The sequence below is a fragment of the Felis catus genome, chromosome A3 (genome assembly GCF_018350175.1).
Source record: "Felis catus isolate Fca126 chromosome A3, F.catus_Fca126_mat1.0, whole genome shotgun sequence".
Classification (NCBI taxonomy): domain Eukaryota; kingdom Metazoa; phylum Chordata; class Mammalia; order Carnivora; family Felidae; genus Felis; species Felis catus.
The window spans coordinates 1,766,980-2,904,604 of NC_058370.1; the positions used below are offsets into that span (position 1 = coordinate 1,766,980).

A 1,137,625-nucleotide genomic window follows, 5' to 3' on the forward strand; every position below is an offset into this window, starting at 1 on the left:
CTCCCCACTAGCCCACTGCCACAAGCCCTGGGACTGCGCCCCGGGTCAGCGTGGCCTGTCCCCACCTCTGTCCAGGCTGACGACCCCCAAGTTCTGACATTTACAGGAAAGAGGGAGCTCTGGTCGGTCCGAAGGCCCCAGAGCAGTGGCGGCTGGGGAACCGCGGAGTATGCTCAGCCCAGGTCCCCAGGCCCAGGTGACCTGTGGCAGGGCTGGGTCACCCAACCAAATACTCTTGGGGGTGGCCGGGTCCCGTCCCCCACAAGCCGGATTCAGGTTCAGAGCCCTCCAGCCTCTCACCAGGCCCCGCGACAGCCCCCACGCAGCCTGACCCAGGGCCCTGGAGGAGACACAGCGGATGAGAGCAGAGGTCTCTGTTTTCTCCATGGAGCATCCAGGCTTTGCCCCTGGGGGGAAGCTGCACAGGTGAAACACGCCCCATTCTGGGGCGACTGGCGGCTCAGTCGGTTGAGCGTCTGACGTCGGCTCAGGTCATGATCTCACGGCTCGTGGGTTCGAGCCCCATGTCGGGTTCTGTGCTGACAGCTCGGAGCCTAGAGCCTGCTTCCGATTCTCTGTCTCCTTTTCTCTCTGCCCCTCCCCTGCTAGTGCTCTGTCTGTCTCTCTCAAAAATAAACATTAAAAAAATTAAAAAACAGGCCTCATTCACTCAGGGAGTACTCGTCAGCCAGCGGGGGGTGGGCACAACCAGAGAGAGAGCCTGGGTCTTGCAGAGGGAATTTCTGGAGGTACAGGTGCCTCTTTCCTCAGAGAAGGGCATTTGTTACCCCTCTGGCCCCTCAGCTGTCCCCGCCCCTCCCCCAGGCAGCTGTCCCCATGCCCCTCAGACCACACCTCTCCCAGGCTGCGCCTCTTCCTCCTCCGGGGAGCCCACCAGAGATTACCCTTCTTTTGTGTTTGATAACTCCACCCAGCCCCATCCTTGGGGGAAAGAACCCAAGGTGAGGACGTTTCAGACTCAAGTCAGGTGCCGACTCCCTCTCCACACTCACTGTGCTCTTGGCCGCCTCAGCCTCTGCCCTCGGCCTCTCGTTCCCCCCAGTGGAGACCAAGGCCCCGGAGGGGGTCTCTCCAGCAAGGACGAGGCGGGAGGGGCTGAAGTGGGGCGTGAGCTTTTCTGGGGCCCGCTGACCGGGCTGTGGGCCGGGCTGACCCAGCCTCCGAGCCTGCAGCACCGGCTCCCGGCGAGCAAGAAGTAGGCCAGGAAGGGCTGCGGGCTTCCTTCCCGCCGGCCGAGCCGGAGGCGGCCTCCAGAGCCGCCCTGCCCGGGCTCTTTGCGGTCTGCCGGGCCTGAGCCGCCCTCGCCCCTCACGCCACTGCACGCTCTTCTCCCCCTGTGCCCCGTGCTCGCAGCGGACGCTCGGGAAGAAGGCGGTCTCGCAGTCCCAGCTGCCCCCAGGGACCCCCACCCAGGGGCTTTGTCCCAGGGGCCTCCCACCGAGCTCCCGGGGCCCAGGCCCACCCCCAGGAGCATGCCCGGGCTCCCTGGGCCCTGCCGACGAAGGCCGTGCTGGGGGAAGGGCCAGGGGCCCCCCACGGGACCCCCCACCCCGTGGCGGGTGCGGGGGGCGACCTCGGCTTGCCGCCTACCACCCTTCCCCCTCCATCCTTCCTCTACCCTCCACAGGGGTGGGGTTCTAATGATGTCAGCCCACGCTGCCGCAAGCTCAGGCACGGCTGCCAGCCACCAGGATTAGGTCTGAGCCAGGCCAGTGGCACTAATTCTGGGTTTCTGTTGGCAGCCCCTCCTTCCTCCCGGGGAGTGAATGAGAGCACAGGAGGGCAGCCCAGCCGCAGGCAGCCATCTCAGGGACACATCCCCTGCTGGGAATGGTGAATACAGGGAAAAGACAGATGGCAAGAAGCTGCTGTTCTTTGAGCTCCTGGATACAGCCGTGTCTGAAACCTACCCCCTGGACCTTTCAGCCACAGGCCTCAATCAGTCCCCCCTCCCTTAGGGGTATTGAGTCGGTTTTGTCATTTGCAGCCACACGTCAGCAACTGTATCCCTGGTCCTCCCGTCCCCTCTCTCCTTCCTGCCACCTGGGCCCTGGGCCCAATTCAGCTCTGTCCCTAAAGGCAGGGAAATCAGACCCAGCTTTTATTCCAAATTGGTGGCGTCCAGAGCCATTCTGGTCACACCCGGACCCTGAACTCATCAGGACGCACCAGGAGCTGGCTCAGAATGTCACCAAGAGAAAAAAAAGAAAAAAAAAAAAAAAAAGACAAGGAACAAAAAAAGAAAACTCTGCATTCCCCGTATTCAAATGAGCTCCTGCAGAAAGAGAGAAAGCAAACAGCAGTGGTTCCTCTGAAGAAGTGTCACCGCGCTGGACCCAGAGGCCTGACGAGTGCTCTGGCAAATGTGCCGGGGCCGTCACCAGCAGGACAATCGCCCCGCAGCTGGGCCTGGGCAGTTCCACGCCTCCATTATTCCTCATTAGTGGGCACGTCCCACGCGGCAGGGCAGCGCGCTGCGGGAACAGCCGCGGGCACGCGGTTGGTTGAAGGAGAAAGGTTTTTCCAGCACAACGAGGGTGGCTAATGGCAGAGCCCGGTGACAGCGTAGGACGCAAGGGACAGCGGCCTGCTGGTCTGACACGGGCAACACCCAACTTTGTTTCTCCGGCGCGGAGCTCCTCTAACCCAGGACCCAGGAGGTGGGGGGCGGGCTGCCGCGGGGCCCGGCTTCTGATTCCAGAGCTGGGGCTGGGCCCTGGGGGCTTGTCGACGTCTGTTCCAGAACGTCCAACGGGCAGTTGAATCTCGGGCACCCCATTGGCCCCAGTCTGCCCCTCCTGCATGCTCCCTGCCCACCGGTGCCACACCCTCCTCCGAGCCACTTGAACCCAAAGCCTGAAGTCAGCCTTGACCTCTGCCTTTGTGTCACACGCCTCACGGGTCAGCTTCAAAAGACACCCAGAATCCGGCCAGGTCTTCCGCCCGCACTGCCATGCAGGGCGGGGCCACATCACCCTCACCGGGGGCACCTCCCCCGGCCCTGGGCCTCTGCCCTCCACCCCGCCAGACTCTGTGCACCGAAGAGGGGGGCCCGGCACAGCCCGGAGCCCTGCGGGGCCTCCCCCTCCAGGCAGCACGTCTGCCCTCTCCCACGCCGTCCCCTTGCTCTGTGCCCCAGCCACAGACACACGCTCCCACGTCCTGGTCCTCTGCTCCCGCAGTTCCCCCTCCAGACACCAACCGGGCTGCCCCCTCCCTCCTCAGTCCTCGGTGGGAGGGACAGCTGAGCCCCTCTGAGTGCTGCAGGTGCTGTCCCTGCACGTGGGCCCCCCCCCGGGGCTGCCCCAGCCTCTCTCCTGGGGGGACAATTGGAGGACAGGGATGGCGGGCGAGCCCCTTTGCTACGGCCGGTCTCGGGGCTCAGCTGGGGCTCAGCCGGGGCTCAGCCCCTCCCTCCTCCACGGTCCAGCCTACCCGGCCAGCCTCATCCCACCTCGATGTCACTCTGCAGGTCTCGGGGGCCTGCCTGGGAGGGTGACCCACACCCTCACCCCTGAGGGTCTGAGTCCCTGGTTGCTGTGCCTTCTCAGGCTGGGACAGCTGCCCTGTCCACGCACATGATAGTCACACGGGGGCCCCACGGTGCCAGGAGGGCCCTGCACTCCACACGTGTCCCCATGGCCGCTTTCGGTCCCAGCAGCCCCACCCCTCCTGCTGACGGAGCCCTGACTTCTCCTCCTGTCCAGGCCAAGGGGCTCGAAATGCCGGGGAGGCAGTCGAGGCTGAGTTCACCAGGCCCTTGCCCGTGTGTCCGGGTGCCAGTGTGCCTGTGGGAAGGGGCCTGCGACCCTGCAGAGCCCCGGGGGGTGGGGGTAAAATTCCTCCATGGGCCACGGCGTCCGGGCATTCGTTCTCCTCCCGCTGGGCATGCAGTGCCGCGTGCAGACCGGTTCGTTCCGCTGGGTCCCGTGGGGCGGCGCCCGTCCTCTCGGCCATTGCCCTGCTGTGGTGCCTTGGAAGGCTGTCCCCGTCTGCGTCCTGCTAAGCGACCCAGTCCAGGCTGGTGCGGCAGGCCGAGCAGGCAGCGGACTCCACGCTGATGGGCCCTGACAGGGCGCTGCCCGGCATGGGTTTCCCTGTCCTCGGGTCAGGCTTCCATGAGGCCCTGGGTCACGGTGATGCGCCCACACCCAAGCCCGTCTGTGAAGACCGGCCAGTGTGGAAGGGGCCCAACGTATCCAATTCGCCACCAGGTGGCGATTTGTTCTCCAGAAGAATGTGCCATTTTGGGGACTCGGCGCTGGTCTCTGTTGCCGGCGGGTCGGACGTTCAGAGGAGGCGGTAGCCAGGTCGTCCTGGGCAGGTGGGAGCCCGTGCTCCTGGCTCACGCGTGGCCCCTGGCGCGACCGCTCTGTGCCATCACGCCACTCCCAGGGAACACTGGGGCCCATAGTCACACGTCCATCCACACGGCCCCAGCCCAGAGTCCTTGTCCCCACCTCTGACCTGACCGGCCAGCCCCGCAGGCTTTGGACCCTGCCCCTGAACCCACGGATGTTGTCACCTGGGCCGTGTTCTGGCTCACGCGGCACCTGCCACCAGGGGCTGGGAGTCCCACCCACTGGGAAGACGTGCGCCTCGCCTCAGCTCCAGTTCAGCAGCAGACCCCTGTGCCCCACTCTCTTGAAAGGAGAGCTGAGTGGCACACACCATGGCTACCCCAGGCCTGTGCCCTGACACCGTCTGTCCCCTGCTTTGCTTCATTTCCTACAACCGTCGGACGGAGGCATTTACTCAGTCACCGCCTTATGCCGGCCTCCCTCCGTTAGGAGAATTGGCGCGATGCCTGATATGTAGTAGGTGCTCAGGAAAACCTTGTTGCATGGATGAATGAACGAATCGATCGATCCATCGGTGGGTGAATGATCTCCTCTGTGTGGGGTTTGCAGGAGATTCTGGCTGGAGTTTGTGTGAGTGGGGTGCTTGCTCTACGGCCCCTTTGTGAGACTGGACGTTTGGCACACCAAATGGAGAAACTGGGGCACGAGCCACTCTGCGAGGGTCTCGGTGAGCCAGAGTAGGGCCCTGCTCCTGTCCCCCAACCATCAACCCGACTGTCCCAGGGTCTTGGAGGGTCCATGCCATCCAGGGACCCGGATACTCACTTCTTGGGACAGAACCCCCCGGGCAAGATGTCCTGCGCACAGCCGTATGAGGACCTGCCTCATTCACCCCAAATTGCCTTCGCCCAGTTGGGCCCAGCCCAGCGGACATCAGGCTTCTGTCCAACCAAGGTCAAAACTGGCCTCAAGGGCCTTGATGTCAGAGCCGGGCCAAGAGTGTGGCTGTTAAGTGAGGGGCCTCTGGCCTCGTGTGACCTTGGGCAGGTGGCTTTCCCACTCTGCACAGGGACCTTCGGTCCTATCCACCTTTGAGGGCAAATGGGAGTTAATGAGGTCATGCATGTAAATGCCAGGAGGAGGTGCTCACCAGTCTTGGCCATGGTCACCCTCAAACTTGTGGGTCAGCCCTGGCCCTCCCTCTCCTGATAGCCTCAACTTACAGAGGCCATCTCCACCTCAGGAAAACACATGACTCCTTTGAGTCATATAGCTGGCCCCCCGGTGCCAGGGTCTAACTGAGCCCATGACCCCTCCAGCTGCTGTGGGGACAAAGACTGCCAGGGAAGGCTCCAGAATATTGAGAGCCACAAGGACAACCATGGCCAGCTTCACCGAGACTTCAGAGGGGCTGCCCTCTACACAGACTTCCCCTTGACTTGTCCCTCCATCCCGTACAGTAAGCAACACGTAGTCCTCATCCCAGGGGGGACACCGAGGCTGGAAAAGGGGCTCCCAGCTAGTGAGAGAGAGCCAAAGCCCCCCTCCAGTCCCCCATCAAACTCCATCTCCCAAGGCCAGGGGTGAAGGGCACCCACACAGCACCATCCGGCCAAGGCCAGCCTTGGGCGACGGGGAAAGAGCAGGGCCTGGGGGACCCACTCAGCAGGGAGCTGCTGGCAGACAGAGCGTGGGGCGCAGAGTCCCGACCCAGGACCAAAGGTGCGGGAGAACTTGGGGGATGGCAGTGATGGGGTCCAGCGGCTCTCTGCTCCTCCAGAAACTCTCTGCGTGGCTCGCCTCACCACCAACTAGCTGCCTGGCCCTGGCACAGCCCTGCCCGCCAGGCACACTGGGGTACGGTGAGGAGAAGCCGGGGAGCCTGCAAGAGGAACGGGGCTCGCTGGTGGAGGGGAGTATAGCCAGGTGCTCAGAGAGGGCTTCTGGGAGCACGAGCTGGAGCCCCGCACTCCTCCTCCAGCACGGGGCCGTGAGAGGCCGCGGAACAGTGGGCCCCTGGGGCGAAGGTCCGGGGTCTCCTGCTGCACAGCCAGCTCTGAGGAAGGGTTAGAGGGAGCCTAGCCTCCTCCACTTCCCAAAGTTTCTGAAGTATCTCTTGGGGCTAGGGCAAGAGACGGTCCCCGCGTGCTGAGGAAGCTACGGTAAGTATGGGAGCGCCTGTGTGTGCCGGCGGGACAGCAGCCCCTCCCCCCAGCCTCGCTGCCCCCACCCCCCACATGCAGACTCGCCCATTTCTGTCCTCCTGGAGGCTTCCGCAGATGCGCGCCGCTGGAGACAGAGCAGAGAGAGTCGCTGCTTTTCTCTCCCTCGGGCGCTGTTCCCTGGCTGTCTGCTGTCTGCTGTGTGTGTGTCTAACTGCCGTTCGTGGGTCCCCAGCCTGACGCTGGGTGGCTGTTTCCTTGGTCTGTGGGTGTCTGTGTGTCTGAGTGTGGGCGCATCTGTCTGTCTCGCTGTGTCTCCTGCCGAATCTGTCCTTGACCCTGTCTATCTGAGCATGTGTGTCTGGGGGGGAGGGGGTGCTCCTTCCCGCCGCCTCTCCTCCCACCGCCCCCCCCTGCAGGCGCTAACGCAGCCGCGGCAGCTGCTGCCTTGGCTGCGCCCTAAGCGCAGTGACCTCGCCTGTCCCTGCAGCGGTGACCGCCTCACTCTGCTGTCAGCAGGGGGAGGGGGCCATGGCCAGGCTCTGAACCTCTGGCCTCTCCCTGCTCAACCTGGGGCCCGCCGGAGACCGGGGGGGGGGGTGTGTGCTCCCTTCCCGGCTGGGCCCACTGGCCCCCCATCTTCCCTTATGTAACTCCACAACCGTCTGCGCCTTGCAGGTCACCCTAGACCCTGCGCTGGGCTCTGCCCAGAGTCCCACGCATATGGGGGCTGGAGCGGACCCCTGGTCGGGGCCCCTGCTCTCAGCGGCCCCTCCCCCTCCTTTCTCCTTGGGACGTTCCTTCCCCTGAGACCCGCTTGCCTGAAGCATGACAGGAGGAGGGGTCCCGCGGGGCAAGTTCCCCTGGGCGCAGGAGCAGGTGCACCCCTCCCTGCATTTCAGGTCCCCACAATCGTCCCGACTCCCGACGAGGGCCCGCCAGGGTCGCCGGGGTTGAGGGCGCGGGTTCAGGCCCGGCGGCGCAGGTACCGGCTCCTGTGCGCGCGGGCCGGCTGGCAGCAGGCGCGCCCCCCGCCCCGGCGCCCGCCTGCTCGGGCCGGGCTCTCCGCCAGCCGCCGAGCGCTCCTGGCTGGGGCTCCGGCGGCCCGGCGGGCACGCGGCGCTGTCCGTGGTGCTGCCGGCGCCGGGCGGGGCGGGGGCGGGGCGGGGGCGGGGCGCGGGCGGCAGCCAATGGCGGGGGCGCTGCGCGGGGCGCGGGGGGCGGCGGGCTGCGCGCGGGGCGCACTCGGCTGCGCGCTGCACTCGGGGCGCACCGGCGCTCTGGCGGCGGCTCGGGCTCCCGCTCCGCTCCGGGTCCGCCCGGGCTGCAGCGGTCGTGCCGCTGGCCCCGTTCGGCTCGGATTCCGGCGCGAGCCCCCTCGGCGCCGCCAGCCCCGGCCCCGTCCCGGGTCTCGGCGCCCGCGGACCATGCGCCGGGCACCCCCCGGGGAAGCCGGCCGGGCCGAGAGCCCGCAGACACCAGGCTCCCGGGCCGGGGCCCCTCCCGGCCGCCCGGCCGGCGGTCCGCGCCCTGCCCCGCGCCCCGGCGCCGCCTGAGCCGGCGGGTCATGGAGCGCACGCCGCCCGACGGGCCGCTGAACGCGTCGGGGGCGCTGGCGGGCGAGGCGGCGGCTGCGGGCGGGGCGCGCGGCTTCTCCGCCGCCTGGACCGCGGTGCTGGCCGCGCTCATGGCGCTGCTTATCGTGGCCACGGTGCTCGGCAACGCGCTGGTCATGCTCGCCTTCGTGGCCGACTCGAGCCTCCGCACCCAGAACAACTTCTTTCTGCTCAACCTCGCCATCTCCGACTTCCTCGTGGGTAAAGCCCCCAGCCCCCGCCCGAGCCCAGGAGTGTCCAGCCCGGCCCGGCCAGCAGGGATTGGAGCGTGGACCTAGGGCGCCTTTCTGTTCGGGCACACGGCCCCGCCAGGGAGCCCTGTTTGGGGAGGGGGCGTCCGGGACCCGGGGGGGGGGCGGGGGGCGCGGGCGAAGTTCCTTGCCTCCCCCACCCGGGACCGGGGCTGGGGGGTGGGGGGGAATGTTCCTCGGCAAGGGGCCCCGGCGGGCGGGCGGGCGCTTGGCCAGGCGCAAGGCGCAGCGGCCGCGAGTGCACCGCTGGCTCCTGCGCCGTAGCCAAACAAAGGCTGCTGGCGGACTCAGGACGTGCGGAGGGCGCTGGGAGAGGTTTGGGGGAGGGGACATGGAAGGGAGTTTTTAGAGCCGTGTTGGGGGAGGGGGGCGTGGGGGAAGCGGGGTGGGGGTGGGGGAGATGCTCGGAGGAGCGCGCTCTCACGTGTCCGTGCACTGCTGCCGGCTTGGGGGCGGGGCGCGCGGAGGGGGCCCGAGCGCCAGACACCTGTTGGGGCTGCTAAGTGCGTCTGCCAGACCCTGGGCCGTGGGAGCGGCTGGCGTGGTGGCAGCCAAATGCCCTTTGGGTCGGGAGAAAGGCGTTCTCTCTTTCTGAGCTGAGGAGGAAGGGCTGTCCAAAGGCTGGGTTAGGGGCTGGGGTCCAGCAGGTGGAAGAGGAGGGAGGAAATTTTCCTGCCTCCCTTTGGGGCCTGGGAGGACTGCACAGAAATGTGGACGTACCGAATCAAGGCTTGGGGGGGGGGTGTCTCATCGTGCCCGGAGGTCCCCACCCCTGGATCTTCCCTCCTACCTCCAAGTCCAGGGGACGCCAGTGGCAGGGGCTGAAGGCCAGTCGCAGGGTAGAGGGTGTGCCTGAGAGACAGGGCGGAGGCGAGGGCAAGGTCAGGGTTGCCGGTCCCAGGAAAGCGGCCGTTGCGCCACCCCCAGGTCCTGCCTGTCTCTCCACTGTGGTGGGTTTGACCCCAGGCCCCTGTCCAGCCGTGGCCCACCATGGCCCTGCTCTCTCTCCTCCAGGGGCCTTCTGCATCCCACTCTATGTGCCCTATGTGCTGACTGGCCGCTGGCCCTTTAGCCGTGGTCTTTGCAAGCTGTGGCTGGTGGTGGACTACCTACTCTGCACCTCGTCCGTCTTCAACATCGTGCTCATCAGCTATGACCGCTTCCTGTCAGTCACCCGCGCTGTGAGTCTGGGAAGCCGGTGCCCCGTGTTCGCTCCTGGGAGGGGGGTGGTCAGGAAGTGGCCACAGCAGAGGATGGCCACTTCCAAGTTGTGGGCGGTACCGGGTGGGCTTGGTCTCTGCTGGCCTCACCCCGGACATACTGGGTACTCTATGGCCAGCCGCCCACTCAGTAGCCATTTGCTTGCTGCCAGTAGGATGGGTCCTGGGACAGGCAGGCGGCACGTCTGGACCCGGCATCGGGTGTTCCTGAAGGAACGGGGGCGATTCAGCCTCCGCCCTGGAGCAGGTCCAAAGTCTGGAGGGCCGAGGGAGGATCTGGGCCAGAGGTTGTCGGTGGTACCCTCCCCACCGTGCGCTCGTGTGTGTGTGTGTGTGTGTGTGTGTGTGTGTATATGTGCGCACAAGCGTGCATGCATGTGTGCACGAGTGTGCCCCCGGAAGTCAGTCATCAGCTTCTGGCTCCACGAGCTTTTCCTGGTGTGAGTAGTCACTGTGAGCCAGGGACGCTGGGCGGCCTGGGCTTCCTGCATCAGGGCCAGGCGGGCACAGGGGCAGCAGCCGGAGTCCCGGTTGGCCCTCTTCTTTGAGATGACTCTGCCAGTCACTCTGAGCGCCCTCTGCTGGGGGCCCCACGTGTCCCCGCCTGGAGAGGCCACGAGACAGTGCAGAGCAGGGGCTCAGGGTCCCCTTGAGCCAATCCACCTGTGGCCTCCGCCTCTCTCCCTGAGCCACCAGGGAAGGGAGGACAACTTCCACCGTGAAGATTGCACGAGACACCCAGCAGGTGCCGGGGCCACGGAGCCCGGCACGGGGGGGCGCTCGGTGGGCAGGGGAGGGAGACAGGACCTCCCCCACCCCCCGGGTGCCCACGGCCAGCAGGGGTGGCACACAAGCAGCCTGGCACGAAGTTAGCGTTTGGGGCCGATCTGAGGGAGGTTGCATGACCGCGGGAGAGTGTGCTGGGGCCTCAGCCGGCCAGACCCACGTGGGGAGCGGGGGAGGGGAGGGAGGCCACGCGCAGAGGCCCAGAGGCTGCGGCGGTGGGGGGGGGGGGCGCGGCGCGGGGTGTCGGGGGAGCTCCCAGCCCCCTGTTGCTGCTGCCCGGGCCCCTTCCCTCCTGAGCCAGCGTGTCCCGGGCAGGTCTCCTACCGGGCCCAGCAGGGCGACACGCGGCGGGCGGTGCAGAAGATGGTGATGGTGTGGGTGCTGGCCTTCCTCCTGTACGGGCCGGCCATCCTGAGCTGGGAGTACCTGTCCGGCGGCAGCTCCATCCCGGAGGGCCACTGCTACGCCGAGTTCTTCCACAACTGGTACTTCCTCATCACGGCCTCCACACTCGAGTTCTTCACGCCCTTCCTCAGCGTCACCTTCTTCAACCTCAGCATCTACCTGAACATCCAGAGGCGCACCCGCGTCCGGCTGGACGGGGCGCGGGACCCCGAGCCCCCGCCCGAGGCCCAGCCCTCCCCGCCGCCCGCCGCGCCCGGCTGCTGGGGCTGCTGGCAGAAGGGGCGCGGGGAGGCCGTGCCGCTGCACAGGTACGGGGTCGGGGTGGGCGAGGCGGCCCCGGGCGCCGAGGCGGGGGAGGCGGCCCCCGGGGGCGGCAGCGGTGGGGGCGCCGCGGCCTCGCCCACCTCCAGCTCCGGCAGCTCCTCGCGGGGCACCGAGCGGCCTCGCTCGCTCAAGCGGGGCTCCAAGCCCTCGGCGTCCTCCGCGTCGCTGGAGAAGCGCATGAAGATGGCGTCCCAGAGCATCACCCAGCGCTTCCGGCTGTCCCGGGACAAGAAGGTGGCCAAGTCGCTGGCCGTCATCGTGAGCATCTTCGGGCTCTGCTGGGCCCCGTACACACTCTTGATGATCATCCGGGCCGCCTGCCACGGCCACTGCGTCCCTGACTACTGGTACGAGACGTCCTTCTGGCTGCTGTGGGCCAACTCGGCCGTCAACCCCGTCCTGTACCCGCTGTGCCACTACAGTTTCCGCCGAGCCTTCACCAAGCTGCTCTGCCCCCAGAAGCTCAAGATCCAGCCGCACAGCTCCCTGGAGCACTGCTGGAAGTGAGCCGGCCCTTGGCGGGCACCCGGGGTGCCAGGGGGTGGGGGGAGGGGGGGCCTCCCACCGCCGCCCCCGCCAGGCTCCGGTTTCCTGGGCAGCCGGCCACACCGCCCCCGACCTGGCCGCCCCCGGGCGTGAGCCACGCCTCGTCTCCAGCCCGCCCTAAATGCCACGGCAGAATCTCTCAGACCGTCCGCCTGCCGCGGGGGCAGCTCGCTGGGCCGGCCAGAGCGGCCCCTGCTGCCTGAACCGGAGCCTGGTCGCCCACCCCGCCGCTCAAACCCTAGCTTCACCCCGGGAGGAACAATCCCAGCCACGCCGCCCGCGCCCCACAGACGGTCCGGTGGCCGGTGGCGTCCACCCTTTTGCACAAGTGCTGCTTGGTGTCCTTCCCAAAGCGAGTGATCGGCGTGCGCTCCGGGCCTCGTGAGCAGTCTGCCGCTGCACGTGCACACACCTGCGCACACCTGCACACGCCCCGCCCTCCCCACAAGCCAGGGCCATGGGCTCTGCTGCTGTCTGTCCCCTGCTTGAGCCCAGGCCCCGGCCCCCTCCAAGTCCCTACGCCCCCAAAGTGCCAAGTGCCCCCCAGGAACCCGCAGCCGTCCTCTGCCCTTCCGTTCTGGGTGTTTCAGGAAGACGAAGAAGAAAACACGTCCGTGAACTCCATGTTCCTTGGCTGTTTAATCAAGAGAGACAAAATTGCTGAGGAGCTCAGGGCTGGATTGGCAGGTGTGGGCTCCCACGCCCTCCTTCCTCGCGCTGCTGCTTCCGGCTGAGCTGCGCCAGCTGCTTCTGCCCACCCCGCCCCCGGGCTCGGGGTGCTGGGCCCTGCCTGGCGGCTCCGAGCGCGGCCGGGGCCCCGGACGCCTGCTCGTCGGGAAGGCCGCCTCTCTTGCTTCATCCGCTCCGGCCGGGGGGTGGGAGGGGGCCCCCGGGGCTCGCAGGGGCAGCCCCAGGACACCGGGGCCGTCGGCCACGTCCCGGGCACCCCGTCGGCGCTGTGCATGCCCCGCTCCCCGCCTGCCCGCTGCCCTGCAGACTTCGAGGTCCACAGTAAAGTGTATTTTTTTATTGGTGCTGATTCCTGAGGCCTTCCTGGGGGTGGGCCGAGCTCCCGTACTTTGGTCGGGACCCCAGGGAGACACAAGGCCACTCGGCAGGGGATGAGGGGCAGGGGGGAGATAAGGCTGGTCTGGCCTGTCCTACAGGTCCGATCCCGATCAGAGACACCGTGCCCCCAGCCACGCACCCCTGTTCGGGAAGGCGGCATGGAGCGGGGAGGGCCTCACTCCAGCCTCAAGAATATGACCCACAGCCCCGCCCCCTGTGCCACCTGCCCACCACCCAGGACCGGAGTTCTCCTGTGTCACAGGATCTTCCACCTGGGGAGCTGCCAGGGGACCAGCTGAACTCCAGGGGTGGAGGGGAAGGGATGGGCCTGAGGAGGGGAGCCACCTTGGATAGAAGAGGGCCCCCGGGCAAAGGCGTGGAGGCGGGACTGAGGGTGGCAGATGGGGACGGGGAGAAGAAGAGGGTGGTGCTGGGTGAGCCTGGGTCCGATGAACAATCAGTCCCTGCATGCTCCACGGAGGGGGCAGACCTTGTTCCCGCCCCAGGGGCTCAGAGTCCCCTGGGAAAGGGGGCGAGGCCAGCACAGCTTAGGGGAGATACAAACTTGGGCGGTCGGAAGCCACCTCCTCCAGGAAGCCTGCCTTCCTTTCCAGCCACTGGAGCGCTCCCTCCCCTGACCTCGTGCTCTCTCCCCACCACGTGGGTTCTACTTGCACAGCACTTCTGACCCCTTCCTTCCTTCCCCACTGCAGGCACAGCCTGTCTCTTACGGCCACATGCCGCCGGGCCCTGGGCACCGGTCAGCAAGCTCTGATTCTCTCCACTGCAGAGCGAGGTTTTTCATAGCAACATTTCAAAGCCTTCCTCCCCCAGACACCTCTCACCCCGCAGCTATACCTGCACCTTCATTTCCCAAATGCCCCAGAAAACTTTCCCAGAGCCCTAAGCTGGCGCCCCTTTCCTCCACACTCTCAAGAGACCCCCTCTGGCCCAGGCAGGATGCTCTTCTTTCGCCCCCTCCTTGGTGCCAGAGGGAGGGCCGAGCCTGGGGGCTGGGCGCTGTCTTGAGCAGAGGTCGGAGCCGGGGGGGCGGGGGTGCTGCAGGGGGAGTGGTGGCAGAGACGGTGGGCGCCACCCTCTGCGGGGCCCGGAGCTCAGGGAAGCCCTCGTGCTCTGGGGGCCCCCGTACACTGCCGGCCAAGTGGCCTCCCTGCTGGCCCCGCGGGACCTGCCTGCCAACCCCCCACGGCGGGGGTCTGTCCCTGCAGCCCAGAGCTGTCCGGGGAAAGACAAAGCACCTGTCCTCTGCAGCGGTGGGCGCCTCCGTGCCAGCAGCACAGCACAGCCCTCGCTGCCCCTCCGCCCAGCCCTGCTAAATGGCTACAAATTGGAGGATAAAAGCGCAGGCTTTCAAGCAATTTTGTCTTCAATCTCTGGAAACTGCTGCTCCCCGAGCTCCTGCGTGAGGCTGGAGGAGGAGAGAAGAAAGACACCGACTTTATTGGGCCTGAGTCCTGCGGCAAACAAACACGCCAAGGGGGCCTTTCTCCTTGGAAGCAGGCGCACCGGGAGGGGACACAAAGCCGGCGGGCCCGGGGCGGGAGCGGCAGCCTCTGCAGGGGCTCGCCCATGCCAGCAGCTGTTGTTCATTGAGTACCTACTGTGTGCCAGGCACCGTAAGGGGTGCTGGTCGGCTGGGAGGTGGACAGCCAACTAATGGCCATTTCCACGGGGACTGAGGACTGCAGGGGACATCAACAGGGCAGGGGCTGGAGAGGAGGGGCCGCCAGCTCACTAGCCAGGGGCTGGGAGCCTGTGTGAAGGGTGGCGGTTCACGCGCTCACAACATTGACTGACCCCGGTGGCGGGGCGCTCCAAGACGCCGCAGGGACCAAGCCTGGGGCCCGAAAGAAGGGCGTGCAGGCAAAGGGGTGCCCCTGGGAACAGGTTCCAGGCACCGTCCCTCCCAGGCTGGTGTGGACCCTATGTTTTCAGGGTGCCATGCGGGCACCCCCCACCTTTCTACAAAAGGGCAAGTTACCCGGTGTTTCCTCTGGGGAGCCGGGGCCACGGCAGGGACGGCTGGGGCCCCTCCGGCTCTGGAGCCCTGCCGTTTGGGGGAGCCACGTGGCCGTCTGTCCTCCGCCCCCACCCATCCTCACACCCACGGCTGGGCTTGTGGGTGCAAAGAACCTTTTCTAGCAACACTTGCTGGAGCCCCTCGTCCTCACAGCCAGCCCACGAGGGGTGCTCACATTCTCCACTCTGCAGATGTGGGAGCCAGGGCTCTGGGTTCTGGGAGACTCACCCCACATCACAAACCCAGTACACATCGGGGCCCAGGACTCCACCCTCCCATTCCACTGGGGTCTCCCCTGTGCTCCCCTGAGCACCCGGGGCCTCCGTGTTGTCCAGGAGGGGGCTCCGGGGAGCCTTGGAACCGGAGCTCAGCGCTGTTGATCTTAACACAAGCACGTGTTGAGTACCGGCTGTTTGTGCTCTGTTGTGTTGTGCACAAGGAGCCGGGAAAAGTCACCCCTCCTGAGCCAGCAAGTAGAGGAGAGAAGGGGGAAGAGGCAAGGTGGGCTATGGAGTGGGAAGCCCCAATATCCAATGCCCAGGTCAGGCAGGGAGTGTGTTTGGAGAGGAAACTGAGGCCTGGAAGAGGGGACTGCCCCACCCGCCCAGCGGGTCTGTGGGGAGGCTGCGACTGAAGCCAGGCATCCTAAGGGAACATCTAGCCCTTTCTCCTTCCTGTCCCAGTAAGTCTCAGGGGCCAGGCAGGGGCTCCTGGGCCTCCGTTTCTTCCTCCACAGAATGCGGTCCTGGCTCGGCAGGGTGATGCGGGGGCAGGGATCCCTGAGGCTCTCTCCTGGGCCCCCAGGGGCCAGGGGGCGCTGGCTCTGCCCGCCCATCATTACAGAAATGGCCCCATCGTCCCTGCTGTCTGCCCTGTACCCAGCGGGTAGCTCTGTGCTGACCTGTGCCTCCCGCCTGGCAGCAGGCAGGCTGGCTGGAGGGGCTCCAGGAGTCCCCTCTGCACTGGCACCTAGAGGGCTCACCTCTGCCCTTGCTTTCCTTCCTTTCTGTGGAAATGAGGGTGGGATCTGGGCGTGGCTGGACGGGCAGGTGGTCTGGGCTGTGCCACCTTCCAGCCTCGGCCCCTGCAGATCTAACAGCGTCCTCACAGGGGCTGCAGGTGGCAAAGGACACCTTGTGCCTGATACTTGGGGGACCGGGCCCGGCCCTCCAGTCCTCAGGGCACATCCGGTGACGGTGACCCACACTGGCGGGGGCCATCCGGGAGCTGGGGATCCTACAGGAGGGGTCGGGGTCAGGGCTCAGGGTCAAGCCCCACAGGAAGAAGGCAGGGACTCGGGTCCAGCAGGTCAGGACCAGGGAAGGGGCGAGGAAGCATGGCCGTGGAACCTGGCACAGGGAATGTTCCCCGGGCAGGAACAGCTCCCGGTGTCTAACACTCACTGAGCCCCAGGCCCCATCGTGAACCCGCTTCCCATCTATACTCATCTGGTCGTCAGACAGATGAGGTGCTTCTGTTCCGTTTGACAGGTGAGGACACTGAGGCACAGAGGTTGAATAATGACCTGCTCAAGGTCCCACAGCTAATGAGTGGCTGAATTGGTGCTGGTTCCTCCCGCGACCACTTTCCCAGCACCCCAGCCCCCAGGGGCCACCTTCTCCGGCTGGTCCCGAGCCCGACGGCCCGGGCACCTGGAGCCCCTCGGAAATGCACACAGGCGTCTGGCCCCCTGCCCCTTCTTTGGGGAACCACTCCCCCTTCACTCCAGCGGGTCCCGGGGGCCGGCCCCACCCACAGGCTTCAGGACCGGTGCGGGTCCCAGGCGTGGCTGGTCAGAATCCCCGTGACAGGTTGGGGTAGCGCACACCCCAGGCCCAGCCGGAGAGCAGCAGTGCTTGGGACCTTGGCTGGGACTCTGGGAAGCCCGCGTCGCCCTGCAGCTGGTGGCCCCCAGCGCTGCCCTCACCGAGGCTGCCCCCTGGCGGGAGCACAGCTCTGTGGCCAAGGCAGAGGAAGGCCTGTCAAACCCTGGGAAGAGGCAGCTTCCTGGTGCCATTGTCCAAGCGCCTGGATCCAGCCCTGCCTAAAGCTAGCGTCTGGATCTTTCTGTTTCATGAGTCACCAAACCCTTTTCTTCCTATGGCTGACACAAGACGGGGTTTGGCAGTGTGAGGTGCCGAAAATGTCCTATCCAGCAATACTTGGCCTGGGCTGGCATCCCTCTGTCTCGGGGGGCAACAGAGCCTTCCTGCCCATGGGAGGTCTGTGTCTTTGATTAAGAAAAAAACGGGGAAGTGAATCGGCTATTTAATAAAATAATAATTAGCTGTTTGTAATGGTCATGGGTAGGAAAGCAATCTTTTCTTTTTTTTTATTTTTGGGGACAGAGAGAGAGAGAGAGCGTGCACAAGTAGAAAGAAGGGCAGACAGAGAGTGAGAATCCCAAGCCCTGACTTGGGGCTCAATCCCATGACCCTGGGATCATGACCCGAGCTGAAATCAAGAGTCTGATGCTCAACCGACCACCCGAGCCACCCAGGCAGGCGCTCCAGAAAGCAATCTTTTAACGCATTAGACTCTGAGGGTAGAAAAGTCAGGAGGCTGAGGCCACATGCCTGTGACATCTGTCCTGTCCACAGGGTGCCATGCAGGGATCTGACCAGGGCATCCTGTCCCCCCCCCCCCACCAGGGAAACAGGCAGCTTGCTGTGAAATCTGCTCAGAAGGGCCCCAAAATACAAGAGCACCCCCCCTTACCTGTGGGGACCCCGCTTCAAGACCCCCACGGAAGCCCGAAGGCGTGGGGGCACCAAGCCCTACACGCACCAAGCGTTTTCCTCGACACACACCCCGCCCTCGGTCGAGCGCGGTTTATAAACCCTAACCGGGCGCAGCGGGAGATTAACAATAACGGTGAAACAGAACGGTTGTGACAAGGTGCTGTGACACACGTCGTGTGACTGTGGTCTCTCTCCAGGGCACCTTCTTGTCCTGGGCTCACCCTCCTCGTGCCCAGGTGACGGGACGAGATGCCCGCTCCAGGGGATGGACGTCACGTGGAGGACGCGGCACGTGACACAGAGCCAGGCTGCACCTGACCTTCCGACCTCGAGTCAAGGGGAGTCAAGTCCTCTGCTTCCCGTGGGGAGACCGACGGCGGGTTAGGAGGGACTACTGTCTCCTTCAAAAGAAAAAGAGAAGGGAGAGAGGAGATGCTTTTGGGCGTAAGGAGGGGAGGTGACGAACTGTGCTGGGCTGCAAACGCATCTGTGACACACCAAAGTCACACCAGTTTCCAAATTCAAACATGACAAATTTCATGATCTTTAAATGCTTCTACTTTAAATGCTGATGATCTTTAAAGAGTCCAGCAAACCCTGGTTCCTAGCTGCGGTGTAGGAGTTGGGGCAACTCAGTGCATGGGGGAGAGCCTGCCTTTTGCCCTCCTTCCCAGGCCCCGGCCTCGGCTGGCTCCCCAGCTTGGCAGAACCCCACGCTCCTGGGAAGCCAGGGGGCTGGACAGGTGGGCAAGCTCCCCCTGGTGCCCCCAGGGCCCACAAGCTTTCTTTGTCAGCTGAGGTTCTGCTCGGTCCTGCTCCTAGGCCCACGAATCTATTAATTCATGCTAAAGTGTGATGGACTACTCAGGGAAAGATGGAGATTTCCACTTGAACAGAGGGCCTTCTTTAAGTCCAAGTGAGTCACATTCTAATGCAGGGATTTCAGACAGGGACATACCATGAGTGCATGCAGGGATGGTATCAGTGAACCTTCTCGAGCCCCTGCTACCTGCTGGGCCTTATGCTACACACCGATTTGGTCAAGGGTTCCAGATCTATCCAGCTGGGAGGTCAGAGCCCTTGGACAAAGCCCCTCTGGTGGTGCAGTGGTTCTGTGGGGTCACCAGGCTACAGGAATCTACTGGGGCCACAAGGATATTTCCTGGGATCAGAACTGGGCCCTTTGAGATGCCCCCTTTGGTCATCTGTGGATCCCAGACATTCCTCAGTGGTCCCCGTGAGCCAGCTGGCACTGGGGCAGGCCCAGGCTGGCTCCTCTGAGTCACTTGGGAAGGCGTCCACTATCTCTGGGAGGGGGTGGCTTCTGCTGGGGCCACCCCGAGTACACCAGGGGGAAGCGGGTTAGAAGTGGTCGGTTAGGGCTGTCCTAACACAGGTGGAGTGCGCAAGTGACTTAGAACACGTGCTTTTGGGGTGGGGGTCCGGGCTGCTGGGGGAATTTTCTGACTCTCCCCTCCCAACCTGGGGGCCTCCCCTGGACTTTGTCAGCTGAAGGCCTGTCCCTGGGGCTGAAGGGGGCCTCCCTGGAGGACAGTGCGACAGCAGAGCGTGAGCGAGGCAGGCCTGGGGCAGCGTGGGCAGGGCTGAGGCCCGGGGCGGGGTGGGTGGGGGTGCAGTAGTTGGGGGAATCACATGGGGGCGGGGGGTTTGCACCTGCGTCTGGCCCTGGCTGCAAGCCTGCAGCCTCCCTCCGCCTGCCAGGGGCTTCCCTCTAAGGGGTTGGAAGAAGGCGGTGCCCTAGGCCAGGGGGTGCCCCCCCTCCCCTCCAGCCCTCCCTCCAGGCACTGAGCTTTGTGTTTCCCCGACCCCCCTTCCCACACCTCCTCACTTGAGGCAGGCAGATAAAAGACAGGAGCCCATGCTATCTGGATTTCAGATTTGCAACAGCTAATGCTTTAGCGTAAGTGTGCAGAGCTCTTTGTTGTGGATCTGAAATTCAAATCAACACATCCGGCAACCCTCCCTGTCCCTTCCCAGGGACATGACTCTGTGGGGGAGGGGGTCCAGGGGAGGGCCCAGCTCTAAGAAGCCACCCAGCTGTGTGGAAAGGACAGGGTGGTTGGGCGGGGGTGCTGGAGGGGTGTCGGCCCGAGGCCTGGACCCCTGGGTGTGCTCCCTGGAGTATCCTGGGTGGGGCCGACGTGAACAAGCGTAAGACGCCCAGGCCAGGCCAGGGGTGACCCTGCTCCCCCGGCCTTACCGTCCCCACCGTACAGACGAGGGAGACCAGGCTGGAGGCGGGGTTAGCACAACTCCCAGTGCTGAATGTAACAGGCATAGCATACGGGTGTAGTAATGGACCATGGCCAAGGCAGAAATCGGAGTGATTTCCCGGCTCTGGGGGAAATATTGAGCCATTGGTACCCATCAATTTTGGTACCCATCAATTTTTTGCAAAGACTTTTTCTTTAAGGAACCAAATGATCACAGGACGGACACTACCCCTCAGTGCCCCATCTGTGGCCCCCATGGCCCCCAGGCAGCCCTGGCTGTGCCCCGGAAGTTTAGAGGCCTGTGGACTGTGGAATCACAGGTACTGCGACTCCCCTTAGCCTGTGTGGCACTGTGCACTCTGGGCCAGGTGGCCTGGGGGTCCCCCCGCCCCATCTGGCCTTTCAGAAGCCTGGAGCGATGCTGACATCAGAGCCCCAGTGCAGGCCGTGAGGAGCAGACCGTGCCCGGCGGGTCTCGAGGAATTTCTGCCCACACCCATTCACCCCCATGGTGCCCTGGACTCAGGAAGGATATTCCCTGCAGAAGCCTGATGCCCAGGGCTGGCTTTGTGTCCTTTCAACCTTATGTGTCTGCTTTTAACATTTGTCAGGAACGCCAGGCTTGGTGACAGAGGGGACGACGCAGGCCCGATCTCCCCGTCTCCACGGAGTTCATCCCGGAGCAGCGGCTTCTCCGGTGTCTTTCCTGCTTTTCCTTCTCTTTGGGGGCTGTCGTGGATTCACACGCAATCGTAAGAGACAACGCGGACCCCACGCTCCTCACCCAGTTTCCCCGTGGGAGCCGCGTACAGGACCGCCCAGCGGGACCACAGCACGGGGGCCACCTGCACTCGCGTGCGAGCGTGGGGCGGGTGCCTAGTTAACGCTCTCATCGCAGTCAAATACACAGAATCTCCCCTTTGACCTTAAGTGACACCAGGCACGGTCACGCTGTGCACCTGTCACTGCCGTCCAGCTCTACCCCTTCACCTTCCCAAACTGAGCTGTGCAACCCGAGAAACACGAAGTTCTAGGAGATTTTACCACCTGTGCAGGTCGTGTCACCACAGTCAAGACACAGGACAGCTGTCATGGGGGCCCCTCGTGATGCCCCCAGAGCCCTGAGCACCACACATCCACCACCCATCTGGGCAGGTCTTCAGGAGTACCGTTGAAACGCAACCCCACGTGTGGCCTCGGGGGTGGGGTGCGGTGTCCGGTTCGCTCCCGCGTGTCGCTGAGCAGAGCTCTCGGCTCGGTGGCCTTCCGTGGTACGCCCGACACACGTACGCGGTCCTCAAGGGCACCGTCCTGGCACAGCGCACGTCACAGGTGCCTGTTGTCAGCGAACCCCGTGGGGGCAGGAGTCGCTGCACAAGCCAGGTGGCCGCAGGAGCCGAGACAGGCTGACAAGGCCCACAGTGGGCCCCGCGGGGAGGCCTCCCCAATTTCACGGGGTACCTGGGGAAGGGCACGCGGACCACAGGGAGCGCTTAGCGCGGCCCAGAAACAGCTGGCGCGGGGGAGGGGCAGCGTGAGCGGCCAGGCCAGGGGAGGAGGGGCCTTTGCTCCAAGGGAGCAGGTGGCCCGGAGCGGGGAGGGAGGATCTGGGATGTGCAGGGGCCACACCACGCATGCTGCTGGCTGGAGAGAGGAGGGGACTGGCACCCTGCAAAACATACATGACGTCGAGGTAAAAAGGGGGCTATCCTGGCTTGACTGGCCGCTCCCCCGTTCATATACAGCAGAACCTCAGGATGTGACCTTATTTCGATTTGGAAATAGGTCCTTTGCAGATAGAATTAAAGATCTCAGAATGAGGTCGTCCTGGCTCAGCGTGGGCCCAAAGTCCAGTGACTGGTGTCCTCGTAGGATGAGGGGATGCACAGAGAAGCCACGTGACCGTGGAGGCAGACCGGAGGGGCATGGTGCGAGCCCAGGACCCCTGGGGGAGACAGGATCCCCTGACGCCTCCCGAGGGGGCACTGGCCTGCCCGCACCGTGATGCTGGACTTGGGGCCTCCAGAGCTGGGACGGAACGAGGTTCTCGTTGTAAGCCCCCAGCGTATGGACTTTGTCACGGGAGCCAACTCCCCCCGCCACGTCCCTGGCCTGCTTCCCTCTCAGGAGGGCACTCGTGTCTGGGTGGAGAAGGTCTGCTGTGGCGCTGCAGGGCCACAGGGAGGGCCTCCGGGCCCCACCACACCTGGGCTGCCTGCCAAGGAGCCCGAGGCCGTTGTCCCCAGATAGCTGAGCTGGGCGCATGGGAGAGATCAGGGTCTCAAGGCGCCCGGATGGAGAAGCCCCATCCCCAGCTCACTCTGCACCTGAGCTACACACCGATGTGGACCCCAGCCCCACATTCCTGGCTTGAACCCACGGTGTGGCCCGGACCCTGTGCGGACAGTGTGGACAGCGTGTTTTTGCCTCACCCGGGCCTGGGGAGCTGCAGGCTGGAGGCCTGTCGGTCCCCACCCTACATTCTGCAGGTTAGGACAGGTCACCGGTCAGCCCGGGCTAAAGGCAGGGACAGAGTCACCTCTAGCAGGACAGGACGGGACAGGACAGGCAGCACAAAGCTGTGGTCATCTGCGGTTACCCTCGCATCTCAGGGCAGGTGGCCGACCTCCCCGTCCTCCTCCTGGAACTGCCATGTCCACTCGCACCCACCAGGCTGGGAAAGGCGTGGGGGACAACAGACGGGCCTCTGCAAAGACAAAGGGAGGGCAGCCAGCTTCCCCAGAGGCCAGCAGAGCAGGGCCACCTCTTGGGGTCAGGTGGGGACAGAGCTGAGGGCAGGGGTGCTGAAGGCACCCTCAGGAGCCATGCCGGGGCCTGGAGATATGTTCTTTGGAGCAAGTGGGTGCAGGCGCTCTGGAAGTGGGGGTGCCAGGCCTTAGGGGCAAAAGTGAGCGGATTTGGGGAGCACAGCATCCTGAGGCTCAGGCCCCCGTCGTCACAGCCACTTCCAGAAAGGCCATGAGGAACCAAGTGACAGCCACCTCGACGGGAGGGACTGAAGCAAGGGGCAGAGCCTGGGGGGCAGCCTGCACAGGCCACATGGGAACCGCAGGCGGAGAACACGGGAGAGGGAATCCTCAGGGCAGAGGGGGACCGGGGGCTAGAGCATCTGGGAAAGAACCGACAGGGAGGGACAGGGGTTAGTTAGGACAGACAAGGGCAAGTGGCCCAAAGCAGAGGTCAGCTCCAAGGAAAGGATGGGCCACACAGAGGGCTGGACGCCTTGTGTAGGTCCCGGACGGCACGCATCTCCCCTATCCACAATCATGAGAGGTGGCCCCGGTGTGGGGCTGGGACGGGAGGGGGATGGCACTGGGGCCTTGGCCACTCAGCGAGTCCTCCCGCCAACCACGTGCCTTTACAAGATATATTTTTCTTAAACGTCCATTTATTTTGAGAGTGTGCGCACACGGAAAGGGGAGGGGCAGAGACAGAAGGAGAGAGAACCTCGAGCAGGCTCCTTGCTGTCAATGCAGAGCCCGATGCTGGGCTCGATCTCGTGACTGTGAGATCGTGACCTGAGCCGAGATCAAGTCAGATGCTCAAACCCATTGAGCCACCCAGGCGCCCCTCAAGATATTTTCAAACTAAAAGAAACTTAAATGTACCTAACATTAGACACCATTCCTTTCTTCGTTCCATAAATATTTATTAGAGCGTCTTCTGGGTCAGGCCCTGAGGTTGCCGGGGGCCCGGCCGAGAGCAGGGCAGACGCGGGGAGGCAGCCAGTGTCGCCCCTGTGCAGAGTACCGCGTGCCGGGGCCCAGCCAGAGATGAAAGGCCACGATAATTAATGCCGCTCTACGAAAGCCTTTGTGGTGGCCCCAGAGAGAGCAAAGAGATCGCAAAACCCATCTGTGTTTCCAGAACACAAGGACCTCGGAAATTATCAGACATTAAAATAAAGCTGCAGGCAAGGGACTCTGGTTCCAGCGCAGATGTGACGATGTGACGGAAGTTCGGAACGGAGCTGCTCCTGAGGGCTCAGGTCAAGTTTATCATCTGAGGGGGCGCCCGGCACCCAGCCCCCCCAGGCCCAGCAGCCGGCGGCGGGGACCCCCGTGGCTAGTCCCCACAGGATCCAGGGCCCCCTGCTCCCCATCCACTTTGTCCCTAAAGGGTCCTCAGGGCCGTGCCCCAAGCGTCAGACTTTATCTGGGGAGGAACACAAGTCTGCGCCCTGAGTTAATAAGCCGCACGCGGCCGGGAGCCAGCCGCGTCCCCGGGTCGGATATTGGGTGCATTCAGTCGTGACGCAAGCGGCTCCGCGCAGCACAGCTCCATCTGGGAACAACCGGGGAGGCGTCGCCCTTCCTGCTGCTCTCAGACGGGGGCATTCCAGAAGAGCCTCGCGCCTGCGGGCGCACCCGGTCCCCGCGCCCTCCTGTCCCCTCCTAGGGCATGCGGGCCTCGGGGGCGGCTGCCGGCACTGACGGTTCCGGTGTGGGGGCTCCTGGGCCCGCGCCTCCCGCTCGGGCCCGGGGCGCGGTTTTCCGCTCGGCTCATCCAAGTTCGGGCCGCTCGGCCGCATGTGACGGCCACGGGGTCCTCGCCGATGGGGGCGCCGAGCGACACGCACGAGACCCCCTCCGCCCGCCGGCGGGTACGGGAGGCGCAGAGTCTGCCGGAGGGGGAGCCCCGGAGGGCGCGGCACCAACGCTGCCGATTCTTCGCAAGCGACTCTCGTCTCCGCGCCGAGCGGGGGGGATGGGGGGGCGCCTACCACCTGAGCGGCTGGCGGCCGCGCTGCAGCTCGGTGGCCACGTGCTGGCGGTAGAGCTCCTGCAGACGCAGCAGCAGCGCCTCCACGTTCTCCCCGGTGGCCGCCGACAGGGCGACGGCGCTCGGGCCCAGGCGCGCCCGCAGCCGGGGCACGGCAGCCCTGGCCTCGGGGAGGTCGACCTTATTTGCCACGACCACGTGGGGTCGCCGGGACAGGCCGGCCTCGTGCTGCTCCAGCTCCCACTTCAGGTCCTCAAGCTGAGTCCACGGCTCTGGCTCCGAGAGATCCACCACGAACAGGAGGAAGCGGCAGCGCTCGATGTGCCTGAGGAAGGCGCTCCCCAGGCCCCTGTTCCGGTGCGCGCCCCGGATGATGCCCGGGATGTCCGCCACTGCAGGGGGAGACAGAGCAGGGGGGCTGCCTCCGGAACCCCGGACACGGATGCCGCCGGATTTCCCGCCGGAGCGACCCATCGGGCCGGCTGCCGTCCCGGGCACTGTGGCTCTGAGCTGCCAGAGGCTGAGGTATGCGGGGACAGGCTGGCGGGGGGCGGGGGGGGGGGCGCCCGGTAAGGAACAGTGAACACACGCCAGCCTCTGGCTGTAAAAATGATTCAGAAAAGGGGAAAACGGCCTCCTGTAAACTGTCAGGAACTGGATTGCTGACAGAGATTATTATAGAGCACTCTGCAGATGCAAAGTGCTATGCGAGTAACGTGAGCGGCAGGCTCACTGCGTTTAACGGGCACCTTCCCTCCCGGGGAAAAAGTTTTCTTCCCTCGGAATGGCACGGGGAAAGCTCTGAGGTCACGTGTCACCTCCGCGACAAGTGCCGAGGGGGGAAGCAGGCCTTCCTCGGGCCCGAAAGGAGCACACGACTCCCGAGCGCACTTCGACAGGGGCTGCATGCAGCAAGGCCGCATCTGGGGGGGCGGCTCTGAAGGCCGACAGAAGCACAGCTCCGCAGGACACTGTCTACACCCAACCTCGGAGAGGACTATGAAGTTCCACCTGCTATCTGTTGGTGATCGTCACAGCGAACAATCCCAACGTGGGGCTTTAAGGTGGTGAACGGGTAGGACGCCACGGCAGGCCTCGCGTTCGAAATGGCCCGGAGAAGCGAGGACTTCCCGGCATTGGGGAACCCAACCTGGAAGAGAGGCAGAGATGGGGTGTCACCGCGGGGCGCCTGTGGCAGCACCGGGGACAGAGCGTCTATCGGTCGGCAGTGCCCACACCCCCTCCTCCCGCCTGGGGCCCCACACGATACTCACCATCCCGGCGTGGGCCACCGTCTTGAGCTCCAGGAAGAGGACACGTTCCTGACCGGGCTGGCCGGGGGTACAGGTCACCGGTGCACGGCTGTCATTGGCCAGGAAAAAGCGGTTGCCTTTTCCTCCCGCACCTCCCCGAGCGGCGACGTACTCCGCGCCCGGGCAGGACAGGTCAGCCACGACTTCACTGCCCTCCTTCACTAAGGTGCCCACAGGGACCTGAAAATAACGAAGCACTTGCGGGGCTGGAGGGCAGACACGTGAGTGGACCAGACCCCATGCACCTGTCTGTGTCTAGAAGAGGGGGGTGTAGCAGAGGAGGGAGCACCACTAGGTCGCCCTTCACAGAGCTATGAAGCACCAAGAGAAAGGTCCCGACCTTCACAGGGACTTTATGGGGCTGTCATAATCCCTGCACGGCATTCAGATGGCTCCTTCAGTGTTTCTAAAACATTAGGGTGGATGGAAGCGTCCGGAAAACACTTGGATAATCTGAGAGAGAGATGGCCTGAGAGGGTCAGGACAGAGGAAGAGCGGACCCCTGGAGTCCCGCTTTTTATTTAAAAAAAAAAAAAAAAAAAAAAAAAAAAAAAAAATTTTTTTAACGTTTATTTATTTTTGAGACAGAAAGAGACAGAGCATGAACGGGGGAGGGTCAGAGAGAGGGAGACACAGAATCCGAAACAGGCTCCAGGCTCCGAGCTGTTAGCACAGAGCCCGACGCGGGGCTCGAACTCATGGACTGTGAGACCATGACCTGAGCCGAAGTCGGCCGCTCAACCGACTGAGCCACCCAGGCGCCCCTGGAGTCCCACTTTTTAAATACAATTATTTTGTGATTTTTGAGAACGGGTCATACACACGTGTGGGATAAAATTAGGACCAAGTCTCAGTCTCGGGCAGCTGTGTGTCGGAGCCAAGGGGACCCCTGTGAGGCACCCCCCGAGGCCACGACAGGCTTACCCGGATGTAGAGGACAGCGCCGCCTCGCCCGGAGCAGTTCTTCCGGCCGCCGGCTTGCCCGTGGAAACCCTGGTACCGCGACAACACAGAGGACAGCGACTTGACTTGCTGGTCAGCTACAAGTCAGAGCAACGACCTTCACCATTGTTGGCTTAAAAGCAGAATCCTCTGCACACTGTCCACTTCCTCTGGTTGGGTTTAAGGACATTAAGAATGCTCGCGCACGGAAACATGGAATGAAGTCATGGCACAAGTTACCGAGCGAGCAATGGGATATTTTAATTTTTTTTTTAAACATTTCTTTCTTTTTGAGAGACAGAGTACGAGCAGGGGAGGGGCAGAGAGAGACGGAGACACAGAATCGGAAGCAGGCTCCAGGCTCTGAGCTGTCAGCACAGAACCCGATGTAGGGCTTGAACTCACGAACCGTGAGATCATGACCTGGGCCGAAGTTGGACGCCCAACCGACTGAGCCACCCAGGCGCCCCGCAATGTGACATTTTAAAAAGCTAAATTCTGGGGCGCCTGGGTGGCGCAGTCGGTTAAGCGTCCGACTTCAGCCAGGTCACGATCTCGCGGTCCGTGGGTTCGGGCCCCGCGTCGGGCTCTGGGCTGATGGCTCAGAGCCTGGAGCCTGTTTCCGATTCTGTGTCTCCCTCTCTCTCTGCCCCTCCCCCATTCCTGCTCTGTCTCTCTCTGTCCCAAAAATAAATAAAAAACGTTGAAAAAAAAATAAAAAAAAAAATAAAAATAAAAAGCTAAATTCTCACTTCCTTTCAAAAAAATACAATTTCTGAAAATTCAAAATCACCTATAATACCATCATCAATGTAAAAATAGTTCCACTTTCGGGTTTGCCTGAGCGGCTCCGTCAGTTAAGTGTCTGACCCTTGGTATCGGCTCAGGTCACGATCTTAAGGGTTCATGAGCTCAAGCCCCACAATGTGGTCAACGTAGTCCACAGCCTCCCGGCACGTACCGAGACAACAACACCGACCCTGTTGTTACGTGCTGGACTAGAACGTTACACTCCCTGAGAGTAAACGCACTTTGTACTCCTCAAATTTAGAAAAACCCACCACTGAAGTTGGTTCAGGGGCGTTAAGTACGAACACACATATAATTTAATAAAAATGATGTCCATACGTCAACATTTGAATTCAAATTCCCATGCGGGTAAGAAGCTGGAGACGCTCCACCCCAAAGAGGAGCAGACACCCCGATCCTTCCCACACGGCCCCTGGGGACACGTGCCTTTCAGGATGACATGGCCACCGTCACCTCCATCACCACCGTCGGGGCCTCCGAACTCCTTCCGGGGCTCACTGTGGAAACAGCTCACCCCGTCGCCTCCACAGCCCCCTCGGATGAGCACTCGGCGATGGTCCACAAAATGCCTCTTCTGCGGAGAGCACAGCGAGCCCACCCGTTACTCCCTCCACGATCCTCGCGAGGGCCCAGGCAGCCACGTGGAACGTGCCTTTTGTATCTATGACAGGTTTTAAGACTAGAGGTAAATGACGCTAAGGTTACTAATCTCGCCTCCAGTGCAAAAATAGGAAAAGGTTCCCACGAGCCCCTACTACTTGTAGGCCCACGTCAGTCAACAAGGCACATGTAAGAAGTGGTCAGCACGGAACTCAGTTGGATAACGAAGTCAACATTCCCAAACTAAAGAAAATGAGAGTTGTTTAGAGAACATTCCTTAAACAAAGCACCTTTCCATGTTTTCTCAAATAGAAATACGTTACTGAAATAACAGGTCTTTACTAATGGAAAGACACCATAATGAATGCGAGAGTCCTTGGTGGACTACCAGGCTTCTAACTTTAAAGAAAGAATGTTTTCTGCAGCCCAACTGAAAAGGGCTTATGTTTATTTATTTTTTAATTTAAAAAAAAAATCTTTATTTTTGAGAGAGAGAGAGAGAGAAACAGAGACAGAGTACGAGTGGGGGAGAAAGAGAGAGAGGGAGACACAGAATCTGAAGCAGGTTCCAGGCTGTCAGCACAGAGCCCGACGCGGGGCTCGAACTCAAGGACTGCAAGATCATGGCGTGAGCTGATGTCGGACACTTGACGGACTGAGCCACCCAGGCGCCCCTGAAGAGGGCTTAGGTTTAAATGTAGCAATACAAACAGAACTCCTGACCTGAGAGTAAGTGTTGCTCTAGGCCCCTAAGGGAGGCACAATCTAGGAGAAGAACTAGAACTAACTGACTAGGTTCACATTTGATAAACATTAGCTCATCCTGGCCAGCTCTCCAAGGTGCCGGGGCACAGCGCCGGTGTCCCGCTAGCGGGGAACCCGCCGCCCTCCTGCACGCGTGTGCGGGTGGACGCGGCCACCCACAAGGCCCCTCCACCAGGACCCAGGGCATCTGCATTTCTGTCCGCTACGGCATAAGCAGATTTTTTTTTTTTTTAATACCCAAGTATTTTAAGATTCTCTGGCACCACCACGTGGAAAAACCACGAATTACTATTTCAAAAACTTTGCTGTAGGCCAACATAATCAAGATCAACGTGATGGGAAAAAAGCACAACTGATGAACATTCCAGGGAAAATAAAACTTAGATTCAATTTGTACATTCAGCTACGACCATGCAAAGCTGAGGTACGTGGTAAGTTGTCCACAGAAAACACTGTTGGCCCAGGTGATGCTTATCTGCTCACACCCCTTTAGGAGGAAACAAAGTGGGCCGTAAGCACCTATCTTCTTAAATTTAATCAAAGGTCATTCACGTTCTTAGTAGGTCTTGGTGAATTTAGAACAAAAACCAGGTAAGGCTTAAAGAAGTATAAAGCTAAAGGCATGCCCCTTCCCCCCACAGATGTTTTAAATGAAGAACTACTCGTACATACTTAAGAACGTACCTAGTACACACGTCCCAGGGGCGCCTGGGGGCCCAGTCTGTGGAGCGTCCGACTCTCGACTTCGGCTCAGGTATTGAGCTCACGGTGGGGGAGTTTGAGCCCCACGTCGGGCTCCGTGCTGGCCTGCCTGGAATTCTCTCTCCCTCTCTCTGCCCCTCCCGTTAGTGTGCACCCTCCCTCCCGGCTGCAGGGAAGGAGCACGGCGCTCCGGCAGCACCCACGCGCTGTCCCCGCTCTTTGTAGTTTCCACGAGCACAGGACCCGGCACACACAGACCTTCTTTCCATCTCATCGTGTTCAAGATGCCACATGTGTAGCATCACACACATCAGAATGAATGAACAGGAAAATGAGATCTCAAAACAGTGTGCCTTGCTTCTGAGAGGGAACTGCAGGCAACCTCCTTCAAGGTCAGAAATCTCACCAGCTTCTTCTCGGAGAGCGGTTTCTTTCCGGGGGGCTCCTGGTGCTTGGAGAGGTCCGCACAGCTGGCCGAGAGCAGCCTGGGGGGAGCGTGCCACGGGAGCTGGCCGGGCGCGACCCGAGTCCAGCGCCCCACGCCCCCAAACACGGTCCGCGGTCCTACTGAGAGAAGCCTCGAAGGCACCATGGCTCCTTAACAAAAATCAAATTGGCAAAATCAGACGCCTGGTTTAAACCTGCAAACCGAGGGGCGCCCGGGTGGCTCAGTCGGTTAAGCATCTGACTCTTGATTTCGGTCATGACCTCATAGTTGTGGGATGGAGCCCCAAGTCGGGTTCTGTGCGGACAGAGCGGAGCCTGCTTGGGACTCTCTCTCTCAAAATAAATAAACTAAAAAAAAAAAAAAAAAAAAAAAAACCCACAACCCTGCAAACTGAAACTAAAGAAAAGGCCTGTGCACAGCAGTATCTCCACGTGTGGTTTTGAAACACGTAAACAAACTCGCTAACAGGACAGTCTTCCATCACCACTCTCAGCTCCGAGCCAGGAAGGGTCACCTGCCCTTTTCAGCCTCTGTCTTACTTGGGAGCAAGATGTGTGTACAAAGGATTTAAATCGTTAAACCCCCCGCAGCACTGGATGCACTCCTCTACAGGTTATCAAATATCTGCTCAGTGAGAACATTAAGAAGAAAACCTGAGCCTCAAATAAAAAGTTCTTAAAACACCCAGGGGTGCCTGGGTGGCTCAGTCAGTTGATTTCAGCTCAGGTCACGGCGTCACGGTTTGTGGGATCAAGCCCTACGTCAGCACGGGGTCTGCTTGGGATTCTCTCTTCCTGCCCCTTCCCCACTTGTGTGTGCACCCTCTCAAAATAAATATTAAAAAATATAATAAAACACTCAATTACTCAAATATTAGTGGGTTATCCTGTGCAGTTCAAAAATAGCCAAACTGGACCAGTGAGAATACGGGCTATGGAGCGCGGTGGTTATGCCCCCAGACTGGAAGCAAATGTCCCCTCTGCCCCTTGTCCCCAGTGTGGACCCGGAAGCACTCTTCCCTGTGCGGCCTCACTCTGTGCATCTGTCAATGGGACGGGGCTGGCAGGACAGGCCGAGTTCATCCCCGTGAACAGGCCGCCCACGTGCGTGCTCAGTGTGAGCCACCTGTCCCTAACTGGGGGCTGCTCACACCCTTACCAGTGCCCACACATCTGTAGGTGCCAAGGCCACATGTGAGGCAGCCTGGGACCTGGCCCTCTAGGGGTGACAGCCCCTTCTCCCTTTGCTGTGAGGGCCTGAAAGCCACCCACTCTCAGACGTCTCTGATGCGTGGGCACGCGTGTGCCACGTAAAAGAAAACTCAGAAAGCTTTCCTCCCGTTTCTAAGTATGAAATATATATGCAAATAGGAAAAGAAACGTACACGTAATGTTTAAAATATAATTAGAGGGGCGCCTGGGGGGCTCAGTCGGTTAAGCATCCGACTTCGGCTCAGGTCATGATCTCACAGCTCGTGGGTTCTAGCCCCGCGTCGGGCTCTGTGCTGACAGCTCAGAGCCTGGAGCCTGCTTGGGATTCTGTGTCTTCCTCTCTCTCTGCCCCTCCCCTGTTCACTGTCTCAAAACTAAATATTAAAAAAAAAAAATTAGAAAGCCACCAAGTGTGTAACACAGCAGGAGAAGAGACAGAATCTGCTTGGACCTTAGAAGCCCCTCCCGTGAGCCTCCAGCTCCACATTCGGGCTCCGCAGGGAAGGGATACATTCTTTGTAGGAATTCTTCTCCTAGCAAGGCACTGAAGTTTTGCTTCTCATTTGGAAACTGTCACAGTCATGGAAAAGGCAGAGTCGGGGGTGAAGGACCCTTTCCTTCCTGAATCGCCTGCGGGGAAGCTGCCGAGCTGACGCCCCACACCCCGGATCACCCCACGCATGCCCCCCGTGGAGCCGGCGTCCCCCGCGAGCAGGCCGCCAGCCACACGCACGGCCCTCCCTTCAGCCTCCCTAGCCTGGGACGCTCCTCAGCCTCGCCTTGGCTCTCGTGCCAGTGACGCTTCGAGGCCACGGGCCAGGTGTCCTGCAGCAGGTGTGTGTCCCCCGTCTGACTGACGTCCCCTCCCCTCGTGACAAGAATGCCACACAAGCCCCGCAGAGGGCTGGGTCTCCTTGGTCCTTTCCTGATGCACTCTGAGCATCTGACCCCTCTGGGGTCCCTGCCGGCTTCCCCCTCGTCATTAGCTCCCCATTTATTCACCGTCGTGGGCTCGTGCTTTTCTGTTTTAGTGAGCTACGCTTGGATATGCATGCGTTTACTTATTTATGATTTATTTACGTATTTATTTACCTATCTACATATCTATCTATCATGTTCAAACGGTCCCCAATTTGGCCAGTGGCGGCCCATCCATCTTTGAGGCCTTCCCTGCTTCCGGGTACAAAACGTTCTGGGCTCACTTCGTATTCTCCCCAGACGACCCTGAGATCAGCCTTTACTCAAGAAGCCCCAGTTGCTGTGAGTGGAGAATGGGATTCAGAAGCCCCTGTGCCCGCTGGGCAGGCTGGGGTTTCGCAGCTTGCGGGCTCTCAGGGGGGACCCGGAGGGCAGACAAAGGTACGCACACCCACACACCCACCTGTCATCACTGCTACGCCTGTCCACCCACAGCTAGCGAGCAGCGTCTGTCCAAATCCAGGAATTCACACCTACGTGCCCAATTGCACACCGCAGGACGCACGCTCATTTCCTCTCTCTGTCTCGACAACTCCATTCTCTGACCGCCAGGTCCCCGCTTCCAGCGTCCTGGACATGTTTGTCACTGGCTCAGTCCTCATAGCAGCCAAACCCTCCCCTCCTCCACCCCCCATGCTGGGCTGAGCCCCAACCCCCCCGCCCCGGGGATACCCTCCTGTTACCTTTCTGTAAGTGCATACTGTTTTTACAAGAAACGTTTATTTGGAAATGATTTTAGACTTACAAAAAAAAAAGGTGAAAGATATTCCCATATACCTCTTGGCCGGTCTCCCCTAACGTTAGCGTCTTACGTGACCGGGATACGTTTGCCAAAACTAAAAACCCAACTTGGGTTAAACTCCAGGTGGCATTCGGAGGGCACCGGTTTTTCCACCAACAGCTCTTTCTCTTTTCCAGGGCCAGAGCCAGGGTCCCACACCTCGTTAAGCCATCCTGGAGTGCTATCTTTAAGACAAGGGCTGTCCGCCCAGCATCACAGGCCCAGCAAGAACGCCCTTCAGGAGGGGAGATGAAACGAGACGGTCTCAGACGGTGAAAAAGCATCTCTACAAGAGATGCTCGAGAGTTCCTGAGGTGAAGGAAAACGGCACCAGAGGGACACCCAGATCTTCAGCAACGGGAGGCAGCAACAGAAAAGGTAAATGAGTTACAAGCACTGCCAATTTTCCTGGTAAGATTAGACACGTAAGATCACAGCAAGCAAGACTTATTTATAACGCCGTCCAGTGGGTTTTCAATGCAGGCAAAGGTCCTACACCTGACAGCGTCAGATCGCGGGGAGATGAAAGGGACCGTGGGGGGCCAGAGGCCCGCACCAGCCTCAGCGCCGAGCAGGCGAGGACAGGCTGGGCATGTGCACCGTGTCCCCCAGAGCCGCCGCTGACACGCAACACAGAGACGGCCCGAGAGCCAACCGACAGGGACAGGGGACGCTTCAAAACACGCCAACGGTTCAGAAGAACAGGGCTAACGGAAACAGAGAGGACACACAGAAAATAAACAATAGAAGAGTTTAGTTTGACCTAACCAGACGCGTAACTGAGATAAGACAGACGTCTAGAAACAGCATCACCGGACGCGAGGGAAGACATCTGATAGTGACCCAAGGGCACCGAGCAGCTACAGATGTGCACAAGGACAACTTCAAAACACATGAAGCAAAATCTGAAAGAACTGAAGGGAGAAACAGACCGCTGCACGGCCATCGTGGGGAATTTTAATACTGCTCTCACTCTCTCAGGAAGTGATAAAAAGAAAAAAAAAGTAGCTGAAGAGAAAACAAGCAAACAACCGAAAACAGCGACGAAGATGCAGAAAATCTGAGCGATCTTATCAACAGGGTCGATCTGACATGCACAGAGCAGTTCATCCAACGACTACAGAGCAGACGCTATTTTCAGGCGTCTGGAACACTCACTAGACAGACCACCGGACGGGACGCAAAGCTTGAAGCATTGATTCAAGAGGATGGAAACCACGGAGGGTGTGGTGTGTTCTCTGGCTACAAGAAGACCGAAGTCAGTAAGCATACAGTACTAAGGAAACCCCGATTACCCGGAAGTTATACGGCACGCTTCCATTCTGAAAGGAACGGCAAGGACAGCACAACGTGCCCAGTTCAGGGGACCCTCGGGGCTCTGCGTGCTCACCCTGGCAAAGAAGAACAATCTAAAACCAGCTAAGATCAAAAAACCAGAAAGTGCAAAGTGGAAGGAAGGAAATAATAAAGAGTAGAAATAAACCCTAGCAGACGACAGAAAAACACCACAGCCACTGAAAAGATACACTGAAAAGATTCATGGCGCTAACAAAGCTCTCATCAGACTGATCAAGAGTGAACGCAGATCCCCAATGTCAGGAATTTAAAAGGGGTTCTCAGCACCAACTGTCCAGATACGAAAAGGGTAAGAGAATGCTATGAACAAGTTTTTGCCAGCAAATTCAGCAACTTACGTGAAATGGACAATTTTTGAAAAATGCAACTTACCCAACTGATACAACAAGTAGAAAATCTAAATAGCTCTGTGTCTACTAAAAAAAGTTAAACTGCTCATAAGAAACATCCCCCCAAAGACTCTAGACTCAGACGATTTTACTGGGAGATTCTAAAGAACATTCAAGGAAGACATAACAGCAATCTTACAGAAACTTTCTCAGAAAAAGGAAGTGAGATCACTACCTAACTCATTTTACAAGGCCAGTGAAACTCTAGTACCAAAGCCTCATATTACAGAGAAAATTACAGTCCAACATCCCTCATGAACACAGACACAAAGAATCCCTAACAACACAGGGTCCAGTTGAGTCTACCGCGCACCAGGGCCAAGCGGGATGACTCCTGGAACACAGGCTTTATTAGCAGTTACAACCCCACCCCCACTTCCCACTGGCAATCACACACACCTGACCCAAGTCAACAGCCATTTGTGATCAGGAAAAGGAAACGCTGCAGCAAATGAGGAACGGGAGGGTACATCTCCAAGCTGACAAAGGGCATCTGGCCCACGCGGCCATCACACGGGATGGAGAAAGACTGGACTGTTACCCACGATGGAGAAAAAGCCGCTATGCTCACCACTGCTACGCAACACTGTGTTTCAAACGCTGCAATAAAGAATTAAAACAAAACAAAAAAAGAGAGGTGACAGCGCAGAAGATACGATTGGTTCACAGAGAGTCCCAGGAAAACCTATAAAACAATGACTAAAATTAATCAAACGATTAACCAAGTTTGCAGATCACAAGGTTAACGCACAAAAACCAATTGTACTCATACACTAGCGGCAAACAACTGGAAAATGAAGAAAACAGTCTCATCCACGGTAGCGCCATACATAAAAAGTGCCTAGAAATAAGCGTAACTATCAACATTCAAGACGTCTACTGCGTTGCAAAATACTGAGCTGAGTATTTTTAGGGATCGCCTTATCTGGGCCTCACAACTACTCTGTAAGCAAAGTACTTTCAGTCCCCCGACTGGCAGATGAAGAGGGAAAGTGGCTTCCCCGAGGTCTGAGTGGTCAGGCGGCAGCGGCGGAGCGAGGAAACCGGTAAAGGGACAAGTCCTCCAGCATTGCCACCAGCACATCCACGGCAAAGCCCGCTGCAGGGCTGTACCGTGCACCCAGCCCCGGCCGACACCAGGTACAGGGCACCGGTGACACGAAACCCGGAGACCTGTGGCAGAGAAGGTCGTCGGCTACAGGGCCAGCCAGAGACCTGCGCTCTGAATCTTGCCTACTTGGCTTACTTCCTCCTTCCGGCCCTTCCAGCGCCGGGTGGAAAAGCCCGCTGATTGCATGCCTGAGTGACAGGGCTTCCCTCCATAAGTAACAAGTTCAACTTTGTTTCACACTGCTGTTTGCTGTTTTCCTTCTAATGCCATCCCTGCACCGCCCAATGAGCCAACCACATGGGGCTACTCAATTTAAATTAGTTAAAAATTTAAAAACGGGGCACCTGGGTGGCTCGGTCAGCTGTGCATCCGACTTTGACTCAGATCACGATCTCACCCTTTGTGAGTTCAAGTCCTGCATCGGGCTCCGTGCTGACGGCACAGAACCGGCTTCAGATCTTCTGTCCCCGTCTCTGCCCCTCCTTTGCTCTCTCTCCCAAAAACAACATTTAAAATAAATAAATAAAAATGTAAAAATACTGTCCCTCAGTTACACAAGGCACATTTCAAGTGCTGACAGCCACGTGTGGTCAGAGGGCCCCATACTGGACATCCCACTTCCACTATTACAGAGTCCTTCTGGAGAGTGCTGGTCTCTACTGTGGGAACTCAGGAAGTGAGCTCAGATTCCTCCTGGCAGTATCTGTCTACTGGGCCCGTTCAGCAGGTAAAGGCCAGACAGTGATGAAACCCAGGGTCCAGAGTCCAGTGGATGTTATGATTACAGGATGGGGCTTTTACAATTGCTGGAAAGGTACTCAGCACATGGCAAGGGCTCCACTTTATTATTTTTTTAATATTTACTTTTGAGAGAGAAAGAGAGCGTGCACGCCGCAGGGTAGGAGGAGAGACAGAAAGGGAGACACAGAATCTGAAGCAGGCTCCAGGCTCTGAGCTACCAGCACAGAGCCCGACGTGGGGCTGAAACCCAGGAGCCTTGAGATCATGACCTGAGCCGAAGTCGGACGATCAACCGTCTGAGCCACCCAGGCGTCCCTCCAGTTTGTTTCTTAAATTACTTATTATTGTTTTCCTTCAAGTAGGCTCCCCGTCCAACGTGGGGTATGAACGCCCCACCCCCGATCAAGAGTCGGATCCTCTACCGACCAACCGAGGCAGCAGGGCCTTTGGACACTATGACTTCGCTCTATAAAGCGTTAAGCTCAGTTGTACTGCTGCGCGGAAGTTATTCTTTGCCAGGAACCTCTTCTAAACCTTCTACAGAAATTTCAAAATTCATTCCTTACAACCACCTAAGAGCGTGCGTGCTGTTTGCAGAGCCGGCCCGGAGGCACTTGCTCTCCCTGCCGTCGAGGAAGCTGGTTGCGGGCCGCTCCCGTCTGGTTCTGGTGGCGGCACCCTCCCCACTAAATCCTCTGGGTCCAGGGGCAGAAGCAACTCCACCGTCGCAGCTCCAGGTCGGCGTCCCGACTGCACGGTCTCCGCACACGTTCGCTCCTCGACGGCGCCGTGGCGGTGCCGCCCGCCCCGGACCCGGGAGCACGCCTGCTCGGGGGCCGCAGAGACACCCGTCACACCGGGAGCGCTCGGCGCGGGAAAGCGGGGCAGGGAGCCGCGTTTGCAGCAGCGCTCCGTCTACACGCGCTCCGACATGTTTCTCAGGACGTGTGAGCGCTCGCGCCCTTTCGCGCGGCCGTGCGTCCCCGGCGGTTACGCAGACACGCACGGAAGGACACGGGGGCGCCCGGGACCCAAGGCCGCTCTCACAAGGCGTGCCCGCCGTCGCCGTCCCCACGCCCCCGTCCCCTGGGCCGCCCCGACGCCCGCCAGCGCCCGCACTCACCGCTCCTGGACACGTCACTTCCGGGGCCCGGACCCGGGCTGTCAGATCACTTCCGGGGCCGGACCCGCCCCCGGCAGGCTGCGCCTGCGCAGGGCCTGCCCAGCGAGCGTGAGCGGAAGATAGGACCTACTCCGGCCCACGTCCTTGGGCGCAGTCCGCGTTGGCTGTGTCGCGGCTGGAGGGGCGCCGGCTGGCGGGCACCCGGCCACCGCGTCAGACACCCGGAGCCCCGTCCGACTGACGCGGGTCATCCCCATCAGAGACCCGCCTCCTCCATCAGGCACCGGCTGCCCCCTTCGGACAGACATCTGTTTCCCCCGTCATGCCGACATCTGCCTCCGCCTTCAGACGCCGGCCACCCCCACCAGAGACCCGTCTCCCCCGTCAGACACCTGCCTCCCCCGACAGCCACGGGCCGCTCCTGTTAGGCCCCTGCCTCCCCCGTCAGACCCCTGTCTCCCCCATCAGACACCCGGTGCCCCTGTCAGACACCGGCGTCCCCCGCGAGGCACCGGCTGCCCCCATCAGACACCCCCCCCCCCCACCCCGGTCAGGCACCGGCCACCCCCATCAGAGACCTGTTGCCCCGCTCAGCCACGCACCTCCCTCCTCAGACACCAGCCGCCCCCGTCAGACATCTGCCTCCCCCGACAGCCACGCCCCCCCCCCCCCCCCCCCGGGACACCTGGCACTCCTGTCAGACACCGGCCTCCCCCGCCAGGCACTGGCTTCCCCTGTCAGACATCTGCCTCCCTCTTCAGACACTGCCGCCCCGTCCAACTGATGGCTGTCTGCATCAGAGACCTGCCTCCCCCATCAGACACCCGCTGCCTCTATCAGGCACTGGCTTCCCCGGTCAGACATCTGCCTGCCTCCCTCTTCAGACACTGGCTGCCCATCAGACACCATCGCCCCGTCCAACTGACGTCAGCAGTCTGCATCAGAGATCCACCTCCCCCACCAGACACCAGCCTCCCCCGTCAGACACCCGCTGCCCCTGTCAGACACCTGCCGCCCCCAACGGCCATGCGCCGCTCCTGCCGGACAGACACTTGCCTCCCTCATCAGACACCAGCTAGCCGGGTCAGACGCCTGTCTCCCCTGTCAGACAGACACCCGCCTCCCCCGGCAGTTACCCACCGCCCCTCCCCCATGGCCAGGTGCTGGCCCGCTGGGTCCGAACACAGAGAGAAACTGCCCTGTTAGGGTGGTTTTGAAGAACCAGTTTATTCATACATTACACCAAATCATAAGCAATTTATACGCGCCAAACTCCCGACCGGAAAAAACTGAACTGATAGGATGTTTTTCAGAAAATGTACCGTGCTCACAAATAAGACGAATTTGACCTGTTCCGTTACTAGAAATGAAGTAACAGCGCAACAAATTGAAAGGGGAACAGAAGCATCTTCCTCCTGTGCGGCTCTGAACAGACGCCCGCACTCAGACCACCTGTTCCCGCAAACACCGGCGGCCCTGAGGCTTGGGCCCTCGCAGCCCAGCGGTCCTGAGGCTGCCCCCCCCACCCCCGGAACCTTCCAGCAGCCCAGGTCCCCACTAGCCAGTGGCTGCACGGCAAACTCTAACGGGGGTGAGGTTCTGCGTGCCGCCGTGTTCGCGTGCACTTCTGGACGCTGCGGGCGTCTCTCAGGTCCGAGACCTGCTGTGGCTCGGGGACAATTGGGAGGAAGAATGAGCATCACGTTCCAAGCGTCCTTTGCATCGTCACTGGCCTTCTGTGGAAGGAGTCATAAAAAACAAAGCACCATCGACCACACTGCACGAACAACTCACTTTAGCCTAAGCTTTGCAAACATGTTACAGAAGAGAAGATGTAATAGGTTTAATAAAACAGAACTGCTGGCACCACCTCTTCCCCACAACAGCACATAAAAACGGACGAGACGTTAAATAAACATTCCGTTATTAATCATTAAATATATTAATACCCCAAATCATGTATAAATTAGGAAATAAATGTACAAACTATTTCACAAAGTGCTTTTTAAAATATATACACAACATTCAAGAAATTCTTAATGTAAGACATTTCAGATTGAAGTTCTGGGATAAGTGTAAGTGTCCTTTCCTTTCAAAAAGTATTAATACAGCACTTAAAAAAACACACACACATAAAAGGCATATTTGCAGATTGGCAAGGAAGAAAAATGAAACCACTTTCACAGTTATCTAAAATGTGTAACGTTTTCAGTGGGAAATTTTAGTTCCCGATGGAGTTTGCAAATTAGTTCTATGAAAACTGTCAGGAAAGAACAGGACAAAATCGAGGGAGAAACCTCCCTAAATGAAATTGCTAATGTCTGTGTCATTTAGCAACTAAGAACTCTCTTTCAGTAATTTAATAGAGTACGTATCTTTAAGCCCTTACCAGCGTTAAGAGTTTTTAAAACCCATATGCCTATAAAATAGACACTCCTATCCCAATGTACGTGTGATTCTGTCCCCACAGAAGAGGGGAAAATATGCCAGAACAGGACTGGTACTCATCTGGGGCAATCTTTAATCTGCACCTCAGTTCTTCATCTGTAAAATGGGAGCAGTAATTGCCTCCGTACTTCCCAGTGTGGACTGTCACGACTCATTCAAGCAACGAAACAAAAGAAAACAGAACAGAAACAGCATCAAATGCCTTGTAAACTGTAAGCCAGTCAACACCTCCGGATGAAGGACTATTGTAGACTTTTCAAACGCGAAACTTATCAATTTAAAAACACCATCTTCAGTAGACCTGGTATGTGAAAAATTGGATATTTTCTTGAATTTTCTTGCTTGTTCTTGGAAGTATGTCAGCATTTATCCAAATACGTTTTTAAAGTACTCACATGGATACTATTGTCCAGGTAAAAGCGGACAGAATGTTTGTATTACTAGTTAGTGAACCAGAAGGTTTCCTTTTACTATGCTTCTCCAAGTGAGCTGTGTATAATGCTTGAGAACTTAAATGGGATTTGATGTTCTAAGAATGTAAAATTTACTCAAATTTCCCTACATAAATCCTTTTCCTTGGGAAGAACACAGTCAAATTTGTGGGGTTCTTTTTGAAAATAAGGTGTGAACTTCAGATCTCTCTAAAAGAAAAGGAACACTTGCTTAGAGACCTGGATAAGCAGGTCCTGGAAGAAAAGAATGTAAAAGAAAATACCTGCCAACCGTTTGGAAATTTTGGTATAAATATTTTAAATTCTCAATTCAGAATAGGGCAATATCAAATATCCAAATCCCAGAACTGACCGTCAGATAAATCAGGGCCAAGGCCAGTCATTTTAAAGAACTACCCCTTTTCCTTCTCTGGGTCAGGCTAATCGTACGTTTATCTGGAATATACTCGTTGATCCCTCTTTACTCTTCATACAAAAACATAAAACATTTTGGATAAACACAATTGGCGAGAGACACAGGGAGCGCACGAGCCTGGAAAGGGCTATTCGCAGCCTCCCCAAACGAAGCATGTTTATACTTTCCGCTGTGTACCAGAAACTGACCCAAAACACGGAAGATGCCCTCCCCCGCCATCGAGGCACAGGGAGAGGCTGCCACCCAGGGGCTGTGCGTGCGTGTCCGGCTGCGGTGCGGCCAGTGAAAGACAAGTTTACAACCCACATTACGACAACTGCGTGAGGAGGAGCAGACCCGAGGCCTGCTTATGTGAACACACGGACTATGGCATCTGGTAGATGTGTCCCATCGCTGGGCACAGAATACTCTGGTGACAACAGGACCCCTAAAGCTAGCTAGAAACATCAAGGGGGAGGGGGACAAAAGAGACAACCTCCCCGTCTTATGGACGTACAATACTATACACAGCACCGAATATGTCACACCATCAAAGCGCCGTCTCTCGCCAGCGGTGCACCCTTGGCATCGTACCCAGATGAAATGTGCACGCTTCACATGCAGACGCTGCGTGGGGCGGAGGGGCAGTCAAGAGGTCAGAGTTCACCAGAACTGCCACCGGCCCAACCATCCCCAGGGGACATGCCACCACAAGGCTCTACCAAGAACGCTTGTCCCTTACTGCTGGTAATTTCCATACTGGCCCTGTAAGAGACGGAGACACGTGTTACACTTCCGTACTTGAGACAGACCTCCCACCCCGCGCCCCGCAGCCCACACCCAGGACTAGGGACGGAAGCAGGGATGGGAAGCAGGCAGCAAACAGCTCTCTGCCTAGATCTCGGGCGGGCAACACGATCGCTGGCTCTCTGAAGGCCGTCCATCCAAGCCTGCGGCCAATGATTTAGATCAGAAGGTCAGCGAGGCTCACCCTTACCAGCTGTCCCCCAGTAAGACCCCCCCCCCAAGGGGCCAAGCTGCCACAGGTGACTGGTCAGCAGCAGGGCTGGCTGCAAACTTGGGCTGGGACCCAGACGCAGAGCCACTCGGCCAGCCGTGTCTGACCGAGTGAGGGTATGCTATGCGTACAGTAATTCACAAAAGCCTTAGCGGACCAGAGAATTCACATTCTGGAAGAGACCCTGGCAGCCAGTTCCTTCCTCTCCTTATTCCTCACGACCATAAGAGAAACCTTTGTCACGTTTCCACAGACACAACGGATCTGCGCGTCTGAAGGCATCCCCAAATCTTGCCTGCTCATAGCCATAAGGCCGCTGCTGCTGGGCGGACGGGCCCGTCTGAGATGCCCTGTAGCTTCCGTACTGCTGGCCTTGTCCTTGCTGGTACCCGGAGTACTGCGAGGCGGCTCCCTGGGCAGGCCCTGTGAGGACACACACCCGAGCCATGAGAACGACCCAACGCCCTCCCCAGCCCTCCAGAAGTGTGCCACACCGCTGGATCCAGCGGTGGAAGCTCAGCCGAGTGCTCGAGCAAGGCTGCCGTCGGCTCCTGCGCGGCCCCCGGCCGGGGCTAGCGGGCCGCTCCCCGGTGCACCTGCACCGGCTTCCCGGCAGCAGCGTGTCCGCCAGGTGGTCGCCACAAACCCACGAGTTAAGCACCACAGCAGCTGTTGAAGACTCGCGTGCGAGAGGAAGGAGGTAGGCGTTCCCGTGGAAACTAAGGCAAAAGCTTTGGAAAGAACCGATAAAGGCCAAGGGGGCACCTGGGTGGCTCAGTCCGTTAAGCGCCAACTTCGGCTCGGGTCATGATCTCTCAGTTCGTGAGTTTGAATCCTGAGTCAGGCTCTGTGCTTTCAGCCGGGAGCCCGCTTTGGATCTTCTGTCTCTGCCCCTCTCCCTACTCGCGTGTGCTCTCTCTCTCAAAGATAAACCCTTAACAAAAAAATAGATTTTAAGGCCAAATAAATTTTCAAAAAATTGTTATTTAGTCAGTCGTGGCTATAAAAGGTTGAACACAAATCTTGAACTGGGGTTTACCTTCCTCACCGTGTGCCACGGTCACCTGTGAGCTCAGGAAGACACCTCACGCAAGGGCCCCGCCTGGCAGGCGATCCTGAGGTGCAGCGAAGGCCGAGTCCCACGGCCTGGACGGGTTCCCTCAGGGAGGCACACGGTTTATGGAGGGGACGGGGCCCAGCTCTGGCTGGATGAGCGAGTGGGGGCTCCTGACTATAGTAAACGAAGACATTTCGGTACAGACAGATGGAGGTTTTATAAAGACTCGCAGACTCACTCTAAGGAAATAATCACCCACTCATTCAGGTGGCGAGGCCGGCTTTCGCTGTATTTTATCTCATTGTATGTATGTATGTATTTATTTATTTATTTTAATTTTTTTTTCAACGTTTTTCATTTATTTTTGAGACGAGAGAGACAGAGCATGAACGGGGGAGGGGCAGAGAGAGAGGGAGACACAGAATCGGAAACAGGCTCCAGGCTCTGAGCCATCAGCCCAGAGCCCGACGCGGGGCTCGAACTCACGGACCGCGAGATCGTGACCTGGTTGAAGTCGGACGCTCAACCGACCGCACCACCCAGGCGCCCCTGTATTTATTTATTTAAATGTTTATTTTTGAGAGAGACAGAGCATAAGCAGGGGAGGGCCAGAGAGACAAGGAGACACAGGATCTGAAGCAGGCTCCAGGCTCCAAGCTGTCAGCACAGAGCCCGACACGGGGCTCGAACTCACGAACTGCGAGATCATGACCTAAGCCGAAGTCGGACGCCCAACCAACGCAGCCACCCAGGTGCCCCTCGTGGTGTATTTTAAATACTGACGGTTTGCCAGGCCATCACGTGGTGGCCATGTCAGGCAGCGGTCCTCCTGTGACAGCAGCACCTGGGCTCTGGGGAGGGTGGCCCAGATGCGCCTTGGGAGCAGGCGGGGACCCTGGGAGAGCATCGTGCGGCCTCGGGCTCTTGGCAGACATGACCCGCAGGCAAGAGGCCAGGCCTGCCCTGTTTCAGGTATACCTGCCTCAGGGGCCGAGGCCCATAGAGGGCTGGGCAGATGGGCAGGCTATGCTCCCGGCAGGACGCTCTGCTGTGCCGGACGGCCTGACCTCGGGGAGACTCCGCTGACCTCCAGTGGACGGGGTGTCTCCCCTTTGTGGCTGCTGCAGATCAAAAAGCCCACGTTTCTGTCCGACGGGCCTGGAGACCAATGCTTGCTGGCGGGCTCCAAGGCAGAGCGCCCCACCCGGGCCCCTTCACTGTCTGGGGAACGCTCGTGGGGCGAGCAAAAGCTGACGAACGGGCGAGTTCCCTCCAGGAGCTGCTGCGGGACTGACCCACACGTGGAGAGGCTCAGAAGATGCCCACGTGCCCCTGGCTCTCAGTCCCTAACAACGTTCTCTCATCAGGGAACCAGAGCTCCCGTGAGACCTGGCTACGTCTAGGGCTAGTGCAGGGAGAGCATCACGGTCCCAGAGAATAAGGAAATGTTCAGAAACAAAAGGACGGGGACATGTCAAAGGGACTGGAAGAGCTCCCACGAGGCAAACTGGACATGCTGAACAAAACAGAGAAGTACTGGAATACAATCCAGCGTATAAAACTAATATCCACAGATACATACTAATAAATGATTAAAAGTGGAGTGCGCCTTATAGAGGAACTCCAGTCTACGGTAGACAATCCCCCCCTTGAGTATGGGCTGGACTCAGGGGCTTGCTTCCAATGACTGGGGGAAGGAGAGGAAGATGGGACAGCTCCATGGCGGGGGCACCGGGTGGATGCCTCTAACCAAGCGACCACACCCAGCATCAGAGGCACATCACGTTGATGTGGGATGAGAAGGGTCTTTCGCCCCTGCGAGCTTTCCAAATCCCAGAGCCCACGGTCATCCTGAGAAAAAGCTCAGACAAAGCCGACCAAGGCTGTCCAACAAAGCACCCGTCCAGTCTCCCTCACGACTGTCAAGGTCCAGAAAGACCGGGATTTCTGAGACTCTGTCCCAGCCTAAGGAGCTGTGAGACTCAATGTCCTGTGGGACCCCAGAGGGGTCCCGGGACAGAATAGGATACTGGGGGAAACCCCGTGAGATCTGGATAAGCCGGGAGTTCTGTCCACAGCAATGTGCCAGCGGAGTTTCTTAGTCGTGACGATCACGCTGTGCTCGGACGAGGTGAACAAGAGAGGAACTCTGTGTACTAGCCACACAGCCCCGCTGGAAATCTAAAACTATTCCAGAATGGGGGCGCCTGGGAGGCTCAGCCGGTTGAGCGTCAGCCTTCGGCTCAGGTCGTGATCTCACGGATCATGGGTTCGAGCCCCACATTGGGCTCTCTGCTGACAGCGTGGAGCCTGCTTTGGATCCCAAGTTCCCCTCGTTCTCTGCCCCTCCCCTGCTTGCGCTCTCTCTCTCAGAAATAAATAAAACATTAAAACATAGATAAAACTATTCCCGAATGAGTGTACTAAGTGTCACTGAACGAACAGCAGCGTTACTGCGTGTGGGGCCCAGGTGGGAAGGCGTGCCCTCCCCCCGACCCCCTTACCGTAGCCCGGCTGCTGCCCGGGATAGCTCTGCTGGTTGGGGTACTGCTGCTGGTACCCGGCCTGCTGCTGGGCTGCGCCCTGCTGGTACCCCGCCTGCTGCTGGCTGTACTGCGAGTTCCCTGTGGGGGGAAGGAGACACGCGGGTCATTCCCAGGGACAAAGGCAGCCCTTCTCGCCACTCAGGACGTGGACGCCTCGGAAAACCCTGGGCCACCTCGACTACCTCGGAATCTTCTCTTTCCCACAAATCTTTTACGACATTTTCTCTTCTTGTTTTAGAAGATTACGAATAAACACCCAAAACGAAAGTGAACCGAAAGCGAAGGTTAATGCAAGTGTTTTGGGTTGAACCGTGTCCCCTCGAAAGGTACGTTGGAGTCCTTACCCACACACCTGTGCACGTGGTCTTATCTGGAATTAGGGTCTCTGCAGATGTGATCAGTGAGGGGCAGGCTGGCTGGACTAGAATGAGCCCTAATCCAATGACGGGTGCTGTCGTAAGAGGGAGTGTGGACACAGACGCAGGGAGAGCCACGTGCTGACAGCAGCGTGGAGTGACATGCCTACAAGCAAGGACACCCAGGACAGCCGGAGCCACCGCAAGCAGGGACGGAGGCCGAGGACACACCCCGCATCGGCTCTCGGACCCCTGGCCCGTTTCGGCAGCACCTGGTCACGGCGGCCCTGGGCCACCACGACAGCCAGAGGCGGCGAGTCGGGACAGTCCATCCCGGCAGCCGCTCAGCTGTGGTGCCGGTCGTGGGAAGGACAAAGCACGAGGACTCGCACAGGCAACTGAACGCACCGCTGCCGATGCAGCCACATGGCGGCCAGTGGGGAGGAAACGGAGAAACTCTAATGGTCTTCACGGAGAATCAGTACCGGTCTGTGAGCCTTCGGAATGTTCTACACACGTCCCCCTCCCTTGCTGTCTCTTCTCACCGGTAAGGTGTGTGGGACGGGGCCGCGGGCCAGAGTGGGTCCCAAGCAGGCTACACGGACTACCCCACGTGCTTCCCGTGACACTGGGAGGGGGACACCACCACACCCCCATTTCACACACGGGGCGCAGAGAAGGGAGATTCAGAGACGGTCGGTCCTGTGGCTGATGGGAGACGCTGAGGTGAACGGCAGCTCTAAGGCTGTGTCTCCACGCGGCTCGGAAGGAGCCCTGATGTTTCCGGACACCTTCAGCGTGGAGGCGCACGTCCGCGGTGCTGGCTCAGATCCACATCGGGTTTTTCCCTTGACGTTAGGAAATCAGTGCCACAGAGCATTTTTTTAAAGGCAAATATATACCTGTATATATGTATATTTTTTTAACGCTTTTTTATTTATTCTTGAGACAGAGAGAGAGCGTGAACAGGGGAGGGTCAGAGAGAGAGGGAGACGGAATCTGAAACAGGCTCCAGGCTCCGAACTGTCAGCACAGAGCCCGACGTGGGGCTCGCACTCACGGACCACGAGATCATGAGCTGAGCTGAACTCGGATGCTCAACCGACTGAGCCACCCAGGCACCCCATATTTTTAAACGTTTATTTATTTAAGTAATCTACACCCAACGTGGGGCTTGAAGTCACAGCCCCGAGATCATGAGCTGCACGCTCCCCCGACCGAGCCGGCCTGTGTGTTTCTATCTTCACGTTGGTAAAGTCCAAGCACTATTTCAGATTCACTTTTTCTGTTTTTCAGGGAAAATGCCTTAACTCTCATTTTCAAGATCTCACCAGGCAGTGTCCACGCTGAAAGCCTCGCTGCAGAAGGAAGCTTGCAGTGAGAAAAGTAAGGGTCCCAGTGAGCGCCTCGCCGGACGTGGGCCGAGAGTTAGATGGAAATCTTCCTAGAGCCTTCCCGCCGCAGGGTCTCCAGAGCTGCCCGTTCAGGTTCAGGCTGGAGACAAAATTCCATTCACGGGTCTCCGGACGCTTTTATAAAAAGACCAGCATAAGCGTGGTTCTGTCGTGTTCTTTTGAGTTAGGGCTTCGCTCTTCAAAACCACGCAGAGCGTGCAGCCTTCGTAGTGCGTTCGGTCCTGAGTCTGCAGCGGGGGCTCAGGAGACCCCGGCCCTCACTCGCCAGCGACACCTGCCAGCAGACGAATGGCTGGCCCGGAGAGGATGTGGCAGCCCCCACCTACCCGTGGGGACCCCGCTCCAAGACCCCCATGGACGCCCGAAGGCGTGGGGGCGCCAAGCTCTACACACCCCAAGCGTTTTCCTCGACACACACCCCAAGTGCGGTTTATGAACTCGGCACAATGGGAGATTAACGGTAACGATGAAACAGTCCGAGCGTCAGGGAGGGGATCCTCTGCTTCCCTCGAGGGGCCCCGTCACTGAGACGGCAGGGAGACTGTGGGTGGGGGGAGGGAGGGACTACCGTAGTTGCCTGTTCCTTTCCTTTATAAACAAAACACGTCCCAGAAAGAAGAAAATAGAGGCCAGATTATGAAAACCCGTATTTGTCAAATCCTTTTTTCTGCTTTATTTTCCCAATTAAAAGTAAGTTTTCCTTTTCTAGGAGCCATAAAATACAAGTATTTAAAAACCAGATCCTGGTGGCGTATTTTTCTAAGCAGCAGCTTTCCCGAGAGCCAATTCACCCCGCGAGGGTGTAAAACTGTCCACGGGGACGTCAACAGCAGCCACCAAAGCAGCGTGCTCCAACCCCAGGGCGAGTCCCGCCTACAGGGGCCCTGCAAACCCACCGCATCTGCTCTGACAGCTCCTTCCCCGAGGCCGGCAGGCTGGACAGCCACGGGTGGGCAGCCCGGGGCAGATGCAGGGCAGGACGTGGGGCGGGACGTGGCGGGCTCCACACCTCGCCTCGCTCACCCTGGAAGCACATCTGAGACACGGCGGGTCCTCCTCAGGGCTTGAAGTTTTTGCTCAGTCTGCGTACCTCAGCCTCACAGCCCCTTCTTACTGGATGGTAACGGAGGAGCTCACTCACAGGCTATCCGGCTGCGGCCTGGCACCCAGTAGGTGCGCCACAAACGTTAGCAAGGACGCCTCTGGGAAGCACACATCCGCCTTCCCACGGCCGGAAAACCTTCCCTCCACCGGAGTCAAGCCCAGTAGGAAAGGGGCCTGACTGAGCGTCGTGGACACAAAACCACCACCAGGAACCAGTGACCCACCAGCTCAGTGACGCAGTCTATAAAAACTACGGAGCAGGGGTGCCTGGGTGGCTCAGTCGGTTAAGCGTCCGACCTCGGCTCAGGTCATGATCTCGCAGTCCCTGAGTTCGAGCCCCAAGTCAGGCTCTGTGCTGACAGCTCGGAGCCCGGAGCCTGCTTCCGATTCTGTGTCTCCCTCTCTCTGACCCTCCCCTATTCATGCTCTCTGTCTCAAAAATAAACAAACATTAAAAACAACAACAACAAAAACCAGGGAGCAAGGGTGTGCCTTGGGGACAAGCATGGGCCACTCCGGGTCTCCTCGGGGCAAGACCCTGAGGACACCCAGGATAACAGCGCTGTGACCATGGGACCAGGAGTGCGATGGGTCTGGACGGCCATAGGGTTGGGCTGCTTTGATTTTCGGAGATAGTCACGTTTAATATTTGTACATTTACCTTCCGCACAGGCAGATACGTTCGCGAGATCCACAAATGTGAACACGAAGCCAGCCCACCTTCAAGAGGTTCAGGGAAAAAGGCCACCCGCAGCCTGCCCGGTCGCCACCCGGTCCCTCGCAGCCACTTCCATCGGTGTCCTGACCGTCTTTCCAGAGTTTGTCCGTGGGGTGTGTGTGCATGTGCAAACACGTACCGTGTTCCGCAGAAGGCGGCACCCCAGACACCCTGGTCCTCAGCACCCGGCACCACCCGGATTTTCCACCACGGCAGCCACAGAGGCTTTGCTTCCTTTAACAGACACATGGACCGGTCACAGGGCCACAGACCCTGGCTCTGTCTGCTCTCCGCCACTGCAGATCTCAGTGACAGGGTGCAGCAGGACTTCAAGGCTTCCGTGGACTGCTCGGCGGGGGCCCTGATGGCGCTGTGTCCACCTGGCTCGGCCGGCCCCACATCCCCTCATCCCGCTTGGCCTGGAACCAGCCCTCTGCACGTTAGCGCCCTCTCATTGTATGGGACCACCCGGGGCTCCTGTCCCGTGCCACCTCCTGTGAACCCCAGGACCAGCCACCACGCCCCACAAGGCTCCCCATCACACTGTGGAATAACGTAATGACTGGAAGACTCTTAATTTTGGCTTCAACCTACCCCTCATTGCTTCCACTCGGTCCCCTCCACCTGCACGGGGCCACGGGCCACTCACGCACATCCAGTCTCCTCAGAGCAGAACACCGCCTGCCTCTCACACCACACCCGGCACTGCCACCCACCGTGGGGTGACCTGGGCCCTGTGACACAAGTACGGGTAGTGCCGGGTTGAGGTCCAGTTAACGAGACGGAACGAAACGCTTCCAGATTCAGGAGGAAACCATTCCGTCTGCCACACCTGCCTTAAAAAAAGTGACCGTTTTAGCAAACGTCCCACGGATTATGGGAGGCGAGAACGCGTGAGCCAAACGTAAGGGTATAAAAACGTGCGCTTCGAAGTTCCAAAGGCTGAGCGGCACGTCCTGAACTTGTCTTTGGAGCAGTCGTTTCTCCCGGAAGGTTCTTTCCTGAGCACTCTCACTGGGACGCTGCGGAGCTGGCGGTGAGCAGAGGGCCCTCCCAGTGGAGAGGGCCGAGCGCCGGCATCCCGGGAGGCGGACGGAGGGCCCACGGCTGCGGCCTCTGCGGACAGACCCCAGTGCTGGCAGAGGAGCGCGTGCAGGGATGAACCCCAGGTGGCCCCGGGAGCTCACCTCTTCCCGGCAGGCAGAAACCCAGCGGCGCAGACACCTGAGTGCGCCAAACTCGAATTTTTACGCGTCGAGTTGTTTCTATAATGGCCCAAACACGCAGTGTTTTAGCCGTGTAGAGCCCACCAGCTGGTGTACCCTGTGAAGTGTCACCAGCAGCTGCTGCCTGGAGGCAGGTCAGTGCTCCACAGCTGTCAGCCCCTGGCCCGGAGCTGTGCTGCTGGGCACAGGAACCCTCTCCCCGTCTGCAGTGTGGCCTCTGGCCGCGGCCTGTCTGTGGGTCTCCCGCTGCGAGGGGCTCCCCCTCCAGCACCCTGTCCAAGCGCCTCCCGGCGAGGCTGCGTGGGCGCGACTGCCCGGTGTGGGCCCATCTGTACCCCCGTCAGCCCGCGATCCCTCCACCCTCCCATACCCGTGCCAGTGACAGTGACACGGGCTGGCCGCCACGGTCAGGAGCCCGCAGAGCTGTCGCTGGGCCAGCGTGCGTCTTGGAAACGTCCAAGGTGAGGGGCATGTGGTGCGCCCCGAGAACGCTCACTCACACCCGCCTTCAACTGGAAGCGAAGAGAAGCACCTGAGCTTCCGCTGCAGAGCAGCGCTTGGGGCGACCGTGTGGATGAGGGGACCGCCTTGGTGGTCTCGGGTGGCGAGTTTACTGTGGTCGTAACGGAAGGCATGACCAAGCGCGACACAGGAACCACCTGAGTGAGTCGTGGTGAGGAGACAGGATAAAGGTGTTGCCCGCAGGGCGCCTGCGTGGCTCAGCCAGCTAAGCGTGCGGCTCAGGTTGGTGAGTTCGAGCCCTGCGTCAGGTCCGCTGCTGTCAGCGCAGAGCCTGCTTTGGATCTTGTCTCCCCCCCCCTCTCGGCCCCTCCCCCATTCTCTCTCTCTCAAAAATAAACAAACATTAAAACAAATTTTTTTTTTTAAATGCGTCACCCTTTCCCCATCAACGGCCAACACTCAATCACTTGACTGGTTCGTAAAAACAACGGGGAACATGAAGTTGTCCATAAATAATTTTACTTCAAGGTGGTTGGGATGTTTTGTTCTCTTGTTCTACGCCCATCATCAGGTTTCAGATCCAGCCAGGGGTGATGGCCAGGTCACGGCACCTGCTTTGGGAACAGGTGGGGCACCTACCGGGGTAGGGGTGAGGACCTGCCTGGCTGTGTGATGCACAGGCACGGGCCATCACGGGGCCTGGGGAGCCAGACTCGCCGGGACAAGAAGGCTGGGTCTGAGCCGTGTTCGCAAGCAACACCCAAACGTGGGGACAGGGGGAATCGCTGCGGGGAAGTCCTTCCAACTGGGCGATTCTCCCGTATTCTCCACATGTCCTATAATCTCCTACTGCCGTAACTAAGAAACAAGATCGCGCCACAGAAGACAGAATGCAGTTCTTCAAAAAATTAAACGCAGAATTACCGGACCACCCCTAATTCTACTTCTGGGTATAAATGCAAAGGAAACGAAAGCAGGGACTCGAAGAGACATCTGCACGCTCACGTTCACAGCAGCATTATTCACGACAGCTGAGAGACAGAGACAACTCAAAAGTGTCCATCGATCGGGGCGCCTGGGGGGTCAGTCGGTTAAGTGGCTGATTTCGGCCCAGGTCACGATCTCACAGTCCGTGGGTTCGAGTCCCGCGTCGGGCTCTGGGCTGACAGCTCAGAGCCTGGAGCCCGCTTGGGATTCTGTGCCTCCCTCACTCTCCGCCCCTCCCCCACTCATGTCGTGTCTTTCTCTCCTCCCCTCTCTCAAAAATAGATGTAAAAAAATTTTAAAACATCGACCGTGAAATGGACGAACAAGCTGCTGTGCCCACACACTAGAAAACAATTCCGCCTTTAAAAGGAAGAACGCTCCGATAGCTGCTAACACACGTATGAACCCTGAGGACATTATGCTGACCGAAGTGAGCCACTCACAGAAGGACAAGTACTGTATGATCCTGCATGATGGGCGCAGTTACACGCAGAGACAAAGTGGGCGCCGGGGGCTGGGGGCAGGAGATGGGAACCAGTGTCTGATGGGGGCAGAAAATCAGTCCGGAAGACGAACAAGTTCGGGGACGGACGGTCGGGACGGCCGCCCAATGTAAATGTGCTGAACGTCACTGAACTACGCTCAGAAATGGTTCAAGCGATAAAGACTGTTGTGTTTTTAGCTTAATTCTTTTAAGAAGCCACCGTAAACACCTGGACTTGCAAACTGCCTGTTTCATGGTTATATCTGTGTTTCCTTCCCCAGGGGCCCTGCTACGAAACCTCACGCTGTCTCCCCTTCTGATGTCCTGACCGGGAAGCCTAGGCTATAAACGGGCTGATGTCCCAGTGCCCTGTGGCCTCACGGTTTTCTCTTCTCCTGGGGTCTCGCAAGGGCAGCGAGGTACCTTCACTCTATAGGGGCCCCATCTGAGAGGTTAACATGCAAATTTCTTCCTAGTTGTGTTTGGTGACATCACATTGGTGGCTGGAAGTCAGTGTGAGTGGGAGTATTCACAGCAGGAAAATGGGTGCGTGCTGCTACTTGGCTCTGTGTTGTCAGAGTCTGCTTCTAGAACGTCATTGCCTCACCCCACCTCTGCGGACAACTCCCAGCCCAAGCTGCATTTGACCTGGCCAGCAGGTGTTTCAAGAAACGCCCAGGCCAAACCCAAGGAAGCCACGCACCCCATGTGCATTGCCTGCCTGGCTCGGGAGAGACACAGGGTGCCCGGACCCCCCGACCGAGTCGGGAACTCTTAAGGGAGCCCGTCTGAGCTCCCCCTGCACAGATGGTAGGGTCTGTGCCCCCACAACTCCAGAGTGGCCACTCCAACCACCCCGCCCGCGTCATGAGTGCAGCGCCCGCAGCGGCCACAGGTACCCTTGGCCTCACAGAGTGCGGCGCCACCCGGCATAGCGCGTGTCTGACTGAAGCGTGGGCCCCGCGCAGCTTACCGCCCTCATAGTAGTGCTGCGTGGACTCCTCGAAGGACCGGTCGTAGCTCTGCTCCGTGTACGACTGCTGGTAGGCGTAGTCTCCGTGTCCTGCGGGAAAACCCACATGGACCACAGTCAGTGGGGGGTCCAGGCCGCCTGGGCTCGGGGTTCAGTCGTGAACTGAACGGGCAACACGTGGGGTCGGGAGTGCCCGGAGTCAGGCCCGATCCGTCTTTTTCCCGCAGGTTAAGTCTGTGAAGCAGCTTCCCGCCACCTCCTGGCCTCTGTTCCCTTGAGACGCAGGCAGCCACCCTGCTTGGGGGTGAGCGTGAGGAGTCCGTCTGTCACAGTTTACAGAGAGGAGACCGTGTACTCAGTGCCCGACACGTGACAAGGCCCGGCGGCCCCTCATCCCGGGCACCGTGAGCCCTCAGGAGGCCTTGTCACCATCATGTGGCGGCGACACAGCTCGCCCTGCCCTGGCCTCGGCCGCCTCCCCACCACCCACCCCACGCGTGCTCCGTGCCCAGGGTCCTTCCCCCTGCAAATCCCACCGATCCTAGGTGACCACTTTCCACACCACCTCCACAAATCCTGAGACTGTTTAAACGTGACCGAAAGGCGGCACCAAGGGAAAAGAATCCGCAGAAACCGAGCAGCAGATACAAACCGCCGCCTTCGGAAGGCATTTCATAAGGGCTCCCGTGTCCACCTTCCAAAACAATCACGTGCCCTGACTGAGGGGATGGCACATCTCAGCCTCAACCCCCTGCTGCCGTTTGGGAAGGGAGAGAGGAGCTTCAAGTAGGTGAGTGGCTGTGGCCTGAACTGGAAGCTTCTCTCAGCAGAGACCAGACGTGCCCTCACCCCCGTTCCCAAAGGCACTCGGGCGAGGGGGACTCCGGGTGCCCTGCCGGCAGAGGCCGGGGGCGACGGGTCTGCACTGGGGGCGACCGGAGCACGGCGGTGGGCAGCCACCCCATGGCCGGTGCTGGGGCGGGCGCGGGGCTCACCGTCAGGGTAGTACTGCTGGCTCATGGGCTCCGAGGCGGCCTGGCCGTGTCCGTACTGCTCGCCTCCGTAGTACTCCTCCTGGCCCAGGTACTGCTGGGATGAGCCTGGGGGCAGGACGGTAACTCAGCAACGGTTCTCCCGTGACGTGACAGCCTCCTCGACGGCCTGGTCGGGACCCCCCACATCCAGCCCCCAGTCCCCGGGACCACACTTACAAACCTGACCGCCCCGGCACCTGCTGTGGACCCTGCGCCTGACTTAACCCCCTACAGCCCCTCGAGCCCGTCCACCTCCAGGAGCGGCACCGGCCCTTGTCCTTCCATATTTCGTTAGCCCCACGAGGCTCCGGACCATCCACGATCCTTGCTCAATACTAAAGAACTAAAGCCTCACGCCCCCCAGCTTCCCAGGCAGAAAGACGCGGTGCGGGCATTACCTTGCTGGGAGGGCCGGTAGGGCGCCAGGGGCCGCTGCCCCATCATGCTGCTCCCCTGCCCGCTCTGGCCCATCATGGCGATGGACGACTGGCCCTGGTAGTGCTGGCTCCCGCCCTGCGCCGAGTTGTAGTGGGACGAGGCCGCCTGCTGGTGCATCATGGACACTGGGCGACACGACAGACCCGAATAACCCCGAGAAGCTCCCCAGGCGGGCGTCCTCACCCTCACCCTCACCCCAGACCCCGGCCGCATCCCTGTCTGACTCCAGCTCCCGGGCCACCTCCACGCACAGAGAAACACGAGTCCTGTCCTGTCATCCCTCGTCCCCTAGGCTGGTTGCGAAGGAGCCATGCCCGTGCCCCCGGATGCTCAGGCCTGTGCCCTCTGGCCTGTCCAGTCGTGCCGCCCCTGCTCAGAGCCCGCTAGAGCAGCACTGCCCAGGAGGACGGGAAGTAAGCCATGCCACGACAGTAAAACAAACAGGTGAGATCTATTTTAGTAACATATCTTGGCTCGATATGTCTAGAACATCCTCGTCTTGGGGCACCTGGGTGGCTCAGTTAAGTGTCTGACTGTTGATTTCGGCTCGGATCATGATCTCACCGTTTGTAGGTCCGAGCCCCGTGTTGGGCTCTGCGCTGACAGCGTGGAGCCTGCTTAGGTTTCTCTCTTTCTCTGCCCCTCCCCTGCTTGCTCATTCTCTCTCTCTCTCTCAAAAAAAAAAAAAAAAAAGGTGCCTGGATGGCTCAGTTGGTTGAGCATCTAACTGGCTCAGGTTGTGATCTCACGGTTTGTGAATTTGAGCCCTGCGTCGGGGCTCTGCTCCCCCACCCCCGCCCCTCCCCCTGCTCATGCTCTCTCCCTCCCAAAAAAGCCGGACATTACAAGACGTGAAAGTAAACTAGGGAGAGAGCTCATGATCTCCCTGTCAGTACCAAGCCTCTGAAATTCAGTGTCTGACACTCTGGGACAGCTCGATGGGGACCCGACGTTTCCCAGTGCTTGGCACCCCACTCCCAGACCACGGGGCTCCCTTGGCCCAGCGTCTGTGGCCCTGCTCGCTGCCCACTTCTGCGCTCTGGCCACACCGCCCCCGACCCCGCGTGAGCCTGGTCCCGTCCTCAGATAGGGCACGGACCGCCCCTCGGCACGGCCTCGCCTGACGCTCCCGCGGGGACTGGTGGAAACCCCCTCTCCACAGAGCCAGACCTCACGTGGTCTGTTCCCACGGCCCCCACCCCTTCAGAAGCCCCACAGGACCGCGTGCACGGTCTGCACATATTTCGAAGGGTCACGGGGGCTGGCGGGGTGTCCCAGGGCCGAGCAGGGCAGTACCTGGGTTGGACTGCATGTTGATGTTGGCCCGGGACACGTAGTTGCCGATGGCACCCTGGCCCTGCAGGGGCACGCTCTGCGAGGCGGGTCCCGAGTGGCTGTAGCCGGGCCCCGTGCCGTGGCCGCTGCCCGACATACTCATGGAGGTGGTGGGCAGCGTGCTCTGTGCCGTCTGCTGCATGGACACGTGGTTCGGACCTGCCAGGAGCACAGGGAGGGGGCCTTAAACCCACCAGGGACCGCGTCTGATGGCAGGCCTGGCCCTGCCGCCAGACACCCCACATTTCCTTCGAGTGATCGCACGGAGGGAGGCCAGCCCGTGGTCGGCAGCGCCGATGAAGGCAACAAACCGAGCGCGGGAATCACACGTTAGCTGTGACGGTGACGGTTCCCGGTGGCCAGAGATCGAGCTCTTGATCCGGAGATAACCTTTTTGCTCTTGTTTAAAAAACCCACCCGGAACCCGTGTGGATGTGAAGTCAAAGCAGAGCAGGGGATCTGAAGCGCTTTATCCCCTTTGCATGTTACCCTGCGCACGCGCACCCAGGCACGGCGGCGCCCCCGCAGCCGGGGCCTCTGGGAGGAGGGACGTCCCACGCTCAGCTCTGCAGGGCACGGGGTACTCTGCCGAGACAGCCAGGCACCGGGGAGCCCGAGGCGGTGACCCTGTCGCCAGTGCTCCGGGTACTCACCGTTGCCGATCTGGCCCTGCATGAGGGAGGACGGGGGCAGGCCCGTGCCAATGGCATCACTGAGGCTGCCCTGGGAGTGCAGGCCCTGGCTGGAGCCGCTCTGGGACAGCGCTCCGGGGCCCAGGTTCATGTTCTGGGTGGGCGGCTGCAGGCGACAAGAAAGTAACGGGAGGCTGGTTAACCCAGAGACGAAGCACCCGAAGCCCTCCAGGGACTTGGCGGTTTGAGAGAGCTACCTTGATGGCTCACAGCCACCTGGCAGATGTCTGTGACCGACTGCCGCTCACACATGTGATCGGTGACTGCGGACTACGAGGCCCAAACACCTCAGGCCAGGAGATGGTACACCGAGCATTCTTGTGAGCGTTCAGACCTTAAGCGAGTACCAAGCTAACCAGCACATACCAGAAGTTCAAAGATGGGCCCTCCTCACTGGGGATGCAAGGGACCACCTCACCGGTCCACCACACTGCCCCTGCCCCTGCACCCTGGCCTCAGCTGGCCAGGATTCGCTGTGTCCCTCATCCACACCACCCCATGCCCCGGGCCTTTGCACAGACTGCCCTGTGCCCTAGCCCTGGCCCTCTCATTGCTCCTCCCGTGCGTGTGCCCTGCCCCGCAGCAAGCCCAACCGTGATCAGGATGTAGAAGGCGACGGGACGCACGAGGGACCCCTGCACCCTCACCTCCCGGATCCAGACCAAACAGCAGCTCCGAAGGTTCGGAGGCAGATGCTGTCTACACCTGGCCAAGAAAATGAAGTTCCCCGCAGGATCCACTGCTGTCTCCAGAGCGAGGAATCCCGATTTCATAGGCCAATCAATGTCCGTTTAACAATTTCGTCGGTAAGACACCCTGGCACCTATGACATCACTTTCCAGGGCACCAGGGGGCATCGCGTGTGTCCCAGAACGTCCCTGCCCACCACGGTCTACACGGGCCAGTCCTTCTCGCGGCTCTGCCTTCCGGTCTACCTGCGGGAGGCGGCCACTGCTGGACCTTGCCTTTGCAGCAATTATTTGATTTGGGGAAAACGGATTTTAAAAAGCTAAGCAGAAAACAAAGTATGTTGACACTTAAAACCTTCACTGCACCGGCGGCATCTCACAGTTCTGTTGCCGAATCGGAGCGCCGTTTATTCCTGGGCAGCATCTTCAGACTCGCTCAGAAGGGCTCACGATAAAGAGCGAGAAGCCCCCACACCACCTCCTGTTCCCCACGGAGACCCGCCGCCCACCGTTTCTAGGTTTGCTTCCTCAGGGTCACCTCCCTTTGCTACAGAAACTGATGTCACAATTCTGACCAGTCCACTTCTGACTCAGGCCGACTGGCCTCCTGCCCCCTTTGCAGGCTCCTGTCTGTTCCTTGGCTACTCCACATAACACGCTCCGACGGCTGCTCCCCGGATCGCACCGGGCAACTGCACTGGGCGAGGGTGGCCCACTGTCCCCCCCTGCCCCCCGCGGGCACTCACGGCGGGCAGCAGGGACTGCATGTTCTGGTTAGAATCCGCGATTGTGGCCAGGTAGACCAGGTTCCGGTGCAGGATCTGCTGGTACCTGCAGGGGAGGGGCACACAGTGAGGCAGCGCCCGCGGGCCAGTCGGAAGAAGCGAAGTCCACCCGGGACAGCCTCGCAGCCGGGCCCCAGGGGGACACTGACCTTCGGGGACGGGGCAGGCAACACAGCGCTCTGTGCTCTAGCACAGGGCCAGGCAGGGAACAGGACCCGGCCTGAGTCGTGAGCGGGATCCTGTCTGACGAAAACATGCTGAAAGGCCCCGAGGCGGTGGCCCGAGGGCACGCGCCACCAGGTCTGTTCAGAGCGGTGGGAGGAGGCAGAAGACTGAGGGAGACACCGGAGCGGGAGCGGACACCAGAGGACAAGCCCTCCTCCATCTGACCGTGACACGCGGCGGACTTGATCTCTCTGCCCCCTGGAAGCGGCCCCCCAAACAGGCCGGGAGGACGTGGGGAAGCCCAGTTCAACCCAGGAAAGCCCCCAGGTGCGTGGCGGCCGCTCACACACGCCAGGCCTCCGGTGGCTCTGACAGCCAGCCCCTGCACCTACTCCGCGTCCAGCCCCGGGGGTCACACGAGGTCCCGCCCGGGGGCGCTCATCGTCCCCTGGTGTGTCCCCCAGCAGCCCCCTCCGCCCACCCTTCATTTCCCTCCACGTCGTCTCCCCCTCCTCAGGGAGCGCCCCGGGGTGGGGGGACGAGGCCGTCCTCTGAGGGTGACCTCTGCAGCCCGACGGCCACTTACTGGGTGCACTCGGCCGTCTTGCCCTTGCTCTGGTAGTCCAGGATACACTGGATCAGGTGGTGGTTCTCGTCCAGCATCTGAAGGGGAAGCAGATGGGGACAGGGACACAGATGTGTCTCCGGCGCCCGGCTGGAGGGTCATGGGGTGGAGCTGGAGTCGCTCCATTAGGTGCGCGACAGTAACCGTCACCCGTGTGCAGGCGTTCTACGCGTAGAACTGCCACTCTTGCGCATCGCGCCGCTCGGCAGAACCGAATACTCTCCTCGTCCCTGTGCTAAGCATGTGGCCCTCCATGTGCCAGGGTCAACCCCCCGCCCCCCCGCCCACCAAACCCAGGGGCGGGTCCCAGGACCTCTCACCCGGCAGATGAAGACCCACAGCCGCCGGCTCACCATTTTCTAGGGCCCGTGACCACAGCGCATCTGTCCAGCTAGGGTGGGCCCAGAGTCTACGTTAGGGATGCTGGGCTGCCGGGTCTGTGTCTGGAGAGGCCAGGCAGGCAGTCCCGCCCCGGCGAGGCAGCTCGCAGCCCTGCAGGGCACCACAAAGGCCTACCACGGCCAGCTTTTCAGGACGGCCACGTCGGGGGCAGCGCCCGGGAGAGTCTGGGGAGACCCAGGAGGAGGCGATGGAAGGAAGCACAAGGGGGAGGAGGGCCTAGTGGGAGCAGGGAGGGGTGCGCCGGAGCCGGTGGGGAGGGGAGGGCAGGGCAATGTGCACGGGGCGTTGCCCACCAAGGTGAGGCCTCCTCCAGCCAGCTGTGAAGAGAAGATCCCGGCTGGCTTATTCACCGGGTGCACCCTCTGGAAGGAGGGGCAGGACCGCGCCCAAGGCCAACGCTGCTTTCCACAGAAAGGTCTTTACTTGGAAACTCGGCCGAAAGAAAGCTCTGTGACTTTTGTCCTCAACGACTACCGGTCACCACGGTGCGGGCTCTTCTGGGAGGGCTCAGCGCCACAGGCCCCTGAGCCAGAGGAGGCGCCCCCTGCTCGCCACCGCCCAGAAGGCAGCTCACCTTCCTCCCTGCGCAACGTGGGCTCCTCCCTGCACTCTGACCACGGAGTCCTCCTCCAGAGCTCGAGGCCCGAGCCCGTCCACGGAGGGGAGGCCAAGGCGGCACAAAGGGCCTGACTGGGCCACGCCGCAAGGCCGAGTCGGCCCCGCGGCCCTGCAGCCCTGCTAGGCGACCGTTCCCCAGCCTCTGCGACCTCGGGGTCGGTCTCTCCTGCTCGGTCTTAGTTTACAGCTCTGTCCTGTCTATCCTCCGCCGTTTTCTCCCACGTGGGGGCAGTGGAGGCAGGCACTGTGGGCCCAGGAGCCGCCAGGGGGCTTGCCGAGGGCAGGTGGCGGTGGCTGGGCCCACCACCCTGAGGGCAATCGGGACTCGACGTCCAGGTTGATTAAGGTAAACGACTAGAATGACCTTCCTCTCCCTCTGAGAGCCACCCCTCTACGGCTTCAGCTTCCTGCCTGAAACTGCTGGGCAGGGATTCTCTCCCAAGGACACATGCCGCAGAGCTGAAGTGCTATCAGGAGGTCCGTTTTGGCATCGTCCTTTTTTTTTTTTTTTTAAATTTACTTCTTTTGAGACAGGCAGTGATGGAGAGAAATACCCCAAGAAGGCTACGTGCTGACAGCGCAGAGCCCGACGCAGAACCCGATGTGGGACTTGAGCTGACGAACCGGGAGATCATGACCTGAGCCGAAACCAAGAGTCAGAGGCTTAGCCGACTGAGCCGCCCAGGCGCCCCACCACATCGTCCTTAACGTTCCAAAAGGGACAGAAGCTAAAGAGTCAAGGCCAGCAACACTTCAGCAGACCGTAGCGTAAGCAGCCGTTGCGAACAGTTCGCAGTTTTCCTGCGCACGAGGAAACGTACCGTTAAGGGGATCGAGGAAAAGGACACGAAACGGAGCACCATCTCAGTTAAGTTACGAACACTTGGGAAAAAAGGCCAGGCCAGAGTGGGTGACAGATGGCGGACTGGAGGCCCCTGACCTCTAAACCCTGACGACCCGGTGAGCAAGGGACGTGAACAGAGCAGAGCTGAGACAGCAGTGCCAGAGTTCTAGAACCAGAGAGCAGATCCTGGGGTGCCGGATGTGACACAGCCACACCGGGAGCCCAGAGACCAGGAAGGCGGAGGCCCCAGGACCTTCCCCGCTGCTCACCGGTAGGCTGGGAGGCGGGGAAGGGGGGCGAGGCAGAGGGGTAGCACCAGGGCACCGGAGGCAGGGGCGCACCCCCCAGTGTCACCACAGACCAACCCGCCCCGGGCCCTGGCCCTGAGCGAGAGTACTCCCGGGAAGCCTGCCACCTAGAAAGATCTGGACGATCTAGACGTTCTAGACAAGCCGAGGCCAGCTGCAGACGCCGAACCTGGGGGAGACGAAGACCATGCAAAAAGGAAGCTTAGAAAAACAAAAGGAGAGAAAAGCGCAACTGTTACTCATATCCCCAAAAGACAAAAAAAACGTATTCGTTAAAATATTTTTTCATGTTTATTTTTGAAAGACAGAGACAAAGCACGAGCAGGGGAGGGGCAGAGAGAGGGAGACAGAATCCGAAGCAGGCTCCGGGCTCTGAGCTGTCAGCACAGAGCCCGAGGTGGGGCTCAACCTCACAGACTGCAAAATCACGACCTGAGCCGAAGTCGGACGCTCAACCGACTGAGCCACCCAGGCGCCCCAAAACACTGTACTCGTTAGTAAAAGACGCACTAAACAAAGCAAAAAGAGCTCTGGAATATTTCTGTATTGACCGGAGCAAAAAACAATTAACGCAAGGTCGGAACATAAAGTTGAGAAAAACTCCTAGAAAGCAGATTAAAAACACCAAGGTAGAAAACAGAAAAGATGACAAAATTAGAAAAATGACCTGACTGACAAGAAACAATTCTTCAAGGACTTCCAGAAAGAGCACACAGGGAGAAAAATCATCTAAAAATTTGTTCAAAGCATTTTCTCAGAATTGAAGGATGTGAACTTCCATATCAGAAGGTTCTCCAAGGGGCCGACTTGCCAAAAACATCAAGGACAACACAGAGATCCTAAAAATGAACCAACTGAAAAACTACGGCAATGAGTTTCTCCACACAGGCCAGAAGCTGGTGGACAGTGGAGAACAACTATCTGATCCCGACTGAGGCTTCCTGAGGAGAGATGATTGGATCCTGAGGGGAGACTTCTGGAGGAGGGATGACTAGATCCTAAGACTTCCTGAGGAGGAATGACCAGATCCAAGTGAGACTTTCTGAAGGGGGATGACCGGATCCCAGGTGAGGCTTCCCGAGGAGAGACGACCGGATCCCGAGTGAGACTTTCCGAGGAGAGATGATGGGATCCTGAGGGGAAGCTTCCTGAGGAGGGACGGCCAGACCCAAGCGAGGCTTCCCGAGGAGGGACGACTCGAAAGGCTGGCAATACCATCGGGACGAGCCAGAGGTCAAGGTGGAGCCGTGGCCGGCGAGTCGTGGCGAGACCCTCCGGAGCCACCCCCCCCCCAGGCCAGCAGGGTGACCGGCCCCCCGCTGTGCGCGCCCGGGGGACACCCGCCTCCTGCCGGCCTCCGCGGTCCCTCCGCACCCCTCTCCGCGGCTCCCTGAGGCCGCAGCCGGCGCCGCAGCCGGGCCCGCGCGCACCGAGCGCCCGCAGCAGGCCGGCCCGTCGGGGGGGGGGGGGGGGGGGGGGAAGGGCCCTGGCTCCCCGGACGGGAGCCGAGCCGGTGCCCGTCCGCCGCCGCCTCCTGCTCCGGCCTCGGGTGGGGGGGGGGGCGCCGCCGGGGAGTGCAGTCCCTCTCCGCACCGACATCCGTCACCTCCTCCGCGGAGCCTCTGGCTTCTGTCACATCGGCGCCGCAAACGTCACGGTGCCCGCCGCGGCTCGGGCGGGAAAAGACCGGCCCGATCTCTTCACAGGCCCTGAGGGACTCGGGGACATCGGCGCCGGGTCCCCCCACTCCCGGACCTCGGGCGGGGGGCGGCACTGCCTCGGTCACAGCCCGGGGATCCCGGGACAACCGGCCTCTGACTCCACGCACGCGGGCCAGGCGCTCGGGCCCCGGCCCGCTGGCCGGGGGACAGGTTAGGGGCACAGGGCCAGGGCCACCAGAACGTCAGTGGAGACACCTGTTGGTGTCACGTGGCAGACCCCGGCTGCTGCCCCGTCCCCGGGTCCCGGGCTGCACCGCGAGGGTGGGAGGCCGGCGCGTGCCGGGGGGAGCGCCCGGATGCTTCCTCATCCTCCGGCCCGAGGGGGCCCCGCGGAGCCCGGGCGGCACCTTCTCCGGAGGAGGGCCCGTGGCCTCGTGTCACGGGGCAGAGGGCCCGGGCCCGGCTCTTCCCTCCCGGAGACGGTGCTTCCTCACACTTCCCCCACGGGGGCGGCACTCAGGGCCTCACGAGCAGACCCACGGCACCCCGTGGAGAGAAGGCTTTCGGTGACAACCGCCCAAGACAGTCAATTAGGCAAGTTGGGGGCGGGGGGCTCGGCGTCCGCAAGCCGCTGGCAGCGGTAGGACGGCGAATTGTTAAAAAGACCGGTTTTACCTTCTTTACCGAGTCAGCTCACGTGCTTGAAGACGAGTTCCAGGCCTGAGGACGTACGGCACCCACCCCCAACCCAGACGGCCGTCCTTCACCTCTGTGCCCCTGCCCCCCAGTCCCCGGGCACGAAGGGCGGTGGCGCGGGGCTGGTCTGGTGCCGCCCCCTCCCTGACGCGCAGATCCCGAGCACGGCACCTGCCCTCGGGGGTCTCGCTCCTCTGCACTGGACCTGCGCCGGCAGACACGCTAGGTGCCCGGCTCCCGCAGAGCCTGTCTCCCCCCGGACAACGTGCCGGGGGCACAGGGGGACAAGACCCCGTTCCCACCCTCCGGCCCAGAAAACGAATTAAGGAGAACGACACAAGCAGGGACGGTAAAACTCACGTTTATTAAGCGACTACCGTGTGCCAAGAAACTAAGAGGTGCCTGGCCAGCAGCCAAGGCCTGGTGTCCGGGGCCCCCTCCGATGTGCCCAAGCCCAGCCACACGGCCCACGGACGCGACTGCCACGCCACCCTGCGAGCGCGGTGGGAGCGCGGCACCGGGCGGCGGGGATCCCCTGGTCCCGAACCAGCAGAGAGCAGCCCACGCAGGTCCCAGCCTGCAGGCCAGCTAGCCAGCTGCGGGGACACTGCCCGTCTCCACCTCAGGGTCCCTGGCAAAGTCACATTCCCTACGGTTCCCCCCCAAGTGCCGTGCCGCCCTCTGCCCCGGCACCGAAACGGTTTGGTCACCACCGGAGAAACCTCCCGAGTGCTCAGCGCAGGCTTCCCCCAGGCTGGCTCTCCCCGCCCTTCCGGTTTGGGCCCCGTGACCTGCTCCGTGTAGACCACCGGCAGGACCACCCTCGACTCCTTCAATCTCCCGCATCCTTCTGTGCAGACCACGTGCGGGACCGCCGCAACTCCCTGGATCTTCCAGAGCCTTCCTAGCCTCGCTCCTTGGTTTTCCTCGTCTGGAATCTCTCTCCCAGACACGTCTTCTGTTACGAGTTAAACCGTGTTCCTCAAAATATTCGGTTCGAGTCCCAACCCCCAGAGCCTGCCAACGACGTCTTTACACCGTATTCGAGTCCAGGTGAGGTCAGACTGAGGTCGAGGGAGCCCTAAATCCTACGAACGGCGTCCTTAAAAGAAAAGGGCGATTCGGACACAGAGATACACGCGGAGAAGAACACCCCGGGAAGGCCGAGGCAGGGGTGGGGTGAGGCGTCGACAAGCCCGCAGCACCAGGAGCTCAGAGAAAAACAGCAGAGCCTCCCCGAGAGCCCCCAGAAAGTCACCAGCCCTGCTCACGGCTTCATTTTGGACCTTCTGGCCTCCAGAGGATGAAAAGTAAATTTCTACCGTTCTAAACCACCGAGTTTACGACAACGTCACGGCAGCCACAGGAAATGAACACGTCTGCTTCTCCCCGACGCTTCCACTGGCGGAACCAGGGTCACAGACGCTCTAGTACATACCAAGCACTAGCTGTGCCAGGCAGCGTGCCAGGCTAGGGACACGGCGAAGAATAATTCGGTAACGTGCAAACTCAGGAGCCCCGGCAACCTGTCAAAGCGCTGCAGTTACCACAGGACTGCCAAGAGAGAATGGGGGAGGGGATGTCTGAGTGGGCCTTGAAGGCCGAGCAGAAGTTTGCCGGGCAAAGTCCTGCTCAAATAGATGCTGAGGACAAGCCGTGTACTTCCTGCTCTCTCGCCTCCCTCAACGCTCCGAGCGTGGGTGTAAGACCCGCACCTCTCAGCCCCTCACAGCCAGCCAGCAAGACCCCCACCTGTTCCCTGCCACAGCGCCAAGGTAATAAATACGCGCACTGCCAATCCCGTCAGTAGAAATCAGGCGAGGGCCTAAACGGAAGACCCGTTTTCACGGTCAGCGAGTTTCCCTCTTTGCGACCTGATGCCTGGGGACATCAGGCGCTCTGGCACGCGGTTTTGCCCGAAGACTTCCGGGAGCTTTAACGGGGCGTGAGGGCAAAGTGCAGATAGTTAGATGGATGCTAAGCCAAAAGAGGCTTTGGAAACAGTGTCTGCGCTCATCCCGTTCGAGCTCCAAAAAGGCAAGGTGCCAGGAAACCCCCCTGGATTGCCCGAGGGTGCCTCCGAGCCAATCGTTTGACCCTGTGTTTAGCCAGGCGCTCCCAGGGCAGTCACTGGCGACAGGTGACCCTGGAGCCACTGTGCGGGTCTGTCTCCCCGCAAGCCACTTAACAGCAACCACGCTTGTCTTCGCTATGCCTCAGTTTCCCTATCTGTAAAACGAACACAGTACCTGCCTGCCACAAAGAGTTAAGATCCGCAAAGCCCGCGAGCAGGGCCAGGCAATGCAGAAAGTGCTCGGTGTTTACTAAACAAACGCAAACGTCGCACTTCTGCCCCTTCTCAGGTGCTCTTTCCCGTTCGCAGCTCGCTGACATCCACTCGCCAAAACCGGCCGCAGCAAAGGCAGTCTGCAGACAGGCAAGAGGCAGAGGACAAGGTCCACAAGGTCCTGGCGAGCCCCTAGGCAAGAGGGGCCGCGGTCGTGAAGGCGAACCCCGCCGGCGAGAAGCAGCCAGTGGGGAACCGAGGCGCACCGCTGACCCGAGACTCCCCAGGGCGAAAAAGAAACCAGGGCAGCTGCCAGAGACGCCGAGAAAACGCAAACGGGAATGGCTAACACCGATTTTCTTCTGAACTTGCCTTCTACGGAGAAACAGAAGACTTAAAATCCCAGACCCAAAGCGTAAGGCTTCTGGTAAAGGTGCCCCCACACCCACGTGAGCGTGATCTCGGTAAAACCACAAGGCCAAACTTACAGGACGCGGGGAAAGGCTGTAAAGCGAATCGGTAAAGTTTCTGTTAGGTGAGGAGGCTGGCCGGGGTGTCAGGCTGAAAAACAATGTGACACGCGAGTAAGGGCCGAGGCGCGCGGCGGGCGGGTCGGCCCCGGGGCTGCCGCGCTCCGGGCCGGGCTCCGGGGCCGCGCGGGCTCGGCGCCCCGCGCTCCACGCGCCCCCGCGGGCCTCGCAGGGCCGGGCCCCCGTGCGCCCGGGGCCCCGCCGCCGCCCGCGCCGCCCCGGCCGCCGCCGCCCCGGCCCGGCCGGGCGGGCCCGGGCCCCGTCCCCCCGCCGAGCGGGGCGCGGGCGGCGCGGGGGGCGGCGGGGTCGCGGCCGTCGGCTGCGCCCCGGCTTTGTTCGCGCCCCGCGCCCGCCGGCAGCCCGCGCCCCGGCCCCGCGCGCCCCGGCCCCGCGCGCCCGCCCCGGCCCACCTTCTGGATGGTTTGCTGCGTGACCTCCCCTTTGCCTCGCGGCCGGGCGGACGCGAAGGCCACCGACATGGTCGCGCGCGGGATCTGCCCGAGCTCCTCGGGGCTTCTGCTCCGGCGGCGCTCGGCGGCCCCGGGCGCTCATTCTCCGCAGTCGCTGGGGGGGCGGGGGCCGCGGGGGGCGCCGCGCCGTGGGCTCGCCCGCCCCGCCGGCCCCTGCGTCGCCCCCGGGCCCGCCGCTCCGCCGCCCCCGCGCGCCGTCCGCCCCCCCCCCAGGCCGAGCCCCCGGCGGCGCCCCGCGTCGGCCGCTCTGCGCCCCGCGCCCGGCCCTCCACCACCGAGCCGCCCCCCGCTCTCCGTCGCCGGTGGTTCGGCCCGGCCCCGCCCCGACGCGCGCGCACGTCAGCCGGACGCCGCCTGACGCCGCCCGACGCCGCCGTAAGGCGCCGGACGCCAGCAGCGCAGTGCGCGGCGGCGGGGGCGGGCAGGCGCGCGACGCGGGAGCAGAGGCGTCGTGAATCGCGGGCCGCGCGGCCGTGAGTGTGCGCTTTTCCCCGGCTCCGCCGCCGCCGCCGCGCCGCGCCGCCGGCATGAGCTACGACCGCGCCATCACCGTCTTCTCGCCCGACGGCCACCTTTTCCAAGTGGAGTACGCGCAGGAGGCCGTGAAGAAGGGCTCGACCGCGGTGAGCGGCGGCCGGCGGGGCCTGGCGTGCGGGGCGGGTGGCGAGAGCGGGGCGGCGGAGGCTGGTGCGCGCCGGGCTCCCGGGGTCGGCCCGGCTTCGCCCGTGCTCACGGCCTCCGCCGTAGGGATGCGCTTTGTTCGGGCGGCTCTCGTGGAGCCCCGGGATCGTTGGTGTCGCTGAAGGAAGCGGGGCGGGGACCCGTCTGGGACCTGCGGATGCTGGGACGGCCGCGCAGGCGGGCGCAGGAGAGTCTGGGGCCACTGCCCTCCTGCCGGTGGGTTCTCACCGAAGGGTGGCAGTGCTACATGTGTGCCAGTGACTTCGCACGGGCGCTCGCGAGGCCGGCGCGCTCGGTGTGAGCGCTGAGCCTTGGAGTACCGGTTTCTCTTTCCCTCGGGCGTCTCCAGGGTGTATGAGCGGCCGTGGGACGGCCATTTTGGCGGGTCACCCTGCAGGGCCCTGGTTGGGCCCTGGGCCGTGGGCGCGGGTGCGGGCGCCTAGCAGCGGGGCTGGGTCGTTGTTGGCTCGGTGACTCCTTCACGTCCGTAAGCAACTTAGGCGAGCCGCACCCCTGCGGTCCCGGCCAGGGGACTTCCCCACTGGGGACGGCAGTGGTCCTGGAAGCCCAGGTGCGCTTCAGGAACAAAGGGAAGCAGGCTCTCCGGGGCGGCGGTGCCACCGGGAGCCCTCCACCGGGTCGGGCAGCTTGGCGATCATTCTCCTGCTGCCATCTGAGCACAGATCTGACGTTTGGGCCACCATTTGAATTTTGGATGGGGGATGCGTTTGAGACACCTGTGGGTCTGTTTCCTGGTGTTACGGGTTTTCCTCTTACCTGCTGCCGTCTCGGAGGTTCGCGTGCACAGAGAAAAAGGACACAGCTCTGGGCGATGAAGTGCTTTCATTTCCTGAATGTCTTCTGAAATTCAGGTCCAAAATCCGTCTTCTGGCCCAACTCGGGTTAAAGAGCACTGGGAGAGGAGCTGCTTGGACACTCCCCGGCCCCCGTACTCCCTCGGGCCAGCCAGGGTGGCTTTGCTTAATCCTCCCAGCATCTCTGAGCCTGGCTCCCTTCTCCCAGGGGAACCTGGAGGGTCACCTAAGAGCATGAAGAGCCTTGAAGTCAGAAACACAGATCAGTGTTTTTCCACCATGGCCTGGGGCTGGGGGTGGGGGGCGCGGGCTGGAATTTTGCGCCCCAAGGGGTGTTTGCCAACCGGTGCAGACCTGTTTCTTTGCCTGTGAAGTGCTGCCAGCTGACATCTAGGGGTAGAGGTGGGCAGGGCAGCCCCAGGGCCCACAGTGCCTCGGCTGAGAGATCCCTGGGCTGAGACGTGTTGCTCCTTGGAGCATTGCCCCATTTCTATCCGCTCCTGCCGTGACGGGGTCGAGGGATCACTTGGCCAGTGGGAGATTTTTCCATGTTTCCGATACACTCTTCTCTCCTGTAAAGTATCTGCTATATGCAGAGAGCAAGCTAATTCCCGGGAATAGTTGTTAAGAGTTGTCCTTCCACTTGAGGGCAAACCAGACCTTCCCCAGAGCTGTGCACAGGTGTGCCATGGTGCGGGGGGGGGGGGGGGGGGGGTTGTTGTTTCAATGTTTTTTTACTTAGAGAGAGGGAGCGTGTGCACACGCCAGCAGGGCAAGGGCAGAATCTCGAGCAGGCTCTGCACTGCCAGCGCAGAGCCCGACCCAGGGGCTCGATCTCACAAGCCACTGGGAGATCATGACCTGAGTGGAAACCAGGAACTGGATGCTTAACTGACTGAGCCACCCAGGTGCCCCCAGCGTGGGTTTTAACGTGCTTCACAGCTACAGAAACATTGCTTTCGGGGCACTTGTCTCGAATGTCAGGATCTCAGGCTTAAAAGCCTTGCATGTGTCTCTGTGATTCTCCTGGTTGAAGGTATATACACAACAGTTACTGTGTTGTAATTGAGACTTCGTATCAGTACGTTCAGTGTACAGGAGTGGGCGCCCAGGTCGTGACACTTGGGCCAGCTCTGCCAGAAATGGGTCAGTATCTGTGATCTGCGAAGCGTGGGGCCCCCACCCCCAGGGTGTTCGCAGGTCCCGGTTACCATCTGCTAAGCGCCCTGAGCCTGATGGCAAAACCTCTCGTTGCTTTCTTAAGCACGTGTTGATTTTTATTGAAGGTCGGTGTGCGAGGGAAGGACATCGTTGTTCTGGGCGTGGAGAAGAAATCAGTGGCCAAACTGCAGGATGAGAGAACCGTCCGCAAGATCTGCGCGTTGGATGACAACGTCTGCATGGCGTTCGCAGGTGAGTGGGGCCGGTGCCCTGGTCCTCAGAGGCCCTTATTAGCACTTTGGAGGCCGTCTCAGGGGGTTGGCTCTTGGAAGATCTAGAAAGTGGGGAAACTAAAGTCATTTAAAAGGAGTCGATTGGGACCTTTGCCAGCTTCACCAAAGCTTTCGGGGGTGGGAGGCTTTGCTGTTGCTGGCGCATGACTGGATCACAGTTACAGTCTGGAGACAGGCCTGGCGAGCCTGGTTTTCCCCGACCACAGTTCCCTGCTGTGGGGCATGCTGTGTGCCCCGGGCACTCTCGTGGCTTCCCGAGCTCCTCCGTGCGGGTCCACTCTAGCAAGATCCCAATTTACGTAAACTAACCTAGGGACTGACGTGTCTTGTCCGAGGCCTCTGTGCACAGCCAGAGGATGATCACCCCGGCGTCCATCACCCAGATGACCTGAGAGCTGGGTTTCAGAGGACTGGCTGGAGTATGTAACTGCCGTGTGGTCGTGTGACCTGTGCCGTCCCCGATGGGAGCCGATGAGGCGTGGCTCCGGTGGCAGTCTTTCTGCTGTTGCAGGGCTCACTGCGGACGCGAGGATAGTCATCAACAGGGCCCGGGTGGAGTGCCAGAGCCACCGGCTGACCGTGGAGGACCCAGTCACCGTGGAGTACATCACCCGCTACATCGCCAGTCTGAAGCAGGTGGGCATCCCGCCACAGTAGTTCATAGTACCTGTGTGTACCTGTTTGCAGAGGTCCCTTCAGGGGAATCAGAAAACTGCTCTAATTCCACGCACAGTCCCGATCTTTGTGCAAATGTAACTTACCGTAGGTTATCCGCTTTGGTGGCATTGTTTGCGTTTAGTGGCGTGGGACGGTCCAAATTCACGTTTTTGAAGGGACGTGATAGTCTCTGTCTTGATGTCCTGAACGGTTGGCTTCCAAGCATTTGGGAGGAGCTGAGAGCCACCTCCACCCTCTGGTGACGTGCCGGTCATTTTAAAGTCAAGCGTGTAGCCAAAGCGCGTGTGTTGTCAGAGTGGTTCCAGCGGTCTCGGTTGCGCTCTACGATGCGTTCGGTCGTGGGCAGGTCTTGCACACCTTTCTGAGCCAAACTGCACAAGAGAAGGAGGACCGCTGAGTAGTCCGGGCTCACGTCCCTCATCGTTGGAACTGCAGATAACTTGAATGTCTCCATCCCTTCAGCAAAGGCTCAGCTGTTGGGAACGCCGTGTGGGTGTGTGTGTGTGTGTGTGTGTGTGTGTGTGTGTGTGTGTGTGTGTGTGGAGAGAGAGAGAGAGAGAGAGAGAGAGAGAGAGAGAGAGAGAGAGAGAGAGAGAGAGGACTTAGGGTGGGTTCCACAGGACCTTTCGTGCTGAGGCATTAACATGTTCCTTCTCCCGCCAGCGCTACACGCAGAGCAATGGGCGCAGGCCGTTCGGCATCTCCGCCCTCATTGTGGGTTTCGACTTTGATGGCACCCCCAGACTCTATCAGACGGACCCCTCGGGGACGTACCATGCCTGGAAGGTGAGGCCCTGACAAAACAGAGGGTCTTCGGGCGGTCTCGCCAGTAAAAAGTTGCAGAGGCCACTGGAAGGTACCGGGTCTCCTGCTGGTGTAAGGAGGCCGTGTTCTGCGGGTGCGCGTGCACGCGTCCTCACCACCCGTTTGTTCTGTGACGTTCCTGCTGATAGAGCGAAGGAGTCATTAGACATTGCTGTTTGAGACCATGTCCAAGGATAGGGAGCAGTGGGGGTATGTGGCACGAAGCACAGTCACCCGTGTCTTTCAGTAACAAAGGAGAATCCCACTCGTGGCTAAGGATCAGCACCAGTTCCAAATAGCTCTTTGGGAAAGGAGTCCATAGGGCAGGACCAAGGGGCCAGGCTGCCTCTGACACGGCTGGCCCAGGCAGCTGCGGTCTTGTCCTCGGGCCGGTTCTGGATTGTCGTGCCCCGCACCGTAGAACACATTCCTCTTTCAGGCTAATGCTATAGGCCGGGGCGCCAAGTCCGTGCGTGAGTTTCTGGAGAAGAATTACACTGACGAAGCCATCGAGACAGACGACCTGACCATTAAGTTGGTTATCAAGGCCCTCCTGGAAGTACGTTTGCATTTGAAATCTGGTGCTTGGGCTGGGCAGAATGGACAGCACAGAAGTGGGCGGCTGGGTGCAGGCGGCAGGAGCGGGGGCGGTGAGGCCGCCGGCGGTAATGCTGGGCGCCCCAGGGCTTGCTCAGCCGGGCCCTGTCCCGGTGCTGTCAGCTCCCTCATGCGGCTGGGGCAATCAAGGACCGAGTTGCTGGTCCGAGGGCACGCTCAGGTGAGGAGCGGCAGAGGCAGGACGGGAGCCAGCAGGTGTGGAACTTTCCACTCAGAGCACGCCGCTGCTAAGATTGGGGGATGAGGAGAATGGGGACTAGTGGCTGGGAGCTGTGGCCTTGGGCTTTGTCAGCACTTGGGAGATGCTGGCAGGTAAAGCCAAAGAGGCAGGGGAGTGGCCAGAAGGCCAGGCTGGCGTCCAGCTGTTGGGCTTTGGTGTTGGGGGGGGTGGGGCAGGGGGGCTGGGAGCCTAGCTGCTGTGTGGAAGCAGGGGTGGCAGGGCGGGTGGTGCTGGTGCCGTGCAGGTAGGCACCTGGCCTTATTCTTCGCTTTCCAAGGTGGTTCAGTCTGGCGGCAAAAACATTGAATTGGCTGTCATGAGACGTGATCAGCCCCTCAAGGTAACCACCGAGGTCGTCTGGTGTCCTTCACTCTGGAGCATCCCCAGGGATGGGGTGGGGGCGGGGGGGGGTGGGAACAGGGACCCTACTCCTGTGGCGCTTGCGCTCCAGATTTCTTCCCAAGGCTCCCCACAAACAAGTGGAAGGGTAAGCATCATCGTGTGGGTCTCCGGGGGAGGCTGGGGCTCGCGTGGCTGCTGGGCACGTTGGAAAGCTGCCGCAGGCCTGTGGCAAGCTGACCGGTGTCACCCGGATCAGGCGCGCACACCCTAGTTTTTCTGTTAGAAGCTGCTGTGAGGTGCATGTGGCCGGAGCCCCAGAGCTTTCCTCCCCAGAGGGGGTGCTGGTTCCCTGGTGCCTTGTGTGGTTTGGAGGCTAACTGTAAACTTTCTTTGATAGATTTTGAATCCTGAAGAAATTGAGAAGTATGTTGCTGAAATTGAGAAAGAGAAGGAGGAAAACGAAAAGAAGAAACAGAAGAAAGCATCATGATGATGAAATCTTGAATTGATTTTTAAATTCAAATCATGGATTTTCAAAGTGATACACAGGCATTTCCCTCCACTCATCTACTGTCCAAGGGTCCTGCAATAAACTTCCTATTTGTTAACCTTTTCTTCAGAGCGTGTGTTTCTTGGGTGCAATCAGGACGGCTCTGTAGAAAGGGGGTCTTCCCCTCGCTGCGTCTGAGCGCTCTCCTTGGTGTGCGCTCTCCTCTGTGCTCTTGTCGCCAGTCTCGAAGTCGCCAAGGTACTGGTGGCGGGCCAGGGGCGTCCAACTTTTTGGTTTGGGAGTCCAGCAGTGCTAGGAGCGCACGCCAAACGTGACGGCTGCTGTAGACAGGCGCGCGGCATTAGAGACGGACGCCGAGACTCCCGAGTTTCTCTTCCCAGAGGGGCTAGCAGACGGACCTTGTTCCTTCCTGACAGACACACGTCAGGGAACACGTGGCGCCCAGTTGGTTTTCACTCAGAATCCCACAGAGCAGCAGCCGTGTTCAGAACGAGTCGTTTCTGGTTTCCCTAGATCAAGTCTTCGCACTTGTGTGCTCTCCCTTGAGTTCCTGGTGCCGATTGTCCCCTGTGCTTGCTCTCCCACCAGAGATGGCCCTTCCAGGTTCCAGCCAGCAGCAGCCTCACCCTCACCCCTGCAGCTTCACGGCTTCACAGGAAGCTCTGCCACCAGTCCCGGTGACAGGACCACCGTCGGGCACCCCTGCCCCACCGGGCGATGGCACAAAGGGCTCTTTGAGTCCCTGGGCCGGCTGCCCTGCCAGCTGTGCCCTTGGGATTCCAGGGCGCTGCTCCCACCTCCGTCTGCAGCTTCCCTCACTGGGTTCTCACTGAATGGCAAGTATATATTCGATCTAGAAAGGAGTAAAAACGCCCAGATACGTTTTGAGCTCAGTGTAAAATGTAGAATTGTCAAAACGTCAGCATAGAGCGTCAGTAGTGAAGTTAGTCATTGTGGTAAACTGTGACGGGACTATATTTAGATCGTCTAAAGGAAATACCTGCCTAGTGCGACCGCTGAGTCACCTACTTTGTGGAGGATTCATGTTTTGGCTACCTGCATCTGACTATGGAAGATTTTAACTTTTTATTGGCCAAGGATGTTAGTTGTTTCCCCCAAAAAGGAAGGTTGCTGAGAACTTGTTCAAATTGTGAAACTGACCATGGTGCCGTGCCGTTGCAGGCCAGCCCCTGCTGCTTGGGCCTGCTCTGGGCCCAGCGGAACCACAGGCAGGCACCGAGGGAGCGGTGACACGGTGGATGGGGCGGGCCTTTCAAAGACCCCCAGAAACCCATTTCAGTGATGCGGGGCGCTTTCGGTCCAAACAGCCACGTCTGCTGTTCTGGATGGTGCGGGGTCCAGCCCTGGAACAGGCCACAGGGCACAGAGGACACAGGAGCTCCAAGCAGCCTGGGGTGGGGGGCAGGCATCTCCCAAGCAGGTTTACTGTGGACAGAGCTTTTAGAACCAGCTCTTGTCCCATGTCTGGAGAGCAGAGCCCCTTGTTCTGGGAAGCTGGCCCGCTGCACACTCGGGCTGGCTCATGCCCTTTACCCAGACCAACCGGGTCAACGTCACTCGAGAGCAGATGTCGCCAAGGAGCCTATTAGCGCGAGGCCTGAACAGCTCCTGCCTCGGGACGGGCACGGCAGACAGGATAGGACTCCAGCAGCACAACCAACAGAACGATTTTACTCTCAGAGCAGAGAAGAAAGTTTTAAAGGTTTGCACGTTTATTTATAATTACAATTTACATTACTCCAACAGAGCAACCCATTGCTAGGTTCTAATTCTTAGCCATTAAGTCCTACAAAAATAAACCCAAGCTTTTACAGTAACTGAATCGATACAGAACTAAAACCTTTTTAGCTATTTAAAGGGGTTTAGTTACCAAGGTGCTTATGTTCAACACAATGCCCTGTCCATCAGAAGGGCGCATGCTTATACTAAAGGTCTGACCCATTTACTCATGCAACAAATTTATATTCCCCACCCTCCCTCCACCCACCTGTAAAACAAAAACACAGAACTATTTACAATCAAGAAGAAATATGTTCTCGGTCAACCGACCTTGCAAAAAAGACTGGCTCATTTCCAAGTGGATGAGACACTGAACGGTGGCCAGAGTCCAACAGTGACTGGCCTGGGTCAGGGGATGGCAGGACGGGGCAGGAAGGGTGGGGACACCACAGGGCTTTGGTCCCCAACCCTGATTCCTATGGAAGCCAGGCTCTGAGCAACAGTTCCTAGCTCACGTTCAGGACCCCTTCCTAAGCCTCCAGGACTTAGCCCCCCCCACACCCGCCGCCACCACCCACCAGCCCTCAACCTTGACATCACGGCTCTGGATGTAAGGGTTGTCTGGTTTGCTTCTACAACATGATCCGTGGGACACCCCCACTCTCCCTGCCCAGGCCCACCCACCCCCGCACGTCCCCAGGCTGGCCCTGCCTGACTCCTGAGACCCCAACCTACGGACTGGGGGGTGCCAGGCCAGCAGCACCAGAGGCCAGTTGGGTTATAAAGATGCAACTGGCTGCCACGTTTGCCGAATGAGATTTGGCTCCACTTTAAAAAAGTCAAAGCTGTCACACAAAAAAAGTCACAAAGTGAGGATCAAGCTTTTGCTCTAGAAACCTTTTTCCAAAATACCAAAACCTTAGAATTAGGCTGTGTGCAACTAAAGAGGAAAGACAGGCCAAGATACCTCAAAGAGGTTACCCACGAATACTTCCCCCAAACAAGTGGTTCTAACTCAGACCACGTCCAAGTTCAATTAAGTCCAAAACATAAGTAGTAGTACGGGAATTTTCCAAACTCGGTAAACAAAGCGACCCACGTCTCCCAAGTAAGTGCAGCGTTTTCCGATAACCTCAGACACAGCTTCGTTTCTGTGCTGCTTCCGCAGGCACCTGCGAGAAAGGGACAGGACGCTACGTGAGCATGCTCAGCATGTCCCACTCGGCAGCCCCCGCCACCCCCGGCAGGAGCCAGGCACACAGGGTGCTGGGGAGAACGAGGGTGCTCAGCCTCCCTCCCACCCCAGTCAGGCCAGGGCTCCTCAGACTTCCCAGTCCCCATCAACCATGAAAATCACCTTTGTACACACTGGGCACACCTGTAGCCCACTGCCCACCCAGACCCACGGGGCACACAGGTGGATGGGACCTTGTTCATGCGCACCTGGGGGTCCCTGCGGGGCAGGGAGGCCAGCTGGTGACGGCAGTCCTTGCCGACCACACTGCAGTAGCACGTGCCCAGCCCCCACACCCGGACCCGCACTTCGGGGGCCTGCCGTCCCTAGGAGCCCCCCAGGTGATTCAGAGGGCCAGGGCCCTCATCTCAGCCCCAATTCCCGCAGGCTCCTCCTCTTGCTGGAAGCCAGGGCCGCCGGCTCCAGGGCTCCTAAGCTCTTCCCGAGGAGGGTGCCCACAGGCAGTGCCCCCCCAACGCCCTCCCACCACCGGGTCCAGAAGCCCCCTTCCGTCACTCACCTGCGGCCCCATCCTTACACCCTGCCGGTCCCAGCTCTGTGGGAAGTTGGGTTGCGGCGGGTTGTACCGTTGCCCCTGCCCCCTCGAAATCCACCCCTGAAGCTACGGCCACGAAGAAACCTTCCCGATACCCCGAAAGTCTCCGTGTTGAGCTTCCGCTCTTCGGCCCACGTAGTCCGCCTAGAACTGGACCACAGACAGGTGCGTGAGACCGACTGCAGCCGGCATCTGGTCACAGCTTCCTGAGCCAGCACAGGGAGGGGGTGTGGGGGAAGGACCGGCAGGTGGAGCCATCAGAGGGGGTGACCCAGTCAGGACCCCGCAGCCAGAGAGCCCACCCTGCGGGTGCTCCCGGCCACACTGCCAACGGGGTCTGCTGCTCACCGGGCGGGGCTGCCCAGCATGAACTCTCCTGCCTTTATCGACAGGTGAGTGCGTGACACTAGGCAGTGCCCAGGCAGGTTCCGAGACCTGGAGCGTACCATAGACCCCTCCACAGAGAAGTTTCTAGTATGTGAGGAGAGGGCTGGGCTAGATGGAGCGGTATCTCCAAGAATTTGAGGCTTACACCCTGGGGACGGTGGGGCCACGGCAATGACACCATGCACCACCCAGCGCCCTTCGTACTGAGGATGCGGCCAGCACCCACCTCTGTGTCCCAGGTGAGGGCCCCACGTCCGCTTACAGGCACAGAGCTCCCGCTCCACTGCCCCCTGGCCTCGCTTAGAGAGCCAGCAGCTGCACCCTCCACCCGCCCAGCCTGACAACCCCGAGGGTCGTCGTGGTTCCCCTCACAACCTGTCAGCAAACCCGGTCCGCTCCCCCTGCAAAGCGGAGTCAGCAGCCGAGCTCTCCTCCGCCGCCGCCACCACCCGATTCCGAGGCCCCAGGACTACCGCACAGGCCTCCGGGTGGGCCACCGACCCCTCTGCCCGCCTACGGCATCCTCAGCGGAGACGGGGGGAGAGGTCAACCGGCACCGCCCCCAGCTCCAACCTGGACAGCCGCCCACAGCTCCCGGCACCCAAGCTGGTCGTCACCGTGACCTACTTGCCCTGCTCGCACGCGCCCCCTTCATCCCTGACCGCCTCTCTTGGGACTCTGCTCCGGGGTGCGGCAGACGCCCGGCAGGCGGCCCATGTGCGGAAGCTTCCTCCGTCCACCCACGAGCGCTCCCGGTACCACGCGGTGTGACACCTCCGTACTCAGTTTACCTTTATCTCCCCCCCTCCCCCCAGGCCCTGCCCAGCCTCCTCCTGCCCGTGCCCGGACGCGTTTCTATCCTATTCGCACACGTACTCTCTACTTTCCCTGCCGGGATTGAAACATAGGACAGCAGGGCCCCAGCGTGTGCTGTGCCCTCGATGCCCAGCAGCGTGTCTGGCACTCCGTTTGCGGAATGAGTGCACACGGGTTTCTGTGCCTGCCCCTTCTATACCGTCTAGCTTGCTCGCAGGGTAACCTCTGAGCACGAGTCTCCAGGGGCTCTAACTGCACGCCCAGGTCCCCAGTCTCAAGCAGTCGGGAGCCGAACACGCAGGCCAGCTGCTGCAGGCAGCAAGGGCCTCAGGCCACCGGGTCGGCTGCCAGGACAAGGCGGCGTGTGACCGAACGACCCATCACTCAGCTGGGGAGCATGGTGCCGAACTCAGCCTCAGTGGACAGAAGAGTAGCAGAGCCAAGATGGAAGCGGAGGCCGGACCTCGGTCCGACCCTCAGGTGCCTGTGACTGTCAGGGGTTCCGCGCTGCCACCTGCTGGTGCCACCGGGACCGGTGTACTCACACGGCAGAAACAGGAGGAGGATCTTAGGTTTGTCCTGAACTTAGACGGGAGTCTGGTCTTCAAGAGAGCATGGCCCAGGCTCCGGAGTTTTGAGGCAGAATGAGTGTCTTCCTGCCAGCTCATCCAGGCCTCGCCAGCCCCGAGCCCGGCCCCCTCACCAGGCCCCCTGACCTGGTCTTGAGCTCAGAAGAGATGTTGTCGAAGAAGGACTTGGACTTGTCATAGTAGCAGTTGGGCCCCAGGTGGTCTTCCTCAGCAGGAGCCTCGTCACTCTGGGTCACCACCGCTGGGTCCTTCTCGTCCCCCTTCTCAGCTTTGTCATCTGCAAAGAGAAGCAGAGTACACGGTGATGCTGCCCTCGGCCAGGGCGGGCCCCTGGTCAGCTGTCCTCAGGCCAAGCACATGGGGGGGGGGGGGGATGGCTCGTCGTCTGTGTCAGAAGGGGCCCACCCACCCCCAGCCGTGTAGCTTGCTTCTCACCCACGAGCAGTTTGCCCATTACCCCAAGCCTCGTCCTCACTCAGGAATTCCTTAGATGGCGCCGCTTCCACACCTGCCCCGCCCCCACCCATCTGTCTTGCACCTGCAGCTACAGACACTCCTTGGTGGGGAAGGCACCCTCTGCATAACGCCAAACACCTTTAAAATTCAGTTTCTTCTTAAACTCTTTGTCCAGCTCCTCTCTGTTGAACTGGGCGTTTGCACTCTCAAAATCAAAGTCGCCTTCAAACTTGATCGTGTTCTCTTTGACGTTAGTCGGGCGGTTTTGCCCTCTGGAGCGATTCCTCGTTCGTCTGTTCCCTGGGGGGAAGGAAGGAAAGCCGTGACTGGTGAGCCGCCGAGCTGACATTACTCCAGTGAGACGGGTGACAAAGAGGGGACAAGGCACACGGAAGCGGACACTGAGCCCCAGCACCCCAAAGCCGTCACCCACAGAGACCAAGCAGAGGGGCGAGCAGAGAAGCGGAGCACAGCCGGGTGGCCCGCGGCTCCCTGGAACTCAGGTGGCAACAACAGCTGTTACCTGATCTCCTCCTCTGAGGTCTTCTGTTCTCGTCGTTCACCTGCCCTTGACTCTGCACAGCTGTCGGCTGAACTACATCTAAGGTGCAAAAGGGAAGAGTAAGGCAAGCGCCCACCGAAGCAGAGCCCAGCGACGGAAGCGGGGTGGCGCTAGCACAGGGGCCACGCAGCAAGGGCAGGCCCTGCGAGAACACGCGGTGTTTACGATGGGGGGCAGGGGGTGCGGGCTTTTGAATGAAAAAGAAAGAAGACAGAAAAGAGAACCCCAGGAAGCAGGGCGCCACTCTGAGGCGGTGAAGCGGACACCAGGACGGGAAGGGACAAGTACCGCTGGTGGTCTTGCCGCCCGGCTGGGCCGGGCGCCCGTTCAGCTGCATCCCCACGGTGGCCTTGCCAGGTAACAGCTTTTTGGCATTCAGGTTATCGACAGAACCAGTCTGGACGGCCTGCTCCACCATGGGGCTCTTGCCGACTGGGACGGATGGAAAACCAGCTCCTGAGATGGGAAGGGAAGGAGCGCTGAAGACCAGAGAGGAGAAAACCTCACGGCCCTCCAGCCCCTCCCTCGGGGTGGCAGGCCGGGCAGTTGAAGGCACCACCTCGAGACTCTCCCAAGTCTGGCAGAGCCTCCCGGACCATCCCCTCCCGTGACTAGCCCGGCGGCCACAAGGCCAGCTCACCAGGGAGCCCTGAGCCCCCGATCCCGAACCTAGGTAACCCCGAGGAGACAAAAACACCCTGCCAGAAACGAACACTTCCCAGGTGGTTCAGAAAACAGCTTTCCAAAAACCACACAAGCTCTAAGCCCGAGGGGGCTCCTTGGTTCCAAGATGCTGGCAAATTCACGGTCTGGGAATTTGTTTTGTTCTGGTCCACGCTGGACAAGAACCATCCCAGTCTGGGATCTTCTAGTAAACGGTCATTCTTTAAAGTTAAGCTCTAGAACGCGGTCGTTTCTGCTTGAGGCGTAACAAAACCAAAAAGAACGAGGTGATAAGACCCGACTACAGAAAAGCAGTGCATCTTGAAGAGACGAAGGCTCCCAGGCTGCCCTGGGTGGTGGGGCCGTACCAGAGTCTGTCCCTACAACACTGCAGTGTCAGCCCTCGGCGGAGGTCCCAGCTCCCGAGGTGTCCTCTGAGGCAGGAAGGGGGAGAGGGCACGCCACCCACACTGGTCCGTCCCCCTGCCCCCCCACCCCCACCCCGTACCGTCTAAACGGGGCACTGTGAGGCTGGGCAGAGGCATACAGAGCTCTGAGGCACAAAACCTGGGCCCTGAGCACGGAGGTCACCATCAGGAGAGACGGCCCATTACGTGTGAAAATTGGCTATTTCAGCTTTCTGGTTTTTCACGTGAGACAGAGACTAAGGCAGTTACTGTGAAACCTTCCTCACGACCAGATCAAGAGAAGAGCTCCCAAGGCAAGCTGGACGGCCTCGCGTACTGGCGCGAGCAGGTGTCCTGTGATGGGACCACGCTGGAGCCCCCTCCCCGGCCTGCCACCTTGCCCAGCAGGGCCCTCCCGGGAACGCAGCCCGGCTGCTCCTGCCACACTCTAACTCGATGGGGGTGAGACTCAGGCTCACCCGTTCTTGATAAAACAAAACCATCGACAAACTACCCTCCCCTGAGAGCAGCTTTACACCAACAATTCAAAGAACAAACCGTCTAACGTAAACTTTAACTGGGCAAAAACACCACTGCTTCTACGTCAGGGACACACTGGCATCCGTGTGGGAATGGAAAGCAACACGTGCAAAATAACAGACTGGCACGGATGCTCTGGGTGCGACCCTGGACCGAGCCTCCGCAGCGGGGAGGGCAGGGCATGGCGCTCTACCCAGTCAGGCACGTGAACCTCAGCTCTCAGAGAAACGAGAAGAACATCAAGAAAGACCAAGAGGCCCCAACAGGTGCCACGGCCCAGCTGAGACAGGCAGTGCACCCCGGCATTAACAAGCCGGTCACTTGGCCACGCCGTTCACCTGCTCGAGCGAATCTCCCAATTCTAACGGGGCTTCACGTTAGAAAGACACCCGAGGCCTCTCGGAAGGGTGACGAACATGCCACGCGGCTCCCAGAACAGCATGTGAGTTTCTTAGGGACGCTCCCCTGCAGTGTCACCCAGCAATCTAGAACATTCTGGGCCAGCTGAAGCCGCAGGGAAAGGCTTTCTGTGCAAAGCTTCCCACATTTGGTAGTCTCGATCCAGGTCCAAGCAGACCCTGGACCCAGGGGGGAGTGAACAAGTTCCGGGTCAGTTCTTTCTAACGCCTTCTTTAAAACCGTGCGAGCTCGTTAGTAAGTCACGACTACGTGTTGAACCACATGGAAGCAGCTGAATTGACCCTCGGGCTTGGCAAAGCATCTACCACAGCCACTGTCGCTCTGGGCTACTGGTTTACCCCCTTGCTCTCAGGACGGCAAGACAGCATGCAGCTCTCCCCGACTGCGGTTACCCTTGGAGGTGAGCTGATGTGGCTCTGAGGACACGTCAAGCTCTGAGGCGGGCTGTGGAGACGGAGAAGAGCTAGGGCTGGAAGCTGCGGCCGAGGCTGGAGGGCTCACCAGCTTCTCTAAAGGAAGACAGAGGAGAGCAAAAGAGAAAGTACGCAAGTAAGTAACGAGACACCGGTCCCGTGTCCAGCAAGCTCGGAAGAGCCAAGCAACCTGTCACGGGACACGTGGCTCACACAAACCTATTCTAGAAACACCGTGAGCCAGGCAGAGCAGCAGTCCGGACAGCGTGACTCAGGAGCGGCCCAAGAGCAGGTCTGCAGGGCCTGCCCACAGCCCCGGGCTGGGGTAGGAGCCTGCCGACTCCAGGGTTTGAACGCCTCGCAAAGCTGCGTCCGTCCGGGGCCAGGCAGACTGTCACGCTACACGTGCAGAAGAGAACCTCATTCCAGGATCGACCCACCTCGGGGGACGGAACTTTTGAGCAAAGCAGGGACAGCAAAACGCCTAACGGATGGGTATCGATTCAGCTTTTTGCGTTTACGGGCTTCCAAGGTGTCAATAGTTAGAGCCCATCCGTAATCACAAAACCAGTTGTTTCTTATTGAAGCAAACATGCCGCGACTTCCACCCAGACCCAGGCTGACGTTTCAAATGAATTCTGATTTGACTCATCTGTCCCCAAAGTCAGACGAACTCTTTTACTCTCAATTGAAGAGTTAGCCGGCGTTCTAACCGGTTCAAGTTGCACTGAGTGCCGTGCTGAGCGTGCGGAACAAGCAGAACAGGCCGGGAGCAGGGTGTCCCCACGATCAGGGTCTGCGGCCCCGCCTCCTGGAGATCACAGCGCGAGTTGAGCAGACAGAAACAGGTTACTCACCTAGACCCAAGGAAGCGGCGTACTGCTGGCTAAGCAGGGAGCTGGCAGCCAGCTGGCTGTAGGGCGGCATCCCTCTGAAGGGGCTGTAAGGCACGTGTGGCTGGAAGGAGGAGGCCGAGCCCGAGCCCAGGGAAGACTGACCAACGAGACACACAGATGAGAGCAGCGCAGAGCAGTCAGACTTGTCTGCCTGTGTTCCTGGAGGCCCGGGGTCGCGGGGCAAAGCCTCCAGAACCACCTAAGCGAGCTCAGAGCTGCCTCTCCCACATCCCGTAGCCAGGTCCGCCCGTCCGGGTCACTCTACCCGGAATTTCCCCTAACTCAGTTAACCCCTCAGATGGCTCCCCACCGGCTGTCGTTCCCTAGTTTAGCCTCTGTAAGAGGGCAGACTTGCCATCCGAGATTTGGCCCTGCCCCCAACACGCAGCAGCCCAGCCACACAGTTCCCACACGTGCGACACCTCTCCGGTCCCCATACCCTCAGGGACGCTGCTGCCTGTTGCTCCCCAAAGACCTCTTTGTGCCCCGAGGCCTGACTCAGGTACTTGCCTCTTCTGAAGTCTCTGAGAAGTCTCCCTCCAGACCTTTCATAGGTCTGGCCCGGGGCTTCTCCACATGTCCCCAGAGCCCCCCCAAGCATGCTACCTTCCAGGGAGCGCCCTCAGTCCCAGAGCCTCCCGCAGAAGCAGCCTCGGAGCGACCAATGAATATTCAGATGCGCAAGTCAAGAAACTATTAAGCTAGGCTCCCCGGTAATCCTGGGCAAATTCTGCCCTAACGCAGGGCAGGAGGCACGTATACAGCATGAGAACCGCAAGGTCCGTGTCCCACGACACCAGGGTTTAAAACCCAGACGACGTCAGGAGAGCAAGTCCTGCTGTCTCGACCCAACAGTAAGGACAAACGTGATTCCCCAAGCCTCCCCGGAAGACTAGAAGCACCACCCCCTTCCCCCTCTCTCTCTCTCACACACACACACGCGTGCGCGCACACGCGCGCGCGCACACACACACACTCGCACACACGGAGAGTCTCACTCTACAACACACGACACCGCAAGCTGAGGTTAAGACTTTCTGCAGCAACAGCCTGCGCAGAAATTAAACCACTTTTCATTGAAAGGCTATTCCTCGAGTCGAGCGCTCCCGCCAGACAGAGGACACCAAGTTCCACTTGGAAAGCGGCACCTCTCGGAAAGCGTGCCCACGTCGGGAGGAGGGCAGCACACTTACTTGGACGATAGCAGGGTCCTGCGGGAGCGTGTGCTGGGCTTTCGGAGGCTCACACACGGTGATATCTTTGATATCACTTCCCCGGAAAATGATGTACTCATAGATCTCCTCTCGCGGGGGGGCCGGCCTATCTGTGGGACGGTCTTCGGTACCGAAAGACCTCACTTGGGAGTTGAGAGAGAGAAGGGTTAGGTTGTCGTCCTCGGCCAAGGGCGTTCAATCCATCCTCCTGCACTGCAGCCCTCGGGCACTCTGTGCCCGGCCCTGCCCTGCACACCACCCTCGGTCCACCTCCCAACCGCTACTCCGCCCCCTAGTTTCCAGAGCACAATGCCTACAAGACCCCGGCTGGCAACGCTCCAGGAGGTTCGGGGCCCAAAGACAAGTTAACAAGTTCTGAGGCCCACAGTCCCCCGAAGTTGACGGTTCTCAAGTGTGAGCACAGGAGGGCCAGCGCCCTGAGCAAACAGTCCACTTTGCAGAACACCCCTCTACACCCGACTTCCGAGATTAAACAGCCCGCCAGCTGCTTTTTGCCTGAAACCTCGCCGCACGTCACCCCTGGGAGCTTGTTTTGTTAGGCGAGAAGCCTGTGGGCTTGTTACCCGCACCCTCCCCGGGAGGGGCTCTCACAGAAACAACGGGAGAAGTGGGCTCAGAGCCTGGACCCACACCACCGCCAGCCTGGGTCTGCCCCAAGGCCTTCTTGGGGTATGCACCCTTCCCAGCAGGGTTCAGGCTCTGGGGGCAGAGCTGGGCTCGAAGCAGCCTCTATCTAATCTGAGCACAACTCCTGCTAAGGACCAGAGGCTCTGGGCCTCAGTTTCTCCAACGGGGATGGCATGCCAGATACACTCAAGTGCCAAGGGTATACGTCAACACATAACCTTGCAACTCTGGATTCTCTCCTGGAGCCACGCAATTGGTCCCTGCTAGAACTCGGGCACCAGACTTTAGGAGGTATGCCCGGAGTTTGGAATGACTGCGTCCTGAAGGCCCAAGGCTCCCTCTGACGTGGGAAACAGGGACGCCGTGCCCTGACCCTCACAGGCCCAACGACACCCATCAAACACCCAGGGTTTCTGCAGCCCTGGCTGCACCCGGCACTTCTCTCCAAGAGGCAAGGGAAGGACACTCGCCATCTTCCCCCGGAGGATGAAGACAAAGAAACTTTGAGCCACCTCCTCCTGCCTCTACAAGCCTGGAAAAGATTCTGGACTCCCCTAGAGCCACATTCCAGCCTCCTGCCTCTAGGTCTGGCGGGGGCTTCAGGGTGCTCACGGCGCCTCCAGGGAAGGGTCGGCCACAAAAGGGGAAAGCCACAGACTGAACGTCTGCATTAGGGCAGGAGAGCGCTTTAAGTGGGGGCACCTAGCAGCCGACCGATGCTCCTCTCCCGGCAGGAGGCTCCATTAAGACGTGGTGTTTGTTCAGGCTCAAGGCCCCAGCTGCTTAATAGGTTCCAGAAGGGCTCACAGGAGTAGCGTTCTGGGGAGGCCCCGGGGAGCCTCAGGCCCCTCGCCCCGCCCCTCCTCCGCAGGGACCGGGATCTCGGCGCCCGCCGCCCCCTCCGCCCAGCCCAGCAGCACCGGCCCGCCACCTGCAGAGGTGGGCTGCGCGGAGGAGGGGGCGGCGCAGTGGGAGCTGGACCCGCCCCCACCTCCCCTCCCCACCCTCGGGCTGGGCGGGCCGGCCGCGCACAATAACCCGCCGCCGGGGCCGGGGGAGACCATTGTGCCGGCCGAGCCCTGCGGGGGAGGGGGGGCTTCGCGGGGGAGGAAGCGTCCGAGGAGGTGGGGGGCGCCCCGAGGGGGGGGGGGCGGCGGCGCCCACCGGCTGTTGGCGCCCGGGGGCCGGGGCGGTTGGGGCGGCCGCGGGGCCGCTACCTTTGGCGAGCGCCACGGTGGAGTTGTCCGTGTCGATGGTGTAGAGGATGCCCTCGTAGCGGATCTGCGCCTTGGAGATGAGGCTGATCTTGCTGCCCAGGTACGGGGTGCCCGAGGAGCCGCTCATGGCGGCGGCCGCCCGGCTGGGCCTGGCCCGCTCGCCTCCGCGCGGTCGCCTCGCCGCCGCCGCCCGCTCCTCCGCCTCGGCGCCTCCTCACCGTCGCCCGACGGGCCTGCGCGGGGACCAGCAAGCAAGCGGCGGCGCGCGGCCGGGGGCTCTGAGGGGAGCGCGGGGGAGGAGGGGCCGCAGCAGCCACATCCGGGGCCTCGCGCCGCCACGCCCCGCCCCCGCACGCTCGCCGCCCATTGGATAGCCGCGCCTGCCTCCCTTTAAATATGGCCGCGCCGCTTGCCTGGGGGCGGGCCCGCTCTCCGCGCCTGCGCAGCACGCGCCGTGAGCCCGGGCGGGCTTCCCCCGGCTCTCCGCCCCCTCCTCGGCCAACTCCCGGCGGGCCCCGCGCGGGGTGGGAGCACGAGACCTGGCTGGCAGGCTCGGGGGGAGGGGTGGGAATCGGGAGGGGCGGAGCGCGCGTGCGCAGGCAGGGGGCGGGGACCATGCTGGAGGGGCGGGGCCGGGGGGCGGAGCGCGGCGACGAAGCCCTGGGCGCCAGTTCCTGAGAGCAGTCTCCAGAGCTCCATAGCGTCTCTGCCGAAGAGACCAGAAGAGCTTCCCCTGTCCTGGGCTGGAAGGCCGCCCGGTCGGGGTGCGCCGCGTCCCTCCCGTTCTAAAGCACCGGCGGGCCGGAGTCCCTGCCCGGGGGGGGCGGGCGGAGGCGAGAGCTGCGGGTTTCTGCCCGCGACGTGGAGGCGGGGTGCGGGGCCGAGGTCCCTAAGCGTGACGTGGAGGCAGGGGCCAGGTTTCCCTGTCCAGCGAGGTGAAGGCGGGGTTCAGGGTCCCTGCCCGGGAGGCGAAGGCGAGGTTTGGGTCCCTGCCTACGAGTGGAGGCGGGGAGACGGGAGTCCCTGTCTCGGAAGGTGAAGGCGGAATTCAGGGTGTCTGTCCCGCGGGGTGAAGGGGGGGGGTTCGGGGTCCCTGCCTGCGACGTGGAGGCGGGGGCTCGGGAGTCCCTGCCCAGGGAGTTGAAGGCGGGGTTCGGGGTCCCTGCCTGCGACGTGGAGGCGGGGGCTCGGGAGTCCCTGCTCGGGGAGTTGAAGGCGGGGTTCGGGGTCCCTGCCCCAGACGCGGAGGCGGGGGCTGCCCTCTGGGCGCAGTGGCAGCTGCGGGTAACGAGCGCTTCCGGCGCGTCAGCCGCTAAATATAAAGTGCTGAGCGCATCTTCTCTTTTAATCCCTCCCCTCCCCCAAACCTGCGGTAGCTTCGTGTCCCTTAAAAAAAATCCCAGCCGGCTACCAGCGCCTCAAAGCCCCGCCTGGCTTGGCCTGGCCCGCCCGGCTCCAGCCTGGAGGCCTCCTGGGCGTCCTCGGTGAGAGGCGGAGAGGGGGGCTCCGACTGTCCCTGCGCGGTCAGCCAGTAAGAGCGCGCACGTGTGCGCTGGCTTTTTGTCCGTCTCTCCCTCTGGCCCGGCCCATCAGATCAGGGATTAGTGCTGGGCCCTGGAAGAAACTTGGTGCGTGGTGACCAGCATTTTATAAAAATGAAACAGAATAAAACGGAAAATATCAGGGCATCCCACATAGAATATTGTTTTGTGTTGAGGCCATTTACATGTGTGAATATTTACGTGGGTACTGGGTCAAATGTGGGATGTGTTTCTTACCCGAGTGCCAAACAAACGAATGAAAGGCACTGCAGAGAACAACTTGAGCCACCCCACAGACCAGGCGTTCTGACTCCCCTGGTCTTACAGAGGAGGACTGAGATCCAGCACAGGACAGAGGAGCTGCTGGCAGGACAGGTGCCTGCCTGTCACAGAACACTCTGGTCCCACCGGCACTCAGCCATGGCCAGTACCAGAATTTGAGAAAAGGGAGCGGAAGAGATGGAAAAGTTTTCAAAGTGTATCTGCCAAGAGCTACCTGTACATTTTAGACCTGGTTCTTGACTCGTGGAAAATTGCAGTGGTGAGGAGAGCAAGGACAGGACGGCCATGGAATTAGTGTAGCCCCACTGAGAGAGATCTCTGGGGATCCGGGCCTCCTGCTCCTGGGACAGAAGTAGGGCTCTCCCTCACCGTGGCACAGCCTTTCCCTGGGAGCCCACCTGTCTGGAGTGGCTGTCGTCCCCTGTCCCCTGATCACCTCTGCAACCATCTGGCCTGGTTGTCCCCCCGTGCAGCCGCAGCCCTCCTTCCCTCCACTTTCCAGCTCTAGAACATGACTTGCCCAATGTTACAGATTCTGTGCCTCCCAGATCCTGGTTTCTGGGCCACAGGCCTCTGTGTTGGAGGTGGGGAAGGACTCTTCACTAACAGGAGTTGGTTCTGTCTTGGAAAAGAGAGTTAGACCCGAAGCCTCAGGACCAGGGTGTGGTGTCATTCCTGGAGACCTCCAAGAGCCTGCTAGGCTTCTTGGTGTGCAGCTAGGTGGTTCCCTGAGGACATTAGCCACGGGGCAAATGCCCAGGCAGGGCAGAGGCTAAAAATATATGGGGCACACAGACCCAGGAATGCCAGTCCTACCACCCATTCCTTGGTGTCCTGCCCAGAGCGGAGGGTACTCTGCAGAAGGTTTGAGAAGGGGAACGGTTGTGGCAGTACCTAAACTTGACTCTGGAGGTCATCGGCGTGGTCTGTGTCCCAAGCTGGGGCACACCCATCCAGCACGTCCACCCTAGACAGCTCTTCATGGAACCTATCTATCGCCAAGCCTTAGACTCCTGGGGTGGGGATGGGGGGTGGGTGGATGGAGAGACTGCTGAGGAGCTGGGAAACCCTGAGCAGTTCCGACTCCCTCTCTCAGTTTCTCCGTTTGTCCAACAGAGGTTATAGCTATGCTGTCCATCTCGTCAGTGCTGGTGAGGAGCCTGGAAGTCCGTGCCCGTGGGGGCCTTGGCAGGGGCCAGGAGCCCACCGCCTGGGCCCACCCAATGGGAAGCTGGCTGTGCCGAGGACCACCCACTGCAAACATGAGCCGCTTACCTAAGCACCTGCTGTGTGTATGGAGAAGAGTGAAGCGGGCCCTCATGAGGACAGGTGTGAATATGTGGACGTGGGACGCCTCCCGGGTCCCATCACAGGCTGGCAGCGTCACACGGCCAGCGTCCTGCAAGAGGAGGGCACGTTGCCACAGCATATCACTGTGACTCTGATGTCCCCCTGAGGAAGTATGGGCCACGTGACCGTGGGTATGCTAGGTATCACTGCTTGCTAGGAGCAAAACGTAACAGGTGAGTTGATTCAAAGACACGTCAGTGATGGGTGATCTACACAGCAAGTCAAGTCAGTGGCCTGAAGCGTGGGAGCATGCCAGCGGGGCAGGACCTCACCCGTCTCCTGAGGCTGGCACAAGGGAGGCGGGTGCTCGCCTCTGGGGAAGCCCTGGCCCAGCTGCAGGTAGCGCCGCCCGGAGGCAGCCGAGAGTACAGGCGGGCTAGGCGCCGAGATCAGGGCCGGCTTTGAAGGTGCCACCTACTAGGCCTTCCCAGCAGGGAAAGGGGCTGGAGGCCCGGGGTGTTGGGGGTGTTCGGTGGCCCGAGGAGCCGGGAGGGAAAAGACTGGAAGGGGATCTTGTTGTTCTTCCGGAGCCAAGAATTCTGAGGTCTGACCTGTTCTCTGTGAATCCTGTTGAAATCCATTTTCTCCTGCCCAGGGCCCTACAGGGCTGTTTTCCTTAGAGACACGAGGAGCACCAGTAGGTGAGGGCCTGAGGTTCATGCATCTTGTTCCCCTCTCCCCTCCCCTCCCCCTGCCCTCTCCCCTCCCCTCCCTCTCCACCCTTTCCCAGTTAAGCACTCTGGTGTGAGGGAGCTAGGGAGTGAGAAGTCCAAGAAAAACATTAGGGCCCCGACCCCAGCAAGCCACAGCCACCTTTCCCGGCTTCCCGCTGGGCAGAGGGCTGAACAGAGTTGGCTCCCCGAGGGGAGCTGCCCCTCAGAAGCTCAGAGGGAACCGCTTCGAGATTCTGGAAATGGGAGAGGGCACCAGAGGAGGCCCGAGGGGCTTCTCTCCTGATGGCGGTCAACTCCGCTGCTGCTCCCCAAAGCTTGAAGAGTGGGGACAGTGTGGGGGGACGTGTTCCTGGGCCTCACTGCTGGAACCCGGCCCGGGGCCTCCTGGCTGTGGGCTCTCCCAGCGTCCGAGACGTCTAGACCCCACCTCAGAGAGACGAGCACTGAATGCGCAGGAGCTGCTCACGCGGGACCAGCGCCCAGAAGAACCCAGTCATGCCCCGTCCCGGATCCCTGCCTGCGGGGCCCTGGCGGTGAGGGGGACGGCCTGGGTGGGGTACGGGCGGCCTCAGGACCGCCGCCGGAGCCATCCTCAGCCACAGGGCCCTGCCACCTCTTCCCTCCGCCTGGGGCCCCTCTCGGCCTTTCCAGGGAAGAAGAGACATCCAGGCCGAGGGGGGCCCGGAGGGACAGCCTCCCGGCAGGTGAGGGGGTGGTTGGGGGTGGCCTGCTGAGGACAGAGCCGGACAGCAAAGTGGCAGATGGCCTGGGGGTGGCTCCTGGTTCCCCCTTCCCTGCTAGTTGGTGGGGGCCCCTGATGGTGCCACCCTGCCCCCCCACCAGCCTGAGAGCCCTTGCACAGCCGGCCTGGCTCGAGGGGAGCGTGCCATTGTTGTCTGTCGGGCTCAGCTTACAGGGGCCGTGAGAGGGGCCAGCACAGCGAGTCGGTCCGGGCTGCCTGCCGGCCACCTGGACCTTGTCCCCTGACAGTTCCCGAGGGAAGAGGGAAAGGACGACCAAGTGACCAAGGCCACAGCTGAGGGTGAGGAGAGGGGATGTGACGAGCAGGGAAGGGGAGTGTATGGCCCCGTGCCCCTAAAAGATGGCTCTGAGGACCCAGCGACGGTGCGTCTGCTCACCAGCAGTTGTGCCCCAGAACGCTTTCGCAGTGAAACCGGAAACCCCCGGGCCCGCTGGCAGCAGATTGGACCTTTGATGGCAGCGTGTGCCCTGCTGGAAGATTCTGGGGCACTGAGTGTGAGTGGAACTGGGCTGCAGGGACAGGGCGGCAAGAGAAAGAGACGGAAAATGACGGCCTGACCCCCTGCACGTAGGCTCACAGGGAAGCACACCCGCGCTGTTACGGTGGCAGTCACTAGGGGCCTAAGGGCTCGAAGGAGCCCGCGTGGCTTTGGGAGCCAGCCACGCATGGGTACTGGTTACACAGGTGCATTACATTTGTGGATATCCGTGGAGCTGAACACACGTGACCTGAGCACTTCTGTGCGCATGTCTATCACACTTGGAAAGAAAGTTAACGGAGAGCCTTGTTCCCGGGCAACCCACTATGCTTTTACTAAGTGCCCACAACGGCCAGTGTTTACTGAGCTGCCCCGTGCCGGCACCGGTGCCCGCCCGGTCGTGTGTTCCCCTCCCCTGACCCGGTCCCGGGCCTTGGAGGTGTGACACCGCACCTTCAGAGGGGAGGCGGCCAGCCAGGTGCTCGGCCAGAGGCACACGACCAGCAGATAGCAGGGCCGGGATTCCCTTTGGAGCGTCCGGCTGCTGGCCTGCGCGCCGTGCCCCACAGCCCTCAGCCCTGGGGGCCAGGGACCAGAAGTGACTTTTGTGCTCAAGGAGCTCGCCCTTCAAAGGTGTCCCGGATGGGGGCTGCCCTGAGGCTGGAGCTGGGCATTTGGGGAAGCAGTTACTTCTTCAAGGCTCTGTCCTCACCGCACATCCTCGGCAGTTGCCATGGAAACCCACAGGCTTACCCGGAGCGTCCTAGGATGCCTGCTCCAAGTCGACTCCAAGGCTGGGCCCTGTGTGCCAGTGGGGCAGAACTGCAGCCCCAAGAACGAAGTAAAGAGGGAGCGGGAGAGACCGCCCAGGCTCCCAAAGCCTGGAGTCCGCTGACAGCGCTCCGTAAGCCAACCTGAGTGCCCCTTGTACGCTTACTAAGACATTCTCACGGCCCAGTAAGAGGCTGCAGCATGCAGATGAGCCAGGCACAAGGGTATTTTCACTGCATTAAGGTCTGGGGTGTTAACCCAATAAACCTTCCCTTCTGCTGCTGCCTTAAACATCCTGAACGCAAAGGCTGGATTCATGCACCGGGTGGAAAGAAATAATGTGCGTGAGGAGCCTGTAGGTGCCCAGGTGGACACAAGGCAGCACGTGGGCCGGGCTGGGAAGGGGGCTTGTACCCCAGGAAGATGGCTCCTCAGTCCAAGACCGCTTCCAGCTTTTCCAGTGGGTACCAGCGGCTACACAGAGAGGACGGCGCCCGAAACCACAGCCCGTGGCCCATCTGGTTCCTACAGGCCATCACAGACCTACGTGAATACATACTTGCCTTTCTCAAGCTCTGGGCCAGGAGAGCCACGTTTGCCTTGGGAGTCTTGCTGGGTTTGGGGGCAGAGTGTTTTCACAGACAGCATTCAGCATGAAGTGCGGGACCTCAGGATGATCACTCCAGAGTCTGGTGTCTCCACCATGGGCTGGACTGGAATTCATGCCTTATTCACTTCCTTATTTGTTTAAAAGTTTTATGGACGGGCATCTGGGTAGCTCAGTGGTTGAGCGTCCATTTTGGCTCAGGTCATGATCTCACGGTTCGTGAGTTCAAGCCCCACATTGGGCTCGCTGCTGTCAGCACAGAGCGTGCTTGGGATCTTCTGTCCCTCTCTCTCTCTCTGCCTCGCCCCTGCGTGTGCATGCACGTGTGCTCGCTCGCTCACTCTCAAAATAAATCAACAACAAAAAAAGAAACAAAATAAAAATTTTGAAATATTACATATCATAATATTCACCCATTTACAGCATACATTTTAGGGGTGCTTGGGTGGCTCAGTCGGTTAAGAGTCTGACTTAGGCTCAGGTCATGATCTCACAGTTTGTGAATTCTAGTCCCACGTTGGATTCTGTGCTGACAGCTCAGAGCCTGGCACCTGCTTTGGATTGTGTCTTTCTACCCTCCCCCACTTGTTCTCTCTCTCTCAAAAATAAACATAAAAAAAATTTTTTTTAACGTACAGTTTAGGGATACGAGGGTGGCTCAGTCCGTTAAGCATCCAACTTCAACCTGGGTTGTGATCTCACAGTCCATGGATTTGAGCCCCACGTCTGGCTCTGTGCTGACAGCTTGGAGCCTGGAGCCTGCTTCGGATTCTGTGTCTCCCTCCCTCTCTGCCCCTCCCCCACTCATGCTCTGTTTGTCTCTCGCTCAAAAATCAACATTAAGAAAATTCAAAGCGTACAGTTTAGTGGGGTTTAGCATAGCACCAGAGGCGTAAAGCCACCTCTAGTGAATTCCTGGATCACTTCATCCAAAACCTCTAGCCACTAGTAATCACTCTACGCTCCACTCTCCCTGAGACTTAGGCAACTACTGTGGGTTTGCCTGTTCTAGAAATTTCACTGCAATGAGATTCTATACTATGTGGTCCTTTTTTTTTTTGTTTTGTTTTTGGCTTTTATTTCAGAGAGAGAGAGAAAGAGCATGCGCGCACGCATGAGCGGGGGAGGGGAGAAAGACTATCAAGCAGGCTCCATGTTCAGCACAGACCCCAATGCAGGGCTCGATCCCACAACCCTAGGATCACGACCTGAGCCAAAATCAAGAGTTGGACTCTCAACCGACTGAGCCAACCAGGTGCCCCTACACTACGTGGTCTTATGTGACGGCTTCTTTCACCTGGCAAACTTTATACACGTTTTCAAGGCTTCTCCACATTGCAGTGTTGATTGGTGCTTCCTTGTTATGGCTGAGTCACATTCCGCTGTACGAAGTTGCTTGTGTTTTCTCAGGTGATGGCCGTTTGGGTCGTTTCTAATTTTCAGCTACCACGAATAACACAGCTGTGAACATTTGTGTGCAAGTTTTTGTGTGGACTTATGTTTTTATCTCTCCCAGGTATATACCTAGGAGTAGAATTGCCTGGGCACGTCATCATTCCATATTTAACATTGTGAGAAACGGCCAGACTGTTTTCCAAAGTGGCCGTACCACTCTATATTCCCACAGCAGCATGTGAGGTCAACCGGCCCCGGCCCGATGTTATCTGGGGACAGGGTGTCCGCGTGTCAGTGGTGCTGCTGCTCCATCCGGGAATGAGACTCATTTCCCTGCTTGGGCGAGTGCCTCGGCACCAAGTGTCCACTCCCTGCCAGCATTTGCCCGAGGGGCAGACTTCTGTGCTCAGATGAGCAGGGCAGATAGAACTTTCTTCAAAGCTTGGCATTGGGAGGGGACTGGCCACCCCTGGGAGAAGCCTCTTAGCCTGGCTGGTCACGCAGCACAGTGGACACCGGCATGCAGCCCAGAGACCCTGATCTCCAGTTCCAGGTCTTCAAGCCTGTTGTTTCCATCCCCATCCTGATGCACGCAGACCACGTGTTTTCATTTCTCGGAAAAATAAGGCCCACACGGTAAATAGTTTGCAGCGAGTGCTCGAAGGAGAAACCATAGCAGTTGAGATGTGTAATTGTTGAGCGTGTTCCGGGCATCGTGCTAAGCAGCCTGACAGGCACAGCAACGCTCCAGAGTGGTCTCACAAACAGGAGACTGAGGACAAGGACAGGTGGGGAGCGTGCCCACCGTCCGAGCAGAGCCTGAGTGCACACCCGGGCTGGGAAAGCCACGGTCTCCAGTGTGCCGTTACACATCCACCCCACACGTTTGCTGAGTGAATAGGTGAGCTGTCCCGGCTGCCTTGCCTGTCATCACACAAAGTCCAAGCGAGAGGGTCCCAGGCTGGCTTCTCCGGCAAGCAGGTGCCGAGACGAGGGATGGTATGGATTATTGGGAGTAACACCCATGGGGGCGGTCGGGGAAGTCAGGCTGGGCTGGGAGCTGTCAGCCACTCTGCAAGCCTGGCCAAGTCTCTGCCCACCCAGCGGGAGCTGCTGCTGAGGAGAGAGAGTCTGGGGGAGGAGCCCCACACTGGGCAGAAATGGCCAGGCCCTGGTGCCACTGCCTCCCACCATCTCTGCTGGGCTCAACAAAGGCGAGTCAGAGCCTCAGGCCACAGGTGCTCAGCCTCTCACAGTTGGACCGCAAGTCCCTTTAGGAAAGGAGATCTGTGTGGCCGCAGTTCCCTCCTTGTGCCCACAGGTGCCGTCCCCTTGCACGTGGCCGTTCCTCCAGGGCTGCCCCAGCCTCTCTTCCTGGAGGAAGGTCTCATAGAGGAGGTAGGCAAACCAGCCTAGTTGGTACATCTGGTCTCGGGGCTCAGCTGGTGCTCACCCCCTCCCTCCTCCGCTGTCCAGCCTTCCCGGCCAGGCCAGCCTCACCCCACCTCTGCTGTCACCTCTTCAGGTCTTGGGGGCCTACCTGGGGCTGTGACCCACATCCTCATTCCTGAGGGGCTCGAAATGCCAGGGAAGTCGGTCTTCCACTTGCGGTTTCCACTTCCTTGATGCTCTTCCTCTGGGCTTCTTATGGGCCAGCCCTCCCTTCTCTTTCTGATGTCATCCAATCAGACGGGCCATCTGCAGCCACCAGCCGCTCTGTGAAAATGGCCAAGCAGCCCCCCCACCGCATCCCCTGCATCCCTCCCTACTTTACCCCCCACATCCTATCCCTATAGGTGCCCTTGGTTCTACCCCCTAGGGTGCCAGCCCTGTGAGGGCAGCCTTGGTCCCCAGTACCTGCAGCAGGTGTGAGCACCTAGTCCAGATGTGCAGGGCAGACTGCTGCCGGGTGGGTGGAGAAGACAGGCCAAGGCCCTGGTCCCGCCCACTGCTGCCCTACTCTCCAGGCCCGGGGCTCGCACACTCACTGGTGGGGAGAGCTGTGTCGTGGTGGGCGGGGTTCAGACATCATGTTTCTTGGGGGGGAGGGACGGCCATCGCCCCAGGTGGTTTGTCAAAAGTTTAAAGTCAATTTTTATTTGACAGATAAATACATAGAAACTCAGGAAAATTAAGTGGCCTGTCAAGCACACTTGGCTTTAAGTGCCCGACGCAATGCTGTCTCCAGAGCTTCCAGGCCCGCCGGTTTTCAAGAAGAGTTAGAAATCTAGATTTTTAAAAATGTTTGTTTATTTTTGAGGGAGAGGGAGCGTGCGAGCAGGGTCGGGGGTCAGAAAGAGGGGGAGAGAGAATCCCTCCCTCCAGCAGGGCTAGAACTCACAAACCGCGAGATCATGACCTGAGCTGAGATCAAGAGTCAGATGCTTCATTGGCTGAGCCACCCAGGCGCCCCTAGAAATCTGGATTTCATGAGAAACCTGGTTTTATTTGTCAGCAACTCATGTAATTGTCCTATGACACTGTGCCCAGATTCTTCCTGAAGCGGCAGTGGGGGGGGGGTAGCTGGCAGGTGCTCTTGGCCCCTTCACCACAACCCCCCAGCTTTCAGCTCTTGGGTCAGACACGGCTTTTCTTCTTTCTCTCACAGACAGGCATTCAAGTGACATTTCTTGATGTTTCCAGAAGACTTCCCCCGCCCTCCCCACCTCTGGCCAGTGTTTCTACTGAGTAGTTGGAGGTATGTATGGTGGTAGCGGGAGATGAGGGAACGCAACAGTGAGAGCTCCTTCCAAAAGGGCCTTTCAGACAAATCCAAATGTAAGGGGGTGACTTCCGGTTCAACCTAGCTTAGCGGGCACACGTACCGCTATCCCCTCCCAGGACCCAGCAGGGACCACAGAGGGACGCTGTGGCACCTCCTCTCCCTCATCTGGAAGACAGGTGCCGCGGAGGCCCTGGCAGTCGGACCAGGGAAAGCCACAGAGGCTCCAGCACGCCAGGGGGCTCTGAGGGTGGGGCGTGGAGGGGGGTTTAGAACAAGCACGAGCAGTTATGACCCCAGACCCAGGCTGCAGAGGCTGGCAGAAGACCGGAGGCCCCAGGTTCTCTCTTGGGGGTCAGGGCCAGGAGGCTCTGGGCTCAGGGGGCCCAGGCACAACCACACGCACCGGCCAGGGAGGAACAGGGAGATGAGTTCACAGGCACATCTTGAGAGGCGACCTTGGCCCTGACTCTGCTAATTCCCAGAGTTCTGGCAGCCAGGCTTGCCTCCCGTGCAGGAGATGAGGGGATTCTGCAGAATTGGCCTGGCTTCCCGAGACTTCTGGCCGAGTGTCTGGACCCTGCTGCTTAACTTTAGTTGTCTACCCTCACCCCACCCAGCCACACTGCTCGTATTAGCACCTAGTGCCTCTCATGAAGACCAGCAAACCTCCGGGATCACCAGCCCCTTGAGGTAAGAGCATCTAACATGAAAGACAGATTCCATACCTACCAAAATAAAGGAGCCCTAAGGAAACAGAAACAATAAGAGTAGCAAAAGATCATATAAAAAAGAAAAAAATCTCCAAAAGAAAATACCACACCCCTGACCTAAGAACAAGATGTTATGAAAAAGGAACAGGCAGAGAATAAGAGCTCATTTGGGGGGCATCTGGGTGGCTCAGTTGGTTAAGTGTCCAGCTTTTGATTTCAGCTCAGGTTGTGATCTCAGGGTTTGTGAGATCGAGCCCTGAATTGGGCTCTGTGCTGACACCATGGAGCCTGCTTGGGATTCTCTCTCTCCCTCTCTGCCCTTTCCCTGCTTGTGCGTGTGTGCTCTCTTTCTCTCTCTCAAAATAAATAAATTTTTAGAAAGAGCTTTTTTTTTAATTAAAATATAAATAGCAAAAGTGAAAACTCGAAGATAAGTTTCCCACAAATTAGAAAAAAGCAAAATGAAAAAATACAAGAGAAAATATAAAATTAGACCACCGGTTTAGGCACAATCTAACGTGTAATTAGTGAATTAGGAGAACACAGAAGGGAGAGCTTCATCAAGGCAGTCATCCACCAGAAAATGTCCTAGAACAGGAGGATGTGAGGCTCTAGGCCAAAGGAATGAAAACCCACCCCAGACAGGGTGTTGCAACATTTCTAGAACCAGGGCACGTCAAACTGACTCTTAAATCTTCCAGAAAGCGGGCCAGGTCCCCTGTGAAGAGCCCCGGATCTGACTGACCCTGGATCTGGCAGCCATCACACGTGGGCCCAGGTGACAGCAGCACGGCCTTCGAAGTTCTGAAGAAGCTGCGTTTGGAATCCCAGAAGCTCTACGCAGCGAATCTTGAAAGAGGGCTGCATAAGGCCACCTGCAGGTGACAAGGGGCCCCACGCACCTGTCCCAGGAAGCTGCCGGAGGATGCACGAAGAGTGGGCAGGGGGCCCGTGGAGGGGTGCACGGAAGCCAAGCAGGGCTCGCTGACACCGGGAGAGCTGGGGCATGGGGTCCCCTTCCAGCACAGGGACATGCACCCCCGGGTGGCCAGTGGAGGAAATGGGTGGAGGGCCCTGGAAAGGGGCAGAGCCCCCACACTCTTGTGTCAACTCCATAAGTAGATGTTAGGAAATTGCCACAGGCAGGCCGCAGATGGGGGTCCTGCCGGGGTGGGAAGGAGGGGGAGGTGGGCTATGCTTCCTTAAGACCGACTTTGCTCCGATGCTAAGTCCGTCCTAAGAGAACTGGGAAGACGGCCTTCTGCCCGCGCCCTGCCCCCATCCGGGAGAGCGGTCGGTGCGTCTGAGGGGAGGCAGTGCTGACGGGACACGCGGGGATGGGTGGGCTGTGCTGTCCAGACATGGCCAGGTGGTGAGAATGGGCCCTCCCGAGGCTGTCACAACCGGTGGCCCTGGACCCTCGGGTCACCACACCATCGATTCTTTCATTAACTGCTTGATTGATTAATCCCCTGGTCACTGATGCATTTGTGCCACCGACGTCCGCTGGGGGCCTTCCACACGTGAGACCCTTGCTGGGTGCCAGGATGGAGCCAGGATCGACACCGGACAGCCACAGGCTGGCCGGAAGGTGGCCTTGGGGGCGGAAGCTGGGAAGCGGGCCAGTGTCCCCAGCAGGGTGTCAGGTCGGTGAGGAAGCCCAGAGAGGCCTTGTGGCAACCGTGCTTTTTGCTCAGGCTCCGAGAGATGCCCATTGCTTCCCCTCCCCCGGGTGGCACGGGCGGGGACGCATGCCATGCCACCGCTGCCGGCGGGCCTGGGCCTAGCAGTGTCCTTGTTGCTGGGACGTTCTCACCCTCCTGACAGGAGGGCGGATTGAGGGCCCTGCAGTCTGCCGGTCGGCCTGGGGGGCCCTGACTCCACACGCCGCTGGGACTGTGTGCCCCGAGGCACCTCGTCCTTGGCCGTGCCGCCCAGGACATTTGCACAGCCGTCCCGCACAGGCTCTGTGTCTCTTTTCACGTGTCCCTCCCGCTCTGTGGATCAGGCCAGGCTGGCTCCTCCCCACGCCCTGGTCCTTGCACACAGAGTAAAGGGCACAGAGGTGACAAACTTGAGCCCCAGGCCAGCCCGAGGCCATGCAGCAGGAGGGGACAGAGGAGGGACCAAAGCCATTCTGGGTGACCATTACCTGCCTGGCCCTGTGTCTACACCACTAGCCAGTGGGACAGTGAGGAGACCAGCCCAGCACAGGTAATACCTAGTGCCCAGCTGCCCTGCCTTTGCAGGAGAACCCCTTGCTGGGCCCTCACCTTGCCATGCCTGAGTAGGCCTGCTCCCACGACACTGCCTCCTGGAAGCCCTCCTGGCTCCCTTCCAAAGCAACACTTCTGTATCACCCTGCTGACTATCCCTGTGCTACTCTGGCTCTGACTCCCTGACTCACGGCCTTTCTGATTTCCTGTCACCCTCCCGTGCCGGCACGTGTCCCCGGAGCCCAGCACAGGCCTGGCGCACGGTGGCGTCCGTGAGGCGTTGGCCAAGAAATCAAAGAACACGCTTCCCTCCCCACATCGTGGAAGGAGATGCCTGCGTGTGGAGTCCCTGCCCTGTGGAAGTCTGTCCCTGGAGCCATTTCTCTCCTCCCCCCACATCTGCCTGGGAGGCCCCTGGTGGCCCCTGCCACAGGCCCCCAGGGCACGGGCTGCGCGCCTGTGTGCCAACGTCCACAGCTAGCCGCGTTCCCGGGAGAAACGTGCGTTTCTGTCCCCGCTGTCCGGCAGGGAATGTTCGCGGCAGCTTTCTTCACTGTGGCCCTGCCACCTGAAGGGCGGGTACACAGGTGGCGGGTATCCAGCCGATGGAGAACCGTCTGGGAGAGCTTGCCTGCGCACGCGGGCCTCACCTGCCCGGGGAAGGGTTCCCAACACAAAAGAGAAGTCTGGGGCTCCGTGAGCCTGACCCAGCGTCGCCCCACGACCCTGGCGCTCCTCTCTGAGGGGGGTGCCCAAGACAGGCGACAACCTGTGTCCGCCCACGAATGCGCACAGCGGCACCGTTCCAGAGATCGAACAACCCAACATCCGCCAACCAACGGACGGGTCCACCAAACGCGGTCTCTCCACCGGCGGAGTGTCACTCGGTCTCAATAAGGAGCGAGGCATGGACACTGCCGCGTGGACGAGCCTTAAAAACACAGTGCAGAGTGAGAGAGGCCGGGCCCGGGAGGACACACGTCGTATGATCCCATTTGCAGGAAAATCCACAGGGACAGAAAGCGGCCTCATGGTTGCCAGAGACTGGGGAGACAGTGGGGTAAGGACTGACTGTTTCCAAGTCTCCTTTGGAATGATGGAATGTTCCGGACTGAGAGGGGACAGCTGCACAACAGTGCCAATGTACTCAATGCCACTAAGTCGTATACTTTGACGTGGTTACGGTGGTGGATTTTATGTGGTGTGCGTTGTATCACAATACAAATCAACCCCTCACAAAAATAAAACATTGGGAGTGGAAGAGCGTGAACTCTGCCTCGTTCCACTGACCAAGTTTCTGCATGAGCTCTAAAAACAGCATATGGGTTCTCAGGGCAGGACCTTAATTTTGCAAACTGTTTCCGAGTTGAACAACCCCCTCTGATGACTGGGAATATCAAAACGCCTATTGGCATGGATTTGGGGAAAGGTTTTAACGTGTGAGAAGACAAGCCTTCCTCCCCTAAAGAAGAGATCCACTGGCTTGTCCATGACTTCCAACCTCATACTTTGGACACATGCTACTCTCCTTGGCTTCCCGAGAGAAGAGCAAGTGACTCATCCCAACCATTCCCCCACTTCAGGAATCCTGACGGAAAAGATCGGGAGTGTGGGCATCTCTTGTGTTAGAGCACAGAGTCGTAACCTCAGGGGATGGGCGACTCATCTGAATGAGCTTTTCAGAATGCAGGTCACTGGGTCCCTCTGAAACCTGTGGGTAGAACTCCGAGAGAGGCTGGGTGCACCTGCGTGCCTACCTGTGCGGGTACACACAGCACCTGAGTCTGTGTGTGTTTTTATTTGACCTCTTAGGTGCTTAATGTCTCATGTATATACAAGAATGTATACATCATGGTGTGCCTTTCATAATAAGGAAGCAGGAGCCCATGTGCCCACCTCCCAACCCAAGAAGTAGAGTTTAACCAGCACCTCCGAGCCCTAGAAACCTTCCTTAATGGTGTCCTTCAATGGAGAGACCATCGCTCAGTCCCCTTCCACTGCCGCCTTGCTTGGCTCCTGCCATTGAGTCTGGGTGTCTTTGGTTTATGCTCCCCAGGGGTGGGGGTAGTGTTGCCTGGCTGTGTGGGATGGGGCTTGGGTAGCAACACGGGGTCCAGCTACACTGGGGACTTCCAGTGCCTTCTTGGTCCGTACACCAAGGAAACTGGCAAATGTTATAAATCAAGGCTCCCCCACCCACTTAGGAAGACAGTTATCAAACATTCACCAACGCCTAACTGGGTAGTTGATCCCTGACTTCTAGGACCTCAAGTTCAGTGCAAGCGGTAAAACCTACAAGCATAAGATAACTTAAGAATGTTGATGAGAACCCCTCTGGGTATATCCCCTAAAGAACCGAGATCGGGGTCTCAAAGAGACATCTGCACACCCACGTTCACAGCAGCATTATTTACAACGGCCAAGAGAGGGGAGTAACCCAGGTACCCATTGACAGATGAATGGATAAATAAAATGTAGTCCATCCATACACTGGAGTATGATTCAGCCTTAAAAAGGAAGGACGTTCTGACACCTGCTACAACATGAATGAACTTGAGGACATTATGCTCAGTGAAGTAAGCCCGTCACAAAAAAGACAAACCCTGTATGATTCTACTCACATGAACGACGCAGAGTCAAGATCATGAAGACAGAATGCAGACTGGTGGTTGCCGGGGGCCAGGGGGAGGGGAAACGGGAAGCTGTTTAATGGGTGTAGAGTTTCAGTTTGAAAAGGTGAAAAAGTTCTGGAGATCTGTTGCACAACAATGCAAATAATTCATTTTTTAATTTTAATGTTTATTTATTTTTGAGAGAGAGATAGAGAGAGAGGAAGGGAGGGAGGGTGAGCAGGGGAGGGGCAGAGAGAGAGGGAGACAGAGGATACAAAGCAGGCTCCAGGCTCTGAGCTGGCAGCACGGAGCCCGACACGGGGCTCGAACTCACCAGCAGTGAGATCGTGACCCGAGCCCAAGCTGGATGCTTAACCGACTGAGCCACCCAGGCGCCCCAACAGTGCAAATAATTCTTTAAAAAAATTTTTTTTTTCAACGTTTATTTATTTTTGGGACAGAGAGAGACAGAGCATGAACGGGGGAGGGGCAGAGAGAGAGGGAGACACAGAATCGGAAACAGGCTCCAGGCTCCGAGCCATCAGCCCAGAGCCTGACGCGGGGCTCGAACTCACGGACCGCGAGATCGTGACCTGGCTGAAGTCGGACGCTTAACCGACTGCGCCACCCAGGCGCCCCTAATAATTCTTAACAGCACTGAACGGTACAGTTAAAAATGGTGAAGATAGCAAATTTTATGTTGTTGTCGTTGTTATAGTTTAACCATGACCAGAGAGGAGGAAAGAAGGCATTTTGATGGCAGCAGATTGCTGGTGGGGACAGCCCTGGCTGGGGACGCAGGACACTTGGGTTTGGGTCCGTGTTCTCCTATTTGCTGGTGGCCTTACGCAAGTCACTCACCATCTCCGAGCCCTGACGTCCTTGTCTTACGGGACGAGGGGTTTGTTTTAGGCTTTCCAGCTTAGAAAGCTGAGCATGCACAAATGAGTCTGACACGTTCCCTCATTGACTTTCACTCAAGTGTGACATTTACAAAAAAACTACACGCATCAACACATTCTCTCAAACCGAACACACCCGTTTAATGCCATTGTGTGAATAGACTGCCGTTTATTTACCCATTTTCCTGTTGATGGAAATTTGGGTTGTTTCCAGCTTGGGGTGACCATGAACAGTGCTGCTTGGGCCCCTGCAGCACCTTCCGCTGGTGCACACGGGCCCTGCTGTGGGGCACGTGTGCGGGAGGCCTGCTGGGGGGGCTGAGGCTGCTCAAAGCTCTGTGGAAGTTGCCCAGGATCTTCGCATCGGCAGGTGCTCCTTCTCCCGGCCAACTAGGTAGCGTCAGCTCTTCCGAGTTTGGTCTCTTGGGGTGGGGGAGGTCTGTAGTGGGCCTAACTTGCATTTCCCTGGTGACCGATGAGGCTGAGCACCTCTCACGCCCCAGTTATCCTCTCTGTCTGTCAGAGGTGATGTCTTCTGTCCATTTTCCCATGTTGTTCAGATCTTCTCCCATTCGGTGGGCCACTTCCCGTTCTTCTGGTGGCGCCTTTTCGTGAGAAATTCTTAATGTGGTCCAATTTATCATTTTTGTCCTTTATAGGTTTTAGTGCTTTTTGCACTTATTAAAAAAAACCAAAACCGTACTCCAAGATCATAAATATGTTTCCTTCTTTTTAGAATTAAAAACAACATTTATTGAGAGAGAGAGAATGCGCGCACACATGAGCAGGGGAGGGGCAGAGAGAGAGGGACAGGATCCCAAGCAGGCTCCCAGCTGTCAGCACAGAGCACTACTGGGGGCTCGAACTCAGGAACCCTGAGATTGTGACCTGAGCCAAAGTTGGACACTTACCCGACTGAGCCCCTCAGGTGCCCCTAAACGTTTCATTCCAGAAGTTGTATTTTACCTTTTACATGTAGCTCTTCCAGTTCAGCTGGACTTGATTTTTCTGTATGGTGTGAGGTTTGGATCAAAATTTTTGGATCAAAATTTAAAAAGAAAATTCATTTTTCTTGCTTGTGGGTAGCCAACTGACGAAGTGCTAATTATTGGAAACCAAAAACCATCGTTTCCTCACTGCAGGTGGTTGTCCATTTTGTTGTGAGTAGGCTGACTACGTGCGAGGGTTTTCCTGGACCGTCTATTCCATTCAGTTGGCCTGTTCAGCCATTGTACCAATACCCCACTGTCTTAAATACTCCAGTTACGGTGGCTGAATATGTGGTGGGGTAACCCTCCAGCTTTGCTCTTTTTTTATAATGATTTTTTAATGTTTTTATTTTTGAGACAGAGAGAGACAGAGCATGAGCAGGGAAGGGGCAGAGAGAGAGGGAGACACAGAATGTGAAGCAGGCTCCAGGCTCTGAGCTGTCCGCACAGAGCCCGACGCAGGGCTCAAACTCACAGACTGTGAGATCATGACCTGAACTGAAGTCGGATGCTTAACCAACTGAGCCACCCAGGTGCCCCCCCCTTTTTTTCAGCTTTTCTTTTTTGCAATTATCTTAGCTATGTTTGACCTTTTGCATTTCTGCATGAATTTTAGAACTAATGTGTCCGTTTCTTTTTTTTATGTTTATTTATTTTTTGAGAGAGAGAGAGAGAGAGAGAGAGAGAGAGAGCAGGGGAGGGGCAGAGAGGACACAGAGGATCTGAGCCTGATGAGGGGCTTGAACTCATGCAAAGTCAGCCACTCAGCCAACTGAGCTACCCATATTTGAGAGAGAGAGAGAGAGTGAGAGAGAGAGAGAGACAGTGTCTGAGTGGAGGAAAGGCAGAGAGAGAGGGAGACAGAATCTGAAGCAGGCTCCAGGCTCTGAGCTGTCAGCACAGAGCCCGACACAAGACTCGGACTCACGAGCTGTGAGATCGTGACCTGAGCCGAACTGGGAGCTTAACCAACTGAGTCACCCAGGTGTCCCTAACTTGTCAATTTCTAATACAAGGATATTATAAATGAAAACCCCCTCTGTGCTTTGCTTTTGTTTGCAACCCACACACTTTGGTAGGTGGTATTTTCAGTAGCATTCAGTTCAAAATATTTTCTTTCTTTTTTTTTTTTTTAATATATATTCTCTTCTAATTATTTTTTCAACTTTTTTTTTTGGGGGGGGGACAGAGAGAGACAGAGCATGAATGGGGGAGGGGCAGAGAGAGAGAGAGGGAGACACAGAATCGGAAACAGGCTCCAGGCTCCGAGCCATCAGCCCAGAGCCTGACACGGGACTCGAGCTCATGGACCGTGAGATCGTGACCTGGCTGAAGTCGGACACTTAACCGACTGCGCCACCCAGGCGCCCCTCAAAATATTTTCAAATTTCCCTTGTGATTTTTTTTTCACCCTGGGATTAGTTGGATATTTCCAAATATTTGGGGTTTTTATAGCTATCTTCTTGTTATTGGTTTTAACTTAATTCCAGTATAATCAGAGAACATATTCTGTATGATTTGAGTCCTTTTATATTTATTGAGACTTGTCTTATAGCTCAGTATTTGGTTTATCTTGCTAAACATACTGTATACATGAGAAAAGAATGTGTTAGGTGTGTTTGAAAAATACTAGCTCAAGATAGTTTATATAGTGTTCAGATCAGTTGTGTCCTTCATGAGTTTTTTAGTTCATTTGTTCTATGCGGTGCTGCGAGACCCATGTTAAAATCTGCAACGATTGCTGAATTATCTGTTCTCTTCTTCATTTTGTCAATTTTTTCTTTATGTATTTTGAAGCTGTTATGAGGTACATACCGATTTACGATTTTTGTCTTTTTGATAAAGTCATCATTTTTCATGAGGCAGCCTCTCTGTTTATCTCTGACAGTAATCTGTGAAAGCCCATTTTATGTGATGTTAACACGGCTCCTCCAGCGTTGGCAGGCTTACTGTCGGCATGATAGATTTTTAAATTTATGCCTCCTGTGAAAATAGCATATGGTAGAGTCTTGCTTTTATATCCTTTTCATCGAGGTGCTTAATGCCTTACACTTAATATGATTGATTTGGTGGGCTTTAGGTCTCTAATCTATTTGTTTTGTTTGTTGCTTCTAAAATGTCCTCTTCCGCTTTCTTTTGGGTGATCTGAATATTTTTTTTACCTTTCTGCTTTAGTTATTTGTTGGATTTCGAGGTGTACTCCTTTGTGGTTTGTTTGTTTTTTTAGTAATGGCTTTGGCGATTGAAGTGCACAGTGTCTGGGAGCCAATATAGCAGAATGTACCCCAGATGCAGAGCCTTCCAATGTCACAGGCCCGTTGTCTGCGGTCGTTGTGTGCCTCGCAGCTACATACGGTAAGATCCCCACAATGCAATGTTACAATTGTGGCTTTATAGAGACGTATGGATTTTAGAGGAATGAAGAGGAAAGTACTCTTGTATGTGTATTCAGTTATGTATCCTTTTCATTCTTTCCTGATGATCGAGTTTCTAGCTGGTATCATTTTCCTTCAGCCCGAAGAATTTCCTGTTTAGCATGTCCGGTAATACAGGTCTGCTGGTGAGGATTTCTTTTAATATTCTTTTATGTTAAAATATATTTACGTACTCATTCTCGAAAGCTGGTTTGACGTCCTGCAAATGTGTTGACAGGCTTTCTTTCAGCTCTTTGTACGTGTAGTTCCACTCTCTTCTGGCATCCATAGTTTCTGATGAGAAGTCATTAGACTCCATGTGTCGTTCCCTGGATGGCTGTGACCGTGCGGCTACTTGTAAGAGTTTTCTCTTTACATGTGCCTTCCAGCAATTTGACTATGCTGGGCCTATGCATGGTTTTCTCTGTGTTTATCTTGGTTGGGGATCATGGAACTTCAAGTATGTAGATTCATGTCTTTTACCACATATAGAAGATTCTAGAAATTATTGTTTGCAAATACTTTTTCCTGCCCCATTCTTTCTCTCCTCTCGTTTTGTAATTTCAATTACACGTATGTAGACCTTTTGAAATGGTCTCACAGATCCTTGGTCTCTTTTATTTATTCCCCACTCTTTCAGATTGAATGAAGTCTATGGATAGATCTTCAAGCTCACTGATTATTCCTCTGTCATTCACTCTTCTGTTAGGCCCATTTAGTTAACTTTATATTTATGATATTTTAATTTTCAGTTCTACAATTTCCATTTTCTAAAAAGAGTTTCTAAGGGCACCAGGGAGGCTCAGTTGGTTAGGCGTCCAACTTTGGCTCAGGTCATGATCTTGCAGTCTGTGGGTTCAAGCCCCGCGTCGGGCTCTGTGCTGACAGCTCGGAGCCTGGAGCCTGCTTCAGATTCTGTGTCACCCCCCCCGCCCCTCCCCCACTCGCACTCGGTCTCTCACAAATAAACATTAGAACAAATAAAAATAAATAAATAAAAATATACATATAGTTTCTAGTTCTCACTTGTGGTTTTTAAAAAATATTTTCCCCCATTAAAAGCATATTTTTCTTTACATCAGTGATTACAGTTATAACAGTTACTTTAAAATCCTTGTTTGCTAATTCCACAATAGGGGTCACATCAGGGATCAATCTCTATTACTTACCCTTTTTGGTTTGAGAATGGCTCTGACATTCTCCTTTTCTTTGTATATCAAGTAAATTTGGATTGTATCCTAGACACATTGTTATTTTCTGTTGACTTTGGAGTCATATGTACACATCCCCAGAGTTGGTTCTATTTTGTGTTCGTGTTGTTGTGACGCTAAGACTCAGCAGTGCTCGGGCTACGAACAACGACCCGTGGGCAGAAGCTCTGATCTCATGTTAGACCTCATCTTGGTTCTTTTGTTCTCAGCCTACCTGCCTGGAGTCGGCCCCATGCGTGTGGTCCAGTGTCACCTGGGGATTTAGGCCCTATTTATAAACAAAACTCAGGCCCCTGCTTCTCTCACTCCTTCCCTTCTGGGATGTCCCTGCATCTCCCAGAGGGTGTCATTGGCCCAGCTCCGTCTCCTAGCCCCTTAGGCAGAAGGACTATAGGTGTTTTGTTGGTGCTTTTTTTTTTTTTTAATTTTTAATTTTTTAAAATTTACATCCAAATTAGTTAGCGTATAGTGCAACAGCGATTTCAGGAGTATGTTGGTGCTTTATCTGGTCGGTGTGGCATGGGCTGCAGCCTGGCCTTAGGCCAGGAGTGTTGAGACAGGCAGCCCCCCTCCCCAGCATCTGCCTGCCTTTGCTCACTCTGGCGACTCCAGGAAAAGGTGTTTTGTATTTTGTCCTGAGCTCAGAGTGCTGTCTGTGGGAAGGTGAGTTCAATAGGAGGTTACTATTCTACCACACTGGAAATGGAAGCCCAGCTTTCAATTTCTGTGAAAAAAAAAACCCTGCTGGGATCTTAAAACCTGTTTTGTATTGAATCTGTAGATCACGTTGGGAAGAAAGGACAGGCTCCTAATTCTTGAACTTTATATATCCCTCCACATACTTATTTTTTCTGTAATTTCTCTCAATCGTGTTTTACAATTTCCTCTCGTTGTTTGTTTTGTTTTGAGAGAGAGAGAGTGAGAGAGAGTGAAAGAGAGCGAGAGAGAGCACGTGTGCGTGCATGAGCGGAGGAGGGTCCAGGGGGAGGCGAAGAGAGAGAAAGAATCTTAAAACAGGCTCCAAACCCAGCTCGGAGCCGGACATGGGGCTTGATCTTACAACTGTGAGATCTCATAACCGTGAGATCAAGACCTGAGCTGAAGTCAAGAGTTGGACGCGGAACTGAGTCACCCAGGTGCCCCTCTGTCGGTCTTTTGCTTTGTTTTGTTAGTTTTACATTGAGGTGTTTGGTTGGTTGATGCTTTTGTAAATGGTCTAACTTTCAAAGTTTAAATTTTTACATTCTCACTGGCATTTAATGGTCAGTGCCTAAAACCTTAGCTTTACGTATCTTGTGCAAACAGTTAATGCTAATGACACAGGTTCCAGCGACAAAACCTATGGTTTGGTCCATCTCCCAGAGCACCTGCAATGAAGTTTTCAAAAGGTAACTTTTCAGGAATGGAGGCTGGGGCTTTACGAATTGAGTATTTAAGCTGAATGAGGGGCAAGCTGTGTCTAGGAATTAACCAAAGCAATAGGCAGTTCTACCTGAAAAAACCCTCTGAGGGGCCTCATACTCAGAAAATGGAGTTCGGCAGGAGTTCACCTTTCCAGGGAACGGGGACTCAAGACACCAGCAGACTCCTCGGACTTGATAGGAAGGCTGTTTCTTGCTTGTACTCTGACGTGGCGAGGGAGACGGCCCAGGAAGGCTGACCTATCGGAGTTCCCACGTAAACTTCGAAATAAGCCCCTCCCTGAGCTAAACTAGTAAAATCCATCCGTGACAGCTGTAGTTAGCTATTTGTGGGAGTCAGCCAAGACACCGTCGTAAATGAGTCATTCGAGAGTTTGTAGACAGCCTGCATCCAGCAGATCCAGGTCAAGCTCCGAGAGGAGGCAGGCCTGACTCTAACTTCGGAGCAGACATCTAATCAGTGTACCAAGGGCTCGGTCCACCTTGCCAGTCTAAAAGGAGCATTGCCAGTGTCTGTCAGCTCTGGGGTCAGAGTCCCAGGTTTCTGTCTCCACCGGGAGAGACCTTGGGCTACTAATGACATCCTTCCTGAGCGTCAGTCCCCTCATCTGCCACACAGGCTTGGCCTGGCATGGAGGGAGAGCTCAGTGTCGCTTACCTGTGTCGCTTACCTGTGGCCACAGAGCAGACTTCAGCACCACACTTTCTTTCCGAGGCAGAACAGGGAGGGGTGGCCTTGGCTAGTGGATTCCACTCCAGATGCACCAACTCTCAGGCTACTGTTCTGGGGCAAAGGGGCCGATCGGGCTGATGATGGCCTTCTGATTGATCTGAAATTTCGGTCTTCTTTCCATAAATGAACAAACTAGTCATCTGTTATATTGGGTTGAAGTGTTCCCCCCAAATTCACATCCACCCAGAACCTCAGCACATGACAATCTGGAAATGGGGTCTTTGCATATGTAATTGCTTAACAGTGTTGAAATGAAACCATTCTGAATTTATGGTGGGCCCTAAATTCAGTTAGAAGTATCCTCTAAAGATGAAAGGAGGGGCACCTGGGTGGCTCAGTCAGTTGGGCGTCCAACTTTGACTCAGGTCACGAGCTCACGGTCTGTGAGTTCAAGCCCCACGTTGGGCTCTGTGCTGACATCTTAGAGCCGGGAGTCTGCTTCGGATTCTGTCTCCCTCTCTCTCTGCCCCTCTCCTGCTCATGCTGTCTCTCTCAAAAACAAATAAAAATGTTAAAAAATTAAAAAATAAAAAAGATGAAAGAATACACAGGTGCCTGAATGGCTCAGTTGGGTGAGTGTCCAACTTTGGCTCAGGTCATAATCTCACGGTTCGTGAGTTTGAGCCCCACTTCTGGCTCTCTGCCGTCAGAACAGAGCCTGCTTAAGACCCTCTGACCCCCTGCCCCCAATCAAAAACAAATGAACATAAAAAAAAAAAAAAAGATGAGAAGACACAGAGATGCAGAGAAGCCGTGTGACCACAGAGGCACAGATTGGTGCAAGCCCAGGGGCCACCAGAGGCAGGAGGTGGGAAGGACCCTGCGCACTTTAATGTTGGACTCCTGGCTTCTGGAACTGTGAGAATGAATTTCTGTCGTTTCTGTAAGTCCCTGTTTATGATGATGCTGACAGCCCTAAGAAGCGGATGTGTATACATCTATGGATCAGTTAGGTGTTCCTGCACTTGACCCCGGGTCAGGGATCCATTCTTGATGACCGGCACACCCTGCCAGATCCACGGGGCTGAGGAGCACCATCCGCTGGGGTGGGGAGGTCCCCCAGGTGAATGGGACTCTGGTAGCCTAGGCCTGGGTCTTTAAAAAATGTTTTCTTATGTAGTATTGCGGGTAGACAACAGAAGCAAAGGGAACACAACCAACATCGCGTACCTTTCACACGGCCAGAGCAACGCAGAAATGATTTACTCTCGTGTTTGTGTCTGATGCTTTCTCTATTTTATTGAAGAGACACTGAAAAGGCACACAAGGTGGCCCCATGGCTTCCTCACTGCCCCTGTTCACTCTCAAGGTGGGCAGTGCTCCAGGGAGCACTGTGGCTCCCATCTTCCCTGGGGTGGGGGCAGGGGACGGGGACTCCCCTGGCAGGGAAATGGGACCACAGGGGGTGAGGTGGGGTGCAGACTTAACCGCCCACACTTCCTGTAGGACAGTGCCCTGGAGCAGTCTGCGGGTGAGATCAGCGCCCCTGCAGGGAGCAGGCCAGATGCAGAGGAGAGCAGCCATGCTGGCCTGCGTCCAAGAGTGCAGGCTGACCGGAGGCTGGGGGAGGGGGGTCCCGTCAGAGAACGCAGGAAGCCACCGCTGTGTGGAGAAGCAGGGGTGCCCTGAGATGGCACCACCAACCTTCCTTCAGGGAAGACGACAGTAATGTAGCAGGGGCGACCTGAGAGTGGGGATCCCCCCTCCCCCGCAGTCACACCGGCCCTCCAGGGTGCAGCGGAGCAGAACAGTGGGCTTCACTTTCTACCCCCACCCCAATCGTAATGCTTTGAGGGTGTGGACGATGGCTCACATCTGTTTCCCGGTACAGATGTCATCACACGGGGCCTGAAATCAGCCTGCCAATGCTGTTGCTTGGCCTACTTTAAGCTTTTCTAATTATTTGTAAGCCTTTAGAGATTACGATTTTATACAGAATTCCACATTTCCGCTATTTGAAAGCCAGACCCCAGCCCGGGCCGGGCTCCAGGGGCTGGAGGAGATGGGCACGGGAGCCGCGGGTCCCAGCCCCCCGCCCCCACACCCGGCGCGTCCCGTTCCTCCTGCGCGCGGAGGTGCAGGTGCACGGGTCCCCCGCCCCCAGGCGCGCGGGGCTGGGTCACGCTGCCCGGAGACCGCGGTTGTCCTCGCCAAGCGTCCCGGAACACCGTCTGTTGGTAAAAAGCAAACAAGCAAAACCCGGCACGAAGAGCACTGTACCTGAGCTAGTCAGTTCTACAGCGGAGATGCTCGTGCACAGTGTTTAGGTCACGCACTTTGTCAAAGGGAACAGAGCAAACAGGAAGAGGCCGTCCACACAGGACCGCTCCCGACTCGGGACTGCCGGTCGCCACAAGCGCTGTCGGCTCCCCCAGTGATTTATGGATACCCGTGTGCGGGAGCCGTGCCGCCCCAGGCCGGGCGCCACTCCCTCCGGGGAAGCTCGGGCCGCGGCGGGGGGACGGGGACGGGGACGGGGTCGGGGACGCGCGGGGCCCAGGACGCACCGCCTCGCCCGGCAGTCGCGCAACCGACGCCGCGAGGCCAGTCCTCGGCCAGGCCCGGCCCGCCCGCAGCCGTGGCGCCGCCGCCGCCCGCCTGTCCCGGCTCCGGCCCCGCGAAGGCAGCGGCGGACGGGCCTCGGGAGCACGGCCTCCCTCCCATCCTCCCTCCCTCCCTCGACCGCCCGGCGCTCCCGTCAGCTCCGGCCGCAGCCATTTTGGAACGAGTGCAGACAAAGAGCGAGTCACCGCCGTTGCCCCCAGCAGGCCCGGGGTGCGGACCCCGCCTGCCGCGCCTAGCCGTCCGTCTGCCCCAGTCCCTGGCCCTCCCGGCCGCCCGCACCCCCACAGCCCGCCGGCCCGATGCCGCCCGCTCGCCCACCGAGCCCAGGCCGCCCGCCCGCGCCCCGGCCTCTGCCGCTAGCAGCCATTGGCCGCGCCTTTTAAGCGCGCGCCGCGGCCAATGACGAGGCGCCGAGCGGCCGGGCGGGGGGCGCCGTGACCAATGGCAACGCGCCGGGCGGCGGGCGGGGGCGGGCGCGCCGCCGCGCCTGCGCACCGCGCCGTCACCGCCCTCTACACCCCCCCCTACGCCGGCCGCCCCCCGCCCGCCCGGCCGCCGCCCCCGCCCCGCAGGCGCGCGCCGCCCCCCGCCCGCGCCTGCCCGCCCGCCCGCCCGCCCGCCCGCGCGGAGCCTCCTCCCCGCCCAGCGCCGGCGAGCGGCGGCGGCGGCGGGCCGAGGAGGAAAGATGGCGGCGGGCTCGGATCTGCTGGACGAGGTCTTCTTCAACAGCGAGGTGGACGAGAAAGTGGTGAGCGACCTGGTGGGCTCGCTCGAGTCGCAGCTGGCGGCCAGCGCGGCCCACCACCACCACCTCGCGCCCCGCGCGCCCGAGGCGCGGGCCGCGGCCGCCGGCGCGCTCGGGAACCATGTCGGAGCCGGAGCGGCCGTGCCGGCCGAGGGCGCGCCCGCAGCGGCGCCGGAGCCGCCCCCCGCAGGTAGAGCGCGGCGCGGCCTGAGCGCGGGCGGGCGCCGGCCGGGCCCGCGTCCTCACCGCGCCATCCCGCTTGTCCCCGCAGGGCCCGCCGCGAAGCTGAGCGCGCTCGAGGCCGGCGCCGGCGCCGGGGCCGGGCCCGGGGCCGGGGCCTGCGCGCCGGGGGCCGCGGCCGCGCCCGCCGCCCAGCCCGCCGCCCGCAACGGCCCGCCCGGCGGCCCCGGCGCCGCGCAAACTTTGAATGGGAGCGCCGCGCTGGGGACCTCGCTCCGCGCCGCCGCCGCACCTGCTGTCAGCCTGCTCCACAACGGGCCCGCGCCCGCGCCGCCGCCCAAGCCCGCCGCTGCCGCCGCCACTGTCATCCAGACGCCGCCCTTCCTCGGCGCCCCCGCCGCGCCCGCGCCCCGCGCCCCCTCGCCGCCCGCGCCCCCCGCGCCCGCCGCGCCCCCCGCCGCCGCCGCCGCCCCGCCGCCTCCGCCGCCGCCGGCCGCCGCCAGCCTGGCCCGGCCGCCCGGCCCCCCGGCCGGAGCCCCGGCGGCGGCGCAGAACGGGGGCAGCGCCGCGCCCGCGCCCGCCCTCGCGCCCGCCCCGGCCCCCGCGCCCGCCCCGGCCCCTGCCCCGGCCCCGGCCCCCGCGCCCGCCCCGACCCCCGCGCCCGCGCCCGCCCCGCCGCCCGCCGCCAACAGTCAGCCCGGGCCCGCCGCCGCCGCCGCCGCCGCCGCCGCGCCCGCGCAGGTGGCCAAGGCCGACTCGCCCAAGACGGCGGTGCAGCCGGCGCCCGCGCCGCCGCAGGCCCTGGCGGCCAGCTGCCCGGCCGGCGCGGGGGCCGGCATGATCCTCGGGCCAACTATGCAAGGGGCGCTGCCCGCCGCTGCCGCCGCCGGACTGCCGCCGCCGCCGGCCCCCGGCACCCCCACCGGGCTGCCCAAAGGCTCGGCCAGCGCGGGGCCCCAGAGCCTGCCCAGGACGCCCTCGGCCACCACCGGCGGGATCCGGGCCACGCTGACGCCCACGGTCCTCGCCCCTCGCCTGCCGCAGCCGCCTCAGAACCCGACCAACATCCAGAACTTCCAGCTGCCCCCAGGTGAGTGGCCGCGCCGGGCGGGCCTGGCTGCCCCCGCGGGGAGTCCAGGAAGTTGTGGGGCTGGCAGGGCGCTGAGGTCACGGGTCTTGCGCGGGCCTGCAGCGAAGGAGCTGGGGCGCTCCCCTGCCGGGTGCGGGAGAGCTCTCTGCCATGCGTGTGTGTGTGTGTGTGTGTGTGTGTGTGTGTGTCTGCGGGCACGGCCCCTGGGTGCTGTGGCAACAGGGGTCCCCTTTCCTGGGGCAGCGCTTGGCCTCAGCTCGCTGTTTGCATTGCAAAGTTTCTGGGCTCCCACCGTGCAGCAGCCGCTCTTCTGCTCTCCCGGCTCCCTGTGCCCCTGTCCCGCTCCTCCCCTCCCCCCGCCGTGCAGCGCTCTGGCTGCCGGCCTCCGCTGGAACGGCTTACTGGGTTATGCAGCCTGGGTCCATGGCTTTCTTGGGTCCGGTGCTTTCCCCTTCTGGTTTTGGGGATCGGTTGTGTTAAGGCCTGTGAACGGAACTCGTCTGCTCCTCTGCTACTCTGGGCTGTGATGGAGGGCTGGGCACTCTCCCCAGCTGGTGAGGTCAGGCAGAGTAGGGACGCCCCTTCCTTGTGGCCGGGCAAGCGTGCACGGAAAGCTTCCGCTTCCCTGCTAGCGGCAGGATGGCAGAGATCCCAGGTGAGCCCTGGAGGGATCCTTGGGCACACACACCCTTCCTGGTCCACGTCCCTGCCTCCCACTGTGTCGTGAACTGCTTCGGCCACAGCGTCCAGCAGTGCCGTGCTGCGGGTTAAAGGATGCTCGGTCGCTCTGGTTAGTGCCATCCGGTGAGATCAGCGGGTCTCTCAGAGGTGCACACGGTGGTGCCTAGCGAGGGGGAGCAGTCGCGGCCACAGCCTGTGCGTTTCCCCGGTCTCTTGGGTCATCCCTGGCAGTCGGTTGGGGTTCTTCAGGTCTGACAGTGAATGGTACCCCACAGCGTCCCAGCTCATGCTGCTGTGTTTTGGGATTCTTGAGCAGAGAGAAACTCGAGCACTGAGAAGCCCTGTCTCCTCTCGCATCCCCTCCGCCTCGCCCGCGAGGACCGGGAGCTTCTGGAGAGCTCCTCCCTGGCTGTGTAGTAACATGTGCTGCTGTAGCGGCCAACGCGGTGGCGGGAGCGGAAACAGCACCTCCCGTGTCCCCGCGTGCTTTCTGGGAAAGAGCCGTTGGTCACCTTGACAGAATTTCAGCGTCTTAACAAGGGAGGGTTTTCTTGTCAGAGCCCGTGAGGGTGTTCCTAGGCCGGCAGGGGCGGGGGAAGTGGGCAGCCCAGACCCACGTCTCCGGGGCTTGCCGTGCTCAGAGGGGACAAGGTGACGCAGAAGAAGTTGCTGGAGAGGTGTCGAGATGCCCCTTAGGACGCGTCTGGTTTGTTTTTTGAGTTTGTAGTGGGTGCTTATTTGAAGGTTCTGTTTTGCTCGTTGTGTGTGTTTTGACTTTTCGGTGGAGAATAGGGCTGATCTTTTAGTAACCTTTGAAAAAGGGAATTCGGGGTTGTGGTGCATTATGTAAAACGTGGGAATGTCCTTTCCCTATGTATAAAACTCCCTTTCGGGGGGTCCTGCACAGCTCAGCACCTGCCTTACTCCTGCCAGAGACCATTCCCGTGCCGCACTCGTGTTGTTGGGAACTGGTGTGAGCTGGTCAGTAGTTGGCGAGGCAGGTGCTTGGCCTGACCGGCAGGGCCCGTGTGACGCCTGCAGGTGCGGTGGTCTGGGGATGGCTGGGTCTCCTTGGTCTGCGCCTTGGCGCAGGCGAAACCCCTTCCTTATTTTTGTGCCGGGGGAGGAAGCCATGGTTGGGAAAGGGCGTCTCTGCCACGAGTGACCCTGGACTCACTTTCATCTTTGGTTTTAACGTCGCTGTCACAGAGGTCTTCGTGTGCCAGTAGACCAGTCCTTGAAAAAAGCTGTAAGAGTTGTCATGAGTGTTTGCGTTAAGTCCCCGGGATTTGAGAGCAGAGAGCAGCCCGTGTTGACATTGGGGTGACAGATGTCTTCTGGAATATAAAAGATGTGTGTCCGTGTTTTCTTTGACGCTCCCCACACCCCGGCCCCCACCGATTGGGAACTCTGAATAGTTACATCACCTCCTTTTTACAACAGCGGGAGCAAAAAAAAGTATCACCCCGGAACAAAGTTCTCGCTTTTAAATAGTGCAATTTTGTAAACCAAAATGACAGGTTATGAATATTCTAGTTATATAATCGATCAGGAAATACTAAACTCTCTTCCTTGATGTTCCCTCTTCACTGAAATCTCTCATCCCAAAGACGTGTACAGCGGAGGTAGAAGTGACTTACACAAATAACCGTGCTCGGCTAATAGCTCGTTCTTGCTACAACTCAGAGACGCAGACGCTTGGGAAGGGATCAGGGGCGGGAGGCCGTTCCAGGCTGCACACAGGTGTCAAGTGAGCGCGTATGAACGAGGCTGGCCCCTCAGCTCCTCTCCTTCCTGCAGGTCGAGCTCCAGATGGGGAGAGGAGGTACGGGGGTCTCACCGGGGCCCCAGGCCTTCTCATCGTGCGCTGGAACCCATGTGGATTTTGGCTTTAGCGAGTTCCACTTTGATCTTCTTTGTTAGGACAATTTTGTAAAGAAATGCTTACGTTGTCGTAATCGATTTGCTCGTTTGAAGGTACCAGAGTGTCGGTTTTGTCCGCTATGGGGATAGCAAGAACAGATAAGAGATTTTTGCCGCAAAGGCACTTCTCCAAGAACTGCGAACAGCGCTCGTTTCATACAGCTTGTTAGTCGTAACATCCCGGTAATATTATGATCATCATTGAGAGAAAGAAAAGTGATATGACACCAAAATTAGCATGTGCCTAAATGGTTTTAAAAGATCTTTTCAGGTAGATGCTATGTTAAAGATGCTCACTTCCAAAGGTTATCTCTTGGTGTGGCAAGTTAGTGTTTTTTGCAGTGGACGTCTGTTTGTCCTGCTTTTGCAGAGAATGCTCACCTGTCACCTGAAGGTTTGGCCAGCGCGTAGGTTCTCATTCCGGGACGGAGCACCGTTTCCTCTCCATCGGCGTAGTTGCCTTGGCCTGGTAGCATTTGCATGCTCCTTATTGGAAGTGAATGTTATCGCTGTTAATATCCTTGCTCGTAAAAACATGGCTCCCACCATGATGAACGCAGTTATTTGCTGGTAGGGAAGGGAAGAACCCAGCGGTAGCCGACTCGGCTGTTGGGCCAGGTTATTTCCCGGAGGGCTGACCCTGAGCCGGGCGGTAGGGTGTGGAGAGCCCAGCACTGACGTTAATTAACTGGACATTCTGGTGGCCGGTCTTGCCCGCAAGTGCTGTGGCCCGAGGGGTGCGTTTGCACGTTTAGATTTTGTTACTTGAGTGCACTCTTGCCTTCTCTGCTTGGAGTCCCAGTTGCCCCAGCTAGAAAGTGCCGCTGACCATTTTGCAAAGCATTACGGAATCCTGTCGGGACGAATGGGACACGCCTCTGTCGTGTAACGTCTGTTATTTATGTGCTGTCCCAGTGACGTTACGGTTTTTGCGGGTCTTAAGCATTATGTTGCTGTAGATGTTGCCGGGTCTAAAGACAGCTTTATTCTCATCAAAACCATAGCAGCCTTGGACGCGTTTTCAGTCACCGGGGAACCTGGTGCGGTGGCTGACTCTGGTTGTGTGAGTGGGAAAGTTGCTGGGCTGTCACAGGCCGGTCACAGACCCGACGGACGTGTCCTGCTGCCGTGGGGGCAGTGGGCGCGGTTGCCTGCTCGGAGTGGGCTTTGGCATGGGGTTTGCTTTAGCCCAAAGGCCTTGGGGTTTTGCTTTTGATGTACTTGTGTAATGGTGACGTTCATAAAGAGAAAGGGAAAAGAACTCCCGGAGAGCCACACGCGGCCGGCACTGGACAGCTCTGCTTGGCGGGGACAGAGGTAGCTTCTCTGAGCTTCCACACCGTGGGCTTGGAGGGGAGGCCATCCTCTGTCCGCACCTCGCCCCTGACTGTCACCACTACCTTAAGGGAGGACAAAGCCGTCTTGGAGCCTGGGGGTGGGGTGGCGTTTCAGGCGTACGTGGGGGTCTTTTGGAGCTGGCGGTTCTCACCTTTTGGCAAGAACCAGGAAAGGGGTCCCTTAGACCCTCCTGGGGCATCTGTTCTCTCCTGCTGCCTACCGTGCTGGAGGGCAACGCGTGCTGTGCGCGTATGGCACAATTACTGGAGTTTGAAAAGTCGAGACTTCCCGAGTCGTTTGCGTTTGCCGGTCCAGGGTAGATCCGTATTTCTTAGCGCCCCACGAGGAAGTGGTTAGCAAGCGGGATCTTGCTACCTGGGTGGCCGATGAACCCAGGGGCCAAAGGGCCCGACTCCCAGGAGTTCTGTCACCTCCGGGCCATGGCGAGTGAGTGCCCTCGCTTGTGCTGTAGGAGTTGCTGACAAGTGGGCACTGGGTCCCCTCGGGCAGCGGTGTTTGATCAGAACGGGACTGACCCAGTTCAGACCCTGCCCTAGAAACGAAGCAGGTTGGTGGGGCAGAGCAGCGGGGCGCGCACGTGGCTGTTTCCTTGAAATCAAAATAAAGGTAGTTCCTGGTGTGCTCCTAACCCCGGCTTCGGCTTCGGCGTGTAAATGTAAGCTTTCCTCATCTGAAATGATACATTTGAAGAAAGCTTTTCGAGAAATAGCTGGTCGTGTGTGAGTTGATCAAGACATAATTAACAACTGGTTTTAAAAATCTTGAAGCAGAGATTTAAAAGGACTCTGGAGCAACTTGCCTTAGGTTTGGGGAGTTTGCAAAGTTCTCAAAAGCACTTTTACTTTTCCTCATGTTGATGATAAGCAGGAGTCTCAGGTTTTCTTGATCGTCCTGGGAAATAGTTACTGTTTAGGGCTCTCGTCTCTGAAACTTGTCTTCGACTGGAGGCTGGCAGTCTTTTATGTGATCAGGTCTTTGATAGTAAGAAGACTGAAGGAGAGAGGTCCTTTCTCGCCACTGGAGCCTCTGTCCTGGGTGCCGTGCCCCAGCGTGTGAGGGACAGTTGTTTCCAGCTGGGGGTGAGATTGCCACGGCGTGGGGCACTGTAGGTTAGAAACACACAGACTTCAGGGCGGTAGATTGCTGACCAGTGTCTCTTAACACCCTGTGTAGTAGATCAAGTGCTGTAGCCTCGTTTGGAAATTGAGAACTTTATGTTTCTATGCTAGAACCGGGAACCCTTTTAAGTACAATTTTTGATTCTTACACTTCCTTAGGTGTCTGCACTAAGGGAACGAAATCTTCAAAACGCAAAGAGGTATAAACATTGTCCACAATTTAGGCACCCGCCCCCACATTTGAAAAGTGCATGGATACCCCCTCCTTTTTTTTTTTTTTTTTTAAGAGAGAGAGAGTGCAGATGAGCGAGGGGGAGAGAGAGAGAGAGAGAGAGAGAGAGAGAGAGAGAGAGAGAGAGAAGCGGGGCTCACCTGAAGCAGGTCTTGAGCTCACCCGAAGCGGGGCTCAAACTCATGAACTGTGAGATCATGACGAGTCAAAGTCCGATGCTTAACCGACTGAGCCACCCAGCCGCCTGCCCCCTTCTTGTCCAGCTTTCCTCTGTGGCCGCTTGCCTGGCCACATCCCCCTGCATGTGAGTGGACGGAGGCCCTCCCAGTGTGGGCGTGTGAGTGAGTGTAGATTGGGCTGGAGGCTCAGAGCCCCTCTGCAGGCCTTCTCAGCTGGGTCGTCTTTTTTTTTAGTTTTTTTTTTTTTTAACATTTATTTATTTTTGAGACAGAGAGAGAGCATGAACAGGGGAGGGTCAGAGAAAGAGGGAGTCACAGAATTTGAAACAGGCTCCAGGCTCTGAGCCGCCAGCACAGAGCCCGACGCGGGGCTCGAACCCACAGACCGCGAGATCATGACCTGAGTCGAAGTCGGACGCTTAACCGACTGAGCCACCCCGGCGCCCCTCAGCTGGGTCTTTTATCCCGAAGTTGGAGTCTAATGGGACCTCTCTGCCTCTTGCATGTGGCCTGGGAAGGGGGTGATGGCCGTGTGTGGTTCTTTGACCACTGAGCTCCTGAGGAGGGTGTGACCAGGTGGTATGGGACCTCCTCACTGACATCGGGGAACTTGTATCCCGAGGGCATATTTTGAAATGTTTTCCAGCTCTTAAGGTTGGGGAAATCCTAAAACAGGTCTTTATGACCGCGTCGCATTGGACAGCAGATTTTAGCAGAGGAGCAGGCAGTGAGAAGGTTCTGTCGCTGTGCAGTGACTTGTTTTGGGCAGTCAGCGGTCAGAGTGGACACGGAGCGGACAGAGCAGGACACTAGGAGCCAGAACAGCAAGGCCCTCGTCCTCAGTGCTGCGCCCTCTGCACTCAGAGTGGCCGGCGTTGGCCTGGACACTCTGCAGAGGGCAGAGAGGGGCCTTGTGGGGTCAGCGATGAGGCCCGGCACTTTGGGGAGGGGGGAGGTGCTGGGGCGTGGGGTGGCCATACTGTGTGGACCGTCTTGTGTTGCCACCGCAGCTGGAAGGGGACGGAAGGCAGCGTTTCCACCTCAATCTTTGTGCCACGGTGTGGGGGGCGAGTGCGTCAGGGGAGCTCTCCAAGGGGCCGTCACGCCTTTCACAGAGGAGCTTTGTCGAGTGCTTTTTAATATAATCCGTGTACGGATTTGCGTAGGCCGACGCCGTGGGTTAGTGAACACAGCAGGTCACGGGCCAGGCCTGGCGTGGTTTGATCTTGTCAGGGCGCCCCCGGCGCCCCCACGTCGGGGAAGGGGAGAGGCGGGTGCTGCCGGTGGGTGTTGTAGCAGAACCACAGCGTCGTAAACTACTGGTCCTTTGAAAGGGGCTCCTTTCCCACGTTTTTCCTCCTGATACAAAGTTTTATTCATTATGGGAAGTGTGGGCAGAAAAGAAAACCGTGAGGGAGAAAATAAAGTTCCTCATAATCTCGCCTTGCCCGGCTGGCCGGCTGGTCACCACCTGTATCCGCCTGCATGAAGCACGTGCAGGGGGAGACCTTCGGTCAGTCACCGAGGGCCTGCCGCGCCTCCTGCCTTAGCCTGTGTGGGGAGTGCCCCCGCCCTGGTGGCCTTTGAAGTCCCCTCCTTCGGAGCTTCCCCACAGGCCCCTGGGAGGGGCTGCTGTGGCTCACATCCCGTCCCCTGGTCGGCTGTGAATGACCCTCAGGTGAATGTCTTTGTGCACAGCTCTGCGGGCGTCTGATGGATCGAGCATTCATGAGTCTTTGATACAAATTGCCTTCTTGAGGACTCGACCATTTACGCTTTTAAAACCGTGGTTTTGAGAGCCATGGCCAAAATGATGACTTTTTAGAAATTGCTACCATTCTACAGGTTTCGTTTAGAAGGTCGTGTCTGGTTCTAGGGTGTATTTCTTTGACCAAGTGAAGGTGGGCCTTTTCCCGTGGATGTGGATGGAGACCGAGGTCCTTTGCTCTAGGATGTACGTCGGCCGGGGAGCCGATCCACGGCGCTGCGAGGACAGGGCATCACGGGGTGGCTGAGACCGAGGACTGCAGTGAAGGGGGACGGGGGCGGAGGGCCGTGGGCCTGTCTGGAACGTGAAGCGTGTGGTGCCGTTTCTGAGGAGGCATCAGGGGTAGTTGAGCGTAAGGTGTGGGCTGGGGGCAGAGGCCGCGAGGGGTCAGAATTTGGGAGTCCCGTGGCATTTGATGGAAGTTTTGGCCGTGAGGGTGAGGCCGCCTCCTGGGGGACTGTCTTGGAGCGGGGGTGGGGGCGGCCGGGAGAGCAGGCGGGGCCCCCTGCTGCAGGTAGGGGGGCGGAGGAGGCCTAGGAAGGAGGGGCGACCCTGAACGCCACCTGCCTTTCACCTGCCCTTCGGGGAAGTGGACACGGGGCAGTTGTTGTTTTAGGAGCTTTTTATGAAGTAGGAGTGTTTGTCATTAAGGCAGCAAATTCCTCCCGGCTTCTTTGCCTTTTTATGTGTGGAAATGGCTGGGGAGGGACATTAGCACTTCCGATGAGGTGACGAGGTGCTGCGGTCGAGCAGCCCACGTGGTTTTGCACTTGTGTGCCCGCCCCGGGCTTCCTGCCGTGTGCCGATGGACAGACCCGTGAGTCTGAGGATTCTAGAGCCGGGTGGTCCCAGTGAAGATGCTGAGACCCAAGGAGGTGAGTGGCTTTTCAGAGCCTCCTCAGCCCCTTACCCGAGGGGCTGGGCCCAGAGAGAGGCCAGCCAGGTGGGGGGCCTGGGGCGATCACTCCTTCCTGCCGCATCTCTTGTCTTCGTGCCTGCTTGAGGCAGCTGACACAGGGCCGGGCCTTCTCGCGAGAAGATCCACAGCCCGGCGAGTCCCGAGCACACGGCAAGAGGCTGGCTGACCCCAGGGGCCGACACGCTGGTGCTGTCTGTTCCAGAGACCCGGCTGTAGGAAGGCAGGGGTGTGTCCGGCGGCCGCCGGACTCCTGGGGTCAGCGGGGGCTTGTGCCTCGTGCTACCAGACGGCCCCCCGGCCTCCTCTCCGAGTGGCTGCGGGCATTAAGGTTGGGGCCATCCCGACGGCGGGAAGGGGTGAGTGGTCGGGAGGTCCCCCGGTCTCCAGGTGCAAGGCCCTTTCTCCTGACTGCAGAGCTGTGCCCGGGCGGCCGCCCATCAGCCCTGCTCGTGGCCTCGAAGGGCAGAGCCACGCTTCGTGAGTTTGATTAGTCGGTCGATGAGCAGACATTGGGCACCAACTTCAGATCAGACTTGTGCTAGAGTAGGGCAGTCCCCGTCTTCAGGAATTACTTTCTGATGGGGCTGTTGGGCCACGGAAGATGGGTTTGCAAGAGGAGGAGGTGGGGATAAATGCAGCATCGTTTCTGAAATGGAATCTCACTAGCTGCTCCTTTTCCTGCAGTAATTGCTGAAAATAAGCTTTCTGTCTGTTATAGTCCATTTTGGACACTCCAGCATTTTCTCTGCTGCTCTGGACTGATTAGATAACAAGTCAGGGTTGCTGCCACTTTGGTACGTATTTAACAGTCGAGAAACTTTGTTCAGAGCGTCTCCCAAGCTCTAGGTGACATAGTAAAGACAGCCTCCAAGTGGGCCGTGGGAGCCCGGCGCAGAGCTCACTGGGAGTCCTACGAGTCTGGGCCAGGGTCCCGACCGCTCCGGGCCGGGTGCCCGGTGGGCCAGCCCCAGCTTGCGTTTCATGCTGAGTGGTTTGGACACCGCTCTCTGGGGTCCCGATCCTGGAACTGATGGTGGAGCCAGCCCCTCTCCGACTCTGGGGGCTCCACGGTCCAGACACACCTCCGTAGGGGTCTCTGACCGTACTTGGCTTGGTGACCGCCGGGACAGCTGGCCGTCTCCCGGCGTGGGTAGGGCTGCCAACCTGCTGGGGACACGCCACCCTCGAGGACAATGTTGTGCCGTCAGCTCGGGGAGTTTGCTGGCCTGGCCTTCTTGAGACCGTCAGCCTCAGTCCCTCGGAGGCCCGGTCACGAGCAGCTGCGTGTGACGGTGTGCGGCGGGGGCAGAAGCACGCTCCGTGCTCAGTGCTGGCATGTTGGACGGCAGAGGTGCGCTGTGCACGGAAGGCAGGTTAGGGGTGGCGGAAGGGGGCGCACGCTCTTCAGGTCTGCGTGTCGCGGGCATGTGTGTGTGTCCAAGTGTGGGAGGTGGCCGGAGGGTGTCCCCTCGTTCCCTGCAGGTAGCTGCTTCTGGGGCGGTGGGGGTACGGGCCTGCGCACGGGACCTCCACTTTTCTCTGTAACGTTTTATTTCTCTTAAAGAGACCCGAGGCCACTATGAGAATTTTTAGTGACTGTTTGTTCTGGGGGGGTGGACCCCTAGAGCGTTTCCTCTTGCAGTTGTGTGTAGTTTAGAACTTTCCAGGCAGCTCCTGGATGTCCTCATCAGTAGATGCCCAGTGTGGGGTCGTGGGCAAGCGCCAGGTGGGGCTGCAGGCACGGGAGGGTGTAGTGTCGGTCACTTGGGTGCCTCACTGTCCCCGCCCCGTCGCACTACCTGTTAGTCGCGCCTCGTCATTCCTCACTACGTCCCCTCTGCTTGGGCTGCTGCACACAAGGACCTCCACAGGTCCCTCGTTACTTCTAGAACAAAGCCGGACTCCTGACGGTGGTCTGGCCGTGGGGCGTTCACAACCTCCCCGCCTGCTGTGGCGCCCCCCCTGCTCGCTTCCACAGTGGGCAGCGCGCCAGGTCGCGGCTGCACCTCACAGCATTATTTTCTGGGTGCTTCTGCGTGTCGTTCAGGCCCAGGCTGCCACAGTGCTTCTGGGTGCCGGCCTCATGGCCCCCGTGGTAGAGCGGGGCGCTTCCTCGGGACTGGCGTGTCCCACCGAGGCCCGTCTCCGCGGGGCCTGGCAGTGGGTGGGTGGCCGTGAGTCGGTCCAGGCGAGGCTGTACCTGCCGGCGAAGCGGGAGCACCTGAGGTCGGAGAGCGTGGCTTGTGCCGCGTTCATTTTTGAAGCTCGGCATCAGCGTGGCGCTCGTGTGGCGGGGATGCCTGCGGCGTGAGTCAGGGAGTCTTCTGGAGGCGTTTGTGGTCTGTCCGCTTGGTGGACGGGCCACGACTTTGAAAAGCCATTAACTGAGACAGAAGACTAGTGCGGGACGGGATGTTTTGGATCTTAGACGCGCAGAGTTGAGTTAGTCACAGTCTCCGGTCCCCGCGTGACCTGCTGTATGTGACGAGCACCTGCAAACTCCACCCCACAGAACAGCTGGGAGCCTGCCAGCATCCCACGGGACCGTCCAACCCCCGCCGCCCCCAGCCTGTGGCCGCCGTCGTCCTGACCCCACGGCCTCCACGCCTTTGCTTCTCTTTTCCTAACTGCCCGTGGCCTCCCTGAGCATCGTTAAGTGTGTGGGGTTTTTCAGCTTCAAGCGTGTGGAAAGGGTACCGTGCTGTGAGGCGTCCTTTGGGACCTTGGCCGTAAGTGATGCTTCCGTCCTGTGCTGTGTGGTATTTTGTCACGTGGAGACAAGCAGGACTCCTTCATCCCCTCTTGTGTTGTTTGTGAGAAGGGCCCTCACACTGCGCCTGGGTCTCCTGCCTGGGGAGGGGTGGCCAGCCCAGGGGGCACTGGCAGACTCTCGTCTACAGAGCCGCACACAGGAGAGATCTTGAGAACAGGCCGGGTCTCTTTACGGAGACTCACGTTCTTGGTTCTACATGTGTACGCGGGGGTCGTGCACTGGGTGTCCGGGAGGGGGTCAGGGAGACCTGAGATTTGCGTCTGAAATTCAGAGGTGGGTTCAGGGCTGGGGATCGGGGGCGGGGGCCCTGATGATATTTCAGGAGACGTGTCTGGCTCAGCTGGTGGGACTCTTGATCTCGGGGTCGTGAGTTCAAGCCCCACATTGGGTGTAGAGTTTACTTTGGAAAAAAAAAAAAAGACTGATGTCATCTTAAACCACGAGGGTGGTGTGCTCACTGGGTTTGGAGGAGGGACAGTACAGCCCAAAGAGAAGACAGGCCAGAGACCTGTTGGGGGACATCTGACACCTAGAGGTGGAACAGAGGAGGAACCAGCAGAGGGGAGCAGGCCCAAGCAGGGGACCCATGGGGGGCCTGCGGGGGGGTGGGGCGCAGGGTGCCAGGTCATGGGGTCGGGTGTGTCAGGGCGGTGAGTGTCTACCTGTTGTGTGTCGGTGGCCAGCTTAGGAGGTTAGGGGACAGACCTGCTTTTGGATCTGCCCCTGGAGGCCGGGACAGGCCGGGCCTCGGGGGGAAGGTGGGGAGGGGACAGCCTTTGGGGATGCTGGTTTCGGAGGGGGAACAGAGCCATGTGCTTGGAGTGTAGGGACAGTTCCTTTTGTTGTTTCTGGACTTGTTTCCCGAAGACGGGAGATTGGGAGCCGTGCTCTCCAGGAGGAGTGTGATGCGGGCCACACACAGAGTGTGAAGTTTCTGGTAGCGCCTTCAAAAGGACGAGGGACGTGAAAGCGCAACAAGGTGAAGTCCGTGTTAACGCATCGGGTTCAGCCCACCTCCCAGGTGTTGCCAGGTCGACGTGCTGCCCCCGTGCACGGTGTCCAGAGCCGCTGGCGTCCCGCTTCCTCTGGCGGCTGTGCCTGCGCGTTGGCTCGCTCAGGTGCCTGCTGGCCGCCCGGGGCTCGTGGCTGCTCTGTATGTACCTGCGCACGGGTCAGCGGTTGCCACAGAGAGAGAAGGTGGGGGGCAGGGCCCAGGGGGCAGCCAGCAGGCACTGGCTGGTGCCAGCCGCTGGGGGATGCCAGGTGTCCGGTCAGGCATCCGGGGGGGGGTTGCCGAATGAGAGGACAGGAGCTGGGGAGGAGGGACGCTGAGCCAGCCTCTTGGATGAGGGAGGGTGAGGGGCTGAAGTGGCCCAGCCCCACCTCCACTGGGGGGTGAGAGGGAGAGCTTGCCCTGGTGGGGGCGGCAGGTACAGGTGGGGGCCGTTGGGTGGCAGGGAAGGGACACGACAGAGGTGGCCTTCCTGCCTCCTTCCTCTGGAGGGCCGGGGGCGCGCGGGAGGCTGTCCCCAGGCTTTCTGCTGGGCGGTGTGCCCTGTGGCCCGACCGCCACACAGCACTGCGTGCTCCTGAGAAATCGGCGTCCCATATCAAACCAGAAGTGGGGTTCTCTTGGAAGAGGGGCACCCTGGCGGGAGGGTGGGTCGCCTGCAGGGCTGGAGGGTCAGGTGTACACTTGCCTGGGATGAAGGTAGCTGATCAGCAGTGGTGGTTGGAGAGTGAAGGGTGGATGTGGGATCACGGAGCCGAAATGGCGTGTAAATGGCTTGTTCTCGCAGCGTGGCCCTGGGGCCAGAGGGTGCAGCCGGCAGGCTGGGGAGGCCTCCCGCGGCGCCCCCAAGCCTCCCGCGGCCTGCCTTCCGGGTGCCGACGTGTGCCTGAGCGCTGTCCGTGCGTGGTGAGCACGTGTCCCCATGCCCAAGACACCTGCACCGGCTGGAAAGGAGGCACCTGCGGAGCCCGGCGTTGCCGGGTCCGGTCTGTGCCAGAGGTCCTTTCCTCACCTGATGTTCCAGGTCCCCTCTGGGGGGGTTTCCTCCCTTCTAAGTAATGTCCTGCTGTTCTCTTTCTGAAATTCCTTTGAGTTTGTCAATTTTCTTGTGTCTGGGGGGCTTGTTTGCATGCCTCCCCCCCCCATCTTGGCACTTTCAGCTCTTCCCCAGGCTGCTTCCTGAGGGAGGAGCCCCACGGATGCCTGGTGCCCAGGATGGTGCCGGTCACACAGTAGTGTGCAGGTCTCTGTCTTGCTGGAGCCTGTTATGAAGGGTCTGCCAGTTCTGGCTCATGTGAGCGCTGTATGGATGGAGAGCCATCGTGGTGCCCTGGCTCCCCTCGTAGCGGTCAGGCGGGACTGGACAGGGGACCCTTGACACAGGGATGTCCTCTGTTTCTGAGGAAAGGACCTCGTGGCCAAAAATTCTTCTGCCTAGAGCGTGGACATCCTGCCCTGAGCCCTGGGGGGTGCCAGAAAGACCCCTCCCGTTGTCTCAGAGTCTGCTTCCCTCTTTTTCTGCCTCTGCGGGCATCTCGTCCTTCTGTTGGCTCCTCCTGTTGGGGGTGTGGGGCCACGTCCATTCCTTGACTCTCGGCTTAGTGGGCTCTTGGCGGGGGAAGAGGTGTGGCAGATGGGAGAGTTCTGCTGGTCAGCCAGCTGTCCACAGGCCACTTCTTAGGGGGTTTGGGGTACCGCGCTTGAGTCTGCAGGTACCAACAAAAGCAGATGACGAGTTTTTTGGGTTTTGTTTTGTTGTTGGTAAAGAGCTTAATTTTTTTTTTTTTTTTTTTTTTTAGCGCAGTTAAAAGTTCACAGCAAAATTAGGAGGAAAGTACAGAGATTTCCCATATGTCCCCTCCTCCCCCCCAGCACAGCCTCCCCACTGTGGCCGTCTCCCACCGGAGGGTACCTTTGTCACAGGGCATGAGCCGCACTGACACGCCATCCCTTAGGGAGCTTACATTAGCTTCATCTCAGAGGTTTGGACACACGGAGAAAGACACGTATCCGCCTTTATAGGGTCAAACAGTATTTTCACTACCCTTGAAATCTTTTGTGCTCTACCTGTTCACCCCTCCCCACCTCCCGACCCCATCTTTTTAATGTCTGTAGTTGTGCCTTTTCCAGAAGGCCCTACAGTTGGTGTCACACAGTGCGGAGCCTTTCAGATTGGTTTCTCTCACTTAGTGATGTGCATTGATGATTCTCCTCCATCTTTTCATGGTTTGAGAGCTCGTTTCTTCCTATCACTGACTGACAGTCCATATTCTGGATCTACCACAGTTTATTTATCTGTCACCTTTGAGGGACGCCGTGGTCGCTTCCAAGTTTTGGCAGCCGCGAGCACAGCCGCTATAAAAATCCGTGAGCAGGTTTTTGTGTGGACACGAGTTTTCGACTCGTGTAGATAAATCGCAAGGAACGCGATTGCCGGCTCGTCCGGTGAGACTATGATTCGTTTTGTAGCAAATCACCAGACTCGCCTCCAAAGCGGCCGCGCCGTCCTGCGTTCCCGCCGGCAACGGCCGAGCGCTCCTGCCGCTCCACGCCCTCGCCAGCGTCTGGGGTCGTCAGGGTCGTGGGTTTGGGCCCTGGTGACAGGCGTGCGTGGTGCCTCGCTGTTGTGATTTGCGTCTCCCTGACGACCTGTGATGCGGAGCGTCGGTCCCCGCGCCCGTCTGCATCTGTGCGTCTTCTCCGGTGAGGGGCCTGCTCGGGTCTCCGGCCCGTTTCTAATTGGGTTGTTTTCTTACTGTGGAGTTTTAAGAGCTCTTTGTATATTTAGGATGACTGTATTTTATCAAATGTCGTTTGTACCTATTTTCTCCAAGTCTGTGGCTCCTGACGGTCTTTCCGAGAGCAGACGTCTTTAATTCTACCCCAGTCCAGCTCGCCAGCTTTCCTTCTCGGATCCTGTCTGGCTGTTGTGTCTGAAAGCTCATTGCCATCCCCAGGGTCACCGAGACTTTCTCCCGGGTGGTCATCGAGGAGATCAGGGTTCGCATTTTACTTTAAGTCTGTGACCCACTTTGAGTGAATTTTCGTGAAGGGGGTAAGGTCCGTGTCTGGATGCGTTTTTCTGCAGGCGGCCGGCCGGCGGGTTCGGCCCCGGTTGTTGAAGAGACGGTCTCTGCTCCGTCGTGTCGCCTCCGCTCCTTTGTCAGACGTCCGTCGACTGGGTTTCTGGGGCCCGTTTCTGGGCTCTGTTCTGTCCCACGGTCTGTACCTTCTTCTGCCGGGACACGGCGGCGTGATTGCTGTGGCTTTGCGGTGGGCTTGATGTCGGGCAGTCCCCCTCCAGCTCTTGCGTTGGCTCCTCTGGGTCCGTGGCCTCCCGTCCGTTGTCAATATCCATAAAGTGACTTCCTGAGATTTGAGTGGGATTGCGGTGAAGCTACACACCAAGCTGGCAAGAACTGACATCCCGACTATATCGAGTCTTCCTGTCTGTGAACATGGACTGTTCCTCCATTTATCTGGTTCTTTGATTTAATTCATCAGAGTTTTTAGTTGGCTTTATTTGGTCTTGTATTTCGTTAGATTTGTAACTAAGTATTTCATGTTTTTGGGTGCTAACATAAATGATAACGTGTTTTAATTCTACTCATTGTTGGTTTATGAGAAAGTGATTGGCTTTTGTAAGTTAACTTTATATCTGGCAACTTTATTGTAATCATTTTTAGTTCCAGGAGTTTATTTTGTCATTAAAAAGAAAAAGCTTACTTAGTTTTTGAGAGAGAGAGAGTGCGGGAGAGAGCAAGCACGTGCAAGTGGGGAGGTGCGGGGGTGGGGGGGGTGTGGGGCAGAGGATCCGAAGCAGGCTCCGCGCTGACAGCAGCATGCCCAGTGGGGGCTCAAACTCCCAAACCAGAAGATGGTGACCTGAGCCGAAGTCAGGTGCTCAACCAACTGAGCCATCCAGGCGCCCCTTCTGTCATTTGGTGGTGGGGGGGGGGGGGTTCTACGTAGATGATCCTGTGAACAAAGACAGTTTTTTATTTTTTCCTTCCCAATCTGTGTACCTTTTATCTCATCTTCTGTGTTGCACCAGCTGGGATGCCTGGTGCCGTGTTGACGTGCAGCAGTGAGAAGAGAGACCTCCTTGCCTTGTTCCTCTTTTTAGGGAAGCTTTGAGTCTCTCATCCTGAAGTAGGATGTTAGCTGTAGGTTTTTTGCGGACAGTTTTTATCAGGTCGGGGGAGTTGCCTTTATTCCTAGTTTACTAAGAGTTTTTCTCATGAATGGAGGTATTTTGGGAAGAGTTGTCAGTGAGCATCTTCCCTGGGAGGTCAAAGGGGGAGTCAGGCAGGGAGACCTTAGGAGGTTCCTGCCATATCCCGGTCTCAGGAAATGCGTCTTGGTCTAGCCAGGTGGGAACGGGGGCAGTAAGAGACATTACCTTTGTGAGGGCAGGTGACAGACAAGGGGACAGGGCACAGGAGGAGGATAGGATCGACCCAGAAGGGCGCCCATGAGTTCTCTGCCCACCGGGGGCGGGACGTAGAAGTCAGGCACTGTGCACGTCTCCTGCACCCCCACTGCCCTCTTGCAGATGGGTGGCTGAGGCTCGGGTTGGTGAGGCACGCGGCCCGGGGCCTCCCTGATCCTGAGCCCGCTTGCCCCTCCCTGGCCTGGGGACCGGTCATGATGGTGGCCCGGTGGGGGCATGCATTAGCCCTGCTGTGTCCAGAGGAGCAGCAGCTGTGTCCGGCCTGGTGGGTGGCACAGGTGCGGAGGTGGAGGTCAGAACTGCCGTAGCGGGAGCCGGTGCGATGAGTGTGTGCGGGGCCGAAGAGCTGGCTGCCTGGGGAAGGGGAGTGCGGGAGGGGGACGAGCCCTGGGAACCCTGGGCGGGGGGAAGTCCCCTTCGACTCTGCAGGTGGTTCTGGATGTTGCTGTCCTCCTGAGCCAGGGTCAGACGGGCCCACACAGCGACAACCAGTAGTGGGACTCTGTGCAGCCAGGCTCCACTGCTGACTGGCTGTGCAGGTCCCCTCAACCCTTGAGTGCCAGCTCTCGGAGCCATAACACGGATGGTTAGCAGTGCCCCTCAGGGGGACAAGGAGGTGTGCCCCAGGGAGTCTTGGTACGGCAACAGATGTCACTCTGCTCAGCCCCCACGCACGATTCAGTGTTTCTACAAAAGCATTTTCAGTACATCAGACTCCTCAAAGGCAAGCCCCCTCTTTGGTCTGGCGTTCAGGTGAACAGGCCCCCATGTGCTCCAGTACCTGGGAGGAGTTGGCCATGTCACTGCAGGAGGGAACCCGCTCAGCCCAAGACCTCCTGGGGCTTTAGGGGACTTTCAGGGGTGATTTTTGGTACTTGTGTTGGAAAGCAGCCCGCTGCAGTGAGGGGGCACCTTGGTGGTGGAACAGAGTGGGCGTGGTGATGAGTGCACGTCGGGGTGGTTGGGGTGGACGGGAGACCAGCCTTGGCAGAAGGGCGCATGTAGGAGGGAAAAAGGTTTGGGGCCACCCTGGCCGTGGGGGATCCCGAGGGAACAGCGTCCTGGCTGATGCTTGCTCGCCAGGCAGCCCCTCTGTCTGAGTGTCCTGGCAGGGAGAGGTCTGGGAGCCGGCATTGACACAGGAGATCTCAGGCTCCCTCGGCTGTGTCGTCTTCTACGTGATTGAAACGGGGCAGCATGGGTTTGTAGGTTGTAGGGTACTGTGTTTGTACCGTGGGAACCAGGGGTCGCTTTTCTCACGGCGAAGCCGGACTTGTTCTAAAGCAGAGTGAAGCACTCTGGGGGCGGCTGGCGTGCTCCGTTTTCAGCACAGGATTTAAGATTTTACCCCCCACACTTGTGAGTCAGTACCCTTAGAACGAGACTGGTCCCGGCGTTCTGTGGGTGTGGCTTCAGACCGAGTCCGGCCAAGACATGGCCCTGCTCTGCTTTGGTTGGTCCTCACTGTTCTTGCTTCCAGCTTCCACCCGCCCCCTTGCGCTTGTAGGGCACCCGTTTCGGGGCGGGGGGGAGGTAAGGCGAAGCACAGTGGGTCTCTGCCGAGCAGTCTCACAGACAGACTGTCAGGTGGGAGCGAGTAGCGCCCAGCTTCCGTTCGCGCTCCGTCACACCTGGTGTGCCGCTCCGGAGAGAAAGGATGTCAGCAGAAGTGGATCATGCATTCTGGGATCGTCCTCTGTCGGGTGCAGACGCTGGCCGCAGAGTTCCCAGAAGTGGCAGTGTGGCCCTCTGGCCGTGACACTGAAATCTCAGGTGGTGATCTTTATGACCGCGGGTTAAGTTAGTACGAGATTTCGTAGGACACAGGTAGCCCGAACCACAGTGGAAAAGATCGATACACCAGACTTCAGAATCAGAAGGAAACTTTTGCTAGGTGATAGTCGTCGTTGATAAACTGGAAGGCAGGCTTTGGAGTGGGGTGGTGCATCTGACGGAGAACTTATGTAGAGCACAGGGAGGCAGGTCAGAGCAGTGGTCAGAAGACCGTTAAGAATGGGCAGAAGACGGGCGCCTGAGTGGCTCAGTCAGTTAAGCGTCCGACTTCAGCTCAGGTCACGATCTCACGGTTCGTGGGTTCAAGCCCTGCCATCGGGCTCCGTGCTGACAGCTCGGAGCCTGGAGCCTGCTTTAGATTCTGTGTCTCCCTCTCTCTCTGTCCCTCCCCCACTCGTGCTCTGTCTCTCTCTCAAAAATAAATAAAAATATTTAAAATAAAAAAAAAAAGAATGGGCAGAAGGTCTGAACAGACACAACAGAAGGTATAACAATGGCCCTCAAGCATATGAGAAGATGCTCACGTCATTGGTTATCAGAGAAGGACACGTTAGAGTCCAGTGGGTACCCCATCGCTTCCACGCCCACTAACAGGCTGCACCCCAGCCGGTGGGTGTGGGGGTCATGGAGCCCGCAGGTTGCCGGGGGTGAGTGCCCAGTAGGAGGAAACAGCATGTGGCAGGTGCTCGAACAGCACTGGGTCCTTGCTGTGTCCGGCAGCCTGTCCAGGAGGAGTGAGGTGAACGTCCGCGAGGGACTCCCTGGCAGCGTTTGCAGCAGCCCTACTCACCAGAGCCCAACTTGGAAATAACCTAAATGTCCGTGAGATGCACGGCGTGTGTCCCGTCCGCACTCGGTACTTGGTGACGTGGAGGAGAGGGTGCTGACACCTGCAGCCTTGTGGAGGGGCTCACAGCACTCTGCCGGGTGCGAGAAACCAGGCCCCGGGGACCGGCCGTTGCACGATCCCAGGTCTCTGAGACCCCAGGAGAAGCCGCGTGGCGCCCACAGCGGTGGCCTGCTCTGGGGAGCCTGCCACGTGGTGCCGGGGCGCTTTGTAACTTGATGGAAACGTTTCAGGTCTCGACTGCAGGAGTGACTCCTCGAGTGTGTTTATTGGCTCGAGCTCCCAGATGGTGCACTTAAAACAGGTGGACTTCATTCTTTGTAAACTAGATTTCAGTAAAGCTGCACCTAAAAGGTTATGGTGCCTCTTTCTCTGTCTGCCTCGGTGCTGCATCATGTTCCGGAAGGGAGGGTAGTTGTCATTTGTATAAAGTGCCAGCGTCTGCGGTCTCCTGAGGCCAAGAAGCTGGCTCTGGTGTTCAGGGGCTTGTTTGAAACGGCTTCGTTAACGGTCGATCGGGTCTGATATGCGTACGCACTTTTCTCATGGCTAAAACAGAGCGCTTGGAAGCGTCTGCATGCGGTGAGGAGAGGTTTGTCGGCTGTGCCTGGAGAAGGGCCGCTGCCCCCCCCGGGCACCTGTGTGAGCAGTTACGTGCTGGGGGCCGTGGGCACCACCCGAGTCGGGTTCATCTTGGCTTTGTTCAAACGGAAGCGTCGCGTGGTCTTCGTTAGAGAAAGTTGAGTGTCCGTCAGGGGCTGGCTGTGCACTGAACCCCACGGATGCGTCTGGGGCTTCCCTCCAGGCCTGGCCGTTTCCGTAGTGGCCGCTAGAAGGTGCAGCTCCCCTTGTCCGTAGTTACAAACAACATCTGGTTTTTAAACAGATGTAAATACAGAACGTATTTCCATGTAAATACAGCAGCCCCCCCCCCCCCGCCCTTATTTGCAGGGGGATCCGCTTCAAGACCCCCAAGGAAGCCCGAAAGCGTGGGGGCACCAAGCCCTACACGCACCAAGTGTTTTCCTCGACACGCACTCCGCCCTTGGTCGAGCGCGGTTTATAAACCCTAACCGGGCGCAGCGGGAGATTGTGAAACAGAACGGTTGTGACAAGGTGCTGTGACACACGTCGTGTGACTGTGGTCTCTCTCCGGGGCACCTTCTTGTCCTGGGCTCACCCTCCTCGTGCCCAGGTGACGGGACGAGATGCCCGCGCCAGGGGATGGACGTCACGTGGAGGACGCGGCACGTGACGCAGAGCCAGGCTGCACCTGACCTTCCAACCTCGAGTCAAGGGGAGGGTCCTCTGCTTCCCGCGCGGAAGCGGCGGGAGCCCAGCGTGGATGAGGGAGTAACTGCCGTGATGTATGCTCATCCTGCAAGATTTGATAAGGACAAAAAAATACGGGAAAGACGTGAAGGGTGATCCATATTATTGTCCCCAGGCGATCATTGTGGCTGTCCCTGACGCGCCGTTTCCTTTCTAAAAGTTCCCTGGTCCTCCACTACAGTGGGGAGTTACAGACTCCGTGGTTTTAATGGCCATGTCCTTACCGAGTGCCAGCTCTGTGCCGGCACGTTACATGTGATGGGGGTCCTTCCGGAAGGGGTGACGGGCCGCGTGCGCCACACGAAGTTCCAGCACGCGCACATCGGGGTCTGCTGCACAAGTGAGGTGGGGTAGGAGGTGCTGTTCAGACGGGTGCTCAGGGAGGCCACTCCGAGGAGGGACAAGACAGGGGGCCCCTAGAGTGCCTGCGGAACTTTCCAGACAGCGGGCTGAACCTACATTCTGGGAGCAGCCAGTGGGGAGTGGGGTCCCAGGGGTGTGGCTGTGGCAGGTGGCGGGCGCGAGCATGCTGGGTCGCTTGCGCGGCGGGCTTACGTGTCGTCCGCGCTGCTCTGCGGTCTCTGTGCCTGTGTGGCTGGGCATGGTCCCCGCCTGCCTGTCCCCAGGTGCTCTCTTGTGTCTTCCTCCACGTGCCCCGAGCATCCTTTTCCTTCCGGCCTCTGCCTGAACCTGGAGTTAACTTCTGTGTGCCGGGGCGTGGCTGTCAGCGTGCGGGGTTTGTGGACGTGGGAGGAGGAGTTGGGGGATGGCCCCGCGCTGTCGCTCTGTCCCCGTTGGCAGTGAGCGCCCCCTTCCTTCAGTCAGAGAAGTGTCAGCACGTGGCTTGGGCAGGGCCCCGCATCTGGGGTCAGGGAGTCAACCGCAGGGTACTTCCGATTCAGGTTGCTAACCCAGCAGGGGTCCCTTAAATTCTTTGAAATTGTGTTTGTAGCTCTTCCCTGGCTCGGAAAATCATGGGTCTGATAACGCAATCCTGTTTACTCACTTGGCGTATCGTACCATATACTTAGAGTTTCACAATTAAACAGTAAAAGTGGAGTTTAAGGTTTCTTGCAGTTCCTGTGTGTTCAAACTCCATTGAAGTAATTCCTTTTTCTGTGTGTTTTGTTACCAGTTTGATGATACACGCTTTAGTTCTCTGCCCGCGGCAGGAGAGCTGGGTCTGCAGAAGCCTTTCCTCTGTCCCCTCTCTCTTGCCTGTCCCCAGAGACAGTTTAAAGTTTTTATTTTCATTGGTTTCTGGGCCATTCATTCAGTTTCTTTCCCTTTCTTTCTTTCTTTCTTTCTTTCTTTCTTTCTTTCTTTCTTTCTTTCTTTCTTCCTCTTTCAACAGGCTTTTTTATGGGGAAGGGACTGAAGAAAGGGAATTGGATGAGAACTGATTTATTTTTATTTATTTTACAGCTTTTTATTTTTATTTTGTTTTTTAATGTTTATTTATTTTTTGAGAGACAGAGAGACACAGAGCATGAGCAGGGGAGGGACAGAGAGAGAGGGAGACACGGAATCCGAAGCAGGCTCCGGGCTCCGAGCGGTCAGCACAGAGAGTCCCGTGTGAAGCTGGAATCCACAAACTGCGAGATGATGACCTGAGCCAAAGTCACACACTTAACTGACTGAGCCACCCGGGCGCCCCAGTATTTCTTTTTGTAAGAATAAGCATGTTCGTGTTCACACCTGAAGTGCACGTGTGCGGAGTTGCACCCTGTTTTCCTTGATGACGTACCCTGGAGATCATCTTGTGCTGGCGTTCTGTGTTAACTGAGAAACGGACTTTTATATCTGGCCCACTCAGAGAAAAATTACTTTTCCTAGCGACACCTTCCTGCACGGTGCAGGCACTAAAACCTTCAGAATACCTCTGGAAGGAATGGTCCAGAAGGACACCTGAGCTCCTCCTGCCACAGCGACGAGGCCCAGCAGCCCACGCCGGCCGAGCCGGGGAGCTCCGGGCTGCAGGTGGGGGCCTGCCGGGCGGTCCCGCCGGCCGAGGTGAGAGGCAGCTCCCCCCGGGCTGCTGTGCTGTCGCCAGCGGGTGACTCAGCCTCCTGGCCACGCGCCAGCCGGGTGTGAGGAGGCTCGCCTTTAAATAGAGCTCAGCACGCGTAAGGCTTTTCTTGGGGGTTAGACGCCCATAAGACACATGCGGCACGGTGCACCCGCTTTGAGAAGTGCGTGCATCTGTCCGGCCCCCTCACACTCCGGACGCACATGCTCCATTCACCCCCAAGGGCCTCTCCTGCCCTCTCGTTGACAGGCACGCGCCCCGCTTCGCGTCTCTGTAGTTTTGTTTGCCGTGTCACAATTCGCGGAAACGTACTTGCACGTCGCGATCGTGTCTGGCTGCTTCACGCGGGGTGTTCTGGGTTCGCCCTGGTCGCGCGCACACCGTATCCGTCAGTCCACCGGGCGCCGGCGGTTCGGTTTCCTGGTTTGGGCAGTAATGAATGACGCGTCTCTGAGCGTTCGTGGACAGGGCTCGGTGTGGACGCACGCGTGCGTGTTCTTTTCTCCAGGGTAAATACTGGGAGCGGAATTGCTGAGTCACAGGGGAAACCTGTGTTCAGGCTCCTCAGGCTCAGGCCAGACTTTTCCTGAGTGGTTGTGGGAATGTGCTGTTCATCCAACAGGAGAGTTCCTGTCCCCGCACGCCTGTGCCGGCACGTGGCAGGGTTGGCCTCTTGCGTTCTAACTGCCAGTGGGTGTGTGGTGGCGCCCCACCCATCTGGCTTCACGGTCCTTTCTTGAGACTTAGTCTGCATATCGTGACGTCGACCCCGTTGAGCGTCTGACTTTGTGAGTTTTAACAAACACATACGTTACGTGTGACTGCCACCACGGTCAAGGTGTGGACTCCTCCCCAGGCCTGTTGGCGGTTACCCCCGGCGGCCCCTCACTGGCCCTGGCACCCTGTCACTATGATTTGCCTCATCCGGAGTTCCGTAAACGTGAGCTTGCACAGTGGTGGTCTTGTGTGTCTGGCCTCCTGCACTTAGTGGGACGCTCCTGAGGCTTAGCGGGGTGTCGCACGCACCCCTTTCATCGTGGACGACCGTTCCATGCCGTGGATTTGCTGCATTCTAGCCGTGCTCTGAATCGTCTCTCTCTAATTGGTAAGAGTTAACCTCTCTCCCGGTTACGATTCCTTGGAGGTCACGTATGTGGCTGGTGTGCTCCTCAGCTGACGGCCAGCCTTTGCACTTTGCTTCATGGCGATGAGTGGGTTTCTTGGTTTTCCTGTAGCAGCATTTGTCTGTCTTGTCTTCGTGGTAGACACCTTTGCATCATGTTTAATACCTTCTTCCTAACCCCAAGGTCCCAGGGATATTCTCCTGTATTTTCTTCTGACATCTTGACATTGGCTTCCGTCCCACAGGATCAGCTGTGTGTGTGTGTGTGTGTGTGTGTGTGTGTGTGTGTGTGTGTGGTGCGGTAGAGCTCGGGGTCACTCTCTCCTCTTTCTCCAGCAGACAGTTGTCCCAGCACTGTTTCTTTGAATGGGCCTTCCTTACCCCACTGGTCTGCACGTCCCTCTGCAGTATTTCAAGTTTGTATTACATAGGGGTCAGTTTCTGGGCTCTCGGTGGCTCTCGCTTGGTTTATCTGCCTTTTCCTCGGTAGCATCGTGTCCATAGTGTAGCGCTGTGCTGACACTGGGGCAGTACCTCACTTGCTTCTTCCAGAGAATTGTCTGTTTTTTGGTATTTTGATCTTGCTTATACATTTCTCAGCCAAATCTTTGAAGCTTGTGAAAGTCCCCAGAGTTGCTTTGATTGGGATTGTATTGGTCCGTGGGTCAGTTCGGGGAGGATTGACATCTACTGTATAGTGCCTGTGTATTCACGAATTTGATTTATCACTCTATTTAGATCTTCTGTAAGATCTTTCATTCAAGTGTATGTATTTTTTTCCATGTAGGTCTTGTTAGATTCTTTCTAGGATTCTCTAAATAGTAGTTTTTAAGAATTGCATTTTCTAGTTTTTGGTGATGGTACATTGGATTGTAGTTGAGATTTGGATATTGACCTTGTGTCTACCAATCTTATCGAATGCTTTCATTAAAAAATGTGTGTGCCATTAAAAAAATTTTATTTATTTTGAGATAGAGAGTGAGAGTGTGTGGAAGGATCAGAGAGAGAGAGAGGGGAAGAGAGAGAATCCCAAGCAGGCTCTGCTCTATCAGTGTGGCGCGTGATGTGGGGCTTGAACCCATGAGAACCGTGAGATCATGACCTGAGCCGAAGTCAGATGCTCAACCGACTGAGCCACACAGGCACCCCTGTGGGTGCTGGTTTTTTTGGGTGTTATATGTGAAGAATCCTGTTCTGTACAATTAATGACAATTTCATTTCATCAGAGCCTTATGCTCCCGCTCCCTGACCTTTTCTCTGGGCTGTCGGCTTGCTGGGACCTTGGGTACGGTGTTGGGTGAAAGAGGTGATGGCTGGCCTCTTTGAATTATTCCTGATTCCAAAGGAAATGCTTCTAAAGATCTGCCACTGGAGATGATAGTTTGTAGATTCCCTTCATCAAGTTAGGGAAGCTCCTTCCCACTGCTAATTCTCCGAAGTTGTTTGCTTTTTTTGGCGGGGATATTTATTCTGTAGTCATGAGTGGATGTTGAGTTTATCAGATGCTTTTTCTGCCAACTGTGGGAATTGCCTGAAAACCGCACAGTGTCTCTTGTCAGCACCTTCTTCCTCCCACCTGCGCTCTCCTTCCTCGTTCTCCGGCTTTTCCAGCCGCACCCCCGCACCCGCACTTCCGGAGAGTTCTGAAGCCACCAGCTGGGAGCCCCCGGCTTCTCCTTCCCGAGTGCCGGCCCCTCCTGCCTGGGCCCTTGGGGCCTCGCTCTCCTGTGCTTGGACCTCAGCCTCCTGGGTCCCCTCTCTGTGCCCTTCCCAGCTGACCCTCGCGGTGTCCTCGCCTGCGTCTCTGGGGCAAGGTGTGTTCTCCCTCGCCCTCCCGGCAGCGAGGCCCCGCTCCTTCCCGCGTCTTTACCGTGTCGCTTCCTCCGTGAAGCCCGTTAGGCCCCTCAGATGAGGTGCGGAGGTCCCCTGGCTCCGGGCTCCTGCAGTGCCGCGCGGCCCCCCTCCACGGCCCGGGTGGACGCGTGCGGGTCCGCTGCTCGGCTCGTGCCCTCCCCCCGCCACGCGGGAGGCCCCGGGCGCGGGTGCCACCTTGCGCTTCTGGTTTTCGTCGGTGCGTGTTGCGTGCTGGCACGTAGTAGGTCCTCCGCGGGCGAGTTGCTGGCTGACGGCGGGAAGGGATGGGCTCGGGCCCCTGCTTCGCTTCCTTGACTCCAGCGTTCTGAGAAGCGGGGTGGCCCGGGGCTGACGTTCTGCCGTAAATCACGTAAAGTCACGGCCTCTGCCCCCTGACCTCCGTTTCCGTGAACTTGTGCAGCGTTTGCACGAAAACTTCCACAAGAGGCAGGGCGTCCAGTGTTCAGTGTAGCTGCTATGGCCCCAGGCGCTGGACGGGCCTCCAGCCTGGCTCCCCCGAGTCCGGTCCTGCAGCACGGGCGGCTCTGACTGGCACGGCGCCTTTGACGCTTTGAGGTCAGTCCCTCTCCTGCGGCCTCTGTGGCTCACCAGCCAGCTGGACACGTGCGAGGGCACAGACGCTCACCTCAGGGTGGCCGAGTGTGCGGATTTGAGGGTACGGTAGATGATACTGACTGTGCGAGGACGTAGACCTTGCCGAGTAGAAGGCCATGGGCGTGACCCTGCAAGGGAAAGTGCCTTTCTCTCTGCTTACTGATCCTGACAGAGACCCAGAATGTTCTTCCAGAGCATCCTGCGCATTCTCCGCCTCGGTGTTCGTGCAGAGCCACCTCTCCTATTTCCAGAGCTGCTCTTGGGACCCTGGACATCAACACAGCTTTGTGAGAGAGGCGGTGCAGAGGCGGCTTCTTCGGCACCTGCCTGGGGCTGCTCTGCACGTCCGCTTTGGGACTGCGTTCCTGAGGCTTTGCTGGGAGCACGTGCACGTTTACTCTTGTCTACACACGGTTTACACTAGGAAGCACTTAGGGTGAATAACAGCAGTATCCCTCACAGGAGAAGACAAAGTCCAGAGAAAGGGGGGAGGGGAAACGAAGGAAAGGCAGGATGGACTGGGGGCGAGGGCACGAGGGGCGGGCCCCGGGCTGTTCCGCTGCTGTGGGTGCGCTGGGGGCACACCCCGGTCAAGGCTGAGGGAGCACCGGAGGAGTGCATGAACCGCACCTGGAAGAGCGTGGTAACGTGTGTGCGCAGAGGCTCTCGGGTGATGCAGGGCGTTTAGGATTTCAGCCTGAAGAGTCAGAGGTGACTGCGCTCCGTCTCGATCCTGAGAGTTCAGGGAGGTTGAGGGGTTGACCTGGGCCAGTGGGGGTGCTCGCTGCCCACATGGGGAGGCTGCCCGGAGCAGGAGTGAAGACAAGTCGCCGACGCCCCTGGATTTCAGGGGTTTTAGAGAAGTGAGAACATGAGAAGAGAAGGTGGCGCTGGCCGAGCGGAGGAAGGGCCGGGGCGCAGAGCCCACGACTCCTCTCTCACGCGCTGTGCCCTCCCAGGCAGGGGCAGGGACACTGGGTGAAGTGCACTGGGCCGGTGCTTGTCCGCCAGCCAGGCAGGTCGGGCCGCCGGCCCCTTGAGAGTGGGGAGGCCTGGGGCCATGATGTTGGAGGGCAGCCTGGCCCTCGGTTAGGGAGGCTGTGTCCTCCGTCCTGCCCTGTTGTCGGAGAGCCGGCCGTGTCTTTTCTGGGGACGGTGTCTTCTCTCCACCTTCCAGAAGAGCAGTGACACGTAGACAGTGCTGGAGCCGCAGGGCGGGGCCGCCTGGCCCTCTGGCGCGTTGGTGTTTAGTGTCTGTTGGGTGCGAGGCCCCGGCCGCCCCTGGACACGTGCAGCACGGAGTGTCCGGGACCGGGCTGGGCAGACGTCCATGGGAGAGAGCGCCTCGGCTCCCAGGGTTGCGATGGGGCCACAGGGATGGGGACGGTGCGCGGGTCCCGGGGTGAAGTGGTGGTGGACCTTGAGGAGGGGGGCAGAGGTGGCGGCAGGCAGCCCTCCTCACAGCCCGTCACCCAGCCCTTGCTGGCCCTGTTTTTCTCGCTGTGGATTTAAGTGATGCGGGGACTGTGACGCTGACGTAAAGGGCCGTAGATGGTGGGGCATCGCGCAGACACCCTGAGCCGTGTGCAGACCGTGGTTTTCGGCTCTCAGCACACCGCTGAGCACGCCCGCGGCACTGTCACCCGGGTCGGCCCCCTGTGTTGCTCCGCAGGTGTATTTTTACGTCACACGTCAAGGACATGCGTCTCTCCCGGCACACAGTCGGAGCACATTCCTCTGGATGGTGTGCGGTTCTCGGTGCGGACGTGGCCCGCTGGCTGCACCTGTGCCTCCCGGGCGAGGGACGCGCCTTCCAGCACTGGTGCTGTGAGAAGAGACCCTTGCCCAGAATTTAAGCGCTGCATCCACCCCAGGCTGTGATAGATGTAGGTGAAGAGAGTCATCTAGTGATTTGCCCGTCTTCGTTAGTGAGGCTGAGCTCCTTGCTGCCTGGCCCTTTGTGTTGCTTTTGGGAATCACTTGATACATTTTTTGGCCACTGATATTTACTTAAAAAATGTTTTTAGAATTTATTTTTAAGTAATCTCTATACCTACTGTGGGGCTCGAACTCACAACCCTGAGATCAAGAGTCACATGCTGCATGGACTGAGCCAGCCAGGCGCCCCTTGGGCACTTTCTAAAGTAGATAAGACAGCTGTGATTACAACAATTTTGTCAAGATTTGGACAGAATTTTGTTTTCAGAAATTATGCTTTAAACACATTCATTACAAAATTTCGACCTGTATGGAAATGTTTGATCCACCCCACCTCCCACCCACGGCCTCTTCCACCGGCCCAGCCCATGGCAAATGGTTTCGCAGGGTGTGTGTGTGTGTGTGTGTGTGTCTGTGTGTGTGTGCACGCGCGTGTACATGTGTGTACATGCGTCTAAAACACAGTGTCTGAAGAGTTCTGGGGACACGCTACTTTAAACCGTTAACGTCCTAAGTTTCATCAGGACTTGGAAAGTCCCAGGACGCTGTGAGGAGAGGGAAACATGATGGGTTGTGGAGTACTGACTCTGTCTCAGGCCACCATCCGCTTTGAACCCTGAACTGGCGGGGGATCCACCTGCCCTGAGGCTTTTTTGTGTTTCTTTTTTGTTGAAGCGCCGGGGACCCACAGCGGTATGTTGGTTTCAGCGCACGATGCACGACGTACGACGTGGCGATTGGCATGTCTGTCATGGTCATCCCGAGTTTGGTGTTTTGTTTTCATCAAACATTTCAGATATTTTTTCTAATCTTTCGCATTTGAAAGCATTGACAGCATGGGAAAACAGTTCCCTTTTTTTTTTAATATTTATTTTTGAGAGAGAGAGAGAGGGAGAGAGCATGAGCAGGGGAGGGGCAAAGAGAGAGGGGGACACAGAATCCGAAGCAGGCTCCAGGCTCTGAGCCGTCAGCACAGAGCCTGACGTGGGGCTCGAACCCATGGACCGCAAGACCATGACTTGAGCCGAAGTCGGAAACATAACCCACTGAGCCACCCGGGTGCCCCAGGAAAACAGCTCTTCACATGCACGTCCACCAGATAGCACACTAGCCACTGGTTGTATTTTTCTTGGCTCATTGTTCTTACGATGGTTGGGCTTGTTTGCAGCTGGCCCGTGGCGTGCGGCTGGAGGTTGTGTTCTCTTTGTCTGCCTCTCCATGCAGACGTTTGAGGGTGTCAGTCCTGCCCCCAGGGAACTTGTGCTGAGGGAGGCACCGTCCGGGAGCCACAGTCGTAGGATGTGGGCCTCGAGCTGGCTCTGGAGGCAGCAGAGCAGAAGGAATGTTCTAGAACAAGGCCCTATGGTAGGCAGGGGCTCTGTGGCTGGCGTCTTCGAGGTGAGGCTGCAGAGGGAGGGCCACCTTATCCCAAAAGCTGTGGGAAGCCCCTGCAAGCTCTTTGGTAGGAGGGTTTCTGAACCATCGCTCCATGGTGGAGGGAGGTTGACCATGCTGCTGGGTACCAGTAGCTCATCCCTGGTCATCTGTACTTTTCTTTTTTATGGATATTCCAGAGTCACTTGTCCTTTTATGTGCTGGTGTACTTCTGGTTTGTTCCCACCTTGTTACACACAAAGCTGCTGCGGGTGATGTGTGTGTGGGTCTGTGTGTTGAGGTGTCGCCCTGGGGACCTGATGTGCGCTCCCTGATGACCGGTGTGGCGCACCCTCACGTGTGCTCACTCGCCATCTGGTATCTTTGGTGAGTGGTCTCTTCAAATGTGTTGTTTCTTATGTGTTTTCTTGAATTCTGTATTGTTGTGGATGCAGGCCTGTCCTTGGGTGTGGGCCCTGCGAGGACTCCATCCTGCGGCCTCTATTTTCATTCTGAGCGTGGTTTCCAAAGAGCAGAAGTGTTTAGTTTTGATAAAGTCCAGTTTACCAATTTGTTTTTATGGGTTGTGTTTCTGGTGTTGTGTCTAGACTATCTTTGCCTAACTCAAGGTCACAAAGATTCCCCTTCCCCCCCCCAACATTGTCTTCCAGAAACTTAGAGTGTTAGGGCTCATGTTTAGGTCTGGGATCTGCTTGGAGTTGCTCTCGGTGTATGGTGTGAGGCATGGATCCAAGTCCATGCTTTTCGCGTGTGGATGTCCGCTCGTTCCCCATTTGTCGAAAGGCTGCCCTTTTCCCATCCAGTTGCCTTTGTAGCCACCACTGGTCCGTGTTTGTGCAGGCCTATTTCTGGACTGTTTTGTTCCTTGATCTGTTCGACTTTGCCTCAGTGACCGCAGCTTTCTGATGCCTCTGGAAAAGGTCAGTGTTAGCCTCGACTCAGTCCTTACTCCCGCTTGTTTGGGTTACTCTAGGACCTTGTGTTTGTGGATTGTACAATCAGCTTGTCTGTTTGCACACAAAAGCCTGCGGGGGTTCGGGTGGGTTTTGTGTTACGTCTGCAGATGGCGTTTGCCGGGAGTTGACATCCTTACCACGCTGGCCTGGTGAAGCTCTTCACGTCACGTGTTCCTTAACGTTTCTCGGCCGTGTTTGTAGCTGGCGGTGTATGCTCAGATGAACTAAAGTTCATGATGATGGCATGTGTGTTGTGCAGGGAGCTGCACAAGCTGGAACATGAATCGGGTCAGAAGCTTCATCTCCAGCTAAATATTCAGAAATGCGGTAATGCCACTGCTCCCTGCCCCGGAGCAGCAGTGTTTCCTCCTGTGCTGCTCTTGCTTCCAGCCTTGAACTGCCCCCCTGTGCAGATGAAAAAGAAAATATTGAACCTTGCAACAGTAAACAGGTCTTAAAAGAAAGGTGCCCTCGGTGCGCACTGTTAAACACCGATGCCCCCCGGAAGACGCAGGATGAGCCTTGACGAACAGGGCCCCGCACTCTGGTGGGGACTTCTTCACCCCCGAGCTGGCGCCCCAGCTCAGCTGGCCGGTGGGTCCTGCACCACTGTCTGCTGGCACTTCAGGGGCCCAGGGGGAGTTTTCCAGAAATGATTGTGCAGTTTACGGACGAGCGTGGTGAGATGTGACATTGACCAGCTGCTCGTGAAGGGTTGAAACCCTGGGACCAGGGCCACGTGCCTGGCCTCACGTGTGAGTCGGGTGTGGATTGGGCTCAGCAGCACCGTTTGGTACAGTTGGTGCGCTGTCCCTTCCCTGCTTAGGCCTGCGTGGCGGGGTGTGGTGCCAGGACGCGGGAGCCCCGCCCACGCGCTTGTCTGACCCTGTGCCCCAAATCCTCGTCCCTGTGCGTTTAAGAGGCGGACAGCCATGAGAGTAAAAGGAACACTTGGGCCTTAATTTCCACCAGCTTTACCGGTGTCCCTGTTAGCATCTTGCTTGGTCTGCTGCTCCTCCCGGCGGGGCTGCGGGTGGTGGTGTGGTGGGAGGGCCCCAGGGAGGGTCCCCCTTCTTCCCCGGCCCTCCTGGCCCTCCCGGCCCTCCCCCTCCACGGTCTCCTCCTCTTGGCGCGGGAGCATAGGGTGTGCGGCACTCAGAACTGAAGCATCCAGCGAGGTGCAGACAGACTGTGCCCTTTTCTTGGGCACGTCCTGACTCCGGCTTCTTCAGCATCATCATCGGGGCTCGGAGCACAGTCTCATTCTGCACGTGTGTGATCGCGGACAGCTTTGCCTTTCCTGCCGCTGTCTGTGTTGACTCTCACCACGGCCCGGTGGAGACCTTGTGGTGGAAGTCTGGTCCCCCTGACCCCGGCTGCTGCTCCCTGCTCCTGTCACTCCAGCTCCCGCTGTTCCCTCGGGGAGGCGCCCCCTCTCCCAGGCCCGCGTGTGAAGGGCCGTGGCCCGAGCCCCCTGGCTTCCCCAAAATTGAAACAGATTTGTTTTGCTTTTAAATTTCAGCGTGGTTTATTATGAAAGGGACGTTTTGGAGGGAAGCTTACTTAATGGGCAGGTGGGGTTCCCGGCGGAATCCAAAAGTGCCTGTTTAATTTGTAGCGTAGCTTTGACCTACATTTTGGTTAAAAAAAGATAAGGAATGTTGTAGGAGAGGGATCATGACAGCTAACATTGGGTGAAAACCTTGAGTTTATCCTGAACCCTGGTGCTCGAGGAGGGGTCGGATCCGTTCTTAGGAACTGGCGGTCCGCGCAATACTGGGATACTGTGTGTGCGCTCCGCTCTGCTGTGTGGGGCGCCCTGCCTCCCAGGGAGGGGCGGGGTCAGGGTCTCGTGTGGCGAGCACAGGGAGGCCGGTCACTGCTGCATGGCACGGACCTTGGAACTACCGGCAGGGTGTTCTTGCCGTGCACGGTCATTTTAAAATCTGAGCTTTCACAGCAGCAAAAGATAGAGAATAGTCCAGTATCCTCACCAATAAAGAAATCATAAATACGCTTTGGATGGAATATTACGTAGCTACTGAAAATTGTGTTTTTGAGGAATGTTCAATGACACGGAAACAACTTATGCTACAAGAAGTGAGAAGACGACGCGGGCTGAGTAGCAACGCCATAGCCTCAGTTGTGTTCACAGTGGCCTTGGTGTGTTTTCCACGCACACGGTCACCAGAGGACGCAGGATTTCAGGAGATTTGTTTTCCGTGTGCGTCTCTGAGTTCCTCAAGTTTCCCGTACAAACTCTACTCTGGGAAAGATATTAAAATTGTTAAAAAAGAAAACCCAAGTTCTTTTCTGTCTGCCCGATCAGGGTTGTGGCTTCCGTGGACTGGCTGGTTTTGGCTTTAATGTGTCTGGAGTAGAAGGGAGGCGGCGGCTCCCGGGTGAGGGAGGGGCCGGGCTCCATCAGGAGGCCTGGAAGGCCGGTCCGGGGCTCCCGGCTTGCCTGGTGACTGCCTGTAGGGCTCGGCTGCACGGGCCAGACAGGCTCTGAAGGGTCTTCTGAAGTGGGCGTTGTGTTTTCCGTGTCGGGGCTTTGCCGGGTGGCCCGGGTGTGCGGGGGGCCTTTGGCGGCGTCTGTGGTGGGGGGAGGGGCCCACCTTGCCCCTGCAGAGGGTGGGGAGGGGTGGCCTCCCGGTGTGACTGTGGGCCAGGCCTGCGTGTCTCAGCGTTGGCAGGAGTAGACTCTGTACAGCTGCTTATCTGTTTGAGATGAGTGGTCACAGCCAGCGTTGACGAGATCCAGGGCTGCGATAACGTCATTAAGACGGGGTGTTCGACGCAGCGGTCAGTGTGGTGACCGTCCTCGGGCTATTCTGCCTATTGCCCGATCAGTGACCACGGCTGGGGAGACTGGGCGTGAAGTGCGGCCCCAGGACGGCGCCTGCCCTCCTGTGCACGTAGCCTTCCCTCCGCCTCAGGAGCGAGTGGCTGTTCTCGGGTTCGCGGTCAGTGGGGGCCCCGGGGTCTACGAGCAGCCCGCCTCCCTCGTGTCCAGCTGTGTCCGTCAATCTCACTGCTCCATTTACATACCCACTTGGACGTGTTTGTAATGCCCGAGTCCAGTTACGTTACCTGCTTAAAGTTACGTGGTCACTTCTCCAAATTTTGTTCAAACCACGGGCCTGCTGCGTGGTACCTTTTCTTACGGGTCTGTGGGGCCAGGGCACCCCTTCTGTTTTGTTAGCATCTTAACCACGTCACTGGTTCATACACGTTTATCCTCTAAATATTCCTCTAAGTTTCTGCAGGTGTGATTTCTTAAGCAGAAAAGCAGCTGGTAGTCAAAGCGCGTTCACGCACTGCCACGTTAACAGGCTTAGAGTTGGGGCACTAAGTCACGGGTGCTGCCGGGCCCTTTACGTGGCCAGGGGCCTGGCCATCCCTCCTCGCTGCTCGGCGACATCAGCAAGTGGCTTCCCAGAACCCTAACGAGGGGGAGGGGGTCTCTAGTGACTAGTGACAGGGGGTGGTGGGCTTGAGAGACTGGCATTGGGAGGAGGGCCAGGTTTCCTCTTTTGGGGTCCCCAGTGTGCTAACGGGCTCCGGGGTCTGGGAGAGTTCAGCAGAGTGTTATTTCAGCAGCTGGTTTTTGTTTTGTTTTTACATTTCAGCACGGTTTGTTATAACGGGGACGTTTTGGAAGGAAGCTTACTACTTAATGGGGATGAACGTGGTTCTTTGAAATGAGGGATTATAGCTGTGAGCCCGGGAGAGGTCTGTTACTTCTGGATGTCCTGCTGGGTGTCGAGGGAGCCGGGACCCGGGGGTTCAGGGGCTCCTCTGGGAGTTACTGGGGTCACTCGAGCTCCCGTTTGGTTTGGGAGGGAAAGCCCTGATGCTGCTCGTTGTGAGGCCGGCTGGCCGTTTCTTCTCGGAGAGGCCACCTTGCGTGCAGCCTGGAAGAGGCCGGGCCACGCCGGGGAGGCCTCCTGTCCCGGAGCGCCAGGCACCGGGCCTCGTGCGAAGCAGAGCGTTTCTTCCTCGCCCTGTCCCACCAAGTGGGAGACTTATCCCCAGGTGGGGATAGGCTGCTGTTTCTGGTGGAGTCGACGACGTAAGTGCTTTGTGGTTCTTGAAGCTACGGTTAATGCCGCGTCTGGCTGATGGCACTTGCTTCCTGGTGATGGAGCTCTGGAGCTGCCAAGCACGGGTGGCCGTCCCTGTCCCTGCGTGTGTGTCGCGGGCGCCCCAGGTTAGCCGCGGGTGTGGCACGGCACCCCGTACCCGAGAGCAGTCCCGGGAGTTGTGTTCCCGAGAGGAGTGCCTGCTTCGGGCCCCCAGGACCCCAGGCCTCCCTCCTCCGAGACGGCCGGTGGGGCTGGGGGCGGTGGCGAGCGCCGGGCCGCCTCGTGGGGCTGGCGTGTGGCCCTGCAGACGGCCGCGCGGCAGGTGTTGTGGCCGCGGGAGCTTCGCCGCCTGGCTTCCCTTCCAAGACTCAGTTGCTGCTTGAATCCCACGAGGAAAACCTCGTACGTCTTTCCGTCCCGGACGCCGTCTTTCCGTCCCGGACGCCGTCTTTCCTGGCGAGCGTGCCACCCTGCACTCTCGCAGCTTCTCCTTCTTCCTTCTCAGAGCCGACCGGCTCCCCTCTGGTAGGGTCAGCACCTTCCCCGGCTGTGGCGGAGGGGGGGCGGGGGCGGGCACGTCTCCTGACGCCAGGTCTCCTCTATCCCCAGGTATGGTCCTCGTGCGGAGCGAGAACGGGCAGTTGTTAATGATTCCTCAGCAGGCCTTGGCCCAGATGCAGGCCCAGGCCCACGTGCAGACCCAGCCTCAGACCACCATGGCGCCCCGCCCTGCAACCCCCACAAGTGCCCCTCCCGTCCAGATCTCTACCGTACAGGTGAGTGCACGCGCGCCAGGTGGCAGCAGCCCGAGGGACGTCCTTCCGGCAGGTGTCCCGCGAGGGCGGAGAGGGGCGGCCACCCTCGGGAGGCTCAGGGGAGCCAGCTGCGCGTCCATGCTCGGCGAAACTCTGCCTGGACTCCGTCCTGTCTGTCCCCTCCCCTCCCGTGACTCCACCCCCGGTGCCTCAGTCTCCTCTTCTGCAGAGTGAACCCTGCGTGCGTTAGTGTTATTGTCAGGGAGGCGCGTGAGAGCGTCAGGAGATTGCGTTGAACGGCACCCCCGCCCCACGTGCTTGGGGGTTGGCACCCTGGGCCCGGAGGTTGGCTGGAGGGGGGACAGGACCCCCGTGCTGGCGTGTCTTGTCCGCATCCTGACTTCCGTTCAGCGCGTGCCAGCACGCTACCCGCGTCTTGTCTCCCGATGCCTTTCTGCCCGGTGCCGTGACCCTGCCGTCCTGACTGGCTGGCTGGTTAGTAACTCAAGTGGAGGCTGGAAGGGGCTTGAGGTCTCTTCCTCCTGTGATTTCAGCCGCGTTCCCTCGGGAGGTGAAGGCCTGCACTGTAGACGGAGGACTTGGCTGTGCAGGGAGACACCGTGCCCCTCATCGAATGTCCAGGGCGGCTCAGAGCAGTGTTGTCAAGGCCCGTGGGGCCGTGTGAAGCGAGATGCAGGCAGATGACACCCGTGCTGTCACTGTCACGCGTGTGCGTTACCGTCTGGCCGCCAGCGTGGCCGCTGTCAGCCCGCGTCTGCACCACTGTGCTCAGGACTGGCCCCGTCTTTCTATCCGGATTAGTGTCAGTGGGCCGCTCGGACCGCTGTCTCCTTTACTTCCTGTTCCGCAGCAACGTGACCCATCTTTAGACCCAGGGGACGCACGCTTCTTACCGTTTCAGTGCTTACGAACAAGATGACTAGAAATCCACACAAGGACTGATTTCCCAGATACTTGCGTTCTTTAAAGTCCACGTTTGGTAGACCGGGGTGAAGGAGCCCGGTGGTGGTGTTACCACCGTACGCACAGATTCCGGTCACACGCTCCTCCCTTGAAGTGGGGTGGCTCTGTTGACTGTAGCTCGCGGCCCGGTGCGCCCGAGCCCCCCCTTCTGCGGTAGCGGGCGATTCGGCTGTGTTGGGGGCGGGGCACCGTGTCAGTTGTTGCTCCTTTTAGATGATGCCTGCTTATTTTTCAGGCACCCGGGACCCCTATTATTGCACGGCAGGTGACCCCAACAACCATAATCAAGCAAGTGTCTCAGGCCCAGACGACGGTACAGCCCGCCACGGCACTGCAGCGCTCGCCCGGAGTGCAGGTGAGGAGGCCGTGGGAGCAGCGCCCTCTGCGTGGAGGTCGGGCCTCGCGGGCTGGGAGGTCGGATGCAAAGGTGGGCTTTGGGAGGAAGTGTCCTGAGGACTGTTTTGTCTCTGATGGCCTACCCAGGCTAGGTCAGGCTTTTCTTTAAACCGCATGGGATTGAACACCAGCGGTGTTTAGTTTTTTTTTTTTTTTTTTTTTTAATATTTATTTATTTTTGAGAGAGAAACAGAGCATGAGCAGGGGAGGAGCAGAGGGAGGGAGATACACACTCTGAAGCAGGCTCCAGGCTCTGAGCTCTCTGCACAGAGCCCGACGCGGGGCTCGAACTCGTCAATCGCGAAATTGTGACCTGAGCCGGAGTCGGTCGCTCAACCAAGCGAGCCACTCAGGCGCCCCGACACCAGCAGTGTTTTTAAAATGTCCCCCTGGGGCGCCTGCCTGGGTGGCTCACTCGGCTGAGCGTCTGACTCTTGGTTTCAGCTTCGATTATGATCTTGTGGTTTACGGGAGCGAGCCCTGTGTCGGGCTCTGTGTTGATAGTGTGGAGCCTACTTGGGATTCTCTCTCTCTCTTAAAATAAGTAAATACACTTAAAAAAAAAAGCTTCTCTCTGTGCCAGAAGCATAATTACAAATAATCACCTTAATTAAAAAAATTTTTTTTTAAATTGAGAGAGAGAGTGCATGCGAGCGGGGGAGGGCAGAGGGAGAGAGAGAATCCTACAACCTCTGGGATCATGACCTGAGCCGAAATCAAGAGTCAGAAGCTCAACCGACTGAACCACCCAGGTGCCCCCCCGCCTTGTTTTTTAAAAAATGTTTATTTATTTTGGGGGAGGATGGGCAGAGAGAGAGAGGGAGAGAGAGAATCCCAAGCAGGCTCCGCACTGTCAGCACAGAGCCAGACACAGGCTCAAACTCAAGATCTGTGAGATCATGACTTGAGCTGAAATTAAGAGTCAGCTGTTTGACCGACTGGGCCACACAGGTGCCCCAGAAACAATCGCCTTATTACTATTTGACCGTAAAGCAGAGGAATCTGTAGCGTGGACGGTTTGGGCGTGGTGCCCGCCGACCTGTAAGTGCGGGGGCGAGGATGCGCGTCTCGTCTGGGAGCGGGGCTCCTGCTGCTCGTGTGCGCTGATGGGTGTGATCTCCACAACCCCCTCCTTCTGGTGAGGCACTGACAGGTGAGGGGTCGGGGGCTTCTGGAACGCACCCCTGGGCCTGTGTGCGGCTGCCCAGCTGCCCTGCGTCCCCGAGGCCTGTGCCCTTTTCCAGGAACCAAGCCCGGTCCCAGAAACGTTCCCCATCAGCCTTCTGGGGTTGGTGTGTGTGTGTGTTCTTTCCCGGGTGTCCGAGGCTGTGGTGGGGAGAGTGCCCCGGTGACCCTCCTCTGTCAGCCTGCCTCTGGTCAGTCAAGCCGAGGGCAGGCTGGCCCCTTCCGTCAGCCGGGAGGAGCCCCCTGGGCAGGGTGGCAGCTGGCGCTGGGCGGCCAGGCTGGGAAGCCGGAAGCAGAGGGGTTCAGAGCTGTTCGGTCCTGAGGTGTTTCGAGCGTCCGTCACGATGCAGGTTGTGCGGCGTTGGCCACTTTGTGTCGGGCGTCTGCCGCGTGCGGGGACCGCGTTTCCGTCGTCGCTGGTTGTCGTGTGACTCCCCCCTGTGCTGCTGTGGGGCAGGCGCTGTTCCGGTTTCCCAGATGAGGAAGCCGAGGCAAGAGTGGTGTGGACGGTTGGCGGGGGAGGCCCAGGAGCCTCCTGGTGCCGGGCGCCCTGCCCTCTGGCTGCACCTCGTCGTCTTTCCTTCTGCGTCTGCGGCAGGGAGGTTGTTCCTCGAAGCAGCTGGACAGGTGGGAGCAGAGCGGCAGACTCGTGTCCTCGGAGCGCCCGTGAGAGGGTGGCTGTCCTGGGACTCGCTCTCCGCCTGGGTTCAGTCCGGTGGGCGTGTTAGAGTTCTGCTCACAGTGAGCGGAGCTGTCCTGAGAAGGCCCTGAAGCTGGCGGGTCAGGTGGAAGGCAGACGCGGTGTCGCCACCACGGGGTGACCTATGCGCGCGTCAGGCCCGCAGAAGGGAACGTGGGGAGTGTGGCTTGAGGTGCAGGGCACTTGCACGGGGTGACAAGTGCCCTGGCCGTTTCCGGGCGTCCAGAAGCCTCTGAGCGGTCCCCCCAGCTGCCCCGAGACGGTGGCTCCGTGTGTCCTTCCCCGCGGCCTTCCTTCCAAGGGTCATGTGATGTTCTCAGTAATCCCTGCGAGTGAACCTTAGGAGTGAGCGAGCACACTCGGGTTGTAAGGAGAGGGCCTGCCGTCTCTAGCTCCGTCCCCTCGCGGGGTGCGGGGTTGGGGGCTGAGCGAGCCACCGGCCTAGCCGCAGATGCTCAGGGGAGGCCTCCCGGCGCGCCGGGCCACAGACAGCAAGGTCTGGAAAACCGGAGAGGGAATGTCGAAGGCTAGACGCATCAACTGGGAGAATGTAATACACAGAGCAGTAACTGTTTGTCGCGATGGCTCGTGTGGAGCCAGGCTCCGGGAGCCCCCAGGGGCTGCTGTGGGGGTCTCCGGCCCCTCCCCACTCGCACCCACTCCCTACGGATTGCTCAAATCTGCTCGGAAAGCCCTCGTTTTGTGATGTTTCTCGATGAGGCTCGCTCGTGGAGAGCAGGGAGAGGCTGGCCTGGTGGCGGGGGCGCAGCTGGGGCCCCCGCCAGAGGTGATGTGGGTGGAGACCCGGCGGGAGGACGGTGCTTTCCCGTCACTGGCTTCTGCACAAGCCAGGTGACACGTTTTCAGCTGTGGTTACTCCGTTTTGCTTCTCATTTCTGGGAGGACAGACACTTCCCACTGGTGGCCGTGGGACTCCTGGCTCCGGCCTCCGCCGGCCAGGCTCTGCCCTGCCCGGGCTCCCTGTCCCCAGTTTTCGGCCAGGCTCGCTGTCCGCAGGGTCCAGGGCTCCGCCTGCTGTGGGTCTCGTTCTTTTGGGGGGATGTGAGGGCCGTCTCTGCAGACCCTCTGTTTACCTTGCCTTTGGACTCTCGTAGCCTCAGCTGGTTCTGGGTGGCGCTGCCCAGACAACTTCCCTCGGGACGGCCACGACTGTTCAGACGGGGACACCTCAGCGAACGGTGCCAGGGGCCACCACCACCTCCACGGCTGCCACGGTGAGTGCCACCCGTGGGTGGGAGACGGGAGCCTCGAGGGGCCCTCCGCCCGCCCGCAGCCCCCCTTCCTGCAGGGTAGAGCTGCGCGGGGCGAGCACGGCCCGGGGACCTCGGCCTCTCCCAGGCGGGCTGTGAGCCAGCGGGCTCTGCAGGGCGGCGGGAAGGCCCTGTCCCCCTGCTTGAGGCCCAGGCCGCACAGAGGTCCACGGTGACAAAAGCCCAAAAGGTGGCATTTGAGGCCGCGGCCTGTGCAGCATACAGGAGCCACCGTCCCCAGAGCAGAGCCACGTCCCTGCTAGGCTTCCAGTGGCTCCCCGCGCACGTGCGCATCGGTCACCTGCCGGGGTCCTGCTTTATTTAGACTCCCTCTCACGCTGCTCTGCTCAGGCTTTTCCGCACCTCTCGTAGCTGGGTCATAGTTTAATTCCTTTTGTTGCGTGTTTACGTAGACGCCAGCTTTTCTTTATGGTAAAGCCACGTCATGGGGGACGTGCCACAGGTTCCTCACGGTCACGCGTATGGTTGTTTGCCCGGTTACGTCCCCGGGCGTTGAGCTGCTGGCTGAGTCAGGGTGAGCTCTGCTGTGCCCCTTGCTTGGTGTGGCCACACGGCACACGTCCCGGCTTCCACCCCTCAGCAGCCCTGAGAGTCGCTGCGTTTTCTGCAAAGGAGTTTCTTGTAGACGTTCCGGTGAACCCAGAGGCTCTGACGGAAACCTGCCTTTTTAAGACTTTTCCACTTGTATCTTTTTAACTTGAATCCAGGAAACCATGGAAAACGTGAAGAAATGTAAAAACTTTCTATCTACATTAATAAAACTGGCCTCATCTGGTAAACAGTCTACAGAGACAGCCGCTAACGTGAAAGAGCTGGTCCAGAACCTACTGGTAAGAGGATGCGGCTCTGAGCACTTGTTTGACACGCGGGGAGGTCCCGCCAGAGGCGCGCGCGGCCTGTGGTGGCCTCCTGGGGACTGACCTGCACCCTTGGGTGGAGGCCGGCGCCCGGCCCGTCCTGCTTCCCACGGCACTCACGCGAAGGCCACTTGAAAGCGTTCTGTCCGCCTCAGGAGCGTTTGTAAACACACCTGATTGAGAGCGTTTTCGAGGCTTTTTCTTGCACCTCTCTGCGGGCACGGCCGTCTTCTCGGCGTCTCCTTTGGTCTCAGGTCCCTCCTCCTTGCCCTTCGCTTTCCTTTTGGTTTCTTTGTTGAGGAAGCCTGGCGGTTTGACATCCGGGCTCTTGGATGCTTTCCGTCCTTCCGCTGGAGGGATGTGTCTGCCCGGGGCCTCCGTTCTCGACGCAGGCAGCCGGGTGGGGGGTAGAGGGGGGACCCCTCCCCCGGGGTGACGGGTGGCGGGACAGCCACTCTCGGAGCCGCCGTCTCCTCCCCAGGGGGCTGGCTCTTGCCCCGCTTGCAGGCCACCCTGGTTTTGGTCTGGAAAGGACAGAAGTCGTGCTCCCGCAGGCAAGCAGTTGCTTGGACCACGCACTTAAGTGTTTTCAGGGAGCGTAGAGATTGAAAACGATCTCCCCTCTCGTGGGAAGCAACAATTCCTAGCTTTTTGTTTTAATTGTAACAGTTCCGCCTTCTCGTGAAAATCGCTGACGAAGTAAATGCCTCTCCTGTTCATCCCCGTGGTCCCTTGTCTCTGGTCTGTCCCCTCTTGCCGAAGGAGCCACTCGGCACTACGTCCCTCGCTCCCCACGTGATCTGGCAATACCCCTGCCCCCGCCTGGCTGTGCTCTCGGCAGGGCACCGGGGCCCCTGTTCCACCTTCTCATGGGCCCTCCTGGTCTCGGGGACGCTGTTGCCGCTTCCTCTTTGAACCTGGCATTAGTTAGGGCCTGGCTGCTGGTAACACCCCAAACAAGAGGGCACAGGTTGGACGGGTTGGGCGGAAGCTCGAGTTCCCCTCCGGGACCCTAGACGTCGGCAGCCCTGGCTGAGAGCGCTCCCTCTTAGGGCTTCCTCTCGAGGATGGCCCGTGACATCCCGTCCCTGCCCGCCTCTCTTTGCCTCCCCTACCCTGAGACCACACATGCTTCGGTTTCCAGAACAGGGTTGTGCCCCCTCTTGTCTGGGTTCTCACTTCCCACCCCGGGCTTCCTCCTGGAGGCTGGGGGGTCTCAATGTGGGTCGCCTCTTCTTGTAAAGGCGTCCCTGACTTGCCCCATGCTGTCACCTGTGCCCCATGCAAGACCTGGCGGAAAGGACGCTGATTCCAACAGGGCACCAGAGCAGTGCTGAATGACCAGAGGAGTGTTAACTTGTGTTCACGAGAGAATTTTGTTGTGGTTTTCGTTTTTAAGGATGGAAAAATCGAAGCGGAAGATTTCACCAGTAGGTTATACCGAGAACTTAATTCTTCACCTCAACCTTACCTTGTGCCTTTCCTGAAGGTAAATGTGGAGACCCCCTGCGGCACCGCACGCCGGCAGCCTGCCGTGGGCCTGGTGGAGGGGAGAGGGGGGCGCCCAGGTGGCCCCGTGGGCTTGTGGGTTTCAGGTGCCCTGTGACGCTCCTCACGTTCCCCGTCAGGGGGTTTTTCTCTGAGCCCTGAGGCCCCTGGCCTGTGGCCCGGCCGCTGGCACAGAGCAGACAGAAGCACTGGCCGGAAGGCCGATGGACGGGGCTCGCCCGTTGGCGGTGGAGTTCAAAGGCATCAGGCCGGCCCTCTTAAGTAACTTTTGCTGCCGTGACATTCTTAAGAGCCTTTCAGAAATACCGCCCTTTTCTTTTTTCTGAACAAATCCTAGCCGGTTCTTTCGGAGAATAATCCTGCTCGGTGATGGTGGGGCTGCGGGTTAGCGCGCCCGGCTGCCGGCACCGACGCCCAGAGGTGTGAAGGCGCTGAGACCCACGCGGTTGAGCTTGAGGGGCTTGCTCCTCAGAGCGGGAGGTTTCTGGGTTTGTGAGGAGGGAGCCCGGCCGCGTGCCGCTGCCGACCCTGTGTCTGTCTTCCCGCCCAGAGAAGCTTGCCCGCCTTGAGACAGCTGACCCCCGACTCCGCGGCCTTCATCCAGCAGAGCCAGCAGCAGCCGCCGCCCGCCTCGCAGGCCACCACCGCGCTCACGGCCGTGGTGCTGAGCAGCTCGGTCCAGCGCACGGCCGGGAAGACGGCGGCCACCGTGACCAGCGCTCTCCAGCCCCCTGTCATCAGCCTCACGCAGCCCACACAGGTTGGCGTTGGCAAGCGGGGGCAGCCCACGCCGCTGGTATGAAGGCGAGAGCCTCGCCCGTCACCCCCGTGCCCACCTCTCACGCAGATCGGCCACGGCTCAGGGACGCGTCCCCGCAGGCAGGCGGCAGGGCTCCCGCTGGGGGAGGCCGGGGCGCTAACAGAGTTCAGGCGTGAACTGGGGCCGAGGCCCCGCACGCGTGTTTCCTGGGAAGACGGGATAAGCCCGTTGGCTCTTACCCAGCGGCCTGTCCATTCCCTGTATCGGCCGGGGGTGTTCGTGCCCCCAGTGAACACCGGGCATTTGTAGTGAATCTTCAGTGGGACGTTATCTTTGATCAGGAGCAGCGGCCCCGGGACAGGAAACCGTGTGCCTGGCGATGGACACATCAGGCAGGCGGTCGGTGGGCCTTTTGTCTCACGGCCTTGAGCCCAGCTCTGCAGCCCCAGTTTGGGTCTCGGTGACACAAAGCTGCAGGCTCCCGATTGTTGATTTAAGGTGTGGATCCAGTTTTCTGAGTTCCGTGGCTAGACGAGGGCTGTCTTTGCTGGGAAGGGTTGCGTTTCAAATTTTTTTTTTTAAGTTAATTTTGAGAGTGAGACCGCGTGAGTGGGAGAGGGGTAGAGAGAGGGAGAGAGAGAATCCCAACCTGGCTCCGTGCTGTCAGTGCAGAGTCCGATGTGGGCTCAAACTCATGAACTGTGGGATCATGACCTGAGCTGAGATCGTGAGTTGGACGCTTAACCGACTGAGTCACCCAGGCGCCCCAGGAGTTGCATTTTAAATGTGCTCCCCAAACCTGGAAGGGCAGTTGGCTTTTTTAATTTCAGAGGGATTTTGTTGCTTTACAGACCATTAAAGCTCCCCCACGGTGCAGGTTCCCTTGTCACCTGATAGCGGGTCGTAGAGTGTGTTTTGTCACAGCGGCCACATAGTAACTGAGTGAGCCACCGGTGAGCCACCAGAGTCCGTGGGGCTGTTTGCCCACCTGCTCAGGGAAGCCTTTGTCTCGCGTTGACCGCTGGTGAGGAAGGTGTGCTGAGATGGTGGGTGAGAGCGTCTGGTCTGCCGGGCTGGGCACTGTGCGGCGCTGCGGGCTGAGGGTGCGTGCGAGAGGAGGGCTTTTCGTGCCAAGGGTGCAGGTCTGTACGTACAGGGCCGTCCTACCCCCCTGGCCTAATTTGCGCTAAAGGGGCGCTCCCTTGAGGAGAACCTCGTGGGTCCCGGTCTTTCTTGGAAAGGTCTGACTTGTGGTGCGTAGTTGTGACCTGACCCGTGTTCCTGGTTTGTGGTCAGAGGCTGTGGTGGCCCACGGGGTCACTTCTGCACTGTGTTTCCCAGTCCCGCCGGGGTTGGGGGGTGTGTGGGGGAGGAGCAGCAGTGGGGTCAGGCCTGAGTCCGGTCCATTCCTGGATCCTGGAAGCCTATGGAGATGAAAACCGTGGCTTTTCCCTTAGTTCGTGGCAAAACCTGACTCTGACTCTAACCACCCTGAGGCAGTTGTTGTCTTGACTCTTCCTTTAGAGGGTGAATTTTCATGGGTTTGTTGCAGACACAGTTTGGTTGCAGGGCACCACCCCGTGTCCCCAGCAAGTGTCTCCCATCAGGTCACCTACGTAATAACCTTCTGGGCCGGGCAGTGTGTCTCCGGCACAGGGAGTGCCACTGTGCGTGGGGCGGGGCGCTGGGCTGGGCCCAGGGTTAGACGGGGCGGGGTGGGGGGGGGGCCCTGGAGCAAAGGCAGAGGCAGGAGGTCGCTCTGGCTGATGGAGCTCCAGGCAGCGCAGCCCCGAGCAGGCCTGGGGGCAGCAGGGGACACAGGTGGGGCTGGACTCAGCTCTGGGGTGTCTCCCCAGCTCAGCTTCGGGTGGTGGACACGGGCAGGCCCCCACGGGGAGGCCGCGGGAGAGGCTCTTCCCTGAAGGCCGAGGGCTGAGTTAAGGGCAGGATGCGGGAAATCTGCATCCCGCCCCCGGGGTAGAAGGCGGCGCATCTCTTAGAGACCCTGTGCGGGAGGGAAAACGGGCCCTGCGGTCGCTAGCGGCCGTATCCCCTTCTGAGATGTGGGGGGAAGGCGCGTGTTCCACGCCAGACCGCCGGGTCGGCCTGCCTCGTCCTGGCACCGACCTCAGGCCCCACGTGCAGATCTGCCCCCAGAGCGCACCTCTTTTGTGGCGCGGACGTGGGCGTCCAGGTCCCGGCAGGGCCCCGGCCGGGCGTGGGTGCTCATGGGCCCGTGGCTCTGCCCCAGGTCATCCAGCAGCCGCCCAAGCCCGGAGCACTGATCCGCCCGCCGCAGGTGACGTTGACGCAGACGCCCATGGTCGCTCTCCGGCAGCCTCACAGCCGCATCGTGCTCACCGCGCCTCAGCAGATCCAGCTGAACCAGCTGCAGCCAGGTGAGGGCCGTGGGCCGCACACCCGGGGCTCCCCGCCACCGCCCCCCAAACGTCCGGGTGCCCTATGCTGCGTTCACAGCGCCGTGCGGCCATCGCCGCGTCGGGGTGATTTCAGGGGCAACGGGTCCAGTTCGCGCTGCTGGGTTCTCTGTCCCGAGCCCCTCCTGCACCTGACGGGTGCGCTCGTGCCTTTGCCCAGGATTTCGGGTGAGGGGTCCCGCGTGTTGACGGGCGTCACCGTGGTGGGTCGGCAGCGATGCCCTCCCCTCAGCCGCCAGGCTCCCGAGCGGTTGGGCCCATGTGTGTGGCGGGGGAGCGGGGGCACGCCCGCATGTCCCGCGGGGAGGGTGCGGCGGGGGGGCGCGTGGGGCACGCGTGCAGCGCGTGGACCGCTGCTGTCTTGTGTTGCAGTGCCCGTGGTGAAGCCCGCCGTGCTACCTGGAACCAAAGCGCTCTCTGCCGTCTCGGCTCAAGCAGCTGCCGCGCAGAAAAACAAACTCAAGGAGCCCGGGGGAGGCTCGTTTCGGTACGGGGCGCACTGTCCGCGCTGAGCAGGTGGCGGGGCCAAGGCCTGGGCCTGTGGCAGCCTCGCCCGCGGGGCACCGGCGCTGTGGTTTTGGGACCGCTTTCTTTCCATGCCTTTGACCCCCATGTACGCGTTTTCCCGCAAAGTTAGCGCAGGGAGATTTGCTGCAAACGCACAGCAGGAAGTAAATGAGCCGCTGTTTTCTGTATGAACTGACGGAAAAGCCATCGTTGTGACGCTAGGTCTTGGTGTTCCGAGTGCGTCGTGACCATCACGTAGGACGCCTCACCTGCCCTTCTTTTAACTTCAGACTTTTGGAAATAAATGCTGTGGTTTGGGCTCTTGAGCAGCTGGGTAAAAAGCTGCGTGTCAGGGACGCGCAGCGGGAAGGCCGTGGCGTTGACGTGGATCACGATGAAGCAGCGGGAAAGGACACGTGTCCTCGGGGTGTTCACGGGCCCGCCCCCACCAGACTTCGTCCCTGACACCGTTGGCCGCTGGAGCAGGGCTGGCGTCAGCGGTGCCGAGCCGGGGTCGGCGCCCGAGCGGGGTGAGGAGGGCGCTGTGCCTGGATGGCCCGGTGTGGAGGGCCTGTGCCCGGTGGGGGCGGGGAGGACCGCCCTGAGGGAGGGGCCCACCTGTACAGCAGAGAAGCGAGGGAATGAGGGCCACGGGGAATCCGGGTATGTCCCACGGAAGGAAACTTTACTGCGGGCACGAGGCGAGCTAGAAAGGCCCCGTGGTGCCAGGTTAGCTCGTGGGGTCCGTGTCCGTGTCCACGTACAGATCGCGGGGGCTCCTTGCTGTGTGCACCAGAGGCACCTGGGAGTAGCGCCTGGATGGCAGGGAGCCCGCCCAGTGCTCGGACCACGGCTTCCAAAACCATTGTGGCGCCGTGACCCAGGTGCCTGAGAAAGGCTGGTTTTGGGGTCTTTGCAGGGCAAGCTAGCGCATCTCATCAGGTCAGAGAGCGGTGCTGGGGTGGATGGGCTCCCTCCCACTGTGCGTGTCTGTAGTGACAGACCGTGTGCCCTGGGTGAGACAGGAAAGCACGAGCCCGTGACGGTGAATAAATGGGGAGCTAATGACGAGGGGGAAGCCGGCAGGGACCCCAGAGGGGTCAGATGCTCAGAGTGCATCAGGAAAGGACCAAGGAGACCCGGCCCTCTGCGGGGCTTGTGTGGCATTCTTGTCACGAGGGGAGGGGACGTCAGTCAGACGGGGGACACACACCCGCTGCAGGACACCTGGCCCGTGGCCTCGAAGCGTCACTGGCACGAGAGCCAAGGCGAGGCTGAGGAGCGTCCCAGGCTAGGGAGGCTGAAGGGAGGGCCGTGCGTGTGGCTGGCGGCCTGCTCGCGGGGGACGCCGGCTCCACGGGGGGCACGCGTGGGGTGATCCGGGGCGTGGGGCGTCAGGTCGGCAGCTTCACTCAGGAAGGAAAGGGTCCTTCACCCCCGACTCTGCCTTGTCCACAATTGTGGGACCATTTTAAGAAAAGAATGCTGTTTGATTTTCTAAGCCAAGTTTCACTGGGAACAAACTCCTTGAAGCCGTGGGTCCTGTGTGGTTGGGTTTGCTCTCTGAGCTTAGTCCTGACCGTGGGGGAGCCCTCTACACGCATCCTCGTGCTGGGACTCCTGTGCAGCTTTAACGCTTAGCTGGTCTTCCTTTAAAAGAACGGACTCCCAGGGCGCCTGGGGGCTCAGTTGGTTGAGCGTCCTACTTTGGCTCCGGTCATGATCTCACGGTTCGTGGGTTCGAGCCCCGCTTCGGGCTCTGTGCCGACAGCTCGGAGCCTGGAGCCTGCTTCGGATTCCGTCTCTCCCTCTCTCTCTGCCCCTCCCCTGCTCGTGCTCTGTCTCTGTCTCTCTCAAAAAACAAACATTAAAAGAAATTAAAAGAAGAAAAAAAACCAGACTCTTTTTCAAAGAAGACCGCTGGGCTTCCTCGATCAGGTGACGGTGCAGGGCCGGAGGGCGCCGGCGGGACGCTCGCCTGGAGGGGCGTCCGTGCGCTCTCTGCACGGGGTCCCCTGCCCTGCTTGTGGACCGCTGGGTCAGGCCCCCCGAGCGTCTCCCGACGTGCCCCTCGCTCAGTCAGCTTATCTTCCTCTCTGAAGGGATGACGATGACATCAACGACGTGGCCTCGATGGCGGGAGTAAACCTGTCGGAAGAAAGTGCACGAATATTAGCCACGAACTCTGACTTAGTGGGCACCCTGACGCGATCCTGTAAGGATGAAACCTTTCTCCTACCAGCGCCTTTACAGAGAAGAATCCTAGAGATCGGTACGTGGGTGCCGCCGTCACTGGGGCCCCCGGTGCACATGCGACTCTAGCCCCGCATAGAGCCGTCTTCTGCCCAGCTCCCCGGCGGAGCGCACTCGGTACCTTGTCCTGCCTGTTACCGGTGCGGTACTTTCCCCGAGCTCGATGCCGGTGGTTCTCAGGTAGTTGCAGCGGGTGTAGACCGACCCCCCACCCCCACCCCTGCCCCGAGGGCCTGTCCAGGCCGCCCTCCGGTCGCTCTGAGCGGTGAGTCGTGGAAGACAGAACGGTGACTCGGAGAGGAGAGAAGGAGCTTCGGCGGCTAAAGCGTTGCCTACCCCCAGGTAAAAAACACGGCATCACGGAGTTGCATCCGGACGTTGTGAGTTACGTATCACACGCCACGCAGCAGAGGCTACAGAATCTCGTGGAGAAAATATCAGAGACGGCCCAGCAGAAGAACTTCTCGTACAAGGTAACACGCTGCCGTCCTGAAGAGGCCGAGCTGGCCGTGAACTCCGGGTCGGTCCTGCCGGGAAGCCTCTTCCTGCACCGGGCGCGCGGGGCCGCACAGGTGTCGCGTTGGCTCCGAATTCTCCACGGAGCTGCCTCAGCGCCGTGCGCCCGGCCGGAGGAGGAGGGCAGGCCGGGCCTGCATGAGGCACGGGGCCGGGGCCGGGGTGGGGGTTCCGGAGCCCCTGCCAGTGCCACCGTGGCATGCCCACGGCCCCGAGCCAGCCCTGCTCCTGTGACTCGGGCCGCTGCCCTGTTTGTGTCGTGGAGGGTCACCTGCACCGAGGTCCTGCCTTCAGGGGCAGGTTGCAGGGTGGGGTCTGCCTTCCTCTGTCCTCACGTGGGAGCTGTGCAGAGGGGCCCAGCCGCGTGAGGCCCGTGCCCTCGGAGTGGCAGTGAAAATCAAATGGTGCACGAGCGTTTGAGGTGGAAACCCCTCGTGAGCCCCAGCACGGCTCACTGAGACTCCGTCTGCATGCTGGCCTGCAGACCCGTCCCACGCAGGCCATCCAGGCCGGGGGCGGGTGTGCGGGGCTCCGTAGGACTTGCTCTGGGGAAGCGGGGTGTGCGCAGCCCGTCCAGCCCGGTCCCCAGGTTTATTATGACCGTGTTCTTGCCTTTCTGTAGGATGATGACAGATACGAGCAGGCAAGTGATGTCCGGGCTCAGCTCAAATTTTTTGAGCAGCTTGATCAAATTGAAAAGCAGAGGAAAGACGAGCAAGAGAGAGAGATCCTCATGCGGGCGGCCAAGGCAAGTGTGTGCGCTTCTCGCGGCCGGCCGCTCCCACCCCAGGCCCCGGGAGGCCAGCGTGCTGTTGGGGCCGGCCCGGGCCCGAAGGCGTGACGCATTTGATTTGGAAGGGGGCCTCGGGTGGGCTGCAGACCTGAGCCAGAGCCCCTTGGGCCGACCTGGCCCACCGTCCGTCAGAGCCCTTGACCGGCGGGCATGGTGAAAGCCACGTGTGAGCTCTTCTCCAGGGGGACAGACCTTCACGATGGCTGTTTTTTTCCCCATGGTGTGCAGCCTAAATTGTTACACTTGGGCCGTAAAAAAGCATTGAAAAGTGTAACACGTGTCCCGTCGTACAATCTGGATGTTATCATATCATGAGTAAGATAGCGTGTCTGTTGGACGACGAGCGCTTAGGTCCGAGCTCATTTTTCTTTTTACCTCTTTAAAAAATAGTCTCGATCCAGACAAGAAGACCCAGAACAGCTAAGGTTGAAACAGAAGGCAAAAGAGGTAAGCGTCTTCAGCCAGAGCATCTTTGCTCTCCGCTTGAAAACAGACTCTCGCGTAACCCGCTCGTGCCACACAAGAAAGGGTGAGGAAGGGGCGGTGTTTCTGCGCGACGGGCACCGACACAGCCGCTCGAGGCGGCTGCAGACAGCCCGCGTCCCGCTCCCAGATGTGGCGGTGCTTCCCCCTGGGTGCGCCGTAGCCTCTGTACTTTCAACTCGTTACGCCCTCTGGGCTTTGAGAGGCGCGCATCTGCTCCTGCTTCGTTTTTCTGATTGTGGGATAAGCTTACCGTTGAAGCCAAACGTGAGAGAAATGTTAACGTTGACGGTTTCCGAAGACCCGCTGCCGCCTCTGTTTTTTTCGTAGCAAAGCGAGAGCCACGCGTGTGACCTGACGGTCCTTGTTTTCCTTTTCTCAACAAAGATGCAGCAGCAGGAACTGGCGCAGATGAGGCAGCGGGACGCCAACCTCACCGCGCTCGCTGCCATCGGGCCCCGGAAGAAGCGGAAGGTGGACTCTCCGGGACCAGGGTCGGGGACGGAGGTACGGTACCGTGGCGGCGGCGGCGGGGAGGGCTGGAGGGGCCCCGGGGGCGTCTCCGCTCTGTGCGCCAGGTCGGGCAGGTGCCCGGGATCCTCGACTGCCCTGCGCGCCCCCCCCACCCCCACCCCGCGGGCCTCCCTGGAGTACTTGTGCGCCCGACACCTCACGCTCACGTCAGCTTGTCGTGGACGGCGCGGGAGCCCGGGTTCTCGCCACACGGAGGCTTGGTCCGCGTGCGTGGACGCGGTGAGCGTCGGGCCGCCCGCAGAAGGAGCTGTTGGAAGAGGCCCGTGCGTGGGGCGGGCGAGGAGCCGGGCCGGGAGTCCGGGTGCCGGGGAGAGGGACCCGTGCCGCTTTCCGTGTGTCCAGATTTTGTTGGTTTCTCGTGTTGTTTGTTGTGATACCTTCACACACGGTTGTAAACCCAACCTTGGGATTTTGTTATCTTGGTTTACCGTCCGTTGGGTTTTAAGTTACGAGAAGAAAGAGAGCCTGGCGTTTCCCGTTGGCGTGTGTAGTTTCTGCTTCTAGAGGCCACGGTCCGGGCCTGGACGAGCAGCGTTTCCCTCGGCCCACAGGACCGCATCCGGCATTTCTAGTGGGCGGTGCGCTGGTGGGGGCGGGGCGGGGCGGGGTTCGCTCAGCTTCTGTTTACTCGAAAGGGATGGCGTTCCCCCCCCCAACTTTGAATAGTACTTTCCCTGAATGCAAAAGTCTGGGTAGACAGCCCTTTTTTTTTGCATTCTACGCTCTTGAAGGAGCTGAGCGTGTCCCGATGGGTGCCGTGTACTTTAGGTGAGGACGTGCTAAGAGGGATGTGGGAGCCCCACGACCAGGCACCCCTCATGCCCCTGCTCCCCGAGCCCCTCTGTTTCACGGCTGGAGTCCTTCACGCTGCGGAGGGCATCCCCGTCCCAATGCTGTGCTGTCTCGTTCCGGATCACAAAAAAGGTGGGAGGTTTCCTGGCGTGTTTTGCAAAATGGCAGAACCCTTTTTCCTAACCTGATCAGCAGCTGCGATGGATGTGTGACCGTCTCTCTCCCGTGGAAGACGTGGTTCCGGTGTCTTTGGGCCCCACGTGGTTTACACTTGTGCCGCGCACCTGACGGATCTCCCTTCTCTGGCTGCCTTGACGTTTTCATTGTAAACTTGAGAAGTTTGTCTCGGTTCTTTTTAGACTTGGTTCTCTTGACATTTGGCCTGCTTGGGGTTCTTTGATCCGTAGAAGAAGTTCCTCAAATTGGGGACATGGTGGCCTTCATTTCTTCAAAATTTTTTCCGGTTCCGGTTTGCTTTTCCTCTTGGACTTGCCAGCGACACGTACGTGAGACCTGGTGACGTTGCCCTCGGGTGTCTGGGACTGTTCATTTTTCTTTCATCTTCAGGCAGGATGATTTCCCCTGTTTGTCCTCAGGCCCCCTGACCACATGAGCCATGTCACCCGCAGGCAGCCGTGGAGCCCACCCACTGAAGCTCGCGCCCGCCGATGTGTTCACAGTTCTGGGGTTTCCAGTCTTTCTTACGGTTTCTGATTCTTTGCTGAAGTTCCCTGTCTGCTCACGTGTTGAGAGAGACCATAGCCCCCGGGACATCCTGCCTTTGGCCTGTTCATAAAAGCTGCTTTATGGGGCGCCTGGGTGGCTCAATCGGGTAAGCGTCCGACTTCGGCTCAGGCCATGATCTCGCGGTCCGTGAGTTCGAGCCCCGCGTCGGACTCTGAGCTGACAGTTCAGGGCCTGGAGCCTGTTTGGATTCTGTGTCTCCCTCTCTCTGCCCTTCCCCCATTCATGCTCTGTCTCTCTGTCTCAAAAATAAATAAACGTTAAGAAAAAAAAAATAAGAAAAAGGCTGCTTTAACGCCTGTGCGGGTCCAGGGTCTGGGCTCAGGCCGTCTCTGCTGGCTGCCCTTCTCCTCACCTGCGGGTCCCACTTTCCTGTTTCTCTGCGTGTCTAGCGATTGCCACTCGGTGCTGGAGATTGTGGGCGGCAGATGGACTCCCTTCCAGGGGTGCGGGTTCTCGCTTAGCAGACGGTTCATCCTGACTCGGTCGGGTGCTTTGTTTTTCCCTTTGGCGTCAGTAAGGGTCTGTGGAACGCCCCTCTGACCTAGTGCGCCCCCCGTAGACACTGCCTCCCCCGTCCAGGTGGCTCCCGGGGAAGGGCAGGTGGCCTCGCGGCTGGGTGCTGGGGTGGGAGCAGGGTCTTCCCGCTCGGGCAGGCGGGGCTCTGGCCGGGAGCGTCCTGTCGTGCGTGTCGAGCATGTAGCGGCCTCGCTCGCTGCAGCAGTGCATCGCCCCGCGGTCCCTCTCGTCCTCCCGCAGGGTTCCTCGAGGGACCGTGTGCGTCACACTGATGATTCATCTTGATGTTGGTGTCTGTGTGGTCGTTTCGGTTTTCTGTGATTCCTCTGCCGGGTTGTTTTGGGATGGTTCGTGGGGAGGGCGTCTGCAGGTGCTTACACGCGGAAGCAGCTCGTGCCCTGTGTACTTGAAGGCCCGTTTGCGTAGCTGTGAAATCCTTGTCTCCCATTTGCTTCCCTCGAGAATCTTGAACGTGTTACTCCGGATATTTATTCCTGGCATAAAGTGTTGCTGTTCAGGCCTGACGATAGTCTAATTTTATTTCTCTTATACGTCATGTGTTCTTTTAGCCCAAGTTACCCAAAGAATTTGTTTTTTTTTTTTCTTACGAGCCTTTAATTTTCCTTGGAACCGGTTGTCTGGGTTGGCGGTCTCGGGTATGGGTGGCGTTCACGCAGCTTCAAGTCTGCTTTCGTTCGGGAACATCTTTGGTGGCTTGTTTCCCCGGCTTCCTCCTCGGAGACCCCGACGGGGACCGTTGTGTCGTCCTTGCCTCTTGAACCCTCTGTCGGCCTCGCTTGCGCTCACGTTCTTGTGCTCGTGGTTTCTTAAGTTTTCTGTCTAATGTTTTCTCAACTCTGGCGCCTCTTTCCGAGTTTCGCTAATTCCGGCTTCTCTTGTTCTTTACGACTGTCGTCGGTGTCTCTTAGCTTGTTTTGAGGTAGACCGTTACAGTTTTGGTCTGTGTGTTGATTCCGTCTTCTCGGTGTTTTTCACTGTCTGCAAGGATGTTACCCGTCTTCGTTTTCTCTCTTCCCTGTAGCAACTTGGGGGGGAGGGGTTCAATCCTCGTGCTGTCCGTTGGCTCTTTTCACGTGACTTTCGTTTCCTCGAACTCGATGGGCGTGTGTGTCTGGGGTAGCCTGCGAACCTGGCGGAGCCCCTCTCTCGTGGCCTTCGTGTGCTGGACGCTCGCTCTCAGCATCCACGGCCCCCCTCCCCGCCTCGCCCCTGGGCCGTCCCTGTCTCCACCGCCCCGTCCTGCCCACCTCGTTTCCCACCTCCCGATCTCGTCCGCGGGATGCTGCTCTGTGGCCGCTGCCCCCTGAGGCCTCCAGCCCGGCGGTAGCCCGGCCTGCACAGTTCTGGGGGTCCCGTTCGGGCTTGTGGCCGCCTGCGGCTCATCTTCGCGGGGTTTGCTCTAAATAGCAGTTGCTGGTCTTGGGTTTGGCTGCTCAGTTGCCGTGAGTCATACACGGGCCTTTGGGAAGATGAAACTGCTGCCCCCGTTGCTGTCTTCCCAGCAGACGGTGCTTATTTAAAAATACACTTTCTTTTAATTGAAAATCGTTTCCAACCTACAGGAGAGTTGTAGGAGGAGTGCACGCAGCTCTCTGTTTATGCTCTCAGTTCTGAGTGTTGCATGACCCCGACCCCGTCATGGCGTCTCGTGTGTGTGTGTGTGTGTGTGTGTGTGTGTGTGTGTGTGTGTTAAACGTGTGTGTGTATACGTTCCTCTGATGGAGTGTTTTGCACCCCTAGTGCTGCCACCGCCGGGCCCTGTCTGGCACGAGGCCGCACAGACTCCAGGCGGGATGTCTGCCTGTCCTCAGGCCTGCCCCCGTGTCACCAGTGGCCCCAGTAGCATCTCCACGTCTGTGCAGGGACGTGGGGCATCTGGTTGGCTTGCACGTGAGCCTGTTAACGGATCCCTCGTTCTCACCAGCGCTCAGGGGACGGCACTTCCGTCCACGGGATGAGCCTCGGCCTAGGTCTGTGTGGCTCTGGCAGAATCGCCTCCATCTCGGTGGCACTGTGTCCAGTCTGTCACATGAGGAAGCACCCCGTGTGGTGACCTTCCCACTGATACGGATCGTGGTCACCAGGTTCGGCCACACTGTCCGGCGTGTAGTCACCGCCGTTCGGTTAGTATTTGTTCGCCTTGAGCGAGGAGGTGTTCCAGGACTCCGCGGGCCACCCCGGCCTCGGCGCCATCGCGGCTGCAGGCTGTGACGTCTGTCCCCTTCACGCCTTCTGCTGCAGGAAGACCTTTCCCCGCGTCCTCTGTCCGCCCGTTTGTTCGTGCGTTTGTTCGCCACCGTGGCCGGGGCCGTGGTCTCCCGTGGTCTTCAGTGGGTCGTAATCAATCTCTCGTTATTTCTAGATTGGGCAGTGGAAGCTCCTTCAAGCTGTTTCTATATCCTTTTGAAATGTCACCCTTGTTGACACGTCGCGGTTTTACCGGCGGGAGAGGCATCCGGAGCCTCCGGTACTCCTGCGCCCTCGGGCTCCCGGCCAGGAGCCCCAGTCCCCCGCGGGGGGCGGCGGGTGGAGGCCGGTTCTGAGCTCTGCGCGCCGGTTCCAGGCCCCTCTGCAGTCCACGCGGGGGAAGGTGCGTGCAGGCACGGCCCTTCTGCATCTGAAGCGGTCCCCGCGCTCCGGCGGGCACCCCGCTTCTGGTCCACACCCAGGGGCGGCTTCCCGGCCTCCTCCCTGTCCTCGCCTGTGAGTCCGTGTCCATGGGAGATCGAGTGCCGTCATTGCCAATGTGTTTGGTCCTTCGCTCAGCACACCCGGCCTCCCAGACGCTCTGGCTGCTGAGGCCCTGGCGCTGGGGGGAGGGGCGGGGCGGGCAGGTGGGCAAGGCCGTGGGTGAAGGTCTGACTGGGTTCAGATGTGTCTGGAGGACACGCCAAGGAGCGGGACGAGCGTGTGTTTCCAAACCCCACGGGGAGGGCCGGGCACGAGGTGGCTGCTTGCGGTGAGCGCAGGGACCCTGAGCGACACGGTGGAGAGACGCAGGTCGCCAAACACTGTTCTGGGAGGTTCTTTCATGCGTTGTTGCTTTTGTCTGTTTTTGAACTTCAGAGGGAGGCTTATGTGTCACATATATAACAATTAACATAAAATCCGTACTTTAAAAAGTTCTCCGTATGCCTCTCCTCATCAGTGGTAATGCTTAGTTCTTTTTCTTTTTTAGTTTGGGATTATTTCCTTGGGATATGTCTTTTTAAAGTAACTTTTTTTTAGCTGATTTTATTTATTCATTTGTTTTAAATGTTTATTTTTGAGAGAGAGAGAGGGAGAGAGAGAGGGCAGGAGTGTGTGAGCGGGGGAAGGGCAGAGGGAGAGCAGGACAGAGGCTCTGAGAGGGGCTCCACGGTGTCAGCACGAACTCACAAACCATGAGATCATGACCTGAGCCGAAGTCAGATGCTTAACCGACTGAGCCCCACCGGCGCCCCTGAACTAATTTTAGACCCGTGGAAAAGTTAGGTAAATATTGGAGTATTTCTATACACCCCTCACCCAGCTTCCTGTAGTGAGCCGTCAGTGTGCTTAGATGGTTCGTAAGACCTTATTTGATTTGGTTTTTCAGAATTTAATTTTTTAAAATTATAATACACCTTGTTTTTTGGAGGAGTTTTAGGTTCATAGCGAAACTGACTGAAAGTACAGAGATTTCCCGCATGCTGCCTGCCCCCGAACACGCACAGCCTCCCCACTGTCAATACCCACCGGAGGCTACATTTACGAAAACTGATGAGCCTCCATGGACGCGTCATCACCACCGAGTCCACGCGCGCCTTGGGGTCACTCTCGGCGTCGCGCGTTCTGTGGGCCTGGACAAACGTGCGGTGACGTGCACCTGCCTTCACAGCATCGCGCGCTCTAGTTCCACGGCCCCGAGACCCCCCGAGCTGCGCGTGTTCATCTCCCCGCTGCCGTCACCCCCACCTGCCGCCGCCCCGACGGCCACTGACCCTTTACGTGTCCACGGCTGTGCTTTTCCAGGAAGTCGTGTGGCCGGACTCACGTGTGGGGGCTCCTCAGATCGGCCTCCTGCCTTAGCGTCGGAGCCTCCTCCCTGCGTTTTCGCGGCCGAGAGCTCGTTTCTTGTGAGCACGGAGTCATGGTCCACGTTGTGGATCTGCCACAGTTTATCCGTCACCTTTGAGGGACGCCATGGTCGCTCCCAAGTTTTGGCAGCCGCGAGCACAGCCGCTGTAAAAATCCGTGAGCAGGTTTTTGTGTGGACACGAGTTTTCGACTCGTGTAGATAAGTCGCAAGGAACATGATTGCCGGCTCGTCCGGTGAGACTATGATTCGTTTTGTAGCAAAACACCAGACTCGCCTCCAAAGCGGCTGCGCCGTCCTGCGTTCCCGCCGGCAACGGCCGAGCGCTCCTGCCGCTCCGCGCCCTCGCCAGCGTCTGGGGTCGTCAGGGTCGTGGGTTTGGGCCCTGGTGACAGGCGTGCGTGGTGCCTCGCTGTTGTGATTTGCGTCTCCCTGACGACCTGTGATGCGGAGCGTCGGTCCCCGCGCCCGTCTGCATCTGTGCGTCTTCTCCGGTGAGGGGCCTGCTCGGGTCTCCGGCCCGTTTTTCATTCAGGTTTATTATTGTTGAGTTTTGTGAGTTGTGTGCACAGTTTGTTTGGGGTGATGGTCCCTGACCAGATGTTTCTTTTGCAAATATTTTATCTGTGTTTGATTGTCCCCGTCGTCCCCCTGGGGACCTTTTCCTGTTGTCACTCAGGACCCTCTTTGCTCCTTCCTCCGTCGCTCCTTGTTCCCTCCTGATCTCAACACTCACGAAGTGTGGGGGTCACTTATTTGGTACAGAGTCCCTCAAGTTGGGTTCATCCTGGGTTTCCTCACGATTAAGTGCACGTTCCATAATTTTAGCTAGAATTCACAAAAGGGATAAGGTGCCCTTCTGAGCGTGTCACGTTGTGGCGACTTGGATCCTTTGGCTAAAGTGGTGCCTGCGGGCGATCACGCCATGAGCTCCTACTTTTCCCGTGTGGCTGTCTCCTGCAGTGGCGGTAGTGCTGTCTGCCCTCCGTCCTTTCTGCCCCCCCCCCCCCCCGCTTATTCCTTCATTTAACGATGACTTGTGTGCCATTGTGCCACGCCGGATGACCTTGTGCCCGAGGGTCTTTGTGTTCTGGGGCGCACCGCTGAGGGCGCAGCAAAGTTGCCAGGAGGTCTTGTTAGGAACAGCCGGGCTCCCCTCCCGAAGATCGGGTCGCTTCGCCTTCCCCCGTCTCACCAGCACCGCGGGAGATTGTTCAGGATTGTTTAAAATTGTGTCAGTCCGGTGGTGACACGGGGAATCTTGGTGACTGTGCTGTGGGTGCCTGAGAACAGGCCTGTTCTCCCGAACGGCGTAGAGCTTAATAGATTTCCACAACACGCACCTGCTGTTCAAGCTGACCAGTCTTCTGAATCCTTGCTTATTCTTGTCCATTCGATGGGTCTCGTACGGACTGTGGCGATGTAAAGTCTGTGTCACTCGTGCGTTTCTGTCTTTATCTCCTGTGTCTTCTGCAGCTGATGCTTTGTAGCTGGGCCGTGTGTGCCACGTTGTTGGGTACGGAAGTATTCAGAAGTGTCACATCTTCTGTGAATTGGCACTTTTAGCGTTAAAAAATGTCTGCCGTTGTCCAGTGGGCTTGAGCTCTGCTGTGTCCTGAGTTAGGACCATCATTCACCCCGCTCTCTGCACTTCCCTCACCAGAGAGAATCTCTGTCCCTGCTTTGGTCTTATACTTCCTGATTTTAGGTGTGGCTCACATCTATAGCGCGTGCCTCCGTCTTGTTTTCTGAGCCTAATCGAAAAACTTTCCCTCTATTAGGTGAATTGAGCCCATTCACCTTCTTCTGATACGATCACCACGCTTGGTCTCTTCTGTCTCACAGTGTTTTATAACTATGCCTATTTCTTACGTCTGCTATGATTCTCTTCCTCTGAAGTGCATATTCTTTGCTCTTTAATTAAAATGTTTGTATTTAGGAAGGCTTACGGTTGTATTCTGGTGGTTATTTTTGCACATAAACCTTGTTAAATGTCCCCTGGTTTTTCTTAGCTGTTCAGCTTCTTAGTTCCCATAGGGCTTGAGCCCCGCCCACTTTCTCGCAGCAGCCAGTGCACATGCCCCTTGCTCTCCGCCCTCCCGCCGGCCCCTCCTCAGCTTCAGTAAGCGGTGTGGTTTCCTTACAAGTGCTTCTGCCCGCCCCAGCACTGCGCGTGTCCCTGCCCCTTCCTGGCTTGGATGACGACTGCACTGTGGCCCAGCCCGCGGAGGCCTCCATGCAGAATCCCCGACACTTGCACGTTGCAAAAGGTCTTTCTGTGGCTTCGATAGGGAGGATGGTCTGGCTTGGATAGAAGATCCTTGGCTCGCACTTTCTTTCAGTCCTTCTGTGAATGAGCGTCCGTGGTCGTCCTGCTTTGGAAGCTGGTTTTGAAAAGCCCCGATGCCAGGCTGATTCACTTGCCTTTGTCATTTATTGTCTCTTTTACACGAGGCCTTGTCTTGATCTTTGAAAACTAGCAATTTCACGAGGAGATGTCAGAGTCGGTTTTCGTGGGAACTTTCAGTGTGTAGATTTGGTCTTTCTGGTTCCTGGACTCTGGCTTCCGTGTCTGTTGTGTTCTGTCCGCTTCCTTCTTCGGAGGCTCTGTTAACACAGGCCTTTGCTTGCCCACCACCTGCCCTTCCCCAGACCTTCCGCGGCTGCGCCCCTCACGAGCCTGCCTTTCCTCGCGGGTCTGCCCTCGGTGCCTTGCAGTTAATTCATGCACTTCTGAGAGATCTCTGTGTCTCCTTCCCATTTTTTTCTTGCATTTACTCCACTCTCATCCCTTCTGTTTTTTAATCTACTTCTCTTACCGTTAGGGATTTTTCATTCAGGGCACTTCTCACGTCCTCAAATGTTTCAGGACGTCTTTTGGTTGTTGGAAGTGTTGTCTTAATGGTTTTCTTGTTTTTCCAGACAGTCTCTGATGTGCGTGGAATTCTGTTTTCTGATTTTTGCGGTGGATCTCGACGGACTTGCTAATCTTTGGTCACTTTTGCCAGGTTTGGGTGTCTCATCAGACTTGCGGTCTGATGGCGCCCTCTTCTGACCGCACTGAGCAGTCGGGTAGTGTGGCCGGTTTTCTGTTTGCGTTGCTTGTAGGAGGGTCCTGGAGGGTCCTGTGTCCTTTGGCGGTGACGTCCCGGTCTTGCAGGAGCCTCAGTGTCCCTTTAGTTCCTTCCCTTGTCGGAGGCTCTGTGTTCTGAGGACTCTGGACGCTAGACTGGGGTGGACCGGCCGTTCTGGGTGGCCTCTGTCAGACCGCGGCCCCTCGCTGTCTCCATCCTCTGCCTTTGCCACGTCACCTTGTGGGTTCAGGAGGACCTGCCAGGTGTTCCCATCTGGAGTCTTTCTGGAGCAGGGCGCTCCGTGCCGCCACGTCTGCCGATGGAGCGATGCCTGGGTAGATTGGTGCCTTCTTGTTCTGAGTTGGTTTTGGGGAGACGGAGGGAGGTGTCGGGGTGACTGAGTGGTATGTGTCCTCCTGAGGAGAGTACCTGCGTGTCTTTGCCGCCGCGTGTACTCCCGGCCGCCCGTCTGCACCGGGTGCTCTGTTTCGTGGACAGGGAAGGCGCAGAGCCGGGTGCAGGCGAGTTGGGGAACCGAGGGGAGCAGGGCGAGCCGGTCGGAGGCTGTGCCGTTGGGTTCGCTGGAACCTGTTCGGCCCAGGCTCCTGGCTGTCCAGCTGAACACGGGGCAGGGGCGCAGCCTTGAGGGCCCCTCGCTCGGGAGCCGCTTGGCCGTACTTCTGGGGGCCCGTGAGTGCAGGGCTCTTGGCTGCTGTGGCCCCGAGGCGGACGTTTCCCTGAGACCGTGCCCAAGGGCCCGTGGCACCGGGGCTCACGTGTCGGCACGCATGGCGAGCACCCAGCCACGCCGGGGGCTTCTCTCCCTGTGAGCATTGGCCCCCAACTGAGGTGGCCCCATGAGCCGGGATTTGGACGGAAAGCGGGGTTTTTCCCATTCGGTTTTATGTCAGGTGCTCATTGCCTGTCAGATCGGTTGTGGCATTTTGCCAACGGCAAGGTTGCCTTCAAAAGAAATAGCTCTTTTGTTTGTCTTGGACCAGTCCCGTGACCGGGCTGACAGGTGTGCGACGTGCCGTTTTCAGGGGAGGACCTGCTGTGTGCAAGCGATACATCCAGGGTCGCCTTGCTCTTAGCCCAGCGCCTGCAGAGACCGGGCAAGGCAGCCCTTTGATGGGGTGTGGGCGTCACCGCTCCCCCTGGGGGCCATCCCCGCCCCCACCGGTTGTTCCGTGATTCTGGGCTGGGCGCGGTGTCGGTAGGCTGGGTGGTCACGGCCGTCCTCTCTCCCGGGCTCCGGGCTCCTGTGACCCCTCCCGCAGCCAGAACACCCGACGAGCAGTATGACCAGGACCCTGGAGGGAGGACGGTGAACTGCGTCCTTCCGTTTTGGCATGAGATGGGGAGACGGTGCTCGGCCCGTGTAATTAGAAGTAATGTGAGTATTAAGTAGGATATCTTTGAACATCGGCTCTTTACAACATCCATAGAAACACCAGGAATTGAAGTTTCTCGCTGGCCCTCAGAGCATGCCGCCTGCACCTGGGGGCGGCACTCCACCGGCTCACTTGCCCGTTAACGCTTTGAGACCAGTTGTGGTTTCTAAGAAATATTGGAATAATATCGCAAGTATTATTTGTCTTGAGTTCTGACCCGGTAATTTCCACCTGAAGTGGGGGCCCTGTCCTACCTGTTTTTGGCTGTTGGCTTTCTGTTTGGAAAGTAGAAACATCAGACGTGGTCCAGAATTGGTCACGCGTGTTGCAGAGATGTTTCGGTCCGTTACGTAGGTAGTGCCTTTGCTCTCTGCATGGCTGCGCCTGTCCCCGTGAGTCTTGGCGTCTGCAGGGGAGGTGCAGAGGGCAGGCCACCGTCCGCGGGCAGCTGTCTTTCCAGAAACTGGCCTCTGCTTGGGCGTGCTGGGCTCTCCCCATGGTGTCTGGGGTGCAGAGCGGCGGGCCCCCGACGGGCCCCCGGGCTCCTGCCGCTCCAACGTCATCACAAGCCTCTGCGGGGGGCGGTGGGGGGGGGTGGCGCGGTGTGTGTCTTGCACAAAATGCTCCTTTAGGGCTGTTACCGAGGCTCAGGAAAGCACGGAGAAACCAGAATTGTTCTTCCAAACAAGGAAAAGTAGCTGCCACGCAACCTGGCCTGGAGGAGGGACCTCAGCCGTGAAGGGTGGTGGAGGGGGTGCAAATTGTAATTGAGGTCAAAGATGGGTGCGTGTGCACAGGGACTCCCCTGGGGGAAAGGGCTCAGGTGGCAGAGGGACCTGGTGCCCGGAGCGTGCGTGGGCCTCGCCCGCCACCTGCTGGCCGGCTCCCGGAACTGCGGCCCGGTCAGGGCAGGGCTCTTTCTTCAGCTGTCGGGGAACCCTTTCCTCCCACCTTCCAAAGCTGTGAGAACATGCGGTAAAAATACCCTGTGTTATGTTTGCGCTTGAAATATGCACGAGCAACTTTAACCATCAGAACACAGATGCTTAGTTTTCATTCTGAACGGAGAACCAGGCACCACGCAGTTGGGAGTTGTGTGGTCGGACGGAGATGCGGTGCTGGAACCCCAGGACCCAACACGACGCATCCGGGAACACCGCCCCCAGTGACTCCTTGTCCACGTGCAGGCGTCAGAGACTCGCAGAAGCTCGGCTGTTCCCCAGCGGTGCAGGCCCTGAGCCCAGTTGCTGCTGTCGGCCCGGAGGTGGCAGTGTCCCGCTGAGACTGGCTGGGAGCAGGGTGCCCCCTGTTGGCCGCGGACCACCGCGGTGACCCCAGAGCTCTGCGGTCCAGCCCGCTAACCGCTCGCCCGCCCGCCCGCCCGCCCGTCCGTCCAGCCTGGGAGTTTAGACTTTGCAGCATTGGGAAAGTGCCTTTGCCGGCGACATGGGGACGACACGATTGCCCCGGGTGTGGCATCGGTCCCACCTGGCCGCCTGGACACATGGAGGTCGGGGACACCAGCTTCAAGCCCAGGAGCTGTCTTGCCATCCCCCTGGGGCAGGAGCCTCCGCCTGTGCCTTCTGCAGGCCCCGAGGCCGGAGTCTGAGCCCTGGGAATTGCAGGGGTTAGTGCCCATATGGGTGCTTGAGACCACCGGTCCCGGAGGTCAGCGTGGGGGCCGTGCCCCCTGCTCGCACCCCCTCCCTGTTAGGGACCCGTAAAGCACTTCAGCTCCAGGAGCAGGTCTGCAGGAAGGAGCCTGTCCCACACGTGGCTTCCTCCAGCTTCAGGGTTCCTTGGCACACCTGTAGGGAAACTCGAGTGGCCGTGGGCACGTAGCCCTGGGGCCAGCACCTGGCCCTGCCCCTTCCTGCCAGCGCCTTGGGTCCCGCCCACCCGTGCACACCACTAACTCGGCTGTCTTCTTTCTCGTCACCAGGGGTCGGGCCCAGGCTCGGCGGTCCCAGGCAGCTCCGGCGTCGGAACCCCCAGACAGTTCACGCGACAAAGGATCACGCGGGTCAACCTCAGGGACCTCATATTTTGTTTAGAGAATGAGCGTGAGACAAGCCATTCACTGTTGCTCTACAAAGCATTCCTCAAGTAGCACAGGGCGGGCGCGGCGTCGCGGATGGAGACGCCTGGGACGCTTTTATATATTTGCAGATGACGCCTTTTGTAACAAGCAAATGGGATATTGTTTAAAAAACAGCCACCTCTTTACAACGGAACAGTTTTATATTCCTGTTTCTAAGTCAACTCTTCAGTGCGGAAGAAAACACGTTTCTGTAACAGAGAACACAGAGGCCCGTGGGCCCTCTTAAAGGACAATTAACTCTTAACTCATCTTTGATTGAGTGGCCTTCTTGCCAAACAAGCCATATATAAAAACTGATGGAATCGTTTAGCAAATAATTAGTTGCCCTCTGTCACCTCGTAGCGGTTTCTACATTATTTGTGCGTTTTGGTTCATTCGACCCGACTTACTGCGTAGGTGTGTGTCTACAGCGATGACCTCATTTCATTTATTTTATTTTTGTATTAGTCAGTTGGCAAAGCAAACTGATTTTTTAGACTATTTATCTGCCCGTCCCCTCCCTCGCCAGAGTCCCCGAGGAGCCCGGAGCCCACGGCGCGCCCGCGCGGAGCGGAGCCACCTTCCTGCTCAGGAGAGGCCGTGCCGCCGGCTCCTCCCGAGCGCGTGGTCGGCACCTGTACAGACGCAGTTTATTTGCTGTAGTTTGTAAAGCTGTAAAGTTAAAAGAAATGAAAACCTTTTCAGCATAAATATATTTTACTTGCACTGTGTTTTTTAGCTAAAAGTGGAAACTTAGATGAAATAAAATCAAAGTTGAGAAGAATCATCAAAAGACTGTTTCTCAGTGTGAATCAAGTGTTGAAAAATGGTTGGTGTATTTTGTCAGTAATTGTACATAATTTTTGGCACATAACATAAAAATGCTATGTAAACTATAATTATTTTGCTAAGAGACTGTAAGCAAGCTATGGGCCGACTTCGCAGATGTCCAGAGCAAAGCCCCTTCTTTGTACCTATTTTTTTATTACAAATATACTAATTGGTTCTTTATATTTTCAGAGGTTATTGTATTAAATTGTCTATTGATAGTACTTTTATGACTGTAAATACTTGGGCTTTCTCCGTGTGAATCCTCACGTCAGACTTTAATTCGCGCGAGTGTGAACCGAATGCTGATCAGTATTTTTTATCGACGCCCGAAAACTGTTACGCCTTTTATTTTGTCTTTTAGGAAATCCCTGTCTTTCCATTTTTTCATGTAAATTTTGCACAGTTACTTGTTCATATGTAAATATTTTACTTTCAAAAATGAAGTTTTTAATTGCTATTGTTTTATATAGGATTGAAAGAAAATTAACTCCTTTATTAAAAACAAATTTATCTGTATCTGTTTTGCCCGTTTTTCCCGGTTTTCCAGTTATAGATCTGCCGCCAGAGACTCAGCTCTGGTTCTGCTGAGGTGTTTGTTTAGGGGCTCCTTGTTAGCATCAGTGTGTAAACCCCAGCCACTCTGGGAGGAATAGCCTGACCTCCGCAGACGGGACCTCCGCGCTGCAGAGTGAGGCCTGGCAGGAGGGCCCGAAGCCGAGTTGCCTCCCCGCGTGCTCGGGCCGTCCGGGCCACCCCGCCTGCCTTCCGTTGCCGGACTGCCCCACCTCGACACAGGTACGCTGGGCACCTGTCCTTGCAGCTGGGGCACCTTGGGGAGAGGCGAGGTGAGGCCCTTGTGGGCCCGGTGGGGGGAGGTTCTGAGCACAGACCCGTGCCCCGGAGAGCCCGGTGCGGACACAGAGTGGCGGAGCCGGATGGGGTCTCCAGGACGCCCGCCTCCTTTCTGCCAGCCAGCGTGGTGGACCGGCCAGCGCCCTGCCTCCCGAGCGCTGCTGGAGCCGGCCGTGGCGCACTCGGGGCTGGCGCCCAGTTTTCATGTTAATTGTAACTAGTCTGACGACACGCAGCGACGTGTGGGCTTCCGTACAAGTTACACTGGAGAACACCGCTCGCGTCAGGGTGCCCGTTCCGTGGTCTCTGGGGGTTGCCAGCCGTGTCCCGAGGCCTGTGTCCCCGTTCTGGAGGCCAGAAACGTGAGGCCAGGGTTTGGCAGGGTTGGGGTTCCCCCGAGGCCGCGAGGGAGTCCGTGCCAGGGCTCTCGCCAACTCTGGTCGTTGCTGGCACCTTGGCCGCAACGTTTGGCGGTTTCTCTGTGCGTGTCCCTCTTCGTGTCCGAATCGCCCCTTGCCACGGGACCACGAGTGACCTCATTTTAACTTGACCTCCGTAAAGACCCTGCCTCCAAGTAAGGTCATGTTCTGAGGTGCCGGGGGTTAGCCTCCACTGATCTCTCTTGGGGGGACACACTTGCCTGTCACACCTGTGGTGGCCAAGGACAGAGCCTGTGCAGGAAGCGCTTTCAGGGTTTCTAAGTCTCCCGCCCACGGGAACAGGCCCGAGGTGACTTAGCGGGCAGGTCACACTGGTGCTTTCTAACCACGACCTCTTTGTTTTCGTGAAGCTGTTGGCCTGAAATAAATCAGGTCAGTCGGTAGAGGACGGTCGTGCTCAGATTTCTGTGGGTGTGACTGACTTCCAGCTTGTCTGCACATCCTACCGGGTCGGGGACGGTCGCAGCCACAGCCACAGCCGTGACGCCAGCAGGAGGCCGCGCACGGCCGAGGTGCTGCCGGCAGCCACGAGGCACGGGTCTGTCCGTCATTTTTCCTCACCAGACCGGTAGCTGTGGGTGGGCGCCCACCATGACACGTTGTTAGTTGTCCGAGGTCGGGTTCGGGTACGTGGGCGGGCTCGAGGGCAGAGGGCTGGCTGGCGGCGTCTGGGACGCCGGCTCTCACCGCTCCGCTGCAGCAGAAAGGCAGGAAAAGGAAGTCAGGCATCACGTTTGGAAAGGAGGAAGACGGAGGAAGAATCCCAGATGGCGCCATTGTGCGCACGCAGAAGACTCGGACACACGCTGCCCAGATTCGGATTTGGTGAGATTGTAGGAGGGGGGGTCGGTGTCCTAAAGGAACCGTAATTCTGCGTCCCAGCAACCCGCGGCCACCAACGACACGACCAAGGTCAGGATACCTAGGGATGCATGCAAGGAACTACGGGGGAGACCCTCACACCCAGACGAGAGAGACGAAAGCAGGTCTGAGTGGAGAAGGTGCCACGTTTACGGAGCGGACGGGGTGTTGCGGGGAGGGCGGTGCTGCCGCGCTCAGAGCCCCAGCGGATGGTCTGCCACGGGACGGTCTGAGTCTGGAGACCCGTACGGAGCTGTAGATGACTTGGAATAGCCAAGGCGGTCTAGAGCGGAATCAAAATGCTCACGCTCCCAGGTTTCAAGACTTCGCATAAAGCCGTGCTAATCGAGCCGGGGTGGTATTGGCGTGTGCGGGCAGACCCAGTCAGCGAACACCACAGAGTCCAGAAGTGGATCCGCGTGTTACAGCCACTGGGTTTTTGACAAAGACACCAACGCAGCGAAGGGAGGCCGGACGTTAGTGCAACTGGGGGCCTGAGGGCGGAGGGTGAGTCTTGACCCCGTCCTCACGCACACGCAGCCTCATTTGAGATGGACCGCGGGCCTGAATGTGGAAGCTGAGACTCCAGATCTTCTAGAAGACTGGAGTGGGCAAGGACCCTTATGGACATGGAAGGCACAAGCCATAAAGAGAAAAACGGCAAACTGCACTTAAGTTCTGCCTGTCAGAAGATGCCCAGTGAAGGCAGACGGGAGGCCATAGGCCGGGAGAGAGCGTGCACGGGGTGTAAACCCGATAGGAACCCCCATGCAAAGTGTGTAAAGAGTTCCACAGCTCAGTAAAAAATGTCTGAGACACTTGAATGGGTCCTTTATGAAAGACCTACAGGTGGCCGATGAGTGAAAGAAAAGTTGCCCATCGTGACTGGTCATCAGAGAAATGGAAACTAAAACCATGGTGAGACCCGCCACATGCCCACCGTGGTGGCTCAGACTGAAAGAGGCTGACACGAGGCCCCCCGGGGCCTCAGTCGGTTGAGCGTCGGAGACTTTGGCCAGGTCATGATCTTGCGGTTCGTGGGTTCGAGCCCTGCGTCGGGCTCTGTGCTGACAGCTTGGAGCCTGGCTCTTGCTTTGGATTCTGTGTCTCCCTCTCTCTCTCTGCCCCTCCCCTGCTTGCATTCTCACTCTCTCAAAAATAAATAAACGTTAAACAATTTAAAACAAACAAACAAACAAATGGAGTGGGGTGCCTGGGTGGCTCAGTCGGTTAAGCATCCGACTTCACAGTTCGTGAGTTCAAGCCCCGTGTAGGGCTCTGTACTCATGGCTCAGAGCCTGGAGCCTGCTTTGGATTCTGTGTCTCCCTCTCTCTCTGCCCCTCCCCCATCCATGCTCTGTCTCTGTGTCTCTCAAAAATGAATAAATGTTAATAAAAGTTTAAAAAAACTTTTTTTTTCTTTTTCAACGTTTTTATTTATTTTTGGGATAGAGAGAGACAGAGCATGAACGGGGGAGGGGCAGAGAGAGAGGGAGACACAGAATCGGAAACAGGCTCCAGCCTCCGAGCCATCCGCCCAGAGCCCGACACGGGGCTCGAACTCACACGGGGCTCGAACTCACGGACCGCGAGATCGTGACCTGGCTGAAGTCGGACGCTTAACCGACTGCGCCACCCAGGCGCCCCATAAGTTTTTTTAAAAAGAAAGAGGCTGACAGAATCACGTTGAGGGGCAGGATGCCGTTGTGAAACAGTCCAGCCACTTTGGAAAACTGTTACCCTTTCTTTTTTAATGTTTATTTTTGAGAGAGCGAGCGTGAGTGGGGGAGGGGCAGAGATGGGTGGACAGAGGATGTGAAGCAGGCTCCATGCTGTGAGTGCAGAGCCCCACGTGGGGCTCGAAGTCCCCAACTGCGAGATATGACCTGAGCCGAAATCAAGCGTCGGATGCTTATGTGACTGAGCCACAAATGGAGCGCGTGTCTCCCTGTGATCTCGCGGTTCCTGCCTCCGTCATATCTGTTTGAGAGAACTGAATGCCTTTGTCTGTCAGAGACCGAAGGCGAACGTTCATTGTGGCGCCGCTCGCTCATGGACTGAGGTGGAAACAAGCCGCCGTCCGTCAGGTGGTAAGTGGATCCCAACTGTAGTGTAATTGTCGATGCGATACTGCCCCGGAGGAAAGAGGGATAAACCGCTGATGCTCTCAGCAGTGGAGCTGAATCTCCAAAGAATCATGAAGAAAGAGGCCAGTCCCTCTGGTTCCATTTGTGGGAAGCTCAAGGCCAGGAGAATCCCGGAGGTGATAGGCGTCCGCGTGGTTACCCCGGTGGCTGGCGTGAGGGGCACCAGGACCCTTTGGGCCGGTGGGAATGTTCTGTCTCCACCCGCGTAGCGGTCACGTAGGGGTGCACAGATGTAAACAGGCTGACAGGTGAGGTCTGTGCATTTTGACCCATGCAAAGTGCACCTCAGTGAAGCCTGGAGAAACCCCCCTAGGCCGGACCTCAGCTCCACCTGGACAGGTGACCTGGCCCCACGTGATCTGGTGCCGGATGAAGAGGAAGGTGTGTGGATGTCTCGGGACAGGTGACGACTTGTGATCTTGTGGTTGTCCATACTCATTGATCGACTAGTTGATCGTTAACTAGTTTATCCTTCTCTCAGACTGTGGTCTCCAAATGTAAGTTTTATCTTAAAAAAAAAAGTCTACCCGGCCTCCCTCCGTCCCCGAGCTCAGAGCCCCAGCTTGCCCCGAGCCTGAGCCTGCCCCTGCCCACCTCGCACAGCCGAGGCCGCCAGGCTGTCTGGTCTCCTGCTGCGTCTGAGCTGCTTTGGGGACCCACCTGCCACCCGAAGCCTCTGTATCCTTCGTGCCTCGCATACAGCAAGCGCACCACCAGTGCACGCTCTCAGGGTGGAGGCTATGCAGTTAGAAAGACCACAGTCCGTGGGGAGCCTTTTCAAACCCTCCTGTTCCAGCGACGGGCTGGCAGCCTCCTCTGGGCCGTTCTGGGCCATGCCCAGGGCGCGTTTGCCCCAGGAAGACCAGCCCCAGGGAACTTGTCCCTTCTCCTTAAGAGATAAATGACGCCTATTTTCCAAGAATCTAATTGTCGGTGAAGGTTGCTTCATCAGGCTTTGTTGTAACTGCAGGATTTCTGTATTTTTGAGAATGGGCACCCACTTAACCTTTATTTCCTAAAACGTATTTAGCAAGGGGGAGCCTGGGTGGCTCAGGTCATGATCTCACGGTTGGGGGGTTCACGGTTGGTGGGTTTGAACCCCACATAGAGGTCACTGCTGGGATTCTGTCTTCCTGTCTCCCTCCCTCTCTGAGTGCCCCCCCCCCCCATGTCTCTCTCAAAAATAAATATTAAAAATAGAATAAAACGTGTTTGGCAAGTATCAACGAGCATGTCTCCCGCAAGGACGGCTTTTGCAGGGACTGGGGGGTGCGGTCGAGGCCCAGTCCGCAGGGGCGCTCACACAGGGCTCTGGCTGGGAGAAGTGGCCTGGGCACTGGTGGCCACCGAGCGCCATGGAAGAGTGGGCCTCTCTCCTGGACATGTCGGGGGAGGAAGGTGGGAGCGACTTTTCCGGCGCTTGTTTGGAAGTTAAAGCAGGAAGATGCCCGCACACGGCGTCGAACGGGGCGCACCTGCCCCCCCGCAGCAGGTCCCTGGGACCGTGGGCGCCTCATCCTGTCCAGCCCCGTCATCCACGCGCTCCCATACACGCTTCTTCGGGAGACACGGGAGATTCGGCCACGCAAAGACGCGTACACAGGTATTCACAGCCGTTTTATCTGAAGTCGCCAAGACCTGGAAAAGCCCCGGTCGTCCGAGAGCAGGTGACGGACACACCTCGGTCCGCTCGGCCTGCTCGCACAGCGCTCCCGGGGGCTGCGAGGGGCGCCGTACGTGGGCGCCCTGGGCACCGTGAGGGGGTCTCCGCGCGAGTGCGACCAGTCTGCGGACTGCGCCTGCGCAGGGGCGAGGAAACTCGGGGTTCTCTTGGTTGTGGGGCCGGCTTCGTGCGCGCGTACCGATGCCGGAAGTTTCCAGATGGCGCGCTGTAAGCGTGTGCGGGGTGCCAGACATCAACGATAGCTCAGAGATGCCAAAATGGGCGGATGAGAATAAAAAGCAAATTGGCGTCCAGTGCAGACCGGCTTGGCCGGAAGTGGCCCAGAGCAAGGCACAGGCGGGAGGCACAGGTGGGCGGGGGGTGGCCTTGGAGGGGGGAGTGGAGGTGGTCGTGGCTGGACCGACCGGATGTGGGGCCGAGGGACCCCGTTCTGGGCCGGATGTGGGGGGGGTGAGGCAGAGGGGCTCCCCGGTTCCGGACCGGATGTGGGGCCGAGGGGCCCCTGGTTCTGGGCCGGATGTGGGGGGGTGAGGCAGAGGGGCTCTCCGGTTGTGGACCGGATGTGAGGGGGTGATGCGGAAGGGTCCCCGGTTCTGGCGTTGGCACAGGGTGAACAAAAGGGGGTTTGTGCACTGAAGGGGGAGGTCCAGGCTGGGGCTGTGGCCATGGGGGTCTCTGGGGGTGCCAGGCAACAGGCAAAGGCCAGGACAAGGACTAATGGTGACAGATGGGGACCAGGAACCTGAGAGGTGGGAGGGAATCGGGGGGGCAGCTGCCCAGGGAAGCCAGGGCCACTAGGGTGGGGAGGGTGGTGGGCGCGGCCAGGGCCTGAGGTTGTGGGCTGGAATGTGCCCCTGGTGAGGACCCAGTGGGCTGTTTGAAGGTGGAGATGCCGGAGTCCGTTTGTATCTCGGGGGACAGATCCCGGGATGTGGCAGGGGGGTGGTAGCAGGGCAGGTGTGCTAGGAAGGAGAGCCGTGCAGGGCAGAGAGGGGGTGCAGGCATGGCTCAGAGGGAGCGCCTCATGGTTGGGGCTGGTAGGACCGGCTGTCTTGAGGGGAGCTGGACTGAGACTCAGCCGTGCAGAGGCAGAGTGGAGAGTCTTTCTTGCTGGTGTTACTGGAGCACCTGGATCCAGCTGTGCCTGCAGGCCCAGCACTGATCCTTTTCTGGAGGTGCGGGGGCAGGCGGTGACTAGATTTTCATTTGTCATTTCAGTTGGGCCTGCACATCCAGCCCAGCCCCGAGAGCTGACTCCTAGCAGTTCCTCCACATGGCTCCCCCACATCCCTCTCTCTGGGAAGGGAACCTGCCCAAGTACTGCTCACTCCCACCCTGGAAGAGCAGGGCCGATGCAGCCAGGCAGGCGGACCGCCACCATGTGGGGAGGGCAGAGGGTAGGGCGGTGTCAGACATAAGAGACAGCGGGGAAGGAGGGAGATGCCGGGCCATGCGGTCCGCGGCTGAGGTTATGTCTTCGTGGCCCTGGGGGTGCCTGGGCTGAGGGGGACATGACCGGACTGAGGCCCCTCATTTGGGCACCGGCAGGTGGGGAGGGGACCCTCAGCCTGCACCTACCCCTAAGCACCTTGCCGGGTTCCTGCCCAGCTGCCCAGGGTCCCCTGTGCACCCAGGGCCGAATCAGGGCTCACGCCCCCTCCTCTGGGCACATGTGACCTCACCCTCGGAGCCTGTTTCCTCGTGTCTGAAATGGGGACAATGGCAGCATCCCCCACCCCAAACCCCACCGTGGCTTACAGGTTAACCAGAGCCTGCGCAGGGAGCCTGGCCCCGCCCACACTTGGGTATCAGCCCGGGGATACGAGTGTGGGACTTCTGGCTTCCAGATCTGTGAGAAAATCAACCTGAGGTCAGCCACCCAGTCTGTGGTCCTCTGTTACGGCAGCCACGGGACACTGGTGCGTCAGTTGAGCATTTTACAGCAAGCCGTGCGGGTCAAACCACATCCGAAGCTGGGTCGACCTGGGTCTCAGTGCGGACCCTCCAGAGAAGGGGCTCGGGGGTCCTCACCACCGCCGGGAGCCCCACTGTCCGAGCTGGCATTCCTCTCCGACACAGCCCCTCCCTCGCAGTGACCTCGGCTACAGGGACTTCCAAGGCCACCAAGGAGCAGGGCTTTGTGTGGCTGGTCATGGCGCAGGCAGCCGGGACAGCAGAGGGGAGGTTGCCGAGAAGGATGCCCACCGGTCTGTGACTGTCCCCACCTGACCCTCCCCGCAGGCCCCATGACCTGTGCCCCCTGCCTCTTCTGCCTGCTCCAGACCTGCCCCTGACCGCCAGCCTCTTGGTTTCCATGACAACCATCCCAGAGCTTGAAAGGGAGGGAAAAGCAGGGGGGCGGCTGGCACAGGAGCCTGCTCCGGGTTCGGGGAGCTCACCCCCGCCTGGTCACTTGGCATGCTGCACTGCCACACCCCTTCCTCGGGGGTCTGCCCTGCCCCTCCCTGGGGGCTGCGCTTCCAGGGCCCCTACCAGCTCCGGCTGGGTGTCCCCTCCAAGGGGGCCCGTCAGCCTTGCGCAGTGGGAGGGGGGGAGGCAAGGTCACTCTCCGTGGGATGCGGGTCTAGGGGCCTTGGTGGCCGTACGAAGAGGGAGGGACGGTTTGGGTGGGTGTGGGCCGGCTGGGCTCAACACCGTGGGCAGAAGTCAACGCCAGCCTGCCCTCTGCTGAGCCAACGAAAGCCCTAACCATCCGAGCCAGTCGATGTGGCTTCTCTGCCTCCACCTCGGCCAGTTTCTGCACCCAGAGAGCGGAGATTGATGCCTCCTTCCCGGTGGTGGTGGGTGGAGGTCTGGGCAAAGAAGACCAGCCCCTCCGCAGCTGCCCCCCATGGCCCAGGAGCGACATCCCCACTGGCTACCTGGGGGTTGGGGGGTGCGTGCTCTCTGCACCTCACGCCGCGCACGTGCCCTGCTCCTTTGGTAACAGGAGCGCACGGCCCTGGACGCCGGGCCATGCGGCTGGGCTCCCAGCCCCCACATACTCCCTGGGCTGTCCTGAGTGCTCGGGGGCGCTTGGCCTCTGTCGCATCTCACTTCGTCTCTCCACCTGCGCACAGTGCAGCTGGTGTGGCCCCGGAGACCTTCAGGGACCTGCCCAGGGTCACGAGCTTCAGGAAGGACAGAACTGGACGAAACCCTGGGTCTTAACTCCAGCCGGGCTCTGGCCACACTCCCGCTGCTGCCCCTGGGTCTTCTCAGCTGGGCCGGGGTGGGGGGGTGGGGGGCTCCTCCCAGCCCCGCCCTGACAGGTGCTGGAAACTTCGCAGGGACAGCCAGGGAGGTCGCTGCCCTGCTAACGTGGGGGGACAGACCACAGCATGTAAATGTTAAGTCACTAAGTTGTTGTAAAGACCGAAATACAGACCGTGAGGAGAGACTGAGGGCACAGGAGGGTCCCGCGTGGGAGAGCTTTTCCCACAGAGAAGTCTGAAGATTCAGGGCCACGTGGGCCTTCCCGGGAGGCTGTGCAGATGGAGCCCCTGGGAGCCCACTGGCCGGCGCAGCAGGGTCCCTGTGGCTGCAGCTCAGGGGGCCGGACCTCACCCCTCCCTGTCCCCACGGTGGTCTCTGAGGTAAATGTCCAGACAGTTCGTTCCTAGAATGCGGAATTTCCTATGGACATTTCCAGAAGTCACGCAGCAGGAGTGCCGCCAGTCGGAGGGTCAGCACTGCGGACAGCGGACAGCGCCCTGCGGGAGCCCGGGGACGTGCCTATGCAGGTGAGGGTGTGAGCCTGGGGGCTCGGCCGGTGAGCTGGTGGGCGTTTGGGGGTGTATGAGGGAGCGTGCGTGTCGGGAGGGTGGAAGGAGAAGCCGGCGACTCAGGCCTGCGTGACCGACCCCTGCCACCCGGCCACATACCACTCCCTCTGCCCTTCAGTGGGCACCCAGAGCCCATGCTCCCTGTCAGTCCCGAGGACCCATATTTGGTGGGGCCTGATGCTGCTGTCCTGATGGCTCACGTGGCCATCGGTCCCCAGCGTGCCCCCCCATTCCGATGTGACCCGAGGGCCTCAGTCAGGACAAGGTTACTGCCACCCCAGCCTCAGGAGTCCACTGGTCAGGACAGCAGGTGCGGTGCTGTGGGCATTGTGGGACGGGCCCTCTGTGGGAGCCTCTGGGCCTAGGTCCCACTTAAGGAGGGACCCTGCCCCCCACCCAGTGGCTGAGGCCCCTTCCATCTCCGGTGAGGCTGCTGAAAGCCGCAGACTGGAGGGTGTTGAGCCACCACCGTTTGTGCCCACGCACTGGCCCTGGGTCTCAGGTGCCGCAGGGCTGTGCGCAGAGAGGGGCCCTGAGCGCCGAGGGGCGAGGCCCGGGTTAGCTGGCCAGCACTCCCGCTCACGGGGAGGTGCCCGAGAAGGCAGTTAGTTGCCCAAGGCTTGGTGGCATGTGGGAGCAGGGCTCACAGCCCTTCAGGGCCGTTGTGGGGGCACAGGGGGCAGTGGGGTCCGTGCTCTGTATGTTCTTTGCTAACGGTAACAGGACTGAAGTGGCCTCATAAGTCAGCCATTGTCGTCCTCCGCGGAGTTGCGCGTCAGAGCGTTTCCTGCACTTCTCACCGTGAGACGCTGTGTCGAGGCATCTGTCGCCTTGTGAGAGCCCAGCGCCTTCCTCCCGCCCCCAGCCTGGCCTTGGGCTGTCAGGGCACAGGGCAGCTCCTGGGGACACCAGCTTGGGCAGCATCAGGTGGGCGGATCGGGGGACCGACCGATCGGGGGACACAAGGAATGTGTGGGAGGAGAGAAGGGTGACCTTTCCCCGGGCTACTCAGGGTCTGGGGTCAGAGGCGAGAGGAGGTGGGGACACGTGCTCTGCACTCCCACGAGGCAGAGCCCAGTCTGTGTTCGTCTGTTAAAACCAGGTTCAGATTAGACGTCTATCTCTCAGGTAAAACAGCTCTAAGGTGGACGTTCCGGGACAGAGGTAATGGCGCCTTCGGCCACTGGTCTGTCCATCAGTGGTATTGTCACTGGGAGGCGGCCAATGGCTTGTGGCACCTTGACCTGGAACGTGAGGGCTTCTCGTTTTGTCCTGCATCTCACGGGCTCTCCCTTCCCCCTTAGAACACACGCCCCAGGGTCCACTCGCAGCCCTGATTACACCCTAGACCCACTCCTGCTGGCCTCATCTTGAGCTCTAGACTGTCCACGTGTGGCTGTGCCACGGGCACAGCCAGCAACGTGGCCAGAGCCGAGAGCAAGTCCTCCCCACGCCTGGGGCAGATCCGGGATAGGGGCCCCCACGAGCCCTAGGCTTCTCAGTCCACCATCTGCTCCTGCCCCCTCCCCTCCCCCCCCCCCCCCCCCCGCGTCCATCCTCAAGCCCTGGCCCTAATCGGATCAAGGAGCGTTTCTGCTGCCCTCCCCCAGCCCACAGCATTGACCTCTTGCCAGGAGGGCGGGCTTCGTGTTGGTGGCTGACTGCCCCTGAGGCCGTGGCCCTGTGATGTCCTGGGGGAGGGGGCCTCTCATGGGGCCTCTGGGCAGCTGCCTGTGGCCCCTCTGCCCGTCCCAGGGTCCCCGGCCCTCAGGGTGGGTTGTCAGTGGGGGAGCCAAGACCCCTGGGGCTCTGCCAGTGCACCTGTGAAGTGACCGAATGCCCCTCCTGGGCCTCCAGGGAAGGGGCCTCCTGGCTTCCCAGAGGCCCCAAGCTGGACTCCTCCGGGATGACCAGCCCTGTGCTGGGGAGCCGGGTGTGGGAGGCTGTTCTTTAGCACAGTCTCCCCCCACCTCCACCCCCCAGGGCCTCACTCCGGGGGTCTGATTATAAGGAGTTTGTGCCCTCCCACCCCCCACTGCCTGTCCCAGGCCCAAAACACTAGCCTAATTATGCATGTAATTAGCTGCTTGCTTGGCACCCTCAAAATTAGCAAGTGGCTAATTGTGCCTGTAATTATGAACTGCACCCGTAATTAACCGTGTGACTTTTTGTTATGCATGTTATTGTGGATGCAAATTTGTGCCTAAGTAAAGGCCGGAGGGAGGTCGGGAGAGTCAGCTCTGCCGGGGGGCTGGGGTGCAGGGAGCAGCCCCCTTGGCTCAGGTCTGGCTGGACCACTTGGTAGCAGGCGAGCAGGGTGGCCCCTCGGGCTTTCTGAACTCAGTTTCCTTGAGGAGGGCGGGGCGTCTGCCAGCCCAGCCTGGTCGGGCTGGGGTGTGCGGCCTCTGCCAGCCAGCACTGCGCTAGAGGCCCGGCTGCGGGGCAGGGGAGGTGTGAGCCACCCCTGGGGCAGTGGCAAGCCAGGAGGCAAGGGGCAGGTCATGTGACTGAGCTGGGCCAATCAGAGCGCTTCTGAGGCCCACCCGGCCTGGCTGGGTTCCCAGCAGACGGAGAGCCTCCACGGCGGGGAGGCGGCCAGGGCCTTGAGACGACCCGTGGGGCATGAGGACTCTCAAGGTGACCCTGGCCGTCCGTGGCATCACGAAGGCAGGAGAACCTACGGGCTCGACGTAGAACTTCTAGAACCTGGAAACGTTGGCACCTGCGGCCTTTCATTTGTATGCTTTCCCCGGCCTCACAGATGGGAGGATCGTGCCTGGTTTTGTTCACGCGCGTGCTCCCGGAGCCCAGAACCGTGCCTGGGACACAGCAGGGGCCCCAGAAACGTCTGCCGGATGAACAGACCCCACTCTCGACACCGAAGCCCTGTATCCGGCCACCTGCTGTCCGGGGGCACCACTGGCTTCTCGAATGTTCGGAGAAACACAAGCCAGGTTGAGCCGACTATTTAAAACGGGACTTTATTTACTCGTCTGGAGCAGTGCGCCAGGGCCCCGACTCCGCTCCAGCACAGGGCGGCTCCGCAAAGCCGCTACTCAGTTTGGAACCAAGACTGCCGGGCACTAAAAACACATTGAGAAAACATCGACGCTCTTCCCTTTTTTTTTCCCTTGGCTTTTTTTGTTTTTGTTTTTGTTTTTGCTTTTTTGGTACAAAATGATACAAACAACAATACAAAATAGTTGTGCTGTTGACGGTTACAAAAAAAGTTGGGGCGTCTGCCTAACTCCACGGTGCTCAGAGTTGCAGTGGGGACATGTCATACTCCGGTATCTTTCCCCAAAACAACCACAGTCATGCGGGCTGCTACACATTTTGTCCATTTTCAAAAAGAAACATGCAAAAAACAAAAATCAGAATGGAAAAAGGAGAGAAAAGGAAAAGCAAAACGCGTTCCAATTATACACAGAGGAGGCTCCCCGCTGGGCAGAACCTGTCTTACGTGCGCGCCGGGCCGTGCGAGCGCTTCTGCAGGACGCGCTGGGTGTGGCGCTGTCTACGCGAGACCTTGCGGGTTTTTTGGTGCCTTTTCTAGCACTGACAAAGAGTGAGACTCCCCTCCCCTAACTTTGTACCTTGGAGAGGACAGAGGCGCCCCGTGCATCAGCCGGTGCTCACGCTAGGGAAACTGAGGCATCGCGAGGCCCTGACGTTTGGCTGGCTGGCTGGGAGGCCCAGACAGATGCGGGGGTCCTCGGCCGGGGTGCCCGCCGACCACGGCCGCGTTCTCACCTCCACCCTAGGGTGCAGGTGTGTCCTATTCCCAGAACGAAATTCCCTACAGAAACGAAACTGTGCCCTGGCACTTTGCCAGTGCCGAGTCTGGGCCTCCGTGGCCCCGATCACGGGCACGTGGGGTCCGTGAGAGAGGCGTCTGACGCTGCTTGCACACTTAGCTAATGCTAGCTTGACCTGGGAACCTGTTCCGAGGCGGATGTGGGAGGGCAGGGGAACCCCATCTTTCTCTGGCCCCCGAGGACTGCAGGGGCGAGCGAGAGGGGCAGCTGTCTAGACATTTGGAAGCAGGGATGGGTGTGAGAAGTCCCCCCGTCAACACCCGCCCAGCTGGCGGCCACAGCCTCAGCCTGCAGGATTTAGGCAAACTGCATCAGGGGCCGGGTGGCAGTGAGGGGCAGGGGTGTGGGGCGAGGAGGCAGGGGAGACAGGCACCTGTGCTGGGGTCCACGGGACCGGTGCGCAGGAGGCCGGGTCCTGGGCCAGGCCTGGCACGTCCGTCCCTGAGGAAGCCCAGGGCCCCGGAAACCCGAGAGAGTCGGGATTTCAGAGGAGAATCCACAGCTGCCTCAGTGCCCGGACCGTGTTCACACTTAGAAGTTCAACAGGCGGATGAACTTTCCAAAAACAACAAAACACACAAGATTCCAACTCGCCTCCATCAGTCCTGACCCCACCAGCAATCCCTCGAATGGCCATGTCCCCAGACACAGGGACAGTCCTTGCCTGGCCCCGAGGCATCTGCATAGCTCGGCTTTGGACAGGGGTCCTAGTCCCCCTTTACAGCCCCCCCCCCCCGAGATTGCCATCTGCATAGACGGGGCTTCCAGCGTGTGACACAGTGACTGTCTTTGTCCCTCCCTTCCTCCCCAGGCAGGGGGAGGGGGTCGGGGGCAGAACCCACTTCAGCCTCACCACCAGCCGGCCACACACCAGTGCTCACGGCCCCAGCTCAGCTCTGGGAGAACGGCGGAGTTGGCAAGGAGTTTGGCATGCGGAGGAAGCCTGCCGTCCGGTGGGGACAAACCCAGACCCACTGCACACACACACACACACACACACGCCCCCATGTACACCTCTGAGGCCAAAGCTGTTTGGAAAAGAGGGTGACCACAGGCAGGGGGACAGGCCATAGGCTGAGACTGCATCAAAGACAACCAGACGGACAGCATGGACAGCAAGCTGAGCCCTAGCCCTCCCCACCTCCCCAAGCCCTTGAAGCTTTTCCTCGAGGCTCCAGGGTGGGAAACCGAGGCAAGCCAGCTTCCCCGAGGGCACTCCAGGGCCAAGTCCCGCCCACAGCCAGTGCACCCTTCGGCCCCTTTCTTGGGGAGCCTGTGAATAGACCAGGGTTCTCCCGCGAGGCTGTCTTCTCCCACCGGGGACCAAGGAGCCTCTTCTCACCCAGAGAACAAACGCGGTGGGGTCTCCCCAGTGGGCCCCGGGGACACGGCACCTTTCACGTCCTGCGGAACTGACTCTCGAGTCTGGTGTATACGTCGGACCTGCCTGTGCAAAGGGCTGTTGCAACTCTTGGGAGTCTGAGCAGCTGCTCGGGGCTGAGCTGGGTCCAAAGGAAAGGAGATGGGCTGCTGTTTCAGGTGGGTGCCGTCCAGACACATCTGTGGGACCCATGGCACAGCAATGTCAGGGCAGCCTGGCCACTTGGAGCAGGTCTTTGCTGTGCACGCGAGCTCAGGAGCATCGGAGACTCCGATGCAGAAGGGCTGTGGCTTGTGCGGGTTCCCGGCCCTGCCTGCCGTCCGCACGGCCCTCACGGATGTGTCCGGTTCTCGGGGGCTGGGCCTCTGACAGGGTCCTTCAGGAATCCAGTCGCGAGGGGCGGAGGGCTCGTGGCAGGGTTTTCGGGGATGCTGGCTGGTTCGGGCTGTGGCTTCTTGGGACGCTGTATTCTTCCGGACCAAAGGCAACGGGGACTTGGGTGGAGTTTGGGGTGACAGTTGTCTCTGGGGAGGGACCCGGGGACAGCCGAGGGAAGAGATGGTGAGCATCAGAGAAGCCCCTGGGAACCCCACCCGCCCCAGCTATTTACAGCGTCTAGAGTCGGAGGGCAGCCAAAGACGCGTTGAAAGCCAAGTGCACACAGCAGTGCGTCTGGTGGACAGGCCTGGCCCGCCCCCGGGGAACTTTCTGCGGCTGGGTCTCCTGCAGCCCTCCAGCCTCAAGGACACCTGAGGGCCCAGGAGACCCCCACCGTGTAGAGCAACGCTGGAGGGCTCGGAAGGGCCGTTGGGATTTAGACCCCAAACTGGGTTTTCTTTGTAAATTTTGTGAAGCAAATCACCCACTTTAAAAAAAAAAAAAAAAAAAAAAAAAAAGGACACTTTCTCCCCGATTCCTTAATTGGTGCCTTCAGAGCTGGGACTGGCTGGGGCTGGGGTGCTCAGGACTGGGGTTGGGGGGCCGTACGTGGTCTGTCTGCTTGCTTTTAGTCACTCCTGAGTTTGAGGGAATCTGATACATGTACCGAAAGGCACTTTTCTTTTTTTGTTTTTAAAAACAGTGCTTCTGTTCTAGGAAATTCAAGTTAAGACAGAGTGCCTCGCGCTCTCCTCCAGCGCCAGCCAGCTACTGCGGTGGGCGACGCGCGCCTGTTGGGGGGGCTGGGGCGGGGAGGGACCCCCTAACACACCACTAAAGGACACGTCCGCAGGGAGCCGGGCGGCCCGGCGCCTCCCACGGGCCCCCTCTGCGGCTCAGTCCTCCTCGCCGCCTCCGTACATGTCCGCCAGCTTCTTGAACCTGGGCCCCCAGTCGTTCAGGTAATCGTAGTCTTGGTCCCCGGAGCTGGACGAGTTGAGGGAGCTGACGGAGCCCGCGGTGGAGCCGCTGCCTTCGTAGTCGAAGACCAGCAGGGAGTCGTAGGGGGGAGCTGTGGGGTCATTGTCGGCGGCTCGGAGGCCCTGGGTCACAGAGACACGGGGTGAGGGGTGGGGGACCCGGGGGCGCCCGGGAGCGCTGGGGAGCAGGCCAGGAGGCTGAGCTTTGCATACAGTAGGTTCTCAGTTAAGTGCGGCCTTGTCTAACCGAGGGGCCTCAGAGAACGGAGTAGGGCTGGGGTGTAGGGAAGGGGGAACAGGTGGCACGCTAGATGCTGGAGGCCACACCGATACGATACGTGAGGCGAGAGGGCTGGGTGGGGCCTGCGCCTGGGAGCAGCCCCTCCCCAGGGGGCAGAGGGGTCGCCATCCCGTGTCTCTGCCACTTGGAATGTGACCCTGAGGTGGCCACAAGTCAGAAGTCCCAAGTTGCCCCACGGTCACCGTCCCCGTGAACAAAACCGGGGACGCAGCAGGTGTTGCCAGAGCCCCTCCCCGTGCGCCCTGGCCCTCTCTCCTCCCGCCAGCAGCCGCGCTCTCCGCCCGAGGGGTCCTGTGGCCTCCTCCGGGACCGTGGGGGTGGTGGGTGCACACCCCTGCTCCTGAGCCCGTGGGGAGGGGCTCCCGCTGGCCCCGGGCGGTCACTGCGGGGTGGCCTGGGTGCCCACAGCGTCCGCTGGCTGCGACACACCTCACTGCCCAGCCCTGCCCTGGGAAGGGCACCCGTATCACCCCTCCGTAAGAATGGTTTGAAGTTTCCATGTTTACTTTTCTCTAAGAATTATCCGAAATGGGCTTTTAATCCCAGATCAGGGGTTTTGAAATTTCATCACGTCCCGGGGAGTAAGTGCCGCCTGAGGCAGATCAGCTCTGGGGCAGTTGAAGAAATCTGACCTGCGGCTGGGACATGACGCGCGTCTCAGGAGCGTCCTGAGACACCTTTGTGTCTCTGCGGAACCACCCCCTGGGCTGCGATCTGTGTAAGTCAGTTATTTTACGGTTAGATTCTGACACGGGCGGGGTACACACGTCGCCAGCCCCCCTTGAGGCGTCAGCGTTAGAGAGCAGACGGGGGGACACGCGGGGCCCCTGCGGTCACAGGGGCGCTGAGGACCGGGTGACTCCTGAGCCCCGGTCTGGATCTGTCCCCTCAGCCCGGCCCGGCCGCCCCACGCGGCGAGGGGCTGTGGCCTGTGCGCGGTGCCGGGGCCCTTTGCTCAGCGGAGCGGCCCTGCTCGGGCGGCCTCGCCCCCGTGCGGAGCACCCACCTCGGTGATGAAGTCCCCGATGTCTCCCGGGTGCGGCACCACGGGCCTGACCGGGTACTGAGGCTCGGCGCCCACGGGCCGCTCGTCCACCCGCCGCACCCCCGGGGCCTTGCTCAGCGCGTGCTCCATGGACTCCGGCTGCTGAAGCTGGCTGAGGTCGTAGTCCTGGGGAGGGGCCGGGCGGGGGTACCAGCGGGGGCCGCGGGCAGGGGCGCCCAGCGCGCCTGCCGCCCCGGCACCCGGTCTGCCCTCCCCGCGAAGCCCGCTCCCCAAATTCATCCCAGTCCTGCCCGTGACCCCAGGCTGCCCTCGCCGGTCTGACGCTCCCCCAGGGCCCCGGGGACCGCACCCCGCCCCTGCCAGGACGCGCCTCCTTTGTTCCCGGGAACAGCCCGGGGCTGGGGCTCCCGTTCACCTGTCTTAAGGGGGCACTGAGCTCTAGCGGGGTGCACAGCCGCCCCAAGTTCCCCACGGCCACCTCAGACCCAGAGTCCAGCCGGGCAGCTCCCTGGAGTCCACGCTCCCGGGCGCCCCGTGCACGTCCCCGTTGCGCGCGGGCCGGGCGGGGACAGGGCTGGGGTCCCGGCTAAGGGGGGAGAGCGGGAGGGGGGGCGCCGTGCCAGCCCCCGGGTGCGGGCGAGGGCGGGCAGGGAGGCCACGCCCACCTCTGTTGCCCTGGCAGGTGCGTGGGCCCCTCCGCACCGGGACGAAGGACAAAACGCCCTCCAGCTGCGAGCCTGGAGGGGGCCGCGGCCACGCGCCTCACCTGGTCCTCCTCGCCGCCCCCTTCCTCGTCGTACTTGAGGATGTTGTCACGCACGTCGTCCTCGGGGTCGATGAGCAGCTGCTTGGTGTGGCGCTCCTTCTCCCTCCGCTTCATCCACACCACGAACAGCAGGACCATGGCTGTGGGGGCAGGGGCCGCGCCGTGAGCAGGGGCGCATGCGCGTGTGAGCACGGGGGCGCATGCGTGGCTCAGCCGTACTCACTGAGCAGGATGACGACGCAGATGAGGATGGCCACGATGGCGCTGGTGCCCAGACCAGCCGCCGCCACGGCGCCAACCGTGGTGCAGTCGCCGTTCTCGTCGCACGGGCACACCTTGACCTTGATAACGGACGTGTTGGACAGCGGAGGGTTCCCCGAGTCTGTGACGATGATGGGGACATCGTACATTCCAGCCTCCAGGTAGAGGATACGCAGGCTCAGCTGAGCATAGTCACCTGGCAGAGGGACAGGACAGGCTTCGTTCGGTCTGCAGCCAGCACTCCTTTACCCCAGGACTTCGAGGGGACAGAGAGTCCGACAGCACGAAAATCTAAAATATATTTGGTCCGTGCACGCACGCACACACGTGCTAGATCGTTCCGTAGAGTGAAAAGATATTGGCAGTTCAAGAAAAGAGCAATTGCAACATGTAGGATGAAGAAATCACTTCCTTAATATATAAAGAGTTCTGCCAAATCAATTAGAAAAAAACCTCAAAGAAAATTAGGCAAGGGCATTGAACAATTAACGGAAGAAACAGCAAATGGCCAATGAATAGATAAAAAGAGGGCACTGGTAGTTAAGAGATGAACACGGAGACAATGATTTTGGCTAATATTGGGAAAATGCTCTTTAAAACTGACATTCAGGGCTCCGGGGCGGCTCAGTCAGTTAAGCGTTCGACTCTTGATTTCGGCTCGGGTCGTGATCTCATGGTTCATGGAATTGAGCCCTGGATTGGGGTCCTTGCTGACAGCATGGAGCCTGCTTGGGATTCTCTCCCTCTCCTCTCTCTCTCTCTCTCTCTCTCTGCCCCTCTCCCTATTCACACACTCTCTTTCAAAATAAACATAAAACATTTTCTAAAAACCAAAAAATAATGACATTCAGTGTTGGTGAGGGCTTGGGTAAGCAGGTGTTCTCTTGTACTCCTGGTCAAACTACAAATTGGTGTGACCTTTCCAGATGCATCCTCGGTGCTAGAAAATTTCAGAATCTGGATACCCCTTTATACAACAAATCCACACCTAGGAAACTGCCCTCAGGAAATAGATCGGTCAGGGTCCCGCCAGTCAGTGCCGCGTGCAGGAAGCAGTCACAGACATGAGTGGCTGGGGCTGCAGGATGTTGATGGCCGTGCTCGTTCTAAGAGTGGGACTGCCTTCATGGCCCCCTCAGGGATGGACTGGAGCACGGCCAGCGTCCCCTGCCTCATGGGGGTCCGGTGGGGGGGCAGGGCTCCCGTCTCCACCGCTCACTCTTCCGTGGGCCCCCTTGGGGTGCTGCACCCCAGACGTGTCCACTCTGCTGGTGCCGAAGGCGGGCTCACCGTTCAGGCGGGTGATGGTCCAGTTCTTCCGCACGGCGGCCGGGGCAAAGGGCAGCTCAAAGACATAGGGGCCAATGTTGGGGTCAACGTCGGCATCGGCCGCGGTGATGTTGATGGCGTTCAGGCTGGGCTTCTCACAGATCTGTGCCTCCTTGGGCAGCAGCTCGGGGGCATTGTCATTGATGTCGATTAGATAGATCTGGAGGGTCCCGGTGCCGCTAGCAGGGGGGATCCCTGTGGGACAGGCACAGGGTGACTGTGCGGGGTTGCTCCTGATTCTCCACGACCACGGGCACACGATGATACACGTGGGACCCGCCCCAGCCCCACCGCCCTACCCAGGGATGGATCCCCGGCCACATCCACAGCCCTGAACCTGCACCAACACCTGCTGTACAACACACACAACCACTCAGCTGTGGAGCTGCCAGTGTGTGCGCGCACACACGCAACAAGTGTGCGCATGCACACACGTGTGCACACATGCATGTGCACAGTCGCCCACAGCACACACACGCCCGCAACACGTGTACACACGCACACATGCGCACATGCATGCATGCACGTGCACACATGCAAGCACACATGCAACACGCACGCACACACACGTATGCACACATGCATGTGCACAGTCGCCCACAGCACACACGTGCACGCAACACATGTACACATGCACACACACATGCGCAATGCATGCACGCATGTGCACGCATGCACACGCATGGACGTGCACACATGCAAACACACCCGTGCACACGCGCATGCACACACGCAACATGCATGCGCGCACACACGTGTGCACGCATGCATGTGCAGTCGCCCACAGCACACAGCTGCATGCACACGCGTCCATGCATGCAACACAACGTGTACACATGTGCACACACACGCATACACGTGCACTCATGGATGCACACACATGCAAACACACATGCCCATGCACACGTGCACGCACACACATATGTACGTGCACACATGCACACACACACGCCTGCACACGTGCATGTACGCACACACAAGTTGCCCACAGCACTCACGCGCACGCACATGCCTGCACGCGCACGCGCGCGCGCACAGTTGCCCACAGCACTCACACAGTTGTCCACAGCACTCAACACGCATGCACGCATGCACACGCACACGCACAATGTGCACACACGCACATGCCCACCGTTGCCCACAGCACTCACGCAGAGCTCTACCGATGTGCGGCTGCAGACGGCGCTCACCAGCCGGGACCCACCCCTTCCGGGCCCCGTGCCGCCGGCACCCGCCTTCTCTTTCCCGAGCCTGGGCTCCTTGCGGCAAAGCCCGTCCTCCGTCCTAGGAGGCTGGGTGCAGCCTCCCCTTTTCGGGCTGCCCTCTACTTTCTGCTGCTTTGGCCACGGGTTCGTTTAAAACCACTTTCTAACCCGGCAGCTTGAGCTGCTGGAGGAGGGGCACCACCCCCACCAGCGGGGCTGGCGCACCTCACGGTCAGCTTTCAGGGCCGGGCTTTTGCAGACCCCGAGGGTCAGGGAAGCCAGGAGGGAGGCCAGCAGGTGGTGACTGGGCCCCAGCTTTCACTTGCTGTGGGACGAGCCTTTGCGCGAGGGCCACTCTCGCTCCTGAAGCCTCAGTGGCACCACCGTCTTAGAACCCACCGGGCGTAGGTCTGCCTCAGGACCTTTGCACATGCTGCTGCCTAACTCTGGGACTCCCCTGAGACCCCATCTTCTCTTGGCTTGTTCCTTCTGGTCCCACAGGTCTTGGCCCCACCGCTCGGGAGCACAGCTGGAAGCCCTGGCCCCTCCCTCCCATGTCCTGCTTTGTTTTCTTCCAGACCTTGCTCCCTGAAATTATCTGGTTGACTTGTTTCTCATTCGTCTCGTGAGGGCAAGACACTGCTAAGTTGTCCACTAATATCCACTTCCCTGTTTGTCTTTAAAAGACCTGGAGCCCCAGATTTTATCCGGGATCATCACTGCCCACCCAGGAGACATATTTCTCAACATCCCTTGCAATGAAATGTGGCTTCGTGGCTAAGTCCTGGCCTTTACGAGCTGGGGGTGGAAGTCCTCAGAAGGGCAGAAATGTGTCCCTGCCTTTCTTGGTCTTCCTCCTGTCTGCCGGCATGTGGTCGTGACGGCTGGAGCACGGCAGCCATCGTGGACCGTGCCGTAGCTCGCTGAAGACACACAGGTGGCCAGAGTGAGCCTGCTTTCTCAAACCAGACCCCGGACCCACGGCTGCCGGCCTGCCTCCAGTCTTCTTTCGCGCGGGAGAAAAGAAACCTCACTCACGCTGTGATTTCTATCACCGTTACGCGGCTGGACCTGGTTCTAGCTGACACACGGGCCCCTGGAATGTCAGCCTTGTCTGTTCGGTCGGCTGATGAGCGCCTGGCACACAGCAGGAGCTCGTGGCAATGACAGCACTGGCAGTGGCGCTGACCTGGGCTGGGCCCTGTTCCCAGTGCTTCAGGGGGCACCAGCTCATCAATTCTCACAGCCCCAGTGGAGGCGGTAGGGTTATCCCCACTTTGCAGAGGAGGAAACTGGGGCACGGAGCGGTCAGGTCTCTCCCCACCACTAAGTGGTGCCGGACTGATTCCTGGCTCTGGGATCTTTCCTCTCCCCTCCTGTGCAGAGTTGGGTAGACACCCTGGGCTCTGGGCCTTGCCGGCTCCTGGGTGCCCTGGATCCGGGGTGGGGTGGCCACGGGGCCTGGAGTCCCAGCACCCATCTGTCCACACCCCTGGGAGGCCCCAGTGCATGTGAACCTTCTTCCTGCCCCATCCTGGCTCCACTGCTGCCGCCTTTGCTCGGCCCTCCCTCCCTCACCCCTGCCCAGCCCTCCTGCCTCAGCCCAGTTCACCTTCACCCCTACCCGAGGCCCCGTGGGGTTCCCCAGTCTGGCTCAGGGGCCTCGCCGTCACCCTCTCCGGGCTCCCAGGGCTCACGCGGTTGGCACGTGGCTTCTCACGGGTGTCTGCCCTGCCTCTGGGGCCCCTCGTGGGCCCCTGCTCGGATGAGGCTGCCGGGGTCCGGGTCAGGGGTGGTCAGAGTCACAAGGGGCGGCATCCCGGGGCTGCTTGGAGGAGGCCCTTCCCCGGCCCCCTCTGGTGGTCAGGCAGCCCAGAGCTCTGAACGCGTGCACAGAGGGGCCTGCCCGAGGGCACTGAAGGACGATGAGGTCCCCTTGCGCCTCCGCACAGGACACCTGGCGTGGCGGGTGCTCCCCTGCCCCCCTCCTCCACCTTCTCCGGGTGCTGGACGGGCCTCACTCGGACTCCCTGCCATAAAGCGCACGGCAGGGGTGAGCACCCGACCGTCGCCCCCTGGAGTGGGACGCACCGTTGTCAGCTGCCAGGAAGGTGGCCTCGTAGACGTTGTTTTTGATGTAGAGGGATTCGCGGTCAAGGACGGCTGCCGTGGTGATCTGACCGTTGGTGGCATTAATGTGCAGCCAGTTTGCTGGGTCCGACAGTTTGGAGTATCTGAGGAGGGAGGAGGTGAGGAGGTGAAGGGGGGAGTGACCCCGAGCCCCCGGCCTGCCCTGGCCACCGGGCCCGCCAGCCTGTACTTGGCAGGACGCGGCCCTCGCGGGGCGCCCGCCTGGACCCCGGGGCTTTCCCTGCCGCCCGGGATGGGGTCCTCCCTCAACAGCGGCTCACGGTCGCCGTGGCGGACGGGTTCCCGATCCTCACGAGGACCCCAGGAGGCAGATACTCTCATTGTCCCCTCTTTACAGACGGGGAGACTGAGGAACTAAGACAGAGAGGCCAGGAGACCCGCAGCGACCTGGACCAGGACCGACCTGACTCGAGATACTGCTGAACGTGTTGAAAACTTTCCACCTTCTTGGGTGAGCGCCTGTATCACATGGGCCGGGTGGTCCCCGCCGTCCCCAGCCCGGAGTTCCTGGTGCCCCCTGCCCGGACGCACAAGACGGGTCGGGACCCACCTCACGGCCTGCTGCATGAACCGGTCGGGGTCCACTGCCGAAAACGTGGTCAGTACGGTGCCGGTGGGCACGCCCTCCTCCAGGCGGATCAGCTTGTGGTTCGAGGGGAAGTAGGGCGCCTCGTTGATGTCCACGACGGAGATGGTCACCCCTGCCGTAGACTGGAAGGACATCTGGATCCCACTGGCCAGGGGCGCCTGGTTGGACACCATCACGGTCAGCATGAACGCTCTGTTCAGCTCGTAGTCGACTGCCTGGAACAAGGGAGGCCCCAGGGGTGAGCCGGCACAGGCACCCACGGGGCCGGCTCAGAGGGTGGGGGCCGTGGGCTGGTTGGTCTGCACCCGCCGCCCCAGTCTGTGCCTGCGCCTCCCGCCCGCTCTGTGCCCAGGAGGCCGGTCCCTAGGGAGGCCGGCCCCTCGTCTCTGGCTTCCCGTGGAGTTTGCCAGTGGGGGGAGAAAGAGTTTGGGGAAAAACTCTTTGGGGCAGAGAGGGAGGGAGACACAGAATCCAAAGCCAGCTCCAGGCTCCCAGCTGTCAGCACAGAGCCCGACATGGGCTTGAACCCATGAACCATGAGATCATGACTTGAGCTGAAGTCAGACGCTCAACCGACTGAGACACCCAGGTGGCCCCTGGGCTTATTTTTAAAGCCTCTGATGTATATTCCAGGATAAGGTAAATAAACGCGTGTAATAACGTGGTTTAGGAAATAAGATTTTCCGGGTACGAGAAAGGAAAGACGAGCACGAAGTCACTGAAGTTAAGTAAAAATCCTCCAGTGTTAAATTCGAATAAAATGGCCATCGGAGTCAGTGAAGTGAATGGAGCCGGGCAGGGTGGGCTCGTGAAGGGTTGTTCCTTGCTCTGCCCCCTGGGACCCCGAGGAGAAACGGCAGGCAGGCAGCAGCGAGCCCCTCCGCCGTCCGGATGCTGGCTTCTAAGTACCCTTCTCACTGGAGAAATGGCCGACCCAGACGGAAGGCAGGCCGGGCCGCGAGATGAACTGGGGGCATCCGGTTGGGCCACGGTGCAAGGAAGCACTCAGGAAGGGACCCAGGAACCAGCTAGGGGAGTTCCCACCGGCCAGAACCGATCATGACTGCAGCTGACCAAAGCACGGTGAAGACATAAAAATCCACGCATTCTTAACCGTAGTGAGAAGATGAACACACACACACACACACACACACACACACACACACACATTTTGTTTATTGCTCTGGTGGGATGATTAGTGGTCTCCAAAGACGTCCGGGTCCCGATGTCTGGAATCTGTGACCACGTCGCCCTCCACGGCACAGGGACTTTGTGGACATGATGAAGTTAGGGGTCTTGCAGTGGGAGATGGCCCAGGACTCCCCAGGGGGCCTGAAATGCCATCCGAGGGTCTTTACAAGGGGAGACAGAGGGACACAGCATCAGCTGTGTGAGCACCGAGGTTCTGGCTCTGAGGAGGCAGGAAGGGCCACAGTGTAGGGATGTGGTTTCTAAAGTGGAAAAAGCAAATGGAATCCCCAGGGGGAGCCCAGCCTTGCCGGCTCCTCGGTTCCGGCCCAGTGGAGCTGATTTTGAACATCCGACTACCAGACGTGGGAGAGAATAGTGTGTGTGTTGAGCGCCTCCCCCGGGCTGGATGTGATTTGTTACGGCAGCACCAGAAACTCGGAGGGACCGCGGCCAGCCGCCAGGCTGAGAACGGACGAAGAGAAGTAACGCGTACAGGATTGATCTCGCGTGTCCTGTCGGGCCCCGTCCTGGTTTCGTGTTCCTATTTAGTGGCTTAGGGCAACACAATTTGTTATCTTACAGTTCTGGAGGTCGGAAGTCAAAACTCAGCGTCGCCGGGCTGAGGTCAAGGTGTGGGCGGGGCCGCGCCCTCGCGGACACTTGCCTTCTGCAGCCCCCCCCGAGCCCCCCGTGCTCCTGGCCCCTCCTCCCCCTTCCGAGCAGCAACCTGCCCCTCGAGGAGCTGTCTGAGCTCTGCCTCTTCCCCACGGCTCCTCCGACGCTCACCTCCTGCCCCCGTCTCGCAAAGAGGCTGAGGCCAGGGGGCTCACCCGGACTTCCCGGGGAAGCGTCCTCTCCCAGAGCCCCTAGCTGACTGCTATGCTCTGGCAGGTTCCGGGGACTCGGGCCCGGGCATCTCTGGGGAGGCCGCTGCTCTGACCACCGCGACCTGCCTTTCACCTAAGTGCACAGCCCTTGCTGCTGAGGGCAAGCTCTTTAGTACTGACTCATCGCAGCCAGGGAACGACTGATTCTTTTTTTTTTTTTTAATTTTTTTTTATTTCAATGTTTATTTATTTTTGGGACAGAGAGAGACAGAGCATAAACGGGGGAGGGGCAGAGAGAGAGGGAGACACAGAATCGGAAACAGGCTCCAGGCTCTGAGCCATCAGCCCGGAGCCTGACGCGGGGCTCGAACTCACGGACCGCGAGATCGTGACCTGGCTGAAGTCGGACGCTTAACCGACTGCGCCACCCAGGCGCCCCTAGAACGACTGATTCTTAAAAGCACCGTTTTGTACGAGTGGAGACACGTATCCGGACAAGGGCCACCAGCAGATGATAAGACCAGCGGAGGCGGACCGACGGAGGACTGCACGTTTGCGGGTACGAAGCGTCACGCCGCAGCCCGCGTGCTGGTCATAAGGGGGGGAGGGCGTCAGGTCTCCAAGGACGGAAGGGGCTGTCAGCGCCCGAGCCCAGTGGGCAGGCTTACGTGGCCAGAGAGGGACGGCCAGGGGCTTCCTGGTGGGGCTTCTCCGCTCCAGCCGCAAAGCTCGTCCCCACGGAGGGACCCTGCAGGTCTAAATCCCAGGGCACGGGAATTGTGGGAGAAGAGGAGCAAGACACATCGTGACGAAGTGACTGGACAAATCCGCCACGCGGGGCCAGATTCCGTCGGCCATCTGCCGCTGTGTCTACGACAGGTGGATGGTGGACGGGACGGTGGAACCCTCTAGAGTATGAGAGGTTCGAGAGATGCTACGACCAAAGGCATGCAGGGACCCCGTTCAGATCCAGGTCTGAAAAACCACCGCAGACAGACCCTTTCAGGAAGGTTAAGGGGAATGGAGCACAGATTTGGACCGCAGACTCTGAAGGAAACACGGCCCGGGTCTGGTACGTGGTTACGTAAGCGGAACGCGTGTCTGAGGGCGATGCATCCTGACACACTTAGGGGTGGAGAATCACGAGGCCGGGGAGTGAAAAACGCATTTCAGCCACAAGTGTGGATGGCGGGGGATACGGAACAGGCTCACGGCCGTCCGACTCCTGCCAGTTTCCACGGAAAGTAGTCGAACGTGCTTCTGCTTGGAGAGGAACGTATCTGCTGTGTCAGTTTTCGCTGCGGACCCCCTACTGGCTGGTGGCGGGGCCGCCCCGCTGATCCGACCTGAGCCCCCTCCCCCCCACCCAGGTCCATTGTGAGCATTAGAAACCTTACACGCACTGCATCAAAGCCACGCCTTCTCAGCTACTGCGACAGAGGGGGTATTGAGTAGGACACAAAGGAATTTAAGAGCAGTGGATAATATTACGGGGTGGGCGCGGGGCTTCACGAGACCCCGGGGCCGGCCCCATGGCAGAGACCGGGGCTCTGGCCTGATGTCCCCATCGCCCTCTCCAGGCGTGGTCCCCGCGGGCCTCCGGGAGCCCCGCCCCACCCCCACCACGAGACGCCACGTCCTTCCGTGGCACAGGCCGTGTCACGACTGCCGTCTTCCCCTGCCCCCCACAGCCCTTCGAGGAGGGGCTTCACCTTGTGTCTCAGCACAGAGCCAGCGTGGGTCGGCCTGGGGCGGCGGGGGATGGTCTGACGCCTCCCTGGTCGCCCACCGCTGCCCATCACCTGGCACGTGATGCTGGGTGCTGTGAGGCGCGTGTTTGCGGGAGGGCCTTGATGTCACCCGGGCAGGACCCTCACCGGCCCCAGCGGGCGGCCAGTGTGGTGAGGCACGCTGGCCCGAACCATACCGGGGGACTTCAGGCCAGAGGCCACGAGCCCCTGTCCCTCCCAGGTGTGGGCTTGGTTCCTCCGTCCTGATGTCCGATCGCCTCCAGGCCCACAGCACACACCTGCACCCACGCTGTGTCCAGGGCCCCCCGGGGCCAAACGGCGGCTGGTGTCCCAGCGCCTCCCCCAGGACCCCCCGAGAGCCGTCTGGGGACGGGGCGACGCCACTTAAGTGTGATGGTTTTGTCCGCGAACGAGCCACCACAGGAAGTAATCTTTCTCCCTGTTTATTGGTTCATGTCCCCGGGGGACACGGAATAACGCTGCGTGTAATGCATTAAGATAGTGTCACCGGTCTGAGTGAGAACGCCTTCCAGAAACACTGTTACGGCCAGTAACCGTCTGTAGGAGGGCGAAATAAAACACACTTGTAATGGGGAAATCGATAGGTAATCTGCCCCTCCAGCTTCCATCAGGGCGGCTGTGTGTGCTCCCTGGTCTCACCGTGGCTGCCTCCCCGGACGTGGCAAAGACCCTTCGCTGAGAGGCGAGGGGCTGGGGGCACCCTGCTGAGGGGGGATTCGCTTCTGGGTGGGAGCTGTCACCTGCAGGGCTGCGGGGCTGGTGGAGGGAGGGGCTTGTGGGGGCCGCACGCCCTGTTCCCCCCGATCCCTGGTCCCCTGCCCCCCTGCGACCCCGCTTCGGCCTCTGGGAGCCTTACTGCTGCCGAGGGGGCGGGGGGACAAAAGAGGCCAATTCTTGGCTTTTCTGCTTCAAAAGCTGAGGTCCAGGTGAGGCAGGAGAAAGGGCCTGTGATTGGTCTGCGCCTGTGGTTTTGTCCTTGGAAGAGATTGTGGTTTCATGGTTGGAGGAGGGACAGGAGGGGGACATGTGGGGAGAGGCCGGGAGCTCTCGAGGAGGCTGGGGATGGTGACAGATGCCCACCGGGGCTGGGGGCCTGGGAGCAGAGCGGCTGTGCCCCAGCTTGGCTAGAGCCTGAGAGATAGCAGGCCCAGTGGGGCTGGGGAGGAGGGGGCCGGGGGCGTGGGGGGCAGGGCAAGACCTGCCCGAGGGGACTGTGTACTTCCTCAGACTTCAGGGCCGAGGGACAACGCAGCCAGCCTGGGCCAGGGGGCTGAGGGCCAGGCTGGCCACACACATCTCTGCAGTGGCCCAGGGATGCTCTCCTCCCCTACCCGGCACCTGGTCAGCCCCGAAGGCAGAGGAGGTCCCAGGACTCTGGGGGGCACAGGGGCTGGAGACAGCAGGCGAGTGGTGTGACAGAAGGCAGGCACGCCTGCGGCGAGAACGTCTCCGTGGCTCCTTCTCACGCCCCCCTGCAGACTGTCAACTCCGCAGGCCGGGCAGTGATGTGTACCCAACACAGGGCCCGATGCCTCCAAGGGACCTGGGGACCCCGGTGGGATTGAGGTGACCTTCCTTGAACACTGGGGGACGGGTGGGGAGGCAGCCAGTCCGTGTCATGACAGCAGCTGTTCCTGTCAGCTGAGCTCTCACTGCCCTGTTCCAGGCGCCGCCCTGCCCTTCTCTGTCCAGGATCTACCGCGGGGTCAGCGACAGCCCTGCGCGTCCGGGGCACAGCGAGGGCGACTGGCCCGTGCCCGCGGTAAGGGAGCCAAGAGCCAGCCGCCTCCCCTGACTGCCCCCCACCGCCCGCGCCCCCTCCTGGCCACCCTTCTCTGCAAGACAACGTCCGAAAGGATGCCGTCTTTACCGAAGAACGCAAAATTAACCCGAATGTGCTTTCCGACACCCATCTTGCCTTAAAAAGACTTTGAACCGGGAGTCTGGAGGAAAGCCCCGGGTGGGTAGCAACGCAAAGAAGGAAAAACGGGGAAGCGTGGTGCGGGTGACGGATGCCATCTGCACACGCGGTCCGGGCTCCGTGGGGACGGTGCGGCCGCCTGTGCGCCCGGCGTTAAGGGCCGTGAAACTCAGTCTTAGGTGCACATGTGGTAGGACTCACTTGTGACTTCTGACGAGCGCGCAGTCCTGTCTCCCGCACCGCGCTGGGGACGCAGGAGTCCCCCCAAGCCCCTCACCCTGCCCCCCGGTCGTCACACCCCCATGCCCAACACCGTTCTTGACATTTGTCTATAAATCGCGACACCAAATCCTGGATCAACACAGCACGGGGAAGGGAAGGCACAGGCCTCAGCTGTTCAGAAAGGTACATGACAAATGTTCAGACAAGTCCCGCCATGCCGGACGAGGAAACACTCCTTCGTGGCTGAGCTGGATTTATCTCCGGGATCCAGGGATGGGGTTCACCCATTCCTGGACTGAGGCAGGGATGTGGCCTTCAGGGAGGGGACAGGAGAGTGGTCTCTGGGGGGTGGGGGGGGGTGGCAGGTCAGGCCGCCCAGTCCCTGGAGGTCACACGACCAGGTCCTCGGGAGCCTGCCTCCGGTCCAGCAGGTGGGTCCCAGGGTCGCGGCCCCGGGGCGGAGCTCACCACGGCTGGCAGGAAGCGAGGAGGGCACCCACCTTGACCACGGTGACCATGCCCTCGTTGGTGACGGGGTCCGTGCGGATGCTGAAGTGCCCCGAGGGGTCCCCGCTGATGATGCGGTAGAAGGCGTTCCAGTTTGGCGAGTGGGGCTGGTCTCGGTCCATCACGGTCAGGTTTGCAACCACCACCTCCACCTGGTTTTCGGGTACCTCCCCTGCGTACTGCAGAACACAAGGAGACAGTGTTCTCACCCTGTGGGGCCTCTCGACCAGCCCCGGGGATGCACCCCCTGTCGCCCGCAAGTGGGCCCATTTGGCGCGCACGGTGGCCCTCCGGGCCCCCCCACCCCCACCCCTGGCTGGCCCGGGGCTCAGAGCCCTACCCACCACCTTCAGACCAAGGCTCACGGGCACCTGCACACACGTGTGCACCGGCCTCCCTCCTGAACCCCCTTCAGACCTTCCCCGTGTGCCCGGAGGCCCATGTGACAGCTGGGCACAGGAGACACCACAGCACGTGCTCGCAGTGTGCAGGGCTTCCCGGGAGAATCCTGCCCGGGCTCCCCGCCCCCCGCCCCCGGTCCCGGCACCGTGCCGGGCGCTGCCCATGCCGTCTCCTCAGGGTAACCCTGTTCTCACCCCCATTTTACAGATGAAGCAAGAGAGGCTAAGAGACCCTGGGGCACCACAAAGTGGGGTGCAGAGTGCCAGTCCTGAGGACCAGGACCCTGTCACCGTGGGCCGGGTCACCAGCCGGGCAGGAAGGAATCCAGAGACAGTCTTGGGAGTGGCCCCAGGCAGCCTGGCTCCCAGCCCTCGTCCTCCCGGGCCCCCTCCGTGCCTGCCTAGTTTCAGCAGAAGTGGTGTCCGAGCCTCACAGGACTCCCCGTCACCACCACCCGCAGTGCACGAGGCCTCCCGGCCACGCTGCCCTGTGCCCACCCGGGGGCCGCGGCCCCAAAACGCCCTTTCGCCCCCCAGGACAGGCATGGCGTCGCTTTACGCGGAGGACGGTCTTCCTGTGCACCCAGGGAGCGGCGGGCCTTGGCCTGTGCTCCAGAACGAACTCACCACCCCGAGTGCGTTTCGAAACGCCCGGCGGGGGGTGTCAGGCAGCCGGTCACACGTCCTCCACCACTTGAGTACGTTCAAGGCTCGGACTCTGCAGCTACCATCCGGGTTCTTTGACACTCTGCGTCCGGGGCTGACGGCAGCCCAAGGGCCAGGTCCCTACACACGGCGCCCCCGTGCGGGTCTGGCTGGCTGGCTCTGAGGGGACCCCCTCCCCCCGGGCGACGGACGCCAGCTGGTGGGTGTGGCATCCGGCCTCCCGTTCTCTTCCTCGGGAGCTTGGGTCATCCTGGGAGAGACTGGGCCCCTCTAGCCCGGCTCTGGGCCTGGATTGCCGCACCGGTTTCTGCCCCGGGGCACTCGAAGATTCGGGCCTCAGCTGGTCGTTGGCGAGGGGGTTCTGGGTGCAAAGAACAGAAAATTGGGCCACAGTGCCTTGAACACAGGGGTTGACTTCCCAGAACCGGGAGCCTGAAGGCCGAGGGTGGCCATCGGTGGTTCTGTGGGTCAGTGACGTCGGGGCTGGTGGCTCTGCTCTTTCTGGCTTCCTGGAGGTCAGAACCCTGCAGCTTGGCCAGTGTGTGCTTGGTGTGCGGCTCCGGGGACCTGGGGCCTCGGGCCCAGCGAAGGAGGAACTGGAGCCCCGGCAAGGTCGGCTGCCTCCGGGGCTGCAAAGGGCTTGTTCAACCCAAGGCAAGAGCACAGACCTTCACCTGCACTTCACAGACTCAGGAGACGCTCCTGTGTCAGCCTCCTGGACTTTGGGCATCGACGTCCTGCCGGGAACACCACAGCCCAGCCGCTCAGGCGTGCACAAAGGGCCCTCGTCACCTGGTCCTCGCAAGTCTTCAAACCCTGATAGCATCACCTTGTCAGCAAGAACAATTGTGAATTTATCCAAGAAGGATCTCTCCCACCAGGCCCTCAGACGCCGTCCCATGCAGCAGCACGAGATCCTATCGTGGGATTCGGGGGTGCTGGCACCCATGACCATTCCGAGCTAATGGCCTGCGGCCGCTCCCGTTCCTCCAGCAGGTCCCGGTCGCTGCTGTCCTCCTGAGCCTGCCTCCACCAGCGGGAGCTGCGGCCCCGGAGGCCGGCCTCCGGGAGGCGCACTGGTGGGCGTTCTTCCCTCCATCCCCAGGGCCCTGGGGACTCAGCCGGGAGCAAGGGGGCCGTCCCCTACCCTCGTGGGACTGTGGGGTGCCACAGTGCACAGCATCAAGGTCCTGGCAAGGGACAGCAGGGCTATTCAGCCCAGTGGCCAGAGACCCAACGTGGAGGGGGGAGGCGGAGCCCTGCCTGACTGGGGTCCCAGGCACTTGTTGTCGGGGAGGGAGCGGCCCTGCCATCGCTGTGGGTGGGGCGGGGTCCTGGGGCGGAAAGGCCTCAGGTAGAGGACCATGGGGGCAGGGCATTCAGAGGGCACTTCGCCGAGGCTTGGCCACGAGGCCTGGAGAGTGCAAGGGAGGGTTGGGGGGCTGGGGGCCAGGAGGCAGGTCATCCTGGGGGGGCACAGGGCTGCTTCGGGCTGTGTGTGTGTGTGTGTGTGTGTGTGTGTGTGTATGCATGCGGGGTGCCCTGGTCCCTGGAGCTCTCGGGAGGAGTACAGGTGTGGGGTGACGCCCCCCAGTGGTCCTCAGGGAGGTGGAAGCCAGGCAGAGGAAGCAGCGGAAGGCCTGGAGCTGGCACAGTGGCCCCCCCCTGCATTCGTGGGGGGACGGTGGGGGGAGGGAGACTCAAGGCCCCCTGCTGGGGCCAGTCTGCTAACCGCACTGAGCCAGCAGGCCTAGGTCCCACCGCCTGGTGTCGCCTGAGCCTCCGGAAATACACCTCCCGCTGGTGGACGCTTGCCCGGGCCTCCCTGCTGCACCCAGGGCCACGCCCTCTGCCGGATGTCGCCGAGTCCCCAGTGCAGGAGGCGCTCTTGGAGGCTGTGACCACCGGGGGGCTGCCGACCTGGGCTGAATGAGAACCGAGTTTGTCATCCACAAAACGGGCATGCTGCCTCCCGCGAGGCTCGGGGATGGAGAACAGGCACGAAGGGCCTGGCACACTGCCCGGCCCGGCTCCGGGCCCTGAGCACAGCTCCCTGGCCGCAGAGGGAGGGCCCAGCTCCCCGGGAGCGGCAAAGAGCACCTACCACACCGGGCGAAGCCATCTGCCCGAGGGAGCCCGTCCAGGTGGGCGCAGGCCTGGCTTGGCCTCAAGCAGCCGTGGAAGCTTAAGGGGGTCCCTCGGCCCCTCTGAGCAGGTTTCCTCAACTGAAGACCGGGGCCAGGGACGCCCGCCGCCCACCTCCCAGGCGGCAGGGGGGGAGCCGGCGAGCAACGTGTGCCCTCCCCGGATCGTCTAGGAATTCAGAGGTAGGGATGACCCAGAGCATCTGTGGTCCTGGGGCCTCGGCGCCCGGACTCTCGTGAGGGGCCTGGTGGGAATGGAGGCCTGGCAAACGACAGGGCCAAGTTCAGGCCGTAGCCCGTCATGTTAATAAAGTTTGATCGGCACACAGCCACGTCCCTTCATTTACATGTTGCCTGTGGCGGAGTTCACTGATTGTGACCTGGAGCTCCCAGACTTGGAAGTGATGGCTTTACTCCCTTTACAGAAAAGATCGCGGACCCCTCTCGAGGCCGCGATGCTCCCCACCTCGGTGATTCAGAAATGGGCACGTGGCCTCCACCAGCCGACCGGGGCTCACCGAGTTCTGGTGCCGACTCTGGCCTGGGTGTTGCGCCCACACCTGCCTGAAAGCGTCGGGTGCGGTGGGGCCGCCATCGGCAGCCTGAGGATGCCAAGCCCAGAGGAGGCGTGTCCCGAGGGAGGCTCCCGGCGGCTCGTGGGGCCTGGGTCCAGCCGTGCCTGGAGTCAGTGCTTGGTTTTTGGCCTCTGAGACCCGAGGAGTTTTCTCTTTGGTTAAGTCGCCAGAGTCAGTAACTTTTTGGTTAAGTTTCTTTTTGGTTAAGACTGTTAGGCTGCCTGGCTGGCTGGCGCCTTCCGAATTCCTTTCTTTATTTTCTACAAACTTGCTTTCGCTGCTTCCTCTACGGCCACTAGCTGGTCAGGTGGCCTAGGACCTGCCGGTCACACGCGCCTGCCTGGCTGATTCCGAAGCGAGACGGAGAGGCCCCGTGCGCTGGCCCCTACGGGGATGGCACCCAGTTCAGCGTGGGCAACAGGAGGGGCTGCTCCGGCTGGAGCCTCCGTGCCGACACGGCGGGCCCTCGGGTCTTGTGACCGCTCACAGCCTCTGGGCAGCTTTCCTCGGTGGGTCCGGGCAGTGTCACCTAAGAGCCGGGCTTTGGGTGTGCCCCCGCGGGTCACCACAGCTGGCCCGATGGGCACCTCTGTCTGCTCTGCTCTGTCTCTGTCTCCGGGGTGTGGGGTCCGTCCCAGAGCTTCACGGCACAGGCAAGACCTGTGTGTCCCAGAGCCCGATTCCTCCCAGACTCTGGGTGAAGTTTATTCCAAGAGTCTATTTTAATTCATGCGAGTTTAATAAAGGTTCACAAAGAAGGGCCTTAAGCTGATAAATCTGGCTTAGGATTTTCTTATTAACCTTCCCCTAGCCATAATGAGTTTTTAATTTAATTTTTTCAGGTTTTCGGGCACAGGGAAAGCCTCTCCCATGCCTCATGGGATGCGAAGGCAGATATTTGGGAAAGAAGGAATTTTAAGATCACTGGAACACAGTGTCTCGCCTAGATGGTAATCCAGAATTCAAATGTAGCCCCATCCCCGGGGGCGGGGAGGATTTCATCTAGCGCAAACACAGCTCGGAGGCAGAAATCTACAGGGCTCCCAGGGGAAGGTCACATTAGCATAGAGGAGGATTTGGGTGGGGACAGTGAAGCCCAGCAGGATTCAGAGAGGAAGGAGAATGCCAGCCTGTCCACACCCCACAGCATAACCCGTGAGGCTGTGTTTTTGTTTCTGTTCCGATCACTGGGAACCATGGCTGGTCCTAAAAGTCCTAAAAGACTCGTGCGTGGGCCGGAGGACTTGACCCTCCCCCAGCCGCCTCTTGGGATGCAGGACACCCCCTCCTCTCCAGTCCGCACCCCCTGCACTGGTGGGGCATCTAACCGGAAAGGAGGGGTGCCCTCCCTGACCTGGAACTCAGGGACGTGCCACAGTCATTAGCAGAGCCTGGAGAGCCGGCCCCGGGAGTCCCCGTCTGGCCAGGATGGGGCTGTGGGTGCTGGGTGGGCACCTGGGGAGGGGTCTCCGTGGACCCCCCCCCCCCCCCGCCCCCGGGCACACACCAGCACTGCCTCTCCATTTGTCCTTGGCTTCTGCTGGCATATGTAACTACGGATGCGCCTCTGGAGATTCCAATGGTTTTATTGTTTAGAATTTACTTTTGTATCCAGTAAAATCATGATGGTTTCTGCTGGGTTCTGAGTTCAGATCAGAATCAGATTGGAGGACCAGTGGCCCTGATCCAGAAGCAACCTGAAGGCTGTCTTTATTCACCCTGCACATCACAGGGGAGGGACTGAGGTCTGGGGGCCAGGATGCCCCCTGAGCTTCTGTCCCCACCCCGAGGAGCTGTCCCCAGAGGAGGCAGATAGCGCACGGGGGTGCGCCCCACCTCACAGGGGAGGAAACAGGCACGGGGCCTCCCGGACCTGCCTGAGGTTAGCGACTGGTCTGTGTGGGAGACCGGTTAGCAGCCGGGACTCTGGCTCCAGCCTCTGACCCCCATGTCTGCCTGCAGTCCGGCTGGGTGGGGACCCAGGGGGTCGGACACCGGCATGGCAGGAAGGGCTTGTGGTGGGATGTGATGGCGGGTGGGGACGGGCGCTCCCACCTGCCGTCCCTCAATGCTCGGAGGAGATCCGAGTAACTATTTATGGCAGAAGTTTGCACCGAGTGTCCGTGCGCAGTTAAGGGTGTTGAGTCCATGCCCGTTTTGAGATGCCAAATTCTGATTCTCAGGAACTCATGCTGAGTTCAAATCTCTCCCTTCTCCTGGGTTTGTGGACGTAAGTCGAAAAGCTGAGGAGACCTGGGATTCACAGGACCTGGGGGGCCAGAGCGGGCCCACTTTCAGGCGGTGCGGGCCCGGCCAGCCCCGGGGAGGGCGGAGTTCGCTGGGGGCCAAGTGCTGGCCTCCACACTCGCTGTCCTCCTGTCCCATCTCCAGAGAATGGGGCGGCGGGGGTGGGGGTGGGGGGGACCGCCATGATCACATGCCCTTTTGTTTTTAACACTGACTTGAATTTAACTAAATTACTTAATTTAACCACATTAATTGTTTTCACATGTGATCTCATCCATGCTTCTCTGGGGACGGGAAGCAGGCCATGCGGTCACCACGTACAGCGGGGGCGCCGGGGGGGCTCAGTCGGTTGAGCATCCGACTCCTGACTTCTGCTCAGGTCATGATATCCCAGGGTCACGGGATCGAGCCCCGAGTCAGGCTCTGTGCCAAGAGTGTGGAGTCTGCTCAGGATTCTGTCTCTCCCACTCTCTCTGCCCCTCTCCTGCTCTCTCTCTCAAATAAAGAAACAAGAGGAAGCGAGTCTTATCAGCTGCCAGGTTTTAAACTGCCATAATAATGCATCTTAATGGCTTCTATCCACCCCCCTCCCCCGCCAACAGATGAGAAACTGGGCTGACAGGGAGAGTTGTAGTGACTTCGCTGTGAGTCCCTCGCCCGCAGAGTGAGAGCTGGGGCAGGACTCCAGTGTGTGAAGGCGGGGGCCTGCTCGTGCTGCTGTCACGGGCTGGCCGCCGCCCGTGGCACGTTCAGAGTGCAGCACGGTTCCAGGCGTAAACCTTCACGGACACCAGTGGACGCTCCTGACATCCCCTTGGGACCGATGACACTTTTGTGTAAAGTGGGGACATTGAGAGAGGTCCGGCTATCAGCCCAGGTTACAGGGCTAGGAGGGACCAGGCGGGGGGCTCGTGAGGGGCCTCCTGACTCCAGGCGAGTCAGGGGGAGGGTGGCTGAGCTGGTGGCAGGGGCCTGGGACCCCGGCTATCCAGGCTCCACTCCGGGACCCGAGGACGAAGCCAGCAGGAGGTCCTCGGGGCTGAGTGCGTCCTGGGGGCCCCCAGCTGCCCCCCGCCCAGCTGACCCCCACGCTCACCCTCGAGGGGTGCTGAGTGTCCAATGGCCGTACAACGCGCCAGCCCTGCGGCGGGGGCACCAGGCGGCAGCACACGCACAGGGAAAATGACTTTTAATTAACATTTAAGGGTAGGAACTGGATCATGCAAATCCCCCCCCATCTCCTCAGCTTCTGCTGATTGTTCTTGATTAAGCTCGATAAAAATAGCCTGGCTGTGCGGGGATGCGGCCGGCCCTCGGCCCCGCCCACCACCCCTGTGCCAAGCAGTGTCCTGGGCCCCGCCTGTCACCCGTCTCCAGGGACACACCATGGGCCACCCTGACCCCCGAATCTAACCCACGATTGCCACGTGACCCAGTTACCAGGACGTTAGCACATGGGTGGGGGGGGGGCGCGCACTCCTGCCCGGAAACTGGTCTCCCCCCCACCCCCCGCCGCAGCGGCCTTCGGGTCTGACCGTAGCGAGGCCGCCCCCTGAGCGCTGTCCTGGCGGACGTCAGGATCCGAGGTACCGCTGAAGCACTCCGCCTTGACTCTCGGACCCTGCGCCCACTCCAGGGCTGGGGCCTGCCCGAGGCCGGCCGGGGCACAGGAGGGGCAGGCGGGACGTCCCAGGGAGCCAGGCTGTGCCCACCTGCCCTTTGCCTGGACGGGGGTCACGTCTGGGGTCAGATGCACCTTCTCTCCAGGGTCTCCGTGCGCTTCCGTGGCGCCCGCTTCTCAGAGGTGTGTGGGGATCAAGGGGTGCCCTCCTCCTGGTGCGTCCCCCCTCCTGGCGCCCCACACAGCGCTCCCTCCCCTCGCTCCCTCCCTGGCCCTCCCAGGACTGGCACTTGGGGGAGCCCGCGGGGGTTTCAGTGCGGCTGTGTGTGAAGCTGCGTGTGAAGACGGGGTTCGGGCTGGCAGAGCTGGGCTGGGGCTGGGCCGGCGGGGGGCAGAGGTGGTCCCCCCGCAGGCCTGCCCGCAGGAGCGGGTGTGGGGCAGCCGGGGGCCCTCACTGTGGCTGCTGAACGTGCTCCGCCTCAGGAGGGGACAGGACAGCCACGTGGCAGAGGCGGGGCCCGAGGCAGCAGGCGCTCTGGGTTTGACTGTCTCGCTGTGTGACCTCGGGCAGCCCGGAACTAGCCCTCTGGGCCTCAGTCGTCTCTGGTGGAAAAAGGGGCAGTGGCCATGTATGTGATGACCACCGTGGCCACGTCAGGGAAAACCTCTCAGGAAACACAGAAGTTTCTAGGCGTGACCACAATGGCCACGTCGGGTGGGGGGGGAATCCTCTTAGGAAACACGGAAGCTTCTAGGCGTGACCACCAAGGCCACGTCGGGGGGAAAGTCCTCTTAGGAAACACAGAAGCTTCTAGGCATGACCACCAAGGCCACGTCGGGGGTCGGGGGGAATCCTCTTAGGAAACACACAGAAGCTTCTAGGCGTGACAGCCATGATGCTACGGCTCCATCCCCAGTCCGGGCGGCCATCTGCAGACACAGCAGTGGCACGGGGACACGGAGGACACGCGATGGTGGCCAGTGCACGTGGCTGTTCCGTGTCTCCTTCCCGCTCCGACGACTCTGTGTGAGCCTGACGTTATTCCCAAACGAGCACTGAAAACATCCCAAGGCCACTCAGAATCTACGGACACGGGAGGGTCTCCGAGACACATCGTGAGTGAAAGAACACAAGTCGGAGGACAACAGGCATGGAGCGGGGCGCAAGGTGGAGGCGGCGTGGGGCGGAAGGGGACGCCTTCGTCACGGTGGCTCCCTTGGTAGCTTTTCGGTTACGCTACCGTGTGCGCGAACTACCTGATTGGAAGCTCAGCCTGGTCTCCACTCTGCCTAGAACTCGTTTGTGGGCCTTGTGCGTAGAGCCGCACACGCAGTCACGGCGGCTCGCTTGGCTCACGCTCCGTATCTGGACTTGGGATCAGAACGGGCCCCTCTGTTCCTGACGCCAAGAGGCTCCTCCTGGAGCCGGACCGGGCTGGCCGCCTGGACTGCATCAGGGAGGGAAGAAGGATGCGCAGCCGCCCAGGTTCCTGGGATAGTGATGCCGTAAGAGAAGCAGAGAAGACCCAGCTGGCTGGGGACGGCACCGAGACAAACTTCGTGACCAACCAGGGACCACACACGGGCGGTGTATCCGTCGCCCTGGCGGGAAGAGCTAGCTGGAAGCCTCCCCCGAGGGGAGGACGCTCCGCCCAGGACCCTCAATCGGGACCCCACCCGGGCCGTTCACTGTGGGGCCTCCCCAGCCGGGAGGCTGGATGTGGTGAGCACCCGATGTGATGCATGAACCCTTCTCTCTCCTTCTCCGTACTCTCTCCCCTTTATGTTTACTCTGTTTACTTCCACACATTCCCTTTCCCTTGTAATCGATACAGTTTTCCTCCATGAAACAGAAAGTTTAGCTATCGTGAACTACTGTCATTCAGAACAATCTTTAAAACAGAGAAAATGATTAAACGAAGGAGGGCACCCACGGACGGGGTGCTCACAGATGGTCCAAAGATCTGAGCTGGCCACGGGGGACCCCCAGGAACGCGGGAGATTGTCCGACCGCGCGGGCGCAACCACAGACGTGGGCTCCACGGGCGTTCTGTTGGATGAGAGAAGCCTGGCTCCGCAGAACTGCGCAACCGTGTGACTCCATCCACGTGATGTCGTAGGACAGGCAAAGGTCGCCTTGGCGATGGGCGCAGGGGTGGGGGCTGCCTCTGGGGACGGGCACGGGCCTGTGCTCCTGGCCGGTGGGAACGTTTCCCGGAAGGTCCGTGCGTTATGCCGCATTCCCGTCACACCTCAACAGCATCGGCAAGATCTCCATCCGACTCGAAGCCGGAGACCAAGAGGTCTCTCTGGGAGCGCTTGTCTGGAGCCGATGGGCTGCGTCTACTTTGGCTCCTGGTGTATTAGGCAGCGGCCGACCATCTTGGGCGTAAAAGAATCAGGCTGTTTGGGGGCAGGAGGGTGGGCGCGGGCTCTGGTCTGCCCCATGCCGGAGCCCTCTGCCTTTCCGCCTGTCGCTGCAGCCACCGGTCTGTGCCATCGCCTGCCCTCCCCGGGTGGCCACCCTTCTCCAGGGCACCTGGGTGCAAGTGCGGACCAGGGTCTCGAGGCAGGTGGGGGCTCTGAGCATCCTGTCCGGTCTCTGGGAGCTTCTGCCAAACCCCGTGGTGGCTGGAGGTGACCAGGAGGGCTGGGCTGAGTCCTTGACTCCCCGGGGCGCTACGGTGGCCCGTGCCCGGAAGCACATCCTTCGCTACCAACAGGGACAGCTGGCTTGGTTTCCTTCTGCCTTGTTCCCATGGCGACAGTGGAGGTCCCGAGGCTGTTTCCTGGGGGTCCTGGCGGTCACGAGGGCTGGTGCCACCGCCCCAGCAGACAACAAGGGTTCGCGGTTGGCACCAGGACACGAGCGTATCCCCGGGAACAGTGTCCTCTTGCCTGGGTACCCGCCCGGGACCACCCGAGACCCCTGAGGCGGCAGGTGGGTTCTGAGCGTCCAAGGTGCCCACCCACTCGGCACAACCGCCAGGGTCGATGTCAGATGCCTGGCGTGGTGCTGGCTCCGCTCCTCACTACGAGGTCGCCTCTGGGAGGCGTCCTGCTCCCGAGGGTGCTGTGGTCACAGGCGCTAGCGCGGGCCTGGCGTGTCCGGAAGACAGCCAGGTCTGCCCAGTCAGGTGTGCGCCCGGCCCTGCTGGGGCCTGCAGCCTGGGCATTATTCTCCTTCCAGGGTCGCTCGGGGCCGCTTCACCCATGTCCAGACTCCCCGGGACATTGGCCCAGGGCCTTTCCCGCCATTGCCCACTGGCCCAGGAGAGCAGGTGGCCGCGGAAGCCAGCCCGCTCCTCGCCAGGTGGGCTGTGGATCAGCAGCTCCGCCCGCGTGCAAGCTACCGTCCGCCCGCTAGATGGCGCTGCGCCCCCACAGGCAAGGCCACCCCGCCGGGTTCCGGGTTCCGGGATGTGGGAAGTTGGGGAGGGGGGTGGAGGTACAGGGCTGTGGGGTCTGGGGACTCTGTGATTCGGGGACAGGAGCGCTCGGGGCGTGGGGCGTGGGGAAGCAGGAGGAGAGGATGCTTGGACCCCAGGGAGGCTCTCGTCTCCCAGACTCTGGCCTGTGAGATGTCCTCCTGGCGCTGACCGGCCTTCTCGGGGAGAAGGAGGGGTCTCCTCTCTGTTTCCCCACCGCCTTCCCCTCCCCCTCCCCCTCCCCCCTCCCCCCTCGCTGTACAGCAGGTGCAGCTTCTGGGCTCCAATCCCAGCCGCTCCCACTTACGGGCTAGCAGTGAGGGTCTGGGCAAGTGACTTCGTGTCTCTGAGCCTCTGTCACTGAGGGAGTGTCGGGCGAGGGCCCTGACCCTCACAAGGTTGGGGGGACCAGAGCCTGGCAGGGGAAGGCTCCCAGCGTGGCTTGTGCTGTCGCCATCACTGTCACTGTTATTGCCGTGGCCCCCTCACCCAGTCGGCCCTCCGGGAGCCTGGACCCCAGCAGAGGCGGTGGCTCTGAGAGGCCATCCCGAGACCTTGGGGTGGCAGCCGCCAGCCAGCACCACTCTGGGGGCCCTTGCTGACCCGACCCTCCCTCCCCCCCATCCTGGCCCCTGCACCCGCCACACCTGAGGACGGGCGCCTGCCCTCGCGGGGGGGGGGCACAGCGCTGCTCGCCAAGGACCTGGGCAGTCATCCGGGGAGGGTGTGGACCAGTGAGTGGGGAGAGAGCAGGGCCGGCCCCCCGAAGACGGCTGGGTGGCACAGGAGGGGGTCACCAAACGTGCCGGGCACTGAGTGGGCCGTGAGGATTTCCTGGGGAGGGGCTCCTGGCGGGCAGCGCTGTTGAATCTGTGACCCCGGGGCCCTGCCCCTGGGACGTGCCGGCGTGAGCGCAGCTGGTCTCTGTGACTCGTGGGCTCTAGACTCAGAACGGAGGCGCATGAATGCCCACCAAGCGCACTTGGGCACCCAGGCCGGGAGCAGCCTGGTGTGGGCAGCTCTGCCTGAGGGGGAGGAACGCCCGGCGTGTCCCCACCCTCCACGACGTTCTGCTCACGGCAACGTTCTGCTCCTGCAGGAGCCCCCCCCCCCCCAGGAGGTCGTGTTGCATACACGGCCACACACAGCCGCACGCGTGCCTCCCAAAGCGCCCGGGCCCCAAAACCACGGGTCAACTCGGGATTCAGCGAGCGTGTCCAGCCCAGTCTGTCCCGGGCACTTCTCAGAGCGTCAGCTGCGGCTCAACATCGGGCCTCGCGGTGCCGGACTGGAGCACACATCCTCCCGCACCCACCCCCGGAGGCAGAGCCTTGGCAGGCCCTCCCACCTGTCTCCCGCCGCAGACCCCGGGGAGGCCCCCTCCGCGTCGGCCTCCCGCTGCCCAGGGCCGTTGCGGCCCCGCCGTCCGTCCCTCCATCACACTCAGGGAGGGGAGCCGCACCCGACGGCCGTGAGCTGCGTACTCACCGTGCTCGTGGTGAACTCCGGCGGGTTGTCGTTCACGTCCGTCACCGAGATGATGGCCGTGGCCGTGTTCGACAGGCCGTAGTTGAGGTTCCCTTCCATGTCTGTGGCCTGGACAATGACTGTGTACTGCTGCACTTTCTGGAGGGACAGGGGCGGGAGGGAACAGGCATCAGTTTGGGTTTCGGCCCGTCCTTTCCATCAACACGCACGCTCCCCGTGGCCGGCCCCTGCCGGGTGGGACGCTGCCCGCAGGGGCCCTGGCCGCTCTCGGCTCCTGAGCCGCCGGGAGAACGCTCTCCTCTGCTTGCTGTGGGGCCACCGCGCGGCCCGGAGCGGCGTTCCCGGTTTCGGGAGGCGCGGATCATCGGTGCCGGCGCAGCAGGGAGAACGGGGGGCTGAGAGCACCGTGTTGCGTGGGGTTCGGGAAACCAGGGATGGACACTTTGCAGAGAGAGGGGCAATCCCACGGACACGCCAGGGCTCCCTGAGCCGCCCTCAGACCGGCCTCCACATCCGCGGCTGAGAACAGGGTTCTGAGTTTACGGTTTTGTGCCATCGTTTCATCATTGTCTGTGCTCACCAAACGGAGCTCTGGGAGGCCACGGCTGTCTTACTCGCCACCGTGTCCCCAAAGCCGACTGCAGTGCCCAACACATAGAGCATTAAATGTTCCTAAGCGACCGTCGGTGACAACAGAGATGCTGAGGAACAGTGAGCTTGTCCACTGAGGTCCCTTGGTGCCTGATAAGGCGTCTGGATATTTGTGGACAGCTGGGAGTCGCTGAGGGGCCTGGAGAGAAATCACGTGATCCAACAAGCGTATACAGGGGGTCAGCAAACTATGGCCCTCGGGCCAAATCTCCCTACCACTGCTTATTTAATCTGTAAATAAAGTTGTACGGACACAGGGCCACGTCCACTCATTAGCGCGCGGTCTGTGGCTTGTTTCTGCACGACAACAGCTGAGTGGCCGTGACAGAGATCACGTGGCCGGAAAAGCCTACAACGGTCACTGTCTGGCCCTTGACAGAAGACGTGCGTCAGCCCTGGGCTCTGACACCAGACAGCATGAGCCGGGTACCCCCGGGGCAGGCTGGGCAGGGACACCACAAGCTTCTCCGGGAGTCAGGGCGGGGGAAACCGGGGGAGGCTTCTGGAAGAGGAGGGATGTGCTGCCCAGAGGTGACAGCGTGGCAGCCCCTCCCCAAGCTGGGAGGAGCGTGTCTGGGCTCACGAAGTCCATCTGGCTAGGCCCTGGACTGGGGTGGGGGCTGTGGGGGCTCGGGAGCGTCCACACACTGTTTCCCACCTAGAACCTGCCCTGTCCTCCCACAGTCAAGGCCACTGTCCCATGTGACCGTGGCCTGGGGGCCCGGTGCAGCCCACTCCAGGGTCAGGACGCGTGTGGGGGTGGGGGGTGTGCTGGCTCCTGGCCCCCATCCTCCCCCCACTTCCTCCCCCTGGCTGTCACTCCAGGTGGTGACAGGAGCCCCTGGAGGAGCAGGAAACCGCTCCTCTGTGCACGCCTGGGTCACTCCTTCTAGGGGACCGATCCGTTGGATGGGGGGTGGGGAGGCACAATCAGGGTTCCTCAACAGGCCTTCCAGGGCGACAGGCACGAGGGGAGGGGCCGAGAGGCGCGGCGGCACGGGGGCCGGCCCGCCAGGCCTCAGTCCCCATCTGTGAGAGGCTGTGTGCCTGGACTCCAGCCTAGTGCCTGGTACACAGCAGACCCTCGATCAGTGTTTGTTAAGTGAATTGAGGAAATGCCTAAAACAGCTGACACTTGTGAAAATGGATAGAACTTGCAACCAAGGAGACATAAAAAAATAATAGAAATAGCTTCACTCTGGTGCTGTGCCACGTTCGAAAGTTTTCTCACAAAAGGTAAACCTTTACTTCCTTCCCTTCTTCCTCTCTGTCATCCATTTACCTATCCACCCACCCACCCACCCATCTCTCCATCATCCCTCCCTCCCTCCCTCCCTCCATCCACACACCCCATCCCTCCATCCCCCTGTCCCTCTATCCTCCTATCCATCCAGCCTTCCACCCATCTACTCACCCATCCCTCCATCCACCCACCCATCCACTCACCCATTCATCCCTCCACCCACCCATCCATCTATCCCCCATCATCCATCCTGCCCCCTTCCCTCTCTCCTTCTAACCACCTGTCATTTATGTCAGGAGAACCACAACCACCCCATGAGGTGGCTGACATCTTCTCCTCTGTGCTGGGCACAAGGGAGCTCTAGAAAGAGGGAGAGGCTCCCCCTTGGAGGTGCATCAGAGATGGTTCCTGAACGAGGAGTGTAGGGCTCACCGGAGAGGGAAGCTCGGACAGGCAGTGTGAACAGCAGGGGCAGGAGGCCCAGTGAAATCAGCCCAGCACGTGGCCCTGCGTCTTCTCGGAGCTGGGACCACCGAGCGCACCAGGGGCAGGTGGACGTGCCGGTGGGGATTCCGGATACCCGTCGTTGCCTTCTGGCTTTTGTCGTGGACGAAATGCATACGGAGCCAACGGTGCCCACACGGCAACATCAGAGAAGACACCTAGCGGTCTCTTCCTGAACGGACGGTACACGGAGAGCGTGGCCGGCGCCATCCTCGACGGACTGCCCGCGACAGCAGCTCGGTCAGGATTCACCTTCACCGGCGCGGACAAGGCACACGCAGAAACCCGCCAGGCCTGGCCTCGTGGCCCTGCCCGCGGCAGAGGCCGCGTCCCCGGGGCAGAAGGAAGACGCCCTTCCTTCCCGTCCATCAGAGGGGCCACCTGTGTCAGGTCACAGCTCTGCCTTGGCGAGGACTAGGACGCTGGTGCTGGAGGCGGTGCCCGTGCCGGGGGAAGGCCGGCAAACCGATCCTGAATCCCCACCTGCCTGAGCCTCGGTCCCTCTGCACCCCGCCCCGCGTGCTCCCTGCCCCACCAGGACGTGGGCGCAAAACCCGGTTTCCCGCAGCCTCGCTTTGGAAGGTTCTCTGGTTTAATCTGACTTTCTCCTCCCCCCGCCCCCGCAGGACCGACTTCCAAGCCGCACAGAATCTTGGCGGAATCCACCCGTGATGGGCAGGGGACACCTTGGGCCTTCCTGCACGCCGGTGTCCCTCATCACGGGGCAGCCCGGCCACCCGGCTGGGTCGGCGTCCCTCTGCCAGTCCTGCCATGTGGCCACACGTGCCCAGGCTGGTGCACACTGACTGTCACATCGCCCCCCACGGCTGGCCTGGCGCTTGGGCTCCGTGGCGAGCGCCCTGTGGGCGCCATCGGGGGGAGCAGTGAACGAGGAAGTGGGGCCTGGCAAGCCAGCGCCCGGCGCACGAGTGGGCAAGTGACGTGATGCCTGCAGGGTGCGGGTGTGCAGGACCACACCCACCCCGCTCCCGGGTTGCTGGCTGCACTCTTCCCCTGGCGCATCACGGAGCCCTGGACTGTGAGACAGCCGGCACGTCCCCGCCCCTGTGCTGGCCTTGCTCAGGGCACACGGCGGCGTCCCCTTCAGTGAGGCGTCCCCCACGACCCCTGCCACTGGGGCTTCGACTGTCTGGCCCCCGGGGTGGGAAGGAAAGGGGCCCGGTGGAGCAGACACGGAGCGACCAAACCTCCTGCCCCACCTTGCCTCCCAGGGCCACCACCACAAGGGGCCAGAGCAGAGGACCCGAGAGGGCACAGGCTGGAGGCCGAGGGAGAGATCTGGCCAGAGAAGAGAGGAAAAAAGTCTGATTGGAATGTGAAGTCTCTTTTCCACACCGTCCCGTGTCCTCAGTCGTTGACTCACAAGCGACACGGGACCACCTGGGCTACTGGCCTCAGAGACACAGGGACACACATGCGTGTGCACGTACGTGTGTACGTGAACGTGCGTGCCTGGTACCTGTAAGCGGACGTATGTATGCACGTGTATAGGTATGTGAATGTGTACAGTTGTGTGCAAGTGTATTTGCGTGTGCACGTGTGCACGTATCCATGTGTACATCCGTGTGTGCACATTTGTATATGCACACGCACGCACACATATAGGTACATGTACACATAGTACACACGTGCATGTAACCACACGTACATCCGCGTATGTTTGTGCACGCACACATGTGCACACACACAAGTATATGTATATGAGTATGCATGATGCACGTATCCATGTGTACATCCGTGTGTGCATATCTGTATATGCACACGCACACATACAGGTACATGTACACATACGTGCACATGTGCATGTATCCACGTGTACATCCGTGTATGTTTGTGCACGCACACATGTGCACACACACAAGTATATGTATATGAGTATGCGTGATGCACGTATCCATGTGTACATCTGCGTGTATGCACACACACGCATAGAGGTACGTGTACACGTATGTGCACACACGCATGTATCCACGCGTACGTCCATGTGCGCACGTTTGTGTCTGCACACGCGTGCATATAGATATATGTGCATGCGTGGGCACGCGTGAAGGTATCCGTGTGTACATCCATGTGTGTGTGCACGTGTGTGCAGCCCACCACCACCAGAGGGTGTGCTGGTCTTGCTTTTGGAGGGTGGGTGGGGGACTCTCTGGGCCCTGAGTGGGTGGGGGGGAAGACCACCCCCCCAAGGAAGAAATGTGGGCAAGGCCCCAGCAGAGCTGGGCCTCCCGGTGGGCAGGGCTCTGAGACCCGGGCCAGCTCGGCCCTGATCAGGGCTTGCACGGCCGTGAGGCTCCCGGCTTGCGGGGGGTGGGAGGCACCCAGCTACCGTGCTGCTGCTTGTGCTTTAGAAAGGACATTCTCAGACCCAGGAATGTCGTCTTTCTGCGGCACCAGATCCCCTTCCGGAACGGCATTCAGAGGCTGAGGAAGGCGGCCAGTCACCTGGCGTCCTTGGACACGATAGCCTTACATAACCATCCCGTCGTTACTTACGGGAAGGCTTTGGCATGGTCAGCGGGTTGATGTATTCATTAAATAAGGCTTCGTGTCATCGTTTCCGTGAGGCCTGGTGTGGGAGCCCTGACACGGCAAGGGACGTTTTTCAGGGCTGTTCTAGTGCCTCCGGCTGGCGACGCCACAGACCACATTTGCCGCGAGGCGCCCACGTTCCGGCGGCCCTGGGGAGCAGGGCTGAAACCCTCCCTACTTTGCAGTGGATCAAACTGAGTCCCGGGAGGGGGGCGCACATGGCCGGTGGATGGTGTGGCCGGGGTCTGGCCGTCTGGAGCCCCCAAAACCTGCCGCCCGGGTCTCCTGGGACAAAGAGATGACCCTGGACCCACAGTGGTCCTTCTCCACGGGCTGAGCTGTGCAGCGGGCCTCTGATCTCCATATCGGCCCCTGATGGAGCTGCAGGGAGGTGGCCGGTGGGGAGTGGGCGGGCCTGGGCCTCCCGAGTCTCCCACCAACCGCCCCCCTGCTGCCCAGGGGGACCCCTCCTCCTCCGGTGCAGTGAATTTGCTGAAATGGGATCTGGCCATTTTCAAGTTTGAGATGAGGTAAGAAAGTCGAAAGTGGGGGGTCCCGGGGGTTTTTGCTTAAGATCCTCATAGCTCAGCATTTAAATTTTGCAGAACATCCGTCAAGAATGCAGCTGGCTGACCTGCCCGAGAAAAGCATCAAAGCTTCCTGCGGGCCCCGTGTTACCCACTCCCCGTGCCGGCCACCAGGACTGCACCCTGACCCACGTCAGGCCTGGGCTTGGACCCCCACGTGCCGGAGGGGCCCGGGCCGCCCCCCCCCCCCGGCCCGAGAATGGCCCGTGTCACCCCCCACGCTTGTGTCTGCTGCAGGTGCTCTGCAACGGGCTGGCAGCCGGGATGCAGGTGTGAGTTCAGGCTGAGAGCCCGGCGTCCACCAGGCAAGCCACAGACCCTCCCAGCATCCCTCCTCCCTGAATGAGGCTGGGGTTCTCCTGCTGTCTGGTCACCGCTGGTGCTGCGATGCTCCCACCCTGGGCCACAGGCCCCCTCGTGCTTCCCTGCCTATCACTACAGTCACTGCTGGAACTGCCATCCCTCAGACGCTGACCTACGAGTACACTGGGGGCTTGGCCTCCCCCCTGCGCCTGGGGCTTACGTTGCTTAGCACCTGGGTGTCGGATCAGGCCCTGAGAACCAGCCAGGAGAGCTCACGGGACGGACACTGTGGGAGGAGGGCTCACGGGAGGGACACCGTGGGAGGAAGGCACATGGGAGGGACGCCGGGGGAGGAGGGGACACGGGAGGGACGCCGGGGGAGGAGGGGACATGGTAGGGATGCCGGGGGAGGAGGGGACACGGGAGGGACACTGCGGGAAGAGGGGGCATGGGGGGGGAGGGGGCGCAGGAGGCGGGGGAGGCGGCACGGGCTGCTGCTCCTGTTCACTGGGACTCGTCCCAAGGGGTGCGGGGAGAGTGACCGCCAAGGAACATGGGCTGCGGGTCCTTGAAAGCCCCGTCACCCCACGAGCAGCGATCTCGCGCCTCGGCACGTGCCCGGGGGGCTGGGAAAAGAGTCCAACACAAACGCTTGTCCAGGGCTCGCAGCTGCACTGGCCACGCGGCCACAGGTGCAAACAACCCTGACACCCATCCACCCGTGATGAATGACCGGCTGCGGTCCACGCACACGCTGCAATACGACTTTGGCGGCTCCGGGAGGAACGGAGCACGGGCACGTGCTGCCCCAGGGGCGAACCTTGACGGCACGGCACTGGGCGAAGGGAGCAGACCCAGAGGCCGCCTGCTCTCGGGCCCCGCTGACGTGACACGTCCTGCCAGGGCCAGCCAGTTGAGACAGACATCGGAACAGTGGCCTCTGGGGCCTGGGGGGCAGGAGGGGCTGCAGGTGGGGACAGCGTTTTGGGGGGCATGACCAGGCGGGGGGGCGTCTCCACTGCCCTCCGCACCCTCGGGGTGTGTGGGGCCGGCCGCCTCCCCCCAGGGCTGCGGCGATGCTGCGGCCGCGACAAGCCTCACCCGGCCCCGGTCTCCTCCCTCTGCACCACCAGGTTACTCTCTGCAAACGAGAGAACGTTCCAGCACTTCAGGGACGGCGTCCTCCCTCGGCCGCACGGGGAGTGGCCGCGCAGTCCCCAGCAGCGGATGAGCAGGGTGCCTGGCTGTGTCCCCATCTCCCTCTGTGGGACCGAGGGGAGAAGAGCTCTCAGGAACGACCACCGAGGATTTCGGGGGTCTGAGACCCTGGGAAGACACAAGCCAGTGGCAGGGGGCCGGGGGGGGGGCTGTCCCGTCCTAGGAGATGCCTTGGTCCCTGAGTCCTGGAGTTTCTCCTCCTCGGGGACCCTCCCGGCCACCCGCCTGGGTCACAGACACAAGCACCTGCACTGGTGGGAGGTGGGGCAGCCACGGCCACGCACACACAGCTCACGCCTGACCACGGAGGGGCCACGTGCCCTAGTTCCGCAAGTCCAGGATTCGGCGGGACCTGCAGGGCCTGTGCCCTCCTGCACCGATGCTCTGGGCGTTTCCCACTTGGTGTTGCTGCCATCTGAGGTCACGTCATTCTCTGAGGGGGGCCGTCCCCAAGTCGCGACGATCAGAACTGTTCGCAGACGTGGGGGAGGGAATCACCCTGGCTGGGAACCATCACTCCAGGGCAGGAGACAGCCGATACGTGAGCAAAACGTGCCACATCAGGTACTGACAAGGGCTGTAGAAGAATGAAGGGGAAGCGGGCCGAGAGTGGGGGGGGTTCGTGGGGTGCTAGTTTCCACGGGCTGGCCACACAGGGCTTCTTTGTGAAGGAGTCACTCGATCGGCCAACTGGTGGGTATCCTGGGGAGGGATGTTTTAGGCAGCGGGAACAGCCAGTGCAAAGGCCCTGAGGCAGGCACTCTTGCGTGGCCGGGAAGGGAGGCCAGCAAGCAGGGGCAAGGTGGACCAGAGGGTGCAGAGGATACAGAAGCTACATTTGGATTTTACTCTGGGGGAGACAGGAAGCCACAGGAGGGTCTGAGAAGGCAGCGGTGGTCGGATCCGGTGTGGACTGGATCCCCTGGCTGTTGAGTGAGGACAGAAGTAGGGCAGGAGGAGAGGTCAGGAGACCAGCTGGGAAGGTGCCATCGAGGTCTGGCGGGTGGAGCAAGCAGGGGTGGGTGAGACAGACTGGAGGGGCCGTGGGGGCAGGGGCCCTGGTGGCCGAGGGCGTGGGGACGCAGGCCAGGTGGGGGCGGGGAGGGGGCCGACATGCGTGGTCGGCACAGTGACCACGTCCCTCCCTCTGCCTGGAGACGCTGGCTCTTCCCCCCTCTCTCTTGGGACGGGGTCGCTCTCCCTTCTGCCCCTCACTCTTGCTGGCGGCTTCGTGTGAGAGAACACAGGCGCCTGCCTGGGGCCCGTGGCTGCCGGACGATGGGGCTGCAGGGACCCCCGGGCAGAGGCCAGCCTCCCGGCGCCTTGGGAGAGCAGGACCGAGGATCCAGAGCCTCCCAATTTTCAGAGAATCCAGAAACTGGGACGTTTGTACAAAAATCTCCCGCTTAAATGCCGTTTTAAGACAACAAACCCTCACTTCCGTGGCCGAACCTGTCTCTGGGCTGCTCGAGACCCTGGATTGGCTGACAAGGTGCCTCGAAGCCGAGGGCACGGGTGAGATCCCTGTTCCACCCCAAGGAACGCGCCAGCTCGGGGTCACCTGAGGTGGGAGCAGCTTGGGGGCCGCCCGGTGTCTGCCCTCGGGCCGGGAGGGCAGCCGCTTACGTAGACGAGTGAGCACGGCTGCCACGCCGGTGGAACTTCAATTACAAAGCTGGATTTATTCACAGGCTGGGTCTGGCCGAGCCCCGGCCAGCACCGCCCTGACATCGCCCTCCTCCGGAGCCCGGGCGAGGGCGGGCCCTGCCCCCCACCCCCCGCCATCCTGTCAAACCGCACACCTCCAGGAAGAGGGTGGCCCCCCTGCGCCCCTGCCCTCCAGCCAGCCTCTGAGGAGGAGGCAGAGATGGGAGACGCCTGTCAGGGCTGAGAAGGCGGGGAGGGCTTCCTGGAGGAGTTGGCAGGTGGTCCTGCCACGACTCCCATCCCAGGGCTGGGACACGGGGCCCGGGCTGTTCCCGTGGGGGGCCCGGGTCCTTGACCTGCCTCCTCTTGCCCTGCACTCACATCTCGGCTCAAAAAAAAGATCAAAACCAACGAAACGTCCACAGCGGGGGACAAGTCGCACAGATCCCAACGACGGAAAGCGGGGAGGCCGTGGCGGTGATGCGGGAGGAGGGTATCTCCCAGTGTCTGTGATGCACCCCAGGGGGCCACACCCTTCAGCCGTCAGGACGGCTCTGCTGCAACTGAGGACACGGCGAGCGCAGGGAGGCCACGGCGAGCGCAGGGAAGGGCACGCGGGTGCGCCCTGGTGTTCGCGTCTCTTCCAGAGCGCGGGTGGCGGACCGCTCTTTTCTTCTTGGTGCTTATTTGTGTTTTCTTTAAAAACATGTTTCTAGGGGCGCCTGGGGGGCTCCGTCGGTTGAGCGTCCGACTTCGGCTCAGGTCACGATCTCCCGGTCTGTGAGTTCGAGCCCCGCGTCGGGCTCTGTGCTGACGGCTCGGAGCCTGGAGTCTGCTTCAGATTCTGTGTCTCCCTCTCTCTCTGACCCTCCCCCGTTCATGCTCTGTCTCTCTCTGTCTCAAAAATAAACATTAAAAAAAAAAACAATGAAAAAAAAAACATGTTTCTAGGGGCGCCTGGGTGGCTCCGTCGGTTACGCGGCCGGCTTCGGCTCAGGTCACGATCTCGAGGTCCGTGAGTTCGAGCCCCGCGTGAGGCCCTGGGCTGATGGCTCGGAGCCTGGAGCCTGCTTCCGATTCTGTGTCTCCCTCTCTCTCTGCCCCTCCCCCGTTCATGCTCTGTCTCTCTCTGTCTCAAAAATAAATAAACGTTAAAAAAAATAAAAAAAAAACATGTTTCTAAATACTTATTCATTTTGAGAGAGAGCGTGGGTGGGGAGGAGCAGAGAGCGAGGGAGAGAGAATCCCAAGCAGGCTCCGAGCTGCCAACACAGAGCCCGACGTGGGGCTCAAGCTCACAAACCGTGAGATCACGACCTGAGCCGAAAGCAAGAGTGGGACACATAACCGACTGGGCCCCCAGGGGCCCCCTTACTTGCGTTTTCTACCACGGACATGTTGCTTTTGTGATAAGAGAGACCACGAGGCGTTATCGTGGAGAAAGGCTCCAAAGGCTCCAGCCTGGGCTCCGGGGCAGGAGTGGCTGTGACGTCCAGCGCTGGACCCCATGGCCAGAAACGCGGCTCTGAGGGTTCACAGCATGCGTGGACGGGCCACCGTGTCGGGAGTGGGCAGGGGCGGGCGGCAGGGTCTGGGGTGCAGATCAAAAGCCCCATGACGAGAGCACCTTTGTGTCTCCTCTCCTCCCCTTTCTGGCGAGGAGAGCGGGAGGACTTCCCGGGGGACATCCAGGCCACACGTGGTGAACTTACCCAGGGCTCCATAAACATGCCTGAACACCGGCCGGCGAGGAACGCCCACCTCCACCCCGCCCGGCCCCGCCACTGCCTCCCCTGCAGTGGGCGTCTTTGGAGGGCTTACAAGGGGCTCATTTTCTAGGAAAACACAGTTTTGGAATTTCCCGTGTGGCCTGCCACCAGGCTTGTCATGAAGCAAAGGGGACACGCCGACCCTGTGACCACAGGATGCTCCCCCCCGAATCCGAGGAACGGGACGGCGTGGACTGCGGTCGATGGCGGTGATCCACGAGGGTCATCACACCGGAGCAAAGCTGCGTGGACCCTCCTCCACGAAATCTCTTCGTGTGCCGACAACGCAGGTGCGGCATCCCGGGAACCCCGGGCAGGCGCTGGCTTCGCGTCCCTGCAAGTCCCGTGAGGCCACGAGAGAACTTCCTGGGCCCACCCTCGTGCGGGGAGACGCCGCGAATTGATGAAGGTGACCGGCGAGGGTCAGCACGCGTAGGGACGGAGAGCCTGGGTGGGGTCTGTGGTGACGGAGTGACCTCGCCCAGGGGTAGGTGAAAGCGAGTCCCAGGACGTCCGGGGCTCGGCACCAGCCGCACGACAAGCCGTCAGAACAGAAAGCCACCCTCGCCTTCGGAACGGGGCCCGAGTGTCACGTTCGCCGTCCCGTCCGGCCACGGACACTCTAACCGGGGAGGTTCAGGTGAGCGGTGCCTCCCGCTGGGCACATGGGAGACGCTGGGGCCTCTCACACCTTACGAGGCCTCTGCTGACATTTTAATCATGTAAAAACGCTCAATTTACATAGCTCTGCCTAATTAGACACGGTGGCAATTATGTTTGTGGATTTTCCCGTCCATAAAGATGGCTCGCTCTGCCAGACGGGAAGCTGGCTCCGAGCAGCGTCTGTGGGGTTTCTCTCCCCCAGGATGCTGCCGTTCCCGGGGTGGGGGGACCAATACCCTCACGGAGAGAGAAGGAGAAGGCAGATTTGTGTAGGTGTCTCGTGGAGAAACCATGTCATGTGGCCTGCGTGCCGCCCAAGGGGCAGGGGGAGGGCGCCCTGGCCGGGCAGGGACGCGGGAGTCACCTGGGGTCCCCGGCCCCTGCCAGCAGCTGCCCGCTGCTGTTACAAAAGCCTGGAAATGGAGCTGTGTTAGTTTGCCACCGAGCGGCCCGACCAGGGCGTCCGCTCGACTGCGGGCCTTTATTCACACTCTCCCGGAGGCCGGCGGGGGAAGCTCAGGGCAGCTGGGACCGAAGCACAAGCAGGAGCTGGGAACATCAGTGAGGGGAGGACCCTCCCGCGGCCACCCCCACCGCGTCCTCTACCCGGAGGCAAAGGCAGACCCCGCGGGGAGCGCCTGTGGGCAAAGCGGGAGCGGGGATCTGGTGCGGGCCACCTGCCACGTCTTGCCAAGCGGCTGACGGGAGCCAGGCAGAGCCACGGTCCTGGCATCTCCCCGGGGCACAGAGTCACTAACTCAGAGTGAGCTCCCCCAGGGGGACAGACACGGCGCCCTGAATCCTGACGGCTGGTATCTCACGGTCATCCTCGGAGCGTCCCTCTTTCAGCTCCAGGCCCCACTCTCTGATGAAGTGCAAATGCCACCTTGTCCTGCCTCTTATCAACCATTCCCACTTTAGTATAAAGCTCTGGGTACCAACTCTCGTGGACCGAGTCCAGTAAAAGAGGCCCCAAAGAGCGAGGACACATAGGTTGGAGCGCTTGGTGGCTGGGAAACAAAAAAGTCCAGGCAAGTACTGATCTCTCCGAGCTTCAGTCAGAGGCAACAGGTGAGAGAGATGGGCTCGCACGGATCCAAGGTCTGACAGCAGGCAGGGATAAGGGTGGGCTGGCTGCGGTCCCGAGGGGTATGGGGCAGGCCGCACAGGGCTCAGGTGGCAGGGGTGACAGATTTCTCAGACCGTGTCGCCGTGGGTCTGCCTCCCTGCTGGTCCCGCCCTTGCCACGTCCACCCTGTTGACGCTTCTACACGTTTCTTGAGCAACCGCAGTGCCCGAGGCACCCAGCCGATCGCCGGGCCGTCAGACCGGGCCTGCCATCCAGAGCTCATCGGGCAGGGGACTCGCTGTAAAGGGGCCAACAAGCTTGCGCGGTCTCCCTCGGGGGGGGGGGCCGCGAAGGAAACACCCGGTTCAGGGGGAGGCGGAGGACGGGCGCCAGCCCTGTGCAGACTGGTCAGAGACGCCTCCCTGGGGGCGACGTCTGTGGAGACAGGAAGAACCGGGGCCTCAGGTCCCCGGGGACAGGGGAGGGCGTGGTGGGGGGTGAGCCATGAGGCGGCGGCGGAGGGGTGGGCCAGCACTCAGCACCTGGGGAGTGGGAAGCTAGGCGGGGGCTGTGGGCAGCATGGGCACAGAGGCGGCTCCTGGTGCGTCTCAGGCGCCGGCTCCTTCCTCCAGACCCCCTGACGTCCCTTCTGTCCGGGGACCTCCCCCCTTGCCCTACAGAGCTCCCGGGCTTGCCTGGCATCACCACGATGCCTCGCCCCGCGACGCCGAAGGAGGCAGGGAGTGTCCACCAGCCGCCTCAGGACCACGGCAGCCCGTGGTCTGTGGATGTGCTCATCAGTGCAGACAGCTTGTGTCTAATTATTTCACTTGACTCGCTTAAGATTCAGAGACCACCTGCTCTGGGCGGGAGGATGGGAAGGGCAGCTGGAGAGGGGCGCTCGGCCGCTGAGTGGACACCCGAGGCGGCCTCCCCAAAGGAGAGGCCCAGCCTCCTGGCGGGACGGGGCCGAGGGGCAGTGGAGGCCGGCGGACCCGGCACAGCCACACTCTACCCAGGCCGAGCGATGTACGGGCTGGTGCGTTCCCAGCGTCTCCGAGAACACAGGGCAGAGGCCGGACGGCAGCGCCCTTGGCGGTCCCTACGCCAGGGGCACAGTGCCGGCAGCAGGCGCACGGCAGGGGTGTGGAGGATGGGGCCCACGCGGTGCAGGGGCTCAGACAGGACAGGAGGGTTTCTGGGTGGGCCGTCTCCACTCGGGTACAGGGGCTCTCCCCGCTGGACAACACAGCCTTTCTGGGGGGGGCCTTTGTGGGGGCTTTGCATCTGCAAAGTTGGCTCGAAGGTCTGAAGCGTGAGGTCAGGTGGGGGAGGACTTGACTGCAGGGCTTTGTGCCGAAGGCCGGACGACCGTCCAGCACAGGATGTGGACGTGGCTGTAGTGTGTGTGTGTGGGGGGTCAGGCCAGCACGTCACCGCACGGGACGCTTGTGGGAAGAGCTCGGCTGAGTGAACGGTGAAGACAGAGGGGCCCGGAGACCCTGGGAAAGATTGGATTTTGTCCTGAGAAAGGCCACGGAGGGTGTTCATCTGGAGGGCGACGGGTGACTGGAGACTCAGGGCAGAGGGTCACGGGGCACGGAGGTCATTGTGCTTCACGGTGTTGGGTCACCGGTCACTCTCTCACCAGCCCCCCTGCTCTGCACCCCTCGGCCGTGTCTGTCAAAGGGTGCCCTCCCGGCCTCTGGGCCCCGCGTACAAGGAGCCACCCCCGGTTCAGCTGGTGTCCCTTTAAGGGTGGGCGTGGCTGTCACCGGCCGACCGACGGCAGAGCTGGGAAGGCCCTGAGCTGCGGGTCACACGTCCAGCCCCACTTGAGGGTGCGTCCTGCCACCGGGCTGCCTGTGCCCTCAGAGGTCACGTCCTCTTCCTGTCCTGCCTCTCCTGATCGGCCAAACCCGACTCTCGAGGACCCTGTCGCCTGTCACGGCCGCTCCAGTCCCCCCTCTGTCAGATGTCACCGTGGTGCCCACTGAGGGGGGGAGGTGCGTGAGTGGGCTTCTCAGAGAGCCCTTCCCACGGACTCAACATCGGCCTGCTCGGCCCCCCACCTTGGGCCCAGAACAGGGGTTCGAGGGGGGATGGCCGGTTACTTCAGGGTGGGGTTGTTAGAAAAAGCAAATAAAAATACGGACGTGCCACCCACATAAATTGGAACTTCAGACAAATGACTAACTTAGCATAAGTATGTCCCATGCGGTATTTGGGACATACTTACACTAAAAAGGACTTGCTTTTCTGGAGCTCAGGTCTAACCGGGTGTCCTGTGCTCTGTCTGGCAGGGTGGAGCACAGCCCCTCCGCTTGGCTCAGGAGCGTCCCCGGAGTGTCCCCTGGAAGGGCTGGGGGCCAGGCTGGGGTGGGCAGGCACCAGACGAAGACACGCACTTCAGGGGTACCGTCCTCCCTCAGGGCAGCACGAGCCCCCGCCCAGGGAGCCCTCACGTTCCCGTTTCTCAGGGGAGGAGAGCAAGGTCCTTGTGACCGGCAGCGCTGGCCGTCATGGGGCTGGGGTGCCCAGAGCTGCCCTAAGGCAGGACGTGGCCCGTACACGTGTTCCGTCTGTCTCGCCTGGGATTTTGAAAAAGGTCGAACCTGGGGCGCCCGGTGGCTCCGCCCGTTAAGCGTCCGACTTCTGCTCAGGTCATGATCCCGAGGTTCGTGGGCTCGAGACCCACGTCGGGCTCTGTGCTGAGGGCCCGGAGCCTGGCGCCTCCTTCGGATTCTGTGTCTCCCCCGCTCTCTGGCCCTCCCCCGCTTGCATCTGTCTCTCAAAAATAAACATTAAAAAAGAAAAAGAGAAAAATCGAACCTGGAGCCTTCCCTGCTCGAGGTTCCAGTAAGGTCTGGGCTGTGGCAGGTCGTCCCCAGGCCTCTGGCACCCTCCCCCATGCCCCGTGTGACCTCCCAGCCCCCTGGGGCAGAGCCTCTCTCCTGCTCTTTGACCTGCGGCCTGAGACCCCCCCCCCCCGGCCCCCAGGAACCGTGAGCCGCTCTAGCCTCGCCTCCCTCACTTGGGAAGAAACACGACTGCTAGCACCCCTCCTTCTGCACCCCCACCCCAGGCTGTTTTGAGGACGAAGCGGTGCTGTGTGCACTGCCCGGCCGCGTGCAGCTTCCGTGGGGCCCCCGGAGGGGCCCTGGTGTCCACAGCAGGTGCCGGGTATCTGTTTGCTGGAAGCAAGGACGGGGCCGGAAACGCCCACGCGTCGGCAGTTATCCCTAACTCCCGCCGTCAGGGGGCCTGGCCAGCGTGCCCTCTGTCCTTCCCTCCCTGAGCGGGCCTGTTGGTCCACACACAGATTAAAGCCGGGAACAGAGGCCCCGTTCCTCCAGCACGGCAAGGCTGGCCTGGGGAACCGGTAGCACGGTATCCAGAGCCTTCCTCGCGCGGCCTCCCGGAAGGGTCCTCTGGAAAGAGGCTCCGTAGATGCCTCTTTCCTTCCGGAAGAGCCGACCCCGCCAGCCGGAGCTCCCGGTAGGGCCTGTGGTGAGCAGCTCTTGTTATCTGGGAAGGGGAGCCGGGCGGGCGGGACGCTCGGCTGGCTGGAAGGGCACCGGCCCTCCCGCCCCTCTGTCCCCTGTGCCTCAAGCCCACACCCATCAAATACTGAACAGAACTCCGTGGAGAAGGTCGTGGGACGGCGGGGCCGGGGTCTGCCCGTGTGAGAAATCGACGTGCCCCAGAGCGGGCGCCCCCCTGCCCTGTCGCGGTGGGGGTCTGGGGCGGGGGAGCGGATAGGGCCACCTGCACAGCAACCTGGGGATAGCTCGCAGCAGCAGGGCTGAGGCGGTGTGGCCCGGAGCTCTGAGACACGGGGCTGGTGAGAGAGCCCACCCCCACCTCCCGCCCCCTGCAGGCCGCGGACAACACCAAGATGGGGAGCGGGCCTCCTTCGGCCTCTGTGCCGTGGTTTAGGCCAGCTGACGGACGCCCATGTCTCTGGGGGACTGGATGAGGCAGAGGGGCCACGGCGTCTGTCCATGGACACAGGGAGGTCACGGGTGGGCATGAGGGCGGAGCCTGAGATGGGGCTGGCATCAGTAAGGACCCGGATGCTGCGTTCTATTTGGCGTTAAGGATGTCGGTTTCAACGCCGCACGTGGCTGGTGGCTACCTGCAGCCCGCCCTTGGAGGGCCACTTCCGTCCCATCCTTGAGTTCAAAGGACACCTGTTAGGATTTAGGAATCCCAAGAAGAGCAGGTCAGGCCTCAAGAGTCTCTCCCCCAAATTCCTGTCCACCTGGAGACTCAGAATGTGACCTTATCAGGCAGGAGGGTCTTTGTGGGTGTAACTGGTTCAGATGAGGTCACACTGGATTAGGGTGGGCCTCAAATCCAATGACGGTGTCCTCGTAAGAAGAGGAGACACAGAGAGGCACACACAGAAGCCACGTGACCGGAGGCAGAGCCTGGAGCGACGGGGCCACCAGCCAAGCAGTGTCTGCAGCTGCCAGGGGCTGTGACAGGCAGGAAGGGTCCTCCCCTCGGGCCTCCAGAGGGGGCCATGGCCTGTCCACACTGTGGCCACGGGCTTCTGGCCCCTCGAAGTGTGACACGGGAGTTTTCGGAACTTTGTTACAACATCCCTGGGAGACTCCTCCGATGCCCTTCCCGGAGGCAGTGATGGGGCAGGCCCTGGGGGGGCTTCCTGCCCTCGGCGGAGGCACGTGGGGTTCTCCCTCTATAACCCGTGCCGCTTCCCGGACGTATTTGTTCACTTGGTGATTTCTTCCTTGCCGGCTTCTCCTTCCTGCAAAGCGAGCCCCACACGTGCTGGGAGGCCGCCTGCCCTGGTCACGGCTGTCTCCCCAGTGTTTCTGATAGTTTTTAGCACATACGAGGTACTCAAAGTTTTTGACCGAATGAAGGAACGTGCCTAGTGGGATCTATGATTTCTTGAGACAGGTTAGCTGTGTGATGCATAGCATTCAGGAGAAGTGAGTGCTGGTCATTTGTCCCAGAGAGCAGAAAATGTGATCGGTTCTACCAGACCCCAGGGTCCGGAGCAAGGTCACCTCCTCTGAGAAGCCTCCCCGGATTTCTCCATTGTGAGAGCACCTCATCCATACAAGATACTTCGTGCATGCGATCCCCGGCACCCCCCCTGCAGCATACTCATTTATTTAGTCCCCCACTCTGCACCCCCCCACCCCCCCGCACACCTTTGGGGACAGGCCTAATGAGCTCTCCATCCCCTGCGCCTCACCCAGCACCTCTGTCCAAATCTGCTACACAAGAAAGGAAAAGACTGTGTGAATCTCTCCAATGGCCTTCCCATCGGGAATCACTGTCACAGCCTGAGGCTCCACCTCCCCGGCTAATGACATCAGCCTCCTGGGGGCCGGGGAGCAGTCCCCCCCCCCCCCCCCCCGGTCCCTGACTCCAGGGCCTGATGTGGACGGAGCCGGCGCCTGTCTTGGTCCCTGGGAGGGTGGTGGGGTCTTGACGGGTCCCCCAGTGCACACATCTCCACCGACGCCGGGACAAGAAAACTCTGAACCCGTGCCTCTGCAGCCCCACGAGTCTCCCTGCCAGTTCTCGTCCCGCCGCCACGGCCCGCGCCTCCCCTCCCCGCCCACCAGGCTGGCGTCACTGTGTCCGTGTCTCAGAGGGAGGGCACCGTGGCTGGCGCTCAGGGCTGTCCGCTAACACGCTCACGGCCATGCGGCTGCCAGGGCCACCCTGCATCCTGCTGAGCCCCGATGCTGCACAAATGACGTCTCGCGTGACCTCTCCGCCCCAGTCCCCCAACCCCACTACGAGTTAGGAATTCCAAGGAAGGCGCCTCGTGCCTTCCCGGGAGGCGGGGGGCACTTTCCATGCCACAACCTGGCGTTCACTGATTAGGAGGGCGCAGGTGGGGCGGCCCGGCTGGACAGGTTCTGGTAGCTTTGTCGGGAGGAGGTCTATACTCTAGGTGTTAGGTGTCCCCTCTCCAAACCTACAGGATCACCAGGTGTGGGGGTCAGTCTGGGACGGGAGAACCTGCTGGGAGAAGCTTGGCCCTGAAAATTGACACTTGGCAGGGCCGCGGCTCACTGTCCCAGTTCAAGATGAGGTCCCCCGGACCCAGGGAACAGGCCCGTGACACTTCCGGGGAGGGGGAGCCATTGGCCACCGAGATGGATGTGGCCAGGAAGCCGTTAATACAGGCAGCGAGCCAGGACCGAGGAGCACAGCCCTGTTTGCTCTGAGCTCAGCCAGGGCCTCCTCCCAGTCCTGGGAGCCGAATGCTTTAGAGGATAAACTGAGTCACGTATCCTTTAGAGGGCGTGCCGGCCTGTGGTCACAGAGCGAACAGGAGGTTGTCATCGAGCCCAGAGGCAGGACAGGCAGGTGACAATCCTCTGAGAAGCTTGGAGTACCCGCGGCTGCCACCCGGGGACTTTCAGCCAGGAGCAGCTGCCGCATCTGCCCGGGGCCCCAGAGCCAGGTGACTGGGCAGTGCCGTCTGTCCACACGGGAACGTGCGGCCCAGCGCGTGCAGACGCACCCGAATGTGGTGGGAAAATGCCTCTCCGGCGGCAGCAGCAAAGCCTCCTTTTCCCACCCTGTCCTGAGGTGGCCTCCCTCCGGGGTCCGGCCCTGGGTGGGGTCCACACAATGGGGTGAGGGAGTCTGGGTGTGACCCAGGTGCCAGCCTCGCGGGGTCCCGGGAGGGGCGGGGAAGGTGAGAAGTACCCAGCATCGGCTCTGATTGGGCCTGGCCCGCGCGAAGGGTGCCGCCCCCTCTGTGCGCCTCACTTCATCGCGGGGTACAGCGGATGGCCTGCCACCTGGACGCCAGGGTCAGACGCGGGAGGGAGTTCCAGGTGTGTCCGTGCCAGTCCCCAGACCCGGGGACCTGCTGTGCGGCATCCTGAGACCCACAGAGGTTTGCCCCCCTTTTTCAGAGCCTGGGCCCCTCGGCCCCACACATCCAGCTGGGCCTGTTCTGGAAACCACACGTGGGACCAGCTCCGAGATCTACTGGGACTGCTTTGTGGAGACCCCGGTCCTCCCACCCCCCCCACCAGGCACAGTAGGAGATGAGTCTTCTGGGGACACGACCGGGGCCAGGGCAGCCTCTCCCACATGGACTCCCCGGCCCCGCGACGCCCACCTCACCTCTCGGTCCAGGCCAGCTGCCACCGTCACAATGTCCCCCGTCTCGCTGTTGATGGTGAACATGTTCTGGGATGGGCTTTGTGGGGTCTGGGTTACGATCCGGTACCGCACCATCCCGTTGGCCGTGGTGCTGTCGTCAGCGTCATTGGCCGTGACCGTCATCACGTAGGTGCCTGCGACAGAGAAAGCATCTCAGGTGGAAATTGCTGGCGACACGTGCGGCTGCGTCCTCGCACACACCCAGGGCAGACATCACCAGCTGATCACAGATCCGCGTGGAGGCCTCCGGAGCCGCCCATCCCCCCCCCCCTCCCTCCCCCCCTCCCCCTGCCATGTGCCGGACGCCGGCCAATTGCGGGAGATGGTGCTAGAAGGAAACCTGCTCCCGCACTTCCGCACAGAGACCCTCTGCAGGATTTCTGCTCGAGCTCAGGGCTCAGCCCTTCCTTCTTTCTCAGCTGCAGGAGGGCCGGGGCCCAGAGACCACGCTTCTCATGCTCCGAGCCCAGCGCTCTCCGCCCGCTCGGCTCTCAGCCTCCGCAGGGGCGCGGGGCGCGGTGCAGCGGGACGTGGGGGCGCACAGTGGCGGGAACAGGGGCGCGGCGGGGACGTGGGGCGCGGCGGGGACCTGCGGCACATAGAGAAGGAACGGGGTCTGGGCGGTCTGCGGAAGGCATGGAAAAGCGCTTGTGGGGCGCAGGGAAAGCGAGCCGAGGGGAGACCCCGCAGGGGGCTGTGCACACGGGGGTGGAGGTGGGGTGTACGTGCAGGGGTGCCTGCGGGACACGTGGCTGTCTGCGCTTCAGATCCAAGCGGTTGGGGAGCCGCCCGCGCGGCCCCTCGTCTCAGTGCTGGCGGGGGATGGCCCGACCCTGCCTCGTGACTGCAGGTCCTTTTGGTGTCCACCCTCCCCGGGTTGGATCAGTGCATCCCGCCCCCTGGCCACTGTGATGGGTTCAGCCGTGGGCACCTCACCCATCAGAGCCAAAGGCAATAGTTTCCTTTGCTGGGGTTTCTGGGAAACCAAAAGTTGTCCCTGACCCTGGAGCTGCTGGCTCAGTGAGGTTGGGGGCTATGGGCACTTTGTGGCCACAGAAGGCCAGGGCCATCTCAGGTGACAACTTCTCCCTAGGAAGCCCCTGGATCAAGCTGCACCTGAACCTATCACCTAAAGACTTTTTAGACATCAAGACGTTAAGGAACAGTAGTTTTAGGTTCATAGCAAGACCTGACTAGAAGTGCTTTCGTGTCACTGAGCTCATGCATTTCCATTCTTGTGCCGTTTCAGTTTGAGTCTGTGTCACGTGCAGCTGAGTTCTGAGTAGCACCACCCCCAGCCTCATGCCTGCCACTGGAGCCCTGGGCCCAGTGGCCCCTGTCCTGAGCTGCATGTGTTGACTTCAGTTCCTCGCTCCCAGGTTGGGAACAGCGTGCTGTCCAGGGCCCTGCAGGGGTGCAGGGAGTGTGGGCACCTTCTTTGACAGGATCCTTTCTTGGGGGTTGTTGTCTTAAGCTGGGGCTGAACCGGGCTTGGGGTTTCAAGCTGTGCAGCTAGGCCTCCAGGCCTGAGAAAGGGCAAGGAGGAGGGGGGAAGGGCAAGGAGAGAGGGGCTCTACACCCAGAAGCCCCGTCAGCCGGGCCTCCGTTTCCTCATGAGCTCCTTGACGAGGTCCCTGCTCCCAACACGGCCCCTGCCTGGTGACCCGGGGAATCAGTTTCAGGGACCAAGGCGTTCCCAAACCTTTGAAATCCCAGGCTCAGAGTCAAATTTGGTGCCTCGTGAGAGAGAGTTCTGGAGGCAGAGGGCGTGCGGGCCGGATGCTGCTAAGGCTCTCGCTGTCTGGGACCCGCCCGGTCAGTCCGTGCCCTCTGGCTGTGCCCCGGCAGCCGCTGGGTGTGGAGCACTCGGTCTGGCTTGTCAGTAGCAAGAGCTGCCCTTTAGTTTGGACTCGTTATAACACTGTGTTAGATTCAGCAGCCGCATGTTTGCTAAACGCAGGAGCCGGCTCTTTAAACAGATGATACGCTTCTGACAATTCTTCTTTGACTGCAGAAGGAAAGCCCATCCAGTAACCAGTGCATGTTCTCTGGAAGATATCAGAAGGTTCAAGGTAGGAAAAACCCACCCATGACCCAGTCCCCGACACAACTGCCTAGCACCTGGCTTAGAGTCTCTGGTCAAGGAGCCTGAATTTCACATCTTCACCACCGAGAGCCTTTCTGCCCTTCCTTTTTTTTTTTTTAAAGCAACTTTATTACTGATTAAAGGAATGAAAGGAAGGCATTTTTCACATACCAAAAAGGCAAACGCTATTTAAAAATAACGATGATACAGGGACGCCTGGGTGGCTCAGTGGGTGAAGTGTCCGACTTCAGCTCAGGATCTCACGGTTTGTGAGTTTGAGCCCCGCCTTGGGCTCTGTGCCAACAGCTCCGAGCCTGGAGCCTGTTTTGGATTCTGTGTCTCCCTCTCTCTCTTCCAAAAATAAGTAAACATAAAAAAAATATAACGATGATACAGAATAGCAGTGATATATAGAGGACCTGGGACTCCTGCGTCCCCTTCTCTCCAGGGAGCAGACGGCCTCAGCTTCCAGCCTCAGCTTCCAGAGGCAGTTGCACTGTCTGTATGTATCCAAATGCCTTTAAAACGTGTCCAGTCAAGAAATCCACTTGTAGGAATTTGTCCCGAGGGGAAAATCACAGATGTTCAAGAGATGACTGATCCGTGCCCTCGGCTGTCCGTGCGGACATGGCTCCCGATGGCCAAGTGTGAAAATCCTCGACGAAGACTTACCAAACACCCACTACGTGCCAAGCACCGTGTTTGGCATTGCACATTAGTGGGCAAAACGGGACAACATCCCTGATGCACAGGGGTGGGTGTGACTATCGAGTCCCCCACATGAGGACCCTCGTAGGGATGCAGGGTTCCATACCTTGACTGTAGGGACCCCCAATCCCGGCTGTGATATTGTGCTGAGGTTCTGCGAGACTGAACACACAAGCATATGCCAGCCGACCAGACACGAAAATAGAGCTCTAACCCGCCACCCGCAGGGACCAGCCCGGTGGGGGACATGACCTGCCACCTGCAGGGACCAGCCCTGCAAGCACAGCTCTCTACAGGTCAGCTTGGAGGAGGTGAGACCCTCTATCTCTGGTGACAATCCAGGAAGCCACACATGAGCCCAGCAGCAAAGAGCCCAGAACGGCCGGGACTTGATCAATACCTGAGAGCTTCCCCGTTTAAGTCCCCCTGCTTCTGACTCAGGGCTGACCAGGGTGTGTCCCCAGTGACACAGGACCCCCCCCCCCCAACCCCAGGCCCGCAGTCCCATCAGGGACACGCGGACGCTCTCTTAGGTGCACGTTGCACGTGGCTCCACAGCGATCTCCAGTAAAAGTCCAAGTGGAAAGACCCCTGACCCGTGAAGCTCACGTCCAGTGGTGCAGACAAGCAAAGAGCGTAATCGATACGTAAATGATATTAGCTGTAGGACAGCGGGGTGCTGGTTAAATAAATCATGATGTTCTTATAATAACATTCCTACGGTGGACTAGCTCAGAGCCATTAAAACGTTGTAGAAGAATATTTAATGGTATCTGAAATTTTCATGATACATGTACGGCTCCCTGGAGAAGAATGAGGTTTCTCAACTCTTCAGTACGACCCCGGTCTTTAAAATCTCGTGTTTATGCGAAAGAGAGAAGGCCAGAGGGTGTATGTCAAATGCTCTCGACAGCAATCTCTGAGTGCGGGACCGCACGTGTAATTTGATTTTTGCTTTCTGAGTTTCTCTGTATCTTCCAAGTTTCCTTCAAAGGGTTGATTATCAGAAAATAAAATGTTACTAAAAAAAGCAAAACAGAAAAAGAAATACTCAGCCGAGAAACAGAATATGGGACTTCTTTTTTTTTTTAAACCTAAATCACAATTTGGTTTCTCTCAAAAAAAGAGAGATTCTGAAAATCTGCTGGGTCTGTGGTCACCACTGCACAGTCAGGTGACGGGCGCATGTCACCGGAGAACCCTGCCAAAGGTCGGAAAGGGGCAGGGTCGCTGGGGAACAGAGGAGATGGGGGTAAACCCGGGGCCTTCGGGGCCGCGGAGCTGAGCAGGGTCCAGGAGGTGGGAAGAGGCAGGAGGAATCCCTTTTCGAGAGCTTGGAGGGCCCTCTGGGGGAGGCGGCCTCCCTCCCTGTCTGGGCGTGTTCTCCACCCCAGGTGAGCTTGCCCACCCGGTGGGCACCGGGGCTCTGCTGACCCGGGGGCAGGCTCTGACCTGCTGGGTCCCTGTGCCCCCGTCTACTCCCGACACACGAGGGCTTCTCCTTCCAAACCCTGCCTCCTACCTTGGTCTCGGCTTTCTTTCCCCGAGGCCTGCGGTGAACGCTGTGGCCTGTGGCCTCCTCCGTGTCCTTCTGTCCTGGGGTTTGGAGGGGTGAGCCCGACAGGCAGTGGCTAGTGGCCATGACCTCACTCCCTCCTGCAAGGCTCTGGCAAGGTGGGTGGTCTGGCAAACCTCCGCCAGGGAGCTCGAGGCCTTTCCTCGGGCACAGACAAGGTGCTGGGGGGTGGGGGGCTGAGGCGGTGCTCCGGCAAACTGGACGGTTTGAAGCAAGAGAACTTTATTATCCCCCAGAAGTGCAAAAACAAAGTGTCGGCAGGGCGGTGCCCCCTCTGAAGGTGCTGGGAGCGGAGGGGGTCCTTCCTGCCTCTGCCGGCTCTGGGGGCCGCCAGCCACCCTTGGCATTGCTTGGCTCCAAGCTGTCCCCTGCCGTCACGTAGCCTCCTCCTCTGTGCCTCAGTCCTAATCTCCCCTTCTTACAAGGGACTCCAGCCCCAGTGGATCAGGACGCATCCTAATGAATTATGTCTGCAAAGATCGTGTTTCCCAAGAAGGCCACGTTCCGAGCTTCCGGGGTGACCCCGGTTTGGGGGGACACCATTCCATCCAGTGCAGGGACTGGGGTGGGGCTGAGGCGGCCAGTTAAGCCAGGCAGTCGGGCTGAGCCCTGGGTAACAAGGCACCAGAAGAGAGACCTTTCCAACCAAACGCCTGTGGCCTCGGGCCAAGCTGGGCTCAGGGTCAGACTGTACTCCATCCGGATCAGACCCCGGCCCTGCCGCTCCCGGGGCCTGGTTCTGAACCTCACTGAGCCTCTTGGAGCCTGGGGGTCCTCTTCTGGAAGCTGGACGTCCCTCGTGGGGTCCCGAGGGCATGCGCCGGTGCCTGGGGCGTGAGCAGGGCCGTCCCCATGCGTCTGGAGGCTGTGGCTGCCGGCCTCCAGCCAGGCGGGTCTGAGTCCACGCACAGCCACGAGCCCCGGCTACCCCAAGGACAGGCCACGGACCCGGGCATGCCCTCCGCTAAGGAAGCGCTTGCACCAGCAGCATCTATGGTAACACGGGGAGACGGTGCGTCCTCGTTCCCGGGGCCCAGAGGATGAGAAACGAAGCATCCTTCCAGGGTTTTCCGGGCGCCTCCTTGGGCCTCTCTCCCCGGTAGAAAGGCTTCCATTTTTCTTGGCGAATGAAACAGAACAACAGGATTGCATTTTCATGTACGCGGGGCCGCTGCCTGCTGCCGGGGTGGGGAGCATCTCTCGCTGATCGCGCCGGCAGGGAAAGGGGAGAAAGCAGAGGGTCGGCTCTTGCAAGAAATTCGTGTACAAACGCGGCCGTCCGCCTTAAAGGATTAATTTCACAAGCCTTAAATTGAAGTTTAATTTGAAAACTAATTCAGCCCCATAATTGGCTTTCTGCTCAAATCACTGAGGCTAAAGATTTAAATTCTTAATATTCAGATGACTTTCAAGTATCTGGTACCATCGGTGCATCAGTCCGTGGCATTAATCTCAGGGAGCCCTCCGCCGGCACAGAAATAAAATAAATAAATAAGCGGGCCACTAATAGAATAATCTATTTAAGCAAAAACTCTGCGTTATCAAGATGAGGGTTTCTTTGACTTCATTGGCAGCATATAGATTTCTCTGCTATTTAATATTTTAAGGCGACATTAATTTCAAAATTTATAATATAGGCCTTCACACAGTGACGAGGGGTTAGGGAAATCAGGAATTCCAATTAAAGCCTTTTTTAGTTAAAAGATAATCACCACGGAGGCATCTTTTCTTGTGAGGGTCTCGAAGCCTGCCTCGCAGAACTGTCAGCCGAGCAGCTCCGAGCTCCAGGAAGGAGGGCCCGGGCGTGTCCTGAGCCCTGGTTAGCCTCCAGGGCTCCCGGGTAGGGGGGCTGTCGGGCTGGGGCTGGGGTTCACGGCGTCCCGCCCTCACCTGGGTGCACAGCGGTGAAGAGAACAGATAGGATCTCTGCCCAGCGCTGTAAGCCAGCAACAAAGTAAGTAACTCCGTGAGTAATGGAGTATTAATGGAAAGCGGGGGGGCAGACAAGCCCCCTCACGTGGGCTGCAGAAGCGCCATGTGAGCTGAGGGAGGAAAAGGGGCCTGTGTCACAGCGACTGGGGGCAGGACACCCAGGCTGAGGGCACAGCATGTGCAAAGGCCCCGAGGGAGGAAAATGCTTCCTTTTCCCGAAGGCCTCGGCCCAGGTGAGCATCTCGTACCACTCGTTAGCACGTACATAGCATATAGATGTCGGGGTTCCTCAACTGGACAATGGACACCTTGAGGGTGGGGTTTATATTTTCCTATCCTGGAGAAAGGCGCTCTCACGTACAACATGTGTTTTCAGCGGGGGGGGTGGTGGGGTAGGGGGGTGGGTGGGGAAACTGCCCACGCTACATTCTGCCCTTCTCCTGTTTCTTTCTCGTCTTTTTGCCTGATAGTGGATGTGATGCTTAGAGGCACGGCAGCCATTTTGTGACCATGTGGCAAGAAACAAGAAGGGGAGGCAAATACTGTGGGCACGGATGGCTTCAAGCTCTCCCCCAAACCCCCACTGGTCCAAGCTGGGTTTTCTGTGACTTGTGGCCAAATGCGTTCCTGACAGAGACCTGGGGAGGGGAAGCAGTTTGTACAATGGTTAGCACTGTGGCTCAGGAGTCAGGCTGCCTGGGTTTAAATCTTGCCTCTGCCTGCACTAGCTGTGTGTCCTTATTCGCCTCATCTCAAAAGTGGGGAAAACGAAAGTGCCTGTCCCGTAGGGCTGTTGTGGGGAGGTCTTGGAGAGCTGCACGGAAACACGCACACGTTAGCCTGCGGACATGTGCGTGAGGTCCGTGCACTGCACAAGCGTCAACATCCTGGAGTGATCTCGCACGACAGTTCTGTGAACCGTTCCCCCGGGGGAGACGGCTGGAGGGTTTGTGGGGTGTCTCTGTATTCTTACAGCTGCGTAAACCATCTGCTTTTCGTTCGGGGACTCACGCCCACCACCTGCTCAGCCCCTATGACTTGAGGGCTCCAGAACCGGACCCCGTCGGTGCCTGCAACACGCTCTCAGTGCACGCCCTGGCCGCGGCGGCTGCCTCAGGCCCGGCACACGACCCCAGCCAGGGCATGGGGATCTGCCGGGGCTCCTGCTGGACTCCCTCTCCCGGGGCCGCCCGAAGCTCAGGGACGCCTGCAGCTGCTGGGGTGGCTTGTCCACAGGAAGAGAGAGCCTCCCTGGGAGCGAGCGAGCACCGGGGAGGGGACAGTCGGACAGTGGCCAGCAGGGCTCCGGCCGGTCCCACTCTGGACACAGTATCTCGGCATCTGAGGCTGCTGCCCGTCTCTGGACTCTGCAGTTAGATGAGCCGGTGGATCCCCTTTTCCAAGGGGGCCTCCGAGGTGGGCTTTGGATACCCAGAGATCTAACAGCTGTGATCAGAGCAGAGGCCCCTCTTGACCCCAAACCACGATAAGCACTGCTCCAGCCTGCAGGACGGGCCATCCCAAGACCTCCACGCCCTCCCAGCCTGTGTGACCCAGCGATTCCAGGGAGCATTTCATGAATCGAGGGGGCGCCGGGGCTGGGGAAAGAACGCGGGGTGAACGTGGGGCCCGGCTGGGACCCTGGTCCGGAGTCAGCTTGCTAACGTCCCCAAGTGAACTACCCAAACCTTAAAAGGTTTTTACCTGGCTGAGTCAATATGCCGTACATCCTTCTGTTTGTTTTCCTTGGCACGTACGCCTGAAGCCCTTCATCAGCCCATCACGGCAGAGAATCGTGACGAGTTTCCGGTGGTGGTTTTCCTTACCCCACAAAGGCACCGTGGGAAACCTGCCTGTGACCGTGATTCCCTGACGTAAGGGGAGGCATCGCAGAGGCCATTTCCATGCTCCGCCCGCCTCGGCGATGCCACGGCCTTGCTTGGTGTCAGCCTGCCCTTGACCAGGCGCGTGAGGGCGTCAAGCTGGTCCTTCGCATCGCGGCAGACCCGCTCCGCCCCGGGCTTCGCTCTGGGACGTGGTGTCCCCGCTCCCCTCTGAGGGCCGTTCTGGGGTCAGGGACAGACGCTGGGTCCCCCAGGGACTCTGAAAGTCAGTCAACACCTCGTGTAGACAGACTGAGAGGCACGGGAGTGGCCAAAGAGGACCAGTCTTGGGATCCACACCGGCCTCCGGTCTTCCCGGCCACCCTTGGCACGCCACGTGGCCCCGAGGGGCTGGGCTGATGGAGGGGCTGCTCCAGTCTCCAGGCTTAAAGGCTTATTGCTCGTTTGTTGTCCTAATGAGTAAAGCCGGTCACACGTTTGGGAAGACTGTCTCTATCGATTTAAAAGAAGGCACGGGAGGTTTGAGCCGTGATATCCGGGCGCCTTTACAGAGCGTTCTGGGTCTTGGGGCGAGAGGCCCACCGTGTCTGTGGTAACAAGAAAGCCCCCCAAGCCTGGCACCCAGTCCCCTGCCTCCGGCTGCATAAGGAGCTGGCGGCTGGCGGCTTTCGTCCAGTCTCTCTGGCTGCTTGGAGCTGATGTGCCCGTCGGCCACCTTCCCCTGCCTCTCCAGGGACCGTCCCCTGCCTCTCCAGGGGAGGAGCCGCCCCGGGTGCCGGCAGAAATGACGTCACACCCCGTCCCCTTCACTGACACCAGGCTGGCCTGCGTCTTGAGGTTCTGAGACAATCAATCGAAAATGGTATTCGCCTTGTGGAAACAGCAGCCCCGGGAGACGGAGCTACGACAATGTCCTCGGGCGGGGGAGGGATGATAAATGCTCGCCCTCGCCGCCCCGTGGTGGCATGCCACCGGCCCCTCCTGGGAGGTCGCCTCCGCTCCGGGCTCCTTGTGCCCGGGCTTCCGCTTGCCCAGGGCCAGGGGCCCCGGAAGCCCTCCCGGGACGGGGCGTCGCCCACTAACTTACAGACGCCAGTCACGCTGAAGTTCAGATCGGCAAGGCGGCCTCTGGCCCTGGAAGCATGTTCCGACGTTGCGTGGGGCACACGTGTGACAATGGCTACCCTCACACGCAGCTGGGCGCCCTGTGTTTTCGTGGCTACTCCCGGCTCAGCTCCACCCGCCCCGACCCCGCAGGCAGGTGTCCCGGGGACGACACTCCATCCTCGGAGGAGGCAGCGGTTTAGGGCCCCGCCTCTCACACTTGGGCCTGTGCACAAACCACCGGGGGGCGGGGCATCGTGCCCAGACTCCAGGCCCCACCTCCAGAGCCTGAATCAGGGGTGCGTGCTGAGAGGTTCTGCACTGCCAGCGTGTTCCCAGCGATGCCGCTGGTCCCCGGGCAAGGTTCTGGAGTCGGCTGGGGATTCCGGCCCGCTACGCTCAGGAGGGCTGCTTGCTTCACTTCCTCGGACCTTGAGCCGTGTCTTTGCTAAAGGGGAGAGGGAGGGCGCCCGCTTCTTGGGGGATGCGGATTCAGAGACATATCACGTGCTTCGCCAGGGGCCCATGATGAAGTCAACATCATTTACGCCAAACTGAAGTCTGTGGGAAGACTGGCTCTTGGGTCAGCTCTGAGGGGTGCTGGGCCTCGGGCACACAGGCTCACCTCTCGGGGCTGGGGGCGTCTGGCCTTCTCGTGGGTTTCCCACGGGGCTTGGAATAAAATGCAAAGTGTGGCGTGGGAGACCTCGAATGGCAGGTCTCCTCTCTGAGCTCGCCTCCTGCCCCGGGACCTTTGCCCGTGCCTTTTCCCTCCCCAGGCCCCCTTCGCCCACACACAGACCGCAGACCTCCTGTCCAGGCGGCTCCTGCTCCTGCTTCAGCTCTCAGCCTATAAGTCACCTCCACAAAGGGGCCCTCCCTGATCTGCAGCCACCTCCAGGACTCTCAGCGCCCCATGGCTTCCTTCTGAGCCTTATCATCAGTGCAATGGCCATATTCACCTGTGGTAGCCTGTCTTGTCTGCACCCCTCTCTGGACCGCTCCCAGACGCGCTGTGGGACACGCAGGAGGTGATAAATGAACGCATCAGCAGAAGGGTCCCGTGGGGGCCGCACGGCCTCCCCGGAGCGCGGGGCCTCCTGCTGGCCTGCCGGTCGTCAGGGGCTGGGGGCTCACCTGGCTTGGAGCCTTCGTCCACAGAGCCGTTGTAGACCTGGTTGACGAACTCGGGACGGTTGTCATTCATGTCGATGACGTAGATGTACAGGTCGATGGGGTTCTCCACCTTGTTGCCGTTCATGTCCACGGCGTGGGCTCTGAGCTGGAAAGCAACACAGACACCGTCAGCCGTGGGGAACGGCCGGGAGCAGGTTCCCGCAGGCCCTCGGCAGCAGGCTGGGGGTGATGTGAGGGCCTGGGCCCCTCAAGGGAGGGTCTGGGCAGGGGTGTGCGATTGGGACACGTCATGAAACTTCTCTGAGCCTCGGCTCTCGCCTCTGTGGAAACGGGGAAGGGTTGTCAGCAACCCTTAGTTTTTGGATGAGTTCATTCATTCATTCACCGTTCACTCATTAATTTATTCACTCAACCAGTATCTGTCACGGGCCTCTGTGCACCAGGCACGGGCTGGACCCGAGATTATTGCCCAGTGGAACAGACGTGGCCCAGCCCTGGGGCTTCTCACCTGGAAGGGAGAGGGACGTCAAGAAGGAAGAGAAGACAGGTAACTTGGGTGTATGGTAGCGGCCGGCTGGGGTTGGGAGGAGGCCGGGCAGGCCTCCCCGAGGAGGCGATGTTGGAGCTGAGGTCTGACGAAGGAGATGGAGAGGAGTCAAGGGTGGAGGTCCCCATGGGGGTCCCAGAGTGGCTGAGGCCAGCCGAGGGGGCTGGAGAGGGGCCGTGTGGGGCCTGGGATGTGGGGGAGAACCGGGTCTGCCCAAGGTCTCTCTTCACCAAGGCTGTGAGTGTCACACGTGTCTCTGTGGAAACCGCATCACCCTGCAAGCTGGACACATCGGACCCCAACACCTTTGCAACAGGACGGCACCAGGCCAAGGGCGTGAGAAGAGCCGTGCTGGAAGCCTGCTGGAGTGCGGGGGGGGTGTCCCCGAGCTGGGCGGGGGGCACATGATCCTCTCCACGGCCTCCTTGGGGCCCCGTGCCAGCTTCTGGGAAGGAGGAGGCCGTGTGCGTTCCACACCTGCCCCACGGAGGCTCGGTTCATCGCGACGGCCCCGAGTGGAATTTCACCCTTGAAGTGTTTAAGGAGCCGGGCGGTGGCCGCAGCCTCTGGGGCGGATGTGAGTCCCCAGCACCCTGGTTAAGGGACGTGAAGCCCCCTCGCCGTGTTAGCCCCCGGCCGGCCCATCCTGCTGCGGAAGCTCTGGGCGGCGGCCAGGTGACCCTCCGCCTCGTCGAACGTGGCCCTGAGCAGCGCACGGGGTCAAGGGTCAGGAAGCCTCTGGACAAGGGAATCCTGAGCTCCGGTTAATGCTGGCATCTCCCAACGGAAGTGGCGGTGCCCGCTTTGGCGCGGCCCTGTAGCAGAAGTGGCCCCGGCTGTGAGGCCCGGGGTCCTCCTGGTCTCCCCCCATCCCGCCCCCCAAATGTCCGTCGCATCGCTAGCTTCTGCGGGGGTGTCCGAGGCCCCCTCACCGCTCGGGGGGCCCGTCCTCCTGCGGAGACAGGGAAGCTGTCCGTGCCTTCGACGACCTGCAACCCCAAGCGTCTCGTCTCGCGTGAAGGGAAGGTCCCGCTCCTGCGATGTCACGTGCGGGACGTGTGTCTCTTCTCGCCGTGGGAGGGGGACAGGGAGACGCCAACTTGTGAGCTTGGTCTCGGGCCCCGGAGGGGACGGGACGAGGGCGGTGGGTACGACGGGCGCCTGCTGCCTCTCCGGGGCTCGCGCTGCGTCTCCCGCTGGAGCACGGACCGCGGAGCACCCCACGTGGGCCCTGAAGCCGCCTGCGGGTGGGCGCTGGGGTGGCACTGGCCGCGCGCCTGCTCAGGGCCGGGCAGGGCCCCAGGAGCCCCACACGGGTCACTCACGCCTCGGGTTTCACAAGAACCCGAGAGACCACCTGGTCCCGACTGCTAGTTTACGGACAGGGAAAGCGAGGCTCAGGAAGATGGCGGTAGTGGCGGGACTCAGCAGTGGGTCTTACGTGTGGAGCCCTCGAAGGAATCTTCTGGAGAACCATCTTGCAAAGCAAACACGACCCCTCTTCGTTTCGTGCGTTTGAACACTCGTGTCAGTGACCCGTGGCCACGGACGATCAGCCGGCTCTCAGGTAGGAGGTGTGGCCGAAGGTGCCCGAGGATGGGGCGTGTGGATCCCCAGATGAGGGAGCGATGGTGGGTCGCCCCCCGACGGGGCGACGTTTTGTGGCACGGCTGACCGCTAGGCAGGGACGCCATCTGGGCGGGACGCGGTGGCCTCGTGGCTCTGGGATCACGGTGCTTCCCCGGCCGGTGGCCTCAAGGGAGCCGGACGCTAGACAGCGGGCGGATTCCGTGCACAGCTTGAAAGCGGAGGGGGCCACGCGCCGAGGGATGCAGGGGCCTTTAGGGGGCGAGAGGGGCCCCGGCTGCCAGCCAGAAGGAAGTGGGGACCTGGGCCCCGCACGGCCTGAACGGGCAGGAAGCAGACACTTGTAGGCCGGCTTCACCTTGACCTGCACCTGGTGAGACCCTGGGGCATAGCTGCCGACTTCTGACCTCCAGAGTGTGAGCCAGGAAGCGGGTATTATTTGAAGCCACCGAGTTTGTGCTCGCACTGGGGGGCACCCCGTAAGGTAGGAGTGCCGGGAGGGGGTCGTGCTGGAGTCTTATGGGGGCGTGAGGGCCACCAGGACCCTGACCTTGGGGGGGACAGCAGAGGGCTTCACGCGATGGGACAGAGAGTTGAAAAACGGGACGTGAGGGTTCAGTCCAGAATTTGGCAAATGGATCTGGCCGCCCTCCGGTCCGGGTCCCGTTGTCTCCGGACGACTTGTCACCCTGCAGGGGGCAGGGCTGACATTGCTGGAGGTGGCTGCCAGGGGTGGCCCTGGGAGCCCCAGGGCGAGGGCCCACATTGCCCACTTGTGAGATGGGGTCTGAGGAGACTGAAGTCAGCAGCCCCGTGGGGCACATTTCCTAGTGGATGACGAGCGGGAAACAATCATTTCTCCGTCTCCCAAGACGGGACGTCAGGGCCGTGGCCGGAGACGGAAGAGAATGTGGGCAAAGTGTCTGGAGGCGAGTGAGTCACCCAGAGACCCGGACACCGAGCCGAGTGTGTGGGGACGGGTGGATGGTGTCCCCCCAGAGTTGCCGGCTTCCTCTCGGCTGGCTTCGGTGAGCAGGGGGTGTGGCCTGCCTGCAGGTGTCCTTGGAAAGGACCAGGGGCCCTCGCCCAGCAGCCATCCCGGGGGCCCTGCCTCGTGGCCACAGGCAGTGGCACCAGCCACTGGGGCAGCAGCAGGAGGGCTGAACCGGGGCCCTTCCCGGGGAGCCCAGAATTCTAGGGCTGCAGGGGAGAAACAGTGAACTGGAAACACCAAGAGCGGGTCTTCATTTTGAGCTCAAGGTTTCCAAAGTAATTAAAATAAAATGCAAGGGAGAGCCTCCCTGCACGGCGTGCGTTCTCCCAGGAGCGGCCGTGCAGTCAGCAGGCGCTGGGGCCCGCATCCTCCAGAGCGGGCTTGGCGGACAGCCCCCGGCACAGTCCCCAAGCCCCGCCCACTGCACCTGCTGGCCGCGCCGTGGTGAGAATCTGAGAGAGAGACGCGAGCTGTGCCCACGTTTGCATCTGCGGGGCTGGGGCTCTGCTGCTGGCAGGTCGCGCCCCCCCGCCCCGTCTCTCCCTCTCCCCTTGTCTCTCTATTGCTGTGTCTCTCTTTCTCCCTCTTGCTCTGTCTCTGGGTCTAGCTGCGTTGTCGGCACGTGAGGGGAGCTGACTCTCCATCTCGAGTCGGGCCACAGATGTGTGTGGACGGCCCGTGCAGCCCGTGGGGGGAGCCCACGGGCGCGTGAAGGGGATGCGTCTCGGGCGGCATGGCTGCGTGAGCGCCCGTGCTGGCCGAGTGTCGGTTGGCGCTGAGGACCTGTCGCGTAGCGAGCGGTGCACCAAGAACTCGAGAGGAGGTCCCAGGCCGTCGTCGGTCCACCTCCTTTCCCAGATCCCGCCGTCCCAGGGCCCAGCCTGGGGTGTCCACGTGGGGGAGTGCGTGGGCTAAGGTGCTGGCAACACTCGGCCGCGGGAGAAACAGAGGTCAACGCGCAGGGGCTCTGGGGGCAGCTTGCACTGGGGCTGACAGGGCTTGGGAGGCCCAGACAACGACGGGCTGTGAGACCCACCCCTCACAAGCCTCAGTCTCCGTGAAATGGCCTCGCCGTCGATCCCACCTCAGACAGGACCCCAAGCCTGGAGGCTGGCCATGCGGGGTGGGCTCCGTGGCCTGAGACCACGCAGCCTACCGGCCCTGAGCTCAGGAGGGCCCACGTGTGGCTGAACGCCCTGCCGTCACTGTCTTGAAATCCTTAGTCCAGATGAGGGTCCCCCATTTCGTTCTGCACTGGGACCCGGAATGTGTGGCCATCCTGGACGTCAGAGCTGAGCAGGACCTTGCCCAGGGCGGCCCCTCCCCACCAGGCCAGCCAGGGCTGTGGTCACAGAGCATCCGGGGGGGGGGGCAGCCAGTCCAGGGCCTATGACAAAGGCTTTCTTTCAGCGGTCTGGACGGTCCGTAAGAAACAGCCAGAGAAGACACCTGCACTGGGGACAGCAGGGGTCGCTGGAGCCCCAAGGAAGGCAGGAGAGGTGCCCCACCGGGAGCTCCCCCTCCTCAAACCACGAAGCAACCGCGGCCGATGGCTGCAGTACAGAGAGAGGAGTGACGTTTCAGGGGACACTGAAGAGCCACGTGGCGCCAGCCCTACGGTCAGGAGAGGGGTCGCCTGGGGCCAACCCTACCGTCAGGCCTCAAGAGAAGGGTCTGGCACCTCAGGCCCGGGGGAGGGGCTTTCTCTAAGCCAATCTGTCTAATCTTGAAGGAGTCAGCATGATCACCAGCACGTGGCCTCTTTGTGGGGCTGTTTGGAGACAAAGCTCTCCCATGTCGGCCAAGGCTCTGGAGGTCATTGGCCAATCAGGGATGAGGGCCGCAGGGCAGAGGGACACCTGACCAGGTGGGCGACGTAGCGAGCAAGCAGCAACCCCCTGCCTTCTCTTCTCACTCCCTGGGAACGCTCACCGGTCCCCGACCACTGGCTGCACATCCCTTTAGACTCGGGGGCACAGACGCCTAGAACAGCGCATTCAGAAGGGGCACGTGCCTCTGGGAGGGTGGACAGACCACAAGGGAGGTGGGAGGGGGGCAGGGAGGAGGGGTGGCGCATCCCCAGCGTCCGGCCCCCGCTGAGTGTTGGGTGTGGGAACAACCACGCCTTATCTTACTGGGCCTCGGGGAAGCCCCCTGCAAGCCCCCCCCGGGGGAAGGCACCCCTGAGACGGCCTGCCTAGACGCCAGCAGCAGAATGGGCCCGAGTGTCAGCGGCCACCTGCTTCCGGGTTTTCAAGTCTGTGTTTCTCCCTTCACATTCCCTAGCCCTGGGAACGGAATGACCGGTCTGGCTCAGAAAAGATGTAGTGATTTTCCTTGTACCTGCTTCTTCTCCCTGACCCTGGCCCCCACCGTCCGAGGGGCAGTCAGGATGACACCCGGATGCCCATTCCCAGTGGCATCTCCAGGCAGGACACACCCACTCTGTCAAGACCTGTGGTCTGATTGCTGAAGAATCTGGGCACGTGGTCTTTCTTAGGGGTTTCAGGCCAAAAGGCTTTGATGCCTTTTAATCCCAGAGGTATAAGCTCCCCCTGCCCGGGGCCATGTTTGTTCATGTTATCACTGTAGGCCCACTGTCAACCACAAGGCCTAACATGTACTAGGCACTTGAGAACTGTTCCCTGGATGGGTAGATGGATGGATGGAACGTATGTATATATGGATGGATGGATGGATGGATGGATGGACAGATGGGTGGATGGATGGATGGATCAGTGGATGGATGGATGGATGGATGGACGGATGGATGTATCAGTGGATGGTTGGGTGGCTGAGTGGGTGTGTAGATGGATGGATGAGTAGATGGATGGATGGATGGATGGATGGATGGGTGGATGGACAGATGGGTGGATGGATGGATGGATCAGTGGATAGATGGAAAGATGGATGGATGGATGGATGGATGGATGGATGGATGGATGGATCAGTGGATGGTTGGGTGGCTGAGTGGGTGTGTAGATGGATGGATGGATGGATGGATGGATGGATGGATGGACAGATGTGTGGATGGATGGATGGATCAGTGGATAGATGAAAAGATGGATGGATGGATGGATGGATGGATGGATGGATGGATGGGAGATGAAGTGGTATACCCAAAGGGAAGAGTCTGGAAGCATGAGCCAAGGTTTCTCTTGGAAGCTTCTCTGAAGAGGGATGTCTGGGTCTAGTGAACTGGGGATTTCTGGAGCCAGGAGCCTGACTTTGATTCCACACCTGTCTCTACTCATGGGCGAAGACCCATGAGTAGAGAGGAACCTTCTCTTCCATGTCGACTAGCTCTGTGAAGCTGAACCCACCTGGGACTTGGGCAGCCAGTCTGAGACCGTGGCTAAGAAGGATGGACCAACCTCCCAACCTGGCTTCCCCATGTCCAGTCAGCCTCACACCCTCCTTCTCATGGGGCATCAGGGATCCCTCGGGGGAGGCCACCATTGTCAATGACAGAGTTAACCTTTCCCACCAATTCCTTCTCTCTGCAAGTGGTTCCTGTGCATGCCCTGAGGGCCAGGCTCTGTTCTCGGGGCTGGCGACGTGGTGTGGATAGCTTGATGGCTCTTTGCCACGTGGAGCCTTCCTGCTAGTGCCAGGAGGTGGACAGTGGGCCCCAAGCAGATAACCAGAGAGTGGCGGCGGTGTTTGGCCATATTCGGCACTGGGGGCTGAAGCCAAGTGAAATCTGGGCTGATTACGTCCACATCAGGGCAAAAGGCTGAGAATACGATGCTCTCCAGCGATGGTCTTCATTTCCAAGTTACAAGCGAGGACCTGGACATTCAGACATCGTGATGACAACTACAAATGTGCACACCGGCCGTATCGTGCGCGGGGCTCTGTTCTCCGGGCTTCGCACATGTGAACCCTGCATCCTCCCACCTGGTGAGGGGGCCGGGGTCCTCACCTCTGCCTCCAGCTCACACTGCCTCCAGCTGGTGCAAACCTGCATCTTGCAGATGAGGAGGGGGTCCGGACGGGGGACTGGCCATTAGGGTGGAGGCCACGAGACGCTGCTGCTTTCACCTGAGCTCCGGGGTCCCTCCCCTGAGCTACCACGTCAGGGAGGCCACGCAGGAGAGCAGCCAACAGCCCCCAGAAGCCCGAGCCCCGCACCGTTTGTGGTCACGTCCGTTTCCCCTCTGCGTGCCCCGCTCCGAGGTGGCACCAGCACAGCACTCATCCCGGACCCGCTGCCGGCTCTCAGAGAAGCAGGTGTGTTACTCTAGGGCTGGACAGGATGGAACTGCTCACAGAGGCGCTCCAGAAAAAGGGCCCCACGGTGCCCAGCAGCCACGTGTCCCCTCCCTCCACCAGAACTAAGGAGCTCCTGGGAGCACACGTGGATCCAGAGCTTCTAGACCAGGGGTCCTTCCAAGGTGGTCCCAGACCTTCCTGTCTTCCCCCGGGAATGTGGCAGAGGTGTCCATCCCGGGCCCGCTGAATGAGAAACCCCAGGGTGGTGCCCAGCGCCGTGGGCTTTACACAGCCCTGCGGGCAATTCCAGCACAGGCTCAGGCTGACAGTCTCCTTCCCAAGTTAGGAACCCAAGGCCTGAGGTACTCACGTGGTAGGAGGCTCGCTCCTCCCGGTCCATGGGCCTAGTGACATACATGCGTCCAGACATGGAGTCGATGCTGAAGACCTCCATGGGGGGCTGGTCGGCACCCACCCCCGTGATGCTGTACCGGATGGGGATGTCGTTGTCTTTGTCGGACCGGATCTGGAAACAGGAGCAAAAGCAGAGGAGAGTCAGCCTGCGGCGGGGGGCAGGGGCCACGCTTCTTAAACGTCCACTCATCCCACCCCTGATTTGCTTGCACTTGGCCAACTCGGGGAACATCAGGTATCCACTCTGGGAACTGGGAGGGCAGCCAGTGATGAGGGGGTCATGGAGTGCCACCAACCACACGTCCGGTGGCCCAGCAGGTGACGGGGAAAGACGAGACCACGGAGCAGCCGCTACAGAGTCCAGAGGGGAGAAAGGCTGGGACACAGCACACACACCCGCTACGTGTTCGTCCGTGTCCCAATATCTTGCGCCTTTGACGGGGGCACCAGAGAACAGGGTCCGGTCCCCGAAGGTGGGAGGCTGTGAGGATGGGTCGGGGGCAGAGAGGACCCGCAACCGGGAGGCAGACACAGATTTCACACTGAGGACTGTTGTCACAATGGCTACAGGCTATGTGTGAATGTAAAAGTATCTTCACGGAGAACCGTGAACTCTTTCATTTAGTAAAAGCTCTTGTAATGGTAAGGGGCACCTGACGGGAACGGGGGTGCCCGCTGGAAGGTAACTGGTTTCTCTGAGCCCCCGAGACTGAAAGGTATAATTGATAAGGTCAAAGTAACAGACTGGAATTCAACTTTGAATACAGTTGACTCTTGACCACGGGGTTGAACTGCGCTGGTCCATTTATATAGGGAATCCTTTTGGATAAATAACAGTGCAGGACTGTAGACGTATTTTCTGTTCCTAATAATGTTGTCTTTTCTCTGGCTTACTTTATCGTAAGCACACGGCACATAATACACTCAACATAGAAAATACGTGTTAATGGACTGTTTATGTTGTTGGTCAGGCTGCTGGTGGACGGTAGGCTATGAGTAGTTAAGTTTTTGGAGGTCAGAAGTTGTATGTGGATTCCAGGCGGTGCTGGGGGTGGGTGCTCCAATAACCTTTCATCGTTCACGGGTCCCCAGTATACCTTTACAAAATGCAGTTGTTTCCCTGTAAATCAAAGCTCAGGGATCATAACAACATTTTATAATGAAACAGACACGATGGAAACCTCCAGTTCTACAGAGCAGGGTCGGCTTTATTGCAAGACTGCAAATAAAATTCAGTGCAGAAAAAAAACAACCCCTGAGCTCACGGACACAGAGGACAGGCAGGTAGCTGCCAGAGGTGGGGGCGTAGGGCAGGCGGCACGAGCGAAGGCGTCCAGGGCGCACACTTCCTGGTCTAGAATAAGGCAGTTACGGGATGGGCGGTAGTTAGCGGTCGTCTCCCGCCCATGTGCCAGCTGCTACGTCTCCAAGTCCTCACGACAAGAGTCATTTTTGTACCAGGTAGCGACAGATGTTAAGTAGATTTCTCGGGTGGTTGTTTGGGAATGTACCCCCGCCCCAAATACTCCTGTCCTCCACCCTGTACCCTCCCCCCTCCTCCACAACTCCTCTTCCAACCCCATAACTCTCGCCTCCCCAGCCCCTCCCCCCTCCACAAACCCCTCCCCGACACCCCGCTCCTTCCCCCTCCACCCCTCCCCTCTCCACATCTCTCTCTCCCACCCTGCCCTCCCCTCCCCCCCTCCCCAAACCCCTATCCCACCCCCACCCCCACTCCTCCCCTCAGTCTACGAGGACTGTCTTTGTTTCTATCTCCCACCTCCTGGCTCTGCCCTGAGCAGCACACACCCGGCAGGGCTCAGGCCAGGCCACGGAAAGAACGGCCGGGGCCAGGGCTGGGGACGCATGTCACCCTGTGCCGTCCCTTGGGCCGTGGGGGTGTCGGAGCTCTGCTGTGCTCATCTTGGCCACAGCCACCCCTGCCTCCCTCCAGGGATGGACACATTGGGTCCCGGGCCTGCCGCCTTCTGCCCCCTCATCGCTCACAGCGCTGGGCGCCCCAGGACACGTGCGTACCCTGTGTTCATCATGGGCCCTCTGCTGCCCACCGAGTAACGTCCTTCAGCCAGGACAGCCGTGTGCGAGCAGCCCAGTGCGCAGCCGCGTCCAGGGAGATGAGCCTGTACGGAGGACAGAGGACAGAGGACGGGCGCCTTCCTGGCCACCTGGCTCCTTCCCCAGGGCTCCTTTCACAGGACAGCGGCCCTGGCCCTCCGTGGCCGTGAGCCACCTCCCCCGAGGGAGTTTGCGCCAAGGTGCGGTCGCCAGGGAAATGGGGCGGCAGTTGCCAGTCTGGGTCCCAGAGAGGAAGACCCCTCTGGCCATCTGCACCTGCGCTGTTTGTCCGCGTGTGGGGAACCCGTTAGAGCAGATCAGACCCCGTTGGGGAACTGTGTGATTAATGTAGAAAGCCCCAGGCTGGCTGCTTATGAAGCACAAGTTCTGTCTTCTGGGAGCCCGGAAAGTTCTAGAAAGTTCGGTGAGTTCGGCACTTGAGCACACAGAGGGCCCGAGAGAAGCGGCCGAGCTGCGCTGGATGGAGGGGTCGCTGGGTTCGGGCCAGGCAGTCCTCCAGAGGCGGGGGCTCCGGCAGCCGGCCGGCGAGCACAGCGGACGGCCTGGCACGCTTCTACCGCATTCTCTGGGCCAGACTGCCCATCCTTCATTGGGAAATTTAATTATAAAACCACTGAAAAGAACCCACCACATATTTAAAGAGGTTTTATTTTTTGCAAAGGAATCTCATTACAGTTTGACCACTGGGTGCCTTTGCTTAATTCCCCAGCTGCCGCTCTGTGTGCGCGCCCGGGACTCAGTGCCGGCTCGGGGATGCTCCGCACAGTTTACCACATTAAGAAGAAATACTGTACAAATGAATTCACCAGATCAGGGGAGAGCAGTTTCCCCTTGATTTGTGTCTGAAAAATGAGGAAAACATCACGGCAGCATACGATAGGGCCATGAATAAAGAACACAGACAGGCGTTTCTATCACCACCTCACTTTTACGACGCCACGGAGAATTAGGCTCTTTTGCATTTGTTATTAAAGGACAGAACAGATGGTAAAAGGTTAGTTTAAAGTGACGTCTACATTAAAATAACTTATGGTGCCGGGCGATTGTTTTCACCCAGGGACTTGTGCGTGGAAGGCCGGCTCGCGTCCTTAGGAAAGGCCGGATGAAATGAAGGATTCTGGCAGAATCTTCCCCAAGGAGGAGGTATTTGCCTAATCTCAAATGAACTTGAAACCGGAGAAAAGTCACCATGTGTGGGTTTGAATCGCAAACACCTCGGAGGTTTATTCCCAAAGCATCGAACCGGAGAGAATCACGTCCACACTCCAGCAGAGAAAGCCTCACCCCAGGAGAGGAAGACACCCCAGCAAGGAGAGAGGACCTTCAGCTTCAGGCTGGTCCCCTGCTCCCGCCCCGCGTCACTTCAACACCTCCACGTGCCGTGGGCCGGGCCCTGCTCTGGGCGGACCCTGCCCTGCCCTCACGTGGCTCGCGTGCCCGGGGAATCAGACACTGAAAAAGTGACACCCTCTTAGTCCACAATTAAAAAGCGTGGTAACGACTGGCAGGGAAGGAACAGGGTCCTTGAGAGGCCCCAGGGGAAGAGCTCAGGGACAGCTTTGAACTCCACTGCCTTGTATGGTTTCTCCACACGCACCATGCACGCTCGCGCACACACGCACACACGGCTGGATCTCCCTTCCCCTTTCGCACCCAGCGTCCTGGAAGGTGCGGGTTCCGTGTCCTCAGGGTTTCCTTGCCCGCTATGAGGAGGTCCCCGGGACCTCCTGCCCTGACATTTGCAAGCTCTCAGGTTCTGAGGACCAAGTTCTTCTGCGAGGACGCAAATAATTCTTCTGTGGCGCCTTCCGGGTGTTCCTCCTCGCCGGGTATTAAGCCTGGAGACCTTCCCAGCAAACAGACTACACACCCTCGTTTTTGTTACCTCCTGGGACTGCTGAGGTGCAGCGGCCGCCGCTCGCCCCCCGCCCGGCCCGGGACCATCGGGACGGAGGAGGCGGGTGGACACGCGGCCGTGGCTGCAGCCGGCCAAGAGGGGCAATTTTCTTTCAAACCCTTGACTCCCAGCAGAGCCCAGAGGTAAGAGAAGGGTTTCACCGGACACATTTGTAGCTCCCCCGTGGCCGCAGCGGGGCCCCAGCTCTGACCGCTGGGGCTTCTTGGTTTTCTCAGGGTCACCTCAGGCTTTCTCTGTCTGCTGTCCTGTCTGCGCAAATGCCCGCCTGTCCTCCCTTCTCCCTCCCGCGTGAGCACTAACACGCTCAGCTCCCTTTTCTGGGCCCCAGGAGCACAAGCACCACAGGCTGTGTCTGCAGGGATGGCACGTGCAGCTGTGGGTGAACACAGGAACCACGGACACACGGCCTGGGGACAGGAACCATGGACACTCGGCCTGGGGACAGGAGCCACGGACACACCACCTGGGGACGGGAACCATGGACACACGGCCTGGAGACAGGAACCAAGGACACTCGGCCTGGGGACGGGAACCACAGACACACCGCCTGGGGACGGGAACCAAGGACACTCGGCCTGGGGATGGGAGCCACGGACATACCACCTGGGGACGGGAGCCACGGACACACGGCCTGGGGACAGGAACCAAGGACACTCGGCCTGGGGATGGGAACCGCAGACACTTGGCCTGGGGACGGGAGCCACGGACATACCACCTGGGGACGGGAACCACGGACACGTGGCCTGGAGACGGGAACCAAGGACACTCGGCCTGGGGATGGGAACCACGGACACATGGCCTGGGGACGGGAACCACGGACACACCGCCTGGGGACGGGAACCAAGGACACTCGGCCTGGGGACGGGAACCACGGACACTCGGCCTGGGGACAGGAGCCACGGACACACCACCTGGGGACGGGAGCCACGGACACACGGCCTGGGGACAGGAACCAAGGACACTCGGCCTGGGGACGGGAACCAAGGACACTCGGCCTGGGGACGGGAACCACAGACACTTGGCCTGGGGATGGGAGCCACGGACACACCGCCTGGGGACGGGAACCATGGACACACGGCCTGGAGACAGGAACCAAGGACACTCGGCCTGGGGACGGGAACCACAGACACTTGGCCTGGGGATGGGAGCCACGGACATACGACCTGGGGACGGGAACCACGGACACGTGGCCTGGAGACGGGAACCAAGGACACTCGGCCTGGGGATGGGAACCACGGACACACTGCCTGGGGACGGGAACCAAGGACACTCGGCCTGGGGACGGGAGCCACGGACACACGGCCTGGGGACGGGAACCATGGACACACGGCCTGGGGACGGGAACCAAGGACACTCGGCCTGGGGACGGGAGTCACGGACACACGGCCTGGGGACGGGAGTCACGGACACACGGCCTGGGGACAGGAACCACGGACATACCGCCTGGGGACGGGAACCACGGACACGTGGCCTGGAGACGGGAACCAAGGACACTCGGCCTGGGGACGGGAACCACGGACACACGGCCTGGGGACGGGAACCAAGGACACGTGGCCTGGAGACGGGAACCAAGGACACTCGGCCTGGAGACGGGAACCAAGGACACTCGGCCTGGGGACGGGAGCCACGGACACTCAGCCTGGGGACGGGAACCAAGGACACTCGGCCTGGGGACAGGAGCCATGGACACACGGCCTGGGGATGGGAACCATGGACACTCGGCCTGGGGACAGGAGCCATGGACACACGGCCTAGGGATGGGAACCAAGGACACTCGGCCTGGGGCAGGAACGGGGGGCAGGGCAGGCAGACAGCAAGCAGATGGCCAGTGTCACTTCCACAGCCGCAGGGAAGCCTAAGGCAGCGGGGATGGGGCGGTGGGCGGCACCAAGGGCTTCTCTGAGCCCTGTGGGAGGAGGAAGTACACAGGGAGAGAAATGTGGGGAGCAGCCAGAGGTGGGAGGAAGCAGGTGCACTCGGAGCCTCACGGGCTGCTGTGTGAGTGAGGAAGTGAACAGAGAAATGAGAAGGGGGAGGGGAGTCGGGGAGAGAAGCAAGGTCTGGTCACCCCTCACCTCCCCCGACGTGGATCCCACAGCAGGAGAGGAGGGGGGGGCTCCTGGGAAGTTCTGCTCCCACTTTCCTGCCCTTGCAGAGACCTCTGAGGGTCAGAGTAAGGGAGTGGCCTTTGGCAGGAGAGGAAGGGACCGCGGAGGCTGGTGGGCCCTCTCCTCAAGCGCCAGCAGGCCGGACGGGACCACCCCCTCACGCGCCGGACGGGGCTGGCAAAGGGAAGGCCGGTCCCCCACCCGTTCCGCCCCTGTTGGTCTTGGGCCTCTTTGTCCAAATTGGGGTTTCCTCCTATGTGTCCTCATGCCTCAGAAGCCTCTGTTAGCTCTGAAGGAATCTCCACCCCGTCCCGGAACTCCTTGGGGACCACTAAAGGGGAGCCCCAGAATGTCCAGCCCCACCCCACCACCTTGTCCAGTCCATCTGCATATACGGGCGTGGGGACCAGAGGGGCAAGGAGGGGACAAGTCGTACAAGTAACTGGGGACCGAGAGTGGAGCCACCTGTCTTCCCAAGAAGGCTTTTATACACAGACAGGGAGGCCGAGGACACGGGGCCCCTTGCACAGTCACACCGGGGACAGCCCAGAGGGTCTCTGTGTCCCCCAGAGCGGCTCCCTGGTCGCCACTGTCACTCGGTGTGCGGGGACTGTGGAAGCGCCATGTTTTAAAAAGCCACCACGACTCTGAGCTCTGGGACCAGAGCTTCAGTTCAGCTGCTTTTGAGAGCAGCTGTGACATCGTGACCAGTGTCTGCGTGCGTCCCTTCCAGCTTGCCGCACTCTGAGAGCCCTTTGCCACCGTGCTGAGAACAGCGAGACCCGGTGATGATCAAACCGCTCTCATCGAATTAACGGGCCCAACTTGGGGCCGCGGGCGAGCCAGGGTTCTTCCCTCCCCCAACCCTCGCTGCTCTCTCCCACATCACCGCGCGGGGCTTGACGATGTTTGCCCGTCTTGCATTTTATCCAGTATTTTCCATGTGACAAAATCCAGCCCTCAATTATTTTCAATTAGGTTCTTGTAATGACCAGGAAACCCCCGAATGTGATAGGAAGAGGCATTTGTTGTGTAACATTCACACTGTTACACATTACCATTCACAATTACTTTGAGTTTTAGAAATCATGAAAAAATCCTCAAAGTCATATGAATACTAATGAAAGCCATGAATATGTTCTTCCAGAATTTGCCTGGTGGGGAAGAGTGAATTAGATCCTTCTCAGAAATGGCCTTCGGGCTGCACCGAATTAACAAAGACAGGTAGCTACTTAATTTGTGGTTTGGGATTACAGGCTGCAGGATGGCTGGCGGTGGGGGTGACTCAGCACCCGCTCCTGGCTCTTCTAGTAACGGAGGCCCGATTTCCTTTGGGGGGGTCATCGTTCCCCATCGTGAGTGGTCTTGGGGAGACAGTCCACACCCCCTGCACCCCCCGCACCCCTACCAGCCACCAGGCAGGCCTACCGGCCAGGCTGGGCCAATCATCTTCTCTTTCCCAAACGTGGATCTTGAATCAAGAATGAGTCAGGGCCTCAGCCGCAGCAATTTCTTACTCGACCCGGCTCCATAGGCAAGGGAATTAAAAGCAAAGATGAACTATTGGGACCTCATCGAGATAAAAAGCTTCTGCACTGCAAATGAAACAATCAACAAAACTAAAAGGCGACCGACGGAACGGGAAAAGATATTTGCAAATGACATATCGGACAAAGGGCCAGTATCCAAGATCTATAAAGAACTCACCAAACTCCACACCCGATGAACAAATAATCCAGTGAAGAAATGGGCAGAAGACATGAATAGACACTTCCCTAAAGAAGACATCCAGATGGCCAACAGGCACATGAAAAGATGCTCAACATCACTCTTCATCAGGGAAATACAAATCAAAACCACACCGAGGTACCACCTCACGCCGGTCAGAGTGGCCAACATGAACAAATCAGGAGACTCTAGATACTGGCGAGGATGTGGAGAAACGGGAACCCTCTCGCACTGCTGGTGGGAATGCAAACTGGTACAGCCGCTCTGGAAAACAGTGTGGAGGTTCCTCAAAAAATTAAAAATAGAACTACCCTACAACCTAGCAATTGCACCGCTAGGAATTTACCCAAGGGATACAGGAGTGCTGATGCACAGGGGCACTTGTACCCCAATGTTTATAGCAGCACTTTCAACGACAGCCAAATTATGGAAAGAGCCTAAATATCCATTGACTGATGAATGGATAAAGAAATTGTGGTTTATATACACAATGGAATACTACTTGGCAATGAGAAAGAATGAAATCCTGCCATTTGCAGCAAGGTGGATGGAACCGGAGGGTATTATGCTAAGTGAAATAAGTCAGAGAAAGATACCGCGTGTTTTCGCTCATATGTGGATCCTGAGAAAAACAGAAGACCATGGGGGAGGGGGAGGGGAGAAAACAGTTCCAGAGAGGGAGAGAGGCAAACCATGAGACTCTTAAATACCGAGAGCACACTGAGGGTTGATGGGGGTGGGGGAGAGGGGAAAGTGGGTGACGGGCACTGAGGAGGGCGCCTGTTGGGTTGAGCACCGGGTGTTGTATGGAAGCCGATCTGACAATAAATTATGTTACAAAAAGAAAAAGACTGAGTCAGGGTGGAAAATTCTGGCTGGGGTCCCTCTACTAGTACAGAGCCACCTCCTGGGCAAGACCCGGAGCCCGGGCCCCCCCCCGGCTGGCCTGCCCTCCCCTTCCCGTCCGTGGGAGCCCAGGACCCTCCTGGGCACGTTCTTTCCGCTTCGGTAGCTGGACAGCTTCCCACGGCCTTAGGTCAAACCTCCTGCCCCTGTGTGGGCCGCAGAGCCCGAGCACAGCGCTGGGCAGGCACGTGCTAAGCACAGGAGAGGTCACTGGGGTGCTCACGTATCCGCGCCTGGCACCTCCCCGCAGAGGCCCCACCCCGACTTCTGGATCCCGGGGTCAGAGTGGCGCTCCCTGTGAGCAGAGCCCGACACAGAGATGCTTCTGGGGGGCGGGGCGGCTGAGTGGGTAAAGGAGAAGGCACAAGAGGGAAAAGAGACGTGGTGCCCGGGGTCTGGCTTTAGTCTCATCCCACGGTGGCCGGGGGAGTCCCGGGGTGTGACCTGTGGCAGAGAAGTCCGGCCTTGGGGCGAGGAGGCTGGTTTTTGTGGGCCAGCCCAGGGCGAGGGGGGGTCCTCCCGGGCACCTGCCACTGGGGCACGGTCAGCCCTCTGCGGGGGTGTCCGACTCTGAACCGCCAGCAAGACCCCGAGCGGGCGGGGACGGTGCGCCGGCCCCTGGGGATCTGACGGTACCAACGGCACCGGCTGCACCCCGCTTACTTGTCTCCACGGTCCTTGTCACTGCCAGCTTTTTCTGGCTTTTTCTGCGTCGACTGCCTTCTTTCCATCCCCCACTGGGCTGCGCGCTCAGGAGAGAGGGGCACACGGTCACTCACACAGCACGCGGCCTGGAGCGGTGCTCGCTCGGCAGTAGGTGCCCGGGCAGCCTGCTGGAGGGACACGGGACCCTGAGCAGAGCAGCCTGGGGCAGCTGCGCGAACGTGGTCGCTAAGGAGGGCCGTCGTCCGCAGAGAAGCCAGGGCAGGCCCACTTCCCCCGTCCAGGACTCGAGCTAGGAATACCCGTGTCCCTCAGGGAGCCCAAGACAGGAAGCTGAGTCCACGGGTGCACTTCCTGCCTCGGTCTGATCAAGTAGGGATCAACGGACCGGATGACGTGACACGGGAGCTTGTGGGCTGAGTGTTCCCTCAGGGTTGTCGCCCACACCCTGGTGGCTGGCATCCTGCTCCTGCAGATGAACAGCGGGGGTCTGGCCGGGAGCTCTGCCTCGTCGGTGTTCGACACGCGTTCCCTGCCTGTGTCTGGAAGGCCCTGCCCACACGGCCTCGGTTTTAACACAACAGCTCCAGTCTGCCATTGTCGTGTGCTGGCCCCGGGCTGGGGGTGAGGGATGACACCGGACGGGATCCAGTCCTTGGGAACGTGGGGCAGGGTGGGGGAGACAGAGGCTGTGGTGGCCAGGCCATAGCTCGGGCTGGGGGGAGGCCGCGGGAGGGAGCCCCGAGGGGCAGGACCCGGCGCTGGGATGAGCCCCCAGCCCCTGAGGGACAGGAATGGTGGGGGTGTGGTGTGAGCAGGCATTTGGGGACAGCGAGGGGGGTGAGGCTGCGCGCAGGCCGAAATGGGGCACCCAAGCAGCCACCAGCCCTGCTGTGTCTGCTGAGGCCCCCCCCGCCCACCTTCAGAAACCACTGCCCCCCATGCTTTGCACGGGCCGGTGGGGAGAACCGTCTGTGGGCACCAGGAGCACGTCCCCCAGCCCAGTGACTGGCTCAGCGAGGGGCATGTGACCCAAGCTGGGCCCACGGGGGTGTTTCCTTTTGGGATGAAGGTCTCCTCCTCATTCTCTTGGGAAGGGCGCCCCAGGGACTCAGGACAGGTGCCCTCACCTCCTCTCTAGCTCCCCTCCTGGGTCAGGTCACCTGCCGTCTTGCTTCCTCGTCACACCTGGAAATGGGATCTAATGCCAATCCCTCAGAGCTGTTGCCAAGAGCGCGGGACAGACTGCAGTGGATGGTCTGCAGCATGTCTGGGGGCTGAGTCTTTGGTTTAGTCAGTACCAAGGGCTGAGCACTGTGCTTAGTCAGTACCGAGGACCGTGTTAGTACCAAGGGGTGAGTACTATGCTTAGTCAGTAATGAGTACTGTGCTTAGTACTATGCTGAGTACGTGGCTTAGTCAGCAACGAGGGATAAGTGCTGTGCTTTCTCAGTACTGAGTACTGTGCTTCGTCAGTAGAAAGCAGTATGTTTAGTCAGTACTGAGGGATGAATAGCGAACTTCTTCAGTAAACGATAGCTGAGTATTGCGCTTTATGAACTGCGGGCTGAGTATGACTTAGCGAGGGCCAAGGACTGAGCCTTGCTGAGTTTATGCATTGCCAATAGTGGGGACAGAATACTTTGCTTTGTCATAATCTGAGCAGAGTATTCGACTCTGCAGTAACGATGCCTGGGTGCTTTGCTTTGACGTCTCCTCCAGAGAGCCCAGTGTCCCAGTAGATGCACAGAAAATGCTCTGCAAACAATGCTCTGAACAAACAAAGGACAGGAGGACACAGAAATACCAGATGAGGCTGAGGTTCCGAGCCACAGTGCAGGGGATCCAGTCTGCCCCCTCGCTACCACAGGGCATTTGAACCCTGTCCTTTGTCAAGTGTCAGAAATCACGCTAACTGGCTCGAGCAAAGAGGCAACGTACTGGCTCTCGTGTGGGAATGGTGTGGGTTTCAGGCACAGCTGGATCATGGCTCAGGTGATGCTCTCAGCACGTGTTCTCTCCCTCTGTGGCCCTTCTCACTTCCGTGGTTACACCCTATCTGCCTAGCAACCAGCAGCCACGGGGACAGACCGACAGTCACCGCAGCTCAGCAGTCACACAGCTGCTGTGTCCGTGGCACGGACACAGGGGCAACGCAAATGTAATCACGGCCACGACAGCTCACGCTTCTTCTGTACCCAGTCTGCTGGTGCCACGGGTGTTATCTGCCCACCCGCACAGGCTCAGTTACCGCTCAAACTCTACAAGCAGCGTCAAAGCCCCATTACAGACAAAGAAACCGAGGCACAGGGAATGCAGCCACTTTGCCAGGCCAGCTGGTTCCCAAGCACCCGAGCGGGGTCCACACCTAGGCGTCCTCCCCAGAGCCGGCGCTGGCGCCCTGCGCGCTCCGACCCGGGAGATGCCGCCCTCCCGGGGGCTCCATGCAGCTGCCGTCCCGTCCTGGACCCAGCAGCCGCGGCTGGAGACCGGACAGGCAGATTCGCCGGGCACGGGGATGGTGGCCGAGCCCGGCCTCTCCGTCCGTGCCGCCGAGAGTGGGTGAGGAGGTCCCCCCAGCGAGGTCGAGGTGGGCGGAGGAGAGGGGTGCCAGGCGTGTTCCGGCCCCTGCTGCCAGGCCGGCGGCTCCCAGGCCGGCCCTGCCTGTCAGGGGCTGCATCTCAGTGACCGTCCGGAAGCCACCGCACCCCCAGCCTTCGTGGCGATCGTGATGGCAGAAGCCCGAGGGGCCACAGGGCTCGGAACGGGTGGCACCATGCGCGTCGACACTCTGCTCCCGTTACTGGTGGAGTCCCAGCTACCGCCGTGGCACAGCAGAACGATGGTTCTCCTTAGTTTTGCTTTGCTCCAGGAGCCTGGAGAGGGGCCATGCTGGGGAGCAGGGATGGGTGCCGGGTGAGCTGGTGGTCCTGAGGAGGGGGAGGGGAGAGGTGCGGGGTGGGCCGGGGTCCCGAGGAGGGAGGGAAGGTGGGGGGTGCAGGGGTGGGCTGGCGTCCCAAGGAGGGGGGGATGGTGGGGGGGGGATATGGGGTGGCTGGGGTCCCGAGGAGGGAGGGAAGGTGGGGGGTGCAGGGGTGGGCTGGGGTCCCAAGGAGGGAGGGAAGGTGGGGGGTGCAGGGGTGGGCTGGGGTCCCGAGGAGGGAGGGAAGGTGGGGGGTGCAGGGGTGGGCTGGCGTCCCGAGGAGGGAGGGAAGGTGGGGGGTGCAGGAGTGGGCTGGGGTCACGAGGAGGGAGGGTAGGTGGGGGGTGCAGGGGTGGGCTGGGGTCCCAAGAAGGGAGGGATGGTGGGGGGGGGATATGGGGTGGGCTGGGGTCCCGAGGAGGGAGGGAAGTTGTGGGGGGCGATATGGGGTGGGCTGGGGTCCAGAGGAAGGAGGGAAGGTGGGGGGCGGTATGGGGTGGGCTGGGGTCCAGAGGCGGGGAGCACGCTGCTGTGGGAGCCCCAGGGACGCCTGCTGTGCGGATGCCCCCAGTGTAAGGAGCGGTGACATGTGAGGTCCTTGAGGCACAGGCTGGTAGGACGGGGGAGCAGGTGAGAAGCTGGTATTAATAAAAGTTGCCACGCTGGGAGCCCTGCGACTCGGCTGGCACAGCCCGTTCGGGAGCGTCGGCCTGGCTGCAGGAATGGGGGCAGCCGTTTCTAGAAGGGGGGGGGCCTCCTCAGATCCAGGGATTTGAGCACAGGTGCTGGAAACAGGTGCCCTGGGACTCCCCCACCCCCCGCAAGTTTTTCCTGCCCCCTAAGAGCTGCCAGCCTTTGAAAGAGATGCTTCAGCCTGAGACGGACGCCAGATCTCCACTGTTCTAGAAGGGATCCGTCCTTTCAACTGAAGTCCCGCTTTCTCTCTACGCTCGGTTACAAGAGGGCAAACATTCCTTGGGGCCACCGGGGCAGGCGATCAGGCCACGGGAAAGAAGTGGCCGGCAGACAGGTTTGTTTGGTGATGTGAGGCCCTGGCAGGGACGGGGAGGATGGGTGTGAAGCGAACCCCACCCACAGAGAGGTCCCCAGAAGAGTGACAGCTGCGTCTCTGGAAAGCTCGAGCCTCGATGTCCCTCCCAAGGCTCCTCCCCTCCTGCCCTTCGAAGCCTTCGGGTCTCCCATCGACGCCATGTCCCCAAGCAGCCCTCCAGGACTGCCCTGCCTGAGTGGCCCTATTCAACGGCCGCTTTCAAAGTCCTCTCTCGACGCTCGCGTATGAGCTGGGGTGTGTGTTGGCACCGATGGCCGGTCTCCCCTCCGCTGGTGCCCGACGCGGCCTGGGCCGCAGCCCCTGGGGGAGCTCCCGAGGCAGCCGGAGCTCGGGGAACGCGTGCTGGCTGGGTGGGTGGGCAGTGCCTTTCTCCCTCCTCTGGTCCCCAGAGACCCACTCTGTGGACAGGAGCAGGTGCCGGTCCCCAAGGTGATCCTCCGTCCACGTACGCTGGTGCACCTGGGGTGGCGACTCTGCGCCCGGCCCCGCCCTGAGCACCGCACCCGGCCTCCCGACTCCCGCTACAGCCCCCAGGCGGACGGTGCCAGCCCCGTGTCAGATGACGACACCGAGGGTCAGGGAGGCGGGGCTGGGCTGCGGGTCCAGGGCCAACCCCTTCTCCGCTTCGTCTCCACCTGACCACGCCTGGGCTCTCTGGGGCGCTGGACGAACGGGAAGCACCGACGCCGGGTCTCGGGGATCCCGGGAAGGCTTTGTCCTACAGGCAGTTTCCAGGGCTTCGTCTCCTTGGGGCCGCACCCCGTAAGCAGACACGGGTTCTCTGATGTGTGCTCGGCAGGACCAACAGCGAGGAACCTGAGGGCCCCCAGGCGGGATGGCCGGGGTGGGTGACACAAACGGGCCCGTGCCCAGAGGAACACGTGGCCGAGAGTTCCTGGGGAACCGTCCTTCCTGCCGGAAGGGGCCCCGGGGAGCATGGGAGTCTCCATCCTAGAGCAAAGGAGCCCCGTGTCCAAACACATTCTCAGGAGCAAGTGGCCAACATGTTGGTGGCTGAGGAGTGGGGGTCCCCCAAGCCCCGGGGGACGTTTGTTCCTCTCTGGCCCAGCTGATGCTGCCATGAGTCCCTGATCCACGTTCCGAGCCAGGGCCCATGCCTTAGGCATCTTTGTACGCCGTTCCCTGCACCGTGTGCCCTGGATCTGCTGACTCCTGCCAGCACACAGGAGAGGCTCAGGAGAGCACACGGGAGCTCAGGGGGAGCACACAGGAGAGGCTCAGGGGAGCACACAGGAGCGCAGGGGGAGCACACAGGAGAGGCTCAGGGGAGCACATGGGAGTGGTTCAGGGGAGCACACAGGAGCTCAGGGGGAGCACACAGGAGCGGCTCAGGGGAGCACACAGGAGAGGCTCAGGGGAGCACACAGGAGCTCAGGGGGAGCACGCAGGAGCGCAGGGGGAGCACACAGGAGAGGCTCAGGGGAGCACACGGGAGCTCAGGGGGAGCACACAGGAGAGGCTCAGGGGAGCACACGGGAGCGGTTCAGGAGGAGCACACAGGAGTTCAGGAGGAGCACACAGGAGCTCAGGGGGAGCACACAGGAGAGGCTCAGGGGAGCACACAGGAGTGGCCCTCCTCCTGCCCTGCATGTGTGGGACAGAAGCTTTAGAGCCGAGGACTCAGGGCGCCCAGGAGCATGTAGTGGGACTTGTGGTCTGTTTGCCCACCACATGGATCGCCCGGGTGCTCACCGCACCCCTGCCTCGTAGCCCAGGGCGCCCTGTCTCCCCCTCCCCAGCTGGAGCCTGCAGAGAAAGTGGGTTCTGCCCCTGGCCCGACAGAACTGGGTGCAGGGAGAAGGTCATGCTGAGACCCTGAAGGGCAGAGCCATCAGTCCCCAAACCCGTGAGCATGGCCACTCTCACGGCAGGAGCAAGGCGCCCCTCTCATCCCGCAGCGCACCTGCCGATGGCTGTCCACACTGAGGGCGCTTCCTTGGAGCTCCTGGAGCCCAAGCCCTACCCCGGCGGTTTGTTCACAGAACACGCTTGGTGGCGAAGCACTCACTCAAATGCCATCTCAAGGGGATGCCCACGGACCACCTCCTCAAATGTGAGAGTCACCATGGGACCCAGACTGCACTGGGCACGTGCCCGAGGGACCTAAAAACAGGTGGTCAAGGAGCACTTGGACATGGATGCTCACGGCAGCACCGTGCCCCGTGGCCCAGCAGACACAGCCCTGCTGCCCAAGCTCTGACGACAAGATTAACGAGGTGTGGCCTCTCCACACAAGGAATATTATTTGGCCATAGCAAGCAATGAACACGATTCCCGCTGTAACGCGATGAACCGCACAACCGCGGGGCTCAGGGAAAGACACCAGACACGGGAGCCCATGTGCTGTGTATGTCCGCTTACACAAAACGTCCCGAGTAGGCGAATCCATAGACACGGAAAGAGGCTTTGTGGTTCCCAGGGACTGGGGGAGGGGAGCGGGGACCGAGTGCTTGAAGAGCGATGGAATGTTCTGGAACTAGGTAGAGTGATGCCTGCATGACATTGTGAACGTATTAAATGCCACTAAAGGTAAATTGTATGTGGTGTGTATGTCACCACAGTAAAAAAAGGGGGCGGTGTGAGGGCCAGAGAGACCGTTAATGATCCAGAAGCGCTAGCACAGCTCCCTGATTATGTACAAGTCCCCAAACTTTGGGACACCAGGTGGCCTGAGAGCAGGACGGGGGAGGCCGACCTGTGAGGAAACCTCCTGTTCACGTACCGAGGGCCAGGGAGGCAGCATGGCCCGTGTCACCTGCCACGCCGCTGGCTGTGAGCACCTGGTGGTTGATGGTGACAAGGACCAGATTCCGGCTCGGCATCTCTAGGTTTAAGGCAAAGAGCGGAAGCTGTGCCTTGCCCCTCCAGGGACTGGGTGGTGAAAACTAAGGACCGTCCTGAGGTGCCGCAGGACCTCCCATTTGGACCAGGACCTACCACCCAGGCACTGGATCATTCTCCATCGCAGGGCGGGGTGGGGGTGCGTCCTGGGCACTCAGGGTGCTGAGCAGCGTCCCTGGCTTCCGCCCACTAGATGCCGGTACCCGCTCCCCCTCCCCCCTGAGGTGTGACAACCAAATGTGCCTCCAGATCCAGCTCCATGTCCCGGGGGACAGATCTGCCCCTGGTTAGCTCCTGACTTAGCTCATTTTGAGCTCCCCTGCTCTGCCTGGAGGGGGAGAAGGAAGGGCTCAGGAGCGTCCCCTTTCTCATGTGAGTCGGGGACCCTGATGAGCTGGAGGTGAGGACCGGAGCTATCCCGAAGCCACCTCCGGAAGCCCTGAGAATGGCTTCTTTGTTCAGGGTGACACCAGGGTGTGAGCCAGGCTGAGCTCTTGTCTGGATGCTCCGGGAGAGTCGGCTTCCGAGCTCCCATTTTGCTGGTGGGACTCAGTTTCCCGAGGCTGGAGGACGGAGGTTCCCTTTCCCGGCTGACCATCCACCAGGGAAGCTGTCCGCTCCTGGGGGGCACCCGCACGCCCTCCCACCTGGCCCTCCCCATCTGCAAGCCAGCCACCACATGTCCCGCCCCTCCCGCGCTCCGATTCTCGGACCTCCTCTCTTGCTGGAGAAGGGGCCCTCCTACACGGTCTCCCTGTCCTAAAGCCGCTGGGCCGCGCAGAGTAACGTGACCAGGACGGTACGTCCACTATATTCACAGCAGTGTGCACACCAGGGGGCAGGATCCCAGGTCACCTTAGCAGTCTGTCTACACCCACCTTTCGCACACGTGTGACGGGCTGAAGGGTGACGGGTATTGATGTGGGAGGCAGCAGGGGCCGTACTGGGTGGACCCTGGGGCAGGGTAAATAGCAGAGGTTCTGAGGGCCCCAGCCTGAGGGCTACTTCAGCCCCAGGGCAGGCGACCCGGGGGACGGCCGTCCCAGGGCTCCACGTGGGGATGCAGCCCTTGCTGGGGAAAGACGGGAGTGGAGGGCAAGGCTTTGTGTTGAAGAAAAACTGGGCCAAGCTATCGTCACCTCGACAAGGGAGCCCTGTGAAGAAACCTGTCAGGGGACAAGAAAGAAAGGACAGATGTTCCCTTGAGGCGTAGGGGCCCGCACCCCCACAGCATCACCCGAGGGGGAGGCGTGTCCCCCAGGAAAGGACACTGCTGAGGTCCGCCACCCGCGGAGGGGCCCCAGAGCTGGGCGGGCATGATTTGGGAAGGGGGCAGGGCCGCGGTTTTCTGGCTGCTGGCTGCCAGGCACCGACCCGCCCACGTGCGAGGGACAGATGGCCCGGGTGGCCGAGCTCAGGCCCTGGGGGTGCTCCCCTTCCGCAGACTAGTAAGCGGACAGCCCTTCTCTGTTCCCTTGATTCTCTCGCTTGAAGAATACCAAGAAAGCAAAACAGAACTAAGGGATCCACAATGTCACCTGTACAAGGGTCCACGAACAGGGCGGCTTCAAACAACGGTCATTTATCTTCTCACAGATCCAGAGGCCTGAAGTCCCCAACCAGCCCCGCTGGGCTCAGGTCAAGGTGCCGGCGGCTCGTGGGGGTATCTCTTCCTCACCTCCGCCTCTGCTGCCTGTGGCCACGAGGCCACGGGAGTGTCGCCACCTTCCCTCCTGCTCTGCTCTGTAGCAAATCTCCCTCCTCCTCCCCCTGCTGAGGCGACAGCTGTGTTGAGGGCCCGCCCGGTGATGCTCTCATTCATCCACATGGTCCCTCGTCACCGTGAAGGTGACCCTTCTGGGTCCAGGGGTTGGGACAGGAAGGTTGTCTGGGGCACTGTTCTGGAGCCCATCGCGCCATCATTTATAAACAAGAAGCCAAAGTTTCCCTTTTACAATAAAAACTGTGTCTCCGTTGTGGAAAAAAATCTTTAATGGCAAAGCCTGCCTTTTCCTGTCTGTCTTAAGTTGAAAAACCTACCCATGTTCATGGAAAACCTTAAAGCCGTGGGATAGGGACCAGGGCGAGTGGTGAAGAGTGGCTTTGACTCCCTTTTTCCCTCTTAGCCCCTCTCCCAGAGACAGGTACAGGTACAGGTGTGAGCACAGAGACAGGATGGGATGGGTACAGGTGTAAGTATATTACGGGCTGGGTATAGGCGAGGTGCAGGTGCACATACAGGTGGGGGCGTACGTGGGCCTCATTCTTTCAAGAGGCACACAGCATTTCATCGCACGGTTATACTCTGATGTACGTAACCAGGCCGAGAGAACTTTTAAATACGTTCTCTTCATGCCTTTTAGGAGACGTTTTGCCAGGTGAGAGGCGGGCATTCGGGCGGTGCCTTGTTTTCCACAGGGAGAAGCCCTGACAGGGAGGGGCTGCTGCGACGCAGAGTTGGGGTCAGAGGGGGGACATCAAAGTGCCCGCGAGGACTGGCACGCCAGATTTCACTGCGGAGTCCTCCCGGGTGTTTCCCCCTTACTCTGAGTTTATTCTGAGCTGGGAAACAACCGTGGGTGACCAACAGAGGATTATTCTTCGTAGCAATAACGGCCTTGACCCGAATTGGGAGGAGGGAACGAAGCTCTGGAGGGTAACTGTCCTATTTCTGGACGGCGTCACAGGGTTTGCTAGGCCGTGGACGGGATGCTGACTCTGCCAGGAACCCGCCTGTGCTGCCCTTCCAGCGGGCTGGCCATCACGTACCCCAGCCTCTGCACTCAGGCCCAGACAGGACACGCCGGCCATCCCCGGCCTCTGCAGGCACAGGGCAGTGCCCCTCACTGGCTGCCTCGGGCCAGCTTTGGCTCTAGGACTGGCCCCTGGCCCCGGCCAGGGGAGCTTGCTTCTTTCTCCGGGACTCGTGTTGGCTGTGAGAACCTAGTGCTGGCTGGGAGGAGGTGGGCAGACCTGAGATTGCCAACAAAGGTTTTCTCGCCCTGAACCTGACGCCAACCTGGTTCTGCTTCCTGGACTGGCTGTCCAGCCCACACCGAGTAACTCTGCTCCCCGGCCTCTGCAGATGCCCCGCCAGGCCCTCTCGCCTCAGCCTTTCCCACACTCGCCTCCTTCACTCTTTCCGGACACACATCTCAGAGACGCACACTAGGCGGGGGCACGCTACAGGCCTGGAGAAGTCCCACGGGAGGGAGGCCGGCTTCACCGTGGTCAGCCCGGCATCTGCCAAAGCCCTGTGACCAGCCAACATCCCGCCGACCCCACAAAAGCGCCATTACCGTACTGAGCACTGGTGAGATACGCTTTCATAGAAAGTGGTCTGTTAGAAATCAGCACGGTGCAGTCCCAAATCAAATGTCTATGCATTTTTCCTTATTCACTTTTCCAGTTCTCTGATACTCTCAAAGAGCTGAGAATTGCTTGTACTTCCGTTCTACATAAGTTATTTTAAAAATTTTAATCTTTGTGCTGGCGGTTGTGCATAAAACAAGAAGGTAGACCAATCCCTTTTCCTCCAGGCAGTATGAAGGCTCATAGAAACGGCGCCTTGTTTAGCCTATTTATTACGTATGGTGGTGATGATGGCGACGGTGTTGATGGTGTTGATGGTGATGACGATGGTGACGTTGGTTATGGAGATGGTGGTGATGACGGTGGTGACGGTGATAATCGTGGTGATGCTGGTCATGATGATGGTAATTGTGATGGCGGTGACGTTGCTGATGTTGGTGATGGTGCTGGTGATGGTGGGGACAGTGATAATGGTGGTGACGATGATGGAGATAGTGATACATCAGTATCATGATGATAGAAAAGGTATGTTTGAAAACCAAGTGGGCAGCTGACAATATAATGGAGATGCCACAGAGCGCGTTGGGTAAGACCCAATTCTGTGTCCAGACCACTTGGGGCTAATTCCTGGGCCTACTATTTCCTCCCTTCTGATCTCGGCCTCGGTTTCCCCATCGGTAAAACAGAGATCCATGTAGTACCTACCACCAAAGTTTGGGTAACTTTTAAATGAGGTCTTGTATGTGAAGCACTGTGTCTCGTCCACAGTAAGTGCTCAATAAAATGCTTATGAGTGATCCCGGAGTTGAGGCGAGAGTCAGAGGCTGGGTTCTACAAATTTTAATGTCAGTGTCATCAAAGAGAGAATTTGGGGGGTAAGTCATGGGGTAAAGGAATGAAAGAAGGAAGAAAGGAAAAAGGATTCGCCAACTCTAGGATCTGCAGGTCAAGTGATAGAAATCAGCTGTTACGCCATAAACTCAAACACTGTAACTGCGGCTCCTGGGTAAGAAAATGGCCACGGGGTTCAAGGAGAGTGTGGGGCTTGGAGAGACCCAACCTTTAAACGTCCTGTTCGAAGAAGCCTCGTGGTTCAACTGCCAACACTCGGAAAATTTAACTCCATCTTGTCACCTTAGGAGGACTAGGCCTGTTTTTATAACGCACGCGGTCCCAGTGACATCGGACGATGTAATGGTTCCTTTACAGAGTAAGTGGGAAAAAGGCTGTAGATGAAAGAAGTCTTCAAATGAAAGGGTTCTTTCCCCCTTCGAAATCTCCCTACGATTGGATTAAACATGACCTGATCCCTTGTTTGGCACTGGCTTACTATTTCTCATCAACACCTCTTTTCTCCCAAGTTTTCATGCTGGTTAATTCCAAATACATTAACGAGGTCAGTATTAGAAATACGAACACGTGCGCACACAGGCTCTCAGAGCAGAGGCAGATAGCTCAGCGTCCGGAAGAAAAGGATGGGGCACTCCCCTCCTCAGGTAGGACCTGTGGTCTACAATGATATTCCCCAGGAGTCTCTCTGTTTTAAGGCCATCCGGCCTCTCCACCATCCTCAGTTCACTTCATGCACACGGTGGGAGGCGGGGGGGGGGGGGGGGGAGGAGACGTCTTTCCTGTATCTTTAGCCATCTCTGTGGGATTCGATGGCCACTACTCATGTCCAGCCATACAGGCTATGCACGAATCCAGTTACCCGGCAGCACCCGGCATTTAGCAAGTGGTAGCACACATGCCTTCGATGAGACCACCCTGAGGTCTGACGGGAAGCTGGTGTGGAGGAGAGCTGTGATCTTAGAGCCACGGAGGCCGGTGAGAGTCTCTCCCTGGGGGAGCTGTTGCTCTAGACATCTGGTGGGAAATTACAATGAAAAGAGAAAAGGAGCCGATGTGTTTAACTACGGCAAACACAAGAGTGGTCCTCAGAGACTCGCCTTCCTCCAGCAATTTCTTCCCTACCCTAAAGACATTGTCTTTTGCAATCTTCTCAACAAAACACACTTTTTACACCTAAGAAAGCTGGCCCCCTACATGGCTTTACTGCAAAGTATTTATCGATTGAGCCATGCTTTGGTGTAAAATTTACTTTGCGGAGAAAAGCATGCCTTACTTTTAAAGGCCTTATGTGAACTGGCAACGTAAGTGTGTTACGTTCATTTATTCTTTGCTGCCAAATATTTCAGTGGACAAGGGGGGTAGCAATTCAATTGAGCGCAAACACACAAATGCATGGTGAAGATACCATGTCAGTGACCATGAGCATAGGTTTGGGAAGCAGACAGTTCTGGCTTCAAACCCTCCCCCTGCCACGTGTTAGTACACCGTTGGATAACCTTGACCTGTCTAGCTCTCAGTCCCCTCGTCTATAAAGGGATGTTGATTCCTGCTGCATAAAAACCGTCAAGAGGATCGAAACAAAGATGCTTATAACTCGGAAGACTCCTAGAAAGTGCTCAAGACAGGGTGATCACACCTTCCTCCTCCTCTATGACCATCACCGTCACCATCATCATCAAGCTCACCACCGTCATCACCATCACATTCATCACTGCCGTCATTATCGTCACCGTCACTGTCACCGTCACCACCACCATCACCGTCGTCACGAACACCATCCCCAGCATCACCGCCAACATCATCGCTTTCGTTAACCCTATCGGCAGTTGCATCAAGCATCGACATCACCATCAGATTCATCACTGCCACTGTCACCATCACGGTCACCGTCATCATTAGTGCCACTGCCATCATCACGGTCCAAGGGGCTCGCTTGCCCAGAAGAAGGGAGAGCAAGAGACACAAAAAACATGTCATCTTCACACTGAAGAAACGGACGAAACCCAGAAACAGACATACCCAAGAGTACTTACGGGGCAGCTCAGAGCATCTGAACATTTCCAGGGCTTCAGCCTTTGCATCTCTCAAGGATTCTAGACACCGTGTCTGATATCACAGGGGGTGCATGTGTGACCCTCCTGCGGTGAATTAAAATTTCCCTTATTTAGTACCTTGGGGCAGCGTGTTTGCAACTAGGGGAGCGTCAGGTGGTCCAGAGGAGGAATCCCCCGGGGGGTCGGTTCAGCCAACTGGACTGGACGCCCAGCATCTCCCTCTCACTTCACTAGGGTCTCACACAAGTGGCAACGAGCCCCAGGAGGTGTCCCTGGATCCATCAGGAGGCCGTGTGGGCTGGGGTCCAAGGCCACGATGCTCACCTGCCGGGTGACCTGGGCTCACCTTCCTGGCCCCTTCATTTCCTGGCCTGTAAAAGGAAGCTTTGGACCAAACATCCTCTGAACCGTCTCTCCTGCCTCAAAAGCCTGCTTTTATGACGACACAAAGTGCAAAACGCCAAGTGCGTGTTTCTGAAGCAGGAAGTTGAAGACCTGCTTTATTTCTCCCCGTGTCCAAGTGACAGTGTAATCGGGAGTGACCTTCACCGGCTTTAACTCAGACGGCCCGGCCGTAAACCACGTGTGTCACAGAGACTCCACTCACCCTTTGGGGAGGTGGTGAGACACAGGCCTTCTCGGGGAGGCGGAGGGACCGAAACCCTACAGAGGACGGCGGTGCGACCGTGCTGGGCTCTCGGCACCTGCTGAGGGGAAGCTGGGCAGACGCTGGCTTCGGAGTCGGGGCGGGTCTGAGGGGAACGCGGTGCCGTGACTGTCCCGAGTGTGTGCCCTGTCTCCTGCCTCCCGGGGGGCAGAGCTGTGAAGGTCTCAACAGACCCAGCACTTGGGACGCTGGGTTTCCTGTGGAGGGAAGCCCGGCGCAACACGGGGCCCTCCCCACCACTTTCACCGAAGAATCCGGATTTTCAGCGCCTCTTTATTTTTATTTAAAAAAAATTTTTTTTTTCAACGTTTATTTATTTTTGGGGACAGAGAGAGACAGAGCATGAACGGGGGAGGGGCAGACAGAGAGGGAGACACAGAATCGGAAACAGGCTCCAGGCTCCGAGCCATCAGCCCAGAGCCCGACGCGGGGCTTGAACTCCCGGACCGCGAGATCGTGACCTGGCTGAAGTCGGACGCTTAACCGACTACGCCCCAGCGCCTCTTTAAAAAACTGGGACATCCGGTCATGCCGGGCTCATGGTGACATTCAGGGGACCTGAGATGGTGCTCTCTTTACGGGGGCACCTGCTGTCTTGTCCACTGCGGTCCCCACCACGCGCTCTTGTCTCCTACCCTCACATGACCTCACGACAGGAAGCCCGCAGCCACCTCGGAGCCCCCACGGCACCCGCTCAGGGTCTCGGGTCTTATGGTTCCATCCCAGACCGGTGGCTGCTTCTGTGTGGGAGGCGGGTCTTGCAGGAACTCGTCACACGGGGCCGGTTCCCCGCAAACGCCAAACCACCACTGACCCAGCTCCGCTCCCTCTCAAGTTTGGAGGAGCCGTGGGACACACCCCACCCCTCCCGCCCCCGGTGCTCTCGGCTGCGATGCGTCTGAGACTCAGATGGGGAGGCAGAGAGTGTCTGCGCGGGGCGTCAGGATGGCCGGGTCGCGGCGGCCTTGGCAGGTGCGTCCGACCCCCTGCCCTGCACGCACACCCCTGGACGCTGTCCCTGCCCAGGGTGGCCTGTGTGCCCCACTTGGTCCCTAGAGACAGCCCTTTGCTTCTGCAGACAGCCCGGCCGTCAGGGCCTTGGCCTCCACTTCCTTTCTGCTGATAGCCTGTCAGATGGCGCAGGCGACACCCCGTGACCCCGCCTCCCTTCCACTTGGACCAGCGGCCTCTTTGGGGCTGTGCTGTCACGTCTGACTCCCTCCTGCCCGAGCCCTTCCAGACAGACACCCTCAGCTTACCAGGATCCCCCGACTTGGGCCGCACTTGTGTAGAGCCGAGCAGGACAGGCCAGTCGTGGGCTGTCGGGCCAGACGAGGAGGGACGCTCGCCTCCCTCGTTCTAGACCTCATGCCTTTATTAAGGCGGTCTCTGGCGATGTTCAGTTTCCCCAGCACACCGCAGAGCTCGGGGTCCACTGAAACCTCGCGTGTGTTTTACGCCAAAGTAGCAGGGCAGCGGTGAGCGACCCAGGGCGGGCTGCTGGAGCCAGCTTCCCGGAGCCTGGGACTCTGCTCCCCACCTGTGATGGCTGATTTCGTGCGTCAGCTGGCCTGGGCCACGGGGCGCCCAGTTACGTGGCCCCACATTCTTCTGGGTGAGACTGCCGTTTAAGTCAGTGGACTTCGGGCCGAGCAGACCGTCCTCCCTGAAGCGGGGAGCCTTCCTCAAGCCAGCTGATCTCTGAACAGAGCAAAAGGGCCGGCCTTCCCCAGGCAAGGCAGAGTCCCCGCAGGTGGCCCTCAGACCGTGTCTGTGCCATCGAGTCCCCAGCCTGCAGTCCTTATAATCCTGCTGTTTCTCTGGAGAAGCCCTGAAAGGGCACCGGAGTCTCTTCTGGCCCCCCCCCCCCCCAACGGACGGTACATCGCACGGCGGTGCCGGCTGCCACAAGTGACATCCTCTGTGGGGGACTCAGGGGACACACCCTCTAGTGCTTCCTCAGGGGCGTTTCCACTGGCCAGCTCCTTCCTCGGGCCCCGCACAGAGGAGGCGCCACTGAATACCTCGGCGATGGCTGGCTGGGTCAGACCCCGGCAACTCCAGGGGCGTCAGCGACGTGCCCCCCTTATCAGTTTTCATTTTAGCACCCTAATAAAAATGCTGATAATCTAAACATGGCAATAACTCTGCTCTATAAAAATGACTGTCTCCTCGTGTTACCGCTGTCATCGGAGGCTCCATAACCCTCGCCACACGAGACAAGATGGTTATTGTATTAGAATGAATAAATGACAAAGGTTTTATTACGTGAGTGATTTTTCTAGGCATCAAGATGCTTTTTATGTTGTACTCGGGTAATGAACACATAATTCACCAACACATTAGAGCACCGACCTTAGAGTCTGAAGGCACAGTCACTGCAAATAAGTAAATTATTAATGAGACGATATCTAAAAATACAATCGCAAAGTCCCACCTTCCTCCCTAAAGAAAGAAAACCATCTAGTAACCACTGAAGCCCAAGGAGCTAGGAAGGGACCAACCCCCCCCCCCCCCTCCCGGGAGCTTCCTTTGTGGCATGATGGATGCCACGGCCAGTCCGAGCTCCCTTCTCCTGTCTCCCCCGACAGAGGCTAGAATTACACCTCCCTTGGAGCCGGGGGAGGCCTGTGACCAACCTCTAAAGATGAGGCAAAAGGGAAAGTCTGTGGCAGCGAAGGGATCCTGGTGTGTTTTTGCGTTCCCGACAAGCATGAAAAGATAGTTACTACTGTCACTTCTTGAGGTGGGCAAGATGGCAGGAGCATCAGCAGCCCTCTTGCAACCACGAGGACTCAAAGCCAAGCCTTAACAGTGGTGGAGTCAGGAAATAAAGTGTTCGAGTCCTTGAGCGTTGCTGAGCCCCTGACCCGTCACCGAGTTTCCCTTCTCTTCTCAGACGTGGAATAAAGAGCCGGTGCTCAGGCTGCTGTAGGCTGGGTGCTCTGTTTGCAAGGAAAGTGGCCTCAGGGATGCAGACCATGGGGTGTTCTTGCCACGAGGCGGGGGGATCCCAAAGGGAAAGCAGGGGCTAGCCGGCCACGGGGCCTGCTTCCATGGTGGACAAGTGTCCCTGTGTAAGGAGACCCCCACGGGTCCCCTTGGAAAGCAAGAAGAGTGAGACTGAGCAGGGGGGTGAAGGGACGCGTCTGCTCCCGTCTTGGGTGTGGGATTCGAGGCGGGTGCCTTGGTGCCGCAGGCCCCGGGCGCTGGGACCTGGGGGCGCTGTGGGGAGCCCTCTAACACCTCGTGGCTGGAAACAGCCGTCTCCCACCTACAGCCTCTGGCCAACCCCACGCGACTTTTGCCGCGTCTTCTCCCAGCCCCCACACAAGCGTGGCTGGTGTGACAGAGGCGGCGGGGGTGGGGGGGCTGCAGAGGGCGGTGCTCACAGACCCCCTTTCTCATCTCTCCCTCGCGGCACACAGGTGTGCGCATCCTCACCAGCCACTTCTTTTGTGCAAGAAATTAGAAAGGTTACAAGCAAGTGGATGGAGGGAGGTCTCCACGTTCCGTTTTGTACAACTTTACAGAAAGTCGGAAGATCTTCCAAGTGTGTTCCTGTATCCTGCCTAATATAAAAGGCCAAGGATGGTGATGTGGGTGAGGGTCTTGTCTCTTTTCTTTGTTTTCTTTTTCCTACTCCTTTTCTTTTTCCTTTCCTTTCCTCTCCTTAGTTTGTTTTTCTGTATTTAAAAAGACCTAAGAAACCTGTCTATTTTTAGAAACACAACCCCTTTGCTGATAGCCTTGCCACGGGTGGCCCCCCCCCCCCCCCACACACACTAGAGGCTCCGTGAGCTTCTCCCTCGTCAGCTTGAAGGTCAGGGGCCTGTAGCTTCAGGCACACGTGCAGAGATTCGAGGGCAGTTGTGTTCACAGCATTCGAATCCAGTTCAGGCCAATCAAACAGGCATGGAAGTCAGGATGTGTGGGCTCTGTTTCCAGCCGTGTCATTAAGTGTGGCTCCAAGCAGTTCCAGGTGGGGTGGGCTTCGTCTGTCCCCTGGGCTGCGTCCGGGACCCCCGAGCTGAGCCCGGCCTACTCCGGGCAGCGTCCAGCCACCTTTACATCATGACCTCGCCTGTCCCTGTCTGACCCCTGTGGGGACTGAGGCCAGTGTCACCTGCCCTCCATGCTGCCGTTGTGAGGACAGCACACGCTCTGTGCGGTGGCCCCATCCGCGTGAGGAGAGAACGAGGGTTGATGTGCGTGAGTCATCGGGCACACGGCCGATGAAGAGCCCAGGGCCACGTCGGTCTGGCCACCTTCCTCCACGTCGTCAGTCTGGCCCGGGGACACTGGGCTTTGGCCCAAGGCACCATGGCTGGGGATAAATGCCCAACAACAGTTGGTGGAACCATTCCCTGGGGTGACCAAGGGGACAGGGGCAGGAAGGGGGAGGCCAGAGACGGTCACCTTCGAGAACGAGAGCAGGTTCCATAAGGAGGAAGAAGAGGCGACCCCAGATTCCAAGAGGCTGTGCCTGAGGAGTCTGGCCCGAGGCCTTTGAGAGCAACCTAGCTCAAGGTCACAGAGTGAAATCAGTCACTGGCTCCTCCGCCCTTCCCCCCACCCCCCTCTGTCTGGCCTGGCTTGTCCAGTCCCCGAGAACCCCGTCTGCCGCCCAATAACCGTAAATACCCGAGCCCCCGCCCCCACCAAATGAATATGCATTTCATCCGTACAACTAAAATAGCTCCTTTAGAAGCGTCTTCCCTCCTCCCGGCACACAAAGCTGGAAGGGAGGGCTGGTAATTATACGGGTAACGCAAGTGGTCCCAGCCTGGCTGGGGGCTTAGAGCCTTCCTATAAATTATACCAATCAGCAGCACAGGGGAAAAACCCCACAAGGATATCGAAAGTGATGCTTTCTCCTGATGTACACAAGTCCTGGGTTGTGGCAAAACAGCATGTGTGTGTGTGCGTGGGGGGGGCAGAACAGCACGTGGGGGGTGTCGTCGTAAAGTGAGTGTGGGGCCCCAGCTCAGCCGCCTTCACAAACACATATGATCGTCTCGATGATGTATCGGGAGGAGACGTGATAAATCACAGAGTTAAGGGGTCTGCAGAATACAAATGCATCTGGAATTTTCCTCAGGAGAAATGAATGATGTGTTGTAAATGAATCTGAAAACCATCTGTGGATGCAAATATCGACAGGCTCCATCCTGACTCTGGGTCCCCTTCTCTTGCAAGGGGACAGTTTCAAGACCAACGCTGTTTCTGTTGCCTGAGAGTTGCCTCTGACGCTTCTTCATGTCTGTTTCTCTTAGTGCCTTCCCGGCCTGGCCACGATGCTCTCCCAAGCCAGGTGTCCCGGGAGACAGAGGATAAGGCGTTGCGGGTCCAAGGTCCCTGGACCTTGGGGATGGGGCTGAGAACAGAGGAGAGAGCCCAGAGACCACCGGCTGGCGCCTCCTTTCTGATGAGGGTGTCCAGGGGCATCAGGCACAGCCACGGGGTTCCTGCCGCGAAGCCAATCTCAGAAAAACCCAGTGGGCCCCCCAATAGCTCTGTGTCACTTTGTAAGCAGCCCCCCAGGCCAGGGCCTCAAGAGTGACCAGTAGAAGTTTACAGAACCCACTACAAGTTTGCGTCATTGATTTGGGTGACATGCAAGGCTTCTGTTTGGGTTTTTGGGGGTGGAGACGGGCAGGGAAGCTGCCCAGAGAGCCAGTGGTCCCCAAGAGACACCCCAGGTCCATGCAAGACCTTTAGGCAACTTCCCAGAGCTTTGCAGTTCAGACCTGGGCCCTGGAGGGTGGTCCTCACAGACTAAAGCCGGGAGATGGGGAGGGCTGGGGAAGGACAGGGGCCCCGGCCCCCGGGGGAAAGGCAGGCTACTTGGCTCTGGCCCGAGCCCGGAGTCAGGCAAGCCCTCCTCGCCATCCGAGTGAAGTCGGAAGGTGTTTGCAAATTATATAAAAATAATTATATAACGGTCAAACCTCCAATGGTTGAAGGCTGTGGGCTAAAGCCTGTGGGTTCCTGAAGGTCGTGAGTCCTGACCGGGAGCTCAGGTGAGCTCTTCGGCAGCTCAAGAGTCCTCGCTGGCTCCTTATGGCCCATTGGGAGATCGTCCGGGCATCCACGGCTGTGTCTCCCCTTTCGAACCTGACTTGCAGTTCAAGCTCTCACTCTGAGTGGCCTTTTTTTTGCGGTGGAGAATGGACTGTCCAGCCAGGCAGCTCTGCCCGTGGCCATGGGTTGGGGCCTGATGAACTCTGTGGGTGGGTCTGTGACCTCTGAGAGCTCACCACCCAGCACAGGAGACAGTGAAAGAGGAAGTGACCAGCTGGGCACAGATGGCTGGTGACAGGCAGGTCGGGATGGGGACATGCCCAGAGGGGCCCACTGATACAGGCAGGGGCTGGGGAGGCTTCCTGGATGCTGCTCAGCCTCAGGGGCAGCACCAGCAAAAGGTCTGGTGAGCAAAGTGGAGAGGGTACCCCAGGCAGAGGGACGGGCCCCTGACATGGCCGGAGGCACATGCGGGGCCCCGGGGTATGGAGGCAGGGCCCTGGGGTGGGGAGGCGGGGCCCTGCGGGTGGGGAGGCGGGGCCCCGGGGGCTCCGTACAGGCCCGCCGGTGATATCTGCCCAGGACTTAGGCCCATTCTGGTTGAGGAGGGCTCACACGGTTCTGCCCCTTAGAGCAGCCTCCCCAGAGGACAGGCCATCCCGAGGGGGCTCATTACAGACCCTGGTATCTGCATCACCTACATTTTCCCCAAAATCCCTGGCATAGAACCTTTTGTTGAATAACACCCGCTGACATGTGGGGGGCACCTGCCTGGCCTGGGGTCCTAATCTTGCTCCCTCAAGAACGCACATGAATGAGAAATTCAGGGCTCAGAGTCAAGACTCAGGCTGCCTGGTCCCCCGCCACCTGTTTCGTGACCTCTCTGGGCCAACTTCCTCCCTCCCTGGAAGATTGGGAGAGTGACGGTCCTGACTGTCCAGGCTTCTTGTGAGGAGCGGAGGGCGTGACTCAGGAAACACGCTCAGCGCAGGACCAGGACAAGGACTGTCCACTCCTTTGGTTTTTGTTTTCATACTGCCTCTAGAGCCCTCCTCCCTCAAGAAGCCCACCCTGCTTGCCGTGCCCACACCAAGCTCTCCCCTTCCTAGCAACGCAGGCACCTGCACGGTTCTCTCCTTCTCGTTCCCATTGAACCACTGGCTCCCAGGGACACAGATAAGCCTCTCCGTTTTTAAGGGTCTCCCAGGGCCTGGCAGGGGAGGAGGCCACTGCGGGCACGGGTGTCGACAGGTTCCGCAGAAGCCTGGAAGGTGGCTGGTGAAACAACGGCCCAGGTGAAGAATCGCCCGTGTGACTCAGCAGACCGTGAGCACCGCATTTTAACGCGGGACAGATGCTCTGCCGATGCACAGCAACCTTTTCTTTAGGCACGAGCTGCAGTGGGGCGTTCTCTGTTCCTTTCTGGGACAAGCTGCCGCCCGAGCGTTGAAGTCAATATGGAAGCAGGTGCACGCGGCAGAAGCGGGGCCGGGAGCACGCGCACGTGACCGCCGAGTGCCCAGACTCGGTGTGGGGACAGAGGGGCAGGGGAATCGCAGGGCAGCCTGTGGCTGGCGTGTCCCCCGGGAGACGGAGCGCACCTGCTGGTCCGCCAGGTGACCGAGTGCCGTCTGTTGGGAGAACTTCTGTCCCGGGGGCGAGCTGCCGTGACCACAATCGTGCCTGAGATTCTTCCGGACTCCATCGGCCCCCATCCTCATTCCCACCCGCCTGGGGACAGATGGCCGGCTTCCACCAACGGCTCACCCGTTGCAAGAAGCCGAGGGGTCCTGTTCGGGGCCCTGCACTCATCTGCCCCTAAGATAGGCAGCTACTTGCCATAACCAGCTTACGCCTCAGGTTGGCAAAACCACGGCCTCTCTTATTACAAAAGTGAACATCTCGTAAGATAAGAGAAAATAAATTTGGTGTTTAAAGAAGTGGAAAATAGAATTTTCCACGCTTTTTCCATAAGAATCTCGGCGGAACTCTGCCACCAGAGTCGTTACTTTTGTATTTAGAAGAATCAGGGAGCAGTTGAGAACGCTGTTCAGTGTGAAAGCCCACACACAGCAGCGTGGGGTTTTAGGTTGGGACGGGTGGCCGCCCCTCCCCAAACGACCCCTCATCTCCCCTTGTTTCCTTTTGCCTGAGGCTGCTGCAGGGACAGGCTTCCAGCTCACAGCCAGGAAACCTGAGGGCCCTTCCGTGGCACATTGGCTCCAGAGCAGAGCCAGCATCTTGGGGGCGCCGCACAAGGGAGCCGCCTTCCAACGCCCCCAGTTTGCTCCCAGATGCAAGAGCCTGACTTTAGGTGAGTTTAAGCTCCTCAGTGCCAAGTGAGATTGCTTCCTTAAGCCTCCTTTTGTAAACGGAGAGAAGTGGAGGGTTAATAAATAAATACGGGCATCTTGAAGCAGCCGGGACAGCCGAGGACAGATAACCCAGCTCCTGGCCCCAAACCTCAGCTTGTCTGAGCTTTTCATTTCTGGCTGGGGTGTATTTTGCATTTGATAATCTAGGATTAACAGTTTCTAAGATTTAACATCAGAAAACCGGTGTTCCCTGGGTTTATTTCCATTGTAGCTTGGAATTCCCCGGCTGTGGCCTCTGGGGGCCTGAGAACATAATCCCTACACTTTTAGGAGGTTCCCCTGCTGCCCGCCCCCTTGACAGGAAAGGTGGGTTACAGTCAAGTAGGTTTCCACTTCGGCGAGGCGGGGCGGGGGGGGGGGGAGGCCCGAAGGGAAACTTCAGGGCTCCTGGGGGCCAAGGAGTTCAATTGCAGGCGGGTTAACCCTCCGGAGGTCTGAGTGCAAGGCTGTACCTTCCTGTGGTATCTCAGAGCCTTCCTGGACAAAGGCCGTCAAGGGTCAAGGCCAGGCAGGGAGCTACCGTTTGGAAGACAGCAAAAGGGTCACCCACCCTCCCAGCTCATGAGTACAGAAGTTGCCGGAACTCCCAAGCCATTACTGGGCTGGGACAAACGCTTCGTGGTCACAAAGCACAGGGACTGCGGTCCCAAGTGCCACGGCCCTGTGGCCTCTCCTGGGTAGACGTGGCATCATGGTGCTTGGGTTCGGACTTCATGGGTCGCAGGGCACAGCCCCTCGTGGCCTGAGTCGTCCTCCCCACGCACGACACGTGCTTTAGCAATTCCAGGGAACTCAAGTGCACTCGGGGTGCAGAATTTTCCAGCATCCTCGTCAGTACTTTCTGAGGTCCCGGGTTACTGCAAAGCCAGGCAGGGAACCCTCAGTTTACAGAGCGGAAGAAACAGAATTGCAGAAGCTTCCTCCCGGTGTCCACAAGGGAGCTTGAACAGGCACTAGAAAGCCTCGTGCACTGAGCAGAGCAAAGGGTCCGTGGGCCGCTGGGCTGGCGGAGGGCTGGGCAGGCGGGATTCCCGCCTGGGGGCCTAAGGGAGCACTGACCTTCATGGGGGGGGGGGATGGGCAGACTTAATGCAAAGAAATGGCATTGTCAATACTGCCCAACCCACCCCAGGGCTCCAGAGGTGGGAAGGTGCTCCCTTCTCAGTGCTCACGCAACAGCAGGTGCCTGGCAGCGAGGACGCTCGGAAGCTACCTTCTTAAACACTCCCCGCCCCGACGTACGGGCAGTTTCAGTGCGGGGACGTGAAGGGCCAAGAGTTTATGAAGGTACCAATTGCAAACACTCCAGCATCTTAAATCCATATTTACTGGATGCAGTCTTCTCGCGAGGGCTCGTCTTCGTATCACCACAGAGCAGGGTTTAACTGTGTGCTAGAAGCGTTTTCTCAGAACAGGAGCCCCGCGTTTTGTCTCTTGCACAAGTGAGCTTTCTGTGTGTTAGTCCAGGGCCTCCAGGGTGAGGGGTGAGGCAGGTTCCAGCTCACTGGCTGCGAGGATGCGGCTTCCAGGGCGGACCAGCCAGCCTCATTCCCCTGGGGTGGGCTGCCAGGACCTTTCAGACGGCTCGGGACCCAATCCTGCTCCCACATCCTAGCTGTGTGACCTCGGGCAAGTTACTTACAGTCTCTGGGCCTCACTTCGCTCGTCTATACAGTGAAGCGTAAGAGGGTGGAAATGAGAGATCACTCCTGGGATGTTCTCCGGGGGTGTCAGTCATCACACCATCTACGAGGGGGGGCTGTATCATCCCCGACTCGGGTGAGGAAGTGGACCGCGGGAGGGGCACAGTCACACAGCTGGGAGACGGGGGCCCGATCTGAACCCACAGCTCGGGCTCCCAAGGGTGGGCTCTTCTCGGCCGTGTGGCCCTGGCCCAGGTGCCAGGGTGTGTGGGGTCTGGAGCCCCGACAGGCACAGCTGCTCCTAACCTCTGTCGGGTCTGCGCAGAGTCTAGGCCCTCCTGAGCCCACGCGGGCTGCTGCTTGAGCCTAGAGCCGTGGTCTGCGTGCTGGGAGTGTGGACGGACCACACGTGCACCGAGCCCCGGCCACAGGCTGGCTTGGGTCCCGGGGCCGGGGAGGTGACACACAGCCACGCCCGCGTGCACGTGCGGCAGGGGCTGTGACAGAGTGTCAGAAGTGACCGTCATCTGCCGTACTGGAGAGGGCAGTCAGCGAGGCTGTGGGGCCCCCAGGCAGCCGGGGCAGCTCCCCGGGGGCAGAGGAAGTCACACTGCTGTCCGGGTGGAGGGAACGAAACACGTGAAGGCCGGCAGCAGCTGCCAGGGGCCGAGCTCGCCCACTCACCGTTCTGGGGGTCCCACCAGAGTCTGGGCTGCCCTGTGCTGCCAGGGTGAGGGCACCGGGTGCTCTCAATGCCATGTTCACACTAAACCTTTGGAAGCAGACAGGCCTGGGTCTGAGGCTGCTGCCTTCCGGCTGTGTGGCCTTGGGCCAGTGACTGAGCCTCTCTGAGCCTCCGTGTCCTCATCTGTGAAAAAAGGAAGATCACGGGGTCTGTGTCGAGACGCTCACTCGGCCCAACCTGGGGCGAGGGGGACGAGGCCAGAGGTACAGGCGAGGCCCAGCTCTAGCCACCTCGGTGCCCAGCCAAGGGCACTGTCGTCACCAACAAAGCTCCTTGGCTGAGAGAGGAACGTGGACTCCTGAGGGCACCTGGCCTGGGTGGCCAGGAAAGAATCCTGGCTCATTAGAGGATGGGTGGGAACGAGGCAGGGGGCCTCGAAAGTGCTGGAGGGAGCTGGAACCACGTGTTAAACATCCCCTTGCAATGTTGTTTACACTGTTAATGCTCACAACTAAGGGGGTTTGCCAAGGACGTTAGAAATTCTGTTTGAAATCTGCGCAGGAATAATTTACGAGCTACTCTCTGGGAAGACGGGAGGCAGCATGTGGGTCTCCGTGGCTCTCCGACTGCACGAGGACTTCCTGCCCTCGGGACCGGCACTGGCAGCCGTGGGCGGGTGTCCTCACTCCGGGTTGGGGCCTCAGAGCCGTCCCGCTGGGTCAGACCCCGGGTTCTGCTCGTGACCAGGCGGCTGTAATCTTTCCTGACCTGTATCTGTGACTGAAGTCGACCGGTTCCAAGAGGCCCCTGTCTGTTGTCACCATCCGGGGAGCAAAGCAGCTGCTTAGAGATGAATTGCTCTTCCGAGACATTTGGGGGTACGCTAGTCGGGGCGGGTGCAGGAGGCTGCATGCATCTGGCACAAATCCAAGTCCTGGAAAGTGCTCACGTCCGAGTCCTAACTGCCTCGCCTCTCCCCAAGGGCCCGGGTCGGTAATGAGCCGTTTTCTACACGAATTCACTCAGTATCTGTCGGTTGGTGACTGAACCAGGACGGGACAATGTGGTCAAATTTCGAGGCTACGTTTGGGACGGTGTGACTTAAAATCTAGGCTACGTGGGGTCCGGCAAGGTCAGAGGACAAGGGGAGAGGCAGCCGGTGTCCTGCCCAGACCCGCTTCCCTGGGCAGTGAACCCTCGTCCAGCTGCCCCCTTCTTCGAGAGCCGCCCTTGGCCAGCGGGAGCCCCGCCACGTGGGAAGCCAGGCCCCACAGCCAGCGACTGTTAGGGGCACGAAGCGGGGCCACGACTCTGCCCCCCGCTCCAGGGATGAGCTGAGACCACATGCTTGCTTACCCTCTTCTCTCTCCTGCCCGCCCCCTCCCTCCCCTGCCCCCAATCACAGCCACTGGAATCCCGGTCTCAGTTCTGCTTTCTGGAAACGGGCGACATGCGGAGACAGCGACCCTTGAGAGCAGATGAATGTGTGGCCCCTGGTCCGAGATCCCCGGAAAATACAAAGGTGGGGTGGGTGCCTCGGGGTGACAGACCTCAGGCCCCACGGCTGCAGGGGAATGGCCCCTCGCGGGCTTGCAGTCGTGACCGTGGGCGCCAGCCAGCAAGGCCGGCGAGCGCGGGCACCAGAGACCCCAGCACCTCTCGGGCTGCGCCACGTCCAGCCCTCAGTTCGCTCTTGCATTTGCTTTGCTCATCGCTGCACGGCGAGCTCCCTTTCCCATCGCAAAGGCGCCCAAGCGGTTTACTGAGCTTGCCTCGCCTTGCGTCCTCAAACGTTTCGATCTTTCTTACGGGAGAGTCACGGTCACCGCTCCCCCTGCGGAGGGCGTCGTGCGAGCCGAGCAGGCCGCGCAGTGCACAGCCTGGGTTGGGGCAAGCCTGAGATGCCAGCGTCTGGATCCGGTGTCTCGGGAAAATCTCGTTTCTTGCGCCCGAGTCACTTGGATCTTGCCCCAGCACTCTCTGGCCTCCACCTGGATCACGTCCACAGCGGAGCGTGTTTTTTCTCCTCCCTAAGAGCTTGGGATGCTTGTGTTTGTTAAAGATGTGGTTTCTGTTGTGTTCTTTCCAGAACAGCACGCCTGACAGGCGGCAACGAGGCTGCTGATGAAGCAGCTGTCAGCACATCCTGCCACATCTGCAGGGGTGAGGCGCTGAGCTCACACGACGGACCCCCTTCTAGCTCCCGCTACAGCCGCGCCTGGTTTGCAACAGCAGGATAATGTCAGGATGGCCCAGAGACTGCAAGGGCCACACCCTCGCCCCGCTCCTGCCCGGAGAAGCCCGTGGAAGGGTAGCCGCTCTGCTGAGAAGCTCCGAGACCCTGAGGGTGACCCAGACACCCGGCGGGTCGGGACCTTCTCAAGGACGGTGGCCCCCCACTTGGTTCTGCCCTGGCTGCAGAGAACCGATTCTTTCGGATACGCTTATAGTTTTTGGTGTTGGCCTTGGCTTGTTGGGGGGCTGGTGGGGGCTTGGTGGAGGGGAAGGAGCGGGGGGGGGGCACGGGGACCAGGCTGGGGGCACCCAGAGTCTCATCTCGGGTGGCTGTGGCTCACTCTTTAGGATTCCAGATAAACCCCCCACGGAGTGAGCAGAATGAGGGCTCCAAAACAGAGATGCAGCCAGCAACAGGCCCCAGGGCAGGTTTTTTTTTTGGGGGGGGAAACAGGATAAAAAAATATTTATTAAATGTCTACTGGATTTCAACCTCAATTAGCAGGATTGCGTCGTAGGCCACTTTATCTTTTTCATTAAAAAAAATAGGTCCAGAGTAAAGGAAAGGCGGCCCGTCACTGAGCCACTGTAATTCGGAGTTGGGGTGAGAGATCCGTGCTAGATAAACTTGCACGTTACAGAGAAAGCTTCACGTCTGGCTCAGTGTTCCCTATTTAAGAGACAGATTCTTTTTTTTTTTTTTTTTTTAAATAAAGGGTTTTAGATTTTATTTTGAGGCTAGCTAGCTTTGCATAGCAATTCTTTTTTTATTGTGCTAAAAAACATATAGTGTTAAATTTACCATCTTAACCATTTTTATGAGCACAGTTCAGCGGTGAGTGCATTTGCGTTTTGTGCAGTACAGCTCCAGAACTTTTTCATCTTGCAAAGCTGAGCACGAACGAGCCCCCCCGCCCCGCCCCCCCCACTCTCGGCCGGGGCCAGGCCTGGCTGGAAGGGCGCCGTGAGCCGCGTGCCAGGAGACCCACACGACACACGCAGAGGGGCAGCAGCGGTGGCATTAACAGCAACGGCAGCTGCGACACAACCCAGTCCCCCACGCTGCAGGGCGGCGGTGAGATTCTGCGGACGCCCGAGACTCCTCCCTGTAGCCCCTGCCCTCCCCTCTTCCTCGGGGCCAGCGGTGCCTTGCTTGGCCGGGGGGATCAGCGTGACCGCCTTGCCTGCCCTCGTGCGTCTCTGCCTCTGTCCGGAAAAAAGCCTGGTTCCTGCGGGAGAACCCTCCTGCTGTGAGGTCCTTCGCTCAGGCCACGCCCGCCAAATCCCTGCGCACGAGCAATAAACCCCAGCATTACGAGGTGTCTGTCCTCCAGGGCGGCCTCAGCCACGGACACGGTGCCCTTTCCAAAGGAGACCCAGGTCTCCTCCAGCAGCCCCGTCGGACTCAGAACGGCATCCCCACACCCCTCTGTGGCCGCCAGGCCCCGCACGCTCTGGCCCTGCCCAGGGCTCCCCATCACCACCTTTGCTGCCCTCGACCCTGGACACCTGTCCCGTCCTAGGTGTCTGTCAGTTGTAACACTGGCGTGCGTCCCAGCTTCTGTCCGGTTCCCCAGCCGGCCGGCGACGAGCAATGTCCCCCAGGTTAGAGACCACGAGTTCTGGCTTTGGTTTCCTCATCCATCTTCTCGAGCAGGATCCAGAGACTCCTCCGCGCACGGCCTCCCCAAGTGCAAACGCTAATTAGGCCGGGTGTCACCTATGTGTGGGCACAATCGCACTTAATCACCGGCATGCCGGCACCTCAATGTTTTAACGAGGTGTCACTTGTTTTCAGGTTCCTCGGAACTCGGGATTGGTTCTGGGAAGACGGCAGGTGGGTCCGCCTTCCTGGGTGTCATTCGCGAGTTGCGACAACATTAAACGGCACGGATTAATTTGATCTCTGAGTGCACTGAGGCTCCCAGCCAGCCTCCCCAGAAGCCCCGGGGCTGGTTAGGACGGCACTGGTCCCTAGAGACGCTTCTGCACAGTAACGGGTGGGAGGACCCGCCTCCCCCTGGGAGGAAGGCATCAGGGACGGATCGGTTCCGAGCGAAGGTCTCCAGCCCCCTGGACCACTCACCACACCGCTGCCATCACGGGCATTTTCCGATCTGTGACAGGTGCCTCCTTGCTGGGACCGGAGATGGTTTTCGGAGGTGGATGGATACAGGGTTCCTTTAAACAATAACATCAGTTCTGCTGCCATTCGGGGCAGTTCCATTCTCTGTAGGCCTAGTCACCGGGTTTGTTTTTTATTAAACAAAGGTTACGTGGAATATGCTTTAAAATACACGTACTTAGTTTCAAAAGCGAGTTGACTTAACTAACACCATCGGGGAAACAGCAACATATGTGGTGTCCGAGCAGAGGCAGGAAGGGTAAAGGCGGGGGGCAGGGGACTCGCCCCGGCGGCCCGACCCCGTCAGCGTGCAGACAGTAAACAGCGAGCGTGTACGGCTGCAGCTCACACATTTGAGAGGCAAACAGGAGGCTGAAAGCATCAGGAGGGAGAAGTGACAATTGCAGAAGCTGCTTGGAGGTGTTGGCTCACTCTTCTGTTTCAAATCACATTAGGAATGAATTTTGCATATATTTCCCTTAATGTTCTGAGACGCCGTGAGATCGAGGAGGGAGGGGTAAAGCCGGGACTGGAGAAAAACCCTACACATCATTAAGATCTAGAGTTGGCCCTTAATGTGTCCATCGCCTCAAAATGAGGTCTAAATGGAGGCTTTTTTCCCCCTGACTATAGGGTGTAGCGATTATAAATGTGTCTTTGCACGGAGCCTTAGCTCTATTTTTTTGTCAGCTGGCATTGCTACATTTGAAACAAGTCCAAGAAAACAGATGATGTGTCCATTAGGTTCCAAATCAAAGTCCAGATTCTCGAAGTGCAGATTCCTCGGCGACTGGCAGAGGCAGTGTTCTCGCACCCAGAGCGTCGTGGTGAGAACCTTGCAGCTGGGTCCCCCGAGTCCCCAGCGTTGGCAGCTGTCTCCTCGCTCGGACGCGGGTTCCAGCCACTGCAGCTCACAGCCCAGCTGCAGACCCGGCGTTCAGCGGGATGAAATCCGTGCATCCCAAACACGGTGGGAGGACATCTCCCGGCACTCGCCAGGCTCGAGCTCACCAGGCCGGGACTGGGGTGTGCTGGCTTTCTGGCCATTTCCACGCCGGAGATGCGCCCAGGACAGGCTCGCTGCCTCCGTGGCAGGCTTGCCCGAGGCAGTCGGTGCCTGGCCCGAGCCCGCCCAGCCAGGCTCTGGAGCGCACCCTGGCCATGCCCGCGAGCTCACCACTGGGTGGATGTTACTTAACATAATGACGGATGCTGCTGCTGGCTGTGAGCTTTCTGGCTTTGCCGAGCAGCTCGAGACGTGCAGACAAGACTCCTGTCACCTCCCTTCCTGTATTTCACAATCCCAGAGGTATGTGGCCACCCTCTCGACACCAGACGTCTCCCCAGGGCGTTTGCTCCGTTGCATCGTTGGAACCAAGAGCCATCAGTAGCTTCTCAGCTTGTCCTCTGGTGCCTGTTTATTTTCTCGAATGCTACTTGGTCCTTACTCTGTGGCTGCTTCACACAAATGATCCCAGCATATGAGACCTGCCTGCAGCCGCCTCCCACTGCCCCCCAGATGGCAGCATAGCCATGGCCAGACCTCAGACAGGGGACAGGGGACCGCGGACTCCCCAAGGGAGGACTGGGAGCAGACTGGGGAGGGCGAGGTCTGGATCCAATGCATTTAGCTCCGATAGCCTCACACACAGACGCCTGTCATCAGATGCTACGAGACTGGTCCACAGCCCACGTTAAGTCCACCTGAAGACACGGGCTGGGCCTCCAGCAGCAGCCACTCTCTCGTCTAATGTCACTGACACACCCCCAGGGCTCGCCCCACCAGCTACTCCGCAGCCCTGCCGGCCGACGCCACCAGACACCCCGTGAGCCCCTCCCAGGACGCCCCTCCCCCATCGGCGCTTCTGCTCCGGGCGGGTGGCGGGTGGTTTCCATGGCCCCGGGAACTCTTACACCAGGGACGAACGAGACATTTTCAGAATCATCTACTGTGGCGGTTTCTTAGCAACCCATTATTAGAGGGCCTCTCCGTAGTTAAAAAAAGATCTCCCTCTCTTGAAAGTGGGGCTGTGGTTTCGAGAAGCCCAAATCGTCTCCGTGCCGGGCGTCGGGTTCACCAGGACAAAGACGGCTCTTCACCAGGTCCTTGGGGCCAGTGTGGTTGCCGCCCAGCCTGGCCTCGTGGAGCACGGACTGACAAGGCGCCGGGCACACGCCTGGGACGGCACACGCGCGTCACGGATGGTGGCCCCTTCCAGCGGCCTGCGCCGGACTAAGGTTTCCACCTGCATTTCCACCCCTCTCGCCCCAGAAATTGAATGTCCTCCTGAGCAAAACGTGAAGACGTGTTTTTCTCCAGCAGCTCCCAAGTCTGATTTATATCCCAATGCTGTTATGGCATCGGACCCCCCACGGGAGCGCCCCCGCGGCTCTGACGGCGTGCGTGTGCGTGTGTGTTTCTCTGGGGAGGGTGTCTGGAACTTTCCTCGGACTCTCGCCTCTCCCTGCACCCCTGTACCACAGCAGAGCACCCCCTGACCCTGTGGTGCCCCTTCTCCAGGGCAGCGTCCTCCTCCGGCTTTTCTAAACCTGTGGAAGGTGCCGGAACCTGGCTGGAGCTGGGCGTGAGATCTGGGGCGCCTTCCCTTGGCGTGGAAACCTCTGTCCTCATCTCTGGAACGGGAACAGGGATGCACCCCTCCTGGGGTCTTTGAAAGAACAAAGGGGGCCACCCCTGCAGAGGGGCCCGCGTCACGCTGGTCCCAGCGGCACTCAGGACCCCGAGCCCACCTGTCCCTTCAACAGAACCGCGGGCTGAGGACGGCAGAGGCAGGCGTGTGGAGCACCGGCCCCGGCCGGTTTATTTATTGAACCGGATGGAGCCACAGCCCATCTGGCTGCTTCCCAGAAAAATATTGTCCAAGATATCCAAGCTTTCTTCTCCGATATGAAAAATGAAACGAAACAGGGCTCAGTGGTTCCACGTGGGCGCCTGCTGGTTTCCGGGGGGAACGTCTTCTCATCCCACATGGGGTGGGTCCTGGTGTGTCTCAGTGGGGGGGGGGGCCCGGCCGTTGGCACACCTGCTCATTCACACTTAGCCCCCTGGACGGCACGGGTCCGAGCCCTGACCACTCACGGCCACAGGTGGTCAGGATGGGTGGGGAGCTTGCCCCGGCATCTATGCCTCTATACGGGGATCACACGGGCTTGGCGGGCACCGGGGGGTCCTACTCTCCAGGCCGGCGGTTCTCAAGCGTGGCTGCACAATTAGAATCGCCTGGGCCGCTTCTAGGGGCCACCGGTGCTCGGGCCACCCTGAGACCCTGAGAGCAGCATGTATGGGGCAGGGCTCAAGGGTCTCCCCGAGGGGTTAGAGCAGGCAAGCGCACACCCCTCCCGCTGCCTTCACCGTCAACCCGCAGCTCCCAAAAGTGGCCTCACCCGTGGGCCCCCCCCCCCGTCCTGGCCCAGCCCCCTCAGCCCACCTGACAGCGCCCCTCCCCAGCACATGTGCCCTAGCGGGGCTCGACCGCAGGTGCCTGTGCCTGGGGGGCTTCCTCGTGTCCTCCAGCCTCCCCGCCCGGCGGGACCTCCTCCTGGCGGGACCTCCTCCTCCGAGCCCCACACATACCACACCCCCGCCCCATGCTCACACGCCCGCCCGCCTGCTTGTTCTCCCGTGCGGTGTCCTCAGGGGACAGGTTCGAAAGACACAGGCGAGTACAAGGCTGCAAGATGAGCCCTCGCACCCCCGTCTCCGGGAAGGAAGCCTCTCGTCCGCCTGGCTGTGTCCCGCGGCACCCAAGGGCCACAGGGGAGCTGCGCAGACAGGCTCCCTGGACGCCTGGTGTCGCCCCGTCCTCCTGTGCCCACCGTGTGGCAGGAACTGCCTGCCTGGCTGGGCCCTGAGAGGAGCCGCGTCCGGCTGCGCTGACACCCGTGTAAGGCAGCCGGGCGGAGAGCCAAGGCTCCGGCATCTGGGAAGGTTCAGGGGCACTTCCGGCTCTGGAGGCCAGAGCTGCCCCATCCCACACGTCAGCCCGTCGCACAGGCCACAGGCCTGCACATGGACGTCTTCCCCAAAGCAGTGGCGTCCCAGCCAGCCTAAATGCGCCCCACAGCCCCTGCCGCGTGTGCACCCGTGGCGCAGCCGAGGCGGGCCCCGAAGCAGGCTTCCTGCCTTCCCCGCCCCGGGCCACCACGGCCCCCCTCCCAGCTCAGGGCAGCAGGAACTGCGGCAGACCCCTGGCGAACACGAGTGGCTTTCTCGTGGGCGTGCGCCCGCATGACCGGCCTCCCTGCACACTTTCCCACACGACCACCGAGCTGGAGCCTCTCTCCGCACACCTGTTCATACCCCCAGGCCTGCCGGGTGGGGTTTAAACACACGACGACCCACTAGTTGAGTGGCACTGGTGATTCTGGTGCAGAGCTGGGTTCTCCCACGCTCCTCACGGGACGGCAGGTGCCTGGGTGCTGAGAAGAGGAGGCGGGTGCCTCCTGGGACCCTGGGACGGCCGTGCCTTCTGGGACGCTGGAGGATGGCTCCACGTGTGGCCCCGGTCCTTGCTGACCTCCCCATGCTTCCTATCCCCAGAGGACGTGGCCCACCTCCAGCCACCCCGTCCACAGACCGCCCATCCTGGTCACTTTGAACGAACCCGTCTGTTTTGGTTGCCTATCGCCCGCCTCCCTTCTGCTGGGGAGAGCGTCAGATCTGTCCTTCCACGCCGACCGGTTCTCCCGCTCGCGGGCACTGGTTCAGTTCCGTTCACGGCCGGCCTCCCAGCGTCAGCACAGACCCACGGTCAGGGGCTCAGTCCCACGAGCCTGCCCACACTTCACACGCCCTTCGCCAGTCCCAGCTTGTCACCTGAGCTTCTCAACGAGGGCCATAAATCAGGGGTTCCCACAACCCCCCGTCATGTTTGATAGTTTGCTGTAATAGCTCAGATAACTTGGGGAAACGCTTTACTTAGGATCGCGGTTTACGGTGACGGTACACGTGGCTGAGCAGCCAGACCGCGTTGCACAGCGTGAGCTCCGGAAAGGTCCTGAGCGCGGGGGCTTCTGTCCCCACGGAGCTGGGCGAGCCACCCTTCCCGCGAGTGTACTGGAAAGGTCCATGAACCCCGTCATATAGGGGTTTTTACGGAAGTTCCCTTAGGTAGCCGCAGGTGATTAAATCATTGGTCCTTGACCCTGATGTCAAAGCTACGACCCACAAGTCACGTGGTTGGTCCTTCTGGTGACGGCCCTTCCTGAAGCTGTCAAGGGGGCGGGTGTGAGCGATGACCCTTCAGGGGCAGCGCCTGCCTCTCGATTCACTGCTGCCTGCCTGGGTCCCGTCTCCTCGCCTGCACAGCACAGCTGGCCGGGACCAGAGGGGACAAGGCGCGAGAGGCATCTTGGCAGGGCCATACCGCGGTCCCATCCTGTCTTCAGCACTGCCCTTGGGGCGGCTCGCACTCACACGCGGTTCGCAAGCCGTGGCTTTCACCTCCCGAACACCCCCCCCCCCTTGGTATCTGTTCCATCATCACCCCTGACGAAAATTGAATCTGTTTGGAGAGCACGTGCCTCTGTTTCAGCCAGATAATTCACAAGTCTGGCAACCTCCCTGGATGAGAGGCTTGTGTTACCGACAAAAGGTGTCAGTTGTTTGTAATCCCACGGACCCGGCTGCCTGTGTGACGTCTGCTGGAGACACAGGGCAGAGCGGAGCCCGCGGGCCCTTCCTCGTGGACACTGTCCCTACCGCATGCGGCCCTTCCTCTGGGCTTCCAGCTTTGAGCGCTCGCTAAGCTGCAGGGCCACTGGAAACGGAAGCTTTTCTTACAGTGGATTTTCGTTTTGACAGTTTAATAACCGAGGATTGGACAGAGGCTGGGACATTTGAGATGCACCTTCCTCGGGGACAAAGCAAGGGGCTGGCACGTCCCCCCATCTGGGGGAACCACGGCTGACGGGGCAGCGAAGCCGTGTTGTCGCCGGAGGATGTCGCCCTTCCCCCCGGGAACCAGCAGAGCCAGCGCGGAGGGCGCCCCTGATTTGGGGGGGATCCCATCCCCAGGGACAAGCGCCCTCGTGGAGGCAGAGATCACAGCCGCCAGCTCCGGCCAAAGCTACTTCCTGTGTACCAAGTTGCGTTTCATGCTCCAAGTACCGTTGAACAGTTGCACGAAAAGGTCTCATCTGGGAACCGCACTTACATTAGAATACTGCCTGCCTCCCGGAATTAGGGGTTTTTAGACTCGGAAGTAACCAGCCCAGGGAAACCGGTTTGGACGGAGGCATCGGCTGGGTGCGTCTGTCTGGGGCCCCGTTAACTGCTGGCTTGGCTGGGCCACCGTGAGCCAAGTGCCCGCTGGCTCCTCGCTGGTCCAAAAGCTTCGGGACGGAGGCCGGACGGGGCCTGTGCGGGGCCACCCGGAGGGGACCCGGAAGCCCTTTGTGGGCGCGGGGTGAGGCCCGCGCCGTCGGCTGCCTCACCGAGGAGCCGGGATGGCTCTCCCACAGGCGGCCACGTCGCGGATGGACGCGTGAGGCGTGTGCGGGGCGGGGGCGGTGGAGGCAAGAGGAGGCTCTTTGCTGTCCGGGGACTTGGATTCCGGCCACGACGACACAGCCCCTCCTCCCCAGCTGCCGAACGCGAGGATGTCAGACTCGGACAGCCGGGGTGATGAGAAAACGCCTCTCGGCTGGAATCGGCCAGAATGTTACACAAAGGTGACAACCAGGAGGGGACAGAGTGGGTGAGGAGGGTGCTCAGTGGCCCCCAGCCGCCCCCAGTGCTGGTGCTCGGAGCCCAGATGAGGGCAGGCCTGGGAGGTGGGCAGTCCAGTCACCAGTGCCGTCCCCTCTCCCCCCCCCCCCCCAGCAAGGCGGTATCTCTGTCCAGCCAGCTTCTCTCCCCCCACGCTGTCCCGGGTGCGAGGCACCTCCGTGGACTTCACTTCGCTCATTCTCCGTCTCTGACTCATTGGCAGCTGCTCTTGGAGCCGCTGTGGCCGATTAGCTTCGGGCAGCAAATGAAAGGCAGGAGCAGATTCCCAGTTCTCCTTCCCGGTCTTCTCCCCCAGGTAAGTTCTCATTCCCTCCCAAAGAGAAGGTCTTCTCCCCCAAGTAAGTTTTCTTTCAAAGCAATCTTCTGCAGAAGAAATTAATTTCTTTCTTTCTTTTTTTTAAAGCTTATTGAATTTGAGAGAGAGAGAACAAGTGGGGGAGGGACAGAGAGAGAGAGAGAGAGAGAATCCCAAGCAGGCTCTGAACTGCCAGCCCAGAGCCTGATGCAGGGGCTGGAACTCACGAACCTTGAGATCACCACTGAGCTACCCAAGGGACCAGATATTCATTTCTTTATAACTAACTTGGAGATAGTAGAAGCAGGGATAATGGGGCCACACCCACGAGTTTGGGGGACTTTGGTTCCCCCCCGCAGTTAGCCAGGCATGACCAACCTGTATGAGGTTCTCGGTTACACTCAGAGGGGTGGCTGCAGGGTGGGTTTTTTTTTTAAGTTTATTTCTTTTAGCAGGGGGGGGGGCAGACAGAGAAAGAGAGAGAACCCCGAGCAGGCTCAGCACTGTCAGTACAGACCCTGATGGGGGGCTCGATCCCATGAACTGTGAGATCATGACCTGAGCTAAAACCAAGAGCCAGGGGCGCCTGGGTGGCGCAGTCGGTTAAGCGTCCGACTTCAGCCAGGTCACAATCTCGCGGTCCGTGAGATCGAGCCCCGCGTTGGGCTCTGGGCTGATGGCTCAGAGCCTGGAGCCTGTTTCCGATTCTGTGTCTCCCTCTCTCTCTGCCCCTCCCCCGTTCATGCTCTGTCTCTCTCTGTCCCAAAAATAAATAAATGTTGAAAAAAAAATTTTTTTAAGAAACCAAGAGCCAGATGCTTAATCGACTGAGCCCCCCAGGCGTCCCGGGGTTGGAAGCCCAGCTCTGTGCTTTGCGAGGGATCCTTGGGCTCTCTGGGCCGCTGCGGGGATCACGGGCAGGCCAGAGGGTGCCCTTCCTTCCGCAGGGGCTTGAACAGAGCAGGGGTGTGTCGGCAGGGGTCTGGCTCCTCAGAGGGCTAACAGACCTTAGCTCTTGTCGGCATCCTACTTTTGGGAGGTAGGGTGAAGGGGGTCACCGGTGGGAAGGGGGCAGAGACCAAATCTGAGCCTCTATCTCGCTCCGCTCAGAGGGGTCCCGCAGCATTCCGCTCTGGGCATTTGACGAGCCGCCTGTGGCCCTCACCCAGGCCCTAATCCCTGCCGGTCGAGAATGTCACCTTACATGGCAGAAACCAGTTTGCACACAAGACACAGTTTAGGACCTTGAGAGAGGAGGTCATGCTGGGTCACCGGGTGGCCCCAGACGCAATCACAGGTCCTACGAAACAGGAAGAGGCGGGTCTGGCTCCAGCGGTGGGGAGATGTGGGGACCAAGCAGAGAAGGGAAGATGGCCTTGACCATGGAGGAGAGGCCACGAGTCGAGGCTCGACGGCGCCTCTAGAGGCTGGAGAAGATAGGGAAACAATTCCCCGAGAGCCTGCAGGGCCACCATCGCCTGCAGGCACCCTGATTTTCACCCATAGAGACGGGGTTCGGACTCCGACCTCCAGAGCTGTCAGAGGGTAAATGTGGGCTGTTTTAAGTCACTGATTTTGTGGTGGTTACAGCATCCATAGGAAACCAAGGCAGCCGGGGGGGGCCTCTTCTGTGTTTCAGAACCATGGGGGGGGGGGTGGGGTGGGCAGGGGAACAGGGTTGAGTCGTCAGGCCTCCGAGGGCCGTGGCTCTGACCGCACCTGCCATGGGTCGCAGCAGACACCCCCAACCCTCTACCAGGAGGATTGTCTGCCCGCTCCCCAATCTCCGGGTGCAGGGGTTCTGCTCTGCTCTCTGCCAGCAACTAGGCTGCAGCCTCCGGGGACTCAGAGCCACGGAGAGCGAGGCCCTCGGCAGCCGCCGTCTCCCCGGGGCAGGGGCTCCGAGGCCCGACTTCACACGGCAACGTGGGCTTTCCCAGCCCCCACGGACGGCCAGGCCCAGCCCCACGATGCCCAAGTGCCTGGGTGAGAAGACACGGTCAGCGGCCCTCCCAGGTGTTCCAGCAACGATGTGTGGGGGCCGGAGCCGGGCCTGTGCTTACACCCAGGCACACGCAGGCCGGAGGCACAGATGGGCCCTGGAGAGGCCACAGAGGGGACACTGGTGGTTCCCGCCTGTGAGCAGTGAGGCCCCCACATGCCAGAAGGCTCTGAGGCCTGGGGTCCCTAAAGGGCTCATTGATCAGGCCAGGCGAGACGGGAAATTCCAGCAGACCTGCGCCCCGTGGGCACACCATGAAACTGTCCACACCCTCGGCCTGCCGAGCCCTTGCCTGGAGGCCCAAGGCTCTGCCAGAACCTTCCGAGCCCCTGCCCACAGGCTCCACTTACGCCACAGCCCCAGATGTTCCGCTCGGATGGATGTGTGCTGGCCGGCCACCCTCCCGAAGCCACAAAGGGCCACACACACCAAATGGAGATGCCGGTGGGGTCGCCGGGAACCGGAAGGGAAATCCCCACAAGCCTCCAGAGAATTCTGACTCAGGAGCACTGTGGTTCACTCGAATTATGGAAAATAATCCTTTTACATTTGGACACAGATTTAACTCCACCCCCCACTCCTGAGTGAAACAGCTGTGGATGTCAACCGAATCCACACGGAAACCAGCCCCGCACACGGACCTGCCTCTGTAAAGTTCCCCAGTCTGTAGCCATTTAAATGTGATTTCCAGATCAGAGCAACAAGGCCGTTACTTAGTTTATTTAAGGTATTCTAGTATTATCTGATTATTTAGAAACATTTATAGGAGCTAAATATAAAGTAACAGTTGATCATAAATGTAGCAACTCTAAAATTAACCCTCAATCCCACAGCTCTGACGAGACGCTAGTATGCATGGAACATAAGGGAAAAACTTTAAAAATCTCCTTTAAGAGGGCCTGGAGCCCGGCGGGATCCTAGGGGAGGGCCTGGAGCTTCAGTGCGATCTTAGGGGACCCTTGATTGTGACAGAGCGGTTGTCAGCTCTTGGCCTCTGGTTCCAAATGAGACAGGGTCAGCGGGGCTAATTGTCATTGGCTGCGGGCTTCACAAGGAAACGCTGACAGCAGTCAATGACACACAGAGCTGGGCCAGAGGGGGCGGCCACCGCCCTGGGAAACACGGCCACCACCCTGGGAGACTGCGGCCGGCACCCCAGGCCACAGGGGCCTTGCCTCCCTGTCCGGCTCAAGCCTGTCCTCTCCAGGGTCGTCCAGGGCCCCTGGTGTCCGGGCGGCTTACCCGGCCTGCCGTCCAGCCTGCCGGCATCCGCGAACACCCGCCCCCTGGAGCAAGGGGCCCGAATGAAGTGCTCTGGTGTGTGGGGTGCATCCAGTCTGATTTCCAGGTGGTTCCCCTCAGCACCGCCACGCCAGCATTGTCTGATGAGTCACTTTCTTCCCGGGGAACCCGCAGAGGGTCTCAGCGCAGGGGATACTGGGAGCCTGGGGCCCTGTGACCTGTTGCTGTGGAATAGCACTGAGGCACCAGAGAAGGAGCCGTGGGGTCTGAGCAGGAGGAGCACCACCCCATTCCTGGCTGTCTGTGGTGAGAGGTGCTGGGACCCATGCATCCAGGGAAGGCTGAGGCCAGGGAGGGATGCGCCCCAGTGCAGGTGGCGGAGGGCGAGTGAGAGGCAGGATCACCTCAAGCGGAGGTGGAGGTCGGGCCGGTGCGGGAGGCGCCCGTGGGGCCCAGACTCTGGGCCGGCGGGTGCGTGCGGCTCGGCTGGTCCCAGGGGCCGGCCGGGAGCAGAGCTGCTTGAGCTCAGATCACAGGGGACATTTATGAACCACGTGTCCTGGGCATTCCAAGGGACAAAGGGGCGCTTTGCAGAGAACTCTGGCTGCGGCTGGCTGGGGACCGGCTGCCGGGGAGAAGAGGGGAGCGGAGACACGGGCCGTGGACTCCCAAACGCTTTGTCCCCTCCGGCCTCCCAGGTGGACTGACACCCGCAGGGGACGAAGGCAGAGTGGGAGCCCCAGCGTCACCCGCATTCCTCCAGCACAGCCGCGGGGAGGGCACACCGTCCGTCTGGGAGCGAGGGGCCCGCCCGACCTTCCTGATCAGCCGGGGCTCTGCGAGGCCAGCACCGTATCGTTCTTGTCCGGCCCCCGGCCTTTGGTTTTCAGTGCAGTCACAGCTCCGCAGAACTTGCTGGACCGAGAACCGGGCTGTGGAGAAGCAGCACACACGTGTACCTTCTGCCGCAAGGGTCAGGCCTCTTTCCTGACCGCCCCCTGCCCCGGGCACGGCCACACTCCTCGGGAAGAACCCCAGGTGCCGTGAACCCTTCTAATTGGCACGGTCATTGGCGGCCTTCCGGCGCACGGAGAAGGGACTCGTGTGGCCAACGGTCCGCCAGGGTGGCCGGGCCCTCGGGTCAGCCCTGCACAGGACACACGGGTGGCCCCCGCGGGCCCCTGCTGGGGCCCCACCCCCCTGCAGCCGGGAGGGAGGGTGGCCCTCCCGTTGGGGACACGCGTTGAGTCGCTAAAGCGGGTACCATATGGCGCTCTTGTGGCAAGCCGGAACAGGCGTGAGGCTCGTCACCGTTGGGAAAGCAGCGTGAAACTCAATTTCTCGGCGAGGCGGAACAGTTTCCACTTTAGCACAAGCCCCTGCAAACGGCGTCTGCTCGGCGGCCCTTTGTTCTCCCGTCCTGACTCAGCTCAGCAGTGGCTGCTGAGCCCCTGTGCAGCCCCCACACCCAGCCTGTACCTCAAGCGGTGCCCTCAAGGTCGGCCCCGCCCGGGTTTGACCACCCAGGACTGAGGTTCCCCCCCATGCCTCCCGAGACCCTCCCTTCCCCCAAGCAGGGGCTGCGCGGGGCCCAGGGAGAGGGGGACCTGGTCCATTCCTGCGGGATTTCCCTTCCAGGGGAACAGGAGGCAAGAATCTGGTGCAGGATGGGGAGCCGAGTGGAGAGCCCACACCAGGAGTCCTCCGGGGCAGCCCCAAGCTGCAGGCAAAGCATCAGGTGACAGTCGGCCGGACCACCAACAGGGCCTTGTCCACAGGCCGGGACGGGGCGGCTTTGAGCTGTCAGTCAGTGCACAGGGGTGGGGCGGGTAGGCGTCCTGTTCTGTTGTCTCATGGCTGTGTGACCTTGGATGAGTCACTCAACGTCTCTGAGCCTCAGTCCCTGCCTCTGGGAGTAAATGGTATTGCCGCTTACTGCATGGTCTGAGGGTCACGTCATCGACGGCATCCCCTGGGGCAAAGTGGAAATCCAGGAGCGCGCGTGTGTGTGCATGCACGTGCCCACAAGTGCACTCGAGCGTGTGCACAGCAGGGCTTTGCTGGACACTTGGGGAGGCCTGTGACTGGAGTCAGGTCAGGCGGGGGCTGGGCTCAGCGGAGCTGGCGGGGACCCGTCTTGGGGGCAGTCACCATTCACACCTGCTGGCCGGGTCCACCTAGGGCCGGGTCCACCTAGGGAGGGAGGGGCCCGGGTGCCAAGTCCCATCAGGCCAATGGCCACCACTCCTTAGGAACAGGAGAAAACCGAAGTAGTGGACCCAGGCAGCCGCCAGGGCCTCAGTGCTCCAGGGCCTGAGCATGGGCTGAGTTGGGATGCGACAAGGGAATGCACCACCCACAGGGCATCCCGGGGGCACTCAGACGCCCACTCAGAGCTTCGAGGCCCCTTGGGCCTGGGAGGGATGTGGGGGCAGCTCATGGTGCTGGAGCCTCAGGGCCTGCTGAGCCCCTGGTCTGGGTCTGTCTAAATGCTGGTCCTCGTAGGCACAGACCCCACCTGACATGCTCGGGCGTGCAGAGGCCTGAGCGGCTCACATTTCTTCCAGAACAGTGAGGACAGTGGGCCCGGGAGACTGCATGTAACACCCCCACCCCTTCCCCTGCCAAGTGACAGGGGTGTGCCTGGGTGGCTCAGCCTGAAACCCTGGGAACCAGAGAGTGTCCCTGTCTCTACCCCCCACTCCCTAATCAAGTCGTGTGGAGTCTTTCTTCCGGCCTGTCTGGGCTCCCTGGCACCCCACTCCTCCCCAGGCACCTCCCCTGCCCTGCCTGGCCCACACCACCTCTCCCCTGGGCCGGCTCCCTCCTCCCGAGGCTCCGCTGCAGCTCTTGTCCTTAACCTTCCATCCCCCACCCAAAGGCACTTCCCAGACCACCACGGGTGGGTTTTCACAGGCTTCTCAACATGTGGGGCAAGGGCTGGATCTCCTGCCTGGTCCAGAGGGCCCGAGGGGCTGCTGGGCTCCCGCTCTCCTCCCGGTCTGCCCTCCCACCTCTCCTCACTCACCATTCTAGCTGCAAAGACTTTTCCAGTCCTTGGGTATACCGGGCTTGTTCCTACCCCAGGACCTTTGCACTTGCTGCTTCCCCTGCCTGAGCTTGCCACAGCTGGCTCCTACTCTTGCAGGAGCTCAACAGCGGCTTCTTGGAGAGGTCTTCACCAACGCGCCCCACCTAAAGCACCTGCTTCCTCCCCACCTTGCCTGTCCCCGTCTGTCTCATCCCTGCGTTTGACCTTCTCTGTGGTTCCGTCCATCTTCTGGCAGTTTCCTCTCCTCTTGTCTGTCTCCACCACCAGTGTGTTAGCTCTCGAGGACAGGACAGAACTATGACCATGGAGAGGCCGCTGTACCTCAGTGCTGACCGGAGCCGGTGCTCAGTGAATGCCCCCGTGTCCTCATGATGCGCTATGGGGAAAGGTGATCAGCACGCGGTGGGGCGAGGCGGAGGGACCCTCCCTTCTCCAGCCTGGAGGGCCTGGAAGGCTCCGGACTCTTCTGAGATGCTGGTTAGTTGTCTGCTTAATTTTGCTTTTAACAGACCGAGGACGTAGTCCTTTTCTCGTCTTCATCCCCTCACATTTTTGGGAGAATGAGATCGGCCTCTCCACTTGAGAATTACAGCCCGTGAAGCCTCTAAAAGCCAAAACCAAACAGGTGACGCAATCGAATAGCAGCCTGAAGGCCCAAAAACTTTGTGCAGGTGCTCAGAATGTGAGGCCTCTTCCGACGGCTGGTACGGAGATGTCCCTGAGTCCCGGGTGTGTGGCCGGAGACCCAGCCGCTGTGGGAAGGGACTGCCAGCCAGAGGCAAACAAAGCACAGAGGAACTGTGTCACAGCAGCCTCGCCAGCACCGGCTCTTTCTCCGGCGTCACTTGGGGGCAGACGCGTGGCTGTCCCAGCGTCACTGGGGAGGCCAGAAAGCAGCGCACGGTTTTCCGTCGTCTTCTGTGGCCTGGAGCGGGTCTGGTTTCCCAAACACCACCCGTCCTTGGACCCTATCCGTTCCGACTGGCTTGGCTTTCGAGCCTGTGTCCCCACACCCTCCTTTCTGTGGGTGGCAGTTGGGTCTTTAAGCCGAGAGCTTGGTGAGGGCAGCTGTCTCCATGCTGGTTGTGTACAAGCCAGAGGAAGTTGCCAGGAAACACCAACAATCGTCGTGAGCGTGAGCGGGTCTCCCGCGGGAGAGAATGGCCCGGACCCCCAGGAGGGCACACGCGGCCTTCAGCCCGTCTCCTCCTTGGCTCTAGGGAGCACCTGTTCCAGGCACCCAGGCAGCTCCTGACCCCATGTCTGGGTGGCGCCTGGGACGCGGGAGAAGGACCCGGGGCCCGTGTTTTCACCTGCAGCCACGCTCCTGTGCTGTCCGTTCCCTTCCGAGCACGCAGCCATCTTTGAAAACAAAGCCTGTGTGCTACGCTGTCCCAGCTCCGTCCCTGCAAGGCCCAGCCCTGGGGGCTTGGGCTTCTGGAGGGTGCTCTGTGGCTGCCTCCCAACCACGCGCACCGGGGCCCGAAGCCCCACGGCCCTGAGGCCACCGAGTGGACCCCGAGGTCCAAGGGAGGCTCTCACGCCTTGTGGGTCACGAGTGTCTGGGCCAAGGCCCCCACTGCCACCGCCGCATCACCCCTGACGTAGGGCCACTCGAGGAGCAGACACGCCTCGCAGGCGCCGGTCCCAAGGTGACTTTCAGGGAGCCAGCAGGGCGGGCCCCGAGCCGCCCTGGCCGAGCCGCCCTGCAGGGCAGACCGCACAGCGTGAAGAGCCCGGCCTGTCTTGCACGCCCTGCCCAGAAGCAGGGGTCCCTGCGGGACCCTGCAGAACAGTCTCCTCGCCAGACCCCGTCCTCACCCCTGCCCCCGCCCCCCCCCCAAACCTAAAGCACGGGTGCCTCGCCCCCTCTCGCCGGCCTCAGCCCCTCACGCTTCCCAGTGTGCCATCCTCGCGCCCTGACCCCGGAGCCAGGCTCACCACATGGCCACACGGGCCAATCCGCGGCTTGGCGGGGACGTCACTCCCCGGTGTTCACAGGCGCTGGCCTGCTCAGGATGGGGGAGCGGCCCGGAGCCCCGGGTCAGACACAGAGCGGGATGTTCCTCCTGCGGCTGCCGGGCGCTCCTGCCCACATCCCTGCCGCCCCCCCACCCCCCCCCCCCCCCGGCAGGAAGCGGAGCTGGAATCCACCCTGAGGTGCTGGCTGGCCAGGGCCCCTGCCCACTTGTGTCCTGCCCGCACCTGCGTGTCGCTCCGTGCCCACGGGCCCGCCCTGTCCTTCCCAGGAATGTGCTGGCCCCATCGAAGCTGCTCGGTGCACTCTGGCCCCGGGGGACGCAACCCAGATGCTCACAGGGGCCCCACGGGACTGTCGGTGAGCGAAGCAGGGGCAGAGGCTCCCGGTCCCGCTGACGCTTGCACCCAGGACGGGCTCGTGGACGGCGGCTGTCCCGAGCGTTCAAGGAAATACTCTCACGTGTGGTTTTTCTCCAGGGAACGGAAGCCCTACGTTCCACGGCGTAAATGCTGGGAACGAATTCACGTTTCCGCGGAACTCCGCTTACATCACACTACACGCATCTGCAAGGTGACCGGGTTCGGGCTGCTGGTCCACCCACCGTGGGCCAGGCCGGGGGCGCCCTCCGCTGCTCTGGGATCTCAGGGAGGGATGGGGGGGGGTGGAGAGTCACACAGGGGTGGCCCCTTTCCCTTCAAGCCCAGGCTCAGATCGGGGAGAGCCCAAGGGTCTCGCTACTCCCACAGCAGCAGCAGATCCCAAATCTTGAATTTCACTGAGATGGAAACGTAACAAAGAGGTTTTGTCGAGGTTTTCAACTCCGTTACCGTGCCAAGCAAGGGCGGTGGAACAACGCCCTTCGGAGCTGGCCGCTGCAGGGGCCCCCTCACCAGGCAGTCTCCTTCGGCCGCTGCCACTCTGCCTGGTCCCTGAGCGGCAGCCGGAGGGGTCTTGGCCAATCTAAGCCTCATCCCATCACCCCTTGGGTCTCAGAGTAAAACAAGTCCCCCCCACAGTCACACGCCCCACTCAGGACCTGGACCTCTGGTTCTCCAAGCTGGCTGCTCACCCTCCCCCTCTCTCTGGCTGTCTCCGTTCAGTCACTCTGACCTCCTGGCTCTTCCTCTAAGACTTTGCTGTTCCCCCTGCTCAAATCTCTTCCCTTCTGCAGCACCATGATTCTTCTGCTACTGTACCCCACACCCTCTGGCCCCTAATAGTTGGTTTACTTATCTCTCTCCCCTGAACATAAACTCCAGGGTGGCTGGACTCTGTCTCATCCGTTCTCTGTGTACCGTCTGCACCTGAACAGCACAGAACGGGCGTTCAGGTTGTACGGAAAAGCTTAATGAGCGTGTGATGGATGAACAGATAACCTTCCCCACGACCTACTGTCACCATTTCACACCAGAATGAAGGACACCCTTTTCCAGGAGAGGGCCGCCAGCAGCCTTACCCCAATATACTCTGAGGACTCGACCCCCTCTTGGCACTTGTCGGAGGACCAGCCCCACCCTACGGTAGCCCCGGGGCAGCCAGAGGGGACAGGGGAGTTTCCCTGGTAACAACTAAATTGTCCTGGAGGTAAGTGAGAACAGGAACAGTGAACCAGACCTGCCAGCCAGGTGGGATGCAGCCCTCACCTGCCCAGCCACCTCCTCCCACCATTGCTGGACACTGCTCCTTGAGTTCCAGAATATTCTGAGCCCTGACCTGATCGGCCCGACCTCCTCTTTGGCCTCCACAGTGAGGCCCAACGGAACTCCCAGCTCGTGCCCACACTTGCAGATGAAGTCTGGTCTGCAGACTCGAGCCTGGTGGCCATGGCAAAAGTCCTACTCGGCGGGAGCCCCGCTGTGACTCTCCATTTGTGGCAGGTGCTCAGAGCGCCTGCCCTAAACACCCACCCGCACAAGGCACTACAGCAATTCAACGACTAAATCAAATCTCTGAATATTAAATTAATGATGGAAATCTAAAATATTAATATATTCTAATTAAATATTCTCCAATAAATTATCGGAGCATTTGCAGTGATTTGATTCTACTTCCGTTTCTTCAAGATCTTTCAGCTGCATAAATATAGCCATTAAAGCAATTCAAGAAAGGGAACGTTTTCTGCTCCGGCGAGGGAACGGTAGACACAAAGGATCTGCACTGTTCTCTCGCGCGATTGATTAAATCACAGAACCCAAGGCCGCCGAGTCGGTGAACGGCTGCTTTCTTCACGTCCCTCGGGCTTTAGCAAGGACAGTGTGAATTCCCTTCAGGTCTCCACCCGATGTGTAATTACAGGGAGCCTGGACGGCTGCTGCGGAAGGGTCTCGAGTGGTGTGTTTGTGTTGGAACCCGGGCTGGGCGGGGGGGCAGGGCCTGAGCCCCCCCACGGGGGGCTGGGAAAGCGGCAGTTCCCACCGGGACTCACGGTGGGAGGAGTCACAGAGTTTCCAGGAGAACGTCACTCCAGGTCCTTAAGAACTCCCCTGGAGTCACGTCTTCAGTCAACGGCTCCTTCCGTTCCGGTGACAAAGCCGTGGATGCCACTGTCTCTTTAGCTCTTATGAATTATAAACCCCACAATACAGCCCCACACCTTTGCTTTAAACAGTCAGCTGTCTTTTCAGTAAAATATTATCCCCCAAGTGTATCTTTTCCCGTTCTCCCCATCCCTTCCTGCAGATCTAAAAAATTTCCGGCCTTGTCCTTTCTTTTCAGCCTGAAGAACATTCTTTACCACTTCTTGTGGGTCTGCTGGTAATGAATTCCCTCAGTTTGCTTATCAGAAATGTCTTCATTCCACCTTTAATTTTGAAGGACATTTTTTTTCTGGATACAGAATTCTTGGTTGATAGTTTTCTTCATTCAGCGACTTGAAAATGGCCTTCCATTGCCCAGTGGCCTCCGAGAGAGAAGCCAACCTTCGCTGCCCCTGCCCTCCGACAGACTGTGTCTCTTCCTCTGCTTTCAAGATTTCTCTCGAGTTTCTGAATTTCATCAGTTTGACTGATGATCAAGATTGGGCTTTCTCTGTATTTATCCTACTTGTGGTTCAACAGATTTCTTGGCTCTCTGTAAGTTCGCTTCTCTTATCCAGCTGAAATTTTGTGTTTCAGTTTTCTACCATTCTTCAGATTAGGTGATGTCTACTGATCTGTCTTTACTTATTTAATTATTTAAAATGTTTTATTTATTTTTGAGAAAGAGAGAGACTGCGAGTGGGGGAGGGACATAGTGAGACAGGGACAGAGGATCTGAAGCGGGCTCCACGTGGTGACAGCAGAAGGCCACATGTGGGCCTGAAACTCACAAACTGCGAGATCACGACCTGAGCCGAAGCTGGACGCTCAACCGACTGAGCCACCCAAGACCCCCTGGTCTATCTTTGAATGTAGTGACCCTTCTGCCACCTACAATCCACTTGGAAGCCCACCCAGCAAGTTTTTATTAGAGATATTGTACTTTTCAGCTTCACCACTTCAATTTGGTTCTGTTTTTAGTTTTCATTTTTTCTGCTATGGTTCCACATGTATTCATTCGTTCTGACTGTGTTTTCCTTTGAGTCCTTGAACGTATCTGTACAAGATATTTCAAAAGTCTTGTTGGTAATTTTAACATAGTAATCCCAGAGTTAGATTCTGCGGGCAGTTTTTCCCTCTTAATTATGGGTTACATTTTGTCTTCTTTCTCTCTTTTCTGTCTATTTTCTGGGGATATGTCTAGTAATTTTTGTTTGCGTATTGGTCATTGTCGATGATACATTGTACAGACTGGTTCTGTTACCTTTCTCTGAAGGGTGTTCATTTCTGTTAAGGCAGGGGGTTAACTCGGCTGGACCTAAATCTAAATCTGTTTCCCTTGCAGGAGACAGCAGTTGAAACTTCTGCTCCGTTCTTTCAATCTTCTTGCTGTTGTTTTTTGCTGGGTTCTTTGGAGTCTCCCTCCCACACGCACAGCTCCCTGGCTAGGCAGAAGTTATAAGCAGATGTGAGAGTCTCCATCTGTGGCTACACGTCTTACAGGATTGATCCCCTCACATTCCGCTGCTTTGTCAGTTCTAAACCCCATCTTCCGACCCCTCTGACCAGCGAGATTGGTTTTCTGTGTGAGAGCTAGCTGCCTGTTGATGGCAGGATGAGAAGTGATCTCAGAGGGAAAGTCACATAAACAAGATCTCGCCCAGTGCTGTTTCCTCCTTTCAGTTCCTGTCGGCTACTGACCACTGTCCAGCAACTTCAAATAGTTGCACACTTTTTTTTTTGCCGAGTTTATAGTTGTTATTTCAGAAGTGTTAGTCTGACATACGCTACTCTACCATCACCAGAAGCGGAACTTCCGAAGTAATTAGTTTCAAGGATTGTATATTAAACCTCACAATCTTCAAAATGATCATGAAAGGCTAACCAGTAGAGATGGGCACAATAGCTGTGTCATTCACTCATTTGATAAGTCCTTAATGACACCTACTTTGTCCCCAAGGTTGTGCTTGACAGGCGGACTGTCCCTCAAGGACCTTTATGTCTAGTGGGAAAGACAGATCAATAATCATGACAAAACAGTGTCAAAAACTCTGCCACGGTGGCAGGCAATGGGGCTGCCATGCCCCCTGTGGGAGGGCCTGTGCCGGTCCTGGGAAGCGGGGTATTCTCAGAGGAGGCAGGGAGGGGCCAGGCTGGGGAGCATCAGGTGCAGTGAGAAAGCCCTCCAGGCTGAGGGAAGGGCTCGTACGCAGGAGTCCAGGTTACCAAGGGTGTGACCAATCTTCACGTAGCCCAGCATGGCTGTAGTTGGGTGTTCCAAGGAGCGGAGTCAGACCATGAGGTCCTGTGAGACATGCTAAGGAGTGAGACCCTGTCTTGGAGACTGAGGGAACAGAAGAAGGGGGGAAACACACACATGCCACGTCTTAAAGGGCCACCTGACTTTCGTGAGACGGTGAATAATGATCGCTTGGTCACTCACACATGAACGGATGCCTTCCAAGAGCCAGAAACTAGGTTCCTAGGCGAACGCAGTGATGACCACACCACAAGGTTACCCAGCGGACGTTTTGCAGGATAACACGGAGTCAGACTTCAGCTGGTCCCATCAAATGCATTCATGCATCTGATCAACATCTATGGAGGGTCTACCCTGGGTCGGATACGGGGTGACTCTCCGTGTCCCTGTCTCACACGTTCACAGTGCCGACCCCGGCCCAGGACACATCGCTCACGGAGCTCCGCAGAGACCCCACCCGTCCGCATCCACACAGGTCGGCAAATGTTTGTGGTTGGATATGAAGCAATGTGGCACCTGTGCACAGAACGGGAGCCAAACATCCTGGAAAATGCGAACCGGTCCGGTGTTCTCAGCTCTCTTGGGCTGGTAGGTGGGACGCGGATTCTGGCCGTCCTTCTGAGCCCCCTGCAGCCGTGCTCTCGTGGGCTCCCTGCTCTAGAAACGGCCTCCTGCTCATCTCTCACCTTCGCCGCGTGGCTACCCCTTGTGCTAAGCGATTATGTGACGATCTCCTTTCCAGGCCTTGCTCCGAGGACAGGTTTGCACGAGCTGCTGTCTGTTAAAATACCGACTTCTGAAATTGAAGGATGTGTCTCCCGGTAGCACAGCCTTCTTCCTCATCATCTTGAGCGGGTTCCTACAGTTGCCCCGGACAACCTCTCAAGGTAACAAGTTCTGAATTTTTATTAGGCTTCTTAGAAGTCTGATTTTATCCTCATTCCGAATCTTGCCAGAAGTCAAACCTAACACGCACACTAGAAAAGCAAGTGGCTTTTCAGAACCCTCCACGAAGGTACACATGAAGGAATCCCAACCGTGGTAGCGAAGGGACCAAATTCTGAACGACGTGCAGCAGGCGGCCTGCCCGCAGGCCCTCGGAGCTGGAAAGCGCTCTAGTCCCCTCCCTCTGAATCTGGTGCCTGCACGGTGCTGGGCACCTCAGCTGGCCCCAAACCGTCCCTTCCAGAGCCGGGATTCAGGAGCAGGGAAAATCCCCTCCTGCCCCTTCCCAGAACACAGGGTCTCCGGCTTCCCAGGGGATCAGCCCGCCTGCGAGTGTCCCCCCTCGGCTCTGAAGCAGGGACAGCCCGGAGCTTCCGAGTGCTGCCTCTGTGATGTGGCCGCTCTCCCCTCCCCACTTAAATTTAGACGGCGGCCTAATTCCGGTGGGCACGCCCGCAGGAGCGCTTCCATACTGTGCCGCAGACACTCCCCGCTCCTGGCGGCCCGGCCCATCGTGGCCAGCCTTCCCTTTTTAGGGTTCTCCTCCACCCAAGTCACTTATTCATTCTCCCTGCATCGCAGAACTAATGCTAGTCCTTCCAAGGAAAAAGCCTGTAATTAACAGAGGCTTTTGGGGAAGAACGTTCTGCCTGCTTCTCTCCTGCCCAGTTTTTCATTTAGCATATTTTATCAGAATGAAATGCCTTAATGAGCACACAACTGCAGCTGATCCCAGCTGAACCTCAAAGTGCTCCTCGCTTGGCTTCCCGGCCCCATCAAGCTGTATTCACGTTTGCTGGGACTCGGGCTTGTTTCTGGAGCAACTTCCCCCAAAACAGGGACAGGAAACTCATCAACGTCCTGCAGACAGAGACGGGGGCAGGAAGCCCCCCCCAAACCCCTGCCTGGGCTAGGTAAGAGCTGAATGGGGGGAAGGGAGCGAGCAAGAGGAGGAGGGAGGCAGGAGGTGAGCACATGACAGTGTGGGTGTCATACGCGTGTGCTATCACGTGGGATGGCACGGGTGCACACGTGTGTGTGTGCTTCTGCCCCGAGTTCTGACATGATCACTGGGCGTGCACTTGGAAAAGACAAATCTCTTACAGAAACTGTAAGGAGATTCTGTTTTCCATCTGCTGAGGATGCATCTCCCCATAAGATCCCAGCTCGGCTTGGGATTCCGTTCCACGGAAAGTACTCCACCATCAGTCAAGAAACTCTGAAGGCCCACCAGGAGGGGCCGAGATCTCTGCCGGGACCCTGGTGCCCCGGCCTCCATGGTGTGTGAGCCGCTGGGCATCCAGACAGCGCCCCCCCCCCTGGGCTTTGCTTCCATCACTCATTCAATGAACGTAGTGCCTGCTGTTTACAACACCAGAGGCGCGGGAGGCTGGCCCCCGTTTCTCCGTGTCCCTTGCGATAAGGCACGGCCACACACCTGGTTTCGGCCAGTGGACTTCAGGCAAAATGAGTGCCTGCCACGGCCAGGCCTAGCCGGTCCTGCAGCCCTCATTCCGGGGCCCCGAGTGACCGTGGTACAGAGCCCCCCTCCCCCAAAACACTTCACAGGAGCAGGAAACAACCCGTCTTGTGTTCAGTTCTGAAATTCCGGGAACGCCCTTGATAGCAGTCAGCTAACACTAACCCACACCCTATCCTTCAGCTCGTGGCCTGTTTTGGAGTGGCCGTGCCCAGCACGGAGGTGGCCCTCCCTATGGGGGCTGCTGGACACGCCAGGGTGTCCGCGGAGCGGAGGACAAATTTGTTCAAAAGCTCAGCCACGGGGCGGGCCAGGGGACAGCGAGGTTGAGCTGGTGCCACCGGTTCCCTGCTTTTCTCGGCGGACACCTGAGGCCACGTTCCCGTTTCCCTCCTCGAGGTCCAGGTTAGACGTGTCAGTGGCAAGGGGGTCCTCGGGATGCTGCGGCCCCCATCAGAGCACACAGATGTCCTTGTGACCAACCCCCTCCCCCATCAATGCATCCACGGGCCGTGTGGGAGCCGAAGGCTCGGCCGGCGGGGGAGACTTGGCTACTCTTGCCTCCAGCTATGACTGACCGGCCCCCGAGACCACAGCGGGTCCCTCGGGTAGAAAGTACAGAAGTGTCTTCTTCTCCATCATCCAGGAGGGGACAGGCCCTGGGAGTCCTCGCGGGTCGGGGGCTCTGCCTACGGTACCTTTCACAGCCTGTGTACGGATGGGCGCAGAGGAGGAAAGATTCGTGTGTCCCTCCTAGGACCACTAACCTGAGAAACTCTGAAAGCCAGGACAGCAGAACATTCCAGAAGTGCCAGGATGCACGCACAACATCACGCGTGCACCTGCGGCGCGTGAGCAGACCAGAGCCCTCGGTACCCATCACAAGGTCGCGCACTCACTATAAGGTTCCCGCCAAGTGCCGGGGAGGTGGGCCAGGGCGCTTCCCAGATGCTGGGAGGTAAGCTGGATGTGCGCTTGTCAAACTGGGCTACGTCTGGCCCGGTGCCTGTTTCTGTAAATAAGGTTTCATTGGAAGACAGACACGGGGATAGTTAACGCGTTGCCTACAGCAGCTTTCGTACCGCCAAGAGTTGAGTATTTGAACCCGAACCTGGCTGGCTGTTTAAAACGGCTACTATCTGGCCTTTACAGAAAAAGTCTGGCGACCCCTGAGTCAGAGCAACTGCTTCCTACCAAGCTGATCTTTGAGCAGGGCAAAGCACGAGGCCGAAAGTAAGACTGAACCACACAACGGCAAGCCGGCTGGCCTTCCACTAGGCTTTCCATCCTGATGACATTCAAGAGGAAGCTGCTGGGACTACGGCCTCTTTGGAAGGCTGGTATTTGCTCTTCGCCTCCCTTAGAAACAAGTCCCAGGCGGCCTTCAGGTTCTGAGGCTGACAAGTACACAGCCAGACACCAACAGCTGTGTTTTCTCTGCCTTCTGCGAGTCTCCCGGTCAGCCTTCCTCGCAGCCACCAACGCCAGCTTTCCAACTGTGACCGCAAATAAAGTCTCCTCTTAGCATAATTTACATTAAAAATGAATCCCTGACAAAAAACACTAGGTAGGCCGGCTGATGGATGACGAGTGCTAGTCAGACACGGGTCCCCGAGGGCAGAGAGGGGGCGCGCACGTGGGGGCCACAGAGCTAAGTCATCAGCGCCCTCATCCTGTCGGTGGCCGGGGGGTTGGCAGACTGACCTTGAACACGGGATCCTGGGACTCCACCCCCAGGTTGGGGTTCACGTCTTGAGTGTTTCGCTCAAGTCTGTGCCTGCATCACAGGGACCTCCCAACACTCAGGACACTCAAGGGCAGGAGGGGCTCTGGAAAGCTCCAGCTCCCCGTCTCACGGGGGAGGGGGAACTGAGGTCAGAGGGTGGCTTCTCCCCACGAGTGGAAAGACTGTCCCGCGTCCCTCCTGCGCCCTCACGCGCCTGCAACACAGGCCACACTCCTGACCCCCGAGGGTGGGGGGCTCCCCCACCAAGCAATCCTGTGACACCGGCGGGGTGTCTGAAGTTTAACTGACACAGTTTATTCTGACGCGGGCTGCGAAAACAGCAGGTGTCCGTCCCACAGGGAGGGGCTCAGTCCCGCATCGCGGCTCCCACCCAGAGGGCCGGCCACGACCCCCTCGTAGCCCAGAGCAAGTCTACTCGCTAGATTGTCATAACGAGTGTAGGTCAGGAACCCCCGATGGGTAAGATGCGGACATGCCAGGCTCCCTGCCCCTCCCCGGGCCGCCAACAGGAGGCTCTCCGCACCCTGTCCCTCGGGGTTTTTATGGAAGCTGCATTACAGACTCGGTTGATTAAGTCACTGGCCACTGGCAACAGACTTGACCTCCAGCCCCTCCCCGTCCCAGGCGTTTGGGGGGCAGGGCTGAAAGTAAGGTCTCCCCTCTCGGAGTCGGTTCCCCTGGCAACCAGCAACCAGTCCCCAGTCCTTAGGGGACTCTCCAAAAGTCACAATTAACATGACAAAAGACAACTCCAGCGCTCTCAAGGGGCAGGAAATTCCTAGGGTTTTAGGGGCTTGGTGCTTGGGGATGAGCACAAGTGTCCTGTCGCAGGTCACCACCTCAGGTGCAGTGCCCGCAGGGCCGTGAGGTTCTGTGGCCGGGGCACCGAGGCCGTGGCGTGTGTGGAGGGGCATCGGCTGCGGGGGCCCGCTGCCTCGCTCTGCTCCGTGTCTGCATTTGAAACGCACAGCCCAGCTCCCTGCGTGGGTGCAGCGGAGACAGGACAGGCTCAGCAGCCCCAGGAAGGAAGGCCACCCGTAGCAACACCCCGCCCAGTGGGGTGAGGCGCTCCCCAACGATGGGGCGCTAAACAGGATCCTCACCGTCGTTTAACCAAAGTATTGCCCGCAGTGGGTTGCAATTTTCTCCAAAGGGAAGGAGAAAGTGCTAGTTGATGGCCTTGATTTTGAAACACAGATCTGTAGAACCACTTCTTCCCTTCTCCCAGGGAAAGCACCTTTGGGGAGGGGACCGGGAGCTCGTGCACTGCAGGAGCCCTACCCCCCACTAGGGATGCAAAAGCCCCAAATTTGGGGTCACAGTCTCCGTCCCAAGTTCCGGAACTTTCCACATCCCCAGCACAGACACGCCGTCTTTCCACCATCCAGCGTCTTAGTCGTAATTGGAAAAGAGTGTGAGCAAAGAAGGGTGCCCAAGTCGCCACCCTGCCCCCTTCCATCAGCACAGGCGAGCCGACCCAAGTCCGGCCGGACCCCCCTTCCCTGGAGGACGAGGCTGCCCTTCTGATCTCTGTCTCGTGCCGTCTCATTACCATCTTGACCTTCTTGGACACCGAGTGCAGACCATCCCGTGCTCCCGCTCCAGGACAAATCCGCCAGACTCACCTGCAAGATCCCGGAGGAGAGGACGCACTGAGCTAGCTACGACCCTCCCCAGCCAGCAGGAGGGGTCTCCACTTACCCGCACCAGCTGCTGTGGGAAGGGCCCGCGGGAATTTTCCGGCACGTTGATGGGTGGGATGACCCAGTCTCGTTTCTGTCTCCTCAGCCCGTTGGCATTCTGGTGCTGGGGCCACGGCAACAGCGTGTCATTCGGAGGCTGAGAGGCGTCCAGACCTGCACTCGGCTTCCCTTTCTGCAGCATTAGCCGGAGGGGGGAGAGAAGAGTCAAAGAAGTCTGGTTAAGTTCTGCGCAGAGGAAAAGGCATCTGTTCAGAGAATCTGTTCTGTCCTAGATGAACACAGAGAGACTGGATGATGCTTGGGAAAGTGGCTAAGTGTTAGGGGAAAAAAATCAAGCAACGGAAGAACGGGGAAAAAATCACAAGGGAAAACACAGTTTATTTATTTATTTTTATTTTTTTAACATTATTTAATGTGTATTCATTTTTGAGAGAGAGAGAGAGAGAGACAGACAGAGTTGGACCAGGGAAAGGGCAGAGAGAGAGGGAGACCCAGAGTCGGAAGCAGGCTCCAGTCTCCGAGCTGTCAGCACAGAGCCCAGCACGGGGCTCCAATTCACAAACCGTGAGATCGTGACCTGAGTGAAGTTGGACGTTTACCTGACTGAGCCACCCAGGCGTCCTGGAAGACACAGTTTAATTTAAAGTTCTTGTTTATGAAAACACACCCTAAACACAGTTGATAACCCCGGTAAACATGATTTACAACAAATCTGTCAAAGGATGGAGAGTCTCATATATAAAGAGTTCCTACAAATCAATAAAAAATTTAAATCTTTTTGGTAACAGGAAAGGACATGAATAGAAAGTCATGGCAAAATAAAAAATCAGTAAGCTTATCAAAAATGTTCACACCTTCCGTTAATCAAGTGAATGCAAACTGAAGTAACGTACTCTCTTCACCTATCAAACTGACAAGATTAAATGAATGGATCTTCAGTCCTGTGCACTGTGCCGTGTTAGTCGGCTCAAGCGGTGTTTGAGGGTGTTGGAGCCGGCGTTAGGCAGACCCGGTGTCTTGTGTCTATGTGCACCCTAAGGTCCACTGACTCTGGGCGAGTCGCTCTGTCCCTCCAAACTCTAGCCTGCTTTTATAAAACGGGGCTGGCAATAACAACACTGATTTCAGAGGGTTGCTATGGCAACTAAAGCCATCAGAGCCCCTGCCTATGGGGCAGCCACTGGGACTGGATGGTGGCTGAGCCCTGACCGGATGCTGCTGGGGGCTAACCACAGCCTTCTGCTGCTTTGGGCCAGTCCATCAACAGCCTCAAAAATGCTCCTTGCTGTCAGCTGTACATCAATTAAAAAAAATTAGGAAAAAACCCCCCAGTAGCTCCACAGCTGGAGATCTGCCCCCAAAACACTACACGCAAACAAACATCTCCATATAAAACGTTCACTGCAGATGTTTTTGTAATAATATTATGGATATTATGTATACATCAAGTAATGAAAATAATCGGAAAAAAACCTCTGGAGATCTGATAGCCACAAATAATAGGCAAAAACATTTTTTTAATGTGTATTTATTTTTGAGAGAGAAAGAGAGAGACAGAGGCAGAGCGTGTGTGGGGTAGGGGCAGAGAGAGGGGGAGAGAGAATCCGAAGCAGGCTCCAGGCTCCGAGCTGTGAGCACAGATCCTGACGCGGGGCTTGAACCCACGAACCGTGAGATCATGACCTGAGCCGAAGTCGGACGCTTAACTGACTGAGCCCCCCAGGCGCCCCTAAATTGTAGTCAAATGCAGAATGCTATGTTTGTATCTTGGGATATTACAGAGTCATTAAAAGCTACCCTTTGGAGACGGGGACATGACGAATGTCCATCAAATAATGTAAGTGGAGAATGGCAACAGAGTATCCACGTAGCACAAGTCCCTATTTGTGTGTGTGTGTGTGTGTGTGTGTGTGTGTGTGTGTAAGGACACAGAAAAGACCGGAAGGAAACATCAAAATGTAAACTTTTGTTTTCTCTGCTCACCAGGGAGCTTTCCCCAAGTTTACTTTATTCCTTTTACCTTTCTATATTTCTGAATATTGCAACATGTATGACTTTCTATATTAAAAAGTTTCTATATTAATTTCTAAATTAAAGGAGCCACAGCAGAGCTTCACATACACACGCGGTGTCTGCGGACCCTCACGCGTGCGCCCGGTATCTGTGCGGAGCTCCGAGTACGCACGGTGTCTCTGGGTGTGCCACCTCCTTGCCCCGGCACTGTTTTCATGGCTGGTGCTCGTTTGACTCTGGTTTGGAGCCAGCTGCACATCACGGCTCATAAGGCAAAGACACACCTGGAATAGGACAGCCCACAGCACCTGGCCAGTCCACCCGCCTCTAGCCACGGCGGGTCCCACCCTCTGCCAGCAAGATGGGCCTGGGTGGTCTGAGCACTGCCGTCTGTGGACCCAGGACCTTGCCCACTTTTTTTTTTTTTTGCAAAAGAACTGCTTAGAAATAAGTTAAGTACATGTGGACAAAACTACCTACTTGATGAAAAGGTAAACTCTTCCCGAATCCATGGGCAATGCCACGTGGACAAGCCACAGGGGAAGGAGACACCCCTCTGGGACACCCCCAGGCCCCAGCGGACTCCCGGCCCGAGCTCCTGCAGTTGAGCGTTTGAGGCAACTAAAACCACAAGCCTTTCGTCCACCACTCCCCACCTTCATCGGAGAGGGGCCACCCAAGGTGTGCATGTCCCCGGGGGCCTTGACTTCTGTTAACGTCAAACCAATGGCTGCTGTGACTCATCTTCCAGCTCTCAGGATGACACAGCGATGGGGTCGCATCCTTACTTTCCTCCGTGAGCTTCACAGAGAACCACAGAACCGCTTTCAGAACGGTCCTGGCCACACACGGTCCCCTCACAGCCCGGGCACAGACAACTGCCTTCCCTGCCCACATGAGTAGCTGGCGCCTTGTGGGCCGTGAGCGTCCCTCGCGGTCTCTGCCTGAACTCCCCTCGCCGACTCAGCAGGACGTGTCCTCAAGCCCACTTTCCTAGGGAGGCACAGAGGGGGCCTCAGAGAGGCCGAGTCACTTCAGAAGGTCACACAGCTCAGTGGGCAGGGACAGGATCTGAACCTGGGAGTCAGACCTCAAGACCGGAGCCCCTGGCTGAGTGCCACCCCTCACTCGTGGGTCTCGTTGCCTGGAGGTCACATCCCCTTTACCCGTCCTCAAGTCATGTGTGCGGAGGCCCGGCAGGAGTCAGCCTTCCCGGAGAACTGCCTGCAGTCTGTGTTAAGGGGCCCCCAGGTGACTGATGCGTTCCACAGCCCGGTCTGGGGGCTTCTCAGCTCGCAGCTAAATAGTTCGCCTGTCCCCGGGCACCTGCCCCGGGAGGAGGGACAGGGTTAGTGTTTGTTCTTAAGCGTGTCGGCTTGAGGGCAGCCTGCCGGACTTGGGAGCCTTGCACGAGATGCCAGGGAGCCCCGGCCACAAGCACAGCCCCGGGGTGGGGGGTGCTGGCCATCTGTGGCTCCCCCGATGTCTCCCCCAGTGACGGTGCGGAGAACACAGGTCTGCCCCCCCCCCCCCCCCCCCCCCCCCCCCCCCGCAAGGCTTGGGCGCCAGCAGGCAGAATGCTCACCTGAGTCCTTTGTATTCCAGGCTCGGGGTTTTAAAGAGTTTTCATAAGGCTGCTTTTTTTTTTTTTTTTTGAACTGCTTTATCTTCATTTGCTGAGGACGAGCTTGCATGGCGTTAATTTCCCTAGTGTTGTTTAAATAAATTGCACATATTTGCTACTATTTTAAAGCTGTGAGACACATATAATAACAAAATCTGGCGAAAATCGATGCCAGACCCGTGCAGCCTCAGCCTGGAAGACACGCCCGCGTCTCCGGGCAGAAACGTTGGTGCAGATGATCGGTTGCCCCCCTGGAACAAGTGTGCCGTTCTGACACGCGGTCACCCTGGGCCCACTCGGAACACGGCGCCTAAACACCGATGCACAATTGCGCTAGTTACAAATAATGCTTCCAGTTACTCTCAAAAATATTTCCTAACGGATGACACCCGCGGATTTTCCCAACGTGCTCCCGAATTCTGTATTTCTGAGTAAATGATGGCCGGGTGCCGGACAGCGGAGTGAACGTGACCTCTGTGCCACTGTTACTAGAAATTATATACGTGCGTGTGCACATACAGGTGTATATTGGTGCGTGCGTGTGTGTGCGTGTATGTGCAATGCACGCAGGTACGTATGTGTGTGCACGAGTACGTGCATACACGTGTACGTGCGTGTGTGTTTGTATGCTGTGTGCGTGTCTATAACACTACAATTTTCCCAAAACCGACAGCCCGGCATCATGATAGGCTGGCCACACCCCATCACTGGGTCTTTACAGTCTCATCCAAGCTAGAAGGGTCATTACTGACAGGGATGGGGGGGGGTCCTCGCTGCTGAACTGACCGTTGGATCCGGCCAAGCTCACACCTGCACATCTGGAGAACAAAGAGCCCTGAGGAAATCACTTGGTCCTGCTGTCCTCTTACCAGATGCCCAAGAAGGTGTGGTTAAGATGTTAACTTCCTAGAGGTGCAGACAGCTTGTGGACACACCCTGCCCGCAGGGGGCCGAGGCGTTATTTTGGCCCCACGCTGTGGGTGCTGCCCTGCCCGGGAGGTCGTAGGGCTTCACGGCCACTCACTCGGCACAGAGCAAACTCAGTGGACAGATGTAAACGTGGGGTTCCCCATGCTTCCTGAGCGCCGAGTAAGTGACCCTCAACCTCCACCCTCAAGTGCTCGTGTGGAGTGGCAGGCCAGGAGCCCTGATGACAGTGATGGCTGTCACGGGTCATGGGGGCGCCATGGGCCCAGGTAATCTCCGACTCAGTCCTCAGGACAGCCACACTCTCCATGGGACAGTGATCAGCACGAGCCAGGAACAGGCGGGTTCGAGCTGGCACTGCAATTCAGGCCATCTTGGGAAGGCACAGATGCTTCAGGGGGATATTCTACCTGAGTGGGGTACTAAGGGGTGAATAGGAGTTTGTTGTCGGGAGAATGAAGAGCCAAGAAGGGGGCAGATGTGGAAGCAGGACGGTGCGGGTGCCTCAAAAATCATGCAGATGCCCTCATGAAATTCAAGGGCTGTTTGGGGCCTAGAAATAGAATGGGGGGGGGCGATGTTGCAGGCTTTCGGGGTCACAGGGCTGGTCTGACACGGGCTGCTCTTCACTGGCCCTGCCGGTATTTGTTTTGACCCCTGCACCCCCAAGCCTTGGTTCCTCTTCTGTGAAACGAGGAGGCCCTTACCGGGGGGCAGTGTGGGTGACAAGGTGACACCGAGGGCATAGGGCAGATGGCGGGGTTTCAGCCCTACTGTCAGGCTCACGGTGGGGAGAAGAAACCCAAGAAGGGTCACGCCGGAGGGGGCTCTGCAGGCTGGACTGGACTCCCAGGGGTGCAGAGAGAACAGGGTAGGGGGGCTTTAGCCTGGACACCTGGGGGTGGTGGCTTGGCCTGGAATGAGCCCCGAGTGTTCAGAGGGGCAGGTGGGCTTAGGACTGTCCCATAACCTTATATCCCAGTTAAGGAAACTGAGGCACAAGGAGGAGAAGGAATGTGTCCAAATTGCCTAGTAGTGAGGGCGGGGCTGAGCCAGGGGGCGGTGGTGGGTGGGGAGGGGGGGACAGCCCAGGGAGGAGACTTCCTGGATGCTGGAGGCAGGGTTTGGTGTCCCTGGATGGGCCCATCCCAGAGCCCCGTCCGGACATGGGCAGGCGTGAGTGTCCACCTTGGCATCGAGCTTGGCACACCATCTGCCACGGTGGCCTCCCCCAGGCGGGCAGGGCACTACCCCCGGCTGCGGGATGGATGGGCTCCCTGCCCTGGATTAGGGTACGGCGGGGCGGGGGGGGGACCCCCCACCCCTCACTACCTGGGCTGCTGGTCTCCCTGGCCACACGGATAGAGCCCCACCTGCCTCCCGCCCCACCCTCCCCTCCCCTCCCCTCCGAACACCCCAGCCACACCCCTGCTCAAGGCTGCACACTCTTGGTGCCCAGGTGCCCCAGGCACAGCCCACCCCGCCCCGAGCACGTACGGGCATCTCTCAGAAGGGGCAGATGAAGGGTGTGGAGCCTGGCCACCTGCGGAGACGTGTCTCGCGGGTGCAGACACACAGAGCCACACTCTCACTCGTGAAACCCTAAATCCGCTATTTCTTAATTAGCTTTATTCACAAAGTGTTTCCCGTTTCCGATCGCCTCTCCCCGCTGAGTCTGAATCAGCAGTGCTCTGGACTGGATTCGTTCTGCTGACGTTGCTCTGGGACCGGGATTTAGGGGGACTTTCTCAGGCGGGCGTCCCTGTGCCGGGAGTGGGGCCTCGGGGGGTCGCTTACAGCCTCTGGGCCTTGGTCTCCAGGCTCACGGGGCTGGATGAGCTCTGTGCTTTGGGGCCACCTGGACAGCTGGGGTGCAGGGTGTGGGCTGAGGCCCTGACCTGGGGGGGTCAGCCTCACTCCACGACTTGGGGAGGGGTCATCCCCCTGCTGGGCTGGAGTCTGGACTCCCTGTGTCAGCGGACACCGACTTCAAGGAGACAGAACGCCATCCTGTGTTTGCACAGGCTGTGGGGCTGGTCCCTTTGCAGACGGTCTGTGGCACCTGGGGGCCTGGGGGACCCGGGACTGGTGGCCTTAAGGTCCCTCCAGGCCAACCTGTGTGGCCCTGGCGGGTCCCTCCCAGCAGGCTCTCTGGGCAAGTCCCAAAGGCAGGTGTCCTCTCTTCCTAGGGATAATGTGACCTGGCCCTTGCACTCAGCACAGGGGTTGTTATTTTAGGGAGAGAGGTGGGAGCTAATGGACCCGAGAACAGAAGGACGGCCCGCCAAGGACAGCAGCCTTCCATTTCAGCGAGACCGAGGCCCCCGACTTCACGGGCAAGCTGCATGTTAGAAGAAACCATCCTTTCCCCCCCCCGAGCCCTGCCCGTCCCAACCTGCACCCCAACAGCCACCTGCGAGGCCCTCTCCCCAGGCGGGCTTTCCCCCCACCGGCCCCTCAATCGGCACACTATTCTCCCACGCTCCCGGCAGCTCTGTGCCGCCCGGTCCTGCTCTCCGTGCACCAGAGGGCTGTTCTCTGTGTCTGACTCTGAGTGTAATTGAGTGTGACCTCCAGGTGAAGTCTTCAGGGATTCCTCAATATGAGGAAGAAGCTGGGTCATTTCCCTCTATCATCAATTCACCAGCAAAAGGTGAATAATGCAAAACTGACCTGAGGCAGGATTTAAATCATCGCCTTTTTTTTTGAAAAAGGAGAAAAAAAAAGAAAGAAAAATCGTGCCAGGGGAAGGCTATAATCATCCATACCTCCAATCGACATGCAAAAGGTTATAATTCATCACATTCTTCTATTATCTAACCATTCACCTGTTAGGGGCATAGAATTATTAAGCCGAGCGTGAGCACTGGCTGTAAGTAAACGGGCTGACTCATAAAACATCAGAGGTGAAGGTAAACAGGGGGCATAAATAATCAAGCGTCCGCCTTCGGGACAGAATCTCCAGGTGTCTCCCTGGGGTGACTTCCCGGCCATCTTGGCTGGAGGTGGGCATCAAGCGGTGAGTGTGTGAATACGTAACAGCGTCCCTTTTTCCTTGCGACAGGGATGCAGACGGCAGGTCCCGCCACCCCCCCCTCCTGACCCAACACAGTGGGCTCTGCAGGGTGGGGTCCAGGGGTCTGCACGGTGGACACGCTCGGCGCAAGCACCAGCCCCACAGGGCATAGACGTGATGCCCAGTGACACCAGAGAAACAGCAGTGTGTGGGCAAGGCCAAGAGAAGAGCCTCTTGAACAGACAGGCGGGGTGGGAGGAGCCCAGTGCAAAGCCCGGGCTCTGGAGCACAGCCGGGACTGCGCTCTCACGCACGGTCGTCGGGCGGGGACACTTGGCGCTTTTGCCAAGTGCGATGGGTACAGAGTGCGTGGGCCACTCTCCGGAGCCGTGGCTCAGAAGTCACTCCTCCCAGGAGGCGGCACAAACTCGGGAACGGCTTCAACATTCCCACATGCCAGATCCCAAGGGCTGTGTTTCTAAGGGGCGCCCAGCAGCCCCGACCCCTGAGGGTGGGGTCACAGACGACAGACAGCCTGACGTCCCCGACAGCCCAGCCCACCCCGTCCTCAGGTCCTAGGCTGGATGCTCCCTTCACACCTCAAATTCCTTCCACTTTGAGACAAGAGCATGAGCACAAGTCCATCTGATTCGATGAAAAAAATCAATGGAAACATTTTCAGTTACTTCCTTGTGGGACATGCCACGTGGGTGCAGTGTCTGATGTCCTAGAGACGTCTTCTTAACCAAGGGGGTCCTGGTCAGCATCCCGAGGCGTGCCCGCCCCCTCCCCCTTGGTCTGCATTCCCCGAGTCGGTGCCTCCTGGGGAAGATCTCCGGGCCACCTGATGTCTCTGACCGGCAGTGCAGCCCTGCGGACCCCTGTCACCCCCAGCCTCCCGGGACAGGAACATCTGCACTCACGGGACGGAAGGCTCTGGGGGCCCTGGTGAGGCCACGAGCTTCTCTTTTTCCAAAAATAACCCAGCCCTTCCCTCTCAAGACACTGAGCAGTCTCCAGAGAACGCAGCTGGTACGTCTTTCCTTTCAGCCAAGCTGCCTCCGCCGGGGTCCAGTATGGGCTCCCGGGGCACCTGTGACCTCTCACGCACAGAGTGACCACATGCCTATTTGCACAAGCTCATCCGACCGCTCTCGGGTGGCCCTACTGTTCGGTAAACGCGTGGCCAATCTCAGCCATAAACACGAGACTCAGGGGCAGGGGTTCCAAGGTGGCCGGTTACACAGGGGTCTGCGGTCGGAGGCTGAGTGGGGTGTGACGTGCCATCCTGCGCCATGAACTGGCCCTACCTCTGACGGCACGAGGGCGGTGAGGGTCTATCCCCTGAACCCGAGCGTCGTTTCTGCTTCTGCCTCTGGCTCACCGCCCCTCCTGATTTCACTGCCTCCCTGCGGCTCTGGGTTACAGGTGCGTCCATAAATAGCGTGCCCCCCACCCAAGTGTCACACGTGGCCCTGACTTTCCCTGAGGGCAATTAGGTTCCTAAGGAAAGAGGCACTCAAGTCTACACCAATCGTTCACTCCTCTCTTCCTACTTCCCTTTCTTTTTTTTTTTTAATTTTTTTTTCAACGTTTATTTATTTTTGGGACAGAGAGAGACAGAGCATGAATGGGGGAGGGGCAGAGAGAGAGGGAGACACAGAATCGGAAGCAGGCTCCAGGCTCTGAGCCATCAGCCCAGAGCCCAACGCGGGGCTCGAACTCACGGACCGCGAGATCGTGACCTGGCTGAAGTCGGACGCTTAACCGACTGCGCCACCCAGGCGCCCCCCTACTTCCCTTTCGACGTGCATTTGAAAACCGGGACGTGTCCGCCTGCAAGCATGTACGTTTAAAATATTTAACTAGGGTAGTGTCGGCACCCTTCTGGCTGGTTTCCATGGTAGCTCAGGATGGACAAAGTAAAGTGGTATTTACCAAACACAAAATGAAACAAGGGAGACGCAACCCGTTCTCCAGCAAAGAGAACACGCAAGCCATTCTAAACACACATTTGCATGAGGTTGGTTCCGAGAGGCGCTTAGTGGAGTCTCTTTGCGCGACACTGCTGCGTGGAAGAAGGCGCTGTCTCCCCCATGCACCGCTATGGTATTCCTCACTTCCGATCTCTTCTAGGAAGGGGAGGGAGGTCGTTTTGAAAACTCCCAGGGAGAGCGTACAAAGAGAGGTCTCCTGAACAGAGCAGCATGGTTGTGCCTTCAAGTATCTATCTGGGAGGAGAGTCTTAGTGACGGTGACAGTGGGGGGCCCCCTGGCCTCGCTCAGGCACGCCCAGGCCACTTAGGGAGGGAGGGGCTGGTGCAGCCTTCGCTCACACCTGGCCAGGTGGGGGTCCTGGCAGGTGCAGTGACCGGTCCCGTCATGCAGCTGCAGCTGGGCCTGGCCCTTGGCCCCTCTCTGCCCTGTGGCCGGTAGGGCGAGCGCAGACACCGAGGGCGGTCCTGACACCCCCTCCCACCGGGGTCAAGCAGGCCGCCGAGGTCGGGGAGTTGTGAGCGGCCCTGCGGGAAAGAGTTCAGTCACCGCTGCTCAGGGACTTTTCCCGTCGGCGCCGTTTTGTTGGGAAGGTGTCATGCTGTTCCCAAGTGGGGTCCAAACCACGTTTCTCTTCACGAACGCCTCAAAGCTCGCCCTTGTCCCCTTAAGCCTCGTCTCCCCCCCACAATGAAGACACGAGACAAACACGAGAGCAGGTGAGATGGGCAGTCTGTGTGCAGGCATCATGCTCGCGGGCCATGATGAGGATCCCCATCCGAGCACAGAAGAGCAGGACAGGAGACCCCACAACGTCCAGACAGGCCCCTGCATGCGGGCGTGTGCGTGCGTGCCCTCGGCTCACTGCCGTGTGCGTGCCCGGCCAGCCTGCTCACCGTCCCCGCCTCCCCAGCTGGCCCACAGCCCCCAGCGCCCGTCTCCAGACCGGGGCCTGTACACCTCGGCACTGCCGACATCTGGAACTGGGTCATTCTCTGGGGTGTGGCTGTCCTGTGCATTTGTAGGGGGCTGGGTGGCAATCCTGCCCCACCCACTCAATGCCAGAAACCCCCCCCTCCCCCTGCTGTGACAACCCAAAATGCCTCGAGTCTTCTCTGAACGCCCTGGTAGAGAACTTGCTCTAGAGAATCACGGAAGTTGTTTGGTTACAAACATCTTACACGGGATTATTCTTCCGTTTATAGGAAAAAATACGATCGCGGTAAAAAAACCAAATGAAATTAAATCAGCAAGTTAAGCCAAACTGTGTCACTTTTTCTGGGAGCTGTTAGCGGTGGAACTGAATGGACTCTCGCACACGGGCGTCAATGGGTGAGAAAAACGGTCAGTTTTGCCAGCGTTGAGGATTCTGGAAGGCTTCGGTGAGGATGTGGGAAGGGTCTGACGGAGAGCCTTAACTCAAGCCGACTTCCCGTTATGTTCCCCCCGAAAGGCGCCTGGGGACTCTGGGCCTCCAGTCTATTCCCAGCGTCTACCGCGGACGTGGGGCCCACGGGACGGGCTCCCGGCCACGTCAGCGCCCCGCCGACGGGTTTCAGGTTCACAGGTGTCCCTGTCCGTGCTGGGTGCTCTTGTCGTGGTGGAAAGTGCCCGTGACCCCGTCGCTGTTGTTTTCACAAACAACTTCAGGAGTAAGGATTGTGTATTTAACCAAATACCAAATGGGAGCCCAGGCCTTGGAAGGAACCAGAAACCTGTGCTGGTCTGGAAACCCGGTTCGATTTTCATCTGAAACAGCTACAGGAGGGCAGCGTGGACACCTCACGCCCCACACTTCTGGGGGGGGAGTTCTCTGCAAGGCCCCCAACACGCTCACGCACGCACACTGGCCCCATCAAGAGCCACAGGCCCCGGGGCGAGGGTGAGCAGGGCACACACGGGCACGCGCGTGTCTGCAGGGCTCACGGTCGCAGGCGTGCACGTCGTCTCCGCCCACCTGGCCCCCGGGAGGCAGCGCGCGGAGAAGCGCCCCGAGTGCCGGCGGCCCCGCAGCCCAGGCCTGGTGGGGCCGAGACGGGATTCTGCCAGAGGACGGAGAAGCCGGGGTGGGAGGAGGCCTCGGTCTGGAGCGCCGGCTTCTTCTCGTGTTTTAGGGCTCAGCTCAGACGTCACCTTCCGGAGCCCCGGACACAGCAGCGGCCCCTGCCTGCTGCTCAGCCCCCACCCCCCCCAATTCCCGGTGGTGTCCCCGCCTCACAGGACAGAGCCTGCGGCAGGGTGCTGTCTGGTGGGGACGTGGCAGCACTCCGTCGTCCTTCCCCCGGGAGGGGACCTGACCTGGGACCTTTCTGACTGCCTCCCCGGAAGCCTCCTTGCCTGGCCTGGCAGTGGCCCTCCGTGTGGGGTCCACGGTGCCGTGCGGATCAGCAGCGAGCCACCCGGACTTCTCCGGCTCACTCCCCATCAAGTCTCGCTGACACGGTGCCTGGGGCAGTGTCCCTGCTGGGTCTGGCCGGGCACATCATGGGGGTTCTCGCTGGCTCTGCAGAGGCCCTGTCACCACCGCCCTGCCCCCCCCACCCCCCCTCTGCAAAAGGAAGGGTTGACCCGGGCACCTGTTCAGGGCGGTTCGCAGCCTGAAACATCATCTACGTTTGACCTTCTCCCTGGTGCCTCCCGCTCACCGCAGGCGGGGAGAGGCAGGGTCGGGGACAAGTCACACTTGCCCCAAGGGCCCTTCTCTGAGACCACAGACAGACAAGGAAGCCGAGAGGCACCTTCCACCAATGAGAACGATCGCTGCGCGCTTCATGCCAACAGACGGTTAAAATGCCGCGAGTTTGAGAAGTTTTGCTCACCCCTGGAGACCCACGGGCGTGGGGGCGCTGACCGGGCTGTGGCCGCCAGCTCCGGCTCTGGACGGGGACCAGCCCAGCGGTTTGTGCGGGTCTCGGGTGTGGCGATAGACGAGAATCTGCACGTGTGGCTTCCCCGGGGCGGTCCCGCCAGGAGCAGGCCCCGCGTGCGGCGACGTGGGCCGAACCCACGGGAGCGCGGGGCGCGTGAGCACTCGGCTCCCCACGGAGAACCGCGGACCCTGTCTGCACCTCGCTGACCACTGAGGCATCTCCTGGAAGGTTCTTTCTGAAGACACACACTCCATTCCCTGGGTGCTTTCCCAAGGCGACACCTCGCACGGAAAGCCTCAGGTGGGCCCCCCTTCGGTTGAAACCGCCGAATCTGGGTGTTAGGGTTCAGGCAGGGGCACGACAGCCCTGTGGAGCTCACCTGGGGGCTCTCCTGACCCGGCCGGCCTTACCATCTCTCAGGTGGACGGCAGGAACCGGTTCTCCCCTCCCCTCCACCGGGGACCAACCTGGGTGCCCTTGGTGATGCCGGTAACGGGTTCTGGCCCGAGCTCAGGATGCAGGGGTGACAGACTGTGGGTCTGGGGGGCAGACCCTGAGACGCAGAAGTGATGGACCACAGAGAGGAAGGCTGCTGGACCGTGAGGCCTAAAGCACCAAGGTCTTGGCCACGCTTGTCCTCACTGTACTGGGGACCCAGGCGGCTGTATGAAGGGGACTGGAGGGCATCCGGAGCCCTGGGGGGTTACACGGGGTCTGTCTGCCCTCCGCTCGGCTGGCGGATGAGGCCACACACCTGCTGAAAGCCACTGAACCATGGCCTGGGGGGTGTCGACAGCAGACATTTACTGTCTGGGTTCTGGAGGCCGGTAGTCCGAGGTCAAAGTATCAGCAGGGGTTAGTTCTTCCCAGGGCCGAGGGGGAGAACGCGTCCGGGCCTCGCTCCTGGACTCTGGTGCTTTGCCGGCAACCTCTGGCCCTCCTCGGCTCACAGAAACGTACTTGCTGTCCGTCTCCACCTCCAGAGAGCTCTGCCTGCGTGCACATCTGTGTCCAGACGTCCCCTTTTCCCGAGGACGCCGGTCACTGGATTGGGGCCCCCTTGAAGGACCTCACCCCAACAAAAGCCCGTTCACAGTCTCATTCCCAGCGGCCGAAGGCCAGGACCCCAACATACACTCCTCAGGGGGACGCTTTCGGCCCACACACGTGGGGAAGCAGATACCTCGCGGCAAGATCCGCACCAGCCTCTGGGCCCGGCTGGGTGTGGGCGCCGCTCGGGTGAGCGTGGCTTTCATAAACGCTGACGTGCGCGTTAAGAGCCAGGATTAGTTTCATAAACAACAGTTTCTTTTTTGCAAACTATACCCACAGGTCCCATATTGCCGCCTCCAAGCGCCACCGCAGCCAGTCAGCTGACAGCCGCACGCGAAACTTTATCTTCAGTATTTACTGTTAGGCCAGAATATTGCTCTGATTCCTCAGGGGCGATTCAGCACTCCGGTGGGAAATATGTGACCTCATTTGCATTTTCTAATTGAATTGCTATCAGCTTTCCTGCAAGACTGCACAGAAAAAAGTTCTTCCAGATTCCAGCACTGCTGGTATTACCCATAAAAAGGCCGCCTTTGAATAGTTGCTAAGAGAGGAGAGGAAAGGAGAAGTGTTGCCAAATTCGTTCGGTTCACGTAGCTGTCAGTGCTGTCCAGCCCCACCGAGTCGCTCAGACACCGGGCACGGAGGCGGGGCTCGGAGAGAGCCGGACGCGAGAGACACGGGATTCACAGAACCGGGAAATTAGGGGGTCCCTGAGGGATGTGCTTCGGAGCCTTTGCAAGAGCTTCTCGGGACTTTGCAGCCTGTAGACTGCTCCCGGAAAAGGGCGCTTTGTGTCTCTAGAACCTTCTGCCGGCCGCACCCCCCACTCACCTTGTCCCTGTCTGAACTCCCCGCTGTACCCAAACCCGGGCAGGAAGCCCTCGGCACGCGCTGAAAACGTTCCACCTAGAGCTGGTTTTGGGGCGTAGGGTGGGGTAGGGGCCAGTTCACCTTTTTTCCTAAAGGGCACCCCATCAGTTCAGCATCATCTACTGGAAAGATGGTCCTTCCTCCGTTACCCTAGGGAGGGCTTGGCAAACTTTCTGCCAAGGGGTCAGACAGTGACATGTTTCTTCTGCAGGCCAAGAAGTGAAATTGAGGCTATTAATATAGATACTCATACAGCCATTTAAAAATACAGAAACCATTCTTAGCCTGCAGGCCATCAAAAGGCAGGTGGCAGGTCAGCTCTGGCCGCGGGCTGTGGTGCGCTGACCTTGGCCACAGAGCGTTACTCTGCACTGTGCGCATATGACAAGGTTTATCAAGCTGGATACGTGAAGTGGGAGAATTCCGCTGTACAAAAGTGATACCTCCATGAGGATGAATTTTAAAGAAACATTACCTCTTTTTTTCTGTGCTATTCTGCCCCATTTGTGCATCTGATTGTTTTTGCTCCCAAACCACCCATTTGAATTACTGTAGTTTAGTGGTTCTCAAGTGGGGGCGATTAAAAAAAATTTTTTTTTAAGGTTTATTTATTTCTGAGGCAGAGAGAGACAGAACATGAGCGGGGAGGGAGCAGAGAGAGAGAGAGGGAGAGACAGAATCCGAAGCAGGCTCCGGGCTCTGAGCTGTCAGCACAGAGCCCGACGCGGGGCTCGAACCCACGAACTGGGAGATCATGACCTGAGCTGTAGTCGGACCTGAACCGACTGAGCCACCCTGGCGCCCCAGGTGTTTCTTCATCTATTTACGAGCAGCCTGGCATACAGCGGCCCACCCTTTCTGCTCCTTCGGGGTTCCGGCTGGTTTGGACGGGGTGCCTGTTTGGCTCTCTGGACAAGTTTATAGGGGTGAGCTCCAACTCGTCCTTACGGAGGGTAGAACTTCCTGTGTGGCCACCACGGGTGCGCGTGCCCTCGGGATAAGGATTTGAATGGAAATTGGCTTGTATTAACGAAACATCTCACATTTTCTTCTTACTTCAGTTTTGCTCAGTTGTGCATTTCTGTCATTTCAGGAAGATTTTCAAATATGTTGCTATAAACTGTAGGTCACACACTGAATTGCTGGGTGAGATCGGTCGTGAGGCCGAGTTTTCACTTCTGACGTGGACTGTGGTCTTCCCTCTTGCTCTGTGTGATCAGCTGGGAGTTTAGAGTCAGCTGCTGTCTGGATTAATTCCACCATTTTCATTTCCTTACTTTCTCCTCTTGGTTTGCCGGTTTCCTCCTTTCTATTTTGTTTCATTTCACTTCTTTGTCTAATTTCTTGAGATGAAGGTTCAGACCGCTGGCTTCCTCCCTCCTTCCGCTCTCACGGGCACGTCAGGCTGGACCCCGCATCCCGCGTGGCTGTGGCTCCAGCGGCCGCTTCCCGGGCTCAGCTCAAGATACTCTGTAACCAGCATGGGATTCCTTTCCTTCCCGAGGCTCAGTCAGAAGTTCTTACTCAACTTCCACACCTGTGGGGACTTTTCCTTACTTTCCTCGTGACGGATTTCTAGCTTCACTGCTCGGATTTTCTACCTCTGGAGTGTGGGGCGACCTGGTTGGAGGTTCGGCCTCCGGCCACGTTTCACGCAGGTTTTACGTGTATTTGAAGGTCACGGGCACGCAGCCGTGGTTGGTTTCGGTTTCAGACCCGTCTCAGGGAGGTCAGGCTTGTTGAATCTGTGCGTCTAATCCCCTAGTTCCTTGCTGGCATTCTGTCTGCCTGCTCTAAATGTTCTCAGAGGGGTTCGCTAAATTTTGCCGTTAATTGAGTATTTGTTTATTTCTCCTTTCAGTGCCACTAACTTTTGCCTTGATATTTTGAAGCTGTATTATTAAGTGCACACAGATTTAGGATTCTTTTTTTAAAAGTTTATTTATTTTGAGAGAGACAATGGGGGAGGGGCAGAGACAGAGGGAGAGAGAGAGAGAATCCCAAGCCCTCCGTGCAGAGCCCAATGCGGGGCTTGATCTCACGAACTTCGAGATCATGACCTGAGCCAAAATCAAGAGTCAGATGCTTAACCAGGCGCCCCTATTTCTAAGTTAATTTATTTATTTTGAGAGAGAGACAGAGAGAGAGAGAGAGCAAGAAAGAGAGTGAGCAGGGGAGGGGCAGAGAGAGAGGGAGAGAGAGAATCCCAAGCAGGCTCTGTGTTTTCAGCGCGGAGCCAGATGCAGGGCTCCATCCCACGAATCACGAGATCGTGACCTGAGCCGAAACCGACTGAGCCACCCAGGCGCCCCAGATTCGGGATTCTTATGTTAACAGAGCTCCCAGTTTCCTCCTGACGAGTAACTCCAAGGCTTTCCCCCCACGTCTTTCCACTTGCAACTTTTCTCCACCCTTACGCTTTGTAGATCTATCTTCTATGACCTGCACGCAGCTGGGGCTTTTCTTTAACCTGTCAATTTGTTTTCCTTTAATTACAGCAGCTTATCTATTTTCATTTGTTTTAATGATCAATGTATTTGCAAACCCACCATTTTACTCACAGAGAAAAATGGGGTTCCTCTACTCTTTCCTTCCATTTCTTTGACGTTTTTTGGATTGATGTTTTAGTATTCCATTTTCTCATCTATTACGTTAGAACTTAAACAACTGTAGGACTCTTTTTTAAGAAAGACTTTTTAAAATGTATTGTTATAGGGGCGCCTGGGTGGCGCAGTCGGTTGAGCGTCCGACTTCAGCCAGGTCACGATCTCGCGGTCCGTGGGTTCGAGCCCCGCGTCGGGCTCTGGGCTGATGGCTCAGAGCCTGCAGCCTGTTTCCGATTCTGTGTCTCCCTCTCTCTCTCTGCCCCTCCCCTGTTCATGCTCTGTCTCTCTCTGTCCCAAAAATAAATAAACGTTGAAAAAAAAAATTTAAAAAAAATGTATTGTTATTATTATTATTATTTTTTGAGAGAGTGCAAGTGAGCAAGGGGCAGAGAGAGGGAGAGACAGTGTGGAGCTAGATGTGGGGCTTGAACTCACCAACCGTGAGATCATGACCTGAGCCGAGGTCAGATATGTAACTGACTGAGCCACCCAGGTGCCCCAAGAAAGACCTTTTTTTTTTTTTTTAGTTCACATTGATAATAGAGGTAAAGGACAAATTATATTTTTAAGGCATTTAAAAAAAATGTTGGCTAAGTTTGCAGACTAGAAGAGGTGAAAATATATACAAAGGAAATACCCAGGATGCTTTGCACAGAGCTGGTCATTAAGTTATCTGGCTACAGCCTAATGCTTTCATCTATAATCACATTAGAATCCCATGAAAATCCCAAGGAAAAGTAACTATCTGTCACTACGATAGGTATCTTTTTCTCAATTGGATACAAGGTAAGACTGACTCTACGTAGACTTTAGGTAACTCAAGTTAAGACACACTTTATGACCCGAAATACTGTCTACCTTGGTCAGCGCCCCATGTGCCCACCACTGTGACCTTGCAGTGGTTCTCCCGGATCTTCTAACAGGGGTCTTTGTCTTATCCGAGTGTTGTATTAGTTTGATTTCCATCATCTTCCAGGACAGAGGGAGCATCCCAGACCCTCCAAGTCCGTGCACGTTGTCTGCAGGTTACCTGTCCTGCATCCTTCACCCCCGCAGTGTCACGCCCTCACTGCTCACAGCTATTTCCGCCTACTTAACCTCATGGCTTTTCATTCTGGGATTCCATCTCGAAGCGTCCTGTTTCTGCCTGTGTCAGAGTCTGTCGTGGCGCTGCCTGAAAGGCAGTTTTCCTGGGTCACAGAGTTGTCTGTTACCACCCGCCACCTTCCGGGCCCTACCGTCCCTGAGAGAAGCCAGCTTCTGTGTCACCACTCCACCTTCCATGGAGCTCGGTCTTCTGTCTGCTTTCAGATCTATGTGGCTCCGGTTTTCAGACATTTTACCATAAAATACCGATTGGGACTGAAGGTGTGTGTCCCCGGAATTCATACGCTGAATCCCAACCCTCAGGTGTGATGGCGTCAGTAGGTGGGGCTCCCGGGGGGCTGTGATTAGGACCAGAGGAGGAGGTCATGAGGGCTGAGCCCCCGTGATGGGATTAGTGCCCATTAGTGACTTTCTGAAGGTCATGAGCAAGGCTGTTTCCTCTATCCGCTCGCTGCCAGCTGACGATACAAGATGTCCGGAGAAGCAGTCCAAGAGAGGGCCCTCCTGGGAACCTGAGCACGCAGCCACTCGGATCGCAGACCTCCAGCCTCCAGGACTTTGAGGAATACATCTCCGTTGTTTACAAGCTCCCCCGTCTACGCTCTTTCTTTACAGAGGCCTGAATGGACCAGGACTGTGCTAACCCACAATTTTCTTTGTGTTATACCCCGCTTAGAGGTCACGGGGCTTCGAGTCGATGTGTGGATGTCTGCTGTCAGTTTTTGGAATATTTTCTGCCATTGTGTTTTCAAATATTACTCCTGTTCCATTTTATCCCCCCTCGTATTCCAAACGTGCACATGTCAGAACTCCGTGCTACCTCTCCCATGCCCGTTACTCTCTGTTTACTCTCTTCCTTTTGATATTTTCTGCTTCACTAAACCTCTCTTCAACTGTGTCTAATCTGCAGAAAGATGGACTCTTTGAGCTCTTTCTTTCGTGTGTTACATTTTTCAGTCATAAACGGCTCAGTTCTTTTTTATTCTTCTAATCCTCTGTCAAAAGCTTGTCTTCAATGTGCTTGAACACAGTGAGTGCAGTTATTATCATATCTGTCTGATAACTCCATTACCTGGAGCCACTCTGTCACCTGGAGCCATTAAGGGTCATTACTGTCTTCTGTATCTGACTTTTGTGTACCTTGTCCCGTCCCCACGGGTGCCCAGTGACTTTTAGCCGAGTGCTAGACATTGTGTGTAAGAGAAGACGGGGATAATTTGAGGCTTACTGAGATACTTTTCACCAGAGAAGATTTACATTTGCTTCTTGCGAGTGGTGAGGGACATCAGCCACACGGCATGACCTTAATCCATGTATAGAGGGTGACCTTATTCAAAGGTTGGCATTGGTCTCTGTAGGGACTTACCAACTAAGTGACTCAGTGTCTCGCACAGACCCTCCTCCCTGCCCCTGGGCACCCCCCTGAGGAGGGTCCGGTGGCTGTGACGGGCACAGGACCACAGGACTCTGGGGGATGGGGCCATGCTGATGACAGCAATGAGCCCTGTCCTTGTGGCAGGGGCTCTCCAGAGTCTGCAATCTGCATGAACTCACATTATCTCACATAATACTCATGACAACCCTACTGTTGTCCCATTTTCCAGAGTAGGAAACCTCCCAGAGGTCATGTGACTCATCCCAAAGCATCAGCCAGTAAGAGGAGCCTTGATTTAAACCTTAACCCAGGGCAGCCAGGCTCCTTATGATGCTGAGCTCAGCCGTGCCTAGGAAGCCAGTTTGCACTCCTTTCTGGAACATAATTCTCCCATGCAGCAAAGGGGCTGTGGTTGCACGGCTCGGCGTCCCTATCTGTAAAGTGGGGACAGTGACAGCACCTGCTTCCAGACGTTTTGAGGGTCAGAGGATGGCCACCTCTTAGGGCAGGGCCTGGGTAGGGTCCCAAAAAGTCAGGACAAGGTACCCTTGGTTTGAATGTGAGAGGAAGTGGGGCGCCATCAGGTGATGTGGAATAAATACAGAAGGGCTGGGTTGGGTGAGCTGCAGGGACTCTGCCTGCCACGTTTCACACACTCAGGGGTGCTGTCCCTACAGCACTTTGCAGCTGGACTCCCCAGGATGGTCTGAGCCTGGGACACGGATTCCCTGTCCCCCCTCTGGGCGCTTGTTGGGTGGGCCTGACGTGGGGCCGGAGGGGCTCTAGTGGCGGGGACTAATTGCAATCACCTTCCGAGAGGAATCGGGATTAATTGCATCAGAAATCGCTTCATTAACACGCCGAACAAAAGGTGTCATTACGTTTTCAATTAGCGCCTTTCATCTGAGGCCTTCCACAGGCTTTGAGGAACTCTACCCTCTGCTCACAGGCTCAGGGTTTCTGCACTGCGATCAGGGACGTGAACCTTGACCCTGCCAGCCCCTCGCCTAGAGGGAAGGGCCGCCCCAGGGCCCACCTTGCTCACTCCTTTCTCATCGCACTTCGTCATCATCACTCGGGAAAGAATGGAAAACCACGTCCGTCTGTCTTGGGGTCTGTAGCATCCACATGGTGAGGCTCGCGAGTCTCTAGGGCGCCAGTGTTAGAAACACGTTTCCATGCCTGGTTCAGTATACCCACAAGGGCACCTGACCTCCTTCCCAGGCGGATCAGCCCGTCACCGAGGACGGAGAGCTATCTGCCCCGTCACCACTTTCTCTCTCTCTCTCTTTTAAGTTTATTTATTTTGAGAGAGACCGAGAGAGAGGGTGAGCAGGGGAGGGGCAGAGAGAGAGGGAGACAGAATCCGAAGCAGGCTCCAGGCTCCAAGCCGTCAGCACAGAGCCCGACGCGGGGCTCGAACCCACGGACCACGGGATCACGACCTGAGCCGGAACTGAGTCAGACTCTTAACCGACAGACCACCCAGGTGCCCTGCCGCTTTCTCTTTCGAAACGTAAACCACCTCCAGTTTGTTTAAAAGACAGGATAAACAACACACGGGTCCCTGTTTTCCCAAAGTGGGTTCCTTGGCACACCCGTCTTGCAAGGTGTTCCAGGAAGTGGGTTCCCTGATCAGCCGGCCTGGGAAGCTCGCAGACGGCCTGCCCCTGGGGCCCTGGGTAAATCTACAGGAAGGCATCTGACCAACTTGGTTTAACCCTCTGCTTCCCAGGGCCTTTTCCTGAGGGACTGCCTGGGAACGCAGTTGAAGGTATGTTCTTTTCTGCTAACCCGCTGCATACATTGATTGCATCAGGATAATTCGGGGGCCCTGTTAGCTGTGAGGGTCTCGGTCCACGTTCTCCCTCTGCTGGCTGATGCCCGGGTGTCACGGGCCTGTCCCGGGGGCCAAGCGAGCTGGAACTTCCCGCTCACCCAGCAGCCCCAGGCCTGAGGCCAATGCCGCGGGCAGGAGAATTTGGGGCGCCCAGTGAGGCACGGAAATGCGGGGCCTCGGTTTTTAAGGCTGTCAGGAGGGCGAGAGCCACGTATCAAACCAGGCCTGTGCACCTGCCCGCGAGGCCAGCGTCCCTCGGGAAGGCGGCCGTCCGATGGTCCTCTTGGGCAGACACAGCCGGCCGCGTGTCCCATGCTCAGGGGACTCTGCAGATGCTGTGCCACAGTGACCTCAAGGAGAGGAGGGAGGCCACTCGCCAAGCCCCGCGTGGGGCCACATCTTACCTTGTGTGCCGGGCGCGCAGATGAGGGCTGGGCCACCAACAGCCGCACCACGGCGTCCCATCGCTTGGCCGTCTGGCCGTCCCACGCGGTCACGGTGAAGGCCACCTGCTCAGAGGGGATCCGCAGCTCCCGGGTGGCAAAGACGGTCCCGTCCGCCCTCACTTTGAAGTCCACGCTGTTGGTCTCATACTGGGTCCCCTTGGTCCCCAGACAGCTGCTGAACGAGACTGCAAGTGGAAAGGAAGACAGGGTCAGGACCAGCCCGGTGCGCAGGGGGGCGTCACGGGCGCTCACGTGGCTGCACCTCAACAGCGGGTCTCCTGGTGCGCAACACGGGGGAAAACAATGATTTAAAACTGACTTCTTGACCTTCAGGGAACGTGCTTTCTCTCTACCCCCAGGGAAGGGGCGGCCGGCCTCAGAAACACCACCTCCCCTGTCACCGCGTCTCAGTCCACCCCGAGTCCGGCCGTTAGAGGCGCCACGGGGATGCTCTGCCCGCAAACGCTCCCTCGTCCGACCCCGCTCACTGCCTGCAAACCTCGTGCCCCCAGCACCCTCCGGAGCCCCGACGCGTCCGTTTCCTCAGCCCGAGGACTCTGGGTTTGGGGAAGGAGTGGGCCAAAGCGGTGTTCTGAGTGAGGCCGCGATCTGCTGTGGTCTCTGGTGCGTGTCTTCCCTCAGGGACCCCACCCGACCCCCGCGCGCTCTGTCAGGGCGGCTGGGCCGGGTCCGGGGCCGGCGGCGGCCTTCGGGTGACCCGGACGCCCGCCGGCTGAAGCAGCCGGCACGGTGACGCTGTGGCCTGTGCACGGCTTTGCTTCCCGACCACGAATCAGGCACCGAGGTGCCCGCCCCTCCTAGTGACTCCGTCGCCGGTCATCGTAGCTCCGCGCGGGAAAAGGCACCTCGGGAGCCGTGCGTTCGCTGGGCCACATCGGCGCGGGTTTTTTTTTTTTTTACACGACTGCTTCTGCCACTGCCACCGACACCACGGTAGGTAAATTATGAGGCGCCAGCAGCCAGTTCTACCGCATTCTGCTGATAGAAACGATGGATAAAGTTACGTAGTATTTATAAAGATGTGGGTCTCTCAGCAGTTACGGCGGGAGAAGTGGCTTTTAAGCAATTTCACTGTCACCGCTTACGTGATTTAATTACTATTTATCCCAGAAACTAAAAAACGCATCTCACGGTTACAGTGGATAACGCGTTTCTCCCCTGCGTTCACCTCGTATTGTCGCTTTGCCTTAAAAGCATAAATAACGCACTCGCTCCGTCATCTCACGTGCTTCACCTGAGACGTCCCCCCAGTCACCACACCTCCCACTTGTGGGGTGCGAATAAAAATGTTTTCAAACGGGACGAAGCCAGGCGTTTGCACCCGGTCTGGCCCGAGGGCGGGAGGGTGTGCTTGGGCTCCGGGGGGGGGGGCACAGAAGGCCCGGGGGCTTGGGTGGCTCGTGGCTCCCCAGAAACATGTCCCCCAACGGGGGTATAGCGGAATTTCATTCCAAATTACAAGAAAATTCCAGACTGCTCTTACGGAACCATTCGCAAGCAAATTAAAATCAGCCGCAAACTCAGCTGGATCAATCATTCCTGACACCCGATTGTCACTGACAAGGGTACAAATGACAGCCCTGGGAATGTTGGGAGATTAGCACAAAATACATAAATAAGCCCCTTTGTTCTCTGAAAGCACATTTGTAGCAACACTAACGGAACTGGACAGCGACGGAGGGTCGGCATTTCTTCAAGACCGAAGGGCGATGCTGTGGCATCCAAACACCGTCAGAGAGTGTGGGTGAGCTCAAGGGAGAGTTGGCGTGGCCCCAATGGGAAACGCAGAGTGCTGTCCCCAGGGGCCCTTCGGATGGCGCGTGTCCCCAGGGGACGGGGGACCCTCCGGGACACCACAGGTGGTGCCACGCAAGGCCCTGTGACGTGCAGCTTGCCAGCAAGCAAGCCCGTGGGGTAAACGGAGGGCTGCCCCACACGGGCGGCCACGCGACGCTCGTGGGTGTTAAAAGCGGATGTGTTTCCGCTCTGTCTGACAGGGCCCCGGCCAGTCCCCACAGAGCAGTGCCGTGGGTCCTGGGGAGGCCGTGCCTTTCCCTGGGCACCCTTTTGGGCACACGGAGAAGCCTGGCTATAACCATTTGTCACCTGGCCTGCCCTCTGGGAGGGGTCGCCCCCAAGACCACGGTGCTTACGGGGGAAGGGGCACAGCCTGGAACCCCCGGACACCGGCACGCAGGGCCGGGAGCCGCAGGGGGTTCGGTCTCCAGACGTCAGGGCTCTGGAGAGGCAGCTCCGCGTGGCCCGGAGCATCTCTCCTGTCGACCCTCGGGTCAGGGTGCTGCCTGGCGCCTCGTGCCCGCGAGCTCCTGCGCAGGCCAGGCCGGCATGGGGGTCTGAGAATGGCCTCCACCCTGGCTGGGTTTCCAGGCTGGCTCGGGACAGACACCCAAGCTGCAGGTTTCTGGCGGGGTCCTCCCACACCCGCCCACCCCGAAGGCGCCGGACCCCAGGGCCGGGCCAGCCCTCGCCCCCTGCCCCTTGTAGTGCACCACCCCGTTCTGCCTGGGAGAAGCCTTGTGCTTCTTGCCCGTGTCCACCCGGACGGCCACGCGTGTGAGGGCAGGGCCGCTGTCCTGGCTTCCCACTGTGTCCCTGGGGCTGAGGACAGTGCGGGCACAGAGTCGCTATGACAGGAGGCGAGGCCTCCCCACAACGCTCCCCCCCCCCCCCCCGCCCCGGGCAGCGAGGGGAACGGCCAGGGTCAGTCCAGAAACAATTTAAAGTCCCAGGAGATTCTGTCAGAAACGTTTCCTTCGATGCTGATACAACCGACAAACGCAGAGAAACTCCTGCTCGGAGTAGATTCGGGTTGCAAGTCCATCCTGCTCCAGGCCGGGGCTTTCTGGGAAGGGCCCCCTCAGCTGGACGCCGGGTGGTCTGCTGGGCACGGCCGCTCCCGCTCCAGAGGAAGGCACAGCTGGCAGGCGGCATCGTCCCCATTCTGCAGATGGGGACACTGAGGCCCGGAGACGCTCCGCACCTTCTCGAAGCGGCAGGAGGGGGAGATGGGCTCTGCGGGCTCCCGGACGCCGCCCCAGGGAGACCCTCCTAGTCCGGCTCTGTGTGTATCTCGAGCACCAACTGTGCTGCTGGGGTGGTACCTGCACCTGGTCGCTGGGGCTGCGGCCCCCCAGGCCCCCGGGAGGCCTGAGATCTGCAGGTGGGAAGGGGGTCTACAGCACTAGCCCCTCTGGAACGGGCGGCCCAGCACTACCTGCGAGGGGAAAGTCGCCCCTGGGGAAAGGGCGCGTTTCCCCCCTCCCCCGGAGCCCCCGGGAACCCCGGAGGAGGCCTGCTCTGGAGCTGCGTCCTCCTGTCCTGGGAGGCGACGCAGGATCGTCCTCCTCCAGCCCCGACCTGCTGCACGCGTCTCTCTAGGGCTTGCTAATTACTTCCATTAGTTTTAAACAAACCTGACAAGAGACAGGAGTCCTGAGAGACACGAAAACCAATAATCTAAGTACAGACAGCCACGGCCCCCCTGGTGGCAGCCTGGCCCGCACAGCCAGCGTGGCGGGGGAGGCCGGGGAGTGGGCCCTGGGGGCAGGACTCGGGCGGGCTGCCTGCCCCAGGATCTTCCCCGGTGAGCGCCTGGCCGACCCTGTGCCACCAGAGATCACCGGTGCCACGTGTGCTGCGGGGAGGCCGTGTGCCACGGCCACGTCCACGCCCGTCCGGGCCCCTCTGGGTAGGGCCTGAACCCAGGTCTGCGCTTGACAAGCAGCGGCCTCTCTGAGCATCTGGCTCTGTCCCCGCCGTGGCCGGGATGCACAGGACAGACCGGTAAGTGCCCGCTTGTCTGACGCGGTGGCCCAGGGGAGCAAAGGCTCTCAGCCAAGGACACGCAGGGTCGCCCATCCCATAAACATCCGTGGCCTCCTGGTGCCTGGCACTGGGGCCACCCGGGCACAACAGAGCGGAGGCTCGTGCGCGGGTGGCCGGAAAATGACAGCTTGGCTGGTTGAGGCCCACAGGCTGCTGTGCGGGCCAGTAAGGGGGCCCCAGACCAGGCCGGGGGTCCCCAGGGTGCCGATGGGAGCCCAGCAGGATGGGTGGGGTCAGCCAGCACTTGGGATTCTGACCCCGTGGATCTGCATCCACACCCGGGGCCCCGCTGCCCCTCCCCAGCCGGAGGTGTGGACGCAGCAGCTCTTGGCGTCTGGCGGTGGAGGCAGGCGGGGCCTGGACGGGACGCATCTGATCTTCAAGCCCGTGTTCTGTCCCGGGAAGAGGCCCAGGGAAGAGCGTGAGCTGCTGCGTTCACCGCCCGCCAGCGTCCCCCCCCCCCCCGCTCCTGACGTGTCAACACTTAGCCGGTGGCAGCTGCGTCTGACCCCTGGCTGGACACTGGGGGCGGGCTCAGCACCAGAAAACGCACCGAGTGTCCTGAGGGATTTCATTGCTGTGGCCGCCTCCCTGCTCCCCTCCCCTCGCCAGGAGGTTGGCAGCGCAGAGTGGAGTCCGATCGGCATTCCGGGCTCGTGGTCCCCCCGCTGGGACGCTGCCGGTCCACATAAAGGGCAGGGATGCACCTGCCCGGCCATCTGTCACGGACGCAGGTTCCTGTGCGCCGTGTAAGTGTCAGTATCTGCCGTCCTGGTCCCCCTTGGAGGGCCTGTTCGAGTGGTTGGTGGAGATTCCGTGGCCCCCTGCCTGCCCTACCCTCCCAGGACCCGCGTGGAGTCTATGGGGAGGCGCTGCCCCACGCTAAAGGCGGCTCTGCGCACGCGGAGCTCACGAGAGTAACCCCACTCACTCATTCTAGTACCAGAAACAATTCACTTACAGATACAACAGGCACCAAAGCCAAACACAGTCGCTGCCAGGTAGAGGTTAGGGTGTGGGGTGGGTCAGAAATGAACCGAGTCATTACATCAGAAAGTTAACACTCCCAAGGGAAGCATGCCGGTGGCGAAGGAGAGCCTGACCCAGACTTGGTGGGGCGGGGAATGCTTCCCCTATGATTTGAGGGATGAGACAGCTCCTGTGAGGCTTGGGCAGGCCACACCGGCAATATGTGCAAAGGTCCTGTGGCAGAGGCAGCGCGGGGTCTCGAGGACCCCAGAACTAGCATGACTGTAGCAGGGGCTGTTGCAGGGTGACCGGAATGAAAACAAGCGGGCAGAGACCAGCACAGGCTGAGGGAGGTGCTTGCAAAGGATGCCCAAAGCCTCTCAGAGTCGGCTGAACTAGGACACCCCCCCTCCATAATCCACGCAGGATCAGCAGAGCTCTGCCCCAGGAAGGAAGGGCCGCCTGCCACTCAGCAGCCTCGAGCTGAGGGAGTGTCCTGAGTGGACGACACCCCTTTTGGGGGCCAATGTGAAGAGAGGGTCATAGTGTTTTCTGGCCATAAAAACGGCCCAGTGAACTGAGCTAGGCATCCGCCACTGTGACTTCAGAAGCATGTCCTCAAAATTTAGCCACAGAGTGGATCACAGGACCCCGAGCAGAAGGCCCCAGCACCCACTGCAGACACGTCTGCTTGGGACAAGAACGCCAAGAGCCAGGAACAGAAGGAGCGAAGGAAGAGGGAAAGACAAGGACTGTGGGCGAGGGTCCCTCCAGAGGGGACACACGAACCAGGGACACCGCGCAGGGAGGCGCCACGGGGGTGGGAAATGAGGTCGTCCCCACGGGACCTTAGGACCCACCCCACCCTGGTCCCGGGGCCCCCGAGGGGGCCTCTCATGGGTCATCCAACCAGCTTAAATAGCCTGCTGACTACGAGGCCACCTGGGGACCGTGACCACTGGCCTTGCCTGCGGAGGGCTGCCCGCAGAGCCACAAGGCAGACTGGTGGCGCCCGGGGCTGGGGGAGGAGGGCGGGAGTGGCCGCTAACGGGTGCAGGGTCTCTTTCGGGGCGGTAAAAAGCGTTGGAACTACTTAGAGGTGACGGCCACTCATCACCGTGACCATCCTGAGCATCACTGTTCACTGTGAAATGGCGAGATGTATGGTCTATGAGTTCTGTGTCAATGAAAACCAGCTCCTGGGGCTCCCTGAGTCCCCAGGTCCTGGCTGCGGGACTGCCATGGAGAAAGACCTCCCTAGAAGGGCCCGTCCTTCTGCCACAGAGGCCTGAGGACCAGCCCGAGGCATGTGGCCCTCGCCCACAGCCCTCCCCCTTCCTGGCCCCAGCTCTCACCGTCTCGGCCCCAGGCACAGACCAGGGTGCTCACGGGGGTGCCGGGGGCAGGAGTGCTGACCTCGTGGAGAACGGTGCACGGTGTCACAACTGCACACAAAGTGCAGACACCTGGGTCCCAAGTGAGGGGCAGGGAGGGCACTCGGGGGTGCAGGGACGCTTCCCGAAGGAGGCCACGTCTGAGCTCGAGCTCCAGAAGCTCACTGGCATCGCTGACTAAACAGACAGGAGTGAGCCGCGTCTGTCCGCGTGTGGGATGTCTGCACGACGCTGGGAGAGCTCAGGGCTCCAGGTGTTTCTGGAATTTCCTGGGAGTGTCACCGACCCACAGAATGTCCGCACCACAAAAACGAACTACTCCGGGCCCTCACCGTAATGCGAAGCGGCCTCCACGTGCCGGAAGACGGTTAATTATGTTTTAGAACGCATTCGTTTATTCGAGTGACCCCGCGAGCCCTACTGACCCCCTTACAAGATGCCCTTGTTCTGCACACGGGCCCCGGGCGCTTTTAGTGCTCCGTTAATCGACGCCCCGACACTCGGCGTGCCGCCTCTCTCATTTCCCCAGGATGGTGCAAAAACCTGGACGGCTCGTCCCTCCCCGGCCCCGGCCCCGCTGGCTCACAGCAGACGTGTGCGGCCACGCTCGCCCGGCTGATGCAGAAAACGCGCCGGTGAAAGGAAGCCCGCCACCCCTCCTCGAGAGGCCCCACGTTTAACCCTTTACCCTCATCCCTTTTAATTGCTCCTCCGTGGGAAGAGGGGGGCACGCCGGGAACCGCGGGCGAGGGGCGCGCGGTTCTGCCTCGTCTACGGCAGCGCCCGCCTGACATTTACAGAGAGGCCGTGGGCTGTGCCTCCACTGGAGAACTGCGTTGTGCTGATGAGACGGGGCCCTTTTGATTCTTCTCCTTGTTAGGTGAGCCGAGAGAGATCAAATGAGCCAGAGGCGAGCTCGTAGCTGGGACAGTGCTGAGGATAACTTCACCCGATAGAGTCGGCCTGCCTGCCTCCCTCCCTTCTCTCCTTCCCTCTGCCTACCCACCCACCCACCCACCCACCTACCCTTCCTTCCCTCCATACCTCCTCTATCTATCCATCCCACACTCACCGCACCTGTATGGTCAGGTGCTGGGGAGCCAGAGGAGGTCAGGGCAGCCTGGGGCCACAGGAACTTGGGGGGAAGATCAAGGTTGGAGAGGAGGTCGTGAGCGGGGGCCCTGGTGGGGGCCACTCTGTGTCGAGGGCCCCACGGACACCTCCTCTTCCGCCAATTCTCCCCAGCGAGCCCCCACCCCCCCACCCAGGGACCCCTGCCTCAGGGACGTGAGCTGAGGCTGCAGCTAAGGGCTCAGCGAGGACGGCCAAACAGTCACCCCCAGCCCCACTCGGGGCTCAGCTCCCACCACTTCCTCCAGGTGAAAGCCCTGCCCTACAGGTGTGGCACAGAGGTCAGCCGGCTGGATGCCCAGGGCTGTGCTCACCCCACCAGCCCCCCGGCCCCTGACAGAGGACCTCCTCCCTGCTGGCCGAACGCTCCAAGCACTGGGCCTTGGCACACAGGCTCCCCTTGCCCGCAACACCCTTCACCGCCACGTGAGCCTCCTCCAGGGAGTCTTCCCGGATTCATCTCAGCTGCTGACCCCTCTCTCTCGGAGCTTCATGCTCTCCAGTGGCTTCCCAGGGACAGAGGCCGTGCGATGTGAACCTGTCTGCCCCCACGGACGTCTTTAGAGTTGCTGGGGCACAGGGATAGTAAAAAGCAGAGGGATGTTTGGCGGGTTTTGTTAATGTGGGTCATGTATGTTGGCGGTGCCCAAGTGGGACCCCCGCTAAGAAGGGGCTGCCTCACAGGCCTCACGTCTGCCGCTGCCCCTGCGGCCTCCGAACGCACGGGGGCCTCACTGAAACCTCAGGCAACCGGGACCCTTGCATGTCCCTCCGGACTGTTTTCTGACCCGTGTTTTTAAACACAGACACGATGCTGCACATGCCCCTTCCTCCGTGGGGCCTTCCGCTCGACACGAGCCCACGACCACGGTGCACGGCAGAAGCGGGGTTCCTGTGTGTGGGGTGCAGGAGGCCGGGTCGTGGAACCTGTGTGTCCACCACTTGCAGTCCAGGAAGCCTGTGCCCCACCGGACTGACGCCCGGGAGCAATCGGCCTGCACGTGGCCACCCGCAGATGTGCCGGAACCTGTCGAGGGTGCCTCGGGGCCAGGACGGAGTCCGGGGACTCGCGGCCGGTCGTCTTGTCCTCTGCCACTGTCTTGCCCCGTCCAGATTCCCGAAGCAGCCACGTGTTCATGGAAATTGGAAAAGTGTCATTTGCAGCAAAGTGCGTGTGAACCTGCTGACCTTCTGCACAGCGGGTGCCCCGTGCCAAGCCCTGAACTGTGCGAGGGAGGAAGTGGGGAGACAGGCAGGGGGGCCCCCCGTGCAGATGGCTAGCGCACGTCACCCGGGAGGACATGTCCTGGACACGTGCGCTAGGCGTTCATGGGCTAGGTCGTGCCCCTCTCACTGCAGATGTCCTAGTGCCGGGAGTCCCCTGCTGCCCTCCACGATGCCACCTGCGACCTCACGAGCACCAGGAGAACCCACCCCTCGGAGGACACGTCCATGAGATGAGCACTGTTGGAATTTCGACAGGGCCTTTTGAACTTTAAATTGATGTGAGGGGCGCCTGGGTGGCTCAGTCGGTTGAGCGTCCGACTTCGGCTCAGGTCGTGATCTCATAGCTCGTGAGTTCGAGCCCCGCGTTGGGCTCTGTGCCGACCGCTCGGAGCCTGGACCCTGCTTCGGATTCTGTGCCTCCCTCTCTCTGCTCCTCCCCCAATCACACTTTGTCTCTCTCTCTCTGTCTCTCGCTCATTCTCTCTCTCTCTCAAATACAAACAGAAACGTTATTTAAAAACAGAAACTTTGAATTCACGTGCATTCAAACCAAGTGCGACCCTTCCTCCCTGGCCCTTGGCCGTCACAGCTGCAGGCCCCCAGCTGGGTGACGCTCGACCCCTGCACCTGCCGCCCCGTCTGGGCCGCCCGTCCTCCGTTCCATTTGTAGGGTTCCGACGAGAGCCGGAGCCTCCGCCTGCTCAGAAGACCCTAACCCTCCGCCGCAGACATGGGCCCCTCCGCCCTCCCGTCCCGTCTCCAAACCAGCAGCTGACAACGCAAAGCCGAGCTGATTCATTCTAAACTGGCTCTGCGCGTTATTCATGTCTGAGCGTGAAAAATAACAGCCAAGCTTCCTCCGGGCACAGAATGTGTCCAAGCCTCTGCCTCCAGCTTCGTAGGGGCAAGTGGGGTGCGTGCTCTCAGGGGTCCTGTGTGGGGCAAGCGTCTCCACCATCGGCCACCCGAGCTGCCCCACCTGTCCCCCTCCGTGCCGTCCGGGGTTCGGCCACCCAGGCGTGTTTCTCCCCGCAACACATACCACGTGTCTCCACGCCGTACGCGGGGATGCTCCCTCCCGCCCAGCCTTGGCCACGCTCCAAGTCCCCCCCCTTCCCCTGCAGCTTGTGGGGGGCTGTCCTTTGTGTCCCCACAGCTGGCCACCCTGCTTGCTTCGTCTGGCTCCGGCCACGGCCGCCAGCCTGCGAGCTCGGGCTGCTGGGCACAGGGCCTGCACTCCTCACGGCAACCTCCAGGGCCGTGGCGCCCAGCAGGTGCTTGAGAGATGCTGGGGGATAAATGCACAAATCCCATTTCCAGGAGCTTCGGAAATGAATATCTGATGAACTAAGGAGCCAGGGGGAGACACATCACAAGGTGCAGGAAGCCAGTCTGAACAGGCACCACGCCGTGTGACTCAGATTCCACGGCGTTCCGGAAGGGGCAAACTAAGGAGACCGTAAGCGGATCAGCGGTGGCCACGGCGGTGCGGAGGGCGGATTCGTGGCACTATGCACTTGTCCAAACCCATGGCAAGTACAACTTCAACCACGGGCTTCAGTTAACAATAACCCATCAACACCGCCTCACGCCCACTATAATGACACCCCCCACGAACGCGAGGTGTGAATCAGGGGGGACACTGTGCGGGGTCGGGGAGAGGGGCGGATGGGAACCCTCCGAGCTTTCTGCTCTATTTTCCCGTAAATCTAAAACTGCTTAAAAAAACCTATTAAAAATGGATATTCACTATCCATTAGACATACCTTCTCCAGAGAAAACACGCCATCTCAGAAATGTTAAAAATCCCATCTGGAAGCAAAACACTGGAGCCTCTCATGCCGTTTCATTTACGGCTGGTAACATAAAACCTGCCTCTCCCGCTGGGTTTCCTCGTAATGAATCGAACGCCATGCCCCAGCCATCACTGACTGTGTCTCTTCTAGGACATTCTTTCTGCCCGAGAAAAACCAGCCAAAGTGGCCACGCACGTGTGCCCTAGTCCGAGTGACCTGTGTCCTCCAGCATGCCCCCAGGCTCCATATTGCCCTCAAGGACTCTTGACGACCTTATTTCGTATTTCTGGTGCCATGTGAACTGGAGGCACTTTAGGGAGAGGCAGCAGGGTGTGCGTGCGGCCCTTGCGTGGGGACCCAGGGTGGGGGACCAGTCTCAGCACGGTCCTCAGCTCACGCACGGACAGCGAGTTCTCTAGGTCCGGGTACTAATTAACAGTCCTCTGTTCAAGAAAACAAAGGCGCAGGTGCGTTGGAGATGCCGAAATGGGGTGGCGGAGAAAGGTTCAAGGTCTCAGGGGGGTTATTTATGCCTCAGTGCTTTCCCGGGGAGCCGTCTGAGCTCCTCATTAGTACCTCGCACTGATGTCCCGTCAGAACGAGCGTGGAGACGTCTCCAGCAAGGCGGCCCTCCCACCCTCGCAGGGGCCTGAGCAGACCATGACGTCGGCCGGTCCCCCCAACCCCAGCCAAGCAGGGGACGCGACCAGGCCCCATTAAAACACGCTGCAGGAGGCCCCCCGGAGGACATCGACCTTAACGGCTATGACCGCTGGTGGCGCCCAGCCAGGCAGGAGGGCTGGGGACGGGTGTTCTGTCCAGCGAGGCCCAGGACCGTTGCATGGGCTCTGCCCAGGGTCACCGGAGGGAGGCAGGAGGGGCCGCTCGGTCCAAATCTCCACGTGCAGGGATGTGGGAGTCGTCCTAATGGCCCCAAATGTTGGGGGTGAGCTCCAGGAAATGGAGGTGCATCGAGAACCCGGGAGGGGTGGCTGTCCCCGTCTGGACCTCTGCTTTCTCGTCCAAGGTTCTGGGAGCCCATGTGGAGAAACAGCGGTGATGTTTTGACCATTAAGAAAAGAAGGGTATGTTTTATTGAACATGTGAAAGCAACGTTTCATGAACTGTCACGAAGGAACATTTTGTGAATATTCATTCGTTCGTTCATTCACTCACTCAGGTCCCTGCCAGGCGCCAGGAGCACGTGACCTCGCCGAACCCTCACAAACCCGTAATGAGTCCTGGGATTTTCTGTTTCACAGGAGTGAAGCTCAGAAACACAGAGGGTCACTGGACCCCGAGGTCCATGGCCAGTGAGTGGCAGGGCCGGGGCTGAGGGGGGCCCCCCGCTTTGCTGCTCGCCTGACCCCCAGCCACCAGGAGCGCCCCTTCCCTGTCCTTCCAAACGTGATGGCGGTCATTATAGCGTTAAGGCAGACACTGCTGCCTTCAGGAGGCGTCCGCTGGGCTGGGTGTCCTGGGACGTGTGGCACAGGCCGCCACAGCCCAGGCGGGGCTCGCCGGACAGCTTGGCCCCACCGACGGGAGCCCGGCACCCGGGGCCCACGCAGGCCTGCGGCTGCGAGAGGGGCGGGTTTGGGGCGCCCTGCACACCCCCTCTGGGTTTACGAGCGCCCTTGTGCAGGGCCGGGGGCTGGGCTCTTGTCACACACTGAATGCCACATGCGTGAGGTGGTGAGGAAGACCTGGAGCTGACAGCCAGGGCTCAGGGGAGCCAGGCCCGGGGGTGCCCTTCACAGCCAGGAAACAGGACCGACTATTTTTAGAACCGCCAGCCTCCCTCTCATTAGCACCTTCACATCAGGACGGAGCTAATGAAATCACTCGCCGCCGCTAAGGCCCAGGTAGAGAGATGGCCCTCTTTCCTGTCCCCAGAGGCCACCTCCCCCGCCCCAAGTCCTCTGTGCAGAGGAGGGAGCCCGCCAGAAGGGGCGCAATTCCCGATGACCTCCAGACCCGCTTTATAATTTTACTGCATTTCACCAAAAGGGCAGTTTGGGGCTGTGGGTTTTTTTTTTTTTTAATTAAAAAAAAAATTTTTAATGTTTATTTATTTGTGTGTGCGTGAGAGAGAGAGAGAGAGAGAGAGAGAGAGAGAGAGAGAGAGAAAGAGAGCAAGCATGAGCGGGGGAGGGGCAGAGACAGAGAGAGAGACAGAATCCGAAACAGGCTCCAGGCTCCGAGCTGTCAGCACAGAGCCTGACGCGAGGCTGGAACTCACGAACTGCAAGATCAGGACCCGAACCGAAGCTGGACGCTCAACCGACTGAGCCACCCAGGCGCCCCTGGGCCCTTGTAAACTAAAAACACACAAATAAACAAAACGTGCTTAACCCTCTGCCCTTGGCTGCAGACGTTCACACCAGGAGGAGAATTTAGAGGCACAAGGGAACCCTCCAGGTCCTGGCCCCACTGTGCACCGCACCAACCACACGCAGCCCCCGCGGCGTGGGATAAGGCCACTTGTTCGCCCTGTGATGTGTGGGACGCCGGACGTGTGCGTCAGGAAAGGCCACTGTGACTCAGAAAGCAGGCTGTGAGGCTGCAGGGGGGCAAGGGCGTCCGGATTTCGCAGGGGCGCGCCCTCCCTCCACCGCCAAGAGCTGGAAGCCGGAGGACTTCTCCCAGTGGCTCTCAGCTCACAAATCCTGAAGCCTCGGGGTTCTGAGCGGGGCCCCGACCGAGTCTGGGTGGGCCACGAGGGTCTGGGCTTCTCCGGGTGCCGGCCGCCGCACTCGCCCGGCACCTCCTGAGGTTGGGCTCGTCGGGGCAGAGTGTCACCGTGGCCCTGAGCTTCACCGGCCTGCTCCCTCTATAAATACAGCCGGGCCGCTGGCCAACCATTTTCCTAAAGTAAATAAAAAGGAACTCAGGAAAGGCAAACACGTTTCTCCCTTCTCTCAATCACGCAGACAGCCTAGACCTCCATCTCCATGTCCCGTGTCATCAGACCTTTGTGTCCCAGGGGTATTCACACCACGTGGGCTTTGACGCGCGTGGGGACCCCCTTGGGACGAGCACACCTTGGGGTGGCTGCAGGCCAAGGGCGGAAACATCTGGTCTGTCCCCCGTGCCCATGCCTTCCGCGGGGCTGGGCAGGCCTTCAGAAAAGTGCAGACTTGCTCTCAGGAGTCTCAGGGTGCAGGGGAGGGAGCCGACCACCTCCCCTCAGGCCCACAGATACACTGAAAATGGTGGCCTGTTAGGGGTTCCGTGGTGCCAGGTACCCGGAGAGCCCCAGAAGGGGGCTGATGTCCTCACGGAGGGGGAGCCTGGACGGGAAAGCAGGAACCAGTCCGACCTTGGGGCAGAGGGGGGCAGCCCCGTGGAGGCCAAGGGTCCACCTTGCCCTGGGCCCATCTGGGGCCCCACCAGGCCCTGGGGGTGTCATGAAGGGGTTCGTCAGAAAAAATGGGGCTCCTTCCAGGATGGGCCTCTGACCACACCTGGGGCTCTGCGAGTGACTGGGACTTGGGGACATGTTTACCAGGCTCATGACCAGAACTGCTCAGTGGTAAGGGCTGAATTGCCCCCCAACACGGACTCATGGAAGCATCCTCTTTGTCAGTCAAGGGTCACCCCAAAGAAGCAAAGAGCTCATGTAGCTCGTGGTCCTGATCCAAATCCTGTTTCTAAAGGAAGCAAAGGAAACCGCTGCACATTCTTTTTTTTTTTTGCCTTAAAAAAAAATATTTCTTTAAAGTAATCTCTACACCCAACGTGGGGCTGGAACTCAGGACCCCGAGATCAAGAGTCATATGCTCTACCGACTGAGCCAGCCGGGTGTCCGGCCACACACTATGTGTCACATCATTGTCCAAGGCAGGTCTGAGGAACATGGGCCCACGGCTAGTGGGGGAGGGGCAGGGACATAGTTTTGCATCTGTGACAGTGGTCACTCTGTGTCCGTCTGGGACATTTCCAGTGCAGGTTAGAGCAGGCGAGGGTCTGGGAAGTCCTGAAAGGCCAGGAGATCTGCATAATATGAGAGTTGGGGATTCAGGGTGCATCAGTCAGCAAGAGGCTCCGTTAAGCCGAAGTAACAAACATCTCCCAAATCACGTAACATGGGCCGTCTGGGAGGCCCTGGGCTGGGGAGTCCTCACTGGCTTTCAGGTCCCTCCCAGGAGGGACGAACCTTCTTCTGCTCCCATCGCCACAGCAAATCCTGCGGCCGACCCCCACGCCAAAGTCATGAGGGAGTGAGACCCTGCCATGTGTCCTGAGGACCGAAGAGCAATGCCATGTTGGTAATATTTAATGTGGACACAGCAAGGTTGGCAACGGCTGCTCGTGTGACCGTCAGCTTTGACTGTGGTGCCTGCCACGACACGGAGAGGCATGGCTACTCTTTCCAATAAAGAAAATGGCACTCGGGAAGATTAAGGCCCAAAGGAAGTCCTGCATCTAAAGAAACGATTTCAGTGGCTGCCTCCAGCTGCCTGCCACTCCATCCCAGCCAGGCGTCCGCGCCTGTACGTGGCTCTCAAAGGCCCTCCAGGCTTCTCTGCCTTTCCCGTTCCTTCTCCCACGTTAGCTGCATGTTTCCCGAAGGGGGAGGTTCTGGCATTTCTCCTTTTCTATCCTCGAGCAGCAGTGACATTTGTGCAGCGGTGACCCACACTGTCACACAGCCTGCTCCTCCGACAGGGGCCAGTCGGTAGCGATGGCCTTTAAGTCCCACTGCCTGGGGAGAGAGTCTTGCGCTGGGTGGGTCCCTGCCCATCTAAGCTCCACTTTGGTGACGTTGTCCTGGCACGAAAAACAGCCAGTTAACGAAGTCATTTTGGAGGTGATGGATCCTGGCCTCACACGGTCCTTGGCCCGATCCCCAGACCACATCTACGGTCCCTTACAGAGCAACACAGCAATTGCAGACCCTGTCCCTAAGGGAGCCCCGTGTGGAACGTCAGGCAAACGAAGAGTTTATCTCGAGGTAATTATCCCTTGTACAAGTTCGACACGAAATCTTGATAAAGGATTGTTGTGTAATATGGTGGTGAGGCAGCTCAACCGGCTGCATAAAAATTATATGACATTTTACTCCTGAGTGTAAATTAAAATTTGCAGAAAGGTCAATGAAGCAGGAGTGATATTTTTCAGACGATTTAGGCAACAAGAACGGAGGAGGCTGGAGGCGGAGGGGAACCCCACCCACCTGGCCAAGCCGACCCGGCCCAAACTCAGTCTGCGCCCAGCGGGCCTCGCTCCCTCTGGGCGCACGCTCCAAGATGGCCAAAGAGGGTTCCCGGACTTTCCCTGGAAAGAAACGACAGCCTTTGGACCAGACTCTTCTGGCTGCTGAGAGAAGAGAGATTTGTGCAGTCTGCCTCGCTGAGTCCCTACTGTGTGATCAGCACCTACTACGTGCATCACAGTGCAAGAGCATGCAGCACGCCGCCTTGCCAAGAGCTGAGGCCCGGGAGCCAGCAGGGCGAGCTGTGTGGCCTTGGAGAGCGTGCAGACGTCTCTGAGCATCGTATCTGACCCAGCGCCGGCACCCCACAACCACGTGGCTTGAGCCCGGGGCCCACGGTCAGATTTCTGGACCCTCTGCCACGAAGAGGTTGCCAAGCTAATGGTTACTCTCTTGGAGCCAGCTCTGCCCGGCAGGACGTTTGCCATGATTAAATGAGATAAATCGGGAGAACAAGCCCAGCACAAAGCCCGGCAGGCAGCCGGCTGCCTAGCCTGGAGACAACGGAAGCAAGTGGGGGGCGGGGATGTGGGGACTCACTGGGGGGGGGATGTGGGAGCACCTTCCAGCCCCCAGGGACCGCCCTGGCTCCTGGCCTCCTCCTCCTCCTCGGCGACACAGGGAAGTGAAAAGAAGACGCTGACTTTCACGATAACAAGACGCAAAGTGGCAACGTGGATGTTTAAACTGCAAGTAAGCAACGTCTTATCACCTTCCTTCCTTTTAACAAAAGCAAGGTGCTCCCCCACCAGACGTGTCTTTATCTCAAGAGTCAGGGCTGCAAAGTGTAACTTAATTTAAAAAACAATTATGAGCGAAACACAAGCTCCCAGGAATTATCCATTCTTCAGAAGGAAAGAACAAAGGCGTCCACAGAAAGCCACGAGCCCCTCTTGTCTTACAACATTAGCGCGGATGTTCACACGCACTTCAGGGACGAGAGAACCCCGACTCCCTGCACCTTCCCGTGGTTTCTCTTCTGGGGGACCGGAGAGGGCGGCTTCGTAGGTGTGCACGGTCTAAATACAGCTCTGTGCGGTTTGCATTCACAACGCTCAAGGCTTTGTGATTTAAAGCAGCAATTACATAGGGAAAGAAGATAAAGACTGGGAGAAATTATCTCTCTGCAAGGTTGGGAGGGAAGGAAGCGAAGGAAGGTTAATTCTTTGGTGAAATATTTCCAGTTTTTTCATGCAACCATTTTGCAATATCCCTAATGTTTTCGCACATTACATACTCTTCCGGGGGAATAACAGCTTGTGTTTTTGAAAGCAGGGAATAAACACCTCACAGGCGTCCGTGGCTGAGTCGGACCCCGGAACATTCTGCAGCCAGACTGCCCACCTTGGAGATGCACTTGTACATCCAGCCACCAAACAGTGGGGCTGAGTCTTTCTCTGTGTCGGTAACGAACAAAAACTGCCAAAGCTTAAACAAAAAATCTCTGATTAGAGCCCACCGAAGCTCACAATTACGCGCTGCTCTCAAATGCAAAGCCGTTGGCTGCAGGTAACGTCAGGGGGTTGGATACTGTTTTGGTCACTCGCTCCTGCCAGTGCCCCCCGTGAACACCGACGCGGCGGGGACGGTCCTCTCCGCACCAGGTTCCGAGGACTTAGAACCACTCGTGACTGCCGAGTGCCGTGTTTCCGTGGCTCAGGGCAGCCAAGTCCCCGGGGCGGCTGTCACTTCACCTGCTGGCCAGCACCCTGGGCATGGAGGTGTGTGAACGAGCAGGAGACGGCGTCCGTCATGGCGAATCACAAAGTCTGAGAGTTAGTCGCTGTTAACTGAGAGTTAACTGTTAGTCTGAGAGTTAGCATTCAGGGGACAACGGCCTCCAAGGCCAGAGTGTGGGTCCGAGTGTGGGGGCAGCAGGCCGTGTGGACTGACGGGCTTCACCAGGACTGTCCGCTGACCCCGGCAGCGGAGGGCACGCTGCTTGGCATTGCCACCCTTTGCACGAATGTGAACGCTCTGCTGGGGTCCTCGAATCTGGCTGTGCCCAGGGCAGGCTGCCGTGAGTGGCTAGGGGATGGGGCGTCCCACACGGCAGAGCAGGATGGGGGGCTGGTGAGGCAGCCGGGGCGCCGCCCCCAACACGGGGTCTGGGTGTGGCGGAGATGTGCCGCTTGCGACACTTGGTGTGACCCGAGTCCTGCCCTCCAACACCCAGAGGGGCCCCGTTTCACCGGCCCCGCCTTGTAGGAAAGAACAAGGACAAGACTGTGGCTTGGTCTTAGGGAAGGGGACACACGAGGGATCTGGGGAAGGTGTCCCTTTCCCCCTGCGCCCCAGACAGGGCGGCAGGACCTAGTGATTCTGCTCAGGCAGCACCTTCTTCTCTGTGACAGGTCAGTGGCCCCAGCTCTGAGAACCCCGCGAACGTCCAGGGGCAGGGACACGGGCCGTTCTGTCAGGTTGAGCACATGGACAGCATCAGTTTTGCGTGTGCATATTTTGTTTATTTGCCCAGATAGCGTAAAGATCGGGCACTTCTGAAATGTCGGGGTGAGAAAGGCTGGCTTCCGAGAAAACAACTCTGTTCAACCGACCCTGGCTGCATGGAAGCTTCTAGAGCCTTCTCTCAGCCTTCACTGCCCAGTCTCAAGTCCCAGGGCCGTCCCTGGTGAGTCAGGGACAGTTCTGCTATTTGTTCCCAGTGGCTCGTTAACATGAATACATACAACTTCTGGGGCGCCCAGGTGGCTCAGGCGGTGGAGCATCTGACTCTTGATATCGGCTCAGGTCATGATCTCACCTTTCACGAGATCGAGCCTCACGTCAGGTTCTGTGCTGACAGTGTGGAGCCAGCTTGGAATTCTCTCTCTCTCCCTCTCTCTCTGCCCCTCCCATGCTTGTTGTCTCTCTCAAAATAAATGACATTAAAAAAACCATGACTTCCTACCCATTCAAGAAGGAACTCTGGCCACAGCCAAGGGGCTCACTCTGTTGGCGGCCTGGAGACGGATGCCCCGGGCAGCTGGTGATGGGTCGTCCCTGGGAGTGGACGCTCCTGCAGAGCCAGGGATATGACGGCAGGATTTTTTTCCCCATACACGGATGTGTGACACAGGCTTTAGGCTGGTGAGGAGGGCGGGTGGGGAGAAGGGCGTGAGGAGTAGGGGCTGGGGAGCTTGCCAGACACGAGGCCAGACACCCTGCACATGACCCCGGCTGCCATCCCGCCCTGTCTGGGCTGCTCTGGGTCACTGCTGCCCTAGCCCGGGCCCGTGTGTGCCCCCAAGCACCCTCTCCCAGCACCCATCGCACCTCTCACCTACTCGCTGCCCTCCCACCAAGGCCAGGCAGACCCCCACCGTCCCCTGCCCCCCGGGCTCCAGGCTGATCCTCACTCCCCAAGGTCCAGGGTCCTTCTCAAACCTCAAGGCTCCCTCTCCTGCCCCTTGCCCTGTAGGTCCCTCGCCCTGAGACTAAGGTCGTACAGGCCACTCGGTCTCATCATCGGCCTCGCCCAGCCTCCCAGCCTGCTGTGCACCAAAGCCCCCTCCACCTTGTGCCTGCACCCCTGCAGCACCTCCTTTTGGCCTGCGGTGTCAGCCCTGTCTGGGTCTCATCCGCCCGCCCGCCCTCCGGTGCGCACCCCTCACTGTGGGGCAGGTGTCTCTGTCGCTCATCTCGGTGTGTAAGTATCCACCTTGAGCATCCAGGACGTTGGCACTGGCCGGTCCCCACGTGTCCAAGGCTGGCTGTCTCTTTCCCCGAAGGTGGGATGTCGCTTCTGCAGAGACGCCTCTCCTCATCCTCCCTGCCATACCTCGCTGCGCTTTCTGGCCCAGCACACACGGGCTTTACCCAGGGCTCCACAGACCTGAGGGACGGTGGCTTGTCTCCCTCCACGGGGGGGCAGAACCCCTCAAAGTGGTCCACGGGGACGTGGCAGATGTGACTCCGTGACATGTCCTGAGATGGGGCCCTCGCGGTAGTCACAAGGGTCCTACAAGGGGGAGGCAGGCGGTCAGAGCTGGAGGCTCTGAGAGGGGAGCAGGTCAGAGAGAGGCGGGCAGGGGCCGAGCTGTGCAGGGGCCTCCAGGAGCTGGACGAGGCCGCGCGAGGACGCTCCGCCAGAGCCTCCCTTGGGAGCCAGCTCTGCCCACACCTTGGCTGTGGCCTCATTGTGGACTTCTGACCTCAGGACTGTAAGGCAATACGTTTCTATTCTTTGAAGCCACTAAAATCGTGGCTCTTTGCTCCAGCAGCCCAGGACACCCCCTCCCTGAGGGTGGGCCTGCCCTCCGGCTCTCCTAGGACGGGGCCCAGCACGTGCTGAGCGAACGAATGGGTGTGAGCCACAGCGGGTCCCCGCGCTGGTTCCGCACAGGGCCCGCCACCCCCCTACTCAGGCTGCCACCTCAGCAGCCTGCCGGCCCCAGAGTGGGGGGCTGTTCGGTTCACTGGGCAAGGTCCCTGCTCATCGATTTGCATCGCTTTAATTACGGATTGCATAAATACATACTTGAAGCTTGCCACGAGGGGTGTTCTGCCACAGAGAGACGACTCAGAAGCAGCATGAAGACAGAGGGCCTGTTGTGGCTGCAGACTCACCGTGCTGTGTGGTTCATCCTCCAGAACCTTCCATCAAAGCTAAATGCCCTCATCATCGCTCCCTAGGACAGGGCGCCCTGAGAGCCCACGAGCCGCAACTTCTCCAGGATGCTGGGGCTCAGAGAGGCGAGCTCACTTGCCTGAGGCCGCACAGCCAGCTGGCAGCAGAGCCGTTTCTGGCTACCAATTTTTCTGGAAAGTTCTCTGGCTTGGTTATCACCAGTCTGGGCTGGGGGAACCCGCTGAGTGGAGGGGAGCCAGCCGAGAAGCTCCGAGGCCCAGCCAGCAACGCCTTCTGCATCCCCCAGCCCCTCCCCCACCAACAGGCAGCCAGCAGACAGGTGAAACCCGCCCCCTCGGCTATTGTCTCAAAGTTCTAAACTCGCGGCTGGTGGCAAACTTTTCACTAAATACACAGATGGTCCTGCCCGATCCTGTTAATGAAAATCTCTCACATGGCTACAAAAACAGACGTGATCATCTGTTTTCCAACATTTTGAAAAGAATCTACAGAGGTGTAAGGTGCTACACAAATGAGAATAATTAGCTTGTGCCATCTGTGAAAAAGAGGAAAGGAGAAGCCGCCCCTGCCTGCTGCGGCCCCTGTTTCTGGCTTTGTGGGCACGGAGAGCCGCCTCGGGGGTCCAGGGGCAACGGCGGCTCTGTCCACGGCGTTCTCGTGCTCTCGCTTCCCCGGGAAGCGCACGGTGGCCCGCCACCTCCCGGAGGCCCTGCTGGCCGGGGCCCAGGTCCACACGTTTGCTCACACGCTCCGGGCGGGAGGAGCAGGTGGTCTCTGGGCTCACTATCTGGGCAGCCGGCCACGTGGTCTGGTGCAGGGGTGGCGGGAGGCGGGGAGGCGGGGATCGGGGCCCTGGGGCTTCTCTGTAAACTCACTCCCGTGTCTACGCACTTGCTGGGCACCGACCACCAGGCAGGTGCGGTCCTGGGAGGGGTGCCAGCCCAGGCCCGTCTGTCCCGTGGAGCCTGCGTTCGTGGAGGGGGCAGGCCCTGAGCCGTCCAGTCCATCCGCTGAAAGACCAGCATTTTACTTTTTAACCAAATCTCCATCATGCACGGATACTTTTTAAAAATTTTTTTCTTTTTAATATTTGTTTATTTTTGAGAGAGAGAGGGAAAAAGAGAAAGAAAGAGAGAGCATGCAGGGGAGGGGCAGAGAGAGAGGGAGGCACAGAATCGGAAGCAGGCTGCAGGCTCCAGGCTCCGAGCTGTCAGCACAGAGCCCGACGCGGGGCTTGAACTCACGAACCGCGAGATCATGACCTGAGTCGAAGTGCGACGCTTAACCGACTGACCCAACCAGGCGCCCCAAATCCAATAATGTATTTAAAAACATATACCATGACTCAGTGGGTTTATCCCGCGTATGCGTGGCTGGCTCAACATTTGAAAATCAATGAATGTAACCCATCACCTCAACAGACTAACAAAGCAAAATCACAGGAAGACATCAACAGGTGCAGAAAAAGCATTTAGCAAAATCCAACACCCATTCATGATAACAAGTCTCAGGAAACTAGGAGTGGAGATTATATTCTCAACTTGATAAAGATTATCCACAGAAGCTGTAAAGCTAACATCACACTTAATGGTAAGAAACTCAGAACTTTCCTCCTCAGACCAGGACCAAGGCAGGGATGTCTCTTCTTGCCACTGCTTTTCAACAATACACGTGAGGTCCTTGCAAATGCAATAAGGCAAGAAAATGAAGCGAAAGATACACTGATTGGGAAGGAAGAAAGAAGACTGTCTTCGCAAAACTAGAAGAAGTGATTATGGCAAAGTTACAGGATACAAAGTTAATACACAAAACCTGATTGCTTTCCTATACACAAGGAACAAGTGGAATTTGAAATTAAAAACAGTACCATTGACATTAGCACCTCCCGAAGTGAAATACTTAAGTACAAATCTAACACAATACATTTCAGATCTGTACGAGGAGAACTCCCAAACTCTGATGAATGAAATCACAGAAGAACTACATAAGGTGGAGATAGTCCATGTTCATGGATAGGGAGGCTCAATATTGTCAGGATGTCGGTTCTTTGCAGCTTGATCTATAGATCCACTGCAGCCCCACTCAAAATCCCAGGAAGCTCCTCTGGGGATTTGCCCAAACTGATTCTAAAAAGTGTATATGGAAAGGAGGCAAAGGAGCCAGCATAACCACCACAGTATTAAAGAAGGACAAAGTCGGAGAGCTGATGCTACCTGACTACAGACTTGCTAGAAAGCTGCAGTAATCCAGACGGAGTGGACGGGCTCCCCTGGGCAGCAGCCAGTGCAAACCCCGCTGCCCACTCCCCAGGCCAGGGCCTGGGTCCATTACACAGCCAGCTTCAGTGCTGAGGCCCTCTCGTCCAGGCGTCCTTTTGCATGATGTCAGGGGTCACCGTAGTGGGAGTCAACAGGGCCAACATGTCCTTGAACTGAGATCAGGGCGTACGAGGTGATGGGGTAGGGGGACTGAGGAGCGTGGATGGGACCCCCAGAGGAGGCGTGAAGGCAAAAGGGAACCTCCTACCTCACCGGTCCCCAGGACTGCTGGCAGACACATCCTTGGTTGCCTTCTCTTGATTCTCCTGCCCCACTGTAGCAGTCAATCCTGCAATGGCGGCCACTTCTCCCACACTGAGTAGGACTGACCTGTGTAGCCACCAGGGATGTGGCAGAAATGAACACGTGGGACTTCTGAGGCTGGGCCATAAGCAGGCTGGGGCTTTCCTTCCGCTCTCTCTCTGGAGGCTATGTCTGGGGAACAGCAGCCATGTTGTGGGGATGCCCAAGCATCTGCCTGGAGTCCTGGAGGGAGTCCGCCTGGCAGGGAACGGAGCACCAGCCAGCCCCACTGCAAGTGGGTCCCAGAACCCCACCAAGCCCCTGGAGACCAGCTTGGCTACAACCACACGAGGCATCTTGAGCTGGAACCACCCAACTAAGCTGCTCGCAAGTTCATGAGCCGACGAACCACACGGTGATCAGCGTTCATTCACTCTTTTGGAAGCCACTGAGTTTGGAGGTGATTGGTTACTTTTGTTACGACACCACAGCACTACTCCACGGTCACTTCCCATGGAAAGGAGGAATGATTGCTGAGGAGGGGCCTTGTTGGGTCTGAGTAAGAGAGAGTAGGAAGCAGCCCCTCTACCTACTAGGGAAGGAGCTTTAATTCTCTGCTAAGGTGCTTGAAATACTCCATTCTGGGACCCTTTCTCCACCCAGACAGCACGCCGCCTGCCTCTGACCTGGGCCTCTGGGGCAGGTGGAATGGGTCTTGGCATCCCTGAGGACTGTGCTGTGGGCCTGGCATGCGGCAGGCAGCAAGGGAGCATCCGCAGAGCAGCCTGATGAGATGGCTTGACAAGCCCGGGCCTTATCCGAGACAGACAGCACCCGCCAGTAGAGTCTGGGGGAGCAATCAGCCCCCCGATATCACCCGCGACAGCCCCCGAGCCACAGTCCCACTGAAGCACATCCTCTTCTCAACTTCTCCCTGGAAATCACCTCTGTTTACGTCATTTCCATCTGTGTTTTGGAGAAAGTTGCCGGAGCTGGGTGTGGGGGTGCTGTGGGCACCATCGAAGACGTGGTGGGGGTCCTGGGGACAGATCTGGCTACTGTGACCCTCAGAGGAAGAAGGGGAGTGTCCCCAGGGACAAGCCAGGCAGAGAAGTGCAACCACCCCAGGCAGGCTCATCCTCCCTGCACCCCCACAACCAAGGCCAACCCCAGGCCTGACGTTAGGGTCTCCTGCAGCCTGACCCCGTTCTGGACTCCCAACGCGCCCCTTCACAGACCACCTTCCACTGGGTGCTCCATAATGCAGTGACCTGTCTCACCCACATCTCCACATTGCCAGCATTTGAACACAAGTGTAGCCACTGCTAAACGGAACTATCTGGAATCTTACAGTGGTGAGCAGACCCTGTGACTTGAGGTGATACCATTTCAGGTGTTATCCATCAAAAACAACTACTCCTGGGGGAATAATCCATCTGTTCTATCAACCATTAACATCTTAGTGAGAATTAGTTTGCCTGATGAAGGAAATCATCATTGTTATGCCTTCCTACCATGCACAAGCGTGGCATTCCAGAAAGGTTAGAACCTTCTATTATACACATGCCGTTTTCACTGGATTTACCTTTTCCCAGCTTCTGTGTACGTAAGAATTACATGTTTAACTTCCGACTCTCCCGTAGAAAAGAACCAGGGCAGGGACCACACCTGTTCATCTGCGGCTGCAGCCAGTATGCAGCCGTCAGGAGAACCTCTGCAGACGTGGGCCGGAGGAGCGAGCAGGAGGAGTGTTCCGGGCTCTGCTAATTCATCACTGTGACTTCCTCAGGGCGGCTGGCTGAAATGAAGACAGCGCTCGAGGAAGTCTTGGAAAAGACAAGAGAAGGTGGGGGAGGAGAACACGGCGCAGGGGGCTCAGCGCAGGGGGGGAGCTGTGTGCATGGGTGGAGGGTGGGGACCGTCGGGGCTCGGGTCTGGGGGTGGGTGCTGCTGAAGACAGGCCCAGACCCGTGTCCCGGGAGCCTGGTGGGGCCTGACCCCACGAACTACAGAGAGGAGCCCGGTCCCTGCCCACCCCCATGCCCCGGGATGCCCCCAGCTCTCAGGAACTGGGGGGCCCCGGGCAGTGTGCCCACAGACAGAGTGGCAGGAGCAGGTGTTGTGAGGGAAGGCCTCGGCTTTTCCAAGGGAGCTGCCAGAGAGGGAGAGGGCCTTCCCACTCCTGGAGGGCTGGCTGGGGGCCACCGTGGTCTAGGAGCAGGAAGGCCACAACGGTCCCTGAACCCGTCCTGGGGGTCTCTGGGAGCCCGGGGAGCTGACCAGGTCAGGCTGCCTTCTCCCCAGCCTTATCTGCAATCCGAGTTCTAGGGTTTCAAAGCAGAGGCAGGTGATCTCTTGGGGTCCTTTCCCAGGGCCGATACCCCCTATGTGCCTGAAGGAACACCCCAAGGGCAGCAGAAACACAGGAGAGCAGAACAGGTGCGCAGGAAACGCTGCCATGTCCCGAATGCGGCCGCAGAGCTGGGCACCATGGGCTTGGGCCGGGCCTGGGTTCTGCCGCCTGCGGGGGCCACCCTGGCACCCCAGGGGAGCCGCCCGAGCTCACGTCGCTGTCGGAGCGAGGCTAGGCTTCGGGCGGGCGTGGGCGTGAAGAAGGCTCCACAGACGCTGACGAGGAACGTGGGCCGCTATTTCTGGATCCTGCGTCTGTCTCCTCGGGAGGAAGCGCGCACAGCCTGGCCTCCTCTCCACGGGCCGGCGCTGCCGGACTCGCCGCCGGGCTCTTGGAGCCGCAGCGCGGATGTGCGCCAGGAAGGCCCCCTGCAGCCCTGCCAGACGGACGCCCAGAGAGGGGGCTGCCTTCCGCAAAGCCCCCAGCCCGGCACCCCGTGCGGCTGGACTCCATCCCGGCTCTGTCTGCTTGGTGGGTCCTAACCCCTCCCAGCACTGATCAGGATGTTACCGACCCCTGCCTCCGGGTCCCCCTTTTACGAGGCCACCTTTTCACGACCCATCAGGACAGGATGCTGTGAGTGACAGGCCCAGGGACGCCTGGGTGGCTCGGTCAGTTAAGCGTCCGACTCTCGATTTCGATTCAGGTCATGATCTCATGGTTTGTCCCTTCCCGATTTAATACTGTCCTATGGGGTGCCAGGCACATTCCAGCACGGCAGGAGCGCGCCGTGGCACGGGGCCGTGAGAGCTGCACGCGGCCCGCCGTCTGGGTTCCGATGGCCTCTCTCTTTGTAAAAGGTCAGGCCGGGCTCCCTTGACCACCATTGAGCATGTGGCTCCAGGGACTGTCTGAGGCCGAGGGCCGAGATTTCTCTCCGAGGCTGAGTCTCGCCATTAACATCCTTCCAGAAGCCCGTTCACTGAAGCTCACTGCTCAGGCCAAACCACAAGCGTGATGCACAGAGAAGTCAGCCTTGCGCTTTCCAAACGTCAGGAAGTGTGCGGTTTATGGGGGATCGGAGGGAGAATGTGTCCCCCGGCCGATTTGACTGTGGAAACCCAGCTTCCGGCTGGGCCTGTCTTTCTGTTCGTCCTTCCTCCCTCAGGGTCTGCCTGTGGCCCAACTTTCTCCGCTCCTGAGACACCTTCCCCCTCGTCACATCTGGAAAACCCGAGTCCACGTGTGTGGCTCTCCCACAAGCGAGGCCGCCTGTCGGAGCCTCCGCTGTGGCGCCCCGGCGGCGGGCAGGGTCTTTGGGTCCCTCGTGATGCCCCTGGAATGTGCGGAGCCTCCTCGGCCAGCGGCCCACCTGCCTGCCTCCTTCCAGAGCCGTCGGCGCCATTGACGTATCCGTTTCTGTGCTGGTACCATACCGTCCTGATGACTACAGCTTTGTGATACAGCTTCAAGTCCGGGGCTGTGATGCCTCCAGCTCTGGTTTCTTTTTCAGGATTGCTTTGGCTGTTCGGGGGTCTTTTCTGGTTCCGTACAAATTTTAGGATTGCTCGTTCTAGCTCTGTGGAGAATGGCGGTGGCTAAATGGGCAAGGGGCCCTGAGGAAGACGCTTGCTGGGATGAGCGCTGGGTGTTATACGCAGGGGCTGAATCGCTGGAATCTACTCCCGAAATCATTCTAGCACTAGATGCTAACTTGGACGTAAATTAAAAAAAAAAAAAAAAGCGGTCTGCCTGGCTCCCTGGACACTGGGCCTCCCCCCCTCCCCATCATCCCCAGCTGTGAGCGGGGGTGGGGCACTCGGGCACTGCCCAAGGGGGAGGGGACTCTCAGACCTCAGCTGGGGGTGGGGGTGGGGGCCATCCAGCGCCTTTAAGGGGAGGAGGCGACACTACGGGTTTACGAGGAGCTCTGAGCTCTGCACATCACGTCTGGGAAACCTGACACAATGAGGGTATTTGATTTGGCCGTTAGTGATGCGATTTTTCACTGTTGACACGTGTGTGCAGAAGAACCCGGCAAACCCCTTGCAAATGGAGCCTCCGGGCCGTTCTGCAGGCTTCTGCCTAATTTACAGCTTCACTGAAGCCTCTGCGGTCAGAGGGGACCAGATGCCGGCCTCTGAGCCTGGTCGGGGTGGACAGCCGGGCGACACCATTACTCCTGCTCTCCCCGTCCTGACCCGCGGAGGTTGGAGCAAGCCCCACGACGCTGTCTCCCGACGGAGGGTCCCTTTGAAGTGGCAGGAAAAGGACACGCCGTCGCTTCTATGAACGGCCACTGGCCACAGGCACCGAGATTGGTAGAGGTGGTGCCAGGGGACAGCTTCTGAGGGCCACAGTCCTTGCCTCGCCACAGGGTCAGCCCCGGGGTAGGATGCTTTTGCACACCTTAACCCAAATCTGAGGCCGGAGCTTCAGGGCTGAACGTTCGCCCCGCGGGGTGGGGTGAGCCTGGTCCTGCAGATGGCCGGTACCCACTATGTCCCCTGCTGGACTCCCTGGGGGCCGGATGACATTCTGTGCCTTTCAGGTAATTGGTTAACCCTCCTCCCCCCACGACCGTCTGCAGTGAGCTCAGGCCGGAGGCCGTCACAAGGATGAGAGCAAACATTTCCAAACGAAGCCACTTCCCAAAGCTTGCCAGCCCGTGTGGTTTACAGGGAGCTGGCAGGGACCCATGTGGCACTGAGGAGGGGACGAGACTTCAGGTGGCCGAGATGTGACCCAGGCAAAGGGGACGGAAACCCCAGGTGCTTAAGGGAGCTGGGAGCCCCGCACGCACTTCTGGGCTTAGCTACTAACTCATCGCGGGTCTTCTGGACCTATTGCAGAACTCCCCAAACGAGGGCTCACGGTCCAGATCCGAATTCTCACCCAGGGGTCACTGAGACCCCCCCAGGGGTGCCTGGCACTGTCTGGAGACACCTTCAGTTGTCACGCCGTGGGAGAAGAGCTACTGACTGGCATCTCGTGGGTGGAGGCCAGGAGGTTGCTCAACATCCTTCGACACCCAGGACAGGCCCTCGCCACGATCCATTGACTGGGCCACACGCCAGCAGTGCGGAGACTCGGAACCCCCTGTCTAGGCTGTAGATACTACATATTGGCCAGTTTCACATTTAAAAAAATCCAGATTTTTAGCTTGTCAGGAAGATTCAGGAGATCTGGCGACATACAGCCCTGTTTATGGCAGCGGTCGGCAGGAGGTCGCATCCACCCGGACGGCTGTGCGCTCACGGCCATGCCCGCTGCTGCCTGTCTCCTCGCTTGACCTCACGAGCCCCGAACCCGAGGCTGCTGACCCCACGTGCCCTCGCCTTGTGTTCAGCTCGGCTGTGTCTGAGGGCAAGTGGCTACCCTCGCGTGAGATGCGTCAGCCAGGCATCCAGGAAGGTTGGCCCGGCTCTGGGATGGACGGGCATCCCAGCTTTAACAGTGGCATCCCGTATGGCTGGTGGGCATGGTGGACACAGGGACCCTTCATTGCAAACCCCCCCAGGAGTGAGGAAGCCCCCACTGAGACTCCTGTTGGAAAGGAGATCGGATCTTGTAGACTTATCCCTCCTGGCACCTGTCCAGGCACGAAGGTGGCCACAGGGAGAAGCCGGGGCCCAGGGACACAGTTCAAACGCTTCTGACCCCATGAAAATTAATTTCAGCCACCGACTCCTGTTCCCAGCTGGTTAATTCTCTTGCTTCCAGCGGGCTGAGCTGGGAGGGCTCACAGCTTGGCTTTGCAGGAGGCTGGGGGGAAGGGCCCCGGACTCTAGCCTTGCCATCCAAGGGCCGTCTTTTCTCCCCACTCGTGGCGGAGGCTGGGCTTCCCCGAGCTCAGAGCGTGGCCGCCTGCCTGGCCGCTCCCAGAGGCAGCGCCACAGACATGCCACGGCTCCGCCCACATCTTCAACCTTTTCATTTTATTGGCAAAGTTTACTTGGGAGTTCTGAAAGGTCACAATTAATATTTCCAAATGAAAAATACAAGGTAAAGAGCTCTGAGTAAATACTGTTTAAACCCACAGCCAATCAGTGTGCTTAGAATCAAAACAAAGAGGATGAGACGAAGGGGAAGGGAGGCCATCGAGGACCCCACCTGCGGGAGGGAAGAAAGACACCCCCCCCAGAGCCTAGCGGAGCCCCGTCTGGGGTCCAGAGGGGATGCTCTCTCGAGGTGGACCGGATGGACGTGCCTGCCGTGCTCTCTGCAGGTTCATGGGGACCCCGGGAAGAGGCGGCGTGGACGGAGAGGACGTAGGGGCTTTGATTCCCACGCCCCAACCTCGCTCCTTCCCCACCAATTCGTGGGTGCGGACAGATGACACCTTTTCAGGATTAGGTTAGTTAGCACTCCGCACAGCCGCGTCATAGCGCACTGCCACCGCCCACCGCAGCCCCTCCTTTATGGGATTCCAGGCCACGGACGCCCCCAGTCGCGCTCAGACGGCAACCACGCCCATGCGTGCCACGTTCATCGTCTCGGTCAACACCGCTGCCACCTTGCATTTGGCCTACGTGCTTGGGTGTACGGTCTCCTCCAACCAGGAAGGACGCTCTGGTGTTGGGGTCCCTGCGTCTGCATGAAGGAGGGGCTCGTGCACAGGAAGGAGACAGGGGACCGAAGGCTGACGCGCTCAGCTTGCTCAGGGGGCCCTGCTTCTGATCATCAGCTTGGCCTCTGCAGCGTTTATGGCGCCCGAGGGCCCCGGCAGTTCTGTGAGCCCTCTGCGCCACGTGACTGTGAATTCGGCAGAAGGGGTGACCTCTACCGTGTTCGTGCTCTACCCCCAAACACGGCACCGCCACGGGACGAGGAATGTGACAAACACTGGTCTGCCGAGGGAGGACGCTGAACACCGTCCTCACGGAACACGCATACGCCTTCCCGTCCAGCACACATCTGTGGGACCCCCCTCCCTCACCACGGGGCAAGTGGGTGGTCGGGCACACCAGGCCCTGCTGGCTTTGTAGAAAAGTGACAGGCGTAGATGAAGAAATCTAAGTTTCTATCGAACACAACAGCAGATGAGTTGCAAAGTCCTTTGAATCGCTTTGCAAAAACCAACCCGCTAAGCCAGGCCCATACACCCTGCCCCTTTTCTACACCCTGTGCTGCCTGGGACTGGGTTTACAGAGCACTTGGGAACCCGCAGCTCACGTACGAGGTCGTTGTGATTTTAAGATGCACACTCAGAGAAATAAAAAGCATATATTATTAGCAGCCGTTCGGACTTGCTTTCGCTCCGACGGCCCTGAATCAAGGTCGCGATCAATTCCGCGGACACGAGAGCCGTGAGCCGCATCAGTGAGATGCCCGCAAGGACTCGCAGCAAAACACAAAATGCAGAAACACTCTCACCCGCGTTGGCTTCTTCGCCTGCACGGGGGAGGGTGGCCCTTGCTTGCTTTCCCTTTGCAAGGCAAGCTCCCGTGGGCTTCTGTCTGGAACATTCCTGGAGGACAGAGCCGTCCACGTGCCCCCTTCCTGCCCTGCTAGATGCAGAGCCCCCGCCTTGGGCTGTGATCCCGCAAGGGTTACAGGAAGGGAATCACAAGCCACGCTGATGTGCCGTCTTTGCGTGGTTCTCGGTAAAACCTACGTTTCCAGGATCGGTGCCCACAAGAAGGCCACGGGGACTTTGCGGGAAGCGGCAGACGATTACGTGCTCCGTGGCAAACTCTCAGATCAGTGACGTCCGGACAGAGCTGAAGGGACAGGAGATGACAATAACAAGGACCCTTTCTTCCCGCTGTCCGACTTGTGTCTGGCAGAATTTGCCTCGCTCGGTGAAGACGGGATTTCTCCAGGCTTCGCCGTGGCCCGGTGCCACCTTCTGGCCGTCCACTGACCGGCCAACCCGGGCTGGAGGAGTTTCTGTTTCGCCTGAGCAACACTCATTCCCTTGGGATAGAGTCAAGCTTGCAGCCCCGGAAAGCAGGTTCCTTCCAGGTTCACCGACATATTCCGCATCTGGAAAAGCCTCGCCAGGGGTGGCCTGTCTGCATCTGCCAGGACAAGGCAGCTCTGAGCAGGGCGATCCTTGGGTCGTGCAGGACCTGGGGTCCGTGTGCAGGAGGCCTGGCTTGTCTGTTCGCGCATTCTGCTTCCGTTCTGTTTGTCCAGCTGAGCACGGCCGGAACGCAGCCGCCACGTGGGACCGCCGGAGAGGGCCCCACGTCGGATTCTAGACCGACCTGCCGGTGGGCTGGAGCTTACTGGTTTGTCCGCACTCAGGCCTGAAACCACTCCCTCTGGGACAGCCACAGCGACGACACGCATCAGCTCCACGGACCCCTTTGTCACGGGCTGAGTTGGAGGAGGGTGGCCACCGGGGTCCTTCGTGAACACAGGGGTGGACGTGCCCAGAGGGAGCCTCGGGGAGAGCACTGTCTGCAGTTGGAGGACGGGCCGGAGCACGCGCCCCTCATGCCCTCAGAGGGAACCGACTCTGGGCCACAGCGGGACCTTGGACCTGCAGCCTCCAGAACCCAGACGGCGCAGTTCCGCTTAAGCCACTTGGGGTTCTTTGTTAGAGCAGACGCTTCCTCTGCCCAAGACGCTGGGTCTCCCTCCGGCCACAGCAAGACAAGGAGCGTGTGGCACGCATTCAGTGAGCGCCCGTGGCGCGGACACATGTGCTGCGCTGGGTCCAGGCACTACATCCACGGACGTGATGCCTGTGACCCCAGAAAGCGGAGCTCGCCCGGGCTGTGACGCTCTCATTCAACACGCGCGTGGCGGGACTGTCCGCGGGGCAGGTCCTGTGCCGGCTGACAGCACTGAGCCCTCGGGAGCTCACGTTCCAGCAAGGGGCTCGGCTGGCGGACAGGAGTCAGGACCTGGGTCCCCGATCCCCGCTGTCATTTCCAGCAACAGCTGACCCCAAGAGCCGAGGAGAAGCCCTGGGGCCAGACTGGGAGTGTATTCCAGCCTCAGGAAGAGCTCGGAGAGCGCACGTCCTACGGGGAATTAGGATCCTTGCGATAAAACTGCTTCCCTGCGGGTGCTGGGTGGTCTGGCCGGGGGCAGAGTGGGGCCCCACCCGTCTGTGGGTGGAAACGGGGGCACGCGCAGCCCTGCGACTCGGACACCTGGCCAGGCGGAGCCTGGTGCTCAGGTCTGGGGGGAGCTCAGGTTTAACACGGCCCTTGGTGCGGCCAGAAGAAGAAAAGCCTCTGTGACCTCTTGCCGAAAGGACACATCCTTCTCCCCAGGAAGGAGGGGGATGAGCGTCGGGCTCAGAACACTTGTCCCCCGGCAGGGGCTTTATCCCAAGGCCTCCCTCGTGCTGCCAACCTGTGCTGGCTCCTTCTGCAGGGAGAAGGTGCGAGCCGGCCCTTCCGGGGCGCGTTCGGCAACGGTGCTCGTCCTCTGGATGCGAGGATCTTGTGACTTCAGGAGAGACCCAGCAGGGAACCTCTCTGCAAGAGGAAGAGAAGTAAAAGCCCAGAAAGTAATTCTCAGGGCGGAGCTCAGCAGGAGCACCGGGTGATGGGATGGCTTCCCGTGGACTTGGTGCAGCAGCATCTCTGGGTCCCCGGCTCCGCCCCCTCGATGGCCTGGTGGCTGCGGGCGGGAGCCGCTGGGCGATGCGCGGACGGATGTTTCTTTCTCCCCCTAAGCACTGTAGTCAGTGAGAGCTGCCAGGCGAGCACACACGGCCCCCAGCTTCCACGTGGCCTTGTGGCCTAGGACGCCGTGCCCACGTGTCGGGCGTGGTTCTTCAGCACCCCCACCTCCACATGGTTCTGCTCTCAGAGCAAACACTGGCTGCAGAGAAGTCCAGGCAGTGGGCTGGTGGCGTGGGGACGTCGGCCTAAATGACCGACGCTGGGCTAGCAGCCTCTCCCTCGGGCCTCCTCAGGACCAGGACGGACGCCGTGGGACCTCCTGGGCGCCATCACGTGGGACAAGAAGGGCCGAGCATCCTCGATCTGTCCAGCTGAGGGGCTCCTCCTCGGGGCGGCACCTGGGGGCCAACTATGACCTCCTGTCCACTTTAGCCTCCCTCCCTCTGCCCCCACCCGCCCCCCATCGCTCCTGCCTGTTTACTCCAGCCTTTCCCCGCAGGAATTTCCACAGGCTTCCTGCCTGCTCCCACACGGCCTGCCTTCCGGAACCTTCTCTTCCACGCTAGTTTTCCAGCTCTGTGTTCACTGTGACGCCCAACGACGCGGTGACCTGCACTAAGCAAGTGGTGTCGGTGACTTGGGATCGAAAGCACCCCTTCACGAGGGGACAAAAGCGCCATGGAAGGCGGCCGTGTTATCCTAATTGGCTGCACGGGGCTTCTGAGTGGGGCGCGTGTCGCTTGTGGGCAGGCTGCGGCCAGACCCCCCCGCGGTGTGTGTGACCCACACACAGGCTGTGTGTGTGGGGCACCGTCAGCCTCCATGCCCCACCCCTCCCCGGGCCGGGCTGCACTGCCCTGCGCGGGGCGTGCGGTGCTCGGGGACGCCGGTCTCAGCCATGGTGGCGGGGCTTGGGCGCAAACACGTTATCCCCAGCAGGCATCTCCAGCCACGATGACCTTTACGCGAGGACGGCACGACCGGCCAACTAAACGGCAAAGAAGTTCAGAGCACCTGAAGGTCACCACGTGTTTCACAGTGAGGCTCTAATAAGTCATGCCCGTGGCCCAGGCTGCCATCTTCCTCCAGGTAAGGACCACGTCAACACGTGTTCCACGGTGGGGCGTGGTGGCCATTGTGCGTAATGCGAAGTGGCCCTGGAAACCTCCAGAAAAACCAAAAGAAAAAATTTTTACATAAACCGGACCACGCTAGAACAAACGCTGGAAACCTCAACTCTCCGTCTTCAGTCGTGCCTGCCAGAGCCGGGAGCAGAAGCTGGCCTGGCGGGGGTGTCAGCGCGGGCTCACCTGGCCTTGTGCTCGGCTCCCAGGGCAGCAGTGAGGGCCCCCGAGACACACGGGGGGAGTGCGCGCGGGGCTGAGGACGTCCAGACCCGCACCGCCCAGCACAGCAGCCACGGGCCACTTGTGATGTGGAGTGTAGCACCTGAATTGCCACATGTGGCTGAGGCCACGTCTTGGGCGGTGTGGCTCTAGACAACCCTGGTCATTTCACAGGAGGGAAACCGAGGCCGGGAGAGTGGCTGACTTGCACAAGGCCGCATAACCAGTCCACGGTGGGCCGGGCACCACCCGTGTCTCCCGGCGTGGTCTCGTGGCTCAGCTGCCCATCGCTGCCTCCCCAGGGAAGGTGCTCATTCGGCGAAAGAGAAAACGGACCTGGGCCCCGGGGAGGCGTGTCCCAGGCGGGTGGGCAGCAGGACCTCCCAGCCTGGGGCAGGGACGCAGCCTCGGACGTCCTGCGGGGACAGCGCAGGAGCTTAGTTTTCAGATGGTGGGTGGCAGGGTGCTGCGTGGGGTCCAGGACACAGGGAGGCTGCGACGGAAGCTCCTGCCAATGTTGGTGCCACCGGGCGTCCCATCCCTGGGGTGAGGCTCCCAGCCCCGACCCGGCTGTGAACCGGCGAACTGAGCTCTTCACCATCACACTGTGCACCCTCCCCTCCCGGCCCCAGGAACCACCTGGAAGCCTTCAGCCACATGCCAGTGAATCTGAAATCAGGTATCACCCTGCATTTCACTCCTGTGGTTCCTGTAACAGATGACCCCAACCCCGTGGTTTACCACAACAGGGATTCATTCTCCCGACCTCCGGGAGACCGGAATCCGGAATCCAGGCGGGGCAGGGCCGCACCCCTGCGGGGGGCCCCAGGGAGGTGGCTGCGGGGGCTCCTGGGCTCGGGGCTGCCTCCCTCCCTCTCTGCCTCCGTGCGCGTCTGCAGGAGTGCCGGGTGCACCTGGCTCCTACACCGGCGGAGTCACCCCAGGACCACGCTGTCTCCCGCGAGGCAGGCTCCCGTGGTCTCTGCAGGCTGGAGACCCGTGTGTGTCTACAGCTAATCCTCTCCCTGCCGGCGACCCCCGTGCCTGTGGCGCACAGTGCTAATTACTCTAAGTAGGTATTAGTTCTGTATCAACATTCCCAATCTGGAGGCGTGGCTTCCGAGCATTAGAATTCTGCTCTCAGAAAACACGGCTGTTTTGATCTTTCTACGCAGCCAGGCAGGAAAAACGCGGGCAGATTTTCTGCACCTATCCGAAGAAATCTATCTTTAACACCCTGCTTCATGCCATGTCAGTCTCTGAAGGCACGGGGGGGCCTGTTTCTGCTCCTCCGCGGTGCGGCGGATCTGAAAATATGACATTTCACTCCAGCTCCTGTCAGCACTACCCGCGGGTGTCGCTGTGCACGGCGGGGCCCTCTGACGGGGGCTCCCGTGCAGAGGAGAAAACCGCGGGCTAATGTCCTCTTTACAGCGTCTCGGGTGGGGGTGGCTCACGGTCTGCAAGGGACGCAGACGACTGGAGGCGCAGGCGGGGGGCTCCCCGGGGGGCACATCTCGGGGCTCCCCAGGGCGCTGCTCCGAGGGCCTCCGCCTGTGTCCCAGGGCTCCGGCTGAGTCCCTGCCCGGCAGCTCATCATCTCGGGGGGCCCTTGGTGCCCCCGAGGAGCACAGCTGGTGGAGAACATTCCCAGTCTCCGCTTTGAAATCCCAATTCACATTTCATCCGGCAAGGAGGATTCAAACGCGTGTACCGCCTCATCTCCCTCCAAGGGTCATCTTCGTATTTTTTACCTCGTCCTAAATAAGAACAGCGTTCTCCTCTGTGTCAAAGCTGGGGGGTGAACAGGCAGGCAGGCTTGACACAGAGCAAACACGTTTAGCTCCCCGCTGGAGGAGACAGCGAAAGCCAGCATTACAGTCCCCAAAAATGCGAAACAAATGAGGCCGCCCCTCACTCCTGCCATCACACCCGGCGAGTCTTTCCGACATCTTGCGGGTTCACAGAAGAATGTCGCCGTGGGTGTCGCGGAAGGGTTCTCAGTGGGAGGGTGACTTGGAGAAGCCGAGGCACTGCTGGCGTCTCGAGAACGGCAGCGGACCCCGCGTCCGCGTGCAGTTGGGGGACACCCGCCAGCGCGTGACTCCACCCGTGATCTGGAGGGCACCTCTGCCTGTCCGCCGGGTCCTAGGTGTGGCGGTACCGACACACAGGCAGAGCCGTTGCTCTAGAACATTCTAACTGGAGATACTGAAAATCCCAAGTAAAGAAACGACTGCATGCAGTCCCGGGGAGTGGCATGCTACAAGAGGATGCAGGTCTGTGGACAGACGTGGCAGGTGTGACGTGGCAGGTGGCCGGGCTGGGGGTTTGCCACGGGGCAGGTGCTCTGAGGGGCAGAGAAGGAAAGTGATAGAGGCCTTCACGCTCGAGGGACCTGGGGAGTTTGCGCGCGGCTTCTCGCCACCCTAGCGCCGTGACCCTTGCTCCAAGGGTCCCCAAGCAGCTTCATCAGGACACCCAGAGAGCTTCCCTGAGCGCGGGGCGAGCCCCCCGCTTTGGCTGCCCCCTCCTGCTCACCCTCTGGGCCTCTGGCGAGTTTCCCCCAGTGTCCAGCATGTGACAGGCAATCGATGAAATGTGGGAACACAAGAATGATGGGGTGACAGACCCTGGTGGCCTGTGTGACCTGCCTTCCCTGTGGGAAACCTCCCACGACACTCGGCTGAGCCAGCACAGGACTCGTCCATCTGGGAGCGACAGGTTAACAGCGGCTGGTCCATCGGGTGAAGGGTTAATAGAGTTCTTGGGGATCCCAAACCAGCCATTCAAAACCCCAACTGCCATTTCTCCTAGGCTCCATCCTGTGGCCGGCTGTCCTCGTGGGTCATTTTAATTGGATACCTGAAAAAAAAAATCCCTTCTCTCATAATTCTCCTGACACTATTAGCTTCAAGGCTTTCAGGAAAATGTGCTAACTTCTGACCAGCATCCCCAGAGGCATTTCTGAGGCCCCATCTAGCATTTGCAAGACAAAAGACAAAAAAAAAAGCAAAAACAACAAAAAAACCCCCACTCCCTTGCTCGTAGAAAATGGAGCATTAAAATAGAATCTAAATCCATTTTTCTGATCGATTGTTGCTGAAATGTGTGAAAGTGGCAGCAAATTGAGTCAACCGGAGCACAGGTGGGCTTTTGCGATGGTGCGCACTTGTTAGAAATGTGCCCCCTGCCCCAGCCCAGCCCGGCGCTCGGGGATTTGCTGGCGCGGGTGCGTATCTGAGAAAATTTCCCGGTGCAGTCAATAGATGTGTACTAGGGAACGAGGCGTAAAACACACCCACAGTGAGCAAATCTGTGTGATGGGGCACAGAGCATCTCCCCCTCTTCTGGCTTTTCTCTCAAGCCTAAAGGGAGATTAGTGTGAGGTCAGTCTATCTATTTAAAACGGATCCTTTCAGGAATATGTTGACCAGAAGGAAAAGAAAATGCCTTTGATGCTTCTGGAAATAAATAAATATTCCTCTGATGAACTCCTTGATTGAACCTGAGGACACAGGTGGTGCAAACAAATGTAAGAAGTTTCACAGACACGTGCACACACGGGCACATCCTTATCCCCCCGTGGCCCTCATGTTCCCTCATGCCTAGAAATTTCTTCGCACCGAGACAAGGTGGAGAATTTTCCTTTCTTGGCAGAAACAAAGGGGCTTATTTCTTTGCAGATTCTCATGCTACTTAGAAATGTTAGGAAGGCTGTAATGGATGCAAATTTATTTTAATGATTCAAGAATTTCTATATTCACACACACACACACACACACACACACACACACACACACACACACACTTCTCTTTCCTCTCTCTGACCTGGAGTGGTGGCAAAGCAGGCATTGGTGAGGGCAGAGGGCAGAGGGCAGAGGTGACGCTGCAGAGGGAGAAGAAGCCTGTGGGCCAGTCGGGACCTGGTCCCTTAAACCCCCCGCAGCCGATGCAGGTGGAGTCGTTCTTGGGAGGAGAGGGTCACTCAGGAAGTTCATCTCGGGGGAGGGAGGGCTGGATTCCGGAAAGCCCGAGAGGCGGGGCCTGCACTGTGCAGAGCCAGCGGGGAAGGCCCCGGGAACCGCGTCCACTCCCAGAATCTGGGCAAACGCTGCCCCTGGGTCCCGGCTGCTCCCTGAACCTCAGACCCTGGGAGACCCGCAGCCAATTCTCTGGTTTCTCCTGCCAGACCAGACCTGACCCCGGGGCTCGGGCCGCAGCCGTTCACCGCGGGAGCGGGGCCCTGGGGACGGGTGGCCCACGGTGGTGATGTTGCTGTTATTCTCTCTGTGCACAGGTGCACCCGGGAACCCTGCCAGGCTCAGGCCCCGAGGTCTGGAACAAGTATAGGGAGGTGCGATGGGCGCTCATTGAGACAGAGCGAGAGCCACTCAGAAAAACGGCTCAGGCATGTGGACGTGAGCAGCCGTAGTGGACGCAGTGGTCCCTCCTCGACCCTCCACTGTCCCCACCTCGGTCCCTGGGGCTGATGCCACATGCCGGGAACCACCCCCCGGCCAGCCCGATCACACACAGCAGCACCTCCTCCAGGAAGCCTCCCAGGAATCAGCCATTGCTGAGGCCCGGCCCCTGCACTGACCCATCCGCTCTCACGCTGCTCACGCAGCCACCGGCCGTCGTCCTCGTCCGGTGGGGTTAGCACCACACCCCGCTGCCCCGAGCAGCTGTGCGGGTCAGTCATGGCCCCCTGCACGTGGGCCACCACACGCGGGCTGGACTCGGGGAACACGGGGCGTGGGCGTCTGACCAGACACCCTGGGGAGAAGCTCGTGGCAGAGTATGTCCAGTCGGGTTTTAATTTCGAGAGAACGAACGCATCATCTTTATGTGTTTTTACCCTGTGCAAAAGGTGAGGTCTCCGAGGAATGTCACTTAACTCATGGTGATTCTACTAAGTGGTTAAGGTTACAGGGACCCTCCGCACTGATGGCACACAGGCTCAGGTCTGAACTTCTGTGCAGCAGAAAACGCAAGAGCAAGGACTCATTGATTCTTCGTGGAAGCCCATGGTCCTGTGGTCACTGCTAAGTTCTAGCTCACAATGGAGGCCCTTGGAAGGCATTTTGGGAGGAAGCAGAGCCGTGCAGTGGTTCGGTCGTGGGCCTGAAGCCCGGCAGTATGGGGCGGGGAGCAAATGAGAGGGAGAGAAGGGGCAGGGGGAGACAAGGAGGCTGGATGGAGAGGGAGGGAGGACAGGGAGGGGGAGACAGGGAGGCTGGATGGAGAGGGAGGGAGGACGGGGGGAGGGGGAGACAGGGAGGCTGGATGGAGAGGGAGGGAGGACGGGGGAGGGGGAGACAGGGAGGCTGGATGGAGAGGGAGGGAGGACAGAGAGGGGGGAGGGGGAGACAGGGAGGCTGGATGGAGAGGGAGGGAGGACAGGGAGGGGGAGACAGGGAGGCTGGATGGAGAGGGAGGGAGGACAGGGAGGGGGAGACAGGGAGGCTGGATGGAGAGGGAGGGAGGACGGGGGAGGGGGAGACAGGGAGGCTGGATGGAGAGGGAGGGAGGACAGGGAGGGGGAGACAGGGAGGCTGGATGGAGAGGGAGGGAGGACAGGGAGGGGGAGACAGGGAGGCTGGATGGAGAGGGAGGGAGGACAGGGAGGGGGGAGGGGGAGACAGGGAGGCTGGATGGAGAGGGAGGGAGGACAGGGAGGGGGAGACAGGGAGACTGGATGGAGAGGGAGGGAGGACAGGGAGGGGGAGACAGGGAGGCTGGATGGACAGGGAGGGAGGACAGGGAGAGGGGGAGGAGGGTCCAGTCAGCATAACTTGATTTGGTGACTATTTGCACGACAACACTTCACCTGGTACCAGTGGAGCCAATGCACAGAATAAGAATACTCCAGATCATGTCAACCCTACAGGTTAAAGCAATGGTCCAGCTTAGGAGAGGGCATCACAGCTCCCAGGACAGGTGCAGGGAGGGTGCAGGGTGGGAGGAGGGAAGGTACAGGGTGGGTGGAGATGGGTGCAGGGAGGGGGCATGGAGAGAGGAAGGAGGGTGCGGGGCCGGTACAGGGAGGGGGCCCCTGGGCTGCAGACCAGACCCCTGAGACTCGGGTCCACCTCAGAGGACCCTGGTCTATTGAATTTAAATATTATGTAAGCAAACTGTTAACAATATCATGACTAAAATAATAGCCACACTAACAAATGGGATTTGATTTCCTCCTAGGAAGGGACTTAACATTGAAAACAAGAGACAAAGACCCCCCACCCCAGGACCCAAAAGCCTCACACCCCTGGGGTCTCCAGGAGCGCCAGGTTCCCTCCCTGGAAAACACCTCTATGCTCTAGACACACGATAACCACAAGCCATGTTTCCATTTTTTAAAATAAATGCGCGCCCCATCAGGTGCTTACTGACGAGCAGGTGCTCCTGGAGATAAATGCTACCTGTCAGGACCTCCCTCCGATCAGACTGTGAGGGAGAAAGGGTTTCCAAGTCACTGACTTGGGAACTTAAGAAAGCTGAAGTGAGTTTGCCCCGAAGGAAGCCTTTGCCTCCTCTGTCCTCAAACCCATTTCTGAAGAGTTCTTCCTTGTGCTTAAACGGCTCCTGCCTCGGTCTGTAGAATCAGAGCAAACTCCCTGACGACAGGGCCGCCTGAGTCGCGAGGACGGGACGCAGGTGCCTCGGGGACGTTCGCCGCACCTGCGCACCTGGGGGTCACGCCCACGGTCCTCGTGGCACGAGGGCCGCCTCCACGTGCGCACCATCACCCTGGGTTTTGGGAGGAACTATCTTTAAGGACTCACATCCGCAGGGGAAGAGCAGGGGAACAGCCGCTGTCCGGTGAAGGGGCCGGGGGCAGGCAGGGGACCCCGTGTGTCCACCGTAGGGGCGGACCCTCTGAACAGGGGCTCCCGGGGAGGGCTTCGCCCCGCTGTGCGCTTGGGTCACAGGACGGTAGGACCAAGGGCGCCCTTGCTGGCGAGGGGGCAGAATGGCCGGCGGACCAGCTCTACGGAGCTTCAGGGTGACTCGAGGGGCGTAGGGAGTGAACCACCCCTTGGTGTGAGCACACACGCACTCACGCTCACGGACGGTCTCCGCCCTAAACCGTTGGAACCCACGCTCTGTCTGGGTCTGTTCCGGCTGCTAGAGCTAACATTTCAGGCTGTGTGGCCTGTTTCTTGCAACTCAGAGGTGACGCCTTCCCACTGGGTCCTCAGAGGACGGGGAGGGTGAGGGAGCTTTCTGGGGTCTCCTTCCACGGGGGCCCCGCTCTCAGGACCCCATCGCCTCCCAGGGTCCCCCTCCTAACACCGTCTCCCTGGGGGTTAGAATTCAGCATGCACCTTTCGGGGGGCGGGGGAATGCTGTCTAGAGTGAGCTGGCGGGCGTCCTGGGCCAAGCAGGCGTAGGACAGGGGGACACTTAGCCGGGGACGGGGCCACGGCTCTGCGGCAAACCGACCGCCATCAAATTCACCAACGGTTTGTGCAGATCCAGGACTTTCACAGAAATCCCGATTCTTTTAGGAAAAGCTGGCAAGACCTCCATTCTCTTGGCAGAAAAGTCTGCAAAATGATCGGTACAGACGCCACTGGGCTATTTTCACTGGGAAAAAAAAAAAAATCCCGCCACCTCGGCTAGTGCTAGAACGGATCTTATTTTTGCCTTCTGTATTTATCAGAATTTTCAAGAACTGCAAAATGTCCTCCGGTAAAGGAGGGAGAGGGGTCTGGAAGGGAGAGCCTTTCCTTCCTGAATGTTGCCACCCAGAATGTCAAAGGCATTTGGCAGGTCAAAGGCGCCAGGACGGTCAAAGGCGCCGTCCTGGAGGGATCCGTGGGCTGGTCTGTGCTGCCCGCGGTAACGTGTAGGTTCATGCACGGGGCACTTTCCGGTGGGTGGGGGAAGATATGGGACGAGGGTGTGGGACCCCTCTGAGGGCTGGGACCCTGGAACTCCGAGAGGTGCCCCAGGTGCCCAACGTCAGGACAGTGGAAGGGGCCCGAGGGCCAGCTGGCCTCATGCTAAGCGTGGAGAGCCCGAGCTAGGGAGGGAAGCAGACGATGTGCAGGGCACCATCAGGGCAGGTGCAGGGCTAAGGAGCGTCCTCTACAACGTGGAGATCTCTGGGGCCGACAGAGGGGGCCTAGTTTGCCAGGAGAGCTAACACGTCCTCAGGTTTCTCTCCGGGCAGGCAGGTGAGACGGGGTGGGGAGGGGGGTGGTATCCAGACTTGTCATTCAATCCCCATATTGCGCCAGCCAGAGATGGACCCCCGGTTCACCCACGGGGTGACCAAAGCTTTAACAGATGAGTAAGGGGAAGCAGGTTTGAAGCCGGGCCATATATGAATGGCTCTCAAGAAATGATAGAAGCTAAAAAATAGATTAAAACCCGTTGTACTGAGTGAAAGAAGCCAAGGATAACAGCCACGTGGCGGATGAGTCCGTTCATGTGAACCGTGCAGAGCGGGCGATGCCATGGGACAGAAAGACAGGGGGCATATTAGCGGTGGTCACATCCCCTTTTGGGGTGATGAAATGTCTTGTATAAAGTGTATTGTACGAAAAGGTCTGAGACCCTGCCCTCCCCACCCAGCTCCACCCCTGCACCACACACATCCTATCTGACCTACTTGATCCGCATGAGTAAGACAGGGAGGCTCAGAGCCACAGGCTCTGGGTCCGCTCTTCCCCTAACTAGAAAGTTCCATCAGGCAGAGCCCCGTGGCCATGTCCGTGGTGCCGCCTCCCTGGCCCCGCTTCTGGGCAATCCCCACCCTCACTGGCAGCATTCCTGACGGTATCCTTTTTTTCCCAAAGCCAGTGGTTTCATTCATTTGTTTCTTTGGTGGTTTCTGGAATGTTCTGTGCCCTCAGGGCAGGGCCTCCTCTAGATGAACTCTACATCCCTGCCGCCCAGTGGGTGCCAATCACCCTGGTTAAACAAATCCACAGACAGGGCCTGAAGTATAAACATCCTGCTCTGGCCCCCACCTCCCCAGAGGTCCACCACCAGGAAAAACCTGTCTCCTGTCTGTCTGTCTGTCTCCACTGTCGATGGCTGAAAACAGACAGGGCTTTAGATCAGGATGGTTCATGACCACAGGGCCTGGCTCAGAGCAAGAGGAGCTGGGACCACGTGATCAGTCTTCCCAAGACAGATTTACGGTGCGCAAGGAAATGCATTTAAATATTTGATCTGAAGATGAAATTTCATTCCGTAAAGCATGTGTTTCACTCCACCGGCAGCCGGTAAGCTACAAGCAAAGGTTCAGAACTGCTGGCCCATCTGCAGAGAAAGCCGACAGAGCTCATCGCGTGGGCCATCGTCCCGCCCGCTGGAAGGCAGGTGTCTGCCCCTCCCCAGCCGGCCCTCCCTCCTGAGGCACCTGCCCACTGGCTTTCCCCGGTGGGGTCCCAGGATGCGTGGGGAGAACCCCAAGAAAGCCAGCACACGCTGGTCATCACGGGGCCCGAGAGGAGATCTGCCAGGCCCGTCTTCTGTGTTGCGGAAACAGCGTCTGGAGCGGATTATTTCCTCTTATCCTGGAGTCCCCTCTGCTGTCCTAATATCTACTCCTTACCACTTTCAAAGACCGGGATTTTATAAGACAAACATATGGATCTCAAGATTTATCATATGCCTTCCACCACATAGACGTGGGAAATACAGCTGTGTGTACTTATTCATATTCTGAACATTTATTACGCGGCATATAAATTCACATAAACACATTCCGGGGAGAAAACAGCGTCAAAATCGTGTGAGGTGAGTCCAGCTGCCAGGCCTGAATGGCATGGTGACTTTGTATTTATTTTAATGGACTCTTGTCTGTCATTTCCAGCTTCATAAAAATACAGCCGATTTTTAGGAAACCAGCCAAGAGAGAACCATTCGCAATTTGTTCTTACGCATCTTTTCACCCGATGCATTTTCCTAAAGCAAGAGTAATGCTAGCTGAGTGAGCAGGCAATATACCTACTTGTAGTACGTTTGTTTATGGACATATTGCCTCACAGGTAAAAAAAGTTCCCACAACAAATGCCATAATCCTACACACTTGAGAGGAATACAGTGCTACACAGATTAGAATCATCTGGAATTTTGCAAGATGCCTCTCCACTAGACCAAAAATGTCAGGTGTTCCCTCGGGGGCTAAAATCCACACTTCTTTCAGCCATTGTTTTATCCTTAATGAAATTTTAACGCCTGATTCTCTCCTTTTCCTTCCATCCATTCAATCACTATCTATCCATCCATCCATCATGTATCCATCACACATCCATTCAATCACTATCTATCCATCCATCCATCATGTATCCATCACACATCCATTCAACATCCATCCATCCATCCATCCACCCACCCATCCCTCCATCCATCCACCACTATCCATCATGTATCCATCACACATCCATTCACCACCCATCCATCTATCCAACTATCTACCCATCCCTCCATCCATCCTTCTGTCCATCCATCCATCCATCCACCCACCCATCCACCCACCCATCCATCCACACATCCATCCATCCATCCAACCATCCATCATGTATCCATCACCCATCCATTCACCATCCATCCATCTATCCAACTATCTACCCATCCCTCCATCCGTCCCTCTGTCCATCCATCCATCCATCCATCCATCCATCCATCCATCCATCCACCCATCCACCCATCCACCCATCCATCCATCCAGCCACCTTCTTCTGCTCCCTGAAGGTAAGTGCTGTAAAGGTAGGAATGCCTGGCTGTAGATGCCCAGGAGTTGCATGTTTACTGGCAGTGCTGAAGCCACCAGTACTCTAGTAGCATCTCCGACGCACTGGACCACTTCCTGCCTCCCTATCCCCACTGTGCCTTTCATGCTCTGCTTTGAAACTGCCCTGATCCCTCATTTCTCCAGTGGGATTACACTGCATGATGTGGGATTTGCTGAGGAGATGCCTCGGGATTTGAATCGCACTGGGAACCCTGAAGTGACAGAGACCCAGGAGGGTCGGGTTGGCTCAGGGACGTGCTCAAACCGGGAAGGGCACAGAGTGGTGCCATCAAAGCACAGGGTTAGGGGCGTGACTGACACCTTTCCATTCTGTACCCTTTGACTCGCCTTTGTCTTGCTGGGGGCTCGGGCATCCTGGCTTTCCTGCCGCGTGGGGGCCTGTGGCTCAGAGAGCATTAGGGGTGGACCTGTTTGTGGCTGTCCTAATAATCTGGGCAGTCCCACACTGCTGCTGGTATGGTAAACACACCCCAACACAGAGTCTTATCCGGAGACGGCACTGGCCTAGGGCAGCCAGAGCAGAATGCACCGCCTTATACCTCAAGGCCACAGAGTCTGTGTCTCAAGTGGATGAAAACAGCCCCTGGAGAGAAGGTGAGTGCCAAGGAAGAAGCAGCTGTGGAGTCCCTGCTTCAGAGAGGGGGCCGACCGTGAACTTCTGGTGGTGGGAGGGGCCTGGATGCCCCGTTCGCATGGCCACCTGACCAGTGAACTGCACCACCCAGGATGGGACCAGTATCACATCAAGGGAACGTGACCTGAGTTTAGGTCCTCCTGATTTAGGAGCTCAGTGTGTCCCCAGACCGGCAGCAGCAGCATCTGTTGGTGGGAGTGGCGGAATCCACAGGCCCTACAGAAATGTCAACGTTCTGAACCCCCAAACCTGTAAATCTATCGCCATCCACGGCCAGAGGGACCTCGGGGATGTGGTTGGTTAAGGGTCTGGAGATGGTCCTGGAGTATCAGGATGGCCCAATGTCATCATAGGGTTCTTCCAGATGGAAGGAGGAGGTCAGAGTCAGAGAGATGGGCAGGTGCTGGCTTTGGAGGGGGAGGAAGGGCCAGGAGCCAAGGCATGCGGGGGCCTCTGGAAGCTGGGAGAGGCCAGAGCAGAGCCTCTAGAACGAACACGGCCCTGCCGACAGGCTGACCTCAGCCCCGTGAGACCCGCTGTGGACTCCTGACCTCCAGCACTGTAAGATGACGGCCTCTTAAGTCCCTGGTTTGTCATAGCAGCCACGGAAGGCTAACCCACTGGGGACTGTTTACAGGGAGAGTTCCCAGGCTCTACCTCAGACCTGCTAGATTGGAAACTGTAGGGACGGTGCCCCCAAATCTGTGTTCTAATGAGCCCCAGGGGCCCAGTGACCCTCATGCCCTTTCTCTGTCCCAGAACCCCACTGAGGCACGGCTGGCCAGATGGTTTCAGACAGGAACTCTGCCTCTCTCTCTCTCGTTTACCTATGGTTTGAGCCCCTGGGGTGGGTGGGTGCTGGTGGGGATTTGCAGGCCTGGTCCTCAGCCCCTCCATGCAGGGCACTGCAAACAGCTCACGGAGCTGGGGATGCTGAGTCGCCCCAAACAGCGTGACATGAAGGACCCCTGTCACGGGGGGTCACTGGTGGCTCACACAGGGACGTAGCCGTAGGCTTAATGAAGCATCACATTTTCTACTCCTGCCCCGATGCACCACATACACCCTGAAAAGACAAACTGTGAAGCACTGTGCCCGCTCCCTAACCAGGAAACCAAAGGTATCTTAACTCAGCAACCATTTGCAAACTCAGACACGGAGCTTGGTCCTGCGGGAGCTCCAAATGCACCCCTATGCCCAGCTGCAGAGGGCACCCCGACTTTCCATGTGCCCGGGAAGCTCTTTTTGGGGGTCTGCAAAGGCAACCACAGCCCTGTGCCTGGGCCTGACCTCTCCAGAAGGACTATGATTTCCTCCCGACCACTGGCTGGTGCCCCATTTTCTCACCGCCCCCCGGGAACGAGGGCCAGGGGGAATAACAGATTCCTTCAAATGTATACGCAGTTATACAGTTCCAAGAATTTTCGAATGCATTTTTGTCACCTTATGGGTGATTTAAGCCTTATTTTTATGCATGGCAAAAAATCTTAACAATTCACAAAGAGTATTTTGTAGGATTTGGACAAAAGAGAAAATTCATACTGAGCCCTGCAAAAAGCTCCTTAGCGGCGAAGTACTGTGTACAATTTGTAGGTAATTCACATCAAATTACGTCTCCAATTTGCCGGTGTGTGGTTGGAAGACGGGAGTGCGGGTGCACAGAGTCCTGAATGATGTTAGCGGGTCCACATCCTCTCCCTCTGGTCACACCGTCAAATCATCAGAAGTGGGGTCAGACACAGAGGGCAGGAGAAAGGTCACCGCCCCTACTCCTCGCTTCCCAGCAGACGAGGCCCCTCAGAAGTATCTGAATGTCTCCCGGGAGAGAGGTGACCTCCCCCCAGCTGGCCTTCGGAGGGTGCAGGATAGTGAGGAGCCAGAGACAGGGCAGGGGCCCCAGGGCCTTTGCTGGAAGTGTCGGTCACCCTTTGCGGGGCTGGGGGGGAGGATGGCCTCACCGGGGTGGTCTACGTCCTGCGATCCCCACCAGGGATGCACTGACCACTGTTTTAGAAATGAGACACTGACACCATTTCTGGTGCCCTGACCGTCACAGGCGTGAGCGGGCCTCGCGTGAGCTAGCGCTTCTCCATGCCTGCCCCCTCGGCCGCCTGCCCGTCCTCCCTCTCTGCCTTTCCTCCTGATTTCACGGCCTCTGCCTTCAGGGAGGCGATCTCCCCACACCGGGACCCGGGAGGTGGCTCCTGCGGGTGTTCCCTCCCATCCCTGGCCTTTGTCAGAGGAGGCCCTGACTTAGCTCAGGGCAGGACCGGGCACTGCCCTTGGCCTCACCAGGCCCCCACGTCTCCGGCAGAAGGAGGCCCCCAGCCCCGTCAGGTGCCCACGTCCCTCAGCCTGGCTCGTGCACACGCCTGCACCCAGCACCCCTGCAGCCCCTTGGTCCATCTTGCTGTCAGCCTGGCCAGGCCCACCGCCCTCCCTCAAAGTCCAGGTCAAGGTCTGGCTCTGGCTATGCCACCTGACATTCCGTGTGCCCAGGAGGGGCCATGACCGGCCTGTGATGGGGAGGCCACTCCTCCAGCCTCAGGCAGGGTAGGGGTGGCGGGGGCCTCCGGGGAGGTGGCACTGAGCTCCCTGGGGGCCAGCTCAGCGTGGTGCTCCACAGCCAGCGTGACACAGTGCTGTCACTTGCTCACTCTCGGGGGTGGCCCTCGAGGGCAGGGGTCCTGCTTCTGTTTCCCTCCTCCCTCCACCTCTCAGACGGGTACCGTGTGGTGCTCCAGCCAGGAGGGGGCTCCTCAGTGTCTTTCCTTCCCGCTCTTTTAGGGGCCCTACCCAGGGCCTCCCCCTGCTGTGCTTCCCTCCCGGCCACAGTATCAGCCTCCCCTGAGATCTGGATCTAAGTTGTTCAAACACCTGGGCTCTGCTCCCCGCAGGGGCCCCAGCAGCGTCTGTGAGGCACCCTCCCATCTGAGACATGCCGGGGACACACTTGGGGGGTGAAGAACGGTGTGTGGGTGGGGGGCGCCCCGAGGCGCAGAGCGGGCAGGAGTGAGAATCCAGCCCCTCCAGGGCAGGGTACAGCAGGAGCACAAGGCAGGGGGCCCTCCCCTTAGGAGTCTTCAAGGACGCGTGTTCAACCCACAGGACAAGAGTTACGGACGCCGTGTGCTTGCTCCCTTGGGCACCAGTGTGGGCTGAATGGTGTCCCCCAGATTCGAGTCTGTGTAGAGCCTCAGAATGTGACCTTCTTTGGAAATGGGACTTCGCAGGGTAGAATTAAGGTGGGGACAAACATGTGCTTGCACTGGGACACACCAGAGTGGCTCAGTCGGTTAAGCGGCCGACTCTTGATTTTGGCTCAGGTCATGATCTCACGGCTCGTGGGTTCGGGCCGCCATCAGGCTCTGGGCTGACAGCCCGGAGCCCTCTTGGGGTTCTTTCTCTCTCTGCCCCTCCCCACTCATGCTCTCTCTGTCTCTCAAAATAAATAAATAAACTCAGAATTAAAAAAGAAAAAAGACGGGCTCCCACAGGATTAGGGTGGGCCCTAAAACCAACGGCAGGTTGCTCACGGGAGACAGTAAGCCCACACAGGGCTACGGAGAAGAGGCCACACGGCGGTGGAGAAGGAATCGGTGGCATCCACGAGCTGAGGAACACAGAGGACCACTGGCCACCCCGGGAGGGGGGAGGGAGGCGCCGAGCGGACTCCCCCACAGAGCCCGCAAAGCAACCAGCCGCGCGGCACCTCGGTCCCAGACTTCCGGCCTCCAGAGCTGTGGCAGAAGAAACCTCTGTTGTGCAAGCGTCACATCTGCAGTCATCTGCACGGCAGCCCAGAAACTCCTACGGACCCCAGACAAGCGCCCGGCTGAGCAGCTGGCTTTTGTGGTTCCTGACGTCCAGGCGCCTGCTGGGCACACTTCGCTCCTGGGTGCTCACCTGTGTTGTTTATGGCTCCGGTATCTACTTACTTTTTTTTTTTTTTTAATTTTTTAATGTTTATTCATCTTTGAGAGATGGAGTGCAAGCATGGGAGGGGCAGAGAGAGAGAGACACACACACACACAGAATCGGAAGCAGGCTCCAGGTTCCAAGCTGTCAGCACAGAGCCCGACGCGGGGCTCGAACCCACGGACCACGAGATCATGACCTGAGCCAAAGTCGGACGCTCCGCCGACCAAGCCACCCAGGCGCCCTACTTACTTCTCATTTGAAGATTCTGAACTAATTAACCAGTTAACATCTTTAGAAAATACTGTGTCCGTCTGCCTGTCCGTCCATCTGTCGGTCCGTCGTCTTCCTCTGTCCTTAGGTGGTATTGAGCTAAGCCACTTCACTGAGATCTGGCCGGGAGGGGATCCGTCAGGAAAGGAGGGTCCCAACTAGCGAACGAGTCTGAAGCGTGAAGTCCTGTTGGTTTTTTTGGAAGTAGATGGTTTTATTTCTTTCGAGTCTGAGCGTTCACGCAGACGGGAGCATGTTAGCGAGGACCGCAGCGAACTGGGCTCGTCAAGCAGAGGCCGGGCTGGAAGCGTCCTAGTGAGGGGGCACCCGTGTTTCTCTCCGCGCTTCGTGTCCGTGTCGTGCATTTAGCACGTCTGCTGCCCGCCAGTGGCGGGCGGTGCCGCTACCGCTAACGTGTCTGATGCCGGTTGTCAGCCTCGGCAGGTTAAGTGCCGTCCCCGTAATTGAATCTCTCCCGGAAGTCGGCCCTCTTCCCCAGGCTCTGTGCCAGCGGCCTGATGGGCAGCCTGTCCCGCCCAGCAGCCGGGCCCCAGCACACCGAGGGAGTCCGCAGTCCACCCTGGGGACAGAGCCGTGGGTGTGATGTGCCCCGTCAATGCCCCTCCTGTCCCATGTCCCCCGGTCACCTGGTCCTGCTCTCCTCTTCCAACGGTGGGAGCTGGCACGAGGCTCCGCTCGGCTCCCGGGGGGCACAGGGGCACATTTGCTTGTCGTCTCAGGGTACGTGGAAGGATCTAGAACGCTGCCGGGCACGCTCCCTGCATCCCCTTAGAAGAACGGGCAGACTGCCGAGGACAGCGCAGCCCGAGCCTCCCAGCAGACCTTGGGGCTCAAGCGTCCTCTGCTTGCTCGTCTGCCCCCACCCCATGCCCTGCTCTGAAAGGGAGCCCATCCTGGGCGGGGGGAGCCCCAGGACCCCCACCATTTGTACTGCCCTCCCCACCCTCCTTCCACGCCTCTGTACACCCTCCTTCTCAGGTGACGGGGGATTCCCCGGCAGACTCGAGTCAGAATGAGCTCCGCCTCCTTTCAGGGCCACATTAGCCCACGGCCTGCTTCCCGAGCCGACCCCACGGCCCCGCTTCTCCATCTGAGTTCTTGTACCGAGACTGTCTTGTGGTCGGCGAACGGACCGCGGTGAGGTACAGCCCAGCACCCCTGACTCCGGGCGACATGAGCCACACCAGCACCCCTGTGCTCGAGGGAGCCGTCACCTGCGCCCACCCTGCCTGCACGGTACTGCGGCCTCCACCGTGTCCTGACACACGGGGGGCCGGTGCTTCCGGGCTCTGTGCGCGGGGAGGGCCAGGTGAGAGCCGGGCCAGCCCGGGTGTGCAGGCGGGTGGCATGCAAGGCACCGGCTCACGGTGGCACTGGGCCTGTCGTGAAGCGCTCTGATCTCAAACCCCGCGGGGCTCGGGCCTGTCCCCTCCCCCCCGAAGCGGGAGGGGGCCCGCTGCTGCCCGAACCTGTGTCAGAGCGGGCCCCTGGCCAGACCCCACACACAGCCCACGCGGCAGCCACGAGGATCCTGGCAAAGAGGCAGCAGGCCCCTCACGCTCAGACCCCTCACGGCCCCGCCTCTGCTCTTAGAGAGACCATCTCCGTCAGCAGCCAGTCAGCAACGTTTTCCACAAGGGGCTGCACGGTAAATCCTGGGCTTGGTGGGACGTACGGTCCCCTTTGGCCACTCCACTGGGTCAGCCAAGTGCGAAAGCAGACACAGGCAACATGTCAATGACGGGCGTGTGTCCCAAGAAAACTTCACTTACAAACACAGGCAGGGGCCCAGGTCTGGCTCCGGGACCCCAGTGCGCTGACCCGGGCCTAGGGTCCAGGGCCTCGCCGTCTGGTGAGACAGCCACCAGCCACGTGTGGCCACAGCGCCCGCGAAACCCGGACAGTGTTAACTGAGCTGAGCAGTCAGTGTAAAGCATTGGCATGAAAAGAGAGAACGAGGTTTCTCACGGATAAACTCTTCCGCTGACCACGTGTTGAAATGCTGGTCTGGGTACATCGGGTGGATGAAAATTCATTTCACTTGCTTATTTCTACTTTTTAAATGTAGCCCCTCGAAACTTAAAAACTTCAGAGGCAACCTGCCTGCACGGCTCTGGTTTGCTTCCAGTTCTGATGCCCCCGCCCCCAGGCCCCGAGGGGAGGGCTCGGCCCTGAGGATGGCTTCTCCTGTTCCCTGTGACTGTCACACGCTCCTCCCACGTGGAAACGCGTGTCTGCCCCGTGTCTCCAGCTTCCTCCTTGGCATCGCTCTCTTCAGCTCAGCTCACTCTTCTGGAAGGTGGCCGTGTGGCCGCCCACTGACCGGCACGGCTGCCCCGCCACTCTGGCCCCTTGTGCTACACACCTCCCTTCTGCGCCCTTCGGCTTCCGCGCGGTCCCCGAGCTCACATGTGTCTGTTCCCAGCTGACCCTGGACAGCCCGAGGGGGGGGACCCTGTGCCAGGCCCGGAAAGAACGCCTGAGGAATCTCTGTGGGACAGATTCAGAGTCTGCAGAGGGCAGCGCGAGAATCGGGCAGCGCTCACGTGCCCACCCGTGCCGGACGGTCCTTTCTGGGGGCTGGAGACACAGCTCTGTCCCTTTATCAAGCCCCAACGAGGTCTTCCTTTCGTTCCTACTACGATAAACGTTACATTCGGAGCATGGGATCTTTCGGCCCGTGCCATTTGGAAGGGGACCCTCACATGACACAGAACGTAAGCACCTTCACTTCTTGAAGGACATCCTCCCTGACCGCTGTCTCGTTCTGTCACATTGTCTGGAAGAGACACGAGACTTTGATTTCCCCCTCAGCAGCAAGGTAATTTGCGCATGTTATTTGCTCTGTGGGCATCTCCATAACCCGTTCGGAATTTATTTCATGATGTCTCTTGAAACCACTGTGGACCCAAGACACGCGGAATCAAACTAATGACCTCCGTGCGGATCGGCGGCCTCCCCCTCCCGCGAGAGGCTGGGGGAAGACGGGTAAATATTAAGGAGCAGGGTTCTTCTGGGCCCTGGCCACGTGTTCTCGAGACACAGAGGCCTTAACAGAGTTGCAGATGTTCGCATGCACTATGGGATCTGCCATTTCATCGGAGGCAGAATTGTCAAGCTCTGTAAGAGCCTCTTCTCTCCAGGTACATGGGGTAAAGAGACCCACGCGCTCAATCTCAGGTTTGCAAGGTGGCGTTCAGGGTCCCCCACCCCCCTTCACTGGGGAGTTTTAAAAGGATATGGTGGAAAGATAGCTGGAGAAAGGGAGGCCGGTTTTGAGCTGTCCTCCTTTCTGCAAGGTTAGAGACCCCATCTGGAGCTGCGGGCCCGTGGCTGACAGGCGCGGAGGCCCCGGGGCGGCCGTGATCAACCACATCGTCCACAGCATCGTCCTACAGTTGTCCGGGGCGGGCAGGGCTGCGTCCCCTCTGGACGCTCGGGAGGCGGCCTGCCTTCCTCGGCTCCTGGCCCCTCCCTCCATTTTCAAGGTCGGCAGCACGGCACCTGCCTCTCTGACCTCTGTCTCTTCTGCCTCTTTTCCCATCCAGACCCTCCTGCCCCCCCCACCCCCGTACAAGGACACGTGCGGTTGCATTTAGGGCTCACCCAGGTCATCCCAGTCACTCCCCCCTCAGCGTCCTTTGCTCACATCTGCAAAGTCCCCTTTACCATGTTAAGGTGACACTTCACAAATACTGGGGAGTGGGACGTGGATGTCTTTGAGGGCCGCCCTTCTGTTCCCCACGTGTGGCTTCTCAGACCTGAAGAGTCTGGGTGCCATATCGAGGTGTCCCAACAGGGAAGCCCGTTCGCTCTGCAAAGTGGAGGACGGTCACCTCCCCCTCTCTCAGAGCCCCCTGTGTTTCCCAAGCCCCTCCCTCCTCCTTCAGCACCGATGGCTGGCTGCAGGCTCACAAGGGCCCCACCACACCTGAGCTTCCTCATTTCCCTTCTCGGCTCCCCTGCAAGGGCTGCTGTGTCCAGCTGGAGAAGACGGCCAGCTTGGTGGGGTCACCGGGCACCGTCTCTGAGCCTACCGGATTCTCAGGGGGCTCTGCCATCTTCTGGCTTGTCCTCCACTGGATCCTCTCCAATTCCGCTCAAAAAATACTCCAGTCTTCACCACTGACCCCAAAGACCTGCTCTGGGCCACCCTCACCCTTGGCAGGTGGCCTTGCCGTTCACCTCCAGAGACCATCAGCTCTGAGCTTTCACCCCTCCCATAGTCTCATATGTTGCCTTGCCTATGGCTATTTTGAGCCATGACTCCTTTTTTCCACAGAGCCCCTACTGCAGTGGGCATGTACTAGATGCTGAAGTGACACCTGTGAAGACACTGTGCAGATATGTGTCACCCTCATGCAAAGTATAGATGCCTGACTGGGGACTGTGTCTGACTTGGAGAAGGGTGCATAAGGAATGGGCCTTGAATTCATCCTGGAATCCCAGTTCAGACACAGAGCACGGTACACATTCTTAGTACATACAGAGCACTTGGGAGGCTCTGGGATGGATATTCCACCCATCCTTCATCCATCCACCCAAGCCATATACCTATCCATCAATGTACCCATCATCCATCCATCCACTCATCCACCCACCTAACCAATCATCCACTACCTACCCATATACCTATCCATCAATCCACCCATCATCAATCTATCCATCCATCCATCCATCCATCCATCCATCCATCCATCATCCACTCATTCATCCACTGACCCACCTACCCAACCATTCATTCACTGATTCATTCATCCATGCATCATTCATCCAGCCACCACCCATCCACCCACACACCCATCCATCCATCCATCCATCATCCATCCATCCATCCATCCATCCATCCATCCATCCATCTGAGCCATATACCTATCCATTAATGTATCCATCATCCATCCATCCACCTATCCAACTCTCCACTACCACCCATATACCTATCCATCAATCTACCCATCATCAATCTATCCATCCATACATTCACTTACCCACCCATCCATCATCCACTCATGCATCCATTGACCCACCCACCCAACCATTCATTCATCCATCCATCCATCATCCAGCCAGCCACCACATATCCACCCACCCATCTATCCATTCACCCATCCATCCACCCGCCATGCATCCATCCATCCATCCATCCATCCATCCATCCATCCATCCATCCACTGTCCATCATCCACCCACCATCCATCCACCATCCACCCACCATCCATCCATCTATCCATCCACCCGCCATCCATCCATCCACACACCCACACACCGTCCATCATCCATCCATCATCCATTTACTAATCCATTAATCCATGTATTCATCCCTTCCTTAATTGAGTACTGACTGTGGGTCAGCATTTGATAAGTATACGTAATTCTTTAAGGGCAAGGACCACAGCTTAAACTTGGAACATCACAGGATTTTTAAGACTGGTCCATTTACTTCTGTCTAACCTTCCAGAGGCCCCTTGTTTGGTGGAGAGGGTCCCAGAGCTCAGTTGCTGTAAAACCCGCTTATAGGCCATTATCCTACTGACCCTCATCCCTTGTCCACTTTCTTTGTCCTCACTGACACCCTGGGTCCACCTATTGGGAGTGGCTGAGAAGTCCTGGGAATCCTGACAAGCCATGCAGTTTTGTTCTTCCTGAGTGGATCCAGCAGCCTCCAAGCACTAAAGCAACCGTTTCCTTGGATAAACGTTCCCCCACCTTCTAGCAACAGCGCCTTGTTGTGCAGGGAGTCACCCCTCCCTCTCCTGGTCCATTTCCGTGGTGGGAGTAACGGCCTCACCATAGCTCCAAAAGAGGGCACGTGATCCTGGTCCAACCCCACTGCCCACACGTTCACGGCCTGGGTCAGGGACGGACACACCACTGAGGCTGAGTCAATGACAGTCATTCCCAATATTTTCTTGGAAACACAGAGGGAAGGAGAAAGTCTGTCTCTTCATGCTGAAAACTTCCATCCTGATCTACAAAGATGGAGACCCGGAGGGCGGCAACCAGCCTGGGTGGGAACCTGCGTCGGGACAGAGGTAACCAAGAGAGAAGCACCACCGAACACACGTCCAGCCGCTCCTGCGGCCGGATCTGCCGATGTTGCTGCAGGAGCCACACTGTTTGTCAGGGTGCTTCAAGCTGTTTTGCCGCGTGCAGTCGAGCAGCCCTGCCTCCCGCCAGCGCCGTATTTCGGCCACGCGCTCCTATCGTTAGGTCCGTTCCTTCTAGAAAGGGTGTTGCTGCGGTGGGGTGGGCAGAGTCCCCCCGAGCCTTCCCACGCTGAGCGGCGCTGGCCTCTTGAGTGCACAAGCCTGGCTCAGGCCACTCCGCTCCCGCTGCTCAGGTGCACCGGCGGCCTTGCCGTGGTGGGGCCCGGAGCCCCTGTTCTGCAGCTAGAGCCGCGTCCTGCATGCATTTATACGCTTTATTTATACTAAGATGTCACAACCATCCTACAGCAGGCGCTGGTAAACACAGCTGCCAGAAATTATTTTCATTAAAGCCTTTTGTGGCTGAGGGGGAAGGAGAGAGGGAGAACACTCTTTGCCATGCAAAAGGAAGGCCATTTAATGGGAAAATGATCACTTTGGCTAGCAGCAGATTTGAATTCCGGGAAAGAGCTTTTCTCCGGGAACCTGAGGCACACGGGGTGACTTTCTGGTGGGGACTTGGGGCTTCTGCTCTGCACTTTCTCACTGCTCCTTGATTCCTCTGGGCTTGAGAAGAGGCGCCACAGCATAGGACACTCAAGTTCTACCCAATCTGTGTCCCAGCCTCCTGCTAGAGCCCTCAGTGGCTCCCCAGTGGCCTTGGAGTCAAACCGAAGTCTGCGCCATGGCCTCTAAGGCCGGCGGTGGCCTGTGGCTCAACTGTGATTCTTGCTGAATGTCTCCTGTCGTGGTGCCACCGGCCCCTCAGTGTGGGGACACGCCAAGCCTTGTCCTTCACTGGCCTCTGCACTCGCTGCACCTTCTGCAAGAGCCACCAGCACGGCAGGGATCCACACGACCGGCTGACTCTCTGGCCTCCAGCCACACGTCCTGGGGATGCCTGTCCTAGGGCTATGGGGGGGGGGACTTGTCTGTGCTCCTTACCTTGTTGCCTGAGAACATGGGCTCCATGAGGCAGGGCCTGTGGCCGGTGCATAATTAGCCCAGAACGAAGGAAGGGCCCGCCTGACGGTGTTGCCGGCTCTGGGGACCCAGGGGCGGCCCTGGACCTGGCAGGATAGGGCTCTTCCTGGAGCACCTACCCCGGCTTCCCAGCACGGCCTGCAGGGCAGGTGGGGGGAAGGGCTCGTGCGCAGTGCCGACGGGTCCGGGGGGGGGCTGCCGGTAGAAGGGACCCAGGTGTGCCGGTGGGCGACCCACATTCTAATTATGTGTTTTCCTCGAAGCCTTTACTTTCTCTCTGGAAGGAACCGCAATCGCAGCAGGCAGTTAGGGAGGGAAAAGTGGTCTCTTGAGGGCCAGCTTGGCCTGGGGACCAGTATCCTGCCTGGGGTATCCTGCCAGTATCGAGCCAGTGGGAGCCTCTCCGAAGCCCCGGGTTTTAACTGGGGCAGTGACACCTGCTTGACTGGGCCTCTCTGACCCCCACTCTTCTCCCCGCTGTGGTGGGGAGACCGCACACGGCCTCGGGGGACACTCCCCTGGACGCGGAGCCCTCAGTGTGCCGGCGGCCGGGGTACCCTGACATGATGCACATCACAGGACACGCGTATGCCGGTGTGAGCCCGGCCCCGTGACAACCTCCAGGGCAGGGGTGCACGTTCCACATGGTGCCTCTGCTTCCAGAAGCCGAAGGCCCTCCCTGCCTCCCATGGCCACTTTCTGAGGATCATGTACTTTTCTTTCCAGGCTAGTGCATCGTCCGCAGCTCCTGGGGCTTCCCGGGGCTGAACTCCACACGCCCGCACACACGTGTGCATGGCTGTCTGTCGACACTGGGACAGACACGCGCCTGCACGTCCACGGCCATTTGCACACTTGCACTGACAGCTGCTCTCCCTGCACACTCACACGCACGGCCCAGAAGTGAGGCTTCCCCAGGATGACAGCCAGCGGACAGCATCTTGAAGGACACGGGGCTTCCCCTCCCCCAGGGCTGGAGAACGTGAACACGGCAAGGACCCACCAGCCCAGGAACGCTGCTCCGGTCAGCACCTGTCTGGCACTAGAAGTTTCCCGTAAACCACCCGAGGCGATCAGCCGGCTGGTGCGCAAGTCAGAGGTGCTCCCGGTGCAGCCTCCGGAGAGCACACGGGTGCACGGCATCCCCCCCAGGCGGCGTCCCCCCTGCCCCCAGCCCTGCTCACCGCCAGGGTCTCCCTCCCGAGACACAGCTTCCTCCCACCCCCTTCCCACGCTCCTGCTCCTCACATGCCCTTTGAAGCACCTGCTTGGCCAGCAAATGTGTTTGGGACCCGGGGAGGTGAGGCCATGGGGCTGAGGGCAGGGGTGCGGGGACGTAGAGCCGGCCCAGAGTCTCGTGCGTCACCCTGACTGTGTCACCCCTGAGCCTGGGCACGTCAGGTGCTGTGGCGGCCACCCCTGCTCCATCGGAGCCGATGGGCATCTCAGCGGAACTCATGGGACCACGGCTCACACACCCCAAACGTGACAGGTTGTACGTCTGAGGACAGAAGAGTTCCTCGGGGCTCATGCGGCGAGACCCCTCCCCCGGGTGCGCTGGCTGCAGCCGCTGGTGCTCAGACAGTTGGCCCCCTCGGATGGATTCCAGGTCGGTCCGGGGAGTAGCCGCCAGCTCCCAGCCTCTGGTCCTCACCGGGGCACCGACTTCTGGGGACCGTGTGCCATCGCGACTGCCTTCTTTTTGGCCAAGGGCACCAAGAACAGCTTGGCTAGGAGGGCGGGAAGCTGGCCAGACAGCCGAGGTTAGGAGAGGGCTCCTGGCTCCTGTCTGCACAGTTCGGGAAAAGGCGCCTGGTTCGTAGGCCTGGCATCCACCTCGGACGGGCGGGCACGGCTCCCGTACTAACAAGACTCCCCAGCCCTTCTGCCGTCTCAGCCTCCGCCCTGACTTGCGCGAACCGGCCTTGCAGGGTGCCACCTCAGTACGCGGCCGCCGGGGACCCCTCACTGCCGTGTTCCCTGCTCCCCGCCATCAGCCGAGACCAAGTAGATGTTCAGACAGTCCAGGGGAGCGGGGCCGCGGTCCGCGTTGGGAGGACTGTGTAAACCTTGCCTGCAGCTGTCGCCAGCCTGCACATCAGATGCTCAAAGGTCAGGGATAAATGTGATGTTATGTGACCCGCGTGGACCATCAGAGAGCCCGGCTGCCCTCGGCTCCGCCCACACCTCATCAAAAACGAATACACAGGAAGCCGCCCGGGAGTGCCCGCTCCCTTCCTTGCAACCGTGAGGAACTGCTTGCGGATCTTTCCAGACCCCCTCAGCCCTTGGAACGCACACTTCACAGGAGCATTTGTCACTCGGTGAGCAGACCCAACAGGGATCCTGCACCGCAGAGGACGGGGAGGCAGAGCCTGGGGGAAGGGGCTCACCGTACGCGCACAGGCCAACACGCAACGTGAAATCGCCCTGGGCCGCTTGCGGACAGGCTTGTCGTTCAGACTCAGACCTGAAGACCCAGGCTGGTTTTTGGTCGGTTTTCCTTTAGCATCATCTAGCCGATCACGGATCAGATAGGCGCGGGCGCCATTTGGGGAGTGAGCATTCCCGCTCGGGCCCGGCCAGCGACCGTGTCAGAAACAGCTGCCCGATCACAGGCGGTGATGCTGGCACTTACTGGGCTTGGAATCCAAGCCCACCACAAGCCACTGGGATGGCTCCTGTCTTCTTCACGATGTGCGAGCAAGACATTGTCATCAGCCCAACAGAGCACATGCCCCTCAGGCGCTCACACGTGCCGATTCCAGCACTCGGACCCCGCCAGGACTACCCCGAATGCGTTCCACCCCCCGACAGACTTGGCGAACAGCCACCCACCTACGTCGGCGGCGTCTCTGCCTGGCGGTCCCCATCTCTTAGCAACCAGAGATTTGTATTTACTCAACCCCAGACTGATGGGCTGGCAGAAATAATTTCAATTATTGGGCTTGTTTTCTGGGGAGGAGTTCCGTTCACATATGATGGCGACTGTTAATTTCAAGAAACTTCATTTGACTCACGCTGCTGTGGTCTTCCGACCGAGCGCTGCAACAATGAGTCTTCATTGTGGAATGCAATACCCAATGTTGCAACAACAAAGATTCTGAGTTCACGGGTGTCTGCTGATCTCCTGGAAGGCAGTGCCCCCTGGAATGAAGGGACAGGAACCCGGATGTGGAGCTGAAAGCCTGGCCCCCGAGCAGATACCTTGTGGATCTCACGGGAAGATCCGAGGGAGATGCCCTTTCCTGTCTGTGCACCAGGGTTGATCTGGGCAGGTGTATTTCGGGGAGGGGTGTGCCAGTCAGATACAGGAAAAGCTACTCTCTGGTTTCCTGCCTGGTGTGGCTTGGGGTTCAGCCACTCTCCACCTACACTCGCTGGCTTGCTGAATCACCTGGGCCTGGCCCTCTGCATGTTTAACAAGGCAGCTGCATGTTTAACAGGCAGCTGCATGTTTAACAAGCTGGTTAAGGGAGACGTACAGACATGTGACATTCAGCCAGCACGGGGCGGCAGGTCAGCTCACCCTGTGGCTGTGGCCGGAGCTGTGGTCTCTGCCTCCCCGCTCCGTGCCCCGGCCTGATGGACCCCTGGCCGCTCTCATCCTGCTTTTGACTCACATCCAACGGGAATAAACACCTGGGATCAAGTCAGTGGCCCAAGTGCCTGCTGGATCAAGAGGCAAGAGGAACACAGCTCCGGGAGGGAAGGCAGACAGATGAAGGTCTCCCTAACGTGCGTCTGTGCAGCGAAGGCACCTCCATCGGGCAGAGGCCCCGTGCTGTGAGACTGGGAGAAACCACTGCTCGGGCTCCGGACGGGCCCCTGCCGGCTCCCCGTCATCCGTGCCAGTTCACCAGGTGGGCACCACACCAGCACTCTGTGTCCACTGTCCCGCCTTGTCTCGTGCATGGTGCGCCCCTGTGGTCTGTGCTCTGATAGGCCCGGTTCGCAGGTGAGGGCTGGCGATGCGGGGGACGGGGGCTCTGGGTCAGCAGTCACCCGGCAGAGCCCGGTCCCGGCTGTTAGGTCGGGAGGGGCCCCAAGGAGTCAAGGAGGAGCGTGTAGGGCTAAATTGCAAACTGGAGGCTCCAGGCGAGTGGGACTGGCCTCTCGGAAAAGGGGCTGGAGGGGAGGTCAGGGCCCCGTGGGCGGGGGGTGGGACCGCGGTATCTGGGCCTCCCTGGCATCAGTACCCCACCTTCCTGAGGCGGCGTCCTCCTGCCCTGGCCTTGGTGGAGGCGACACGGACCAGTGGGGCACAGGAAAGGGACAGTGTGTGGTCAGCAGTGAGGCAGGAGGGGGCGGGAGGGCCTAGGGTGGGAGTGATGTGTTTGCTCCTGGGTTCAGTGGCACACCAGCGCCCAGACGCTCAGCCGGGAGGGGTCCTCGCCTGACCCTCCCCCCCCTCCCCCCCGGGCCGTCAGCACGTCCTTCCAGCCTCACCATCTCCAGAGACACCAGCTATGTCCAGGCCACCACCGCCTCCGGCCTGGACGAAGGCCAGTCTCCCTGTTGGTCTCCCGGGGCGGCCAGGACAGCTCCCGACAAACATAAGCCTGGACGGGCACCAGACGCTTCCCCATTTGCGACACGTCCCCATAGTGACAGTTGGCCTGAGCCTCGTCTGCCTCTTCGGGCCGCACGTCCCCAGTTGTCTGGAGCCGCCCCTCCGGCTGGCCCGGTGGCCCCGCCTCTCAGGGTCTTAGTTCCCACGTGGCTCCTTCGTTAACTTTCGGGGCAATGTCACCTCCTTGGAGAGGCTGCTTCTGACCCCTGTGCTGGGAACCTCATTCCCCCCACGAGTTCACTCACTGTGTGCACCGTCGTGCCCTCCCTGGAGATAGAGCCGGCCACGCGGCATTCACCCATGCCTCATGGATGGAGGGTGGCCTCCAGTGTCCCTTTGTCCCGAGTACACACTTTAGTAGAGAACCCGCCGTGTGTCTGTCCATCTGTGCTGGCCTGTAGCAGTCAGTGTCACGTGAGCATGATTGGGGACAGGCTTCAACCGCAGGCTGGCTGGTGGCAGGCTTCCTGGAGGAGGAGGAGGATAGCAGGGCCCTGAAGGATGAGCAGAATCCCCAGCCAGGTGGGTGTTTCTGCCTGAACATGGGAGGCGGAGAGGAGGCCTGAGGGGCTGCACGAGCATGTGATCCGGGGTGGCCACTGGAGAAAGCTGACACGCCTGAATCACAACACTGTCCCCCTCCCTCTGCACAGTCACGTGGTGGATGAACGGACGTTCTGCACAGGGAACGGCACCCTGTTCCCCCCGCTCGTGCCCCCGCTAGGCCAGCCCTGGCCTGACTGTGCTCCCCTCCCTGTCGACCCTCCCCCAGGCCCCTCTGCGTGTGCACCTCTGTGTCACTTCACTGCGCTGGCTTCTGTCCCCAAGTCTTTGTGCAGCCCCAGCCCCAGTCGTCGGTCTCTCTTCCGAGCGTGAGGCCCACACTCGATGCTACAAATGTGGGCGACAGATTGTTTCATAATTAATTGAATAGCACCGCCTGGACGTTTTCAATCACCTGCTGACAACAGTTACTTTGTGCGGCTCCAGGACGCCGGCAGTGAGCTCTGGAAGGTTCCAGCACACACCTTAACCACCTGTCATTTCCACGCGCTCTAAACATGCAATTTGAATCAGGTCTGATTTGGAAGAACCGTGTCCACAGCCTCCCTGAAGGTGAGTGATGACAGTCGTAGGGTGGAAAGCACCAGTTAGGTTGGCAGACGCACAGCATGAAGCCTGCCCGTGTGACCTCCTCCCACGGACGGCATGTGGCACGGACGCCTGGGGCCGGAGAGTGCCCGTCACCCGTCCCGGGGCCGAGAGAGACTCACTAGGACGTGGTCCGCCTGACCCAGCAGGAGCCCCGCCTCCGTACTTTCCCGATGGCCCACAGAAACAGGGGTGGCCACAGAAGTTTCTGGAAAGGTTTCCTAACCCCTCAGACGGCTCAGCTTTTTCTACTGCCCTCAGCACTTCACCGTGCCAACACATCCAACGCCACCTGGGTGCCATTTTTCTTCAAACCGACCCACTTTATTATTGTCTACGCATACAGACACGTGACCCACGTGCGCACACACGTGTCTATACACGTGTGAATGTTTACACATCTGTGCACCCCCCACACCCCTCCTTTCCATCACTTCCCCCCCTTTCCACACCCCACCTTTCCATCACTTCCTTAAATCTCCCTTAGGTGGAAAACCAGTCTCATCACTTGCTATGAAAAACAGGCCATTTTAGAAAGAAGAGAATGTCATACTGTTCTGGCCAGAGGGGCTCGGAGGCAGGGCGGCGTGACGGTCACACACAGCAGCTCCGGGGACAGACGGCCTGGCTGAAATTCCACTCTGGAGATTTGCTGCTGTGTGACCTTGTGCAAGTTACTTAACCTGTCTGAGTCTTGGTTTCGTCGTCTGTAATGAAAAAAAAAAAAAAAACCCGGGACATCGAGTCCTGCAAATACATGGGTTTGTCCCCAAAGGACAGACAGTAAGGACATAAAAGTGTTGCTGATTATTTGAACTGCCCCCCTGATCATCTCCGGGCTGGAGCTCTGTGCCCGAGGCCGTCTTGAGAGGCGTCACGGGCACGTTTGTCAACTGGCATTTTCTCCTTGAGGTTGTCAGAACAGGCGGGAGAGCCTTAAACAGAAAGCATTTTCTTCCCGGCGTGATTTGGCTTTTTCACACAGTGTCCCTGTGCTGCTGTGCGCCCCGGAGTCCCCTCGGGTCCTTGCCCACTGGGGGGCCATCTGCCTGGAGCCTGAGGGCCGTGAGCTTCCTCGTGGGTCGGCGGGGGAGGTTCCAGAACTTCTGCCATTCTTGGAGCGCCTAGCAGTCAGCGCTCCCTGGACAGGGGCGGGCGGAGAAAGGCCCCTGCGCCTTGCCTTCCAGGCCCTGGTGCAGACGTGGGAGCGCACGATGGGGGGTTCTGCCTCCAGATGATAATTCTCGCAGGGGCTGGAGCTCCAGCTTCAGGAGCCCCTGTGTGACGTCACGTGAAACGAAACGCCCAACGGGGTGGCTGTTGCAGGTGGGAGGTTCCACGACCTCGCTGTCGTGGGGTATTTTTCCCTGGGAGCCCGGGCGCTCGGTCTACCCAGAGGGAGGGGACCCTTTGCCCCAGCCTGGGCACCAAGGCTGCCTGGGCACCAAGGCTGCCTGGCCAGAAGGCCAGGATACAAAGACAGCTCAAGACTTAAGTTTTTTTTTTTTTTTTTTTTTTTTTTTTTTTTTTTTTTTTGTTTAAGGTCTGTGACGGCTGCTTTTCATGCCTGCGTCCGGGGACCCCGCGGCAGGGTACGCGGAAGGAAACAAATTAAAACGGCTCGAACTGAGCAGGCGTCTCCTGAATGAAACATCAAAGCCAGCCCCGGGCGGGAGGCGGGTGCTGTTTTATTTATGGTGAGGCCCTATTTACAGACTCTGAGAACTTCCTCAGGCAGTGGGCGTCCTCTCTGCGCGAGCACCCGCCGTGCCCTGCACCGAGCCCTCCGGTGTTTCCACACCGGCAGAGGGTGGATGTAGCCGCCCCTCCCTGGACCTGCTCAAGCCCCCGTTGGATGGGCAGTCACCGCAGTGGCAGACTTGGGAGGGGGGTAAGACGGGAATGCTGAGCACCTCTAAGTACTTGGACATCCCTGGGTACTAAGCACCGAGCACCCTAGTGAAGGACATAGGCACCCTTAAGTAGTAAGTACTGAGCACCTATGCTAGTACTCAGGCACCCTAAGTACTAAGAACCACACACCTCTTCTAAGTACTCAGGCACCTCGAAGTGCTAAGTACAGATGGTCCCTGACCTACGACTGTTCAACTTACGATTTTTTGACTTTACGATGGTGCAAAAGCCATATGCATTCAGTAGAAACTACTCTGAAGTTTGACTTTGGATCTTTTTGCGGGTCAGTGCTATGCGATCTGATGGTTTCTCATGACGCCAGGCAGTGGCAGCTCCCAGTCAGCCACGTGACCAGGAGGGGGAGCGGCCCCCAGGGTACCTATGACCACCCTGCACCCAGACATCCCGTCTGCTTCTCACTCCAGGACGGTATTCAGTACGCTACACGTCAGCTCAGCACTTTATTATAACGTAGGCCTGGTGTGAGAGGGTCCTGCCCAGCCATGGGCTCAGCTCACACGAGTGTCCTTGCATGGGGAAGGCAGGCGGGGCTGAGCTCTGACGTGCGGGAGGCCAGGCGTATGCCTGCATTTTTGACTGGACGATATTTTCCACTTGGGACGGGTTTATCAGGACATCTCCCCATCGTGAGTCCGGGAAGATCTGTGCCCAGCATCTCTGTGAAGCTCTCAGGCTCCTGAGCAGACAGGTGGTCGGCAACCAGGCAGGCAGGACCCCGTTTCACCTCTGGGTGTGACTAATTGTCAGTGGCTGGCCCCGATCTCACTCCACGTGGCTCCGTGGGATGACCTTCCTTCCCCTTCGGACGTCTGTCCCCAGCTCCTGACGCGTGTGCGGACTCAGTCAACCGCCATCTGCCAGCATGGACCATAGCGGACTTAGGGTGAGGGTGGAGAATGGCCGGGGTCCTCCCGGGAGCTCTTGGTAGAAGACAGAGACAGGGCACACAGACACGGCTCTGCACCGAGCAAGACGGGGAACAGGGGGGCGCGGGAGAAGCAGGCTACGTGTGTGTGTGCTTGTGCATGTGTGTATGTGCCCGTGCGTGTGTGTCGTGGGGGGGCTGTTCATGGAAGAAAATTTCCTGGAGGTAAGTCCCAGGGAACCAGCTTGGCGAGATAGGTAGGGTGGGACCTTCCAGCATACCTGGGTTTATCAGATTCAGTCTTATTTTTAAGAAGTTTTAATTTTGAAATAATTGTAGATTCACAGGAAGTTGCAAAGACAGTAGAGAGAGGTCCCAAGGGCCATTCACCCAATTTCCTATAAGAGTTGATCTTAGGTAACAGCGGGACAGTAGCAGACAAATCAGATCTCTTACGTGGGAATGACTACGAGGTGTATATCCCCCCCTCGGTGCCTCGTCAAAGACCTGGCCTCTCGTAAGGGCTAAATCCGTGTCCTGTGAACAGCCTGCCAACGTCACACATGGTCAGTGCAGACGATTTCTGTGGCTGGGACATCTCTGCCATAACTTGCTACAAGATCACTATCACAGAAGGCTCCTGAGATCCCTTTCGAAATAGGAAATTGAGGGGCACCTGGGTGGCTCGTCGGTTAAGTGTCCAACTCTTGGTTTCAGCCCAGGTCATGATCTCACGGTTCATGGGTTCAAGCCTCATGTCGGGCTCTGTGCTGCCAGCTCAGAGCTTGGAGCCTGCTTCGGATTCTGTGTGTGTCTCTCTCTGCCCCTGCCCCACTCACGCTCTGTCTGTCTCTCAAAAATGAATAAATGTCAAAAAAAATTAAGGAAAGACTCTGTCTCTCTCAAATAAATAAACTTAAAAAAATAAATTGGAAATTGATTTGGGGGCACATGTGGGACCACACTCCGTGATGTAGATGATCCTTCTCTCCAGCTATTGAAAGAGAATTTCTTCCTAGACCCAACTCTAACATTCATGAAGGTATCACAGCACATCAGAAGCCAAGGTGATGTAAGGTCCCATGAAAGTGCGTCCTTTTGTCCTAAAACAGAACTTGGGTTTGTGTGGTGAATCTTTCTCTCCCTCTGGCTTGTGGGGCATGACGGTGTCCTTGCTCCCACACACCGAATGGAAAACACGAGGCTTGTGAAGTCAGGCGTTCCTGCCCAGCTGCCCTGGCCCCCCAGAGGTGGCTCCCTGACCCCTGGGCCAGCCTGGACCCGGCCACCGAACCCTGGCTGTCCCTCTCCTTGGCTCCCCCCCAGCCCCGTCTTCTCTTTGGCAGCGGTCTCATAAAAAACACTCTCAGAGTTTTTAAAATTTTTTTTTTCAACGTTTATTTATTTTTGGGACAGAGAGAGACAGAGCATGAACGGGGGAGGGGCAGAGAGAGAGGAAGACACAGAATCGGAAACAGGCTCCAGGCTCTGAGCCATCAGCCCAGAGCCTGACGCGGGGCTCGAACTCCCGGACCGTGAGATCGTGACCTGGCTGAAGTCGGACGCTTAACCGACTGCGGCACCCAGGCGCCCCATTCTCAGAGTTTTTAGAACTCACCTTCGGATTTTAGGAATCTGCTCTCAGGCAGTCTGAGGGGGACAGGACGGGGGGCCTACCAGGGCACTCACTGGTCTGGAGCGGGGTCACGAGGCCTTCCGGGCCCCGCACAGGGGCCTCCTGTGGTTGCCGCTGGCGAAAATCCAGGGGTTTTGTGAGACTGATTCTTAAATGTTGGCGACTAGTTAAAAAACCCAACTTTTCCAGGCAATCAAGAGTTACTGGTTGCTATTAATATTTTAAACAAAGGTTTCTCTTAAATCAGTCAAAACTGAGAACAATAAGGGACTTTATTTGCCCTTCATCGGTTCCTTCTCTGATCCGAGTCTCCGACCTACAAACCCTCTTCCTTTGCCGTGAAGAACTCGCCAGGCAGGCCTACTGCTGACAGGTTCTCCGGTTTTGTTCGAGAAATTCTTCAATTTTCTTCACTCTTCAAGGATCCTTGTGCTGGATACAGAATGCCGGGGGTGGATTTCTCTTTGAAACCTCCAGTGCTGGCCCGGTTCCTGAGGGGATGGCCACTGTGGCTCTCACCCCGTGCCTCTGTCCGGAAGGTGCGGACTTTCTCTCTACGGCTCTTCCGTCGCTCCTGATTCCTGTCCCAGGGCCCCGTCGGCACCTTCCTGGCTCGGCAGGTCCCACTCTGGGGCGCCACTCTGTCCCCGGGACTCTGCACGTGGAACCAGCACTCCAAGTGCCATGCCAGAAGCTTCTGCGTGTTACTGTGCTCACCCTTCACTTGGCAATGACAGTCACACGCTTGTCCTCAAAGCGACGCCAAGGCCAGCCACAGCCCCTGGGAACTTGTCACATGTGACACCTGCAGACTCAGAGGCCCGGCGCGGGTGGGCGGGTGTCTCTCCCCTCGACATGCCTGATGATCACACGGGGCGAGCCACAGATGGGCACATCGGCATGATCTTCATGGCATTCGGGTCTCCCACCAGCACGGATTTCACACTATTGATTTTTGGTCTATCTCAAATCCCACTCGGCGCCCCATTTCACTACGAGGTGAATGCTGTGTTTACATTATTAAGTGTTCTGCAAATATCTTCATTTTGAGACCCTCTCTCTGATCAATGTTCCTCAGCAAAACCCAGCGCGTCAAGTAACCAGCCCGAGACGAGGCGGAGAGGTCTTCCTGTGGTTCCCTCCCAGGAGTGGCTTCTGTTTTCTGTGACCTTGAACAAGTCACAGAGTCCCTGCCCTGCGTGTTCCTAATCTGGGGACCTGGAAACCACCTCGACCTGCACCTGGTCACAGGTGCTTGAGAAGAGCTTTTTGATAAACAAGAAGAAAGGTCCTAAAACGGTAGTGTGAGACAGGCACTCACGAGCCGCTTAAAAACGGTCTCGTGGGTGTGTGTTTATAGCCCCAACCCCCAGAAGCCACTGAAACGCACCCACGGGAAGTGCACCCACGGAGAACTTCCTTCTCATGGCTCAGGGCCTGCACGGGCACCGGCCTCGCGTTGGCAGCGCTGAGGTTGCGTTCACGCATCAAACACTCACACGGTCCGAGACAGAGACCGGAGGCCCTCCAGTCGGAGGCACGGACGCTCTCCCTACTCAGCCTGCTCGGATCCCCGCGGACAACTCGCAGGTGAGACACGGGCCCTGTCATCAGATCCACGCAGACGCAGTCAGGTCCTGCTTGGGCCTGAGAACATTCTAGGTGTTGGGGACGTGTCCCTGGTGGCCTCAGCCACGTGCTCAGGAGAGGGGCTGCGGGCTCCCAAAAACCTTGGAGGTCCAGGCTGGACAAACGTACCAGCGCCTAGGCCCAGCGCACGTGAGAGGAACCCGCTCCCCCAGCCTGCCCGTCACCCACGTCTGGCCTGGGGGTGACACCAGCAAGTTCTTCCTTCATCCACCTGCTCCCTCCCAACCTCCCAGACTCGTGTTCTCCGCTGCAGGGCTGAGCTCTGAGGGCTCATTCCTCCGGGCAGTCCGCCTTCTCATCTTCTGTGACTGCCCATGAGGGCTGAAGCCTCGCCCTCGTCTCTCCATGCTTCCACAGCAGGGTCACCTCGAGGCTGCGTCTTGCCACCCTCAACGCCTGGTGGCTCTTCACCAGCCGACGGCATTCACCTGGGCAGTGCCGTATACCCACTGTGTGCCGGGACTGAACCCGAGACTGAACCCACTGTGCGTCGAGACTGAGACCGCGTACCCACTGTGTGCCGGGACTGAGCCCGTGTACATGCTGTGTGCTTGGACTGAGCCAGTGTACCCACTATGTGCCAGGACTGAGCCTGAGACTGAACCCCCTGTGCGTTGAGACTGAGGCTGCGTACCCACTGTGTGCCAGGACTGAGCCTGTGTACCTGCTGTGTGCTGGGACTGAGCCAGCATACCCACTATATGCCAGGACTGAGCCAGCGTACCCACTGTGTGCTGGGACTGGACCCGAGGCTGAACCCGCTGTGCGTCGAGACTGAGGCTGCGTACCCACTGTGCACCAGGACTGAGCCCATGTACATGCTGTGTGCTGGGACTGAGCCAGCGTACCCACTATGTGCTGGGACTGAGCCAGCGTACCCACTGTGTGCTGGGACTGAACCCGAGGCTGAACCCCCTGTGCGTCGAGACTGAGGCCGCGTACCCACTGTGCACCGGGACTGAGTCCATGTACCTGCTGTGTGCTGGGACTGAGCCAGCGTACCCACTATGTGCCAGGACTGAGCCAGCGTACCCACTGTGTGCTGGGACTGAACCCGAGGCTGAACCCACTGTGCGTTGAGACTGAGACTGCGTACCCACTGTGTGCCAGGACTGAGCCCGTGTACCTGCTGTGTGCTGGGACTGAGCCAGTGTACCCACCGTGTGCCAAGACTGAGGCCACGTACCCACTGTGTTCCGGGACTGAACCTGAGACTGAACCCCTTGTGTGTCGAGACTGAGACTGCGTACCCACTGTGTGCCAGGACTGAGCCTGTGTACCTGCTGTGTGCTGGGACTGAGCCAGCGTACCCACTATGTGCCAGGACTGAGCCCGAGACTGAACCCACTGTGCGTCGAGACTGAGACTGAGTACCCACTGTGTGCCAGGACTGAGCCAGCGTACCCACTGTGTGCTGGGACTGAACCCGAGGCTCAACCCCCTGTGCGTCGAGACTGAGGCCGCGTACCCGCTGTGCGCCAGGACTGAGCCCGTGTACCTGTTTTGCTGGGACTGAACTGGGGTGTGGGCCCCAGGGACCCGGGCTCCCTGTCGGGCGAGGCGCTCCGGTGTCTAGGACGAAGCCTGGCGCCTGAACTAGTGAGTGCACGAATGAATGAGCACATGTGACCTGCCTTCGGAGCCGACGCACTAGTGGAAAGGCCGTGATCTGCTTGGCTAGGGCGTCCCCATCTGCCAAAGCTGGGCCGGCGGGACGTGGCCTCTCCTCCCCAGAGAGGGGGACGAGCCCCTGGTCAGAGGAGCCGGGCCGGGCCTGGAACAGCGGCCGTGTCTCTGAACTGGATCCCATCTGCCATTGCATCCTCCAAAAGGCCAAACAAAAGAGGTGTGCGTGCGTGCATGCTTCTAAAACCGGTCACACGTATACATTTCTTCTGCTGGGGAAGTAACGCATCTATTAAGAAATGAAGGGCACATCCAGCTGTAAAACAGACCAACCCCAGGAAGGAGCCTCAGGCGTATTTTCACATTTGCTTCCAACCTTCCTCTGCGTTCATGCACATGTAAGAACCTGCACGGGTCCGTATGCACACGGCTTCGACCAACTACAGATACAACATACGGAATAAAAGTGACAGTCCCTCCTGGTGTCCCTGTCCCCTGCCTCCCCCCCACCCCCACCGCCATCTTTCCCAAGGAGGCGGGGGGCGTATCTCTACACGGACCACGGCTGGGACAGCACCCCCCGTGGTGTGACCACCACTCTGCACGTCCAGAGCCCCGTCCTCCGTGTGTGATGGCCACTCTCTCAAGGTTCACCAAATGGTGAGATTGTGCTCCCCCAAACTGCACATACTGCTTTTGGTCTAACCTAATTTCACACCGTTTCACGGCATTTCACTCTTTTGTAAACATTTTCAGTGTTATTAATGCCAAATGAACCTGAGAAATGGATTAAGACACATCCAGGGGCAGCTGGGTGGCTCAGTCGGTTAAGCATCCGACTTCGGCTCAGGTCATGATCTCACAGCTCGTGAGTTCGAGCCCCGCGTCGGGCTCTGTGCTGACAGCTCAGAACCTGGAGCCTGTTCGGATTCTGTGCCTCCCTCTCTCTCTATCCCTCCCCTGCTTGCACTCTCTCTCTCTCTCTCTCTCTCTCAAAAAAAAAAAAATAAACATTACAAAAAATTAAAAAAAAAAACAGAAATGGAATGGAGCGCCTGGGTGGCTCAGTCGGTTAAGCATCAGAGTTCGGCTCAGGTTGTTCATGGGTTCGAGCCCCACGTTGGGCTCTGTGCTGACAGCTCAGAGTCTGGAGCCTGCTTCGGATTCTGTGTCTCCCTCTCTCTCTGTGCCCTGCCTCCTCCCCTCACCCCCCTGCTCACGCACTCTCTCTCTCTCAAAATAATAAACATGAATAAAATAAAAAAATCTTAAAAAGACCCATCCAATAAGTAAAATGAAATAAATTATAAAACTCAAAGTGAAAACATAAAACAATATTGCATATGGATGTTTTGTTAAAAATTTACACTGTTTCCCATACAATGTAAATACACAACTAATGAACAATTAAAGTTTCTTTTAAATTCTTGACACTTTCTCTGGCATAATTATAGGAAATAGAATTTTTTTTTCCCAAATGAAAAATCACCCCACGAATTAATGTCCCAAGCATCACCCTGGGGGCCACAATCAGGTAAAACTGTATTTCAAGGTTTTATGAATTTGAATGGATTTTGGATTTTTCCCAAATGCTAATGGTGGGGAAGCATATAGCGAACGTTTTTCTGAAGGATAATACAGCAGTATTTAATAAAAGCAGTACAGGTGGCCCCCCACCCCCATCACGACCTGATAACTCTGTTGTTTGACAGCGTATCCTAAGTAGTAAGCAAATGCAAAAATGATGAAGCGTGCTCATTACCATGCGGTTTACAACTCTGAAAATCGGAAGTGACCCAAACGTCAGTCCTAAGTGCTGGTTAAATCACGGTCTCCCCATAATTGTGGAGTTACTCACTTAAAATGATGTAATTTACAACAGGGAGGGACGTGCGTGGTTTTGTAAGTAACCAGGCACCCTGCCCTTGACTGAGGGCAGCACGATCCCGCTGTGGTGAACGAGTCCGTCCACCGTGTGCACAGGTGTGAACAGGAGCGTGCGCGGCGGGACCGTGTGAACTAGCATGGAATTCTGTGCGGATACTGAGGTTCTGGAGTTTGCTTTCCTGCATTTTGTACTGTTTTCTACCACGAAGGTGTATCGTGTACCTCGAAAAGGTTGATGAGTTGGTGACGTCGATTCGAACCCCGTCCTGTCCAGCCCCCTTTCCCTCCTTCCCATGACTACAGCTCTGGTCCCAGGCAGGGACGTCCTGGAAGGGCATCCCGGAGGACCAGCTGCTGTCTTTGCCCCCCAGAGCCCACCGCTCCTCCTTATGGGGGGGTCTCCTCTCTCCGCACGGCGTCCTCTAGGCAGCAGGAGCTGCCTAGAGCTTCGGTAGAGCTATCGTGGTAGCCGTGCATAGAAATCAGTATGAGGACCATTTAAGAACATCATCATGTGGACAAACAACGTGTGGATGTGTTCATTAAAACCCTTGCCGATGTCTGAATGAAATGCATTTCACACCAGTGAGGGAGGCTTAGCTAATTGTTAGGTCTCGGAAAAACTAACAAAGTCCTACCGATTTCTGGATTAGCAGCACTGAAGACCTGTAATTATTATTACCTTTGAGTATGGAAATAAATCACTTAAAATACAGTACAAGTACACCATATAAGTGCTCATATGTCGATGCTAAAAGATAGTTTTTCTAAAGGTGAGAACTTGTCTTATTCAAAACTATATCCTGTTGCTTAGTACAGAGCCTGACGTACGGTAGACGCTCGGTAAGTATTTTTGGGGGGGTGAAAAGATGACATTTAATCATAGGTAAGAAACACAGCATTCATTCGGCAAGTGTATATTGTATATATTGGCCGCTGAGTGTGTGCAAGGCGTCCTGGTGAGCGTGAGGAATTCAGCTTGAGCCAAACAGTCCCCATCCTCGTGTGGCGCACACACTCCTGGGGAAATTCGTCTTGAATAAGTGTATAATTACAGAACAGGAAAGGGCATGGAGAGAGAAGGACCAGGCTGCAGGAGAATAATGGATGGGGGGGGGGTCTCATCCCCACTGAGGTGATGGGGCAAGGCTCTCAGAGGAGGTGAGCTCCCCAAAGCTAGGAGAGGACCTTTCCAGGTGAGGGACAGTGGCACTCGAGCAGCAAGAAGCTCTAGACTCTGAGGCTGGAGAGCACATGGCCCCGGGACACCAGGGAAGGTCTCCTGAGGCCCAGACGCGGGGCCCCAGTGGGAACGTAGCCCCAAGCGCAGAGGTCAGCGGCTGCCTGCCGACAGGGGGTCCGGGGGCCACGCCGAAGAGTTCTGATCATGCTGCGTGTGGCAGAGCCTGTGACGGGTTCTAAGCAAAGCAGCAGGGGGACCACCTCCTCTGGGACGAGTGGGCCCAAAGACCTGTGGCCGTTACCACCTTGAGTCTGGAGACAAACCCTGGGACTCTGCTGACCCAGCACAGACAAGGAAGGAAACCGTCCCCCGCGGAGAGCTTCATGGGCGCAACTCAAAGAGCTTCCCCCCGATGCTGTGTGCCCTCCCTCAGCCCCACCGGCCGTCGCTCGGCATGTGGGGGATGAGGCCACCAAGCCAAGGTCCTCAGTCATCCAGGTGTCAAGGCTCCAGGCGTAACAACAAGCGAGTCCGAAGCCAAGGGAGCGTCCAGGGAACAAGGGATCACAGCGGCTGCTTACGGCCTGCGTGCCTTCCCCGCAAACAAATCACAGACCCAGGCGCCTCCTTCGAGTGACCCTACATGTCGTTTCCAGATATCCAGTCTCCCCGTGTCGACAGCGAGGCCCCCGTTCAGAGGCACTGGCGGGAGCTGAAACCTGAGCCCTTCCTGGCAGGTGCCAAGCCGGCACGTCGCCTCTGCCGGCAGGAAGCAAAGCTTTGTCATGAATGCCGAACTCCCGGGTTCCTGGTTCCACTGCCGCAGAAAGTGTCAGCTCTTCACCTCCAAGAGAGGTTTTGTGACAACTTGCACACTGGGACCTGGATGTACAACTTCTAGAATCTCAAAAATGAGTTCAATGAAGCGGCATGTGGGAGGAAGATTTTTACACAAGAAGTTAGAAAGGGAGCCGAAAATACAGAATGAAGTCTAGGCTGCACACCTCGCCTACAGGGCCGCGTCTCGGCCTCACCTCCCACCCGCCCCTGACCTTGGGCTCCGGCCGCGAGACGGAACGGCCAGTGCAACAGGTGAGCGCACGTGTCCGGTGGACTCTGCCAACCGCCAGTCTCGGGGACAGAAGGCTGCAGGTCCCAATGGCAGACAGACGTGTGTGAGCAGGGGGGCTACCTGGGGCGGGACCAGCCACGTCTGCGACTCTGGTTACGATGGGGCCGTCCTGGGGGGGGAGGCGGGTTCCACACCCCAGTGTGAGCTCCTTCCGGGAAGACCCCTGAGTGGTAACACATGAACAGCAAATACGGGTCCGGCAATTACGGGGCAGGCAGGATGCAAGCACTTCGCACGTGAACTCGCCGGCCCTTCCCAACTCGTACGATCCCTCTTTGACACAGGTAGGAGCTGAGACACCAGTGCTGTGACCTTGGACCCTGGGAGCGTGGCCTGTAGCTACCTTTCTACAGGTGCTACAGGGGCCCTGCCCCTGGTTCCCTAGTTGTAAAGGGAAAATGAGATACTCGCCCGAATGGAGACTAAAGAAGGACTGGAAAACATGGGCTTCTAGCAGCCCCCACGACACCCCTGCCTGGTGGGCGTCACCCTGTCTCTACCCTACAGACCAGGGAGCAGAGCGTCGGTGCTGGGATTCGAATGCAGGTCTGCCAGCCCGGGGGCCCGGGTCCTCAGGTTAGTGCCACATCGTGTCTGCAGAGGAGGGTCCTGTTATCACAGTGCCACCAGAGCAGGCTGTGACAATGCAGAGTGGTGGGCGGCCTGCTGACCCTGCTCCTCCCGCCCAGCGCCCATGGTGGGGGGGGGGGCAGCACCTCCGTTCTGAAAGCCCACTCCTGCTCCCACACTGTCAGAAAGACCCAGATAATGAACAAGCACGTGGAACGTATCATCTCCCCTCTGTGCCACGTGAGCCGCTCAGCTAACAGGTGGTGTGGAGGTGGCCGGCGTTTCCCGTCCTTGTGTCCTCAGAAGGGATTACGGCGTCGGCTGGAGCCTGCAGAGCCTCGGCCGCCGTGAACGCAGGCTAATCGGGGTGCTTGTCCTCTGTACCCTGGTGGCCACCAACAGGCTTCCTGCTGCCCAACCTGTGCCCCTCCCGTGCACGCCCAGCAGGTGGCAGGGCCAGCACCCTCTGCGGGGGAGCTCCAGCGAAGCCCAGTGGGTGGTGCGGCCGAGCCAGTGACGGGGACATCCCCGGTTTCCCGTTTAACGGTGCACCAGGGCACTCGCCGCGGTTCTGGCCACATGGCCGAGGTGTCCTGAGCGAAAGCCTCTCCAGGAACAACAGGCGGGGGGGGGGGGGGGCGCTGGTGGCAGATTCCCCATGAAGCCCCGAGCAACGCCAGGCGCTGTGTGCGTGCGTGCATGCGTGTGGATGTCCGCACACACAGATGTGTGTGCATGGGTGTGCGTGTGCACGGGTTAAATGCCTCCACTCTGTCCCATTGAGGTAAGGAAACAGAGTGTGCCCTTCTGGCATTTGACAGTTTATTCACTTAGCAAATCACCCCTCGCACTTGACTTTTCACAGTACCGGGTGAGTCATGTTTTCGGAGCCCTTGCTCTGCTGACACAGTGGATTTGGAATAAATATTTTGTGCCGGAGAAGAGAAACTGTATTAGGGCTCAGCACAAGGACGTGGGTCGGCTGGGTGACCAAGGTGCCACTTGAAGCCAAGGGCACTACCAGGGCTGCTCTGGTGGTTCAGGATTTCGTCACATGTGGAATCGAACCCGGGCGCTGCACCCCAAGGCTGAGCCGGACCAGCAGGGAGTTTATCGGGGCCCCTGCTTACAGGGGAGACACCTGCTCGGGGACATATACCGGGGCTCTGCCGGAACTGGATGAAGCCCCTCCCTCCCCACCCACCCCAGGGGACGGCAAGGGCAGGCTGGGCCGCAGCTGGAGTGTCATCCGCTCTCCCTCTCAGTCTCTCCGTGCCCAGTTTTGCATCGTCGCCTAGGACAACAGGATGCTGCGGGAACTCATGGGAGGTCACACCACGTGGGAGTCCTCATTTCCCAGGTTCCTCCAGTCACAGACACTTTCGCAGCCACACCCGCAGTTTTGAGCCGGCATGAGTTAATACGCATTCCAGCGATTCAGAACCAGAGAACGTTCTAGCATCATGTGTAAGGCTGGATATACCTTGAAATCTGTAGAAACGCATTTCTTCCTTAATTTAATTCACGGCCCTTGGCTGAAGCGCTGTTGCAGAATTTTATGATGCTCTGGGCCTTGGCGAACCCAGGGAGACCTGCCCAGGGACAGGCGGCGGCTGGCTCCCCGACCTTGCTGGGGCGGAGTAGGGAGGGGCCTCGCAGGGTGGGGACACCGAGGCTGGGCACACGCCTGCCGCCCTTGCCTGTGCGCACGTAGCGAGTGAACGGGCTCAGATGCCACCCCATTCCTCCGCTAGCCCCACGGCGAGACGCGGACAGACTGGGCGACTCTGCCTGCGGGCACAGCCGGGTGAGCCCAGGGGGGCCTGGTGCCCACGCCTGCACCCGTCAAGTACAGCCCGGCCCGCCGCATGGTGGCCTCACGGGATGGCCCGGCCATGGTGTGCAGACGCCTGACCAGGGCCCCACACGGGATGCTGAGTCCCTGCAGGCTGGCTGGACACACATACCCGGAGGGCCCTGTGGCCCGGGGACCCGAACGATCAGGGGGTTCAATCCCATCCGGGGCCAGGTGGGGTTGCATCAGCGTGAGGACGACCCTGCCTTAGGTGACGGTTTCTCGAATGAGCCAACTTCTCGGCGCAAACACTGCAAGTGTGCTGGGCCCTCTGGGGTCCTGAAAAGGAAGAAGATACAATCTGACCCGCCCAGGGGCGACGACACGGCCGCGGGAGGAGGCCCGGCGCTGGGAAGGCCTGCCATAGAACAGAGCTCCTCTGCCCAGCTTTGCCAGGACGGCCAAGCCAGCCTGGCAGCATTGCTTGAGAGGGAGAAAGAGGTACCCGTGCCATAAATAACAACCAGAAAGCACCAGTCACAAAATGGGAAAAAGCCAGAAATCCCCCCACAGCCACGGGTGGTGGGTTCCAGTGGGGCTCTGCCCTTCCCTGCCCCCGCGTCAAGCCGCCCTCATTCTCAGGCGTCCCTTCTGATCCCGAAGAAGTCCCTGACCCCATGCAGGGCCTCGGACACAGAGAAGAGGCAGGCCTCCTGCTACGGCCTGCGCCCCGGGCATTTCTCTGGTCCTGACATCACGCCCGGGGCAAGAGGAGGGGCCTGGACCGCGGGTGCAGAGCTAGGACAGCCACGGGTGGGGGTTGGTCACCAACAACCTTCCTGTGGACACGGAAACACAGCCCAGATGCGCTGCTGACCGCTCTGCCCGGCACCCAGCCTGGACGGTCGCTTGTGTCCCCCACGTCGGAGCTGAGCCTCACAGCCCCAAGGGGTTGTTGGTAGAAAGGGACCGAGAGTCACCCAGACACAGACCAACAGCGCAGCGCAAACTCCCACGTCGCTTCGAACATTAATCAGTGCCTCATGTTTAATTAATCTTTGCTGAGTTTGCTGAGTGATGAAAGTAGAATTTTCCATCGGTAGGAACAACACGTATGTATTCAGGGCCCTTCTATAATTCTCTGCCAGAGAATTTCTGCCAACTCTTAAAGATCCATCTCCAATCTCCCCCTCTCTTTAATTTTTTTAAGTTTTATTTTAGAGAGAGAGAGGGTGGGAGAGAAAAGCAAAGGAAGAGAGAGAATCTTTAAAAAAATTTTTTTTTAATGTTTGTTTATTTTTGGGACAGAGAGAGACAGAGCATGAATGGGGGAGGGTCAGAGAGGGGGAGACACAGAATCCGAAACAGGCTTCAGGCTCTGAGCTGTCAGCACAGAGCCCGACGTGGGGCCCGAACTCACGGACCGCAAGATCGTGACCTGAGCCGAAGTCGGACGCTTAACCGACTGCGCCACCCAGGCGCCCCGAGAGAGAGAATCTTAAGTAGGTCCCACAGTCAGCGTGGAGCCTGACTCAGGGCTCGGTCCCAAGACTTGAGCTGAAATCCAGAGTTGGACGCTCAACTGACTGAGCCACCCAGGTGCCCCATCCAACGCCACCCCCACCCCCACCCCCACTTTTTTTTAATGTTTATTTTTGAGAGAGACAGACCCTGAGTGGGGACGGGCGGAGAGAGAGGGAGACACAGAATCCGAAGCAGGCTCCAGGCTGAGCTGTCAGCACAGAGCCCAACGCGGGGCTCAAACTCACGAACCGTGATATCATGACCTGAGCCGAAGTCGGATGCTTAACCGACTGAGCCCCCCAGGCGCCCCAAACCCTCCCATTCTCGATGCCTCTCGCCTCCTCCCCATGGGGCGTGACCGGGACTCACAGGTAGAGACTTACTTTCATCTTTCGGCCATAGCAGCACCCCTGTGTTATACTGGCCAATACACCTGTCTACACTCACAGACAGGCCCCCTGGATGGTGACAGGTCTGCCCCACCAGTCAGGTCCGCCCCCAGTAAACACCCGGCTGACCGCATACTTGTCTTCTGAGTTGTATCTGCACCTGCCCAGGGCACGCTCCCACGCCACGCCCAGAGGCAGGCCCCCATGCACCCTGGACGGAAGCAGGGCCACGTGGGTCACGGGCGCTCGGCCACAGACACACACACGAAGCCACTCTTGGTGCCCTCGACGAGCTGGTGTAAACTCTTCCGTGCAGGAAGGCTGACCTGGCTGCACTGTCTGAGCGTCACAAAAACCCAGCAGAGCAAACGACGTTGAGCACACGGCTTCCTTCAGCTAGAGAGAGATCTTGCTATTTTCTCTGGGATTCTCTCTCTGGATGTACCACTAAACATCAAAGCGGCAAAGTTTCACGAGGAAGTGCCATCTCTGGCCTTCTTCCTCCCATCAGCTCTCCCCAGTGGACCATCCATGGAGAGAACACAATAAGACGGCCTATAAGAAAGTAATCGCTTCAAAACAGAACAGAAGGCAACGGTGACAAAACAGAGCTGCGTCTGGGTCCAGCCTCTGCCAAAACAGTTCCGAGGTGACAAAGATGGGCATTTTCACTGCCAGAGAGCCAGACCGTTCTCTGTTCACGATGGTATTCTCAATGGAAAAAAAGGACATAAAGTAATTGGCCAGCTGACCTGAAGTCCACCAAGAAATAAAGACGCGGCTCACAGCCCTGAGAGTTACTGAAGCTCGTGCCTTCAGCCCTGCGTTCAGAATATAAATTGCCAGGGGAGACGGAGATGGATCTTTCCGGAAAACAGCCCTTCTTCCTTTTAGAACTTTGCGGGGTCGTGACCCATTTGTGGACAAGCACAACCTTGATTTACCCTGGACTCCCAACCGCCATGTGAAAGCCCAGCACTGATCGGGGTGACCTATCGCCCAATGCCTCTCTCATGACCTTCAAGGAGGTCATGTGTTGAAATTACTATCGTGAACGGTTTCTATTTCAGGTGGAGAAGAGCGGGCGTGGTAGGAACAGTGAGTGAGCACACGACGGGAACGACAGGGCAGCAACGCGATCAGAGAAAGACGTCGATCAATTCAATGGCACTTGCCACGCTGAACGGCCGAGCTCGGGGAGGGGGGAAGCCCGACGCTGGCCCCCTCCGGAGCACGACAGAGGGGGATGCTCTGGGAGGCGGGCGAGAACCGTGGGCACTTAACCACACTGACCATAATTGCACTGATTACCACAATTGAAGCGGGTCAGGTACCTGCATTAGAAACTCATGCTCCCCGAGCATTTTCAGTTTAGTGCCTGGCACGAGCTTCAGACGGCTGCCAAATACCGTAGAACATCACCTATCCTGGCCAGACACGTTTTCCAGGTGGACGCAGCTGTTTTCCTTGTCACCGTCATTCATTCGTGATTGCGCTCGTTCATTCGTTCCCGCGGCGGTAGGGACAGCGGCTGGTGTTTGACGAACACCGTGCCGTGAGCTGTGCTCCGCACGAGAGGCCATCCTACTGCCATGGCAATGCCACGGGGCGCTTCCTGTCTCATGAACGTGACGCCTCTCTACGCGTCCCCCCGTCCTTCAGCCAACACCGTGGGAGCTACCAGGAGCCCTTCTCCCCGGACAGCCCGCATCACCCCTGGCACCCCTCTCTGGCTCTCCATCACCACTTCCCTTCCAAACGCCCTCAAAGCTCAAACACTTCGTCATCTCACGGGCCCCAGTGGTTCCCCTGGCTTCTCACGCCAGGCCCCCCCGCCATATGCAAACCCACCGGGTGCTCCACAGAATTCAAGGCTTCCTGTGTGCACGGACGCACTCTCCTTAGAAAGCGTATCACAGACCGTGGGTCCTCACCGTGTAGTGGGGAGTAAATATTCGGCACAGCACCGGGCACTGTGAGGTCAGCAGGCAGTCTGCACACCAACACCCTATACGGGAGGCTTGACCTTTCTATTCATCCGTGGGGGACACTGTTCTCTCCTCATGTCTCTGGCTGCCTTGCAAATCCCCCAGCCTTGAGCCTCTGGTGGGACCCCCTCCCCTGTCCTTCCACCCATCCATCCCTACGTTCACGGTCTTTCTCCTTGCTCCACGGAGAGCTCCACGAGAGCGCCACGGAAGGGTCTTTGAGGCCATCAGTGATTAAGACTCATGCAACCTCCATGGGTTCCTCTCTGTAACTGTGCCCTCCTGAAGGCTCTGGGTCTACCCAGCACACGCACCCAGACACCTTCTGCCCTGTCACCTGACTTCCAGTCCACTTTCCAAGAAGCCAGAGACACCCCACTCCCAGCTGGGACACAGTAAGCTGTCTTCTGGAAGTTTCTGGAACCTTGATGCTCTCACACCCATCTGAGGTCAGGCCTCCATGTGCCAACTTTCTGAGTGAAACCTCTTCGGGTTTTTTTTTTTTTTTTTTTTTTTTGCTGCACTTGACCGTGCGTCTTGAAGATCCTACTCAAATACTCAAATGCTGGCTACTAAGACAGCCATGCAGGGAGATGAGGAAGTTAGGGGAAAACCAAACACGACTGCCGCTGGCAGGGGGAGGCTGGCCCCCACGGGATGGAGGCAAGAGCTGCTGATGGGCACGTTCCAGAACTGTCTTCATAACCCAGCGAGCGGCGAGCTGAGTGGTTGGACAGCACTGTTACTTGGGCAACCGAGCCGCACATACACGGAGCCAGCCAAGTCTGCGCGACCACGCTCCCATCGCCAAGTTGGCCTGTGAGCTCGGGCGCCTGGCTGGGAGGGCGATGGCGGGTCCGCGGTGAGCAGAGAGGGTGTGGCCAGAGCTGAAGCCACCCCACTGACAGCCTGAGAAACGATCCTCTCTCTGGCCCCCCCGCGTTTTCACGTGCCCTGTGGCCCCGAGGACTTACCAGAGGATAAACCAGAGAAGCGCCTTACGGAGCCTTCCTAACTGTGCAAAGCAAACTTGATCCAGAATCCGTTTCAATGGCGAGCCTCAGAGGAAGCCAGGAAAGGCACGGACGGAGTGGGCCTGGAATTATAAACGGGTGGCAGAGTCCGGATCCTCAGCAGGACTCCCAGCTCCGAGGTGGGAAGGCTGTTCTGGCCAGACTTACAGAAACCAGTTTTAAGGGAAAAAACAAGCAAACAAAACTCTCCACGGTTCACACAGGGAAAACCAGACCTAACTGAAGCCAGATCCGCTGACGCTCGGCCCGAGACGGCATTCTTGACATGTACACGTTACAGGGGATTCAGGGTCAGCGAGGGACACGGCGGGGAGTTCGGAGACTCGGAGAAACCGTGAAGTGGACCACGCACTCCCGGGTTTTACAGCCCCAAATCCGGAGGGGACTAGTCCCCCAGGGTCCGCCCCGTGTCCCCGGGCACAGGGCAGCCGACTTCTGCAACAGCGCAGGTCTCGTCAACGCGCAGGTTATTCTTATAAAGCCACAGACGCCTTGAGCTGGAGAACAAGGCTAATGTTGTACAAGGCTGGCATGAGGGTGGGAAGGAGAAGGACGAGAAAACGAGGACAGGAAGACAAGTCCACACACAGCTGCGAGGGGGCAGGGTCTGAGTCACCACAAACCACTGAGAGCCAGGGCCGGGGAACCTCCGGGGACAGCCCAGCAGGGGCTTCCCCCGGGGACGAATCAGAGGCCGTGTGCCCGCCACCCGCACGGCCCGCGTCAGCCCTGGGACGGAGCTGAGGCCCTGAGCTGAGCGGGAGCCCCCGGAACGGTCCAAGACCGGAGTCGAGATGAAGCTTGCGTTTCAGCTGGCAAAGGAGCAAACTAATTTTTCAAACTAAGATCCTCCTTTAAAACCCCCTGCACTTGCCTTGTTAACGTAACAAGAGTCCTAGCAAATCTCTCTTAAAAGGAAACTTTCTCGCTTATTCCCGATGCTTGGAGTCAAATTCTCCTAGATTAAACAGAACTCTACTTACTGCCTTTTCGCTAAGGTTCTGACTTCCCCACGTTTAATTTTGGGGTTTCCGGGGGCCGTTTCTTACTTAGGGGACACACAACGCGAGGTCTAAAGAGAAGTGTGCAGGCGGAGTCTGAACGCCTGCAGAGTCCACAACCACCAGCACAAGCTCTGCGAGGGGCCGCCGAGCTCCTCGTACTGGGAACAGACAGGGCAAGACTCACGAGAGACCCGGGGGTGCACGCCCACGGGCGAGAACGCAGCGCTGACCAGCGGGGACGGTGGGGGTCTCGTGGGCACGTCGGCCGCGCCGGGTCCGCTGACGGGAGCAGAGGGCTCCAGAGGGGGCTTCTCAGAGTCGAGCCACCTGGGAGCACCCCCGAATGCAGATTCCCCGCGAAGCAGGCACCACGTGCTATGGAACTTGGAAGCGGTTTCTTCCCCACACAGGGTCCGTCCCAGGTGCCAAAGCGCGGGTGGACATCGATGCAAATGCCTGAACACCGTCACTACGGGAGAACCACGGGCGAGGGGCTGTCTTACGTGTCTGCTCATCCCCAGTCCCTGGCTGAGGGTCTCACACACAGCGGGTGTACAAGACAGAACCGCCCGAAGGAGCCGTCAGAGGTCCTTCTCACTACTTCCTGTGGCTTGAATGTCACCTCCTCAGGGAGGGCTTCCGGGCTCTCCTGACCTCTGCCCCTCTCCCATTCCTGCTCACTTCCTTCTTAGCCCTGTCAGCCTCACTGTGGGGCTCATGTGCCTGCCGCCCCACGGGCATGGATGGGTGAGAACGACCAGTTCGGTGCTGTAGCCCCAACACCCGGCTCAATGCCCACCTGCTGCGGGAGCAGGCAGTGTTTTCTAAGAGAAATATAGGGCTTAGTTTTCCAGCCACTGCCACCCACTCGTGCTTTAGCTGGGCTTCCAGGAGTACTCGGACCCGGCCACAGAACTGGGATCCAGAAGTGGGTTCTTGCCCATGCTAACCGGAGATCCTGGGAAGCGTCGTGGGGTCTCGAGGAATTTTAAATCAGAAAATAAACTTGTTTCCGGCCAAATGTGAATCCTCGCGCACGGAGATGGGAGAGCATTAAGGCCCCATTAAGGCTAATGCCAAACGGAGGGCTTTGGGACCCACAGGCGGACACCCCGAGGTGTCAGCGGGGGCGTCTTCAGGGACGTGAGGATCCCCTCGAGGGCCAACACGAATCCACACCCACCCTGACCGCATGGAGTTTCCCGTCTATGGATCCAGGTTGCCCAGTACTTTCCCTTCAATGTCAGCTCTGCTCACGGCGAGTCTGGAGCACAGCGGCTGGGTGGGCGGGCGTCCGGGCAAAGTGTCCAAGTTCCAACCTGCTTGGTGTACCGGTCACGGCCGCGATGCCCAAGCACATTAGGAGAACCCAGGGCACACCGCACCAGTGCTGAGGTGTGACTGTGGCCAGCGGGGGCTGGAGAAAGTTCCGGGCTGGGGTTGGTGGCCAGGGTTCTCCAGGGTCTGTGGTCAATCCACCTCCAGAGCTCAGCTCTGGGGCGATGTCCCAGGGCTGGGGCTGCCCCCTTCTAGGCCTCTGGGGGCACCAGGAACTTTGCCAGAGCCTCTCACCCGCCTCAGAGCCCATATCCCTGATTCCGTGTCCCTGATTCCATGCCAGGGCAACCACTGGTGCCCCTGACCCTTACCCCCTGCCTCCGTCTGCCCAATAAGAGAGGCAGCGTCCCATCTAAAGACCCGAGGCCATCTAACAGAGAAGCTCGGGGGGCCCACTTGGCTGTGATGAGGAAGGGGACTCGGGGACACAGCACCTTCGCTGGGCAGGGCCTGGGGGGTGGGCAGTGTGGCAGATTTTGTCAAGGCTGCGGCCCCCCGGTGCTCCCCCACGGCTCCTGCGGCCACCTCCAGTGATCATTATTAACAGGGCTCCCTGTAATTGGAAGATAAACCTTCCAAGTTCATAGCTGTCTCAAATTCATCTTTAACTTAAAAAGAAACATCAATAATTAAAGCCAACCGCATGTGCTGCGGCAGCACGTGTGGGGGACAGATAAAGACCCGCCAAGCCTTTGATTATGGCTCCTTCTGCCTCAGGGGATTTAGACCCTGGAGTCCCAGCTCTGAATTATTTGTTTTAATTTCATTTCTGGCATCGGTGAGTGCCGAGAGCCTCCTCTTTCCTGTGCCCCCGGCGGCTGCTGGGAGGGACTCGGGCCAGAGGTCAGAGCCTCGGTCAGGCCGGGTGGCCGCAGCCAGAGGGTTCGTCACCTCTTGGTGGCCGCTGCTGTCCCGCTTCCCACGCTCCTGGGTACCGCACGTCTGCAAAGGAGCCCCGTGCCCCAGCGTCTGCAGAGAAGCCGTTGGGGCCCCGAGGGACTCTGCCCACTGGGTCAGGAGCAGAGGCGCCCCAGACGGAGCCCCGACTCGTCTGTGAGATGCCTGAGCTGAGAAGCGCACGCAGGTGCACGCTCATTAAGCATTTATCAAGCCCCACTGTATGCAGTGCACCACCAGAGACAAGGCTGGGAGATGAAGGAAATCCCGCCACCCTGCCCTGCCGGACCAAGAGGGGAGCAGGGCCCCGCCGTCCGCTCAGCGGATGCCGTTACGGGCCAGCACCGAGGGTCAGGGCGCCTCTCCCAGCGTGCTCACTTGCCCCTGTGCTGTCACGCGTGAGTGTGCTCAGTGTGGGGGTGGGGCCGGCCCTGCTGCCCCACGGACGGCTTCTCCTGTACGTGAGGACTGGCCAGGCCCCAGGCAGGAGCACTCGCTGGAACTTTCCACCCGTAGCGAGCGCCACGACGCAGGAATTCCTGAAGGCCGCCTGATGTGTGGACGCACCCAGGCCTGATGTCCCAGGGAAGGCAGAACGCAGATGAGCCTGTCCCCAGGGCTCCCTGGTTGGGGGCGGGGCCCAATCTGGAGCGCATCAGGGGCCCAAAACCTGCGGCATTTTCCGCCTGACGCGTGGTCAGGGGTCACGGGCAGAGGGCACAGAGAGGGGCTGGGGGGCTGTGGGAGGGTCCTCGGCAGTATGGGAAGGAAGTCAGCCCCCCAGGGCTAGTGCCACGAGTCCCTGAACTACACACCAGCTGAGGACCATGGAAGGGTCCGGAAAATTCCCAGTGACTTTGTGCTGCATGAGGAGGGGGGACTGAGACTCCTGGGTGGGGGGGGGGTGAGGAGAAGCCTGGGAGGCTGTGGGCCTAAAGGTGCCATGAGGGGAGAGGCGGGTCCACTGGGGGGGGCACCGATGGAAAAGGGAGAAAACTAGAATATCTGCTCCCCACCCGCTCCCCGGCCGGCGGGGCTGCCCCCCCACTGGCTCCAAGAGCTGCTGTCCACACCTCTGTGTGACCACAGACACCTGGCTGCAAGCGTGGGCTCTGTGGCCGACAGCCTGGGTGTTCCCCAAAGGCCACCACCCACAGATGACCTTCACGGGGTGGTGGCCCTCACGGATGTCAGCTTTCCCACTTGTAAAAAAACAAAGACAGCCGCAGGCGCCTGGTGCTCACGGGGTTGGGCATCCAATCCTTGATCTCGGCTCAGGGCACGATCTCACGGTTCATGGGTTCAACCCCCACGCTGGGCTCTGTGCTGGTGGTATGGAGCCTGCTTGGGATTCTCTCTCCCCCTCCCCTGCTCTCTCTCTTTCTCAAAATAAATAAACATTAAAAAACACACAATAAAGAAAGATGGACATTATCTACCAATAGTTCTCCTCCACAGGGGAGATTCTGTCCCAGGAACATGTGGCAATGTCTGGGTACATTTGTGGTGTCACAGCTGGGAGAGGGTATAACTGGAATTTGGTGGGTGGAGGAGGGGAGGCTGTTGAACGCGCCCCCCCCCCCACCCCCCATACTGCACTGTGCCCAGGGCAGCCCACAGCTGTCAACGGTCCCCGGGCCGGAGGCCTCAGTGTTCCCCGAGGACCAGCACACCTGCTCACAGCACCAAGTCAGCGGGACCAGAGGGGGCCCAGCAGGTGCACGGGGCACAGGAACGACCCCACACCTTGGGCTCAGGGACACAGTGCACAGGAGCCATCATCAGCCTACAGAGAGACGACCACCACGGCCACGCTTACAGGGGTCACGGCCCTGCTGTCCCCCTGGCGCGCATCCTGAGGGAGGCAGTCACCCCCAGACCACAGAGGCAGCCACTCTGAAGCTCTGTGACTGCCGGGCCAATGGGTGGGGGAAAGCGGCCCCGCTCCCTTCTCTGCTCCCGCCCTGGGGGCCGAGGACTTGGCTCTCACCCTTGTCTGAGATACACTTGCCTCTGAGCAGTCATGCCGCCCCCCAAACCCTCTCCTCCTCACGTCATCAGGGGCTGTGTCAGCCTTGGCCCTTGCTGTGGGACGCTTTCCTCTCTGCTCCTCAGGCCACTCAGGCCTCAGTGACCTTCCAGAATGTTCACCACTCTCAGCGCACTCCGGCATCAATCCAATCTCATCTGAAGTGCTCTGTAGGGGTTTACCGGGCTCCCCAAGGACCCACTCGAATTCCTGATGAACTCCTGGATGAAGAGCCCTCGTCGCCCCCCACCCCCACCTCAGCGAGCAGCGTATCCTTGGAACGGAGTCTGGGGCGAGAGGGAGGGGAGGCTCCCGGCCAGGGCAACGGCATCGCCCCGGCACCCCTGCACCACACCATGGACTCTGCCCCTCGGCACCCAGGTGGGCATCTGTCTCAGTGTCTCAGGGCAGTCGCAGACCTGATGCCCCAGGATCCCTGGAGGCTAAAGAAACAAGTGGGCAGAGCAGGGGACGCCCTGCTGGGACGGGGCAGCATCCGCGTCACCTGCGAGATGTGGGCTCGAGGGGCCCAGGCACGCCACAAACCTTGTGTGACGGAGGCGGGGTGGAAGGAGGTGGGGAGGCAGGGAGCAGGAAGGAGGGGGTGCTGATAATTAATAAGGAAACCTCTGGGATCCTAAGAAGGAACCAGAATCCCAGAGCCCGGGCAAATCTCGAAACGGGGTCCAGACAGGACGTTCAAGTAACAAGACGTTACCCCTTCCCTGGGACTGGATCTGAAGCCAGCTCCCACAGGAGCAGGAGGTGGCACGGGGGGCTGTGGGACGCTTCGAAGTCTTTGTCTAGATCGACTTCTCTTTTTAAAATTCGCTGCAGCAAATGAGGCAGTGTCGAACGGACGCCGGCAAGAGGAGGCAGGGAAAGGGAGTCGTCACAAAGCAGCAGAGGTTGGGAGGCACTGGACAGACCCGGGCGCACAGTCGGGTTCTCCAGCCCAGAACATTCCCCCAGGTGTGCACCACCCTGAGAGGACACAGCCCTGTCACGGGTGCCGTGACTGGCATCTTGGCAGAGTCGGTCCCCCTCCCTAACCGTGAGGGGCCGCCGCGTGGTTAGGCATCTCTTAGGAGCCGCTGACCCTCTGCCCGAAGCAACGAGCCTATCCGAACTGCTTTCCCCTGAGGTGTCCAGTTCTGCCCACCGGTGCCGAGTCCCCCTGTGTGAGCCGCTGTAGGGGTGCAGTGACTTCTCTCCCCGCGGGGTCGTGAAGACGATTCAGAATCTGACTTCAAGGTTATCACCCACCCGTCCAGGAAGAGAGGTTTGCAAACGGCGTGTTTTTCTACTCATTTCCCGGCCTGCATTTAATTTTTCTGAACTGTTTTTCTTTTTTTAAAAATTAAAAAAAAAATGTGTATTTATTACTGAGAGACAGAGACAGAGCATGAGCATGGGAGGGGCAGAATCTGAAGCAGGCTCCAGGCTCTGAGCTGTCAGCACAGAGCCTGACGCGGGGCTGGAACTCACAAACCGTGAGATCATGAACCCAGCCGAACTCGGACGCTTAACCGACTGAGCCCCCCAGGCGCCCCTAATTTTTCTGAACTTTTAAATTTTTCTTCAAGTGCCCTTAAAAGAATTCAGGATGCTCTGAAAATACCTGACTCCCTATAGTTCTACACACAGGATAAGGGCAACGGGTTGCACATTCTTTCCCACTCTCTTAATGACAGCAACCAAACCCTCTATGGTTCACAGAGCCACCTGGGGAGGGGGGCGGGGCTAGCTTGGAGTCCCCTCCTTCCTGACCACACAGGGGATAGTCCAGCTCGCGAAGAACTGGAATGGCAGAGCTCTCAGCCAATCAGAATGGAGGGGCGTGGCCAGACACCTGCAAACCCCGGGAGCATGGGTCCCGGGGTTCCGCCTCCCCAGAGAGAGGGCGCTTCCCCGGTTCCGTCACTGAGTGTTCAACCACGTGCACACGCCTCCAGAAAGCCTCTGTCCCCCTTCACTTTCCACACCTACGTGCTGACTTTGGGGACACGAGGGTTTCTCCTTCCCGTTAGTGAAACTCACCTATGTGGTGCTCGCACCTGCACACACGCTCTGCTCGTGAGCCCAGGTCGAATGTCAGTGATGCTCTCATGTCAAAGCAAAACAAAGAAACCATGAAGAGTGCACTGAGTGAAGACAGCTGGCATCTTCCAACCGCGATGGGCTGGAAAGGGAGCAGTTTTTCTCCTCTGCTCCGACCTCTCCATTTAAAATTGAACCCCTCCCTGACCCACGCTACTTCCCACAGCCCTGCTTCCCTGATACCCTAAGGTTTACTGATTGTGTCCAGCCCTCCCACCTCTACAATGGCCACTTCCCAAGGGGAGGGATCATCGGCTCCTTCTATCTCCTGCCCCCCCCCCCCCCAACAAGCTGCCACATGGCAAGTGCTCAAAACACAAGCTGAACGAAGGAATGCCCCTCAGGGTGCAGAGGCTCTGCAAGACCATCCTGCCCCCAGACAGCGTGTCACCGGGCAGGGAATGGTTGACCCATGCGTAGCAGGTGCACAAACACGTCACAGTGCTTTCTGGCCAACCAAGCACATTCACGCACACAGTCCTCTGAATCCTCTCTACAAGGTGGGGACAGACATCAGGACCATGCGACTTAGGATCAGAAAACTTGGGGCCAAGACACGGCTCAGCCCTGGGACCACACAGGTCACGAGTCTCCTCAGAGGTGGGGGTGATGATCCGGAAGCCTCCCTACTCCGGGGAGGCTCACGAGGCACTCTGCAGTCTGTGACATCATCTGTTCTGAGGTACAAAGGCCCTGAGCCTCTCAACAGTGTCTGCCTCTGTGGCCAAGTCTAAAAAAAAAAAAAAATCCCCGAAAAGCAAACAAAATCCTTGTTTTTTTCCTCTTTAAAATGATGTTGTTTTCACTGCTTTCAGATTTGTTTTCGTTGATCTGCTGATACTTGGTTCTCACAATGAGTAGATGATCATTATTTCTGACCTTAATATAGCCTTGTGTTTCTCATGCTTCCTCCTCCCACACGGTCTTTTGGAACAAACTATCACACAGGCTGCTCAAAACTGTGGACGCCTCACACACAAATCCTTAATAAAGATGCCAAGTTGGTTCAGCAAATGTCAGAGATTTCTGATGTCATGGGGGAGGAAAAAGTTCTCATTAAATATTTGAAAGTGGAATGAATGTATTAATTAAATACTCAGAGAAACGCGATCTTGTTCAAAATGGTCCTTCCCTCCCCACCACGGAGGGAGCAGAACATCACCACACCACCCGCGCCCGGTGTAGACGCTTGGGGGTCCTGGGCACCGTCACAGGAATCCTGACAGAGGCTCTGGGCGCCACTCAGGAGAGACACGCCCCCTGGCCCCGCCCCCGTGGGTCCCCTGCCACCCTCAAAAGGCAACGTGAGCGGCCCGGGAAGGCCTCCACGACTCAGGAACAAAAGCTCCCTCAACGTGGGTTCTGAGCCTCACGGCTGATTTACGATTACAGGGAGCGGGACTCAACTCGTCCACTCGGTCGTCGTGTGGCCCTGGCCACCGGGTCGACCCCCTGGGCCTCCTCAGACGTGCGGGCTTGGCTCGCCCCCATCTTGCAGATGAGGAAATGCATCCCCAGGAAGAACAGGCCGTGTCCCAGGGACACCGAGGAGGAGGCGAGGAGTCCGGGTGTGAGCCCTGGCCGTCCGCGCTGCGGTGGGGATGCCTCGGCGCCGGTCCCCCCGGGCTGGGTTTCTCCCAAGAGGGCGCAGGTGTCTCCGTCTCTGCTCAGATGCTGCGTGCGTGTTGTTTCCTGTTTGCAAAAATAACCTTATGCTCAGTGACTTGTTCAAACAGCACTTACTGTTGATGGCTGGTCCCCAGGGCCACACAGTGACAGGCCAGGGCCTCTGTAAAGATCAGCGCTGATGCACTCTCAACAAATGACGCGGATGCCTGGCCGCTGGGGGTGCCCCTCGGATGGCGGAAGTAGGGCGCAACCGCCTTGTTTTAGGTGTTTGCTTTGTTCTAAACCTGCTTCCATTGAGGTATTTCTGCAAGTTCTCACGGAGGCGTGGTCTGAACCAAGAAGACACAGGTGAACCCGTGTCTGCCCCACTATCTGCCCCACAAGGGGGCTCCACCTGGGACAGGAGCACAAAATGGCCAGGTTTCTCCACGGCGGCGGCCGCAGAACACAGCTGCTGCCTGCTGACCGCAGGACATCCCCAGCGTCCCACTGCCCGCAGGACCACGTGGGCTCAGAGAGACATGCTCCCACTGATCCCCACGTCGACTCGGCGAGGGGCTGCTCTCACCTCCATCTTGCAGACGGAGAAACCGAGTCTCAGAAGGATGTTCACTCCCCTCCCCAGGGCCACCCAGCGGGCGCACCGTAGGCTCAGAGTCCATTTCACCCCGAGTCCGAGCTCTGACCTCGTCCTCCCCGCCCCTGCACTGTCATCACCTCGCGTGACGGTTGGCGTCAAAGGCTTCCCCAGGCTGTTTGACTGATTTCCTGAGCCACGCGCTGTGGTCCAGGTTCATCATGCAGGTTCATCCCAGGGGTTCACTGTGACAGCTTCCTGGGCCGAGGGGCACCGGCCCTGACGAACCCCACCCCCGCTGCTCGGCCCCTCGTTTCTCCGACTTGCGGCATCTGTGCAAGCAGCCGAGCCGACCGTCATGTCTGGGGCCCGTGTGTGAGGCTGAGCAGGACCCACGCCTGAGACCGGTGGTTGCAGAACATGTTTTCCTTCCTGGCTGGGGGGGGCGGGGCGTGGAGCTTTGATGGGAAGCCGGTTTCAGTAATTGCTAGTTTAAACACTTAACCTATTTTTATTTTTAAATTAAACACCTGTGTGTATTAGGGATCTTTAGACAGAAGCACACACATTTCATTTCAAAGTGGGTTTTCATCTGTGGCAAATTCAATAAAATATGAAATTAACAAATGTAAATAATATCAACAGTCCAAATTAAATATCAAAGCCATCTTGTACCTCGGTGACTAAATGCTACTTCCAAAACAAAGTCCCTGAACTATCAACCACCCTTACCAGTGCGACGCCCAGCTGTTGGGCGCTCCGCACTGGAATGATGTTTCCCCACGCGGCCGCCGGCGTGTACGAGCCGGGGGAGGGCCGGGATGGAACCCCGTTTGACAGATGCGGGCGTCAACAACTTTGTTACTCTGATTGACTGCATGGTATTTTAGGCAAATTAACCTGTCCAAAAAAATTCTTTATTACTGCGCTCATGCACAGATGGAAATATGAACTTGACAATTCTGGGTACCAGCTTAGCAATTAACCGAAATGTTTCAATAGACTAATGAACTTTCATTCGAGGCATGTTCCCTGTCAGCAGAGGAGACAGGCTGTTGTCTGGGCAGGAGCTGCGGAATGTCAAACAGAGCCCAGAAACCACGCTCGGCACAGAGGGGCAGGCGGGGCAAGTGCAGGAGGACCTGATGGGTAGGAGGTTCCGGAAGGCCCGGGAACCGAGCACCCCAGCCTGGGATGTGGTCCTTTCGAGAGTTCCTTTATCATGTTCCAACTCCACCTGATGGTTGGGTTTTCTACAGAAACCTAGGTTCACGATGCTGACCTTTGATGGAAGAATGTGGATGGCGCCATTTTAAGAAACGCACAAGAGCAAATATTAACAGTATGGCTGCAAAACAGGAACAGAAGCTAAGGATTCCTTGAACTCTTGCAAACAAGTACATTTACAGATGTGATGGAGTGACCACCCTGAGCTGGGATGAACCCAGGGACGCAGGGAATGAACCCTCCTCTGGGGGACAAGGGCCTCCCACCAGCACATGGTTGGGGAAACAGGGTGAGGTTCCTGTTTGCTAAATCAGGACGGCACACCCAGGAAGGTGCTTTAATTCTGTATCTGGTCCTCATTACAACACTTAAGGCCACTCTCTGCAAACAGATAAACAAACACCTCTCTCCAGGGGGCCTAACAGAAAAGGAAAGAAGTTGGTATCAATGAAATGGACTAAAATTAAAATAACTTAAACATTTTGTTAACGAATTATGGAACACGTTGGTAAATAGCAACCTCATCTGTAGTCTTCTAGCTCTACTTTGTGTGTGTACAAATCTTCAACAGGTAAATCTGTGATAGATGCTGTATATGTGTTGAAGATTTGTACATCTGTCTATCATCTACCTATCCATCCATCCATCTGTCCGTCCATCCATCTATGTATCCATCCATCCACCCACCCACCTATCCCCGTATTCATGTATTCATCCATCTGTCATCTACCTATCTATCATCTATCCATCCATCCGTCCATCCATCTGTCTGTCCATCCGTCTATCTATCCATCCATCCATCCACCCACCCATGTATCCGTCCATCTCTCTATCCATCCGTCTGTCCATCCATTCACCCATCCGTCCATCTATCCGTCCGTCCATCCATCCATCACCCACCCACGTATCTATCATCTATCTATCTATCTATCTATCTATCTATCTATCTATCTATCCATCCGTCATCCATCTATCTATCCATCCATCCACACATCCATCCATCCACCCATCCATTCTAATGTGATCATGGCACAAAGCACTACATGCCCAAGCCCATGAGGATGCTCTCCCTCTTGAGTATGCCCTCTTGACCCTACCTCTGAGTTGACTCAGCCACGAGGAAGCCCAGGAAAACACACACTGACAGCAGCTGGGATTCCCAGCCTGTCCCCTCTAGGATTCTGGGCTAGAGATGCCACCACCTGCAGTCTCCCTTCTACAGGCATCTCCCAGAAGCTCAGGGGCTGATGTGCCCCACTTGGGAGCTGCCAGCAGGCTCCCCAGCAGCCACACCCCAGCACCTCACTGCCTGCTGTCATCCAGCACCTACAGCAGTGTCCTCCCTGGACACAGTCCTTGAGTGTCACTTGTTCTCCCTTGCCTGTGTGACATCAATGCCCTCGCAACATGCCCGAGCGCCTTCCCATCCTGTGCACACTTGCAAACTCACGTGCAAGATTCCACCCTGTGCACCAATGCCCCAGTTGTGACACAGGTCGCAAATAGTGGACATGTTCACGGTAAAGACTAAAACCTGATGTGGGACTCTACGCCCTCTGAGATTCAAAGAGCCCCCGCAGGCTTCACAAGGATACCACCATGTTCTGGGGACCAGGGCAGAGTGCCACCCGAGTAGGTGTGAAGCATGCTCCGGGACTGACAGTGAGTCGTCAGCATTCGGTAGAGCTTTTGCTCTGGGGTGAACCCAGAGTTACAATCATCATTTTGTTTTTAGAGACAGTTTTGGTAACGAAAAATAGCTTCGGGTTTGTACAAAAATAGATTGTACAAGCTGGACACAACTTCAAGAAAGCATTTACTTGACAGATACCGTCCTACTTTGGGAGAGTTCAAAGGCTACAGCAGGGAGTACGGCAGCCAGGGAGGTGCTGGGGGGGATGTGGAGGGGGAGGGAAAGGGGATCCTGGGGGGGTCCATTCTTGTCCCACGAGTGATGCTGTGGGTTAACCAGTACACATCTCCCCTCCTGCTCGGCAACAGCGCGAAGGCACAGACGTTTGTGTGCAGAAGTGTCAGTGACCACGCCTCACACACGCTCGGCTAGGCCTGCTGGTTTGAGCCCACCATAAGCCGGGGAGGGGCCACGGTGTGCACTTGCTACTCAGAAAGAAGAAGGCGTGTGAATCTGATCCCCCACCCTAGCCTGTGCCGTCCTCTGTTGAGTTAGCCCCACCCCTGCCTGGGTGATGTGTGTGCGCTCCGAGCCCAGACCTCCGGGATGTAGGGAGGCTGGCGTGCTATCTGGTCCCCTGGTCTCTGTCCCCTCCCTGCAGTTCACCACGTGCCCTCAAGCCTCAGTCTTCAGGACAGAATGGACAATTTGCCCCAGTGGTGCCGGTCTAGTTGGGGCAACAGCAACTGCCCAGCGCCCAGGATGCTCCCAGCACCCAGGATGCTCCCAGCTGCCCTGCCCCGGCCCTCCGCTGCAGCCAGCACCTCCCGCCACCCGCCCTAAAGCCCCCTCCGTCCCAGGTGGACATTCCATTGCATGAGTGGGGCACGAGTGCCCCGGGACGAAGGTGGGTCACCACACGTGTGGGGAGGGAGCCCCTTCCGGGAGTTGCTAAGGCACACAGTGTGCACGGGTACAGACACACCCACCCTGGGTCACAGCAGTGGGAAACCGCAGTCCCCACTGGAGAGGTGGCAGGGCGGGATGACACCATCCAAGCCCTGAAGCCTCGTCTCAGGGCGGCTGGTGGGCTTGGTTTGAAGAAAATGAAGAAGCAGATAGGTGTTAAGTCCTGAAGTTCACCTTCTCTGCTCTTGAGAAACGTAACCGTTTGCTAGTTCTGAGTCGCAGGTGGGGGGTTATCCAGCCTGCAGATGGCGGGAGGGCTCTGATGCACACACGGACCTCCCCCTGAAATGCCTTCACCTTCCTCCTTCTGTCCGCTCAGCCACTGGACACGGTCTCTTCCCTGCCCTCCGGCAGCTTCCCGAGGCCCACTGTGCCCCAAAGACAGGGAGGCATGTGGAGGATGCACAGTGGGGTCCCCACCCGCTCCGGATGCATGGTTTAGGCCGTCACAGAGGTGGGTTTCGGGTCTGGGTCTTTGTGCAGAGGCCCCCGAAAGGTCAGCCCCTCAACGGAGCACACTCCGGGCTGCGGGCGAGGACCACATGATCACCGCGGTTTTGGTCGCAAACACGCCGCGGCAGAACAGCAGGGGGAAGGAGCCCCCCGCGGGTCTGCACAGACGCCACCGGCTGCTCTCTCTGCAACAGGGACATTTCTCTCATGTAACCTGCACACCCGCGTGCTGCTTTCTCTTACGCCGGAGGAAAACAGAGTTAAATACGCCTGATGACCATCTGGCCACCCCACCCCAAACCCCCGCAAGGTGCGTTTCTTCTGGGGAGATCCGAGAGCGGAAGCCTCTCTCCTGTTACACGGTCCCTCCTCCAGCCTGGTTCGTACTGGGGTTCCAAGACTCGCCCAAAGACAGGTGTGCCCGACTCCACGACACCGAGGGAGCGAAGACGTGGGCTCACAGATGAAGTGTCCCACCCCTCGCCCGCCCAGCTGGCTCAAAGGCAGGGTGGGGCACATGGCTACCTCCTCGTCCCACCTGATGAAAGGCTGCAAGTGACCAGCTGTCATTTTGGGGATGTTGAAGCCAGGGGGGCTGCCCTCTCCTCCCAACCCATTACCTTCCCCATCAGAGATGACCGTGCAGACCCTTGGTGGCCAGGGAGGAAGTTCGTGGGCTCCGTGGCCTCTCTTGCCCTAGCTTTTCCTAGTTTTAGATTCGGCCCTCCACCTACTGGCTCAAGCCCATACGGCTAGAGGGTCCTCATCTGTACAGCAGGGTTGGTATGAGTCCCCACCCGAAAGACTAGCAGGGCAGTGTGTGTGGGGCCGTGGCCACGGGGCAGTGTGGGCAGTGTGTGCAGGGCTGTGGCCGTGGGGCAGTGTGTGGTGTGCTCCCTTCCTCCCAGGTGGATGTGCACCAGAGACCAGGTCTGCACGGGTTCTCAAGAACTCCAATTCATCTGGAGAAGGGGGGGGGATTACCATGGAAACCGTGATACCAGCAGAAGAACTTACACAACCTGGTGAACTGTCCCTGTCTGCAATTGCCCTCGCCAGCGGCCTACATCTAGAAATGCAAGATTCAGTTGGCCCTGTTTTCGTACATGCTGGTTTTTACAGAAATTGTTAATTCTGCTCTCTCTGTCAAATCCTTCCATTAATAAATAATTATGAGGTCTGTTGGGAAACACAGAGCTAGCTGGGCCCAGATACATACGTTTTCCTTAAGACAGTACAAAGAGAGAAGAGAAAAATGCCAAACCGTGAATCGTCAGAGTCAACAGGCAGAGTACGTAACACCAAGTTTCCAACCACCCGCTCTCTGTTAATTTATTTTTCTCTACCTGTTATTAAGGCCAAAAACTTGAAAGTTCGTAACTAACTTACACGGGATCACTTTGAGGTTTAACTGATTACAAATGTTTTTCATTATGGGAAGCTCAAGTTGTTCACTCAAAAAAAAAAAAATCCAACAACAAAAACTCACATGAACTATAAGCCTACGTTTCAAGGGCATAAATTCCAACACAGCTAGAAACGCAATCTTGCCGTGAGGGATGGCCGCCGGTGCAACTTCTGGTCTTCTCTGGGCGGGCAGAGTCCACCGTTCTCCCGCCATGGGTGTCGTGCCCACGAGGGGCTGCCGTGGCTCCTGCAGAAGGGCTGGGCCGGGGGCGGGATTGCGCCACGAGCTCCTTCACCGACATGTGAGGGAGTAGGGGTTCGGCTCTGGTCACCCACAGAAACAAGAGGTACTCATTTTCCCGGTGCTCTTTGCTCACATCCTCTGGGGTGTTTTCTCTGGCACCGACCAGTTCTCAGATTCTCCGACACCCGGGTGTCCACCAGCTGGGCCAAGGACACCAACCACATGGAGTTGGTGCAGGCCCCACGGGTTAGGGGCTCAGTCCCACGAGACTGCGCCCACTTCAGACACCAGTCACCAGTCCTGGGTCGTCTCTGCCCTCCCTGCATGCCACCCCCACCCCCGTCCCCCAGCCCCGTACTTCTCATTGGCTGGGGTTTCCCACGATCCCCTCCTCGGGCTCAATAATTTGCCAGAATGGCTCACAGAACTCGGGAGAACAGTCAGTTCACTTATGTTTATGGTTTATTATAATGGACAGAACTCGGGAACAGCCAGATGGAAGCTATGTGTGGGGTGAGGCTTCCTCGCCCTCCCTGGGTGCACGGTTGTCCAGCACCTCCTGTGCTCACAGCCCGGAAGCTCCCAGAATCTCACCGTCCAAGAGGGTTTATAGAGTTCCATCTCTAGCCCCATCATCTCCTCTTCCCGGAGGTGGGCAGGTGGGGCTGAAAGTTCCAGTCCTGCAGTCACCACATTGTTCTGGTGACCAGCAGCATCCCAGGCTGCTGGGGGACCCAGGGGACCTCACTAGCTCAGGGGGGTGGCAGAGGCTCACGATGGGTAAGGGACACACAGGAAATTCCTGTCACACAGGAAATTTCAAGAGCGTTAGAGGAGCCCTGTGCCAGGAAACAGGGACAAAGACCAGATACATTTCTTACTGTACTGCCCATCCCTTCCGGCCGCCTCAGCTGCCTCCACCTCCCTGCACGTCCCGACTCTGCAGGCTGAACAGCTGCACGGGAGGCTTGGTCACCTTGGCAATCACAGGGACCCCAGAACAGGCACACGCTTAAGCCGCGGCGCATCTGGAAAAGCAAGCACCAGCAACTGCCGTGGGGAAACAAACAAGCTCCTGAAACCGCTAATCTGAGCTTCAAGGATGTTGGAAACAAACATCTTGTACAGAGAGCACAAGGCTGCAGAGTCCGCTGCTCCCCGGAGCCCGCTGACCGCCAGCCCCAGGATGAGGCCCAAGATACACAGAGAGAAAGGGATGAAGGCAGACGCAGACGCCCCTCGTACAAGCTTTCCTCTCCTTCATTTAATCTCCTGGAGTTAATTATTTCCCTGGGGGTTTAGGTATCCGGCTCACTAGATTTATTTTCTTTTGAAGCCCTTTCTCCCAGACTTTCTTTTTAGTATCACATCCTGGATTCTGCTCAGAGAAGGACAGTTTATAAATGACTATTACCAACACCAATGTGGAGGTGATGAAAAGCAATGTGTGTTTAACACGGAGGCAAGCGTGTTTCTAGGGAAATATTAAGGGGTGAGAACACTGCCACGTGGCGCTGGAGGTTGGTGGCACTGGAGGTTGCTCCCGCTGGCTGACACATGCAAACGGGTGTCTGGTCGGATCCGTCACGAAGGAGGAGGTCTGCCCCACTTCTAGATGAGCTGCTCTGGAATAAAGCCTCCGGCTTGCTCTGCCTGGAGGGCAGTACTGGCTCCCTCTGCAGGCGCGTGTGCTTTCTGAAGCAGCGGGGTGGAGACAGGGGAGACAGAAAGAAGGAAAACCCCATTTCTTTCCCCAAGGAAGCACTGGGAGCTGAAGTGAGATGATACAGAGATGTGAGAAGCCCCTTTCCCTGGGCCAGCAGGACTGGGAGCCACACCCTTACTCGCCCTCCTGGAGGTGTGACGGGCTGTTTCCAGGTCATTTTCCGCTCTACACACAACACAGAGATAGAGGTAAAGCTCCTGGAGAACCGAGTTCTCTGCAGTAGCAATTAGGCAGAAAAGATGGCCCAGGGCCAGAGACTGAGGGGGAGGAGTGAGGCTCCAGAAACAGACCCATGTGGGTATAGTCCCTACCTCACACCAAATGCGAAAGCAGAGTTCTCACAAGTTACAGAGCTCTGTGAAACATGTAAAGCCACAGCATTAATGGAAAATGTAGGGGGCTGTTAGTGATTTGGAGGTAGCGGGGGATTCCTTACATAAGACCCAAGAGTCTAAACCATGGCATGAGAATGAAGGATTTCCCTTCCACTAAGTCTGTAACTGACAGAGTCAACCAACGAGTGCCCGCTTGGAGACATCTCACTTTGCAAAATCAACAATGGGTATGATATCCCAAAAAACCTTTGAAAAACCACAAGAAAAAGTCAGGAAAATATATATATTTTTTAAAGACTGCAAAGGATATGTGTGGGCAGAATTCACGGGCGAGGTAACTCCAATGGCACTGAGGTATGTGAAAAGATGCGAATTCAGGAAAATGCTCAACAAAGCACAAAGAAGCCAACTTTAAGCCCGCTGGATTCGAGAACACAAGAGGTACCCAGCATGCCCACTGGTTTGCTTATTCCACATCCTGTTTGAACAGTAATCATTAAGAAAGACAAAACGACACGTCATCCCTGTGAAGGCTCGATGCCACTGACGTTAAGTATGTTTGCCTGCCCCAGACGCATGCCCTGAAGCCCGAGAAAGGAAGCCGGCCTGGGATTCAGGCTGGACACGGCTCTTGGTGTTCAGCACTGCCCTGAGACATGTGCGGCACAGCCTGGCCCCACAGGAGCATCTTCATGGAGGGGCCACGGCGCAAATGCCACAGTGGTGGCCTGCGAGGAACGTGGACATCTGCTCTCTGAAGCAGGGGGTCATGCCTGTATCCCAGTTTGGTTGGGGGCATGACGACTTCATTGGCTAGTACTTCCAGTAGTAATCCTGGGACCTGCTGACCACACCCAGCAGCCACAGAACGATGATGATTAAGGGAACATGTTGGACCAGTGACTGGGAGAGCAGCTCATCTGGCACCCAGGTCTGCAGAATCAACTCTCCGAATAAAATAGGGGGAAGTGAGGAAAGCTTCAATGGACCATGTCAGTGGCTGGGTCGAACATTCCTAGACCACAAAGCAAAACTGTGAGCATAAAAGGCAAAGAACAATGTGCTCCAGAGTCAGGCCACAGCTCCAGTGCTGGGTGGGAGGGCGGGGGTTCTCCAGACAGGAGTCCAGAGACCCTGGCTCCAGGCCGGGGGCTCTGTCCAGGGTGCTGCTGGCTCCAGGCCGGGGGCTCTGTCCAGGGTGCTGCTGGCTCCAGGCCGGGGACTCTGTCCAGGGTGCTGCTGGCTCCAGGCCGGGGACTCTGTCCAGGGTGCTGTCCGTGACCACTGACCAGGGTTCATGGCAGCCCCATCTGGATGATCAAAGAGCCAGCATATTGGCCAGGGAGGGTGCCCCATGGGTTGTGTCCACTGACAGGCTTTCTCTGTTCTCAAAATGACAGCTGCAACTTCCCATTTGACAGAAGCCACTGGGTAAATTTACTGTTAGCACTTTCCAGACATGATCAAGACACCGCCCTGTCAACACACATGGCTTAAAAATAAACCTGCCCTCACCCAAATTGTGTGTGCTTGTGGGATTGAGCATCCAGTGTTCTAGAAAGCTGAACATATCTGGGCTGGATGCCTGCAGCCCAGGACCCGGCCAGAACATAGCACCTCACACTCCGGGGGTGGGGGGTGGGGGTGGACTGGGCCAGTGTGGGGGCAGGGGGACAGAGAGGTGCAGGGGGACAAGGCTCATTTTTGGGAAACTCAGTTTCAAGGTGGAGCTCAAAAACTTGCAAGGGAGGAAGACTTCCCTGAATGAGGAGCAGTAGGAGGGAAGGAAGGAAGGAGCAGGTGTCGATCCGGGTCTGGAGTTGACAGAGGGAGAGAGACCCAGCACGTCAGACCCAGGACAGAACCAGCCAGACTATGGTCTCCGAGGGGAGATGAAAACTCGGCCAGGGGCTGCCTGGGTTCGAGGGCAACCTGTCCAGGTGAGGAGAACCCTGACCCCAGAGAGGGCCCATATGCTGATGTTCCCGTACCTCTAGCCTCACAGAGGATGACAGGAGTCCACGTGCCAGAAAAAGCCCTTTGAAAAAAGTCACACATTTCCGCTTGATATTATTACGTTAGCACCGACTTCATGGTTGCCAACCATTTGGTGTGTTCGCCCCCTTTTTCGCTCTGCTGGGCTAGGTTTTATGTCCATTTTTAAAAAGTCCACAAGAAAAATAATTTATGAGAAAATCATAAATAATGGGTGTGGGCCATCAAATGTGTTTTCAAAATAGAGCTTTTTCTTCTTAAATGGAATCAAAAAGCTTTTTGGATTAAAAAAAAAATCTTTTCGCATTCCAGAAGGTCATGGTATTACTTAGCGCTTTTACGAAAGGAAAAAAAAAAAAGCAAACAAACATTAAAAAGAAAACTATCTCAGTTCATGCATCCGGGGCCCAGGAGAAAATTCCACCTTTATATATGTGTGTATTAAAAACCCATTTGGCCCTCACTTGAGGGGTGTGTTTGTTTTCCATCACGCTCGTATATTTAGCCGAGCATCTGGGTTTCAGTTCATGCGGTGGAGGCAGATTCAAACAGCAACGGCGTTAAGACAAGACCGCGAAGGTTAACAGACCAGGAAATGGACAAATCACTGCTGTGGCCGCGCTAGGTTTGTGGCTCCACCTGGTCCTGGTCCCGCCTCACGTGAGACCTCTGGCCCAGTTTCCGGTGGACCAGTTAGTAGTTTCTGGACGCTGTGGCCCCCACAGAATCACAGCTGGGACCCTCAAGGCAATTTGGGGATGATGGCATCGGGCGTGCCCTCTTTCCCACGCAGCTCTTCAAATAAGGTCACCCAGGGTCACTCAACTGCAGTCCATTAGAAATCCATTTCTCTCCCTTCATGACGCATGGGGCACAGGCATGACACTGGACACGTGCACGTGCGACGGGAGAGGAGGGGAAGCCCTCGGAGACAGCAGGCCCTCCCGCTCCTCGGTGCATCACGTCTCCTCCTCAGTAACAACCGTGAAGATACATAGGACACTCAAAGGAGCAGAGACCCCTCAGCAAACACCCAGGACAGGATGCCTGTGAACTCCGTGAGCCGTGGAGGGAGAGCGTCAGGCTTTGCAAGAGGAGGTGAGCTCGGTGGAGAGGCTCGGATCCTGACTCAGACTTTTCCTGCTGTGTGACTCTGGGGGAATTGCTCAGTGTCTCTGTGTCACAGCCCCGCACAGGGTTGCTGAGGCAGAGCGCAGGCCGAGTAGCCACTCTCCACCCTCCATCTGCCCTGTGGTTGCATCACCTAGGCTTGTTTCTTTGTCTGTCAAGTGTCTGTGCAGGACCCTCACAGGGAGCCACCACGTGGACGGGCTCTGGGCAAGGGAGGGCCATGCAGAGCTTTGGCAGTGCGTTGGATGTGAGGCTGGCCTCAGCCATCGGGGTCTCAGCTTTGGCTGGGGCGGGGGATGGGGCCATTCCTACCTTGCACATAGTGGCACTGGCCTCAGCGGGTTCCAATCGGCCCTCCTGTCCTGGTGCCAGCCCCCCTCCCCTAGCAAGAGGTGCGTTTGGTCCCAGACATGGTTCATCCTGGACGGCAGATCATGCCCAAGTCCTCGGCAGCACTGGCTCCCTCCCCTCCCCTGCACTTGCTGCTTCGTCTCCACAGAGTGGGGCGTGTGTTTTCACCTCCTGTGCTGACTCCCTCTGTACAGGGATCGTCAAGCTGGTACAACGATGCTTTATCTGTGTGCAAAAGCTGCATCCTGTGTGCAGAACCTGCCAGGTAATAGGTTCTAATGGCATCCTGCTGTTCCATGGGGCAGAGAAGTAAGGAGAAGGCAGCTGGGAGAGAGGTGTGCACATGTGTGTGCGTGTGTGCATCACTGTGCATGTGTCTATGTGTGTTCGTGTGTGCATGCATGGGTGGATGTGCGTGTGTGCACTGTGCATCTGTGTATGTGTTTGTGTGTGCATGTGTTCGTGTGTGCATGCATGGGTGCATGTATGTGTGCACTGTGCATGTGTGTATGTGTTCGTGTGTGCACGCATGGATGCATGTGTGTGCACACTGTGCATGTGTGTGTTCGTGTGTGCATGCATGGATGCATGTGTGTGCACACTGTGTGTATGTATTTGTGTGTGCAAGCATGGGTGCACATGTATGTGTGCACTGTGCACGTGTGTATGTGTTCTTGTGTGCATGCATGGGAATGCACATGTGTGTGTGCGTGTGGGACAGAGGGAGGGAGAGAGACAGAGAGAGGGAAGGAGAGGAGGAGCACACAGGAAGACAGGGACAAAGACGGAGAATTAACAACACCGAACACCATCCAGGTGGCAGCAGAGGTTTGTGCCTTGCTTTGTGGAGCGGCCTTTGTGACCTGAGCCCCAGGGGCCTCCATCAAAAGCTGAATTTGCTCAGTAGCCAGCGCCTGGCTGCCTACCCATGCCCAGTGGCGGGCAGGACTCATTACTTCCAATAACAGTAACTCAAGCTCATCACCTGACCTGAAGGCTGACATCTTCCCGACCGTGTGGAATTGCATTTCACGGAGAAGTGCAAATAGGCAGGCACGCCCCGGCCTTCCACACGGTTCACACCAGAATTTCTAGCACAAAGCACTCTGGAACCTCACTCGGAACCGACAGGCCCGAGCCCGGCTCCGATTCACAGAAGTGGGGGTGCTGGGGAGCAGGACCTGCCCTGCCAGGGCCAGACCTCTCTCTTCAACTGCCCATTTTCCCCCAAATTACCCAAGGACCCCTTGTGTATTTCCATTTCTCCCCAAGTGATGCCCAGAGCAACGCTCGCCAGGAACTTGGTAATTAGGCCATTACTGCAAGCTGCTGGATTGAGAAGCAGCACATTTGTGAAATGCCTCATCTAGAAAAATGGTAGTAAAGAACGCACATGTGTGCGCTGGGGGGGGGGTGGGGGGCGCACACGCGCTCTCAAGTTCGCGCACTGTGGCTCCTCCCCCGCCACATGTACCCCAGGGCAGGGGGACGCTATTTCTACGGGACCCGAAGGCTGGCGATGCTGCACGAGAACCGTCACCGCTCCCGGCTGGCCTCTGGCCTGGGAGCGTGTCCACAGGAGAGGCCACAAAAGCACTTCTTCAGCTGCCAAACGTTCCCCATCCCGGATCCTGTGCTCTCCCCAGTTACTTAGGCTGCGTCGACGTCCAGGAAGGCTCATTAGGCACCAAGAGGAGCTGCTGCCGCCTGGGGAGACGCTACCATTAAGTATGCATCGCATCCTCCACGCAGGGGCCTCTCTCCGAGTCTCAGGATGCTGCCTCCCGGCCCTAAACATGCTGTGTTCTTGGCTTCAGACACAGAGGGCATTGGGAAGACAAGACATCAGCACAGGGCCTGGGAGTTAATTCTGTCTAAACATACAGTCTAGAATGTGCAGGTGCGGGGGTGGGGGGGGGGAGGGGCGCAATGGGACGTGTCCTGTCGGTTGTGGCTGGGTTTTAGGAAAGATTCTGACGTGTGTGTGCACATACGCATATGCACGTGCGCACTGCACGCCCACAGGGATATATGAACACGTCCCGGGGCTTATTATGGGCCCAGTCCTTTTCCCGTGTTGTCTGTGGTCTGATTCAAGCGTCCAGGCAGTTAGGGAGCTGAGTTCTTCACTTCTCCCTCTGGAGAAGTCAGCAGGCCTCCTGGCCCAGCTCAAATGTCCCCTGGACATTTGGGAAGTCTCATGGCGTCCTCTGCACCTTGCACTCAGAACTGCTCTGGGGGCATGGGGACACAGAGGGATCGTAGAGGGGAGAGGGAGGACAAACCCTGGGGGGGGGCGTGGCCTCCTTGGGGAGGGGCTGGGGGACGGGATTTCTTGGAGGGAGGGGTGGGAGGTGGGACCTCCTGGGGGGAGGGAGCTGGTGGTTGGGACTTCTTGGGGGTAGGCGGTAGGACCTCCTGGGGGAGGGGCTGGAAGACGGGACCTCCTGGGGCAGAGGGGCGGAGGGGCTGAGGGGATGGGAACTTCTGGGGGGAGGAACTGGGAAGGACTTTCAGCTTGCAGTCCTTGGAGGCTCCCCCTTGTGTCCCTGCAGACACACGTGTTCCCAGGACGGCCCTGCCACCTCTTTGGTGCACGGCTGGCTTCTCTTGGCTCTTGCAACACCTGCCTCGGGGTTCTCCATATCCAACCGTGCCTCCCTCTCCGTGGGCTTCCTCGCCCAGGTCTGGGCGTGGCCATTCCCTCGGGTGACCTCACAGAGGGACCATCGGGAGTGGCGTGGGGCCTGGGGCTGCCCCACTCCAGGACTCTCTGCCCCTTTCTGTGGCTTGATTTTTTTCCCTGGCGCTCTTCACCACCGGATGGAAACACTTCTGCGGCTGCCCGTGGTTTCCTCTTCTCTCAGTGCTCAATCCCAGACCCGTGGAATCAGGGGCTTGCCTGTCCCATTCAAGGTCACATCCAGTGCCTGGCAGGGTCTCAGGCACAGGAGGGCTCAGACAGTTCTCTGTTGCCTCAAAGAACGAAGAGGTGGATAGACCACACCGAGCTTTTAATTTATCTGTCCTTCACACCAGACAGAACTTCCCAGGAGCCCCACTGGGCACTTCTGGTCCCTGGTAACCACACAACCTGTGGTGAAAAATGGTTGGTCCGTCCAGAGCTTCCCTAGTGTCCATGCCCGTGGATCACCTGGGATGTGCGAGACCAGGGCGGGGCCCCGGAGTCTGCATTCCCAACAGGCCCCAGCTGCTGCTAAATCTGGGAACTGTACTTGGGCCTTGAAGGCTAACATGTGCTGTTAAGTCAGTGAGCCCGAAGGGTCGGTGGGGGCCCCAGCAGCTCTCTGCACAAATGCCCACCATGCCGGGCACAGTTTACCATCTGAACGCCGCCCCTGGCCCACCTCTGCACCCCAAATTTTCTGAATAAATGACCGTATGAACGACACAGAGAATGGGGTACTGCGCACCTCGGGGGACTTTCATGTTAAAGCACGGGAACGAATCTCCCCTCCCCTCCTTCCTGCTCACCCGGAACGTCCATGAACACTGAAGCTTGCAAAGTCCAAAGGGTGGCTTCTGTTATCATTGTTGTTCATACTACTCAGTTCTTTTTTTGCTAGACCCCTTCCCCTGAGCATCTGTCCTGCCTGTCTGTCCATCCTCTGTCCGAGCCCAGGACCCAAGGTTCCGGGCTTCCTTCTGAGGACCCTGACATCCGCCCAGAGCGAGCTGCTTCCGGACAAGCGGGAACATCCATTTTCCACTGGGGATGGATCAGAGGTCTGTCTCTTGCTGCACAGGGGTCGTGCTTGAAAGGCGGCGAGGAGAAACCCTGTGATCCAACCAGTGCTTTAGCGTGTCAGTGATGCCACTGGCCGCGTCCACAGCAACCTGCTTCTCCACTAACCGGGAGGACTGCGGTCAGATGGCACCGGGAGTCACAGCCGTGATCCGGGCCCAAGGTTGTCAGGCGTGTTTACTCAGAAGCACCCCGTGTGGGCCGGGTGGCCGGGCCTGTGCCGTCTGCCTGCCGGGGAGCCTCGTTCTGGGGAGACGAGGTGAGGTGGGACAGGCAGATGTCCTGCCACTGTCCCTCCCATGACGTGCTCTTGTATCTAGTATTTAAGAAAGAGCTTTCTCGACAACTGTGTTTCCAGCCCAGGTTATGTGGCTGCTGTGGGCTTAGCGTGCGCCGGGGCCACGCCGCTGAACTTGGGTGTAGGCTCACCGAAAGGTGGGGGCGTCTGTCTCCTGCAAAGACTCAGTGGCCGTGAGTGGGACACCGGCAACACACCGGCATAAATCAGCTGCTGCCGGCGAGGTGCTCCGCTGTCTGCTTTCAGCCCCGCCCCTGGCTTGGCTGGCTTTGTCGCGGGGACAGGCGTGGAGGGGGTGCCTGGGGAGGCACAGGGAGGCAGGCAGCAGCGGGGGTGCCTCTGAACAGGCCACAGGAAGGGCACAGCCGAGGTGCTTCCCCTTCTGCACCGTTAGCGCTGGCCGGGTGCCAGGCCACACGCCCCGGAGGTGCGTCAGGAGGGCGAGACAGAGATCAGGGCCGCGTCAGGGCTGTGCAGGTACCGGGGCAGCAGGGCAGAGGGGGTCGGGAGACCTGCCTTGAGGAGGGACAAAGAAGCAAGGTGTTGAAGGTCAGCATCGGCTCACTGGAGAGCAAGCAAGCGGGGCTGAAAGAAAAAAAGCCCAGGACGTTATGCTGACTAACGGCTGAAGCTGGCCAAGTGCTTCTTCGGGGGGAACACCACGCCGGGGGCTTCCTGGCATTTGTGTGGCGGATTCTCACTGCAGCTCAGTGGTTCCCGTGACAGAGACAGGGGGACGGAGGCTCGGCCCCGGCCCCGCAGCGAAGAGGCAGAAGATCTCTGCCTGGCACCAGAGTCCTTCCTGCCCCAAGACACGCTGAGCCTTTGCAGTGTGGAGGCTGGCATCCAGGCACTGCCCGTCAAACCTGTCAGCTGCCTGCACCCCAACATCCTTCCCCAAAATTAAACGCCGTAGCGCCTGTGGTTTCGCGCAACTCCTGCCTCTCACCGCGCCCTCTGCTGTGCATGTCGGCTGCGCGTCCCCGGGCCTGGGCTGAATTCTACATCTTGTCCAATCGTTTTCTTTGTGACATTCTGGGAGCCAGCCGGTTCTGAGAAGCATCTTGGCCCAGTCAGACAGTCTGTTCACACAGAAAGCATTCTTAAATTATAATAAACCCTTCACGCTTTCCCCGTCATTAAAACGGTGTACCTGTCACTTCGACTCAGGAACCGGTGGCATCTCCTCGGAAAGGCTGCTTCTCTATCCTGTGGCTAAGACTCCTTCCTTTCTTTATTTTTGAAGCCAGAGCACAGCAGTGCAAGACTGCTCCTGTGTTATGCATGGTGAACTGAAGCAGGTTTCTGCTTCAACCAGGATCAGGGAGAGGAAGTGTCATCGACAGAAAAGGAGGAGAGTGGGGGTGAGAGGGAGAGACAGAGCGCCTTTAGGAGCAAGACAAGCACAGAGAAGTTTCTAGATGCTTCTCCACTGCCATATTTGTCACCAGGATGGGGCGCACGTTCACAGAAGTCTTGCAGGGACACGCGGTCAGTAGTCATGCCCCGTGTGTCCTGTGGGCGCCTGGGTGAGGCTGCACCCCCGGTTTCCAGAAGCCCCTGCCCGCGTGGGGGTGGAGGGGGCTGCAGGCTCTGGTCGTTTCCCAGTTAACACAGTGCAGCTCTCCACGGAAGAATCAGGAGGGGAGGCCTTTCAAAAGCACTCATCAAACACCTGTGGGGTGCACAGGGCAGGGCACTGATGCATTTACTCAAACGGTGGTCTGCACAGCACCGGAGAGAAGGGCAGAGCCCAGGGCCCGGCGGATATGCCCGCCCTCTGCCCCCTCTGCAGCCCGCGGGGCCCCCCAAGAGAAAGGGAAGCCACAGCTCCACACGCAGCACCTCGGGCCCCTCACCGGGCACATGAGGCTTCCCCGGCCTTCCTCCAGCAGCCCCTGCCCCGGGCTCAGGAAGCGGCATCACCTCACGCTCCTGCTGGAGCTGGGGGACATCCGAATACCCAACTCCGAAGTCTGTGGCTACTGCCGGGCGAGAACCCGGCGTAAGTGACGGCACGGGCCGCTAAGGTCCCCCCTCCCTGGAAACACCTCAGCTCTTCCAACAGAAGACAGGAGCGAAGCTGGTCTTCGCACAGTACCTCTGAGGGCGCCAGGGGGTGGGTCACACTGGCCCGGAGGGTGGGTGCAAACAGAAAGAGAGGGGCTTCAGGTGATGCCACGCTGAACATGTCGGCACGGTCACGTCAGCTGAAGCGGACACGGGGACACTGGGGCATCCCTCAGCTTCTCCTGTCCCCAGCCGCCTCTGAACATGTGCTCAGTGGCCCCAAGATGCTTCGTAGCCTTTCCTGACGGCAACAGATGCTGGAACCACAGGTGCAGGGTCCCCCAGGAACAGCTGGCGCCAGGAGCTGGTATTAGCTGGTGACCCCAGAACCAATCCACCCAGCCGGGAAGGTGCTGGCCACGGACAACCAGCTCAGGCCACTTTGCATCGGCGGTCATTGCGGGCCGGCACAGGACCCCCAGGGAACCAAGTACACATTGGGGCGAGTGGGCAAGAAATGCAGAAATGCGCCCAGATGTTCTGAGCTCCCCAGCCCCCTGCTCAGAGCAGCTCCTGTGCACCCGAGTCACGGATGTACAGACCCCACCCCAGGCTACGTGAAACCGAAGGCAGGGGCCAGCTGGGAGCCCCATGTCCTCCTGACCCAGGTTTCCACGTGAAAGCCCTTCTCACCCCACTGCCCAGTGGCTGCAGGGGCCATCCCACCCTTCGTGGCCACTCAGCTCACCCCTTCCCCTCCGAGGGGGTACGGGTCCAGCAGAAGGGAGATACGGAGGCTTCAGACAGGAGGCAGCCCGAGGTGGGAGGAGTGGGGTCCTGGGGTGGGACAGTCTTAGGGGTGCATGACCTCCAGAGGGGCTCCTGAGGGGACGGTGCCACATGTCAGTCATGCGGCCACAAGGGGAGCCACGTGGCACAGCCCGTGATTCCCCATGGCACACCGCGGTTGAAGACCATCCGAAAGAGCATTGTGTCAGCGCCCCTGGGAGATCCAGCATTTCCTGGCCCACCGCCGGGTCTTGTTACTTAACACGCTAATGAAAACACGCTTCTACGTCACAGATTTTTTTTCACGTTTCGATAACTACCTGCCAGTGTGATCGCTGGCCTTGTGATGCTGGCCTCAGGTTTTGCATGTGAAGGCACGGCTCTGCTGGGGGGAGAGGCACAGGCTGCACTAGCCGTCCAACAGGGTCAAGGGCAGAAAACGGCCTCAGAGCGAGAGGCGCCGAGGCCGGAGAGCGTTGGCAATGCGGGTGGTGGGGGGCTGGGAGGGGGAAGCCTGGGTGGCCCCACGGAGAGTCACCGTCCCCATCCACAGTGTCATTCTGCGTCACTATTACTAAGCAGGGAGGTCCTGGCACCTGCTCCATCCAGGTGACAACTGCGTCCCCAAACCCTGACCAGAGCTGGTGCTCGAGGCCCAAGAAATGTTTGTGACTTTAATGCTCTCAAGTTAAATGTTAAATGACTTTAATTAAATGTTAGCCACTGTTTTTATCACAGCAGCACTATTATGCTCTCTCCTCCTCCACCCACCCCCTTCCCTGCTGACACTTGGGCAGAGTCGATCGATCAGCCCTCCTTCCCTTGATGAGACCCCGCCCGCAGCTCCTGAGACCGGTCGCTTCAACCTGCACCTCCCCGCACACCCCTCCTCTCTTCAGGCCAGGGGTCGGGGCATAGGTGTCAGGCACCGTTGTAGTGAAGCACCCCCCCACCCCCACCCCGCCTCCAGGGCCGCATGAGCGCAGCACGTGCCCTGGACAAGCACCGAGCGCGCTCTGCCCCCGGCTCCTGGGAAGCCCGCTCTCACGTGTCAGCACACAACCCTCTCTTTGCTTGTGGTGCTGGGAAGTAGTCCCAGGGAGCAAAAAAACCAAAAAAAAAAAAAAAAAAAAAAAACCAAAAAACATCATAGGGGCTGAGGTCAAAACTACTTTGTCCCGGTGCTTAATGCCATCTGTTCCCCAGAGACTGCCCAGCGCCACCCACTCAGACCTTCCCGTGCACACTGCAGGATTCGTTTGCTCTGGGGCTGAACTCTGTAATGGAGAGGCCATGGGCTCCCGGAGGACCATTCCCCTGCAAGCTCACACATTCCGGTCGGGAGCGCATGGCCTCTCCTTGCCCTGGGCCAGTGGAGATTGGATTTTTATGGGCAGACGTTATATGGGGGAGGGTTTTATGGGAAGCCATTATGGGGACATTCATAACAACCAAGCCCACGGTCGACTTCTCAAGTCAGAGGCTGGGCCAGGTCCTCGCACGTTCAATCTTTCTCACCAACGCGCTCCTCAAACGCAGTCCCCAGAGTTAATCCACATGGCGTGGTTTTGCTGTGTATAATACACCACGTAGGTTGGACGGACAGGGACGTCTTTGACATCTAAATGAGCCCCCGCGTCTTCCATTCTCCACGGTGCCTCTTCTAATGTTTTTAAACACTAAAGAAGAACCGACAGAAACATCTTCCTGAGAAAGAAAGGCTAACTCTCGGGTGGCCCCCATCATTTGCTCTACGGGAGACGCAAAGGAGGACTGGAGTTCCCACCACTCGGCAGGGTCACCATGGAACCCCTTTATCCCTCCTAGAGGCTTCTCTGTGGGGAAGGGGATCTGGACTCAATGCAGGCAGTGTGAGAAGCCTTGGGAAAGGCAGCCCGGCACACACTCAATGTGAGCGCACCTGCTCGGGGAACCTCCTGGGGCTTTAAGGAGACCCAACACTGGGGTCTGGGCTGAGGCTACCCCTGAAGGCCGCCCCAAGTCTTGTCCTTCCCATGTGCATGGCGTGGAGGGCGGGCGAGCTTGTGGCACACAGCTGGGGGCACACCCGGATGGACGCTGGCACCAGGGTCAGTGAATGCAGGAATGCTTTAAGGTTGATCATGACGTCGGGTCTAGGTGTGGCCAAGGTTTAGGGTGGTGGGCGGGCTCTCCCTGGAGAGGCAGGTGGGGCTCCAGCATCTCTCTCACACACCACCCCCCGTGCTCTGTGCTGCATCCGTGCTGTTCCAGGCCAGAGCGGCCGTAGGTGTGGGCTCCCTCCTCGCCACCATGCGGGGCACAGAAAGAAAATACCTGCACATGATGTATCTGATAAGGGATGTGTATCTAGAATGTACAAAGAATTCTTAGAATCCAATAAGAAAAGATAAATAACCCAATTAAAACAGGGCCAAGGACTTGAATAGATATTTCTGCAAAGAAGAGAACCAAATGGCCACTAAGCACAAGAAAAGATGCTCACTGTCCTTAGTCATTATGGACCCATCCCGAGCAAAGCAAATCAAAACCCGAGATACTATTCATACCTGTGAGGAATGGGTATGGTCATAATAACAATAAAAAACCCAGAAAATAACAAGTGTTGGTGACTGTGTGGAAGAGTTAGAACGCTCCTATGTCCCTAGTGGGCTATAAAATGGTGCAGCTGCTTTGGAGAATATTTGGCAGTTCTTTGAAATGTTACACACGGAGTTGCCATACATGCTAGCAATTTCACTCCCAGGTATCTACCCGCAAGAACTGAAAATGTATGCCCACACAAACACTTTGTACACGAATGTTCCTAATAGCACTACTCATAGTAGCCAAAAAATGGGAGCAACCTAAATGCTCATCCCCGGAATGGATTGGCAGGATGGGATATATTCGTTCTGAATGGCTGTGTAACAAACGACCAGAAACTTATGGTTCTGTAGGTCAGAAGTCTGAACCAGGTCAGCAGATTCCTCATGGAGGCTCCAGGGGAGAATGTTTCCTTGCTTTCCCAGCTTCTAGGGGTCACCTGTGTCCATTAGCTCGTGGCCCTACATCCCTCTGGCCTCTGCTTCCAATGTCCTATTTCTCTCTCTGACTCTGACCTTCAGCTTCCTTCTTATATGAGGACACCTGTGGTTACACTGGACCCACCTGGCTAGTCCCAGATAATCTCCCCATCTCAAGGTCCTCACTTGAATCTCATCTCTAAAGTCCCTTTCACCATGTAAGGTGACATAGACACAGCTCTAGGTGTTAGGCCGTGGACCTCACAGGGGGCCGTTATTCTGTTTACTACCCATCCAATGAGTGTACAATGAAATACTCTTCTTCAGTAAAAAAACAATGAAGTATGGACACACTCTTCAATGCACATGGACCTTGACAACAGTATGCTAACTGAAAGAAGCCAATCACAAAAGACCACATATTTTATGATTCTATTTACATAAGACATCCAGACTAGGCAAATATACAGAGACAGAAAATATACTGGTGGTTGTGTAGAGCGTGTGTGTGTGTGTGTGTGTGTGTGTGTGTGTGTGGTGTGTGAACGGGCAGTGAGACGGTGGTTAGAAGGAGGATGGGCAGTGGCTGCTAACAGGTGTGGGGTCTGCTTTGGGGTGATCAAAAGGTTCTGAAGTTATATTGATGATGATTGCCCAACTCTGCATACACCAAAAACTGAATTTTACATTTTGAAAAGGTAAATTTTTTGGTATGTGAATTTTATTATAACAAAGCTGACAAAAAAGAGGTTATTTGTCTTTTTCACCATGATGCCTTTGCACTGATGGTAGAATGGTGGATGCCATGGCAAAACCCAGGCTAGGGGCTCCAAACAGTAATTGGCACTCAGTATGTTCTTCATCACCGAGTCTTTACCGGGGTGGGGGGGGGGGGCGGTGGATCATTTCACTAAAGAATGTCCTGGATGAAACAGACCAGCAGAAATTAGTTTTGTTAAATCTTGACTCAAACACATTCCTTTCCATTATTCAGTGAGATGAATGGGGAAGCAGAGGTGAAGGACATACCAAAGTGTGGTGGGTCAAGGTGCAAAGCACTTGTGTGACTTTTGAGTTACAAGCTGAACTAGCCACTCTTCTTGCAGAAAATTATTTTTACTTAAAAGAACAACTGACAGACAAACCATAGTTAGTCACATTTGAATGTTTGGCAGACATTTGCTTGGAAATTAACAAAGTGAGTCTGTCACTTCAAGGAAAACAACTGACAATATTTATTGCCAATGATAAAATTAGAGCTTTCAAGCAAAAATGAGAGTTTTGGAAAACTGGTGTCTGCCATTGTGAGCCTGAACAGCTTCCCGGCAATTAAATATTTTTCTCATGATACTGATGGTAATATTAATGAGTGAATTTTTAAAAATATTACAAGATGGAAGATATGAGAACTCAGAAAACCAACAATTTCAGAAGACTGAATCCATGTAATCCATGGATTTTGTAATCCATGATGTTACAAAATTATGCATGCCTTAGAGATCCATTCAAAGTACAAGATAAAACAAAGTAGGAAAAGTAGTGTGATGGTTTTAGCTTCCATATTGTAGCTAAGCTTTAGGAAACTAACACTTGTTAACTTTTGGTGTAATATCAAAGAAAAGAACCCATCGTTATCTGAAAAGGGCATTAAAATACCTCTCCTTTTCCATTTACATATCTACGGGAAGCTGCTGGGTTTTTTTTTTTCCCCAACCCAAACAACATACCACAACAGAGTGGATACAGAAGCCAGACATTAAAGAGATTTGCAAAAATGTAAAATACTGCCACTTTTCTCACTAAAATGGTTTTGTTTTTCACAAAATGTGGTGAGTTTTCATAAAATACACTGTTTATGTTAGCATATATGTGGTTTATTCTATGTTTAAAAAATTTTTTTCATGTTTATTTAGATGGGAAGGGGCAGAGAGAGGGAGACACAGAATCCGAAGCAGGCTCCAGGCTCCGAGCTGTCAGCACAGAGTCTGACACAGGGCTTGAACCCACAAACCGCAAGATCATGACCTGAGCTGAAGTCGGATGCTTAACTGACTGAGCCACCCAGGCACCTCTATTCTTCTTACCTTTAAATGAATTAATTAATAACTATTTTTCAAATGTCTTAGTCTTAATGTCTACTATGGTAAATACCAAAAAATGTCACCTGTATGCAAAAGGTCTTTGGGCCTTCAACAATTTTTAAGACTATAAAGGAGCCCAGAGAACATGATGCTGGGGAGGCGGTGGCATGTCCTGCGGGATGTCAGCAGAGACGGAGCCAAGCAGGAAAGAGTAGAAGGAGAGCCTCCGGAGCACTGGGCTGAGGAGATGGGCTGCCAGCCAAACAGGGAGGTCAGCGTGGGCCTCAGAGGGAGTGCTGTGGCCTGAAGCATGTCCCTCAAATCTGTATGTTAAAGCCCCGACCTCCAGCACACAGGACATGACTGTGTTTGGAAACGGGCCCTTTACAGAGGTGATTAAGGTTAAATGAAGTCATATGAGTCAGCCCTAGTCCAAATGACTGGTGTCCTCATAAGAAGCAGGTATTAGGACACAGGTACACACACACACAGAAGGATGACCACGTGAGGACACAGGGAGAAGATGGCTGTCTATATGCCAAGGAGAGGGGCCAGGAGGAACCAACATGCCCACACCTTGATCTTGGACTTCCAGACTCCTGACCATGAGAGAACTCACCTCTGTCATTTAAGAACCCCATCTGTTAAGGGGACCTGAGCAGAGTGATATGGGGAGAGTCACAGAGTGTTCAAAGGGACTGAAGAAGTTAAGCAGGTAGATAGGAGGAGGAAAGGTGTCTCAAGCGCTGGGAACAGTGAAGGCAAAGACCCTAACATGGGAACAGCACATGTGACTAAGCTCCAGAGAGGCGGGTGGAACAGAGTGATGGCAAGAGCAGGGGGCAGAGTATGAGGTGAGTGGGAGCCGCTATGAAGACCACACTCTGCTTTGAGTTAAATGTGGACCCTCTGCATGACTGGAGCTGACCAGTGAGGTAACCTGGCTTGAGCTTTGGTAGGATCCCTCAGTCTGCCATGCTGGGCAAGGACCAGGGTCAGCAAACTTCAGCATGCCCACCACCATCTGATTTTGTAAAGTTTTATTGGAACTCAGCCACACCATTCATTTACATGTTTTCTGTGGGTGCTTCACACTCCAATGGCAGACCTGAGCAGCTGCAACAGAGTCTTATGGGCACCAAAGCTGAATATGTTTATTATGGGCCTTTGATGGGACAAGTCTGCTGATCTCTGGTATTGACCATGGGGATGAGTGTGGAGTCTGGGAGATCTGTCAGAAGATGATTTTATCCCTCATGCATAGCGTGCTAAGAACTGCTTTTTGGGGAGTGACCGCAGCAAAGTGGTAGAATAGGAAGCCCCTGATCCTTCTTTTCCTATGGTGACAATGACTTTACAACAGTACACAGATAAATCTCCTTTGAGAAAAATCCAAACACCAGTAGGGTAAGAGGTTCTTGCATCCCAGATGAGCCAAGAAGTACTACATCAAAAGTGGTAGGACAATTCATGGTATTTATTCTTCACAATCCTTCCCCTAGCACAGAGCGATGTGATGGAAAGAAAACTGCCAACTCCTGGGTTGGGAGGGAGAAGAAGAATGGCACGTAATTCAAGATTCTGAGTTTGGGGTGTATGTGTGGCCGAGAGAATGGTTTTTGTCTTCCCTGAATCTAAACGCTGACATGTATGGGAGCCAGGTTGGAAGGCACCGAGAAGAAAAGAGATCCCAAGGCAGTCTGGCACCAGAGAGGCTTAAGTGCTACAGACAGAATGTGGGGGGGGGGGGGCGCGTGCTGAGTAGAAATAGACAAACCTCAACTAGGAAATTACATATCGCAGCCCAGAGAAGATGCCCTCCCAGAAAAGGCTTGAGAGGCCTCCAGAATCTCTCTAGCAACCTACACTGGTGAAAGTCTTCTATGTACTAAACCAGATTGTAAAGACTGAGGAAGGTGTTTTTTTTCTCCAAATGCTGAAGTCCCAACGAATGATAACAAAATAAACAACAGAGGGAGGGAGGGAGAGAGAGAGAGAGAGAGAGAGAGAAATGTGGCCCAATAAAAGGAACAAGTTAAATCTCAGAAAATTAGCCTTAAAGAACTGAAAATATATAAATTACCAAACAATGCAAGAAAAAAAAACCCATTGTTATCAAAAATAGTCAACGAAGCAGAAGATAGCACAGAAGAACAACTAAATGGAAGCAGGAAAATGATGCGTGAGTAAAATGAAATATCAACAAAGAGACAAAAACAGGGAAGAAACAAACAGAAATTCTGGAGCTGAAGAATATGATAACCAAACTGGAAAATTCAATGGAGGAGTTCAGCATCAAACTTGAGAAGGACAGAAGAAAGAGTCAGTGAACTTAAAGACAGGGCATATTCAAAACTATCAACCAGGAGAATGGAAACAAAGCAGAATGCAGAAAAGTGAAGAAACCCAAAAAACTTGACACCATCAAGTGGACGATGACTTATGAGAGCCCCAGGAGGAGAAGCAAGAGGGAAAGCGGTTAGAGAGCTGATCTGAAGAGACAGTGGCTGAAAATTGTGAGGGGAGAAATGGACAGGCAAATTCAAGAAACTTAAAGAACTCCAACTAGGACGAATCCTGAAGACCCCTACACTGAGGCACATTGTAATCAAACTCAAAAGCCACAAAGAATCTTGAAAGTAGCAAGAGAAAAGTGACTTGTTGCCTACAAGGGAGCTCCCATAAGATTACCAGTGATTTCTCCGCAGAAACCTTGCAGACTGGAAGGGAGGGGTGTGATATATGCGAAGTGATAAAGGAAAGAACCTGCCAGTTTAATCAAGAAAACTGTTATCTGGCGAAACTGTCCTTCAAATATGAAGGAAAAACTAAGACTTTCTCAGACAAAATTAAGACTTTAGCAGATAAACAAAAGCTGAGGGAGTTCATCCCCACTGCAAGAAACACTAAAGGGAGTCTTTCCAATTAAAATAAAAAGATACAGTGATACAAATTCACACGAAAATACAAAACTACCTGGTAACGGTGCATGTATAGACAAATGAAAAAACCCACATACTGGAACGTAGGAGCACAATTCTAGCATATTATTAAAAAAAAACGAAAGCATACAAGGTAACTATAAATCTATGTCAATGGGCGTGCAATATTGAAAAGGGCAATTTGTGCCATGGTCACATAAATTGGGGGGTAGAGATGTAAAAGAGCTTTTATATGCGGCTGAACTGTTACACTCTTATCAGTTTAAATTAGATTGTTACAACTTTGTGTTGTTTTATGCAATTGAGATAGTAACCACAACGAAAACACCTATAGAATGAACCAACAGGCAAAGAAGGCGGCAATTTAAGCAGGCCACTACAAAAACTGGGCGCACGGGTGTCTCAGGTCCTATGTGAGTCTCCTAGGGACGGCATGCAGCTGGATTCTGGTGTTTTCTCTGGTTTTACTCACTCAGCCCATCTGTGTGTTCTCCCTGGGGAGTTCCCACCTGATGTGGCTACTGAAGGGGAAGGACTGATTAGCGCCACTTTGTGAACTGTTTTCTGAACACCTTGGAGCTTTTTTGTCTCTCCTTTCCTCCCTTGCTGCCTTCTTTTGTGTTTTCCTGATTTTTCTGTAGTGACACATCCTTAGCGAGGCCAAGAATAAAATGAGAAAAGACTCACATAACTAAAATTAGAAGTGGGAGGGGGCGTTACCACTCATGTCGCAGGATTGAAAAGGATAGTGAGAGAACATGGTGAACAGCAAAGCGGATTACCTGGAGGAAATGAGTGTCTTCCTAGAAACGGCCAACCTACCGAAGCTGAATCACGAAGAGATCTTACAAGGCTCCGAACCGACCCATGACTAGTAAGCAGAAATGTACTCAGGAGCGAGGCGGACCCCCGGCGCCGGCCCGAGGATCCCACTTGAACGCCGCCTTCTTCGAGCTGTTACTCTGACAGAGGAATGATCCCTCATTTCCCAGAGAAGGGCTGTGGGCACAGGTCTGTGCTCAGTCAGAAGGTATCACGTGATGCCAGCCTCCTCCAGGAGCCGGCTGCTGCCGACGGCCCTGTGCTGTCTGGACGCACGCGCAGCAGTGAGGGGAGATCAAGTTTAGTGTGCTCCTCTCAGGGACTAGGTCTCCAGGCTGCAAGATCCGTCCTTCCAGAACATTCCCTGCTCTGACACCACCAGGGCCACCTGCTGCTAAGAGAATGACGCGATGGCTGCCCTCACTCTGACCCCGGGTTCTGGCCAGCGTGGGGTACTTGCTGTCCCCTCCTGGCCTGCCCCCTTCAGCCCCTGAATTATAAGTGTTGGCTCAGACTCAGTTCCCCATGGAGCTCCAGGGAGTCTACATGTGTAGCTTCCTGCCTCTGCCCCCTCCCCCCCAGCCACCCTCTCCCTTGGTCGCACCCCATCTCCCCCCCTCCCCCTGCAGCCCTGCTCTCTGGCTCCCACCTTCTGCCATAGAGAGAGTTCTCACTTCCTGGGTTTCCAGCCAGCTCCCTATTGGCACCCATGGGCTCTGTCTGGTTCTTTCTGCTCCTGGAACTGGCCCCCTGCCTACGTCAGTCCTCCCTCCAGGCTGTTTTCCTGGACGTGGAATGCTTTTTGCTTTGCGAAAGCCTCCCCTTCCTTCTGGTCTCAAATTCAATGCTGCTTCCCGTGGGTGCCTCCCCAGGACGGTCACCCCTTCGTCACGCCCTCCTTGCACTAATTTTCCCTGGAGTTTGTCGAGTGGAGCCATTTGCTGAACAACCATCACAAGCTGCAGATTTGGGGAAAGGCAGGGAGCCACAGCAGAGTCCCGTACTGTGACCACCCCCTCCCCCCCCAGCACCAGCCCAGCAGCACAGGAAGACCCCACGTGGCCAACTGCTCTGATGGATTCTTCAGTGAGCAAGTGCTGGGTGCCAGGCAACGCCCTGGGGATAGGAGACACAGCACACCCTCTTGCGGAAGGAGGGGCCAACCGCAAACACACAGGGTCGTCTAAACCTTCAGATCGTGCTGGGCAACACGAGACAGAGCAGGCTGCCCCAGAGCAGGCTGGGGCAGGGGAGGGGGCACCCCCAGGACACAGCCCGGGGGCCCGGAGAGGACTCCAGCTTTTATCCTCAGCAGAGGGAGATGCCGTGGAACCCTGGTCAGAGCTGGGCTTTCCGAGCGGACACCCTGCCCCACCTGCTCTGATGCGCACAGATGTGGACACACGTCACGTGGGAGCAGGGCCACAGACGCGGCCGGGTGGAAAGGCAGAGGGGAACAGGGTCCCGGAAGGGCTGGGAGCAGGTCCGCTGAGTGTGTGAGTGTGGAAGGGTAAGTGAGGGACAGTCCCCCCAGAGCAGAAGGGCCGTGTCCCTGGGACTCTGGAGGACGCTGTCCAGGAGCACTTCTGTGTTCAGCAGGGGCAGGGCAGACCTCGACGTTGGGGCGTCACAGAGCCGTGACCGGCCTCATTCCTCAGACTGGGGCCTGGAGACCCTGAGACCCCCAGCCGTCAGGCCTCGGACAGGCTCAGCACACACGGATTTGTTTAAAATGCCACATTTTTAAAGACAAAATACCGGAGACGTATCCCAACAACGTGACAGGACACCATCCGGACGGCGGATGGCGTGTTAACCAGAGTCTGCCCCTGACTCCGGCCCACTGAGCGGAATGTGGAACACGCTTCCCCGGCCCCTCCCCCATATATTAACGTGAACAGAGTCCCTTAGGTAAACGGTGGAGGGGCCGCCCCGAGTCGGCGTGGGTCCGAACGACCGCGGCTGCTGACGCTGAGGAGCCTCTCCTCGGGGTGTGAGTGGAGGTCCCTCGTCCTTCTGCCTGCACCCTCCTGCCCCGGGTGCTGGAAGGCCTGTGGGAACCACCCGCACTCCCCTGCCCATGGGCCGCACCCCTCCTGCCATCACACACAAAGCCAACCTAAACCAGCCTGCAGGACACCCCGCTCGGGACCACCTTCTGGCCTCCATGTTCACCGTCATGTCTGCCCACGTCCTTGAACAGCGGCCGGCCTCCCCACTCCCCCCTAATCCCCCCACACCAGTGTCCCGCAGCAGCCAGATGACCACAGTCACCAAAACCATCAGATCACCAAATTAAGTGTGCTCAAAGCCCCCACGCCTGTGCCTCACCCCGCTGTCCTCTGTCCATGGAGCCCACCGAGCTCCCGCCCGCCCCACTGCACCTGCCTCTCCCCTGCCTGACGCCCGCGTTCTCAGCCCGCACGACCAGCTCTCCCACCTGTAGGAATGTCTGGCCTCCCCTTCAGGGAGCGCTGTTCACCCCACTGGCCGTCTCAGCTCCCGGGAGCCCTCGGTGCCGTGGACCGAAGTTCCTGTTCGTGGAGCTGGCTGGCCCGTGGCCCACTTCTCTCCCCCAAAGTTCTGGAGTCCCCAGGGCTGGAAGTTCTGTCTTTCCACTTGACCCCTGAATTCTTATGATCTAGCACTTGACCTGGCATCCCACAGACAGCTGTGAAAGAACAAAGTAAGTTCTGGATCATTCTGGTGGGCTCACCTCTGTTCCTGTACATTACCTACTGAATTACATACGCCGCAGGCATATTGTCACCAAGAGAAATTTCCCAGCAGCAAAAAAAGAATCTGAGAGTATCTACATTGGAAACAGTTCAACGAACAGGATGAAAGGAGGCCAGCTACATACGTCCCTTCCCCGAACATTTGAAAACTCAGATGAAGAAATCACTTTGGATTCTTAAATCCAACTTGAACCTCTTTGTTTTAACGTCCCTTGCTGCTTGGGCAGGAGGCTTTGTTCCTAAGACACGATTCGAGTCTTCTGTACGCCTCCCTGTGAGTACAGGTAACTCCAGGAAGCCTGTTCGGCAAAAGTTGATCGGAAATCAGAGATTACGTTTCCCTTTATGTTATGCACACATTTAAAGTCATGAAGGAAAATTCTAAGCAAATAAATCATGTTTTACAAATTACTAATACCCAAGGAACAGATTAAGATGTGCAATGAAATTACGTTCAAGTCTCAGACGTACCGGTACACACACATCTCTGATCTATTGTCAAACGCTCGAAATAAAACAATTATAGATGTTCGCGTATATTCATCTTCTCCTGTGTTTTCAGAGCCGAATGCCAAGAGTCTGCTCGGAGCCGCACAAAAGATAAAACAGGACGAGGTCTCAGCCCTCGGGGCGCACAATCAAAGTGAGACAGATAAAACAATTCAGACATGAAATACATCAGCTGAAAAGCCTGTTAAAATTTATGAGGTGCAAGGTTTTGTTGGCTTTTCCAGGGAAAGGCAGACCCGTGAGGGGAGCCGAATGATGGAAAGCCGCCGTGGACCAGGGTGATGCAGGGGAGGGCCTAGCGAGAGACGCCGGGCGCCTGGGGCCGTGGCAGAGAAAGGGCGCTGGGCCAGCGTGCGGGGCGGCCCGTGTCTGGAAGAGCAGGGACCCCAGGACAGAGCGGATGACTCAGTTTCCCCGTGGGGAACGCGCCTCGCTCAGATTTATACACAGAGGCACTTGTACCTGGAACTGGCCGCTCCACGCTGAGTTCACGCTCTCCGCTTTTCGTGTCCCCTCCGCGGGGCCTGAGTACAGGCTGGTGCTCCGCGTGGGTGCAAATGAACAGGGAAACAGCCTGCTGCCTGGCCCCTCAGCCTCACTCTCTGCCCAGACTCTGCTTCTGGAGTTCCCGATCGTGGGGCCTGAGACCAAGGCGGCCGTAGGAAGAGGTCTGTCCTCCTCCCAACGGGTCAGCGTTAACGAGTTTAGACCATCTCCGAGAGCCACCTAAAAGTCTGGAGTTTTCCCAGTTTCCTGGGTCAGCATCTCCCCCGACTGTGGCTGCAATTAATAGGAATGAAAGGCAGCACTTGCAGAACGGCCACGGCTCGCACGACGCGTGGCAAAGCGCTTCCCCGTGCGTGCCCCGGAAGGATGCCCGGCGCGTACCGCCGTGGACAAGCAAGTTCTGCGTGACAGCAGCACTTGGGTTTCTAAAATGGAAAACAAATCTGCACACTTTCACGTGTGTCTGTACCTGTACAGGAAAGCGAGCACACGAGACTGAAAACGCCGGCCGACTCCAGGAGCAATCGATCGCGGGTTGGGTGGGTGTGTGGCGGGGCTTGTGGGTTGCTCAACAATGAGAAATCACTCATGTGTTACTTGTGCAATTAAAAACGAATTTAAAACAATAAATATCAATGAAAGCAGCTGCTTTCTGCGGCTTAATCTTCCTTCAGAAAAGGCGCTGAGCACCAGGTGGGCGGTGAGGCTGGGTCTCCCACGCCGGGCCCTGCTGGCCGGGGGATCACAGAACCACCGCCCCCGCTGGCCCCCTCCCCCCCCCCCCCCCCCCCCCCCCCCCCCCGCTCTCTGCCAGCACTCACTTCTGACCAAGGGCTCGATGGGAAGACGGGAGCCCTCTTCCCACGTCTCAGAGTCAGTGTTATCTTGGTTAAACTGACTTGGAAATCAATACAAAACTCCAGCAGAGGAAGCACTGTGCCCAGCGGGGCAGGCCGTCCCCGGGCCTCTGCAGGCGGGGATGTGAGCAGGAATGAAAGGGGCAGAGTTAGGTGCACCTGCCGGGGCTCTGCCCGGTCGTTTGGTGCCCCCACTTCAGGCTGCCTGGCCTCCCTCACCTTCCTGGAGGATTGCTCACTCTGCCCTCGTCGGGGGACCTGCGTCCAGGTCTCCCCAGGGGCGCCTCTCCTCCCTGTCCCCCCCTCCGCTCTCTCCCAATCTCAGTCTTCCTTCAGCAATCAGATGAAGACCCCTGATGCCCAGAAGCTGAGAAGCCATGTCTACCTTCTCCAGTCCCCGTGGACACCCCTCCCTGCACCTCCTTCCTTGGTCGTGGGGCACGTGGAACGGAGGGAGAGTGGATTCTCCCTCCTGCACTCGAGTTCCTCGGGGATGCCTGCTTTGTCCACTCTTATCCCTAGGGTTATTAGCACACAGTAGGCACTCAGGTCTGCTCAACAAATAAACTAATTACCGCAGCACAGCAGATGATTTTAGAAGTAGTATTTAATCGCTTTGTGTGTTTCTTGTCTCCCATAACCTGGTGAGTTTCCCAGTGGTGGGGTGGTGGGGGACGGAACATGACCTGTGGTCCCAGGCAGCCTGGGTTCAGATTCCGGCGCTGCCACTCACTGGCTGGGCAACCCTGGAAAAGTCACTCCGACTTCCCATGCCCCTGGTTCCCTATCTCAGAAGGAAGATGCTTCATAGGGTTCATCTGTGAGCATCAAGCACATTCACGTGTGGGAAGGGCTTTGGATTGTGCCAAGGGACCCATCAGTTCTGAAGAGTGTTCGCTGTAGTCTTCATCACCATCAATGCCATCATCAACATCGGCATCGTCACCGTCTTCCTCATCACCATCATCACCATCACCAACATTATCACCATCATCACCATCACCATCATCACCATTATCATCATCAACATCTCTAATGTTCCACCAAGTTCCAGAAGGATCCCACAGTTGATCTTCAATAAAATCCTATTGAGTTGAATTTGACCAAACAATCAGAAAGACAAAACTTCCTCTGAATATGAAAACTGAAAATTAAGGAGGAAGCGATACCTAAGTAACGTACACTTTGCAAAATATAAATGACCTCGTATCAAAAAAGAAGCCGGCACCAAAACGAGACCCTGAAAAACAGAGGTGATTTGGCTGCTGGGTTTATCATTGAGACGACAGAGAAAGAAGAAGTGGAGGGAAGGCAAGGGCAAGGGGTCTTTCTGCAAGGCCAAAGGCGAGCCTGCTAAAGGCACTCAGACCCGCGATCTGGGCCTCAGCTGCCCCACACAGCATTGGCTCGGGCAGACGGTGTTTTCCAGCAGAATCATTTTGTTGGAATGTTTCAGAGCAGACCCGTGGCTGGGTTCCAGCCCTGCTGCTTACCACACCGGTCACCCTGGGCCAAGATTCCCGAGCTCCGGGCCGTTTTCCTTATCTGAGCCATGCAGGCAGAGCAGTGGAGGGAGCCCAGTGCCGGCACGTGACGAGCTCTCAGCACTGGGACGGCTGTCCGCAGGTGAGGGAGGGGACAGAGGGTGCTCAGAGGTGACCCCCCAGGGAGACACCATCACTCCTTCCAGGGAAGCTCCGGGCTCACTCAGTGTTCTTCTCACCAAATCTCACGGTGACCCAAGGGCAGGCGAGTGCGAGAGCCGGAGGCCGGGACATAGCACCTCTGTGCCATTTGCCTTGGGACGCGGGGCCGTCTGGGGGCACGGCGGCCTGTACGGGCTCTGGGTCACTGCTGCCACTGTCTTGGGGTTGTGTTCCCAAACCCATTCCCGCAGCCCCTGTCCCGATCCAAGAGGCCCACCTCTGCCCCCACACACATTCCCACAGGCATCTGTCTGGCTTAGCCCACGTTTCACTACTGTCTTAGTGAAAATCTACGAGTGCGTCTGTTCAAACGCAACACCTCACCACCTTCCCCTTACAGTGGCCAGGCCACGTGCTATCGCCGGAGACAGAACCACAGGTGACATAGGACCTGTCACTCCCCCCGAGTGGCCATTCTAGCAGGAGAAACAGACTATATCAATCTGCTAACAGGCCAGACAATTAGTGTGAGAAGAGCCTGGGACAAAATGGATGGTGTGACGGGGCCGGGGTAGGCCAGCGGGCATTCCAGCCTAGACCTGCAGGGTCTGGTGCAGCTTGGGTGCCCGGAGCCCAGGACAGAACATTCCAGGCCCCGGGAAGCCTAGCTAGAGGGCTGGCTGAAGCTGGACCATTTAGAGCCCTGACAAAGAGTTCACGGCTTTATACTGGGAGCACGGAGGACGCTGCTGGGAGGGCTGAAGCAGGGGCATGTTGTGAGCTGGTGCATATTTAAAAGGTCGCTCTATTATTCTGAAGGCCTCTGTGGTCATATGGTCATTCTGTGCTGCATGTGGGGCTGGGAAAACGAGGAGGGGGTGGACGCGTAAGGTGGGCATCACGGCAAGGAGGGGTCGGGCTACCGGGGAGGCAGAACCCCTCGAAAACCAATTCTCGTCTGCTCGTGTTGTTTGAGCGGAGGCTGTGGGTGCAGGCACCAGACCGGAAACGTGATGTGAGCATAAGGCCAGAGGGTTAGGCCTGTGGGAGGGAGCGGCCCTGCGTCAGGCGAACCGCCCTGATTTGGACAGTAAAGTGCCAGGAGGGTCCGGGGGTCCCTGGGGGGGCGGGTGTGGCCACGTTCCACTCGGGTATTTTTAAGGAGCCCCAGAGCGTGCAAGACAGAGCCTGTACATGGGCAGATGTTTAAAGAAAGGAAAGCGGATGCGAACAGCAGCCCCAGAGTTGATGCTGGCTGCAGGAAGGTTCTAGAATACGTCACTGGCCAGATGGGATGGCCCAGAATGGAGACGCGTTTGTTTGAAAAGAAAAATACTACACCATTCTACATACTTTTTGTTCCTGTGAGATGTTTCCACCGACCTCCCCAGAGTCCCTGGAGACCAGAGTCCCGCAGGTGTGTGGGTTGGAAGCTGCCGCGTTAACATAAATGTCATGGGAGAAGGTCTGCGCCCCCAAGTGACCCCCCGTACATGCAGACGTGCCCACAAGGGTCTTCCCCAGAGGGGCCTCAGCGTTTTTTTTTTTAAGTTTACGCATTTATTTTTAGATAGAGAGGGAGCACAGTGGGAGAGAGGCAGAGAGAGAGGGGGAGAGAGAACCCCGAGCAGGCTCCATACTGTCAGCACAGAGCCCGATGTGGGGCTCAAACCCACCAACCGTGAGATCACGACCCGAGTGGAAATCAGGAGTCTGACGCTTAACTGACTGAGCCACCCAGGCGCTCCTGGTCTCAGCTTTTCATCCTGAGATCAGGAAGGCCCACAGAAAGGTTATCAGAGGGATGGTAACGAGTCCAACATGATTCCCAAGGTAAGGAGTCACTGAAGCTCCATGTCTCCTGCCCCAAGCTCGTTCCCCTGTCCTGCCAGGGTGCCCACGGGCCCAGCCTCCCAGCAGATGTCCACGGTGCTGCTGAACCCTGGGCAGACGCTCTACAGGGCAGGGCGGGGCAGGAATGAGGTCCGGACGGGGCACCTGCTGACTACTGCCCTGGGAAAGCGGACGTGCCCTGTCCTGATTTTCCAGGGAACAGGTATCATTTGTCACATGAGAGGCACCCTTCCCTCTTTGCAGGGATTTTTTTTTTTTGCAGCAGGTGCGGTGGCCCACGCGCCCGTCACTCGGGTGCCACGCCTACTCATGAAGCGGTAATAACGCATGCAGGGTTTTTTTGTTTGTTTGTTTTTTTAATAGCATTTGCCTTGACTTCATACAGATTCCTTTCTTGCCGACATAAGAGTGCGTAAATCAAGGCCTTTACCCTGGGTCGTGTTCTAGCCCAAAAGGGTACGCTCCAGCAAATCAGCTTCTTTCTAGCTGATAACGCCGCCGCGAGCACAGAAATTGCGGGATGAACGTCAAGAGCACAGATGCTCATTTCGCAGTTTTCTTTATAATGAAAGTGCATGCAATTTAATTAGCCATTTTATTTTACCAAAAAAAAAAAAAAAAAAAAGTACATTTTGGCTCTAAGAGCTTCTGAAGGTCTCCTAACGAGGAGGGACGCTTGCATTCAGGACGAGCCGCCAGCCTCACACTCCAAGTTTCCACGCGAAGGCAGACGCCACCAGCTCGGCACCGAGGTCGGCAGCCCGGCCCGGCCGGCATCTCCGGGGGCCTGAGCTCTGCCTCGGGCGCCCCGGGGAGGAGGGTGTGGGGAGTAGGCCACACGCAGGGGACCTCGCACCTCTGGAAGGGTGGACCTTACCACGTGATCCGGGAGACAAGGGGAGGCAATGCCCGGTGCAGCTGGCCAGCCGTGGGTCCTCCCGGTGGGTCCGGTGGCCCGGGGCGGGGGTCCCGTAAGCATGAGCCTGAGGCCAGAAGGAGCGTGCTTTTCTCGTTTTGTGGCCTCACACCCCCTCTGGGAAGCCCCCACCCCCATTCTCAGGTGTGGGGTTTGAGCAGGAAAGACCCCCGTGTGGTTGGGCGGGGGGCTCAGACTGGTTCAGGGACCGGGCTCAGGCCTGGTCGGGGGATTCGGGGAAAGAGAAGCAGCTGCTGGAGGTGTCGTCCTGTCGTCCCCTGTGTGGGCGGGACCACCACCTGCCCGGGGACAGGTGTGTGGAACCCCAAACCGAGGACCGGAAACCCACTGTAACGGGGAGGGTGAGGGAGACCGTGTCTGGTGACATCACCTATTGTGCACGGACCTTGGGTTTGGTCTTGTGTCCCTCACACCGCAGACTTCCAGCTGCACGGCAAGTGCGAGCAGGGTGTGCGGCGAGAGGGGTCCCCGCAGGACCCTGGGACGGCCGGCACCGCCTCCTCGGGTCCTGGGCTGTGGTGGCAGGTCCAGAGCCACAGAAACGTCCCACCCTCGATGGGCTACCGTTGGCTCACTGCGCAAAGTTCAACCAGTGGGAAGCGCGCACGTCCCCGGGCAGTTTGCATGAATTTACAGGGAGAGCCCGCGGCTACACCCGGTGCGCTCTCAGAATGCTGTAGCACAGAGAGCGACTCACAAAGCCCAGCCTCAGATCACGTAGAAAACCCGGATCTGTTCGCTTTCGCGCAGCGCCCACATTCACCCCGCCCGGACCGGCGCCCGGGACAGTGGGGACACAGTGTCTGTCTGGGGACGGGACCTCGGTCCTCCCCTGCGTGGGGTGTTCCATGTGGGGCGTCAGACTGGGCGTCGCTGGGCGGAGGGGCCGGGATGCGGAGGGAGGACCGGGGTCGCCGGGCTGGACAGGACGCCCCACGGTCCAGAGGGGCCCGTGCAGGGGGAGGCCGTGGGAGCACAAGAGCCGGCAGGGAGAGAGGCTGGAGGGAGGAAGGGAAATTACAGGGGAGGAGACGGGAGAGGAAGGAGGGCCTGCTTTGCAGGCTCCCAGCTTCGCCTCAGGCTAGCTTGCTGCTAAGATGATACAGGGAGGGAAGACAGTGATCAGAAATGTTAATTATGTCAGGACGCAGGCCTCCTCTAGAGCAACTTCTCCTTCTCCCGGGGGCCGCCCAGAGCCACCACCGGGAAGGTTTAATCAACCACGGTGGGCGCCTCCTCCCACCCACGTTGTAGGCTTCCCGAACCCGCTAGAACAATAGAACAATAGGCTGCTTTTTGGAAGGCCGCCTGCCGATTCTGTCCGCCCTCCCTGGGGACCCAGACCCCAGGCCCGTGGCTGCGTCCTAGGAGGCGAGAGTCCTCTCAGCTCCTGTAGACGACGGTAAAGTATTTTCCCGGCACAGGTCCGTCCACACCCAGGACACGGGTGTGGACGGCACAGGTAATGGTGTGCACCTGCTTCTCACGGCATCCACTGCATTTTCCGTGATGACTTTTAATTTCCTACCTCACTTTATGGCTCTTGCAATGATGTCCTTGTCTGGCATTAAAAGTAAATACACCTCAGGGTGCCTGGGTGGCTCAGTCGGTTAAGCGTCCGACTTCAGCTCAGGTCATGATCTCACGGTGCGTGGGTTCGAGCCCCGCGTCGGGCTCTGTGCGGACAGCTCGGAGCCTGGAGCCTGCTTTGGATTCTGTGTCTCCCTCTCCCTCTGCCTCTCCCCTGCTCACACTCTGTCTCCGTCTCAAAATAAATAAACATTAACAAAAAAAATACACCTCCCAAGACCTAGAGTCCCCAGGCTTAACGAAGTTCATTGTGGATGCACACTTTCAAGCTTCCAGAGGGAGTGCTGAGGGGCACCCTTGCTTCTACAGAGAAGTGGGTCCCCTCCGCACAAGCCGTCCTGTGCAGCCGGTCCTGGGGAGGCCCATGGCCAGCGGGGTTCTCCTGGGTGCCGATGCTGGCTGCACTCCCCCGGCAGGGACGGATTAGTGATGCCTGCCTCAGGTGGGGGCTGGGGAGACGGCTTCCCCACTCGCAGCTCTGTCCAGGAGCCCGGCTGGTCCGCAGGAAGTAGGGAAGCCCAGAATGGGGGATTATGGTGGATGGCTGATGCGTTCTGGGCTCAGTACTGTCAGCACCGAGGGGTTCTTTATTCTCTCCCGACCCTGACCTGCCAGCTATGAACACTATCAGCCAGAAGAAGGACTGGGGTGGACAGAGTTAACACCACGGGCACACGACCCAGTGAGGACGAATCTGAGGCACTGTCTTGTGGGAAGAAGCTGTGCTCTATGCCCACATACACACACAAAATAAAAGCCAAAGTAAAACCCACACCGAGGAGCCCAGCTCCCTGCGCAGCTTTGGTAGAGAGCCCGCACCCACCCGCCCTGGGCTGGGACCCACCAATCCTGGGGGTCCGCCTTTTATCTTGTCTCCCACTGTCGCTTCTCCTTCTGCCCTCCCTCCCTTTCCAGTCCTGACGGTGCTCCTAACACGGGCACCAATTCTCAGAGCCAAAACCCCTCACCAGAAGGGCGGGTCGCCCAGGGGTGGTGGCCCCCACCTGTCCTCCCAGCCCTGCCCCACGCCACCCCCCCACCCCTGCCCCACCTCTTTGCGGGAGTAAATCCCATTCCTTCCTGAGATCTCAGGTCAGGAGCCCCCAGGGACGCGTGTACCAGTCTCCCGTTGGGGTCACTTCCTTTACCATATGCTCTACGGGAATCAGCAAACGCTTCCTGTAAAGGGCCAGACCGTACAGCGGGGCACGCGGTCACTATGGCAATCGCTCCACTGTTGTCCTGTGAAGGCAGCTTAGCCAATGAGACCTGCACAAAACAGGCAGAGGAGCGTGATGTGCAGACCCCCTGCTCTGTAAAATCCATGGGGCTCTCTTCCTTCATTCCAACATCTTATTAATGGCACAGTCTCTCACAAACAGATTTAAACTCCATGAGAACAAATTCATGTCTTTCTACCACCATTACAGTCCATCTGATAAATGCTGGTGCCATGTGGCCCTGAGCCTGGCACTAGAGCAGTGTGCAACCCAGAAGCATGTATCCTGGTTAACACTACCAGGGAAAACCTTTCTCCTTCGTCCTCTACTTAAAACTTGGGGATATGTAGCCTTGAATTGATCACTGCCAGCTTGCTTCCATGAGGGGAGAGCCTGACTGAAAGGAGCCAACCTGGAGGTGGGGGACATAATCATGAGGACCGCTTCAGCCCCTGGATCAAGCCGTACCTGAAGCCGTCCCCAGGATTTCTCTGTTATACTTAAGATTTTGTGCCAGCCATTTGAGTTGAGTGTGGCCACTTGAAATGGAAAGAGCCCTAAATGAAGAACTTGATGAGTAAAACACAGATCTCTGACCCCACTTCAATGCTTTTCCAGTGCCTCATTTTTTAACTTGTAGAACTCTCCATGAGCTCATTATTACGTTACAAGCCGCGAAGGTTGTCCCTACTCTATCCTGAGAAGATCTTTGCCCAACAAACTCTCCGCCATGTTAGTTTATCCCTCGCTGGAAGGCTGCCCAGGGCGTTTAACTAGCTACTGTTCGGGCATATGGCAGTTGACGCATCTATAAGAATCCTGGACTTGGTCCAAGGCCTTTATGGGTGAGGCCAGAGCCCACAGAGAAGAGCATACAATCTAGTTCTAGAACAGGGATGTGAATACACCCCTCCAGGGAACAGCTGGGCTTTCATTCACAGATTCCTGGCCCCGGGAAAAATGAATGAGACTTTCTCACCTGACCAGAATTTACCGCTTCTCTTGTCTGGTTCAATGACTGGAGCTCTCGGAAATGCTTTTTTTTGTTTTTTCACTTAAACTGAAAATTATTTTTCTCTCTAATTAAATAAGATGCACAGATTTCGGTGGCATTCTCAACTGGGAAGAAAGGCAGGAGAAGGGAAGGAGGGGGCGGTGGGGCCAGGCTGAACGCGACAGCGTGAACTGTGTATAAAATTTATCTCCCGGCAGCGATTTACCGGCTGTGGCTGCCGCTCCCGATGTGCTCCGTGGTTTCCCCCATTACATTAAAATACCTCCATCCATTTTCATTTCATTTGCTCCTCGGGGCTCACGCGCCTTCTCCCCAGCACATCCTCGCGTGCAGAAAGGCAGGCACACGCGTTTGCCGACTCAGAGGGTGAGCGCACAAGATCCCCACTGAAAATATTGACCTTGGCGTGGTTACAAGTGAGGAGATGCTCTTTTGAATCTACCGTGTGGGCTGGGCTCCTGCCACGAGGAGCAGGGAAGGCACCTTCGCGGCCGCTGCCAGGGCTCCGAGCCCGCGGGCGGCTGGCACGGGGCACCGGGCTGGTGAGAGGCGGATCCTGGAGCGCGGGCCCAGGGCGGTGGTGCTAACGGGCTGCGGGTCCAGCTGTAGCCGGCCGGCTCCCCGGGCCCCCTGACCCGTCAGGAGCTGCGGCAATTAAAGCCACGCCTGCTGCTTCTGCAGAGCGAGGGCGAGGCGGGGAGGCGGGCAGAGCAGCCGCGGGGAGGGGACGGGCTCCTGGCAGTGCGCGAGATGCTATCGGCACACAGCCTTCCCTCCCATCTGTGCGGGATGTGAGTTCCCCGAGATTGTGTCTGTGTGCAGTTTACCTACGTGCACAGCCGTGGTTGTGCTGTGAGGGGGCCTCTGCCTTACGAGGGCCCGGAACACACAGGCGGCTGCCGCTCCCCCTTTGCTAGTAACACAGGAATCGCGCTAACGGCAGCGAACGAACGTGGGGCGTGCGGAGGGCTGGCTCCCGGCTGCCGGCTGCCGACTTGGGCTCATGCCGCTCAGCGAACACCAGCGGCCGGGGGGCCCCTTGAACGGTGCGCGCCAGAGGCTCCCTGCCTGGCCGTGGGGGTGCTCACCGCTGCTCACAGCGCCCGGGGCCCCACCCACCTGGCTCCGCATCTGTGATACGAGGGCCTGCGGGGTCGGGCTCGCATCCCGAGGACCCCTCGAGTGTGCCCACACGCTCGCCAGACCGAAGCCCCGGCCCTCCTCAGTGGTGTCGGGTCCAGCAGCAGCGATGATCTTCCTCTCCCAGAAGTGCCACGCCAGGGGACATGTCTTTGCACAGGGGTCTCCAGATGCTCAAACTGTTTTTGGTTTCTGAAAGGAGCCAATCCCAAGGCAAATGGCAAAATGAGTCACGAGCACCGCCTGGGGCCAGGGGCTGCAGCGACGGGGACTTTTCACCCCTCCTCTGGGAGGCTAACGGGTGACGCTCCGTGGGCTCCTCTCTGGTGGTTTCTTGCTTCCCGGGGCCCAGGGCTCAGCTGGAACCAGAAACCCTCCCCTGGACCAGCTCACTCTCCCTGATTCTGCACAACGTCAGGACCCGCAAAGGGCTCCCCCAGCGTGCTGTCTGCCCTGCCTGCCGACCTTCCTTCTTCCTCGGGGCTCTTTAGAAGGTGGTACCCCAGGCAGCGGCCCTCCATCCTCACCGTGTTTAACTGCATGGGACTGTTGTGCTAACCGACGCGCACTGGTCTTCTAGCACCTTCTCACTGTGCAAAACTGGAACTCGGTGTCCACCGGGCACTCCCATCCCACCTCCCAGGGACTGGCACCCCGTCTATTCTCTATCGCTGTGGTTTGGGCTCCTCCGGGGACCTCGGACGAGTGGAATCACACGGTATTTGTCCTTCGATGTCTGGCTTATCTCGCTGAGCATAACATGAGCAAGGTTCACGTGTGTCGCAGCCCCTATCAGAATCCCCTAACTTTTTAAGGCCGGGTAATACCACGTCGCGTGAAAACACCACACTTGGTCGATCTACTCGGTGGCCGACGGAGGAGCACTGTCCATTTCTCTGCGAGGGATTTTCACCAGACCCACCCTTCTGGTTCACACGTGGTTTAGGCTCGATCTTCCCCGAGCTCCCGTTCGTGTCATGCACAGAAATGACTGCTCTTGGCTGTGTGATGCGGACGAGGGACATACGCAGCCTTTACAGCTAAGAGCTGCCCCCCCCCCCCCAGGCATCGTGAGTGAGAGGGGAGGGGCAGCACCCGCCAGGAACCGGCCTTGAGCGGATGGATGCTTCCAACGGAGGCGGGCAGGACCTGGGGAGCCTCCTGCCCAGGGAGTGGGGGACAGGCTCACTCGGCCGCCCCTTCCGCCACAGCCCTCAGGCCGGGTCAGCGGCACCCATCCAGCCCAGGTGCCCATTCCCAGGTGTGCCCCGGAGGTGAGCCAGGTGCCCGCTCCCAGGTACCTGCTCACTCATTCCCACGACAGCAATGCTAACACACGCTCCCATCTGAGAGGCTCAGCGTTACTCCACGTGGAGGAAACCCGCAGATTTACCACTGCCCGCCGTCCCCTTTACCTCTGGGAACTTGACTGTTTAATTCCAGGAGGGGCACTGCGTCTGCCCTGGGCCTGCCTTCGATGCCTTTCTGGATCGCTCCGAAGGTCTCAAAGGTGAGTGTGCTTGCAGGGGGCTGCACACGGAAGGACGTGCGCTGTGCTCAACGGGCCTAAGGGGTGAAGAGTCCCCAGACTGTGTGCACATTTGGAACCTCAGAACGTGACTGGGGTAAGGGTCTTTGCAGAGGGACTTGAACCAAGGATCTCAGGACGAGGTTGCCTGGATCAGAAAGGCCCTAAACCCAACGTCCGGAAAGTGGAGATCTGGAGACAGACATGGGCGCCCTCCTCCGAGGCCACTGGGGACAGGTGGCCACGCAAGGTGGGGGAATGGGACGCAGAAGTCGGGGGCAGAAGGAACGTCACCTTGGGCAGGTAGGGGGGCTGTGGAAAGAGCTGAGCTCGGTCCCCAGCAGGTCGGGCTGCATGCAGGACCCGCATCGTCTTGACAGGTGCTGAACCTGCCTGGCTTCAGCTTCACATCTGCCCGATGCTACGGCTGCAAAGTGCCTTAGACGGAGGTCATTATGGGGCAAGAGCACACGATTCCATGGCGCCGGGTTGCCTGGGACACAGCTGGGGCTCGGCTAGTGCACTGCCATCGCTCCCCGAAGGAGGGGGCTTCAGGAAGCACTGCATTTGCACTCAGGCGGGGGCGGCCTGGGCTGGGAACCACGGACATCCAGGTTCGTGGCAGCGAGACCGGGCCACGGTTACTCGACCCGTCAGGGCAGGGAGAGGACCTGTTTCGCGGGACGGATGTGAGGATGGAGTGTGGTGGCGCCCCTAAGGCCCCAGAGCAGACCCTCCGGCCTGCCCCGCTGTGCCCGAAACGCAGAGAGCAACCAGGAGCGGATGTGTCCTAAGCGCTGACGGCAAGATCCGGGACAAGGCAGGGAGAGGCAGGAGGTACCGGCTGGAGCCTGGAATCTGCAGACTTGCCCCCTGTGGCCTTCCGCGCCCACGGGGACCCCCTTCCTACAGCGTGCCAAGGAACCGAAAGCTGACCCGTAACTCCACAAGCGTCTGCGTTTTGAATACGGCTGCTTCCCTGGAAGGAGCAAGGGGGCGTCGGGGGTAAAAACAGCTCCACGAGGCCACTAGACAGTGCCAGCCTTGGGTGCCCACAAGGTCACGCCCAGATGTCGCAGGTCAGGAGAGGCTGTGCCTGGGGCAAGGGAGGCACGGCTCTCACCAAAGCAGACTGGGCCTGGCCACCCCAGGGAAGGCATCTCCGCTCGGAGCCGAGATGCCCACGCGTGGAGTTACGGCATCGGGCCACGGGGATTCGGCGACTGGGGTCCTGCCGGGAGAGTGCTATCTCGTCAGAGCCTGCATCGGCCACTGTGTGATAACTCGCTCTGCCGCAATTTACATACAAAGACAGCTTATTTAACTTTTTAAATTAAAGCTTAAAAGCCCTTAATTAAAATAATAAATCACGGAACCATTCCCATGGCAAGGTGGGAGTAGCTGGGTGGATTCTAGATTCCTCTCATCAACCACGCAAGGTCTGGATCGCAGCATCATGTGGCCACTCTCCCCGCCCTGCAGCCTGGACCCCGAGTGCTGATCCGAGCTCAGGTCCCGCCGGGATGCCCCTGCTACACAGGGCGCACGTGGCCGGCTCCCCTCTGCCCCTCCGGGTTTCTCGGACAGCCACTGTCCTGATAGTCAAGAAGCCCCAGGACACTGCCCACGGCCAGGCACACCCAGTCTCTCTCCCCCGGCAGCCGGTGGGCCAGCACCTCGGGAGACGGCATTGCCACCACCCTGGTCCCGGCCACTTGCCAGAAAGAGGGAGCTTCAGCAGCCAGAACCCGGAGAAGGGCTGATTCTGGAGCACGGGGAAGGCAGGGTAAGCGTTTGTGGGGTTCTGTGTGTCTGCCCCTCTCTGCCCGCCCACGTGATGGGAGCAGGATCCACACAGGGCGGGCTGCAAACTCTGAAGCACGATTCACCTCTGCTGTCCTCGTGGCAGAGACGATGAGGACAGTCTGCTGTGCTCCAAGACCATTTTGTTTGTAAGAACAGACAGCAGGGCAGGTCTGGCTCCCGGGCCGCAGCCAGTGGGCAGAGCCCGTCAGGATAAGGTGCACCTGCCCACCATTCGGTTTCGTGGGAAACACCCAAGGAACGGACCCCCTTCCGCAATTCTGCTGCACACAGGACACGGGGGGATGGGGGTGTGTGTGGGCACCGGAGCCTGGAGCTCTGGGTTTGCACCCCTCTAGCTGTGTGGCCCGGGGCAATTGCACACCTGAGCTGTGACTTAGCTTCTCGGCTGTAAGATGTGGGGCTGCGGAGGGGACCCCAGCGGGCTAAGCCCAGGGGAGCGCTTAGCATAGCTTCAGCTCAATCCCCACCGTACAGGAGTGGTTTACGTACCGTCTCCGGGTCCTTCGCTCTGGTGTCACAGTACACACGGGGGATCAGGATGGGAAGGGAATTGGTACGATTCCCCATAGGTACTGTGACACCAGAGACAGAGAATTATTCGCTGATGAGTCCGAACGCACCCAGGGTCTCAGGGCAGAGGAACAACTGTGTCTGGAAGCAAAGGACAGTATGAGTCTTGAAATGCTCGGATACTTCCAGCGACTAACCCCTCGGGGATCTGGGGAAGGGGATGGACAAGTGCCCACAAGTCCCACGGTCCCACAGGTGGCTGGCCTTGCCGTCCCCACCTTCCAAACCAGAAAGTTAAAGCACAGAAGCAGTAGGACCGGCTAGCCAGGGGTGGGCAGCAGCGTGGACCCAGGCAGCGGGGGCCACCCCTTCTGGACGGACGACATCTAGAAACATCCACGGAACAACTTTTACTACAACGGTTACATGCACTTACACATTTAAAAAAATGCCTGCATTGATTAAGCGTTGCTCCCAAAATACTGTATTTTTTTAAAAAAGGCACCCGCTCTTAAAATTTTGTTTTTAGGGGGCGCCTGGGTGGCGCAGTCGGTTAAGCGTCCGACTTCAGCCAGGTCACGATCTCGCGGTCCGTGAGTTCGAGCCCCGCGTCAGGCTCTGGGCTGATGGCTCAGGGCCTGGAGCCTGTTTCCGATGCTGTGTCTCCCTCTCTCTCTGCCCCTCCCCCGTTCATGCTCTGTCTCTCTCTGTCCCAAAAATAAATAAGCGTTGAAAAAAAAAATTAAAATTTTGTTTTTAGTTTACTTATTTTGAGAGAAAGACAGAGAGAGCGAGTGGGGGAGGGGTAGAGAGAAACAGAGAGAGAATCCCAAGCAGGCTCTGCACTGTCGCCGGGGAGCCCAGGACGGGGCTCAAACCTACAAATTACAAGATCATGACCTGAGCCAAAACCAAGAGTCGATGCCTAACCGACTGAGTCCCCCCCCAGGCGCCTCAGGCACCTGTCCTTTAAACCTGTTATCCCAGACTTGGAAAAGCACCCAGGGGAGAAGGGGCCCTGTCTGCTGTGTGGATGCCCGTGGGCTCCCAGGCTGCAGCCACATGGAGGTCTTCTGCCGTCTGGGTGATGGGGTCACAAGCACACGGTGTGTGGGGCCGGGCACCTCTTCCCTCAGGCACCGCCGGGGGCTCGGCTGCCAACAGGTGACGGCAGTGCAGGTGAGTCAGGCTGGGAAGCCAGTCAGAAGACGCCACCAGACGACAGGTGCGCTGGTTCAGATGTGCGGGCCCGAGGGTCTCTCCCGGGCGGGCCAGCGTCTGCCCACCAGCACTGCTCTGGCAGGCGGGAGGATCCCGGGAGGCCAGCTACGCCGCCCACGCACGGCACGGATGACTACGGGGATCCTTAACTGTCCCGTGGGACAGCGACCACACCCCCTCCCCCCTCACACATGCTCCCTCGTGCCGGTGACACACAGGGGTCCTCCCTCCTCTCAGCTCAGGCTGTCAGCGTCCCAGCGCACAACCATGTTTTGTTTCCCTCTTTCCAGGCTGCCCAACAGGGAGAAGAGGATTTAATCTTTAAAGCCACTTAGCACAGCTGGTGACTCATCAGTGAGGGGACTTGAGGCTGGGCCAGCTGGCAGCTGACACACCCATCCAGGCTGCGGCCACCCCCTCCGCGGGTCCCCCCGCCCCGTCCCCACGCACCCCCGCCCTCTTCATGGGGACTCCCGTCCTCTCCACGGGTCCCCCACCCCGTCCACAGGGACCCCCACCCTCTCCACTGGGACCATCACCTTCTCCACAGGGGTCTCCGCTCCCCCCATGGGGACCCCCACCTTCTCCACGGGGACTGCTGCCTTCTTCCCCGCCCCCGTGGGGACCCTCCCACCCCCTTCATGGGGATCCCTGCCAGCAGGAGACCCTAGAGGTTAGAGGACCGCTGCTGTGTGTGTGACAGGGAACCTCTATGGGGTGCAGGTCAGTATGAGTTTGTCTAACCACCTTTACATAGTCAATACTGACTCCAGCTTTCTTCATGGTGGTCTTCCTTCTTTGTGCCTCAGTTTCCTCATTTGTGAAAGGGGAACAGTAATAGTATCTGCCTCCCAGGTGAGGTGAGGATTTGATGAGTTAATGCCACTTGTAGAATCATGAAAGACATTCAGTGCCGGCTGGCAATGACCTTTCATTATGAGGGAGTGTTGACACCTGGTGAGGGAAGCGGGAGGGGGGGTGTGACTCTGGTCCTGTGGCCATGGCACGCTCAGGGCTCCCCAGCGCACAAACGACGCAGGACCTTCATTCACTTGGCACACGTTCACGGACCACCTACCACACTGTGCACGGCACGGAGGGTGGAACAGACCAATCCCGGGGTTACAGCAATGAGGCCTCAGGGGACGGTCGTCCGGTCACAGAGCATACAGTGCCGGCTTCTGTGCCTTCGGCCTCAGAGCAAGAGGGAGGGTCTAAGGGGGAATCTGATTCCCACACTCTGTCCCCCCCCAGGGCCCTGTTTGCACTGAAAGTGGGTACGGGGAACAGAAATCGGGCTTCGGGAGCAAGGCATGGCCAGTGTGACCATATCTGAGAGATGGTCCTGGATTCGAGTCAACTCTTCTCAGGGACACGATTCCTGGCGGGAGTTACTGAGCATCCCTGTGAATCCTGGACACCGCGGAGAACCGGGTAATCTTACGCCAAAAACCACCACCAGCTAGACGGAGTGAGAGAGATTCCGTTTCGTTATTAGCCGATCATCACAGGTGGCCTGAGTATGCTATTACCACACTGGTAAAATTCTGTTCCGAATTTCACAAAAACCAAAATTCCAACCTGGAAACATAACTGTTCTCATCGAACCGGCAATTTCCGAACAAGCCCCGACCCACTCCAAGAGCCACTTTATGGTCACGGCTTGAAATCTGGTTGGAATTACCTTGATAATAATACAGCCATTCGTTTAGCAATGGTGCACCACGCAGCTAATGGATCTCGGAGGCCTAATTTCTAGAATCCGGTGCCGCACCGTTATCGTACGGCGGGAATTAGCGACGCTTCGCCAGAACGGAACGGCCCGAGTTTGTCTCTGCGTGATTAAAACACAGGTAGTCGCGCATTAGTGTTGTTAACAAGACCGTCCATTCCAGCCGGGTGATCCGTCCAGGAAGGGCAATCCCCAAGAGCTCAGCGCTTCCCGCTACCTGGAAATCCACGCGTGTCCAGACGTGGGGAGGCTCGATCTGGAATAAGTCTCTACGTGGCGGCTGTCTGGCCCACGAATCCCCGCGAATGTGCCCTCTCCTGTGCTCCTGTGAGCTGTCGAGAAGCTCACCTCCAGCACCGAGCCGAAGTCTAGCGTAAGCAGGGCGCGGTCGCGGAGCACGTGAGCCTTGCGTGACCCAGGGCCGTCGTGCTGAAGTCACACAGGACTAAGGGGCTCGTATTCCAAACGTGGAACGGTAGCCCTTGAGCTGCATCAGACCGCCGCCCGGCCTGGGGGAAGGGGTCACGCCCACTTGCGAGCTGCTGTCCCCGGCTGCCTCTGTGCCACAGGCCTGAAGTGCTTCCTGTCCGGCCCCTTTCAGAAAACATGCCTCGTCCCCTGTCTCAGACCGCAGACCCCCCCCCCCCCCCCCCCCCCCCCCCCCAGGGAGAGCTGCCTGGTGAAGGCAGAGCCAGGAAGGAAGGAGGGAAGGGCCTTCGCCGGCCCATCCGCTTGCCCTGTGAAGGCACAACTGTGACTTTTACGGATATTAGCTCACGGAGGGTGTCCGCTCACCCGTGAACACGACACCCAGAGACAGCCAACAGGAAGGTTGAGATTTGATAAAAATTCTCACCAACTCATCAAAGGACGACCTTACATTTGGAAAGACCCAGAAATAAGTTTCGATTAATGGAAAATCAGTTTCCAGTGACATTTCTGTTCATCAGGCCCCAAATTGAGGCAGAGGGCATGAGGAGGGTGTGGCTGCCTGGTCGGGCCGGCCGCGACTCCCCCCCCCCCCCGCCCCCGCACCGCTGCTCCGCGTCTGTGACCCCCGGCCGGCCGCGTGGAGCCACCACCCACCGTCCCGGGGCCGACGCACCCGAGGCGCGTGCAACCACGAAGACCGGTGCTCTGATGGGCAAGCTGCAGACTGCTTGCTCTCAGAGGGGGTGCTACCCACACGCGGGCCTGTCAGATGGCGGCAATGCCGCGTGCCGGACCAGGGGGCTCCCACGCCCGTTTGCTCGCAGTCGTGGCTCAGCTGAGAGAACATTCAAGTTCACGCTTGGACTCCGGCCGTTTCGCTGTAGGGGCCCTGCTCGTATCGAACAGAAGTCTGTGGGAGGAGTGCCCAGGTGCACCGGTGGTGATGACGACAATCTCCGCACGGAGGACCGCATCACACCCTGCCGCCCAGAGCCTCTCTCCAGGGCACCTTTCTTCCCCATCCTAAAAACATTTGGGTGATTCTCCACCTCTTTCTGGATCCTGCTGTCACAGGAACCTCTAAGAGACCAGGGCTGGCATCTGCCCAGATCTTTCTACACGTATTTATGGAAGAGACCCAGATTTCAAAGACTCAGTGATCCCCAATTACACGTTCTTGACCCCAAAGCTCAAGCCATCCCTGGTGAGCCGCTGTGGCCCCCCGTCGAAAAGAGAGGGAGGAACATGCACTTCCCTCCGGGCAGGGGGGCCGGGGCGAACCCACCGCGGGCGCGACATCCGAGCGAGGGAGCGGGGGCCGCACGCAGAGCCACAGGCAGGAAGAGACACAGGCTGTGTCCCTCTCTAATACCATTTGTAATGTGTAATCAATCTTTACGGGCTGTCCCCACGGGGAAGGGATAATGGAATCAACTCACCACACAACCGCAAGCCATGTGCATCCCGTTAAAAATGGGATTGCATCACATTTCCTGGAGCGGTACTGACGATTCCTTGAGGTGGGTGGGAATTGTTTCTAAAAACGAACGCTCTGTGTGATTTAAAGAAACCTAATATGATAAAGGGATGTGCCCTGCCACTCTAACGAGCCCATAACTCATCGTGCGGGTCCAATCCATCCCAAACGGCATGGCCGTTTATGTGGAGTTTTTGAATAAAGGGTGTGATTTTGTGATTCATCACATCAAACCCGCTTAAGTCTCTGCACAAATGGCTCCAGAGGTGAACGTAATAGAAAGGTGGAGAGTGACAGGCTGCTGCCCCTCCAGGTGTGGGGCGGGTGCGGGCCCCGGAGGACCAGCCGAGCCGCCAGGGCGTCTGTTCCAGCCAGCAGCAGGGGCTCGTGCTGCCGGAGGTCACCGGGCAGGGGTGCGCCCAGCTACCTGCCCCAGGACCCGCGGCCAGGAGGGCGAGGCTCGCGTCACGTGCCCCATCGCTCTGGCTCCTACGGAAGACAAAGCAGACTCAAGGCCCCGAGTTCCTCACCCCGTGAAACATACGTACAGCTTCGTGGACTGACCTCCATTCATACTCATGGAGTCACTCGCCTGGGGACTGCCTGGGGCTGGGGAAGCAGAGGAAGGAGCTGCTCACAATGTGCTCCGTGAGAGCACCACCCCCATGCACGTGCCCTGTGCACACACACATGCACACACACACACACACACACGTCAGGCCCATGGTGGCTCCTCTGCTCTGCTGGGGGGCAGGTGCAGGACGGGTGGCAGCTTCCAAGCCTCCCGCTTTCCCGGCAGTCGCGGGGGGAAGCTGGTTGGTCACCTGTTACCAGCCGGGGCTGGGTTCTTGCAAAATTCCCTGTTGTTTTTTGGTTGAGGACCCCTCCCCCCCTTCCGATGGCTGACCTCCGCACAGAAAGGTTCCTTCTGGGTCCATTTGACTTTAGGGGCAAGTCAGGACTGACTGGCAGTGGTGATGAGCACTGAGGTGCTGCCCTGTGGCTCCGTGTTCCTCACCACGCCATGCCCGTGTGACAGGGGTCACAGGACAGCTCATCCACTGGCCGCCATGGAAGGCGGGTGTCCAGCCAAGATGTGTATCTGAAGGAGATACAGGTCGGGGCTTCGTCCCGAGTAAACAGAGGACACCAGAAACGGGCAGGGGTGTGGTCTGGGGACAGACCCCAGTCTCTCCTGAAGGCCAAGCGGATACAGAGGATTCCATTCCTGGGACCCAAACGGAGATGGGCCGGGCTGCTCCGAGCGACGGACAGGGGAGAGCCCACCCTTGTGCTGGGGAGGGGACCCCTGGCCTGGGCGCGTGCAGGGGCGGCTTCAAAGACACAAGGCAACTGACCCCCCCACCTGGCTGCCCCGGGACGGGGTTCCCTACAAGCCGTGTCCGAGCCTGGCACTCATCTCGGAGGAACGCGTCTTGGGCCCCGGCCGCCAGCACTGGATGCACGTGACCACACGGTGTGATATGGCACCGGCAGCTCAGCATGGGGAGCTGTGGCGAGGAGGGGGAGAGAATGTGAAAAATTCAGTCTCCGCCACAGTGGTTACAACGGAAAGGGAGGCGACACCAAGTGCCAGCGACGCTGTGGAGCAAGCAGGACGTGGATGGCGCTTGAGAACGTCCCCCCTGGAGCCTGAGCGCGTCAGCCTCTGGGGAAGGGGTGCTTGTTACAGATGAGGGGCCGGGGCTCAGACAGGCTAGGCCACCCGCCCAGAATCACGCAGCAAATACGCAGAAAAGCCGTGACGTGAAGGTCCTCAGTGAACCAAGAGAGACCCGTGTGCGCCCTCCGTGTCCCCCTAACACCATCCAGATGCCAGGGACGCGGACGACGTCTTTCCAGTGAGAAGGACGAAGGCGGGAATCAAAAGGCTGCCTTAAAATACACGATGGAAGTTCTGGATTTATAAGTTTGGGAAGAAATCAAGCTGCAGTCAGTGTCTCCCTGGGAGCCTGCTGCACCGCCCCCCCCCCCCACTTCCTTCAAAGCACTGTAGCATTTTTGAAAAAGAATTGCCCACGTTTGCATTTCCAAAGGTTTTCAAAGAGCACTCCTCGAGCTGGGAGCTGGTTCTTGGAGGGACTCCAGGAAGACGCCTGTGGTTTCAGAGAGCCTTCCTGACTCCTTTCCAGCCACCCAAGGCTGGAGATCCCCTGCCTGTGGTGATGGGACAGGTGGGAGGGGTGCCGGGGCCCCGTCTGTCACCGACCGCCCTGCCCGCTGGCTCAGCCTTGGGGTCCCAAACATGTTTTTCAAGACGGAAGGGAAACGACTTCCCATCGGGACGCTGGAAAGCAGGGAAGGACAGAGCTCATCTCTGAGCTGAGATGTCTCTGCAGAGTCGGGATCCGGCATAACCGAGGATGCTGCCTGGACCACATCTGTGGGCCTCGCTCTGGCCCCCAAATCTCCATCCCGCCACTGTGACCCCACGAAACGAGGCACGCAGCACCCTCCCGAGGTTTCAGCCCCGTGCTCTTACCAAAGAGCCGTCTCTTCCCGCCAGGTTGAGGATGCTATTCCAACCACCTGCCACTGGTTCTCCTCACCACCTCCTCATTGTGATGCTTCTCCCCAGAACAGGCTTCATGGGGTAAATCTTGCAGTCGGGCTGTGGAATCAGAAGGCACTAACTCTGCCCTTTGAATTGCTTAAAAACAGGCGCAACTTATTTGCTATACCGTAAGAATTTATTTTTTTTCCACCCTAAGAATTTAAATTTATGTAATCACGCTTTAATTTTTTAAATAGACGTTTCAAGCCACTAAAATGGAACCAATCCAAATAAAATGATGCCCCAAGACGTTGGCCTGGCAGTTAAAACAAATTAAATTTGAAAACATCCTAGAGCAGGTGACGGGGTGGGAATGATGTCAACATCTTAGGCAAACACCTTCGCCCCTCTTCTGGGGTCTACCGTTTCTCCTCCTCAGCCCAGAGCCTCGGCCTGTGGCCCTCCGGGAGCCCCCCACACCCAGTCCTCACGCCGTACCTCTGGCCGTCCACCCAGTGCACACCTGTCTCCCACCATTTTCTAACTTTACACGGGAGATCCGACCTGGCCTCCTCAGAAAATACGACTTTTCCACAAAACAAACGGTCTGTGAACCTGGCCAGAACAAAGCTGATCTGGGTCCCCTCCCCACGCCGGCCACGTCGGGGAGAGGAGCCCATCCAACCCCAGCCGGGTACCAGGTGCAAATCCGGGTGGGGGCCTTCGGGTCCGACCACCGTTTTCTGGCCAGCAAACCAGAGAAACAAAGCAAGGGAAACCCACAGGTCAGCAGACCGGCCCGTAAGCATCCGCAAGGGGCTGAGACAGGAGAGACGCGAACTGGATGCTCTTTTGTTCCCACTGGGCCCCCTCTGGGCTCATCCTGTCTTGTCAGGGAGGGAGGGGGCAGTGCCCGGTGCCCCTCGTGTCGGCCCCCCTGCGTCTGAAGTCCAGCCGAGCAACAAGTTACCCAGGAGAGCTGAGTGTGACCTTCGAGGGGCCACGGTTTCTGGGTGCCAGCGTCGGGCCCGGGGCCCCTCACCCCGCCAAAGCCCAGCTGTTAACCGCAGTCTGGCCGGTCTCCTGCCAGTCTCGTTTGCAGATGCAATTCACCCACAAGCTGCATTCAAAGCCTTCGTCCTGTGTCCTGCATCTTCCCCGAGCGGCCCAGAGACGCCACTCTGCCAGCGCTGACACAGCCCCCCAGCCACACTCCAACAGCTTCCCTCCACGGCCACTGCCATCAGCCTGTGATACGGTTCTCGCTGCTCACCTGGCCGCGTGGGCCCGGCCACAGGCTCCTTGAGGGGCGGCCGTCCTTGCTGTCTGCAGGCGCGTGAGCTGGGGTGCTCCTCTCACCTCCAGCGGCCTCTTCATCCGTGATGGCGGCCCCAGGACGCAGACACAGAGGGGCTGTCCAACCCCAGGCCCCACGGCCGACACACACAGCCACACCGTGTCCACTGGGTACATGCAGCGTGCGAGGAACTAACAGAATTCGGGCTGTCGGCGCTGGGGGTTCAGGATCTGGGGCGTCCCTCACCTACCCTGGCAGGGTCAGGGCTTGGGGCGGCAAGCACGTCTGTCCTGCCATGTCTGTGGCCAGGAGCCTCGGAGACGCCCGCCCACAGGTGTCCGTGCAGTGAATCCACGAAACAGTAAATGACGACACGTCGAAGCTAGGATGTGTGTGTGGGGGGGGGCAGTGGGGTGGGGGGACAGCTGGTTTCCCAGCAGCATCGCAGCAGGTGCCCGTCTGCCGTCCCCCAGACCCGCCCCATCCGCCCCGTGTGCCCTGAGCCAGGACTGGGAAACGCCCGGCTCCGAGCTTCGGGGTGCGTCTCCGGCCCCCGAGCGCTCCCTGAGGGATGCCCGGCCAGCCCTCCCATGGCACCTCTTCCTGCAGGGGCGCCTCCTCCGGAGAGGAAAGGCCTGGGTCCCGTGGTGGATTCATCATCGGAGTTTCAGTCTTCTCGACAGGCCGACTTGTCACATCCAGGACGGGTCTCCAGGCGGCATGCAAATCTCTCCCCCAGCTCGGCTTGCACACAGTTGGCGTCCTCGCTCTTGGAGCCAAGAGGAACACACCGCCACCCATTAGACTCCAGTGGGAAACATCACCCACGAAAGGAGGGGACCCGGAGCCCTCTACGGAACCACCGAGCGGGTACGGGCCGAGACTGGAAAATGCCGCACACGCGGCAGGTCACGTGTGCCGGCAGCACTGGGAGGCCGAGGGCTCTGGCATCTGGGCAGTGAGGGCTGATGGGAAAGGAGTTCGCACCGTGACTGCGCAAAGCAAACCCTGGTCGCCAGCTGGGTCTTTCCGGAAAGCGGGGGCGGGGGAAAGCGTGGCCCCAGGAAGCCGGGGTGGGGAGTCCGCATGGCGGTCGTCATCCCTCCCGTGCCGTGCCCGTGACAGACCAACGCCCGTGACCCCGAGGCGAGAGGACACTCGCTGGGACCGGTTGTCACAGTTTAGGACACTTCGGCAGCGTTCTGAAATGTTCATTGGCCTTTCGTGGAATTTACCGCCACTTCCCAAATGTACACTTTTTGGACACGGCCTCACTTTTCGCATTTTAAAGGTAATTTTCAACGTAACTTAAGGGAGAACTGCTTGGCCTTTCAGAAAGGCTGCGTTTGTCCCCAGGGTGGTCGGCAAAGTGTGAGGCTCACGGGGGCGGGGCCTTCCACCTGGTGGCCCCGGGTGCCGCCCGCCAGGACGGGCCCTCGGAGGTGGGGGCCCTGTGTCCCCCAAGCCCACCCACGCACAAATCATTTCCTAAGGGCCCCGCCTCGCTCACCTGCAGGTTTAATTCCTTCTTCACGTAAACGTGACTTTACCCAGCGAGCGTATTTGCCAAATTCCAAGATCCCAGTACTAAGTCCTTCCCTAAATGTGAAGCTCGGTTTTATAATTAATAAAAACTCTCCTTCCTCAAGAGCAGGGAGACTGACCAGCTCCTGCGGGTGAGCTGTCGGGGAGTAGGGAAGACGGCCCATGGCCCACGCCTCAACCACCCAGGCTGCACTCCAGTGTCCAAAACGTTCCCACACTGGCATCTGCCCAGAACTGGTCAGAGTTCAGTCGGGTACCGGCCGAGAGGAGCTCGACAGTCTGGGGTCCCAGGGCCAGCCTGTCCCCACTGAGTCCCGTGAGTCCCAGCACCATGAACACAGAGAGACACTGTGCCGCCCATCACACCTCCTGCCTGGATGGACACGCATCCCACATGCTTCCCTGCGGGGATCCGATGCCCTGTTTCCCAGACGGTGGCAGAGTGCTCACGGGGCCCACAGCAGAAGGCGGCACACGCCCCCTGTCCCGGCAGGCCGGCCAACAGCAGCCTTTCTCTTCTGGGGGGCTATGGACACCTGGGGCTGGGTCCCTCTCTGCTGGGGACACGGGGCAGCGTCCCCCCGGGGGGAGGTCCCACCGTCTGCAGAGACGCAGGCCAGCTAGTGGGTCTTGGAGGAAGAGGCCACCTTGACAACGTGGCACCTGCCACATTCTTTTTAGCTCAGCTGAAACGGCTTCTTGCTGGCGACACAAAGAACCCAGGTCAGAATCTCAGCAGCTTCCAGAACACCTTCCAGAATGCCGAGGGGGCGAAGGTTACTGGAAAGCTGTTCCGTCAGCAGCTCCAGCCAGATAAACAGATTTCTAGCCGCCCCCTCCCCCCAACCCGCCCCCCGGGGCAGCGTTAGGGCAAGGAAGGTACCAACCCTGTCAAATAAACGTTACAAAAGGCCCATTTACCCTTGCAGAGTCACTTGTAACGGGCACCATTCAGGAGGGGGGCCGCAGCTGCGGTCTGGGAGTGGACGCCTCAGCCCCTCTAGTGTGACCACACCCGACCATGGCCACACCACGTCACGTCTCAGCACCAACACGCCCAGGTGCGCCATCCGCGTTTTGCTTTTGACACATTCTCATAACCAAAGTTAGAAAGAAAATATTGCTCAGTTTGGCAATGTCGTAAGTGACAAACGAAACCTATTACGGCTGAGAAATTAGCAGAGCTAAGTGACATTTGCGAATTTAGCAACAGTTTTATTGCTCGACCAAACTTTTACTAACAAAAGAAACTGTCGCTTCTCCAAATCACGGGCACCTGGAAGATGGTTTCTGGAGTCCGTCAGAAGCATCTGAGGGGCCCCTGCCAGGTGCTGATGAGTATCCTGGAACCCCCAGTGCACACCCTTCCTGATGCCAGAGCTGTTTACCAAAAGGAACAGAAAAGCCCTTTTAAGATGTTGTGCTTACATAATACCCCTCATGTGTTTCCAAAAATCCACATGGTTGGCGGTTGGTGAGGGCTTTTTTTCCTCTTATGCCAACATGGAAAATTCCCCAATATTGTGCAAAATATGAATTTTCCATGAAAAGGATTGTTACTTGCGTGATCATGGAAAATAATACTTTGGAGCCTCATAACTAACTGTATCGTAAAGAGGGTACCTACTGCAAATTAAAGCAATGAGATAATTAACTTCACGCTCCTCCGTCTGGCAAATGTGTAATGTCTCAAAAGCGCTGGGGGTGGAGGGAAGGACTCTCCCACCACGGCTGGGACGGCAGGCTGGAACGGCCTTTCTGGAGAGTAAGCGAGCGACAGCACGGGAATTAAAAACACCACTAACTGCCCTCTGATGCACAAATCCGGGTTCTTCCGGAGTCACACACGATGCTCTGCGTCACCACACTGTTCGTAATGACACAGAGTCAGAACCGGCTTCCGTCAGTCAGGACGGGGTGTGTTTTGCCGCACTAACAACCAGCCCACAGACCTCAGGACCTTAACCCCAAACGATTCCATTTCCAGCTGGGGCAGCCCTCCGACCGGCTGCCCTGTGGGTGTTGGCTCGGCGTCCCAAGCTGCTTTGAGTTGATGAATTGCCATATGGGAAAGGGCCCCGAATGGTCTCACGTGGGCGGCTGGATGTTTTGACATTTGGTGGGACACACCATTGCCACTCAGATTCCATCGCCCAAAGCGAGCAGCGTGGCCACACCTGATCTAAGGGGCACCCCCGCCAGGCGCCCCGCAGGGGAGCAGAGGTGGGAAACTGGGGAGAAGCAGCCACGGCCCTGCACCCCACCTCCCCGGGAGAGTGGGTGGGCAGCGGCTAAAGGGCACTGGGTTACTACGTGCCAACGAAGAGAGATCTCCAAACAATAGGACGTAAAACAGGTCCCCTTCTAGTACGACGCGGCACGGTCCCATTCACACACTTTTTAGATAAGTCTGTGCAAAATTAGCATGGCTTCTGTACCGTACGTCATGGAGAACAGAGAAGGTACAAAAACACGGATGGAGAGACGCCACAGGCAAAAGTGTTGCTTCTGGTAAAGAAGGAGATGTCACTTATCGCGTAGTGATCTTCTTTCCGTAGAAGTCTATTAACGTCTGCTAATTCTGGATGGCGGCCACCCCAGTGTTTACTAGGTCACGGGCACTTTTCAGTGCTTTATGGAGTTTTTTAAAGATACAAAACTGGGGGCACCTGGGTGGCCGGTCGATGGAGCATCCTACTCTTGACTTTGGCTCAGGTCATGATCTCATCGTTTGTGGGATCGAGCCCCGAGTCAGGCTCTGTGCTGACAGCATGGAGCCTGCTTGGGATTCTCTCTCCCCCTCTCTCTCTCTGCCCCTCTCTTGTTCACACGCATACACACTCTCTCTCTCTCTCAGAAAAATAAAAATGAAAATAAATAAAGATACAAAAAGTAGGCAGTCCGTGCACTGAAAAGAGGAACGCACCCCATACGGTGGCACGCAAGTGAAGGAACAGCAGAGAGCGATGGCGGCCAGGACCCTCCGATGCTGGTGAGTCCCCGACGGCTCGGTCGCTGGTCTGAGCGGTGGCCTCTCGGGCCCAGCTTTCCTCCCAGTGCTCCATTGATACACATTCAGTGCACGTTAACTCACTCGCACGAGGTATCGACTCCACTGCTATGGCAGCAGATGATGGAGAATTCCACATTTTGATTAATAACCTGAACAAATACATACAGAATTCATGATGACTGCAGTGTTTAATTATTTTCTGGAGAGGGTGGGAAAGACATTAAGTTTCCCTGAGACACCTTCCGGGCACACGGGGAAAATGGCAGTGAATACGCTATTTTAGGCAGCAACGGGGAACCGTCAAATTTGTCCTCCCACCCATCCTTCCGCTTTTGACAGTCTGTGATGAACACATTGAGAGAGAAACCCGAGGGTGTGCCGAGCCGGTGTGCCGAGCCGGTGTGCCGAGCCTCAGCGCCGGGGAGGGCTGGCGGGGGGTTCCAACTGCACACACCTTTGTGCCATGACCGCCTTAGTGGAACGGGTCAGGGTCAACCGCGTCACAGGAAGCCGCCAAATTCTAGTGCTGCCGAGGGAATCAGGGTTCCTAACGCTACCTCCGGCCAGCCTTGAAGACGCCTAAATAAGCCGGCACCCAGCCGTACCACACGATTCCATCGAGGTTCTGGAAAACACCCCAGAGTCAGACACAGGAGTGGGAAGCACCTACTGAGAGCTGTGGCGGCTCTGAGCTCATCTGTCATTACGGGGGACTTGTGAGGTCCTGCTGCCCGTTCCCCTTGTTACAGCCACAGCACCCAGCACTTGGGAGGGTGCACTGAGCACCGCCTGATATGAGCTTGTGAAGACTGAAAGCCCAGGACCAGAAGCTGACATTATGTGTCCCAAAGCACATTCTCCTGTCTCACCCATCACAGGGGTGGGAATTTTCCGTGATTAGATATCAACATCTGGGGTATTCGTTCTTCTGTGCTGTTCTTTTTTGTTTTAAATGTTTATTTTGATACATATATATGTCTATATCTATATCTATATCTATATCTATATCTATATCTATATCTATATCTATATAGAAAGAAAGCATGAGCAGGGGAGGGGCAGACAGAGAGGGAGACACAGAATCCGAAGCAGGCTCCAGGCTCTGAGCTGTCAGCACAGAGCCTGACATGGGGCTCAAACTCATCAATTGCGAGATCATGACCTGAGCCGAAGTCGGATGCTTAACTGACTTAGCCACCCAGGTGTCCATCACCTTTTTAAAAAATTTTTTTAAAAATATGTATTTATTTTTGGGAGAGACAGAGAGAGACAGAGCACGAGCAGGGGAGGGGCAGAGAGAGAGAAAGACAGAATCCGAAGCAGGCTCCAGGCTCCGAGCTGTCAGTACAGAGCCCGACGCGGGGCTCGAACCCACGAACCGTGAGATCATGACCTGAGCTGAAGTCGGACGCTCAACCCACTGAGCCCCCAGGCGCCTCCTATATTCTGTTTCAAACGTGGCTCTCGGTGGTTTTGTGACTGTTTCTTGGTGCTTCCCAATTTCCAGAGCACAAGCACCGTATTAACTGGCATTTTTTGCTGGGTTTTACACATCTTTTCATAGAACTCTTTGCCTTTCAATAAAGTCAATTGCTTAAATGTGCTACCACATGCAGGATCTTTCTAACTGCGGTTTCTAAAGCTGGATAAGCAATATGTCGCTGTTCATTCGTGTTCCGCCCACTTCCTGAGCACCTGCCCCGTGAGGCCATGTTTGAGGCGCCAGCACGGCAGGGGTGCCAGACCCACACACGTGTGTCAGCTTGGCCTCTGAGGTCCCGCTCGGTCTGTTACCTGCCGTTCCTCTGTCCTCACATCCTCATCTGACCACAAGCCCTTCGGTCTCCCATCCTGGCTGAGGTTGCTGGGCAGCAGGGGAGGAAAGGGAGGGGAGGAAACGGCAGGGGACGTGCTGAGCCTGTGGCTGCTCTCCGGGTGCCGTTCCCCTTGGCCCCCCAGGGCACAGACGGCCCCCCCCCCCCGTCCCTGGAAGGAGGTGTGGCACGGGAGCAGGTCCGGCCAATGGGATGTGTGCAGAGGAGACTGTGGCTGGGAGCAGGTGTGGTCTGCTCCCTCCTGTGGGACAATCACAGGCACAGGTGACAGGGGGTGGGGGCTGTGGGATGGAACCCACCGAGAACCAGGAGCCAACTCAAGACCGACAGTGGCCTGGGATAGTTTTCTGCACTTCTGGGCGGAATTGTGTCCCCCCCAGATTCACGTGTTGGAGCCGTGACCCCCAGCCCCTCAGAAAGTGACCGCACTTGGAGACAGAGTCTTTAAGGAGGTGATTATGTTAATGGGGTCATGGGGTGGCCCTGATCCAATAGGACTGGGGTCCTCACAAGAGGAGGAGATGGGGACACAGAGGAAGACCATGTGAGGACAGGGGAGAGGACGACATCTACATGCTCAGGAGGGAAGCCCCTGGAGGAACCCACCCATGACACCTGATCCTGGACCCCCAACCTCCTGATCGCAAGAGAGAAAACTGGGCTGTGCCCGGTGCCCGGATACCTGGCCCGGCAGCCACCAAGGCCCACGTGGGGAGTGAGCTGCGGCATGGAGCTTGGACGTGGGGAGAAAGGCGAGCGGCAGACACGGGGAAGGAGGTGGCGGGCGTTTGCAGGGCCTGGGGTGCAGGGCTCAGGAGCCCGGACTGCATCCCGCCTGGGGGGGCTGTGGCACGGAGATCAGGACCCTTCCCTGGTCCTCCCCGCACCCCAACAGCATTTGGACGGGAGCAAGCTTCACGACGTCGAGGGCCAAGCACCCCGTGCCCAGGCAGGAAGCCGAAGCATCACGGCCCTCGGCATGGGGCAAGTTCACGGCCTCTTGTGGGCCAGACCCTGTGTTCCAGGCCAGCCCAGCCCGGAGCCCCCGCTCAGCAAATACATGCTGGGTCAATGAGAAGTGGTGTGTCTGCACGGGGGGCTGCCCCCAGTCACGGTTTGACCCAGGCCTGGTGAGTCACTCGTGGTGGATATCAGGGCAACTGCAGTCCTTGTCAGGGCGTGCCAATGCAGCGGGGGAGAGCCTTTGGTTCCCTGCACACAGGCAGACAGGGGTCGTGTTCACTCTCCCGGCGACGGGCTGGGGCTGACCCGGTGCCCCGAGGACGGCAGGAGGAGCCAGCGACCCAGAGATCCTAGCTGGCCTGGGTGCACCACGCGCAGGGGTCCTGCCTGAGGGGCACAGACAGGGGTGCCCTGGGGGTGAGCTGTCTCCCTGGCTCCCAGGAGGTCAAGGCTACTGAGAACCAAGAGGGCAAGAGGGAGAAGGGATGGGGCCAGAGCTGGGCTGGGCCGGGTTTGGCCTCCAGGTTGGAGCTCGGACTATTAATTCTATCTTTTCATATCCATGCAGAACAAAACTCTGTCTGTGAAAACACCTCTCAATTCGATTGCTCGGGGGCCTCCCCGGAGGCGGCTGGGTGCACTTGGAGGGTGTCGTCCTCCCAGACGAGCAGGCACGGCCGTAGGTTGGCGGGGGTGAAGGTAACGAGACTAAACCCTCTGCCAGAGAAAAGACTGCTCCAACAAGAGATCCGAAGGAAAATTTGCAGAAGAGCACGGTACCCACCGGATGCCTTGATACATGGATGTGCCAGTTCTCCCGACACATGGGCCCCGGGGTTTATCTTGGCCCACTTGGCCCCCCCCCCCCACCCCCGCTGACATGGTCCCCGCAGCCCTCAGCTGGGTGCCCAGCTGAGGGCTGCCTTTGTGTCCGTGACTGTGGCCAGCGAGTTCAGTCTTCAGAGCAAAGCAGTGAGGGGCGCGACCCCAAAAGACCTGGTGGCGGTGACTGGGGCGCAGACGCTGGCTCCGAAGGGCTGGTAAGAACAGGCAGGTCTGACAAAAACTCTGCCCCTTTCATGGCCCCGCGATGTCCGCGTCGCTCGCGGGGACGTTCTCCCCGAGTTCAAGTCCAGGGCTGCCCGGCTTCCACCCGGTGAGGCCCTGTTTCATCCTTTGCTTTGACAGGCCGGGCTCACTGTTCCCCACGAGGCTCTGGCTTTTGAGTTTCCGTGCAGAAGAGAGGGGTCTGTGGATACACGGGGGGGACGCCTCACAGAGGGGAGGGCGCGTGGCTGTGCAAAGCCCATCGGCCTCTGCTCCCCTCAATTCTGGAGAATTCTCTGTTGCTCCAGCCTTCCCTCCTCGGGCTGGCTGGCTCTGCTTAGCAGCGTCCCTGACGTCCACCCACGCGGTGCCGGGGGACCCTCCCAGGTGCTGCAAGTGTCTGCATGTGCGGGTACGACACACACCTACAATCACCCGCACGTATACACAGAAGTTTGCGGTTGGGTATTTTAATGACGCTGGTACTTGTTTTTTAATGGCGTTCACCAAGGAGGTCTGGTGTTTCCCTACTGCACTTAGGCACAGGCCTCGGGGAGGCAGGAGGAGACAGTATTTGAGGGGCGAGGGCCAGTCCTGATTTTTGTGGACCGTCAATGCACATGAGCCCTTCCTCCCCTGTGGGAGCCGCCCTGTCCGTGAAGCCGTGTCCTGGCCTCAGGACAGTCACCCCCACCCCTACCGGAGGAGGGCCCCGTGCTGCGGGGGGAGGGGCGGCGCTGTGGCTGTGGGGGTCCTGTCCCCGGGGAGGCTACATCCCTTGAGTGAATGAATGAAGACTGGCACCAATGCTGCCCTGAGCAGGACTCCCCTCGGGTCCAGTTCTAGCTCTGGCCGGTCTGGTGGTCTGCACCTGTGGGGAGCCCCGGCCGCTTGCTGAGACACGGCTGTGATTTTCCAAGCTCGTGTGGGATGCAAGGTTGCTGTATCTTCTCTCAACAGAATAAGGAGAAAGTGGGAGCGTTCACTGGGGGGGGGGGGGGGTCCTTTGAGGCAGAAATACCCTGATCCTTCAGGATGTGGCTCAAAGTCCTGGCAGGGATCAGCCTGCTTCCCAGCCTTGAACCCACGGAGGGGCAGGGGTTCTCTGACCAGCAGCAGGTGCAAGGGAAGTTCAAGTGGCCATGTGCAGGGCTCCCAGGAACTCCTTCTCAAGTGCCCCAAGCACTTCACCTGGGCCCACTCAGTCGCAGCTGAGGTCTGTGCACCGGGCCGGTGCTCAGAAGGGCTTCATAATGTGTTCACCGCTCTCTGTCACTGTCCTGAAATTCTCAACTCTTTGTGAACAAGGGACTCTGCGTTTTAGTTTGCACTGGGCCCCACAAACTATGTCACTAGTTTCAGACTTTCCTCACATATAATTTATTCCTACAACATTTTACTTAAAAGTTTTTTTGGACAACTATGCATTGATCTTTTTTCTAAGCCTGATATCACGCCCATTAGTTTAAATCCAGTTCTGTCTTCTCTGTATCAGCAGAGATGAGCAAATGCACCTGTGGTCCTGTTTCATGGGCCCGTGGATTCAGTTTGTATACATGAGGTCGAGCCATGTGGGCCCCTCCAGGGGTGTCCCCGTGGCCAGCGCCCCCACCTGACTCTGCTTACTTCTCTACAGGTTGCTGGGGATCCAGGTGAGTCGACCGGACCCATTTCTTTTTTTTTTTTTTTTTTTTTTAAATTTTTTTTTCAACGTTTATTTATTTTTGGGACAGAGAGAGACAGAGCATGAACGGGGGAGGGGCAGAGAGAGAGGGAGACACAGAATCGGAAACAGGCTCCAGGCTCTGAGCCATCAGCCCAGAGCCTGACGCGGGGCTCGAACTCACAGACCGTGAGATCGTGACCTGGCTGAAGTCGGACGCTTAACCGACTGCGCCACCCAGGCGCTCCTCGACCGGACCCATTTCTTGTCTAACTGGCACTAATTTGCCACTCACGTCAGTAAACCGTTAGATCATGCTTCTGAGCCTCAGCTTCCTCATCTGTGAAATGGGAATAATTATAACCGCCCAGCCTGGGTCACAAGGTTTCTGGGAGATCAACTAGGGTTGGGGCTTAAGCAGTGTGAGTGATGGATGACCCTTCCTTGGAGGAAATTCTCAGACTTGAAGGGCAGAAGCTCTGTGTGTATATGGCTGTGGTTGTCGGCATCCAAGGGGCGGATGGGATTCATGTCTTCGATTGGCCAACTTCTGGATGAATCCGGGATAAATGCTCCCTTCCTGCCACGGCCACGGTGGAGGCTGCCACATGTGTCCTCTACGGTATTTCGACGACAGAGGCTAGAAAAAGGCCCAAGTGTAGGGAAGGACCTCAAAAGCAGCAGAGCCTGATCAGTGTGGAAGCACAGGGCTGTTTCCCCAGCTCCAGACCCCAAGCCCAACCGAACAACAGCCTTGGGGGCTCCCCTCGCTCTCCTGCAGACAGATGGCCAGGAGCTTGGCGGGGTGCCTGGCCTTGGGGTAAGTCTGAGAGCCTGCTGTTTGCTATTTACCAGCTTTTAAACAACCGTATTAACATAGAACGCATATGCCAAAACACACACATGGTCATAGAAACCAAGCAAGCAAACACAATTTTCTCCCTGCCTCTCCCGTGGGCCACGGTCCAGCCCCACGTGGTTTTCATTCGGCCCCTTTCGTTCCCAGATCTACAGCAAAGTCCCTTAGTGCCCCTGTCTGTACAAGATGCAAGTGGAAAATGAGAAAAAAAAAAATGGAACAATCTCACTAATATTTTAAGCCACAAAGTAATATTTCTATAGCAGAGTGCAAATAGAATTTTACATAATGCACAGAATAAATGCCTCTGAAAATCAATATTTCCAGCTGGATGTACAAATTAAATGATGATATTCAAGTGCAAGATTAAAACAATGATTTAAGATAGAAATTGAGTTATATTATCTCATGCCTGCCTACTGCTGAATATGTTAATAGAACAAATTTGTTAGCATTCAGTCAATTTATCTCCCTAAACAGGAGGAGGTGGGGATTCCTGTCTGAAAAGCAAAAAGCATGGGGAGAAACACCTCCCAGAGTACATTCTGGAGAAAATACTGCCCAACCAGAGGCTTATTTGGGAATTGGGAGGCCGGATGTGGCTTGTCCTCCCCTGTCAGGGAGACTCGGGGTTAATTTTCCAGAAGCATCCTTGGTTCCATTCCTGCAGGTCCAAAGGCCTCGTGAGGCTCCTGCCTCTCCACTAATGCGGAGGGTAATTAGGCCTGGCACATTCGAGGTCTGCAGGGCCCACGCTCCCCACAGTTAACACCCACGGTCACGTCCTCACCCTATTTATTCCCTTTGAAGAGTGGGAGCTGGCTCCGGCCCCTCGGGATGTCTGCTCAATAATGCAGCAGGAGGCACAGCGTTAATGGTCCCTGCACACGAGGCATCGCTAATTGCAGAGAAAGGCGGCAGAAACGAGGGAGCGGCCAGGAGCCCCCCCGCCTGGCGTCGGCCCTCTCAGGTCCCTAGGTCTTCTAACACCTGCGGGACAACGGGCCACTTAGTCGGGGCACAGCTTGCCAAGCTGTCCATGCTGCAGGGTCCTGGCACTCTTGGCGATGACGTTGCTGATGACGGCTGAAGCAGCAGGCATACCTGCTCAACCCAGGCCCCCCGTGACCGGCAGCCCCCGGTGTGGGCTTCCTCCCCCCACAGCAGCCTCAGGCAGCGCTGGCCCCAGAGCTGCTCTAGGTCGCCGCGGACCTCGTGTTCTTCAGCTCTTTGCTGCCATGGGGCCTTCTTCCTCCTTAAAACTCCCTTCCCCTTGAGCTCAGTGACAGAGGGTCCCCACTCATCCCCCTGCTGTCTGACCACTCCTCCTTGGAGCTTCTCCTCTTCCGCAGCTGCCGGCTCTCCACAATCTCCAGGGTCCTCACCCTGGGGCTGTCTTTCCCTCGCCCCACCTTGCCTGGGTGGCCTTCCTTGTGGAAGAAGTTACGTGGAAGCTGTGAGAAGGAACTTGGTTCTGCTGCACCAGGAGAACCTGGGTGAGAACAGGGCGCAGCCCCAGCCGGCACCTGGCTTCACTAACAGAACACCACCACGGGAGCAAACTGCACTGGCATTCCCACGAGCACCGCGCTATGGGACCCTGTGTCCCCAGAGCCTTGACAATGACAGCAAACTTTTGGATTTCAATAGATTGGCAAGCGTGGCCCTCTGGTTTGCTTTAAACGGACTGCAGGTCTTTCTAGAGATGAGTTGCATTTGACACGAGGTTGGGGTAAGTCTGAGGTTTAGGGACCCACTGTAATTCCTGGCTCAGACTCCGTGCATCTAGCTTGGTGTTTGCTCTCATGTTGGTCAGGGCTCAAGGGCCCCTCAGGACAACTTATGGAGCATCCCTTATGTGTTAAGTCCCAGGAAGAGCAGAGAAAGCGGCACATGGTTTAGTCGGGGCACCATCCTTCCTGGAGTGGTGGTGGTGGTGGTGGAGGGGGGGGACAGAGAGAAAAGCCCACCGTGCTGTGGCGCTGGTGGAATTGGATTGCCCGTGTGGAACCTTCCACGGGGTCTGGGCTCTGTGAACCGTCCGAGGGGGCAGAGGGTTTTCTGTGACAGGGGATCAGAGTTGGCGAAGTGTCTTCGTTTTGCTCACACACATTTTTATCAGCATCTCCTCCCCGGATGGCAGCAAGCCTCAGGACCAGCGGCAGGTGACACTTCTGAGAATCCATCTGATGTTTTTATGGCTGAAGATCCCAGCCAGGGGCCGAAATCCCCTCAAGTTCCCACACTTGAGCAGCGAGGAAGATAAGACCAAACTTTTAAATCCTGGATAATCCTCACTTTACTAATAAGCAGTTTTTATCTAAATCCTGCATTTAAAATTGTGCTTTCCCAACTGATGCTGGTAAAATCAAGTTCCCACATCCAATTTCCAGTCTGCACTCAGAAAGCGCTAACCCCTCCAAAGGCTTGTTGCCGTGCCTCCTCTCAAACAGATCCTTGGTCCCCATGAGCTGGGACTCAGCCAGTGCCGCCTCCACTGTCCACATGCCTAGAAGAACCATGAGGTCCCTCAGTTTCTTGTGGATGGAATTCACTCTTGTCCTCCCACCATGACCCCACCCTCAAGGACGGCCCATGAATCCCTTTTAAAAAACCTATTTAATTTAATTCCGAAAATATTTTTTACAGCACACACCGTTGTGTGCCAGACGCTTAGGTCTTTAATATTGATTCTTTCATCCCTGTTAAAACATCAAGGTAGATCCTTTGCCAGACCCATTTTACAGAATGGGAAAGTGAAGCAAGGAGGCGGCCACCGAGATGGTCAGTTTGGGAACCTGAACTCAGACACAGCAGTCTGGGTCAGGGTCTTCCTATGTAGCAGCTGTGGGTAGTGAATCCCAATGATGTTAAGATAGGTCGGTCCTATTTCTTCCTTGACCCACACAGGTGGGGTTCTAGAAACGCACCTTGAGAGTGACTATGTGCCAGCCCGGTGCTGTCCACCAAGGGAGGTGCTGAATATCTGTCTGAAAGATGGAGCTGCTCCAATGTCATTCAAAGGCAAATTCAGCACCCCTCGGAGGACAGCACCAGGCCAGCGCTGAAGGATCCAAAAGAAGAAAAAGTTGCAAGATGCTTCCACTGTCACTACCTGTTAGATCAAGCTGAGTCTTGTTCTTAGCCCAGGCGCATACGCTCCTGGGCTCTGCCTTCCGGATATGGTGGAACAGATCTGACTATTTCATGACATTAGACACTCCCAGTGCATTTTCTTCCCATCCAAAAGCATCCTCGTTGCCAGTCTGTTTTCAGAGAGGCTCCCCGCCTTCCCCTTGATCGTTCTTGCTGTCTTGCTTTGGCTCTTGTCCAGTCTTCAAAGATCTTTCTGGAGATGCCAGGGCAAAAGGACTGCTTTGCCGGTTCCCAGCTGTGTGGGTTCCAGTCAGTAAATGGCTGTGCCCGCCACCGCACGGACGGTGTTCACTCAGCTCTACTCCACCCGCCATGGGCAGCTTTAATCAGCACAAGAAGACCCCAGATGCTGTCAGAATGAGATTCAAAGAAAAGGGCCACCTTGGGGGCAACTTCCACAGCAGCTAACGACGAAAAATGACGCTATGAACATATTCCACCCAGCAAACATTTCTTCTACTGAAAGAATCTAGAATAAGAACAAGAAGTTCTGAAAGTAAGCTACAAATTATCAAGGAATCATGCTATAGATTTCCTGTAGATGGATCCCATGTCATGTTATAACACATTTGTATGAGATTATAAAAACCAATATTCACCCCGGGATTGCGCAATAAATAGAATTTATTAAAGTACTTGTGAAATGCCTCCAGTGAGAAATTCATCTTTGATCCAGATTTTAATAAGGATTATATAATCATAATGAGACTGTAATAAAACAGCATTACCTGAATAATCCATTTTATTACCAATTTTATTATGAGTTCTCATTTATTACAATTCACTGGATATTTAAAGCATATGTAAATGATGTGGTATAAAATATATGAAGAACCAGAATTATGGTATGTGTCTATGTAAATTTATCTTCCTGATATCTAAGAGCTCCAGACTTCCAAAGATTATATAATCAGAAAGGCTCTCAACAAAAGGTTAAAAATGTGGCTTTGGGTCTCAGGAATCAAATATGAATGCCTCACCATGGAAATGGCCATTCCATCCCACAGATATGAAATCCAAAGTCTGCAGGATTAAATCTTTATTAGGAGCAGAATACTCTAGCTAACAGATACTGAAAACGTCACCAGAAAACTCCTTTTACTTTACTCCTGCATTATAAGTGTAATATGTGGACATATGTAATCTTCAATAACCAAGATCAAGATCATGCATTTGTAAAAACAAAACAAATCAAAAAACAAGGCCAACACCAACTCCCTTTCCGGAAACAAGGAGACTAGGGTAAACGACACCTGCCTTGCCCACATCACATGTCCCGACTGCATCCTGGCTTTGACTGTCTACATAACCTGCCTTCCATCTCTCGATCTCCTGGCTCTGGCCTCCTCTTCTCTCCCACATTTAGGAGAGAACTCCTCCTTAGCTCCTCCTGCCCTCCCTGATCCTTGCTTTTTGGGTGTGCCCTGTTCCCAGCTAATCAATAAAACCCTTAAGAAAGGGGCAACTCCAGCCTCCATCCACTGTGTCCAACTCCCAGAATAACACCCCGGAGGCTGCCAGCATGCCTGATGGCCCAGAGAGGCGTCATCCCTCTCTCCAAAATCCAAGGTGCCACAAAGCAAAAGCAAGATGGCGACGGAACACGTTTGCTGAGCCGGTTCTAGTGAGTAGCTAACGATGCTCTTCTGCCTTGTTCCACGCCCATGATAAAATGCCACGTCCTACTGATGCGGCCCTCAAGTGTCCAGCACACAGAACGGAATGCCTTCTGTAAGAGAGGGAGCCAGGAACCACGGTGATATATCCTCAGAGCTCTCACTCACTGGAGACAACGGGGCCAGGAGTCTCTCCCTGTTCTTTCACAGACACACGCAGAGCACCACGGGGATGCTGGGACAGGAGAGGAGACACGCAGATGTCACAGTGCCTCTCCACTCACTGCACACATGCGCCTGTCCTCCGGGAAGGGAAGAACGGATCCCCGCCTGAAAAGCTCTGATTCCTCTTCTGTGAGGACGGAAGGACGTCAAGGATGTGGAACTAGACAGAATGTACACAGTCACGGTGTGCCCCAGAGGCCTGCCTGCAACATGGGGCCTAGAGTTCATTATAAGGTTTCACAGACTCTAAAAGTCTTTGCGAGGGTAGAGCTCATGTTAGTGTTCTTGCCACAGTCACAGGCACACAAAACAACCACAAAGGGACAGAGGGAAGCTTTTGGAGGTGAAGGACATTCACGTCACGATGGATATCGTGACGAAGGTAACACGAGTGTGTACACATGGGCCAGAACTGAGCAGACCACACATTAATTGCGTGCAGCTGTCTTTGCACCGATTGCACAGTAAGGCTCCGGGGTGGGGGGGGGGGAGTCAAGATCCTGTGCTTTCAAAAGTCGACTCGGGAGGGGCACTAGGGGGGCATCTGCGTGCTGGGCACGTGGTTGTCACTCCCGTGAAAATTCAGAGAGATGTACAGTTTGTCTGCGTTTCTGTTCGTACGTTGTCCTTTCCGCCGAGTCTGAGAAAATGAGCAGAGGGCTCCGAAATTTGGAAACACTGTCAAGGGCGAAGAGCCCCCCCCGAGTGCCCAGGGGGCCCCCCACACTGTGGCTGTGGCCTCAGTGGCAGGCACTTGACAATCAAACTTGAGTCAATTTTCAAAGAGCTTTCTGGAAGAACATAATTAGATTAGAACATTACATTTGTTAATTTTTCAGTTGCTCATTAAAATTGACACGTCATTTGATTTTGACAGAAACCTTTTTATCTTGATGTAAAGCTGTAGGCATTTTTTTTAAAAAAATAAAGCTATATTTAGGAAGTTCTGAAATACGACAACCACAATCATGAAATCGAACCGCTCTCTCCATCACTCACATCCGAGAATCACAAAATAAATCATCTTGCCCTCATAACATCGGAAAAGAAAAACAAACAGGGCTGCAGCCTTTATTTAAACTTTTGCAGAGATGAGTCCGTTACGGGGCGGGGGCGGGGGCACGTTCCTGACTCAGGGGAGCCGTTCAGGGTGCCAATGGTTAAGCCTGCTCCGCAGACGAGTGCCGGGGAATTCAGACCACAGGACGTGGGTTCTAGAACGGTCTTTGCTTTCTGTGTCACAACACGGCCCTGCTAGGCCCTCCCTAACACGGAAGCTGAGAGAAGAAAAAGATCCTCCTGCCTGTGTTCAGTGAGGATTCCTGACGAGTCGGAGCAGAACCACCAGGGTCAGCAACTTCCAGAAAGAGGGGGTGGGTGGTAGGAGGCACGGAAGCCTTTGGGGAGAGGCAGGCATGGGTCCAGTCCCCCCTCCCACAGATGAGCCACGTGCTCATGGACCTTCTGGTCCCGCATCAATAAAGTGGGAGTAATAAAAGCACTAACCTTGTGGCAAAGCCAGGAAGCTGACCACCAACGCAGGTGCCTGTCCATGGGAACAGGTGGCTCCTGGGGAGCAGATGCCCAAGGGGGGAGGCTTTCACCCGAGCGGTGCCTTGGGACTCCCCACTGCGTGTGTGAGGGGGACAGATGTGCCTTCCCTCGTCTCTCGCAAGCCCGCTGCCAGGTGGACGGGGCTCCCAGGACTCAGAGACACTGGAGGCTGACACAGGGTTCTTCATCTCTGAGCGAGGGTGGGACACCTGCAGTGGTCTGTGACTCAGAGCGAGAAAGGGACGTGTGGAGACCCCGGGAACCACGGAGGCCACAGCGCAGAGAAGGTGAGATGCGGGTCTGGCCATCGCATGGAGCCAAGCACAGAGCACAAATGTTTGTTTCCTCCCTCGTTCTTCCTTCTAAGCAAGTCGCCAGCTCCTGCACAGGGAGAGGCTTTAGCTGAAGCCTGCGGACCCTTGCGATGTATCCTCGGTACGTCCCCGAGGAGCCGGCTGGGGGTGGCCAGATCCTGGCGTTCGGGGCCGCACGCCAGCCCGGGATGCACCAGGCGAGCCCGAATGGGGCAAAGGAAGCAAGCCCTCCACCCTTCTCACTCCCACGAAACTCCCTAAATCTCCCACGAAAGCTCGGCCCAAAACGCAGCTGCGGCCGCCCCACCCCGCCCCCCAAACGTCTGCTGTTCCAGTTTGGTCTCCAGTCACTGGAAACTTCCAACTGCGTTAAATTACACGGGAGATGGCTGAGCAAATGGGCACAGGATGAAACCAGGGAATTCACCCCCTGTGAGGTCTGTCCAAGGTACCACTTGAGCTTTACGACGACAGAGCTATCATTCAGAGACTGACACGCCCTAAGTCACTTCTGACCCGGAATAAAAGGATGAAAAGCTGGCTCTGAAAGCAGCCTTGTCATTTCAACGCACATTTCAACGTTCCCATTAGAAAGAAGGATTTTTTGTTTGTTTGGTTTTTACGAAGGATGCCGAGGGTGGAGAGGATAAGGAGAGGCAGTCGCTTCGTGTGCAAGATTCTGGTTTCTCTTTGTTAAAGAATAGACTGGACAATCTGTTTACAGATACTCCTGTAACAGAATGCTCTATGAATATGGCTTTTTTAATTTTAATTTTGAAGTTATTTGTGACTCACAGCAGTTGCAAGATCAGTGCAGAGTCCCTGAGGATTCCTCCCCCAGACTCCCTGCGGGCAGCACCTTACAGAACCCACGTCCCGGACTGCGAGTGGGGATGCGACGTCGGCATGATGCTGGGGACACGGCGCAGCCCTCGTTCAGTCAACACCGTTTCACACACGCTCTTTTAGACCTTGCTGTGAACGTATTCCTCCACCGGCAGGCGTGCAAGGTGGGGACACGGCTCTTCCCAGTGACACTCCAACCCCAGCAGCGTCAACAGAAGCAGCACAGCGACCACAAGGAGCTACTGGATGTGTGTTTTCTCCGCAGCTGTAATAAACGTGCTCAGAGTGGCGGGAGGGGTGTTTAGAGACGGGCTGGTGCGCGGTCGCTGGGCTCTGGGGAAGTCCCAGTCTCCTCAGTGCAGGGCACATGATGCCCCATGCTGTCACTCAGGAGGGACAGACGGAACGCCCCTAGCACGGCGGATCCACGCAGCCCCCTAGCGCCAGCCTCCCAGGGACTGTCCCCTACGGCAGGGCCCGGGAGACGCTCAGGGAAGCCGATAGCACCTTCTCACTAAACTGCTCAGCTGCACGGATCCCCAGCCTTTCCGGCCTCCGCACCCTGCTTCTCAGAGCTTTGTCTTTTTGAGGCAAGGAGCCGCCTACGGGAATGCTGCCCACTTCGGGGGTGTGGGTGGGAAGAAAAGCTCTCCCAAACTTAAAACTTTGGTGCTAGTTCTGGAAAACCAGTAAAACCGCGCAATCCACAAACGGTAACCGGGATCCCGCTGCACTTGCTGACCCTGTGCACAGTGGTCTTTGCCTGCTGTCCTCTGCCCTCCAGGTCTCAGCAGCTCCGCTGGCCGCAGGGGTTCCGTAGGGGTCTTTCTGGGCTCTGAGCGAGGCAGACGCCCGTCCCTGCCTGGGCCTTCAGCCTCTGAACACAGTTCACCATCTGGAATGGAGCGATTCCACACCTTGCAGGATCTGACAAAGATCCTGCCAGCAGACTTCTGTGTGTGTGTGTGTGTGTACACCTTGTGCACGTGTGAGTGCACCATGTGTGCATCTGTGCGAGTGAATGTGTGTGGAGCACGTATGTGCTCATGCGTGCACACCGCACGCACCTTTGTGTGCAGGTCCGCGTACAGACACGTGCATGCATTTATGCGTACTAGCGCACACGCGTGTGAGCACAACGTATGCACGTATGTGTATGCATACCAGTATGCACGTGTGTGAGTGCACTCTGTGTGTGGGCATGTGCGTGTCCACAACCCTTTGCACCAGAGTTCTGGAGACGCTCTCGGGTCGACCTGCTCTTGTAAGGTGGACAAGTCGGGTGCACATAAAACCGATGCCCCCCTCCCTCTGGCCCAGGGCCCTAAGGTGGGAATTCTTGGTGCCGCTGTCATCACTCAGAGTGCGGAATGGAAGGTCGAGTCTCCATCAGCTGTACTTAGGCTCTGAGAAGTTCCTGCCGCACCAGTAAACATCTCTGAGCTTCCCTGGGACTGTGCATGGGACACACCTCCTTGCGCAGGGCTGCAGCACCGGGAGAGAGGGCTCTTTCTGCCCCCGGGGCCTCCACCTGAAGGAAGTGCCCTTGCCTCAGGTCCCGCCTCTCAGGGGGCATTTCAATTAAAATGGCTAAAAGTCACCCCCCACCCCCACCCCAGGCACAAGAAGCAGAGGAGAAGGCTGAGCTCACCAGAGCTGAGAGCTCAAGGTCTGGGCCCCGGGGCCTGTACAGCTTCTTCCTGAACGGAGGAGGGGCCGGTGGGGGCGGGGAGCTGGCAGACAAACCTCCGAGAAGCAAGCAAGTTCTAGATGTTGCTCCTCGGACGCTGGAACTTTTGGAAAATGAAGGCTTGCAGGGACCGGGGCGTTGTCCCTGCCCCTGGGACCACCAGCCCTGTTTCCCCCGCTGAAAACGGGGGTGGCCATCAAGGGTCATAAGGGGCAGGGGGCGGGAGCTGACATGAAGATCCAGGTGACAGCCGCTGCTCCAACCCAAGGATGTGGGTCCTGCGGACGCTGTGCCTGCTTCCCGGACGTGCGTGCGGCGCCTTCCTATGGACGGGTCAGATGCTTCACAGCCATGCTGCCCCTTCATGAACCGTTCTCACCCGGGGACGGTTTGTCCAGCCCGCTCGCACCCCAGGGGTGCTGGGCAGTCATGTCCGGGGACATTTCTGGATGTCACAACCACGGGGGCTGCTCCTGCATCGGGCAGGCAGAGCCCCGGACGCTGCATCCTACAACGCATGGTCCACCGCAAAGATGCTCAGCTCCAATGTCGGCGATGCCCGGGCGAGAAATGCTGACCTATGCCTTCTGTCTCAGACTCTCCTGTGCAAAGATTTCTTAAAAAAATTTTTTTTAACATTTATTTTTGAGAGAGAGAGAGAGAGAGAGAGAGAGAGAGCATGAGCAGGGGAGGGGCAGAGAGAGAGGGAGACAGAATCTGAAGCAGGCTCCAGGCTCCGAGCTGTTAACATGGCGGAGCCTGACGCGGGGCTTGAACCCACAAACGGCAAGATCATGACCTGAGCTGAAGTAGGCCGCTCAACCGACGGAGCCACCCAGGAGCCCCATCTATGCAAAGATGTCTTATCATTACAGCTTCTCACAAAAAATTCCTATTGCAAAACTTTTAGAAATGTATATTTTTTGAGTCGTGGAGGTGGGAGGGTCATAGGAAAGAAGGAAAACAATGAACACGTGTTTCACCTCAAATATTTCTTATTACAATAGGAATCCAATTTCTTTTCAGTTTTTTTTTCATTTCTGAAACAGGGAGGGGTATAGACTATATTTTTCCCCCTTATTTTCTCCCCACGTTTTTTAATAGGCACCCACAAACCCACTGTGACCCAGCTGCGTTTCTCTCCCCTCCTGCCCCCACAAAAGGGTGGGATTTAATTAATTTCTCAATGTGCTTTCTTGTTCCAATTCAAGTTCAATTAGTTGGATGAAATGACATAATGGGTATGAAACAGCTCCGAGAAGAGTGTAAGGCCCGACACACACAGAAAGTGTCATCACCGAAACCATGGAAAACAATTTGTCCCCATTGTAATTATGTGGCATTTGCACAGGTAAGTAACAACAGCCCGCGTGTTCGTACAACGCCTCAGACTTCGCGGACGCCTTGTGTGCGTGGAGAGAGGAGCAGCGAGTGGTACGCAGCCCTGCAGCCCTCCAGAGGCACCATGTCTCAAAATGCTTCCCCGTCAGCAGGGAGACTGAGTGCAACGAATCAAGCACCGTCCCCTCTCTCCGTGAGAAAATCCAAGCACAGTGGCTGGGGTCGTCCTGACACGTGTTCATCGGTGACAATCAGGTATCAATGCTTCCCCCCAACGCTAACCATCTTCAATTTTATTTTTTAAAATGTTTATGTATGTATTTTGAGAGAGAGAGAGCGAGCGAGCGAGCAGGGGAGGGGCAGAGGCAGAGGGAGAGAGAGAATCTCAAGCAGGCTCCACACTGTCAGCCCAGAGCCCAACACAGAGCTCAAAACTCACGAACCGTGAGATCACGACCTGGGCTGAAATCAAGAGTCGGAAGCTCAACTGACTGAGCCCCCCGGGGGCCCCTGATTTTACTTCCGGCACGAAGGTTCCCAGTGACGAAAGGAACCCGCTGCTCACCGGTGACCAGAGTGCTCGGACGCTGTCTCTTCCCCCAGTGGATGGCAGAACCTTGCCCGTCCTGAACGCCAGGTGACGGGTGGCCTTGGGGCCCGAGGTGGGGGGGCAACTGCTCTGCACGCGTCCCCCCCCAGGGTCCCCACAGCCTGCCTGACCAGAGGGGGAAAATGAATCAATTAATAAAAGCAAATTACCTTTTACCAAGTTAAATAAAAGCTAATATAAATGAAACACTGCGTGTGTGGCAGATTTATACGCGCTATAACCGTTCCATTCCAGGATGGAAACGTTTTAATGTGATATTAAAAAAGATCAAATTAAACTTTAATGCACGCAACCCTTGGTGTCAGAAGCGGCAAGACGCCTCTCTCACGTTTGCACGGAGCCCACGGACCGCGGGTCCACTCGCATCAACTTTCCAGAGTTGGGGAGGGGTGTCTGGCCTGCAGCCCAGCGCACCTGCTACCTCCTCCCCCAGTCTGGGAGCAGAGACCCCAGGTCTGCCCCAGCGCCCCGTTACTGGTACACGAGGGCTCAGGTGGGGACGGGAGGTGGCACTGAGGCGGAGCTCGGCCAGAGCTCAAGGAGGACTGCAGGGGACGCAGGTAAACGGGCAGGGAGCACGCATGCTGAGGAGCAGGACAGGCTCTCCCAGCAGGAGACCCCGGCTGGCATTCGGGGGGAAAGGCCCGGAACCCCTTCCACTCCTGAGACTCAGGTCAAATCCCCCCACAGGCCCGGGAAGCCCACCGCGCACCGCAAAACACAGGCCTTGGCGCTCTTTCGGGAAAAGGATCACAACTGACGAACTGTCCTCGAACCAGTGGTACCAAGATCTGTGCTCCCCCTTCCCAGGAAGACAAACTTCCCGGATGCTCGAGGGGCCACAGTGCTGCAATGTTCCCGCTGGAGAAGGTCCGGCCCGGCTCTGGGCGGCTCCGCGTGGCTCTCTGGGACCTGGGCGGGGTCAGCCCAGCAAAGCCGCGTCTAGTGGGTAGAGATGCCGTTAAGGTCTGGGCTCAGGAACTAGGTTCTCCCGGTTCGCGTCCTGGCCCCCCGAGACCTGGTGACTTTGCCTGCTGAGTGTGCCTCATGTCCCCGCTCTGTGACACGGGAAGGTACCCGTTTTCTCAGAAGCCCACCGGAGATCAATGAGTGAGTGCACGCCACATGCTCGCCGACACCGCTCACAGGGACGCGTCTGCCAGAAACTCCACTCGGACAGTCTCAGGACAAGGAGCCGCAGGGGGCTGATGCCCCGCGCGTCTTCGCTGTCCCGCGGACTCACGGTCTCTTCCTCCCCGAGTGCGGATCCTGAGAGACGCATCTGGTCATGCTTTAGACAGCCCCGGTTGTTTTCCGGTCGGGTGGGGGTACCGAGGACACGCAGATGGGCCAGGCTGTCCTTGTCCTGCAGGAACGCAGCCGGGCAGGACGTGCGGGCACACGCGGGTGGTCCCCGCACACACGGTGCTGACCGCAGAGCGCAGGGAACGAGCCCGACTCCGCTGGATCGCAAGTCCTTCCCGGCGACAAGCACTGTGAGGGCACCATCCTGAAAAGCGTCGGTGAGGGTCACGTTTAATTCCCGATGGCGGCACCGGCCCTTCTCTGCCCCGAGAGATCCGCCCGCGTCGCCAGCACGGTGTCCGCCCCACGCGCCGCGCGAGGCCGTGTGGGAGCTGTGCCCTCGCGGATCCTTGCTGACCCCCAGCCCACGTGAGCACTTCATTACCCTCCTCATTTTCATGCCACAGTTTGGGTGATCATAATCCTATTTTCCCAACGAGGCTGAAAGCTCTTTCAAGTCAACGAGTTCGAACACGCACAACAGCAGAGTCACTAAGCCTTCGGGATCCGGGGCCGGGAGGCCCGCTGGTGCATTCTGTCTCAAGGCTCAGCTCCTGGGCCGGAGAAGGCGGCAAAGATCCGCGTCCCCCCCCAGGGCCACTCAGAGGATCGAAGAAGGAAACGCAGGTCGAACACCAATCTCTCGGTGCCTGACCCACGGGAAGGGCCCTGCCGACCGGTCAACTTTACCAGGAGGAGTGGGGACGGGCGGCATATGCGTGGTGCCCATTCCCCGCTGGGCGTCGTCCTGAGCGCTTCGCCTCGAGGTGTCTACGCGGAAGGAGCCGTTATTGCCTCCGTGTCGCAGCCGAGGACACTGAGCCCAGAGAGGTGAGCTAACTTCCTGAGGCCACACAGACAGCAAGGGACGGACGTGTGGGCTCTGGAGCCAGGCTCCTAACCCTCACTGGGGGCTGATCCCACCCAACCGCCCCAGCAGACACCCCACTCTACAGATGGGAAGAGTGAGACCAGGCGGTCGTGTCTCCACTGACGTGGGCATTTCTGTGGGTGACTGCCACCCGCCAGCTCCTGGCAGGACTACGGAGAAGATCCTTGGCAGAAATGTGTGGCTGGACTGGTGGACGTGCACGCGCGTCTTGAGACCCAATGGTGTAAAACTGTGCCGCGTGGGTCTCTGCTGTCAGGGTCGCAGGATCTCACAGAATGGATGTGGATCTTCCAGGGAAAGGTGGCGGGCGGCACAGCCAGCTGCTGGGCAGGTGGGGCAGGCGCTGCTGGTGTGCGTCAGGGGCCTCTAAAACAGGAGCCGCGAAGCCGTTCGGAGGCGCCTGCTCAAGGGGCGTGAGCACAGCTGGGACCGGCCGCATCAGCTCCTGGGTCAAAGAGGCGCCTGCAAAGAATGGCCATCAGCCTGCTGTGACCTGCACGTCTTCCAGCAGCAGCCGCTGGACTGTTGGCCAGGGGAGTGGAATCAAAGCTCCGGAGGCTAGAAACAGGGGCGGGAGTGCCCAGAGGCAACGGCTTCGTGTCCAGACTGGAGGCATCCCATTTCCCCAAGAGTCACGAAGTGTTAGGAGGGGTGAGGTCAGCTTTCGAAGCAGAGAAAGGTGCCATCCTATGACAGTCCCAGATGCCACTAAACGTGAAGCCCTGTCCGCTAAGGAATGTGAGAGAAAGTCCAAGAGCCCAGAATCTTGCAGGGGAAACCTCCAGTCCAGCATCACACCTGCGGGGTGATGCCCACACTCAGCCACTTCAGGAAGGTCCAGTGGGAGGCAGTGGGGTTCTAGGAGCAAGTGTGCCATGAATGGGTGGATGGTTGGATGGATGGATGGATGGATGGATGGATGGCCCCATTATAATGAATGACGGGTGAACGTGGATGAATGGATACATAGGTGGGTGGACAGGTGGCCGGATGGTCCCATCAAACATAGAATCTAGCTCTGTCCAGATTCCAGTCTGTCCTTCAAGGGTACTTTTCCTATTGGGGGAGCAGAATTAGCAGAGGGAGTGGTTAGGGACAGTTCTCTGCACCTCAGACCGCTCTGATATAATAACACCAGCCACGTGGCTGGCTGTGGAGGCTCCATGGGCTTCCTGGGCTTGGGAACTAGGGATGGTCAATAAAGGGACGATGGTGGTCTGAGCACCTGCCCGGTGCCTGGGACACGTGAGTGAAGAATGAGCACTAGACGCTCGGAGTGACAATCGTTACTTCTTGGAACCCAAAGGCCATATCTGTTGGTCCCTGAGTGAACAGGTGACAGGTGACATGGGCCATGCCCTCCTGGTGATGGAGAGGCACCTCAGGCCCCCATCACTGGGGGGCCTGGCCACAGGAAGCCCCACCCTTGAAGCTGTGGTGGCCACGCCTGTGCATTCATGGGGAGGAGACCCAGAAAGGTGCCCAGGCTTTCAACTCTGCACAGACCAGAACTGAAGACATATGGAACAGGACTGTCCTGAGCCACGACGGTGGACACGCGGCTGGCAGCACGATGCTCAGGACCAGACACAGGGAGGGTCCTGTTTGAGCGCTTTGCTTTCATGGTCTTGTCTGTTCCATTCCCCCCACAGTCCTATGGGGGGGCATGTTCATTACCCGAGCTCTGTAGTCCAGGGGGCTTAGCCACTTGCCACGTTCCAAGGTCAGGAGTGGCAAAGGAGTGAATCACTGTGGAGGCTCGTCCCCCTCCCGTGGGCTGCAAATAGGCAGCTCTGGGAAACTGTGTGCAGGCTTCTGCCAACACCGGGCACACACCTGCGCCAGGCCCCAGCTGTCCCAGCAGGTGTGCGGGCACAGAAACACACCAACGCCCACGCCCACGGATGGCCGTGGCAGCCCTACCTCCTGACCCTGGAAATCTCCCCAGCGCCGTCAGCAGGTGGAGGGAAAAATGATCCTGTCTCTTTCTGCAGGGGACAAGCAAATGCACAGCGGACTGGCTACGACACACAGGACACCGCCGATGGACTCAAAACCCCACGTCCCGCTAAAGGATCGAGCCACAAAAGATCCCGCGTACCTCAAGTTCGGAGTCAGGCAAACTAGTCCAGAGGGTTGGGCTTGGGCATCTGGTTACCCTTCGGGCATGGGAAGGTAGCCCTGAGAGAGCTTCCCAGGGGGGTGGGAGATACACGTGATTGGCTCCACGTCCCGGCTGCACTGGGGTCTCGTTTGTGAAAAGTCATCCGGCCGCGTGCTTATCATTCATGAATTTTTTAGGGCGGTGTATCCCAATACGTTGAAGAAGTCCTGAATTACACCAATAGGACTTGCTGTAGGTGTTGACAGGGTGACCAGCCTTGTGCCCAGGACGGGGAGGCAGGCACGCCCAGGGCAAACTTCTAAGGAGGAGCTGGGCGTGAGTGCGGCACTCACTCTTGGGGACCTGGGAACGGGGCCCAGGTGGGAAGACGGAGGTTTGACGTTCCATCCGAGGCCGCGTCGGGCCCTGTGCCGTCACCATCCATCCAGCTGTTTTGCTTTAAAACAGCCCAGCCGCCGGGGCGCCTGGGTGGCTCAGTCGGTTGAGCATCCGACTTTGGCTCAGGTCATGATCTCGCGGTTTGTGGGTTCAAGTCCCGCGTGGGGCTCTGTGCTGACGGCTCAGAGCCTGGACCCTGTTTTGGATTCTGTGTCTCCCTCTCTCTCTCTGCCTCTCCCCCCGCTCACACTGTGTCTGTCTCTCAAAAATGAATGTTAAAAAAAAATTAAAAAAAAAAAAAAAAAAACAGCCCAGCTGCCGAGTCGTGTGCCAAATGACCTTGTAAACTATTTTCCGTGATGCCGGGACTCAGGGACACGCTGGGGGCAGATGCCCTTCCAGGGTGGCGAGAATATAGATCCTGCCTGCCAAGTGTGGTGCAGCATAGCCACTGTGCCTCGGTTTCCCCACCTGTAAAGTAGAGGCTGTTAGCGTACCTCCGGGGAGTCCAAGAGACTAGGGGCAGGACGTGATGCCCAGGTCGTGTCTGACGTGGGCTCCACAAATGACAGGTGTTGTCCTGGGGAGCGAGGGCGGTGGCAGAGAAGGGGTGGAGCGCTGAACGGGCTGCTTGGTCAGAGCAGGATGTGTGGGTCTGCGGGCCTGTCCCTGTTGCACTGAGGGCCCGGGGCTGCGGGAAGAGGAGGCCGGAGTCCACTGCCCAGCACAGGGCCTGGCAGGCTGGCCGGGAGAGTGGGGACAGCATCCGGGCAAGAGAGCAGCTCTCGGAGGCATCACGTCAGGGAGGGCCAGGGGCCCGGCTGGCAGAGAAAGGAACTCTGGGTCTCGCCCGGGAGCAGGTGGGAGGTGCACGGGGTGGCGTCTCTGTGAAAACTGGACAAGCCAGAGGGGGCGAGGGGAAGGGAGGGAGGCTGTTCGATTAGCCTTCCGAGAGGACGAATACGTCCGAGGCCATGATTTTGTCTGCATCTATCACTGTGCGCGGTGCTCTCTGTTCCCGGCTGTGGTTCAAAGAGAGGTAGGGCCCCTCAGCGGGAGGACGGCAGTGTGGCGCGGAACCTGGGATCTGCTGCGCGTCTGTTCCTGGGATCTCCATGCAGAGTGACGCTCCGTGTGATGGCAGCCACAGCTCAATCACGTCCTCAGGAAGGACACCTGGGACGGAGCAGGGACCCCCCCCCCCAACTCCTGACAGACAGCGTGTGCAGCTCGAAGAGAGGCCTTGTGAGGAGGGTCCCACCTGCTGGAAAAGCATAATCTAACTGGCTGGCTGTGTGGGGGCGGCCAGGGGGCTCCGTGGGCCTTCGTGCGTCCCGAGTCCTTCTGTGCTGACCCTGCAGGCTTGAGGTGGGGGTCCCAGGCCTTGCCATGAGAAGTGATCGCCCTGGACCCAGGATGGGGACAGCAGGCTGGGCCACCTGAGATTTTAAACCTTTTCATTGGTTGCTGGATGTAAAACTAAGCAAATTCCACATTGAACAAAACCTCCTTTTTCTGTCACCCGAACACGATTCTGAACCCTGTGCTGTGCCTGACACTTTGAGGGAAGCGTGGGGACAATGGTGTCTTGATTCCAGGGGTAGGGTGGGGCCCAGGGTGTCCACCGGCCCCCTGTCCCCAAGGCTCAAGGCCACGCAGTGGCCAAGGCAAGTTGTTCTGAGGCCTCCACAGGACCTGGCCCTTCCCACCAGCCCACAGCGGCCGCCTGTGGCCTCTCGTCCCCACGTCCAGAAAACAGCATATTTACGACCATCTAAATCCTCTGGGCCACAATATTCCAGACCTGCTCTTGAGATGATGAATATCTGGGCCAAAATTCCATCTGTGTTTCCCGAGGCAAAATAAATCTATCACTCTTAATTCGGCGAGGCTCATGTCAATATATCACCAGTCAACCTCGGGCCCAGGAAATATGTGGCTTCAGTAAACGTCTGGTCACTCAATTAATGCCCTTGCCCCTGCTTGGACGGAAGCAGATGGAGCCTAGGAGGGCACAGGGGTGAGCAGGAAGGGGACAGCCATCTTATACCGGGGACGGCTGCTTCTGAGCAGCAGGGGCCTCATCCCAGCTGTATAGATGCCCACCGGTGCCGTTCTCAGAGCCCGCCTGGGGCCAGCTCCCAGGATCTGCCTTCTGCCTGGAGGGAGCCCACATCTAGGGAAGATTCATGCAGGAGGTCTGGACAACAGTCACTGGGATTCAAATGACACGTGAGCCCTGAAAGAAGCGGCAAGAGCTGATCGGAGATTCAGCTAGATGTGCGTGGGCAGAGGGGAGGGGGAGGTAATCAAGTATGGCTTCCTGGAGGAGGTGACATTCGAAGTGAGCTTTGAAGGGAGATGTGAGTGACAGGTGCTGGGGACAGGAAGGCAGGAGGTGGGACAGAGGGTGTAGGAGGCACCGGGGAGAGAAGGGGGGGTGGGGAGGGGGAAGGGCTGAGCGCTGGCCCCCGTGGTGTCACGTCTCGCACTTGAGAGGTAAGGACATCCTATTGCCATTCACAGATGCTGATAGACAGCAAGTTTTTCACGCACAGCTGGTATCTCAGGATGTTATGGAGCAAGCATCATATTTTGGGGGTAAGAAAGGAGGGAGAGAGAGAAGGGGCGGGGGGATTTTTCCATATGGTGAAGGTTCTCATTAAAATCAATTGTAAACTTTGCTAATGGCTGGGTTAACATCATTTGGAAATCATTGTAAATATCAGCTGCATCTATATTCAGCATTTGAAATTTCCTTATTGAAAGCCTGGGTAGCTTTGTGTGCGGTTTTCAGTGGAGCGTTATTCATTTAAAGTTGTTTGAAAATCCGATCAGAAAGATCTTCAACCCAGAAATTTAGTGATTTGAAATATGCTGTCTTCTATACTCTCGGGTGCTCCTTTTGAGGGGTGTTCAGAAAGAGGACAACTCCAGGAGTGGTATATGGGGTGCATGCGGGGTTTCCGGACGGGTCTGGACCTTGTGCTCCGTGAGGCTCTGATCTGTCCTTGGGGATCCTGATTGAAGGCACGAGGGGCTGGTTCAGAGGGTTTGCAGGGACGCTGAGTTTCACCTCCATCAAAGGGGGGGGACGGGACACTTACTACCTGAATGTCCTGATCTGCCAGGTGGGCTGGTGAGTCCCTTCTGGAGAGACAGGTCTGTCCCCCATAGGTCCCACTGCTGCCTGGTGTGAAGGCTGGCCACGCTGGTGCTACTCCCCATCATTGCCACGTGATCGGATACCCACCGCTGAATATCTGGGGGATTACGGCAATGCTAGAAACGCGTGTCCTAAGCTATTTTCGGGAAGGTGGGTTCTAAGAGTGCGAGGCGGCCGAAGATACCGACGGGTGGCGCATGTTATCGAGTGAGCTAGAAGTTTCCACCGTCTGGGACGATCACCGACCTACACTGTGGCTGGCGGGTGGGTGTACATCCGAATCGCCTGGGGGGCACAGAGACTCCCCGCCCTGGTCCACACCGCCAGCTGCAGTTTTCTGAGGCAGGGCCTGGAAATCCACATTTGGGGACCCCGGACCTAGATGACATCCTGTATTTTCTTCCATTCCCCTCCCTCCGTCTATTTCCATGCCTTTACTGGGATTCTGCACTGACACACTAAGTGGTGAAGCTCGGGTGTTCTTTTTCTTTTTTCCATGGATACACTGTAGAGTAATATCTGGAAAATTCCTACATGCCTGATAAGATGCTCACAGAGAATGAGTTCCTTTTATCTGCTCTCGAGAACTGCCACGTGTGCCCGCTGGGATGCTGAAATTCACAAAGACACCCTTCGCCGGCACTCATTTATTCTTGTTCCTACCCGTCCAGAGTCTGCAATCAGGCCCACTGTGTTTGCTGACGCAGAGGTGAGGTCTCCGGTTTCTAAGGACGGCGAAGCACTAAATCAGAGCCAGACTCTGCCCCGCGGCCTGGCCGCGGGCCGTCACGGTCTGCTCGGCGGAGGCCAGTGCTCTCTCGCGTCTACGATCACCGGGCCGCACCTCTTTCGTGCTCCCTCCATGGTGGCTGGGCTTGTGCGTGCGTGTGTGCATGTGAGAGCTCGGAAGGCCCCGTGGGCTTTTACGGCCAGGCCCGCCAAAGAGATTCTCGAACGCAGGGAGAAATGAGCCCCGATCACTTAAATTGACCATCCTCTGCTCCGAGCTGCTGCCCATTTGCAGTTTGAATAATAAGCTTCCGCGCATCTCGGGCCCGCAGAACGGCAGGTAAAATGGCTGAGTCCGTGAAAACATACATCGCGGAGCCTGCCTCCTCTCATGACCCAGTTCTGCCAGTGCTGGAAACGGAGACCAAAAGTAGGTCATCAGAAGGAGAGGACGTGGGTGAGGGGGAGAGCATTTCATGAGCAATCGCTGAAAAACGCTCCGGTGTCGGCTTCGCGAGAGTAACGCAACCCCGGGGCCCTGTTTTCAAGACACGTCGGCTCCTCAATTAGCAGGAAGTGCTGTGCCCCCATCCTGAGCCCTCGCGTGCGGTGCCGCAGAGCCCAGGTCAGCTGCGCCTGCGGTGGCTCCGGGACGCTCATGGTCCTCCCACACGGCGCTCCAGCCTCCCTTGAGTGGGCGCCAGCTCCTCGCCCGCCAGCGTGCAGGGACTCAGCTGCACGAGCACCGACTGGCCGGATGTGGCCGAGGACCAGCTCCCAACAGGTGAGGGCGGCTTCTCCAGGCCCGGGTCTCTGCCTTGGAGCATCAAGACCCCACAGCGGGGGCCCCTCAGGCTGCGTGGGGCGTGAGGGGTGTGCAACACCGAATCCATTTGTGAGCTCACTTCCACTTTCAGGAGGAGGTGATGTTCTCCCAGAAGGCATTTACTTACATACGGATCTCCCTATTGGTGGACTGATCGGCCACATGGTCTTTAGAGACGCGGGGACGATGCTGTGTTCCCACAACAAGAAGGGGAAACAGGATACGAACTTGTACCCCCCACGTGGTTTCCCCCGGCGAACCCGGGGGCACAGAGATGGCAGAATATACCAGAATATTGCACTGGCCATAGTTTTGCTCCAGTGGTAGAAGCGGGTGTTCTAATTGATCTTGTTTACGAGTTTTTAAAACGGCCTTTGAAGTTTAGGAAAATTTTGCATTTACAGAAAAGTTGCAAAGACGGGACAGAGAGGCCCCCCCCCCCCCCCCCCCCGCACCTCACTGTGGCGCCTGCCGCTGTTATCACAGCAAGCAGATGGTGACCCACGGTTACAAACTGAAGTCTGTTCACTATTCATTTTTTTAACTTTTTAAATGTTTATTACTTTTGAGAGAGAGAGTGCAAGCAGGGGAGGGGCAGAGAGAGAGGAAGACAGAATCCGAAGCAGGCTCCAGGCTCTGAGCCGTCAGCACAGAGCCCAATGCGGGGCTCGAACTCACGAGCTGTGAGATCATGACCTGAGCCAAGGTCGGACACTCACCCGACCGAGCCCCCCGGGTGCCCCAAGTCTGTTCACTATTCTGACACCCTTGGGACCCCGCCCAGGACCCCACACGACACTTAATCCTCATGTCTCCTTGGGATCCACAGGGCTGGGCTGTCACAGTTTCTCAGACTTGCCTTGTTTTGGGTGACCTTGGCAATTTGAGAATCGTGGCCACACGTTTGCAGGCTGTGCTGTTTTCTGTGAGCGCATCGTTTCTTTTTCTTCGAGTGGAAGCTTGTCTCTGAGGCACAGCGAAGGCTGCCTGTGCTGATGGCTGTTCTTCAAACTTCCTCCCGGAAAGCACGGAACTGCTCGGAGGCGCTGCCCTGCTAAGCCCCCGGGCACCGTCCCCGTGGTCTCACAAGCTCGCTGAAACCCTTCTCCTCCATTTGGATTCCTGGCTTCAAATAAGAACTAAAAATAAACCAAATCTACTTACAAAATAGATGTTGAGTGAGCTAATTTAACAGCGCATTATCTGAAGACGGTTATTATAATCAAGATGGCTCTGCGTTGTTCTACAATCTCCTAATTAGATGTGGTACCAAAAGCTATTCTGGCTTTTAGAAAAATTACCTTTGGGGAAAATGCCTGTATTTATAAACGTCTGTGTATGTGTGTGTATATATATTTATTTTTAGTTGTTGCATCTGACTTAAGAAACTATATTCTACTGAAAAACTCACACAACATGTTGCAAACTCACTCAGGCAGATAAGAAAACCCAACACCCTCGCAATGGGGTGCGTGTCAATGAAGCCGCGTCGTAGGGAAACTGCGTGGTTACAGGACAGAGTCGTGGTTACGGGTGACCTCGTGTCTGCGTGGTCGGACCTCGACGTTCTCTGCGTGTCCGGGGCTTTCTGGACACCGGTCGCCCTGCACCGGTTCCGCCCGAGTGAGAAGAGAGGCCCCCGATGGGTGGACGGGGGGACGGACGGATGGACATTCCTCACCCCGGGGACGCCGGGCAGGTGGTCGGTCGTGGGCCGCCCGCATCGCCACACGCGGGTCTGCCTTGTACCTGTGCCCTTCCTTTCCCAAACCCTGCAGGCAGGTGCGTCTCCTTCCCCGCGAGCCATACACATGTTCCCGGATTAACGCTTTGATTGGCCAAGTCGCGGAGCAGAAAGATGGAGGGTGTGTCCTCCAGGGGGAAGGAAGGAGTCACGTGGACACGTTTAAGGCCTTGGCAGTTTTCCGCCACATTCCCTTCACTCAAAACACCCCCGCAGGCCCGCCGCGCTCCAGAACCCGGCCGGCAGTGGTAGGAAGCGTGGGGCGGAAAGAGCCCTGCTACCCAGGGACTTCACTCTTCCCGCATTCGGAGGACCCGGAGGCAAAGGCACAGGTGCGGCGGTGACGGCGTGTTGGGAAGGACGGAGAGGGGCCGCGAGCTGTTTCTCGCTTGCACCACGTGTGAGCTGCCTGGCCCCTCCGGGCCTCAGTTTCCCCATCTGCAAAGAGGGCTCCTCCACTGAAGGTGCAGGTTCCTCACTCAGGATTCCGGAAAAGACTCACGTCCGGGACAGCACGTCACACGCCGCTTGCTCCCTCCCACAGTCGATTTGGACACTCAGCACCGAACGGAAGTCGTTCTCTCTTGGTTCTTATTCGCATTCAGGACGCTGATGGGGAGGGAGCAGGGAGCCCCACAGCCCGACCTGCGGTGGGTCTTTGACACTCCACCCTCATCTGTCCCCGACCCCCCATGCGGATGCCGCGTCCGGTTCTCTGTGCATGATTCTTTCCCGACACGTCACTTGCTCGTAGGGAATACGTTAACAACGAATGGAAAGGACAGACAGGGGAGCCCGTGTGGGGCCGCGGAGTGAGCAGCAGTCCCGCCATGTGCGAGCAGGCAGACGCGGAGCCCGGCCCCCCTGTGGCCCCCGACACCCCGGCCCGTGGGAGGGAAGATACACTCACATGCTGTTCCTTCCATCTCGCTGTTCTCGCGACAGCTACTTAGCACCTATCCTGTACAGGCTGGATGCCAGGGTTGTGACTCAGGCAACAGCCCCGTCCCGGCCCCCAGCCCCATTAGCACTGACCCTCGAGAGCCACGAACAAGTCAGAGTCAGCTGCCCAGACCCAAAGTCCGCGTTGGGCTCCTCCGGCCGTGGGGTTACCTTCTGTCCCTAGGGTCACAGGAACAAAGGCAGAAAGTGAGTCACGCCTGAGTTCCTGGCTCCCGGGACCATGGACTGGATCCCAGAGCTGCTCCCTGCAGGGACAGTGCACTTCCGGTGAGCCAGGGGACACGGGGCCAGTTCCCGCATGTTCAGGACCGGCTTAGAGCCTCCCTCCCCCCGCCAGCCCGCCACCAGTCAGGGCGACAGCGGCCCCCGCCCCTTCCTGCCCAAATTCACCTCTTTCTCACCCTCACCTTGCGGCAGCCACTGGGACGCCCCCCACACCTCACATCACAGACCTTCCTTCCAGACGTGAATGAAAGCAGGCGCGAACTTAAGAGTAATTTCCTCAAGAAATATAGCCTCAAGCCCTACATCTTCAGCAAAACGTTGCCAGTGAAGCCGTGAGTGCTGTGTTCTGGAACAGGAGCACTGTCCCCGCTCCGCGCTCTGAGTGCCCGCCCTGTGCATCTCTCCCTCCTTAAACCAGACGCGTCTCCCAAATCCAGGCCTCGGTGGACCTGGAAAGCACTGAGCAGGCACCGTGCGGGGCTGAGCGGGGGCGTGTGCTTCCCTCCCGCTGACTCTGGGCCCATATCAAGGACCACGTTGCCACACACGGCCATCAGGAAAGGAGCCATGTCACCGTGTTTCAGATCAGTCAGATTTACACATGACAAGGACACCTGGCTGCATCGTCCACGGCTCCCGGCACGCAGATGAGCGCCTGCAGCCCGGGCCCCTGCCCCCCCATGCGTCTGCCCGGGGAAGACCAGGCCCAGAAGCCCTGCACAGGCGGGTCAGGATGGCTCATCACCAGGTGCTGTGTGGTCCTGAATAGCTGCCCAGCCTCTCTGGGCCTCAGTTTCCCCATCTGCAGACAGCACGCAGGAACCACACAGACCTCCCAGAGTCGAGGCACTGAGCGCCAAGCCCCAGGGACTCCAGAGCGCCTCCAGACAGCTGTAAGTAGTGAGGTCCCCGTTCCAAGGACAGCAGTGCCCTGATCCAGGGCGGGACACGAGGCCACAGGGAGCTGGACGCATCCACCCCAGAGCCCAGGGCAAGGAAGGGGGATTTCCGTAAAAAGCACGCTGCCAGCCCTGGCGTCCTCGGTGGGACCGCGGTATCTCCCTGCGGCACGAGCCAAAGACACATGAGAATAAGTGGCGATACTCAGAGGGAAGTGGCAGGGTTGGGTCCATTTTCCACAGACCTACCTGACCTGTTGAATCACATCAAGCAGATGATACGGAAGAAATTTCCCACTTTGTTCAGGATGTGGGTAGTTGGACCCTCGACTCAATCCCCCCACGGTCAAATGCCACATCGGGACTCCAGGTAAAGCGTGACCTATGCCCTCATATGACCCGTGACCTTTGTCCTTCTACAGATGTGGGGCGAGTCCCGCCGACACGGAGCCTGCACATCACAGTCCGGCGTTCACAATCCCGCGAACGTGCTCACCCGAGGAAACATCCGGGCCGCGTCTTCAAGACAGCTTTTACATTCACTTTTACTGGAATCATTCTTTAGGACCTTTTGTCCTGTTTCTTTCATCCTCTTTTAAAAGAAAGTCCCTCACATTCACAATTAGGCCTGCACCCTGGGCCCGCCGGCTGCCCACGCTCCGTGAGATCTCCGGCCATGCCCTCCTCCTGGGTCCGCGATGGGCCCCTTCTCCCCAGAGGTCCTACCCCCGACCGTGCGTCCCATTTCTCAGGCTGGTTACTCCACTCACAACCAACACCCCAGGCCGCTGCGGCCCGGTCCAGCCTTTCCCTGTGCTTCCCAGGGCGCGTACCCCCCCGCGGCGACCCCAGGTTCTCCCTGGGATCCAATCAAGCCACTGCTGGAATGTTCATTCGGACAAATCATCTTTGGCCTACACGACATCGGTGAGTTGGAGTCTACTGTTATTCCCACTGTTTTATTAAGTGAAATGGCCAAACAACCACACAAAACCTGGGTCTTTTGTCTAGAAATGTTCCGAATATTGTCTGAAAGGAACTAACTTCCGTAGAAGTCTTTTCCACCGGGAACAAAAAGGAAGGAAGAATGTTTCCGGCTCATGATGTCGCATTTCCCTGCACTTGCTGGACGCCAGGAAGCTCACAGCCAAACGTGAGGCTCCCCGTAGCACTCAGGAAGACGTTCCCAGCACGCAGGACTGCGCGAGCTCGGACAACGACAACCGTCACCTGTGGTGTGTTTCTACTTTGCGCTTGGCCTTGACCTCTTCCCCACTGCTGACACCCCCGCACGACGCGGGGTGGGTATGGACACAGGTCACCACAGGTGCGGGAGTGCCCATTGCCCGGCTTCGCTCTTTTCTTTCTAAAAACAGTAATGCGCGTAAACTTCCACGTAAGCTTAGAGAGAGCGATAAATCCCGCTCTGAGAGAGCGCACGGCTCAGGCGCAAAGAGAGCGTCTCCTGACCACACCGATTCACGCCACACCCACATCGGTCTGGATTCCAGGGAACAGGAGACACCTTCAGCTATTTACCGTTAACATTTCCCGAACCCGAAAACACCTCTGAACTGGTTGCCACCAACAGAAGGACAACCCGAGCCTCGAAGAAGCAGCCCAAGGGGACCCCGCGAGGCAGAAAATGGGGTCCCAGCAGGAGCCCGTGCCTCCAGGTCACACAGAACAGACCAGACCGCCGGGCTGCTACGGTGCGAGTGGGTCTGATGCTCCCCCTGGAACCCTGCGCTCTCTCGTTTGGGCCTCGCGGATTGCACCCCGGTGGAGTCTACCCGCTTTCGACACTGGCTTCTCAAGTCGGAGCGTCCACACCAACTACTCGTTGGTTCACGGCTTCGCTGCCTCCTCTGCACCCCTCCCCTACGCGCACAAGTTAGCGACGCCCCTGCAGACCCGGACACGTGACCGGTGTCGCCCACGCACGGCCGCAGCGGCAGATCCGCTCACCGGTCTTTGCGGTCCACGCAGGACCTTCGCGCGGCACCCACGGGGGAGCCCCGGGAGCGGAGACACGTCCTCGCGGGTGAGGCGGGTGGGTATGGGCACGCGTGTCCAAGCGGGATCACTTACCTAGGAAGAAGAGAACAGAGAAGTTTCGTTAGTGGGGTCCGGCCGAGCTCCCCTGCGGTACCCTAATGGAAGGCGGTAACACCCACCGGTGTCTCTGCTTGTCACAAGTGTTCTGGAACCCCCGTTTAATCTGCAGGGCACACATGCTTTCCAGAACACGCCCCTCTCCAGCTGCCGAGCCCCTCTCGAGTCGGGCGGCCAGGGTGGCTCTCTGCGGCACGGAGAGCGTGTGCACAGAGGCGGTGGGGTCAGCGGGTTGAAGGGGGCTCCTGACCTCTCAGCCAGGATTCTTCCCACCTGCATTACAATTATTCCTAACTGACTCTCAGTGCCCGGACAGGGAGCTTGGTAAACAGCAATAATCAGCAGCATTTTCTTGGGGGGCCTTGACTCCGTCTCAATTTCCCTGGGTCCCCCTATGCCATCCATTTATATCGGCTCTTCTGCACAGAAGCCGGACAGAATAACGTATTTTCTACATTGTCCTAAGCTGCACGCTGGAAGGAGCCATGGACGCTGAAACTACGAAGCTTTAACATCAGATACGGAGAAACAGCTTGAATCAAGACGCTGGACTGTGGTACCACCTCCCGACTCTGGCTTTCCTCTTGCCCCCAGCATGAGCACATACGACCCATCTAGGGCACCAAGAAAAACACGATTCTGGCACCGACCAGAAAAGACCTTGGAGATCATCCACTACCTACAGGAGAAGACAGTTCTTTCTCCCGATCGTGTTAGTGCCGCCCGCTGTGGACGCAGAGCCCGGCTCCTGGAGAGGCTCGCTCAGCACCCTACTGCAGAGACAGTTACCTGTTCCAGATGTGCAAACATAAGGAGTTTGCACTTCCTGTCTCCACGGCAAGAGGGTTCCAATGGACACCTGAACGTGCCCACATCGGGGCCTGAAATTCCCAGGGCACCTCTTGCGCCCAGGACCTCTCAGGACCCCGGGCCATGAGGCCGTAGGATGGGGTGCTTGACTGGCTAATGGTTTTAACACAACTCGCAAAGATGAAATATGAACATTGACTTTAACAGGAAATGCTCCCGCCTAAGCCCACAGAGAGCCTGTCAGAGGGTCAAACTTTTCACGGTAGGCGGGTGCAGGCGCCTCCTGGGGCAGGAACACAAGTTGCAAAATGCAGCCCCTTCTCTCGCTCTGTGCCTTCCACTCCTGTGCGAGCACACAGTCCGTGCTTCCCCCTGGGGACGTCGTGGTCTGAGGGCGAACCTGACGGCCGGGTGAGGTGGGAGACTCGGACAACACATTTTCTTTCTTTTTTTAAGTTTATTTATTTATTTTGAAAGGGAGAGTGAGCATGAGCAGAGGAGGGGCAGAGAGAGAGAGAGAGAGAGAGAGAGAGAGAGAGAGAGAGAGAACCCCAAACGGGCTCCGTGCTGTCAGCATGGAGCCTGACGTGGGGCTCAAACCCGCAAACTGCGAGATCACGACCTGAGCTGAAATCGAGAGTCGGATGCTTAACCGGCTGAGCCACCCAGGTGCTCCTGACGCACGGTTGTTATGAGCGAGTCCCGCCTGTGGGCTCGCTCCCATGTGAGCATCTGAGCCCACTCTGGGCCCCCAAGGCAAGTGTGAGTAATGACTCCGTCATCTGTGGCCATCAAGCTGGGGCCTCCAGTGCCCTCCTGTCTTTGTAACTACCGGAGAGCCTATTAAAAATTTAATTTCCATTTCTGAGCGCAGCCCGAGCCGTGTCCGTTATCTGAGAAACACAACGGTAATGCAGACAGATTACCAACCCCTCCCCCATGCTGCCGCCAAAGAGGTCCCACGCAGCTGGGAGACCCCACATCACCAACGAGGACACCCTGGTGGCTCCCGGCAGGGAAGTGACTGTCCTCACGCTGCCAGCCATCGTCACAGCAACAAGAGCCATCGTAAAACTAACAGTAATAGTCATAAGAGCCCAGTGACGACTCGGTGACACTTGAGATGGGCTGGTGCCCATCTAACAGCTCTGGATGGATTACCCTGCTGACACTGCCAACCACCCTGGGGCAGACAGAACCGTCACCCACATTCTGGGGACAAGCATGTGACGTGCAGGGGTGCCGCGGGAGCCAGGATCAATCAGAGGCGTCTGGCCCTGGGCCCAGATGAACAGAAAGCAGCCCCTTACCCGGGATCTCACTCACAACCTCTGCTCCCTGGGGAAACTGAGGGCGGGCTCTCAGCGCAATGTCTGGGGGTCCCTGCACAAGCGGCAGGGCTGTGGGATGGCGGGCCACCCTCCAGCCACATTGGGCGACCCGAGGACCCTTTCCTGTGCAGCCTGAGACTTGGCCCCTGAGTCCGATCCTCGCTCACCCATACGCCCAACTCTGCTGTTCCCGGCCCGTGGCCCCCAGGCTTCCATCCACACGGGGAGGAGGTTCCTCCAGAGGAGTGGGGAGTCCTAGGGCCTTAGCTCAGTTGAACTCCACTCACAGAGGAGATACAGCCAGCGGGATGCGTAGGGCTTCCACAGATCCTGGGGAACAACTGGGTCAGTTTTGGGGGACGACCTCCTGGGACCGTCCGACACTCACCTGCAAAGTGGGGCAGGTGAGGAGGCTCGGAGTTTATCCTAACATTCAACGCTTTTTGTATTAAGGGGATTCAAAAATTCAGCAGTTATTAAACTGAATTATTTCCAAAGAGCTAATAAAAACGGGAGCCATGCTGTCCCCCGAGTTTGCTTACCATTAATTATTGAAGCGTCGATATTTACACAGTAAGGAGAGTGAGAGTGTACATTTGTGGTCACTTGAGCCAGAACACTCTGAAAGTCCTCTTTCACTGGGCTGTGGACGAGCCAACCAGTGGTCTGCTGAGCCCTGACCCCCCGCCCCCTGTGCCCCCAAGGCTCTGCCTCAGCCTCCTTCTAAATGAAGCTTCAAGTAGATGTTGTGCACTTTAATCCCTAGAGCAGCCCTAAACATAACGTAAAGGGTAGAAGTAAGAATCCAAGAAGTAACGTAAAATTCTAAAAAAAAAAAAAAAAAAAAAAACAATTTATATAAGAGGGAAAAATGAGAAAAAGAAAAGTCACAAAGGGAGACAGACGTTTGACTCCAAGCACATCAGTAATGAAACTGAGAGGAGGCACACATCCCATCACAGGGTGCGAACTGTCAGAACTCACAGAGAAACATCGGGACCCAGATACGTGCCATCCACGGAGATGCACTGAACACAGAGAGAGGCGGGTGGAGGGGAGATCGAAACACGCCCGCCCCACGGACGGTAAGCGCACGGAGGCCTGGGCCGCTGTCTTGATGTCACATAGAGACAACGACCGGGGCACCTGGGTGGCTCAGTCGGTGGAGCGTCCGACTTCGGCTCAGGTCGTGATCTCGCGGTTCGTGGGTTCGAGCCCCGCGTCGGGCTCTGTGCTGACAGCTTGGAGCCTGGAGCCCGCTTCGGATTCTGTGTCTCCCGCTCTCTGCCCCTCCCCCGCTTGCACTCTGTCTCTGTCTCTCTCTCAAAAATAAAACAAAAGACAAGACCAAGAGTGCTCACCAGGGAAACGCAGAAAACACCTGCCCACAGCAGGATGTCTGAACGGCCCCAAACGGCCAGCAGCTTCCCACTGCTAAAAGGCAGAACCCAAACCGAGCCTGAGGTGCACCCCAAACAGGTGCACTAATGGACGCACCACGGGCAAGCGGTAGTGAGAAGTCAGAGCAGCGATCGCCTCTGGGGCCGGGTGGGGAGGGGCCGACCGGGCACAAGAGGACTTTCTGGAACGTTCTGTGCCTCGATGGCAGTTTTGGTTTGTCACACTTGCCACGTGTGCATCTTTCTCTCTGGGAACGTCTGCCTCAAGACCGCCAACAAATACTGACGTCTGTTCCGTGAGGTGCACGTGGAGTGTCGGGGCTGTGGCCCCCGTTCATCCGTTCTGGAGTCCAGACAGGGACGGGAGGGAGGGCCGGGCGTGTGAAGGAGCCCGTGCGGCGACACGTTAAGCGCGGAACTTACGCGGAGGCCGTACGGGTGTTCCTGGCTCAGCCGCTCTGTAAGTTTGAAAGATTTCGCAGCAAACACCCGGGAAAGTCCTGCGGTGGGTTTCCCTTACGCGCCAGGTGTCTGGAATGCTCTCTTCCTCTGCCTCCTGCTCTCCGCCCCTGGTTCCCTCGAGTCCCTCTCACCGTCTTTCAGCTTCTAAGTGGCCGTTCCCACCTGAATGAGAATGTCTCTGTGTATTAAAACAGCGAGTGTACCCCCGTGTGGGCCTCCTCACCCCACCGTGGGCCTCCGCCCCTGGCCTCTTGAATTCGAGTCTCTGCCTGCTGCCCCTGCTGTTCAAGGCCGGCTACCTGAGGACAGCCTCTCAGTGCCTCGGTTTCCCCAGTGCAGACACTCCACTTGCAGGCACACACCCCCAGAGAACGTGGATTAAGTGAATACACGTTGACTCCCTTACTTATCGTGTTAGCCGCGCACAAAACGTCCCATGCTTGAACCACGGCCTAGAGCGCTCCACCTTCTAGAAGGAAACAGTAGCCCCAGAGCAGGTGACGAACTCCCCACGAAGGGAAGAATGCCAGTTTTCAGTAAGTCCCGTTCTCTCCCGTGCCTTGTTACCCAAGATTGATGCCTTTGACTAGATGTCTCCAGAAGAATTCTTAACTGCTATGTAATAAAATCTATTAGTGGATAATTCAGGTTCTCCCACATATAGATTTTTGTAGATACAGAATGTTTTAGGAGAATTATTCTCTCACACATGTTTTATTAAAAAGCCTGGCGCTAAACATCGTTCTTCTTAAAACAAAATTACTACCTGCAAGGAAATAGCTGTTTTGGAAAGAAAGGAAGGGGAAAAAAGCCCTTTCCCATTGTGCCTTCCTGTGTTTCATTACGAGCTGTTTATTAAGTATTGAAGGGATAATGGATAACAATGCATTTGTTAAATGACAAAACTTCAAATACAAAGACTCATTTATGGGTCTCTTTCATAGCAGCGTATGATTTTCTAAATCTATTCAAGGCTTATAGATTTTAGTGATTTGCACACAGCATGTGAGGGCAGAGACGGGAGTTCGTTATCCAGTTTAGAAAAAGTAAGGAAGACCAAGGCAGCAATTTATGCAAATCTCTCAACTTTCAGGATGAAACGGAAGCAATAATTTTTAAAACAACCGGGAGCAGGGATGAACCTCTGGGCCCCCGGGGCCTCGTGGGCAGAGTCCCGGGAGACCATCCCCGAGGCGGTGGGCTCCCGGGGGCCCTGCCCCAGTGACAGGCTCCTCGGTGCAGCTGCGGGGAGGGAGCTCGGTCAAATGCCCGTTTTCCTGCCCCCCGCTGTGATGCCCGGGGAATTTTGCCGGTGGCCTATCACAGCGACAGGAGCCCGGAGTCTCACTTCGCTGGTTTTTAGGTCTTGCTTCCGGGGGACACCGAGGGCCATAGGGCGGGACCGGAGGGGCCACCCCTACCTCCACAGCCCACCTGAGCCGGCTCACCTGTAGAGGAGCACAGGCCGGATCTGCTCTCTCCCCGGAGGGGGGTTCAACCTCCCGGGCAGGAGTGGGGCAGGAGGGGCCGCGAACAAGGAGACAGGTTTAGTGGAGCGGGGGGGGGGGGGGGGGGGGCAGACAGAGCCAGCTAGACTAGTGGTTTGTCACCGGCTCCGTGGACGGGGTGGGGAGCCAGCCTCTACACTGCCGTGTGTGTGCGGGCCCACTGCTCGCGGGAGGCACAGACACGCTCGTGCTGTTCCTTCTGTGCTGGCCGCCTCTGCCATCGCCAACGAGAACAGATGACGGGGCGCACAGGCTTGCGGCCACGGAGGCACTTTCTGCGGCAGTTCATCGGCTCTCGGTATCCAGCTTGTTTTTCCAAAAAAAATATTTTCATGGGGGGCAGCAGAGGCCATGACCCCCAGGAGGGAAGACTGCTCTGTGAGAAGCACAGACTTCAGAGAACCACAAGGTACTTCTGGGAATCACCCAGGAGTGGGGAGGACACATCTATAACCTGAGCAGGGTGAGCCTGTCTGGGGACTGTGGGCTCCAGAAGGGTCCACGTGGAGTATGTGCTGCTGGTTTGGAGTGGATCGTAATCAGCTTCCTCTAGAGAAAGGTCAAGAGCTGGGAAGATCCATTCTGGTGAATTTCCAGGAATTCAGCTCGAGATCTAAAAGTAAATGGGTTTCAACGATCTGCTTGTGTCTCTGGGTGAATTCACATACTTCATCCAATCCTGCGGGGCTCAGGGCTGAATCCAAGCCCTTGGATGACCTCCCAGCTGACGACTGCCAGCGCTCAATGCCGGAAATGATGCTCCATTCCTGAGCATCACACCCCGACGCTCTCCTGCCCCTGCACTCAGCGAGGGGGTCTGTCCTGATGCAGCCGCCAGCTGCTTCGCTCATTCGTGCTCTCTGATGACCTTCCCTGTCGCTCACCGTAACGTAGCCCAACTCTGTATCAATCTACCGATGGTTATCACTTTGTGTCCACACACTCCCTGCTTTCTGATACCCTCTCTGTGTGGGGACTTGTTCGTCACATGGGTGCCCTGCTCAGATGGGGAGTGGCCTGCACGAGAAGAGGCATCTCAGGGGACCTCTTCGCCACGGCATCTCCGAACCCAGTGATACTTGGCATCTGGTAGACAGCAGTCTCTCCGACAGAGCCTTCCACTGGGAAAACGAGAACTCACAAAGAAGCCCACCCACACCACCACCACCTCCGGTGTCACCACCAGTATACCAAGACCACATCACCAACACTGCCACCACCAATCCCAACACCATCACCACTACCACCGGCACCACCACACCAACATTACCAACATCATCGCCACCACCACCAACACCACCAACGTCACCAACATCACCAGCGCCAATACCACCAACACCAACGTCGACACTACCACCACCAGCAACACCACACCAACATTACCAACATCATCACCACCACTGTCAACGCATGACCAACACCACATCACCAACATCACCGACACCACCAACACAATCATCAACACTACCAATGTCAACACCACCACACCAACATCGACACTGCCACTATCAACACCACCACACCAACATTACCAACATCATCACCACCACCGTCAATGCATCACCAACACATCACCAACATCACCAACACCACCAACACAATCAACACTACCAATGTCAACACCACCACACCGACACGGCTGTCAGCAAAACTAACACCACCAACACCAACATCCCAATACTACTGTTGCCAACATGAACACCACCAATACAAACACCAACATGAACACCACCAACACCACCAGCATCACTAATATGAACACCAGCATCAACACCACCAGCATCGACGCCATCATCACTGACAGAAACGCTGCCAATATCATACCATCAACACCACCATCACCGACATTAACCACACCCCTGCCAGCAGCACCACAGCAACCAGTATCAACACCACCATCACCAACACCAACACTACCACCACCGACATCAACACCGCCAACAAAACAGAGGAAGGACACGCCCATGGGGTCGAAACAACAGAGAAAGTAGCACACTTGTCTTAAAATTGCCCCCAAAGAAGTTCTTTCTCTGTTCTTTAAGATCAAATCACAGTTTTTAACATCTTTAACATTCCGTGCACTACTTGAACTCCATACGTCACTCTGTGCTGTCCCTGCCCTGTCCCTCTTTTGTGCATTTTCTGCTTTTCACCAGCCCGTGGTGGTGGAGTGTGCCAGTGTCAGGAGAGTCACAAATACCCGTCCCGTGAGAGGGCTGGGGCAGGAGCTCTACAAACGCGACAAACGTGAGGGTCAGGCCCTACAGTAAACCACACAGGACGGGGCTGCTGGGTCTCAGCCGCCATGGTCCGCCCTGTCGCACAGCAAACGCTCCTGGCAGGTGCTGTGCTACCTGTGGGCTTATTCACAGGACGCACACACGGTGGTTGGGAGACTCGGCGTAAAACCGCTGTGAGCTAACACGCATCTGGTTACAGCCTGTGCCATATGTTGTACGACAAGGAGTCAGCAATAAAATTATGCTACTCTTCTCCAAGGCACTCCATTCCCGAAGACTTGAGGCCGACGGAGTTCGGTAAATAGTCATCCAGCGCAGGCAAGGATTTCTGCCTAGTCCGATGTATCTTGAATGTGACTGTACAAATCTTACGCGAAATGCCCATTACGGGGCGATTAAAGTACAGTCAACCATCCCTGTTGGCGCTGTGATTATCCTGAGTGTCGTTTTATATTTCTTTAACAGTCAGGGGTATTTTAAGATCCCTGCATTGGACCAGTCACCTGACCAACTGTGCACAGTAGCAGGAAAAGGCCCACTTGGTCCAGAAACACGTGAGAGTGTGATCTCATCATCGCAAATATAAACACGTGTAGATTCAGGTCACAGGTACAGAAACAATACCGAAAACATTGAAAATAAATATACCAGAATTTTCGTTGTGCTCATCCTCGGGTGATGACATCCAGCCCACGGCTCCTTCCAGATGGGACGGCCACAGCCACAGACAGCCCTGTGTTCCTGCTCAGACAAGCAAACAACGTTCTCCTAAAGACTTGTCTCCCAGAACACAATGCCCCCTGATGTCACCTAGTGGCTCTCCTGAAGTGCCATCAGGGAGCGAGCCTACATCAGATACGCCTCGCGGACCGCGGGGATGCGGCGAGTGGGGCGCTCCTTGAGTGTCCGGCACGGAAGAGTCACCTGGGCCCAGGTTAAAGTGGGCGCTGGTGCCCGTTCTACCCGGAGGCAGGTGTGCTCTGTGAGTGGGGGCATGCAAATGCCCCCGAGCGGGTTATGGGACAAGCACAGGGGAACCGGCCAGCAGGCATCCTCACTCCACAGTTACCCAGTCACACGAAACCGCACTTGGCCTCGCCATCCGTGAAAACTGCTACAGTGGCAACATGGCGAGCAGCAGCATGCACGAGTTCGATGGACCCAAATCGCACCCATGTGAGTTGTCGTCTGAGCCAGGGCACTGGAGTCCTGGGATCACCCAGCCCCGCCCCCGCCATCTGTTGTTGTTAAGACAGTTGTATTCACGCCCCAGCGCACGCCTCACCGAAGCCCGAGTCACGGTCCGTCTTTGTGGGACGGTCTGTGAGGACTTCCCTCCACCCAGGAATAAGCCGCTTTGGAGGTAACTTCCGTAGCAAGGACTGGGGCTGAAGTGCTCCGCTGGCAGGCCTCAACCGGGAGAGGAGAAGTGAGCCGTTCACCGGGTTCTCGCTGGGGCCCGTTCGCTGCCCCGAACCAGCCAGATGAACCTAAGGCCCCCGTGGCCTCCTGGGGCGGCACCTGCCTCTTGGATCCGGGAGAATTGCAGCTGGCAGCTTCCCGCCCGCACCCAAGTCTAGACTCCACAGGGAAGGCAGGGGGCCCCGATTTCCAGTCCAGCCTCACGGGTGACGAAGCGGCCAGTCTGATCCCCGCCGGGCTCCTGTATCCCAGCGATGGCTGGAATCCTCAGAAGATGGCTCTGGTGCACGGGCACCGTCAGACTTCTGGCAAGCAGGTGACCATAAGTGACCACCTTGCATCACGGGGCAGCCGACACCTCCCGAATCACCCAGGCACCCACCCCTGAAGAGAGTATTTTAAATGCATGCTCCTGGGCCCCACTAAGAATCTCCCTGTGGGGGCCCAGGGAGCTGTCTTTTTCAGCAGTTTCCCCAAATAATGCTGCTGAGGGGCTGCCTTTGGAGACCATTGGGTTCTGACTCCCAGCCCTGGCAGATTAGGTTCCAAAAGTCAGTTGCTCAACCGCCTACACAGTGTGCTAACCTCTAAATGGAAGTCACGGCAGCAGCCACGTCCTAGGGTTGCCGAGAAAGTAAAAAAGCTTAACACGCACGTGGCGCTTAGTGTCCAACCCTGAAGCACAGGACACACGTTAGGTGTCGGCAGCAGAATCAACTGGCCCGTCGAATGGACCCTGGTGGAGAGCCCCGCTCACCCTGGGCTGTGACTCTTGACACCTGGAGCTCAGCCCTGGGGGAGCAGAGACGGACAAGTCAGGCCGCTTCAAGTTCAACGCCACTCTGTCCCAACTCTGTCCGTGGCGCAGTCAGCGTGCTGAGCCTGGTCTCGCCCCGTGTCCATCACGGGCGATGTCGGGGGTTCCGCCGAGTATGGCGGTCAAGCCCCCGGACACGTGCACGAGGGGCGATCACAGCACACGAGACCCCTTTCTCAGTTCTCCTGACCAGGGTGGCCCGTGTTAGCGAGACTGGAAGGGAAGGATAGAAGATGGAGGGATGCCCGGAAGCTTCCAGGCCGGGAGCTGGGAAGTCCCGATTCCACGTGGTGGAGATGGCCAGGGATGATGTCAGGCAACACATAAAAGCACGGAGTGAGGACGGACACTGGTTTTCCAAACTAATGGATGAATAAAAAATAAATAAACTTGACTGGTATAGAACAGCTAGACCCACCGATTCCCTGTCTTTGCATCTCTGGACATGAGAAACGCTTTCAGGTCATGCTGGACCCAGGACATGCCGTGGAAGGCAAGGCCCACGGTCCGTGTTCTGTGTGTACCTACAAATGCTCACGGTCTTTTAGAAAACGCTCCAGGGACAGAGGACAGCGGCAGGAGAATGGCCTCTAATTTCTAACGACGTTAAAAACCACTTTCGGCCTTAAGACTCAGGAGACCGAGGAACAGGGTCGAGGAGCGACGGCGCCTGAACCCGATTTGTATTTCTGCCTTCGTCACTCAGCCCTCCAGCTGCCACTCAGGCCCCAGGACACTTTTTACAGACTAGGCACTTCTCGTGCTTTAGAACTTATCCTGCAATTTAAAATAAATCAGCCCCGTACAGATCCTAGCACAGGCATAATTCACTCCAACGGAAACAATCGTAGAGCAATCACCACCGCGGGATGCCTTTTAGCCAAAGCCACTCAGAAGGATCATTCCACGGGGACCCTTGGGAACTCTAGGCGTTGTTTACGGAGGCTCTCGACAAACGAGTTAATCTGGAATGCTCTCTTAAGAAATTAGAAATGGCTCTGTTCTGTTAAACAAGCAGGTGTCTCTGTGACAGGGACTGGCGTCTCCCGTCCCCCCGAGGCTCGTCCACATGGGAGATGACCCCCTGAAACCTCGCTACCACGTGTTCCAGGGCTGGAGCCTGGGGTGTGTGTGGACGCAGAGGAGGCCCCACTGCTAAGGCCGAGGAAACGCAGACGAGCGCCGGACTCACAAGGATTTGTCAGCGGTCACACGCAAACGTGGGGGAAAGTCCTGCCCCGGCCCCGTGCCTCCCTCCACGTCCAGGCCAGGAGTGATCCAAGCCCTTCCCGATGCCGTGAGTCCCTACACCCGGCAGGTGATGCAGCCCAGAACTCCCCCCGGCCCCCACTTCTCTCCTTATTGGTCAGAGGGCATATCCTGGCTTCCTGGCACTCCGAATCCGTGAAAATAATCGTTCAAGTGCGTGAGCGATGCATCCATGTGTTTGTTGGTCTCCACTCAGAGGCGGGTGTAGGAGAGGAAATGTGCTGGAGGGAGAACTGGGAGGAGCCTGGGGACCGGGACCAGAGTGAAGGGACTCAGTGTCTGCCCCCGGGTGCCCCGCCGGCAGGAGGCTGTGTGTCGGCTGAAGCCTGTACTGGGCACCGCGGCAGGCACAGCTCTGTGTCCGGCCACCGTCTGGGCAGCGGCCCGTAGCCTGTGCTCGCTCATTCCAGAGTCACTCTGCCTTTTGCCGGCGAGCAGGGGCATCCCTGACCGTTGCCGCAAGGGCGCTTCACTGAGGCCACGGGGGTGGCCAGCGAGCCCTCCCGCTGCCACCCTGCATGTCCCCAGGGGCCCACCTGGATTGCGTCTGGCGGCCTGTCACGGGGTCTCCCCCAAATGTGGCCACTCTGCAAAGCCGGAGGTCTGTCTCCCGTAGCTGCACGGCCCCAGGACCTCGTGCTGTCCTCGCCGAGTGGACGGGCTCAGTGCACATTTGCTGACGGGATCCCCAAATCCCCGTTCGTGATGTGGAAGGCTCTGGGGGAGAGTGTGCTGCTGGGGTCCACACGAGCCGCTCGACACCCGGCCAGAGAGGGCGGAGTGAAGCAGGAGTCGGGCAGGTTTCCCCGACACCCTGCACTTCCATTAAGAAGGTAAACGGAGCACAGTCCTCTGTCAGGGAGATGCGTCGAAGCCCGTGGCTGCCAAGCCCGTCCCACGAGGAAGCAGGGGCGCTGACCTCAGTTCTGAAGGGCCCAACGCGCTGGCCTAGAGCATCGACACGAAGCGTGGTGTGCCCGTTCATCCCGGGGGCCGCGGGCGGCTGGGGGGGCCGCCTTCCCGCCTCTCGGCAGGGAATCTGCGCCACACCCACGTCCTCGTCCCCAACGCACAGGTGCTCCCTGCCGGTGCCTCCTTCCCGGCCCCGGGGGAAGGCCCGGACCGCTTCAGGCTCCCGTCTTATCACGCCTGCTCCCCAGACAGAGGGGGATAAACACGCGCACGAGGGGGCAGTGGGGTAGCGGTCAGGGGAGGTCGGGAGCTGGCCGCACACACTCATGACCCAGGTTCAAACCTGGCTGGGCTATTCGGGAAGTCGCGTCACCTCTCTGCGCTCCAGGCGAACGGGGTCACGACGGCTCTCCCGCGCCGTTCGTGTGACGAGAACGGACACACAAGTTCCCGGGATGCCCGCCAGGGTGGGCGCACTCCGCGAACAGCTTCCGAAGCGCAGCGAGGACAGCTATCACCTGGGAAGCTGTTGGGGCTCTCGGGCTGCTTGTCACCCGGTCGTGGTGACAAAAGGGCAGAGAGCCAGACGGCTGCCGAGCATCTAACGTGGCCCGTTAGCAGGAGACCGGCGGTACGGATGCGGCGGTGAGCAGGATGGAGGGACGGGGACGCACCCTGGCCACCGTGCCCTCTCATGGCATACACTCCACCAGAAAACACGCCGCCCAGCAGCGTGGCCTTTGGAGGCTTCGTGGAGAAGCCAGGAGTGGAACCTCAGGACGGACAGAAGCACACAATTCTGAGGAGTGTTAGGGGCACGAGAGTGAGACCTGGGGATGTAGCCGGCGCGGTGGCAAGTCTTTGTTCTGGGGGAGGATGGAATTGGGGGCCTGGCACGTGGCAAGTCTGGGAGGCCGGGCGAGACCGGGCTTGGGACCTCAAGAGTGTTCTGGGCATCTGCCTCGTGTCCCTGAGGCCCGGGGGACCTACAGGGTAGGACAAGGTGAAGGCTGTGTTTTAGGAAGGTGGGTCTGCAGCAGAGAAAGGGGAGAAACATCCAGAAGCAGGTCTGGAACACGGAGGATGCCAGGGGAGGGAAGTGCCTGAACACGAGCAGCCAGGAGGCGAGCGGGGCGTCAGAACGAACGAACGAGGGAGTAAAGACGAGACGCGGCAGGACAAAAGCAGGGCTCAGATGCTTCGGTTTGCGTGGGCTGCTCCCCTGGACCCTCGCGGGCCAGAAACCCCGAGGGGCCTTCCGCAGCTCTTGCCTGGGGCCACCTGAGAAGCAGTCAGACACCCGGTCGCTCGGCCGCACGCACCCAGCGGTGAGCTGTTGGGGGGCGGCCTCTCCTTCGCGAGGCTTCCGATCGGCTTGGGCTCCTTCACACCCCGATCTTAGGCCCCCACCACAGTCAAGGAGCTCCCAGGCTCAGCCCGCTCTTAGCCTCAGCTCACGGCGTTGTGCGCTGACGTCCCGCTGGCTGAGGCCACCCTTGGAGGGAGGAGCACCATCACAGTCAATCGGGTGCATGGGGTGGGGGATTTCTTGTAACCGTCTCTGAAAGCAGTTGGCAAGATGGAGACAGAGGTAACGACAGGTGGGGACAAAGCCATGGTCTTGTGCTTCTGTGATTAGATTTGAACCGTTTGCTGGGAAAGTCACAAATGCAGTGTGAATGGCTTCAGCTACATTATTGAAGGGGGCAGTAATGTCTGGGGGTACCTTCAGGTACAGCTGGATCCAGGCACGCAACTATTCCATCAAAGATCCAGCTCTCACTTTGTACCTCTCAGCTCTGCCTTCCTCTGCCTGAGCTTCACTTCCTGTTCCACCTTCCTACCTGGCTGGCTCCCAGCAGTGGGCTCCCAGATCCAGAGGAAAGAAGGCTACTCTCTCCCAAAAGTCCGTAGTGGCAGGAAAGGAGTGCTTCGGAGCAGCTCGGTGTTGGGGCTGACTGACCGGTTTCAGATCCTGGCTCTACCGGTCCCTACCTGTCTAAGTCCTGTGCCTCAGTTTCTTCACCTGGAAAATGGGGATGGTGATAGCATGACCCATCTCAGGGGGTGGACTTGGGGACAGTGTTTGGCATGGGATGGGTGCTGCATGGGCGGCTGCTGTTGTCCTCAAATCAACCACGTAGGCAATGGCCCATCCCTCCAGAGAGAGCTGTCAGTGCAATGGTCACGTGCACTGGATGGCTCCAGGTCACATGACATGTGTCCCCAGCGTCTAACCACATGGGGGGGGGGTAGTCAGCTGAGCAACGTCCAGGCCCTGTTTGCAGAAGGGCGGGGAGAGCGTGAGCGGCAGGCTGTGAAGAGAGCTCAGTCCTGGCCGAGAAACCAGCCGTGGCCCGCCGCCTGCCCCCAGAATGCACGAAGGCAGCACTGACGGCAGTCCGTGCTGCTGAAATGGGCCGTTTGCTTCCAGAAGCATCTCCTTATGGGTAACAGAAACACACACTGGAGACAGACATTGCCAGCATCTTGAAGAACACTGGTACAAGTGCATTTCGGCATCATTCTGCCTCCAACTCTCTGATTACGCCTGGCATTTTCGGGGCCCTGCAGAATCCTTCCTCTGGGAATCCGCATTTTGCAGAGAATTCACGTATCTGGAACAAGCAGGAGCGATGGAGCCGAAGGAGAGGGAAGTCCCACGTGGCGGCTTCCAGAAGCAACAGGGCACATCTGTGCCCAGTGTGAACACACGCACACTTCATCCTGAAAGATGAAGCCGTGGGCCCCTTGCTCAGGACTGTCCAGCTGAGCCCGGCAGGGAGGAGTGGAGAGAAACAGGAGGGCCATGGATGTGAGGTGGAAAACTTATCATAAGGGACATCGCACGAATAAAAATTTAGAAGCATTTTACTGCATTTGAAAATCATTTTCTGAAGCAGTTTCCTGGAAAAAAAATCTCACGTATTCTGATGATCTTTTCTAGGCAGAGAAGCACCAGGAGCTAGAGAATGAGAGACGGGGTGACTTCTAACTCGTTCTTGCATTTTTCACATCAAGTTAGCGCTGCCTGTGGGTCTGGTACTGGGCCCTAGAAGGAGAGGCGCCTCGGGAGGGAGTGCTTGCTCACCCCAGCCCTGCACACCCTCGAGAAGTCTGTGCTGGGACTCACCTGTTTGAGTGCACAGGTGACAGAGGGGTTTAAAGGCATGCATTCTTCTTACACTCACGGAGACACAGGCGGGAATGAGACAGCCAGCACACGGTCGTGCCCTGGGAGCGGACAGGCGGCCCTCCGGCGTTTCCAGACCCATGCACGGACAAGGGCGGGCTAAAGGATTTCCACCTTGGGCCCATTTCCCTGACGTGTGTGGCCAGACTGTGCTTTCCTGCCGTGGGGCCACCCTGGGCACTGCAGGGTGTAAGCAGCATCCCTCGCCTCCAGCCGTTAGGGGCCAACCGCATTCTGTCCCCTCCCCAAGCTGTAACAAAGCGTCTCCTGATCTTGCCTGGTGCTCCCAGGGGCAGCATTTCCCTGCAGGACGCCAAGCGCAGGGGAGAGGGGACTCAACCTGCCATCGAGTGACTTGAGTTCCAGACCAAGGATGGTCACTGCCCTGTTGTGCGGCCGACGGTAACGGTGCTGACTGTGTGCTCCACTCATTCATGTGTAGAACAGAGTAGATGCTCCCTGCTTCCCTCTCCTTTGCCTCTCCCAGAAGTCCTCTGAGAAACAGGCAGAAAGACTGATGTGAACACACTCGTCCTCTGAGAACCGAGCGGAGAGATCAGTGTGAACACGCTCACAGCCCTCAGAAAACTGGGAAGACTGGTGTGCACACACTCACAGTCCTCTGAGAACTGGGCAGAGAGGTCAATGTGAACATACTCACAGTCCTCTGAGAACCGGACAGAGAAGTCAGTGTGAACGCGCTCATAGTCCTCTGAGAACCGGGAGGGAAGATCGGGTGTGAACATGCTCACAGTCCTCTGAGAACTGGGCAGAAAGATCAGTGTGAATCCACTTACAGTCCTCTGAGAACTGGCAGAGAGGTCAGTGTGAACACACTCACAGTCCTCTGAGAACCGGGAGGGAAGACCGGGTGTGAACACGTTCACAGTCCTCTGAGAACCGGGCAGAGAAGTCAGTGTAAATGCGCTCATAGTCCTCTGAGAACCGGGAGGGAAGATCGGTGTGAACATGCTCATGGTCCTCTGAGAACCGGGCAGGAAGATTGGGTGTGAACACGCTCACAGTCCTCTGAGAACCAGGCAGAGAGGTCAGTGTGAACACGCTCACAGTCCTCTGAGAACCGGTGGGAAGACTGGTGTGCACACGCTTACAGTCAGCAGCATCTGAGCTGCATTCACTTTGCGACTCCATGTGTGCACAGAGTGTGCAGGATTTGCCCCAACATACAGGCCACCAAACTGAGGTTCAGAGAGGAGAGGCGTGACCTCCTTAAATTCAACAAGTCGGTGCCAGCACTAGACGACTGAGCTCACAGTGCTGTCCGTGGTCTTGGGGTGGTGCAGGGAAGAAATGGCAGGCAGGCAGACCTGATGTCCTTACGTGTCCCCATGGCACAGCCTGGCACCCACACAGAACACTCCTGGGGACCCTGTCAGGGAGCAGCTCCTGCCTGCCCCCACAGGGCTCTGTCCTCCCCCCAACATGGCCCTGCCTCCTGCACCTTCACCACCCTGGTGCCCAGTCAACCCCCAAGATCTGATCACTACATGGATCTCTTGCTCTTGGGGAGAGTATGGCGAGGCCCCTGAGGATCTAGAAGACGGGCACCAACTCTACACTTGCCTCTACATGGCACATCACTCTAATAGGGGTCTTCCCACTGAGATGGGGTCACAGGGCCCAGACTGACCCACCACCCAGCTCAGTGATCCGTGGAGAGGAGAAATACAGGGCAAGCCCAGGATTGCCCCCTGCTCACTGCCTGGAGAGAGTTTCCAGCATGGGGTTCTGGGTTCAAAAAGCCAGGGGTTCCCTGGGCTGAGAAGATGGAGTGAGGGTCTGGGAGGGGAAGGAGCTTAGAAGTAATGAGGCAGAATATACACCCAAGGGAGAGCTATAGAGCTGTGGAGGGAATTCCTTCAATCTTGGGCTGAACATGATCAGAGGACACATGTGAGAAAGCACTGTGGTCTGGAAGCATCAGGGGAGCTCACCTAGGTTAGGAAATGGTGTGTGTCCCCATCAGCGGGGAGGGGCTTCAGGTTTCACGGCACACTGAGCAGACAGTCAAAACAGGAGCAAAAAGAAAAACTGCCCCAGTCCTGGGACACACTTAGCCCTGGGCTGAATACTGCTCTGATCTTCCATTAACAACACAGAAGAGCGAGATCCAAATGCATCAGTTTCCAAGTAACTTCCCCATGTCCTAGAGCAGAGATCAAGAATATTAACAGGAATACAGAAATGCTTACACACACAGAAGCAAAATTCACAGTATCTGGCACTGCATAAAAAATACCAGGAGCACAAAGAAGCAGAAAGATATGACCCATAATGAGAAAAAGTGATCAATAAAAAAGATCAGGAGGAGAGAATTAGCGGACAAGGACACTGGGAAATTATTACACCTCTATCCACATGTTCACGATGGCGGGGGAGCAGGAGCGTGTCCTGCATCAAACTTGTGTGGGGGAAAGCCACAGCACCCGAGATGCGGAGTGAACTGGGGTCACTAGCAGACCAGCCGCTGCAGGAGAAAAGAAACTCTCAGACTGGCAGACACATCAACAGCAAGTGTCCAGATGAAGTACACAGAAAAAAAATAATTTGAAAGAACAAAGAATCGGTGAGTTGCTGGACGCCTTGAAGTGACCTATTAAATTTGTAATTAGAATTTCCACAGGGGATGGGGGCAGGGGAGCAAATGTGTTTGAAGTAATGACTACAATTTTCCAAATGTGATGAAAACTATAAATCCAAAGACTCAAGAACCCAAACAAAAGAAACAACAAGAAAACCAGGCCAACACAGTTTATGATTAAATTGCTTAAAACCAGTGATAAAAAGAATCAGGGGTGTCTGGGTGGCTCAGTCAGTTGAGAGTCTGACTCTTGACTTTGGCTCAGGTCATGATCTCATGGTTCACGAGTTCAAGCCCTGAGTCAGGCTCTTCGCTGAGCGCGCGGAACCTGTTTGGAATTCTCTCTCTCCTTCTCTCTCTGCCCCTCCCACATGCATGTACATGCATGCTCTCTCTCTCAGAATAAATAAATAAACTTAAAAAAAAGAAAGTCTTAAAACCAGCCAGAGTTGGTGGGCAGTGGGGGATCCATTACGTACAGATGAACAAAGTTAAGGACAACAGATTTCATCTCAGAAATGACGCAAACCAGGAAACGCTTGTGCCATATTTTTAAATCTTGAAAGACAAAACAAACAAACAAAATCCCAAACCAAAAATTTTATACCCAGCAAAACTATCTGTCAAAAAATGGCAAAATAAAGACTTTCTCAGAGCACAAAAGCAGAAAGAATTCATCACCAGCAGATCTGCCCAATAAGGCATGTTAAAGATCTTCCAGATAGAAGGAAAACACAACCAGATGGAAGTCTGGTTCTACACAAGGGAATTACAAACTTCGGAAATGGCTGAGGGAAGACAGAGCTTTCTCTTACATCATTTCTATGAAGTGGTAAATGAAACATAGCTAATCTCTGTTATGCATTTATCACATCACAACAGCTTGTTGTTTCTCTGTCTTCTTTTTTTTTTTACATTTATTTATTTTTGAGAGACAGACTGAGACAGAGCACAAGTCGGGGAGGGGCAGAGATAGAAGGAAACACAGGCTCTGAGTAGGCTCCAGGCTCTGAGCTGTCAGCACAGAGCCTGATGTGGGGCTTGAACTCACAAACTGTGAGATCATGACCTGAGCCGAAGTTGGATGCTTAACCAACTGAGCTACCCAGGCGCCCCTGTTTCTCTGTCTTCTATGTTCTGGTCTTTGACCTTGACAGATGGAGGTAATGCGTATTCACTTTGTATCCTCAGGACACACATGGCACTTAATAAATGCCTGATGCATTAGCACACACTTGTTGTAGGCTACATGTACATCCTGGTGGGCAATAGTAAGTTGTGCCACACCTGGGTCATCTGCTGGATAGAAACCAGATTCAGCTCTGGGTACTCATCAATCATGTTGTTATGGACCGAATGTTTGTGTCCCCCAAAATATACGTGTTGAAGCCCTAACTCCCAATGTGATGGTATTTATAGGTGAGCCTTTGGGAGGTGATTAGGAATAGAGGAGGTCAAGAGGGTGGAGCCCCCGTGACAGAATTAGTGTCCTTTTAAGAAGAGGAAGAGACACCAGAGCTTCCTCGGTGCCATGTAAGGAAGCAGCCAGAATGTGGCCACCTGTAAGCCGGGAAGACATCCCCCCTCAGGACCCAGATCTGCTGGTGCCCGGACCTTGGGCTTCCCAGCTTCCAGAACTATGAGGAACAAGTGTCTGTTATTTCAGCCCCCGAGTCTGTGACAGCAGCCCAAACAGACTCACACACAGGAAAGTAGGTCCGCTGTTGTGAATCAGGATTGGGTCACTCTTAAAACACAGCAGAGTCCCCAAACTGCTCTGATGTGTCCACAGCTGTCCCCAAATCAGGGGCCACTAGGTAAGCTCGTTTTGAGGGTGAATGCCCATGCCTGGCCTGGCTGCCCACATTTTTCCATCCTGGCACAGATGCCGGCTGCTGGCACCCCTTCTCCTCCAGGCTGCACCCCTGGGCACACACATGCTTGTGGTCCAGCAGCGCGCACGGCATCTGGACCCAGGCTCTCTGGGCGAGCCCCCTGTTGTCTGGGGTGCCAGTTACTGTTCCCGATTTAGAGGCATATTCTTGTACTCAGAACAGCCACGATCCCTGCCAATAGATTGAAGGAAATGTCACTGCTCACACAATTACAGACAGCTCCAGTCTTCTCTTACAGAAGTTCTATTTACATCTCATAAACTATGTTGGTGCCTTTTTTTAAACAACGAAAGCTCTATGTCTGTGTATAAGATTGGGAGGAAGGGATTATTTCCCAGCCTGTGAAACCTTCCACAGGATGGAAAGGTTCTGCTTCGGAATACAACCCCCTAAAGCGCTCACCCAGCAACAGGGTCGTGAACGGCTCCAGGAGGGGTCGTCCTTCCCCCAGGGGGAGACGCACGATCTTCTTAGGGAGCAACGGGCTGGAAGCAGGGACCGCCGCTCTTGGCAGTCCTGCTGGGGGAGAACCAAGTTTTCCCCCGGGCAGCTCGGGGCCGTCGTTCACCGTGTGTTAAATGCAGGGTAACAGGGGTCCCGCCAAGAAACACGGGAGCTCAATGTGAGGCTCCGTGTGAGCGCTCCAGTGCCTGGAGGTCTCTAAGTTCACCCCAAAAGCCGTAATCTGATTGTAAAAACTAGGTGAGGGTCATTTCCAGGATTTGACCTCCTTTTTGGGAAATCCTTTTTTGTAACAGGCTATTTTTCAGAGCAGTTTCAGGTGCAGAGCAAAATGGAGGGGAAGGTGCAGAGGGTTCCGGAATGCCCCCTACCTCCACCCGTGCACCGTCTCCCCACTGTCGACACCCCTCCGGAGCTAAGCATTTGCCACAGTCCGTGAACCTACGTGGGCACGTCGTCAGCACCCCAAGTCCCTGCTTTATCTTAGGGCCACTCTCAGTGCTGGGCATCCTGTGGGGCTGGACACACGCCCCAGGACATGAAGCACCCACACAGCATCCCACAGAAGAGTTTCACGCCCGGTAAGTCCCCTGCGCTCCACCTGCCCCTCCCCCTCCCCAGCCCCTGGCAAACACTGATCTTTTACAGTCTCCATAGTTTCATCTTTTGCAGAATGTCATATGGTTGGAATCACACAGTGTGTAGCCTTTCCAGACTGGTTTCTTTCACTTAGTAATTTGAATTTAAGTTCCCCCCATGCCTTTTTATGGTTTGGTAGCTCATTTCTTGTTAGTGCTGACTGATATTCCATTGTCTGGATGGACCAGACAATGACCCTCCCACCCGCCCAAGGACACCTTGGTTGCTTCCGAATTTTGACCACGACAGATAAAGCTGCTGTAAACACCGGGGCAGGTTGTTTCGTGCGGACATTAAGTTTTCCATTCCTGTGGGTAAATACCAAGAAACACGACTGATGGAAATCCTGTTTTTATATTAGAAACTTCCTCCTAATTGAAAAGCATTGAATGTCACTATCAAAGGCACCTGCCCAGCACCCCTCCCGGGGCCAGCAAGAAGTAGAAGGGACATCTGAACGTCGTCCTGTCCAACAGAAACTTCTGCGGTGACAGGAATATTTTGTAGCTGCCGCATCCAGTATGGCAGCCAGCAGCCACAGGTGGGTACTTGAAACGTGGCTGAGGAGTCAACGGTTTCCTCATATTTGATTTTACTTTACTTAAACTTAAATGGCTACGTGTGACGAGTGGTTGTGATGAGGGACAGAGGTGAGCTCAGGTGTGCTCGAGGTCTCCCGAGGCATCAGGCGTGGGTTCTGTCACCCAGGGATTCCTGCCTCCTGAGCACCGTGGCCATCACGTGGGCCTCTTCCCCTTTCCAGTGGTCTCAGGACACAGTGGGTTTCCCACACTCTCTGAAGCTCCTCATCTGCCTGTCCTGTCCCTGACTCATACTCTGCCCTCTGCCCCTGACGTCCACACTGTCCTCTGCCCGACGTGCACGCTGTCCTCTGCCCCTGACCCGCACGCTGTCCTCTGCCCCTGACCCGCACTCTGTCCTCTGTCCCGGACCCGCACTCTGTCCTCTGCCCCTGACCTGCACTCTGTCCTCTGTCCCGGACCCTCACTCTGTCCTCTGTCCCGGACCCTCACTCTGTCCTCTGTCCCGGACCCGCACGCTGTCCTCTGCCCCTGACCTGCACTCTGTCCTCTGCCCCTGACCCGCACTCTGTCCTCTGTCCCGGACCTGCACTCTGTCCTCTGCCCCTGACCCGCACTCTGTCCTCTGTCCCGGACCTGCACTCTGTCCTCTGCCCCTGACCCGCACTCTGTCCTCTGTCCTGGACCTGCACTCTGTCCTCTGCCCCTGACCCGCACACTGTCCTCTGCCCCTGACCCACACTCACCCCCCTCGTGGCATGTGCAACCCCCATCTCCCTGGCACAGCTGCCCCCCGGACCATCGCCCTCTTGTCTCCTCTCCCTCTTTCTACTCAACCCCGTGAAGCCTGGTCCACGTCCCCTTCGTGGACAAAATCTGGCCAGAACTTCTTCCCGCTCCCTTGTGCCGCATCTCCCTGTCTGCCCTGCGGCCCCATCCCTGCCCTCTCTCGCCCTGGACCATAGTGCAAGGAGCCGACGTTCCAAGCCCTCTCAGACTGACGGCCAACAAGACTTGGCCAGTGGAAGGAGGTGCGGGGGCGGCGGCCGGGGCACCTGTCCCTCGCCGGGGCCCAGCACCCCGCCCTGCTTGGGCCCCGGCCTCCAGGTGACAACAGGTATGTCTTCGGGCCTTCACTCACCTCTAGCTGCCCCTCCCCCTGCTTCCCTCGATGCTGCTCAGGTCTTCTAACACCTGGGTCCAGGTTCTGCATTCTTTCCTCTAGGAGGGCCCTGCTGTGTTTCCGTTCTGAGACTCAACTTGGCCCGTGACCTCACCTTAGTGGCCCTGAGCATGGTCCCGCCCGTGCCAGTGAGCAGACCCAATCTTGTCCCCAGCGGTGTCTCCTCAACCACCCTCTGAAATGTTGTTTTGTTTTGGAAAAAGCTTCCGAACACACGGCTTAAACTCACGGTCGGTCTCACCCTGCCTAGTACCTCACCACGGAGCCTTCACCTCACACAGAGCCCTGAAGGGGGCGTTAGGGCAGCGCTGGTGCCCGGCGGGCGGGGTGGGGGTCGCGGTCACCACCGTGTCTCACTTCATCTCTGAGCCTCAGTTTCCTCGGCCGTGAGACGAGGAAAGTAAAGAGCCCATCCGGTAGTGTTGCCGCGAGAATTAAATCTGTACATGTAGGAATTTGCATATATACACGTACGCGCAGGGTCCACATCTAGAGGCACACACACACCTGTACGTTTAGGACACATGATCAGAGCACACACACACGCTCTCTCGACTGGTCTGGCAGGCGGGGACGTTCTGCAAATTGTGATTTTGACTTCCATCCTCCCACGCACAGGAACCAGCACTCCAACCCCCCTGCTTTTCTGGAACTTTCCTACTTCAGGACTCAACTCAGGGCTGAGATGAACAAAACATTTGTGGATTAAGAGCTTAAAGAAACTCCAACAAAATGTTGAGACCTGAGTCAGAATCACATCTGTTGTAAAAATTGTGTGTTTGGTCTTTAACTCCGATTAAGAGTCCAGCGAAGAACATCAAGGGTCCTCATTAACCAGAATTAAGCGTTTCAAGTTTTCTCACATTACTTCCAGGGGCTGTAGCACTGTCCACCCAGCAATGCTAATTATCACCAGTGCCACTGCCCCAGTGGTGACGACACCAGGCCCCCTCCTGCCCCTGAGGGGCTGGCTCTTCCTCACCTGGACCACATTCGGCGTCTGTACTGAGGCTGGCATTACCTGGAATTCTGTCTCTGGCCATGACACCCACAGGCAGACGCAGAAGCGGCGCCAAAGGGAAGATTTCCTGCGAAGTCAGTAAAAGCCAACACGGTGCAAATTTGTCGCACAGCGGTGTTCGTTTGCAGTCCATGGCAAAATAGCAAGTGTGCAAACATTTCTAGACTGCCACGAAAGCAGAGGTGAGGTTTACTGTGAAGCATGAAGCTTCAGGGGAGGAAGAGGGAGGGAGGGAGGGGAAGGGAGAAAGGGGAAGGGAGAAAGGGGAAGGAGGGAGAGAGGGAGGGAGAGGGAGAGAGGGAGAAAGGGAAAGGGAGAAAGGGGAAGGGAGGGGGGGAGAAAGGGGAAGGGAGGGGGGGAGAAAGGGGAAGGGAGAAAGGGGAAGGGGGGAAGGGAGGAAGGGAGAAAGGGGAAGGGAGGGGGGAGGAAGAGGAAGGGAGGGAGGGAGGGGAAGGGAGAAAGGGGAAGGGAGGGGGAAGGAGGGGAGAGAGAGGGAGGGGAAGGGAGGGAGGAAGGGAGAAAGGGGAAGGGAGGGTAAGGGAGGGAGAGAGGGAGGGAGAGAGGGAGGGAGAGAGGGAGGGAGAGGGAGAGAGGGAGAAAGGGAAAGGGAGAAAGGGGAAGGGGGGAAGGGAGGAAGGGAGAAAGGGGAAGGGAGGGGGAGGGAGAGGAAGGGGGAGGGAGAGAAGTCCTACAGCAAAGAAGGGGAAGGCAGGAGGGGCCGGGGGCACCGACCCAGAACACCATGTTTCCGGGAACATCCCCTTTTGGTGGAATGGGATTTCAGATTTCAGATCTGGGTTTCTCAGGGTGTGCAAGTCCGAGGGAGGCTCGGGACACGTCTAATTTCTCCCCAGACGCTCCGTATCTTCCCTGGCACTTTTTAGCACTGTGCTCACAGTAGTCGGGGTGGGGGGGGGTGGCTGTGCATTACCGACCTCATAACACACACATCCCCTGTCCGGTGAGTTTCGTAGGTGGTTCATATTTGCAGGCTTTGCAAACAGAGCGCCTCCTGCAAGACGTGGGATGGCTCCGGTCGCAAGCATCACAAATGACAGGGGGGAACGGGCAGATTCTCCTCGTGCAGTGTTTGCCTGGAGTATTTAATACTTTCAGAGATCCTGGCAACAAATGATACTAGGAAGCAGATTGCCTAGTGGCAATGAAAACCCCAAAGTTGACAAGCAAACCCTGCAGCCTGCACTCCAGATAGAATGTTCTGAAGTCCTCAATAATATGCTCTAAAACCTCATCCAAGGCGGAAACAACAGAGTGCTGGTACCATCAGCCACAGCAGGAACTTTCTTAATAGAATATATAAAAATGCCCCAGGCAGTTAAAAAAAAAAAAAGGAAAAAAGAAAAAAAGGAGGATATTTCCAGAAAGAAGAATGTTGAAAGCAATCATAATTATGTCTTAAAGAGAGGGTTTGATTGCTTCACCCACGTCACCCAGGGCATAGTGATTATAAAACTCATCTCTCTTCCCATCGGAGGTAAGAGAAGCCTTCTTAATAATCTAAAAAATATTGCAGTCTCTCTCCTAACCTGTGGGAATTGATGATATTTACGATCCCTGAGGCACTGCATTTCTTTTGTATCAAGGAACACCAATAATAATGTACTATTCCATTACAGAAGAATGTCTCGCTGGGTGGATGTGTTCCAAGGATCCAGAAAATGGAGGAAGTTAAAAAGTCATCCTCTGTGACCCTCGACAAAGCAGCCTGGATCTAAACAGAGAACCAGGGTGGTCCGATACTCTCCGATGCTTTTTCCAACAGAATCCAGAAGACGCGCCGTGAAAGCGTGAACTGGTACACAGTGAAGCAGACGAGAGCAAAAAAGGACCCAGGGAGCAGCCACGCATTCCGAGCTGGGCACCAAAATCAGCAGCGTTCCCTCCTCCCGGCACGGGCGTAAGAGAACGTGTGTGCGTGTGTGTGTGCAAGCCACTCGGTGCTCAGTGCCTTATTAAAGTTGCTTTAAGAAAACCATACAGACATGATGGGCTTTTTTACCCACAATGTATTTTATTACAAGTGCACAGAACCAAGAACTGTAAGCAATTTGCTAAGTGAACCGGAAATTCAACTCTCTGCTTATGAATTAAGTTATGGGGCCCGTTGGTTAAAACGCGAGCTCCTAAAATAGGTTATTTCTGCAAATAAAGACTTCGGCATGGAGAAAACAACATGCTGGCAGAGACGACACGGGAGACGCTTGGCTCCTCACGGGAGGGACCGGCAACCCCTCCGATCACGGCCCTCTCAGCTGCGGCGGACTCGTATTGGCTCGATAGAGCCCGTTCTTAAATACCCAGAAAACGGGTCCTCCTGCTGTTAAACACAGACACTGTTAAAAACTAAACAATACGGGGCACCTGGGGGGCTCAGTCGGTTAAAGGTCCGACTTGGGCTCAGGTTATGATCTCACAGTTCATGGGTTTGAGCCCCACATCGGGCTCACTGCTGTCAGCACAGAGCCTGCTTGGAATCCTCTGTTCTCCCCTTTGTGTCTCTGTCCCTCCCCAGCTCTCTCTTGAGCACTCTCACTCTCCACGTATATAAATAAACTTAAAAAAAAAAACACTAAATGGATTACACTCACAATTAATATATTATATTAAAAACGTGCGTAATGAATACTCAAAATTTCTCACTTCCTAATTATTTCACTACGTTCTACTAACTTGAATGCTGTCGGGGTTATTCAGGCCTCTTGACGCCCAAAGGCAGAAATCCCATATGATGAGGTGCGATTTTCATCTCTCCCGAGCCCACGGTCAGTGCCGTCACGTTGCAGCTCGAAACAGGCCACGGGATGCAGCTCAGTAATCGGCAAACGCCAGGATCGAGGCTCTGTGCCCCCCACTCTGCCGTGAGGTCAAGGCCTGGCGTGAAGCTGCCGGGCACAGACCACCGGTTTCATGCCGTGTCATACTTTTGTATTTGAAGAACGTTCAGTAAGAACAACGTTTTACCACGTGACCTAACTGTGTGGGGAAGTAGCTACGTCCCTTTCCCAGCAAAAGGGAAACAGGGGAGGGGCGCCTGGGTGGCACAGTCGGTTAAGCGTCCGACTTCAGCCAGGTCATGATCTCGCGGTCCGTGGGTTCGAGCCCCGCGTCGGGCTCTGGGCTGATGGCTCAGAGCCTGGAGCCTGTTTCCGATTCTGTGTCTCCCTCTCTCTCTGCCCCTCCCCTGTTCATGCTCTGTCTCTCTCTGTCCCAAAAATAAAATAAACGTTGAAAAAAAAATTAAAAAAAAAAAAAGGGGGCGCCTGGGTGGCGCAGTCGGTTAAGCGTCCGACTTCAGCCAGGTCACGATCTCGCGGTCCGGGAGTTCGAGCCCCGCGTCGGGCTCTGGGCTGATGGCTCAGAGCCTGGAGCCTGCTTCCGATTCTGTGTCTCCCTCTCTCTCTGCCCCGCCCCCATTCATGCTCTGTCTCTCTTTGTCCCAAAAATAAATAAACGTTGAAAAAAAAATTTAAAAAAGAAAATAAAAAAAAAATAATATCCGCCATTCTGAGAGTGCCTACAGTGTGGCGGGCTCTGCAGTGAGTTCTCCGTCCGCTTCCCACACCCAGCCTGCGGGGACGCGGGGGCCACCTGTCCGGTTTGCGGGGGAGACGGGAGGCGCCCTGCCACCCAAGGCCACGCTCTCTTCGTTCTCGAGGCCACGGCCGGTTGACCTAAATCAGGCCCGACCGAGACGCTGACGACCAACAAAGAACGTCTCGTGTGCTGCTACCAAGCCAACATTTGTTAAACGCTAAGACCGCCTTCCGTTTCTGCTGCTTGTTTTTTGAAAGCTTACGTGTATGCGCTGGTGACTCTCCCCACGTGCCAGTCTTGTGGCCGAGTCTCTGAGGCCTCGTCTCGAGTGCGCTGAGAAACCACGAGCTTGCCCTCACCGCTCGCGCCAGCCCTGCCGTGGCACCGCCAAGAGCAGCAGCCCACGCGTGTGCAGGACGCAGGGTGTCTGCCAGGAGACGCGTATCAGCCGTTGGTGCACACGCGGCTCGAAGTTCGAGGACCGGCCTCAAGACCACCCTCCCTTCTGAGGTCGTTCATGCTCTGTCTCTCTCTGTCCCAAAAATAAATAAATGTTGAAAAAAAAAAAAAAAAAGGGAAACAGGGGATTCCCATTTGGTCACAAAGCAGACATGCGTTCAATTCTGCCTCCTGCAAAAATGTAGGCCAGCGGCAGTGTTTGCCGAAGAAACTCATCAGTAGATGCCGCGGCCGTCACGGAACCGACCAGAAGCTACCGAAATTACAACAGCTTCCCGCGAAGTGGCCGAAGGCAGACCGCGAAAGTCTTGAACTCACTTGTGAAAGTCAAGCCGGCCTTGGCCCTCCGCCCCGGGGGGCGGGGGGGGCGTCCTGCCTGATGGTGTCTTTCTTTGCTGGTGAGGAACTCTGCGATGTGGACTGGGGGCTCTGGACCGTGCTGTCGGGTGGACCCCCAGAGGGGCTGCAGGCGGGGTCAGCCATGGGCTGGTCTGCGGTGCCTCAGTGACAGAACTCACACCAAGATTCTGGACGCCTGAGGGAGCCCATTTGGTGCCACTCTATGCATGCCGTCACACAACGGTGCTGCCGTGCCCAACAGGAGAGGACAGTGGACACTACCCCGTAGCGGTGCCTCCTGGGCTCCCCCCGTGCGTCTACCCACGCGGTCCCTCCTGGGCTCCCCCTTGACTGATTTTAATCTGAGTCCTTTTGCTGGAAGAAGACTTCTCCATCACTCTGATGGGTTTTAGCGAGTTCTGGGAGTCTCCGTGAGTTATCGAACCCTGAGGGTGGTCCTGGGGACCCCTGAGCTCTGCAGCCGACCTCAGAAGGGAGGGTGGTCTTGAGGCCGGTCCTCGAACTTCGAGCCGCGTGTGCACCAACGGCTGATACGCGTCTCCTGGCAGACACCCTGCGTCCTGCACACGCGTGGGCTGCTGCTCTTGGCGGTGCCACGGCAGGGCTGGCGCGAGCGGTGAGGGCAAGCTCGTGGTTTCTCAGCGCACTCGAGACGAGGCCTCAGAGACTCGGCCACAAGACTGGCACGTGGGGAGAGTCACCAGCGCATACACGTAAGCTTTCAAAAAACAAGCAGCAGAAACGGAAGGCGGTCTTAGCGTTTAACAAATGTTGGCTTGGTAGCAGCACACGAGACGTTCTTTGTTGGTCGTCAGCGTCTCGGTCGGGCCTGATTTAGGTCAACCGGCCGTGGCCTCGAGAACGAAGAGAGCGTGGCCTTGGGTGGCAGGGTGCCTCCCGTCTCCCCCGCAAACCGGACAGGTGGCCCCCGCGTCCCCGCAGGCTGGGTGTGGGAAGCGGACGGAGAACTCACTGCAGAGCCCGCCACACTGTAGGCACGCTCAGAATGGCGGATATTATTTTTTTTTTATTTTTATTTTTTAAATTTTTTTTTCAACGTTTATTTATTTTTGGGATAGAGAAAGACAGAGCACGAACGGGGGAGGGGCAGAGAGAGAGGGAGACACAGAATCGGAAACAGGCTCCAGGCTCCGAGCCATCAGCCCAGAGCCCGACGCGGGGCTCGAACTCCCGGACCGCGAGATCGTGACCTGGCTGAAGTCGGACGCTTAACCGACTGCGCCACCCAGGCGCCCCCAGATATTATTAAAATACCCGAAAATATCACTGCTTACGGGGAGAAGAGAGGTACAGATGAGAATTTCAATCTTGAATGAACGTCTTCAGCAACTTTAAGAAAGGACAGGGTGTCTGGGGAGCCATCCGGGCCACTCTAACCAGGGAAGGACTGACCCTGAACTCATCGCCCTGGAGCTGGGGCCCTGTGGCATCTCATTTGGGGAGCAACCGCGTCGGCCCCCACGGTGGTCCTGGGACCGGCCTGAGTCCTGCCTCCTGCACGGTTCTTCCTCCCCGTGGCTCTCTGCTCCCTACTACAGCTCAGGCTTCCCCTTCGTAGCCATTTTTATGAAAGGAAAAAAAACAAAACAGGGAGGAGAATGATATCTAATAGGACTGCAGCAAAATCAACTATTTTGGTCAAGATAATACAGCTGTGTTCACATATTGTCAAACATCTGGAGAGAAGCTTAAAAAAGCCCACTCGAATCTAGTCGTCTTATGCTGGGGCCTCGATGCGTATAGGCGGCCTGTTCTTAGCAAGTGTCCAACTTTCCCCCGTCAGTCGGCTGCTGTGGTGGCAGGAACGGTGGCCACGGCGGAGAGAAGGAAGTGGAAATTCAGGTCTCCTTTGGTGAATGACACGTACTACATGCGATTCACATGCTGAGCTAAATGTGATGAACTCAAAACGCAAGCCCACCCCAGGGGAGGATTTGATTTTATCTCCCTGCCGTCCCACATAGACACTTCCTTCATCAGCGAGCTCACACAGGCAAAGTAATTTGGAAGGTAGTCTATGGAGAACACAGGAAAGTCCAAATTTGCCCTAAATAAATAAATAAATAAATAAATAAATAAAGGCTGTATTTTAGTCCCCATAAACTAGTACACCAGACTTGAGAATATGTTTTTCTGGCTTACAGTTTTTTTTTTTTAATGTCTATTTATTTTTGAGACAGAGAGAGAGAGAGAGAGCATGAGAGAGAGAGGGAGACACAGAATCCGAAGCAGGCTCCAGGTTCCGAGCTGTCAGCACAGAGCCCGACGCGGGGCTCGAACTCACGAACCGTGAGATCGTGACCTGAGCCGAGGTGGGACACTTAACCGAGTGAGCCACCCAGGTGCCCCATGGGAATAGGAGAGTGTAAAAAAAAAAAAAAAAATCTCTGGTTTGATATCCACCAGCCCCTCCCCGTTATCGGGTCTCCCTGGAAAGTCTTTCTAGTGCGTAATCCCACAGAAACCCGATTCTTCCTGGATGCTCAGATAAATACTGGAAAGCAACGGGTAAGCTATGCCCCAAAATCAAAATGCAGACTCTCCAGCAAATTCTATGATGAGCCCCTTCCTCGTTCCCAGAGGGACAGAAAACACACACCGCGCTGCCCCTTCCAGAACTCCACACGCCTGACCCAAGTCCCCGCTGACAGTCACCGGGGATGTTCAGACATATCTTTTAAGTGTGTGGGCATATAAAACTCACACACACTCTAAAGAAATTCGACATTGTCAGACTTTTAGCTTATTAAACAGGAAAGACGTTAAGAAGCGTGACCTGGAAAGGAAGAGTCCTCCTTCGCGCTGAGCCTCTGGTTTGCAAGCGGCCTCTTTGTTCTAGTGAAAATTAGTTTGGTAACAGCTCAGCGCCCACAGTGAGTGGCGAGCCCATCCCCCACCAGCGGCGGGTACTGGCACGAGTGCCCACTCGCTCGGGAGAGGATCTGGGCTCAGCACATGAAGGCTGAATTGCTTCTCACCCCAAGGACAGCAGAGACGTCCAAGTTAGTTATTGGACTGTTAATAAAGCCCATCCGAGGGACCCCCTGGTCCAGCTGGCTCCTCCAACCTCCACTCCAGGATCTGGGGAAGCCATTTGTGTCCAAAATTGCCCAAATCAATTAACCTTCTCTGGTATTACTCACCACTCAGGGACAGAATTCTGTGTGCAAAAGCAAAATGATGTCTTGGCCCATCATCAGGCCGGGCCCTCTGAGGTAATAACAAATGAGGATATTCTGGTCAACAGCCCAATGTCGGACTGTCATCTCTCAACTAAATTACAGGGGTGGCGTTAACTTCTTTTACTACAACCTGAAAACGGCCCAGAACATACTCCAAACACTCGCTCTTTATATTTGTTCCGGGTTCCAAGTGGAAGTTAGTAAGATCCCATCTATAATAATTACAGCTGGAAACAAGCCTACTGGGACTGTTTAAAAAACATAATACGCAGGGACAGCATTAACTGAATACTGCTTTTCTCTGTTTGACCGTAACAGGGCTTACCCGTCCTTCTGGGACTGTCTTTCTGACACCAGGCAAGGCCCCAACGTACCAAGTTCCCCAAAAAGTGACGTGTCGCAAAGGAACAAGTTTTATGAGAAGAGGCAGCGCTGGCCCCACTAACTTCTAAGCTCGTGGACAGCGGTGGCGTCAGCATGGAAATCAACCGCCAGGAGGAGGGCCACCTGTCCCGGCTTCCCGCCAGCCGGCTCGAGCTCCAACCACACCTTGCCATTCCCCGCTGACCAGGGTCGCGCTCCGCTCAGCTCGGCAACTTTGGGGCAGGAGTGTCGTCCTGACTACGGGCCCGACCTCCCTTTCTTAGAGCATCTGTTTTGGAACATCGCACTTGTGAATCCTGCCTCTACCCGACCAGGAATGACTCCCGCCAGGCTCCACGGAGCAGGCGGGGCCCCCGCCTCCGGGTCTCTGTGGGCGGGTAGGAGCCTACCTGCGGTGAGCGTCGATCAACAAACGCCAGTGGCCCAACTCACAGCACCGCCCGCCCAGCTTCTTCCAGTTCCTTCCTGGTGCTCACCCCCGTGTGAACGTCTTCGGTTCTAGCGGAGCGAGGCGCGCTCTCTGGTCCCCGTTACGGGGATGTTAAGATCTTGCTTGCCTGCTTCGGGGTCTCTTTCACGGTTCTGGTGCCGTGACTCAGACAGCTTCGTTGCTGGGCCCTCAGACTCCTCACCTGGGACCCCAGGTGTGCACGGTGGAAGCCTCTGTCTTCACTCTGGGCCGACTGGAGGGGTCCCCTGGTGAGCCCCACCCCGGAGCAGCCGCTTGAAGCTCGGTCAGGACACCTGGGCGCTTGGGTGCTGAGTGCAGATTCGGGCGGGGTTGGGGTCCCGGGCCGCTGTGTGGGTGAGGCGTCACTGGCGTCAAGCATGGGTTGTGTTGCCGAGATCTCGCCGGGCGGGGCTCTGGCTCTCCAGTACTTGGCGTGTGCTTCCTTCGTGGATGTCTTGCTGCTGTGACCCCGGTGCCCGCGTCCCCCCAGGGAATTCTCACCCGTCTGACTCTCCTCCCCTGAAGACTCCTGCTCTGTCACCAGCTGTCCGCTTCCATCCCCAGTGGTGTGATTTCACTGAGCACGACCTGGAGCTTCAACAGAGAACGGAAGTTCCTTTCAACAGCAGAGAAGAGGCCTGTTCCGTCTGGGCTTTGGAAAGTCAGCCCACGACAAGGACGGTGGACAGAGCTGAAGCTGTGGTCCCGGCTGGTGCGGGGCTGCCTTCATGCAGTTCGGTCGCCCGCCCAGGCAGGTGCCTCCGGCCGGTGGAGGGAGGGGTCCACGTGGCACCCGGAGCCCTGGGCTCAGAGGGAGCAGGTGGAAGGTGTGGCAATTGTCAGGATCTAGCTCTGCTTGGGAGCCAGGGACGAGCTCAACAGGGAGGAAATCTACGTAAGGATTTACTTAAAGTGAACTTATTACTGTCAGGGTCCTGGGGGGCTCAGTCGGTTAAGTGTCCGACTCTTGATTTCTGCTCAGGTTATGATCTCAAGGGTTTGTGGGACTGAGCCCCATGTCAGGCTCTGTGCTGAGTGTGGAGGCTGCTTGGGATTCTCTCTCCCTTCCTCTCTCTCTCTCTCAAAATAAATAAACTTAAAAAAAAATGTGATTTTACTACCTTTAGAATATAGAAGCAGGAAAAGATTAAGGAATCCTTAGCCAGAACTGCAGGGCCCCCTTATTTAACAAACAGGTAAAGGGGCGCCTGGGTGGCTCAGTCAGTTGAGCGTCTGACTTCGGCTAAGGTCACGATCTCACGGCTCGTGGGTTCGAGCCCCACGTCGGGCTCTGTGCTGACAGCTCGGAGCCTGGACCCTGCTTTGGATTCTGTGTCTCCCTCTCTCTCTGCCCTTCCCCTGCTCATGCTCTGTCTCTCTCTCTCGAAAATAAAATAAAAATTACAAAAAACCCAAATTGGTAAGAAAAATTTTACTAAAAATACCAACTGTTTGCATAAAAATGACTCTCCTCCACCTTGGAAGACCCACAGCTACTTTGAGGAGTCCTTGGCCACGGAGGACACAGAGGAAACCCCAGCAGGTCATGTTTGCAATCAGGCAAAACCTTTTTGTGCTGCTCAGCAGGGATTCGGAGGGAGTGGTGTCCGAAGTACGGAGTCCTCAGGGTGTTTCTGTCCCAGAGGACCCCGTGAAGCGAGGCGCGATCCCAACAGAAAGTTCTAATCTGCAAGGAGGTTTTGGAAAGGTGAACACAGAGATGCCCAAACACCCTTCCCGTCACGGGTTTCATCAGCTGGTGCTGCAGGGCCATAGCACTTTCCGGTCCTGGGTTGATCTGGGGACTTGCTCATGAGTCCAGCTCACCCCTCCTCCTCGACAACTTCCTGGTCGAAGAGCCTCGCTGTCGCATCATGACCTCTGGTGCACACGGGTGCCACCCTGGGGCCTGAGCCGGGAGGGCCGGACGCACCAATCCTTTGTGTCAACCCAATGTTTACTGGGCATCTTAAGTTTTCATGGATTTGCCACCAGGTTTCACGTTGACCTCTGGCCCTGGGAGCTCACGCGGCTTCCAGCGCCTCGGGCAGCAGATGCCAGTCAGATTCCTCTGCAAACGGCGCGCATCCTGGCGGGACGACTCCAGGTCGGTGCGCAGGGTAAGGGAGCGAATGCAGAAACGACACAGGAGGACACGACACCAAGTGCAGGGGAGGAGGAGTTTAGGGAAAAAGCAGTCAAGCCCCCACCCCCACGGCAGGTGCCTCCCCTCCCACCCGGGGTGGGGGGGGGGGGGCTCTGTGCTTCCCAGGCCTCCACCCCTGCCCTCAGGAGCCGGCGCCTTCCCTCCGCCTGGAACCAGCCACTTCCACGAAGACTGTCTGAAAAGATGCCTCGTCACCGGGCCTGCAGTCTCCCCATCCTTCCCGAGGCAGGGAAGTCACCTGGAATTTCTCCGAAGATCATCTACGAAGGCGCTTTCCCACCGCCGAGGTGTCAAGTCTGGACCGTCCGCATGTTATGCTTCGGCGAAGGAATGTAGTTCATTAATCCCGCAAACTGGCAATTAAGAGGCAGTGCTTGCCAAGTGCTGCCTTGCTTCGTGCCCCTTTTAATTGCGGGGGACGTGGCGGGGCTGTAGCAAGGCTGTCTCCCTCCCCGCTGAAGTCCCGGCTTAGGGATTTTGTGCTTTTCTAATCCAATTTGCTCCTGACATTGCCAATATTCCCTTCCTAACAACTGGCACAAAACCGGGGGCAAGAGGGGAGATAACGACACTCACTGTTCCCAGTCGGGGTCTACACAGTAGGCCCGGTTCTGCGTTAGGAACCTGGTCCTCCCCCAGCGTGCACTGGTAACGTCTCGGGAAAAAGCTGCAAACAGATGGGGGCAGGACCACCGAGGCGCAGGGGCCCGTCCCCCGGGGGGTGTCGGGAGAGCCGAGGCAGCGGGCCCAGCTGCCAAGCAGGCCAGCAGGGAGCAACAATGCTGGGTTTCATAGTAACAGGTGACCACTGCCATTTATCGAGTCGCTGGCGAAACAGAAGACCTCATCGGTCTCCCCAGCTCTGAGACGTGCACTGCCGCCTTGAAGCCAAGTTCAGCACCCTCTGCTCCCTTCCGCGGCGAGACCCCCTCTCTAGGAGAGACAGCCAGCTCAGCCACCGCTCAAGGGCCCCAGGGTCACCCACTCAACACGTTCTCCTCCCACAGGGGCCGCCTCACCACCTGCTCCTGGGAACAGCTCCATTCACACCCGGATCGGGGTGGCCTGGCCGCTTCCATCCTAGCCCCCACGTGCAGACCCTGTAAAACCAGGTCCCCCAACGGCAGGTGAGTCTAGGGCTCTGAGCCCCCTACTGCACCCTGTCAGAGCAAAAAGCTGAGACCCAGATCTCCCAATCACGTCGTAAGGCCAAACATCAGAAGAACCGGCTGGCTCCCGGGCCCAAGTGAGGGAAGCACGTCTCACCTCCGATCGCCTGGGCTCACCTTGTTCCTTGCAGGACAAGACGCACCCCTTCTCTGCTCCAGAGCCTTGCTACATCGATCACAGGCTTCCCTTCCTTGGCAACGGAGCTGGGGTGCCAATGAGCAAAGACAGCGCTAACAGCAGGGCGTGTGGTCACTCAGTGCTTATTACACACCTGCGTGGGTGACGTGCTCCTGACCCCTCTTCTCCTTGAGGTTTACACCCATGCACACTCATCCAGCAAACGTCTACTGACTTCCTACTAATGGAGAATATCGACTGACTGGCACAGCGCCCTCTCGGGCCCTGGTGTCGGCCACCTGCCCGATACGTGGGCGGCTTCCTGACCTCCACTCGCCCAGCGCTTCTAGACTTTGCAGGTGGTTGCTGGCCTAGAGACCCCCAGAGGGAGGTCCCAGTGGGCCCTGGGGTCAGCGTGCGCCGAAAACCCAAAGTTGAAACTTTCGGCAGACCACTAAGGTTCTGTGTGTCCCTGTCCCCACCTCAGAGGTGTGACGTTCAAAGAGGTGATTTCAGACAAGGGCACAACACGGTCTCTGAATGCACACACATGCGAGAGTCAGGGACGTTACTTCTGCCTCACAGAAACGAGAAGGGAGCTTTGACACGTTCTTGGTTCATAAACATAAAACACAGGCTCTACTGTGTGCCCCAAAAGGAGTCGCTGCTGAAATGAGATGGGCACCCCCAGGATGGGGTCCTGGGATTGCCGCTTCATGATGCCCATTCCTTGCTGGGGACCTAACAGCCCCTCAAACCCTGACCCCATCCTACAAGTACACACAAAACTCTGGTTCAGGGATTCTCAGTGGTGACTTCCCACTAGACCTGCACAGGCCAGGAACTAGGGGACAGCGATGCCTAGTGCCCGTATCTGCTCTCACGTGGCTGACCTAGAGAGGGTGATGGCTGAACAGGCCAGAGAGAAGCTAAGCCTGTGCATCAGGCAATACAAGTGTAAAAGGGCACTGAGATGGCGAAGGGGCACTGGGGAGGCTCCAGGGGACAGTTTGGGCTGCCAACTGACTGACCAAAAGGAGACAGCCAGAGGGAGATCTGGGTGAAAGACTTCCAGAGAGAATAAAAAATGTAAAGTCCCAGGTGCTGGGCCAAGCTTGCTGGTCCCCAGGATGGATGGACTATGGGACTGGCCAGAGCTCAGAGGCAGGAGGTGCAGGGGAGGAGCAGGAGGAGCTGAGGCCAAGAGGTGTGTGAGATCACTGGTGGGGGGCAAGCAGGGCCAGAGGCCAGCTCTGCCGACCCTGATACGGCTTCGGTCATCACCACCAGCACCATCACCATCATCATCGTCACCATCATCGCCATCACACCATCATCGTCACCTCCACTGTCACCACCATCATCACTACCATCACCACTGCCACCTCCACTGACATCATCACCTCCAGCACCATCATCATCACCATCACTGCTACCTCCATTGTCACCACCATCATCACCTCCATCACCTCCATCACCATCGCTTCCACCTCCACTGTCACCATCATCGTCACCACCACCAACATCATCAACATCATCACCACCACCATCATAACTGCCACTTTCATCGTCAGACCACAGTCACCAACACCATTGTACCAATACCATCACCAAATTTTGGCTGCGTTGCTGGTCAACTTTCTCAGAATAACCGTATATCCTAATGTCTCCAGCTCTATGTTTGGGTTACCCTTACCAGAGTTACTTTGAGGGAGGATAAAACAAGTCCCTCCCTCACTCCGGAGATGGTGCGGGGCGATGTGAAGCTCCAGTGAACAAAGAAACTAATCGGAGGTTTTGCCCACCTCTAAGGTACACAGAGAAACTGGCTGCGGCGGCCATAGCGGCAGATGTCGGCAACAACTAATTGTTTCCAAAATGGCCCGTGTGGTTACTGCAGCAAGGCGGCTGTCTGTGAACTCCATGTAGGTCCTCATTGTTTTCAAATGGCTCTGTCCAACAGAGACAGTAAACACAGGTTCGCTCTCTTTTAAGGAAAATTCACGCTCTGAAAGGAGAGCTCTGGTACAAAGCACCTCTCGCCAGTCAGTAATTTTCTGACAAATTAAAACACCGATTTTTCTTTGTGCGGCAAGTTTCCATTTATTACCCATTGTGAATCCAGGCTTCTCGTTCTCTGTCTGTTAACTTGCTCACCCCCAGGAGAAGTTTTCCTATTATTCTCAGAAGCATCACTGCATTTATAGAACAACTGTGTCTCCACGTAAGTATATATAATCACACTAATGACACATCTAACATACAGGGCGCACCCTCTGCTCTGAAGACACCCGGAGAAACATCCTGACAGAGCTCATCCCTGGAGCTCCTCCCCCACGTCTCTCGTCTTCTGTAGGTGCTCTTTGTGCATCCATTTTGTTCAAGGCTGTCTTCGATATTCCAAAAATCAATTAATTCGCATTCCAGGAGCTTAAACGTAGTACAGCCGATCACCTGGGGCAGAGTTTCTCAATCCCAGCACTTTGACAGCCTGGCTGGATCCTTCTTTGTTACGGGGGCTGTCCTGGGCAGGTGGGATGTTTCCTGCACACGCAGGGCGTTTGGCAGCATCCCTGGCATCTACCCACTAGATGCCAGCACAATCTCTGAGGCTGTGACAACCAAAACTGTTCTCAGGAATTGCTAAATGAGCCCCGGAGAAAAAGCAAAACCAGCTTTGGGAACCACTGACCGACAGTAAAACCTCAGATGCTTACATAACTTAGAGCTCTCATGACAGCAAAATATGGTTTTTACTCACCAAGTTCCCAACATATTCTACTTAGGGGTGGAGCGGTCCACTCATGCTAATGGCCAGAGATGGTGAGCTCAGCACATATGCTGGACAGCAGGCTCCAGAGGGTACTTCAAGGACAGTGATATTTAAGAGCCATCCCCCTACCCATCTCTCCATTCATCCATCCATTCATCGATCTATCTGTATCAGCTACCTATCCATCCATCCACCCATCCACTCATCCACCCATCCATCCATCCATCCATCTATCCATCCATCCATATTATCTCTCTATCCATCCATCCATCCATCCATCCATCCATCCATCCATCCATCATGCTTCCTTCTTTCCTTCCTTCCTTCCTTCCTTCCTTCCTTCCTTCCTTCCTTCCTTCCTTCCTTCCTTCCTTCCTTCCTTCTGTCCTTCCTTCCATCCATCCATCCATATTATCTATCTATCTATCTATCTATCTATCTATCTAATCCCTCCACCCATTCATCTGTATCATCTTTCTACCTATCCGTCCTTCCTTCTTTCCTTCCTTCTTTCCTTCCTTCCTTCCTTCCTTCCTTCCTTCCTTCCTTCCTTCCTTCCTTCCTTCCTTCTATCCATCTCTCCATCCATCCATATTATCTATTATCTATTATCTATCTATCTAATCCATCTACCCATTCATCTGTATCATCTTTCTACCTGTCCTTCCTTCCTTCCTTCCATCCATCCATCACGCTTCCTTCTTTCCATCCATCCATCCATCCATCCATCCATCCATCTCTCCATCCATCCATCCATCCATCCATCCATCATCCTCCCTCCCTCCCTCCCTTCCTTCCTTCCTTCCTTCCTTCCTTCCTTCCTTCCTTCCTTCCTTCCTTCCTTCCTTCCTTCTGTATTATCCATCCATCCATCCATCCATCCATCCATCCATCCATCCATCCATCCATGTTTATTTGGCTACTTCACACGAGTCAGGGCCCATACTACATATGAAGTGTAAGGACTAGCTACAGGGTCCATGAGGAACTCCTAGTTGATCACAGTGGCTCTCATAGGGATGGCACCATCCCAAGGAGTGGTTTTGACAATAAGGGGGGTACATTGTTGTTATCACCACGTCTGAGTGCCTTTAGCATCTTGTGGGCAAGGACTAGGGATGCCAAGTCGTCCTGCAAAGCATGAGAAGTTCCACGTGTACAGCTGATGTGGCTTGTCCTGTAAGCTTAGAATTATTTGGGCCCAGACCTTAATCGTGTCTTACATGTAAATATCACCTGCTCTGGCAGGGATTCAATCTGCAGTGAATTTTCCCAGGAGGGACATTATCACATGAAGAGAGGGGGTGTCATCCTTTGTGTTGTTCAGCACTTTCCAACAGCTCTTCATCGTTTCGGAGAGTCAGGTCCCCAACTGTCCCCAACCTCAACGCCCACCTGAGCCACTCAAGTCACCAACCTAGCTGCGTCCGACACAGCAGCTGCCACCCACCCAGGGGGCTCAGCGATGGGCCACAGGCCCCCGGCTGGGTCTTCTAGTGGAGTCCTGCCCGGCTGTGGGAACCCCGTGGGTGGCACATGCCGTCCTTGTGACCCTCCTTTATGTCACAGGGATGCCAGAGAGTCATTTTAAGTGTGTGCCTTGGGACACGAACCACTCTTCAGTTTTGATTGTGGTGGTAAAATAACCTACATGAGATAAAACTACAGACTACCTTTGGGGGTGATGAAGTTGCCCTGAACCTGGACAGTGGTGGTGACCGCGAGAGTCTGAGAACACTAAACACCACTGACCTGCGTTGAAAGGTGTGCGCATTATGTCACGGCGAAGCTGTTCCGTGTACGTGGTACGTATACAGCCCCAACTCCATCCAAGTCCGAGCTTCCTGCCCTGCCCGCAGCCTTCCTGACGTGGGCCCCGCCCCGGCACGCTCCTGAGCCACCGCCCCACTCACACTGGGGGCACCCAACCAGCCTCGTTCAGGTTCTGACCGGGCCACAGACCTCTGGGCTCTGGGCGGCCTAAACGCCCCTCCCTCCCACCTGTGCCCAGCGAGCCTTGGCCTCCGCATCAAGGGGTTTTCACTAACACCCATCATGCCCGACTTCCACACAGGTCCATCTGACCATTTCCTTGCCGGCTCCCGTTCTGAGCCACCAACTCCACGAGAACAGGAACCACCTCCACCTTGGTCGCCTCTGTGTCCCCAGCAGCCAGCACAGAGGCCGGAAGAAAGGGTGGGCACTATCAGTGACCACTGGTTGAGTGAGTGTTTGGGCGTATTTCTCATCAGAGGCAGAAGCTGATGTGAAGCCGTCAGGAGCTAGGTGAAGAGCAGGCTGGTCAGTTCACCTTGCGCTAAACAAGCGATGACACACTTTAAAAACCTCGTGGAACCGCACACACGCACGCCCAGGTGCAGGACTGACGGCTGACGGGACGGGCTTGGGCGTGGTACCGACTGTGATACTGTCCCACGATGTCACTACTGGAGGCAAGTGGATGAAAGGTGGACGGAACCTCTCTGTACGGAGCTGTGACTCTCTCTTAATTGACAAAAACCTTTTGAGCACGTCCCACGGGTGCGCCCTGACCCCCAATGGTGCTCGCGGTCTAGACGTGTAGAAAGTGTCACACAAGATAGGAAGTCTGATACATGTGCAATTGGGCAGCGTGGGGGGGGTGCCACTGAGAACGGAGACCCCACCCCGGGGGGGACAGGTGAGCGGACAGAGGGTCCACAGCTCCCGAAGAAACAGAGGGGTGCTCCCCACAGGGTGGCCCTCATTCTCTGCCCCACGGCCGCCAAGCTCGGCGCCTTCTTGCACTCATCGTGCGAGAAGGCAGCACCTTCCGCCCCCAAGCTGTGAGCTCCGCGGACAGTCTGCCTGTTCGGCCCCCAGAGCAGCCGGTACATGGTTTTCATTTGATGGAAGCTCTTTTACAAACTTCTGAGGGATGGATGAGCGCTCTGCCCGCGGCCACAGGCAACGCATTCCAGAACACTGGAGAGGCGCATGCAACCCCGGGGCCTGGCGATTAGGCATCTGCGGACAAAGACGGCGGGGATCCCACAGGCCACCCAGCCCGGGAAGAGGGCCTGGCTGCCAGGTGTGGGACCCCTGAGGCAAGGTCAGGGGCCGCATGCAGGCCCAACGGCTCCCGGAAAAGGCCTCCCGCCATATACAGAGTTTCCTTGGGGCCTACGATGGGTGACGGGAAAGCCTACGATGCACCTGCTGAGCCCATCACCGCTCCGCCCTCTCCAGGTGTGTAAAATTCATGTCCCCGGACATGACCAGGCTTGAGAGAGCAGCTGCCTCAGGGGCCAAACACCTGGCTGCGCCTCAGAGGTGCCCTCCACCCTCTGCCCCCCCCCCACACTGGGGTGTCAGGTGGCCCCACAACAGAGACAGATTCTCTCGCCAAGGACCATGTGTGGTGCTGACAGTGACTATGTGGCCCTGGCTCCCAGAGAGCACGTGTCCTCTTACCTGCTGGTGAAGCCCAAAGTCTAGTTAAGGGTGGGGCTTAAACTCTAGTGCCCTGGAAGGAAGTCGCTGCTGATTCACATTTGGCGGGGATTCTGAACGGGGGGTCTGAGCCCCCCGAGGGTCCCCAGGGGACAGATGAGGAGGAAGGGAGCTGAGGCCCTGCACACATGCTTGCCACAGGCCAGGCCCGCAGAGGCGTCTGTGGCCCTGAGGACGGGATCTCTTCTGCAAGGGTGACTGGCTTGTGTGGGGAGGGGAAGCATTCCCTTGGTGTCATTAGCCCCACGCTGTAAACGGAGGCAGGACCATTCAGGTGGAGGTCGTGGGACTGCATGCAGGGCAGTGATGGACATTCGGTGTTCCAGATGGCACCCTGTGACTCTACTAGGGAAGATACGCCAAAGTTTGGGTTTTAAATAAATGAAAACAAATCTGCCGCCCACACCACCTTTTCTGTGTGGTGCTGAGCGCCTCCCGAGACCCGGCCCCCACAGAACACATTCCACACTCTCCCGACGGCCGGGGAAGTGGGCGCCGTGGATACCTCTCTCTGCAGAGACCCCACACTGACCCGGGCCGACAGAGGTCCAGCCACTTGCCAGGGCCTGGTGGTGGGCCAGCGGGGGAGGTGTGTGGGCGGAGACCCCTGTGGGGGGCGCTCTCCCCTCCACAACTGCATTTCCAGAAAGAAATTCGAGCTCCTTCCGGGAACACCTGGAGACACCTGGATAGGAGTCATCAACACCACCACCCGCCACGTGTGACAGCGCTGAGACCCACACACTGTTCGTCTTCCCAGGTATCAAATGACGACGTTAAAATTACTTAATTGCTTCCCGGAAGTTCGGTTTTCACTTTTACATGTGCTTCATTTTTAAAAAATTGTTTTACTTTAATGTTTATTTTTGAGAGAGGGAGGGACAGAGAGAGAGAGAGAGAGAGAGGAGGGGCAGAGAGACAGGGAGATACAGAATCCAGGGTCCGAGCTGTCAGCACAGAGCCTGACGTGGGGCTCGAATTCACAAACCGAGAGATCATGACTTGAGCCGACGTCGGACGCTTAACCGACTGAGCCACCCAGGCGCCCCACATCTGCCTCTTATTAAAACCTTTTTCTATGCAGTGAGCTTGGGAGGAGACGCGGCACTGGTCTGACTTTTAAGAAGTTGCCAAGATTAAATGACACACTAGCTACACTGTTTCCAAAGTGTGTTATTACAGGGTGGTGGGCGGGTGGTGGGGGCGGGGGGATGGGGGAGCCTGGGTGAAGACTGGGGCCTGGCGGGGCTGGCTGGGAAGAAAGGCAAGGGACAGAGGAACCGTCGCTGTTTTTCTTTTTTCCTTGAACCTTGAACTCAACACCCACCTTGGCCGCCAGGGGCTGCCTGTTCATGGGGTTACCTCCCCCTGGGGCTTATCCACTACAAGGCCTTTGCTCGCATTAAAGAACGCGTCCAGAGGATTAACGGCAAAAAAATCAAATAACGTATCTCTTGCTTTCCCTGCCTTACTTCTTACAAAATGTAGGAAAACTCTCCAACAATCGCGGAAATTTAAAAGCCGAATAACAAAACTCCAACAGCAAGCCCACCAGATAAGACGCTTCAACAACCATCTGTACCTTTGAAATTCATTAACGAAGGCAATTTACTGAGCCTGCCCCGGAATGCATTATTCAGGCAAGAACAGCGGCACTTGATAAATATGGAAGGCTTGACTGTTCTGCAGGGTCTGAATGCTTTTACATAAATTCCCACTGGGATTAGCAATCTTTCCAGAAATCAAACGACACCTATAAAGCTACTTAAAGTTGGCTTTTCTTCCCCATCAGGTGGGGTAAGGAAACCTTTCAGTGAAGGACGAAGATCCATTACGGGCGGAATCAGGCATCATCTCAAATAATTTTCTGACACGTGACAGTGACTCCGAAGTTGCCGGGAGCGCCCCCTGTGAATCTGCCGCCCGACTGCAGGCGGGACCGGGAGGACGGAACGCTATTACCTGATCACAGCCCGAGCGCCACACACGACAGCCACGGAACTCGCGATCAACCGGCCAACCCGCCAGCAAACAGAAGGAAGCAGGTGCGGGAACGGCCGGTGCCAGGTTCTGAGGCAAGGGCCAAGGCCGTTTCCCACGAGCGGGGCCGACCGTCAAGCTGACGTTTTGTAAAGTGAACTTAAGTGGTAGGCAATTATCTGGATAATTAATTTTCAAATGGTTTCTGCCTAGACCATCTGAACGCCTGTGAATGAGGGAGCAGCCGGGGGAGAAGTCCAAATTCCCTCTGGATCTCAGCCGGGCCGGTTTGTTCCTCAGAAACAAACGGCAGCACGTGTCACCGTCCCCTGACCACGTGATCACCGTCCACTGACCACGTGATCACGGAGCCTAATCTGAAGACACACGTGGCCAGAAGCCCTTCACGCTCGAAAGTGAAGAGTGAACGTCTTTCTTCTCCGTCAGACCAGTGCCCGTGGCTCCAGTCGGCCGGGCCGGGGTGGGGGCCGCTCACTGTCACGGCCACGCCCCAGTGGGCAGACCAAGCTCACGGGGAGAAGGCGGCCCCGACCAGATCCTGCTTGTGAAGCGTCTTTGCTGTGCTGCGGGATCTTGGACAAGGGTCCTGTCTGTCCCTCTGATCCCCTCACTACCCGTCTGCAAACTGGGGGTGGGACGCTAACGTCTCCTACACGCAGCACAAGGACGGGGATTCACACGGAATCCACTCACGCCAGGTTCCTGTTATTTCTACTGATGGAGCAGAGCAGCCACCCAACCTCCCGACCAGCCCAGGGGCCGAGGAGCCCCCTTCTGTAGGCCCCCACCCCCATGTCGTCTGGGTCATCCTGTCCTGACACCCTCTTGCATCCTGCAGGTGTCTGCACCCCAGGCCTGGAGTGGGGGGCCCTGTCAGGGGCCACGAGGGTACGTGTCTCAGAACCCCAGGTTCACCGGGCCTGGGGGTTGGGGGGCATCGGGGAGGGTGAGAACCGAGTGGCCACGGTGCTGCTGTCACCCCTGTAAGGGGCCCTCCCTTCCCTGCTAGGCGACAGCCCAGACCTCCCGACTTCCAAACAGCGGGGGCGCCCAGGTTTTGATGTGAAGTCTCGCGATGGTTAACGGCGGGCGGCCCGCTCTGTCCCACGGACGCTGCAGGAGTGGAGCAAAATAAACCCGGGGGAAGCTCCCGGTTCCTCTTACCTTCCCAGCCTCACGCCCTGTGCCGCCACCTGTCCGCTCACCTGTCCAGGTGGACAGGTCAGGGACACGATGCAAAACCGGCCCTCAGGGCCAGGCCAGGAGCCACCCGTCCACAGCCGCCTGGGTCCTGAGCCGACCTCGTGAGACGCCCCCCTCCAGGGCCTCTCGCTCTGGGACAGGGGTGGGGGCAGGCCCCGCCTCAGGCCTCACGGGTACGGTGACCCGACTCTGTGACTCTGTCTGTAAGTCGGGAAGTGACTGTGGTTTCGGGACTGCTTTACAACCAACAGCACAGAGCAGCGATGACCACGGTGTTGTGTCCAGGAGCTCGCTAACATGCCCGCCTCGGCCCTGTCCCCGCCTTGCTGTCCTCCCTCTGGGGCTGAGCTCCCAGGACCAAGGCTCAGGTGCCGCCCAGTGGCAGCAGGGTGGGCAGGAAGGAAGGGGCTGTCTGGGCTCACCGCCCTCCTCTCTGCCTGGACACCACCCTCCCAGCCCCCTCCCCTCCCCTCCCCTCCCCTCGATGGAGCCCTACACCTCCCCCACTTCCGGATCCTTCCTCCAGGAAGCCCCCTCAGCCTCTCAGTGCTCGGGGCGACTCTCCTCGACTCAGTACCCAGCCCGGGCCACCGGGTCCTGGGTTCTCCCTCCAGGCGAGCAGGAGCCCCCTGGGAGGGCAGGAGAGAGAAGTGTGAATGCAGGTGCGCATGCTCCCTAAAGCTGCTAGCTCCCCTGTGTCCCAGGAGCTATCACTACAGCTTTTGTGCAGGTCAGGAAACGGGGGCTTTATAGGGATTATACGGTTTGGCTTCTACGACATGGTCACACTGGGATCTTCACTATGTCGCGGGGCAGAGGCGGGTGAGACGCCGCGATGTGGCTCAGAGGGGCCCTTTCCACGGCTCCCACCCTGAATCTGTGGCCTCCAAAGGCAGGTGCCACACATGTACCTGCCCGGCACGGAGTGTGTGGGTGAAAGTGCACCGAGGGCCCAGGAAAAGGCAGGTGGGGTGGGGAGGAGGGGGGAGGGAAGAATCTCAGAAGACGTGCGGTGTCTCTTGATGCAAACCCACTTCTCTGCTGAGCACGCCAGTCCCCTCTCTGCGGGGGCTTGTGACCCTGATACGTGGAACGTGTCCTAAGTGAGCTGCGTGGGATCGAATACAGATACAGGTCTGCCCGGCACTTCCCAGCGGCTGGGTGGCAGTCAGGACACTGGGGCGATGCCAGGGAGAACCCCACTGCCCTTCAGGGGTGGGGAGGCATTCATGCAGCCAAGGCCCGCTGCTCTGGACAACTGTGCCCAAATAACCTCCACCAAAGCACTTCAGACACCGCCATGGTTTGCTTGGCACAATGATCAGGGCACTGAGATACTGACACTAACAGACCTGCTCACGTTCCGGCCGTGTTTTCACAACTAACTGTATTTCCGTGTAAAAGTTGGCCTTGAGTCTGAAGCCCCCCAAGCAAATCCTCTGTCGAGTGAAGAGTCAGCTGACGTGAATCGGGTCTCCAGACGTTAGAAGCCGGTGTGACCCACATCGCGTCCTGTCCCCGCTGCAGGGAAAACTGACGTAGATGGACAGTCTGGGTGCAGATCCGGCCCTTGGTCCTTGGCCCAGGGTGGCAGGGGAGGGTGCTGCCACGGGCCCTGCACATGTGTGTGCCTCCTGCCTTCGGGTCCTGTTAGCCCCCCCTGGGAAGCATCTTTCCCCAGCCCCAGCTGGCCCAGAGGCCTGCAGCTTGGGGTTCCCCCAAGGCCCCGTCCTGGGGGATGCCCCCCTGAAGGGGGCTCATCCCGAGACAGCCCTGACCCACAGACTGGGGTTTCACATCCACAAACAGGGCCCACGGAGGATCATCCAGGAAGACTTCCAAGCATCCACCTAGACAGCTTTGATCATCACACGCTCATCATCAACACCGTAGAAACAAACATGCCCTCACTCCCTTTCCGGGTAAGGGTCCCGGTCAGTGACAGGTGCAGAGAGCCGCCTGGCTGCTGCAAGCTGCCCAGTCCCCTCACACGGGACCCAAGCCTCCTGCTGGAACTGTCTTCCCTTTAACGACAGGAAAACTGAAATCAAGCACGCTCTGAACTGGCTACGAAAACTCCTGAATAAACAGAGTACCGCGAGTCCGTGCACCTCTAAAAACAGCGCAGAAAACTACATAGGACACAGAAAGTAGCCACAGTCTCTGGATGAGGCGGGGGCCAGCCAAGATTATTTGGCATAGTTTCATTTTTGCAGGCTTAACAAGAAAGGGTAGAAGGGATACGCGTAGCTCCAAATACCTAGAGTGGCAATTCGACGTTCTTAATCTTCGTCCACCTTCATTAAAATCTTCTGTCAACGTACGCTGTGAAAGTAATGTTTAGAAAGCAATGAACGTTGAAATCCCTTCTTCTGGTCCTATTAGGGGACTGTGCAAAGCGATCATTTCTGCGAGATGGGCTGTACATTTGGTGAAAAAACGTCCTCTGTGTCTCGTGACAGGCAGCGCGTGCAAGACAAAGAGGACGGGAGGGCCTGGGGGGCAGACAGGGGCGCAGGAGAACACGGGCAGCAGAGAATACGTAAGGAGCGGCTTTAATTCCCCCCCGCCTGGCCGTCCACGTGGCCCTTGCTGCCAGGTCCTGCCCGGAGCGGACAGGGGGCCATGCTGCGGGCCTCCCCAGCCAGCCTTCGCCAGGTCGGTGCCGTGCCCTTGAAGCATCACTGTCCCCGGCCATGGGGCAATGCCACAGTTGACAGACGCACCCCAGTCCCCATCCCCGCGCACCTCCTGGGGACTGTGAGGGCAGTGACACAAGTTAATGTGAACCGGGTTTTTAAACCGGTAGAGAAATCCTCGCGGGCTGAAGACCTATAGCAGTGCCTGAAGCCACGTGACTGCTGCGTCCTCCTGATCAAACTTTAAATGCTTCAGGGCCTTTTGATTTTGTTTTTTGTGTGTGTGTCATTATTGGTATTCCTCCATCACTAAACTCGAAGATTGGCTTAAGAAAGAAAGACGGAATAGCCTTTTCAGAGCATCAAAAAGAAGTCCTCGGATGTGCAGGCCTATTTGTAGATTCATTGTACGGAGCTGTGCGTCCACGCGCGGAGAAGCTCACCATCACCAGGTTCGACACAATTGCGATTTCTGAGGCTTGGTCTATTTCGGTCATTTCCTGCAGCGGGGCGCGATAACGCAGGCCGCGGAGGCCCTCCTGCGCCTATCAGAGCCCAGAGCTGGCGGAATCAGAGATGCCTTTGTCCGTTTAAAGGCACCCATTATCTCTCCGGAGAACACAATATGTGTTTATTTTACAAAAACCCCCAACACAAATGGAAATTAAAAAAAAACACACACATTATGGAGGAGGTTAGAGGGACCTGCTCCATGGTGTACGACTAACCACATTCCGTCAGGTGCGAGCAGCAAACATCGCTAAACAATCCAACTTTCTAGCATCTTTTTTCTCCATTAATTTCTACATTCTGCTCATAAAACGTTCGCATAATACCTTTCTGGTCTGGCGGAGTGCGGCTTTGCTTAATAAAAATCTCTAATGGAAACTATAAAAAGTCCTTTCAGTCAACAGGAGGTAAAACAAATCACTCAGCACCCACGACTCTGGGGACACCGAAGGATCAGGTGCAGACTTGTCCAGGCGTGGCTGCTAGGGGCCCAGCCAGCTCGTCCCCGTGGCCACTTTTAAGATCCTTCCGGTCCCGGCCCTGAACTGCTCCAGGGGGGGACGGGAGGGCCCCAGTGCAGGAAAGGGAGGTCACAGCAGGCCCGCGCAGGGACCTGGGGAAGCCTGGGAGTTCACTCCAGCGGCGGCAGCAAAACCGGGGTGAAGAAAAAGGAAGAGAGAAAGGAATCGGGGACACACAGTGGGAGACGGTAAGGAGTCCGGGAAGAAGGTGGGTCACAGAGAAAGGCAGTGGGTCACGAAGGGCAAATAAGGGAAACGCATCGGGGGAAAGACAGACGTGGTAACAAAAGCCAGGACGTCTTCGAGTCGGCCGGCACTGCGGACATCACCAAAAGGCAAGAGAAAAACGAGGGATGTGTCTGCAGAGAGAGCGGGGCAGGCAGAAAGCTTCACAAATGGCACGCGAGGAAGTCTTCCAAGGTGGAGAGCAGAATTTCAGGGGGAAGAAGGAAGCGAACAAGAAAACAAACCCCGGAAGATAACAAATTCAGCAAGAAAAAGCAAAGGGTCCATAAATTAGGGGCAAGAAAAGTTCAGCTTCACTGACTAAAAATGTAAACAGCCAACAACAGATTTTCCCCCAACAAGCTGTACTCATTAGCGCAGGTACGTAAGCGTCTTCCAGTCCCACCTCCACGCCGGGTGGCCTCCCAGGTCCCCACGGTTCGTGAACATGCCACACGGCGGGGCTTCCGGGAGGGCGGAGGGGCGGTGCATCTACAAGCCTGAGACGTGCCCCGAATCTTCACTCCTGACTGGCCCTGCGGGCAGTGTCAGAAGGTGCAGGGGACACGCGCACACGAACGCCCCCTTCAGAGCCACCTCCTGCGACGAGAAATGGAAACAAGCTGACTTTTCAACATGAGACGTCACAGTTCAACAGTCGTCAGCCAGCCCTGTGATGGAACATTTACGTGGCCGTGAATGACGGCCGTGACCGAAGACGGAAAAGACTGTACGTGTGAGGGGCATATTCATAGCTTTTGTTCAAAAGCATGGCCACCAATTTGGCTTAAAACTGTTTTCATCGAAGACACGGCTGATCGAAGTGCAACGTCTTTTTGGGTTGGAAACTAACTTCCATAGGCTGAACAATCAAACAGACACTTGTGTAACATTAAAGTCTGTACTCCTACTTGGGGTGATGGGGGGAGGGGAAGTGGGTGATGGGCACTGAGGAGGGCACCTGTTGGGATGAGCCCAGGGTACTGTAGGGAAGCGACGAATCACGGGAATCTACCCCCGAAACCGAGAGGCACGCTGTATGCCCTGTATGTTCGCCGACTTGACAATGCATATTAAAAAAAAATAAATATGTAAGACACCAAAGTAAATTTATGGAAACAAGTTTTGTAGAAAAATAGTTGGCCGTTTGCTCTAAGAAGTGTATGTGAAATGATCATCTTTGGGGGTGCCTGGGTGCCTGAGCTGGTTGAGCGTCTGACTCTTGATTTCACCCTGTTTATCATGGTTCGTGAGTTTGAGCCCCGTGTCAGACTCTGTGCTGATGGTGCGGGATTCTCTCCCTTTCTCTCTCTGTGCCCCCCTTGTTCTCTCTCTCTCTCAAAATGAATAAACTTAAAATAATATATATGTTTAAATGATCATTAAAAAAATTTTTTTAACGTTTATGTATTTTTGAAGGAGAGAGAGATAGAGCATGAGCGGCGGGGGGGCAGTGAGAGAGGGAGACACAGAATCCGAAGCAGGCTCCACACTGTCAGGGTACAGCCCAACTTGATCTCAGGGACCATGAGATCATGACTTGAGCTGAAACCAAGAGAATGTTCGACTATTTTTTTAAGTTCAAAAAATTAAAGCTAAATAATGTTTAGGGAGAAACACGAGGTCATATTTTAAAGCAAGGGAATGATAAACATTAATTCAGGGTAATGTATACGGGGAGAGCACAAGGTTATTGGTAATCTTCAAACTTTTATTTTATTTATTTTTCATATTTATTTTTGAGAGACAGAGAGGGGGGCAGAGCATGAATGGGGGAGGGGCAGAGAGAGAGAGGATGACACAGAATCTGAAGCAGGATCCAGGCTCCCAGCTGTCAGCACAGAGTCCCATATGGGGCTTGAACTCACGAACTGTGAGATCATGACCTGAGCCAAAGCCGGACGCTCAACCGACTGAGCCACCCGAGCGCCCCAAATGATCATCTTTGGCCGGTGGCACCGTCTTCTCAGCTAGACCAAAGAAGTCTGGGTTTCGGATAATCTCAGTAAAACTCACCCTTCTGAAGGATCACCCCCACACACCTCCGGTCTTTCTGGGAGTGCTGAACATTGCAAGCTTTGTGTTCTGCAAGCACATATCTGATTGATTGTTTTGCCTATGAAAATTACTTCCCCAGTCTAAAGACCTCTAAATGGTAATCGTCTTTATGTGGGCAAAAAGAGCTTCATCATTAAAAAAGTCTGAGAATTTGTGAGCTTTCATTTATTACTAGTCTCTCTTTTTTATAATCCAGAATGCAATGGCAAAACGGCATTAAATGTATCTGCCTCTTTCATATTTTATTTAGGTACATGGAGTTCACTGTTTTTATGTTATTTGTCTATTACCTTCTGTTAAAAGAATTTGAGAAGTAACTGGGAATAACTGACAAATTGTATATATTTAAGGAGTTAACAGTCCTTCTGAGAGCGGACTTATGACCCAGTGTGTTTAAATTAGGTGCCCGAAGTCCCCTCTGGTTTCAGTCCTCCTGCCCCTCTACTGCATCGAGAACGGTCACCGGAGCCCGTGAGGACCAGACACGTGACGTCAGGGTTCTTCTGGAGGAGAAAGATGCCAGCATTTGCCCAGACTCCCTCCACGGGGGACGAGGGGCACGGGGATCCACCCCACCCCCACGCCAAATTGGGAACGTGTGGCTTTAACACTGGACCCAGGGAACATAAACACTGCAAGGAAAGGAAACGTCCTGCAGTTTGCAGGAACTGAATTCTGCAGTATCTCCCCACCCTGATTGGGAGCACAGGAGCCCGGCTAAATATAACAGAACCAGGCGGATTTAAAGCTGGTGACAAAACCACATCTCTACAGCGAAAGGTAACACTGCCATGGTCCCTGAGCCCGCTGACTTGCAGGAGGCGGGGAAGAGGGAACGGAGGGCATTTTCGGCCCTCCTGAATTCCACCCCTCCTGTTGTTAGCTCTTGCTCTGCCTTTTAGGGATCCCTCATTGCGTTCAGTCTTGGCATGGGGCCCACTTTGGGGGACATGCCCCCCCCACCCCCGCCCGGCAGCCATGCAGAGCTCAACTTGGGCTTGGCCAACCGGACCCTTCCTGCAGAGACAGAGTCTTGCACACTGATGCTGGTGCCCGGTGGGGGCACGACGTGAGGCTCCAGACGGGCCCCCTTGCTTCCCGCCGGTTGTCCGACTGGGTCCTCCAACTCCATCGATACGGGGCCTCCCTGATGGGCTTTGCACATACGTTCCTGTGTGCCAGGGATGGCCGGAGTTGGGCTGTGACTGTCGCAGTCAGGAGCAGAGAAGGGACAGCGGGACGACAGTGGCGAGAAACGTTCCCGATGCCTTCCGCACGCACGCACGCACGCACGCACACGCGGCCCAGTCCTGCCGCCAGCCCGCGATATAAATGAAATGAGTTGTAGCCTTCAGATCCGTTCATTTTAATAACTTAGCCGGCAGTCTTCTCTGGAAATGAATATCTGCTCCAACGGCTTCCAGCTTTCCTTGTAAAAATAATGGCAGTTAATAGGGAAAGGCTGTCATGTGCTCCGACTCCAGGTACCGCCGGCATGACAGCTGTGTGATCAGACGGAAGGTACGCGGAGACAAAAGGAATAATTAAAATGAGCCACCAGAACCAGCCCTGGATTTAAATGTTTAAATGTTTTAATTTAAAAGAACAATGGCACCGGGAAAGTCTCCTCGCATCCGGTACTGACAACCTGCCATTTATTAATCAGTGTTAAATACCAGCAGCTCTGGGTTTGACACCAAACAGCAGATGATGTGTGACGATCCCTAAAATAGCAGCCGTGTCTCAAAGCTGATTTCCCAATGACTCTGGCGTAACAAGAAGGCTCTGGAATATTTACTGTACCAATTAAACAGCATTAACCACCCCTGCGGCAAACTGAGAGTCCCGGGCACCGATACTAAACGCGCAGAGCCCTCCGGGCAAACCGAGGTGCTTTTGCATGTGGCTCACGGTGTCAAGTCCGCTCAAAAAAAGCAAAAAGCCTATTACGAGGGCAGTGGCTGTCCACCAGGGGCCCCTTGGTCTGCGGGAGACATTTGGCAATGTCTGCAGACACGTCTGATGTTCATAACTGACACTCAGGGAGGCGGGTGCTATTGGCATCTCGTGGGCGTGGTCACGGCTGCTGCCAGACATCCTCGCGCACAGGACGCGCTCCCCCCTCCCCCCCCCCCCAGAACGATCTGGCCCCGACGTCAACAGCACCGAGCTTTAGGGACCCTCGGAGTAAAAACATCTACTTCTGGGGAAGCAGGGCTCAAGTTGAAGAAATGTGTACTCACACACGTACGTTGCTTTTCAATCAGCAAACAGAGGGTCAAAGATCTGCTTTGTTACTTATTTTATACAAGGAGCTGCATCTCAGGAGTCCGGGAGCCTTCCCGACTGGCTGACTTGACTTCCGTCTGGAGCCGAGGCCCCACCAAACGCGGGTCAGTGTCTAGCCTGTTGTATCTTACTCCCCGGAATGCAAACTCCCGCTCAGGACCGCGGGCGCCAGAGACAGAGTCTGACGTGTGACCCCCCCCCAGGGCAGCCCCGACACACCCCAGCGGCCCGGTCAGAAACGCCACGTCTACTTAAAACGGTGGTTGGCTCTGCGTTTTCTTGGAGTTCCCCACACCTGCTATAATTTCTTTAACCACAAACATTTTCACAGCAGGATGATAACCGTAGAGATGGTTCACTTCGATCCGACAATGCTGATGCTGGTTTAAAACTACGTCCTGAAGGTGATGTGCTCAAAGGTCCCCCTCTCGGGGAGACCCGGCCCCACCCCACACACTGGCTTTCAACCCCAGCCCAGCCAGCGTTCCCGGTGTCAGAGCGCCCCGACCTGCCTTTAGTGCCTCTGGGATGAACGCTCGCGAAGTCGCTCGGCTCAGCAGAGCCTGAGGAAAGCCGTCCTGCCGACTGTGGGCAGCGAAGACGACACTAACGGTCCTGGAAGGCGGCTTGGGGCTCTTTGGTCGGATTCAGGCTGGTTACTGTCACCAGGAGGACGCGCAGGTACACAAACGTGGTTTCTGAAACCCTGCGGGACTTTCTGCCTCGGCAGGGCCTGAGCCCTGTCAGTCAAGAGAGGCGCCTGGGAGGGGGGGCCCTCGAACAAACACGTCCTGCAAAGCGAGTAGTCAGTGCCACCTGCCTCTTCCTTCTCGTGGACCAGACGGTGGTGCACGGCAGTGGTAAGAGGGCGTGGCTGGTGCCAGCAACTGGAGTCCCAGCCCCAGCCGGCAGTGTGGCCCGGCTGGCTCTGTCCCGGTGCCCACTCTCGGGTCAAGAGGCTGGTGAGTGTGTGTGTGTGTGTGGGGGGGGGCGTCCCTTCCTTCAAAACCCCCCCTTTCTAACGCTTAGTCCTGTCTCCTTTCAGTTGTCCCAGAGAATGGGCCCTTAGGCTCCCGTGGTGGGCAGGACACCGGCGGGGCTGAAGCTTCGACGCGGCATCACAAGTCTGAGACCGCGGGAGAGCCCCGCGGAAGCTGGCACAAAGCTTGCCAACTCCAAGCCGCTCCCGACTCAGAAACGTGTGAAGAACTCTGTCTTTGTCACCCTGAGAATGAAGCCAGAGAGGGGAGATGTCTTTGAAGTTCTATCTGAACTCAGCGGAAACTTCTACCTCAGACCCGGGTCTCAGTGCTGACCGTTCTGACGCCTTTGCCCACGGGCAGCCTGCCTGCAGATGTGCTCCTGGGGCCTCCTGGTGACTACGTCCCTGTGAGCAGCCGCGCTCAGGCTCCTGACACGGATACCAGGCCTCTTCCGCTCCTCCCCCTGCGTCAGCACAGCACCGTGGCGAGCAGGGGCGCCGGGACACCTGCTGGAGGGCGCCCGCGTGAGGGCGTGCTCCCCGAGCTTGACAGGCAAGTGGGAAGCTGCACTCTCAACCCCAAGCACCCGCGTTTAAGCCTCAGGAGATCCTTGTCAAAGCAGGTGATCCAAACTCTCGGACAGACACAGAGTACAGCCGCCGAACGCCGGAGCGAATGACGCGAGTGAAATACTTGATTAGCGCTGTATGTCGGGAAACAAAACCAGAACTTACTGAAGTTACGTTTATTTTTCCTAGCGTTTAATAAAGTTTCGGCTCTAACGGCGACTGCGCGCTAGCGTTTAGAGCGAAAGACCGAGTCAAGCAGCCTGTATCTGCACACCTTCTTAGGAACCAAACACCCTGCAGCCCCGATAGGATGTTCCTTTTACAGGCGACTTTAGAGCCCTTTTGTATGCAGTGATTTTTATAAAACATAGTCTAGAATTCCATGGATTCTCAGAAGGTGTTCTCTTAACTATCGGGCGTCTTAATAGTTCTCTCGGGTGAACGTACGTTATCATCGGGGAAACGCTGGTTTCCGCCTCTTTGATGACTGTCTGCCTGAGCCCCGCCCTGCTCTGCATCTGTCAGGACGCCCGGGTGGGATTCCTGCCATCGTCCAGCAAGGCGCTCATCGTCTGCACGGAATCCTGTATTTGTGCACTATTTGCACCTCCACTTTGCAATCATTTGACACGGCATTCGGGGTTTACCGCGGGCCCGCGGCAACACTGGACGATCCGCGGAGAGCGGGCCAAAGAGGCGCGGTGTGCTGGGCTGAGATGCGCCAAGCAGTGAGCAGAGAGGCAGGGGTCACTGGGAACTCCGTGTATGGGTGGTCTGTGCACAGCCACGCAGTGGGAGTGATACAGAGTCACAGTGTGAGGAGCCACCCCTGGGGCTGCGGTGGGGGAGGGTGTCTCCAACGATGGTGTCACTGATTCCTTCCTTCTCTGTACTTACAGGCTCCTCTTCCCACTAGAGGGAGATGCCAATCCCCTCCCCGTGAGCGTGGACTGGCTGATGACCACATTGACCGCAGTGGACAGATGTTCTGGGACTTCTACTGATGGGTCACACGACCCTCTGGCTTCCATCTGGGCCCTTGGAATGCTCTCTTTCAGGAGAGGCGTGTGTTTCGGGACACATGCCTCAGAACTGGTCCCCGAGCTCTGGGAAGCCCAAACCATGTCTAGTCTGCAGTCTCAGCCAACCTCCCGGCTGATGGCCGCCATCCCCTGCCAGCCACGAAGTGCGCCATCTTGGATGTCCAGGCTGCTCATGGCCTGGGATGACTCCAACCCCAACCACTACCAGACCACAGGTGCATGGAAACCCCAAGACGAACCACCCAGCTGAGCCCATCTTTGTTTCCACAGAACCGAGCAGAAGTATCGTACCGGTGTCTTACTCCTCTGAGTGTTGGGGTTTGTCATACAGCGACAGGCAAGTGAAACATGTATGCCAACACCCTTCTTGGGGGCTGGCTTTTAAAAGACAGGCCCACATCTTCCAATAACACAACTTCCAACGCCGAGATTGTTTTGACCATTTTGACAAAAAGTCAAACTATTTTCCAGTTAAGAGACAAGTCTTTTAAAAGTTAAAAATGCAATCAGTCAGAACAGTCAACAGAGAAGACATATGCCTCTCGGAGAGGAAAAATACAGGAAGTGATGACAAGCCACACCCGGTGATTTCAGGGCATACACGTAACAATGGGACTTCGCCGTTTTGATGTTTTTAAATGAGTTGAACCTTTTCACTAAGTTTTTACTATTTGGGATGCTGAAAACGCATTGGGCTTTTTCTCAAGGACTTCTGGGGATGTTATCGATTTAATAAGATGGCAAGACTTGGTTTCTGTCAAGGATCTATTTCAGGACACTCTGGGGGGTGCTTTCTGTGGGTAGAATCCTATCAATACAGCGTTGCAAAGTTTTTGCAGAAGTTTTTTGAAGCATATATATGCTTCTTTTTCATATATAATGTCTTCAGGGAAGCTTTTCCCCACCTTATCCACTTAAATAAAGTTCTGACATGCAAATAAATTTTGCATAAGCAGAGATATACGACACCCACAGTTAAGGACTATGGCCAACCAATTATACCCATGTGTCATTTTCGCTTTTACAAACCCCTGATAAAAGAGAAAATCTTAAAGAAAGTACTTCACACGTAAAATATTTCTTTTATAGCAAAATGTGTCCAATTGATTTATGAGGTCCTCTCAAGGAGAACAAAACACACACTATAAAACTGAAGCTCGCAGAAAGGTTTCTTGGCTTCTCTAGAAGAAACACTCAAATTGTACGGGGTACGGATTTTCATACTTCCTAATGTGAATTCTTCACGGAAGCCGCGGGGCCCTACTGGTGGGTGTGTTATTTTTATGATAGTAGACGTTTTTAAAAACAGTAGAGCTTCTCAAGCACTGGGCCTTTCATTCAGGGCACAATTGGTCAAATTTGGTCCATGGGTTAGGGAGACGTGGGGTACAGCCTGCCTGGTTGAGGACTTTGAACCAAGACCGTCGAAGGGGATGAGCTCGGTGTTGGCACACTGGTGCCCACTGGCCAGGTGTGGCCCCGCGGTGGAGAGATGTCGTCGGGGTCCAGACGGCTCATCATGGCGGCTCTCCTGCTGTGAAGGCAGAGCCGTATGGGTGCAATGGAAGGACGGAGCACAAAGCCGAGGACATTCGGCGTCTGGCCCTCAACAGAGCCAGTGCAGTGACTTCAGGACTGGCTGAAAATGGCCAGTCCCTTTGGGATGATCAGTGTGGTTTTGCAGGGGCTGCGGGCAGGTCACCGGAGATGGCCGCTTTGGCATGAAGGTTATTCTCAGCGGAAGGCAGCTGAGACCCTGCGGGCTCAGAAGGAACGTCTGCCCCTCCCTTAACTCCATCAAAGAATCTAAATTGTGGGTCTTTCCCGGAAGAAAGGTTACTGGCAGAGATGCATTTTATCTGAGCGACCCATCTGTGTGGCAGGACCGTCGACGTCTAGTTCCCTGCTCTTCTTATCTCCGTGTGAAGGGCACTCCTTCCCTCTCAAGTCCCAGACCCCGTCCCCCTAGCTCAGGAGGTCACGTATGCCTCATTTTGCCTGACTGTCTTTGGAGTTTCTGTCTGCGTGGATTCCCAGTACGCACGCCATTAAATGTGATTTTCTCCTGTTACTCTGCCTCGTGTCAGTTCGATTCTTACTCCAACTAGAACAACCTTTGGAGGGGACCGGAGTCCTTGGTCCCTGATGGCTTCTGCTAAGGAGACGGGTGCAGGGCTGGTGGACCCCCTACTGGCCTCGTGGGGCCATCAACCCCGCACCTGTCCCTACAGGATCCCGGTGACCTCCCGCCTCTTAAATGCAGCGCAAAGGACCTGAGTTACACGGCAGAAGCCGCCAGGCAGCGACGCTCAGGAGCGACAGGAAATCCCTCGTTTCATTGCAGGCTGAGCGCGTGGATGGCCCGCCTGTAAGGGCACCGTGGGGTCACGGCACGGGCTGTGCGGGAGGAAGGAACCCGAGAGCCCGGCTCTGCCATCGGCACCCGCACCCCCGCTGGCTGAGAACGCCAGGCTTCCAGCTTCCGGGAGGAAGCGAGCGGCCACCTGACCGGCTAAGTGCCACGGTTTGACACACGTTCCACAGGAGACAGGGATCTGACCGGAGAGAGTAACACACACCGAGGGGGAGAAGCACATCAAGGTCAAGAGATTCCTCCCGCGAGCCCAGGATGTGCCGCGAGAGCCACGGCTGCGGAAGCCGGAGGACGGAGCCAGGGTCAGAGCGGGGCCGGGAAAGGCGTGGGGCCCCTGCTCCTCACACGCACAGACGGGCCGGGGCCCGGCTCTCCTCCAGCCTCCTCCGAGCCCAGCCTCGCTCACACGACTCCCTCCTCCAAGCATGGCTACTGCGGGAGCCCCCACCCCGAGTTCCAGGCACGGTGCTGGGTGCTGGGTGTTGGGCAGGCGGGCCCCCCCCCCAGGCGGGCCGGGAACGACCTCGTTGTACCATGAGAATCGGGTCTTTGTCCCTGGCCCCTGACACCGAGCATCTAACAACCCTCAGGGTTTCTTGAATGTGGGGAGTTTCTGTCATGTTCGTGAGGCCCCTCGTTTCGGGGGGGGCGGCTGTCACTTGAAGCCTCAACTGCACACCTGGAGAGTTGGGGATTGACCCAGCCTGACCTCCAGGGGCCAGGGACAGGAGGGGCGGTGACACAGCCAGTGCCCGAACCAGCCGTGCCTAGTGACGGGCGCTCAGGGAAAACAGCACGCAGAAGCACAGTGGGGCGTCCCAATGCCACTCTGCTGCCCCCGGGGACAGGAGCTCCGCCCCGCTGCCCAGGCCTCTAGGGACACTAATCAGAACTGTGGCCTTTTGGGGCCCTGTGGGTCCTTCTCCCAAAGTATCGAATCTGAGGGGGGTCACGGGAAATCTGGAGCCTGTAACCCATTGGTCAGAAGTACGGCGGTAGTTTGGAGGAATTTGCCTGTAGCCTGTGGGGCCTGAGCTAACACTGGGCAGCCAGTGTCCGAGTGGAACAGCAGAAGCCTCGGCTGGTGTGGGACGGGGTTGAGGGGAAGTGGAATCCATGGGGACCTGTGTGAAGGGCACGTTGCCTATCACCGTGTTTAACAGAGGGACGGGGTAGGTCAAGGCTGATGAAGGAGGGCCTGATGCGGCCGGGGAGGTCAGGGGCGGCTTCCTCGAGGATCTAACCAGGCCACGAAAGGCTGAGGAACAGCATGTGCAAAGGCCCTGTGGTGAGACCAAGTGTGGCCAGAGAACAGAGAGCTCGGGGAGGCCTTATCACAGTGGCTTCATGGTCACGGAGGAGCTGTGGTCCAAAGCCCTGGGAGCCCCCTTACCAGCACCACGGGCCCAGAAGGCCCCTCCTGACATGACGGCGGCTGGGGCTCTCATCCCCACCATTAGAGCTTACAGCCGGTCCCTGGGACTCATCAGAGAGCACAGGGCTCTGCCAGCCCCTCCTGGGCACATCTTCAGGGGCTGCCGAGGGCTGTGAACACATCCCTGGGGTGGAAGCCTCTAGAACCAAAGTGGCAGATCCATTTAAGTGACTGGGCTCAGCATCTAAGGCCCTGCTAGGGGTGAGGAAGCCATCAGTCACCGGGATAAGAGAACGGCTAGTTCGCGAGACGGACAGAGGCCAGGCGCGGCCTAGGCAGCGGATGCCCCCGTGTCCTGTGGGTTGGTTGAGCCGCAGGAGGTCGCCTGGGCAGCGTCAGGCTCCACACCCGGCAGCTGGGTCTCCCGGGCGTAAGAGGGCCCGGGGGCCATGTATGGTGAGGGCTCGGCCCTGCGTCAGCTGCACACAACTCGGGGCACCCCTCCTCGCGGCGCCTGGTCCCGGGTCCCTCGGTCTCCCCTCCCCTGCCCACTCGGTTGAGAGCTCCGTTCTGGGCTGCACCTTCTGCAGCCTTCCGCGCACCCAGGCGGGGCCGCCAGAAGAGGCTGTGTATCCCCAGAGCCGCTGGGCCCCCAGGGCCTGCTGGGGCCTCCGCCCCAGTGACAGCCTCACAAACAAATTCCCTGGAACAGCTCGGGCAGGACGCAATCCTCCTTGCCACACTTCCGCCTGCCCGTCGAGGGGCAGCCTCGGTTTCCTGTCAATGAGCCCAGCACGGAATCCAAACCCGCAGGCATTCTGCAGATTCACAGATCACGCACACGCAGCAAGTCACGGCAACTACGAGGCCGATCGCCGTGAATGTGTGGCTTAACGGTCTCAGAAGGAAAGCCAGGTTTGCCTACACAACCCGGCCTGAGCACAGAGCCGGTGACTTCAGCTTCCTATGCGTGGGTGGGGCTGGCTAAGGCTGCAGATCTGAGATCCAGGCGCTAAGAAAGAGAGAGAAAGGAAAACACCCCTTTACGTCGCGGTGGGGGTCCACAAAGATAGAAGGACCAAGTGCCAGAGTCACTAACAATCAAGGCTTGGGAAGAAAGGGACAGGGGAGAGAGCGGGGCGGGGGGGGGTGGTGCAGGGGTGGGTGGGGAAGGACCCCGGGGCAAAACGGGCGGTGGGCAGCTGGGGGGAGCACCGGCCCGCCCAGCACACGCTGATCACAAGCTGCCACTGGCCCAGCACTGCCCTCCTGCCCGTCAGTCCGGGGAGACTGCTTTCTGGTGGCCTCTGTGTGACAGCGGAGGAGGTGGGGCTGGGCCTGGAAATTAAGCACACTGGGAGGCACTTCAGTCCTTATGAAGTTCCCTGATGCGCCCACAGGAGCAAGAAGCAGGCGCTTACTCCCAGGACCACTGCGACGGAAGCAATTTCCACTGTGGCTTCTCATACTTAGCACTCAGTAAAGCTTGCGTTCTCTCCCCAAAGGAGAGCCAGATTAGGTAGGGAAGAGCCTGACGTCTCTAATGCAACCTGATCTGGCCTCGCCGTGCGCAGGGAACGTGCAATCTATCTCATAAATGCATCGCAATGTTCCACAAATCACCCACGTTTATCCCCCGAGACGTCTTTAACTCGGGGCTTAGAGTTACAAATGAATTCTCCTATGGATCTATTATTCTCTCAAATAGCAGAGAGAGAGGGGATGGGGTTGCACAGCGCTTTCACAGAGCTGGGCTAAATTAGATCATGCAAAACCTAACGAGGATCATTCAGAAAAACGATGGAACTAGGGCAGCCATGAACTGCAAGCCGACTCCTAATTGGGCACTTAGCCAAGGATCAGATGTCACTGGTGTGTCCGCTCCGTGGGCCACGTGCCGATCTGATCCCTGACACTCGGAGGCGGAAGTCACCGAAGAGTGGTCGTGTGGCATCAGCCCCTACTTGGAAGTGGTTGGCGAGTGCCATGTTCCAGCGGGTACAACCTCCTCTCCAGAAGACACCGCACCTCCCACAGGGCGGGACAGCCGCGGCCAGGGCAGGAGAAACACCCACTCAGACAGGTGGGTGGGTGGGTCAACAGCCGGGTGGAGATTTAAACCCACCAGCACTGCGGCCCACGTGCTAGGTGCCATGGTTCGTTCCAACCCCTCAACAATCAACAGCTCTTTCTACACGTATCAAAGTTGACGAGGCCGCCAACAACGTTGTGCTACCTGCCCCGCAGGAGCATCCCGGACCCCCTCCATCCACGGCTCACTCCTGGCCAGCTACAGCCGTGGACGGAGGTGTGCATGGCCGTGGCCGGTGTCGAGATGTCCTGCAAGGGCACGGGCATCAGGGCATGGTGTGCAGGCAGAGGGACAGAATCTGACAAACAGAACCACACACAGGGGGTCAACTAGTATTTGACAAAACGGAGCGATTTAACAGGAAATGGAAAGGCTTTCCAAGAAACGGTGCCGGAATAATTGGACCCCCACGTGGAAAACACACTGATCCCTACCTCACTCCACACACAGAGGTTAACTCAAAACCGCGCAGATCTGAATACAGAAATGAAACTCTAAAACATGCCAAAGACCCAGGGGAAACCACTGCTGGGGCTCCGACTAAGAAGAGATTTTGGAGACAGAACGTAAAAAGCGTGACCTGTAAAAGGAAACATCGACAAACTAGCTTCTTGCTCTTTGAATGATATTCGCACGGAAACAAGGCAAAAGCCACCGGATGGCAGAGAACGTCTTCATTATAGCCATCTGACGAAAACCTGCATGCAGAATATACCAAGATCGCTTGCAACTCAACAATAAGATAAACAACAACAGTATCCCAGAATCAATAAAAGATTTAAACAGCGGCTGTGCAAAGGAAGACACACCAATGAGCAATGAGAGTGTCCAACGCCATCAGCCTGTAGGGAATGGATATGAAACCACAGTGAGGTTTACACACTCACCCAGGGGCCACAGTTCCAAGCACTGGGCACACCACCTGCAGGAAAGGAAGTGGGGTTCTCACACGGCTGGTTTGGAAAGCTGTCCGGCAATGTCTAGCAACTTAAGCACCTGCGTCCCAGCCGCTCAGGCCAGACAGCTGACACACGAAGGACGCGGGCACAAACGTTACGGCAGCTTATTCACAGCAGCAAAAACCTAGAGAAGACCCAGAATGCCCACCAGCAGGGGCACAGAATGCATGTCTCCGTTCAGGGGAATACCAGCAGGCAACAGTATGGCGACACACACACAATAACACGGACGATCTCTGAAACGCTCAACAGGGCAACCGAAGAGTATGTGCCCCTTGACCCCGTTTCTTCAGAGCTGCAGAAAATGCCAAAGTGATCCACGGTGACGGTAGCCTGACCACCGGTGCCAGGGGTCAGCAGGAGGAGGGTCCAGTGCACAGAAGCAGAGAAAGCTTTCCAGGGGAGACGGGATACTCGGAATTTTGCCCTGGTGCGGGTTTCACGAGCGTATGTATCTGTCAAAACTCACGGAGGGGCGTCAGGGTGGCTCAGCTGGTTAAGCCTCTGACTCTTGGTTTTAGCTCAGGTCATGGTCTCACGGTTCGGGGGCCTGAGCCCCAAGTCGGGTTCTGTGCTGACAGTGCAGAGCCTGCTTGGGATTCTCTCTCTCTCTCTCTGCCCCTCCCTGACTTGTGCTCTCTCCCGCTCAAAATAAATAAACATTACAAAATACTTCAAGAGCTCATGGAAGTATACACTTTAAAGGGGGTACAGCGTATTGTACGTAAATTTTACCTGATAAACTTGATTTAAAAAAACAAACAAACAGTAATCTTGACCAAGCGAGATTTTCTCCTACATGGGAACTTCAGAAGCCAAGATTCGTTGAACCGATCTTCCCCATAGAATGTTTATGATTTGAAATGAGGGGAGTTTTGTTTGCTTGGGTAAAAGAAATGATTTCAGCGGCGCTTTAAATCCAAGGTCCCCTCTATCCCTCACTGACGCGCTGCCCCTGGGTCGGTGGGGCCCAGCACGTGTCCAACACGGCCTCGGTCCACGGAGGCAGCGCACTCCGGCCGAGCAGGGAAACCCCACCCCAGAGCACCGCTCGATCCACGCCGAGGGCAGCGCCTCTTCAGGAGGTGGCGTCTCGGGCGCCGTGGGGCAGCCCACATCACCCAGCTGCCAAGGCGGCTTAAAACCCGGTTCCGCAGGGGGGGCTGGGGCCGGGGGCCGTAAGCACAAATGAATAGCCGGGCTTCCTTCTCTGTCTCTCGGTCAGTAGGAAATAAAGAATACACCTGCAGCTAAATGAGAGCTGAAGTGTACTGGAGGAATGCTATAAATTATATGCAGGCCACCAAATAAAATTCAATTTTCAGGTAATGTGAAGGTGTAATGCGTCTGGAGAAGCTGTTTTGCATATCACACCAGACAGCAGGTAATAAGGAGGGAGGCAGGGTTTGCGACTGATCTGTCACAGGGCCGCCGCGATTGTCCCAGTCCCTCCCTCCTCTAATCACACCATTGCAGTGTTGATTCAGAACACCGCGGCCCATGAAAAATGTCACCGTTCTGTCGATGGCGCGGATCTGCTGGCAATTCCGGCGAGCAGCCGCTGCACATGAAGGTGATAAGGCGCTCTATCCTGCCATGCTCAGCAGGTTTCTCGTTTCCTCCTGCAATTACACATCAAACTGTTTTAGCTTCACACGCTCTGGCACTATAAATGGCCTCGAGGCAGAAGGCCGCCTGGCGCACTGAGGAGCGGGCTTCAAAGCCGAGTGCAGACTCCCGATCCGGGGAGGCTCTCCACACCCTCTCGGCCCCTTCCCTGCGTGCACACACCCACTCTGCAGAGCCCTGAAGACATGCCCCAGAAATCATCCTCTCATTATCTCTGTGTAGTCCAATTAACAGAGGGCTCGGGGAAACATTATTAAGTGTCAGTGCAGGAGACACGGCCCCAACGGAACTGGAGTGCACTTCACGCCCTGGCCTCTCCAGCGTGGTCCACGGTCTAGCAGAGCAGCACGTCCTGGGAGCCTGTTAGAAATCCAGCGTCCCAAGATCCTTCAGGGACCTGCTGACTCATAATCTCTAGAGGTGGGGCCAGGAATCTATATTGATGGGGCATCTCCAGGTACAAAGCCCAGCCCCAAGCTATAATCATTCAAGCCTGCCTGTATCCCTGGTGCTTTTCTCAGGACTCACTTACCTGGTCTCTGATCAGATACCAGACAGGCTCAGAGGGGGTCTTCATAGGGCATACTTTTTGGAAATTCTATTCATCTACCCACACATCCATCCATCCATCCATCCAGACATCCACTCGCCCATCAATTCACGCATCTATCTATCCATCTATCCATCCATCCACCCACCCACCCACCCATCCATCCATCCATCCATCCATCCACCCACCCACCCAAACATCCATCCATCCATCCATCCATCCATCCATCCATCCATCCATCCACCCACCCACCCAAACATCCATCCATCCATCCATCTATCCATCCATCCATCCATCCATCCACCCACCCACCCATCCATCCATCCATCCACCCATCCATTCACCCAATCATTCATCCATCCACACATCCATCCATCCATCCATCCATCCATCCATCCATCCATCCATCCAACAAACAGATACTGGGCACTGCCTCATACTGGAAACACAGGGATGAGAAGCTGTCCCAGGTGCTGAGCTCTGTATGTATCAAGCACATAGCTGGCCTTAAACAAACTGACACCTTCATCACTAGGAGAGGCAAGAGAGCCTGACGGCTGGAGTACATGTGGTTGCTAGAGGCTGGGAATGCTGCTTCTGCCCCTGACCAGCTGTGTGACTCTGGGAAGCAGGATAGTCTCTCTGAGGCTCAACTGTGTTGGATCTGTGAGATGGAGATAATAATGGTCTCTGCCTTGAGGGCTGTTTGTAAAGATTAAATGAGTTAATAAATGGAGACCAGCATCTGGAAAGAGGAGTCAAACATAAGTGGCCATTATTATCATCATGTTATTGTCACCCCCGAGAACAAGGAACCCACAATCTGGAAAATGCAAACAAGTACATTATAATTTCTTTCGAAAGGATAGAAAAATACGGACTGAGAACAGGGGAAGAATAGACCCGTCTATGTAGGACTGTCTCCAGAACACAGTAAACAATCCTCCTCATTCATTCACTCTCTGTCTCTCTCTCTGTCCCCACCTACCCTCCTGCCCATCCATCATCTACCTACTCAGCTAAGATTAATATTACGGTATACATATGGCAACACGTACAAATCACAAGTGCACAGCTTGATGGATTTTCAAAGTGAGCACCCCCAGCATGTGGCCAGTGTCCAGATTGGACTGAGAACATCGCCAGGACCAGAGAAGCCGCTCTCATGCCCCAACCCCGCGCCCACCTCCAAAGGCGACCACTCCTCTGCCTTCAGTCGACATCCGATCTGTGATGGTCGCCTTTGGTGTGCATTCTTCAGGAGGCTGGATAGTATTCCGCTGTACAGATACCTCATGATCTACTTACATATTCTATTATCGATGTCTCGATGGTTTCTAGTTTGGGGGACACAACAGGTGACGTGGCTAAGATATTCCTGCGTTTGTCTCCTGGTGCCCATCTGTGTGCGTCCCGTTAGGGATCTGTCTCACGGTAGAGCTACCGGGACACAGGACACGCCCACATTCAGCTTTGGCGGGAACTGCTGACAGTTTTCCCAGCGGTCGGGCCAGTGTCCATCCCGCCACCAGCATCCCAGGAGCTGCTCCATGGCTCCCCTTCAGGGGACTTGGAATAGCCTGTCTTCTTAGCGTTGAGAATCAACACACCACAGGCCTTCCCACTCCGTGCCCGTTCTCAGCCCCCGCAGGTGCTTTCTGCCCGGTGTCTCCTCTCGCCCGAGTGTCTCCTCCATCGCAGCCCGGATGTCAGCACCCACTCCAGCGACCGTGCCCCACCGTGAGACACCGGCCTCTGTGCCCTGTAGGTCTCTTTTCTCTGGGATTTTGGCCTCTCAAGTCCTAGCTGCCTGGGGTGTTTTCTGGTGTTTTCGAGTCTTTCCTTCTTCCTCTGTTTTTCCCTTGTCCCTCCCCCCTCCCTCCTATCTACGCAGGGCAGCCATTGGTTCCAGACCAGTCTGAAACCACCCACTCTGCCCCACTGAAACTAGAGGTTCCGGTCGGCATGTGTCGACGGATAGATGGCCTGGCGGGGCCGTCCTGGCGGGGGACAGCTGCTGGCAGAGACGTGAATAATGACCGTCATGAAAATTGGGGGTCTGGAGGTGGCACTGTGGGCAGAAGACAGAGCAGGGGCTGCAGGCCCCCGGGGCTCCAAGTACGTGCTCCTGTTCGGGAAACGGGAAGAAGGCGCTTTGTTGTGGTGGAGAATGAATGATGTGCAGAGGAGGAAAGGGTGGGGGAAGGTGACACGGCCAGAATGACCTCGGCTGGGGGACAGCTCTGACGAACGCAGGGTGGCAGGAGGCGGAGACTCAGAGAAGATGGCGTTCTGGTTTCTCGAAACAGAACCTGAAGCCCCCGCAGGAAAACGACTCACACTCCTGGCCTTGGACGTGTCCGTGCTGGAACTGAAACACAGCCTCCACCCTGGCCCACCGAGAAACGGGCCGCCGAGCCCCATCCGCGCGCGACAGGGCCCCGCCGATCAGGGTCAGCCGTCCGCGCGCAGGACGGCGCCCCTCACACGCTCAGAGCCCGTGGTCTCTGCAGCGCTGGGGACACGGAGCCACAAGGAAGGGCTCAGCAAACACGCGTGCGTCAGCCTCCGTGTTTAAACACGCAGCGGGGGAGGGAGGGGTGGGTGGGCGAGGGGCATTGAGGAGGGCACCTTTTGGGATGAGCACTGGGTGTTGTATGGAAACCAGTTTGACAATACATTTCATATATTGAAAAAATAAATAAATAAACACGCAGCAGGGAGCCACGCTCTTGGCTTCAAGGTTGTTTTTAATTAACTGCTTGTTCCAAAGACGCCAGCCTGCGAATCACTTTCTGACTCTTCTCCTCCCTCATTAGACCCTGAGTTGCTGTCCTACACGCGCTGCTCACTTGAGTGGTAAGCGAGTGACACAAACATTGCGAAAGAAAACACCACCTACCGGGAACACGATACACGATTACAGAAAAATTAGCAACAATTAGCCCGGACTCCGCGCTGGTTTTCCATAAAAGGTCACAAGCAAGAAGTTCGTTTAGAAGAACATCCTGAGCGTCCAAATGGAGCCCATACACCCCGTGCTCCTGAGACAACCTGTGAAGACAGCACGGAGGGAAACACGGCCTCAAGGGTCTCCGGGAGTTGCCGTGACCGGCGCCCTCTGCCACGTGCACTGGCGCCCACGGCCCAGGTCCCCTTGACCACGAGGCACCGCTGTGGTCTCAGTGTCCAGGACCCTCCCGCCCCGCACGCCCACGCCACGGCACCACCAGCATTTCTACAGCAATCACGACTGGGGGCTATGAGTCACACACACACAGACCGGGGACGCACGGGAGGGGGCGACGGGGGCGGCCAAAAGGCCAACGATTCCTGCAGCCTTTGACGCTCAGAGCCGAGAACCCGACCCGAGATTCCACCGTTTTCCACAGAGAACAGTGGACTCCACCCTGCCCCCCATCCTACCAACGCCGTGTGAACGTGCGCTCCCTGAACTTAGCCACATGACAACATGCGTGTGGGTCCCAGATAACACGCTACAGCACGTTAACGCCACTTGCTGTAACTTTCCTGTGTTTCTCATCTTTCATATACGAAGCCAGGGTATTTTCCAAGCAAAACCGCTATCGTAATCAGCCCGATTAAAACACCTGCTGTCAAAAACGGAGATTATTCCTTCACCTGCCAGATTAAAAAAAAAAACAAAACGAGCCATCTCCACTAAATACATTATGCATTCCTCTGTCCTATTTATTTCATTGCTTTTCCCCCCGTAACACGAACACCTCTTCATCACTTTTTAAACAGCAAAGACTGCAGAGTAAACCCCGCAGGGTCTCTCTCCAGATGGACCGTTGCTAATTGCGGTGTGGTTTCGCCGCATTAGCGGAGAGCGGATGTGCACAGGCTTTGGTTCTAGGGATGGCCCAAGGCCACCGATGACATCAGCGGCTGACGTCTCCGCCTGGGCAGTGCCCCTGCGCTGGAACAGGGAGGCTTCCTGAGGCTCGTTGGACGGCCTTTCTGGAAGGCATGGACCCCCACCTCACCTCCCAGCAATCACCATAGCGTCGACCCTGGTCAGCTGGTCCCTCCTCCCCGGCTTGGCCTCGAGGACCACGTCCCACTCAGGTGCCGGCTGCAGACCTGGATTCTGCTTCCTGCCCTGTGTTCACCCGGGAGCCCCCATCCCCTGTCCTGAGGCTCCCTGAGCTGCTCCCTGCCCCGTCCTGGGTGCTCCACCCAGGCCCTCACTGACCCTCCCTCGGCAGACCCCCCGAGTGCCCGAAGCGGGCTGCTCGGGGTTCAGCGCGGGCTGTTTTCCCAGCCGCCCTCCTCCAGCCCCTCACCTGCCCGCAGTGAGCGTGGCGCTCAAGGGACAGGTGTGCCGCCCGTCCGCGGGGGCTGGCGCGAGCTCCGCTCTGTGGTCCAGGCGTTGCAGACCTCACTGTTAAGACGGGGCTGCCTGCAGGACCACAGGGGCGGCTGAGGGTCCGGCTGAACCGTGTGCTGGGTGTCCCCTCCCGGCCAGCCCTCCGGAAAAGCAAGACAGCAATGGCTCCCATCACGGTAGACCGCTTCTGAGCTCCGGATGATGGGAAGACGGGGCCGTACTCTTGCTGGTGGCGGCTCTCGGGGATGCTGTGCTCACATCTGTCCATACCTCGGGCTGGGGCAGCACAATCGCCCTTCATCCTTGCTGTATGCACACCTCACGTGTGTGAGCGTGCCCTGATTCGTTTCCCCATCCCACTGCGGATGGACATCCGGGTCGTTCCCAACTCTGGACCGCCGCGAACCTTCTAGAACATGGCTTTGAGGCACACCGCGCCCTTCTGTAGGGTGTAATCCTACAAGGGGAGCAGCTGGGCCACAGGGAATGCATGAGCAGCTCTAAAAGACCTGCCGTGTGGTCTCCTGAGATGATTGGGGCTGTTTATTTTATCTTTGGTGCCCCCCCCCCCAGCCCCGGCAAAAATCACTGTAAACAGAAGTAGCAGTGAGACTTCCATCGTCTCATCACGTCCCACGCGGGGCCGGCTGCCCTGCACTCTGGTGCTGTCGGGACAGAGGTGACACCTCTCCCTGCTGAGACCTCTCATTCCACAGTTCTGGCGATGACGTCGCGCCTCCAGAGTGAGGGGGCACCTGCACACAGTCACGGCCTCCCCTCTGGCTCTCACCCCCTTTCAGCTCCAGCCCCACCAGGCCTGGTCCTGACCCTGCCCTGCTGGGTCCTCCGTGCAGGGGGAGGGGCTGACTGCAGAGGGAGGCTTTTTCTCAGAGACCGGGATTCCCGTGGCCGCCCGCACTCCTGTGACCCGTGCTGGCCGAGGCTGGTGCTCCCGGACTGGGCGTCAGACGCTCCTGGGTTAGCGCCCGGAACCTCCTCTCCAGCAGTGGGTCTGGACAACTCTTCACCTGTCTACACTCTCTGGTAAAATGGGGCCCGCCGACACCCCCTCGGAGGGCCATGGTTAGAATGTGAGAACACACAGACTTTGCAAACAGCCTTCAGCCTGTGCCTCCTGCACGGGTGCCTGTCGTGAAGCTGTGGACAGTCATGTCCTCGCCATGGGGACGGGTGACGCCGTGGCCGTGTAATTCAGAGCCCGACGACGGCACGTGTGTGGAGAACACACAGTAGGGCATCGGTCAGGCACAGGGTGCTGGGCAGACCTCCACAGGGTGACCCTTCAGCTGAATCAGCCAGAAAAGGGAAAATGCTCATGCGTAGAAGGAACAGGATGGCAAGGGCCCAGAGGGGTGAGCCTTGGCGCGGGAGGAGAGGGACAGCCAGGACGGCCCAAGTGAAGCAGAAGCGAGGACAGCAGGAGGGGAGCCCAGGGGTCAGCAGGGCCACAGGTGTGTGGCTGGGAACCGTCGATATCCCTGGGCTGAGCGCGCCCCTCCCTTAGCGCTGTGCTGGGCCCGGTGAACAGCCATCCGCCGACGCGCAGTCTGGGATCTCTCCTTCATCTCAACGGCCCCCGGGTCTTCACGTCCCCCGGGTTTGGGCTCCAAGGCACCGCTGACCAGTCTAGGTTGTACCAGTTATGAGGCAGGAGGCCCTAAGGGCCCCAGCGAGGACCATCGGGGAGGCCGTCATCAGGGCACAAGATAAATCAGAAGTCGACAGGTGAGGGCAAGAACCGACCCACAAGGTGCTGCCCTCTGGGCACAAGGTGGCCTCGGCTGTACCTGCCACGGGGGACGGTGGTCCGAGCTCAAGGCACTTCTGTACTGAGCCCTCGCTGTGGCCAGCAGCCCCGCCAAGCTGCATGCGAGGTCCTTCTCCGGCGACAAAGTGTGGATCCACTGCGGGGGACTGAATGGTGCTCCCCCCAAAACACAGGTCTGCTGGGACTGTGAGCGTGACCTCGTTCATTAAAAGGGTCTTGGCAGATGTAATTAAGGATATGGGCCCTTGATGAAATAGGGCCCTGGATCCAGGGACAGGAGAAGAGACAGGGAGGAGGCACACACGACCCACAGAGAGGCCACGTGATGGCTGAGCAGAGACGGGGCGTTAGGACACCGAGGGTGCTGGCGGGGCAGAGCGCAGAGCACGGCCTCTCCCTCGCCACCCGCACGAGGAGCCAGCCCGCCGACACCACGACCCCAGCCTCCTGGCTCCCAGACCGTGGGGAACCACATTCGGTTGCTCTGAGCCCCCGGCGGCCCATCCTTACAGCAACGAGGACAGTGACGCACACATACATGGTCTCACTTGGCTGTCACACGCGTGCTGTTCTTGGCCCACTTTACAGACGGGAAACCAGAGGTTCAGGGAACCTGACCGGAGTCATCTAATAACCTCTCCTAGTTAAAAAAGAAAAAAAAAAAAAGCCAGGGGGCACCTGGGGGGCTCAGTCGTTGAGTGTCTGACTTTGGTTCAGGTCATGATCTCACGGTTCTTGAGTTCAAGCCCCACGTCGGGCTCTGTGCCGACAGCTCGGAGCCTAGAGTCTGTTTCAGATTCTGTGTCTTCCTCTCTCTCTGCCTCTCCCCTGCTTGCACTCTGCCTCTCTCGCTCTCAAAAGTAAATAAACGTTAAAAAAATTTTAAATGCCAGGGTTTAAACTTGAATCACGATGTTCACTTCAATCTGATGCCTATGATAGGCCTCGAGACCAAACGGTCAGTAAGAAGCCAACGGCGTCTTCATTTTCCTGATCGGCATTCACTATTTCGCAGCAAAACAGCAGAAGCAGGCGAGTTCTCCGTGTGCTCTGTGAGCGGACGCGGCTCCCTTCTGCACACGTCTCGGGGGCCAAGTACAGCCCCGTGAACAGACAGACGTGTGCGGACAGGAAACCTAATGGATCGACGGCGTTCTTTCCCCACACGTTTTGACCGTGAAGACGGCCTGGCTGCCGGGCTGCTGACCAGAAGCTCTGTGCACATGAAGGTAACACCCCCGACCTGGGTCTGGCCTCTGGGGCCCAGTCAGCTGGATGCCGGTGCCGCTGTCCAGTCCCTGCCCTCCCTGTGCAGCTCTGGTTGTTTACTGGGGTCTGCAGATCGGTCATTCTGAGCCACAAACAGCTAGAGAGTTCTCCCAAATCTCCGCGCTACTTATCAATATATAAACACACTCCAGCCGGAGATGGGCTGGGGTGTGTTGACGGCTGTTGATGATAATCAACTCAGGAGGGAAAATGTTCTGCTGGCCTGACTCCTTGCACCGGAAGGTGCTATGCACACTGGCGATATTTTTAGAGGTAGCACCTGGCACTTCGACGTGGGGCCCACACCCCACAGCTGGCTCAAGGTGGAAGAAACAACCTCAGCAGATTTGCAGGTACAGAGAGAGGGAGGGAGGGAGGGAGGGAGGGGGGAGAGGTAGAGACAGAGAGGGAGGGAGAGAGGGAGGGAGAGAGGGAGGAGAAAGGGGAGGGGTAGGAGGAGAGGGGATGGGGAGAGAAATAGAGAGGGAGGGGGAGTGAGGGAGGGGAGAGGAGGAGGGGGGAAGAAGGGGGAGAGATAGGGAGAGAGATAAAGAGGGAGGGGGAGAGGGAGGGAAGAGCAAGACAGGGGAAGGGGAGGGGTGAAAGACAGGGAGGGAGATAGAGGGAGGGGGAGGCAGGGGAGGAGGTGAAGGGAGGCAGGGGAGGAGGTGGAGAGAGAACACAGAAGACTTAGTGTCTTTGGATACCTGGACGGTGTGGCCCCTGACAGAGGGCTTTTCCTATAAAGGAGACAGGCCACAGGATCTGGGTCTCATCTGAAAGGCCCCTGGTCAGCTCCGAGGGCCACGCTGTTTACCGAGAACTAAGGTCAGGCCGGTCCTGCTGTATTCTGAGTGAGTGTTTGCACACACCTCCCCAGAGCAGCCCCTCCTTGGGTCCATGGTCATGTCCATCCAACACCTGGGCCAACCACCCCCCACATGCACCCCTATGATTGTGTACAGACATCCAACGCTTCCCAAGGGCAGGGAGTCAGGAAAACACTGTCCAAAGACTTTACCGCTTCAAAAAGACTGCCTTTTATTAGAAAGCATAAGCCCCCAGTCCCCAAAATGGCACTCGGTAAACTTTCCGTCCAACATCCATTCGTGATAAAAACTCTCCACGAAGTGGGTGTAGACAGGACGCACTTCAGCACAATAGAGGCCACAGCCACCATCACGCTCGCTGCTGGCAGACGGGGAGCTCTCCCCGAAGATCAGGAATGAGACAAGGCGCCCACTCCCCCCATTCCCCTCCACACAGCGCCCCAAGTCCTCGCCCGAGCAAGCAGGCAAGAGAAAGAAATAACAGGCATCCAAAGCGGGAAAGAGGATGTAAAACTGTCTCTGTTAGCACATGACATGAAATTATACCCGGAAACACTAAAGGCTCCATGAGAAAACTTCGAATAAATGAGTCCAGTCAAGTTGCAGAATACAAAATCAATACGCAAAAATATCTGTTGTGTTTCTACATACGGATAACGAACCATCGGAAAGAGAAATTAAGGAAACTATCCCATTCACGATTGCCTCAAAATGAATAAAACAGCTGCTAATAAAAAAACGCCGAAAATCACGAGGTATCCGTGAAAGAAATGGAAGGCGACACACACGAATGGAGAGACGCTCCATGCTCCTGGACTGGAAGAATAAAGACCGTTAAAATGTCCATCTGGCCCAAAGCAATGCACAGGTCAGTACAATCCTTCTCAAAGCCCAATGGCATTTTTCACAGAACTAGAAAAAGCAATCCTAAAGTTTGTATGAAACCAAAAAGGACCCCAAACACATGGTGTGGACAAGTCTGGACGGCCTCATGCAAGAGAGTGAAACTGGCCCCCTCTCTTACACCACCCACAAAAATCAACTCAAAGGAGATTACAGACTTGAACGTAAGACTTGAAAACATGAAACTCCTGGAAGTCAACACAGACGGTAAGCTCTCCGACATCAGTTTTAGCAATAATTTCTTTGATTTGTCAGCAAAAGCGAAAATGAACAAGTGGGGGGCTCAGTCGGTTAAGCGTCCAACCCTTGATTTCGGCTCAGGTCATGATCTCCCTGTACATGGGATCAAGCCCCGCATCGGGCTCTGTGCGGACGGCACGGAGCCTGCTTCGGGTTCTCTCTCTCTATCCCTCTCTTCCTGCCCCTTTCCCCAATAAATAAACTTAAACAAATAAGCACGTGGGAGCACATCAAACTAAAAAGCTTCTGCACAGCAAAGGAAACCATTAACAGCATGAAAACACAACCTGTAGAATAGGAGAAAATATCTGTAAACCATCTGACAAGGGGCCAAGATCCAAAATATATAAAGAACTCCTGCAACTCAATAGCAGAAAACCACAAACAATCCAATTAAAAAATGGGCAGAGGAAGGGGGCGCCTGGGTGGCTCAGTTGGTTAAGCGTCTGACTCCGGGTTTTGGCTCAGCTCATGACCTCACAGGTCATGGGTTCAAGCCCCACATCGGGCTGTGCACCGGCAGTGCAGAGCCTGCTTGAGATTCTCTCGCTCTTCCTGTCTCTCTGCCCCTCCCCTGCTCATGCTCACTTTCTCTTCCTTTCAAAATAAGTAAATAAACTTAAAAAAAAAATTAAAAGGTGGGCAGAGGGTCTGAATCGATGTTTTTCTAAGGAAGATATGTAGGTGGCTAACAGGTATATGAAAATATGCTCCACACCGCCCCTCATCAGAAATGCAAATCACAACCACGACGAGATCCCGCCTCACCCCTGTCACAAGGACCATCAAGAAGAAGACAGCACGTAACTAATGCTGGGGAGGGTGTGGAGAGAAGGGAGCCCCGTCCCCGCTGGTGGGAATGCAAGTTGTTGCGGCCACGACAGAGAGCAGGACGGCAATTCCTCAAGAGATTAAAATGGAACGACCATATGATCCGGCAATCCCACTTCTTGGTATACGTCCAAAAGAGTGAAAACAGAATCTCAGAGCAATACCTGCTCTCCCATGTTCGGTGCGGCCTTATTCACAACAGCCTGGCGCCCCGCATCACATAAATGGGTCTGACCATGCGTAGAGTAAGATTCAGCCTGAAAAAGGAAGGGCGTGCCGACAGCTGCTACCGCGGGGGTGAACCTTGAGGACACTACTCTGAGGGAAGTGAGCCAGTCCCAAAAGAACAAACACTGCGCGAGCCCGCTTACACAAGGGACCTAGAGCCGTCACATTCGCAGGGACAGAAGGTCGGATGGTGGCTGCCAGTGGGGGTGGGGGAGGGAGGGAGAACTGGTGTTTCGTGGGGACAGAATTTCATCTTGGGAAGATGAAGAGGTTCTGGAGATGGACGGTGGGGACGGCTGCCCAATAGTGTGAATGTTCTCCACGCCACAGAGCCTACACTGAAAAATGGTTACGATGGAAAATTCTATGTCATGTGCATTGACCGCATTAAAAATCACCCTCAACTTTTTCTTTATACCTTTTCTAATGTGTTTTTTTTTTTTAATTTATTTAAGAGAGACAGAGACAGCACGAGGGGGGGAGGAGCAGAGAGAGAAGCAGAGAGAGAGAATCCCAAGCAGGCTCCACACTGTCAGCGCAGAGCCCGACGTGGGGCTTGAACCCATGAAGCCATGAGATCACGACCTCAGCTGAAACCAAGAGTCAGACACTCAAGTGACCGAGCCGCCCAGGCGCCCCTCGCCTGATCGGACAGTTCTGCAGGCCTACGTGACGCACACCTCTGTGCCCCGGGGGTTCTGATTCAGCAGGTCTGGGGGTGGGCTGACCGTGTGTCTCCAACACTTCCTGGGGAGATGTGGATGCCACTGGCCTGGGGATTTGGGGGCCTGGAGTAGCCCCCACTTCCAGACGGAAGTCCTGAAACTTGGGGATGGCAGAGGGCCCAGCCTCTCCCTGGCTGAGCTGGCAGAGCTCGAGGAGGGACACAGGACATCAGTCCCCACCTGGTCTCGGCTGCTGGACGACACCTGAGCACTGGGTGCAGGTGCGATGGGCATGGTCTCTCGCCGGGAGACCTTCGCTGATGGGGCGTTGGGTCCAGCCCGGCCGCCCAGCCTTATTTCCACAAGGAGGTGAGTGGACTTCGGCAGGAGGCCAGCAACCGGCTTTCCGAAGGGCTTCAAATTCCTCTCCCGCTGGGGAAACCACCCGACTGGGGCTCTGGTCGGAATTCCGATCCTGGGAACCGACACTCCCTTCTGCCGCTCGCTCCCGCGCTTGCGAGGGGACCGTCATCAACAGCGCTGCCAGGAGGACCACGAAGAAGCACAAGGATGCTGTGGGGCTCCATTCGCTACGGCCTGCTGGCCCCGCGGCAGGACCGGCCTCTGCAGGAGCGCGGGCTACACAGGCAGCCGCAGGCTGGCCGCCCTCCGGAGACGGCCCGGCCCGAGCAGCCTGCGCCGACCGAGGGCGGGGGAGGCGCACCGGCCCTGCCTCTGGCGTGCCCACGGCCCGCTGGCATCAGGGCCTGCCCCCCCACCCCCGCCACCCGGGGCGCGGTGCCTTCACGCGCAGGTGACAAGTCTGCATTAAGCCGGCCACTGGGGAGCGTCATGTCAGACTTCTGGCCCCAGGACCTCAGGATGTGGCTGTACGTGGAGACGGCGTCTTTTGAGAGGTGAGTACATTTAACGAGGTCACCCGATCCGACAGGCACCTTCACAAGAGATTAGGACAGAGACGGAGGGACAAACACATGAAGACACCGTCCACAAGCCAAGGAGAGAGGCCCCAGGAGAAGGCCTGCCCCCACCTTGACCTCTGACCGCAGGAAATCTCTCAGCTGGAGCCCAGCAGCACAGGAAGGGCTCCCGGGAAGACCCACTTGGACCTGGGGCGCTCACATGGACATGGGGACCAGGGACAACACCTGTCACAAATGAGGGACCTCAGTGAGAACATGTGGCAGACAGGCCCTGGTGCCGGGGACGTGCTCAATCAGTGACGACTGGAGCACTGACTGTGCCGGCCATGATCGCACGAGAGCTGCAACATCACGGCAGTGACAGCCACGATGGGGGGATGGGGGCTCTGCTGTGATGCGGGCGTGGGGCAGCCTCCATCCGATCCCTGCCGTGGTGCTGTTATGTCCCCAACCTCCAGGTGAGGACACAGCCTGCCCACAGACCCAGGTTGCTGAGAAAGTGAGGAGAGGCCAGCCCCCTCCCAGCCCAGGTGCTCCCCACCCCGGGGCACGGAGGTCAGGTGCTGTGCTCCCTCTCTTGCTCACCCCCTCGCCCCAGGACCACGGCCTGCGCTGGCAGCTGAGGGGCAGGCTGAACAACTTCGCAGTCACCTGCAGCCTGGCAGAAGGGAGGCAGGGGGGAGGATGCTGTCAGTGGGGGTGCAGGGCAGGCGGGAGGGGCAGGGGGTCAGCTGCAAAGGAAGGAGGGGGAAGGCGCTTGAGAATGATGGCTTAAAACCATGGCGACACTGAGGGCACCCTGCATGGAAGTCACGTACAGACAAACAGCCAGGAGCACCGAACCGAGAAGGGGTGGGTTCAACGCAGTCATTCTTAGAAGCAGAGGGGCACTGCCAGCACGCATGCCCTGTCCTTGGGGATCAGGCCCCAGAGTCCCTCTGCCCTGGCTCCCGAGGTTTGGGGGGGCTGCCTCTGCCCCTCGAGCTCAAAGTATGTCACAGGGCCCAGGCCTGACCAACCAGAACATTCTATTTATTTTCTTCTTCTCTTTTCTTCTTATTTTTCTTAAGAGAGAGAGTATGTGAGCGGCCAGGAGGGGCAGAGGGAGAGAGAGAGTATCCAAAGCAGGTTCCATGCCCAGTGTGGAGCCTGATGTGGGACTTGATCCCACAACGCCAGGATCATGACCTGAGCTGAAATCAAGAGTCAGATGCTTAACCAACTGAGCCACCCAGGTGTCCCACAGAACATTCCATTTAGAGCCACTGCTTCAAGGGGAAAAGAAGAGGTAGATTAAGCCAACCAGATGCAACCCAAAGCTCTTGCTAGAGCTCCTAGCTAAGAAAAGCTGTTTTGCTGGGTTTGCTGATTCTGTGGACCCTGTCGGAGCTGATAAAGCGGCGGGAGAGGGAGCCAGCCTAGTTCGAGGACACAGTCCTCAGTCCCTGGACGTATCTCTACCAAGACATGCCATGGAAACTTCAGTTATATGAGCCAGTCAATCCCCGCCCCAGCCTTCTCTCTTGTTCTGAAGCCACTTTGAGCGGAGTTGGGAAAACAGGAGGGGCCTCGAATGCTGTGCTAAGGAATCTAGACTTCAGGATTCCAAGCCAGTGGGGCGCCGGTAAATGCTGAAAACCGGCTCTCTGGGAAGGACACTAATCTGTAGCATTTGCCAAGTTCCAAGGCCACTCTCAAGCCCCCACACGCCAAGACTGACGATGCCACTGGGGGCAGACCGCTCAGTTGGCTCGGGCAGCAGTCAGGAGCCAGTTCCAGCCATCCTGGGTCACGCCTGGGGGCCCAGATCTTAGCAACATTCACTGAGATTCCCCTTGGTTTGTCTCGGTGTAGATTAGACTGAGACAGACACCAGGATTCAGTAATGAACCAGACAGGGGGCCGTCCCAGAGGAGGCCATGGCTGCTGCCTGCAGGGGACAGCAGATTGTATCAGTGGCCAAAAGGCATCCTTCATTGCTCTCAAGGGCCTGCCATAGCCAGGCACCCCTGCTTTAAGGGTGGGGAGACTGCATTCACCTCTTTCTAGAGGAGGCGGCTCAGTACTCACGGTCCCGCACCGAGACGTGGCGTGGCCCCCATCGTGGCCCCCCTACAGGACCACGCTGAGGAGTGAGCATGGTGACAGGCGCACGTCCTGCGGGCACCAGCAGATGCCTGGCCTGAGGCTTTTCTGTCCAGCCTGTCCACACCAGTGGGCCGCCTGCCACACTCTGCCCACGGTGCCGACACATCTCTACCCCCACGCATCCCCCAACGCACACACAGTCCTTCCTTTCTGGCACACATTTGCTCCCTTTATTTTTATTTTCTTGAGCTCCAAACTTGCTCTGTATCAGACAGAGCTCAATGAAATGAGCTGTCCAATGTAGCTGCTGAGCATATGGTGGGCCACATCTAAGGCATGACTGTGGTGGCGTCTTTGAAGTGGGTGACACAGTGCAGTCCAGCTGGTGGCTGAGCCTCCATGTTGATGCTCGGCTGTCTGGCCCTGTGGGACGCTGCCCACTTGAAAACTAATACAAGAAAGACGAGGAAGTCTTACTTGAGGTTGTGCCAGCCCATCATCCAGGCGCCGTCTCTGCTGAGGTTGTTACATTGAGAACGCAGCTTTTCCTTGTGTGAGGGAGTGACTAATGCGGTTCTGAAATCAGACCCCCTAGACGGGCCCCAAGGCGGATGCTTGGGGCGGGGAACTCCTGAGGACACAACATGGTTCCCCATTTTGATGACAGTGTGGGACGGTGAAGAAGAATATCTGATCCATGAAAGCAGGGACCTCATCAGCTTCGTTGGTCATGGAATCCCCAATATCTAGGAAGGAGGGATGCATGCATGGGTAGGTAGGTGGACATATGGATGAGTGGGTGAATGAACAGGTGAGTGCATGCATGTGTGAATGGGTAGGTGAATGGATGGGTGGCTGACGGATGGACGAACAGGTGGATGGATGAACAGGTGGATGGATGAATGAATGGATGGATGGATGGATAGATGAGTGGAAGGACAGATGGATGGACGGATGGATGGATGAGTGGGTGGGTGGATGGATGGATGGATGAGTGGATGGACAGAGGGATGGATGGATGGATGGATGGATGGACAGATGAGTGGATAGACGGATGGATGGATGGATGGATGGATGGATGGATGGATGGATTGATGGGCAGATGAGTGGATGGACAGAGGGATGGACGGATGGATGGGTGGATGGATGGATGGATGGATGGATGGACAGATGAGTGGATGGACAGAGGAATGGATGGATGAGTGGATGGATGGATGGATGAAAAATGGATGGACAAGTGGATGGACGGATGAGTGGGTGGGTGGATGGATGGATGGATGGACGGATGAGTGGATGGACGGATGGATGGATGGATGGATGGATGGATGGACAGATGAGTGGATGGACAGAGGGATGGATGGATGGATGGATGAAAAATGGATGGACAAGTGGATGGACGGGTGAGTGGGTGGGTGGATGGATGGATGGATGGATGGACGGATGAGTGGATGGACAGATGGATGGATGGATGGATGGATGGATGGATGGATGGATGGACAGATGAGTGGATAGACGGATGGATGGATGGATGGATGGATGGATGGATGGATGGATTGATGGGCAGATGAGTGGATGGACAGAGGGATGGACGGATGGATGGGTGGATGGATGGATGGATGGATGGATGGATGGACAGATGAGTGGATGGACAGAGGAATGGATGGATGAGTGGATGGATGGATGGATGAAAAATGGATGGACAAGTGGATGGACGGATGAGTGGGTGGGTGGATGGATGGATGGATGGATGGACGGATGAGTGGATGGACGGATGGATGGATGGATGGATGGATGGATGGACAGATGAGTGGATGGACAGAGGGATGGATGGATGGATGGATGAAAAATGGATGGACAAGTGGATGGACGGGTGAGTGGGTGGGTGGATGGATGGATGGATGGATGGACGGATGAGTGGATGGACAGATGGATGGATGGATGGATGGATGGATGGATGGATGGATGGACAGATGAGTGGATAGACGGATGGATGGATGGATGGATGGATGGATGGATGGATGGATTGATGGGCAGATGAGTGGATGGACAGAGGGATGGACGGATGGATGGGTGGATGGATGGATGGATGGATGGATGGATGGACAGATGAGTGGATGGACAGAGGAATGGATGGATGAGTGGATGGATGGATGGATGAAAAATGGATGGACAAGTGGATGGACGGATGAGTGGGTGGGTGGATGGATGGATGGATGGATGGACGGATGAGTGGATGGACAGATGGATGGATGGATGGATGGATGGATGGATGGATGGATGGATGGACAGATGAGTGGATGGACAGAGGGATGGATGGATGGATGGATGAAAAATGGATGGACAAGTGGATGGACGGGTGAGTGGGTGGGTGGATGGATGGATGGATGGATGGACGGATGAGTGGATGGACAGATGGATGGATGGACGGATGGATGGATGGATGGATGGACAGATGAGTGGATGGACAGAGGGATGGATGGATGAGTGGATGGATGGATGAAAAATGGATGGACAAGTGGATGGACGGGTGAGTGGGTGGATGGATGGATGGACGGATGAGTGGATGGACAGATAGATGGACGGATGGATGGATGGATAGATGAGGGGGTGGATGGATGGATGGATGGATGGATGGATGGATGGATGGATGGACAGATGAGTGGATGGACAGAGGGATGGATGGATGAGTGGATGGATGGATGAAAAATGGATGGACAAGTGGATGGACGGGTGAGTGGGTGGGTGGATGGATGGATGGATGGATGGACGGATGAGTGGATGGACAGAGGGATGGACGGATGGATGGGTGGATGGATGGATGGATGGATGGATGGACAGATGAGTGGATGGACAGAGGAATGGATGGATGAGTGGATGGATGGATGGATGAAAAATGGATGGACAAGTGGATGGACGGATGAGTGGGTGGGTGGATGGATGGATGGATGGATGGACGGATGAGTGGATGGACAGATGGATGGATGGATGGATGGATGGATGGATGGACAGATGAGTGGATGGACAGAGGGATGGATGGATGGATGGATGAAAAATGGATGGACAAGTGGATGGACGGGTGAGTGGGTGGGTGGATGGATGGATGGATGGATGGACGGATGAGTGGATGGACAGATGGATGGATGGACGGATGGATGGATGGATGGATGGATGGATGGATGGATGGATGGATGGACAGATGAGTGGATGGACAGAGGGATGGATGGATGAGTGGATGGATGGATGAAAAATGGATGGACAAGTGGATGGACGGGTGAGTGGGTGGATGGATGGATGGACGGATGAGTGGATGGACAGATAGATGGACGGATGGATGGATGGATAGATGAGGGGGTGGATGGATGGATGGATGGATGGATGGACAGATGAGTGGATGGACAGAGGGATGGATGGATGAGTGGATGGATGGATGAAAAATGGATGGACAAGTGGATGGACGGGTGAGTGGGTGGGTGGATGGATGGACGGATGAGTGGATGGACGGATGAGTGGATGGATGGATGGATGGATGGATAGATGAGGGGGTGGATGGATGGATGGATGGATGGATGGATGGACAGATGAGTGGATGGACAGAGGGATGGATGGATGAGTGGATGGATGGATGAAAAATGGATGGACAAGTGGATGAATGGGTGAGTGGATACAGGATCACAAGATATTCTTCTTTTCCTTAATAACTTACAGGAAAGGCATTAAAGTGTCACTGGACTTTCCCACAGCTCCAGCCTGTCTGGTCTCAGTATAAAAGCCAACACTCCTGAGGTGCAGCTGGCTGTTCTCAGGACTCTGGTTTGGATCCCTGCTGAACCCTGAGCTGTGCACCCTCGGGCAAGTCCCTTCCCTCCCCTGAGCTCATTAGCTCTCATCTGGGAAAAGAAGTGAAACTACATTCACTATCGGGTCTGGTCCAGAATGCCCCGTGGCGCTGCAGGCCCCCTGACGTTAAGTATGACGATCAGATTTCTAAAACTTTGAGTATTCTCAGCCACCAAACGGTATATTGTTAGTAGCTGTGACTGAGCCTCTTTCAAAGTTTCCACGCTGGGAATATTAAAAAATGAGTGACATTTCAGGGCGACAGTGAGGATGCAGGGTTAAAGGCTTGCCCACATCTTCCTGGAATGATCCTGGGGACTGACTTCTCTCACTTACAGCAGCTTCCACCTGCTTAAGATACGCTTAGTAGTTCTTATCCTATTTCCTCTTTAAAATAATTCTAAACCACACAAAGTGAGACAACAATACAGAGTCAGATTCCCTGCCTGCTGGTAGGGACTGTGGGCCCGATTTCCAACCATGCACCAGCTCTAAAGAACATCCAAGCCGCTCCTGGCGGCCCCAGTGAACCCTCGCGTTTTGATGTTTAATTTTCAATTTGCATCTTTAAAAAGGTAACATTTGATCCAGATGAGTTGGTCTGGTCTGAAATGTTTATCTATGAAGAACACATTTTAGTTCCTTCTGGAGAGGGAGGAAACCCCTTTTCACGTCGTAGTTATTTAAAGAGTGTTAGGGAGGCGTAGTGTGTCTGTCTCCGAGGCGCAGCTGTGTCGATGCGTCTTTGGCGGTTCTGATTCTGGTACCAAATGAGGGAGAAGCTGGCCGCGAGCCCTCACCACTGCTCCAGGGGTTAGGAGGCAATTCCGAGCCCAGGAACAGGGGGCGGGGTGCGGGTGGGGGTGCTGAGCAGGCCTCTGTATCTGTGCCAGCCCACGCGGGGCCTTGGAAGGCAAGAGCATCTTGAAAACGTTGCTGCTTTCCTTTTGTCAAGATTCCCGGCAGCTTCCCGAACTGCTCAGTTTCCAGAACCTTCAAGTGAATAAGCCTTCAAGAGCCAGACACATGCTGACAGCACCCGAGGACAGAGCGACCTGGGGCCACAGCAAGGAGTGTGGGCGCCCCCAGAAACCGGGAACAGCCAGGAGACAGATCCTCCCCCAGAGCCCCCCCGGGGGACACGACCCTGCTGAGAATACACCCACGCCGTTTAGGCCACTGAGTGTGTGCTGATTGGCCACAGCGGCCGTGAGAAACCGGTGTTCGTCTGGCCTGTTCGCAAACCTCACAGAAACGCAAACGAAGAAATGGAATGACGCGGCGTGCAGCCTTTCCAGTCCGGCTTCTCGTGCTCGACAGAACGTGTGTGACCATCATCTACGTCGTGCTGGCTCCTTCCCACTGTCACCACGTGTCACCCTGCAGGGCCGAGCTGCGGCCCTCTTCACCCATCTTCCCGGGCGTGTGGGCTCAGGAAGCTGCCTTGTGGAGCAGATCAGCATGAAGCTTCTAGGAAGAACATTCCTGAACATTTTTTTTGTTATTTTTATTGTGACATGTGTCTTGGGAATATACCCGGGGGCAGAGTTTCCGGAGCAACGTCAGAAAGAAGTTTCTGTCTAGCTTTGTGAAGAGACAGAAAGTTGTGCCAAGCGGTGAAGTGCAGCCCACCGCTGTCCACGAGCCACGAAGACGAGATCAGTGGCTCCCCACCTTCCCTGTGGCCTCCCCGTGCTTCAGTTACAATTCTACCGCCAGCCCCCTGAAAACGGTGTATCTGAACAGTGGCCAACTGCTGGGTCCGGGTGCTGGGATTCGGGGCCCTCGCGGGTCCGCCGGCCACCAGGTGAAAGGGCCCCGCCACACAGGCCACCAATGGTGAGCACAGGAAGCTGTGCACGTGGGGAGGGGACGTGCGTTCCCATCACAGGGTTGCAACAGGGGGTGGCCTCTCGAGGGAGCTGCCGTTACGGTGGAGTACCGAATAGTGGAACGGGGCCAGCTGTGTGAGGCAAGGGGGGAAGAACCTTCTAGAAGGAGGGAGAAGTAACTGGTGATGGCAGCTACTTTTTGTTGTAGGCGTGTTCACAAGGGTCTCGGGGAGCCGGGAAGGGGTGCCCCTCTGGGAGTGAGCGCCGTGGACGGTGTGTCCAGGCAGAGGGCAGGGGCCCCGGGATGAAGCCGGATATTACTGGGGAACCGGGGCCGGGGGAGCGGGGACATCTGACCCTGGAGGCTGAGGACAGAACCGCCCTGCTGAACCCCAGTGATGGTAACGCAGGTGGGGCCTCTGGGAGATGATTAGTAGTAGACGAGGTCATGGGGCCCATGACCCCATGATGGGATTCGTGCCCTTAAGAACAGAGGAAGACCCTACCTTCCCCCATGTGAGAACGCAGCCGGGGCAGGGAGGGGGCAGGGCGGGGCAGGGACAGGTGCTCACCAGGAACCAAAGCTGCCAGCTCCCTCACCCGGCACTTCCAGCCCCTGTAAACGTCTGATGCTCGACCGCATCTTCGTACAGCAGCTGGAGTGAACACTGCCTTCAACACGCCTTCCCACCCCTTTGCTGGAATATTCCGTCGCTGTCTCCTCCAGGCTGGCTCCTGGATGCTGTCCAGCCTCAGCTCAAATTTCTCCCGGTCAGAGAGGCTGGCGGTGGCCCCTCAACATACAGTGACACCCCCTCCTGTCAACGTCCCCAGCCACCCCCCAATACATCGCCTTCTGACAGCAAAGGGTGTGTTCCCCCAGATCAGGCCCGGCACGAATCCACAAGCCAACCGTCTCCTGTGCTCTCCACATGGCCAAACACCAAACCACCTAAGATCCTCCCCGAGAACTTGGAGCCCTGGAGGCAAAGTGCACTGTGTTTTCTCCAGATGAGGATTTGGGAGATTTGCTGCAAGCCCGGGGGGCGGTTTAAGTGATGAGGGACAAGTGCTCGCAGTGCAACCTCATGTTCGTCACAGAGAAGATCTGTTGGAGAGACCCTTGGATTAAATCCACGTTTCAGCCTCGGCTTTATTTCCCCCTCGGTGCAGACGTGAGGATACTGACCAGTTAAACAACGTGAACGCGGGGGATTGGGGCCGTGGCTGAACCGTGTGTGGTCCTGCCACACGGACTCCGTGAGCGGCTCTCGCTTCCTGTTCTTCACCAGCGTGGGGGAGTCCCGGCCCCGAGGTCGGACGTGGGCACCAGGGTCCGTCTCATAGACCAGGGGCTGCCCCCACACCTGAAGCATCGGTGCCACGGGGACGAGCAGTTTCTAGAGTGTCTCCCAGCACAGGCACAGTGTGGACGTGGCATGGTGTTTCATGGGGAATTGCCAGCCCCCGGCGGGCGGGGAGGAGGTCGGCTGTGGCTTCTGAGGGGTGGGAAGGCTAAGGCGAGACGACAGGGTGATGGACAGCTTTCAGTGTAATCTCGAGGCCCCCCCAAAGTCAGCAAGGTGATGACACTGACATCAGCCAAAAGAACGCACGGTTTTCTTAACAATGTTCGTCCTACAAAGAACAAAACAGCCATCTCACCTCCAAATCCCGGGAGCCCCTGGGAAATTGGCATCGTCCCCAAGAAATGACTCCGATTCAGGGGAGGTGTGACTGAAAGAAACCGGTGCCGTGCCCCCTCGCCGGCCCTGCCGTGCGGTCCCCGTCCCACCAGCTGAGCCACGCCGGGGACACCACGCCCCCTCGGCCGTCACCATCCCAGTTAAGTCCCGCAGCCCCGGGTCTGAGCCAGGTGCGTGGGCCGCTTTCAACGCCACGGGCAGTTTCAGGGAAGGCAAGAAGCATGAAATCTACCTGACGCGAAAGCACTCCACCGCGGGGAGCAGAGTGAAAGGTGTAAAATTAGACAAATTAACCCAACTTCCCAGAGAAGCGCGGTGTTCAGGACTGGAGCAGCTGTTGCCGCTGTTTCTGGAAATTCAAACAAAGACAAGGAAGCCGAGGGATGTGCCGAGGGGCCTCCTTTCCCTGGCGGGAGGGGCACTGTGCACGAACAGGTGGCAGCTGGCGGGGGGCGGGGAACGGCTGCCCACCCGTCTGCCCACCCCCCCCCCCATGCCGTGCCTTCCCGGTGCCAGCCCCCGGGACGCCCGGCCACACCGTCTGATCAGTAGCACGTGAAAAGACATGGTCTTCTCGTTATCACTTAACTGAGGTTGTCAGTCTCCTAATTGCTTCAATAAAATATAATTAATTAAGAATAACATGTGGAGATACTTACATGAGCTGGAGATTGCACACGGCAATTTCTAGATTTTTCCTGATACTCTGTGTCCTGCTGCTGCATTCAGACAAAGGGGGAAGCTCTCCAAGATCAGAGACGGTGCTTTCCCGTTTGCCCTTTGGGTTTAGGAATAAAGGCAACTGAAACGGCATCCCATGAGGCATGGGGAGCGTGAGCTCGAGTTGCTGGTACGAAGATGCAGACACGGGAAGGTGTCAAGTCGGCCCAAGTGGCTGCACGGCCACCAGCAGAATAGCTCAGAAGACGACACACCCTGAGGTGCAGGCGGAACCGAGTGATGTGCACGGGGACCCCTTCTCTTTCTCTGGGTCCAACTTACATGTTTCCCGTGAGAGGCAGTGTTTGGAGCCACTGCCCCCACGTGGAAGTAGGGGTACAAAGTGGTCACTTTCCAGAGTGTCCTGACTTCTAGGGAGGTAGCCACACACCTCAAAGTATGACAGCAGCCGATGAGTGAGGCCACACCTGCCCCCCCCACTCCTCACAACACACACACTCGTCATGTCTCTGGTCTGTGTACCTGTGGCTTCTACCTTCAAGGTCACCTCGTGGACCCAAGGTAGCTGCTGGACCTCCAGCCATCACTTCTGTGTTCCACATAGGAAAAAGGAGGAAGGAAGAAAGCCGAGGGGGAGGCAGAAGGGAAAGTTTGCAAAAGAAAAAAAAATTTCCAGAAGTCTCCCAAATAATTCCATGTATTTGCACTGGGTCTTAGTCATGTGGTAACACCTAGCAGCAAGGGAGCCCGGGAAACAAACCTTTTGTTGAGGAGATTACTTATCCCGAGTAAACGTGTGGATCTGTGAAGAAAGAAGAAAGGGGGAACAGGACTTTCTCCAACAGATTCCACTGTGGTGACCAGTGGGAACGTCGCCAACCCTTCCGTTTTCTCATCTGTAAATTGGTCTAACACTTCCAGTCAGTCACGCATGTGCTTTAAGAGTAAAGCCCCAGGCAAATATTCATTAGGATGAAAATCCATTCTGCGCTAAAGAGCTAAACAACTGGGCAGATGTTAGGGCAGGTTTCCAGCCGCGCAGGCGAGCAGGGCCCCCAGCTAACCCTCGCTCCACCCCTCACGCGTGGAAGGCCGACGAGGAGCCACGTGAGAACCACGGGCTCAGGGGACGCTGGGTGCACTCGCTGCTCCCGCACCCTGAGCGACACCGGGTGAGCCTGGCCCCCAGCCCCTGCCTGGAAGGTCCACGCACCCTGGAGGGCAGGGTCAGTCTCTCCAAGACAACAGCACGCACGTAAGACCAGCTAAAACATCAGCTTACGAGCTGGCGATGCTTAGGGACGATGTCAGATGTGAGCCAGGGGCACGCTGGCCTGTGCCAGTGCCCACAGCGATGCCCCCCAGATGATGACGACCAGTCTGATGCCCTGTGCTGCTTCTACAAGGAAGACAGGCTGTTTTGGGGACAGATGCAAAGAACCCATGTTGGTGGATAGAAGCTGGTGGGGGGAGATCTGGAGGGGTTGGGATTCAAAAGTTCTCTCTACTTTTGAATGTGTTTGGCATTTTCCATTAATAATCTCTTTATTTTTTTAAAAAGGTTTATTTATTTATTTTGAGAGAGAGAATGAATGAATGAATGAATGAGTGGGAGAGGAGTAGAGAGAATCCCAAGCAGGCTCTGCACGGTTAGCGCAGAGCCTGATGCAGGGCTCAAACTCAGGAACCGTGAGATCAGGACCTGAGCCGAGATCGAGAGGCGGACACTTCACCGACTGAGCTACCCAGGAGCCCCAAACTTCCATTTTTTAAAAAAGATCATTAATGAGGGTGCCTGGGTGGCTCAGTCGGTGAAGTGTCCTCCTCTCGATCTCGGTTCAGGTCATAATCTCCCAGTTCCTGAGTTTGAGCCCCTCGTTGGGTCCAGACTGACATCACCAGAGCCTCCTTGGGGTTCTCTCTCTCTGCTCCTCCCCTGCTCATGCTGTCTCTCTTCCTCAAAATAAATAAACATAAAAAAACCACAACAAACTCTGTTTTGCTTTTAAATAATTGAAGATACTGTTTGAAGAGTCTGGTGTTTGAAGAGGTCAGTGTGTATAAAGATTTGGGGTTCAGTTTACAGCAAACTCAGCCCAGCCAAGCCCAGTGCGATGCCCTCACAAGAGGCCGCACAAGCTAGAAATGCCAGCTCCCGGGAGGCAGCCTCACCAGGCCGGGCCCTGCTCGGTCACAGTGTGACGGCTGCTCTGTTGTGGGGTCTGCAGGCGCGTGTTCCATTCTGGGCGCTCTGCTTACAACTGTGGGCTTGACTGAAGGGACACCCAATGGCTGATGCAAGCCGATTACTTTTCCCAGACACGAGGAAGTCACGGAGTGGAGGGGAAGGTTTCCCCCGTTGCGCAAGGCTAGCCCGACTGAGATACAAACACGGCCCCTCTTCCCTGTTCAGAAAAAAGGCCGGTGGGTGGGGGGGAAGGGGAGGGGGTTGGGGCTCAAAGTCCAGCAGTGGACCCCGTTTTCCTGCCGTTCCTGGTTCGGAGTGGGCGGGGCTTGGGGGGGGCGGATAGCCGAGCTGAGGCGGTCTGGTTAGGACCCAGAGTGAGTGACAAACCATCTCGAACGCCCTCGCCGTGTGACTCAGAGGACCTGACTTCACCACCCAAACCCATCGCGCTCGGGAACCACGGCCACGGATCCAGGGCTCACTCGCAAACACAAGTGTGTGCAACAAGTTCATGACAAGAGAACCAAACAAGGAAATGGATGGCTTCCAAGCCTGTCCAAGAGCGGGACGTCACACGGCAGGAATGGTCATCAGGAACATGTCCAAACCCAGTGTTTTTCTGGAACCTGTGTCTGAGTTCATCGGGACAGAATGTACGATGCCCAAGAAATACGTCAAAATAAATCCCCACTCAGCTGGGTTCCACTGGCCCAAGGCACGGTGCCCGGCCCGCGTGGGGCATGTCTCTCCTGTGTGCGTCACCGGGGTCACCGCTTGGGGGCATGGTGACACTCCTTGGTGCCAACCCTCCTTTGGGAGGCTCAGAGTGCATGAGTCCCAAGAGGAAGCAGGGCAGAGGAGGAAGGACATGTGCATGTTTCTAATTTCTTGCTTACTCCCCACGGAGAAACTACGGGGCGGACAGTAACAAATGGCGAGTGCCACTCTCCCCCGACCCAGCGGGTAAGATTCATTCCACTAAATCTAGTCGCAGTGGCTCACGTAGAACACCACTGCCTGCTTCTCTCAAGAGGGAGGTGGTTCCCCCAATGGTGCCCATCAGCGAAGCCATGGAATGACCCCACGGAGCCCACGGGACCCAGATACTTGATCAAATGCCAATCTACAAGTGCCTAAAGGCCCTTGAGTGATAAAGTTGGTATTTAAATGAGTAGACTTTCAGTAAAGGAGATCGCCTTTCACGATGCGGTGGGCCTCGCCTAATCACTTGAAGTCACAACAGAAAAAAGTCCGAGATGCCCCGAAGGAGAGGAGATTCTGCCAGCAGGCTTTCTTCCCACTCAACTGCGATATCCACTCCTCCCCGAGCCTCCAGCCGGCCGCCCGCCCTGCAGATTTCAGACATGCCAGCCGCACAAAGTGTGGGGGCCTGTTCCTTCCGGTGCATCCGTCTCTGTATGCGCACAACCTATGGGTTCTGTTTCTCCGGACAGCCAGGGCCAACACAAGGTCCCTCCCACTCCCCTTCCCCTTCTAGGCGATAAGTCTCAAATAGCGTTATTCTGTTCTTGTTCTTATTCTTTTGTGTGCAAGCATCACTCCTAAGAACCTCATCTCTTGACTACATAAGTTGTAGAGACCCAGAGTGCAAACCTATCCTAATGCAAAATCAGGCCTCCGTAAATATTTAACGCTCAAAATCTTTCAAGCTACATCATCAATGCCAAGATAAAGAACCAGGACTGATAATACTTCAATGTTCACTCAACGCTAACGTGAGAACGTAAGTGAACGAACGCAGAAGGGGAGTCCCCCAGAAATACGGTCAGCTCGTGCCCCGACGACCTTCCTTCCGCTCTGCAGTAAGCAGCATACACAGCTCGCCATGTGCTCCCCGCGCTCGCTGCTCAGCGCCTGGGTCTCTAGCACGCAAGAGAGCCCTGCTCCCCCGCAAACGTCCATCCCGTGGACGGGGTGTGCTTAAGAGACAGTCACGCAGAACAAGCAGGTATTTAAGGCCAAGTCGCAGAAATGCTGGTGGTTCCTGGACGCGTGGGGAGAATCACATCTGTTCATCTGTTCACTCCACAGGCCCCTCCCCTCCCCAAGTACAGGTGCTTTGCTAGGAGTGGGCACCCCAGACACCAGTAAGAAGTGGGGTCCCTACCCAAGTGGAAATTGTTTATTTTTCCAACAAAAACTCTGACATAACTCAAATGTTTATATCTCATTTGCCAGCACTTTATTTTAAATTTATTTCTAATGTTTATTTTTGAGAGCGAGACTGAGAGCATAAGCAGGGAGGGGCAGAGAGAGAGAGAGACACGGAATCCGAAGCAGGCTCCGGGCTCCGAGCTGTCAGCACGGAGCCCGACGTAGGACTTGAACCCACGAACCGCGAGATCGTGACCTGAGCCTAAGTCAGATGCTCAACCGACCGAGCCGCCCGGGCGCCCCAACAACGTGACTGTGTCATTCTGAAGAAAGTGACAGGATTTACGAAAGTACCGATGCACACACGGCAGGGGCCTCCCCCAGGAACGGGACACAGGTTTCAAGTTCCATCTTGTCAGCTTTTCAAGGTGACTCTGGGTCACCTGGGTCCACCCTCAAAAGCCAATGCTTAAAAATATACGTGTTTAGGGAATCATACAATCCCTGCAGAAAAGCTGAGAAGCCACAGGCATACAGTCTGATGGATTTTCACAAAGCGAACCCCCCCTGTAAACCTCCACCTGGACGGAGGAAAGGACGCGGACAGCCTCCTAGGACCACCCCTCCTTCTCCTCCCTCTTCCCAAAGCAAACACCCCGGGAGAGGCCTCGTTTTCACAGACTTCTTCGTTGTTCCCTATTTGAGTAAGTATTTTTATCAAAATAATTTTCCCGTAAGGATTTAAGTAGAACTAAAAAGTATATCACAAAACCCACCAGGCGTCTGTCACACCTTCCCTCTCTGTAGGAGCGTCCAGTCCGATCCCAGGGCTGACACAGGGTTACAGGTGCCTCCGTGTGGACCTCAGGGCTCTGAGCCTGGAAAACTGGGAAGGGCCGGGGCTCAGGTGTCAGAGGAGTGAGAAGGCAGGCCGTTCCAAGTGGGTGGTGTGGACACTCGGGCCTCGGCCGCAAAGGTCTGAGTGCACACTGGCCATTGCCACGGTCAGCGGGATCCACCACGAGACCAGAGCATTTTCTAGATTCGTGCTAAACCTGCTCTTGGCCATCACAGTGACCCAAGGAGCTCCTTAAAATACAGACTGGGTCCCTGCCTGCCAGATTTCCAAAGGAGGACTTAGCCTCTGGATCCTCAAAAAAGTCCCCTGGTGGTTCTGGGATGGGGCGTCCTGTGTTTGAGAACCATTACTTTTTCTAGAAAGGTCCAGTTGATGGATAGTTTAGGCTTTGAGGGCCCCATGGTTTCTGTGTCAACTACTCAACTCTGCTTTTATATGAAAGCGGCCACAAAGGAAACCTAAGGAGCAGGTAAGGAACAGGTGTGGCCGTGTGAGGATAAAATCCTATTTACAAAACAAGCAGAGGGCCAGATACGGAGGCCCCGCCTCTAGTCCTAATCCAAACGGTCTGTCAGACACATTATGAGATTAAAGACCATGGGGGCCCTAAGTCGCTCTGATGAAATCATCCAGCGCATCTGATGTTACTGAGGCTGCGCGAAATGTGGGTCCGTCCACACTCTCACTAGTGAAGGAGCCCATTCTACGTGATCGCTGTGCCTTGAGATCGCAGCACAGAGAGTTAGTGAGGCCTTTAAGAATTAAGTGTTTAGGGTTTGAATAACGTTATTAATAACACCAGATGTGTATTAGTAATGCCACACATATGAGCACGAAAGCTCTTTTAATGCTGATAAACTAAGTAAACATTTATTTGTTTCACCTCCTAACACACCCACGTATGTTCACTGTGTGTCCTCACTCAGTCACAGCAAGACGGGGGCCCCTGTGCATAATTTAAAGGATAACAAATGTCCGCCTTCCGGGATTAAGCGGTCAAACCTTTTTTCTCTGGGGTTTGGAACCACGGATGGAGGGATGCGGTCCCCAGAAACTTCTCTCCTCTCACAAAGCCTGGAGATTTCCGGCCTCGGAAGGGGTGAGGGCCTGAGAAGCGGGAGGACGCCAGGGCCCCCCAAAGGCCTGGCCTCCCGAGAGGAGAGCCAGCGTCCGACCAGGGGCTGCCGCGCCTAGCGCTCTGGGGTGTCTGCCCTCCGGCCTTGGGGCCCATGGCTGGGCGGCCGGGCAGGTGGCTCGGGCCTAGTGGCAGATCTTCGTGCCGGGCACGGAAGCTTCTAGAACATGGTGGGCGTGCAGGAAGGCCGGACATGGGCGTGCGGGCACTCACGGTCTGATGGCTGTGGAGACGTCCTAAGTGCACACGTGCCTGATTTGGCCTACGTGCTGGCTGAGGAGCTCTCTGTGTTTTAACATGACGCTTCTGACGAGCAAAAAATGGAAAGATTTCACATAAAAGTCTGGGTTTGACTCCTTTTGGGAAGTTGGCAGGTGTGGCCTCTCTGGCTCAACAGGCCGAGGGCCGGGCGCGGCCTGCCTGCTGTGGGGGGAGCACGGTGACCACTTTGCCGCGTCCTCACCCCTCCCCGCTGCCCAGCACCCGACCCCTCCTCACGGCAGCGTCCGAAGGTGCCTCCTCCCTCCTCCCTCCTCCCTCCGCATCTCCATCAAGGTGCGGGCGCGGAGAATATGCTCTTCCTTACGGAGGTGATGTAGTTCCCAGAATGGGGCTTTGTCCCTCCCCGTCCTGAGAGACGATGGGGGCGGGACGGCCTTCTGGGGGGGAGAAAACGCTGGAGCGGAGACTTAACACGGGGAAGCCGTCAGGGAGGAAGGACACGTCTGAGATGGAGGGGGATGGAGGTCAAGGGCAGGGGTGGGTGGGGGGCCCAGAGGAGGGAACACCCTCCAGGAAGTGTGGCTCCTCCCGAGACGCAAAGCCGAGGTGACCGGGGTGTCCCTCGGGCAAGACGACCCCCGTCCTCTCCCCCGTGAAACAGCAGCCAGCACTGTCCTCCCAGGCGGTCGGCATGATGACAGTGCAGTACCTGCAGGAGGGCTTCACGTAACGCGTGTGAGGGACAACGGCCACCAGGTCACACGGACACAGTCCAACAGGTGCAACCGCTGTTACCAGCGAGGACGCCGATGACGACGGACCCATTTTCCGGGAGAAGTGAGCTCCGTGAGGCTTGGCAGCCACGGTGGAAGCCGCGGGCACTGCGGCACGACGGATCTCGGCACAATCCACAGGTTTAGACAGGCTGGTTTTGAATCCCAACGCGGCTGCCCCTTAGCTGTGGAACCCCTGGGCAAGTCACTTAGCTTCTCCGGGCCCAAAGTTCTCTGTTACGGGTACCGTGCGAGTACCTACGATGCTCTGGACGCTGTACGTGCTGATACCAGAGAAGCGTTGCTTGGATCCCTGCCTGGCACGTGCAAGGATTTAATAAACCTTGGCATTTGCCGTTGGTGGCGGTGATGATGATTATTAATTATCGAGCACTTATCCCTGCCATGACGCTCAGCTCAATACGTGCGGTATCTCATTTAATCCTCAAAAGAACGCAGCAAGCTGCACACTCTTATTCCCCTGATACCACGGAGGAGTTTGAGGCCTGGAGTGATCGGGCACACGGCCAGGAAGTCCCCTGAAATCCACGCCGGCACGGTGATGCCGTGGGTCTCTGCTGCTCGCAGCTGGACGGCCGAGCCCTAACATGGGGCTCGGCGGTGGGAGCAGCAAACGTCTGCTAAGTGACAGAGGGGCTCGACAAAGACTTCCGGGCCGGGCAGTAACGCAGAATGACTTTCGCGAGAACAGCTTGTTTCAGGATGTTCCTCGACCCTGCCAATTACAGCGTCCCGGTTCGATCGTGCCAACGCCTGGGGGTCCTCAACATCAGAGGGCTGGTGGCCGTTTATCTGTGCATCAGACACTCAGGAAGGAAGGCTTCTCACAGGCCCCCCACACTGATGGAAGACTGAAGGCTCGCCCCGCGTTTCTTTCCAGAAACACGGGGTCCACCATCGGACCTCTTCGCGGTGAAGGGAAGACAGGGCTCCACCCCCGCCCAGGCCAGCCTGCGTGAGGACCCATTAACAGCACGGTCACTGCCACCAGGACTGTGCTGCAGAATCCGGCAAAGGCCCTCAGTCAAATCAGGTGACAGAAAGGATATTCCTATAGAGATTCAGAAGGAAATGAGAAGTGGAAAAGAAACAGCTTTGATCACAGACCGGGCCAGCAGGTGGCACACGGGCCGCTGTCCCCACGCTCCCTGCCCGGTGGGTCCTGTGCCAGGGGGCCGGGGAGCGTGGGGCCCCCCACAGGCTCCTGCTGCACTGGGGAGCCTTTGTGTCGGTCAGCTGGTTATTAGAAGTCAGGTGACACGGGAAAACAGCGTGGGGAGAAAGGAGGGCTAATGCATTTGACATTTCTAGAGAACCGTGGGGGGCAAGCGTTCCTCCCCCAGGAAATAAATGTGCCGTACTGGGCTTCTGGCAAATGCTGCGAACAACGGTCCGAGGTCCTTTGAAAATGTCAAATTTAACAGCACGGGAAAATGTCTTTTGATTCGGAAGATGAGAACTCAGGGGAGTTGAATTAACAACGGAGCAAACATTTTACCAAGTAATAGGGCCTTAGTGCCCTGGCACGGGGCACCGCGAGGGGCAGCCTTTAATCTCTGGAGTTTAATGAACTTTGAAAACTACTCAGTAAATACTCCAGGCCTGGCAAGCGCCCTGGCAAGATAACGCCAGCCCCACTTCAACGGCCTGTGTCATTTTTGTTATTAAAGAAGGTTAATTTTCATATGCAAGGAACTCAGTTCCCTGGAAAGGAACGTCAGGGCGGCACGTTCCGTCCCAGAGGCCCCTGTGCTGCCTGTGCCTCGCGGAACCGGGTTCTAGAGACAGTTCTGGGTGAGCACCTGCCTGCACGCGGGGTGGACCCGGGAGCAGCAGCCACGTTCCGCAGAGGCAGTGGCCCCGGCTCACTGGGCCCGCCAACCGCAGGGGGCCCGCCCGGCCCGTCCTGGGGGCGTCAGACTCCCCGCCGAACACAGGGAAGGGGGCCTTGGAGACACGGCGCTGTTCTCAGCCGGCAGCCCCGCCCCCCACCGCGTCCACGTCCTGCAGCACAACCTGGTCACCACCCGGAGTAAACGGGCATTTGTCAAAGCCCAGCACGAGTTTACTGCGGCGCTCGCCCGAGCCTCACACCGGGCTCCCGCGCACGAGAGAAGTTCGCACGACAGCGTCCTCGCCAGCCAGGCCTGGACAAGCCCACCCAGCCGGCTCGCCCCGATCTCGTCCCCGCCCCGGTCACCAAGAGCTGCTGCCCTCCACACGCTCGTCACTAGCTCTCTGCTCGGCGCCGGGAGGGGAAGGGTGCCCGACAGACCCGATGCGGCGGCCGATGCCCTCCTCCCGCACCGCCAGGGCCGTGCACCCACGGGCGTGCCTTAGGAGCACTGCCCAGCGAGGGCAGATTGGAGGCACGGCCATAATTAGGGACAGACGGCGTCCTCAGAGGACGACGTGCCAATGCAAAAATACGCTTTGCCTAGTTTTTTTTTTTTTTTCCTAAGGGTCATTCTGCTTCTACTCCCCGAGGCAGAGAGGAAGAAAGTCGGACCAACCACTCTCACGGCCCAAGCACAGACACGCCAGACCCAGGGAGCGTCCCCGGAAGGAACACGGGCGGGAATAAACACACCTCTTTGCTGCTCAGGAATGAGCCTCTGCTCAGGTAACCCCAGAGCCCTCACGCCAAATGGGGATTCCCCCAAAAGGCTGTGGGAATGGCGTTCGGAGGGACAGGGGCACAGGTGCGGTCCAGACGGCGTTCCTCCGCCCATAAAGCGCTTCAGCGGGGTGCATGGGCCACGACAGGAACCGCTGACGGGACACCAGTGAAAAGCGGCTGTCCTAGACCTCTGTTCGCTGTCAGGGTCACGTCTAGGGTGACCCCAGGCCCGACCCAGTCCCAGCCAACGGCTTCCAGGCCCCCCGACACAGCAACACGGCGGCTCAGCCCCCCTGTCCCTAAATGACGCCGAGTCTGTCCGTTTGGGTAAATTGTTCCTTTCCTGGGCTCACCTCACCTACCTGGCAGATCACAGAGTGGACACATCCCAGGGGTGTTTTCTAGAACACCCCCTGAGCTTCCGAGGATTCTGAGGCCCGAGGGCACGTGCAGCTACCCAAGCCGGCACCAGAAGTTTCCCCAGGGACAAAAGCTAGCAGGGAGGAACCGCGTGCTGTGTCCACGCCACTCCCACGAGCCACACTGCCTCTCCATCCCCAGTCTGCGCTAATTAAAAATACCTCTTTAACCAGCGATTTTTAATTACAAAGTTACATCAGAGAATTTGCAAAACTGATACAGGGAAAAGGAAGGATCTCCCGAACGCGACCAGGGTTTCTCACACTTGGCACTCCCAACGGGAGGACCATTCTCGGCCGCAGGGGCCGTCCTGTGTCTTGCAGGATTGTCCAGCAGGGTCCCTGGCCCCCAGCAGATGCCAATAGCACCCCCCCCCCAACCTGTGGGAAACCAGAATGTCTCCAGACGTCGCTGAGTGTCCCCTGAGCCCAGGTGAGAAGTCCGGACCACAACCCCATGCGGACACTCTGCCCACGCTCTTTCTACACACGCATCAAGTCAGGTATTCATCCCACGGGTACTTGCGAGGCACCTACTATGCGCCGGGCATCGGGATGAGGGGAGACGGATGTTGTGGTGAATAAGAACGGCAAGGTCACATTGTTAAGGGAACAAACAGATGCTTACAAGTTGTGCAAAGCCCTCAGCGCTCACCCGACACAGACGGGGCCACGTGATCACGAGGGGCTGGGACGGGCCAGCCTGGTGACCGGATGGAGAAGCCCAGCCCTGAGGGAACGAGGCCTGCACCTCCACCGTCCCACCGAACGCCACCCTCGCACGCCGCGGCGTGTGCGTGGGACCTGGGGCTGACCGCTCTGCCCTCCTCCGAATGACCTCTGTGGCTGTTTTCTTCCTCAGTTAACGAAACAAACGTGGGGGCAGACGGGAGCACGCCGTTTCCGCACGTTAGTCCTTCCCTTCGAAAACTAAAAATTCTCACTAAGTGGATGTTTTCGTTTATCGTAAACTGCTGGGTTGAGTGCGATGGGCTAATTATTTCCGCACGGTCTAAAAGAGGCCCAGAATAATTGTCTACAATTTTCTGCGTTTGCTTTCTCCCAAAGACCGTATTTTTCTTCCTTAAATCTCAGAGCCTGAGTTCCTGATTGGGCCCTGGTGATATCATCTGTGAAATAAGGAGGCGCTCCAATCAAACGTCAACCACAGAACGTCCCAGCGATCCTTCAGGGCACAAGCTGGCGGCCTCTCGGACACACAGATCAGGGAGGGCACCGGCCTCCGACACCTCGCGCCGGCCCTGGCGTGAGCGGGGCTCTCGTCTCCCTTCCCTCCAAATCTGAGATGCCGCCTGCCGAGTCCCACCTAAGCCTCCCCTTGCAAAGCACCCTTCTGAGTCCCCATCTGCTGCACTCAGATGGTGACTGTGTCACCCGGTGCGGCTTGTCGTTTTCAAGAACTTGCGAGATTGTGAAGGATGACCCTCCAGCGTTTCCACCGCATCCGCGTTTGCGCCCGTCTTTCCCTCGTCGGGAGAGGCCTCTCGAGCAGGTACAGGGCGCTCAGTTCTGAGGTCACAGAGCCCAGATGCCGCAGGTCTTTGCAGAACCCCAACCTTTCCCTTTCCCAAAGCAGTAGTAGGCCCCACACCCCCTTCTCTCACCGCTAAAAATCTCCAAGTCGTAATAACCATGCGGGCTGCCCATATTGAGCCACTTAACAGTTCATATGGTCTTTAAAATGCATATCGTGTGACAGGCGATCTGGATTTGTGAATGACAGCTTTTTATTAGAACTGCCTTGCATCCTCAGGAAAGATATTATCTTCCTGTCTTTGCAACTTGCCAACAACATCTTGAAGGATTCAGGGAGGGGCACAAATGGGGGGGGAGGGGAGAGGAGGCTTTGCAGGCTCCCGCGGTTGTGGGCGGGAGAAGGGGAGGGCGGCCAAGAGGGCTCCAGCCGAATTGCTGGAGTTTGCGCGAAACGGGACGCGCACCTGTCCACAGATTCCCCATCGGGGGCGGTGATCGCGACGCTACCGAGAGGTGACCCGGGACCGGGACGAAACGGAGACAGGTGCGATCAAAGCACGCACGGCGTCCAATCCACCACGGAGGCGGTAACAAAGGCATTAATTTAGCTGCAAACATTAAATGTGTACAGTAAGATAGATTTTCTTAACGGTTCAGCGTGGCATAACCTTAACGCACTACATTAAAGTCATTCATTACAATGAATAAATAGCTTAATGAGACTGGAGGATCGAGCCGACTCCGTGTAAGCGGGTGATGAAGTAAAGCAGGTGATAGCTGTCACCGAGCATAAATTATGCAAAAATAATACCCTTAATATCATCTCTCCAGCGCATTGTTGCTTTTGTTGAATATTCAAAGGGACGGCTTCCCAGGACAATATCAAATTAGTCTGTGTAATTAAAAAAAAAAAAATAAAGTCTGCAACAAAATTATTTACCCAACCCGCATCACACTCCACCTCAAACACCGGCCAATTACCGTCTGATGTTCTCTGAACGATCTGCCCGGGCTCCACGCATACCACCCAACTCCGAGTGAGTTTCTTTTTGTTTCAAATTCCTGAAGTTAACATTTCCCTTCTGAAACTTGCAACGGGAATTTAAACGAAGAACGTTCAGGCACAGAGGTGGTTCGGCAGCGGGAACGGGAGGAAACAGCACCATGATTTCTCACTTGCCCTTCAAAGGGTTCTTACTCGACTCGGTGCCTTTACAGGACACATTCCAATAGCCCCCCTCCCTTCTATTTTAGGTTACAAAATGTGACAGCCATCCCATAAAACGGGGGCAGCGGGGTCGACACAAAGTACCGGTACTCAAAGCACTACCACTGCTCTCAATCAGGAGGATGAGGTTCCAAATTTCCTCAGTGACCCGTGCAGGATTTTGCTACACAGGCTCCCAGGCTGAATGATCTTCCATGACTATAAAAACCACGGCTCTAACCATTCCCTCCTGTTTGGCGCTGCTGGCGAGGAGCGCAGCGTGACTTTGCCCGGCTGACTGCCGATGAAGGCCGCTGCGTGCTGTGGGCTCACCCATCGGTGCCCGAGCGCACAGCGCTCCGCCCGGACCCCACCGAGACCCGCCAAGGGGCTCACTCCAAACCCTCTGCGTGTTCCGCGTCTGAGCTCCAGACCCTTCCCAGGAGCGGACCCAGCGGCTCATCCTGTGCCCGAGCCCCAGCTTGAATCTATTGAAAGGAGCAGCGCTCACCACGCGGGGGGAACGCGCCCGGTGCGCCAAGCACTCACTGTCGCGGCCACCATGTCTGTGGTTCTCAAGCTTCCCTTTCCGTGGTGGAAGGCGGAACCCTGGGCGGATGGTGAAATCCGGCCTGAATCAAACGGCTTTGAAGGGGGCCTGTGCTGTACACACACCTCTCCGACTTGAAATCAGACCCTCAAAAGACAATTATGCCTAAAATCTGTGGACTGTATCGAGGTCAGTTTGCTGGGGGTAACTTCTGGGAGTTAGACCAGGAGGGGATGGGGTCGGGGGGCCTTTCTGTACTATGTTGCAACTTCTTTGTAAATCTGTGTTTCAAACTAAAAAGTTCGTAAATTATGCTAAACCATACAGAACGGTGCAAGGAGGGTTGAATGGTGACCCCCCAAAAGAGAAGTTCACGTCAAATCCCTGGAACCTGTGTGCATCACTCTCTTTGGAAAAAGGATGTTTGCAGAAGTAACCGGGTGGAGATCTTGAGATAAACAGATCAATCATCCTGTTGGATTATCTTCTGGGTCCCTAAATCCAGTGACCAGGGTCCCCAGAAGAAAAGGAGAGAACCGCGGGAGAAGGGCAGGTGATGTGTAAGCGGGACAGAGACGAGGGACGTGGCCCCCAGCCAGGGAGCACCCACAGTGTCAGGACCGGGAGGAGGCCGAAGGGTCCTCTCGCTAGAGCGTCCGGAGCGAGCGCAGCCCTGCCCACACTTTGATCTCAGACCGAGTTGTTAAAGCAGCCACAAGATCCCAATATGCTATCCTTTCAAACTTTTCAAGGAACAAAACCTGCATCCCAATGAAACCATTAGAACTGCTTTTCCGGAATATGTTTATTCAGATGAAGCAAAATCAACACCACGTTAAAAAATCTAAAAGGACAAAGTGGTCACGTTATTCCTTATAATTGGGGACGCGAGAAGATGCTGGGACTGCCTGCCCGCTCATCCCAGGGGCCGCGTGGGTCTGCTATTCAGCCCGTCACAGGAGTTGACCTTACAAGGTCCAAAAAGCCTACGACGTCAACACGGGGGAAGATGGGGAGCCCCTCACCTGGCGCTGAGGCCCATCCCATCACTTTGAACTGTGGTTCTGACGTTGTAGCGGCCCGGGGACAGCCTGGTTCTGAAGGGGACTTGACCTGAGCCTAACGCTGACGTTCTCCCTGGGAATCCAGTTCACGCCCTTCGACCATGTTGAAGACGCGGAGGCCGCCTCCCCGCTAACGTGGTTGGTGGACTTCAGAAAGCCACGGTACAGGGGGTTTGTGTTTCACATCTGAGAGGCAGAAGACCCGCTTCCCTCCGTTCCCGACTGAAGGGTTCAGACGCTCTCAGAATCTGCGGGATGTCAGGTTTTCCCAAACCGTCACGGGGCCTCGGGGCTCTTGGATGTGGATGGAGTCGGTCCCCGCACGTGCTGGAGGACCAGAACGACAGGCTCTCTGTGCAGGGCATGGAGTGCACGGCCCGCGGTGTGGACGGGCCGGCTCGGAGCTGGGAAGGGGCCCCCGGGACGCCTACCAGCTCAGCGTCCCCAAACCCCCCCAGTCTCAGTGACACTCGAAGGTCACCTAACAACCACTTCTCATGCGGGCCGTGCGCGGCAGGCCTGGCCCCCAGAGGGTTTCGCACTCAGGCCAGGGACAGGAGTGGAAAAGAGAGGGTGGCAGAGTGGAGCCCAGGAGGGGAGGCCCCACAGAAACCCTCAGCCACGCAGCCACACAACTCCTCGGCCACCGGCTGATGCTCACACGTGGCACACGATCCTCTGGATCTGTCACGGGCCGGGAGCCCCCAGAGTGGCATTTTCCAAGGGGACCAGAGCTCCTCGCCCATCACGCCATGAGACGCGGCCACATTCCCTGGAGCCCCTCAAGCTCCCGACCTCCGTCGTTCTAGACTGAGCCACAAAGTCTTCCGTGATTGCAGAGTACTGCTGGCAAAACGTGTCACTGGGCGGTCCCTTCCGAATCCCCCGTTACTGTGGCAACACAGACGTGCAGGACAGCCTCCCATCACGTTTCAGTGGTGGGAGCGCATTCGTAGTTTGATCCTCCTGCAGTTCCCAGCTCGCCTCACCGGTGCTCACGGCCTGGGATGAGAGAGGTGTCCCTGATGGCGCACGGAGTGGACTTTCGCCCCAAGAGATCCGCCCATCCTGTCGGAACTAAGAAAGACTGTCAACGGGATCTCGGCCCAGGGAACTTCCAGCGAGGAGAGGCGGTGTGAACGGGGCCTCACACTGCGTGGGATCCTGGACACCCTCACCTGGGAGGCTCCAAGCGGTTCCGCCACAACCCTAAGCCCATGTCCTTCACCCGTGAAACGGGAATATGAGTGTCCCTCCCAGGACTTCCCTGTGGGTCTGTGCTGAGACACATGGTAGGAAGGGCAACAGTCCTAGAAGAGGCCAGAAGGAGGGGCTCATACCAGCCACACGCCGTGGGGAAGAACACAGAGGAAGTGGCAGGTTCCAAGGCTGGACTTCGCCCCACTCCCCGCTGATCTAACCTCTGCTCTGGGTATGGCTCTTCCAGGACCAGAATGTTCCACGTGCAAGCGTCCACTCGAACCCCACGTTCTCGCTCCGTGCCCTTCCCCAGGTTCCTCCTGCCTCCACTGCTGTGAAGTTGCCATTTCTCCAACCTGGGAAAGCTGGCCCCAGGCTGGCTTCCTCCAAAAGGGTCCCAGCTACCCACGAGCTCCCTCTCCTGAGATCTTTGCCAGTAGCACTCACATTCCACACCATAGCACTCTGGGGTGATTCACTCCGTGGCCACTTTCTCATGTCACATAGTCCGTGCTCATGTTGCCGACACCAACGGGGCCCAGGTGACAGACATCATCACCACCCTCTCTGCTGTCAATGTTGGAGGTTTCACTGCTGATACCACCGACACCACCACCATCATCACTACCTTTTCCATCACCATCATCAACACCATCATCTCACCATCACCATCACCATCATCACCATCACCACCACCTCTAACACCATCTGATCATCTCCCTCACCACCATCACCGTCATCGTCACCATCGTCATCACCACCATCACCACCACCTCTAACACCATCTGATCATCACCATCACTACTATCACCATCACCATCATCACCACCACCACCACCTCTAACACCATCTGATCATCTCCCTCACCACTATCACCGTCATCGTCACCATCGTCATCACCACCATCACCACCACCACCATCACCACCACCTCTAACACCATCTGATCATCTCCCTCACCACCATCACCGTCATCGTCACCATCGTCATCACCACCATCACCACCACCTCTAACACCATCTGATCATCACCATCACTACTATCACCATCACCATCATCACCACCACCACCACCTCTAACACCATCTGATCATCTCCCTCACCACTATCACCGTCATCGTCACCATCGTCATCACCACCATCACCACCACCATAATCACCATCACCACCACCTCTAACACCATCTGATCATCACCATCACCACTATCACCATCACCATCACCACCACCACCACCACCACCATCACCATCTAACTGTACTGAGCACCTAGTGGGTGCCAAGCACTCTTCTAAGCACCAGCCTTAAAAAGCCCCTCTGAGCTAGGCACTACCATTACCCCACTTTACAGCTGAGAGAACGGAGGCCCAGACAACATAAGCAATTTGTCCGAGGCCACAGGGAAAGCGCACAGAGGAGCCAGCACCCGAGCCCAGGCAGTATGACTCGAGTCGGCTCTCCTAACCACACCCCAGACTGTCCCCCGACCCTTCTCAGGACCCCCTGGGAACTCTGTAGGCACACCACACATGCCATACATGAAGGGACGCCCCAGTTGACCTCCTCTCTCACCCCCTCCCTACCCTGGCCATCTCTTCTCCTGTGCAGCCTTCCTGGATTCTGTGTAGGGGTGGGGTGGGGTGGGGGGGTCCCGGGGTCCCGCATCCCCACCACGTCACACGCACCGCGCTCACGTTCCCACATCTTTGTCCCTATGAACACGGGATCCCCTAAGGAGCGACCACGTTTCACTGCTGTCGCCCCACCAGCACCAAGCTCCGTGCCTGATCCCTGACGGCTGTTTGACAAGCGTTTAAAAACTCAGAGTAGCTGATCTGCCAAAGCTTGTTGACTCACTACCGTCAAGGAGCCCGCGCCCTCTGTAGCTGTAAACTCTCCCCGAGCCGCATGTGAGCCACCTCCCGCACCCCGGCCACCCTCCTGCTCCGTGTGCGGCAGCTTCCGCGCCACTCTGCGTCCTTTCTGAAGAGGACGGAGCGTCCCAGACGCTAAAGGTGAGCGAGTCCAGAGTTCACGCGGCCACGCACGTGTTTCCGTTTTCACATCACCACACTTCGTGTTTATGTGACCCTCAGTGCTTTCGGGTCACTTTACGGTGTGTTCAACAGCTGATCCAACCGTGTCCAGAAGCGAAGCACGAGCACAGTGAGGTCACAGTTCACAAAACGGCCCAGCGCCCGCACCCGCCGGGCCGCAGTGGCAGGACAATTCGGGGTAAATCTGGTCCCGGGTTTCAGGGTTTTTCGGGGCGGGGGGTCAGACACAGCGAGGGACGTCTACAGCTCTCCCTGCTGCTCTCCCTCCGCTAAACCCCAGCGTCCTGAGAGGCCCCGGACGGCATTCGTCACAAGAAATGCAGCGGGAGAGCGCGCGTCACGTTATCTGCAACGAACACAGAAGATGATCGCTGGTTTCAGAATAAAATGCGCCTTGAGCGAGGCACCGGGCACCGAGAGCGAGCAGTCAGAAGGCACAGCCCACTGCACTCGGGTCTTGCGGGACCGCAAAACCTGCCTCCCGCTCGCGGACCTGAGCGGCTGTGGGGCCGGGAGCTCGGAACTGTCTTGGGCCCCGGCGGGGCTGCTGATGGCGGCCACGTGCAGGAAGGCACGCGATTTTCTCTCGGGCTTCGGGGCCAGACGGCAAAGACGGGTGCAGGGTCCCCGGCAGGAGAATGTGCCAGAAGGAATGGGCTCCGGGCAGCCAGAGCCTTCGGTTTGTTAGGAATCAAGGCGGAAATCGCGATTTTTAGGCAAGATAGGAGCGAGCACTGACACGTAAAGAAGACAGAAGTGGGAAGCATCGTGTGGGACGGATAAGAGACGTGTGGCCGGCGTCTGGGCTGCAGGCTGGTTTATGACGGCCCCCGCGGCTGCAGGTTCGACGCCGTTAACCCCACTCCCCGGCATCACCAGCACGCACATCCGGCCTTCCTGCGGATGTGGAATCAAACTTTCCGATCCGGTGAACACGTTCTGTCATCACCGAGGTGGCCGTCCTTCCACCTGGGTGAGCGTGACCGTCACCTGGCTGGCTCATGGGTGGGGGGGGGGGCGGGGCGGTCTGGCCGGGGCTCCCCAGGGGTGGTCGCCGCCCCCCCCCACTGCCACCCGGGTGTGTGAGAGCGCCGGCGAGGCTTGGGACCTGCTCCTGGTGCCGCTTCGTCATTGACGAGGATACCTCGGCGCACCTGCAAACAGGTGTCCACAGCTAAGGCAGCACCACGGAGCCCTGCAGCCCAGCACGGACGCGCTGGGTGGGAGCGACGGGCACCGTGCGCTCAGAGACGGTGCCTCGCTGGTTTTCTCTGGCCGTCACACCGGGTGGGAAGGGCTGGGGTACCGCTCCTCACGCCGCCGCCCCCGTGTCTGCGTGTGACACGGGCCGCGGCACCACTGCGTGACTTCAGGACCAGCGGCCGGGTCGCACGTGCGGGGCAGGCCAGGGTCGGTCGGGCATCCGAGGTGGTCACGTGCTTACTCCGGGGCCAAGACGGCCGCCCGGCAAGAGGGGGCAGAGGGCGAGACGGGGTCCCGGACGTGGAACAGACGTGTCGAATTCAAACAGGATTCACTTCAGCGGTATTTCCTGGAACCCGAAATGGGCAGTGTCTGCAAACACAAGCTGCCCGCCTGTCGTGCGACCAAACCCCACTTCTGAGTCATCCTCACGAGGCCGGGCTTGGTATGAGCTCCCCAGACGACAACAACACATGTCTGGCCGGGGCGAGGGGCGCAGGGGGGCCAGGAGGAGCAGATGACAGATCCGCCCTGCGGAAGGGCCCGCCCCCTGCTCTCCCGGCCCTTCAGCCAGGCTCGGCTCAGGGCTGCCCTGGGCAGGACCGGGGGGGTCCCATGGAAACGCAGCAGGCCCTCTCCTGGGCCAAACGCAGCGACAGAGCTGGACCCAAGGGGCGACGAAGGTCTGCCCGGCCCTCTGGCGGTGGGGGCAGGGGGCGAGGGGGTGTTGTTGTTTAAGGGCAGCATGAGCCGGGGGGCTGGGAGCCCCAGGGAGAAAAGTGTGGTTTGGAGAACAACCGGATGGGCCTGCCCGCACGACCACCAGCTTGACGGCCTTTCCCGCCTGGCCCAGAGGCGACAGGATGAACGCACATCCACGGGGTCTCCCAGTTCCTGGGTGGAAGGGAACAGCCTTTACTGAGTGCCTCCTGGACACAGGGGCCATTCCAGGAGGAGCCCCCGCGTCTCCAGCTGCCCCCAGGACCACAGGGCCCCAACGCGGTCTGCCTGGAAGACGCCGCGGGACCACAGACGACGGCCACGACCTCACGCCCAGAGCGGAGGCCCGCCAGTGCCCAGGGCGCCGGCCTCCTCTCCCACTTTCCCACCCTCTGCTGCCGCACTTCTGCCAAGCCCTGTGCAGCCCGGGGCCAAACCAATCAGGGCAGCTCCAGAGGCTTCTGCGGGGCTCAGAGCACAGGCTGCAATCAGATTACACGCTCCAGCGCCCAGCCCTGCTCGCTCCCAGCAGAACGGAGCCATTCATCAACACTAAGGCCAATTAAAAAGTAGGCAGGCTCCCAGATAAAACCGTCCCCAAGCTGTGCGTTCCCACCACCCCAAGAATCCCACGGGGTGACCGCTGCCCGTGCAGCTTGTGCCCTCGAGGGATGGACCGGACACAGGACAGGGAGGAAGGACCGAGGCGACACTGGCTTCCCACGCTGCCGAGAGGGCCGTCCCTCGGGGGCTGGAGCCCCTCGACTTGAACACAGCGCTGAGCCCACCGCAGCCTGCTCCACATTTTGTGTGCTTTTCATGGAGTCATTTTGTGCACTTCCATTAAAGACCTTAATATCCAAGTGACGGGGGGGAAAAAAACCCAGCCTTCTCATTATAGTCTCTGTAAAAACAATATTGTAAAAATTTACCACTGAGTTATTTACAAAGCAAGAGATGTAATCAGTATTTAAGCACCCGCTGGAACGATGGCTCTTTCGCTGAGAGTCGCAAGCCCTGGCTGGCAGCGAGTGTTTGAATCCTTTTCCGGGACTTAGAACCGAGCGACGGTCTGTCCTTTGAGGCGGACACATGCCTGTTCGTGGTGGAAACCACGACCCATACGAGGGCCTGGCTTTGGAGAAGGCCTCTGTGTGTGCCACGGGCATCACCATGCCTACTTATCTCAGAGCCAGGGGCCCCCTGGGGGCACGGAGAGGCGTCCGGCCCGGCCCTCCACCCGCCTGAATCCGGTGACGCCACAGCCACCCAGGTGCTCAAGGTGGAAGAACCGGGCCACCTTTGAGCTCCCCAGGTCCCGCCAGCTCCGCCACTCCCCTCCATGCCCGCGTCCCTGCTGGAGGCTGTCTCCACGGACGGAAGGGTACCTCTAGCTGTACAGTGGCAATGGCCTCGGCTAGGGGGGCACCTCCAGCCCTGCCTCATCAGCAGCGGGGAGGTGACGGACCAGCGCACAGAGCTGGCTGCGGGCCGTGCTGCTCGGGAACCTTCCCACAGGCTCCCGACACCTAGAATGGCATCCACGCCCTCGCTGCCCTGCAAGCCCCCGGTGTCCCGTCCCTGCCCCCTTCCCACGGCTCCCCCCGCTCCTGCGTGCGGCCCCACGACGCTGAAGGCTTCCTGCTGTGGCACCTGCACCTCTGCTCTCACCGACCCCACTGTGCGCGGCCAGCTCCTTCTCTTCCTCCACGTCTCAACTCAAGTGACATCTCTGCAGGGGTCTTCTCTGACCACCTGATCTCAGCAAAGTGCTCCCTGGACTCCCACCTCTTTGGGTTTGCACTGTTCACTCGTTCTGTAATTCTTGTTTTAATAGCCTCTCAGACTCACAGAGAAGTTGCAAGACCATGCATGACCAGTCGTGCCTGCAGGTGGATTCCCTCGACCCCACGTGCTTGACTGCTAACACATCCCCCAATATGTATGTCCTAAAGCCAAGGACATCCTCCTTCGGATCCCAGCTCAAACATCAAGATCAGGGCGGGAACGACTGACACAATGCTACGATCTCATCTACAGACCTTTCCCAGATTTTTCTAACCACCCCAGGAACGTCTTTTAGCAAAAGAAATTCCCAGATCAGGCACGGAACTCCGCTGTCCCCACTCAGGTTTTCTTTCGTCGGGTTTGTGACCTGCGCATTATTTCTTAAGTTTATTTATTTATTTTGAGAAAGAGAGAGCAGGATAGGAGCAGAGAGAGAGGCAGAGAGAAAGAATCCCAAGCAGGACCCACATTACTAGCACAGAGCCCGACGTGGGGCTCGAACCCAAGAACCGTGAGATCGTGACCTGAGCTGAGATCAAGAGTGGGACGCTGAACTGACTGAGCCTCCCCCCCCCCCCTTTTCTATACAGTTTATTAATTTCGTGACTTGGGCATCTTTGAGGAGTGCACTTTGAGGAGTGCAGACCGTTCCTCGGTTTGGGTTTGTCTGAGGTCTCTCGGGAACAGATCGGGGATCCCTGGGGATCAAGGGCTGTGTGCCAGCAGGCACGCGGCTTCCATGTGTCCCGCTACCGCAGATGCCGTGGCTGTGACGGCTTCACAAGGACGCATCTGCCCCACGCCCCACGTGGAAACTCACCTTTATTTTCCCCTTTATAACTGTTAGGAATCTTTAGGAAGATGTTTTGGGTCCGTCTGCCTCTCTACCCTCCTTAACTCTCGCCGACCAGACTCACCACCTACGGACGCTTCTCGCCTGCATCACCTGCCGTCAACGCTGCGGCGAACGGCGCATTCCTGGTTCCGTCGGTCACGCCTCACGTGCCGGCTGCCTTTCTTTCTGCTGCAAGGATGCCCCGCCCCTTCCTCACCCCCAGTCTTTTCTGTTTTCTGTCAACGTGGACTCACACATTCTTGCTCTACTCCCCAGGCTACGAGCCCCACCGTCTTACTGATTTCTGACTCTCGCACTTCCCCAGATCGGGCTGGTGGGGGCCAGTCAGGCTGCTTCCTGGGTCTCCCTGCCATGTCCCCACCGTGGCTGGGCACTCCCTTCCCACACTGTTCTTCTCCTCACCGTCTTCACTCCGAACTCGCTCAAATTCTGAGGCGTCCTCGTGCGTCGGTCTCATTCACTCACCCCTGTCCTGCTGTCGGGCTCATTACTGCTGTCTCTTCAGCTCCAGAATGCGTCTGGCACAGGGCAAGCCCTTAGCCAGAGACAAACACCAGACGTGTCAGGACACGGTGAGCCCGGGGGAGCAGGTGTCCGTCCGAAGGAACCCAGTGGACACGCTGGTGCCCTGCCCACGGCCCCTCGGCCCCCGGTGGGGCTGGCGTCTTTGATGGCCAGTTCCTGCCTACGTGGCTCTCCCGGCCACGAGCAGTTACCAGCCGGCCCCGGGCAGTGAGAGGCGGGCACTGATGGGTGAACGCCTGCCTCCTCCTTCCTCGCGGTGGGTTCCCCGTGGTCTTGCAGGGGGTCCCCAGAGGGACTGAGCTACACTTGCCCGAGGCCGTGACCTCCTTCACAGGCCCTTTTCTGGTTTTCCTCCTTAGACTGCCTCCCCTCGTCAGCTTTCCTGGCATCATTTTCTCAACGAGCTGCTTGCAGCCCCTCCTGGCAGGGTCAACTGTTAGGGCACTTGGAGCTAAGACAGGAACCTCGTCCTGGGATGAGCCCCCCGGGCTGCAGAGGCCAGCTGGAAGCGAACTAAATGCAGGAGCTCAGGAACATCTCTTTGGAGGTTCAGCCTTCAAACGTGGAGGAGTGCAAAATGCAGACGCAGGCATTTCCCCAGCAAAGCCCGTGCTCCGGTTCCGACAATCTGTCCCCACAGGGAGCCCACGCCCGCCCTCCATGCTGAGACGCCAGGGGAGCCGGGAACGGCGAGAAACCCCTCTTGTCCGGATCTCTGACGCCCGGGCTCGTGCCCGCGTGCCCACCCGAATCCTGCACGAAGGCAGCTTGCTGGTTTCGGTTTTATCGCAGCTCATGTCTGAGTGGTCGTTAGAAAATAGCATCTAATCCCTCCCGGCTCGGTAGAATTTGGTCTCATGTACTTATTTGGGGTCTGCCTTGGATCTGTTAAATAAAAATTACGCTGACGCTTGCTAGAGATGGTAAGGAAGACGTCATTAAAGGGGGACCACTGGAGTGGGGCTCTGCAGGGGGAGGGAAGGGGCTCAAATCTCTGAATTCAAGGACAAGCGGGTACCTGGAGCCAAGGGGCAGGGATATGTTGCCCGCAAGTCCCCAGGGCTCAGTTCTGACCTGATGGCTCTCAAAAGTCACTGCAGGCGCCTGACAACTGTCTTTCCAAAAGCGGATGCAGGCACGCCCTCAACGCAGCACAGTCGATGAGCCTCAGTCTCCCTGACGCTCTCAACATCACTGCGTCAGGTTGAGATCATCTTCAAAGACACACAGGCCTTGCTGGGGTCCAGGCGCTGCTTTCGTCCCAGCTATGGCCCCTTCTTGCTCCCCCGCCCCTAGCCCACCCTCCAGACTCAGCTCCGCCCCTTCCCCTGACTCCAGCCAGGAAGACTTTCCACTCATCGGACCAAGGGGGTGCTGTCTCTACGACCCCGCGGCCCTTACGCTCCTCCACAGCGTGGAGCTCATCGCCATCTGCCTCTTGTCGAACAGGAGCGGCTCGTGAGCAGGGGCTGTCCGCTTCCTGGCAGGCCCCGCCACCGCCCCGCACTTGACGGCTTCCTAGCAGGTGCCTGCAAGTTCCAGCGAGACGCTGAGCCCTGGAAAAGACCCTGTTGGGATGACGATTATTTGCAAGAACTCACAGAAAAGTTGGGAATCCTACCCAAAGGATACAGAGACGAAGAGACAGTCCCCAGACTGGAGGACGCCGTTGTGCAGAGGCTATCAGCGTGAACGAGGAGGACGGACGCACAGCCCCCAGTGGAAGCTGTGACAATCGCCGTCACCAAATTCCCCAGGCGGCTCCAGACGTTCCCCGACTTCTCACTGGCCACGCTGTCCTGGAAGTACCCCCGGAGGTGGGGACGGTACTCAGACTTGGAGACCACACGTGGCCATGCCAGGACTGGAGCCCAGGGACACTGCTGCCTTTCAGGACACCAGGGGACCCGCCTAGGGGCTTACCACAGTCACAGTGAGCTAGAACTCAGGAAAGGGACTTGCCAGCTGGAGGGGCGGGACAGGGTGTCTAAGCTGGGAGAACAAAAGGGCCCTGGGGCACTTCCTCACAAGCCACATCCAGGGCCGGGCCGAGCTGGGACCTCGAGCTTCTGGGGCTGCTGGCAGATCTGAGGGAGACGCTCAGCAGAACAAGTGCCTCCGAGGCATTCCTTGGTCATTCCAAGACGCTCACTGAGCCAGAGTGAGCGAGCCAGTGAGTCACGTTTCGGCACTGGTACGCTCTGGTGGGGAAGATAAAGGAATGAAATCCCGATCGACTGGGACGGTGCTCGGCCAGAAACCAGCAAAACGCAAAAGTGGAGACCCTAGTGGCGGGGGCGGGGAAACCTCCCACGAGCAGGTGGTCAGTGCAGGTCTGTCTGAAGAAGTGACGTTTTTACCATAGCTGAGGGACGAGAAGGTCTTGGCATGCAAATAGAGGACAATGTCGTGGGCGGCCAAAACTACGCGCAAAGGTCCTGGGGCAGGAAAGCGGTCCACGGATTTAAAAGTTAAAGGCTGTGAAGCTGAGGCTTAGTGGACACTGTGATTAGCAGAGGCCAGGCCCTCCTCTAGCCTGGGTTTCAGAAGAAAGGTCTCAAGCAATCATGACCTGGTTTGTATTTTCTCACATCCCTCAGGCTGGTGAGTGAGCAAGGGAGAGTCTGGGATCATTAAGAGGTGACTGCAATCGTCGAGGTCTAATTGCTTATTATCTGGGGCTCAGCACAGCGGATTTACCTAAGTTGCTGGGAAAAAAAGTCACAATCATGGAGACTTTAGCTCTAACAAGGTGGATGAGAATATCTTCCTGGATCATCACAGGGTTTAACAACAACAACAACAACAACAACAACAACAACAACAACAACAACAGGAAACCCACGCTTGCCCGTAGCCCACAAGTGAGTTGCCCGTCGTATACCACTCATCCTGGAAGATTTAGTTCCGCATAGTTCCTGAGCAGCAACTCCCTGCGTGGTCACATACGCATCCGAGACAAGGTGAATGCCTCACAAACGAAGACGGTTTCTGCGTGGAGCGCAGGGCTTGCCATCACAAACCACAAATGTCACCTAAGAAGTGGGATGTTCAGGGAAAGAAATCCCCATCGTATAGATGACCTTATAAAAAGTAAAGATTTCTCTTTTATTTTTTTAATATAATTTATGGTCAAACTGGCTTGCATACAACACCCAGTGCTCAGCCCAACAAGTGCCCTCCTCAATGCCCATCCCCCATTTTCCCCTCCCCCCCACCCCCCCCATCCACCCTCAGTTTGTTCTCTGTATTTAAGAGTCTTCTGTGGTTTGCCTCCCTCCCTCCCTGTTTGTAACTGTTTTCCCCCTCCCCCTCCCCCATGGTCTTCCATTCAGTTTCTCAAGATCCACATATGAGTGAAAACATACGATATCTGTCCTCTGACTGACTTCACTCAGCTTTTAAAAAGTACGTAAATAACCAAAATCAACTTGGTAATAAGTAGGATACCCTACGGTTCTCTAATCATCTAAGAAAACAGTGTACTTAATGTTCATACATACAGGCACACACATATGCACACACGTGAGTGCACACAGGTGTGTGTGCATGCACACACACACACACACACACACACACGGCCTGGGAGATGTACAGGTAAGTTCCACCCAACAGTCAACAGAAGATTTTCATTTTGTGCAATTTCTCCCAGAGATTAGAACAAGAAGGGCCAACCCCCGTCCCCATTTGGTTTTATGAAGCTAGTGTAACCTCAATGCCAAAATCAAGCCAGAAAAGTACAAGGAAAAATTATAGGTAATCTTACTTTGGAAGATATAAAAATTACTAATTATAAAAATCAGTAAAATAAATCCAGCAAGGCATACTAAGGTTGTGTCTCATGACCCAGCAAAGTTTATCTCAACAACGCAAGTTTGTTTATTAATGCAATTTCCTATGTGAACAGATTAAAGAGAAAAATTATGAGACTGTCTCAATAGAAGAAAAATATTGCAAAACAAAGTCATGGTAAACTAAGAATGAAAGAGAACTTTCTAAACCTCATAAAGAATATCTTTTAGATCTACAGCAAACATTGTACTTAATGACGAATTATTAGAGCCACTGCCTTTTAAATCAGGAACAAGACAAAGTTATCTGATATTAGCATCTCTAACACTGACTAATTAGCAAGAAAAAAGAATCCAAGGTACAAAGAAATAATTAAAAATAGCATTATTCATAGATGACAGGATTATCTACATGCTAGAACCCCAAAGAATCTATAATTTATTAGAAATCAGAAACTGAACAGATTGCTAGATACAAGATAAATTTACGAATGTGCATGGCACTTCGATACTCTAGAGTGTGTGGAACATGTAATTTAATAAAAGATGGCATTACTGATCATGCACGAAATATCAAGTACTGTAAGTAACTCTAACAAGAAGTGTGCAAAAATTTATGGAGAAAATTGTGCATTACATCATCCATTTGTGCAATGGAGAAATAAATCTTTAGAGGTAAATATATCAGGTTCTCTCTCCATTGGGCAATAGGTTGAAAAGAATTCTAATGAAAATTCCAGAATATTTTTGTGTTTTCTGGAAGGCGTTTCCAAATTTCTACGGAGGAACAAAGGATAAAGGACAGGCAAGGAAGTCTTGGTGAGAACCAGGTGGGAAACTGCCCCGTCTACACCCCAGGCTTAGAACAAGGCCGAATCAGCACAGGGTACTCCTACAGGTTTTGACAAACAGAAATCCAGAAGCACACTTGCACGCGTGAGAAATTTCTATATGAAGGACTTAACTGGAAATCAGCAGAGACTAGAAGGGTTACCTGAGGCACCATCTCAAACAGTCAGCCTTCCACACGGAATGAAGTGAAGCTGTATTTGTATCCCACTCCATTTACAAAATCAGCTCCCAGAGGTTGGAGGACTCAGATGTGAACTTCTAGAAACATCTGAGAAGCAAATGTACCAGAGTGCGCTGAAGGAGGCACTTCCTAACGCACACGAACAATCCAGAGTTGCAGGAAACAAGCGGTAAGCTCCCAGCACTCAGAAACTTGTGTTTACCAACGACGGCACGAAGAAAGCCGAAAAAAAAGATGCTAATTGGGAGAAGATACCTGCTCCCTTCAAATCTAATAAGGAATTCACAGCTAAGGTACCTAAGTAACTTTTACAGATCAGTAAGAAATGACAACTTCACAGAAAACTGAGTGAAAGGCCCAAGCTGAAGTGTAACAATAGAAAACAAAACAAAACAAAAAAAAAAGAATGTCAAACACATGAAAAGACGTTCCGCGTCATTAAGAATTTTGGAAATGGAAGTAAAATCATATCCGCAAGCCAAAAGTTTGTTTGTTTCTTGTTTGTTTTTTTTTTTTTAATCTGCTCCAAACCTTTGAAAAGCACTGGAAGCCATAGAAATTCTCAGACGTCGCTCACAGGAAGGTGAACTTTTCCAAGCACTTAGAGGAGCACGAGATGTTTCCCCTTAAAAGGTGAAACAGTCCTATTCCACCGGGCAGCAACTGCACGTGGACCTGTGCACCGGGGACACCCTTGCACACGGAATCAACAAGTTCGCAGAGGTCGCATCCGTAACAGGAGAAAACTGGAAACAAGTCCACGTCCGTCCGTGGCAGGTGCACAAACTCTGCTACGTCCCTCCGACAGAACCGTGTGCGCCAGGGAAGGAACACACGGCAGCCACGGGGCAGCCCCACGAACGGAGCCCAGAAACACAACGCATTTGTGAATGTGAGAGACTGCGCGCCCAGCCAGAGGCACAGCACTGTCCCCGACACCGCGGAAACTCACCAGGGAAGGAGGCCGTACAGGCGAGGAAGCTCGGGCACAGAGGGTTTCACGGGCTCGCTCCGGACCGCGGGCTCAGGGCCGGGTCTCGAACCCGACAGCCGGCTCCGGGGTCGACATCGCTAGCCCTGTCGGTGCCGGTTCTCGGTTCAGAGGGCGCATCGTAGGACTCTTCCCGTTTCCAAAAAGCTCAGTCAACACACAGACACCAAACAGCGCGTTGGAGGAAATGACGGAGACACAGTTCAGCGGAGCGCCTGCCTCTGGGGGGGTGGGAGGGGGGCTGCGATGGGCGGGGTAGCCGGGGCTTCCCCTGCCTGGATGGGGAAGGTGCGGTCTTTGTGTTGGGAGATCCTTTTCTTAGGTCTTAACACATAACTGTTTCTGTTAATATTTTACCTATTGTTTAGAAACTATCGCAGGGAAGATAAAAAAAAAAACCTAAAGTAAAAACACAAACCACAACAAATCGAAGGAGAAAAGACCCCAGCCGGCTCCCTGACCTACGTGGACTGCAGCCCAGCCAAGGCGGAGGACGTGGCAGGTCTGGTGCGAGGGGTCATGTGGCTCCTTGCCTTACTGGGCATCAGGCACCCCCGGAGGGCTAGTAAAGACACCACCTCCGGTGTCTGTACCCCAAAGTTCCGGATTCAGCAGGTCTACCCAAGAATCTGAGTTTCCAACAGGCGGTGCTGATGACGGTGGTCTGGGGCCACGCTCTGAGAACCACTGGGGATCACAGAAGCTCCTGCTCCTCATGATCTCCATGGAAACAGGCTCACTGTGGCCTGGGGTTGAATGGAGATGCGTCCCTCATTCAAAGTCACTCAACTGGAAGCAAGACAGAGGCTACGTCTTCATCCGGGGATTCTAGAAAAGCAACTTTTTTTAAACTTCTTTTTTTAATTTTAAAAACAGCGGTGGGGGGGAGGGGGACAGAAAGAGAGAGAGAGAGGGAGGGAGATAATCCCAAGCAGGTTCCACACTGTCGGCACAGAGCCTGACATGGGGCTCGATTCCACGACCCTGAGAGCACCACCTGAGCCAAAATCAGAAGTCGGACACGTAACCGACTGAGCCGCTGAAGCGTCCCAACATCTCCCACTCTGGGGCCCGAGCACGTGTTCACGGCGGGCATGTGCGCCACGTGGATGTGCACACGGGCCTGGAAGCCGGGGAGAGGGTGGGCCCCAAGCCCCCCCGGGAGCCCCTTCTGAGTGTAGAACACGGTCGTGAGAGCTCGGGCTGAGCTCCGCACGGGCAGCCTCCCCGTAGAAGCAGCCACGTGAGCCTCCCGGAGGCCAGGCCACGAGGCGCCCAGAGCTTCAGTGGCCTGTGAACGAAGTCACACACCTTGGGGAAGGTGGGGGGGGGGGGAGCCCACCGCCGCTGGCTGGGTCCACGGGAGCTGCCGCGTGGCGTCCTGGGATGCACCACTCGGGGGTGCCCGCCACCAACAGAAAGCCCCCGTGAACCAGGCGGAAGGGGTACAGTCAGAAGCCTTCTTTCCCAGGCCCTGCTCCAGGCGGGTAATTCACGGTGAGTGTGGAAGGTCACGTGGAAAGGCCGGCCACGGGCAACTCAGAAGTCACGGGTTCAGATCTGATTCATTCACCCGAGAAACATTCACATTCTGAGCTCCGGCCACGTGGTCCCCATGCGGCTCAGGAGCTGCCTCGGGCACCAGCAAGGAGCTGCTCTGCCCTCGGGCCCCGCCTGGCCACCGGCCGGGCCACGAACCCCCGAGTTACCCGCCCGTGGGCCCAGGATCTCTTCATTACATTCGTCAGGATTTTACTTCTGCGGCTGCGTGTGTGCGTGGGCACGTGTGGGTGAGCACGCGGCGAGAGGGGGTCTCTGACGCTTCTTGAAAGACTGAAGCCCCACAGGCGGAGGGGCCGTCTGTCCTTGGCCAGCGCGCGTCCCCGTCACCCAGCTCGGCACTTGGCAAACGCCAGACGCTGGGCGAGACATGTCTCGTGCACGAATGAATGAGCGAGCTAATGAACGTGCGAGCGGGTTGGGGGAGTGAAGACACGCAGGTCACGCCGGCTGGAGCAGTGGGCGCCCAGAGCCCCAGGGACCCCAGGAAGGAATTGCGGGCCCCGCACCCCCTCACTTCATGGATGAGACCATCAGAGCCCCCAGCCACTCCTGCACTCAGGCAGGCCACGTATCCAATGCGTGACCAGCAAAGGGACACGTGAGGCAGGTCAAAAGGCTTCCTGATCAGTTTTGAAAACTTCCCGGCGAGGCCCTTCCAGTCTGTTCCGTTGGCCAGTCGCGCACAGTCTCAGTAACTTCCTCCTCCTTGACGGCATCTTAAGCCAGCACAACCTCGTGATCCCGCCCCTCCTGCCCCAGAGCTGTCCCGGGCACCCCTCGGGGTGGGCCCCACACCCAGCCGGGCTCCACTGTCCAGACCCACGCTGAGCCCGCGGACCAAGGTCCCCTTCCCCACCGGCAGCTTTCCTCGCTCCAGCCCGCGGCCCGCGTACCCAGCGCATCCCTGCCAGGCCCTGCACCTGCCGTGCCCTTGACCGGGACGCTCCCCTCCCGACACACTGCCTGCCTGGCTCCTTCCTGCCTCTCAGGACTCGGCCCAAATGGCTCCTCCTTTCGGACCCTGCTTCCCTAGCACCCGCCCTACTGGGCTCCGAGCCCAGTGCTCCTACTGGTCAGAGCACTGTAACCCTCACTGCGTGCTGCTGGTCCCCTCACCGGCCCCTGCAGACTGCGCCCGTGCTGTGCGGGAATCCCCCGTGCCCGGGCCATGACGGGCAGCCGGATGCTGGGCTGACCTCGCTGAGGGTAGATGCCACCAGTGACACGTCACGGTGTCCCTCCGGGTGCCCCAGGCACATGGACGAGTGGATGGACGGAAGCCCCTGTCCCCTGACCTCACGCCTGCTCCGCTCCCCGGTCCTGGATGTTGGCTCCCTGTCCCCGCACCCTGTGCTGTGTGGGCTCGTCACTGCTGTTTAGCAGATGTCCGTTCGAGGAAGGAATCGGAGCGAGCCCCCCGCACACACGATCGTCAGAAACCGAATCACAAGGGGAGCCTTCTCCTTCTCCGAGCGACAGACGCCGTGCGGATTAGAAGGAGGTCCAAGCGGCGTGTCCGACTCACGTGCTGTGCTCGCGGCAGCTGCGTGGCCTGCCCCCGGAAAACCACAAACACTCCCAAGGACTCAGCAGCCCCGATCACCTGCGCTTGTCCCCGGGCTCGCTTTTCTCTTTTTGACACGCATCGTCACGAAAGCTAAGGAGTGATTTTTCTCCTCCTTCGCCCCGACCCACCAAGGTCACGTGAGCACGTGTCTTGGCAAAGGGAGGCGTCACCTTGTGGCTGGAAGAGTCTAGAAGGTCTAGAAGGGTCTCCGGAGCCCAGGCGGGCCCCACGCTGCACACAGATGGAGATGTAAACTCTCAGTGGCCTCCTGTCTGTAATGTATCAGCAGGACAAACACCCCGCGAGCTCCTGGACAGAGCTTGCCCACTGCTACCTCCTGAACTCTGACGCTGGCCGCTCCCCAGCCTGTGTTCTCGGAGCAGCCAGCCCACAACGGTGGAGCAGAGGTCCTGTTCCTGGGATCCGAGTTCCCTGTGTCTTTCCCCAAACTCCTCCTGCTGCATTTTTAAAAATTATTTTTATTTTTTGAAAGAGTGAGAGAATGCAGTGGAGAGACAGAGGAAAGGAGGGGGGAAGGGAGAGAGAGGGAGAGAGGGAGAGAGAGGGAGGGAGAGAGGGAGAGAGAGGGAGAGAGGGAGAGAGAGGGAGAGAGGGAGAGAGAGGGAGACAGAGAGGGAGACAGAGAGGGAGACAGAGAGGGAGACAGAGAGGGACAGAGAGAGGGAGGGAGGGAGGAATAGAGGAAGAGAGAGAGAGAGAGAGAGAGAGAGAATATATCTCAAGCAGTCTCCATGAACAGTGCAGAGCCGGACATGGGGCTCGATCCCACGACCCTGGGATCATGACCTGAGCCAAAATCAAGAGAGGGACGCTCAACCGAGGCGCCCCCTGCTGCACCGTCCTGCTGTGCCTTGGCCCAGCCTTCTGCCGAGATGGGAGGAGCCAGCCTGCACTCTGCTTGGGAGCCGGCTTGGAGCCTCAGTTCACGTGTCCACAGCCCTTACCGATCAAAACCATCTTCCCAAAGTTGGGGTTTACATGCCTCTGAGTATTCTGGCCGTTTGTCAACAGATTCTGTAAAGTGGTGGTGGTGGGTTTTTTTTTTTTTTTTTCTATTTCGTGCTAAGTGTAGAAACCCTCCTGATTCCCAGGACCCGATATCTGGTCCAGAACTGAGCCCTAAGGTCTATCTTTGTGCCCTGACTTTCCTCTTCCTGGAAACCCTCCCCAGGTGGCCTCTTTCTGCCCCAGTGACATCCCGCCCGGACCTTCCTCACTGTGGTCACCATCCCCTGCATTTGAATCACGGCACCCTTGACCGTGAGCTCCTGGGCAGGGCCCTGTGCCTGGCTCACGGTGAACAGGAATAAACGGCAACCACTGGGAATGAGTGGAACGACTCGTCACTGAGACGCAGCCCTGAGCTCCCTCCAGCCCCAGTGGCATCTTCTGCTTCCTGTTTCTGCCTCCCACCCGGCACCCTTCTCTCTGAAAGCCCCTCAAGGGTAAGGAGCTCACCCGTTCCCCAGAGCACAGCCCCGGGGGCGCCCGGCAGCACACTCGGGGTACACGTGAGCATCGTCCGCTCTTCCCAAGCCCAGAGCCCATCCGCCTGGCCGTGGCTGCTTCTGCAAGGTACTGACATACAGAGACGGCCTCACAGGCAGCCTGGCTCGGGCTTTAACGACGCCGGTTATGATGTGGGTTCAACAAGAAGAGAAAGCTGTGTGTGGGAATTACTTCCCTTTAGAACCAGGATCTTGCCAAGAGTCCCAGATTTCAGCTTGTGGATGTTATTTGTTATTCCTTCCAGAAAGTCATCGTCTCTGTTCACTTTCCTTCCGAGGATTTGTTTGATCTGTTGTCTTATCTGAGCTTATTATGGCTAATTACTCAATAAAGAACTTCCTTCCTGGGCCTTTCCCTTTAAAGTGTCATCTCGTGGGGGCGAAGTCACTGTCTGCCTCTTTTGATTTCGCTCCATCAGAACCCGGCTTTCATCAAGACGCTCCACAGACTCTGATGGGAGCAGTTAGTGCAAAACGCAGCCTTTAGATTCCTCCTTCCCTCTCGCCTCTCTCCCTAACGCTGAGAGATGAAACGTGGGAACGGAGAGGGTGGCTCTAAATCCCCCCCCCCACTGAAGGCACCGAGGGCCTGCACTGCTGGGGACGCATGCCTCATTGACTACTTTGTGGGACAGAACAAAGACCCCAGCCCAGCCCCCTGGAGCCCTTCGAACCCCCCGCGCTGGGGCGGCGAGAACAAATCAGCCTCCGTTCACGGGCCATCCGTGCGCCGGGAACCAGGCACTCTCAAAGCAGATGTTTCTAGAGCGAACGTGGCCTGCGTGCATTTAACTGCAGAATTTCCCAGGAAAGGGAAGGGGGGAGCGCATGCACACGGACCCTCAGACACACGTAAACACGGACACACGCACGGAGCACAGGATTCTGGGGGCAGATGCGGAAGTGACCCTCCCGACGAGCCTCCTCTCATCCCACAGAAAGGGCGCATAAGACACGGAGTAAGGAACTCACCGGGCTTAGGAGGGCCCTTCCCAGGGTGGTGATGTGTGAGTTCATTGTTTCTTTACGAAAAGAAAGCCAAGATGAGAAGTCACTGACCCAGAAACTTCCCTTGGAATTAATGAACTCGGGCTGCCAGCACGTAAAATACGGCACGTCTCCTTGCTGGCTGATTTCTGGGCACCTTTGCCTTGCGGCCTCCACATCCCGACTTCCCCTCCTGACCTTGACGGGTTTAAGGACGTCCATGTGGTGAACACTCTGATTAGAAACGCCCCCCCCCAACAACGTTTCCATGTGGGGTGTCCCGCAGCCCAGGGCTGGGTGCACCACAGAGGAAACGTTCTCCCTCCCGCCGACCCCGGGCGGAGATTTATGGGGAGCACTTGGTGGCAGAACTCCCTGCCGGGCAAACGGTTTTATGTGGTTTTACGTGTCTTCCTCTCCTTCAGCTCCCGCATTAATGGGATTGTTCCCTCTGGTAAGAATTACTGTCTTTGGCCCCAGGCCAGGCTCGCTGTTGCCTTAAGCCTCCAGCACCCGGCCCTCCAAACCCCCAGCGAAAGTGTTCTCAAGGCAAAGTCTGCACAAGGGAGGGTTCCAAGGGGAAACAGAGTCTGACCCTCTCCCAGGGGAACACTGGGGCATCTGTTCACAAGGGACTGGGCGGACTTCCGATCTCGCTAATTGACAGTATAATGCTGCGGATTGAGAATGCCCTCGCTCGGGCGGCGGAGAAACGGGAAGGGAGCTGCTGAGAAAGCCACAGTTGGCTCTGCCTTCATTCACGGAGTGGTCATGGGGCGCCTGCTCTGAACGGCCCTTCGGGAGGCCTTAGCGCAGGGAAATCGCGGGTTCCCGCCGCCCTCTTGGAGGGCACAGTGAACAGGAAATACCTGGGGGCTGTGGGGACAGCCTGACCGGTGTCCTGGTGCGGCGGGCTCAGGCCTGGGGCTGCGGGGACAAAAAGGCGGCAGGATCGAGTCCCCGGGGGCCCTGTTTGGTGGGTTGTGAAGATGGAAACAGACACCCCTTATCGTCCCAGCTGATCGTCCAAGGACAGACTTCAGCCGTGGTTTTGAGGCCTTCGCGCGGGAAGCACTGGCCCTGGCTCACGGCCCATCTGTCACCCCGGCGGAAGACAAGAGGACAATTCCCAGGCGTTGACATTAGCACGTCTTATTGTAACTGGCAGTTAGAGCACACACGTTTGGGAAAAACCAAGCACGAGGTAGAACTGTTCTAAATTTTGAACCTGACAAAAACAAACACCCTTTTTCTTTCCAAGAAAAAAGATTCATAAGCAACTACCAAGTGGCCAGTTATGTCCGTGTTGCAGGGGGGTTCCAGGGAACAAAAACTTGAAACAAGGAGTCCTAGGTCCTGCCCTTGGGGACCATAAGATCAAGGTTGGAAATGACTCAGTGGCTTGGAGTCCTCGTTGGTTGTGGGAGAGGGATCTGCGCCGTGGGGCCCGCGCTGCGTGTCGGCAAAACATTTTAATTAGCTGCCGATATTGGAAAACGGGAGACTGCACATTTCATTCCGGCTTCCTGGCTTCTTGTGGAAAATCTGACGGTCTGGCCGCACTGGGCCTTCATTCTGAGCTGCCGTGAGCTCGCGCTGGTCCCCTACTCTGGGTCACGAGCTGCCCGCTTTGTCTGGTTCCTCCCAGGGGACTGTCCGGCCCCTGTACGGACGGGAACACGGGGCCATGACAAGTGGGTAAGAAGAGACGTGAAGAGATCATCACCACCGGGGTGGAGAAGAACCCACACGGGAGGCCCCGCGGAGGGGAGGGACGGCTATGGGGATCGGAGAAGCCGAGGGGTTTCCTGACCGTCCACCTGTGTGGTGGCAACATGGCAAAGATGTAGCTTTAGACCTTAGCCGGCCACCTCCCGTCCTCCTGTCTCACTCGAGCTCTCGGACAAAGCCACGAGAGACGCTCAATGTCCAAGGGGAGGCACGACGTGAGGGGATGAGGCGAGCGGGCAGGTCACAGCTCAGCACGGGGAGGATTTCTAACGGAGCGGCCCAACATGGCGGTCTCGGCGTGCCTCCAGCCGCCGGGGGTGCGCAACCTGGGGATGAGGGCCACGTGCTGAAAAGGCACCCCAGCATCTCCCCGGGCGGAGAGCCCTTCGCCTCTATGGAGGGTCCTAAGTCAAGACACCTTGAGGGATCTGGACCTGCCAGCAACCTCCTTCCTTTCTTAGAAACACGTGGTCCTGTCAGAACGGTCTCTCCCTTCCAAGCAGCTGCCAAAGGGAAGAGTGAAAACCCGAACAACCTCTTTGAACTAAATTTCACATTTTTCAAATGTGTACAGTTAATCCCAACCGAGATCCAATCTGCTGACTTTAAAGAAGTATCCCAAACTGGCTGATTTTCAGTTGGTTTGGCTTGATTTTTTTTTTTTAAGGGATATTTTCTAATAGATGAAAAAAAAATTCCTTTTCATGCTTCACTAATGCAAAAACAGCTGAACCAATTTAGCTCAAAGTTTCTCAATAGCTTGTTACAATCCTAATTAAAATATTCACATACGGCACAAGCTTTGGGGAACATAAGATTGCACTGTCAGTCAAATTCTGGCTGAATATTTACAACCAGCCGAACAGAAGCAACTGCTTGGATTTTACTCTTTGTTACCTCTTGAAGAAAATGCAGCCAGACAATTAATGGTGAGGGGATTAAAGCGAGTGAGGGGCACTGCATTTCTCCGCTTGGCCGGACTCGGAAACAATTGGGTATAAAGACTCTCAGGGCTCTTGGCGGAGCTGGGGTGGGGTCAATGCCAAAGACCTCATTTCCCCAAGTCTCCTGGGAGACGGTGGCTCTCAGCTCAGGGAATGGCCGTGAGGGTAGGCGGGAGGGTGTAAGTGCCCCAAGAGAACAGAAGAGGACACATTAGCACCCAGATGTACCACCTTCCAGCTGCAGGACCCCAGGCAAAATGCTAAACCCTCTACCTAGATAGCTTCCCCATCAATTCAGCGGGAAGGACGATACCCCCAGGGCGAGAACGCATGCAGAAGTCTTAGCTCACCATTGGGCACACAAGGGATGCTCTATAAATGCCGTTGCTATATTTTATCAATCTGCCTCAGCAGCGCGCCCAGGCAAAGACAAATTCTTCAAGTACAAAATTCTGAGGAAAAAAAAAAAGGCATAGCCATCCTGGAAACAAACTTTTAGCAAGTGCATGATAAGCTTCATTCCTTCTGAAACACCAGGATGCTCTCCTGACAACCCGATCATTTCCAGAACAATCCATCAACGTCTTATCCCATAGACGTCAATGTCCTTTTGGGTTGTGAAGAACACAGGGGATTTCCCAAACTCCCTAACACTTTCCAGTTCTTACGAATGCTGTGTATGCGTGTGTCTGTGTATGTACTGATGCATACATGGATGGATGGATGGATGGATGGATGGATGGATGGATGGATGGATGTGTAGATGACAGACACACAGATGCATGGATGGGTGCATAGATGCATAGATGGATACATGGATGGATGGATGGACCGACAGAGGTGGAAGACGATACATACATATACACATACATATACATATATACATATACATATATATACATATACACATACACATACATAACACACATGTGTAGATGGGTAGATAGAAGACACATGTGCAGACCATGTGTGTGCTCGCACACATATGTACATGTCTAGGGGATTTTTCCCCATCTTAGCTATCAGCTACTACTCCTCGGTGTCCTCTGTAGGCCTGTCTCCATCAGTCCCCATGTTTCTTCTCTTAAACCAGAGCAGATGGCTGACGTGTGTGCAAGACAACAGTCTTGAGAAGGCCCGTGCAAGAGCTCAGGCTGGACTCTGTCATCCCCACTCTGGAGGCACCTGTTCTTTTGCTTCGCTCTTTGTGTTTGTCTTAGATCCAGAAGCCTCCACAAGAGGAACACTATGTGCACCCTGCCCCACCCGCCTTGGTCCTGCCGGGGTCACTGCTGAGCCCCGAGGGTAAGGAAAGCCCCCAGAATGGCTGAATGTACCTCGGTTCCATCCAAACACCCACTTTTCACGTTGGCAAAGGCAGAACGGAGTCCAGCGCCCACTCCAGCCTTCCGAACTTCCCCTGTGTTGGCCATCTCCTGACTCAGAGCTCCGTTCAGGGCCTTCAGTCCTCCAGGGAAGGTTTATTCACTCTTTATTGCCTGGACATTAAAGGATTTGGGGGTCTCTCCTCAAAGAACTGAAATGGAGCGTTTTCCTCGCTACTCGATGATACGGCAACATTTGGGGAATTTTATCCCCACAGTGGCTGCGTCAGATGTGCTGAGCGTGAAGCCAAAACCCCAAAGCCAGCAAGAATTACGTTGGCTTTGCTTTTCTTTATGAGAAAATGGCCTATAAAATGTTAACGTGCGACTCCCGATGTGGCCAACGACGCCTAATTAACAGGGCCTCCGTAGGTAAGGGAGCCAGGCACGGACAGCCAGTGGGGGACAGAGGCTCTGTTGTCCCCACAAAGGCCCGTCCTCACCTCCGTAGCATACTTCTGGCCAGCTTCACGGAGACCAGGGGCGGGGTGGTCAAGTGGGGACAACGGGTTGACCGAGGCCGGAAAAGCCCGGCGCTGGCGGGAGTCAAGGTCAGCTGTCCCGGCTGCCCCTGCTTGTAGCCAGGCCAGAAAGGAGGGTCTAGCAGAGGGCAGACGGGGATGAGCAGCAGGCTGGGGTAGACGATGTGTCACATCCGGGCCCCGGGGCAGGCAGAGGTCAGAAAGCCACCCTCTCTTGTCCCTGAATTCTGATCTTTGACTTACATCAACAACAGCAGCGTTGGCAACTGCCGCCTGGGCCCTGGCCACTTGCAGGCGTCTGCTGAACTCAACCACGCATTCTGATGATGTTCGCAAAGACCCAGCTTGGTGGGTACTCCTCTCCAGCTGGGGTACCAGGGAGCAGGCTCAGGTGCCGATGTGATGGAGGCTTGGAACTCAAGCGACAAGGGTGTGGCCCCCTGGAGCCCCTTCCGGCCAAGCTCGTGCTCTCCACCACCCACCACTGTCTGGAGAACACCCCAGTTCCATGGAGCAGCGGGGTGCCCACGCCCCGTCCTGCTGACCTCGGGGCCTCGGCTGGGGGGTGGGGGGCTTCCCCAGCCCTGGAAAATGTTCACCGGCACCCCTGGCCCGTGTGCAGTTGATGCTGGTGATGACAGCCCCAGACACGGCCAAACGTCCCTCGAGGGCACGATCACCCCCGGGCAGAAACCAGCATCACAGAATCTTCGGTTACACCGTCGCCGTGAGTTCTTTACTCCCCACACCCAAAAGCAGGAAGACAAAGTCTTCCAACAGTCAAACTGAAAATGAGCCCCCTAAACACACGGCGGGGCTGACATCACTGTTCTCTACCGTCCTCAAAGAGAAGCTCCCCGAAAGCAGCCGAGCTAAGTCGCAACCTCCTTTCCAGATGTTTCTGAAGTGGCCCATCCCGCGCCCCGGTCTGCAGGGCCGCCCGTCCAGCGGGAGGCGAATCAGGACACAGCATCGGCTTTTACAGGCCAATCAAAAGTTCTTTTAAGAAATGAGGAGAAGAGGAAGGTGGAACCGCCCTGAACGCAAAGCCGGACGGCAGGAGGGGTGGCGGGTGGGAACGGCGTCCACGCTCACCCCCGGGGAACAGCATCCAGCTTCGTGTGAAGACTAGTCCGTGAGGCCCCAGCGTGCGGAATTAATTTTACCGGAGGGAGTGACGCTCGCTTCAGGGAGAGAGCCGGTGGCCGCGTGGTCCAGGCCTGGGTGCCTTCAAACCCCCAGGGGCCACACCCTAAGTGAGCAAGCCCCTCCCACCAGCTGACCAGGCTTTGCTTCCACTCGGAGGAGAAGCAGGCTGGAGAAACCCACCAAGAATGAGGGCAAAGTCCAGATGTAGAGCTCGGTGGGGCAGAAAACCAGAGAGACCCACGCAGGTTAAGAAGCAGGGGAGCTCCAAACGTCTGGCCCTTCATTTACTCGGAGTTGGGTGAGAAAAGGCAGTGCTCTGTCCCAGAAGCAGAGGGAGAGCATGAAAACACAGTCGGGGTCCCCAGGGGCCCGAGTCGAGCCTGAGCACCTGGCAGTCCGGCAGGACACAGGGAGACAACTCCTCTCCTTGGCAGGTTGCTCTGTGAAGTTTCGAGGTTTCCAGGGTCCTCCGACCTGTGTGTCTGAGTGGAAAATAGGCCCCGTTTCTTGCCCTCAGCATTTCACACATTCATAGGGTGTCAGGTGACTTGCTGAGCTGTTCAGAAGAACGGAGAAGACCAGAAAAAAGCCAGGCAACAAACAGACTGCCAGAAAACAAACATAACATGTGTAACAAATAAGGAATCAACGTCTAGCATATATAAAGAGCTCCTACGAATCAATAAGAAAAAGCCAAACCGCCCCGAGGAATATATTCACCTGTGCAGAATTACAAACGGGCCATATAGAACGTGACATGTTCAAACCTACTAGTTATCAGGGAACCAGAAATTTTAAATAATATAATGCTCTAGTTACCAGATGGTCAGAAACGAAAAGGGCTGAAAGTACCAAGTACTGGAGAGGCTTCCCAGAATGAACACACTCATGTATTCTCAGTGGGCATTTAAATGAGTGAAGTCATTTTTAAGGGCAATTTAGCATGTGTCTCCCATTTTTAGAGGAGTTCACCACAATGGAGAAAGACATCAGTCTAATAAGGAACAAGAAAGGCAACAGCCTTCCTATCGATGTCCTCAATACTAGTTAAATAAATTAGCAGGATACTCAACCAATGGGATACCCTGCAATTTTTAAAAGAAAGTAAACCCGTATGTTCTGATAACGCATGTTCTCCAAGGAGATTTAAAAAGCGGCTTGCGGAAACGCACGTATAACAAATTCCATTTGCGCTAAAATATTTACCTAGGGTGATGTACCTGTGGAAATACCCTGGAAAGGTGCCAAGGGGAGCCGATGGGGGACACGGGGAGCCCTCAGGGTCTGCCTGACTGCATGTCTGACAATGACGATTCAGTCTCCTACTACTCGTGGGGTGCACCAGTGAGAGAACAGAATTATTCCATATCCTACAGGTCAAACCCCCGTGGGGGGGGTCACATGTCTTCATCCTGGGACGGGAACCCCCTGAAAGGACACGTACCGTGCCCGGACACCGGCCAGGGACGTGTCACCGAACTGAGGCCACAAACGGCCGATCTACACCCTTCTCAGGTCTCATTTCTTTTTTTTTTTTTTTTTAATTTTTTTTTTTCAACGTTTATTTATTTTTGGGACAGAGAGAGACAGAGCATAAACGGGGGAGGGGCAGAGAGAGAGGGAGACACAGAATCGGAAACAGGCTCCAGGCTCTGAGCCATCAGCCCAGAGCCTGACGCGGGGCTCGAACTCACAGACCGCGAGATCGTGACCTGGCTGAAGTCGGACGCTTAACCGACTGCGCCACCCAGGCGCCCCATCAGGTCTCATTTCAACTGCGTGCTGTTTCTTTGTTTTTAAAGAAGCTGTAGTCACACTTTGGATAAAGTGGGGGAGACGTCACTTCTCACAATGTCCAGAAACTCCCAGACAGGCCTGCTCCACATCTGTCTGCTTCTTCAGAGTTTAGCGACTGTGCGTGGTTTTGCAGCAAGCCTTCGAGAGGCGGCTGTTCAGCCCGCGGCCCTGAGGACGACCAGAAGGCTGAGCCCACGCCGGCGACCCAGGTGGCGGGCAGACAGGGCAGCTCGAGCCCAGATTCCACCCGCATGTGGCCTGGCCCCTCCTGTGTCTGAAACGGACGTGACCACAGTCCCTGCCGTGGGGACGGGAGGCGGCAGGCTTACTCGCGTCGGACCCCCAGAGCCCCTCCACCAGCAGGGCCACCACGGCAGGCCTGGCCCAGGTGTACCGATGTCTCTCGAGGGAACAGGGTCTATGCAGGGACCACCTCAGGCTTGAAGCATGTTCTCTGCCTTCTGTGACTCACTCCCCGGTTCGAACAGAGTTTCCTGTCAAAGTTACTTCTAGAAAATACAGAAGACCAACAGGCAGGTTCCCAATGTCACATCTATGAGGACCACAGGTTTGTGCACTCGAGACAGGGCCTCTCCTGAGGCCACATGAAGGGAGCCCCTCAGCAGAGGGCGAGGGCAGTGGCCTGGGGCAGGGCTCTGCTGACCTCGGGTGGAGACAGCACGGGGCACGGTTGTCCCGGCTCAGAGGTCCCCATCTCCTCTCTTAGACGACGGTCCCCAGACGGGGCAGACAGGTGGTCAGGTCGACTCCCAGCACGGAGGGCGACCCACACGGGGCCGGGTGAGGGCTCTGCCGGGCTGTGTGTGCTGCGTCCCTCTGCAAAGTGCCCTGATGCGGTGGCCCTGTCCTTAGCACGTGCCTCATTTTGTTTTTCCCAGTTCCAAAGGGAACGTTTATTAGAACAACAGGCTCAAGAGTAACGGTCAAGCCGATCTTTCTCAAGCTTAGCACGCGTAAATTACTACGACGAGGATATCAGCCACATACTAACAGAACTCGCTAGAACAAGTTCTGATGTAGGCAAGTCCGCCACCTGGGACGCATCTGCTGTTTGCTCTGTCATACAGGATACTCGTCAACTACCGTGTTACCAACACGCGTCTCTAAGTTTCAGTTCTCACCTGCATTCCAGAACAATGATAAAATAATGCCGTTACTTCAATTACAAACATTAAGAAACACGTTTATCGACGGTTACCACTTGTGAAGATCAGAATGCGCTTCGCCGAAAAAGGAGAAGAAAGTCCAGACAGGCGACGATGGGGAAACCGACTCTACTGTTGGGCAGCGGGACCGAGAGGCCAAAAAAGTCACCAGGTTCCGTGATGTCAGTCAGGTAAAGGGGAGGCAGACCTCCGTTTACTGCCTGAAGTAGAATTACATCACCGAAGAGGTGACCCGAAGAGGCCTCCTACGCTGGCTTTTATTCCAGCATGTGCTTCGTGTTGGAGGGTCTCACCACGCAGTCCGGTCAGCAAGGCTGCCCCCACTGAGCCGTGCACGAACGTGACTGTGGTGCTCCCCCCGACGGGGCTCCCCGTCGTGGAGCTCGGAGAGCCGCAGCTCCTCGCCCCGCACCCCCCCCCCGGCGGAGGTGCCCGCACCCCGAGTCTGCCAGCCAGCCAGCCAGCCCAGCACCCAGCCAACACCGCGGCTCCCCACGGCCAACGGAGAGGTGCGATGGCCTGGAGGGATCTGTCCTCACCCACTTGCAAATTAACTGGCTCACACCTCAAGAGGGTGTCTCGTCCCTGCGACTCAGTTCACAGCAACCACGAGCCAGCACTCAAGATGGTGCTACCTCGGGACACGGGACACGGTACGTCCCACGTGTGGTGGGAGCCTGCCGAGGCGCTGCTCTGAAGACAGGCAGGATGGGTGCGTGCTTAGTTCTTTGTCCCCAGAGTCACCAACTGCACCCGTCACTGTCTGCGATGACGACACTTTGTCCCTTTGGGCCCAGGCGGCTTCCAGAGAGGTGGTGCATGTTCCGTGCAAGAGGCACCCTGTCCCGTGACACAGTATGACTTTTTATGCACAAAATCCTGGAAATCCTGGATCCTGGATGTCAGGGTTACACCACACGAACGAACTATGCAACGGAAAGACTGTGATAAAGTGTGGCCCTCCTTCTCCCCTCCTCATTCACGGAAGGGCCTGGGCAGCCAGGCCCTGTTGTCCCAGGGAGGCATGGGCCCCACATCTCTGTGCCTTTTCTCCAAAAATGCCGCTTGAAAACAAAAAGTAAAAACAAAAAACAGGAGGTTTTAGGACCCTGTGTCAATTATATAAAAAAATCCAAACGGTTTGCCCTTCCGCACCAGAAACGAGAGGCAGTTACTAGCTGTCGTCCGCCGGCTTATTTGAAAGCTGGGACTGTCACCTCTGAAACGACACGTCCTTCTGTATTTCCTGAAGTCTCACCCCACACTCGTCCACCCTGCCCCGGGGGAGTCAGTCTCCAACCAAAAAACAAAAACAAAAACAAAACCAAAAAACCAAAAACCACCATGAGGTGCAAACGGATTCTGGATTATTTAAATACAGGAGGTAAAAGGAAACAAAAGAGAACCAAAATGATGCTGTTACTGGAAGGTCTGTTAGAGAAAGTCTGGGCAGAATTCAATCTTCCTACATTTGGCAAGAGGGGACAATTGTTAGTAACTCCTCTGTGGTGAGGACAACCAGCTTCCTGCTGTCTCTGGACTCAGTCGCTTCAGATGCACAAATATTTAGCATTAAGGTGGAAAAATGGGGCAGTGGGAGGTCACCATACCAGAGGGTCAGCCGTACACGGAGGAAGGTTCTCCACAATAAGCACGTACGTGGGCGTCCAGACTCCTCTTTAACCATGTGAGGGGTGACCTCTAGTTACGGGATAGCCGCGCGATAATCCGATGACCGTGTGCACAACGTGAACACCCGTGCCCACACACCGCAGATACCTAGGTCCCAGCTCCCAATCGGCCAAGTCAGCCGCAGCGGAGGAGACCGACGGCTTCTTCCCAAACCAAGAGGCTTTCTTGGGTCCCAGGGCTACACGGCATAAAGCAAATACCTAACAGAAAGACTGTGATAAGGCATGAGCCCTCCCTTCTCCGCAAGAGACTTTCTCAGTTTGGAAAGGGCCCCCATTCACCTGTGTTTGCACAGCATATACAACTGTGCTAAGACAAAGCGAGGTGAGCAGATGCTTCACGGACACCCAAGCAGGGTTCGCTTTGCCCTGTGAGCACCTGTGAGTCTCAACTTGGACGAGCGGCGGACTGGCAGGTGTATGACCGGTGGGAGCAACCCTCGGGGCCGCTCTCAGAGCTCATACTGCAAGAGACTGAAAAGCTCTAGTTCATCTTAAATAACACTGACAGCTGCCATTAACACTCCCCTCTGAGATTTGTCATCATCCTGAGTCACCACAGGAAAAATCGTGGGAGTAGATATCCTGTTACATTTTTTTCCTCTTTGGTAAAGTATGGAAAAGGAAAAATGTGTTGATAGTTTGTGTGTTTTTCTTCTTTTAAGCAAAATCCAAGTAAGAACATTTAGAACAATCTGAAAAAGGCGGCTGCTCACCTGATCACACGTATACTGCTAAAAACAGGTAAGCTATCACACACGGACCCCGCCGGCACCACTGAGGTGGGCCCACGGAGCTGCGAGGTCACGACTGGTTTGCCAAAGGGCCCTTCTACACTAAAGAGAGGGTGCTGGGGCCACGCAGGGGATGAAGCTTTGGGGTTGGCCCCAATAATGTCGGGGTCCAATAACCAGAGTCAGTGAGTCAGGGGTGCTGTGGGTTCCTACCACGAGGCCAGGACGGAACGGGGTCCCGGAGATGAAATGTTAGGTAAACAACCATGTGATATGTGGTTTTTTACATGCGTGTGCCGTGCCCATCTTTGGGGCAACAAGAAAAGCTGGTGAATTACTCCGTCTGGGATGTGTGATGGAGAGGAGGGGGGCAGGCTGGCCAGCCACCTGGCTATGGAATGAACAGGACAGGACTTACGTCCTCTCCCAATGCAGTCACCATGCCTCCAACCTGCACGAGACTCTGCTGGTGAGCCTGGCTCCCTGCTCCACTCCCGCTCCTACAACCCAAGTCTCTGCAGGCAGTGGAGGCATTGACATGCCTCCCAACTAAGTGTGGACCCCAAACTCCTTGTCGGTCTCTCTATCTGCGAACAGCCTCCTTCCTCTGACTCACTGTGCCCAGCCGCTGGGACCGCCTGGTCCCTCTAGGACTTCTGGTGCATCCTCTGCCTCTGTTCCCTCCTCCAGAAACGCTCAGCCCCAAGGCCTGACCCCGCCCCCCCAGGACCTGTCTGGAGCTCAGTCTTCCACAGCAAAGCAGTCCCCATCATACCTTCCTGCTTTATTTTCTGCATAGCGCTCTCCTACATGAAATCATCTTGCCTGTGTATTTACTTGAGGGCTTTTGCCTCTCCTTCCGGAAGGTGACTCCACGAGCAAAGGAAAATACAAGCAGAAAAGCCTAGGGAAGTCCTGGGTCCAAAGCAGGAGCTCAGTAAACTTTTGTTGGATGGAAGCTCAAAGCTTGCTGAACGGTGACCCTGAAGAAACAAGTACCTTGGAGAGCACCTCGCTCAGTTCCCAGGTCTTTCCTCCCAGCCTGGAGCCCACCCTTCCCTACACACAGAGCTGACTCAGAGGGCAGGGGCCCCTCCTCCAGAAGGAGACGCCAATGCTTGAGGCTCTGGCGGCCGTCTTTCTTGCTCTCCAGTTAACTCCCAAGCATACGGATGACTACTCGAACCCTTCAGGTAATTGCAGTGCAAGCTGAAAGTAAATCGGGCAGAGTGGGCTCTCGGTCGAATGAGACGTGTGAATTACCAGCAGTGTCCCAGTGAGGATGCCTTACGCCGCTGTTACAGATCTGACACCTGGGGACTCCATCAGTAACGGCTTCTTCGACGACGCAGACCTCTTTCAGCCCGTACTACATTAAGCTGAGTAAAAATTAAATGCTGACCGTTCAGTGACACTTTATATTCCCAAGGAAACATGGCTAGTGAATTGTAGGGGCTAACACTGTGTTTAAAAACTGGAGACTTCGGGTTTCACTCTGTTAGAAATCACAAGGTGGTGTCACTGGCCGTGTTAAAGCTAGAAACAAAAGAAGAAAATGATGCACCTGTCGCCCACTGTCCGTTTCACTGGGGTAGAAATGCCACCTGGATGGACGAATGCATCCACTAATATGTCAACAAGAAGGGGAACAAATTAGGACCGGTACAAAATGCACACACAAATCTACTTATGTTTCTCATCAGGAGAATGTTAATTCTTAGAAGAATTTGATTGTTCACCAAGACGTGGGTAGGAATCAGAAAGGACAGAGAAAGCACTTCTGCTCCCAGCATCACTAAGCCAAAGGCTTTCTAGCCTCGACCCTTAGTACAGTCTTTCTCGTTACCCAGCAGAATCTTACACTGACTCATGCTGGGTCCCTGTTCTACCCGTAAATTAGTAGTGATTACTACCAGTGATTAAGTGTCCCATAACTCCCCTGATTTTGTCCCTGACTTCGTATTACCAATTTTAAACTTACAGAAAGCCTTATTCTGAGCGTGTGTCTATGAATTTGTGTTAGCACTGTAGACATAACCAAGAAATTAAAATATTAAAATTGAACACAAGACGCTAGGAAGCAAGGACTCAGCCAAAAACGACAATGAAAACCTAACACGAGAAATGTCAGGACATATAAAACTTTATAAATTAATGAGCCACAGGAGAAGCAACCCCTTCCTTCTTTTGGCAGAGTGGCCCCTGGCTACCTGGTCACCGGGAAAAATGGCAAACCTAAAACCAAGAACACTGGAGGACATTCACAAGAAAGGAAGAGACACAGAATTTCCCTGAGTTGTGTCTTCTCTCTCTCTCTCTCTCTCTCTCTCTCTCTCTCTCTCCATTTTAACAACCTCAACATATATCTGTGTTTTATAGCAAATTACATCAAATCCTTTTGGAATGTGGACAGAAGAATGACAAACAAATATGGAAACCCGACAGACTAGCTAAGCAATTCCCAAAGCAGGACAGACGTGCACATTGAGAGCGTAATCAGTGGGCTCTCCCTCGCTGTGATCCTGGGGAGGGGGGGGGGACCCTGAGAGCAGGACCCTTCAAAGAAGAGCACAAAACACGGACAAAGAGCAAGGCACCATTTGGCGGGTGCACCCCCTGTCCTACGAGGCCAGCATGATCTCCTCTCCCTCTGTCAGGCCCTCCCTCTGCCTCCCATTTCTGCTCTCACAGAACTTTGGGGAAGTCCTTGTCACCCGCTAAGGTCTGTCATGCGTCCATGGCTTCGTCCAGAGTCGTTCTTCCTCCTGGACTCTGCTGTCTTCACTCTCCACGCAGACACACTGCTTTACATCTGAGTCGAGTCTGTGTCTCAGGGAGCCTCTTGCCGTTGGGGTATTTTTCATCTCCACCCCTATAGAGTCTAGCCTTGGGCACTCTTCCAGCCAGTGTGACTGTCACGGCAGTGATGGGCACTCTGCCACGTGACGTGGACACAATGGCACATGCCATCTTGGATCATAAAGCCTAGGGATCATGCATCCAAAGTCAGTCCTCGGCAAGTCATAGTTACAAGAACAACGAACAACTTCGGCCAGGATGCCACAGTGGAGACGACACGAAGCGGACCCACAACAAGTCTGTGAGCAAGACAGACACCTTCTCCTCGGGACCGAGTGGGGTCACGTGGTGGTCAGCCCCAACTCACTGACGCCGACCGATACGGGAGCGATCGAAGGTTTTTATGCTGGAATGGGGCGCAGGGGGCAGGGAGACTGGGGAATAATTACGCAAGCTCCTGCCGCAGGGTCTTACACGCACGTACTAGCTCCCTGAACATGTCCCACCTGTTGGATGCGATCAGTCTAGGTTCTCACACGGACACATGGCATCCGCACGCGCACACCTGCACACGCGTTTTCCCGCAGAACCGTTCAAGAGTTCTAGTTAAATATTGCTCTTCTCATGTTCTTGGCTCCCAGCCAAGCTCTTGATACAATCTGAATGAAGATTCGTTTTTGGCAAGGACGGCTAACCTGAAGTTTCTTTTACCTTAATTCATAACCATTTTGGGTCTCACGTTCCAGCCTAGACCAGACACTCAGCTACTTTTCCACGTTACACTTGCCAACAGAAAACACTCCTCGAGAGCACCGTGCCTTCCAAACAAGCACAGTCCGCCCCCGCCCCCCAGCAGAGCCCTACGATGACACCACACCCCAGTCTGTGTGCCCCCCAAGGAAGCAGGCAGGGCAGCACTCCCGTTTTCTGAGGGGTCAGTGAGGTCCTTCGTGAGGGCCAGAGAAAATGCAAATCTGACAGCGTTGGGTCAAGGAGGGAGGATTTCAAATATTCAGGATCCTTAAATTCCTTTAAAAAAAAAAAAAAAGGCTAACTGTACAGTTGGGTAAATTTCACTTTACATCTGGCCAGGAATGCCAGGCAGAATTTATCCACCCGGGAATTTATCCGCTGTTCCTAACCGGGCGCCCACAGGCCCCGTGGTTGTGAGGGAAGTGCTTTCAAGTTCAGAGATGACCAGAGGGGTGGTCGTGCGGGGCCGTCCTCCCTCCCCGTCCATCTTTCCACCACGGCAGAGCAAACAGTCTGAACCGTACCGCCCGATGGTTACAATCCACGCTCTCCCGGGAAGCCGAGGCTCGCCGTCCTTCAGACCCGAGGCGCCTAGCTGGTCGTAATCCATAATCCTACACAACGTCACCACTGCCAGCAGGCCTCACGGACGGCGGCCTTATGCATTTTGAAGAGTTTTATGAATTCCAGATCCTTGGATTAAGCAATCAGGCTTCAGTGTGCACCCTGCCATCCACCAGCGCCCCAGGCAGGAAAAGGCACCGCTCGTCCCTAGAAAATACTTACCCCGGAGCCTGCTCGGATGAGGCTGGCGTGTCCAAGCCTTGCACACTCGGTCTCCGGTCCATCGCTATGCAGCCTTCTCCCTCTCGCCTTGAAGACGCCGTGCATGAAAAATGGCCCTGAACACGCAAGCAACGTATGGGTTTACGAGACCTCTGCCAGCCACTTCTGATCACTCAGCCTCCTGTTAACAGGACACAGCCATCAGCCCACAACCGTGTTCACCGTCGTAGAAGAAAGCGCGTCGGCCGTGGAATGATATACTTGCCAGCGGACTCATCAGCCAGTGTCCAAGACGGCTGAGAGTCCCGATCTCCTTCCTTAACCTAAGTTTACGTTCGATAAGATACATCGCACCCAAGCGTGTGCAGCTTTCTCCTGGCAGGTCAGCACACAGCAGTGAGGCCATGTTTTGGCTGTTCCCCAGCTCTCTGATTTGGTCAGTATTTCGCCGGAAGATCGTTTTCTTGGTCACCGGGGTCATGGATGTCTCCAGTTATACAGCTGAAGTTAAAGCTCAATAAAAACAGTGGCAATGACTGACATTTACGGGGCAAAGCGATGTGCCCCATTTCGTGCTGAGCACTGCCCCCCACCGATCAATCACTGCCAACGGCAGCACCTCCACCAGCGAGGTCCTTCCTCGGAAATGTGGGAACTTGCACGGAGGCGCCCATAATACCAGCCACTCAATGGGGAGCATCCGCCTGGTGCTTCCCCCGCATCACCCTGAGCACAGAAGCGTGTCAAGGGATCCTGCCTTTCCGGAGAGGGGGGCAGACAGACCCGGGGTTTATCCCACTCCCCTTCACGGGACCACCTCAGGCTGCTGCCGCCCGATGGGAAAATGTCTGGTCCCATGGAAGACACAAGAAGCATCTCAGAGTTCACAGTCTAAACCCAATCACGCAGCTTTGGCCAGTGCAGCCCTCACAGGGCCACGCACTAGACAGGATGATTTGTACCCAGCGTGCAGGGCTTTATAAGGAAACGGCAGCAAACATAACCAAAAAGGGCAAGGAACCATGGTTTCCTTGATGGCATATTCTAAATTCCTGGCCCAGCAGTTACCGAAGGATGAGTAACTTCAATACACAAGTCTGTGTAGAATCAGTTCTAGAAAATCCAAAATGCCATCCTGCAGACAGACCCCTCTCACGATATCCCCAACAGACGGGCGCCCGGCCTTGGCTCACTAGCCCAAGTGAGTTCCCTGGTTCCTTGTGCGGTCGACTGGAGCGTTGGCGTGTGGCCCACACCGGAAGGCTCTGGTGGGAGTGACTTCTCTGTACGTTCGTGGAAAACCATCTCCTGGACGTCGACTGCTGGCTTCCGTGACCTCGGGGCCAGAATGGGTCTGTGCCAACCTCCCACCCTCCTCCACAAGCGGCTGGCCTCCCTCCCTCACTCATTCTTCCTCCCTGCCCCTGGACCCTCTCGTTGGGATTACTCGTATTGTACAGTCACATAGTATTTTCCAGTCTCCCATTCAATTTCAGGTTTTAATGATGGGATTACACTTACCTGGGATTTTAAATTATGTCAAAGAGGCTTTCTGGGAATTATGATTTCTTAATTAACTCATCTTCTTAAACTCGGTTAATACTCTTTATATTCATAAAATGAACTCGGAAGCAATGAGATGGCATTTAAAATCTGCAAGCAAATAACTCTTTAAAGGTTGTGACTAATTCAGAGGGCTTTTCCCCTCAAACATCCTGCACTGGTTGCTCTAGATTCACTACTCTAATCCAGCCTGGGGAGGGGCCCTTCTCAAATCCTGCATCAGATGATAAATCCCCGAGCCATACGATGCCCAGCTATGCCTGGCAGGGAAGGGGTCTGAGCTCGAGGAAGCCCCAGGGTGTCCACGTAACAGGTGTGGGGAGAGGCAAGGACCCGCAACGCGTGTGTCCCAATCTGCTTTGGAATCCTTTGCGAATTCCCACAGTCTGTCTCGCCGAGTCCAACATGAGCCAGTTTTTATCTAGACCACTTCTTCTGAGAGGGCCTCTTGTTCAAGACCAATTACATAAAATCTCTTCAAGTCCGTATCGTTTAACGACGAAACACTTCAAAACCAAAAAAAAAAGTGTAAGAAATAATCACACACACGCACACACACTCACCCCACCTAATTGAACAAATGAGGGCACACGCCATATGCACTTCAGATCTCCAGGAACGATCACACATCCCAGTGGGAGCTCCCTGGGCCCACCCTCCTCCGTCCTGGCCTCTTCTGGCAAGGCAGAAACCACCACTTGGAAATTGGTTTGTGTCTCCTCTCTTCATTCCCATGCTTTTGTTCCGCATGGACATATAATCTGAATATATTTGATCGAGTATTCGATCAAATATATTTGAGGGTATTTCAAAACATCATCTAAATGGTACCATTTGGTCAATATCATTCTGCAATTTTTGTATACCATTATGTTAGACATTTATCCACGGGGACACGGATACACAGTTTATCACAGAATCACACTGTTTGAATGTATCACAGTTTACATATTTATTCTCCTATCATCAGACATTTTGGTTTTCTTCTGTTTGCTTTTGTTTCCCCCCCCCCCCCCATTTTGAACAATACAGCAGTAAATACCCTGTGTGTTCTCTGTGGGGATGTGTTCAAGAATGTCTCCAGGGGATACACCTGGAAGCAGCGAATTCGCTTTAGGACTTCCATGCACATAAAACGAAGGATGAGATTTCCTCTAAGATGCTCAGTCTTCCGATGCTGTTATTGTGGCCCTAAGGATAGTTTAATGATTAAAGAACAAACACTTTCTGGAGAACCATTAGTATAATTAAAAAGTCTCCCTCCAATTTCAACTAAAATCTTTGGTGTTGTGCAACTCTTGAAATGATTATTAAAAATGAACAGTAATGGCCAGTGAGTGTGGAGAGGCACAGATGACTCAGCAATGGGCAGACCCGCCGGGGTCTGCGGGGGAGGGGCAAATGAAACCGGAAGAGCCCAGCCCTGAAGCCCTGTGGTGGCCTGGCCAATTCTCCGGTCCCCATTCTTCAGGACGACACGAATTCACGGTGAGAAGACCCACCATACTCGTCCTCCTACTTTATTTCTTGCCCGAGTCTTACAACCATTCCATCCGTCAAGACGGAATGTTCTCCTCTGAGGTCCTAGGTGCACAGACTTTTCTGATTTTCTGAAAACCTCTGATTTTCTTCTCCTCCACCTTTCCCCAACATCTCTCCTTAAAGTATCTCGATAGCTTGAACTTTTGAATGAGTTTTGAAGCAAAGTGCATGGAAAGGCAAAGGCTGAACCACTGCTCTACAAAATGGCTGATGTTCTTCTTCTTGGTCAAACCAAAAGGGTGAACCTAGCCCCATGGCGTTCTTGGGGACAGCTAGAGGTGATTCCAACGATCAAATCTCTCCTTGTCCGTGGCTGCCCTGCAAGCCCACCACCCTCTCGCCCAGCCCTGTGACCAAAACCTTGCAGAAGACCCCAACGAGGAATAGGAGTCCTTGGATATTTGCTCAGTTAATAAGAAAACTATAATGGTATTATGAGATAACCAAACTAATTAACCCCCTGCAGTTTGAGAAAACTAAAAACTCCGGGGCAGAAACTCACACACACACTGCAAAATTACCAGAGGAAGGAAGGAAGGAAGAAGGAAGTGCCTTTCCTACCCTCACAGCAGCGCAAATCATCGATGCAGCATGGGTTGAGAGAGGAGGAGAAAGCACACACAGGAAGGGAAAACTCACAGCTCAAAGAAACAGAAATATCCAAGATGACAGAAGTCACGGAATGGGACGTCAGGCCTTCCAAACGGGGAGCACGTGGTGTGAAAGAGTGGAAGGGACGCCATTCTATCTATACACTGTCATCCCCATCCCCATCCCCATCGTTACCATTAGCGTCTTCTTTATCATTGTTACCATTATTCTCTTCGTCACCCTCCTCGTTATCATTTTCCTTCTCATCCTCACCTATACCATCATCACCATCACCACCCCCACCACCACCCGGCAAAGCAGGGCGCCAGCCATAGCCAGGAAACGACGCATCAGCCTCTCAGGCATCCCTGGGAGGCATTTTCCTGGACCACCCCCCCTCACAGTGGAGCCCTGGCCACTCAGAGAGCAACGGTGGCTCACCCAGGGCAAGGAGAGTGGAGCCGGGATTCCACCCCTCACCAGTTTTCTCAAGCTGTCAGCCTCAGAGACCGAAGGGGCGTGGCTGTTTCCCATCGGCCCGACTGAGGCCAGAATCTCCGTGCCCCCCAGACCGCCTGTCCTCACCTCCACGTGTGAGTGGATTCACCGCTACAGGGTTTTGTTGCCATGGGAGGAAGAGAAGAGAGACCTCTACCTACAAGGTCTCATAGTGAACACAGGGCAATCAGGCCCTGGGACCTCAGAGTCAGCTGAGTGCCAGTGACTCGGGGCCACCTGCCCTCTGCAGGAAGGAGTGGAGATTCCACACCGACAGCCTCCCCTGGTTCCTGTTAAAAAAGAAGCTGGTCTCCGCATGGACAGAATCCCGGGAGGTACTCCCTCCTCCCCCACAATACTCAGTGAGGACCTACCAGGCACGCAGGATGGGCACGACCAAGGGAGACGGGAAGAGGCCCGTGCAAAGGCCTTCCTGGAAGGGGACCAAGAAGGGACCGAAGAAAGACCATGTGCTGTGCTGGGGAACAGGTGCCAAGAGGTAACAGACCCCCGAAGGAGACAGGGTGGAGCACTCGGATTTCGCCACACCACTGCTGATGCTGGAGGAGGCAGGGGAGGAAGCACACCTACTGTGTGCCGGGCACGGTGCCATGTGTGATGCACACGTCACCACACCGCATCTGCAAGCTGACCAGTGAGTGAGGCGGGTCCTGCTCTAACCCCCACCGGAGAGAGAAGACAAGGCTCGGTGAGCTGACATGATCCTCTGGACCTCACAGCTGGGAAGTGGGTCCGTTTGGGTCCCGTGGGATTGAGGCAGGTGGCGACGGGGGGAGGTGCCCCGAAAAGGAGATGCCCCCAGTGGGGGTGATCGACAGAGCAGGACCTCCTCCCAAGACGGCATCAGAACTGGGCCAGATAACGAGGAAAAGGCAGACCTCCTCACTGGCAGGCAAGTCGCTCGGGGGCGACCGTGCTGGGGGCGGGATGGAGTGGCTGCTTTTATCAGAAGACAGACTGACAGACTGAGTCGGGGCCGTCTGTCCACAGACACCTGCATCTGCCTCAAGGACTCTAACCAGATCGGAGAGGTAGAGACAGAGTCACCAGCAGGGAGAGACAGTGGCCGGTGGCCAGCCACTACCAAGGTCACCCTTTAAGGAACCAGACTCAAGAGCACTTTACAGCTTACCCCAAACGCTGCCAGGAGCAAGCCGTGAGCCCCTGGCTCCGGGCCCGGGAGGAGGCGCAGGTGAGACTCACTGTGCCCTCCAGGAACCACACCTTGTACATCACAGAGAAACTGCGATTAAAATTTCTCAATATCAAACCAATCGATTCGTCTGGAATCTTAAAGAGCTTCGTACGCGCCTTACTCCTAAGTTTTCGAACAAAGCGGACGTAATTACCTTCGATCTCCCTTGGACCAGATAGCGGCAACTCAACCGTCACGGGGACCACAGACAAAATTGCTGACCCGGCCCTGCTCGTCTTCGCACGCTGGCTGGGCCGCTAGGGGGAGAATCGATAGAAATACGTCGACATCTGTCCACAGCCACGCGGCCTCTGCTCTCGGCCCTCGCGGAGGTGTCACCCCCACGCGAGAGGGCGTCTTCAGATATGCTTGATCTCATCAGCTTCCCGCGGCAGCACTGTCGCGGCCACCGTGCTTATTAAGAAGACGCAGAACGCCTCTCGCCTCTGTTGACAGGTCTTTGAGACTTAACGGCGACTGAAGGCTCGGGCAGCCCCTGAGCGGACTTCACGTGGGGAGGGCGGTCTGGGGGACCCTCCTCCTTGTCCTCCGGGAGTGTTTCCTGGACGCCGTGCGGTCTTTCGCCCTGCACCAGGAAGGCACGTCTCCTGTCCACACCCCGAGGTGCGCGCCCCGTGGGCAGCCTCAGAATCCTGTCCGAGGTGAGACAGGCACGTCCAATGCTGCCACTCGATGCCCATTCATCCAGCGCGGTTTGGGTACCTGCTGTGCGCCACGAGCCAACAGATGCCTGTCTGCTACAGAGTGTCCCCTCCCGTGGAGGGAGCAGACAGCAAACACGTCAACGAAGGGGTCAGTTTCAGAGGCTATCTGTGCAGGGAGCAGAGCAGGGTGACCGCTTCAGACAACTGATACCCGGAGAGGTGGCTCCTGAGCTGAGACCCGAGAGGACGCCAGCTTGGCGGGGGTGGGGGCCAAGGGAGAGGGCACACAGGCGCCATGCAGAATCACCGGGCAGGGCTCCAGGGGAGGAGAGCAGGGGCGAGACGGGCAGGAGTGTGAACGTGAAGGGGCCTGGGGGTCCCCTCCTCATGCAGTGGGAGCTGGGGGCCTGGACACCAGGCTTTCTTCCCAATAGCTTAATCGAAATATAATTTATACACCAAACAGCCCATCCATTGCAAGCACAAGCCACGGTGGTTTTTAGTTCATTTCTAGAGCTATGCCACCATCACCGCCACCTAATTCCAGAACATTCCACCATCAGAGTCACTCGCCATCTCCCCACACCCCAGCACTGGAGACCACTGAGCTGCCTTCTGTCTCTACACGTCACTTGTTCCAGACCTTTCACAGGAACGGGACCCTGAACTGCTATGACGCCCGCCCGCACTGAGCCTAGTGTTCTCAACTACAGTCGTGCTGGGGCGTCTATCGGGACTCATCCTTTTTATGACCACATCACGTCCCCTTGTATGGACTTGCCACCTGTTGTCCACCCGTTCACCTGCTGACAGGCGTCTGGGTGGTTTGCACTTGAGCTGATGTGACCACCGTGCCCAAGTCTTTGCCCGCCCTTGGGCCTCCTCCCCTCGGGAGCACACAGGGGTCACAGGGGCTCTGGATCTGCCCTTACGAAGCCACATTGGAACAGGAGCTCTGGCTGCTGGGTGGAGACCAGCTGTGGGCAGCGCACGGGGGGGGGGGCGGGGGGCAGAGCCCTGCTCAGCGGCCGCGAGGGTGTGGCTCTCAAAAGCATTCTGGGTGTGACGCAGTTTGCTGGGGGGGGGGGATGAGGGAGAGTGAGGGCATCGGGACCGTCCTCATGTGTGAGCCAGCGGGTCCTGGAGGCTGTCCCACCTCCTGCTTCTCTAGTCCAGATGGGCAATTCCAGGGGGCATCCAGGTGCACGTGTGTGTGCACACACATACACGTGCACGTTTATACACACACGTGATGGGCACATGCACACACTTATACACATATGCGCATATACACAAATACACAGCATATAACACACATACACATAGATATCCACGTACACATATACACGTGCACACACACACGTTTACACACACACGATGGACATGTGCATACACATACACACACAACCATACACACATATACACACATATGTGCATATACACACATACACACAGATACCCATATGCACATGTACACATACACACAGGCACACACACACACAGACGCATAAAGATGTACATACCCACAAGCACACACACAGAACACACACGCACACAAACACACACGTACCCAGATCCATCCCTCAAGATCTCGGACCCGGAGGCTGTGTGAGCATCCTGAAGTGCACGCCGTTGGCTTGTGAAGCCCAGCCCCGCATGGGAGTCACGTGCCATCTCTCAGGTAAGGACACTGATGCTCTGGGGCCATGGGACGTCCCCAGACCGCCTCCGTCCCTGTGATGTGCTAGGTGAACGGGCCGTCCAATCAGCCGAGCCTTTCCCTAACGAGCCCACAGCCTTTAGGACACTACAGCTGGCAGCTTGGCCGCAGAGCCAGGGGGGGTGAGCACACGGCGTGTCATTGGGCAGGGGGCGTGTAGAGGCACGGGGGCATCCCGAGGAGAGGAGGGGGAAACTGAGGGAGACGGCAGTGAACGGGGGCTCCCGCCGGACTCATCTGCCCGAGGCTCTGGGAGAGAGGTCACCCCCGCAGCCATGCGAGGCAGGCCTCCCGGTCACGGGACACACGGTCACACTCACGAATGGAGCCGCCGGCCCCCGGCCCATCAGGCAGGAGCAGCCGGCCGGGGGCTCTGTCAGCAGAGAGCGCAAGCCTTGAGCACAATCTTAAAACGCGTTCGCGCCAGTCAAAAAATACTGAAAGTCAAGAGGTAAGACTGATTTTACTAGAGTGTTTTATTCAGCCCAACGCAGCCAACGTGGTATCGTTCACACATGTCCTGTATACAGTGCTGTTAGCGGAGGCCCTTCCCTCTCTCCTGCTGCGTCTCAGATGCCAGCCTGCACCGCGCTGACCCGGTGCTCCGGGAGCGTCCCTGGAGGCTGGGCCCCCTGGTCCGGGAAGACGAAGGTTTCGAGCTCGGGTGCAGAAGACTCCACCGTAAAGCGAACGAGGGAGGGGAGAGTAGCCCTTCTCGGCAAATCTGAGCGTTATCGGTCCCAGTGCCTCCCCGGAGCTGCAGGAAGGGGGCTGAGGTCACGAAACGCGAACGCCAATGCCCGTTACCAGCCGTAAGGAGCACACGTGTCATGCTTTGCCCGAGCAAGGGCAGGAACGTGCCACTGTGTGACCTCGCGTGGGGATTTGACCCTCGGAGCCTGAACGTCACCTGCAAAGTAGGGATGACAGCTGTGCCCATCTCTCAGGGTGGCAAGGCTCACGTAAGATTACCTGTGACGCAGCCAGGGCCAGACGGGCTTTGATAATGAGCAGGACGCAGTTTCAGGAAGGGAGGGCAACAGGAGGGAGGCTGGGCTGGCTGGACAAAGGCTCGGGGAGGCGGCCCCGAAGGGCGCAGTCTAGAGCACGTCTTGGGGTCAGGCCCATCCTGGGGGAGTTTTGCCTCCCCTGCCCCTACCTTCCCTCTGGAGCCCACCTGTGCCCTGAGCTGTGGCCGGAGCCCCACCCCCAACCCAGGCTGCCCCACCCCTGGCCAGGTGGGGCAGGCAGAGTCCTCCAGAAGGGGCACGTCCTGGGGCAGCGGCAAGGAGGCTGCCCTCCCACCTAGCAAGGGGCCCCGCATCCAGCCACTCATTCCCAAACGGCAACGCTGCAGCCTCTAGACTCTGAGACCACCCCCAGACACAGCAGGCAAGGTGCCTGCCCCCGGCACTTGCCATCTAGGGGAAGAGGACCCCAGAGAGGAAACGGTGACCACAGCAACTGCTCTAGGGCCGAGGACGGTGCCCTGCCTGCAGGTGCCAGTGTCTGGGGATGAGGGGGGCCGGCCGGAGGGCACGGCCGTGGGCGGCATTCCAGAAGAAGGGAACAGGGAATAGAGCAGGTGCAACGGCAGCAAAGGCGGGAACGTTCCACCTGCAAGGGAGGGGTGGGAGGCCTGCCCCCTCGCAACGCTCCCCCAAACGCAACCAGAGGACAAGCAACCCAAGGGCCTGTGGAAGGGCAAGGGCCCCCGAGCTGGGCGCAGTGAACCCAAGCCCCATTCGGTCTCTTCGGGTCTCGGGGGCCGCACGTGCTGAGTGGTGGTTCAGGAGCCGCGTGGAGTTATGTTTGTTTTCGCAGCAGGCCGTCCAGACGGCACAGACTTTAATCCTGAGCCACTCCGACTCAGGGGCAATAAACCACGTTATTGCACGCCTCGCCTGAAATGTCAACGCAGGGCTTTGGCAGACACACCAGGCATCTGGGCCACGGAAGGTGGCTCCGCTCACTGCAGGGCCACGCAGTGGCCCCCTTCCCGTCCCACCACGGGCCCCGGACGCCCCAGGCCGCCTCCACCCGCACACGGGCCCACGTACACGGGCAGGGACGCTTTGGGCCACGCTGATCTCCTCCCTAACCGGCCGCAAGCGGCCTGGCCCGGCTGTCTGGCCGCCAGTGCGGTAAAAAAAGCCACTGCTGGGGTCTCCTGAAGCCAGAGTCTCAGGAGCGCCCCTTACGGCCGCACCCCTGCAACGCCCACCCTGGGGGACTGCGACTTTGACTCTGGGAATGTTCAGTGTGTGAATGCCAGTGGTGGCCACGCCTGTGCCCGTTTCTCTTCATCAGAGTTGTGCGACACCCCTAAAAATAACCCCCGCTCTCGGAGGGCCGGCCAGCAGTCTCTGCCCCGGGAGGCTCGTGGGAGTGAAGCACCAACACCCTTGACAAGTACATGTCCGGCCTGGGCCAAAAATAAAGACACCCCAGCGCACAGAGGGAGAGGCCGAGGCTTTGTTTCAGAATAACGCTGGGCAGGATCAAGGCCTGTGAAGGGAAGAAAATCTCAGATCTGTGTGGTAAAGAGCACTGAGATCGCAGGCTCGTCCCGAAGTAGCTGGACATCTGAGAGCACGGGGGAGGGGGAGCCCAGGAGGGCTGGGGCCACCGGGGGAAGGGGAAGGACAGCCACCGAGACAGGGCATCTCTCACCGCCAGATGCACAAGAGCAGAGCCCAGAGCATACAAGAGGCACGCGGGGGCGACATGTCAGAGTGCCCAAGTTAGCCACAGATGGAGCCTGTGCGGGTGAAGAGCCTCTGGGGGCGACCCCATCCGGCGGCCTGAGGGTACGCAGCCTGGGCAGACAACGCAAAGACACACGGACCACTGGTGGCCCAAGGGACCCACTAGGAATCGCCCCGTTGCCGGCGAGACGGGAAGGAGACCCAGGGGTGGTGCCCCCCTCATGGCTCAGGGAGGTGCGCCGTGCTGCGGCCACGACGGGGACATCTGACCCCCACGCAGGTGCTCTGGGTACTCTGCTGTCTTCCCCGCCCAGGGCACGGGAGGGAGCACCTGGCATCGGGAACCCCGCCTGGCGGGCCAGCATCGCGGGAGGGGTCTCGGATCCTGTGCGGACACAGCTGGACCTGATGGCTCCCAAGCCACCACCACGGTGGAAACCTGGTGCCGCCCCGCAAACACGGGGTCCCCCTCGGCCACCAGACGTGCATTTCCCAGGCTTCTCACCAGAGAAGCCCTAAGACAAGCCCACCTTCCGTCGGGCTCTGCTGTGATGAGAACAGTTACGGAAACAGGGCCGGTGGAGGGGGATGCGGTCGGAAAGGGCTGGTGCCTGTTCAGCGCGTGTCCATCTTACCAGCCACGACTGGCCCCTGCCACTGGTCACGAGCTCCTCGGGGCCGGCCCGCGCCCGGGCCTGGCCTTGGTGCTGCAGATGCGTGGCAGGGAAGCGGACAGATAGCAGCACCTTCCCACGTGGGGCTTCTAGTCTCACTTCTCTCTGAAGAGTCTCTTCGGGCCCTCCACAAATGCTTACCAAGGGCTCCTGGAGCCGGGCACCATTCAGCGCCAAGGACGACAGCCAGGGCTCACGGTCCAGGGGGATGAGAGAAATAATTAAGCCAGACGGTTTCTGGCAGGGATTACTGTCAGAAATGAAACCACGTGGCGAGCCAACGCCTGCTGTCATCTGGGGCTGGGGCGCTGGCTGAGATACGAACAACAAGGACCACCCGTGGCCAGAGTGGGGGGGGGCATTCCAGTTCTTGAGGACAAGCTGGACAAGTGTGGGGAACAGACAGGACCAGGTGGCGGGCACGCAGCGGCTGTGGGGAAATGTGCCAGGGCCGGGCCAGGTGGCAAATGTGTGCACGTGTTTGCCAAGCACGGTGGGGCTGGGCAGGGCAGGAACAGGATGGGATTCAGGCTTTTTAAATGACCCCTCAGACCAGTGTGGGCAATGGATTCGGGGGCAAGACGGGATGTGCTGAGGGGTGTGTGGTCATCCCAGGGGAGGGGAAGCGGAGACGGTGTAGAAGTGGCCACGGCAGGATGCAGCCCGCGGTAAGCTGGGAGGGACGGGGGCACAGATCTCTCCTGCAGCAAGCCTCTGGAGGCTGCGGGGAGATCGGCTCTTACACACATGCTGCTGACAGCGTAAACCACACAGTACGGCCACAGACAGCATCCACCCAGACATAAAAGGCACAGGCCCTGGGACTCAGCCGTTCCGATTCTGGGAAGTGATTCTGTGAGATGTTCCTGGATGCGCAGGACTATTTCTACAAGGAAACTGGTAATAAACGACTCCCTGTCTGGCAGGAGCCGCCTCAGGCACGGGCAGAGCACCCACAGGACCGGATGCCAGGCAGCTACTGAAGAGAACGAGGCAGAGGGGCGCCTGGCGGGGCTCAGTCGGTTGTCAGACCAGCTCAGATCACGATCTCGCAGTCTGTGAGTTCAAGCCCCGCGTCGGGCTCTGTGCTGACGGCTCGGAGCCTGGAGCCTGCTTCCGATTCTCTGTCTCCCTCCCTCTGTGCCCCTCCCCCACTCGCGTGCGCACGCACACTCTCTCTCAAAAACAAATAAATTTTTAAAAATGAAAAAAAGAAAGAACGAGGCATAACTCTACGAATGGCCATGAAACTCTGATCAATAACTCATCTTAAGTGAAAACAGCAAATTCACAAGATGACGCATGTCATGACCCCGACTGTGGGGACGGGGGGTGGGGGGGTTGTTCTGCCGGAGAGTGTTTGTCCCGTCCACACAGGGGTTTGTCCAGGCAGCACCACGCGGCTACAGCATAACCACGGGACCCCACCCCAGGCAGGCAGGCTGGACTGAGCGATCGGGCATTCTTCCTGCTCTGGTGACAATCAAATGGTCACAAGTGACAGTCCGGGGTGCGTGGAGTGTGAGTGGATGATTTCCAGGAGGTTCTGACGCCTCAGGAAGAGCTGCCATTGGAAGAGGGACAGTGGGTGCAGGGGATAGAGGGGTCTCACTGTCCCCTACACGGGGGCCGCACATGCACGGGGTGCCAGGAAGCACTGTGACCACTCACTCCACAAGCTCTAGGCCACGGAGGGCATTTGGGAGCAGCACGCTGTGACACATGTGGACGCACTGGAAGCAGAACACACGAGGTACGTGGAGACTTTTATTACGTACAAAGTATAACAGGAGTTGTGTTCGTTTGCACCTGACAGAAAAGGCTAACTTCCCCTTTAAGCAAACTGTCGTTTAAATTAGCAATTTTATTAAAAGCAATTTAAGGCCACCACAGATATCTCGTGACAAGAAGTAAAAACCCCGCCTCACACTGCTCCCCGCCCCCAAGCCAGAGGCAATGTCACCTTTCCCCACATCCCCCTAAAAATGCTCTATGAGGGGCGCCTGGGGGCTCCGTCGGTTAGGCGTCTGACTCGGGCTCAGGTCATGATCTCACGGTTCGTGGGTTCGAGCCCCGTGTCGGGCTCTGTGCTGACAGCTCGGAGCGTGGAGCCTGCTTTGGACTCTGTGCCTCCCTCTCTGTCTCTGTCCCTGCCCCATTCTCTCTCTCTCTCTCTCTCTCTCTCTCTCTCAAAAATAAAAATAAACAAAAATTTTTTTAAATGTTCTATGAATATATATAAGCACAAATATTACCTAACATAGAGTCCCCAACAGATATGTTATCTCGCAAATTTGCTTTTTCACCTAAGAGTAGCTATTACTCAAAATTCCGTGGCCATTCGTAGAATTATACCTCATGCTTTGTAAAGGCTGCCTGGTTTCCTGTTCTGCACTTGGCTGAGACAGTTCTCGGCCGATCGACAGGGGTGGTGTCTCATTATAAATAACTGTCCGGTGAGCGCACGTGTGCACCCGGGAGCAAACGCCAGAGTGAGTTTCTAGAGATGGAAATGCTGGATGGAGGGGTGAGTGGACGTTGTCAAATGACCGTCCAGAATGTCGGCTATAAATCCCACCCCCGCCGGCCACATGCACGAGCGTGGATTTCGCTGCACAACCCAACCCCGAGCGTCACACCTCTTCACACCTGCCAACGTAATTAATAAGAAAGTTTTATTTTCCATCGAAGCGAGTGTGAGCACCTTGAAATACCTCTCCGGCACCTAAAATCCTTCTCCTGTCAACTGCGTGTTCACCGAACGCGGCGGCCACTGTTTCTTCACACCCCCCGCCATCCACGCCAATTTGAGCTCCTCTCATTGATTTCCAAAAACTCTTTACTTATTAAAAGAACTGTCAAATGTAATGAAAACGTTTTCCCCAGGTCTCTATTTTTTCTGTGAAGTTTAAACCGTCTGCTTTTGACAGGAACTTTAATTGTTACACCCTCAGACATAAATAATTGTCTTTCCTACGTGGCTTTTGGGCACACGAATTTCTCGGATAAAATAGGAGGCTTCCCGGGGACCATGCCAGGCGGCACCCACAGAACCGCTCAGGGAGAGGGGAGGGGCACGGCAGCCCCCCCCTCGCCTGGCCGAAACGAGCCCTACACCTTCCGGCCAATAAAAATGCACCCGACCGGCCAGCTGTTTGGAAGTGACCCCCAGGAAGGCAATGCCAGAAACGGTTATGTCGTGCGCCTCGAGACACCGCGAGGCCGGGCCCGTCCCGGTCCTTCAGATGCTCTCGGATGACCGAGATGAAAAGTCCTAAGAAGCAGCACATCTTGCATTTAGCGCTGCCTTCTCACCGCCGGAAGTCAAGTGAAAGTTTCCTCCAAGGAGGCTGCCAGCTGACAGATAAAGGCCGTCCTGTGGACCCTCGCCCTGAAGAGCGCCCAGGAAGCCCGTCCGCCCACCCCACAGGCAGCAACCCCTGCCCCCCTGCGCCGGAGGCTTCCAGAATGCCCATGAGGCCTCGGGATCAGAAACTTCACTTTATACGGTGCAACCTGAACACGAGTTCTGCTTTCTCATACGGAACCTTAGAAAGATGGTCACTGATGGGTCAGGACATGCTCGTGCCCCCCCCACCCCCTCCCCCCGGAGCAGCTGAAACCCCACACCCTCCAGGCCGGCCACACAACAAACACACCTGCATTTCCGCGGGCTTCCGAAGCCACACAGCACACGAGAGAGGTAAGTGTGTATTTCACAAGAATAACCCTTTTTCTCCCTCAGCCGGCTTCCTCTTATGCGAGGAATTTCGTACGAGTGAGCCGAAATAGCTCAAAACCTGCCACTCACTCACTCATTCATTCAGTATGTATTCATGGAAGCTTCCACGAGCTCAACTTTGGGCTAAGCCCTTTCTAAAACAAGTCACGTAAGTGAGGCGTCTGGAAGGGGACTACTAATTACCTGCCTAAGTAGAGACTCCTACAAAGAAACGCTAAGGGGAAACACCACAGAAACACTGTATTTGTCACCTAAAGTTAGTGTCTGGAGACAGAAGGGGACAGGAGGGGACAGCTTAATTATGGCAAGTTTCCTTCAACTCCTTTTCTCTCCAGGATCTGTCCACTCGGAACGGCAGCCTCTACTTTCCTGATGGGTTTGCAATGGCGTCGCCGGCACAGGGGGAGTGGGACGTGTGGGGACCGGCACTGCGTTTGAGGCCAACCCGGTGGAAGAGGAGACCCGGCCCATTCGACTAAGCAGCCGCCACAGCGGCACAGATCTTGTCTGGGTTTTCCGATAACCCCCTGACCAAGACGGCTGACGTTCTGGGAGGCAGCTGGCCATGGAACGCTCTCCGGAAGGAACCACGTGGACAAGAGAAGACCAGCATCGATGACACCCTGCGGGCACCGATGACACCCGCCTTCCTGGGCACGCACCCCTCCCCCAGCCCGAGCCAGCCGGCCTGGGCGTCTGCCTTTACTGCACGGAGCACAGACTCCGTCCATAACTGCCTCTTCTCCCCCAGCCCCAGCTGGTGTGAAAGGCTGCGTCCCACCTGCAGCGTCCTCTCCCTCCCAAAATACACGCCTCCCCAGGGCGCCTGGGTGGCTCAGTCGGTTAAGCGTCCAATTCTTGATTTCGGCTCAGGTCACGATCTCGCAGGTCGTGGGATTGAGCCCCGCGACGGGCTCTGAGCTGACGGTGTAGAGCCTGCTCGGGATTCTCTGTCTCCCTCGCTCTCTGCCCCTCCCCCGCTCAGTCTGTCTCTCAAAAATAAATAAATATTTTTATTTTTTTATTTTTTTTATTTTTTAATTTTTTTTTCAAAGTTTATTTATTTTTGGGACAGAGAGACAGAGCATGAACGGGGGAGGGACAGAGAGAGAGGGAGACACAGAATCGGAAAGAGGCTCCAGGCTCTGAGCCATCAGCCCAGAGCCCGACGCGGGGCTCGAACTCACGGACCGCAAGATCGTGACCTGGCTGAAGTCGGACGCTTAACCGACTGCGCCACCCAGGCGCCCCTAAATAAATATTTTTAAAAAACACACACCTCCCATGCTGACACAGCTCAGGAAAGACACAGGTCCTAGTTTTCTTCCACCTTTTGTTGGAAAAATGAGAAATTTCGAGGCCCTGCTCTCTACAGATAAGGGAACATTAGCGGAATTTAAAACAGCAAATTCACACCTGAAGGGGAGGATACCTTGGAGACCTAAGATTTCTATTTAAGGCGAACACTTACTTACGACCCACGGAGGACAGCAGGGTTACAGAAGCCAAAACACAAACCTGCTATCCTCTGTTTGCTGACAGTTGACTCTGGGCCAGGCACCAGGCGAAGCCCCGGCCAAGAACGACTCCTTTAACAGTGGGGAGGGGGGGGACGGTGCTCCTGCGGCTGCGCCCCTGCCCTGTACCGCGTGAGCAGGTGGGGGGAGCCAGCACTCACCACTGTGACCCCAGGGACTTCCTCCAAGTTTAAGAGAAAAGCTCCGTGATGCTCCTGCCTGCCTGTGCCCACCTGCTGGCCTCCAGAGAGTTTTCCGCCCCAGAGCTCTGCCCGCAGGAGCAGCCTCGACAGCGAATGCGTAGACCCCGTCTGGGCGCGAGCCCTGCTCCCTCCGCCCCTCTTCTGCCTGCCCCGAGGATCAGGGCACAGGGTTAACAAAACCCCCCTAAGTTCACGTCTGCCTGGAAACTCAGGACGTCTCTCATCTGTAAACACAGCCTTTGGAGACGTCGTAAGTGACGATGAGGCCACAACAGATCAGGGTGAGCCTGAATCTGGAGACAGAGGGAGATGTGGACGCAGGGTCCCCTCAGACACACAGGGAGGAGGCCGTGTGATGAGGGAGGCAGGGACTGGAGTCGTGGTCACCAGCCCAGGGACTCCTCCGGCAGCACAGGAAGCCAGAAGAGGCAGAAAGGACCCTCCCCCGCAGCTCCGGGAGTGTGGCCCTGCACACACCTTGATTTCGGATGTCTGGCCTCCAGAGCCCTGAGACAGAACACGTCGGTCATCGGAAGCTACCCAATTCGTAGGGATTTGTTACGGCAGCCCGAGGACACTCATGTGATCAGTTCCAATTTAGCACCCAGACTCCTCCAGGAAGGCCTCCTGGGTCGACAGCACAGACAGAGCCCCCATCAGCCTTCCCAGCAAGGCTCGGTGCACAACCGCCCCTCCGTATCCATCCCCCGGGACTGGCACCTGGAGGTCAGGGTCACGTGGGGACATCCTAGAGCCTCGCACGGTCTCACAGGTATGGATTTCCATGCAAAGGTAAACGGAACCGCTTCCAGGTCAAGTCCCAGAGTCCCGGAAATGACCTCTGTGATCTCCCCTCAATGCGCTGACATCAAATACTGTCCTGTGATTTCAGGAACGAGGGCCTCGTCTGGGGGCAAGTCACACCCTAACCTCCTCTCTCTGCCTCAACATCACAGAGCCTTGAGTTCATCATTTCCCCAGCAAGGAGGAATTAATTCCAACAAGCCTCTTCGATGCTCTGAAGATCTACAACAGCCACAGTGTGCATGTAGCAAAGGTCACCACGTCTCGTTACCATGTGACGGGCAGACCGCGCCTTCCCGCCAGAGCCCCTTTCTGGGACGGGGACCCCACGACCTCACCGTATCAACTCAGCCATCCAGAACGTGCTCGGATCGCTTCCTGGAGTTGGCAGCTTGGCCCGCCTGCACACCGGCTACTTCAGCAAAGTACCACCCGAGGCGCGGGGGGCGTCGGGGCCCCGGGAGGTGGGACCGATGTCGACGGGAGCCAAGCACTGCTGGCCCGCACTCAGAAACATTGCAGTATTGTGCCTTCCAGGTGTCATCTTCCCCGCGTGGGCTCGGACGGCTGGACAGACCTCTCCTGGTCCAAGTCCGCAAGAGCAGAGGGTGTGGGTATCACGGCTGTCGCTGCGCGAGGAGCCCCCGTGGCGTCAGGCTGACGAGTTCAAGCGGAGGCCAAGCTGAGGAGGGGGGCTGACCTTGCCGTCCGCTCGGGTCCCCAGACCTGCGGCTAGGGATCCCGCAGGAGACCCGGGGATCGCGGTCTAACCTCAGACAACCCAGTGTTGCCAGGAACCTTCGCCCAGTCCTGGCACCTGCTTCCACTGCCGACTGTTGTTGACATTTGAGTTCGGGGAGGCGAGGGGCACTCCGGGCGGCGGGCAGGGGCAGACGAGCTGGGCTCCACGACGCGGCTTTCAACCCCACCCCCGCACTCGCAGGATGGCCACGAGGGCCCCAAACGCCGGAGCTCCGTCCCCCGCTCTGTGAGCCGAACAACATGAGGAGACCTCCCGGCAGCCCGGAGGGCGCAGAGGGGGTGACGTCCACTTCCCGGTGCGTGGAGCACACTCAGGAAACACTCTGAGCGTCTACAAGCCTCACCGTCACGCCTGCCAACGGCCTTCCCAGCCTCCTGTGGGCACGTGCACTGGGAGCTCACCGGGGCAACCCCCCTCCTCGTGCTGTCCTGTCTCTCTCTGCAGGTGAGTGCTCTGTTCCAGAACCCTACCCTGGGTAGCTGCAGGGGCGAAGGCCGCATCCTGTGTGGCTGGCACACCGCCACGTCTGGAAGGGATGTGGGGACTCTGGGGACCAAAGCCACTCCGTGCACAGCTCCGTGCTGCCTCAGCACACACCAGCATCTTACCTACTGCAGGGACACGCGGTGGGGAGCCAGGTGTGCAGCAGGGGGGGGCCCAGCATGCACCCCAGGACTCACCCTGAGGCTGCAGAGGAGAGGAGGGAACCCCCCCCCTTTCCCATCCAAGCAAAGAAGGGAGAGAAGAGAGGGGAAGGGAGAAGGGGTAGGTGGGCAGGGGGAGAAAGGAAGGAGAGGAGGGGGAGGAGAGAGAGGAGAAGTGGGAGAGGAGGAGGGAGAGGAGGAGGGAGGGGTGGGCAAGGGGGAGGGGAAAAGGGAGGGGAAGGGGGAGGGGAAAAGGGAGGGGAAGGGGGAGGGGAAAAGGGAGGGGAAGGGGGAGGGGAAAAGGGAGGGGAAGGGGGAGGGGAAAAGGGAGGGGAAGGGGGAGGAGGAGGGGAGAAAGGAGATAAGGGAGGGGAAGGGAGAAGGGGGAGGGGGAGAAAGGAAAGGGAGGAGGTGGAGGAGGAAGGAGGCAGAGGAGGGGAAGGGGGAGGGGGAAGAGGGGAGGGGGAAGAAGGGGAAGAGAGGAAGAGGGGAAGAGGGGAAGAGGGGAAGGGAGAGCAGGTGAAATGTCCCACGTGTAATAAACATCCGGCCTTTCTCTGTCCTGTGTGTCGTTGCGGTCCATGGAGGTGAGGCCCGGACCCGGAGAGCGGGAACACAGCAGGTGTCGACTGCATGCACCTGGGAGGACCACACGCCGTCCCGTACCTGAGGGAGTTCAAGGACCCAGAGGAGGTCCTGGCTCGACCTCTGACTAGCCAGGAACCTCAGGCCAGTGACTTGCTTCTCTGTGCCTCGGTTTCCCCATCTGTAATGTGGGGGGACTGCTGCTGCTGCTGACAGACCCCCACCAGGTCACAGAGAGGACTGGGTGAGTACCACAGGGGAGCCTCCCTGCCGGTACAGACCGCTGTAACCGAGGTCATGACGAGTCCCCGGCACATCGAGTCACCAGGGCGTATTGCACGCGGACCAGCATTCGCCAGGGGCCACCAGGGAGGGGGCTTTGCCATCAGACAGTGGCGACGGCTGGACGCAGCAAAGCCAGGGGGCCCCAGCTCGCAGCTCCGTAAATGCCCAGGAGGGAGATGACGTCACGCACGGTCTCCCGAATCTACTCACCCTCGGGTGGAAATCCCTACATTCACAGACACACACGCACACACCTGCATGCACGCACACACACGTGCACACACACTCAGACACACGCATGCACACACACATGCACACACATACAACTATTCGTGTTTTTAAAGCATCAGCATTCCAAAGCCCCCATCTTAGAAGACGTCGGAAACAGCCACAAAAGCAGCGACGATCGTGGAGCTTCTGGGTCGAAAGGTGCCCTCACCTTCAGAATTCACAATATCGGCTTTGCTTCCTCTCCGCGCTCCTCGGGGAAGGCGCGGTTCCCTAGATCGACGAGCAGACTGTATTCATTTCCCAGGGAACTAACTGGTCTAATTTGCAGAGTTAACTAAATATTGGAGCTCTCTGACCTCGATCAACTGCTAATGAGACCACAGAGCCCCCCCACCCCCACTCTTCTCTCTTTCTCGGAAAATATGCAGGGTGGCTAGTTTTATTTTTTTGACCACTGGCCAAAGGTGAGACCAGCCGGGTCACACTGCCCTGTGGAGAGCCTTAGTGTCAGATTATCTTAGAGGACCCAGTGGTCAGAAAGCTGGAAGCACACAAGACGAGCACGCTGGGCAGACCACAGGCCACATCCCCAAAGGCAGGCAGTAACAAGCCCCCCACCCCCGTGCCTTTCTCAAACCACAGTCTGCCCACCCCTCCAGCCACCTGGCCATTTCTCCTGTTCTTGTTCAGCCACGTTCCCCTGACCACAGGACCTTTGCACAGGTTGCTCCCTTTTCCAAGATACTTGCTTCCTTCTTCACTTGGTTGGCTCCACTCATCTCTTGGATCTCAGCTAAAGCCAGGCTTTCTGAACCCCATGAACACTTTGTGCTGGATAATTCTGTGTTGAGGGGCATCCCGGCGCTGCAGGATGTCAACCAGCAACCCTGGCTTCCACCCACAAGATGCTCACAGCCACCCTCCCCCACTTTGACAAACAAATGTCTCTAGGTGTTGCCAAGTGTCCCCGGGGGCAGGCCAGGCCCTGAGCCCCTGGAAGAGGCCATACCCTCCAGGTCCACTCTTCCTCCCATCCGTTCCAGCCCCAAGGTCTCCATGGTCCACTCGCCAAGCTCAAATCTACCTTGAGCTGGTGGTAGGTGATCAGTGCTCACCCAGCCTCCGGGCTGTAAACTCCCAGGACAAGAACCACCCAGTTAGTCCCTGCGCCGAGCACAGTCTGACTCGTAGGAGCTCAGAAATGCTGGCTGAACGAATACATGAACCACCACAAAACAGAACAAAACAACAACACAAAATACAGGGAACCAGAAGGACACCTGTGCCGGCCCCCAAGAGGCTCAGGAGCTGTCTCAGGGCCCCTTCTGGAGCCCTCCGGTGCTGCCCTATCAGCTACACAGGGGTCCCAACTCAATCCAGGGATTCCCCTTGCCCCATCCCGGGGCGCCCCCAAATCACCCCAAAACATTCAGCACGAGGTCTACTCTCCCACAGGTTTGTAAGCGGATAACAGTGCTGAGCACAGGCACAACGTTGTGCGGCAGAGTTCCAGAATATCGCCGTCCTGCGCAACTGTGCTCTCTACCTGCGGACAAGGGCTCTGTACCTGTGGATAGGAGCTCCTTACTTCGCCTCTCCCCCGCCCCTGCGAGCACTTATCATATGATCCAGCAACCCCACGTCTGGGTATGCGTCCAAAAGAACTGAAGTCAGGATCTCAAAAGCCATCCACACTCCCAACGTCCCCTGCTGCCCTATTCACAACAGCCAAGACCTGAGAACCACCCAAGTCTGGCCCTGGCTGGATGGCGAGGGCAATTTAAAGGCTGCCGCTGTGACACTAATATTGAGATTGCAATCTAGCCCTACCTCCCGGCCGGGCATGGGGAGAAACCTGTAACGGCAGAACTCCCCGACTCGGATCCTCCTGTTGACCCTACGCATGTGTCCATATGTGCATGCAGATCCAGCTGTGGCTAAATGAATGACCGTCACCTGGAAGGGGTCTCTTGCTCTGCCCTCCGCCTTACTGCCCGTGTCCAGGGGCAGGCACACGGACGTGTGCCCACCAGTAATTGAGGGTATAGAGGAAAACAGGTCGGACACGTTTCTGGACCTTAGGGGGCTCACAGGTTCCTGATCAGGGGCTACGCACTGAGTAGCACCCTAACTCAGTCATCACGGATCCCAATTCCCCCCTGGGCTCGGGAAAGTCTCCTGCCGCCCTGGATCCCCTACACCATCCGTCCCTGCCACACCCGTCCACACCCGCTGCCCGACTCACCATCCATAAAGCTTCGAGGACAGGACTGATTCCTCAGGAGAGAGTAACATGAATTCTAAGAGATGAAAAAATGGGCAAAGAGGAAGGAAGAAAGAGCGTCTGTCTGGGGAATCTTCACACACCCAGGTGTTTTACGGTTCACAGCAGGAAATCCGGACAGAATCGGACTCGGGGCAAGGCTGCTTCCCGCTGCGGTCACTGCTGGTCACTTCAGAGCTGAGTCCTGGAGCTTCACCCCGACGAGCGGGACAAAGTCCGAGGCCGACGGAGAGCCACTGTCTGAACAGCAGCTGGTGTGTTCACCTTCATTAGGGCATCAGGTGCTGGTTTCTAGGGCGGGCAGAGGAGCCCTCAGCCCACACTCAAGGTTTCGACAAAAACTGCGACGAAGAGGGTGAGGGTCCTCCTGCGGGGCAGCCCCAGGCCTCTCAGACTCGCGGGGAACAAACCAGCCGGCAAGGTGCCCCAGCACGACCCCCAAGGGTGCCAGACCGGCCTACTTTTTCCCAAACGCCACGGGGCATTCCACTTCTCCCCGCCTTCTGACACGTCCCCTCGCAGAACAATCACGCAAATTCACCCTTGCCCAGCTGGACAGACGGACACCCACAAGCAGACACGGAAAGCGCCCTCCATGACCGGCCGTTGGAGGAGGTCACCCAGCCCGCCGGCCGAGTGGGGGAATCGGCGGCTCCTGACCCCTCCCTTGTCCCTGGGAGGTGGATCTGCCCACACTTCCCCCTCGGGGAGCCCTTCCAAAGAGTCAACCTTGAGAGGCCGCGAGGCCAACATTGGCCGTGGGAGACGCGGGCGGTGGTGCCCGGGCCCAGCAGCAGCTCAGAGAGCTGCCCGCGTGTGGAGTGGAGCCAGGGCGCTCCAGCGACAGCAGCTCTCCCATCCCCTTCCACGCGGTTGGTGCCCACTCGGCTCCCACTAGCCCATCTGTCTGATCAAGCCCCACTCCCGGCAGGCAGCCACGTTTGTGGCCTACTAAATTAATTGCACTGAAAAGCATCCACTCTCCCTTTAACAGACAAAGCGATCCCGCTCAGAGGACGCGGCATAGGGCAGACGGGCAAGGGCGAGGGGCGGAAACCCGATAAGGCGGTGCTGACAGCTCTACGCCCCCTCGAAGCCCAAGGTTCATCCTGCCCCCTGGAACAGCACGTGTGCTTCGCTGCCTGAACCTGATTTAGGGGGACAAGTGGACTTTTTCAAACTCCTCCGAGCCTCCAAATTATAAACTTGGTGAAGCACGGGCTCCATCTGCAAGGGGCAAGGTCTTTTCCATCGCCGATGTTCCAGAAAATTAGATTTTCCCGTTCTTAACCTCTCCCGATGGAATGGATTTTGAAAAACGCACATGCGTCAAAAAGCCTATCTGAAAACACCTTCCATTTGGAAGCTGAGCCCCGTCTCGTTTCACGGCTTTCCTGAAACCCGCCAGCCCCCACCCACCAAAACCCGCTGGCGGGAGGGAGAGGGCGTGAGGACGGGAGCGCCGTGGCCTTCGCCGCCTCCGATAACCCCCCGCTGTCCGTGGCCTCTCTCCTGAAAGCGTCCCGCCTTTCCCAAGCACTGACGACAGCGAACTAGGAACAGGCCCAGCACGCGGCTCCCTCGGCCGGACCCCCGCCGCCTGGCCCCCCGGGAAGCTTCGGGCATCCTTCGCTGTCCACCCCCTGGCGTCTGTTTCTGCAGCAGGAACGGAGAAACCAGACTCCGGCTGGCTTCGCGGGGCCAGTGTGCTTCTGCGAGCCCGGAGTCAGGCTGCTTCTGTCTGAGGTGGCCACCTGTCCCCAGGGCCAGCTTTCCCTGTCAGCTTGAGCTCTGTGCTCCCCGAAAGCACCTGTTCCCGGGGCTTCTCTCCTGCCTGGCGTCTGGCAAGAGCTTCTTACCCAGGAATCCGGAAGCTGGAGCCCCTCGATGGTCCTGTCCCATCACAGGCCCACCCCCACACCACCCCGTGGCCCCAGGGAGACAGACACTGCTGCACGCGGGCGCATCCCATCGGCCCAGTGAGCACCCGAGCTGGGGGGCCCTCCACAGAGCACATGGGCCGGGCCTGGGGGCTTCCCTCAGACACAAGCCAAGGCTCTGTGACCAAAGACTGGCAAACGGGCCAGGGACAAACAAACCAGGTCCCCCCGGTCCCCAAGGAGCACTCAAATTCCTTAGGGTCCAAGAGCTAAGTTCATTGCCCTCCACGGAGCATGGCCGCTACAGCCAGGGCATCGGTACCTCCTGGCTCCCTCCCTCTGTGGTCTTTCCGGAGAAAACCAGGGACTGTTAGGTTTTCAAGAGCGTCCTCTGGGGCCCCCAGAATAAACGTCCTCCTCCCACACACAAGCGGTCAGCTGGCACTCATCACCTGTTGTGTCTGGAAGGAAGAGACTCATCTACTTAAACACCACCTCCCAGACCTGCCACGGCCCGACGGGGGGGCGGGGGGGGGATCTCATGTGGTTGCAACGGTCCTCCCTCGATTTGCATGTGGAATTAACAGCTCCCTCTGTCTGGTTCTAAAAACATAATTACGTAGAGGTTTATGCCCGTGACAAGTGACTGGTGGCGGCCCAGCAGGGTCTGTCTGTACGAAGCACGGTGTCCCAGGGGCAATCCGGCAGCAAGCTAACAAATCCGAGCGAAGGGTGCCCCTCGATGAAGGCGCTCAGGCGGCTGTGCAACCACCTGGGACTGTCCCTTCAACCCCCTCCCCAGCCCAGCCCCCAGCCTCCGGGCCCTGAGCCCTCGCTGGTGCCCCGGGTGGTGGGGGCTGAGTCACCACCAGGCACCAGGAACGGGGACGCCTTAGCAGGCCTCTTAACTGACCCTCGGGCTGAGCCAGGCCCCATGCAGGACACGGGATTAAGAAGGATGAAACAAACAGACTTTAGCCACGACCGGGCCTCGATAGGCCACAACACGAAAGGCATCCTGGGCAGGGCCAAGCCTGGAACGTGGATTTCCTCCTCACGTGATTAGGGTCCCGTCCCTTGAGCGCGGGCCCTGCGTTCCGTCCTCCCCAGGTCTCAGTGCGGCTGGAGGGGAGACAGGAGAACAGACGTAGAACGCAGGGGACCCAAAGGAACACCAGGCGTCCCTCGGGCCACGCTGGGGTAGGGTCAGGTGCAGGAGAGGCCACGGTGAGCACAGAAGGCCTGCACCATGCAGTGCCTACTCCCCTGCCTGGTGGGGGGGGGGGAGGCGCATCCTACCCACACCCCCGATGTCTCTCTTTAGGACTGACTAGATCCGGAGTCGCTGAGTAAAAGCGCATGACCATTTCTCCGGAGCTTGACGGATTCTGTCACTTTCCTTTGTATCTCAATTTAACATTTCTCGCGACCATGTAAAAAGGCCAACTCAACAGGTGATTGGCTGGTTTTAAGTAACACCGCTCTAAAGGGGAAGGAAAAGTTTATTTAATTGGTAGGACAAAAGTGGAAAATTCCCATGTTCAGGTCACTTCCTTGGTTACCAGTAGGAGCGCACGTTTTCCCCGCGTTAGTCGATATGGGCTGCTTACACTCAACGCTTTGCCACCAACCTGCATCACCTCTTTGTATTTATTTATTTTTTTATTTAAAAAATTTTTTTTTCAACGTTTATTTATTTTTGGGACAGAGAGAGACAGAGCATGAACGGGGGAGGGGCAGAGAGAGAGGGAGACACAGAATCGGAAACAGGCTCCAGGCTCTGAGCCATCAGCCCAGAGCCCGACACGGGGCTCGAACTCCCGGACTGCGAGATCGTGACCTGGCTGAAGTCGGACGCTTAACCGAGTGCGCCACCCAGGCGCCCTCCTCTTCTTATTTAAAGGTGAGAAATTCTCCATCACACGTATCACAATTCCTTCTCTCAATCTGTTTGCCTTTCCACGTGAAAACATTTCGTTAATAAAAGGATGTTTTTAATCTTTTTTTTTTTTTTTTTTCTGACCCAAGCCTCTTTTCCTTTCTGGTTCCATCCCAGGTTTTTCTGTTCAGCAGGGATATTTCCCACCCTATTCAGACAAACACGTGTCCCTCCTATTTCCTGGGTGTTGGTTTTTTCAGGGGCCAACTTGAAGTGTCTAACGGTCCATCTACAGCTCAAATAAATATTCATCTGATCCGGGGCATCATCTGGCCCTGAGGCCCCGCAAAGCTGCTTCTCCGTGAGTCTGACGGACACAGGACAGGTGCCCAGACCCCGGCTGGGAAGTCGAGACACTCTCTCCCATCCCTGTCGGGCGGTAGGTACCTCGGGAGACCAATCGCGAGCTGAACCGTCTTTCCCCCTGAAAAACTGAAGCGCTGCCCCCCAGCACCTACGACTGTCTTTACGTGTAGAACCTTTAAAAAGTGACATAGGTAAAGTGAGGCCCTAGAAATGGCCTTCATGCAAAGATGGCAGGTGTCCTTGTAAGAAGAGATCAGGACACAGACACGCACAGAGGGAGGACACGGGGAGAAGATGGCTGTCTACACACCAAGGGGAGAGGCTCGGAAGAAACCAGCCTGCCCACACCGTGGTTTTCAACTCCTAGCCTCCGGACTGCGAGAGAAAAGGTTTCTGTCGTGTGAGCCCCCGGCCTGTGGTCCTTCGTGGCGGCTGCCGAGCAGACTCCCCACCTGGCTTGCAGGACGTGAACCTGGCTCCCTAGCGACGAGCCCGGACTGCCAGCAGGCTCGGGGCTACCCCACCGCTCTGGGCCCCGCTGGTTCAAGGACGGGGCCGTCCTGCAGGCTGAGCTCCATGAACAGTCGGGGTTCGGAGGCAGGCAGGTGACCTAAGCCATCCGGCTGGCATGAGCCTTAGGGTCTTTGCACAGCTGGTCCCGGACAGTGACCGCGGCCCCTCAGGGGACCTCCCTTACACACCTCAGCCCCACTCTTCTCCCCAGGGGACGCCGAAAAGCTGGTCTGTAGTCACCACACTCAACCCCAGGACTGCTACGTGCAGTACTCATCGTGGGCAAATACCAGAGATCTTTCTTGGATTTGTTTTTTGTTTTTAATGTTTACTTATTTTTAAGACAGAGAGAGAGAGAGAGAGAGAAAGAGAGAGAGAGAGAGAGGCAGGTGCAGAGAGAGAGGGGGGACACAGAATCTGAAGCAGGCTCCAGGCTCCGAGCCGTCAGCACAGAACCTGACGCGGGGCTCGAACCCACGAACCGCGAGATCGTGACCTGCGCTGAAGTCAGACGCTCAACCGACTGAGCCACCCTGGCACCCCCTCTGTGTATTTAAACAGTAAAGACTACAGGCTTTTGCCCTAAATGCATTTCAGGAGAGTTAGACGCTTAATCGACCGAGCCACCCAGGGGTCCTGAAGCTCTTCCTCATTTTCCAACCAGGGACCCCAAGTTGGTTACCAGGCCCACAGATTCGCAGCCAATCCTGGGCCAGCAAGGGCTGTCAGAAGGGGGCAGTCCGCTCACCCACCAGAATCCAGATCCAGCAGGCATCAGTCCTCCTGCCACCGGTGGGCTGCAAGCCGGCTCCCGTGGCCTGCTCCTGTGGCCCACTCCCGTGGCCCAGCCTCCGGCCGGGTTCTGAGCAGCTTCTGACGTACAGAGGGCCTATTCCAGGCCTGGGGACAGGAGTCTGGCAGCGAAGTCTCACCTCCACACGTCGGAGGGCCGGCCTCTCCTCTACCAGCAATCATCAAATTCACTTTCAAGTCAAGACCCCGGGGAGCTGCCTGACCTGGTCCCCGTTAGGCAATGACAACCAGGCACTGGGTAACTGTCCGCCTCGCGCCACGCGGAGAGCTCTGGCCCTCCCCGCTGCCGCCTGCCCGCCCCCCCCTCCCACCCCCGGCAATTATTCCATTGAACAAAAGCGGCAGCCGCTTCCCCAGAAAAATCTCGGAGGCTGCTGGCGTGTCTGGCTTTTGCCAGGATGTGCAGGTGGACAAAGATCAGCCGTGCAGCTTTCCTGCAAAACGGGGCGGGAAGGGGGGTGTCAGGGACGCCACCGCTCCCCGCCCCCTCCTCCCCACAAGGACACTGGATCCCACTAGCTCAGCCCGCACAAGACCAGTTCCGCCCACCCACCCCTGCAGCTCAGAGCGGTTCTGTGACAGCTTTGCTCGAGCATGTGCACACATAGGAGTGTTGAACATTAAAGAACCCGTCTGCAGCATCCTTGAACGTCACACGCCCCTGGCGGGGTCCGCACCTGTGGAAAACACGCCGCATACACTTAAAACCAAGAGGCTCGTGGAACACCAGCTGAAAGGTGCAGAAGACGTTGGCATTTCGTTTCCCCCCGGGTACCGAAGTTCAACCCCGACACACTCCACTGTCTCAACCCGTATCGTGCTCCCAGAATTCCGGTCATCCCACCAGCACAAGGGACGTGTTCCCAAAGGCCAAAGGCCACCGCAGAGACGCGGCACGAGCCGTTCAGGGGGCACCAGCAGTGTAGACAGGGCGCGAGCACCTGTGGGGAGCAGGCTGCCTGTCGACGGGAAGGAAATCAGAGCGCACACGGACGACCATCCGAATGACTCCGAGGTGGACCAGAGAAGCAGATCCAAGAGCTTAGAGGCCACGGGTTTCCGCTGACCTGAAGGTCACCATCAGGCAAAACGGGGGTGGGGCAGACGCCTGCTGGAGCGGTAATGCTAGCAGAGGGCCCAGAGGAGGCTTCTCACTCTGGAGGCTTCGTCGTTCGCGCACACTCAGGACTCACGTCCCTTGTTTTTTTGTTTTTGTTTTTACCTTGCACATAGTTACACGGCAATCGAACATTTTAAAAGCGTCATGGCGTCACGGCAACAGAGCCAATGAAACCCTTCCTGTAAACTGCAGTTTTGAAGGAACCTAGTATTCTACAGCATTCTACGGCAACTTGCTTCGTCCAGATGCACAATAATCATCCTTCCCGATAACTCTGAAAGACTCTTAAGATCAACAGGTGGAAGGAAACCTAAGCAATGAAGGCAAGAACAGAAGCTTTCAGACTGAAAGAGTGACAGCCAGGGACGAACAGACACACAGCCGCCCGCCTTGGGCCTGGAGTCGTATCAGAGTGGTGGCTGTGTCACAAAACCATCAAATGGCTAGAGAAATGGAACGGGCGCCGTTAGATACGGCTCAGCGGTAATTACAGGCGGGTCTATTTCTTGCCCCGTGGGACCGGTCTGTGGCCCCAGTTTCCACACCTGAGGCCAGACGTAGACGCACATCTTCAGCTCCGGTCTCCAGGCATCTCCCTGCTGGAACGTTTGCCAAACCCACGTGGGATGGGGACGCACCCCTCATTCGTTTGTTTCCGTCTTCCTGACAAGCGGAAGTGACAACGCCAGACAGTAGCGGCTTGTTCCAATCCTGACGTGACATCAGCCACACCGTTGGTTCTGAGCAATCCGACGGCCACTCAAAGCGGGTGCCAACGCACGCCCACCAACACCCTGAGACGCTCACCGGCCAAAGGGAAGAGAAAAACTGGTAAACAGGAGGCAGGAGAATTGGAGGGAACCGAAGGGTTTAGTCACAAGCTCCTAGAAACCGCCGTGGGGGCTCGGGATGACACAAGGAGGTTCGCGTGCGGGACCCTTGCTCCACACAGTGTGGTCCTGAGTCTGGTAGCTACAGCGTGGGGGCCTGCACACCCTCGGGCCCCCGCCAAGACCCTCGCGATCAGAATCAACACTTCACACAGGATTCTCATGTGATCCGTGGGCACACGGCCTCCGAGAAGCCTGAAGAAAGTACGGTTGTGGCACTGGATGTCCACACTCAACAAGGGTCACGGATACAACGCTCCTCTCCCCCCGGGACGAAGGGGAAGCCTCGCGAATGAAAAGACAAGTTCACGTGCAAAACGCGCAACGCATACTCATGGGCGGTCAGGCTCAAGGGCACACATTGCTGGAAAACGCACACGTACGAACCACGCCCATTTAACACGCGCACCCCCGCGCACACACACAGATCGCCTCCTGCCCTCCAGGGGCTCGTGGCTCAGAGGGGAGACAGGCAGTAAAAAGACGTAAATCTAAGGTAATAAAGCGTCACAGGCTCAGTTCCAGAGTGATTTCAGGGGAAGGAGGAGACTGCACAGGTCACAGTCATGACCTGGGGGAGCTGTCACACAAGCACCCTCGCTGAAGGCAGACTGAGCTGTGTGCTCGACTCCATCCCAAATCCCGGCTTGTAAGAGATGGGGTTGCAGGCTTCCTGGGGAAAGTTAAAGGAAGGGCGGGGCTGACTGCATAGTTCCCGACCGACCGGCAGCTTTCTGGAGAGATGCGCGTTCCCTGAGTGGCTCCCACTACGGGGCATGGGGGTGGGGGGCGGCACCCTGCTCGGAAACAGAGCAGGGCCCTGGCTGAAGGCCTCCAGGACCAGCGGGGAGCCAGGGTTCTCTGGAAGGGCAATTCTGGAAGGGCAGCCAATCAGCTCGGTGCCAGAGCGGCCTCTTTGTTACTGAAGGCGGATGAACAGCCGCCCAGGTTAACAGAACAGAAACGGCAGCGTGTCCATCTGAACTCGCGAGATCAGGACCTCCTCCTCCAGGCAGGCGCCCTGAACACCCGCGTCGCACTGTGCCACTCCCGAGAACCTCCGCCCGGCCCCTCGACACCCCCGTAGGCAGCCGCGGAGCCAGGGTCAGGGGGACGGGGGACAGACGGAACTGGCGAGGGAAAGGAGGGACGTCAGGTGGCCGCTGCCTGGCACAGCTGGCTCGCCGTCCCCGCCGCTGCCCAGGCGCTGGGAAGGAGCCCGAGCCCCTCTCACGGGACAGCTGGCCGGGCTCTCGTCCTGCCTGGATGTCCCGCCAGGCATCCTCCCCCACCCCCTTCCCAGAACGCAGGAAGAAGCAGCAGGGTGAGGACTCGGGCAGAGGGGGGAGGGAAGGGTGCGGCCAGAGACGCGGAGAGACGTGAGCCTGAGCAGAGATGCCTCCGCTGGCTCCCCCGGGGGCCCTGCGGCGGCTCGCAGGGAAGGGGCCTGCATCACCTCAGCGGACCCTCCTCCCCCGCGCCCATTTCACAGGCGAGGACACGGGTCTCAGAGAGGCACAGCGGCTTGCTCGAGGCCACACAGCTGCCCGGCTCCCCGTGACTGCGTCACACACGCTGCGGCCGTAGGCGACACGCACAAACTACCCTGTCCATCGCGGCTCCCGGGGGAGATGCTGTTCCTGGCCTCTTGCAGCCTCTGGAGGCGCCCGCACCCCGCCTCCATCACCTCGACCTCTGCTGTGGGCGCCTACCCCCCACCGCGGACACCGCCTCCCTCAGCGTCTCACCTCCGCGTTCTTGACCGAGTCCCATCTGTCAAGTCCCTTCCGCCCTGTGGGTGGAGAAGCAGGTGTGTCCCACACGGAGCCCAAATCGTAGGCTGATCCCTCAGGGCGCACAGGGCACGACACGGGGGCGCGTTAGTAACGCAGAAGCCCGGTCCCTGCCCCCACGCTCAGTCAGACCCTCCCAATGGGGACGGAGGGATCCTCCCACGCTTGGGGGAAGAACAGGGCTGGGGACGCCCCCGGGTCAAGGGAACACAGGCACGGTGAACATCCTGCCCCCGTCGTGCCTAATCTGAAGTCATACCTGAAGCTGCCTCATCACTCTGGCCGGCTTAGTTTCAGAAAGGCCTGCTCGCAAAGTCGGGGAAACGCGTAATGAAGTGGCAGGCCGCAAGCACATCCACATGTGACGATCAGCCGTGAGCCGCACGTGCACTTACAAGTCGCCAGAGCAAGCCGTGTGCTCCTTAACTGAACCCGTCCCGTGGCCGAGGGTCCCCGGGCTGGGGGGCGCCCAGCCAGCGGCCCCCTCTGCACCCCTCCCTCCCCGCCGGAAAGGTGCGCTGACTTTGGTGGGCTCTACTTCTGTCAATTGGATCCGACGGGAAAAACGAACCGAATCTTCTCTTCCCTCTGCGTTATCCTCTAAGTACTTAAGTTTTAATTATACCTAAATCTACCTGAAGACGTTCGGTGAAACTTCCAATCCTGGGCATCAGCAGTGGAACGCGGTGTAAAAGCACATGTAATTTCCAAACCCCTCGTTGTTAATGAAATCCCAAACATTCAGATTTTAATTGAACTAGATAAAGATTAAGCAGCTTAGCCCAGCTGGCATCACGAGTTAGTTCTCAGCAGAGTTTTATGTTGTACGCTAAATCATTGCTTTTGTAATCGTCCTAAATTGTCCTTTATCTTGCTAATGCAGATATGATTCTCAGGGAGCATCAGGCTTCCCTGTGTCCCCGCCGCCTGAAATATTTTGATGTGTAAAGTCTTAATAGTAATTTTAATAATATTGTGATCTATACGTGTGATGTATATTCAATAAATTCTTACACTAATTAGAAAAATACTCGAGCCTTTTATGTGACCTATTTTTAGAGAGGAGGTTTATTGTCTGAGAATAATCCCTGGAAAGAAGGGGCCAGAACTCTCGGGGGTGGGGGGTCGGGGGTCCAAGGTGAGGGGCGCGTCCGGAGCCGCAGGGATCAGCCGCCAGGTCTGCCCCCGGCGTCAGCGTCGTGCACACCCCTGGGCAGAGGGCACCCGCGGTCCCACTTGAACGAAGCTGACAAGTGTTTCCGGACGTCGCTGCTGTTCTCGCATGTGGCCCGGTCAGTGCACTGCGGGCGCGCAGACGCTGTAAAGGCGCCACTTTCTCCCCATTCCCACGTACCCATGACCCGAAGCACTTGCAGGATCATCGACAGAGACGGGCAGGCTCGGTGTTGTTCCGTCACAGTCTAGCGGTCACAGAACCCCGTCCGTAAAGTGGGCTGGGGGCGGTGGGCTTGGGACCCTCCGGTGACACACCACAAGTGTCGCCCGGGGGGCCACGGCCACGATGAGGCCACGGTGGCCGGCTGCCGTCACCTTCCTCCTCCCCGTGGAAACCTTCCAGGGAGGTTAGCGGGGTTAAGAGCTGCAGGAAGTCCGTGGCTTCCCAGTGGCTTATGTGTGCAGGTGGGAGGGCCCTGCCATCAGTCAGCCAGAAAATGTTCTAGAAAGAAGGGCACGAAGAGAGGGGGTTGCTTCCCTGGGGAACCCGCCTTCCTGGAGGTCCTGCCAGAAAACCAGGGCTTTTCCGCCTGAACGAAATGGTATGTAGGCACCGGAGGACGGCCTGCCTCACCCCTGCAGGGGTCCGTGGGTCTTGGGGGAGAGAGGCAGGGGCCCTGAACCAGGCCAAGAGCAGGGCATTCTCCCCATCCAGGTAGGCACTGCTGCAGAGAGAACCCACAGGGGCCGGAACCCAGGCGTGGCCCATTCAGCCAAGGCCCCTGCTCTTAGGCACCGAGGGCTCTTGGCTGCGGACTGAGGGAGAGCTGGGTCTGGGGCAGAGGAGGCCTTTGCCTCAGCGCTCCCCACCTGCATGGGTCCACCATAAGAGGCTCTCTGCCTGTCCCCTCTCCTCTTGTAACTTCTTTTGTCCTGACCACTTGGGGCTTCCTTCTGTTCCTGGAACATGCCCAGCTCAGGCCTGCCTCAGGGCCTTTGCACGTGCAACTCTCTCTGCCCAGGACACTCTCCCCTTAGATCCTCATGTGGCTGGCTCCTCTCCTCCTCACCACTCAGTTGTCCCCCCCCCCCCCGCCTTTTTTTAATGTTTATTTTTTGAGAGAGAGAGAGAAAGAGACAGAGAGGGACAGAGAACGGGTGGGGGAGGAGCAGAGAGAGAGGGAGACACAGAATCCGAAGCAGGCTCCAGGCTCCGAGCCGTCAGCACAGAGCCAGATGCGGGGCTCGAACCCATGAACCGTGAGATCATGACCTGAGCTGAAGTCGGACACTTAACCGAATGAGCCACCTAGGTGCCCGTCAGTTGTCCCCTTAATGTCACTTCCTCTGACAGGTGCCCCCTACCTCCAACCTCCCCGGTTGTCTGGCTTTGGAGGACCAGACTCTCTCCCTGAAGCTTTTTTTTTTTTTTCTTTCTTCCATATTGAGATGTTATTAGGGCAAGTGTGTCCGTGGTCTGTAACTGATTTCACCCACCAGCATGACTTCCCTCTCACGGATTCGTGTCATTGTCAGCCCTGCCCTTCTGCACTCTGTGTGCGCTCCGAGCAGGCAGGAACAGAACATCCCCGTCACCAACTGTCCGCGCCTGGACCCGCCCACACTCGTTTGGTGCTTGAATACACACGCGTTTCCCTAAAACAAATGATTTTTAGTAACGTCCCTTTGTAAGAACCAGTCCCAAACCCGGTCATCCTTCTCAAACTTCATCTCGAACATTCACACGGATGCTCGCTACAAGCCAAGCCCCAGGGGGACGATGCTGGCCGACGTACTGCTGATTTCCAAAGGGCCCCTGACACTTTCCATAGGCTGTTTTTGTCTTTACCTCTCGCTCCTAGAGCACGGTTTTACGAGCCTCCCGCAAGGCAGGGTAAGAAGGTACAAAGCTGAGGAGGGCAGGGTGGGGTGCTGTGGGTGTCTGAGGGGCTTTGGGGAATACCCTGCATCTCGTTGGGACGCCGGGAAAACCCCACGCAGGTCCTGGACGGTAACCCTGCGGCTCTGGGCTGGGCAACCGCTGCGTCCTCACGGGAGCTGGTGACAGAACAGTCACCCAGGGTCACTGTGGGACTTGCTGAGGAGGCAAGTCAGCAGTGCACGTTGGGACCAACACCCTTGTTCTTGGCTTTCCTCAACTGCCACGTTCCTCAGCGTCTCGGCGCCCTGGCACCGTGTAACGAAATACCACCGCGAACACGGCGGCTTCAAACAGCAGAAAGCCACCATCTCCCAGCTCCGGAGGCCCGAAGCCCGTATCCGGCCACGTCCCCTCTGACGCCCGGAGCGGGGTCCCTCCTGCCCCTGCTGGGGCTCCCGGGGTTCCCTGGTTTGCGGACACCTTACTCTGGTCTCAGCGTCCACTCCGACCTGCCCTTTCCCCGTGGGTCTCTTCCAACCAGACTGCGCGTCCCCTTCCGCTCTCACTGGGGCACCACTCACAGATCCAGGGCCCATCCGAACCCAGTAGGACTTCATCTTAACTTGAATAAGTTTGCAAAGATCCTTCTCCCCCCAGATAAACCTCGCTCACAGGGGGTTAAGACTGACACAGCTTTCTGGAAGCCTGGGTTCGACCCACCGTCCTCAGGGACGCTCGTTCAAATTTCCGCCAGCACGACTAAGATTCTGCTGTTGTCAGAACCAACTCTGTCCTTCCCGAGCATTTTTAGTCCCAGAATTTCAACGGGCTGTCATGTTAGCACATGCTCTTTCTGTCATTACCATGAACACAGGGGACTCTCACCACCTATAATCTCAGACTCCTTTGCAGCTTGACTTGTTAACAATTTTCTTTAGTGCAGGTTCTTGTAAATGTGTTTAAAAACAATTTTTTTTTTAGCGTTTATTTATTTTTGAGAGAGGGAGAGAGACAGAGTGTGAGCAGGGGAGGGGCGGAGAGAGAGGGAGACACAGAATCCGAAGCAGGCTCCAGGCTCTGAGATGTCAGCACAGAGCCAGACGCGGGGCTCGAACCTACGAACTGTGAGATCGTGACCTGAGCCGAAGTCGGACGCTCAAACAACTGAGCCACCCAGGTGCTCCATAAATGTTTTTTTAATTAATACTTTTTGTTTTGTTTTTTGGCAAGAGACAAGGACGATGTTTACTGCAGGATTTGAGGGCAAGGTGGCCGCCAGAGGCTCACGGTGTCTGTCGTAAGTAGTATGTGATTTTTCAAAGAGGTGATGAACACCAGAACCTGACCCCCAGACGGTCTGCAGCAGGCAGGTCTGTAAGGCTCGTGAGGGCAGAGAGGGACCTGCTGGATGACAGTGTTCCAGAAACACAGTCCAGAGGTGGGGGTGGGGGGTGGCAAGGAAAGGGCGAGTCCAGGGAAGGGGTGAGTCCAGGGAAGGGGAGGGTGGTGGGGAAGGGGTGAGTCTAGGGAAGGGGGGGTGAGAAAGGGGCGAGTCCGGGGAAGGGGAGGGTGGGAAAGGGGCGAGTCCAGGGAAGGGGAGGGTGGTGGGGAAAGGGGCGAGTCCAGGGAAAGGGAGGGTGGCAGGGAAGGGGCGAGGGAGGGAGGCGAGCCAGGCCTCGGGTTGGGCCGCGGATCCATGGTTCTCCGGGGGAGAGCTGACTGTCTAGGGCAACTGATCAATGAAGCCACGGGCTTCAGTCTAATCCTTGTAACTCACACACAGTCAACTTAATTGATCTCGCTGCCCAATCAGGGCCGGCAGCGGGGAGGCCTGCGGTGGCCCGGGGCTGAGATGCCGCTGTGCTGCTGTCCCAGGCCAGGCCACCGCCCAGCACGGGCCGGGAGCGCGGCTCTCGGACAGACCGCCCTGCTCCAGGCCGCCTTCTTCCGTTTCTCCGAGCTCCAGCGAGGACCGGAGTTCCTGGCCTCACCTCGGGAGAGCCAAAGCCGTCAGGGATTCCCGCACGGGCATCTCTGTGCCCCGGGCGCTGGCCTGACACCCCAAGCCCAGGAAACCCAGAAGGAGGCGGGGCACTCTACCAGAGCCAAGACCCTCACAGCCACGAGTAGCACCTCCTGATTGTCATTCCAAGCGCAGCACCGCAAAACCCTCCCCGGTCTCCCCACAGACTCATCAAAGTCCAGCCGGGGGCGCGCACTTACTGGATTAAAGGAACATTCTAAAACAATAGGAGAGCCCTGGCAAAGGGTCTGATGTGCACTAATGTCTCCATCACACGTGAGAAGGAGGGAAGGGAGCACGTACCGGAGGGCTTCCGGAATCTAGCCTTCACAGGGGGGCAGGGAAGACACGTTCCTTCACCGGATGGACAAATACTCAAGTGTATGCTGGGCACCAGGCGCTGACCTTGGCACCGGGAATATCAGCCACCAAGGCTGACAAACCCCTGTCCTCAGGGGCTGGCCTGCCCGTGGGATGCCACGCATCCGCCCAGTGACCCAACCTGATCACTGAAGATCACCTTCTAAGTGACGCTTTACGGTGAGCAAGGCCTCCGTCCACAGGGCTATTTGTTCGACATGCACACAGGACACCCTCCACGGTACAAGGTCAGTGCTTCTCTGAGTTTTTAAAGAGAAGGACCCCCGTCAGGAGCCCCGCAGCGCACCGTACGTGAACAGAGAGGAAGATGCTTCAGCTGACGCTCGGGGGGCTTTCTGGTCCTGCCCACCTGACTCAGTACCCCAACGTGCCATCCCAGCAGCTCCAGAAAAATTTGAATAACCATCAGGAAGAAGCTCAAATTAATCCATCCCACCCTCCCATCCCTCCACCTCCTCACCCATCTATCCATCCATGCATGTACCCATCCATCTACCCACCTGTCCCCCTTCCTTCCTCCCTTCCCTCCTTCCCTCCTTCCTTCCATCCTTCCTACCCACCCACTCACCCTTCCCTCCATCCATTCATTCATCTATCCATCCTTCCTCCCTCCCACCTATACCCACTCATCCACCCGTCCACCTGCCCATCCCCCCACCCACCCACCACCCATTCATTTCATCCACTCATCCTTCCACCTGACTTAGCCTGAAACATCCTTCCGCGTGGAGTGGCCCAGGGAGAAGGAAGCATCTGGAGCGTGTGCACATAGGTCCAGCCCCAAAGCAGACTCAGTCCTTCCTGGGCTGGGGGACCTTGGGCGAGGTTCTAGCGCCTCCCCAGACCACCTTGCTCACTCACAGAAGGCGTGCAGCTGGCAGGCAGCGATTTCCCCCTGGAGCACTTGGAAAGATGCGCCAAGCGGGCTGTGGAGGGTACAGGGCCGTGCGGGACTCTGCTGGCTACGGGGATATCCCAGTGCCACTTCTGGTCTCACAGGACATCACCAAGCAAGTCTCAGACGTCTGTTAAGGCAAACGCCGAGAACGCCCAGGTCCCTCTCCAGGCACCCTCAGCCCCCCAGCGCCACCCCCGCACCCCAAAGCGCTGCCGGCTGGTGAGACCCTTGTGCCCTGTGCTGTAGGCGTGCACGGGCAAAGCGGCAGGCAAAAGAGGCTGAGAATCAGCCTGCCCCCGAGGAGAGGGAGGCCTGCGGGGGGTGCAGAGCTCAGCCAGAGTCACCCCAGGGACTGGAGTCCCCACCCCCAGCGCCCTGAGCTGCGTGGAGGAAATGAGAAGGCAGCCCTGGGCACGCTCACGGCTCAGTATGTTCCAGACCCCACTGGGACCAGCCGCTGCTAGGACTGGACGAGGCCGGGCAGGCAGGACAGGGTGTAGGGGGTCACCCCTCCTCCTCCCTTCCCCCCATCAGCCCAACACTGCTGGGCCTCTGTGAATTCTCCATTTGGCCTGGGAGCAAACCCCCCCCCCCCCAGAAAGGGGCTGTCCATAAACCCCGATCCCACTACAATGGCTGGGAGAAAGCAGTTCCCTGCTTTTAAAATGTTTTTTGTCCTTTCCTAATAGGATCTGGATAAGCCATTTTCCTTTTAAGCCCAGTTTGCTTGCAAGGAGCCAGAGTCTGTGACTTTCACCGCAGAACCTGATGATTTTATTATCGCCTGAAGACCGTGAATCCCCTTGAACGGCCGACACAGATAAAAGCCGTGTGTTGTGGGGGCCGCGCTGCGTCCCGCGAGGGGCAGCCCCTAATGTCAGCGCCAGGCGGGCGTGCTCCAGTCGTCAGCGCCTTCACCCGCGGTGGCCACCGAGTCCTGCTTCCGTGTCACCTGTCCCTGCCGCCCGGGCCCGCGGTAACCACAGCTGCACCTGTCGCCGGGCCGCGGGCAGCAGGGGGTTGCTGGACCAGCGGGATCATTAATTAGGAGCCGCTAGGCGCCCACCCCCTTTTGCAGGGGCTCCTGGCCGTTCTGGGCGGATGATGTGATCAGCGGGCAGCTCGCCTCCCCCCACCCAGGCCCCTGGGAGACCTGCCTAAGTGCCTGAGGGTCACCCAGGTCACCCCACAGTGCATGGCCACAACCTCTGACACCGGTGGGCAAGAGAATTAGGCTGTCGGTCAAGGGGGACAAATGTGATTTTTTCCGCTAAAAGAGGTTACACAGTTCAACTCTGGGGGCCTGAACCAAAGATCAGGAAAATCCCATTTTCACGGATCAGCTAGGAACTGTGGCCACTCCACGCAAGGGGGTTTTTGTGGGAACACGTGACCAGAGGACTCCACCGAGGAACGCATTCTATTTGGGAAAAACAAAATCACGAGAATAAAAATATGCCCGAGGCTTCTCTCAACAAATGGATTTGGATAAATAGATTTTTTTTTTTTTTAAAGGCTGATCACTGTCCTTCCAAATCCTATTGGCTGCGACTTTCTTTCATCCTGTGAAACCCGATCTCATTGAAAACATGTGGCGTCCAAATGGTGTCTCCCCGTGGCTGGAGGAGCAAATGTGCACTCGTTTCCGGACAGACACGGCTCAGTGCCAGGTCACCTGCCCGTCCGGGCACCCGGGCATCTCAGCACAGCTCAGCTGCTGGACCGTCTTTCCAAGCAGGTCGGGAAACCAAGGTCTGTCCCACGGCCATGCTTTCCTTGTGGGCTGCTGTGGGGGGGGGGGGGGTTACCCAGTAAGCCTCACCCGCCGGGGCAGGGGGGTGCCGGACGCAAGGACAGACACGCGGGCCCAGAGGCACGCCCGGGTACCCAACGCACAGTTCTGGAAGCCGCCCCAGCGAGCGTGGGGAGGATGTGCAGGGAAGGCAGCTTCTCGAGCAACCTGGGAACCAAGCCCGTGGCGTCCACCCAACTCCAAGCTCTGACACGCACCAGATGCCCCGCAAGGGGGGGACTGCGCTGGGCGTCCCCGAGACTGCAGGCTGCTGTGGGAAACCAGCACAGCTCACAACCCCCATCAGTCCCCTCAAGTGTCTTCGTCTTCACGAGCTACCGGGGGCTGAGCGACGACCATCCACCAGCAGGTGCGTGGCGAGGGCACACATTTCACTTCTGGACACCGAGGCCACCGTGGCTCTCCCCCCAGGGTGCAGCTGAGAAGGCAGACTCCCAGAGGGTACACGGCATCAGGGCCACGGAGCGGGGGGGCGGAGGACCCCGGCATCCACGGCACGTGTGGAGATTCTGTGTCCCATCTGAAGTGGCCGTCTTACCACACATCCAGTGTTCCGAGAGGCACCGTGGAGAAGTCTGACGTCGGCCGTGTTTAAAACGACAGGGCTGAACTTTTCCAGCCTCCCAACTGGGCTGGCGGACGGTAAGCCTTGGGCAGATGTCAGTCACAGAGTGCAAGAAAACAAGCCCAGAGGACGTCTGAGTGTTCACAAAGCAGTAACAGATGCAGTTCTGAAACTTGCCCGTAAACCAGTGAGAATGAACCCGTCAGATCCTTCCCTGCAAGCTGGCACACACATCCTTTCTCATTGTTTTATTTTAGGGTTTCAGTGTCTTGTGAACCAGACCAATATGCAGGGCTGTTAAGAAGCGTTTATACTGTCATATGTTTGTTTTCACAAAGTTGCCGAGCAGAAGTGTTTGCTCATAATTTCCCTCCTTGAGGAAAAGCATTAGCTACCAACCGCTCTTGGCTTGTGAACTGTAACCAGCAGCCCCTCCCACCTCAAGTGGGAAGGTTCTATCCGATCCGGAAGGTTCTATCAAGTCGTGCGCAGAATGGCTGGAAAGGCTGGCCTCGTAAAGTACCGCCGCGGGATGTCCAAGCGTCGTTGGCCGCTGCACCCCTGCAGCAGGGCTGGAGGCCTGGGGGGGAGCGCGCCCTCCCCGAGGGGCCCTGGGGCAACAGAACCCAGGCGGCTCCCACCCCCCTGCTCTCCACGCAAAAGCCCTGGGAAGGAGACCACGGGCCACACGCACACAATCTGGTCACCATGCCATCAACCTGAACACCGGTCTCTAATCTCTCAGCGCCCCGCCGGGATGGTGGGCGGGTGAGGCGCCCACATCACTGCCAGGAACGGCTCCCTCGGGCTCTGTACGGCCGCCCCACTCTGCCCCCAGGCACGTGCGACCCCACCGGCCGGGATGCACTAGTTGTGCAAGTTCACGGCCTTGGGAAGAGGAGCCGACAGAAGGGGTGAGGGCGCGGGAGGGGAGCAGGCTTCCGGCCCCAGACGCCCTCCCCGTGAGGGCGCACAGGGCCCTACGAGCACCTCCCGAGCAGGTGAGCTGAACAACAGCACCCCAGCCGCGCAGGCTTTCAGGGGAGTCGCGCCCGTTTCTCTAATGAGGCAGAACATTGACATTTGGATTCCACGTCTCTGGAGTAATCCTGTCCTTTCCTTATCTGGGATGAACAGAGCAAAAAGGAAGTGGGAAATTGGTTCATTCTTAACCCTAGATTTGCAGTTACAGGTCATTAAATTGGAAACTGAATACACTATCCATCAGCGGTTAATAATGTTTCATTTCCTTTATCTTTCACTGTTACGGCCGTCGTTACGGGTGTCATTATCATCCGCCCAGCAGCGAGCGCTGGGCGGCGGGGCTGAGGGGGCAGGCCGGGCTGTCCACAGCTGCGTCCCCGTGTCCTCTGCGTCCTCTCCAGCCGCTCGGGCCTTGGGGGCTGTGGCTTGCAGGCACGCGCCCCAGCCTCTGGCCCCAACGCCGGACCCACGCCGAGCTGCACCTAGGCGGGCAGCCGTGCGTTCAGCGTGACCTTGGCGACGCCGTCTCCGCCTGTTGGCCTCGGTTTCCTCATCTGTCCAATGGGCGGACAACACCACGGGTCATGTGCTTGCACGTGACCGATGCATTGGGAGCAAGAGGCCTCACCCAGGGCCCGCTCTCTCCCGCACGTTACAGAGAAGAGCAAAGCAGAAGCGGGGGGATCTGGCAGAGGAGTAGAAGGTGGGGCTGTGTGCCGCGCGGAATCCGGCCCACAGCCTGGAGTTGGGGCACACGGCACCCCTCTCCTCGCCAACTGTCCATGGCTGCTTTTGTGTGACAAGGGCAGAGCCCGGCACGTCCCGCCGTCCTCTGCCGACGCAGCCTCGACGACGACTGTGTCAGGCCCTCTACAGGTGGACGCCCTGGCTCCCCAAGCCGTTTAAACCCTGGACTCCAGGCCTTAGAAAGTTCCGCTGACTTTCAAAGAACCCGTGTGGGGGCTTCAGCCAATTTGGATGGGTTCTGCGTGCTCGTTAATACAAACAAGTGGCCCCTGGACAGACCGCATTCCAGCAGCCACGCACCTCAGCGCCCGGGCAGGGCACACATTAGGGACACGTTAGCACCTGCTAAGCACTTAGGGATGACGATCACCGGGCACCTGCTAAGCACTTAGGGATGTTGGGAGGAAGCGATGAATCACGGGATTCGGCTCTGCTGTATGCTAACCAACTAGAATTTAAATAAGAATTAAAAAAAAAAAAAAGAATGCACCAAAACTACCTGAAAAAAATCACAAAACTCCCCAGAGGGGCGTCAGCAGCAACTGGGCTCGCAGAAGTGCACGGCCCTGTCGGCTGAAGACAGATGTCGGATTTCCCTGATGAATCCGCAGTTTGCGTAGACCACACCTATCGCCCCTGCTAGGAACGCTAACAGGCTCCAACGTGCAGTTTGCAAGAGAAAAAGAGGAGGGAAAGGCAGATTTTTTGAGCACCCAGCCTCTCGACGGATGACGCCGGTCACCCCAGAACATGGCTTTAAAGGAACGGCCGCGGAAGGGCCCCTGGGCGTGAGGCGCAGGGACACGCGCATCCCCAGCGTCCTCACCGGGATGCAAATCAGCGTCACCTCCCAAACGAGCGGATCCTGAGCCGCACAAGGAACACGGCCTCTGCATCAGCAGTTCTGAGTTCCGCCCCTAGGGATTCGTCGTGAGGCAGTAACGAGAGACGGTCCGTAAGCTGGGTTCACAAAGACTCACCACGGCACGGATTCCAGCAGCAAGGATCCAGGGAAGTCCTGTCCCAGCACACGCACGTCACGTCCACACGTGTGCAAACACATAAGCACACCACACAACCACATGCTTGGGCACCTGCACACGGACGCGTCGCACGTGGACACCCACTTACACACCCACACAAAGCACGTGTGTGCACATACGGACACAAGCTACAGGTCTGCGTTAGATCGCACCCACGTGTGTGGTTGTGCACACACACCCGAGTCCCATGCACACTCACACACACTGCATGCATGCACATGCCTCTGGTATAAACAAAAACCTTTTAAAGGTCACATAAAGTCAAGAGTAAGTATATCTAGGGGTGCCTGGGGGTTCAGTCGGTTAAGCCTCTGACTTCGGCTCAGGTCATGATCTCACCGTTCATGGGTTCGAGCCCTGCGTCAGGCTCTGTGCCGACAGCTCGGAGCCTGGAGCCTGCTTCAGATTCTGTGTCTCCCTCTCTCTCTCTCTGCCCCTCTCTTGCTCAAGCTCTGTCTCTCTCTCTCTCTCTCTCTCTCTCAAAATAAACAATAAAAAAATAAAAAAGAAACCACCTTGTCTAAAGTGCGTTTGCAGAGGTGAATCCTTGCTCTGTTTCATCACTAATTATGCTCCCAAGTGGCCCCCACGCCAACCGTCTCGACTCCTCTGAAGCCTCTCTGCAGAGCAGCTGGGATTCTCGAAGGAACAAACACCAGAAGCGTGGCCAGAACCTGCTCAATCAACAGATGCAGCACGTCTGTCGCGTTTATCGTGTCGGCAGTCCGCCTGGCGGAGCTGACGGGGGGCAGGGGGGCCCGTGGCGGGTGCACAGGTCCGGGGTCAGTTCCCTCACGTGGGCTCCAAGCACACGGCCCCTTCGGCTTCGGCGCTGGCTGCATGGACGCCCCTCCCCCACGCGATTTATGGGGCCCACTTCCCGGAGGGGGTGACCGGGCACCCGAGGCTGCACACCGCTGCCTGGAACCCGGGGCGTGAGGGAGAGCCCTGCCCGCCACAAACCCGGAGCAGGGAGGCCGACGGCTCGGAGCCACGTGTCCGAGGGGTGAGGACAGCGTGCGTCCTGGGTCTGCCCCATCTGCAGACCCTCGGGACCGTCGTCGCTTTTCTTGAAAACTCATGACTTGAGCGGGAAACATTTCGTCAGCACGGGACAGGCAGCCAGTGGCACTTACTGCCCAGAGCGATGGAACCACAGCCGCGTGAGACGGGGCCCGGACGCCGCTGCCCCCCACCCCTCGCTCAGGGGAAGGGAGAGGAGGTGGCACACTCGGGAAGGTCGTCCAGGCCCCCGGCCGCAGCCAGAGCGACGGGCGCACGCCTCACGCACGGACGCCACGCGCTGTGGTCTCCCCTCGGCCCCCTCGCGAGTCAGACCTCCGCTTCTGTTTTAATGGACTCCTTGATTTTACGGAAGCACGTGTACTTAACAGGCAAATTTATATCAATGCCCAACATGGCGCTTATAAATAAGCACAGTGAAAACGAAGCAACGCCACTAAATCTCTGCTTCATACCTGCTGCTTGCTTTCTCGGTGAAAAATCGAGATTTGCAAGAACTGGGGCGTCCTGGTTCCGTCCTGAGGCCTGGGAGACAGCATAACAGGGTCTCTGTCGCTGCAGGACCCCCGGCCCAAACGCCGCGTGGGCCCTGGGAACCCTGACGTCCTCCAGACCTATCGCAGACGCCCTACCGCAGGAGACCATGCGGGGCCTGACTCCCTGGTCCCCAGGCACCGACAGCCCGCGTTTGGGCAAAGTGCCGTTAAAACCCACTGGCCCACCTTCGTGGGCATTCCGCCTCCAAGTAAGGTTCCTTCTGCCCTGCTCACCTGCACCTTCCTGCACCTTCCCCCCACACCCCCTTCTCACACCCAGCCCCAGGGAACGGCCACCCCACCCCACCCAGCCCCAGCCCCAGCAGTCAAGGCTCATGGCCAGTGGGAGGGTGGGGCCGTCGCCAGACCTGCCTCGCCAGTGGCTACCGATAGGCGTGGAGGTCTATTCTTTCACACCAGGCCCAGCCTTGACCTCCTGGAGTTTCGTCCTTGCAGCCACGGGCCCTGACTAAGATGCCCCCCTTCCTTCCAACTACCTGTCTGCAAGGAGTGTCTGAACCTCCTGTTAGCGTGGGCCTCCACACAGCCGCCCTGTTACTGGAAACGGCATTAACCCGCCATCAAGCTCGGAGTCTGGCCTGGCAACCGGGGTGCTGGACTCACAGAAGGTCACAAGACTGGAGGTTTTCACGTCAGGGTTTGCACTGCTCACGTTTCTTGGGCACTAGCGGTGCAGGCCGAGTCTGCATCCCCACAGGGCTTAGGCGAAGGCACCGCCCTCGTGGGACGCAGGCTCCCCGGTTCTCAGACCCCTCCCACAGTCTCCCTCCACCATCAGGGCGCCCCGGTCTAGTCTCAGGGGCAGGCTCTTTCTTCCACCCAGGAATCCAGCAACCATGGGTGCCTGGCCCCTGCAGGTGCACAGGGAGGAGGGGAGGAGATCCAGCCGCTGACCTTCCCAGGCCGAGTCCCAAGGCAGCCCCATGGCAGCCGAAGCACCCTCCCCACGGGCAAGGGATCCTAGCCTCCGGTGGGGGCTCTGGAGAAGACCAGCCACCAGGGGTGAGGGGAGGTGGGAACCACTCAGGGAAGGAAAGCAGAGAAGAGGGATGAAGGGCCGAGCAGTGCTGGCCGAGAGGGAGGGAGGGAGGGAGTCAGGGAAGGTGGGACAGTCACACAGGCCCCACTGGGCAGGACACGCCCCATCACCTGCTCGGGGACCAGCCCCAACTGGTCCCTCTGGGCCCAGCCTGCTCCAGGCCTGGGGGCACAGCAAGAGGCAGGTCTGGGAGCCCATGGGGCGGTGGAGGGAGGGTGACAGGCAAGAAAACACTGCCCTGCCGTCAGCAGGGGGGAAGCAGAGGGGCTGGAGCACAGCTGGTCGCAGAGGCAGGGTGCCCAGCCCAGGAGGCGTCCCCAGCACAATGGGAATGGGAGGCACCGGGCGCTCGCTTTTGCAGAGTCTCGGGCAGGGCAGGGTGAGGAGTGCGCGGGGCTTTGTGGCAGCCGCGCAGCACTGGGCCCTCCAGCTCGGCTTCCGAAGCTGGTTGTGGTGTTTCAGCAAAGGGTGCGTTTGAGAGCGACGGCTGAGAGGCAACAAGGCCCTGGGAGGCCACGCCCACCCGTGCCAGCCCCTGCCCACCTCCCGGAACGTTCCCGGACCTGCTCCTGGCCACAGTGTCTTAACTTTGGAGGGACAGCTCTTGGGAACAGCAGTCACGGCCTCGTGACTTCTCACCCTAGATGTAAAGGAACATGGGGCGGTCCTCCGAGGGAGGCAGGGGGCCAGAAAAGAGATCCCTGCCCGGGCCTCGACCCCGGGCTTTTGCAAGTTGCGGCACATCCACCGGCCTCGGCTGCTCCCAGGAAAGCTGCCGGTCGATCTTGAACCTCCACCAGGAAGGGTCCCTGCCGCGGGGATCTGAAGCCAATCCCCACTTGGGAAGTGAAGTTCATCCCATCAGCACCTCCTTGATCACTGACCATGAGACTCTGGGGTACCGCTCTTTCCCGGAGGACTCTGGCTCCCCACAGGCCCATCATCAGAGGCCCCGCAAAGCCTCAACTCCATGCTTCTGAAGGAGACAGAACATGCTTCGCGGCCCGTCCCCACTCCCTCCCAAATTCCCTTCCAAACTGCCTCCGTCTCGGATTCTGAACTCCTCCTCCGGAAACAATGATTCCGCCTTGCATGTTTCCCTGAGGGCTGGGCATCCCCTGCCCAGGAGCCGCCACCCGCGAGTAACTGCAGGAGGTGGTAACACTCACATCCCTGGCCCACGAGGAACACATCGTATCATTTCAACATCTACAGCGAGAACCTCCACAGCGCCAAAATACCAAAGCATCGCCACCTCACCTGGGGAGGCCTCCAGCTCGCCAAGACCGGGAGAAGAGTTGAATCAATAAAATGTTATCAGCCAAGCAGCTTGACTCGTGCACGTTGAGGCACGCAGAAACCTCCAGATCGCCATTCCCTGAGGTCAACATAACTCTACAGACCTACCCAAAGCTCAGCAGCGGAAGGATCCTGGCAGACAGGGCGCCCTGGTGAAGGGTGGTGGTGGCAGGGAGGGAGACAAAGTCAAGTAATTTAAAAAATGAAGCCCCCTGGCCCCCAGGTGAGAGACCACCGCGTGCCTTGCCCATGCCGGGACCAGCCAAACAAACCGGGACTTAAAATTTACCAAAGGGCAGAGCCCATGTGGCTTTCTGCCGGGTTGTAACACAGGCCCTGAGTCAGAGAGGGGCACCAGGGGCTGAAATGTGCGGACCAGAGCTGGAGGAGTCATTCACCCCTGCCCCTCGTCCGCCAAGACTCTCGTGAGCCGTGCTGTGCACACAGCACACAAAGAGAGAGGCTGTCCGGCCCTAGTGCTCCCGATGCAGTCATCACCACCGTCACCCAATTATGCTCCAGACACCTGAAGCTAACGCGGTCCACAGAGGGCCGATTTCATTAGACTAAGGCCCACTTGCCTTACTTTGCTTTGATAACGCCTTAACAAATACAGCGAGCGAGCCCCAATGCAGAGGCGCAGAATGAAAACACTGTGACTCTTCCATTTTATGTCCGTTCTTCTCTGGTTTCATGCTTTCAAATTCTCATGCTTGTCAGTTCCAGCCTCTGCCCTTCCAAGAGGTGGGAGAAAGCTCATCTCCTTTCCCTGCAAAGATTCCTTCCCGGGAGGGAGGCTTCGCGGGTGACCCGGGCGTCGGCCTGGCCCTCCAGCTCCCTAGCACACATGCTCCCCCACGTCTAGCTGTAACGCCACGCACACGCACACGCACACAGTGCAACCACACCCGGGCAGACGTGGAGGAGAGTACAGTAAACGCTACATCATCACACACTTTAATAAAGCGGTGAGACAATGGAAGCAATTAATCTCACTTAGCTCAGGCAAAGGGATGGGAGTAGGCAGCAGAAGGGGGCTCCACAAAGAAACAGCACTTGAGGCGGGAGGCCCTGGAAGGTTCCCACCGATCACAGGGCAGCCAAAACAGAGGGGCAGAGGGAGGAAGGAAGGGCTGGCAAGTAACACTCGTTTCGGCACGTGGCTCAGTGCCCGCCCGAGGAAGGGGTGGGCGTGGCATGGGGGAAAAGGGAAAAGGGCACCGGGAACGTGCCGTGGAGGGCTTAAGACCCTCCGGGATTCGTGGCCGACGGGCCAAAGAGTGCCACAGCCGCTCTGGTATCTAGGAATCCGAAGATTCGCAAGCGCTTCCGAAGCAAGACGTCACCACCAAGCGCTAAACAGTTAACGGGGTGTCTTAACGCAGCGTGGCGTCTGGCTGGACCCCACGACTTTCTCTGTCCAACAGCCCCTGACGCCACTGCCGTCTCTGAGACGCTGTGACAGAGTATCAGCCCCAGTCTCCGTTATCCAGCATCCTGGGCCTCCACGGACGCCCACCCCCTCAAAACAGACGTGGCCACAAGGGAAACAGCAGTGAGCAAGAGGGCCGGCGTGGACACCAGCCCCGTCACTGTCCGGCTGGCGAGAGGAAGATGGCAGGATTATGGGATCACTCCGATCCACGGCGCAAGTGTGGCCTCTGGTTCTCCCTCCCTCAGTTCCCAGGCAGGACACCAGGATTAGCGCCTGGATCAGGAAAGCTCCCTACGGAGGAAGCTACTTACTCCGAGTCTAACCAAACACGTCCAATCTCAAAATCTGAGATCCCTGAAAAGCAAAAGGCAGAAGCACCTTGTCGGTACAGAGCGTCTGGAAATACGTTTAGTGCCCAACTGCACACACGCACCTCAGCCCCACGGTCCGGCCTAAGAGTTCAAACAGAAACGAGGCTTTGATTCACGCTCAGGAAAATAAAAAATACGTTAATAGGAGGCGAGTCAAGCCGCTGGGAGAGGTTGGCCAAAAGACAGACACTGCGAGTTTCCCTAAACAGGTTATCATTTTAACATTGTAAAGCACTAGACTTCGTTTTTTAATAGTAGAACCACAATTATCTCTGCACGCCCGTATCGCCGCTCTGCAGAGCTCCTATGTAACGAAGCAACTGTCAGCGATACGGGCAGGACGCACATGTCTGTGCCACGCTAGACGGCCAGCCTTATCAAAACCCAACTGCATTAATCCTTTCCTTACATCAAAAATCAAATAACTTTCTGGAGAGAGGCTCCAGTCTCACGAAGAGCGGTTCCACTGGGAGACGGTGAGTGGAGATTAACCGCACAATATGGTCGGAAATACATAGATAAGCGCCTGCCTCCCCAGCGCCTGCTGAACACTCGGAACCCGGGACTCTTTCAGAAAGACACACGCAAGTGTCCGCAGCCACACGCGGCCTCCCCGTCCCATCTGTCCTCCTCGAGACCGACCAAGAACTCTGGCAATAAACGAGACGCCCGTCCGTGGCGCCATTTCCAACAACAGCAGTTTTAACCCGCGTGGCATTTAAGCAAGAAGGAAATAATGTTATTTCAAAACTGATAAGGGAGAAACGCAATAAAACAATTCCTAGATAACCGCGGGGAGGGGATGCCTTCCTGATAAAATACCTTTCAGAGTGAGGGAACAATGTGCTTTTCTGCCTGCGCAGAGGGCACGCTTCTGTCCTCCTCATCTTGGGAGTCGCCCCTGCTCCCCTGTGCTCACAGGAAGTGATTAATTAGAGCCTCCTTGAAGCGGCAACCTTAGAAAGCCACTGGGGAACTTCATCTGCACGTCACAGGATGCCATCCTCCCAGAATCCTCCTTTTGGAGCCCGACAACGGGGCCTATCTGCGGCAGTCCTGGGCACCCGCTCCAGGGCTCCCAGAGGACAGAGGCCTGGCTTAGAAAGGCCTCTCCTCTTGGTGCCTCTTCCGTAAAGGGAGGAGACGCCGCCCGTGACACAATTCCAAGCACAAGTGTGACGTCCTGCTCCCAACTCCCCGTGCTCTCAGGCCGCTGCCGCCTTCCGCCCGCCCCCGGCCGTCAGCTCACGCAAAGAAACCCAGGAGCGTCGGGCCCACAGTCCCCACCTGCCTCGGCCCAAACCCTGGCTTGTCGGTGTGAGACCCCAGCTCCCCTTTACTGTCATGTCTCCACTGGGGACAGGCACGAGTAAGATCCCCTCACACCGTGACAGAGCCGTCCGGCTCGCACGGCACCTTCACTCAGGCCCCCGGGGGGCGCGGGGAGCGGACGACCTGCAGGCCGAGGGTGCCGGAAAGTCGCATCCCTCACGCACCGGAAGAGGGGGACAGGTGAGAGGCACTGATGCAACATCGGGTGAGCAGGGGAGACTTTCAGAATCCACACGCAGGCACGTGAGCCTCTTTGCTGCAGCCCGCTGTTATGAGATGCCAGAGCCAAGCCCGCGGCCCCGTGCCAGCCCCAAGGGGAATTTAATCGTGCTCACCAAGAAATTAGGAAGGCAGCCCGCTGGCCCCTCCGTCACGCCGATTCAGCGCAGCTGGACGTAAGGACGGTCTTCTGTCACTTAGGAGGAAGGGGTGTCCTTGTCAAGGGGCTCCACTTAACACAGAAGGTGCAGGATCCAAAGGGCACGGGGACAGTAACACACCAGGAGCGCTTCCTTCCCAGGCCGGCCCTACGGGTTTTCTCTAACTGCTCGGTCACCTGCTCTGCACACTCAGACTCGCGTCCAAGGAAGGCAAGCAGGACGGGAGAGGCGGGCAGACTAACCTGAGGAGGCCCTTGTTTTCCAGTCCCCCAATTTATCCCTGTGGAGCTCTAGAAAGTTCCAGAGTCTCTGTGCCCTGGAATTCCTACCTAAAAAAGCGGAGACAAGCCCATTCTAGTTTTAGGGGCCGCCACAAAAGGCTGCCGCTGTCACCGTGTTTAAAACCCAGAGACTCGCAGGCAGTACCACGCTTACAGCATTTTCCAATGCAAATCCCCAGAGCAGGGCCGGCTCAATGACCCACAAACACAGGGCAGGTTTAGCGAGGACTGAACTACCGCAGTAAAAATTCACCTGCAGTTTCCGGGACTAGGAGTCCGGGGCATTCGTTCCACGTTTGAGCCAAAAATACCCGGGAGAAAGACCCCCCCCTCTCTGGAGAAGCTTGTACCTGGCTTCTCCATCGCTCAACCACCAAGGAAAACACTTGAAGCTCCCACTACACTCCCCCCCACCCCCATTTTCAAAGGATCCGAGACTTTAAATGGATTTCAAAGGCCCCTGTAATTCTGCCAGCATGACATTTTATGTCTTATAAGGTACTTTTATTAGCCAGGATTGTAGAAAATTGTCGTTTACCAGCCATTAACCTTTCAAGCATGTAACTATTTTTTTTTCCCCACGTGGAAGTCTAGCTCACACTTCTCTGCAGATCAATCCTGAAGCTGTCCAGCTCCTTTACGGAAAAAAAAAATTCATCGAAAAGCCTCCCTGTTCTGAAGAAAACGTTAAGTTCTGTAATTTCACAGACGTCTGATCGCAATTTTATCACCTTCAGCCCTTCCTGGCGTTCTGTTTTTTATCTTAAGATATTAAGAGCTGGTTAAGACAAGTGATCTAGCCCCTCCTTTGTACTGAGGGAAGGTGGGAAAGAATGACAGGTAGAGGGAAAGGCGTCCAGCTTTACGGAGGGAGAACTGGCACCACGGCCACACTCGAGTTAGCCTCTGACCCCGCGGGCGCGTCCCTGCTCCAGCGTCAAATACGACCTGACACGATCCGATCACCCCACAGCCCTGCTCCTAAACAACCACGGCGAATAGCTCACATTCTCACTTGCCTCTCCAGGAGCCCAGAGCTCTCCAGAGCTTGAAGGAAGCCACGCCTTACCGACTGCATCTGAAACACAGGCCCTCCGCCAAGAGGTCTCTGGCCACACGTGAGAACGTCAAGAAGTCCCCACACAAAACCGTAAACGCCCACCGGATGGAGCTGACATCTCACAGAAAAGCTCCCGCCTCGAAGGCCGGCTGCCCGCATCTCGGGGCTCGATGCTCAAGGGGAGCGTCCGAGGTCCTCCGCCGCCGACCGAGGCGCCTGGAGAAGACAGGTGCCCGCGGCCCCAGGCGTCCCCCCCCCCCCACGCATCGAGAATGAGTCCGCTTCCTGCTGGGGCCCGGACGTGGGCTGCACCCCCCCAGCCTGGGGAAGGGACAGAATCAGGGCAGGGGGGGTACCCGTGGGGCTGAGCAGGGCCAGCTGCACTGGCTGAGGCAGTAGCACCCGTGACCCGGTGACCCAGGGCAGCTCAGCCGCGCCCTCAACAGGCCAGGTCTGCCTCCCACTCGTTGTATGTCCGCCTGCAGGGCCACCCAGACTCCCCCGCGAGCCCAGGGCTCCCATTCGTCTCCTCCCACAGCCAGTGCGACAGAAGGCCACTCAGGTCACAACATGCATCTGGGGTCACACAGCCGCGACGGGGCACTGGGTCTGGACACCCCGAAGCCGGACAGTCCCGGCCCTCCCACCCGGAAAATCCGGGACCGCGGTGATGGTCGGGGCAGGGGGACGGCGTCAGGCGCCATTGGGGGAGCGTGGACGCGGGACCCCGAAGAGTCATGCGTCAGCAGCCCTTGCTTGGTAAAGGGGGGCTAGTGACGCGCCTGCCTCCCGGGGTCGGTTGCACAGATGCACGCGGTTGGCCCCGGGGAGGCGCCCAGCACAGAGCCCAGCTCAGAAGAGCCGCGGTCACCACACGAGAACGACCGTCCCACCGTGACGTGCCGGTGCTCGCCAAAGGGGGCTGCACGCGTGGCCCATCCTGTTCACGGCGCTCAGTAATCAAACGTCCGCGGGCATCCCTCCGACGGGCCAGCCCAGGCCCGCTCTCAGTACCTCGCTGAAGAATAAAAAAGAAAGGAAGAAGGGGGTCTTTCTCCCGGAAATCCCCTCCGAGTACAAAGCAGCCCGAGCGTCAGGACCGAGCCACCAAGTGGCTTACCCAGCAGCTCCGGCCACCAGAGGCAAACGCGGCCCCAGGGCCCAGCTGGGGCGCGACTTGGGGACCCCAGGCATCCTGCGTCCTCCCCTGGCGGGAACAGGCTGCCCACCCAGACCCTGGAGAAGTCAGGACGGCCGGGCTGTGGGACCTGCGGCAGCAGACTCCCCGCGAGGTACCCGGGGCTCCCCGGCAACCGCTCAGGGTACCCTGCGACCATCCCCGGGGACACAGAGGCTGCCCCCAACGCAGCTGCAAAGGAGCAACGGCGACAGGGGCTGGGCCCTTGCAAACGGCCGGGCGGCTGCTCCAGGGCAAGCCGGCTCCCTCTGCTTTCGGAGGCGCCGAGCAGCCGGGCGGGAACACCCTCGGAACACGAGGAACGAGACACTTGGAGACGGAACTCACGCCTTTTTGCACTGGCTCGGCAAAGCAGCCCTGGGGGGAGGAGAGGTGCCTTGTACCCACACCTCCCTGCCCAAGAGCAGGGGGAGCGAGTGGAGACATGCGCCATTCCCAAATGCACACCTGGAGAGTAACACGATATTTATGACGCATCTACGCAATATCACCTGAGCTATCACCCTTGTTAAGATGGCATCTGACAAGGAAAGATAACGGGAGGAGAGCCAATGTCCCACATACATTTTAATTCCGCTGGAACCCTCTGTGTCACGCTCTGGAACACGGAATGCTGTGTCACCGTGCTGAGGGGCCTCATCTAACGTTCTGGAGACACGGATGCTCACGGCCTTGTTCCAACCACCCCACCCCCCGAGGCACGCCTTCCGATGCGGGCTACCCCCACCCCCCCCCCCACACACACACACACACCCTCAGGGAGAACACGGTTCCTCACCAGGGATGCTGACCCCTGGGGTCCTGAACCCTCTAGACCCAAGGCCCTCAGGCTTTAATGAACATCAGCTTCCCCACGAGACACATCAAACAGGCAGAGGCCCAGGCCACATCCCCAGGATTTCTGATGCAGTGGGTGTGGCAGTGTCCCAGGGCACCTGTAACAAATGGTCACCAACTTGGTGGCTTCAAGTGACAAAAACTTATTCTCTTGGAGTTCTAGAAGCCAGAGTCCAAAGTCAAGGTGTGGGAAGGGCCCTTCCTGCCTCCCCTCCTGTGGCTTCTCCCCTGTGTCTCCTCTTCTAAGGACGCCTGTCACTGGATATAGCCCCCCTCCCCCCGGATCATCCAGGATAATCTCATCTCAAGATCCTTACTTAATTATACCTGCGAGAGCCTTTCTCCAAACAAAATCAGCCACAGGTTCCAGGGAGATGTAGCTTGTGGGCCCCCACCATTCAACCCAGGCCGGAGGGTCTGGGAGGGGACCCGGGGCCTGCCAGGTTTCACAAGTGCCCCCCAGGCAGGTGGTTCCTCGGCCACAGGTGGACGTGCTCGGTCTCTGCTCTCCAGGTAAGGAAACTGAGGCCCAGGGAAGGGAGGGCCCCCCAGCTCAGCCCCCCTCCCAAGAATGCCCCTGACTCTGAGCCTGCGCTCTTCTATGAGCCCTGCTATAAGCAGGAGCCCGGGGCCATGTGTTCAGCAAACAAGGGGTCCCCCCTCAGCTTTCCAGGCAGGTCAGTGTCAACAGTGTTCCAACTCACACTTGGGTGGAAAAACCAAAGCAAGACAAAAAACCCGACTTTCTTCCGAGTCAGGTGCACAGGCACACGCACGCGGTCCTGAGGGAAGACCCAGAAAGAAAGCCTCTCTCCGTCTGGTTCGGAGACAGACAGAGAAGGATCCTTCCCGGCAGACACAGGTCTGCACACGCCCCACCCCGGGGCTGGAACTCAACTGCACTGTATCCAGACCAGGCCAGGAACGCCTCCCTCCGCACCCGTGGCTCCTGCTGGTCCCCTCCATCCTCCGGGAGGACCGTCCTCCTAGAGACAAGGCGGGGACTGGCATTCTTCCGCCCGTGGATGTTTATCTGTCGCTGAAGGCTTACCTTAATCCTTCCCAAATCCCCACACACTGTCAGCGAGAAAACAGTGAAACCAAACAAGGCAACGTTGGCAGCAGCCAGACCGGAAGCTGCTCTGGGCTTGGGAGCCTCCGCTTACCCTTCACACCCTCGAGTGGCAAATCACATCTCAGGACCCACGAGGAAGCTGCCAAACAGGGTCCCAACTACGGACACAGCTACGGCAGGTGGGGGCCCCTGCCAAGAGGCAGGACTGGATGAGGGCTGCGTGGGGCGTCCAAGAGCCGGACCTCTTCACCCTGCCGCGTACCGGGTTTCCTCGGTCACCCTGGGCCCCCGCTTCCCCCGCGGTGAACTGCTGAGGACCCCTCGGAACCGCACGAAGGAACATGAGGAGGGGATACACGTGGGAGCAGGAAACGACCGTGTGTCCCTCCTTCATAACGCCTGCGGGAGGCCCCAGGGATGCCTGGAGTGTCGCCTCACATGCACACGGGTCTGTGCAGAAGCAACCTGGGGATGATTATGGATCTCGGGTCATTTTCCGGGTGAGCCCAAAGCCGTCACAAGGGTCCTCCTAAGCGAAGGCGGGAGGCAGCCAGATCAGAGGTGGTGATGGGAGCACAGAAGGCACGGGCAGAGGTACCAGGGTGGCCGTGAGGTCAGAGCCTCCAGAAGGAATCAGCCCTGCCCAACCGCCCCCCTGCAGACTGAAGCCCAGAGGACCGGCCCCTGTTGGAGTTCTGGTGTCCAGAACAGCGAGAAGATAAATTTGTGTCCGTTAAGCCACCAAATATGCGGATCACTGGGCTACACTAAACTAACACGGTCCACGACCTAAGCGGACTCCTCCCTGGAGAAGTCGTGCGGGGGATGGAAAGTCACAGAGACCCCTGCACAGAACATGGTGGGCTGGGGCGTGACCTACCAACACCCTGAGCCCGCAGGTGTCTCGAGGGCATTAAGTGAGAGGGCAGGTTAGCACGCGGCGGGGACACCGGGTTGAGGATAATCAACTAGGTTTGCTTTATTTTGTCTTCTTTCCTGTAAGAAAGGAAGTCAGGGAGCCAACCTGAAACAGTGCCAGAGGCCACCAGGAGAGGGCAGCCTAGAGCGCGGGCAAAAAGTCACCCAAATTCTGAGCCTTCTGACAAAAGGAAAGGATTGCACCACCCCCGCTTGCAACAGGCCAGGCCCCCCTCTGAGGACGAAAACTCAGAGACAAGTGCCCTGAGGTTTCACAAGAACACACGCGGGAGAACTTTGGACTCTCGACGCAAAGAAACTCCCATTAGGGCATTTTTTTCTTTTTTTATGGTGAAATCCATTTTAAGTAAAGATTGTTCCTTCAGAAAGTCAGAATAATCAGGACATTCTCTGGAAAGACGAATGCTTGCTTGTTCACTTGTTCTCAAGTTCTCAAGTCATGATTAGTTCTGGCATCTACTTCAGTATGCTGCAAAGAAAGGTGGGGGAGGAGGAGGAGAGGGGGGAGGGGGAGGGGAAGGGGGAGGGAGAAGGAGGGGAGGGGGAGAGAGGGAAAAGGAGAGAGGGGAGGGGGAGAGAGGGAAAAGGAGAGAGGGGAGGGGAAGGGGGAGAGAAGAGAAGAGAAGAGATGAGGGGGAGGTGAGGGAGACAGAGGGGAAGGAGATGGGATAGGGGGAGGGGGGAGGGGAGGGGATAGGCCTGGAAACCTAAAATGGGAGGCCCCTGCAAACACCTGGGACCCCAGACCCAGGGTAGAAAGGACCACGGCAGATGGAAGGCACACACATCCGGCCAGGAGAAAGTGCCAGAAACCTCCTTCAAGCCATGGTCTGTGGCCCCCCTGGCGGTCCACGATCGTAGGCCTCCTCACTGTCCCCAGTGCCCGGGTCACCCATGTCCAGCTTCCAGGCTGCAGGCCTCGCCTGGGGGGGGGGTCTCTCCCGGCCTCCCCCAGCGCTGACAGGGCTCAGAGCCCCCTGAGCACATGCCCTGGGTCGTCTGCTACGTGCCCAGAATTGAAGACTCCCGTTGGCCTCACGGAATCCTGGCTCTGCTGATCCTGGGGCCGGTTCTGCAAACCCAAGGTGTCCACAGAGTTTGGACCCACTTCAGATGAGCCCTCACACATCAGTGACGCCCGTCCAGCACCTCCTGATACACTGGGCTTCTGTTTGTTGCAAACGTCCAAAACGGGAAACAATTAGCACGTCTGAATGCTTGATAATTACTAATTTTCTGACGGTGCCCGGAACATCTGGGCTATCCTATGTGCACGTGACCTTAGCGCTCCGGAACCATCTTTGCACACGGTACGTGAGAGATGTAAATGAGCTACAAGTGTGGGTCTGGACAGACAGGGAAGGCACAGCAGATCAGCGCATTCCAGCCAAGCTCCCGACTTGGGTCATTGGCTCCTGATCCACGAAACGGGACCAGTGCTACTCATGGGCAGAGCTTTCGCGAGGATCACAAGGGCGGTGTCCGCGGAGGCTGGCAGGCAGCGTGGCCCGAACTCCGTGTTGTTACGGGACAATCACACAAAGCCTCCCGTTTTCTCATCTCGAGAGGCCGCTAGAATACGCGGTTCTGAACCGCAAAACCTTCACCTTTAAGCCACAGCTTCCACGAGTGCATCATCCTCACGTCTAACTGGCGTGTGAGCTCTCGGCACTGAGGGTTTTGATTTGGTGACAGGTGATTATACACACGGGGCAGAAGTCAGAAGACTGGAACTCCCGACACACTGCCTCAGGGACCCGGTGGGCAGCACCCAGTCGGGCCACGCCCACGGGGGCGGAGCTCACCGGCGGGGCGCGGTCCTGCTCTGCGCCCACTCACCTCCACCTAGTGGAGACCAAGGTTCCCCAGAGCCGGTCGATATTGCGGACAGAGACGAAGTCCCAGTGCCCGCTCTCCTGGATGAGGACGGCTAAGACAGCCCACGGAGACTGTGCACTCCACGATGGGAGGGGCAGACACGTAAGGACTCATCCACATCCTGGCCACGGACTCGAACGTGGTGCCCGTTCATTTCGTCTGCCCAGCAAATACTTACTGAGTGCCCACGGCATGCTCTCGGCTAGGCATGGGTACTAGCCAGCCCACTGAAGAGAGATGGAAATCAGGGCCCAAGGAACAAAAACTGAGCAGAAGGACCCCAAAACCTGGGCACAAGTCAGAGGATGAAATGTACTCCAAGCTTCCAGAGACAAGGACAGGCACTAGCTAGGGTGCACTGTTTCCCTAAATCAGGAACTGCGTTCGGTCACGTACGGCAAGAAACTCAACTGCGGTGTGTTAGCCTCATTCTTCTCATCTCTTGGGGGACAACGAGCCCACGGGTTATCTGGATGCCCTTCAAGGATGCCACCTAGGATCCAGTTCCCGCTCTACCGTCCTCGCAGTCACAAGATGGTTGCTCTGTCTCAGACATCGCATCTGTCTTCCAGGCAGGAGAAGGAAGTAAAAAGCAAAAGGCAGAAGGCGTGGCCAGCTGAATCTGTTCCTCTTTACCAGGAAGAAAAGCAAACAGAGCCACACAAAACCCCCTTCCCAGAAGCGTCATCTAGCAGCATACCCTAATGAGGCCCCACAGCTTGAACCGCCACCTTGGTGTGAGGGCATCCACTGGCTGTGTGAGCATCTTATTTTTTAAAAAAAAATTTTTTTTTAACGTTTATTTATTTTTGAGACAGAGAGAGACAGAGCATGAACAGGGGAGGGTCAGAGAGAGAGGGAGACATAGAATCCGAAACAGGCTTCAGGCTCTGAGCTGTCAGCACAGAGCCCGACGCGGGGCTTGAACCCACGGACCGTGAGATCATGACCTGAGCCGAAGTCGGACGCTTAACCGACCGAGCCACCCAGGCGCCCCTATGTGAGCATCTTAAACAGGACCCCGCATACGCCAGGCGGGTGGGTACAGAAGGGGCGTCGCCAAGGAAGAGGGCGAGGCGGTGCTGGCCGGGCAGCCGCTCCTGCCGCTTCGAAGCGCACGTGGCCGGGGGGTCACCAGCGCCATTTACCCGCTCGCTCACGGCAGCTCCAGCTCCCCCGCGACTTAACCAGGGCGCCCCAGACGTGCCAGGGCGTCGGCGCTCTCGGGGCCCTTTGTTACTTCTTCATCCCAGACGAAAGCCCGCACGCGGCCCGCACGCACGCCGGGCACGAAGCCGGGGGCTGGGTAGGCGGGAGGGCTCGCTTACCTTCTCGCGTGCGCCTGGGGCTGCCTTCTGCCCCGGCAGGAGCGACCTGTCCACACGAAGGGATCAGGGCGGCTATTTTCCACGTCCTCGTCCAGAGAAGGGTACTTGTGGCCGCGCCGATCACATCGTGGCAAATGCTCGCTTGCTGACCGCAAACGCCTGCACTTGGATGGTCTGGGACCGTCCCGCCCTCTCCCGCCTGGTTCGCAAAGGAGTCGCTCATCCCACGACGCGGCAGGTAGGGCGCCGGCAGCGGATGTCGCTGCTTGCCTCCCTGCGTCCACCCCTCCCTTCCTCCTTCCGAAAACAGAATCCCACTTGCTCCGAGGACACGGCTCTACCAGGTGGGGGATCGTAACAGCGCTAACCCAGATACGGCGACACAGCCCTCTCCTTCCCAGCGTCCCCACCCCTCGCAGCTGGGAGCGGCGGGTGACCAAGCTCCAGCCGACCAGAACAGCGAGCCACCTGTCGAAGTGCTTGCTTTCCCGGTACAGGGAAGGGATACGGACGGTGCTACCCCCTCCTCGCTTCATCCTGCTCCAAACTCACGTGCGATGCCCAGAGCCGCAGCAGCCAGTTTACAACGATGAGGCAATAAACCGAACTGACAAAGTAAAGACGGCAGGGTTAAACCAGGCAAGTGATGACGCCGCTGATAAGCCGCCGCCCCAGCCCTCGACCATCTCTCTCCTCCTTCTGAACATCCTGAAATGATCTAAAATAGTAAACCAGAGTGACAGGCTGCGGCCCTCATGAAATTTCCGGTTTAGGTAAGAGAGATGACCGAGCAGAGAACGGAAGTCCTCCGATGAGGGAGCAGAGTGTGGCCCGGGGTGCACACGACGGCCCCACGCTCACGCAGGAGGGGAACACAACGACTCGTCATCGAAGCAGACTCCTTTTCCGTGTCACTTGAGCCCGCTTCCCCTAGGTAAGGCCCAGACCCCTCCGAAGGTTTCTACTCACACACCGCCTCTTTTCCAGCACCCGGGGGAGACAGGACCCGTGCGTCGTGGGTCCCCGCCACACATCCTGTCACCCTCCCATCCTCGGGCGGAGCCGCTCTGGGTTTTCCAGAACTCTGCCCGCCACAACAGAGCAATGCAGGTCACCGCATCAGCTGCGGCCTCCTCAGCAGGGCTGACCGTTAATTATTAACAAAGCAGAGAAAAAGACACCGGCTCGGCAACCGGCCCCCGCTCAACCAGGGCTCCCAGAACGTTCCATCTGGGCCCAGGGAGAAACCGCTTAACCAACCTACTGTGGGTATTACCATGCACCGGTGATGGCGGCCGTAGTGAACCACCTTGAAAACAAAACCTCAGCTAAGAGCCCATGTGACCACACGCACGTGCTTGCCGGAAAAGGCAGACACAGGAGACAGAACTCGGAGGGGATCTAGGAAGCAGCGGGGCACTCGTCCCACAGAACGTTCCACTGGTCCAAAGGTCCACAGTACCATAGTATTTGCTATCCTATTGGGGAAAACTATTTTAAGCCTAATTAGCATCAAATTTTTAGAAAGGAAATGCTTTTCATTTAGACATAAAACAAAATGCCACGACATTTCTTCCATCCACTTATCATAAATAAGTTAATTACCATGTAACAAATCGCTCCTTCTAGAATCTGGAGGTTCAGGGCTGCTGGTAAGCTGACTCAGGCAGAGAAGGAGCCACCGAGCAGTCGTTAATGGCTTACGGCATACTTACAATAAAATGGGGACGCCGTGAAGCTTTGCTCGTCAAATGAAGGTTAAGCTCTCTCCGTTGGAGTAACTCAATTATAAGGAGTCATTATCGGCTTAACCTGATTCCTACCAGAATAACAGAAGTGTTGTGCCATTATCTTATCTTGGACCCACACATCTTCACTGCAGTCTTGTCACTTGCAAAGTTTGTACACAGAGACATTTTTATCTGTCCTGGTTTGAATGTATGTCAGCGTTGGCTTTTGCTTCCGTATCTGCAACAATTATTTCTGAGATAGAAAACATCTCTCTGTCCCTGAGAACGGCGTGGTGGAGGGGGACGGAGGCAGGTGCAGGAGGAGCAGGGGGGCTCCAGCCTACCCCAGAGGAGGGGAGGAGCAGGCCCCAGTGACTGGGACACAGCTCCCCTCAACCTGGGCGGCGCTGGGCCACATCTCAGGTACGAGTAAGGGCCCAGAAAATGAGTCCCGCATCCACAAAGCCTGTCTGCTGGTCCCAGTTCGCCTACCATGGTGGGCTCTTCGCCCCACGCTGGGTAAAAACCATCTGGGCTCACGGGCCAGGCCAACATACAGCCTGCGATCGTGACTTCCCCACCACGCGGGCCAAGAGGGGAGGGGCCAGCTCTCCACCGGGGGGAGACCAGACGCCTGTTAGAAATCCCACGTTTCATCATAAGAGGTCTGAGATTCTGCCACCCTTCTGCAGTAGGTAGTACTTATTACTAAAACAGAGGCCTTCTTTCTGAAATTCCTGGGTCAAAGTGAAACTCCAAGATCCCATCAGGTGTGGCTCCTTGCCCAGAGAGGCACAAGAAGCCAGCTTCCAGATCAGCACACGGGGGCACCACAGCGTCCCTGTTGTGTGCAACAGGACAATGCACTGAGAGTAGAAGAATGTTCCAGGCCTTCCCTGAGGGCACACAGGGACGCTCGGGAGACCAATCCATCCTGAAAGAGGGTCTACCCTCTCGAATTCTGAAATGACACGCACGGCACACTCACAGAGCATCGCCTAAGGCTCTCACCACATATGCCTACTCATGCAACACGCCCATTCTGCTTCCGGGCAACTGCCGCGGATTTTTGGGGGGAGGGAGGGTGGGTAATCCATGGAAAGGCTCCACAGATGATGCCCTTAGCCGGTCAACGCAGATGACAACAAACAGGTGAGGGAAGCTGCACTCAGCCCCAAATAAAAATCCCGTTCACGTAACCGAGAACAAACAAGATAAGTGACCGAGCTCTGTCCCCGAGGAAGAGAATCCGAAAACCGCCCCCCCACCGCCCCCCTAAGGAGCTGCTGTCAGCTCTTGAGAATCTGAGATTCCCTGAAACCCAAAGCTGGGGAGAAAGTCAGCGCTATGAGGATTATTTAGTCGTGAGTGCTGAAATTTAGCTCTGAAGCCTTATCCAAAGTTTGCTCCCTCCGTCACTCCGAAACCGGCTAAAAGCTGCTGCTGCTTCTGGGAAGGCGCTCAGCCACGGTGTTCGCGGTAGGACTTGGAAACCTCACAAGGAAGGCCTGATTGATCTCCCCTCCCGTACACATGGGAAGTTTAATTAGTTTGTCTCGAAAGGGAAACGGATCAACATACAGAATGATCTCCTGTCTCTTGACTTTTGAAGCTGCCTCTGACGTTCCCATCACAAACGTGGATATAATCCTACAATTACGATAAAGCTAATTGGTAGTTCCCTCCTGCATGTGTGTTTTCGTGTTATCAGTGGGGTAGTAATGAAAATGAATACCACATTTGTGAACAGAACGTCTGTGGGTTTATTTACCGCATTTCCAACAACATCGTCTGCTTTATCATGCATTTCAAAGCAGGGATAATTTAAGAATCCAGAATTTCATACATAAAAATACTTAGCAAGAAAGTCTCTCTCTCTGCACATTATTTGGGTGACGTTACATCCGAATTCCAATTTGTTGCCCAGGAAATGATTCACCTCACTCAAAAATGACAGGCATTCTGAATCATTCACCTGGGATGCAAAATGCCTTTGAGGTCCACGGAGGGACACCTCACTGACCTCACAACCATCATTTGGCAGACAGCCTACCTCAAAGACAGCCCCGACCCGCCTTTTCCACGGAAAGGTCTCCCCAGTCCAGAACACAGTGTGCGATTTCTTCCCACCCCCCACGCCCCCCCTACCTTTGAGAAGCTTCTCTCCTTCCAGAATATTCTCCGAGATTAGCGCCGTGTAGTCTTCTTCGGAGAATCCAGCCTTGCAGGTCTCCCGGGCTGTAAGATCCCCATTATGGGCCTGAGAACAGAAAGAAAAGGGGTCGGGACAAATGTGAAGTTGGCAGAAATTTAATCCAACCCCTTGTTTCTCAGTGGCTGCCGCAGGCAGGGTCTGGCCTCTGGCTATGACAGAACCACCTGAGCCACAGCCTTCCCCCCAAGCTCCCCTGCTTCCGTGCTCTCAGGGACTCACCTGGCCCAACAGCACCCTCCTGGGGGGATTCCGTCCCAGACCCCACGGAAGCCCGGAACCGCCCAGCACCCAACCCCGTATAAACTCGGTATAAACCGCTTTTTCCTCGACACACACCCCCACCCCGGTGGAGCGCGGTTTATAAACCGGGCGCAGTGGGAGATTAACAATAACGACGAAGCAGAACACTTGTGACGTGTCCTGTGACTCTGGTCTCTCTCCGGGGCACCTTCTTGTCCTGGGCTCACCCTCCTCGTGCTCAGGTGACGGGAGGAGATGCCCTGCGCCATGGGATGGACGTCACGTGAAGGACGCGGCACGTGACGCAGCGCCAGGCTGCACCTGACCTTCTGACCTCGAGTCAAGGGGAGGGTCCTCTGCTTCCCGCGCGGAAGCGGCGGGAGCCCAGCGCGGGTGAGGGGGTAACTGCTGGATCGGCCTGGGCACGGGGGTGCAGGCGGGGAGGAGGGCCAGCGGAAGGCAGGGCTGCGGGCCTCGGAGGGCCTCTCTGTCCCCGCAGAAAGCAACGTCTGAGGAGTGTCCGAAGACAGCCTAGGAAGCCACAGAGAGGTGGGAGGTGCAGCCAGCCGAGGCCCTCTCGGCCACCGCCCCTCGGGGCCCCAGAGCTGGGCTTCTGTCTTCTCTGTGGGTCCCCAGAGAGGGAGGCGGCAGCAGAGCAAGAGAGGAGGTCCTCCCAGAGGCGGCTCAGCGCTGGGCAAGGAGGGAGGCTCCCGACGACGCGGCTCCACCCTCCAGCCCTGGCACCTCCACTGGGCTGGCCATTTGTCCACCCGTGGAGCCCCCATCTCTGGCCCAAACGGGCGAGACAGCTGCCCTGACTGACCTGAAAGGGTGGGTGTCCTCGGGTCTTGCCCAGCGGGAGGGGCTGGGGGGCGGGCGGGGAGCCCCCCGGCCAGGCTGCGGGGGGACAGCAGCTACAGGTCAGCCTCGAGCGGAGGGGAACCGTCGAAGAGACGGCGCGCGCGGCAGGACGCTGGGCCGAGACGTCGGAGCGCAGCGGCCCCGCTCCCCCGGCCAGCGCTCGCCGGCAGCAGGGGCGCAGCCCGCGGTCGTGGCTTCGCGGGGCCGCCGAGCGGAACGCGCCTCCCGCCGCGGCGCCCGCTCCAGCCCCGCGCGCCGCCGCCGCCCGCCCGCCGGGCTCCGGCACCGCGCTGCCGGCCCGGACGCGGACGCCCTCCCCACAAAGCGCCAAGGGGAGAGCGAGGGGCGCGGGCTCGTTCCTTGGGAAAGCTCCAAGCCGCGGCTCCGCTCCTCGGGAACCGAGCTCCACAGAGGACCGGAACCCCGGGGGCGAACTCGCCCGGGAAAGTTTCGCCCCGCCCGGGCGAGTGGCGAGCGCAGCCGGAGCGCCCCGCAGCCTCCGAGCGGGCCTGGGGGCGCCGCACTTGTTTGTTTCGGAGGCTGCAACCGCGCTGCCCGGAGGAGCAGCGAGGCCGATCGGCCACGAGAGGGGGTTCCTGCAACTCCCGCGGCCCCGCCGCCTCCCCAGGGGCGCCACCCCGCGCAGCCCCGCACGCCGCCCCCGGGGCCTGCACCCGCCGCGCACAGCCGGTCTGGGGGCCGAGCTCGCGGACTCGGAGGGAAGGAGGCGGGCGCCCGGACCGCGCTCCCGGGCACGCTCACCCCGCGCCCGCCTGACTTCCCGGCCTCGCTCCGAGCGGCGAGGGCCCCGCCGGACACCGGCTCCAGCCGCGCCTGGGGGACTCCGCGGCGAAGGTGCCCCGCGGTCCACATCCGCCGCCGCGGTCTGGGTCAGCACCCGGAAGCCCAGCACGGAGGAGGCGCCGCGCCGCGAGACGCCGGCCCCCGGCACGGGGCGGCGAGACCGGGTGTCCCCAGCACCCTGGTTCTTCGCCTGCTGCCGCCGGCTCCCCCGCCCGCAGTCCCGGCCCGGGCTGGGCTCGCCAACTCCGGAGGCGCGCGGCTCCCGGGCGATGGAGGGCGCGCCGGCTCCGCCAGCGGGCAGCCTGCCCAGGCGCGGGAGAGCCGAGCTCCGAGCGGCGGCCGCGGACCTGGGGCGGCCGAGGGATGCTTGGCGGATCCCGCTTCGGGCAGAGCTCTCTGGGCCCTCCACCCACCCGCACCGCACCCCGCTCCTCACCACGGCTCGCCTCTGCCCCGGCGGCTCCCCGCTCCTGCCGACCGCGGGCGGCTTCGCGGAGCGCGGGAGCCTCTGGATGCAGCGGTGCGCGCGGCGGGGGCGCCCGGGAGAGCCCCTCCGGGCGAGTGCGCGCCCCGCCGGCTCCGGGGGCGGCCCCGCGGTGCCCGGGGCTTCCGAGCGGCCGGGACGCCAGGCGGCAACTTACCCGGAGCGCGCCGGAGAGCGAGAGCAGCACGAGGAGCACGCCGGAGCCCGCGGTCATCTTCCCGCCGCGCCGCGCCCCGGCGCCCGCCCGGAGCCCGGCGCCCGGAGCCCGCTCCCGGCCGCCGCCGCCGCTGCCGCCGCCGCTGCCGCCGCCCCGATCGCGCAGCTCCGATGGCCGCCGCCGCCGCCGCCGCCGCTCGATCGGGCCCCGCGCCTCCAGCCCGGCCGCGCCGCCGCGATCGCCGCCCGGCTCCGGGAGCCAGGCCAAGTCGGCCGGCGGCGCGCTCCCTCGGGCCGGTGCGTCCGCCGGCCTCGCAGCCGCCCGCGCCTCTGTTCCGCGCGCTCCGAACTGCAGGTGAAGCCGCGCGGCCGCCCCGCCGAGGCCCCGCCCCGAGCCCGGCCCCTGCGCTCGCTCGGCCTGACGCGGGCCTTAAAGGCGCCGCGCCCCCCGCGCCGCGCCCGCGCCCGGCGCCTCCTCCCCGCGCCCCCCGCCCCCCACGGCTGGGCGTCCGAGCCCGGGTCGGGGGAGGGGAGGAGGGCGGGGACCTGAGGACTGAAGGAGGCACAGAGTCTCCCCTCGCCCCACCCCCACATACCCTGGGCGCCCCCTCTGGATGGGGAGCCCCTGCTGCTCAGGCCAACTTCCTGCCCGGCCCACGGTGGGAGGGCGCTCCCCTTCTGTTCTCCACGTTTAGGGTGTCTTCGCACCGACTCCCGCGGCCCGGGCCCACCTCACGAGGGGCCTTGCACCCACGCTCGGCGGGCAGGAGTCAGCCCCGAGAGACCAGGCGGGCCTTAGCGAGGGCGCAGCGCGGACGGGCTGTGGTTCCTCCTGCAGGCTGTGCTGACCCTCCAGCGCAGTGCAGAGCCCTGGCCGCGCTGCGCCCCTTAGGACTGGGGACGGGACTGATTCCTGGTCGTGCATCAAAACACACTGCTAGGCCTGAGAAGCCGGGAAAGAAATGAGAGGCCCCGGGAAAGAAAAGGAAGAAATTTTCCGACAGGAGAGCTGTGTCAGGAATGTCCGCGCCGCCTGTCCAGGCCGGCTGCGTTTGCTCTGCTTGGGTGATCTGCGAACCGGGGGGACACTTCTTTCAGGGATCCTCGAGTGAAAATATGTGCGGCTTGGAAAGTGAGTAAATGCTTCTTGCACGTTTCCTTTTGGCTTGGAGATTGAGAGAAAGTGGTTTTGTTTGCTCAGATATTTGAAATTTCTTTGTCTTGGTTTGGAGAAGCTCTGTGTCCAGAATACATTAGTTCTGGTTTAAGAAATGCGCCGCAAAGGAGGGAGAAGAGGACTGAGTGCAAGTGTGGAGCCCCAAGGTCAGAGCCAACTTGGGCAGGTGCGCAAAGAGCCGCAGAACCGCCTTTTCTTCTCCCCCAGGGGCCCTCCCACCTGGGCAGGGCGGTCTGTTGGTTAGTGCGCTGCACGCTTCAGACCCCAGGTGATCGGATAAGCCAGGAGGAGCCGGGTTAGGCGTAGATGCCGCCCCACAAGGTGACGTGCATTTTCTCGCCCTGCAAGCGTGTGCAGCTAGTAAAGGGGACGGCACATCTGTACCAGCCTGCCACTGAACCTCGCCCTGCATCTGGGCACATTCCTAACCTGATGGGGAACTAACATCCCCGAACGTGCCTGGCTTATCAGGGTCACGCTTGCACAGAGGTCCTGAGTCACCAGTGAGGTTTCAGGGATAAATGTACCGGAAATCCACACTGCGGGGGGGGGGGGTTGCATTCCTCGGCCATGTGCTCACACCTCTGAAAGACCCCTGCTCCTGCCCCCCCCTTAGTGTACCCCGTCACTGCCTAGAGAGCCCACACAGGCCATCCTGAAATGTGCATCCTGGGCCCTGCCTTTGTCTCCAGAAGACCAGAGCTTGATAACAAGTGTTCCTCAGGGGACGAGTTCCAGAGCAGAGCATTTGCTCTCCTGGCTCTGTAACCCGCTGGATTGCAAACAGGCATGGCCACTTGAACTGCAAGAACGGGGGTGTCGGGTGGGGGTCCCGAGGCCCAAACACTGGAGGACACGCCGGCCGCTGAGCGCCTGGGAGTCATGAGCCACCAGACCTGCCTCCACTTGCAGACGGGGTATGCGCATCCTGAGAATACCCGCCTTGAGTCAGGCACAGACAGACGGACGAGCTTCGTGGCAATTAACTCCTGGGGTTGTCCTCACTCCGTAACTGGGCTCTGTTCACACCCCCATCCCACGGTGGGGCGAGGGGACTTAGAGAGATGCTTCCGGCTAGCCCAGGCCCCGCAACCCCCACAGCACTTCCCCAACTCGTTTGATGGAGGCAGCCCTTTCACATGGCGTCTGATGTCTTGTGGGAACTCACATTTTCAGGAAGACGGCTTCAGAGGCCCTGCAGTAGCTGGTGTGAGTCCAGTAGAGAGCATTGGTTTATCAGGCTTGCCGCGAACCAAGCAGTGAGGATACATTAAGAGAGGAAGGAAAACTGTGATCTAAGATACATGGCAGTGGAGTGAGTCTAAAGGATGGTCTCCAGCCAGGTCGCTGGAAGTGTGACCCCAGACCAGCAGCACCAACAGCCCTTGGGAGCTCGTTTGAAATGCAGAACCTTGGGCCCACCACCTAGGGATCCGCGTGGTAACCACCTCCCCTTCCTCTCCGCCTCGGCCCTCAGATCATCTGCTTCGGAATCCGAGAGAGGCTCGTGAGAAGCTCAGCTCCTGGGCCCCACCTCCCAGCTGGGGCTTTGGGGATCGGGGCCTGGTACCCGGCCCCTTGCCAGCCTCTTGGGTCAGTGTTCATGTACCCTAGCATTTGAGAACCACCGGCCGATCCCGCAGGTAAATAAGCTTGTCCTGGGAGCCTCATCAAAATGCTGCCTCCTGGGCCCTGCCTTGGATCTACTGAAGCCGGACAGCTGGGGGGCAGAGCCTGGGAATCAGCAGGAGGAAGTTGGCCAAACCCTGTCCCAGGGGCCCTGCGGGAGGACTGCAGACAGCCCTGCTCCGCCTGACCTCCATCCTTCCTCCGGGGGCTCCGGCCCACCTGCAGGAGAAAGAACCCTAGAGAAAAGTGGGCTTTTGTTTCCAAGAGAGATTAGGAAAACTCGTGTGGGGGGGTAGCGTGTGAGTGACTGTTTCCTCTCGACACCTGTAAACTGTTGACTGTAATTGGTCCACAGATGTTTGCTGAGCACCCTTGCTGAGGTGGGTCTGGGAAGGGGCTCGTCTTTAGAAGCAAATCAGATGCTTGTGTCAGGGCCGCGTTTCCCCGCGTTTTTGTCCGCCGCTGATTTGCTTTTCCCCAGTTACCATTATTTTTTAGGCGCGTCAGTGTTCGATAAACGCTGTCTTGTGAAGAAAGCAGGGAGATGCTAGTAAAAGGTGTGTTCCTAGAATAGAACGGAGTACTTGTGGGCAGCTGAAGGTATTCAAGGCACAGTAGAAGTGAATGAAACAATCCCGACACCCAGCCCGAGAAACCCTTCCTGCGTGGAGCAGAGAACAATCCTGAGGGAAAAAGCAGACGAGAGACGGGCTGGGACACAAAGCTCTGTGCTTCAGTTCCAGGGACGCTCAGCCACGAAGCCCATTGCCTGTCCCTGTTGTCACCAACATCATCATGGCTCCCTTTTAACATTTTCTGATATTTACTGTGGACCAGACCTTGCCCCAAAGGTTTTGAATCATCCTCTCACGTCCCAAAGAGGCAGCGGTTCCCGCGGACGGAAGGCGGGCCCGAGCCGGCGTGTGGCCAGGCTGTGAGGCTGCACTGGGCGGCGTGACTGAGAACCTGGGGGCCACCTCCAGACTCTGCTGCAGAAGCCTAGGAGGAAAGCTACAACTGCCCCTGCCCAGCCCGCACCCACCTCCTTCCTTTTCCAAGCTTCCCCAGGTCAGGCCGGCCCACCCCCCCCTCCACCCCACCCAGGAGCCTGACCTCCGACCCCACCAGGCTGGCGCATCCCTCCCGGCTCCTGTGTGTCTGCCCTCCTGCCCTCTGCCAGGACACCGTCAGCCTTGGGGGAGGTGGCGCTGCTCTGTCACTGACATCTCCCTCTCTTCGGGGTCAGCACCTGGCTTTGGCTGCTCTGGGACTTCCTGCACACATCCGTCTTCTCACTGTCACACTGCCCTGGCACTGTTCTCTGCACGCCTTCCCTGGGACACTCGGAGAGCCTTGTGGGCACCGGTGTGGTATTCACCCCCCTCCACGGAGCCCGGTGTCCAGTGGGCGGACGGGCAGGGCCACGGCAACAGTGGTGGCCGCCAGGGCAGATCCCATGACCGTCTGGGCTGCACCCCGCACTCCTCCCGGACCCAGGGCAGAACACTGAGGAGCCTGACCCGGAACCCGGGGCTGCCTGAGTCCGGACCCACACCCTCGCCTGAGCCAGTGCCCCGAAGCACGGGTCCCGCCTCCTGTATTTGGAGGAAGACGCGACCCCGTTGGGTACGGCTCTCAGGGCCACTGCTCCTCTGGGGCTGGGGTTGGGGACAGGGGCTTTGCCACTTAGGAGACTTCGGTAAAGTAGGGGAGCAGCTGGGAAGGGAAAGGGATCAGGACAGCGCAGTGTAAGGGTGCAGCTGTCCGCGGCCTGGGACCTGCTGGAGGAAGAGGTGCGTCCCGGCCACGGGAGGCGAAGGGCTGCCTCGGGACCCCAGCAGTTCTTTTCTGTGCTCATTTGTTTCCTGTCTGCTGTAGGAAGAGGGGGAGCTCCGGTGCTGGGAGCAGGGACACATGTCACCAGTAACAGAGTGCTCACTCACGACCTTGCATGGTGTCGACTTGTCGGCTGGGTTTTAGAAGCAGCTGACAAAGGAGGAAGGGAGGTCAGGTGACCTCAGCTGACGCGGGCAGGCTGGTGAATGTCAGCGACAGAGCCGCTGCGCACCCATCCGCGCGTCCCCGGGATGCCCGGGAACGTGGGTGCCCCGCGCCCCTGCTCCCTGGCACCTCCTAAGCTGGGACGGAGCTGTGCCCGTCCGTCTCTTGGGTGCCCTGCATCCCCGGGTGGGATCAGGGAAGTGAGTGCATTTTTTATCCTTTTACTTTCTTCCTTGTCTGGTGGTCCTTCTCCCGAATCGTATTGCACGTGTGTCTTCTTCCCTCTACCCGGGGACTGAGGCCTGTCACCTCTCACCCCTACAGCCACCTCCTCCCCTCTGCTCTCCCTGCAGACCAGGCCCTGCAGGGCCCCCGCTGGAAACGTGAATCCGAGAATGTCACATCACGCCCCTGCTTCAAGCCCTCAGGTTGGACCCTCGATGATGTGTCTGTGGCTCACCAGGACCTATGCCGTCTGGTCCCCGTCCCCGTCCCCGTCCGGTCCCCTCAGGGCTGCTTCTTGCATCCAGGTCTCTGTGCTTTCTGTTTGGAACATTCTACCCCCGCGCCTCTGCATGGCTGACTTCCGCTCAGGGGAGAGGCCGTGCAGACCCCTGCCCCCCACGGGCCTGCTCACGCACCTCCCGCTCAGCCAGGACACCTCGCTCCTGTCACTCTGATTCTTGGCTTGTCTGAGGTGTGTGTGCAGTGGGACAGGGGCAGCCCACTGTGCCCCTGCTGTCTCCCAGTGCCAGGGACAGTGCGTGCCCCGCCCGGCACTGAGCAGACAAACAAGAAAGGTGGGGATAAGGCGGGTCTCCTGAAAGTTAACCTTGGAAGAGTGAAGAGGGCCCCTCGATGCTGCACCCACCTGAACCCTTGCCTACACCTGGAAGAGGCTTTTCTTGTCTCTTCTGGAAAACTCCAGGACAGAAGCACAAGAACTGGGGCCAGAGGAGGCAGCTTGAGCAGAGCAAGCTGATGACAGGAGGTTCCAGAAGGCAGGGGCTGGGGGGGGGGGGGGGGGGTTGGAAATCTGAGCAGACCAAGAGCGGCGATAAAACACAACAGAGACCAGGGACACGGAAAGCAGGTGAACGCAGGCTTTAGGTGTCAAATCAGCGCCCAGGCTGTGACACTGCGCTGGGATGACACCCCGTGGCTTCAGCGCCCCGCCGCCCCCACGCCTGGCGTCCCCGGGGCCACGGCTGCCACCTGCTGAGTGGCTGGCCGGATCCTTTCAGGTTACAGTCACCCGGGTTTTGTTATCCAGCTTTGGGGGATTAGTGCCCATCAACTCCCCCCAGGGCACAGGACGCAGGCCCCGGGGCTGCTGGGAGGTGGCTGGCCTCCTTGGGCAGTGGCAGGAGATCCCAGCCCCGTCCACTCTGCTCAGGTACAGCTGTGGAATGGGCAGCGAAAGCCTGAGTGTGGCGCTGTGCTGAGTGTGGGGGCCAGAGACGCGCGTCCTTCAAGAAGCAAGCCCTCGTGTTGCCTTCCGAGCAGGGCCTCTGTCTCCTTCCCCTTTCCGGGTCTGTGGTTGAAAGAAGCTTTGCCCGGAACAAGCCTCTGAGGCAGATGGGGGAAGCCTCCTCCCTAAAAACATGACGCCCCACCCGTTAGAGATTCACTTCTTTGGGATAAGGATGCTTGGACCCCAGCCCAGCCCCGTAGATTCAGGTGCAGCGAATATCAGTTAGTGCCTGATCAATCCATTCTCAGGGTTTCCTGGGTGACTCAGAATGCACACCAGTGGCTAAGGCATTAAGTCACCTCCAAACCCTTCCGTCTTGAATGTCCTGTCGTGGCCTAATGTCTGATACTTCTCCAGTAAGCGGGCTGCCTTGGGTGGAGCGAACAAATTCCTTGTTTGGCGGGCGAAACCGTGGCAGGTGGCCAGAGTGGCGGTGATATCCCGTGTCCCCGTGGAGCATGCGAGTGGGATTCTCGGGACCGCTGGTGGGGCCCTCGAGGCTGCTGGGCGCTGTGTGTGGAAAGGAGAGCCTTGTAGAAAGGAAGCGGGGAGGAGACGTGGTCGTCCAGTCTGCTCGACAGGCCATCCAGCTCTCAAGCTAACACTTGTGGAATTGGTGATTCCTACGAACAGGAATACCCCCCCACACACACACACACACATAGCAAATGGCCTAGACCTGGGTCTCCAGCTGCAGAACAGGTGAGTCCTGGTGAACGAGTAGAAGCAGGTGCTGGGGCATCAAGAAGGAGGCAGGAGGGCGCGAAATAACCCAGTGGGTGCAGAGCCCTCTGCCCCCAAGGCTGCAGAAAGGATCGCCCCAGGGCCCCCACGGAACGTCTCCAGCCAAAGCTGGGTGCTGTAGGGCAGCTTTGAGCTGCTTGCTGGGGGCACCGCGTGGACGCTCGGGCAGCACCCTTGTCTCCCAAGCAGAGGCTCGGGCAGCACCCCATCCGCTTGCTGCAGCCCCGTTTCACTGGGGCTCCGGGAGGGACGTGGCTTGCTTCACATTGTGACGCTCACCCAGAACAGAACAGGGAGGTGAGCACAGGTCTGTCCGCAGGTCCTGGGGCCTCTCTGGGGGGTACTTGAATTAAAAATAATTTTTTTTAGTGTTTATTTTTGAGAGAGAGAGACAGACAGAGCATGAGTAGGAGAGGGTCAGAGAGAGAGGGAGACACAGAATCCGAAGCAGGCTCCAGGCTCCGAGCTGTCAGCACAGAGCCCAACGCGGGGCTCGAACTCCCGGACCGCGAGATCATGACCTGAGCGGAAGTCGGATGCTTAACCGACTGAGCCCCCCAGGGGCCCCTCTCTGGGGGGCATTTTAGCCCCATAGCTACAGCACAGAAAGCAGCTCCTTCTGGAGCGTTCCCAAACTGAGGAAGAAGAAGAGAGACAGCGGGAGGTCTAATCCTGATCACAGCTGTTTCCGGGAGACCGTGTGGGTGGTGCTCCCAGACCGCAGGTGGCCACCCCCTGAGACGGGTGAGGAAGGCCTGTTCGCTCCAGCAGCCGGGGTCCTCGCTTAACGAGCTTGGGCTCAAACGCACGGACTCCCTGACTGATTCGGGTTGAACAGGTACTGTGCTGCGTCCCAGGAGACCCGCCCCTGTCCCCTCGGGTCTCACCGTCCCACGGGGAGGTTAGGTCTCACACCAGGGCCGGGCCAAGGCCGGGGGGCTCCGTGAGGTGCGCACAGCAGCAGTGCCTCACCCCTGTACACCTGCCGTTCCAGCTCGTCCTGGCCGCCTCCCTGCTCTGGAAGTGGGACTGGCAGCATCGGCCTCCATTTACAGGTGAGAAAACGCAAACGCTTCCCTGGGGTTAGGACACAGGTGCCATCCTCCTCCCAGAGCCCCTGTATTCGGGGTTCTGGGGGCTGTTGTTCCAGGACGGAGCCAGCTGGGGCTTGTCATGCCAAATGCATCCACTGTCACATGTCGTACGAGCACTCGCGCTGCCCTCAAATCCCCCCGTGCCCTGCCTGCCTGTCCTCGGCTCCCCAAGCCCCTGGCAACCACAACCACTGGTCTTTGAGTCTCCATAGTTTTGCCTTTTCCAGAACATCATACAGTTGGAACCGTGTAGCGTGAAGTCTGTTCAGACCGGCTTCTCTCAGCAGCGCCCACTGAAGATTCCCATGTCTGTTTAGCACCGAATGACGTCCCATCGTCTGGATGGACCACGGTGTATTTGTCCATCCACCTATTTAAGGACTTCCTGTTTGCTTCCAATATGCCTGTTTTATTTATGTTTATTTATTTTTAATTATTTTTAATTTTTTCAATGTTTATTTTTGAGAGAGAGAGAGAGAGAGAGAGAGCACTTGGGGGAGGGGCAGAGAGAGAGAGGGAGGCACAGAATCCGAAGCAGGCTCCAGGCTCTGAGCTGTCAGCACAGAGCCCGACACAGGGCTCGAACTCACGAACTGTGAGATCATGACCTGAGCCGGAGTCAGACGCTTAACCGACTGAGCCCCCCAGGTGCCCCCTGTGCCTGTGTTTTTAAACAGTAAAGACTACAGGCTCTTGCCCTAAATGAATTTCAGGCAAGTTGATGGCCTCTCTCCTGACTTCCATGGTTCTTCTTCTTCTTAATAGAATTTATTGTCAGGCTGGCTAAATACAGCGTATACAGTGTGCTCTAGGTTTCGGGAGTACATTCCTGTGATTCAGGACTTATGTACAACACCCAGTGCTCATCCCAACAGGTGCCCTCCTCAATGCCCATCCCCCATTTTCCCCTCTCCCCCACCCCTCCATCCACTCTCAGTTTGTTCTCTATTTAAGAGTCTCTTATGGTTTGCCTCCCTCCCTCTCTGTTTGAAACTATTTCTTCCCTTTCCCTTCCCCCATGGTTTTCTGTTAAGTTTCTCAAGATGCACATATGAGTGAAAACATATGATATGTGTCCTTCTCTGACTGACTTATTTCACTCAGCATAATACCCTCCAGTTCCATCCACGTTGCTGCAAATGGCAGGATTTCATTCTCGCTCACTACCAAGTGGCCCAGGATCCCAATCTCGGAGCCTCCGACCCAGGCCCCGTCAGGTGGGTTGGGTTAGTGCCCCAGCCTCTGGCTGTGAGGGACTGCTCAGGGCATCTCCCCCCACCACTGCCGCCTCTGTGCCGACAGCCCCCCCCCCCCCCCCCCCGCTGTCCTGGAGCCGAGCTGGCCGCCTTCCTGGCCTCTTCTGAGTCCTGGGGAACACCTTTCACAACAGGATTGTTAGATGCCAATTAACCAAGTTGCCCTCACTCTCTCCCACTTAGGTACTCAGGATTCTGGAATTGGCAAGGATGAAGCACTCTGCATTTATAAATAGCCTCCTGCTTTTTGGGATTTCAATGACTGTTATGATTGTTCTCCCTCATTTATAAATTATTGCTGGGAAAGGCACATTCTCAAATACTCATTGCTCTTAAGAGATAATGATCTGTGCTGAGCGCCACAGCCTTCCCCGTGCAGGAGCCGCTTTATTGCACTCGAGAGTCAGCGTTGAGAGGAATGTGGTGGAAGGTGCCAGAGAGACACGGCAGCTGGAAGAGGGCGGGCTGGCGTCGCCGGGTGGCTCTGGCCCACGTGCTCCGGAAGCGCCTCTCCAGGTTGGACCAAGGGAGAAACAGCCACCTTCCCCACTGACCTGTTCAAGGGATGGAGACCCAGCTTTGGGGCGTGATCCCACTTTATTCTCAGGTCCGTGTTCAAAAGTGGGGCCCATTACTATCGCCATCGGCTCAGGAAGAATCGAGACTTGGATGGCTGAAGATCCTTTGTGGCTCTTCCCGCAGGGCGCTGAGGCTCCTTGTCCTCCCGGAGTCCAGGCTGGCCTCAGCGACTCGCCTGGCCAAATGCGACAGAAATGACGTTTGGGGAGACGTACCAGGTCACAGGAGGCTGTGCAGCCCCTAGGGGGTGCCTCCTCTCACAGCATACTCACCGGACCCCTGAGTGGCCAGGTGCACAGTCTCACCACGCTGAGGCCACCATGCGGGAGTGGCCGGGCACAGGGTGCCTTCCACTGTCATCGTGCACGTCCACCTTGAGAGTGAAGGTCTCCAGGACCCTCCAGACCACTGAGTCGCCTTCACTGGCATCTGTGGAACAGAAGAATCACCCGGCTGAGTCCTGTCCAAATTCCTGAGCCACAAAACTGTGAGATACAATTGGAAGTGGATGTTTTAGACACCAGGCTGTGGGACAGTCTGTACACAGATAACTGTTACCTTGCCCGGCTTAGGAGGCAAGAGCAGACTCAGACCCGCACGACTGTCTCTGCAGCCTGCTCGCGTAGCTAGTCACGGCTAAGACATAGGACGGAAACCCCTTCTCACTTCCATGGTGCCTTTCATACTGACGAGCTGTTCTGGGCAGCCCCCGGTTTTGCAGGGGTGAGAGGAGGTGTGTTCCCGCAGGTGCCCCCGGGGAACCAGCCGACCCCCCGGCAGCTGGCTTGGCCCAACATCTAGTTGATTTCAGCCCTAAACACAGAGCTTGGGGCTGGAAATCCCAACCGTGTCCTGACAGGTTTGCCTCTCACGCAGCTGGAAGGCAGGGGCGTCCCCAGGAGGCCCCGGCTCAGCGTGCAAGGCCCTTCCACGTCCTCCCTTCACACACGGAATGCGTTATTCTGCTCACACTCCCAGTTTGCAGGGGAAAGCAAGACAGGAATCGGGCATCTCAACTCACGTTTTCTCCAACGCCAGAAGGAGGCAGGGGGAAGGGAAAGACAGAACAAAACCGGAAGAGTGCAATAATGCATCTCCGGGGACGTCCTTCCTCGGGCTGCGTGGCCTGGGCTGCCGCGGGAGGGCTCCTGGCAGACGCGGTCGGCTGCGCGTGCGTCAGGTTCACCGCCGTCACGCGAAGGGATGGTGCCCGGCGCCGCGCATGCGTACACGGAGCTCCGCAGGGGGAGTCGGCGGGGAAAGGGAGGGGAACTGAGGCCAGACACGATGACGCCGGCCCCGGGCCTCCGCAGAGTGACACTGCATTGCAGGGGTGGCCTCTGCGAGGCTTGCTCCTGGATGGTCCAGATGTACACGGAGAGCCCTCTTCCCCTCCCCCCCCCCCCGCAAGGGGGGTGAGGACGGAACAAAAGAACAAACCTTCCAAGTCTTCTTGGTGGAGGGGACTTGCCACCCTCACCCCCCAGCAGGAAGCTTCCCGGTCTGGCCCTGCTCCACAAGCTCATCTTGCAAATGGTTTGGGATGTGCGATTTGCTAAACGCAGCCCCAGATCCCGGAGGAGTAGCTGAGGCACCTCTCCAGCCCAGGCCAGGGCCCCCTGGTGGCCCCAGGGCGGGTTCTGCTCTGAGGTTGTGGCTCCCGCTGGGTCACGTCTCTAGCAGGCACTGAGCACCCAGGTGGCTGCCTGCATCAAGCCCTGGAGGTCCCTCCTTCTGCCTCCAGGGCATCCTCCACCCCTGCACAGGCTGAACCCAAAGCACATGTGTGCGTGTGCGCAGGGAGGGAGGTCAGGGTGCGGATCTCGCCTGGGGTCAACCTGCCTCCGGTGGTGGGCGGGAGTTAGCGGGTTAGTACCCCGGCTCCTCACTCTGGTAAAGCCAATCTCTCAGGTTGTCAGAGTGCAAAAGTTTCCGCTTGTATGGCAGAAATCTGTCGTTTAAAAGCGAACGGAGGGCGGCACTTTTCTGGGCCGAACCCCAGGTGCCCGGTCAGTAACCACCTGGTAAGTCACCCTCCACCCTCCCTGGCTCCCACCTCCTGAGCGCATCTGTACGGTTTTATGAGTGAGAATGGTTTCATTCATTTATTCTTTTACTCTGGTAAGAACGGTTGACATGAGATCTGGCCGCGTCACAAAGCTGTAGGAGTGCAGTTCGGGATCGTTAACCATGGGCTTTAAGCGGTACGGCACATCTCTAGAACTTACCAAACTTTACAGCCGTTGAAGGACAGCTCCCCATCCCCCCCGCCGCAGCCCTCGGAAACCACCATTCTGCTCTTGTTTCTAACTCTATTTTAGCTACCTCACATAGCAGGGATTACACACTTTTCATCCTTCTGTGTCTGGCTTGTTCGCTCAGCACAATGTCCTTCAGGTTCATCCCTGTCGTTGCAAATGGCAGTTTTTCCTCCTTAAAGCTGAACAATGTCATGTTGTTTACATACACCACGCTCTCTCCATCCACCATCAATGGAAGTTGAGATGTTTTCCCACCTCTTGGCTCTTGTGAATGACACAGCAACGAGAAGGGACTGCGTGTGCCTTGTTCTGGAGCACATGGGCTGTTCCTCAAGACAGAACCCATCTTAGGTGACAGAACTAGTCTTAGCACATTTAAGAAGAATTCAGATTGTATCGAGTATCTTTTCCCATCACAACCAAAAGGAACCACAAGTAAAATAGCAGAAAGAATGGGAGAAAACTCACAAATACGTAGAAATTAACCCCCTCTTGCACAACCAACAGGTCAAAAGAGAAACCAAAAGGGATTTTAGAAAATGTCTGGAGACAAATGAAATAAAAACACACCATAAAATTTGCAGGATGCAGCCAAGGCAGTTTATAGTGATGCAGCCAAGAGGGAGGTTTATAGTGATAAGACGCCTACATTAGGAAGGAAGAAAGATCGCAAACAAACGACCTGATGTTACACCTCCAGGAACTAGAAGAAGAACAAATTAAACTCGAAGTTAGCGGAAGTCTCGAAGTTAGCGGAGGGAAGGCTTGGAGTTAGCAGAAGGAAGGAAATAGTAATGGTTAAAGCAGAAATAAATGAAGTAGAGAATTCAAAAAAATAGAAAAAAAATCAACAAAACTGAGCTGATTTTCTGAAATATAAAAAGATTGACACGACTTTAGATAGACTAAGAAAAATCTGAGAAAAAGAGACTCGAATCAGAAAGAGAAGACGTTACAACTGATTCCACAGAAAACAAAGGATCTTAAGAGGCTGTGGGCAATTTTATGCCAACAAGTTGGACAACCCCAAAAAAATGAATAAATTCCTAGAAACACACAACCCACTGAGACTGAATCACGAGCAAAGAGAAAATATGGACGGACCAATCATGACTAAGGAGAGTGATCAATCAGAATCCCTCCCAAGGAAGAATATTCCAGGACCAGATGGCTTCCCTGGCGAATTCTACCAAAACTTAAAGGAAAATCTGCACGCCCGTCCTTCTCGAACCTTTCCAAAAAATTGAAGCGATCAGAACCCTCCCAAACTCATTTTATGAGGCCAGCGTTACCTTGACACCAAAACCGGAGAAAGACACAGGAAAATTACCTTCACCGGGTGATATCCCTGATGAACGTGGATTAGCAGACTGAACGCGACACCACGACCAGGTGGGGTTTATCCCTGGGAGGCAAGGTGGTTCAGCAAACACACATCAAGGAGTGTGACGCCACATTAACAGAACGGAGGGTAAGAAGTCGTAGGATCATCTCAATAGATTTGGAAAGAGCATTTGGCAAAATTCAAGTGTCTTCATCAGCAAACACTCTCAACAGGCTCGAAATAGAAAGAAACACACCTCAACACGACGGAGACCACACAGGACAAGCGTCCAGCTCACATCACACTCAGTGGTGGACAGCTGAGGGCTCTTCCGTTAAGATCAGGAACAAGATGGGGACGATCGCTGTTGCTGCTTCTACTCAACATAGCACTGGGAGTCAAAGTCAGAGCGATTGGGCAAAACACAAGAAGATAAAGTCATCCAAATTGGAAGAAAAGAAGTAAATTATCTCCCTGTGCATATGACATGATCTCCTATGAAGAAAGCCCCAAGGACTTCACACACACACACACACACACACACACACACACACACACGTAAAGGTTGCAGGATAAAAAAAAAAAAATTCACATGCAGAAATCAGTTGAGATGTCCTTAAATACACTGTCGAACCCAAGGCCTGTCTCATGCTCTACTTTCAGGAAGTCCATCTGAGACCAGAGGACCCGTGGATTTTCAGACGGGACCTCCTCCCAGAAGCACGCCTGCATCCGGAGAGACGGGCCGGGGTCTTGCACAACCCCGTGGAGGGGCTCCAGAAAACCATGTGCGCTGGCTGCCCTGGGAATCACTGGAACACGGCACCGGGGCAGGAGGCAGACAGAAAGTTTTAGCCACATTTATATACAATCAGAAACCAAGTCCTGGCTTCAGACCTCGCCGCTGACACTGGGCTTTTCCCTTCCAGCATTGTCCGAATCGAGGAAAGGTCCCGTGCAAAGGGGAGTCCCGGGGTCTCCAGCCCAGACAGTGTTTTCCACTGTGAGCAGAAACCCAAGGATCTTCAGAGCGTTGGCTGTTTTCCCGAGGTCTAGAACAAAGTCAGGGCTCGGGTCACCCACGTTACACGATTCAGTGGGGTCTGGCCACATCGAGGGGGACAGGTTTGCATAGCCTTCTCGATAATTGTGTGTATTCATTTACATAGATCTTCCTGTTGCGTTCAAAATGCCATTGACTCCAGCTGTGCCAAATAAAGTAACGTTAATAGTTCAACGTAAGTCAAGTGCATGCACACATGTTACTCAGGGCCACTGGGAGAGGGGGCCTGTGGCAGCCCAGCTGGGAAGAGGGCTCAGCCATCTGCCCCATGTCTGAATCCAGGGGCGGGAGTCGGAATAGCTGGGACTAACGGCTGGCTGGAAGCCGGAGGAATCTCTGGCTGCCTCTAAAGCAGTAAAAATGTGGGCTGGGGGCACCACAAATGCTGGAGCGGGCGACACGCAGTTTCAAAGAAAAGACCTTGGAGAAAACCCGCCTTTCCGTTTTCATTTTAAAATGATACATTTCCTCCGTACAATCGGATCACTTCGCACTCTGACAACCTGAGAGATTGCTTTTACAAAGGATAGCACTTGAAGGAATTCAAAGACTACTATTAACTTAGAATCCGACTCTTGCGGTTGCAAGGAAAGGCGAACAATTGCAGAAGGCGATGGGGAGACTGGCTCTTAGTATTTGGGGTCTAAGTTGTATTATCAGGATATTGTTTTCCACTTAGAAGAGGGTGAATTCCAAGTCGTACTGGCTTATGTTAAAAAAAAAAAAGAATACTGTATATTGGCTCAGGTAACCCCAAAGCCAGGGCCTATGTTGGCTTCAGGCATGGCTGGACCCAGGTGCTGAACAGATTTCTTTTGACCGCTGGCCTCGGTCCCCTTCTGTATTGCACATGTTAGCTTCGTTTGAAGTAGCTTTCTCCTTCTACTAGCGAGATGGCCGCTAGCAGCACTTTTAGACCTGCCTTGTCAGTAACACAAGTGATAGGAGACTTGACCTTACTGATCATCTGAGTAGAAGGCCTGGAAGGAGCCTCATCGGGCCAACCTGGTCCCTGCAGCCTTCTGAACTAGTGGCTGTGCCGGGATGATTCAGTGCTCCGATTGGCCATGCCTGGGTCACATGACCACACAGGCATGGAGTCCATGAACTTGCGTCTCACTGAGGAGGGAGTGGAATCCCCCAGTGAGAACTGAGGGTCTGTTACCAGGAGAAGGGGCTGGGATGGGTTCCGGGAAGGCGGAAGCCACAGAGATCCATGAAACGGGTAACGCTGAGCCTAACACTGCAGCTTGGGCCTGGGGTCTTTCCCTCAGAGGCAGGGCACTCCTTCCCTTGAACGGATGTCATCGCTGAGTGCAGTGTCATCTCCCTTGAACGGATGTCATCGCAGGTACACCTGCAGGGTCATCTTCGGGAAACGGTGCCGTTGTCAAAGGGCCGGTGTATTTGTAATGTTCCTGGGTTCCGCTTTCCCTTCTTTAGAGGCAGCCTTAAAGAGAAATAAAAGGTTTGCTCTATGCGAGCAGCTTGCCTCTTTAATTATCCAGACTGTCATGACCCCAGGTCACCTTGGGGCGCAGCGTGGGAGTGGGGTGCCTCCTGTCCGGGGCTGCCGCCGGGCCCCCTCCGGGGGTAGCCCTGCCTCTGTTGACTCACCTTGCGCGGGGTGAAGCGGGTCCTCCCCACGTCGCCGAGCAGGACCCCACAGGAGCCAGAGGCTTACAGGCGACACTTCTAAATCAATGTGACAATGACGCGGTGACATTTCACCTTCACGCGGCGTGGCTCCAACAGAGCCGGCTTTGAGCAGTAAGATTGAAACTAAATGGAATTTCAGGGGTGATGGTGGCAGGGGCCGGGGGTGGCGAGGCTGTCTTTGTGGCGTAAATTCATATGCATTCTAAAAAATATTGCCCGAATCGAAAGAACTCGGCACGGGTCCAGGAGACGAGCAGACAGAAGATTCGTGTTTACCCAGCATGCTTCAGTAAACTTCCAATCTATTTACAGGTATGCATGACAAAGTGCCTTGAATGTATGAGTTATTGGTTCTGCTATAAATGAAATTAATAATATGAGGTGATGGAACTGTAGTAATAACACATCACTGAAGCCGGCTAAGCTCGGAGACCAGAGATCAGCTCTCAAGTGAGAGGGGCCTCCAGCCAACTGTGGTGCATCGACAATTGACCTGGACACCCGTGGGTTATCTAAGCGGGACAAAAAGGCACTGTCTCGCACAGGTGATTAGCTAGTAAATAAATCCGGGAGGACGGGGGGAGGTTGTAAAACAGAATCACATCCCTCCATCGCGGTGCCGTCGGAGGTCCTCCATGCCCCGCCCTCTTGCCAAGGGGGCTCTCGCAAAGCCAGGAGGTCGCCCGTGATTTACAGACAGACAGTCACAGAGACGCTGGCGGTGGGACGCGGGCCCGCCCGGTCTTGCTCCGTATTGCAGATGGTCTCCCGGCCGCGCCACCGTCGGGGCTTGGTCCGAGACTGAGCGAACGGCGCATCGTGGTCTGACCAGCCCTTGAGAGCAGGCAGATCTCCGCCCCCCACGCTCAGGGCAGTCGGTGTTATCATGACTGTTACTGACACTGATGATACGGATGAGGCTCGGAGAGATGGGCAGGTGTCTCCCGGGGAGCTGGGTCCCGCCACCCGGCGCTCTGCCCCGCGCACGGAAGGCCCGCAGGAGATGCTGTACAGGAAGTCCAAGTGGGGGTTAGCGAAGGGGATGTGCGGTTTCCTGAAACACAAACACGCACACGTAGTTCTGTGTTCTCCACAGGCATTTTTTCCCCATTCATCAAAACACGAAACCTGAATAATTCACCCCAAACTCACATCCAATAATGTAAAACCTCACCGAGATTGACGGGGCTGGAAAGTGAGTAACAGCCTGCCAGCCTCTGGATTTCCCATCGCTCTGGGCAAACACAAATTAGGAAGAGCAGAACCCACCAGGGAGGGCAAGGCCCGGCTCTGATGCCATTCTCTTTCCCGGCTCTGTCGGCACGTGGGAAGGCTTTCCGTTCATTTGTCAGAGGCCAGGGAGCTTTATAATCATTGGAATAGAGCCGTGGTTTGAAAGTGATGGGGAGTAGCGAGGCCTTGGCCTCACCACCTGCTGTTAGCCGAGCTGCGTGCGCCCCGGGCACGGCTTTCGTCCGGGCGGCTCCTGGGTGCCGGAACGGGCTTGTGTGCCTCTCACGAGCCTCCAGAGGCCCCGGGACAGGAGAGGGCTGGGCCGAAGCTGCAGCTCGTGTGTCTGGACATCAGCAACCCATTTCCCAGACGGCAGTGTGGCCGACGCCCAGGCAGGGTGCGCTGAACCAGGTGTGGCCGGATGTGGCCTGGGCTGGTCTGGGGTGACCTGGGCTGGCCTGGCTTTGACTGCTCGCCCTGGCCTAGCCTCCCTCGACAAGGTGGCTCGGAGGATGAGCCAGGGACCGGCCAGGGGGCCACACACCCTTCTCTGAACACACCTTGAAAAGCTTTTTGGGTGTGCATGGGAGACGTTGGGGGGTCAAGCACGGCCACTGGCATAAATATGAATCTGGGGGCTGTAGGGGCAAGGCTCAGAGTGAGGGCTGGGACCAGCTGGGGCACAGGAGGTGCCCCGGGGAGGCGTGGGGGGAGGGGAGGGGGCACCCAGGGCGCACACGTGGAGCGGCCTCACTCTCGAGCCTGGACGAGCAGGGGCTTGGCCCTGAGCGGGTCAAGAGCACCCTTAGGTGCCTGGCCTGCCTCACCCTCTTCTCGGGCCGCCCAACACCTGCCTCACAACTCATGAGAAATGACAAGCGGTATGGCCGTGCGGCAACCCTCCCCTCCCCTCTGCAAATCTTCGATTACTCCAGAAGGAGATTCTAGGTGGACCCGAGCCAGGCTCGAAGCCCCTCACCAGCGACCCACGTGCTCGCCTGCTCGCCTGCTGACCTGGGCCAGCGTCACGGCTTCTCTCAGCATCAGGGTCCCTTCCCATCTGCACTTGGACACGTCCTGACTGGGTGTGGGTCCTCCCAGTTCCTGAGGTCGAGACACTGACGGCTTCAGTGACAGTGCTGTCCACAGGAGGGGAGGCACGTATTTGTCCTTCTGGAGACTTCCAGAAAGGCTAAGGCATGAGTTCAGTTTTCTGCCCTTTGGCTTATTGGCTGTGTGACCTTGAGCAAGTGTGTTAACCTCTCTGAGCTCAGCTTCCCGTTCTGTAAAGAGATAACGATGGCCCCCCTGGCGGGCAGATGGTGAGGAATGGAGAATTTGATACATAGGAGGCAGTGGTGAGCGTGCCCTGGGGGACATTTGGCGAAGTCGGGGGCTATTTCTGTTGCCGCAACTGTGGTGAGGGTGGGGACAGGTGGGGACGGGTGGGGACGCTACTGGTATCTTGTGACTAGAGGCCAGAGGTATTGCCGGACATCTCACGGTCCCCAGGACGCGGCCCCACCGAGACGCTGGCTGGGCTCCAAACGCCAAAGTGTCAAAGCGCGGGGGTTGGGAACCGCAGCTGAACAGCACACGTGTGGGCGTCACCCACGCGGGCAGAGGTGATTGGAGCTGGAAAAGCTGCCTCACCGCCAGCTAAGGGCCCAGGGTGATGGGACGTGCCCAGCCCGGAAGGGAGTGGTCCCGCAGCCACTGGACAGTGGGGACTACGCTAAGAGCCCCCTTTCCCCAGTTCAACACAGGCCACTTAGGCCTGCGATGTATCTGGCGTGTAGGGAGACAGCAGACAAGGCCCGGGGGGCTCACTCGGAGCTCCGTTCCAGGGAGGATGCAGCCCAGGCAGGGGCACAGGCACCTGGCGATTTCCTAGTCGGAGTGCCCACGGAGTGCAGAGAGGACGGGACTGAGGGTGCAGATGGGAAAGGAGGAGACTCAGAGCATCTCAGGCACAAGGAGCGCCCACGGCCAAGGCCCGCACCGACCGGACCGCACGAGGAGACGGGAGCCCACTCCTCTGACCACGTGACCCGCAGGCGCACTCCCATTGGCCGGGAGCAGCCGTCGCTGTCCTGTCAGGGGCTGGAATGAGACCGGCCTCAGCGGCTGGAAGCCCGCAGGGCACGTGACGGGCATGGGGCAGAGATCTGTCCCGTCTGGACCAGGGGTGACCAGGGAGGAAGCAGATGTGAGCCAGCGGAGAGAGCAGGGGCCTGACGCTGGAGAGAGAGGAGAAGTGTGGGTGTGACGGTCAAATCCGGGGCTGGAGAGAAGACAGCGGTCCAGCGCCTCCTGAGAAGGGGGATGGCCGCCGTCGGCCCGCCGTTCACAGCCAACCGCTTCCAGGCCCACTGGGCCACCTGCCTGGGAAGAGGTGAATCTCTGTCCCCACGGCACGGGGACATTCCCCACCCCCACCCTTGTCAATGCCTCGGGTTGTCTCCGGACACTGAGGCTCTCCACACTCACTCTGCCAAAGCGTCCCAAATGGAAAATTCACGCAGCTAGACTCTGAATGTGATACACGCTCTGGGATAAGTTCAAGAGAGTGAGGTTTTACTTTTTCTCAAATACGTGATCGGTATTTCTGTGAAGCGTGTGCATGTGTGAATACGGACAGGGACAGACAGGCAGATGATAGACCATAGCTAGGTGGACAGAAGATAGACAGGTGATGCCACACGGAGCTTACTTCCGCCCCCAGGTCCCCATGCACAAATATTAGGTTGAACACCAGACCATTTCATCCCGTCATATGGCTCCGTTGAATGCATCGATACGCGTACGCATGCTGCTTTCTGCAAATTGCAACAGAGCTCTCAGATCCAGAGAGCCCTCGGGACAAAGCGGAAACGTGACTTCTGTAAAACCCCATTTTTTCCTTATCACCCAAACTCCTGCGGACTCCCAGCAGGGCGCGCCTGTGGCTCACGGCCACTAAGTGGCGCTGTGTGGCAGCTTGGCTTCCGGCCCGCGGGGCTCAGAGGGGCCACCACGCCCGCCCTCAGGGGGATGACAGGTCCAGTGGGCAGCGGTCCATCCGGCCCTTCCCCAGGCCAGGCCAGCAAGGAGCAGGGGGCATGCCCTCCAAAAGGAAACCGAGACACCACGAGATGCGCACAGGCAGCGGACGGCCCGGAATCTGAAAAGAGGCAGGAATTTTCTTGCACAAACAGTGAAGGCTAAATCAAGTATCGAGATGGTGCGGCGTGAATACAAAGCCTTTGGTTTTCTCCCTGGGAAGCAAGAAGGAAATGGAACAGTTCACATTTCAGAAGGCTCGGGCGTGTGGGAATGAAACCTCTTTCCGGCGGGGGTGACAGAAGAACGCCACCGTTCCCAGCACCGTCAAGGGACGGCACGGGGCGAAGCGGGACCAGAGGTCCAGGACTGTCTTGTCATTGGGTTGCTCCCTACACTCAGCTTCTCCTCCGTCAGCAGAGCCCCTGCCAGCGTGACCTGCGTGCCACTCGCCAAGATGCCTCCCCGGGGTCCAAGCCGGTGCAGCCTCCGGGGCTCGCGAGGCTGACAGAGCTATGGGGTCACCAAGAAGGGGCACGTGGAAACCATCCGGTCCACTTGCAAGCAGACGCTCTAACCTGCAGGCCCGTAACTCTGGCGAATACTCTGTAGTAAAGCCTTCCGCCTGCACGGCCACGCTTTGTGTCCTCGCCGCTCTTGTGAATTCTCCATCGTGCATTGCGTGGCACATGGCCCCTTCCTTCCTCTCATCCAACCGTGGCTCACGCACGTCGGGTACTGGCAAGGAGCCGGTATTTCTCTGTGAAGGACCTCATTTAACCCCTAAAGCAATGGTGTGGAGCAGGCTCACTGGTGCCCCCGGCCGCAGGGCTCGGGGAGTAGGCGTGGGGGGCAGCGGGGACTCCAGAATGGTCTGCGCTTCCTGCGGCCGCTGTAGCAAATCAGCACGGACTTGGTGGCTTAACACAAGCGTACCCCCTCACAGTTCTGGAGGTCAGAAGTCTGAATCGGGTCTCACCGGGCTCCCCGCGGCCGTGTTCCCTTTGGAGGCCCCAGGGGAGAACGCCTTTCGCGCCTTTCCCGGCGTCTGGAGGTGCCACACTGCTCGATTCAAAGCCAGTGACAGCGGGTGAGGCCTTTCTCGCCTCCGTCTCTCTGACGTGCCCTCCAACTTTCCGTGCCTCTTTCTGACCACAGCTGGGGAAGGCTCTCTGCTTGTAAGGACTCATGGGATCAAAGTGGCCTGACCCAGACGATCAAGGGAGACCTCTCCTCTCAAGGTTCTAACCGTAGTCACAGCTGCAAAGTCGCTTTTGCCGCGAAAGGTCGTGTGTTCCGAGGTTTGGGGCACTGGGAGGTGGAGGTCCCGGGGGCGTTATTCGACCGACCACAGGAGCCCACAGCCGCCCTGTGTTGTCTGCGCAAGCCCTCCCACCGTCATTTCCGGTGGCAATGTCCCTTCCTTTCCTCTTTGCCCAGTGTGCCCCTCCCCCCCTCCCACCGGCATCCGAGTGTCTTCTAACTTCTGGCTACAAAACAGATGCCGCTTTGGTGAGCGGCTCATCTCTATCACGAACTGAAATCCAGAGCGATAAGGTGAGTGGGACTTCTCAGGGCCCGTTCTGAAAAGACAGCCCAGGGGCCACCGGCTTCCTCGGTGATCTGACCCAGACGACAGGTTACGTGTGGCTGAGCCAGTCAGCGTGGCTACTTGAAGCAGGAATTTACTTACGATGTTAACTCCCTTTAAGGCAATTTCTGCTTGATCTGATTTAATTTGCTCTGAGTATGCGCGAGATAGATTTTTAACAGAAACTGCCGCATGGATCCTGAACGCGTTCTGAGCGGTAGACGGCACGGCCTGGGAGTGGCGGGCAGGGGGCCATGGTGACGTGGAAAGGGACCCGCTTCTGCTAGGACCTGGTACTCCCCTCTGAAGGTGGATGCTGAAATGAGAGGTTGTCTGAAACGCTGCCCCAGGGGATCGGGGCAGACGTCGTTGTGGGCAGGAAAGAGCTTGGGCTGGATTCTGTCTGCAGGCAGTTCTGGCGGAATGTACCAGCAGGTCAGCTTGTCCCTAAGAGGGAGCCTTTGTTAGGGATGCGGATTCCTGGGCCTCTCCCTCCAGGGGCGTGGCTTCCAGCTGGGTGGCGCCCAGCTGGTTCTGATGAGCAGGAGACCAGCTGGCCCTCACCTCCTGGTCAGGCTCACGCTCAATGCTTTCAGCCAACCTACAACGACGCTGAATTCTGCAGGCGGCTGCCCAGTGCCCGATGTGCCAGGAGCACTGGGTTCTGGGAGTATGAAGGTTCTGGGTATGAGGGCCGCAGGAAAGGCTGGTCCTGCAGAGAGAGACGCAAAAAAGATACGGAGGATCGTCCTCTCTCTCTCCCCCACGGACACACACACACACACACAGTAATGAATCCTTTCTCCCCTGAACACCAACACATGTGCACACACAGACACAGTCTCATGAATGAATCGTTTTGGCTTTAAGAGCGTAACATCTTGCAGAAGAAAAAAAGGAAAAAGGTAGTTCCTTGCAATAATGAAAGTGATCGGACTGACCGTTTCCACACATTTATTTAGCGTTTGTCCAGTTGTTAGACCTTGTGTCGGAATGAAGGATGCGTCAGTAATCAAAATGGACACGTGCTCACCTCCTGGCACCTTGCGAGTTCATTAATTCAATTAACCCTCCCAGGCAGCCTGCGATGTGCAAACCTCCCCATCTCCTAGGTGAGATTCCTCTGCACTGAGACAACAGGTGTGTAAATAGGCCTAGAACCCAGGCCAGCTGGACTCGTTTCTCCCTTCCCCCAGAAGCTCATCACTGAGCAGCGTGCACATGAATTGCCCCACAACCTACCCTGACCTTGGCTGTACCCAAAAACGGAGCCACAAGTTCTAACAGTGAACGAGGTCACCCACCAACTTCAAGAGACAGAGGAGCCCGGGTGGGAACGGCCGCTGTCCTGGCCACAGCCCTGGGGAGATGGGCGGATGCTCTGGGACGCTGTGGGACGCACCCGCCCTCCTGGGCTCCTGGTGTCTTGGGCGGGGCTTGGCTATGGCACACCTTCTATAAACAACTATTGAATGAACGAGATTTGTGGTTTCCTGGTGATGGAGAGATTCAAACTGGGACTCTGGCAAGGGGCGGCTGCAGCCTTTATTTCTTTCCGTCTTTCATGCCCACCTCTTCCGCGCCAGGAAGGATCGCGAAACAGCAGTGATGACCGGCACCGGACGGTGGGTGTGCCAGTTCCCAGGCTCAGTCCTTGCGGACACAGACTGTCCCATCATACCACAGTCCCGGGAAGAGGTCCCACAACACCACAGTCCCAAGAAGTGCTCCCATGGCACCACGGTCCCAGGAAGTGCTCCCAATGTGCCACAGCCCTAGGAAGTGCTCCCACCACACCACAGTCCCGGGAAGAGTTCCCACGGCACCACTGTCCCAGGAACTGCTTACCTTCCCATTTAAAGGTGAGCCAAGGGGCGCCTGGGTGGCACAGTTGGTTAAGCGTCCGACTACAGCCAGGTCATGATCTCGCGGTCCGTGAGTTCGAGCCCCGCGTCGGGCTCTGGGCTGATGGCTCAGAGCCTGGAGCCTGCTTCCGATTCTGTGTCTCCCTCTCTCTCTGCCCCTCCCCCGTTCATGCTCTGTCTCTCTCTGTCCCAAAAATAAATAAACGTTGAAAAAAAAAATTTAAAAAAAAATAAAATAAAATAAAGGTGAGCCAAGCGAGGCCCAGAGGAATTAAGTGACCTGTCTCGGGATACACGGCTGGCATGTGGTCAAACCAGGCTGGACCCCAGACTGAGACCCGATCCCACCTCTCAACCCTGTGCCCCTGTGCCTCCCTTGCATGCATCGTCCACATTTCAGACCAGCTCCGTCCAATCAAAATGTAAGGAGAGCCACGTGTGAAATTTAAGCTTCGCTAACAGACGCATTAAAAACAACAGGTGAGCACTGACGTGGTATATAAGTGATGAATCACTAAATTCTACACCTGAAACCAATTTTTACCATGTATGTTGACTAGAATTTAGATAAAAACTTGAAGTCAAAAAATACACAATTATTTATAAATTTTAAAAGGTGAAATTGACTTTAATGATACATACGCAAAACATTATCATTTCGGGGCACCTGGGTGGCTCAGTCAGCTAAGCATCTCACTCTCCATAATCGGCTCGTGGTTCGTGAGTTCAAGCTCAGCGTCAGGCTCTGTGGTGACAGTGTGGAGCCTGCTTGGGCTCTCTCTCCCTTTCTCTCTGCCCCTGCCCTGCTCGCTCGCTCTCTCTCTCTCTCTCTCTCTCTCCCCCTTCCTCTCTCTCTCCAAATAAATAACCTTGTAAAAACATCCTCGTTTCAACGTATTATCGATACAAATACCATCCAGTAGGCATTTCTGTGCCTTTTCTGACACAAAGTCTGTGAACTGGTGTGTGTTGTGCCCTTGAGGCCCAGCTGGGCTCGGACATGTCACGCTCCCCAGCTCTGTGTGGCCCGAGTCTGTGCAGGACGGGCACAGGTATTTTCCTGGTCTGCACAGACGATGACACGGGCCACCCAGAGATGCATCTCTCTTTTCCCAAAAGGCTTAAATGAGGCCAAGGAAGGGCTTTGAAGCAGAGCAGAGTAAGCGAACGCTTTTTGTTATTACCAAGGCTACCAAAACATCAGGCCGCCAGGCACAGACAAAGGTCCTGTGGTCTCTGAGCCCCGGGAGACATAATTTTGTCTGCAGAGCATCTCCCCTTGTGCCCGGCCCACATCTGGGGCTTTTTCTCCTGGCCCCACACAGAGGTTTCCTGTCCACGCCCAATCCCGGGTAACGTGGGGCCGAGGACACCCTGATTCTGGGAAAGCACATGCCAGGTCAGCCCTGTGACCACCAGGGAAGTGTCAGTGACACTCAGGGCCTTGGGGCCGAGGGGAACACCGGATCCTGTAGATAGATAGTCGTGTAAAGTGTGCTTCATCTGTTTTTTTTAATTAAAAATAATTTTAATGTTTATTTATGAGAGAGAAAGAGAGTGTGTGAGCTGGGGAGGGGCAGAGAGACAGGGGACACAGAATCCGAAGCAGCCTCCAGGCTCCGAGCTGTCATCACAGAGCCTGATGCGGGGCTCAAACTCACAAATAGCGAGATCATGACCTGAGGCGAAGTCGGACGCTCAACCGACTGAGCCACCCAGGGGCCCTACCTGGTCTGTTTTCTTATCTCCAGCTCTGGAAAACCGGCAGGTAGCCCCTGCCAGATGCTCCTCTTAGGAAAACATTCCGTCCACACGTGTGGACATACCACACGTGTGCATCCGTGGAAGGGCAAACACCGACATGGCTACGCCCTGGAAACACCACAAAAACATGACGCTGAGTGAGGGAAGGCAGACGCAAAGGCCAGGCGTGGAGGTTTCCCTTGACAGGAAGCATCCAGGGCGGGCCAATCCTCAGAGACCGAAGCAGACTAGTGGTGGCTGGGGGCTGGGGGCTGGGGGCTGGGGGCCGGGGGGCGGGGGGGGGCCCACAGGGTGTGGGATTTCCCTCTGGGTGACCCACACATTTTGGGACTAGATGGAGGTGCTGTTGCAGAGCATCCTATGTGCCGAATGCCACTGAGTTGCATTTTTAAAAATGATGAAAACGGTAATGAGAAAAGAAACCGTGGTGGGGAGATTGGCTTTGTGGTTATAAAACATACTTTGGAAAAAGTGAAGTATATCTTCTCCTGCATTCAAAGAGGTTGCATATTTTTTCTAACCCGTAGACTTTTTTTTTTTTTTAATTTTTTTTTCAACGTTTATTTATTTTTGGGACAGAGAGAGACAGAGCATGAACGGGGGAGGGGCAGAGAGGGAGACACAGAATCGGAAACAGGCTCCAGGCTCTGAGCCATCAGCCCAGAGCCCGACGCGGGGCTTGAACTCACGGACCGTGAGATCGTGACCTGGCTGAAGTCGGACGCTTAACCGACTGCGCCACCCAGGCGCCCCTCTAACCCATAGACTTTTGACTAATATCCATTATTTTCATTCTGTAGCACACACCTGTCGCTCGCCAGAGAAGACAGCAGTTCGGGTCATTCTGGGTCCTTCCTCCGGCTTCCTTCCAGGGAACCCGCCTGGCCTCGAGTGGAGCAGTGGCTGGAGGGAGCGTCAGCGCCTGTCTCCTTCGAGAAGTTGGGCAGAGGAGGGCAGCTCCCCCCTCCCTGCCCCGCTCCTCCGTACCGCCAGCCCGCTCTCTGGGAATTCTGACCTTCCAGCCTGTGGCTTGAAGGTGGCAGAGACCGGGCGTCTCCTCATCCCCTCGGACGGGCCTGGCTGTGGACCATCCTCACGGCTCTCAGGGGCTCCCTTGTCTAAGCTGCTTCCCCAGCCACCTCCGACAGGGAACTTTCTAGACCCACAGTCATTGGTGTCCAGCCCTCGTACCTGAAACCCGTAACCTCACACCCAGAAAGTATTAGATAATTGAATCTGTGCTCCAGGTGGTGGGATTTTTTTTTTTTTTTTTAAAGCACAATGTGGGACTTGAACTCATGACCCTGAGGTCAAGACCTGAGCTGAGATCAAAAGTTGAATGCTCAGGGCATCTGGGTGGCTCATTCCGCTAAGTGTCCTACTTCAGCTCAGGTCATGATCTCAGGGTTCGTGAGTTGGAGCGCCGCGTCGGGCTCTGTGCTGACAGCTCGGAGCCTGGAACCTGTTCGGATTCCGTGTCTCCCTCTCTCTCTGCCCCTCCCCCGCACATTTTCACTCTCTCTATCCTCAAAAATAAATAAACATAAAAAAATTTTTAAATAATAATAAAAGGGCATAAGATTTGAATAGTTAACCACACCATAGAAAATATATGAATGAGGGGCGCCTGGGTGGCTCAGTCAGTTAAGCATCCGACCTTGGCTCAGGTCATGATCTCACGGTTCATGAGTTCAAGTCCCACATCGGGCTCTGTGCTGACAGCCCAGAGCCTGGAGCCTGCTTCGGATTCTGTGTCTCCCCCTCACTCTGCCCCTCTCCTGCTCACGTTCTGTCTGTCTCTCTCTCTCTCTCTCTCAAAAGTAAACAAACAAACAAACAAAAGGAGTTCGATGCTCAACTGACTGAGCCACCCTGGTGCCTCTGGGCACTGGGATTTTTGAAAAATTTCCACGGCGTTTCTAATATACAGCCAGGGTTGAGACTACTCCAAAAAACTTCTCCCCCACCCCCTCCTTTTTTTTTTTTTTTTAAATGTCGTTGGAATCAGCGTCTGTTGACTTGTGAACGAAGAACCATCGGGCTTGGAGCAGTGTGCCCAGGAGCACACAGTGGGAACCCTCGTTGTATCTAAACGTGTGCACCTTGGAAAGCACTGATTCCTTCTTGTTTCTTTGTTTTCCCTTGGGAGTGATCAATGTTGACTTACTCATGCCCGTAATTCACAGCGAGTGGCCTCCCGTGCCTGTGCAGAGGCCCCTGGTTGCCTTCCGCAGTCTCGGGGAGCCCGCGTGACGGGCCGCAGTGTTTGCTCTGTGCCCTTTAACTGGCTTTAGGAGCAGAGGCGCCTTTAGCCGAACAAATATTTAAGAGCTGCGTATGCTGCATGTGCAGGGGCTCGCTTTGAGAGATCACGTTTCACCAGGACCTCCAGTCCCCAGTGATCGATAAAATAACTTCCTAGCAAGTACGCGGACGGGCATAGGAGCTCTCGAGGAGAAAAGGCGATATTCTCCTACGATTTCGGGCGGCTAATTTCGGCGATCCCGTAGCTGGGACAGGATCCCGCCGGCTGTCATTATCCCAGGAAGCCCAATCAGCCAGCATTCCTACAGAACACTTGTCAAACGTACAGCTCTTAGTATGAGGATCAAAATGCTGAAACTGGCAAGTTAATCTATAAATCTTGTTTTCCTCGTTTAAAAATGTCACTCAATCTGGATTATGGTCTGGGAGTTCTGAGGCATCTGGAGGTATCTGTGACTGCTGAAGGGAAGTTGGAAAATGTGCATCTCGAATGGTCTTTATCGGGCCCAAACGGCAGGGCTACGAGGATCTTTCGTCACCGGATTCTGAGAGTGGGCTGTGAGGACCAGTCCTCCCAGAGCACCAGTCCGGACAGCAACACCCAGGACCGTCCTTCCTCAGCAAGACATGTGTCTACGTGTGGTTTTGTTAACTCCAAAAAGTTCAAGGGCATTGTTTTTATTGTGCACTATATTTTTCATTGGTGGCGACAATGAGCCCCTTTATTAATTTTGCATGTGCAATAAAAAAACACCAAGAGCGGGCCACCCCAGGGCATGCACTTCGGTTGAGGGACAACGTGTAACTTAAATTGACAGGTACAGTAACCAAAGAAATAGATACAAGACATGCAGACTAGAGGTCTTTTTCAGAAATGGCAGGATGATGGATGAGCGAGCATGGCTTTTCAGGGAAGGATTGTATTTCTAGATTCTGGAGGCTGGGCTGCGCCTGTCCGCAAGGCTGCCCATTCCAAAGCCAATGGCTGCCAGAGTGTCATAGACACATGGACACGTTCACAAATGTGTCTTCAGTTCTCTACCATCCGAGACAAGAGCCACTAGCCAGATGAGAGTATTTAAATTTCTTGAAATGAACTAAACGTAGATATTCAGTCGCCCAGTTGCACGAGCCACATTACACGTGCCCGGTAGCTGCCTGTCCCTAGAGGCGGCCGTATTGCACAGGGCAGATACAGAGTCCTTCCAGCAGCACAGAAAGTTCTACTGGACGGTGAGAGCTAACTGCCCCCTCCGTGTCATCATGCCCTTTTATCTTCCCTTTGAATCTTTGTACTTTTATCTTCCCCCAGGGTAATAAAATGGGCAACCGCCGACACGGGGGAGAATTTCTCGTATGTACGTACCACCGTTTTGGGTACGCTCAAGACCCGACCGAAGACTCTCGGCGAGCTAGGAGCCGTGGGCCACCGGGTAATGAGTGGGTGGCACAGTCGTTTGCACCGGAAAGGCTGCTTTAACAGCCGAGACCCCCTCTCAGCTTTACCACATTGTTAACTCTTTGCGACTATGAGCCTGACAAAGTGATACAGAGGCCTCGTGTTTATTCTTCTGTCCCAGAGATGGATTTTTGATATAAATTCCAGACCTCCTTCGTAAGAGCCGTTAACGGGGATGGTGCGAGAAGCAAACCACAAGTCGAGATGGATGCTCGCCACACAGAAGGCTGATCTTCAGTCGCTTTGCAGCTTGACTGGCAATCCGGGACTCCTGGGACGGTGGGACAGTGGGCAGAATGTGGCTTTGGGTTTGCACCCTGCTCTCGAGGGCCCTCACGAGGAAGGGCTCTGAGCCTGTATTTAACCCGCTAAGTACCCGTTTTCTCAGCTCTAGAGTCAGGCAAAACCTTCCTCAAAATCAAGCCGGGGCGAGGAGGGAGACATGGTCTGTGAGAGGGCCCAGGAACACGCCCTGCACCTACAGTGTTGGCCTCTGCTCCTGACTCTTTTTCTCTGACACGGACCTCCCCCTTCTGCCTCCTCCTTCCACTTCCCAGATCGCGGTGATGACACCAGGGCAAGCTCCTTATCTTAGGGTCAGCGATTAGCCACCTCTGTGCCACCTGTGACCTTAGTTTCCAGGGCCACGTGGCCTCATCGTCATGGGCTCGAGGGACCTGGGTGGCCATGTTTTAGGAGAGCGTAACCCCACTGCTCACCGCTGAGAACAGCATAGCGAAAGTCAGGAAACAATTGCACCATTTCCCTTTATGGTGCTGCAGCTTCGACTGCTAACGTAGAGCATCCTGACAGGGAAAGGGGGAATCGTCGAGATACTCCCTTGCGTTTTCCATCGTTTCCTACGACGAGGCAGGAAGGACAACTGGTAAACCTCCCTTCCCCCTCCTCTCCCCAACAGAACATCAGGGTAATGCCTCTCCCAGAGTTCACGTCCCTCCCCCTGCCTGAAGGACCCAAGGTGGGTGCTTACGGGTGTCTCCTCTTTCTTCTTTCCTTGGCTTCTGAATTCTCTCTCCTGAGGTATCTTCCAGACCTGTTCACTCTCGACTTTGCACCCTTTAGGGGCACCGTATATGTGGTGCCTTGTTTACCAATTAATTCCTTCTGCGACAATTACATCATGGCCGATGACAAACCACATTTGTTTAATGATCGTTTTCCAGTATGATAGTTAAGGAGATGATTTAATGAGGCTGAAGTCAATGGTACTTACCATAACATTACAGCGTTATTTAATAAAACAAATTTTAAAACGATGCTGGGGAATTAGGTGCATAACTCTCATTATTGTTAATGGTTGTTGCATACCTAATTCCCTGCTCGGTGCGCTAAAATCTTGGCTTCGGCTCCTCCTCCTATGGAAATGAGCTGACGAGCATCTGCACAGAACATACCGGCCCCAGGTATAAATAACCGCGGTGATGTTTCTTGGTGTGTGCAGAAATTAGCCCTGACCCCGATAGAGGCAGAGCCCGCATATGGATTCAGTTCAACAATCAGTGCCATGGAAGGGTCATTACCAAGGAAATGAGGTAAACATCTAATTAGTTTTTATTGACTTACACACTCAGAATGTAAATCTTGGGAATAGGTAGGACTCACCGCCTTCTGGGGTCTTAGTACTGACATTTATGCATTTTAACAAGACGGTTTGTTCATTGAGGGGGCAGCTGGAGAATGGGCAGGCCCGTGGGTGGTGCCGGAGGACGGTGAAAGTGGGCAGGGGCCCGGGGGAAACGTGGCCGGGTTCTCTCTGACAGACCAAGGGCATGGCCGTGTGCCCTGCCCTCTGAAGAGACAGTTACGGAGGCCGCCCGAAGAACTGGCTCGTTGGGATTCAGACCTTAGGTAGGAGCACGTCTGGATCAGAGTACAGCTTTGTGAACGTTCCCCCAGACCGGGCAGCACAGGATGGCCGTGGCGGGCTGAATTTGACCATTAAAATCATCCCTGTGGGAACAGGGGGCATGCTTACCTTGTCTGTGCTGGGGCTCTGTGCTGGCTATATGGCCGGAATACAGCAAGTGCTCAATAAATAACCGTCAAACTTCTGTCCAGGACAGTTTTCCAAAGATTGAAGTTGAGGGGTTCCTGGGTGGCTCAGTAGGTGGAGCGTCCGACTCTTGATCTCGGCTCAGCTCATGACCTCGCGGTTTGTGAGTTTGAGCCCCACGTCACACTCTGTGCTGACAGCACGCGGAGCCTGCTTGGGATTCCTCCTCTCCTTCTCCCTGCCCCCTCTCCCTCAGAAATAAATAAATGATCTTTGAAAATAAAGATTGAAATTTAAATGTGAAATGTAGGTGTTCAGACCCCTTTTGTTGGCAAGTGGCAGAGAGATACAACTAAAACCGGATTGAGCAAAAACAGTGTGCATTGGTTCACGTACAACTGTGGAGGCCCTTAGACTTCAGGCACGGCGGTTTAGGTATTCAAGTTACTTTTCGGGATTCGCTTCCTCTTTCTTTCTTTCCTTTCTTTCCTTTATGATGGCTTACCAAACTGGAACTGCCCCAAACAGAGTTCTCTTTCCCAGTGATTAATTTCCAGCCAAAGTCCTGTGATCGTGTCTCATGGGTCTTAGGTGTGCAAGGAGCTAGTACGGCCAGAGTCTCCCTGCCGGGGTCTGGGACCAGGCTCACCTGAACACATGGACCCAGGATGGGGCGAAGTACCTTCCCAAAGGAAAAGAGTGTCCCAGTGAAGCAGGCACGAGTTGCCTTCTTCTGTGGGAAGGGTCGCCTACCCCACAGCAAAGCCATGGACACGGGTAAAGTCAAAGCCTTTATTTACTTATTTTTTTATTTTTTTTTTTAACGTTTACTTATTTTTGAGACAGAGAGAGACAGAGCATGAACGGGGGAGGGTCAGAGAGAGAGAGACACACAGAATCTGAAACAGGCTCCAGGTTCTGAGCGGTCAGCACAGAGCCCGACGTGGGGCTTGAACTCACGAACCGTGAGATCGTGACCTGAGCCGAAGTCGGACGCTTAACCGACTGAGCCACCCAGGCGCCCAAGTCAAAGCCTTTAAAGACGGGTAGGAGCTTGGTCAAAGTTTTACCACCGGATGTTGTGATTTTTTTTTTAAACCGTCTTCATTTCAATGCAGCTGATGACATTTGCTCTGCCTACATCAGTGGGCTTCTGGGAGGAGTAAGGGGGCTGATATTGTCCAAGATGGTATTTTTCACTGCAGGACACAAGAAACACAAAATGTGCTGGCGGGCCCCATAAACAAAGCAAAACAAATTTGAATTTCAGATAAATGATGAGTGATTTTCTAGTACAATTATGTTTCCTGTAATATTTGGGACATATTAACACGAAAAAATTATTTATCACATGAGACACACACACATGTGCCAACGCTTCCTGTGATTATCTGACATCCAAGTAACTAGCTTGTTTTTTTGTTTTGTTTTGGTTTTTTTGCTGAACCTGACAACCTTCCTATAGTCATTACATAAGACCAACACATTTAATTTTTTTAGTGTTTATTTATTTTTGAGAGATAGAGAGCGAGCGTGAGTGCGGGAGGGGCAGAGAGAGGAAGACACAGAATCCGAAGCAGGTTCCAGGCTCTGAGCTGGCAGCACAGAGCCCGATGCGGGGCTCGAACTCACGAACCGGGAGATCGTGACCTGAGCCAAAGTCGGATGCTTAACCGACTGAGCCACCCAGGCGCCCCCCCCGCCAAACATTTAATTCTTATGCACGATGAGCCTTTGTCTCCTTTCTTGTCCTAGTGTCCAAGAGGGTGTGGTCTGTACATCTGGACGCTGTGTGCAGTGCTGGCCCCCAGGGCCCAGGGAATCCGCAAAGCCGTTACCCCAAAAGGGAGCAGAGAGAGGGCCATTACAAGAGACGGGCCCAAGGGATGAGTCACTTTCCAAATGAAAAGGTCAAGGGGACATGAACTAAATGTATTTAGTCAGGAAGCAAATGGAGAGGAGGGAGGAAGGAGAGTTTGTTTTCAAAATCCCAATCCCCAAATTCCGGAGGTATTTTTGTGCAATCTCAAGAAAATTGTCTTAGATTAAATAAAGGAAGTATGATTTTATGCAATTGGAGTTAGACGTGTGGAAGCCATTTCTTAAGGGCCCCAAACACACATATGTGCGCGAAGAATTCCAACTCACTGGTGTGTTCATAAATATTTATTGAGTGCTTCAGGCGTATCCCTGTGTGGCTGGACCCGGGGAGGTAGACGCTTCCTGGCCTGTTGAGGACGCCACTGAGTTCCAGGTAAGGAGGAAGCTGTGGAATGCCAGGGACACGAGCCAAGTGCCGATGCTGAGACCCGTGAGGACCGAGATTACATCTACACCTGTCTACACCTTCACCTCCACCTCCACCTGCACCTGTACCTGATCTGCACTGACACCCACACCCACATACACCTGTACCACTTCTACTTCTGCACTTATATCTACGGCGACATCTACGTCCACACCTACACCTATACCTACACGACTTTACGGCACGCCTTCTTTATGCACATAAATAGATATCAAAGCATAAAGACCCTAAAGAGAGAACTTCTTCCGACGAATACATGCTTGCAACCGTTATCTGTACAGATGCAGAACATGATCGGCACCCAGAAGCCTCTCCTCTCTTAGGAGGACAATTGACTTACAGATCGAAGCATTGGTCGAAATTGACCACTGAAGATGAATCAAAAAGGGCACGCTTGGTGAAGGAAACAATGAATCTTTGAGCAATTATGTAAGTTGATGAAGGCCTTGCAGCTAATTCTAAGGGCAGCTGGAGGCTCGTCCCCACGGGGATGTGCTGTGTGTTGTCAGGGGCTAGGGGTGGATGCTAAGAGAAATACCCTCCCCCTACCCAGAAGCAGTGGTTCCAAAGGGGTCAAAGTCGGAATCTCCCAGGTAGAAGCCTGGACGGAGGCATCCGGGGTGTGGTGGAAAATAGTTCCATAGGGTCGTCTGGGATTCTGGCTCCCATCTTTCCGCCCATCAACCCAGCACAGGGTTTTCATCTCCCAGATCAGCTCCTGGTCCAGAATGATGCTGGAGCAGCCACTGCCACCCCGAGCTGGAGGCTGGAGGAAAGGGAAGGCCCTCGGGGCACCGGCTGTCATCAAAGTCCCCCATCACACCTTTGTTCCTCTCATTAGTGAGAACACAGCCAGGTGCGGGGTGGGGGGTTGCTGACAGCCATCAGGTTTTCATCAGGAAGGAGGTGGGCAATGGCCGCCTCGTCCTCTTGGGGGAGTAATTCTGGCGTAAGAAGTCGGCAGGTGGGAAGAATCGTGGAGTGGGAGACAGCTCAGCGAGAGTGGACGTTCACGCAGCAGGGAGGGCGAAGGGAAGAATGCAGTGTATAAGGCATCTCTGGGGTCGACTGGGCAGAATCCGGTGACCAGAGACACTGGGTGACCGAGAAAGCAGGTGGCACGTTCGAGTCTGGGAAGCGGGTGGCGCTGACGTCTTCAAGTAAAGGGGTGGATGCACCACGTCCGCAGGGCTGGGAGGGTCGCAGTGTCTCCAGGCGTCAGCGGCCGGGCCGGAGCTCGGGAGACAGGCTAGCATGGGAGGTGCTGGCGTGGAACTGAGAGTAGGGATGATCACTGGAGCCTTGGGAGCGGGTGAAGTCATCCACGGGGACACTGGAGGAGAATTGCGTTGGCGTCCCGGGAAGGACCAACATCAAGGGACGCATTCAACACAAGCTCAGAGGCAGGAGCAGAGCTGGGGGAAGTGGCGGGAAGTCAAGGGGGCAGAGTGTTTCAGAGAGTGAGGGCAGCCTCCAGATCGCATCCTGGTAAGTGGAACCGGCCCGTGGGACCCCGTGGACCGGAGGGCTGGGCCAGAAGGAGGAGCTGGAAACCTCCTCCTCGTGTGTCCACACTTAGCATCTTTGCTGAGACGGAGCCAAAGAGCCCTGCGGCTTGAGGGCACCACTGGCCAGGCCCAGGGAAACCTTAGCATCAAGGTGAAAATGACAGGGACGGGTTACAGCACATTAAGCATAGGAACCCATGAATCCACACTCCCATAAATGACAGAATGAATGATGGCTTCAAAAGTTAGGGTACACGAGAAAGCTATTCTTTACAGAAAAATGTCAATTACTCAATGTAGAGAAATAAAATGGGGAAATCATCACTTTACAGCCTCTGTAGTAATGACTGATTCAGGCGGGAACCATCAACGGTCACTAACATCACTGGATAAAAGGCCGTTGGTAAAGAGGGTGTCCACATTGTCTCAAAGTCTAGGATCGCTTACGAATTGCTGTGGGCACATGACAGCTTAACGAGACAGAAACCGGCAGACACATCTCAAGCAAATGCTCAAACCTAACAAAGTGAAGGGTGGGGAAAAGCGACTCCGTGTAACCCCCCAGTGTGGTGCACCCGGAAGGAAACATTTCCTCCGGGGTGGTTTGGCCAGAAGTGATTATCCTGAACCAAATCAGGAGGGAATGATCAGATAAACACATCGGAGGGATTCTCTGCGAAATAACTGCCCAGCATTCATCGGAAGATCCACGCCACGAAAGACAAAAATAAAAATAAAGTCAGGGGAACTGTTCCAGATTAAGAAGGGATTAAGGGAATTTTAGGAAACACACACTGATACGTTTAGTGATGAAGTGTCCTGACGGCTGCATGATTCACACGGTTCAGTCAGTACATACTGTAAATATATAGATCACTGTCCCTTGGTGTGTGTGTGTGTGTGTGTGTGTGTGTGTGTGTGTGTGTGTCTGAGGGCACATGATCACCTTACTAGTTTGCAACTATTTATTTTCCAAAATAAAAAGTCGGGGGGAAAAAGAAGGGGCAAATGTCTCTATGAGACATGGCAGGTGTGTTTGTGAATCCAACTGCCTGCGTGTCTATAAACACACACATGCGCACACACACACGTGAACACAGCCGTTCTGATATTTTGAACCCATGCTGCAGAAATGGGAGCACGCTCATAAAGATGCACACTTAAGGAGTCTTTCTACACCAGAAACAAACAAAAACATTCACAAACTGACTATCCATCCATTAATGATTTAAAAGTGGGACATTTATAATGTGGGATTTTATGCAACTATTAAAAAGAATGCCTTCTGGCAGAGTGGTACGATGGATATACAAACTCCCCCAGTGACACAAAAAATGCTGGATTAAAAAAAAAGCTTTAAAATGCATGATGTGCTGGCAAGAAAGCAAATTCTCCTTGGAGGCCAGCAATTGATTATTGCTGGGAGCCCCGAGAGGTGATAGAGCGGGGAAGCGGGTCCTCCCTTGAGGGCGCCTGACCGCCACGCGTGTCTGAGCTTCAGTGTTAGGGCCTGCCGATGCAGGGACCCAAAGCCAAGCTCACGATCCGTCCAAGGAGCCAAGCCTGCTACTGCTCCCCCTCTTAAAGCTGGGCCCGTGCTCCCCGATATAAGGGGGAAGAAACAGATCTCCCCCGAGGGGCTGCACGGACACTGTCCTCTCAAACCTTGAGGCAGATTTGAGACCTGAAACTGATACCCCGAGAGTTCAGAGTCGTGGCCTGAGTTTCCATCAGCACCTCGCCTGCAACACCCGGAACCTAGTTGAAGGCGGTCCTCGCTGGTCATGTTCTTGGAAGCCTGCAGAGGCAGAAGAAATAGTCTCCCCTTCAACAAAGGCTGAAAGGAATTTCAAAGATGAAGTTCCAGGTAGACAGAAGTTTCATTCAAAAATCATAAACTCATTGGGGCTCCTGCGGGGGGGGGGGGCTCCGTCGGTTAAGTGTCCGACTTTGGCTCAGGTCATGATCTCACGGTTGGTGGGTTCGAGCCCCGCGTCGGGCTCTGTGCTGACAGCTGGGAGCCTGGAGCCTGTGTCTCCCTCTCTCTCTGCCCCTCCCCCGCTCACGCTCTGTCCCTCTCTCTCTCAAAAATAAATAAACACTAAAAAAAAAAAAAGATGTAAACTCACAAGGACACATGTCCTTCTAGCCCAAAGGCTAGAATTTTCCAGAACCGATGAAAGACTCCAGTTCATGGATTCAGAAAGTGCAGTTAATCTTAAGCAGAATAAAAATAAATCCATACATAATACATACCACCCTCCTCCCCCAACGAACTCGCACATCTACACACATTTTGGTGAAACTACAGAAACTAAAAATAAGACACAGTCCTCAAGCAGAAGGAGAAGGGGGGCAGCTCGCAAGTTTATGACAATTAGATAAGCGATTAATTGGCTTATCGATAGTGACGCCACGGTCTCCTCCACAATCTCCTACATCTACAGAAGGAAGTGCCTCACACAGTTATCTCTGTAACCCACATCGAGCGGGTTGTTGCGAATGATGTGAGTTACACACGCAATTCTTTTTTCCTGCAGGAAAACCGGGTTGCCCGTCACCGTTGACTGAGAACTGCACCTGGCTCCCCTGGTCCGCTCTGCCGTGCCAGCTTGGTGGCGGATGAAGTGTCCACGGACATCCGGTTCTGGTTGTCTCCCCTTTCACTGGTCTATTGGGTGATTCTCGGGGCCCTTAATTACTGCAGGAAGAGCTCTCCCTCCTCACATCTTCTTCCCCGTGTAGACGAAGCCGTCCGTGTCCTCGTGCGCGGCTGTTTACGTGGTACAGGATCTTACCAGGTCACCCGCACACGTTGCTACATCGGGGTCTTGGCTGTAACTGCTGTAGCGGCACGGACTCTCTACGTCGGTTTGGAGAGAATCGACGTATTCAATTATATTGAAGCTTGGGATCCATTGATATTGTGTATCTTTTTATTTACTTGAGTTTTCTTTGTGCATCAGTGAAATTTAATAATCCTGCATCATATAGGTGTTGCAGAGCTCTTGTTAGATTATCCCTGGGTCTCAGCATTTGGGTGCCTTTGTAATTAACGTGCACTCGACTTTCATTTCTGTTTGCGGCTTGTATGGCGATAGGAGATTAATTTCGTGGAGGTATATATTTTTTCCGGATCTCTGAATAAACTGTCTTATTATTTCAAATAATTTACCCGGGAATTCTATTCACAATTATGGGTAGTTTTTTGTTGTTGTTGTTTTCAAACTTTTCATATGTACTATTTCTTCTCGTTTTAATACTTTCTGTTACATGATAGCATCCCTTTTTATTTATTTCATTAATTTCTGTTCTGACATGTATTATCTCTTCCTTCCTTCTCCTGAATTTCGATTGAGCCTGTAATCTTTTGATAATGTGCCTGATAGCTTATTTATTTTCAGCCTTCCTTCCCTGCTAGTGTGACAATTTAAGGCTACAGATTTTTCTCTAATGTAGCCTTGCTGCCTCCATCTTTTTGAGGTAGGATTTTTGTTACTATTCAGTTCTAAGTGGTTTTTAATTTTAAGGTTTAAAACTTTTGCTTTTTAATTTTTAGCATGACTTATTCTTTGTCAAAGAAAGAATGAAAGTTTGTCAAAAATTCTTTGTCAGCGAATTACATTCAAAATATTATACATTCAAAAATATATCGGCATGTGACATTTTAGTTATCTTTCAAAATTGCCCATTTCTATTTTAATTGCAGATAATTTGATGTGTGCAATACCCATCCTTTGAAATACATTAAGGATGTACCCTCAATGTATTTCATATCGCATGAGCCTCAGCAGAGCTATGGCTCAGTGTGTGGTCACTTCATATAAATGTTCTTTGCGTCTCTGGAAAGACTACGTGTCCGTGACAGTTGCACACGGTGTGCCCAGGGAGGCACGAGGACATCTGGTTGATACGACATCCCCCGTGGATGGCGATGTGGACAGTGTTGGGAAACCCAATCGTACCAAACCGCCCCAAACAGCCTCAAAAGTGGGACACAGAATTCGCAACACATCAAACTGAAAGGTTCAGTGTTTAAGATATATAAATAACTCCCACGACACACTTTTGAATAAAATAAAGATAATCCAACACGACCTGAAAAGACATTACAGGAGAGGAATTGTGAATGGCCAATAACTACAAGGTAAGTGTTGGGAGTTGTGAACCACAACCCACCAGACCGACTAGCGTTCCAGCCGCGACAAAGCCTCTGACGAGAGTGCAGCACTGTGTGGATGTGGACCCATGGGTGACCCGGGAATCCGATGGAGGCAGCATGAGCGGACACTAACACTCTGGGAAAGCACTTGGTGTTACTCAATAACTTCGGAGATGCACGTAGCCACGGGCCCAAAACTCCCCTCCCAGCCCCTCACCCCAGAGAAGCTCCGGGCCCACGGCAACAGGACGGGCCAGCACGTTCACAGCGGCGTTGTGTGTGATACAGAACAATGGTGGAAACAACCCAAATCCACCGAGGGTGGAACAGAATCAACGTGCGGGGCGCTCCCGGAATGGAACATCACGCGACACTGGAAAGGACGACTTAGAACTGCACGCGGTCAGACAGATAAAGCCCGGGAGTAGACTGTTCAGTGGAAAGACAGGTGAGAGGAAAATACATATGGTGTGTTTGGTTTAAAACGTGGAAAACTCAAAACACGGGAAAGCCGAGGATATATTGGTGGAGACGCAAACATTTACGCAAGAGCGCGAGAGCACAAATTAGGGGTGACTTCCGAGGGGAAGGGTTGGGGGGGGCAGGCTGGCGGGACGCCTCCAGTGTCTTCAAAGTTCATGGGTTTTTTGGGAGAGGGGATGGGCTAATTGGGTAAGGGGCATTAAGGAATCTACTCCTGAAAGCATTGTTGTACTAGCTGCTAACTAATTTGGATGTAAATTAAAAAAAAATTAAAAAGAAAATTAAAAAGAAAAGCTCATGGCTTTTTTTTCTTAATCTGTTGCTGGGATCTGGAATAGTGGTTTTGCGATCCTTCACATCTTGTAATCACATTACAAATAACCTTTTGTAGATGCCTGTAGACTCTCTCTTCCAAATCCATTCTCCAACAGCATCCAGAAAGTTCTTGCCAACACGAAGACTTGATCAGAACGTGCCTGTGAAGGTTAATTTTATGTGTCAACTTGATGGGCCGCAGGCACCCAGCTATTTGGTCAAACATTTTTCTGGGTGCTTCTGTGAAGGGGGTTTTGGAAGAGGCTACCATTTTAATTGGTAGGGTAGAGGAGATTGTTCTCCCCAGTGTGGGTGGGGCTCACCCAATCAGTTGAAGGCCTACAAAGAACAGAAAGACTCCCCCTCTCCCAAGCAAGAGAAGATTTCTCCAGCAGGCGGCCTGCAGCCCTCCCCCAGTGCCTCTCGTGGGTCTGGAGCCCACCTGCTCTTAGAAGAATCTCTTTCCGTGTGTATACACACCCTATTGGTCCTGTTTCTCTGGAAAATCCTAAAACAACCCCTTTTAAGAAAATCCTTTGGCACTACTTTATCTCCGGATCACTGTCGGTCCCCGACATGTCACACAGGTGCTTAGGTAGACTCATCTCTGCCACCTCTTGCTAGGACCCGGGCTCTACTCTGAGCTACAGCCCTGCCAAGGCCCAACACTGATCTGATCTGATCTTTCTGCTTGAAGGATATGTCCCCCGTCCCAAGACTCCGTCCTCAAGATTCACCTCCAATGTGTCGCCTTTGTGAAACCTTCCTCTCTCCTCCAGGCCACACAATGTATATCTCATACCTTGTAAGTTATACTATCATATCATGTTTTACTTCTGTAAAGACCTGTGCACGATAATGTCCTGGGAGCCAGACAGACCAAGACTCGAACCTTAGCCTTGCATCTTCCAACTTTGTGAGTCTGGCAGCCGGTAGGAGCCTGAGGGAACCAGACAGACACTATTCAATTGGAGAAAGACACCACTGTTGGGGCATCTGGGTGACTCAGTTGGTTCAAAGTCCGGCTTCAGCTCAGGTCATGATCTCACGGTTCGTGGGTTCGGGTCCCGCGTCGGGCTCTGTGCCGATAGCTCGGAGCCTGGAGCTGCTTCGGATTCTGCGTCTCCCTCTGTCTCTGCCCCTCCCCCGTTCATGCTCTGTCTCTCTCTGTCTCAAAAATAAATAAAAATATTTAAAAAATTTTTTAAAAAATACGGGCTCCTAGATGGCTCAGTTGGTTAAGCATCTGACTCTTGGTTTCAGCTCAGATCACAATCTCATGGTTCACGAGATGGAGCCCTGCGTCGGGCTCCGTGCCGACAGCTCGGAGCCTGGAGCTGCTTCGGATTCTGCGTCTCCCTCTCTCTCTGCCCCTCCCCTGTTCACGCTCTGTCTCTCTCTGTCTCTCAAAAAGAAATAAATATTAAAGACATTTAAACAAAATAAAGGAGAAAGACCCTACTGTCCTCTCAGGCTGGAGCCGGACGGCCACATGTCAAAGGGACACATCAACAGAACCAACCGATACTGAGCCGTGGCTTTATCCACAGTAGCGGAAGGACTGGATGAAACCACTGTCATTTAACAGCCACGCCTGTGGCACCAGAATTAGCGCCCATGTGTGCCTTCTGATGTTGGCCGAAACCCGGGGATGAGGATGTGCCATGGCCTTTCCCAAGCGGTCTGACTTCACGGGTGTGGGTGGGCCCAGCACTGGGGTGTTTTCAGAGCTCCACACCGAGGACCCCCTCTAGGTACCCACCCGTGCCCGTAATTTTGCATACGTAGGCGATCGTGACAGAAACTAGCTCAGTTTAGACAACTCCCCAGGGATCACCCGTTTTACATCCTGCAGCAAGTGTCACTTCAATGTCTGCTGGTGACAGCCCCGAGTCCCCCCAGGTGCTCAGCAGGGTGAGGGAATGAGCTCTCCAGCAAGAAGCGAACAGACATGGCATCTGTGGGGTTTTCCGAAGCGTGGAATATTCTCAGTGTGCACGCCTTACCGAACCAGAGCCCCGTGTCACTTTCCACTTTTCTCCAGAACCTGGGGTTTGTTTTTCTGTTTCATTCTGCTGTGGTTGGGGACTGTCATTTCGCTAACTTTTCTCTCATGATGTGTCGGGGGGCTGTGTGTGGGGGGATTCCTGTAGGCCACGAGTCCCCGTCCCTCCTAAAGGAGGTACACTAAAGTGGGACCTTGGCCAACGAATTCGTAACTAGAGTGTTCTGTGGCTTCCTGGAGGTAAAGGAGAGGCTTTTCCAAGGCTGGGAGTCTTTGGGGGTGTGTTAGGCTTTTGTGAGAACACTGCCTCTCAGCTCAAGTCCCGAGGGTACCTTTCCAAAATAGACTCACGTGCGGGCCTGTCCCTGGAGATTCGGGCTTGGTTATTCCATGTGGTATTTCCACAAGCTTCCAGGTCGCTCTCACATTGTCCACCCCTCTACCTCATGTTTTGAACACACGAAACATAGTTAACTAACTATATTCGTGTCTTTTTCTGGTACTTAATGAATTGCTTTTTCTGTGTATTCTTGTGGTTGAACTGAATCGTAGGCTCGGCAAACAGGCACGCACTGGTTTTCGCCCCCTCCCCGAAATGTGATGCTGCCTTGAAATCAACAGGTGCTTATTATGGTGTCTGTGGTTCTTGACTGAGGGAGAAATGTGACATCAGAACATAGGGACACATGGAGTCTCTTCCCAGCTTTTGATTTTCTTTTTCTTTCTTTCTTTTTTAATGTTTATTTTTGACAGAAAGAGAGAGAGAGAGAGAGAGAGAGAGAGAGAGCGCGCATGAGCAGGGGAGGGGCAGAGAGAGAGGGAGACACAAAATCTGAAGCAGGCTCCAGGCTCTGAGCTGTCAGCACAGAGACTGACGCGGGGCTCAAACTCACGAACCGCAAGATTATGACCAGAGCTGAAGTTGGACACTCAACCAACTGAGCCACCCAGGTGCCCCCCTAGCTTTTAAATTTCAATCGTGTAGATCCCTGGGCAAACAAAAGACCTGGGAATAGTCTGTAGACTTGGGAGGAAGCCAAGGGCAGACTCTGTTACCCTTGGACGAGGCAGGCATCCTTGGGCGGATGGGCAGTGGGTGGATGGTCTGAGGGCCTAGTCGCTAGCGGGCATTGTGGAAATGGGCCCTGCTTCCTGAACTAAGCACCAGGGAAGGAAGCCAAGCCCAGAGAGGCATGTTGGGTCCCAGAATACAGAGAAACGATGCCTTTCTTCTGGGGATAACTTAGAAAGAATGTGGCTGTTCTAGGGAGTGGGGAAGTTCCGAGAGAACCCTACAGCATGTCTGTGGTCCTAGCCCATGGCAGGAACTAAAGAACATCCCCGTGTGATGGGCCTGGTGGTGCAAAGGAGGGTGTCTCCAGGGTGGCCCCTGGGGCCAGGACGAGGGACGTCTCAGTATCAGGCTGTCGGCCCGGCGTCGAGAAGCATGTGAGTCCTTGCCTTCTCTCTGTCTTCCCACTTGGTAGACTTGTAGGACTCGCATCCACGGGGCGAAGGAGGTGTTCAGAGTTACGCAGGCTGAGACTGAATTTCTCCCACCTCTGTGGAATGGAGCTTGGGGGGTGGGCTGAGTTGTAAATAAATGAAGAAAGTTTCATGTTAAAATATATGTATCAGTTGGCTGATTTTCATACCTGCCCCACTCATTTTACTACATGCCACGGATCGCCATGTGAGACCACGAAATCTCAGCTGCATGTACAATAAGCATTGGTTTCTCGTGCGTCTGTATGTGGACCGGCGGGGGGCGGTTCGTGGACCCTCGTGGGCTTGGCTTGGCGGCTGGAAGCTCCCGTCCACGGCCTGACACCAACAACCCTGTCCCTCCTGCCCACGTTGCATCGGCCGGAAGGAGTGTCCCGCCCACACAGCAGCCTCGGCTTATGCCAGTCGCCTCTCTGCTAGTGAGAGGAGCTGACGAGCTACTGGGCACGGGCACAGATTTGGGACAGGTGGGAAGGAGGCCAATTTGCCCACTGGCCACGGAGGTCCACGGGCAGAGAGAAGTCCATGCACACGGAAGTCTGGAAAGACATTCACAAAGTCGAGCAAGACTGGACATTGAGGAAAGAACAGAGAGAGCTGCACGGAATGGCGTCCCGCGGGGGGGGGGGGTGGCCCCCACAAAGTGTCGGCGTGAGACACCTCGAAGCCACGCGTGAGCAGCAGCGACTGTGGCTGCACCCTTGTTGTTCTGGAAGTGATGGGCAGAACCTGAGCTCTGTGGACCCAATGGCAACTGACACTTTTCCATCAGGACGGACGAAAATGGCTGCTTGATCTTTAAGCGAATATAATTTTCCAGAGCCCATAAGGTATTATTGGTTCCACAGAATAAAGGGGCAGTAAATTTCCCAGCAGGAAGCACGACACTTCTTCTTTTCGGTGGGGAATAAATACCAATCCTAAGTGGTATTTTCGGATGCATCCCTTGAGAAGCTAAGTCAGCTATCCCCCCCTCCACTGTGTCTCGCGTGGCTGGTAGACAAGCGCTGGGTGACCGTGTGCCACGGGTCGTTGGGCCACCCACAGTCTCTCTCTGCTCGTTCGGCGTTGGGAAATCTGCACACTTTTGCAAATGACTTAGAATCTTGGCGCGCGTGTCTCGGCCCCTTGAACACTGTGGAGGTCGTGGAAAGAAATCTTTGTTAAAACTGAGCTTCTGAGGAGCCCTGAGCGAAGGGAAGACACGCCAAGTAACCAGCGCAGAAAACTAGCGCGGGCCCGTTCGTCCGGGTGCAGCCAGTCTGGCATCGCCCAGCTGGACGCAGGTCGGAGGTAATGACGTCATGCCCTCGCTCCCTCGTAGCAGACAACACTGCGTCATCATTGGGGTATGTGATGCCACCATCTCCGCCAATGGTTCCAATGCAAGTCCAGCGGAATTCATGGCAATGTGATCAAGATAGGGACAGATGCCACTGGTCCTGCACACTGTTCCATTCCAAATGACGCATGACCTTGTGCCAGCCGGTTTAGGGTTTGAGAAGTGAGGTAACAGCCTGAGAACCGGCCAAGGAGGGCTGGAAAGGGACACACTGAGAATTCGGAGGCTGAGATCCCAGACGCGTTCCTCAAGAACGTTACAGAATGGGAAACCTGCCTGGAAGGTAGCCGAGACAAAAGGAAGGAAGACCCAGTGGCCAACAGCGTCCCCTCCTGTGCAGTCCTGCCCCGGACCACAATGGCTGCCCCCCCCCCCCCCCCCCAGCTGGTTTCCTCTCTCTGTGGGTAAAGCCAACTGGAGACGCAGCTCCATATTTGCTAAAGGCACAGGCAATCCAGCTCCCTCAGGCAGATTTTGGTCATGGTTCCAGGAGACGGAGGTTCTCGGAGTTTGCTCACTGACCAGGAAGGTGGGAGGATGACCTTTCTCCGGAGTCCCCAGTCATGTATTGGGCTCTTTGGTTACCTGCTGAGTCTTAACCTGATTCACATGAAAAATCAACTCAAACTGGGTTAAACAATAAAGGAAATACGTCGGCTCATAACTGAGAAGTCTGAATGAGGCGCTGACTTCTGGGAGAGGGTGATCCTCCCATGACATTCTCTCCTATTAACCAGCAATCGTCTGGGGGGGTCACAACATGGCACCACCAGTCTTCCACACCTCGTCAATCTTTCACAGAAGGCTTTGAAGACTTCGGCCATTTTGAGGGTCATTCTGGGTCAGTGGTTTTCCGTTGAATTGGCTGGTTCCCATTACCTATAATGATCACTTTCTCGGTGATGGTTATCTTGTCAGTGTCTACCAACACCCCCTTTGGTTAGCTTTCAGTTTTTGTCCTTTTAATACTATTATCAAACTTTTAAAGAAAGGATTCTTGCTTTCTGGCAACAAGATGTTCCAGGATCATCTGTACTTTGCCCTTCCCTGGACATCAAATCAATTGCTCTGCGAGGAGCTAAGATTCCTTGTAGGGGAGACTGGTTTTCAGAATCAAAACCTAGATGTGCCAGGATGCCTCACATGAATCCCCAGGGCTCCTTTGCTGACACGGGGAGAGTACTTACTGTTTAAAACGTAAGTTCACAATTTAATAATCCCATCTATTAAACACATTATATTCTAATGTGGAAAAGGGTGGGTGTTTTTGCTGACATATGCCCTATAACTGTACTTATAATTCTTACGTGGGCCATTGGCCCCCATGCTGTGGTCACCTTGTTGACCTGGTCTGCTCCTTTCTCATTGGCCCAAAGCTCCCTCATTGTTTCTTCTGGAAGCCCTTTGTTGCAGGCATAGAGCTACATCTGGGAATAAACACTGAACAAGACAGACACAGGCTGGACGTTGCAGAGTTTACGATTCAGAGGGGGACGCACAAAAAAGTGCTTACGGAGAACCACGAGTAGCACAGTGACACGTGGCTGGATCCTGGCTCTGAGCAGAAGTAGGAAGTCAGGAAACAGAGCCATTCCTCAGGCTCCCTGAGACCCCGCTGTCACCCACACAGGTACTGCTTTCTGAACCCCCGGTTCCGTCACCTATGGTGAGTGTGAGGTCCAGCGTTATGTGGGTGGCCCTTCAGGGCTGAACGGAGACAGGTTCTCTAAGACAGGACTGTGGTGGCTGAGGAGCCGATGGCTTGTGCGTCCACCATGACCCCGCCAGGGGTGCCGTGGTCTGCGGTCACAGGTGCTCGGGAAGATCACCCGTGTTTTTCCGTCTGCCGCCCATTCACGCCCCAGCCCGATTGAGGCCTCCTGGTTGTGTTAGGACAGTGCTCTGACCTCACACAGGGGACCCTTCTTTAAGAGGGGCCCATTCCCCCACAAAGACGGTTAGAAGCTGGGGGACCTCGAGGAAAGCCCCGGGAATCAGGTGAGATGATAGAAATGTCCCTAGACCTTTTCAAGAGGGCAATAGCTACCTCCCAGACACTTTTAGTGATGGACTAAATATGTATAAGAGTATGAAATGTAGCCCCTGGAGTCCATGGAACTGATTGACGCATGGCTCCAGAGCTTTAAAATTGTTTTTAAATGTTTATTTATTTTTGAGACAGAGCGAGACAGAGCATGAACGGGGGAGGGGCAGAGAGAGGGGGAGACACAGAATCCAAAGCAGGCTCCGAGCCGTCAGCACAGAGCCCGACGCGGGGCTCGAACTCACAGACCGTGAGATCATGACCTGAGCCGAAGTCGGGCGCTTAACCGACGGAGCCCCCCAGGCGCCCCGACATGGCTCCACAGCTTTTAAAGGTGGTCTTCAAACATTTGAGACAGATTGGCTTCTCTCTGAAACATAGGCTTTGTCAGTTAATGGACTCGTGTCAATTTTTCAGGATGTTTTATTGACATGTTAAATTTTAAAATAAGTTTAAGACAAAACTTTCTTATACTATTTGTCAGGAATACAATAAAGCAAAAAATAACTCCCCCCAAAAAATCTTAAAGCGCACAACCCCCCCCCCCCCAACTGAGGGAACCAAACAACACAGAACCACAGTAAAAGGAGAGAAAGAAGTCAAGCCATAAATATGCCAGGCAGTAGATGGTCTTCTAACAACTGGGTAGCTACAGCTGCAGAGAGGAAGAAACAAGATGTTTGTCGGGAACAATTACCCTTCAAGCAACTTGATTCTGGAGGATTTGCTCAAAGAGAGTCAATCAGAAATGAAACAGCTGCTTTCAATGGCGGGGGGAGGGCGTCGTTGCCTCGTGGAATATATCACGCAGTGGGAGGGGACCAGAGCGGGGACCAGAGGAGAGCAGAAGGAGCCGGGATGCTCAGCGAGGCACGGGGCCCCGGGCGGCCCGACCACACTCCGGGGAAGCAGCTGGCAAGCTCCCCACCTTCTGATGCGACCACAGACTCCGGATAATGTATTTTCCGGAAGGTGTTAAGTCTAAGCGTACACGCAGAAAGCTTTCCCATGAGTACCCTTGACTTTCCTTCAGAAGCTCCTGCTAGGAACAGGATTCCAGAGAGTTTGAATTATCGGGGGCATTTCTTTTTTTTCCCCTTCTTTCCTTTTTTTTTTTTTTTTTTTGAGGGGGGGAGGACAAGAAGGACAGAGAGAGGATCTTTTTTTTTTTTAGTTCATTTATTTATTTTGAGAGAGAAAGTGCATGAGTGGGGGAGGAGCAGAGAGAGGGGGAGAGAGAGAATCCCAAGCAGGCTCTGTGCTGCAGCAGAGAGCCCAACATGGGGCTCATACTCACGAACGGTGAGATCATGACCTGAGCCGAAATCAAGAGTCAGGTAGATGCTCAACCGACTGAGCCCCCCGGGGGCCCCATGCTGGGGCGTTTCTTAATTTGGCATGGGGAGGCTGAATCCCATTGAATACATACTATTTTGATTGAGGTGACCTATTAATTTCTGCTTCATTCCAGAAAGGCCTGACTGTTTGATGGGATCTGAGCATCTAAGCACCAAATGTCACCGCAGGAGCCACATCCTTGATTTTCAGCGAGCACCGATGTGTCGGGCACTTCGCTAATCTCATTTTATCTTCAACCCCGGGAGGGAGCCATCCATGTTGCAGGGGTGAGGAGATCAGAGCTCAGGAAGGTTACAAAACCCGTTAGGATTCAGAGCAAGTCAGCGGCAGAGGAGGGATGGAGTGAGAAGGTCTGATCCGGAGCCACTTCCCAACCGGGGGGCTCCCAGGCCATCTGAACCCCTCCCCCGGAGCGTGAGCGTTTGCTCACACTGGCCAACGTCTCTGAATTCGCGGCTGCTCCCTGTAGGGCAGTTAACTTGCTCAGCGCGCTGGATTTTTTCCTCCGGGTAAAAAGAGTCCGTGCCAAAATCTCCGGAGAACTGAGTCTCCTTACCCGTGGGTGCCGCATCCTGGCCTGTTTGCCGGAGCGCACACATCCCCAGTGGGACCCACAGAGTCCATTCAGCGGCTTCTGGAATGGGGGCGGGACGGTGGTGCTTCGCAGCCCCCACACCCAGGGGTTTGACGGCAGGGGGGGTCCCATTTCCGTCCAGGAGACGTGGCGTGCGGGCTACGTGACGCGGGGTCCCTGGCGTTTCCTCACCTGGTCAATGACCTGCTTCTTCAGACGGTGCACTTGCCAAGTTCCGATATTAACTACGCGCACGTTCCTTTCGGGCCACAGGGTAATTTTATCTGTTTAGAATTTATCACCATTGTTTCGACGACGCTCGTCTGCCGTTAAGTGTTTTGCCTTGAGCACAAAGAAGCTAAACAATGAATTTCAAAATGTTGGCAAGAGGCCCCCGGCTAAGAACATATGATACGAAAACCATAATGTCTGCGTGCGCGGTGCTCACGCTCCGTCTCACGGCACTTGGAGGGAGCTGTCTGTCTGTCTGTCTGTCAGGTCCCATGCCAGGTGGCAGCGATGGAGGTCGGGGAACCGGCCCTCCCACCCCACCCCTCCTCGGAGCGCCCGCGTTCCGGTTCAGGGGCTGAGTCCCTACGCTGTGCCAGGCTCCGTGCCGGGTGCTGGGAACCCGCAGGTGACAGAGACCCCCCCCACCTCCCGCCCGCAAGAGCTGGGACTACGTGGCGGTCCGCGGACGCGGGCGAGCGAATGAGTGGACAAGGCCCCGTGTGACCACAGGCACGGATGCCGGGAAAACTTGAGCCGGGGGTGGGGGTGGTGACGGAGGGCGTGAGCGGGTGTGGGTGCACGTGTGCGTGTGCAGGAACAGGTGTGAGTTTGTGCACCGGTGCGTGGCTGGCGAATGCTGCCCTTGGAGCTTGGCCTTGGTGAGGGACAGCGGGAGGCCTGGAGCATTGGAGGGCCAGGTGCAGGGGAGGGACCTCACATCAGCCCCGCGGCCTGCGAGCTGCGACCGTGGACGTGGGAGGAAGGGGTCCTGCCTCCTGCAGGACGCAGCATGGGGCCGTTGGGGGTGGTGACGCGCGTCCTTGCCTTGTCCCCAGGCTTAGGGGGTAGCACCAACTGTGTCCCTGTCAGCGCAGGGTTGGCGGGAATTCGCATTCGGCGTAGAGAGATGCCCTCCGTCCGTCAGAGACGTCCCTTCTATTTCCTGGTTTGCCAAGACCTTTCACCATGAATCGGGGCTGAGTTTCATCTGACTGATTTTTCGGCGTCTATTAAAGTAGCCTTATCTTTTTCTTGTTTATACCATTAATATGGTGAATGATATTCTTTTACTTGGACGGTTGAGCCAGACTCGCATCCCTTGGATAAACCCCGTCTAATCATGATGGACGAGCTGCCTCACACACTGCTGGGTTCACACTGCATCATTTTGTCGAGAAGTTTTGCAGTGATGTTTATAAGGCATAGTGGTCCGTTTCTTCCTTTCTTTTCTTCCCTTTTCTCTTTCTTTCTCTCTGTCTTTCTGTCTCTGTTTCTCTCTCCCTCCCTCTTTCTCTCTTTCTCTCTCTCTCCTCCCCCCTCCTTCTCTCCCCCCCCCCCTTCTCTCTCTCTTTCTTTCTTGTAATGTCTTTATTTGGTAGTGGTATTAAAATAAACCTGGCCTCTACATAAATTGAGAAGCACTGTCTTTTCCCATATTCCCTAGAGGATATTGTGAACATTTGACATCCTTCTTTCTTACATGCTTCATACAATTTGCCAGTGAAGTTGCCTGGGCCGGGAAGTTTCTCTTCTGGAAGATTTTTAACTAATAACCTCTTTAATATATGTGACACCACTCAGGTTACCTACCCAGAGTACGTTTCAGGGGCTTGTGCCTTCCAAGGAGTTGGTGCAGCTCATTTATGTCGTTGCATTTATCAGCATGGCGTCGTCCGTAAAATCTCCTTATTGTCCTCGATATTTGGGGGTACCAGAAGTGATGACACAGTCATTGTTGATGCTGGTAAACTGTGATTCACTCTTTTTTTCTGGATCTGCCTGGCTACAGCTTTATGAATTTTACTGATCTTCTGTAAGACCCAGATTTTGGTTTCTTTGGGTTTCTTTGGGTTTGTCTACTATTTTTCTGTTTCCAATTTTATTGATTTTCTATCCTCAACTTTATTATTTCCTCCCTTCTGCTTGCCTTGGGATTAAGTGACTTCCCTGCTTTAATTCCTCAGGGTGGAATTTTTTTCTGTTTATTATTATTATTAGCATGTCATATTACAAATTGTCCTATAAACTGTTTTATCTGCATTCCACACATTTTGATACGTTGTACTTTTATTGTCGTTGAGCTCAGAATCATTTTAATTTCCTCAGAAAATTCCTTTCTATCCATGCCTAATGGAGAAGTATATTATTTAATTCCCAAATATGTAGAGGTTTTCCGGATATTTTTATTATCTGGATAGATATCTGGATAAACATCCCTCTTTATCTCTGATGATATTCTTTGTTCCAAATTCTGCTCTGCCTAAAGTTGATATATTTCTTGCAGCTTTCTATCATTTGTGTTTGCGTGGTGTAGAGCATTCACTAGCTTCCAACCTTCATTGCATGTGTGTCTTTGTGTTTAAAATCGATATCCCCTGGACCACATGTAGCTGTCTTCCCTTCTCTGAACCCAACCTGACAATCTCTGCCTTTTAACTGTTGTATTGAGACCATCCACATTTAAAATGATTATTGATGTAACCGGATTAAAACACATCATTTTGTTCAGCACCTGGGTGGGTCAGTCGGCTAAGCGTCCGACTTCGTCTCAGATCGTGATCTCTTGGTTTGTGAGTTTGAGCCCTGCGTCGGGCTCCATGCTGACAGTTCAGAGCCTGGAGCCTGCTTCGGATTCTGCGTCTCCTTCCCTTTCTGCCCCTTCCCTGCTCACGCTTTGTCTCCCTTTCTCTCAAAAATAAACATTAAAAAAAATAATACATTAAAAAATTAATTAATTAAAAATGCCGCCATCATTTTGTTACTTGTTTTCTAGTTTCTAAAAACTCCCCTCTTTCTGCTGTGCCTTCTCTAGGTATGAGGGACCACTGTATGATTCTACTTTACTTCTTCTACTACTTAGACCTCTTAATTTTGTGAGTGTTTTTCCTCGCGCGTACCACGCACATTTGAAAAAACCCAAGTTCACCTTCAGATGGCATTGCCCCACCTCGACGCAGGGTAAGGGACTTATAAGTATGTCCCTAATCCCCTCCCATCCTTTATGCCACGGTTGACGTGCATCCCAGCAGCACATGTGATAACACACAACACCTGGTGTGTTTGACGAGGACGCACCCCCCACCTGGGGGTAGTAGCCCCCATGCACTTGACTCTCCTGTTGCCCTTGCTTGGCCTTTGTTAACCAGTTAACAGTTTACAGATGAGCTTCCTACCAGTGCCAGTGAAATCAGGCAACATCTGCCCTGTGTCAGCAAATACTTGGGTTTTCTTCTTCCCTGCGAGCATCTGTTTCTCCCCAGGTTTGGGTGCTTTTTTTGCCTGCTCTGCAGCCTCGGTTCTTCCGTGGGTTCAGAAAAAGCCCGTGGCTTGCAGTTTGTCCAATTCTTCACTCGCGGTAAAGGCGGAAGCAATGATCTGTCCAGGACTCTCCGACACGACACGGAAGAACGTGTCAAGTGTCTGACTCCACTTTGCTTAAACTGTATCTCAGCCTCTCGCAAAGCACAAAGTTCCATTATAGAAACTTGATCGTATCTGTCTATCTGGCTGGTGCATCTTCTACCAACGTGTCCACGGGCCTGCCAAGGCTTGTGGACACCTGCCCGTTGTATCTCACACTGGAAATCTGCAAGGTGTTATCTCACGTTTTCATCACTTGCAACATTTCTTTCTTTCAATCTCCACAGAAGAGCTCTCAGGGAATCTTGCAAGGTGCCCTTCGAGTGGCAAAAACACCTGGAACCGGGCGGACCTGGGTTCGGATTCATGTTCCAACACTTCTGTTTGCACCAAAAAAGGCGACTTTCTCAATCTCTCTAGGTCATCTCTTTTTTTTAAGTTGATTTATTTATTTTGAGAGAGAGAGACAGCACAAGGAGGGGGGGGGCAGAGAGGGAGAAAGAGAATCCCAAGCAGCCTCTGCACTATCAGCACAGAGCCTGATATGGACTCGAACCCACGATCCGTGAGATCGTGACCTGAACCGGAACCAAGAGTCGGACGCTGAACTGACTGAGCCACCCAGGTGCCCGGTCCAAAACTTATCTTCCTGTCTCCTGAGTTTCTGCCCTTCCTTCCAAAACTTCCATCACCCGTTTGTTGGGAATATGCTCCACCTGGGAACCGCTGCCTCCTGCTCTCTTCTACTCCGCTGCTGAACACTGTTTCTGGAACGGAGTCCTGGCTCACCGCGGCCCCAAGCCATTGCTGGTTCCCCTGGGGGTGGTTCTCTTGGTGAGCGCTCCACGCCGTCTGCACCTCCACATCGCCCCTCTCTGCTCCCCAACTCAAGTCTGCTCTGTTCACTGCAACTAGCTGAGGTCCTGCCATCGGCTTAGAGGCGCACGCAGTAAATATTGGTCCCAGAGATGAATGAATGGAGTTTTATATTGTGAAAAAGCAGGGGTGGGGCGTCTGGATGGCTCAGTCGGTTAAGCATCCGACTTCGGCTCAGGTCATGATCTCACGGTTCATGGTTGAGCCCCACCTCGGGCTCTGTGCTGACAGCTCGGAGCCCGGAGCCTGCTTCAGATTCTGGGTCTCCCTCTGTCTCTGCCCCTCCCCAGCTCACACTCTGTCTCTGTCTCTGTCTCTCTCTCTCAAAAATAAATAAATATTTAAAAAATTATTATATTCTGGAAAAGGGCATCAAACTTGAGAGAGAAATTATACAGTCCCCACGGCCATGTGCTCAGCAGTTTCCAACAGTGATTTCATACATGCCAAGCCCACAGGAGTACTGAGGTGCAGAGATGCGCACAGGGTATTCCACTGTACGGATGCCCCCAAATCAAACACATCCCTCCAGGTAAGTATTAGGTTCATGACTCCCCACTGTGCGTCTTTGTTCATTTGTGCTGTTATTTTTACAGATAGATTTAGAAATGAAATTGGGTCAACGGTCATGCACATTTTAATTTCTAAATGATACTGTGCAACTGCCCTCCAAAATTAAAAAAAAAAAAATCAAACAAAACGAACAAGAAACGACGTAAAGATGTTCGTAGATAGGCTCTCTCATCAGCAGCGGGCCGGGGGTGGGGTGGCTCATTTCCCCACACCTTCGGCAAACACCGCAGTCAGATGACGGGGCTGACGCCCTCTAGATCTGCGAGGATGACGGGATGGCTGACCCATCATCCTAAGAAGACAAGCTGCCGTGTGGACAGGTCCTGGGGGATCCGTGCAGAGAAGGGGAGGGTGGCGACATCGTGCATTTAAAAAGTAGCTCGATTTATAAAGGCACAAGTGGGAATTACCACCGTCAGGGAGGGTCTATTTGCAGATCGATGTGCACACGGTCGGGCAGGGGGCCCTCGTCTGCTCCAAAGCTGCACGCGCCAGGGTGCTGAGCGTCACAGGCGACGGTGGCCCGAGATGCTGGGCTGCGTGACTCTGTGGCCATACCTGTCCTTTGACTCAAACTCCTGAGATGTAAATTTGTAGACGCAGCCGCTCACACTTGGATTACAGCTCATCAGACAAAGACCCAGCTCGTCCCCATTCGTAGCCAGGTCTCTTCCTCTCTCTCTCTCTCCCCCATTCTCTCTCTGCCTCTCTGTTCTCTCTCCCCCCCTCTCCTTTCTCACCTGCCCACACCCCCATAACAAAACCCAGGCTCCTCTCCCTTCCGCTATCCACCAAGCCCTTTGGTTCTGCTCCTCAAGGCAAAACCCAAGGCAAAGGGCGAAGCTGGCCGCCGTGCTCGCGGGCGGAGTAAGTCAGGCCTTGCGAGGCCCCGGGGTCAACAGCTGCGAACGCTCGCGATCCGAGGTTTCTCATGTGTTTACACCCCTCTTCTACATGTTTACATTTTGCCATTATTCTTATTTTAGAAAATGATTTTCAGGCAGATATTCTAGAATTTTGCTTATGTTTTGAATTGGAATTTTTTAAAGTTTATTTATCTTGAGAGAGAGAGGGGGCGTGCACGTGCGGGTGCGAGTGGGGGGAGGGGTGGAGAGAGAGAGAGGGAGAGAGAGAACCCCAAGCAGCCTCCGGGTGTTGTCAGCGCAGAGCCCGACGTGAGGCTCGAATTCACAACCCCGAGACCATGACCTGAGCCGAAATCAAGAGCCAGGCACTTAGCCGACTGAGCCACCCAGGCGCCCCTTGAATGGAAGTTTTTAAGCCTGCAGGGAGGTCTTCTGTCAAATGTCCGAGCTGGGTGTGCGGGCTCTTAAAATCTTCTTCATTAGGCGGTAGGGTGGGCATTTCCAAATCCTGGCAAAGACTTCCGAGAGCAACAGAGGCTCCTGAGCACTTGGGAGAGAGACTCTTTTCTGTCCCTCTCGCAGGGTCTGGCAGCTGGAGATGGGACCCGTCTTCCACGGAAGGAGGGAAGAAGGACAAAGCTGTCAGGCAAGCCCGCAGGGTCAGGCAGCAGCCCGGCCTTCTTCAGAAGCCCACCCCTCCCCAAGTTCACTCTGGGGACATCACGCTGGTGGCTCTCACTTGGCTATGGTGAGTGTTTACCCCGTGGAACTTGGCAGGTGCTATATACACCCTTTTCATCTGAAAGCTGGTTGCTAACCACTTGCCAACCTGTCCCCAGCTCCTCTGCCCCTGATGGATGGAGCTGCTGGCTGACGGGGGTCTGGCTTTCCAGTTGAGACCAGGCGGGTGGTCCCCCTACGTGTCTACAGGTGCCCCGGCAGCTGGGTGCCATCCACGGCCACCCTCTCAGGGAGCATAGGGCTCCCACCGACGCCTCCAGGCAGAGCAAGTGGAGGAAGCCGGGGTGGGGGGTGGGAACGAGGACACCTGCAGAGAGGGGCCCATCCGGGCTGTTCTCAGGCGGGCGCTTGCCTGGGCTACACGGTCCATGGCACCGGAGAGAGACGTGTCTGCTCTGCCTCCAGAGCAGCCCCAGGAAAGAAACAGACACCCAGACAACGAAGGAGGATTGGTCCAAGTACTGGGGGAGAGGAGTCCAATGTCTCCCGGGTACATAGTGATGGGGGAGGGGATTTGAAAATCTTAACGGATGGAATAAAAGGAGAATGAGGGAAGAATATGGAAGTTAATGAACACGAAGTAACTTGGAGTCGAAGAAGCACTGGCTTATGGGAAGAATAAGAAAAACAGCTTGACTAAAACGTTATTTATTTTTAGGCTCCGCGGAGTTTGCAAAGTAAGACATTGATTGATTGATTCACTCATTCATTCAATCAGAAGCTTAGGGAGAAGCATACTGTGTGCTGGGCAAAACCGTGTGCGGGGGTTTGATATCGAACAGATTAGGTAAGGCGGCTGACTGACTGCCTATCTGGAGACACACGTTAATCCAGTGGTGACTTAAATAATTAGATAATTAGAAAGGATGGCGTGTGTGAGTGTGAGGGTTATCGAGTGCAGCATGTGCAAAGGTCCTGAGGTGTAAGTGGGACTGGAAATGAAGGCGTGCCAAGGAGGCATGTCGTGCGGAGGCCCGCCGGCCCTCACCTTGTTGCTGTCGGTGCTGATGGCAGAGCGACAAGTGGGCCCTGAAGGTATAAAGCCAGGCGGGTGTGTGCTCGGATGTGCCGTGTTAAGGCCCACTCGCCAGAACGCCGTATGGAGGACAGACTGGCCGGCGGCAGGGCCTCTCGGGAAGGAACGGAAGCGTGGCTGTGGGCACGAGGCTTTTCCTGTCCCCGCACTTCCTGATTCTGCAACTCCGGGTTTCCCACGGCTTAGGATGGAGACACAATGGCACCTGTTTCCCGTGCTTACTTTTTGATTTTCATAAATGCAAATTAAAATACTTATCTGCTCTGTAAAGACTTGACATGTTTAAATAACCATTATCCCTTCAATGTATTCCAGGCCTGTCGGAGTCATTATTCTCAGGATAGAATAGGCATTAAACCCACAGGGGAGTCATTAAAACATGGCTCTCTCTCTCCGTTTGACCGAAACGGCAGTTGTAATGTATTTATTCAGGATTTAGAAAATGGAATTCAATTAGCACTGAAACGGGGTTAAATTAAGTAATTCCTATTGTATTTGTCTGACAGACAGGGGTGGCCTGACCTGGGAGGGAAGGGACCCCTCCCACGGCCCGGGTTCCCTTGTGCTGGGAGACAGATGTCACTAACGGGGTGGATCCCGCTTAACCCCTTAATCGCCCACTTAGCTCTATTGGTGACATCGGAGAACCAGGCAGGTCTGCGGGTCCGACGTGATACCTTAACAGGAACCCTCCTTATTCGTGGTGACTGGTAAGGGCTTCGCTTCTGCAGTGTCAGCGTCAGGTACCAGTCACGTGGCCTGATCGTGCTCCCTTTAAGTAACAAGGTATAATGAGAGTGTAAACCAGATGGAAACGAATATGCCTGTTACTTTGTATTTTACTTCTCTGCGGTGATAGAGCTTGAGATTTCCATGACAAGGAGACTTCAAACTGTCTGGGAAGGAGCTGCTCTGACACTTGCCTGTTGCAGCAAGATTGTCGATTGCTTCTACCCGCGAGGGAGGACTTCAGACGATTATTATGGACCCGAAGACAGAACATTCTAGCCGGCGGAGAAGCAAAATGAGAAAGAATAACGATCGGACAAAGAACAAAACGCCCCAAGAGAGAAAGACAACCCACGGATCTTAGGTTTGAAACCAAGTGACTGTCTCACGTCGCTATTCGGTCGCCCCCCCTTGGCCGCACGAGCCCCGGCTGAGGTGCATCTCTGGACACCGCCCTGGGGCAGACCGCCAGGGTGGGAGCTGCGTGGCAACTACGGTGACAATCACGCGTGCAGATGCATTTTCGGAAGACGCAAAGGGCATCGTGGAGAGCAGACCGCCTTTTGAGGTTACAGCCGCAAGGGCTGCGGTAAACTTCCCCCGGCAGAAATCGTGCCCCGTCCCCCCCGGTTGCACAATCCTTTCTCGAGACCCAGAGCCAACGCGGCGACAGCTTTTCTGTTCTTACAAAGTACGCGCCGGACCGTTCGGCTTGGGGAAGAAAGGGAAGGAGGACGCGGGGCTTAAAGCAACAGCGACTGTAGGTTCCCGAGATGGGTGTTGGAAGTCAAGCATGAATTGAGACAAATCGGAGGGAATTCTTCGCGTCTCTTGACGAGCAGCAGCGTCAGTGAATTTTTCGCACCTGCAGAATGAGGAAGGTAGAGGTGGCAACTTGCGAGGAACTTGCCCTCACGGAAGTGGCTAACGTGATAAACAGCCCAGAGGACATGGGCTGTCCCTCTGGACTGTCTCGAAGCAGACGCCGTGTCTTTGTGGGAATGAGGAAAAGTCATGAAGGGGCTTAGGCGGGGGGCCGGGGTGGGGGGGCGGCCTCGGAGGTTCGGCTCAGCAGGATGCTCTTTACCCAGAAGCCCGACGCCAACTCTGCTGATCAGGAGAAAAATTCTGGAGTTCAAACGAAAGGTTACTTCTCAAATACACCGAGGAAGCAATAACTCATGACATGAACTTTTGTTGCTCTAACATACACGTTCTCACTTTCCACTTCAGGCAACTTCCAGAAAAGCTCAAAGCAGTTAGTGTTCACTCTGGAGGAATGAAGTCATCAGCTGGAAAGTCGGATCAAAACCTCATTGTGCCGAACAACCGGAGGAAGCCTCAGCGCTTGTGGATGAGACGGGAGAACGGCAAGGACAGAACTCAGCATCCGGCGCGCCCGGCTTGGGTGGGTGGCCGTTCGCCTGGACGCGTGTGAGTGCCGAGTCCCGCGGGGTTGACTGCGTGCGATGCGTTCAGAATATACAGCCGGGCGCTCAGCGGAGTGAGTATCTCATTTCATAAGAGACGGACCTCGGCTTCCTAAGGGATGCTGTATGCCTTGAATCCCAAACAGAAAGCCACAGCTCCCTCCCCTCTCCGGAGTCACCTGCGGGCCCCCATGCACGTCCCTCCACGGCTCAGCGTCCCTGGAGCTCCCCCGACTTTATGACCATTCGGTGCACTTGATATCCCTGTTCGTGGCCTGTGGTCTGTTCCAAAGAAAACCCCAATAGCTCCAGCTGTCCTTGCTCTGAATCGCGGGCCTGCCCGAAATGGGGTGCAAGTTCACGACCGCGTGGTCAAGCAGGTGCAAGGAGTCCAGGCTGCAGCACTGTGGATCTCGATGGGAAATACCAAGAACACGCACGCCTTAATTGTGTCCTCGCAGCGTTATCTCCAAGGGGCTTTCTTAACTTGGTTAAATCTGCATGACTCTCCTCAAGAGTGAGGATGATGACAAATAGCCAAGTCTACGCGTGAACCCTGGAACACGTCACTTCACCGGCCAGAAGCAGAGGGCGCTTATGGCAAGAGCGTGCAATAAGCCATTTGTCCTCTGGAATCACGGCAGGCGCACCTTGGGACGAGGACTGGACTTTGTGTTCCTGTTGCCAGCACACCGAGTGGACACTCGGAAGCAGCCGATGCAGGGGGCAGACAGTGGATACTTCGCAGGACGTTTCTGAATCGCTGTTTGAGAAATGTTGTTCTCAGTCATCGGTGCAAGTTCCGGTAACTGTCCAAATCATCTGGCCTCATCCGATCAGTTCCTGAAATACGGGTCCTAGCAAAGCATAGGTGCTACAGAATAGTATCTAATAATGCGTTTGCTGGCCTCGAGCTGTATTTTCAATGTCGCCTTGTGGAGTTCGTACAAAGTAGGAGTTATTATTCTATCTTCAGAGATGAAGCTTAGCAGCCAGATAACTTCCCCAGACAGCAAAAGGGGACCCCACCTTGTGGGGGGCACACCGGGGTTCGGGCTCCCCCCACCCCTTAACTGTCACTGTATACACCAGCCTCTCAGCCCCCGTAGCCAGTATGCGTGGCTCATTTGCTCCGCGGGCACCGTGTTGAGCACGTTGTGTGCGTTGCCACCGCACCCGAATGTTCGGCATGATCTGTCTGTGTTGTGCCCGTCACACATGAATGACCTAGAGTGACCATGGCGGCAAGGTGGTTTCTGAAGCCCGTCTTGTCCTGGATGTAGGCGAACCTTGAGGGGGGCTCGTTGGAGCAGAGATGGGCTCCAGGCTACCGTGCGACGCTGTCCTCGGCTTCCAGCATAAGGACTTTGCACCTCTCGCCCAGGAACACCTTCCGTATTCTGCCCTAGGTCTATACCCGGGGGGGACAGAAGGCTTGTTTCCATGACCTTGGCAAGCCCAAGGTCACTCATTCCCTTCTCTGTTGCTTTACCTACCCTGCGATGAGACAGTCAGACTCAGGAGCAAATGCTGGGTCGGCTGTACTTTTCAAGGAAAATAAATGGAAAAAAAAAATCACATCTTCCCAGTCGCTAGGCTTCAATCTTTCACCAGTGATTTAAATTTTCAAATGTCTCTATTATAAAGCCAGAAGCATGGTTTCTGCAAGGTTCATCGTGAAGTCGCCCTGTAACAATCCCATCCCTGGAAAAAAATCAGTCAAACTTAGGTAATAATAGGAGAGTTGAAATAGAATGATAAAGTCTTTTTCTAACACCTCCCCCCTCCCCCCCGCATTCAAGGGGGATGACAATTCTGTTTACTCGGTTCTGGTAAATTCCAGTCACATCGTGAGCTTTTTAGGAGAATGAGAAATTGATTTTCTCCCCGAACAGCACGGAGCACAGACTCTTATCATCTTTACATGATCTTTGCGGCGATCTATGAAGAAGGCCATCGCCGAACTCGGACCCAGGTGGGCCAGGGCAGCCTGCGCTTCCCAGCTCCCGGACCGAGTGAGACCGGACGTCCAACGGGTCTGTTAGGGGAGGGGACCTGGCTCACACTCGCGTGGCCGGGGCGTGGGTCACGTGGCAGGTGCATGGCAGGGGTGCGTGGGTGCGTGTGACACCGGTGTGCACAGTGGGGAAAGGGGTTCCTCCCTCCCTGTAGCTAGAGCGCTTTCCGTCCCACGGGAAGGTGGCCGCGGTGCGGTCGGGTCTCGATTTTCCATGAAAAGCCGGGAATCAGACTTTTTATGTGAAATTTCCCAAGCCTGACATATCGGCGGTCGTTCCAAAGGCAAAGTGAAAAGCACCACAAAAGCCAGAGGAAACAAACCCGCAGCCCGCGCACACCGGCCAAGGGCAGCCTGGCCGTGGCCTCGGTCCCAAGGGCAGGTCGGGTCCACGCGCTGCGGTGAGCTGCACCCCTGACAGGTTAATTACTCTGAGCGCCTGTTCTGGACATCACGGCTTTTACGTTGACGCATTTTCCCCATGTTTCTATTAGTACGTCTAATTGCGCAGTTTATGGCTTTTCCTCGGGGTCCATTGTCGCTCGCACATTTCTGTCAGCAGCCTGATTGCACAGGTTCCCTCAGTTTAGAGCCCACGTCACCAATCTTCTCAATTTTTTTTTTTTCTGTTTCCCGTTTTGCTCTGCTTTATACATCCATGAAGACATACTGGGAGCTTCAAACGCATTCAGCACCGACCGGTTTATTTAATAGAGTGATTGCTTAGTGCCCGTTGCAACAATTGCGTTTAAAATGTATCGTTCTTTTATTTACTGGTCTGGTCGGCCCTCTCTACTTGACGCCTAACATTACTTGACTTCTCCCTCAATCAATAATGCCAGAGACCAATTGGTTTCCCCGAGCGCCTTCACAAATGTCCTTAATTACCTGGCTGTAATTCCCAGAGTCGTGTGTATTAACTCTCCTGTCCAGTGGGGCTGCAGCTATGTGGCATCCCACGGTGGTTGAGGGGGGCCCGTTCGAAACGCTAGCGATGATCCAGGCCTGGGTTTTTCCAGTAGGTCTGTGGCTCCTTCTCCTCCTGCCTTTCATTTTTAATCCTTTAGCTCACGTTATCTAATTTATGCACCCTAAAGTAACCTCATTTTAAATTCACATGGGTTGTCACTTAAAAAAAATAATCAAGTCACATAGGTATCTAAATGTATGATAAACACCCGTGCTACATAGGCTATGGAGAAATTTAGAAACTATTTCCTATAAATTTTCCATGAAGATTCGTGCTGGAGCTAGAAACACAGGATGCCAGTGGCAATCGCTTTTTCTAGCAATTTGCTTTTACAAATAAAAGATGTGCTCTCGAAATTGGATATTAACAGTGGTACACTGGAAATTGACATGAGCAATGTTTTCGCAGTGTTGTTAGGCATCTCTGTGCCAGAGAGAAGTTGGCTCAGGGAAAATCGATGATTTTATTAATATATACAGGACCCAGATCCCCATCCTGCTTACAGGCTTTTTAATGAGGTCGATGCTGCAAACATGGGGTTTTGAAAAAAGGTAGGAAAAATGGCATGTCAGTTCTGTTAAGTCACGGCTGGTTATGTATTTTTTCTCAAACGTAGTGGGCTAAATGACCACAGCGCGTGGACGCCGTGTGGCCTTGTTAAAACCGGCTGCTGGCTCCCGAATTAAGTCGCAGAAACAAGGCAGAGGCAAAGCTGTATCCCGAAACCACGCGAGTGTCTGGATCCCCAGTCCCTGCCGAGACCCTTGTCTCCATCACTCCCAAGATCACAGAGCTCATTAGTGTCACAATGGGTGTGATATTAATTTTCAGAGCTACTGAAGATCTAATTAAATGGAATGACTGATTTTTAAACACTTCAGGCTGTGGATGACACTCGCTTCACAAAATATATCAAGCTTCCCCATGATCGGGCCTGGGCCTAGTGGGTTGGAAGACAGAGTGCCATCCTGTCTTCCTGAGTGGGAGCAACACTCACCGCTAAGGGTCCGGGTGCATATCGGTGTCGTAAAGGGTGGGCTCACGTATAGTTCCTCAGGCAATGCTACTTAGTTGCCAAGTCTTAACATTTTTTTTAAATGTTTATTCATTTTTGAGAGACAGAGAGAGAGAGACAGAACCCGAGCAGGGGAGGGGCAGAGGAGAGAGAGAGACACGGAATCCGAAGCCGGCTCCAGGCTCTGAGCTGTCGGCACAGAGCCCGACGCGGGGCTCGAACCCACGAACCGCGAGATCGTGACCTGAGCCGAAGTCAGATGCTCAACCGACTGAGCCACCCGGGGGGCCCCAGTTGCCAAGTCTTAATTGGAATATTTTATTCCTTAGAGGAGGAAGAATCATCTACCTTTTGGGAAATCCAGCTTTAATCCCCTTCTCTCTGTACTTCTAACCGGATTTTTTTTTTGAATATGAAATTTATTGTCAGATTGGTTTCCATACAACACCCGGGGCTCATGCCAACAGGTGCCCTCCTCGATGCCCATCCCCCACCCTCCCCTCCCTCCAAGCCCTCCTAACTGGATATTTCAAAGGCAAGACGTGTCACACTGTTCACAAAGGCGGCGAGGTGGGAAGGAACGTGGTTTAGCGTCTTCCTTAAAACTGCAGCCATGCCCGAGGAGAGCGATCTGTCTCCGGCAGAGACGGTGCCGTGTGCGGGGCTTCGGCGTGGCTGGGAACTCGCGACCTTCGGCGTGCACTGGTTATTAAGATTTCATAAGTGTTACAGTACATTGTCACAATATTATGTCACCTCCTCCCAAAGTATCGAGGAAACGATGGCAACATGTGGCTTGTCAAACAATTATCCGTTGAGGCTGATTCCTGCAGACAGCCTGTGGGGATATTTCAGGTAAATGCTGGCGCTGGGAGGAGGAGCGGGAGGGCGTTCTGGGCTGGTTCCCTCGGAAGAATTTAGGCAGAGAGAAGAGAACACTTTGTTTCTCCCACGGTAGATTTTCCCACGTTCCTTCTTATCCCGTGGCCATTCCTCACCTTCCGGGATCGGTTCCATTCTGCAGAAACAGCAGCGTGAGTGTGCAACATTGTATTAAAAAGAAGGTTCAGCGCAGCGTGCTTGGTGCTAGGCAATCATCGGGAGTCACCTTCTGCACGTGTGCGGGGGTGGCGACACCATTCAGTCCACTGTGGCGCATTCGGGGGCGGAGTAGGACGCGGCCCTGGGAACAAGGTGGTTCATCTGTGCTGATGTGGGAAAGGCCAGAGTATAGTAAGTGCAGAACACAAATTGTAGAATCCCGATTTTGTTAGGAAACAGTACGAAAACTGAAATTTCTACGTGTGTGTGTGTGTGTGCGCCTCTCTCTGTGTGCAAGTGCGTGTGTGTGCACACGTGTGTTTCTCTGCGTGCGCACGTGTGCATTTATGTTTGTGCACCTCTGTATGTGTGCACACACGTACGCGTGCTTGTGCGTGTGTCTCTGTGTGTACGTAGGACCGTGTGCACTCACGTGTGTATGTGTGCACACACATGGCAGAACGTAACATACCCAGAAGACCACACGTGCGTCAGTTTTCCACTCCTGCTTCTGTAGACAGTATTCCCTGCAGGTGAGTTTTCCTTTCCATACGTCTGTCGTCTGTCGTATCTATTGTATCTCCTTCATCTCCTTCATCACAGCTGACGTGGGCTACTTTGTATTAACTCCAAACGACGGAGAGCCTACAGCAGGAAAAAGAAACCATCGTCTGGACTGGACGCAAACGCTACACGACACGGGCCAGGAGGGAAAGCCAGCAACCTGGGAGTGACTGTGACATCCAGTTCCGTCATGAAGTGTGCCCGGAGGAACTGGAGGGATCTTTCTGGAAGGCAGTGACAGTGTTCTGCCGGACTCCCTTGGGCGATGACCCTCCTGCACGCGTAGTGGCCCGCGGGCGCAGAAACCAAAGGAGAACACAGGCGGGGCACGACTCCTGCAGAAATGCCCCCTTCCCTTAAGGTTGCAAAGCAGAGGACGGCAGTTCAGACTCTGTAATGCAAGTAATAACGACGATGATCGTCTTAACAACAGTCGTGGGTCTTTTCTAAGTACTCCCCAAGTAGTATCTCATTCAATCTTCAAAGCAACGGTTTGAGGGAGATATTATTATTAGGAATCTGTGGATGAGAACAGCAAACTCAGCAGCACGGACCAGTTCATGAAAACGAGTTTATTCGTAGGTAATTTCGGGGGAGGGGACACCTGCCGGTCTCCCTCTGTCCTTTGGAAGAAGGAGTTTAGTGGCAGGAAAAGCCGGCCTAGGGCCCGGCCCCGCCCCCCCCCCCCCCCCCCCCCCCGGGATTTGGTCTTGTCTCATAAACGCCCAGCTTTGTTTCCTGCCCTGTTGAGTGGGGACAATGACACTGGCCTCACGGGGCTCTGGGCAGCCTTGAGGAGCGGAGAATCGAATGGAGATGCTGGGTGCAGTGAAAGACTGTGTCCCCCGTGGCTGCTGACTACTCCCTGAGAGTCCCGGAGATGAGCACAGAGCTGGGCCTGCTCACATCTTTCCTACTTGTAAGAGCCTCAGGGGAGGGATCTGGGCCCTGGAGCCCCTGGCTCTCTACGCTCCCTGTGCTGTCCCATGCGCGTCACAGCCGTCTGCGGAGAAGTTCCCAGGCTCCGGCTTGCACCGGGGACCGGGTGGGTTGGAAGCCTGGAGCCCAGGAGCCCAGACACGTAGCTTGTTTGCAGGGGCAGAGGTGTCCTCCCCGGGGGAGAGGGGGCCAGGCCGGGCAGAGCAGAAAGGGAGTCTCCACCTGACTCTCCCAGGACGAATGGCTGACTTAGCTTGCGCCCCCCTCCGATGAGGCTGTGGCCTGCTGGCCCAGGGCACGAGGTCGGATGAGTTCCAGCCCGAGAGGGGTTTCTACGAAGCGTTCATGTTCTGCTGGGACATCCATCTGTCATTCCGACCCTGTGTTGAACTGGTGGGGAAACTTGACCTGACACCTGGCCCCAGGTCGGGGGAATCAGAGTGAATCGTTACCCTGGGGGACAGGTAGCACGCGGGGCTGAGCCCCTGCGGCCCCCAAGGGCGTCCCAGCGTGCAGTGACAATGCCCTGTGCTGTCCCCACACACAAGGATGTCCCCTTCCTGAGACATGGAAGGGGGGGGGCTCTGCAGGACTGTCCTGAGCTCTCAGAACCATCCGTGTCACTTGCCTGCTGCTCTGGGCCACATTTCCCTTGGGTGGGAAAGGTTTGTCAGGGCGAGGGTGGGGTCTTACGGCACATTCAGAGACAGACAGAGCCTCTCAAGCACAGGAGGACCATTATGATGTGAGTTGGGGGTATGGGAAACATAATCCTTTCTTTGGTATTATTGGTGAAAATCTGTCTTGAATTTCACAAGTAACTACATGCTTATTTAAAAAAAAAAATTCAAGGGGCGCCTGGGTAGCTCAGTTGGTTGAATGTCTGACATCGGCATGGGTCATGATCCCGCAGTTTGTGGGTTCGAACCCCACACTGGGCTCACGGCTGTCAGTGTAGAGCCTGCTTCGGATCTTCTGTTCCCCTCTCTCTCTGTCCCTCCCCCACTCCCGCTCGTGCTCTCTCTCAAAAATAAATACAACATAAAAAAATAAAATAAAAATAAGAAAATGAAAACGAAAGATGAGGCAGAGTTCCTTGGACTCTCAGCCAAACCCACTTCAGAGGTAACAGCCGTCGATGGCTTTGCGTCTGTCCAGACTTCTCTGTGCTCACAAGCAGATACACACGTAAAGAAATCGTGGTTTCAGGGTGTCCGGGTGGCTCAGTCGGCTAAGTGTCTGATCTTGGTTTCAGCTCAGGTCGTGATCTTGTGTTTCGTGAGACCCACCCTGGGTCGGGCTCTGTGCTGACAGCCGGGAACCTACTTGGGATTCTCTCTCCCTCTCCCTCCTCTGCTCCTCCCCCAATTGTGTTCTCTCTCTCTCTCTCAAAACAAACAAACAAACAAAAAAGATACATTTTTTTTAAGGTTTGTTTATTCATTTTGAGAGAGAAAGAACAAGTGGGGGAAGGGCAGAGAGAGAGAAGGGGGCGGAGCGTCAGAAGCTGGCTCCACGCCCACAGCACAGAGCCTGAGGTGAGCCTCAAACCTATGAGCCGTGAGATCATGACCTGAGCCAAAGTCGGAGTCTTAACCGACTGAGCCACCCAGGTGCCTGTCACCTTCTTTTAAAATTTTTTTTAATATTTATTTATTTTTGGGAGAGACAGAAACAGCGCGCGAGCAAGGCGGGGAGCAGACAGAGAGGGAGACAGAATCCGAAGCAGGCTCCAGGCTCTGAGCTGTCAGCACATGGCCGACACGGGGCTCGAACTCACAAACCTCAAGAGTATGACCTGAGCCAAAGTCAGACGCTTAACCGACTGAGCCACCCAGATGCCCAGAAACACGTGGTTTTGTTTCTCTGTAAACATAATCATACCACACTATCTCGCTTTGCAAATTGTTTCTATTGTAACACATTTTGAAATCTCTCAGTGCTAATAAAAATAAAATAAAAGTAGTTATTTCCTTGTAAAATACGTAATGTTTATGTTCGTAGCAAAGACCGGAGGTTCAGCAACCTGCAGCCCAGAGGCTGAATTTGGCCCGCGGCCCGTTTTGCACAGCCTGTAAGCTGAGAATGGTGTTTACAATTCATGTGGTTGTAAAAGAAAAAAAAAAAATACAAGAGGAACAGGAGACCAAGACTGAATGGCCCACGAAACCTCATGCGTGTTACCCGACCCTCCACAGAAAGTGCCTGCTGACTCTGGTCCAGACGCACCGGAACTTAGCAACAGATTCCCTCCTGGTGGACTCTCTGGGCAGTTCGAGCACCTTTTGTTTATTGTGTTAAATGCATAACGCAGAGCTTGCCATGGTCACCAACTCAAGTGCACATTTCAGGGGGTTAAGCACACTCACAGAGTGGGGTGACCATCCCACTATTTCTAGAACGTTCCCATCTTCCCAGGCATAGGCTCTGTGCCCTAGAAACCGTGACTCCCCGTGGCGCCCCCGTGGTGCCCCCGTCCCCGCCCCGTAGGCTCTCTTCCACTCGCTTCCTGTCTCAGAATTTCCTTATTCCAGGCACTTCCTGTAAGCCAGTCCCACGGTGTTTATACCTTGTGTCTGGTTTCTGTCTCTCAGCACGTCCTAGGTCCCTCCGTGGTAGCAGGTGTCGGGACGCCATTGCCTTCAATGGCTGAATCACATCACACTGTACGGATAGACCCCGTTTTGTTTATCCGCTCGCCTGTCGATGGACACTCGGGCTGTTTCGTGGTTTGGCAGTTGTGACGAAGGCTGCAGGAACATTTGTGTGCGACGTCTGGGTTCAGGTTTTCAATTCTTTGGGGCACATACCCCCCGAGGGCCCGACCCCGTGCCCTGCGGCATGTGGGTTCTGCAGGCCCCCACGTGGCTAACAGAGCTGGGGCAGGTGTCTGTGTGGTCCGGAAGCTTCCGCTGGGCATCAAGATGCCGGGGCTGTGGCGGCTCAAATTCCTGAAGGCAGGGGTGGAGGAAACTGACGGTTGAAATCAGTGCAGAGTTGCTGTGGACGTTCTTTGACTTTTCCAAAGGTGTTGTAGCCCTGGAGGCCTCTCCGGGGAGGCGGTGCCTCTGAAGTCCCAGGGAGCCCCGATGGGTCAGCGCACCCCCTTCCAAGGGTCCGGGTCTGTTGTGCGACCACCTCTGAGTTGGGAGGCGCTTCTGCTGAAGGGGAGTCCGTGTCTATTGTGGCGTTAACACGAGGCGCCGTGACCATCCTTACCCCCATCCCCGACTTCCTCCTGAGCCCCAGCCCAGCAGCTGGGAGGAGGGGCGGGAGGACGGCCCACGCGGCTCCTGCGGGATCCCTGGTTCTGGCACACACCGTCGAGGCCCAGACGTTGCGACTCCCGGCCCCTCCGACTGTTCCTTCGTCCTGCAGTGTCAGCACGTTTGTAAGGGAAGCAGAGCTGGCCTCTGGGTGTGCAGCTGGGGATCGGCTCTTCTGGTTCCGGGGCCTGCCCGGAGGGCTGGGCGCGGCCCGGAGAAGCCTGGCTCATCCATCAAGGCCTCCGGGGGCGCTGGGGGAGTGGAGTGGGGCTGCTTCTGCCTCCCCTGGTGCGGAGAGAACACGCTCCACCCGAGACCTTCGGTCCCAGAAGGGGGGCCTGTCTCCGCTCCAGCCCTGCGCTGAGCAGCTGCTTACAAGGAGGCCCGCCTGCCCGCGGGCCACCGCCCTGCCTCTCTGTGTAAAGGAGAGCACGCCACCCCAGGCCCCTGCACGCACAGAGCCGGGGTGGGGACCGCAGGGATGCTGACAGCCTGTGATCCTGCCTCTCGCAGCCATGCTGACCGGTGCAGGGTGAGCCCCTGACTCAGGAGCATCCAGTCCTTGGCGGGGTCTGGGACAAACCCCATGTGGTCCGGGCTGAGACGTAAACAGAGCCAGCAAGGCTCCTGATTACACATTTGAATCAGAGACACGGACGGATCTGCCGGTGTAGGCGCTGTGGCAGAAACCAGAGGCCCGTCTGCACCTGCTTCTGGGGCTGCGTGTGGGGATGAGCCCTCCGGATGCAAGGCTAACCTCCCTGAGCCTTGCACCTCAGTCTCCCTGGGATTCCTCCTGTGGCTTTCTGTGCAATTTCCCTACCAGGACCCTATGCCCAGAGCGGCCGGGGCGGAGTCTCTGATCCTCCCACCGAAAAACTAGACTAAAACAGGATGCTTTTAAGTGCCTGGTCGTAGTAACGGGTGGCCATGATCTGAGTGCTTAGTAGTGATAACGGGGTGGCCCTGAGCTCTGATAGGGCGCTGAGCACTCCACTCAAACCTTCACTCGAATCAACTCATTGAGGACACCGTCCTGGGCACATCACGCGTTTGGGCACCAAGTGCAGGCGCGACGACCTCCTGGGCACCGGGGAGCCTGGCCTGGGCAGCGTGCAGCACAGGGTGAGCATGCGGGTAAAGCGAGAAGCTTTGGGGTGGCCCGGAGTCTTCAGTCTGTGACACAGGACAGACGGACGGGGTGGGGGGTCCAGGATGAGTGTGGGAGCTTTTGCACCAGGACCTCCATGCCGAGGAGGAGGGACACCGGGGGATGGTTGCTTGTAATGGTCGTACATCATGGGGAGTGTCTCTGACGCCACTGAATCATGCCCTTCAGAAACGGTCAAAACGGTAAGTTCTGTGTTGTCTGTATTTCACCACTGTGTGTATCAATATAGTGCATATTTCATGTATTACACATGGTTACATGTGACATGACCTACGTGTGTGTGTGTTTGTATAACGTCCCTGCAGGTGTGCACATAACGTATAATACACAGGGCACATTGTGCGTATACACCTGGGTGGGTATGAAAGTCCCGTGCAGCCCAGAGGGGCAGAAGCACCTTCATTGTTGCCTGTGGGTTTTCTAAAGCAAAGCAAGGACAGAAAGTGGAAACAAGAAAGGGAAAAAGGGACTTTCTACAAGGTCATTTTGGCGGGTGGAAGTCTTGTTGCTCCGAATTCATGTGCCCACGTCCACATCCCTGGAACCAGTGGCTGTGACCTTATTGGGAAGAGGGTCTTGGCAGCTGTGACTGAGTTAAGGAGCCTGAGATGAGGGGTCATCCTGGATGACCCGGGTGGGCCCTGACCCCACACCAAGTGCCCTGTGGGAGGGAAGTGGAGAGGTCCGATGGACGGGGGGGGGGGGGGTGGGACCTCAGCGGTTAGACATGGGAGTGTCAGAGGCCCCCAGAGCTGCACGGACAGGCCAGGACGGATTCTTCCAGAGCCTCCGGAGGGAACGAAGCTGCCAACACCTCCATTCGGATCTCTAGCATCTACACCGTGAGAGAGGAAGACACAGAGAGGGAGAAAAGGGAATGCGGTTTCCCAAAGGAAGTCCGGGCACCGCCATCCCCAGAGGGACACAGGTGGAGAATGACCTTGGGGCCCTTTCAGCTCGGCAGCTTGCCCCCTGGATGGGCCCACTCTTGGCTCCCAAAGGCACGTGCTATCCAGGAACTTGAGACCCCAGGGACAGTTTCTTTCCGCCCCCAAACATGGTGGCCCCCCCAGGCACCTGCGGTGGGGAGCTGGCTCACTCCCCCTGCCCCCGCCCCCTGCCAGACGGTAGTGCGAGGACACCTCTGTCACCCATATGCAGGGTGTTTAAGACACTTTGGACGTTGGTCCAGCCAAAGCGCACACTTTAATTAGGATCCCTTTTTGTGAATCATGCTAATCATTGTCCCTGTGGTGATTTATCGGCCGTTCAGGGCCTTGCCTCCGCAAGGTGCTCAGACCTGCTCCGACAGCCCGAGCAGGGCCTGCCAGACAGCCGGGACACTGTTTCATTTTAATTACGGAGGAAAACAATGTTTACGAAGGAGACAGCTTCATTTCCTCCCTCGGTAGATGAAGAGGTTCTGTGCTCAGACCAAGAGCGTCCCGTGCAGAAGCTGGGAATTAGGTGTCGGCTAAAGGAGGGCAAAGCGGTTTTAATGTCCCCAGCGGAGGGCTGGATCTGCCCAAGCTCTGGCCTGGAGTCTGTGCTTGTGGCCAACGGGGAAAATGTGTATCCCAGCCACCTGCAGCCTGGCCCCTGGCCCCGAGCTTGGTTGAAGGGGGCAGTGGCTTGGGAGGAAGTGTGTTTTTAGGAGTGGCCTGGTTCCCTTTTACTGCATCCTGCTCAAAAACTCCACCCCCAACAGTGTTGCACGTAAGCTGAGCTGGCTTTTCGCAGAAACGCCATCGGGCAGGTATTTCCTTGTACAGATGGATGCGTTCAAAGCATCCCCAGGCTCACGGCCGCTGAGGGCGTGACACAGGCCACGCACTGCTCAGAGGGGGCCCAGGCTTCGGGATGTCCTGGTGGGGGCACGGCAATGAGTTAGGACACCCACAGTCTCTTTGGGGAGCACTTCGTCTTGTGAAATCGCGACCCTGTGCGCACGCTGGGAAGGACCACCCCGAAGTCACTTCTGGGGATCCCAGTTACTGAAAGGCCCGAGGTCCGTCTCCTGCAAGGACAGGAAGGCAGAGGAGGCAGAAGGACGAAACTGGAGGCCACTCCGTTGCAGCGTGTCACGTGGACCCGGGGAAGGAGCGGCTGCCACTCAGGACTTGTGACCAAACTGCTCAGGGAGCAAGTGTGGGTGATGGACCGTCCGTGTTGTGGGGGCCTGGGTCGAGGGCGGGGCTGCCTTTCATGGGTTGGACACATGAGGAGAAGGGCTGAAGACCCTGGGGGCTCGGCGTCCGTGACAGTAGGGGCCCCTGGGCCCCAGATCCACGCAGGTGGCTGGCACCGTGGTCCCCGTAGACACTGGTGGCAAGAACAGACCCCACCGTTTCTTGCAATTGTCTGGAGCGCTGACCGTGGACCAGGGCCTGCTCTTTGGGGGGCAGAGCTTCAGTCCAGAGGCCTCGTGGACACCTTGTCTTCCCACTCCACTCGAGTCCTGTGAGCCCACGCCAGGCCCGGGGGGTTCTAGATGCATTGGGGTGGGACCCCGGGGCTGCAGGGAGGAGAGATGGGACTCCCGCATCCGGACTTGGCAGAGCTCCTGGCGGGATCGAGGGGACACGGGAAGGGGACAGGACACCGGGCCCACTGTCATTAGCTCCCAGGGAAACAGACATTTCTGCTTTTGTTCAACTCGCCTGGTGCTAGGAGCGTGTCTATTACTGAACAGTCACTGAATAAAGGAAAGGTTTCATAAGTGGGTGGGTGGACATGATCCCACACAGCTCCCTGGGCCCGTCCTTCCTAGACCCACTCCGGGGCCCTGCAGAGAGCATCTGAAAATGAAAGAGAAGCCTCTGGCCATTCATCAGGCTGGCTCAGCGCCCTGCCGCTAATGGTCATCAACAGAGAGTGATCCAGAACTCCGGCAGGCAGCTCCGACCCACTCCACAAGCAGCCTTGTGTTATGCTTACGATTCTTACAAAGAGCAAATGATCTAGCATCAGAATTTTATCTAGCTGGGGGCTAAACACTCCCACAGCATCCTGGGCCTGGTGGTTCGCAAAGCGCAAGGCTGTTTTTGTGACTGCTGTCTTCTCGCACAGGAAAGCGGGTCCCAGGGAGTGGATCGTACAAGGGACAGCCTGGAGGAGGAGGGGGCAGGCACACGCAGGAGGGAGGAGGGGCGCAGATCCCACATTTGGTGACGTGTGAGGAAGCTGGCCGCTGCTCCCCTACACCCGCTCGCTGCTGTGAAAGGGCTCATCCTCCTTTGCAAATGAAGGCGGGTGAGATACAGCACTTCCTTTACTGGACACAGGAGATTATTGATGGGCTCTGTGCTGGTTCATCTTATGTGTCAACTTGACGGGCCACGGAATGCCCAAAGGTCTGGTGAAAACGTGATTCTGGGTGTGCCCGTGAGGATGTTTCTGTGTGAGATGGACCTTGGTGGACGGGGGAAGGCAGGTGATCTCCCCAGTGGGGTGGGCCTTGTCTAAGCAGTTGAAGGCCTGAATGAACAGAAGGGCTGAGTTGAAGGCATGCTCCTGCCTGACTGTGGACCTGGGACCCTGGTTTACCCTGCTTCCGGATTTGAACCGAAACATCGGCTCTTCTGGGCCTCCAGCTTGCCAGCTGTCGATCTTGGGACTTTTCAGCCTCCCTTATCATGTGAGTCAACTCCCTGTAAAAATCTCTCTCTATCCTACTGGGTCCGTTTCTCGGGGGAACCATGAGGAACACAAGCCCCCGTGGTGGGAAACTCGGTGGTGTCACTGCAGAGGCTCCCCCTCTATGCTGAGTCACTGCTCAGGCGTGAGTGCGGTGGGGGGCCTACAGTGCCCGACCTGGCGCTGCCTCCTGACCTTGGCCTCCATCAGTCACTGTGGAGGCACCCTTGTCTGGGGGCCACGGTCCCTGGAACGGAGGCTCTCTGAACTCCCACCCCAAGCTCAGGTGCACGCATGCCAGCTCATGAGCTCCGTGGCTCCCGTGACGTCGCTAAGATGCGGGAGGGCTCCGTGGCACAGCACGGTCTGGTGGACCACCGCCCCCGATCCCAAGTTCTGAATTAGTGAATACTTATTGTAAGGCAGCCATATTACTCCCAAGTTGACCTCAGTTTGAGTTCAGCCAACAGGAAAGTGACCATTGGAACCTACTTATTAAAAACAGGTGTGGACAGTGGCAAGGCATGTTCACCATCCGAGAAGCACAACAAGAGAACATTTCACGTTTTATTTTATATACTTTGGAGCCAGTTTCCTATTGTAAGAAGCCATATTATTTCATAATAAAAATTAAGCACAGGTTAATATGGTTTATAATTAGCATATGATAAGAGTTCGCAGGGAAACAAAGGTCCCAAGCCTCTTAGAAGCAGCACGTGCTCGTAAGCATGGTGGGCATGTCCCTGGTAATTGTATTTACATGAAGGCTTGTCTACTAAATAGATTTTTCCCCCATAAAGATTATAGAGATATTTAAACACATTTTTTAATGTTTATTTTATTTTTGAGAGAGACACAGAGTGTGAGTGGGAGGAGGGGCAGAGAGAGAGGGAGACACAGAACCGGAAGCGGGCTCCAGGCTCCGAGCCGTCAGCCCAGAGCCTGACGTGGGGCTCGAACCCACAAACCGCGAGATCATGACCCAAGCCGAAGTCAGATGCTTAACCGACTGAACCACCCAGCTGCTTCTATAAGGATGTTTTTCAAGCAGAGCCCTCCTGCATCACAAGTTCTAAGGTAGCAGAGTCCAAATTCATGAAATTTCCTACAATCAGCGTTGTTACCGGTCAACCAACCAGTCACGATTGCTGGCTGTGTCCTGTGTGCTGCAAATAGGGGAACGTTCTTGTTGCCGAATACGCGGGTACAATGCTTCGTGAGCACTGACTTCTATTTTCCCTTAGGCTTATAATATCCTGTTCTGCGTCTATGCAGAAAGGAAAAAACCACATTTTTGTCTTTTGATTCATAATTCATACGCTTGGTACATAGGTCTGCTTATGATCTCAATTGTTAATGTTTTCCCTTTGTAAGACAGGGTTGGAGCAAAGTCAATATTTTAGTGTTGACAGTTCATGCTTGCTTGACGTTATTTGTGTATTGCTTTCTTTAGAAACCGAAAAGTGAAGAAAACACCCCTCCCGGAAGAAAGTTTTCGGGCACGAACCAGACTGCCACATTCAACATTCAGAACACGTGTATCTTAGGATTTTTAAAGAAATATTAGCAATATTCTCGGCGGCAAGATATCCCTAGAGCAGTCCACAAGATAAATTAGAAACGGGGGCATCTTGCTTTTGATTTATTACACAGAAAATGTAAATGCGATCCTATGAATATTACTCACAGAGAGAAAAGTGCCAAGGGTGGTTTATCGTGATCCTTCGACGCTGGAATCCCGTCCAGCTGTTCTATCAGCAGACCGGTTGCTAGGGACTGGAGTCTGTGTGACACCCTTCTGGGGAAGAGCGCTGGACGCTATCCCTTCTCTCTGGCAGCGGTGAGGGGCCAGGGCTCTATGCCTACGTGCTCGACTGCCAACAGGAGGCTAAGATTTCTTGGCTGCGTGGCTTTGCAAGGCAAGCGACTGCCACGGTGGCACAGATGATGAGAAAATGTTGGGCGCCTCACCCAAGCTCAGTCCTCACCGTGATGGTGTTTACCTGGGTGGTGAGCTTTGTTATGCTGCTATTGCTCGATGCACGTAGCCCCCCCCTCCCCCCGCTGCGGACTCGCGCTCCCCTGGTCGAACGTGAGGCTTGGGCTCCAGGACACTCACTCTGTCAGCAATTATCACGAGATTGGCTGGAGAGGCCAACCGGAGTGAGTGCCTTGTGCGCAAAAGTAAAGATTTTACAAGAAAGGTCAGGGCGCCAGTGCCTGCTCAGCGGTGGGTCGTGAAATCCCGCACCGCCTACACCACAGAGGCTCATCACGTCCACAGGCTGCCGACGACTCACGATGTGTCACTGCGGGCGAGGGCGCCCCAGCCCTGCTCCTCAATGCTCCCAGAAATGTCTGGCAGGGAGAACCTGAGGTTTAAAAGCTTGGAACCACTGGTCTGACGTCACAGCTCCAAAGTCAGGGGCTAGAACAGGTGCAGAGTGGAGGACCAGGTACACATCAATGACGCACCTGCAGTGTTCTGGGCGGGTGTAAACACGGGTGAAATCCATCGGGTCCTGAGTTCCACTTCTGAGATGTAATTATCGTCAGCTCCGTGTTAGGACATGGAATCTGAGGACCCGGGAGGTGGCCCGCTTGTCCACGGTGCCACCCACTTGTCCACGGTGCCATAGCTGCTGAGGCAGATGCCCACACCGCCCCCGAGCCTTGGAGGGGGGTGGCTTTTCCAGCTGTGTCACAGCAGGAGGCACGGCTTGGGTCACTCCATCCGGGCCAGTCACCCTACACCGTAAATGCTCCTTCACAAGGAAGCAGCTGGTGAGTCTGCCCCTTTCTGAAGCCCGTCACGTTCTCGCTAATTCCTCAAACGAGCTTCACCTGCGTGCCCGTGGCCCTCGGCTGGCTGCGTGACCAGCCCATGGCTCTGACCTGTCCTCTCCAGCTGGCCTGGGTCCCTTGGCTTTTCTTTCTCAGCTGCCTTAGGAGGCCATGATGAAATACCGAGAAGCAACAAGGAAGAGCCCTGATCCGACACGAGAGGGAACGGCACCCAGTCCAGCGGCGTTGAGTCGGCAGCCTTTGCAAACAGACCAAGAAAGGTAAATAAGGACACACATCTCCCGAAGCCATAGAGAAAACTTCGACATTTTAGAGCCAATCTGGTATCAGAAATAGATTTTTTATCTCTATTTTTCATGTGCCCTTCAGTCTATAGATCACAATTCGGTAAAGCAAATAAAAGGACTGATGTTACTGGCTCTGTATTTTACGCATGATGGAGACATCACGGTAAAGCCTCCTCTTATACGTCGGTAAATAAAAGAATACTATTACAAGGGGTAATCAAAGAAATGAGAAATATAATCGCCATTGAGGAAACAGACCGCCACTCTGGGCATTCTCTCAGGAAAGAATAGATATCAGCACAGGATGAATTTATATTTTCCTCTCCCTGGTTTGTTATGTCTCTTGCTGACATAAATAGAAACCCAGTGCTCTGTGTCCATGGGACCGAGTGCAGCACAAATCACAGAACACAGCGTGGTTTCTGCTCCGCTGTTGCATAATAAAAATGCCGACTCCTGGGACCGTCAGCCAGAGCTCCCTCTCGGGCTCTCGGAGTGTCCAGGGACAGGTGATGACCAGCACCTAGCGGGAGAGAACGTCAGGGCCGGGACTTGCGGAAGCAGAGCGGGGGGTGGGGGGGAAAGGGGAGTGACGAAGGCAGATGTGCATTCGTGGCGACCTACTTAGTGAAATGAAGCCATGCTGGATGAACACTAGCAGGAAGCACCTGTTCGGCCTCCACTCCAGGGTGGCGGCTGGATCCTTGGTTTCTGGAGCACTCCTCACACACACGTTACCTCCTTGGCCACCTCCCTGCGCACGATGGCCTAGATACATCAGGGAGCTACTCTTTGCTTCTTTGCTGGTAACCCACGATTACCCTCCCACTTCATCCATCCCCCAGATTAAGCTACCCGGTGCGGTTCAAAGGGGCACGTCATCGTCTTGTGCAGTTACCCTTTGGGGGCCGAAATTCTGGGGGACTCAGGACCTGTTCGGATCCAGCCTCACGTGGAAAAGAGGCTGAGCTGCCGTGGCCTCCCACTTCCTTTTTCTGAAATGTACACTGGGTTCTCCTTGGCTGTTGGAATCCAGCCTCTGGCAAAATGGAATTCAGAACAGCAGGATACAGACACCGTGATCTGGTGACAATCAAGAGACCAACAAAGGAGCAGCGGACGTTCGAGGAGTCACCCCTCAGAGAAGGGCTTGCTTCTTGCCAGGTGCGGAAGCCTGGGTTTAAGATGAGCGTTTGGGACGCCGCCCCTTCCCCTCGCGGCTCCGTCCGTGACGGTCTGCGTTCCGGCTCGTTCTGTCGGGTAGGTGGCCTGGTGGTTTTGCCGCAGCTTTCCTAAATCTCAATATGTTGTGCAGAAGTAAAGGCTGGCATGATTTATCACAGTTGAACATGTGCTTTGTTCAATGACAGGGTAATTAGACATTCTTTCAGCAGACACATTAAATATATACTTATGCATTAAAGCTCTGTGTCTCAGATCAGCTCTGTTGATTTATTCTTTATGCTTGGATCTTTGCCTGTTGATAGCCATATAAAACTAAACTTCCATGCCAAAAAATAAAAGTGGCAGGAAAAAAGAAATGGCTTCCATATGCTCACTCAGTCAAGTGGGGGGTGGGAGGTGGTGGGGGGGGGGACGGGGAAATGCACGCACACACACGCGTGCACACACACAAGTATATACACGCACGCGCTTAGCGCTCCGGGACAGGCCGGGGCTCGATTCTCCGTTCCCTAGCCCGGTAAACATTAATTATGCAGTGATGACAATAATTTTGCATGCATAATGCTGACCTCTTTCACTAGAGGGCAACAGAAGCCCAGCTTAAGGAACCTCCACCTTCTGCTGCCAGTGACAAGAAACGTTAATAAGATGCCGCGTGGATTTTATAATGAACACCCTATTAATTTTACATAAGAGTAACGTTACTTTTGAAAATCCAGTTACGCTCCTGAATATACATGATCCAGCCTTCTCAACAGGTGGCACGGAGCGGTCTGCGAGTTCCTGTCACTGCCGCGCAGGGTGCCGCCGGGCTTTCATGTGGGTGGCGTCTTTGTGAGGGTGGAGGTTCTCCAAGCAGGTACGCTTAGAATCACTCCGGAGCTGAGCGCCACGTGGGCAGGAAACAACTCCGCGGACTGACCTGCAGACCCAACAGCCCCTGCAGGGTGGCCACGTGTCGTGAGCGTCTCTTGGTCCCCAGACAAGGCTTGCTACCGGAGCATGTGCCTGGCTTCCGGAGGCATCCTCCCATCCCTCCTGCCTGAGGAGGGATGTTGGGGTGGGGGCTGGAGGTCACCAGGGGCATCCGTCTCTGGGTCTCTTTCACGAGGCTTGGAGTTTGAGCTGTGAGGAGTGGAGCTGATTTTCATCTCTGCCCCCAAACGTTGAATGTAACTCGTCCACCACCAGAGCCTGTGTCCTCTGTGCTGATTTAATGTTTTAAAGCCCACTCGCTTTAACAAACGGGGTTCCTGGGTCTTCTTTCCACCTTGTGAGTGGGAAGGACCCACCGGATGCCGTGCTCTGTTGCTGAGGAGGGAGAATCTTTAAACAGCCCGAGAAATTGATGGCACAGATTCGGCCAATTGAAAGCTAATTACATAAATCTGTCGTTTGTTCCTAAATATGTTGAAAATATCAGGAATCATTAGGGAAATGCAACGAAGCTTCAAGTTTCGAGAGTCTCTGGACCAATTATCGCGTATGAAAACAACACTGAACTTCTTCTACGAGAAGCGTTTCAGGCCAAGATGTATAATGAGGGACCGCCTTCCCTCTGGAGGGGAAGCATGACATTCTATAAACACCCTGACTCAGCATTTACAGGTTTTGCTTCCAAAAATAACCATGGCCTTTTCTTTGAAATGAGGTCTTTGAGATCGGTGCTTGGCCGGCTCTCCAGAGTGGCTTAATTTCCACAGGAGGGTGGACGTGTGTGTTGTGCGGGCTGGGGGGCGAGGAGGGGCAAAAACATACAAATCTGTTTTTCACCGTATAGCTGACAGCCCTTTGGGAACCAGGGGGTGGGGGTGGGGAGATGTAGCCAAGAACTGCTCAGAGCATCCAGGGTGTTTTCATGGTGAACTTGGCATCCTGCGTTCCGAGTCCTCAATCCTGGGTGGCAGGGGCTGAAAGTCTTTTCCAGAAGCCTCCTTGGTGCCCTTCACGTTGTCCCGTCTGGTGGGGAAGCTCTGCTGTGGTCCAGCCAAGCCTGGGGCTGGGAGGGAAGTCACTGGCGTGGTGCCTCGATCTCCCATTTGCCGGGCTCTGACGCGGCTCGGCCGTGCCGCAGTGTTCCACAATTTCCTTTGAAATGTAACTCATTATACAAAAGCAGAACTAAATAAAAAATACTCCAGAGAGGGAACAGATTGTTAGCTATAGATTAGAAGAGCAGCCTAATCCTTCACAAGCATTAAATATTTAACATAATCACACCACAGGTGCCAAGAAGATGTCGGCGTTGTTTAATTAGACTTAATTAAACATAAGGAAAAATCTAATACTAATTCAGGTCGAGTTTTTTAATCGATTACAACCCCACTCCCCCTTAGAGGTCCCCATGTATTAGCTGTATCATTCCTTACCTTCTTATTAACCAGAAACCTCGCCTGGGTAAGAGTTGAAAAGTCATGCAGAAAGGAAGGAGGTGCTGTCTATGAGCAACCAGACTGTATAAATGGATCACGGAAAAGAATATTTCTGTGGCCAAGAAATGGCACGAACACGTGGTCACTTCCAACATCTGTAAGGTGGGCACAGGACTTTTGTCTGACCCACGTTGCTTTATTGATGTGAAATGTCTTAGCCGGGAACGCGTCCACTCGAAGCTTTAATCCGTTCATATATACGTGCGTGCGTGCGTGCGTGTGTGTGTGTGTGTACAGGATAGCCTTCAGACTGTAATGTCCACAACAGAAAGCAAACACAAAATGTGACAAATTATACCTTGACCACGTGTTTGCAATACAAACTCCAAGACCCATTAAAGCACAGGCAAATACATTTGCTGCACATACGAAATGTTTGAACATTTAGTTTTTATCGTTGAAATAATAACCTTTCTTGATACTGACACTGGGTGTGAAATTGTTGTTTCAGTTTCCCGTACTCTGGGTCTCCAAAATGAAGACAGAACACAGGTGCCGGCATGTAGCCGTGAGAAACACTATGTTTAACAAATCAACATTTAAAAAAAATTTTACTGCTGCTCATAGAATTATAAATGTGCACTCTTCACGGGCACGTATGTTGGCTACAGGAACGCTGGGGGCCGTGTCCCAGTTAACGACACAAATGTGCGACACAGAACAAAAGAACACTTGGGTTTTTGTAACACCGTGGGTCCAGACACTGAGAATTTTATCTTAAAGAAACTATCACAGATGTGCCCAACAATTTAACGATGTAGCGAGACAGATGTTCATTGCAGTGTTGACTAAAATAACAGCAACAACAGAGAAAATAGAAATGACCTAAATGTTGCATCTGCTGGAGGAAGTTAGGGAAATTTACATTGTAGAGAAACCTAGCTCTTTCAACTGCTGTCTGGTCTTTTACGCCGGCGGAGGACCTTACATGGAATCCTGAGCAGGGGAACGGCAGGGGTGCGGAGAGGCGAGAGGCTCCTTCCCCACCCTGGCTGAGCGAGCCAGCCCCGCATGGGGGGAAAGCCAGGGAGAGTGGACTCCAGGCAGAGACAGTGATGGCACGGGGTCTGTTACAGGGGGTCTGGGGCAGCTGCCAGGAGGGACAGAGGCCCCTGGAGTGAGGGTCCTGGGGCGCCAGTTCTGGTGCTGGGTTCGGGGCACTTGTGTGGCCAGGCCTTGTCTGCGTAGAGGCTGGTTCTGCAGAGCGCCAGGTGACTTTGCGAGCCCTTTTGGGAGACGCCCGTCTTAGTTTTCTGTCTTGCTGTAACAAACCATCACAACCTAGCGCCTTAATGTAACATAAACATGTTATCGCAGAGTTCTGGGGGTCAGAAGTCCAAAATGGGTTTCATGGGCTAAAGCCAAGGTGTTGGCAGGGCTGGTTTCTTTGGGACATCCTGGGGCACGGTGGGGGGGAGGTCCATCTCCTGGCCTTTCCAGCTTCAAGGCCCATGTGCATTCCTTGGCCCGACCCCTGCCTCTCTTGTTGCCTCTGGCCTCCTGCCTCCCTCCTATAGGACCTTTGTGATGATATCGCAGATCATCTCCCATCTGAAAATCCCTAACGTGATTCTGTCCATTGCCGTGTAAAGTGACACACTGGTAGGTTATGGGCATTAGAATGGGGGCGTCCTCGGGGGCCAAGGATCCTGTCATCCACAATGCCTTTCCTGCTAAGGTTAGCTTTTTGTAACCAAGCATCATGATGAGCCGGTCGGTTTCCCGGTTACGGTGCTCACAATGGTCCCCTTCGCGGGTGTGGGGGCATAAATACTCCATCCTTGTGTGTGAGTGTGCGACTCTGAGTGTGTGCACGTAAGTATTAACAGAGACACAACACTGGAATTGCAAATGTTGGAATCTGAACGTGGTTATGCTGACTGAGAGATTACCAGTGACTTAATTTTCTTTTTCCTTTGAGAGAGAGAGAGAGTGAGAAAGAGGGTGCCTGTGTGGGCAAGAGAAGCAGAGAAAGGCGGGGAGGAGAGAGCACAAGGGAGGGGCAGAGAGAGAGGGAGAGAGAGAGAATCCCAAGTAGGCTCCACACTCACCACGACCCTGGGATTGTGACCTGAGCTGAAATCAAGAGTCGGACACTCACCTGCTGAGCCCCCAGGTGCCCCTGAGTGACCTGATTTTCTTCTCTTTGTTCACGTCTACTTTCCACGCTTCCTACTTTTGTGTATGTTTACATTTTGTGTCACTTGCGTCGCAAATTTTAAAATCCTATCAACCACAAAGTCAAGTACAAGAACAGGATTAACCTATTTGTCTCCGCAGGAAACTGCCCGATGTGGAAATGAACGTTACATTCATCTCTGGCAAAATGCTCTAGAACTTTCAACTTAATTACCAAAACTCAAACATTTTCCTGTCTACAATGTCATTAGATACTTCTCCCTACGCTGCAAAACTGCAGAAATTGTGGTTTTCTCTAAAAGCTAAGAGGGCTATTTTTTGGAAAGTTAAACTTCCTCTGACAGCTTCGCGACCCTGTCGAACCCCAGAATCTCTTGTCCAAGCATTAGAAGTTCCATCTCCTCCTGCCCCACTGTCACCTTTTCTGGGAGACAGGCCTGGATATTATGGTTAAAAACAGTCCCGGGGTGATTGCAGGGTGGACACTTCACTTTTTGTCTTTGGACAATGGTTTGGAAGGCACTGCTCTCGTCTGTAGAGATGATGCTTCCATTTGTGGCCAGCCCAGCAGGATCCACATCTGCCCAAGGCCACAGACCAGCCCGGAAATGGCGTCTGTGTTCACTAGGAGAAGCTAACAAGCGTGCTTTTTCCTGGACAGACTTCCCAGTGCTTACTTTACCCGTCTGTCCCCACTCTTGTTCAGTGGCCTCAGGATTGGCTCTTTTTTTTTTAATGTTTATTTATTTATTTTGAGAGAGCGAGTGAGCAGGGGAGGGGCAGAGAGAGGGAGGGAGAGAATCCCAAGCACGCTCCATGATGTCAGCCCAGAGCCCGATATGGGGATCAATCCCACGAACCAAGAGACCATGACCAGACATGAAATCAAGAGTCAGACACTTAACCGACTGAGTTGCTCAGGCGCCCCTGGATCAGCTTTTACGGCAGTAACGTGGAGAATAAGGAAGGGGGGAAACTGGATGGTTGAGCTTCAGGGCAGACCTTGGAAACCCACGACAGAGCTCACAGGCTGCTGGAAAAGCCACCTTGAACCCAAGAATAGACACTCCGGCTTGACAAATAGGCACAGAGAAACGCATCACCAACTGGGTGGAACTGCTTTTCCCCAACTGCCCAGACTAGACAAGCCCTCCCCACGCTTGGAGGTGGGAGAGAGTCTAAGAGGGAAGCTATATGATGCTGGATGGCCCCCCTCAAGAGTGGTCCTGCGCTCTGCCTGCTGTTGAGCCCCGGTGGAATGCTCCAGCAGCTTGGGGATGGAGACGGAAGGGCGGTCTCCTCCTTCCCACCCAGAGCTCTGGGAGGCAACAGGGTCCCATCGAGTTGCTGTTAGCCAGCAGGGCGTGTTAAGGGAGGCAGGATGCGGGCCAGGCACCTGAATTCCTCTCAGCTGCAGACTTCGGTGGAGGAGTGTGGAGCCTGGGTAATCCCAGGATGCACAGCGACCAGTAGAGGCCGATGGCCAGAGGAGGAGCCAGAGCCATGCTCACCTGGGTGTGCGTGGAAGAAGGGACCAGAAACCAGCCCGTTCTGGTCTCTCTCTCTCATGGAGAGAGATGTCAGTGACTCCTGCCGCATCATGTCCCCCACCCTCCCCCCCAAGGCTGTGGCACTGGGTTCCCTAAAAGCCAGTGGCAGCTCCTGGGAGAAACAGGGAGGGAGAACCCTGTACCCTTTGAGACAAAGATGGGTGGGTGAGCCCTGGAGCGAGTGACGTGGTCATTTACCAGGAGTTTAAATGTCTCAGGGGGGCCACAGGGCACAGGCCAGCTCCCATTAGTTCTTCATTCATTAAGCTGAGAGATTACCAGCCAGGTCCTCCCATCACCCAATTATTTGGATTCACCTAAACGTTTCGCACACTTAGAAAAATTAAACAAAACACAGATTAAGACCCTCCTGAAACCTATGAGGGCATTAGTCTCTACCCCTAGCTCAGAGGGTCACCTGCAGGATGTGGTTCATTTTCCTCTTTCTGTCCCCTGCCTGGGGTTGTGGCCCCACCTGCCCCCTGAGGGGGTAGAAGGGCCGTCCTGGGGGGTCTGGGGTCTGGGGTCTCAGCACGTGATCCTCTGATAAAAGACAACTGGCCTTCCCGAGGTGACCGCGGCCCAAGCTGGCCAGTGATAGGCTGGGTGTCCCCCTCGCCATTCCAGTGGGATGTCCCATGGGCTTGGTCAATCTCACACATCTTCCTTTCTTGCTACACTGTGTTACCTTCTGAGAATCACTGTGCCTTCTGTTCGTTTTGACGGCTTTACATGACTTTATACAACTCTTCACCCCTTATACCTACCAGTCTGGTCTTTTAGGTGTAACTTTTAAATCTGATGTTATGGAATCTGTCCACTATTTTCTAGGGCTCTACCAACCACCTAGAGTTGTCAGTGGTGGTGTAGGTTCTGGGAGATAAGTCCCCTTCCTTGACACCTGCCTGGGGGTATTGGGAGGTGTGCCCTCAGTGATGCTGGCCTTTTACTGGGCACCTTGTACAAAGATGAGGTCTCGTATGCAGTGATCCCCTGCAGTGTATTCACCCACTTCAAGTGTCTCCAGGTTATCGGCGGGGAAACTGAGGTCACTCAGCTGGTGAGAGGTGAATTCAAGAACTGACCTGTCTCTGACCAAGTCTGTCTTCTCTTGGCGTCCTTATCCGCTTTCATTCAGGAGCCCAGCCCGTGCACCTCTCTTTGTGCCCCCCCCCCATGCCTTCTCTCCCTCCACCTGCTGGCCACCCGCCCAGCTCCCTGGCTCCCCGGGGCAGGCCTCCCATCAGCACCCTGGAGAGCTCCACTCACCCTCCCCAGGCAACGCCAGATTCTCAGCCTTCACATCACTTCCCTCCCCTAACATCCGCCCACAGAGCTTCTCTGGCTGCAGGATGAAGTCCTAACACCTACTGTGGGATGGAAACTTCAAAACCCAAAGCAGCCCAAGCCAGCGAGAATCAGCTTCTGTATTCATCCTCTGGATCATCAAGCATCCCAGCAGCGTCTGCCCAGAAGAGATCAGCCTCATTTTCATCTCCGAGCCTTTCCCGTCATGTTCCTCTTCCCGGAGACACTGATCTTTCTCTCTGTCTGCGTCCTTTATAACAGGCCCGGGCTGTTCCCCTTCACGGAAGACGTCCCTGCCCTGTCTTGTCCACACTGGTTGCCCCTTCTCCGAGGCCCTGCCCCAGGGCAGTTCTCTGTGAACCACTCACTTGTATGCCATCTACCCCCGTCAAGACCTATTTCCCTGAGTATCTAGTCCTCCCCCACTGGGCTGAAGTTCCTGCTGGGCCAAGGCTAATTTACATCCTTGCGTCCCCCACCCCCACATGCTAGCACAGCACCTTGAAATACAGCAACTGACGGACATTTGTGGGGTGAACAAACTTGCTACAGACCCAACACTGTGGCACTGACACCAATTGTAGCTCCTGGGATGGGATCCTAAGAGAAACAGACAAAGTCGAAATAAGTCACACAGCCAGGCATAGGGAAACATACAAACATAACACGCACAACAACAAGACGATGTTCTCCACTGCCTTTGACATGGATTTGCTTGTCGCTGGGGTGTGATGGTCTGGGAGAGAGACACAGACGAACAGCCAGAGGGAAGCGTGGCTTTGCGGGTCGGGGCTCAGGCTCCAACTCTGGCCTCACAGTCTGTGCACTGGCTGACCCACGTCTGGACGTGCGCTGTCCCCTCCGTGGTTCTCATCTACTCCTCCCACCTCACAAAGTCTCTGCAGCCAAATTAAGGTAAAACTCAAGAAGCAGCTTTGGGATTATTTAAGGATCTCTCCAACGTGTTAATGAAACATGTTGAAGTGATGCTCTTTCCGGTACATTCCTCAGGATTGATTCAAAGATCCACACTTTTTTATGTTTTCCTGAAATTGGGCTGAGTCATAAAAGTAAAAATGTACAATAAGTACAGTGCCCCTCCCCCGAGGTTGGTTTGAATTTACAATTTCTTGTTTGCAGTTCTCGGTGGCAGAGGGCCGAGGAGGTACCGAGCAGTTACGGCCACTTCAATGTTTAGCACGATAGTGGGAAAGCATCCTGTGACTCTGGACAGCCCAGGTGTGGCACACGGTGCCGTCTGCAGTCACCCCAGTGACAGCTTCCGGGGGAAGGCAGGAAACAATCGTGTTCTCCCTCTTTCTAATGAGGACAGGCGCCCCCAAGAGAGGGGAGTATGAATAGCCAGCCTCAGGGGGATCTGGCTGCAAAGGTTGGGGTTCCGTCCCCTGGCCTGTGGGACGTGCCAGAGCCCCCGACATAGGGGGTTCCGTTAGCTGTCTCGTTTCTGCTTTCTATCAAGGGTGTGGGCTCATCTCCCAAGTAAATTTCTTCGGCTTTTCCGGAAATACAGATGTTAGCCGCAATTGCAGGAAATAGCCTAATAGTAAGGACAAGGAGGCTGTCGGAAGGGACGCTGTCTGGCAAGACTCACTTCTCAGAGCCAGGGGGGCCTCTTGTTCATGCGTGCACTTGAAGGAGGCACAGGGTGTGGCCACCTCCAGCATCACTGGGGTCGCTGAGGACCGGCAGCCTTCAGCAGCCGCGGGGGTGGGGAGGGGAGTGGAACAGGGTGGTTGTGGGAAGTGAGGATGTGCTCAGCTGCCAGAGCCGGTGACCTGTCCCTGCCGGCCGCCTCCCCACAGCCCAGAGGCCCACTCTGCCCGGCCCGGCCGCTGGCTCACCAGCCTCGGATTTGGGACGGGGCCTCTCTGATGGAGCTCTGTGACCAGAGAAGTGCCTTTCGTTCATATTAAGAATGTCCTGCCCTCCTCCAATCGCTTCCGGTCTTGCCCACCCGTGAGCATGGATTCGAAGAAGCTCGCGGGACCTGGGATGTCGCAGGAGACAACGCTGTCAGAATCACCTGCGTCTTAACTCCCGATTCATGCAGGTCTGGCACCATCAGCCGCTCTCCAGGGCTGGGAAAATTGCTGAATTTCTGAGTCCCGGCCCGTCATCCGTGAAACGTACAGGGACGCCCTTGTGCTGCGAAGTCGCCGTCTGCATGTATCTCTTAGGAGCTTAAGAGGCTGGTCGGTATTCCCGGCTCAACAGTCCTGGGTTCAAAACCCTGCTCTGCCCAAATAGCTGGATGGCGTGAGGCAAATGTTCAAACTCTGATACTTAGTATTCTCGCGAAAGGCAGGCAATCACATCTATCTTGCAGGTTGTTTTGAAGATTAAATTAAATGAGACTTTGTAGATGAAGACTTTGGCATCATGCCTAAGCAAACTATCAACGATAGATCTTAGGATCGTTATTTTATATGCTCCCCAAACCCCAAATGAGTTATTTTTAACATCATTTTTAAAGATGGAGAAACTGATTTGACACATTAATTTTTATAGAAGCCTCGAGAAAACTGCCAGCTGTCCCCACCGCAGCCTAGAGGGTGAAGTTTCTAAGTGTTAAATCTGATCACGGCAGCTGGTGTTGGATTCCCACCACCTTTGGAAGAGAGTCCAAGAGCTTTAACCCGAGAAACACGTGGCCACAGGACCAGGGCTCAGCACTCCTCCAGCCGCGGGATATCTCGGAGTTTCCCCCTCTGGCCACATTGTGCACCCCGACCGCTGAGCCCTGACAGGCACACATGTCTGTTCCTTGTGGAACGTCCTCACCTCCATCACCCTGTCTGCTCAAGGATCTGCACCACCACGTCCCCATCAGCTCACGTAATCAAGATGTGTGTGACCTGATTGCCCCCAGCACACCCCCTGCTCTCCGGGTCTTCCGGACGCAGCCAGACCACCGGGCATCTAGTGAGTGCCCAGGACCCGTGGCCCCGGTGTGCTCACCATCACCACCACAGCCTGGCCGAGCCCAGTTCTGGCACATGCGAGGGATTGTGCTCTGAGATGCTCCCAGTGCGGTAGGAAGGGGTGCAAGCCCCAGGAAGCATTTCCAGTCTTGCGGTCTGTGGGTTTCCATCCTGCGAGGGAGGCTCTCCCCCTCTATAGGTGCTGAGGATTAAGAGTGCAGCAGGCTCTAGGCTGGCAGCTTAGAATCACAAAGGACACCACCCACAGAGGGGGGATGTGACCCCCGGGGCCACTGACCAAGCTGTGGGATCTTGGCAACCCCAGGTTCCCTCCCCAGGAGAGGATGCCACAGCCCAGGACTTCCTGGAACCTTCTCAGAAAAGGCACTTGGGAAGACTGGCCTTGTTCATCATGATAGAGGATTCGTAAAATGTAGGTAACACACACACACACACACACACGCACACGTGCACACACACGCACACACTTAATAAGGAAGAACCAGAATCCACTGGCCGCAGAGACACGGGCACTGGTGGCCTCCTGTTCTGGAGACAGTAACTTTCCACAGCGAAGAGCTGTGTCCGTGAGATCCCCTTGAACTTGTCACACAGGCCACATGGGGAAACGCACTTACCCTGCGGTGGCTGATGTACTCTGGAGGTGACGTTGTTGAAGAAGTCTTCTTTATGTGCCAACACTTTAGCGTTTCCTTGAACCATTAGTGAGGCCAGCGGATGCCTGGTGAGCGAGACATCGTGACGGGCCACGTGGCGTGGGGCGGAGCCATGGCGGGAGCCACCTGGGGAGCCGGGGTCCTCAGGTGCTCACCGTCATCTCCTTTATCTTTTTACCCACTGATGTGCTTTTGGTTAAAAAAAAAAGTTTTCTGGGGCGCCTGGGTGGATCAGTCGGTTGAGCGTCTGACTTCGGCTCAGCTCATGATCTCACGGTCTGTGAGTTCAAGCCCCACGTCGGGTTCGGTGCTGACAGCTCAGAGCCTGGAGCCTACTTCCGATTCTGTGCCTCCCTCTCTCTGTCCCTGCCCCGCTTGTGCTCTGTCTCTCTCTCTCTCTCTCTCTCTCTCTCAAAAATAAATAAACACTAAAAAAAATGTTTGCTTAAAAGAGAAGGTAGATTCTGTTCCGGCAGCTCTAGCTAAATACCCAGGCTGAGTCGCTCAAGAAGCAGACAGCCCCACGCCGAGCGGGCAGGTGCAGGGAGCCAGGCCCCGGGACACCCCGGGGTGGGCAAACCGCCCTCCCCGTCCACGCACCGAGTTCTCCCCTCTCAGCCCTGTTGCTTTTGTGCAGGTTTCTGCTCTTTGATGGGGGACGGTCCCACCTGGTCAACCGGGCACCTCAGGGAGAGGCTGGGCTGTGCTCCCCGATCATAACCGTGCTTTGGGGAGTTGATACGGAGTCATAATTTCTTTACCTTTTTTCTTTTCTTTCTTTTTTTTTTCCGCAGCGTTGGTATTATACATAATACATACCGCTGTTATACTTCGTGGCCTGTGGCTCATTCATCAAAGTCTCGTCCTATTAGGAAATGCTCTCTGAAATTGTGTTTTTAAATGGCTGGATGCTATTCTATCGTATCAATGCACCGCACTTAACTAAATTTTAATATTTAAATTATTTAAAGTATTTTGCAACTATAGGTAGTGCTGTGATGGATTTCCTTAGAAACAAATTTTTGTGTGACTCTCTGATCATTTCTCGTGAATAAATTCCCCGAAGAGCTTCAGAAGTTCTAACTGGTTTTAAGTATTTACATCCACGTTGACAAATTCCCTCGAGAAATCTTCACCAATTTACATTCTTGATCCTAGTGTCAGAAAATATCCAATTCTCTTGTTTCCTCCTAAACCGATAGGATCGATTATTGGATATTTGCCAATGTGTCAGGCAAGGAAACAGAGAGGATTTCATTGTCATTTAAATCTAATTGGTCATTGGTGACATTAAATACCTATACGGTTTTCCTTTGAGTATCCGTTGGGCCCCATCTCTCCTTTGTTTAGAATATTTTAGATGTTTAAACCCATTGCTCTTGAACTGAAATCTGGGAGACTCCCTGTGATCTCTGATGCCCTGGGGGACCCAGCCCTGCCTCCTGTTTGCAGCCGCACCTGATGCCGCCCTCCGCTCCCCAGCTCCTCGGCCCCTCCTGTCCTGGGAGCAGCTGTCACTCAGCCCTCTCTAGCAGAGCCTCCGGGACCATGTGAAGCTCCCTCCTTATCTCCGCAGAATATCTCTGCCACCTGCAATTCTCTTATTGATTTAATTTTCTTCTTCCCGAAATGGGTGCTTCTTGACCCCGGGGCTCACGGGACGGTTCCCAGAGGACGGCAGATGCCTTCACACGAGGGGTGCTCCACATAGTTGTTGATTGGACACGTACCGGCCAGAGTGGAAGGTGATGGATTTGGGAAGCACGTGGATCGCAGTGGTAACGCCCACTCAAGGCCACAGCATTTCGGAACTGGCAGGAACCAGCTGTGCTCCCAGGAGAACCGGGAGTTTTCCTAGCTTTGTGCCAAGTCCCCGTAAAGGACGCCCCAGGTCGGGTGGATTGGGGCGCATCTGTGGACGCGATGGGAGTATGGAGGGTGCTGCCTGGTAGAGCTGCAGGGGGAGGCGGCCAAGCCCGTGGAGGCGCTGACACTGCCTGTCCCTCCTTTCCAGGTGAACGACTGTGGCCTCTGGAAGAAGCAGATCCGGCTCTCGAGGAGGTGGTGGCCCGGGGAGGACCACCGGTGTCTGTGCTCAGTCAGTGCTCACCGATTCCCACAGGACTTCTCCCTGTTCGTCCTACAATTTTCTTATTTTAAAACACACGTTTGAAAATGAACAAAGAATGCGAAATTATAGGTAAATTTAACATGATTTGGGGGGTCATTCTTCCTTGTACAATTTGCCACTTGTTTAATGGACTATGTACTTTTTAAAATTTTTTTAAAATGTTTTATTTATTTTTGAGACAGAGACAGAGCACAAGCGGGGGAGGGGCAGAGAGAGAGGGAGACACATAATCAGAAGCAGGCTCCAGGCTCCGAGCCGTCAGCACAGAGCCTGACCCGGGGCTCGAACTTACGAGCTGTGAGATCACGACCTGAGCCAAAGTTGGATGCTCAACCGACTGAGCCACCCAGGTGCCCCTAATGGGCTATGTACTTTTTTTAAAAATTCAGGCAAAATGCACATAAAATTACCTGTTTTTTAAGTGAATAAATAATTCAGTGGCATTTAGTACATTTTTTGTGCTGTGCAACCACCACCTCCATCCTGGTCTAGAACATTTTCATCACCTAAAAGGAGGCTTCATATCCAACAAAGAGCTTCTGTCTGTGTCCCCCCCCCCCCCCCCCCCCCGGCTTCCCGCCAACCACCAGTCTGTTTTCTTTCCTATGGATTTGCCTGTTTGGGGCATTCTGTATAAATGGAATCATGCGATATGTGGTCTTTGGTGTCCAGCTTCTCTCATTTAGCATATGGTGTGTTTGAGGTTCGTCCATATCAGAACCTCCTTCTTTTTCATGGCCAAGTAATAGTCCATCATATATATATGTATATATATATATGTATATATATATATATATATATATATATATCCTCCATCCATCTGTTGGGGATGTTTGGGTTGTTTCTACTTTTTGACTACCACGAACAGTGCTGTTATGATTAGGCCTGTTCATGTATTTGAGTCCTTGTTTTCAATTCTTTGGGGTATGTATCTAGGAGCGGCATTTCTGGATCATACAGTAATTGTCTATGTAACTTCTTTTAGGAACCACCAAACTGTTTTCCACACTGACTGAACCACTTTCCATTCCCACCAGCAATGCACAAAGGTTCTGATTTCTTAATATCCTTGTCAACACTTGTTATTTTCCAATTTTTAAAAATTATAGCCATCCCAGTAGGTGTGAAGTGGCCTCTCATTGTGTTTTGATTTGCATTTGCCTCAAGACCAATGATTCTGAGTACCTTTCACGTCTTCTACACATACATATCTATTCAAGTCCCTTGCGCATTCTCTGATTGGGTTGTTTGGGTTGTTGTTGTTACATTGTAGGAACTCTTTGTCTATTCTAGGTAGAAGACTCATATCAGATAGATGATGTACAAATATTTTCCCTCATTCTGTGGGCTGCCATTTCACATCCTTGATACTGTCCTTCGATACACAAAATTATTAATTTTGATTAAATCCAATTTATCTATTTTTTCCTTTGTTGCTCATTTTTGGTGTCATAGTAAAGATACCAGTGCTAAATCCTAGGGTTTTAAGATTTATCCCTATGTTTTCTTCAAAGAGATTTATGAGTTTTAGCTCTTTTATTTAGATCTTTGATTCATTTTTGAGTCAATCATTGTATATGGTGTGAGGTAGGGGTTCAACTTTACTCTTTTGCACATGGACATCCAGTCTTCCCAACACCATTTGTTGAAGGTGTGCTATGTACTTTTGCACCAATATTTATTTGTCTCTGCAATTAAGCAGTCATTTGCTGGGCAGTGGACAAGGCAAAACAACCCGATCCAGTTTCCAATGGGGTAGGACCCTTGTGTCACCAAATACCCTGTCTGAGTGTGGACGTCTTCCTATACACACATCTCATTGATGTCAACAATCCAGGTACATGTCTGGCTGTCATGAAAGTTGAGCTCATACGTGGCTTTCTTATATGTACACATATCCTTAAATAAAAAGGAAGAGTTTTACAGTGGTCAAATTTTCTATAGGGATGGTGTCAGTGGGTGATGGAAAACAGGAAGAAAAGTTTTAGATGATTCTAGTGTATGTTTTCTAAAAAGAGTCAACGAAACACACACACACACACATTGCAGATCACCTGGTTCTGTACCAGCTTTCAAAAGGAGTTTCAAGCCTCTGCCCGTCCACACACACTTCTTTACTAAGTACAGAATGATCACGTGTATCCACCGATCAAGCCTGTGGTGACCATGTGTACCTGCCGATCAGGCATGAGATGACCCCACGTACCCTCTCCCTATCAGGCACGAGGTGACCCTGGGTACACCTCAATAAGGCACGAGGTGACCACATGTACCCACCAATATTGCACAAGGTGACCCTGTGTACGTGTCCCCCCACCCCATCAAGCATGAGGTGACCCCATGTACCTGCTGGTCAGGTACAAGGTGACCACGGTGATCAATCAAGTCTCCTAGGTTTCATATACATCTGTATTCCCTTAACATCCATCAGTCTGGGCGCTGTAGTCAGGAAAGTGGTCACGGCTGTAGTGGGACACCATCACTGTGATCACATCCAGTGCGCCTGTGTCCTCTCATGGCAGCTGTGAACCCCAGCTTCAGACTCAGGGTCACTCACAGCTGAGCCTGTTCTAAATGGACAGTGTTTCACTTTTGCTTTTCTTGCAGTTTGGTGACCTCTCCAAGCCTCAGTGTGACGCATCTGTAACTCCTCCCTCGTGGGGCTACCAAGCGGCATGGGGTGCACGTGGTCATGGGTTCACGGGAAGTGCTGTGCACAGTCCCGGTCCTCAGTTTGAGCCCAACAGGTAAGCCCAAGCTGTCCCTTCTCAGTCACCATTTGGAAATTGGATTATGTGAGGGGATGAGAGCGGGTTTTCAGAGGAAACGTTCTTACTGAGTCTGAAGGATATAAGTCTGTCTGCCAACCCGTACTGCTCAGAACTGGGAATTGTATTTAGGGAGGATTGAGTGTGTGGTCCCATAAACACCTTCCAAGTGTCATCAGATGCATGGACAGAAGGTCTGAGTGTCACTCTGTTGGAAGTATGGTGTCTTCCTAACTTTCTTTTATTTTTAAGTAGGCTTCATGCCTAATGCATAGCCTAATGTGGGGGTTAAACTCACGACCCTGAGGTCAAGACCTGAGCTGAGATCAACAGTCAGATGCTTAACTGACTGAGCCACCCAGGTGCCCTGTGTCTTCCTAACTTTGAAATAAAAGATAAGAGAAACGAAGTGGAAAAAAATCAATTACAAGTTAAAAGTTCACATTCGATAAGAAACAACTGAAACAGAAGTTAAAGGAACATTCTGGAAAACGTTTCAGACCCATGTGAAGGGCCGTGGCACTGACAGCATTTGTAAAGTGACCAAGACCAGCGTCAAGGGGGTGACACTTGGTTGCCTACCTGGGACCTGGGACAGCATCTAGTACATGGAAAATCCGCCGTAGATACTCTCTTAGGTGGGGTTGGCAAATGAAATACAGGAAGCCCAGTGAAATTTGAGTTCCTGAAGGACAACAAATAGCTCTTCAGTATAAGTATGTCCCAAATATTGCACAGGACATACTAATCTAAAAATTTATGTGCTGTTTATGTGAAATCCCAATTTAACTGGGTGCCTGGTATTATCACATGCAACACTGGACAGCTCTCTTGTATTTATTTATTTTAATTTTTTAAAGTTTCTTTATTTATTTTGGGAGAGAAAGAGAGGGGAAAAGAGAAAATCCCAAGCAGGCTCTGCTCTGTCTGCCCTGAGCCCCACATGGGGCTCGAATCCATGAACCAGATCATTTCCTGAGCCAAAGTTGGAGGCTTAATCGATTCAACCACCCAGGTGCCCCAATGTTTTTTTTAGAGAAAGAGCACACGAGCAGGGGAGATGGGAAGAGGGAGAAAGAGAAAGAATCTTTTTTTAAAGTTGATTTATTTATTTTGAGAGACACACAGAGAGAGTAGGGAGAGGTGGAGAGAGAGAGAGATAGAGAGAGAGAGAGAGAGAGAGAGAATCCCAAACAGGCTCTAAGCTGTCAGCATAGAGCCCCATGCAGGGCTGTATCCCATGAACTGTGAGATCATGACCTGAGCCAAAATCAAGAGTTGGATGCTTCACCAACTGAGCCACCCAGGTGCCCCAAGAGAGAGAGTATCTAAGCAGGCTCCATGCTGAGCATGGCTCCAATGCAAGGCTCGACCCCACACCCCTGGGATCATGACCTGAGCTGAAATCAAGAGTCAGACACTCATCCGACTGAGGCACTGGTGCGTCCTTGGACAATCCTCTTTTAAATAAGTGAACTGATGATAGTTCAAGGAATTGGAGAAGAATTGTGAATGGCTGGGTGACACAATACCGTAATGTGGGTAAGGATGGGAAAATGTTCAGTCTCCCGAATGTCGAGCAAAATAATGAGGAGCAGTACTGAAGTCTGGTCAATTAACATAGTAAGGAAACCATAATCGTTAGCACTGTTGGGTGTCCTGCGTGTCGCCGTCACAAGTTGCTGAGGGCAGCACGGGCTGGGAATAATCGGACTGCATGTAAAAATAGCCGTACAAATGTAAACAGCCTCAGACACGATGAATGTCGCTCCCCGGAATCTACCCCGAGGAGGAAGCTGCATCACTAACAGAAATTAGGAGTGACCCGCTGTCTGTTGTCTACACGGCGGCAGGAAGACCGAGTTGTAACAGGATCCCCACAGAGCCCGTGCTGCTTCCCAGATAAAGGCGGGAGCAGGGAATGACAGAGTCAGGAGAGGGAACGGAACACGAACTCCTACCTGAGCCAGCGATGTGCCTGAGTGTCGTTATTTATCCTCACAAGTCAGGGTCAAAAGGAAACCCCAAAAAGGGGGTAGTAGTCGTGACATTGTCAGCGATCAAAAATGAAAAGAACAAGTTAATGTTGTCCTGTCTTTAATTTTGTTTGAAGTGTAAGTTTAAAACGTAAGTAACGGGAGAGGAAACAGGCCTTCAAGCAAACAGAAACAATAACCGACCCGGACAGGGCCTCCCAAGGAAGCTCTGGGTGGCAGGGTTATTGTGAACCAAAGCCCCTCCAGAGCTGCGTTGGTGCCCCCTAAGACATTTGAACAGGGGCGCCCGGGGGGCTCAGTCGGTCAAGCATCCGGCTCTTGATTTCGGCTCAGGTCATGATCTCACTGTGTCATGAATTCGAGCCCCACATCGGGCTCTGCACCGACAGCGTGCAGCCTGCTTAGGATTCTCTCTCCCTGCCCCTCTGCCCCTCCCCCCTTCTCTTTCTCTCAAAATGAGTGAACTTTAAAAATAAAATAAAATATTTGAACAGATTCTATTCCTCCCAGCGGCCGCCTCACGCTGGGCTCTCAGCTGCCCAGTCCTGTCCGGAGGTCGGTGGGCTCGTGCTCAGCTGGGTCTGAGGCTTTCCTCCCTCCCCAGCCTCACCGCTGCCGTGTCGCCAGCCGCGAGCACTGACTCTTCCAAAGCATTTCACTGTTGGGATTCTTTGAGCCCAAAAGGTGTCACATGGACCCAAATTGCTTTCTTCCCGTTTTATAAAACGTCTTCTGATTTCTCCGTCACTCCACTCTGACGGGAACACAATGAACGCATTCAGGCCCTCTCCACGTGGACTCCCGCGTAAATATATCGTAAACGGTGTGCTTTGTTCGAAAGAGTTGACAGCTATCTTATGGGGAACGTAACCGGGAGAGATTCATGCTGACTGAATATCCCCTAAGTCAGGCTTCAAGGAGCCGATCCTTTCAGAGGCAGACAAGCATCCGATCCTTTTGTGAGAGCCCTGGTCTAATAGCTGCTGCACTTATTATGGGCATTTAACTATCGCGTTTAAGAATTACGCACCGCTTGGGTTTTCACTTGAATTCTGCCTCCCGGCTTCCTTTGACTGTGGAAGAAGAGGAGTGAAATGGGGAAACACAGCCACTGAATCTCTGATTCTGCTTCCACGTTCCGCACCAACGCTCATCAGCTTCGTACAACGCCCTCCGACGCCCAATAAAAGACTGGACTTGCCAAGAGCCCAGAATAAGGCGGCTAATAAAAACCAACCCTCCTGGTAGCCTGAGTTGTGAGCGAAGTCTTTAGAGACACGAGGACAGTTCGTTAATTTGCCGTCCCTGAGAACAAGCTTGGAACCAAGTTCTGATTTTTTTTTTTGTAAGCGGATTCAAAGAAGTCAGCCAGAGAAAGCTGCCTTTGAATTTCCTTTTCATCCACGGCAAGCTGAATCACACCTTTGATGGCACGGCTGTGTTAATCACAGGGTTCAGGGTGAGCGCCAGCACCGCACTTTTTGTGGGGCTCTATTATTGGGCGTGAGTGTCCAGGCAGGAACAAAAGCAGCCATAGGCTTGTTCCTAAGGTGGGTAACAGAGCCCCCGAGGGGCGTCACGGGGCCCCCGGGTAAGGCGGGGATCTCAGAGACAAAGGGACCGTGCGCGGCCTCCCGGGGACAAGTCAGAAGCCATCTTCATGCCTCAGCCACACGTGGACCGTTGTGCAGGCCAGGGATGCCTAGGCTTTCACTTCCTTGGTGAGGACAGGCTCTGGGACCAACGGCCACGGTTCACGTCCGGCGTGACTGTGTCCCTCGTGGATAAGTGGCTTCCGGTGTCCGTGTGTGAGCCATCAGCTATGGATTGCCCAGTGGTGACTCGAAGGTCGATGGAGCCCTCGTCCACACTCGCAGTGACCTAACCGTGTGCATGCACTGGCCTCAGGTGAAGTTAGAGAGCGGGGGAAGGGCAGGGGGACAGAAGACGGGCCCCAGGAATTGAAACGTGGCAAAAAGATGTCGAGATCGTTTCCCCCATGATCCAGAGCCACACGGCAGAGCCCGTGCAGAGCCCACCGAGGCCGCGTTGCCACCTCCAAGCCTGGGGGCACAGCCAGGGTGCACCCCGTTCAGCACGAGGGGGGAGCCCTCTCCCTGCACAGGCTGGCACGGGTCCTTCTGTTCTAGAATAGCATGTCTTTGGAAACAAAAGCCTTACAATAGGTGCCCAGGTCCTGAAAAGAGTGGGAAACACTGGATCTTGTCATACGGGGAGCCAGAAACAGCCAGGCAGCGGAGGGCATCTGGAGAGCGGGGTTGTGGGCACCGCTAGCCGAGGACTCAGTCGCTGGGACCGAGGTGGGCTACCCTGGGTGGGCTCCTCGGGGGCTGACCTCTCCTCCGCGGGCTCCCCTCCTGGACTCAAGATTGCTGCCACAGCACGGGCCATTCTCCTGGTGCCCCCGGGGCAGGGCCTGAAGGACCGATCCTGGGGATCCTCTGGCCTGTGAAGCCCCATCTGGCTGGAACACTGCACCCGTCCTGGGTTAATTACTAATCAAGTCTCTGACCCCCAAGGCCTCCAGGCCATGAGCCCCAACTCTGATGGGTCAAGGGGCAGGCACACGGAGTGAGGCTTGTGGGTTCAGCCCACTTGAGACCGGGGCGAGGCCCGCATCCTTCCCGGGTCGCAAGGTGCCGGGAGTCTCCCTGTCGGGAGGCTGAAGGATATGGAGCAAGGATGTGGCCCGTGAGCCCCAGGAAAGGCACCGTGAAGCTGTCCTACACCTCTGTCCTGACAGTGGGGCTGGCAGAACTGGGTCAGTGGGAGGTTCGTCTCAGCCATGAATGAGGATGGTTCCAGAAGTCATGGCCCGGCTCCCATAGTCCTCTTAGTGATTTCATAGGCTCTTAAATCGTTCCCTACAAATTACTTTGCTTGGTGACCATTTCCGCCATTCCCACAAATAAAAGGGTACCAGGAGCATCCCCACACCCGTCCCCCAGAGTCAATGACCACGGTCACCGGCCCCTCTTCTCGCCCCCTCCTCCACCAGCCCTCCCTCCTTGGATCCACTAGGAGGAATGTGGGATGCTGGGTTCTGTCTTGACTTTTTAAAATACCAACATTTTAGCCTCTGAGAATTAGTGGATATTATTTTCCCTCTGGCCTGTGAACTTTCGAATTCTATGTGCTAACGTTGTGGTTTATAGCCTCTATGTAAGCTTATTAATGGGCACTGGTTTATTCTCTCTCTGGGCAGCCCTGCCCACCTGCTCTGTAGGGAGAGAAACCTGGTGTGAGGGAAGCAGGGTTTGTCTGTGACACCCGTGCATTTAGACCGAGTGCCCCCTGAATCAGTCAGCCGTCCCCTCCTCACCACGTGGCTGCTCTCCATCTGGCGGCACGGAGGTCCCCACTCGTGTCTCGCGTCCTCTGATGGGCGTAGCGGGGCGGCTTCCCGAGCAAGGCCTGAGATGCTGTCAGCCTCCAAGGGCGGCGGAAGCCAGGTGAACACGGGGCCTCTGTGCCCGGTGTGATGAGCCAAAGCTACCAGGGCCCAGCCTGCTCCAGGCCCAGAGGGAAAGGTGCTGTGGGCTCGGTCCAGTCCCGGGGCGGGGAGGCGAGGTGCCCGTGGAGCACGCGGTTTCCATTGGCAGCTGTGTGGGCTCCCAGCACCTCCCCCTGCTCCGTGGCTCCGGAGGGATGTGTCTGCTGTGGCATTATGTCTCGCCACTACGGCCGGGCCCTGAGCTGCAGAACGGGGAGTGACCTCCGACCGGTGGCCCAGCACAGACGGTGGGCCTGGGGCCCCGAGTGGCAGCTGGCCAGCCTCCCTCACTTTGAGGCAGGGCTCTCCCCCCACCCGAAGCCCCATTTTGCTGGCCAAGTCTTCTTGTTTGGACCAGAGACGGAATTATCCCAACGACTGTTCTCTTCTGGGTAAATGTTTTCTTTGTATTTCCAGTCTATGGGGACCTGCTGAAGTCTCAAGGAACAGAAAGGGATATTTAAAAAAAAAATTTTTTTAATGTTTATTCATTTTTGAGGGACAGAGAGAGATAGAGCATGAGCAGGGAAGGGGCAGGGAGAGGGAGACACAGAACCCAAAGCAGGCTCCAGGCTCCGAGCTGTGAGCACAAAGCCCGATGCGGGGCTCGAACTCACGAGCTATGAGATCATGACCTGACTCAAAGTCAGATGCTCAACTGACTGAGCCACCCAGGCGCCCCATACAAAGGGATATTTAAGGGGGGGGGATGTGGCTATTGGAGAGAAGCAGCCACGGAGAAGGAACGTGGCTTGGAATCTGGCTGTGCGGAGCGCTGCCCGGGTCCGTCACTCAGATGCTTTCCCAGCACAGAGGAGGCCCACGGAAGGCGCCTGAATCATTTCCAGCCTTCCACGGATCCCCACGGGGGTTTGGCAGAGAGTGCTGGGGGCTGATGGCAGGGAAGCGGGCACAGGGAGACGGATTGGCTTTTGCCGATTTCCCTTTGCCCGGCCATCGGAGAGGCTTCCCTCCCGTTCCGGAGCGTGTGAATGGGTGGGCGTGGATGCACACTCGGAGGACAGTTGTCCCAGGAACTCAGCTTTGCAGAAGCCCAGAGAGGACGGGGCGCCCTGCGCACCCTCACGCTCCCGGGGCAAATCCGTGCAGCCGTGGGGTTGGGCCTTGCACACTTCTCACTGCTCTATTTCCGCTGCAGGCCGCTCTCAGGGCCACGTCCCCGGGGCTCATGCCTGAGGGAGGCTGGTTGACAATGAGTTGCGAGTTCCTTCTCTCCCGGCTTACAGCTGTATGACCCCCTGTCCTCTTTCAGAAAGATTGGGTGGCCACAACTGTGCTCATTCCAGAGCGTTCTCAAAAGCAGCTGTTTATTAAAGTGCCAACAGCAGTGATTAATCTCCGGTGCTCTGCAGGACATCTGTTTGCGGCCTGACACGCCCCGCTCGAGCTGGAGCCCGGGTTCCCCCGGAGCCCCCACCCACGCTGCTCCCGAAGACGCATTTGTTTTATTCAAGGAAGGCCTGTCCGTAAGCCCAGTGTCCACGTATTTGGTGCCAGTGTTTGGCATCTTCACAGACAACTGGCACCTTCTTAAAAAACAAACCGGAAAACAGCCCAAGAGAGGTGGGGGTTAACAGTCTGCATTAGAATCTCTAAAGAGGACATCTGTTAGCTAGAATTCCAAAAGTGGTGATGGATTCACGATGCCCTAAATCGCATCTGTATGGGCACAGAGGGTGGATGGGCTGTGAACTCTGGCGGAAAACAGCTGTCAGCAGCCAAATGCCGATCTGAGTTTACGCAGCGCGGCATGAAAAACCACGTCTGAGGGCGAGTCTCAGGGGTGTGAGGTGGGGGAGGGCAGAGCAGCAGGCTTCACGTCTCATCGGGCTCCTCCACCACATCTTTCTCGACCCTGGCATGCTGGCAACAGTGTTTCGCAGTGGTTCACGCGGCCAGCCCCTGGATCCGTCGAGTCGAAGCAGCGAGATGAGGTTCAGAAGAGAACGCTGCGTGTCTGCAGACAGCGGAAGGCAAGCTCCTTGCGGAAGGTACTCTCGAGAGCGTCTACGGCTGAGCGGGGGGTAAGCTCTGGACCTAAAAGCTTGGTTGGCAGAACTAACTCGTGGCCCGCTCAGTTCACCAGATGAACGCTTGGCTGCGGGATGAAATGCCTGAGATCTAACACGGTGCCACCCGCTGCAATCAATTTGCAAACGTGTCGACTGGGTGAACGACGTAGGCGCTAAAAACGTGCTTCTATTAACTGCTAATAAAATGCGTACAATTACAGTCGCTAGCCTTTGAGGATGTTGCCAAAAGATGGCGGAGAACGGCGACACGCCGAGCATTTTGGGTGTCAGGCGTGGTGTGAGTGTTGGGAGGATCCCCCTCCCCGTGCGTTTTCCCCCGGACTTTGGTCTTAATTTGCGGATTTGATTCTCGGAAGGGAAGAGAAAGTTTCGCAGCACTGGAAGGGCAGCCTGGGAAAATGCTACACATTCAGAAGGCCCGTGCATATTTCGTTGGATTATCCTGGGGATCAGGAGGGACCGTGTGCTAGAGGGCCCAGCATACAGTGGGAGCTGGGTCAGCGTCCGCGCATTCCTACTTCAGCGGGGTGTTCAGCAGCACCGTCCAAGGTCTCCTGGCTTCGCTACCAACATTGTCCTGGATTTTCCGTGCTCTGCATTTGGCCTTCACGGGGCATTCCAGGCCTGCTGTTTATCACTTGCGGAAGCCATGTGCCCTGTCTTTGAAATATGATCGGGGCACCCGGGGGGCCCAGTTGGTTGAGCATCCGACTCTTGGTTTTGGCTCAGGTTATGATCTCATGGTTCGTGAGATCAAGCCCCGAGCTGGGCTCCTCACCGACGGCACAAAGCCTGCTTAGGGTTCTCTCCTCTCTCTCCTCTTCCCCTGTGCACACATTCATGTGCTCTCTCTCTCTCTCTCTCTGTCAAAATAAATAAACTGTGAAAACAAAACAAAAAATAAAATAATGAAGATCGCAGGAATCAGACTGGAGAGCAGGCCAGACTTTGACCCCCCGGGCCTTGGTCTCTGGGTCAGCATACGCTTAGGGGGGCCTTGGGGATCCGAAGCCTGCTCTGGAGCAGTGAATCAACCACGGCTGATGCTGGGCCACGGGGAACAGGACCAGGGCTCTCCCTGGAAGGTGCACAGTTCCCCAGGACACCCCCTCTCTCCTGTATCGAGTCCCCAGCAGCGTCGCGGCACTCGTGTGCTCATCTGTGTGCATTCATCCCGTGCGCATCCACGGAGCTCTCTGTGCACGTTAGCGCTGCGCCGGGAGGAGGGGGCAGGAGAGACACTTCGTGGTTGCTCCCCGTGTGGACCCAATGTCGCCGTGTTGGTGAGCCGTCCAGATGGACAACACACACACCAGCCAACAGAGGAGCCTCTTCCAAATCAGCGTAAGGGACAAAAGAGAAACAAAGACACCCTGCAGAGTCCAGTGCCCTGGCTCTGAGAGTCAGGTGGCTGCTGTGGCAAGGCGCTCCGTGAGACATCCCTGGGACACTGGCCTTGGGGTGCGTCCCAGCTGACGGGAGCCCAGCCACGCAAAACCGCGTGGGACAGAAAGAAGTGATGCCGAGGAGGCTGTGACGCGTGGCAAGGTGGACCCTGCAGGGCCTTTGAGACAAGCATTTAAATCGTATCTTAAGGCAAGATTTGTGTGTGGACACAACGGGAGATAGCTAAAAGCCTGTCCCCTGCCTGGCATGCATCTGCTTCTCAGGGGGCACTTCACGTCGGCCAGCCTGCCCCTGGCAGCTCCCTGAGACTGGGGCCAAGATCCAGTGAGTACGGAGGGAAGGGGGGGCAGTGCCCACGGGGTAGGAGGCACGGGGTTTGGAGACACTCCGGTCCAGGGCCGACCTCAAGGACCCTGCTCTTCCCCAGAGGGCCAGCTGTGAGGGATGGCACTGGCTTCGAACAATCCTATGAGCTGGTTTCCTCGATGGCTCCTTGTCGTCCTCCACGGGTGTTTTCTTCAGACGCGGTGTAGTTATCCGCAGACGCGGTGTGGTTATCCGAAGAGCGTCCTGTGGCATCCACAAACAAACCCACGGATGCGGTAACTAGCTGGAAGATGTGTCTCTGTTTAGGGAAAGTCTCCCTCCAGCACCTGGCTGTCTTCCACGGCTGCACATAGTTTAGTTGAACACTTTTTTGAAGATAAAACGAGCACACAGTAGACTTTACATCAGTAATCTGCACATTCGCCTGGGCAGCTACGCGTTCGCAGGAGGTCACCGGGAAAACCGTGAGTGGTTAGAATATGGAAGTTCCTACTGGAGGGAACATTCCAGGTCCCAGCTGGGGTATCGGCCAGGCGAGAACTGAGCATTTATCTCCCTGATGCGGAGTGTGGTGGGGGGTGTCCCCAGAGAACACTTTGTGGTCTGTATCATCTAAGCCATTCGGCTAATATCACTGCAGGGAGAGGAGTTGGTGTCATTTAAAGATGTCCTTGGGTGGCTTTAAGTTTCACGCTGTTTTTATTGCTTCACTAGGAGAGTGTCTTACGATGCCATCAGAAGGTGACACGGGCAGCGCTGAGAAATGCCAGCGAGCTCGCTTCCTGCCACCGTATTTTCAATGTGCAAATTGGGCTTCCGAGATAATTAGACTGGCTGGTTTGGGATCTGCCTACGCCGTCCCCAGGCCACTGTTGGTCCTGTAGGGCCGGACCTCGGGGTGCGGGGGCTCTGGGTTGGGAGGCACTGGTGGGGTAGGGAACGCACGCCTGGGGCTGCTTTACTTTTGCCAATTTAGTGGAAGCTATTAGCTTCTGCTAAACCGTGAAGGTCGCGGAAAGGCTGCTCTTCGGGGCTGTGTTCCTGGTTGGGGTTTGTGCAGTGGCTAAAACGTGGCCCCATTTTCACATATGTATTTCTAAAAATGTAGGGCTCATCACTGACAGCCGTGTGTGAATTCCTCAGGTCACCGCGACGTTCTCAGGGTCCAGAGGAAGGACGGAGCACAGGTGGATTCCTGCCTGTGGCCTGGGATTGTGGCGGGTGCTGGTTCTGCCACCTCCGAGCGCACAAAGGCCGCCTTCAAGGGTCCCGGCCCACGCGTCTGTGCGAGGTCACCTGCTGAGGTACGCACGTGTGATGGGGGCGCTCCAGCGCTCGGGGCTGCTGACTGTTCTGTCTCCATCAGGAGCCCCATCCCAGAGGGCCCTCAGGGGCCTGAATCAGCCCTGCTGTGTTCACAACGCGGACCCAGAGCCTGGCCCAACGTGTGACATTGAATGTGGCCCCCAAGAGGTTCTGAATGATTGCATGAATACAGGATTTAGGAATGAACGTGTATGTGAAAGCAGAGGCCCGCCATCTAACTCAGCCTGGGTCGTGGTGTCCTCACGGAGGCCTCAGGACGCCTGGGAATGTGGCTCTGGTCAGTCTCGCATGGCTTCTGCAACAAAGCACCGGAAACTGGAGGCTTATATCAGGGATGCACTCTCTCTCAGTTCTGGAACCGGAAGTCTGGGAACCAGGGGTGGCTCCAGGGGAGGGTCCTTCCTGCCCCTCCCAGATTCTGGGGGCTCCACTTGTTTGTGGGCTCGTGGCCTCGTCCCTCCACCCTCTGCCTCCCCCTTCACGTGGCCTCTCCCTGCCCAAGTGTCTCTCTGTTCTTTTTTTAGGGTCACCCTAAACCCAGGATGATCTTTCTTTGAGATCTTTGATTGGATCACAACGGCAAAGATGCTATTTTCACATAAAGTCACATCCACAGGCTCTGGGGTTAGGATTTGGACATACTTTTCGGGGTGCACTCTCGGCCCCTAACCTGGGAGGGGACTGCCGGCCATGGGATGTGCACTCCGGGGGTGCACGGTGCCAGGACCCGCCGCGGAGGAGTCCGGGAAGGAGGTGGGTCAGCGTCCTGGGCACGTGGGGCCAGCACGTGGGGCTGACCCTACTTGGCGGAGCGTGTCCTCTCACTGGGGTCTGGTGTCCGGGAAGGTCGGAACCGGGAAGGTCGAGTGGTCTTAATAAGCGTGATTTCTCGTTACCTCATCTACTGCACACGGATGACCGATCGGCAAGGAGTTAGAATAAAATACACTTAACACTAATGCTATTTTAAACTTAATTACAATTAAGTTCCTCGTGAATATCAATTATCACCGTGTTGTATGATCGCTAGTTAATAGGGATTTCCGAACGGTAAAATGCCAGATTAAGCGACTCTACTGCACGCGGGGCTGGGCCACACTGAAAGGCCTGCTACTCCTTGTTTTTACCTGAAGGTCACTGGACAAAGATCCACGAGTGGCTTCCAGCTGAGGGCTGGCCACAAACTCTGCTTGGGGGCCTCAGGGCAAGCCTCCGCCTACCCCCGGGCCTCCGTTTCTTCATCTGGAACCCAGGGAAGTGGTGACAGCCACGCCAGACAAGGCGGAGGTCACGATCAAACATTACGTGGCGACATTAGCTAATGCTCACATAGCGCTTCCCGTGGGCCGGCCCACGATGCGTTCTTCCTGTTCCCAATTTATAGGTGCAGCATCTCTGAGTTGTCAGGAGGTGGGGGCCCCGGGATGCAACAGAAGCCAGCTCTCACGCACAGCCTGGGGCGGGGTCGGGCGGCCCCGTGTCCCCAGCTGTCTGTGGTGTTTCTCTAACTGGAGGCGCACGTGGGGCCCCACCTCCACGCCTGCCCAGGGCACAGACCTTCGAGGTGCGAGCAAAGCGTCCTGCACAACATGCACAGCACTGGGTCTCCACCTGCTGGCTCCTCGCTCAGGGGACCCGGCCCTCACAGGCGGCCCCTCAACCCCAGCCCCCCCCCCCCCCGGGGACATCACCTGGGCCCGTCACCGGTGAAGACCGGGAGGCCACAGGGAGCTCGCCGGCTGCCTCACCCGCCTGCTATTTCCACGGCCAAGGTCCTGAGTCGTGAACTGAGAACCTTTCTTTCAGAGGTCCTGCCTTCTGCTCTTTATGCTTGTATCTTTTTGATTCTGTTCTTAAGAAGCAAACATTTTGTGATTTTATGGAACAAGCTGACTTTTGAAATTCTATCTCAATATTTCTTCTAGGGTTGGGGCGGGGCCCAAGGGCATCGCTGGGGACCCAGGACCCTGAGGACGGACCCGGCTGTGTCAGGGGAGGGCCAGTGGGGCGGCCAAGCGGGATCCCGCGCAGGGAGGGGGAGGGACGTGCAGAGTGTGGACGCCCCCCCCCAACATAAGGGAGATTTTACCGGTCAGCCCTGACTCACGCTTTTCTATTTTGTTATTTCTCTTCTTTTTCAGTCACTGCTTCCTCCACATCTTTTGGGTTTAGGTGTTGTGCTGGGGAGGGGTCCTGGGGCAAGGTTGTGGACACAGGCCTGGACGCGCAGCCGGGGGGCCCCGGCACCCTCACTCAGGCCGAGGGGTCCTGGGCAGGTCACCTGTGACCCCGAGCCGGGCTCCCCGTGGCTACAAATGAGGGTGACGAGCCCCCGAGTCCAAGCAGTCACTGTGAAGTCTGCAGGAAACAACGCCTGGCAGGGAGTGAGAGCACTTTAGGCCTGATTTTTTTTTGAGTTGAAAGCTTAATTCTTTGCTTTTTTTAAAAAAAAATACTTTATATTTTAGATCAGTTTTAGGTTCACAACAACATGGGGGGGCACAGAGGTTCCCCGCAGCCCCCGCCCCTGCACACGCACAGCCTCCTGATGTCCACATCGCTCACCAGGACGGTGTGTATCATACCCAGGATGAGCCTCCACAGACACGTCATCACCACCGAGTCCACGCGCGCCTTGGGGTCACTCTCGGCGTCGCGCGTTCTGCGGGCCTGGACAAACGTGCGGTGACGTGCACCTGCCTTCACAGCATCGCGCGCTCTAGTTCCACGGCCCCGAGACCCCCCGAGCTGCGCGTGTTCATCTCCCCGCTGCCGTCACCCCCACCTGCCGCCGCCCCGACGGCCACTGACCCTTTACGTGTCCACGGCTGTGCTTTTCCAGGAAGTCGTGTGGCCGGACTCACGTGTGGGGGCTCCTCAGATCGGCCTCCTGCCTTAGCGTCGGAGCCTCCTCCCTGCGTTTTCGCGGCCGAGAGCTCGTTTCTTGTGAGCATGGAGTCATGGTCCACGTTGTGGATCTGCCACAGTTTATCCGTCACCTTTGAGGGACGCCGTGGTCGCTCCCAAGTTTTGGCAGCCGCGAGCACAGCCGCTGTAAAAATCCGTGAGCAGGTTTTTGTGTGGACACGAGTTTTCGACTCGTGTAGATAAGTCGCAAGGAACGCGATTGCCGGCTCGTCCGGTGAGACTATGATTCGTTTTGTAGCAAAACACCAGACTCGCCTCCAAAGCGGCCGCGCCGTCCTGCGTTCCCGCCGGCAACGGCCGAGCGCTCCTGCCGCTCCGCGCCCTCGCCAGCGTCTGGGGTCGTCAGGGTCGTGGGTTTGGGCCCTGGTGACAGGCGTGCGTGGTGCCTCGCTGTTGTGATTTGCGTCTCCCTGACGACCTGTGATGCGGAGCGTCGGTCCCCGTGCCCATCTGCCCGTCTGCATCTGTGCGTCTTCTCCGGTGAGGGGCCTGCTCGGGTCTCCGGCCCGTTTCTAATTGGGTTGTTTTCTTACTGTGGAGTTTTAAGAGCTCTTTGTATATTTAGGATGACTGTCTTTTATCAAATGTCGTTTGTACCTATTTTCTCCAAGTCTGTGGCTCCTGACGGTCTTTCCGAGAGCAGACGTCTTTAATTCTACCCCAGTCCAGCTCGCCAGCTTTCCTTCTCGGATCCTGTCTGGCTGTTGTGTCTGAAAGCTCATCGCCATCCCCAGGGTCACCGAGACTTTCTCCCGGGTGGTCATCGAGGAGATCAGGGTTCGCATTTTACTTTAAGTCTGTGACCCACTTTGAGTGAATTTTCGTGAAGGGGGTAAGGTCCGTGTCTGGATGCGTTTTTCTGCAGGCGGATGGCCGGCGGGTTCGGCCCCGGTTGTTGAAGAGACGGTCTCTGCTCCGTCGTGTCGCCTCCGCTCCCTTGTCAGACGTCCGTCGACTGGGTTTCTGGGGCCCATTTCTGGGCTCTGTTCTGTCCCACGGTCTGTGCCTTCTTCCGCCGGGACACGGCGGCGTGATTGCTGTGGCTTCGCGGAGGGCTTGACGTCGGGCAGTCCCCCTCCAGCTCTTGCGTTGGCTCCTCTGGGTCCGTGGCCTCCCGTCCATTGTCAATATCCATAAAGTGACTTCCTGAGATTTGAGTGGGATTGCAGTGAAGCTACCGACCAGGCTGGCAAGAACTGACATCCCGACGATATCGAGTCAACTAATTTAGGTCCACTTTTTTTTTTTTTCAACGTTTATTTATTTTTGGGACAGAGAGAGACAGAGCATGAACGGGGGAGGGGCAGAGAGAGAGGGAGACACAGAATCGGAAACAGGCTCCAGGCTCCGAGCCATCAGCCCAGAGCCTGACACGGGGCTCCAACTCCCGGACCGCGAGATCGTGACCTGGCTGAAGTCGGACGCTCAACCGACTGCGCCACCCAGGCGCCCCTAGGTCCACTTTTTAGTAACACTATCCTGCTTCACGGGCAGTGTGGGTACCTCCTAACAACAGAACGATCCTAATTCTTCCCTCCTATCCCTGTGTCTCCTGCCTGTCCGTCTCCAGTCTTGGGGGCAGTAACTTGCCCTGGGTGCCCCTCTCCCATGAAGCCGAGAAGAGTTGCTGAGTCTTTCAGTGTGTTCAGCTTTCACTTGTTAGGTACGTGCGGCAACTTCCAAAGTCCTCACATGTGGAGTCAGAAAATGACAAGCTCTTTGGTTTTACATTTTTTCCCCCGATAAATGCATGGGAAGCTGTGTCCCTGACCCTGGGCACCATGTAGACAAATCCACGGGTCCTGGTGGGGCCACGTTCCCTTTGTTGTTCACTGTGTGTTGTGAGTAGCTGCTGTCCTCAGTCTCTGGCCCTCCAGAGGCTCCCTCTGTCTCTGCACTGTATAAAACGTGTAGAGTCACCCGTGAGCGAACTACTGTGTTCTCACTTTCCAGAGGAGCAAACTGAGCCTCAGAGAAGCTTCTGGACTCGTCAAGGTCACCTGGAGCTCACACCAGGCTGTGCACAAGTTCACAGCTTGAGCAGGGACCCTGAGCCCTGACTGACCCCCTTCCTGCAGCAGCCACCTGGGGTGGTGTAGGGGACGCCCAGCTGCCCGGGGCCAGCGAAGCTGACCTGCCTGCAAAAATCGAGGTATTTCTAATGTGGCATTTCATCATCTAATCTATGAAGGGCTGCGTACGCAAGTTTCCAGAGTAACAGTTTAGATGTCTTGTTTGGAATTAATATCTTGCAGCTCTTAAAGCCCTGGAAAAATGGAATATTAGTCAGGTATTTAGTTGCTAAGAAACCAGTACGGAAGCAGGCGGCCCCATTTAGAGCCGACCGCGGAGCCTGAAAAGCTTGATTTGTGGAAAGCATAGCTCCTCCCACACCCGGTTTCCTGTTTAAACAAAGCAGATGTCTACAAATTCTTACCGCGGTCCCCTTATGTCTAAACCCAGTCCCTGGAAAAATGAAAACCAAGCCCAGACTTTCTCGCGTTGGCCCACGGGGAGGAAGGCTCTCTGGGGAGTCTTTGCTCATGGCACGCGTCCCTCCACCCACCCTTCCCGGGTACCCAGGCTGGCCCCAGATCCATACCGCGTGACCTTGCTTCTGGCCACAGCTGGATGCACCATGATGTGGACCCTTGCACTGAGATGGGCAGTCAGAGTATGTGTCCTGGGAATTTGGACCCTGGAGATTGTTTTTTTTTTTTTTTTTTACTCCGCACCCAGCACAAAGTCCAAAGTGGCACTTGAACCCACGACCCTGAGATCAAGAGCTGAGCCGAGATCAAGAGTCAGACACTTAACTGGCTGAGCCACACAGGTGTCCCTGGACCTGGGAGGGTTTGGGGTGAGTGTCTCCAATGCAAGAAGACATAAACTGGGGCCCAGGGGTGACTGTGTGCACTGCCATTGGTGGGGGCAGCAGGAGGTATGCAGAAACCGAGAGCACTTGGGGGTGTTGCTGTTCTGGCCTCAGCCCTGCATGGGCCTGCTTGCCCCTCGGCCCGGGCCTCGGGAGACCTGGGATTCTCAGCCAGTCCTTTCTCTTCTGGCTTATGTGAGATCAGGTTCCTCTCCATTTCTTGTGACCAAAAAAATCCTAATTAATCCCCTTCCGCTGTTGGACCACATTCAGAACCACATTTACATCTCCCGCACTCTCCCTGAGGACTTTGATATTTGCAGTCTTTGTTTTCAACCATTTTCTGAGTCTTAAGTCTTGGACACGCGGCCTCGACGCTGCTGGGCTGCAGGGCTCCCAAATCCAGGGCGATCCCCCGGCTTTTCCAGTCACCTGGCACCCCTGTCCCGGCCACCCCGCAAAGCGTGAAGGTGGGGTGCACTGTCCTCACCCCACCAAAGATGGGACGCACCTGCTGTTCTCCACGCATGCGGGGTGACTATAACCCCGTGTTCTGATGTTAAGGGGAGTCGAGTGAGAGTTTAAGAATGTGTTGGCGACGAGCTGGCTGGGCCCGAGTCCCGGTTCCCTGTTTACAAGGCCTGTGGCCTTGGGCAGATTATTTAAGCCTTTTAAGCCTCATTTGCAACATTTGTAGGTTGGAGAAACTGATGCTATGTGGTTTTGAGAATCAAATAAGATTTTGTTCATTATCTTCCGAAGTTGAATTGTGTCCCCCACCCATTTCGTACATTGGAGTCCTGCCCCCTAGTACCAAGAATGTGACCTTATTTGAAGATGGGTCGTCGTTACAGAGGAGATGATGCTAAAATATGGCTCACAACGTGGGGGGGGGGGCCCTGATCCAGTATGTCCTGGTCTAAAAGGGGGACCTGGACACAGAGGGGCACACAGCGAGAACGGCACGTGGAGTGGAGGCAGAGAGCAGGACGCGACCCACGAGTCCCGGCCCAGCGAAGATGCCCCCAGAACCCAGCGGGAGAGGCTGGGGCGGATTCCGCCTCTGGGTCCTCAGAAGGCGCCAGACCTGCTGACACGTCCATCTCGGACGTCCAGCCTCCAGACTGGAGACGGCCCGTTTCTGTTGTTGAGGCCCTGGGTCCCAGTTGCAGCCGTCTGGGCAGACCCGGGCCTGGGGGGGAAGCGTCCTGCAGGGAGGCACGGAGCCAGGCCCACCGTGTGCTCCTGGCTGTCATTCCCTGGTTTCCACGGGCCGCGAAGGCCGCCTTCTCAGTCAGATCCCTGTGGCTGATCTGGGTTCCTGCCAGGAACTGGTCTTTCCTTCCTGGGGAAGTGATTCATGGAGCCGCAAGCCCCGGGGCCAGGAGACACCCCTCATTTAGCTCAGGGGCACTGAGCTCTCTGCACCTGCAAACACAGAATTACCAGATCCCTGGGGCGTCTGGGGGGCTCGGTCGGTTGGGCGTCCGACTTGGGATCAGGTCACGATCTCATGGTTTGTGAGGTCAAGCCCCGCGTCGGGCTCTGTGCTGACAGCTCCGGAGCCTGCTTCGGATTCTGTGTCTCCCTCTCTCTCTGCCCCTCCCCTGTGCGCGATCTTTCTCTCTCAAAAATAAAAAAGAATTACCAAATCCTCAAATAAGGCTGTCAGAGGACAGTCTGGGCCAGAGACCAAAAGAATAAGAGGTCACCTCTGGAGGCCGCAGGACGTAGGACGACAGGAGAGAAATCCGGCCCCCTGACAGCCTGGTGACCCAAGAGAAACAGACAAGTGACAAAACCACCCTCTGGGGGCGCCTGGGTGGCGCAGTCGGTTAAGCGTCCGACTTCAGCCAGGTCACGATCTCGCGGTCCGTGAGTTCGAGCCCCGTGTCGGGCTCTGGGCTGATGGCTCGGAGCCTGGAGCCTGTTTCCGATTCTGTGTCTCCCTCTCTCTCTGCCCCTCCTCCGTTCGTGCTCTCTGTCCCAAAAATAAATAAATGTTGAAAAAAAAAAAAACAAACCACCCTCTGGACACCGGGTCTGCTCATCTGGTCCCGAGACTCACTCCTGCTTTGCCCGACAATGGATCAACCTTTTCAGCCTTTCCGGTCTGGGCGGCCACAGGGAAGCTTGCTGGGGGGAAGCCTGTCCCCAGCTCACATGGGACTTCGAGAGTCCACGGGGAGAGGTCAGGGAGGAGGAGCAGACAGCTCCCGGTGGGACGCATGCCCCCTGTGGCCTGCCGTGGGGGCAGGACCACGGGGCACCCTTGCGGGTCTGAGGTCCGAACCACACAGTCTCCTGGGTCAAATGCATCTTGGCTCAAGTCTCCCTGCTGAGCAGCAAGGGACACGAGGCTCAGCATTGCAGGGCCTGCAAACTGTCTCTGCCCCCGGGTTAGGGAGGGTCAGCCCAGTGTCCTCCACACTGGCCTTGACCCGTCACCTGAGCTCTTGGGGGCTCCTGAGGTCTCTGCATCATCAGGTGCACCCCAGATGGCCTGCTCTACACCCACTGAAGACAGATGTCGCTGCGGCCGGTGATGGCCGCTCTGGTGAAGGTGGAGGGAGCTGGCGGGACACGTGCCACCTTGGCCCATTGGGGCTGGACCGGTTCTTTTCAAAACTTGTCACTTGGGCCACGTGGGTGCAGGGACATGACGGACTGAAGGGCTCCCTGGGGGCCCGTGCAGTCCCTCCTTCCCCTTCCCAGCCAGCTCCCAGCCACTCGTTTCCAGCAGAGACAGCTGTGGCCCCTGCACCCACCTCCCTGCTTCCCTTCTCTCCATCCCTGCGGCCCGGCAGCAGCTGCTTCCACCCCCCCCCCCCCCCGCGCCACACACGGAGTTGTGAACAGGTTAAGATGCTTTGTGAAAATGTTTCCCATTCCTGAGAGTCAACACCGCGGCGCTCAGGCTGTTCCCATGGAGACGGCATAAACAAGGTGGGCTCTCCAGGTGATCAGTGTTGATCAGTGATGCACGCAGAGTGAACTCGCACACATCCTCCCCCCTCGACCCGTGCGGGTGGCCCTTGTCTAAGCAATCTGTTTCAGAAACCCTCCTGGAGACAGGACTCTAGAAAGTTCTAAACCCAAAAGGATTCACCGGCTTCAAAAAGAGCAAAACTGAGTGCCACCGTGTCAAAGGACCCAGTCTCCCTGCTGTGAAAACAAGCAGATCCTGAGCCATTGCGTTTTTGTTTTTTTTTTTTTAACTTTTTAGCAAGATGAACAACAAAACCCCTGAATAATGTGTTTCTTCCCGCCACGGGGTGGGGGGGAGGGGCAGAAACGTGTGCACGTCATGATATTTGCAGATGTGAAATCTCAGTTAACTGGAGAGGACCCTCTTTGCTGTGTGGTTGGCTGAGTCACGGCCCCCTGAAGACCCCCACATCCTCACCCCCGGAACCCGGGCCTCGGTCACCTCCTAGAGGGATTCCACAGGTGGAATGTCAGGGTCCTTGAGCGGGGGTGTTCCCCGGGTCGGTGGGCAGACTAGACGGTCATGAGGGGCAGGCAGGGGGGTCGGAGTCACAGGGACATGGGAAGGTGCTCTGAGTGGCTCTGAAGACAGAGCTTCCAGGTGGTCCCTGGAAGCTGGAGGAAGTGACTCTCCCCTGGAGCCTCCAACCTCACGCACCCGTGTGCACCCCCACTTTGGGCTTCTGGCCACCAGAGCCAGGAGAGCAGAAGTTCGTGTTGATCTCAGGCACGAGGTTTGTGATCGTTGCTTGTGGGGCCCCGGGAGGTGGTGTCCTCCCCAGTCTTCCTGTCCCTCACGCCCCCTAGAACGCCCTGGGGCAGACTTAGGGCTGCAGGCGAGGGGGCAGATGGCGGGAAGCAGAGCCAGGCCAGGTGACAGCCCCTGGGCTGGTCCCCACCGGCTTCACGGTCCCCGAGGCACACTGAGCCACGTGCCAGACCAGGCATTTGTGCTGGGCTTTCCGGAAGCACGCAAGCTCTGTGAGAGCAGAGGCTCGGTCTGTTTGCTGCAGAACGCACCCCTGCCCGGCCCGGCCCTGCCCTGTGCACTCCTGCCGAGAACATAGCAATCGCTCAGTAAATATTTGTAGATGAGGACACAGCATCTGCCAAGTCTCCAAGGAGAGCCAGGCTCCTGGCCGTGTCGGGTCAGCAGTTTCGTTTGCATCTAGATCAAAGAGAAATAAAATGAATGGGAGTGAAACACCTCCTGTGCCTGCCCCTCCCCCCACCCCCACCCCCAGGACGCCAGACTCCCGCCCACCCCCTCTCGCCCGTGTTTTCCTTCTGCAGCCCCCAGCACAGTGGGACCTGCTGTCCTGCGGGTGCCCAGGCTGAACCCCACAACCCGAACATTTTCATCAAGGGCATTCGCTCAGCTACCCATTATCACCCCTGGTAGCAAGTGCAGGGTTTCTCTGGCGTGAATTGCTGTGGTTAGCTCCCGGGATCTCCACGGCCTTGAGCACAGTTCAAATCATTTCGGGCACTGGGAGAGGCCTGGGCCTCCGGAGTCCCCCAGGGCTGTCACTCAGCATGAGCCGGTGGGCCTGGGCCTTGATCGGAGACACAGCAGCCTGCCGGGGGTGGGGCTCGTGGGGTTGCTGTTCAATAGAAGCGGCTTATAGACCCTCCCTGGCGACAGTGTAGACCGTGGTGGTGGCCGTTCTAAATCCCCACAAGCAATGGTCTGGATTTAGCCAAAACGTGATCAGGAAAATGTTGAGAAGGTGTGTTGATGCTCATGCCTCGTGCTGAACCACAGCAGCATTGTTCTTTTCTCAGAACCTGACTCCCCCCGGGGAAGGCTCTTCTCTGATGCTCAGCCCGTGCTGGGTCTAACTGGCTCCACCTCTGGTTCAAGAGTAGGTGCTGAGAAGCACGCTCCATCCCCACGGACACAAGAACAGTTAGAAAATTCGCATGCCAGGATGTGAGGTCCACAGCTACGCGGTCTGAGTGGGCTGGGGTCATTCTGTTGCCACCAGGGAACGCCAGCTGGGGGATATGCCCAGTGCACAGGTGGCCATGAGCTGGGGGACGCCAGAACCAGAGGCAGAGCCCCGGGAGCGTCCTTTGTGTCCTGGATCAAACCGGACCTGAAAGCGGCCCCACCCCTGTAAGCCAAGACCTTGCCTTTGTTTCACCTAACACAAAGGATCTAAACTGATGTGACACTTCCAGCATCAAACTTTCTCCGCTACTCCGTGAGGAGATGGAAACTGAGGCAGGTCGCATGTGTTCCCCCCATTCCAGCTAGCTGCCGCAAGCTGCCTCGACCCCGCAGGCTGAGGCTTCAAGGTTTCAGCTCTAGCTATGCCTTTTCCTCCTATGTGTCACCAGAGAGTTTATAGATGTAAACTCAACACAGAGAAAAGCTTGCCTCAGATGGGGCAGCATGCCCTGTTAGGTAGTGAGTTCCAGGTCTGTAGAGGCATTCAAGTGGGGGGTGGACGAAATGCCTTTGTCAGTAAGCAGATGCCCTGCACCCTGGAGCAGGTGTTTTGATTTCGGGCTGTCGGAGTCAATGACATGATCTGAAATAGCAAAGGAGTGTCTTACGGAAAAACTGTGGTGTAGACTGAGCCCAGTTTCAGGGCCCCCCACCTACTCTCCTGCTTCTCCCAATCTCCCCACGTGTGCACAGGGCCTTCATTAAACACCGCGGCCCTCACCGTCTCCTTGACTCCCGTGGCGGCTCTGAGACGTGGCAGAACGGACGCCACTTCTCTGTCTCTGCGCTCGGGGGAGGACACTGAGGCTCAGGAGGGCCCGGGAGTTGCACAGACGGCAAGTGGTGGTGTAGGAACCACAACGGAACTGGTGCTGTCTGGGTGCAAAGCCCTGAGAAGGCGGCTGCCCCGCGCGGTCCTGCTCACATTCCGTGATCACACAGCCAGCTGAGCACGTGGTCCTGGGCACCCACGGCCGTGCGTCCGGCGGGCTTTCTCTCCTCCCCCTGGGCAGAACGGTGTCGTTCTGCGACAAGCCGGCTGTGGCCCCTCTGTCCTTCAGAACCAGGCCCTGTCATGTGGGGCCTTCCAGGAGCACCTGAGAGGGGCTGCGGGGAGGCTGGGAAGGCTCTGCTCTCAGACGTGCGTCCCCGGAAATGCCCCCGGTGAGCCCGGGGTCCTCGATGGACACCTGCACCCTCAGTGACCGAGTGCACTCTCCGTCATGCAGCCGGAGGCCCTCGAGGTGCCGGGAAGACGCTGAGGATGTGTTACGAAAGGTGCATTTTGATTGGAAGAGGAGGCCGGGTTTTTGGAGGAAATGCGGACAGCCTGGCCGTCTGTCCTCACGCCTGTGTCCCCTTGGCTGAGCTGGGGACGTGGGTCAGTCCTCGGGAAGCAGAGGGGCCGGGGCTCTCTCCAGGGCAGCTCTGCCCAGTGGGATGGTGTTGGGACCCCGGCAGGAGCGCACTGGCCCTTTCTACTGAAAGTCTCCGGGGGCTGCCCGGTGGTGGGCTAACCCCTCCCCGACGGTCCCCCGGGACTAGGCTCCGGCCTCCTCTCTTCCAGGAGCACAGAATTCGGCCCTCGTGGCCAAGCCTGTGTCCTCTGGAAGAAGTCCTTCCCACCTCCCCACCAGAACAGCACAGTTACCAGGGATCAGGATCATTTCCAAAGTGCTCTTTCCCCAGCTCTGGGGAGAGGGCACCGGAGGGATTCGGGCTGACAGCTCGTCCTTCTAGATCGTTCACTGGTATCTGAAGGTCCCAGTGGTCCGGGCTCGAGGCGGTCAGGCTGGGCCACATCCACCAGAGCAGGTGTGCGCGGGGCCGCTCTCTGGAGACCCCGGGGCCTTCAGCAGCCTGGCTTGCACAGCGGTGCTCCGGGACCGGCTGCGGTGGCTGTGCCTGCAGAGGCCGGGATGCAGAGGGGCCTTCGGCAGAGTCGTCAGAAAGGTGGAGATCCGAGCACAGTGTGGCCGACGGCGGGAAACAGCAGTGGAAGGTTGGCAGCCTGGGTGAAAATACTTCTGGAAAGTCGTGTCCCGGTCTGGAAGAGCCCACGGAGCTGGAACGGTCTGCATTAAGTTGCACAGGATGATGGAGAGCGGGCGCCCGTTCCTTCATCAGGCAGTTATTTCTTGAGCACCGTGCGGTGCTGGGGCCCACGACACCCTGGGAGCAACAAGAGAAATTCACGTGCCTAAACGGGACTTGGGGACGATGAGCGGAGTGGATAATAGAATAGAGATCATGTCGGGGCCCCATGGACGACAGTCTCCCGCGAGAAGGAAAGCCTCAGCGGATCCTTGGGCAGCTCCCCCTTATCTACAGACACGGGGGTGCGGGGACAGTGCTGGGGACCGCCGTGAGGTCAGCGGGATGGCAAACACTCGGCCAGTGCCTGGCACACGGCGGATGCTCACACTCTACCCCACCCGGTTATCACCCACCCGTGTTTCGCCCCTGCCACCTTCGCGGCACACACATAGACCATGCATTTTGCGCTGGATGATGGCAAAGTAATGAAGCACGGTGTTTGTTTCTCAGCAGAGGGGACAAGCGCACCCCTCGACCAACTTCCGTGCTTCTGGCATCTGTGAGGAGCATCTGGCGAGCCGTTCTAAATATATCCCACCTTTCCACGTTGACTGCAGAGAGGGGACCCTGCGTCATTCCAAAGCTCCGGGCGGGCGTGACGTGTCTCAGGCTCCTCTTACACTGGGGGGCGGGGGTCTGCCCCATATTCCGAAGATGCTGGCCCACGTCTAACACCGTTCGTGTGCGCTGAGGATGGGGAGATACGCGGTTACTTTTGAAAATGGGAAATCAGACGGGGTGGTTTCATAATTATCCAATTAGTGTTCCCCCATCCCCAGCAAACTGCATGTATAACTCCAAAATTAAAGCAGGAACGTAGAACAAGGAAATACATTATTTTGCTCCCTTAAGCACCCACTGCCATATGCACATGTTTGCAAAGATTTTGCTTCACCGAGCTTTCCTGGCAACCCATCATTTCTCGGATCCTGTGGGCTCCCCAGAGGAGCCCTTGGGGGTCGCTGTTTAAATGAGGAGAAAATTGGTTATAAATCAAGTTAATTTTCAAAGATATTAATCCAAGGAGAACCCGATTTTGTGTGAGACGGTGGCTCCATTAAGGGGTACCAGAACTCGTAAGAAAAAGAAAGAAATGTGTCTCTTCAGTCGGAGTCAGAGAAACATTTTAAATCGTGGCAATATTACATTTTTAAAAGTGTCTTCCCCAAACCCACTCCCTTCTAGGTTTTCATTTATTATATCAGCTTGGCATCCCAAAGTATCGCACGCTGGAGGAATATGGCAGAAGCAGCCTTTATGTGTCACCCAAACCTTGAATGCCTCTGATCCTCTGTCCCCCTCCATCCACCGGGGGAGGCCGCCGTCCCCAGGGTGGGCTCTCGGGCAGAGGGCACGTGACGGGTCACGGTCACCCTGAGTGGGGTCCCGCGCTGTCCTGGAGGCACCTTTACCGCCTGACCTCGCCTCGTGGTGGGGACTCCGAGGCCCCCAGGTTCCTCCCCCAGGGAGCTGTGGGGTGGCCACCTGGGCCCCCCTCCTGATGGACGAGCCCTGTCCTGGGGTGGGGGCAGGGGGCCATGCGCAGCGGGACAGTGAGAAGCGTGTTGGGGGCATGACCTCTGATCCGAGGTTTTATTTGAGTCTGAAATTTGTTAGTTATGCACACGGCTTTCTAAGATGTGGTTTCGGTGTCTGCTCTGAGCTCTTCATGGCAACCCCAAGGCGAGTCCCAACGTCTGGGTAGCCTGGCCTTTCCTATTGTTTAATTTACTTGTAAGAATATGACCTTTCTTCTAATTACAAAAGAAATTCACCCTTGTGCAGACATTTTGGGAAATGCAGGAAGTTCTTTGGAAGAAAATTAAAGTCTCTGACGATCCCAGCCTTCCCGCACGCCTCCTTTCAGCGACGCCCACCAGGCGTTGGGTCACTCGTGTGTGTCTGTGAGTGTGCAACACAACCCTTTACTCACGAATTTCTGTCTGGCTCTTCCCCTTGTGTTCATACAGCACGAGCATTTCCTGCATCCTCAAAATATTTGTTGAGAACGAAGTCGCTAATTGTTTCATATTTCATCATGTGGCTGTTGTATTCGTGGCTTGCAACTGGCGTCTTGCGGTAGAACATGTCGGCTGCATGGAACTTTCCACTGTAATTAACCCGTGTTGTAATGCACATCCTTGTATGTCCACCCCTGGCCATGTCCTTTGGGTCAAGCCATTGACGCTTCAGAAGGAGGGACATTGGCTGTGACTCCGGGCTCAGGGGCTGGGTTCTGGCAGACGCTGCCCGAACTCTCAGCTTTGGCAGATGTCACCCCCCTCTGAGTGGGGTCTCACTCCTGGCAGAAGGTGGGCACCGTGGCTTAGCCCACGAATGAGGCTGGGTGGAGAGAGGGGGGATTTCTGAAAGGGTCCCGGTGGCCTTTGGTTTCAGACAGTCCAAGCAGGAGGAGTGCAGTGCTGGCTTCCAGGTCAACAGAAGTGTTCTCAGAGACGTAACACCAGACAGAACAGGTTAGGAAGGGCACCGTCCACTTTTAACCGAAAGGGGAGAAAATGACCCAGGATAGTATGTATATCATTCAAAACGCTAGTTTTCTCTTCCGGCTTCGTGCTGTGTCCTAGTGTTTGGACTGAGAGATTTCGGGACAGAGGGTCGGGAAAGTCTCATTAAAATCACTTAAAATCCATCATGAGAGGCAAAGGCCCCAGTGTGGCCAAGCCTCAAGCGCGGCAGGGCGCCTGTCTCAGCGATGTGTGATGGGAGGGTGGGATCCTAGCCCCTCCAGACCTGCCCGAGGAACACCGGCCGTTCAGGGGCGGACGAGGCAAATAGTCGGGCAGAATGGACCCTGAAGCTAAGGGCAGAGGATCTTGGTTAGCAGGGGTGGGCATTTCTGGAAGGTGTGTTTCCTGGGACTGGATTTTGGAAGAGCGCTTTCCCGGGACCCACGGCTAGCGTCACAAGGACGGGTCTCTGAGGTTGGGGTCTGATGTTTGCCAACAGCTCAGGCAAGAAGGTTGAATTCGTGATAGGGATCCAAGGAGACACGATGAATCCCAAAATTGGCAGTGCTAGTGTCTCGTGGGGGTGCAGCCGGGAGTGGGGCTCACGGGGCGGGGCCCCAAGCTTCTACCCCTCCTTCCCTCTCTCCGATGTCCGATGCTTTGCTCCTCCCGTGTGTGGGGCCGACACGGCTCCCTCCAAGTTCTTGAGCTGCTGGCAGGGATGAACTTCCTTTGTCTCAGTTACAGGGTCTGCAGAGGGACATGCGGAGGGCTCAGCTTGGAAGGGGATCACCCGTGCTCCCGTGTCCTGTGGCCAGGACCACGGACCCAATCCCTGCCGCTCCTCTGGGTCTCTCGAGACCTGCTCACCCCACAGTTCTCATCTGCAGGATGCATGGGAGTAACCGAGACGCCTGCTGGCCTGGTGGCCTTGGTCTCCGCTTCCCGCGTGCCTTCCCCTCCCCCAGTGCCCGGCAGCCAGAGTGGACAATGAGGACCGTAGGAGGCTTCGGGATCCACAGGGCCCACTGCAAGCATCGGCTGTGACGGTTACCTGCCCTCTTCGTTCCGGCTCTAACTGCAAGAGACGATGCTGCTTTTCTTGGAACCTTGCCTGACGATATGGCCCCTTGGCCCCTCCACCCCCTCCCCGCCTGTGTCCCTCCACCTGTGATGGCCTCTTTGAACACGTTGGCCTCTCTGGGTGTGAGTTGCACAAAAGGTGTCATTAAGTGTGATTGAAAATCAAACTGCTATTTCATTAATGGACCATTATCAGGAAATACAGTGGCGTTCGAATTCCCGCATGCTGGTACCACGCACACTCCTTTTCCTTCGTGCACTTCAAGACAAATAGTCTGCTCAGTGCTCCCTGGGCCTTGTGCACTGGTGAGTGTTCTCTGATAGACGTAATTATCCCGGGTGTGCTGGATGATCTTTATTTGAATTCTTTGAATTGATGAAACATGCTGTAAATGCAGATTGTCGAAGGGAAAAAAAGAACAGTGCAATTCATATCCTACCAGGTAATATTATTCCTTGAAAATTAAAATCAACTGTACATTATCCGTCCCTGATTCACAGAGGTGGCATTGTGTCATGAGGAAGGAGCTCCACAGAGAGGCTGGACTCGCTTCCCTGAAAATGCCAGGGGTCGAGACACCCTGGGACGGGCGGGCGGTGCCCTGGGAGTAACCAGGGCGGTGCAGGCACCAAACGAGGCCGAATGCACGATGGGGAACAAAATGCCCCAAGCGAGAAGCTGAAGGTACAGAGCTGGACTAATGTAAAATATTTATGGAATAAATTACTTCTTAATGTTCTCTCTTTCCAAGTCTGCAGAAAAGAAGCCAAGTCAGGCCCAGAAATGTAGATGAGGAGGTCCCACCGTGATGGGACACAAAGGCAATTATCCACAAAGCCTGTCCCCAGAGTTCCACCTCTGACTGAGTTGTGTGGAACTGGGGGCTCTGCTCTCTCACACTGGCGGGGAATACTGGGCCGGCCAAAGGGAGAGAAAGTGGGGGGAGTGTCCTTCTCCCTATCGAGTTTTAAAGTCAAAGTCGCACGTCCACAGAGGAGCTTGTTCCGTGGCTCCCGCGGACCCTACGGGCGGCAGGTGGTTCTAACGGGAGGCGAGGAGGACCCTCTGCGGGCCGGTGGCGATGGTGGTCCCCTGACAATGGTGTACCAGGAGTGACCTCTGAACTGGGCACACAGAATGTAGTGCTAATGGCTTGGTGTCCCCCCACCCCGCCCCCATGCCCACCAGAGAGCAGGTGGGATGACTCGAACTCACATTAAATGTATTCTGATGACCTGAAGTTTAGCATAAACAACGAGGAGATGAGCAACCAGCCGATGTGTTGGCCTCCCCGAGTACAGAACTTGGATATTTTACTTCTGACAGCTTTGGGGCCCCCAGTCGTGGGCTGTGATGCCCAGGCTCCAGTCTGTGAAAATGGGGGGAAGGCACAGAACCTTTGAACTGCCCCCGGGACAGCGTTATGTGGAGGGAGTGGGGCGACAGCTAACGGGAGGGACCCCAGGAAATGTGGACACCAGTACAATTCCCGAGGTCTCAAGAACCTGCTGAAACGTAAACTCTTTTCTGATGTTTATTTATTTTTGAGAGAGAGAGAGAGAGAGAGAGGGAGCACAAGCAGGGGAGGGGCAGAGAGAGAGGGAGACCCAGAATTCCAAGCAGGCTCCGGGCTCTGAGCTGTCAGCACAGAGCCCGACGTGGGGCTCGAACCCACGAGATGTGAGATCGTGACCTGAGCCGAAGTCAGACGCTCAACCGACTGAGCCCCCCAGGCGCCCCCAAAGTGGGAACTTTTGCAGCTTGTGTTGGGACTGGCGGCTTCTCTTCTGCTCTGGGTTCATGACGGCCTGGCGATGGCCTCAAGTCCGCCGTGCCAGGGGCCCCGACAGCTCTGTGATTGGCGAAAGCTGCAAATGAGAGCTTGTTCCCGACGGCCCAGAGCTGTCGCCATTGACCCTTCACCGGCACACCGCTGACCGTGGGGACCGAGCAACGTCTGAAACTACTCTTCTGGGGAGCGAGTGCTCTACAGGCAGGCACTGTGCTTGCTTTTCACAAACTGCTCCCCTTAATCCCGACGCCGGCTGCAGTCCGAGAGGCACGTGTGAGCGTCTCCACGTGTCGGGTGAGGAAGCTGAGGCTCGGAGGAGGCGGGTCAGCTGTGTGGGCTGCGGCCGGGAGGATTCAGGGTCGGAACGAAGGCCTGGCGGTGAGCCTGGGCAGGGGGACCCTCCGCTCCAGCCTGAGGGCTCTTTCCAGGGGTTCCCCCTTTCACTGCCACTTCGGGGGTCCTCGCTGTCTCCCCACCGGCTCACAGTTGTGCCTGGACGTTAGCTTCAACGCAATAGCTTCTTCCGCTCTCAGTGTTCTTTGCCGATCTATCAATGTTCACCTGCGGCCGACTTTCCCCCTAAAGGACCAGATAGCACATGTTTTCAGATTTGAGGCCCAGAGGCCCGTGTTGCAACGAGTCCACCCCACCCCAGCGTGAGAGCAGCCGTCGCCGTAAACAAACACGTGCCCAAAAAACTTACAATTTGCGAAACCGCAGGGCAGCTGAATTTCACTTGCAGGCCCTGAATCGCCAAATCCCCTTTTCGTCAAAAATGTAGGCTACCAAAACTTGAAAGTATACATTGAATGCATGGAGTTCAGTAAAGTTTCTATTTTTTTTTTTTCACTTTGAATGAAAGCAAGGGGACGGGTGAATCATTTTTTTTCTTGAAATTTCTTCCCCTTCCCGTCAAATGCCGAAATCAATGATGCTGAAAGTGATGTCTCCTCTAATGTATACAGTTGATTGGGACTTTTCGATCATTTATTCGGCAAACATGGGCTCAGGGCCCGTGCTGTGCTAGGCTCTGTGCTGGGCCCGGAGGACAAGGGCGCAAACAGGACTCAGAGCAGAGGCTGGGATGGGGTGCAGGTGCCATCTGGTGACCCTGGGAGACGCCCGTGCAGGCTAGTTCTCTCTGCGGGTGTGAATACCCAGCGTCCCCCCCACACGGGCTGCAGAAACACAGGGATGCCCCAGGTTCCAGCTCTAGACCCCAGCTCTGCCCGGGTTTCTGTTCTGGGACCTGAGTGTTGGCTTTTCTCCCCTGTCACTCTCTGAGCAAGCACACGGCCTCTTGGTCCATTCTATCCGTCTTCCCATATTTTTGGATGACAGCAGGCAGCTTTTGCTTCCATGGTTTGCATGACCACCGGGGAGCCCCACCCGAACGAGGGACCGCCTTCTAGATCCTTCCTTCCAGCTGCACTGAGCACGTTAAGACCTGCTCGCCCAATTCTTCTGCAGCGACTGAAGGTTATTAACTAAGGATTTTCAGGAGCAGGAGAAAATCATCAAAGTGACGCACCAACCCCTGGCTCCCTGACTACTGCGCGCGGTGCTGTTGCCTTTTTATCGTGTCTCCCAGTACAAAACGAGTACCGCAGTGTGGCTTCCGTGGTAGGCGGGCCGGTGGCATCTCCGGGGTGGCCGGCCAGGAGGGGCCGGGAGGGGCATCAGCTCACACCCCTGGTAAACTGCCGGCTTCTCTGGTGTGGGGGAGCGCACGGGGGTGTTCCTCTGATAGATGCAGGGATGGGAACGAAAACATGCCGTTGGCCCACTTCCCGAAGCCCTGGAGGTTGAACTTCGGCGGCGGAGAAGGGGGAAGAGAATAACACCATGTTCGGAACAGAGTTGCTAGGCTGGATCCTGCTCCAACTGTCATTTTAAAAATAAAGTTGGTGTCTGGGAGGTGAGTTTGGCTGAGATGGAGCTGGCAGCTGCCTTTGAGAGTCAGAGAACACGCGGGGAAGGCGGATTAGCAGCTAAGCCTCGGCGTCAGATGGCTGTTTTTTAAGGAAGGTGTGGAAGTGGAGTTTTCGGTCTCATCTGTGGCGTCAGCTCTGTCCTCCTCTCACAGAGCGGCCTGGGTCCCCAGCGGGCAGGTGCCCAGCTGCACGGCCAAGCCCGTCACACTGGCCGCCCGCCCTTCTCCCTCACTTTCCCAGACGGTGCCGGGATCCCGTCTTTTTAGCCTCAGCTAACGCCTGCAGCTCAGAAAACGATGCCACCAATGGATTTGACTGATCTTCCCCCAAAAGTCACCAGTGCCCGGCAGCCTTCAGCCCCCCATTGCCCGGTCGTCTCCAGAGCTCTCGCCACAGCCACCTACCCGCCTCCTTGACTCCACACTGCCCCTCACACAACACCCAGAGGGTGCTTCCCAGCACTGAATTGACCGTATCGCTCTTTCTTAAAATTCCTCCCCAGCACCCCCTGTTGGTTGTGGCCCCCCCCCCCCATGTCGGGACCCCGGCACTCTGGTCTGCTTCATCTCCCTCTCTGCCGTGGCCCTGGGGAGACCCCACTTCCTGTGGGCTCGTGAGGCCACCCTTGTCTATATTCCTCCTGGGCCCATGCAACGCAGCCCTCCTCCGTGGACAGCACTGACCCACTTTCCAGACTCAGCCCAGACATCCTTTCCTTTCACTAGGAAACCTCCTGGCTCTGCCCCGATGGTGCCCCAACTCCTGGCCCCCCTTGGAGACCGGAGTGGATATTGTTGGTGCTGCACCCACGTCTCCTCCTTGCCTGCACCAGCACCTGTAACCCTTTGTCCAGGCCCTTCTCTGGCCTCACAGCCCCCGCCTCTGGGCCCAGCAGACCCAAAGCGCCGGAGAATTAGAGCTGCCCAGGACAGCGCCCCATCAGTCAGTCTTGGGAGACCGTTCAGAAATAGTCCTTCAGGCGGGAATGCTCCGAGGGGCACCCTCTCTGCTGGCTCTTGGGGGTCCCCTTGTGGGATTAGCTCCAGTGTCCCATAGTGGCAGCTGGCTTAATGACTCACTTTGTCTTCCTTCCCCTCCCTGTCTCACTTCCCCACTCCCCTGCTGGGCTTTCTTGGGCTTCCCTCCTAACTAAACCTCTTATGCTTGAATCCTTGCTTCAGGCTCTGCGTCTGGGGAAACTAACCGAAGGCAGAGTCCCTTGTCCTAGCGTTGTGGTTCCCGTGCTAATCCTCACCAGGCGGGCGGGCTCTGCCCGGGCTCTGCCAGGCTCTCGCCTACCAAGTTAACGGTTGCGTCCTTCGGTAACAACGCGGTGAACGGGAGGAAGGCAGGCACGCTCACCCACATCATTGTTCAGCCAACCAGAGTGTGGAAAGGTGTCGGTTGTCCTCTGGGGGCCCCAACGCGCTTGATGGTCTGACTCTCGGGGAAACAGCAGCCACTGCGGAGGTGGCTGTATCGTCTTCTCTTCCCTCAGGACTGTGTGTGATGCGCTGAGCCGTTCACAGGACTTACAAACGGTAGAAGGCGGATGGGGCAAAACACACTTGCTTTGTCTTGAAAACACACGGCTGATCTTTCCCCTCCTCTGCTAGAGAAATTCACAAGCTCCTTGGCATTTGGGACTGCTGCTGGTAATATAGCCTTGTTGTATATTCCTCCTGACTTTAATTAAATAGGGAATGATATCTCACCTGCAAGATAAAAGAGAGAGAGAGAGAGAAAGAGAGGGACTATGCGATGCTCTTTACTTGTTTCTTTCTGCTTTAGATCTCTATTGTGAGCACTTTTTAAAAAAAAAGAAAAAAAATTAAGGCTCTTTCTTGACTGAAATCCATAGCACAACTTTCTTCCTTTATTAATAATTACTTTTATTACTATAGAAACGGTACCCAAACAAACAGAAATTACCCACAATTTTCTGCTGTCAAAGTTCACTCATAAGATTGGGCAGTTGAAGTGAGTCCCCAGGAATTCTCGAAAAATTATATAATTATGTACAAAGTGTACTAATGATGCTGAAGCAAATGGCTTTTCATTTCTCTTGCCATCTCCTTGACCTCTTCGCACAAATGATTCCAGAGAGGGAGGCAGCGGCCACTCTCTCACTAATGGGTGGGGGTCACTGCTGTGAGGTCTGAGGCTATTTCGGGCAAGTCCAGATAATTAATTTCTTGCAACAGAAAGGAGTGGCACCATGTAGAAGGAGGGTGGGCGGATAAACTGTAGCAGACAGATAATGGCTGCCGTCTACATTCAGCTGAGGGAGGAACATTTATCGGGGCGGGTGCAAGGGCCCCACATGCAGGGGTGTCTCCTTCTTCTTCCCGGGGAAGCTGGCTGGAGGTGTAGCGGCCGATGGCAGGTTCTGGGAGGGGACTCTGCCTGGAAGGCTGTGTGACTGGGTGGGACCCAGAAAGTGCCAGCAACCGGAGGCCACCCTCAGCGAGCACAATTTGGGGAGAAATGAGTTCAGTGGAGCATAATGGGAGAATTCGTGCACACTGAAGACAGAAAAGGAAAGAAAAAGACAACGTTCTCCATTGATAAATCTGTATTGAAGAACACCTCCCCACTCACAACTCCATCTGTAACTCATGCTGAGTTAAGTGATCTGCATGGTCAGCTGGGTGATTACGAAGTTCCAGAAGCTGGAAGTTAATGGGTATCATTTCAGGTTGTTAGTAATGGTGATGGGGGTGATAACAATCGCCTTCGACGTGGGCCCATCCAGCCCGCGAGGCACCCCCGTGTGCTCTGGCACCCCGCTGTCAGTGAGGAAGCTCATTCTAGAGGCGACGAGGGGAATAATGGCCTGCAGATAATTCAGCCTTTAATCTATTGTCATCAGTCAAAACTTGATACTCTATTATTCATAGCTAGGAAGTCTCTTTTCACATCACACGACGTTCTTACTAATTTCATACACCAATTTTGGATCATTTTCAAATTTGGGAAGTATTTTATCAAGTTGATTTCATATACGAACTGTACGATTCAGAGGAACTTTCCGCAGACCCGCTCCCGGCTCCTTGAAGCTCCCCACCGTTGGCGCTAGGCTTCTGATGTCCAGTGCCACAGCGGCTGTTTATATCACAGTCCAACTGCTGGACGTGCTGTGTTGTGTCCCAGTGTCGGATGCCTTGATGTGGGGGAGGACGGAAGTGTTCCTGAAAGACAACCTACGCTAGAATGGCTGGCGGTAACTGTGGGGTGCCTGGGGGGGCTCAGTCGGTGAAGCGTCTGACTTTGGCTCACGTCATCATCTCGAGGTTCACAAGTTCGAGGCCCGCGTCGGGCTCTGTGCTGGCAGCTGGAGCCTGGAGCCCGCTTCGGATTCTGTGTCTCCCTCTCTCTCTGCCCCTCCCCTGCTTATGCTCTGTCTCTCTCTCTCTCTCTCTCTCAAAAAAAAAAAAAAATGTCTTGCAGTAACTTAATGGGAGGGGAAGACTGTCAAACTATATTATTTTTGCCACTTCTACAAAATTGTTTGAGTGTCCAGACATGTTGCTAGGGTTCCTCGTGGGGCTCTGGAAGTGGCCTGTGCGAGTGAGGGTCCTCAGCCCCCCACCGCCAGACCCACGGACACCCCCTTCTCCGGGGATGGTCGTGGTTCCGGAAAGGAGAAGGGGAGGCAGGCCTGGCCTGCAGCCAAGCGAGGCATCTTGCTCCTTCTTGAGTGCAGGGAGGTGGATTTGAAGGAAAACAGATCATTATTGCCCCTTGCCTAAGGAATGGCGGCAAGTTTTGGCTGCGCACGAGAAACCAGGTGCAATCTGCTGTCCCGCAAGGACGTACGTATGAACTGTGATTTTTCCATTTCAAGAATTTGAGGAGATGTCTGGGTCTGGGGGTGGAAATGGGGAATAATTACAAAAGGGCTCACGGGCTCTTTCCGGAGGAGGATGGAAATGCTCGAAAGCTGGCTTGGATTGATGTTCGCACAACTCCGTGTGTTCGGTCGAAGTCACGCAGTCAGACATTTAACACGGGTGCGCCGTATGGTGAATCTTACCCCAGTAAAGCAGTTCCAAACAACCTGAGGGAAGATAACGCTGGACATTCCAACCCCTCGTCATTTCTCCAAGTTTGCAGGGACCCCCAGGGTGTTCTGCCTCTGTGTCCTGCCCCCGCCCTGGCTTGCTGAGCAGAGGTGTGGAGCCAGGCTCTGGGTGGTTTCCCACTGCCTGAGACCATACGGGTTTGCACCGACGTGTGCTGGCTGGCTCTGCTCCCGTCAGTCGGCCCAGGTGGCTGCAACCCGCAGCCGATGCCAAGTCCCCCACCTAGCTTTGTCACCTGTCATCTCTCCAGCCTTGTCACCTGTTACCTCTCCAGCTCTGGGGCAGGAGGGGCTCCTTCTGAAGGCCACCTGCGCTTGGACCATCTTGTGAGTACCTCCACAAGCTTTGGGCATGCATTGGGCACCATCTGTATACGGCCCGAGGACGACTCCCCGTGCCTGTCCCTACTCCTCAAGTCCTAGAAGACGCTGCTCTTAACTGGATGCTTCTTTGGCAACTTGGACCCCAAATCAAGGAATTGTTGTATTTTAACAGACGTTGCCAATTTCCTGGGAGAAACATGTTCCTTTCAAAGTGAGCCAAGAGGAGGAGAGAGCACCAGTGGGAGGGTTTCGGGACTTTCCTGCAGACACACGGGGCCGCAAACCCTTGCCGAGCGGCCCAGGTTGGTTGTGATGGGCTGGACACCTTACAGTAAACAGCTCGGACAAGTCGGAGAGGAAGCTCGCTTCTCCTGCTGCTGGAGCGCTGTGCCAGCCTGGGGGCTCCTTTTCTCTCACCCCCCTGGGAAGCGGGAGGGGGCAGAAGCAGGAGGCCTTCATGAGGGCCCCGCCGCGGGTGGGGTCCTCTGCGCCCAGAGGGATGGAAGGAGTCCACGTGGCGGGGCACCTTCTTGCCACGTACCCCGCAGCCATTCTATGTGGCAGATGGCTCTGTTTTGTCTCCCATTTCTCTGCTGGCTCGAAATTCTGGGTGCTTAGTGGGTGAGTGAGATTTTGCGGGGCTTTAGGTACAAGAGGGAAATGAGGTGGGACACGGGGAGGTGGGGCGCAGCAGGCGTTTCTCCGTCTGGGGTCTCGGGCAGCTGCTGGGACGAAGCTGCTGGCCTCTGGGGCCAAGGGGACGTAGGATGGGCTCGGGATGGCCTCGGAGCTGGTCGGAGCATGCATCCGGGCACCCGGCCTCCCTCGGGCCCCTCAGTGCTCTGGTTCCGCCTTCAGATAACCCTGGACGTTAGCGGCAGCGTGGCCCAGTTTGTTATCTCCTCTGCTGATAAACAAGGAGAGGTTGCCCCGGGGCTTTGTGAGCAGGAGTCAGAAGAAACTCCCAACGCACTGAGCCTGGTGCTGGCCCAAGGGTGGTGCAGGATGCAAGGTCTGGATCATGACTATTACTTGTGTTATTATTACTATGATTATTACCAGTGCATTCTAGTTCTTAACAGGTAGTGAGCCCTCCGTCAATGTCAGATGTTAGCGTTCTCACTAATTAGCATTTCCCTGCGGTCAAGCACGCGGGAGCTGTGGGAGGTGGGTGAGGCCAGAGCTGCAGGAACGGGGCTGGTCCTGGGGGAGTGAGCGCACAGAAGATACAATGCAGGCCTCGCTGCTCTCGCCCTTACCTGGACTCAAACCCCTCTCTGTCTCCAGGAGGCAGAGCAGCCTTTAATACGCTCCTCAGTGGTTCTCCAAGTGTGGGCTGGCATTGCCAGTGACTTCTTAGAAATGCAAGTCATCAGACCCCACTCCAGACCCCGTGGATCAGAAACTCTGGAACCCCTCCTGGGGATTCGGGTGTTCACTGAGGCTGGGACCCTGTGCTCTGTGCCCACCTGGGCCCCTGATAAGTACACGCCTGGGGGACCGTCTCCGAGACGACCCGGGGAGGGAGGACAGGAGGACAGGAGGACGAAGACGCCTTCGCATCGCAGGTGGTGACTTCAGTTACATAAAGAATAGTTAGATCTTCCAGGAGATGGTGAGAATGAGAAAAGAAGCAGAAAGGCCCCCGCCCAGTGTCGATGACTCACGAATCGATGGCAGGTCTGTGCTGCTTTGCCGGGAGGCAGCTCGGGCATCGCAGGAGGTGACGCGGGGAAGTGGAGTTTGCCCAGCGAGCGTCGGACTCCAGGTGGGAGAGCGTGACTTCCTCCTCGCCTTTTCTTCTCCTTTCTTTTGTTCATTTTTTTCTTTCTTTATTCCTCCAAAAAAAAAAAATCTCTGATGGTTTGTTTACTTTTCTTTTTGCCATGTGAAAGAGTGGGGAACCAGCCTGTAAGTATGGCAGAAACGGATTTCTTCGATTTTCAGCCTCGGATCTTTGTCAATTAACCCGGCCTCGAACACAAATACTGAGTTATGGGAGAAAAAAAGCCCAAAGCAGTCACTAGACACACTTCTGCCATTTGTCAAGTATACGTTTCTTGGGGCTTGGGGGAGGGGTGCAGGCCAGCAGAACCCTCCCCCCTCCCCCACCCTTCCCCCTCCCCCCCCCCAAGGCGATCTTATCAGTATTCAGAGATCAGTGAAAAATCAGGACACTGTACTACACTAGAATTTAGGGAGATACCACGTCAGCAGAAAAAAAAAAAAAAAAGGATCACCATTTCATACCAATCACACTTGCAAAAAGCGAAGAAAAAGTCTGAATGCTTCGCATGATGCCAAGGATGTGAGGAGGCAGGAAGTCACACAGCGGGCGGGGCGTTTACCCCTTGGAGAGAATTTGCAATTTGAGCACCTAAGAAAGCTGGAGAAACAAATCTGTTCCCAACGGCTCTGCACCTAACACCTACCCTACTGGGGAGTTTATGCCTGTCCCCCTGGAGTGTGGCCAAGGCTGTCTGCCCACGGCTGCCTGGTCAGCGGGAGGGAGATGGTGGGAAAATGAAGGATCCTCACAAGTGGAGGGAACAGAGTCTGGTCTCACACGAGCGGAGGGAACAGAGTCTGGTCTACCAGACAACCCTTGACGCGGGTGAGGCAGTGTGCGTAGCTCTACAAACTGCATAGTGTACCGACTCAAGATACAGACAGGCTCCCGCGGTACAACGCACTTTGTGCGAATCTCAGCACGCCCCATAGAAGGCATGGGCCTCAGCATAGTTCTACAGTCTTGCTGGGTGCAGTTTGAGCCAAAGAGAAGCCTGGAAATGGGGTGGGGGATTTTTACTATCAAACTGGGATGCCCCCATCTTTCTGCAAGTTTGAATCTGTCACCAAAACATCCCGTTTTACAGGTTGAAATTAATCAGAGTTATGACCCACCTCTGCATGGGAACCAGCCGGTCATGAGCAGAGGGGGCATTTACTGAGAATGCTTTATGGGCAGAAGACTTCCCAGGGCTTCATGAAGAGGGAATAAGCCCCCACTGTTGCTGCCCCTGGGGAGTTGTGACGAGCTGAGGATGGTCATGTGTGGACCGGCCCATCAGCATGTTAGCAGGTGCTGGCTGGTAGCTAGCCCACAGTGGCAGGTGCCGGGCGAGGCAGGCAGGGCTGCGGTCCCTCCTTGGGGCTGGGGTCCCTCCTTGGGGCTGTGGTGTCTGTGTGTGTGTGGGATGGCTGCCTCCCGCTCACCACCAGCTCTGAAGCCGAGGGCAAGTCCAAAGCCAGTTGGAAGGGAGCTGGGGTGCTGGGTGTGGAGCCGTGCTGGGTGGAGCGGGAAACCCGCTTAAGGAACAATAAAACTACTGACTGAATGGGAGGCTCGCGTGTGTTGGTGTCTGAGATGAAAGCAGTGGTCTGGCTTCCCCGTAATTGCTGTCAGGTTTTAAGCGCTCCTCTGTTCAGAACTCTCCTTTTAACGCAGCCGTGAAAATTGTTACCAGGCAACGGAGCGGTCCGAGCGCCAAGAATCCAGGAGTAGCTGGTGCGGGGAAGGAGTGGCTGGTGCGGGGAGACCCCAGCCAGAGCTGCGGCCACCGGGCCCCCAAAGCCTGTGTGGGCTCGCCTGCGCCACTGGCCAGCAGCCGGGGTGGTGTGAGGGCCGGGGGAGCCTGTGGGGTCAAGCATAAAGAGGTGGACAGATGTGTCGGGGTGCCACGGCGCCCCGTGGGGCTCACCTGCTGCAGGGCGAGGGCGTGGGAGGCTGTGTGTGTGCTCCGCTGGGAGAGATGTCAGTGTGCCAGCCTCACCACCAGGAAGAAGTCCTGTCCTGGCGCTCCCCAGACTCATTCACCCACGGTGGACCCAAACCTCCAATTCAAGCCCAGCAGAGAACCCACCGCTGGGGACCTGGGCCCAGCGAAACCGCCCTTAACCATCCCTGCAAAGTCAATCAGCTGGTCAGGTTTCCTCACATCAGCTTGTCCTCTCTCAGCTCCGTGGTTCTGACTTGAACATCTCTGCACCTTTAAGGTCCTAGCAGGTGCGATTTACCTCCTGGACAGCACTGGTGTCTGTCTGGGAGTTTATGGACCCCTTCTTGGTCTCAGTCAGTCTCGTACGTATATACATATATATATGTAAAATTTTAATGACTGTGTTTTATATATAAAATACATCATATATGTAAAATATTTTAATGACTGTCAATATATGATTTGGATTATGATATGTATCTATATACACAGAAATTTTAACAACTGTTTTATAGATAGATACATAGATAAGTAGATGATAGATATATAGACAGATCAATGGACGGAAGGAAAGAAGGATGGATGGATGGATATATAGACAGGTAGGTCAGTAGGTTAGATGATGATGATAGATAGATAGATAGATAGATAACGTTTATGTATTTAGTTACAGAGAGAGAGGGAGAGAGAGACAGCAAGGTAGGGTCAGAGACAGAGGGAGAAAGAGAATCCCAAGCAGGCTCTCAGCCCAGAGCCCGACCCAGGGCTTGATTTCACGACGGTGAAATTGTGACTAAGCTGAAATCAGAAGCTGGCCACTTAACCAACGGAACCACCCAGGCACCCCAAGATAGATAGATGATACAGATAATCAACGAATGGGTGGATAGATAGGTAGGTAGGTAGATAGAGATAGATAGATAGATAGGTAGAGATAAATGATATAAATAGATCGATGACTGGATGGATGGATGGATGGATGGATGATACAGATAGATGAGTGGATGGGTAGATAGACAGAGAGATACATACATACATGCATGATACAGGTACATTAATGAATGGATGGATGGATCAACGAATGGGTGGTTGGATGCATAGTTAGCAAGCTAGCTAGCTAAAATTGAAGAAAGGCCCACAGAGGCACACATGATTGATTAGAGCCCGTGACAGGCCTGCATCTCTGACTGCAATTGACCTGGCCAAGGGTGATGGGGGCCTGGGACTAGGAAGTGACGGAACAAGTGGGGAGAGGGCTCGGATTCCCCATGTATTTTGCAGACAGCGCTGGCCAGTCTGGAGGTGAATGTGGAGAAAGGACTGCCAGTGCTGACTTCCAGAGCTTTGCTGGGCAGTGGGGACCCATTCCTTTTCATGCAGCATCATGTGCCTCAGAGATTCCAAGCCCGCTGGACACAGCTGTCCCCAGACAGACAGAGAGAAAGAGAGAGAGAGAGAGAGAGAGAGAGAGCTCCTGGAGACTGGAACGAACAGACAGGCAGGCGAGCTCAGGGCGAGGGAGGCCGTCTCACGTTTCTAAGGGGAGCTGTCACAATTCAAGCTGTCCCTTGGGGAGAGAGATCATGCCCCCTGGATGCCGCCAATGTGTAAAGGTGGCCCTTTTGACACCGGGTCTCTGCAGCAGCTGCAGGGAGGAGGGGGTGGGGGGGCCCGTTCTGAGGCGGGGGTTGTCTTTCCCGCCATCAGCTTCTCGGGAGCATTGACACCAGGGCGCTGCTTGCAGAGAGCCTTGATTGAGATCAAAGTGTGTGTGTGCATCATGTTATCGGGGCCCGTCTCCCTCCCGCCACTTTGAACGAGATTCCTGGCTGTTCTGGGCACCTTCAGAGGAAGCATCCCTCTCGCTCTGGCTGCCTTGTTCGGAGCAGCTCAAAGAGAAGTAACTTAAAAAGCCTTCTCGGCTGTGCACTGCTTCTGTGAGTGCATCTTGCTTCCCTGGGCTCCTGGCTCTGGCCTGCGACTCTCTGATGCGTCTTGTTCCCAAGCCCTTTGTGGAGACTTCCAGCAGCCAGCTCGAACAGGAGCAATTAGCTCCGACGGGTAATTAGGCTTGTTTGCTTGTGCTGGGCTTGGGCTCTGGGGCGTGACCGGCTTTTATTTCAAGTCCACTCTGCATTGCCCCCTCCGAGCGTGAGGCAGATGAGATGGCAAGGTGTTTAGAAAACACAATTATGTTCCACTGGCTTCCAAAATGTTCACGGCGTGTTCCGACGCGGCTTATTGCCATTTGCTTTCAAGATGACTCTCTTTCCCATCTTTGGTATTCAACATTTGCCTGGTTGTAAGAAAAAAAAAAATGTCTCCGGGCCTACCTGTCTCCCAGCACAGGTGGGCTGCAAGGTGACATCTTTAGTAGCTTGTGTGTGTGCGTCTACAGTGCAACGAGTGCAGATGAGGAAAATTATCCCCAAAAGTCTGTTCCACCGGTGATCACTGGGACTGCACTGCAAGTGGTCCTAGGGGTCAAGGAAGAGGAGTGTGGAAGGATCACATGACATCAGTACCAAGATTCCGCCTCCTGGAGAGGTCACGGCAGCCCCCTCCTGAACCGTCAGGTGGTCCAGACCCCCCTCCTCCCCCGGCCACCTCCAGAGACAGGGGCCCTGCCAGTTTTAGAGGAGGGACTTTGCCGAGGGCCTGAATAACGCCTCCTGTCTGTCTCCCGGACGCTTTGCAATGATTGCTCCTACCTCGGGTCTCTACGACTCTCGGGCTAGGAGTGAGCTCTCTGCCAGAGCCAGTGTTTGGGCTCATGATCCTCACTTGATCCTGACCTTCCGTGACCTTGGGAAGCCTTCTTGTTGCCAGTCGTACACCCTCAGGACCCCCCAGAGGACCCAGTTCACACCCGCATCCCCAGCTTGGACAGGGCTGCCCCTGGCTGAGACAGTCAGTGCCTTGGTGCCAAGTGGAGGAAAGCATCCGCCTGGACGAATGCAGTTGGAGGAAGTCACTTCCTCCGGGAGAGCACAGACCCAGGAGCCTCAGGCTGAGCTAACGGATGACATTTGTGTGCAAAGAAAGAAGGGAAGCCAGGGAGCGTGGGGATATTTCAACCCCCATTCTCCCCACTGGTCAGAGTCTTTGGACGGTCCCTGATCTGGCCAGTAATAGGCACTCACGTTTTGGAAACTGGCAAATGGATGAGCTGGTTGTCAGGGTTTTTTTTACCCACTGGGCGGAGCATTCGAGCGCCGTGGGAGCGGATTTGAGAGAACGGTCTAATGGACATTTTCACCTTGCAGTTTGTGTTTGTAGAAAGCGGAGACTTCGAGAGTGCTGGAATTCAGCAAGTCACAAGCACAGGAAATCGTAGGAAAATGCCATCATACGGAAGGAAGGACTAAGCTGGCGCAGAGTCTGGATGGAGTCCTGGCTCCGCCCCTGGGACACCGCCTGGGTCTCAGCTTCCCCGTCTATAAGACGTGACAGGTTGGGGGCGTACCTGCCTCAGAGAGTTGCTGTGAGGTGTGAAGGAAATTGTTTCCATGGCGTAGGTTGCTACACCGCAAGGCCCCGTATGTGCTTGAGGTAGGATTATGTCGTCTAACTCGTGTTTGGCCAAGATGCAAAGAATCTTGAATTCGCACGCAGCAGAAGCATGCGGGCACACGGCAAGAAAACGGAAGGACTTTCTTCTCTTTCCAGGAAACGATCCAGATGCCAGGTGGACCTGTGAGGGCTCAGTGCAGGAAACAGAAACCCCTCAAAGTGGCAAAGGCGGAAACTGACCTCATATGGGGAATGGGATCTGGCGAAAGCTCTGGGTGGGCAGGAGCCGTGGGCGCTGGAGAGTCGCAGACGGGCCAGCCTGCACAGACGACATGGTCTGCAGCAATGGTAGAGGCAGGCAGAGGCCACTTCGACCCTCGAGGAGGTGGGAAGTCAGGAGACCACCACAGAACTGTTGATCCCAACGACATGTGGAGACTGTGATCCTTTGGTTGGGCATTGGGGCTCAAGAACGTGCTGCCTCCGTCATAACTAAGACACTCAGACTATGTCCTGACCGCCCGCGTTGTCGCAGCCGCAAGCCGGCTATCTGACACGGGCTTCTGCTGACACCAGCCGAGGGAAACCTGCAGACGGCCCCCCTCCTGTCTTCCCCCTCTCGACGACAACATCTAACTGGGAACTCTGGGTGCGAGGTGAATTCGTTCTCCGTCGCCGCTTAACAAATTACCACGTGGTTCCTGTGGGGCAACGGTCCATTCCAGGTGGGTGTGGCTTGGCTCCCGACTAGGGCGGGGTCTCAGGGACAGGCTCATCTGTGGAAGGACCTGCTTCCAAACGTACTTAATCGCCGGTGGAATTCATTCCCCCAGGAGGTTGGGCTGAGGTCCTGGTTCCTCGCAGACTTTCACACCCTCAAGGGGGTCACTGGAGGCCACTTAGCATCAACTCACTGTGCAACAGATTCCAGAAAATGTAGTTTTCAGCCTGTCAACCTCGGCAGGACAGGAGGCACTCAAGGAGGAATGGATAGAGGCTAAGTGCCAGTTGACCACATCCAGGGGTCAAGAGGAAATTAAAGACACGCAGTCTCTCGAGAAAGACCCTGGATGTGGTAAAGGCCGTGATGGTCTGTCCACGTGTGTCTGCTGACAGACAGGCCTTTGTGGGCTGGGAGACAGCTCAGACGATACTTTCTACAAATGCCGCCAAAGAGGAGCCATCAATAGTGAGCAGGTTATGAAATGACAGACTGTCAACCTCGGAGCCATAGCATCCTATAGCGGGAAGGGTCTTCGGCTTTCGGACGGAGGCAGAATGATGGAGTCATGAACAATCCTTCGGGCCTGGAAGTCTCCACTGGCACATTGCGTAGATCACTTCTCTGACCCCAGTGCCCTAATCTGATAAATGGGGTAATGATAGTCCTTACCTTCTAGTGTTGTGAGAGGTTGATAATTGCTTTTATCCATGAAATGTTTTCCAAATAACCACTCACGTGGCATGTTGCTCAAAGACGTGGGATGTTTGCAGCCCCATACCTGCTTTTCCCAGATGGCTAATGTGACACAGATTTTCAACGACCCAACGGTCCTGTAAGAAGTTCGTGGCAACGGTGGGCCTAGAAGCTGGGTCCCTCGGCACCTAATCGAGAAAGAGGAAGAGATTTCCAGTAAAACAGACAATCCTTTCTCCTATTTAGGCTGAAACGTGAAATTGCTGTTTTATGGTTTAAAACGGCTGCTTGTCAACTGGTTCCGTGGCGGAGCCGGCCCCCCCCCCTCCCCAAAGGCGGATTTGCCTGGGCACAGGTGGGGTCGGCCACCCCGGGTCCACAGATGCCTGTGGCCTCTTGGCCGGGGATACAGCTGTGCATCTAGCTCAGGCCAAGTGTCCGCTGATTTCACATTATGAGTCTGCACTAGCCACTGGTTCTGGTTTCCTGATTTACATGAAGTTCATGCTTCAAAGCAGGGTTTGGCTTGGCCTCTCTACCCTGCCTGCTGCTGTTTGTCTGACAGACGAAAGCTGGCATGACTTGCATGCTTCATTAACCGGGCTGGAAGGGACAGCGTTCACGGTCTACGCACTGTCAGAGGCGGATACGTCCCGCCGGCTGTGGCTCTGCTCCGAGACCAACAGTCCTGCAAGCTTGCTGAGGCCGGCTGGGCTGGGTCGGTGGCCCTTGTGTTTGGAGTCTGCAAGCCAGCTGGGAGGTGTGATTTGGGGTCAGTGAGAACCCAAGTCAAGGTGTGACCTGCTGGGGAATGCGCTCTGGCTGAGAGGTGGGTTTGGAACCCCCCTCCTCGAGCCCGGCTCACCTGTCACCCGAAAGTCCTTATGTGTGGGAACAGCTACAGGGAAAACGAGATTCAGCTCAGTGGTTGGCAGGTGTGGATCGGGGTTCACTTCTACTCACAGGACGTTGCTGGATCCTCTTGTGGGGACACCATACAAGACCTCCCCGGGGAGATGACATCACACCACGAGTGTCAGGAAAGAGCTGGCTGAAACTCCCTGTTTAACCTGAAATCATAGGACAGGGCACCTGGGTGGCTCAGTCGGTTAAGAGCGTCCGACTTCAGCTCAGGTCATGATCTCATGGTTCATGAGTTCGAGCCCCGCGTCAGGCTCTGTACTGACGGCTCAGAGCCTGGAGCCTGCTTCCGATTCTGGGTCTCCCTCTCTCTCTGCCCCTCCCCCCCCCCTCCCGCTCTGTCTGTCTCTCTCTCTCTCAAAAATAAAATAAACACTAAAAAAAATTTTTTTAACTGAAATCATAGGGGAAGGGATGTCAATTCTGGCTGCACATTCAGTTCACCCAGACCTCATCCTGGATGATGGTCCTGGATGGGGACTGGTCATGTGTGTTTTTCTGAACACCCCGGATGATTCCAATGTGCAGCCAAAGTGAGGAAGCACTGATATATGCAAATACGTGCATGCCTGGAAAATCTCCCTGCACGGACATGTTTTTATTCATTCATCAACCCATATTCACTTACCGTATTTGTCACCATGCCTGATGTGGTGACAGGGAACACTGCCCAGCCTCTGGCCCTGGCGTGGGTGGCTTCCAGGCCATTGTCACGCTGGGAAACATGTCCTTCCTCAGCTCAAAGTGGCCGGACTCTGCCTGGGAAGCTGTTTTGAACCAAAGGAACTGGGTGAACCTGACCCATCAGAGGCACACTGTGGACTCCACAAGGCGGGTGATCTCAGCTCGGAGACTTGCAGTGGAGGGTGACAGCCACTCCCCCACAGTCGGGGATCCTGTAATCCCCAAGGATGCGCGGGGGGTGGAATTTGGTATCTGATGCGTGGGGTTGTTTGGAGAGATCCCATCACATGGTGGAAGATGAGCCAAGATGATGAAACATGGGCGGGCGGCTACAAATAGCTTAGCCCGTGTGTCTGCTTTTAGACACTCAAAGTGCATTTTGTTCATAGAGCATTTCCAGGGAATGTTTCCAGGGCGTGACGTGGTGATAGTTTGGAGGCATGGCTCGGAGTCTGTGGAGTTGAATGGGTAGGGATTGGCCGGCCTGCGTGTGCTCAGAGTGAGTGCCTGTCTGTGTGGAGGCCGGTGGCTGGGGAGGAGGGACTTTGGCGACAGACTGCTCTGGGTTCACACCTAGCTCCCCCTATTTGTGGGCTCTACCGTGCAAGGCACACACCCTCGCCCATGAAAATAGGGGCAATGACACCTGCATCTTGGCATTCCTGGGAAGACCAGAGCTGAGCCAGTAAAGAACCAGGCACCACGCTGACACACGACAGGTGCCTAAGGAGCGGTCACCGTGTTGGGTTTGTATCGGCTGCAACCTTGACACTGGGCAACAGACCAGCCCAACGCCTAAGGGCTGGAGGGAAGTAATGTGAGTCATGAGTGTGGGCTGTGGGGCTGTTACGCTGATCCCAGGCAGGCTCAGCTGTCTCCAGTGGGGGCTCCTGTCTGCAGCCAGCTGAGGGGCATCCACTCTCCTCTAGGGGTCACTCACATGGTTTCCCTGGTAGGCAACTCTGCATATCTGTGGAAGGCGCTGGTGGGGGTCACAGAGTGAAGGGAAATGCTCGATACTCTTCAAGTTTTGGCTGGAGTCACAGTTGCTGACATCCTGCCGGCCGACGCAAGTGACCTGGCTGAGCCCCGAGTCAGGCGGTGGGACCACCAAATTGTGGGCAGAGGATGGGAAGGGGCACCAGGAGGCCACCAAGGGGGCTATCAGGGCAATCACGTTACCACACATTCTGGGGAAAAAGGGCTCCGAACTGGAAGATATTCTGCAAATCCCGCTTGTCATTTCTCGTCCAGCTTTGCTGCCTGACTTGGTGACGGTGGACCGTGGGGCAGGACCTCACTGCACTGGCGATAAAGCAGCTGCTCGGACCAGATGGGCGGGACCTATGGGGAGGGTCTACAGGGGCAGAAACGAAAATGAGACACCACTTCCAGTGGGTTGCAACGATGAACAAACAGCATGATGGGACGTGCCTTCGATGGCGGAATGGCGGAGAAGCCTCCTGTTTATAAGACTTTTCAGAATGTGTCTGTTGACTGCACGCTTTCGCTTGCAGATTTCGCAACAGTAAACACTGAAATAATTGAATGTTTGCTGTTCAGAGATGCCCTTTGTGTGAACTAATAAATGTCTTCCAGCCTCGCATTTGGGGAGAAGTTAAATAAAAATGGTCATGCCTGGTTGATTCTGCCCACTGCCGAGACGTTAACTGCCTCTCTCTCTCCCATTTCGGAGTCTGAACAACGGGTCCTCGTGAGCAGCGCCTCCCTCGCTGGGGAGAGGGGTGGATGAGGGAATGCGTGGGGCGGAGGGGCACGCGCTTGGAGGGGAGGACCCTCCGCTGGAGATTGGGATCCTGAGGAGGGGGGCCCTCCAGCTCATCCGGACCCCCAAGCCTCCCTCCATCTGGAGACGCTCCCAGGCGTCTCTAACCTGCAGGCCATTTTTGGGGGGCAATGCGTTTTCTGTTCCCCATAAATCAGCCCCACTGATCACTTCGGCATCGTTAGGCTTTATTGTGATGCGTTGCCGCCTTTGGGGGAATAATTGCCCAGTTTGGCCAACATGGGACCTGCATCCTTTATCTTTATTTCCTCTCTGGGGATGCCCTAATTAGTATTTACTTTCACTTAAAAGAGGGAAATTTCTTCTGATGAAATCAACAGTTTCCTCTGCGTGCCAAGCTTGTTTTATGATATTAAGTATTTAAATAAAAAATTATAAACGTAGCATGAAATGCTGATGGGGGTGATTAATTTATTTTTATTTTGCATATTTTAAGGCAGTGGGGATTGCTGTTTTGACGCAGACCCAATTACAGTCTTTGAGTTCCGCGTAGACGCGAGAGAATTAGCCCCCGACAGCGGCTGTGAGTGGGCGGCTGGGCGTCCCGCGCAGGCGGGGCCCACAGGCTGAGCCACTGTGGCCCCTAGAAATAGCAAAGAAAGACATTGGGGACAGAAGGAGATTCTCAGTGCAAGCGGGGTGCTGGGCGGAAGGGAATCACCTTCCCTGTTCCCTCCCTCTTCTTCAGTCAATGAGCCTCCCAGGACCGGCCACTTCCTTCCAACCCCCACCTGCACCATCGTCAGGGTCAGCTGACGCTGTGGCCAATCTGAGTCAGGAGGCCTGGGTCTGAGCTGTTACCCTGCTGCTCCTGGTCGCTTCTAGCTGAGTGATGCGGAGCTTCACGCAAACTCCGTGAGCCTCAGTTTCAGCATCTGTGAAACGGACAGCTCCCCTGCCTAACCCACTGGGGATGCTTGGAAGACCAGACAGTGACCCCGAGAACGTGAGGGTGTCTGTGGACTCCGTGAGCACTTAACACCCATCAGCGTGGGCCCATGCCAACTTCCCTGCCTGGGGCCCCCTTCGCCAGTCTTCCGAATATGCTGAGTGGTTCCATGACAACACTAAAGGAGCAAGAATTCCTTTACGGTGGCCAAAGCTGAGACTCTCGTCAGTGAAGCCCCTTGTCAAAGGTCAAAGGGAGAAGTTGAAAGCGAGCTGGTCAAGGCCGGATTTAGGGCTTGTGTGCAGACTTTTAGCCCACGCGGTGGTCCGCTGAGCCTGGCTGGGCTTACCCTTGAAGCAGGCCAGTGGGCCCATCGTTTCTTCCCCGGATGTTGACAGATCACCCACCCAGCCCGCCAGCCACCTGAGAAATGCCAACCTGTGGTTTAAGCGACAGCTCCTCACGTGCGGGGAGGGTGGACGACACAACAAAACGCAGGTGAACACAACCCAAAACAGTCTGTTTTGCTTCGTGTGTGATGCTGTAGACCAGTATCAGGTTCGGGCTTCGCCACGATGTTCCCCGACGCCTGGCTCTCAGCCCGGAAGGCCATCCCGCGGTCCCCCGGCACCCCTTCCCCGCGATGTGGGCAGCGGGGCCGACACGGGCGCCAGGACTCGCGTGGTGGGTGAAAGATGCAGAGCTGGGTCCTGGAAGTCATATTCCTGTTTGGTTGCTGTGTGATGAGTGTGTTCTCAGAGGATTATCGCTTTGTGTGAGGAACGGACCCAAAGACCAGCCCATCCTCGGAGTAATAGGAGACCTTGTTCATAAACAATCATTCTGAAAAATTAAAACAAAACATAAGAAGTAACACATTAGCCGACAAATGTGTGACACTATAGATTCTTTTATTCCAAACAACATGGTTTTCAGGTGTTTCAGTTCAAAGCTTGTGTTAGGGGGAAAAAAAATGAAAGCCATCGTAACAAAAGAACAAAAAGGGGAAATTTAATGAGAAACATGACAGAAGAACAGAGAAAACACAAAAGTTGAAATATAGCAGATAACAGAGCAGAAAAACATTAAATGGCTTTTAATGAAAGGATTACCCTGGAAAAATTGCAAGTGTGGAGCAAAAAGTATTTTAATGATTGTATTACAAGGAGAAAGCAGATTAGCTGTCACCCCTAAACAAAATTAATCCGTACAATAAACTCAATTTGGAAAGAAAAGTTTTCAGTGGAGACTGCCTTGGACAGAAGCACCGTGGGTGCGAGCCGATTTGCAGGAAAGAAAGTTGAATATTCCTCACTGACCGTATCAGATTCTTAAGGGATGTGAATGATCTAACCTCAGTTAAGCATCTGGTATAAACAAAAGCCTTTTAAAGGTCATGTAAAGTCAAGAGTAAGTATATCTAGGGGCGCTTGGGGGGCTTAGTCGGTTGAGCGTCTGACTTCGGCTCAGGTCATGATCTCACGGTTCATGAGTTCGAGCCCTGTGTCGGGTTCTGTGCTGACAGCTTGGACCCTGGAGCTGCTTCGGATTCTGTGTCTCCCTCTCTCTCTCTGCCCCTCCCTGCTCGTGCTCTCTCTCTCTCTCTCTCTCTCTCTCAAAAATAAATAAAAAAGATTAAAAACAAACAAACAAACAAAAAAGAACAACAACTTCATCATAGAGCTATTCTGATTATTACATGAAAAAAAATATATATAAGGAACAGTCTCTGGGTCACTCAGGTGGCTCAGTCGGTTAAGCATCTGACTTCCGCTCAGGTCACGGTCTCACAGTTCATGGGTTCCAGCCCTGAGTCAGGCTCTGTGCTGACCACTGGGAGCCTGGAGCCTGCTTCCGATCTGTGTGTCCCTTTCTCTCTGTCCCTCCCCCACTCATGCTCTGTCTCTCTCTTTCTCTTAGAAATAAATAACAAACATTAAAAAAATAAAAAAAAGAACAAGCGTATTTGCATTCGCTCTGGTGTCATGTGCCGTGTGGGAGACTCTATTTCATCTTTAACGCCTTCTCAAATTTGAAGGTCTCTAAGTGTTTTTGTAAATTTTTTTTTAATGTTTATCTATTTTTGAGAGAGACAGAGACAGAATGTGAGTGGGTTAGGGGCAGAGAGAGAGGGAGACACAGAATCTGAAGCAGCTCCAGGCTCTGAGCTGTCAGCACAGAGCCCGACACGGGGCTCGAACCCATGAACGGCGAGATCCTGAGCCGAAGTCAGATGCTCAACCAACTGAGCCCCTAGGTGCCCCATTGAATGTCCCTTTAAACTGTAAAGAGCTGGCTTGAGTATTGATTTCTAGTTGGCCTTGAGCCATCTATTGGGGATTTCCCGTCACGCTCTCTTTCTGGATCGGACAGCGTCCTTTCCCATTCACGGCACTCTCAAGGAATATTCCATATTTGTTAACCGTCCGAGCTGAGACCTGTCTGTGCCAGTCAGCTGCTGCTGGAATAATGCTCATTAACAAACTGCCCTCAAACCCAGAGCCTTGGAACAAGAAGACTTTCTTTCCTGAGTCAGCAGATCAGCCTCTGCTTATGTCCCTTCAACCTAAACGAGCAACATGCTCAAGCTTCAGCAGGGCCCAGGTGCGACCTGGCCCCAAGGGGCACAGGGGTGGGGGGATGTCTGTGGAACTGCCACCCGCTGTTTGGTGCCATCTGACCCCGAGGTGGTCCGCGTGCCTCGAGCCCCTCAGGAGGCAGCGGCTCCGAAGAGCCTGGATGGCAAGTAACGGGATTTAAGCTCTGCGTCCGCTGCTTGTCGGCCGTGGGCCCTGGGCGGGCACGAGCCTCGGCCCCCTTGTTTCCAGAGTGGCTCCAGTGGGAAGGAGCACTGGGAGCCACGCAGACGTGGGTCACCTGTTACTTGTCCGGATGAAAATGGCAAAAAGAACTGTTACAGGACACCTGGAGGAACCCCCTCCCTGATTTCATCTTCCCTCGCCACTTTGGGAAAGAAGGGGTGACGGGCTCCTGGGGGGCTCAGTCAGGTGCGCATCTGACTCTTGATTTCGGCTCAGGTCATGATCCCAGGGTCGTGGGTTCGAGCCCCGTGTCAGGCTCTGTGCTGAGTGTGGAACCTGCTTAAGATTCTCCCCACCTCTCTCTCCCTCTCTGTCTCTTCTCCCCCACTCTCACTCTCTCTTCTCTCAAAATAAAGAAATAAGTATTTTTTAAAAAGGAAAAAAAAAGAAACACGGGGCTAGGTGGAAAGTCACCTTTGCTTGACCCTGGGCAGGTGAGACATACATGAAAGTCCCACTGACTTCTGACCACAGCAGGCCGTGGTGGGGGTTACTCTCACCCTTGGGTTCTTGGTGCCGGAATGGAGGCTCCAAGAGGCTCTGCACCTTGTCAGAGTTCACCAGACTACCAGGTGTTGCTTGCAGAGAATCCTGTCTCTTCCAGGAGGTGTCTGGCCTGCTCAGGGTAAGGTACCACCCAAGAGATGCTCAGCTGACAAGAGTTGCTCAGGGGCACTTGGCCCCTATGGCCAGTGGCAGGGCTGTGAGGGGAACTCGCTTTGACAAACCCAAGCTGGTATCTTGCTGACCAACCACATTTTCAACTCAGCCACAGGTTGCTCATGAACGTCAAACAGAAGGGAAGGATGTGATCACACAGCACCTGTCTTCTCCAAGTGGTGGCTCCCCTGTGGCTCTCCTGTGGCTCCCCTGTGACTCCTCTGTGGCTCCCCTGTGGCTCCCCTGTGGCTCCTGTGTGGCTTCTCTATGACTCCCCTGTGGCTCCTATGTGGCTTCCCTGTGACTCCTCTGTGGCTCCCCTGTGGCTCCTCTGTGGCTTCCCTGTGGCTCCTCTGTGGCTCCCCTTGTGGCTCCTCTGTGGCTCCCCTTGTGGCTCCTCTGTGGCTCTCCTGTGGCTCCTGTGTGGCTCCTGTGTGGCTTCCCTGTGACTCCCCTGTGGCTCCTGTATGGCTCCCCTGTGACTCCTCTGTGGCTCCCCTGTGGCTCCCCTGTGGCTCCTCTGTGGCTCCCTTGTGGGTCCTCTGTGGCTCCCCTGTGGCTCCTCTGTGGCTCCCCTGTGGCTTCCTTGTGACTCCTCTGTGGCTCCCCTTGTGGCTCCTCTGTGCCTCCTCTATGGCTTCCTTGTGACTCCTCTGTGCCTCCTCTATGGCTTCCTTGTGACTCCTCTGTGGCTCCCCTTGTGGCTCCTCTGTGCCTCCTCTATGGCTTCCCTGTGACTCCACTGTGGCTCCCCTGTGGCTCCTCTGTGGCTCCCCTGTGACTCCTCTGTGGCTCCCCTGTGGCTCCTCTGTGGCTCCCCTTGTGGCTCCTCTGTGGCTCCCCTGTGGCTTCCCTGTGACTCCACTGTGGCTCCCCTGTGACTCCTCTGTGGCTCCCCTGTGATTCCTCTGTGGCTTCCCTGTGGCTCCCCTGTGGCTCCTCTGTGGCTCCCCTTGTGGCTCCTCTGTGGCTCCCCTTATGGCTCCTCTGTGGCTCCTCTGTGGCTTCCCTGTGACTCCCCTGTGGCTCCTGTGTGGCTCCCCTGTGGCTCCTCTGTGGCTCCCCTTGTGGCTCCTCTGTGGCTCCTCTGTGGCTTCCCTGTGACTCCACTGTGGCTCCCCTGTGGCTCCTCTGTGGCTTCCCTGTGGCTCCTGTGTGGCTCCTGTGTGGCTCCCCTGTGACTCCTCTGTGGCTCCCCTGTGATTCCTCTGTGGCTTCCCTGTGGCTCCCCTGTGGCTCCCCTGTGGCTCCTCTGTGGCTCCCCTTGTGGCTCCTCTGTGGCTCCCCTTATGGCTCCTCTGTGGCTCCTCTGTGGCTTCCCTGTGACTCCCCTGTGGCTCCTGTGTGGCTCCCCTGTGGCTCCTCTGTGGCTCCTGTGTGGCTCCCCTGTGGCTCCTCTGTGGCTCCCCTGTGACTCCTCTGTGGCTCCCCTGTGGCTCCCCTGTGGCTCCCCTGTGGGTCCTCTGTGGCTCCCCTGTGGCTCCTCTGTGGCTCCCCTGTGACTCCTCTGTGGCTCCTCTGTGGCTCCTCTGTGGCTTCCCTGTGACTCCACTATGGCTCCCCGTGGCTCCTCTGTGGCTTCCCTGTGACTTCTCTGTGGCTCCCCTGTGGTTCCTCTGTGGCTCTTGTGTGGCTCCCCTGTGGCTCTTCTGTGGCTCCTCTGTGGCTCCTCTGTGGCTCCTCTGTGGCTCCCCTGTGGCTTCCCTGTGACTCCTCTGTGGCTTCCCTTGTGGCTCCCCTGTGGCTCTTCTGTGGCTCCTCTGTGGCTCCTCTGTGGTCCCAGCATCTTCAGTAGGAAGCTGTGTCACATGAAGTTGCAAGTACAGAGGCCTCTTTACTAGGGTGCCCTCCATGCTAGCCCAACATCCATTGGCCTCAGAGCCATGCTTTCACACCCAGACAGAGTCAGACGTCAACAGGACTTGCCACTTAAGCCACAGACTGTCCCTGTATTTGGCGTCGTGGGGCTACATGTGGAGGCAGGCTCCCATCCCAAACCCAAGTTGTTGAGGACTTCCCAGTTTCAAAGGGATATTGGAAAGGTTGAACATTTAGCCTGGCCGGGCTGCCCTTTCCAGGGCCCGTGGACCTAGCATCACAAACAACAGGAGTGTGCTTCTCACGCTCTCGAGGCTGGAGGTCCAAGGTCAGGGTCCCTTTCCAGCAAATCCTCCAGAACACGTCCTCTGCTTCCTGGGCTCCCGGGGATCTACAGGATTGCATCTGGGACAACCGCTGTGGTCTGAGGCCTGGGGTTTGCCGCCAGGCTCACCCGGCCAAGGCTGCCCACGGAGCTCAGAGTGCGGCTGTGACAGGCTGCTTTCCCGGGGAAGCATGGGTAGTGCGGCTGGGGAACGGGGAAGGTTGCTGAAGAGAAAGCAGCCCACACATCACGCTCTGCGAGAGACAAGCGAGCGAAGGCACAGGGGAGCAGGGTCCGAGCACACGAGCTCTAAGTGGCCTTCCGACGCCACAGTGATTACATGGTAATTATTTATAAAGGCTCGACTGTAATTCGGGGACAGGGATGGGGTGCCGTGAGCCTTTTGGCACAAACCATTCTGTGCTGTGGGTGCTCGTGGAATCTCAGAGAGGTTTAGGAACTTGCCTCAGGTCACACAGCAAAGAGAGCAGGAGAACCCAGGAACCGAACCCTGATCTTTCTGATGCTCTTAACCACCGTCCCGTGCTGTCAGGCTGCTAGGGGGACAGATGGAGAGGAATGGGCCGTCCTGTCGCTCCCTGTGGTTGTCATCATAATGGCTTCCCAAAGATGCCCACGTCCCAGTGCCGGAACAGTGACCCTCCTACGTTATAGTCACGAAGGCAAAGGGGAAGGCTGGAGGCGGAGCAGAGGCTGCTGGTCAGCTGACCTTGAGATGGAGAGGTGGTTCTGGAGCCTACAGGCAGGTGGGCAGACTCATCAGCTCCCTCGGAAGCAAGGAGGGCGGCAGGAGGGTCGGTGTGAGGGGCGTCAGGGACACGTGCCCATGGAGAACGGCACCGTGAGATCGACCAGCACCTCAGCTTCAATGACGATGACGGCCTCTGAGCTGAGAGGGGTCCCCCCTCGCCAGACCCTCCAGATGGAACATCCGCACCCACACCTGACCTCTGCGAGGGGACAGGGCAGACTTCTGACCCCCACTGCACTGTGGGGTCACGAATCTGCGCTGTTGGCATTCAGGCTTGTGGTTATTTGTCAAGGATGCCACGGGAGGGATTCAGCCCCGGCCCCTGTCCACAGATGGCTCACCTCTGCCAGTGAGAGAGACACATGGGACCGCGGACTTTGGGAGGTGTGATGGGCACACACCTGCCCCAGGGGCTCCCTGCCTGGAAACGCTGGAAGGTCACACACAGACCTGGCGTATCCTCTCTCTCTCTGGACCTCCAGAACCCCCTCTTGCAGTTCCCTGGGCCGCCTCCCGCCGTCTGAGGGTTCCAGGCCTGCTGTGGGGTTTCTGAACCAGCCGACCTGGAGTGTGGCCCGGGAATATGTGTCTCTAGCTGCTGGTCGCCCTCAAGAACTGGTTATCAGAACTTCTCTTTGCGGCTTGAATGCATCCCTACTCCGTCGGCTGGGGTCATCTGTGGGCCCGTCTTCCTTAATTAACTCAGCATTTATTGAGCACGTATTCTGGTGACAAGGTGCTGGACTGGGCTTTTCATGTGCGAGATGATCTCCTGGAGTCGACACAACCACGAGAGCCACAGAATGGCCCTTTCCCCCTCTCACAGATGAAGAAACTGAGGCTCAGATGCCGGGTCCAGATGCAAGGACAGTGAGTTGCATTCGAGAAGGTTCCATATCCACTGTCTTATCAGTTGAACTGCTCCCCTGGGATCTTCCCCAGCTCCAGCCCCTGCGGCCCCTCCTGCCGCTCTGTGCATACAGCAGGCGCTTACTGAGCACTTACGGAAAGAGTAAATCCTACCTGAGTTTCAGTGGATCTCCCCATTTTGTTTCCAAGGAGTATTCCTACAACATAAGACGGAGCTACGTCCAAGGGACATGTAACCCAGGAGGCACAGCTGAAGCAGCAATGCTTGGGGAAGGTCTGGTGCCTCGAAACACAGGCCTCCCTCCTCCTCTGCCTACCTGGCCATTGAGATTTGACTCTGGTCCTTCCTCTGGGGTCCAGGAAACCCGCTCCCACGAACAGGCAGTCCGATACAAGACCTTTCCTTCTTGGCTGAGGCCACCCGAGTGCAGGAGGCCCGTCTAGAAAGCGGCCTCCGAGATCACCACGGCAGAGCTCTCCCTCCGTGCGTCAGATTCCGGGGGAAGGCGCCACGGCGGATCCCGGTTCCTCTTCTGGAGCCCGAGGTCTCTGCATTAGCAGGGAGGCCTGCGGCCCAGCCTGCTGAGATCTGACGCTGAAGCAACACCCCCCCCCAGCCCCCCCAGAGGAGATCTACTCAGGTGCGCCATGAAAGTCATTTTGTTCATCGTCTAATCGACTGTAATTAACTGAGGGCGAGAAACGGGCCCAGAGGAAGAAGGGACGCAAGGGACACAAAGACGGCTTGTCAGGCGGCGCGCTGCGGGAGGCCGTGCGGACATCTCATTTCCCTTTTCTAAGGACCTTCGTTAGCGTGCAGCGATCGCTCACGCCATCACCGGCGTTTTTAGCTCGCCAGCTTATCGATACGGGGTGGTTCCGTGTCGATGGGCTGACGTGTTCCCGATACAGCCTGGAGAGGGGACGGTGGATATTCATCTCTGCGTGCCTGTGACTGTGACGGCAGATCGATGTGTGTCCGCATACCCCCGTCCTCTGCGAAACCACACTCTGATGACAGTAATTAAGCTGTGAGAGGTGGTCTGGCTGAACCCAGCACCGCTCTGCTACAAACGTTGCTCATTGATCAAACGTATTCTATTTTTAATATCCACAGATTAGCCACACTCTCAAAACGCTGCATTGCCACGGGGGTGTGAAATGAGCCCTGGCCGCGATCCCAGGACTGTGCTCCTTCGGATCTGCCGCTGGACCCGGAGGGAGGGAGGGGTTCCGTGCAGGGAGGACTGCTGGCCGGAGGGGCCCCGCGTGTGGAGGTGCAGCCCTGAGACACAAGAGGGGCTTGGCCGGGGGCACGGGGGGCTCCCGGCTGTGGTCCCGACCCCGCCCTCTCCTGTGAGAGCCAGACCCGGGGTGGAGGAAGGCCGCTTCCGCGTGGGGACCGCGTGGCGACACCCGAGAGGCTCTGCACCGTCTTCCGCTCACACCTGCTCCGTCCACACGGACCCGTCAGTCTCTGGAGCAGAGCATCTAAGTAGTGATGAGAGGGGGGTGGGTGCCCCGGGGTCTCTACCCCCTGCACCCCTTCCTCTTCTGGAGCAGGGGACCAGGACAGCCCCCGGATGCCGCGACGGCTCAGGATGATGATGGGACCTCACCCTCACAGCTTTGCTTGGATCCTGGAAAGAGGGGCACTCGCTTTGAGCTTTGTAGGCTTTCATAGGTGGGTTCACCTGGGGCAGGTGACTCTGGAGCTGCAGACCCCAGGTGTGCCCCCAGGCCCGTTGGCATCTCTGGGGCCCCGGACCCACCTCGCGGAGCCCAGCTGGCCAGCGGGCCCCCAGAGCCCCTCGGTGACCTGGGCCGGCGGCCCCCACCCACCCTCCTGTTTCCCCGTGAGCTGGTGTTGGGTTCTCTTGCCACAGGCAGTGGAGCCACCCCTGGACCGCGATGCCCACCAGGCTCTGCGCTGAGAGGAGGGACTGGGAGGCCGTCCCGGGCCCCGAGGTCCAGATTTTCATGCGTGATAAACGAGAGTCACCCTGGTGACTGCGGGGTTTGAGGCCCGTGGAGCCTGGTGTCAGGACTGGACTTGCCTGTGTGCCCGCCGGTGTGGCCGGAGGAGCTGGGCACTGGGGGTTCCGTGGCCGGCCAGCCACGAGCTCTGGGTCTGGCTGGATCCGTGAAAATACGTCAGAGCGTTCTGGAATGGCAGGATGTGGGGTGGGGGGGAGGGGATTTTGGCAAACTGTCCCCGTCATTCCCGAGGAATGCCACTGTGCGCTTCTTGTCACTTTCTTTTTAAAAAGGTTTATCATTTATTTTGAGAGAGAGAGAGCACAAGCAGGGAGCAGGGGAGAGGCAGAGAGAGGGAGACAGAATCTGAAGCAGGCTCCAGGCTCTGAACTGTCAGCACAGAGACTGACGCGGGGCTCGAAACCATGAACTGTGAGATCATGACCTGAGCTGAAGTCGGACGCTCAACCAACTGAGCCATCCAGGCACCCCCATAACACAAATTTTTTAACAGTTCTATGGATTTTTTTGTAAAGAACAATTAAAAACATTTTTTTACTTATTTGACAGAGAGAGAAAGCATGAGTGGGGGGAGGGCAGAGAGAGAGGGAGAGAGAGAATCCCAAGCAGGCTCTGAGCTGTCAGCACAGAGCCTGATGCAGAACTCAAACTCAGGAGCCGTGAGATCATGACCTGAGCCGAAGCCTGGGATTTAACCGACTGAGTCACCCAGGCACCCCTGTTGATTGATTGATTGATTGATTTTGAGAGAGAGAGAGAGAGAGTGAGCACAAGCAGGGGAGGGCAGAGGGGGGGGGGGGGAAGAGAATCCCAGGCAAGCTCCACACTCTCAGCACAAAGCCTGACATGGGGCTCAAACCCACAAACCGTGAGATCCTGCCTGAGTGGAAATCAGGAGTCAGAGGTTTAACTGACTGAGCCACCCAGGCGCCCACTTCTTGCCATTTTCTGAGATATTTGTGCCATTAGGTGTGATGTCCTGTGTCACTGTGATGGAGTCACCATTACCCTCATCCTTGGGGAGCAGCTGGCCGGGCAGGGGTGCATCCCGAGGCCAGGGTGCCGACTCCACAGAAGTCTATGTGTCCTTGCAGGGTGAGGACAGAAAGGCCCCCCCGCCCCCCAGTGGCTCTGAGGCTGTCTGTCCCCAGGGGCCCCAGCTCCAGCCCCGGTCACCACATCAACCCCGGGGTACCTGATGGGGTCCCTTAAAAACATGTCTGCTCTCCGAACACTACGGCTCGGGGCTGCCCTGTCGGGAGATTTCAAACCGCATTCTTGCCTGCGGAGATTAGAAACGTGTACCTTTGTATATCTTACTTGCTGAGAACTGCCTGGTCATCTAACACTGAGATTGATTTACAAAATCTCGGTTGGAAAAATTAGAGAGATTATTTCTTGGGGAAATAACACAAATTACAATGTGAGAGCATTTTGCTTCAAAGGAGTGCTTCTTTCTCATTTGCTCTGCCTTTAAAGTACACCCCCCGACACATCTGGGATCGTGCCCGACAAGTCTCATCAGTTCGGTCTCCGCCAGCCACGTAGGCTGTCAGGCGCCATAAATCACTGCGCGTCTGCAAGACGCGGCGGCTGCAGGGGGACACGCCCCCTTTTCCCTCGAACGGAAGCGTGGCATTGGGGTGTGGCCGTGGATGTGCAGGGGGCGTGTGCGTGTGTGCAAATGTGTGTATGTCTTTTTTTTTTTTTTTTTTTTTTACCGTTTATTTATTATTGAGAGACAGAGAGAGACAGGGCACGAGCAGGGGAGGGGCAGAGAGAGAGGGAGACACAGGCTCCAGGCTCCGAGCCGTCAGCACGGAGCCCGACGCGGGGCTCGAACTCACGAGCGTGAGAGCATGACCTGAGCCGAAGCCGGACGCTCAACCGACTGAGCCACCCAGGCGCCCCAATGTGTGTATGTCTTCACGTGTGCACACGCGTGTGAGTTTGTGTGCGCGTGTACGCCTCTGTGTGCAGGGGGTGGCAGTGCGCTCGGGGCAAAATGTCTTTGGCTCCAGGACAAATGCAGGAGCATTTGGCCCCCCAGCTCCTTCCTCTGAGCCCCTGGCCCCCTCTGCTGTGCCACCCAGTGTCGTCCTGGCCCCACGAAAAGAATGAGGAACGTGGAGCCACCAGGCACCTGACCTGGTGTCCTGGTGCAGCCCCTCCCGTCTGCGAGGTGGACAAGGGCCCTCGGTCGTCACTTGTGACGTGGCGCTCAGGTCCTGTGCTGCCGGGGGGCGTGTAAGGGCTTCAGGAAGGGCCCCAATGCAAGCGTCTACAGTGATGGTAAGGAGGTGCTGTCCGGAGCGGCTCTGAATCGTTACTCATTCACACAAGAGGCCTGTTTGGGAGAAGCTAGCGTCCCCTGGAGGGGCCTGGGGGCGGGGAGAGGACAAGGCTGGTTCAGGGACTCTGAGGGCACAGCGCCACTGGAAACGGGCCCACTGCCGCGGTGATGTGGCCAAGCCCCTGCCCTCCTCTGCAGCCGCCCTCTGCCTCCATGCCCAGGACGCGCTCTAGCCTCCCGCCCGCCTCCCGCTTGCCGGGCGGTCCCGGATCGTGGCGGACTCCTAACCCGGGCTGGCCAGCAGTCACATCCTGTCCGCACCTCTGCTCACGTCTAAACCCCGTCCCCTGCGCTCCGGCCCCAACGCCCTGTTACCACCACACTGTCCCCCCGAGCTCGTGTACAGGCCGCTCACACCCGTTCTCGAAATGCCATGGCCAGAGCCTGGTCACTGTGGTCAGCTCGGGACCCCACGGCCCTCAGCATGGCCCAGGGAATCGGCGCACTGCGGTCCGGCCGCCACACGTCCCGGCCTCGACTCCACCCCGGTGCGTTCACCACCCGCCTCTCCCTGCAGCCCGATCTGGCCTGTGCTGTCGGGCTCCTGCCCGTCAAGACCCTTCTCCCACCTTCACTTTCTCTTGGGCTCTGGGACACCCACACACATCGTCAGCGGCCAAGAGGCCTCAACCTTGACGGCCTCTCGGGCTCAACCTGACTTCATGTGTCTCAGCCTCCCCAAGGAGATGGTTCTGGGGCCTTTCCTTCCACAGCTAAAAGGTCCATTTACAACACATCCTAGATTAAAAAAAAAATCTACAGTGGAGATTAATTCATCTGCTTTCTAAAATGAATAAGCAGATGTAATCAGCTTTATTATTTTTTTGAAATTGCATTTTTCCCCACCGTGCAGGGAATAAGCGTTCCTCGAGCCAAAGCGATTTGGCAAAAGCTTACGAGGGTGGAAAAAAACAAAACAGCAACAAAGCTTCTCCCACAGCAACCTTATCACAGCAGCCTCGCAGGGCCGGCTTCCCACTGCTGTGACAACCTCAATCCCTTATTCCACGAACTGCGGTGGGCGAGGCAGCCCGTGGAACCCACTCCCCCAAACCGGGGATGTTTGCCTGTGCCGGTGTCTGGGGTCACCAGCGATCTCGTCCTCTCCTGTGTTCTCTTGGTTCTTGCCGTTTACAGCACCTGCTGCCGCAGTGGAGACATTTCCAGAGATCTCTTCTGCTGAGCCAGAGTTTGTCACTGAGCCCTGCATGTGTCATCCCTGGAAGCCAACTGTCGAACAGAGGCATGGAAAACTTACAGGCATCCTGCCTAAGCCCTTGGTTAAAACCTGAGCCTGAGCGCCAGGTCCCAGAGAATTCTGATCTCCAGCAGGGACTCTAGTTCCAGGCGAGGGAACGAAGAGCGTTCGAGGACGACGAGAGGGTTGACGTTACCGCGTGGCCATTTGAACAGACACGCCAGGAGAGATCATAGAAGGTGAGAGCACACGACAAGATGCTTGGTATCACAAGCCAGGAGGGAAAAGCAAATCAGGGCTGTGATTGCACACCGTTAAAACCATCTACTGGAGTGGAGAAAATGCAAAAGACCGGTCGCACCAAGCGTTGGTGAGGATGTGCGGCACCCGGGACGCCCACTTGTTGCTGATGGGAGGGCGGAACGGTGCAGCCAGTCTGGAAAGCAGCTCGAAGCTTTCGTAAAAACGTCACCCAGACAATTGCCACGGGATCCAGGGTTCCTACTTCTTGGCATTGCCCGAGACAAATAAACACTCACGTTCACGGAAAGGCTGCACGTGAATGTTTGTGGCAGTATCGTTCATGATCACGCCAGACTAGAAAAAGCCCAAATACTCTCCAGGGAGCGCCGACTGGATGAACGCGTGCGAGCAGCAGAAAGGCTCCGCTCCTGATGCACGCGACGACGTGAGTGAATCTCAGACGTGTCCTGGGGAGTGAAGGCAGCCAGACACAAAAGGCTCCACACCCTATCAGCCACCTATGTGGCGTTCTTGGCAACGCAGGACTTTAGGAAGGAAATGTAGGCAGTGGTTGCCGTAGAGCGAGTGCCCCTGAGTGTGGAGGGGGCTGAGGTTGCCCCACACCCAGACTGTGGGGGTGGCTATGAGCGGCCCATCGAAGTGCACACCTAAAAATGTGAATTTTACTGTACGTAAATTTAAAAAATTACCTAGAGGACAGCGGGGAAAGAAAAATTTCTTATGGTTTGTTTCTTACCGTTTGTCCAACTCCTTCCGCTTAAGCAGCGCGACCGGTAGAGAATTCCACACTTGGGTACGAGCCTCCTCGTGGGTGGGCGTAACCATCCTGCTAGGTTGTTGAGTGGACACAGATTGTTCAGAGGATTGTGGTCAGCAAAGAGTGACGACTCATGATGAAAGCAGAGGTCCGGGCAGACAGACGTCCTCGCACAGGGTCGAGGCGTGAGCTTCTAACACGGACCTCTCAGCGTGGGGGTTCTAGGGATGAGAAAACAGTGTATGGGTTCCTGCGGGTTAGGAATCAGGGCTGCAACATTCCCCTATAAAATGAAACAGATGTTAAAAATATAAGATAAAATTATGATTCACTAGGACCAGGCTACATAGAATGTCTAATTAACCAGACTGTGTCTTTCCTCTTTATTTTCTGCTGTCCTCTCCTTGGAGACCAGAAAGTGGTAAAGAGTTTTACAAATCAGTTAAGGTTTCAGCCCTAAGTCGCGGAACGACTGACCTAACAACCTGAAACAAAATGGAACATTTCAGAGGTTTCAGGATCACTGATCTAGCGATCAGTGACGCACTTAAGACTCTCACATTTTCTGTTCCCCCATCCTGGTGGCGTTAGTTCCCTCATGGTCACAAGGTGGTTGCGACAGCACCGAACATCTCACTCTTAGATGTCATCCCAGGGCAGGGAGAGACGACAGTCTTGTGTCTCCTTTTAAGAGGTAGGAAGCCTTCTCCAGGAGCCCCTCAGCAGACTGTCCATGCCTCAGTCCCGATTTGTGTGGTCCACGTGCCAATTGTTTTAGGAACACCTAAACTGATCACTGTCCAGAGGACTGGGTTCAACTAATCAAGATTTCTTGCCCTCCTGCGGCTGGAGAGTGGCCCCAGCTCCTCTAAATTACATGGTTATTTGATGCGTGGACGAAATAGGTGTTTGTTCTCTAAGCAAGGAGGAAGGGGGGGGCCGTGTTTGCATCCACGGTACCTGCCAGCTTCTTTTGGGGGTTTCTTACAAAGTCAATTCCATAGACTTGTTTTGGTCTTTAGTGTGGCACCCGGCTCTACATTGTCACAGAGCTTCGGATTCAAGTGGGGAAGTGACTGTTGATTTACACGCAGGATGAAAAGTGCCTGACAGCCGTACGATGTTTAGGAGACGATTGCAGGAGGTGGGTGCCCATGACATTGGGGTGGGGGGGGGGCAGGGCAGCCTGGAGAGCCTCCTGTCAGGAGAAATCAAGATCATATAACGATCTCTAACCAACAAGAAGTCCGGTTATGTTCATTGTATGACGGTTCCTAAGACAGATGGGCACTTCTATATTTAGCAATATGTTCGACAATAGGGATTTTCAGAGCAACGAGAAAAAATGTTTGCTGATTACTCTTCAGTTAACTTTAATCATTCATTCATTTGGTTAACTAGAACATCTTGGCCAAGCCCAGCCGTTAATTGAGACTTTCCGCCGTGGTTCTTGCAAAGCCAGTAAAGAAAATGAGAGACAGGATGGGAAAGAGGGAGTCCACACAGCCCGAGAGGCTCAGACTGAACCGATTACAGGGCGGGGGGCCATGCCCGCAGGGATAGCTACTCAATGGCTCCGATTCATTCTGTCAACAAATGGTTTTGAATTTCTCCTTTGCTTAGGGCTGTGTGCTGGGTACTTCTGGGAGATAGAAAGAAAAATCTAATCTAGGGGCGCCTGGGTGTCTCAGTCAGTTGAGCCTCGAGTCTCGGTTTTGGCTCAAGAAGCGATCTCACGGTTTTGTGAGTTCGAGCCCCGCGTCAGGCTCTGCGCCGACAACACGGAGCCTGCTCGGGATTCTCTCTCTCCCTCTCTCTCTGCCCTTCCCCTGCTCAGGCTGTTTCTGTCTTTCCCAAAATAAAAACAAATAAACTTAAAAAATTTTTAAAATCGAATCTAGCTGGAGGGCTAATAGAAGCACACGCAAAATTATGATGCACAAAAGTATTTGTGCTATGTGGCTGAAAAGGTTGGGAAAGCAGGACTGGCAGGTTCAAAGAACTGAGGACACGTCCCTGCTGGGGCTGGGGCTCCAGGGTCAGCTCGGTGCACACCTCTCTGACTGACGCCCCATGGCTGATGTGCGAGTTTCTGGACATTTCCCGGATGGAGGGAATGGAGACACAAGTTAACAGCAAGAAGCAAGACGTGAACCGTTTGTGGCCTCATAATTCAGGCTGGGTTCTATAATGACACAGGCCGTTCACAAATTTGATGGCCAACCGGTGACCAGCCGATCATCACGGTGAAATGCGCCCGCTCTAGCTTGCCTGGGGTTGCTCTTCCCCAGGAAGGAGAGGTGGCTTAACAGACTGTGATGGTGACGTGTGTGGGCTTTGCCATCACAAACCAGGAAAGATCGAGGTCAAGCCTGAAGGTTGAGGGGGTGTCATCCAGCAGGAGTACTTTCTGCTTTTCTGGAAAATTCTTTAGCTAGTAGGCCATCACAGCTGACATGTGGCTTGACCCCACACCTGGGAACCAGCTGGTCCAGATCAACCCAGGATTGGCCGGTGGGAGGAGGGGCCCACGTACTCACCTTGTCTTGTCTTCCGTGCTCCTGATTGCTTTCGACTAGCTGGCCACGTAAAACTCTCACATTCTTGAATTTCACTTTGGGTTTAATTAAAAACACCAAGGTCATTCACTGACTATTCCAGCTTGTTCCGATGTCTGTTCAATTTTTATGGAATCCCATTAAAGTTCACTGCAGACATGTTAAAAACGTTAAGTGTTCTACAGAAAGTTTTAAACCACTTTATAATGACTTTTGCCTGAGGAACAAAGGGCATCGGAACCTTCCTCTGTGACCCAAACTGAAGAGGGAGCAGCGAGTCTGGGGTGGGATCCCAGGTCACTTGCACGAGGTAGGCAATTCCTACGGGAGACCCAGCCGCTCGGGCCCCTGTAGCCACAGCCCCACGCTCAGCCTGTGTGCCTTTCCTTGCAGGCAGGTGGGGTCCAGGGTGCTGTGCCCACCTGTGTTGCCTAGATGGTGGCCAACGGTCACGGGTGACCACGGAAGTGGCACATTTGGGTTGAGAGATGCTATAACTATAAAGCACACACCAGATTTTGAAGGCTTCGCCCAGAAAAGAGCATGCAAAGTATCTCATTAATAGTTTTGCATTGATTACGTGTGGAAGTACTTTAGCATTTGGATATAGCGGGCTAGATACAATACATTATTAAAATTAATGTTGCCTGTTTCTTTTTCCTGTTATATTTTTAAAAATTTTTTAATGTTTATTCGTTTTTGAGAGACAGAGAGATACAGAATGTGAGCAGGGGAAGGGCAGAGAGAGAGAGAGACACAGAATCCGAAGCAGGCTCCAGGCTCTGAGCTGTCAGCCCAGAGCCCGACAGGGGGCTCGAACTCACGAACCGTGAGGCCATGACCTGAGCTGAGCTCGACCAACTGAGCCCCCCAGGGGCCCCTCTTTTTCCTGTTTTAATGTGGCCACTGGAAAATTAATCTCACGTGGTGTTGCTGTTCTGTGGGTGGGGGGTGGGGTCTCACCTTCTCCCACGACCCCATGTCTCCCTTCCTCTCTCCAGCCCAGACTTTCCTGGTTGGAATGGGCTGGAAGGTGCTTCTCTGGGACTCCTCTGTGCCCCTCTGTGGGGGCCTCAGGAAACAATGGGACAGAAGCTCCCAGCCCCACATGTTTGTCTCTCCCCATGGATGGTGCCCTTAGCTCCTTCAAGCGGACAGTGGGCCTGGCCCTTCCAAGCAGGGCGAGGTCCGCCTCCACCCTGCCACACTGCTCCATCAGCATCATTAATTCCCCTGCACAGATGACCAGGGACACAGACACAGGAGATGAAACCGTCAGCCCAATGTCTCAGAGTCTGACCCCAAGCCGACCTCTTGAGTGTTAGGAAGACGGCATTAGAGACTGCCTCACTGATGAGCCCGGTTAGTTGTGTTTTCCTTGCGTTCCCGATGAATTCCCAGCCCCTGGGACAGGGGCCAAGCCGGTGGCCTCCTCTGAGCACCAGGCCCCGTGGGGAATGACAGCAGCCCCTTATTCGCGTCCCCTGTTGCCCTTCGCCCCTTCTTTCCTTTTCTGTCCTTTTCAAGATGACAAACGACGGCTGCACATCAGTGCCCCCCAAATCTCTAGGGGTTCATGTCTCCCAGGCCCTCTCAGGCTCTCTTCTGTCCCTGCCCTGCTTCTGCGCGTGGGCTTGGGGCAGCCGTGCTCACGGCTGGTGGCCTCCGCTCCTGCCCGCAGCCCAGCACCTGCTGGCCCAGCAGGCCCTTCCGCAGCACTTTCCGGACGGAGCCGCACAGCTGGGTCCCTCGGTCCGTGCACCAGGGGGAAGCACACACCACCAGGCGAGGGCCTGATGACAGACCAGGTGGGTCTGGGACCCATTTCCGGCATCTGGCTCCCTGTGCCGTGAGCTGGCCACCTGGGCGGGGCGGGGGGTGGGGGTTGGTTGATCCAGCAACCCTCTGCGGCCACCACGTTCTGGTGGCTCCTAGTCTCCTGCTCTGCAGAGTCCAGGCCTGGCTGGAGCCCCTGAAGGGTGGCCCTTGCTTGGGACGCCCCGACCACAGTCCGCCGAGGGCCCTCCTGTTCTGGCAAGGTGGCCATCGGCCAGGCCCCTGAGGGTCCTGCGTGCGAAGCACGTCTTCCTGGCTCTGCGGGGCTTGGGGTCCGTTCTGCTGGTGGCTGTGCCCCAGGGGTGAGCTCGGCTGGGGAAGGGTCCCGATGTGGGTTCAGCGCCTGTCCCTGCCGCCGCGTCCCCGGCTCTAAAACCGCTCCACTGTGCTGACCAATGACTGATGCTCCCAGCCCCAGCCGTGCTCAGGGTATTTTTGGAGATGCCCCGCAGTGGGCATCTGAGGACCTGAGAAGCCGGGGTGGGAGGCGTGAAAAGCCACGGGGAGGGAGCATGAAGCTGGGGTGGGGGGCGTCGGAAGCCGGGGTGTGTGTGTGTGAGAGAAGCCAGGGAGAGGGTGTGAGAAGCCGGGAGGGGGGCGTGAGAAGCCGGTTGGGGGGGGCGGTGTGAGAAGCCGGGGGGGGAGGTGAGAAGCCGGTGGGGGGGGGGCAATGCTTTAGCTCTGCTCTGGTTCTCCATCTGAGATGTGGGAGGGACCAGTCTCTTCCAGGTTTGTGCAGGGATCCAGGGATGGACAGCTGAGCCTGCGGGCTTCCGATGTGCACAGAGGTTCAAGTTCCAGGTGCTCAGCCCTAGTACCTGCCTGATCCCGGACAAGCGGTGGGGCCACACTAGGCCTCAGTTTCCACTGTGAGGTGGTGACTGTCCTCACCCCAGAGGGACGTCCAGAGGGGTAGATGAGTAGTGAGAGCAGGGTCCACGCTAAGCCAGGGTGGGTGTGGAACTCACGGCAGAGCTCACGGACAGTGTCACAGCCCCGTGTCACAACCTCATAACCACAATACGCAGTGGGGTTCCCGAGAACACCCACCTAAGTTCTTGATTGCCCCCTGTGTTCTAGAACATCGCTCCCCAAACCTTTCCAGTCGTGCTGTGGACAGACCGTTGAAAACCCTTCTTTGGCTCACTTAATTGAAAGGCTGAGTCTGCTGGGAGCCGTCATGATCGGCCGGGGAGCTCCAACCTCCCAGCCCTGGATGGCCCCCCGGGGGCCCAGGAGCTCGGTGGGTCAGCCACCGTCACCCGCTGGGGGTCCACCTCTATACTGTGCTCTCCGGGGCGGTTTCCCCATCTTGGCACATTTGGCATGGGGGAGGGGGCTGTCCTGCCCGTGCCTGTAGGTGGTTTCGCAGCAACCCCAGCCTCCACCCAGCTGTGACAACCACGTGAATACAGCTACATGTGCCCTGGGGGGCAAACCACCCCCCTGAGGAGTGCCCGTCAGGCTGGTTCATGGGTATCATCCTTTCTCAGTCCGGAACAATCAGCCGCGGGGCGGGGAGGGCCCACTCACTCTGCATTTCCGACTGGGTCCCAGCAAGGCAACCAGGGCCGCTGAGCTCAGGCCGCCCCTGGGGGGCTGTGGTCTCACCCCGCCCCGTGCCTCCCTCCGGGCAGGTGTCTGCAGAGACCTCTGCTGTCTCTTCTGTCCCCCGCACGATGTCCTGGATCCCGCCGCGGGAGATAAACCTCATCATCTCCCAATAAATGACCCGAGATCCCTGTTATCGATGTGAGAGACGGCCAGGTGCAGCCGGGGGCACCAGGCAGGAGCGGGGGGAGGCGCCAGCCAGTGCCATCCACGGCACAGCCTCTCCCGTTCCCGTCCCATCTGGATTTGCTTTTAACTCCATTGCAGTCTGGGGGCCAAAGTAAAACATCTTGCTTCCCTAAAAATAACTAAGGCTTGGTAATCCTGAAAAGAGCCATTTGCATGTTTACTGTTGAGACCACATGGAAATTAAAGTTCTATCAATTATAACATAGAGACTCTCCTTCAACGTAAACACCCACATGCAATTTACTCTGTCTGGGTGTGTGTGCCCACAACGGGTACCAAACAGTATTAAACGATCATTAGCGACAGAACGCCAGGGCTTTCAGGCTGGGGCCTCTTCTTCAGGCTGAGCCGTCAAAATACCTGGCACCGAGTTCCACGCCCGCTCACGCTGCGCCTGGATCCGCGTGGTTGGCCGGAAGTGAGTTGGAGTGACCGGCCGGCAGAGGAGGCCCTGGTCAGCCTGACGGGAAGCGCCCTGGCCACACCCGGCGGAGCCCTGGGACTGTTCCCTGCAGACCCGAAGCTCCGCCTCCTGGAGCACCAGGCTCCCTCCCCCACCTGTCTGGCTGCCTCTCAAACCCCGAGCGCCTCCAGGCTGGGGTTCCCCTGCACCCGCCCCTGTGGTCTCAATCAGACCCTGACCTTCCCCTTTGTCACGTGCACCGTAGTTCTAGACTTGGACATTTTCCTGTAGCCACGTCCCCAGCGTGTGGTCTGACACAGGGTTTCCATCGCTCGTCCATTCGTTCGTTCATTCATTCAACAAGTGCTGCCAATACACCCATCATTGGCCTGCCAGCTGCCGTCACTCATTAAAACTGAACTGAGTGGGGAGGTAGACAGGGAACAACGGACAATGAAAGCGTCTGTGAAAAGCAGCACGAATAGAGGAGCGGGGGTCGTGGTGTGGGTTCCGGCTCAGGGATGGGCCTGGCTACCTCCCAGGCTGGTCAGCGAAGGCCCGTCTGAGCAGTGGATGAGGCCGGGCTGCGGGAGGCTGGGCGAGGGCTCCGGGGCCTGCTGAGACCCCCAGGGACGCAGGCTCTCGACTGCTCACGTCCAAACGAGCATTTCTGCGCCTCCTTCTCTGGGGAGCCCTGCCGGCCTGGCTGCAGGGAGGCCGCCAGTGCTGGTGGAGGCAGGTGAACCACTTGAGATGGCCCAGTCCTGCCGTCCATGCTCGGGGCGGGCTCAGGGCTCGGCCCCGGTTTCTTCGTCAAAATGGCCCCATGCACGATGGCCTGGGTGAAGAAATAGTGTCCCTACTGCCCACAGCAAGGGGTGAGGGAGGTGTCCCCGGGGGGACACAGGGTCTCAGGTTTTTTGGGTCAGATGCGTGTCATGCTATCACTCCAAGAATTTTCTATGAAAACTTGGTGAAATGGTGATAACGTGGAGCCTCCGGAAATGCAACCAAAGACAGAGTCCAGGATGGCTGCTTAGGAAAGTGCACACCTGTTTTGTTTTTTTTAATCATTTATTTATTATTGAGAAACAGAGAGAGACAGAGTGTGAGTGGGGGAGGGGCAGAGAGAGGAGGAGACACAGAATCCGAGGTAGGCTCCAGGCTCTGAGCTGTCAGCACAGGGCCTGACGCGGGGCTCGAACCCGTGAACCGTGCGTGAGATTATGCTGAGCTGAAGTCAGTCACTCAAGCGACTGAGCCACACAGGTGCCCCTTTAATGTTTATTTTTGAGAGAGAGAGACAGAGCACAAGCGGGGGAGGGGCAGAGAGAGAGGGAGACACAGAATCTGAAACAGGATCCAGGCTCTGAGCTGTCAGCACAGAGCCTGATGCAGGGCTCGAACCCACAGACCGCGAGACCATGACCTGAGCCGAAGTCAGACGCCCAACCGACTGAGCTCCCCAGGCACCCCTACCTGTTTGGTTTTTGAAGCATCAGGGCAGGGGGGAGGGGTGCAGGCTCCCAGCTGCTGCACGTCCACGGGCCGGCGCGCGCCTCCCAGTGGCCGTGGCCCACACCCCCGTGGAGCAGGAGAAGGCCCTGTGGTTGTCACTCCCTCCCTGCAGGCTGGCGGGTGGAGGGGACGCACCCATCTTTTATATTTTAATTTGAGGGAGCCGTATCCACTTCCGTGCCTTCCCCGACCTGCCTTCTAGGGGGTCATCATTCTTTTCTTGAGCATTATTTTGATAAACAAACAAAAACAATAAAAAAGGCCATTCCAGACAAGCAATTCCCCCTTTTATTGATTTGCCCTGTCAGGTCCTTTTATGCAGACATACATTTTATGATAAAACTTCAGTCTTGCCTTTTATGACAATAAATAATGCATTGCCTTTTGAGCGTTCCTGTGTCCACGTGAGTTCTGCGCCGGCCCGCGGCCTGGCGTCCCCCTGCAGGCCCCAATCCTTTATGTCACCTGCTTCCACGGTTACTGTCAGCTTTCTCTTCCTGAAAGACGGTATCCAGACGGCCAGCTGGAAACCACCATCTCTAATTGCCAATTAAATTCCACCGGGTGCTGTTTGTATCGTCTCCTCTCTCGGTTTAAGGAGCCCCGTCCTCGGGGTAGAGCAGCCGATGCCTTGACGGGAAGGTTGCACACGCTCTCCAGCTCGGAACGCCCTTCCTCCCACCTCCAATGGCCCTCAGACCGGAGGCGATGGTCCCTGCAAGGGCAGGTCATGCCCCTCGAGCTTCCCGGAGGGAGAAACTACGACAGAGCAGAGGACACACAGGCACAGCGCACTCCGCCGTCTGCGTCCCCGTGAGGCACTGGGGTTCTGGAACAGACGGTTCTTTTCCTGCCCGGCCCAGCAGCACTGCCTCCGGCAGAGACCCGGATGCCTGTGTGTCTCCCATCGTGAGGTGTGGAGAACCCACACGTGGGTCCCTTGGGGAGGAAGGCGGGAGGGGGTGGCTGCGGGCTGGGCCTACCCAGCGTCCTGTGCAGGGTCCATGCACACAGGGGTGGGCGGGAGAGGGGCGGCGGGAGGGACACGCATAACTGGACGGGACAGCCTTTCTCTCCCGGGCCACCGCCTCCCTCCAGAAGGCGTTCACATCGACCACGAGGGACTACAAAGCCCAAATCAGTCTACACTGACGCGTAGCAGTGACCCTATTAAAGCTAATGATGACTCCCTGGAGAAGCTGGTCCCACCCCAAGGCCAGGGAAGATAGGATCGGGTCTTGGCCCCTTGGCGGACTAGGCATGGGGCTGGGGGTCACCGCTGCGGGGATGGCTGAGCAGCCGCTGAGAACCCTCTTGGCCGAGACCGAGTTCTTTGTCAATGGTCACGACCCGGGTGGCTCCCTGGACGGACTGATCACTTGCTGTGGTAGTAAAATGAATAGTTCATCGTAGATTATTTGAAGGCAAATTACTTTAAGTGTAAGAAATAAAAGGACAAATTGGCAGTTGGGTTTTGTGTGAGGACTTAAGTGCATAATTGGCATTGGCCAGAGCGTTAGGAAGGCAGCGTCCTGGGGGAGAAAACGATGAAGTGGGGCTGGGCGGACACACTCATCTGGGGGCCTCTAAGCTTAACCCCAGAAGACCCCGGGGCCAGAGGTCTGGGCTCCTTTGCCGAGCGGTTTGCCAGAGAGAATGACGGGGTTTCCTAACCGGATTAGCCTGGGAAGGACCTGAAAAGCATTGTCAACAACGCAACTGATTTTTAGGCTACATTTTTAATGGGACAAATATTGATGTTGTCCGGAATAAGTCTTTCTTGGATTGTATCCAGGTCCCCAGAGCTCCCTCGATGGAGACCGTGGCTCTATTAGTTCCAATTTTGCAGGGTGAGCCCAAGAAGCAATTGCTTCTTGAAATTGTCAAGGTCTCCTGGGACAGGACGTGCACGCCAGAGCTCTGTTGGAAAACATTCACGGATAGCCAGCCCCATCCACAGCGGGGGACGCTCCTCTATGATATTCCACTGTATGGAAAAGAGGCTCTGGGAACCGGGGATGGAGCTGCTCCCTTGTCTCCCCATTCTTTCTTCAACACACATTTTCTTAATTTTACACTCAGCTTGGTGCTGGAGGGTTAACTACATTCACCAGCCTTGTGCGGTTTATGGTTGAGCAGGAGACGTATGCTTACTGGATGTGCGCATCTGGAGGGAGGGTTGAGATGGGGAGACGCTGGACGTGAGGACGGCTAGGAGGTGACGGGCCGGTCATGCTCAGTCCCTGCAAACACTGCATTCCATGGGGTGCCTGGGGGACTCAGTCGGTTAAGCGTCCGACTTCGGCTCAGGTCATGATCTCACGGTTTGCGGGTTCAGGTCCCACGTCGGGCTCTGTGCTGTCAGTTCAGAGCCTGGAGCCTGCTTCGGATTCTGTGTCTCCCTCTCTCTCTCTGCCCCTCCCTCACTCGTGCTTTGACTCTCAAAAATAAATAAACGTTAAAAGAAACACTGCGTTGCAAATGGATATTGCAATCACCAGTGCTTTGAGATGGAAAGAGAGAGTCCATCTTTTTTTAAAAAAAGTGTTTTGGTCAAATATATTTGGGAGTGTAAACTGAGGAAGGCAGGTGTGTTGATCGCAGGACTTTCCAGAGCCTTTCTCAAGGTGCTAATCTTCCAGGGCGGGCACAGGAGGTGGTGTTTCCCAGGGATGTCACTTACCAGGAAGCCCACTTTTCACGCACGTTCACGAACACCTGCGATAGTCGATCTGTGACACACAAACACAAATGCACGAGTGCACACACCCCTCTTCTGATGCTCCCTGGTGGCCCCCACCTCTGGTGACAGGGCACACACCATTTGCCAATGTCACCCAGGGCCAAACGGTTTCCATGCTTCCCTCTCTGTACATCACGCTAAACGCCGTCCCCCTGAAGCTTCGTGCACCCAGCCCCGCCTGCCTCCTGCCTCCTGAAGAGCTGTCCTACTTTTTCTGCAGAATCTCTCTTGCAGAGCACAGGCACTTTCTTTTACCGCCCTCATATCACCTGGCCCAAGTCCCCACGCTGCCCCAGTCATGCCACTTAGGACACTGGCCAGCTTGTTGCACCATCACGGGGATCATCCCACACGGACATTTGCGGAGTGTTCTAGGGGGATTTAGCAAGCACTCCGCACCATTGGCCCATCATCTCCAGCTCTCCCAAGCTTATGCTTCTGTTGATGCGGCCCAACATCCATTAAATACCTTTCTGGCATCTGTGTCATGTTGGTGACTTGAATAAAACTCAGAAGGTGCTTCTCAAACGCCGATCCTTGGCCACGAATTCTTGTGTCTGCTCTTGGCTGGCCGGGATTTCTCAGGCTCGGACTCAGGCTCTTCCAGCCTATTTCTGTTCGTCGCTGACCTGCAAGGATGATGTGCTGGTTGTGGTCCTGAGCTGCCATCCCGCTCACCCGTGCTTTGCTCGCAAACTTGACAGGCGCTCTTTCGGAGTCCACGCCCAGGCAAGCGACAGGGAATGGGATGGGCTGGTGGAGCCTCGGAGCGTGTTCTAGAGACACAGCCTTTGGCGAGTAGGCGCCACCGAGGCCCCACAGCTGCTGTCATCCAGGAGCATCAAGGTGAGTGTGGGCACCTCGCCCGTCCCCACCTGCCAAACACGATCTGCAGCCGATTACAACTCCAGCGCTGAGGCCCCGCCCAGAGAAGACCGACCGCCAGCCTGTGCGTGACACCACCTGTGGTCCTCACCTTGCCCATGAGGCTACCTGGGGCATCTCTGCAATCCCGGGGCGGGACCCCGGTCCCACACCAAGAGGGTATTTACCGCGGGCGCCTCCGGGCCAGGCACCGGGCTGGGAGCCTGGCGATGTGCACGGCCCTCCCTGGGAGGTGCGACGGGAAAGCCCTATCTGAGAGGGGACAGATTGAGCTCTGACAGGTCTGAACGGAAACTCAGTTAACGGCATTCCAAGACATGCCCATTCATGTTTTCCAACCCGTCGCTGCTCGGGTGTAGTGTGTCAGCTGCCCCTGGGGGTGGGGGCGGGGGGCTGGGGACGCAGAGGCGCCCTGTGCCCAAGGACCACACGACCGGACAGCCAAGTCTCAGGACCTCTGTCCCCCAGGCCCCCGGCAGAGCTGGAATGACTCTGCTAAGCGAGCCGGCATCTCCGGACGGGCTCTCAGATCCAGAGTGCTGACGTGAGACCGCAGGGCGCGTCGAGATCCAGGCAGGCCAGAGACTGGGGTCGAGAAGACTCTCCACGAACGGAAGATGGTGCATCCTTCATTCACTCCTTCATTCATTCACGCTGCATTTGCCAGGTGCCCAGAGCCCTCACGGCACCTCCCCTCCCTGGTGCCACGTCTCTGTCTTCAGATATTCCTGCCCCAACAAATTTTGGAGAACGTGACATAGCGCCTGCCCCTGCTGACAGCGGAGACGATGAGGAATCTGGGGGAAGAGATCTGCCTTGTGACACAAAAGTGGGTGCTTACGCGTGGAATAAAAAAACCAGAAAACAGCTCATAGTCTTTGTGTCAGAAGTGGGCTGGGCTGCTCGCAGACCCGGAATCTGTTCAGACACCAGGGGCCCAGGGGTTCACAGGGTCTTGACCCGGTTCCAGGTCTCCCGCTGGGGCCTCCCCGGCTCGGGCTCGACTCTCCAGCAGACTCTCCCCTCAGTCTGGGCAAGATGTCCGGACAGGTCGTGGCTCCCAGCCAGCCCGCTCTTCAGGTCTCCCTGGGACCTCAGACGGGCCACCTCGGTCCAGGCGCCCGCCCCGGCCCCCACCCAGGACGGGTCAGCCCCCTCAGCAGCACGGACATGGTGTGTGGGGCTGGGGGGGCGGGTTTCTCAGTGAAAAACTGGGCTGTTGTCACCGGGTTGGGGGCAACAGGCACCGGGCAGTGGAGGAGCCACCGTCCGCTGAGACGGGCCAGTGAACAGCACCAGGCCACACCGGCTGACCCCCCCCCCCCGCCCCCGCCCCGGGCTATGCCATCGAGTCCTCAGACCGCCCCTGCGGGTCGAAGGCACACTGTTACCCCTTGGCGATGAGCAGTCAGAGCCAGTCGATGCCCAGACCCAGCCGGCCCGCGGGGTGGGGCAGGTGGGGCACGGGCTGCCGTCCTTTGCGTCGGGCGTTCTTGGGGAGCCACCCCGACAGCTGCATTTCATTAGGGAGCATCGTCCTCGCCGAGACCCGCGGGTGAAGCAGAGGGGCGACCGGGTTATTCAGAGATTCCCACGCAGGCGTGACCTCGGCGATCCACCTGAGACACACAGACCGCGACATCTCCGTGATCCCTCGGGGCTCCAGTGAGGGGCACACGTCGCCAGGCTGGGGACAGTGCTGGGCCAGCCCAGGTGACAGTGGAGTGAGTCAGGGGCCTCTGTGCCTGTCACAGAGGCAATGGGAAGCAGCACGTGGCAGCCCAGCGGGTGCTGTCTCCTGGCCCCTTAGTCTCACGTAGGACAAAGGACCACGGCCTGCGGTCTACGGACGGAGTTGATCTACGCAGAAGAACACAACTGCGGTGTCGCCTGCGGTCATGCTGGCTGGTGCTGGGCCCTTTAACATAGATTCACTCCAAGAAATATTTTCCAGAGACCTTGCAGGTGGCAGGAGTTGCCCGTGGGTGGGACGACAGGGGAGCAGCTGAAATTCGTTTCCTGAGGAGCCAGGGGACCGTCTCATTGACGGCAAATCCAGGGGCGTCCCTCCCCCAGGCAGGCTGTGTGCTGGGCCCTGCCCCCGCCCGGGGGCTCTGCTGTATCCAGCCTGGCCCCACCCCGTGTCGGCAACAGCCCCGCTTCGGTGCCGAGGCTCCGAGAGCCTCTTCCCTCTCCCCGCCCGCCCCCTCCTCCCGGAGTTCACCTGGGAGCCTTTTCGAGATGCACATACAGATGGTCCCCACGCGTGTCTGGACGTCTTCTGTCCCCAAGTCCCCACGCGTGTCTCGACGTCTTCTGTCCCCAAGTCCCCACGCGTGTCTCGACGTCTTCTGTCCCCAACACCTAACAGCATGTGCTTTAGAAAAGGCATCCTGATGGATCGTCAGTGCACGTAGTGCAGTGGTTCCCACTATCGCAACTGGGTCCCCGGGGGACATCTGGACATGTCAGGAGACATTTTTAGTTGTCACAACCGAGGGGTGTGGCGGGTCTGCAGTGGGGGCCGGGGGGCCGCTAAGCATTGGATAGTGTCCAGGGCAGCCCCACGACGAACTCCTGTCCCCAGACGCCGCAGTGTGGAGGTGAAGAAAGTCGGCTGCCCTGACCCATGGGCGCATCTGCGTCAGCGAGACCCCGTCAGTGCGGCTGAACAGCAGGGAGCTGGGGCAGTGAAGGGAGAGGGGAGGCTGCAGGGGGCCAGGGCAGGGGGCAGCACAGGGGGCAGGGCAGAGCCAGTCAAAGGCGAGGCTCTGGGGCGGGAGCACGACGGGGGCCTGGCTGCTGGGGGGCCTCGGGGGCTTGGGCAGCGGCTTCTACCCCCTTGTAGGACAGTGGGTGCTGGCTGTCCATCCGTCCAGGCAGCAGCCGGAGGGCGCAGGGGCTCCTGGTACTCTGCCGTCCGTGCACACCTGCCTGCACCTGCCACGATCCCCTCCCGGCAGTCAGGGCTGCCTTCCACCTCCCTTGAGATGCCTGGGGGCCCGGGGCTGAGCAGTGCGGCCCCTCGGGATGGGCAGGGGTCTTTCCCAATGGTGCCAAGGGATTTGAATGAGCGGAGAAGCGGTACTCAGGGCGTGCGTGCGCGGCTGCTCCTGCGTCCCCTGGCTGGTTTTCCTTCCACCAGGCACCGGGGGCTTTGATGGTTCTGGGCCCTCGCCGCCCTCCCGGCCCCCGCGTCACCGCCCGCCACTTCACAGGCTTTTCCGGAGCAAGTTTTTGATCAGATCTTGTGCAAGCTTCACACAGAAGCGAGGACGGACCCTGCTGGGCCCCCCAGACCTTGGTGCTGGTGCCACGGACAGAGCAGGCGATTCGCTGTCTCTGTGATCCGCAGCCAGGGAGAAAGGCTTTGAATCTCTGTTGGTCTCAGGCGGCCCTGCAGCGAAAGCCCCAAAAAAGAAGTGGCCGGGTCCCAGGCACCGTGCTCATTAGGGGAGGGGAGCGAGCGTGCGGTCTCCCCAGCTGACATCTGCCGGGCGCGTATGCAACCGGCTTCTTATCACAGCCCTACAGCCAAGTTCAAACCTGCCCCTGCCCGCCATCCCCGGAGTCCCCGGTGGGGTTGTTTCCTCCAGGTTTCCTGATCCGCAGCGAACGTGCGGGGGCTCCCGCAGCCCCGACCTCCCCAGCACAGCCCTCCCCGTGCCCCATTGTGACTCCCTCCTTCCTCGGTCTGCACTGAGCTCCAGGAGGGTGGCCGATGTCCGTCCCGATGAGGCTGCATTTCAGCTTCAAGTCCGGCAGGTCGGAGGAGGCCATCCGCACAAGTGCAGAGAACTCGCGCAGCTAACGCCCTAACGGTGCTGGCGGCCGGCCCCTCCTCCCCACACGTGGGCCGTCTGGGCGAGGCCTCGGTTGTGGTCACTCTGTAAGCTGGGTGCTCACCGCCACCCCCGACCCAGCCCCCGCAGCCACAGGCATGATTCGTGTGCGATCTACACTCCCCATCAGCTCCTATAAAGGCCTTGAGTGGATGACAGCTGGACCCAGTGCGAGAAGAGAGGAGACAGGGCCGAGCACAGGGAAGGAGGCAGTAGTGGCCGCGGGCCGGCCCCTGAGCTGATCGGAGGACGCGGGAGAGCACAGGCCGCCTAGTTTCCGGCAGCTACAGCGCATAGTTTTTGTTTTCAGACAAGAGAAAACACTTGTGGAGGCGAAGTGCTCCCAGGCCTCAGCTCCTGCAGGAGGGGCTCCTCCTGTCTGCAAGGGATCGGGGCCCCACGGGAAAACCAGCGCCCTGGCAGGTGCATGTCTGGCTGCAGAGCTGGGCCAGCGGGGCTTGTCCATTTTGTGAGCAGGGGGTCCTTTTCACTGAGCGGCAGGTGTCCTGGGCCCCGGAGCACCTCGAGGCACTGGCTAGGTGCTCAGCAAACATCTCCTGAGTGAATAACATGAAAAGCACCAGCCCTGACTTCGAGAACCGACCATGTGACTCTGTCCACAGAGGATAGTTGGTGAATGTGGAAGGACACCAGCAGCCGTGGCCGGTTGTGTGATGTTCTGCTGTGGAACCTGGTGCCTGTGCCGCCTCTGGCCGCGGTGACACAGAGGGGGCAGAGTCAGTAGCAGACGCCCATCTCTCGTGGTCTGGAGGCCGGAAGTCCGCGATCAAGGTGTCGGCCGAGTTATTTCTCTCGAGGGCTCTCTCCTTGGTGCGTAGACGGCCGTCTTCTCCCCATGTCTTCGTGTGGTCGTCCTTCTGCGCACGTCTGGGTCCTGATCTCTTCTTGTAAGGGTACCTGTCGTATTAGGTCGAGACCCACACTAGTGACCTCCTCTGACTTAATCACCTCTCTGAAGACCATCTCCACATCCGGCCCAGCCCTATGGCACAGGAGGCTAGCATTGCCACGTGTGGATTTGGGGGCACACGTTGGCTCACAGCTGTGCTCTATGGGAACCATCACATCCAGTCCCCCAGCCGCGGCTCCGTGGCAGGCCCTGCTACGGCTGATGGAATTAATGTGTGTCGTGTCACGGTGTCAGATTGAGGCTCAGACTCAAATGTGCACAGCTCGGGTGTGCCACACACGCAATGAAGACACGGCCAGTGGACCAGCCCACTCTCCAGCCATAGGACCCCCTCCTCCCTCTTTGCATCCCTGCATCCTGACCTTTGGGACAGACGATGTGCTGAGCCAGGGGTGGGCTATGCCCCTCGGGAGGGTGGCCACTCTTCCCCAGACTCCAGCCGACCGGACCTGCTGCTAAATTGTGGGTTTGGGCTCCTGGGGGGTCCCGCAGGGGAGGCTGTAGCCTGGCCGGGTGACTGTGAGGACAGACAAGATTCCTTTCAGGATGTGCAAAGCCTGCGTCCCCACTGGGCACTGAGCTAGGCTCCGTGGGGTGTCTGAAACACTGACACACGGGGCCAGCTCATCTGCCCATGTCGGGTGAGCTGGGCTGAACCAAGCAGAGGCAGATGCTCTGCTTTCCTCCATATAATGCGTGCATGCAGACACTTTCTCCTTTCAGACTCTGCGTTTGCTTTATTGACCTGGAGCTTGCCCAGCCGGGAGGAATGTGTACATATAAATGTGCTGCACGATGCAGTCTCTTATTATCGAGGAATAAATCAACTCTGATTTGGCTGTTTTCCCAACCGGGTTTAAACAAATAACCACATAGTTCAACCCCAGTGTTTTCGACCGATGACTCCAAACTGATGCTGGGGGCGCTGGCTCACCTGGGCGTCACGCTGTCCCCAAGGAGCTCAGGTCCCCATCGGACAACAGTGCTCGAGGGTGGACTTGTCCCGTCACTGCTGGGAAGGGTGGCCGGCCCACCACACCCGGGGAAATGGAGGTGCCTCCCTTGGGGGAGTTTGTGGCCCTGTAAGCCCGTGCTGGAAAAGAAGGAAGATTGGAAATCAATCAGACGTTTCCATCTTAAGAAACGAGACCAAAAGAGCAATTTAAGCTTAAAGCAAGCAGGAGAAAGCAAATAATAGCTAGAGTAGATATTAATACAATTTAAAACAGAAAAACAATAGAGAAAATCAAGGAAACCCAAAGCTGTTTCTTTGGAAGCATTACTAAAGCAGATGAATCTGTAACCAGCCTACCCTGGTGGACGTAAACTCACAAATGACCGACCTCAGGGAGAAGTGAGGGGCCATCATTACTGAGCCTACGGCCAATGAGCAAATACTACAAACAGCTCTGTCCACAAATTTGATAGTTCAGATGAAATGGACCAGTTTCTCAGGACACACAACCACCCAAACTCACACAAGGAGGGAGAGATAATATGAATAGGCCTACATTTATAAAAGAAAGTGAATCAATAATTAGCTTTCCAAGAAAACAAGCACCGAGGTGGGTTCATTAGTGCATGCTACCGAATATTTACGGAAGAAATGGTACCAATTCTCCCCAATCTCTTGTGGAAGCAGAGAGAACAGTTCCTAACTCATTCTGTGTGGCCAGCATTATCCTAATACCAAAACCAGATAAAGACATTACACAAAAGGAAAACTCTAGGCCAATATCTGTCGTGAACATAGACACAACAATTCTCAGCAAAATATTAGCAAACAGAATCCAACAATGTATCAAAAGAACCCTACACCATGACCAAGTGGGATTTATCTCAGGTATGCAGGAGGTCAGCATTCAAAACCAGTTAATGGAAGCCATCCCATCAACAGGCTAAAGAAGAAAAAATGCAGAAAAAAACATTTGAAAAAATCCTGCATCCATTGGTGTAAATAAAGCCAGGCCTAGAGTAATCCATCGCCCAAAGGCCATTTAAAGTTGTGATTTTAAATGTATAGTTCATGGCCTTCTATTTTAAAAGTCCACTGAGAATCTACCCCGTTAATACTCCGGTGGGTTTAAAATTCTGCGGAGTGATGCGTAGACCGCTTCCCACAGCCCCACAGAGCTCGCTGTCACTCCTGGACCCACCTGTGCACACTGGGGTGGGGTGGGTCTGGGGGTGAGTGCATGGGCGTCAGGGCCCGGGCGAGTCTCATGATCAGTCCCAGCTGGGACGCACAAGAACGCAGAGGGAATGAAGTCCGGATCAAAACCACGTCAAGAACAAAGGTGCAAAGAGGCATCCAGATAAAGGTGTACGGATGTGAGACAGAAAAGCAAAAGCAAAAGCAGTTTCTCAGCGCTCATCCACCGTCACCTGTAATGATGGGTCTGGGGCACATTCGCGTTGTAATTGTCACATGGATAAAGCAGCGGGGTAACACCACAGGTGAATCGTTGTCCTGACACCAAAGACCTTCCCTGTTTCCACTCATTCCGAAACTCCCACTCCTTGAGCATCCATTGAGTGCCGTTGGTGTCCGCGGTGCCCACTCGGAGAGGGGACAAAAACGGGGATGCCACCCTGGGCTGGCCAGTTTCTCACGGCAGTGACGATATACTATTACACGGATGGCAACAGTTACGACTGTCCATCCCGGCGGCAGAAGTATGGCAATAGACTGTCTCTCTGATTAGACGGACAAGCACAGGCCTGGTTCGGAATTTCCCTGGGCACTTTTGACTTTGTTTCCCCCCGAGTAGAATGGGTGCCCTGGGCCCAAGGGGGTGCAGCATGTGCTCTGCAGGGTCTCCGTGGACGCCTGTGCTCCCCTGGCCGCATCTGAGTCTGTGGACGGTCCCGGCCCTCCCGGAGGGGCTGCGGGGCCCTCGTTGATGCCAAGCACACATCTCCCCTCGCTTCCAACGGCAGATTAATGATCCGAAGTCGGAGGAAGCTTCCTCCCCTGGGCTCACATCTAGTTGATCTCGTCGTTCAAAACGACTTTCTCTGTCTCTGTCCCTGTCTTCCCTCCCCCTGCACCTCCTTCTTCCTCCCTCCCTCCTCCCTATATTTGTGCCTACACGTCTATACATGATTTTGTCTTTCTGTTCATCCCTCTCAGGCCTTATTGGCATTTTCGAAGAAAGGTCCAGAAAAAGAGAGTCAGGCAGAGGTTGCCATTGTGGATCCCTGGCCCACGGCTGGCCTCGCTGCCCACGGTCGCTGCTGCAGGATAGCCGGGTCCTGGGTCCCCGACGTTCCATTCTGAAGGTGGTGCTGGCAGTGCGGGAGCCGGGGTCCTGCCCGGGCCCACGCTCAACCTGTGGGGGTGAAGCACTGAGACCACGGGGCTTGGGCAGACCCGGACGCTCATGGGAGACCCCAGTGCTCCCCACTCTCAGGCTCCCAGGAGCCTTGTCCTTTATAGGTAACGAGCTGCTTTCTTTTCCTGCTCTGGAACATTCTGCTGCATAAAAACAAGTATGGGGACTTAACAGGACCACTGCTCACTCGTCCTCAACAGACGAAGCGGTTAATAGAGTAGACGCGCCAGGAAATCTCAGTGAGATGTTAATGTGTGTTTTAGTTTTTGAAAATTTCCTTCTTGCATCTGAAAAAGGGAAACAGCAGCTGCTGAGGTCCCGGGGCTGATCTGACCTCAATGTTATGACAAACTGTTGCGATGCTCACAGAGAAGCCGCCTTGCTCTCTGTCGACCATGAACATAAACAACCTGGGGCCAGGTCCACGGCCCACGCAGGCGCTGTGCATCCACAAGCAGGCCCCCCCAGGCGCTGCCTTGCTGGCGAAGCTCTATCCCTCTCCTCTCCTCCCTGCCCAAGGACACGACTGCCGGCTGCCCCCAGACAGAGAACCGCCCCCCTTTCCGACCACACCCAGGCCTGAGCAAGACTCCTTCCTCAGGCCCCCCTCCAGCCCCCAGCCCCACAGTGGTTCTTTCTGTCCCCTTCTCATGGAGGTGTCCTGACTCCCCAGGGTGGCCGTGTCCCTCGCAACCTGCTCACAACCTTGCTTGTCTGGGTCCTTGGCCGGTTGGACGCAGACGTCACCTGGACATCACGTGGACGGGGCCAAGGACAGAGCTGGGCCCATGTGTCTCCTTCCCCAGCGACCCCTGCAGGGCTGGGGCAAATAGAGATAGTCTGAGGATGATTTTGTTTCTGATTCAGCATCAAAGTCTCAGCAGCTTATCAGCTTCTGTGGTGGTGACCCAGAAAGAAGGGGACAGAGAGACCATCTGAGGGGAGAGGGGAAGGGAGACAGAAAGAAAGGAGGGAGAGACAAGGAGATAGGAGAGAGAAAGACACAGAGGCAGGGAAGAAGGGTTGCAGGCCTGGGGTCCTGGGCCATAGCTCCTGGACAGCAGAGGCACTGGGGCCTCTAGGGGACGTGGGAGCTCCCTGGCTTGGTGGCTCCCATCCTAGGCCGACGTACCGTGCGTCCATGTGGCCCAGAGGCAGTGGTGCCCAGGATTTGATTTACCTGCTTAGACAGAGAGCACACCAGCTGTGGGTGGCAAATCCTGAAGACCGGGGGGGGGGGGGTGTCTCTGCTATTTGTTTTGCTTTTCCTAAGATCCCCCGTGTTCTTTGCAGGACCCCGGGGACTGGAGAGAGACCCGGAAAAGGCTGGGCTTTAACTTGATTACATGTCACACACATCCGAGTTTGCAAGTACACGGCGTTCACTGCTGCCCACGGCTGGGCCTTGCGAGCAGCTTCAGTGGGAGAGGGACCCTGTCATCCCCACGGCTAGCGTCTTGCAGGATAGAAACCTTGGCTCTCCATTGCAGAGTGGGGAAGACTGACTCTTCCTGACTTGTGGAAGCTGTTTTGACTCGATCATTAAATCTCACAATGAGCGCATCTTCTGAGCAAACATTTTGTGCCAGCTGCAAATTGTCTGTTGCTGGGAGCGAGCAGCCTATGGCTGTGGCATGGCCAGCGGTGGTACTCTTCATCGGTTGTTCAACAAGCCTTCCCTGTCAGCGAGAGCCCTGCCTTGTTAAAAAGAGGCACACAGCTGGCTCTCATACCCCCAAACCCTTTGAAAGCTGCAAATTCATAAATAAAGCCCAAAATAGAATTTGAACATGAACTGCCTTACCCAAGGTGTGAAACACTTAGCACTAAACAAATCCGCTCTCTCCTAACTGTTGCATAAACAATGGGATTAAATATAAGACCGGATACATCGGGCCCCGGGAAACAGTTGTGGGGATTTGTTAATGCAAAGCACTTACGGTTCCTGCTCAACCACTCGTGTCCGCGGACAATCACCTTCATATTTCGGGTGTGAGTTTTCTCCTCTCTGCCTGAATTTACAAAGCAGCGATGGCAAATGCAATTTGATGGGTGGATTTAGGGGGATCCAGTCTAAGCTCGCGGTGCCTTCAGCGCGAGCGGGAAAGGGGGCAGCAGGATCCGAGCGTGGCTCAGTGAGTTTGAGAGATACACCGCACGCCCCCGAAGGTGCTGTCGGCGACCGACAGTGGCAGGCGGCCTGGAAGGTCTCTGTCCCTGACGCAGGGTAACACCAGCAAAACGAACTAACGAGAGCCCTTGTAAATCATTCCACTATACAGCTATATGTAGAATCAAATCCTCAAAAGCACAAGCATGTTTATTATTTTGGGGGGATGGAGGGAGAGGGAGAGAGAGAGAGAGAGAGAGAGAGAGAAGAAGGGGCGTCAGCTGAGTCCCAAAGGCCTGACTTAGATTAGAATTCCCTTAGTTCCCCATAAATAACTTACATGCAAGTCACATTTTTTTTTTTTTTTAGCAAAGGAATAAATTTACAGCTCGGCTTTCGGGTTCTCCCTGGAAATTCATCTCCATAAAAAGAGTAAGCATGTGTATAATATTAAACATGTCGTTAAAAGGTATTTAGAATTGCCATTTTGAATCCAAAGCCTTGCCAGAACATTTTGCCCGTGCTCGCCCTCACCGGGAGCCTGAAAAGCAGGCGTCCCTTTATCTCTCCCACCCCCGCCCCTGCGGCGACGCGCCCGGCCCATTGAGGATTTTATCACACGCCAAGTTAGAAAGCACAATTTGCTAACATTCGGTTCTTTTGTGTTGCGTCCAACTTTGCACCTCAGAAAAGCATTACTGGGTTTATGTGTCTGGAAGTGTTTTTCATTATTCATATTTAAATTATGTCCCTTTGAGAAGGAGATAAAGGCTGGAAATTTTTATCAAGAGACAAATGATGTAGGTAGGGAAGGATCTCAGCCTTTTATTGTCGACGGCATAAAGCGTTCCAAGAGTAACCAAAATACTTGAATAACTTGAGGTCTGAGTAAAACATATTTAATGATGGAAGTAAGTGCAGGGTTAGCTGGAAGAAGCCTGTTCTTTTAAAACTTTCTTACTTCATCAGGTGGACCAGATGGCCGGCTCTGACTCGGGAAGCGTCTGGCTAGGTCTTTTGGGGAAATTCTCAGGTGCACCTGTCTCTTAGGCACAGGGTGGGCCTCCCCTGCCTGAAGGTCGCCCCAACCCAGAGCACACACATCAGAGACAGTGTGGCTTTTTTACACGGAAAAATTTCCCCTGGGGAAGGGAAAGATAGTTCCAGCTAATGCATCCATTACTGACTAGGCACTTTCAACTCAGAAAGGATTTAATAAGGAACAAAAGCAAATAAACATATCTTTTTAATCCTTATAAAAGTCATAACTCAGAATAAGCTCTTCTTTTTTTATTAAAAGCTTTTTTTTTAAAGTTTATTTATTTATTTTTGAGAGAGAGAGAGAGAGAGAGAGAGAGAGAGAGAGAAAGCGGGGGGGGGGGGCAGAGAGAGTGAGAGACAGAGAATCCCAAGCGGGCTCTGCACTGAGTAGAGCCCAATGAGGGGCTCGAACTCACACACTGCAAGATCATGACCTGAGTGAAACCAAGAGTCAGACGCTTAACAGACTGAGCCACACAGGTGTCTCCAGAATAAGCGCTTCCTTAAGAGAAGTTTTAAAAGTAGTTGAGTTTGTTCTCCCCCCAAAAAATGACAGCTGTAGAAGAATCCATCCGGTGGCTCTGTGTGGGGACGGTGGCTTCATCGATTTGCTTTGGTTAAGTGGCGAATCTCCAGGATGACTAGAATCCTTTGTGGAAGTGTCATAGGACAGAAGCCAGTGGTTTGAGTGTTCACTAGGTGCCTGGCCCGCTGTTCCCACATGTTGGGGTGCATCAGAGCCACCTGGCGCCTTGTTAACATGGGGGTCCTGGGGGCGCCTGGGTGGCTCAGTCGGTTAAGCGTCCGACTTCACCTCAGGTCATGATCTCACAGTTCGTGAGTTCGAGCCCCGCGTCGGGCTCTGTGCTGACAGCTCGGCGCCTAGAGCCGCTTCGGATTCTGAGTCTCCCTCTCTCTCTGCCCCTCTCCTGCTTGCTCTCTGTCTCTGTCGCTCTCTCTCAAAAATAAATAAACGTTTTTAAAAAATGGGGGTTCTGATTCGGCACGTCTGGAGCTGGTTGAAGACTGTCTTCCTACCAGGCTCCCAGCTGAGGCAGAACCTCCTTGTCTTCCAACCACACCCTGGAGAACGACGTTCTAAGGCTTTACAAGCAAGATCTCTTACAGACTTTGGTAGACTCCGTGAGGAGAGCAACGTTACTGCTTCCACTTTCAAAATGCAGAAACTGAGTCTCAGAGAGGTGAAGAAACCTTCTGCTGGGGGTGATGGCACCCCCCCCAAAAAGATAGGTTCACCTGGAAAAATAAGTCTTTGTGTATGTGATTTTTAAAAACATTAAAAAATTTTTTTATAACATTTATTTATTTTTGAGAGAGAGAGCGCGAGCGTTGAGCGGGGGAGGGACACAGAGAGAGGGAGACACAGAATCCGAATCGGGCTCCGGGCTCCAAGCTGTCAGCACAGAGCCTGACGCAGGGCTCGAACCCGTGAACGATGGAGATCATGAGGTCATGACCTGAGCCAAAATCAGACGCTTAACCGACTGAGCCACCAGGGAGCCCCAATGTATGTGATTACATTAAAGATCTCAAGGTGAGACTATCCTGGACTAACCAGGTGGACCCTAAGTCCAATAGCTGGTGACCTTGGAAAGACAGAAGAGGAGAGAAGCCACGTGGAGACAGAGGCAGGGGTGGGAGCTGAGAAACCCCAAGCCAACGAGCACTGCGGCCGCCAGAAGCCGGAGGAGGCAGGAAGGAGCCTCCCCTGGAGCCTTTGGGGGGAAGCAGCTCTGTGACACCCTGATTTCTGACTTCTGCTCTCTATGCCGTGAAAGAATCCATTTCTACTCCTTTAAGCCACCTCGTCTCTGGTACTTTGGGTTGGCAGCTCCGGGAGACCAGCAAACCCCAGAGGTGCCAGCTTAGCAAACGCTGTCCCGGGTCCTGCCCTCCTGCCTGTGGGGGTGGGGCCCTCCTGGCCATCCCGGGTCCCGCAGGACCCCTCCCCGTGCTTCACAGGCACCCACGGCCTCACCTCATGCCCCTTCTGCAGGCAGACCCCCCACCTGCCGCCTCCAGGCTCTCCCCAGCTGCCAGCCCTCCCGGCTCCCCTCCTGCAAGTCTGCTGGGCGGGGAGCGGAAAGGTGATGGTTCATCTCTGCACTGGGAGTGAGGTCATTGCCTCCTCTGATTGCTGAGATCTTGCTGTCTTCCTTCTAAAAGGCGACGCTCCTCGGGTTTGAATCACCTGGGAGATCAGATAGGTGGAAGTGGGGAACGGTACAAAAGAGACGTTCAGCCCACTCCACGCCTTATCTGGCAGTCCCAGCCGAGGCTGTGACAGCGTGAGGCGGGGACGGAGGAAGGGCTCATCCCTTCTCAGAGGCCTGCTGGTGGCTCTGGGCTGCAGAGCCCCCTCGACCAACCATCCCAGGCTTCCAGCCCGGAGCCCGCAAAGCGCCCAGAATTTCGGAGCGCATTCCCACCTTCTCTCTGGCGGTGAGGATCTTCCTTCTGTGGGCGGATGCCGCTGCATCCTGTGAAGCATGCGGGGAGCTCGCGGGACTCCTCAACCCGGGACTTTGCTATTTTCCAATCCCACTGCCCTGCAAAGCTGCGATGCCAATGGAAGGGCTGTGTCCGAGCGCCCGGTGATTCCTGTCGCATTCCGGCCACATTGCAGTCAGCCGCACGATGCAGGTGCTGTCTTATCACCCATTTCATAGATGCAGACACAGAGGCCCAGGGAGGTGAAGTCCGTCCTCCAAGTATTTCCCAGCCGGCACGAGGAAGCCTCCAGATACGCACCACACTGGCCAACCGCCCAGCCTGTGGTCCGCCCCACATGACTCCCTCCGGGGCTTGATTCCAAACAGGAACTCGGGGGTTATTTACCGGTGATCGTTCAGGAACTGCAGGTGAGGAAAGAATTCTTCAGTATGTAAATAGACCAGACGTGTGCCTGTCAGAGGGGTTCAGGCCAGAGCCACTCGAGGGGACTCACTGATGAACAAACCGCCTGGATCAGCCAGATGCCTGGGGAGCTGGCTAACAGTGTTGCTTCTGGTATCACCCCAGACTCACTTGGGCAACGCGCCCCGTCTGCGGACAGGACCCAGTGACTGCCGTTTTGCCTGGGTCCCGGGACGCTGAGCCCACTGCCTCGTCTCCGTCATTGCCTGGAGGTAGGGGCCCCGCTTCCCTCCAGGAAAGAAGTTACATCCCAGGTACGCCAACGTTGGAGGACAGAAGGTACGAGAAGCCCAGAAGATGAGTAAAATCTCTGGAGATAAAATGTGAAAAGCCAACATTTTTATGAAATGGCACTTAGCGGCAGCGTGAAAGATAAAATGCAAATTGTACGGGGGATGGGGTGGGGGCCGGGCTCCTTCTAGAAGGTACAGGCAGTTCCAGGTTGGCCTCCTTAGACCCTTCTCCCCTGAGAGAAGCCTCCAGCGGATAAATAACCCCTCCAAGGTAACGGATCAAAAGCACTTGAGTGCAGATAAAAGCACGAAATACACCTGCCATTCTTTGTTACGGGATTTTGCAGGGAGACTAAGAGCCCAAGGTTAAATTATTTGAAAAGAGCCAAAGGAGAGAAAAAGAAATAGATGATGGAAGCCCAGCGGTAAATAAAACTGTGGCCTCTGAGAACAGGCACTGTCGTGTGATGCGGTTTCTTTCTGATTTTTACAACAACGCCTAGAACGGCGTTCAGGGTCACCGCGGGCTGTTTGACTTCTCCATCAGCCGAGACGTGACATTGCCCAGAGCCTCCCACATTGCCCACGTGAGAGCATGTGCCACCAGAGAGCGGTGGGCACCCAGGGCTGCCCGGGAACGCCCGCAGGCGAGGGGATGTGGTGGCCGCTGCACTAGTGCCCGGAGAGAGGTGCCATTGGAAATCGAATCTTGTTCCTTATTGGGAGATGATCAACTTCACCTTGATGCCACTGTCTGCCCCCCTCCCCCGCCCCAGCCACGTGGCTCACCATCCACCAAGATGGCCAGTGAGATGAGCGTCTCCAAGCTCTGCGTTTGAGCCTCTCCTCCGTGGGTTTGCCGGCTGGTTCTGTCGATTCAGGGACTCATGCCAAGGGGAGCTTCACGTCAGCTTAGGGCCACTGGCTCTTGCGATTCTGGCCTGCCTCAACAACAGAGGGAATTCTCACGCGCCCAGACTTTTCCTCTCTGCTTGGGAGAGCTCCCGATTTTGTTGCCTCACATCCTTTATTTCCCACTGGCTGGGCAGGTGCACGTGGGATCCAGAAAAGCTGTCCCCATGAAGACAGATGGCCCAGGCTGTCCACTGTCCTCCAAGTGAACTGTTTTACTTGTCATGAATCTTTTCTCCAAGTCCTTTTGCTGCCCATTTCTGTCTGTAAATAAGGGTGGAAATGGAACTTGTTTGAGAATTAAATGGGATCAGTCAAGTTAAGGTTCAAGGATAAGGTACAGGTCCAGCAAGTCTGATAGTGGAGGAGATTTTCTGTGTGTGCACCTGTGTCTGTGTTTCCAACCATCTGGATGTAGATTCCTCGTTCATAATCTGTCCTGGATAGATCATAGAAGGAGGCAATCAGTTGCTCTCAAACACATCCTATTTTAATTTTAATTTCATTTAAAAAATCAGTTCACTGAAATAAAGCCTGAAATAAAGATTATGTGAATGAGCAAAGCAAGTCTTAAATTATGAAATGTTTTATATTTTCTATGGGAACCATAGTAAGACAACTTTGAAGTTAGATGAGGGCGGTGCCCCTTAGTCCTTCCGACCCTTTCTGCCTCCCCTTCCCTTCCGTCCCCTCCCTTGGTCACTTGGTCTTCATAGAGCATGGGGAAAGACACCCTGGCCTCCGGGTGACCATCTGTCTCTGGGCTCCGGCACCAGAGTGAGTGAGAAAGGGCATCGGTGGGTTTCCCTGTTCCCTGGGCCTGGATGTGACGCCAAGGACTCTGTCCTGCATTTTGTGCTAATTCTATGTTTTGTTTTCTACCATGTCTACCTCTCCAGAGCCTCCAAATAGATATGGGAAAGTGGACAAAGACAGCACCCACTTGAGGCCCATCCATCAGAGAGGTCGCCAGTCAATGAGCACATCAACAAAACTGGCTTTGTGAGTGTTTACAACACATGAGTAACGAAAAACCACTTGTCTCCCCCCTGAAAGGAAGCAGCCCAGACACCCCACGGAGCAGTCCGTTCTCAACCCTCTACCGACATGCCGTCCTCTTTATATTAAACTTTGATTCTCCGGAACGCACTACTCATCGAAGACAAGCACATGTCAGAAGTGAACCAGTGGCTTCATCTGAAGGGAGGCATCATGGATGTGCTGGCAGGTGGATCCACTGGGATGTTCATCCCAACACCGCTTATAATGGAGACAAAGGGAACAACGTGAATAAGGTAATGGAAGGATGCTCTGACCCCATGATTCCAAAATAGTGTGTGCAATGTTTCATTTTATTTTTTTTTTCAATATTCATCCTTCTATCTGAGAGAGGGGAGGGAAGCATGCAAGGTACCAACCATGAAAATCTTCTGGGTGATGGCTCATCACCCATTTTCACTTGACCCCATTTTGAAATCATTGTAGATTCAGGTGTAGTACGAGATCCCATGGGCCCTTTCGCCTAAATTCCCCAATGGGAACATCTTGCAAAATGAGGTCACACCAGGATGTTGACGTTAAGCAATCCTTATTCAGATTTCACTACTTTTGCACGTGCTGTGTGAGCACGTGCGTGCTCACTTTTCTGCAGTTTTATCACGCATGAATCCCTTTGACCACAGTCAAGAAACAGAACCATCCATCACAGGGATCCCTGGTGCTGTTTTTTATAGCCACACCTCCCTCCCTCTCACCCTCTTCCATAATCTCTAGCAACCACTAATCTGTTCTCCACCCCATACTCTTGTGATTTCAAGAAAGCTTTATAGACAGAATCGACATTAGCTAACCTTTGGGGACTGACATTTTTTCCTTAGCGTAATTCCCTTGAGCCCCATCCAAGTTGGTGACTGCATCAAGATTCCATGCCTTTTGATTGTTGAGTCACGTTCCACGGTGTGGATCTCTGTGCTTACGGTTTGCTCAACCATGTGCTCATGAAGGACCTTGAGGTGGTTTCAGTTTGGGGACATCGCATCCAAAATTCCTTTGGCAATTGATGTGTGGATTTTGGTGTGAGCTCAAATTTCCATTTCTCTGGGATAAATGCCTAAGAGTGCCATTGTTGGGTCACATGTTAGAGCACACGGTTAGTTCTAGAAAACAAACAGACGGCAAAAACCCCACAAGCTTTTCCAGAGAGGCTGTACCATTTCACGTTTCCACCAGCAATAGGTAGGAGAGCCAGCTTCTCCACATCCTAACCGCCCTTGGCTTATCATCATTATTAGTTTTAAATCAGCCCTTCCGATAGGAACCTACTCCTTTCTCCCTGTGGCTGTGTTCAGCATCTCCTTGATGGCCAGCCGTGCTGAACATGGTTCTGAGTGCCCTTCCCCATCTGAATGTCCTCTTCAGAGACAGCTTCTTCGTGTCTTTGCTCACCTTCTAGCTGGTTTGTGTGTGAGGGTGTGTTCTACTGTTGAATTTTGAGTTACTCGTACATTCTAGGCGGCAGTCCTCTCCCAGCTGTGCGGCTGGCATGTGGGGTTTTCCAGCCTGCAACCTGTCACTCTGTCCTCTTCCCGGGGACTTTCTTAGAGCAAATTTTAATGTGAGGAGGTCCAATTTACAGTCTATCCCGTTGTGGAATGTGCTTTTGGTGTCAAATCTAACCTCAGGTCCGACTTTCTCTCGTGCTGTTGCTTTCTTGTAGCTCATGTTGTACCCTGATGTTCCACACCGACGTCCACGACCCATTTGAGCTGAGTTGTGCACACGGTGGGGCTTCGGTCACGCTTGCGTGTCTGCCTGTGGCACCCACTTGTCCAGTTGCTGAAGCACCATTTGCTGGAAAGGTCATCCTCCCGCCATCAAATTATGTCTGTACGTTTTCCCAAAATCCGTTTGGGCATATTTATGTGGCTCTACTCTGGGCTTCCCTTTTCTGTTCTCTTGATCTGCGTGCGTCTGTTCCCCGGCTGAATCCACAAGTCCTGGTCACCACAGCTCCGTTGTGGGTCTTAGTGAGTAGGGTGATTCCTCCCACTTTGTGCTTCTCTTATGAGATTGTTTTTAGCTCTTTTAGGTTTTGCATTTCATGTTTCTTAAGTGGTGAAAAGCTTTTGCTAGCATGAACCAGGTGTTACGGAAAAAAAAAATCAAAGAAAGTATTCTATATCCAAAAAAACCTCTTCAGTGTATAATGGTATTAGCTGGAACATGAAGGGTTGCTAGAAAGTCTGACAACAAATTAATCCTGAGAAGTAAGTGAGCCCCAAGCTGGTGTTTCCTCTAGGATTACACCTGCCGCTGAGGCCCAGAGCCCTGATGGAGAGTCCCCGGCAAAGGGGACAGGTGCCAATCTTGACCCCCCACCCCCAGAGTGGACATGTCAGCTGGGGGACTCAGCCTAACATCAGACTCTGGAGGGCAACCAGAGGAGACGAGGCGAGGACTTGTTCATCCAGGGAGACACCTGTCCCGGCCTCAGCTCTGAGCAGAGGGGGTGCAAGGAAAGGGTCACCAAGAATCCTGGCCACACTCCATCCGCGGGTGCTCTCGGGGCTCAGCCGTGGCGCAAGGGGTCACTGCGCTGCTTTCTTATTGTCTTTTCAATCTGCGTTGTGCTTCTTGCTCCGTCTCTTGGTTAGCTAATTAATGTGAATGTTGTTAATGATCTCACTGTGGCCCCTTGTTCTTCATCAATCTTGCTGTCGTTCCTACAGCAAATTTCTTCTTATCTTTTCGAAATTCTAAAGATCAGAAAAATGCCCGGGAAAAGGATCTATTACTAAAAAATAACTCAAAAAGGAACGCAAAACGAGACTATAGAGAAATCCTATTTCACATCCTGTTCCCCAATTGTCGCTGGCCGTGACAGGTCATTTTGGCCAGGCTATGTGACAGCCTGTGTCCTCACATACAGCTGGCGGGCATGTGAACAGAAACGACCCCTTTGGAAACAAGTCAGTGCTACCTGGTCAGGTAGGAGCACCCACGCGTGACCCTGTACTTCCACTCCCACGTGAGCACCTGGTGAAACACTCGTTCACGCGTGGCGGGAGAGGTACGACCTCCCTTGATAACCGTGCGGTGCGGAGAGCAGAAATCTGGGCACAACCCAGACGTTCAGCAGCGTCCGAATGGACATTTAAATCGTGGGGGTCACGGTGCAAACGAGTGAATACACCGGTCCCTGAGCCACAGCTGACCGTCAGAAAGACACCGTTGAGGGCAACAAGTTACCCAGGAGATGATGATGTTTTCTCAATAGATTGTTCAATGATGCGCAAGACGAAATCAACATGGACAGATGCACATAGTTGTAGTAAAGCCAAAAAGTGGACCGTGTCTTATATTTTATTTTTTTTTATATTATATTATTTTTATTTTTTCTTATTGTTACTATTATTTATGTATTATTATTTACTGTTATTTGTTATTGTTATTATTTATTACATTCTTGCACGTTAAGAGGAAGTGGAGCCTTGCCTGTGTTTGGCGGAGACACTAGGAGGAGGTGAGGCAGCTACGGTTCCCATGGACTCTCTCCACTTGCACGGGGTTCCCTGTGCCTTGACTCCGGGAGAACCGCAGCCGGGACACGCTGTCCCTGAAGAAGTCTTTGTTGTCCACTTGAAATTCAGATTTAACTGGGTGCCTCGTATTTTCGTTTGCTCATCCGGCAGGCTCAGTGCCAAGGCGGGTTCATGGTGCCCCAACAAGCAGCTGGCAGGGTGGGGGGCACTCTTACTGCTTTCTCCAAAAGATAGACCCTCTCCCCCCCACCCGCTGCCCCAGCCTGACACCCCCCGCCCCCGCCTGACATCGCGCAGAGGGCAGGAGACCACCCTCAAGACGAAATACCCGGCTATGAACAGGTTACCCCCTCCATGAAAGTCGGGCTGACGTGGGACAATCTGGGCTGGTTTTGGAGCTGTTGGGTGGCCGCTACTCAGTCTGTTCCGACCGAGTTATATCTTGCAACAAATCTTTTAGGGGCAGCGTCTGTTACCGAACTGTGGGCATGGGGGTGGCAGACGGGTCTGTGGGGATCTGCCGGGAGGCTGTCAGGACTGTAAAATGTTTAAAAGGCAGGTGCAATTCAAGGTTATCTCTCTGATAAGGAACATAGCTCATGGAAGACACAAATCACGAAGCCCTCGTAAAAATGACTCGGCCGGTGGGGGCGGGGGGGAGGGGCACTTTTGCCTTCTTGCTCAGCTGACCCTGGGGAAGCATGGAGTGCCCGGCTTCCAGAGGGCACCCCTGGCTGGCAAAGCCAGGCCGCACAGAGCTGGGAAGTGATCGCTGGGGCTGCAGGAAGCTCTCGGCTTGGTGCCGAGTGGGGAGAAACCCAGGACAGGTGCCGGGGTCGCCCCTCCAAAGGTGTGCGTGATAGAGAAGGCTCCTCGGCTTTCTGGGGATCAGCTTCCAAGGCTGTGCCAGCTGGGGGGGCAGACGCCCGCACGCGTCCCACGGAAAGGTAAGCATGTTCCGCAGCAATGTTTGCAAGACCGTCCTCCTCGCTGCCTGCCCGCCATTCTTACCTGATTTTGCACAGAAGGTCGTTAACACCCGGTGCTAGGGTGACCGGGACTGGCACTGGCAGTGTTTTGCAAGGCTGGCCGGGCGGCTTGTGAGGGTGCGTGTTCTTCCCAGAGAACAGAGCTGGTGCGCAAGTGTGCTTCGGATACAGGCAAGTTGGACTCACCACGTGATTCGAGAGCTGGTTTATCGTATTTCCAGAACGTACATAGACTCATTAGTCAGTTATCACCTTAAAAGACAAAAGACGAGATTGAGAAAAAAAAAATGGCACAGTAAAGTGGGAATATGTTTCTAAAAGATAAACGTGTTTGTCCTCAGCAGGGACCAGCATTGCCTTGTGGGTCTCACCCGGGGGTGGCACTCAGTCACTGGAGGGTGTTTGCAAATATCTTCGCGGTGGCTGGGGGTGCTTTCTTTGACAGCAGGGAGGCTCGGCATTCCAGCCTGCAACCGAGAGAGAAACACCCTACCACAAAGCCCATAGGGCCCCGGCCGCAGAGCCCGGGAGGGCAGGGCAGAAATATGCACACACACTCTGTGGCTTTGCTGCCACCAGCCCCAGCAAGCTGTCTAACAAAAGCTGTAGCCCTGACCACAGGCAGCCAGTCGGTTAAAGTATGTCTGTGATTCTGATGTGTATTTTCCATTGGTTGATCCCACGTTTCACAATTGAGAGGCAGACGCTCTGGAGAGGGCGGGAAATCTCATGTAAACACTTATAAGCTAGAAACTCAGGTGTAGAGGGGAAGGGCGTTTGCTAATTAGACTTTCCTGCAGGGCTGACTGGGGACAAGGTGCCGTCCAAGCCGTGACTTTGGGGGACACTTCCCTGGTTCTTAGCCCAGCAGGTTTGAACGACTTCTCCCCCAGCGCATCGGTCGGCCACCTGTGCGGTCGATCATAGATGCTCTCGAGGGCTAATCAGAGAAGAAGCGAAAAGCCGTGAACCAGTCAAGGAGGTCCATAACCACAAGGGAGGAGTGGAGCAGAGATTCCAAAGCAGAGCACTGATCTCTCCTAATCAAAGGGATTTTGGAAGGAGAAGGAAAACTCAAAATCTAGTGGGGGATGCTAGTATCTCCCTGGTAGTAATATACAAGAATAATGACAATCATAGCAAAAACTGCCATTTATGGAGCACCTGTTATGTGTGCAACGTGATAGTGTTTTTTTTTTAAATGAAGGCAGCATCAGTTTTTCATTACACCAATCCACCCAACTCAGAATACATATCCTCATTTTAAGATAAAGAAACTGAGGCTCGGAGAGGTCCGTACACTTACCCAAGGTCACACACTGCAAAGTGTGGAAGCAGGGATTCTAACCCAGAACCTCGGGAAGGCATAGCTCTTGTCTCATCCGCACTCTTCACTGCCACCGTCCTGATGTGTTTGTGCTTCATGAGAGAGCTCAGGCGCAGAGGCCCCAGGCTGCCAGGGTCAGAGTGTCTGGGGCCCCCTTTATAGGAATCGCAGGGTCTACAGCCTGGTTTATCATTTTCGTGCTGTCAGCCATCAATGCATCAAAAACAGAAAAGTGATCAGAGACAGCACAGCACTCCATCACCCTCCAAAGCCACATCTGGTTTGACTACAGGGCTGGGGGGAACCTGGTGTGAGCTCTCCTTCCAGCAGATGGACGGGGAAGTCTCATTTCCTGTAATGTCTACCCATGAAGACGAGCGTCTGTCTCCACGGCAGCAGGCATAAACACACTTATCTTCATGGTAGAAGGGGCTTCACTGTGGCTGGCGTTTAGACATAGTAGAAGTGGGACGTACCGTTTACGCTCCTCGGCAGGGGGTCACGGCATGGAGAAAAGTCGTAGATGTCTCCTCTCAAGTGGAAAAAAAAAAACAGAGCATTTGGAATGTTTGCAATATTTCTTTTTCATTTTTGTGCTCTAGAAACACAGGCTATCAAAGCTCCTAGTCGATAGATAACAAACACTAAACCCTCTGAGGGTGTTAACTGACAACTAGATAATTTGAATAGCATTTCATATCAGACCAAGATAACCTTAAGGTCGTTTATCCAGCACACAAACTTTGAGTGTTTACTGTGGCTAGGCTTTGATCTAGGCTCTAGAGATATAATGATGAGCCAAAATTGGCATGGTTCCTGTGCTTCTGAGCCTTTCAGCTTTGTGATCAATTATTAATCAGATAGCCACACAGATGAACGTTGGACACTTTCCCTCTGTGATTGGGAATGAGGGTATGGTGTGCTGCCCTTACCACTTCTATTAACACTGGTCTGGAAGTCCTAGCCCGTGTTATAAGGCAAGAAAAAGAAATGCAAGGCACACAGAATGGAAACAAAGAAGCAAAGCTGTTGCTATTTGCAGTGGACATGATTGTGTACATACAAAACAGTATAACGTGTGCAAAAATAGCCATTAGAACTAATATGTGGTTTAACGAAGCTCAAGATACAAGGCCAACATGGGGACTTGTTCTTGCTGTGAGATGTGGCCGCTATCAATGTCTTTCCTTCCGCATTGGTCCCGCTGAGAGGAAAGTCTATTGATCCCCATCCTTGAATCTAGGTTGGCCTTAGTGGTTAACTTGGCCAATAAAGTGTGGAAGTGACATCCTAGAGCTGGGTCATAAGAAGAGCCCTTTCTCTGGGGGTGCGGGGGGTGTCCAACCACCATAGAAAGGCCAGACACCCTGAGACCGCTGTGCTATGAGAAGACTATACCACATGCGAAAGCACCAGAAGGTGACACAGAGAAAGAGACAGAAGGGATGTCAAAGAGCCCCCAAATGCCATGCGAGTGAGGAGGACCAAACTGGGCCCAGGTGGATCAGAGCTGAGTCACCCAGGTAAGCCCTTCTTGAATTTGTGGTATACAAAACCAGGAGTAGACTGTAGCGGTTGTGTTAAGCCACTAAATTTGGAGCCCTACCTGTGGCTAGTGGCTGCCCTGTTGGATAGCACAGCTCTAGAGAACACAGAGGAAAAAATCTCCAGGATGCCGTCAGGCAAAGATTCTTTAAGCAGGACACAAGCAGCATTGGCCATAAAAGAAAAACTTGATTGTTAAAAAATTTCATCGAAGTGAGAAAAAAAAATGCCCACCGAAAGAGACCCTTAAGATGATAAATAGGTCACAAACAGAGAAAAAAACATTTGTAACATATACACTTGACAAAGGACGATTATCCGGGCTATACATAGAACTTTTATAGATCGACAACCACAAGGAGAACAGCTCAACACCAAAAGGGCATAACAGCGTCCAAGCAACTTCATGACAAAAGCTGCATAGATGGCCAATAAGCACAGAAGGAGGGGTGTTCAGTGTCATCAGCCATCGGGAAAATGCAAATTAAAACCACAGTGAGATGTCATTTCACATTCATTGGAAGGGTTAAAGTTAAACACCAAGCCAAGCCAAACCCTGATCTGGTGAATACGAATCAGACGGGAAGTCTGCTGGTAGGAAAGCAAAATAACACAACCCTTTGGAGAATGGTTTGGCAGTTTCTTGTAAAGTTAAACACGCGTCAGCCCTGTGACCCAGCCATTTCACTTGTAGACATTTGCCCACAAGGAATGAAATCATATGTCCAGAAAATGACTTGGACAGCAATTCCCAGAACTGTGCTGTTCCTGGTGGCCAGGGGCGAGGAACAAGGAACACCCCCGTTGGAGGATGGGTGCGGGGGTCCTGCTGCGCTCCTCTCGTGGGCCACCCCTCACGCACTCGCGAGGAGAAGCTGCTAGGACCTGCGGCAGCACGGGGACGGGTCCATGAATCAGAATGCGTGCTGCGTGGTTCCGTGGAATTCGAGCGAGAGTAGGTAAAACTGATCCGTGGTGATAGAAATCAAGAAGGTAACTGCTGTTGGGCAGGGGTGGGGCCTGTCTTTCAGAAAGAGGGAACTTTCTGGTGGATAAAGTCATTCCAAAGCTTGTTTGGGGGCGTGGTGGCTTTATGGGTTCGTGCAATGATCAAAAGTTAGTGAAGGAAACACACTTTAATGTGTCCAATGTATACCTTGATTAAAAAGAGAGTCACATGGGGAGGCTGGGTGGCTCAGTCGGTTGAGTGTCCGACTTTGGCTCAGGTCCTAATCTCATGGTTCGTGAGTTCGAGTCCGCGTTGGGCTCTGTGCTGACAGCTCAGAGCCTGGAGCCTGCTTTGGATTCTGTGTCTCCCTCTCTCTCTGCCCCTCCCCTGCTCACGCTCTGTCTGTTTGTCTCTCTCTCAATTTTTTTTTTTTTTAAACAGTCATGTAAACGAATGGACCTGGCAGCACTGGGAAGGGAAGGAATGTGTTTCTGGAAGTCTACAGTGGGGAATCGGCCAGTGTTCCCTGAGCAGCAACCTGGTGCTGAGATGTCAGAAGGTCTGGGCAGCAGCTCAGACAGGTGCCCGGGGGAGGGGTTGCTGGGGGGGGGGGGTTGCTGCCCGGGGAGGGGTAACACGTCTAAAGTCCTGCACAGGGGAGCTTGGTATGTTTGGTGGTGAGAATAGATGGCACAGGGCTGCCTTTGACCGTCCAGGGTTTTGGTGAAGATTCTGTTCCTAAGAGTACGGGAAGGCAATGCTTCTGGCACAGAGGGGCTGTGGCCAGCTTTATATTTTTAAAAGATCATCCTGGCTGCTGACAGCAGACCAGGCTTGGGAGACTCGTCCAGGGAGGAGGAGGTTCCTGCAGCCGGCAGGGTGGGAGGTGATGGATGCTTCTGGATGGAGAGAGGCAGAAGTGGACCCGTGTAAGGGATGCACACAGGCAAAGGTATGAAAGATTTCTCCGGGATTTGTAATGGGGATTGAATGAGGGAGACAGAGGGATGACCTTGGCTTTCTGGCTTGTGGGAAGGAAGATGTCGCCTTTCTGAAGGAGGGAGCAAGCACAGAGGACCAGGTTTGGAAGAAATATACAAGGACTAAATCCTTTTTAGAATGTGTGGCCATCTGACTTGTCAATCCGAGGGAAAAAAATGCATTTCCCCCAAAGTATTAGAATTATTATTAGTTTTATCTTGTCAAAGAGTTGATATTTTGCCAACAAAATGTGCACTGCTTCATACATACATTTTTAAATGTGTTCAGGTGCAGAGTAAGAAATAACACCAAGATGAGGTGCCTGGATGGCTCAGTCGGTTGAGCGTCCGACTTCGGCTCAGGTCATGATCTCATGGCTCGTGGGGGTTTGAGCCCCGCGTCGGGCTCTGACAGCTTGGAGCCTGGAGCCTGCTTGGGATTCTGTGTCTCCCTCTCTCTCTGCCTGCCCTCCTCCCCTGCTCATGCTCTCTCTCTCTCTCAAAAATAAATAAACATTAAGAAAAAAATTAAAAAAAATAACACCAAAAGATCCCCTATGTCCTCACTCGGTTTCCCCCATGGTACCATTTTGGGCAATCATAGGACAAGATCGCAAGCAAGATGTCAATGTGGATGTGATCCACCCATCTTTCCACATTCCCCCTGAGCTTACTCGCTCATTTGTGTGTGTATGTGTGTGTGTGTATTTGATCTATACAATTTTCTTCTTTATGCTTTTAAATGTTCTGTTTCTATTTGAATTTTCCTCTTTTCCTAATAATTTTACAAATTAAAGGAGAGGGATCGACAAAGAAATTGCAAGTGCATATAGGCCATCCCGTTAAATTAATGATGTGGTACCTACCCACCCATCGATCTATTGTAAAACTTGAAATTTCTTAATTGAAATGGGGACTAGGGGAAAAAATATAAAATTCCACCGTAAAAGCTAATGGTATAAATGGATTTCTAACGTCCAAATTATTTACGGCTGTAATTAAATGAACTCTGGAAGGATGAACTTTGCTGTCGCAAATGCAAAGCCACCACGAAAATGGCTTCCTCTGACGCAGAGGATCAGCACCCAAATTCCCTGTCTTAGCAAAGCCATTCATGTGGGCGATGCCTCCAGGGCTGGGAGGCTGGAGGGGGAGCCAGCACCTTATTTCAAGAACAACATGTCTTCTCTCGAGACACAATCCTAAGGTACAATATTTTCTCAGGAATAAAATTTCAATGGTGATATTGATGAAGATGTTTGACAGTCTCCCTTTTTAGGGCCGCCACTGAGCACTCTGCTCACATAAGGAATCTTCTGTTGCATCCAAACAACCTTACCATGAAGAAAGCCAAGGCCAGTGAGGGGCAGTAATTCCCAGAGTACCCGGTTGGGAACAGACAACATCACATTTTAAACCCAAGTCCACTGAACTCTTGGGCCCGACTTTTTAGTTAATATGGCATTTACCTCTATTGTGTTAACGTAATTAATACCCAAATTAATTCAAGACTGTTTGGCCGCTGACGGCATGGCTGACTGATGTCGAAATAATACCCCAAGTCTGAAGGTGGGTAAGTTCCTATGTCTGCATGAAATTTCCATGGAAAAATGTAAATCAAGAGGTGTTTGTTCTTTCTCTCACACTGACTTTTAAAAAAAATTTTAAAGTTTATTTATTTTGAGAGAGAGAACATGCGTGCCAGTGGGAGAGGGGCCGAGAGAGAGGGAGGGAGGGAGAGAATCCCAAGCAGGTCCCACGCTCAGCACAGAACCTGATGCGGAGCTCGATCCCATGACCCTGGGATCATGACCTGAGCTGAAATCAAGAGTTGCACGCTTAACTGACGGAGCCACCCGGGCGCCTCTCTCTCACACTGATTTTCAATCCATAAATATATTGTGACAGGCGTGGAACTGACTACTGTTTCCACCCACACTGCTGCAGAGACCCCTGGACTGGTCAGTGGCGTCCACATTGGCCCTGTGGTCTGCTCTCCACAGCTCGCAGGGGGAGGCTCCCGAAGGCAGTCCACACACCCCTGCTCTCCAGACCCTGTGGCGGCCCCACCCCACTCAGAGTCAGAACCGGAGTCCTGGCCAGAGAGCACGAGGCCCTGAAGGGGCGGGCCTCCTCCCTGTGTCCTTGGCTGCCCCCTTCCCTCCTTCACGAAGTATCCGGCCTCTTGGCTCTTTCCCACACAGGCAGGCACAAGGGTCTCCCAGGGCACTGGAGTCTGCCCTTCCGTCCGCTGGGAGCACTCCTTTCCAGACCCCCCCCTCAGGGCTCACCCTCTCACCTGTCCTGGGTTTCTACTTTGATATCACCTCCTGGACCTCGGAGAATACCCCTCCCGGGCCACTACCTCCCCACTCAGGCGGGTGCATTGGCTTCTGGACACCCTATCTTTCCACCCTATGGCACTGCCCGCTGGCTGTCAGGAGTCTGTTTCCTGGAGGCAAGCTGGGTTTTCCGTGGTGGTGGGGGTGTCACTCCTGCCCTCAGCAGCTCAGCGTCCGGGGAGACCAGCTTGGAGAAGCAGGCGAAGCAGGCTGATTCATGTTCTTTTTGACCAGGGTCATCAGTACCGTCAGGCCTTCGTCACTGAGGTGCAGAAAGTCCCCTCAGAGAGGGCGGTGGTGATCAGCACAACTTTGCCTGCCGGGGTCCAGGGGCTGATACTGATAGAACATTCCAGTGGGACACGGGGATGCTGTGGACAGGCTTGCAGATGGTCTCCTCCCACTGTTACTTTTCAGTAAAATTCAGAAAAAATGCAGGCCATCAAGAGGAATCCTGACTCAACCTCTTGAGCTCCCAAATTTATGGCCGACTGCTCCCACCGTCCTCTCCTCTTCTGCTTCCCAGGATTCACATGGGTCTTCCTGTCCAGGGTCAGGTCCCTGCCTTTGTGTGCAGAGCCTGGTTCCCTCCAAGGACCAGGGTCACCCTGTCTGCAAACCCCATCTCTACTGACTTTGTCTCAGCCAGAAACTGTGTCCCCCGCCCCACCGTGTGTGTGTGTGTGTGTGTGTGTGTGTGTGTGCATATGCAGGTGACATGTGTATGCATGTGCACCTGTGGGTGTGTGCAGGTGTGCATGAGTGTGTGGGGGTGTGCATGGGTGTGAGGCTAGGCATTGAAGCAGGTTCGACATCCCTAATTCTTAACCCATCTGCTGCATTGCACAGAGTCTCTTAAAAAGGTTAATTCTGCCCCAAACCCTCCCCTAGGAGACCACCCAGCGGTGGACACGGCCATGGTTTCCTCCAAATTCTAAGATGACCGGGCTCCTGTTTAAAATCTTCTGGGGGTGCCTGGGTGGCTCGATTGGTTAAGCATCTGACTCTCGATCTCGGCTCAGGTCTTGATCTCAGGGTCTTGAATCAAGCCCCAAGTTGGGCTCCACACTGGGTGGGAAGCCTTCTTAAAAAATAAAAGACGAAAACTAACTAACTAAATAAATATAACCTTCTGATAGTCCATATAGCACAAGCTCTGCTCCCAACATTTCTGTCTCAAGATCCAGCTACACTCCTGGGAATTATTTAAGACCCAGAGAGATTTTGTTTATATGGGTTATATCTTTTTCTCAGTTTATGTGGACTCTGTATTTTGGTATTTATCATATTAGAAGTTAAAGCTGTGGCATTAATATTTATTTATTTCAGAATAAAAGTAAGAATCCCAGTACAGTTTAACACAACGTTTGTTTTTTTTCATGAAGAAAAAAGCCTAAGTTCTAAGACAAAACACAATGAGGATGTGTACTCAAGGGTTGAGGTTTAATAAAAGTAACATTTTTTTTCCGGCTACATCAAGGGCATTTCAAAGTGAAATTGGCATTTCTTTGCGAGTACGTGTGCTCACCTGCAGGGTTCGTCCAGGCCGCCTCCACACATACCGCTGGTGTCTGGAAAGGCAAGTGAACACTTCTGCAGTAACTGTGCAAATAGCCTTGACTTCGGGGTCCAGGTTTCACATTTGGGGAACCATATTTGGAGACCGCTGGCCCAGAACGATAGCGTCTAAGCCATCATGGTATTTCTGGCCCGTGGCCGCGCCCCTGCCAGACTCTGCCACCCCGTGGCCGGCAGGGTGACGTGGCGCTGAGGTCTTACGCACTTCCTGCCGTGGCTTCCTGCACGTGGCTGTCCCTACCCCAGCAGCCCCCCAAGCCCGTCCCTGTGCCTGGCTACCACTCCCCGTCTTCATCATCACCTCATTTGCCAGTCGCCCATTTGCTGTGAAGCAAACCACCCGTATTTTAGGGGCTTTAGGTGACACAGTCATTTACTGTGTACATGAACTTTCTACGTGGGAGGACACAGAGGGGACAGTTTGTCTCTGCTGCACGTGGCATCAGCAGAGGTGGCTTGGCCCGGGCTGGAGGACTCACTTCTAAGATGGCTTCTCATGTGGCAGGTGAGCGGGGCTGGCTGATGCCCCCTCACCCCAGCGTCTCCACGGGGCGACCTGGGTGCCTTCCCCGCATGGCGGCTGGGTGTCGAGAGGGGGAATCTCCAGAGACCTGTGTGGAGGCGGCCTCACGTTCTGGGGCCTGTCTCTGGAGTCATCCCTTCCTTGGCTGTCACCCTCTGAGCAGATTCAGAGGGAGGAAACATAGACCCTCCTCCTTGCTGGAAGGATCTTGGAAGTCACCTTATGAGAAGAGCCTGTGGAGTATCGTTGCAGCCAATTCTGGAAAGTGCCATCTGCCACATTCCTCCGTGAAGCCTCACCCACCTCCACAGCCAGATGACTGCGCCTTCTCGGGGCTCCCGGGAGACCCAGCGCGTCTCCGGAGGACACCCACCACACGCCAATGAGATCCTCTGCACAGGTCAGCGCCTCACGCCCCGGCCTGCCCGCCCCCACCTGTGAGCAGCCCTGCCTGGCAGGACAGGTAAGCCACCTGGTTTCTATCAGCGAGTGAGTACTTGAGTAAGTGAGTGGCACACATCTTCTCTGTCTTCTTTTCTATTTGCCTCGTTTTGAGCAGGTTGTTCAATGGCTTTGGTTGGCAGCTTCCTCATATTATGCACGCGAGTGATGAAGGAAGTGCCCAAGTCACGGGTGTGGCGAGGAGCCAACGCCATGACCGACGGAAAGGCAGGTGGAACAGAGCAGAGACTCGATGGATGCGTCTGAACTTGAGGAGGTGGCGATGGGCGGAGAGTTTACTTGATGACAAAGCGGTCCAAAGAGCTGGATGAGGCACCGAAGGAGCCCCGTGGGGCTCCCTGGGAGCGACACCTGGCCTTGCACCTTGGCCGGAAGAAAATGACGGAAGCTTTTTAGACAAGAATCACTTAGAAAGGGCAGGAGCTACTTTATTTGAGATCTGAATACACTTCCCATAATTAGTTCTTCGCTTAGCTCAATAATTCCCCTGTAAGCATGTAATTCATTATAAATAAATATTACCATGGAGATGCAATGATTATAATAATTTTAGAGTGTTTACTCTATATGAATGCTTTGTAACCATATGCACTTACCATTGTGGAGTAAAGCTCTGAGCCTTCTAATGAGCTGGCCGTTTAATGTTTGTATTCTGACTATTTTCTTCATAAGCAAAGTCGTGCAGACCGGGGTGGAGTGCGGCATTGGGATCGTGGGGACATCTGGGACAAAGGTCCAGCTGATTTTTTGATTTCCATCTAGGCCACGGATTCTCAGGATCGGTGAGGACAAACTTACTTTCACAACAAAACCAAAGGTCATCTACCTTCCTCTCATGTTTTAAATGAGTGCACAGTGGAGTTTTCTGGAGGCCTCGTCAGCTCGTATGACATCATCACTCCGACGCTTAAGGGCAGGTGTGCTTGCAATTCTCTCAAGTTTTAAACTTTTCTCAGCTTTAATGTGGTAAGTGTTGACGGACAAAAACAGAAGCTCTTTGGAGTTCTCCCTAATTGTGAGAGTGAAAACAGGTCCTGAGAACACGAGCCAAGTTGTGTCTGCTGCACTCTTGCCCAGATACCACCCGTTCTCTCCTTGGAGGGGCAGCCGCAGACCAGGGCCTCCTTGGCTGGATTTAGGACACTGTGTGGAGAGATAGAGACAGAGACAGAGACAGAGAGTCAGAGATGAAGAAGGGGGAGATCGGGGGCTGTTATGGGGTCTTCCCTAGCTAACCCTTCCTGTATAACAAACCATTCCCACACTTCATGGCTTAAAACAACCACCTCAGACAATTGAAAAATGGGCAGAAGACACGAACAGACACTTCTCCAAAGAAGACATCCAGGTGGCCGACAGACCCATGAAAAGAAGTTCAACATCACTCATCATCAGGGAAATGCAAATCAAAACTACAATGAGATACCACATCACACCTGTCAGGATGGCTACACTCGACAACACAGGAAGCAACAGGTGCTGGTGAGGATGTGGGGGAAAAGGGAACCCACGTGCATCGTGGGCGAGAATGCAAACTGGTGCAGCCACTCTGGAGAACAGCGTGGAGGCTCCTCAAAAAGTTAAAAATAGAAACACCCAGGTGCCAGTAATTCCACTACTGGGTATTTACCCAAAGAATCTGAAGACACTAATTCAAAAAGATACATGCACCCCCATGTTTATAGCAGCATTAGCTACAACGGCCAAGTTATGGAAACAGCCCAAGGGTCCATCGACTGATGAATGGGGAAGGACAGTGTGGTGGATATACTGCTCAGCCTCCAAAAGGAATGAAATCTTGCCACTCATAACAACACGGATGGATGCAGTGGGTATAATGCTAAGTGAAATAAATAAGACAAAGGCAATTACCGTATGATCTCACACATGTTTGGAATGTAGGAAACAAAACAAAAGAACAAAGAAAAAAGAGACAAACAAAGGAACCCAGCCTCTTAAATACAGAGGACAAATTAGTGGTTGCCAGATTGGAGGTGAGTAGGGGTTGGATGAAATTATTTTTTTTTCTTAAAGACAAAAGACACAGTTGCCTCAGATGCTTCAAAACGATTTATCTAACTCTTGATTCTGAGGCTTGGGGGTTGAACTTAGCTGGGTGGCTCGTGTGGTCACAGCCGGGCTGTCTTCCCTCTGAGGTCCACCGCCGGGACCTCGGCAGCTCTGTCCTCAGGGGTTGGCTGGCATTGGCCATGTACCTCGGCTCTCCTCCTCCAGCAGGGCAGCCAGGCTTACTCCCATGGACAGCGCTGGGGTCCAGGAGAGTGAGCAGAGTCTCTCAAGGCTCTTAAGGCTTCGGAGTCGCCCCAGCCAGTCACGAGTCCAGTCCACTGTCAAGGGCTGAGGGTGTAGACTCCACCTGACATGGCGGGGCTGCAAGTTCACACAGCAAAGAGCATCTTTATAGCACCCAGTGAAGCCATCTTTGCAGACTGTCCGCCTCCCTCTGAGCCACTGTCACACAGGCCCCTCTGTTTGTCACTCAGGTCTCACACCTGTCCTCCGCCCAAGAGGCACAGACCGGCGATCATCACCACTGATGGCCGTTTTCTGAGTAGAGCAATTGTTTTAGGCAAACATCAGACTTCATCTGCACAACGTGAACTCTGTACTTCTCACTTAAGTAGTGTTATTTGTTAAGAAGCAGATGTTTGGAATTATAACCTATTTTTCTCCGAATCAAGGACAATTCAGTTTCTTTAGATTGCTCTCTGAGACGTGCATCGTGCTGACAGAATTTGAACATTTCCCATATGTTCCAATTCATGACATTCTGCAGGAGGGTCCACAGAGTCCCAGCAGTGTTAAGTTTGACTGGCACCAGTCAGCTTCAAATAATTTTTGATACATGGATGCACCTGTAAAAATGGTTAAGGAAAGGTAAAAGCTTTGAAAAGGAAGACAGCTCTTTTCTCAGTGACAAAGCGGGCATTTAACAGTGATGTCCACGTGACCAGCTGCGTTTGTTCTAAACTAGATTGTTCTAAACTAGATTGTAAAACCCACAGTGCCGTGGTGATACCGTAGGCAGGGAATATAGAATCTTGAGGAAAGAAAAGGCACTGATTTAATGGTCATTATTTTCATACATTCTTTTTGGAAATTGGAACGTTTGAGTTTAAAATAAATGTTGGCGTCTGTAAAGGTACCATATTGTCAGCTCTCACTAAACCGCTTTCCCCAATTCCAGAATTTCTGAGGGTCTAAATCTCAGAGCCACTCTGCATCCATTCAGTTAGCTCTGACACACACCCAGTGTGCCAACGATAGCAACCTCGATGCCAATCGCTGGAGTATCATTACGAGAGTCCACACAAATATCCTGGAGATGAACCGCTTCTCAAATCCGGGAGTCAAGGAAAATTCCCCAAAGGATGTTAGTGCCCAGAAATTACAAGTCTGTTCAAAAAGAGCATCATCACACCTGTGCTTTCCAGAAGGCTCTCCCGGACCCGTGAGTTATGCTGAGGTTAAGACAGATTAGCTGCATCAAGCTGGAAGTGGAATGAAATACGCTTTTGCACCTTCAGGAACCATCCATTTGACTTACCACTTGTCCGACCCATGGCTGTGGGTGAATTTATCACACCAGCATGGAATCCAGCAGGAGCCTGTCTCCCACTACCTGGCTTGTAATCAACAACCCACTCTTGGAGATTTTGGGCTGCCTCACCTGGTTATGCCAATAAATCTGGGTGTATAGCTCCTTGATTTGTTATTGATTTCCCCACGGACGAATCTGAGGCTGCATTTTCAGTGATAGGTCTTCAGACCGGGAATGCGGTGCAAAGGAACCACTCTGCCAATATCGGGAGGCTCACGGGGTGACCTCCTCTTTGTGATCGAAGCTCAGCATCGGGGCTGAGCGAATGCTGTGGGTGCAACTCGCTGGCACTTAAGCGGAAGGACGGTGTGGAGCAGGCGGGCCAGAGCGTGGTCATGCTTGACCATGGCGTTGGGAGCCTCCGGACACCAGTCAAAGACGGCGTCCATAAAGCTTTTTCTGTATTATTCACGACTGTTATTGATTTTGCTTAAAAATACTCCGTTGCATTCCAAAGACCCGTTGGTGAAAATTTTCAACATGTAAACACTCTGTACGGTGTGGATTGCAAGGCTAGAATGTAAAGGGTTGAGTCAGCTTTTCTGGGATCCTGGCTTTGAGAAACACTCTGGTTGGAATTCTCAGACTGTTGTCAGGGGGTATTCGTCTTTAGATCCTGTTTGGAAATGGGTCGCGTTGTAAAATTGGAGGAGAATGAAACAGATCTGCCAACCGTAATAGAGACTCAGCGTCCTGCCAGCGGGTGCGTGGGCACAACATCATCAGTCAAAGTGAACCTCCCTCCTTCCAGGGAAAAACCAACCTGCCCACTCTGGCGGGTTTTGCTCAGCAAACCTTTCCACTCCCAATCATTGCTGTTTATCCGACTCACACTGGCTTCCAACGCGGTTTTCTCTGTCTCCTCTATTTTTATTAAACAGATTCTCATGCCGTCTTCTAATGTTCATTGGAAGAAGTTTGAACATGTGAACAGAGGGCTGAAGAATTGTTTTAAAAAAAAATCCTGGGGCGCCTGGGTGGCGCAGTCGGTTAAGCGTCCGACTTCAGCCAGGTCACGATCTCGCGGTCCGTGAGCTCGAGCCCCGCGTCGGGCTCTGGGCTGATGGCTGGGAGCCTGGAGCCTGCTTCGGATTCTGTGTCTCCCTCTCTCTCTGCCCCTCCCCCGTTCATGCTCTGTCTCTCTCTGTCCCCAAAATAAATAAACGTTGAAAAAAAAATTAAAAAAAAAATCCTTTGAGCAGGGAGGTGTTGGAATTTCATGCCGAGTTTCTGAGGCCGCCTTAGACTGCGTTGTTTATGGAGTGCACATGACCGGCCTCAGATTTCTGAGGCTCCCAGAGCGTGTGTGCTCCTCTGTGGTGCACACGTCCTCTGCCTGCTTCCTCTGCCCAGAGGTCCTCCTGGAAAACTCCTCTTATGGGTGATCTCGCCGAGTGCACTCTAAGAGCCCACTAGATCTAAAAGGAAACATTTGTGTAGTTGGAGTATTTCAGATCTACTATTAGATACCCACGGGGTATTCTGGGAACATATATTTAAAAAAATCAGTGCTCAGACATCAGGGTTTCAGACGTGGGCTCCTAAGTTCTGGCAACGTGGAAGAAATGGGAATTTGAAGCTCGGTGGCCCCCTTGGCGAGTGCCCACGGAGGCAGCCTGTAACCCTTCTCAGCGCTAAGGAGTTTCTAGCAGCCAGCACGCGCTTCTAGAGGAAGTGCTCTACAAACCTCTCTCTCTGCAGAGCAACCTCACCAAAAGAACCTGCAGGAAGGAAGAGCCTGGTAAACCTTAATTCACCTGGTGGCGATTTCCAGGATTTCCCCCATATTATTAAGGAGCTCTCCAGCACAGGCCCTGGGAAGGAGAGCAGGGGAGGGGTGGGGAACCCACATTTGCATATCAAAGGAGCCACAGGAAGCTCAGTCATTTTGCAAATCGCTTATTAGATGTTCTGTTTGTAAATAGTGAAGCCGGTCTGCTCTTTGATTTGGGTTGCTCCAGTCCTCTGAACACCCCTATTCTTTTGAAGATAAAACCCGGAGTTTTCTTTACTTAGGTGCTAGATAATCTCTGCCTGGCCCAGAGCAGAGTGTAAATATCATTCCCTGCCCCTCACGTACCATCCTCTCCCGTCCCCTCGCCAATCCTCTTTCTTTCGCAGAAATAAGCAAGCTCGGTCAAAATGTGTGGAAAGCCAGGGCTGAAGGTGGTTTTTAAAGTTTAAAGAAAAAGTTGTAGTGTCCACTACTCCCTTCACACGGACACAATGGCAGAAAGAGTGTGGTTTTGAGAAGAAAACAAATCTCGTTTTGAAAGCCAACGATTCTGTGACCATCGGCAGCTGCTTCGAGCCCTGTGAGAGACGGGAGCCTGGGTTTTCTAGCCGGTTCTCTCGCGAGAGAGGACTGGGACTACACTGCAGGGCCACCGTGCAGGTTACGATGAGACCTGTCCTCCCAACGAGCCAGTGACACAGAGAGAAAGGCAGGCACTTTTCTTGAGTAAGAGACACTCAAGTGACCTGACGAACAGATGTGACTCGTGCGTGTTGTCTGACTTGGATGTGGACAGACTGGTGACAAGAAGACATTTTGGTGGGGGTGGGGGAAATTTGACATGGATGTGCTTTGGATGAGATGAAGGAAGGATGTTGATTTTGTTAAGTCTAATAATAGCGTTGTGGTTTACGAGCAAACGTCTGCTTCTGTAAGGGATGTGCCCTGAAGGCTTCAAGTACAGCCAAAATGTCATCCTGTCAGTAATTCATTTCTTTAATCTAAATTTTAGTTAGTTAACGTAAGTGCAATATTGGAGAATTTAAGTGATTGATCGCTTACATATGACACCCAGTGCTCATCCCAACAAGCGTCCTCCTCAATGCCCATCCCCCATTTAGCCCATCCCCCACCCCTCCCTCCATCAACCCTGAGTTTGTTCTCTGCATTTAAGAGTCTCTTATGGTTTGTTTCCCTTTCTTCTCTTTTGTCCTCCCCTTCCCATGTGTTCATCTGTTTTGTTTCTTAAATTACACATATGAGAGAAACCATATGGTATTTGTCTTTCTCTGACTGACTTAGTTTGCCTAGCATAATACATTCTAGCTCTATCCATGTAGTTGCAGATGGCAAGATTTCATTCTTTTTCATAGCTTATTAATATTCTGTTGTGTGTATGTATGTGTGTGTGTGTGTGTGTGTGTGTGTGTATAGATATATATAGGCTATTGGTGATAGTGCTGTTATAAACACTGGGGTGCATGTACCCCTTTGAGTCTGTAATTTTGATCTTTTGGGTAAATACCTAATAGTGCAGTTGCTGGATTGTAGGGTAGTTTTACTTTTAGTTTTCTAAAGAACCTCCATACTGTGTTCCAGAGTGGCTGCCCCAGCTTACATTTCCACCATCATTGCACAAGCGTCCCCACCAACACCACTTGTTTCTTGTGTTGTTAATTGTAACCATTCTGACAGGTGTGAGGTGGTATCTCAATGTGGTTTTGATTTGCATTTCCCTGATGGTGAGTGATGTGGAGCATCTTTTCATATGTCTGTTGGCCATCTGGATGTCTTCTTTGGAGAAGTGCCTGTTCATTTCTTCTGCCCATTTCTTAACGGGCTTGTTTTTTTTTTTTTTTTTTTTTTGCTGTCGCGTTTGGTAAGTTCTTTACAGATTTTGGATACTAACCTTTTATCTATATGTCGTTCGCAGATATCTTCTCCCTTTCCGTCGGTGGCCTTTTAGTTTAGTTGATTGTTTCCTTCGCTGTGCAGAAGCTTTTTATCTTGATGAGGTCCCAATATGAGGCAGGAAACCATCAAACTCCTAGAGGAGAACACAGGCAGCAACCTCGTTGACCTCGGCCAGAGCAGCTCTTACTGGACACGTCACTGAGGGCAAGGGAAACCAAAGCAAAAATGTCAATAAGTCACTTTTAAAATGCTTAAGCAAAAAGCAGTTGAGGAAACATGGCTGAATAGTAATACTCAATCCGAGTGGCATATGGAGGTTCATCGTGCTACCCTCTCTTCTTTAGTGTTTGTTACCATCTTCACTGCGAACCTTGACATCATCCCAAAGGCCCTAGCGTGGGCCTAGGACGTGACAGGTGCTTGGGGTGCGGCATCCACCCGTTCTTCTGACAATCAGTGGGTGCATCTTGCCCTCTCTTCCCCTTGCCGAACAGAGGAAAATGGGCAGGATGGGCAGGCCTGCGCCCTCCAGGACTTAGCTCCTGTGTGGAAGGCAAGCATCCGTGCTGGAGTTGACAAACGGGATGGGGAGACACGCCCCTTGGCTAAATTCTCTGCAGTTTCCCCAAGAGTGAAGTGTATGTGGGTCTAATCAAGCGAGATGCAGGTTTGAAGTGACTACAGGTTTTGCCGAGCCTCCCTGCGCATCAGGGCGGACAGAGTGGCTCCCGACTCCCGGTCCCTGTCGTGGCCTGACTCCCCACCTTGGACGGGTCATTTCACAGTGCCCGGCCCGGACTCAGATCCAGAGAGTGAGCCCAAAGCACGTGGAAGCTGGGAAGGGCACGGCGGGGGGTGGGGGTGGGGGAGGGGGGCGGGGTGGGCCTGCTGCGGATGGAGAGGCGAGGGGCGGACCTCAGCCGCCTGCCGCTCCAGGCTGAAGCCGGCCCAATGGCCAGCCCAATGGCCGGCAGACGCCCAGCTCCAACCCACGCCTGAGTGTCTAGGCGGTCATTGCCAGCGGGTGGCTGGGGCTGGCTGTGGGTTCTGCTTCTTCCTACGAGTAACTTCACTACCTTCGTAACACACACATCCATGAAGGTACTAGAGACAAAGAGACTCACAAGCCAACGAAAGGATGAGGATTTTACAGGCCGGGAGGCCTTCGGGAACTCTCCCCTAGGGCCTCCCGCTTGCTTTGGGCAGGGTGGTCTGAACGCCCCAGTGTCTGCGTGTAGCGGGGGCTCCCTCCTGGAGGCGGGTGAGCGAAAGGCCCGCGCGGGGGCCGTCTGTCCCACTGGTCCATCGCGAACAGTTTGGCTGAGCTTCAAGGACGGTTTCACCTGCACCGGATTTTCAGCCTCGCAACCACCGCAAGTCAGAAGTAAGACCCCACCCCCAGCACACGAGACGGGGAGTGGGGCTGAGTCTTTTCCAAGGGGAATGTGACCGGGAGGAAACGGCCAGAGGCAGGGTCCCCTCCGGGCTGCACCTCTGCAGCGGTTATAGCTGAGCTGGTACCTCCTTGCTGAAAGCGAAGCCTCACTCGGGGACAAGTGGCCTGAGCTCACAGAGGACAAGGTGCCCCAGGTCTGTGCACCCCCCTTGGAAAGCGAGTCCTCATGGGAGGCCTGCTGGAGCGGGCACTGTGGGGTGGAAATGTGTTGTGAGGGCCATTCCAGCGGCCCTTGTCCTGTCCCTTTGGTGACAGTATCCACGTGTCCCAAGAAAGAGCCCCTGTCCCCATTCTCCGTGTGGGCTGGAAGGGGGCATATCCTCGCCCTGACCCCAGAGTCGCCACAGCACAGGAGTGGGTGTGGCATGGGGACCTGGCCCTCGTCGGCCTGACTGAAGCCCGGGAAGACCCGGCGCCCGCTGGCCTCTCGGAGGAAAGCAGAGCTGCTCAGGCCCCCTCTGTCCTGGTGGCCGCCTTGCCCAAGCCAGGCAGGTGGTGTGGGGAGACCAGGGGGAGGACGGCTGTCAGGGACAGGACCTCTGCCGCACCCCCTGCATCTCAGAGGCCCCGGCCACAGTCTCTGTGCTGTGGTGTCGGTCACCAGCCCCTGGCTGCATTTGGACCCACCCCGAGGTTTTCCTTCTCCAGGGTGCAAATGGCAGGACTTCTGCTGCCTCAGTGACCAGCAGGGGTGCGGAGCTCAGACCAAGGCAGCATCCTATGTCCCTCAGCTACCCGCACGCACCAGCCAGCCAGCGCTGCAGCCCAGGGGCCCCTCGGCATCCCTCCGTGTGTCTTAGAGCTCTCCCGGGTGGGGCAGTCTCTTCCCCTCATCCCTGCAAAGACAACGTCTGAGGCCTGCTGGAGACTCAGAGGCTGAACCTCCTTCCACGGCTGTGTGGTCTGGGCAAACCCACGTGCCCCGGGCTCCGGTTTCTTTGTATCCGCTGTCATTTATTCCTTCACCTACCCCCAACTTCCTGAGGGATGACACATCCTGGGCCCAGATGTGTGAGCAGACTCACCCTCTTGGTGGCTTCCGAGCAGCTCACAGCCTGGGGACAAGCGAGCAGATCAGTGCATGCAAGGGGGGGCCGTAGGAGGTGGGGTTAGAACCAGGGCTGGGGGCTGTTTCTGGACAGGCCTAGAAGAGGGGGGTCTCCGGTGTGTGGCTCACTCGGGGCAGCGGGGCCAGGCAGAGGCTCAGGCCCTCTCCGGGAGCATTGGAGGAACCAGGGACCAAGGTGGCTGGAAGGCCCTGAGCAGGTGGGAGCGAGGTCCACCTCAGGGCAGGAGGTAGGCGGGGCTGGACCCAACAGGGCCTCACGAGTGAGGATTGGATTTCTGCTAAGTGCTCCAGGAAGCCTCCGGAAGCTGGTAAGAAGTGAAGCGTGTGTGCACTTGCATGAGTGTGCACGCATGTGCACAGGTGTGTGAGTGTGTGCACTGTGTGTGTGTGCACGTGCGTGCCAGCACCTAGTGTTCCTGGGGCCTCTCTCGGCTCTACAATTCCACACTCTCCACGAAAGCATTCGCCACGTCACTGGGCTCCGTCCGCGTCCCCTGGCTTTGTGCAAAGGGGGGACGTGGGCAGCAGAGAGGGGAGTCTGAAGGTGCCGGGGTGTGGGTGGGTCTGTGTGTACGTGGCTATGACTCCACAGAAGTAATTATTACACTTCCTGGATGTTAGTTCCATGCCGGGGCAATACTTTACATGGCTTTTGTCATCCAGCCACCCAAAATGGCCCTGAAGTTACCACCTGCTGATTTTACAAATGGGGAGACTGAGGTTCCAAGATACGAAGAAGCCTCCTCCAGGCTGCACGGACAGCGAGCCGTGGCGCCTGCGGTGGATCCGGGCCGCTATCCGCTCTTCTCGTTACTGTGCCTCCCGGTTGGGGCCTTAAGTCTTCAGCCATTAAATGACTTAAATCAGCTTTGCACTCCCGGAGAACCTGACGAAGGGGCTTTGTCACCGTGTGCAGGGTAGCTGTGGAGGCCGCCGGAGATGCGAGGAGACCCGTCGCCTGTATCCCGCTCTGTGCCCCATGCCATGGGGAGGCCTCACGCCCAGAGGGTCACCTGGGAGCCCGCGTAGGTGGGAGGAAGACCCTACGTTCTGCGCGGAGTGGCAATTGTGTATGCCGGTGAGAAAAGGCCACTTTCCTTCTTTCAAACCCTCCCTGAGGGGGTGGAAGCCACAGCTCATAGAAGGAGAAGGGGAACGAGACCCCCAGGACCTCCAGCCGCAGAGTCACTGGGACACCCGACACTTGGCTGCACGGTCCCCCCATGAGCCCTGGTCCCCGGGTGCTGGTCCTGTGCCCCAGGGCATCAGCTGGAAGGTGAAGAAGGAGAATCAAGTGACCCCCAGGCCGGAGGAGTAGGACTTCCTGGAGATGGCATTTTCTTCACGTAGAAGAGAAGGTGAATGCTGGCGTCCGAATGCTCCGAGCTTCTGGCTGGAGCTGGAGACACAAAGAGCCGGAGGGACCTCCGAGTTTCTCAGATCTTGAGCTTACAAGAGCATTTTTATTACGAAAAATTTCACACATACGGAAGAGAAGAGAGGATAGCGTCGCGAACCGCAGCACACGGGCCCCCATGTCCCCTGCCCCCGCCCCCTCCCCTGCTCCCTCCCTGCGGTTATCGAGGTGTGCCACAGACACCTTGGCATTTTCTCTCTAAATGCTGCAGAAGTACGGGACGCTTCTACAATAAACGCAGTAACGTGTTCAGTCTACGGACCTACGGCCGCGTGAGGGCCACTGGGTGACAAACACATCGCTTCCAGGGCCCCCGGCTGGACCCACCGAACCCGGATTTCTGTCGCCACAGTCCTGGAATGTACATTGAACGCGTCGCCCCCAGAATCTGGGGCATCTTCTAGTTCAAGACCCCCGGAACCCCTCGCTCTCAGCCCCCGAGGGAGGAGCCCCCGTTCCCAGGACCTGCAGCCGTGTGTGGCTGGGAGCTGCTCGTCGCTTCGGAGCCTGAGAGACGGAGCTTGCAGCCGGGTGGTGGGACATTCGTGGCTGTGGTCGTGCCAAGCCCTAATGACCCTGCGTGTCGTTAGTTAACATGTTTCCAAGCCTTGCCTGGGCCGGGGCTGCTCTCCCGGGAGGGGGTGAGGACGGCAGCCGGTGTCTCCCACCGCCCCGTGATCAGCAGGTGTCTTCAAGGAAGCCGGACCGAGCCACGGAGGCGGATGTGGGAAGAAGCAGCCTGCCGGACAGCGGGGGGCGGCCCGGAGAGCCCGTCTCCGCTTCGTGCGCTTCTCCAGCAGCAGCCGGCACCTCCGGGGAGCATCACGGAGCCGCGGACAAGCGGCGGACGGAAGACCAGCTCGCAGCAGCCGCCGGGAGCCACAGACCTCAGGCTGAGACTCGTAACGTCCTCCGTGGTCAACTGTTACCACTAACGAGGGAAGAGGCTTGCGTGAGGCGAGCGCGAGTTAGTGTTTACTTAGTGCTTAATCAATGCCAGACACAGAACTCTGCTCCTTACGTGATGTCTGTCGCTTAATCCTTCCAACAGCCCCGCGGGGTAGAACATTATAATTTCCGATTTCCAGATGAAGCAACTCAAGTTCAGAAAGGTTCGATAAATCTCTTAGAATCAGCCGGCCGGGAGGCGGGGAGGTACGGGTGCCCTGTCTGTAACCCTTAGCAGGGAGCGTCCGCCGATGGGGCGGAGGGGGGTGAGTTTCGGCCTACGATTATTTTCCTTTTCTAAAAAACCGTACGTCGTGCGCACGGCAGAGCCGCTGACTTCAGAAAGCCGGCATCAGCTTCTGCAGCACAAGGTACAAAAATTTAAATCAGATTAGGAAGCACGGTTGCTATGGTACCAGGAAGGTACACTTTCATGCAAAGCAATTTAATGGATGTGGAAATGTGTACCTTCTAACAGGAACACTATACTTTAGAGATAAAATCCTCCAGCAGGCAGAGGGCTGATAGACAGGCCTCTCCCTCGTCGGAGGCCCGGGCCTCGCCTGCCATCCCGGCTCCTGCCAGGGAGGGGCCCGGGGTCGACGGGAACGCCTTCCCGGGGCGCCTCCGTCTGCTTCCCAACAGAGTCAAGAAAAAAGATGCCATGCTCCCCCTGCCCATCTGCGTTATGTGTTTAGACTGGTGTCAGTCCGGCTCTCTGGGGCCCGAGGAACGAGCCATTCAACTGTGGAATCTTAACCACCTCCCTGCTGCCCTTTCCCCCACTGCCCTGCCTGCACGGCCGCCTCGGGGGCTCTGAGAAGGAGCGTCACCTCCCACTTCTCCGTCCCCGGCGGCATCGATGCCCGGGCATGTGGAATTGGGGCTCCCAGTCTGTGATGGGGGCTTTCACTCGCGCCCAGAGTCGGCTACGTTCCGTCTGTGAAAACTTGGACGGGACACTCACCTTGGGTCTCCGTTCCCTCGTCTGTAAAATGAGTCCAGTAATTAACGTGCTTTTCCCCCCGGTTTTGTTGGGATGTAATTGACATATGGAGTATAATTAATAGCTCTAGGTGCGCGCCACGGCGGTTCGATATTTGTATGTATTTCAAAACGATTGCCACAGTAAGTTTAGTTGATCCAAGATCTATCACCTCGTGTACATAGTTACATTTTTTTTCCCTTGTGATGAAAAGTTTCAGGAAGTAATCTTGTAAGCACCTTTCAAACACTTCAGTCGCCGTGCGGTGCCTGAATCTGCTGGTAAGACGGTTGAAAGACACCAAACTCTGGCCTCGGTTCCGGGCATGTGGGACGGACTCACTGAAGGGCGAGGTCGCAGTTTCGGTGCCCCGGGTGTGTTCGATGTTTGAGGAATAAAGGCGGCCACGCGTCCTCTCTGCCGCCCCCCTCTGCTTGCCCAACACCATCTCTCTGGCTCCGTGGTTACTCCACGACACGCCGGCACAAGCCCGCCCACCCACCAGCTGTGTCCCCTGGCCAGAACCTCCCCCACCCCAGATGCCCACGTGCCCGTCTCCCTCTCCTCCAGATGTTTGCTCCCCCGTTGTCACCTTTTCAAAGAGGCCTCCTGGCCCCACCCACTGCCCATCCCAGACCCTCGCTGCCCCTCGCCCTGCCCTCCGTCTACCACGTGGGTCTCCTTGCATTTCAGGGAGGCTTCTGACTGTGTCTATGGCTTTCTGTCTGTCCACACGGGAACTGTCTGCACAGGCTGTGAGAGTCAGACATCTTTGCTTCGATGGATCTTAAGTACCCAAAACAAAGCAGATACGCAAGAAGTATTCCATTGAATGAATATCCAGCAGTTTGAATAAATTTCCTTCTCCAATAGCCTGAATGTGACTCGTGCTGGAAATCGCCCTATGTAGGGAAGAAATCCCAATGAACACACGCTCACCTCCACAGGGAGGCCCTCCCTCCCCACCCAGCCCACCTGCTCGAGCTCCTACCTTGGACTTCCTGCCATCCTGGGGGCCGTGTATTTCACTTACGTGTTGAGTTTCTTGATGCGTCCCCTGAAACCATGATTTCCAAGAGAACAGGACTTTTTATGGGGTTTGTTGTCATCTGTATCTCCGGGGCCTAACACGTAGTCAGAGCACAGTAAATACTTGCCCGAGGAATGAGCTCCCGAGTGAAGGGCTGGGCCAGCCGGGCAGTCGTGCCCACAGCCACGTGGGAAAGCTGAAGCCAGAGCAGGTGTCACTTCAGAAGCCACGTGAAGCTGCACATTCCTGTTCAAGGCGCTCACTGTGACCCCAGGTCCACACGTGTCCCAGACACTCACTCATCTGCACGTCCATTGGTGGGGAACACCTGACGGTTACCTTTTCTGAAATTATATATTCCATGCACGCCTTTGCAAGACCACAGGCTGGAATGATCAGGGAATTCAGAGGGATGACCCAGGCCGATGGGAGGAAACTGAAGGAGCAAACAGTGTGTGCAGTGAATGGTCTAGGTCACTAGACCATTGCTCCAGAAGGAAGCTTCCCTTCTAGCCACGGCCTCAGTCAGCCCCTCCTTTACTCCTACCACAGAGCCTTTGAATAAGTGTTCCCTCAAGGAAATGTTCTTTCTTTTCTTCACCTGTTCAGGCCTACCAACTCTTCAAATCTCAACTCAAATGCCACTTCCTCCAGGAAGCCCTCCCTGACCTCCCTGACTAGGTCAAGTCCCCATTAAGTGTCCTCAGGGCTCGATGTCCCTCTCCTTGGTAGCTCTTGTCACAGTCATTGTGTCTTTTGCTTGTTAGACTCATGTTTGTCTTCCCCATCTAACTTGTCTGCTCTGTGAGTGCACAGTTTGAGTCTGGTGTTTCTTCACATTTTATCTGCATCTCCTTGCAGAGTTGAGCACAACAGACACCCATGACTATTGCCGAATGGGTGGTTGGATGGTGGGATGGATGGATGGATGGATGGACAGATAGAAGGAAAGCTGAATATAAGGACTGTGTTTATCTGTGTTTATCATGGTTCTCCAGAGAAACAGCCAATAGGATCTATTGATCTATCCGTCTATTTATCTATCTATCTATCTATCATCTATTAATCATCTATCTATCATCTAAGAGATTTATGATGAGGCATTGGCTCACATCACTGTGGGGGCTGGGAAGTCCCCACGGGCTGCTGTCTGTAAGCTGGGGCCCCAGGAGAGCCAGGGGGTCGGGTTCAGCCTGGGGGCAGCTCATGGTCAGACCGAAGGGATGGACCCCACCCCCCGCCGCCTCCTGGCCTACCCAGGCCCTCAGCTGAGTGGACGGGGCCCACTCACACAGGGGAGGGTCAGCTACTCTCCTGAGTCCACCAGTTCCAGGGCTAACCTCTGTGGGAGACACCCTCACAAACTCCCAGTACATTTAATCTGGGCACCCCTGGCCAGTCAGGTGACATACATATGAGATCAGCCGTCCAAGATATAGATTGCAAAGTGCTCTGCTGGTCCTCGAGGTCGTGAGCATGAACAATATCAAACATGTTGACCTGAGCGCAGACAGCCAGTGTGGAGAATGTGTCCACTGTGAGTGGACGTGACCCTGAGAGGCGATGGGCTGGCGGCCTCTCTGCGGAAATCTGCCATTTCTGCTGAGCCCCTGCCCCTCACGCGCCTTTTCCAGGAATCGGGCTGCGGACTGTCCCTCTGACCTCGGGCTCCAGGGGCTCGTGAGGGAGGCCAGCTCATCCGGGCTCATCCAGGAGGGAGGTAACACCTGTTCCGGATGGTGGACAGATTCAGGACGGAAGCGCGATGTGCTTTCTCCCCTGGCTCTGACTGTCCCTGCGGGAGGCCTCGCGAACCCCCTGAAGAGGGCAGAGAGTAGAGTGAGGCTCCTCTCCCGCCCTGGAGGGATCAGTTAATTCTGCTTCGGTCCGTGGGAGTCTGTGTGACGGGGATACAAAATGAGTTGGGTCACGCAAGGGCAGCCAGCACCCCCAGGCCCAGATGGCTCATCTCTGACGGGAGAGCCACCCGTGCGCGGCTTCCAGAGCTCAGGACCCCGGCTCTGTGTGTAACGGCCTCTCTTACGGAGCAGACTCCACGGAGGCACCTGTCACTCGGGTGCTCTCTCTCACCAGGTAAACACGCCTCGGAAAGGGTCAGCCCCGAATGTGCTCCACGCAAGGGACAGGAAGATAATAAACGACAAGGACTAATGTCGTGTAAGCGCGTGCTCTGTGCCCGGCGATGCATGCTTTACCCTTTTAATTTTTATCACAGCAATTTTTACCCACATCAGAAGGGTGGTTTCTCCAGCTTCTTCCATTTCATAGATAAGGAAATGGAGTTTCAGAGGGATGCTGTTCCTAGCCCAAGGTCACCTATCTCAGACATGTGACTGTGATGTCCCCAGGGCTCCCGATGGATACAATCAGTCATGATGAGTCTTCAAGAGAATGAAGAACTACCAATGATGGGAGCTGCAGGCCGTCCTGAGCAGGCCTATGGTCGCAGGCTGAACGCAGAGGAGAAAAGCAAAGGGCACAGGGGGGACGGAGCCCGGCTTCTCTGGGGCGGGGTGGGGCGGGAGGCCACAGGCAGGGCCTTTCTGGCCAGGCCAGACCTGCCTCTGCCTCCCCCCACCCCCACCAGGGGGCCGGCTCCCGCCACCGTGAAGCCGGGCGTTGCTCTGCGTGGTGACTGGGGAAGGGACTGTCACCGTGTCCAGCATTGCAGAGCATGGGACATAGAGTATGTACATTGGGGGGTGGAGGGATGGACGGATGGACAGCAAGGGTGAAGTGTGGGGGGATCTGGAGGCCGTGGGAGGAGTGTGGACTTGGGGGTCAGTTCAGTGTCCTCCCAGGGGACCGGGGTTGAAAGAGCAGTGGGAATCCAAGAAGGCTGGGGTTCAAGGTCGGGGTAACTGGGGGTGGAGCGGGTGGGTTTTTGTTGGCTCCTGGCAGGTCTCCAAATCTTTCCAGCCTATTTCACCGCCCCCCCCCCAACTCACCCAAACCCGAGTTCCTCCCCATCTGCTTCCCAGAGAGATCGTGTCACTCTTTCCTCCCTCCCTCGGGCCTGCTGCCCCCCCCCACTCTCATCCACCTGCCTCCCCCCTGCACAGGCACCTGTGGGATGTCCGTGGTCCCCCTGCTCCGTGCAGAGCCCACGAGGGCCCGGGTGGCCTCAGTTGTCCGTGAGGTGCCCCCAGCAGCACGCTGGCTCTTGTGGGAAGGGAAGAAAGCTGTACCGAATGAGCAGACGTTGGTGATGGTGTGAGAGGCGCCCTGCTCCCATTCTGCGGTCTGGCTCTTTAAAGGGGTGACCACGAGCCTAACCCCTGATCCAAAGTTCCTGGTGCAAACCTGAGCTCCCCACTCACCACTCAGTTTCAATTTTCTCTCTATAAAAGGGGATCCTAATAATAACATTGACCCGAGGGCCTGACCCGAGGAATACCGCGGCTCTGGCACAAACAGACCTTCCAGGGAGCATGGGTTCGGCAAAAGGACGAACAAAACAACGGTGGGAAGTGATGAGCGGTTCCCACGGAGGGGGGGTACTGCTTATGCTTTAAGTGAAATTATTTTATTTATTTATTTATTTATTTTTTTTTTCAACGTTTATTTATTTTTTTTGGGACAGAGAGAGACAGAGCATGAACAGGGGAGGGGCAGAGAGAGAGGGAGACACAGAATCGGAAACAGGCTCCAGGCTCTGAGCCATCAGCCCAGAGCCTGACGCGGGGCTCGAACTCACGGACCGTGAGATCGTGACCTGGCTGAAGTCGGACGCTTAACCGACTGCGCCACCCAGGCACCCCAAGTGAAATTATTAAAAACAATTTTTTTAATGTTTATTCATTTTTGAGACAAAAGCATGAGTAGCTGAGAGTCAGAGAGAGAGGGAGACACACAGAATCTGAAGTAGGCTCCAGGCTCTGAGCTGTCAGGACAGAGCCCGACGTGGGGCTTGAACCCAGGAACCACGAGATCATGACCCAAGCCGAAGTCGGACGCTTAACCAACGGAGTCACCAGGCACCCCATAAGCGAAATTAACTTCAGCATGAAATCACCATTTCTGATTGAATACACACGTATTGTGTGCTGCCTTTTGGTCTGTCCCATGTAGTATTTATTTCATGTGTGCTCTTTTAATTAAGATTAGAAAACAATCTAGGTGAAAAACTTGTAACATAAATACTTTCCGGCAAAAGCTAACATTTCCCGTCTAGCAGGAGTGAGAAGGCCGGCCAGCTGGTGGGTCTTTGGAATGTTTGCAGGATTCCGGATGATAGAAAGGTCCAGACGTATCTGTGAGGCCTGTAGGCTGCGGGCTGGGACGGCTGGACCGTGATGCTGTGTGACTTTGGGCAGATTCTTCAACCTCTGGGCCTTGGCATCTTCATCTATAAGATGGGAATGATACCAGCCCGTGTCTCAGTGTTGTAGGGTGACCATGAATGCAGTCCTTCCAATAGTTTTTGTTTTTGTTTTTCTCGTCATTGCTGAGAAATGAGAAGCTTTTGATTTATTTGGGGCCGAAAACACATTTCTGTGGGTCTAAGAGTTCAGGGTCGAGGGTCCAAGAAAGCTTCTCGATTCAATGTTCCCATTTATCGGTTCTTCCCCTCCACTCTCTGTGGGTCGGCCCCATCCAGTGGATCTGGAATGTGAAATTATAAGATCTAAGTGTATTGGTTTTGTATGAAGTATTGTTTTTGACACTAGATAGAGGTTGCAATTCAGTTACATAGAATTGAAAAAAAAAAAAAGGAGAGAAAGCCAGGCATTCTCCGGCAGGAGACAGAAAAGTGGGAGAAACGGCGGCACACAGAAGAAACAGGGTTTCTTGGGCTTGTGTCATCAAGGTTGCAAGACGGGTGTCAGCACAGGGGGTAAGTCACACAAAGTGACAGGTGACAACAGGCAAAGGGGTCCTGCTGGAGGAACTGGGGGTGACCCTGGAGCCCCGGGGCCGCAGGTGGAGCGAGGGTTGTGGAGTGTCGAGGGATGAGCACGGGCGGGGCCCCAGGACGCACGTGTTAGGGGGAGACTGGACCCCTGCTCCGTGATGAGCAAAGCAGGACCGTGAGCTCTTACCTGGAGGGTGAAGTCAGGCCCTTCTGCTGCCCCAGCAGGCCACTTACTTGCACGTGGAGCTCCACAGAAGGTTCTGCAGGGTGAGGACGCAGGTGTGGACGCTGACCCAAACCACCCCACCCCCACCCCCGGTGCAGCTGGTTCTTGTGACGGGCTCGTGTCCTGGGTGCTTGCTGTGGGGTCAGGTGCTGGGCACTAGGACACGTTCATCCACGTTCTCTCCACAGGGAGCCCGAGCCAGGGGCCCTGTTATCACCCCATCTGACAGATGGGGACTCTGAGGTCCAGAAGGCTTATAGGACTGGCTTGAGTGGAGACCTGCCTGGAAGTGACCCAGCCAGGGCTCAGACTGAGAATGTGTGCTCAGAACTTCGCACACTGTATGGACGTATGGGGCAAAGACACAAGCCACTGAGTTTGTATGACCCACTCAGCAGCTCCAGTCCTTGGTACCTGCTCAAGAGAAACAAAACCGAGCCTATCTATGCAAAGACTTGCTTACAAACCTACAGTAACCCCACACTGGAAACAACTGAGGTGGCCATCAACTGGTGAACGGGTAGACAAAATGTAGCATGTCCACGCCAGGGAACATGGTTCTTTCATAAACAGGGATGAAATTCTTTAAAAAAATTTTTTTATTATTGTTTTTTTAACATTTACTTACTTTTGAGAAACAGAGAGAGACAGAGCACGCGTGGAGGGGGGGCAGAGAGACAGGGAGACACAGAATCCGAAGCAGGCTCCAAGCTCCGAGCTGTCAGCACAGAGCCCGACGTGGGCTCGAACCCACGAACCGTGAGATCATGACCTGAGCTGAAGTCAGATGCTTAACTGACTGAGCCACCTGAGCGCCCCCTTTCTTATTTTAGAGAGAGAGAGAGAGAGAGAGAGAGAGAGAGAGAGAACAAGCATGAGTGGGGGAGAGGCAGAGAGAGAGGGAGGGAGAGAATCCCAAGCAGTTTCCATGCTTGGCATGGAGCTCGATCCCATGACCCTGGAATCATGACCTGAGCCAAAATCAAGAGTCAGATGCTTAACCAATTGAGTCACTCAGGCACCCCCAGGAACCAAGTTCTAATACATGGGTGGACCCTCAAAAGTTGGGGTGGATGAAAGAAGCCAGACACCAGGACCACACATCGTACGATTCTGTTGATAGGACGTGTCCAGAGAGGGCAAATCTACAGAGACACAAAGCACATTGTTGGCTGCCTGGAGGGTGGGGTTGACCACGAGGGTCTTCTGTGGGATGGACACGTCTGAAACTGATTCGGGGTGATGGTCCCACCACTTGCTAACATCACGGCCAATCACTGAATTGTACCCTTGAATGTCACAGTATGTGAGATTCAGCTCAACAACGTCATGTCGGGAAAGTAAAAGCAACCCTGTGTGTTGCATTGGACGATTCCCTCCCTTCATTCAAAAAACGAGGTGCACTGGCTACTGGCACATCCCCAATGTTTCAGAGAATGTTCCAGAAAATGAATAAAACATAGCGTTCCCTTCACATGGTGTTCTCGGATGACATTTCCTGGGAAGCAGAGCGCCAGAGACCCACGCGACGAGACAGCCTGCAGAAGGAAGTGTGGCGTGGGTGCGGGCGGGCGCGAGGGGGTGCCCGCTGCTCCGTGTTCACGCTCGCTGCTGTCAGGAGCCGCGGCTCCAGCTTCAGGCGGGTCGGCCCCGTAGCTGGACGCACAGGCGTCGCGTTGGCCTGGTCTGAGTTTGTGTTCTCCGGACTGGCCCGCGGCCTGTTTATAGAGTGAGGGTGACACTCGACTCCCGGCAGGTCTGGCTAACCGCCATCTAGGTGTCGCTGGGCCTGTAGGCGGTCGCCTGAAATAGTCGGAGAGGCACAAATAAGGGAGCGCTCCAGCCGCACTTGGCTGAAATGGGTCAGCAGCTGCCTTCCTGCGCCCTCCCACCCCCGCCCGGCTCTCTGCCATGCCCACGGCCCTGGCAGGGGGGACGGAGGAGGGCTGTGGGGTCCCCCGGGGCCGTGGGCATTGCCGGGGGTGCCGCTGCTCTGTCGACATGATGCCGTCCCTCTGCAGGAAATGTCCAGACCGTGGACCTCACGTCCTCTCTTCTGCTCAGCAGACGGCTGGCAGGTCGCCGTGGGGACACCATTTACCGCAAACCTGTCGGACAGCCAGGCCCGAAGACGGCCGTGTCCCCACTGATCGGACCAGACAGGGCTCTTTCAGTTGTGAGTGACAGTGGAGACCAGGAGACAATCACAGGAGTTTGTAGACTCACATAACTGAAAAATCCAAACTGAAAAGCCCCCAGCCGCACGGTACCTGGGGGCTCCAAGATGTCACAGTGCCGCTAAGCTCTGTTTCCTGTCGGTGGACTTCGTCCTCAGTCACGCTGTCCCCCTGGGGCCACAGGCCGATGCATGATGCCAGGGCATATGGAAAGGTGGGGAATCTTCTCTCGGAGACCGATGTCTGGTGCGTGTCACAGGAGGGCCCTCTCTGGAACCAGGGGGCTGCGGGCCCCAGAGGGCCAGGCCCAGAAGAGGGGAACAGGGTGTTCAGGTCCACCAGAATCAGCAGAGGCCACGAGAGCAAGCAGGGAAGTTCCTGCCGGGACCTTCCAGAAAGAAAGTGGAAGGAGTACTAGGTAGTGAAATACCACTAAGCCCATGGGGGGCCATCTTTCACGGACGGGCACGAGTCTCACGTGGCACCACGTGCAATGTCTTGGCAGGACCTCCTTTGGCCGAGTGTGGGTCCCCGGCCGTCCTGGGATCCGCCATGGCCTGGGGGTCAGGACCCGTGTTTGTCAGGGAGATGAGCTGATGGGCAGCGAGCCTCAGTCCTCCAGGAAGCACAGCACCTGGGGTGACCCCAGCACTTGGACATACCTCGATGGGGGTCAAGCTGATGGTCACCATCCCGAAGCAGAAAGCATTCTGTTATATGGCACACGCTGAGTCTCTGTCCCTGTCCGCACGTCCCCACCCCTCCCACCCACTCCCGGATCGAAATGCCTTCACATTGGCTGGCAAGAGGCCTCTGCTGTGAGCCCCTCACGTGCCCACACCCCACTCTGCTGCCCTCGTTCCCTCCGGACCCACAGTCACTTGGGATCCACAGCTAAGGGCCCAGATTCGATGCTGTTCTGGGTTCTAACAGGTGTTCCGTGTGACCTGCATTCGACCCCCACTCCAGACATGAGCATATGTGGTCCCTGCCCCACTGTCCCTGGATGCCATGCACAGCCTCCGCTCACGGCTGGTCTCCCCACTGATGCCCTTTCCACACGCAGGATGCCCTCCCTGGAAAACACAGACCCATGAGCGTGCATCTCAATCACGAAGCAGAAGGTAAATCAAAACTCAGGTTGAGCTGATGTGAAGACAGACACGGGGGGTGCAGGGCGGGGCCTCTCACCGGCTTGTGGGTCTGAGTGCCATTTCTGACCTTGACAAGGAGGTCGGGCTGGAGGGAGATTTTTCAGGGTGTTTGTTTCAACCAGAAACCGATTTGGCAGCTAGCTCCTTATTGTGTGTGGGTAGGGGGTGGTTTTTGTTTTTGTCTCGTTTTGCTTTTCCCTTTAAAAGATCTGGTAATGCTACCATTTGGTTCCAAGTGTGCCACAGACATTTGGAAACATTTGGAGACCCGTCTTTCTGTTCTGCCTGTATCTCCAGCCCAAACAGCTGTTCTAGACTTCAATTACCTCTTGAAAAGCTATAAATCAAAGATGCAAACAATGATATGCTGAAGGTCTTTTGCTCAGACGAGCCGCCCTGGGCCTTGGGGCGCTCCACTCACTGGACATCTGTGCCCTTGTTACACGTAATTGTTACGTTTTGAGGGCGAGTGGGGTCTCTGAAGTCGTCTGTGACATAGCCCTGTTTATTAGCTGAGGAAATCCGACCGAACGTGTATTTCTATCTGGCACAATTTAACCAGCCCTCACTGGGTAGATCTCTTGCAGGGTGGCATTGCTGTGTTCAACCAACCGTGTCACAAAGGCTGCGACCAGGTTCTATTTGGGGGTCACTGAGGAGCAAGAAGAAATTGTTCTTTGGCTATTTGTCTGCAACATTGAAAAGGATGTCCTAGCTCATCGAGAACTAACGGGCTTTCCTGGAGCCCTGGGCTACAGACTGGGGGATGGAAGGCACAGAGGTAGAGGGGGACGCAGCCCCCGTGTCCTGGGGCTCTTGGTTTTGAGTGGAGAACAGTTCTGTGAGCGTGGGTCAGGAAAGCAAAGTTGACTGGAGCTTAGACAGGCAAGACTCTGCCCTCTCTGTTCCGGGTGCGTTCAGTTCATTGAGGACCCGGTCCCCCAGCCCCTGAGGACTGGACCCAGCTGCAGGCGGTGGCCTCTGTGGTGTGCTCCGAGGTCACTGGATGGAGTCACACGGCCATGCCCGGGTCTGCCTGGGGGGCAGCCATGCTACCCATTTACAGTTGTCTGTGGCTGCTTTCAGAGTGAGCAGTCGTGACAGAGGTCCACAAAGACAAAAATATTCACTTCCTGGCCCTCGACACAAAAATGTTGTCAACTTCCACTTTTTTTTGATGTTTATTTTTTGAGAGAGAGAGCGCGCACAAGAGAGAGAGAGAGAGAGAATGTGAGTGGGAGAAGGGCAGAGAGAGGGAGGGAGACACAGAATCCAAAGCAGACTCCGGGCTCTGAGCTGTCAGCATGGAGCCCGACGCGGGGCTCGAACTCACGGACCGTGAGATCATGACCTGAGCCCAAGTCGGACGCTCAGTGGACTGAACCCCCCAGGCGCCCCTGCCAACCTCCATTCTAAATGAGCCCGCTCTCGCCCCTTCCTCCGGCCTCACATCATGTTACTCCCAGCTTGCCTGAGAGCTCAGTAAACCACACGGAGATGCCGATGTCTTGAGACAAGGGGTGCAACTCTCTGGACGAGGATGTTTAATCCGGAAGGAGCATTTGCCTATTAGGTAAATGTGATTGCTCTGTGCTCTTGGCTTATGAGAAAGTAAAGCGTCTGTCGAGCAAAGACAAGACAAGAGTTATGACATCCGTGTTTCAGGGAACTTCCAATTTATGGCCTGCACGTCAATTTGGTTCTAGCTTACTTAACACCCGTGGGTTGTCATTACTATTAATGTGAAAAGTCGAGTCCCAGGTTGTGATTCCCATAGGTCTTCCCAGTGGAAATACCGAGCAACAGCAGACAGCATCTGGGTGGAGAGAATATGGAGTCTTGAATGGGAAGTCCACACAGACTAACAGACCATTTCTCTTGCTGTCTCTACATCTCGGTAGTGTCTCCCGTGGAAACCCCATCCTCGTCACCACCCAGACACTGGGCATCCTGGCCGCAACTGCCTCCCAGCCGCCGCCTGGAGCTGCGTGGGTGGCTGCTTCTCCCCAGCAGAGCCAAGATGTGAGTCTACTCGCAGAGCCATAGGGGCTTTGGGAGAGCAAGCAGGGGAGGGTTCGTACGTCATTCGCCCCGTCTCCCTCAATGTGCTCGCAGCTGGAGGTGCACAGAATGGTTTTAGGGAGTCCGTGAACACACAGTTGGGCTCTTTTCTCCCAATGATCAAATAATGACTCCTTAAATGTATCTTTAAAAAAGTTTTTTTTAACATTTATTTATTTTTGAGAGACAGAACATGAGCGGGGGAGGGGCAGAGAGAGAGAGGGAGACACAGAATCCACAGTGGGATCCAGGCTCTGAGCTGTCAGCACAGAGCCCGACGCAGGGCTTGAACCCACGAACCGTGAGATCATGACCTGAGCCGAAGTCAGAAGCTCAACTGACTGAGCCGGCCAGGCGCCCCCTCCTTAAATGTATCTTTGAAAAAACTTCTAATGAACAAATCAAACCCTTAATTTGATTCACATTATAATTTAGGATGAGGCGATATATATTCGAGTTAAAAAACACAAGTTGATTTAAAGGAAAATATTCAGCAAATAATAAAATATGTGCAGTGTGGACACGGCAAACATGGAGAAAGAGGTCCACAAAGAGTTGCAATTTGACCTCATTTGGCAGGTGGGGAAAAAGAGTCAAGGCACATAGCTTTCCTAAGCCTGCCTGATGGGCCGTTAGCAGAATTGAGGGTAGAGCCCTGGTCACCTGGCCCCAAGTTCATCGCTGTTCCTTTGAATCCTGCTGATGTCTGTTAGAACATCAGCCTTCCGAAGCCCAACGGGGGAAGGGCACACAGACCACAGAATGTGCTTGCTCCCTGCTGAGGGTGCTTTACATGTATCAACACTTTGAATCCTTCAAACAACCGTCTGTGAAGCAGGGATTGCTATCATACCCACTTTACAGATGAGGAAACTGGGGCAGGAGAACGTTGAGTGACTTATCCATGGTTGCCAAGCCGATGAATGGTAAAGCCAGGGAAAGAACCCAGGCTCCCGAGTTCAAATCTTTAACCACTAGGAAATACCACGTCTTACTTGTAACGAACGTTTGCCTTGAAATGGTTATACTTTCGTCAACTTTATTGAGGTGTAATTTACGTTCCAAAAAAGGCACAGATTTCAAGTGAGCAGTTGTCTGAGTTTCGGCAAACGTACATACCCTGAACAAGACCCAGAACATTTCCGTCCATCCGGAATTTTCCCTCATGCTCCTTGGCTGGCAGTCCCTGTCCCCCAGGCCCCTAAGAAGTCAGGTCTGCTTCCGATTGTCCCGGCCCGGTGGCGTTCCTTCCAGACTCTCGCACACGCGGAATCAGACGGAAGGTACTTCTTTGCGCCTGGCATCTTTCACGCAGCTTGGTGCTGATTACTTCCTTTTGCTACAAGTACCAGAGGATGGGTCCCTTCTGCTGACGCGTCATATTCCATGGGTGGTACAGTCACCTGTTGATGCTGGGGTTGTTTCCAGTTTTTGGCGATGGATAAAACAAGTCTGTTTGGGGGTATATTTTATTTTCAGTTCTCTTGGGTAAAACGGAAGAGTTGGGTGAGGGGATAGCTTTTTTTTAGACCTGCACAAAACCGCCAATCTGTGTTTCAAGAGGTTTTGTCATTTTGTATTTCCATCCGCAGTGCAGGGAGTTCGGGTGACTCCATCCGTGGCCACCACGGAAGAGCCACTCCGGTGGGGGGAACAGGCTTTTCTGTGTGGACCAGATGTGTTTTTCCCTGATCACTGACTACACTGAGCACCACCTCGTGTACTTACTTCTTAGCTATTTGTACACGTCCTTTTGTAAAATGCCTAGTCAGGTCTTTACCTATAAAAGTTGCACTGTTTGTCTTTTTATGATTGATTTAGGGAAGATTTTTTTTTTTTTTTTAATCCGTACAGGCTTTTGCTCAGGTATGTGTGCTGTGAATATTTCCGAAGCAGTCTTTGGCTCATCTTTTCACTTTCTCAACAATCTCTTTTAAAGAGCAGACGTTTTTCACCCCGAGGAGGTCTGATTTATTAATTATTGTAGCTTTCAGATGATGTTGAGGAAATCGGCACTTCTCCCCAGCTCACAAAGCCGATCTCTGCTGTTTTCCTCTACAAGATTTATAGTTTTAGCGTTTTTGATAGTGTATATCCGTCTTGTGTGTATTTTTGTGTATGGTGTGAGGCAGGGGTTGAGATCATGGTGCCGATGATGATGGTGATGATGATGATGTCTCTACATTCAGTTATTCTGGCCCTGGCAGTGGAAGAGAATTTTTCCCCAAGGAATTATCTTGACACTTGTGAGAAAAATAACTCATTCTCTCTACATGGGTGGGCCTCCTTCTGGTCTCTGTTCTCTTGCATCAACCAGTTTATCTCTTTATGCACATGTCACACAGTCTTGGTTATTACAGGATAATAAATGATGAAGGGGGATAGACTGAGATTGCCAACATTTTCTCTCTCTTCTTCCTCTCCTCCTCCTCCTCCTCCTCCTCCTTTTCCTCCTGTTCTATTTCTTTGGCTATTCCAAGTTCTTTGCATTTCCATATATATTTTAGAATCAGCTTCTCAGTTTCTACAAAATGGACGGCTAGGGTTTTATAAAGATTTCATGGGCTGTAATCAATCTAGGGGGACCTGTGGTCTTCACGGAATTGATCACAGCATATTTTCCCATTTACTTCAGGCTACCGTAGTCTCTCTGTAATGTTTTCTAGTTTGGGGGGGGAGAGTTCTTGCACCTTAATTAAATTTATGCCTAAGCATTTCTGAAGCTATTATAAATGGTATTTTTAAAATATTTTGTCACGCCTGATTTGTTGCTCAGGCGTAGAAACGCCATTGATTTCTGCGTATCGACAGCAGCGGGTACGGCGGTGCACCACCCAGACCCTCCCCCGTGAATTAGGAGTAGAAGCACTGATCCCCTGGGTGCTGGAGGTTTGCACCGAGAGCTCTCAGCCGGGTCTCTTGCCTTCACCTCCTTCTTCCCGCACCCAGAGGCCCAGCGTGGGTTCAGTCTGCTCGCGTTCGTGTGGGAGAGCCTTGGGAGCCGCGTGTCCAGCCGCTCTGATCTCAGTGCATCTCCGCCCCTCCCTGGCCATGTCACCTGGAGGCAGAGCACGCCCCCTCGCTTTTCCTCAGCTGGAGAAGGGGTGAAGGACCTTCAGATGACTAAATGCAACCATCTGAAGAAAGCTGTGAACCAAGTACCTGGCAATCAGTGAGCCCTAGGTGAACAGCATTATTAACAGGAAGAGCCTCCCATGCAAAGAGACCCTGCACTTGACCCTGAAGAATGGGAGGAAGCAGAGGAGGATCTGGGCCCCAGAGCCCTTGGTGCCCAAGGCCCGACAGAGAATAGGCTTCCATGGGGAGCTCCCAGCCGCACCTTGGGAAAGGTCGTTTGTCTGGTTTGTCCTTTGGTGCCTTCTCTTTACCCTGCACGCATGGGGCTCAGAGGAAGCACCCATCCTTGATTGGATTGAAACTTCCTGTCCAAGAAGGAATACGGGCCACTGTCTCTATGCCTTTGGACCACATTCTGTTTTTGAATCTCTGCTTAACTCCTCTTTCCCCCCCTGCTTAACTCTTTTGAATGTAAAGGCCCTTTAAAGCTATTTTTGAATCTAATTTTATATTAATCTTTAATGGGACCCAATTTAATCACAAGTCTTAAATCTCTCACACTGAATGTGCGAGTGTCCATCAAATCCTACTCTGAAACGTCGTTAGGTGAGTTTAAAGAGATGTGCGTCTTCGTGCTCTGAGAGCTGACCTTGTCAACCGGCTCCGGCCGTCACTCTCTGTCGGGCACCGAGCGGCTCGCACCCTGGCCAGCACCCGCCTCTGCGGGAAGGGGGAGCCTGCACCCCGACGCCACTGTGAAGGTGAGCAGGGGGACCGAGTGAGCCACACCGTCCACTCTCCTGGGTCTCTGCACACAGGTGCTGAGAAGCCTTCCTGACCCGGAGCTGGGAAGTGTCCAGAGCAGTATCCGTGGTGTCCCCGCTTGTCTCGAAAGGCACATACGGCCCATTGTCCCCATTAAGCTGTGGCAAAATCAGAAGCCAGCCCTGCGTGGTTCGAGGTGCTCCCTTCTGAGCACGCGGTCCCACCTCCGCAGGGAGAGGTTTGTCTCTCAGGGGACACCTGTCAGTGCTGGTTGTCAAAACGGAGGGGGGGGACACCTAGCAGGGAGGCCAGGGATGCTGCTCAACACTCCACAGATCACAAGACACCCCACAACCGAGGGTCCTCTGCCCCGGAGTGTCACTGGTGCCACAGTGGAGGAGTGCGACTTACATAAGTCACTGATTTTGATTTTCATTTTGAGTTTTGAAAGAGAGTGAGAGTGAGAGCGGGGGAGGGGGCAGAGAGAGAGGGAGACACAGAATCCGAACAGGCTCCGGGCTCCTAGCTGACAGCACAGAGCCTGACATGGGGCTTGAACCCACGAGCCCTGAGATTAGGCTGAAGTTGGACATCTAACTGACTGAGCCACCCAGGCACCCCAAGTTGCATAGACTTCCATAGCAGGAAGCTTTTCGCTCCCATGGATACAGTCTGTGACTATAATGTGACGTGTTGGGACAGTTGAGCTGATGTGTCAACTTGACTGAGTCATAGGTGCCCAGATATTTGTCGAACGTGTCACCGGTTGTGTCTGTAAGGGGACTTCAGATAAGACTGACCTTTGAAGTGGTTGACTGACTGAAGCAGATTGCCCTCCCCGTGTGGGTGGGCCTTGCCCAATCAGCTGAAGGGCTGGATGAGCAGAGCAGCTGAACTTCCCTTAGAAAGAGGTGGCTCCTCTCTTGCCTGACTCCTTTCAGACTCGGACACCATTCTTCTGGCCTTCGGTCTCAAACAGAATTGCCAGTTCTCCCTGGGCATCACGCCGGCTGGCTCTCGGACTGGAGCCACACCGTCCACTCTCCTGGGCCTCCAGCTTGCTGACTACAACCGTGGGACTTCGGCTTTTATAACCGTGGGAGCCAATTCCTTGTAATAGATCTCTTTCCGTATGTATTCGTGTCCTGTAGGGTCTGTTTCTCTGTAGAACCCCGACTAATACACATGCATTGATTTTTTGAATCCACATTTATTTCTGAACACGCTTCTATTTTTTTCACGGCATTTTCTCTCTGACTCCGTGTAGTAGGTGTGGCTTCCAGGGTTTGTTGTTGTTGTTTTGACAACCAGGATTCCGTCTGTGGGGGACCCAACCCCTGTCCACTCTCCGCGGCTTGGGGAGGGGGCTCGATCATTTCCCACCCACATCTCATCTGGGTCATGCCATGGCGATTAGTCAAGGGTATATGTTACTCCCCAAATGAAATACTAGAACCTACCTACACACATAATTTAATAAGAAATCAATTTTATGCCCTCGCTGTACCATAAAGGTCAACAGGAAGGAAAGTTATTTATAATAAAATACGTATTTTAAAATGTAAATGTTCGGGAACAGCCACCCGGGAACACTCAGGGTCCTTCCCAGGGCAGACCCCAGGCAGAACGGATGCAGACTGGTTACCTGGGAACCCAAACCCGCCAGCCCTGCTGCTGCTGGAGATGCGAGTCCAAAACAGCGACACCCCGGTGAAGCCCCACCGCCACAGAACATTGCAGTCTTTCCCACATTCACCCAGAGGTTATATTCCCGGAAAATTCTGCGTGTATCGCAGATGTTCTGTGTTATCTGAAAACCGGCATCAGGACACGAGGCTCAGACAATCATTAGCAAGCTGCTTCCTACACGACTGTCCGGCTGGATGTGTGAATGAGGCAGAAGGGTGCAGGGCTTGTGCTGGGCACCCCTGCACAGGGCCGGACAGCAGGTGTCCGTGAGTCCCCCACTCCTCTAGCTGACGCCAGAAGCACCTGCTGGTTATTGTGATGCAAGAGATGCGAAATGCCTCCAAGGGTCCAGACACCCTGCTGAAAACCACAGAGTGGGTACCTTCCCTCGGCTGGAAGTGGAGGCTGCATTTCCTGCTGGGCCCATAAGCGGGAGGCTGCAGGGCTTGGGCTGCTGTCGCTTACTTTGTCCCACACGTTGGAAGTCTGAAAGCCTGCAGGGGTAACGACAGCAAGCTGAGACCTGAGCTGAGACACGCAGAGAGGAGAGCATACCAATATAGCAGCCCCTGGATCCAGCTGTACCTGAAGCTGAACCCATCCCTACACCTAGAGCTTTACGAACCAAATGATTCCTTCCACTTCTGTCAGTGCAACCAAAGGAGTTAACCAGCAGCAGCGTGACAATGACATTCCTACCAACATAAAGAATATTAAGACATACGCATTTAGACCCTGGAACCAAAGCTTCCTCCTCTGAACCCCCCATTGCGCACTCACATCCCTCACACGCACACATTTCAGATACAACTACCTGGCCACACTGAAAACTCCCATTTTGATCTTAGTGATTTGTTGTCATGCTTTCCCGGGGCCGCATTTCCATCCCCAACACCAATTAGTCTTAACAGTTATTTTCACAAAACCTTCACGCATAAATCCAGGGGTAGGTGTGATCTAGGATCAGGCGGTTATTTTTGAAGTCAGAAGGAATACCCATTTCATTCCGGAATGTAGACACATCAACCCTTCCTTCGGAGGATGTGCATTAATCTTTCAACGTGCAGAGGAGACACAGGGTCTGTGGTCTCTGCCTTGGGGTGGAAACATCCCCACGAGCAAATGGGCTCTGCAGCCTCGACAGCTGTTTGCAGGATGAAGAGGCGTCCGAGGGCCGAGGCAGCGGGGCGGCGGGCGTGCACCGTCACCGTGTCTGTTGGCACAGCGCTCGTGTTTGTTTCTCAGGAAGATTATTCTAAATCCCCAATACTCCCCTGCATCTCTGCATCGGAAAAAAAAAAAGGCGAATTCCTCTTTAAAGAAAATCAGCATTCTCGGTTTAACCTTCTAGCGTGATGTGCGTGCAGAAGCCACATCTGTCCCTCCCGAAAGAAGGCCGCGTTCTTCCCCATAACGCGGTAATGAGAGGTCGTGCCACAGAGTCGCTGGAAGCTGCAGGAGGGAAGGCTACATTTTCTATTCCTTCCACCAGAACCAGGCAAGAGATGATGAGGATTTTCTCCAGGTTGTCTCTGCTGATAATTAACCACGGCACAGAAAACTGGAGGCAAGTGAGCATTTTGTAATTTTTGTTTGAAGTGAAATGCAATTTTCAAAACTCCTCATAAGAAATTGGAGTCGTTAGTGTCCACGCATCATTTTGTACATACAATCAGCATCAGGAAGGAACAATACAATCAGACCGCTCGATTGTGTGTGTGTGTGTGTGTGTGTGTGTGTGTGTGTGTTGGAACTGGATTGACAAGAGCTGCCTTTTCTTAGGAAATGTTCTAACATTTAAAAATCAGAACAGCACACCTCCCACGTACACAGGCAGACCGTAAGATACCTGGAAATCACACAACCCGTTTTCAGCAATGTAAATAGTACTTATGGATCTGTGTGCGTTGCTTAACAAGAAAAATACAGTGGGTATATTTTAATTCTGTAATAAACGTCTCCATAAGAGAAGGGTTCTCGATAAAGAATAATTCCCTCTCTCTTCCCAGGACCAGAATCCAAACATGTCACCAGAACCGGGCAGGAAGTTTTCATGCTGTCAACAAACTCGCAGGGAGACAATTTGCAGCTGAGAAAACGGCTCCGAGTTTTCCCAGAAAAGTTTAAACGGAAGCATTTGAATCAGGCGTTTTGTCACTTTCCAGAGGACATTTTGGATGTGCTCCTTACAAATAAGTTGAATCCGGTATTTTTCCAGATGTCTCCATACCTGTTTGCTTACAGCAGAGCCCCTGCTTGACTTCTTGTTTTAAGGGTGTTTTTCGTTGGGTTTGTCATGAACCAGTGGCTTTTCTCAACACTCCCACTTTCCGGCACGGCGTGGTATCTAAAAATATTTGAAGCTCCTTACTGTATCTGTCTTGAATACGTCTTTTTTTATACTGAGTCACTGGGTGCATTGCAGGGATGGGAGAGCCTAGGAAAAACTTTTTTTTTTTTTTCCTTGTTACTGGCTTTTAGGAAATGATGGTATCTGTAGAGAATCGGAGACCAAGGGAGGAAAAAGTCTTCTCCGGCCTTAAATTAGATCCTTTATCTTAACAAGTTACACAGAACTTGCTGACGCCTCAGTTTGGGGCCGCGCAGTAACCCCCCAGCCGCCGTGGCGTTAACTGACTTCGGTCTTCATGTTGCAAGTGAGTTACTTTCCCCAAATCTCATGTCTGCCCTTCCTTTGGAGAGCCCTCCTCAAACCTGCTCCAGAGAACCTCTTTATTATGAAAATCACCAGCTTCATTATGGAGGCTCCGTCCATCTCCGGAGCCGGGTGAGAGCCAGGCTGTGGTTGATACGGAGGAGAGGCTGGTTTGGGGGCTGCTGCTGTTTCCACCCGGCTGCCCCTGGAAGGATCCTCAGGCTCCCCCCCATCCCCACCCCCGGCCCAAGGGAGGAGCACCACTGGGATTCTGCACCCAGGCTCCTGGATGCGGAAGGAGGAGGTCGTCTGCTCCCGGGAGGATGCGAGCAGCCCGGAGAGTGAGAGAAATGTTGGCGGAGGCCCCCCAAGCCGCACAGGGTTGGCTGGATGGGAAGGACGCTTGCCGGGGAATCTCCTTGTCAGGTGAGGACTGGGAGCCCGGCCACTGTCCTTCCTGAGTTACAGCCCTCCATCCATGTAGATGACAAGGGGGCTGGACCGGGGCATGTGGAAGCCACTCTTCCCTGCATGCACTTTGTAATCCTGGATGAACTGACTGGACCGGGTTTGAGCCCCTGCTTGCACACACCTGCTGGGGAGCCCCAGCACGTTTCCTGATGTACCCGGTCCTCAGTTTGCTCATCTGAGAAATGGGGATGACAAATACCGTCAGCTGCCAAGAGACTGCCACCGGTTTTTTTTTCTCCTGTTGCCATCCACTCCCGTGGTTTCCTCTGATGCATCTCATGCCCTCCACTCTCTGTCCACATGGGTCTTGGTGAGCACCTGTCCTTACTCTAGCCAGTTGATCAATGAATGGCCCTGAGCACTTCGATCCAGCTGAGCCTGAAGCCAGACTCTCTCTGCATTTTTCTATTAGTCACACCGATGGACTCCCCATTGTGTGCCTAAGCAGGTATGGGTTTGGTTCTCATCACTTGCACTTTAGAGAGTGGTTCTCATACTTGAGCATGCCTCAGTGTCACCTGCAGGGTTTGCTAAAATACAGATTGCAGGCCCCAGATCCGGTGGTTCTGATTCAGCAGGTCTGGGGTGGGGCCTGCAAATTGTCATCTCACAAAAGTTCCCTGGTGCTGCCCCTGTGGGTGGCCTGGGGACCGCACTTTGAGAACCACTGCATCGATCCAAGCTATCTTGTGTGGCTGCTGGAAGGGTTAGATGACTGGGCTAGTTCTCCCGGACCCTCGAGGGCAGGGCTGACATGCTGGGTGTCACCTTGGGGTCCTCCATCTGCTCTCGGTCGGCTCATAACAGCAGCAGGCGATAGGCGTCACCAGTAGCAATTAGGTTGGCCGCAAAATCGTTCTAAGGCAAAATCGTTTGCTATTTGGGGAAGGGGGTCCAGCACAGAGAGCAGGGGACCCTGTAGGGCAGCCCCACCTTCTCACAGGTGCACCTGAGGAGCGCAGTGGTGGGTGGCCGGGGGTGCCGCAGCCACAAGGCTCTCCAGAGGAACAGAACCGATAGGATACATATGTATATGTGTACTTTATGTGCAAATATATTTTAACACAAGTTTTTATGTGCGAGATTTATCTACAACACACACACACACACACACACACACACACATATATAGGAGATTTGTATCTAAAGGGATTTGTATATAAAGGAGTGTATCAGGAGAAACTGGCTCACGTGATTATGGAAGTAGAGAAGCTGATTCTATGTCTTCTACGAGCTGGAGACCCAGGAGAGGCAGGGGGTCCTTCAGTCTGAGTCTGAAGGCCTGGGGCCTGGGGGAGCTGACGGGGTGCATCTCAGTCCTGGGGCAGGAGATGACCAACATCCCCGCTCAAGTCACACAGGGAGGTGACCTCCCCCTCCCCCCACCTTTTGTTCTATCTGGGCCGCAAAGGGCTGGGGGAGGCGGCTCCACACTGGGGAAGGCTCATCTGGTTTACTCAGCCACAGATTCAAATGCTGAAATAACTTTTAACCAGATACCTGGGCGCCTGGGAGCCCCGCCAAGTTGGCAGGCGAGCTGCGCCTTCACACCTGCGGGTGAGGAGCCGGGTTGCCTCGTACGGACACCAGGGGCGCCCCTGCCGGAGGGGGGTCAGAGGTGTGGGCGCAGGGCCGGGGGCGGGGGCACCAGAGCAGCGGCCGAAGCCCGGTCCACGTGGCCGGATCGGGACGAGGATAGTGTTCTAGGGGATGCAGAACAAAAGGCCAGTTTTTCAAACAATTCCTCGCTTGAGGCCAAGTGTGAATGCTTGATAATAAGTGCATGAGGTGAGAAAGAGTCAGACGCAGTCCTCCGCTTCTCTCTCTGTCCTTCCGTTTCTACGCAAGCAAGGTCCCAGAAATTATTGATCATGTAACAAGCCGGGAACATTTCCAGTCCCCTGCGTGGTTTCTGAGGCCACAGGAACGAACGTGTCCGATTGCACTTTTTTCTTCCTCTCCTTCTTAGGCGGCGATTTGCTAAAAAGCTCAGAGGTCGTTACTTCTCCCCCAGCGGAGCTAGCGACTAAAGGGTGGTCCCCCTCTGGGGGACACACTCCATGTGCAGACGCGCATGACTGTGGCCCCCGGGTTCCAAGCGGCCTCTTCAGCTGGAGGAGCCTGAGCGTGAGCAGGCTTAGTTCCGTTCACGTTTGCAGATCAGAATGTCCACTCACATTCGGTGCCATTGTTCTTGGCCTTTCAAACCAGGTTGGAGACTCTAAGTGACCTAGAACCTTCCTGGTGAGCCGACCCAAGGAAACCCCTCACAGGGACGTGGCATTGCCAGCTTTCCCGACGGCCTGGCTTTCCCTCTAAATGTTATTCTTGTTGTTCAAGTTCACGAGCTGCTACATATGAGTGGGGCTGTGTTCTGTGCATCTGTATCCATCCACTCTCTATCCAGCTAACCTAGGCTATCACCAATGTGGCTATCCAAGTCATAAAGCACTTTGTTACAATATGAAGATCTCCTTGGTGGGAAATTTGATTCGACCCCTTGCCTCATGTTGTTCAAAAATGACCACTTCTGGGCCATGAGCCCTTTCTCCCTTTACCCTCAACAATGATGTGAATTTGTTTAAACTATTATGTCCTACAACTGAAGTCTTCTCTTCTTTGCTGTACATTGTATCTCTCTTCAAAGTACTCGGCGCCCTCTGTGTCTACTTATCCAGCTGAGTGACCCAGGAAGGACAGTGAATAAATGCATTCTATTTTTGTGTCATGAAAGTAATCAAATTTCAGGGATGGGACTGCCAGCCTACTGTCCCCATTCTCTTATTTTCTCCTTGACACTCTCAGTGGAAAGGACGGGCTAAGAGTGTAGATGTTGGTTCTGGGAGGACCCGGTTTTGAACCTTGGCTGGTGACGGAGGAAAGTCCCTTTCTCTCTCTGGGACTCCCTCATCACTTGGATGGAGTTGAAAGCAGTCCCTTACTGGCGGGGAACGTGAGTGACTGTTGGCCTTCAGGGTACTGCTCAAGACAGCCGGTGCGCTGGGAGCCTGATGCTGCTGGAGAAGCGGCCTCCTTGACTGACACAGCTGCACACCGGTGGTTGCCGCCCCGACTCAGGAAACTCCACTCTTGTTCCAGTGGTGACGTGTCCAGGACGTGCCCCTGATCAACCAAGCCTCCCCATCTTCCTACCATGGTTCCCCTTTGCCACACGTTGGCTTTTTGGAGGGCATGAAATGACTTGCAGCTGACAGTGCACAATGAGGAGAGAGATCCCAGGGAAGGTTGAAAGGGGTCTGCTCCCTGGTGGAGAAAGACTGAGACGCTGCACCCTGCTCCTCCCCATCTAAGCATGGTTGTGGGTGGATGGGTCACTCGAAGCTGTGAAAACACAGAGCAGCACAGCAGGACCAGCTGCCGACCCGCCGAACAAGGCAGAGAAAGAGCAGAGGAAGAGGCTGCGTCCTTGGTGGACCACTGCACCACACCCCGGACTCTCCTCGCAAACTTCTTGGTATAGGAGATGGTTACACGTCTTTTGTGTTTTGACGACCTCTTAGCTGGCGATTCCGCTTCCCGCAACTGAATACATATCCCTAATGGATAGAACTACACAACCAGACTTTCATTCTCTAACCGGCCAGCCTCTTTTCCTTTCTGCCCTCTCTCTCCCAGAATTACTTGTATGCTCAGAGCCTGACAGGCATGACTGAGACTCCTCCAGAACGGGTCCCTCTCCATCCGCAGCGACAGGGCTTGGGAACACGAAAGAGTGAGTCAAGGGTGACAGAGTAAATTAAGAAGAGCTCGGCCATCCAGCTCCCTCAGGCAAGTTCTCCTGCTGAGTTCCCTGCATTCTTTTGATTTTCCCTTGGTTCTTAATGAAGTACTTACTTGGGCAAACTGCCTAGAAACTTCAGTTGGAAACTTGACCCTGGAAAATTCCTTAATTAGAAATGGTGTGATTAATGACGGGGCTTGTGTTTGCTAATAAATAAACTCCGGCTTCAGATACAACTTTTGGATTCAGGGGAAAGGGTTAATGGCTTTGCTTGCCTGGGAAGGTCGGACACTCCCCTCCCTTCGGTCTGAAGAGGAAGAGACTAAACGTAAGCGGTCCAGGGGTTAGCTCCTGGGGGTGGGGGTGCTTAGTAAATGTTTCAGGGATTAGTAAATAACAAGGCAGATGACTTTTCACAATATGAAGCAATTAATAAAACACGGAAATGGAGGAGGACAGTAGGGTTTCCTGACTTGGGAGCCTGGGAGGTGGGACTGGCTCCTCTGGTGTGGACTCAGGGCCCAGAACAGGAAAGCAGTGGACATGGGGGGCAGCTGGGGCCGAGCCGGGAGACGGGGGGCAGCAGGAATGTGGGGGGACAGCAGGCAGGTGGGCTGAGGCCTCTCCCACAGAGTCGGGAGTCAGGTGAACCTGGCCGGGAGGAAGTGAAGTGTTCACCTTGTAGCAATGGTTCTCCGCGGGCGCCCCGCGGGCCTCTAAGGGACCCCTGGTCTCTTTTGAGGGGTCCCTGAGGTCAACACTGTTTTCATAATCCTACTGACACACGACTGGTCTTTCTCACGGGGCCGACCCGGGCGCCGACGGGCGGAAGCCTCCACGCTGACCCCACCAGAGCTTTCACGCGGATCCGGGTGGCGGTGCCGTGCTGGTGGCCGCTGTATTCTTCACGGTCGTGCGCGTGAGTGAAGGTAAAGCATGCCAAGTGCACTTAGGACTTTCCTTGCTGAAGGTGGTAAAACATGCTAATTTCATTAAGTCTTGACCTTTGCGTGCTCTTGAACAAACATTTTGAGCGGTGATACAGGAAACAGGCACAGAGCACTTCGACCCACCGCAGGGCATCTGTCTCCAGGAAGACTCGCTGGGGTTGTTCGAGTTGTGAGCCAAATCGTCCTGTTTCCAAACAGCACTTCTACGTTTAGAGGGTGTCTGACAGGTAAACTGTGGTTATTTAGACCTGGGTATTTTGCAGTGATCTTCCCCCGCATGAACTAAGTCAAATCTCCTGTGCAGAAGAATTGTAAACCACATACACAGACACCTGAGCCTCAAGAAGGCAGAACCTAATGCCCTGCGAGGTGTGGACCGTGTAGGGAGTTTCTTCCCAAGGACACAGTGTGGATGGAGGCAGAACACAGGGAAGGGGCTTGACAGTGAAGTTGACAAGTGCTCCTTCCGTCGGGTGATCAGAGTCAAGGCCCACAGGCGACACTCCGGACCCAGGATGTGATGCACTGGAGACAGGAATGTACCTCTGTGTTCTTCCTTCCAAACCCCCAGTCTGATCACGAGAAAAAAATATCAGACAGATACTGGCAGGAAGACCTTCCATGAAGCACCTGACCGGTGCTCCTCACACCGTCAAGGTCACCAAAAACAAGGAGAATCTGAGCATCAAGCAGACAGTACTGAAGGCTGGCAAGAGTGTGGCCTGTGAAGTGGAAAATGCCTCTGCGGACAACAGCTGGGAGTTTCTTGTGAGTTTCTCATAAGCCTATGGAGACAGGACAGCTAGATGCCATGTGGTATTCTGGGACAGCAAGAAGGGACATTAGGTAAAAATTAAGGGCATTCAATAAAGCATAGGGACTTCAGTTAATAATAATGAGTCAATACCTGTCCGTGACGTATAACAAAGTTACCACACTCGTGTAAGGTATTAACAACAGGAAAACTGGGCGCAGGGTACAGGGGGGCTCTGCGCTCTGTAATTTTTCAGTCAATCTAAAACTCTTCTAAAATAAAAAGTTTACTTACATATATGAACTAAGGAGCCTGTCACTTCAAGGAAAATAACTGATGGTCTTTGTTCCAATGATAAAATGTGAGCTCTTCCAAGTTCAGATTAGAGTTTTGGAAAACTTGTATGGACGCCCCTAAATGGCTCCCTCCCAGAAACCTAACTTCTGATGAGATCTGATGATACTCACAAGTGAGACTTTTAAGAATGTTTAATTTTAATTTAATTTTTAAATATAACTTATTGTCAAAGTGGCTTCCATACAACACCCAGTGCTCACCCCAACAGGTGCCCTCCTCAAGGCCCATCACCCACTTTCCCCTCCCCCGCCCCCCATCAACCCTCAGTGTGTTCTCAGTACCCAAGAGTCTCTTATGGTTGGCCTCCCTCCCTCTCTGCAATTTTTCCCCTCCCCCATGGTCTTCTGTTAAGTTTCTCAAGTTTCACATATGAGTGAGAACATACAATATCTGTGTTTCTCTGACTGACTTATTTCACTCAGCATAATGCCCTCCAGTTCCATCCATGCTGCTGAAAATGGCAGAAATTCATCCTTCCTCATTGCCAAGTATTATTTGTCAGTTGATGGACATTTAGGCTCTTTCCATAATTTGGCTATTGCTGTAAGTGCTGTTATAAACATAGGGGTACATGTGCCCCTATGAATCAGCACTCCTGTATCCCTTGGGTAAATTCCTAGCAGTGCTTTTGCTGGGTCGCAGAGTGAAAAAATAAATAAATAAAATAATGTTTTATAATGGAAAACCTGCATAACATTTGGAAGTATTGTTTCCCCAAAGACCGATGGGGTGTTACCAAATCACTCATTGGTAAGAGATTCACTGAAAGTCCAAGTAGATGAGTGGATTTTTCTCTCCTTTTTTTAAAATTTTATAAAATGTGTATTTTTGAGAGAGGCAGACAGAGTGTGAGTGCAGGAGGAACAGAGAGAGAGGAAGACGCAGAATCTGAAGCAGGCTCCAGGCTCTGAGCTGTCAGCACAGAGCCCCATGTGGGGCTTGGACCCACAAACTGTGAGATCATGACCTGGGCCAAGTCAGACACTCAACTGACTGAGCCCCCAGGAGCCCTGACAAGTGGATTTTTCTAGTGTGAAAAGCTCGCTGATGTACCTTCAGATTTGCACCGTGTCTGACCTGTAAGGAACTACTGTGTGATGTCTTTGGTGTAATACCAAAAAAGAATGCTCACGGTTTTCTGGAAAGACCATTCAACACAGCTCCCTCTTCCAAATGAATATCTACGTGGGGCTACATCTGTTTCGTATGCTTCCCACAAAGTAACATCTCACAACAAACAGAGTGCGGAGGCAGTGGGAGAACCCAGGTTTCCTCTCTTATAAAGCTGGATTCCCCCCTCCCTGGCCGTTGAGTTGGGCCATCTTGGCTACAGGGGGTCTCCTTCTGGTAAGAGCTCTTTGGAAACCAGGAACGGAGGTGGAGGCCTCCCAACACATGATCTTTCCTACACAGTCACCTCAGGCTTAATTGTTTACAAGAGATACTCTCAGATTTGCAAAGTGTCAGGTGGACTGAGTAAGTGTGTCACCTGTCCAGTTTGCACCTGGGATTGCAAAATTCAACGCTTCCAACTACGATGACTTAGATAAGCTCACCTTTGGGAGTCATTTGATTTCAAAGTAAAATTTCAGAATGGGGGCACTGGGGTGGCTCAGTTGGTTGAGCCCCTGACTTCGGCTCGGGTTCGTGAATTCAAGCCCCACGTCGGGCTCTCTGCTGCTGGCACAGAGCCCACTTCGGATCCTCTGTTCCCCTCTCTCTGCCCCTCCCCCACTTGCTCTCTCTCAAAAATAAATACATGAAAGAAACAACTTTTCAGGATGGATCTAGGATCTTCCTTCTACTGGAATTACTAATTTATGTGCCTGTCTTCAATGCAGGGAGGTGATGAGTATTTCTGGCTCTGGAATAAGACAGCTGGAGTTCAATTTTGAGGCATTCGGTTATGTGCTCTCTCAGTTACGTGCTGGTCAAGTTACTTTACTTGGCCTCTCCGTGCCTCAGTCTCCTCTAAAAGGCGGCGGTGGTGGGACTGACCACAAAGTCCCGTTGTGTGGTTTCCGTGCCATGAAACTTGTAAATATTGGATGCATTTCTCTCTGTATAAATAATGTATGTGTAAATATATGTATAAACATAGGCAAATATTTACACAGGTTACATCTCTTTGTGTGTTTATGCACAGACTCGTGCGTGTGTTGTGTGTATGTGCACGTGTTACACACTTGCATTTCTATCTTTGGTATTACAATTTCTACACCGTTTCCCTGCGAGGTTCTGGGAGGTGAGGCCATGTCTTAGCTGTCCGGCACGGGGTCTGGCCCCAAGTGAGTCTTCAGTAAATGTTCATTCACTTGGATTGCTGTGGGAGGAGAGTTTCATTATGAACGCTGGAAATCTATGCTCAGAACAAACCCCTTTCCCTTCCTACAGGGATAGCTGCTGTTTCCACTGCCTTTCTGCGATCATGGCTGCCAGTGCAGTGCAGGATGAGGGCCACCCAGACGGCAGCGGCCGTGGGGAGGGAGCAGGACTCCCCAGGAAGGCGAGGTCCGAGAGCGGCAGCTCTCTGCAGGGCCTGGCGATTTTGTGCATGGCCGAGCACATCCACGGCTGTGGCCTCCTGATTAATTTCCATTTTGATCTGTCAGCTTAGCTATCGTGGGATGTGAAGAAAGCCAGCGCTGCTGCTCCTCAGACCGACCAGGACAGACAGGCATATGTGCCTATGCACGTTCTCATATGTGTGTGTGTGTGTGTGTGTGTGTGTGTATACGTGTGTGGCTGTGTGGACGCGGGAGTGTCCGCATCAGCAGGAGAGCGCAGGACCCGCCGTGGCGGCCCCAAGAGGCAGGGGTGCTCTGCGAAGATCACAAAAGTGAGAGTCAGATCTGGCCTGGAACCCGCCACTTAGGACGATGCAGACTGGGGACAATCACTTCATGTCCCCCGGAACGGAGTTACTCACAACCAAATAAAGAGACTGGACCTGGGGCACCTGAGTGGCTCAGTCGGTTGAGCGTCTGACTTCAGACCAGGTCAGGATCTCACAGTCCGTAGGTTTGAGCCCCACGTCGGGCTCTGTGCTGACAGCTCGGAGCCTGGAGCCTGCTTCAGATTCTGTGTCTCCCTCTCTCTCTGCCCCTCCCCCACTCACGCTTTGTCTCACTCTGTTTCTCAAAAAATAAATAAATGTAAAAAGAAAAAGAGAGAGACTGGACCTATGACCTCTGATCACCTCTGAGCACCCTTATAGCTCAGTGGTGTCAGGGGCCTCGCTTTCTCCCTGTGCCTCTGTCTCCTCTGCTCAACAAAAACAAATCCGGACTTCAGTTAGGAGAGATTTTATTTGAAAAGACGGTTGCAGTGCAGGGAGGGGGCTGACGTCCCAGACCAGTTCAGCTAGTCCTTCAAGAGGCCAAGGAATCTGGAAGGTGCATATCTGAGCTGGTCACAGGCATACAGGGGGCACCCGTGAGCCTTGACTAAGTCGGATTGCAGGAAGCCATGTCCCGGGACACGAAAGCTGGGGGTTTCTTTTACTGCTGCTGTTTTCTGAACGTTTTCTCCTCAAAGCCAAATCCGCTTTGAACTCGGTGGTGTGGGGTGACCCACCAGCTGCCCTGAGCACAGAAGGTTCCTGCGGGAATTGGATGCTGATGCTGGTTTACAGGGTGAATATGAGTGCCTGTGGCCGAACCTTCTGCTCTGGAGGCCAGATCTGGGAGCTGCATCTCGGATCTCTCTCCACTGTCAGTCGGGGGAAGTTCTACCTCAATGTCTTAATCGAGTGAAGATTTGCTTCTCTCGGGTTGAGCTGGAAGGTCGTGGGCTGGTGGGCCGATGACATAAAGGACCAGGGCCCCTCCTGTCTTCCTACTTCTCCTTCCTGGTGTGTGATGTTCATCTTCACGGTAGAAAGACGGTTGTTACTCTTGTGGGCATCATTCTGCATTCTGGGCAGGATAGGGCTTTGCGGTTTTATTCAAAAAGTGATATCCTTTTTTATGGACCTCTGGGCAAAGCTCCCTGGCAAGAATTATGTCATATGGTCATGCCCAGCTCCATGCATTTGTGGAAAGTTAAATATAGCGTGAAAATGCCCCATCTCGTGGTGAAATTCCTTGAATATGGAAGCTTTGTCTTAAAATATCTAGTGAATTTACTCTATAAGTCTATATTTGTCTTAATATAAAAATAATATTTTAAGTATTCATCAGTTCAATAAGCCTTTTTCCCCCCCTCCTTCCCATACTGGACCAAATTTGAGGACAGGTCTTGTCTACTTAGTGACCTTGAGCACAGCAGGACACAAGCCAGCCCCCTTGGAGCAGTGCTCACTTGGGCCCTCCCAGGATGGCCAGCTAATTATCACTTTATGAACTCACAGTTAATTGGACTTTGTAGACTTGAAAACATGGAACCCGGGAGGTCTGAATTCAGAAATTATGGATTTTCAGTCCAGAGAAAACACGTGTTTAGAGAAAACAGGTTAAGATTAGTCATGGCTGAAGCTGCCCTAAAGAGAGATATTGATTATCATTTGATGCATCAAATAATAACAAAATTGCCAGATATCTCAGGATTTTCCAAAACAAAAGCCATGATTGAACAGCATTGGTTTCTGAATCCCTGTCTGTGGCCTGGAGAACCGGCTCGGGCTTGGAAGCCTGGTGGAGAAATCCGTGGCCTCCTTTGTGGGAGAGAATTGCTCCTTTCGTATGAAGGTAACACAGCCGGCCCTCCGATGTCCAGGTTGTGGGACAGAATTGCTCTGACGTCACAGAGTGTCTTGTCCCTTTCATGTTGGTGCATTCACTTAAAATGGAATCGCTGAGCCCCGTCCACGTCAGACGCTCTCCTAGGACTGGGGATATGAGGCATACAGCCCCCGTCCTCAGACAAGTGCACAAGTTACACTTACAGAGGGACACGCACCAACATTAAATAAAATCTGGTGATGATTACATCAGAGAGTGATTCTGGGGGTCAACCTCAGCCAGGGTGGTCAGGGAAGACTATCCCCAGCCAATGATATTCAAACCGGATCCAGCTCTAGCAAAGAAGAGGGCATTTCTATGCAGGCCGTGGCGACTTTGGATTTTAGCTTGGACTTTGCATCCGTCCCTCTATGATATTTTGATCAATTACTCCGAGTTCTGTTCTCTGACATCACACAGAACTATTCTCTCCAACCTTACTGCTTTCAAGTAAACGAACACCTGTCCCTGTCAACAGCCTTCCTAATCACCCATTCAACAGTCCCTGCCTGTGTTTGGAGCTTCTCCAACCCTGATGGCTCCCTTCCAACTGGGGACCCTGTGCCCAGAACCGGCACCACAGCTTTGGCCGTGAGGCCCCAGGAACTGTGTGGATGTGCCCGCTGCCCCCCCCCCCCCCCGCCCCGGGCCTTGCTGGTTACCCCCCAGCACGTGGCTCCGTCCCGCCTCGCTCACGCACACTCACCGAACTCTTCCAGAGACACTCGTGTGTTGAGGACAAGCCTGTGCCTTTGAGCAGAGGCTCCAAGAATGCCTCAGGCTTTGTTCAGGCTGAACATTCAGATTTGCACAGTTATTCTCATCCTTTGTAATTCGACCCAATTCAAAAAAGAACAAAACTCATAAAAAGCATTGTAATAAAAAAAAAAGTGAAGGAAAATAATATGTCTCTACACTGAGCCACAGAGAGCTCGGCTTTAGTGAGATTTCCGTCTGGGAAAAGTTCAGGTAAGATCCCATTTTATCCAAACTAGGTCAATCTTTGCTTTTCTCTTTCTTGCTTAACCAGCCGCTTGCTGGCTCATGGCTTCTCCAGGTGCCTGTAATGAGAAATGTGTCCCAGTGTAATTACAAAGATAAAGGCTCCGTGAGCATGGGCCCGGAGAGCAGGCATTAGGAGGGACCGTGTGCTCAGGGGCTGGTCCCACTGCTCAGCTCCAAGAGCCCGAACCGAAGGTATGGAGCGTCTCATGGGCAGCTTGTCTCGAACCTCTTTGCCAGGGAAGCCAAGGATGGCCTTTCCTCCCGTAAAGAGGAAGCCCTGTCTGGGAAGTCAAGTGAATTTGCATTTGTTGTGGTGACTGGCCACAGGACACCTTTGAGGCATTTTAGCTGGAAGATAAAAGCGTTGGGTGAACAGCATTTGCCTCCTTCTGACTAGGCTGTCAGTGCCGCCATTAGCCCATCCATCAACCTATCCACCCATTCATCTATTAATCCATTCCCCCTCCCCTTCAGTCATCCAGCCACCCACCTCTCCAATCCATCCATCCATCTACCCACCGACCCACCACCCATCCATCCATATGTCCATCCGACCACACATGTAGGCCCACCAGCCTCCCTTTGCCCACCTGTCACTTTCCCTAAAGTGCCTTTTCCCGGGTCCCTTCCGCCACTCATCTGGGGATCTAAGGTGCTCTCTGTGTTGGGGAAGGTAGGCGAGGTGTGCAGCCCACCTCAGCCGGGGCGGGGTCCGCGATTCCGATGACCCCAGTGGACACTGGTATATTATCATCAAAACTATGCTTGACTCAGTGCTCTCCACGGGGCTGGACTCCCATCATGTGGAATCGTTTTGACACATTTACGAGGTAGGCACTGCAATCCACACTCTACTGAGACCAGCTTGGAGGACTTAAGTGCTTGCCCAGCGTCCCACAGCCACGAATGGGGGAGCCCGCAGTCAGACCCACGCAGTGTGGCTCTGAGGCCTGGGGTCTCTGGACCACCGCCGCTCTAATCTCTTCCCTCCAGGAATGAGTGAGGTCCCAGCTCGCACCGCTTCAGGGACCGCCTACCCACCCACCCAGACCCCATTACAAGCTCTCCAATTAGCCGGCTCTCGGGAATGAGCCACGGCCACGGCCACGGCTCGCCACCTGGCCGCCGGTGTACAAGGTGCTGAAGGCCTTTGCACACTGTTACCATGGATACCGCTCCCCTCCTCAGGTAGGGATATTGCCGTGTGCCGCCTGGAAAACAGAGATTCAGCCACACCAGCGGATGACTTTAAAGACAAAGCTGTCCTTTGCTAGAGAGAAAAGAAAAAATAAACTAAAATAAAATAAACCATCACAAATTCTGAGGTATCATATTCATTTGGCTTTTGGTTTTGTGCTTAGGATTCATTTTTGTGTTGAGCTGGTGCTATTGTGGAGTAAGATATCTGAGCTCTGACTTCCAGAGACAGTGCAGCATCGGGGTGACATCTGTCATTATGGGTAGCCGTGGCCTCCTGGACAGGAAGCGGGATGAGCTCAGTCACGTCCTTCCCTTCAGATTGGTGGCTGGCGGTGGTCCAGAGTTCATCTGCGCTGGGATCGCGTCCTGCAAAGCACCAGGCCCTGGCTGCCGAGTTGGCTTCTGGACATTCTATGTGCAAGCGGGTTTTCAGAGGTTCTGTGCCAGCCACCTGCTGGGAGGGTCCCAGACATGACTGGCAGCTGGGGATCAAGGAGGAGCCTGGTGAGGGTCCGGCTTGTGGAATCCAAGCCGTGTCTGAGGGACCCCACCTTCCTTGGCAGTGGCTCGAACCTGCCTGGAGCAGCTCAGGGACACCTGGGAGGGACAGATCCCAAACCCGGCTGAAATCAGAGCTGCTGGCTTAAATTAGTTTTTAAGTTATTATTTAGATTCAGTGAGGTTGTATCTTTCTAGTATGTAGTTCTGTAAGTTTTGGCAAATGCATTCAGTCACGTAACCACAGCTACAGTAAAGTTATAGAATGTTCCTTTCCCCCCTCCCCAGCTCCTGGCAACCACTGATCTATTTCCTGTCCTTAGAGTTTTGACTTTTGGGAACGTCCTATAAACCGAATCATACAGTGTGTGATGTTTAGAGTCTGGTTTCTTCCAAGGAGCATGATGCGTTTTTGATTTATCCAAATTGTTGAGAGTAGGAGGAGTTCCTTCTTTTTGTAACTCATCATTTTCCATCAGTTTTTCTATCTACCCATTCCCCAATTAAGAGACATGTGCATTGTTTCCTTTTTTTTTTTTTTTGGTGAATTTTAAAATGAAGCTGCCATCAATATTTGAATATAGTTGTTGTGTGACAAAGATTTTTTTTTAATTTTTACTCCGATAAGTTCCTAAGTCTAGGATTGCTGGTTGTTAGGTAAGGTTAAACTTGTAGGAAACTCCCAACTGTTGTGCATAGTGGCTGTGTCGTTTTCCATTTCGCTGGTAGTGAATGGGAATCCCCATACACCACACTCCTGCCAGCATTCAGTTCTGTCTGCTTGGTCGTGTTTAACTGGGCCGTTCTTGTAGGGTGTGGCGAAATGCTGTTGTGGTTGTAGTCTGCATTTCCCTAATGACTGCAGATGTCGAGTGTCTATCATATGCCTATTTCCCGTCTGTACACCTTTGTGAGGGAAGTGTCCATTTACACTCTTATTTTGCTGCTTTCAGTTGTGTATGTATTGAAGTGGAGAGAAAAGAGAGAGTACAAGAGAAATTACACAGCCTGGGGGAGCCTGGGTGGCTCAGTCGGTTGAGCGTCCGACTTGGGCTCGGGTCATGATCTCACGGTTCGTGGGTTCGAGCCCCGCATCGGGCTCTGTGCTGACAGCTCAGAGCCTGGGGCCTGCTCGGATTCTGTGTCTCCCTCTATCTCTGCCCCTCCCCTGCTCATGCTCTGTCTTTCCCAATCTCTCAAAAATAAACAAACGCTAAAAAAAAGTTTTAGAAATTACACAGCCTGATAAAAGCAGTTGGGAGTGCAAGTAGAAATGTGGCCTTCCAATGCTGCATCTAGTACTTTGTCTAAAATTCCAGGTGAAGATCTACATCCGGTTTATTTTAGGATAATAACAACGGTATGGCAGGCACCTCCCCAAACAAAGACCCTGTTCGTGGCCACTCTCAACTCCATCCTCCGCGTTATGTTTAGAGCAAGCCGTCAGTATCTGATCATCGCTATTGGTGCACAAGACAGATGATAGAGCTTTAATTATACCAATAGATTTCATATTATTTACACTACTGGATAATGAACAGCTCGTGTTAGTTACTCAATAAACACTCGTGGAATACTTATAAAATCCGGTTCCTGCCACCTTGGACTGTGTATTTGGTTTGAAAGGCCAACACTGAAGTCATCAGAGAGAGAATTAAAGACATAATTGGTGACACTAACTGTTGAAAATGGGCACCAATAAGAAGGAGGGTGAGTTTTATGCAGTTAGGAGGGTCCACTTGGGTCCCTCCCCCATCCCCCATCCACCCTGGTGTCTGTGTTGGATCAGGACTTACACTGTCCAAGTCCTCCATCCACTTTGGCCACAGACTAGCTGCATCACTGAACTCACCCAGGCGAACACACCTGCTGAATGAAATGCCACCCTGTTGGATTTCTACTAGCAGGGAGACATCACTCCAACAGGAAATGTCTAAAATTTCATCATATAAATCAGCTCAAACCAAGAGCTGTGTGACGCTGGTCAAGAAAAGAAGAAAAATCCTTAGGCTTCACCAGAAAAGAGGCTCAACATGGAGCTCTCATTCACCGAGATGACTACTGTAGAATTCCTCCTTAATCACGCGCCTCAAGACCTGCGCACCCGCGGGGGCTGTGGTAAATCACGTTTGCCGCACAGTTCTGGCCATTTCTCTGGCCCCTTAAATATCGCCTCCTTGGTTGCTTTTATTGAACCAACAATCCATATGTACATTGATTAGATTGCAACAGGGACAGTGCTTTGTTCAGCTGATCGTGGAAACAAAATCTATTTGTCAAGACTAAGTCCACAGTCTAGATGATGACCAGATCTCCCAGGAGCACCCCAGTGAGGGGTGGCGTGGATGCGTCCACGACTGGGCTTCTGACCCTCAAGGGCAAATGAGGCTGGGTATCGAGCTCCACTGGCCAAAGGGCTGGTTCCCCACCCCCCAGCCCTGGTTCATACAATCCCTCAGGGGTCCCACCCCATGCTCACAGCAATATGCTCCTTCTGCCTCAATTGCTCCTTCAGGATCGCTGGGCTCCTGGCCTCTGTGTACCTGTTCTGATGTCACCATGAAAGCTTTGCTTGCTGAGACCGGTAGAGGCACGAGGAGGAGATAGACCTTGATGGCTCACAAGGATGGGCCTGTGGTGAAATCATCGCTTCATGTCCCAGAAAATAAAAGATAAAAAAAAATCAACAGACACACGGGAGGCCCACAGCGCTGCACAGCCACAGAGTGATGGTGCCAGGGATACGTCCGCACCTCCTGAGACTCACCTTCCAGGGGAACACCTGACATCCACACCTCCACGGAACTCTCCCCGTAACCGATGCGTCACCACCCTGTGGCCCTTCTGTACTTTGCAACGGTTCCTTCAGAGCTGCTGGTCGACCCCTTGTGCAGTCCTCACAAGGTGGCCTTTGTCTCAGACACCAGCCTGGGTAGCGACTCCCTCACCCAGTCCCCAGATCCACTGGCGTTGCCTTTGGGATGCGTTTTTTTCAGTTTGACTCCACATCCCCCCGGCGAATGTGGTCAAGGGTTTCTAAAACACTCTTCTAACGCTGATGCTCTTGAGACCAGATCTACCCAACACCTGTTTTTGTAAACAGCGTTTTATTAAAACACTCGTGTGTGTGTATTACCTGTGGCTGCAGCACAGACATCCGGCCAGCAAAGCCTACAGTGTTGACTCCCTGGCCCTTTGCAGTACTAGCTTGCCGATTCTGGGTTTGATAGTCGTGAGCGTCTCACGATAAGTGTTCAACAGCTCTACCCTCAGGAACGCCTTCGGTGCTCAGTAAATGCCCGCGGTGGGGTGGGGGGGAGAGCCGGAGGGCCAATTTGCAGGGGCTCCGAGAACAGGGCAGGGTCCCGCTCTCATCTCCAAGAAGCCTCTTGACTCCTAAATGCACTTCAGTGATTTCTCCCGTTGCAGACGTTTGCTTGGTGGTGGAGGTGATGGCTGAGGGCCTTTGGCATGTTCCCTGTGGTTTGAAGGAGCTTAGGAAGAACCAGAGACCTCTTGGCCCTCTGATGCCCTCCCCCAGTACTCACCCCCTAGGCTCCCGGCTTTCTCTTTATTTGCATCCTTGTGAGATTCCTAATTGTGTGAAATTGCATGAAATGTGCACTGCATTTGATTAGCTCTGCCTGCGGCTATCGGCAGGTACAGTATATGTATATACAGTGATTTTGAATTTAATGATTTTTGCAGTTAAGCCCGCTAGAGCTGGAGGGAATGTACAGTCACCAAGGTGAAGGCAGCAATTTACGGGGCAGCCTCTCCTCCTCGCGCCTGGTGATCCAGCAGCCTCCACGTCCGGTTGCTTAATTGGGAAAGAAAGGGAAGGTTTTGAGCAACTCGTTTCTATTCCTGAAGCAGCCCTCATTTTCCTTTACCACTTCCCCTCCTCTGTCCATCGAGGTGAGTGAGGGGGTACAAGTGGGGAAGGCTTGGACCGCCCTGCTCGCGGGCACTTTCTGGGCACAGAGCACAGGCTCCCAGTGGTTTCGAGCTCTGAAGGGCCAGGCCCGCCTACCCCGAACTTGCCTTATTGCGAGGCACCTTATTGCCGGCCCCTCTCTGGTGATTCTGATTCAGTGGCTCTGGGGTGGGGTCTAGAGCCTGCATTTGTTTGGGCATTTCTGGAAATCCTTGGCAGGTTTGGGGGACAATGGATTTGTCCCTAAGCAGAGGATAACGCCAGATGACATCTTTCCTGTGCTTCCCTCGTTCGTCTGTCCCTCTTCTTCTGAGCAGGTGGCTGTACCCCCGTGTCAGAGGGGAGCGAGTGGGGGCCGCTGAGTGGGTCACCTGTGCAAGGGTGGGCCTTCTGTGTCCCTGGAGCTCTCCTGGGGCTCACGGGAGGCATGACGGGTGTCCCGTGTGTCTATGGGGCCTCAGAGAACAAGGGTGCAGAGAAGCCCCACGGAAGGCACCCTGGATGTGATAAATGGGGCATCAGGGAGGATTCTCTTCCTGAGCATAGGCTCAGGAAGAGGACTGCCGCCACGATAAAGTGCCCGCGAGGGGCAGGCTGGATCAAAGGCCTTGCAGAGATCAGCATCACGAATGCCCGGGCACAAGGAGTGTGCCGGGGCCTCTCAGGCTCGGAGCTCAGACGGGGATGTTCACAGCCCGGCAGGACACTTCAGGCTGTCGGCAAGGTCTTTGCAGAAGAGCCGGAAACGGACCGATTCCTGGCCTGCCCGCTGGGGTCGTCGACTTTTCTCCTGGCCTGGCCACGTTGTGAGATGCTTCCGCTCACTGGGGCCGGGCCGGGGCCACATTCTCCCTTCATCGTGGGTGGCTTCCAGCAAGTGCAAAATCACGCATCTGGGTGGGTTTGGAGACCACGTGTGAATTTAGGCTCATTCGCCTTGCGGGTATGTGACCCAGCAGCAGATCATCTGCACAACAGGTGTCATCAAATCCACAATCCAGGGTGATGAGAATGCAGCACAGGGCCCTTAGTGAAAACGTAGTGGCCCAGGATGATGGCAATGTGGACGCTGTTGGAGGTAGGAGGGGAGGGGAGGAGCCGTGACCCCGGGGCCCGTTTGGCTCACTCAGAAGCTAACTGCCAAGCCCAGGAGTCTGTCTGTGGGCCCGTTAGAGTCCTGGGTTTTTTTTCTTTTTAATTTTTTTAACGTTTATTTATTTTTGAGAGAGAGAGAGACAGAGAGTGAGCAGGGGAGGGGAAGAGAGAAAGGGAGGCACAGAATCAGAGCAAGGCTCCAGACTCTGAGCTGTCAGCACAGAGCCCGAAGCAGGGCTCGAACTCACAACCTGTGAGATCATGACCTGAGCTGAAGCCAGACGCTTAACCGACTGAGCCACCCAGGCGCCCTGAGTCCTGTTCTTAACGAACCAAGTTAGGACCAGACCTGACAGACACAAGAAATCAGCCCTACGTGCCAGGGAGTCTGCAAGGGGGCACAGGAGTCCTGACAGTCTCTTCCTTGGCCTCTTTTCAAAAGTTGGCTTCTTGGATAATTACCCAAATTTGGATCTCTTTGCTTTAAGGTTTTCTCGTTGTGGTTTTTTTTTTTTTTTTTTTTTTTTTTTTTTTTTTTTCAGGAAGCTCAGGAGAGAAGCAAGTGCCATAGACGTTTCTGTCATCGCAAAGCTGATGGTTTATATAATCTTGGGCTCTCCTGTGCGAGAGCACGTGGAGGTGAGCTCTCAGGCGAGGAGGCGGGTACCTCAGGGGAGGGAAACGCAGAGAACACGGCCCACTTCAGTCCTCTGCACCCTGGAAGGTTTCTTGAAGACATCATTGTCATCGTTTGCATTCTTGCCTCTGTTCCTGTTATATGTGTTCAAAATATTATGCCAATGCCCCTGATGGTCATAGGCTTTCGTGTATTGCAGTTGCTTGGTGATGGTGATACTCCCAGCCACCTTGTAGGTGGGAGGGGCGGGAGGTGGGAGGGGCGGCAGGTGGGAGGGGCCCTGAGCTTGGAGTCGGGAGTTCAATGAGGGAGTTTGGTCCCTGGCTCCGCAGGTGACCGGCCTGCGCTCACGTGGCCTCTCCGTCTTTGCAGGCTGGACACCCGCTTGCTCACCCCTCGGGGTTGTTGTGAGCCAGGATGTGTGCGGACAGTTTGGCGATCGGCTCTGAGATGTCCAGCTTCCCAGGCCTGTTTGTCTCTGACCCTGTTCTGCAGACCGAAGAGAAAGGTGTGGGGAAGCAGGGGTGCGGGAGAGAGCACTGAGCACGGGTGTGGTCCCAGCTGAGACGGTCAGCCTGATCCCCACCGGAGCCCGGGAGCAGGACACGTGCCACAGCGCCGGCCCCACCATGAGGTGTGGGTGTTTGTCAAGGGCCACTGTTGGGAGGCACAGAGGCCATCCTGAGAGCTGCTGCTTTGTCCAGAAAGGGGACCTCTGGGGCCATTGGCCGCCAACGGCTTCAAGAGCTAGGCGTCTGCACCCAGGGCACTGATGGGTCCAGCTGGGCACCAACGGCATCTCCTGTGCCCCTGGATGAGTTGTCACCACAACACACAACCTAAACGTGAATTTCGTACAGTTTACAGTAATACTGAGTGCAGTGTATCATAATCCTTGTGCCAAAAAATAATTCACAGTGAGGGGAAAGACGACACCATTTTTCCTGTTTGCTCATCGCTCCTTGATTGAAATCCGTTAATAAACTATGGAGAGGAGAGTGCGGGACCGTATCTGGCTCCTTCCATACCCTGCCCCCCACATCAATCCTTAAGGTCCTGCGGTCTGATGCTGTCTGGAGACCAGGGAGCCTCCTGACCTCTGCCTCGTGTGCAGGGCCCCCCAGACGGTCAAGGTCAGCTGACTTGCTGAGTCTGCTTCCTAGTGCAGAGCGCCTGGCAGACGTGGAGTCCTGAGGTGGGCGCTCCCTCTGAGTGTGACCGGCACGTGGACATGTGAAGCCAGAGCCGCTGTCTACAGCTGCACTCTTACGTCCACCCCATTTCACAGATGAGCAAAGTGAGGCAGAGAGAGGTTCTGTCACCTCCCAAGGTGGCCCACTCAGCAGCCTGTTCCGCCCTTGTCCCAGATGGAGTCCAACCTACCCGTGCCCATTGCCTCACTTCCCCACGTTTCTAGCCATTTCTTTAAAAAAAATTTTTTTTAACATTTATTTGTTTTGTGAGAGACAGAGAGAGAGAGAATGTGAGGGGGGCGGGCAGAGAGAGAGAGACACACAGAATCCGAAGCAGGCTCCAGGTTCCGAGCTGTCAGCACAGAGCCCAATGCGGGCTCGAACCCATGAACCGTGAGATCATGACCTGAGCCGAAGTCAGACATTTAACTGACTGAGCCACCCAGGTGCCCCGATTCTAGCCATTTCTCACCTGGATCACCACACGTGCCTCCTACTACCCCCTGCCTTGGTTTCCCCCATAAAACCCTCTCTCCTTAAGGTCGCCAGATGGAGAATTCTAGAGTGTATCTCATGCTGTGCTTCTGTGCATGACGTCCTTCAAGGGCCCCCTTCTGAGTTTCTCAGTGCGGGCGGCCATCCCAAAGTGTTGCAGATGGCGGGGCTTAAACAACACGTTTCCCACACTTCTGGAGGCTGGGAACCCAAGGCCAAGATGTCGGTGGGGCTGGTTCTGCTGACGCCTCTTGTCCTGGCTTGCAGATGTCTTCTCACTGGTCCCCACGTGGTTGTCCCCCTGTGCACACATCTCTACTTCTCTTCTTCTTTAGCGGACTCCAGTCCTCTGACTGGGGCCCCACCGATGTGACCTGGTTGAACCTTGGTTACCTCTTTGAAGGCCCATCTCCAGTCATGGCGGGGGTAAGGGTGCCTCTTGGGGAATTGGGGGAAGATAATCCAGTGTAAACACCTGATATGGGGGTAGAGTCTGCTTATTTCTCCAAATGCCGCTCTCCTGGCCCTTGACCACCCCCGCCTGTACCCCATGCCCAGCCATGCGAGGGTAGTTCAGACCCTAAAGGTTTCTCAACCTCACCAACTGTGCTTTTGCACAAGTGACCTACAGCCCATGACCCCCCACCCCTATCCCGGCCTGTTTTACTCTTGCCCCGGGCTCAGGGCTGTCACTCGGCATCGTCCGCTCCTGGTCCCAGGATGGCATCCACACCCTTTCCTTTTGGCCCCACATCACGGTCACCAGTGGGCAGTCTCTTCCTCAGAGGCCATAACAATCCAGAGGCAGGAGTCTGGCTTGTTCCTCTTGTATCTTCAGATGCCAACCCTACAGCCCTGTGCCTGGGGTCTGGGGGACTCGGCAGAAAGTAACTGGGAAGTGCTGATGACTGGTGCTTCTGACCCCTCACTCCACACACTCATTCTCGGTCCTGCAGGCTGCTTGGGGCCGTCGGCATCCACCACCGCCTGTGAGGTGTGTGGTTCACTCTCTCTGCTTCACAGACGAGCAGTCTGACCCTCGAGGATGTTACAGGGCTTTGCCGTGGCCACGCAGCTGGGGGGCGGCAGAACAGGGGTGCCATCCAGGGCCACCAAGGATGAGAAAGTCTACCGAATGACGGGAGGCTGTGCCAGGGCGTGACCAGTGTGGACAGTGCACGGGTGGGGTCATGGGTGGGTGAAACTTCAGCAGGGAAAGCAGAGGTAAGTTGCAAGTGTCAGGGAAGGCAGTCACCACCTCCTTTCCGCCCATCCTCTCTCAGGGGCTGGACACTGTGCCTGGGCCGGAGGAAGTCACTAGTAGCATCTGGGCAGTGGGTAGTGGCCCCAGAACCATTCTAGATACTGCTCTGTTCCTTGCTATGAAAGCATCTTTGCGGGTTTAGCCAGTAGCATTTGAAGGTATCACTTCCCGTCCGTCCTTGTCTGTGCAATGTCGGCAAAGCACGTTCTCCCGCGTTCCTCACTCTGCACTGAGAGCAACAGTCAAGTGTTAGAGCCACGTGGCCAACGCAAACAATTCTGCTGCACACCCGTTGAGTCAGAGCCTCCGAAGGCAGTGTCGGGGCACGACTGGGAACCTCTGCTGGCCAGCTGTGGAAGGTGTTTCCTGGGTTGCATGGTAGGACTCGGGGTTCAAGGATAAACTAAACTATTATTCCTAGGAGTTGCTCATGGGAGGTTAATGAATTGGACCTCATGTAAGGGTACAGAAGTGAGCACCAGGTAGAACGGTCACCAACAGCTAAGAACATCCTCCTAGCGCCTGCTACTTCCTCCTTCCTTTGACTTCTCTGACTTGGTTGTTAGAACTCCTTCATTCTCTGTTTTCCTGCTTTGTATCGACACTGAAGGATTGTTCTGTTCCCTCAGAAAGCTCATGATTCGCAATCCTTTTGAGAATATGGGCGAGAAGTATAATCTGATTAAAGACAAACCCAAAGCAACATCTTGTTCAAGCAGGTGGCCCCAAATATGTGCAGGCGTATGGAGAAGACCACCCCCAGGGCTCTGCCCCACGTCCTTGCATATCTTATCTGGCAAGATTTAGGAGCCCAAAGAAGAAGAAAAGGGGGTTTGCGTAGGAGAAAAGAAAATTTTCTAATTATGATTTGCTTTATGAGCGACGCTTAGCACCTTCACCTGATGCACTTCCGGTGCCTTCCATCAGGATGGGAGTCAGATGACCCAGCCTCTACCTCGTTCTAGATGCCCCGGGCCTCCTCCCCTCTGTGGGAGGGTCTGATGGGGCTGCCGGGAGTCTCACTGCCTCAGCTTGGCTTTGTCTCAGTGCATCGGGTGGGGATGAGAGCCACTGCGAGGTTTCCTCATAGCGCCATTTTGGAGTAGGTGGTGTGTAGACCCCGGAGCTGGGTTCCTTGTGCTCGGGAAAATGGTAATGGCAGACACACATTGCATGTCAGAAACTATTTTAAGTTGTATTTAGGTTCAATCTCCTGACTCTCCTAAAACCTTTGTGAAGTAGGAATCACCGTGACCCCCAAACTGCACGCATGGGGAAACCGAAGACTGAGTCATGGCTGGTGAGCGGCAAAGCTGAATTAGGGCCGGGGCCATCGGCCCCAGGGGCCGTGCCTGCAATCATTGTGCTATACTTAGCAGGAAATGGAAAGAGAGGGTTCCTAGAGCAGCACTGCTTTCCTAAAGGGAACAGAAACAGGAGGCATTTTCAGGTTCCTGGAAGGAAGCAAGTTACTCATCTGCCTCCAACGTTGTATTTAGCCTCCTGAGCCTGGTGAGTCCCTCCTGCTTTTCGAGGAAAGAGAGCAGTGGAGACACAGTCAGGACAGGGGGGCAGGACCCGCAGACAGAGGAGGGACTCAAAGCTGAGTAGGCCTCAGGAGGCTGACCACCGGCTGCACGGAGAGGCTTGAGGGAAGGGCTGGCTTGTGAGGAGGGGCTCAGCCCACCCCCAGCCCTTCTCCCTCTGCCTTCGTTCCGGCGGCCTTCTGCACCTTCCTCTTGCTCCTTTTCCTGCTGCACCAGACAGGCCCAGGCTAGCCTCTCCCACAGTCGTCAGGTTGGCCAAGGCGGGGCCCCTCCCCATGGAGACCTTGGCACCCTCCGGGCAGGGCCATGGCCGGAATGGTTCCTTTCCTTCCTGCAGGGCACAGCATGCTCTCACTCAAGACTGCCCCTGTGGGGACCCTCTTACTGGTCCTGTGCCCTCTCTCCCTTTGGGGTCTGGCTAAGTCTACCTGGAGCCTGAGCCCCTATAAGAGCTCCTTCTCTGGAAGCGCTCATCAAATGTGCCATTACTCATTTGATTCTGTTCCCCTACAAGCTTGTCAGCAGCAAGAATGCAGGGCTGCACCGTTCGCTGGAATCTGCCCTGTCAGTCTTCTTGTCTGCATGCAACAGTTGCTCAGTAAATGATGCAGGCTTTGCACAGGAGGATGAATTAGTGAGGGAAGGGCCTAGGGACAAACGCCAACCAGACCATGCATCTTCTCCCAGTCCTGCAGACCTGGAGGACAGAGATTCTCCTGTGGAGCCCCAGTCACGGGCCCCAAGAAGGTGGAAGCTCCCTCTGCCTGAGTCCTGGATGTTCCAGCTCTTGCATGAAGCCTTCCCTGCCTCCTCATTGTCCCCCTGGCCCCTTGGCCTTGAAACTTGCCTTCTTTATTTCTGTTGCCTTCCTAAGTGTTCTGACTTAGCTGGTCTGAAGTGCACCCACACAGGGAATCTCTCCAAGCCCCGAGGCTAAGACCACCTGCTGAGTTCCTTGAGCAGAGAAGGGAAGGGGTGTCCGGTATCCCCACTTCCACCCCTCCTCCTCACCCACTCCCACAGTCCCCGTGGAAGAGGATGGGATTGTCCTTCTCTGTCTCCTTTGGTTTTCTCCACAGCCATTCTACAAGAAAGTACCTAGTGCCTCACATTTGCCAGGTCGTCTGAGCCCCGAGTGTGCGGGATGAAGGAGACAGCCCCTTCCTGGCTCCCTCTCAGCCAGCAGGCTAGCAAAGACCTGCTCCTCCGGGACTGGCCAACAGGCTGGTGTGCAACTCCCAGCGGCTTCTGCCAAGTCGCCCAAGTGCATAAGAAAGTCTCCTTGCCGGAGAACCCTCGCCATAGAGAGTCCCTGGCTTCCAATGTCTTACAGCCTTTCTAATATGAGGGAAATTTCAAGTGAATGTTGTCAGTAAATTCCACAATGGACAGAACCCTCCATTTATGCCTCTGTCTTCCACTCAGCGGGGAACATGATGAATAGACCTGCTGCAGGGGAATCTGAAAGGAAACTGTATCTAGTAGCCACACGGTTCATTATTGGAAGTGAGAGCTCTGAAGAGAGGAGAGGAAGGGGGTTAACTTCTCCCTTCTCTGATACCATTCCCCTGAACAGTCCTTGGAACCTGCCCTTGATAAGAACTTACCCCTTCACCACCAAGAGTGTTCAAGGTCAAGTCAACCCCAGATGCTGACTCTCAAAAGATGCCTCCTTGGGGCGCCTGGGTGGCGCAGTCGGTTAAGCGTCCGACTTCAGCCAGGTCATGATCTCGCAGTCCATGAGTTCGAGCCCCGCGTCAGGCTCTGGGCTGATGGCTCAGAGCCTGGAGCCCATTTCCGATTCTGTGTCTCCCTCTCTCTCTGCCCCTCCCCCGTTCATGCTCTGTCTCTCTCTGTCCCCAAAATAAATAAACGTTGAAAAAAAAAATTAAAAAAAAAAAAGATGCCTCCAGCTTCCACACTTGAACCCATGAAGTCATGATGGGATTACAACATAGCCCAAACTACTACAAACTATTGCCAACTATAAGGAATCCAGTATTGGTGTGTCCAACTTTGGAACCAGGCACAGTGGAAGGTTGGTGATCTACGCAGCATGCTAAAAGTTCTCTAGAAAGGACGTTGTGTGACGGACAGTAGATTATTCAAAGTTGTCCTATAAGTATGGATTGAATCGTATATTGCTTTTAATATTTGGTAGATCATCATGAATCACATTTTCACAAACCACAATGGAAGTTCAGTAAAGGCTTTCCAAATGTGTTGGGTTATTATTTTTTTCTGCACCAAAATCTTCCATTAAATAAAGCATGGAATCAGTTGTATTTTATTCTACTATATATATAAAAAAATCAAATGTCATCGAGCACTGATGCTGCTGGATTTAGTCCAATGTACAAAGGACAACTTTAATTCATATATTACCAGAAGAACTCAAATCATGTCCCAAAAGAATCAAGTGCACATGCTCCTTCCCTCTTGATTTATTTTGTGATTTTAAAGAAAATTGGTTTGAAGGTTGATAATAAAATATGATATGACACAAGAAGAAGGTTTATATAGCAGAGTGCTCAAGGACCAGAATGGAAAATGGCTTGATGTCCTGTATATCAGGTCACATGCTTCCCTATCCATTAGCTTCCAGCCAACACAGGCATATTTTCAGCTGATCAAGTGTGTATAGTTGGGTCATGAGCTCCCAAAATATGTATGAATTTGAACCTTGTAATGCAACTTCAGATTAGTGAGTCTACGTTTAGATTGATGAGTCAGATAGACACAAAGGAAGAAAACAATGTAGGACAGAATGACCAACCTGAGGAGCTCGTAATTTTTTTAAGTTCAATTTAATTTAATTAAAAATGTTTATATATAATTTATTGTCAAGTTAGCTAACATACAGAGCATACAGTGTGGTCTTGGCTTTGGGGGTAGATTCCCATGATTCATCACTTACATACAAAGTGTATGCTCATCCCAACAAGCGCCCTCCTCAATGCCCATCATCCATTTTCCCTCAGCCTCCCATCAACCCTCAGTTTATTCTCTGTATTTAAGAGTCTCTTATGGCTTGCCTCCCTCTCTGTTTGTAACTATTTTTTCCCCTTCCCTCACCCCATGGTCTTCTGTTAAGTTTCTTAAATTCTGCATATGAGTGAGAACATACAATATTTGTCTTTCTTTGACCGACTTATTTCACATGAGAGTCAAGATTAAATGGCACATGCACAATCTAAACAGAGATTCCATCAATTCCTGCCACTGAGGCTACTGTTCACCCACGAGGAGACCCGCTGATTCCAGTAAGCTCAAAGACAATCTCAGAATTTTCTACATAGTTCCTTGCACTGGATCAGAATTTCATCCCTGAATTAGAGGATTGTTGAGTACCAAGACTTTTGGTGCTGAATGGGCTCAGTAGAAGCTTGGAGGACAAGAATCACTGGGGAGGTTAGGCAAGGCTGCAGCTGAGCCTGGAGGAAAAGCAGGTGCCGTTGGGGGATGGGGAGGGCAGGGGGAGGGGCACTAAGGTGTGCAGTCACCGAGGGAGGAAGGAGAAAGGCACGTGGGAGCTAGCAGATAGAAGTCCAGATGTGCCCCGGATTGTGTAGTTCAGGGAGATGGTCTGTGAAGTTGGATGTGATGAGGGACAACCTGGGAGCTCAGCAGAAGAATCAAGATGCAGTGAGGATGTCAGGAGCCACTTGCGGGTAACTCAGTATGGGGCTGATGCCAGCGGTATTCTGAAGGACTAATGTCCAAGGGAAGAAAGTGCATCATTGAAGGATGCGTCTGTGAAGCTGCAGCATGACCAAGTGACAGCCAAAGAGCCAACTGCACCCAAGGGAACCTGGCTCCCCTCCAAAGCCCTGCTCCAACCAGCCTGCAAAGGCAGAGTGGGCCAAGAATGGAAGGGGGTCTAGAAATTACCCCAAGCCTGCAGATACATGGTCTTAAGATGGGCTTGGGGCTGGCCATTCTGAAACCGCTGCGCGTGTTCCCTGGAATTGCAGAAGTACCCACACGGATGGCAGATGGTGAAGCCAGGTTGCTCACTGTTGCGCTGGGAGGTTATAGGTAAGCAAGGGGAGGAGGCTAGAATGATCCTTGTGGCGATGGATTACAGCAGAGATAGCAGTGTGAGTTCACACTGAGTTCATATAGATGAAGATGTGCACCTAGAGAAATACAGATGTGTGAATACACATCAATTCGTATACACACAAAAATCTCCTTGTGCTGTCAGCTGACTGAACCTAGATGCAGTGACACCTCAGTAACAAGGGACACCTCTGGCACCTGCTACTGGTTCCTACTACCATTCTCTAGCAAAAAGAACTGGGATTCCTCAAGAGAAATGGTTGGTTCCAGGACCAGGACACGGATTATTCAAGATGAGCCTGGAACATCTTGAGGTGCTAGAAAGTAATAAAGTGCTCAAAAAAAAACCCACATTAATGGGGATATGTCACAGGGACACAGACACCAACTGAAAGAGTTTGAGGCAGAAAACATGACTTTGAGACAAAGTTGGTAGCTTTGTTTACCAACTTTGGTTGGAAGGGTTAGGTGAGCAGAGGTTTGGGGACCTTGCAGCGTGCACCATGAGCAAGTTGAAGACAGATGAAGTTAGAAAGATTAAAAGTGGGTCAGAAAGAGAGGATCTGGGGGAGTGGCTTTGGGGGACAGAGGACCAGGCTTGTGGATCATTTCGCAGGTCAAGGAAGATTTCAGAGGGAAAGAAAGACTCGCTTAGTCTGAGGAATATGGCACTTCCATCCCGAAATTTCTCATTTTTCTGAGGATTAAAGTTTGCTTCCATTTTTCTTTCACAATCGTCACTTGACATTTTCCGGGGAACGAGGCTGTTCTCCCCGCCGCAACCGTGTTCCCTGAAGAGTGGAAGGGTGCCCTTTTAACCACGGTCATGCTGCAATTTGCTCCAAAACAAGCCAGCCGGTTGTGCCCATGTAAGACATCAGTGTGACTGACACCGCACCTGCTCTCCACGCTGTATGTGCCTGTTGGGAAGCCAAGTGATAATTAGTGTGGGAAGTCCTGCTTGAGCCATAAACATGCCAAGTGGCCCCAGGACAGGGAGCCATCTCCCGGGGCAGTGCCCCGATGCTGAAAGTCTCCCCCTCCCCAAGCCCCGAGCTGGGTGGGAGGGCCAGTTGTCTGCTATAGGGCACAAGAGTTCTTCCAAATTCCTGGGAGAAAGCTGAACATTATCATGACAATAAAGTTTCCATAAGACACAAACCTAGATGCAATTTGGGTCACCTTTTCTCTGCGTGCGCTACTTAAAAAGAAACAAAGACGCATATCTTCAGAAAATTCTTCCTGGTGGAGATTTCAGAAACAGCAGGGCTGTTCCATAAGTGGGAAAGGAGGGGAGCGATCACAGAGGAGCCTGGACTCCTCCAGGTGAACAGGTGTCGAGAGGCTGAGCCCCATCCATGAGCCTGCCACTCAGGGACAAGTCTTCTCTCCCAGCCCACATGAGGGGCAGGTTGCAGGTGCTGGGCAGCCCCAGCCACGGACACATGTGACTGGAGAGAAATCCCCGGCCCCTCAGGTGTGAGGTCATCCTGAGGTGTGCTCACTGCTGCATCCTGGAGTTTGCAGTGGGATTGAGTCTCAGATGCTCACACATTTCTTTTTAAGTAAACTCATTTTGTGATAGAATTATATTTACAGAAAAGTGACAAAGATACTTGGATGTTCCCATATATCCCATGCATTAACATCTTACCTGTGCAGGTTACCTTTGTCACAACCAATGGACTGATATTGATGTATTATTATTAACTAAAGCCCATATTTCATCTGGGTTTTCTTCTTTTTTAACAAATGTCCTTTCTTCTGCCTCAGGATCCCATCCAGGGTAACACCTTACATTTAACCATCGTGTGTTTTTCAAACCCCATTGGACAGACTGTTTCTCAGACTCTTCTGGATTCTGATTGACTTGACCGCGTTGAGAGGTACTGGTCGGTTACTTCACAGGATGTCCTCCAACTTGGGTCTGTCTGCTGGTTTTGTTTTCACAGGGTTACACTGGGGTCGTGGTTTTTGGAAGGAAGACCAACAGAGGTAAATTGCCATTCTTTTCCCATCACATCAAGCATACATGCTATCAACCTGACTGATCGCCGTCTGTGTTAACCTTGATCACCTGGCTGAGGTGGTGTTTGTCAGGTTTCCGTAGATTGCTTTTCCCCCAGGTTTTCATGGTCTTGGGAAGAGAGTCATTCTGCACAGTTCACATCTAAGTGGTGGGGAGTTACATTTTACCTGCTTGAGGGTGGAGTATCTACATATATATTTAAACATTAAAAAATATATTTAAAAAATTCTTCTACACAGGAAATTTGTCCTTCCTTCCTTTTCTTAGTAACTCACTAATTTACCCTTCTTTATTTTGTAAAAATTGACAAACTGATTTTAAAGCTTATATGGAAAGCAAATGACTTAGAATAGCCAACATGAAACTGAAGAAAAACAAAGCAGGTGGCCTGACACTAGGCAACTTCAAGACTTACCATAAAGCTACAGTAATTGAGACAGAATAGATGACAGTAATCAAGACAGAATAAAAGAGTAGATGTATGGACCAATGGGATAGAATAAAGAGCCAAGAAATAGATCCACAGAAATATGGTCAACTGACCTTTGGCAAAAATCAAGGCAATTTAATGGAGAAAGGATGGTCTTTTTCCAACAAATGGTGTTGGAACAGTTGGGTGCCCACATGTGAGAAATCAATCAATCAATCAATCAGTCAGTCAATCAGTGCAGACACAGACCTTACAGTTTTTGCAAAAAAGTTAATCAAAGATGGATCATCGGTCTAAAATTAAAGTGGATTAAAAATAAAAATGAAACAAATTGCTATAAAACTTACAAAAGTGGAAGAAAACATAGGAGAAAATCCAGGTGCTATTGGGTTTGGCAATGAGTTTTTGACATGGCAACAACTTTCTTTAAAATCACGTGCTTGGGGCGCCTGGGTGGCGCAGTCGGTTAAGCGTCCAACTTCAGCCAGGTCACAATCTCGTGGTCCGTGAGTTCGAGCCCCGCGTCAGGCTCTGGGCTGATGGCTCAGAGCCTGGAGCCTGTTTCCGATTCTGTGTCTTCCTCTCCCTCTGCCCCTCCCCCGTTCATGCTCTGTCTCTCTCTGTCCCAAAAATAAATAAAATGTTGAAAAAATAAAATAAAATAAAATAAAATAAAATAAAATAAAATAAAATCACGCGCTCTGTGAAACCAGCTATGTAGAAAATGAACAGACAAGGTGCATCTTGGGAGAGATACTTGCAAACCATGTATCTGATACTGATATCTCTAAAATATGTACCCAGAATGTATAAAAATCTTAGAACAATAGGACAATAGCCCAATCAAAAATGGGCAAAAGATTGTAACAGATACTTCACAAGTAAAGACACCCAGATGGCAAATAAGCATATAAAAAGATCATGCCCAGTGTCATTCTTCACCAGGGCATTTCCACACGCCTGTTAAGATGGCCAGACTCCAAAGATGTAACTGACACCAACCACGTGGTAAAGGTGTAGAGCCACTCATCCCTGGTGGGAATGCAAAATGTACAGTCACCTGGAGGACCCTGGGGCAGCCAGAGGAAGTCTTACTACACGACTCAGCAATCACACTCCTAGGTATTTACCTGATTGTTGGGAAACTGTGTTCAAGAGGAAACCTGTGCATAAATGTTTGCAGCAGCCTCATGCATAGTCATCGAAAACTGGACGCAACCCAGATGTCCCTCAGCAGGGGAATGGATAAACAAACTGTGGCATCCAGTGGAATATTATTCAGTAATAAAAAGAAATGAGGTGTCAAGCCATGGAAAGTCACAGAGGAAGCTTAAATGCAAAAGCTAAGTGAAAGGAGCCAGTCGGGAAAGGTTGCATACTGTATGATTCCAATTACATGACATTTTGAAAAAAGGCAAAATGCACATATCAACAGTCTATCCACCAGCGGTTGCCAGGGGTTAAAGAGGAGGGGGCAGGAAGAAATGACGTCAGGGTATTTTAGGGGAATATAACTGTAATGTTGGATACATGACATTATAAATTTGTCAAAGCCCATAAAAACTCAACAGAACAAGACCTTAATAGGTAACTGTTTAAAAATCATGTAAGTGGTTGAAAGATCCTGGGAAGGAATAAACTGTCCCAAGAGAAACTGCCTGTGTTACAATGGTGTGGAATGACCTCACTGGAGGGGATGGGCCAAGGTGCTGAGCTCAGTAACCAGAGTCTGTAGGACTAAAGGCAGAGGATTTGGACATGATCTCTGTTCTCTAGTGGATTAAGTTGCCTCCCACGGGGGGTTGGGATCATACTCCTGATACCACTATACATCTACACTGAAATTTAACAATGTAAATAAATGGGTGTCAGATGGAAGGATCCAGGTTCTCGCTGCCAGGGTGGAGACTACCGAGAAGCGGGTTTCTGTGACCCATGTGGTTACGGATCAGGGTTGGAGACACAGTGTGAACTCATGTCTGGCTTCACAGAGAGGCAGAGGTGGGCATTTAGAAATATTTGCAGATTGTGTGCAGACACACCACTTAGCATACAGACATCTATTTCTTTCTTGGTCTGTCAGCTGAGAAGACCTGGAAGCAATTCACCCTGATAGAGATGGGCAAGCCTAGCCTCCAGATCTTAGTTTCCAGTACTGTTCTCCCTGGGAAAATGGTTTATTCCAGGAATGTGCCTGGAGCATCTAGGGGAGCCAGAAAGAAAGCAAGTGCTCAAGCAAGCACACACAAAAAAAAACAATACGTTGATGGACTATGTTGAAGGTCATAAGAACCAACAGAAAGGCTGCCAATGGCCAAAGCCGGAATGATATGAGCAACAAAACACATGAGGGAATATCAGATTGTAACACAAGTTATAAAATAAATACCCATTAGTCCATATTGATATAAACTAATGATTAAATAAATAAAGGAGAAGAGACAAGTCCCCTGTGCAAATTCTCTGCCCCAATGACCAGGAGCACAACTCCCTACTCCTTAACTGGCAGCTGCACAAAGGACTTCCTTCCACATAGCACAGTACAGAAAGGGGGAGAAAGAGTAGCTTTTCAGCAGAGAACCCTGACAAACATGGCCTCCGCAGGTGGTCAAGGTCAACACAGGTAGGGATAAGTCATGCTGACATATCAGACCCTTCATAGGATGTGATAGGAACAGAACTGAACTTCTGTGATCTTCCAAAAACCCATAACCCCAGTAAAACCAATAGGAAAACATCACACAAATTCCAAGACAAGGCGTCTTACAATATGCCTGCCCAATACTCCTCAAAACTGCCAAGGGCATTGAAAACAAGGGAAGTTGGAGACTCTCACAGCCAAGTGGAGCCTCAGGAGGCGAGATAAATAAATTCGGGTTTCTGGGATCTTGGAACAGAAAAAAAAAGGATATTAGGTGAAAACTGGGGGGATATGAATAAAGCATAGACTTTAGGTAATGATGTATCAACATTGGTTCATTGATCAGGACAAATGTACTATAGTAATGTCAGATGTTCATAATAAAGAAAACTGGATGAGAGGCATATGGGAACTCTGGTACTGTCTTCCCATTGTCTCTGTAAATATAAAACTATTCTAATAAATAAAGACTATTATGTAAAAAAAGTGTTCTCTATTTAAAGTAGTCAAGATAGACATTGCTCAATTCCAGGTAGGAATTTTCCTGATAGGTGTAAATTTTGATTATTTTTCACATAATTAGAATTTATTGAATACCTATGAACACACACACACACACACACACACACACACACACACTTTGCCCAGCTCTGAGAACAGAGCAGAGAACAATGAGACAAGTTTCTCACAATAGTTGTGGTCTGTCCTTTGGGACTGCCCTCCTGGTACATTAAAAAAAATTTTTTTTGCATGTTTATTTATTTTTGAGAGAGAGAGACATAGAGACAGAGCATGAGCAGGGGAGGGGCAGAGAGAGAAGGAGACACAGAATCCGAAGCAGGCTCCAGGCTCCGAGCCGTCAGCACAGAGCCCAACACGGGGCTCGAACTCACAAGCTGTGAGATCATGACCTGAGCTGAAGTTGGACACTCAACCGACTGAGCCACCCAGGCGCCCCAAGGTGTGTATGTGTATATATATATATATATATATATATATATATATATATATATATATAATTTATCATCATGTTAGCTAACACAGTGTATACAGTGTGCTCTTGGTTTCAGGGGGTAGATCCCATGATTCATCAGTTACCTATAACACCCAGTGCTCATCTCAACAAGTGTCCTCCTCAATTCCCATCACCCATTTCCCCTCTTTCCCACCCTTCCCCATCAACCCTCAGTTTATTCTCTGTATTTAAGAGTCTCTTATGGTTCACCTCCCTCCTTCTCTGTTTGAAACTATTTTTTCCCCTTCCATTCCCCCATGGTCTTCTGTTAAGTTTCTCAAGTTCCACATATGAGTGAAAACATATGGTCTCTGTCTTTCTCTGACTGACTTACTTCACTCAGCATAACATCCTCCAGTTCCATCCACATTGCTACTAATGGCAGGATTTCATTCTTTCTCATTGCCAAGTAGTATTCCATTGCATATATAAACCACATCTTCTTTATCCATCAGTTGATGGACATTTAGGCTTTTTACCACAATTTGGCTATTGTTGAAAGTGCTGCTATAAACTTGGGGTACAAGGGCCCCTATGCATCAGCACACCTATATCCCTTGGGTAAATTCCTAACAGTGCTATTGCTGGGTCAGAGGGTTGTTCTATTTTTAATGTTTTGAGGAACCTCCACACTGTTTTCCAGAGAGGCTGCACCAGTTTGCGTTCCCACCAGCAGTGCAAGAGAGTTCCCGTTTCTCTACATCCGCAAGCTTCTGTCATTGCCCGAGTTGTTAATTTTAGCCACTCTGACTGGTGTGAGGTGGTATCTCAGTGTGGTTTTGATTTGTATTTCCCTGATGATGAGTACATTTTTGAGTGACACTCAGGTTGTTCACTTGCACATGTGTTTCTTTTGCCCTCTCCTACAAATGCACTACCCATTTTAAGGACTTCAACTGGCCAGACTCCAATGTGCCAATGCCCAGTGAAGTGCCTGACAGAGAACATGTACTTAATAAATTCCACTTTGCATTTCTCAAATGTTTGCTTAACATCAGTTCTGTGTTGGGCACTATACTAGGCCAGAGGTACAGCCAAAAAATATTATGTAGACAGCCTCTAATTCCTCCCTGTGGGACCATACGCATATACCCAGACAACCCATGAATTGATCACAACCAATGTGTGGCTTGTGCCAAGTGCCTCTGGAAATGACACGTATGCAGATGGTTTCCACGCAGGGAGAATTAGGCATTCAGTACATGCTATGCCCCCGAATGTAGTGAATTGTTTGGAGAATGACTTTGTTATATGTAACTTGCACTAATAAGAGAAAAGAAGGAACTAAATTATTGTAGATGCCCAGGGAGGCAGGAAGGGAAGGAGAGATACCACAAATTAACCTTTTTTTTTTTTCATGTTCCTCCTGGTCAAGAAAGGGCCATATCTGAATGGGAAGAACTGTAGGATTAGGAAAGTTTTATTCCTGTACAATGCCCTTCCCCATTTTCCCCATTAGTCAGCTGCCATGCCTTGATTTTGTGACTGATCTGTTTACCAGAAATCATTTAGGTTTCAATGTATATTCACATAATTCACACCTTTTACTTCCTCATTTGATAACTATTTATTGTGGTGGACCATGAGAGAATTGTCCTTGCTTTCATGGAGACTCCAGTCTCCTGGGAAAGATAGACAATGAACCAATAAGCAAATAAATGAGTATTTTTAAGATAGTTCTATGTGTTGGGATGCCTGGGTGGCTCAGTCAGTTGAGTGTTGACTCTTGATTTCGGCTCAGGTCATGCACTGAGTGTGGAGCCTATTTAAGATTCTCTCTCCCTCTGCCCCTCTCCCCTGCTCACACACTATTTCTCTCCCAAAAAAATAAATAAATAAAAAATACAGGGCACCTGGGTGGCTCAGTTAGTTAAGTGTCCAGCTTCAGCTCAGGTCATGATCTCATGGTTCGTGGGTTCCAGCCCTGCGTTGAGCTCTTGCTGACAGCTCAGAGCCTGGAGCCTGCTTCATATTCTGTGTCTCCCTCTCTCTCTCTGCCCCTCCCGTGCTCCCACTCTCTCTCTCTCTCTCTCTCTCTCTCAAGAATAAACAAGCATTAAAAAATAAAACAAAATAGTTCTACATGTTAATAGTAATATTTCTTCCTGTGACCACTAACTTTGCACCTTTGATGAAGTAATTGCTCCTTCTTTTTTTGTATACATTCCTTCGCATGGATAATCATTGTATGTCGCTGGCTCTCTACCACCCTCATGGCCTCCCCTCCTCCTGCCCACAGAGGCTGACCCACCACGGCTCCTTCTCAACCTGACATGCCATGCTGCCCCTCCCACACCACAGCATCCTCAGCGGTGGAGTTCACTGTGCCTGGAATCACCTCCAATGCCCTGTCTCCTCACCATTTTGGTGTTGTGATAGACATTGCTTCTTTGGTGAAGGCTTCTCTGATAATCTCTGTGTAGGCATTGACTCCTCCTGGCTTTGGAGGTGAGAAATCTGGGTTTCAGCCTTGAGTTGGGTACACTTGTGGGTGCAGCTCTGAGACATTTCCAGCTATATTAGAACTGTTCTGTGAATTAATTATCTGTACCAACTTCTGTGAGATTTGCATTTTATTTGAAGCTTGAATATGGGCCTGAGTTGGGACCAGAAAACCAGTGTGTGGAGAGCAAGTCTCAGCTGGGACGAGAGCCGGGTAGATAGCTAGACCCAGACTGTAGTTTATATGATCAGCCAGGACCAGGTGGAGCAGAGGCAGGAGAAGGGAACTGCATTTGTGCAGGTGAAGCCAGAGGGCAAGGTTCAGGGCAAGTGGAACCTCCGCAAGAGCCACTGTTCTCACCACCATGGAAATCCACTTAGCACCTTGGACAGCTCCTGGGGGCCAAGAGCCCGGACAGATGGGAAAGGACAGCTCCCTCCACTTCTAAAGGAGCAGCGTCCACTCGTGGGATAAAATGCAGGCTCATTGCAGCCCACGCTGAGCTCTCAGTTTCTGACACAGGGAACAATTAATCATTCACTTTGCTGCATGTTGTTTGAGGGCCGGCCAATGCGCTAAGGACCCTCTCGCATGATGCAGGGCTCCATGGGACGCTAATGTCTGCGGTGGAATATGGGGCATCCTGCCTGAGATATCACCTCATGGTGGGAGAAGCTTCTGGAGCCGGGGGGCTTGGCCTCATCTCCCAGCTCTCCCACCCACAAGCTGTATGGCTTTGAGACAGAAATAAAATAATAATTAATAAAAGCACAGTTAAAAGCGACTCCTCCGGTTTCAAGCTCGTCATCCATCTGTAATGCTGGTTGTGGAAAGGACACGTAATGATGGTTGTGAAGGATCTGGCACCTGAGTGTCAGCCATTAAGTGTGCTTGTGAGAACTGGGGAGGGGGTTTCAGCTTCCCAAACCCTCCAGCCCATCTTGCCAAAACCACAACGTACGTCATCTTGATGGTGCAACGCACAAAAGGAGAACGTAGGTTTGATTTTATTGCATGGGGTGCAACCACAGGCTCTGTCTGCCTCCAAACACAAAAACAAGCCCCCATCGTCTCCTGGCCTGCTACACAGCACTCAGCACGGCCCCTATGTGGGAATGACAGGTCCAGGTGGCCTCCCTTATCAACATCACATAATTAATACACAGAACCCATCTCACAACATTGCCTTCCCAGGGCTCTGTCCATCTTTGTGAAACAAGGTTGGCAGCTTCCCCGTGTGAAGCCCTGGGAGGTGTTCACCATGGTGGTTATTCCACCTTCACCCACCGTCCACGGGGACCAGGAGGCTGCATTCTATGGAGCCGCTGCTCTGTTCCCTGTCATTTGCCTGTCACTGCTGAGTGTGTGTGAGGGCTATGGTGAAGAGCTCTAATTGTTTCCCGAAACAGGAGGGTTGCCTTAGAAAGCTAAAAGCCCCACCAGGTCCTCATTGAGAACACTTGTGGCTCATTCCCCTTAAAATATGTAAATATGTCACAGCCTCTGTGTAGAATGCACAGCCTGGAGCTCTCCAGGCTGAGTGTTCAGATTTGAGGATTTTCTGACAGTTTGAGCACTAGAAACGGTATGTGAGAGAGAGGCAGAGGGGGGGAGAAGAGCAGGAGAGAGAGAGGTAGTGGGGGGGCAGACAGCACAGAGCATTGCATTTCTCTTCCTTAAAAGAGGCACCAAAGTTGACAGAACCATCCTTTTATTTCCGTATTAGGATCTCCAGAGCATTCTTATTTAGGTAGCAATCTTTCAGAAAAGATACCATTTTCAGCAAAACACACAAACACCTAATTCACTGGGGTGATATTTGCCATGGCGATTTTGTAGATGAAGAGCTATTTTGTAGTGTTTTGTGAACAAGCTATTTTTAATAGTGGTAGGCTGATTCTTTCTTGGAGGAAACAATCCCATGGCTCCTGGCAGATTCCTGAGCTTTTGTCCCTACTCCCCTGTAGAGCACGGGGCCCAGAACTCCTCCCTTAAATCCTAAATGGGGAGGTGTTGGGGCAGGGTGGCTAAATCCTTTTGGATGTCTGGTTTTCCTGAAATAGGTGCCCTGGCTGAAATGTCACGGGCTTGGGAAGTCCTGTCTCGGTGGGACCCAGGTCAGGTGTATATCAACACAGCAAGAAGATACAACAGTTATAAACATCTACATACCCAACAACAGACCAGCAAAACTCATGAGGCGAAGACTTACAGAATGGAAGGGGGACGTGGGTCTATAATAATAGTTGGAGGTGTGAGCCCCCCAGTCTCAGGAATGGATGGAACAGGCAGACATGTGTGGAACATGCCTCTCGACAGCAAGAGCACACATGTTTTTCCCAGTACACACGACACTCTGCGCCACAGGTCACAGGTGAGGCCACAAGTGGAGTTTAAATATATTTTAATGGATACATCTCATACAAAGTCTCTTCTCTGACCACAGCATGATGAAGTTAGAAATCACCCACAGGAAGAAAGCTGGGAAACTGGCAGATTTGTGGAAATAAAGCAATGGACTCTTAAACAGCCAATCAATCAAAGAAGAAATACGGGGGAGATCAGAAAATGCCTAGAAACATGTGAAAATGAAAACACAACATGCAGAAACTCATGGGAGGCAGCAAAGCAGTGTTAAGAGGGAAATTTATAGCTATAAATGCTTGCACTAAAAGTAGCAGAGATCTCAAATCAACAACCTAACTTGATGCGAGGACCTGGAAAAAGAAGTGCAAACTAAACCCAGAGCCAGCAGAAGAAAGGAAATAATGAAGATCCGATGAGACATCAATGAAACAGAGAAGAAAAACAATGGAGAAAATCAATGCAACTGAAGGTTGGTTCTTTGTAAAGATCAACAAAATTGGCAAACTTTTGGACTAGACAAAAAAAAGAAAAGATCCAAATTACTGCAATCAGAGATGGAAATGAAGATGTTGCTACCAATTCTACAGAAATAAAGACTATTGTAAGAGATACTATGAATAACGGTATGCCAGCCAATTGGATACCCTATGTGAAATGAGCAATTCTTGGAAACACAAGACTCTCCCCCGCCCAGGACTAAACCATGAAGAAATAGAAAATCTGAATAGATCTACAACTCATTAGGAAGATTGAATCAATAATCAAAAATATCCCAACCAGAAATTTAAGAAATAAACAAGCAAACAAAAGAGACAAATGAAAAGCAGACTCTGAATACAGGGAGCACATTTGTGGTTGCTGGAGGGGAGGTGGGAGGGCGTTTGGGGAAAATAGGAGATGGGGATGAAGAGTACATCTACGGTGATGAGCAAGCACTGAGTCAGGTATGGAAGCGGTGACTCGCTGTGTGCAACACCTGAAATTCGCAGCACGCTGTACGTTAATTACACTTCACTTAAAAAAAGAAAGAAAAGCTTTTGACCAGATGGTGAATTCTACCAAATATTTAAAGCACTACTTACCCATCCTTCTCAAAGTTTCCCAAAAGGTTGAAGAGGAGGGAACACTTTCTAACTCATTTTACGAGATCAGAAAAGACACTAACAGGAAAAGAAAACTCCAGACCAATGCCCCTTATGGACGTTGATGCAAAAACACCCCACAAAACCCTGTCAAACCTAATTTGGCAGCACAGTAGAAGCATTATACACCACGACAAGGTGGGATTTATTCCTGGGTTGCAAGGATGCTTCTACGTATCAAAGTCAATGAGATTAATACACCACATTAAAAGAACAAATAAAAAAAATTCCACATGGTCATCAGAATTGATGCGGAAAAAGTATTTGACAAAAATTCAACATCCTTTCATGATTTAAAAAAAGAAAAACATCAAGAAACGATGAACAGAAAGAAACAGACTCAACATAATAAAAGCCATGTGTGAAAACTCACGGGGAGCATGTTCAAGACTGAGGGCTCTCCCTCCAGGATCTCTGATCTAACTTAAAGGACAATTAGAAAAAAAAGCAACAATTATACAACTATATTGATGGGTATGATATATGAAAATGTAATTTGTGTGGCAATAATAGAAGAAGGAGGGGAAAGAAAAGAAAGTTGGCCTAGAGCAGTTTCAGACTACCATTGAAAGTAACTTGCTATTGGGACGCCTGGGTGGCTCAGTCGGTTGAGGGTCCGACTTCAGCTCAGGTCACGATCTCATGGTCCATGAGTTCGAGCCCCGCGTCAGGCTCTGGGCTAATGGCTCAGAGCCTGGAGCCTGCTTCCAATTCTGTGTCTCCCTCTCTCTCTGCCCCTCCCCCATTCATGCTCTGTCTCTCTCTGTCTCAAAAATAAATAAATGTTAAAAAAAATTTAAAAAAAAAGAAAGTAACTTGCTATTAATTCAAAGGAGATTATTTCAAGTTAGGATGCCAATTGTAATTCCCAGGGAAACCACTAAGAAAATAATTTAAATGAAATAATAGGGGAATTAAAATATTACACTAGGAAATATATATTTAGCTTTAAAGAAGGCCATAATGACAGAAGAGAGGCATAAAAAGACATAAGATGTATAGAAAACAGATAGCAAAATAGCAGATGTAAATTCTACCTTATCAGTAGTTAGATTAAATCTAAGTAAATTGAACACTCCAAATCAAAAGGCAGAATAGAGCAAATCTGGTCCAGTATACGCTGTCTACAAGAGAGGCTTATGATTCAAAGACATAAACAGAATGAGAGCGACAAGATGGCAAATTATTATTTTTTTTTTCAACATGTATTTATTTTTGGGACAGAGAGAGACAGAGCATGAACAGGGGAGGGGCAGAGAGAGAGGGAGACACAGAATCGGAAACAGGCTCCAGGGTCTGAGCCATCAGCCCAGAGCCCGACGCGGGGCTCAAACTCACGGACCTCACGGACCGTGAGATCGTGACCTGGCTGAAGTCGAATGCTTAACCGACTGCGCCACCCAGGCGCCCCAAAGATGGCAAATTATTAACACGCAAACAGTAATCAGAAGAGAGCTGGGGTGGCTAGACTAACATCAGGCACAATTCACCCTAATGCAGAAGAAAACTGTTACTAGAGACAGAGGTATATTTTATAATGCTGAAAGAGTCAGTCCACCAGAAGGACATAATGATAGTACACATATATCCACTTAACAACGGAGTCTCAAAATACACTAAGGGCAGTGAGAATTGATGCAAGAAACAGACGATTCGACAATAGCTGCAGCCTTTCAATAACAGACAGCCCGCATCAGCAGAAGACCTGTAAGGAAACAGAAGACTTCTTAACGCTATAAACCATCCAGACCTTGTATAAATCTGCACAGCACATTCCAGAGAGAGAAGCAGAACACACATCCTTGTAAAGGCCACATGGAGCCTTCTCCAGGATAGACCATGTCATTGGCCAGAAACCAGGATTTAATAATTTTAAAAGGTTCAAAATCATTCGAAGTAGGTTTTCTGACCAGAACGGAGATAACCAAAATTAATAACAAAAGGAAATTTGGGAAATTCAGTAGTATATGGAAACTAAAACACATTCCCCCGTATAACCAGTGGGTCAAAGAGGAAATTTCAAGGAAGATTAGAAAGTACTTTCAAATGAACGAAAGCAGGACACAGCAAACACCACACGTCAAAGCTATGGGATCTGGCTAAAGCAGTTCTGAGATGTTTTTAAGAAAAAGATCCTCGATTAACAACCTAAAGTTCTACCTTAAGAAGCTAGAAAAGGCAAAGCAAACCAACTCCAAAGCAAGTGGGGGTGGGGGGGGAAGGGCATAGTAGAGATTAGACTGGAAATAAATGGAACAGAGAGTGGAAAAGTGGTGAGGAAGGTCACGCTGAAATTCCCACAGGAACAGCGGGGTGTGAGGTGTAGGTTTGTTCCATGGAAATCACTCGGAGAATGTGGTGGGGGAGGATGTGTGTGCACAGGGAGGCTCTCAGGAATTCGAAGGAAATCACTACAGAAGGAAGCCCCAAAGGGGTTCTTTGCATCTCTTCTTGTGCACATGTTGGAGACAAGCCTGTGTGTGCGGTGACAAGCACATACAGGAAGAGGAATTTTCTATGGGCAAAGCAGTCGTCAGGGCCTGGAGAACCTTCGGATCAAAATGCAGCATGTTCTTTCAGATTGCTTCCACTCGTTACTCTTACCTTCCATGTAGTTTTGGCCCCGTGACGGCCATGGATAGGGAAATGATGTAAATCAATGCGGGTTTTTAAACGTTGGTAACATTTGACAAAACTACATTCAAGGAAAGTTGCTGGCTTATTTTTATTCATTGTTAATTTTTCCAATCTGATGAGGGGAAAAAGGTTTCCTCTTTTGTTTGAAGTCACATTTTCTTGATTAATTTTGATCAGAGGGTTAAATTTATTTCCTCTTTTGTCAAACAGATGTTTGAGATCATTGCCCATGTTTCTATTGGACAACATATGTTAAGGTTATTTCAGTGCTAAGGATATTATCCTGTTGTCATAAGTTCTGAATTTGCCTTTTAACTTGAAACCTTTAAAAAAAATTTTAATGTTTATTTATTTTTGAGAGAGAGAGAGAGAGAGAGAGAGAGAGAGAGAGAAAGGGAGAGAGAGCGTGCACAAGTGGAGGTGAGACAGAGAGAGAGGGAGACAGAGAATCCAAAGCAGGCTCCAGGCTCCAAGCTGTCGGCACAGAGCCCAACGTGGGGCTCAAACCCACAAAGTGTGAGATCATGACCTGAGCTGAAGTCGGACACTTAACCAACTGAGCCAGCCGGGTGTCCCAACTTGAAATCTTTATAATGCACGTGTGTGTGATACAGCACTTTGATTTTGTCAAATCTATCAGTACTTTTTATATAGGATTGCTATTGTCATGCTTGGGGTCTTCCGGCAAGATGCTTACTCTGCAACTCAATGTTCTTCCAGCACTTTGAGAGTTCTTTTTTACATTGACCTTTAAATGTATCTGGAATTACTCAATTAGCGTAAGGAATGGGATTTTGAAATGATTTTGTTTTTTTCTCGAAAGATTGATTAATCCCATCATCATTTATGTGTTGATGCCTCCCGTGTTAACATGGCTGCTGAGTCACACACTAAATCCTTTCAAGGTGTCGGAAGGGGGTCGTGTTCCATACTTTGCCACAATTTTGTTTTTGTTGTGGCAAAACTCACACAATACCACCTTCACCATCTTCAAACATATAGTTGACTGGCATTAAGTACGTCACGATGAAATACCGTCGTTATCACTAGGCATCTCCAGACTCTTCATCGGCAGAATCTTTCCTACACTTTCATGTTAGGATGCATCTGATAAGACACTTGTATTATTTTTCTCTTTCAGCATTTCCATTTCTGATGTTTCTTCTTCCCAATGAAACTTGAAAATATTTTATTAGATGTTCCCTCAAAAAAACCTATCTTAGGAATTTGGCTGGAAACGGATTATTGAGTAGAGTTCTCATTTCAAAAACAGTTGGCGTTCCCATTTTAAGATGTGGTATCCTACTATGTTCAGTGCCAGGTCACTGGTAACGTTTGTTGTGGATACTTATTTATTATTGTCTGCACTTGCTGAAAGGTCCCAGAGATGCTGGACACATCCATGTTGTTCTTTTTTGCATTTATAGTACTTGATGCTGGCTGGCACGTTATAGGAACTCAGTAGGCACCTAATACGTTAATGAATGATAGATGACATATTGTTATGTGTGATTTGTGCTTCTTATTTTATTTAATGGATATTTGGTGACCAGTGTTACTGCCGTGAATGAAGCATGATTTACTGGAGACTATACTCCACTAGATTTGTCAATGTTCTGAAAGGCCATCTGTTACAGATGGAATTCTGTCTCCCTGAAATTCATATGTTGGAATCCTAGCCCCTAGTACCTTGGAATATGGCATTATTTGGGAACAAGGTCGTTGCAGATGTAATTAGTTAGGATGAGGCCATCCTGGACCAGAGGGAGCCCCAATTCCAGTATGACTGATGTCCTTATGAAAAGGGGAATTTGGACACAGGCATGCATGCAGAGAGAAAGCCATGTGATGCTGGAGGCAGGGATCCAGGAGGCATGTCTACACAACAAGGAACACTGAAGATCGCCAGCACGCTGGGAGCAGTCATAGAATAGATTCTTTCTCAAGCCCTCAGAAAGAATCCTCCCAGCCCACACCTTGATCTTGATGTCCAGCCTCCAGAACTCTGAGGCAATAGAGCCTCGGGGTCTGGTATTTTGTTATGGAAGTCTTATCACACAGATTCAGGTTTGGTAGGTTTGGTTTCTCCTGAGACATGTCTCCTTGCCTTGCAGATAGCCACCTTCCTGCTGCACTGTCATGTGTCACATGCCTTCTCTCTGTGCACATGTGTCCTTGGTATCTGTCTCTTTCCTTATAAAGACATCAGTCCCACTGGATTCGGGCCCCACTCTTATGGCCTCGTTTCACCTTAATTATCTCCATAACAGTCCCGTCTCCAAATACAGTCACATTGGTGGGTTGGGCTTCAACATATGAATCTGGGTGGGAGCGGGGTACGGGTACACAATTCAGTTCAGAACACACATCATCCTTCAGAATCTAAGTATGTGTCTGAAAGCATCCTGGATTAGGCAGTGATGTTTTAGCTACTGCTTTCACCTACAAGGATCTTAGAGAATTGAAAATTGGAAACGTTCCTTTGGAATGGATATGGAGGCGAGAGCAGAGCTGGGAGGAGAGGCTCAGAGACAGTGGGCTCTGTGTGTGGTGACCGAGGCATGACGAAACCTGTTTCCATTTTCTCTGTTTTACTCAAGGCCAGCTTGCTGGCTGGCTTCTCTTCTCTGGATGCTGGTTTCTCCCCTAAAATGTGTCTGGTCATCTCACAGAGGTACCCAAGTGACTAAGCCACATCACATACTTGAAAGGGCAGGATGCCTCCTTCCTGCTTGTAAAGAGGAACCAGTTTACAGAAGAGGAGCATTTTCTAACACATTTCTCTTGGCTACAGGTTTGGCATTTAACAAATTAATTATACAAGCAAAAGATGCATAAATTCTCTTGAGAGAAAGAGAGAGGGAGAGAGAGAGAGGGTGAGAGAGACTTCCAAATAAAAGTCTCTCTGTGTTTTTCTAAGCTTTAAAAATATTTTTGGGGTGCCTGGGTGGCTCAGTCGGCAAAGCGTCCAACTTCAGCTCAGGTCACGATCTCATGCTCTGTGAGTTCGAGCCCCGCGTCAGGCTTTGCGCTGACAGTTCGGAGCCTGGACCCTGCCTCGGATTCTGTGTCTCCCTCTCTCTCTGCCCCTCCCCCGCTCGCACTCTGTCTGTCTCTGTCTCAAAAATAAATAAAACGTTAAAAAAATTTTTTTTAAAAATAAATAAAAAATAAAAATATTTTTATACACATTTATGTATTTACGTAGAAAAATACATACTTTAGTCAATCTGAATCGATCAGAAAATCCTCCCTGTGCTCCATGTGTTGTTTAGAGATCCATCACGCTAATGGAAAAATGTTCTTTCATTTTGAAGTGTGTATGGTCTTCCATTGAAAAAACATTGGCTACTCTTAATTTGGCCACTTTGCTGTCGACAAAGTCTCTCCCGCTTTTTTCCCTTTCCAAACCATGATGTGTGTGTCCTGAGAATATCTTGCCTTTAATGGGATTACGTAGTTGCAATACATATTAGCCTCATTTTGCTGTAGCCTCTAGGTGAGAGTTTGGTTTTGTTTTAATGTTTTGATCTTAGAGTAATTTCTATACGATTTCTTTATTATTCACTTCTATAAAATAACTGCATTACATTTTTAATCCCAAAGTGTACTTGGTTGGGACAAAAATGAGTTGAGTTCCAAAACAGCCCCACCCATGTTGTCTAACACCTGTGTTTCTAGGAAGATCATTTGGGCAGGGTCCTGTGTGGCAGGGAAACCTAAGTGTGCCCCTGACTGGGAAGGAAGGCTTGCTGTGAGGTGACTTCTGTGACAAAGAAGAACGAATTACCTTCAATAAATCAACGCCAAGATGTACGCAAGGAGCCAAACCAATAAGTCAAGCTCAACAGCTCTGGAGAGAAGCTTCAGGCTTACCCCTTCCTCCTCCGAGGCTCCAGCCGTGGCTTTTCTCCATGCCGGCCGCAGCAAGGACACCAACTGGAGATCGGTGGAGATGAGAGCTCAGGCTTGATGGTGTCCAACTGGCCAACCGAGTGCACGGTGGTCTCTATCCTTGAGAATCACAAGCTCCAGGGGTGCCTGGGTGGCTCCGTCAGTTGAGTGTCTGACTGTTGACTTTGGCTCAGTCAGTTGAGTGTCTGACTCTTGACTTTGGCTCATGGGTTCAAGCCCCACGTTGGGTTCTGTGCTGACAGTGCAGAGCTTGCTTGGGATTCTCTTTCTCTCTCTCTCTCTCTCTCTCTCTCTCTCTCTCTCTCTCTCAAAATAAATAAATTCACATTAAGAACCATTACACGCTCCAGCCATACCACCCAAGCACGGGTGTGGTACAAATATGTAAGGGTGCAGACTGTTCTCTCTACCTTGAGTGATGCCCTTCTTCCCTCTCTCCACCTGGTGTGCTCTACCTGGCCTTCCCGGGCAAGGCCACCTGCTGCTTCTTCCTTGATGCAGGTGATGGAATCATTCTGGTTACACAGCACTTTGGACTGAGTAGAGACAATCACCATCATCATCGCCACCATCGTCCTCAGGGCCATCACAGCTGCCACCAACCCCCATCACCACGCTTGTCATCATGTCTTTCCCACTGATGGCCACCCTGTCAGCTCGGGTTCTTACTCTGGGTGAGACATTCTGCTCAGAGCTTACCTGGGTCATGTCATTTAGATCTCATACTCATGGCACGAGGTAAATGCTATTATAGTCTCCATTTTGTACATGAAGAAACTGAGGCACAGAATGGTGAAGGAACTTGTTCAAGGTTATATGAGGATCTCAGCCTCTTGATTCATATTACAGTAAATCCATTGGATAAGGATGAATTTGTTTCTTGCTAACTTAATTTGAATATTCTCATCTCATTTGGACTCAGTTTTCATGGAAAGCTCAGCTATAATAATATGATCTCTGCTCTTGATTCTTAAAGTGTAGTCCCTGAACAGCAGCATCAGCATTATCTGAGGTCTTAGTGTAAATGCTGGTTCTCAGGCCCCACCCCAGACCTACGGAATCAGAATCTTCATTTTTAACAAGACACCCAGGTGATCTGAGAGCCCACTGACATTTGAGAAGCATTTCACAAATACACCCCCCCTCTCCCCCCCCCCCCCCCGTCCTTGTGCAGACGTAGATCTGAAACAGGCCTATGGCTTGGTCCTACAGAGGTCGGGGGCACCTGCCAGCCTGGTCCTCCATTGTCCCAATCTCATAGGCAATATTCAGAATGTACTGGGAGGGTGTTACCAATTACTTGCATTTGCAAAACAAAGGAACATGTAGCCAGTGTCTCCAGGGCAGCAGGGAGGGCTAGAGCGTGAAAATTCTCCTTGGAATTGGAGTAGGGGATGAGATGCCTGCTAGACCTAACCATAACCTCACCCAGTGAAAGACTCATTCACAGCTGGCTCCCTGCACGGACGCAAGCCTGCTGACCCGCCTCCTGCTGGATGCCATGCTGTCCATACCGACACTGGGCCTTTTGGCGACATCAAAGGAAAGTGGTCACGGGTCCTGTTTGTCTGGCTCTTTGGGGCCTTGGATTCTTCACACACAGGTTGGGGTAATAGAACGGCATCTGCCTTCATGACAGGATCGTGGCAAAGGCCAAGAACCAGTCAGAGTTCACGTAAGAGTGGGGACACCTGAATAGATTAAGGTCTGTAATGTAGTTAATAGTATCGCCCTAGTATCAAGTTTTGGCTTTGACGTGGTGTCACAATGATATAAGATGCTGCCACTGGGGGAAGCCTTCAGGAGACTCCCTGTGCTAAAGTCTGGACTCACACACAGGCAATGGCATCATGTGGGGACTTGGCTTGTCAACCACACATCTCACTCGGGCTGAATTGAGCCAGGAGGGAAATCTTTGGGAGGATGTGGAGGAGCTTATGAGAGCCAAGGAAAAATCAGACCGCACAGGGCGACAGGGAAGGATGCCGGCCTGCGCTCCAGAGAGCCTTGCTGGCAGAAGCTAGTTAATAGTCCTGTCTGGGAGACCCTGCTAGAAAGCATGTGCCTTGTCCGTTCCTTCCGTTCTTTCCTCTGTTTGTAGCTAGCCTGGAAGCATACGAGTGGCCCAGCGCTGGCTTCCCGCTGGACCTGTGGCCAGGGAGAGCAAGATACCCTGGCTGAGATCAGGAGGGTCTTCAAAAGGATCTGGACGTATCGTCACCAGAATTTCATAGGCAGCCAGACACGTACCCAGACCATCATGTGCCTATGGAATTGCTATCAATGACAGCTGAGCTTCTGTGTGGGGAGGGCCTTTCATGACCCCACCTGTCCCGGGCACAAGGACGTCCTGATGCAGGGATACAGGAGATTTGGTCCCCATAGTTGGGATCCACAGACATCTGTTTATATGCGCCTGTGTTTATACTCTTACCACAAATTTTAGTATGCATGGATTGACCTTTTACCCACTAAATGTTTATTTCTTTATTTTGAGAGAGAGAGAGAGAGAGAGAGAGAGAGAGAGAGAGAGAGAGTCTCAGGCAGGCTCCATGCTGTCAGCACAGAGCCTGACACAGGGCTTGATCCCACAACCGTGAGATCATGACCCGAGCTGATATCAAGAGTCAGAGGCTCAACTGACAGAACCCCCCACATGGCCCTTGATTGACTTTTTTAAAGAGGAAGAACCAACAGCTATAATCCCTCCCTGCTCATATTAACACAGTTGTGTTTATATCCTCCTAGCTCTTTTTTATGCGCTAATATTTTCTCCAGCGTTTAAAGCAGACACGAGGAATTAGAACCTGCAAGTGCCTTCCCCGTCGATCACTTTATTTTGATTTTTAAATTCCCGATGGAAGCGACGTCGCTGTAATTTTCCAGCCCAGCATCCCCAGGGTGGACGTGGAAGGACCCCTCTGTCAATTTACACCCGCACAATGACAGCTTTCAGAAAACTCAGATGCTTGTCTCATAAATAAAGCCTAATAATCGTGTGACACGTGGTCTCCTGGTGTCGGGAGTGACTGGAGCATCTCATTTTTGAAGAGTCGCAAGAAAACAAAATCTTTAGGAAGCATCCAGAGTTCTCACCCCTTGCCCCTGCCGACATGGTGATACCTATTATTGATGACAGCTGGGGCCCTTTGGAGACGGGGGATGCTAATGCAGGGGTGACGCAGCATCATTATGAGGTTCATAAGAGCTAAGCCAATTGTCTGGGGGGCGAAGTAGCCAGGGACCCAGCATGGGCTGTGATTCCCCCCACTCCGTTCCGGAGCACAGGTGGTGAGTTCCGGGAAGAAATAAGCACTTGGTCAGCATTCCACTCTCGGGGAACCTGGGCTTCGGTTCTCAAAACAGCAGCCCCTGCCAGGTGACTTTCTGGGAACACCGCTCCAGGGCTGTGATGCCAGCGGAGAGCAGTGTCGCTGCTCCTGCACATTCCCTCGGGGCCTGGCCTTTGGGTGGGCAATGCCGGCTACATCACTCAGAGGGGGCATCGGCACACCCACTGCTGCCAACCGTGGGGGAGTGGTCAGGAGCCAGACTGGACGAGCACACGTCCTCACCCTGCCCTGGATCCCTGTCTGCAGAATGACCACCTTGCAGGGCTGTCCTGAGGACTCAAGGAGCCAGTGAAGGCTAAGCACACACAGGCACCCGATGGAATGATGGAAGGAGCTACTGTGGTTGTTGGGCCCCGTTGAGCCATCCTGGGGGCCGGAATACAGGCCCGTAGCTTCCGACTGGTCATGCATTTGTGAGTGTGTGTGTGGATGCCACTAGGATGTGTCCCACCACTCCCTCCTGCCTGCCGTCACCTCCCACCTCTCCTGGCTCACTCTGCCACTCGTCCTGGACTCCCCTTTCTCTGGCCCTCAGATCCTTTACCCTTGGTCGTCCTTCTCCCTCTTCAAGTTCAAGCAGCTCATTCTTACCATTCAGGTCCCAGCCCCTTCCCTTCCCTTCCCTGCCCCTGGGTCCCTGCCCCACCCAGAGATTCTCTATTGTGTTCATGTATAAAGGATTAAAGCACCTACTATCATCTGAAGTAATCTCAGTCATTCGTTTCCTTGCGGACAGCTTTTCTCCTCCACGTGGACCATACGCTCCATGAAGCTGGTGTTTCTGTCCGTTTTGTTCATTCGTTGTGTCTCTAACGCTGAGACAGAATCTGGCCCCCAGTGGGGAGTCCAGGTATATTTGTTAAATGAATGTGTGACTCTGAGATGCAGCTTCCTCACCTGCAAAGCGGAACAAACAACGGTACTTGTAGCTTGGAGGTTTCACGAGCACCGAATTGTGCAGGGTGTGGAGGCGTAGCAGCCAGACCGGAGCATGGTCATCCAGACCACCCAGCCTCCTGACTGTATCATTAATAACGTGGGCAAGAGACACGCACAATTAACCATGATATATGGCAAAATGAGGAAAGTGACAAAGAAGGACGCAGTACAATTGGGGCTCAAAGAAGAGGAGAGGCCAAGAGGGCAGGAGAGCGTGGGGACAGGATGGAGAGGCCCAGCGGGAATGGGGTGGAGCTTCAGCTGCCTGGGAAGACACAGAGAAAAGGAGTGGTCGCGCTGGTGGGAATATGGAGGGCGTCTGTGTTTCGAAGGCTCCCTTTGGTGACTCCCAGAGACCAGACGCAGAATGGGGCCTGGGGGCGGGGTGTGAGCGCCAGAGAAGTCTGAGAACCCAGAACAGCCTCTCTCTTGGGGGTCAGACGCTCAAGACAACCACCAGGAAACAAACACAGCTCCCCGCTGTGGGAAGCTAGGAAGGCCATAGACATCCGGCATTTCTCCGCACTGAAAGGTCTGGCAGATGAAGGGGCACAACGCAGCGCAAGGAACTTCATGAACGAGCTTCCCGCGCACTCTGTCCTTGGAGCGGCTCCCCGCTCCAACAGGAATCACCGGCTAGTGCAGAGCAGTGTGATTTAAAGGGCTGTCTCTGGACTCGAGGTTTGCACCTGTGGATTCCGCGCACGGGGCGAGCTGCAGGTGCGTAGACATAATTGCATGTCAGACGCTGGTGCCTGGTGGGCCATCCATCTTCCTTTTGGATGAAAACGCCGCATCACATAATGCGCAGCGAGGGCTGCTCCCCGCCTCCCACGCACACCTCCTTCCCACTTTCCCTCCAGTTAGTGCAGGTGTGCATTGGAAGGCCACCTTTGGAACAACTGAGGCTCGGTGATGTATTTCCAGCATGAAATCTGGGAAGGGATCCCCTGGGAGGTGAGTAAGAAATAACACAGACCTCAGGAAAGCTAGAGACGGGCAGTGTTGAGGCTCTTGACAAGGACAGAGGTGGTAGGGGAGAGTGGGGGCACCCGACCCTGCAAGTGCCTCCCTTCCTGGTTTCCAGAGGAACAGAGCCGAGAGCTGTCTAGCAGCAGATGCCGTCTCATAAAGCAGATCTGGATTGCAGCCGCCTTGGCCACGGCCTACCCTCGATCCCGCTGCGAAACCACAGCAGCTCCTACATAATCCAGTTTTCAGCAAGTTACGGAGCGGGGGGAGCAGTCGCTCCTGGAGGCCCGGCCATGTGGTTCCCCGGGACTCGCTTTGCTAAAACCGTTATGACGGCCACACTTTGTGTAGCCTCAGTAAAGTTACCGCGGCCTCGCCATAAATCAGGAGCGTTTTAATGACCTCACTGTGAGAGCTGTTTGCAAGGGAGGAGAAAGGTGCTGGCTGGGGGTCTGTCGGGTGCCCCTAGGAGGGGCCGCCTGTACTTCTGGCCCTCGTGCTCATGCGCCTTCCTTGTCTCCGGCTCCCTGCCTTTGTCTGGGACGTGAGAGCAGAAAGTGCTTTCTCTCCCCCTCTCCAGGTCACATGACCAACTGGAGAAATCCCAGTCCCCTGGGCTGATGGCTGAATGGGCTTCTCCCTTGCAGAGCGCCATTCTCCAGCCAGAAAAGGAAAGTGCAGCTTGCAGTGCAAAAGTTTCAATAATTTGTGAAGAAATGGGGCACGGAAACTAATGTTCACGTGCCCTAAGATGCAATGTGAAACTCGATGTGTGTGTGTGTGTGTGTGTGTGTGTGTGTGTGTGTGCGTTTGAAAGTAGAGTTGTTCTTAAATCCATTAGGGCACTTACATCCTTATAGCTAAGTTTATTTGAATAAGTCTTTGTGTAACTTTTTTTTACAATGGAAAATTTTAAATATACATAAATTAGAGAAAATAGTTTAGTGATCCCCATGTGCCCATCATCCTGCTCCCATGCTGGCCCTTGGGCCCTTTGTAAAGTCCCTAATTTTAGAGTTCTCAGTCTGCCTTCTAAACTCGGGTCAAACGGCACTGTGGACTGTTCCCTTCTGTGGGGGCTTCTGTGACTCCCTTAAATACAAGCTCACGCCACAGTCTAAAGCCTCAGTCACCCGAGCTCACCTAAAGCTCTTCTGCTTGGTTCTAAAGCTGAAACCCAGAGGGGAAATCGTCACCCCAGACCGCTGCGTGGCATCTGCTTGGAGAACAGCCAGCACGTTGACGGGATGGAGGCCGGATCAGGAGAGCAGAGTCCCGGGTGCCTCCGGTTCCCGGTGGCCACCAGATCTCGCCCGCCGTGCGTCATGGGGAGTTCGGGAGACACACTGTGGCAGGCGAGCGGGAACCGAGGAATGCAGTCACCTGGACTGCGGTTACACCTGCCAAAGTGTGACCTCGGCAAGCCATGTGACCCTCTGTCTGCAGACAGGCAGGCCCCGCTTGACTCAGCATTGTGGGCGTGAACTTTTGCCTCAAGCGCGTGACGCTTCTCCTGAAACCTGCAGACAGGATCAAGTGGAAGGAGACTTCAACAGGTAGAGGAACATCACAGGGGGTAAACTGAGGAAGAACCGGAGCCCCCTTACCGTGCCTTGAATTGAAGGGATGTGCTGAAGACACGGGCCAGCCAGGCAGGAAGGGGACTGACCAGCGTGGCGTCCTCCCTCATTGTTCAGAAGCAGCGAGCCTGCACCTGGTGGTGGGGCCGGAAGGGGGGGCCCTGGAGGCAGCCTTCCACTGACACATGTTTGTCATAAGGACAGGATGGGACAAAGGTTCCAAGTGCGCGTGTCAGGTGGCTCATCGGCGCTTTACTTACAAAAACAAAAAAACTTGGGAACCTCTTAAGCTTCCCAAATAAGCAATTGATTAATATAAATTAGACTTTGTTCATACAATGTCACATCATGTTATCATTCAGGAAGGGTCATGAAGGGCTATACTTAGTGATTAGAGACTATTTTCATGGGATATTGTTCGGATAAAAAGTAAATTGCTCAGAAGCACAGCACAAAATGCAATTTTGTGATCCGTGCGCGTCCCTATCTAGGTATCTATTTGTACACAGAAAACAGGAAAAAGGGTATGAAAAAAGGAAGGGTTTACATGGTTATAGCTAGGTTTCAGGGTTTGGGGACCTATCTACTTTCTTTTTTATAACTATCTATATTCTCTGAGTAAACACACACTCGTGACAATAAACACCTAGGTTTTACACAGAAGTAGCATTTATTTTAAGCGAAAATAAATCTCCCAATCTTACTAGAAAGACTGAAGGCAACAAGACACCCTGATGGGCATTTTAGCAGAAGACAGAGCAAGCGAGCATCCTGGGAGCCCCGTTCCTCGCAGGTCACATCGTGTCTGTCTTCTCCAGGACTGAAGTCGTTTTCCACAAAGCTGCTTATCCGATCGAGGTATGTTTTCCACAAGCATGTCTGCCATTTTTTAACACCTGTCAACTCAGATAGAAGCATCGAAACACGCGTGTCTCAGTGTCTCTGCGTTTACTGCCGACTGCTCCAAGAATGATCTTTCCCCTTTGCCTGTGGAGTTAGTGGTAAGAGAAGCCTGGAAAAGTGGAGAGAGTGTAGCCTTCTTGGCCCAGCTTCCTCTTTCCCAGAGAATGGTGAGGGATTTCTGCCTAACACCTCCCCTCTCTCATTTAACGTGCGGATCTGAAGCCATCACAGGTGGCTGGTGTTCGCTCCATGTATCTGCCTCATCTCATGAGAAGTCAGCTCAGACATCGGGGCATTATTTGGGGATCAGCGATATCTGTTTAAGGGGGAACCTCTGTCCTTCTGTGGCATGGGAAGAAGTTCAAATCCTGAGGGAGCAGATTCTGAAGCAAAGGAAACTATTACCTAAATTAAGCCCTTTAAGACCATTTTTAATGGTGATAAATTAGGCAAGTTGCTAAATTGGACTGAGACCATAATTCATGTTGGATGGTATGAAGAAGAATTTAATTTAGCTTTATCTTCTTAGAAAAATCCCAGAAAAAAATACCCCACAAACTGAAAATAGTAGTTCTTAGAACGAGTTTCAGAATCAGTGCATTAGCTGCCTGAGACAATGGTGAGCACTGAAGCTCTCCCCAAAATCACGGCAATAAATCACTTAAAGCAAAGCAAAATTTTCTCCAGTGGGCCTACTTACCAAGTGACAAACTTAAAAGGCCATATCGTGGTCTGTGCAAGAAGCTTGAAGATGTTTATTTGTTAGGGAGGATTGAACTGGCTTAATTCTGCTCAAATGTATGTAATGTTGAATCTTTACACTTTTTATCAGTGTACTTCCCAACACCTCCAGATCAAATATAATCCTCACTTAATAGACTAGAGGCTTAGAGATGCGTAAAGCTGTCTTAAAACCATGTCTGGTTTCGGAAGACCTGTATATGGACCCCGTGAAGTGTTTATCAATGACTTGCCTACAGACCACCTGTCTAGGAGCCTGATCGTAAGGAGTCCCTTAAGTGGCTTACAAGTGTGCTGAGTTGAGGAACAGGGGACCAGTGAATACGTGGAGTTAACCTTTCTTCCTCTGCAACAGAAGTTGCCTTACTCCTTTTGCGAAGAGTCAAATAGTAAATATTTTAGGCTTTGCAAGGCATACAGTCTCTATTGCAATTACTTGGCTGTTGCAGTGTGAAGGCAGAGAAAAACAATACGTAAAAAAACACGGGCATGACTGTGTGCCAATAAAACTTTATTTGCAAAACAAGAAGGGAGCCAGATTTGGCCCACCGGCCATCGTTTGCCAAAACCCATTCTATAGACAGGTTCTCATGGACTTTAGCTTCATATCTTCGTCAGCATCATTACCACATCATTGCCATCATCTTTATTGTCAACACCATCATTGTCATCAACAGCTTCATCACCACTATCACCGTCATCACCCCCATCATCACCATCACCATCATCACCATCATCATCGTCTACAATTATCATCAGTGTTCAGTGATAGCCCCAGCAGCAAACGGAGATAGCATGTTCTCAGGGCTCAGTGCTACTGTTCTTGCTTGGGATACTTCTCTAGGTCCTTTAGAATGTCATCTTCTTTTTATGATATTTAAATTATCCGCCCTCCATTGCTAATTGCAGCCAGCCACTCTGAGTAGATGAGAAGACCCCCTTCAAGGCCATGAGATTCAACCTGGAAAAATAGACTGGTCTGACACAAAAATCTTAAGGAAATTATATTCATCATTATGTGGGGTATGCTCTGAGCCTACATGTCAAATTCCTTCTAACTCTGTTGTTTGCTGGGGCTCCCTAAGTGTGATCTTCTTGTCTCCCATTTATGAACCCTCAGCTTCAGCCCCCATCCCATGCCAGGAGTTATTCTGACCTTTCTTTGAACGAACAAATAAACATTTAATTCAAATAGCAGATTAGGCATTTCTCAGTGGATCAACAACCCCCCCCCCCCCCCGCCACCCCTATCCCCATTGCAAACAGCACATCTGAGCACTTTCAGATCTCCCGCCAGCCCATGGCCAGAGAAGATCCTCCTTCAGCTGAGATGATACAAAATCTGAGTTAAAGGTTTTCAAAGAGTTTCCTCTCAGGAATAATTCTTGAAGGCTAGAAGCTTTTGGTATCTTCAGTTGAAGGAATTGAAATCTTAAAACCCCACTAAAGTAGTCAACATGCACTAACTGGGATCCTCGCCACAATATAACAATGCCTCACACGGTCTACACCAGCACCGAGCATTGGACTGAAAGCCCTTTGGCATTTTGCTGTTTTAACAGAATTAGCAACTTGCCTGACTGTGCACTTTTACATACTCATCAGGCAGTTTTCCACATTCCATCTTTCTTTGGTGCCTGCTTAACGGTTCTCTTGCCATTGATTACCTTTTGCTCACAGCAATTTGAGCATCACTATGCACATATAACCTGACCCTTCAGCTCAATATTGCTCAATGGATATTGCTCCAAAAAGGTGCATCTGGTTAATTTTACATACTCACCAAAGTTTGCTCGTGCATCTGTGGAGAGGACCATGGGACTCTCGGTTGCCATGACAACTGGAGGAGAATCAAGGATCTGGGGATTATTGGATCTCTGTTCCTCTGAGGTTTTCCCCATCACCCATGCCCGATTTCAGGATTCAGAGCTAGTTGCTTTGTGATGGATACAGATCCCTTCACATTCAATGCAAAATGTAAATGACAGCAATTAGATTCTTTGGAAGCCAACAGGAGAAAAGAAACCGATGTTTCTTGACTACCCACTGTGCCCGAAATTGTGTGGAGTATTTTCACAAATTTTGTCATGAGATGCACCTGTCTTCTATTGTTGTTCCCATTTTGTTGAGGCTGCACGAGGTTCCCCCAGCCAAGGAATAGGATGCAGTGGGGACCTTCAGCCAGAGCCCATGCCTTACCGCTGTGATGCCCATGGTTCCTTTCTTCACCAGCTCCTGGGACTCCAGCACACAGAAGGGACTGGACTGTTGAGCTCTAAGACCCCCTTGAGTTTTACCCTGATGCTATCCCCAATGTTAGTGAAACAATTACTGAGTCTTCTCCTCAATATGACTCTTTGCCAGGCAGGAAAAAATCTGAGAGACAGAAGACACTGGATAAAGAAGAGGAGGGAGGAAAAGTTGATAGATACAGACCACCGTTACCATCCTCGTCTACCATGTCCACAGTAGACGTTTCTAGAGTGTTCTCGGCTCCTTGGGCTCCACATTAGTCCTTTGAACCAGGGAGGGTGCACACCAGAGACGAAAGGCCCAGCCCAAGGGGTTCCCAGATCCCGCTCCAGCTGGGGCAAGGGGTCTCCTAACCCCAACCTGGAGATCCACTGGAGCCTGGCGTGGGCACAGAGCTGCAGGGCAGAGGTTAGGATGGGGTTTGGGGGAGAGGCCAACTTTGCGGTGAACGCTGCTTCTGCCGGGTGGCCATGAGGCCGTTCTCCCGCCCTTCTGAGTTCCGTTCCTCGGCTGTGCCGTGGGAGAGCCAGCGGTTTGGCACTGAGAGGGTTACCTGCAATCGGGAAGCTCTGCGGGTGGCACTCAGCACGGTGCCAGGCCTGAGGAGAGCAGTGGCATCGATACATTTATCGATTGAGGATTGCAATTTCCTGTATGTTTTGGGGGCGGGAGGGGATACATTCATTTTGGGGGCTACACACCAGGGGTGGCTTAAGACAGCAGAAATTTCTTCTCTCACAGGCCAGAAGTCTAAAACCAAGATGGGAGCAGGGCCGCGCTCCCTCTGCAGGTGCTGGAGGAGGGTCCCTCCTGCCTCTTCCAGCCTCTAGTGGTTGCGGGTGTTCTCTGGTTTGGGCTCGCTTCACCTCCACCCTCTACCTCTGTCTTCTCCTCTGTGTGTCTGGCTTATAAGGACACATAGGATTGCATCCAGGGTCCCCCCAGATGATCCAGGACAATCTCCTCCTCTCTACACCCTTGACTCTTTTGCCATAGGAATAGATGTTCACAGGCTCCAGGGCTTAGGACGTGGGCATACGTATTTGCGGGCTGACATTCAACCCACGGCAGGGGGCAGGGAAAAGAGAGGGAGGGAAGCCAGAGGGCACACTTTGCCAAAGACCGAAGAGAACTCAAAGCAAGGAGCTGCAGGTCTCTGGAGTAAGCATGCTGGGTCTCCCTCTGCCCCTGTGTGGGTTCTGCAGAGATTCATGGGAAGACAAGTGCGCCCCGAAGTCCTGGGCTCAGAGACCACGTGAAGACCACGCCCGTGAAGCCAGCACACATGAATCGCTTCCTACGAGCCCTTGTGTTCTTTCAGCAAGCTTCCCTTTCTCCCGATAGGCCCCCGTGGGCCCCAGCATTTGAGTGGGTGTAAATTGCACGGTCTCTTCTGGGGGTTGAGCTGGAGAATGAGGAAAATGATAGATCTTCTGAGGTCGGTCGATTTTGCTGATGGAAGCGTGTTTCCTACCTGAGGCATACCGGGGGTCCCCCGAGAACTATCAGTTACTTCTTAGGCCAGAAGACATATTTATGGCTGTGGAAACGGCCCCGCATCATCAGAGGATCCTCCCTGCTGACTCCCCGGGTGCTCATTAGTTCGGTATATCAGAAACTCCCCACCCTTTGCAGAAATGAACAGTTCAGCATAAAACAAACTCATTTAATTCAAATTTAATTAAAGTTGGAGCAAACGTTTTTTTATTCTTCAGTCCTAATTAGAAGAATGCTATCGCACATGGTAACACTGAAAAACACGGGGGTTTCCAAGGAGGAAGAGTGTCTGGGACGGTGCTGGCTGATGCCGGAAGAATGAAGAAGAAGGAGGCTCATTTTCCAAGCCTCAGAAAGTTCTGGTAATCAAGGGGTTTCTAACCAAGCACCTGTGAAACACGGCAACAACAGATACCAAGGAATGAAGTTAACAAAAGAGTACGTGTGAAGGAAAACAAAGTTATAAAGCAGCACAAAGGAGCATCAAAGAATGAGTAGTCCCACTGGAGGCCGACTGTGTTCCCTAGTAAATCTCAGTGTCTTAACCTCATGAAAGTTACTTCTTACCCCGCAGGTAAGGTAACTCAGGAGTCCAGGATTGTTCCTTATCGGGACGACATCTGTTGCAGGGTCCAGGTTGGACGACCATAGCCTGAGAGCTGAGCCCCACCCATGGTGCGTCTGCACAAAGCACCTTGTGTGGGAACCAGTCACACACATCCAGGTGCATCCAGATGCATCCAGGTGTGTCCAGTGGCCTTCGAGGGAGCCTGGACACCAATTCTACCTGCTCACCCCAGCTTCTGGGGAGAGAGGAGGGGAGGGGAGACAGGCAGGGAGGGGGGTGGAGTAGAGGGGAAGAAGGGTAGAGAAGTCCGTGGGTCGTCGGTGGTTGAGTGACTTGTGGGTGGCCTCCCGGGGCCCGGGGAGGAAGCAGCCCTGCTCCCCACAACAGCCTTGTTGTGGGCCCAGAGACCCAGCATTTCCCCCGTGTTACCTTCACACAGGACACAGACCCTCGGGACCAGGAGCCAAGTTCAAGCTAGCTGACTACAGATTCTGAGAAGCAAGTTCTAGACCGTTCTCCACCACCCACTGGCCCTGGCTGCTTCCCGGCCTCCCCTCCCTGACTGCCTGGCCTTCTCCTCACTCTCAGATACCAGGATGCTTTCCAGTGTGTTGTGTAGGAGTCAGGCCTTCAACTCCAAGTCCAGGCTCTAGCCCCTACTAGCTGCGTGACGTTGGGCCACTTCCTTACTTTTTCCAGCTTTGGCTCGTCTTTGACAGAATAGTGATAGGAAGGATTAAATACGAAAATTGCGTTTAGGGCACAGTGTTGGACACCCAGTAATGGCTCTGCAAGTGTTAACCATTTTTATCCTTCTCGGAAAACCACACCAGGGGGTTGCCTCGGCCGGGAAGGGCAGGGGACTCAGGACTCGGGACATCTCAGCCATTTGGGGCTTCTTGTTTCCTGACCGTAACAAGCCGGTTCCACCTCAGGGCCTTTGCACTTGCCGTTTTCTCTGCCTGAATCCACTTTCTCCCCCTGCTTTGGCAAGTGTGGGTTCCTATCATCGGCGAGGCCCTAGTTCAGCTGTTTCTCACTAGCAGAGGATGTGCCCGACCACCTGATCACAAACGTCTTCACTGACTTCTTGCTTCTTTTGTCCCAGCCGCTGCCGCGGGTCACACAGCCTCCTTCATTCTCCTGTGGCATTATTACTAATGATGATCATCTCCTTCACCAGTTCGTTCGGTTCGCCTTTGTGTCTCACCCTTCCCAGAGGTAACCACGAGAGAAGAGCCCACGAAGGCTGCTGGATCCCCGAAGCCGTGAGCTGGCCCAAACACAGAGTGGAGACCCAGAGAGTCTTTGCGGAAGAGCTCGGGAAGTCATGGGTGGGTTGGCCGGGCCGTGGTGGGGCAGTCACGGAGGCCTGGAGTGAAGGAAAGAGCTTGAATGAAGACCACAAGGCACTGGCGTGGGGACCGTGAATGAAGGACTCAGCCGTGGCTTGTCCACTCCCGGCCGGAGAAGAGAGTACTCGTGGGCTGCGTGCTGCTGGCCAGGCCCCCTCCCCACCACCACCCCACGCCCCTGGCCCTTTCCTCGCAAAACCGATTCAGTGCCTGTTCTCACGAGTTCCCTCCTCAGCCACCCGAGCTGTTTGGAGCAGAAATGTTCCCGTGGCCGGCGGAGCTGCGTGGCGAGTGACTCATCGGGCAGTTTCAAGAGGACATTTAAGAAGACATCGCATGGAAGGGGTTGCAGTGAATGTCCCGAGGTCAAAAGAATCGAGGAAATGACTTCATGATTTTTCTTTTATAAAAGCGACACAAATAATCAAATAACAGAGGTGTGAAGCCCGAGCCCCTTTTCTGCTCTGTGTATTTTATGCAGCCTAAAAAACATGTCTTTGGGGGCGCCAGGGTGGCTCAGTCGGTTAAGCGTCTGTCTTGACCCAGGTCATGATCTCACAGTTCACGAGTTTGAGCCCCACGTCGAGCCTGGAGGCTGCTTCGAATTCTGTGTCTCCCCCTCTCTCTGCTCCTCCCCCACTCATGCTCTGTCTCTCTCTCCTTCAAAAATAAATTTTAAAAAATATTAAAAAAAAAACCCATGACTTTGGAGCTCCCTTTGAGTGATTTAAAAACCAGATGGAAGGCAGCAGACACATTGCATCGGCCCCAGTAATGCGGCCATTTATTTCCTGGGTAAGTGAGTAGAAATGGCGTCCGTGTGCTTCTCGCTGAGCGCCGAGCATTTGGCCTCCAGCGGAAGCCCGAATAATTTCCGTGCATGATGAATCCTTCCAATAACGAGGCCCTGCAAAGGCAGGATCCAATCATAGTCATTAGCTCCTGGAGCTCTTTTCAGACGGATGCCTCAGAGTCTTTGCAGCGAGCACCCCGACAGAAGTTGAGGGGCTACTTGCAATTTCGTCTGGCATTTACTACTCTTTCTTGTTCTTTGGGAAACGTGACAGGTAAGTGGAAACGTCAAGCGCGGTTGTGGAGAGAGGCAGAAGGATGTCAACTGAGCAGAATTCATCACCCAGGAGCAGGTGACGGGCCGGGACACCCCACCTCGTCACCCGAGCACGTGGGCTGCCGCAGCCAGAGGCGACAGATGCACATCCAATATTGATCCCCTCCGCTGATCCTTAGATACGCAGGATGGGATTGATGACACTCCTCCGCGTGTGACACAGCGGTGCCGTCACGCAAGGACCAGCTTCCGCCTTTGCTCCTTTATCTTCTGCCTTCAATCCCAGATTCCCTCCCAAGGGGCCCCGTCGCTCGTGTGTTCAGATGCCATCGGACACACTCCACCATGCCCTTCTCTCTGCTTCCCCTGTGCTCGCGAGTGCGTCTTTGACCCTCGCTCCACAAGCATTCCTTCTCCCTGGCACGGAGCATCTGTCCGTCCTCTCCCGACGGCCACCGAGACAGCCTGAACCTGTCCCCACACTCACTGCCAGTGACATCCCTGGGGCTGTTTGTTGTCTTCTGTGAAAGCAGACATAGCAGTGCAAGACTGGCCGAAGGAAGGGACACCCTCAGTGTCCGGCTGTGGCTGTGCCTCAGTTGCTCTCCACAAAAGGGACAACCAGCTTCACCCCCACGCAGCTGAAAGGGCTCTTCCCCGTAAGCCCTGGTCACACGACTTCTCATTTCTGCCCGCTGGGTCTACGCGGGACCTTGTGCTGCCCTGACATTCCTTCCGTGAGTCACGCGCGTGCAGCCCTTGTTAGCTAGGACGCAGGCTTCGCTGAAGAGTCATCCCCAACGTTTGTCTGTTTCTTTATTGGTCTTCCTCCCTTTTGCTTGCTGATCTGCTAGTTTCCTCTGCATTCTAGATCCTAATACTGTGTCAGCTATTTACATTGTAAATTCCGGTGTCAAGTATTTACCCATCGAAAGATGAGATAAAAATAACTTGTAGGCGAAGCTTGAAGTTCAGGTACCTGTTGTGGCATCTTCTGAGTGTGGGACATAGGACAAACCCTCCGAACACCTTTCCTTCAGTGAGCAAACTGGATGAGTAGAAGAATACACAGAAAAGCAGAGTGGGCTCACGGGGAAAGCAGGAAGCAAAATGGACCTTTTTAAAATAAATCAACTCTAGCTCGGCCACTGCCTGGCCATGTGACCCAGGGGAGGGTCCTCACCTATGCTGACCTCAGATTTCACTTTTGCCTCCCAGGGGGGCGTAGGCTGGGGACACCCAGGGAGCAAAGAGCCAATATGCCACATGTGTAAGGACTTCTACACAGAAGGTGGGGCTTTTGTCTGTCTTTACCTCCAGCATGAGATGGAATATAATCGATATTTAAAATAAACCCTGGAGCCTGAACAAATTTCGATAGATGATATATAGAAAGAGAGATGATAGAAATAGACATATAGATGACAGATAAATGAATAGACAGAGGATAGATAGATAGTGGATAGATAAATAGATAGATAGATAGATAATACAGATCAATGGATGGATGGATAGATAGATAGATGGATGAATGCATAGATAGATAGATAGATAGATAGATAGATAGAGCAAATGAACCACTCCCTAATTCCTCATTTATTTTTTGTCTTTCCCTTATAGAAATGGAAGTGAACTTAGCCATTAAGTGAAAATCAACATTTAATGGCATTTTAATAGGATGAACCTAGCATATGACTTATGGTTTCATTTTGCCATACAGCAAATACACAATGGTAAAACCATATCTATATCTGTGGATGTGCGCACGTGTGTGTGTGTGTGTGTGTGTGTGTGCTTGTGCATTAGCCTACCCTCCATCCCATGCTAAATGAAACATGCAAAACCAATAATAGCATTGACTTTTAAGTGTTAGGATTATAATTCAATTGTATTTTTTCCTTCTGCTAAACATTTTCCTATTTTCTCTAGAGTTAATATGCAATTACGTGCAAAATAATAAAAAGATAGCATGTACTAAAATAATATTTATGGAGCATATAACATCTTAGAAAATGCTTGCAATAGGTTAATGAAAGAAACCTGTTGCAAAGTCGTATATCCCACGGTTATTAGACCAAACCAAACAAAATCCAGATGGGTAGGGAAAACACCCAAATGCTGGGAGCCCTTCTAGCTGCATGCTGCTAGTTTTGCGTTTCTCTTTCCATTGTTTCTCTCTCTCTTTTGTTCTTTTCTTTTCTCCTACCTTCTTGTCTTCTTCCATTTTTGTCCTTCTGAAATGTGTTCATTAACCACATGTTACTTTACCTTGTTTAAACCACCATAAAAGCCTGTGAAACTTTCAATAGTATGATGACCATGATTTCAAAGGGAATTCTTTAACCAGCAAATCCCATATCCCATTCCTCAAACTCCAGGTTTCGCAGGATATTAAAATAAAATTTGCTGACCTTTTCCAGAGCTGGAGGCCCTGTAAAGCTCGAGCAGGGCCCCATTTGGAGAGCCACTCGTGTGTGGGCTAGGTCAGGAGACACATGCACATCGTGTGCACACACCAGTGCTTCCTCTGGTTCAAGCCACGTGGGCACCACTGTGTCACCTGGAGAACTGCCCAGGCAAACACCCCGCTTTGTTCTGTCGGCCTTGGTCAGCACTGTGACCAGGCAGGATGGCTGCCATTGTTATGGACGCTCCCCCCTTTTCTCCTGTTCCTCCCAGTGGCTTCACCTGCCATTCCACTCTTAGACGGTCCGGCTCATCCCCTGGGCTATGGCGTGAGCTCTGTAATCTCCTTAGGGGCCCTTAGGGGCAAAGGGACTGGACCCCCAGAGGTGCAGGGAGCAGACAGCCACTACCCTGGACCTCCAGGATGCCTACTGCCTGTGAAGCCACAGAGCCTGTGTGGCCTTTGCCTAACCCTAAAGCAGAGCAACACTGATCTGGGAGCAGGGCTTTGTGGGAAAAACGAGTCAGCTTGGGCTTTATCAGGAAAGCCACTCGCGGGAGCAGTGGGACGGAACAGCCTCCTTTCCATCCAGTAGCACTTGCCAGTCCTGCCCTGTTTAGCCCACGGTGTTCTTTGAGAGGCAGACATCACGGACCCCAGGTCCTTACTGCCAGGTGTGTGCTCTCCAAGTCCGGACCCTGTCTTCACCAGTTGGAAAAGTTCCTCTCAGGACCAGCCATTGTTTCATCCTTGTACCTTTTATCGTGATTTTTTTACATTGAGATATAACGGACACATAACATTGTGTAAGTTTAAGGTGTATCGTGTATTGACTGGATACGTTTATATATCACAGTACAATTACCGCCACAGTGTGAGCTAACATCCCTATCACATCAAGTAATTGTCATCTCTTTTTTTGTGGTGAGAACAATTACAATTAAGGTCTAGTCTCTTAGCAACTTTGAAGTTTATGATACAGTATTTTTGACAGTGATCATCAGGCTGTACGTTGGATGTCTGGGTCCATCTTCTTGTTCCAAGCTGTACCCTTAAACATCTTCCCGATTCCTCCGCCTACCAGTCCCTGATAACCCCCACTCTGCAATCTGTTTCTATGAGTTACGAGTCCAGTTTTATGGATTTCACGTCTAAGTGATTCCATACAATATTTGTCTTTCTTCGTCTAACTCGTCTCACTCAGCATGGTGTCCTCAAGTTCCATCCACGTTGTCCAAAACGGCAGGATTTCCTTTTCTCATGGCTGAACAATATTCCATTGCATATATACACCACATTGTATATGAATTTACCCATTCATCCATGATGGACACTTGGGCTGTTCCCATGTCATGGCTGCTGTGAATAGTATTGCAGTTAATATGGGAGAACAGGTGTCTTCAATGCCCTGTATTAATTTCCTCTGGATGTATACCCAGAAGCGGAATTGCTAGATCATGTAGTCTATTTTTAAGTTTTAGAGGAACCTCCATACTGTTTTCCATAGTATCTGAACTGATTTATATTTCCATCAAAAGTGCACAAGTGTTCCCTTTTCTACACATCTTCTCCAACATTTGTTATATTATCTCTCTGTGTGTGTGTGTGTGTGTGTGTGTGTGTGTATAATGTTTATTTACTTTATTTTTGAGAGAGAGCATGAGTCAGGGAGGGTCAAAGAGAGGAAGAGAGAGAGAGAATCCCAAGCAGGCTCTGCACTCTCGGTGCAGGGCCCAATGCGGGGCTTGAAGTCACCAACTGTGAGATCTTGACCTGAGCTGAAATCAAGAGTCAGACACTTAACTGACTGGGCCACCCAGGTCCCTATATCTTTTGTCTTCTTGATGACAGCCATTCTGACAGTTATAAGATGATATCTCCTTGTGGTTTTGATTTGTGTTTCCCTGATAACTACTGATGTTGAGCACCTGTTTATGTACCTATTAGCCATTTGGATGTCTTCTTTGGAAAAATGTCTATTAAGATCCTCTGCCCTTTTTAAAAATTGGATCATACAGTTTTTTGCTGTTGGGTTGTGTGAGTTCCTTATGTATTTTGGATAATAAGCCCTTATCCAATATCCGGTTTGCAAATATTGTCTCCCATTTTCTAGGTCGCCTTTCTGTTTTATTGACTGTTTCTTTTGTTGTGCAGAAACTTTTCAGTTTGATGTGGTCCCACTTATCAATTTTGTTATTTTGTTGTCTGTGCTTTTGACGTCCTTTCCAAAAAATCATTGCCAAGGTCAATGTGAAAACACTCCTTCCCTATGTTTTTTTCTATCAGGGTGTTTTAAGTTTATTTTTTCTCCTGTCACTTGTTAGTGTATATTCAGATTATGAGATGGAATGTAGCACACCATTTGAACCAAGGATTGGAGCTAGACAGCCTCGGCGAGAATGCCTGCTCTGCCACTCACCAGTGTGCAAATGTGGCACGCTGTTGGAGCTCCGTGTCTCAGTTTCTTCATTTCTAATTGGGAGCAAATACAGGTCGCTATGAGGACTGAATGAGTGATTACCTTCAAAGTGCTTAGAATGGGGCCCAACACAAAGTAAGTGCTTCATAGATATTAGCTACAACCGTCATCATTATCATTGCCACTACCAACATCGCCATCACCATTGCCATCATCACTTCATCATCACCATCGTCATCCACCATCACCATAATCAGCACTCCCATCATCATCATTACCATCACCATCAGCAGCACCATCATCACCATGACCATCATCACCATCGTCATCACCATCATCATCACCATCACCATCAGCAGCAGCACCACCACCATCATCACCATCACCACCATCACCATCACCATCACCATCATCATCACCATCATCACCATCTTCACCATCACCATCATCAGCACCACCATCATCATCACCATCATTACCATCACCAGCAGCAGCATCACTATCATCACCATTACTGCCATTGTCCTCAGCGGAGCACCATTTTCATCACTGTCACTGTTATCGCCATCGTACTGATGATAGTGTGGTTAAGAGTTAGGGCTTCAAACTCTGACACATTCTGGTTTAAATCTCAGGTTCACTACACAGTAGTTATGAGATCCGAGGCAAGTTTCTCCATGAAAATAGCATATAACACCCTCCTGATGGGGGTTGTTATAATGACTAATGACCCTTATGTTCTGATCATAATACCAGGTACATGGCAAGTGCTTAGTAAATGATATATAACAGTAATGTACAATTACATGTAGTTATATTAATGATGTTAATATTATATTCATACATTAACACATAATATGTATTAGTAAGTTTACATTTGTGTATGTAAAATATATTTTATACGTTGAGCTTATATAATTATATTTATGTATTATATATAAGTTTCTATATTGTGTATATAAATGTTATATATTAATATATTACTACTTAACATACTATAATAATATTTTATTATTGACATATAATTATTTGATAATTATGTTTATTCTGTATTATTTGTTAATTACATTAATACTATATATTACATATAAACTCAATACATATCTCACGTATATACACACAAACACATATTCATCTATACACAAACACATGTGTGTGTGTATGAGTGTTTTGAAAACCTCTCCCCCCCTTTTCTCATGGGCTCCCCTCCTGCGTGATTAGTTCCAGACAGCCTGTGAGTTGTCTGTTGGAGGACGCAGGCTTCGTGGCTTTGGAGGACCAGCCTCTGGTGGAGGCGATATGACCACGTAAGTACAGCTTCAGGGCGTCCGAGGCTTGGTGGCACAGTATCCCACTCTCAGCAGGAGCGAGGCCCTCTGGACCTTGGCTGGTATTTGTTCCTGGTACCTGGAGCCATCACACAGGCTCTGCCATTTTATCATGAGTCACTTACATTTCATTGTTTTTTTCTGCTAAGAATTCTGGGAGCCTTCTTGAAAGCACAGAATACCTCACTTGTTTTTAATTTTGAATGCTTGTTATTCTTTTCTTCTGCCGTGACGCATCTGCAAGTCACTTAACCATTTGGAGCTACAGTTTCCTCTGGAGAGCACGGGCGTAGGGGTGAACTGGCTAAGCATCCCTGGAGAGCCACCCATTAACGCATGCATTTACTGTTCACTGGTCATCTATGGTGTCCCGGGTGCAGTGGGAGCTGCTGTGCTTGGACAAGTGAGAGGGATGGCTCCCGTCTGGAGGAAACTCATTTTAATGGGAAATGTCACCTAAGTGGTAACATACCCAGTAAGTACAGAGGCAGTTCTGTATCTCGGGAGCACGGAGAAGGCGTGAACCAAGTACAATTAATAGGAATGTACGGAATACAGATAGAAAATAGTGTGAAGATTAAAACACAGAGTGATACATATGGAGAAATATAAATAGATCCATGCTGCTGGACCGTAAATTGCGATTCATTAATTAATTCATTAAACTAGTATCTGTCGGAACACCTGTTATGTGTGGGAATACGGGGAGGAGTGAGAGATGTCGCAGAGACGCAGACCTGGGACTGGGGACCCTGTGCTTTCATGGGTCACCTCCTCATGTTGTTCCTCAAAAGGCATGGTGATGAAACTACCTGGGGCAGGGTAAAAACAAAACAAAACAAAACAAAACAAAAATCAGATTTCCAGACACCTTCCCTGGAGATTCCGATTCCGTAGATCTATGTTGAGACCAAAGACTCAGCACGGTTAATGAGCACCCCAGGGGATTTTCATTACCTAGAAGGTTTGGAAGCATTTTCAGCTGGCAGCGACAAAGGTCATACATTTTTAGCTAATGTGACACCGGGCCTCAGGGGCTGGACGGGGGGCCTGGGGGGCACCCAAGAAGTAGAGCATGTCGGGGAATCCAGAAGGGACAGTGGATCTGAGAAAGGGGCAGAGGCCGTGTTGGGTGGAAAGTGGTGGGCAACAATGGTGGGGGCGGGGCACACGCTCCAGCTTCTCTGAAGGTGACGGTCAGCTCGGCACCGTCTGCTGAGAGAGAAATCAGGAGGAGGAGCAGGCTATACAAGACCCTAGTGAGTGCATTTGTGGACATTTGGATTTTCAGTTGAGTTCTGGGATCTACTCAAAACCAGGAATGACCCCTACTCTGTCCTGTAGACCATTCTAGTTATTTTAAACACAACATACAAATGCTATCAGGAATTAAAAATGCATAAAGACATCCTACTCTATCTGACTCCCTTTAAAATTTTTTTTTTAATGTTTATGTATTTATTTATTTATTTATTTAGAGAGAAAACATGAGCAGGGGAGGGGCAGAGAGAGAGGGAGACACAGAATCCGAAGCAGGCTCCAGGCTCTGAGCTGTCAGCACAGAGCCCAACACGGGGCTCGAACTCACGAGCCGTGAGATCATGACCTGAGCAGAAGTTAGATGCTTAAATGACTGAGCCAACCAAGTGCTCTTACTTGACCCCTTTTTAAATGAACACCTGAGAATATTTAGATTCTGTCCACAGGGCCTCAGCCCTCTGTCCGGAGGTGGAAACTTCAGTTCCATGAGTGGTCTCATCTGCGTGAGGGGTTACCTGCGGAGGGTGTGAGGTCTTTCTTTCCCAGCTGATCGCCCTTCCCGCCCCTCATCCCTTCCACGTATTCCCAAGGGCAGTGCTGGAGACAAAATTAACTCACAACTTCCTCAGAGTTCCCTTCTATTAGGACAATGGCTGTCGGCCCTCCCTATCCCTTGGTCACCTGAGAAACTTCTAAGCACACGGATGCCCAGAGGTTGCCTGCAGTGATGCTGGTTTAGTTGTTCTGGAATGAGTCCTTGGCATGCAAACCACACTAGTTTCCAGGCCATTTTAACGTGCAGCCAGGCTTGAGAGCCACCACAGTAGCCCGTACCTTGCCAATGTCTTTCCGGAGGCATATCCTATTAGCCCTACACTGAGAGACAGTACCCTCTTTAAATAAATCTAATTTCCAGGCTGAACTGGAAAGATTCCCCAACAAAACAAGGGCCTTCCACGCATGATGCTTTTTCTTTCGTGCAGACATGGCTTCACTTCAAAAGGGCGCAGTGACCTCTGGCGTACTTTCCTTGGAAACTAAAGACATACACGCATTTTACGTATTTCTTGTCATTTATAGCATTATCATTAGGACTTAACTCTTAGTTGCTGTTCAGTAGAAACCAGATTGGTTCATCCTTTGCCCCTTGTGGGTCTATATGTTCGTTGAGTCTAGAGAGGATTTTCTAACGCTGAACAACGGTGCGGCTACCTTGAGAGGGGCTAAGGATGGTCTGCGGACAGAGGGTGTGTTCTTGCACGCATGCATACACCATCCGTCCAGCACGTCGTCACTGGGCAGCTACCTGCACTGGGCAAGGCGTGGTCCAGCCCTCATGGGCCCTGGGTTAGCGGGCCCGAACTCTGCAGTGACTCTAGCCTGCCTCAGGGAAACCACTATGGGCGAAGCATGATTATGACATGGTTTCTACAGTGCCACAGAACCTTCCTTATCTTCGTCCTGGGTTGGGTCCACTCATGGAAATAAACCTGAGCCCCCCTCCTCCACGTTGGAGTCCCCGCTTCAAATGCACGCAGCTCCAGGAAGCCGCACCACTGGCATGAGAATGTATCCGTCACTGCAGGCAGTGTACGGATTCCACAGGACACAGGTCCTGACGTCTGTCCTCTCTAGCCCCAAACAGGGCAGGGCAGGGCAGGGCGCAGCCTCATTACCAGCTTAGTGCACACAGGACGGAAGGGATGTCCTCCAGGAGGCCATCGGAGCCAGTTAGGGCAGGGGCTGCTGAGTCGGGAGGTGCTGGCCTCTGTCTTGTTCATTTGCACCATCTCAAGGTCACAGGCTAACTGCTCTCTCACCCTAAAATCTTTGAAGATTTTGCATGTGGGGAATATTGGCCAGGAGTGGGGAGTAATCAACCCAAAGTTGTTCCTACGGTCAAAGACACCAACTGGGTCAGTAAAGACGCAGTAATGAAGACAGTGTTTTACATCAGTCCTAGTAGATGGCGCTTTTGCTTATAACCTGTTCCTTCTCTGAGAAAAGTTCCAAGTCATTGGCCAGGGCTCCATGTGACAGTCAGAAGCCATAGACCGCCGACGGTCTTGGTTGATCCTATGTGGGTCTATAGAACTCAGGAGAGCTCAGTGTGAGCGTCCTGATGCTGTGACAATTCCCTCCAAGACACTAAAGAAGGCCATTCGAGTTCTTCCCTTCACGGCATAGCATTGACATAGAAAAACTCCACAACGGTGTTTGCAAGTCCCCAAAACATGTCTCCAGGCTGGGAATACTTGTCACCTTTTCTCTTTCCCGATAGCTCCATTTAATATTTCTGTTCCTCGTGCTAATGCTTTGTGCGCTTTGTTTATAAGCCAGAGAATCCAAATGAAATAAGGAGAAGAGGGTGATGTTCCTCAGGGAGACCAGCAGCCGCTCCCACAGAGTCAGATTCCCTTCAACACTCGAGCCAGAAAGCATTCACCACCACTGAAATGAGAAAGAACTTAAAATTCATAAACTGTTGTTGAAAATACTTGCATCTAAGCTCATCCCGTGGTTCTTAGAAGACTTCCCCGAGCCACTACTCACTACTGCAGTTGTAGGTAAGATGATACCTTTGGTCAGGGCTGTTGGCCAATCTCTTCCTCCAACTGGGTTGTTCTCCAGTGGATGGGTTGCCATGTTGGAAAGCACTTTGAGGCCAAAGTAGCTTGTAAACATCATTTATCTTAATGGTTGCAAGGCCCATAGCCATCGTGTGAGCTGCCAGAAAATACCACCTTCTGCTTCCCTGTGTCCACAAAGTCTGCTCTGGACCGGAGACTAGACCGCTCAAACCCAGGTGGAAGGCCAGCTGGGCCTGAATGGAAGCTTTTTATCTTGAGCTCTGAACTTGTGCTCTGAGGTTCCGCTTTAACCCAGATTCTCACATGTTGGGGAATCAATCATTTGAAAAGAACAGTTGTCAGAATCAGTGTGATTCCTAGAGAAAGGAGACTCAGCACCTCCAACGGCCCCCTCCCCCTCCCAGCAGGTGCTTGCACTTATTTTCCGGGAAATCTGGTCTGAAAGAAGAATCGCTTTGATCCTTATCCCGAAAATGTTGTGTCGGTTTCCCTGGGGGGAATCCCTCACTCCTCGGTTGCCCTCCAACTTTCAAATTCCTCGGTCGCCCTCCAACTTTCAAATACCTCAGGCCGAGGGCTTTGAAAATCTGCCGGTCTAGGAGGGTTTGTGGGTATGAATTTTACGCAGAGTCAAAAACTTCATGGGACGTGGGTGTGCAAAAGTGTAACTTTATTACCTTTTCCGAAACGCAATTTGAGTCTATCATAGGCTCACATTTTCCTAATAACAGAAAATTAATGGAGTCACTTGTAAGTGGGTTCTAGCCAATAATGTATGTGTCGGTTAATTCAGGTTTAAAACCAGTCAAGGTTCCTGGCACCCCCTTGGGTTTTTCTCTCTTCCTCACCTCAGGGCTAATTTTTCTCCCCTGGGAACTCTGGAACATTCCCCCCAGGGATTCCAGTGGCTTCTTGCGCTCGATCTGTGTTTGCCCTCTGTGCCTTCCCACTTCAGGTGTAGTTCAGCCTGCCATGGCTCTCAGTGTCCCTGTGCCCCACTGCATGTGGCTCCTGCCAGGTTGCCCTGTGCCTTCCACATGCAAACTTTAAGCTCCATGGACTCGGTCGGCATCCCCAGACAATCTGAGACCTTCTACGGGCGATAGAAAGCCTTGTCTCTTCCCTTGAGTCTTTCCCGGTGTTCCTACCTGGAGGTTGCCCAGGCTGGAGGTGGCTTCTGGAGATGGAAATGGAGGTATTTGCATGAGCCCCCAAGAACACAAGGCTCTGAGCTGACATCAGGCTGCACGGATATGTCCCTAAGGCTCTGTTATGTCACTTTCTTCAGAGGTGTCAGACCACCTGGGACCAGGATCAGGGGTTACCTGGGCCTAAGGAAGGGGGTGGTGCATTGTAAGAAAACAAAGGCGTGGGGGTACCTTGGACCTGGGGGTGGGTAGCTGCTCACGGGCATTGGCTGGAAGGGAGGCACGTGGGTTGAACACCATGGAACTGGTCTGCGAGGCTGCCTTCAAGTTGGGCCCGAGCGTCGAGTCCATAACAAGTGCAGACGCAGGACCAGGGGAGGCCGTCCCTGATGGTGTGGGAAAAGGATCGAACCTCCAAAGCCCTGCTCTGTGAAGGAGCCCTTTGCTCCCAGAACGCGGGTCAGCAGGCATGTTCTTGGCCCAGGCCAGTCCCCACCATTTTCCTCAATGTCATGGTCAAAATACATAAACCAGCTTTTTAAATGTATTCCTGGAATTTGGAGACTGGCTTTCAGAAATGAGGAAAATGTGCACAAGAGGCAGGGGGGAGAACAATGTCTGTTTGAGAAAAGTGATTTTGAGCCTCATAGCCCTGCATCTCTGTGTGCACAGACCCACTGCTGGAACTTGGCTGGGGACCGGGGATCTCTCGGCCTCCAGCCCTGCTGCCTGGAGTCCCACTGCGCAGACGTCCCGTTGGACACGCCAGTGATGGCAGAATCTCCCCACGCCTGGGGTGCCCACACCGGAGCCCTGGCCCCTGATGTCCAACGGTGGTGAGGTTCAGACTGGACCAGCTGGATGCTAATTGCGTATCAGAATTCCTATTGTTGAAGCATTATTTAAAATGCATATTTTAATAAAATTATGCAAATGATGTTGGTTGATTGGGATTTGTATTGAATCAGCAATATTTCTAGCAGCATTTCACTGAGGGACTTACAGGAATCTACGGCCTGGTAAAATGCTTTGTATGATCATCCCAAAGGAAGGAGACCTTCCCCTCTCCTCTTCTGGTCTCACAACGAAACATCTGAATTTCTATGGGTCCTCGAGGGCTTGGGGATGTTGACAAACTCCATTCTGACGATTTAAGTGTGGATTTTCTACCAACGATGGTCTTTATTTAATCCCTGCTCAATCACAACAATGTGTTCCTATAAAGAAAAAGAAAAGTTTTAAAAGGAACAAGGGCCGGAAATTATTTTATCACTGTTTGCCTCAGTCCACAATGATCTAAACAATCATTCTAACTAGAAACATTTAAGAATATGCTTAAGTATAAAAACGATGAAACACTCAAAACAATTATGGCAAATGAGCAGAAAAGCAGCTCTTTAAATCACAGGAAGCGTCAGAGATATTAAAAGAAGAGACGTTCGGCGGATCAGGAGCGAAGTTGCCACGCACGCCTACAGAGCAGAGACTGTCGTGGAAACCCCTTTCCGCAGGAGCAGGTACAACTTCTGGTTCTAGAAGTTATTCAGTGTTTGTTGAGTGAATACGTGGCAGATCCTGAGGAAGCAAAGAGCTTGGGAGAATTGGGTCAGTGCATCAGCAACCAAAGGGAGCAGAGAGCGTCCTAGACGCTGCCGTCTGCCTCCAGGATATAGGGCTCAGTTTGGGAAGCTCTCAGGGGCCGGCTGTGTCCTGAAGTCTTGGTGTCATCATTGAACAGAGCGCTGCCCATGCGAACACCTTCCTTCTGCCTCCCTCCGTTTGTCTCTTTGGACCAATTCTATCTTCTGACCTTATTAGCTCCTGCTAAATGTCAGGGTGTTTTTCAGGAGAAGCAGAATGGCCCCTTGGGCCCTGGCTGTATTCTCCAAGTGGCCCCAAGGGACAGGAGTCCCTGGCACTTGTCTCTGAGACCAGGAGGCACGCTGGCCTCAGACAGTGCACTCACAACACAGGTGCATCCCCTAGGTAGGTGTGGGGCAAGTTCTCACCTCTCCCCTCCCAGTTTACCCATCCCAGGGATGAACAATAGTGGAGTCTTTGGCAAAATTAACTGGCAATTCAAGTCTGCAAATGCAGACTTCACACCAGATTCTCAGCTCATGCCGTCTGCTGACCTCTGAGCTCTTCGCTATGGAGAGGAAGCCCTATCAAGCTAACAGGAAGTGGGTCAGAGTCTTCCAAATTGTTGGCCCAAAGTCATGATTCAGGACATAAAATTGTTCTTAATGTCCAGCCCCAGAAGATCAACTGAATCCAAGATTATATAAATTCTAGTAAGAAATAAGCCTAAGGTGAAGAATGTCATCTCTGTCTCACTATCACGCACACATACACACACGCACGCACCTCTAAAATACTCTCTGGTACAAGGATAACGGGCTCCCGATGATGCCCACACCCCAACGCACAGAACCTGTGAGTATGTTAGCCTATTGGCAATAGGGACCTTGCAGATTGCAGGTGGGATTCAGTTAAAGACCTTGAGGTGGGACACTGCCCTGGATCATCCAGGTGGGTCCAGGGTCACAGGAGCATCCTTATAGGAGGGAGACAGAAGAAGAGGTCAAAGTGAGGCAGTGTGGGAAGGGTTTGATCCATGTTGGCTTTGAAGATGGGGGACGGGCCTCGAGCCAGAGAGCGTGTGGGCACCTCCAGGAACTGGAAAAGCAAGGAAACCTCATTGACCTCTAGGGCTTCCGGGAAAACACCTTGATGGGAGCCCACAGATACCCATTTCAGACTTCTGACCGCCAGAACTGTAAGAGAACACATTTGAGTTGTTGAAGCCACTATGTTTGTGGTCATTTCTTTCAGCAGCCACAGCAAATGAGCATGTGCCCTGAGAAAGGTAGCCAAAGGGCAGTGAGACTTTCTTTTCGTCCTCAACTGGGCTCTTGTAAATTCAGAATAGCCCTTGGGTAAAAGCCCGGATTTGCTTCCTTTGGAAGAGTAAGCTCCAGAGACAAAAGCGCATGATAAGTGACAGAGGGTAACAAGGCTTGGGGCTAGAGGGCAGGGCACAGGAAGCCTACCTCAAGGACACCTGCATTCTCCCCCAGGGCACCCTGAGGACAGTTGAGTACCTGGCTTTGTCATTCTAACTAAGAGGTTTAACTGATCTTATTAACCAACAGGGCGTAAACCAGATTCCTTCTGTGGGACATTTGTAATGTTATGGTGAAGACTTTAAGACCAGACTGTCTTCAAGGCTCAACAGAATAAAGCTATCACAGCGGCGCCTGGTTGGCTTAGCTGGTTGAGCATCCGACTCTTGATTTCAGCTCAGGTCGTGATCCCAGGGTCATGATCTCCAGCGAGCCCTCGGTGAGCGTGGAGTCTGTTTAAGATTCTCTTTCTCTCTCCCTCTGCCCCCCTCCCTGACTTGGTGTCTCTAAAATAATAACTAAAAAGAAGGATAAAGCTATCATAATGGAGTGGCAGGCAGATAGGCTCACATTTCTGAAAAAGAGTCTCTGAGACTCTAAATGACACACAGCCCTGCTGGTCTCTGCTGTTAGCACTGAGCCTCTTGGAGTAAGGAATGACCAGTCTAAGGCACAGTTTTATCTTGACCATATCTTCTGAACCAAACATGAGAACACCTGGTTCAACAATGGCCGGGGACATTTTACTCAGGCTGCCCTATGCAATCTGTAACTCACAGTTACTTTGAATGAACTTGAGGCTGATAAAAAAATTTTCTTAAACGCTCCCCACTGTGTATTCTCTGCTTGCTTTCAGGGGCACACTGCGTGCGACCCTGGGCTCCAATGTCCAGGGCACTGGGCTCAGACTCCGTGGCTATGGCTGCGGCCAAGGTAGGGAATCTCCTGAACCCTCAGTTTCCTGGTGTAGACAATGCAGGTGATAACAGCACTGGCACATGTAAGTGTGTGAATCAGGGAAGTTAGTAAATGCCACGCCTCGGCACAGTGCCGGCTGCTGGACACACAAGGACCCGGTGCCTTTCCAGACAGTTCTCTCCCACCGAGTGCCCAGTGAGTATGAGATGCTGATCTCCAGGCTGGCTACCCTCTGTCCAGGACACTCCTGTCCTCTACAACAGCTCCTGACAAGTTCACCTGTCCTGGGAGAGCCCTATTTTCTGTTAACCTGGCCATAAACTGGGGGTGTTAGGTTTTCATGTGGTGCGGGCGGTAAGGACAGGGTAAAGCTCAGAGGGAGCCCTAGGTCCTCGGACAGACCCGAGGGGACACTCTGAGGCGGGTGGAACCACCTGGAGGTCTTGTGACCCTCTCCATCAGACCGACTCATTCACCTTTGTCTCTGGAAGCTGTCCTTAAGGAAACAAATCTGGGCTTTTACCCAAGGGCTATTCTGAACATACGAGAGCCTGTTGAGGAGAAAAAAAATAAGCGACTCTCCATGCTGTGAAAATCCTTCAGAGTTCCTTTTCCCTGAGGTTTCCATAGCGACCCCTCTAGAGAAAATGAACCCCTGGCCGTGGGCCGGGGTGGGCGAAACACACAGCAGGATGGGGGGACAGAGAGGCAGGTTAACCGCCAGGACCCTTCTGTTTTGTACAGAGATCAGAGGAGGGGAAACAAGGCTCGAGTGGCAGTGGCGGCCAGCAGTGGCACCCCAGCCTTCCGGGAGCTGTCCCCATGGTGCAGGCGTCAGGAATGACGGTCCAGGGGCACGCTGGCCCCCCGGGCAGCCCCCTGGGGCAACGGCCGTGTTTCTCCCACTCGAGCACGGGCCAGAGGACGGTTGAGCCTGAGGACCGCAGGCCTCATTCGAGGGTCCCGAGTCTGTGTCCACCTACTGTCAAAGCAGTGGTGTTTATAGAAGAGAATCACCAAAGTGAGGGCCGGGGCAACAATTTCCAATCCCTAGGAGGCCAGATGTGGGCAGCAGTCTCCGGAGGTGGGTGCCGGTGCGTCTCAGGGGGCACCCGGGATCCGAGGGCGCATTGTGTATCCAGGGGTCAGCGAGGGAGCGGCCAGGTCCTTAGAAGACGCGGCGGCCCGCGGCAGTGCCCTTGGGGAAGGTACCTGCTTCTGGGGAAATGAGGCCCGGGGTGAGGGGCAGACGGCAGGTGCCGCAGGGGAGTGCCGGAGACGCTGGGGGTGGATGTGGGGCAAGACACCTTCCGCTAAGAGCTGCTGGGGGGCTGCCTTCGCCCGCAGCAGGTGCAGCACAGCGGCTCCGGGACTGACCTGGCCTCTGCACATGGCCTGCGGTGGGGTCGCGGGAGCTCCTCTTCTCCCTCTGTGCCCCCACCCTCACGGCGCACCAGTCGCCCGGCCGGTGTAGACCATGTGGACGCCCTCCCAGTCGTGGCCAGCAGCGCTCACCCTGCAGCGGGCCTGGAAGCCGGTCCCAGGGGAATCTATCCTGGAGAAGGTCTGTGCCCCCGTGGCCCTCCAGCCAGGGCCAGACCGCCCCATCATGGTTAACACAGCGTCTCTCCTCTTGGGAGGATTGGGTGCTCCCGTTTTGAATGACACTCGTGGGTTCCCGAGCCCACACTTTCAGGGCACCTCGATCTGACTCCCTAGCAAGTACCCCCAGCGACGCTCATGTGGACGTGAAGCCTCTGTCTTGGCCACGATTCCTGCTCCGGAGGAGTGGAGGGGCGGTGGGGGGCGGTTCGCTGGCCTGCCAGGAAGGGCTCACCTGGCCTGACACTTGGAGGAGGCTCAGAATACATTAGCTGAATCGGAATCAAAGTTTGCTTGTCGACACAGGGCACCCTGCCACCTGCTCCTCCAGATCAGGGCTCTGTCAGCCGGGTGTCAATCAGCCCGAGGTGGCAGCCTCGGGCGAGTGATTCAGGACAAACGCGGTGAGCTCCCACGCAGCACAGAATCCCTCTCAGAGGCCGAGAGAAGAAACTGAATAATTTACCTCCAATTTTGTCACCTTCTGTTCTGTGTTCCCGAAGGGGACGGTTCCTGGGAACACGGCACGTTGCAGACTTCCTTTTCGATGCACTCAGAGGTCCAGAGTCACCGGTGTGGAGGCACATTAACGGAGGCAACCCCTTCTGCTGTCTTCTCTTGCCCTGCCACCTGGGTGACCGTCACAGGTGACTTGAGATGCAGGGCAAGCCTGAGGCTTGGGGGCGTCTGAAGTCACAGGACATGACGTGGCCCAAGAGAGGGCTCAGGCCCCGCAGAAGGAGGGCAGCGGGAGTCATAGTCTAGTGGGGGAGAGACTCAGGAGGGGGGCCTGGGAGGCCGAGTCTCTCAGGACACCTCCACCTGGGAATGAGCTGGTGCACCTGTGACCAGGACCAGACCAGGCCTCCAAGAAAGCCCTGCTTCCAAAGAGTTGATGCCTGCTTCTCCCCCACCCCCCATGCACTGTCCCTGAGGGGCCACACCGCTGACTTCCTCACCACCTCCCTTGGTCTCTGAACTTCGTCTCGCTAATCAGAGTTCTGGAAGCTAGGACGTAGACCGTGTCTATTAGAACACGGTCAGGTGTCCGTCCCCCAAACCCAGAGGGTCGTGGACAAGCCTGGCTTCTCGGCTTCATGGCATGGGTCCAGCGGTGGGTGCAGACTGACTTCTCCAGACTGCCCTGACTCGCTCCTCAAGGTCGATGGTGGGTCCTCTCCGACCTGTTCTGCCGCCCGCAGAGGACTGGCTGTCCTTACAGCTCAGACACACCCCTACCTACATGGAACGGCCATCACACTGTGACTCGTTTTTTGTTTTTTGTTTTTTCTTTCAGAGAGGTAGAGAGAGAGGGTGGGGGAGAGGTGCAGAGAGAGAGAGAGAGAGAGGGAGAGAAAGAGAAAGAGAATCTTAAGCAGGCTTCACGCTCAGCACACAGCCCGACACAGGGCTTGATCCCATGACCCTGGGATCAAAAGCCAGACGCTCAACTGACTGAGCCACCCAGGCGCCCCACACGGTGACTTTTGAAGCTCTTTCTCTGTATACCACAAGACCCATAAGGGTGCACGCTGAATTATGACACTCTGCCTGGCATGTTGGAACCAATGAATTAACAAAACCAAGCGTGTACATATGTTTGCTTGCTGGACCCAGAGTCAGTGTCAATGCTGTCGGCTGGCCGGCTCTTCTCTGACAAGGGGCTTTAATTCTACCAGCTTCCTCTGCCCAGTGCTCTAGGCTTGCCCCCCACCCCCATCCCCCCACGCAGAAGGAGACCATCACTCTTGAATTCTGGCCCTGGGCCCGCATCTTCCAGGAATAAAGGAAAATAACGTGTCCCTCATGAGCCCCTGGCAGGTGCAGAGCACTGGCCTGGAGTCCAAAAGTTCTAAAACGTGGGTGATTATATCCATTCCCCAACGCAATGCGGCTGGAAATATGGGAACCGGCCAGGTGTAAAACATGTGTCAGACTTACTGGAAAGGTGGCAGGTGTACACACGGCACTTCAAAGACGGCTTGTGGATTTAGGTAAATGGCTAGAAGCCTGGTATTTGTTCTCTAAGAACCGTTTTCTTCTCGTTTGTAGCATGCATCAGAGTAGGACTTTTATTTTGATTTATGTGATTATCTGATGATGTTTATATTCCCTGCTAGTCTGTATGATCCTCTAGGGCACGACTATCTGCTTTTATTCAACCCGTATACCTGCTGCCCGTAAGAGGCAGGCACAGCACAGATGCTAGTTTATTTATTGAAAGAATGTCTATTATAAAAATCTTTATCAGCAGAACTATCTTATTCACCATACACGTCTACACTGGTAGTCTCCAGATTCACATTTGTTGTCTAATCGTAGGACAGTGATAAGAAGTGTCGTTCTATACGCAAGGCTGTTTGAAATTTGTTTTTAGAATTCCTTTCTCTAAAAAGAAGTTGGGATGGTTGCATTTTTCTTTCAGGGTATGAGACAGTTTATTTCCCGAGGAAAGCCTATGAATCATCAAAATAATTTTTAAAGTTTGCTTTCCCCTAATCAAGTCTCTTTAAAAATATTTCTGTTTTTTTTTCCAGACTATTGATGCCATATTATTGTAAAACTTAGGAAAAGAGAAACACAGGAGAGTTTAAAAAAGGCAAAACAAAGACAGATTACCTCTGAGTCTCTCACTTGGACATTGTGGTGTTTTTCCAACGTAGGAATTCTCCCGCATGGTTAAACCTTCTTCCTACCACTGTTTCTAACAGAAGGTTATATCCCATCATATATACACACTTGTATATATATACATATATATATACATGTATACATATGTATGTATGTGTATATATATATCTACACACACACATATATATACATGTATATACGTGTATACACATGTATATATGTATATATACATATACACATATATACATATATGTATACACATATATGTATACATATATATGTATACACATATATATGTATACATGTGTATATATATGTGTGTGTAGATATATATACACATACATACACATACATATATATGTATACATGTGTATATATATATGTGTGTGTGTAGATATAGATATAGGTAGATAGATAGATAGATACACACATACATACCAGCACTTAATAATAGTCAAGTGCAGGGACATCTAAGTTACTTCCCAGTTTTTCTATGTTATTTGATGTTGAAATAGTTACCTGTTTGTATAAAGCCTGGTGAGGACCTTGGATTGTGTCTCCATGATGGTTGCCTGGTAACACAACACAGGGAGGGGTCTCTTACTTTGTCCTTCCTTCCTTTTCTTCTTTGCTTCTGAAGTCTATCCTTAACATATAAACTAACAAATATTCCCCCATAATTTCTGCGGTGAACGTTTCAATGGAAGTTAACTGTGCATGCGGTGAAATGTGCCACCTTTGTATTCAGCGCCTGGTGAATTTGTTCAGATGAACACGTGGGTAGCCACCGCTCACATCGGAATATACGACATTGCCGTCACCACAAAAGCCTACCTTGTGCCCCCGCTGACTGACCGCCCCTCAGATGTGCCCTCCTCCTACCTCCACCACGAATGTGCGCCGCCTGCTTTGAACTTCACATAGCGGACTCATGCACGTCATTTCCTGAATCTGGCATTTCTCACGGAAGACCACGTCTGTCTGATTTACCTGCACCGTTGTATGTAACGTTTTGCTATTTTCTATTACGCTGTAGCAGATTTGGCAAACTAGGGCCCAGGGGCCAAATCTGGCCCATCACCTGCTTCTGGATGGCCCACACACTAAGAATGTTTTTATATTACTAAGTGATTCTTTTAGTAGCTATGTTATTCTTGGTTTTGCTTGCTGGCTCGCCAAACCTAAAATCTGGTCATTTATGTTAGAAGGCTGTTCACCCTGCACTATACTATTCCATACTGCGCATATGAACGTCTCTACTGACGACAATTCTTCAGATGGTTCCCAGCTTTTTATCATAATAGATAGTACTGACTTCAGCATTCTTATAAGTACCTATTGTTACAAACAGGTGTGTATGTTGGTTAGGACCCCAGACCATTGTGCCATTTTCAGCTTCAGTAGATAAACTTCCAGTTTTCAAAGTGGTTGTACCAATTTATGCCCTCACGTTAATACACCACGGGTAATGTGAATAAGAATCACATTAATTAGTATTGCTAGCTTGTTCCTGGTTTTGGCATTTCACCACCAAATATGATTTTGATATATAGTTTTTTGAAAAAAGATACTTTTTTAAAAATCAGATTTGGGAAGTTCCCTCTTTCCAGTTTACCGAAATGTTCGTTATGAGTGGGTGGGGATACTTTGGGGACAATTTCTTTGTTTTAATGTTTATTTATTTACTTTGAGGTGGGGCGGGGAGAGCGAGAGAGAGAGCAGAGGAGGGGCAGAGATAGAGGGAGACAGAGAATCCCAAGCTGGCTCCATGCTGCCAGCACAGAGCCTGGTGCAGAGCTCGATCTCACCAACGGTAAGATCATGACCTGAGCTGAAGTCAAATGCTTAACCGACTGAGCCACCCAGGTGCCCCTTGAATACTTTCTTGACATCTGTTGAGATGATGATGTAGTTTCCCTCTCCCCCAATTTTGGCTGCTGGTAATTGAATTTTGAATGGGAAACCAAACTTTCTATTCCTGAAATAAATCCTGGATTTTATTAATGATTTGTTTAGAACGTTCATGAGAGTAACTCATCTGTGATTTTCTTTTGTTGCAATGTCCTGGTCAAGTTTCGTATGAAGTCTGTGCCAGCCCATAATGAATTATCAAGAGCTTTGTATGAGTGATGTGATCTTTTCCTTAAATATTTGGGAAAATAAGCCAGTGAATATGTTTGGTTCTAGAGTTTTCTTTTACAGATGGTTTTAAATTATAGATTGTATTTGTTTAATATATTAAGGATTATTCAGATTTTCTATTTCTTCTTGTGTCAATTTTAGTTAAGTTGTGGTCTCTAAGGATTTTTTTCATATACATTTTCAAATTTATCATCCAGAAGTTGTTCAAACAATCTTGCCATCTTTATTAGCGTCTGTAGGCACTCTGATAATGTCCCTCTTTTCAATTCTGGATTATTCTGTTTTTTTCTTGAACTGCTTGGGTAATGATATATCACTTTTATTAATCTTTTCAATTAATCAAATTTGACTTCATCAAGATTTTCTCTAACTTGATATTGACTCCTATTTTCACTTTTTCTTTTTTATCTTATGTTAAATTGGTGTTTTTTTCTAGCTTCTGTATATAGAAACTTAAATTCTTAATTTTCAGCCTTTCTTATTTTTTTTAAAGTTTATTTATTTATTTTGAGAGAGAGAGAGAGAGAGAGAGAGAGAAAGAGAGAACAGGTGGGGAAGGAACAGAGAGAGAGAGGGGACAGAGGATCCAAAGTAGGCTCTTTGCTGCCAGCAGCAAGCCCTATGTGGGGCTTGAACTCACGAACTGTGAGATCATGACCTGAGCCAAAGTAGGGAATTTAACTGACTGAGCCACCAAGGTGTCTCTGACCTTCTTCTTTTCTAAGACATATATCTAACATTAATAATTATCCTCTATGCATTTGCATTTGCAATTGGATTCAATTGCATTTCAGATTTGGTGTGCATATTTTCATCATGATTCAGGTCAAAATATTTTACAGTTTCTATTGTGATATCTTTGTAAGCAAACCACTTATTGAATTTATTTGTAATTGCTTTTTCACCAAATATTTGGTCATTTTCTATTGATCTCCTTGTTATTGATTTGCAGCTGACTCTTCATCAATATCGGGATGTCCCACAACCCTTACTGCAGTCTTCTGGCCCCTCCTCTCTTGGTGGCGTCCAGATTCACAAGGGGGATGGAGACCATGGGGACTGGCACCATTGGCTAACCCTCCTTTTGCCATCTCCATAAACAATAAGTAGTCTAAATGTACAGCTAGGTGGTTGTATTTTCACCAGACGAATTAGTCAGGCTCCATTCTGTCTGTATCTGTGTGTGTGTATGTGTGTGTGTGTGTACATACATGCATATATTGTATCATATCCATATAGGCATATCGCATATGTGTCTTTGTGTGTGCTTGGCACAGTTTAGCAGGGTCTGCAAACTATAGTGGACCCTGAATTTCCACCTCTTTTTCCCAGAGCTGTGGGACCGTCAGAAACTCTGCCTGGCTTGTTAGCCTCTGAACTGCTGCTTTCTGACTGGCTTCCAGGTGGATCAGCTCCTGCTTCCAGAAGGAATTGGTAAACATCTTGAAGGAAACTTGCAGGCAGAGTCCTCCAGTCTCAGTCTCTGTGGTCCCCTGCCCTGCAGAGTCCGTGGCTGGCAAAGGCTGGAGGAAGCAGCAGAGGCCGGTGCTGGGCTCCCTGCGGTGCGCGTCCAGCTGTCTTTGTGTTTTGAGTTCTGGTGTTTTCCCTTGCTGTCAAAGGCTTTTCTGTCCTCTCCTCCCTCCCTCCTTCCCTTCCTTCCTCCTTCCTTCTGTTTAAAAACTTCTATGTAGCATTTCCAGTTGCTTCCAGCGACACGGTTAGTCTGCTCGGAGCGTCCTGCTAGGGCTCAAAGGGATGTGCGTGCCTCACGGTTTCTACCACTGGGTCGTGGTTTTCTGCCTTTACTTTGAACTCCGCCTGGACCGTCTTTGGTGAAAATGAGGATGTGCTGCATGTTGTTCCCTACAATTAGTCTTCTCTTCCAGACACCCTCTTCTGTACAGATTAGCAGTTACTCTTATCAAATAAAATAGTTTATGTATACTGGTTTATACCTAAGTTATTTCTATTTTACGTTATTCTCCTAATGCCAGTACCAACCCTTGTAATCATTGTGTTTTTTATAACATGTAATCTAATCATATCTGTTCGTTCATCAGGTATTTGTCGAGGGCCAGGCATTCTGCTAGGTGCTTTTCATGGATTCTATTTTCAGTCTTCACATCAGGCTGATATTGTCTTTCTTTCTTTTTTTTTTTTTTTTAATTACAAAACAGAGGCAGAGAAAGGTTTGCTAAGGTCACCTGGCTGGTAAGTCACAGAACTGGCATCCACCCATACTTGTGGCTGACTCCATGGGTGAGGTCCATGCAGGAGACGGGATCTGAGGCCAGGGATCCAACCAGAGGTGCAGAGCGTGGGCATTTGGGCTGTTGACTCGGTTCTCAGACTTAGATGAGCCCTGTGATGACGCGGCACGCTCCCCACAAAGAGCAGTCTCGAGCGCCCTTCCAGAGGCCAGGTTCAGGAGATCACAGCAGGGGATTCCTACTCAGGCCGGTGCAAGGACGCTCCTCTCAGGAGCCCCACTTCTCATGTCTGTTCAACCGAGAGGTGGCACTCTGGAAGTAGGTGAGAGCCCCTGGGGACCAGTCGGAAGGCAGGTTAACAGCCTGTATTCCAAACAAAACACCACACTCGGGGGGCTTCAGTGATGGAAATGTACTGCTGCTCCCCGTCCTGGAGGCTGACAGTCCCGGATCTAGGTGTGGGCAGGTCTGGTTTCTTCTGGAGTCTCTGTGCTTGGCTTGCACACGACTGCCTTCCCGATGTGTCCTCAGCGGCCTTTGCCACCCCGGCGTCTGTGTCCGAAGCATCTCTTCATGTAAGGCCAGCAGTCAGACCCGATGGGGGCCCACCCTGACGGCCTCATTTCAACGTAACCCCCCTTTTAAAGACCTCATCTCCAAACACACTCCCATTCTGAGGTACTGGGGACTAGGGCTTCCACATATGAATCTGGCGGGGGGGGGACACAATCAGCCAACAGAAAAGGGCCAGGCTGAGGCACAGAATGGCCAGGCAGCAACTTGCTATTCACAGTCTCTTACTGGCCCCAAAGATGTGCTGGGTGTGGTGGTGCCCAGAGCAACGGGGCCCCCAGTGCCGACTGTGCGGTTGGAGGGCTGATTCGGGTCACCTGGAAAAATCCGAGATGGGGCACGTCTGGCAGCAGCCAGCTTGGCCGAGCGGGCACGGCAGGTCTGGGTTCTTCCCGCTCCAGCCTGCGTGGCGAGGACCGTCCGTGGAGACTCGGCGGTGAGTCTGCCCTTCGTTAACCGATAGGCAGCTGACCCCTCTGTCCTTCTCTCTGTCAACACGGGACGGGGCCCCACCTGGATGCCCACAGACGGCGGCCCACACTCCAATTGTCCAGACCCTTCCCCTTCCTCCAGCAAAAGCGCCTGCTTCACAAGCTCCCCTGAGTTTGTTCTCAAATCACTTTATGCAACTGGGCATCTTATCGCGATTATGTAATCTGACTAAATACCGTGTGAGCCAATGAAACGACAACGCAGGGAGAGGGTTGTTCCTATGAAAACTAAGGTAAATGTTTTGGAGAGCGAGTCGCCCAAGGGAAGCAAAAGCTGTCAAAGATTGGGGGACGTGCATTAGAAAGAAGGACGTGCCCTCTGGTTGATTTGCAAGTGATTTTAAGTAATCGACCCTGTCAGAAGGAGGCCGGATTGCACAGCATCATCCAGCCATTACGCCGTTGGTTAGAGGCTTATGGACGACGAGCACTAAATACAGTCAAAGGGACTTAAGGAAAAGGCTTTGGTCTTAATGTCGAAATACTGGCTAGAAAAACACGCGCTCGCGTGTTGCAAGTTAAAATAAATATTTTTAGATTGTGTGATGTTTAATGAGCTCTCATTTTAACTGACATTTCTAATTAACCTACATGCAACTGTTCGGATTGGAGTCAGCTAAGAGGGGGAGCGCCGGGTGGGAAGGGAATCATAGAAGGTGATGGACAACGAGCCCTGAGCCCAGCTGGTCAAGGCGAGTTCCTTCAACACCTTCCTGAAAAGGGCGGGGCTTCCTGGGGGCTGAGTCCCTGGGGCAGGTTCTTGCCTCCTTAGTTAGTAAGAGCATCATCCACGATTGATTTTCTTCCTAGCAGTGGGTTCAAGGGGGCTTTGTGAACATTCTGCTTGTAACCAAACTCACGTGCGAAGTAAGCCAAAAGCTTAACACCAAATAAAAGCTGAAACCTAAGTAGGAGAAGAGGAGAAAAAGGCCAACACTGGATGGAATTAAGTGACCAATTGTGTGGCATGCACTGTGAGTTTTCGGAGGGGAGGCTGGATTTTCTTTCCCCAGGAAATTTTGATTTTGTGCACTTTCTTCTTAGAAACCAAGAAGCAGATGCCAGTCTGAGTTTCCGATGGGGCCCACGGGGAGCACATGGGGGCACACAGCTTGCACCTTCCCTGTGCTACGTGAAGTCACCCAACGGCTGCTGCCCAGCCCTCCATGACTGGTTCCATGTCACTTGGCCGGACGCTGGAATTCTCTCTGAAAGGGAGCTGGTTAGCCTTCCTGTTTCCATGGAACCGAGCTGAGCGCTCAGGGTCCTGGCTTCACAGGAGAATAAGAAGGCGTCGCTCTTCAAACCTCGATCTGTCACCTGCAGACAGCTGGGACTCTCCGCTCCTGGAAATGCTTCCTCCCGTGCCCTCCCAGCCTCTTCTTCAGAGAGACCCCCGGCCCGCAGCCTTAACTCTGCAGATGAAAACACACATCCCTGAATAGCACTGATAGATGCGGGTACGTTAGAAAAAACCATAACGTTCTTCGCAATATTTCACTCTTAAGCTCTACCAGAATAAATCCGAAAACACACGCACACGCACACGCACACACCCGATCTCTCATAACAATATTGCAGAAAACCCAAAGTGTTTCATTTCATGGTTAATTTATTTCGTAACTATAGATCTGTTGGTAAACAGTACAATAATATTTTTTTCATTTTGCTTACTTATGCCATTTATGCTCTAAATGTTTCCACTATGGTGTGATAGTTGTTTGTGAAAGAAGCTTCTAACTACATTAATTCAAATAAAATTATCTGCACTTCACATGTACGCACAGACACTGTTTATGCATAATCTGAACTCCTAGGAAGGCTCTCAATTTTTTTTTTGGAGGGAAGACAATGCGTATAATCCATTTTTTATTTTAAATTAAAAATACAAGTTAAAAAGCAATATTAAATCCGCAATGCCCAATTTAAAAAAATTACATTAGCACAAATATTTTCATTTCCAATCCTGGGATTTATAGGCCTGCATATTTTACAAGATAAATAGCACAAGATAAATAGCTATCAGATTTTTCTCACTGCAGTTTACTTTTTTTTTTTAATATTTTTTTATAATCACGGGCTTGATTCCGAGATAATTAAACAGAGAAAAGAACACACACACACAGAGGAGGAAGAAAGAAGGGTGCCCACAGCCCCATGTTAACAAGCCTCGTCTCTGGGACGTAGGACAGCGGCCGTGACTGTGTGTGTGTGTGTGTGTGTGTGTGCATTTTTCTTACAAGAGGGGTGTGCACACGATTTTTCGGCCTGTTTTATTTCACCAGTGAGTGCTACGCGCTGAAACTGTTCTGCAGTCAATATTGTTCTTTTCTTCTTACAGGGTGCCTAGCCACCCATCCACCTGATGGATGGACACCTTGTTTTCAACTCTGCATACGGCAAATGCATTCTTTTCCGAGCTGAAGTCAGTACAAGCCTATGCTGTCCTGCATTTCTGCCTTTTTATAGTTTTTATACTGGTCGTGTTAATGGACAGGGTACATTCTCTCGATGTAGGTATTAACCCTAAAAATGCCAGCTGTTTATAATTTTTACCTTTAAAGACAATGCTGCAGTGAATAATGTTGTGTCAATATACCTTTTTGTTCTTTGAATTATTTATTGTGTGTAATTTTTGAGAAGTGGAATTTCTGCCTCAAGGTTCTGATCGTCTTGAGGGTTGGTGGTTTGGGGAGCTCTTTCCTTTCCAAAAGGGCTCATTCTATGTTTGCCACGAGGGAGTAAACTCATTTCACTGCAGCCTTCCTAGCGTCGGGGAGTGACCATTTTATTATTTTTTTCATATAAGCTGTTTTCATGCAGTTGACTCTAAATTCAGGTCTTCAGAATTCAAATGACTTCCACACAGACGTTGGGATTAAACGCTTTCCCTGTGCCGTGAGCTACATGGCCCTACTCAGGGTTCAGGGCTCTCAAATGTGAAATGAAGGCTCACCTGGCTGTTTTTCCATAGTCTGAAGTTCTATCGGCAAAATGTTATTTTAAAACTTTTTCTAGTCTGAGGACAGGGACTCGCTCTGAGGCTAACAGGTTGTGCTGGGCTGGCCCTTCAGGCCAAGGCCAGGTGAGTGGGTTTCTCTTCTGGTGGATGATGCCCTGTGGGCCTGGGGGCTCCAGACGACAGCACAGGGCAGCTCAGGGGGTCTGAGGAAGGCAGCTCAGGTCTGGACTCTGGGAGTCTGGAAGCCTGGGGATGAGGAGGTCAGGGGGCGTGGTGGGGGTGGGGGAGGACAAACTCTAACAGTTTAGAATGTGCTGCCTCCGAATCACGGCAGTAAACAAAGTCGCCTCTAGAAGTGGCAAAACCACAAGGGGAGGTTTTACTTGTTCTGTTACAATGTAAACATCCTGACTTTTCACCCCAACAGACACTAAAAACAAAGGTGAACTCTGGCTCCTGTCATGTGTCCTGTGGTCTCCCTGCATCTAGGATATGGATTGCTAACTGTCCATCTTTTTGGTTTTTATTTTTCGGGTTTTTATTGCAAGGGAGGGGTGGCACACGAGAAAACAATTTTTCATGAAGAGTTATGTGCCACTCACAATGTGCATTAGAAAAAATGTTTTACCGGGAGCCTGAGTGGCTCAGTTGGTTAAGAGTCTGACTTCGGCTCAGGTCATGATCTCGTGGTTCATGGGTTCAAGCCCTGCGTCTGGCTCTGTGCTGACAGCTCAGAGCCTGGAGCCTGCTTCAAGGATTATGTCTCCCTCTCCCTCTGCCCCTCCCCTGATTGTACTCTGTCTCTGTCTCTCTCTCAAAAATAAATAAAAACATTAAAAAAACCTTTTTTTAAATGTTTTACCTATTACTACCAAATTCACCATTTTATGTCTATCATTTATCGAGACAAGGGTATTTTTAAAAACATCTTCAAAGAGTAAATATCCTTAAAAGAGCCAATGTAAGGTTGACTTAAGGAAAATGCTTCCGTAGCTGAGAATTTGTGGGGCATGCTGGCGTGGGGAGAACATGAGGGCAGGCGTGCCCTTGGGGAGACTTTGGTGACCGAGCCCTGATGCGTCCTGGCGGGCGCTGCCCACGTGTGCACTGAGGTAGCCTGCGGTCGGCGATCAGCGGTCAGGTTCCGGAAGGGAAGCTGACCAATGTGTAGGTCGTCATAAGCAGACCCACCCTGGAAAGCCGGGTGAAATGCTGAGTCATCTTGGGCCTTGGAGTCTTTGACTCTGAACCAAGGGGACCAAGCATCCACTTGTACCTTGTCTGTACCTCTCCGATGTCCTCCTTCTGTGCCGTCTGCCGCTCCCACCAAGGCCAGCCCGCCCTGCAACGCTGCACGCCTTCAGCTGCCTCGGCTCCCTCCCGGACTCACGTTTCCCGTCTGCCCTCCCTGCCGCCCATCTGTGCATCTCCTCACCACCGAGCCCCCCCGCCCCCACCCCTGCCCTCCCTACCTGATGAGTAGCTCGAAGCTGGTCCAGCAGGAGAGATGCAGGCAGTGAGAAGCCCCCCACGCTGCACACTCCTCTCTGCCCCCGCTGCGCTCCCACCGGGGACCAGCCCCCTTCCTGCTGGTGGAACAGGACCCTGTCCCCATCCCGCCCCCCCCCCCCCCCCCCGCCTGTCCCTCTCCAGCAGGACTGGTGTGAGGTTGTGAGAATGCAGAGGGAGCCGTGGGGGAGCTGTTTAGGTCAAGGGGGCTGCATTCCTCTTCAGCCTACACAGGGTGGGCCCGGGGGATGCCAAGGTCCCGAGGGATTCTCCTGCCCCAAAATGCTCAGAGCCTTGGCTCAGAGCCTCCTTGGTGGTTCCAAGGCGCTGTTCCAGCCTCACTCCCTTGTTAGCACCCACCCTTCATGTTCTCCCCTCTGTCCCCCAGTGACACCTACCATTCTCACTCTTCTCTGTGCATTAGGCACCATCTCCCTCTTTTTCTCTGCTACTCGGGCTCCCCAACTCCCCCGCCCCTCCCTCCTGGAGGAATATTGCCTCCATTTGGTATTCATTCATACCTTCTTTGTGACATGTTGATGTTCTTGTTATGTTTACTTGTCTTCCTCCCCACCCCCCCCAAAAAAAAACAACTTTGTATATTTGCTGAAGTTAAAGACTGTGTCATAAATGTCTGTGATTTCCTGTGCCTGCTCCGGAGCCTGGCACCTGTAACAAACCAAGTGTCTTTGTGTGAAAGATTTAACAACTGCAGTCACCACGATGGCAAGAAGGATGTGGTGCTGGGATGAGGTGGCCACCGTTCGTATTTTCCTGGGAAGCACCCTCACTTAATCTCCACGTGACTGTAAGAGGTGGGCTCCGCTCCGAATTTGTAATCTGGATGACCTTCCAGAAAATCATGGATGCAAATTCAGGCTTTGCTGAGATTTCTCTTTGTGCCCTTGGGCGAAATGTCCCATCTTCTTGGTTGGCAAGATAAGCGAGACGCCACAAAGTTGTCTGACCAGCAGGAGCCATGCCAGCGAGCATACGTATTCCCCAGCTCTTCAACTGCTGCGGTTTGGGTGTCTCCTTCCTCTGAGGACGGAGCCCAGGGCCACTGCACCCCAGGTGCCCTCCCCTCCCCCCCCCCCCAAGTCACCTGCCCTCCCATCCAGGCCCCTCTTTGGGGCTGGTACAAGCCAGAGGGAACAGTGCCATCTGCTGGGACTCTGGCTGAAGTTTGCCCTTTCACTTGGGAACTTTCTGGAAAACCCATTTAGGGCACAGGGGAAGGATGTGTCATAGGGCAGGGACAGGGCCCCCTCCCACAGGAGCCATCATGAACTTCCCTACCTCAGAGAACTAATTCTCGACCACCAGTCCAAGAACGGGATGGAAGGCGCTTGCCACCTGCTTGCCCCTCCCCCACTACCGGAAACCTCTTTATAAAGAAAGAGGACGGGAGAATCTTTCAGGCGCCAGTTTGCACGAAAGTAGGAGGTTGCCTCTCGCCTTGTAACAAAGTATATTCTTCATGAGCTGTTCATTTGTTACATGTTTTATTAATGGCTGTGCACTTCGAGTTTCTACGAGCAAATGAACTGGCGCATTGAGTCGTGTATCCAGCCCTTCCCATGAAAATATCAAATGGCCTTTCACCAACTTTCGTCTCTCTCGCCTTGTCCAAGCAAAACAAAACAAAACAAAAAAAAGAGTATGCCGTAATTACTGACTTGGGAGCTTCTCAGTAAGCAATTGGACTTCGACTCTTCATATAACGAGTCATTGTTAGGGACAGAGACTGGACCTCTGACCCGGCCATGGCTTCGGGTCACCCTGTCTCATCCAGGAGAAAAGAAAGACAAGCTAACGCTCTCAATTCCCTGCAGAGACCGGGCGACCTGAGCCCGGAGAACATGCTGATTGCAGGACGAGGAGCGGAACAGGCGGTGTCTGTGCTGAGAAGGGACGGGCACCTGACAGCCGTGTCCCCACCCGCAGACGCAAGGGAGCCGCCGGAGGAATCAGGTCACTTCTGTTCTGCCCGAGCCTCCTGTGGACAGACACCAGGTCTGCCCTGGTCATTGTGGTAAAACCAGCTGGGTCTGGTTCCCCAAATAGAGGAAAACACCAAACTTGCACTTTTTAGTAAGCAGCCATCCTTTCCGGGCCGTGGGGTGTGGTGATCTGTCGTGTTTTGGCCGGCATCTTTCCCAGGCCTGGAAGCTCTTTCTTCTGTGAAGTCCTCGTAACCACATTGATGACGACTCGAAGAAGCGTCTGCATTTGGTGCGAGTCTGTCCCGTGAGGCTGGTCTCTTCCTCCTGGTTCGCCTTCCTTTCCTCTGTGTCGGGACTGGGCTGGGACCGCAGGCGTGGGATGGCCTGACTTCTCACGTCACACTTCCTACATCCGGAAAGGTCCTGCTACAGAAAGAGCTTACCGCACCCTGACGTGTCCCACCGATATTACGAGATGATGAATTTCTGTCCTGATGCTGTCCCTTCAATTAAATCGCTGCATTTTACCGAGCTTGACTTTAAAAGCCTTGGGGCGCCTGGGTGGCTCAGTCGGTTAAGCGTCCGACTTGGCTCAGGTGGTGATCTCACAGTTCATAGGTTCGTGCCCCGCGTCCAGCTCTGTGCTGACAGTTCAGGGCTTGGAGCCTGTTTCGGTTTCTGTGTCTCCTCTCTCTCTGCTCCTCCCCCACTCATGCTCTGTCTCTCTCTCAAAAATAAATAAACATTAAAAAAAAAGTTAAAAAAAAATAAAACCCTTGATTCAGGTCATGGTGATGACCATCGGTTATTGGACACCTACCTACCTTGCGCTAAGCACGGTGTTCAGCATTGTCTTTCTAAAGCTCTCAGCAACCCTACAAAATCAATATTTTAGTTAAGGCAGCTAACTGGATGTTGCATTGTTCTGCCTGAGTTGTTGAATCCAACTTTCCTTTGGTCAAATCACTGACACAGCATCACACGGGGGCTAAGAGCAGGGGCTTCATTTAACAGCAGACTCAATTTGGGTTTTGGCTCCAGTCCAATCTCGAGCCTTGACTTTCTCCTCTGTGTATTGGGCACATGAATATCTAATGCTCAGAGTTAGTGAGGAATGGAAATAACTTTATGTATGGAGTCCTGGGAAACTCTGTGCTCGGTAGATGGTAACGTTCATGATAATGTCATTCTCATTTTACGGATAAAAAAAAAATGTCTTTGGCTCAGAAAGGGAAGGCAGCCTCTTTAACGTCACGTAACAAAATTAGAAGGAGGGCCGGGATTTGAGCCAGGGCTGGTCTGACTCTGACTTCTCACACTTTTGAGGCCCCTGTGCCACCTCCTATGATGCCGCATGGCTCTTTGCCACGACCCAAGGTGCATCCCCGAGGGCTGGCTCATCATCTCTCTCTCACCTGCTTTCGTGGCCCTCCATATACCGACGATTCTCAGATTTGTACTAGACTCTTCATCTGTTGACAAGGCTCAAGTGTCTCAAGCTTAGTGTTCCTGCATCAAGCGTAAAGCCAGCTCCCCCAGTCCTCCCCTCGCCCACGGTCCCACCATTCCTGCTCACTTATGCTGAAGCCAGAAATCTGGGAATCATCTTGAATGTGAATAGTGCCAGGCACTGAGTGAGTGCTCAGGAGGAATTAACTGTGGACGAGGAGGAGGACGCAATGGCGATGATGATTTTACGGTCCTGCCATTGTCCTTGGGCTGTCTCTGGGACGGACCCTTTCCCTACACCTTGTCCCCATGCCACTCCCGCCCAGCCCCCCAACATCCTCACATTTTGTGAATGGATGCAAGGGCTTCTGCACCGGCTTTCATGCATTTATCGCCATTTCTAGAAATCCTTTCTGCATATTTTGAGCACAATCATTGTTCTGAAATACATATCTGATCACATAACTCCTTTCCCTCCGACTCTTCCTGGGCCCCACCGACATCCCGACAGAACCCACAGTCTTTCTCTGGTCCCAGGGCCTGGTGTCCTCATCTGCATTTCCAAATGCATATCCCGGTGGAGTCTCCGGGCTATCTTCCCTCGTGTATTTTGGTTCCTCCCAAAGTCTTCACTTCCTTACACATCAAGCCATTTGCCTGGAACATTTCCCGTTGACTCCCAGCATTGCCCTCGAAGCCTCAGATGAGGCACCAAACTGCAGACGCTGAAACACAGATGACAGGCTCTGTCTTGCACTTGTTATCAAAACAGAAAGCACCCAGGTAAACAGTGAGCCATAAAATCCTGAGACAAACTCCACACTCCTGTGTGAAGGAGGAGCCTGGGAGCATTTTCAGGCTGAAGACTTTCAAGCTTTTTCCGCAGGCTGAATGAAAAATGTTCAAAGTGGTTTCGCAGGAGGACTTTGGAGGGACACTAATGTAATGGCTGAGAGCAGGTATGAGGGTCTCACCTGCAGTCCAACTGCCCTCGGGTGCATCCTGTTTGTAAATGAGCACATTTCTTTAAACATCTGCAGGCCACCTCTGGGTGAGAAACAGCTTTTACTCTCCTCTCTTTTCTCATCTTTCACACTTTCTTCAATTCATGACTTGTTGTTTAGATAGCCCTTTGGAGAAAAATCATTCTTGGTGGATTGTGAACATGGGTTTGGACCGCCAACTGAATTTTAGCAGAATCTAATAAGTATCGGTGCTCATTGAGATTCTTTTGAGGGTGTTTCACGAGAGCTGGAAAAGGCAGAGGTCAGTGTAAAGTCAGTATGTTTTTAAAAAAATTTTTTTAATGTTTATTTATTTTTGAGAGAGAGAGAGGGAGACAAAAGATCTGAAGCGGGCTCTGTGCTGACAGCAGAGAGACCCATGAGGGGCTCGAACTCACGCACGGTGAGATCGTGACCTGAGCCAAAGCCGAACGCTTAACTGACTGAGCCCCCCAGGTGCCCCAAGTCATTGTGTTTATTACACTTGGCGACAGCATCCTGAGCATATTTCTGGCATTGAACTGGGGGAGGCAACTCGGCTTTGAGCAGGCGGGCACTGTCCCTGAGCACGAAGCTGTCAATGAGAAGGAGAATCCATACTGCTCAGGTGTATGGAAAAGCCATCAGGAGGGTTCAGGGCCCTGGAGAGCTCAGGGCAAGGGGTTCTAAGTGCCCCAGAGAAGATCCGCCTCCCCCAGGAGGTGAGATTATGCTGGGATCCCAAGGATGAGCGGGAACGAAGGTTGTCACGAAAGGAACGCGTTCACGGCTTTACTGGAGGAACTGGAAAAAGTGTCCAGTGTGCCCAGACAGACAGGTGGACAGGCAGGCCTGTGTGCCTGGGCGAGGACTTTAAACTTTGGAAATTGTTAAGGGGAGTTCATCGGAGGATCGCTTCCTCGGATTGACATGGTTGAGGTTGGAGGGAAGCAGGGCTGCCTGGGTGGCGGCCTCGCAGCACCAGGGAAGGAGGTGGAAAAGAAGGAACATTCAAGAGGGTAAAAGTCACGTGTGTGATGGGACGAGACCACGGAGGGGCACTCAAAGCCTTAGGGGAGGCGTGTCCACAGAGAGGAACCAGCAGAAGAGTGATGCCTCCACTGAGGTTTCAGTGCCTTTGCTGCGGAATTCACTTCCATGGAAACTGAAAAGTCCGAGTGTCAGAGAAATCCCTTCAAAGTTCTCTGGAGTGGAAAATAACCAAGTCCGTGCACATCCGCACGTTACGTTTCGGAGGTCTGGAGCATCTATATTGTCTGAGGATGAGTTTTCCTTGGTTTGAAGTAAAAGAAAAACGCTCTGAATTTGGGTTTCCGAAGGAAGTCCATGAAACGAAATCCACACCAACGGGTGTGTCTTCTGTACAGGAAGGGACTGACTTTGCTCCAGGCGGGACTCACCCCGCGCCACGCCAGCCGAACCCGGGCTAAGCCTTCCGTGGTCTATTGTAAGGGTAAACGGTAAGAGGGCTAAGCTTTCCATGGTCTATTATAAAGGTAAACGGTAAGAGTGATTTTTTTTTAATGTTTATTTCTGAGACAGAGAGAGACAGAGCATGAGCGGGGGAGGGGCAGAGAGAGACAGAGACCCAGAATCCGAAGCGGGCTCCAGGCTCTAAGCTGTCCACACAGAGCCCGACGTGGGGCTCGAACCCACGAACCGTGAGATCGTGACCTGAGCTGAAGTCAGACGCTCCACGGACTGAGTCACCCAAGCCCCCCTCTGATTTGAATAAAACAAAATGTACTACCAAACAAACAAACAAACAAACAAAAACCAAACCACATTTGTTACGATTGGCAATCCTAAAAGACGCTCGAACACAGGTTCCAGTCACCAAACCCAAAGAATATACATATTACTGGTCCTGAGTTTATTCAAGATGCTGAATTTAAAGCTGTCTCCTTTCCCCTGTACGCTTTCAGGAACAAGACTTTGGACTGGATAGGCAAATACCACCAGGTACGAGGCATGATCCTGCAACATACAATTCATTATTGGTGCCACCAAATACCAGTGCTGAGAGAAAACAAATGACGGGCCCCTCCTGCTGCAGCCGTGAGAAAATGATCAATATTTCATTATATGGTGCTCTTCAGACATTTGAATGGCTCATCTGTCCTATTTATGCCAGTTAAAATGAATTCAACCTATCAGGGCCAAATGCATTTTTAATGTGTCTCGTTACCTTGCAGGGAAGTGGCAACAAAAAGCCATCTCCCTGTTGGCCTTATCTTTCCTTCCATTATTCGCTGTACATAAACTGTTTGCGTGCAAGTGACCTTTCTTTTATTGGAAACAAAGCTTGTGTATGTTAAAAGAATAAACACATAAACGGACCTGGGGTGATCGCTTTGGTGAGCACGAAAATGGTGTGTCTTTTTTTGAGGGCTCGCGTGGGAATAGAAGGCAGTCTTTCCTGGAGAGAGAAAAGTCCTCCCCAAAGCCTAACGGGCTCTTGCACGTGGAGAAGTGGCAAAGAGCACCGGGCATGACAGCTGACGCTTGGAGAGGACGCACCGAGTGCCAGGAACTGGGTGGTGGAGTTTTTTGTGCATTTGTTAACTTACCCCGGGAGGTGATAGGCTAAGCGGACACAGTCTTGAATTTTGCCAAGAGGTTACATAACATGCCCGCTTTCCCTACCAGGTGCCACAGAGACAGGAAACGGATGTAACGTTCAGGCTGCAGGGCTCCCTGATTGGCCATCAGTCCCTTTGAATGATGATTATTTGTAGAGTGATTAATTCCTACGGGGGATGGCAGTTTCCCCGGGGACAAGCTTTCTCAGAGAGGATTTTGTCTTAATCAGAGTGATCCAAAGGAAGGGAGAGATGGGGATTAGCAGCCGGGGGCTGTTTGTTGCTCTGCCTTCCTTGCAGCTCTGGGCCGGGGAGAGCAGAGCCACAGCATCCTTCAGGAGCCCCCTTTTCCACGACGCTTACTCCTCGGCCACACATACCCGTGTCTGGTCCTGTGTTTCCATCTAATAGCACGACACCCTTCCATTACTTGTGACACTCACGTTTCCCTGACAGCGTGCGCTCTCATGTCTCTGATAGCTTGCGCAATAAGTGAATTTTGAAGACTTCAGAACTTTGTGTACAGATTGCAGAAACATATTTATTAATGTTTTTCCTTCCCCATTAATGGAAAAGGGACGCGCAAATGCAGGTGGGAAACGAGGAGAAGGGTGGTTATCTTGCATGGAAAGTTTTTCTCTATTCCTCGGAGCTAAATATACAGATTTAATGGCCCTGCTGTTTCCCCATTCATATCTGAGAGAGATTTCATTCTCCACTAGCTGCGGGAAATTAAGGCTTTACATCACACTTCATTGTCCAGGTGTGCCCTTATTTATTTTGAAGGCTGATTATAGTTTGTCAATAGGAAGAGACGATTTGGCACACAACTTAAAATTATTGCGTATCATGCTCAAAATAAATCTCAGATTATTCACCTTCTCAGCAAACATCTGAAAGGCAGTTATTCTGAAGACTAAGGAGTAGCAAAATATTTCTTTAGCATGCACATAAAAGTGTGATAACAAATATGTCACCTTTAATAGAGCATTTGCTGGAACCTTGAAACATGCGGCACGTGATCGATCCCAGAAGAGTCCTGGTTACCGTGCGCCACAGTGTTTGGTTACAGGGAGTGGAATTCTTATTGTGAGGGCCAGGGGACATTGGAGGCCAACACGTGCGCATCGGTGAAGTCACCAGTGACTCTGTTTTAGGCCCGGTGGAATGGGCAGGGCTGCGGACGTGTAATCTTGAGAAGGAACAGACCTCACCCTCTCCAGGTTTTACCCAACTCTAAACAGCACTGGGTTGAAATACATGGAGTCTTTAGAATTATTTGGGTGTCTTATGACACACCACAGCTCAGGACAACAGCATTCGGGGCCAGGCCACACGTCGATTCTCTTAACACTAATGAGAGGGAGCTTCAGAGCTCAAGACCCGTCGGAGATGATGTCGGCCCTTTGTTTCCCGTCCACACTAAACAGCACTCGGCATCGCCTCCCCGTCTCCTTGACTGTCTACCAAAGTGGGATTCTGAGCCAGGGTGGCTCTTAGTTCTAGGACAGACAGAGGGCTTTCCTGTCCCCCAATGCCAAGTCCCACAGACATGGACCAGAGACAGCCAGGAGGGAAACTGTCCTCGCTTTATGAGTACAGAGATAGGAGCTCCCAGTGATGTATCAGGATTTCTTATGTGCTGGACACAAGCAAAGTTTGGCTTATTTGTCCTGTTCTGATAAGAGAAGGCAGATCATGTGATCCCTGAAGGGGTTCATGGATTTGGTCACAGTAAGTCCCTGGCTTATGATGGTTTGACTTACGATCTTATGACTCCATGATGGTGCAAAAGTGTCCTTCATTCAGTAGACAATGTACTTTGAATTCTGAGTTTGGATCTCTTCTCCGGGTTAGTGATATGCAGCCCAATCCTCTCCTGATGCTGGCCAGCAGCAGCCCCAGTCAGCCACGCGACCACGAGGGCCAATAACCTGTATGCTGACAACCACCCTGCACCCAGACATCCCTTCTGTCTGCCACTTTTAGGACAGTCTCCAACGAATTCCACGAAGCACTTAATATGTTGTTAGCAAACGGGCTTTGAGTGATATGGTCCTGCCCAGCCGTGGGCTCACAGGAGTGCTCTGAGCATGTGTAAGTCAGGCCAGGCTAGGCTGTGACGTGCGGTAGGTGAGGTGTATTCACGCATTCAAACTTAAGACATTTTCAACCTAGGATAGGTTTATTGGGAGGCAATCCCATCATAAGTGAAGAAAGATCTGTATTATTTTTTGGATTTCTGAGAAGAGGGCGGCCACGGACTGAGATGTCAGAAAGCCATCACCATTTGCGAATCCCACCATTTGCATGAGAAAGTAAAAAAGATGATGAAATAGTGAACATCAGGGGACCTTTAGGCCCATGAATGGGGCTGGACGAATGGTCACAGAAGGGTGACCTGAAAGTAAAAGCCAGCAGATACGAAAATGTAAGGCTTAGCACTCTCAAGTGAACCCTCACCAGGAACCCAAACCATAGCGTTCCTCCGGACCGTTCTCTCTCTCTTCCAACTTCCAACAGGGCCCCATGCTCAGAGTTGACGACCTAGCTGCTTCTTCAAGGCAAAAATAGGAACAGGCAGAAGAGAAGTGATTTATCCCCACTGCTGGCCTGCCGCCCTGTGTCCAGGCACTCAAAGCCCCATGTGGGCGTCCTTGACCTCCCAACTGCTTAACAATGTTGTTTCTGTAATTATGTGCTTCTTTCCTGTCTCTTCATTTGTGTGCATGTCTGGGAACCTCAGTAAACACCTTCCATTTCATCTCCTGCCTGAGAAACGAAATCCTCACCATCAGTCCTGAGCTGGACGCAAAATATAAATCAATAGTCTGGAAACTGACATGCATATTTACAGAAATGGGACAGACGGGGAGGTGGGGATAGCGGTCAGAGGAAAAGGGGCCATGCAGCAGGGGGTAGGGGGCAGCTGGTTGTACATAGGAGCAGAAGCTGGGTCAGAATATCCTGACCTCACATCCCTGCAAAAAGTAGCTGCAGGGGGATTGAAGACCTAACTCTTGGGAAGAAACTTGAAGTATTAGAGGAAGATATAGGAAAGTATCTTTTTGACATTGGGGGTAAGGAAATAGTTCTTAAACAATATGACAAAAATCAGATTCCATAGCTAAAAGATGGATAAATGAAAACATAAAACTTGAGGCCCCTGGGTGGCTCAGTCGGTTAAGCATCCGACTCTTGGTTTTGGCTCAGGTCGTGATCTCACGGTTCATGAATTCAAGGCCAGCTTCAGGCTCCATGTTGCCAGTGCAGAGCCTTCTTGAGATTCTCTGTCTACCTCTCTCTCTCTCTCTCTCTCTCTCTCTGCCCCTCCTCTGTTTGTGCTCTTTCTCTCTCTTTCTCTGAAATAAATAAATAAATAAAAATAAACTTAAAAAATAAAATGTGTGCAAAAAAGGCAAAACAATCATAATTAACAATAATGGTAAGCAAAATAGTACGCAAGCCAAAATTGAAAGAAAAACATTTCAGTGAGCATACTAAAAAAAAGATTAATACCCAGAATATGTAAAACAAACCAATATGAAATAGATCAAAGCGCATCAATTTCCCAAAAGGCCAATAGAAGTGTAGAAAAGATGCTCAACTTCTTCAGCCATCAGTTTAATTGTTTATTTAAAATAATGAAAAGATCACATTTCGTTTCTACCAGATTGGTGCAGAAAAATGATTGGGTCTGATGATGCCCGATTCCGGTGAGATTAAAGAGTAAGAAAGCCTCTCTGCTCCCGCGGCGCTGAAGCGTGTGCCCGCAGCTTTGAGGGCTGTTCCTCACGTCTGCCCGAGGCAAGCTTGCATACGCCTGTGCCTCGGCAGCTCCGCTCCTAGACTCCCTCCTAGACGCTCCTAGACGCCCAATGGGAACATTCTGCACGTGCAAACGAGATGGTAACAGGGTGTTCACTGTGCCTTCTTTGTGATCGCGAATATTGGGAGGCAAGTCCATCAACTGGAAGATGGGACCAGGCTGTGGCATGTGCTCGTACTACGGAAGACTAAGGCGCAAGGAAAATGAGCCCGGACTTAGTCCACATATAGCAACAGAGATGGTCCTTAAGAACATCATGATGAGTAAGGAGGGCAAGAAAGGGCGGAATATGCAGCGTGCTACCTACCGTCTATACACAAATTCAAGGCGCACGGAGCGATCCTATGGACTCCATAGAGACATGTATCTGTAGACGTAAATATAAAACCTGTGGCAGGAAAAGACAACTTCCGGTCAAGGCAGGAGAGTGGCTCCTTGCTGCTTTCCCTCTTCTGATTGGGGGAAGCTGCAGACGCGCAGAGGTCATGGACCTGGGGGGCTGGGAGGCGGGGCTGGTGTACCAGCGAGGAGAAGCAGCAGACGGACGGAAGTGGTGGGTGTTTTGGGGAACGATGTTTTTCTCTGCGCAGGCAAACGCTAACAGTGATCAGGCTGAAGGTCAGCACTGCCTCTCTGTCTTTGCTTCTCCCAGTCACACCCACCAGGACTTAGCACCACCTAGCTGGAGGCGTGGGTCCGGCTCACACCTGAGAACCTCTTCTCTTTCATACCCAAGATTGCAATGGTTCTCTCTCTCCCTGGTTATTTAGTTTCACAGTACTAATCCCCTATCTCCTGCTTCCCTTTTCTCATGTCCTCAGTTATCTCTTTTTTCTAACACAATCTAGCTTCAATGACACAGCAAAAACAAGAATAACCAAACAGTGGGTGCTGACTCAGTGCTGGGAGTTTCTCGTGCACCTTCCTCATTGAATTTCCACCAGAGTCTCATTTATCCCAGAAGAAACTCTGGATTCACAAACTCAAAATGGAACAACAGTATTGACAACAAGAACCAAGGAGCAAGGAGAGGGATGTGTTGGTTCGGGTACCTGGGACGTCTCCGAGCCCTGAGCTGCGTCTCCCAATTGCCTCGGACTCCTCCTACCTTTGTTGACTTCATTCTGCAGAGAGCTTCGGGCTCACACTGTCCAGTCTGCTCAGATTCCAGAGAAGGAGAGAGGGCTTCTCTTTCCCAGATTCCAGCATAATGTTGGGGATGGTGATGATTTGACCACATTCTATCACATGCCTGCTCCCGAATCCCAGGTGACTAAGAGGGGAACCACCAGCCTGGAACATACACATCACCTTGAGCCCAGGGCTGGTGGCTCAGAATCCTGATCGACAGCCAAGTAGGACCATGTGGTATTGGGGCAGCAGTTTCTTAACCAGAAGGCTGTGTTCTTTACAGAGGAAGAACAGGATACTAGGCGCACGGAAATCAGCTCCACGTTATTTAATGGCAGGGAAACGGGCTTATGCAAGGCCGCTTGCTAACAGGCACACACGCTCATACATTGAGGAGGCAGAACTTGGACCTGGGTGTATCTGAGCCCAAAGAACTTGTTACAAAACTTGCAGTATACTTTCTTTATAATTGTGGGGAAAAACACACAACAGTAAATTCACCACCTTAACTGTGTTTAAGTATCAGGTCAGGGGTGTTAACTACCTTCCCGCTGTGGCACGAGAGATCTACAGAACCTTCCGTCGGTAACACTGAGACTCTCTCCCCATTAGACGTTAGTCCGCTGCCCTGCCCCCAGCCTTTGCCAACCACCACTCTACCTTCGGTCCGTATGGTTTTGACTACTTTGGATACTTCCTATGAGTAGAATCAGACAGTGCTTGTCTTTTCGTGTCTGGCTTATTTTACTGAGCACGATGTCCTCGAGGCTCAACCGTGATGTTGTGTGTTCAGGATTTCCTCTTTTTTAAGGCTGCATGATATTCCACTGTATGGACGGATCGCATTTTCCTTATCCATGCATCTGTCTGTGGACATTTGGGCTGTCTATTGGCTGTTACAACAATGCTTCTGCGAACATGAGTGTGCAGGCATCTCTTCAAAAGTTTGCTTTCTCTCTTTTGGGGGTTTATACCCAGAGGTGCCATCACCAAACCATATGGTAATTCTGTTTTTAATGTTTTGAGGAACCCCCCCCTTTTGTTTTCCTCAATGGTGGCGCCATTTTCCATTCCCACCAACAGTGCACAAGATCTCTAATTTCTCCACATTCTCATCAAAACGTATTGTCTCTTTTTCTGACAGTGGTCATCCCTGATGGGTGTGAGGTGTGCAGTGGACTTCTTGAGGGACTTGGGGTTTATCTTATTTGACAATGGGTCAGATGAGGCTGAGGTGCAGAGAGGTAGCTGTTCCCAGCACAGCCAGAGCGTCCGAAGAAACGGTAGCTTCTGATCACGTGTGCGGGGTCCTGGAGGAGGGCTCAGATGAAAGCTTTTGGATCAAAGCCCCTGTGCCCATCCCAGGCTTCAGAATGCAGGGGACCGAGGTCATTTACCAGGTCTGGCAATGAGTGGGCTTACCTCTCTTCCCTGTCTGTCTCTATCAGTTGGGATGTCAGTCTTTCTTCAGGCTTGGGGATCTTCCTAAAGGTTTTCTTTTCTCTTGGCTAAATATCCTTTTTTTTTTTTTGCCACAGAAAACTACTTCATGGGGTGCCTTGGTGGCTCAGTCAGTTAAATGTCCAACTCTTGGTTTCAGCTCAGGTCATGATCTCATGGTTTCATGGGTTTGAGCCCTGCATCGGGCTCTGTGCTGGTAGTGTGGAGCCTGCTTGGGATTCTCTCTCTCCCCCTCTTTCCGTCCCTCCCCCACTGGCACTGTCTCTGTCTCTCTCAAAATAAATAAATGAAACAAATTTTAAAAAGGAAAGAAAAGAACTACTACAATGCCCTTGTCATATCTCTCTAATGCTCTAATGATGTAGCAATCTCCAGCGTGGAGAAGGAGAAGGTGGATAGATTGCCAAGCCACACGGAGAAGGGAATCCATTTCCGGAGCTGCTGGATAAATTGCTCTCCGGTTCGCACCCATAACATCCCGCGTTGGGGACGTCATAAAGAATGATTCCTGACATGTCTGCCAGAGTGCAGGGCACAGAGGAGCCGTGAGCAGAAACCTGTCACAATACATGTTTCTTCTCATAAACCTAGAGCGGACAAAATGCGAAGGGTGTGTGCCGTCGTCATGTTTAATCACGAGTTGAGAAACACACACACATTACGAATTGGAGGCAACCAGGAAAATGAAGTCAGGACACAGGTCAAGGAAGGAAGATCTTTGAGGCGCGTTTTGTCTTTTTCCTCCTCGACTTTCTCTCCAGATCACATTTCTTTTGTGTTCCGTTCCTTGTTTCTTTTAGAATCTCGAGCCCTCGGAAGGGCCACCACAGCCATGGGACACACCAACTCCGGGAGGTCCCCTTCTTAACCACAGTCTGGGCTGATTTATGTTCTCTGAATATTAAATGCCTGTGTTATGAATAATTAACTGACAATTTCATTTGCAGCTCAAACTTCCAAATGGTTCGAGTCCAATGAGGCTTCATTGGACGCATTGAATTCGCAAACCAGCGGAGGCCCCCTGGAACGTGGGATTCTCCGCAGCTCAGGGACATCAAAAGAACGCGGCCCCGGCCCCAGTGCGACAGACGCTGCTCTCAGTTAGTTGCTCTCGCATTTGGTCTAACAAACTCGTCAGAGGCAATGCCTGGGGAGTAAGTAGGGGGAGAAATTTCTGAGGGAAATTCCTGAATTTAAGCATTTTATTTAGTTATTAGACCTGTCTTCCACATATGCACTTTCTTTCATGTCTGATTTTCACATCTTAGAGCCAAGGTCTTCACGTTCCCTGTGGAAAAGGAAAGGTGCCTTCGCACGCATCAGTTGGCGCATGCCGGATCATTCCATTTTGCTCTTTCACAGGTGGCGGGTTTCAAGCCAGGCCAGAAGGTGCAAGTTCGCTTTGGACACTTTTCCCGTCGGCCGCCACCATCGGTGCTGCTCCAGGGTGCGTGTTACGGGGCCTGGCTCAGGGCTACCCTCGCTGCAGGTGACGCTGAGGCCGGCCGTTCTCCCATCTGATGAGCCTCCAATACCTCCTCACACAAAGGAAGGAAGGAGTATTTCCTCCCCCTTGGGTAGTTCCAGCCTTCTTCTCTGTCCGGAGTACGAGTGCCTCCTTCCTGCAACAGGTAAAGTCTGCCCGAGGCTCTCCGCACAGTGATGTAAGCCTCCGTGCTCTGGAGCCGGGCAGAGGCCATCGCGTTCTGTTTTATTTATTTAAGGTGCGTTGCCGGGGAGCATTCTCTGCCTCCTTGATTGTCTTCCCGTCTCTGTTTTCGAGGTTAGCCAGACTGAAGGGAAACCCACCTTTATTCTTTGGGGTTTACAGATGATGTGACCTCCCCACCCCCCCCCCCCCCAGCTGTGCTGTTCAGAGACATCCTCCTGCTTCCGCAGGGGGACAGCCCCTGTTTCACTCACACTTGCTTCACATTCACATCAAAGCCACAAGCGAACGTAGGGGGAGCCTGAAGGTCACCCACGAGCTCTCGCAGTGGAAGATGAATCTGAACTAATTGCCACACAAACCCACATTAGGCAGGGGGTAGAAAAGCCGGGGAGGATGCTTGAGTCCAAGGAATGGGGACTCCAGGGGGCGGCCAGGTGAGACACAGGCTGAATGGGGAGGTCCCACACCTCCTCCAATGAGGCCTTCGCCCTCCTTTCTCTGGCTCTGAGTCTTTCTTTTTTTTTTAATGTTAACTTATTTTTGAGAGAGAGAGAGAGGTCGTGAGTAGGGGAGGGGCAGAGAGAGACAGAGGCACAGAATCTGAAGCAGGCTCCAGGCTCCGAGCTGTCAGCACAGAGTCCGACACGGGGCTCAAACCCACAAACCATGAGATCATGACCTGAGCCGAAGTCGGACACTTAACCGACTGAGCCACCCAGGCGCTCCTATTTGACTCCCTTTTAAATGAACATCTGAGAATATTTAGATTGTGTCCACAGGGCCTCAGCCCTCTGTCCAGAGGTGGAAACTTCAGTTCCATGAGTGGTCTCATCTGCGTGAGGGGTTACCTGCGGAGGATGTGAGGTCTTTCTTTCCCAGCTGATCGCCCTTCCCGCCCCTCATCCCTTCCACGTATTCCCAAGGGCAGTGCTGGAGACAAAATTAACTTACAACTTCCTCAGAGTTCCCTTCTATTAGGACAATGGCTGTCGGCCCTCCCTATCCCTTGGTAGAAGCCCCGATATATACAGTGTATATACACATCTCAAACACAGGAAGACCCTGGAAAGTGGAGAGCGGAGGCAGACCAAGAGGGGACCTCCAATAACAATATGGTCATAAATGACTCTCTCGATCTTCTCTGGGCCTCATCTATCCCAAACCGAGCACCTGAGAACAAGTGCGCACAAAAACATTCCCACCAGAATGCATTCTCTCTATCTGGGGGGCCAGGAAAGCAGAGACCTAGCATGACAGAAAACCTAGAAGACAAGTACTCAAGCACTGGGTGTCGTAGGTAAGCAATGAATCATGGGACTCTACTCCTGAAGCCAAGAGCACCCTGTATACACTGTATGTTAGTTAACTGGACAGTAAATTATATTAAAAACTGAAATAGAACCATTAGCAAATAAATGACCGATAAAAAATTTTAAAAGAGATTAAAAGAAAGGAGACAAGTGCTCGACTACAGACCACAGAAAACCCTTAGCAGTACCTCCACCCACGTCAGCAAAGGCTGCAGGGAAGTCTGGACTTTTGTCCCCAACAAGGCTGTAATGAGGCAGCCCAAGACTGCTTTGCGATCTGAAAATCACTCACTGATCCACGCTATTGACAGGCTATAGGAGGAAAAACCACTAACCACTGAAAAGAAAAGGCATTTGGCAAAACTCAACACCCAGTCATGGGGAAGAAAGGAGAAAGAAGCCCCTAAAAATAGGAATAGAGGGGAATTTCTCAACATGAAAAAGACAATGTACCAAAAAAACTCCCCAACTATGGCCAACACGGTAGTTGATGGTAAAAGAGTGCGTGTTTTCTACCTAATATTTGGAACAAGGCAAACATATCTACTCTCACCGCTTTTATTGAGCATATTGCTAGAAGTTGCGCCCAATGCGATAAGGCAATAAAATGAAATACATACGCATAGGAAACAAAGAAATCAAACTGCCTCTCTTTGCAAAAGACATGATTGTTCACTGAGCAAATCTGGAAAGAATCTACAAAAAAATCTCCTAAGACGAATAAGTGAGTTCACGGAGGCTGCAGCATATGTGATAAGCATTCAAAAATCAGTTTAATTTCTATGTATAATACCAGTTACAATGCCAACAACACACACATGTGGGCATCAAAATTAAAGTACAATACCATTTGCAGCTGCTAAAATACGTAGGTCGGGATGTAAAAACACATGTATGAGACTCGTATGCTGAAAAGTATAAACGCTGTTTATAAAATAAATAAATCAAAGAAGATCTAAATAAATGGAGAGACATAGCGTGTTCATGGATGGGAAGACTCACCTTGTCAATAGGTTAATTTTCCCCTCACCAATAGGCAGGTCTAACACAATTCTTATTAAAATCATACCAAGATTTTTGTAGATATAGACCAGATCATTCCAAAAGGCGTATGGAGAGGCAAAGGGAATAGAATAAGTAAAACAATTTTGAAAAAAATAAAGCGGGAGGAATCAGCCTACCTGGTTTCAAGATGTATTTGTAAGGCTGAAAACCAACAGAGCAGAACAGAGAACTCAGAAATAGACCCTGACAAATCTGCTTCTTGACACAGATGCAAAAGCTACTGAGAGAAGACAGCCAGACTTCCTTAAAAGAGAGAGAGAGGGAGAGAGAGAGAACATAAAGAAACAAACAACTTTTGCTCTGAAAAGACCCTTTAAAGAGCACGAAAAGTTGAGAGTAGGGGCGATATTTTCCAACCACATCTCTGGACAAAGGCGAGTATCCGGAATATAGAATGAACCCTCAAAACTCAACTAGGAGACACAAAAGATCCCATTAGAAAATGGGAAAACGACTGGCAGAGACATCTATGCCAAGGGCACACACGGCGCATGACAAAGGTTCTTCCCGTCATAAACCCATTAGGAAAAGGCAGGTTGAAGGCACCACGAGATCAGCATGAAGAGACATCACCCCACATCTGTTAGAACCACTACATTAAATGCAGTGATGACGGCAGATGTGGAGGGACTGGCTCCCTTGGTGTTGCTCCTGGGGATTGAAGACGGTACAGATGCTCTTGGAAGAGTTGGCCGGGTTTTTCTTAATAAAACTAAACATGCAATTAGCATATGACCCAACAGTTGCTGTCTTGGGCACTTATCCCAGGGAAATATAAACTTATGTTCGCACAAATCCTCTATGTGAATGGGCATCATGGCTTTATTCACAGGAACCAAACTGGAAGAAAAAAAACCCCACATGTGCTTTCAAGGGTGAGTGTGAAACGAACTTCGGTGCCTCCATACTGTTACAAAACAAAATTCAACTGAGTCTATTTGAAGATCTAATTGGCTTTATTAAGCGATTCATGAATCAGACAGCATCCCATCTAGCAAGTCAAGGGGGCTCCAAGGAGCTGGACAAAAATGGAAGGACTTCACGGGCAGAAAGAGGTCGGGAGAGCTAACAGAAGGAAAGAAAGGATTCTTTCAAGAAAAGTCATCTTCCCTCAGGGAGAAACCATGGGTCTTACGATGCAGATGAACTCATCTTCCTCTGGGAGGATGGAAAGAACCCCTTGCAACAAGTCGCCCCATGGGTGTAGACCAGAAAATTCCTGACTGACCTGTTAACACCGCAGTCAGGTTGGGTATTAAGCCCTAGTTTGGTGAATTGGCTTTCACCATGTTGGGCCTGTGGTTTTCTTTTTAACAAGACTGTGGAGGGGCGCCTGGGTGGCTCAGTTGGTTAAGCGTCCCCCTTCGGCTCAGGTCATGATCTTACAGTTCGTTGGTTCAAGCCATGCGTCGGGCTCTGTGCTGACAGCTCGGAGCCTGGAGCCTGCTTCCTTTTCTCTCTCAAAAAATAAATAAACATTTTAAAAAACAGTTAAAAAACCAAGACTATGGAACACTATTCAGCAATAAAAATAAAAAAATGAGCTATTGAACACTTAATAACATAGATGAATCTCCAGAGATTCCTGCTGAATAAGAGCTCTCCAAAGTTAGGTCCTGGGTTATACCACCTACACAAGCTTCTTGAAATGAGAAAACAATTACAGAAGTGGAGAATAGATTAGTGGTGGCCAGGGGCTGAGGAGGGGTCGGGGTAGGTGGACAGGTGGTACAGCCCTGAAGGGCAACATGAGGGATTCTTGCCACCATGGAAACGCTCTGCATCGTCACTGCATCAATGTCAGTATCCCGGGTGTGAGATTTACTGCAGTTCAGCGAGATGCTGCGTTTGAGGGCAAGTCGGCAAAGAGCACAGTGAACCTCTCCGCATTATTTCTTTTAACCTGGTGTCACCCCACCATTATGTCAAAATAGAACACTTAAGTTTGTAAAAAATCACTGATATGATGGGTTTTTATACGGCTGATATAAAAATCATTTCTGAACCCCAACCTCACTCGCATTAAGTGTAGGCAGAGGGTTTTCAGTGACAGAACTCAAGAAGAACTAAAACATGGTTTTTACATGGGACCAGCCAATATTCAAAATGTGCACTCCTGGTGAGGCTAAAGTATGTCTTCAGGGAACCGGAAAAATGCAAATTCTGGTTTGTTTGTTTTTTTAATTGTCTGGAGACCTAACCAGGAAAAAAAGAAAAAAAAAAAAAAAGGTCCAAGAAATTAGAAAGGGCCATCTACCAAGTGAACATAAAAGCTAAGAGGTCTTTCTTTCTTTCTTTCTTCTTCTTTCTTTCTTTCTTCTTTTCTTTCTTTCTCTTTCTTTCTCTTTCTTCCTTTCTTCCTTCCTTCCTTCCTTCCTTCCTTCCTTCCTTTCTTTCTTCTTTCTTTCTTTCTCTTTCTTTCTCTTTCTTTTTTTCCTTTCTTTCTCTTCCTTCCTTCTTTCCTTTTCTCCTTCTCCTCATTCTTATTCTCATTCTTGTTCTTGTTCTGATTCTATTTTAGAAAGACAGAGCATGTGAGTAGGTGGGTAGGGGCAGAAGAAGAGAGAGAGAGAGAGAGAGAATTTTAAGCATGTTCCACACTGAGCATGGATCCATCCCATGACTCTGAGATCATGACCTGAGCTGACATCAAGAGTTGGACACTCAACCAACTGAGCCACCTAGTCACCACTGGAGAGTTCTTTCCAATGTGTTGACCTGGATGCATTTGATAAGAATAATCCAAACTTGTCTGGCTCACATGGAGAACGTTTCACTTAAAACATGGTTCGCTTCATCTGGATCAAAGTTCTCTCAATTATGTAGAAATGGTGGTGAATAATTGGATAAAAGCTTCTCCGTTTTATTGACTGAGACATCCTGGTGTTTAAGTATTTGGGGGAGAAATCAGGTTTCTGTAATCAGTCAAGGAGGAACTGTTGTAATAGGATTGGCTCTGTGACTTTTCCTAAATGCGCTCACTCCACACGCATGTAACGCGTGAGCCGTCTGTCCTCATGGGGCTCCTAGTTGGTGGGGCAGCGTGCCTCATTTCCTTTCCATAACAGGCAGCTACTCTGATTATCTGTATTTTACAGCTCGGTGCTTTTAGACTGTCAGTGATTCTGTCCTTCTGGGCACAAGGGGTGATGTCTGGAGACATTCGTGGTTGTCCTGACTACAGAGTTGTTACTAATACCTAATGGTGATCAGGGATGTTGCAGACCCCCCACCATGCACAGGGCAGCCCCACGAGAGGGAGTGACCCAGCCCTCCATGTCACTATGCCACAACAGAGGAACCCTGTCACAGTAGAAGAAACAGCTACTGGTAAGTCAAATCTTTTTCCAGAAGTGAGCCAGCTGGTCTGAGACAGAGCACAGGTTTGAAGCCAGGTCTGTCCTGCTCTCTCGCTGTGTTCTCTCATGTGGGACTCAAAGCATCAGCAACCTTGATGGCCCTGCACAAAAAGCTTGACAGCTGGCCACCTGCACAGTGCGTGGATATCAGAGGGGCAGGTCCAGATGTTGCAAAGTGCACCAGGATCCCAGGTGAGTGCACGGAGAAACTCTTGCAGGGTCACCTGCCGTTGACCTTTTCCTAGACTTCAGACATTGACTTCCTGCTGGTCAATGACCCCTTGCTGTGATCTTTAAGTCCGGCTTCCGCTTTTTGGGACACCTTGAGGGACAGAAGTGAGGCTGATATCATTCTAGCCCCCAGAAGGGAGTGGCTTGCCCACAAGATAGGTTATTTTTCTCCCTTCTCAAGTGGACTCCATCATCTTATATATATTTTTTTTTCCCCTGGGTCTGAGCACAAAGATGGGACAGACAGAACAAATTTAAAACTAATCTAATCATGAAAAACAGAGGTCACCACCACCTCCGCCCAGAGCAAACGGCACTTTATTACTTTTGTGTGTGTCTGCCACTGAACCTTAAATAGTTCAAAGGAAATAGAGGGCGCTTTCCTGTTTCTCTCTCCCTCGCTTAAACAAATAGTAGCATTCTCAGAAGAGAACTTGTACCACAGTGAATTACATTATTTTCAATAAATTCTAACAGTGCTGCTATAGTAACTGTCTTAACCGTGATTAATGGAAGAAACATTAGGAAAGCGTGTTATTATTATTCTAAATTAGGTTGTGCTTGAATTAATTTTTATGCATGGTTACTAAGATGTAAAGGAGTTTCTGAATTGCTAATTGTAACATTCCTTCTTTGGAGATAAGATGAGATGGGGTGCACAAGGGCTCCCCGCTGAAGGATTTTTACTTTGAATATTTGCCTAAGGGCCAACATATTATTTAGTCAGAGGCAGGCTAAGGAACTATAGCTTGACACCCATGGAGCCTTTAGTTCGAGATTTTCTCTTAGCATCGCCCACCTGAATCTACTTGCTGGAAAATGCACAATGGTTATTAATATCATATCATTTCCACAGTGTGTGTGTGGGGGGGGGGTAGAGAGGGAGGGAGGCAGCCCCTGTAGAGCCAACGGTACTCTCTCTGCTCTTTTCAAGACTCCTTCTCACCAGTGGTGATGGGGAGGTAAAAACAGTAACATGAAGAAGCGTGGACTGAGTGTTCACTATGTTCCAGACACACACGTGTTTCCCTCCCACTCACTTCATGAAGGCCAACTGTCCCCCTGTGCTGGACAGGGGGGGTGCTGCTGATGGGTGGGAGCACACTGGCCTCTGTCCTCAGGGGATTTACATTTTAGGGGGACTGACATCAGGTGTGGGCAAGGGAGAATGTGCTTGGAGGTGAATCAGAGACAGGTAAGTATGTGGTCAGACATTGTAGGGCCTTGCGGGATGCTGGGGCATGACTTCTTTCCAGGGCCACAGAAAGGACTTTGATAAACTTTCACACGTTTTTGTAAAATTTGCAAAAGGAACATATTTTAACCATAATTAATTAGTCAAGAGACTGGTTTCTTCCCATTTTGACTTTCTTTGCTCGGCCACACTTGCCATCTTGTTGGTGATATCTGAGCAAGGTCGCGGGCCATCTGGGGATCTAGCTTCAGGGAGTTTGACTGGAGACGCACGTATCTAGAGTTTAGTGGAAAATAGTTGTATGACCGAGCCACTTGCGTGAGGAGTCAAGTTGCAGCTGGAGCTCCAGGGTGGGAGTGGTTTCCAGGTACGCTGCCTTCCCACCATGCCCACTCACACAGCGACCGTCCAAGGGAAAGCACCAGAGGCCATCCTTAATGAGAACCTGTCCTGTGGTACCCAGCACCAAAGGTGGTGGCAGAACAACCATCGAACATCTGGAAAGGGAAGCTGCACAGAATGTCTTTGTAATATTCAGAAGCAAGCACGGAGCTCAGAGGCTGTGTGTGCACGGAAGCTTAATGTACAATGAAGATGACAATGCAAATCGGTGGGGAATGCTTTATTTAGTAGATGGGGTGACAGAAGCAGCTCGCATTCTGGAGAACACTAACATAATAATAATAAAAAAAGATCCCTATCTAACATCGCATTAAAAGGTTGACGCCAGATGGATTAAAACCCAAAGTGTGAAAAATAAACTATAAAGTTATAGAAAGAACGCTGGTTAATATCTTCGTGACTTTAGGGGGAAAAAAAGTGCTTTTTCAACCACAGTGAAAACCACAGTCTGTAAGACAAACAAAGAGAAGAGGATTGTGACATAAAGTTGAAGAAAAAAGGGGCTTGTCCGTGGACTGAAGGTCCCACGTGATAGAACAGGGATGGGAAGTGTTGTGATGTGTAGTGAGAGATTTCCGTGCAGAACAGAAAGAGACGCCTGCAAAACAACTTGAACTGAAGAGCAGCTCTATTTGAAAAGTGGACAAAGGTTTGGAGAAGGTGACACACCGAAGTCCCTGTCACGCAAGCAACTAGCACGTCGAGAGACAGGAAGTCCCATGAGGTAGCTGTGTGTTAGGAGGGGTCCCGCCCATGAGGACAAGGATGTGGGGACCCCACTGGAACATCATCGGGAACCGTGGGCGCAACAATCCTGATGGGCAGGTGACAGAGACTCATCAAGGTAATTACGTGAATACGCTCAGAACCAGCCATCCCGCTCATGGCCGTGGATGACAGCAAACTCCTCACGTGGGCTCGCAGCAGAATACAGGATGAAAGGCAGGATGTGGAGGGCACACACCACAGAGGACAGAGGACCAGACCTCGTTCAAGATTAGATGCACAAGGGTGCCTGGGTGGCTCAGTCAGTTGAGCGTCAGGCTCTGTATCTTGACTATCAGGTCATGCTCTCATGGTCTCATGGGATCGAGCCCCACATCAGGCTCTGCGCTGACAGCGTGGAGACTACTTGGGATCCTCTCTCTCCCCCTCTCTGCCTCTCCCTTTGCCCATGTTCTCTCTGTCTCTATCAAAATAAATAAATAAACTTAAAAATAGTTAAGAAAGAGAGAGATTAGATGCGTACCTCATGACATGGAAAGGTCTGTAAACGTAGGGCCAAGCCAAGTATGTCAGGAGGCAGACACGACCCAGGGACAGGTGTGAGCCACGATGCACCTCCACAGACTGACCCAAGACTCTTCACGCAAATAGTTTGAAAAGTTTTCTCTTACTTTTAAGATCCTACGTGGTCTGGGACTTTGTCACTGGAAAGCTGGAAACAAGAATGTGAAGTCCTTAATAGCTCGGCCATGGCTGCCCGGGGGCTGCTGGAGCGAGGAAGCCAGAAAAGTGCCTGGAAGACCGAAGTTACTCAGTCGACATTTGAAAACAGCGATTAATACAAATGAATGAGAAAAGTAAGCATTTTCCTCATGGATGCGTCCTTAAAATCCCCAGATGGTTCTCCAAGCATTTCTGGCCTTTGGCCTTACTACGTGCAGGGGTACTGGCTTCCCCGCCATGAGCGATACTCTGTACTTAGAATGTTCCCTCTTCCCCTTGCTCTGGATAATGTCCACACTCCTGCTAGTCCTGGGAGGTACTTGCTTCTTCCAGGAAGCCTTCCCTGACCTCTGACCTCCAAACCGGGTTAAGTTCCCTGTTATGTTTCCTGTTCCCATCGCCCATTTTTTTTTTTTTTGCTGGTGACTTCTCACTACTATAATTAGGGAAGTTGTCTCCAGTTAGTTTTCAATATCTGTCTCTCCTGTTAGATCCCGGAGCCCAGAGATTCTCTCTGATGTTATTGGATCCCTGTACCAGACACCTCATATGCAATTTATAAATTTTATTGCTGGAATAATGAACTGTTTGAATAAAAAAAATGAGAAGTGGATCATTTTTCTTCTTTTGAGCCGTGTAAGTAAAAGGCTTTAAAAGGGCAGAGCGCTGAAATGGGAGAGCTGTCTTTCTGTGGATTTCGATTCATAGGCCAGTCCTTGACCCTCGTTAGTACCTTCAAGGGCAAGCTTGTTAGTGGGCCCTCTGAGCTAGCCCAGAAAAGCACTTTTCTCCCCCGAAGTCTTCCAATATCTAGATGAGGAGGGCAGACAAGTCTCCGTTTCAGATATTAGGGTCTATTTCCTTAAAGCCCATATAAAATTCTTGATCATGTGCCTCATTTAAAATAGAACAGTTTGATAAGTACAAATTTAAACTCTCAGAAGGAAGAATATGATTTATTTTTTTTTATTAAGTGACAGCTTTTTTTTTTTTAAATTTTTTTTTCAACGTTTATTTATTTTTGGGACAGAGAGAGACAGAGCATGAACGGGGGAGGGGCAGAGAGAGAGGGAGACACAGAATCGGAAACAGGCTCCAGGCTCTGAGCCATCAGCCCAGAGCCCGACGCGGGGCTCGAACTCACGGACCGCGAGATCGTGACCTGGCTGAAGTCGGACGCTTAACCGACTGCGCCACCCAGGCGCCCCAAGTGACAGCTTATTTTTAATGTTTGCTGTGCAATGAGGATCTAAACAGTGGTGGGGTGTGTGTGTGCACATCGCACGTGTGTGCGTTATGTTTGTATTTTTCTAGTGTCCCAAGGAAATATTTAAATTCATTAGTCATTTGGCCTCCAGAGCACAGCCATTTTCCCGGCTCTCCCGGGTCTAGGGAGCCTACGCCTACGATGAATGGCGAACCCCCAGGAGCCAGAGAAACTCAAGTCTTCTGGTTCTAGATTTGCTAAGGTCCGCTCTGTTCCCCCATCCACTCTTTCCAGCCTTAGCTCTGAGACAAGGGCCACAAGACATTGGCTTATTTGTCTCTGCTAATTAATTGCTTTCTATTATGTGTTGAATGGAATAATTATGTGTGCAATCCGCTAAATTCTGCTTTTATTATTAACACTTTATCTCAAAATGGTTTTCATTGAATGGGTTTTAGGAGTGACTGGTGTGTGCGTGTGCACGTGTGCAGCTTTATCTAGCAGTAATTGATCTGTTGCCAAAAATTAAGCATCATAAACTTGGGGATTGGGAACATCCGGTTTTCTAGTCCTGAACCCAATGACCTTCATTACCCTTCCAGATCTACTCTGTTTTCTTATATGTTTCTGTCAGCTTTTACATGGCCTTCGGGCAATTTTGACACTTTGAAAACATACTTTAAATTGAATGCTATTTTGGCAGTATACAAGCTATGTCTTCAATGTTAAGTGTGTATCCTCTCTTCAATACATGTTATATTGAGAGCTCGCTCAGTGTCTAGTGACCGGATATCATCCTTGAAGACAAATTTAAGAATGGATAGTTCCCTTTGCTTTTCTAAGCAGACATGATCTGGATGTTAGCCTTCCTCAGAAAAGACTGATCCAGCTAATGGCCCTTCTACACTGTTTTCAGTTTAAAAAAAAAACACGCAGCTGTCACTCAAGTGCATTTATCAAATTTTCTTTATCATTTTTAACCTTGCAAGTGGGTCACTGGTATAATAATGGTGTAGATTGTGGGGTATTGAAATAACTCTGGTTGGGGCACTGGGGTGACTCAGTCAGTTGAGTATCTGACTCTTGATTTCGTCTCAGGTCATGGTCCTGGGGTTGTGGGATCAAGCCCTGTGTCGGACTCCATGCTGGGGTATGGAACCTACTTAAGATTCTCTCTCTCTCTCTCTCTCTCTCTCTCTCTCTCTCTCTCCATCTTCCCCTCTCCCTGCTTGCTCTTTCTCTCTCTAAAAAATAAAAAATAAAACAAAATAAAATAAAATAAAATAAACCTGTGTTCTATTAGTTAGGAAGGAAGGAGTTTCACCAAGTGAACCTAATACTGTCCCCATCCCCCACAGCTTTAATTTAAAACTCTAGGGAAAAAGCGTAAATAGCAGCCATCAGAGGATTTGGAGAAGTAACCGACAGCAGGCAGATTGGTAGGGGAGAGTGGAGGGTGGATAAGATCCCGTTGTATGCATACAGCACATTGTCTTAATCTGTTTACGTGTTGATGGGCACTGAGACTGTTTCACAGGTTGGTTATTGTGAATAATGCAGCGATGAACATGGGAGAGCAGATATCTCTTTGAGATCCTGATTTCAACTCTCTAAAGTAAATATCCAGAAGTGGGATTTGGGGGTCATAGGTCATTTTTAATTTTTGCAGATCCTCCATACTGCTTTCCAAAGCAGCTGCACCATTTTGCATTCCCACCAACAGTGCACGAGGGTTCCAGATTCTGCACATCTTCACCAACATTCGTTTCCTTTTGTTCTGTTTTTTTTTTTTTTTGATAGTAGTTTTCCCAACAGGTGTGTGGTGGTACCTCACTGTGGTCTTGATTTGCATTTTCCTGCTGATGAGTGATGTTGAGCATCTTTTCATGTACCCAGTCTCCATTTGGAGGTCTTCTTTGGAAAAATCTCTATACAAAACTTCAGTGTATTATTATTATTATTGTTGTTGTTGCTATTGAGTTGTAGACATCCCTTATGTATTTTGGAAATGAAGCCCTTTTCTGATACATGGTTTGCAAATATTTTCTCGCATGCTGTAAGATGCCTTTTCACTCTCTCGATTATTTCCTTTGCTGTACAGAAGCTTTTTAGTTTGATGTAGTCCCATTTAATATTCTTGCTTTTATTGCCTTTGAACAATATGATCGGCATCATATCCATGGGATCGTTGCCAAGACCAACATTGTGGAGCTCCTCACTTTTTAATGATCCCAGTTATCCAAAGGATGTGGCAAACACAATGTGGGGAAGGGGTCTTACGGAAGCAGCAAGCTATGGAGGCAGAAGTGGGGAATGGTCAGTCTATGGAAGCCACGGGTGCTCTGAGCCCCGTTTCCATTTGCTCTTGAGGTCTCTGTGAAAGAAAGTTGGTGCATCAATGGAGAGCCCCCATCTGCCTTATCTGGAGTGGAGGACAGCCTGGACCAGGGGCAGAACGTGGGGATCATACATCTAGTACCTGTCTTGCTGATACAGACTGAGGGGCCATCAGGGGAGATCAATGTTGGAATACGGCCTGATTCTCAACCTCCCGAGCGGTCCATGAATTTAAAAAATGAAAATCTTGCCATCATAAGCAATCAGAAGTAAGTTCACTCACTTTTATCATACCGAGGGGAGAGATCAAATTTGGTGATGTCCTTGGCATGTGGTGCTTTTAAAAACAGACCTCTATGGCAAATAGATTTGAATGAGTGTTTAATCTTCTGTCTCCCGCTGTGGGCCCGGGAGCCAGGGCGGGGTCCAGAAAGGAATAGGCTATTTCTTTTTTTTTTTTTTTTAATTTTTTTTCAACGTTTTTTTTTTTTAATTTTTTTTAACGTTTATTTATTTTTGAGACAGAGAGAGACAGAGCATGAACAGGGGAGGGGCAGAGAGAGGGGGAGACACAGAATCAGAAGCAGGCTCCAGGCTCTGAGCCATCAGCCCAGAGCCCGACGCAGGGCTCGAACTCATGGACCGTGAGATCGTGACCTGAGCTGAAGTCGGACGCTTTACCGACTGAGCCACCCAGGCGCCCCCTTTTTTTTTCTTTTCTTTTTTTTTTTTTTAATTTTTCAACGTTTTTTATTTATTTTTGGGACAGAGAGAGACAGAGCATGAACGGGGGAGGGGCAGAGAGAGAGGGAGACACAGAACCGGAAACAGGCTCCAGGCTCCGAGCCATCAGCCCAGAGCCCGACGCGGGGCTCGAACTCACCGACCACGAGATCGTGACCTGACTGAAGTCGGACGCTTAACCAACTGCGCCACCCAGGCGTGGAATAGGCTATTTCTAACCAGGGCGAGCTCGAGCACAGGACACTTGCTCCACTTGGACGCCACTCAGCAAACATCCTGGATGCTTTGCACTGACAAGGGCCTTTCTCCGTAAACAGCAGAAAGGTCTGGGCAGCCTCAGAAGGAACAAGCGTGTTTTCACCCAACAGAAAAGCCAGAGGAAGAGAAAGGAAAGGCGACGAAATACTGGGATGAGATTTCTGTTCAAAGTGCCGTGGTTGTTTTTAGTTCTTGTTTTTAGTTTAGTTTTTAGTTCTGTTTCCCTGAATTACCTGGTGATGTTAGTAATTGCTGTTTCAAAGGAAACCTTACTGGAGCAAAGTGCTACATCACTTGAGCTAGCCTAGCTTTTACGCTTTCCAGAAAGTGACTTTTATCTGGAAAAAGCTAATGGAACGGCAAATACCTGGGACGCACGGCAGGGAGGAGATCTGCCGGGCAGCTGCGGTGTGCAGATCGAAGCCCACGGAGAAGTTCAGTCCAAACCCCTACGTGGCCAATATCTGTAACGCCCATAATTGCTGCTAAAAGTTCAGGGTGGCATTTTGCTGATGTGCCTAAAATAGTCTTCTTGGGGCCGTTGGATGCCGTTTGACACTACTTAAGTCATAAGGGGCAGTGATCCAGCTGAAATCTTGTCCAGTCATTTTGAGAAGTGAACTGCCATTGCAAAACCTCCTTAATTGCTCCCACATTCTTCAATAGTTCCGTTTAGCAGGGTCCTTTAAAAGGTCATTAATCAATCACTAAAGATGTGAAGGTTTTACATTTTGCTTGCTTAACAAAACACAGCCCTAACAAAATATCTCCCACCTAATTTCAGATTAGCTGATACCAGGGTGCCTCGACTAATAAGCCGTCAATCTCTTTAATTGTGCATTGGAGAATGTATCTGTTCAGCTCTGGGTCGATGGACAGAGGACCCGGAGTTTAAGGGCTGGGAACGAAGCAGGTCTTTTATAAGGGCACTGGAGGGATCAGAAGGTGAATATCTAAACTTTAGGGTGTGAGGTCATTTGATCTTAAGTTTGATGAGGAAAAAATCTTATGCACACCTGGAAAGACCAATAAGTCTGGACAATGTGACTTACACACAGCATAGAGGTATATTTGCAACTTGGTTCTGTTATGTTGTGGCAATGTCCAATGACCTCCTTCCAGAAATAAGCCAACAACTAAGTTCAATTTTAAGTCATTGACCTGTTGGACTGGATAACTCTCTGTCATGTGGGGGCTGTTCAGGGCAGTCATTGTAGGATGTTTAACCACATCCCTGGCCTCTCCCTCAACCCATGATGACAACCAAAAATGTCTGCAGACATTGGCGAATGTCTCCTGGGGGCAAATCTGGTCCTAATGTTGAAAGCCATTGGTCCAGATCACAGAAACATTCTTTGTCCATGTGTTCCTGGAAACAGTTAATTTATCAAGATAAAAATATAAAGTGTATTTCAATGTGGACTGTGTCTCTTGCACGTTGGTGAACCCTTTAGAACTTCCCTTTAGAACCAGCACAGATTTTTTAAAATTTATTTATTTGTTTTATTTTATTTTTGAGAGAGACAGAGCGTGAGCAGGGAAGGGGCAGAAAGAGAGGGGGAGACAGAATCTGAAGCAGGTTCCAGGGTCTGAGCTGTCAGCACAGAGCCTGACGCAGGGCTTGGACCCACAAACTGTGAGATCATGACCTGAGCCGAAGTCGGACGCTTATCCGATGAGCCGCCCAGGCTCCCCTACATACATCACAGGTATGTTTAAATGTGTGTACTTTCACATCTATGTACCAAAACCAACCTGTCTCTTGGTGGGCTCTTTATCAACTTTTCTTTGGGGAAGAAAAAAAAGAACAGAGTAATTCATGCGGCTAACAGAGATGAAAACATAAGTTGGAATGGGGACGCAGCAAAGTATCCAGGGCAGAAGTCCAGCCCGAAGCGTGTGCTCTCAAATTAGGCAGATCAGGTTTCAAGAGCTGGCTTCCCCACCTGGCGACCCAGTGGCCTCGGGAAGGCCTCTTAAGCTACCTGCCCTCGGTGTTCTCTTCTTTGCAAGGGGGGCGGTCGCAGTCCTGCCTCTGGGGATGTTGTCGGTCCCGGGTGGGGTGACACAGGTGGGGCTCTTGGGAGCGGGCATGGCTTGGAAGATGTGCCCAGGCACGCTGGTTGCTGTCACTATGGTCATCTTCACGGCTGCCGCCTCAAGGCTCTGTGTTTCCATCCGTTTACTCATCTGCCTTCCGTATCCACCTGCGAGTCTCGGGAGAGCAAGGTCCATGGGTTACCTGTCGCTGTCTGTCCAAAGCCTCACTCAGTGCCTGGCCCAGGAGGCTCTCGATACGTGCTGATGCAGCCAATGCAGATGGACAGACGGACAAGGAGAAGGAACAAGCGATGGAGAGTGAGGCACAGTTTGAGCAAGAGACAGTTGCTGGGCGAACGCAAGATGCTCCCATACCTGCCAGAGCCCAGGTGACACCACTCAGGTTCCAAACAAGAGACGGCTCAGGTCACCCAGCACAGCTAGGCTCCCCCCGCCGCCCCCACCCCCACTCTTGCCGGCCACACACTTCCTGGGCAGGAACAGCCTGGGAAGGACATAATCAGCCACCTAGGGTGTCCACCTGCTTATAGCACATAGTTCTCCTTGGAGAGCCACAATGCCTGGAAACATATGGGAAACTTCCGCGACTTGCTTTAAAAATAACAAATAGTAGGTTGATCTTCCAGGGGACATTAGGAAACTGAAGTCCTTTCAGATTAACAAGCAGATAGGGAGCACAGTAAATATTTTTCTGAGAACGTATTTGTTTTAAAGGCAGAGATAGGCTTCAGAGTGATTTTGCAGTATGTTTCCTTTTGTTCCCCTCACAAGTGGAAATTATAGTCATGGAGGTTTTGCATGCACTATTCTGTAGCTTGTAAAATTGTGAAGAACCGGGGAAAACCACGAGATACGGCAGGTTTTGCTCTGTTCTCCCGGAATCCAACACAAAACAGAATTTTCAATGTTAAAGCTTCAGCAAGGGGGGAGGCAAGAGGTAGGGGGGGAAGGACGTTGCCTTAAGTAGAAGCAGGAAAAGAAAACTCCTTTGTAGCACTGATCCACGCAGAGAGCGCTAATCACGGGGCCCCTCTCCTCCGAAGTCTGCCCGTTGCTTTTCTTTCCTGAAGAGGAGACGGAAGGTGGGTCACGTCCTAGGGTTTTCAAGAGTCCTGAGGTTATCTCTAACAATATAAATATTCCAGCAAGATCACGCACCTTCCTTTCTCCGGCTTTCATGCCAGCTCACCGCCACGGAAAGCAAACGCCCGGTGGTGTATATCGGGGTCCCTGCGATTCTTGAAAACAAGCAATTGTTTGGGAGAGAGACTCCCTTACCTGATGTTTGATCATGAATAAATGAAAAGTCTCAGGATCACAGAGGAATAAGACAGTGGTTTCTGTTTGGAAAATGGGAGAGGGTTTGAAGCCTTTATCTGCCCTTTGTGGGCGTGCGTGCCTGTGTGCCTGTGTGTGCCTGCGCGTGTGTGTGCGTGCGTGCGTGTGTACGTGGCGAAGGTTGCTGGTTAATAATGCATTCGCTTCTCTGCTTTCAGTTCCAGATCCATTATTATCCAGAATCAGGCTCTGATTTAAGTGCAGGTAAATTGACGTTGACAAGCACTGTTGATAGCAGGCTATTTCTAAAACTTAAGAGTGAAACAGGTAGTCCCATTTGCAAACAGATGCAGAGGCGGTAAACCAGAGACCGGAGATCACGACTGCGGGGGCTCCAAGATCGTCAGGACCCTTGGCCGCAGGCCCAGGTGGCCTCCAGGTGACCCTGAGGCCCCAAGTCCGTTTTCAGGAATACGTGTTAGAAATCTTTTGTGCTGTTGCCTCATGTGGACTAGAGCTGAACACTTTAGGGTCCACAGAGTAGCACGGATTTTCTTACTCACATCTTTATTCTGAACGTGGTCAATCTGAGAACATAATGAATCAATAAGCATATTTCCATTCTAAGTGAAACAGTACCGAGCGTAGGTTGGGCCCACGTATTAAACATCGCCCTGTACTTATGTAACAAAGACTCAGAACAATGAAGTGAGTTGCTTCAGCCCGAACAGCTATTTAGAGATAGAGCCAGGCCCAGGATGCAGGTCTCCGGAGACCATGTCTAATTATCTTTCTCTTGATCAAGAGGAGAATTTTATATCCACAAAAATAAAAGAAAAGCAGAAATTATGTCACTGTTTTGTTTTTGTTTTTGTTTTCCACATTACCCCCACGTAGTAACAGCTTCACATACAGAGAAAAATGGCACACGTTTGAAACACACACACACACACACACACACACACACACACACGTTTAAAATAAATGTGTCATTTCTTTTGTTAAAGTGCCCGCGTTCTCATGGCTCTCACTGGCTGCAGTGCATTTCTGTGTTTTCTGGGGACCCTCTCGTGCTTGGACCGCTCTCCGGAGCTATGGGAGCTAACGGAAGAGAAGAACATTTTCATACAGTCCAAGAGCGCGAGATCAGATAATTTGATCATCGGGGGCCACCAGGCTCCTTCCCTGCAAGTTTTGAGGAAAAATGACATGAATAAGCCAGAATTTGATTTTCTTAATCACGCCCTGAAGGATGAACCTGGATGCCTCGGTGCTTTATTGCATGCCCTGAGGTACATTAAAAATGAGTTTATCTTTCTCTAGTTGGATCCCTGACGTACGGACAGAAGCAGGCCCGTGTCTCTCACTGCACGCTGGGGGTGCACAGGCTACGGGCAGTGTCGGGGGGAGCCCGCAGCAGCCGATCCAGGACAAGGAGTGGCACGGGCGTCAGAGGGCCCCAGTAAATGCCGGGAGGGTTTGGATTGCTACCTGCAAATCAGACGGGGCGGCCCGGGCATCGCGGGATGCTGGGTACAGCTCAAGTCCGCATTATTGCGTGAGTAGCCACCGATCTGCCTGAACTGGGCTGTTTCCCTCTCTTGGTCTTCTGTTCCGCTCCAGGAGGAAAAATCGGAAAGATCACCGATCTTTCGGCGAGAGTGTTTCTCTCTCTGGCAGGTCGTATACCCTCGCCACGTAGCTAAATTGAGGAATTCGGTGTTCAGTTACTCATTTATGTGTCTGAACGGAGCTGTTCTGAGCCTGGGGCTGGGCCACGCCTGGAACCGGCTGGGGATGGGGAGACTCGGACGGTGGGTAGAAACTGGGCTGCAGGACCCTGAGCTGGGGCGCTGCGGTGGGGCAGGAGAAGGACACCCGGGAGCAGGTGCCAAACCCCGGGGGCTCGCGGGCGAGGCAGATGCACCATCTGTGCTGGGTTGGGGTGGGCTTGGTGGCCGAAGCTGGGAGCTGTTGCGTGTCCACTTGCCCGCAGGTCTCCCTGCTAAGCTCCCTTCAGGCGGACAGGAGGCTGCAGGGGTGGGGCAGGGGGGTTTCACCGGCTGTAACATCAAGGGAGCCTCTGAGGACATCACTTGGTGTTTGTTGTTTTTATCCCTATGGTTACCTTGTTATTACAAATGGTAATGATTTTTAATTCACATGCATTTTTCTTTTAAAACAAATGTTACAAGTGATACAGGCATCTCAGTTAGAAAGTGAAGGACTCAGTAGTGGCTGGTTTGTGGATGTGATGAGCGTGTATAGGACGCGGAGGCCCTCACCCCTTGTCTCCTGACTCCGGGGAGGTCCCAAGAGCAGGGGACACAGGTGTCCGGGCAGGGCCCAGGGGGCAGGGTGGGGACGCGAGGGTGACGCCGTCCGCAGGGAACGCGGGGCCGGGCAGAGATGCCAGCTAGTGCCGCGTCCCACCAGAGAGCTCAGCAGGGGAAGGAGCAAATGCAGGGGCCAAGGGAAGGCCGTGGGTTTCCTGGTGCGAATGTTCTCGCAGGGCCGCAAGTCCAGGATGTGGGCAGCCACTTACTGCTTAGTGGCACTTTCTACACTAAAAAGCAAATCCTCTGAAACGCCCCATTAGTAATATAAACATCAGCTCATGTCTTCTCATTTGAAAGACAAATATCAAAATGTCAAACGCTGCGTTGTTTTCTAAATTCAAAATCCACACACAACTCTCTCTGGGGGTAGAAAGGAAAGGGGGGGGTCTCAGGGAGAGGCAGGGGCCAGAGAGAAGGAGGAAGGCGCGAGGACAGGAGGGCCTCTGGGAGAGGGGCTGGGCTGGGGACACCCTGGGAGGCACAGTCCTCCTGGAGCAGGACCTCAGGGTGCTTCACCCCCACGGTGCACGACCTTCCAAACTCGCAGACCCACTGGCCTCCTCGCGCACGTGGTTGGGGTGCATGCGGAACACGCTCCGGATCTGGGGACAACTCGGGGCATCATAAATCACAGCATCTAAAACATTCCAACCATTTGACACAACATTTCCATTTCTAGCAACTTTTCCCTTGGGAAATACTCAAGGAAGTACAGAAAGGCGTATGTAGGAAGAGACTCCTCAGTGTTTTCATGACAGAAAAACAGGAAACGGAGACTCCTGATGAGGACATGGTAAATAAGTTACATTTCTGTATTTTAAACTGGGCCATGGAGCGCTTGGGCGGCTCAGTCGGTTGAGCGTCCGACTTCGGCTCAGGTCGTGATTTCAGGGTTCATGGGTTCGAGCCCCACGTCGGGCTCTGTGCTGACAGCTCGGAGCCTGGAGCCTGTTTTGGATTCTGGGTCTCTCTCTCTCTCTGCCCCTCCTCTGCTCGTGCTCTGTCTGTCTCTCTCTCAAAAATAAATAAACATTAAAAAAATTAATAATAATTTTAAACTTTGGCCATTGGAGGCGCTATTTTGTTTCAACTATTTTTGTGGAATCTGAAAACCTCCCCAGTTATTTACTTAGGATTTTTTTTCTTTAAATCTCTTTATTTTAACTTAAGTAGTGCTTAGATCTAATCCTAAAAATAATTCTATGCAATTATTGGCTTGATATGCTACTTCTATAATTTTTCAAGCCAAATTAAAATACATAATGATTAAAATAAAGACATTTTTATCCGCATACTACTGAAGATCACTCGGAAATTACCAGCGGTTAAAATATCCCATTTTGGGAAGTAATTAGGTATCACCCCGTGTGTCACTTTGCAGCCATTGACACAATGCTGTAGTTAATTGATGGGGACAAGCTTATCCCACAGCTATTACTGAGGGGTTGTTACATGGTGGCATGTTTTGTCCTGGAAACAGAGTGAAATTTCTGAAAGATTCCTGATGGAATAAAAACAACAGATTACAAAACAATGTACCATTATTTCATTGTTGTAAGAAACATGCTGTCTCTTTCTACACACACACACACACGCACATAGATGCCCACACATACGCACACACGTATGCACACACGTACACGTATGCACAGACATGCACACACGCACACGCACACACACACGCACACATATACACATAGATGCACACACAGATGCACACATAGGTGCACAAATACACACATGCACACACATGCACACTTACGCACACATATGCACACACATGCACACACACGTGCATAAGCACAACCAAAGGCCTTGAAGGAGAGACCCCAGTGTTTAAGTGTGGTTTGCTGTGCACATCACAGGTGATGCTCTTCATATGTGGAGATGTTCCACTTTACCTAGGACAGATGACTACTCACAATAAAATATGAAACACTAAACACAGTGTAATAGATGGATGCCTCTCTTCTCCCCGGCTTCCAGGAAAACCCTCCGCTTCCGAGTCCCTGTCACATTCAGTTGATGGCATGTGTGGGACCCTCCATGGTGACAGCTGGTTTCTGCCACTGACTCTGATCCTAGTTGGTGCTCTCTGTGTCTACGGTCCCCAGTTACCAGAATGCCTCTACTTGTGGGGTACATGGGGGCAACACTTTATTTTTTTTGAATTTTTTTATTACATGTATTTATTTTTGATAGAGACAGAGCACAAGTGGGCGAGGGGCAGAGAGAGAAGGAGACACAGAATCCGAAGCGGGCTCCAGGCTCTGAGCTGTCAGCACAGAGACCGACACGGGGCTTGAACTCATGAACCGTGAGATCATGACCTGAGCCAAAGTCAGACACTCAACCGACTGAGCCACCCAGGCCACATGGGATTCTTGTAGGTCACGTTCCGGGTTGCCACAAACTTCAGCGTCCATGCTGTCTCACTCTGTTAGTGAGGAGAAAGGTCGGGGCTGGGAAGGTTCCAAGTTCTGGCCGATATTAGATTGAAGGCGGCTTCCCCATTTCACCGACCACCACATGAAACTATCCAGAGCACCCTTATGTCACTTTCTTTGCTTCCTAGTGCCAATTGGAGAACAGAGAATCCCAGTAAGACCTCCTCCTAGACTCTCAGCAGAACATCTAAAATCTGTCAAGGGCTTCTGTTATGTATTCTGCATTTAAAAAGTAAAAAACAAAATACAAAGGGAATTCTAGGAGCCAAAGAACCTGGGAAGAACATGATCATGAATTTTCCTCTTGTCCTAAACAGCCACCTTTGCCTTCCCAAGTGCACTTCGGCCCATTAACAACTGGGGGTTCTCATGAAGAGGAAAACAGGGCTGTGATGGAGGCCCCATTTTCTGTACCTTGGGCACGAATCACTGCGGTCCTGGGCCTTGGGCGATCACTGTGCCGTTGGCATTTTCTTTCAAGAAATGAATATTTATGCTTTTAGCAATAATCTTAGATGCTAGTGGTGCTTAGGCGGCGGGTGTTAGGGAAATTACAAGAGGACTCGAAAGATTCCACCCTGGTGCCTGAGTCCTGAGAAATGCCCTACTTTTGAGTGGCAGTGGGACCTGTTTAATATGATAGGGGAATGCCACTCTCGTGATTAGGTTATGTTACCTGGCCAAGATGAGGGAGTTATGTAGGTGATAGAGTCAAGGGTCCTAATCAAGTGACTTTGAGTTAATAAAAGGTGGCTTATCCTGGTGGGTCTAATATAATTAGATGAACTTTTTAAACACGGATCCAGAGGTCAGAGATGGAAGAAATCGAAGAGATTTGAAGGACCAGACACACTCTCCCGCTGCCCTTGGAGAAGCAAGACACCATGACGTCTACCGCTGGAACCATCCATCATCTGAGCTTAGGAGTGGACCCTGAGCCGCAGGTGAGAGTCCAGCATGAAAACATCTTGATTTCGGCCAGATGAGACCTCAATTAGAAGCCCCAGCTAAGCAGAGTTTGAACCACTGAGCCAAGAAACCGTGGTAACAAGTTAGTATCAGTGTGAGTGCTGCCGGCATGTGCCATGTTCACGGACAGCTCACACAAGGTGCTCACTTCCTCCCTGGGGCAGCAGTGTGCCAACAAAGGCCTTTCCATCCCAGCGGGATGGATGGGAATTCATTCCTCCCTCACTGGGCTCTGGGATCCCAGCTGTGGTGGGGAGGTCTCCGCTCTGGGCTTGCCTGGATCCGGGGCCTGGAACTGTCCCCTGGAACCCACGTGGCAGGTTCCCAGTATGAGAAGAACTGAGTGTTCAGATGCTGTTGAAGGACCTACCTGCCTAGGCTATTCCTGTTGGCCAACCATCAATTCCCCTTCTCCGCCTTTTGGTAGTTGGAGGCATTAAGGCGCGGGAAGTCATTCTTACCATGGATCAGAAGCTCGCCTATTTCTGTGCTGTTCCTCCCCCGGCTTGGGAGGGTTCTCCCTCCTGGGTGCCTCTTCCCGCCTCAAGGCTGACACGTCTTCTTTCTGTTTGTCTTTCTGGTCTCCTTTCTCAACTCTAAACTTTTGTTTCAAAATGAGCAAACAACAGCAAAGCAAAGATGATGATCTCCCTTTGGTTGTCGGAAAGTCTCCGACAGCGCCTGTGTCACGGGGCAGCGATGCATACCAGGAGGCTCTCCTCCGCTGGCCCTTCGCCTCCCCCAGCCACGCCTGGGCTCTCTTTCCCCTCATTGCACCAGAAGGAGAGAAGAAGGGAAGACCTTCATGTCACTATAAAGGGGCTACCCCGAAGCACGCTCTAGCCCTTTTCCCCAACAGCACGCCATTTGACAGCTTCTCCCTCGGGCTTGGCTGACCTCTGTGTGGCAGGGCCTGTGCCCAGCCCTCTGTGGTGTCTGTTTGTGGCACAGTACCCGTACTAGATTCTGGTAAGTCACCCGGAGACCTCGAGACCCAGGCACGAAAGTCTGCCTGCGGGGAGGATGCAAGTTTCCAAGTGAGGAGTCGGGGAAAGTGGGAGCCGAAATAGGAATATCAGGGCTTTGGGGATTTTTTTTAGGGTCTGCACTTTTTAAGTGGAAACAACTATTTCAATACAAAGGTGTTGTTAGAGTGTCTTCACATTGAAAGGCTAAGACCCGTCTCTTATCTCAGGAGTCAATGGACTTATTTTTAAACCACCGCATCTCACCTTTCTCTGGAATCACACCTCTGAGTTCACGGCGTAACCGTGTTTGGGGATGTGAATTAAATGTTCCTTTAGGGCCTCATTTAGGGCTAATGGGAAAGGCTCTGATAGAACCTCCCTGGAGAATCCAGCGCCAACCCCTGTGATTAGCCGAATTAATTTAACTGAACATGTCAGGGGAAAGCTATGCCTCTAGGTGAAGTTTGTGTGCGAGCCATTCCCCCGGGAGCTGGGAGGATCTACAAGGACAGACTGGGCCCCTTCGACATGAAAGTTCTTGCTGTGACAGTGTCCTCAGAAGAGGCGTTGAATGTGGACAATGTGCCATGTTACGTGTGGGTTCACAGAGACTGAGCCAGCCAGTATAGCACAATGACCACCAACCTTTATGACAATGTGCAAACTACAGCCTCTGGTGGCCCTGACAGCTGCCAGGACGCTGGATGCTCAGTTTCTCCCCCGAATGTTCACATTCCAGAGGACCGTGTGAGACATAACCAAGTGGAAGGCTACAGAGAGGGCCAGAAGCCCGGGGTGGGAGTGGAGGTGGGGTGGGGCTGGGTTGCAGAGCATTGTAGACCTACACCTCATTCCTGCCTCCACCAGCTCTCAACCAGACCCCTCAATGGGTCTCATCTGTGTCCGGGGCTAATGCCTCCTCTTAAAACTATGAGTGGGAATTAGCCAAAATGTTCTGTGGCCTGACAGCTGCAAGTGGAAGTTTCCCCAGAGTGAAATCACAGCTTGGGTTCGACCCCCATTCTCCAATCGTTTCCACCATCAGTCTCCAAGGATCCTTGGAGAGAAGTGGCTGATTCTGGGGCTGGGGCAGAAATACACAAGATGAGCCTGGAGCTTTGTGTAAGGCAGAAAGTGAGAAAGTACTAAAAAAAAAAAAAAAAAGAGAAAAAAAAGAAAAGAAAAAGAAAAAGAAAAAGAAAAAGAAAAAACAGAAAGCAACCAAAGTTGAAATAAGCCTTCAATGATGGGGGTGTGTCAGAGACACACAGGAGCCATTGGAAGGATCACCCAGTGGCCAATGCTGGGCAAGTGTGAACAACTAAATAAAGGAGTATGGGAGTGTAACACGAATAAGGACGCACAAGTCCATGCTGATGTGATACATGTTGTGTAAATAAGTGAGAGAGGGAAGACAAATCTCTTGTGCAGAAGAATTCCAAACGAGTGGATTCAGAAAATCCATTCAAGGAAATGGAGCATAACTCCTGACCCTTTACGTCTGGGGAAAGTACAGCATGGAGGGGAGAAGGGTGACCACAGTGGAGAAGCCAGGCAGGCACGACCCTAGGCTAGGTCATCGAGGTCAACGTCAACATGGTAAGTCATGCCCACAGCACACACCCTCGATGCGTATGACGTGATGAAAGGAACTTCTTCTCAAAACCAACGCCCTACCGGATGACCCAGCAATTACACTACTAGGTATTTATCCAAAGAGTACAAAAATGCTGATTCAAAGGGACACATGCACCCCAATGTTTATAGCAATGCTACTGACAATAGCCAAATAATGGAAAGAACCCACATGTCCATCAACTGATGAATGGATAAAGAAGTGTGGTGTATACATACACACACATACACACACACACATATATATACATAGGCTTTTTCCAAATCTTGCCATTTGGAATGATGTGAATAGAACTGGAGGGCATTATGCTAAGTGAAATAAGTCAGTCAGAGAAAGACAAATATCATATGATTTCACTCATATGTGGAATTTAAGAAACAAAACAGATGAACATAAGGGAAGGGAAGGAAAAATAAGATAAAAACAGAGAGGGAGCCAAACCATAAGAGACTCTTAAATATAGAGAACAAGCTGAGGGTTGCTGGAGGGGAGGTGTGGGGGGGAGGGCTAAATGGGTGATGGGTACTAAGGAAGGCACTTGTTGGGGTGAACACTGGGTGTCATACGTAAGAGTTGAATCACCCGGTTCTACTCCTGAAAGCAATACTACACTGTATGTTAACTAACTTGAATTTGAATAAAAAACTCAATACCCTTAGCCTAACCATGACCAAAACATCAGACAGACCCCATTTGAGGGATGTTCCACAAAATCTCAAACTGGTGCTTCTCCAAACCTTTAAAGTCATCAAAAACAATGGAAACTCACAGCCAAGAGGCAACTAAGGAGACATGATACGTACATGTAATGTGGTGTCCCAGACCTGGTTGTGGAGGGGAAAAAAAGTAAGATATTAGGTAAACATTAAGGAAACCTAAGTGTGGGATTCAGTTAATAATGATGTGTCAGCACTGGTGGAGGGACCCATGTGCCATGCTAACATTAAGACGTTTATGACAGAGGAAACTATGTATGTGTGGTACATGGGAGCCCTGTGTACTGTTTTCACAGGATGTCCACGAACCTAAAACTATTCTAGAAATAAAAAGCCCATGTTTAAAAAAAAAGCACAGTGTGAGTTGAGCTATTATTATATTGTACACCTGAAACTAATAGACAACTATTAATTATACTTCAATAAGAAAAGCAAAAGAATCAGGGAAATTTGTTGTGAAAATTTCAATTCATTCCAAACATAATATATTGTACTTTTCCCCTTAAAATTCAGATTCAAAAACTAATCTGGAAAATAAACATTGGTGTTTCTTGAAGGCACATTTTCGGTAAAAACAAAACCACAAAGACAAAAGAACCAAGGTGAGGACTGTTTGGGACAATGTCCTGAGATTATCTTAATAGAAATATATTTCAAATATAATGACTGCCTTTTATTTTGGGATCATGCCCGGGTTGCCAGAGGGCGGGTCTGGGAGGAAGGCCTTTATGGGCTGTTGAGGACAGTTCTCGACAGCCTTCCTTCCTGAAAGTTTTCATTGTGATGATCTCTAAGTGATGGATGACAAGACTGAGGCTTACAAAGGTCAAGTGCAAAGTTCAAGGCCACCCTCACACTGTGAGGAAACAGCTCCATTCTGCTTGCACTGTTGGCTACAAGATCATTTGGATGAAAATAAGTATCTTTTAAAAAAATTTTTTTAATGTTTTATTTTTGAGAGAGAGACAAAGTGCAAGCAGGGCAGGGGCAGAGAGAGAGGGAGACACAGAATCTGAAGCAGGCTCCAGGCTCCGAGCTGACGCGGGGCTCGAACTCATGGGCTGTGAGATCCTGACCTGAGCCAGAGTCAGATGCCCAGCCTACCAAGCCACCCAGACGCCCCGAAAATAATGATCTCTTCAATGAAGATGCTGAAGAGAGGAATTATTTAAACAGGAAATGAAAACACTTCCTTCTTTTGAAACATGTTCTCGTCTTGGCGATGGGGCGCTCTCTCTGCCCCTTCAACCTCAGCGGGTAAGATTGGGAAATTACTCTTGGTTGTGTAGTGGTGAATCCATTACGGAGCGTGCTGAAACCCACTGTATGGCTTTATGGGATTGAACATTGTTCTTTACGTCCTGTCTTACTGAGCTATTAAAAACTAAATACCTGGGATGATAGTATTGAACAATTACAGAAGTTGCCACGTACAAGGCCATCACAACGGTGTGCGTGCGGGAAGGCTCCTTGGAGCCGCGCACCCAAGCATATCACGGGGCATTGTAACAGATGACCGCACTTCCCCGCCGCTGTTGCCGGTGGCTGTGGGGGGACAGGTGCGATCACCCCTGCCTTTTCTTGAGCCAACACCCACACGGAACTCAGCGGCACGTCTCACTGCGTTTTCAGCCCAGAGACGTCTTGTGGTGTCTGCAGCTTTGCCCACTGAGAAATGAGCCATCAGACTTGATATTATCTGACTTTCTGCAAAGCAAATTTGCAGTTCCGAGTGCTGTGGGGAATGTTAATGTCCAATGATATATGGTGGATGATTCAACCTGGGATAAGTTTTGGAATGTTAACTTAGGTTCCCCCCAGAGATGGTTTATTAATACATGCTCTAGTCTATGGGATCAGGATTATAAATCAGACTCTATTTAACTTGGTTTAAATTGTGCTACTGTGTCTGATCCTATCAGTTTCTAAATCTGCCGAGAAACTTCTTGAAAAATATAGAGAAAATGAAGTTTCTATGGCAAAGTAATTTGTTTTACCCCCGGAAAACTGGGAAAGAAAGAAACCATCCTGGCCAGCCTCTGTCTGTACAGGTTCTCCTCCCACACAGGGCTTTGACTCTACTCAGTGCACAATGGTGTGAGGGGTGTGGGCAACTCCATCAGCCAAGGATGGAATCCAGGCAGTACTTAGTAGAGAGAACAGACATGGGGCTCATTTTCCAGAATACATGACGACTCATCAGAGTCATACAAGTCATACAGAGCTACAAATTCCCCTTGTCCATATTCCATTCAGTATGTTGGCACCCACCCCCCACCCCCACGACACCATATTCCCAATGTTGGAGAAACACCAATGATACACGTGTAGGTTCAGTCAGTGAAAGTTAGGTAATTCTGAGGCTTCATTCTCAACACCAGCCTTCCATCTCACGTGACCTGAAAGGAGACTGTGGCCAAATCCAAGAGAACCTACTTTCAAATCTGAATATCCACACTGTCCTCAGAATGAGACAAAAATGCCAAAGGGAGGGAGACGCTGCCCTTTTTTTTTTTTTATTAATACTGTTGACATTCGAGATTTCAGGGGGAGCGTTTTGCAATGTGACAGTGGGGTCCAGGTTTTCAAGAACCAAACAAAATTTTAGGTCCAAGGGTGCAAAGCAATAAATTCTACCAGACAGTGCTGTCTGCTCCCATCAGCCTTCGGGGGGGGGGGGTGGCACAGAGCTTGGAGTTTTACCTTCTCTGTGCCTCCTCCTCCTCCAATTGTCACATGAACTCACCCGAGGAATATGCCCCTGTCCCCAGGAATCTTTTATCTTCAGCTGTTTGTCCTGACCAGGCTGGGGTGAAGGCATCTCTACCCAATGACTCCAAGGTGTGGCTGAGAAGTGGCCAGATACACAGCTGGAGCTCAGCTTGGGGACAAGCAGAGCCCAGAAGTCTCATAGCATCTCTGGCTCTCTGTCCTGTGCCCTCCACTGACTGGGAAACCCGATTTGAGGGCACTGCTGCATGGAAGGGTGACCCCTCTTCCTCCCTGGCCCACAGGATGGACCCTCAGAAGCTGCAGAGGGTGGGATCGGTGGAGATACCTAAACTCAGCCTGGGGAATCACATTCCTGCCCTTCAGGAATCTGGAATGGTAGGGTGGGAGAAAAGGAGCTGTCTTGGGGCCCGAAGGAAATAATGACGTAGTAGGTAGAACCATGGCGTTGGACGAGAAGGAAGTTTCTGTGTAGCGAGCAGCAGGGGTGAGGAAGGCCCTCCCAGAGCTGGTCCTGACTGTCCGGAGGCCCCACTCTGCTGTTTGCAGGCACCTGGGATTCACGAGACAAGACAAGCCTTCGTAGTTGGTCCATCTTTCCACTGCCTGCCACAAGGTCTGTGCTCCCAGGGTTCCATACTCTGCCTCTTAAAGCAAATATCTGTTTTGGGGCTTCGAGTCAGCAACCACCAAGCCCCCAGCGCAAGAGTGGGGGGCCATCTCCCAAGGCGGGTTCACTGGCTATTGTCCTGAGAGGAGGCGCGAACGAAGGTGGGGCCAGCCCGCAGCGGGCTGGAAGGCTTGGAGCCTGGAGTTTCCCTGGTGGCTCTTTCACCAGCCGCCTGTCCCACCTGGTCTTGGTTCAGGGTCTCGGAAAGATGCGGGAGGCCAGGGAGCTGTGGCCAGACCGTGCTTCGAACAGGCAGATATGTGACCCGGGAACGGCGTGTCCCCTGCCTTCTGTGCCCTCCCTCAGTGCCACCACGTCCACTACCAGCATGGCCACACCCATGCCATGCGCTCTGCACAAGCCACTCCCTGTGCCCAGCAAACGTCCTCTCCCCAACAAGTAGTTACCGAGTACCCAGTGCGATCAGCGTCCCGTGACTTCACTCATGCCTCCGTGACACCGGCAGCATCTTAGCCAAGGGTTTTGTGCCCTTACTAGATGTCCGCCACTGCTCTAAGTCTCTGTAAGAATTAACTTGTTCGGGGCTCTCAGTGGCTCAGTCAGTTGAGCGTCCGACTTCGGCTCAGGTCATGATCTCTCAGTTCACCAGTCGAGCCTTGCGTCGAGCTGCCTGCTGTCAGCATGCAGCTCCTCTCTCTCCCCCACTCTCTCTCTCTCTCTTTCTAAAATAAATAATTAAAACATTAAAATAAATTAAAAAAAAAAGAATTAACTTGTTCAAGGGACCCTGGATAGCTCAGTGGGTAAAGCATCCAACTCCTGGTTTTGGCTCAGGTTATGATCTCATGGTTCGTGAGTTCAAGTCCCACACTGGCTCTGCACTGACAGTGCAGAGCCCTGCTTGGGATTCTCTCTCTCCCTCGATCTCTCTGTCCCTCCCCAGGTGCCTCTCTCTCTCTCTCTCTCTCTCTCTCAAAAAATAAATAAACATAAGCAAAAAGAATTAACTCGTTCAATCCTCAAGAACACTCTGTGTGATTCCCGTTGTTACCTATGTACATTCCGAGGACCAGAGACACTCAGTGAGTGGCCTGACAGTGAACAAATCACAACAAAAGTGAGCATAGGGCCCCCGAGCGGGAGTGGCTGGTTTCTAGAGTAACCCACAAGACCCCAGGGTAACTTTGATGGCGAAGGCCCACATCTTGTCCTGGGCTTACTGTCGCCAGCCGTGCCTCCCTACCCACGCCAAGCTCCAACATTCGGATTCGAAACACGTAATAATCACCAAGCATCGCATAGACGTCTGGTTTCGGCATACACTACAGGATCAGCCAACTGTGTCTTCCACCATGCCGGACAGATTATGTTGCCTTTCCCCTGGCAGCCTGAGCTGAAATTTGCCACTGAAAATGTAACGACTTCAGTTCTCAATAAAGGTAAAAAGGAAGCGGAGAACACCCCCATGCTCCTTATAGTTATTTGGGTGTGTGACGGCAGACAGAGGAAGAGAGAAGAGACTGTAAGCTATTTCGAATCCTCAGCCTTATTGGATCAATTAATACCGTCGATCTGCACCAAAAACCATCATTTATTCATTTGTTAACCCCTCCATCCACCAGGCGTTTATCAAGGTTCTATGGCGTAGAAAGCAGTATTCCAGATTTTCTGAAGACAAATGATTCAAGATGGCATTGAAGACCTGTTCTCAAGAAGATCACTGTTCAACGGGGAAGAAAAAAAATGCATCTGTGTGGACACACACACACACACACACACACAAGGCACGGCAGAGCTGTGCCACCGGACGTGGAGAGAAATGCCTGTAGAATGTGGGGCCTGCTTCACCTGGGAGCTGGGGAGGTGTGCGTCACAGAGCCAGGCAACACTGGCATTTTTTTTTTTATATATCAAGTTAGTTAATATACGGTGTAGTCTTGGCTTCAGGAGTAGAACCCAGTGATTCATCTCTTACATAGGACACCCAGTGCTCATCCCGAAAAGTGCCCTCCTTAATGCCCATCATCCATTTAACTCACCCCCACCCGGCCACCCCCTCCAGCATTCTCCACAGAGCTAGAACAAGCAATCCTAAAATTTGTATGGAACCACAAAAGACTCCAAATAGCCAAAGTAATGTTGGAAAAGAAAACCAAAGCTGGAGGCATCAGAATCCTGGACTTTAAGCTGTGTTACAAAGCTGTAATCATCAAGACAGCATGGTATTGGCACAAAAACAGACAGATCAATGGAACAGAATAGAGAACCCAGAAATGGACCCACCAAGGTACGGCCAACAAATCTTTGACAAATCAGGAAAGAGTATCCCATGGAAAAAGACAGTCTCTTCAGCAGGTGGTGCTGGGAAAACTGGACAGCAATATGCAGGAGAACGAACCTGGACCACTTTCTTACACCACACACAAAAATAAACTCAAAATGGATGAAGGACCTAAACATAAGACAGGAAACCATCAAAATCCTCGAGGAGAGAGCAGGCAAAAACCTCTTTGATCTTAGCCGCAGCAACTTCTTACTCAGCACATCTCTGGAGGCAAGGGAAACAAAAGCAAAAGTGAAGTATTGGGACCTCATCCAAATAAAAAGCTTCTGCACAGCGAAGAAGACAATCAGCAAAACTAAAAGGCAACCGACAGAATGGGAGAAGATATTTGCAAATGACAGATCAGATAAAGGGTTAGTATCCAAAATCTATAAAGAACTTATTAAACTCAACACCCAAAAAAACAAATATTCCAGTGAAGAAATGGGCAAAAGACATGAATAGACACTTCTCCAAAGACGACATGCAAATGGCCAACCGACACATGAGAAAATGCTCAACATCACTCATCATCAGGGAAATACAAATCAAAACCACGGTGAAATACCTAACCTCACACCTGTCAGGGTGGCTAAAGTTAACTCAGGAAACAGATGTTGGTGACGATGTGGAGAAACGGGAACCCTCCTGCACTGCTGGTGGGAATGCAGACTGGTGAAGCTGCTCTGGAAAACAGCGTGGAGGTTCCTCCAAAAACTAAAGTAGAGTTACCTTACAACCCAGCAATTGCACCACTAGGACTTTATCTAAAGGACACAGGAGTGCTGATTCGAAGGGGCACATGCACCCCAATGTTTATCGCAGCACTTTCAACAATAGTCACGGGCATGTTTGAGTGCAGGAGCAGCAGGAGGATGGCTAATGGGTCAAGAAGAACAGGACTTGTTCATGTGGATGAAGGGCATTTTCCTTCTGTGGGATCACACAAGTGAAGGCAGGTTTAATTCATTCTTAAAAGGCTTAGGAGGTTATATTGTATTCAGTAGCTTTACAAGTTTTTGGATTTTTTTTGGCGACAATAACTTGAGTGTTTCCTTAGATTAATTTATCATATAATTATTCAGAAACTTAATATGGTAAAATGGAGTAGGACAATAGTGGCCAGCTAGAAGTCCTTTCTGTAGACTAGGGGGGCTGAAACAGACTTCTGTTTCATTGCCATTGCTTAAGCAAAGAAGGTAGTTTATTGAATAATTTGGTTGGGAATGCTGAAAACAGGGTTTACTTCAAGCATGGTTGAATCCAGGAGCTCAATACTGTCAGGCATTGGTCTCTCCCTGTCTTGGTCCTGCTTCCTTCTCTGTTGGCTTCATTCTCCAATAGGCTATTTCAAAATGGGAGCAAAGATGAACCCTGGCTGCTCTGGTAGAAGTAGTGATGCTTCCCTTCCCAGGATCCACATCAGTCTCCCAACCAGACCTGACCTGCTTCAGCAGGATGGACCCCGTTTATCATGCATTCATCCCTGGACCAGCCAGAGTCCAACGGGGGCGGGGGCTCTGGCTGGCTGGGGTGGAGGGTGTGCTGACCCTCACAAGGGAGGAAGCAGGGCCTCAGAGGAATTACATGAAGCCAGCCAGAGACATTCCTCAGCTCAGCAGTTAGAGGCCGGCTTCTTGCCCTTTAAGGCTAATGTCTTCATTTTCCACATTCCTAGACACTTTGTGAATTGCCCATCTTTTCCAGTTTCATGATGGTTAATTGTGTGCCCATGTGCTTGCCCAGCTAGACTGTGACGTCCCTGAGGGCAGCACATTTTCTTGCTGACTCTAGGGCTCTAAAGAGCAAAGTGCCTGCATCCCATTAGATAAAATGCACACTCTTCTTGAAATCCAGGAGGGCTTAGGGGCAGGAGCACTGGAGGAAAGTCTAAAGGAAGGATACAAATGAAATAGATTGGGTGTTCTAGGAAATTCGAGCCTCAGATTCTAAGAGTTGAAGAGGTCCCTGAAGGCATCATGAACAGGCCTCTTAGAGACCTGGGGATGGCCTTCTGAAGGCAAGAACTGGACACCGCAGCAGAGTGAGTACCAGAACCTCTGTTTCTGAGGAGCAGCAACACAGAGAAGACGAAGGTTCTGAGTCTGGCAAAGATGCCGTATCAGCGATCCGTGTGGCCCGTGGGGAACAGCCCGAGACAGTCTTCCCTGGGGGCAGTTCCCGCGTGTCTGGCTGCGGATGCTCCGGGACATCCTGAGAGAAGGGTTTTCATGCCATCAGTGCCGTCTCCTTAGAGGAGTGAGTATCTGGATGTGCCAAACGGGGCAGGATTTGCCCAAATGGGCTTGTCTGAGGTTTATTTAGCTCTGTTGTAGCCCGCGGGCCCACGACTCCTCTTACGTCTTTATTCATAGCTCAGCAACAAACCTATGTGTTTTTTTTTTAATTTTTTTTAATGTTTATTTATTTTTGAGACAGAGAGAGATAGAGCATGAACGGGGTGGGTCAGAGAGAGAGGGAGACACAGAATCTGAAACAGGCTCTAGGCTCTGAGCTGTCAGCACAGAGCCCGACGCGGGGCTCGAACCCATGAACTGCGAGATCGTGACCTGAGATGAAGTCGGATGCTTAGCCGACTGAGCCACCCAGGCGCCCCACAAACCTATGTTTTAATGAACACTTTAACCTTAGGAGGTTTTAAAGTTGCAGAAAAAAAATTAAGCAGATCATGCAGAGAGTTCCTATACAATTCAGGCAGCCTCCCCCCATGATTAACGTCCTACATGAAATATGGTCCATTTGTCCCAATCAATAATCAATACTGAGAGATGATTGTTAATGGAAATCCATACTTTTTCAGATTTCCCTAGTTCTTGTTTAACGTTCTGTTTCCTCTCCCAGGACACCAGCCGGTGCACACGTTACTTTCAGATGATCTATTTATCAGCCTGGGACCTTGGAGCAAATGTCACCAGCTGGGTGGCTGGAGGAACAGACACTTACATCTCAACGTTCTGGCGGCTGAAGCTCCGAGGTCAGGGCCCAGCACGGCTGATTTCTGGTGAAGCCTCTCTTCCCTTCTTGCAGTGTCCTCGCACGTTGGAGAGAGGGCGAGCTCTCTGACGTCAGGGCCCCCCCCAATTATGATCTCATTGAAACAATGATTTCCAAAAGGTCTCGTGTCCAAAGACAGTCACACTGGATGCTGGGGTTTCCATGTAGGGCCCTGGCAGGACCGTGACTCCACCTGTAGCAGATGTCCTGTCTCCTGAGTCTCTTCCTGGCCGTACACATGTGGCAGTCTTTCCTTGTCTTGGGTGACCTTGACAGTTTTGGGGAGTATGGGTCAGGTTCTTCGGAAATGTCCCTCAGTTGAGATTTGTCTCATGTTCTTCTCATGGTTACACTGGAGTGATGGGTTTTGAAAGGAAGGTCTTGCAGGGAAAATGCCATTTTCAATACATCTCGCGCTAATCTGTCAAGGGTACAGGATCGAGATGACTTGTTGATGACCTTGGTCGCTGACTGAGGTCATGTCGGCTAGGTTTCCGCGCCGTAAAGTTATACGTTTCCTTCTTCACATTCTGTGCTTTCTGGAAGGAGGAAGCTATGTGCAGGGCACACTGAAGGAGGAGGGAGTTTTTCTCCACTTCCTCGGGGACGAGTGTCTCCACAAACTAGGTGGGACTCTTCTGCACAAGAGATCGGTCTGTTCTTTTCACTCATTCATTCAATCTTTTTGTTGGGGAATGGTTATTAGAACAAGACCTACTACTAGGTTTGCTTGTGCCTACTGGGTATTATCGTTTCTCGGCGGCAGAACAAGGAAATGGAAGGTGTAAACTGATCCTGTGTGCACACACCTGCAACTATTATCGTTGTGCGTAACCATCTTCATTTCCATTATCCTGAATATGAGTTTATACTGATATCTCCAGCTCAGATGCATCCCTATTTTAGACCCCGCCCCGGGCTTTCCTGTAACTTTCCACCACAACAGCGAGAACCTGGCTCCCGGCATCTACCGTCCACTTACTCAACTGTCCAACATCCACGGAGAGCTGCATCAGAATCACGAATTCGAGGGGACATGCTTCAACCCATAACAGGCAGTATCCTTGGCAGCCACCAGCGGCTCCTGGGTTGGCCGAGGGAGACATTTAGACTTGGGGCTGGAAAGGACACGCTATATAATGTATGGGGCTCACTGCAAAATGAAGAAGGGGGACACTTGTCTAAAACTCATCAAGAGTTTCAAGAACGTGACAACAACGTGTCGAGTCAAACCCAGGGTCCAGTGGGACTGCCCAGGCTTCACACTCATGATCCAGCCGGGTCTACAGAAGCAGGCAGATAAGCTCTGTGAAGAAGAACCACATGGAAGGAGAAAAAGTGGAGGACAAGTTCCAAGTGGACCCTTTATTCAACACCACTTAACTTCTCCTTAGCATTATCACAAACACAGGCACAGAGAGTCTGCAAACGCAGGGTGTTGTTTCAGGGTGGGTTAGGTGTGGATACGGAGGTGCTTGCTGTATTGTTCTCCATACTCTTGTGTCTTAAACATCTGAGGACGGATTCTCAGAGACGTCCTACCCAGAGTGGCTCTTACACCCTTCCTCACGCCCTGTCTCCCTGTGTGACTGCCCAGCCCCTGGTGAAGCCCCCTGAAGTGGACACACACGAGGTCTTTGTCTTTTTCCGTCCTTGGCCTTCGAGGTTTCCCACTTGGAAGTGTGTGTGCATCTTGCCTCGTTCAACAGTGTGCTCTCCCAGGTATCTTACCATAAAGAAGCCTTGTTCCCCCCTTTCTCTGAACAGAGACTGTCCCGCCCTGGATGCTCCTTCCCTCCAGGGGTTGGGGGAGCTTGTAACTCTACCGTTTTGTGGGGAAAGCTTTCAGCAACTGGGCAGACCACTTCCTCCCCCAGGAACTTGGACAGGTAACATAGGATGAGACGGTCATCTCGGAGCTGAACCACGACACTAGGAACAAAGCTGAACAAAGCTAACGAGTTACCAGAAACTGCCCCAGCAGGGCGTGGTTTGCGCTCTATGTTCCCGAGATGCTGGCTGCATTCTCCTTCATAGTCAGCTGCTCATTAGCACCCACCCCCAGCAACTGTCGGCAGGTGGTAATGAGGAAAATTGGACAGCATTTGGGTTATGTATGGTGTTTAAATTAATTCCATCACACATCGATGCATGCGAGCGGCCTCTCTTCTTTAATTGATAATTGTACTCCAATTAACTTACTTCTGAGGGTCATTCTTGACTTCCAGCCACGTTCCCATCACATCCCTGGAGATCCAGATTCATTGCAGATTTGCTAAGCCCTGCTCTTGTCCCTGCTGGGACTCTCAGGCAGTTATTCTACAAGGAGCTTCACCACCAGTGAAACGCTGGCGACTTGGACGTGTGTCCCCCTCCCCGCCCTGTCCAGAGTCCCCGGCGGGTATATGCAGTTATTCCTGGGTTTCCGTGGACATCTCCTGCTAGCTGTGTCCAAAGCTGAATGCATTATCTTCCCAAGAACGTTCACCCCGTTCTCTCCAAACTGGTGGACACCCAGCCCCCCGCAAGCTAACCAGTCAGAAGCACACTTGCTGTATCCCTCCAGCCTGCGCTCCGGTCAGTCACCAGGTCCCGGGACCTCCTGCTCCTCCCGGTTCTTCCATGGGCTACACCTCCATCCAGCATCCTTCTCTTTGCCACGTCCTCACCATTTCTCCTTCATGACATGTAACCTCCCCACTGTACCATCTGCCCCCAGGTTCTCCCCCCATCAACTCTTTCCTCACACTGCAGTCAGAAAACTACAGAAATATCGTCTCGTGCCCCAGCGTGCCTGACTCCAGGAAGGAGGCTAGTTTCTTATGACGCTGAACACTCATCTACCCAATGATTGAGGCATTCCACTCCTAGGTCCTCACCCAACAGAAAGAAAAACGTGCATCCATATAAAGACCTATACATACTTGCCCCTTGCAGCCTTATTCTCTGTAGCCCCCAAACAGGAAAACTCCATATGCCCACAAACGAGAGTATAGATAAAAGCCGTGGCCTGTCCACACCGTGGACACCGCTCAGCAGTGAAAGGGAATGAATGTGTACCACGATATGATGCACGCGAGTTATGGCATTGAGGGAAGGCAGCCCGTCACAGAAGCATGCGTGAATTCCGTGTTTGCAGTTCCAGAATAAAACAAATCTGATCTGCAGAGACAGAAGCAGATCAGTGGTTTCCTGGGTGGGGAAAGGGATGAAGGCAGATGGAGATTCTGGGGACAACGAAAATGTCTTGTGTGCTATATGTTTGTGGAGGGGGGGTTACACGGGTGTAGACATGTGTCAAAATTTAGTGAAATGCACAATTCAAATGGGTGATTTTGTTGTGCATGAATAAAAATCTACCTCTGAGACTAGAACCAGATTAAAATTTTTTTTGTTTATTTTTGAGAGAGACAGAGCACTAGCAAGGGAGGGGCAGAGAGAGAGGAAGACACAGAATCGGAAGCAGGCTCCAGGCTCCAGCTGAGAGCACAGAGCCTGATGCGGGGCTCAAACCCATGGACCACGACATCATGACCCGAGCCGAAGTCGGACACTCAACTGACTGAGCCACGCAGGCACCCCAGAAACAGATTTTTTAATATGTCTACACAGCACCATGACCCTGTCCCTGCCCTGATATCGGGGTCCTTCCCTTGAGTTTTTTCCTGCAAACACAGAAAGTTCTAGAACACACATGCTGCTTTCCATCTTGGCCTTTGCACACGTTTCCCTCCTCCTGGATCTGTCTGTTGTGTGCTCTCTCTCCGGCTGTCTCTCATTTGTTCTCAGGCCTGTGCTCAGATGTCACCTCCTCCAGGAAGCTGCCTCTCCTCGGAGCCCCCATGACCGAGCCAGAAAATGCTGCAGCACCAATCCCACTGTCACTCTGGACACAAGACTCCAAATCATTGCCCGATGGACTCAGAGCCTTGATAGCACGGTGGTGTCCTTCAGTGGTCACGTGCCCGGAGCCTGGCCCAGCACACCATCCAAAGTCATGGTCAGGGGTTCTTTGTCCAGGGAACGTATCAGTGAAACATCCGTGAGTCTGTTAGACAAGGGAGAAGCTGTACTTACGTTCTGTGGTTTCAGATGCCCTGCCCCAGTCCCCTCCACCATCCTTGGTGTGATGACCGTTATTCCGAAGGCCTGTGTTGGGTTTCCTCACCCGGGATACCGTGTGCCGCTCCCCAGTCTCCGAGAACGTATCTCAAATACCACCTGCTAAAACCTTATTGGTTGGCTGTCAGGCTCACCTCCTCTGGCCTTGTGACTTCAAGGCCACCAGCTCCAAGGTGAGGGTCCCAGCAACATGGCGTCCACCGAGAGAGGTTCTGTGAGTCCAACAGCTTGGGGGATGGGCGAGCACACGAAGACAGTGGCTTTCTGGGGGTGAGATCAGAAATCGTTCCTTCTGGTGACCTCTGTGACGGAAGCATGCCTGGCAGCCCCCCCTCACCTGTCACGGAGCCAGCGGTCCAGCCTGTGGGCAGCGTCCCTCACAGGGGGAGGGAGCAGTGTGTCCCCTCTCACGTGCCCTCCTGCAGAGACAAATGCTGCCGATAACGTCTGGCTTCTCAGGACAGGATGGCATTGTCCTTTAATCTGAAATCTCTCTAATGCGACCCCTAGTACAAAGATTTTTAATTTTTTATGAAGAAAAACATAAAAATTTTAAATTTCAACTATTTGGAGTGACCTTCTGATAAACAAACACCTGGACCCGCCAGGCCCCACTCAGGGGCTCGCACGCCTCCCCCCCGATGGCCCAGGGTCAGCTGGCCAGGAGCAGTTTCGGCTCCAATTAGGGCTGAAGCGGCTTTGGGGGGTGGGCTCGGGAAGCACTGAGAGGCAGGTGTCAGGGCGTGCTGGCATCCTGAATGCTCACTTTGGGTTGTATTAGCTTGAATTTTTTATGTTTGCCCTCATGAAAAATTCAACCAGAACGTTCTTACCCTTTAGCGATGCTCTTTATCATCAGGATTGATAAAGAAAGTGAGTTCCAAGGAGCTGAGAAGCACTTATAATGTGCTCACGATGTATGGGGCGCTGAAGGCAAGAGGAAGCTGGGTCCCTTGTGCCCGGCTTCCCCGTCCACTCCCGCCAAAGAGTGCCCGACTGATGTCAGGCAAGGCCAGCAGCCTGCGGCGGAGACCGTCCACGGATGGACAGGGGCCATGGGAGTCACGCAGTCTGTGAGCCTCGGCGCTCCTCGAACAACGCAGCAGGGAAGGTCACGATTCTTTCCCAGCGTGGGGTTTCCCTCTTCTTTCATGTCCGCGTGATGATGCCAGATCAGCCCGAGCTGCTTTTTACCCCAACACAGCGACGGGGTGGCCATTTCCCTGACAGAGGGCAAAAATCCCCACTGCAGTAGACGAGTGATGGCCCTCGAAAGATGTCCACACCCTAGTCCCCATAACCTGTGCATGTGCCACTTTCCACGGACGGGGGAATTTGCAAGTGTGATTGGTACACGTTTTTTGAGATGCGGGTCATCTGGTGGGTCCTTGGAAGGGAGGCGTGAGTGTCAGAGGCAGAGTGACGCAGCGGGAAAGAGACTTGGCAGGTTGCTGCCGGCTTTGAGTTGGAAGGGAGCTGTGATCCAAGATACGGGGGCAGCCTCCCGAAGCCAGGAGAGGCAAAGGACGGGATTCCTTCTAGAACCTCCGTGTGCTGGTCAGGGTCCCTGGCGAAAACGAACCAATAGGATTCATAGAGATATCAATACACACACACACACACACACACACACACATATGAATGAATACATATAGTGAATACATATAATGAATATGTATTTTATAGATACAGGATTTGTTATAGGAATGGGCTCATGTGATTATGGAGGCTGGGAGTGTGTAAGATGAAGCCCCAGGAGAACCAGTAATCTAACAGTGAGTCCAGAGGCCCCGAGAATCAGGAGGCTGATGGCACACATCAGAGGGGAGTCCGAAAGCATAAGAACCATGAGCTCTGAAGTCCGAGGGCAGGAGCAGAGTCACATCTCGGCCACAGAGAACAGAGCAGACCTGCCCTCCCTGCACCCTCCCTTTCTATTGGGCCCCATGACCTCCGCACCTGTCAGGCATCTTCTCTGCGGATTCACATCCTAGTCTCTTCCAGAAACACCATCCCAGGTGCAGCCAGAGTGAACCATTCCCCAACTAGCTGGGCCTCCCTTCCCCTGTCCCGGCAAGCTGACCCCAAACTGAGGATCACACCCCAGAAGGGCAGCAGGCCTGTCGCCCCAGAAGGGCCCCAGAAGGGCCTGGGTCCGTGCCGCCAGACCCAGTCCAGACTTCTGAACCACGAGATAGCAAACCCGTGTCGTTTAAAGCCACTGAGTTGGGGGTAATTTGTTACAGCGGCCGCAGAAGCAAACACGCGCACTTACCCCATACATGTGTGACCTGATGACGTGCGGAACGTGGGAAGCCCTCCTCCTGCGCGGAATTTGTGGCTTCTGGGCAGGCCGGGAAGGGGCTCCGGCCCGAGTTCTCTCCGCTGAGGGGCCTGTGGTCCTAGGCACATGGGCTCAACTAAGTACATTACCACTTTCTCAATAAATACTCGCTGAATGAAGGGACGAGTTGTGGGAGACTGTTATATGTACCGTATCCGTTGCATGTAACAGCTCTGAAGGACGAGGGTCTCTCCACACGTGCCGATAACTGAAGGCCAGTTAGATGAGTCCGGGGTAACAGAGCAGTGATGGTCTGTGCACTGTGCCAACTGTGTCCCCAGCACACTTGCTCCTTGGCGGCCCACTGTGTACTTTGTTACTGTCTCACACTTGTCAGGTGTGTGCAATCCGCTCCCCAATCTGTGAAGTGGGCACCACAGTGGTGCACACGTCCCAGGATCAGGGAGGCACCGTTGCTGAGATGGTGAATGGAAGACGCTTAGGCTTGTCTCCTGCAGGGGAGGCGCCCACTAAATTTCACTGCCCCTTGCGGTCACTTCCCTGGGCCAGAGATCACGTCTTTACTTCCCACTGACCCAGACTGGCACACGGAAGGATTCCATGTGCATTAAAAAAATACACACCATTATAATGAATTCCAAGGCCTATCATCCCACTAGAATTGATATACAGAAGAGACAAGAACGGAGCAGAACGGAGGCAGCCCAGTGAGACAAGGTCGAGGAGGTCTGGAAATCTTAGCAGAGAATGTGAGTTCCTTCCTAGAAAAGGCACCTCCAGAAGGACATCTCTGCCCCTAGGGATGCGCAGGCTTCTCCCTAGGCATCTGGGTGAAATCGTGAAGGTGAGGGGTTTGAACACGAAGAACAGACGGCATTGTGTTGGATCTGATGTGTCAATCTTAACACATTGAAGTGCGCTGTCACTAACACAGCTGAGGTTGGAGCGAGATCTGTGCTTTTCCCGGAGAGATGGGATCTCCTGGGCTTTGGGATAGACGATGGTTAGACAAACCACCAAAAATGCACTCTTATTTTTTAATGTGGAGGAAAGAAGAAGCTAAAAGGAAGAGAAAACACAAACGAAGGAGAGTAGGTAAAAGCTCGTTAATTCTGAGGCTGCTAACCTGAAATTCGTGAGCACGACAACGTGGGTCAGAAGGAAGCTTCCTGTTCCCTTGTTAAAAATTGATCAGCAGACGAATTGTGAACAGAGACGGTTGCAGAAGGTATATGTTGACATCTGTAGAGAACAAATTGTCTTCGAGGTTATTGTGGTCACAAACGGACAGATCAGAAGAGAACAAATAGGAATTCTATTTTGAGTTTCTCTCCTTAGCAGCAAGTTTCTTGACATGTTTCCTCAAAAAGCATAAAATAACATATATCTACGGGCGTTTTCTGATCCGCAGCTCTCACTAATTAACACTGATCTTCTAATGTGGCGAGATTATATTGCGCGCCTGCTTTTCTTCAGAGGATTCTGTAGGTTTATGTAGGCGTGCGTGGCAGCCTGAGTCTGGAGAAAATGATACGTGTGGTGAGGACGTGAAGCTGCCTCTCTGAGAGTTTTAGGGAGGAAGATGAGGAGAAGGGAAGAAACGCGTGAGGAGGGTTGCCAGTAAGGTCTCGGGGGTCAGGCAGAAGGGACGGGGTCTGGGCTGCATTGCCGAACCCAAGTGTGAGCTGGTCAAGCGTCCTGACCGCAGTCATGGATCAAGTTCTGGAGAAGAGGATGCTGGGATGGGGTTCGGTGTGCGGTGGGATGATTAGAGAGTGTGTCCTTAGGATCCACCCCTGTGCGGGATTGGGGAGAGGGAGGGGGAAGGAGGGGAAATGGGAGGACAAGGGGGGGAAGAAGAAGGGGAGGGGGAGGAGGGGGAGGGGGAAAGGGGAGGAGGAGGAGGAGGAGGAAGGGAAGATGGGGGATGAGGAAGGGAAGGGGAGGAGGGAGGGGGCGGGGGAGGAAGGGAAGAAGGGGGAGGAGGAGAGGAGGGGGAGGAGGAAGAGAGGGGGAAGAGGAAGGGAGGGGGAAGGGGCAGGAGGGGCAGGAGGGGTGGGGAGGAGGATTAGGAGAGGAGGTGGGAGGGGGAGGAGGAAGAGGAGGGGAAGAGGGTGTTGTGCTGTGATGGGCTTGTGGTCAGCAGCCCTGGCCGGCCGACCATTAGGCAGCTCTGGAGCTAAAGCCGCCCGTTAGAGAGCCCCTCACAGGGCTGGGTGGCCGGGCCTTTGCACGTCCGCATCCACCAGTCATCAGACTGCGCTGCGTGGGGAGGGGTCTGACTTCGGGGAGGAAGCTCCCTGGCAGTGAGGTGGCCCCTGACGGGCCCATGGCCAAAGGTCCCCGCCCGCAGCCCAGTGGCTGTCGGAGAGGGTGGTCTGGACGGCTCCCCAGCTCCCCGCGTGCCCGCCCAGACTCGCGTAGCTCCCACTTCTCCTCTCCGAGCCTGGGATACTGTTTCTGCCTCTCTGGGGTCCCGTGGGGTCTCGAGCGGGAGGCCAGACACAGCGCCTGGTGCAGTGGCTGCTGCGGACCGAATGCTTGTGTCTCCCCGGAATTTGTACCGTGAAAGGGAGCCTCCGTGTGACGGCATCTGGGGATGGGGCCTTTGGGAGGTCATGAGGGCGGGGCCCCCACGGACGGGATCGGCGCCCTTGTAGGAATTGACCAGAGAGCTGGGCCTTGGTCTTTGCACCAGCTGAGGATAAACGCGGAGAAGGTGCCGCCCGCCCAGCGGAGAGCTCTCGCCCGGACCTGCCCTTGCAGGTGCCCTGAGCTCACACCTCCAGCCTCTGCAGGGTGAGGAGTCAATGTCTGCTGTTCGAAAGCCTCCGAGGTTCCGTAATTTGATAAGGCAGCCTGAGCTGACCGAGGCCCTGTGATGACCTGTCGGCAATGACTTGTCAGTGATTCCTTGCTGCTCAAGGTCACAGTGGCCACGCCCCTGCTGTTACCATGGTTCACAAGGCTTCAGGGCTGCTGAGGCGAAGGCTCTCTGAGGAGTCGTCATAGCTCAGCCCGTCACCTGTGACGTCCACGGTCCAGGCGGGGGGCAAGGCCGAGCAACAGCGCCGGGGGCGGTGACCCTGGAAGCCGGGAGAGAGGATCACAAGTCTGCTTTGACATTTTCGCGGCGCTCATGTCGTGTAGGCGTGGAGATGGTTTTGTGCGGCTTCCTGGTTCGCGCTGACTTTTCTGGTCCCGCTGGAAGGGTGAGCCGAGGCAGGTGCCGTGAACCTCCGTGACGCCGTTTCTAATAGACTGGAGAAAAGACCCGTCCTTCCCCTGGAAGTCACCCTCAGAGGTCGTGAACTCCCTCGGCAGCCCGAGGGACCCGCCCCGGCAGCGGGAGTGTGGTGCACGCTGTCCCCGCGCGCGGAGGGCATGGCAGCGCGTGATCGTCTAGAAATTCAGCCACGCTCCAGCTGCAGCACAGAAGGAACAGCGTGTCGGTGGGTGCTTTTTATCCTCACGGTACCCGCATTAGAAGCACATACATAATTTAAAAACTATATATTTTCAATTATCGTGAGTTTCCCAAACAAGAGACGTTTTATCGTGTGACCGTTAAATGCAACCAGGTGATCATTAAAATCTTGCTTGTGTTGACATTTCCTTCAGCTCTGAAACGAAGTTAAATTTTCTTAGTAAATGAGACCTCTCGGGAAAAGTGTTTCAAAAAAAAAAAAAAGATTTAAGCAGTTTTCTGGCAAAGGAAAAAGAAATAGAGAATGGAGGGGGGGGGTGGGAAATAGGTTTCAATTTTACCACTTGTTTTGGAATCAGAGTCAGAGCCAATATCCCACTGAGATGAAAATTGTTCCAGGCTGGAAGAACGAGGCTGGGAATGTGTGTTTCTGTGAAATGTATTGACATTACGATCTTACTAACGCATGTTAATATCCCGCCAACACCAACCATATAACCAGAAGCACTGGGCAGCGCTATCTGAAATATCAGCTATATATTCTGATATGATCTCATTATTACAAAATTAATTCAGATCCTTGTAGGATGTTTTGAAATGCCTTCCAGAAATAACAAAATTGACAGGCTGATAAATCACATCTCAGTGGCTGGCACCTTCGTGAAAAGTCAGAAGAAATCAGCTTGATCTCCTTAGATGAATAGTTCAAGGCTCAGACTCCTTCCAGCCCTCAGATTTTACGTCTGTAAAAATATCACATAACAATCAGTGCGGCTGAGGCATGTCAGGCCTCACATTACTCCTGATTAGAATAATTGATTCCTCATTAAACTCCTATACATACGGGTTTGGTTTCTTTCGAGTCAAATTTCATCCCCCGCACCCGACTTTCCAAAACTCTTCTTAAAATGTCTGTGAAACAGAAATTTTAATTCATTTTCAACTTAGAAAGCGAAGAACCACCTTAAACTTGACAAATGATACCTAACGGCAGGTGCTAACGGCTCCCGCTGATGTTCTCGGGTGCTTGGCCTGAGTGCTTGGACTCCCAGCTGTTTCCGGAGACAGGTGAGGAAACGGCCGAGGCGAATGTCTCCTGTCTCTGTGGAGCCTGATGGCCACGCACATCTGTGCGCACGCAGGTGTTGTGATAAACATCGATGTTGTGCCCAGATGGCAGGGTCCCTTTACAGTTTTCCTTGTCACCCAGGTGTTTTCGCAGTAAAAACAAACAAACAAACAAAAAACAAAACAAAACAACAACGACAAAAGCTACCTAGCTTTCTCCAAGCAACTCTTCTACTCTAGAAATATTCCACCTAACAGCCTTCGCTGCATTCTGGATGTCTCTGGTGTATTTTACTGCATCACAGCTGTCTCGGCTAGAATTTCGTGTCTGTGTCTTACTAACCGTGGGATGCAGGAGGAATCATGGAAACTTCCAGTCCTGTCATCTCCTCCCCTGGAAGGTGCAATTATCAACAGAATTGACCTGGTGGGTTTTTATCAAAATAAAATGAACGAAGAGTGACAAAAGGCTCAGAGCTGTGCCTGGCACGGAGCACACACTCAGTGTGACAGCTATTTATAGGTATTGCAATCAGTGCGATGTAGGGCTTTCATCCGTGGTTTTGGTTTATTTCTTTGAAGATTCTATGACTCTCTCCAGGTGGATGGGCAAGAGAAGCATTTTGTCACCTTTGATAAAATGATCCCACCTGATCACATTTTCATCTCTTTGTCCCAAGAATCGCACCTGATTTTTTAATCCTCAGGCTTTGATACAAAGTTCCACATCTGGATGGAGGGAGATTATTCTAGCAATAAACGCTCATTCTTTTCCAATTACACAGAGGGGCATCGAGTGCCGTTTAATGGCTGTCGAAGAAAGAGGCAGCACGAAGACAGGGAGCTTTGAAATTAGGATTTGGACTTTCCGTTAAAGCTTGGGCTTTTTGCCTTTACGGCCATGTGGATCCCTAATCGTGTCTTCTAATTCGTTCTATGTGCTCCTTAAATTTCCCAGCACAATGTCGAGCAGAACTGGTCCGTGCACAAATGAGTCTCTTCTATTCGTGGGTCCCAGGGTGCTGGCAGACCTCCACATGTTGCCAGATGTTGTGTGGCCTGCGCTCTGGGCCCGGTGGAGCAGCAGGAGAGAAGGGGTGACCATGAGAGGAGCTGCTGGGTCAGAGAGGGGGCAGGTCCCCCAGGCCCACAGCCAGAGGGCTGGGGTATGTAGGCTGTGGTGGTGGGGGGATGGGGGGACAGGTGGAAAAGGCGCTTAGGAAACACTCTGAACAGAAGCATCTCAACCGAAATGTAATGATGGACCAGGGACTTTCAGCTGCAGATCTGGGAAGTGAGGCCCAGCCCGAGAGGCCACAAGTGCAGGGTGCTGGCGTGCATGTGTGTGTGTGTGTGTGTGTGTGTGTGTGTGTGTGAATGGTGGGTAAAGAGAAACAGACACAAACCACGGTGGATGGACTGAAGGACCCATTTCCCGCCCTCCCTCCGCTCCTGTCCCACGGGTAAGGCCAGCTCGGTGCCTGTGAGGTCTTGGCTTGGGGCCCAGCCTCCTGGTCTCAGGTCCCAGGACATGCACGCACTCGTGCAGACACACGCTCAGTACATGCCCACCTTCCTAAATTCTCCCCTAACGATTATATTAAAGTTGATTTTCTAGTGAAGTAAACTTACCTACACATCTATAATATTTATGTGTCTGACATGTTTCTTTTTTCGTTTATTTTGAGAGGAGAGAGAGAGAGAGAGAGAGAGAGAGAGAGAGAGAGAGAGAGCACACAGGCTGGGAAGAGGCAGAGAGAGAGAATCCTAAGCAGGCTCCATGCTGTCTGTGCGGAGCCCAGCATGGGGCTCGAACCCCACGAACTGTGAGATCATGACCTGAACCAAAAGCAAGAGTCAGGCACTAAGCCACACAGGCTCCTGTTCCTTTTTTAAGGCATTAGCTGGCATCACCAGGAAAAGGTGATACAGTAATGTTGACTTAGGGGCTCTGGGCTTTTCCGCATGAGTCACTCTGTCTCAAAGGTAGGCGTCATCCCAGATGATGTTTTGAGATCGCTGTTGACACATTAAAGAAGCTCACGTCCACTGCCGTTTTCCTAACACAGCATCTCCCTCCGCATAATGTCATCAGGCCCTTCTTGGCACCTGTCACAGCTATATCTCTGCTGTCCTCGAGCCCGTTAATAGGATTGACATCATATGGTTGTCGTAGATACCTTGTGGCTATCATTTCATTTCTGGAATGGAGTCTATGGGTCAGTGTGTATCTTAGACTCTTTTTTTTTAACATTTTTATTTATTTTCGAGAGGCTGAGAGAGACAGAGCACAAGCGGAGGGGCAGAGAGAGAGAGTCACACACAGAATCCAAAGCAGGCCGTCAGCACAGAGTCCAGCGCGAGGCTCGAATCCACGAACCTCGAGATCACGACCTGAGCGGAAGACGGGTGCTTCACCGACTGAGCCACCCAGGCGCCGTGACATTTTAATGCTTAATGGAACTAATGGATATTTTATGAATATGTTTGCATCCTCCTTCATAAGTGACAGCTAACTTTTCCTTTCTCTGCTCTATCCTTATCTTGTTTTGGTTTCAGTGTTATTCTAATCTTGTAAAAATTAATTGGGAATATTTTTCATCTGTTTTATATTCTCAAAAAGAAGGAAATCATCTCCTTTTTTTAAAATAAACTGAGGGGTGCTGGAGGGGAGGTGGGTGGGGATGGGCTAGATGGGTGATGGGCATTAAGGAGGGCACTTGTTGGGATGAGCGCTGGGTGTTGCATGTAAGCGAGGGACCACTGGGTTCTGGTCCTGAAGCCAATGCTACACTGTATTTTAACTAACTTGAATTTAAATTAAAAAAGACACTTGAGAAATGTTCTTGGATGGGAAGACTTTCTCCTTAAATTCATCTGCAAATCCAGGGCAATCTTAATACAAATTTCAACCAGATATTTAAAAAGAAGAAGAAGAAGAAGAGGAGGAGAAGGGGAGGAGAAGAAGAAATCATCTTCTTGAAAGTTTGCTAACAGTTGCTTGCAAGTCTACTCGGGCTCGGGGAAGGGTTAGGAACCGGGAACGGCATAACGTTGAGATTTTGTGGCTCTGAGAGATGTCCGTGGATTCGGGAACATTTCTATTTGCTCTCCTTGTGTGTGGACAGTCTCTGGTTCTGTCTGTCACGGGGGCGGGGGGAAGCCACGGTCCTGGGCCCTCCACCCACAGCATGTTGCTCAGCTCCCGTCTCAGCTCAAGCCGCTGCCACCAAGTGCCGTAGAACGAGCGACCTAAGCGACAGACACTTATTTTGCGCAGTTCTGGAGGCTGGGAGCCTGAGGTCAAGGTGCCGGCAGATTCGGCTCCGGGTGGGGGCCTTCTCGCTGCACCCTCCACGGAGAGAGGGAAGGGCAGCAGCTCCAGCCCTTCTTCCAAGGACATGAATCCCGTCACGGGGGCCCCACCCTCACGACCTCACCTACTCCTGGTCACCTCCCGAAGACCTCACCTCCCAATCCCATCCCCCTGGGGTTCGAGCTTCAACATGTGACTTTGGGGGGCCTGGGCATCCAGTCCAAGACACCACCTGCTGTGACGTGTCATCTGGAGACAGGGTGATGGAGGAGGCCCAGGTCTGCCCTGGAGAAGCCAGTGGTCCTCAGGGAACTTAACTTAAAAGGGAGAGAGCAAGAAATGGGGCCTCACCTAGTTTGGGGCCACGGGACTGGTTTCCGTGGTGGCTTCTGAAGGTGACACCCTCTGGGAGAAGAGACCAGTGGCTTCCTTTGCATTGCTGATTCCCGGTTGTTCTAGGGCCGAGTATGGGTGTCACTCTCTGGGTCCCTCCCGCCAACCCTGATTACCCCGTCCTGCAAGCCCTGAGCAAATGCCCCTGAAGACAGGGAGAGGCCTTTCCTAAATTACTTGACTACAGGTTCAGCTGGGGGATTGGTTGCTATGGACTCAGATTTACTCAATATTGGGCTGCAGGAAGTTCCCCCGGAGACCTTGAGTGACAACCTGTTCATCTGGAAATGGCGGTCCAGAGACTCGGGAGGCCTCCCCACGGCCAGGCCAGCTGGAAGCAGAGGGGTCTGAATCTCCACCTTTCCCCCTAGAAACTTACAACGGATGATTTAAAATCAGACTCTTTTCTTTCGCTTGTTTTCATCTTGTTGTGTTTTGCATTGAAGAAGCTTTTAACTTGAGAAATTAAACGCTTTTGCAAAACAACAGAATATTTTCCCCCAACGATTTTCCCGATTGCCGTATACGAATACTTTTTAAAAAGTTTATTAATTTATTTTGAAAGAGGGAGAGAGAGGGAGAGGGAGAGAATGAGCAGGAGAGGGGCAGAGAGAGGGGGCCACAGAGCATACAAAGCGGGATCCAGGCTCTGTGCTGACAGCCGAGAGCCGGATGTGGGGCTTGAACTCACAAACGGCAAGGCCATGACCTGAGCTGAAGCCAGACGCTTACCGGACTGAGCCACCCAGGCGCCCCATGATGTGTTTACTAATATTTTTGCCTGCTGACCTCTCGGCCGGTTTTCCCAGCATGTGGGCGATAACTGGGGCCGCTTACCCTCGAGCCCGGGTCTTTTCTCCCTTGGAGCTCGGAGGCTCGCACAAATGTCCCCCGCGTTTCTGGTTCTTGCTGTCACTCCCCATAGCAGCCGCCTCTGACGCGAAGAGGGAATAAATCGCAGTACACACTTCATTTCTTCAGCTACACGATGAACACATGTAACCCTTCTCATTATGAAATGTTAAACATGGCAGGGGCATGCCGAGTGAAAGGTTAAAACCCCTTTGAACATGATGCTCTCCTCCCGGGCTGATCTCTAACCTGGAAGAGGCAGACATGCCTGTCTCCAAGGCGTGTGGCCACAGACACAGGCTCATAGACCTACACGTCCCTTTTTGCCGAATGTCAGGAGTTAAGACAACCTCCCCCTCTGGTCCGATAATCCTACTTGGTACCGTAAGGATCACTGATTCTCATCCGGGAGTATTTTGCCTCCACCCCCCTCCCATGACAGGAGCATTTGGTGATGTCCGGGGACATTTTCAGCTGCCGTGATGCCGGGGGATGCTGCTGGCATATAGTGGAGGTCAAGGATGCGGCTAAAAGTCCTCCAGGGCCCAGGACGGCCCCACGAAGGAGCGTCATCCAGACCCCACTGTCAGGTGCCCCGTGTGTGGATGCGAGTTGGCCGAGCTCTGGTGGTGTTGTGGTTCACCGCACAGGTGGTAGATGTGGTGGGCATCTGGGAACACGTTCTCGGAGACACGAGAGGCACAGTCTTGGGCCAGATCCAGCTCCCTGCTGAACCGACCACGCTGTCACATGCTCCCCACTGTGCCTTCTGTTCCTTGGGACTCTGTCCCCCTTCTCGTTTGTCCAGAACATTCCTGCTCTTCTTCAAGCCTTACCTCCTTCAAGACCTCGCTCTCTCGGACCCTCCTAAGATCCAGATGCCCGTTCCTTCCCCCTGCGGTGCTGTCGGGTCAGCCTGCAGCCTCCAGGAGGCAGGACCCACGTCGGGCTGCCCACTGCACCGCTCGCTGCACGGGGCACACAGCTGGGCACTGCGGCAGGTGCTAGAGATGCCCATCCAGTGAATGAACATGGGTCAGCATCTGTGGCACAGAATGCAATTGTTTACGTGTGTCCCTGTCAGCTTCTTTGGGCCACGCCTTCCTCGGGGGCAGGGGTGGTGTTCACGCTTGTGTCCTGAGGGGCATAAACACAGGAGTGAGTGTGGCCGGCTCACAATGAGGGAGTGAGTGAGTGAAGGGTGTCGCCCTCTCTGATCTGTGCTCATCCAGGATACTTCTTCTCATCTCCAGCTTTGATCCCAACCTCTGGATCATTCAGACACCCTTGCACACACTCTGTTCTCACCTGACGGTCTTCTCATGTGCCCAGAACACTCCCCGTGTTCCTGTGCCCGCTGGGCTGTTCTCACGATCTCAGCCCCAGCTCCCGTGCGCCTTCTCTGCTAGACCATCCCCGGCCTGCCTGTGTGATGCACGCTCTTCACCATTCACCCCCAGAGAGCCTCTAGAAAGCTTAATCAACTCCTAGAAGGTGCTCCCCAAGAGGCTCTTGTCTGTCTTACAGAATCCCCAAAGGCAGAGGCTCCCTGGTCCTGTTTGCTACCTCCTCATTTTTAGAACACCGCCTGGTACCCATTGGGTACCCATAAATATTTATGGAGTGAACGCATTGTCTCCCTGCCTGCTGTGAATTATGTGAGTCTAGGACATCAGTCTCATTCATCCTACCTTTGCGTTACCCAGAAAGCCTGGTAAAACCTTTCCGTCAGAAGGCTCTCTGTAAATATCTATCGTTTGAGGGGATCGCGTGAACGGATGGGTTTGCGCAGGCTGCATTTGGTTCATAGTAGTTGCTCAATGCAGAAAAGGTAGGGTCTGAGAAGAACTCTGATTTTATACTTTCGGTGTCTCCCCGTGCTCGCTATATATTATTCTCTTTCATAACTTTCCATATCTGCATACTGCTAGCACCACCCTTTCTGTAACATACTGTTTAAAATAACTCAGTTTTAAATCTGTATCAATTTATTTAGCAATAAAACCTTTATTATTATGGTAAATGGAAAACCGGTTTCATTTGTTACAAATAGAATGTAACCTTTCAAGTGTAATAAAATACAATACTTACTAAATCTTAGCCACGCAACGGAGGGCTCTGAGCGTGCGCCCGGTGCTCTCTCTGTGTTGTCAGAGGAGATCGGGTATTGAATTTGCACTACGGTTTCCATGATGCTGCCATTGGGGGAAACCAGGTGAAGAGGACACGGCGTCTCTCGGCATCATCTCTCACAACCGCCCGTGAATCTGTAGGTACCTCTATACAAAGTGAGAGTTTAAAAAAGAGATGGCAGGGTTAGGAAGAGGTGTGTGTGATCCCGCCGTGTTTCATGCCCTTCCTGTACGCCAGACAAGATCATGTCGGCAAAGGCCAGTTGCGTGTGGCCCACGCCTTGGGAGGCGCTGGCGTCGGAGGATGCACAGGTGCAGGCGGAGGGCGGTAAGTGTGACGTCCTCGGCAGGGGCCTCGGGCTCTGACCCTGTGCGATCCGGTCCAACAGCCCCCGGAGCCGGGCGCACGGGCACCCAGCCTCTGGCGAGGAACCTGCGGGTCCCGGGAACCCTCATTGCTGGGGGTGTGAGGCACGACCACCGCTGGGGGAGCCGGGCTGGCGGGGTCTCATGCTTGGCCTCAGCATTTCAGTTTCCAGATACGCACTCAAGAGACAAAAATTTATAACCATACAAAGACTTGTACGTAAATATTTATCTGTAATAGTCAAAAACTATAAAAAAAAAAAAAAAGGTCCAACAGCAGGTGTTAGATGAATGCATAGTGTGCTTTCATCCAATAGAAGTCTCCTTGGCAGTGAGATAAGGAGCCACTGATCCCTCAAGGGCTCAGATGGAAACCACAAGCACTGCGCCGAGTGTAAGAAACAGGACGCAGAAAACACGTTCTGTAGGATTCCAGGCGTATAAAGTTCCCAGACGGGTAAAGCTGATCTATGGTGGTAGAAGCAGATAGATGCTTGTCTGGGGCAGCCGTTCACTGCGAGGGGCCATGGGGGAATATTCCAGAGGGCCGGGCCTCTCTTCATCCTGACTGGAGCCGTGATTTCACTGGTACCTACTTTGTCAAACTCATTAAACTGCACTCTTAAGATCCGTGCATTTTATTTGATGCACGGGTATATCAATAAAGTTGTTGGAAATAATCCCATCAGGCCACACTTCAGCCCAGACTCTGTGGCGGCTTCTCTTCACACTCAACGTGCGATCCACCAGGACCCAAGGGCCCCAGAGTCAACTCCTCAGGGCTCTACAGCATGTCTGCCTTCTCTCCATGCACCTGCCCCCTCCAGCCTTCCCAGTTTATAGGTCCCCTCAGCAGAAGGTCCTTCCCCAGACACACAGACTAAGGCAGCCACCCTGACTCTGCCTTCCAATTGCCTGATTTAAATGCTCTACCCAGAACCCACAACTCTCTGGGGCTCCTGTGTCTTTGTAAGTCTTATCTGCGGCTCCTTGTGTGTTTCACACCCCTAACCTCCGTGTCCCCAACACCTGCACATCTAGAGTGTCCTTCCATATGTAATTGTTGAATCAATTGGTGAGATGACTCGGGCCACGTAGGATGCGTTATTAGCCAGCATCAGGCTTTCCTACCTCCAGATAATGGAGAAAACCCATCTGGGATCAGGAGGAGAAAGAGGGAGAAGGAGTCAGAAAAGAGACCCTGACCCTGGGCTGAGGATGACAGAAATCGCAGAACCATTTTGGGGATGAGATGCAGAAACCCCGCACCAACGTTAGGTGCGACCTAGGAAATTGGCATGAGCCCAGAGGATCCCCCACTTACCTGGGTGGCCCCAACATGGCCTTCGACACTGACGAGGCCAGCGTGTTCCAGGCAGTCCATTGGGTTCTAGACCATTTTCCTAGGCTTCTGAGGGTAACACACCCCGAGTGGATTCCATATTGGGGTCTCAACGTGCCATGACATGGTGCCCCTGAGGGGTGAGGGAGCAGAGCCTTGGAGCTCAGCAGATGGCTCCATGTGAGATGCAAACCAGACACAGGTCGGAGAAAATGGGCACCCTGAGCCAACTGGCATACACTCTCCACCTCCTGTAAAAATGGGAGATTGACATGGAAATTGAGTTACTCTAGAGTAAGTCAAGGTCTTTCCTGTACACCTGAGTTTTGTGGACTGGAATTCAACTTGAAGCTTGCTTATTTGACTAAAGCTGATGAGAAGAAAGAGACCAAGGAACCCACCTGGGAAAGCTCTTGAGTCATGAAAGGAAGGGTCAGTTGGACTCATCCATTAATGCCTGTGGTCATTCTTCATTCATTCGTCAAACAAGCACTGCGCACCTAGCATTCTCAAGACACCAGGATCCTCCCTGGGGTTACAAAGATGAACAAAAACCAGGCCAGGCTGGGGTCACAGGAAGATTCTGGACACCAGCAGGCACTCTCTGAGACCTCACTGAACACCAGGCAATGTCAGTCATCCCTTCTTTCCAGACAATGCAAAATACATGATTGATAAAAATGAAGTCCTTTCCTAACAGCTCCTGAAATGACTCAGCTCAGTTTAAACCTGTTCTTTCAGGAGAAAAGACATTTCTGAGAGTGTTGGTATGCTTTGGAGGCAACACCTGTCAAAGAGAAGGCCGTGTGTGCGAACGGAGTGCAGTCCGTAAGGGTGAAGGGTAGGGCTAGCGTCTGCAGGAGATGGGGCAGGGGAGAAGGCACCCACCCCATCGAGACCCCCTTTGCTTTGCTTGCGAGCTCTCGTGCCTTCTAAGCACCAAGCCCCAGGCTAGGTGCTGTGCGGGGTACCGGGACGCATGAAATAAAACACCTGTTTGCAAATAATTTACTGAGCAGGCAGTAACTATGGCCACCGTGGTACTGCAGGTGACCCGGAGGCTAGTGAGCATATGACCTCCAGGTCCCGCAGGGCAGAAGGTGGTGCAGCTGTGACCGTGGTCGATGCCCTGTGTTTGGCCCCTAGTGTCGCAGGGGCAGGGAGGGGTCCCGGCAGCGTGTGTTGGCACAGCTTCCACATGGCTGAGTCGTGGCCAGGTGGCACTGGCCTGGCTGCTTGGTGTCAGGCTGGATTTCCTGCCTCCCCGGACATGCTTTCCCCTGCCCCGGTCCTACAATGAGTTCATTTCCACTTGAGCTGGCTCAGCCAGAATCTATTGCCTACAACTAAGAACTCTGTCTGATGGAGTGGCCAGAAACAGAGGTTTGGCTGGACGACCCAAGCCCCGTGAAGGTGGCCTCACCGGGAAGAGCCAAGTGCTGTCCCGTCAGCCTTAATGCCGCCTGGGCCGGTTCGTTCGTTTCGTCGCTTGTCTGTTTTCCGTCAGCACCTGGGCTGGCCTCTGGCCTGAAACCGCTTGGGCACACGGCATCCACCCCACGGTGGTCACCAGAACCTCTACACACCTGACCACCTCTCTCTCCGCCTCGTTTGTCTTTCCTGAGTGCTCTCTCAGTGATATAATAAAGTACTAAAAAAAAAAAGTACATTTTCCCCTTATGTTTCAAATGCATAAAAGCAAGCAAGAAAATTAAATAGGTAGGGTAAAAGGAAGATTGATTAGAAATTTCAAAATAGAAATAGACCTTTTCTCCTGATGAGAAATGCCAGCTTCTAGTTGTGGGCTATTAATATGCCATCTGTACACTGGAAGAAGATCACGTTGGCAGAAATTAATCCATCGTCTCTCTACGTGGTGACCAACACTGTCAGCTTCACAGCCGCCAAAAACCTGATGATGTGGAGTCAAGGCAAACAGCAGTGTAAATAGAGAGATACACGGTGATTCTTCAGATGCCTAAGTAGATTAACCTCAGTATCGATTAGCTGGCTCATAAATTAATGAGTTATCTGCATTAATTATGTGTGTGTCTTCATAAACGTCCTCGGCATCTCTGGTGATAAAGTGAGCTAAGAAAAAATGCATCGAGGACGGCACAAGACCACAGAGCCAGTTCTGTGGGCATCTTCTCCTGGGTGACACGATCACTTTTCTGTCCCCACACCCACGGGGCATCCATTCCCCTGGATTGTCAATCCACCTCCAAACTCCACTTCTGACAGCTGGCCCTAAAGGTGATGAGTATCTAAATAACCCCGACGTCTTTCCTTCCACTCGCCATCCCCAAGACCTTGGAAATGCAGCGGGTTCCTAGGGTAGCCCATCATGGCGGCAGTTTCTTGGAAAGTAATCAGGCTGTAAGTTTTTGGAGAGTAGAGTCTGTGGCAGTTGCTCCTTGAGGTCCAGACAGGGCAAGACGCGTGGTGGGAACCTCACTGTTACTTGATGAACCATGTTTCCATCATCAAAAGTCCTTGGTACGGGCCAACCCTAGGACTGGCCTTTGGGATCATGCTACTCCGACCGGGATGATCCTGGCAGTGAGGGCTTCCTGCTCCTAGAACACCACTTCTTTGTCTGTAAGCTGCAGAGTGGAGAGGAGACGGGTCACTGGGACCCTGCTGGCTATGAAACTCTTACTGGTTTGCTTCCCCACACCCAACTCCCAGCCCCCAGGGCCTCCCGCCTATGCTGAGCATCTGTACTTCTGGCTCCCGCACTGGTCCCATTTCTTACTCCCCCCCCCCCCCAGGCCTTTCCATCTCTTTTGATGATTCACCCGGATGACCCAGTCCTTTTTGTCCTCTGTCTTACGTGAACTCTTTGACATTTCAGGTAAGTGGATTATACCCTTCTCTGATGTAAGTATTTCCCTACTTTTATTTTTATTATTTTTTATTTTTTTTCAACGTTTATTTATTTTTGGGACAGAGAGAGACAGAGCATGAATGGGGGAGGGGCAGAGAGAGAGGGAGACACAGAATCGGAAACAGGCTCCAGGCTCTGAGCCATCAGCCCTGAGCCTGACGTGGGGCTCGAACTCCCAGACCGCGAGATCGTGACCTGGCTGAAGTCGGACGCTTAACCGACTGCGCCACCCAGGCGCCCCAGTATTTCCCTACTTTTAAAGTATATTTTTGAATATTGTCATGAAAATCTGGGAAACGAAGAAAGGTAAGAGTTGGTGATGAGCATCCATCATGCAATGGGAATCTTGGCCAGGAAGTACTTTGTAAATTCAACTACACTGGGTCAAGCATGGAGAACCAGAGATGATGACGAGTTTACCTTCAGGTTGGCACACATTCCTACTGCTTGAAAGCTCAGTTTCCTTGGCTGAGCTCCCAAAGCTTCCATTTGCTTTTTCACCACACTGATTTGGCCTGGTTGGCATGGGTGGGGGTGGCATGAGTCTGTGGTGGCACAGATACTGTCTGCGGCGCTTGGCGGAGAGTGGGGAGGAGAGAAAGAACAGAGTCTCTGGCTGCGATCTCAGCCCTGCCTTGGACCACACCTCCCTCCATCTTGGAGACTCAGCTGCTTTTTCCGCCAGAGTGGAAGAGTGTAGACAGCACCGTCAACAGGGGCCCTGCCAGCTAGGAAATTCTATAATTCTGTGGGGCTCTAATGAGAGAGCTGCTGCAGGGGTGGATTTCTACACATGCTCTGGAATGTGCAAGGGCAAATGCACGCTTTGGCCGTCCTTTGGAAATGGGTTTCAGGAGGGCATCACTGAGAATAGAGTGTGAACAGGACGGAGCGCTGCCTAGCTGAACAGCCTCTTCTCTGTGCCTGGGGGCTGCCGCTGTATTGATGAGGGCCATTCATCTTTTATCTTGCCTCTGTGAACAGGCATGGAGATCCAGAAAAGACAGCATCATTTGTTGTATTCAAACTCAGAAGGCATCACCAAAAACAAACAAACAAACGAACAAAAAAACAGGGGAGTGGGTTCCTGACTTTTTTTTTTTTTACTATATATGTTTTTAAACTTTCATTTTGACTTGAAATTGACCTAGTTTTGTTTTCCTGCTATGGATATGGAGGCATCAGATAGGGAGAGTCGACGACTAATAACTCAGTCATCTTAGGTGAGGCAAATTCTCTGAAAACACAGTAAGGGGGCCAGTTATGACAGGCCGAAGGAGCACACTAAAGGTTTGGTGAGTGGAAAAGTGGACCAGTGCACGTAAAAAACTAGGGGTCCTCTAAAATTGTGATTTCTGGGAGCCCCTGGGGGGCTCAGTTGGTTGAACCTCTGACTCTTGGTTTTGGCTCAGGTCGTGATCTCACGGTTCGTGGGTTCGAGCCCTGCGTCGGGCTCTGTGCGGACATTGGGGAGCCTGCTTGGCATTCTCTCTCTCTGCCCCTCCCCTGCACTTCCTCTCTCTCACGCGCAAAATAACAAATAAATAAACCTAACAAAATAACAACAAAAATTGTGAATTCTGGACTTTCCGGCTGTCTGATCAAACAACCAAGTGATGATCTGGCATGATGAGAGCATGTGGTTTCCGCAGTGCTGATGCTGGCTGGCAGCCAACTTGGTGACCAGACAGTGGCCCAGAGAAGGACAGATGTGCCCCAGCTTTGCCTATCACCTGAGGTGCTCGTAAAACATGAAGACGCCCAGCCCCCTCCCGTGTAGGTTCTGTTTGAGCGAGTCTGGGATGGGACCTCGGGTCTATACACCGCGGTTCTCTATCTTGGCCACACTCCGGTATCACCTGGCAAGTTGTAACAACCATGGGCACCCAGCCCCCGACACCAGGCTGTGGAATCAGAGACCCCATGGATGGGGTCCTGTGGTCCGTGTCTGATAAGCCTGTGGGTTGGAGTCACCGTGCTACTAATTCTGCACGGAAGGGGATGGCTGTGCTCGGCACGGAGCCCTGGGGACCGACCACCTGGCAGGGACGTACGAACGAACCAGCCAATGACACCAGAGAGGAAAGCAAGAGAGGTAATAGGAAGATGGAAGTTCTCCCCAGATGAATGCACAGATTCAGCGTAATCCCAAACAAAACCTCGCAAGTTAACAGGGCTTGATGGTTGATTCTCAAAGCCACATAACAGAGTCTGGGGCCAAAGACGGATAAGGCGAGGGTGAGGAAGAAGCCAGCAGGGCTGACCCCGTGGAAATCACGGGGGCTGGAAGACACGTCTGTTCGACGAGAGCATCATCTCACACTGACGGGGGCTGATGGGCCGTAATGACTGGTGTGGAGACAATTGGACGGACATATGGAAAGGATATATTTAGATCCGTACATAACACCATATACAGAAATATATTCCAGATGGATTAAAGGCCTAAATGTGAAAAGTGAATGTTTAAAAAGGAAATATAGAATAATATCTTTATCTCACTGGGATAGTTAAAAAAAAATTCTGAGGAGAAAAGATTGATAAATTTGACTACAGCAAAATTTAAAATATTTGAGTGATGAAAGCCGATCTCACAAACTGGGAGAGAGTATTTGCAACACGCACCAGAGCAAAGTGTGATACCCAGAATATTCAGCATAAGAAAATAATAACATTTTTTTGAAACGCTGGGGGGGGGGGGGCGGGGAGAGGCCGGGCCAAATATTTTCACAAGAGACCCATGGAAGAGGAAACCAAAATGTCCGATAAACCCCAGCATGCTTGGCTGGTAGGCATGGAGGGGATGTGACGGGAAACGTTACCGTGCCAGTTTGCACCAGCCGGGCAGAAAGGAGGGGGGGGCACCAGCACACCGCATTCACCCCGGCAGCTGCCGTGAGACTCCCATCCATTCACTGGCCTGAGACAGCACTTTCTGAGCTCACAGTCCTGGTCAGCGGTCGGGAGTCACTCTCCCCGGGTTACAGCGAAGGCGTCAGCAGGTCTGGCCCCTCCTTTGGCTCCTGGGCGGTTCCTGCCCTAGCCTTTTCCGGCCCCCGGAACTGCATTCCCGACACCCTGGGCTCCTGGTCCTCCCTCCACGCCAAAGCCAGCCGGGCGACATCTTCAAATCTCCTGGCTTCTGTCACATCACCTCCTACCTCTCTGATCTCCTGCTTCTGTCTCACGAGGACCCCCCGTGATTACATCAGACCCGTCTGGATAATCCGGAATAATCTCCCCATACTGAGATCCTCCATCACGTCCGCAAAGTTCCCTTTGCCATGTAAGGTGACGTGCACGTGTACGATTCCAGGAGGTACGTGGGGGTCCCCGATCACCCGGCCTCTCCCCTGCGTCCCCCCTGTGCAGAACCCCTCTGGGGCGCATCTGCACACCCTGCACCATGGCTTACTACGGCCCTGCACGAGCTACCCACAGGCTTCAGGGAGCCCCGAGCAGGTGTGGCCCAAGCATCCTGGCCTGCTTCCCGCCCTGTGCCTTGGTCCCATGCCCGTACTGCTTTGCTTCCTGCTCCGGGGTTTCTTAACTGTCCGGGATGCCTGTGGAGACCTGGGCCCTCATCCACGTGTGGTAGAAAGACCGGGGGGTCAACACCTGTGAGGCCGCCCCCGACCAGTGGGAGCCGGGAGATCGGCAACGAGGGCTCCCCATTCTGACTGGTGAGCAAACAGCCATGAGATGCATTGAATTCAGCGCTGAAGAGGGCCCCCTGGGAGGGAGCCCCCGTCACGGCAGTGCGTGGCCAGCTTGCACCCACGTCCCTGCTGCCATCCCCGTCCCTCAGCCCTACTGTCGGTGGCCAAGTTCCTGGCGGGCAAGGCTTTGCCTCAGCCTCTGCTTCTGGGGGACCCTGGGTCCCAACACTCGTGTTTTATTTTATGTGGAAGCGCTCACGCAGGTACAACGGGAGAGAGAATCCAGAGCGCCCTCCTGTCACCATCACCCAGCGGCAACACTGCACATGGCCAACCTGGTGTCAACCCCCCCCCCAACTGGGTTTGCCCCGGACGAACCCCGCGCACCCTTACGCTTCACCCTTAAACCCTCCATCCATACCCCCGAAGACTCAGTCTCCTCTTTAACGGAACCTAACGACGACATCACAGCCAGAAGTGCCGACAGCTTCCTGATGCCATGAAATAGTTAAGGACTGATCGACTTTCTTGGGGTTTCATAAACAAATGTTTTTATTTAATTTGTTCCCATCAGGATGCCCAACAAACGTCCACCCTGCTCTCATCTCTTGGATGCCCCCCCTCCACCCCGTCCCCACCCCCCACCCCCGCAACCGCTGACACACATTTCCGGAAGGAGCTGAGGCTTCCGTCCTGTACAATTCCCCGCATTCTGTATCTTGTGGAGGAAACCTTCATGGTGGCACTTAGCACGGCCTCTCTGTCGCCTGTATTTCCTACAGACTCGTGAACTGAGAATTAGGTCTGGAAGCTTGACTGCATTCTGGTACGTGTGTGAGGGATGTGTGTGTGTGTGTGTGCCCGTGTCTCTGTGTAGTGAGTGTATGTGCATGTGTGGTGTGTGTGTGTGTGTGCGTGTGCACGTGGTGTGTGTGTGTATATGTGTGTGTGCGAGGAACACTTCACCCCCACCCCAGTGCTGTGTTCACCCTGTGGTACGTCCCTCGACATTGGGGAAAATCAAGACCAAGACCAGTGTCTCCAGGGACGGAGCAGAGGAGTCGCCCTGAAGCTGAGAGCCTGCCATGTGGGGGCTGAGCCTTCCTGGGCCTGAGGGGGTGGCCCTGCTGGATTCGGAGAATGTTCCGGCAGGGGAGGGAAGTCAGCCCCGGTCAGGAGTTCCCCCCACCCCACCCCACCCCACCCCCCACCATTGCTTCTGCAGGGATCCTGGAAGCAAGGGCTGAGCTCTGAGGGCTCCCGTCAGAGGGAGGACAGAGGGAGGACGGGAGGAAGACAGAGGGGCCGCTCCGTGCTCAGCGGGGGCAGGGCAGCGGTGCCGGGATCCCTCCGGCAGAGACTCTCCATCACGTCCTTCGTGATGGCCCGGCGTCCGCCGCTCATCTAAATAGCTTCCCTTGCAGGCTTTAAATGAGGTTGTGTGAAATACCAACGTGTACACACCATTACGGGTGTAATTTGCTTCTGAGCATAGTGATGTGCGCGCACACGTCCTCAGAAATAGCCTTTTCATTAATTGCACTTTGTAGCTGGCTTATTTTGAATAAATTGGCTTCCAGTGTATTGTCATGTTTTGGCAGGAAATTTGAAATAGCGGGGGGTGGTTCTGCTACACGGTACGAAATTCATTAATCAGAACTCACTTTTAATGGGTTCTTCGGAGGGGTCTGGATCAGAAATCGGGCTATAAATAAACACGGGCTCCGGGGAGCCACAGGCCTGCCTTCCGCGGCATCTGGCGGCTGCTGAGGGCACGGAGGGGCCCGGCACCCGGGGGCTGTGGCCTCACGCACCCTCCCGGGGCAGGCGGGACCCACACGCTCACGGCCCTGAACCGCCAGCGTGAGGATACAGATGGCAACAGGCCAACGGGGTGCGGAGCCTGTGCTCAGGGCCTTCACGTGCAGTCCAGGCCAGCACCACAGACATCCACGCACGTCCATCCTGCGGGGACACAGGAGAGAAACGGGGTGTCCCCGCTTGCTGTCCGCCAGGAGGTGCAGAGAGGGTCAGTGTCGCTCACGCACCCCCTCCCCGATGCCTGCCACCTGCCATGCTCCAGAGGGGGTCGGGGGGACACAGGCACTCAGGCGCCGGTCTCTTGGCTGGGCAGGGCTGCAGGAGTGGGGCTCGCCAGGGAACGGGCCCTGCGAGTTCTCACCCCTCCCTGGTCTCGAACCCATTTCTCTCTCAGGCTCTGGACTGCAGCTGCTGGGAATTGTCCCCGTGGCCCCCTCTCCATCCGGTGGGCTCCTGTTTCTAGAACTTGGCCTGTTTTGAGAAAATCTGACATGGGGCTCGTGAGTGGCTCCGTCGGTTGAGCATCTGACTTCGGATCGGGTCATGATCTCACGGTTCATGAGTTCGAGCCCCGCGTCGGGCTCTGTGCTGACAGCTCGGGGCCTGGAGCCTGCTTTGGATTCTGGGTCTCCCTATCTGACCCTCCCCTGCTCATGCTCTGTCTCTCTATCTCTCTCTCTCTCAAAAATAAATAAAGATTAAAAAAAAAAACTTAAAAAAAAAAAAGAAAATCTAACATGACTCCATGGTCTAAGTTTGCCTCCCCTCCCCCGAGTCCACACGGCCTGCACCTGTCCTCCACCCACAGCAGCAGCTTGGTAAGCAGCTGACTCGGTTCTCCTTGCAGAGGGAAAACGTCAAACAGACTTGGGGTCTTGTCCGCTGTGGTGTCCCCATGGCCTGCACATGGCCCGAAGACCAGGAGGCCCCCAGTAAGTATTTGACATGTGAGTAAAGGACTGCATAGGGGCGCCTGGGGGCTCAGTCAGTTAAGGTTCAACTCTTGATTTCGGCTCAGGTCACGATCTCACAGTCTGGGAGTTCGAGCCCTGTGTCTGGCTCTGTGTGGAGCCTGCTTGGGATTCTCTCTCTCCTGTGCTCTCTGCCCCTCTTCCACTCATGCGCTCTCTCTCTCTCTCTCTCTCTCTCTCTCTCTCTCTCATAAAATAAACTTAAAAAAAGGAATGCAAGAATGAATGAATAAACAAATGATATTGTTGTGCCCTTAGATTTCTAGTGTAGAACATGTGTAAAAAAATAGCAAAGGAGACAGTGTGGATTAACTAATAAGTTGGCTATTGTAGTAGAAAATGTTCATTGGCTGATAAAACAGTCACCTCCAGTCCCTTTCTCCCTCGATAACATGAACACGAGAAAACTAAATATTTATTTTCTTACCTCACCACATCAAGGGCTGGCCATGAGACAGACTTCTGGCAAGTAAGAAGTAAGTGGAAGTATGTTAGGAGGTTTTCAGGAGAGTTCTCTACTTTCTTGTAAGAGACGCAAGTACGTTTTCGGTGCTGCCCTCTTTCCCAAGGAGCTTGGATGTGATGGGTGGGGTGATGGCAGCCATCTTGGGACCATGTGTAACAGATGTGACCAAAGTGCATACACAAGGGAGGGTGGTACCAGAGCAGTAGGACAGAATAAGCCTGGGTGTTCGATAGCTCTGGTAAAGTCAGTAAGGTATAACCAACAGCCAACTACCTCTTGAACAACTTAGAATGTGAGAAAACAAACTCTTGATTGGTTTAGCCACTTTTCACTGGGATCTCCCATTAGTCACCGCTAAACACATTTCTAAGTGATACTGAGGATTGACTGGGTGATGTACCTGGCACTTGCTTTGTGTTTATTTGTGGACCGTACTATGGGTTAATACTGTGCTGGGGTGCCAAGCAGAAATGGGGAAGGACTGGGGCATGGTAATCCTTGATGGACTCACCACAGGCATAACAGCATCCCTCCGATCACCCTGGGTGGGGGGGGGTTATGGACACCACGGTAATTGCTGTAACCAATGACTTGTTCTCTGGTTCTGCCGCCTTGCCTCCTAACAACCTTGCCTTGGGAAAGATTACAGTTCTCATTAGGTTCCGGGAAAACTCAGGACCTTGAAGACGCTCTCCAGGCTCTGTGAATGTCTGTGCCTGGGGGAAAGCCCCTCACCTCCCCCTCACGGTCAGGGAGTTTCTGTGACAAGAACTCATCCTGATCCACAAGTGCCCATGCCCATGGGCTCTCCCTGCCACTCATTCAAGGATCCCTCATGCCTTGTTCCTACGACACCTGCTCTGGCTGACCAACCACAGATGGAATGAACCACGGTCACACCAGAGCCGCCCATGCACCATGCGCACAGACCCCAGGCTGCACTCTCCCTTGTGCAGCCGTGAAGTCAGTTTTGTTTGAAAACACATCCCGTGATCCCCAAGTCAGAATGGTTGCACTGGCTCCCACAGAAGTCCCCAGAACCTACAGCTCTGTGTGTTAAAGAATCCCTGCTGTCAGCAGGCACGTACCGAGCCTGTGCAATGGGTCCAGGCGCAGTGCCCACGGTGGGGGTCGGGGGGACACCGCAGTGCCCAGCCCCCCGGAACCGGCTGGGGAGGTGGATGCCAATCACATATCCTCAAATGTGAGCGGAGAATTACAACCACAATTAGTGCCATGAGAAGCGAGTTTGGGGAGTATGAACAGAGCACTTGCTGGGCAGAAAGGTCAGAAACAGTTGCTGGGAGGAAGAGATATTGGGACGAGGTCTAAATCAAGGCTTCCCCGGTTCGGCATTACTGGCATTGGGGCTGGGTCCCTCTTATGGGGGCGTCCTGTGTGCACTGTTCAAGGTGGGGCAGCCCAGGGGATGTTGTACAGCATTCCCAGCCTCCACCCCGAGGAGGCCAGGAACATCCACTGCCTGGTCATGACCACCCAAAGCATCTCCAGACATTGCCAAATGTCTCCTGAGGGCAAGCTCAACCTTGGTTGAGAACTGCTGGTCTAGTCCTTCCCTAGCTGTTTGCTAGCCATTAACCAGGGGAAATGGGGTGGGGAGGGGGGAAGATGTCCCAGACAAAGAAGGCTGGGGGACCAAGTCCCCCAAGGCGCCAGGTGTGGGCAGGAGTGAGGTGCACGCACGTGAGGTGCACGCACGTGAGGTGGGCAGGAGGTCTTGGGGGTCTAACAGGCCACGTGGCAAGGCCTGGTCTTCATCCTGAAAGCAGGGGGGAGACGCTGATGGGTGGTCACCTCCCTATACCCTTGGCCTCATCCTTTGACCTGTCAGTGGACACATCCTCAGGGCACAGCACGTTCAAAGTCACCCTGACCAAGCACCTTCGCATTCAAAGCCCAACCACGCCAAGGGCTCACATCTCCGGGGTCGCTTTTCCCGAATGCTCGGCCCATTTACTATCTCCCCCACTGTCCCTAACAGACACACCTGCAGACGCCAGGCCACGGTGCTCGGGGCTGAAGCGCTACCACAGCTAAGGCCTACATCCTTCCCCACACCCTGGCGCCCTTCGGCCTTTGTGGATTACCACCCTCCTTTGTGGTCTCTGGGTCTCTCCCCTCTCCAAACACACAGATGGAAATTGACAACCAGCATGGAGGGAAGCCGTGGTCCTTGAATGGACCCTGGCGGTTACATGGCCAACGAGGGGCAAATTCCATCCTGGTCAGTGATGGGCAAAGCACCATAAGAAGGTCGAGGTCTTTCACAAAGACATCGACTGGGTGGTCACAACGCAGATAACACCGAGACGGATTGGGGCCTGAGCAGCCACGACCGTGCATGCACGGATGCGGAAGGTGATAGGAAGGTCACCTCCTGGCCTCCGTGAGGCTGCCCGAGAAGCAGTGTGGAATCCTAAGTCCATCTTTCGGAACGGCCGAGGGGGTTTTCTGTGAGGTGTCCCCCGGCAAACACCAGCCCCTCTCAGTTGTGCCGAGGGCTACAGGACAGGCTTATTTTTCTAGCTTGGACCACATGATGAGGAACGGAGGTCCCCAGCCACTCTGTGAGAGTGGGTCTGGAGGCAGATCCACTGTCCTCAGCCCAGAACTAAAAGATACACTTTTTAATATGTAGGTTTGATTAATTCTATAATATAGAAATAATATAAAGAACTAATATACAGTTAATATACATTACATATTATTTTATGCTTGAACAAAATGTCACAGGCTGGGGGCTTTAATGGCTTAATGACAGAATCTCCTCCTCACAGTTCTGGAGGCTGGAAATCCGTGAGCGGGGTGCCTGCGTGGGTAGGTGTTGCCATTTCCCACTGAGTCCTCAAGGGGTGAGGAGGGGGGAGCTCCGGGGTCTCATATAAGGGCACTGGCCTCATCACGGGGCTCCGCCCTCAGGGCCTACTCGCCTCCCGAAGGCCCTACTGCTCACACCATCACCCTTGAAGGGTAAGATTTCAATGTGAACGTCGGGGGCGCACAAGCGTGCAGACCACAGCAACATCCCAGGAAGGCTTTGAACCACGGACACATCCTCAGGTCACGACGCCCAGCAGGCCAAGTGCAGAGCCAGTCAAAGGTGGAGGTTCCTGAGGGCCAGCACGTTGGCTGGTCGCTTTCCTAGAAGCTGGTTTATTCACTTGAGGAATTACCAAAAACATAATAAAACCAACCAAAAACAAATACAAGGGAAGAAGAAAAACCCGGGGGGGGGGTACTTTTTCTACAAGCAGGAAGACTCAACATCTCGCCAAGTGGGGCTGACGTTCATCTACCTTCTCGAAGGTTGGACTCTCTTGGGTTTCCCCACAATGTCTTCTCCCCCATCTCCTCCGCCCTGGCCCACCAAAGAACGTTCAAGGATACAAACAATAATGAGGTAAGAGGCAGCCGGGACGGAGTTCGGTGATCAGAGCCCTGCGGTTCCACAACACAATTCATTTCCTTAATTACACCGAAAATCGTTTGCTCTGCGTGTTAACACGTTTCTGAATGGTGGGGTGTGCAGAAAGCCTGTGGAGCTTAATGAATTATGCAGCATAATTTCACCAGGATTAGTGTTTATGGACAAGTTTCCTAAACAAACAAAACATGTTATTTTTAGAATCCGGGGTGGGAACCGTCTGTGGAAACTGACCTTGTCTTTGAGGATGACTTCTTTATTCAATTATCTTTCATCAAGACGCTGAAAATTGATCTTGGGATGAACTTCCTTTAGCCAATGCCTTTTTCACGTTCCCCTTTTCAAAACGCGAATGTCCCAGTGTGCTCACTGCAGGGATGTGATGGCTCTGAAATGAAGCCAGAGAAGGACAACAGTGAAACGCCACAGCCTTTGTAGCCATGTGGGGAGGGAGAAGCCACCACAGGGAGGACACAGGACAAAGGCCACCTGAGGGCCCAGGCGGGAGGTTCTGGAGGAGACAATCAGTTGGGCGTGACGGGGAAAGGCCATGCAACCATCTCTCGGGAAACCGTAAAGTACATGTTATGATGTGAATGAAGGGCGCAGGATCTGTCCAGGGTTTAATCCTTCCTCAAATCCACACACAATTAAAAACCGTGTCTCTAATAAAGATTAATTTCTGTGGTCTTTTGTAAGACCGTTATTCTCGGGCTCTGGGGCAAACAGCAATTAGGGCTGGGATTAAGGAATCTCCTCCTCACGGCACCCGCTGGCGCCCCACTGTGGGGGCTCCCAGGAGAGTCCAGAGTGCTAGTTCTTTCACCCCAAAAGGGCGGCTTTCACGCAGCACACAGCTCTGTCCCCCGCCCTCCAGTTGCTGGCTGGTTTGGCAGTATTTCTGCGATACTTAGAATCCTCACACGTGGGGACTGAAAAGCACACTGACGGTGAGCCAGCCCAGGTTCCTATGACATCCTGTCTTTCATTAAAAGTGTCCATCTGGGGGTGTCAGGGTGGCTCAGTCGGTTAAGTGTCCAACTCTCGATTTCCGCTCAGGTCATGATCTCACAGTTCGTGGGGTCAAGACCTGTGTCGGGCTCTGTGCTGACAGCATGGAACCTGCTTGGGATTCTCTCTCTCTTCCTCCTTGTGTGTTCTCTCTCTCTCTCTCTCTCTCTCTCTCTCTCTCTCTCTCTCCCTCTCTCTGTCTCTCTCTCAAAATCAACCAGTCAATCAATCAATCAAAAAAAAAGTGTCCATTGTCCATTCATTCTGTGCACATCTCTCTCTCTCTCTGTCTCTCTCTCAAAACCAATCAATCAGCCAATCAATCAATCAAGAAAAAAGTGTCCATCTGTCCATTCGTTCTGTGCACATCTACCCCACGTATTTGCCACGAGTTGCTGGAATCCGTATCACAGTGCTGGGAAGACACTGTATGCTAATAGACTTTTCAAGAAAACCAGAATGTGCTGGAAATGGGGGGGCAGGGGGTAGCCGGCCTGAGGACCCAGGCGGACAGGTGAGGGAGGCAGGCATGTCCTGGGGAGAATGGAGCCCCGTGAGCCTTAGAGACACGGGCAGGACACAGACGGGGACCTCCTGGGTTGGGGCTGCCGGGCCAGACGGCAAGAGGAGGGCTCAGCGTCGGGGTGTGTGGGGACGACAGGGGTCCCTGGAGGCCAGTCGGGGGCAGAGGAGGAGGAGGTGGGCCATTGCACACTCAGCACTTACTTTCTCCAGAAGCGCTCAGTAAAAGAGAAGCAGGAGGAGGGTGGCTCGTGCAGCCAACAGAGGGGCCAGGGGGACACGCCAGCCCTGCCCGGACCACCCAGGCTGGCCACCGCCTTCCCTGAAGGCCACATACCGTGCGGGAGTGAAACAAGGGGCCGGTCCCTGCCCGTGGGTTTCCCGTGTCTGCACCACAAGACAAGACAGATGAGATAGGAGCAGGGCCCCCACGAAATGCCACGCGCGCGTGCCAGGACTGATGTCGGCGATGATGATAAAGCCCCATTCACTGCACGGTCACCCCGTGACAGGGACCACGAGCCATCTCGAGTTACCCCATCCAACCCCGTGAGGTCAATCCTGTTATTGACTCTGTTTGACTGTGTCACAGGACAACTGTATGCATTTCCCATGGCTGCTGCAATGGACGACCACGATCTTAGTGGCTGAAACAGCACAGAATGATTATTTTACGGAAGGGGGGTCCTACACGGGTCTTACGGGCCAACGTCAGGTGTCAGCAGGGCTGCGCTCCTTCCGGGGGCTCCGGGGGCCCATCGGTCCCCTTGCTTCTCCAGGTGGCAGAGACTACCTGCCTCCCTTCCCCCGTCTCCCAAGGGTCCGGCCCTCCTCACACCAGTCTGCCTCTTTTCTCTCTCTCTTCCACTCTCCAGGGCCTGTGATTACATTGGGGCCGCCCGGATAATCCAGGAAAACCTTCGTATTTTAAGGTCATGGATTAGCAACCTTATTTTCATCTAGTGCAGTAATCCCTCTGTGCCAAGAAACCCAACACAGCTTCTGGGGAGTCACGTGTGGGTACCTGTGGGCGGGCCATTGTTCCCCTGACCCCAGCAACTCAGTAGAAGTATCAAGAAGCATCAAGCTAGACCTCCAGTGAGCACAAAATTGGGGAGCACAAGAATCACCCAGTGAGCTTCACGCAAACGGGGTTTCCAAACTGGTACAATGGCTAAGCATAACAATTTGGGGATACCTAGTCATATCCATCATGCACAGCACCTCCAACAACAGATGAGATAAAATACCGAGAGTGCACCCTGGAGAAGCATCTGGAGCCACTTTTCCTTAGGATGGACCAGCCTGTGGCTGTTTGTTAAACTGCTCCTCATGCAGGGTGCCTGGGTGGTGGAGCATCCGACTTCGGCTCAGGTCATGACCTCATGGTTCTTGGGTTCAAGCCCCGCGTCGGGCTCTGTGCTGACAGCTCAGAGCCTGGAGCCTGCTTCACATTCTGTGTCTCCCTCTCTCTCTGCCCTCCCCCTTTGACCCGTGTGTGTGTGTGTGTGTGTGTGTGTGTGTGTCTCAAAAATAAATAAACATTTAAAAAATTGCTCCTCATGCTTTAAAAAAAATATTTATTTATTTAGAGGTCGGGGAAGGGCAGAGAGAGAGAGAGAGAGAGAACCCAAGCAGGCTCCACCCTGTCAGCACATAGCCCAACGCAGGGCTCAAACTCACAAACCTCAAGATCATGACCTGAGCTGAAATCAAGCGTCGGATGCCTAACCAACTGAGCCACCCAGGCGCCCTTTATGTATGTTTTGAATGGTTCATAATGTTTTCTAATAAAAAATTATAGGCTGTCTGGCCTGATAATTCTGGATTGTTAGTAAGAAGGCAAAGTTTCTCTGAGAGGGAACCCGTGAGCCAGGCTCCTTGTTCTCATCTACACAATAAAACAAACTGGGGGGCGCCTAGTGGCCCGCTCACCTGTCCAGGCCCCAGCCGGGACAGCCGAACTCCCATCTGTCTGCACGTCCACACCCGCCACTCGGAACTAGGCACTGCCCAGGTGAGCTGCGGCCAGGCCGGTGAACCACTGTGTTTCTGATTCAATGACCAAACATATCGACCTCGGAGACGGACCTGGAAAGGGTGCACTGTCTTCACATCTTCCGCCGCGTTCCATCAGCCTTTTCTTCCAAAACGCTCGAGTCAATACAAGCCCATTGACACAAAGATCTTGCACTGAGCTTAACAGTTCGCAAATTACGTGGGTTTTCATTTTCAGTATCAACGGGCTGCTAGGGTCCAGAGCGACAGCAATCCAGGCCGGTGTGACTTTGAGAAACGTCAGTGCGACTGCTTCGA

At 55.7% G+C, this 1,137,625-nt stretch overlaps 7 protein-coding genes, 5 long non-coding RNA genes and 1 other non-coding gene across 33 annotated transcripts; 7 read left to right on the forward strand and 6 right to left on the reverse strand.

Annotated features, from left to right (window-relative positions):
- The first annotated feature begins 7,774 nt into the window (after positions 1-7,774).
- Positions 7,775-12,671, forward strand: HRH3 (histamine receptor H3). 2 transcript variants are annotated; one of them, XM_045053412.1, is made up of 4 exons: positions 7,775-8,301; positions 9,366-9,532; positions 10,673-11,589; positions 12,223-12,671. In XM_045053412.1, exons 1-4 carry the CDS (start codon positions 8,052-8,054, stop codon positions 12,248-12,250), a joined length of 1,362 nt encoding a protein of 453 aa, XP_044909347.1. In that variant the 5' UTR covers positions 7,775-8,051; the 3' UTR covers positions 12,251-12,671. The 2 variants fall into 2 exon arrangements, with proteins under 2 accessions (XP_044909347.1, XP_023106804.2); XM_023251036.2 differs by lacking the exon at positions 12,223-12,671 and having other exon boundaries at positions 10,673-11,593.
- Positions 12,672-23,369: 10,698 nt separating this feature from the next.
- On the reverse strand, positions 23,370-38,079 carry MTG2 (mitochondrial ribosome associated GTPase 2). 3 transcript variants are annotated; one of them, XM_011280782.4, is made up of 7 exons: positions 37,730-38,079; positions 29,998-30,188; positions 27,951-28,098; positions 26,697-26,812; positions 25,734-25,952; positions 25,471-25,609; positions 23,370-24,851 (listed from the first exon to the last, which is right to left on the reverse strand). In XM_011280782.4, exons 2-7 carry the CDS (start codon positions 30,181-30,183, stop codon positions 24,457-24,459), a joined length of 1,203 nt encoding a protein of 400 aa, XP_011279084.1. In that variant the 5' UTR covers positions 30,184-30,188; positions 37,730-38,079; the 3' UTR covers positions 23,370-24,456. The 3 variants fall into 3 exon arrangements, with proteins under 3 accessions (XP_011279084.1, XP_011279085.1, XP_011279083.1); XM_011280783.4 differs by lacking the exon at positions 37,730-38,079 and adding an exon at positions 37,179-37,306; XM_011280781.4 differs by lacking the exon at positions 37,730-38,079 and adding an exon at positions 37,173-37,303.
- Positions 38,080-38,931: 852 nt separating this feature from the next.
- On the reverse strand, positions 38,932-67,075 carry SS18L1 (SS18L1 subunit of BAF chromatin remodeling complex). 7 transcript variants are annotated; one of them, XM_023251038.2, is made up of 13 exons: positions 66,889-67,047; positions 66,437-66,509; positions 59,094-59,170; positions 58,492-58,581; positions 58,304-58,388; positions 56,830-56,974; positions 56,138-56,335; positions 54,802-54,966; positions 54,365-54,469; positions 53,370-53,459; positions 45,603-45,722; positions 42,337-42,464; positions 38,932-41,788 (listed from the first exon to the last, which is right to left on the reverse strand). In XM_023251038.2, exons 3-13 carry the CDS (start codon positions 59,168-59,170, stop codon positions 41,762-41,764), a joined length of 1,230 nt encoding a protein of 409 aa, XP_023106806.1. In that variant the 5' UTR covers positions 66,437-66,509; positions 66,889-67,047; the 3' UTR covers positions 38,932-41,761. The 7 variants fall into 7 exon arrangements, with proteins under 7 accessions (XP_023106806.1, XP_023106805.1, XP_023106809.1 ...); XM_023251037.2 differs by lacking the exon at positions 66,437-66,509 and having other exon boundaries at positions 66,889-67,071; XM_023251041.2 differs by lacking the exon at positions 58,492-58,581.
- A 270-nt stretch (positions 67,076-67,345) lies between these two features.
- PSMA7 (proteasome 20S subunit alpha 7) lies at positions 67,346-73,168 on the forward strand. The gene is made up of 7 exons (XM_023251045.2): positions 67,346-67,571; positions 69,731-69,857; positions 70,410-70,534; positions 71,240-71,362; positions 71,820-71,939; positions 72,496-72,558; positions 72,958-73,168. Exons 1-7 carry the CDS (start codon positions 67,476-67,478, stop codon positions 73,048-73,050), a joined length of 747 nt encoding a protein of 248 aa, XP_023106813.1. The 5' UTR covers positions 67,346-67,475; the 3' UTR covers positions 73,051-73,168.
- Positions 73,169-74,782: 1,614 nt separating this feature from the next.
- LSM14B (LSM family member 14B) lies at positions 74,783-86,118 on the reverse strand. 3 transcript variants are annotated; one of them, XM_023251042.2, is made up of 10 exons: positions 85,831-86,115; positions 83,945-84,108; positions 82,713-82,848; positions 81,835-81,951; positions 79,701-79,868; positions 79,374-79,451; positions 78,989-79,150; positions 78,521-78,671; positions 76,566-76,751; positions 74,783-75,983 (listed from the first exon to the last, which is right to left on the reverse strand). In XM_023251042.2, exons 1-9 carry the CDS (start codon positions 85,955-85,957, stop codon positions 76,580-76,582), a joined length of 1,275 nt encoding a protein of 424 aa, XP_023106810.1. In that variant the 5' UTR covers positions 85,958-86,115; the 3' UTR covers positions 74,783-75,983; positions 76,566-76,579. The 3 variants fall into 3 exon arrangements, with proteins under 3 accessions (XP_023106810.1, XP_023106811.1, XP_023106812.1); XM_023251043.2 differs by lacking the exon at positions 79,374-79,451 and having other exon boundaries at positions 85,831-86,118; XM_023251044.2 differs by lacking the exon at positions 81,835-81,951 and having other exon boundaries at positions 85,831-86,117.
- On the forward strand, positions 85,797-100,647 carry LOC109497867. 6 transcript variants are annotated; one of them, XR_006594987.1, is made up of 7 exons: positions 85,797-85,930; positions 88,770-90,719; positions 95,013-95,089; positions 96,300-96,389; positions 97,034-97,106; positions 97,828-98,007; positions 99,176-100,647. It is a non-coding gene; the product is annotated as an uncharacterized LOC109497867 (long non-coding RNA). The 6 variants fall into 6 exon arrangements; XR_006594985.1 differs by having other exon boundaries at positions 96,931-97,106; positions 97,828-100,647; XR_002740880.2 differs by having other exon boundaries at positions 97,828-100,647.
- Positions 100,648-112,834: 12,187 nt separating this feature from the next.
- Positions 112,835-178,287, forward strand: TAF4 (TATA-box binding protein associated factor 4). The gene is made up of 15 exons (XM_023251046.2): positions 112,835-114,204; positions 149,202-149,368; positions 150,567-150,686; positions 153,728-153,847; positions 154,612-154,734; positions 156,161-156,250; positions 156,821-157,066; positions 159,282-159,429; positions 159,841-159,955; positions 162,078-162,247; positions 162,571-162,701; positions 163,367-163,492; positions 163,928-163,984; positions 164,408-164,527; positions 177,098-178,287. Exons 1-15 carry the CDS (start codon positions 112,875-112,877, stop codon positions 177,263-177,265), a joined length of 3,231 nt encoding a protein of 1,076 aa, XP_023106814.2. The 5' UTR covers positions 112,835-112,874; the 3' UTR covers positions 177,266-178,287.
- Positions 178,288-184,835: 6,548 nt separating this feature from the next.
- On the forward strand, positions 184,836-190,732 carry LOC123384244. Its single transcript, XR_006594992.1, has 3 exons — positions 184,836-187,793; positions 188,559-188,762; positions 190,597-190,732. It is a non-coding gene; the product is annotated as an uncharacterized LOC123384244 (long non-coding RNA).
- A 68-nt stretch (positions 190,733-190,800) lies between these two features.
- On the reverse strand, positions 190,801-729,830 carry CDH4 (cadherin 4). 3 transcript variants are annotated; one of them, XM_023251048.2, is made up of 17 exons: positions 729,679-729,830; positions 727,066-727,177; positions 344,458-344,684; positions 322,753-322,926; positions 258,488-258,643; positions 250,775-250,919; positions 240,349-240,521; positions 221,011-221,148; positions 208,434-208,619; positions 201,962-202,215; positions 201,352-201,494; positions 198,017-198,250; positions 196,689-196,922; positions 196,466-196,605; positions 195,700-195,864; positions 194,334-194,515; positions 190,801-193,558 (listed from the first exon to the last, which is right to left on the reverse strand). In XM_023251048.2, exons 1-17 carry the CDS (start codon positions 729,733-729,735, stop codon positions 193,366-193,368), a joined length of 2,913 nt encoding a protein of 970 aa, XP_023106816.1. In that variant the 5' UTR covers positions 729,736-729,830; the 3' UTR covers positions 190,801-193,365. The 3 variants fall into 3 exon arrangements, 2 of the variants coding, with proteins under 2 accessions (XP_023106816.1, XP_019681838.1); XM_019826279.3 differs by lacking the exon at positions 729,679-729,830 and adding an exon at positions 727,600-727,728; XR_002740881.2 differs by having other exon boundaries at positions 193,433-193,558; positions 194,245-194,515; positions 729,679-729,829.
- Positions 477,202-484,456, reverse strand: LOC123384243. 3 transcript variants are annotated; one of them, XR_006594991.1, is made up of 4 exons: positions 484,038-484,456; positions 483,773-483,922; positions 482,857-483,550; positions 477,202-481,253 (listed from the first exon to the last, which is right to left on the reverse strand). It is a non-coding gene; the product is annotated as an uncharacterized LOC123384243 (long non-coding RNA). The 3 variants fall into 3 exon arrangements; XR_006594990.1 differs by having other exon boundaries at positions 477,202-481,008; positions 481,146-481,253; positions 482,857-483,922; XR_006594989.1 differs by having other exon boundaries at positions 482,857-483,922.
- A 245,467-nt stretch (positions 729,831-975,297) lies between the features above and the next one.
- On the forward strand, positions 975,298-975,382 carry TRNAP-UGG. The gene has a single exon. It is a non-coding gene; the product is annotated as a tRNA-Pro (tRNA).
- Positions 975,383-977,995: 2,613 nt separating this feature from the next.
- On the forward strand, positions 977,996-980,979 carry LOC123384196. Its single transcript, XR_006594912.1, has 3 exons — positions 977,996-978,199; positions 979,856-979,952; positions 980,323-980,979. It is a non-coding gene; the product is annotated as an uncharacterized LOC123384196 (long non-coding RNA).
- Positions 980,980-1,118,782: 137,803 nt separating this feature from the next.
- On the reverse strand, positions 1,118,783-1,122,619 carry LOC123384197. Its single transcript, XR_006594913.1, has 4 exons — positions 1,122,291-1,122,619; positions 1,120,926-1,121,053; positions 1,120,507-1,120,775; positions 1,118,783-1,118,963 (listed from the first exon to the last, which is right to left on the reverse strand). It is a non-coding gene; the product is annotated as an uncharacterized LOC123384197 (long non-coding RNA).
- Between the last annotated feature and the right edge of the window lie 15,006 nt (positions 1,122,620-1,137,625).

Coding starts and splice junctions, on each gene's coding strand:
- HRH3 (XM_045053412.1), top strand. CDS start 8,052: ATGGAGCGCACGCCGCCCGACGGGCCGCTGAACGCGTCGGGGGCGCTG. Junction 8,302..9,365: donor CATCTCCGACTTCCTCGTGG/GTAAAGCCCCCA, acceptor TCTCTCCTCCAG/GGGCCTTCTGCATCCCACTC. Junction 11,590..12,222: donor TCCCTGGAGCACTGCTGGAA/GTGAGCCGGCCC, acceptor TGGGTGTTTCAG/GAAGACGAAGAAGAAAACAC.
- MTG2 (XM_011280782.4), bottom strand. CDS start 30,183: ATGGTGCCTTCGAGGCTTCTCTCAGTAGGACCGCGGACCGTGTTTGGG. Junction 28,099..29,997: donor CGCTCTCCGAGAAGAAGCTG/GTGAGATTTCTG, acceptor TGCTCTCCGCAG/AAGAGGCATTTTGTGGACCA. Junction 24,852..25,470: donor CGATCACCAACAGATAGCAG/GTGGAACTTCAT, acceptor CTCCCCCTGCAG/TGGCGGACATCCCGGGCATC.
- SS18L1 (XM_023251037.2), bottom strand. CDS start 66,957: ATGTCGGTGGCCTTCGCGTCCGCCCGGCCGCGAGGCAAAGGGGAGGTC. Junction 58,389..58,491: donor TGCCTGCCCCGTCCCCGAAG/GTCAGTGTCCCC, acceptor CCTCCCCTGCAG/GTACCAGCAGATCCTGCACC. Junction 54,967..56,137: donor CAACATGCAGTCCAACCCAG/GTACTGCCCTGC, acceptor CGTGTCGCCCAG/TGTCCATGATGCACCAGCAG.
- PSMA7 (XM_023251045.2), top strand. CDS start 67,476: ATGAGCTACGACCGCGCCATCACCGTCTTCTCGCCCGACGGCCACCTT. Junction 67,572..69,730: donor TGAAGAAGGGCTCGACCGCG/GTGAGCGGCGGC, acceptor TTTTTATTGAAG/GTCGGTGTGCGAGGGAAGGA. Junction 71,940..72,495: donor TTATCAAGGCCCTCCTGGAA/GTACGTTTGCAT, acceptor TCGCTTTCCAAG/GTGGTTCAGTCTGGCGGCAA.
- LSM14B (XM_023251042.2), bottom strand. CDS start 85,957: ATGAGCGGCTCCTCGGGCACCCCGTACCTGGGCAGCAAGATCAGCCTC. Junction 78,672..78,988: donor GAAGAAACTGAATTTTAAAG/GTGTTTGGCGTT, acceptor TTCTCTTTGCAG/ATGACAAAGCTGAGAAGGGG. Junction 76,752..78,520: donor TCTTCTGAGCTCAAGACCAG/GTCAGGGGGCCT, acceptor TCTGTGGTCCAG/TTCTAGGCGGACTACGTGGG.
- TAF4 (XM_023251046.2), top strand. CDS start 112,875: ATGGCGGCGGGCTCGGATCTGCTGGACGAGGTCTTCTTCAACAGCGAG. Junction 154,735..156,160: donor AGCTGGTCCAGAACCTACTG/GTAAGAGGATGC, acceptor TTCGTTTTTAAG/GATGGAAAAATCGAAGCGGA. Junction 163,985..164,407: donor TGAAACAGAAGGCAAAAGAG/GTAAGCGTCTTC, acceptor TTCTCAACAAAG/ATGCAGCAGCAGGAACTGGC.
- CDH4 (XM_023251048.2), bottom strand. CDS start 729,735: ATGACCGCGGGCTCCGGCGTGCTCCTCGTGCTGCTCTCGCTCTCCGGC. Junction 258,644..322,752: donor TCCCACAGCAGCTGGTGCGG/GTAAGTGGAGAC, acceptor TCCTGTTTCCAG/ATCCGGTCCGACAAAGACAA. Junction 196,923..198,016: donor GACCATCACCCGCCTGAACG/GTGAGCCCGCCT, acceptor TCCCTCTGCCAG/GTGACTATGCTCAGCTGAGC.